At 36.0% G+C, this 1,151,834-nt stretch overlaps 5 protein-coding genes across 15 annotated transcripts; 3 read left to right on the top strand and 2 right to left on the bottom strand.

Annotated features, from left to right (window-relative positions):
• Positions 1-64,325: 64,325 nt before the first annotated feature.
• Positions 64,326-557,560, bottom strand: nwk (FCH and double SH3 domains nervous wreck). Its single transcript, XM_090406304.1, has 21 exons — positions 557,508-557,560; positions 552,070-552,167; positions 498,501-498,546; positions 475,883-475,968; positions 468,130-468,274; positions 440,902-441,038; positions 432,766-432,829; positions 418,017-418,145; positions 389,879-390,001; positions 372,231-372,326; positions 354,235-354,390; positions 339,936-340,028; positions 312,664-312,715; positions 279,810-279,937; positions 259,251-259,577; positions 234,742-234,822; positions 196,373-196,565; positions 166,266-166,474; positions 127,322-127,463; positions 83,063-83,127; positions 64,326-65,695 (listed from the first exon to the last, which is right to left on the bottom strand). The coding sequence occupies exons 1-21, from the start codon at positions 557,526-557,528 to the stop codon at positions 65,108-65,110; spliced, it is 2,979 nt and encodes a 992-aa protein (XP_090262430.1). The 5' UTR covers positions 557,529-557,560; the 3' UTR covers positions 64,326-65,107.
• On the top strand, positions 120,075-120,998 carry LOC150097937 (apoptotic enhancer 1 protein-like). The gene has a single exon (XM_090406533.1). The coding sequence runs from the start codon at positions 120,250-120,252 to the stop codon at positions 120,442-120,444; it is 195 nt and encodes a 64-aa protein (XP_090262659.1). The 5' UTR covers positions 120,075-120,249; the 3' UTR covers positions 120,445-120,998.
• A 44,586-nt stretch (positions 557,561-602,146) lies between the features above and the next one.
• Positions 602,147-938,077, bottom strand: LOC150097938 (protein Jade-1-like). Of its 9 annotated transcripts, none has more exons than XM_090405945.1 (24): positions 937,482-938,077; positions 933,894-933,972; positions 927,547-927,620; positions 920,499-920,676; positions 906,302-906,366; positions 895,444-895,535; positions 880,290-880,445; positions 866,338-866,508; positions 853,481-853,582; positions 843,165-843,224; positions 834,758-834,846; positions 811,809-811,972; positions 798,847-798,882; positions 773,118-773,278; positions 762,699-762,757; positions 722,671-722,760; positions 696,928-697,109; positions 690,116-690,221; positions 645,926-645,991; positions 639,641-639,748; positions 634,360-634,520; positions 629,010-629,130; positions 624,845-624,970; positions 602,147-605,574 (listed from the first exon to the last, which is right to left on the bottom strand). In XM_090405945.1, exons 9-24 carry the CDS (start codon positions 853,533-853,535, stop codon positions 603,955-603,957), a joined length of 3,204 nt encoding a protein of 1,067 aa, XP_090262071.1. In that variant the 5' UTR covers positions 853,536-853,582; positions 866,338-866,508; positions 880,290-880,445; positions 895,444-895,535; positions 906,302-906,366; positions 920,499-920,676; positions 927,547-927,620; positions 933,894-933,972; positions 937,482-938,077; the 3' UTR covers positions 602,147-603,954. The 9 variants fall into 9 exon arrangements, with proteins under 9 accessions (XP_090262071.1, XP_090262074.1, XP_090262073.1 ...); XM_090405948.1 differs by having other exon boundaries at positions 927,544-927,620; XM_090405947.1 differs by lacking the exon at positions 933,894-933,972.
• Positions 938,078-1,010,287: 72,210 nt separating this feature from the next.
• On the top strand, positions 1,010,288-1,038,897 carry LOC150097939 (uncharacterized). 2 transcript variants are annotated; one of them, XM_090406478.1, is made up of 7 exons: positions 1,010,291-1,010,478; positions 1,021,753-1,021,894; positions 1,031,172-1,031,285; positions 1,033,179-1,033,292; positions 1,036,414-1,036,527; positions 1,036,982-1,037,092; positions 1,037,896-1,038,897. In XM_090406478.1, the coding sequence occupies exons 2-7, from the start codon at positions 1,021,765-1,021,767 to the stop codon at positions 1,037,922-1,037,924; spliced, it is 612 nt and encodes a 203-aa protein (XP_090262604.1). In that variant the 5' UTR covers positions 1,010,291-1,010,478; positions 1,021,753-1,021,764; the 3' UTR covers positions 1,037,925-1,038,897. The 2 variants fall into 2 exon arrangements, with proteins under 2 accessions (XP_090262605.1, XP_090262604.1); XM_090406479.1 differs by lacking the exon at positions 1,031,172-1,031,285 and having other exon boundaries at positions 1,010,288-1,010,478.
• Positions 1,038,898-1,099,272: 60,375 nt separating this feature from the next.
• On the top strand, positions 1,099,273-1,103,019 carry LOC150097940 (uncharacterized). Of its 2 annotated transcripts, XM_090406524.1 has the most exons (3): positions 1,099,273-1,099,391; positions 1,101,241-1,101,884; positions 1,102,809-1,103,019. In XM_090406524.1, the coding sequence occupies exons 1-2, from the start codon at positions 1,099,380-1,099,382 to the stop codon at positions 1,101,874-1,101,876; spliced, it is 648 nt and encodes a 215-aa protein (XP_090262650.1). In that variant the 5' UTR covers positions 1,099,273-1,099,379; the 3' UTR covers positions 1,101,877-1,101,884; positions 1,102,809-1,103,019. The 2 variants fall into 2 exon arrangements, 1 of the variants encoding a protein (XP_090262650.1); XR_016549603.1 differs by lacking the exons at positions 1,099,273-1,099,391; positions 1,101,241-1,101,884 and adding an exon at positions 1,102,372-1,102,719.
• The last annotated feature ends 48,815 nt before the right edge of the window (positions 1,103,020-1,151,834 follow it).

Genomic DNA, 1,151,834 nt, shown 5'->3' on the forward strand with positions numbered 1-1,151,834 from the left:
AAAAGTGACGAATTCGTTTAAGGCGCCATACTTTTTTAAACAGATAATGTTATAGATATTATTTCTGAAAAATCTTCCATACTACTCCTCTAAATTAATATGAATTTTTATGATTATTGTGCCTACTTTTCTTTAGGAGTACCTCTTGTATAACGTCATTGGCTTTTTTTAATGAATTTATTTAAGGCATTATTGATATTTTAAAGACATAGATAACGAGAAATGTACGGAAAGAATAATTTTGGACATGCCTTTTTAGGATGTTCGAGGTTGTCTTCTTTTGAAACAGTATCAGGTGTATAACAATAACACATTTATATAACACTGCGTAAATATGAATGAAAAGAAGGGGTGAGGCAGGAGCGCGCTGGCCATATGTGCAATGTGTGCGATGCACACAGGTGCCAGGATAGTAAAGACGCCAAAGAAGAGGAAATACTTAAAAAAAAAAAAAGTTTTTTTTAAGTGATTTTTTATTGGAGGGGGGGGGAAATAGGGGCGCCAACTAAAGTTTTGCAGACAGGCGCCGCACACTACTGGCGCCCCTGGGGTGAGGGGGGGGGGGGAGGAAATGTGGAGATAGAAATATGAAGGAACTAGAAATGTGGACAAACCTTTGTTTGTCCTCATCAAAAGCCGAATTTCTGAGGATGGACTATAAGTTTTCTGGGAAAAGAACAAAGATCGAATCTAATGAATGAAGATCCGGGGTGGGAATGACGGGGGTGTGTGCCGTTTCGACTATGTCTTCTTCGGAGCTTGTGAGCAAAGTGGAGGCTATAGTCTCCACTTTGCCCACGAGGCATCAATAATGCCTTAAATAAATTGAATAAAAAAAGCCAATGCCGTTATACAAGGGGTACTCGCAAAGATAGATAAACAGCAATAGCCATAAAAATGAAGACAATATTATGAATTTTCCTTATATTATCCATTTAATGTTAGATTTGTAGTTTAGCATACTTCTACGTATCTAAACTATAAAGAGTGACATCTCAATATACAGACAAAAAGTACTGTTGTTGGTGATGATGATGATGATGGGCGGTAGATGGCGTTAATAGTAATGGTGTCGTTGTGGAATTTGGAGAATTAAGTAATAGGGGGAGACGGTGCGATGTTTGTAGCGAGTGGAGTAAAGTGTCCTACCTCGATGAATCTTCAGTCGCCTTAGAAGCGGTGGCGCACCCATGGAGGGAGGGGGGACAAGGGAACCCCAAAGAAAAAGGAAAAAGACACTAGAAAAATTTCCAAAAATCTTTTCCCAATTAAAATTCTTCTTTTTTTTTTTAATATTTATGTCGTGTCGTGTCTTCTATTTCTATACTACTTATGAATTAGCGATCGTTGCAGATGCTGTCATAGGCCGTATGCGATGCGTAGTGTATATTGGATGTCAAACGACGAAGTTGATGAAATAACTGACAACGAAATGGTGACACAGGGGGAAGAAGAAGAGGAGGAGGCATCCTTAGATGACAGGAAAAATCTCATCCCACATTCGGAAGGGTTCAAGACGACTGAGGCAGCGCTACAGTACATTAGTGAACAGGAGGAAGCGACGCCAGCTGATATCATCTGCTTGCGTAAGTGGAGGGACATTGCGTCGCGGAAGAGGGCCAAAAGGGTGAAGCAGTCATCTATCAAGGACTTTTTCAAAAACTAAAAACTGTAAGTTTTGACTCTTTCATCTTAGGCCTCCCTTTTCACATTTGTGTGAAAAGGTAGGCCTAGAACTCCAGCATATCCGGCTTTTGTTTATCCGGCCTGCCCTTCCGCCACATTAGTCGAGAGTCTACTGTACTAATATTGTACTCGGCTTGCGCAAACGTCGAAATTTTCCCCATCTTCGAAACTACTCCACATTATTGCCAAATATTTAAATAATTGATTTCGGTATCTTTTCATGCACTCTCAAATAATTGTTGTGTTCTGTTAATTTATATTCGAAATATGCTGAATTTAACAGGGCTCGATTATGTTTCAATTTGTTTGACGTGTAAAGTACAACTTAAAAGCGATAAAGTTAAAAAAAAGCTAAAGGAATAGCTTCTGCTGTACTATTTGTAGTGCCATCTAAAAAAAAAAAAACTGCTAGAAAGTGTTGTCTAGCAGTTTTTTTTTCCTAGAAAGTGAGTCATCTAAGGATGCCTCCTCCTCTTCTTCTTCCCCTTGTGTCACCATTTCGTTGTCAGTTATTTCATCAACTTCGTCGTTTGACATCCATTCTGTAATGTCCTCTGCATTGACATCGTCACAGCTCGGTACATTTTTGAGCAACGAAACAAGTTTATCGTTTTCATCTTCCACTTCGGTTTCACACACGGGTTCAAGGTTGAAAGATCCACCTTCATGGTCCAAAAGAATTTTCCAACACTTTACAAGTGATATGTTTTGAATATATTTACTAATAATTTATTAACGTAACCAGGAACAGTGGCAAACGTATTCCGCACTTTGCATGTCTCAACTTGTGCTATGCACACGGCACGTAGGAGGATTGTAGCAGACGCCCGCTTGCAACGCCTTGGCAAAGTAAATTACAGTACGTATTCCTCATTTTATCACGGAGAATTACTGTATTATTATAATTCTCCGTGATAAAATCCGGGCTCCGGATAGTATGGAGGCCGGATAGTCGAGAGTCTACTGTATATGAATATGACAAACAGCTGTCGCTACTTCGTGTTCCTATCCTAACTAGCATTATTCTTTGAAAGTTGAACTTTATTACTATGCGTGAAAAATCCGAGCTTCTGAAGTGGGTGAGGGAATACTGTACTTGCATATGCCATGACCCTACAGAAGTTAAAACCATTGTGGAGAGATAAGAGAATAGCAATCACAACCAGACTAAGACTAATTGACATTTTGGTGAATTCTATCCTCTTGTATGGTTGTGAGGCCTGGACTTTATCGAGGGAAGATGAAAGGAGACTCCTGTCTTTTGAAATGAAAACTTACAGAAGACTTTCGAGAATTCCCTATACCGCTCACGAAACAATGAAAATGTCCGAAAATTGATTGATTCAATAGACAGGAGAGGAAGAAGGGAAAATATTCTGACAGTTATCAGAAGAAGACAGATGAAATGGTTCGGACATGTGGAGAGGGCTAATGGTATTCCAAAGCACGCACTAGAAGGAATCGTTCCGGGATCAAGGGTTAGGGGTCGACCTCGATTAAAATGGACTGATAACATCAAAAAATGGACAAATTTCTTCCTCTCTCAACTGACATCAAGAACAAGAGACTGAGATAATTGGAAGAGACTAGCAAAGAAAATCACCTATCAGCCATGACTCACCCAACGGTCCATTTAGGACTACGGGAGGAAAAAAAAAGAAGCCAAAAATCGATAACTTGTGAACCATATAGAAAAAAGCACTGGAAAAGTTCCTTAGTCCGTGATTGAAAACGACACAACATCCTATCTTCTTCGATTTAGCATTATGGAAGTTATTACAAATAACACACGGACGATTTTTTAATGCATTTTTAAGCTGATTGAGGAGGTATTTTATGCTTGGTCGCGTACCTTAATGGGAATACTGGTTGAGTGCTGAACATATAGTGATTAGTGTCATAAATATAGTGTTAGGGTTAGGGACCACGAGATGGCGGCACTAGCTTGCTGCCTTCTTCACTGCGTACCGATGAATCAGTGATAGCCTTGGGCCAGCTATCTCTCTGATTGGCTACCAGTGGAGATTGAACTACCCACTCAGTCTCCAAAAGTTAGATAGGGTGATTAGTGTCATATAGTGATTAGTGTCATAAATATTGTGTTAGGGTTAGGGACCACGAGATGGCGGCACTAGCTTGCTGCCTTCTTCACTGCGTACCGATGAATCAGTGATAGCCTTGGGCCAGCTATCTCTCTGATTGGCTACCAGTGGAGATTGAACTGCCCACTCAGTCTCCAAAAGTTAGTAGGGTAAACGGCCCCGCCTACTCCCTATACGGGAACAAATAGGCGTTAGCTGTTTTTTTTTTCTTTTAGTGTCATATACGCTCACGAGCCAAAACATTATGACCACCCTCGATGGTGTTGGGCTTTCTTTGGCCGCTTGCACCCTTCTTGGTTTGACTTCGCTAGAAGGTCCTGAGGTATTCTGGATCAACTAGACAGAATAACATCCCAGGGTCAACGACAGAGGAAGGCACCGATGTTGATCGGCCGATTTTGCGTTCCACATGATCTCGCAAACGTTCAGTGTGATTCAAATTGGGAGAATTAAGCGGCTGGGAACATACGGAACGCTTGGATATCCTCTTCGAACCATACTTGCAAATGAGAGCGTTGGCTTATTGGAACAATCCAGATCCATCAGGGGCCCCATTGTCACCATATAGGACAATGCGTGGTCCAAAACATTCCTTGATAATTAGCAATCAAGGGGCGTTCAACTGGGATTACAGGACCCACTGTTACCATTACCACCGACCTGTGTTTGCCAACCGTATAATCTGGTGGTTATACTGTTTTGACTCATAAGTGAATGCACATGGTGGTCTCCACTCTCCCCCATCATTTTGTAATGGGATTTTATTGCTAAATAACAGAATCATTATCGTATTTATTTTTTTTTATAGAACCGGATGCTTTATGTTATTACAGATATACTAAAAATATTGCAATACCTTAGGCTTGCCAGACGTCCTGTATTTTAAAGAAAAGATAAAATTATGAATATTATGTTAAGCAATTATAATTTTCAATATTTTTTTTCGAATAATCCAACTTAAATTGATTTCTAAGCCAAAAAAACTGACAAGTCGAGGAAATTAATTGTGTTTACAGTTTACGGCGGCGGCTGTCCCTTTCATTGGTCGCTTTTATTTAGTATATTGGCATTTTATTTATAATTCTGTACAGTATATTGCATTTGCTTATTTTCAAACAGTTGTTATTTGGACATTGTGCGGCGCGGTATCGGTATAGTACGTGGATGTTATTTCAATAATTATTAAAAAATAATATCTCGCCTTTTTCGCATGTGTGATATTTGGTTAATACATAAAGTATATAATTAAAGGTAAATTAATTTTTGTTTCTTTCCTTAAGTCCTTAACAATACCAAAACGAAAGTGTTAACGATGATTATTCGAAAGGTAACTTTAAAATATCGTTCAATAGATGTCGTAAAATGTATTGCATTTAGTGGAGACAATGCAAATACGGATATTGAAGGACTACTTCGTCGAGGGACAAAAATTTCTTTGCAAAACTTAAATACTAATTTCCTAATGAGAGCCAGCGTTTTAGAATAAGATAACAGAACTGATATTTTGAGTTAACAAATTCACAGAACTCTTTAAGTCGTTCTGTCCGAACTGCATAGATACTAAAATACCTAAAAAGTTTTACAACTGCCTCAACGTCATCTGATAATACATCGGCTGCAATTATGCAATATATGTCCTGGGCATCCAATTCCTTCCAAATTTTCATTATAGAAGTATTTAAGTTGGGGGCCTGTGTAGCTCAGTGGATGTGGCGTTTGCACACCACGCCGCTTGATCGCACGAAGGAAGACTTGATTTCCGAGTCTAGTCAGCAACTAGAGGAAATTTTTCTAAGCCTTTTTTCGACCGATTCCCGAGTTAGTCGATCTCTGGCACGGGCAAGCGGGTTCCCGTGCCAGACTTCTTTAACAATTTTTAATAAAACAATTTTGAAAATTGAACGAAGAAAAATAAGCGTTGTAGAGTACTCAGAGTCTTATGGGTGTCCCGTATTTGGTTTTCTAAAATGTGGCAACCCTATTCATGGAGTGTGAGAAGTTTTATGTAAGGTATTGAAAGATCGAAATTTGCTGCGTAAGATCACTTCATCGGAGAAATATTCATGGTACGATCGTGATGAAATACAGTCCCCCTCTGCGTCTACCTAAATTTTTGTATGGATTCTTTCACTGAAGAATAATGGTAAGCTCAATATGTTTATGTGAGAAACCTTTTTTTATCGTCTTAGTTTTTCATGAATACAGAATATTACAATACATAACCGCCGTCCCGTTTTTGTCTCAAGGAAATATGGTCAGCCTACCATACCTATAAGCATTATACATAAGGTGACAACACGTCTCGAATTTTAGGCCTGTGTTCCGCTTTTAATAATGCTGGCAGGATACTAAAATTTTCCGCTTTTGAGCTGAACCCACTCAGTCATCATCGCAAGATCGCCAGCGCGAGGCCTTGCGCGCATGGCTATAGTGATACTTACAGCCCTACTTGCATATACAGTAATATATATATATATATATGTAGAAAGTTTTTTACCTTGGGTATAATATATGTCAAAGATGCCAAGCTATTTTAAACCTGGTTTTACTCCATTTCCCAAGTAAGCAAACAGACAAATAAGTCAAGTTTGCGCCTGCATGTATTGCAAGTCTAGGTGACCAGTAAAGTAGTACAAGCCTAGGCAACTCGTGGTAAAGGTGGAATAAGCTCTGATCACTATTCTTAATATTTACCCTTGATACAAAGCCCATCTCCTTGAGGAGATGTATGATGCTGTGCATTAAAGGCAAGGGGCTACTACCCAGACCGGTTTCGACCTTTATTGAGGTCTCATCCGTGGGAGCCAGGCTTAGAAATACCAAGGTTAAGTAATACAGAGCTTATAAGTATTTTACCAAAACAAGTTACCATAAGGTGCTTTGACCTTATTAAATAAAAATCTCAGGATGAGAGATAGATGTAGAAAGTTTTTTTACCTTGGGTATAATATATGTTAAAGATGCCAAGCTATTTTAAACCTGGTTTTACTCCGTTTCCCAAGTAAGCAATACATGCAGGTGCAAACTTGACTTATTTGTCTGTTTGGTTACTTGGGAAATGGAGTAAAACCAGGTTTAAAATAGTTTAAAATAGACAATAAATACTCTTTTAAGTTATCTTCAGATAATCCTAAACACTCAAGATGACTAATTAAAGAGTTTAGAATTCCTCTAGCAGTTACATCTGATAATTCGATCAAATCTAAGAAAAGACTCGCAGGAGCCAAAAGTTCAGGAAGAACTACACGAACAATAACAATCAATGTTGTTGTGTTACTCACAGTTGTCGATTCATCAAGAAGTAACGATTTTTGTTCTTGGAGTTCACTATATTGTCTATTAATGCTTTTCTCATTTCATTTGCGATATGGCTCACAATTTAATACAAGCATTTGCAGAATAAAGAGTATATTATATCCCATTTCTAGGCCATTAAGTTCCTGTAAATTTTTTTCATTTTCATAATTGTTAATTGATTGTTTTTACCTCGCAACTTTCTAAGCGGTTCGAAACACTTTTCCTTTTATGTCTTTATTATGAGACAAAGTATTTAAGAAAACTTTCTCTAATGTTTTGTTTTTTGCTTCATATTTTACTTTTTGGCATGCTTTGTGCGCTACACTCTCCTTATGATCGTAAATCTTTTTTCTTAATACATTAACTGTTGTTTTCGAGATTCTCCAAAATGACTGATTTTATCATTTGCCCACTCCGCTGAAATTTTCATTCCTATGTTTATCGATGGCAAGACTTTGGGCATCTCGACACACTTTATAGCCCAACATTTTATTCTTGACATACAGCCACTTGTTTCTCTCAAAGAAGTCATTTTTATGCAAAAGTGTCCTCTTCACCAAGTGTATTTTCAGAGCTAGTTTTCTGTTTTACAGAATCACAAGTAGATTCAACAATTTCTGCTTCTTCAGCCTTCCTTTTTTTACTCATTGGCATAAAGTAACTACTTATTTTACTCATTTTGAACAATGATTGCACTAATTTAACTTAGATTAATTCAAAACTCACGTGAACACCTGCCTGTTGTAGAGTGAATATAGAATTGATAAACTGATATTGGAAGCAAACGGAAGTGAACACAACTTCCTGTTGCCGGTTGTGTACCAACCTATGAAACAGGAAAGCAGGGTAACAATTTATGAGTAATCAAAACTGAATTCGTGAACACAGTACCATCTACTGGAATATTTATAATACATTTATAATACAGGTGGAGAGCAAGGATTATGAATGATATGCTGGCTGAAATGTGTGAGGAGACAGGAGTACAGTTTGTTAATGTGTGGAATGAGTTTGAGGGACGAAGTGAGTTGTATGGAAGTGATGGACTGCATTTGAGTGGTTATGGTGTGAGTCGCTTGGAGAGACTGCTGCTGAATAGAGAGAATGAATCAGATCAAGTGGGAAGTGATGTGTAAGAGCGAGAGAGTAACACAGGAAAGATTGAAGAGGTGGTTATGAATGGTGAAGTGAGTGGTATGAGTATAGAAAATGAGAGAATGGGTGTGCAAGAGGAGCAGGGAAATGGGAAGGATCAGGGTGGACAGGGGTACACAGCATGAGAAAGGCGGATGCTCCAAGAGGAGGTGAGCATGTATAGGCAGGAAAGGAATGGGATGACCAGGGAACAAGAGGAAACAGTTGGAATTGAAAAGGGTTTTAAAATGAAGAAGCAGAAAGGGAAATAGCACCAGTTGAGCATGGAGAGATCACATCGAGCGGGAGGTATCATTGAAACTAGCTGTAGATCCAGAAACGAACTGTTGTGTTTGTATGCAAATGCTAGAAGTATAAGAAACAAGGCAAATGAAATGGTTGCACTAATTGTGTCTGTTCACCCAAAGATTGTCGGAATAAGTGAGACATGGTTGGAAGAAGAAGATGACATCCTGATAGGAATAGAGATGGAAGGGTATGGTGTGTTTCGTGAGGACAGAAGGGATAAAAAGGGAGGGGGAGTGCTATTGATGATAGAGAAAGAGTTATGTCCATATAAGGTAGAGATGCAAGAGAGAAATAGTGCCAGTGGTTTTGAGGTAGTATGGTGTGAGATAGAGGTGAATGGAATCAAATACTTGGTGGGATGTTGTTATAGACCAGGTAATGTGGATGGTGGTGATAATGAAATGTACAATCAAATTAGCCAAGTAAATAAGAAAAGGGTGATCGTTATGGGTGATTTTAATTGTGGCAATATAGATTGGAATGATGAGATAGCAACTGGAAGTAAAGAAAATGAGTTTCTTGAGTTTTTGAGGGATAACTACTTCAGACAGTATGTAACAGAGGGCACACGAGGATTGAGGGTCTTGGATTTGGTCACCTCGTCAAAGGATGTAATTATAAATGAGGTGTCATATCATCCACCAATTGGTGAGAGTGACCATGAGATTACCTGGGTGGTTGTCAGCAGTGCAAGGGCCTCTGTGAGAAAAGGGTATATGTAGAACTACAAGGGAGGGGGGTGATTATGAAGATCTCAGGAGACAGCTTGCGGATGTAGCGTGGAATGAGGAGTTTGCTGGAAAAGAGATCAATGCAGCTTGGGGGATTTTCAAAAACTGTTTAGTAGATGCAATGTCTAAATGTATTCCAAGGTTAAATAAGGTGGGTATGAGATGGATGAATAAAGAGATTAAGCATGCGATACAAAGAAAAAGGGCATTGTGGAGGCAGCATAAGAGAAGTGGAAATAACCAATTCCACGAGGTCTACAAAGACCAAGCAAGGAGGGTGACTTGGTTGGTGAGGGTAGCTAAAGAGAGGTATGAACAGCAGTTGGCTAATGAAGCCAAAAAGAATCCTAAGGAATTCTTTCGATATGTAGCTAGCAAAAGAAAGAATAATTATGGAAGGATGACATTGATTGCAGAAAATGGTATAAAGACAGCTGATGCAGAATGTGTGGTGGAGATACTTAATGAGCAGTTCGTAAAGATCTTTCAATCTTGTGAATGTGACTTCATGGAGAGATTGAGAGCAGTTGATGATGGGGAGGAGAGACTGACTGTAGGTGAGGCAAGAGGTGTATGGGGAGTTGAGTAAACTAGATGTTAATAAGGCTGTGGGACTTGATAATATATCACCATGTATTCTGAAAGAATGTGCCAGGGAGTTGACACCTGCCTTGACATATTTTTTTAATATGAGTCTTGCACTCGGTCAAGTTCCTAAGGAGTGGTAGGAAGGCAAGATTGTGCCACTTCATAAAGGAGGTGATCAAACTCAAGCATCAAACTATAGGCCTATCTGTGTTTCAGGTGTTGTGGTTAAGTTGTTGGAGAAGCTTGTGAAACTAGGATCCAGAGTTGAGTTGATAACAATGGTATTATCTTTGATGGACAGCATGGATTTGCTAAAGGGAGGTCATGTTTTAGTAATCTGCTTATTTACTACAATAAATTGACTGCTTCCTTGGACAGAGGAAAAGGATACACAGTAATATAGTTTGCCCACCGTTTGTAGGTCTCTGCTTCGCGTGTTTCCAAGAATAGTCGATTCATGCTGAAGGGGAGAAAGAAATGAAGGACGTCCGAATTGGTCGCCAACACGCGAAATCACGTGCTTTAGGTAAAATTTTCCAAATGTTATACAAGCAACATAGTTAACTACAATCATCATAAAAGAGAAGTTAATTTTCCGACCAGTAATAATAAACAACTCATCCCACAATGCGGACTGATTACCCTATTATCGGAATGGATTCTCCTTTTTCTGAGATGCGCAGAAGTGTCGAAGGATCTCTAATCGGTGGGCGAACTATATACTTGGATTTCGCAAAGGCTTTTGATAGAGTACCTCGTGATAGTTTGATAGTCAAACTAGAGCAGATAGGGTTGGATATTAGATTGGTGCATTGGATTGGAGACTGGCTATCTGATAGGTATCAACAAGTTGTGTATGGGGGAGCGATATCCAGAAAAACAAAGTCACTAGTGGAGTGCCTCGGGGGGGTCTGTTTTAGGTCCATTGCTGTTTAACTTGTATATTAATGATATAGATGAAGATTTGGATGGAGATATTCAGTTGTTTGCAGATGATGCAAAGTTGGGACGAACCATGAAGTGTAGTGAAGATGTTGTGGCCTTACAGGAAGACTTGAATAGATTGAGTGATTGGGCACAAAAATGGGGATGTGAGTTGAATGTTGTAAAATGTAAGGTTTTAAAATTTGGAAAACAAAGATGGGATGCAGAATTTATGCTTGGTGAGAATATATTGTTGGAGGTAGAAGAAATAAGAGATCTGGGGGTGATAGTGGATAAGGATCTAAAATTTAGTGAGAGGCAGGTTTTTTTCGTGCAGAGTTGTGAATGATTGGAATGCCTTGCCTGAGAATGTGGTATCTGCAAGAGTTTGAATGTGTTTAAAACACAGTATGATGAGCTGTGTGTGTGTGTGTGTGATAAAAGGACCTTCCAGATGATTCTTTGACTCCATGAGGTCTTGGGGTGGTAATAATAGTAATAATAATTTTGCTGTCAATAAATCACAAATTTTTAAAACTTAAGAAAAAAGGTGCCAGTACTGCGTACTGTTGCGTACCGCCAGGAAAAAAGCACTGCCTATCATACTTCTGCTTAAACTCATTCACTGATGAAGCACCCAAAACCACCTCTGGCAACCTATTCTACCCATTTGCCACCTCCAAGCAAAATCCTAGTCCTAAAATCTTTGCTAACCACACTCATCCACAACTTCCACTGGTCACCCCTTGTTCTCTCCCTCCTTGCATGTACTGAAAAAAAAGTATTCAGTGTCAATACTATAAAATTCCTATAATAACTTAAATGTTTCTCTTCTTTTTTGTTTATCAGCTAATTTTTGAAGTCTACAGATTATCCGTCTATTCTTATACAGAGCATTCCACAGACCTACCATAATCTTTGTCACTTGCCTCTGGATCCTCCACAACTTCTTTAGTACAGAATCCATGAGTCCAGATCTGTGTGCAGTTGTAATGATGTGGCCTTACAACTCTATATATAAGCCTTATATAGAGGAACAAAAACCTCTCTATCTCTGCTTAGTGTTTTTCAACAGCCACATATTCTGATGTGCTGTTTTAGTTATCTTCACAATATGTCCTCTAAATTTCAACTCTGTTCACAATCACACCCAAATCCCTGGCCTCATCAGTTTCATGCAGTTCAGTTCCATCAATATAGAACACAATTTCTGATCTCTTCCCAAAGTGCATCACCTTACACTTGGCCACATTAAACTGGCAGCCATTTACCTTTGCCTATACTGCTAGACTGTTTAAGTCTTCCTGCAGGATCCATGCATCACCTTCATTTACCATTGCTCTTCCGAGTTTAGCATTGTCATCAAACACCTCAATATTTCCTATATCACTGATACACAAATTAAACAACAGAGGGCTAAGTATTGAGCCCTGTGGTACACCACTGGTCATTTACCTTCTTCTGGATTCAACTTCTCCATAAATGACTCTTTGATATCTCTCCATCAGCTGTCTTCTAAATCCAAATCCCTGATTCATATCCATTCCCATTAGCTCCAATTTATGTAATAGAGTTCTATGTGGAATCTGTCAAATGCTTTTGCCAAGTCTAGCAATATCACTGAGTAGCCATTTCCCTCATCCAACTCCATTGTTATCTGTTTATAAAAAAGTAATCAAATTACTAAGGAAAGACCTACCCTTCATAAAACCATGTTGTCCCTTATAGAGTATCATATTTCTATCCACCCAGTCCTGAATTTTGTCTTTCACCAATTTCTCCAATACCTTAACCATCAATTCTGAGATTATTTATCTCACAACCCTCACCACACATTCATTCACCCCCACATCCCAGGCTATTCCATTTCTTTCTTGTCTGCTCACACACTTCTGTTTCCATTTAGTTGGCTGAGTGGCTAGAATCCGCTCTCCAATCAACGATCTCCTTTCATGGGCCAGGAGAATTTCGCACACCAAGCAATGAATTTCATTGCTTGGTGTAAGACCACTTCCCCACTTATTGGTGTCCTGAAGTGGTTTGAAAAAAATTTCCATGTTTGGTTTCTAGATCAGGGTTTCCGGACCAAGTAAAAAATGAATAAAAAATTACAAAAATTAATTTCAAAAATACCAAAAAAATGCTTAGCCCTCCACTCCGCTTATGCTATAATTCCCTGTACATCCTGCCCCCCCCCAATTTCCTGTTTGCTTGCACTGTTCCATTCTCTCATTCTTCTCACTCATGCTACTCCCCTTCATTCATCCTTCAAAATTTTCACACATATTCACGAATTGCACCAATTTTTCCTCGCATATCTGCTATCATACTATTCATGACTTTTGCTCTTAATTTCAACTTATCACTGTCATACTTGGGCAACACGGCGACTGCCTTTCCTACCAAACCATTATCTTTTACTCTCATCAGCAAAATCCTGATATCTCTTTCAACATTCTCTTTGTTTCCAACCAAATCAATCATTCCTCCTGCTGCTACCAACTTGTTTATTTGCTTTCTCCTCATATGCAATGTCATAATTGCTCTGATTTTTCTACCTCCATGTAAACAAACTTTATACATCCTCTCGTTCAGCACACTCCAGATAGTTGTATATCTATACAGTGCCACTTGCAAATTATTTGTTATCTGTTTCATACAGCCATCTTTCATTCCACTCTTCTTTACTCTTCCATGCATATCTACAATTCTCTTAATTTCACTGTCATATGCTTCGTGAATTTAAATTCTCTTCCCATATTTAAGTATTGGTTCTCTGAAAAAAGCACCTATCAAAAGATGATTGAAGAATATCGTAATTAGCTTTCATGAAATATTCACCTTTCTGTCTTTAACTATTGTCAAAATAATATAAACACATTATCAACACATCCAAAATGGATTCTGAAAATACCAGAAACAGGAAACTTCTATCATGTACAAATGGCATTCATATTTCTGGTCCCTTATAAAACAAACTTTCAACTGTAATTTTTATCAAACCTTTCTTTTTTCCACTTCTTTTTATATTTGAATGTTTCTATTTCATTGTTAGCCAAAGAACAATAAAATCAATTTTCTTACCTTTCATCCAGTTCTTGCACTGATGAACTAGGTAATTTTCCTCCTACCATTCAATGCCAAGTATTTTCTTTCAAGTAGTAGAGAAATTCACCAACAGTAAAATCTTGTACTGGCTTTTTATTTCATTTTATTGTCTGAATGCTACTTGTGAAAAGTTTTAAGCCTATCATGCATTTAGTATCATCACCTTACACTTGGCCACATTAAACTGGCAGCCATTTACCTTTGCCTATACTGCTAGACTGTTTAAGTCTTCCTTAAAATTACAAACCACTTCACACTTTCAATAAAAAGAGGGGGACAGTGTGAGACTACTACTTATAAGCTTTTCCAAACATTCACAACACAGTGGGTTTTGAAGAGTCTATTGGTTGATGAGCTCTATCCACTCAGCCAAACATGGCAGCAAACCATTCTTTGCTGGCATGGTTGGCCTGGAAACCTCATAAATCAAACAGTCAACAGGGATCTTCTCACTTATGTCACATACCTTTGAATAAATGCCATGAGGTGTGGCAAATACTGATTACTCTTAAGTAAGTTCCTGTCCTTTTTGAAATGAGATGCCAGCTTTATCTCTGCTCATACATCAAGTGTATTGGTGAATGCACCTTTATCTTCAAACTCTTAAATAATCCTGGAATGCCACGGAACTTTGCTCTTTCAACTACTCTGTTCCTTCTATATATCATCGACCTTCTCCAGGTGCCTGTAAATTCAATCAATAGTTTTTCTGATGATAGCTCATTGCACTTCTTTCTAATTTGAAAAACTTTGTAATATCTAAAGTTTCCAAAATTTCCACAATATCTATTGCTAAAGTTCAAAATTTTGATTTCCCCAAACCATTCTTCAATATTATTCTGAGAACTCTAACTTCAATGCTCACAAAATTCAATCTCTTCACAAAAACATTTCTTTTCTACTGCTTATTACAACATTTTATCTCTGGACAAGAAGTTTTTCGTTTAAGAAATTAGGTTTCTTCTTTTGCACCATGCAAAAGTGTAAAACCTTTCCACAGCTAATTGTTTACATTATTTACAAATCACAAATCTGTCCAAATACTGACTACTATTCTAATGTTTTGGGATTTTGTCTATAAGAGAATCCAAAAATATCTCCATACAGAAAAGGGCACTTTGTTTAATGACCTGCCTCCCACCAATTCACTGCACTCTTTCACACAGATATTCAATGACTGCTGTGTGCCTTTTCAACAGAGACATCTGTAGTTACTGTTCATCTGAAATGGCATCAATAATTCCCCCCCCCCCCCTTCTCTAATTTTTAAAAAAATATGTACAGACTGTTCAGCACCTCTTTGTAGTTCAACTCCAAACTCACTGCAAAAATGTTTGCTTTATTTCATTCATTCCATCTATTGCTGCTTGTCTTAAGAACAGCCTGGATGTATTTCCTAAATGGTATAATCTTCAAATCCAATATTAATAGGTTTATTTTTTCTGTTCAATTACAGCCTATCAACTGTAATACTAATGCACTATAAGTTGAATAACTTTGCATGTGGAATTGCTAAAGAAAACTAGACATGATCCCAACTAAAAAAAAATTTAGATGATTTTTTTTAAAACTGAAATGGAATCCAGTCATTTGACCATTCCATTTCGAAATCCTTCTGAAGAGTCATTACACCAGCAGGGAGAGTTATTGTAAAGATTAATACCCTCCCTCGTTTTGCATCATCTGCAAATACCAAACGTAAAGGTTGAATATTCATTACTTTAGTTACCAGTGCCGTGGAGCAGCACTGGTAACTATCCTTCTCCTCAATAATGTTCCCATATATGCAACTCCTTTGATATCTGTCAGACAGTTAATTACTAATTCAGTCTACTAACATAATATTAAAACCCATTTGATGAAAATGGGTTTTGATAATCAACTCAACTTCAAAATCAACTCATCATGCATCAATCTCAAATGCTTTTGCAAAATCCAGAAAAATTATTATTATTATTAAGAGAGACATCCAGGGAGTCAGGAACTCATGGACAGGCCATCCTATTTGCACCAGCTGTCATATCTGTTCTTGAATTCATTCATGCTACTTGCATACACAATCCAACAGCAATCCATTTCAATCATGCACTACTCCATGAGAGAAAAATCTAGCCCTCACCCACTTCTTCACAACATTCCTTCTCAACTTCCAAGAATGCCCCTGCGTCCTTTCCCTACCTCCTATAAAATGAAAAATTCCATTTATTGAAATTCTGTATAACCCTTTCAGAAATTTGTAACTCAAATCATATCATCCCTCTTTCTCTGGTTTGTTAGTGTCTGCAGCCTACATATTCTCAATCTGTCTTCATAATAAGTATTCCACAATCCTGATATCATTTTTGACACTCTTGTTTGCACTCTCTTCACTGTATCATGATCACCACAGAAACCAGGAGACCAGCTCTGTATGCAATATTCCACGTCAGGTCTTATCAAGGCCTTGTAAAAGGACAAAATGCCTTCCTTATCTTTACAAGTCAAGGTTTGTTATAGCATTGCAATTATTTAAAAATATTAAATACAAAAAAAGTTGTATTTACAATTTTTGCTACATGACCCTTAAACTTCAGCTTCCTGTCTACTAAAATTCCAAAATCCATAGTCTGATCAGTTTCTTCTAGCATAATCCTGCCAATACAATACGACATTGGATATCTAATCACTCCATTGTGCATGACCTTACATTAACATTGAACTGACTGCCATTTTCCCATGCCCACAATTCCAGCCCATTCAAATCATTCTGCGAGTACTGCATGTCAGCCATCCCTTATCCATGCCAATAGTTTATAATCCTGTTCCATATTCTCCAATTTATGCAACAGTCTTCCATGCAGCATTCTCTCAAAAGCCTTAGCAAAATCCAAAGTATTATTATTATTATTATTACATAACACCTCCAAGGAGTCCAAAGACTCATCGAGAGAGGACACCTGCTCTACAACTCTCCATCTCCACCACTCAATCCACCAATTACAGCAAACTGCATCATCTACACCAATGCCATCTACTGCCCACCACCATCACTAGTATTTTTACAGACAATCAAAAACATCCATGCCCACAGCAGGATTTGAACCTGCAGACTTTTGGCGGGAGAGCTGATACGCTAACCACTCAGTCAATTCCTCTTGTCTAACTGAGTGGTAACATTATAGAATGTGACCAAATTGCTAAAACATTACTTTTCCTCAGTAAACCCATGCTGTTTGTTGCAAAGTAGAGATTCTCTGTCAATCCATTTCTGAATGTTAGCCTTAACCAGCTCTTCCAAAATTTTCTCCACCACTCCTGAGATACTGATTGGTCAATAGTTGGACATGGTGGTCTTTTCATCACCTTTGTGCAATGGGATTACCATACATTCTTTTAACTCCTGTGGAATGTTCCCTGTTCTGAGACTGAAATTATATAGCCAGTTCAGCTGAACACTTAACATCCGTGCTGATATCCCATCAGTTTCCTATTGCAGAATTCTTATTCAGTTTGTACAACATCTCTAGTACTTCCTCCTTATACACATTTCCTCATACAGTGAAGAGATAGAAGTGAGTTCAATGTTGCATATATCAGGTTAATAGCTTTTAGCAAAATGGCTACTTATTAGTTGAGCAATCACTTTTGCATCAGTCACCCGCATACGATCTGTATTCAGTAGTGTTATTCTTTCAAATTCATTCTTTCTTTTACTTGCAGCGTAACAATAAAATTCTTTTTGGGTTGTCTTTAAGTAGCAGAATCAGTTTCTTAGCTTTCCATACATTATCCTTATGCACACAGTATTCCTTCTACATCATCTTTTTTCTTACAAATCTCTTGCTTAATTAAATTACACTTCCATTTCACTATTCTATTTATTCTTCAAACTCTAGGGACACATTCATCATTTAAGAATATTGCATAATTTAAGAATTTTTAAACACTTCCCATGCACTGTTAATATCCTTCCCATCCAACAACTGATACCATGTCGCAAACACCCAGCATACTCCTCAGGTAGTCATAATTTCCTGCTTCGTAGTTCAGCATGTAACCTTTTTTGAATTAAACATTCATAAACTGAATTATGCTATAGACATTATCCTCATCAACTACTGATGTTACTTTTTATAAAATGTGACCAGATCTTCATTTCATTCAAATGGTTTGGAGCATTAGAAAGTACTCTCAACCATAACCTTTCAAAACCATAACTAGTAGCCAATTATGGTTTTGAAGGGTGTTAGTTTATTCTGGAAGCATTCCTAGGCAGTGATAGCCTATAGTCCTGTTTATGTTAAATATCTGTATCCACTATATTGGTTAAAATTAATATATTTAATGTAAAGAATTTGAAACCGCTGGTGACCCTAAGCCCTCATTTATTATATTTGTGGATTGGATGACCCAAAGTCCTGTTTTTTTTTATTAAAAACTAACATTTCACATCTTAAAATCATTGTTTGACCTTCCCAACCAATTCCATTAAATGTTATATGGGCTGAATGCAGGTTATCCATATTTCTGTGATATTAGTCCATCATTATGGCCTTACTTGGAACACCTAAATTTGTAATAGTGTAATATGCTCAACTAAATATAATTGCACAACTGCTTCAGATGGCTGCCAGTAAGCATAAGTGCAAGTTCTTCCCTCAGAGGAAAAGTTCTAATCATCAACCAAATGGCTGTAAGTGTGCTCTGACACACCTTCAAATTAGTGACCTTCCCTGAAGACTTTCTTCATCACATTCAAGAGGCAATTACACATTCTTCTGGAAGAAACCAGCTGGATAACCTACCCAGCACTCTGCAAACCACTAAATATGGGAAATCCAGGGTCTGATTTTCCTTGAAAACAAAATCATTCAAGATCTTTCTCCTCAAAACACTTCTCAATTGCATTATGCAAGCATCCACCCACCTGAGGACTCATGCTTACCACAATCCTCTGAATTGTCAGTACTGCACCATCACCTATTTTCCAAAACTGTCTGTTTCACTGAGATGATTTACAACACTGGAAAACTACAGCACCTCATCATGCACTGACAGGATCAATAGTTAGTTGTGCTTACAGACCACTGTTCTCAAACAGAAACACGTTCAAGAGGCAATTACACATTTCCTCTGTAAGAAACCAGCTGGATAACCTACCCAGCACTCTGCAAGCCACTAAATATGGGAGACCAGGGTCTGATTTTCCTCGAAAACAAAATCATTAAAGATCATTCTCCTCAAAAGACTTCTCAATTGCATTAAGTCCCATAAATATAAGCATAAGTCCCATAACTTGGCCAATACCCTCTTTTTCTCTACATATAAATGTGCAGGAATAAGAATCATAAGAATCTGCCTGACCCAGCTAAAGGAAAACCTTCAAATGCCTACCATTGAAAATCCTCAGAACTAAATCAACAGGTACAAATGACTATTATAAAAGCTTTTCCAGATATCAGCACACCTCACAGAATCAAATTACTTCCAGAAACTCCTATGAACCCACCTTTCAACTTGTCAGCTGAAGCCTCACCACCTCATGTCAGTACCTCCAACTTACATGTGCAAACTTACACATGCCATCAGTTTCCAATGGGATTTCCTGTACAAAGCAAAGTATACCAGGCTAAATGCAAACATACAAGGAAGGCTATGGCATATTATCTTGGCTACTCCTATGCTCCACAAATTTCAACTTAGATAATTGGATCTTTGTCTATTCTAAAACATCCCAGATACTGTTGAGCACACATATCTGATCTGTTCAGTAAACAAAGTGATTATCACCTATGTCCTGGATGCTTCCTCTAGCATTTACAACCACAACCACACACACACACACAGTGAAGAAGACTACTGGTATCTGCTCCATATAGTTAAAAAGAGACAGATTATGAAACTTCATCTGCATTAAGGGTTGAAGGGCTATCATCTACAGCGTCTGCATTAAACACAGAGGATAATCTAATCAATACTCATTAATAATCGAGTCAGAGCAACACTTCATCTGTAACTTATGCAGGAAGCTATAAAGCAGACTATCCGTTGAATATATCTCACAAGGAAAGAAGTGTGATGTTTCATAAAGCATAATGTGCCCTCTTTTACAAGAAAGACTGATCCTTTGACTACGTGTATATGTATATGAAAAATATGAGTTCCGCATTCCTTCAACCTTGGTATCTCTTCCGGATCTGGCTCTCACTGATGAGACCTCAATAAAGGTCAAAACTAGTCTGGGTAGTGGCCCTTCCCATTATGCATTGTATGATATATATATATATATATCCAAAAGGGTATGTGCTTTGCATTATGAGATACATACTAAGGCAAATGATGTGAAGTCATTAGCCCCTATATACAAGTAGCTCAGTTGTGAAGATACTTCACATGCAAAACATTGTTTTGCTTACTTGGATAAAGGATTAAAACCAATAATATGATTTCTTGGCATCTTTGATTTATAGTAGAGACAAGTTAAAAAAAAAACTTTCAACACACACACACACACAGACATATATATTTGTGTGTTGTGTATGTTAACAATATTGGGAGAGGTTTAAAAGGGGTGGTGCAAATTATTTGCAGATGATGAAAATGTGGGAAGAACTGTGAGGAGTAGAGCAGATGTGGCTTTACAAGAGTATTTGAATAGACTGTGTGTGTATGTTGACAAGTGACTGGAGTTGCTATTTCAATGTTGAAAAATTAATGTAAAGTTTTAAAAACTTGGGAAGCAAAGATGGGATGGATGTAGAGTGTATAATTACTATGTATATCTTGCAGTTGGTGGAGAAGATAAGGATTGTGGGTGTGATGATGAATAAGGACCTAAAATTTAGGGGATGCTTTGCTAAATTTGTCAGGACATCACAACAGATTATGGCAATGATGTGGATGACATTGACATGTAGAAGTAAGGAGGCTATGGCTCCCTTATATAAGGCCTCGATCAGGCTGCATATGGATTATTGGATACAGATTTATTCATTGGTTTTCATGGTTGAAGAGAATATATTGGAAACAGCCTAGGGACAATTGATTTTTCTCTGTCTTTGGCATGAAGAAAGATTAAGGAAATGCAATTTGCAGTGACCTGTGAATAGGAGAAGGAATGATGTGATCAAGACATTTAAGTTGATAAGGGGTTCTTACTGGATTAATGTGGAAGTAATTTTTCATAAAATGGAGGAGGAAAGGGTAAAGAAGCCATCACTGAAGAGAATATGATCAGTGGAGGAGGAGGAGCAGGAGGTTTTTAGTACTATAGTAGTTTGGGAAAATTTGGAGAAAAGAGCAAAGCTAATAATAATGGCAAATACCTGTTGGATTTCTGCTCAGGATATCGACTGGTTATTATTAACACCATGTTCCAACATAAAAATGTGCACAAATTCACATGGAGAAAAGAGGCAAGGAATAAGAAAAGTCTCATTGAATTATGTTATTGTCAATAGTGATGTTTTCTTCCTGGTGCAGGACACCAGAGTGTACTGAGGATTTGAAATTGGAAGTGATCACCGTTTAGTCTTGAGCAGAATAAAAAAAATTGAATTTCACACTGAAAAGAAGAACATATAAGAAAAGTTTTAAAGCAAATAAAAGTTGAGCAGCTCTGAGATATGAACTGTAGACTAAAATACACAAACATTATTCAAGAAAAAATGAAAGAGTTTGAGAACAGGAATCAAACCTTGCAGGTTTGGTTCCTGTTCAGAGGGAAGCCGTGGAAAAAACACTGATTGATTCTGCCAGAGAGGCATGTGGTGAGGTTGTCTGCAAGGATAGAAAAATCAGAACTCCATGGTGGGCACAGGAAGTTAAAGAGATAGTGATGGAAAAGAAGAAAGCATATCAAAAGTTCCTGCAAATAAGTCAGCTTGTGCTCTTAGAGAATACAGAGACAAATGTAAGAAAAACACTGTGTAAAACTACTAAACAAAAGTCATGGGAAGACTTTGGTAAGAACATAGAAAATATATATCAAGAAGATGGCAAGATATTCTGGAGGTTGTTGAAGAGGCTCAGAAATGGAGGAAAGAATGCTGTAAAAGGAATTATTATTATTATTTGACACCTCCAGGGAGTCCAAGGACTCATCGAGGGAGGGCACCTGCTGTACAACTCTGTCTCCACCACACAAAAACTCGGCCAACCAGGCAATTAGAGATGATAAAGGTGACATGAAAACTGAAGACAATGCTATCCTTGAAGTATGGAGTAATTATTCGAAAAATTGCTAAATGAAACAAGCAGTGATAGCACAGTGGTAAAAAACACTCAACAGGCATGCAGTCAGGAATGCATATCCATACTTGAAGTAGAAAAAGCTATCAAGGCCTAAAATGTGGACAGACAGCAGGAATAGATGATATTTGACCAGAAATGCTCAAGTATGGAGGTAAAATTGTCTTACAGTGGCTACACTGCATAGTTCAGAAGGCCTGGATACAGGGACGCATTCCAGATTATCGGAGCAGAGCTCTCATAGGTACCTATATATAAAAAAGGGAAATAAAACTGAATGTGAGAATTACAGAGGTATTTCTCTACTGAGTGTTCCTGGTAAGATTTACGCAAGTATACTTGAGAAACGGTTGAGAAGGATTGTGGAAGAAAAGCTTGGTGAAGAACATGCTGGATTCAGGCCAAATAGAGGCTGTCAGGATCAGATCTTCACTTTATGACAAATAGTTGAGAAATCATGGGAATATAACAAAGCTCTGTATTTAAGTTTAGTAGATCTGGAAAAGGCATATGACAAGTTGCCAAGAGAGAAGCTATTCAAAATGCTACAGTTATATGGTGTTAATGGGCTATTATATCAGGCAATACTTAGTCTTTATTTGAATTGTAAGTCAGCAGTTAGTATTGAAGTACAGGAAGATGGTTTAATGTTAAATCTGGTGTCAGACAAAGATGTACATTATCCATTCTGTTATTCATTATCTATATGGATCACATTATGAAGAAAAATGGTATTACACCTTATATCAAAATTGGAGATGTTAATCTCAGCTCTTTACTTTATGCAGATGATGTTATACTTTTAGATAAATCCAGTACAAGTCTGCAAGATTCCCTGACTAAATTGAATAACTGTTGTCATAAATTTGGTATGAAAATTAACAATAACAAGACAAAGACAATGAAAATAACCAGAAACATTGAATATATCAACTTCATTGTGAATGGAGAACTTATAGAACAAGTAAAACATTTCAGCTACTTAGGCACAATTTTTAGTGAAGATGGTAAGTTAAATATGGAAATAGGCAACAGAATCAACAAAGCTGGTATGGTAGGAAGTCAACTGTTTCAGTTAAATAAGTATAATAAGAGAGAAATTAGCCAAAATTTCTGTCGTGTATACAGCACTAAATTAGCTGTATACACGACACTGTTCAAACCAATTTTAACTTATGGATCTGAGAGCTGGGTCAGAAGTAAAACGCTTGACCAAAGACTAGAGACTGCAGATATGAGAGTCCTGAGAAAAATTAGGGGCATGAACAGATGGGCATGAATGGCAATATCATATTAAAAACTAGGATATTAGGAAAGAATTTCACATTGTCAGCATCCAGGAATGCATTTAGTAGAGCTAATATCAGGTGTTATGGTCACTTAAACAGAACTGCTAAAAGGTCACTGCTAAAATCTTTCCCCTTGGGAGAGGAAAGATTAGCAAAACAAATGCTCTCTGCCAGGTTGGCAAGAAAAATACCCAGAGGAAGATCAAGGAAGATATATAGGTGGATTGATACGGTAAAAATTGCCTTAGAAGATAGAAATATAAGATGTGATGGTTTTGGAGTTTTGAAAGTAACAGACTAATTTGGAGGAAAATTGTTGATAGGAAGTTAGTAATGATGTAAGTTTTTCATATAATACTATCATATCCTGTACACCCCTTGAGGGTACATGGCAGAAATTTGATGATGATGATGTAGTGGTTGGTGAGCAAGATACATTGCCTGGGGATGTGGTGAATATAAACAGTAAATGTGCTTAAAGTTAGTCTGAGGAATTATATGTGTGATGCAGTGAGACCTCCTACAATGAATTTTCACACTGCACAAAGTCTGATAATAATCAGTCTCTGAGTAGTGTGATTCTTTAAGGGTTTTTTCCACCGAATTTAACTCTTTTAATTATAAACTGGTTTATCATAATTTTGTTATTACCTCGCTGTTATTATCTGAGATTGTGGTTTTGATATAGGAAAGTGCATGATGCTACTTTTTTAGGTGATCTATCCCAAGGGCTGATTTATCATAGCAAGAAATAACAGCAAGAGGTGATGGAATATAAAGGTCCAGAAATATACTTATAGTTAGAAAAAAACAAAAATTGAAGTTAGAAGCATATAAAAGACTATTAATAGAACTAAACTGGTATGGTCATGACTGAAAAACTATTTAGAGAGGGAAAAAAAATATCCATCCCTCTGTATACATTATATTAGTTGTTGCTTATTTTGATAATACTGAAATTTGGTAAATTTATTTCTCCTTTTCCTCATTTGGATTACTGTGCACCAAATGGCAGAAGATGCATGCAGAGAGGAGCATCCTATGAAGCCTCCCATATAATCAAAAAATGTGTCAGCATGAATTTTCAGTTTGATTTAAAGACAAAAGGAGAGTATGGGATTAATTTCAATTATTATTATTATTACAGGTAGCTCCATGGAGTCAGTACACTCATCGCAGGAGACCCAAACTATCAAAACAATATCGATAATATCTTTTCTTGAATTCATTTACAGGCGAAGAACTCGCAACTGAATCAGGCAATGCAATGCATTCCACTCATTCACCACCCTCCAGGCGAAAAACCTCGTTCTCACACCCTTGTTAACCACGCTTTTCCTTAATTTCCAGGGATGACCTCTTGTTCTTCCATCACTATCACACAGCTGAAACATTTTGGCTGCATCAATCTTATAAAAACCTTTTAGTAATTTAAATGTTTCTATCATATCCCCCCTTCTCCACCTATTAACCAACCTCTGCAATCCACAAGCTCTCAATCTATCAATGTAGGCAGCATTTTTTACATCACTCACCAACTTAATCACTCTCCTCTGAACCCTTTCCACAACCTCCTCATCTCCAAGGAATCCAGGTGACCAGACCTGAGCACAGTAATACAAATGTGGAAGTATCAATGCTTTATAAAGGGGAATAATAACCTCTTTATCTCTGGATGTCAGTGTGTTCCTCAACATCCAAGTAATCCTATGTACAATCTTGGACACCTTAGCAATGTGTGCCCTGAACTTCATCTCCCTATCTATCAACACCCCTAAGTCCCTAGCCTCATCAATCTCTTGGAGTACTGTTCCATCAATGTAGTACACAGCTGGTAATCTTTTAATCCCAAAATGCATTACTTTACACTTTTCCACATTGAACTGACATCCATTTTCTTTTGCCCATTTTACCAGCTTATTTAGATCAAACTCTCAACATCAGCTTGATTTTTTATTGCATTACCCAACTTTGCATCATCAGCAAATAACTGAATATCTCCTTTTAAGCCATTTCCTATATCATTTATGTACAAATTAAACAACAATGGCCCAAGCACAGAGCCCTGAGGAACACCACTGGTCACCTGCCTCATCCTGGACTCTGCTCCTCCATACACCACCTTCTGGTATCTCTCCCTGAGCCATTCTCCTATCCATATCATGTTTAGTATCCATCCCCATCTGCTCCAATTTGCACAACAGTATTCCATGGGGTATCCTGTCAAAAGCTTTAGCAAAATCCAGAAGTATCACTGCGTAGCCATTTCCTTTGTCCAACTCAGATGTCATTCTATTATAAAAAGCTAATAAATTGCTAAGATAGGATCGATCGTTAACAAAACCATGTTGGTCCTACAGAGTATCATATTCTGATCCACCCATTCTTGAATTTTGTCTTTAACCAACTTTTCCAATGCTTTTACCACCACTCCCAAGATGGTGATCGGTCTGTAATTAGCTACTGCAGTTTTAGAGCCACCTTTATGCAAAGGAACTACTTTGTCTTCCTTCTACTCCCTAGGGACCATACCAGAGTTCAAACTTAAGTTAAATAATCAAGTAAGAGATATTGACAATTCCTTTGCACATTCATACAACAACCGAGGTGATATTCCATCTAAACCTACAGCAGTGTTCGCATTTAAATTTTGCAATATATTAAGTACCTCTGATTTCTTAACTTCAATTCTCACATTAGTTATTGCTACAGGTACAGAGATATTCTCACTTGGGTGATAGACTTTTGAAAAGTGATCACTCAGGAACTCTACTATTACATCTGAATTGGTCACCTCGACACCATCAGCACTCACTAAGGTTATCCTTCCGAAGTCATTCTTACTTTTACTTGCCACATAGCGGAAGAACTCTTTGGGATTACTCTTAATCTCCTTGGCTAAGGTCTTCTGATAATCTGATTTAGCTTTTCTTACTATACAGGTAACCTTCCCAGCGTGAGTGTACTGATCGCCTTTCTCCTTGTAAATTCTCCATAACATCTTCTTTTTTTGCAGATCAAGCATGATACTACTACTCTTCCATCTAACGCCTACCTTGTTTGTCTTTCTGACCATGGGGACACAATCTGATATTGCCTTCCTCAGATACCTGCTGATTTATCCCAAGCACTGCTAACATCTTTCCCCTGCAATATGTTCTGCCATGGGACTGCTGCAAGCTCACTCCGAAGCTTGTTATAATTGCCTAACTTGTAGTTCCATATATATCCCTTCTTAAGAGAGAAATCCACAAATTTTGCAACCTCCCAAGTCAATACCACATGATCGCTCTCACCAATTGGAAGTAACGAGGACACCTTACTTACGCATATGTCCTCTGCACCAATGACCAGGTCCAACAGTCTCACACTACGTGTCCCTTCAGTTATATGCTGTTTCAAGTAATTATCTCATAGATGTATGAATTCCATTTCCATTTTGCCATGTGATATTTCCTCCTTCCAATTGATATCACCATAATTAAAATTAGTGCACTCATTGCACTAATTTGCTGATGCATGAATTCAATATCCCCCCCCCCCTCTACCCCCTGGCCTATAGCATCAACCAACTATATAGTTGCTTGCGTTGGTCACTATTTCACACCAGACTGCCTGAAAAGTACTATCATTCACATATCTATCATCTTGATATACTACATTCTTTGGCTGCAACTCATCAGCTATCATACTCCCCCCCCCCCATTCTTCTATCTTCTCTATCCTCCCTGAAAATACTGTACCCATCACATTCAATTCCAGTGACCACATCTTCTGCTGACAGCAAAGTTTCACTAATGCCTACAACTTTTGGTGAAATTGCACTGACTAATGCCAAAAATTCTTCCCTCTTATTTTGAATGCTTCTTGCATTGGTATACAAAAATTGCAGATTCCCTTTAGTTCTTACCAGCTTTAGAACTAATATACATGTTACTAATTCCAGTAGTCCCATGCCGATTTTTATCTGCTCTATTCTGCAATTTATTCCATGAATAAGGATCAACAATTATACAATCGCTGCTTAAGTTTCTCCCTCTTACACTCAACCTTTTCAATTTTAGTTTTCCTGCCCAATTACTTCAACTTATTCAGAAAAAGTAACTTCTTCAATTGCTTATGACTTTCCATGTTCAGATGCAACCCATCTCTTGCATACAGCTGTCTTTTGCTTTCAAACACACTCCAGACATCAACAAATTCCAGACCTCTTTTTTTGCACATTCTTGCAATCATATCATTCATCATCATCACTCACCTACTTAACTCATAATTGTCAAAATGAGGCAACACATACACACTATCCTCCCATTGACCATTTCTTCTTCACAATATCTAACAATGTTCTTAAATCTTTTGCTATCATTCACATGTCTATCATCTTGATATACTACTTTCTTTGGCTACAACTCATCAGCTATCATTAACAGTACTCCTCCCCTGTTCTATCTTCTCTATCCTCCCTGAAAATACTGTACCCATCACAATTTATACTACCACTCAGGTCATTTGTACCCACCATAACTATCATCTTTTCTGCATCATGCCCTCTCTTTATTGCTAAAGCCATTCTCTCTATTGTTCTGCCAGCCAAGCACTCCTCAGGCATACTGCTGTCCATACCCTTAATCATAGAATCACCATATATTTTACCCCTCATAACTTCATTCAAGTCTCCAAACAAGAGTCACTCATGGCCTCATTTTCTATACAATTCAGCATGACTCCCCCAGTTTCATTACTCAATGCTTTTTTACTTGCTTCCTCACTCTCACGACATCTCGTTTCTTCTAGACCTCTTGTGCTTTCATTCTGTTGACTCCCAATCACTCCCATACTATTTATTTCTTCATCAATCACTAATGTCACTCACATTTCAATCATTAATCCTGTTCTAGTTACATCCGCTAGAGTAATCTTCATAGTCCTAATTTCTCTGTTCAACCCATTTAACTTGGTTTTAATTTCCAGAATCCCCTTACTGAGCACTTCCAATTCCTCTTGCAAAAGATGAAGGTCACTTTTCATTTTCCCGAACTCCTGCCGAAGTTCATCCGCTACGATCCCGACGTCTGCTTCCATGCCTACTTGCTCCAGTCTGTCCCAACACTTCTCACATATGTTAAAGTTTCCATTCCTCTCATTTAGCCAAACAATCCATAGATCCTTCACATTCCTCGGTGCATACATATAACAGTTTCCACAACGCATCCACTGCGAAAAATCCAACGCAGAGCCAGACTTTCGTAGTGAAGTTCTACGAGCCACTGATGTACGTTTCTTGTTGAACGCCATCTTTAGTCGCTGAAGGCGAGGTATGATAGATACTGTGTGAATGTTGAATAGTTGTTCTTGACATGATGTTAGGGCCTTCCTCGCTGAGTCTGTCGACTCCTTGGAGTTGCCCGTAATAATAACAAAGTAGTGAAACAAATAGCAGCGGAAACACAATATATACAGCAGAATTCCAAACAATAACACCACTAAAGGACACTTGTGTCCAACTGAAGCACAACTGTAGCACAATTTGAGACAAAAAGGCACACCATACTTCAATTTAAAAACATATTTTCCAGCGCAACTCAACACAACTGCCACGTTCATTAAGCAACTGAGGCTATCAGGAAAATGTGTTATGTCTATTAACACGTTCACTGCCATGCTCCTTGGGCATAGTTTGTTACCGCATGCCAAGCACTTTCAATTCTTCAAGGTCAGTACGAGTCGACATACGAGTATATTCATAGTTGGCTTGTGAGGCTCATAGTTTGCTGCCATGCTCCTCGGGCATTAATTTGTTACCGCACGGCAATCATTTTCACTTCTACAAGGTCAGTATGAGTCGACATATGAGTATATTCGTAGTTGGCTTGTAAGGCTCATAGTTCACTGCCACGCTCCTCGGGTATAGTGTGTTACCGCATGCCAAGCACTTTCACTTCAAGGTCAGTACGAGTCAACGTACGAGTACATTCACAGTTGGCTCGTGAGGCTCATATACCAACTACGAGTATACTCGTAGTTGGCAGCAAACATGTTAATTTATGGTGAGAAAACATAAATTACTTAAGTAAGCACTGTTATCCTTTTCTCAGATTATCTTGTCTGCCTTAATAAAAGGATGCTCCCTAGTCAGGGCTGGTTGCAAAGCATGAAGGAATAAGAATTAAGGAGTAAAGCAGCCCTATCAACTCTGCAAATAGAATGCACTCTTAGAGCTGGTGGTGGTGAGAGCTAAAAGTTTAATTTTTTTAAGGCAAGGTGTTACATGTACAACCATGCATCACAACAACATACAAATATTTATGCAGAGTATTAGGCTGGTTTTCTGTGATGAATAAGTTTCCATAAAGCCATTGTAATACAAATATCATCATTTATACATGGATAAAAGATGGTTCTATTATACTATCACATTTGTTTGTGATATATTGTGTTCAAAAAATTCAGAGACACATTCAAAAAAGAAGACAGGTAAATTTAATTCCATATGGTACAAAAAGAATGCATCCAAACTAAAATTCAAATATAAATATTTAAATAGAGTTTTAAAAAAAAAGGCTAATGGAAATAAACATTTATTTTCTTTGCACTTTATATGTATATATTATATATATATATATTTTTTGTATATACACTTTATAGGATCACCTATGTCTGTTTCACAAAATTGTACATAGATCAGAAACAGTATTACCGATTAGGTGTAGGCCTGAGCACTAATAACAGAGCATCATTTTACATTATTCCTGTTGTCACTCTATGACCTAATACAAGACACTGATATTTAGAGATGATAGTTCTTTAAAGTTTGAAGTTTATGTAGCACTTTTCTGTACTTTAATTACAATTCATAACTATTTTTTTGAACTTTTGATCAGTATTAGTATTCTCTAGTCTCAGTTCTTGACAGATAACCATCAGTATTTTGAATGCTGCACAGGCTGTATTAAACTATTGTTTTTTAAATTTTATTAACTTTTTTCCTTTCATCATTTTCAAACTAACTCTAAATAGCAGAGGCTTTCTGATGAAATCAACTGTCATTGTTTATGTATAAGCAATGCCAAAGAAAAAAAATATGAAATTTTGCTTTTTAAGAAATGTTGGTTGTTGCATCATTTCTAAAATTTCATTACCTTCTAAAATACCATAGAATACTCATTGCTTAAGGCAGTTATGGTGCAACAGTACAAAATAACTTCACATTTCTAACATCTAACAAAATTGGATATTTGAAAATTTTAGGCATTACAATACCAACTACACTATTAAAATGCTATAGAAAAGTGCAAGATTTATTTATTAGCACACATTGTTTTTCTCTGGAACCTAAAAAATGCACTTATAATTTCTATGTTACAGCTATTACAATCTCCCTCTTGAATCTAGATGATGATTATGTGTTATGAAAGCTTCCCTCTTCCTTTACTTGTTAGTGAGGGATATAACTTAATAAAATACACCTGCATTGTAAATACTGTATATATGTATTATGAAATATAACCGAGTAATGTCACCTTATACCAAAATACAAACTTAATATAACTCACAACATTTGTTGACGTATAAATTCTGCAAGACATTTACAAAATTATTTTTATTAAATACAAGAATTTTAGTTTTAAACAACTTCCAAGAGATAGTATAGCTAGAGTAAAAACTATATGCCAAATGCATAACTATATTAAATTAAATAACTGGCTGAGCAGGTATCACCTGATAACATGGAAATATTAAAAGAAATCTATCATATTCTTTTGACCGAAAAGTATACTTCCTAAAATCATTGATTAGCTGTCTTAACAAGTGAAGCTTACATTAAGAATAAGGCTTCCTCCTTATTTGATCAGTTTTTATCCTGAAAAATAAATTCATCGTTTTTCTTATTCAACTGGGGTATTTTAAACCACGGGCAGCCAGACTTTTCTTATACACTCATGAGCAGTTGAATTAGAGATACCTGCCGCATTGGCAAAATGGTGCTGTGGTCACCCCGGTGAATGGAATAGTGGCGTGTGACGGGGATGTCATCAGACCTTGTACTGACCATCTGAGTAATAGTCAAGCACAGAATGGGGAAGACTCGAGATCTCAGTGAATTTGATCACAGCCAGATGTATGGGGCACTCCATCTCCGAAGTCGTGCAGGCACTGGGCTTTTCACAGGCCATTGTGTCAAGAGTGTACCGTGAGTAATGGAATCGGGTAAAACCACAGCCGCCAGGGAAAACTGCTGTGGTGTATAACGTGTCGATGCCATCGGCTAGCTCAGATGGTAACAGCAGATAGATGGACCACAGTGCTGCAGATCACTCACCAATTCAATGCTGGACAACAACGACGTGTGAGCAGCCACACCATCCAGAACCATCTCCTCGCTATGGGGTACAGAAGCCACTGCCCGACTAGGGTACCTCTGCTCACTGCATGTCACAAGGCACAACAATTAACATGGGCACAGGAACATCGCCATTGAATCCTCGATGCATGGAAAAAGGTCACCTGGATTGATAAGTCGAGGTACACGCTGATGGCATGGTACGAGTGCTTTGCCAAGCACATGAAGCGATGGATCCCTCATGCCAGAGGTACAGTTCAGGCCAGTGGTGGTGGTATCCTTGTATGGGGACTGTTTACGTGGGATGAAATGGGTCTCCTGGTACATCTACCATCGTCCCTCACTGGCAAATGATACAGGGACCTGCTGTCAGATCATGTGCACCCATTTTTGCACCTACAGCACCCTGCAAGAGACCTGTACCTAAAGCAAGACAATGCACTGGCCCATCGCTCCTGAATTGTGGCCGAGTGGGTGGATGAACACTCCATGGACATGAGGATGCTTGGCTGGTCCCTGAGGTCCCCTAACCTCAATCCTATTGAACACATCTGGGATGCTGTCAAGAGAGATATACGTGCCCTGGACCCTGCTCCGACCAATCTCCGTGAATTGTGGGAGGCTGTGCAGCGGTCATGGATCAGTTTGGCTCCCCAATGCTTCCGGTGCCTTATGGGGTCCATGTCACACCACATCGCCGCCGTCATCAAGGCAAAAGGGGGTGCTACCCACTACTAAGCAGTGGTATCTCTAATTCAACTGCTCATGAATGTATATTGTCACTTTAAAAAGGTAAAAAAAGGTTTCAGCATACTGCCATGAAATAAAATTTTTATACTGGAATTATATGTTTAGAAAATCTCCACACAGATATTCAGAACTACAATAATTTTTTTTTAGAAAGTATTGTAATATTTAATGTCACTATTTATGATACTAACATAAATAGTACCAGAGTAAAGTAGGTAGCAGACATAAAAAAAAAAAAATAATATAAATGGAAAGAATAAAAATCAATTTACACTGTACCAAACAGTTTAGTATTCCACAAGTGACATGTGCTGCATTTGACGATCCATGTTTGTAAAACTTTTTCATATTCTCAAAAGAGCATGTTAAGATTTCGCACTTAACAGATTACTGCTTTTATGAAAATGATTAATCTATCTAATCTAGTTAATCTTTGCTGTTTGTGAGTATGAATATAAAAGAGCAGACAGACAGACATGAAAGGGAGACTGGAGAAAGTAATAGAAAGAGAGAGAGAGAGAGAATAGAGATGTGAAATTAAAAGCCAAATGTGGTAGAAGGAGGATGTGAGATGCTAGGGAGTTGTAACATAGGTAATGAAGAGGCGGAATTAGGACAAAAAGTCTGATTTCATGTGATCAAGTCATGTCTATGGAAAGTAGGATAGATTGCAACTTGGAGAAAAGGCCATAATCAGATAAGGAGAATAAGTATCCCAAAATAAGTGGTTTTGTTTTTACAAATGCTAGGAATACCATAATCAGCTTTTCCAAAACATATTGGAATAAGTGAAATGTTAGCACCATTTTTCACTTATATAGCATGACTATGTATATCATATCATTATATATATTTATTTGCATATAGATCAATTGGCTTTGTAGCAAGATGCACTTCATAGCACACTTCCTTCAAACATGTATATTTCATATGTTAGTTACTTTCCAGATCAGTTTTAACCTTTGGTGTGGGGATAGTTTGTACAAAAGTCGGTTAGCAGGGTTTCCTCATGATGATCTGAAAATATCTTTTATTGCTCTATCTGGGTTACTCTGGTATACTGGGTCTCTTTCATTCTACTGAAAAACTTGCTTCACTCCATGGTGAGCAATCTTTGAATGTCATTTAAAGATCTCATTAGGAAAATGTATGCTTATGTAGATTACTAAAATTTTCATACAAGGCAAATGAAATTCATCATCCAATGTTGTGAGGCTACCACTCTGTTACTGAAGGCCTGAAAATATTCCATTTTGGTCTCTGGATTAGGGCTTCCAGATTATTTCCAGATTATATTATTCTGGATTGTAAATTGTACAACCTTTATTACAAATTATCATAAAGATACCAAAGCTAACTGCCAAATTTAATAAAATAAAAATAGACAAATTCAAAGTAGAAAAGGGAGTCATGCAGGGTTGCCTACTTCTCACCAAATCTATTGTCTATCTCGAAGAAATATGAAAATCCATAGCTGAAGAACCATGTCTACAAATAAATGGCATGAATATTAACCACATTAAATATGCAGACAATATTATTATTCTTACATAATCTAAAGAACAGTTGGAAAAAACAATAAATGAAGAATGCAAACTTTTTGAATGAAAATCAATCTAAGCAAAACTAATACAATGAAAATAGGAAGAGACCAGGAAAAATTTCAACTTAGATAATCACATGCTTGAACAAGTAAAGCAATTTACGTATCTCAGCTGTCTCATTACTCACAACCTCAATAACACAGAAACAGTAAAATACAGACTTGACAAAGGATGGTCTAATATGAATCAATTAAACAAAATATAGAAAAATTACAGCATTTCAAAAAGCCTCAAACTAAAACTCTATAAAACCATTATTATACCTACAGCAACATATAGAGCTGAAACCTATACACTCTCAATCAGAAAGAAATACAGAAAATCAGAGCATTCAAAATGAAATGCTTAAGAAAAATAAGACTCACTGGTCAGAACACAAAACAAATGAGCAAGTCAAACATGAATTAAACTAAAGAGAAGATATCATAGCTATAATTCTTAAATAGCAATTAAGATGGTTGGACACCTCTAGAGAATGTCCTTTCAAAGATTACCAAATATAGTCTTGAATGGAATCATTGGAGGAAGACGATCAAGGGACGCAGACCCAAAAGAACTTGGCTACAGGCTTTCAAGGTAAAGTCACAATTATCAAGGCTTCAGAGAGAAAGAGATGACAGAAATGGCCAGAGATAGAGCCAGATGGCAAAGATTTGTTCATAGGGGGACTCAACCCATCATCTGACAGATGAGAAAGAAGAAATTGTATGATAACTCAAATCTTTCGCGGATAATTTACATAAAGTAACAAGATGGTGTATCATAATTTTTCTTTATTATACATTGATTTGAGGTTAGTTGTAGTAGGTTCTTCAGCTGATTTAGAAAGTACATATTATACTTAAATTATTTTTGCTCTCATCCATATTTTACCATAGTAAAGAAAACTAGTCTGCACATTGGGTATCATTTAATGAGTATGAAATATGAGGTCAACAGTAGTTTCCTTTTCAGTGCATACTGAAGCCTGCAGTACCTGTAAAAATATAATAATCTAAAACATGATTATAAAAAAGCCAAAATTGTAAACTTGGATTGTGCCCATACAGCAGTTGTGCTTTTTAGTCCCTTCCTCATCTATACCAGTTGGTTCTCAGTAATATCACTAAAAGACAAAGAAGACCTCCTGGCATTACAGTAATTCCTCAATTATCCAACCACCACAGTCAGAAATAAATTTGTTGGGCAGATAATTGAAAAGGAACAGTTACATGATGGCCTGCTTAAAGATTGTTAACTGAAGGTTCAGCTATTTGAACATTAGATAATTGAGAGACCACTGTATTTTTTCTCAAATTTCATAGCAGTAATCAAGAACACATTTTTGCACAATAAATTCTTTATAATTGATGTTTCCTTTACTCTTCTACTAGCAAGTGGTTTTATATCCAAGTTTCTAAGGTCTCCTAAAGTCCCCAGCCTTTAGGGTATCCTTCTATGTTCTCAAAATCTTTTTCTGGAGCTAATCCTTTTGTTGTCTTTTTTTATGTTTTCTTATTCCATTAAAACTTATCCTACAGCGTGAAAATTAGCCTATACTCAACCTTTCTAAAATAAAAGAAACAAATCTGTGTAATCTAACTACAGATTTGCTGCTGTTATGTCATTCCTTTCAGAAAAAATTGAAAAATATATCGGCAGTGAACCTATACATCACTTGCTGTCTGAAGTGAATAAAATTTCATGCTGGCCTGGTTGGTCAAATGGATAGTGTCTCCACTTTACAACCAATAAGCGATGGATTCAAATCCCTCTGAGGACAAGGTTATTTTGTGCATATCTTTAAATGGATGAATGATAGTCTTGTACCAATTATCTACCCTGCATGAAACCACCATCCTGTTTATTTTGGAAGCTTCAGGTGGCTTGTAAAAGTGGGTTCTCTGGATTACTAACCATTAGCCTACCCAGTACTAATGGACTACAGGCTTATACCCTTTGTGAGGGTTTCTTTAGTGGTAGATGCTTTTCATTGCTTGGTGCAAATACATAACCTTGATTATTTGAGGCGAAGTGAGCTAGATATCGTGTTTGGTCTGTCAAGTGGAGTTCCTGGATTAGGCTCACCACTGGTAGTGATGTTTTGCAGGGTTTCCAACCTTCTGTTGGCAAGACTCAAAGCATTTAGAAATCACACATTTTAGTTGCAAATGATTTTCTATGCCAGCTCTGAGATCATGACTCTACTTATTGTAATAGCTATCCTTATTCTTCTAGTGTGGTAAATTCATATGCCATATGAATTTAGTTTTGCTTCTTTTTTTTTTTTTTTTGTCCTTCTGAGCTTAAAAACATAAACAGCAAACTAACATGCATTTTTCTTCCGAGTAGACATTCGCACCAGTGTCAACTACATTATCAATCAGTTGCAGAAAAAATACAATAAAATAGAAAAAAAATGAATGTTGCTGATTATAATTGAAAACTATATCCTTCTGGATTGTAACATTGTGGCCAATCAATCTACTGTAGCATTATTTTTATTTATTTATTTTGTTATTATTATTATTATTATTTATCAATCATGATTTATCACAGAGGACATCACTATTTTGTCTCTTTGTTGCTCATGACAGGTGAAACTAAGTGTTAGGTGATTTGTCCCACTAGCTATAGTTGCTTCTAAAATTTTTTTCACTTCCTAGGTGAGATTCAAATCCAAGTCTTTCCAAAGGGCATTATTCATAATGATTGAACTTGAGACTCTCACTGGAGGACAAAAATATGCACAAATGCCACCTTTTAAGATGAAAATAGGTTTGTAATGGAGAGTATGTAATGAGTAGTGATTAGAAGATGCTGAAACTGATTTTTATTAGAAAAATTATAATTATTATTACATGACACCTCCAAGGAGTCCAAAGACTCATTGAGGGAGGGCACCTACTCTACAACTCTCCATCTCTATCTTAATCCCTCAACTACAGTAAATTGCATCATCTACTGCCCACCACCACTAGTATTTTCACAGATAATCACAAACATCCATGCCCATGCTGGGATTCAATCCCACACCCTTTTGGCTGGAGAGCAGACCAGCATTGAATTGAGACCACATATATTTGATAAGTGGATCAGGAAGTTTTCAGGAGATTTGCCTTTTTCTGAACATAATCTATTTCTCTATGCTTGACTTTTCATCGTTATTAAGATAACATGAAAGTAAGTGAGCATGGAATATATGATAAATGGTTCACTTCTAAGCAATGTACATAGTGAATTTCCCTCATCTATAAATCAGGTTCTCAAAAGTGACCACATGCTAATACTTGGACTCCATCTATGCACTCCTGGCAGAATAGTAGCAGCACGTTTATTTATTAGCTGACCTTGACTACTAAGTCAGGTCAGATAATAAACTGGAACTTGGTTCTGAAGCCATACATGGTTTTGGCCACAAAGTGGTGCCTAGTACCAAAGACACTTGTCTTTCCTTCTAAGGGGATGTAGATACTATCCCTTGATCCATGCTTATGTTAGTTCACTCTTAGATGGTTTCTTCCTGCCTTTTCAGGTGGAGAATTGCTACTAACAAGCTCACTGATGTGAAGGTGTAGGAAGAAGATATGCCTGCTATAGATGGAAATGAATTTTAGTGAAGTTCCACCACATTGTGTTTAGCTAAAGATCAATTCCATCTGTGTTGACTAGGATTTCTTGCATGCATTCTGTCTTGGATTTCTCAAGAAGATGATCTAAAGTCACCTTTAGGCATTTCTGCAACTTCATAAATATGTGTCATTTATTTGATATTATAAAATACAAATGCAGAGTATCATGTTTGTGCATTTTAGCAAGGGAAAGGTGGGGGAATAATTAATGAAACTGTGTAATATTCTGTTTGATCATTTATCAGTTGTCTTCTTAGAGAGAATTAGTTGAGGGGGGAGCAGCAATCTCTCTGGATCAGCTAGGTTAATATTATTATTATTATGGGCAACTCTAAGGAGTCCTTAGACTCATCGAGGGAGGCCCTAACATCATGTCAAGAACAACTATTCAACATTCACACAGTATCTATCATACTTCGCCTTGAACTCATTCACAGTCATGGCACCCACAACAGACTCTGGCAGCTTATTCCACTCATTCACCACTCTCCAAGTGAAAAAACCTAGTTCTAACCACCCTTGCTAACCACAGTCTTGCCCAGTTTCCATGGATGGCCCCTAGTCCTCCCACCACCAGTCCTGTTCTCAAAAATATCTTCTGAATTAATCTTATAGAAACCATTCAGTAATTTCATTGTCTCAATCATATCACCCCTCTTTTGCCTATCAACCAATTTCTGCAACCCACAAATCTTCGACCTGCTATCATCTTGGTCACTCGTCTCTGGATCCTCTCCACCACCTCCCCACCAAGAAGAAACCCTGATGAAACCATCTAGACTATTGTGCCCAAATCTGGGCACAATAGTCTAGATGGGCTCTTATCAAGGAACAATAATTTGCTTGTCTCTGCTTGTCAAAGTATTCTTCAGTAACCAAGTGATTTGATGAGCTGATTTAGCCACTTTTGCAATGTGTCCCCTAAACTTCAACTCCAGTGGTGGCCCGTACATAATCACTGCGACACTGCAGCACTCCCAAGGAAAAAATGAAAATATTAAATTTTGTTTGTGTTTATAATAACAATGCTTACAACATTATATAAATGCAGTACAACATGTTAAAGGTTACAGCTTATGTTTTGACATTGATTGAATAGTTAATAATTGGAATTGTTCTATTAACGCTTTAGATTATGAATCAAATGCACTGCGATCTAACGCCGATATTCGTTTGCCCTTGTCATTGCACGTTACGTCAATACCAACTGTAACTGCTCACGCTGCAGTGTATTTTTAGTATGCTTACACATCTTATTTCTGTGAGATATGAAACGTTTATTATTGGTGCGTGTGCATGGTGAACTATTTTTTTGTAAATCTTATTTTATTTTGTTATAATAACATATAATTATTTATTTATTATAGATACAAGGCTGAATTATGACGAGTGTCACTGTTGAAATATGAAAGGAATAATATTTTTTCAATTATCATTACACAAAACAAATTCACTGCGATCTTTGTTTGCTGTCGTTGCACGTTACGTCATTAGATACACTGCCACTTGGGCAGTGTATCTTATACCTGCGCTCGTTATTTCTGTGAGATATGAAATGTATATTATTGGCGTGTGTTCGTGGTGAACTATTTTTTTGTAAATCTTATTTTATTTTGTTAAAGTCTGGGCCTGGCTCCCACTGAAGAGACCTCAATAAAGGTCAAAACTAGTCTGGGTAGTAGCCCTCCCCTTAATGCATAACATTATAGATATCTGCAAGGAGATGTGTTTTGCATTATAGGAGATACTGAGATAGGAGTGATGTTAGCTTGCTCCACCTTTGCAATGAGTTGCCTGGTGTTGTACTACTTTAACCCAGTCCTGAAGATACTTTCAGGTGCAAACTTTGTTTGCTCACACTTGGATAAAGGATTAAACTAAATTTATTATAGTCTAACCAAGTGAAAAATAAACTTTCAATATAATTATTTATTTATTATAGATACAAGGCTGAATTATGACAAGTGTCACTGTTGAAAATATGAAAATAATTATATTTTTTCAATTATCGTTACACGAAACAAATGCACTGCGATCTAACGCCGATATTCGTGTGCACTTGTCATTGTTATCGATATGAAACTTTTATTATTGGTGTTTATTTGTGGTGAGGATGAAATATTTTTAATAACGCAATTTTTAAGATGTAAATTTATTTATTAATAAATTCGTTACTGATTAGGAAAAAAAAGTTTTTTTTTTTTCTTTTGTATATGCAGCACCTCCACTTAAAATTTTGACTGCCGCCACTGTTCAACTCCCTATCCACCAACACTCCCAAATCCCTGGCAAAGTTGTGAGACACAAATGCAATACTAATGGCTGAGTAATTATAGTTTATATGAAATACACGTAAGAAATACATATTGTATCACTATTTAATAAATTATTATTATCAGATCTGCATGGAGTCAAAAGGCTTATTGTGGGAGGTCTCACTGACACAGATCATTATACTGTACATTAAAAAAATTCATCATCTCTACACTAAACACTCTCAGGTAATTATAGCATTCTTTTCTTAAATAACGTGCAGCCGATAAAAACATTATACAGTAAGTGAACTTGTAATAAAGTTTTTACATTATGTATTGTGTGACAGCAACTTAAGCAGGGATGCTATAAAAAGTTCTAAGAGAGAGAGGTTGTGTTTAATGTTCAGTAAGTAACTTATTTTATCTCACACTATGTAAGGGACTTCGGGTAACATGGAATGACATTTTACACACAAAACGGTATTTCAATATTACCCAAAGTTCCTATATTTGTTGTGTTCACATTAATATATTCAAAAATGAATTTCAGCAGTTATAGTTGTGGACAATTTTTATTTGCCTGGTGTGGTTCTTAATATGGATGCCTTATTTTTAAAGTACAACATTTGGTTTAATATTGTAATGAGTTCTTTACAATAATTTCATAACACCGCTGTTGTGAACTCCTGTTGCTGCATAATGTGCAGCATATTATTTTGTTCTCAATTAAAGTGCTGAGGTAACTTCCATATTAAATCACTGCTTAAATAAATATTATATAGTTATGATAAAAAATCAGTTAAAATAAATGGATGACTGATTCTAAAAACAGCAATAATAAAACATTTTTTAAGAAGTATTCAATTAAGACATTGTAATATATTTCAAATACTGCATTTAATAATATTTAAGCAGAAAATAGCATAACCATAACATAACAATACCAAAACATAAAACCATAGTATAACAATAACTGGATCACAGCAAGTCATGTAAACTCTAGGGCATTTTTTTTTTAAATATATATATATATATATCCAAACAAATACACAGGATGAATGGGTCATTCTTTCCTAATTAAAAGAGGACATTAACCCCCAAGGAGCCAAACAGATAAAATATATTAAAAATATAAGCTTTGTATCCACGTTATTACAATAATATTAATGCCAATGGACACTTCGTATCCATGTAATTATTGATGTGTATAGACATCAAGGCTGGTCAGTGGTTAAGAAGATGCACATTAAAATAAAAAGAGACAAATTTTGGTTATTCAACCATGCGACCCAGCATGATACTGGGATTAACTGGCAAGCATAATCATGTGCCCCCCACCCCCCAATAAAGGTTTGATTATCATGTTAGAAAAACTACAGAGATATTAAGAATTTAGAATTCACATGCAGAGTCGCCTATGTCACCCATATGGACTAGGAAATTTCAAACTAGCTTATCCAGCACAAAACTTATCATATTAAAGACACAACCAATGAATGGCATAACCTAAATAGCACTTGCTGTTCAGTCTAATTACAAAGTTCAGGTTATCATAGCTCAGTTGAATAATTATGTTAAATAATTATAACATTTTTTTATGAGTAGGTCAGAATAACAGCACCTGTCTTATAGTTTTGGAAAACCTGTGTTCACATTGCATCAAAGATGCACAGAGAACATTTTTCTGTAGTATTTTCAACTAAAATTGAGTTACAATTTAGGAGATCCCAGATGGTGGAGGCAGGGTTTCTTTTTCTGGTCACAGCATAGGTATTAATTCTAAATAACCCTAGCCCTATATAATATATACCCTGAAGACATTACATAGTATCATGATCAAATGTTAGTATTATTATTAATAAATGTATTTCATGAATACCATGAGGGTTACATAATTATTACAAATCATGAAATTTCGTTAGTTTGAAAAGAAAAAGTGCTGTATTTATATCCAAGTTAACTACTTAAAAAAAAAAACACCAAGAACTTTTTTTTTTTGTTAAAAAAAAATGTGGGTAGCTACTATGTTATTTGACAAAAAATTTGAATTCTGTAGTTAAATTCTCCTGTGAGATTCTCCCACTGAACATATGGATATCTCATAATGACAAATTTATTGCTGACAAATTGCTGAATGACAAATATAGTATTCTGGGATAATGGTAATAAGCCTTAATTTTGTTTGAGCATTATATATTCTTAATAAGACTAATATAAAAATAAAATCCTATAAAGTATAACAGACAGGAGTGCACATACAGTTGATGATTGTCTACATAACTGTTACTATAAACATTAGGAAGCACATTATTTACCTACCTGAATTAAATGTGTGCATAAATTATACAAGTGCATTTCATCGCATACAGCACCTACATAAAAGCGTGATCATTAGGATACACCCAACAAGTTAACATTATATTTCAAATGTTTTTTCCCAAAAGGAAAAAAGTTAAAATTTTCAGTGAATATGCTGCAGCATCATATTATTCCAAAATCCTTTTAACCACCAAGTGAAAATTTTCACATAAATGCAAATTAAAACTGTTTTTAACATAGTGAGGGAAAAAAAAAAGAAGTAGTAATTTCATATATAGATAAAAATTCAGTTCATTACTTTCTAAACACACCAGTTTCTGTTCAGTCCAGTGTACTTTATAATTCAACTACACATTAGAAAAAAGCATGAAGAGAGAAAGTTAGTGATGTTTGAATATAACAAATTTATCCAACTTATAAGGCACATTAACAAATTTTATTACACTTGCGATTCTTTGATATGAGTACATCAAATTTTTACTTTGAATGCAAAAGTATAAAACAAAATAATAGTGGCAGAGATCTGACATGACATTCATGACTCTTCAATATGAATGTTCTCAGTGCTATAACTACTTAAGTCTGTCTTTGAAGAATCTGTATATTTGCCTTTTTAGTAGTGTTCCATTAAAGTTCTTACGTGATGAATGGCAGAAGGGTGATCAGTATACTGTTATGAATGGCAGAAGGGTGATCAGTATACCAAGGAAGTCAAAAGCTGATTATGAGAGGAAGCTAGGTGAGCAGGTTAAAGAAAATCCTAAAGAATTCTTTTGCTATATAGCAAGAATGCTCAAATCATTCTACAAGTAATGCATGACATATGCATTCCTGATTACCCTACTTATCTTTGCATCATCAGCAAATGGTTGTATGTCGCATGTCAAATCCTTCCCAGTGTCATTAAAGTACAGACTGAATATCAACGGACCAAGGACTGATCCTTGCGGTAGGTGGTTATCTTAAATCTTGTAGACTCACATATCGATTGTTCCATGGCACTGTAGGACAATTCATTTTTGTAAATGACAATGGCACACCACATTGTACATGAGAGCAGCGGAGATCCTTCTGGAGACCAAGGATATTAATCGAATCAAGTGGCCAGCATGCTCCCCAGTGGGCATGGATGTTTGTGATTGTCTGTGAAGTACTGGTGGTGGTCGGTGGTAGATGGCATTAGTGTAGACGGAGAGTTGTAGAGCAGATGCCCTCCCTCAATGAGTCTTTGGACTCCCTGGAGGTGTTACGTAATAATAAGTAAAAGGAAGAATAACTATGGAAGGATACCTTTATCAAGTACTGATGGTAGAGAGGTAACAGAAGCCAATGAGATTGAGTTATTGAGTCATTCTGCAAATATGTACGTCCAAGTAGAGATACTGCAGTGCTAGATGTGACACTGACCAGTGTGAGAACAGAGGTAGAATAACTGGATATACTTGAGATACTGCAGAACCTTAATGTAAATATAGCCATGGAGTTAGATGAGATATCAGCCTGAGCATCATGTGAGTGTGCAAGAGAACTGGCAACTCTGTCGATCAATTTAAGTTTCAGCTCAGGGAAAGTGCTGCACAGTGGGCAAAATAAGAGATATTGTGGTGATGGTGGATAAGGATCTAAAATTTAGAGGGCATATTGCCAAAATTGTGAGGACAACACAAATGATGCAGAGGGCACTGATTTAAAGAAGTAAGGAGATTCTGGTTCCTCTGATTAGTCCATATATGGACTACTGTGCACAGATTTGGTCACCTGGTTCTCAAAAGATGAAGAGAGGGTCTAGAGGTGATTAACCAAAATAGTTTCTGATCTCCAGAACGTTGAATATGAAGAAAGGTTGAGATGGTGTAATTTGCAGAGTCTAGTGGATAGAAGGAAAATAGGTGATATGATAGGGATTACAAGTTTAGGATTAATGTTGAAGAGGTTTTTCATAAAATGGTGGGAGATTTTGTGAGAACAAGAGGTCATCCATGGAAGCTGTATAAGGAGGGTGTAAGCAAGGGAGTAAGAGGCAGGTTTTTTGCACGGAGAGTTATGAATGATTTGAATGCATTGTCTGAAGTGTGGTTTGCAGAGAATCTGAATGCATTTAAGGCACAGTATGATGAGCTGTGCATATGACAATAAGGACATCCTACATGAGTCTGACTCCATGGGGTCTTAGGATAATAATAATTTCATTTAACCTCATGCTGGAATAATCAAACTTAATAGAAGGGTTCTTTAAAAGGATGCCAGCATTTTAATTTCGGATATTTTAAAACCAAACTGTTTACGGTTACTTAAAATAACCCACTTTTGTGGGAGAATAATACAAAACTTTGGACAGATTTCTATGTAGTGAGAATTTTGGTGAATTTAGAAACACTTAAGTTACTAAAAGGATTTTATAGGATTGATATAGAGGAAATTTTTCATCAATTGGCTAGAAGGAACACAAGGTATCATTCCTGTACGTTAAGTGAGGGTATAGTTAGTAAGTACCTCATGACTAGATTTTTCACTTGGAGAGTAATGGCAGAATACAATAGGTTGCTGGAGTCCATTGGGAGTGCTTTGTCAGTGGATGCATTCAAAGAGAGTTGTGATAGGTATCATTACTCTCTCTTCCTAACAATAGCCTCTCCATATTACTCACATTAATTTAATTGATGTGCAGTTCGTGAGATTTATACATTCCATCCATCCTTCAGATTCATATAACATATTCAGAAACCATACTCTGTTCTACTTAGATAACTTTTTTAAATCATAATGTTCCTCATTCTTTCTCACATTCAACTCATCACTGCAATACCTGGAAAGCATACAACTTTTTTTTTCTGTACTGTTATCTCTCACTTTCCTCAACTTTCTGATCTACATCTCATTCTGCTTCTGTCAACTGCTATCATATTTTCTTAGTAACACCACTAACTTTCTTACTTGTTTACTCATGAAAAAAGTTCTAATCACATGCTTATATCTATCTTTTTTTGAAAATCAAATCTTATGCATCCTCTCATTCGTCACACTCCTAATAATAGCATTCTGTTGTCATGACCCTCAGAAATCATTGATTACCTTTTTCTCCTGGCCATCTTTTTAATGATCGTTTTGCACCCTTCTGTTTTCTTTCCATCAGTTGACCAGTTGTCATGATGCACAATGCCTCATCTTATTTCTCAAAACGGAAATTTTCTTTCAGCTTCTAATTATGTGCTGATAATTATATCCACTTGCCATCTCTTGCTCACCAGATGCAATGCTAAAACCTTCTGTTCTTTAATCTTCCTTTTGTTTGTTCCAATCACCTCAAAGTAGTGAATGATTCCCCACTTTCCATAAAAACAACATTTCGTAAGATATCAACACTTCTTACAAACCATCACCTACCCATTCAACTTATTATTATTGTTAACATCCAACCTTCATGGAGTACAATCAAACTTATTCATCCCATCATGTAAACATATCTGGCTTTCCCCAGAATACATACAACACACCACTGACATGAAACCTTTCTCAAAAAATCCACACACATCAATCTCTTCAACCAACATCCTCCACAATGTTCTTGCTACTATTTTGACTATGCAAATGAAGTAGCACTGCAGTCTTTAACAACAACTGATATGTAACAAAAGTCATGATACCAAATCATTTTTCAGTACTTTTGTACAAATTTTAAATTAAAGATGCCAAGAAATTATAACGTCAAGTGGAAATGCTTTCAACACATGCTTATATCTATCTTCTTTTGAAAATCAAATCATATGCATCCTCTCATTCGTCACACTCCTAATAATAGCATTCTGTTGTCATGACCCTCAGAAATCATTGATTACCTTTTTCTCCTGGCCATCTTTTTAATGATCGTTTTGCACCCTTCTGTTTTCTTTCCATCAGTTGACCAGTTGTCATGATGCACAATGCCTCATCTTATTTCTCAACACAGAAATTTTCGTTCAGCTTCTAATTATGTGCTGATAATTATATCCACTTGCCATCTCTTGCTCACCAGATACAGATAAAATCACCTGAATGATTCCCCACTTTCCATAAAAACAACATTTCTTAAGATATCAACACTTCTTGCAAACCATCACCTACCCATTCAACTTATTATTATTGTTAACATCCAATCTTTATGGAGTCAGAGACTCATTGTGGGAGGTACAATCAAACTTATTCATCCCATCACTGTAAACATGTCTGGCTTTCCCCAGAATACATACAACACACCACTGACATGAAACCTTTCTCAAAAAATCCACACATATCAATCTCTTCAACCAACATCCTCCACAATGTTCTTGCTACTATTTTGACTATGCAAATGAAGTAGCACTGCAGTCTTTAACAACAGCTGATATCTAACAAAAGTTATGATACCAAATCATTTTTCAATACTTTTGTATACAAATTTTAAATTAAAGATGCTAAGAAATTATATTGTTAAGTGGAAATACTTTCAACATCTGTTGTTAAGCAATAGTTAGATACAGAAGGTATCTAGCTATTGCTTAACAGTCATTTTTGTTTTCCAGTACCTTGCAAACATTTATTACATTAGTGGTTATTAGCAATGTCTTTAACAAGACATATAAATATCTCAAACACTGATAAACTTCAATCAAATACACATGAAAGAATTTTACTTCTTGAAATATCTTTGCCATTTATTTCTCTACATCAAGTGCAACTATGCTATATGTGCAAAAGAATAAAAGAGCCAATCTGTACTGAATTAAAAAAAAAAAAATTCTTAATATAAATATTATTTCTGGAAATTTTCCATGTTACTCCTCTGAAATTGATATTAATATTTATTGCTATTTTGCCTATTTTTCTTAAGGAGTATCCTTGTAATACATCATTGATTTTTTACTCAAATTTAATCCAAAACATTAATGGTATTTTAAAGACATAAATTAGACTAAAAATATGGAAGGAATAATATTTGACATGCCTTTGTAGAATACTTGAGACTATCTTTTTATGGAGCATCATTAGAAATATATTGATAGAAATTATATAATGAACTTTAGAACCTTTAGAATGAACTCTGATGATGGACTATAACCATTTAGGACTATCATTTGGATAAATACATTAGAGCTTTTGTTTTCAAAAAGAAGGGAGGAGGACAGAAAATGAAAACATATGGAGATAAAGATATGTGGGAACTATAAATGCAGAAATTAAAGATGTGTGAAATATGCAGTAATTCGTGTTATATCAAGGATGAACTACAAAATTTTTTTTTTAGAAAAAGGAGAAAGATAAACTTTTAATATTTATTTATATTTTATCCTTCTCCTTTTTCTAAAAAAATTTTGTAGTTCATCCTTGATATAACAGTATGAAATTACTATATGTATATTTCTCATACCTTTAATTTCCACATTTTTAGTTCCCACACATATCTTTATCTCCATCTTTTTTTTTTTTGTCCCCCCACTTCTTTTTGAAAACAAAAGCCTTAATGTATTTATCCAAATGACAGCCCTAAATAGTTATAGTCCATCATCCAGAGTTCATTCTAAAGATCTGAAGTTCACTATATAATTTCTATCGATATATTAATGATGTTCCATAAAAAGATAGTCTCGAGGATTCTACAAAGGTATGTCAAAAATTATTCCTTCTATGTTTTTCTTTAATTTATGTCTTTAAAATACATTTAATGTTATAAGTAAATTGGAGTAAAAAGCCAGTGATGTAACACAAAGGTTACCCTTAAGAAAAATAGGCAAAATAGCCGTAAATATTAATATCAATTTCTTAATGATTTAATTTTCTAAACTCAAATAATCATTGATAACTGAACTGCAGCCTTTCTTTTCCTTTCTGCAAAAATGAAAATTTACTTGGAATGATAATAATAAACAGAGAATTTCGAAAAATTTGTATAACATTCTTTTAAATAAAGCTTTACAAATGGTAATTCTGGCATGTTTATAACTAATATTAGTAGTATTTCCAGACTTCCATTGAGTCAGAAGACTTGTTGTGGGAGGCCAAATTCTCTATAGACCACAATAAATATTTTAATTTGGAAACATTCAGCAAGGCATTTGCTAACTGTAGCAAAAGGTTGGTCGATTGGTAGAGCCTCTGCTACTAATGGCTCATGAAAAAAGTTAAGCAAGTTTGAGTGCAGCTAGTAGTTGGAAGGAAAGAATCATCCGATGCTGTTGGCACACTCTCCCTTGATGAGTCTTTGGACTCTCTGGAAGTGTCACATAATAATAATAATAATAATTTGCCACTTGCCGTACAAAAACTCCATTTCACTTTCTTACTCATACAATTTCCAGTGATTTACCTCTTGTTCTCCCATTACCTTATACAATATCTCCTGTATATCTATATGATAGAAGTTGGGAAAAGAAGCTCATCTACCAAACTCTGCAGGGTACATTCGCTTAATCCGTCATTGTACTTGCATTCTACAGTCCCAAGACAGTCAAAGTCACTCATTTCTGTACTCTCTCTCTTTAATATTTTCTTATCACCCATATATCTAGGTGACATAAATTCAGATTGCTTGATTATTCTCTTATTCAGTGGAGCTATCATTTTTTAATCCTTAGTTGCCAATGTTCTTTGTTTACAACAGCAATTTCCTGGGTAAAGATGATCATCATCATGGGTGATTTCAGGTATTGGGACATAGACTAGAAGAAGGGAAAAATAAGAGAGGAGAGAAGGAGAATTTATAAGGTTGCTGATGAATACTTATCTCAAATAAGCTTGTGGAAGGAATGTATGGTGCAAAAGTGTTGGATTTGGTCAGTGAATCTGAGGATGTGTCAGTAAATGACACATCCTCAGATTAGAATTTGTCTCTTTCCAATTAGAATTTGTAATTCTAATTGGAAAGAGAGAGAGACAAATCACATGGTTCTGATTTGGGATGTACAATTATTTGTACATCCCAAATTGGAGAAGACACACACCCCCAACTAGTAGCATATTCAGATCTAGGAAATAGTATGAAGCACAGATCAGGAGTGATAGTGGATATAAAAGCAGATAATGAAATGAAAATAAATCAGCTGAAGGAAATCCCAGAAATCTCACTGCATGGCTAGTATAACTTTTTTTTCTTTCTTATTCCTTCCCTCCTCTTTTATCTTGCAGTGTTGAGGATTTTTCTATATTTGTGTGCTTCCACTCACCCACCATTAAAGAAGAGTATGTTACATAAAGAACTACAAGGAGATAATATATTTAAAAAGCACCTTGAAGCAGGTAAAAGAGGTCAAAGTCTCTTTTATCTTGTGGTGTTGAGGATTTTTCTACATTTAACCGCTACTGTATCGAGGATAAGGTGGTTAGCCCTACGTCTCCCAGTGTATCCTATGTCTGTAGATGCATGTGTTCATGGGCCAGTTTGCCTATTCTGGGGGGAACTAAAATCCCGAGTTTCTAGGTGAAAAAACCCCCACCTCCGTATGAGACCATCTAACCCACCTTTAGCCGAAAGAGACCAGATAAAGGTTCCTCATGTCACTGACGGGAATCAAACCCAGGTTTTTCTGACCCAAGGGCTTCGTCTATACTGACTGAGCTATGGAGGCTCATGGCTAGTATAAATAAGAATGAATTCTGGAATTACTAAGTGTTCAGTATCATCTGGTATCCTATAAAAACCCGAGTTTCTGGGTGAAAAACTCCTACCTCTGTATGAGACTGCCTAACCCACCTTTAGTTGAAAGAGACAAGATAAAGGTTCCTCGCGTCACTGACAGAATCGAACCCCCGGTCTTTCCAACCCAAGGGCTTCGTCTATACTGAATGAGCAACGGAAGCTCATGACTAGTATAAACAAGAATGAATTCTGGAATTACTAAGTGTTCAGTATCATTGGAAGGGCTGAACCAGTCCTAAGGGATGGTGGAGGAACAGGGGAAAGCCCATACGAATAAATAATTTTAGGTTGTTATCTAATATGAAATACATGCAGGGAAAAAAATGGTAGTAACATAGATAGAAAGGAAACCGAATGCTAAGTTATCATAAAGTAGTACAGGAGGACCAGAGTCAACAAGAATGAAGATGAATGGGATATATGTCACAGGCTGAATAGTCACTGCTTTCAACTTGTATATTAACATTATTGGAAAGTGTTTGCAGGGTAATATCCAGTTGTGTGCCAATGTTGGGAAAGGTGATAAGGAATGTTTCCAATATAGAATTCATGCAAGATGATTTGGATTTTGGAATCTGAAGTGGGAATTATATTGAATGTCTCATGCTATAAAGAGCTCATGAGAGCAGAGACCTAGGAGTTACAGGAAAACCAGAAACATGGCTCTTGATTTCCACTCAAAAGTGTCCAAGTATCTTATAGGATTTATACAAAAACTGGTTTTGAATTCTAGTATTTCCAAAAAACCGGTTTTCGAATTTTTACAAAAAAACAATATAATTAAAACAGTAAAAAAATACTTATTTTAAAATTTTTTGGTTTAATATTTATGGAACTACAAAAATATAACAAATAAAATATACTCCATACAAAACCAAATAAAATAACTAAAATCCATACAAAATATAAATTATTATTTCATTTAGTATTTTTCTTCAGGAAATACAATTTCAAAAAGCAAAATGTCCACTGAACAATTACTTAATCTTCTTCTTATTCTAGACACAAAATGCCTGAAATAGAAAATACTCTCTCTCACTGGCTACTGAACTTGGTTTTATCGTTTTCAGTGCATCAAAATAATAAATCTAAATTCTTTCTTTTATTGGTTGCCTCAAATACTGAAAATTCAGCCTTGAGTGTCTTCAGATTTGATATTTCTTCAGGTTCTTCAAGAAACCTATGAATTGGTGTTTCCATGGTTTCTTTTAGAGCATTGCCCTGATTAATAGTTTCTCCGTCTCCAATATATTCATCATTGAAATCTGTTTCCATACAAGAATTTGGATAATATTCTAGACAATATTTTTTCAGATAACTTAATATTGAGTTTTGAAGCTAGTGGAAATACACTAGATTTCCTTGTTGAAATGTTTTGTGGATTTTGCAAATATAGCAAAAGAGTTAATACTTGTCTTCTTTCTTGAATTCGTACTTCTAAAGCATTTAATAATTTGAAACTAATTTCAGTCTTTAAATTTTTTAGTTCATATAACATAAATTCAAATATGCCTTCATTTGTTTATAAATTGGCATCTCGCCCCTAAGGCCTCAGCTGCTAGACATACTGGTCCCAATACTTTAAGAAGCTCCATGATTTTAAGATATTGAACTTCATTCCACATATGAGAAGCACCAATAATCATTCAAAGCTAAAACACATTCTTTTAATGTTATAACTCTTTCAATCATGGCCTCTAAACTATTCCATCTTGTTTGGCAGTCAAGAATCAGATTTTATTTCTTTCTCTTGTTTTACATAATTCTGAAGGATGTTATCTCTTATGTGATATTTTCTAAAATATATGCAAATTTTTATAATTTGGAAAATTGATTGTAATTGTCAGACAACATAGAGAATTTGCACTCGTTATCTAGATCAAGAGAATTTAAAAAATCCTCGCCATAGTCATCTTCACCCTGTCATATTCTGATTCCTCACTTGTAACATATACATTGGTTTCAAGTCAAAATGTTAATGTTTTTAATTAAATAATTTTTACATATTAATTCTAGTATCCAAAACCGTTTTTTTTTTAATTTAAAAATTGGTTTTTGAATTTTACAAATTTATCCAAAAAACCAGTTTTTAAAAACCGACAAACCCTAGCATCTTAGTACATAATTGTGATATTGATATACTGATAAGCAACTATTCTGCCTCTTTATAAAGCTTTGATAAAAACACATCAAGGGCACTGCATTCAGACATGATCACCTGGGCTGTGTGCAGATGACAAGTGAAAAAGGTTCAGTAACAAATGATCAAGATAATACTGGGTCTGTGGAATGCTGATTATGAGGACAGCTTCGGGGGAGATGAGTTAGCTTCGGGGGAGATGAGTTTAAAGTGTGGCAAATGGACAGAGGAGATATAGTAGAAATACGTGAATTCATTTGGTGATTTTTATAGTAAAGATATAGGGGACATCTCCCCTCCCCCCCAAATTATGGTGGCTGGGAGAGACAGAGAGAACAAGAGGAATATCTGGAAGCTGAGTACAAGGATAATCAGCAAGAACAAAGAAGTCTAGTTTTTATTTTTTACCTGGCATGACAAATGAGTGAAATGCTGCTTCAACAAATAAATTCAAGGGCAAGTATAACAGGTGAGGTGTAGTGATGGTTCGGAGAGAGGGGAAGAAATTGCCTGATGAGTCTATTGAGATGTGACCTGTAAATAATAGTGATTTACTTCAATTTTTATTTTGTTCTGTCTTGAGAGTAATTATTTTCTAGATCACCACTCGCTTCCTAAACATAAGTCACATGGAAAATAATATTCTTAATGATTGTAGATTAATTTTAATACACAAAATAATTTAAATTAATTCCAAGATATCAATAATAACTCAAAATTACATAGATCTAATATATCTGTAGTTAGATAAATATAACTTAGAATTTGAGTGTTCAGAATAATTTTCCAACTAGACAAGTAAGAAAATTATTAGTCTTAAAAAAAACCTGAATTTGTTTTTACATGTAGCAGATTAAAAACCTTAATATAATTCATTATGTATTTTTACAATTATAAACCTAAAATGCAAATTAAACAGATATAACAGTTTCTTGGTATTTTGCATATGTTGTATTTGACCATATTTAAAATACAGTAATTAATCTCTCAATTATCCAATCACGTTGTGAAATCGATTTATTGGGTTGAATAACTGAAGGATACAATTAACTACAATCAAGTGCTGTTCCATCTTTACAACTGCAATTACAGATTCAATTTCAAAAAATATACATAATAAATAATAATAATGTCTAAAGGCATTATTTATTCTGAAATTCAAGTGAATTTCCTCCCCATGAAAAAAGTATCTGATGAAGCCAGCCTGGTTGGCCAAGTGGTTAGCATATCTGCTTTTCAGCCAAAAGGCTGCAGATTCGAATCCTGAATCTGCAGCCTAATTGTTTTACTAACATTTCATCTGTTTATATTTTATGTGTGAGGTGTAATCAGTAAGTTTTTAGACTGTCCATCAAATAACAAACCCATTGTTATGCTAGAGTTTATTGTCAACTAGTAGTAAAAGGGTAATTTACAGTCTATTTCCAAGTGCACTCTTTAACAGGAATTAAGTTACATGAACTGCATTCATTCATTTGTTGCTGTTTCATATTATTCAAATCCTTTTGAAGAGCCACAACATCAACACTATTACTAATAACATCCAAAAAGCTTCACATCATAAAACAACTGAATATCTTTCTGTAATTCAGTGACAAAGATTGAACTGTAATGGTCCCAGTATTTAACCATGTGAAACTTTATTTGTAAGCTTTCTACTCCCCAATACTGTTCCTCCCATATACAACTTTCTGATATCTGTCAGAAAGCCAATTACCCAACTAACATAATCCAAATCCAGATGTTGCAACTTAAATACTCGTTTCTGCTGTGAGACTTCAGGTGTTCACCTTTCATGCTCTTCAATTGGGAGGGGGGGGAGGAAGGAGTAGAACTTATGGAAGAATTTCAAAGTAGATTTGAAAATCTCATTAATATTTACCTTTTTGATAATTCCATAAGGGATATGATAGATGATGCTTATCCTACACTCAAATGCATGCATGCTTCAGTTATGAGAATGGTTAGTTTTCCATCACAAAAGACAGATTTTCTTCATAAATTAATCCAGAAACAAGAACCATACAAACAAAAGAAACTGACACAGCTGCCAAACCTGAATGGATCTCATTTCAACACTACCAACTGTAATGTTTTACACTTTGGATTGAACTGAGAGTAAGCCATATATTACACTGATACAAGAAATATAGGATGATGCAGTGCCTGTATTTAGATTCAAAAGATACATGGCAATATACTACATATGCTACATGTGTAGCATATGTAGTATATTGCCATGTATCTTTGTAATGAGGGCACCGAAAAGTAGGGCTGTCGCCAGATTAGATCACACTCTGAGACAAACAATTAAATATTGCCCCTGATGGATTATGAGACAAGAATATAAGAAAATCTCCAATTGCTATTTTGGTTTTATTACAAGAGAAACATTAATGCAAAACAATTACATAATAATGTTAATTAAATGTTTGCTCTATGGGGATATTGCACAATAAAACTGTTTATAAGCTCTTCTAAATTTAAATTATAAGCTATGTCCACCTCTATCGATATAGTTGCTAGACCAACCAATCTTTCTTGAGTCATTGCTGTTCGCAAATAATTTTTAATCAGTTTAAGCTTGGAAAATCTTCTTTCCGCACTTGCTAGCGACAGTGCCTACTGCAATATGGCGGAATGAGTGCCCTTATTAAGCTGCGCCATGAGGCAGGCTGCCTCTATGCTACACCCTGTCGACAGTACTGCTGAAAAGTAGAGATAAAAAAAAAATATGTTTTTGTACCTCTCTGATCAGATAATATCTAGATTACTCTTAGACACAAATGTGATAACCCACTGGAGAATACAATCATATTAATGGTATGCTGGGCATACCATTAAAGATGGTGAGTGTTATGTATGCTGAATGAATTTAAGGTGAAGCTAGAAGGCCATCATGAAAAATTGAGTGGTACTGACTATCATGGTGAGTCTTGGAAATCCATGGGGGGGGGTATCCAGTAATAATCTTAAAAGTATAGAAAAGCAAGAAAATTATCATGCATTTGATTACATCCTCATCATCTGGAAATTTGGTGCCATGTAGTTGATTTAAAATCTTCCCTATCATTCTGATAGTTCGTTTTAAATTAGTATTCAAACACAAGTAATTGTTAAAACTGTAATATGCTAGTACCATAATAAGCAGAAGTTTGGGAGAGAAAGAGATGAAAAGAGACATGAACATAAGATTTGAATACCTGTGGATTGTATGTTTTAGGGAAAATGTGGAAATTATGGTAGCTCTTTAGAAGGAAAAGCAATAGCATAGATAGATATAAACAAGAAAGAACTATGTGGATGCAGATGTGGTCACTTTGGAACCCAGGTAACCATAAGGGTCCAGAGGCGACTGACTAAGGTAGTTTCTGACCTCTGGAATGTTGAATATGAGGAAAGATTGAGAAGATGCAATTTACAGAGTCTGGTGGATAGGAGGAATAGGAGAGATACGATCGAGACCTACAAGTTAGTAAAGGGTTGTTATAGGATCAATGTTGGAGAGGTTCTACAGAAAACAGTGGGAGATCAGGGGAGAACCAGAGGTCATCTCTGGAAACTGTATAAAGAGGATGTGATTAAGATGTTAAGATTACTGGATCCCCGCCCATGGATTTGATGTGAGCAGGGGAGTGAGAAGCAGGTTTTTTGTGTGGAGTGGGAGCATAACTTTTTCTTGATAAGTTATTTGGCAACAGTCCAGTTATTTGATGTGATGACTTAACCACCTTAACAACATGACTACTAAACATTAGCTCTCTCTCCCCCAAGTCTCTAGCTTCGCTGACTACTTGCAAATTCCCGTTAGGCCACTCACTCACTCACTCACCTGTAGGTTATCAGCATCCCCCTAAACACTGTAGTTTCTTTGACTGTGCATTTTTAAACTCTTGAACAATACTTTCTCAAGACACCTAACAGTGAATCAATTTACATGCAGACCATTTGCTTTATAAGAGTTCTTCCATTCACTCAGGGAGAGTAAGATATGAATGCACTATACAAAAGTGTTCTACTTTTAGCATAATGCAGTTAGAAGAAAGATGCAATATGTATCCTCTGATTTAAAAAGACATGAATTTGATTCTCTTCATGATGCGAAGAATCTTTATTTGTTTTTTTTCAAAGGAAGGTGAGTTAGCTAGTCTCATATAGAGGTAGCAGGGTTCCCCCCCCCCCTCCTGGAAATTCTTTTTCATTCCACAAAACACCTGGAGAACGCATGCAATTAACAAATAAAAATACTGTCTGGATTGATAGAACATATGGTAAATCATGTAGTGTGGATTGGTAAATTAGCAGTATACACAGTGGTATCACATCACATGTAGGAATGATGGCTTACCACAAGGAATTCCAGGACTGGGATTCCATGGAAGCATGTAATTATTATTATCCTCAGATGGATAATAATAATTACATGGAATCAAAGGCTCATTATAAGAGGTTCCCCTCTCATACACATGGCTCAATACCATGCCTTAAATACATTTACATTCTTTGCAGACACCACGCTACCTACACTCTCGCAATGTATTTCGATCATTCACTATTCTCCATGCAAGAAACCGGCTTCTCACTCCTTTTTATTATTATTATTATTCAGGCCTCCAAGGAGTCAAAAGACTCATCGAGGGAGGTCCTTCCTAAGACATAAAGTCTGTCAAGACTCATCGAGGGGAGGTCCCCCCCCCCTGAGAAACACAAAGTCTATCATACCACTCTTTAAACTCACTGACCGTTCTCGCTCCCACCACTCCATCAGGCAATGCATTCCACGGCTCAACCACCCTCCACACAAAGAAACCACTCCCCACCCTCCACACAAAGAAACCACTCCCCACCCTCCTGCTCACAGTCCCCTTTCGTAACTTCCAGGGATGGCCTCTTGTCATCACTCCTTCCCGCTGATCAACCAAGCGAAAGAACTCCCCAGTGTCAACCCTGTAACCACCTCTCAACAGTTTAAAAGTCTCAATCATATCACCTCTCCTTCTATCCACCAAACTCTGCAGCTTCCAGTAATAACCTCTTGTTCTCTCCTCCTACATCTCCCACCATTCTATGAAAAATTATTCATTCTATTATAGAATGATTTCATTCCATGAAAAATCTCTTCAACATTAATCTGATAAGAATCCTTCGCTAATGTATACATCTCTATCAATATCATCTCTTCTCTTCCTCCTCCTGCTCACTCTGTAAATTGCATCTTCTCAACTTTTCTTTCTATTCAACATTCTAGAGACCAGAAACCACAGTCAATCATCTCTAGACCCTTTCCAACATATCTTCATTCTTTTGAAAACTAGATAACCAAACCTGTGCACAGAATTGGCCTAATCAAGGCCTTATACAATAGAACCAAAAAATCGTACTTTTACAAGTCAGTGGTCTCTGCATCATTGCCAGAATTCATTGTGTTATCCTAACAATTTCTGCAATGCATCTAAATTTTAGATCCTTATCCATTATCACACCCAGATTTCTTATTTTCTCCACATCCTCCAACATATATTCTACATCCTGTCTTTGTTTTACAAATTTCAAAACCTTACACTTGAAGCATTGAACTGGCATCCCCACTCCATTCACTCAGTCTATTCAAGTCCTCTTGTAAAACCATAACATCTGTGCTACTTCTTGTTCTTCCCAACTTTGCATAATCTGCAAACAAACGAATATTCCCGTTCAAACTTCAGTATCATTAATATAGAGATTAAACAGCAGTGGTCCCAAAACAGACCCCTGAGGCACACCACTAGTGATTTTCTTCTTCTGGGATTGATTCCCCCCATACACAACTCGCTTACACCTATCAGCCAATCTCCAATCCAATCCAATCCAACCCCATCTGTTTTAGTTTAACTATCAACTTATCATGTCATAATCCAACAAAAGCCTTTGTAAAATCTAAGGCTACTATTGTGTATCCATTTCCCTTGTCCAATGCATCTGTAACCTATTGTAATAAGCAAACAGATTACTAAAACATGACCTTCCTTTAGCAAATCTGTGCTGGCCATCAAAGAGTATACCACCGCTGTCAACCTATAGGACAATCTGTGTGTCAGGTGTTGTGGTAAAGTGTTGGAGAGGTTAGTTAGAACCAGGACACAGTAGTATTCTCTTTGATGGCCTGCACAGATTTGCTAAAGAAAGGCCATGTTTTAGTAATCTCTTTGCTTATTTAAATTATTATTATTATTATTATTCCACCCTCCATGTAGTCAAAAGACTCATCATGGGAGGTCCTTTCTAAGAAACACAAGTCTATCAAGACTCATTGAAGGAGGTCCCTCCTAGGAAACACAAAGTCTATCATACCACTCCTTAAATGCATTGACCGTTCTCGCTCTCACCATTCCATCAGGCAATGAATTCTATGGTTCAACCACTCTCCATGCAAAGAAACCACTCCTCACCCTCTTTCTCACAGTTTCCTTTTGTAACTTCCAGGGATGGCCCCTTATTATAGACAAGGGAAATGGATACACAATAGTAGCCTTAGATTTTACATTTCCTTCCTTTGGAACTTGACCCAATGTAAGATTCATGTTAAACAAGTAATGATGGAAATAATAACACACACAATTTCTTCTTACAGTATTTCAGTTCCTTAATATCATTCTCTTAAGTGATACTATTAAGGGACTGATGTAACTGCAAATCTCAAATGAAATAGAATTAAGCAATTTGTGATCACCGAGGCACTAGCCTGATATGTTTTGAATTGTGCTCTCCAAGGCCAGACTGAGATAAACCTAGAATATCTCAAGTAGTTCAGCTTTGAAAGTTAGGTATTTTTGATAAGTGCACTAATAATCAGTGTATAAATTTTAATATCCACAAATAGCATCGATTTGCTACAGGTTCTAAAACTATGTGTGGGAGTGATGTAAAAACATTGAAGAAAAGAACTTAAACCATTAATCAAGAGTACTACAAATAATATATGGGCTTGGGTGGAGTTCGTGCCTTAAGTAGCACAGTTGTTGTGTTACGTATAGACATCTGTGAGGAATATGTCTTTATACAAGAGACCTTCTGGTATAAAGACACTCCCACATTTATAAAATGTGTGCCCTAGTAAAATAAATATTAATCACAAATATTTTGCTCTACATACCTTCAGTGGTGTGAGTTGAAGAAAATGGTAATAGAAATCTGAATATAAATGAATGATTAAAAGTCACATGGTATAACATTAACCAACTTCTATTAATGTTCTTCAATTAAATGATGTGTTACGATACATAAATAGGAGAGGGATGATGAGCAGATGCATAAAGAATATAAGACTCAGTCCAGGAGAGTGACTAGTTTGGTAAGGAAGGTAAAACTGGAATATGAGAAGAGATTGGCACTAAGATACAAAGAAAATCCTAGGGAATTTTTTAGCTTGTGGCCAGTAGGAGGAGAAATGATTGTGGAAGAATGACATTGTGGTATAAAAATGGGAATAGAGTGACTGATGCAGAGAACCTAGCGGAGTTGTTTGATAAACACTTTATTGGAGTATTTCATCCTGGAGAAGTAAGTTTTAATACTAGAGGGATAGGGCAGGTTTGAAGTTTAGAGGTGCAAGAGGAGAGTGTGTTCCAAATACTGAGTACTCTGGAATGTCAGTAAAGCTGTGGGACTGGATGTTATTTCACCACAGGTTTTGAGGAATGTGCTAAAGAACTGACAGCTCCATTGACCTGACTTTTCAATGAAAATCTTGCCATGGGAAAGGTACCCAAGGAATGGAAGGGAGGTAAGATAGTGAGTGCCATTGCATAAGGGCGGTAGCAGACTGAACGTGTCTAATTATAGGCCAGTTTGTGTTTTATCAGTAGTTGTTAAGATTTTGGAGAAATTAGTGAGGGACCATATATACAGCATTGGCAGATGAGGGTAATGTTATTTGTGAGGGAAGCTCTTGCTTTAGTAATATGATTGCCATTTATAATATAGTGACAACAGCAATTGATGAGGGGGGAAAGCCATATACTGCCTTTTTATGGATTTTGCAAAGGTATTTGACAGGATGCCACATGATAAGCTGATATTTAAGCTGAAGTACATGGTTTTGGATGTCGGGTTCGTCAACTGGATTCAGGATTGGCTGTCTGATAGGTATCAGAGTTGTGTATGGTGGGGCAATATCAAGGAGGCAGAAAGTTACAAGTGGGGTCCCACAGGACTTAGTACTGAGACATGTATTGTTTAACCTTTATATCAATGACATTGTCAATGAACTGCAGGGGGATATTCAGTTGTTTGCAGATGATGTGAAGCTGGGAAGGGTTATTAGTAATAGTGCAGAATATGGCAGCCCTGCAAGAGAATTTGAATAAACTACACAGATGGTGAATGAATGGGGTATAAAGTCTTGAAGTTTGTGATACATCAATGGGAGGCTGCATACTCGTTGGAGTATGCAGACAAGATTCGATTGGAAACAAGAGATCTGGGGGTAATGATTGATAGAAAATTGAAATTCAGGGAACATATTGTAAAGGTGGTGAAGGCAACCCAGAGAATTGCTGCAATACTGAGAAGGCTGTTGACCTGCAGAGATAAAAGAGTTATCGTTCCATTGTATAAGACCCTGATCAGACCACACTTAGACTATTGTTCTCAAATTTATTTGGTCCCAAGGATTTGAAGGGGATAAATTAACTGTGGAAAGGGTACTGAGGCGGATAACAATGATGGTTTCAGGACTGTACAGTGTTAGTTATGAGGATCGGCTGAGGGAATGTGGACTGCAGAGTTTGGTGGATAGAAGAAGGAGAGGTGATATGATTGAGACTTAAACTGTTGAGAGGTAGTTACAGGGTTGACACTGGGGAGTTCTTTCGCTTGGTGGAACAGTGGGAAGGAGCGATGACAAGGGGGCCATCCCTAGAAGTTATGAAAGGAAGCTGTGAGGAGTGGTTTCTTTGCATGGAGGGTGGTTGAACTGTGGGATGCATTTCCTGATAGAGTGGTGAGAGCAAGAATAGTCAGTGAGTTCAAGGAGTGGTATGATAGACTTTGTGTTTCCTAGGAAGGCCCTCCCATGATGAGTCTTTTGACTCCATGGAGGCCTGAATAATAATAATAATAAATAAATATTTATGATTAATAAACAAGATTTATTTTACTGCACCATATGTGTTTTGTATAAATTAGTGCGAGACTTTTGAAACTTTTATGAAGGTAAACACTGTTTGCAAACATGGATTAACAGTAGTATAAAATTTTTGGTATTTTTTTATCTTCATTTCTCATACTGCCAAGTTGCCTTTGGGTTATTTTCTCACTTATTCTACTTCTTTTATAATTATATATTCACAGATATAAAATTAAATAAAGAAATCACACACCTCCCTCTAAAATCTGAAAATTCAACTAAATTTAATCAAGTGAATTTAAGAATTGATTCTTTTCCTTCTGAGGAAGAACAAAACAAATATTTTAGTATCCACAAAACTTAAAAAAATGATGAACCTGATAAACCTGAACAGCTGTAGAATTCAGTCCCTTGATAAGTATGAATCTGCCATCCTGCATATATCACTTTACATGAGCAAAAATACATTTCCAATAATGTAAATGTATTTTGTGATTTATTATTATTATTATTCCTGATACCTCCAAGGAGTCTGGAGGCTCATCGCAGGAGGACACTTACAACTGTCTCAACCACTTTTCCACTTAAACAATTTTTTATTTTTTTTTTAAAGCACAGAAGAACAAAATCACAGGTATGATACTATATAATGTTACCAAGAAATTTTCTGTGATCTGGGAGATATCACCCTGGACAGTCAGATAAATATCTAAATCCAGGATGATGTCAGTTATCTCAGGTTTATATTCCAACTTTGGCAGCAGCTGTCAGTAATTTAAAAAAAAACATTTACTTGTCCTTAAACAGTGCTCATAACAAAGGCTAATTCAAGTAAATTAAAAATACAAATGTGCAACTAAAATGCCAATACTTAGTATGGTAAATTTCTTTACTGAAAAAGATATTGCAGTAATGCAAACAGACAAATTGGCCTTGAGGACACATACAATTTACAGACAAAAAAAAAATACTAGTGATGGTGGCCAGGAGATGGCATTAGTGTAGATGATGATGGTAGTGGTAGTTCAGTGTAGTTGGCACACCTACTCTACAACTCTCCATGTCCACATGGAGAGTTGTAGAGTAGGTGCCCTCCCTCAATGGGTCTTTGAAATCCTTGGAGGCATTATGCAATAATTCATTTATTAAAATTAGATGGTTATCTCCATCATTCCTCTCTTTGAATTTGTTCACAGATAATTCTCTCAACCAGTGGTGGCTTGTACATAAGCACTCCCAAGGAAAAAACAAAAAAATAAAATTTTGTTTGGATTATAAATAATAACAATGCTTACAACATTATATAAATGCAATACAACATGTTAAAGGTTACAGCTTATGTTTCGACACTGATTGAATAGTTAATAATTGGAACTGTTCGATTAATGCTTTAGATTATGAAAAATGTACTGCGATCTAACGCGGTGTCAGAATTATCACGTTTGGTCAATTGCAGCTAGACTCGCTGATATTCGTTTGCACTTGTCACTGCACATAACAAGTGAATCCGACACTGCTCATGGAGCAGTTCTACAGATAAATTGTATGCTTGTGCACGTTATTTCTGTGTATGAAACTTTTATTATTAATGTGTGTTCGTGGTGAGGGTAAAATATTTTTAATATGTAAATTTATTTATTAATAAATTGGTTACTGATTAGGGAAAAATGAATTATTTTTCTTATTTTGTATATGCAGTGCCCCCACTTAAAATTTTCGCCGGCCGGCACTGCTCTCAGCATTTCAATCAACAATCCATTCTAATCATTACCATTTGCTGAGAGACAAAGATAGCCTTTCTCATCTTTCCTAACTATGACATTACCCACATTTCCTTCTCTTTTCCTCCATCTAGTCACCAAGGCTTGGTCTTCTATATTCACTTATTCTGTCTTCATACTTAACAGTACTGATGTCATTTCCATACTGCTTCATCTTTTCTGTTGTTTCCTCATCTTCTCATTCCTCTAGAAACCATGTTGGAGCACAATAGTCCAAAAGCACTAAAGCTGAAATCTTGTAATGAGGTGCAATGACTTACTTATCCTTACATGTTAGTATCCTTTTCAGCATTGCAGTTATTCTCCTTTGAGACCATTGGTACAGTTGCAGTGATTATTATAATAATAATAATCACTGCAACTTTATTTTACCTCCTAATATTTTCACAGAATTAGAAGACTCTTCACAAAAACATAGGAAATCACTTTGTGCATCTGTTACAAATTGTACTTAAACTTAATGGATCTTTCTGCACTCATTACACTCTCAGTCAATACATCTACTCACTCATCACTCCTACAAGTTAAAAAAAAATATACTCTTACAGCTGAATTTTGCATGTGTGTCTTAATAGTAGATAAAGTCATTTTTTAAAAATTACTCATTGCATAGCTGTTACTCATAATGCCTTTGTACCATGTTTAGTTCTCTTGGAATAAACTTTTGAACTTATAAGCATCATATATAAACTATACACAGTATCCTGCAAGATAATCTTCAGTTATTTTGAAGAATTTTAAATTAGGATTATAAAAATTATAAAAACAGTAAAATATTATTGCTATTAATGGTTCATATTTCTTTCTTAGGATAATATAGAAGTGCTGCTAGATATGATGATATCAGTGTATAGGGATACACTGATATCATAAAAACATGGGTGTTATGTAATAGATAATCTTTAAGACTCAAATAGTATTTATTATTATTTTTTAATTTTTGAAGAGGAGCATTCATAATATGAACAAAATAGTGGAATAGAATCATAGCTCAAATTATTTGAAGTGATAATGTTAAACTGAAGCATTCAAAATATCCTAGCTTCTCTAAATATTAGATTTGAGAAATGAAATTTAAAAAAAAAAGGGGGAAGGGGAAAGGAAAGGAGAAGACCTTATTCCCTGATTATTAATTATCTCTATTCAATGGGAAATTTAAATAATGAGCATAAAAAGAAATTTTGTAATATTATATCCAAATACTGCAAATTTAAACAGGATACTAATAATATCACTGTTCAAAACAGAGTAAACTACAAAATTAAGAAATTTTATTTTTCATTATTGAAAACAGTAAATTTTAAGATCAAGATGCTTTATTTAAATGTATTTTAACAGTGTTTTCACATACATATTACTTTGGTTAGAAGAGATACCTATCAGACTGAAATCTGAATTATAGTGACAGGAATATTTTTCCAGCCTTTTTCAATTAAGAATGAGTTAGCAGTTCTAAAACAGTGGTGATGCAAGAGTTTTTCTCCTATAACAGACATTATATGAACCTATATGTATTTACAGACAATATACAAAAATGTCCCTAGCTATGTGATCAGAGAGAGTGAGAGAGAGTAGCTAAATTAATAAATCTTCCATATAAACATCAATCAACTTATGATTTTACTATTTGATGTCAATTTAAATTAATGTCGGGTATCATTGCTATTTTCTACCATGCTTTGTTTTTTCCGAAAGAGTAATCTGCAGTTTCCAAATAGGACTATAAACTAAAACATGAATATATGTTTTTGGAGCTTTGTTTTGGACTTTTTGTTAAGAGTTTTAATTCGGATAATGAACTACTGTAATCATATACAAAAATACATTTTCATCCAGTTGTCTTGGTGTGAAAGTAAGTTACTTCTCATAACAGTGAATATACCCAACAACAACAATAACAATGTTGCTTTTTCATGCTGTTCTCTTAAAGGTTTCCATTTTAAGAATTGGAAGATAAACTTTTAGAGGCTAAGCATTAAATTCTCCAAGCTGGATTTCAGTCAATGATGCAACAAAGAAAATTTTCTGAGGTTAACTGAAGTATTTAAAAGCTATGCCAATATATGATATGTAAGTAATTTAAATTTATTTGTTTTTCATTAAACATAGCTGAAACTAACCATCATACATTTAAAATAAAATAAAATAAATTATTTTATCCTGTTTTTGCTTCCTCTTCTTCTTCTTCAACATCCATCTCTTGAACAGATGATGTATCGACAGCTGTAAGGTCACCGGATTCTGTTTCAGATTTAGTGCCTTTTGCTTTTTTTTCTTCTAGTTTAGTTTCTTTCATGGCAGCACCACTCAAATTTGTACTTTTGTGGCTATCTGGAATGTCTGTAGTTATTTCCTTCATTTCAACGTCTTGTGTCGGTGAAACAATATCTACAGCTGTTTTTGATACAGAGCTTTTTGCATTTTGTCCATTCTGCTGAATATTATGCTTTTCTGCAACAGCAGACGCATGAGCAACTTCCTGATCTTCCTCTTCTTCAGTCCTAAAAGCCTTTTCTAACTCCTCTGCACTGCGGTAAGTGGCTTCTGTTGGATCTATATTAGTATCAACAGGCGGGCTGTTATCTGAAATGTCATCCTCATCTTCATCTTCAGCAGTTCTCGGTGCTGAATCAGGCTCAGTGATAATAACTGACACAATTGGCACAGTAATTCTTTGTTCATCTGATGGGACTACTTCAGCTGCTTTGCCTATGTCTGAACCAGCATCCTCTTTAACACTAGCCTTAAAAAAAAAAAGACAAAGATAAAATTTCAATATTACTTTATATTTTACTATTTTTTTCAATATAACTATATTATTATTATCATTATCATAAGACTCCATGGAGTCAAAAGATTCATTATGAGAGATCCTAATATTCACTGTTCCTGCACTCATTACAAACAGACAATGTATTCCATCCACAAACTATTCTCCGCAGAGTGGCTTTCCCCTCACTCATACAGCTTTCAGGAATGTCCTATTGCTTTGCCCTAGTCTCTTCGTCCATTCTATAAAAAACCTCTCTTTCATATTAATCTTGTAACATTACCAATTCATGTGTTTCAACAGTAGTCTAATAAATTTGAAAGCACCAATTCTCATTGATTACTGAAGTTAAGCAAATCTGAACTCAGTTAGTACCTGGAGGGTGACCACTTAGGAACTCTCTGTGCTGCTCACATGACAATTTCTGTTTAAGCACCATCACAGTGCAAATGGAAGAATGATGGGACACTGCATCCTTTGATTGGAAAAGGACCAAGTTCCTGATGAAAGGAATTTTTATATGGTCTTTTTCAGTTGAAGCTGAGTTAGTCAATCTCATATGTAACTTGGATTTTTCTTCCTATATACAGGCAAATTGGTTATGAGAACACACAATTTACAGACAAAAATACTGTTCTTAGTAGGTAGGTGGTAGATGGCATTGTGTGTTGATAGTAGTAATGTAATTTTTTGTAGTTGGAGGATTAAGTGGTAGGAGAGACGGTGAAGTGTGTTAGAGTAGAATGCCCTACCATGACAATTTCTTGGCCTTCTTGGAGGTGTCACATAATTATATCTTTCCACCTCTTCCTATCCATCTGCAAATTGCATTTCCTCAGTTATCCATCATATTCAACATTTCAGACTGGAAACACTACAGGTCAGTTTTTTATGGACTCTTTCCAGTAGAAAATCCTTACTTATACATGTTAATGTCCTCTGCATCACTGCCAGAATTTTTTATAATGCCCTCACAATTTTAGTATTTGTGTCCCCTAAATTTTAGGTCCAAATATTTGGACATGTGGTCTCTGGAGAATCAGATACAACCATGAGTTATATCAACTTTATAAGGAACTCATGATATTCAGTGCAATCATATTAAAAAAAAAATTGCAGTGGGCAGGACATGTTTTTCATATGGAAAATGGTAGTATTCTTATGAAACAATCAATAGTAAAATTATTGGTAAAAACCAAAAGGAAACCTAGAACAAGATGAATTGACACCATTAGTTAAGATAACAACATCATATTACATTACTGAAGAAGTAAAGTTTGCAATAGATAGGATTGAAGGCAACAGATCCAAGAGGCCAAGGCTCGATTTGGGCTATAGAGCCATAAGAAGAAGAAATTTTAGGTCCTTGTATGCTTACTTCCAGATCCCTCATCTTCTCCACCTACTTCAAGATATAACTACTATTGTATGCTCTACTTCTCATTCTTGCATACCAAATTTCAAAACCTTATACTTCACAACAAAAAGAAATCATATGTAAGAAATCTAAGTTTTCTGGAAAGTAACTACTAAAAGAAAAACCACCAAAAAACTTGTAAACCATAGAAAAATTTTGAAAACAAAAAAAGAAAATAAATATTATGAAGAGACTGCTGGAAAAAAAAATCATAAGTGGAGAAATGAGCAGTAGCACAATAAAGAAACTGAAGATGATAAGAGGAGATATAAAAATGAAAGGATAGATACAAAGTAGAGATGCAAGAGGGAAATAGTGTAAGTGATTTTTATTATTATTATTATTATTATTTGACACCTCCAGTCTGAAGACTCATTGAGGGAGGACGCCTACTCTACACCTCTCCATCTCCGCCACTCAACCTCATCCACAAACCGCCTCATCTACACCAACACCATCTACTGTCCACCATCACCACTATTATTTTCACATACAATCACAAACATCCATGCCCATGGCGGGATTCGAACCCACAGCCTTTTGGCTGGAGAGTGGATATGCTAACCACTCGGCCAAGGCAGTATGGTGTGAGTAGAGATGAATAGAATAAAATGCTTAATTGGATGTTGTTATAGACCTGGTAGTCCATGTAGTTAGCCTAGTGGCTGTGCACTTTGCAACCATATGACTGGGGAAGGAGTGTCCCAGGTTTGATTCCCATCGAAGACGTGAGAAATATGAGGATCTTCCTCAGCCATAGCCAAGTTAGCCAGTCTCGGGCGTGGGCAGTAGGTTTTTTTCCACCAGTTTATCTGGCGTTTATCATCCCGCAAGCAGGCAAACCGGCCCCGTGAACACACACGGATCTACAACCATAAATACGTAACCCCCCCCCCCCCATGAGGGGAGCTCAACTCGCCCCAATAGGGATGGGGGAAATAAAGGGAAGAAACTCCATACGAATAAATAAAAATAAATGGACCTGGTAATGTGGATGGTATTGACTATGAAATGTATGCTCAAATTAGCCAAGCAAATAAGAAAAGGGTGATCATTATTGGCAATTTTAATTACGGCAATATAAATTGGGATGATGAGATAGCAACTGGAAGTAAAGAAAAGTGCTTCTCAAAAATTCAAGAAACTAAATGAGTTTCTTGAATTTTTGAGGAACAACTACCTCAGATAGTATGTAACAGAGGGCACACGAGGATGATTGAGGGGTCTTGGATTTGATCATCTCATCAGAGGATGTAATTATAAATGAGGTGTCCAATCACCCTCCTGTTGGTGAGAGTAACCATGAAGTGATTACCTGGGTGGTTGCCAGCAGTGTGAGGACCTCTGTGAGAAAAGGGTATATGTTTCTATTATATAGTGAAACCTGTGAAGTATTCATAACTAAAAATTCACACCTATACCACATTAATTCGATTTTAATAATATGTAGCTATTTCATCTTAAGTATCTTAAGACATCATTAGTACAGTTATTACAAACAATACTAGGAATTACATTCAAGGAACAGTTAGTGCACATGCTTACATTGGAATCAGTAGCATGTTTGAAGACTAAATTATTCGGTTGTAAATTAAAATTAAATTAAAATATATCTGATAAATTTATTTTATACAATTGAGGATAATAATTTCCCAGACCTTAGCAGCAAGCTAAAAATTATGAAGAAATACAAACTCGCTGCCCTGTCAAAAATTATGAAGAAATACAAACTCACTATTACCTATAAACCAATCAACCAGATCCACAATTTGCTACCTTCTCCAAAAGATAAATTCTCACCTATGATGCTACCTGGTGTATACAAAGTTCCATGTTCTTGTAAGAACATGGAGCTTCGAAGTATAAGAACGTTGTACTACAGACAAACAGGAAGATTCATAAGTAAACACATCTCTGAACACCGAGACCACATCCATCTGATCAAACCGCACCAATCTGGCCTCACTCAACGTGGAATTGAAAACCCTAACCATAGGATCTAATGGAAAAATATCAAGCTTTTTATATAAAGCTCCACATAGATCTTTATATAAAAATGAGCATTTATATAAAGAAAGTGCTGAAGCCTTACATCACAGACCCAATCTTAACCGTAATGACTGTCTCACTATCCCAAAGGTCTGGGAAATTATTATCCTCAATTGTATAAAATAACTTTATCAGATATATTTTAATTTAATTTTAATTTACAGCCGAATAATTTAGTCCTCATACACGCTACTGTATGCATAGAGGGATTCCGATGTAAGCATGCGCACTAACTATTCCTGGAATTAATTCCTAGTACTGTTTGTAATAACTGTGCTGATGATGTCTTAAGATACTTAAGACGAAATATCTACATATTATTAAAATTTAATTACTGTGGTGTACATGTGAATTTTTAGCTAGGGTATACGTGGAACTACAAGACTAGTGATTATGGGAAGCTCAGGAGACAGCTTGCAGGTGCAGCATGGAATTAGGAGTTAACTGGAAAGGAGATCAATGCATCTCGGGAAATATTCAAGCACTGTCTAGTAGAAGCAGTGTCTAAATGTATTCTAAAGGGCCAGAAGGTTAAATAAAGTAAGTGTAAAATGGATGAATAAAGAGATTAAGCATGTGATACAGAGGAAAAAAGGCATTAAGAAGGCAACATAAGAGAAGTGGTAGTAATAATAAATTCATGAGGATTGCATAGAACAGGCAAGGAGGGGCAACTTGGTTTGTAAGGGTAGCAAAAGTGAAGTATGAGCAACAGTTAACTAATCAAGCCAAAAAGAATCCTAGGGAGTTCTTTCAATATGTAGCCAGCAAAAAAAGAACAATTACGGAAATGACAGTGATTGGAGAAAATGGTATAAGAACATCTGTTGCTGAAGATATATTGGAGATACATAATGAGCAGTTCATAAACGTCTTTCATTCTTGTGCATATGATCATGGAGATCATATTCACAACATATGACATCATGGAGAGTTTGAGAGGAGCTGATGATGAGGAGGAGAGTGACTGTAAGTGAGCAAGAGGTATATGGGGAATTGAGCAAACTTAATGTTAATAAGGCTATGGGACTTGATAATATATCACCACATATTTTGAAGGAATGTGAGGGAAAAGGCATCTGCCTTGACATATTTTTTAATGTGAGTTTTGCACTGGATCAAGTTTCAAAGGAGTGGAAGGAGGGCAAGATTGTGCTGCTTCATAAGGGAGATGATAGAACTCGATCATCAAATTATAAGCCTATCTGTGTGTCAGGTGTTGTAGTTAAGGTGATGGAAAAGCTGGTGAGAACTAGGGTCCAGAATTGGGTTGACAACAATGGTATTATCTTTGATGGACAGCATGGATTTGCTAAAGGGAGGTCATGTTTTAGTAATCTACTTACTTATTACAGTTACGTGACGGCTTCACTGGACAGAGAGGAGGGATACACAATATACTTAGGTTTTACAAAGGCTCTTGATAGATTACCAATTATCACATGATAAGTTGATAGTTAAACTAGAGTGGATGGGGTTGGCTATTAGATTAGTGCACTGGATCGGAGACTGGCTATATGATAGGTATCAGCAAATTGTGTATGGGGGGAGCAATAACCCAGAAGAGGAAAATCACTAGTGGTGTGCCTCAGGGGTCTGTTTTTGGGCCATTGCTATTTAACCTATATGTTAATGATATTGGTGAGGATTTGGATGGGGATATTCAGTTGTCTGTAGATGATGCAGAGTTGGAATGAACTATGAAGAGTAGAGAAGGTTGTGGCCTTACAAGACTTAAATAGATTGAGTGAATGGGAATGTAAATATCAGTTGAGTGTTGCAAAATGTAAGGTGTTAAAAGATGGGATGTAGAATTTACACTTGTTGGGGATATATTGTTGGAGGTGGAAGAAATAAGAGATCTTGGGGTGCTAGTGGATAAGGATTTGAAATTTAGGGGACACATTGCCAAAATTGTGAAGATAACACAACAAATTATGGGAATGATGCAGAGGACACTGACTTGTGGAAGTAAGGAGATTCTTGTTCCATTGCATAAGGCTCTGATTATGCCACACATGGACTGCTGCACACAGATTTGGTCACCTGGTTTTCAAAAGGACAAAGAGATGTTGGAAAGGGTCCAAAGGTGACTGACTAAGGTAGTTTCTGATCTCTGGAAGAATGTTGAATATGAGGAAAGGCTGAGAAGATGGCAATTTATTCAATCCAGTTGATAGGAGGAAGAGGGGTGATATGATAGAGACCTACAAATTACTAAGGGCTTATTATAGGTTCATTGTTGAAGAGGTTTTACAGAAAATAATGGGAGATCAGGGGAAAACAACGGGTCTTACCCTGGAAGTTGTATTAATAGGGTGTGAACAAGGGAGTTAAAAGTAGGTTTTTCGCATGCAGAGTTGCAAATGATTGGAATGGCTTGCCTGAGGGTGTGGTGTTTGCAGAGAATTTGAGTGTGTTTATGGTGCGGTATGATGAGCTGTGTGTATGACAAAAGGGACCTCCTAGATGAGTCTTTGACTCCATGGGGTCTTAGGGTGGTAATAATAATAAACATTCATATGATTTTTTTTGCTTTTTGATTCTATGTGAGAAACAAGGCACAAATTTAAATTTAAAGGACACACGTTTAATTTGCAAATCTTCTTAAAATTCGTTGGCACAAACACTGTGAGAAATTCGTCTCTTCAGAAACTTGCTCGAGATTGTCTTAAATTCGTCTCTTCAGAAACTTGCTCGAGATTGTCTTGCAATGATCTTCACTGACTGCCTGGCAAACGTTTTTAATGTTTTCATCATTTCTGCTTGTTGAAGGTCGTCCAGATCATGGTTGGTCTTCAACTGGCATGTCCATTCCCCCCCCCCCCCCCATTTTTGAAATGGGAAACCACTCGTAGACCTCTGTTTTACCTAAAGTGTTGTTCATAAAGGCTTACCGAAGCATAACAATAGTTTCAGCTGCAGTTTTACTCAAAAGAAAACAAAATTTTGCATGCACTCTCTGTTCCATGCATTCAGCCATCACAAAATCGCCAAACTTGTAAGCACTAACAAAAAAAAAAGCACTAGAACAATGAACCAGTTCACACAGGATGACACCACTTGCCAGACTGGAAAATTGCTCACTCACAATGCCTAGTGGCATCATCCATAACTAGAAAATGCATGCATGCCAAGTTCAGATTCTATTTATTTTTGGGTAACCCCCTCATATGTTACCTGCCAAATCCTTCCTAATATCATCATTAATGTACAGATTAAATAACAGTGAATGAAGGAATGATCCTTTTAGTACACCACTGGTTACCTTAAATCTTGCAGACTCACATTCTCCATATACCACTTTTTGATATCTGTTAGTCACTCTCTTATCCATGCTGATATTTTATAATCCAAATCCATATTCTCCAATTTATGCAACAGTCTTCCATGCTGTATTCTGTCAAAAGCCGCCTTAGCAAAATTCAAAACTATTATGGTTTATCCATTCCCCTTGTCTAGTTCAAAGGTAATATTATTATAGAATGTAAGAAAGATACTAAAACATGACCTTCCTTTAGTAAACCAATGCTGTTCACTGTCAAGTAGAAAAGCTTACGTGTTGGCAGCACATGTTAGTTTATTTTAATGGTACTGATTACAACATGGAATGATAAGAAAATAATTAATATTTATTAACTTATTGCTACAGAGAAATCATAAGTCAGATTGTTTTTGGATTCAACAGTAGTTTTAAAACATACTCCAAACCTCATCAAGTATGGCTGTATAAATTTACCAAAAATCTGGGAGACAGTAATTTTAAGATCTAATTAATACTTGTTTTCTCTCTTTTCCAACAATAATAGATGGTGCCAATTAGGATTTTAGTTCCTTGTGTTGTTTATTACAATTTTTTTTAAACTAATCCCACTATAGTTATACCAAATTTTTGTTGTTTCGTGTACTGTGACAAGCTGTTCTTGTGCTCTGAAGATGCTGGATATAATAACAGCATAATATCAGCTAATAATCTAATAAGTTAGCTGATAGCTAATAAAAAAATAAATAGTAATTATATTCTTATCATTCTGTATTTCAACAATACCATTGTTGTTTATTGTAGTTTATTTTAATAAACTAACACTGCAAAGCAGAGATGTCTGTCAACCCATTCCTGAATGCAAGCCCTAACCAACTTTTCCAAAATCTTCACCACCACTCTTGTGCAGTGGAATTACCAATAGGTTCTTTCCGCTCCTCTGGAGTCTTCCCTATTCTAAGACTCAAATTATATATATAGCCTGGTCACAGGACTAGCCAATTCAGCTGAACACTCTTTTGGCATTCATGCTGATATCTTTCATTTTCATTTCATATATTATCAGTCCCTATTGTTGACTTCTTACTCAGTTTGTGCAACAGCTCTAATATCTCCTCCTCAAACACCTGAGTTTCTTCATCCAGTGAAGAGGTAGCAGTGAGCTCAATGTTGCATACACCAGGTTGATAGCTTTTCTCAAAATGGTCACTCATTTTTTTTTTTTTTTTACCTTCTGCATCTATCACCCTCACCATCTGCATTCAATAGACTTATTTTTTCATATTCATTCTTTCTTTTACATTTTCTTTTTCTCTTTCTTTCTCTCGTTATGTGAGAGATTTTATTATTTAGCATTCAAGGCAGGCACTAGATGGATGAGCAGTAGTATCAAGCTTGATCTGCAAAAAAAGAAAATGTTATGGATAATGTACAAGGAGAAATGCGATCAGTACACCCATGAGCAGTACAAGGCTCAAGCTAGGAAGGTTACCAGCATATAAGAAAAGCTAAATCTGAGTATGAGACCTTAGCCAATGAGATCAAGGGTAATCCCAAAGAGTTCTTCAACTATGTGGCAAGTAAAAGGAAGAATGACTTCAGAAGGATAACTTTAGTGTGTGCTGATGGTATTGAGGTGACAAAATCAGATGTAATAGTTGAGTTACTGAGTGATCACTTTTCAAAAGTCTATCACCCAAGTGAGGATATCTCTGTACCTGTAGCAACAACTAATGTGAAAATTGAAGCTAAGAAATCAGAGGTATTTAATATATTGCAAAATTTAAATGCAAACTTCTGTGGGTTTAGATGGAATATCAGCTCAAGTGTTGAGTGAATGTGCAAAGGAATTGTCAACCCCTTTTACTTGGATAATAACTTAAGTTTGAACTCTGGTATGGTCCTTAGGGAGTGGAAGTTAGGCAAAGTGGTTCCTTTGCATAAGGGTAGCTCTAAAACTGTGGTAGTTAATTATAGACCAAACACCATCTCAGGAGTAGTGGTAAAAGTATTGGAAAAGTTGATTAAAGACAAAATTCAAGAATGGATAGATCAGGATATGATACTCTATAGAGGCCAACATGGTTTTGTTAAAGGTAGATCCTGCCTTAGCAATCTATAAACTTTTCATAACTGAGTTGGACAAAGGAACTGGCTAAACAGTGGCACTTCTGGATTTTGCTAAGGCTTTTGACAGGATACCTCATGGAACACTCTTATGCAAATTGCAGCAGATGGAAATGAATACTAAATTGGTGATATGGATAGGAGAATGGCTCAGGGAGAGATACCAGAAGGCAGTGTATGGAGGAGCAGAGTCCAGGATGAGGCAGGTGACCAGTGGTGTGCCTCAGGGCTCTGTGCTTGGGCTATTGTTGTTTAATTTGTATATAAATTATATAGGAAATGGCTTAAAGGGAGATATTCAGTTGTTTGCTGATGATGCAAAGTTGGGTAGCTCAATAAAAAATCAAGCTTATGTTGAAAGTTTGCAGGATGATTTAAATAAGCTGGTAGAATAGGCAAAAGAAAGTGGATGTCAGTCAAATGTGGAAAAGTGTAAAGTAATGCATTTTGGGATTAAAAGATTACCAGCTGTGTACTACTTTGATGGAACAGTACTCCAAGAGATTGATGAGGCTAGGGACTTAGGGATGTTGGTAGATAGGGAGATGAAGTTCAGGGCACACATTGCTAAGGTGTCCAAGATTGCACATAGGATTACTTGGATGTTGAGGAACACACTGACACCCAGAGATAAAGAGGTTATTATTCCCCTTTATAAAGCATTGACACTTCCACATTTGGATTATTGTGCTGAGGTCTGGTCACCTGGATTCCTTGGAGATGAGGAGGCTGTGGAGAGGATTCAGAGAAGAGTGACTAAGTTGGTGAGTGATGTAAAAAATGCTGCCTACATTGATAGATTGAGAGTTTGTGGGTTGCAGAGGTAGGTTGATAGGCAGAGAAGAGGGGGATATGATTGAAACATTTAAATTACTGAAGGGTTTTTATAGGATTGATGCAGGGGAAATGTTTCAGCTGTGTGATAGTGATGGAAGAACAAGAGGTCATCCCCGGAAATTAAAGAAGTGTGTGGGTGTGAGAACAAGGTTTTTTGCCTGGAGGGTGGTGAATGAGTGGAATTCGTTGCCTGACTTAGTTGTGAGTTCTTCGTCTGTAAATGAATTGAAGAAGAGATATGACAGATATTGTTTTGCTAGTTTGGGTCTCCCATGATGAGTCTAATGACTCCATGGAGATATGGTAATAATAATAAATCCTACACATATTTTTTTGTTTGAAAGATTAAACAAATTATCTGAAAAATCAGATGTACCCAGGATTTAAGTTTTTTTTTTGTCTTGCTTTTACACACACACACACACACACACACACACACACACACACACACACAGTACTTGGAAAGAAGTCAATGGACACTCCCATGAGCAAGGTGCATTGTGCCATGTAATAAGTCATATTTGTATCCAGTATAAATTGGAGGTATAGATTTGTGGCTGGTATAAATATGATGTTCCCAAGTCAATGGTCCTTTGTACAGATGAAATAGCTGTGAAAAGGAAACTGACAGAGTTTGAAAGAGGATGCCATGTTTCAGGTCTATCTGTTTGTCAAATTGTTGACAAATTGGGCCATCCCAGTCAACAGTCAGTGATACAATATTGAGATGGAAGCGAAGGGAGTCAACTGCAAGTGCTACCCACAGTGGATGACCCATCAAACTCATCAAATCTCACTGTAGGGTGCTGCAAAGGTTAATATATAAAATTCACCATTTGTTGGCTGACACATTGAATGCAAAGTTCCAGGCATTGTCTGGAACAGGAATCTGCACAAAAACATTCAGAACTGAGGCTCACAACATGGGTTTCCATGGTAGGACCACAATATGCAAGCCTCGCCTTCAGTGGTGAAAAGAGAGTGTGCAGTGGGATGTGGAAGCTTGGAAAGCTGTATTATGGAGCGACTAATCACACTACATCCTGTACCAGGCAGCATGGAGGGTATAGGTGTGGCAGATGCCTAGTGAACGTCTCTTAACAGTGTGTGTAATCCCAGCTATGAAATTCAGAGGTGGCAGTCTGATGATATGGTCCTATTTTTCCTGGTTTGGCCTCGGACCTCTGTTTGTGGTGCTACGAACGCTGAACTGCAAAAGGTATCTGAACATTCTGGACAATGCAATACTTCCAGATTGCATTGTCCAGAATTGTCTCTTTCACCAAGACAAATGCACTGTGTCATAAGGCTTCTGCTGTAACTACTTGGTTTGTGGACATGAACGTGGTCACACTTGCAATTAGTATTTTAGCTCCACAGAGCTGATCTCGACCCTACTGAACATCTGTGGGATGAACTGGAGCATTAGATCAGGTCAAGGGATATCCACCCCACAACAGCCCAACAGCCAAAATTCATTGATTGCTATCGTATGCTTGTGAAAAGTATGCCCACATAGGACTGCTGTAGTTATCAAAACGAAAGGAGGCCCTATATGCCATGTACTGAAAAGAAGTCTTCAGTGTCAATCCTATAAAACACTTTAATACTTATATGCTTCTATTGTGTCTCCTCTTTTTTGCCTATCAGCTAATTTTTGAAACTCATAAATGATTAATTTATTTTGGTAGGGAGCATTCCATAGACTTGCAACAGTTTTGTCATCTGCCTCTCCACCACGTCTTCATCTTCATGAAATCCCATATAGAGAACAATAACTTTTTCTATTCCCGCTTGTCAGTGTGTTCTTCAACAACCATATAATCAGATGTGCTGTTTTGGCTGTCTTCGCAATATGCTCTTTTAACTTCAACTCCCTATCCACAATTGCTCGCAAATCCCCATCCTCATCAGTCTGCAGTTCAGTTCCACCAGTATAGCACACAGCTTGTGATATCTTTTTCCTAACATGTACAGTAGTTAACAAATTAATCCAAACAATCACATTTTAATGAAAAATTTTAATTTCACAAGAAAATAAGTACAAATTAAACTCCAACTTTACCTATGGGACAACAGTCTGATGGCTGATTTTTATCTTCCCTTTTAGGGACAGGCTGAATAAAGGCTTGCTTTCATTGGGTCAATGCCAGGTGAGTATGTGATTATAAAGCTAGAGATGCATAACATATCACAGTAAACAATAAAAAAGGATATGATGGATAAAAATTAAAATAAAGAATGAACATGTATAAGCCGGCACACTAGCTGGTCATATTCGCATACTACATATACATGTAGTATGTGAATGTGATTTTTTTGATGGATGAAGACTACGTGTGATATAGCATCAATCTTTGATTCTTATCAAGAACCAAGTGCATTAAGTGGGAGTGCATAGCACTCAGAGGCATCTTTAAATTTCTGACAAAATGGTTATGTTCAATATATAGCATTTTTCGACCAAATTGTATTCTTATTGGTTAAACCAAAATAAAAAATGATGGTACAACATGACAAAATTTCATGCCGGCTGGGGCGTCGCCCGGTTAAACAAGGCCCCCGTTGTTTTTGCCAGGAAACCAGGGCGAACAGCGAAAAGTCAGCTACTGGAACAAATCTGAAAACAAACCCCAACTCAACATCACCAGAATTAAAGATCGGTACTATCAACGTAAGAAGCCTGAATGGCAAAGAAATGGAGCTAGCTGAGGAATTAGATAAGTACCAGATTGACATAATAGGGGTGACTGAAACAAAAAAGACCAAAACTGGTGAGATCTTTCTGAGCAATAAATACAAAATGTTATATTCAGGCAATGACAATCAAGGAAAAGAAGGAGTAGCCATAGTATTCAACGCAAAATACAAGGCTAATCTTCTTGAATGGCAGTCAGTCTCAAGTAGAGTAATGTGGGCAAATATGAGAATGGGTAACTGGACAATGAGACTTATTTGTGCCTATGGTCCCACTGAAGGTTCTACTAAGGTAGAAGTGGAGGAATTTTTTGACGCTTTAGAAAAAGCAACTGACACAATGAAAAAGGAAAAGTTGGTCCTTGTTGGGGATCTAAATAGCAGAGTAGGAAATGATTGTGAGACATATAAAAATATTTTGGGAAAATTTGGAGAAAAGAGCAAAGCTAATAATAATGGCAAATATCTGTTGGATTTCTGCTCAGGACATGGACTGGTTATTACTAACACCATGTTCCAACATAAAAATGTGCACAAATTCACATGGAGAGAAGAGGCTAGGAATAAGAAAAGTCTCATTGGCTATGTTATTGTTGATAGTGATGTTTTCTCCCTGGTGCAGGACACCAGAGTGTACAGATGATTTGAAATTGGAAGCGATCACTATTTAGTCTTGAGCAGGATAAAATTGAATTTCATATTGAAAAGAATAACATGTAAGAAAGTTTTAAAGCGAATAAGAGTTGAGCAGCTCTCAGATGTGAACTGTAGACTAAAATACAGAAAGATTATTGAAAAGAAAATGAAAGAGTTTGAGAACAGGAATCAAACCTTGGAGATTCAGTGGCAAACTCTGAAGAAAACATTGATTGATTCTGCCAGAGAGGCATGTAGTGAGATTGTGTGCAAGGATAAAAAAATCAGAACTCCCTGGTGGACACAGGAAGTTAAAGAGGCAGTGAAGGAAAAGAAGAAAGCATATCAAAAGTTCCTGGCAAATAAGTCAGCTTTTACTCTTACAGAATACAGAGACAAATGTAAGAAAGCTAAACAGTGTGTAAAACTAGCTAAACAAAAGTCATGGGAGGATTTTGGCAAGAATATAGAAAATAAATATCAAGAAGGTGGCAAAATATTCTGGAGGTTGTTGAAGAAGCTTAGGAATGGAGGAAAGAGTGCTTTAAAGGAGTTAGAGATGATAAAGGTGACATGAAAACAGGAGAAAAAGGTATCCTTGAAGTATGGAGTAATTACTTTGAAAAACTGCTAAATGAAACAAGCAGTGATGACAGCACAGTGATAAAAAACACTGACCAGGCATGCAGTCAGGAATACATATCCATACTTGAAGTAGAAAAAGCCATCAAACGCTTGAAATGTGGAAAGGCAGCAGGAGTAGATGATATTCGACCAGAAATGCTGAAGTATGGTGGTATAAAAGTCTTACAGTGGCTGCACTGCATAGTTCAGAAGGCCTGGACAGAGGGAAGAATTCCCGATGATTGGAGTAGAGCTCTCATAGTACCCATATATAAAAAGGGAAATAAAACTGAATGTGAGAATTACAGAGGTATTTCCCTACTGAGTGTTCCTGGCAAGATCTATGCAAGTATACTTGAGAAACGGTTGAGAAGAATTGTGGAAGAACAAGCTGGATTCAGGCCAAATAGAGGCTGTCTGGATCAGATCTTCACTTTACGACAAATAGTCGAGAAAGCATGGGAATATAACAAAGATCTATATTTAAGTTTTGTCGATTTGGAAAAGGCATATGACAAGGTGCCAAGAGAGAAGCTATTCAATACGCTGCAGTTATATGGTGTCAATGGGGAATTATATCAAGCAATACTTAGTCTTTATTTGAGTTGTCAGTCAGCAGTTAGAATTGAAGGAAGTACAGGAAGATGGTTTAATGTTAAATCTGGTGTGAGACAAGGATGTACATTATCCCCTCTGTTATTCATTATCTATATGGATCACATTATGAAGGAAAGTGGTATTAAACCTGATATCAAAATTGGAGATGTTAATGTCAGCTCTTTGCTTTATGAGGATGATGTTATACTTCTAAATAAATCCGTTACAAGTCTGCAAGATTCTCTGACTAAATTGAATAGCTGTTGTAATAGATATGGTATGAAGGTCAGCAATAAAAAGACAATGAAAATAGGCAGAATCATTGAAAATGTCAACTGTGTTGTGAATGGAGAACCTGTGGAACAAGTAACACATTTCAGCTACTTGGGCACGATTTTTACTGAAGATGATAAATTAAATATAGAAATAGACAACAGAATCAGCAAAGCTGGTATGGTAGGAAGTCAATTGAATAAATTCATATGGAATAAGAGAGAAATTGGTCGCAACACTAAATTAGCTGTATACAAGATAGTGTTCAAACCAGTTTTAACTTATGGATCTGAGAGCTCGGTCAGAAGTAAAACACTTGACGAAAGACTAGAGACCGCAGATATGAGAGTCCTGAGAAAGATTAGAGGCGTGAACAGATGGCATCAATGGCAATATCATATTAAAAATGAGGATATTAGGAAAGAACTTGACATTGTCAGCATCCAGGAATGCGTTAGCAGAGCTAATCTCAGGTGGTATGGTCACTTAAATAGAATGGGAGAGGAAAGATTAGCAAAACAAGTGTTCTCTGCCAGGTTGGCAGGAAAACGACCCAGAGGAAGACCAAGATATAGGTGGATTGATACAGTACAAAGTGCCTTAGACGATAGAAATATAAGATCTGATAATGTTGGAGTCTTGACAAGTAACAGACTGATTTGGAGGAAAATTGTAGATAGGAAGTTAGTAATGATGTAATTTTTTCATGTAGTACTGTCATATCCTGTACACCCCTTGAGGGTACATGGCAGGAATTTGATGATGATGAGTATCAGATAGTGTTCGTTGGTTGTGTGAAAAGCTAAACCAGATCTGTGTTTTCTTTTCTCTTTGAAATCTTTAAAATATTCTTACATCCACAATGTTATGGACAAAATTTCTTAAAATCTCCTAAGCCATGCACATAAAAGTGGCTTTCACTCCGATACAAAAGATCTCCAGATTCTTATAGCCTCTAAAATTTCTTCACCTCTTCCTTAAAAAGCCAACAAGATTCACTGTTTCTGCAGCATTCATTTGTGATGTGATCAAAGGACATTTCAGAGAGAGATTCACATGTCAGAACATTTTAAAGATATTGAGAAGAAAACATGAATCTGGTTAACTTGTGAAGGCTATCCAGTCTTCTTCTTCTTCTGCAGTTTGTTCCGCTTAAGTGGGGTTGCTGTTTTTGGTGAGTCTCCTCCGTATCCTCCTGTCTTTGGCTGTAAACACATCCAAGTTCTTCATCCTCAAGTCCTCCTCCACCAGCTCCCTCCATCTATTCTTTGGCTGCTTGCACTTCCTCCTCCCCTGCACATCCATCTGCATGACCGACCTTTCTTCCCACATATTCATCCTCCCTCCTCATCACATGACCAAACCATCTCAACCTTGCCTCCTGTCTCTTCGCTCCTAAGTTCGTAACTTTCACCGTTCCCCTCACATAGTCATTTCTCAGACAATCTTTTCTGGTCACACTGCACATCCACCTAAGCATTCTCATCTCTACTACCTCCATCCTGCTGATGCTATTTTTCCTCAGAGCCATAGTTTCCATAGTATATGCCATAGCTGGTTTCACTACTGTCCTATAGATTTTGCCTTTTAGATTGATCAGCACCCTCTTATCTCAGATCACTCTAGCCATCTCTCTCCAGTTCCTCCATCCGCTTGTATCCTACATCCCACTTCCTTCTCAGCCTCTCCATCCTTTTCCACTGTTGAACCTAAGTATCTGATGACATTTCCTTCCAGCTCCAGATCTGTCTCCTGGCTGCCATCCACTTTGCAACACATATATTCTGTCTTACTTCTGCTCAGTCTCATACCTCTCTCTTCCAGTACTTTCCTCCATCTTTCCTGTTTAGTTGCCACTTCTTCTCTTGATTCTGCACACAGCAAGATGTCATCTACATACAACATTGTCCAAGGCATGGTTTCTCTCATCTCTTCCATCACAATCTTAAACAGGAAAGGATTTAATGCTGACCCTTGATGCAAGCCAACTGTCATTTGAAAACTTTCTGCCTGTCCCAGGCAGGTCCGAACTCTTGTCTTAAAGTGACTAATGACATGTTTCATCCCCAGAGCAGTGATTCCCAAGGTCAGATGAAGGGATGCAGAATGGCAACAATGGCGAACAGGCTAAGAGAATTCAGTCTACAGAGTTTAATGATTAGAAAGAAAAGTGTTTATATGACATATATAAATTGTTGTAAGGAGCTTTGTAGACTGGGATATTATAAAGGGTGGAAGAAGGGAGAAGGAATAAGAACAAGGAGTCATCTGTTAGAAGGTGTGGGGAGAAAGGGAATAAGAAACAGATTTTTTGTATGGTGTATATATATATATATATGCAAGTGGTATGTAGAGTGTACAAAAGTGAGTTGTGAGCACACTTTCATTCCATATGGTTTAGCTTTAATAATAATAAGGTATCTATATTTCAGATGTAATAATTAAGACTATAGAGAAATTGTTTTCCAAATGCCCACAGACTCTCAACAGTAAAAACTGTGTGGGAGGGAAGGGTAGCAAGGAACTATCAACAGATTAGTAAAATCAAGACTATCTGTCAGTATGCTGGGAGGGGATTTTGATCTCAGCTTAGTCTTTCTAGATTATATAAATTCTTTTGATTATGCATGTAAGTTCGGCACATTCATAACATTTCATATCTTACTATAAGCATATTTATTAGTTTGTTGCAATTAATTTTTGTACTTTAATCAAGTACAGTTATGTGCAATGAAACAGTTCATTCCTGAAAATATTTCTAAAACTAATTTTATTAAAAGCAAAATAAGACTCATTTCTTTAAGAAAAGTAATACACTTACCAAAGCACGGGTAGGACTATCAGGACTAGAGACCAAAGGAGCATAGTTGACCACCTCTTCTGCAGCTTTGGAAAAGGAAGATAAAAGTAACACTTAATCATTATAAAAATAAATAAGCTTAATAAATAGATAAGCCTAATAAATAAATAAGCTAAATAAATAACGTTTATCATCATCATAACCTTTGCAAACTCTCATCATGAGAGGAATTGTAATGAGAGTATGTATAGTACTTTAATTGTTACTATTTCTGACCTCACCGCACTTTTTTGAAAAGCAATCCACTAACCCTACTCCCCAAGCAAAAACCTGCTCGACACCTCCTTTCACATGCTTTTTTTTTATACATCATCCAGCCTTTAATTCTGCCTCCTTGTCTCCCCTAAAGAAAAAATATTTTTCAATACTGACCAAAACTCTTTTCCACTTATGTTTTAAATATCTTACAAATATTTGATAACAGTACTTGATGATATGGTGAGAAAGAAAGTGTAATGGATAACAAAATAGTGAGTGTGAATGGTAGTGAGAAAGTGATTCAAGATGGACTTGAGCAGAGCCATTGAAGATGAGGCAAAGAGATGAAACATGTGCACAGTGAAATACTGAGAATTGCAGATATGCATGGAAAAGTGGGGAAGAATGGAATGAAATATACCTGTGTAAGAGTGAACAGAGTGACACTGAGGCACTGGATATGAGAAATGAGCAAGCAAAAGAGTTGGGAGTCATAGTAGGAACAAACAATTTAGGTTGTTTAATGGCAATGCCAGCAACTTAATTACAAACCAGGAGGATATGTAATGAGAGGATGAAAGACCTATAGAATAACGCTGGTGACATGGCGCGTGTACTATGCAGCCGGATGATAATCGCATTTCGAGTTTGTTAAGAGCATAGTGGTGTAGATAGGTATAGAAGTGGAAATTTCACAGCTGTTATGTGTTCCGAATGTGTGATTTGGAGCTTCGTGAACATCTCTACGATGTTAAGTTAACGGTGTACAGGCATTTAATGATTGACATAATCTACTTCTGTGCATTGTATCATCTTCTCAGACAAGAGAGCATCTGTCTGTCATGATGTATGTCTCTTCAATGTGCAAGTGATAGTGACCTTGATTACAAGTGGTGGATTGAATTGCCAAAGGATAGAGAAATCCTCTTTATTTTATGGATGAAGCAAGAAATGAAATGGATGCGGAATGAAATTAAGAGAATTCAGGTCAAAACTATTAAAATAAATCATGATGGCATGAAAGAGTTAACAAAAGATGAGCGAGTGGCGTTGTATGGCGACTCCATTATTAAAGGTGTGCTAGAGGATAAAATGCACAAGGTATGTTTTCCAGGCGGTAAAATGAGTAGAGTGATTGAGGCATTGAATATGAGGCGGGAACGAGCAAAATAGTTAATTGTATTAATTGGTACAAATGATTTGAGAGAGAACAAAGAGCATGTCAAAATGAATGTCAGGAGACTGCTTGGAAAGATAAAGGAGAATAGTGTGACAGGAAGGGTAGTCAGTGTGTTGCCTAGGTATGATTGTGGTGAAATGAGACGGAGAGCAAGGATTATGAATGATATTCTGGCTGAAATGTGTGAGGAGATGGGAGTACAGTTTGTTAATGTGTGGAATGAGTTTGAGGGACGAAGTGAGCTGTATGGGAGTGATGGACTGCATTTGAGTGGTTATGGTGTGAGTCGCTTGGAGAGACTGCTGCTGGAAAGTGGAGAAGTGAATAGAGAGAATGAATCAGATCGAGAGGGGAGTGATGTGGAAGAGAAGGACAGTAAGACAGGAGAGATTGAAGGAGTGGAAATGAATGGGGAAGTGAGTGGTATGAGTATAGAAAATGAGAGAATGGGTGTGCAAGAGGAGCAGGGAAACGGGGAGGCTCAGGGTGGACAGGGATACACAGCGTGAGAAAGGGGGATACTCCAAGAGGAGGTGAGAGCATGTGTAGGCAGGAAAGTAATGGGATGATCAGGGATCAAAAGGAAACAGATGGAATTGCAAAGGGTTCTAAAATGAAGAAGCAGAAAGGGAAATGGCCCCAGTTCAGCATGGAGAGATCACATCGAGTGAGTGGTATCAGCGGAACTAGCTGTAGATCCAGAATTGAGTTGTTGTGTTTGTATACCAATGCTAGAAGTATAAGAAACAAGGCGGATGAAATGGTTGCACTAAGTGCGTCTGTGCACCCAGAGATTGTCGGAATAAGTGAGACATGGTTAGATGAGGATCACATCCTAACAGGAATAGAGATGGAAAGGTATGATGTGTTTCGTGAGGATAGAAGGGGTAAAAAGGGAGGGGGAGTGCTATTGATGATAGAGAAAGAGTTATGTCCATACAAGGTAGAGATGCAAGAGGGAAATGGGGCTGGTGGTTTTGAGGCAGTATGGTGTGAGATAGAGGTGAATAGAATCAAATACTTGGTGGGATGTTGTTATAGACCTGGTAATGTGGATGGTGGTGATAGTGAAATGTATAGTCAAATAAGCCAAGCAAATAAGAAAAGGGTGATCATTATGGGTGATTTTAATTATGGCAATATAGACTGGAATGAAGAGATAGCAACAGGAAGTAAAGAAAATGAGTTTCTTGAGTTTTTGAGGGATAACTACCTCATGTAGTTATCCCTCTAAAACTCAAGTATGTAACAGACAGTATGTAACAGAGGGCACAAGAGGATTAAGGATCTTGGATTTGGTCATCTCATCGGAGGATGTAATTATCAATAAGGTATCAAATCATCCACCAATTGGTGAAAGTGACCATGAGGTGATTACTTGGGTGGTTGCCAGCAGTGCAAGGACCCCTGTGAAAAAAGGGTATATGTGGAACTACAAGGGGGGGGGTGATTATGAAGAGCTCAGGAGAACAGCTTGCAGGTGTAGCATGGAATGAGGAGTTAGCTGGAAAAGAGATCAATGCAGCTTGGGGGATTTTCAAAAAATATTTAGTGGATGCAATGTCTAAATGTATACCACGGGTGAGAAGGTTAAATAAGGTAGGTGTGAGATGGATGAATAAAGAGATTAAGCATGCAATACAGAGAAAAAGGGCATTGTGGAGGCAGCATAAGAGAAGTGGAAGTAACCAATTTCATGAGATCTACAAAGACCAGGCAAGGAAGGTGACTTGGTTGGTGAGAGTAGCTAAAGAGAGGTATGAACAGCAGTTAGCTAATGAAGCTAAAAAGAATCCTAGGGAGTTCTTTCGATATGTAGCCAGCAAAAGAAAGAATGATTATGGAAGGATGACATTGATTGGAGGAAATGGTATAAAGACAGCTGTTGCAGAATGTGTGGTGGAGATACTTAATGAGCAGTTCATAAAGATCTTTAAATCTTGTGAATGTGACTTCATGGAGAGATTAAGAGCAGTTGATGATGGGGAGGAGAGACTGACTGTAAGTGAGCAAGAGGTGTTTGGGGAGTTGAGTAAACTATATGTAAATAAGGCTGTTGCACTTGATAATATATCACCACGTATTCTGAAGGAATGTGCCAGAGAGTTGACACCTGCCTTGACATATTTTTTTAATACGAGTCTTGCACTTGGTCAAGTCCCTAAAGAGTGGAAGGAGGGCAAGATTGTGCCACTTCATAAAGGAGGTGATCGAACTCAAGCATCAAACTATAGGCCTATCTGTGTGTCAGGTGTTGTGGTTAAGTTGTTGGAGAAGCTTGTGAGAACTAGGATCCAGAGTTGGGTTGACAACAATGGTACAATCTTTGATGGACAGCATGGATTTGCTAAAGGGAGGTCGTGTTTTAGTAATCTACTTACTTATTACAATTAAGTGACTGCTTCCTTGGACAGAGGAGAGGGATACACAGTAATATACTTGGATTTCGCAAAGGCTTTAGATAGAGTACCTCATGATAAGTTGACAGTCAAACTAGAGCAGATGGGGTTGGATATTGGATTGGTGCATTGGATTGGAGACTGGCTGTCTGATAGGTATCAACAAGTTGTGTATGGGGGTGCAATATCCAGGAAAAGGAAAGTCATTAGTGGAGTGCCTCAGGGATCTGTTTTAGGGCAATTACTATTTAACTTGTATATTAATGATATTGGCGAAGTTTTGGATGGAGATATTGAGTTGTTTGCAGATGATGCAAAGTTGGGACGAACCATAAAGAGTAGTGAAGATGTTGTGGCCTTGCAAGAAGACTTGAATAAATTGAGTGATTGGGCAAGCAAATGGGGATGTGAGTTCAATGTTGCAAAATGTAAGGTTTTAAAATTTGGAAAACAAAGATGGGATGCAGAATTTATGCTTGGTGAGAATATATTGTTGGAAGTAGAGGAAATAAGAGATCTGGGAGTGATAGTGGATAAGGATCTAAAATTTAGGGGACACATCGCCAAAATTGTGAAGACAACACAAAGACTTCTGGGAAGGGAATGATGAGGAGGACACTGACGTGTAGAAGTAGGGAGATTCTTGTTCCATTGTATAAGGCTTTGATTAGGCCACACATGGACTATTGTGCCCAGATTTGGTCACCTGGTTTTCAGAAGGATGAAGAGATGTTGGAAAGGGTCCAAAGGCGACTAAGGGAGTTTCTGACCTCTGGAATGTCGAGTATGAGGAAAGATTGAAAAGATGTAATTTGCACAGTCTAGTGGAGAGAAGGAAGAGGGGAGATATGATAGAGACCTACAAGTTGGTAAGGGGTTGTTATAGGATCAATGGTGGAGAAGTTCTACAGAGAATAGTGGGAGATCAGGGGAGAACCAGAGGTCATCCCTGGAAACTGTATAAAGAGGGTGTGAGTAGGGGAGTGAGAGGCAGGTTTTTTTCGTGCAGAGTTGTGAATGATTGGAATGCCTTGCCTGAGAGTGTGGTGTCTGCAAGGAGTTTGAATGTGTTTAAGACCTGGTATGATGAGATATGTGTGAGATAAAAGGACCTCCTAGATGAGTCTTTGACTCCATGAGGTCTTGTTTAATAATAATAATAATAAAAATAATCATGTTTCCCAGTCTCTTGTCTATACTTGCCATCAATGGTGTGTCACCCTGCTATAATTGAGGAGAGTAAAAGATAACACTAACAAAACAGGTAGCCAGCATGTTGTCTAGATATGACAGTAATATTACGAGTTGAAATGGTGAGCAAAGATTACAAATAATTTACTGACAGGGCTATGTGAAAGAAAGGAGTGTAGTTTTGGACTATGTGGGATGATTTCGAGAAATGGATGGAATTGTATAAGAGAGAGAGAGAGAGAGACTGCATTTAAATAGTTTTCGTGTCAGTCAGCTGGAGAGGTTATTACTGGAAGGGAGAATAATGACTATAAGAAAGAGGAAATGTGCAAGAGCAAAAGATTGATTGGCAGGAGAGACCGAAGGAGACTTGTGCACGGAGATGTAAGTAGTGTGAGTGAGGGGGAATGAGAGAACAAAATGCAAGGAAATTTGGGGGGGGGTAGATCATATGTGAGAAGTTTGGATGCTCAATGCAGAATGAATGGGTAAGCAAGCAAGAAAGGAATGTAATGACCTTGGGATAATGTGGAGAGAAATATTTGGATCTGAGAGGGTTGTGAAAATGAGTGGTAATAGACAGAAATGACCAGAAGAAAGTATGGATGGTCACAACTAAATAGTGTAGGTCGGACTTGTTACGGACCAAGAAATGAGCTATTAATTATTTTTTTGGAAGTTTTTTCTTGTTTTTTCTTTACTCGCAAAATCATTTCCAGAACATTCGAGACGTCCCGTGATGAAATGTTTCCGATTTTTGTGAATGCCAGAAGAATCAAAAATTTCCCAAAATAGGCAATGAAATTATTGCATTGAGTGAGTTCATTTTCCCAAAAATTGTTAAATAAGTGAGGCCTGGTTGGATGAGGATGACATCCTGACACATTCTTCTTATACGGTTTCTTTATTATCAGTGCTAGCCACCTCTCATATATCAAGAGGTGACAGTGACAATAAAGTGTATAAGAAGGGTGTGTAAGAGGAGTGATTAGTGAGTGGATGCATTGCCTGAAAATATGGTGAGTGCCAAAATGGTGAATAAGTTTAAGGCACAGTTTGAGTTGTGTGTGTGTGACAGCAGAACATCACGCAATGAGTCATCATCACACTCCATGGAGTTGGATGATAATGATAATCATAATAAAAAGATACCACAACTTTCAATCACAATGGATGAAGCAGTTGGACTTTCACATTAAGACTCAATTAAAATAGGATCTGGTTTTATGAAAGCTACAACAGTTAGAGAGGAATGCCACATCAAACTGAAGAAAATATACTTAACAATCAACACTTCATAGCTGCAGTCTTTGTGAATATCTTTTTATCTACAGTCTTTGCTTTCAGATACTACTGTGATGTAGCCTGGATGTAACAACTACCAAAATATTGGGACTATTTTTTCTTAAGATAGGTTTAACACATAAGGTCACAATTTATATAATATTAGTGACATGGTGGCAAGAGGATTTACCTTTGTTTCTTCTTCTTTATGAGCTTGTGGATTTATAATTGTTTTTGAAACTAAGTGGGGAAAGGCTTTTCCACAAATTGCAGACATATGGAATGGAGGAGAATCTGATTCAGTGGGTTCATAGCTGGATTATGAATAGATGCTACCAACTCTCACTTATGTTATAATTAGATTAGAGGAATGTGGAAGAATGACAGATGCCAGTTCAGAGTTTGATTGAGTGTGTAAGAAAACAGTCATCAATTAGTTGAACTGTTCTCTTTCTCTTCTTGACAGTATCAAGAATTTTTAAGATTTTTGGTGCACATAAATATGAGAGAAGTATTCTAAGATCTATTTACAGAGTTAGGCAACTTTAGAGGAGAGAGAGGAAGTAGCATCTTTGGCAGAAAATGAAAACAAGCAGCTTGGAGGCATGGCTAAAGAGGAAACTGTTCATCCCTAGATCTCTTTCTTACCAATGACTCTTCAAAATATACAGTGAATGTAGTGAGCCCCTGGGTAATTCTGACCCTAGTGCGTAACATTTCATATCTCCTGCCCCCATGCAACAACACTTACACAGTTACACCCACACAAGAGTAGTTTGTCATTGTAACGGTGCCAAATGGGACAGTCTCCGAGACAACTATGCTTCATGATTGGACTATTGTTTCCAATCCAATTGTCCATCCTCCTTCAGTGCCTATATTGAAGCCCAAAACAGATGCAAGAAAATTATCAATGATTCCAAAATAGAATTTGAACGGGCAAAAAGCAAGAAACTTGCAGCCTGTCCTAGCGGCAACCATGCCTTTGCCAAAGCAATTGGTCGCAACTTTTGCCCTACGCTACTCTCACCCCTATCATACCCAGATGGCTCAATTGCAACATTACCCACAGAAAAAGTTAATCTTCTGGCTTCACACTTTGCATAACTGACAATGACACCCCCCCCCCCAGTCATTCCAACTGCCCAACATAAATTCTTTTCATGTGTGTTGAGGCTTAAGTGCTGTGAAGAATTAATGTTAGAGGTTTAATGGAATATTAACAGCACTGAAAAAGGATTAAAATTAATTAAAATAAAATAATACTACCAAATTTACCATTTGGTAGGTGTTGTGGTCCGATACCAAATGGTTCATTTTTTCAATGTAGGTTATCCGATTTAAAACAACAGTGGCGTTCCCTTTATCGGCTTTAGTGATGATAATGTCACGGTTATTTTTAAGGGATTTGAGGGCCAGTTTATCCGCTTTGTTCAGGTTGCTGCTTAATTTTTTGGTTGAATTTAGTAAACAGGCAGTTTCCATCTGTATTTTGTCAGCTACATTGGTGGGGAGGGATCTTAAACCTCTCTCGATATGATATATTATATCTAGTTTATTTACTGACCTTGGAGCAATGGCGTAATTTAAACCTTTCTCCAGTAGCAAGAGTTCACCTTGTGTGAGGTTGTAATCCGATTGGTTGATAACCAGACAGCAGTCCAATGGTGGTTCGCTGTTCCTAACTGTGTTGTTGGGTGATTGGCTGCTCCTTCCATTATGGCGTCGGAATTGTCTTGTGCTTTCTTGTAGTTTTAATGCTTGAAACTTTGTTATTAAGTGCTCTTTGTTTTTGAGTAGTAGGTGCTTGGCCGAGTCGTCTGTGATTGTGTCTAGAATATTCCAAATTTCCTGATTAACGTAACTGGATAGTTCAGATTTCAGTTGTAACACTTTGGCTTGGGTCGATGCAAGGTTCTTTCGTGTCTCGTGAATTTGTTCTCTTAACAAAGCTTTTTCTAGTCTGGCATAGATACGGAGCGCTTTAGCTGATGTAAATTTCTTCTTCAGTTTAATGCAGTTCGGTATTAAGTTGCTGTCTCTACAACGTTTCAAAAGGCCAGTCGATTAATTAACATGGAAATACGTAGCTTTACCATAGAGGCTGCACTGCTTGTGTGTCACATCTCCATGGATTATGATGACTCTTTCTTTTAAGGTTACACGGTGATCAGCATTCATATTAATTAAATTAGGGAAACAAAACACACATGTTAAAAAGATTATTTTACTGATTACAAATAAAATAATAACTTTACGTTTCGACCCCTGTATTGAGGTCATCTTCAGAAGGATACATTCAGAAGTATATGAACAAGCTACATGCTGTTGCACACTACACAAGTAAATTACATCTACGTTGTAAACTAATCTTTTTTCTTAGCCTGCCCTCTAGTGGAAAAAAAAAAAAATAAATAAAAATACTATTCATAAAAAAAATACTATTCATAATCTTTGCTTGCCTTCTCAATTCACCACTGTCATTCCTAGGCAACACACTGACTATCTTACCTAACACATTCTTATCTTTCACTCTTCTTAACAGCCTCATGACATCCCTCCTTACATTATTCTTGTTGCAAGGCAAATCATTTGTGCCGACTACCACTACCAACTCTTTTGCTCTCATTCTCCTCTTTATCCAATGCTTCAACTACCCTGCTCATTCTACTTTTCAGAAAACAGACCTTATGAGCTTTTCATTCACCACGCCTCTTATCATCAAATTTCCATACATTGCGACTCTCAAATCATTTGATATTTCTTTCAAATCTTTATCTTTCATCCCATTCTTCCTCACATTCCCATGCAAATCCATAATTCTCCTCAGTTCATTCCTCATACGTTTTATCTCTTGCCTCATCTTTGCCAACTCCACTTTCATATCTGGAATTAATTTTTCATTGCCATTTATGCAAATCTCATTTTCACTACCTTGCACATCCAATGTCTTACTGCTTACCATCATTAACACTCTCATACTACTTACCACAGCTTATTTGCCATCATCTACACACACTGTCTTACCAATCAACATCACTAACTCATTGCCACTTTTGCCCATCATTATTGCTCAAACACTTAGCGGTACCATCAACTCTGCTTACTCCCACAGCTGCATCCACGATCTTTTGCCCACTACTGCTTACATTTAATGACATCTCATAATCTATAAGTATGCTGCACTTCTTACACAGAGAAACTTTCTCATCTCTCTTATTTTTCCTCTCCACATAAATATCTTCAATCTTTCCCCAAGCACAGATACAGCATTCACAGCATTTCACCATTTTAGAAAAATACATGCCACTTGCATTCGGCTTTCATGCAATCTTATGTTTCACTGCCATTTCACCAATGCTCAAACATTGCTGCACACAAGAAACACACAAAAAAAATAATAAATACAGAATCATAACTATGAACACTGCCTACCAATTACAACTATCATAGAACAATATTTAAAAAAATTAATTATTGCTAATGCCACACCCAATTTTAAATTTTAAACTTATCTTTTCACAGTGATCTAGATGAACATAGCTCACTCTTTGTCAGCAAGTGGCCATTATTCAATTGAAATATAGCTTTTTGTAAGAAGGAGAGAGTAGATGTTAAAGAATGAAACACAGAGACTAATAGATTTATATGAAAGAGTCCTTCAATAATAAATAACCATTGGAATATATAAATATAGCCATCCATCCATCCTGTTAGGACCACTGATGGATGGCTATCAGTGGTCCACCCATGACCTTCCAATTATTCTTGGACTTTGCAACCACAACCATAACTCGAGGACAAGGTGGTTAACCTATGCCTCCTGGGGTATCCTATGTCTGTAGATGTGTGTGTTCATTGGGGGTTAGTGTGCCTGTTCTGGGAGACGAAAAAACCGAGTTTCTGAGTTAAAAAAAACACCCTACCTTCCCATATGAGACGGCTAATATAAATATAATATAAATATATGCCTTCATATAAATATATTACATATTTTCTAAAAGAAGGCCTCTTGATGTTTTAAAGGATGAACTGAATACAGTTTTAGAAAAAATTATTTCGTTTAGTATTGTAATTAGACTAATGTTTCATTCTATACCCTGATATTCTAGCACTTAATTTGAATTGAAGTTTTAAGAAAGGAAACATACTTTCTCTTAAGCATAACCAAAATTTCAAATGATGGTACAACATGACAAAATTTCATGTCAGCTGGGGTGTCGCCTGGTTAAACAAGGCCCCTGTTGTTTTTGCCAGGGAACCAGAGTAAACAGCGAAAAGTCAGCTACTGGAACAAATCCTAAAACTTACCCCAACTCCACATCACCAGAGTTCAAGATTGGTACTATCAACAATATTGGTAATATTAAGAAGCCTGAATGGCAAAGAAATGGAGCTAGATGAAGAATTGGATAAATACCAGATGACATAACAGGGGTGACTGAAACAAAAAAGACAAAAACTGGTGAGATCTTTCTGAGCAATAAATACAAAATATTATATTCAGGCAATGACAATCAAGGAAAAGAAGGAGTCGCCATAGTATTCAACACTAAATTCTTGAATGGCAGGCAGTCTCAAATAGAGTGATGTGGGCAAATACGAGAATGGGGAACTGGATAATGAGACTTATTTGTGCCTATGGTCCCACAGAAGGTTCTACTAAGGTAGGAGTGGAGGAATTTTTTGAGGCTTTAGAGAAAGCAACTGGCACAATGAAAAAGGAAAAGTTGGTCCTTGTTGGGGATCTAAATAGCAGAGTAGGAAATGATTGTGTGACATACAAAAATATTTTTGGAAAATTTGGAGAAAAGAGCAAAGCTAATAATAATGGCAAATATCTGTTGGATTTCTGCTCAGGACATGGACTGGTTATTACTAACACCATGTTCCAACATAAAAATGTGCACAAATTCACATGGAGAGAAGAGGCTAGGAATAAGAAAAGTCTCATTGGCTATGTTATTGTTGATAGTGATGTTTTCCCACTGGTGCAGGACACCAGAGTGTACAGAGTATTTGAAATTGGAAGTGATCACTATTTAGTCTTGACCAGGAAAAATTGAATTTCATATTGAAAAGAATAACATGCAAGAAAGTTCTAAAGTGAATAAAAGTTGAGCAGCTCTCAGATGTGAACAGTAGACTAAAATACACAAAGATTATTGAAGAAAAAAGGAAAGAGTTTGAGAACAGCAACCAAACCTTGGAGATTCAGTGGCAAGCCTTGAAGAAAACACTGATTGATTCAGCCAGAGAGGCATGTGGTGAGGTTGTCTGCAAGGATAGAAAAATCAGAACTCCATGGTGGACACACGAAGTTAAAGAGGCAGCGAAGGAAAAGAAGAAAGAATATCAAAAGTTCCTGGCAAATAAGTCAGCTTGTGCTCTTAGAGAATACAGAGACAAATGTAAGAAAGCTAAACACTGTGTAAAACTGACTAAACCAAAGTCATGGGAGGATTTTGGCAAGAATATAGAAAATAAATATCAAGAAGGTGGCAAGATGTTCTGGAGGTTGTTGAAGAAGCTCAGAAATGGAGGAAAGAGTGCTGTAAAAGGAATTAGAGATGATAAAGGTGACATGAAAACAGGAGAAAAAGATATCCTTGAAGTATGGCGTAATTACTTTGAAAAAAAACTGCTAAATGAAACAAGCAGTGATGACAGCACAGTGGTAAAAAATACTGACCAGGCAAGCAGTCGGGAATACATATCCATACTTGAAGTAGAAAAAGCCATCAAAAGCCTGAAATGTGGAAAGGCAGTAGGAGATGATATTCGACCAGAAATGCTCAAGTATGGAGGTATAAAAGTTGTATAGTGGCTGCACTGTACACCTTTTCAGAAGGCCTGGACAGAGGGACGGATTCCAGATGATTGGAGTAGAGCTCTCATAGTACTCATATATAAAAAGGGAAATAAAACTGAATGTGAGAATTACAGAGGCATTTCATTACTGCATGTTCCTGGTAAGATATATGCAAGTATACTTGAGAAGAATTGTGGAAGAGAAGCTTGGTGAAGAACAAGCTGGATTCAGACCAAATAGAGACTGTCAGGATCATGGGAATTCAGGCAAGGAGGGTGACTTGGTTGCTAAGGGTAGCTAAAGACAGGTATGAACAGCAATTAGCTAATGAAGCGAAAAAGAATCCTAAGGAGTTCTTTCGATATGTAGCCAGCAAAAGAAAGAATGATTATGGAAGGATGACATTGATTGGAGAAAATGGTATAAAGACAGTTGTTGCAGAAGGTGTGATGGAGATACTTAATGAGCAGTTCATAAAGGTCTTTCAATCTTATGAATGTGACTTTATGGAGAGATTGAGATTGGGGAGGAGAGACTGACTGTAAGTGAGCAAGAGGTGTATGGGAAGTTGAGTAAACTAGATGTTAATAAGGCTGTGGGACTTGATAATATATCACTACGTATTCTGAAGGAATGTGCCAGGGAGTTGACACCTACCTTGACATATTTTTTTAATACGAGTCTTGCACTTGGTCAAGTTCCTAAGGAGTGGAAGGAGGGCAAGATTGTGCCACTTGAGAAAGGAGGTGATCGAACTCAAGCATCAAACTATAGGCCTATCTGTGTGTCAGGTGTTGTGGTTAAGTTGTTGGAGAAGCTTGTGAGAACTAGGTTCCAGAGTTGGATTGACAACAATGGTATTATCTTTGATGGACAGCATGGATTTGCTAAAGGGAGGTCATGTTTTAGTAATTTACTTATTACAATTAAGTGACTGCTTCCTTGGACAGAGGATAAGAATATACAGTAATATACTTGGATTTTGCAAAGGCTTTTGATAGAATACTTCATGATAAATTAACAGTCAAACTAGAGCAGATGGGGTTGGATATTAGATTAGTGCATTGGATTGGAGACTGGCTATCTGATAGGTATCAAGAAGTTGTGTATGGGGGAGTGATATCCAGGAAAAGGAAAGTCACTAGTGGAGTGCCTCAGGGGTCTGTTTTAGGGCCATTACTGTTTAACTTGTATATTAATGATATAGGTGAAGATTTGGATGGGGATATTCAGTTGTTTTCAAATGATGCAAAGTTGGGAAAAACCATAAAGTGTAGTGAAGATGTGGCCTTACAGGAAGACTTGAATAGATTGAGTGATTGGGCATGGGAATTGGGATGTGAGTTCAATGTTGCAAAATGTAAAGTTTTAAAAATTGGAAAACAAAGATGGGATGCAGAATTTATGCTTGGTGAGAATATATTGTTGAAGGTAGAGGAAATAAGAGATCTGGGGGTGATAGTGGATAAGGATCTGAAATTTAGGGTTCACATAGCCAAAATTGTGAAGACAACACAAAGGCTTCTGGGAATGATGCAGAGGACACTGACTTGTAGAAGAGGGAGATTCTTGTTCCGTTGTATAAGGCTTTGATTAGGCCACACATGGACTATGGTGCCCAGATTTGGTCACCTGGTTTTCAGAAGGATGAAGAGATGTTGGAAAGGATCCAAATGCGACTGACTAAGGTAGTTTCCCACCTCTGGAATGTTGAGTATGAGAAGTTGTAATTTGCAGAGTCTGGTGGACAGGAGGAAGAGGGCAGATATGATAGAGTTGGTAAGGCGTTGTATAGGATCAATGCTGGAGAAATTCTACAGAAAATAGTGGGAGATCGGGGGAGAACCAGAGGTCATCCCTGGAAACTGTATAAGGAGGGTGTGAGCAGGGGAGTGAGAGGCAGGTTTTTTTCATGCAGAGTTGTAAATGATTGGAAGTGTGGTGTCTGCAAGGAGTTTGAGTGTGTTCAAGACACGATGTGATAAGCTGTGTGTGTGATAAAAGGACCTCCCAGATGAGTCTTTAACTCCATGAGGTCTTGGGGGTGATGATAATAATAACAAAGGTCTGTGTTTAAGTTTTGTAGATCTGGAAAAGGCATATGACAAGGTGCCAAGAGAGAAGCTATTCCAAATGCTACAATTATATGGTGTTAATGGGGCATGATATCAAGCAATACTTAGTCTTTATTTGAGTTGTAAGTCAGCAGTTAGAATTGAAGGAAGTACAGGAAGATGGTTGAATGTTAAATCTGATGTCAGATAAGGATGTACATTATCCCCTCTGTTATCCAATTTTGATATCAGGTTTAATACCACTTTCATAATGTGATCCATATAGATAATGAATAAGACTTATAACAGATTTATGCGGATGATGTTATACTTCTAAATAAATCCGCTACAAGTCTGCAAGATTCCCTGACTAAATTGAATAACTGTTATAATAGATATGATATAAAGATCAGCATTAAAAAGACAAAGACAATAAAAATGGGCAGAAACATTGAAAATATCAACTACATTTTGAATGGAGAACTTATAGAAGAAGTAAAACATTTCAGCTACTTAGGCAGAATTTTTAGTGAAGATGGTAAGTTAAATATGGAAATAGACAACAGAATCAACAAAGTTGGTATGTAGGAAGTCAACTGAATAAATTTATATGAAATAAGAGAGAAATTGGCCAAGACACTAAATTAGCTGTACACTGGAGACAATGTTTAAACCAAGTTTAACTTATGGGTCTGAGAGCTTGACCAAAGACTGCAGATATGAGAGTCCTGAGAAAGATTAGGGCATGAACAGATGGCAGCAATAGCAATATCATATTAAAAACGAGGATATTAGGAAAGAACTTGATATTGTCAGCATCCAGGAATGCATTAGCAGAGCTAATCTCAGGTGGTATGGTCACTTAAGCAGAATGGGAGAGGAAAGATTAGCAAAACAAGTGTTCTCTGCCAGGCTGGGAGGAAAAAGACCCAGAGGAAGACCAAGATATAGGTGGATAGATACAGTAAAAAGTGCATTAGAAGATAGAAATATAAGACCTGATAATAGTGGAGTCTTGACATTTAACAGACTGATTTGGAGGAAAATTGTAGACAGGAAGTTAGTAATGATGTAAATTTTTCATGTAGTACTATCATATCCTCCCAGATGAGTCTTTGACTCCATGAGGTCTTAGGGTAATAATAATAATCCTGTACACCCCTTGAGGGTATATATATCAAGAATTTGATGATGATTGATTGACATACTTTCCTCTGTGTCAATATTTGTTAATGTAATATCTCAATATTTTAAAACAGTTCTTTATGTATATTGGAAACAAGAAGGAAACAGTATCTTAAGACAAAGAAAAAAGTTCCTCAACAGACAGATTTCATGTTCAAGTATAATGGAGTGAAAACAGTATGAAGAAAGAATTAAACACAGATTTAACCACATCGACATCAATATGAATAAAATACATCACTCCTCAGACACTTTGTATCCATCATATACAAGGGTGGTCTGAAAAGCTCTTGGCCAAACAATGAAAAAAGTAATTTATAATTTCAAAATTATTTTTATATTTCAACATAATTTCCCTTAAGACTAACATATTTATTTCAGCAATGCTCCAGCACCATTATATGCAACAGGGTTCCATGTGGAATCCTGTCAAATGCCTTTGCAAAGTCCAGCAGTATCACTGAGTAAGGATTTCCTTTATCCAACTCCACTGTTACTTTATTATAGAAAGTAAGCAAGTTACTGAGGCAAGACCTACCCTTTACAAAACCATGTTGCCCCTTATAAAGTATCATATTGCTGCCCACCTAGTCCTGAATTCTAATTTTTACCAATTTCTCCAAAACCTTAACCACCACTCCAGATATATTGATTGGTCTATAATTTGCAATCTCTGCCTTGGAGTCTCCCTTATGCAGTGGAATTATTTCCCCCTCTTTCCACTCTATTGGAATATTTACCAGAACTGAGGCTTAAATTAAACAGCTTGGTTAGAGGAGGTGCTAATTCTCTTGCACATTCTCGTAATGCATGGACTGATATTCCATCTAACCCAATGGCAGTGTTAGCATTAAGGTTTTGTAATATACTAAGCACCTCTATTTCATCTATCTCTAGACTCTCATCAGTCAATGACACATTCGGCACTGCAATATCAAAACCAAGATGGTACACTTTTGCAAAATGATCACTAAGTAACTCAACTATTTGATTTGCTTCTGTAATTTCCCTACCATCAACACTTTTTAAAGTCATCCTTCCACGGTTATTCTTCCTTTTACTTGTCACATAGCGAAAGAACTCCTTAGGATTTCTTTTGGACTCATCAGCTAGCTTCCTTTCATAATTAGTTTTGGATTTCCTTACCATACAGGTTACTCTCTTTGCCTGTACCTTGTACTGCTCATGGGAACGCACATCTCCTTTTTCTTTATGCTTCCACCACAACCTTTTCTTTATCTGCAACTCCTGCTCAATTCATCCATCTTACTCCTACTTGATTTCTCCTTCTGACTCTGGGAATACAGTCTGATACAGCTTTCTTTAAATTCTCCTTAATAATCTCCCACGCACCATCAACATTTCTCCCCTTTAAATTCTCATGCCATAACACTGCTGAAAGCTGACTTCTCAGCTTGTCATAATCACCAGTCTTGCAATTCCGCATATACTCCTTTTTAACAGAATATTCAGCACATCTTACAATCTCCCAGGTCAAGACCACATGATTGCTTTTCCCAAGTGGAGACAGTGTAACTAAATTACTTATTGATATGTTCTCCGATACTATGACCAGATCTAACACTCTCGAATCTCTTGTCCCTTCCATTACATGCTGTCTCAGGTAGTTATCTCTTAACAACTGTATAAACTGCTTTTACTTTGTTCCTTGTGATCATTCCTTCTCCCAATCAATGGCCCCAAAGTTAAAATCCCCCATAACAATTACTCAACCTTCACTCATCATGCTAATTTGCCAATACATACTATCTACATTCTCCCTTATACCCCTTGGATTATAACAACAACCGATTACATATTTTGCCCTGTTGATCTCTATCTCACACCAAATAGCCTCAAATGAAATGCCCTCAACATACCTGGCACTTCTACCTTTTTTGGATTTAATGCTTTGTCTATCATTAGTAAAATCCCTCTCCCATAGTAAAGCCCACAAAAATTCCTCACACTTATTCCGAATACTTTGGGCATTAGCATACATAAACTGCAATACTCCCTTTCTCCCATAATCTCCCTGTGTGTGAATTAGCCCACTCTGTATACTGTTAATTTTCTGCGACAATTAATCCCAAATTCACAGCGATTAATGACCATAGTATACTATTCACAGCTGACTCTATCACCTGCCTCCCTAGTAAATCCCATTTCCCTGTTTTTGACCATTTACTCTATCCTTTATCAATAAATGTTCTAAATGCCAAGTGCCCAATCCATTTAAATACAAACCATCTCTCTTAAAATACTCCTTCCTTTTATCAAACTCATTCCAGACATTCATAAAATGAATATTCAGTTTCATTTCTTTGCAAAAGCTTTTACACAATCATGACATCATTCCATTTACTATAATTGCTCTTCTGTTTATTGTGGACAGAGAACTTAAGTTTAAAGGGCATATTGCAAAGGTTACCAAAACATCACATCAAATTACATGGTTGTTGAAGCACACACTGACAAGCAGGGATAAGGAAGTTATTGTTCCACTTTATAAGACTGCATTTGAACTATTGCACACAAATCTGGTCACCTGGATTTATTGGTGAAGAAGAAATGGTGGAGAGAATTCTGAGGCCAGTTACAAAGATTGTTGCAGATCTGTGGGATGTTCCCTACAAGGATAGATTGAAGATCTGTGGGCTCCATAAATTGGCTGATAGATGTAGGAGAGAAGATATGATAGAGGCATATAAATTATTAAAGGGATTTTATAGGATTGATACTGATGACATTTTTAAGGCCAGTGCAGGAAGGGAGAGAATGAGGGGGCCATCACTGGAAATTGTGTAAGAGTGTGGTTAACAAGGATGTTAGGACTAGATTTTTTGCTTGGAGGGTTGTGAATGGGTGGAATGCATTGCCAGAGGTGGTTGTGAATGCTTCGTCTGTGAATGAATTTAAGGAAAATTATGATAGGTATTGTATGAATAATGGTTAGTGTGTCAATGTAGGGTCTCTTGCGATGAGTCTTTTGACTGCATGGAGACACCGTTACAATAATTATTATAATTATCCTGTCTCTGTAGTGGTTCTCAGTAAGATCTGCAAAATACCCCTCTACAACTGCAATCACCTCTTGATTCAAAGAAAAATGCTGACCAGCGAGGAAGAGGGAAAGAGATAGAAGTCAGAGGGAGCCAAATCTGGGGAATAGGGTGGATGTTCTAACAATTCATGGTGCAGATACCTTAATTTTCTCATTGCCAAAACACTTTTGTAGGCATGTTGAAAGTTTATTTTTCACTTGGTTAGACTATAATAAATTTAGTTTAATCCTTTATCCAAGTGTGAGCAAACAAAGTTTGCACCTGAAAGTATCTTCAGGACTGGGATAAGGTAGTACAACGCCAGCCAACTCATTGCAAAGGTGGAGCAAGCTAACATCACTCCTATCTCAGTATCTCCTATAATGCAAAACACATCTCCTTGCGGATATGTATAATGTTATGCATTAAGGGACGGGCTACTACCCAGACTAGTTTCGACCTTTATTGATGTCTCTTCAGTGGGAGCCAGGTGTTTGCTCACACTTGGATAAAGGATTAAACTAAATTTATTATAGTCTAACCAAGTGAAAAATAAACTTTCAACATCTTTCTCTAAATCCAGAGTAATTTAATAAAAAGGTGGCACACCGTTTGGCAACTCCTATAGGTAGAGATGACCTTGCTAATGCTCCTGCCTGGTATCTCCACTTGGGCCTGGCTCCCACTGAAGAGACCTCAATAAAGGTCAAAACTAGTCTGGGTAGTGGCCCTTCCCTTAATGCATAACATTATACATATCCGCAAGGAAATGTGTTTTGCATTATAAGAGATACTGAGATAGGAGTGATATTATCTTGCTCCACCTTTGCAACGAGTTGCCTGGTGTTATACTACCTTACCCCAGTCCTGAAGATACTTTCAGGCGCAAACTTTGTTTGCTCACACTTGGATAAAGGATTAAACTAAATTTATTATACTTTTGTAGGCAAGTGCATTGTTCCGATGAAAGCCGATTTTTTCCTTCTGCAAAGCGGGTCTTTTCTCACAAATTTTTTCGTCTAGTCTTGTTAAAAGATCGGAATAATATTCCCTGGTTATTGTTTTACCTTTTCAAGATAATTAATAAACAAAATGCCTTTAGCATCCCAAAACACCGATGCCATGACCTTTCCTGCTGATGGAACCAACGTCGTCGTCTTTGGTGCTGAACAACTGGCTTCTGTCCACTGTTTTGACTGCTGTCTGGATTCTGGTGTGTAATGGTGAATCCAAGTCTGTCTCATCCATAGTAATAAATCGACACACAAAATCAGTTTTATTCTTGTTAAAATGCTTCAAGCACTGCTCAGAGATTTTCATGCGAGTGCATTTTTGATCTACTGTGAGCAAGCACAGCACCCATTTTGGCAAGGTTTTTCATTTGCAATTCTTCATGCAAAATATATCCTACACGTTCTTTTGAAATGCCTATGGTCTCAGCAGTTTCATGCACTGGTCATCCAATACCATATCGTGCACCTGATCAATGATTTCTGGTGTTGTTACACTTTTAGGACATCCTTCACGTGGATCATCTTTAAGGCTGGTACGGCTACGTTTAAACTCGGTAGCCCATTTCTTAATTGTCGAAAACGAAAGAGAAGAGTGCCCATAAACTTTTATGAATTTTGAATGAATTTCTTTTGCCGTTAAACCTTTTACAAAGAATTTTATAAACAAACAATACTCAATTATCCATTTCAAGGGATACAGTCAACACTTTTGCTTCAGAAGCTGTATAAAACAAACTACCTGATAGAATGACTTGCAATTTCACATGGATGCTTATGACAGATGTACCAAGTTAGAAAAAAAATCTTGCTGAGAACTTTTCAGACTATCCTCATAGTATCTATCTATTCCCATCCTCTGCAGCTTGTACACCAACTTATGTGGTAATCTATCAAACACCTTTGCAAAGTCCAATGACGTCACTCTATATGATTCTCCCTTATTTAACACACTTCTTACCTTATCATAAAATGCAAGTAAATTGCTAAAATAGACCTACCCTTTATAAATCCATCAACCTATTCTGTATTCTATTCCTTACCGATCTCTCCAATATCTTGACCACAACCACAGTTATAGAGACTGGTCTATAATTGGAGATTCTTGTTCTAACATCATGCTTGTGGAGTGGTACTATTTTGCCTTCTTTCCACTCCTTAAGAACCCTACCCACCGCAAGACTTTCATTAAATAGCTAGGTCAAGGGAATAGCTAACTGTTGTGCACATTCCTTAAGAATACATTGTGATATGTCATCCATTCCCACAGCCTTTTAACATTTAACCCAACTGACATCTGATACACCTCTTATTCTTTCATTTCCAATTCTCTTAAAACTTGCTTCGCTTCTATATATTGCACTGCATCATTTACACTAGTATGATATATGGTAATAAAGTGCTCATTCAATAATTCCACTATATCCTTTGCAACTGTTATCCTGCTGCCATCACTATCTGCCAGTGTTAACATGCCATAATTATTCTTTCTCTTGCTAGCCATATAGTGGAAAAATTCCCTTGAGTTAACCCTGGCCTGACCAGCCAATCTCCTCTCATACTGCACCTTTTCTTTCTTTACCATGCTCATCACCTTTCTAGCCTGCACTTTATACTCTTCATGGATCCGATCACCACTAACTGTCTTGTACCTTCTCGATAATGTTTTCTTTTCCAGTACAGCTCGCTTGATTTCACTGTTCATCCATTTTAGTCCTACTCTATTTACTCACAACACTTGGTATGCAGTTATACATTGCTTTTGTCAGATACTGCCTTGTGAGTTTCCTTGCATTGACACTATCTTTTTCACTCAGCTCATCTACCCAACATGCTGATGTTAACTGACTACAGAGCTTCCTATAATCACCTGTTTTATACTTCCACATATATCCATTTTTGGCAATAACCTTTTCTTGTTTCATTACTTCCCAAACAGGTACCTTACGATCACTCTCACCAACTGGTGGCAGTATCAAAGCCTCATTAACAACTATCTTGTGAAGTTAACACCAAATCCAAAACATTAAAGCCTCTAGTTGCTTCAATCACATGCTGCTTAAAATACTTATCCCTCAGAAATTCCACAAACTCACTCTCCTTGTTCCCATCCACTGACTCCTTCTTCCATTCTATATTCCTGTAAGTCTCCAATCACAATCACCTTCTTTTTACATGCCCCACTAATTTGGCTAAACATTTCACATTCGGTGTTCTCTTCATTCTCTGGCTTATAACAGAATCCTATCAGATATACTAACTGGTTTATTTCAACTTCACACCACATGATAGTGCATGCACGGATTCAAAATCTGTGCATGCACTATCAACTTCCACACTTTGTGGACATAATTCCTCTGCAGTCATTAACAGCACCCCCCCTCTTTTCACATTTCTATCTTTCTGGAAAATTATATATCCTTCTATTTCTATTCCTGACATCATATCCTCCTCAGACAACCAAGTTTCACTTATTCTAATTATCTTTGGGCATACTGACTCAATCAATGCAACTCAACAAACCCAGCTTTCTTGTTTCAAATACTCCTTACATTTGTGTACAAACATAACAATCCCTGTGTCTTTGAGGCCATTCTATTAGTACCAACATTCTCTGTTATAGCTGCTTTACCACACCTCTCTCTTCGGTCTGACCACTCCTGTTTCCCTGATCCTGACTCTGGTTTCCATTCCAACCTATCTCATCCTCACCTTTATGCATTCCATCATCTTGTGCTGCTACAACTGCATCTTTAACATCATATCCATCTTCCTCCTGTCATACAATCCATTTAGTTGTGCTATCTTTCCTAAAACTAAACTCATTCAAATGTAATCCATCAGTTTTAAACCATTTCAACTTCCCTTCAAATTCGCTCCACAGATTTACAAATTGAATCCCCTTTGGCCCTCACAACTCAGCCATCTTACTATTCATGATCTCTGCTCTCCTTCAATTCACTGGTCAGACTTCAATGTCATAACTGGGCAACACTTCTTTGACTTTCCCAACAACACTATTCTTCTCTACCTGCTGCAACAACTTCCTCAAGTCTCTATCAACATTCTTTTTCTACCCAACTAAGTCATTTGTGCCCACAACTACCACTAATTTAGACTCCTGGTCTTTTCTTTTCTGCAACGCATCAGTTATTTGCTTTATTGTTCCACCATGAAAGCATGTTTTGTGCACTTTATTAGTCGTAACACCTCTAATGATCAAGTTCCCATACAATGATATATGACTATCCTTTGACTCTTTCTTCATAATACCAACTTCCCCGTTCTCATTATCATCAAGCAATCTCTTCTTTAGATATTTAATATCCTCTTCCAGATGTTTCATTTTGTTTTATAGTCCCAAAACTTGCTTCCATTTCTGATTACTTTACTCTATTAAGACACTTTTAATATACATTAATGCTTTCCTTCTTCTTATTTACCCAACCACCCACAAATCTTTCACATTTTTTGGTGCATACATGTAGTAATTTTTGCGACGCATCCACTCTGAAAATACCAAGGCAGAGCCAGACTTTCATACCGCTGACACACGTTTCTTTATGGATGCCATCTTCAGAAGCAGAAGCAGTACAAACAAACAAGTAGCAAAACACAATATAAACAACAAAAAATTTCAACAACACCATTACTGAAGGACACTTGTATCCAAACTGAAAAAATGCAGCACAATTTGTGATAAAAAGCCACACTATACACTGATTAAAAATACTTTTTTTTATTTAGCACAGTTCAAATCTACTGCTACGTTCACTTGCAACACTAGCAACTTATCATCATTCAATATCATCATCCATCATATAATCGTTCAGTAAGTCAAATGGCAGGCCCAGGAACAGAACTCTGAAACACACCACTGGTTATCATCATCGTATCTGCATCAAGTCAAATACTTGTGATGGAAAACATCACTCTCATATTATATCTAAGATCTTTTAGAGTATATTATAGTATAGGAATAATGCAAGATTTATAAAAGATGGAACATGCATTACATGAATGTTTTTATCTATTCAAAACATATTATGAAGCACTTCTTCCATGTGCCAGAATAAACTATCAGTAATACAGTTAGGACAGGTAAATATAATTTGAGAATATATTTTTTTCTTTAGAAAAAAAAAAGCAGATGTTTAATTATAATAATCTCAGTATACTGCAGATTTCAGACAACACAATTCACATGCATCAATCTCTCTGTCTTAGTTATACACTAACACGGAGTGAAATAAGATCAACGCACATATTTTTCTTTTAATTATTCTACAGCAAGGATTTACATCCAGTTAAGTGCCTTTTAATTTAATATAGTATTCAAATCTTCAAATTTTTTAAACATGTATGAGTTTTTATTTTATTGACAGTGTTCTGTATATACATATCAGCAAGTACCATTAAGCATGTTTACTGATCCGTTTTTAAAAATAAATGAGTGCATTTAATTTTTTTTCCTCTAAAATTTATATTCTTTTTTTTCTAATACTGAAAGGTTTGGGTTTTTAGTATTTGTAATAATTTTAAAGCCATGATAAATGGAGCATTAAAGGTTTAAATTTAACCCTACCAGGCATTTCATGTTCACTGGACTCGCTATCGGATGCCGAAAACTGGGTTTGGTACTGAGCCTGCTGGCTCTTAGGAAGCTCCAGCTGAAAGTCGGGATCTTGGATAAGTACAGAAACAGCTACACAAAAACAAGGGCAATGGGAAAGGATCAGAAATAGGAAATGGGGAAGACGAGATGAAAGTTAAGTAAAAAGTGAAGCAAAAACAAATAGTAAACATTATCTAAACATTACATAAAGCAATGTGATATGAATACAACACCTGTAGCAAAACCACTGAAGGAAAATAAAAACATACAGAATATATTACTTAAGTTATTAAAAGTGAATATTTTCCCTCAATAATAATAATAATAATAATAACACTAGTATTAAAAAGTGAACAATTTTAATGGGCAGTGAAACGATGTTACATTATCTGAAATAAAAAGGCACTAAGTGAAGAAAAACTGGATCTAAATCCTAGCTAAAAATATATCTAAAATTGCAAAATTATCCTTATATTCATATATGGAGGAAACATTAATTGCTTGGCAACCAATTGCATGTGAATTTCCAGTGCTTTTGGTATTATAAATGTAAATGAAAAACAATGCTGTTTAGTCACAGTAGACCACACAGAGACTAAGTTATATTTAAAAATAATAGAGAGAGAGAGAAAGCAAAAACAAAGCCAGGTATCTTACCTTTACAGTAGCAGAAACTGAGACTCATTATTCAGGTACTAGTGTGGGAGGTGGTCAAGCAGGTGTAGGTTTCTCAGAGAATTGCAGCAGTGTTGAGAAGAACATTGACCACAAGAGATAAGAGTGCGCTGGTTATTGTAAATAACTTTTATTCAACCACATCTGGATTTCTGTGCTCAAATCTGGTCACTGAGATTTGAAGTGGATGACATAACCTTGGCGAAGGTGCAGAGACAGATATCAGGACTATACAACATTGATTATGAGGATAGACTGGGGACATGCAGACCACAGAGTTTGGTGGATAGAAGGCAAAGAGGGGAGGGATATGATTGAAACATTTAGAATGTTGAAGGGTCATTATTGTATTAACACTGAGGAGATTTTTCATATGGTAGAATGAGGGAAAGGAGCAAGAACAAGGGACAATCACTGGGAGTTGCAAAAGGAGGTGGTGGGTAAAAGAGTAAGAAATAAGTTCTTTACATGTCGAGTGGTAGGAGCATGGAATGCATCACATGAGAGGATAGTGAATGTGCAGAGTATGAATAACTTTAAGGAGTGGTATGATAGACTTTGTGTTGGCCTCCCATAATGAGTCTTGTGACTCAGTGGAGGTCAGGAAATAAATATATAAATAATAGTAATAATAATAATATACATCACTTGTTTCACTTATTCCAACTAATAATGTTCAACTGTTATGCAGTTCATAAGAAAATAATCCCGCAAAGATTATCAAAGCTTATAAAGTGGTTTTTTTCCAATTTTTTTTTTTTTAAACTTTGACTTAAATATCTGGTATGAATATTTTGACAGAAGGCTTTGTTCTTCCATGACAATTATATCCAGAGGGTTATATACACTTATATAACCAAGATTCTTGCTTCCTCCCTTTTTTCAGTGTAACTCTATGAAGCAAATATGAAGCACCCTGTCTGTGGGTCCCAAATTTCAAAACCTCACATTTATTTGCATTATACTAAAATCCCCATTTATTTGCCCACCTACCCAGGTTATTCAAATCCTCTTGAACTGCCAAAATGTCACAGCATATTACTAATAACCCTCCCAAGCTTCACATCTGCAAACAACTGAGTATCCCCCTATAGTTCGGCAGTCATTGACATAAATGAACAGTAATGGTCCAATTACTGAACCCTGTGGAACTCCAATTGTATCCTTTCAGTAAGGAAATACCGTGAATAGACATATTACTTAATTACATAATAACGGAATTAACTCGCGTAAATTATTCTTTATTTGTAGAATTTTCGCCTGAATATCACAGGATCAGTACAAGTACAAAGGCTAAATAAACAGTAACTGTTATATTCACAAAGTGCCACCTAAATAGCTAAGGTTAAATTTCCTAAATTTATTTTAAAAATTTTTTTATTTATTTATTTTTTTAAATATATGTGTATACAATTACAAGTCAGGAAAGATTTGCTGATTTATAGCGTACTATCTCCCACAAGGGGGAAAGACGTAGACCATTGGATCTGTTTAGGTTAGGGAAGTGAAGTAACGTTTCACATGTTTCTTTGTAAAGCCTTTCCATTAGGAACTGACTTTTGTGAATGACTTTTGTTTTCTTCCATTGAACTCTATGTCTGGTGTTGATGGCATGCTCTGCAAGTCCAGACTGTTCAGGTTCAAGGTACTGGATATACGACTTGTGTTCTTCTAACCGGATCAGAGCAGATCTTCCTGTTTGTCCGAAATATGATAACCCACAAGAGCAGGGAATCTGGTAGACACCTGGATAGCTGAGATGTGGGAGCTTGTCCTTTGGAGACATGAGGAATGTGGAGATTTTTCTGACAGGTCGAAAGGCCACACAAATATTTAGTTGTTTTAACACTTTAGCTATGACTTCGCTAATGCCTTGTACATAGGGGATAGGTATACGCGTAGGTTCTTCTGTATTTGAAGAGGATTCTGGAGCATGACTACTTAAAGCTCTTTTTATGAAGGAATTCTTATAACCATTGGATATGAAGGAGGAATTAATATAATGTAATTCTTTTTGTAATAGTTCTTCTGAAGAACAAAAGGAGTGGGCTCTATGAACCAGTGGTTTTATGGTACCTGCCTTTTGACTGTGATGGCGATGTGATTCAGCATGGATGTACTGGCCTGTATGAGTCTCCTTCCTATAGACTGTGAATTGTAAGTTACCATTTGGTTGGTGAAGAATTAAGAGGTCTAGAAAGGCTAACTGCTTATTTACTTCTACTTCTAGAGTGAACTGGATCCTTGGATGAAGTGTATTTATTTTTGAGAGAAAATGTTGTAATTATTCTGAAGTGCCAATCCATATGGCAAAACTGTTGTCCACATATCTGAACCACAGGTTAGGTCTGGGTGTATTTTTTTTTTAAAATAAATTTAGGAAATTTAACCTTAGCTACTTAGGTGGTGCTTTGTGAATATAACAGTTATTGTTTAATTAGCCTTTGTACCTGTACTGATGATGTCTATGATACTCAGGCGAAAATTCTATGAATAAAGAATAGTTTATGTGAGTTAATTCTGTTATTATATTAATAAGTCATTGTATTCTTCCTTCTCCATTATGCGCTCCCCCCCCCCCCATATATACAACTCTCAGACATCAGAGAGAGTATCACAAAGCCAGTTACAGATCCACTAATTTAATATCAAAACCCATATGTTGCATCTTAAAAACTAACTTGTCATGTAGAACTCTGTAAAAATGCTCTTGATCAAAAAAAAAAAAAAAAGTGTATGCCTTATTCTCATCCACTGCTCTTAAAAGTGTATGCCTTATTCTCATCCACTGCTCTTGTTACTCTATTGTAACAAGAGCATCCCTTAAGAGATCAATGCAGTCTTTAAATGGTGGATGGACTGGGCCACATGTTAGATCTACTAGCCACCATGATGATGGAGATGCCACATAATAATAAGAAGAAGCAAAATATCAAGTAAGTATTCAAATATTTTGACCGTGTTGTCTGGGTGCAGTCAAGGTAACCAGTTTTTTTTTTTTTTTTTTGTTAATTTAAATACAGAATTATATTCTCCCATATATTGAGAAGTTTTTTACATCCATATTTGTTCCAAAAAGGTTATGCATATTTTGTAAAGCATAGACATATTACAAATAACCTATCACTTTGAAAATGAAGTATTTTTAGGGTAATAGTTTTTCTCCATCAAATTGCATGTTAGTGTTGCAAAGGCTGCACATCATAGTGCTGCTATGAAAAGAAGTATTCTAACATGAATAAGAAGGATAAGGAAGTGGTTATGCTACTGTAAGGCACTGGTCAAGCCGCACTTGGACTCTTGTGCTCAGATCTGGTCACCTGGTTTTCAATGTGATGTGGACACATTGGAGAGGGTCCAGAGATGAGTGACTAAGACAATATTGGGACTTTGAAATGCTGGCTATGGAGAGAGAGAGAGAGGTTGAAGAAATGTGGATTGCAGAGTTTGGTGGATAGGAGGAAGAGAGGTGATATGATAGAGACATTTAAGTTAGTGAGAGGATTTTATCAGGTTAATCCAGAGGGGATTATAAAACAAGTAGATGGTGAGAGGGGAAGAACCAGAGGTCATTCCTGGAAGTTGTGTAAAAGTGTGGAGGAGCAGATTTTTTACATGGAGAATTGTCAGTGAATGGAACGCATTAGCAGAATGTGTAATTCAACGAGTGTTAAGGATTTTAAGATTCTTTTTGATAAATATGTTGTCATTTGAACGAACCTCTGACAATGAGTCTGCCGACTCCATGGAGGGTGTAATAATAATAATATGGTGGCAAGAACATAGTCTTTTCACTCCAAAACAATGGTTGCTGTTTAGTTAAGCTGAGAGATTAACACATAGCCATTCTCCAAACCAAGAGGCTGCAGATTTAAATCCTGCTGTAGGCACAGACATTTGTAATTGCCTTTAGGGTGGGTGTGGGGTGATGAATTTCTTACTTGGAATAAGACCAACTCTGGTCTTATTGAATGAAGGCTAGAAACAGTTTTGAAAAGTTCCACATTTGGTCTTTAAAGCAGAATTTCTGGATTATGTAAAAAAATAAATGAAAATATAAATATATATCAACTATATAATTAAGAAAATTAAATATAGGGAATATTATCAGCCAATGAAAATATGAAGGTGCCATCTCATCTAGGAAAATCCCAAGAAGATAACACAGGATGCTTGAGAAGATAGTACACAGATACCACAAAATATTTTTGGAAAGGTAGTCTACAATCTCAGCAGTATGATGTGGAAATGATCAATCATGAGGTCAGTTTATAGGGATTCGGTTATTAGGATATATAATATAATATGCAGTCTCAGTTTAATAAAAATAACTAAAACTGAGTTTATTAGTCATAGAGATTTGATACAACTAGTTATATCAAATTCTGAATCTGACTAGTTTCGGCATGTTAACAAGTGGCTTCATCTGGGTTTGAATGAACATACAAATATAAATAAACAACAAGCATTGATTATGAATCAATACATCACTAAAAAAATACTGAATGCATACTAGCCATTACACGAGTAAAATAGAAACACGTGGAGTGTGGATGCTGGCACATGGTTAGTCGTTGTTCAGCAGGTGCATCCAATAGTTAGCAGAGAAATTAAACTGTAATGCGTTTAGAGATCTGATAAGTGATTTCCAAACGTCACACAGAATCGTCCCTTGGTTTCTGTTTTAGGGTACTTTGTGAGTGGATTACCACTGTAGCCTCTTTTATGTTGAAGGAGCTATAGTCTTATTCTATGTATGGCATGGAGCTCTTATCCCATTCAATGTTCTGGTGAGTGTTGGAGAAACGGAATGCCAACCCTGAACTGTCTTCTCTGTTGTTGTTGAATTTTCCAGTATGTTCCCTCTGTCTTATTTCTAAACTTCTTGAAGTTTTTGTCCGATGTAATTAAGGCCACAAGAACATGAAATATTGTAAACTCCAGGATGTTTGTTGAAAAAGTTGTGGTCCTTGGGTGAGCTTAATTAAAATGTCTTGTTTCATAATTAAAATGTCTAGAAAAGATAATTTTCCTTCATTCTCAAGTTCTAAGATGAATTTGATTTTATGGTGAAAGGAGTTAATTGATGCCAGAAATCATATAACTCAGCTACACTGTGTTTCCATATTATGAATATGTCATCTACATATATCCACCAAATTGATGGTTTACCATATGTAAATAACAAGACCTCATTTTTGAATTTTTCCATGAATAAATCCACACAAGGAGGAGATAGAGGACTTCCCATGAGGGCTTTATAGATGGTATTAACTCGCAAACTTATTTGTTATCAAAACATCTCGCTCATCTTCTAAAGGAGCACATTAGAGACATGGACACCTATATCAAAAATACATAACACTTTGTAGAAAAACTAGGAGAAATTTCTATCTCAAGACATCTCTCAACCCTATAAACACTGTCTCAACTCAAATTTTTTCCATTCCGATGGAATGGAAAAATCTACAAACAATTTTCAGGCCTTGCAATGGGAAGTCCTCTATCTCCTCCTTGTGCGGACTTATTCATGGAAAAGTTCAAAAATGACATCTTGTTATTAACAAATCCTAAACCGTCAATTTGGTGGAGATATGTAGATGACATATTCATAATATGAAAACACAGTGTAGCTGAGTTATATGACTTTCTGGCATCTATTAACTCCTTCCACCATAAAATTAAATTCACCTTAGAACTTGCCGGCCTGGTTGGTGATTAGCATAACCACTCTCCAGCCAAAAGGATGTGGGTTTGGATCCTGCCGTGGGCATGGATGTTTGTGATCATCTGTGAAAATACTAGTAGTAGTGGTGGTGGTGGTGATTGATGTTGATGTAGATGATGAAGGTAGTTGCAGTTCATTTCGTGGAGTGGTGGAGACGGAGAGTTGTGATGTAGGTGCCCTCCCTCAATGAGGCTTGGATTCCCTGGAGGTGTTACATAATAATAATAACTTGAGAATGAAGGAAAATTACCTTTTCTAGACATTTTAATTACGAAACAAGCAGACGAAGGCATTTCTCTTAATGTGTACCATAAACCGACCCACATAAGTCATTACCTACATTTCTCCTCATTACACCATATTTCATAAAACTGGGCATTGTACATATGCTGAAAAAAGGGCAATCTCTATTATAAGAGATGAAGGAACTTGAACAGAAGAATTACATTCTATTCTCCAACTATTGATCAGCAATGGATATCCTAAAAAATAGCAAAAAGAATACTACTCTGTAATCCCTTTCTACAACAAATCCATGACATTCATTACAGAACTTCAATTTCCATTCTTTTTGTTGGAAAACTTTGCAAAAAATTGCTAATCTCCTGAAATCTCACGACATTAGAGTAGCCTTCAAACCGATTATGACAGTATGAAATATGTTATGCTCACCAAAGGACCACAACTCTTTCAACAAACATCCTGGAGTTTACAATATCCTGTGTTCTTGTGGCCTTAATTACATCGGACAAACTTCAAGAAGTTTAAAAATGAGACAAAGGGAACATATTGGAGAATTCAACAACAACAGAGAAGACAGTTCAGGGTTGGCATTCCATTTCTCCAACACTTCACACAACATAATGGGATAAGAACTCCATGCCATACATAGAAGAAGGCTGCAGCTCCTACAGCATAAAAGAGGCTACAGTGGTAATCCACTCGCAAGGAATCCTAAACAGAAACCAAGAGATGATTCTGTGTGACATTTGGAAATCACTCATCAGATCTCTAAACATATGACAGTTTAATTTCTCTGCTAACTATCAGACACACCTGCTAAACAATGACTGACCGTGTGCCAGCATCCATGCCCCATATGTTTCTGTTGGACTTGTGTAAAGGTTCGTACCCATTCGGTATTTTTTAGTGATGTATTGATTCGTAATCAAAGCTTGTTGTTTATTTATATTTGTATGTTTATCTAAACCCAGATGACGCCACTAGTTAACATGCCGAAACTAGTCGGTAACTAGTTCTATCAAATCTTTACGAACAATAAACCCATTGTTAGTTATTTTTATTAAATTAGTTTTGTGGTTGAAAATAACTTACTGAGCAGTCTCAGTTTGTACAGAAGAGCACTGCATATAAGACAAACATCAACCAAGGTAGTCAACAGTGCAAACTCAACTATCATAAAGACCATCATAAATAGTCCTTAAAAAGTCCATGATATGTAGTAACAAGTCACACATTTCTTTTCTGATTGAATTGAAAGAGTAAGTAGGTGGATGCCTGGAGTGTTTCTCAACTGCCGGGCTGCGGTCCAATACTAGGCTCTTGCATCAATTATACCAGGCTGCAAAAAGTTCTCCTGGAATTTGTGATTTTAGTTTTCTAAACATTTTTCATGAATGAATATTTTATAGTGGAAATATTCTGAGGAGAATTTATAATATTCGTGAATGTGTCAAATAGCTCAGATCCAGAACGCCTAAATAACATCTGTGTAGCAAATATCAGTGATCAAGCTGCGTATTTTTAAACATGGAAGTATTCATGAATTATCCTGAATTTTTTGACATTCAAATCTTTCTACTTTCGGTAAAGGGAATACCACTGTTTATGACTGGTCATAAAAATTGCCTTGCAAGCTGATTACAACAATGGGTGACATATCATCTGTTCTCAAAACTGAATGGAATAACATCTGTGTTGCAAATGTCAGTGACCAATCCGCAATGGAAGTATAAAGAAAATTTTTCCACTGAAATTGACAATGAAGGCAGTCTGTATCCTGTTCTCAAATCTAGTAATACTGAATCACAAGTTTGCATCGCAGTGTGTAAGTGCTTGTTTCGAAACCCGAGTGTCCTGATTTTTTAAAAGTAATAGGCCTACAGATTTAAATTTTAATATGAATAAGAGACAAGGGACTTTGTTTAATTTTGGTGTTAAGAAATATCGTATTGAAGATCTTTGTGATGCAACAAATAGTGAATCGTCCACCTCAAGCCTACTGAACGATCTCCAGGATGTACAAAACGAGGGGAAAACTACCAACACACAGCAGCACACAACACATACACACACACACACATGAAAAGAAAATTATTTCCCAACCTTCAACCACTGACACTTCACTTCTGACGGCATCCTAATTAATATCATTACAGATAGTAAATGTTAAAAAAGCCATACTCCATTGGGGAAGAACTCATAAAACCTTCTTTGATTGTTGCTTGTAATGAAGTATTAAGCTAATCTGCGGCAAGTAAAATGAAAGACATCCCATTGTCGAATGATACAGTTGAAAGGTGGATATCTAATATGACAGAAGATACAGAAATGCAACTCTTTGAAAAAAATTAATTTGTTATAACTATTAATTATATAAAAAACAGTGCATTAAATAAAAGACTGTTAAAAGCATTGTGCGATGAAATGGGCTCTGATCATCAAAATCTTCTTTTCTATTTGGAAGTTTGTTGGCTGTCCTGCGATAAAGTTCTCAAGGGTTATATGAACTCCTAAAGGAAGTTGAACTGTTTCTAATTGATAAGAAAAGTGACCTGTCCCATTATTTCCAGGATAAGAAATGGGTAGCCAGGCTGGCATATCTCAGCAACATATTTTCTTACATAAATGAGTTGAATTTAAAACTTCGAGATCCAGATACAACAATATTTAATGCTTGGAACAAGATTGAATCATTCAAAAAGAAACTCAAATTCTGACTTAATATGATTGCAGAAAGAAATAATGAAATGCTTCAGTCGTACTCAGATTATATTATGGAAGCAGATGATTTCTATTCACAGAATTCAGTTTCAGATATTATTGCAGCCCACTTGAAGATGTTGTTGTTGTTGTCATTTGAAAAGTATTATCCCGAACGTGAGGATCACCGGAGGCAAAATATGTGGATTTTGAACAACTTTATTGAACACAAAGAGACAGCCCTTTCCCATGAAGAAACCCTTCAATTTATTGAATTATCAGACAAAGGACTGGAAAGTACTTTTAATTCTATGAGTAATTTGAAATTCTGGATAAGAATGAAAAATGAATATCCAAATTTGCATGAAATAGCAATGAGATTTTGTCTTTGTTTCTCCACCACACATCTTTGTTAAATTATGTTTTCTGCCATGACTGTGCTTATAACAAAACAGAGGAACTGCCTGCGACTTTCTGACCATCTCTATTTGACTATCACTTCAATTCATCCCAGAATTAATAAAGCAGACAGAAAACAGCAACAAAAGTCTCACTAGCCTAATAAAACCTTCAAAAACTCTGTTGTAATAAAAGAAAGTAAGTTTAACATTTTCAATAACTTATAATTACTGTGTTAAAGTGGTGCATTTTTAAATTCAAAAGATTAATTAGTGTTGGTACTAGTGTTTAGAATTGAGAGATTCATACATTTTTATTTATTAAATTACATGCATATATAAATATTTGACGTGTGTATGTGATAAGTGTTTCGTCAACATGTTGACATCCTTCTGCTGCTTCCCCTGCTCAGCTGACTTCTGTGGTGAGTTACAATGCATAAATATTTTTCTCACTACCATTTTTTTTTCAAACCAACATCATTAAAATCAATTTCATAATACAATAATCGATTTTATGCTGAATAATATTATAACTTTTTGGTGATCAGAATAGGACATGTCAATGAAAAGCAGCACCGTATTAATTTAATGATGTTGGCCTGAGGAAACTACAATATGCTAAACGATTTCATTAGTCTAGTGATTGATAACTAATTTAAATGTAATTTTATATTTGTCAACATGCCACACCATATACACAAGTGTACTAATACTCTTTATGATTATGCCATAATTAATTATTAAAACTAACGATTTGAATAAGCTAGATAGATGGGCAAATGAATGGGGGTCTTGGTTTAATGCAGCAAAATGTAAGGTCTTGAGGTTTGGGAAACATCGATGGGATGCTGTATACTCTATGGGAGGAGTTATACTGGAGTTGATGATTGATAGAAATCTGAAGTTTAGGGGACATATTGCAAAGGTGGTGAAGGTAACACAGAGGATTGCTGCAATTATGAGAAGGACACTGATCTGCAGAGATAAGAGAGTTATCATTCCGTTGTATAAGTCTCTGATCAGACCACACTTGGGCTATTGTTCTCAGATTTGGTTCCCAGGATTTGAAGGGGATAAATTAACTGTGGAAAGGATACAAAGATGGATGACAAAGATGGTTTCAGGACTGTACAAGGATAGTTATGAGGATCGGCTGAGGGAATGTGGACTGCAGAGGTTGGTGGATAGAAGAAGGAGAGGTGATATGATTGATACTTTTAAACTATTGAGAGGTGGTTACAGGGTTGACACTGGGGAGTTCTTTCGTTTGGTTGAACAGCGGGAAGGAGTGATGACAAGAGGCCATCCCAAAAGTTACGAAAGGAAACTGTGAGCAAGAGGGTGAGGAGTGGTTTCTTTGTGTGGAGGATGGTTGAACCGTGGAATGCATTGCCTGATGGAGTGGTGAGAGCGAGAACGGTCAATGAGTTTAAGGAGTGGTATGATAGACTTTGTGTTTCTTAGGGGGGACCTCCCCTCGATGAGTCTTGACAGACTTTATGTTCTTAGGAAGGACCTCTCACGATGAGTCTTTTGACTCCATGGAGGCCTGAATAATAATAATAATAACATTGGTATTAATGTATGAACTTTAAAAAAAAAAATGTGAAAGGTATTTACAAATAAATTTGTTGGGGCTGGGTCTTCGTCTTCTAAAAAAAAATAATTTACCGGGCTGCGGTCTCACAAAGGTTGAGAACCACTGGCCTACAGAATGCCTTAGTGCATCGTTCCAGTTGCAAAGTGAAAGTACAGTAGTTTAGATATATAGTAGAACATTGATTATCTGAAATAAGTAATCTAGATCAAGGTTGGTTTGGTTAAATACTTAAGATAATCAAATGTACATGAGAATAGCTAGCTCATAAAACAAACAGTCACAGGAGACTGTCATGGGTCCACACAGTAGTTAAAGCCAACATTTGATTTTTAACTTCTATAATAACAAACCAAGACCGTTTCTATTCTATACTGCATATATTTTTGAATAAATAATTGAAAACAAATGCATTAAGGAGCAGGAGTAATATTTCAGTATAACAACCAGTGCACTAAAAGTAGATACTCTAAGTTTTTTGGCAGGGAGGATGAGTAGTGGTTTGGATAACTGACAGTTCAGATAATCAACATTCTAATCTATTTTTCTTAGAATAGCTTTGGACCTTTTTTGTTTGTGTTTGGAAGGATGAACATTGTTGGATATATAAAACTATTTTGGATAATACAATTTTATAACAGTTATGTGAAACATGCTAATGTCTCTTTCAGCATAACAATGCACTATTTCACACTACAGATGTATCAGAATGTTGTTTAAGGAAAATGATTTGGAGGGATTTCAACCAAATGATCTAAAACATTAGGAAACAGGAACATCAGATGCAGACCAGTTCATTCAACAATGGGACATAGCCTATGTACTGAAATATCTCATTCACATTACCATAAATTGGTCATGTGTCTATACCTCATGAGATGGAAAGCATGATCAAAGCTGAAGAAGAATCATGTACTATTCAGGTGCAATAAGTTTGGGTTTCTCTAAAACATAAACTGTTCATTATTCACTCTGATGCAGTTTTGAGTTGGGAGGTGATTATGTATATAAGCAACTTTGACTAAGAGGGGACACAAGTGGAATATAAGGCAAGTAATTATAATAAACTGAGAATTCATTACTTATTTTTCATGGTAATAACAACACCACACACTTTTTTCACAAAGATGTTTTATTAACGCTTATATTTCTTACTTACAGTATTCTTACTTTCTGAGGAACCTCAAACTGATCTCTTAAATAAATCAGATGTAGAAAATGAAACATTAGAAAAGTGCTCAGATTCTAGTATTAGAACTAGCAGAAGTGAAGAGTTCGAGTTAGAATTACATCAAGTGAATGGAACTGAAAAACCATGTTATAACAAGGATCAATTAGATCAGTGTAATGGGAATTTGCCTGATATTTTGGATGGAGGTTTACAGGAAAGTGAAGTTAGGACTGAAGGTGATGGAGATGCAGCACCATCAGTTGGATTACCTTCTGAAGACTCATCACCAATAGAAAATGTGAAAATCAAACTGGAAGCAGAACACACTCCATCATATCAAAGTGCAGCTTTGAGAAGAGTAAAAAAAGGTAACTTGAAAACCTCAGATTCTGTTCGAAATCCTAGAAGGATCAGCTTTGATCCACTTGCTTTACTTCTGGATGCAGCATTAGAGGTGAACTGGAACTTGTAAAAAAGAGCACAAGAGGTTCCTAATCCAAGTGCAGCAAATGATGAAGGAATAACAGCTCTTCACAATGCTATCTGTGCTGGCCATTTTGAGATAGTTACATTCCTTGTAGAGTTTGGGTGCGATGTTAATGCACAGGATAGTGACGGATGGACACCTCTCCATTGTGCTGCTTCTTGTAACAATCGTCCAATGGTCAAGTTTCTAGTGGAACGTGGGGCCTGTATCTTTGCAACTACTTTGAGTGATCATGAAACAGCAGCTGAAAAATGTGAAGAGGGAGAGGAAGGATTTGATGGATGCTCTGAATATCTGTATAGTATGCAAGAGAAGTTAGGAATTCTGAATGGTGGTGCCGTTTATGCTGTATATGACTATGAAGCATAAAATGCAGATGAGCTCAGTTTTCAAGACAGTGATATGATAGTCGTACTACGAAAGGGAGATGACCAAGAGCGAGAATGGTGGTGGTCAACGTTGGAAGATCGAGAGGGATACATTCCAAGAAACCTGCTTGGGTTATATCCACATGTTACAAGAAAGAAAGAAAGCAGTGGAGATGATAATACTGGTGATTGTGATGGAGGTGACGAAGGAGATGAAGAATGAAATTGACATTTCTACTGTAGAAGAATCCACTTAGTCTTCAGTCAAGTTAGAGACTACTTCCTAGTTGTGTAAAAGACCTGTTGAGTTGTACATAGTTTTTATTATCTGAAACAAAGACAACAGCTAGAAGCTTTGTCTAAATCAGTATATCCGTCCAGACAATCATGTTGTTAGTACGGGGGGAAAAAAGAAATGAAAAACATATAGACTTCCGTGAAGGGGAACAAATTTATTTTTATGTTAATTTTAAAATAGACTATCAGATAGTCGCTGGATTGTTATTTTTAATGAAGTGATATTTTACAGATGATTAAACATTGAATGTTTATGAATTTGACTTTGTTTATTTTAAAATTACACATTTATACATGTTTACAATGATAAAAGGCACATTGAAGTGTTGCAAAGACTGTACATTATATTGCTGCCATGATAAAAAGTGCATTGACATGTAGGAATAAGGAGGTGGTTCTGCCTCTATATAAGGTTTGTGATGTGGAAGCACCAGAGAGGGTCCAAAGACGAATGACCAAAGTGATACCAGGACTCTGGAGTGTTGGTTATGAAAAGCATTTGAGGAAATGTGAATTTGGCAGAGGTTGGTGGATAAGAGGAGATATGATAGAGACCTTCAAGTTAGTTAAGGAATTCTATCAGATTAATACAGAAGGAATTATAAAAAGAGTAGATGTTAAGATGGGAAAAGTGAGAGGCCATCCCTGAGAGGAATTTGTATAAAGATGTGGTGAAGAAGAGTGTGAAGAATAGATTTTTTTTACATGGAGAGTTGTTAGTGAGTGGAATGCATTGCCAGCATGCATTATGAATGCAGGTAGTGTAAATAACTTCAAAGTTCATTATGATAGACATGTTGCTGGTTGAGTTGGCCTCCCACGATGAGTCTGTTGACTCCATGGAGGTTACCAAAATAATAATAATAATTTCGGTGATTTTCAACTCAGCATCATCAGAGCACAACACGCTTGTACACACGACAGCGAGTAAGTGAAACAATATAATTGCAAAAGACAAAAGATCTAAAGTCCTATTTTTGGCACCCTATAACAAAAACAAAAAAAAAAAAAAAGAAAAACAGCTATGCAGGAGTTTTTCTTAGGATAACCATCTCCCAAATTTTTGACAAATTAATGCAACCATATTGTTGGGAGAATTCTTCAAAGCCATTGCTGTCTCAAAAAATAACCTTTCAGATCTATAATGACTCCTAAATAGCACGTTCCTTTTCCTCCATCTAATCCTGTGTGAAGGAGTGTCCAAAGAGTGGTCTGCCAGTCCCAACTTACCATAGTAATCGTAGCGAATATATCTTTCATGTTCTTCCAGGCGGATGTTCACTGATCTTCCTATTTGCCTATAATAGGCCAAGTTGTCACTGTCACAAGAAACTCCACACACTCCTGGGTGTGTGCTAAAGGGTGAAGTTAATCCTTAGGCGAGTGGATCAGAGTTGCCAGCTTGACATGAGGTTTGAAAGTTGTGCGAAGGCCATATTTCAACAAAACTTTGGCTATCTTTTCCGATGTACCTCTGATATAGGGAATAGAAATGGTCATGTTGTATTCTTGTGTATTAGGGGAGAGCAAAGTAATGGGCCTATGTAGCATTTTATCTATTTTGTAGGGATTGTAGTCATTGGCTAAGACCGTATGGCGCAGATATTGGAGTATCGTTAGAACAAATGGCTCTGGCTCTGTGTTTAAGTGTTTTTAAAATGCCATACTGTTGGACTGGATGATGATGTGATTATTTATGTAGGTATCTTCCTGTGTGTGTAGGATTTCTGTAAATAGAAAAAGATAGTGATCCATCTGAAAGGCATGTGACTAATGTGTCAAAAATGGTAAACAGTTATTTGATTCTTTTTCTACTGTGAAGTGGATTTTGAGGTGTTGGCTGTTTAGGTAGGTGACAAATGCATCCAAAGTGTCTTGTCCATGGACCAGATGGCAAACACATCATCTACATAGCGTAATCACACTTGTGGCTTGTATACTGAATTTTTTACAAAAGTAGAGGAGTTGTCAGTAATTGGGGGGGGGGGGGAAGAGACTTGGCTAAATGCCGGGCCAGTTTATATGTGGGACTATCTATGCTATCGACTATGGGGTGTAGGAGGATATTAGTTTTGTGGATTTTTGGTAATCCATACATACGGGGTGGTTTAACACGAATTGATTTTATTTTCCTGATGATTTCTTTGGGCCATGATGTCACTTTTTTCAGTAATTTTCGGACTTTTTTTTCTTTTGAGACATCATAGGGTCTCGATATATAATTTGATACGTGGAACTGTCACATAGGAGATCTTGCATTTTTCTGTTATACTCTTCTTGATTCATGATAACTGTTGCATTTCCTTTATTGGCTTTTGTAATAATAATATTTTTATTATTATACAACTTTTTTAGGGCAGTTATTTGCTTACATGGCATATTGCTTTTTGGAGGCTTAGCCTTGTTTAGAATACTTGCTATATCTAGTCGCACGTTATTGGCCATTGCTGGCAGAAGATCGCGTATTCCCCGTTCTACTTTCATCATGATTTCTAGTTTAGGAATTTGTTTGGGCACGACTGCAAAGTTATGTCCTAGACTGAGAGCGTTCTTGGCTTCTTCAGTGAGTGTTTCCGACAATAGGTTTAAGACCACGTGGAACTGTGGTCTTAAACCTATTGTCGGAAGACCACGTGGTCTCGTCGAAGTTGCGGTCAAGACTTCTTATGTTGGTGCTGTTGTAGGAGTTCATATTTCTTTAAATGTTTGCTTTTTACTTTTGTGAATTCTTTTTTTGCTGCAACTTCGGAGATGTGCTGTAGGACAGTCCACATTTCAGGATTTAACATGTTGATTAGTTCTTGTTGTAGAGTTGTGATAGAGCTGTTTAGCTTACTAAGCTCTAAGCAATGATTTGTTCTCGGAGAAGCACTAAACTCGCCCGTCGATTGTAACTTTTCTTTGAATTTCAGAAAAGATGGAATGATATCGTTGTCGCAGCATCATTTAAGGAAGGCTAACCTGTTCAATTTTCTGGATAATTTCAGTTTCAACTTACTGAACCATTGCGCTTTGTATACTATATCTTTGTATACATATAAACTGGCCTGGCATTTAGCCAAGTCGCTTGCCCCCCTTACTGGCAACTCCTCTACTTTTGTAAAAAATTCAATCCATTTCAAAACACTGGTTAAAAATCTAATCCTAAAAGATTCAGACATAACGGTTAGTTTCGATGTCACCTCCTTATTTACCAGTGTACCACTTATAGACACTCTTGATTTAATCAAGTCTAACTTTCCCCCCCTGATATTTTTGAATTATTTAAATTTACCATGAATGCAGGTTACTTTACATGGGGAGGAAAATTCTACAAACAGATTAATGGTACTGCTATGGGTTCCCCCCTCTCTCCCCCGTTAGCAAATTTTTACATGGAACACTTTGAAAACAAAGTACTTACCACAGCTAGATACAAGCCACAAGTGTGGTTACGCTATGTAGATGATGTGTTTGCCATCTGGCCCCATGGACAAGACACTTTGGATGCATTTGTCACCTACCTAAACAGCCAACACCCCAAAATTCACTTTACAGTAGAAAAAGAATCAAATAACTGTTTACCATTTCTTGACACATTAGTCACCTGCCTTTCAGATGGATCACCATCTTTTTCTATTTATAGAAATCCTACACACACAGGAAGATACCTACATAAACAATCACATCATCATCCAGTCCAACAGTACGGCATTTTAAAAACACTTACACACAGAGCCAGAGCCATTTGTTCTAACGATACAGCTCTGACCACAGAACTCCAATATCTGCGACATACGTTCTTAGCCAACGACTACAATCTCTACAAAATAGATAAAATGCTACATAGGCCCATTACTCTGCCCTCCCCTAATACACAAGAATACAACATGACCATTTCTATTCCCTATATCAGAGGTACATCGGAAAAGATAGCCAAAGTTTTGTTGAAACATGGCCTTCACACAATTTTCAAACCTCATGTCAAGCTGGCAACTCTGATCCACTTGCTTAAGGATAAACTTCACCCTTAACACACCCAGGAGTGTATGAAGTTCCTTGTGACTGTGACTTGGCCTATTATGGGCAAACAGGAAGATCAGTGAACATTTGCCTGGAAGAACATGAAAGATCATGAAAGAACATGAGGGCCTCCCTCGATGAGTCTAAGGACTCCCTGGAGTAGCCCGAAAATAATAATAATAATAACAATAAAGATACATTCGCTAAGTCGGTAAGTTGGGACTGGCAGACCACTCTTTGGACACTCCTTCACACAGGATTAGATGGAGGAAAAGGAACGTGCTATTTAGGAGTCATTATAGATCTGAAAGGTTATTTTTTGAGTCAACAATGGCTTTGAAGAATTCTCCCAACAATATGGTTGCATTAATTTGCCAAAAATTTGGGAGGCGGTTATCCTAAGAAAAACTGCTGCATAGCTGTTTTTTTTTTTTTTTTTTCTGTTAGAGGGAGCCAAAAATAGGACTTTAGATCTTTTGTCTTTTGCAATTATATTGTTTCACTCACTCACTGTCGCGTGTACAAGTGTGTTGTGCTCTGATGATGCTGAGTTGAAAATCAGCAAAATATAAGCATTAATAAAACATCTTTGTGAAAAAAGTGTGTGGTGTTGTTAATACCGTTAAAAATAAGTCATGAATAACCATCAACACCTAAGCTTATCTGTTAGATAGAATAAACTGAGAAGGCAAGCTGAAACAGAGAAACTACATAATTGAAGAAGCGTGTATGGGAATTAGTCAAACACTACAGGAAGAAAGCTATACCTGATTGCAATCTCAGAGTTATGATTAGTTTAAAGCAAGGTCTGCATAAAAAGAAAAGAATGCTGTGAATCTAATATCATGAGAAGAGTGATGAGGCTCAGAACACTATAAAGTGCAAGCTAGGATAACAACAGCCATAGTGAGGAAAGAAATCAGATTATAAAAAGAAGTCAGCCAAACAGGACAAAAAACGAAATCCTACAGAATTTTATCACTATACAGCAAGTTAAAGGAAGAATGACCATGGAATAATATCCTTACTGAATGAATATAGATGGTAGAAAAGTATCAGATATATAAGAAATAAGAATTAAGTATTCACTTCAGTAAAGTGCATATTCAAGGTAGCTCCATTATCTCTCTGGATGTTGGGGATAAACTGTATTAAAAAATTCTTGAATATTCTGTCAAACATAGATTTGTTTTTATACATGAATTAGATGTAATTTCTTATCTCTCCCTCTTTTTTCTCTCCCATAGCACATACACATGAGAGAAAGAGGAAGGGAAAACTGGACATCTGGTACTGAAATGGTATGATGCCATTTCTACTGAAGGACACAGAAACGGCATCATGTATAGGTTCTGTACTCTGTTAATTTAGAAAGAGGCTGGCATTTTTCTTTGATATTTTGAATGAAGGTACATCTTCAACTAGATATCCAAAACGTTTTTGATCTAATAATAAAGTTTTGATAAACAAATATCAAACTTAAGCTGAAATTTGTTTAATAAGCTTTAGGATGGTAAACACTGAAATGTCTTAATGCATCCCATTTCCCATTAGAGTACCCAATGCCTTTTCCAATACTTTAAAGTAAATTTGCTGGTTATTTTAAGAATGAAATACTAACATGTAATATAAAATAATAAATGATTTGCTATATTTTATAAGCAACTATGACATGATAAATAAATTAAATTACAAATAGGTATTGTGTGAATAATGGTTAATGTGATCTCCGATGATGAGTTTTTGACTCCATAAAGTTGCCAGAAATCTGAAATATGAAAAAAAAATTTTTTTTTCCATGAAAATTCTTTTGTTTCACTTCATCAATTTAATTATATGAATAAACTATTAAACTAGAAAACAAGTAATAGCAGTTAGAAACTCTAGTGAAAATATTTGAAAATGAAATCATTCTTTCTTCAACTTGCTACATATCAAAGAAACTCTGGGATTTTTTGGCTCTTTGAATTCATCATGCAAATGATTATTGCCATTTATCTTATGGTGCCTCCTCATTACTTCTTCATTCATTTCACACCTACCTTATTTAATCTCTTAACTACGGAGAAATTTGAACACTGCTGCTGTTAAACAGGTCTTGACTAGCACTCAAGCAGCACTGATCTGATCTACTTTCCACTCAACTCCTTATTCCATGCTATAGCTCCAAGCTATCTCCTGAGTTTTCTCTAATTACCAGCTTGGAAGTTCTATATAATCCTTTTCTCACAGAAAACTTCTTGGTCACATAATCATCTCTCGCAAACTGAAAGATTTGACATTTCGTATACAATAATATCTTCTGATGAGTGATCAAATTCAATACTCATGACCTTGCATAATCTTCACTTTTTTATTTCAATTTATCTTCATTCAGGTATATCAGAGTAATGGAATCAATGAAATCAATGTTTCTCAAGGAATTCCGACCATCAGCATAATGATCCTCTTAGAAGTAATAAGCTCTATCCAAAATAACTTAAGGAATATTTTTTTTATAATTATAAAAAAAAAAAAAATTATTTCAAAACATTTTGAAATAAATGAGCTCTGAATGTCAGTATCCTCTATGTAATTACCTTGTTTTTGCTTGAGGTCTCCTAACTGTCCTTCAATCTCAGGAGTAGGCTGAGTAAGAATTACTTGAGCTGGAGGTAGTAGCATTTCAGGCTTTGGAGGTGTGAAGGCTGGTGGTGGAACACTTTCCATTGGACTGCCATTCTAAAATCATTTTTGAAAGTACTGCAAGTTTCATTAATTTGTTAAAGATTATTAAGCTCAACTTATATTGAAAGCAAACAAATAAAAACAAAAAACTAATAGTTATTACAGTGGGTGTCTGCTATGATTAACAGACTAAAGCCAGGTCAGCGTAAACAAATTTCACAATCTGTCAGCAATAGAAACCAGTTATTTATCATTTCAAAAAAAAAATTATCCTAACTATTTCTTTTTGTTATTAGGTAGATAGCATTTTAATGAAGAATATACAACAAACATGTGCTTGACTTTTTCTTTTTTCCAGAAAATATGCATGTAAAAATAAACAACTATAAATTATACTTTAATAAAAAATATAAAAGATTAACAAAAATTTAAATAAAAGATGTATATTTTAGAACCTAGTTCAAAAGCAAAATAAGAATAATAATAATAAATAAAAATAAAATAAATAAATAAAAATTGCTATCCATATTTAGCTGGGTTAGTGAGAATTTTTGAGGGTGGGTTACTGAGTTTAATGAGAACCAGGATCAGGTTGAAAACAGTGATATTATTTGATGGACAGCAAGCATTTGCTAAAGGGAGGTCCAATTTAAGTAATTTAATTACTTATTAAAATAAGGTGACAGCTGCATTGGATGAGGAAGATGGATACACAGTAGTATGCTTAGATTTTGCAATGGCTTTTGATAGATTATCACATGAATAGTTGATAGTCAAACCACACCACATGGAGTTGGGAGATTGGCTATCTGATATCAGTAAGTTGTGTATTGGGGAGAAATTCCCCAGAAAAGGAAAGTCACTAGGGCTGTGCCTCAAGGGTCTGTCTTAGAGCCATTGCTGTTTAATCTGTTATGTTAATGATATCGAGGAAGATTTGAATGGGAATATTCAGTTGTTTACTGATGATGCAAAGTTGGGAAGAACTATGAGGAGTAGAGGAGATGTTGTGGCCTCACAAGAAGCCTTGAATAGATTGAGTAAATCAGCATAGGTATGTTAAATTTAGTTTAATCCTTTATCCAAGTGTAAGCAAACAAAGTTTGTGCCTGAAGTATCTTCAGGACTGAGGTGTTGGATCCTACTTCTTCTCAATCTATACCTTGGATCCGACATGATTTCTATTACAATGTTCTATTATGATTACTATTACAAGAAGACTTGAATAGATTGAGTAAATCAGCATAGGTATGTTAAATTTAGTTTAATCCTTTATCCAAGTGTAAGCAAACAAAGTTTGTGCCTGAAGTATCTTCAGGACTGAGGTGTTGGATCCTACTTCTTCTCAATCTATACCTTGGATCCGACATGATTACTATTATAATGTTCTATTACGATTACTATTACAAGAAGACTTGAATAGATTGAGTAAATCAGCATAGGTATGTTAAATTTAGTTTAATCCTTTATCCAAGTGTAAGCAAACAAAGTTTGCGCCTGAAGTATCTTCAGAACTGAGGTGTTGGATCCTACTTCTTCTCAATCTATACCTTGGATCCGACATGATTACTATTACGATGTTCTTAACTAGTTGATAGGTTGCAAGTTGATTTCTAATTCAAATATAAAGAAAATTTATATTTAAAGACTGCACCACTTTATATCTGAATTAGTTCAAGAATTGAAGATAAACCAACTCTCAACTACCCTTCCTTTATATGTTGTTATTATATTTACTGGCCGAGAATATTTAACTTGCTTAATTTACCCGCTTTGGTTCGAATAGTTTATGAATGGTGCAGTAAAAGAGATTCAGGCAAATTATAACTTTTGATTAACAAAAACAAACATTTAATTTTAAAATCACAAATTTTACACTTAAGATCAAATCACTAATTAAGTTATTATAACACTTCAGCCTTTCTGATAATACTGTCATACAAGCTCAGACAATGGTAAATTTGTTATCTCTATAATACAGTCTTCTCACAGTTCCTTAAGTTCCAAATACAATAAAAATTGCAGTAACACCACTTTACAAGCAAACACTTTTAAATTTACACTTCAGCTAATCTTCGCAATAGTTACTGTTAGTATAAGGAAATTCTAGAATGAAACTCGCACATTTCTCTGCAAAGGAATATTAATGGTTGGAATAATCTTACTGATAATCTTCTTTCTTCATAAACTTGCACACAAACATTTTTTATAACTGTAAACACTTTGAGCAGTATACGGCACTCATTAAAATAAATCTTCTAAGCAATAACTGAATTAATCATTGGTCACAATACACATAAACAAACGTTCTTGCTTGAAGTACTACTAATCACTCATGAATTAAGGCAACACACAATAATTCTTAACTTGAGGTTTTATATGCACAGTTTCATTCCTCCTGCATTCAATTAATTCTTTAGGCACTATAATTCTAAACACAGCTAACGGTAAACTTCAACTTCACAGCCTCTACTATTCTCTTGAAACTTCGTACTTTGCTTCAAAGTTCCGTATGTCCTTGAAAGGTCGGCGCTGAAATTAAACCTCAACTCAAGTATCGCTAGTCTATTTAATAATCTCTCAGCTGTTTTTCGCAGCTATAATTGTTATTCTACAACTTATTAGCTAACTGCTTCTCGACTAGTAGACTTAAAATAGCTGCTTGAGGGACTTGCCAACTCTCTAATATCGCACTCTGATTCTCGAATGCCCAATGCTCCGATTCCAACCCATTGCCAATCCTCTCTCTCTCTCTCTGTTTCCTCTCTATCTTTATTTTCAGCGTTCCTCCTTTATATATGCGTTCTTCCTGCCTAAATTGTTCTCGTGATTTCTTTGACTAAAACTGTTTTTAATAAGCTTTCAACATTCTCCTCATGTGGTGTTCCAAACTCGCGCTCGCTTACTTACATACGTCCCCATGACAACAAAACAAAACATAATAAAATTGAGCTATTGCATAACGTTAAACTTCTACAAATAGGAATAAATAGAGAATATTTACATTTCAATTAATGCGTAGTTAAATTATCAAATACAAGTTCGTATAATATTAATATAGTAATAAATAAAATAGCTTAATAATATTTAATACAGTCTTTTCATTATTAATACATATATCTTTGATTAAATAATTAAATATTAGAGAAAATTAAGGTAGTTATATGAATATTAATTTATAAAATAAGTTATTTACATTAAATAATGTTTACAAGTCTAGCCTTTGTGATGGAAGATCATGTTGGATTCTGAAGCAAATAATAATTACTCTAATCTCTACATAATCAGAATCCAACAGAGGCAACTCGTGGTCAAGGTGGACCAAGCTCTCATCACTCCTTGTCTTAGTATCTCCCATAATGCAAAGGACATCTCCTTGCAGACATGTATAATGCTATGCATTAAGGGAAGGGCCACTACTCAGACTGGTTTCGACCTTTATTGAGGTCTCTTCAGTGGGAGCCAGACCTAGAGGTGGTGATATTAAGGCAGAAGCCACGGAGAAGTCATATTTACCTATATGATTTGCCAAAAGGTGTCTCATCTTATGGCAATTCGTATAGGTAAATATGACTTACCATTGCTTCTGCCTTAGTATCACCACCTCTGGGTCTGGCTCCCACTGACAAGACTTCAATAAAGGTCGAAGCTCCCGCTGACGAGACCTCAATAAAGGTCGAAGCTTCCGCTGACGAGACCTCAAAAAAACAAAACCGGTGATGAATGGCAATACTGTAGCCCGTGAAGTTTTAACTGAGGCTCGGCTGTTGCTGTCACCCAGGGTGTGGGTGTCTGTGTGTGTGTGGGGGTAATGAATAGCAATGCTGTAGCCTGTGAAGTTAACTGAGGCACAGCTGTTGCTGTTACCCTTCCAGATGAGCAAATGAGCGGCTCTGCTCGGTGGTGGGGGAGCCTGCCATGGTGTAGAGTCAACCAGTTCTCAGAGTTCTTCTCAGTGGCAGGGTGAGCCTGTTGCTGAGGGAAACAGTGCTGAGTTTCTGATCCTGCGGGTCGCTCATTATTGGGTGATCTGGAGGATTTTACAAGTTTTTGGAGAGGTATCCCTGCACTTAAACAAAGGGAAACCAGTCTGGGTAGTGGCCCTTCCCTTAATGCATAGCATTATACATGTCTACAAGGAGATGTGCTTTGCATTATGGTAGATACTAAGACAGGGAGTGATGAGAACTTGGTCCACCTTTATCCTCAGTCCTGAAGATACTTCAGGTGCAAACTTTGTTTGCTTACACTTGGATAAAGGATTAAACTAAATTTATTATAGTCTAACCAAGTGGAGTAAAAAAAAAAACTTCCAACAGTATAGGTATGTGTGTGTGTGTGGGGGGGGGGATGCCAGTTCAATGTTGCAAATTGTAAGGTTTTAAAATTTGGAAAACAAAGATTGGATGTAGAATTTATTCTTGGTGGGGATATATTGTTGGAGATGGAGGAAATAAGATATATGGATGTGATGGTGGATAGAGATCTAAAATTTAGAGGACACATTGTGAAAATTGTAAGGACAATACAACGAATTCTGTCAATGATGGAGAGGACACTGATCTGTAGAAGTAAGGAGATTCTGGTTCCATTGTATAAGGTGACGCCTTGATTACGCCACGACTGTGCACAGATTTGGTCATCTAGTTTTCAAAAGGATGAATAGATATTGGAAAGGATCCAGAGATGATAAGGTATTGTAGTTTCTGGTCTCTGGTATGTTGAGTATGAGGACAGGTTGAGAAGATGCAATTTACAGTCTAGCAGACATTCATGTGATAAGGCTTAAATGCTGATAGGATATCATGTTTAATGGAGTATTGAAAGCACTAGGAAAGGATTAAAAACTAATTTTAATGCTTCCAATATTTCATATCAGTCACCGAGATATCTTCAAGGAGTTAAATTAATACTTATAACACACATGCACAAAGACAACACAATACTTAATGAAACACATGGGTGACTCTAAAGTCCTAGGGTGTAAGTTGGGATCTCTGACAATTATTGTTTCCCAAATTTTGGGAAGTTTTATGCATCTGTATTTGTTAAGTTAGGCTGATTTCTGAGTGCTGCTGCAGATTCCAAAAAGTCTTTCTTTCTTAAATTTGCTATGTTGGAGCATGGTGATTTTCTTCCAGAAGATTTTGTGAGTTGTGTCCAATACATGGTCTGCAAAGTGATTGACCATACTCGTGATTGTAGATGTAAGATTTGTGTTCATCTAAAACAAACAGTGACTGATTTACCTGTCTATCTGAAGTAAGCCAACTTACAGGAGCAGGGTACTTTATATTCTCAAGGTACTGAGAGAGGAGGAAGCTGATCTCTGGTAGAATGGATAAGGATAGTAAGTTTCCTGTGAGGCTAAAGAGCTGTGTGGAGGTTGTAATTTTTTAAAGACCTGGCTATTTTTTCCGATGTGCCCTGGACTTAGGGAATGATGATGGCATTTCTAAAATCCTTCTGAAGGGATGGCTGAGGAATGGGGGAAAGAACAGATTATTTTTTTATTTAATTCTGCAAGCACTGTAGCCACTGGATATGAAGGTGTATGGTTGAGTTCTGTTGAAAGAGAGAAGCCACTGGAACAAATATTATAGATTATTGGTTAGAGTTTTAATGATGCCATCTTGTGAGTGGGTTTTCTATATATAGTGAAGGAGAGGTTACCATTTGGAAGAAGTGCTGCTATTGTTAGATCTAATGTACAACATAGAATGCAGAATCTGTCATTTAGCTCTGGAAATGACATCATCAGATTTGACATCACCAATATCCTCTCTCCCTCTCTTGTCACCTCCTAAAAGTAATCTGTATTCTGGTCAACTCGCTGCTTTCAGAAAGCTACAAAAAGATAAAAGTATTGTCATCACCAAAGTGGATAAGGGTAATGGAACAGTTGTCCATAATGCCATGAAATATAATCGAAAAATCAACATTATTCTCAGAGATCATGCTACCTACATCCCACTAGATCATGATCCTACTAAAACGTAGGTCAAAAAAAATTAAAAAGCCTACTTAAAAAATATCTTTCTGGCTGCTGAACATTATAAAAAAGCTGAAATCCTTTGGTTCTCATCCAGGAGGATGAGAACCAGAAATCCACATGCTTACCTAAAAATCCACAAACCTAATTCCTCCCTAAGACCTAGAGTGGATTCCATTGATGCTCCATGCTACAAATGATCAAAACAGCTGGCAAACTTTCTTACCCCCCCCTCCCCTTACTGGACTTACCACATCCTATATAAAAAAACTCTACCTATTTTAAAACCTTGATTGAAAATCTAACTTTAAGTAATACAGATATATTGGTAAGCTTTGACATCTTCTCACTGTTTACCATTATTCCCTTAAATGATACATTAACACTCTTATAAAATATTTTTCCTTCTGATATCTTAGATCTCTTTTCTTTTGCCATCAATTCTGTTTACGTTTCTTGGAAGAATAAAATTTACAAACAGATAGAGGGAACCGCTATGGGTCCCCCCCCCCCCTCACATCCTCACTTGCCAGTTTTTACATGGAAAATTTTGAAAAGTGAGCCATAGACTCAGTCCCCTCTAAAATCTTCTATCTGGCTAAGATACATAGATGGTGTGTTCTCTATTTGGCCTCGTGGCCCAAACACATTAGATTAATTCCTCAGTCACCTCAATTGTCTGCATCCAAGAATCCAGTTTATGATGGAAAATGAAAATAACAATAGTTTACCCTTCCTTGACACATTTGTGACATGGCTTCCAGATGGTAGCCTCTCCGTCACTGTATATAGAAAACCTACTCACACAGGCAGATACATTTACAAACTCTCCCGCCACCACCCCTCTCAACAATATGGCATCATTAACATTCTAACCAATTGAGCCTATAATCTTTGTTCCAGTGGAACCTCTCTTTCAAAAGACTCAACCATATACACAACACTTTTCTATCCAATGGCTACATTGCTTACAGAATTAAAAAAAATAATTAGTTCTCTCAACCACATTCCTCGGCCATTCCTTCAGAAGAATTTCAGAAATGCCATCATCATCATCATCCCCTACATACAGGACATGTCAGAAAAAATAGCCAGGTCTTTAAAAAATACAACCTCCACACAGTTTTTAAGCCAACAGGAAACTTACTATCCTTATCCATTCTACCAAAGATCATCCTCCCTCCTCTCTCGGTGCCTGGAGCATATAAAGTACCCTGCTCCCGCAAGTTGGCTTACTTCAGACAGACGAGTAGATCAGCCACTGTCCATTTAAACAAACGCAAATCTTACATCTGCAATTATGACTATGGTCAATCTGTACTTGAAGACCATGTATTGGACACAACTCACAGGATCTTCTGGAAGAAAAGCACCATGCTCCACCATAGCAAATTTAAAAAGGAAATTACTAAAATAAAGAGCTAAAAGGCTTCAGTTCGATGATGCAAAATTATATAAGAAAAGTGGATATTAGATCCAGCATTATGTATAATGTAGAAACTATGAAACTGAGTTGCCTTAGTGTGGACTACTTAAAAGACATAGGCGCTGCCCAAATGTCTATATATTCGCCTTTTAATAGTTCATTTTCATAAGGTTTCATTGGCCTGACAACTATTTCGAACTGGTTGATTTTCTTCAGACACCAGGAAGAAACCTTAAGAGAACAAAAACTCTTGTTGTACTAAGGAACTTGAAATGTCAAAGAAATGTATGTTTCATAAGTGAACAATCAGTCGGTGTGTAAAAGTAATTATTAAAATTACTAAATCAAAATTTAGTAATTTCGATAATTTAATAATTAATTATAAAATCAATAATAATTTAGTAATTAATTATTAAATCAGAAGACTTCAGTTAGGCGATGCAAAATTATATTATTATTATATTATATTATTATATATATAGTATTATTTCAAAGCCAAATGTAGAAACTGAAATTTTTGTGAGTTGACCAGAGAGTTTGCTGGAGCACATTTCTCAAATAATGACAGGAAGAGTGATATTATAGAGGTGTACAAGTTTGTAAGGGGTTCTTATCCAAGTCATGTTGAAGAGATTATTATTATTATTATTATTATTCCTGATACCTCCAAGGAGTCCGAAGACTTATCGCAGGAGGATACCTACAACTTTCTCAACCACTACACCGAACCTCTACTACGAATCATCTCCATCAACACCATCTACCACCCACCACAACTAGTATTTTGTGTCTGTAAATTGCGTGTGTTCTGAAGGGCCGATTTGTCTGTATGCGGGATGAAAAACCCGAGTTTCCGGGAGAATAAACCCTGTTACCACCGTATGAGATCAGTTAACTCACCTTCGATTGAAATCGTCCAGATTGACCTTCGGCCTATTTCAATCGAGGGCACAATGTACCATCGTTCTTCCAATTGTGCTACAGAGGCGTTTTTTATAGAATGGTGGGAGATGGGGAAGCTGTATAAGGAGGGTGTGGTAAGTGGTGAATGATTGGAATGCATTGCCTGAGAGTGTGGTGTCTCCAGAGAATGTAAATGTATTTAAGGCATGGTATGATTTGCCGTGTGTGTATGACAAAGAGACCTCCCATTATGAGTCTTTGATTCCATGGGGTCTTGGGATAATAATATTTATGAATTACAGGAGTATTAGAAATAAGAGTTGAATTTGTTGGCCCAAAAAATGATTGGAATAAGTAAAATATGCCTGAATGAGGATGATATCCTGACTGGAATAGAAATGGAAGGATATGATGTTTTTGCCTTTTTTTTTTTTCACAAAAGGCAACACAAAATTTTTGTGCTGCCTTTGTGTATGCATTACAAATCTTATATTGTACTCATTGACTATCTCAGTGCACAAGAAGAAATATTGGAAGAATTAAATATTATTTTTAATAATATTTAAAAGTGCTTTTTTACTCCATTAAGCTGCTAACATGAGTTTCTCCTAGCACTTAAGCCTTAACACAACAATTGGGAATAGCATAATTTGGCTCAATTCCCTGATTAAATGATGTTGTATGTAAAGAGTTTAAAAGGCGTTTGTACATAAAAAAAATACAAGTTTAGACAAGTTTTTTTGTTTACAATGTAGCAAAATTACTGAATTATAGATGAACTTAAACAACTGGCTTTAATAATAGTAAAATATTTGCTTTAATACGTGCATGTATTTTGTAGCAGTTAACAGGAATTGACTTCAACTGAACAAAATCAGCAGAGATTTTCACTAACTTTCACTTCTATATTCTTGCATTCTTTCACTCCATTAGTTTCACATAGCTTTCATTTTCTTTCCGTTTCTTTCATTTATGCCATCTTTTATCTTTTCAATCTCTTCTCATTTATTGCCTCATTGTCTAATAATATATCGCACTTCCTACAAATTCATACCTTCCCCAGTCTCCCATCCATTCTCTCCACAAATGCATCCTTTACACTCTGCCATGCATACATATTAGACTCGTGACATCGAATTAATTTTGAAAAGTCTATTTCGTTAATGCTACTTGAGGGAGTGTTATCCCAAAAGAGGGAGGTTGGATCTTTTGGATCCTTGTTGAACTTGTATGTTAACAATATTGGGATAGGCTTATATGAAGGTATGCAGCTGTTTGCAGTTGATTCAAATGAGAAGAATTATAAGAAATAGAGTAGATGTCATGTCGTATATAGGAAGATCTGAACAGATTATGTCAGTGGGTAAGTGAATGGAGCATATAGTTCAATATTGCAAAGTGTAAGGTCTTGAAATTTAGTAGGCAAGGATGGGATGCAGAATACACAATTAATGGGAAAATTTTGAAGGAGGTGGAGGTGAAAGATTTGGGAAATTTGAAACCGTTAGAAACTGTGAGAACATCACAATGGATTATGGCAATGATAAGGAGGACCTTATCTAGAAACAAAGAGGTTATCGTTCCCTCATATAAGGTCTTGATTAGGCATATTGAGACTATTGTGCACAGATCTAGTCCTGTGGTTTTGGGGATAAGTATATATTAAAGAATGTCCAGAGAAGATTCATGGGGTCAGAATCAGATCTATGGAATGTGGAAGGCAGACTGAGGAAATGTAACCTGCACAGCCTTGTGACAGTTGAAGGGGGGGGGGTTATAATTGAGACATTAGATAGTTAGGAATTACCACCAAATTGATATGGAGGACATTTTTCATAGAATAGGGAGATGTTAGACATAGAACTAAAAGAGACTATTCCAGGAAGCTGTATAAGAAGAGCAGGAGCAGGTTCTCTGCAAGGCACAGTTTGATAATTTTTCTGTGAGAGTGTGGAACTCCTACCATGAGTCTTTTGTCTTCAAGGAGGTCTGATTTAATAATAATAATATTAATATATAATTATTACTCTAAACACCACTATCAATTGCTATTTTATTTTATTAATAATAAATTACAACAAAAAGTTTAATGAAGCAATGTTAAATTAGTATGCAGAACAGCAAGAAATTCACCTTTCTTTTTTTTCCAGCTTGTTTATAATGATACAAAGTTTTGTACTCAAACATTTTAGTTTCATTAATTTTGATTTTATTTTAAAAAAAAAATTGCCAGCATCGCTCCTCCTTTTTCATTGGTTTTGGGTGCCAAAACTAAGTAAACAATTCATCAGTTCAGAAGATTATTATATTCAATGGCAAAAATTCACTTTTAATAATAAAAATTGTCAACCGTTTCAAAATCCCAAAATAATCAAACATGTAAGTCTGTATGTACTTCATAAGTGCAGTCTTTTGATTGAATATCATGTATGATGTCTTTTTAACTTTTATGTTATCCTGTGTGAATATCTTGCATAAGATGAGAGGAAAGAATGCAAGGCTTTTACCTCTCTCACAAATTGAAAGAAAATAAAATCAATACATAAAATCTTAAATATGCACACCAAAAGGTAATAAAAATTTAGTGTTGACTTAAAAAAATACACTGTGTACATATTTCTTTCCTTTCATTTTTTTCTATACTGATTCCATACATGAGAGGTTGAAGGACCTATAAGCACATCGATACTGCATGTAGGATGTAGAAAACAGAAGTTTATTGATGTTTTTTTTTTTTTTTTTGAAGAGTTGCAGGTTGTAGTATGAGAATACTTCACAAGGAAGACTGTTCCAGAGGACAGAAGTGGATGGAATAAAAGAATGACAGGAGAAGCAGTTTCAGTGTTTGCACTTGCACAGTAAAGGAATGCTGGACATCTGATGGTCTTGTGTAACAGACACAACAGAAAATGGAGAAATGATGGTTGCCAGTTAAGCAGAGCAATGACAATTGAAGTACATGTAGAATAGATGCATGTTGATCTCCTCTATCTCATAGATGCATTGCATCTATGAGATAGAGAAGATCATCTATAAGTCTAATTGCTCTCCTCTGGACAGTGTCAAGGATTTTTTGGGAAGTTTTAGATGCATCAACACAAACATGTAAATAGAATTTGAGGCACAGACAGATTTGGGATTTGTACATAGTTGAGAGTTGGTTAGGTGTAAAACAGCATCTTGAATGAAAGAGAATGCCTAATTTTTTGAGTACTGAGGATGATATTGATGTGGTGTGTTTATCTATGCAGAGAGATCTGAATTTGTCTAGTGATTTGTGTATTACTGAGGGTAAGAATTTATGAGCAAGACATCTTGGGTTCTGTGATTCATTCCCATTCCCAAGTACATGATGATGATGATGATCAGCCTGTTTTTCTACCCACTACAGGGTGAAGGCCCCTCCCATTGCGGGAGGGTTGGTTCTACTTCTCCCATGGTTACTCGGTCCATCTTGGAAGAGTGTATATATACTCGGATGAATGAATGTGTGAAGGTGGAAGACAATCGCAAACATCCATGCCTAGGTGGTTGAATCCGCAGCCTCTTGGCTGGAGAACAGATATACTAACCACTCATCCAACCAGGCTGGCCCCAACTACATACATGTCATTAACAGGAGGTATCGAATTATATTAATTTCAACTTTGGGGGAGGGGAAGGGGGATTTATTTGTGCACCTCAGAAAATCATGGTTAAGGGAATTACAAAAAAAAATTTTTTTTTTCCAAAACAAAAATCATAATATATATATATATATATTATTATTATTATTATTATTATTATTACACCCTCCATGGAATCGGCAGACTCATCATAGGAGGTTCATTCCATAGACAACATATTCATCATACTGAATCTTAACACTCCCTGCACTAACGACATACACTGGTAATGTATTCCATTCACACACAATTCTCCATGTAAAAAATCTACTCCTCACACCCCCACTTCACCACACACTTACATAACTCCCAGGGATGATGGATGGCCTCTGGTTCTCCCTCTCTCACCTTCTACTCTTTTTATAATCCTTTCAGGATTTAATCCAATAAAATCTGCTTACTACTACTAATAATAATAAATAAATTATAAATAATAATAAATAAAATTCAAGAAATAATATCCGTACATGTTAATGTAGGGATTGTGCCACTATATAATACACTGGTCAAACCGCACTTGGACTATTATACTCAGATTTGGTCATCTAGTTGTCACTGTGATGTAGAAACATTGGAGAGGATGCAGAGAGGATTGACTAAGACAATATTGGGGATCTGGAATGTTGGCTACAGAGGGAAGTTGAAGGAATGTTGATTGCAGATTTCGTGGATGGGAAGAAAAGAGGTGATATGATAGATATTTAAGCACTCTTTTCTTCCCATCCACGAAACTCTGCAATCAACATTCCTTCAACTTCCCTCTATAGCCAACATTCCAGATCCCCAATATTGTATTAGTCAATCCTCTTTGCATCCTCTCCAATGTTTCTACATCACAGTGAAAACTAGGTGACCAAATCTGAGCATAATAGTCCACGTGTGGTTTGACTAATGTATTATACAGTGGCACAATCCCTACAATAACATGTACGGATATTATTTCTTGAATTTTATTTATTATTATATCTTGAATTTGTATGTTTAATTCAGTGTGAGTAAAGGTTTCAGGAGATATACACATCTATGCAGTAATTATATGATAACTAATAATTAAAGAATTGACAGCGTACACTAGAAATATAAATTAAATAAACTTTAATATATACTTTCCGATATTTCGGCAAACGTCACGTTGCCATCTTCTTGGGAACTTATTACAAAGACAAGTGCACACAAGTACTACATAACAGCAAATGAGAAACCAAAGCTAGGAAGCTAACGTTTTCCTAAAGTCCTGATGGTGCCCCCCTGGCAGGCTATATTGGTAGTTCTTGGCCTGTGGGCTGAAGTTCTTCTGATAAATGTTTCCTAAATTTTGGGCAGTCTCATGCATCCAAATTTGTTGAGGTTTGGCACGTTCCTAAGGGCTGAGGCTGATTCCATGAATAGTCTTTCATATTTGAACTTGCTGCGGTGTATTACTGTGGCTTTCTTCCATCTTATTCTGTGGCGAGTATCCAGAGCGTGGCCTGCAAGCCCAGAGTGGCTGTACTTGTAAAATCGGATGTAATCCTTGTGTTCTGAGATTCTGATATTTGCTGTCCTGCCTGTTTGGCCAAAGTAGGACAGTTTACAGCTGCAAGGGACCTGGTATACACCAGGTAGCTCTAGGGGAAGTGGTTAGTCTTTAGTGGAGCGGATAAGGGATGCCAATTTTCTATGTGATCTGTAACAGGTGGTCAAGTCATGTTTTTTTAAAATTTTGTTGATTTTTTCCGAGTTGCCTCGGATGTAGGGAATGGTGATGGATTTAGAGTAATCTTTTTTGTGAAGGGGAGGGGGGTAGCCATTGGCTGAGAAAGTGTCACAGATGTGATTTAGTTCAGTATAGAAAACTTTACACTCCAACATAATGACATAATGGTCAGTTTTGACGTCTCCTCCTTATTCATGAATGTCCCCCTCAAAGAAACCTTAGAGCTAATCCAAGCTAAATTTCCTCCCGATATCTCAGCCCTATTTCAGTTTACAATGAACTCAGGCTATTTCGTTTGGCAGGAAAAATTCTACAAACAGATAGAGGGGACAGCCATGGGCTCACCACTTTCCCCACCCTTGGCTAACTTCTTTATGGAGACTCTTGAAGAGAAAGCCTTAAACTCAGCCCCACAAAAACCTACCATATGGCTTTGCTACGTTGATGATGTGTTTGCTATTTGGCCACATGGCCCGGATTCACTCCTCTCCTTCCTAACACACTTAACAACCAACACCCTAGAATCAAGTTCACCCTGGAAAAAGAAGAAAACAATAATCTCCCCTTCCTAGACACACTAGTCACCCGCCAACCTGATGGAACCTTGGTTTTCTCAGTTTATAGAAAACCCACGCATACAGGCAGATACATTCACCAACAATCCCATCACCCCCCCCTCACAACAATATTGAGTTATTAATACACTATTCAACAGGGCAAAAATAATCTGTTCAAATGATCAAGCCCTAACCACTGAACTAAATCACATCCGTGACACTTTCTCAGCCAATGGCTAATCCCCCCCCCCCAAAGAATCCAAAAAATAGGATATAATTATCAATGAGGTATCAAATCATTCACCAATTGGTGAAAGTGACCATGAGGTGATTACTTGGGTGGTTGCCAGCAGTGCAAGGACCCCTGTGAAAAAAGGGTATATGTGGAACTACAAGGGGAGTGATTATGAAGAGTTCAGGAGACAGCTTGCAGGTGTAGCATGGAATGAGGTGTTAGCTGGAAAAGAGATCAATGCAGCTTGGGGGATTTTCAAAAAATATTTAGTGGATGCAATGTCTAAATGTATACCACGGGTGAGAAGGTTAAATAAGGTAGGTGTGAGATGGATGAATAAAGAGATTAAGCATGCAATACAGAGAAAAAGGGCATTGTGGAGACAGCATAAGAGAAGTGGAAGTAACCAATTTCATGAGGTCTACAAAGACCAGACAATGAGGGTGACTTGGTTGGTGAGAGTAGCTAAAGAGAGGTATGAACAGCAGTTAGCTAATGAAGCTAAAAAGAATCCTAGGGAGTTCTTTCGATATGTAGCCAGCAAAAGAAAGAATGATTATGGAAGGATGACATTGATTGGAGGAAATGGTATAAAGACAGCAGTTGCAGAATGTGTGGTGGAGATACTTAATGAGCAGTTCATAAAGATCTTTCAATCTTGTGATCGTGACTTCATGGAGAGATTAAGAGCAGTTGATGATGGGGAGGAGAGACTGACTGTAAGTGAGCAAGAGGTGTTTGGGGAGTTGAGTAAACTAGATGTAAATAAGGCTGTGGGACTTGATAATATATCACCGCGTATTCTGAAGGAATGTGCCAGAGAGTTGACACCTGCCTTGACATGTTTTTTTAATACGAGTCTTGCACTTGGTCAAGTCCCTAAAGAGTGGAAGGAGGGCAAGATTGTGCCACTTCATAAAGGAGGTGATCGAACTCAAGCATCAAACTATAGGCCTATCTGTCTGTCAGGTGTTGTGGTTAAGTTGTTGGAGAAGCTTGTGAGAACTAGGATCCAGAGTTGGGTTGACAACAATGGTATAATCTTTGATGGACAGCATGGATTTGCTAAAGGGAAGTCGTGTTTTAGTAATCTACTTACTTATTACAATAAAGTGACTGCTTCCTTGGACAGAGGAGAAGGATACACAGTAATATACTTGGATTTCGCAAAAGCTTTTGATAGAGTACCTCATGATAAGTTGACAGTCAAACTAGATCAGATGGGGTTGGATATTAGATTAGTGCATTGGATTGGAGACTGGCTATCTGATAGGTATCAACAAGTTGTGTATGGGGGTGCAATATCCAGGAAAAGGAAAGTCACTAGTGGAGTGCCTCAGGGATCTGTTTTAGGGCCATTACTATTTAACTTGTATATTAATGATATTGGCGAAGATTTGGATGGAGCTATTCAGTTGTTTGCAGATGATGCAAAGTTGGGACGAACCATAAAGAGTAGTGAAGATGTTGTGGCCTTGCAAGAAGACTTGAATAAATTGAGTGATTGGGCAAGCAAATGGGGATGTGAGTTAAATGTTGCAAAATGTAAGGTTTTAAAATTTGGAAAACAAAGATTGGATGTAGAATTTATGCTTGGTGAGAATATATTGTTGGAAGTAGAGGAAATAAGAGATCTGGGAGTGATAGTGGATAAGGATCTAAAATTTAGGGGACACATCGCCAAAATTGTGAAGACAACACAAAGACTTCTGGGAATGATGAGGAGGACACTGACGTTAGAAGTAGGGAGATTTTTGTTCCATTGTATAAGGCTTTGATTAGGCCACACATGGACTATTGTGCCCAGATTTGGTCACCTGGTTTTCAGAAGGATGAAGAGATGTTGGAAAGGGTCCAAAGGCGACTAAGGTAGTTTCTGACCTCTGGAATGTCAAGTATGAGGAAAGATTGAAAAGATGTAATTTGCAGAGTCTAGTGGAGAGAAGGAAGAGGAGAGATATGATAGAGACCTACAAGTTGGTAAGGGGTTGTTATAGGATCAATGGTGGAGAAGTTCTACAGAGAATAGTGGGAGATCAGGGGAGAACCAGAGGTCATCCCTGGAAACTGTATAAAGAGGGTGTGAGTATGGGAGTGAGAGGCAGGTTTTTTTCGTGCAGAGTTGTGAATGATTGGAATGCCTTGCCTGAGAGTGTGGTGTCTGCAAGGAGTTTGAATGTGTTTAAGACCCAGTATGATGAGATGTGTGTGAGATAAAAGGACCTCCTAGATGAGTCTTTGACTCCATGAGGTCTTGTTTAATAATAATAATAATACTTAACCCAGTTATCCGCAATCCACCATCCCCTCCCCTTCACAAAAAAGATTACTCTAAATCCATCACCATTCCCTACATCCGAGGCAACTCGGAAAAAATCAACAAAAAAATTTTAAAAAAACATGACTTGACCACCTGTTACAGACCACATAGAAAATTGGCATCCCTTATCCGCTCCACTAAAGACCAACCACTTCCCCTAGAGCTACCTGGTGTATACCAGGTCCCTTGCAGCTGTAAACTGTCCTACTTTGGCCAAACAGGCAGGACAGCAAATATCAGAATCTCAGAACACAAGGATTACATCAGATTTTACAAGTACAGCCACTCTGGGCTTGCAGACCACGCTCTGGATACTCGCCACAGAATAAGATGGAAAAGTCACAGTAATACACCGCAGCAAGTTCAAATATGAAAGACTATTCATGGAATCAGCCTCAGCCCTTAGGAACGTGCCAAACCTCAACAAATTTGGATGCATGAGACTGCCCAAAATTTAGGAAACATTTATCAGAAGAAATTCAGCCCAAAGGCCAAGAACTACCAATATAGCCTGCCAGGGGGGCACCATCAGGATTTTAGGAAAACGTTAGCTTCCTAGCTTCGGTTCTCATTTGCTATTATGTAGTACTTGTGTGCACTTGTCTTTGTGATAAGTTCACAAGAAGATGGCAACATGACGTTTGCCGAAATATCGGAAAGTATATATTAAAGTTTATTTAATTTATATTTCTAGTGTACACTGTCAATTCCTTAATTATTAGTTATCATGTATAACCAGCATATAAGCCTCTCAACAAGAATATGCAGTAATTAATGTGTTGCAAAGATTTTTTAATGCAATCTCCCACTTCCCAAAAGATTACAGTATTGTGAGTGCTAAGAATCACACAATCTGGAAATCCTGCTCTAGGGACTCAAACATGAAGCCTTTTCAAGCTATTTCAGGCTTGCAACCAGTGTGGTGATCTCACACTGGGTGATGAAATCCATATACCAACTGAAGATGATTATTAGAGGATTAAATAATGAGAGATATTGAGAGATTAAATAATGAGAGATATCTCTCCAGTCATTACTCTCCTTTCTAGCAGCAACCTCTCCAAACAATTTGCCAAAACCATACAAACGCAGTCCATCACTAGGAGGAGTACTACTGATGATAGAGAAAGAGTTATGTCCATATAAAGTAGAGATGCAAGAGGGAAATAGTGCCAGTGGTTTTGAGGCAGTATGGTGTGAGATAGAATTGAATGGAATGAAATACTTGGTTGGATATTGTTATAGACCAGGAAATGTTGATGGTAGTGAATATGAAATGAATAATCAAATTAGCAAAGCAAATAAGAAAAGAGTGATCATTATGGGCAATTTTAATTATGGCAATACAGACAGGAATGGTGAGATAGCAACTGGAAGTAAAGAAAATGAGTTTCTTGAGTTTTTGAGGGATAACTACCTCACACAGTATGTAATAGAGGGCACATGAGGATTGAGGGTCTTGGATTTGGTCATCTCATCAGAGATGTAATTATAAATGAAGTGTCAAATACCCACCAATTGACGAGAGTCACCATGAGGTGATTACCAGCAGTGTGAGGACCTCTGTAAGAAAAGGTTATATGTGGAACTACAAGGGGCATGATTATGAAGAGCTCAGGAGACAGCTTGCAGGTGTAGCATGGAATGAGGAGTTAGCTGGAAAAGAGATCAATGCAGCTTGGGGGATTTTCAAAAACTATCTAGTAGATGCAATGTCTAAATGTATTCCAAGGGTGAGAAGGTTAAATAAGGTAAGTGTGAAATGGATGAATAAAGAGATTAAGCATGTGATACAGAGAAAAAGTGCATTATGAAAGCAGCACAAGAGAAGTGGAAATAACCAATTCCATGAGGACTACAAAGATCAGGCAAGGCGGGTGACTTGGTTGGTGAGGATAGCTAAAGAGAGGTATGAACAGCAGTTAGCTAATGAAGCCAAAAAGAATCCTAAGGAGTTCTTTTGATATGTAGCCAGCAAAAGAAAGAATGATTATGGAAGGATGTCACTGATTGGAGAAAATGGTATAAAGACAGCTGCTGCAGAAGGTGTGGTGGAGATACTTAATGAGCAGTTCATAAAGATCTTTCAATCTTGCGAATGTGACTTCATGGAGAGATTGAGAGCAGTTGATGATGGGGAAGAGAGACTAACTGTAAGTGAACAAGAGGTGTATGGGGACTTCAGCAAACTAGATGTAAATAAGGCTGTGGGACTTGATAATATATCACCATGTATTCTGAAGAAATGTGCCAGGAAGTTTACACCGGCCTTGACATATTTTTTTAATGTCTTGCCCTCAGTCAAGTTCCTAAGGAGGGTAAGGTTGTGCCACTTCATAAAGGAGGTGATAGAACTCAAGCATCAAATTATAGGCCAATCTGTGTGTCAGGTGTTGTAGTTAAGTTGTTGGAGAAGCTTGTGAGAACTAGGATCCAGAATTGGGTTGACAACAATGGTATTATCTTTGATGGACAGCATGGATTTGGTAAAGGGTGGTCATGTTTTAGTAATCTACTTACTTATTACAATAAGGTGACTGCTTCCATGGACAGAGGAGAAGGATACACAGTAATATACTTAGATTTTGCAAAGGCTTTTGATAGATTACTGCATGATAAGTTGACCAATGCACCAACCTGATATCCAACCCCACCCACTCCAACATCCACATCATTCATTTCCATCTTCTTCACTCTTCCACACATATTTACAATTATTTTCATTTCATTCTGCATCATCTCTTAGCTCACCTTCACTAATCCAACTTTCAAATCTTGCATAATTTTTTGGTATCATTCTGTCTTGCCATTCTACTGTCAGTTGTATATTATTTTTTTTCATTAAACCCATTTGTCATCTTACCATAACTTGACCTCTGTTTTTCATCATCATTCTCACAGACTTTATTATGATCAATTGCACAGTTTCCTTTGCCATCAGTTTTGCACAAACTTTTTTTTTTAGCATTCACACAGTCTTCTTCTTCAACATTTGTTTTACTTATGCTACCAAGTTTCCTGCTCTGATTCAAACAACCCACATTGCCCATCAGCATATCAACCCACATTTGCATAGGCACCACATTCGCTGGTGACTGTCTCTAACCACAGATATCTGGCCACACGTTTTCCACTTCATATTACCAACCAGTTGTAACAAATTTTGAGTGATTAGTTGGAGATCATTGTTTTAGTATGAACTGGAAAATGCATAACCAGATATGTGAATTACAATAAATGGTTTTTATTGCACTGCACTGCACTGCAGAGCTAGGCTAGATGCACAATGCAGTCAATTTCAAAGAGGCTAGAAAATAACATACTTTCATAGTACACATATAGATTTTTGAAAGAAAAGATGTATTTATTCTTTTATTAATTCAAATTATAATGCTTTGGGTAGTGAATTTAAATAAATGAGGCACTGAAGCTAGTAGAAGAAAATAAATAAAAAATTAAGTAACTCAAAAAGAACATTAGGCCTTAAAATAAATATTTAGGTTGATTCTTTTTTAGGTGGAAAAGTTAGTTATGTTCTGAATTTTATTAAGGTGGAAATGATCTCATCTGATAGCAAATATCATATATTTATCTTACAATTACTTCTAAGAAAACGATTAAATGAAAAGATTACAATAACACCAAAAGATCTTGTGTAAAGATAAAATATTATAAAAATGTTATGTTTCTTAAAACGTGAAGGAGAATAAGAATGATTAAGTTACAATAGCTGCTGTTCTGATGTCTGGAAGCATTGGAATTAAAGTAGGAGAATCTGTATACCACTGAGATATAAAACTGGCCTAAACTTACTGGCACCAATGATACATGATTACTGGAGAAGGAAGTGCTATACTTGAAGGAAAAGAATGTGATTGCTACAGTACAGCAGGAAAAAATGAGAAAACAGTATAGAAGGGGAAAGCATTATTTCTGCTATACCAACCATAATAGAAATCTGAAGTAAGGGCAGTAGTGATCCTAGAGGCAATTCCCAGAAAATTCAGTGAATCAAACAATTTGCCAAACAGCAATTAACTTATATTCAGTGAATTGTGTATTGTTCCAAGATGTTGAAAGTTTATTTTTCACTTGGTTAGACTATAATAAATTTAGTTTAATCCTTTATCCAAGTGTTAGCAAACAAAGTTTGCGCCTGAAAATATCTTCAGGACTGAGGTAAGGTAGTGCAACACCAGGCTACTCCGAGCAAAGGTGGACCAAGCACTCATCACTCCTTGTCTCACTATCTTCCATAATGCAAAGCACATCTCCTTGCAGACATGCATTAAGGGAAGGGTCACTACCCAGACCGGTTTCAACCTTTCAACGGGGTAGTGGCCCTTCCCTTAATGCACAACAGTATACATGTCTGCAAGGAGATGTGCTTGGCATTATGGGAGATACTGAGACAAGGAGTGATGAGAGCTTGGTCCACCTTTGCTCAGAGTTTCCTGGTGTTGTACTATCTTACCTCAGTCCTGAAGATACTTTCAGGTGCAAACTTTGTTTGCTTACACTTGGATAAAGGATTAAACTAAATTTATTATAGTCTAACCAAGTAAAAAATAAACTTCCAACATCTTTCTCTAAATCCAGAGTAATTCAATAATAAGGTGGTACACCTGTTGGCAACTCCTATAGGTAAATATGACCTCTCCTATTGCTTCTGCCTTAGTATCTCCACGTTTGGGTCTGCCTCCCACTGACAAGACCTCGATAAAGGTTGAAACTGGTCTGGGTAGTGGTTCTTCCCTTAATTCATAGCAGTATACATGTCTGCAAGGAGATGTGCTTTGCATTATGGGAGATACTGAGACAAGGAGTGCTGAGAGCTTGGTCCACCTTTGCTCGGAGTTGCCTGGTGTTGCACTACCTTATCTCAGTCCTGAAGATATTTTCAGGCACAAAGTTTGTTTATTTACACTTGTATAACGAATTAAACTAAATTTATTATGGTTAGTTTTGTACCTGTTTAGATGTTTATTTCTCAAATGGATAAAGTGTTAGAGCAGCCTGTAGTTTCAACACTGCTCACTATTATCATTTATATTTCAACTGACTGTACTACTGCTCGATACATTTATTAACATCTTTTTTTTGACGGCCTGGTTGGCCGAGTGTATCCGCTCTCCAGCCAAAAGGCTGTGTGTTCAAATCCCGACATGGGCATGGATGTTTGTGATTGTCTGTGAAAGTACTAGTGGTGGTAGTCAGCAGTAGATGGCATTGGTGTTAGGTGATGAAGGTTGGTGGAGTAGTGAGACGAAGAGTTGTAGAGTAGATGCCCTCCCTCGATGAGTCTTTGGACTCCCTGGAGGTGTGATGTAATAATAATAATAATAATAATCTGTGTGTAGAGGCTTAAATGCTGTGAGGACATCATGTAGGAGGCTTAATGGATTGTATACAGCACTCTGAAAGGATTAAAACAGAATTTAATACTGCCTATATTTCGTCTCAGTCATTATGGGAGATACTTCAGAGACATCTTCAGGGATAATTAGAAGAAACACACGTATAAACCACAGTGAAAATTATTTAATTGTAAATATTTCATCCTAAGTATCTTAGGACATCATCAGTACAGTATTTAAACAAAATTAGGAATAACATACAGTTAGGGCGCATGATTACAATAGAATCTCATGAAAACGTACATAACGTGCTAAAGTAGTAAAAAAAAAAAAAAAAAAAAAAAAAAAAAGTTAATTATTTAACAATTTTGTATGATAATTTCCCATACTTTAGGAATAGTAAGAACGTCGTTGCGGTTTAGGTTTGGTCTGTGTAGTAGGGCTTCAGAACTTTCTTTGTATAAACATTCATGTTTAAATAAAGATCTATGTAAAAGTTTAGCCTTTTCCCAATGGATCCTATGATTTGGATTTTCAATTCCGTGTTGAGAGAGGCCAGATTTCTGCGGTTTAAGAAGACGAATGTGGTCTTGATGTTCCGAGATGCATTTCTGAACAGACCTACCTGTCTTTTCAAAGTAAGATAATTTGCATGAGCATGGAATCTCATAAACACCAGGTAACATCAAAGGTGAGAATTTGTCCTTAGGAGAAGGTAATAAGTTGTAAATTTGGTTGATAGGTTTGTAAGTAATGGCAAAATTGTATTTCTTCATAATTTTAGAAAGACGTTCTGAGATGCCTTTAACGTAAGGTATGGAAATCCTATGCACTTCTTCCTATCTGGTTTGATGTATGCAGAAGTGACTGATGATTTTTTGAGTTGTTTTGGGATTATATCCATTAGGATGGCTGTATTTTTGATAACTTCTAATTCCTGGTTTAAAGATTCTTCAGAGGAGCAGAATTTGTGTGCTCTGGAAACTAGTGATTTAATAATGCCAGATTTCTGAGATGGATGATGAGCAGAAGAATTGTGAATGTAGCGACCTGAGAATGTAGGCTTATGAAAGACGGATGGCGATGAAACCGTCTTCTTTTCTTTTGATGTGTAAATCCAAAAAAGATATACCCTGTGGAGATTCTTTTTCTAACCTAAAGTTGATGTGATGATGAAGAAGGTTAATTTTATCTAGAAACAGTTGTAATTCAGGTTCGGGATGATTCCAGACTGCAAATACGTCATCGACATATCTTAGCCAAATTTTTGGTTTGGGTTCAAAAGTGAATATTTTTTTCTCAAGGTGTTCTAGAAACAAATTTGCTAGGTTTGGTGATAAAGGAGATCCCATTGCTGTTCCTTCCTCTTGCTTGTAAATTTGACCTTTTCAGGTGAAGTAGCCTGATGCAATAACAAACTTGAACAATTCAACTATATCAGACGGAAATTTTTGAGTTAGTAATTCTATTGTTTCTTTATGGAGAATGTTTGTGAAGAGGGAGACAATGTCAAAGCTGATTAACAAGTCAGTTTTTGATAGTTGAATGTCGTTAATTTTTGTGTGAAACTCAGTAGAATTTTTGATTGAAGACACTGAGTGGCCTATGTGAGGGCGGAGAAGGTTAGATAAGAATCTTGATCACTTGTACGTTGGACAGCCGATACAGTCTACGACGGGTCTAAGTGGAACATTAGTTTTGTGTAGCTTAGGTAAGCCATAAATTCTAGGAGGTCTTGCATGGTATGTCTTAAGTTTTTTGATTGTTTCTTCATCTAAGGAGGAAGTTTCATTAAGTAGCTTATTTAATTTTCTGAGTTGACGATTCGTAGGATCAAAATCCAATTTGGAGTAAGTATTACGATCTCAAAGAAGTAAATTCATTTTTCGGTCATATGAATTGGTATCAAGAACCACAGTGGTATTTCCTTTATCAGCTCTAGTAATGATTAAATTTTTGTTACGTTTTAAGGAAATAATAGATTTCAATTCCGATGGTGGGATATTTAATTCTGAAGGTTTGGCGTTGTAGATCACTTTAGCTACTTCGAAATGAAGTTTGTTGGCTTCAGTACTGGAGAGATGCTTGATGTTTCTTTCTATATTATGTATAAAGTCTAAATATGGGAAACACTTTGGTGAAATCGCAAATTTATGGCCTCTTGCTAGAACATTTAATTCATCTTTTGTTAGTTGACGGTTAGATAAATTGACTACCCATTTTTCCGTTGGTAATTTGTTAGTGAAATATTGGATGAAATATTTACAATTAAATAATTTTCACTGTGGTTTATATGTGTGTTTCTTCTAATTATGAACGCACCACAGGTTTCGTTATTTAAAAAAAAGAAAAAAAAAAAATCTTCAGGGATTACAAAAAACTAATGTAACATATACACAAATACCACACAATATTAAGCCGAACCACGTGGGTGGCTCTAAAGGCCTATCTAGGTGGAGCGCCTTCTAAGGGCGGTTGTAGGTAGCCTGGAATGTAAGGTGGGATCTCTGATGATAAGTGTTTCCCAAATCTTAGGAAGCTTAATGCAACCGTATTTATTTAGATTTGGTTGATTTCTGAGAGCTGCTCTCGCACTCCTTAAACTCATCCACAGTCTGCATGTTCAATCCTTCTCACGCAATGCAGCATTCCATGCTCCTACCACTCCATAAAAAAAAAAAACTTACTTCTTACCCTTTTACTCGCCACCTTCTTTTGCAACTTCCAGGGATGGCTCTTGTCATTGCTCCTTTCCTTTGTTCTCCCATATGAAAAATCTCCTCAGTGTTAATATGATAATAACCCTTCAACAGCTTGAATGTCTTGATCATATCCCCCCCCCCTTTGTCTTCTATCCACCAAACTCTGTAGTCTCTCCTCATAATCAACATTGTACAGTCCTGATATCATTTTTGTTATCCGTCTGTGCACCCTCTCCAAGGCTACTTTCATCCCCTTTAAATCATGGTGACTAGATATGAGCACAGAAATCCAGAAGTGGTGTGATCAAAGCTTTATACAATGAGATCAGTATACTTTTATCTCTTGTGTTCTCTTCAACATTGTCATAATTCTCTGAGATGTCATCACAGCCTTGGCAATATATCTTTGTAACTTCAAGTCTGTATCCACAATCACCCCAAGATCCATTCCTTCATCCATTTCTTCCAGTATAACACCACCAAGTGAGTATGAAGCATCCCATCTCTGAATCCCAAATTTTGAAACCTTCCATGTAGTTGCATTAAACAGATATCATTTGTCCTCCTTTCCAGTTTATTCAATCTTTTTGAAGAGCCTAAACATCAGCACTCTTACTAATAACGCTCCCAAGCTTCACATCACCTGCAAACTGCTGAACACTTCCTTGTAGTCCTGTGATAATATCATTTACAAAGACTGAACAGTGATGGTCTCAGCACTGAATCCTATGGAACTCCACTTGTAGCTTTCATACTCCCTGATAATGCTCCTCCATATATGACCTCTGATATCTTTCAGAGAGCAAATCACTAACCCAGATCACTAACCTGATATCCAAACCGATATGATATGACTTAAAAATCAACTTGTCATGTGGCTGTTGTTCAGTTGTTCTCCATCAAATGCACTGATAAAGTCCCCCCCCCCCAAAAAAAAGACAATGTATGCCTTACCCTCATCAACTGGTCTTATTACTCTATTGTAAAAGATAAGTAGATTAATATAACAGGAGTGCCCTTTAATAAATCTATGCTAGCCTGCGTAAATAATATTATTACCATTGCCTACCCAATTCTGTATACGAGTTCTTACTTTCTTCAAAATCTTAACAACTACAGAAGAAATACAAACAGTCCTATAGTTTGATACCTCCATTCTACCACCAATGGTATTGTACTATCTTACCTTCCTTCCACTCTCTGGGAACCTGCCCCATTGCAAGACTTTCATTAAACAACCAAGTTAATGGCAGAGTCAGTTTCATAGTGCATTCCCTTAAAACACATGGTGAAATTCCATCTCCTCCCCTGGCATTTTGACATTTGGTATACTCAGTATTCAGAATGCATTCTCTTCATTCACTTCTAACACTTCACAAGTCATTATCCTTCTAGGAATAAAGCCTCTAGTGTCAGGATGGAATACTAATAAAGTGATCATTAAATAGCTCAACTATGTCTATGACGAGCTGAGCAGAATAGCAGTAATATTGAATAACACAACAGCTAGAATTTGTCAGAAGAAAGGATTGGAATACGTGGATGCTTGGAGAGCATTTGAGGACAGAGAGGAATTGTGCGAGAGACTGCTTGCATTTGAATGAGGAAGGACGTAGGCATCTGGAGAGATTGCTGTTCTGAATGAGTCAGTGTGTCAATGCAGGGAAACTAGAATGCCCAAGGTAGATAGTAGCAGGAGTGGTCTCATGTGGGAAAGGGTACTTACTTGGGAGAAGGGGGACAACATCAAGTAGCGCTGAGCCCACTGGAGTCTAGAGGGGTATAATGCTGGGTATAGAAACAGTGGCATTTTTATGCTTTATACTAATCCCAGAAGTATTCAGAATAAAGGAGAGGAATTGGTGGTGCTGATAGCTTCAGCATGGCCAAAGATTATTAGGATCACTGAGATGTGGTTGACAGAAGAGGATATAATAACAGGAATAGAAGTAGCAGGGTACAGCATTTTTGGCAAGATAGAAAGGGAAAACGTGGTGGTGAAATACTGCTTATGATAAGTGACGACTTATGTCCTCTAAGAGTGGAGGCTTTGGAAGACGGTGACACTAATGATTTTGAAAGCATATGGTGTGAGGCAGAGATAGGTAAGACAGGATATTTAGTGGGGCGTTGCTACAAACCAAGGAGCACAGAAGGAGGGGACCAGGAGATGTTTAGACAGTTGAGCTTGGCAAGTGCAAGAAGAATGATTGTTATGGGAGATTTTAACTACAGCAGTATAAATTGTGGAGAGGAAGATGCATGTAGCAATAAGGAAATGGAATTTCTAGAATTCTTATGGGACAAATATCTTAAGTAACATGTAATAGAGGGAACAAGAGTTCAAGAGTTTTGGATTTGGTCATAGCATCAGAAGAGTTGATAATCACTGAGATGACATCTCTCCCACCAGTTGGAGAGAGTAGAGAGTGACCATGTGGTTTTGACTTGGAAGATAAATAGACATGCAGGAGTATCAAAGAAACGGGAACACATGTGGAATTATAAGGAAGGTGATTATAATAGTCTTAGACATGAACTTGGGGAAGTTCGTGGAGGGAGGAATTGGAAGGCCGGGATATCATTAGTGCTTGGGAAATTGTGAAGGAATATTTGTTAGCAGCAATAGTAAGCTGTATTCCACAAGTAAAGAAGAGGACACAATTTGGTGTAAAGGGATGACAAACAATATTAAACTTTAGGTAACTTTAGAGCTAATCCAAGCTAAATTTTCCCCCGATATCTCAGCCTTATTTCAGTTCACAATGAACTCAGGCTATTTCGTTTGGCAGGGAAAATTCTACAAACAAATAGAGGGGACAGCCATGGGCTCACCACTCTCCCCACCCTTGGCCAATTTCTTTATGGAGACCTTTGAGGAAAAAGCCTTAGCCTCTGCCCCACAAAAACCAACCATATGGCTTCGCTACGTTGATGATGTGTTCGCTATTTGGCCACATGGCTCTGAAACACTCCTCTCCTTCCTTACACACTTAAACAACCAACACGCCAGAATCAAGTTCACCCTGGAAAAAGAAGAAAACAACTGCCTCCCTTTCCTAGACACACTAGTCACCCGCCAGCCTGATGGAACTTTGGTTTTTTCAGTTTACAGAAAACCCACCCATACAGGCAGATACATCCACCAACAATCCCCCCCCCCCTCACAATAATATGGAGTGGTAAAAACACTATACAACAGGGCTAAACAAATCTGTTCTAACGACATAGCCCTTAACACTGAACTAAATCACATCCTCAACACGTTCTCAGCCAATGGCTAGTCCCTCCCCCCCCAAAAAAATCCAAAAAATATTAAAACCTACAAACCACAGCCCCCCCTCCCCCCCCCTCCACAAAAAAGATTACTCTAAATCCATCACCATTCCCTACGTCCGAGGCACCTCAGAAAAAATCACCAAAATTCTAAAAAAACATGACCTCACCTCCTGTTACAGGCCTTACAGAAAATTGGCATCCCTTATCCGCTCTACCAAAGACCAACCACTTCCCCTAGACCTACCTGGTGTATACCAGGTCCCTTGCAGTTGTAAACTGTCGTACTTTGGCCAAACAGGCAGGACAGCGAATATCAGAATTTCTGAACACAAGGACTACATCCGGTTTTACAAGTATAGCCATTCTGGTCTTGCAGACCATGCTCTGGATACTCGCCACAGAATATGGTGGAAGAAAGCAACAATAATACACCGGAGCAAATATAAATTCAAAAGATTATTTATGGAATCAGCCTCTGCCATAAGAAACTCTCCAAACCTCAACAAATTTGGTTGTATGCGACTGCCCCAAATTTGGGAGGCATACATCAGCAGACCTTCAGCCCAACGGCCAAGAACGCCTACTTAGCCCGCCAGAGGGCACCATCAGGACTTCTAGGAGAATGATAGCTTCATATCTTCATTCTCAGTTACTGTATTGTTATTGCCTGTGTGCACCTGCCTTTTTGTAAGTTCCTTTAGAAAATGGCAATGTGACATTGCCGAAATATCGGAAATATCTATTAAAGTATAATTTAATTTATATTCGGATCTACGTTGTTTCAATTCCCTAAGTTATTTAGAAATGCATAACCAACGTATAAGCCTGTCTACGAGAATCTTAGAGGCATTATTACTCCCCTCGTACTCCACCTGGCTCTGTAATATAGTGTACACTCCTGCATTTCTCAAGCCACTATTCCCACATGAGGCCTGTATCCAGAACTTACAAACACCAGAATACCACTATCACATTCCATTTTATGCATTCAAGTAATTATCTTTCTGCAGTTGCATAAATTTTTCTTCACCTCATGGGTCCTTCTTTCCTTCTAAATCCATATCCTCTATATTTGAAGTCCACTCATATAACTTCAGAACACATGCCATTTACAGACAAAAAAATACTTGTGGTGGTGGTGGTGGGCAGTAGATGGTGCTGATGTGGTTGATTGGTAGTAGAGGTTCGGGTGGTGGAGATGGAGAATTGGGCAGTGGGTGTCCTCCCGCGATGAGTCTTTGGACTCCTTGGAGGTGTCACGAATAATAATAATAATAATAATATAACAATCACAAATCCTGTACTCACCAAACTAATTTGCTACTGCATGTCCTCTACATCTTCCTTTGTATCCTCTGACTTATAGCACTGATCGTATTTTGACATGTTGGCTTCTTTATCATACCTGAATAGCCTTAATGCACTTTTTCCCATACCTCTGCTTTCCTGCCAAATTTCTACTGTTGTTGGTTGATTCTGCCACCATCATTAGCATTGTGCCTCTTGATCCTGTTTTCTGTTCATTCTCCCTGAAGATGAAGATATGTAGCCAGCAAAAAAAAAAAAAAAAATGAATGATTATGGAAGGATGACATTGATTGGAGAAAAATGGTATAAGAACAACTGCTGTGAAAGATATAGTTGAGAGATACTTAATGAGCAGTTCATAAAAGTCTTTCATTCTTGTGAATGTGACTTCATGGAGAGTTTGAGAGCAGTTGATTATGAGGAGGAGAGACTGACTGTAAGTGAGCAAGAGGTATATGGAGAATTGAGCAAACTTGATGTTAATAAGGCTGTGGGACTTGATAATATATCACCATGAATTTTGAGGAATGTGCCTAAGAGTTGGCATCTGGTTTGACATATTTGATTAATATGTCTTGCAGTGGGTCAATTTCCACATGACTGGAAGGAAGGCAAGATTGTGCCACTTCATAAAGGAGGTAAAAGAATTCAAGCATCAAATTATAGGCCTATCTGTGTGTCAGTTGTGGTTAAAGTGTTGGAGAGGCTAGTGAGAACCAGAATCTAGAACTGGGTTAACAACTATGACATTATCTTTGATGGTCAGCATGGATTTGCTTTAGGGAGGCAGTTTAGTAATCTACTTACTTTTTACAAAAAGGTGATAGCTTCATTGGACAAAGGAGATGAATACACAATAGTATACTTTTATTTTGCAAAAGCTTTTGATAGATTATTATTATTACGGGCAACTCCAAGGAGTCTTTAGACTCATCGAGGGAGGCCATAAACATCATGTCAAGAACAACTATTCAACATCCACACAGTATCTATCATACTTTACCTTGAACTCATTCACAGTCATGGCACCCACAACAGACTCTGGCAACTTATTCCACTCATTCACCACTCTCCAAGTAAAAAAATTTAGTTCTAACACCCTTGCTAACCACACTCTTGTCCGGTTTCCATGGATGGCCCCTAGTCTTCCCACCACCAGTCCTGTTCTGAAAAATATCCTCTGAATTAATCTTATAGAAACCCTTCAGTAATTTGAATGTCTCAATCATATCACCCCTTTTCCACTTATAAACCAATTTCTGCAACCCACAAAACTTCAACCTGTTCTCATAAGGTTCATTCCATAGATCTGCTATCATCTTGGTCACTCTCTTCTGGATCCTCTCCACCTCCACCCCATCAAGAAGAAACCCTGGTTCCTTCTTGATGGGGAGGAGATGGAGAGGATCTGGGAGGAAACCCAGATCTGGGCACAGTAGTCAAGATGGGGTCTTATCAAGGCTCGATACAGAGGAACAATAACTTGCTTGTCTCTGCTCGTCAAAGTATTCTTCAGTAACCAAGGGATTTGATGAGCTGATTTAGCCACTTTTGCAATGTGCTCCCTAAGTTTCAACTCCCTATCCATCAACACTCCCAAATCCCTGGCTTCGTCAATCTCCTGGAGTACAGTTCCACCAATGTGGTATACTGCTGCTAATCTTTTCACTCCAAAATGCATAACCTTACACTTTGCCACATTAAATTGACATCCATTCTCCTTAGCCCAGTCCTCCAATCTATCCAAATCATCCTGCAAAATTTTGACATCATATGCATTCACTATTGCTCTACCCAACTTTGTATCATCAGCAAACAAATGAACAGTTCCTCTCAGATCCTTTCCTTATCTTTAATGAACAAGTTAAATAGTAGTGGTCCAAGAACATAACCCTGCGGCACACCATTAGTCACAGGTTGTCTTTTGGACTCTACCCCTGAATAAACTACTCTCTGATATCGCTCCATCAACCACCCTTCTATCCATCTCACCAACCCTATATCTATCCCCATATGCTGCAGCTTACTGATTAGAATTCCATGTGGTATCCTGTCAAAGGCCTTAGCAAGGTCCAGCAGTATCACTGTATACCCATTACCCTTATCCAGTTTCAGCCATCACCTTGTTATAAAACGTAAGCAAGTTAGTGAGGCATGATCTACACTTCACAAACCCATGCTGTCCCCCATACAGTATCCCATTATCCCATTTTCATCTATCCATTCCTGTATTTTTCTCTTGACTACTTTCTCCAAAACCTTGACAATGACTCCTGATGTGCTGATTGGTCGGTAATTTGCAATAGCAGTCTTGGAACCTCCTTTATGCAGTGGAAGTATTTTCTCCTCTTTCCACCCCCCTCGGGACTAACCCAGACCCGAGGGCTCAAATTAAACAAAATGGTCAAGGGCACTGACAATTCTTTAGCCGCTTCACGTAAGATCCAAGCTGGTATACCATCCAATCCCACAGATGTATTCACATTAAGGTTTTGTAATATACTGTTCACCTCCATTTCATTCACCTCAATTCCCGTATAAGCTATTGGTTCCTTCATTCCTGCAATATCACCACCTGGATGATATACTCTTGCAAAGTGGTCGCTGAGTAATTCCACTATATCAACTGATTCAGTTACCTCCCTACCATCGGCATTCCTTAAAATCATTCTGCAGTATACATTTTTTCTTTTACTTGCAGCATATCGAAAAAACTGCTTGGGATTCTCTTTAGCTTGCATTGCTAATTTCCTTTCATAATCCTTTTTTACTTTTCTTACCACATTCGTTACCCTTTTGGCCTGCGCTTTATACCGTTCATGTGCCTGCAGGTCATCTTTCTCCTTAAATTCCATCCACAGTTGTTTATTTTTTTGCAGCTCAAGCTTAATGGTGTTTTTCATCCATTTAACCCCTACCTGATTTACTATCTGGACTCTAGGTATACAGTCAGCCATTACTTCCTTCAAACGCTCCTTTACCACTTCCCATGGACTATCAACCTCCAGCCCTTGCAGTTTTAGATGCCATGGCACTAAACCAAGCAATCTCCTAAGCTTGTCATACTTACCAGCCTGGTAATTTCATATGTACTCTTTCTTAATTGAAAATTCCACACATTTAGCCATCTCCCAAGTCAATTCATTATGATCACTCTCACCAATTGGTGGCAACTTGGTCATATTCGTTACAGCCAAATTCTCAGATGCAATTACTAGGTCAAGCACTCTCTGACCCCTAGTATTTTCCATTACATGCTGTCTCAGGTAGTTATCCCTTAATAACTGCATAAAATCCAATTCTTTCCTCCCATGTGTCCTCTCTTCCTTCCAATCAGTGTTACCATAGTTGAAATCCCCCATAATAATACCCTCCTTCCACTCATTGTGTCTATTTGTCTATGCATACTATCTCCACCATCTATTCCATCACCTGGTCTATAGCAGCACCCAACTGTATATTTTGTTCCACTAGTCTCAATCTCACACAAAATAGCCTCAAATGTGCTCTCTTCACTATTCTGCAGTTCAACTTCTATTCTCCTTGGCTGCAGTCCATCAGCTATCATCAATAACACTCCTCCCCCATTCTTTTCTCTCTGTCCTTCCTAAACACACTATATGCCTCACATTCAATCCCACTAGCTATATCATCTTCTGTCAGGCATGTTTCATAATGCCAATAATTTTCAGCCAGGAAGAGCCAACCAAGGCCAAAATTTCTTCCTTCTTGTTCCTAATACTCCTGGCATTACTGAATGATAAGTTGATAGTCAAACTAGAGCAGATGGGGTTGGATATTAGATTAGTGCATTGGATCGGAGACTGGTATATAGATATTGGCAAGTTGTGTATGAGGGAGCAATATCCCAGAAAAGGAATATCACTAGTGGTGTGCCTCAGGGGGTCTGTTTAAAGGCCATTTAACCTGTATGTTTATGATAATGGCAAAGATTTCGATGGAGATATTCAGTTGTTTGGAGATGATGCAAAGTTGGGAAGAACTATGAAAAGTAGTGATGTTGCAACCTTACAAGAAGACTTGAATAGATTCAGTGATTGGGCATGGGAATGGGGATGCTAGTTCCAAGTTGCGTTGCAAAATGTAAGGTTTTAAATGTTGAGAAACAAAGATGGGATGTAGAATTAACCGTAACGGATGTTAAAAGGGACGAAAGTGAGGCGGAAAGAAATGAAATTGAGAGAACGAATGAAAGTAGAAATGGCATGATGCAGAAATCGCAAGTAAAAAAAATCGAAAGAATGAATGATAGCGAAAAAAGAATGACTGATGGCGAAAGTTGGACGCATGTTGGAACGAAAGTACTGAACCAAAGAAAGATGAATGACAATAAAAGTGAGAAGAATGATAGCGTAAGTTGGACGCATGCTAGTCCGAAAGTACGGAAACAAAGAAAGATATGTGAGAGTGAAAGTGAGAAGAATGATAGTGAAAGTTGGACGTATGTTGGACCGAAAGTACGGAAACAAAGAAGGATGAATGAGAGGGAAAGTGAGAAGAGGGGGTCGAGAGTTAGAAAGATTTAATGATAGAGTGAATGTGTCCCGAGGTTCGGAAGGTGAATTGGATTGGATGAAGCAAGAAATGAAATGGATGCGGAATGAAATTAAGAGAATTCAGGTCAAAACTATTAAAATAAATCATGATGGCATGAAAGAGTTAACAAAAGATGAGCGAGTGGCGTTGTATGGCGACTCCATTATTAAAGGTGTGCTAGAGGATAAAATGCACAAGGTATGTTTTCCAGGCGGTAAAATGAGTAGAGTGATTGAGGCATTGAATATGAGGCGGGAACGAGCAATAGAGTTAATTGTATTAATTGGTACAAATGATTTGAGAGAGAACAAAGAGCATGTCAATATGAATGTCAGGAGACTGCTTGGAAAGATAAAGGAGAATAGTGTGACAGGAAGGGTGGTCAGTGTGTTGCCTAGGTATGATTGTGTTGAAATGAGGCGGAGAGCAAGGATTATGAAAGGGTGTGCAAGAGGAGCAGGGAAACGGGGAGGCTCAGGGTGGACAGGGATACACAGCGTGAGAAAGGTGGATGCTCCAAGAGGAGGTGAGAGCATGTGTAGGCAGGAAAGTAATGGGATGATCAGGGATCAAAAGGAAACAGATGGAATTGCAAAGGGTTCTAAAATGAAGAAGCAGAAAGGGAAATGGCCCCAGTCCAGCATGGAGAGATCACATCGAGTGAGTGGTATCAGTGGAACTAGCTGTAGATCCAGAAATGAGCTGTTGCGTTTGTATACCAATGCTAGAAGTATAAGAAACAAGGCAGATGAAATGGTTTCACTAATTGAGTCTGTGCACCCAGAGATCGTCGGAATAAGTGAGACATGGTTAGATGAGGATGACATCCTGACAGGAATAGAGATGGAAAGGTATGATGTGTTTCGTGAGGATAGAAGGGGTAAAAAGGGAGGGGGAGTGCTATTGATTATAGAGAAAGAGTTATGTCCATACAAGAGTAGAGATTCAAGAGGGAAATGGGGCCAGTGGTTTTGAGACAGTATGGTGTGAGATAGAGGTGAATAGAATCAAATACTTGGTAGGATGTTGTTATAGACCTGGTAATGTGGATGGTGGTGATAGTGAAATGTATAGTCAAATAAGCCAAGCAAATAAGAAAAGAGTGATCATTACGGGTGATTTTAATTATGGCAATATAGACTGGAATGAAGAGATAGCAACTGGAAGTAAAGAAAATGAGTTTCTTGAGTTTTTGAGGGATAACTACCTCAGACAGTATGTAACAGAGGGCACAAGAGGATTAAGGGTCTTGGATTTGGTCATCTCATCGGAGGATGTAATTATCAATGAGGTATCAAATCATCCACCAATTGGTGAAAGTGACCATGAGGTGATTACTTGGGTGGTTGCCAGCAGTGCAAGGACCCCTGTGAAAAAAGGGTATATGTGGAACTACAAGGGGGGTGATTATGAAGAGCTCAGGAGACAGCTTGCAGGTGTAGCATGGAATGAGGTGTTAGCTGGAAAAGAGATGAATGCAGCTTGGGGGATTTTCAAAAAATATTTAGTGGATGCAATGTCTAAATGTATACCACGGGTGAGAAGGTTAAATAAGGTAGGTGTGAGATGGATGAATAAAGAGATTAAGCATGCAATACAGAGAAAAAGGGCATTGTGGAGGCAGCATAAGAGAAGTGGAAGTAACCAATTTCATGAGGTCTACAAAGACCAGACAAGGAGGGTGACTTGGTTGGTGAGAGTAGCTAAAGAGAGGTATGAACAGCAGTTAGCTAATGAAGCTAAAAAGAATCCTAGGGAGTTCTTTCGATATGTAGCCAGCAAAAGAAAGAATGATTATGGAAGGATGACATTGATTGGAGGAAATGGTATAAAGACAGCTGTTGCAGAATGTGTGGTGGAGATACTTAATGAGCAGTTCATAAAGATCTTTCAATCTTGTGATCGTGACTTCATGGAGAGATTAAGAGCAGTTGATGATGGGGAGGAGAGACTGACTGTAAGTGAGCAAGAGGTGTTTGGGGAGTTGAGTAAACTAGATGTAAATAAGGCTGTGGGACTTGATAATATATCACCGCGTATTCTGAAGGAATGTGCCAGAGAGTTGACACCTGCCTTGACATATTTTTTTAATACGAGTCTTGCACTTGGTCAAGTCCCTAAAGAGTGGAAGGAGGGCAAGATTGTGCCACTTCATAAAGGAGGTGATCGAACTCAAGCATCAAACTATAGGCCTATCTGTCTGTCAGGTGTTGTGGTTAAGTTGTTGGAGAAGCTTGTGAGAACTAGGATCCAGAGTTGGGTTGACAACAATGGTATAATCTTTGATGGACAGCATGGATTTGCTAAAGGGAGGTCATGGTTTAGTAATCTACTTACTTATTACAATAAAGTGACTGCTTCCTTGGACAGAAGAGAAGGATACACAGTAATATACTTGGATTTCGCAAAAGCTTTTGATAGAGTACCTCATGATAAGTTGACAGTCAAACTAGATCAGATGGGGTTGGATATTAGATTAGTGCATTGGATTGGAGACTGGCTCTCTGATAGGTATCAACAAGTTGTGTATGGGGGTGCAATATCCAGGAAAAGGAAAGTCACTAGTGGAGTGCCTCAGGGATCTGTTTTAGGGCCATTACTATTTAACTTGTATATTAATGATATTGGCAAAGATTTGGATGGAGATATTCAGTTGTTTGCAGATGATGCAAAGTTGGGACGAACCATAAAGAGTAGTGAAGATGTTGTGGCCTTGCAAGAAGACTTGAATAAATTGAGTGATTGGGCAAGCAAATGGGGATGCGAGTTCAAAGTTGCAAAATGTAAGGTTTTAAAATTTGGAAAACAAAGATTGGATGCAGAATTTATGCTTGGTGAGAATATATTGTTGGAAGTAGAGGAAATAAGAGATCTGGGAGTGATAGTGGATAAGGATCTAAAATTTAGGGGACACATCGCCAAAATTGTGAAGACAACACAAAGGCTTCTGGGAATGATGACGAGGACACTGACGTGTAGAAGTAGGGAGATTCTTGTTCCATTGTATAAGGCTTTGATTAGGCCACACATGGACTATTGTGCCCAGATTTGGTCACCTGGTTTTCAGAAGGATGAAGAGATGTTGGAAAGGATCCAAAGGCGACTGACTAAGTTAGTTTCCCACCTCTGGAATGTTGAGTATGAGAAAGATTGAAAAGATGTAATTTGCAGAGTCTAGTGGAGAGAAGGAAGAGGAGAGATATGATAGAGACCTACAAGTTGGTAAGGGGTTGTTATAGGATCAATGGTGGAGAAGTTCTACAGAGAATAGTGGGAGATCAGGGGAGAACCAGAGGTCATCCCTGGAAACTGTATAAAGAGGGTGTGAGTAGGGGAGTGAGAGGTAGGTTTTTTTCGTGCAGAGTTGTGAATGATTGGAATGCCTTGCCTGAGAGTGTGGTGTCTGCAAGGAGTTTGAATGTGTTTAAGACCCGGTATGATGAGATGTGTGTGAGATAAAAGGACCTCCTAGATGAGTCTTTGACTCCATGAGGTCTTGTTTAATAATAATAATAATAATAATATTGTTGTCAGTGGAGGAAATAAGAGATCTTGGGGTAATAGTGGATAAGGATCTAAAATTTAGAGGACACATTGCCAAAATTGTGAGGACAACACAACGAATTCTGGAAGTGATGCAGAGGATACTGAACTGTAGAAGTAAAGAGATTCTTGTTCCATTGTATAAGGCTTTGATTAGGCCACACATGGATTTCTGTGCACCGATTTGGTCAACTGGTTTTCAAAAGGATGAAGAGATGTTGGAAAGGGTCCAGAGGTGACTGAATAAGGTAGTTTATGATCTCTGTGAGAATGTCAAATATGAAGAAAGGTTGAGAAGATGGCAATTTATAGAGTCTAGTGGATAGGAGGTAGAGAGATGATATGATAGAGACATACAAATTAGTAAGGGGTTGTTATAAGATCAGTGTTGAAGAGGGTTTACAGAAAATGTTGGGAGATCAGGGGAGAACCAGAGGTCTTCCTTAGAAGCTGTAAAAGGAGAGTGTGAGCAGTGAGAACAGGTTTTTTGCATGCAAAGTTGTGAATGATTGGAATGCCTTGCCTGCAGTGAATTTGAGTGTGTTTAAGGCACTGTATGAAGAGCTGTGTGTATGACAAAAGGACCTCCTAGATTAGTTTGACTCCATGTTGTCTTAAGGTAATAATAATAATAATAATAAATACTATACCCCTTGCATTCCATATCACATAATTATATCCTACACTATCACCTAAGTCTCTCAATGGTGCCTATAATTTTAGCAAGTCTAATGAACTGGATATTAACACAACATTCATCGATTTTAAGAAAGGTAGCTTAATAATTAGGATTAGGTGTCAGTATGACAGAGACTGTCAAATGGATTGCAATCCTACATTTTCTCTGCTGGTGAGGTTGCACGAAACTGTTGATTACTTTTAAGTAATCAACAGTTTGTTAAGAATTATTTAAAATATCCAATTAGCATGGTAGAGTAGTCTTAGCAATTACAGAGTGTTATATTTATTTTCATTTTATGAACTTATTATTGTCATTACGGGAAACCACCTTGCTCATAGTCACTTCCCTGGTATGGTAGCATAGCTGCCCCTACCATCCGTATGGATGAAAGGAAACTAATCATCATCATCATCGTCATCAATTATTGTCATTAAATAAAATGAATTTTATTTTGCTTCTCATGGCTATTGGGGATCATGAGCCACATAAAAGCTGTTTGTATTATCAGAGGTTTGAGGATTTCTAAATTGGGACATTAAGAAATCAAATGGATTTCTATTCATAATTATTTAAGCATACTGTTGAAAATTAACAAAGGAGAGAAGGAAAGAATAATGTAATGTTTATTCTTTACCTGTGGAGTTTGAAGTTCTCCATTTTCTTTAACCTCTTTTACAATTAATGATGGAAAAACTCCTATTATACCATCGATTTCTCCTTCCCACCAGCCGTCATCGACTTCATGAACAATCTTCCTGAGAATTTTTATTAACTGGCCTTCTTTAAATGAGAGCTCCTCATCACATGCAGCATCATAGTCAAATAGAGCTTGACAGAAAATTTCTATTTTAAAAGTAAGCCAAAATATGAATGAAATTATGAATTTTACTCCTTTTCCATTAATACAAACACAAATTATTGTTATTATTATTATTATTATTATTATTATTATTATTATTATTATTATATGGAAACCTAATTGATCCAGAGACTGATGGGAGGCCTATACTATTATTCACAATACCTATCATATCTCTCCTTAAATTCATTCAGTGACAGAGCACTCATGACTATCTTTGGTGAATAAGTGGAATGCCACTCATTCACCACTGCTATCAAAGCAAAAGATCTAGTTATCATACACTTGTTATCCACATTCTTATACAATTCCATGGGTGACCCCTTTATTCTTCAATGCCCTGTCATGTAGTGGAAAATTTCTTTGGCATCCACTTCATAAAATTTTTTTGATAACTCAAATGTTTCTGTCATATCCTCCCTTTATTTCCATCTATTAAATGACCTACATAACCCATAAACCTTCATTTGGTCACTCATTTATGAATCCTCTCCAACACTTCATTCCTAAGAAATCCATCTCACCAAATCTGTGCACAGTAGTCCAGATGTGGGCAAAGACATAGAGAGGAATATAATCTCTCTGAAAATACATAAAACATATTTTGAAACAGCTCAGATCATATGACCCTTTCAGTTCACATGATCTGACCATTTTCAAAAAATTATTTATAACTAAGCAATACAATAAAATAAAATAAAACTTGCACTGCTGGAAAAAGATTATCAAAAATTTTCATGAAGTTCAATGAATTTATTGTTTATATCATTTTATTTATCTTCTGAACAATGACTGAATATGAAGATTCTATGGATCAGAGAGAGAGATGAGTGGGAATATATTATTCTTTTCAAGCTGAATTTTCTTATCTGGTCTACTATTCTTTTTGCTCTTCATCACTTATTTTCACAGAAAGATTTCATTTGCATGTGCAAATTTGTTTCTAGAGTGGTATATATTTAATATACTTGCTGCTTCTGCAAAAATAAAATTTCAGGCTCGTCTGGGCAGCAGTGCAGTATGATCCTTTCTGTTCTGTGTACTCTTGATGTGATGTTGCATGTTGGTCTATTTCTATATATCAGTATAGGGTGAGTGATTGTTATATGAGTGGACTTCAAATACAGAGGGACAGGATATGGATTTGGAATGCAAGAAATGAAAGTCTTCTAGTTCTTTCTGTTTCAAAAGCAAAACAGATTTTATAATATATAGTTAAAATAGAAGTAAACTAAGTTTTTTTCTTAGATTCTGTCCATATGAGGATTAACAATAGAGCTAATTTACTTTTAAGTTTTTAGATTGTATCCTTCCAAGGACTGAGTACCTCTATAACTCTATTATGAGGATGATGAGACATGACATTTACTTTTTGGCTTAAAAGACCAGTGTCTGAATCCTTTCTAATACAGAAGGATTTTTTTTAAAGACTTTTCAAAAGTGAGTTAGTTGGCCTGATATAGAGATTATTGTTATTATTATTTTATTCATATAATTGATACACAGTCAAAACAAGATATCATTTAAACAACAGACTTGCAGAAGTCCAACCCCACATCTGAGGTATTTGCCCACATGCAAGGCAGAAGTGGCAAGAAGTAGGGGATTGCCCTGTAGGGTGAAGCATAGTGGACTTCGAGGGCCCCAAGCCAATACGGTAGCTGTGAAGGCCTGCAGAGAACCCTGAAAATTGCTGGCTAATGGGGCTCTGGCACACCCAATTCCATGAAGAGCATCTGTTCTGATCAGAATCATACTACAGCATCCGGGGAATCTGACATGTTGAGGACCACAGTCTGGGATCTCGATGAGAAATATGCTACGAGGACTCTCAACATACTTCAGCTTAACATCAATGGCACTCAAAAAAAGATGGAAGAGCTTAAGAACATTTTATACAAACATAACATCCACACTGCATGTCTACAAGAAACGAAACTAAATCAAAATCTGAAACTTCAAATCAAAGGCTATTCAAACTAAGGCAAGACGGACTGGATTGTTCTGACTGAGGGCTAGCTATACTCTTACGGACCAAACACATTAAATATAAAGAAATCATATCAACTACAAATAGCAATCTAAATCACAGAGGCTCAAGCAGTCAAGATATTTCTATCAAAACGCACTGTTATAATAGTCAATGCATATCGCCCAGATAACACAAACATCAATACAGAACTAATTAAGCAACTAAGTCAAACAATGTCAGATACAAGTTGGGCTTTTGGCATTTACATCTCCTAAAAGGATATCTGACATTGTCACATCTCACACTTCTTACACAAGTAGAAGACATAATTGATGAACTAAACCTTGAAATCATAAACAACAAGCAAAATACATATTTGGCAAAAAAAAAAAACGGGTACAGAATCAGCATTACACATAGCAGCAGTAGATGATGAAACCGCAAATCTTACCCAGTGGAAAATATTAAACAATGCCATCAGTGATCATAGGCCTATCAACACAACCATTAAATTGCAGTTAGACCAAAAACCACAGAAAAAGAGGTTAATAGAATTAACCCAAAACCTTGAAGATAAAATTTCAAACTGCAAACAAGAAAAGTGGGAAGAATTCTGTAACAAACTAGATCCCAAGAAAAGACTCACAACACTGGAATATCATCAGATTATTAAACAATGCAACACTCCCGGATACTGATCACTCTTCAAACACAATATCCTCGGGAAATAATACAGCAGCAACAAAAAACAGATGGCAAATATTCTAGCCAAACATTACTCAAAAGTAAGCAAACTGCAATACAACAACGAAGACAAAAGGTTCAGGAAAATTGTGAAACATCTGCTAACACAATCCAGAACCTATCCTTCTGAAGACATCTTTACTCAGGACCTCACAATGATAGAATTAGAAACAGCAATTAGTCAAATTGACCCTGACAAATCACCCGGTATAGATCTTATCTTTGGACATATGATTAAAAACATGGAAGTAAAAGCCCAAACCCGACTTTTGAAGATATTTAACACTTCCTGGAACACAGGCAAACTGACAAAATTCTGGAAAACATCAGTCATTATACCCTTACTAAAACCTAACAAAAACGCTAGTGACTGTAAAAAGCTACAGACCAATAGCTTTAACCTCTCTGCAAACTAAACGAAAGAATAATACATACTAGACATGAATTGGCTCTTAGAAAATAACATGATCAACTTCTACCAACCCAGCATACAGGTCCCAACACAGCACAGAAGATCAATTATTTTATCTTTGCCAATCAATCATAGATGGCCTTCAAGAAAAACCACCCAAGAAGACAACAGCAATTTTCTTAGATCTTACAGCTGCCTTCAATCGTGTGTATAGACAAAAGTTAATAAAAATTGCATACGATACTGGAATAAGGGGGAATGCATTAATTTGGATTTCAGATTTCATGAAAGGAAGAAAAATTAAAGTAAACGTTAATGGAACTTCTTCCAACATACATCGAACTTGGGCTGGAGTCCCATGAGGTTCTGTTCTAAGCCCGCTCCTATTTCTCATCTATACGAACAATATTCATCCTCACATAATAAATGACACAAAAATAGCATGCTATGCAGATGATATAGCAATCTGGCACACAAGCAGTAATCCTCAGCAATCTGAAAAAGTCCTAAATAAATCAATAAAAGGCTTAGAACTCAAATTACAGATAAATTACAGAAAAAACAAAGCACAGTATCTTCTCCACTGATCGAAAAAATAGACACAATTACAACCCCCAAATAAAAATATCTTCTTCTTCTTATTGTGCTATCTTCTATCGAAGGTCAGTGACCATCTTGGCGAACAAACTGCGCTCTTGTGCTAATCTGCACTGCTCTTTCCTGTCCACATCTTGATGTTGTCAAACCATGATATTATTTTTCTTCCTCTAGTTCCTTTGCCATCAATTCTTCCTACCAAAATAGTTTGTAGAAGTTGGTATTTGCTGTTTCTCATGATGTGGCCAAGATATGATGTTTTTCGTTTCTTGATTATTTGTACAAGATGTTTAACTTTGCCAATGGATTTTAAGACATCTTCATTGGTAATTTTTTCTGTCCATGATATCTTTAGCATTCTTCTGTATAGCTACATCTTCAATGTCCATGTTTCAACTCCACAGAGCAGAGTAGACCACACGTAGCATTTCAGCATTTGGCATCTGACTTCCATGTTTAGGTCTTTATTGCAGAATAGCATTCTCATTTTCATGAAGGACCGCCGTGCAACTTCAATCCTTGTCTTTATATCTATTTCTGGATCCCACCGTTCATTAAGCCAGCAACCAAGATATTTATATCTTGACACTTGATCAATATTTTTCCCATTGAGTGTCAGTTTCATTGATGAGGCTGGATGTTTGCTGATGATCATGTATTTTGTCTTGTTGATGTTTATATTTATTCCCATTCTTTGGCTTTCTATGTATACTCTGTCAATGAGTTTTTGGAGATCCATAATATTATCTGCAATTAGCATGGTGTCATCTGCATATCGTAGGTTGTTAACAATCTTTCCATTTATTGCGATTCCCTCTGGACATTCTTCCAATGCTTTTTTAAAGATTACCTCTGCATATATGTTGAACAGGAGTGGTGAGAGCACACATCCTTGTCTCACTCCTCTTTTGATGTTAATATCACTGGTGGTAATGTTGTCTAATTGAACGGTAGCTGACTGATTCCAATACAGATTTGTTATTAGTCTTATGTCTTGTTCGTCTAGCCTTATTTGTTGAAGGACTTCTATTAAGTTAGTGTGTCTGACTTTGTCGAATGCTTTTTCAAAATCTATGAAACACATAAAGACAGATTTCTGTTTTTCTATGCATTTTTGTATCAATATTTGGGTACAGAAAAGGGCCTCTCTAGTACCAAAACCATTCCGAAAGCCGAATTGCGTTTCACTTAGAGTTTCTTCACTTTTTCTATAAATGCAATTCTGAATTACTTTCAAAAATATTTTTAATGTTTGGCTCATTAGACTAATAAGTCGGAAGTCACCACAGGAATTCGCTTTGGGTTTCTTTGGGACAGTGATAAATGTAGATTTGAGCCAATCTGATGGAAATTCATCACTTTCATATATTTTATTAAATAGTTTTTCAAGAAGTTGATGTTATCTGGTTCGATTAATTTTAAAAATTCTGTTTGCACACCATCTGGTACACTGGCTTTTCCTGTTTTACTTGTTCGTATAGCATTCTCTATTTCGCATTTCATGATTGCTGGTCCTTGAATGTTATCTTTTATATTTATAGGCTTCTGTCTAGTATCATTGAAAAGTTCTGTTACATATTTTATCCAAATCTGTGCTTTATTCTCTTCTTCTAGAACTATTTTTCCATTTTCGTCTCTTAGAGACACTATTTGCTTTTTCTTCAGTTTTCCGGAAATTTCGTTGATTTTCTTATACAGATTGAAATTATCATATTTCTTCTGAAGCAGTTCAATTTCAGTAAATAAATTTTTCATCCAATTTTCCTTGTCTTCTTTTATTTTTTTCTTGATGATGTTATGTGTTTCTGTATACCTGACTAGGTCTTTGTTTTTGTACATTCCTCTTGTATCAATAAGAGAAAGAATCTCATCTGTCATCCATTCCTGTTGTTTTATATTATTCACATAACCTACTTCTTCAATACTTGTTGTTACGATGGCATTCTTTAAGCTATTCCAAAGAGATTCCACACTTTTATTTTCTTCTATGTTAATCTGTTGTAATCGCAGGTTAAGCTGTCTTGGCACTTTTATTTATGTTCGGGTCTTTCAGTTTTTCTACATCAATTTTCTTTTTCTTCTTTTGTGATTTTTTAGCTGATTTTAATCTAAGACATACTTCTGCAACTATGGGATTATGGTCTGATGAGATATCTGCTCCAGGATAAGTCTTTGCACTCTTTATACTACTGTGGAATCTTTTATTTATCAGTATATAATCAATTTGATTTCTGACAATGTTATGTTGGTTATCTTGAGGCGATTTCCAAGTGTACAGTCTTCTGGGTGGAAGTTTAAACCAGGTATTTGCTATTGTTAGATCTTCTTCCTGACAGAACTGGACTAGGTGATCTCCTCTGTCATTTCTGGTGCCTAAGCCATGTTCACCAACAATTTCTCCATCACCCCCTCTTCCCACTTTTGCATTGAAGTCACCCATCACTATGTTTATATCATGTTTCTTTGTTAGGTTTTTAATCTCTTTTAGGTGTTCATAAAACTCTTCAACATCTTCTTCACTTTTGTCAGCTGTGGGTGCATAAGCTTGGATGATATTTATGTTAACAGGGTTTCCCTTAAGTTGTAACAGCATTATCCTTTCAGAAAATGGAATCCAATTTATTACTGATTTATTGATTTCTTCATCTACTATTACAGCTACACCATGTCGATGTTTGTTCTCATCATTCCCAGAGTAATACATTGTCGTATTATCTTGTTGACACTTTCCAGATCCTGGCCATCTTGTCTCGCAAATTTCCAAAATCCGGATGCCCAGCCTCTTCATTTCTCTTGTGGCATTTCTTAATTTGCCAGCTTCATGCAGAGTTCTGACATTCCAAGTTGCAATTTTAAAAGTGGACACCATTTTGAGCCCGGAGATTCTTCGCACCCCTGTCCCATTTAAGGGACGCCGGGAACTTGGGGCCAATTGTAAGGGTTTGCTCGCCATGGTGGTTGTTCTGGAGATAAGGTAGAGCAGTAGTTTCTCCGTTTGCGTTCTGCTCCACAGTATTACAGACGTACACAGTATAATTATATTGCCATCTGCAAATCTCTGATCACAAGCTTTTCCGTCATCATTTGGCTTCAACCTTGTGTCAGTACTGACAATGCTGCTTCACAATGTCAGGGACAGTGACCCCAGCAGGTGCTTATTTAATGGCGGCATGACTCCCCATGTCACCGAGTTGTCATTGGGCTTTGTGAGGTTTTAAGTGAAACAGAGTTGCCACTTCTGCTCCCCCACGCCCTGATAGCTCAGTCACTGTTGGTCCACGGCTGCTTATTCACCAGATTGCTCTGCTTATATCGCAGCTAGCCTCCATATCTGAAGGCTGTTCCCTGATCCGCCACCTGGGGATGCACCCGGTAGTAGTCAGCTCTGCCCCGGGAAATAAAAATATATAATACCAAAATAGAAAATACAGAGTCTTCCAAATACTTAGGCCTAACCCTAGATACTGAACTAAGATTTACGACCCATATCACAAATATACCTAATAAAGCTCTTAAAAGGCTTAATATCATCAAAAGGCTTTGTGGAACAAAGTGGGAGCAAAACCAAAGACACTCAAAACTACATATACAGCACTCATACGACCCACTATGGAATATGCCTCAACAACCTGGGCTCCAGCTTCCACAAGCTCAAAAGAAAAGCTTGACAGAGTATAATCAAGAGCAGAAAAAATTATTATAGGTGCAGTCTCATCCACAAATAATTTAAAAGCTCAACAAGAGTGTGGGCCTCACATACTAGAAGACAGAAGAAAGCTCTCCACAGTTAAGTTCACTAACAGAATCAGGAGCCAATAACAGGATTACATCTCACTCGGGACTTTCGATGCCTGGACTAGTAAATCCAGACTAAAGAGATCATCTACTTTACAATATAATCTTGAAATTAGAAAACAGATAGACTTAGAGCACCAGTCCACTGAAATAAGCAAAGAGCCTTTCTTTTCCACTAAACTACCAAAAAAAAACAATGATTAATACTTAAATCTCCTAGAACTATGTTCAAAAAAGGATTCACAGCATGTAAATAAAAGAAAAGGACTTGACACTATACACCACTTAAATAATCTAAACCATGTCATTGCCTACACTGATGGATCATCTGATGAAACACTCAACCAAGGAGGAGCAGGGGTTTTTATAACTCTATCTGCAGGCGAGGAAATGCAAATCACAACCATAGCTGGCAAAATAGTTTCAAACTTCACTCGTGAATTAACAGCCATACAAGTAGCTCTCAAGTTCTATCTCTCTAATCCAGTAATAAATAGTACAGAAGGAATAACCATCTACAGCGACTCAAAATCTGCACTTGAAGCATTAAAAAATGGAAAAACAAAACTCACACAGGAAATTCATGACCAACTAAAAACTTTAAATTTGAAAAATAAGAACTGTACACTACAATCGATACCAGCTCATGTAAATATTGAAGGCAATGAGAGAGCAGACAGACTAGCCAAAGAAGCTAGATCCTTACCTCAAAAATCACATCCACTATCACTAACTGATGCAAACTCTGTCGCAAAAATAAGACTGGTAAAACAAACTATCAAGAAGAAGAATGAAATCTGTGAAATAAAATGAAATAAAAGGATGGAACACTTTAAAGGAATGAAAATGCATCCAGACAGTACTAGAAGTTATGAAACATATAAGAACTGTCCGGGGATTGAACTAGCACCTGCCCATATCTACTCTTGTCCAGCAATTGCCTCTGCACTACAGAAAATTGACAATAACCCTACAGAAAAGCTGCACTCCATCAAAGTTCAAGAGCCAAAGCAGTTCTACAGGCCCACGGTCATATCTAGAAACTCTTCAGTGGACTCTACGACAACAACATTTAAACAGCAATTTGACTGGTGATACAGAACAATTCAGACTCTACCCAAGAATCTAAGAATAATCCGTCAGGTAGTGTCATAAAATATGGACTGTTCCAAGTAATGCTGTTTTATGTAGGTCATAAACTTCGTTGATGTTTAATTGCTGTAACTAATTGGATAGCTTCTTTGAAGTTGCATGGGAGATAACAACTGGGATGACTTTGATTTGTTTAAGCCACAGCCAGCCAACTTCAATTGCTAGATCTCAATATTTAGTAATTTTTTCCAGTTCTTTGTTGTTATCACTGGGTACTGTGATATCAATAATCCAAATCTATCGATGTTCGATAATTGTGATGTCAGGTCTATTGTGTTCCAAATGCCGATCAGTTTGTATTCTAAAGTCCTAGAGAATTTTTGGCTACTTGATCATGGCGGTATTTATAGTCAGTTTGAGCTATCTTGCTGCAGGCACTGATTAAATGTTCTACAGTCTCATCTTTCTGATCGCATAATCTGCATTTGCTGTTATTATTGATGTTCAAAATTTTTGCTTTTAATTGAATTAGTTTGTAATGCTGCAAGAATAAATCCTTCTGTTTCTTTTTTTAATATATCTATATATTGTAGCCATTGCCACACTCAAATTCTCTGCAGACACCACACTCTCAGGCAAGGCATTCCAATTATTCACAACTCTGCATGCAAATAACCTTCTTCTCACTCCCCTGCTCATACCTTCCTTATACAGTTTCCAGAGATGACCTCTGGTTCTCCCACTGTTTTCTGCAGAACCTCTCCAACATTGATCCTATAACAACCCCTTACTAACTTGTAGGTCTCTATCATATCTCCCCTTTTCCTTCTATCCATTACACTCTGTAAATTGCATCTTCGCAATCTTTCCTCATATTCGATATTCCTGAGATCAGACACTATCTTAGTCACCTCTGGATCCTTTCCAACATCTCTTCGTCCTTTTGAAAACCAAGTGACTAAATCTGAGCACAGTAGTCCATGTGGGGCCTAAATCAAAGCCTTATACAATAGAACAAGAATTTCCCTACCTCTACAAGTTAATGCCCTCTGCATCATTCCCAGAAGTCTTTGCATTGTCTTCACAATTTTGGGAGTGTGTCCCCTAAATTTCAGATCCTTATCCACTATCACCCTAAGATCTCTTATTTCCTACACCTCTGGCAATATATTCCCACCAAGCATAACTTCTACATCCCATCTTTGTTTCCCAAATTTTAAAACCTTACATTTTGCGACATTGAACTTGCATTCCCATGCCCAATCACACAATTTATTCAAGTCTTCTTGTAAGGCCACAACATCTTCTCTACTGTTCGTAGTTTGTCCCAACTTTGCATCATCTGCAAACAACTGAATATCTCCATCCAAATCTTTGCCAATATCATTCACATACAAGTTAAACAATAATGGCCCTAAAACGGACCTCTGAGGTACCACTAGTGACTTTCCTTTTCCTGGATATTGCTCCCACATACACAACTTGCTGATACCTATCAGACAGCCAATCTACAATCCAATGCACTAATCTAATATCCAACCCCATCTGCTCTAGTTTGACTATCAACTTATCAAGTGGTAATCTATCAAAAGCCTTTGCAAAATCTAAGTATATTACTGTGTATCCGTATCCCTCTCCACAGTCCAAGGAAGCCATTGCCTTATTGTAGTAAGTAAGTAGATTATTAAAACATGTCCTCCCTTTAGCAAATACATCCTGTCCATCAAAGATAATACTATTGTTGCAACCAATAGTATTATTCAATCTTCTCCAACAACTTAACCACAACACCTGACACACAGATTGGCCTATAAGTTGATGCTTGAGTTCTCTCACCTCCCTTATGAAGCAGCACAATCTTGCCCTCCTTAGGAATTTGACCCAGTGCAAGGCTCATATTAAAAAAAATATGTCAAGTCAGATGTCAACTCCCTCGCACATTCCTTCACTATATGTCGTGATATATTATCAAGTCCCACAGCCTTATTAACATCAAGTTTGCTCAACTCCCCTACACATCTCTTGCTCACTTGCAATCAGTCTCTCCTTCCTCAACATCAACTGCTCTCAATCTCCCCATGAAGTCACATTCACAAGATTGAAGGACCTTTATGAACTGCTCATTAAGTATCTCCATCACACCTTCTGCAACAGCTGTCTTTATACCACTTTCTCCAATCAATGTCATCCTTCCATAATCATCTCTATTCCCGTCAGGAATAGAGATGATTATGGAAGGATCGTCTTCATCCAGCCATGTATCACTTATTCCAACAATTTTTGGGTGAACAGACTCAATTAATGCAACCATTTCATCTGCTTTGTTTCTTACACTTCTACTATACAAACATAGCAGCTCATTCCTGGATGTATAGCTAGTTCCACTGATACCACTCATTCGACGTGATCCATGCTCAACTCAAACCATTTCCCTTTCTCCTTATTCATTTTGGAACTCTCTTCAAATTCAACCGTTTCCTCTTGATTCCAGGTCATCCCCTTCCTTTGCTGTCTACACATTTACACATGCCTTCACATCCTCTTGGAGCATTCACCTTTCTTACGTTGTGTTCCCCTGTCCAACCTGAGCCTCCCTGTTTCCCTGTCCATCTTGCACACCCATTCTCTCATTCTCTATACTCATGCCACTCACTTCTTCATTCATAACTATCTCTTCGTTCTCTCCTGTCTTACTCTCCTGCTCTTCCACATCGCTTCCCACTTGATCAGATTCATTCTCTGTACTCACTGAAGAAGTGAATGGATACCTAGAGAAATTTTGAATGCACTGTCAGTGAAAGGTATGATAGGCATTATGCATAACTCCAACAATGAGCTTTAGGATTTACATAGATAAATGAATAATAGTAACAATGATACTCACAAAGGTTTATTGATAAGGAGCAAAATACATACATACATATATATATAATTAAACACCAACCTGGTTTTTGAGTGATCAGCTTATTCACCTCTTCAACCAAGAAGCTGTGGGTTTAAATCATAAGCATCCATGCCCATGGAATGAATGCTTATGATTGTTTTTGGGTGGGATATGCATTTCATCATCCAATGTAAGACCCAAATCCCAATTATTGATGGCCTGGAGCGGCTGGAAAAAGCTGGTTTCCAAGATGTAATAAATAAATTTTAAAAAATACAAAAGAGCCATTTCTTTTAATTTCTTTAATAAAAATAGGAAAAGAATATTTAGCTCGTCCACAGCACTAATGTACCATAGATACAACCTTTAATGGGTGGTAGTTACATATATATAAAAAAAGGTTTCTTTTTGTTAAAATTCAGAAAAAAAAATTTATGTGTCTAGGGATTTGGGGTAAAAGTGGGCAAAGCAGCTTCAAGGATCACTTGGATACTGAAAACACAAGAATTAGGGATGAGGAAATTTTACTGTTCTTATTTATAAGGTTTTGATACAAGTACATTCAGACATACACAGATTTGGTTTGCTTGGGTGTTTGATTCAAGATGAGAAGCTGTACAAAAGATCTAGAGATAAAGCAACCAAGATTGTGAGTGGCCGGTACAATGTTCCTTATGAGGATGGATTTAAGATTTGTGGGTTTACTGTTTACGCTGGTTTCCATAAATTAAGGAACAAAGAGAAAAATCATGATAACTCCAAAACTGTATGATGAATTTTTATGCAATTCAGTGAAAAGCAGTATGATATGAGATATGAAAGAACTACCCACAAAAGCTGTAAATAAGTTCCATTCTATAGCAAATGGGTACATGAAGACAGTGGTCAAAACCAAAGGCCAAAATGAGATTGTCAGAGTGCCTCTATACAGGAATCTATTCACCCCTTACAGCAATCAGTACTTCCAACAAATGTTTCATACTGTTTATAATGGTATCCAAGGGCTCAGTTGGCAGTAAGAACCATTGCTCCTGCAAAGGAGCAATGGTTCTTAATACCAACTTTCACACAACTAGGTTCACATCGACCTAGCATCCCAGACACATGCTCAAGAGGATTACAGTCAAGAAACCTGGCTGGCCAGTCTATACATACAGTAGTCTCTTCTTGAAGATATTGGTCCACAAGCTTTACTAGATGAGGATGAGCATTATTGTCTTGTAGAATAAATTCCCTGTCACATTTGCATACAAAAAACATAGGGATCCAGGACATTGCCTCTATAAGTTGTAGCATTCGTAGTTCTGCTAGGAAGTACATACAGTTCAGCGCATTTACCTAACAAGATGCCTCCTCAAAAAACAGCTTCATACTACCTCCACCATAAATGTCCCTTTCACAGATATTGGAAGGATAATAATGTGTCCATGGTTCTCTCCAGATCAGAGCATGAATGATATCACTTTGTAAAGCAAATTGGGACTTGTAAGCAATACAACCAACATTGGTCTTGGGTCCTGTTGACACGAAGTCGCCCATTTCAAATGCTCTTTCCTGTGGTATGGGGATAGAGGCATGCAGACTACCAGTCACCTAGCATACAGACCACCTTTGTGAAGCCTTTACAGTGGAAGCAGATGGCAATGTTCCTGTAGCCAACACAAGGTCAAATAATAACTGATTTAGAATAATACTCTTGTTTCAGCGAGCAGATAGTCTTGCTGCAGTTGTAGCCCATGGCTATAACTGCAGCAAGACTATCTGCAGTAAGACTAAAGGCCAGCTAAAGTCAGGCAGAGGTAGCCAGATGTTAGCTGGCCTTTAGTCTTACGATGGCTATTCACTTAACCTCATTGGTTAAATTAACTCAGGTGACAAGCCATCATTAGCCATATCCAAGAATTTTGCTATCACAAAATGTCTCGTTCTCACTCCAGACACAAAATGGAAAATCAGCCCAAAACACTTGCTTTTATGCCGTATTGTGGCTTATTTGCATGTATAGCTGATAGTGCTACTCATTTGTATAGAACAACCAGGCTTAGCATCCCTTTTCACATAACATGCCTGACTCACATGTTCAACACCTTCAGTTTTTGATTTTTCTCTTTGTTCTTTGATTTATGGAAATCCAGTGTAGTTGACAGGATGATGCTGAGATTTTTTTTTTCAATACATGACAAACAGATAATGAGGGAGAAGGCACTGGCAGATAGAAACAAATTGCTTCAAGGGTTCTACAGAATACATGCAGAGGAGATTTTTCAGTACATGACAAATAGAGAAAAGAAGGGAGAGAGACACCAACAGAGGTCTATGAGCATGAAAAGAGCTTCTTAAAAAGTGGAGTGGACTAGGTTGCCAGAGAGTTAGCTGTGAATGTTTGGTTGATAAACAAATTTAAGTAGAGTTATGATGGGCATTGTGCGAATAATGCTTAGCACGAGTCTTTGGACTCTATGCAATAATAATAACTGCTGAGTATATTTGTTTTTTATAGTTACATAAAATAATAATAATGATAAACATAGCATTTTCAGCAATATCAATAGTTAATATTTGTTACCTAAATCATATTTCAAAGAAAATGGTGAAGCTTACATATAATGATACTTTCAAATATCTTTATATAACACATATTATTGTAGATAATATCTTGTGATTCCAACTTATACATTGGTAATACATAACTGTCAGATTTTAGGGAAAGAAAACATATACTAGAATATGAATTAAAAATTTTAATTAACACTTCCTGTATTTTGGTAATGTTACATTACCATCTTCAGTGATCACAAAATAATGATATGTGCACACAGGCACTAACACTAAGCAAATATGGCTGAAGAAAACAACTGAAGTCGGTCCTAGAGTCCTAAAGGTGTCCCCTAGTGGGCTAAATTGATTGTCTTGGCTGTTGGGCTGATGTTCTTAGAATGCAAGCTTCCCATATTTGGGGCAGTCCCATGCATCCAAATTTGTTGAGGTTTAGGGAGTTTTTTTAGAGCTGAGGCTGATTCCAGGAATAATCTCTCATATTTATACTTGCTGTGGTGTAGTAAAGTGGCGTTCTTCCAGCATATTTTGTGGTGGGTGTCCAAAGCATGGTCAGAAAGTCCTGAGTGGCTGTATTGGTGGAACTGGATATAGTTCTTATGTTCAGATATACTGATATTAGCTGTCCTGCCTGTTTGGCCATAGTAGGACAGTTTACAACTACAAGATACCTGGTATATACTTCAGTTAGGTCTAAGGGAAGTGGCTGGTCTTTGGTGGAGCAGATAAGAGATGCTAATTTTTTATATGGTTTGTAACAAGTTGTCAGGTCATATTTTTTTAGGATTTTTGTTAGCTTTTCAGAATATAAGGAATAGTGACAGATTTAGAGTAATCTCTGTAATGAACAAGAGGAGAGGATTATGGTTAATTGGTTTTAATATTTTTTGGGGGTTGCAGCCATTGGCTACGAAGGTGTTAAGAATACGGTTAAGTTCAGTAGTTAGGGCATTGTTATCTGAACTGATTAATTTTGCCCTGTTATAGAGGATTTTTATAATCCCATATTGTTGGGATGGGGGGATGTGATTGCTGGTGAATGTGTCTACCTGTATGTGTAGATTTTCTGTAAACAGAGACAGGGATCTATCAGGCTGGTGTGTAATCAGCGTGTCTAGGAAAGGGAGATTGTTGTTGTTTTCCTTTTCCAAGGTAAACTGGATCCTGGGGTGTTGATTGTGTAAGTGTTTAAGAAGTTGTGGAGTGGATCCAAGCCATGCGGCCAAATAGTGAACACATTATCTACATAGCGTAGCCAAACAGTAGGTATATGTGGGGCCGAGTTTAAGGCTTTTACTTCAAAGGTCTCTATAAAGAAGTTGGCCAGGGATGGAGAGAGTGGAGAACCCTGTATCTGTTTGTAGAATTTTCCTTGCCAAACGAAATAGCCCGAGTTCATGGTGAACTGAAATAGGACTGAGATATCAGGAGGAAATTTGGTGGGATATTGGTGAATAAGGAGGAGACATCAAAACTGACCATTATGTCAATGTGTTGGAGTGCGAGGTTTTCTATAATGCCTTTAAAGTGGACTGAATTTTTTATGTGTGAAGGTGTGGTGCCAGTATATTATGTGAGCTTTGGCTGAATTTTGACTAATTTTTATGTGAGGAATCAGTGCCATCCACAATGAGATGTAATGGCACATTCTACTTATGGATTTTTGGTAGTCCATGTATTTGGGGGGGGGGGGTCTAGAGTTAAAAGGTTTTAGCCTGTTAGTCACTTCCACAGACGAAGAAGTAACCTTCTTGAGGAGGCTATGGAGTGTTCTGATTTGGGAGCTGGTGGGATCATATTCTATAGGGAGGTAGGTAGACCAATCTAACAGTAAAGAGGTAAACTTACCTGTGTAGTCAGTTTTGTTTAGAACTACAGTGGCATTTTTCTTATCTGCTTTAGTAATTATTATTTTACTGTTGTTGTTTTATTTCCTGCAGAGCTTTGAATTCTTCTTTAGATATGTAGATGATGAGTTCACTATTTGGCTGCATGGCTTGGATACACTCCACAACTTCTTAACACACTCACACAATCAACATCCAGGATCCAGTTTACCTTGGAAAAGGAAAACAATAACAATCTCCCTTTCCTAGACACTCTGATTACATGCCAGCCTGATGGATCCCTGTCTGTTACAGAAAATCTACACATACAGGTATTGCTGATACATTCACCAGCAATCCCCCCCCCCCTCCTCCCAACAATATGAGATTATAAAAATGATTTATGATCCATGAAGATGGTAATGTAACATTACTGAAATATAGGAAGTGTTAATTAAAGTTTTTAATTAATATTCTAGTATACGTTGTCTTTCTCTATATGACAGGGCAAAATTAATCAGTTCAGATAACAGTGCCCTAACTACTGAACTTAACCATAATCTTAACACTTTCATTGCCAATGGCTACGACCCCCCAAAAACTCCAAAAAATATTAAAACCAATTAACCACCACACCCTCCTCTCCTTCATTATTACAGAGATTACTCTAAATCTATCATCATTCCTTATATTCTGAAAAGCTAACAAAAATCCTAAAAAAATATGACCTGACAACTTGTTACAAACCATATAAAAAATTAGCATCTCTTATCCGCTCCACCAAAGACCAACCACTTCCCTTAGACCTACCTGAAGTATACCAGGTCCCTTGTAGTTGTAAACTGTCCTACTATGGCCATACAGGCAGGACAGCTAATATCAGTATATCTGAACATAAGAACTATATCCGGTTCCACCAATACAGCCACTCAAAACTTTCTGACCATACTTTGGACACCCATCACAAAATACGCTGGAAAAAAAGCCACTTTACTACACCACAGCAAGTATAAATATGAGAGATTATTCCTGGAATCAACCTCAGCCCTAAAAAACTCCCTAAACCTCAACAAATTTGGATGCATGGGACTGCCCCAAATATGGGAAGCTTGCATTCTAAGAACATCAGCCCAACAGCCAAGACAACCCAAATTAGCCCACCAGGGGACACCTTTACTACTCTAGGACCAACTTCAGTTGATTTCTTCAGCCATATTTGCTTAATGTTAGTGCTTCCATGCATATATCATTATTTTGTGATCCCTGAAGATAGTAATGTAACATTACCGAAATATAGGAAGTGTTAATTAAAGTTTTTAATTCATATTCTAGTATATGTTGTCTTTCCCTAAAATCTGACAGTTATAACACGTATTAATTTATAATAATAATAATAAAATTTTGGAACAAATGGCTAAATATTTGAATAACAGTGATGCTATGACAATTTTCAGTGGAAATATGAAAATTGCATGTTTTTATTTTTCCCCAAACGAATATGCCCATGAATTAAAGAGAACATGCATTTTAACTTGCGATTAAAGCATGCAATTTTAAGGGCTTCCATAGCACAATTGATATAGACAATATCCTTTCGTTGGAAAGACCTATTTTCTTCTTGGATGCAAAGAATCTTTAGCAGGTGTTTTCAACTGAAGGTGAGTTAGTCTGTCTCAATGGTGGTGACAAAATTTTTCCTCTGGAAACTTGGATTTTTATCCTTAAAAACACATAACCCAACAGAAGAAATTACTCAACATATATCCATAGTAGATAACACAGAAACGATTATTGTTTCTGTGTTATCTACTATCGTAAGCAGTATCCGATTCTTAAGAAACCAAGTAACTTAGCCATGATAGACCATCGAATCTAATATGAAAGTAAAAGTTGGATGCATTTTAGGATCTGAAATGACTGCTAGATCCTGTATATATAAAGGATCTAGCAGTCATTTCAGATCCTAAAATGCATCCAAGTTTTACTTTCATATTAGATTCGATGGTCTATCATGGCCAATATATATTTATTTATATTTATATATATTTCTATATAAACATATATTATATTTCTAACCTCCACTGAATGTATTTGACAAAACAGTCTCATAGCCAAGTAATTGAACTTATATAGAAAAAACTTAATTAATGCTATTAGAGATAGCTAATTCTATCTGCATAATTATTATTGCATGAGCACCTTCATTGAGTTCAAAGACTCATTGTGGGAGACCCAAACTATTAACACAATATCTGTCATACCTCTCCTTGAAACTATTAACAGAGAAAGCACTCACAGCTGACTTAGACAACCCATTCCATTCACCACTCTCCAAACAAAAATTCTGGTCCTCACATCCTTGCTAACCACACTTTTACCTGACTTCCAGGCATGACCTCTTGTTCTATCCTTTCTAACTAAGTGTTAAAACATTTTCCCTACATCAATCCTATAGAAACATTTAAATAACAAAAGTTTTTATCATATCCCCCATTTTTTGCCTATCAACCAACATTTACTATCAACAAACCCTCATAGGAAGCATTCCACAGATCACTCGCCTCTGGATCCCCTCCACCACTTCCTCATCCCCAAGAAATCCAGATAACCAAAGCTGAGCACAGTAATCCAGATGTGGTTGTATCAAGTCTTTATAAAGAGGAATGATAACTCCTTTATCTCTGCTTGTTAGTATGTTCTTCAATAACCAAGTAATCCTGTAAGCTACCCTGGCTACTACCCTGTAAACTTCAACTATCTACTAATATCCCCAAATCCCTGGATTCATCAATTTCTTGGAGTACAGTGCTCTCAATGCAGTACACAGTTTTTAATCTTTGTATTCCAAAATGCATAACTTTACACTCTTCCGCATTAAAATGAAATCCATTATATTTTGTTCATACTGTCAGTCTATTTTAATCATCCTGCAAACTTTCTACATCACCTTGATTAACTATTAAGCCACCTAACTTTGCATCATCATTAGCAAACAACTGAATATTTCCTTTTAAATTATTTCCTATATCATTTAGTTACAAAATAAACAGCAGTAGTCAAAGAACTGAACCTTGTGCCACAAGGTTCAGTTTTCATCTAGTCACCTGTTTTCATTTTGATTCTGTCCCTTCATATACCACTTTTAGATATCTGTCCAGCCGCCCTTTTAATATTTGCCATATCTGTCAGTCTCTTGTATTTTCTAACTGGTTTATATGTCTTGAGGTATAAAAAAAACTTGTATTTCCAGTAGAAAAATCCTGCAGTTTCTATTAGACCAGCTAACTTACCTTCAGATGAAAAGTCCTAATAAAGGTTCATTAGTTTGTGTCTAAAAATAGTTACTTAGTTGAATAACCAAAAATTTGAGACAGAAAAAACTTACATGAATGCTATTTTAATGATGAATAATTTCCACCTTGATGATGAACATATCTTCAGTACAACAAGCAGTGAACACAATTAAAATACAAATAACAGAAGAATTTTAAAAAGTGCCATCATAGCTTAAGTAAGACAAAAACAGCCAATAAAATTCCTAATTAATCAAGTTAAAGAAATGTATATAATCATTTTCAAGATTTTCCTCTGAACATTGCCAACTTTTCCCCTTTGTTATTCATTCTAGTTATTTTAGTGTTCACAATAAATTCTATTAGCAGGTTGAAGGTACGGCTAATGAAAGTTGTCTTCCTCCTATGCTTTCTATTTTATGAAGCACTTTGATGATCATCTCTTTAATAAAATTTCTTCCAAACCTACATTGTGGTAAGATATATTGATGACATATTTGCTGTATGGAATGGTTCTCCATCAAATTTAAAATTTTTTTATCATCATCATCATCATCATCATCAAATTCCTGCCATGTACCCTCAAGGGGTGTACAGGATATGACAGTACTACATGAAAAAATTACATCATTACTAACTTCCTATCTACAATTTTCCTCCAAATCAGTCTGTTACTTGTCAAGACTCCAACATTATCAGATCTTATATTTCTATTGTCTAAGGCACTTTGCACCGTATCAATCCACCTATATCTTGGTCTTCCTCTGGGTCGTTTTCCTGCCAACCTGGCAGAGAACACTTGTTTTGCTAATCTTTCCTCTCCCATTCTATTTAAGTGACCATACCATCTGAGATTAGCTCTGCTAACGCATTCCTGGATGCTGACAATGTCAAGTTCTTTCCTAATATCCTCATTTTTAATATGATATTGCCATTGATGCCATCTGTTCACGCCTCTAATCTTTCTCAGGACTCTCATATCTGCGGTCTCTAGTCTTTGGTCAAGTGTTTTACTTCTGACCCAGCTCTCAGATCCATAAGTTAAAATTGGTTTGAACACAGTCTTGTATACAGCTAATTTAGTGTTCCGACTAATTTCTTTCTTATTCCATATGAATTTATTCAATTGACTTCCCACGATACCAGCTTTGCTGATTCTGTTGTCTATTTCTATATTTAGTTTAACATCTTCAGTAAAAATTGTGCCTAAGTAGCTGAAATGTTTTACTTGTTCCACAGGTTCTCCATTCACAACACAGTTGACATTTTCAATGATTCTGCCTATTTTCATTGTCTTTGTCTTTTTATTGCTGACCTTCATACCATATCTATTACAACAGCTATTCAATTTAGTCAGAGAATCTTGCAGACTTGTAGCGGATTTATTTAGAAGTATAACATCATCCGCATAAAGCAAAGAGCTGACATTAACATCTCCAATTTTGATATCAGGTTTAATACCATATTCCTTCATAATGTGATCCATATAGATAATGAATAACAGAGGGGATAATGTACATCCTTGTCTCACACCAGATTGAATATTAAACCATCTTCCTGTACTTCCTTCAATTCTAACTGCTGACTGACAACTCAAATAAAGACTAAGTATTGCTTGATATAATTCCCCATTGACACCATATAACTGCAGCGTATTGAATAGCTTCTCTCTTGGCACCTTGTCATATGCCTTTTCCAAATCGACAAAACTTAAATACAGATCTTTGTTATATTCCCATGCTTTCTCGACTATTTGTCGTAAAGTGAAGATCTGATCCTGACAGCCTCTATTTGGCCTGAATCCAGCTTGTTCTTCACCAAGCTTTTCTTCCACAATTCTTCTCAACCGTTTCTCAAGTATACTTGCATAGATCTTGCCAGGAACACTCAGTAGGGAAACACCTCTGTAATTCTCACATTCAGTTTTATTTCCCTTTTTATATATGGGTACTATGAGAGCTCTACTCCAATCATCGGGAATTCGTCCCTCTGTCCAGGCTTTCTGAACTATGCAGTGCAGCCACTGTAAGACTCTTATACCACCATACTTCAGCATTTCTGGTCGAATATCATCTACTCCTGCTGCCTTTCCACATTTCAAGCCTTTGACGGCTTTTTCTACTTCAAGTATGGATATGTATTCCTGACTGCATGCCTGGTCAGTGTTTTTTATCACTGTGCTGTCATCACTGCTTGTTTCATTTAGCAGTTTTTCAAAGTAATTACTCCATACTTCAAGGATATCTTTTTCTCCTGTTTTCATTTCACCTTTATCATCTCTAATTCCTTTTACAGCACTCTTTCCTCCATTCCTAAGCTTCTTCAACAACCTCCAGAATATTTTGCCACCTTCTTGATATTTATTTTCTATATTCTTGCCAAAGTCCTCCCATGACTTTTGTTTAGCTAGTTTTACACACTGTTTAGCTTTCTTACATTTGTCTCTGTATTCTGTAAGAGTAAAAGCTGACTTATTTGCCAGGAACTTTTGATATGCTTTCTTCTTTTCCTTCACTGCCTCTTTAACTTCCTGTGTCCACCAGGGAGTTCTGATTTTTTTATCTTTGCACACAACCTCACCACATGCCTCTCTGGCAGAATCAATCAATGTTTCCTTCAGAGTTTGCCACTGAATCTCCAAGGTTTGATTCCTGTTCTCAAACTCTTTCATTTTCTTTTCAATAATATTTCTGTATTTCAGTCTACAGTTTACATCTGAGAGCTGCTCAACTTTTATTCGCTTTAAAACTTTCTTACATGTTATTCTTTTCAATATGAAATTCAATTTTATCCTGCTCAAGACTAAATAGTGATCACTTCCAATTTCAAATCCTCTGTACACTCTGGTGTCCTGCACCAGGGAGAAAACATCACTATCAACAATAACATAGTCAATGAGACTTTTCTTATTCCTAGCCTCTTCTCTCCATGTGAATTTGTGCACATTTTTATGTTGGAACATGGTGTTAGTAATAACCAGTCCATGTCCTGAGCAGAAATCCAACAGATATTTGCCATTATTATTAGCTTTGCTCTTTTCTCCAAATTTTCCCAAAATATTTTTGTATGTCTCACAATCGTTTCCTACTCTACTATTTAGATCCCCAACAAGGACCAACTTTTCCTTTTTCATTGTGTCAGTTGCTTTTTCTAAAGCCTCAAAAAATTCCTCCACTTCTACCTTAGTAGAACCTTCTGTGGGACCATAGGCACAAATAAGTCTCATTGTCCAGTTCCCCATTCTCATATTTGCCCACATTACTCTACTTGAGACTGACTGCCATTCAAGAAGATTAGCCTCGTATTTTGTGTTGAATACTATGGCTACTCCTTCTTTTCCTTGATTGTTATTGCCTGAATATAACATTTTGTATTTATTGCTCAGAAAGATCTCACCAGTTTTGGTCTTTTTTGTTTCAGTCACCCCTATTATGTCGATCTGGTACTTATCTAATTCCTCAGCTAGCTCCATTTCTTTGCCATTCAGGCTTCTTACGTTGATAGTACCGATCTTTAACTCTGGTGATGTTGAGTTGGGGTTTGTTTTCAGATTTGTTCCAGTAGCTGACTTTTCGCTGTTCGCCCTGGTTCCCTGGCGAAAACAACGGGGGCCTTGTTTAACCGGGCGACGCCCCAGCCGGCATGAAATTTTGTCATGTTGTACCATCATTTTTTATTTTGGTTTAACCAATAAGAATACAATTTGGTCGGCTAAATCCCAAATTGCCAGCCCATCCTCGTTCGTTCAGTATCAAAGTAGATACCCAACAGGGTGCACCACGAGAAGGTGAGGATTGGACATTAGGTCAGAAGCCCTGGTCAGTTCTCCGCATTCCTTTAAAGGCTATGTGGAGGTCTCCTCTCAGTTATACAGCTTTGACCCTTAAGCACCCCAAAATTTTTTTATCTCAAAAAATAAATGCCATTCATCTTAGAGCACAGTTCAAAAAGAGAAGAAAGCAGCCAGCTAGCCTTTCTAGATTTATCGACTTTTCATCAGCTTAAAAGGTAGTTTACATTTCTGAGTATTTCAAAAAAGAAATGTATACTGATTATTATATCAATACTACATTACACCATCATCCAAGTTAGAAAATCTGAACCATCAAGAATCTGTTGCACTGTGCTCATGCATGTGCTCTACAGATGACTTAGTACTCCAAGAATTGAATTACATCAAATCAAGTTTGCTAAAAAAAAAAAAAAAAAAAGTTCCAATAAGTCATTTATTGCCAAAGTACTTAGCATAATTATTGGCTCCCAGTCTCTATTGTCTCAGGAAAAAATCTCTGATTCCTCTCTCTTATGCTAAATGAATATCTGAACTTATTGGTGAAGTTCTGAGGTCTCTCAACATTGCAATTTTATTTCATCCTGCAAGGTAGATTTCATCTTTCTTTACCTAAAGACAAGCTTCCTTTACTTAACTTCTCAGTTGTCCACAAGATATCTAGCTCATGTGACTCATCTTAATTTGGATAATTAGGTAGATTTGCTACTGCCCTTGTGAAGAACATAAATCTTTTCTCCAGTATCAAGTATGTAAGTAATATTGCTTAGCTGAATGCCATCTCTAATAAGCAGTTTTTTTTTTTTTTTTTTGGTGTAAGAGAAAGCTCTTAAACAGGAGCAAATTCCTTATGGAATGTTCATATAAAGAGACCTGCAAGACCTTTTACATCAAATTTGAACAGATCTGATGGCCTTTGGTTATCACCTCTATAGAAAATAGCATTGTATCAATCCTCTGCTAATTCTTAATTCATTATTTTCTTATTGTATACATATACTTTGTTTCTAATTAATCAACTAGGAATTTTACTGACAGCTTGTGTTTGAATTATGATAGTACTTTTTAAAATTCTTTTGTCAATTGTATTTTAATTGTGTTCGATTACCCACTGTTTTGAAGATATATTTGATACTAAGGCAAAACTATACATCAATAAAATAATTTTCATGCAAGTTTTTTCATCATCATTTTCTCAATATTTATCTGCAAGGGGTATTCAGGTTACAAGTAATAGACTAATTTGGATATATTTCATGTGCAAAACATTGTTTTTGCATCCTTGGGATAAGGATTAAAAACTAAGTATAAAATGTCTTGGTATCTTTAATTTATAATACACCCAAGGTAAAAAACTTTGTACATCCTCTCTCTCTCTCTCTTTCTCATCCAGAGATTTTTTAGTAATAAGATCAAGAACCTTTTGGCTACTTGTATATGAGATATATATAACTTCTGCATTACTTCAACCTTGGTATCTCTCCCAAGTCTCGCTCCCACTGATGAAACCTCAATAAAGGTCGAAATCTGGGTAGTGGCCCTTCCCATTATGCATTGCATTATGGAATACATACTAAGGCAAGTGAAACAAAGTCATTAGCCTCTATATACAAGTAGCCTAGATGTGAATATATTTCATGCGCAAAACTTTTTTTTTTTGCTTCCTTGGGATAAGGATTAAAAACTAGGAATTTCTTGGTATCTTTGCAATGAATGTGATTAGGAGTAGAGGTAACTCTTTATACATGGGGGGGGGGTATTGCATTCTCGAGAATCACCATGTATATTGAAAACAAGTAAAACGGGAGACATAACATGGGAAAATACAGGTTGCATTCCCAAATGAAATTCTGATCTTTCAAGATGAATTGAATCAAAAATGCATCTATTTTTCATACATATTAAGGCATAAGATTAGTATATTAAATATTATTATTATTATTATTATTCAGGCCTCCATGGAGTCAAGAGACTCATTGCAGGAGGTCCTTCCTAGGAAACACAAAGTCTATCATATCACTCCTTGAATGCATTGACCATTCTTGCTCTCACCACTCTATCAGGCAATGATAGAGTGGTGAGAGCAATTCCTTTCGTACTTTCCAGGGATGGAACCTTGTCATCACTCCTTCCCACTGCTCCACCAAGTGAAAGAACTCCCCAGTATCCACCCTGTAACTGCCTCTCAACAGTTTAAAAGTCTCAATCATATCACCTCTCCTACGGTCTTCTTCTATTCCAAATGCTGCAGTCCACATTCTCTCAGCTGATCCTCATAACTAACATTGTACAGTCCTGAAACAATCTTTGTTATCTGCCTCTGCACCCTCTGCACAGTTAATTTATCCCCTTTGAATCCTGGAGACCAAATTTGAGAACAATAGTCTAAGTGTGGTCTGATCAGGGTGTTATACAATGGAATGATAACTCTTCTATCTTTGCAGGTCAGCATCCTTCTCAGTATTGCAGCAATCCTCTGGGTTACCTTCACCACCTTTGCAATATGTCCCCTGAATTTCAGTTTTCTATTGATCATCATCCCCAGATCTCTTGTCTCCCCTACTTTCTCCAGTACAGCTCCTCCAATCGAGTATGCAGCCTCCCATCGATGTATCCCAAATTTCAAGACTTTACATTTTGCTGCATTAAACCGACATCCCCATTCATTTGCACATCTGTCTAGTTTATTCAAATAGTCTTGTAGGGTTGCTGCATTCTGCACTATTACTAATAACCCTTCCCATCTTCACATCATCTGCATACAACTGAATATTCCCTGCAGTCCATTGACAATGTCATTGATATAAAGATTAAACAATACAGGTCCCAGTACTGAGCCCTGTGGAACCCCACTTGTAACATTCTGCCTCCTTGATATTGCTCCACCATACACAACTCTCTGATAATTACCCTCATCTACCCAATGCTGTATATAGTCCCTCACTAATTTCTCTAAGGTCTTAACAACTACTGATGACACACAAACTGGCCTATAATTAGACACTTCCAGTCTGCTACCACCCTTATGCAATGGTACTATCTTACCTTCCTTCCATTGCTTGATGACCTTTCCCATAGCCAGACTTTCATTGAAAAGCCAGGAGCTGTCAATTCTTAAGCACATTCTCTCAAAACCCATGGTGAAATATCATCCAGTCCCACTGCTTTACTGACATCCAGAGTAGTCAGTATTTGGAACACACTCACCTCGAACCTTGCCTACCCCCTCTAGTATTAAAACCTTCTTCTCCAGGATGAAATATTCCAATAAAGTTTCCATTGAATAACTTCACTATGTCCTCTGCATCAGTACTCTATTTCCATTTTTATCCCACAATCATTTCTCCTCCTACTGCCCACATAGTTATTATTATTATTATTATTACGGGTATCTCCATGGAGTCAGTAGACTCATCGCGGGAGACCCAAACTAGCAAAACAATATCTGTCATATCTCTTCTTGAATTCATTTACAGACGAAGAGCTCACAACTAAGTCAGGCAATGAATTCCACTCATTCACCACCCTCCAGGCAAAAAACCTTGTTCTGACACCTTTGTTAACCACACTCTTCTTTAATTTCCAGAGATGACCTCTTGTTCTTCCATCACTATCACACAGCTGAAACATTTCCCCTGCATCAATCCTATAAAAACCTTTTAGTAATTTGAATGTTTCTATCATATCCCCTCTTCTTCGCCTATGAACCAATCTCTGCAATCCACAAGCTCTGAATCTATCAATGTAGGGAGCATTTTTTATATCACTCACCAACTTGGTCACTCTTCTCTGAACCCTCTCCACAGCCTCCTCATCTCCAAGGAATCCAGGTGACCAGACATGAGCACAGTAATCCAAATGTGGAAGTATCAATGCTTTATAAAGGGGAATGATAACCTCTTTATCTCTGGATGTCAGTGTGTTAAAAACTTCTGTAGGATTTTCTTTGGATTTTAGTGCCAATCTCTTCTCATATTTCAGTTTTGTTTTCCTCACCATATTAGTCACTCTCCTGGCCTGAGTCTTATATTCTTCATGCATCTACTCTCCATTCCTCTCCTTGTATCTCTTCCATAATCTCTTTTTCACCTGCAGTTCCTGTTTGTCATCCACTTTACACCAAATTGTCTCTGCTTCTTCACTCGTGGAATACAGCTTACTATTGCTGCTAACAAATATTCCTTCACCATTTCCCAAGCACTAATGATATCCTGGCCCTCCATGAAACTGCCAAGTTGATATCTAAGACTATTATAATCACCTGCCCTATAATTCCACATATGTTCCCTTTTCTTTGATACTCCTGCATGTCTGCTGATAGTCCTGCATATTCAGTAAATATAAAACAAATAATTATTAAAGTGGTTCTCTATTTTCATGATTAATGCATTGTAACCACATCTTTATCTGGCATGCTGAAGTTGAAGACTTGTAGGTGGCTGAATGCTACTTTTTTCAGGAATTTCTCAATTGAAATCAGCCTTGCAGTTTTCTGCTTCTGATTATAATTTCTTGGTGTGTAACCTCCTATTTATGCTTTTAAGAGAAATTCATGAAACTCTTCAGTAGCAACATGATCTGCAGCTGCAATTTCGTCAGTCATGTTGAAATTGTGGAAGGCATAGCAACTTTTATAGCAGTCGAATCACCTACAACTTACAGCAGAAGATGCCAGCTGCTTTTTATCTTTCTCTCGTACGGCCATCCCAGACAAAGGCATGTTCTGCTAGTTCTGATGCTCGATTCATATAGCCAGCAACCTTTCCATTTTCTCAATTGTAGGCATGTCGAGATTTTGTTACTCTGGTCGTGCTGAGACTTGTGGATGATCAAGCATTCTTGCAAATTCTATCAGCCATTATCACTGTAGAATCACTTAGTCCTGTGGCCATTTAAATGTCAATGCTACATCCACCTCTATTGAACCAATTCAGAACTTCCAACTTCACTTAAAGAATGGGTTTTCCTAGGCCTTTTCTTCACTTGGTCTTAATTCATATTCTTGATTTCCTTTTTTTTATCTCTTGCCAAACATCTTACTCAAAGTGTTTTCCTTTTTTACAGATACAGACAATACTGCATAGATCAATAAGGTAATATGGACACAAAATGGACAATGGGCCACTGAACACAGCAGAATGGAGATAGGAAATAACTGTTACACACACACATTCACTGAGACCTCCTACTACTTAATTCTCTGTATACATACAACAACACTACTGCTACCATCAGTCCATCTACTGCCCATCACTACCAACATTGTCTGTAAATTGCATGTGTTCTCATGGCTGATTTGTTTGTATGCAAGTACTTAAGGATCAATAACTTAAGTCATATGAATCCTTGTTATATTCTCAAGATTTCTCAACTATTTGTCATAAAGTGAAAACTGAAAATCTGATCTTGACAATCTCTATTTGGCCTAAATCCAGCTTGTTCCTGTCCAAGATTCTCTTCCACAACTTTTTTTTTTTTTTTTGCCTATTTTTCAAGTATGCTTGCTTGCATAAATCTTACTTGGAGCACTTAGTAGAAGAATAAATAATTCTCATATTCAGTTTTATTCCCTTTTTATTTTATATATTGGCACCATGACAGCTTTACTCCAATCATCTGGAATTTGACAACTTCTGACCAGGCCTTCTGAATTATGCAGCACAGCCATTGCAAAACTTTCATACCTACATATTTAAGCATTTTTGGACAAATATCCTCTACTGCAGATGTTTTTCCACATTTCAGGCTTTTCTGTTATTGTTTTGTCAATTTATGGACATCTAGATTATCCTTATCTTCAGTTTTCATGTCACCTTTATCATTTTTCATTCCTTTTTACAACTTTTTCCTTAATTTCTAAGTTTTTTAAATAGTTTTTTTCTGGAATATTTTGCCACCTTGCTGATATTTATCTTCTATATGCCTACCAAAGTCTTCTCATGACTTTTGTTTAGTTACTTTTATGCATTGCTTAGCTCTTACATTTTTCTCTATATTCTTTTAGGATGTCTGCTGACTTATATACTGGAAACTTTCAGAATTCTTTCTTCACCAAACCGGACACAAGAGTTCAATACGGTGTTCTATCCTTGCAGGCAACATCACCACATGCTTTCCTTAGCTGAATCAATCAGTTTTCTTCAGAGTTTATCACTAAGGTTTAGTTCTTGTTTTCAAATTGCGTAATTTTTTCCTGAATAATGTTTGCATAGTTGAGCCTACAGTTTACCTGTAAAAGCTGCTCAACTTAATTCTGTTAAAAACTTTCTTATGTATTGTTCTTTTCAATGTGATATTGATCCAAAGATAATTTTTTTTTTCTACCTGAACTGAGAAATCATTTATTTATAATGTATAGATTTTAATTTCTCACCTCATTTTACTCTTAATTTGTCAGACAAAACAGCATGCTTATGTAATTTGGCTTTATAGAAACCAAGTTAATCTTGTAATAGGGCAATTAATGCTATCTACATAATCTCTGAGATTATCTAACTAACCTTTAGCTGAATTCCCTCATAAAATTCTTCACATCTTAGAAGGGATTCGAAGCTATTTCAGCTATTTTGTTCTAAGAGCATGGAGTCCCTACAATTTAATTTTTATCTTAAAATCTTGTTATATCAGTTTTTGATTATTAATGAGCAATTTTACCAGTAAAATAAAATGGTCTGTGACTTATGGCTAGCTTGATATCATGAGGTGTTATTGCCAGTTGAGTATAGGAACCAGAACACTTTTTCTTGGCTACATAAAATGTTAAGTTTTATATAAATGGAAGTTTAATGGACCTGGAATACAGAATTACCTTTTACTTATAAATTAATATAATTATTCATGTATCTGTATGCAGAGGTATAATCTGATATGGGCTACTTATTACAGCTTATCAGTAATAATAATAAGTAATAATAGTCTAACCTTTAATTGCTTCAAAAACAGGAACAGGCACCTCCTCAGCTACTACAGGAAACTGTTCCTCTTCTTCAGGCATTGTATAATCTACTGAAGAAAATGAGACAGCAGGTTGAATGGAAGATGAATTCTGTTGTCCATCTACAACTTCCACATAGTTTTGTGGTATAAGTCCTTCCTCTCCTCTGTAGTTTCGTGCCTTAAAATAATATTATAAAGATTCTATAAAGTTTTTTATAAAGTTATATTTTATAAAAATATAACTTGAAGAATAAATTTAAAAAAATGAAAAAATAAAATTATTTCTTAAATTCAAAGAAATTATAGCATAAAGTAGCTTGCATGCAAAGTTTATATGCTTTCTTTGTTGTGAACTCTACCTGTATTGTAATAACTAAAAGACATGGTCTCTGAAGAATCCATATAGGAGGTTGCCTTTTGATAGTGTTTAGGATTAAGGATTCTAGTCTTGCAATAGTATTTCAAATTGATGATTCTTCTCAAATACCACACAGAAAATCTGTATATCCATAATAGCTCAGATTGGAACTAAGTCACTCGTGTGCAACACTGATTGCAGCACCCTAACACATTATTCCACATGAGTTATGACTTCATAACTCATGTGGAAGGTCAATTAGACAACATTAAGTGTATCATACCACTTCTTAAACCCATTTATCAACTGCACGTTTACTGCTTTATCAGGCAATGAATTCCATGGTCCAACTACCCTCCATGCAAAAATGCTAATTCTCATCCTCCTACTAACCATCTCCTTTTGCAACTTCCAGGGATGGCTTCTTGTCCTTGCTCTTTCCCCTTTTTTTTATTAGATGAAAAATTTTTCGTGTTAATCCTATATATACCTCCCAATAGTTTAAAATCTCAATCATATCTCTCCTCTCACTTCATTTGCTACCATCAAACTCTGCAGTTTGCATGCCCACAGTCTATCCTCATAACACTGTAAAATCCTGATATTGTTTGGTTATCTGCCTCATTACCCTCTCCAAGATGAACTTATCCTTCTCTTCAAATCCAGGTGATCAGATCTAGGCATAATAATCCACACATGTCCTGATCAGGGCTTTATACAATGGAATCACTACTCCTATTGCTACTGGTCAAAGTCCTTAGTATTGCTACATTTATCTGGGTTACCTTTACCACCTTTATGATATGTGCTTTAAACACCAAATTTTTATGTACTGTCATCCCCAGATCCCCTGCCTTTTCCATTTCCTATAGTATAGATCCACCAGTAGATTATGCATTGGGATCCCAAAATTCAAACCTTACATTTTGTTGCATTAAACTAATATCACATTCATTTCCCTATCTGTCCAGTTATTTAAATCATCCACGGACTCTCACATTAGTACTATTACTATAACTCTTCCAAGCTTCACATCATCTGCAAATAACTGAATACCCCCCCTTCAACCCAATGACAACATTATTTGACATAAATATTAAAAAAAGCACAGGTTCTGGGACTGATCCCTGTAAAACCATACTTGTGACATTCCTCTTCCTTGATACTGCTCCACCCCATCCCTGACAACTCTGAAAACTATCAGACAGCCAATTTCCATCCTGATTTGCTAACTTAATATCCAACACTGTGTGTTGCAACTTTTCATGTGACACTCTTTCAAATGTCTTTCCAAAAATCAAAAAGACTATATATGCCTTTACCTCATAAATTGCTAGTTAGTTTATTATAAAAGCAAGCAAATTACTGAAACAATTAACAAATCCGTGGTGACCTTCACAAATAATATGACAATCATCTAATTTATTGGAAAAAATGGTATAAGGACAGCTGCTGTGCAGGTGTCCTTATACCAGTGATGAGATATTTAATCAGCAGTTCGTGAAGGTCTTTCATCATTGTGAATGTGACATCATGGATAGTTTCAGAGCAGCTGAATAAGAGAAAATAATCAGTGTGGATATGTAGGAAATACAATATTCTGATGGACCATGAGATTTGTTTCAATATGAGTTTAAATATAAGTAGGCAACATGACATTATAACTGACACATTGTTGAAGATTGTGTGAATGTTCAGAGTGTGTGTGGAAGGATATTGAGGAAAACGGTTCAAATGACAATAAAGCAATATTGTCAGGGCTTTATACCACACCTCTAATAACCAAATTTACCACCTCTAATTTACCACACCTCTAATAACCAAATTGCCATTGTATGGCGATTTGGTTATTAGAGGTGTGGTAAATGAGAAGATCAACAAGGTTTGTTTTCTGGTGGGTAAAATGAATAGAGTGATTGAGGTGATGAATGAGGAGTAAGCAAGCAAAAGAGTTGGTAGTAGTAAGGACAACTCGCTTGACTGAGAACAAGAAGAATGCAAGATTGGATAACAGAAGTTGTTGAGAAGGATAAAATATAATAGTGTGATAGGAAAGGTATTCAAGTGTGTTGCCCATGTATAACAGTGATGAGCTGTGGCAGAGAGCTAGAATTCTGAATGATATGTTAGCAGAAATGTGTGAAGAGAAAGAAACGTAGTTTGTTAATGTGTAGAATTAGTTTGAAGAAAGAATCTAACTGTATAAGAGTGATAGACTACATCTGAATGGTATTGGTGAATCATTTCAAAAGACTGCTGCAGGAAGGGAGAGTATTAAGCAGAGAAATGAATCTGAGCAAGTAAGAAGCAATGTGAAACAGTGGAGGAGTAATGAAAGAGAGATTGAAATAGTGCTTAAGAATGAAGAAGTGGGTAGCATGAGTGTAGAGAATGAGAAAACAAGTCTGCAACACAAACAGGAAAATGGGGAGACTCAGGATGGAAAAAGGAAACATAGTGTGAGAAACATGTATGGCCCAAGAGGATATGAATGTATATGTAAACAAAAAGGAAAGTAGATAGATTGGTGAGAGTGATCATGTGGTATTGACTTGGATTTCTCTCTTAAGAAGGGATATATAGGAATTACAGGTTAGGTAATTATAACAGCTTCGGAGTGATCTTACAGCCGTCCCATGGCAGAACATACTGCAGGGGAAAGATGTTAGCAGTGCATGGAATATAATCAGCGGTATCTGAGGAAGGCAATATCAGATTATATTCCCATGGTCAGGAAGACAAACAAGGTAGGCATTAGATGGATGAGTAGTGGTATCAGGCTTGATCTGCAAAAAAAGAAAATGTTATGGAGAATTTACAAGGAGAAAGGCAATCAGTACACCCATGAGCAGTACAAGGCTCAAGCTAGGAAGGTTACCAGCATAGTAAGAAAAGATAAATCAGATTATCAGAAAACCTTAGCCAAGGAGACCAAGAGAAATCCCAAAGAGTTCTTCTGCTATGTGGCAAGTAAAAGGAAGAATGACTTTGGAATGATAACCTTAGTGGGTGCCGATGGTATTGAGGTGAGCAATTCAGATGTAATAGTAGAGTTACTGAGTGATCACTTTTCAAAAGTCTATCACCCAAGTGAGGATATCTCTGTACTTGTAACAATAACTAATGTGAGAATTGAAGTTAATAAATCAGAGGTACTTAGTATATTGCAGAATTTAAATGCAAACACTGCTGTAGGTTTAGATAGAATATCAGGTCGGGTGTTGCGTGAATGTGCAAAGGAATTGTTGACACCTCTTACTTGGTTATTTAACTTAAGTTTGAACTCTGGTATGGTCCCTAGGGAGTGGATGGAAGGCAAAGTGGTTCCTTTGCATAAAGATGACTCTTAAGACTGCAGTAATTAATTACAGACCAATCACCATCTCGGTAGTGGTGGTGAAAGTACTGGAAAAGTTGGTTAAGGACAGAATTCAAGAATGGGTGGATCAGAATATGATACTCTATAGGGACCAACATGGTTTTCTTAAAGGTCAATCTTGCCTTAGCAATTTATTAACTTTTTATAATTGAATGACATCTGAGTTGGACAAGGGGAATGGATACACAGTGATACTTCTGGATTTTGCTAAGGCTTGTGACAGGATACCCCCATGGAATACTTTTGTGTAATTTATAACAAATGGGGATGGATACTAAACTGGTGATATGGATAAGAGAATGGCTCATGGAGAGATACCAGAAAGTACTGTATGGAGGAGCAGAGTCCAGGATGAGGCAGGTGATCACTGATGTGCCTAAGGACTCTGTGCTTGGGCCGTTATTGTTTAATTTGTACATAAATGATATAGGAAATGTCTTGAAGGGAGATATTCAGTTGTTTGCTAATGATGCAAAGTTGGGTAGCACAATAAAAATCAAACTTGACGATGCAAAGTTAGCGCAATAAAAATCAAGCTGATGTTGAGAGTTTGTAGGATGATTTAAATAAGCTGGCAAAATGGGCAAAAGGTAATGGATGTCAGTTCAATGTGGAAAAGTGTAAAGTTATGCATTTTGGGATTAAAAGATTACCAGCTGTGTACCACATTGATGGAATGGTACTCCAAGAGATTGATGAGGCTAGGGACTTGGGGTGTTGGTGGATAGGGAGATGAAGTTCAGAGGGCACATTGCTAAGGTGTCCAAGATTGCACATAGGATTACTTGGTTATTGAAGAATACACTAGCATCCAGAGATAAAGAGGTTATTATTCTCTTTATAAGGCATTGATACTTCCACATTTGGATTACTGTGCTCAAGTCTGGTCGCCTAGATTCCTTGGAGGTCAGGAGGTTGTGGAGAGTGACTAAGTTGGTGAGTGATGTAAAAAATGCTCCCTACATTGATAGATCGAGAGCTTGTGGATTGCAGAGGTTGGTTGATAGGCAGAGAAGAGGAGATATGATAGAAACATTTAAATTACTTTTTATAGTAATGCTATAAAATTTATAGTAATATCCCCTGCATCAGTCTTATAGTTTTTATAAGATTGATGCAGGAGAAATATTTCAGCTATGTAATAGTGATGGAAGAACAAGAGGTGATCCCTGGAAATTAAAGAAAAGTGTGGTTAACAAGGGTGTGAGAACTAGATTTTTTGCTTGGAGGGTGGTGAATGAGTGGAATGCACTGCCTGACTCAGTTGTGAATTCTTCATCTCTAAATGAATTTAAGAAGTGGTATGATAGATACTGTTTTGATAGTTTGTGTCTCTGATGAGTCTACTGACTCCATGGAGATACCAGTAATATTAATAATAATAATAACAGATTACTTGGGATGTAGGGAAAATGAATATAAATAAGGTTCTGGGATGAGTAAGGAGAAAAAGAAATGGCTTAAATAAGGTATGGAGAAGTCACATATAATAAGTGGTATCAGTGAAACATGTTATAGATCCCATAATGAGATAGAATGCTATTGATAGAAAAAGAGTTATATCCATACAAAGTAGAAATGCAAATGGCAAATAGTGGTAGTGATTTTGAGGTATAAGTATAAGGTAGAAGTGAACAGAATGAAATACTTCATTGGATGTTGCTATAGACCTGGTAATGTGGAGGGTTGTGACCAGGAAATGTATAAGCAAATTAGCCAGGCAAATGGAAAAAGGGTGATCATTATGGGGGATTTTAATTATGGCAATATAGATTGGGATGATGATGATGATGATGGAAGTGAAGAAAATGAGTGAATTTTTGAAATACAACTACCTTAGGCAGTAGCCAGCCTGGCTAGCATATCCACTCTCCAGCCAAGAGGCTGCAAGTTCGAATCCCACCAAGGGCATGGATGTTTGTGATTGTCCTTCTAACCCGTTACCATATGCACTGCTATGTCCTGGTGCAGTATGATCATTGATGTCTTTGCACCATAAAAGAAATCAAATCAAATCTCATGCAGTATGTGACAGAAGGCACATGAGGATTGAGGATCTTGGATTTGATCACCCCATTAGAGAATTAATAAAAATGACTTGTCAAATCTCCCTCCAGTTATTGAGAGTGCCCATGAAGTAAGTACCTGGGTGGTTGCCAACCATGTGAGGACTTCTGTGAGGAAAGGGTATATGTGAATCTACAAGGCTGATGATCATGAGAAACTCAGGATACAGCTTGCAGCTGTAGCATGGAATGAGGAGCTAGGTGGAACGCAGATTAATGCTGCTTGGGTGATGTTCAAGAAGTATCTAGTAGAAGCAATGTCCAAATGTATTCCAAAAGTCAGAAGGTTAAATAAGGTAGGTTTGAAATGGATGAATGACAAGATTAAACATGCAATACATAGAAAAGAGGTATTATGAAGGCTACATAAGAGGAGTAGTAATAATCAATTCCATGAGGATTACAAAGAACAGGCAAGGAGGATGACTAGGTTGGTAAGGGTAGAAAAAGTTCCATATGAGCAGCAGTTAGCTAATGAAGCAAAAAAAAAAAAAAAAGTCCTAAGGATTTCTATGATATGTAGCTGAAAAAAAAAAAAATGATTGTGGTGGGATGGATGATATTGACTGCTGAAAATCATATAAGGACAAATGTGTGACATTATAGAGAGTTTGAGAGCAGAGGATGATAATAAATAGAGACTAACTGTGAGTGAGGAACAGGTATATGGGGAATTAAGCAAACCTGATGTTAATAAGGCTGTGGGACTTGATATGTCACCGAATATTTTGAAGGAATGTGCCAGGGAGTGGACATCTGCCTTAACTTATTTATTTAATGTGAGTCTTACATTGGGTCAAGTTCCAAAGGAGTCAGAGAAAGACAAGATTGTACCACTTCATAAAGGAGGTGGTAGAACTCAAGCATTCAATTATAGGCCAATTTGTATGTCCGGTGTTGTGGTTAAAGTGTTGGAGAGGTTGTTGAGAAACTGGATCCAGAATTTGGTTGACAACAATGGTATTATCTTTGATAGACAGCATGGATTTGCTATAAGAACATCATGTTTTAGTAATCTACTTATTACAATAAGGTAACAGCAGCATACTTAGGCTTTGCAAAGGCTTTTGATAGATTACTACATGATAAGCTGATAGTCAAACTGAAGCAGTTGGGGTTAGATATTAGGCTAGTGCATTTGATTGGAGATTGGCTGTTTGATAGGTATCAACAAGGTGTATATGGGGGGAGCAATATCCCAGAAGAGGAAAGTCACCATGGTTTGCCTCAGGGGTCTGTTTTAGAGCCATTGTTGTTTGACCTGTATGTTAAAGATATTGGGGAAGATTTGAATGGGGATATTGTTGTCTGCAGATGATGTAAAGTTGAGATAAACTATGAGGAGTAGGGGTAGATGTTGTGGCCTTAGAAGACTTGAATAGACTGAGTGAATTGGCATTGAATTGGGAATACCAGTTCAATGTTGGTTTTAACATTTTTATAGTAGTATTCGTATGATGATACAGCAGCTGTGAGGCCCCTTTTACAGGCAACTATGGCACCATCTCAATCCCCCTAATCTTATCCTTGCTCAGGATAGGCACAGATGACAAATAAGGCCTACAGCTGGGTTTAAAGCATTCCTGGCTGTAATCCTTGTGTGTTCACGGGGCTGGTTTACCTGTTCTGGGGGGACAAAAAAAACCTGAGTTTCCAGGTGAAAAAAACTCCTATCTCTGTATGAGACTGGCTAACTCACCTTTCGTCGAAAGAGACCAGATAAAGGTTCCTCACATCACTGACAGGAATTGAATCCAGGTCTTTCCAAATAAAGGGCTTTGTCTATACCGACTGAGCTACAGAGGCTCGACATTTTTATAACAAAGATGGGATGTAGAATTTACTCTTGTGAGGACATATTATTGGAGGTGGAGAAAATATATCTTGGGGTGATGGTGGATAAGGATTTAAAATTTAGAGGATATAGTGTGCCAAAATTGGGAATGCAACACAATGAATTCTGCCAATAATGAGGAGGACACTGACTTGTAGAAGTAAGATGATTTTGGTTCCATCGCATAAGCTCTGATTAGGCCACATATAGACTGCTGTGCACAGTTTTGGTCATTTGGTTTTCAAAAGGATGAAGAGATGTTGGAGAGGGGTTCAGAGGCAATTGACCAAAATACTTTCTGATTTCTGGGATGTTGACTATGAAGAAAAGTTGAGAAGATGCAGTTTGCAGTCTAGTGGATAAGAGGAAGAGGGGTGATGTGATAGAGATTACAGGATGGTAAGGGGTATAAGGATTATAGGATTAACATTGAAGAGGTTTTTCATAAAATTGGGGAGAACCAGCGGTCATTCTTGGAAGCTGTATAAGAAGGGTGTGAGCATGGACTGAGAAGCAGGTTTTTTGCACGAAGAGTTGTGAATGAGTGGAATGCACTGCCTGAGAGTGTAGTGAGTGTGCAGAGAATTTGAATGTGTTTAAGTCACGTTATGATGAGCTGTGTATATGATAGAAAGGACCTCCTAGGTGAATCTGTGACTCATTGGGGGTCTCAGGATAATATTGCTACTACTGCTAATAATAATAATAATAATTTTGTATATGATCTCTCATTAATTTCTCCAAAATCTTAATGATCACAAAAGAAATATAGAGTGGTCTATAGTTTGACACCTGCATTATACCATTATCTTTCTGCAATGGCACTATTTTAATCTCCTTCCACTCACTATGTACTTTCCCAATAGCTAGACTTTAATTGAACAGTCAGGAGGGTGTCAGTTCATACCACAATCTCTTTAATCACACGGTGAAATTCCATCCAGTCCCACTGCTCTATTGACTTTCAAAGTGCTTAGTATTTTAAACACATTCTCTTTGTGTAGTTCTAGGTCTTCAATCCTTCCAGATCTCTTCAGGAACAAAAACTGCTTTTATTGAAATGCCTTGGTACAGTTACCATTAAACAGCCCCACTATATCATATACGACTTTCAACTAATAGGGTCATTCGTCAATCATTTCTCTTCTTATTGGTTGCATAAGAGAATTCTTAAGGATTTTCTTTGGACTGTGGTGCCAATCTCTCCTTTTATTCCATTTTTGGTCTTCGTACTATACCAGGTTACTCTTCTTGCCGAGTCTCTAATATTCCTCATGCAATTGCTCTCAATCTCCTCCTTCATACTTTTATACTTCATACTAGCTCCCACACTAGTGGTGGACCGTTAACTTTGGGGGCCTATCCAATTAACCAAAATTGACCCTTTTAGATTTTCATTTTTATTTTCCAATACAAAAAAATGTGAAATTTTGGCACATTTACTTCTTTCTTTTTCTCTATTTAATTATATTTTTCGTTTTTCAGCTCCACTTTTATATTTTCTACCAGACATTTTTTAGGTATTTATTTAATCTGAAAAGAAATAAAAAAAACCTAAAAAAATCCACCAGCATATTAGGTTGTTAACGTTTAATGTATATTTATTTAGTATTCAATAAACTTTGCCGATACTTACCAGTGAAGAAACGAAACACCTGAACAGTACACTTCACCGAACAAATGACTATTTAATATTCAACTATACTGTACTATACATAACCTGAAATGTCAAACGGTGAGAGCAGAAAGTATATATGTGAAGCTACACTAAGCTAACAAGCTTTAGATGAGCTGGATGAGCTAGACTTGCACTCTCATTCCGACATTGCTATATTATTTGCATAATTGACAAATGACAAATTACTGTCATTTAAAACATTGATATTTGATATTTAATTCAAATCCAATAATGTTGCAAATTAACGATTTTAACGTTACCCAGGTACGAAAAAATTTTGTATAATTTATTTCTTCTTAAATTTGTAATTTAAATTGTTTTTATTTTTATTTTTTTGACCGTGAAGGGGGCCCTTTAATTGAACGGGGCCCTGGGCTGAAGCTCATAAAGACCATGCCTAAGAATTAATTTCTAAGAATATTATAGTTACTTGCCTTATAATTTCACATAAATTATTTTTCCTTGATACTTCTGCATATCTGTTCAGCCTCCAAGTCAAGACTGCATGCACACTTTCATCAGCGGGGAGCAAGACAGCAACTAAATCCAAAACTCTCGATCCTTTTGATCCCTCTATTGCATGTTGCCCAAGACATTTGTCTCTCAAAAATTTCAGAAATTCCTTTACAACTGTATTTCTTTCTTTGTTCAATTTATACTGCTATAGTGAAAATCTCCCATGATGATCACCTACTTTGCACACACCAAACTGATCTTCCTAAACATATCTTGCTCTCGCCCTCAGTGTTCCCTGGCTTATAGCAACATCTCACTAAATATCTTGTTCTGTCCACTTCACCTCACAGCATACACTTATTAGTACCATCGTCTTCAAAATTTTCCACTTTGTGAGGACCCAATTACTTATCATAGGTAACATTCTATCACCCCATTTGCCCTTCTTAACTTGTAAAAATATGCTATACCCTTCTACTTCTATTCATGTCAGGATGTCGTCTACTGTCAACCACGTTTCAATGATTCCAAAAATCTTGGGGCAGCCTGAAGCTAATGCCACCACCAGTGGTGCACCCAGGATTTAATCTTGGGGGGCCCGAGTTGCACGGATAAAAATATATTTAATGCAATGAATTTGTATTAAAAATATTTTTATCCGTTCAACTAAAATTTGTTAAATTTCATTCATTAAATAAAATTCATTAGATGATTATAAACATTTATTTAAAGAATAAAATCCAGTTTTCTTTTCTTTTTACAAAGCTCTTGAATTATTTCAGTCGTGGTTACATTAATCTCTCTCTGTGTGTATATATAGCAAAGCCAGTCCGTTCAATCGTGATTGTCATGTATCTTAAATAGGTTTTTAAGGCGTAAGTTAGAAAATGACCTTTCACTGATGCATGTTGTTACTGGAAGCATTACAAATATTTTTAATAAGTTATAGATGTTAGGATATATCATTCTGTCACTTTGAAATTGCATCAACAGCATTTTTGCATGGAACTATTGCAAACAGTTTTTCAAATTTCTTATACCAGAACTTGAATTCAGCATTCAAACAGGCAAATCACTGGCATAAAATTCGCATAATTGACGAAAATCTTCCATTGCACTTGCTGTTGGAGTATCTTTTCCATTTGGTAGAAGAGAAAAAAATATACAGTATTTCAAAATGTTGCAGTGCCGAGTGAAACGTTCATAAAGTTGAGTCAATATTTGGTCAATAAATGGAATGAAATAGTTCTCCTGAAATACTCTTCTACAGAATCGGCTGGAACGTTTGTTTTGATGAAGTCCTTGACTTCTTAATGTCAATATTAAAATTATTGGCTTTAATACATGCTTCATTGTAAATATCCTTAAATGAAGAATATGGTGTTTCAAGAACGGTATTTAATTGAGCCACAACATCGTCAACAAAATTTAGAGCAATTTAGAAGTCAATAAGATTTTTGCATTATTTTAGACAATGGTAAGGTGTACGCAAATATTTTTTGCATACATCTTACCAAAAATCTTACAGTAAATCTTAAAAGATATTAATATTATAATACAGGGTGTTTCAAAGAGAATGGGTGTTTCAAAAAGAATGACCCGATTTCAAATAATTATATTTAATAATGAAAATGTGGTACATTTAAAAAATAAATTACCAAGTATGAAATAAGGCCTAAAGTTTCACTCAGACATTTTGTTTGAAACACCCTATATTATAAAGAACAAGGATGTCCTGTCTTTTAGGGGTATTGAAGAAATGGTGTACCTTTTCAATTATGCCAATGCAATTTCTTATTTGTCATAGATACAGCATTTCCAAGTGCCAAATTCAAACTATGTGATGCACAATCAACATATAAAGCTTGTGGATATTATTATTACATAACACCTCCAGGTAGTCCAAAGACACATCGAGGAAGGGCACCTACTCTACAACTCTCCGTCTTCACCAACCACAACTACAATCATCATCTACACCAACGCTATCTACCGCCAACCACTACCACTAGTATTTTCACAGACAATCCATGCCACAAACATCCATGCTCACGGATTCGAACCCGCAGCTTTTTGACCGGAGAGTCAGCCAACCAGGCCGGATATATAGATAAAAATTTAAATTTTAATATTAATAAAAATTAAAACAGTTTTAATTTTTATTAAACAAATAAATAATATGATATAATTATGTTACTATTTACTTTTAATGAGATGGATGAGCTTCTCGGCCTTGCAGAGTTGCTGGATATCTGGCTCAATATTGGTCAACTTAAGTCGAAGATCGGCACACACAAAGACAATTTCTGTATTTTGTTTTTTATTTTGTTTGAAGGAGTGATGAAAATCCTTTCTCTGAAAGACAGGTTGTAGAAAACTGCACGCTGATTTTCGACTTCAGATAATTCGGGAAATTCACTTCTCACTGAAGGTGAGATCCAAAATTGAGCTAAACTATGATCACGGAATTGCATTTTAAGCCCACTGTCACTTGAAAGCTCAATTAGCTGCTCTTTTTTCGATAACAAAAGGTCATTTTCGTGACTGCAAGCTCGAAATGGATCGTGAAACCACAGAAATTTCTTATAAAAAGTTATTCGGAAAATGTTTCCAAATTCTGTTTCAGAGTTTTGGGGTGGACACAAACCCTTTCCCAGTGGTTAAATTCTAAACTAATAAGTTTAGGGGACCTATACAAAATAACCAATTATGTTTACCTTTTGAATACTATCCAGGAAAGTTCCAAACCTCCCCATCTCTTTCATCACGCATTCGTAATCAGGTGAGTGTTGATATTGATTTTATATGCACATTCCAAACTGTAAGCAATTGTTGAATAATAACACAATAATGTAGGCATAATTACCGTAAAGGGAGAAAAGTCACAAAACAAAAAAAATGTTCCCACAAAATAACCAATTGTATTTACCTTTGAATGCGATCCACTGGTCGAGTGCCCAGCAAGTCAGCAAATATTTCCTTTCGTTAAGCATATTAATATTATCGCATTGCAACTGATGGGCATTTTGTGTTTCTGTGGATTCGTTACAGACATCTTTCTCTTCAGAAACTACACACAAACTGTCATTACAAACTCGATTTGTATTATCACTCTCATCCAAGCTATTTTTCCTTTTAAAGAAGGTACCAATGTACTTATCCATAATTGAAATACTGTACTTACTCGCATGTAACTCACCCCTGATTTTACTTTTCGAAAAAAGAAATTAAAAAGGTTCGCATATACCTCGCAAATGAAAAAAGCTGAAACACGTTTAGAGCGGGGCGATAGTAACTTGCTCCCGCGATAAACACCAAGCACTCCCCAATAGCCACTATATTACAGAGGCAAGAAAAACAAGTACTTTTATTATGACAGTGAATAAGGTATAAGCAGTTCTGTGTAATATATTTCTCAACAAATAGTGCAATTAGAGACAACTGAGATAAAAACGACACTAATTAATAAATCACATGTCCCCTCATACAGAAACTATTGCTGTATATATATAGACTCAAGCAAAACCATATGTTGCACCGGCAAACACAGTATCTAACTAAAAACTATTGTTATTAAATTAGATTGTGTGAGTTTGCTTGGTAGCAATAAAATTCAACCGAAAATGTTAAAATTCGTAAACGTGTTAAAACTAAGATATATATATATATATATAGTGAATGCTGTTATGGCAGTTTCACATTTTATTGGAATTTGGTTGAAGAGAGTTAGCACTTCAACTCATTTGTCAGCTTGCTTTTATTTTTCCTTCATGCGATTTCCGAAAAAATATATAAATACTGGGGTTAACTCAACACATTTTGTCCAAGTGAGCCTTGGTCGAAGGAAGAAAACCTTCAACAATAAAAATCAATAAACAACAAGTAATTGGTTGAAATGTGGATAACATATGTTCACTTCAAATCTGACAAAACTGCTAGGGAAGGTGGAAGCAATAAAACTATATTGTTTTTCACTTCACCCCTCTTTTATTACTCGTCATTCTGCTGCTGCAAATTAAAATAGCGGCAGCATGTTCATTCCATGAACATGCTGCTGCTATTTTTTTTAAGTATTCATTTTATTTTAATAATTTTTACTTATTTATTCAATTTTAATTTGTTTTGTTTGGATAATTAAAATATATAGATTTATTTGGTTAATTTAAGCCAGTGGACCACATGTCTCATCGTCGCAGACCATAGGTTGAGAAACACTGCTATAGGGTTTTCTCACCTTATTGTGATCCCTAATTCATAAGTAGTATAGAAATAGAAGACATGACACAACATAAAAAAAAAAAAAGAATTTTAATTCATCATCATCATCATCATTATCAAATTCCTGCCATGTACCCTCAAGGGGTGTACAGGATATGATAGTACTACATGAAAAAAATTACATCATTATTAATTTCCTATCTACAATTTTCCTCCAAATCAGTCTGTTACTTGTCAACACTCCAACATTATCAGATCTTATATTTCTATCGTCTAAAGCACTTTGTACCGTATCAATCCACCTATATCTTGGTCTTCCTCTGGGTCGTTTTGCTGCCAACCTGGCAGAATTTTAATTAGGAAAAGTATTTTGGAAATTTTTCTAGTGTGTTTTAACTTTTTCTTTCTTTTTTTTTGGGGGGGGGGGCCTTGGCCCCCTCCCTGGGTGCACCACTGGCCACCATCAATTACTTCCCTTTGTTTTTGATACTCCTGGCACTTGTATAAAGAATATCAGTAAACTGTCTCCATTCCTGTACCCATTATTATTTCCCATAAAATTCCATTTGACTTCGAAATATAACATACATTCTTCCCTCAAGTGTCTATCCCCACAAATCAGGCAGCCCCTGCTACCATCCATCTTAGCAACTCTTGGCTTCCTGCTGTAACATTCTCACATTCCCTGAAAACAATAATCTCTTCAGATGCCTCCAGATACCCTTTCATGTTTAAATGCAGTCCATCTATGCATACAGTTCTCTTCTACGCTAAGTTATCATTGCATTATGACCCCCTCCCCCTGCCAATTTACACATTCAGCATGATAATGAAGTACCACATGATATCAACATCATGTATGGCTACTATAAATGGGCACACCTATCCTCTGCACGTAATCAGTAAACGTTTTCCAGTGATGGGGAAACATGGTGACATAAGCCAGTTTGACCACAGGTAGTTGGGGCCCAGAGGAGAGGTGCCAGTATTTCCGAAATAGCCACACTTGTTGATTGCTCCCATACTACTGTATCAAGGGTGTATCAGTACTGGATTAACCATGAACAGACATCCAGCAGAAGGGCTCACATTGATCAGCCATGCTTGGCTGATCCTAAAGGTGAGCACTGGGCATCAACAACTAGTATCTCAGGAACAACGTGCAACAGTCACACATATAACTCACCCCTGATTTTACTTTTCGAAAAAAGAAATTAAAAAGTTTCGCATATACCTCGCAAATGAAAAAAGCTGAAACACGTTTAGAGCGGGGCGATAGTAACTTGCTCCCGCGATAAACACCAAGCACTCCCCAATAGCCACTATATTACAGAGGCAAGAAAAACAAGTACTTTTATTATGACAGTGAATAAGGTATAAGCAGTCTGTGTAATATATTTCTCAACAAATAGTGCAATTAGAGACAACTGAGATAAAAACGACACTAATTAATAAATCACTGTTGGTGATCTACTGTTGTCCACCAGTACGGACAACAGTAGATCACCCTTTTCCACATGCACCATACCTTGCTTCACCTGGGGTTCCACAGCCGAAGACCAATAAGGGTACTCATGTACCCATAATGACAGCCAGGCATTGCAAGCAACTCCTCTCATAGGCCAAGGAACATGGACCCTTGATGGATGGAAGAAGGTTGTCTTGAGTGATAAGTCCCATTTCCTGCTGCACCATGCTAACAGCCAGATTTGCATTTAGCATAAACAGCATGAAGCCCTATCCCCTGGTTGTACAGTTGGGATTCAACAGGCCGACAGGGTGGTGTTATGGTCTGGGATGCTTTTTCCTGGTACGCCCTAGGTCTGTTGGTTATCATCCCACAAACACTGAATGGTGAAAGCTACAGGAATTGTTAACCGATCATCTCCATCCATGTCTGCAGGAGGTCTATTCCAACCACATTGCTATCTTTCAACAGGACAACGAACTTTGTCATCAGGCTCATACAACTACTGAGAATGGAGTGTGAGAACTTCTTATCCTCCTCCACAGAATGAGTGTGAACTGATGGAGTTACTGCAGTGGACATGGGTTGAGTTACACATGGAGGATGTTCGACACCTTGTGGAATCTGTTCCTAGGTGTCTGAGCCGTGGTTGCACAGAGGAGGACCAATATGTTATTAGGTGGATGTTCCTAATGCAAAGCTAACTCAGTGTATTCTCAAATACACTCCAAGCATTCACATATTCCAAACCTCTCTTTTGGTTTGGCACATTTTTGCTATTACCCCATTCATTATTATTGCTCTCCTCAATTCAGCATTATATTTGGGTAAAACACTCACTATCTTCCCTCTCACACAGTTCCTAAGAATAGCCTCAAACCTCTTGCCATCTGATTCACAGTACTCTCAGATCATTTGTACCATCCATCATTATCATATCATTCATATTCTCACCTTGCTTTATGGCCATAGACACACTGCTTTCCTTCAGGCAAACACTCTTCTAACGTTCTATTCTGCACATGACAAATCATTGAATCTTCATATATCACTCTTTCATAGATCCATTTATTCTTTGCTCACCTGCATCCCTCACTCTCTCTCTCTCTCTCTCCCCCAGCATTCTCCTTGTTAATATTTTTCCTGTCTTGATCAGTATCCCTCATTGTTTCAGCCATTGATCTGTGTTTACTCACATCTATATAGGTTCCAAGTTATGCATGTTAGGTTTGTACAAGTATCATTTAAGTATCTCTGGTTTTCTTCCTGGTATGTTCATCATCTTTGAAAACAAAGTATGTTCATCATCTTTGAAAACAGTTTTCCCCAAAACATTAAAACTCATATACTACATTCAGCTATCTTAATCTCTAAAATAAGATAACGGAAATCGTAATACAAAAGAAACAATGTTTAATTAAATAACTAAAATCAGCTGACACCTTTTTGTTCCCTTATAGGGAGTAGCCGAGGCCATTTTGGTCTGATCTGACTTTTGGATATTTACATAAAGAAAATTGTAAGCGAAAAAAATAATCTTTCTCTCAGACTCACCCACTTTAAATTTATTATTATTATTATTATTCAGGCCTCCATGGAGTCAAAAGACTCATCGTAGGAGGTCCTTCCTAAGAACATAAAGTCTGTCAAGATTCATCGTGGGGAGGTCCCCCTTAAGAAACAAAGTCTATCATACCACTCCTTAAACTCATTGACCGTTCTCACTCTCACCACTCCATCAGGCAATGCATTCCATGGTTCAACCATCCTCCACGCAAAGAAACCACTCCTCACCCTCTTGCTCACAGTTTCCTTTCGTAACTTCCAGGGATGGCCTCTTGTCATCACTACTTCCCGCTGTTCAACCAAGCGAAAGAACTCCCCAGTGTCAACCCTGTAACCACCTCTCAACAGTTTAAAAGTCTCAATCATATCACCTCTCCTTCTTCTATCCACCAAACTCTGCAGTCCACATTCCATCAGCCAATCCTCATAACTATCCTTGTACAATCCTGAAACCATCTTTGTCATCCATCTTTGTATCCTATCCACAGTTAATTTATCCCCTTCAAATCCTGGGGACCAAATCTGAGAACAATAGTCTAAGTGCGGTCTGATCAGAGACTTATACAATGGAATGATAACCTTTTTCTCCCTGCAGGTCAGTGTCCTTCTCATAATTGCAGCAATCCTCTGTGTTATCTTCACCACCTTTGCAATATGTCCCCTAAATTTCAGGTTTCTATCAATCATCAACCGCAGATCTCTTGTCTCCCCTACTTCCTCCAGTATAACTCCTCCCATAGAGAATGCAGCATCCCATCGATGTTTCCCAAACCTCAAGACCTTACATTTTGCTGCATTAAACCAAGACCCCCATTCATTTGCTCATCTATCAAACTTATTCAAATCCTCTTGCAGGGCTACCACATCTGAACTATTACTAATAATCCTTCCCAGCTTCGCATCATCCACAAACAACTGAATATCCCCTTGCAATCCACTGGCAATGTCATTGATATAAAGGTTAAACAATATAGGTCCTAGTACTGAGCCCTGTGGGACCCCACTTGTAACCCTCTGCATCCTTGAAACTGCTCCACCATACACAACTCTCTGATACCTATCGGACAGCCAATACTGAATCCAGTTGACCAATCTGACATCCAGACCCATGTGCTGCAACTTAAATATCAGATTATCATGTGGCACCCTGTCAAATGCCTTCGCTAAGTCTAAGAAAATTGCAGTATATGCCTTTCCCTCGTCTAATGTTCTTGTAACTTTATTATAAAAGGCTAGCATATTGCTAAAACAAGAGCGCTCTTTCACAAATCCATGTTAACTCTCAGAGATAACATTACCCTCATCTGCCCAATGCTGTATACGGTCCCGCACTACTTTCTCCAAGATCTTAACAACTACTGATGACACACAGACTGGCCTATAATTAGACACTTCTAGTTTGTTGCCACCCTTATGCAATGGCACTATCTTACCTTCCTTCCATTCCCTGGGTTAAAAAACTAGGTTAACGGCACTGTCAGTTCCCTAGCACATTCTCTCAAAACTCATGGTGAAATACCATCCAGTCCCAAAGCTTTACTGACATCCAGATTACTCAGTATCTGAAACACACTCTCCTCCTGTACCTCTAAACCTCGAACCAGCCCTATCCCTCTAGCATTAAAACTGTCTCCTCCAGGATGAAATACTCCAATAAAGTGTTCATTGAACAATTCCACTATGTCCTCTGCATCAGTCACTCTATTCCCATTTTTATCCCACAATATCATTCTTCCACAGTCATTTCTCCCCCTACTTGCCACATAGCCAAAAAATTCCCGAAATTCTAGAAATTCCATTCCCCTATTGCTACATGCATCTTCCTCTCTCCAATTTATACTACTGTAGTTAAAATCTCCCATAACAATCATTCTTCTTGCACTTGCCAAACTTAACTGTCTAAACATCTCCTGGTCCCCATCCTCTATGCTCCTGGGTCTGTAGCAACACCCCACTAAATATCCTGTCTTGCCTACCTCTATCTCACACCATATGCTTTCAAAATCATTAGTGTCACTGTCTTCCAAAGCCTCCACTCTTAGAGGACATGTCGTCACTTATCATAAGCAGTACTCCACCACTACGCTTTCCCTTTCTATCTTGCCAAAAATGCTGTACCCAGCGACTTCTATTCCTGTTATTATATCCCCTTTTGTCAACCACGTCTCAGTGATCCCAATAACTTTTGGCCAGGCTGATGCTATCTGCGCCACCAATTCCTCTCCCTTATTCCGGATACTCCTAGCATTAGTATAAAGCATATAAATGCCATTGTTTCTATACCCAGCATTATCCCTTCTAGACTCCACTGGCTCAGTGTTACCTGATGTCGTCTCCCTTCTCCCATGTATCCATTCCCACAAGAGGCCACCCCTGCTATCATCCTCCCTGGGACACACTGACTCGTTCAGAACAGCAATCTCTCCAGATGCTTACGTCCTTCCTGATTCAAATATAAACGGTCTCTCGCATACAATTCCTCTCTTTCCTCAAATGCACTCCAAGCATCCACATATACCAGTCCTCTCTTGTCACACAATCACGCTCTTCTGCTCAGCTCATCATTATCATACCTAGGCAACATGCACACTATTTTTCCTCTCTCTGTCTTCTTCTGTAGAGCCTCAAGCAAAAATCTCATATCTCTTGCTGCCCGACTTACATTACCACTCAAGTCATTTGTTCCTACCATCACAATCATCTCATCCACCCTTTCACCTCTCTTAATTGCCATAGCCACCCTTTCTATTGTTCCTCCTGGCAAACACTCCTCACGCATCCTATCTTGAACACCATGGATCACTGAGTTGCCATACATTATACCTCTTACCATTCCCTCTCTCCTATTGTTTCCATTCTCTCCTCTTCTTTCATTCCCATAGGTCTCTCTCATTCCCTCTCCTCTACTGCTATTCTCTCTTCTAGCATTCCCATACCTCTCTCTCCTACTGTTTCCATTCTCTCCTCTTCTAGCACTTCCATACATCTCTCTCATTCCCTCTCTCCTACTGTTTCCTTTTTCTCCACTTCTAGCACTTCCATATCCCTCTCTCATTCCGTCTCTCCTACTCTTTCCATTCTCTCCTCTTCTAGCACCCCCATACCTCTCACTCATTCCCTCTCTTCTACTGTTTCCTTTCTCTCCTCTTCTAACGCTCCCAAAATTCTCTCTCTCTCTCTCCCCTACTCTGATTCAGCTTGCATTTATCTCTTCCATTCTCCTAATCTTATCTTTCATACTTCTGCTCTCATTCACAAGACATTCCACCTCCTCTATCTCCCTCTGCAGGTCAGTCACTCTTAATCTAAATTCACTCTCCCAAACAAAACCATTTCCTAAACTTTCACAGTCACTCACGCCTCCCACACTATCAACTATTATTTTCTCATAACTTGGCAATACGCCACTTGTGACTGCAGCTGAATCCGCCATCATTCCTTACTGCAGAGTAGCGTAATCGTTAATTATTCAATTAATAAATTCCATTAAATAAATAAGAAAAAAAGTACAAACAATTACAAGCAAAACAAAATATTTAAGCACACTAAATAAAATGAAATATAACTAAATACAGTAATGAAAACTTAGCTTCGTTTTGTCTTCCACCGTTATGCATTCGATTCCGACGGTAACCAAAATACATTATATTGCGACAGCAACTAACTTCCAAAAAACAACCACTGAAGTACACTCGTATTCAGAGAAACAATTTAGCACTCAAAAACGTAGAAAAACGGGGGGGAAAAACGGACTATTCACTGATTAAAAATCACTTTCTTCTGCACTCTCTTCTTCTTATATTCAGGAATTAAAAAAAAAATCCTTTACTAATCTTCTCTATGATTAAACAACTATAATAGCCTTTTACCACAGTCAATACACAACAATATACAAAAAAAAATCCTTTACTAATCTTCTCTAGAATTAAGCAACTATAGTAGGCTTTTACTACAGTCAATACACAACAAACAAAAGAAACACATTCCTTTAGTGTAATCCAGTCTAGAATTAAAAAACTATTATATATTAATACAGTCAGTTCCAATTAGGAATAATCTCACTCAATACAAAATAAGGAGCACATCCTACATTTGTAACATGAGTACAAAATTTATTCTCAGGAATATTAACCTCACTCCAGAAAGTTAAACACAAAGACAATATACAGTAAAGTAAACTGTCTGCCCTACAGTTCTCTAAATACAATTTCCATTACATGTATTCAGCTTCTATTCTTAACTGAATAACAGTTTTTTTCTTGTCTTCAGCATCCTGTGATATGCACACTATCACAATGAAACACTGTTTAGAAGAAACACATAACTTTCTACTTGAGAAAAAATGTTCCATTTTCATTCCATCCATAGACAGGAAACAAACACAGGTTATAATAAATAAACAGATGCACCTCCTGTTGGAATTTGCTTTCTCCAAACTTGAATTACTATTATTCCTCCAACAAAAATTATATTCCAGGCCTTCTTCTAGATTATCCTCTCATGGTCATGAATGAATTGAAAGAAATGAATACTCACATATAAATCTATTGGTCTTGGAATATGTTCATATAACCCTGTCAAAAATGGCTTATCTATAACCACCTGTTACATCACCATGAGTTTTTCCTCTCTCTACTTCCTTATCTCCTCTCTTTCCATGTACATGCCAGCTTCAAACTCAATGTTATTGACTGAAAGTGCAGCCCTGACTTGAATTATGTATACTGCCAACTAAATGCTCTTATTTTTTTGCTACCATTACACTTATTAATGTTGTAATGTATTACTTATTTTGCTACCAAAATTAGAAATACATTACAACATAAACCAAAGTTACAATTCATTTTAACATTTTACAAAATGAATTTCATAACTTTGACTCTTTATGGAGACAAAGACAAGTGAATTTAATTATAACATTAAATCAAATTCTGCAACAAAGTAGGAAAGGATACTAATAGATTACAATAAATGGAGGTGTTGGGAATAATAGATTTTATTAATCTTATTTCTTTCCAGTTCTTGTTATTAAGACTACTTAATACATAAGTCACCTAATAAAAATATAAAAATGTGTTTCTGAATGAAACTCAGACAATTCACACCCTCCTTGCATTTCCACTTATCATTTGCCTTCCTCTCATCTCTCTTTCCCTTGCTCCTATATTCTCTTGACTTTCTCTCATTCCTTCTTTTTCTATGGTTTGCCATTCTCTCTGTTTCCCTGTTTCACCCATTTTCTCTCTCTCTCTCATTCCCATAACTTCCCTCACACTTCTTCGCCTCACATCAGTCAGCCTTGCATGTCTTCCAATCTTTCCCTTAACACAAGTAACTCATTTTTCATACCTTCCACTTTCTCTCTTAATACTTTTATCTTCCTCTCCAAGAATTCTAGCCTCACTCAAGATTCACTGACATGGCTGACACCATCCTTCAAATCTTCCATATCTCCAGTCACACCTAATATCAAATCACTTATCACCTGATGCTCACCTTCCCTTGATCACACTACTCTTAACTCTCTTCCAGCAAACATGCATTTCCTTAGCCATTCCCACCACTGAAACCTGAGATATCTGAGACAGTTGCATCCAGATCATTCAACTCCTCCCACTGTCTACATTTTATGCAAATATTCACCCCACCCCCAAGTATCTTACCTACCATGGCTGACACCATCCTTCAAATCTTCCATATCTCCAGTCACACCTAATATCAAATCACTTATCACCTGATGCTCACCTTCCCTTGATCACACTACTCTTAACTCTCTTCCAGCAAACATGCATTTCCTTAGCCATTCCCACCACTGAAACCTGAGATATCTGAGACAGTTGCATCCAGATCATTCAACTCCTCCCACTGTCTACATTTTATGCAAATATTCACCCCACCCCCAAGTATCTTACCTACCACATGTAAATGCCAGGGTCTTACAAGTTAAGAGTGCTTATCTTTTTAGAGATATTACAGGTTCAGAACTGATCTGTGCATATGGGTAAAGACAAAAGATTTTTAAAAAATGCAGAGGAAGCCATGCAAAAACCACTGATTTATTTATTTAAAAATTTATATTTTCAAAAGAAAATTATGAGAATCACAAAAGAGATGAAACTGGATGACTGTATGCAACTAAAAGGTACATGGAACATACATGCATGCACTTTGTATGCACACACAAATGCATTAACAAAAATTTTACAAGCATCAGTGTGCATATTAGTTTCTTTCTTTGCAAAAGATTTAATCACTTTAAGGAACTCAAACCAAAAAGTTCATTAGTTTTTCAAAAACTAACAAATAAATTTCTTGATCACAGTTGCTTTTTCTTTAGAGTGAAATCACACACTAAGACATCTAGTTTCTGGAAGAGTAATGTGTGTGTGTGTGTGCCTACAGAAGAGAAAATATTATAAAAGATTTACCTCAATTCCTTTTGTACCACTGATAAAAGAAGGATATTATATTAATAATATCCTTCTTTCACCTTCAATGGGTTAAGGATTCATTGATGGAGTATTCATTTAGATATTCATACTTAAATACATATCTCTCCTTGAACACATTTACTGAAGATGCACTCACAATATGTAATGGTAGCCCATTCCACACACACATTAGAAATTCCTGGAACTGACATGCTTCTTACAATACCAATAGCCAGCTTCTAGGGATGACCAGAGGGGTCACTTGGGTTTGAAGGAGATGTGAGAGACAACTGAAACTTTTCTATTGTCTCTCCTATCTGCTTTGAATCCAGGTGACCATATTAGTGCAGAGTAGTCTAGATGAAGTATTCTCAAAACCTTATAAAGTGGTAGAATTTTTTTTTTAATTCTTATTTTCTTATTCCTTCTTCATGAAACAGATCAGTTTGGTCTTCTTTTCACTCCTTTCGAATATGATCAACTTTAAAACTCATGTTAAACAAGTATATCAAGGCTATTGTTTAACTCACTGGAACATTTCCTGAAAACATACAGTGACATATCATGTCCTAAAGTTTTATTAACATCAAGTTTATTCAATTCCCCATATACATCCTGCTAATTCACAATCAGTCTCTCTTTCTCACTTTCCACTGCACTCTAGCTCTACATGATATTATTATTATCCTATGATTGCATGGAGTCACAGACTCATCTGGGGTCCCTTTGCTCCAAAGGGTCACTTTTGTCATAAACATAGCTCATCGTGCCATGCCTTAATATGTTCGCTGCCAACGACGAGTATACTCGTAGTTGGTATATGAGCCACACAAGCCAGCTATGAGTATACTCCTATGATGCTTACCGCCGGCAACGAGATTACCCGTACTGACCTTGAAGAAGTGAAAATGCTTGGCTTGTGGAGCTAGCAGCAAAACTATGTATACTCATAGATGGTATATTCTCTGCACAAGCCAGCTACGAGTTATACTCTTATGATGCTTACCGCCGGCAACGAGATTACCCATACTGACCTTGAAGAAGTGAAATTGCTTGGCGTACGGGAACAAACTATGCTGAAGTAGCGTGGCAGCGAACGTGTTAAACACATTAAATTCTATGCGGACATCACGCTCTCAGACGATGCATTCCAATCATTCAAAACTCTCAATGCAAAAAGCCTGCTTCTCACTCCCTTGCTCACACCTTCCTTATATAGCTTCAAGAGATGACCTCTTGTTCTTCCCCAGTTTTCCACCATTTTATGAAAAAACTCTTCAGTGTTAATTCTTGTACATCTCCATCATATTAGCCATACCTCCTATCCAATAGACTCTGCAAGTTGCCTTGTCTCAACCTTTCTTCATATTCACCATTCCAAACATCAGAAACTATTTTGGTTAATTGCCTCTGGACACTCTCCGACATCTATTCATCCTCTTAAAAAACAGGTGACCAAATATGTGTATAGTAGTCCACATATACACATATTTGACCTAATCAGAGCCTTATACAATGGAACCAGAACCTCCTTACTTCTACAAGTCAATGTCCTCTGTATCATTCCCAGAATTTGTTGGGTTGTCCTCACAATTTTTGCAATATGTCCTCTAACTTTTAGATCCTTATCCACCATCACCCCAAGATCTTATTTCATCTGCCTCCAAATATATACCCACAAAGAGTAAATTCTACATCCCATCTTTGTTTACCAAATTTTAAAACGTTACACTTCACAACATTGAACTGGCATCCCCACTATCGTGCCCATCCAGTCAGTCTATTGAAGTCTTCTTGTGAGGCCACACCATTTGCTCCACTCTTCATACATTGCATAATCTGCAAGCAACTGTATATCCCCATTCAAATCTTCCCCAATATCATTAACATACAGGTTAAACAGCAATGGCCCTAAAACATATCTCCCTGAGGCACATCACTTTTGACTTTCCTCTTCAGGGATATTGCTCCCACATACACATCTTGTTAATACCTATCACACAATTAATATCTAATCCAATGCACTAGTATAATATTCAACCCCCAGCCAGTCTACTTTGACCATCAACTTATGCAGTAATCTATCAAAAGCCTTTGCAAAGTCTAAGTATACTGCTGTGTATCCATCTCCCACATCCTATGTTGCTGTCACATTATTGTAATAAGTAAGTAAGTAGATTACTAAAACATGGCCTACCTTTAGCAAATCTGTGCTGTCCATCAAAGATAATGCCATTATTGTCAACTCAATTCTGGATCCTGATTCTCAACAGCCTTTCCAACACTTTAACCACAACATCTTACACACAGATTAGTCTATAATTTGATGCTTGAATTCTGTTACCTCCTTTATGAAGCTGCACAATCTTGCCTTCCTTCCACTCCTTTGGAACCTGACCCAGAGTAAGACTCATATTAAACAAATATGTCAAGGCAGATGTCCACTCCCTTGCATATTCCATCAAAATGTGTGGTGACATATCCAGCCCCCATCTTATAAACATCAAATTTGCTTAATTCTCCATAGACCTCTTGCTCACTCACAGTCAGTCTCTCCTCCTTGTAATTCACTGCTCTCAAATTCATTCACAAGGATGGAAGATCTTTATTAACTGCTCATTAAATATCTCAACTGTATCTCTGCAGTAATTGTGCTTATACCATTTTCTGTAATCAATTCCATCCCTACCATAATCGTTCTTTTTTCTTTTTGTTTTGTTTTTTTTGCTGGCTACATATCTAAAGAATTCTCTAGGATTTGTTTTGGCTTCATTAGCTAACTGCTGCTCATACTCCTCCCATTTCCATTATGTTGCATTCATAAAGACGAAATAACTATGAAATGCTTATTTAATATCTCAAATGTATTCTCTGCAAAGGTTATCATTCATGATCTTTATTTCTTCTACTGGCTACATACTGAACAAATCCCCCTAGGTCTTTAACAAACTGCTCTTCATACTGCCCTTTTACTACCCTTATCAAATGGGCCAACTTCTTTACCTTCTTTTTGTATCCCTCATGCACCTGATTATTACCACTCGTTGTATGCTGCCTCCATAACGATAACTTCATGGTCACTCTTGCCAAATGAAGGGAGATTTCATACCTTATGTCTATCGTCTGTTGAGATGATCAATTCCAATACCCTTGATCGTTGTAGCATCTGTTACATACTACTAACATACCTTCTCTCAGATGCTTTTACAAAATCTAAAGGGATGATTATAATTCAAGTTCACATTTCAAAAGGCTGTAACTGAGTAACTCAGTGGAATGATTTAACATTTAAAATGATGATGTGTGCAGCAATGGAATTTTATTTTGACAGTACTGCAAAAAGTTCAGAACATTAAAGGGATTAAAAATGGGTCCTATGACTGCAGATGGTTTACACAAAATGATCCGGAAATTTGAAGAGACAGATTCCTTAGATGTCAAAACCTGGCAGTGGATGGAAGCCCATTGAATGGCATACGATGGATGAAGTAGCCTCAAAGTTAGAGGAAGAAAGGATGGCAAATGATGTAGTAAGCAATAGCATATGACATATTGTATGGTCTTTAGACAAACCCATAAGCATCACTAAGTCATAAGGTAAATTCTGCACTGTTATCCTTACAAGATTTCTCACTATTTAAATTAAGGGGATATTAAATCCCACATTGTTTTAAAACCGAAATGTGGGATTTAATATCCCCTTAATTTAAATAATGTTTTTGTTGCCGAAATGAAGCTTATTAGCTCTTTATATTTAAGATTTCTCACATTTTGCAATTGCTTAATTCTGATGGGGATGCATGAGAAACATTTCCCCTACAGTTTCTTGCTCAGATTGAACTGGACAATGTCTGGCCATGGAACATTTTCTGGACTGACAAAATTCACTTCCATCAGGACAGTGCTGTGAACATGCAACAACTGCAGAATTTGGGCAACTGCAAACCCACATGTCATGCAAAAGAATCCACTTCATGTCACCGCAGTGTGGTTTTAAAGCAGAATTCATTATCTGACCTTTATTTTTCGAGGCGCTCGGTCCTGCTGGTCTTGTTACCTGCACTGTTAATGGTCAGCAATATGCATCTCTCTAAGCCAATGAGGTGATTCTAAAATTTTAACAGCATAAATGCCTGGATTCAAACAGTTTTTATGCAGGATGGTGCCCCTCCTCAAATCACCATCCCTATCAAGCTGTTGCCTCAGACACATTTTACCAAGGACATGAATCATCAGCCACCAATTTTTACTATGTGGCCAGCGTGCTTCCAGATCTGAATCCCTGTAACTTTTGTGGACATCTCAAAGACATCTATCATGGACACATTGCCAACTTAGTGGACCTCAAGACCAGCATTACAGGCCATATCCACAACTTCTACGTTCTGTGGTTGAGCATGCAATTTTGCAATTTCAGCACACTGTCAACAATAGAGGACAGCATATCGAACATATTTTTGTGTAACCACACAACACACTGCATCTACCCTACATTTTGTGACATTTTGAATTACCCTAGTATACCCCAGCGCTATGTATTACCCTAGTGGCAACTTTTAGAACTAATGTTAGTTCATGCAAAATAAAATTCCATTGCTTCACACATCATGTTAAATATTAAATCGTTCCACTGAGTAGTTACCCAGTTAGGCTTTCTAAATGTTAACTTTAATTATAATCACCCTGTATATAGATAGCTAAAACGTGATCTCCCTTTTGCCAACTCATGCTTCCATCAAAAAGAATGCTGTCATGAACACAGTTTTGATTTCATTCCTCACTAACTTCTCCTACACTGACTGCAGCTCCAGGCACATAGATTGGGCCTATAATTTGAAGCTAGTCTTATCAACTTCCCTTATGCAGGAGAACAACTTACCTATCTTCCCATTCCTTTGAAACTTGACTCAGATTCATGTTAAACAAGTATGTCAAGACAGTTGTTAACTCCTTGGAACATTTCTTCAAAACCTGCAGTGATTATCATTCTACCATTTTTGCCAGCTGTTATAATTCTTCCATAATCATTTTTACTTTTTCTGGTCACATATCACATCAACTCTGCATTTTGCTTTATTAGCTAATTTCTGTTCATAGTGCACTTTTATTATCCTGACCAAGCAAGTCATCTTCCTGGACTGCTCTTTGTATTCTTCATACAACCGATTATTAACACTCATGCTACCTCCACAATGCCTCCTTCCAGACTGCATGCTTAACCTCTTCATTCATCCATTTCACATCTACTTAATAAGCTCTTTACTTGAAATTCATTCAAATGCTGCTTCTGATGAAACAGTTCTTGAATAGGGCTCAAGCTTCATTGATATACTTCCTAATTTCATTATATAGCAGCAAGCTGTCTCAGCTTTTCATAATCATCAGCCTTGTAGTTCTACATATATACCTTCATCTCAGAATGGATCTTTCTTCATATCCAACATTCCAGAGATCAGAAATTACCTGCACACGAGTAATCCAGTAACATTAATTAGTGACTTACTAATGGTTGTTACTGAATTAGTGTATAACTAGGTTTTACATAGAATAGAGAGACAAAGGTAAAAAGCAGGCATCACCAACCTTTTACCCCATGAGAAGAAGATGAGTGGAATGCTGAGAGTGTAGCGAGTACATAAACAGTAAACGAGTTTAAGACAGTGTTTGATGAGCTGTGTATGTGTGTGTAAGAGAGAGAGAGAGAGAGATAGTGACACCTTCCATGATTAACTGCAGTCTTTTAACTTTGTGGAAATCTGATTATGAAATAATAATAAAGAATGAATAAATAAATCCTCTAATGCCTTGTATTCCCAAAGGAAGTAGGTGAAGTCTTTTTCATCCCATCTAACTTTTTGAAAATTAGTGGATAACCATCTCCATCACTAGCTGAGCCTAAGACCAGTGATGATTGCAGACAGAAGTTGGCAGCAGGCTAGTGAGTCTGCTGCCAACTTGTTCAAAAACCTATAATTTTTTGTTTGTTTCTTAGTTGTGTAGTTAAAACCTGAGTTACAACCTTATAACCTTATTTGTCTATGCCAAAGATCAACTAACTTGGAAAATGACTGAAGAAAGACCTAGAAAAAGTTTCTGTAGTCAGCAATTAGAATCAATCTATAATGCTCTTTCTTCTAGCAGTCTGGTTCTCTTGACAGATGCCTATCCAAAGGGCTGCAGAGGCATAAATAATGAATGATGAACTAATGATCCAGTTGAAGAACCAAACTGTTACACATGCCAACAAATGTTGCTTACATTGATTTTGGCAAAAGTTTTTCGCAGTGAAATGTACTAATCAACAACATCAGTAACATAGAAGGTATAAAATGTCCCTTCACCAAATACTTATTTGGATTTCAATCTGTCCCCTCCCTCTCCCACCACACAAACCTCTGTCCTTACTGATCAACAGCAGATCAGTCTACCTGTCCTTACAAGCTGGGACTAGAACAACCTTCAGTTTTGCAGACTCTCATTCTTTCTTTCTCTTTTTTATTATGTGTAAAGGATACCTTAAAACATGAAATACTACATGTCTAATAGAATATCTGTCTATAAGGTCATAGTATAAATATAGGCATACGTTCTACAAGCGTACAATAGCGATCAATGGGAATTTTGGACCATTCTTCCTGTAGGCATGTAATGAGGCTCTGGACTGTTGTAGGCCAGATGGCCCTTGACCTCACCCAATGCTCCAGTTCATCCCACAGATGTTCAATAGGGTTTCGATCAGGGTTCTTTGGAGGCCAGTCCAGTGTGATGATGTTCTTGTCCACAAACCACAGAGTTACAGCAGTAGCCTTATGACTTCATGCAATGTTTTGCTGAAAAGACAGTGATCAGTTCTGTAGGAATATTCAGAGTTAAATGTTCATGGCACCACAAACAGAGATCCAAGGCCAAATCAGGACAACACCATCACACTACCACCTTCGAATTTCATAGTTGGGGTTACATATGCTGGTAAAAGACATTCACTGGGTACACCTACACCTGTCATTTCTGCTTGTAGAGTGTAGTGCGATTCGTTGCTCCATAATACAGCTTTCCAAGCTTCCATGTCTCACCATACATTTTCTTTGCACTATTGAAGATAATGCTGCAATTTTTTTCAGGTAATGTGGAGCTTGCATATTGTGGTCCAATCATGGAAACGCATGTTGTGAGCTTCAGTTCTGAATATTTTTGTGCAGATTCATGTTCCATTTGCTGCCTGGAACTATGCATTCAATGTGTTGGCTACTGAATGGCGGGTTTTACATATTATATTATTCTTTGTAGCACCTTACAGTCACATTTGGTGAGTGTGGTGAATCGTCCACTGCAGGTTGCACTTCCATCCTAGTATGGTATCACTGATTGTTGACCTGGGCTGGCCCAATTTGATAACAATTTCTTGAACAGATAGACCTGCAATATGGTAATCTTATCACAATGCCTCTTTCCAACTCTGCAAGTTCCTTTCTTGCAGCCATTTGACCTTGACACTGTTACACTGACTTGAGAACATCATATTTCTCCAATTTATACTGGCCTACAAACACATGACTCGTTACATGGCACAATACACCTTGCCCATGGGTGTGTCCACTGACTTCTTTCCAAGCAGTGTATGTGTATATATGTATTATCATTTATTCATGTATGAACAGGGAAATATATACAGAAATTTTCATATAACACAAAATCATGCACATAAAGTATACTCATAAATATACACATACCAATTATTTAATCAGAAACCTTTATGCAGATGTATGTCAACATTATTTATGCAGTATATATGCAAAATACTTGGTTACATGCATTAAGTGTGCTAGGCAACTATTTAAGAATGCTGCTGGTCAGTAATTTTGAATAATGTTGATCACGATTGGAAAAACAAAGGATCTTTCAGGTTCGATAAAGGTCATTTTGTGGATGCCCGTCTGTCTGGAGTAACAATTTTGAAAATAGCAGGGCTGACTGCTTTCTCAAAAGGTGAGATATCCTGGGTATTTAATCAGTGAAGAAATAACAAATATTGCTTGTCTAAGAGGAACAACTGTGAACCTAGGACAGTCTGACAGGAAGAACAAGATCTCTGTCATCTGAGAAGGCTTATACAGACAAACAGAACTTACTGTGTGTAGCAACTGACTGAAGCATTTAATGAAGGCTGTTCCTGACCCATATTTCGCTGAACATTGCCCAGGGAATGGAAAAGAATCGGAAATCATATGGAAATCATATGTGTATATTAAAAATGGCTGATTTCTGCGAAGAACTGGAAAGTTTGTCTACAGTGGTGTCAGGAACATGTTCTGTAGCCTTGTAAACACAACTCAAGGTTCTGGAGGTGGTGTCACGGCATGTAGCATGTTCTGCTGGTAAGGAATGAATTCCATGATATTGCTGGAAGGTTGGGTGTCTTCCAAGGAATATCTGAATATTGCTGCTGATCAAGTCCATCTTGCAATATTAGCTTCTTATCCAGCAGGTGAAGTTTATCTCAGACAACAACACTACTGTCCAACTATAATAAATTTAGTTTAATCCTTTACCCAAGTGTAAGCAAGCAAAGTTTGCGCCTGAAAATATCTTCAGGACTGAGGTAAGGTGGTGCAACACCAGGCAACTCCGAGCAAAGGTGGACCAAGCTCTCATCACTCCTTGTCTCAGTATCTCCCATAATGCAAAGCATATCTCCTTGTGACATGCATACTGCTATGCATTAAGGGAAGGGCCACTACCCAGGCCATTGAGGTCTCGTCAGTGGGAGGCAGACCCAAACGTGGAGATACTATGGCAGAAGCAATAGGAGAGGTCATATTTACCTATAGGAGTTGCCAACAGGTGTACCACCTCATTATTGAATTACTCTGGATTTAGAGAAAGATGAACTTCTAAAATAAACTTCCAACTACTGTCACTGTCCAACGCATAAGCATTATTCAGCAGTGGTTCAGCAAGCATGACAGTTACTTCCACTATCTTCCCTGGCCACCACAAAGCCTGGATATGAACCCCATTGAGAATGTATGGAACAACGTTAGAAAAACAGATCTGAGGGCAAAGTCCTCTTCAGTCAAATCTGAGCGAGTTAAAAGGCTATCTTTTTAAGGGTGGTATGTGTCAGAAGCAGATGCAGTCCAGCACCTTGTGGAATCTATGTGCTGTAATTCAGGCTAAAGGAGGCATGGTTTTAAATAAAGTTTTCTAATTCAGTGGGCTGGTATGTGTATATTTATTATAATATGAGGGGGGGGGGTTATGGAAAGTTCTGATAAAATCTAGAACAAAAATGATATCAAAGCAACTGATATAACCACAAAAAAGAACATATTTTAAAACCTTTTAACCCCCATGATCATCAAACTGTAATAATTTTTTTCTTTTTCTTTTAGGGCATGTAAGAAGACAAAATCAATTAATTTTTGTCCTATGTGTTTATCAGAATATTCCAGACCCCCTCCTCACTCTCTCACACACACACACTTCAGATACTTAAGTGCCAAACAAGTGATCATTATTGGGTGATTTAAACTGGTTTTTTTTTGTTCTTCGGCCTCTTTCCATCCACTGATATATAGGCCTTCCCACTTAACTTTAAGGGGAGAGATTTTAACAACAGCAGTATAAATTGGAAAGAGGAACAGCATGTCATAGTAAAGGAATGAAATTTCTAGAATTATTGAAATCTTTAACATGAAGTAACAGAAGCATGAAGTTCAAGAGTTCTGGATTTGGACCTAGCATCAGAGGATTCAATTGTTACCAAGATGTTATTCCTGTGCCTGGCTGGAGAGCATGCCAACATAGTGGCTGGTATGTGTTCATCCTGCCACCACTTGCAAGATGAACAGCCATGCAAAAATAAAGGGGAAAAAAAGGAAAAACATGAATTCATGTGAAATTATAAGGCAGGTGATTATAATCCTAGAAATCAGCTTGGGGCAGTTTGATGGTTGGAAGAATTGTAAAGGTGATACTTCACAAGTGCCTGAGAACTAATGAAGTAATAGTTATTAGCAGCAAGGACAAGTTGTATACCTCAAGTAAAAAAAAAAAAGGTAAGATTTGGTGTAAAAGATAACTAATGCAATCAAATGGGAATTGCAGATAAAAAAAAAAGAGGTTATGGAAAAGTGCTAGAGGGGTGGGAAGGGTTCAAGGCTTAGAAGTGAATGAAAAGAGTGTGCTTCAAATGCAAAGTACTCTGGATGTCCAAAGCATTGGAACTTGACAGTATTTTGCCATATGTTTTAAGAGAATGTAAGAAACTGACAGCTATACTGACTTGAGTTTTCAATGAGTCTGGCTATTGGAAAGGTGCTTAAGGAGTGGAAGGAGGATAAGTCTGTCCTATTGAATAAGGATGATGGGAGAATCAAAGTATCAAATAATTGACAAATTTGTATTACTTGTGCAATTTTTCAAGATTTTGAGGCAATTAGTGAGAGATCACATATAGCATTGAGAAGACAGGGGTAATGTTATCTGTGATGGTCAGAATGGATTTGTTAAAGAGATTGTTTTATTTTTGTTCTGCTAATCTGACTGTCTTTTATAATAAAAGTAAAAAGAGCAGCAGCTCACAACAGTAAGGCATATACTGTTTTTGATTTTACAGATGCAAATTGACAAGTGCCACATGATAAGCTGATATTTAAGTTACAGTGGATAATTAACCTTGAAAAAGGTATCAAGCCAGATAACAAAAATTATATCAGGACAGTAAAATATTATAATAAATTTAGTTTAATCCTTTATTCAAGTGTAAGCAAACAAAGTTTGTGCCTGAAGTATCTTCAGGACTGAGGCAACTTATGGTAAAGGTGGACCAAGCTCTCATCACTCCTATTCTTAGTATCTCCCATAATGCAAAACACATCTCCTTGTAGACACGTATAATGCTATGCATTAAGGGAAGGGTCACTACCCAGACTGGTTTTGACCTTTATTGAGGTCTCATCAGTGGAAGCCAGACCCAGAAGTGGTGATACTAAGGTGGAAGCAATGGAGAAGTCATATTTACCTATCTGAGTTGCCAAAAGGGTGTCTCACCTTATTATTAAATTACTCTGGATATAGAGAAAGATGTTGGAAGTTTTTTTCACTTGGTTATATTAGTTATGAGGACAGAGTGATAGCATGTGGACTGTAGAGTTTGGTAGATAGAAAGGGGAGGAGAGATGACATCATTGAGACATTTTGAGAGGTAGTAACAGGGTTAACACTGGAGAGTTCTTTCATATGGTAGAACAAGAGTAAGAAGTGAGGACAAAAGGCCATCCCAAGAAGTTATGAATAGAAGTGGTGAGCAAGAGGGTGATAATGGCTTTTTTTGCACAGAGGGTGTTGTACTGTGTGGATTATCATTCAGGACCTCCATGGATTTTCAAGACTCATCGTTGGATGGCAATCTTAAACAACAGTCTATCATACAACTACTTAAACTCATTCACCATTTGTGAGTGAACTGATTGATAGGGTAAACTCACTCGAGGGTCATTCACAAACGGTGAATGAGTTTAAGTAGTTGTATGATAGACTGTGTTGTTTAAGATGGTCATCCAACGATGAGTCTTGTGAATCCATGGAGGTCCTGAATGATAATAATTCTTTCACTTAAAAATGAAAGTGAAAGAATTAAATATATATATATATAAGGGATGGCCACAACGTGGCTTGCATCCATGTGTCACACAGCTCTTCACGCTCTATCTGGAAAAAATAAACAAAAAGAGAAGAGGCGACAACAACAAAGAGGAACAAAATAAAAAAAATAAAAAAAGAGAAGAGTGAAAGAAAAACAGGGTTCAGGGTTAATAAAAATTACTGCAATAAAAAAAGTTTAATTTGAAACACATTAAATGAAGTTTACTTTGAAATTAGAATAATTTTTTTGAAGTCAAAACAATAATTTTCGTTACTTATTTACTAGTAGAGGCCTTCCTTGTATCCATTTGCTTAGTAAGCTCCTTAAAATTAGGTGTGTAATTGGTCAAAGTAGTTCTTACAAGCTTTTCAAATGTTCATCATTTAAAACAGATCTATATTTAGATTTAATAAATTTAAGAGTCGAATATAGCACTTCACAGGAGTACGTGACCCCAAAAATGGAGATCAGTTTTCTGGCACATTGCTTAAGTGTTGGATACTGTTGGTCCGGAACTTGCTTCAAAAACTCAATTAAGGAACATCCACTTCATCCGCTTTGCTTCACTAGCTTCAATCCGTCCTCTTGAAGTTCAAAAGGCTCCAGTTCTGCGGTTGCAACATCCATCACAATGGTTTTGAAATAGGACAACTGTGCTCAAGCACGTTCGTGAGAAAAAGATTTTCCAAAATAAGCGAATGTTGGCTTAAGTTCTTGAAGGTCGCAAAATCGATTGGTGAGTTCTTTGGCCAGATCATTTGATTTGCTAACATAAGATTCTGTTTCTAATTCCACTCCTGGGAAATTTGTCAGTATTGTCTTCAGACAAATAAAATGATTGAAAGTTTTATTTTCCAAGGAAAATGAAACTTTCTGAAAAAGTTGCTAAGCTTCCAAAGCAAACTGCATAGTCTGTGCGAGATCGGTTATTAGTTTTTTTTTTATCTTGAAGTGAAATGTTGAATATCTGTAGATGCTGGAAAACATCGGTGAAAAATGGCATGTCAAACAACCACTGAGTGTCTTCAAGATGAAGGAAAATTTTCTCCTTCTCTCTAAGAAACTGTTTGATTGGGTCTAACAATAATAACAAAAAAAAACTTGTTTAATACATTGCTAATTGAGAGCCACGTTACTAAGCAAAACCATGATACGTCATTAGGAATCTCATGACAATCCAACTCATCGAGAAAGCTTTTGAACTGTCAGTGTGTTTTAGCACTTGAATAAATAAATAAAATTGACAATTCTTAGAACTACTTGCATTACATGTTCAAATTTAAAACACTTGACAACTAGATGTTCCCTGTGAATAATGCAATGTACAGGTAGGAAAGCAGGATGATTCATCATTCTCAAGGAGCTCCGTGAGCCCTTTAGTTTTATCCCTCATAGCTGGAGTGCCATCAGTTGGAATGCTGATGATTTTTTCGTGCGATACTGAAGCTTTTGTAAGTGCAACATCCGTCCTCTTGAAGTTCCAAAGGTTCCAGTTCTGCAGTTGCAACATCCATTACAATGGTTTTGAAATAGGACAACTGTGCTCAAGCACGTTCGTGAGAAAAAGATTTTCCAAAATAAGCGAATGTTGGCTTAAGTTCTTGAAGGTCGCAAAATCGATTGTTGAGTTCTTTGGCCAGATCATTTAATTTGCTAACATAAGATTCTGTTTCTAATTTCACTCCTGGCAAATTTGTCAGTATTGTCTTCAGACAAACAAAATGATTGAAAGTTTTATTTTCCAAGGAAAATAAAACTTTCTGGAAAAGTTGCTAAGCTTCCAAAGCAAACTGCATAGTCTGTGCGAGATAGGTTATTAGTTTTTTTTACCTTGAAGTGATATGTTGAATATCTATAGATGCTGGAAAATATCGGTGAAAAATGGCATGTCTAACAACCACTGAGAGCTTCTTTGATGTCAGAACTACATGTTGCATCTTTCAACGCTATCAAGTCCAATAGCTCTTCCTTGACATAGGTCAAGAGATACAAAGCGGACAAATGTAGATAGTTGTTGTTTGTCCTGAATATCTGTCGATTCATCCAAAGTGAAACTAAATGCAGCACAGGTTTTCAAGTTATGGTGTAAGTTATTTACAATGTCAGCACTAATAATGGAAATTCTCCTTTCAGGTGTATGCCTGGAGACTGGCAGCTGTGCTGTTCAATTTGTTGGAATTTTTTTTATTATCCAGGTCTAAAACTGAAATTATTTGCGCAATATTCTTTTTGACAAATTCTCCTTCTGTATACAGACCTTCTGTCTATGTAATATTAAATACTAAAACAAAACCAACCTCGATAGTAACATCAGCCTCTTTAGTAAACATGGACATCGATTTACTCTGACCATGGAGTTGTTCTTCCAAAGTTGAAAGTTTAGTTTGCCTCCGATCAGAGCAAAGAGGAAATTCTTTACTAAAATTACTGTGATGCATGTCATAATGACACTTGAGATTTCTGGCTTTGAATTGCGCAAGTGTTATTTGGCATATGGCACACATTGGTTTACTTTGTTGTTTCACAAAAAGAAACTCCTCTTCTCACTCTGGCCTAAAACTTCTGTGTTCCTATTCATATTTACATTTTTTATGTGACATTTCTAAGCACTTGAAAAAGAGTTCAACAATAACAAGCAGTGTCAATGGACTCGTGCAACAATATGTTGAACAATACTGATAGATGAGCACCGAAAGTGTAACTAACTGACTAATGTATTGTAGCGGGCAGGCATAGCTACTTCATCCCCATCTCCCCACCACTCACCTTGCCAAGTGCACACTCACTTACTCCCATACCATTTCATCAGTCAAAGGTTGCGGCACTTCTAAGTCTTACCTGAATTATTTTGGCTCCAAAAGGATGCACAGTTGGCTACTCCTGATACATACATTTGACATTCCACCTGCATTTTTATTTGTATTTTTGTTTGCCCTTAGTTGTCCTCAAGAATAGTTACCAAACAAAATACCATACCTAACTAATAATAGATATCCTACTGTAGAATAATTAATGTATCCATTCAGTACAGACTGACTACAACATTTTTTAAAACAAGGGAATTTTTATATCCTAACACACACACACACACACGCGCACCACACACACACACACACACACACACACACACACACACACACACACACATTATATCAACAAAAGGTTTCTTTCATGAGTCAGATGTGGAAACATTAAACATAACATATGGATTATATAAGTAATATACTGATTCAAAGAATACATATGCTCTTACCTTCACCCAACCATCTACATCTTCACCTATGATTTCCAGTTCTTCTAACTCGACAAAATTTAATTCATCAGCATTCGTAGCCTGAAGAAGAAAGATACATTTATTTTCTCTAAAAATATATAAAACTGACGATTTTGATTTTGTAATATTGGAACTGAAAACATGAGCATAAATATTGTTATATTTGTGTTCATATTTTTGTCTATATTATTTCATTTCAGAATAAGAGAATTATTAATGTTATTATTCAGGCTCCATATAGTCATAAATTTCATCATGAGAGACCTATCTTACTCATTCATTGTTCATGCTTTCACTTCCCTATCAGACAGTGTATTTCACAGTCCAACTACCCTCCATGCAAAAAAGCCTCACATTCTTGCTTGCCACTTCCATTCATAACTTCTGGGGATGGGTTCTTATCTTTACTCTTGTTTTACCATATGAAAGAAACTCCCCAGTGTCAACACTGCAGCTACCTCTCAGTTGAAATATCTCATTCATGTCACCTCCTGCACCATTTCGAAGGTTAATTTATCCCCTTCAAGTTAGTAACAAAATCTGACACAATATTCCAGATGTGGAATACTGTGTGACCAGGGGCTTTATACAATGGAATCACCACTCTTCTATCTCTGCTAGTCAGCGTCCTACTCAGTACTGCAGCATTTTTCTGGGTTATCTTCACAACCTTTGTGATATGTCTTCTCAACTGAGATTTTATCATTCATCAACCCAATTTCCATTGTCTCCTCCACTCTAGTACAGTTCCACCAACTGAGTATGCAGCCTTCCATTAATGGTTCTGAAACTTCAAGACTTTACATTTAGTTGAATTAAACTAACATCCTGTAATCAAACTTTGTATTTCTGGGCCTATAACAGCATCTTACTAAATATCTTGTCACCTCTACCTTACATTCTCAAAACCATTAGTGCCATTTCCTGCAGATCCACCACTCTGAGTGAGAGGATGCAACTCATCATTTATCATAAGCAATACTCCACACTGCATTTGACTTTCCTATCCTGCCAAAATTATTATTATTATTAAGAGAGACCTCCAGGGAGTCAGGGACTCATCAAGGGTGGCCACATATGACATACCAGCTATCATACTTATTCTTGAGTTCATTCACACTGCTTGCACTTACAACATCCGATGGCAATCCATTCAAATCATGCACCACCATATGAGAGAAAAATCTAGCCCTACCTCCCTTCTTAGTGGCATTCATTCTCAGCTTCCAAGGATGCCTTCTTGTCCTTTCCCCACCCTCCATAAATTGAAAAGTTCCATCAACTGAAATCCTGTATGACCCTTTCAGAAGTTTCTAAGTCTCAATCATATCATCCCTCTTTCTCCTGTTTGCTAGAGTCTGCAGTCTACAAATTCTTAATCTGTCTTCATAAACAGTATTCCACAATCCTGATATCATTTTTAACACTCTCCTTTGCTCTCTCCACTGTATCAGAATCACAACGGAGACCAGACCTGCACACAATAGTCCAATTGATGTGTGGTTGAATATGCTAAAATTCCAAGAAATAGTGAAATGTTAGACTTTGCAATGGAGAAATGCATTTTAAATCAGTTCATTTTTTGTTGTATGAGACTGCCATTTAATTACTTTGTTCTGTTATGTTCTTTTACTTAAATATCTATAGGCCGCTCGTGAGTCAAGTGCAGTGACATGTATAAGAAGAACTCCTGATTGGGATAAGTTTTCTAGGAAAATAATTAAATATATATGTGTAATTGTTCGAGTAAGAGAGGCTGTAAACGTTGTGCACTACCAGTTTTATTAGTCTGGGGGATTTTTTTTTTTTTGCCAAAACTTAATTATGAAATCATTATTATTAGACTTTGTAACCTGCAAAAAATGGCGGCAGCATTGTCATTCCATGACTTTAATTTAGATTTCAGTCGTTTCATTAAGTATGAGGTCCGTTATATGTATTCTTTCGATTACATAAATGATTTGTGGATATTTGGTGAGGATGTGCGAAGTGTGACCAGAATGAGGAATTGATGAATGAATGCAAATATGAAATTGATGACAGAAAGTGTTAGTAGCGACATTGTTGCAGGGAAAATGAGTACACGTTTGAAAGAAAAGGATGGTGAGAAAGAGAGGTGAAAAAATGTTAAAAAATCAGTAAAAAAGAAAAAGAGCGATTTGAAAACCGTAACGGATGTTAAAAGGGACAAAAGTAAGGTGAGAGTGGGAGAAGGAAACGGAATTGAGAGAACGAATGAAACTAGAAATGGCATGACGCAGAAATCGAAAGTAAAAAAAATCGAAAGAATGGATGATAGCGAAAAAAGAATGAATGATAATGAAAGTTCGACGCATGTTGGACTGAAAGTACAGAAACAAAGAAAGATGAATGAGTGTGAAAATGAATAGAATGATAGCGAAAGTTGGACGCATGTTGGACCGAAAGTACGGAAACAAAGAAGGATGAATGAGAGTGAAAGTGAGAAAAGGGGGGTTGAGAGTTAGAAAGATTGAATGATAGAGAGAATATGTTGCGAGATTCGGAAGTTGAAATGGATTGGATGAGGCAAGAAATGAAATATATGCGGAATGAAATTAAGAAAATTCGGGTAAAAACTATTAAAATAAATAATGATGGCATGAAAGAGTTAACGAAAGATGAGCGAGTGGCATTGTATGGCGACTCCATTATTAAAGGTGTGTTGGATGAGAGGATGCAAAAGGTATGTTTTCCAGGCAGTAAAATGAGTAGAGTGATTGAGGCATTGGATATGAAGCAGGAGCGAGCAAAAGAGTTAATAGTATTAATAGGTACGAATGATTTGAGAGAGGACAAAGAGTGTGTCAGAATGGATATCAGGATGCTGCTTAGAAGGATAAACGAGAATAGTGTGACAGAAAGGATAGTTAGCGTGTTGCCTAGGTATGACTGTGGTGAAATGAGGCAGAGAGCAAGGATTATGAATGATATGCTGGCTGAAATGTGGGAGGAGACAGGAGTGCAGTTTGTTAATGTGTGGAATGAGTTTGAGGGACGAAGTGAATCGCTTGGAGAGACTGCTGCTGGAAGGTAGAGAAGTGAATAGAGAGAATGAATCAGATCGAGTGGGAAGTGATGTGCAAGAGCAGGAGAGTAAGACAGGAGAGATTGAAGAGGTGGTTATGAATGAGGAAGTGAGTGGTATGAGTATAGAAAATGAGAGAATGGGTGTGCAAGAGGAACAGGGAAATGGGGAAGATCAGGTTGGACAGGGGTACACAGTGTGAGAAAGGTGGATGCTCCAAGAGGAGATGAACATGTGTAGGCAGGAAAGGAATGGGATGACCAGGGATCAAGAGGAAACAGCTGGAATTGAAAAGGGTTTTAAAATGAAGAAGCAGAAAGGGAAATGGCCCCAGTTGAGCATGGAGAGATCACATCGAGTGAGTGGTATCAGTGGAACTAGCTGTAGATCCAGAAATGAGCTGTTGTGTTTGTATATAAATGCTAGACGTATAAGAAACAAGACAGATGAAATGGTTGCACTAATTGCGTCTGTGAACCCAAAAATTGTCGGAATAAGTGAGACATGGTTGGAAGAGGATGACATCCTGACAGGAATAGAGATGGAAGGGTATGATATGTTTCGTGAGGACAGAAGGGGTAAAAAGGGAGGGGGAGTGCTATTGATGATAGAGAAAGAGTTATGTCCATATAAAGTAGACATGCAAGAGGAAATAGTGCCAGTGGTTTTGAGGCAGTATGGTGTGAGATAGAGGTGAATGGAATCAAATATTTGGTGGGATGTTGTTATAGACCAAGTAATGTGGATGGCGATGATAATGAAATCTACAATCAAATTAGCCAAGTAAGTAAGAAAAGGGTGATCATTATGGGTGATTATAATTATGGCAATATAGACTGGAATGATGAGATAGCAACTGGAAGTAAAGAAAATGAGTTTCTTGAGTTATTGAGGGATAACTACCTCAGACAGTATGTAACAGAGGGCACACGAGGATTGAGGGTCATGGATTTGGTCATCTCATCAGAGGATGTAATTATAAATGAGGTGTCAAATCATCCACCAATTGGTGAGAGTGACCATGAGGTGATTACTTGGGTGGCTGCCAGCAGTGTGAGGACCTCTGTGAGAAAAGGGTATATGTGGAACTACAAGGGGGGTGATTATGAAGAGCTCAGGAGACAGCTTGCGGGTGTAGCATGGAACAAGGAGTTAGCTGGAAAAGAGATCAGTGCAGCTTGGGGAATTTTCAAAGACTATCTAGTAGACGCAATGTCTAAATGTATTCCAAGGGTGAGAAGGTTAAATAAGGTGGGTGTGAAATGGCTGAATAAAGAGATTAAGCATGCGATACAGAGAAAAAGGGATTTGTGGAGGCAGCATAAGAGAAGTGGAAATAACCAATTCCCAAGGAGGGTGACTTGGTTGGTGAGGGTAGCTAAAGAGAGGTATGAACAGCTGTTGGCTAATGAAGCCAAAAAGAATCCTAAGGAATTCTTTCAATATGTAGCCAGCAAAAGAAAGAATGATTATGGAAGGATGACATTGATTGGAGAAAATGGTATGAAGACAGCTGATGCAGAATGTGTGGTGGAGATACTTAATGAACAGTTCATAAAGATCTTTCAATCTGCTGAATGTGACTTCATGGAGGGATTGAGAGTAGTTGATGATAGGGAGGAGAGACTGACTGTAAGTGATCAAGAGATATATGGGGAGTTGAGCAAACTAGATGTAAATAAGGCTGTGTGACTTGATAATATATCACCATGTATTTGGAAGGAATGTGCCAGGGAGTTGACGCCGGCCTTGACATATTTTTTTAATACGAGGCTTGCATTCTGTCAAGTTCCTAAGGAGTGGAAGGAGGGCAAGATTGTTGTGCCACTTTATAAAGGAGGTGATCAAACTCAAGCATCAAACTATAGGCCTATCTGTGTGTTAGGTGTTGTGGTTAAGTTGTTGGAGAAGCTTGTGAGAACTAGGATCCAGAGTTGGGTTGACAACAATGGTATTATCTTTGATGGACAGCATGGATTTGCTAAAGGGAGGTCATGTTTTAGTAATCTACTTACTTATTACAATAAAGTGACTGCTTCCTTGGACAGAGGAGAGGGATACACAGTAATATACTTGTATTTCGCAAAGGCTTTAGATAGAGTACCTCATGATAAGTTGACAGTCAAACTAGAGCAAATGGGGTTGGATATTAGATTAGTGCATTGGATTGGAGACTGGTTATCTGATAGGTATCAACAAGTTGTGTATGGGGTGCGATATCCAGGAAAAGGAAAGTCATTAGTGGAGTGCCTCATGGGGTCTGTTTTAGGTCCATTACTGTTTAACTTGTATATTAATGATATAGGTGAAGATTTGGATGGAGATATTCAGTTGTTTGCAGATGATGCAAAGTTGGGACGAACCATGAAGTGTAGTGAAGATGTTGTAGCCTTACAGGAAGACTTGAATAGATTGAGTGATTGGGCACGGAAATGGGGATGTGAATTCAATGTTGCAAAATGTAAGGTTTTAAAATTTGGGAAACAAAGATTGGATGCAGAATTTATGCTTGGTGAGAATATATTGTTGGAGGTAGATGAAATAAGAGATCTAGGGGTGATAGTGGATAAGGATCTAAATTTAGGGGACACATCGCCAAAATTGTGAAGACAACAAAAATGCTTCTGGGAATGATGAGGAGTACACTGACGTTAGATGTAGGGAGATTCTTATTCCGTTGTATAAGGCTTTGATTAGGACACACATAGACTATTGTGCCCAGATTTGGTCACCGGGTTTTCAGAAGGATGAAGAGATATTGGAAAGGGTCCAAAGGAGACTGACTAAGGTAGTTTCTGACCTCTGGAATGTCGAGTATGAGGAAAGATTGAGAAGATGTCATTTGCAGAGTCGGGTGGACAGGAGGAAGAGGGGAGATATGATAGAGACCTACAAGTTGGTAAGGGGTTGTTATAGGATCAATGCTGGAGAAGTTTTACAGAGAATAGTTAGAGATCAGGGGAGAACCAGTGGTTATCCCTGGAAACTGTATAAAGAGGGTGTGAGTAGGGGAGTGAGAGGCAGGTTTTTTTTCATGCAGAGTTGTGAATGATTGGAATGCCTTGCCTGAGAATGTGGTGTCTGAAAAGAGTTTGAATGTGTTTAAAACACGGTATGATGAGCTGTGTGTGTGTGATAAAAAAGGACCTCCCAGATGAGTCTTTGACTCCATGAGGTCTTGGGTTGGTAATAATAATAATAATAATAATAATAATGTCTGTTTTGACGTTTAAAAACATGCAATATAACAGTTTGAGCTATTAATTTTTTTTTAAATTTAATTAAATAAATATAACTGATTTTAAATGTAGAAAATGTATGTCATTTGTTATCTTTAGTAGATTAAGTTACTAAAATGCTGACAAATTAGATTCCTCTATTTTTAAGTTCATGTGATACTAGATCAAGGACTTGTAAAGAGGCAAAATGACATCCTTATCTTTACTTGTGAATGTTCGTTTCAGCATTGCAATTATCTTTTGAGTTGTATTTGCAATCTTTACTACATGGCCTTTGAACTTCAACTTCTATCTACTAACACTCCAAGATCCCTAGCCTGATTACTTTCTTCTAGCATAATTCCACCAATATAATACAACATTGGATATCTAATCATGCCAATGTGATGACTTTACGTTTACTGACATCACTTTTCCAATGCCCACAATTCGAGACTATTCATATCATTCTGAAAGTACTGCATATCAGCAGCATTTATTACCCTACCTATCTTTGCATACTAGTGGTGGTAGGCAAATAGCTGTATGTCACTTGTCAAATCATTCTAGTATCATTAATGTACAGATTGAATACCAGTGGACCAAGCATCATTGTGGTACACCGCTGGTTACCTTAAATGTTGCAGACTCACATTACCAGTATACCACTTTTTGATATCTGTCAGTCAGCCATCCTCTTATCCACACTAATATTCTATAATCCAAACCCATATTCTCCAATTTATGCAACAGTCTGCCATTCTGTATTTTGTCAAAAGCCTTAGCAAAATCCAAAAGTATCATGGTGTATCCATTCCCCTTGCCTAGTTTAATCGTAGCATCGGTATAAAATGTGAGCAAGTTGCTAAAGCATGACCTTCCCTAGGTAAACCCATGTTGCTCATTGCAAAGTAGAGATTCACTGTCAATTCATTTCTGAATGCAAGCCCTAATTGGCTTTTCCAAAATCTTCACCACTCCTGAGATGCTGACTGGTAGATAGTTGGATACATCGGTGTTTTCACCACCTTTGTGCAATGGAATTACCATACATTCTTTCCATTCCTGCAGAATCTTCCCTGTTCTGAGACTCATAATATTAAACATCCTGGACAAAGAAATAGTCAGTTCTGCTGAATACTCTTTTAGCACATATGCTGATATCCCATCAGTCCCTATTGCTGAATTCTTATCCAGTTTGTGCAACAGCTCTAATACCTCGTCCTCATACACCCGAGTTTCTTCATCCAGTGAAGAGATAGCAGTGAGCTCAATGTTACATACACCAGGTTCATAGCTTTTATAAAATGGGCACTCATTAGTTGAACAACCTCTTCTGCATTTGCATTTAGAAGAGTTATTTTTTCATATTCATTCTTTCTTTTACTTACAGCATATTGATTGAATTCTTGTGGATTGTCTTTAACATGCAGCTCCAGTTTCTTTTCATACTCAGATTTAGCTTTCTGTACGACAGTTGAAATTATTCTAGCCTGCTGCTTATAATTTTCATAAAATTCCTTCCGAATCTTTTCTTATGAATCTCATGCTTAATAAGATTAAACATCCATTTGATCCCTATCCTATTTATTCTTCCAACTCTTGGGACACATTCTGATATTGCACCATTTAAGTATTGTTTAAATGTTTCCCATGCACTGTCGATATTCTTCTCATCCAATCTAGCAGCCGATCCCATTCCATTGAACTCAATATACTCCTCAGTTGATCATAATTTCCTGCTTTGTAGTTCAGCATGTAACCTTTTCTGAATGGAACATTCATAAACTTAGTCCCTTCCCAAGTGAGTACCACATAATCATTATCACCAACCTGAGGGAGAATAGTTATGTCTTTAACTGAAATGCCCTCTGACACTATAATCAAATCTAATACTCTTTGACCTTGAGTTCCTTCTGTCACATGCTGCTTGAGGAAGTTGTCCTGCAACAGCTCAATAAATTTATTTTCATTCTTCTCATGAGATTCTACTTCTACCCAATCATATTTGGATAATTAAAGTCTCCCATTATGATTACTCTTTTCACACTCATGTTTTCTGTTTGGTGATGCATTTCTTCATCACTAGCAACTGATCCACCAGGTCTGTAACAACACCCCACTATGTAATTGATCTTGTTAGATTCCAGCTCACACCAGATGGCTTCAAACTCACTTCAGCTGAAATACTGTTTGTAGTAGTCCTACAATAATAGGTCTCAACTCTAACTGGATTCAAATCATCTGATATCATTAGCAGCATGCCCCCTCCTCTCTATCCTTCCTAAAAATACTGTACCTTTTACACTCGATACCAGTTAGTATGTCTGATTCTGTAGCCAGGTCTCACTAATGCCTGCAATCTGAGGTCCCAACATACTGACCAAGACAACAAACTCTACTCCTTTGTTTCTGATACTCCTACCATTCTTGTGCAGACATAATAATCTACGTTTTTTTTTTGTGTGTGTGTGTGTGTGTGTGTGTGTGCGCGTGCGTGCGTGCGTGCGTGCGTGCGCGCAGTCTGCATGACACAGTTGGGCAACTTGTAGATCTCTATTCTTCTCTAGTGCCTTATACACATGTATATAGCTTTGAACATGTTTGATGGTTCTGAACCGGACGAACACAAAGTTGAAATCATTCTCTCCTCATCAACATTCCATGATAAAGCCCATTCGTGTCATTAACATTGTCGCTCTTACACTCACATTCTCAGCATTTCTCCCTTTATAATTTAGTTTCCCTGACACTCTGTGTTAGGTCTCATACCAGTTATTAGTTTTTCAAGACTCCTGATACCAAATGCATTCAGGTGTAGGCCGTCCCTCTTATACAAATCCAATCTTCTCTCAAACTCACTCCACACATCCAAAAACTTGCATCCATTCCTCCTATACAGCCTACATATTGAATTGTTTGTCATCATAGCCCTTCTTCTTAATTCATTTTTATCATATTGAGGTAATCCTGATTTTTGCCTGATTTACGCTCACGCGTAGACACCTTTTACAGTGTGGGCATTCAGAACTGAAATCCTACGGAATAGGTTGGTTACTCCTTATTCCTGGAGGTATCCTATGTCTGTAGAAGCGTGTGTTCAGGGCCGATTTGCCTGTTTGCGGGAAGGGAAAAACCCCAGATAAATTGGGGAGGGAAACCCTGCAGTCCACGCCAAGGGCTAACTTGGCTATGGCTGAGAAATATCCTAAGCTCCTCATGTCAGCAATGAGAATCGAACGCAGGACACTCCTTTCATAGCATATGGTTGCGGAGTGTGTAACCACTCGGCTAACCACACGGCATATTGAGGTAATATTGACTTTGTTGATGTGCCACTTGCATACATGCATTATAAATTTAACTACTTAATCATAGATGGTGACTTATACATATCATATTAGGCTATTTATTTAATAGGACATTGATATACAATCTATGAATTCATATTATACAATTAATTTAATAAACTGAAATTACTGAAATTAGTTTTTTCATCAGAATACCAATATTTTTCAACATCCAAGGTGTGTCACCTGAAACTCTCACGTGTGTCAGCGCTGACATGCGTGTCATAGGTTCGCCATCACTGATCTATACCAATGCCATCTACTGCCTACCACCACTAGTATTTTTTGTCTGTAAATTGCATGTGTTCTGAAGGCTGATATTTCTGTATACAGGATGAAAAACCTGAGTTGCTGGAAGAAAAAAAAACCTGCTGTCTCCATATGAGATCAGCTAGCTCACCTTCAATTGAAAAAAGCCCATATAAAGATTCCTCCTATCACAACGAGAATTGAACTTAGGCTTTTTTTAATTGAATGGTGCAATGTACCGTTGTTCTTCCATTGTGCTATGGAGGCACTTATAACTCACTCATCAATAGCATGGTTTATTACAGAGTCATTATGCCAAATAACACTTCTTTTTACAAACTCACTTACCTGATTTCCATTACTTCCTGACTTACCTGTTTCTGTGGTTTGTTGTTTATTTTGCTGCATAGTTTTCTTTTCCTTCCTATGTGTTCATTAAAACTCCTCTTAACTTTTTGTAATTCCTGCATCATTTCTCTGATAATCTGCTTTAATTTTGTTATTTTGGAGGTTAAGTCATTTTTCAATAACCTCCTCCATATCTCCAATAACCTCGTTAACAGAGCTAGCCTTCTTATTTTCAACTGTGCTGCTCTTCTTAGCATTACGGTTTTTTTTGTGCATTTTTGGTGCCATTTTAACGTTATACTTATTATTGAAATATAAAGAAAAATTTAAGAGGGGATATTCATTTTGTTTGCTGATGATGCAAAACTAGTGAGAGCAGTAGTAGATAAAGGTGATGTATGTATTCTGCAGGATGAATACATACATCAAAGGCCAGTTTGCCTGCTTTGCGGGATGAAAAAATCCCAGGATAAACGGGGGAAAAAACCCTACTGTCCATGCCCAAGACCGGCTAACTTGGCTATGGCTGAGGAAGATCCTTCATAAATAAATTAGCATTGTGGGCAAAGGATAATGACTGTCAATTGTTGCATAATGTAAGGTAAAGATTATATATATGGTATATCATATTGATAGTGCTGGAGTGCAGGAAATTGATGAGGCTAAGGGCTTAGGTATAATGGTGGACAGAGAATTGAAGTTCAGAGGGCATATTGCAATCGTTAGTAAAACTGCTCAAAGGATTACTCGGATGTTGAAAAACATGCTACAAGTAAAGAACAGGGAAGTGACTTGAATGCTGAGTATATGCCTTCAATATCAAAGTCACATTAGACAGTTTCATTCTTTTGCTCCAGTTCAGAATATCATGTGATTATAATTAAGATTCTACGATTCTATTAAATTGTTACTTTTCTTATCAAGTCTTCATTTTAATAAGACATGACAGCTGTTGTCCTGAGTGCTTGACTTTGAAATATGTTCTGTTAATTCAGATTTATTCTGGGAATTCAGCAGTGTTGGCGGTTTTTACCTATTATCCTTACTAGCACCCTACAGTTCAGTGAGTGTGGCGGGTTGTCCACTGCACGTATCACTTGACTCCCTGCACTTCCATCTCAGTATGGTATCACTGATTATTGGCCTCGGATGGCCCAATTTGTCAGCGATTTGGTGAGCATATACGCCTGCAACATGGCAGCCTATCACAATGCCTCTTTCAAACTTCATCAGTTCCTTTCTCACAGTCATTTCAGCTAGACACAGTTGCAATGACTTGGGAGCATCATATTCCTCCAATTTATACTGGCTTGAAACATGGGGGCAACTACTGAAATCAAACTGTTGACAGTAGCTGGTTCATCATTCATCACAGTAATAATTCTTAACTGTTTCAAATCCTAAGTATTTCCAGATCAAGAGATGATTAATCCTGGAAACCACTGCATTAAAAGGACTGATGAATGACTGAAATATATTTTCATCTCATCTCATTTTCCTTTTGCCCTCTTTTACGTTGCAGTATCGAGGGTTTATTAATCATCGGACCTAAATCGTTCACAGATAAGGTGGTCAGCCCTATGCCCCGGTGTATCCTATGTCCTGTAGTGTTGAGTTCTCAAGGCCGGTTTGCCTGCTTTGCGGGATGAAAAAATCCCAGGATAAACTGGGGAAAAAACCCTACTGTCCATGCCCAAGACCGGCTAACTTGGCTATGGCTGAGGAAGATCCTTCAGCTCCTCACATCACCGATGGGAATTGAACCTAGGACACTCCTTCCCCAGGCATATGGTTGCAAAGTGCACAGCCACTAGGCTAACCACACAGGCTGAAGTATATTTTAAAAAGGCATAATGTTAGAAGTATACAAACAAATTAAAAAATTGAAATTACTTCATATTTTATGTCATATCCAGTATAAACCATAAATAGTAAATATCTAGAAAAAAAAAGTTTAATCAACTAGTTTCTTGTCAGTTGGTTACAAAGCACACAGCCACTAGACTAACCGCACAGGCTGAAGTATATTTTAAAAAGACATAATGTTAGAAGTATACAAACAAATTCAAAAATTGAAATTACTTTATATTTTATGGCATATCCAGCATAAACCACAAATAGTAAATATCTAGAAAAAAAATGTGTAATCAACTAGTTTCTTGTCAGTTATCTACACCTTGTAAAAAGAAAAAGATTGTATTAACAGACTTTCTAAATTAACAACTGCCATACCTAGAATAAACACTGTATCAAGCTGTCAGAACATGGCTCATTGTATTATATTGTATAAGATCTATCATATCATAGCCTAATTCACAGTTCTGTAGATCTTTAATATATGTGGACCAAAGTTGGCTTAAAATAAGACTGTGTTTGTTACACTGGGCTGGACAAAGTAGCATTTTGGATGCAGGCTTTTTTGAATCTATGTACATAACTGTTGAATTTAATATGTGACATTCCTGTGAGTTGCCAAAGAACCTGATATTTTTCGTTGGTTGTATGAATTGCTAATCCTAATTAGTGTGCCTGCCATTTCCTCACATTTGTGAGGTGTTTTTTTATATGGATGTCTCTAGACCATCGTTTCTCAAACTGTGGTACATGTACCACTAATGATACATTACGTTATTTTTGGTGGTACAATTTTTACACAAAATATTTAAATAAATGCTCAGAAAAATGTATTTTAATATTGTAACGAGTAGACTGTTCCAAGAATTTAGCTTGGCGAATCGAATAAAATGAACTAATAAATTTTATTGCAGTTTTATGTGAATTTTTGGATACAAAGTCTCATTAGCATGTCATAAGGGTTTTCATATTTAATATTTATTTTGAAACAGTATTTTATGGTGGTACATATATTTTTTGATTCTTATTTAAGTGATACAAAATTTAAAAAGTTTGAGAACCCTGCTCTAGACATAGATGGGCGAACCTATGGCACACGTACCAGAGGTGGCACATCCGAGAATTTTGCTGGCACGTCAACGATTTACAGGTAATATCCTTTTATATGCTTATAAATTCAACTTTTTTTTTTATTATTACAATACGTACAAGTTAAATTTTGTTTTACACCAGAGAGCAGCTATGAAGACATGCATATGATTGGTGCAGTATTAACAAAAGATCATGCGACCCAAAGGCAACCAACAAGTGTTGAGTTGAAATGCTAATTCTCGTCAATCGAATTCCATAACATCTGAAACTGTCATAACAACATTCACTATATATTTCTTAGTTTTAACACATCCACGATGGGGTGTCATTTATCTTTCCGAAGGAACTTCTCATTACCGGCGGGCTCAACTCACACAAAGTTTCAACCCTTAGTTGAATTTTATTCCTGCTTATTTGCTTTTGAGCTGGCAGGCGAACTCATACTCGCATTATATGTATAGTGACTATATTTTTTTGGAGAAAATAAAGGAGAAATCAGAAATCATTTCATAATAAATAAAAAAAAAAACAGGTTGCATTTATTTGTTTCACTAAAACTAAAAAGCTTTATAACATTTATTGTAAAATATAAGCATAAACATAGCATTTTAAACAATCATATTACTTAAAAAATTTAATTTTGATACTTTTCACAAGAATGAACTTTTTTTTTAAAATAAATCAGGTTTGTGTTTTAAAAATTCATAAAACTGTATACAATTCATTTCAAAGTTCCATTTGGTATAAATGCATGCTTTCAATGTTTCGTTTTTAATTGGTTTTTTGCACTGTTCCACATATTGTTCACTAATGAAAATACTCGTTTGTTGGGGACATTAGATCCAGGGAGATATAAGCAAAATTCATTTTTAAAATGTTTTTAAAAGATACATGTTTATCTGCGAAATATTTAAAAATTTCAACCCATCTACGTCTGCAGGACTCGTCATTTTGTTGCCATTCTTCGATCTTTTCACTGGTGACATAACTTTTAATCCATGAAACTTCATCAAATAGTTCGCCGTCATTTACGTTTAAGTTTCAGTGACAAGAAGTGAACAAAACACTTTCCTCGATCTTCGCCCGCAGAGGGATTTCTCGTAGTAGGTCCAATTCAAATACTTCCATTTCCACGAAACAGCTGTCTCAGTTATTTAAATAATCAATGCAGGTTTGGTAAAATTTATGAATTGCATTTTTAAATATGTTGGCATCAATATTCAATTTACTATTTCAATTCACAAAATAAAGGACAAAATTACCATTTCGGAAAAAAAAAATCTAAAGCAGTGAAATAAAGGACGTATGGTCACTGTAATTATATGGCATGTTTCAATTCGTGGTAGAATTTTATTTGAAGTTAGCCTTTGTGATCTGTCATAATGACCGAGAATTTCCAATGCAATAAAACAAACACTTATTTCACGTAATTGAAAAATTGGACATGAGTTTTTAGTTAGATACCGTGTTTCCGGTGCAACATATGGTTTTGCTTGAGTCTATACAGCATAGTTTCTGTGGGAGGGAACAATAATAGTGTTAGAGACAGCTGGAATAAAAAGTGCTCTAACTAATGAATCACACTATTTGTTGAACAAGATATTACACAGACTGCAAAAGCCTCTGTACCTTATTCAGGGATACAATGAAACTACACTTGTTTTTCTTGCATCTATGGTATAATAGCTGTTTGGGAAGGCATGTTGTTTCCCGGGGGGGGGAAGCGAGTTACTATCGCTTCGACGTGAACATGTTTAAACATTTTTCGTAAGCAAGGTAATATGCAAAACTTTTTGATGTCTTTTTTTCATAAAGTAAAATCAGGGGTGCGAGTTATATGCAAGGGCATGTTATATTCGAGTAAATACGGCAAGCATTTCACTGACAAGTTGACATCCTTCTGCTGCTTCCCCTGCTCAGCTGACTTCTACAGTGAGTTACAATGCATAAATATTTTTCTCACTACCATTTTCTTTTTCTTTTTTTTTCAAACCAACATCATTAAAATCAATTTAATAATACAATAATCAATTTTACATTGAATAATATTATAAATTTATATATAAATGTTATAAATAAAATAAAATATTATTTATAAAATTATAATTTTTTTATAAAATATTATATAATATTATAAATAAATTAATAAATTAATTTTCTATTAATTTTCCCCTACTAAAAATTTCTCAGCATGTCAACAACTTGATTTGTAAATTTTTGGCACATGCTGGCACGACAGCAACTCAATTTGTAAACATTATTTAAATTAAGGGGATATTAAATCCCACATTGTTTCAAAACCGAATAAGAAACTCAAAGATCGGAATCAAAGAGTTTCATGCCGAATATAGTAAACTATAAAAGTATCGTAGGATATTAGCGTGAGCTAAAGCACGTAGTACAAACTAGGACAACTCGTAGCAAAGGTGGGTAAAGCTCTGATTGCTATTCTTAGTATTTACCATAATGTAAAACACATCTCCTAGGAGATGTATGATGTTATACATTATGGTGGAAGGTCACTACCCAGACCGGTTTCGACCTTTATTGAGGTCTCATCAGTGAGTATATAAGTTCTTTTCGCTATACTGAGGGTATAGCGAAAAGAACTTATATATTCTGCTATACGAGTTGTCAAACAGGTGCACCCATTAAATTACTTAAATAAAGAGCCAATAGGCTTCATTTCAGTGATGTAACATTATTTAAATTAAGGGGATATTAAATATTAAATTAAATATCCCACATGAGCTTTACCCACTTTTGCTATGAGTTGCCCTAGTTTGTGCTACATGCTTTAGCTCACGCTAGTATCCACCGATACTTTTATAGTTTACTATGTTCGGCATGAAACTCTTTGATTCCGATCTTTGAGTTTCTTATTCAGTTTTGAAACAATGCAGGATTTAATATCCCCTTAATTTAAATAATGTTACATCACCGAAATGAAGCCTATTGGCTCTTTATTTAAGCAATTTGTAAACTTTTGGCACTCTCACATAAAAAGGTTCACCACCACTGCTCTAGACCATCCCATCTGCTTAAGCAGATACTGTATGCACAGAAAATTTTGTACACTCCTGGTCTCTTGAGAGGAGAATGAGGCTATATGGGTGACTGTGGTGTCATTAAGACTTTTCTGTATTGGTGTGAAACCAACTTTTGTGTTGTATTATTTAAGCACCTCAGTATCTTATCAGTTATGTATATGTAAGGCAGAGAAACTACCTTTTGATTTTCTTGATCCTGTATATCTGCTAAAATATGCAATGGCTTTTGTAAGATGTTCCTGATGGATTTAAGATTGTGGCCATTTTTATCTGAGCAAGGTATATTTATACCAGATACCATAATGAATAACTCACATCATGTAAACTCATTTCAATTATTTCATCCTATTTAAGGATTATTTTTATGTCTCTTCAGTACAGAAGGCTAAAGATCACTGTGTAACATAAATGTTGCATTTATATTTATCCTGTTTTATCAGTGGTCTTAACAGGCACTTAAGTAAGTGCCCACGACCTTTCCAAGTATTCTTGGACTTCACAACCGTAACTGAGGATAAGGAGGTTAGCCCTATGCCTCCCAGTGTGTCTTATGTCTGTAGATACATATGTTCATAGGGCTGGTTTGCCTGTTCTGGGGGGGGGGGGGAGAACAAAAAAACCTGAGTTTCTGGGTGGAAAAACCCCCTACCTCCACATGAGACCGGCTAACTCACCTTTCGTCAAAAAAGACCAGATAAAGGTTCCTCACATCACTGATGGGAATGGAACCCACATTTATATTTAAAGAGAATAAAAATTATTTCAAAAGTATATGTTTTTGCAGAAAAATAGTTAATCATAAATGCATCACAAATCAATTATCCAGTTTCATAAAAGCAAGAGAGGAGAGCTGCCAGATGTTACAAAGAGGTACTGTAGGCAAAGATGTAAGGCAGATGGGATGTAGAGTATAGATTAGTGAAGAAATTTTGAATGAGGTGGAAAAGATAAGAGATTTGGGAGTGATGGTTGTGATGTTCATATTGCGAAAATTATGAGAACAGATTATGGCAATGATGAGGTGGATCTTGAGATGCAGAAGCAAAGAAGTTACCATTTCCTTGTATAAGACCTTGATCATGTTGCATATTGACTGCTGTGCACAGATTTGGTTTTCAAGTAGATGAGGATATCTTGGAGAAGATATAAAAAAGATTCACCAAGAGTAAAACTCGGACTCGTGATGAATGGTAAAGCTGGTGAAAGTCTTGATCATTACGCAGAATGAATGCTCGCTGAAATTAACTCATAGCTCTTTTTTGCAATGCCGATGACCTATTATACTGTAGTATATGATCTAACTAGAAAATTATATTTGCTTTCAAACACTAATGTTGTACTTGTTCTCTCACTTCGGGCACATTTTAAAAAAAAATGGATACCACTCGGCGGAAACTTTGCTAAAAAAAAAAAGTCCTAAGCGTTGTCTGCTTCCGTTGTTACGACTGCCGTGCCTCCTCGCCACCAGTACACAGTTTAAAGAGAATTTGCAAGTCTTCGTGACAAAAATCCTTACAACTCCCTTTGGGGGAAGCACATCCGTCACAGGAGTGTCGATGTTGCATGACTCTAAAATACAAGAAATGAGGTGAGAGCTTTATGGTGCAATGCAGTTCCCACAAACAAACAAAACAAAAAAAACTATATAATCATCATTAACTAAACATCAAGAAAATATATAATCATTATTAAGAAACAAGTCAATAACATTAATTAATTATATCAGTTTTTAATCTGGAAAGGGCATCGGCGTTACCATGACGACTACCCTTTCTATATGTAACGGGCATATTATAACGTTGTAGGGCTAAAGCCCATCGGGACAACTTGGCACCATGAGGGGCACTTTTAGTTAGATAGGTCAGAGGGTAATGATCTGAAATTACCTGTATTTCAGCACCAAATACCCATGTGTCAAACTTTTTCAACGCCTCCAAGACGGAAAAAGCTTCCCTTTCAATGGTTGACCATTTCATTTGACAGGAATTTAGTTTCTTACTGAAGAAAGCAATGGGCAATTCTTTTCCTTGTTCGTTGTTTTGAGCTAAGCATATGCCAATTGCTGTTGCCGATGCATCCGTATACAACTGGAACGGCTTGTCGAGATCTGGAGTATGCAAAGAAGGCATTTTTATAAGCTCGTCTTTGAGTTTCGTAAAAGCTTCATCAGCATCAGTAGTCCAAGGAATATTGTTTGGGACACTTTTCTTAGTCAGATTTGTCAGTGGTAATACAATTTGGGAGAATCGTGGTATGTAGTCATGGTAGTAGCTAGCCAGCCCAAGAAGACTTCTTACTTCCTTCTTTGTCGCTGGTGTCGCTAAACCTTTTATAACCTTGACCTTCTCTGGATCCGGGGAATGTTGACCGGATCCAATCAAATGACCTAGGAACTTCACTTGATTTTTCCCGAATTCGCATTTTTCTAGGTTTACTGTTAAACCCACCTCTCTTAATGTTTTGAAGATTTCATCTATATGGGTGAGATGTTCAGAACATGTTTTAGAAAATATAGCCAAATCGTCGATATAAGATCGGCAGTATGCCTTATGAGGAGCTAGTGCTTTATCCAATGATTTCTGGAATGTACTTCCAGCGTTCTTCATTCCAAACAGTAAGACGTTCCATTGATAGTGACCAGAATGTGTCACGAATGCAGTGAAGGGCTTTGCTTCCTTTTCCATAGGGATTTGCCAATATCCCTTGGTGAGGTCAACTACAGTGATAAATCTTGCTTGTCCTACCTCAAATAATAAATCTCTAGCTATTTTCATTGGATAAGCATCTGGAATAGTAAAACTATTTAGCAATCTAAAGTCAATGCATAGTCTGACACTTCCATTTTTCTTAGCCACACAAACCACGGGATGAGCCCATTCACTGACACTTGGCTCAATGAGACCCATATCTAACAGTTCTTTGACTTGTCGATCTACTTCCTTTTGTAGAGTGATTGGCACCTTATAGGGTTTGAGTCTCTTAGGGGAACAGTTCTCTGTAACTTTGATGGAGTGTCCGTCAACTTTGGCATGACCAGGTTTGGAACTAAAAACATCTGCATATTTCCGGAGGATGTCAAAAAGTTCTTGTTTTTGTTCTCCCGTCAAGAGAGCTTTCATATCCTCAAGGTGTTTCCTAATATCTTCGACTGATTTATTCATCTTGTCAGTGGGTGCATAGTGGAGTGTTCCGAAATCTTCATCTAGCTTGAAAACTAGACCGACATGATTAATTCTTTGAATATATGGTCGAAGCTTATTTATGTGGAGCTCCCTGATACTTCCATCCTTCATCTCAACCTTCGCAGAATGTGGTCTAGTAAGTTGGACGACATAAGCAGGTCCTGTCCAAGTATTTAGAAGCTTATGAGAGGATGAAGGTAACATTACTGAAGCCTTTTCACCAACAATGAAGGATTTTTCTTTGGAACAAAGATTATATCTGGAGGAGTATTGTTCTTGAGACCCTTTGGCGTTCTCGGATGCAATTTCATGAGCTTTTCTTAGATTTTCAAGAAGCTCTTGTAAATAATTTTCAATCAAGCGAGAGGCAGTGGTTGGGATGCCTCGTCCACCAGTCCAAATTTCCTTTAACAAAGATAAGGGGCCTGGAGGTAATCTTCCATATACCATCTGGAAAGGTGATAACCCAGTAGTGCTGTGTGGTACTTCTCGGTATGCGAATAGAAGATAGGGAAGATGTAAATCCCAGTTTCTTCCATGCTCCTGTATATTCTTATTCATCATCTCTTTTAAAGTTCTGTTCCAACGTTCGACAGTGCCCATACTCTCAGGATGTCCTGGAGTGGAAAAACGTGGAGCTATGCCTAGCAGATCTTCAAAAGCTTGAGTGAGTTTAGATGTGAAATTCGTACCTTGGTCAGTACAGACCATTTTAGGAAATCCCGTCTGAGTAAAAATCCTCATCAGAACATTACATGTAGTTTTAGCACTTATTTCCTTGACAGGTATGGCTTCGGCCCATCTAGTGCATAAATCAACAGCACATATTATGAATCGATGTCCTCTTCCCGATGGAGGTTCTAACGGTCTGACACAATCCACACTCCATACCTCAAATGGAGTTTCTGGTCTGACGATAGGTCGTATGGGGATTCTATCTCTACATGTAGCAGTCCTTCTCATTTGACATTCCTTGCAGCTTTCGCAATATTTTTTCACATCTTGTTTAATGGTAGGCCAAAAGAATGAGTACTTGATTCACTGACGGGTTTTCTTTTCGCCGAGATGGCCAGCAAGAGGGATTTCATGTGCCATCTTTAAGACATTTTCTCGTTTCACACATGGTAGCACTACTTGTCTAATATTCTCGCCACAAATATGTTCGTTATGAAGCAGAATCCCATTGTCAAACGCATAGGCATTTTTCTGCCTTTTTGCCCATTCAAAAAACACCTTCGGAGCATCTCATCATCCTCTTGAAGTTTGCCAAATTCGAATTTTGTTTTTTCTGGTATACACTCATTTTCTGCACCTGGTGGAGGACTCTATCGTACTGACTGCCAATGCTGTACTGGTTATTTTCGAAGGCATGTCTTCGTCTTCATCATCTTCTGACCGTTTATCACTTAAATCTTTTGATTTCAGAACTGATGTCTCCCAATGATGACTACTCTCATGTAGCTCGACGCTTTCGACCAGTATTTCATAGGCAGAGGAGCTCAGTAGCAGATCGGTAACCTTCTTGAGACGGCACATGTGACTGGAACATTACCATGTAAATTATCATCAATTTTCATTTCAAAAATTCTCAAGGGTGTTATTTCATTTTCTCTGAAAGCAGAAGATATTTCTATCTTACTTTCTCCATCATGGGCGTATCTGCCACTAAATCTTCACGCACTACCGATATTTGCACTCCCGTATCTATTATTCCATTTAAAACCCTACTTCCGCATTTGATTTTGATGACCTTCAAATCATCTACGTTTCGACCAATGTCCACTGATTTGAATACTGGAATGGAAATTTTGGCAGTCAACACACCTCATTTATTGTCATCCCCAGTGGTAGACGTTTGAACTAGGTTACTGTGTGCTGTAGCAGGAGTACCTTTTGGCTGACTATTTTTCATACAAAACTTGGTGATATGACCTTCCTTTCTACAAGTAAAACAAGTTGGTTTGTAGTGAGGCTTGTATGAATCATCAATTCGCCACAGCTGGTACCATCTCGGTGGACTTTGAGAGGGAGATAATAACTTATTCTTGAATGTTCGCTCAGCAGGTGGAGTATAAGGTCTAAACTTTTCAGTAACCTTGTCCTTCGGAATAGCTCCAATGGGCTTCCTTGATGTACTATGAACACTGTCGTATTCATCCAATCTGTCAGCTAACTTGGTTGGAGAAACGAATTTTGCCCAGTCGTCTAAGAGATGTTCTCTCACTTCATGTGGTACTTTCTTCTTCAGTTGATCCGTAATAATTAGATCTTTTAACCCTTCAAAATCCTTGATATCAAGGCCACCAATCCACTCTTCGAAGTAATTAGTTATTTCATAACAGAAATCCCTCCAAGATTTTTCAGCAACCTTTTGGTGCATCACAAACTTTTTTCTGAAACTTTCAGGATTCAGTCTAAATCTCTTTAGTAGAATTGTTTTAATATATTCATAATCTTCACAATTTTCTTCTGACTCTCTACCAATTAATTGGACAATCTCAAATGGTAACGAAGTCAAGAGACATGATATCCAGTCTTTAACATCTATTTTGGTTCTCTTAGCTTGTCTTTCAAACAGGGATAGGTATGTCACAATGTCATCCTCTTGTAATCTAAACCTAGGCATTAGCTTAATTAGTTCAAGACAATATGGTTTATTGTCACTGGATACTGGAGTTGAGGTTGGTTGAACACGCGCTTCAATTTCCAGTTTCTTCAACTCGAACTCCATTTGTTCTCTTTTCTGTTGGGCTCCCAATTCATCTTTCCGGCATTGGGCTTCTAGTTCTTCCTTCCGCCGTTGAGCTTCTAATTCTTCTTTCTTCATCAGTTCTTCTTCGAGTCTGGTACTAATAATCGTCTCCAACATCCCTTTAACAAATTCTTCTTCATAAAATTTACTTCCCGTAATAATCATTTTAAGATCTATCCCTTTCATTTCAACAGTTGGCTTCTCTCTCAATTCTTCAGCCAATTTACGTAAATCTTCCTTTCTACCTTTGGTTAAATAAGCCATGGTGCTTAACAATAACTCTCTTTACTGATAAAAAAAAATCACCCTTAAAAAGGAATCAATTACATTTTTTTTTTTTTTAAATGCCCAGAAAGAGATGTATATATTTGGCGATTATGGGACTCATAACTAAATTCAACATATCATTTGTAAACATAGATAAATCTTATAATATTATCAGATAAAAAAAAAAAAAAAACATATAAAAAAAAATATATATATATATATATGTGTGTGTGTGTGTGTGTGTGGATATATATATATATATATATGTGTGGATATATAAAAACAAAACCAAAACAAAAAAGAAATAGTTTAGATTTTACACCGCTACTATATAATAACTTAAATCTCGAAACAGAACTATCAAAACAGTATGCAAAAATGAACTATGATAACACTGTCGTGTTCTTTCTCTAGTGAGAATTCACAAGTACTGACTGTTCCAAGATGGAACAAACATGCAAAACAGGACAAATTGGTAAATGCAGAACAGAACAAAATAAATTTAAAATGAAAAAAAAAAAAAAACTATTCTGATTTATCTGGGACGAAAATATAGCTTGAACACTGGCGTGTTTTTCTTTTATCCAAACTATTGTTCCAAACTAGTTCTTTTATCCAAACTAGTGTACTACTGTTCCAGGATGGAACAAAATTTGAATACTGATGTATTCTTTCTCTGGCGAGAAATCAAAACTACTACTGTTCCAGGATGGAACAAACTCCGAACGCCATTTTTTTTTTGTTTTGTATTAAAACAGACTTTCGCCCAAATAATCAAAATAGAACTCTAAAACATGGGAGCATGCATTTACATAACGAATTGCTCTCACCTTGTAGGTCCTATCGACTGCGCCAGTAAAACTCGGACTCGTGATGAATGGTAAAGCTTGTGAAAGTCTTGATCATTACGCAGAATGAATGCTCGCTGAAATTAACTCATAGCTCTTTTTTGCAATGCTGATGACCTATTATACTGTAGTATATGATCTAACTAGAAAATTATATTTGCTTTCAAACACTAATGTTGTACTTGTTCTCTCACTTCAGGCACATTTTAAAAAAAAAATGGATACCACTCGGCGGAAACTTTGCTAAAAAAAAAAGTCCTAAGCGTCGTCTGCTTCCGTTGTTACGACTGCCGTGCTTCCTCGCCACCAGTACACAGTTTAAAGAGAATTCGCAAGTCTTCATGACAAAAATCCTTACACCAAGTCATTTGGGTCTCTGAAATGTCATATGAAGACAGATTGAGGAAAAGCAATTCAAGCACTGAATACAAGGAGAGAGGAGATGACAGATATATGTTAGTGAGTGGTTGTTATTGTTACCATATTGATGTGGAGAGTTTTCATGGAGTAGAGAGAGAGACAAGATGCCATCCATGGAAGCAGTATAAGGAGGGTATGAAGATCAGGTTCTTTGCATGGAGGGTGGTTGATGAGTGCAATGCATTGCTCAAGAGGGTGTGGTGAATTGAGTGCAGAAATTGAATGGGTTTATGGCATGCTTCAAATGATCTTTTTTGGGTAATTGTAGACCTCGCACAATAATTCAAACTCTGTGGAGGTCTGATGTTAATAATAATAATTACTCGTAAAAATTTCATATGTACTTACTTTAACATAACCACATATAAATTCTAAAAATTATGCACAGTATTAAGAATAAGATAAAAATACAGAAATTTTTTCTTCCATAAAAAATAAGTTTGAATTGATGAGCATTTTTTGTTTCTTCTCAGAGGATTTGGAGGATTTTTCACCTGGAAACTTTTGGAAAGGATTTGGAGAGTTTTTCGTCCCTCAGAACAGGCAAACAGGCCCCATGAACAGTCACAGATTATCAGTCATACCTAATCCCTCATTAGGAACGCTCAACCTGCCCCCCCCCCCTTCAAAGGGACAGGGGAGAAAGCAGGGAACTCCATACGAATAAACTATAAATATGGAGAAAAACTCAGTTCTTAATTATCATATATGATAATTAAGATTTATCATTTTTGAATTTATGCATTATATGCATACTGTTGTATGCAAAAGATAATGAAAAAACTTTGTTTAAATTTTAAGTTGAAAAGTACCTCATAAGTAAATAGTGCTATACAACGTATAGCAGAAGTTTCCAGTTCCTCATCTGTAGCTGATGGGGGAACAGTCATTTCAACTGCTGGCTCTGCAGCACTTTCAGCATTGTCTCTTTCACTAACTTGTATGGAAGACTCATCTGCAACTGTATCCCAAGAATTCTGGACAGCTGTTAATGCATCGACATCAGAGACTACACCTGCTGAAAATGGTGACTCATTGGTTGCATGTGTTTGGGGTGTACCAGATACATCAGAAGCTGCATCATTAAAGTCACTATCATAAAAGGAATCATTTGCTTCACTTCCAGCCTCATCAAAATTCTGAAAAAAAAAAAAAAAAAACTGATTAATTTTTAAATAATTTATATTGTTAACAAATGTAGAAATATGTGCTCAATTACTTTACCTTAAAAATTTTTCATTTCAGTTTATGGTGCTGTTATATAATATTACTTCTTGTTTTACTTTAAGATATCTCAATCTATCAAAGGGTTATTAACTGAGAGGACTCATTCAAACACCAATCTAGTGCACTGCACTTTAAACTCAGTTCACTCTTTGACATTCATTGCAATATTCTGATATTCCAATAACGAGTGGAATATTTTGGCAAATATTCCACTCATTAACCACCTCTTTGTACTAACTCCTCATTCTCTTGTTCTCCACACATTTATAAAACTTCTAGCAACAGCCTCTTGATCTTTTACTCTCCTTATATTCTACATATAATGCTTTCTAGGTTTAATCTAGTAACTTCTTCTCACCAATTAAGTATTATAGTGTTATAATTATTTCTTGGCTTCCATCTAGTCAGAAAACACACTGCACAAGGTCAAGCTATTTAAATATTACAATACATATATCTTAATTTGAAAAGTTTCACCAGTGGAGTATTTGCCACCAACTCCAGGAACACAAACCACTCATTCACTGTCTGCAGGCACAAAAGTCAACGTTTCCTTTCCTTACTCATATGCTATTTCCAGGGATAACCTCTCATTCTCCCTTCAAATGTTACCTTATGCAAGATTTTCTCTGTATCTATCTGAAAGGTTCCTCTTGCCAGCTTGTCTCAATTATATAATCTCTTATCTGACAAGCACTGGAGGGCACATTCTCTTGATTTCTCTTTGTACTCAGTATTCCACAATCCAGAAATGGTCCTAATTACTCATCCCTGTATTATCTTTTCTCATGTTTCATCACTACCCAGATATCCAAGGTTACTACTACTTAAGGTTACTACTTGTCAACATCCTTTGCATTATAACAGTAAATTTCTGCATAATGTTTACAACTTTTGCAATGTGTCTCTTGGACTTCAGCTTCCTATCCACTAACATTTCCCAGATCACACACCTCTTCCACTTCCCAAAGAAAAGTTTCTCCAGTAGCATATTATACACCCTCTTCCATTTTACTCTAACAAAAGTTATGACTACACTTAGTAAAGTCATACATTTTGAACTGATCATCTCATTAATTTTGGGAATCAAAAATCTATACCAATCAGAGTTTTCTGAGATTACTCTGTACAGTTATCATTTGCAAACCATTAAATATTTCCTTTAAAACAAGTATATTGTTGATATATGAATTAAACAACAGCAACCCTGGAACAGAAAACCTGACTCCCTACTTGTCATTTTTCTCTTTCGAGACATTTCACTCCATACACAACTTGCTGGCTCCTAGAAGCCAGTCATTCCTATAACCATGCTATCAATTGACTATCCATCCTCATTCCAGCTTGAGGTGGAATGAGGATGGATTTGTGACTGGCAACGGCAAGAGACAAGTGACTAGTAGAGAAACTTAAATGGATTTTCTCTGAATCATCTGCAGAGACTGGTGTTTCAAGGGAGAGTAATGACAGATGAACAAAAATAGTGCAGTGTATAGGTAGACAATAAAGGAAAGGAATGAATGGACTGAAATGTCCAAGGGGTGCATTTAATAATGAGGATAGAGAGATGAATGGCCAAGGACAGGTGCAGAGGAGGTATGTGAGAGGCAGCATGAATAGGAGCAGTTGTAAACCCAGAAATGAATTACAGTAGAATCTCTCTTAACTGGCAACAACAGGACTTTGCTGATTCTGGATACGAGATTTTGCTGGATAATTGAATATATATTTTGAGAACTTATCTGTTCATATTTTGTGATGCCATCTGTAGAAATTGCAGCATGCAAAGTTTGTTGGTTGTGTTTTTTGATCTGCCGGCCATAATTAAATAAATAATATTAAAAATCGTGCAGAGTTTTTTAAAATTTAAAACACATACACATAATTTTATAATTCACAAAATCAAATTTAAACAGCATTTAAAAATTACAGTACATTTTATCACATGAAAGTTGTTGTGAATTTCTTAGTGTGATGACATAGCATAACTTTGAATATCTGCCTGCTTACAAGATTGTCGCCGGAGCTTTAAAAATTCACTGTGTATACAATGAAGTTTCAAACATCATGTGGTGACATAGATGAAAATTGCTCAGCAAATCTTATGAAAGTCTGTAATCCTTTATCAGCTTCCTTCCACATAACTTTCTTGGTCTGCATGCCGTCATCCTCATCTTCATTCTCCTCCTCATCATCATCTTTCTCCTTTCCCAGTACATGTTTGATTATTTCGTCATCATCACGAGAGAGAGTGTGACGGGAATGAGAATTGTCTACATCCACCCAAGCCTGCACCTCCTCTTCGCTAACCTTCTCCAAATGTGTTACTAAATCCAAGATGTCAGACATGGGAAGTGTTTTAAAACCACGAATCGAGTGACGAAAATCTTCGTCACTCGATTCGTCATCTTCAAACATGATTGTTGGTCACACTTTACACCAACAGCAACGTAATGTTCTTTACATTCTTCCAGGCAAGAGAAAGTAAATATGGCATCTTTCAATGTGAACTGTTTCTGAAAATCTTGGATGCTACCTTCAAAGTTCACACATCGACACATAAAAAGGGAGCAGTAGTTCATCTTTATATTCTTAATGACTCCTTGGTCCATTAATTGGATAAGGCTTGTTATGCTGGGCAGCAAAAACATAACACAAATCCTTTCTTTTAAGATTACACGGTGATCCAAATGCATTTTTGAAAATTATGGAGACAACTACCGTGTAGTTTTTAACTAAAGTTTTTATTCAAACATGGTAGTTGTCTCCATAATTTTCGAAAATACATAACACAAATGTTTTCCACATTTAAGTCTTCAGCTGGGGATGGACATGGCAATTGTCCAACAAAAGAATCACTTTTCTGTCTGGTGGTAAAATCTTTTCCCTTAAATGGTCCTTCACACTGGGCATGAAAACACTATGAAACCATTCTTTTAATATGTCACAATCCATCCATGTGTTCTTTTGTGCCTGATAATGGATAGGCAAATTTTTTACATTTTTAAAGCATCGTGGATTGCGGTACTTGCCTACCACTGACAATCTTACTTTGTGCGTACCTGCAGTATTTGCATATACCACCACAGTTATGCAGTCCTTGTCTGCTTAAAGCCTGTGAGAGGCTTCCATTGCACAAGCCAAAGTTGATGTGGAAAAAATATGCAATGGACTTGCCAGAATGCAAGCCCATTGGGATTAGTTTGAAGGGGATTCAGTTTTGTTGCAGGGTCACTGTTATTGTTTGTGAGAATCTTCATAAGTTTGAATAGATGGAAGGATATAGTGGGGACATGCAGTGAGAGAAGATAGACTCTTGGACATGACTTTCATACAGAGAGAAACCAAGCTCTGTGCCATGATGTGGCCTCAACAGTTCCCCCACATACCAGTACTTTGACTCTCTTTCCAGGTATGACCTGTCAGAGTATGTGATACCGGCATTATGCACCAGTTGATAGGGAAGCCTCCTGACTCATTAGTGACAGGTTCGGACTTGCAGCTGGTTTTAACTGCTGTACCCTCGAAATGGAGGAGTTTCTGGGTCTCTAAGTATGCCATTATCTTGAAAGGTATCACTCACACTTCACAGAGAAGGAGGGGGGGGGGACAGAATCTCTGTTCTGGTGACCAAACATGACATTTGCCACGTCAAATGCTCAGTAAGCCAGGCAGTAGTGTTTCACTAGGCAATGAAGAACATCCACCACCCAGTTTCTACTTGGCATTTCCTCAAACTAAGAAGGTATCACTCGCTGGTTTTGTCAAAGCCCCTTTTGTAGAAATAGGCCACACCATGAGAAGGCAGGGTTGACTTCACAGAGAGAGGCTATATATTGTGCATCCCTGTCCATTAGTTTCCTAAATATTATGTGTCATCTGAACAAGTATATAATCAGTTAAATTGTAGGTACATCCATTAGGCGAGGTCCACGTCCATTTTCTTGATGGCCTATGAGGATATAAAGTATTGTTAATTGTAAAATTATTTTGAATAGCAAAATTGATGAGTTTGTATCCTCTGTTATTAGCTCCACTGAAACCAAATGCACCACAGTGTTGGAAAAAATTCCTTCCAATATCTGTACCAACTTTTGCATTCCATTCTACTTGGACGGTGAGAATCTTTTAGATCAGTTGATTAATGGAAATATGCATGGTAGAAAGTATTTTTTTAATAACGCTTTTTCCTCAATGACGCTCATGTTACATTGAGCAAAACATATAGGAGTATTTAAGAGATTCTAATCCCCCCCCCCCAACAATATGGATTCTAAAAACTCTATATAACAGGGCAAAATTAATCAGTTCTAATAACAGTGCCATAAACTACTAAACTTGACCATATATTCTCAACACTTTCTTAGCCAATGGTTACAATCCCCCCAAAAAATCCAAAAAAATATTTAAACCTTGCAACCTTGCCCCTTCAGAGCACAGATTACTCAAGATGTATCACAATTCCATATATCCAGGGAACATCCAAAAAATTGACAAAAAATCATGCAGTTGCAGACTGCCCTACTATGGCCAAACAGACAAGACTACAAATATCAGAATTTATGAACACAAGGACTACATCTGGTTCCACTAATTCCTGAGTGGCTGTATTGGGTAGTCTTCCTGACCATGCTTTGGACACCCACCACAGGATACACCAGAAGAAGGCCACTCTATTACATTACACTGCAGCAAACAAATACAAATATGAAAGACTATTCCTCAGTCTGACTCAGTCCTGAAAAACTTTTCAAACCTCAACTAATTTGGGTCCATGAGACTGCCCCAAATGTGGGAAGCATTCATCCTAAGATCCTCAAGCAAAATGTCCAAGACTACCTAATTTAGTCCACTAGGGGCCATTTAGGACTCTAGGCCTGAACTTTGGTTGTCTCTCTTCAGCCTCATTTGCCGAGTGTTAAAGCTCACATGCACATATTATTATTTTTTTTTTTGTGATCCCTGATGATGGCAATGTAACATTGCCAAAATATAGGAAAGTATTAATTAAAGTTTTCATAATTAATATTTCAGTATATGTTGTTATTTCCTTACTTCCTCAAAAATATTAGTTATAACAGTTTGTATACAAATGCTAGAAGTATAAGAAACAAGGCAGATGAAATGGTTGCACTAATTGCGTCTGTTCACCCAAAAATTGTCGGAATAAGTGAGACATGGTTGGAAGAGGATGACATCCTGACAGGAATAGAGATGGAAGGGTATGATATGTTTCGTGAGGACAGAAGGGGTAAAAAGGGAGGGGGAGTGCTATTGATGATAGAGAAAGAGTTATGTCCATATAAAGTAGACATGCAAGAGGGAAATACTGCCAGTGGTTTTGAGGCAGTATGGTGTGAGATAGAGGTGAATGGAATCAAATACTTGGTGGGATGCTGTTATAGACCAGGTAATGTGGATGGTGGTGATAATGAAATGTACAATCAAATTAACCAAGTAAATAAGAAAAGGGTGATCATTATGGGTGATTTTAATTGTGGCAATATAAACTGGAATGATGAGATAGCAACTGGAAGTAAAGAAAATGAGTTTCTAGAGTTTTTGAGGGATAACTACCTCAGACAGCATGTAACAGAAGGCACACGAGGATTGAGGGTTTTGGATTTGGTCATCTCATCAGAGGATGTAATTATCAATGAGGTGTCAAATCATCCACCAATTGATGAGAGTGACCACGAGGTGATTACCTGGGTGGTTGCCAGCAGTGCGAGGACCTCTGTGAGAAAAGGGTATATGAGGAATTACAAGGGGGGTGATTATGAAGAGCTCAGGAGACAGCTTGCAGGTGTAGCATGGAATGAGGAGTTAGCTGGAAAAGAGATCAATGCAGCTTGGTGGATTTTCAAAAACTGTTTAGTAGATGCAATGTCTAAATGTATTCCAAGGGTGAGAAGGTTAAATAAGGTGGGTGTGAGATGGATGAATAAAGAGATTAAGCATGCGATACAAATAAAAAGGGCATTGTGGAGGTGGCATAAGAGAAGTGGAAATAATCAATTCCATGAGGTCTACAAAGACCAAGCAAGGAGGCTGACTTGGTTGGTAAGGGTAGCTAAAGAGAAGTATGAACAGCAGTTGGCTAATGAAGCCAAAAAGAATCCTAAGGAATTCTTTCGATATGTAGCCAGCAAAAGAAAGAATAATTATGAAAGGATGACATTGATTAGAGAAAATGGTATAAAGACAGCTGATGCAGAATGTGTGGTGGAGATACTTAATGAACAGTTCATAAAGATCTTTCTATCTCCTGAATGTGACTTCATGGAGGGATTGAGAGCAGCTGATGATGGGGAGGAGAGACTGACTGTAGCTGAGCAAGAGGTGTATGGGGAGTTGAGTAAACTAGACGTTAATAATGCTGTGGGACATGATAATATATCACCACATATTCTGAAAGAATGTGCCAGGGAGTTGACACCTGCCTTGACATATTTTTTTAATATGAGTCTTGCACTCGGTCAAGTTCGTAAGGAGTGGAAGGAGGGCAAGATTGTGCCACGTAAGTTCTGTGCTTGAGTTCGATCACCTCCTTTATGGATGTGATCGAACTCAAGCATCAAACTATAGGCCTATCTCTGTGTCAGATGTTGTGCTTAAGTTGTTGGAGAAGATTGTGAGAACTAGGATCCAGAGTTGGGTTGATAACAATGGTATTATCTTTGATGGACAGCATGGATTTGCTAAAGGGAGGTCATGTTTTAGTAATCTACTTGCTTATTACAATAAAGTGACTGCTTCCTTGGACAGAGGAAAAGGATACACAGTAATATACTTGGATTTTGCAAAGGCTTTTGATAGAGTACCTCATGATAGGTTGACAGTCAAACTAAAGCAAATAGAGTTGGATATTAGATTGGTGCATTGGATTGGAGACTGGCTGTCTGGTATCAACAAGTTGTGTATTGCAGAGCGATATCCAGAAAAAGGAAAGTCACTCCACTAGTGACTTTCCTTTTTCTGGATATCGCTCAGGGGTCTGTTTTAGGTCCATTACTGTTTAACTTGCATATTAATGATATATAGGTGAAGATTTGGATAGAGATATTCAGTTGTTTGCAGATGATGCAAAGTTGGGAAGAACCATGAAATGTAGTGAAGATGTTGTAGCCTTACAGGAAGACTTGAATAGATTGAGTGATTGGACACGGAAATGGGGTTGTGAGTTCAATGTTGCAAAATGTAAGGTTTTAAAATTTGGAAAACAAAGATGGGATGCAGAATTTATGCTTGGTGAGAATATATTGTTGAAGGTAGAGGAAATAAGAGATCTAGGGGTGATAGTGGATAAGGATCTAAAATTTAGGGGACACATCGCCAAAATTGTGAAGACAACACAAAGGCTTCTGGGAATGATGCGGAGGACACCGACATGTAGAAATAGGGAGATTCTTGTTCCGTTGTATAAGGCTTTGATTAGGACACACATGGACTATTGTGCCCAGATTTGGTCACCGGGTTTTCAGAAGGCTGAAGAGATGTTGGAAAGGGTCCAAAGGAGACTGACTAAGGTAGTTTCTGACCTCTGGAATATCGAGTATGAGGAAAGATTGAGAAGATGTCATTTGCAGAGTCGGGTGGACAGGAGGAAGAGGGGAGATATGATAGAGACCTACAAGTTGGTAAGGGGTTGTTATAGGATCAATGCTGGAGAAGTTTTACAGAGAATAGTGGGAGATCAGGGAAGAACCAGAGGTCATCCTTGGAAACTGTATAAAGAGGGTGTGAGTAGGGGAGTAAGAGGCAGGTTTTTTTCGTGCAGAGTTGTGAATGATTGGAATGCCTTGCCTGAGAATGTGGTGTCTGCAAAGAGTTTGAATGTGTTTAAAACATGGTATGATGAGCTGTGTGTGTGTGATAAAGGACCTCCCAGATGAGTCTTTGACCCCATGAGGTCTTGGGGTGGTAATAATGATAATAATAATAATAATAATAACATCATTATGCATTCAAAATATAGATGGTCTGGACACATTGCAAGATATAATAATGGAAATATGAGTATATATATGAGTACAAATATGAGTATAATAATGCAAGATGGTCTCAATTATTTACAGAATAGAGACTTAGAGATGGCATTACACAGAGGGGAAGGCTACAGAAGACATGGCAAGATGAAATTATTAACATTGCTGAAATGCAATTAATGAGAAAAGCTGGATGAGATGAGAAATTTCTTCATATTACATTACATTACATTATCCAGGGGCGATCAGCCCGGGGGGGGGACTTTTGGCCTCAAGCACCACATGTCACCACTGGGCACAGTCCTCTGCGACTGTCCGCCACATTCTGGTCTCCAGCCCGACAGCCTACAGGTCTTCCTTCTCCTGATCCACCCATCTCTTTCTTGGTCTCCCTGCCAGCCTCCCTGATAGGGGTCGGTCCTCCCACGCTTGTCTCACAGTCCTTTTGGGGCCCATATGGTACAGGTGCCCCAGCCACTGAAGATGCCAGGCTCGCAGCTCCATCAAGATGTCTGCCGAATTATATAAAGCGTGTATGGCAGCATTGGACTGCCTCCTCCAGACTTTGTCTGCCATGACCCCTCCATAGATACGTTGCAGCATCTTGTTCTCAAATACTTTCAGGTGATCGGCTTGTCTCGCCATGAGTGTCCATGCTTCAGCACTGTAGAGGAGAACAGGCCTGATCAAAGTCTTGTATAGTCCCACCTTTGTAGTCCAAGACAGCAAGCGTGAGGCGAAAAGGGGACACACCTGATAATAGGCCACATTCACAGCATTTATCCGACTCTGGACATCAGCCTCAGCTTTGTTGTCTTCGGTCACGAAAGAACCCAAGTACCTAAATACGTTCACCCTCTCAAACTGTGCAGCTCCTTCTGGATCTTGAGCAGCATGGCGACTCATAAAAAGGTATTTTGTCTTCTCGGCATTTATTTTCAGGCCAACTTCTTCTGGAGCTTCTTCAATAGCAGTAACCAATGCCACTGCGTCGTCCCGTTGATGCGCCATAACGTTCAGGTCGTCAGCGTAGCCAAGAATCCTAACTTGCATCCCCGTGTCGACTCCACCTGCCACTTGCTGTGTGTTTCTAATTACTTTTTTCAAAACTAGATTGAAGAGAATCGGAGAAAGCCCATCACCCTGCTTCACACTGGTCTGTACTTGAAACGGGTCCGAAAGGTCACCTTCTGCTTTCACTCTTGCTCTCGAACCAGCTACATACACCTGCGCCATTTTTCGGAGTTTTTGAGGAATTCCCAGCTCTTCTAACACCTGCCATATTTTTGGGCATATCATTGAGTCATATGCTTTAGAAAAGTCTATGAAAATATTATGAACTTCCCGGTTATATTCCCAGCACTTTTCAAAAACTTGGTGCAGCGTGAAGAGTTGGTCTATTGTAGAACAGTTCCTCCTGAAGCCCGTCTGGTAGTCACCAAGGCACTCTTCTGCATATGGTGTGAGGCGCATTAGCATGATGTCAGACAGCACCTTGTAGCCGGTCGACAGCAGTGAGATGCCCCTATAGGTGCCACATTGAGCCTTATCTCCTTTCTTATACACTGGGGTGATCAGCGACTCCTTCCACTCGTCCGGCAACCATTCTTCTCGCCAGATCATCGAGATGAGCCGGTGCAGCTGCTCCAGCAGGATGTCCCCACCATTCTTCCAGAGCTCCGCCGGTATGCAGTCCACTCCTGGAGCCTTATTATTTTTCATCATGCGGATAGCACGAGTAATCTCACTAAATATCGGCTCTTCGATAAATGGTTCAGCAGTTTGATAAGGAGTATAATCCTACGATATTGACGTTCCAGCATTGACATTCAGCAAGTTCGCAAAATATCTATGCCACTGAGCGAGAGCATGTTTTGAGTTTGTTAATAGATTTCCACTCTCATCTCTTATTGCCGCTTGTGTCTGGGCACCTCACATGGCTTTGATCGTCCGGTATTTTTATTATTCTTATTATTATTACTATATGGTATCTCAATGGCATCATAGGAGACTCACACTAATTTTTATACACATAAAATATCATACCTCTCTTTAAACTCATTCACTGTAAGGGCACTCTCCACTGATACTAGAAATCCATTCCACTTGTTGCCCACTTTCCATACACAAAAAAGTCCATACACATTTACTAATCAACTTTTACACAACTTCCATGGATGACTCCCCCCTAGTTCTCCTGCTATTTGTCATGTACTGAAAAATTTCCTTTACATCAGTTTTATAAAAAACCCTTTCATATCTTATAAATTAATATCATGTCCCCCCCTCTATTCTCTGCCTATTAAGTAAACTTTGCAACATGCACATACCTTCAAGCTATCCTCATAGGAAGCATTCCTAGAGAGTGATGACAAGAGGCCATCCCTGGAAGTTACGAAAGGAAATTGTGAGCAAGAGGGTGAGGAGTGGTTTCTTTGCATGGAGGGTGGTTGAACCATGGAATGCATTGCCTGATGGAGTGGTGAGAGCGAGAACGGTGAATGAGTTTAAGGAGTGGTATGATAGACTTTGCATTTCTTAGGAAGGACCTCCCATGATGAGTCTTTTGACTCCATGGAGGCCTGAATAATAATAATAATTCCACAGCCCTGTCACCAGCTTGGTCACCTATCCCTGAATCCTCTCTACCACTAATTGATCCCAAAGAAACCAAGGTGACCAAATCTGTGTACAGTAGTCAAGATGGAGCTGAATCATAGCTTTATAAAAAGAGATAATAACTTACCTATTTTTACTTGTTGTTTTTCAACATCCACGTTGTCCTTTGAGCTATTTTAATGAATTTTGTAATATGCCCTTTGAACGTAATCTATCTGTCCAGCATTAAGTTCCTAGCCTCATCAATTTCCTGCAATCCAATATCATCAATATGATACACCATATATAAACTTTTCAACCCAAAGTGCATAACCTTACATTTTGTAACATTAAATTGACAATCGTTATCCTTTGTCCACAATTTATTTAAATCATCCTGCAGGATATCTACATCACTTTTATTAAGTACTGCTCTTCCTAGTTTTGCATCATCATGAAACTACTGAATATCTTCCTTTAAATCTTTCCCTGATGTACAAATTAAAGAGTAATGGCCTAATACAGAACCCTGAGGTATTACAATAGTCGCCCTCATTCTCCTAGATTCCATTCCATCATATACTACTCTCTGGTGGCTGCCTGTTAGCTATTCCCACCATTCCCCTATCCATGCCACAAGATTCTTATCCAGTTCCAGTTGCTCCAAATTTTGTAATAGATGTGGTATTCTACTAAATTCGTTTGCAAAGTCCAGCAGTAAATATCTATTTGCTTTATCCAATTCCAGTGTCACTTCATTGTAAAATATGAATAAATTACTAAGACAGGACCTATCTTTTACAAAGCCATGCTGCCCACTATAGGGCGTTGTATTCCTATCCACCCATTAGATTTTTACCTTTAACGAACTTTTCTAATACTTAAACAACCACTCCTGATATATTAATTTGTCTGTAGTTTGGATTGGAGATTTTTATCTGCTGTGTATTAGCAAGTTGTGAATGTGTTGGTGTTGTTACACTTTTTGGACGTCCTTCACATGGATCATTTTTAAGGCTGGTACGGCCATGTTTAAACTCGGCAGCCCATTTCTTAATTGTCAAAAATGAAGGAGAAGAGTGCCTATAAACTTCGAATGAAGTTCGAATTGCATTAAACTTTCTTTTACAAAGAATTTTATAACTGCACGATACTCAATTTTATCCATTTCAAGGGATACAGACAACACTTCTGCTTCGGACAGCTGTATAAAACAAACTACTTGATAGAAAGACTTACAATTTCACATGGATGCTTATGACAGATGTACCAACTTGGAAAAAAAAATCTTGCTGATAGTGTTGCCATCTATGGTTGAAGCCGAAAACTTTTCAGGCTACTTTATAGTGTGTTAATAAGACATAATCTCTGAAATAAAGAGGCAAAAGGCTTCACTTCGGCGATGCAAAATTATACAAATTAAGTGGATATTGAAATAATGTTGGATTCAATATCCACTTAATTTGTATAAAGACATAATCTGTTTTTAACTGCAAGCTTATTATCTGTCCTTAGTAGCTTTAGTTTTTGGAGTGCTTGTTGCTTTCTCAATTTTTGTTCTAATATCCCTGTCTCAATCTTCCAGCTTTAAGATATTGCATAGGCATTTAAATCGATGACTTCTTCTATAGATGTATTCATAAGTAGGATTTTTTCAGTTTGCCACAGCACTTCCTTCCTGACGAGTACCACGACAGATATTTTTCATTGTTTTTGGTTTTGGGTACTTATGATTAAGCCAATTTTTCTAAGGGTATGAACTAGCATTGTGGTGATTTCTTGAAGATCTAATTTGTTTTCTGTTAGGAGATCAATATCATCAGCAAATCTAAAAATTATTTTTCCTCCTACCATCACTCCAATATCACATTTCTCAAGGGCTTCATTTTTGACATATTCAAGGAAGCAGTTATATGACACTGGTGATAATGTGTACCCCATGTTATTCCACACTCCATCGGAAGGGTAAGGCTATGATTCATCTTGATTTTAATCATCATTACCAGAATATGAGAACAGAGATTGAATCAACTGAATTATTTTGCTATCTATTTCATAATGCTGTAGAATTTTCCAAAGAGCAACATGCCAAACAGAATCAAAAGCTTTTTGTAAATCAATAAAATTATGGTACATTTCTATGTATTTTTCTCCAATAAGACTATACATATACAGTATATATATACGAGGGTGGTCGAAAACATTCTCAGCCTCGACCATAGATGGCAACACTATCGGCAAGATTTTTTTTTCTAAGTTGGCACATCTGTCATAAGCATTCATGTGAAATTGCAAGTTATTCTATCAAGTAGTTTGTTTTATACAGCTGTCTGAAGCAAAAGTGTCTGTATGTCCCTTGAAATGGATAAAATTTAGTATCATGCAGCTATAAAATTCTTTGCAAAAGAAGGTTTAAAGCCAAAAGAAATTAATTCGAAGTTCATAAAAGTTTATGGGCACTCTTCTCCTTCGTTTTCAACAATTAAGAAATGGGCTGTCGAGTTTATGTGGCAGTACCAGTCTTTAAGATGATCCACGTGAAGGACATCGAAAAAGTGTAACAACACCACAAATCATTGATCAAGTGCACAATATGGTATTGGATGACCAGTGAGTCAAAGTGCATGAAATTGCTGAGACTGGCAAATCAAAGTGCGTGAAATTACCAAACACCTAGCCGGTCTATTTAAAGATAATATAAAGAAATCAGACTCTTTTATAAAGAATTCTAAGAATTTCATTGAAAAATTAAAAGGTATCAACATCTCAAATACAGACATACTTGCTAACCTAGATGTAGTGTCATTATTCACAAACATACCAGTTGAAAACGTTATCAAGAATATAGAAAATCTCTATTCGCATGACATTGCTCAGCTTTTCTGCCATTGTCTCAAATCAAACTATTTTAAAGTAAATAATATAATGTATGAACAACTTGATGGCTTAGCCATGGGCAGTCCCTTGTCACCTCCTTGCGCAGATCTGTTCATGGAAAAACTAGAAGTTGACATCCTCTCCAAAATAAATCCGAAGCTATTAGTCTGGTGGAGATATGTAGATGATGTCTTCATTATTTAGAAAGACACAGAAAATACCTTACACGAGTTCCTTAAAAAAATAAATTCTTTCCACCAGAAAATCAAGTTCACGTTAGAGCTGGAAAATAACAATCAATTACCTTTTCTAGATACACTTATAAAAAAACAAGAGAATGGACAAATGAAGCTCACAATCTATGCAAACCTACAGACACTGGATGTTATCTGCACTTCAAATCTTCTCGCCATCATGCACAAAAACTTAGTATTATACATATGCTTAAAAATAGAGCAACAAATATTATCTCAGAAGAAAAAGATCTCCTTGATGAACTCTCTCTCTCTCTCTCTCTCTCATATCTCATATCTCGAACCCTAGTTAGCAATGGTTACCCAAAAAATATAATCCAAAAGATTCTCCATAGAAACATCCCACAGCAACAACCTCCAGTCACTCAGTATACATCGTCCATTGTCATACCTTATGCTGGCTCAGTTTCAACAAAAATAGCAAAACTCATGAGGTCTTTCAACATCAGGGTTGCTTTCAAACCGGTTAAAACTACACAACACATGTTATGATCTAAGGACAGTATTGCCTTCTACAAGCAAGTACACAGGTGTATATAACATCCCATGTTCCTGTGGACTGAATTATATAGGCCAAACATCAAGAAGCCTAGTAATCCGAAAAAAAGAACATATAGGGGATGTCAACAACAACAACAGAACAGATACCTCAGGATTAGCCCATCATTTCTCAATTTCAAGCCACTCCATCGATTGGGATAACAGCTCCGTGCCTTACATTGAAGATTTCAGATGTAGAAACTTTAAAGAAGCTGCAGTGGTACTCCAGACAGGAGATAATCTAAACAGAAATCAAGGCATGATAATGAAAGACATTTGGAAATGCTTAATAAATTCACTAAGCTTAGCAGAATTTAATTTTGCAGAAATTATAAAACACGATCAACAAACAATGACCAAGACTCCACGCTCCATGCTCTTGATGTTACGCATCAATTTCAATTTTAATTAATTTAACTGTTGTTACTCCATTCTTCTTTTTATCATTAAACGTTAGTATACCTATTTTCTTGTTCTGAAGAAGCCAGACAAAATTAGCTGGTGAAACTTGTTGACAACTGTATATTTACAAATAACTATGGTCTACTAATAAATCCAAAAGGAAAATATCTCATTCTTAGTGTTAAGTGACCAAATATAAAAGTTACAATGAACTTGTAGGTTATATTTTGCATGAAGAATTACAAATGAAAAAGTTTTGCACAAGATGGGTGCCACACTTGCTCACAGCAGATCAAAATGCACTCGCATGAAAATCTCTGAACAGTGCTTGGAGCATTTTAACAAGAATAAAACTGATTTTGTGTGTTGATTTATTACTATGGATGAGACTTGGATTCACCATTACACACTAGAATTCAAACAGCACTCAAAACAGTGGACAGAAGCCAGTTGTTCAGTGCCAAAGAAGACAAAGTCGGTTCCATCAGCAGGAAAGGTCATGGCATCAGTGTTTTGGGATGCTAAAGGCATTTTGTTTATTAATTATCCTGAAAAAGGTAAAACAATAGCCGGGGAATATTACTCTGATCTTTTAACCAGACTGGATGAAAAAATTCACGCGAAAAGACTGGTTTGCAGAAAAAAAAAATCATCTTTCATCAGGACAATGTACCTGCCTACAAAGGTGTTTTGGCAATGGGAAAATTAAGGGATCTGCACTATGAATTATTGGAACATCCACCCTATTTCACAGATTTGGCTCCCTCTGACTTCTATCTCTCCCCAAAACTAAAACTCTTCCTTGCTGGTCAGCATTTTTCTTCGAATCAAGAGGTGATTGAGCTGTAGAGGGGTATTTTGCAGATCTTACTGAGAACCACTACAGGGACGGGATAATGGCGCTGGAGCATAGTTGGAATAAATGTATTGGCCTTAAGGGAGATTATGTTGAAAAATAAAAATAATTTTGAAATTCTAAATTCGTTTTTTCATTGTTAGGCCGAGAACTTTTCAGACCGCCCTCGTAGTTAATTCAGTACTACTTCTATATGAAAATGAAACTTGGATCCTCCTAAAAGAAGATGAAAGGAGATTGCTGGCATTTGCAATGAGTTGCTTTAGACATCTCCTAAACAGTTCCATACACTACTCATATTACAAATTCTGAAGTAAGGCAAAGAATTAGTTCTTTTTGCCAGTCCATCTTAAAGATTTGAAGGAAACAACTCATCTGGCTTGGCCATATCTTCTACAAGAACAATAGGACAACTGGACTGGATGACAGACAAAAATATACTATTGGTGGTGGTGATAGATAGTGTGTATAGAATATGGAGAGTGCTGTTGTCTGGATACTTGAAAGATTAAATTGTGAAGTGGGTGGGATGTGTGCAGTAGAGTACTTTCTCATGAGCTCATGAACTCCTTGGAGGTACCCCATAATAATAATAATAATAATAATAATAATAATAATAATAATAAAAAAGGAGAAATAAAACAAAACTGAATAATCAAACTAAGTATTTTAAAAGTGTTAGAATTAAAAATTAAAGAACTAAAAATCTGTACTCTACACACCAGCAGCAACGGGTACAGTATTTTCAAGGAGGATAGAGAAGATAGAATGGGGGAGGAGTACTGTTGATGATAGTTGATGAGTTGCAGCCAAAGAAAGTAGTATATCAAGAGAATAGACATGTGAATGATAGTTCATTCGAGGCAGTCTGGTGTGAAATAGTGATCAATGCAACCAAATATACAGTTGGTTGCTGCTATAGGCCAGGGGACACGGGGGGTGATAATAAATTCTTGTATCAGCAAATTAGTGCAATGAGTGCAGGGTTAGTGATTATTATGGGGGATTTTAATTATGGTGATATCAATTGGAAGGAGGAAATATCACGTGGCAAAAAGGAAATGGAATTCAAACACCTTCTAAGAGATAATTACCTGAAACAGCACATAACCGAAGGAACTTGTGGTGTGAGTGTTGGAACCAGTCCTTGTTACCTCCAATTGATGAGAGCAATCATGTGATATTGACTTGGAAGGTTGCAAAATTTGTGGATTTCTCTCTTAAGAAGGGGTATATATGGAACTACAGGTTAGGTAATTATAACAAGCTTTGGAGTGAGCTTACAGCCATCCCACAGCAGAACATATTACAGGGGAAAGATGTTAGCAGTGCATGGGATAAAATCAGCAGGTATCTGAGGAAGGCAATATCAGAATGTATCCCCATGGTCAGGAAAAACAAGGTAGGCATTAGATGGATGAGTAGTAGTATCAAGCTTGATCTGCAAAAAAAATGTTATGGAGAATTTACAAGAAGAAAGGTGATAGTACACCCATGAGCAGTACAAGGCGCTCAGGATAGGAATGTTACCAGCATAGTAAGAAAAGCTAAATCAGATTATCAGAAGACCTTAGCCAAGGAGATCAAGAGTAATCCCAAAGAATTCTTTGGCTATGTGGCAAGTAAAAGGAAGAATGACTTTGGAATGATAACTTTAGTGGGTGCTGATGGTATTGAGTTGAACATTTCAGATGTAATAGTAGAGTTACTGAGTGATCACTTTTCAAAAGTCTATCACCCAAGTGAGGATATCTCTGTACCTGTAGCAATAACTAATGTCAGAATTGAAGTTAAGAAATCAGAGGTACTTAATATATTGCAAAATTTAAATGCAAACACTGCTGTAGGTTTAGATGGAATATCACCTCGGTTGTTGTATGAATGTGCAAAGGAATTGTCAACACCTCTTACTTGATTATTTAACTTAAGTTTGAACTCTGGTATGGTCCCTAGGGAGTAGAAGGAAGACAAAGTAGTTCCTTTGCATAAAGGTGGCTCTAAAACTGCAGTAGCTAATTACAGACCGATCACCATCTCGGGAGTGGTGGTAAAAGTATTGGAAAAGTTGGTTAAAGACAGAATTCAAGAATGGGTGGATCAGAATATGATACTCTATAGGGACCAACATGGTTTTATTAAAGGTCAATCTTGCCTTAGCAATTTATTAACTTTTTATAATTGAATGACATCTGAGTTGGACAAAGGAAATGGCTACACAGTGGTACTTCTGGATTTTGCTAAGGCTTTTGACAGGATACCTCCATGGAATACTGTTGCGCAAATTGGAGCAGATGGGGATTGATACTAAACTGGTGATATGGATAAGAGAATGGCTCAGGGAGAGATACCAGAAAGTGGTGGATAGAGGAGCAGAATCCAGGATGAGGCAGGTGACCAGTGGTGCGCCTCAGGGCTCTGTGCTTGGGCCGTTATTGTTTAATTTGTACATAAATGATATAGGAAATGTCTTGAAGGCAGATATTCAATTGTTTATCTGATGAATACTCATTCAATTGTTTGCTGATGATAAAAAGGTGGATAGTGCAATAAAAAATCAAGCTGATGGTGACAGTTTGCAGGATGATTTCAATAAGCTGGCAAAAGGTAATGGATGTCAGTTCAATGTGGAAAAGTGTCAAGTTATGCATTTTGGGATTAAAAGATTACCAGCTGTGTACCACATTGATGGAACGGTACTCCAAGAGATTGTTGATGAGGCTAGGGACTTGGGAGTGTTGGTGGATAGGGAGATGATGTTCAGAGGGCACATTGCTAAGGTGTCCAAGATTGCACATAGGATTACTTGGTTATTGAAGAACACACTAACATCCAGAGATAAAGAGGTTATTATTATTTTCCTTTATAAGGCATTGATACTTCCACATTTGGATTACTGTGCTCAAGTCTGGTCACCTGGATTCCTTGGAGAGGGTTCAGAGGAGAGTGACTAAGTTGGTGAGTGATGTAAAAAATGCTCCCTACGTGATATATTGAGAGCTTGTGGATTGCAGAGGTTGGTTGATAGGCGGAGAAGAAGAAATATGATAGAAACATTTAAATTACTAAAAGATTTTTATAAGATTGATGCAGGGAAAATATTTCAGCTGTGTGATAGTGATGGAAGAACAAAGGTGTGAGAACGAGGTTTTTTGCCCAGAGGGTGGTGAATGAGTGGAATGCATTTCCTGACTCAGTTGCAAGTTCTTCATCTGTAAATAAATTCAAGAAGATATATGATAGATATTGTTTTGATAGTTTGAGTCTACTGACTCCATGGAGATACCTGTAATAATAATAATAACATGCATGAAAGTATGGTGGCCATTTCATTGGATTCATCAGATATTAGAACAGAGAACTAATTTTTCTTCTTCAGCTTCATTTGCATTCAAGTGGGTCACTGCATATTAACTTCCTCCATTTGGTTCTGTTTAAGGCCATGTTCTCCTCTAGGGTCAAGGTCTTGGAGGTCCCTTCTTAAGCTGTCCAGCTATCGTTGTTTAGGTCTCTCCTTACTTCTTTTGCCTGGTAGCTTTCTCCAGCACTTTCTTTTCCATATAGCTTTTATCTCACTGCAAAACATGACCAAACCATCTCAGCCTTGATTCCCTAATCTTCCCAGAGACTTGGGTTACCTTCATTGTCCCCCTAGATCAATGAGTTTTTGATCTTGTCCATTCTTGTGATCATACTCTGGGCTTACTAACATTTTGTAGCTCTTTCCTTATAACTTGATAGACACTAGTATATCGCACAAGATAACTGAAACTTTCTTCCAATTTATTCATCCTGAGCGGATGCTCCTGTTGAGTTCTGAGTCCAGGTATCCGTCACTTTGGATACATTATCCTAAGTATGTATGTGAACCTGGACACTTGTGCTCACACACTGTATGAACACACAGAAATTAGTTTTCTCAGTCTAAAATCTGAAGAATCCAACAAATAGTCAACATGCCCTCATTCTTATTGCTAGCTGGTGTATATACAGATATATAATTTTAAATTTTAATTCTTAACCTTTTAAAATAATTTTTTTAAATTTATTATCAGTTTTATTAATGTTCCATTTCTACTATATGATATATATATATTTCTATATTCATTTATTGGCTCTTGACCTTCAATATTTTTTCTAAATCTCATACTATTTTCAGCTCAGTCAATTTATATACTAAATTCTGTATCATCCCTACCTTCAAAATTACTGAGGTATATCAAATTAATACGCTTCCTAACATTATATATTTTTAATTAGTAAAACTAAATTTTTAGCATACAGGTTAGAATACAGAGACAGCTTCATTACCCATAAAATCCTTGTTATTTTCAGCTGATTATCAATGTTACACTAGAACAATTTATATAAGCTAATCGGTTATTATTTCATTATATACAAATTACATGGCAATAAAACTACAACTTAAAAAAAAATGATCATTAAAGTTTGAAATAACATCAGATAATCTATACAAGAAGTAAGGATTAAATAGCTTAAGTGGGCATTTACACTTTTGTCATTTTCTATGCTTATCAGTTAATTTTTTTAATGCAAAGATAAAAATATTGGGGAAGACTTGTGTTTATATTATATGTAATTACCTTTTATTTTTATTATAAAATGGCTTACCTCGGACTGAATGCTTTTACGACTTCCTCGAGAAGAAATTGTACCAGAGCGACTTAAATTATCACCAGTAGAATCATATGGACCCAATGAATCAATATCTGTATTCTTTAGCCATTCATCAACATTAACTAGAAATAAAGAATTCATTCCTCATTTTATTTATACATGCAAAAGTACAGTATATCACAAAATGAAGAGAAACTTTATTATTAATATTATAATTATTCAGGATCTCAGAGAGCCAAAATCCACCGTGGGAGGTCCACCTTGATGCCACAGTTTATTATATTATTCCTTAAACTCATGCACTATCTTCTCAGCAATGAGTTTGACAGACGTGCAAAGACTCTCTACACCTCTCCATGCAAAGACTTCTTCCTCACTGCATTTTTTTTTGGGGGGGGGGACTTCCAGAAACAGTAATTACACCATACAAAATATTCTCTTCAGTATTAATCTAGTAAAATCTCTTTTAACAGCTTAAATATCTCAATCCATATTATCTGCAGTCCTGATATTTTTGTTGCCGACTTCTCTATCCTGTCCAAAGTCTCTTCAAATCTGTTGACCCCATCTGAGTATAATTATCCAGATATCATCTGATTCGGGCTTTATTGAACTAATACATGCTTATCTATGCTGGCCAACATTCTCTGCAGTACCGAAGTAATCAAAGGTAGTATTCACAGCATTCGTAATATGTCCCCAAACTTCAAATTTACATCACCTACCACTCCAGAGCAACTTAAATTATCACCAGCAGAATCAAATGGTCCCAATCAATCAATTACTGCATTCTTTAGCCATTCATCAAATTAATTATCAATTATTATTATTCAGGCCTCCATGGAGTCAAAAGACTCATCGTGGGAGGTCCTTCCTAAGAAACAGAAAGTCTATCAAGACTCATCGAGGGGAGGCCCCCCCCCCTAAGAAACACAAAGTCTATCATACCACTCCTTGACCGTTCTCGCTCTCACCACTCCATCAGGCAATGCATTCCATGGTTCAACCACCCTCCATGCAAAGAAACCAATCCTCACCCTCTTGCTCACAGTTTCCTTTCGTAACTTCCAGGGATGGTCTCTTGTCATCACTCCTTCCTGCTGTTCAACCAAGTGAAAGAACTCTCCAGTGTCAACCCTGTAACCACCTCTCAACAGTTTAAAAGTCTCAATCATATCACCTCTCCTTCTTCTATCCACCAAACTCTGCAGTCCACATTCCCTCAGCCGATCCTCATAACTATCATTGTACAGTCCTGAAACCAACTTTGTTATCTGCCTTTGTACCCTTTCCACAGTTAATTTATCCCATTCAAATCCTGGGGACCAAATCTGAGAACAATAGTCCAAGTGTGGTCCGATCAGGGGTCTTATACAACGGAATGATAACCATTTTATCTCTGCAGGTCAGTGTCCTTCTCATTATTGCAGCAATCCTCTGTATTACGTTGCAATATGTCCCATAAATTTCAGGTTTCTATCAGTCATCAACCCCAGATCTCTTGTCTCCCTTCTTCCTCCAGTATAACTCCTCCCATAGAGTATGCAGTGTCCCATTGATGTTTCCCAAACCTCAAGACCTTACATTTTGCTGCATTAAACTGAGACCCCCATTCATTTGCCCATCTATCTAGCTTATTCAAATCCTCTTGCAGGGCTGCCACATCTGCACTATTACTAATAATCCTTCCCAGCTTCGCATCATGTGCAAGCAATTGAATATCCCCTTGCAATCCACTGACAATGTTATAGATATAAAGGTTAAACAATATAGGTCCCAGTACTGAGCCCTGTGGGACCCCACTTGTAACCCTCTGCTTCCTTGAAACTGCCCCACCATACACAACTCTCTGATACCTATCGGACAGCCAATCCTGAATCCAGTTGACCAATCTGACATCCAGACCCATGTGCCGCAACTTAAATATCAGCTTATCATGTGGCACCCTGTCAAATGCCTTCGCTAAGTTTAACAAAATGGCAGTATATGCCTTTCCCTCATCTAATGCTCTTGTAACTTTATCATAAAAGGCTAGCATATTGCTAAAACAAGAGCGCCCCCTTCACAAATTCATGTTGAATTTCACAGATAACATTACCCTCATCTGTCCAATGCTGTATATGGTCCTTCACTACTTTCTCCAAGATCTTACTAACTACTGATGACACACAAACTGGTCTATAATTAGACACTTCCAGTCTGCTACCGCCCTTATACAATGCCACTATTTTACCTTCCTTCCATTCCATGGGCACCTTTCCAGCAGCCAGACTTTCATTGAAAAGCCAGGTCAAAAGCACTGTCAGTTCTCTGGCACATTCTCTCAAAACTCGTGGTGAAATACCATCCAGTCCCACAGCTTTACTGATATCCAGAGTACTCAGTATTTGAAACACACTCTCCTCCCCAATAAAGATTTCATTCTTAATTAATTAATTTATTATTATTATTATTATTTTGTATACCCTGCCACTTTCTGTATACCTCCACTCACAGGTCATGCAGCATCTCCACTTTCAAAACTTTACATTTAGCTATATTAAACTGCCATCACTATCATTGGCACACCTTTCCAGTTTATTCAATCCTCCTGAAGAGCAATAACATCAGTAATGCTACCAAGCTTTACAACTGAATTTCTCTGCATAGAGTGAAAATACCACTGACATAAAAGTTGAATAGCGATGTTCCTGGTACTGAGCCTTGAGCAACCTTCATTCTCCCTAATACTGATCCACCATACACAGATCTCTGATATAAACTAAAAAGTGCTAATCTTTTCAATCCACTAACTTAATATCTAAACTTATATGTTGCAACTTAAATATCAATTTCTCATATAATGCCTTGTCCAGAAAATCAATGCAAAAACCAGATCAGCATACTCATGAGGAGCACAAAGTGCAGGCAAGAAGGATGACTAGTATTCTAAGAAAGGCCAAATCAGATCACGAGAAAAAAATAGTTAAGCAGACCAAAGTAAATTAAAAAAGAGTTTTATCACTATGTAGTGAGTAACAGGAAGAATGATTATAATAATAATAATAATCATTCTTAAATCATCTCAAGGAAGAATGATTACAGAAGAATGATTTTAATCAGTGATGATCATAGGAAGGTGACAGAATCAGAAGAAATAGTTGAATTCCTGAGTGATCAACTTTACAAGAGTGTATCATCCAGGTGGATATTTGGATATTTTGCAGTTGCTGATGTGAGAATTGAAATAAATAAACAGTAAGTGCTCAGCATACTAAAAAATATGAACATGAATAAGCAGCGGGATTGAAAGGAAGAATGATATGAGCAGATTTCAAAATAGTAAACTTGCTATATGAAGCTATAGCCAAAGCAACTAAGGCATTAGGCTGACACATGTCTGCCAATTGCATATTCTTCAGGTATGTCTGTTTTGCAAGATGAAAAATCCAAGTTTACAGCCCTGACACCTCTGTATGAGACTATCTAACTCATCTTTAGTTAAAAGACTTTCGGCCTATCTGTGTGTCAGGTGTTGTGGTTAAGTTGTTGGAGAAGCTTGTGAGAACTAGGATCCAGAGTTGGGTTGACAACAATGGTATAATCTTTGATGGACAGCATGGATTTGCTAAAGGGAGGTCATGTTTTAGTAATCTACTTACTTATTACAATAAAGTGACTGCTTCCTTGGACAGAGGAGAAGGATACACAGTAATATACTTGGATTTCGCAAAGGCTTTTGATAGAGTACCTCATGATAAGTTGACAGTCAAACTAGAGCAGATGGGGTTGGATATTAGATTAGTGCATTGGATTGGAGACTGGCTATCTGATAGGTATCAACAAGTTGTGTATGGGGGTGCAATATCCAGGAAAAGGAAAGTCACTAGTGGAGTGCCTCAGGGGTCTGTTTTAGGGCCATTACTATTTAACTTATATATTAATGATATTGGTGAAGATTTGGATGGAGATATTCAGTTGTTTGCAGATGATGCAAAGTTGGGATGAACCATAAAGAGTAGTGAAGATGTTGTGGCCTTGCAAGAAGACTTGAATAAATTGAGTGATTGGGCAAGCAAATGGGGATGTGAGTTCAATGTTGCAAAATGTAAAGTTTTAAAATTTGGAAAACAAAGATGGGATGCAGAATTTATGCTTGGTGAGAATATATTGTTGGAAGTAGAGGAAATAAGAGATCTGGGGGTGATAGTGGATAAGGATCTAAAATTTAGGGGACACATCGCCAAAATTGTGAAGACAACACAAAGACTTCTGGGAATGATGCGGAGGACACTGACATGTAGAAGTAGGGAGATACTTGTTCCAATGTATAAGGCTTTGATTAGGCCACACTTGGACTATTGTGCCCAGATTTGGTCACCGAGTTTTCAGAAGGATGAAGAGATGTTGGAAAGGGTCCAAAGGCGACTGACTAAGGTAGTTTCTGACCTCTGGAATGTTGAGTATGAGGAAAGATTGAAAAGATGTAATTTGCAGAGTCTCGTGGAGAGAAGGAAGAGGGGAGATATGATAGAGACCTACAAGTTGGTAAGGGGTTGTTATAGGATCAATGGTGGAGAAGTTCTACAGAGAATAGTGGGAGATCAGGGGAGAACCAGAGGTCATCCCTGGAAACTGTATAAGGAGGGTGTGAGTAAGGGAGTGAGAGGCAGGTTTTTTTCGTGCAGAGTTGTGAGTGATTGGAATGCCTTGCCTGAGAGCGTGGTGTCTGCAAGTAGTTTGAATGTGTTTAAGACACGGTATGATGAGATGTGTGTGTAAGATAAAAGGACCTCCTAGATGAGTCTTTGACTCCATGCGGTCTTGTTTAATAATAATAATAATAATAATAATGTGCAAGAGAATTGGCAGTGCCTCTGACAAAGTTGTTTAATCCAAGCCTCAGCTCTGGAAAGGTTTCAAGGAAGTGGAAAGAAAGTAAGATCATTCCATTACATAAAGGTGGCTCCAAGATAAATGTAGCAAAATTAGACCAATATCTCAGGAGTGGTGGTTAAAGTATTGGAAAGACTAAAGATAAAATCCAGCAATGGATAGATAAGATTACAGTACTGTATGGAGGCACAGCATACTTTTGTAAAAGGTAGGTCCTGCCTTGGTAATTTACTTACATTTGATAATAGTGACAGAAAGAATTAGATAAAGGAAATGGCTAACTCCATGATACTGAGAGACTTTGAAAAGGAATGCAAGAATGCCACATTAAAAACTATTACAAAAGTTGGAGCAAATGGGAATGGATAAGAATCTGGTGGTGTGTATAGGGGAATGGCTAACAGAGATGGAAACAGACAGATGCCAGAGAATAGTATATGGTGGAGTAGAACTAGGAGAATGAGGATAACTAGTGGAATGCTTCAAGGCTCTATATAGATCGCTACTCTTTAATTTGTATATTAATGATATAGTAAATGATTTATGGAGGAATATTAAGTTGTTTGGCAATGATGCAAACTGTACAGGTCAATAGCCAATAAAGGCGATTTAGATATCCTACAGTATGATTTAAATAAATCGGAAATGGACAAAGGATGATTTAATGTTGGAAAATGTAAGGTTATGCACTTTGGACTGAAAAGATGACAAACTATCACATTGATGGTACTGGACTGCAGGAAATTGATAAGGCTAAAGGCTAGGGACTTAGGAGTAATGGCAGACAGAGTTGATGTTCAGACAACATATTGCAAAAGTTGACAAAATAGCTCTAAGGATTACTTGGATGTTGAAGAAATCATTGACAAACAGAAGTAGGAAAGTTGTTATCCCTCTTTATGAGGCTGTGATATGGATAACATCTTAACTACTGTGCAAAGATCTGGTCATCTGGGTTTGTTTGGGATCAGAGGTAGTGAAGAGGATCCAGAGATGAGTAACACAGCTGGTGACAGGTCTGTGGAATGCTTCTGGTGAGAATAGATTGAAGGTATGTGGACTGCACAGTTTAATCGATAGACAGAAAGTTTGTGTGGTAAGTAAAAATGTGCAGACTAGATTTTTTCCTTGGAGGGTGAATAAGTAGAATGGATTGCCAGAATTAGTTCTGAGTGTCCTAACAGTAAATGAGTTTAAGGAGAGGTATGGTGCGTGTGTGTGTGTGTGTGTGTGTGTGTGTGTGTGTGTGTGTGTGTGTGTGTGTGTGTGTGTGTGTGTGTGTGTGTGTGTGTGTGTGTGTGTGTGTGTGTGTGTGTGTAAAGGTTAGTTTGGGTTTCCCACGATGAGTTTTCTGATTTCATGGGAATACCTTTATAATAATTCAATATAAAAACACTTCAAATAGAGATTTTACCAAAATCAAAGTGCTCGATCTGTATACCAATATTAGTGAACTGCATCACCAATTACAGAAATCCAAACTCATGTTATTCGTTACCAAATCTCAAGTGGTATCCTCTACAACTCACCAAAACTTTCTACATTACATAACACTACACATGATGTGTCTACAAGAAAGGTAGAACATGTGCTTTTGCTAGTCTGATAGCCCATGCCAAAGGTTATAAGATATGGAATCACATTTACATAACCTGCTTTGGATCATGGATTTCTTGCCTCATTTTGTTGTCTTTATTTACTGCCTTTACTACTCTTCTAATTATGATTACTATACTGACCTTTTTGAGTATCTCTAAAAGTTGATCATATACAATCTGATTACCAAAACAGCAAGAAAATCTTCTTTGGAGATTTTGATGTCCATAATTCTAATGACTCCCCTTCTCTAACTTAGAAGACCAGCTTGAAGAGAAGCTCAATTGTTTGCTCTCAGTATGATCTAACACAAATTGTTAACATGCGAACCAGAATTTCAGATAATCCTCAATATTTTCCCAACAACTTGAACCTTTTCATAACCAGATTTCATTCCAAATACACTGTTGACATCAGCTTGCCTTATGGTAGCTACGATCATAATCTTGTCCATGTTTCTTTTTCTACAGATCCTCCTTCTCCCGGCCAATCTCAACCTCCCAATTGAACACAGTGGGCCAATTTGGATAATCTTTGGGATTTATATGCCTCTTTCCAATGTCTTATTACTCTTTCCTTTCTTTTGATCCAAGCACATGTTTTTGTGAAGTAACTGAAATTATTCTTGCTGGGATGAGTGCTATTACTCTCTACTATGCTGAAAACACTAAACCCTTATCCAGTTCTTGGTTTTCCAACAAATGTGCAAAGCAGCCCAAGCTAAAAATACAGTAATATGCTCAATGACTCAAGTTGAAAAAGCAGCTTCTCAGTCAGCTTACACAATAGCCCATAACAATTTTAAAAACTCATCAGCAAATATAAAGCAGACAGACTTGGTAAGGGCCAAATGTGTCATGCTTGCCTCCTGTTCAAATTGCCTTCTGATCCCTTGCTAAAGGCTGTTGGTCAAAACACCCCTGCTATGTTTTCACCTCTCTCTCGGAGAGAATAATGGTAACAACTATAGATAAGGCAGCCCTCTTGGCATCCATTTTCTCCTCTAACTCATGTTTAAATGAGCAAGGAAAAACTCCTACTGTTCCACAAACTACCCTCAGATGCTTCATCAGGAGGACATGAGAAAAATACTCAATAACCTTGACTAATGAATCTCCTGTACCAGATGGTATTTCCTAAGTTGTATAATAAATTTAGTTTAATCCTTTTAACTTTTAACTTTCCTAAGTTGTAGTAAAGAGTTTTTGTGCTTTAGAACTAACACTGAACCTGCATTACCTTTACAAGCTGTCATACTAATCTGGCTTTCACTATCAAAACATGGAAGCAAGCTTTTATGCAGTCTGTTCATACAAAGGGATATAGTCAGCTATCAAACTATCATTCACTGCCCTCACCTCAATACTCTCTCAAAAGATCATCAACAACCACCTTCTTTGCTAAACAAAGATACATAAGTTAATTAGTGATCATCAGTATGGATACCACCATTTACATTCTACACACCTTTTCATTCTTATGCAACTTTATAACACAGACCAAGGAACATTTGGAGAAACTCAGGTGGGAACTCTTGATATTTCCGAGGAATCTGATCAAGTCTAGCACTGCAGCCTATTTACCAAGCTGTCATCTTAGATCCCCCCCCCCCACACACACACACATTGTGAGATTATGGTGCCAGCTTTAGTCCTTCATTGCATGTCAATGTATCCCTCTTATTTGATTTTACCATCAATACTGGAATTTGATTTTACCATCAATGCTGGTATGTGAAAGCACATTCCCAAGGATGTTCTTTGACATACATTCTCCATGAATGCTACCAATCACTAACACCCAGTCTTATTCATTACTCTGCTCTGAAAATAGTATACTAATCTTTAGAATATAGTTCCCAGAATTGGGAACAAAAAAACAAGAATACCTGATTATATCTTAGGAGAGTTTTTGCTTAATAGATGACCCCACCTGTCTTACTGACTCTCTCCAATCACTTTCTCCATGGATACACTGTTTCTGCGTTATATGTCTTTTCTATGTTTTGTACATAATACAAAAATTATGTACAAAACACAGGCAGCTGCTGGTCAACATCCATATATATACTTCAGCTCCACAATCTTCAACTTCTGTGTCAGTTATGATGCCATGTTCCCTACTGATATTTGAACTATTTCAACTCATATTTAAGCAAGCCTCAGGGGCCATCAGAATATTACATTTCCTACATACTCACACTTGTACTTTTCTCTTATTCAGCCTCTCTACATAAATATCATCCATGTTTTAGCAGAACTTGTGACATTTGCATCACTTCCTTCAAACTCGTTCCACACATTAACAAACTGCATTCCTTTCTTTTCACACATTTCTGCTAACATATTCATAATTCTTTCTCTCTGCAAGGAATGTTTTAGCTATTTATATTTGGCAGATACATCAAAGCTTCTGGTTTTGTGAGAATTTCCTTTTAATCAGTCTTGGATTTTTTCCTTTTTTTGGGGAACTATGAATAGCTAACATCCATCTCTTCCTGCCTGTCCAAAGTATGCCAGCTTACAGGAACAGGGTACTTTATAAACTCCAGGCACTGAGAGAGAGAGAGAGAGGAGGGAGCTGATCTTTTGTAGAACTCATCTCTCAAACTTTCTATCTGGCTGAGATATGTGGATGATGTGTTCTATATTTGGCCTCATGGCCCAGACACATTAGACTCCTTCCTCAGTCACCTCAACAGCCTACATCCAAGAAACCAGGTTACAAGGAAAGGGAAAAGAACAACAGTTAATCCTTCCTAGACACCTAAGTTACACGCGTTCCTAATGGTACACTTTCTTTCACTATATATAGAAAACCCATGCACACAGGCAGATACATTCACAAACTCTCCCACCATCACCCTCTCAACAATATGGCATTATTAAAACTCTAACCAAGAGAGCCTGCAATCTTTGTTCTAGTGGAACCACCCTTGCAACTGAGCTTGACCAACATCTTCCTCTCCAATGGCTACAGCGATCACAGTATTAAAAAAATAATCAGTTCCTTCCCCATTCCCCGGCCATCTTCAGAAAGAGTTCAGAAATGCCATCACCGCACCCTACATCCATGGCACTTTGGAAAAAATAGCCAAGATTTTAAAAAAGTACAACCTACACACAGCATTTAAGCCCCATCACAAACTTGCTATCCTTATCCATTCTACAAAAGATCAGCTCCCTCCTCTTTCTCAGTGCCTGGAGTTTATAAAGTACCTTGTTCCTGTAAGCTGGCATACTTTGGACAGACAGGCAGATCAGCAACCATCTGCCTAGAGGAACACAAGTCATACATCTGCAGCCACGACTGTGGTCAGTCAGGCCTGGCTGACTATGTCTTGGATACAACCCACAGGATCTCATGAAAAAAAACCACCATGCTCCAACACAGCAAATTCAAAAAAAGAGAGACTATTTTTATAATCTGCAGCAGCTCTCTGGAACCAACCAAATCTAAACAAATATGGTTGCATTAAGCTTCCTAAGATTTGTAAAATACTTATCATCAGAGATCCCACCTTACATTCCAGGCCACCTACATCCACCCATAGAGGGTGCTCCACCTAGATAGGACTTTAGAGTCACCCACGTGGTTGGCTTAGTATTGTGTGTTATTTGTGTATATGTTACATTAGTTTTTTTGTAATCCCTGAAGATGTCTCAGTCACTGAGACGAAATATAGGAATTATTAAATTCTGTTTTAATCCTTTCTAAGTGCTGTTTACAATCCATTAAACCTCCAACATGGTAGTAGGCAATGTTCCCTCTAAGCTGTGTGCATGTGCGCACACACACACACATTTTACAACTAGCGCACAAAGCAAAATATATGTGCACACTAGATTTTCAAGATGAAATTAAAATTTATTAATTAAAGAAGTTCCACCTAAACATTAACTTAACCTATAAATTCTTTAAAAAATACAGTAACTCGGCAACGTTCATGGGTGCGCACATACTTTTCAAAAGAAGGCAAATTTTGCACACGCGCAAATTTCTGCACACACTCACAACAAAAAATTAGAGGGAACATTGGTGGCAGGCCACAGGATCCCAGTGATAGTGGTAATGGAAAATTTGGAAGTAAAAGACTCAATGGAGTAGATTGAAGAATAGAGGAAGAAAAGAATAGACAAAGATGACAAATGAAAAGGGCCATTTTATCACTGGGAAGTTCCCTACATCACCAGCAGATGCCCCACATTGGGAGGCCTCAAAAAAAAAGAAATGCAGAAATTTGGTTTTACTAGTGTATGCTGATTTCTTTATTCAATTGATATTGCTATAGTTAAAATACCTCATAACAGCTACACATTTTGCACTCACAAAGCTATTGCATACATTTATTGCTCATCAACCTCTTTATTACCCAGCCCATGGCATCATCCCACTAAATATCCCATCTTGCCCACCGTAAAACCACTTATCAAACTTTTGGCTTTCTGGATCAAAATTATAATCAAAGTAAGTTTATTTTTATTATTCCATTTATTTATTTGGGAAGATTATTCTCATATTTAGCATTGAATATTATAGCTACTTTTCCCATATCATTATTGCCTGAATATAACATCTTGTAATGAAGGTTTATTTTCTTGATCTTGAGAATTAGTAATAATATTTTTGGTTTACAGATCAAGTGTTGATCAATTTTATTAAGTTAACCAACTAATTTCGCCATACTTTAACTGTTGGCATCTTCAGGGCACTTACATATAGGCTGAAACAATCTCACAATTATGTGTAACTGTAAAACTAACAAGAATAACTGTAAAAAAAACTGACTAGAATAATAATTATTATTATTATTATTCCAGGCAACTCCAAGGAGTCGACAGACTCATCGAGGTAGGCATTAACATCATGTCAAGAACAACTATTCGACATTCACACAGTATCTATCATACCTTGCCTTGAACTCATTCATGGTCGTAGCACCCACAACAGACTCTGGCAGCTTATTCCGCTCATTCACCACTCTCCAAGTAAAAAACCTAGCTCTAACACCCTTGTCAACGACATTCTTGCCCAGCTTCCATGCATGGCCCCTAGTCCTCCCACCACCAGTCCTATTTTCAAAAATATCTCCTGGATTAATCTTATAGAAACCCTTCAGTAATTTGAATGTCTCAATCATATCATCCCTTTTCCACCTATCGACCAATTTCTGCAACCCACAAATCTTCAACCTATTCTCATAAGGTTCATTCCACAGACCTGCTATCATCTTGGTCACTCGTCTCTGGATCCTCTCCACTTCTCCCCATCACGAAGAAACCCTGGTGCCCATAACTGGGCACAGTAGTCCAGATGGGGTCTTAACAAGGCTCGATACAGAGGAACAACAACTTGTTTGTCTCTGCATGTTAAAGTATTTTTCAGAAGCCAAGTGATTTGATGAGCTGATTTAGCCACTTTTGCAATGTGCCCCCTAAACTTCAATTCCCTATCCACCAACACTCCCAAATCCCTCGCCTCATCAATCTCCTGGAGTACGGTTTCACCAATGTGATATACTGCTGCTATTCTTTTCACCCCAAAGTGCATAACCTTACACTTTGCCACATTAAATTGATATCCATTTTTCCTAGCCCAGTCGTCCAAACTATCCAAATCATCCTGTAAAATTTTGACATCCTGTGCACTCACAATTGCTCTACCCAACTTTGCATCATCAGCAAACAAGTGAACACTTCCTCTCAGATCCTTTCCTATATCATTGATGAACAAATTGAAAAGCAGTAGTCCAAGAACAGAGCCCTGCAGCACACCACTAGTCACAAGCCATCTTTTAGACTCAACTCCTGAATAAACCACTCTCTGGTATCTCTCCATCAACCACCCTCCTATCCATCTCACCAAGCCTATATCCATCACCATCTGCTTCAGTTTACTGATTAGAGTTTCATGTGGTATCCTGTCAAAGGCCTTGGCAAGGCCCAGTAGAATCACTGTAAACCCATTACCCTTATCCAGTTCAGCCGTCACTGTGTTATAAAACATGAGCAAGTTACTGAGGCATGTAAAATTTTGATCTACCCTTCACAAAACCATGTTGTCCCCCATACAATATCCCATTATCATCTATCCAATCCTGTATTCCTTTCTTGACTAATTTCTCTAAAACCTTGAAAATGATTCCTGATATGCTAATCGGTCGGTAATTTACAACAGCAGTCTTGGAACCACCTTTATGCAGTGGAACTATTTTCTCCTCTTTCCAGCCTCTCGGGACTAACCCAGACCCGAAACTCAAATTAAACAAAATGGTCAAGGGTACTGACAATTCTTTAGCAGCTTCTCGTACGACACGAGCTGGTATACCATCCAATCCCACAGATGTATTGACATTGAGGTTATGCAATAGACTACTCACCTCCACTTCATTCACCACAATTCCCATATAATCTACTGGTTCATTCGTTTCTGCAATGTCACCACCTGGAAGATATATTCTTGCAAAGGGCTCACTCAGTAACTCAACTATATCAACTGATTCAGTTACCTCCCTACCATCGGCATTCTTTAAAATCATTCTGTCATATACATTTTCCCTTTTACTTGCAACATATCGAAAAAACTGTTTAGGATTCTCTTTAGCCTGCATGGCCAGTGTTCTTTTGTAATCCTTTTTTGCTTTTCTTACCACACTCGTTACCCTTCTGGCTTGCGCTTTATACCGTTCATGTGCCTGCCGGTCACCTTTCTCCTTAAATTCCCTCTATAGTTGTTTACTTTTTTGCAGCTCAAGCTTAATGGTGTTATTCATCCATTTAACCCCTACTTGATTTATTATTCGTACTCTAGGTATACAGTCAGCCATTGCTTCATGCAAACACTTCTTAACTCTCCCATGCACTATCAACTTCCATCCCTTGCAGTTGTACATGCCATGGCACTGAACCAATCAAATTCCTAAGCTTGTCATACTTTCCAGCCTGATAATTCCACATGTACCCTGTCTTAATTGAAAATTTCACACCTTTAGCCACCTCCCAAGTCAAGACCCTATGATCACTCTCACCAATTGGTGAGAATGTGGTCATATTCGTTACAGCCAAATCCTCAGATGTAATTACTAGGTCAAGCACTCTCTGACCCCTAGTATTTTCTATTACATGCTGTCGCAGATAGTTATCCCTTAATAACCGCATAAAATCCAATTCCTTCCTCCCATGTGTCCTCTCCTCACTCTAATCAATGCGACCATAGTTGAAATCTCCCATAATAATTACCCTCCTTTCACTCATTTCTTCTATTTGCTTGTGCATACTGTCACCACCATCTTTTCCATCACCTGGTCTATAGCAATGTGCTCTTTTCTCTATCCTGCAATTCGACTTCTATTCTCCTTGGCTGCAGCTCATCAGCTATCATCAACAATACTCCTCCCCCCATTTTATTCTCCCTGTCATTCCTGAACACACTATACCCATCACATTCAATCCCACTAGCTATATCATCTACAGTCAGCCATTTCACTAATGCCAATAACCTGTGGTCTGGAAGTGCCAACCATGGCTAAAAACTGTTCCTTCTTGTTCCTAATACTCCTCACATTAGTGTACATGAATTTAAGACCCCCCCCCCCCATTAGCCCCAACCCTACCTTGATGCCTTATATTATATTATAATGTTGTTCCATACTATCCCATTCTGATTTGTTGTTCTTATTCGCTCGGGCATATTATTCTCATTCATACATTCAACTGCCTCCCTAAAGTCTGTATATCTACTCCCTCCCTCCCCTTAATAACCCTAGTTTCCCTGATATTGCACATCCACTATATTCAGCAACACTTTTTCAAGTCTCCTTACACCGTATCCATTCAAATGCAAGCCATCCATCTTATATAGATCCTTTCGCCCATCGAACTCACTACACACGTCCACGAATTCCACACTACTCATCATACATAACCCGTGCATAAAGTCATTAGCAATTAAGGCCCTCCTTTTAAACAATTCACTGTCATACCGCGGCAAAAGACTAATAATTCTAACCCTCTCACTCTTTTCTTTTGCTATCTCAAACAATTCATTCAGGTCCTGTATCATTTCCATTTTATCTCCTTTCAAATCGTTCGCACCTGCCATAGCAATCATTTCATTCACCCTTTCCTTTTGCTTTCTAATAGACTCAGTTACATCCTTTATGGTCGCACCAGGGTGGTACGATATTGTCAAATCCTCTACTAACACACCTCGTACTAACGAGACTCCATACAGCACTCTATCCTTCATTTTGTTTATGTTCACACTCATACGCTTATTTTTCCTATCATACTTTTTATTATTGACTGGTTCACTCAGTCAACTTTTGTTCACACGCTCTAGCTGCCGTTTTGCCCTTTGTATCGCTCCACTCAACAACGCTATCTCACTCACTGCATCTATCTCATCTTTTTTATTCTCTGTAAAACCATTAATATGCTCTGAATTAATACTATCATTCACACTTTCCACATTCACGCCCTCACAGTTCTCTGGTACAACCTCGCCATTTCTTGTCATATCACTATTTTCATCATTCTGAAGCTTGACAAAAATATCATACTCACGACCTGAAATACACTTTAATTCCTTATTCTCCTTACATTTTCTACACACATTCACTCCTTTATTATCATCTAACCATACTCTGACTGCACTCCGCAAAACGTACATTTCGCAGATAGTACACTGAAATATCTCCTTTATATTACCGTTATTACCGGTCTTGAATAAAGATGGCGAATCATCATTACATGATGTAATGATGATGATTTTGTGTTGTTTGAGGAGGCTGGCGAGCTTGTTGGAGATGCCACTTACAAACGGAATTGGAATAGTTTTTATATATTGAATATCTTCTTGTTCTCTTTGTGGTGGTTCAGAGAAAAGGACTTTATTGACTAGTCTTCTTGGATAGCCATTCAAGTACAGATTGTTGAAAATTAATGTTAACTCATCTTGAAGGGGCTCATTGTCTGTTGTGATGCGAATCGCTCTTTTCTTTAACATGTGTACAATGCTGAATTTATGTGAGATGTGGGGAGAGGAGCTGGAATGTAGGCAGTGACCTGTATTGGTCGGTTTTCTGTAAACCGATAGATTTATACTGCCATCAATTTGTTTTTTGATTAAGATGTCTAAAAACAGTAGTTGTTTTTCTCTTTAAGTTCCAGAGTAAATTTAATAGAACGATGGAAGGAGTTGACCTTTTTGAGAAAATCATATAGGTCATCTTTGTTGTTGTTCCACACGATGAAGATATCGTCCACATATCTGAACCAAATTTTAGGTTTGGGAATTATTATTATTATTATTACGGGCAACTCCAAGGAGTTGACAGACTCATCGAGGGAGGCCCTAACATCATGTCAAGAACAACTATTTGTCTTTCACACAGTATCTATCATACCTCGCCTTAAACTCATTCATGATCATAGCACCCACAACAGACTCTGGCAGCTTATTCCACTCATTTACCACTCTCCAAATAAAGACCCTAGCTCTAACACCCCGGTTAACCACATTTTTGCAAAGCTTCCATGTATGGCCCCTAGTCCTCCCACCACCAGCCCTATTCTCAAAAATATCTTCTGGATTAATCTTATAGAAACCCTTCAGTAATTTGAATGTCTCAATCATATCACCCCTTTTCTGCCTTTCAACCAATTTTTGCAACCCACAAATCTTCAATATGTTCTCATAAGGTTCATTCCACAGACCTACCACCATCTTGGTCACTCGTCTCTGGATCCTCTCCACCAAGAAGAAACCTTGGCACCCATATCTGGGCAGAGTAGTCCAGATGGGTCTTATCAGGGCTCGACATAGAGGAACAATAACTTGTTTGTCTCTACTCGTTAAAGTATTTTTCAGTAACCAAGTGATTTGATGAGCTGTTTTAGCCACTTTTGCAATGTGCCCCCTAAACTTCAACTCCCTATACACCAATACTCCCAAATCCCTGGCCTCATCAATCTCCTGGAGTACGGTTCCACCAATGTGATATACTGCTGCTAATCTTTTCACTCCAAAATGCATAACCTTACACTTTGCCACATGAAATTGACATCCATTTTCCCTAGCCCTCCAAACTATCCAAATCGTCCTGCAAAATTTTGACATCCTGTGTACTCACAATTGCTCTACCCAACTTTGCATCATCAGCAAACAAGTGAACACTTGCTCTCAGATCCTTTCCTATATCATTGATGAACAAATTGAAAAGCAGTGGTCCAAGAACAGAGCCCTGGGGCACACCACTAGTCACAAGCTGTTTTTTAGACTCAACTCCTGAATAAACCACTCTCTGGTATCTCTCCATCAACCATCCTCCTATCCATCTCACCAAGCCTATATCCATCCCCATCTGCTCCAGTTTGCTGATTAGAGTTCCATGTGGTATCCTGTCAAAGGCCTTGGCAAGGTCCAGTAGAATCACTGTAAACCCATTACCCTTATCCAGTTCAACCGGCACTGTGTTATAAAACATGAGCAAGTTACTGAGGCATGATCTACCGTTCACAAAACCATGTTGTCCCCATACAATATCCCATTATCATCTATCCAATCCTGTATTCTTTTCTTGACTAATTTCTCTAAAACCTTGACAATGATTCCTGATATGCTAATCGGTCGGTAATTTACAACAATAGTCTTGGAACCACCTTTATGCAGTGGAACTATTTTCCCCCTCTTTCCAGCCCCTCGGGACTAACCCAGACCCGAGACTCAGATTAAATAGAATGGTCAAGATTACTGACAATTCTTTAGCCGCTTCACGTACGACACGAGATGGTATACCATCCAATCCCACAGATGTATTGACATCGAGGTTTTGTAATAGACTACTCACCTCCACCTCATTCACCACAATTCCTGTATAAAGTTTTGGTTCATTCATTTCTGCAATGTCACCACCTGGATGATATACTCTTGCAAAGTGCTCGCTCAGTAATTCAACTATATCAACTGATTCAGTTACCTCCCTACCATCGGCATTCTTTAAAATTATTCTGCCATATACATTTTTTCTTCTACTTCCAACATATCGAAAAAACTGTTTAGGATTGTCTTTAGCCTGCATGGCCAGTGTTCTTTTGTAATCCTTTTTTGCTTTTCTTACCACACTCGTTACCCTTCCGATACCAGCCCTGTCTTAATTGAAAATTCCACACATTTAGCCACCTCCCAAGTCAAGACCTTATGATCACACTCACCAATTGGTGGCAAAGTAGTCACATTCATTACAATCAAATTCCCAGTTGCAATTCACTAGGTCAAGCACTCTCTGACCCCTAGTATATTCCATTACATGCTGTCGCAGATAGTTATCCCTTAATAACTGCATAAAATCCAATTCCTTCCTCCCAGGTGTCCTCTCCTCCTTCCAATCAATGTTACCATAGTTGAAATCTCCCATAATAATTACCCTCCTTCCACTCATTTCTTCTATTTGCTTATGCATATTATCACCACCATCTATTCCATCGCCTGGTCTATAGCAGCACCCAACTGTATATTTTGTTCTGCTAGTTTCAATCTCACACCAAATAGCCTCAAATGTGCTCTTATCTCTATCCTGTGGTTCCACTTCTATTCTCCTTGGCTGCAGCTCATCCATTATCATCAATAATTTGGGATAGCATTTTATTTTCTAAGTCTTCCATAAAGAGGTCAGCACATGAAGGTTCGCCAAGCCTGTTAATTGTTGGTAGATCTAACCAAGATCTAACTACTTTTCTAACCAAGAAAAGTAGTTAGAATTTAGGCAGTGAACAAACAGTGAGGTTATATCTTGTAAGAACAAGGTATTTAAGATGTCAATGACCTCTACTACAGGAACGTTTGTAAAGAGAGAGAGGTGACATCTAGGCTGGCTAGAAGATCATTATCCGATATGTTAATGTTTTTTAGCTTTTCCACAAAATGTCCGGAGTTTTTAATGTAACTCTCTGAGTTGTGGATGTGTTGTTCTAATAGTTTCAAGAGATGTTTTGACAATAAGTAGATAGGAGAGTTGATTGCATCAATGATTGGGCATAAAGGAATACCATCTTTGTGCACTTTTGGAATGCCATAGAGTCTCGGAGTTAAAGGATGCATGGATTTTCGTTTTTTAATCAAGTGTGTTGACCAGTTGGGTAAATTGCATAGTAATTCATTGGTATCATGGTGGTTTTTTAATGTCAGGATGAAATGAACTTTAATACAAACTACAGAAAGTTCCTTAGCAACAGCTAGCTAATCTTGTACACGCGATATGTGTTTCATGCACGTTCGATACTATTTCATTTGTAATTATTCTAGTCATTTTTTTTTAGTTTTTCTTGTCAGTTTTGCAGTTACATGTAATTGTGAGATTGTTTCAGCCTATATGTAAGTGCCCTGATGATGCAAACAGTTAAAGTATGGCAAAACTAGTTGGTTAAGTTAATAAAATTGATCAACACTTGATCTGTAAACCAAAAATATTATTACTAATTGTCAGGATCAAGAAAATAAACCTTCATTATGAATAGAGTCAATGGTGATACGAAAATCAAGGTACGCCGTTTTGAAATCCTGAAATGTAAAAAGGCGAGGTTACTAAACCATCTCACTTTTTTAAAACATTGCCGAGATAACTATAATTCCTAAGTTTCTACTTCTTAAACCTCTTTTCAATACTAGACAAGCTAAAAATATTTATTTCAAGACATTGATGTTACTCATTCATGAAAGGTTACATCACACAAGATTTGTGCTTAGTCAAATTGACTCACAATGTTATGAACTGTTCATGGATCTCTCCAGCTCTTTAGATGAGGAAATTTGGCAAGTCTTAGATAGAATGATTAATATCAGTTTCACCAAAGCTTTCAACAAAAGCAGACAGACCCATATAAAATCCATGCATCCTTTAACTCCGAGACTCTATGGCGTTCCAAAAGTGCACAAAGATGGTATTCCTTTATGCCCAATCGTTGATGCAATCAACTCTCCTACCTACTTATTGTCAAAACATCTCTCGAAACTATTACAACAACACATCCACAACTCAGAGAGTTACATTAAACACTCCGGACATTCTGTGGAAAAGCTAAAAAACATTAATACATCGGATAATGATCTTCTAGCCAGCCTAGATGTCACCTCTCTCTTTACAAACGTTTCTGTAGTAGCGGTCATTGACATCTTAAGTACCTTATTCCCACAAGATATAACCTCATTATTTGCTCACTGCCTAAATTCTAACTACCTTTCTTGGAAAAATAAGATCTACCAACAATTAACAGGCTTGGCAATGAGGAGCCCATTCTCACCTTCATGTGCTGACCTCTTTATGGAAGACTTAGAAAATAAAATGCTATCCCAAATTATTCCCAAACCTAAAATTTGGTTCAGATATGTTGATGATATCTTCATCGTGTGGAACAACAACAAAGATGACCTATATGATTTTCTCAAAAAGATCAACTCCTTCCATCGTTCTATTAAATTTACTCTGGAACTTGAAAGAGAAAAACAACTACCGTTTTTAGACATCTTAATCAAAAAACAAATTGATGGCAGTATAAATCTATCAGTGTACAGAAAATCGACCAATACAGGTTACTACCTACATTTCAGCTCCTCTCACCACATCTCACATAAACTCAGCATTGTACACATGTTAAAGAAAAGAGCGATTCGCATCACAACAGACAATGAGACTCTTCAAGATGAGTTAACATTAATTTTCAACAATCTGTACTTGAACAGCTATCCAAGAAGACTAGTCAATAAAGTCCTTTTCTCTGAACTACCACAAAGAGAACAAGAAGATATTCAATATATAAAAACTATTGCAATTCCGTTTGTAAGTGGCATCTCCAACAAGCTCTCCAGCCTCCTCAAACAACACAAAATAAGAGTAAAATTTAAACCAATAGAATCTATTCATAAACTACTAAGATCTCCAAAAGACAACCACCCTTTCTATAAATATGCTGGAGTTTATAATATTTCATGCTCGTGTGGCTCTAGTTACATCGGACAGATTCAAGAAGCCTTGAAATCAGGCAAAAAGAGCACATTGGCTATGTCAAAAACAACAGACAGGACATTTCTTGCCTATCATCTCATTTCTCTACAACTAACCATGTCATCGAGTGGGACAAAAGTTGTTCCCCCTTACTTAGAGGAAGATTACCATGCAAGAATTTTCAAAAAAGCAGCCACAGTCGCCCATTTTCTACTGTCAACCTTACAGAAATCAAGGCCTAACACTCCCAGAGATATGGAAAACCCTAATCAAATCTCTAAAAACAAAAGAAATTAACTTTAATACAAACTACAGAAAGTTCCTTAGCAACAGCTAGCTAATCTTGTACATGCGATACGTGTTTCATGCACGTTCGATACTATTTCATTTGTAATTATTCTAGTCAGTTTTTTTTACAGTTATTCTTGTCAGTTTTACAGTTACACATAATTGTGAGATTGTTTAGCCTATATGTAAGTGTCCTGAAGATGCCAACAGTTAAAGTATGGCAAAACTAGTTGGTTAAGTTAATAAAATTGATCAACACTTGATCCGTAAACCAAAAATATTATTAATAATATCTTGTATTTGTTGCTCAGAAAGATCACCTGTTTTCTCTTCATTTCAGTAACACCTATTATGTTGATCTGGTACTTATCCAATTCTTCTGCTAGCTCCATTTCTTTTCCATTGATACTTCATACTTTAATGTGTCGATCTTAATTTTTTTTTATTCACTTTAATTTGCTGATGTTGAGTTGAGATTTGTTTGAGAGTGGTTCCAATAGCTGAATTTGCTTTTCATCCTGATTCCCCAACAAAAACAACAGGAGCCTTGTTTAACCAGGCACATTCCAGCCAACATGAAATTCTGTCATGTTGTGACATTATTTCACATTATGGCTTAACCTGGTAAGAATAACAATTTGGTCAGCTAAATCCCAAAGTTCTAGCCAATCCTTGTTTATTTAGTACCTAGGTAAATACCTAACAGGTTGTACCATGAGAAGGTGAGGATTCTTCACATCTTAAAAGGCTACATGGAAGTCTCCTCCCAGTTATCTCACTTTGACCCTTAAGCATCTTCTGGATATTACTTCTCACATCAAATCATGCTCATCTCAGTATGTAAACTTCTGTGGGAAGAGGACATAATGCAACTGTGTTGTTGGTATTTTCAAAAAAGGGAATAATTGGTACTAAAGTTATTTATTAATATACTCAATTAGTTTCAAAATTCCAATGTTTTAACATCATCAGGAAATAAAAAGTGAATAAAAAAAAATTATGTTACCAACACGTATTGATCGCAGTAAGCTATTTGAAAACAAGAATAACAATGGAAAGCTGCCATGTGCTATGTGGATATTTGAATGTTGCTGGCATTCTGCTTGCTTCTGACATATTAGTGCATTGATTCTATAATGAGAGCTGTCCAGACTTCATGTTAAATCATGCAGTTTCTTGTTGAGGGTGTTTTATTATTTCAGTCCACTCTTTGATGCTCTTGAACAGAACTTGTTATCTATGTTGGTAATTTCAATTTGTTGTCACATTACTTGATATTTGGTGATTTGTGTTTTCTTTTATTCTTCCTGAAATCCTTGAAATATTAAGATATGCGTGTCTCATCTGACCTTCCAGTCTGACTTAACACAAACAAGTATGCAATCTCATAATACTTTTGCAGTGTCAGATTACATACTCGAACCGTTCCGTTAACCCATTAAATTGCTCCAAGCTGGCTCCTGAGTATCATAATTATTAGCATATCATTTTGAAAAGACAAAATTCCACTTGATTAGTAATATCATGTCAAGACTGCATGATTACTTTACTGAATCAGAGGCTTTTATTGACCTTTATCTCACACCAAACAGCTTCAACCTTTGGCCATTTCAAGCTAACCAATGCAGAAACTAATCACCCTGGTCCTGATACTTCTGGCATTAGTATACTGATATTATAATATTCCATTGAGCCCATGGGTAATCTTAAATTTCTTATTACTATTATTATTATCCCAAGACCCATGACGTCAAAGACTAAACTAGGAGATCCTTTTGTCATACACACAGCTCATCACACTACACCTTAAACAAACTCAAATTCTCTGCAGACACCACACTCAGGCAAGGCATTCAAATCATTCACAACTCTGCATACAAAAAACCTGCTTCTCACTCCCCTGCTCACACCCTCCTTATACAGCTTCTGGGATCCTCTGATTCTCCCCTGATCTCCCACTGTCTGCTGTAAAACCTCTTGAACATTAATCGTATGACAACCCCCTTACTCCATATTCGACATTCAAGAGATCAAAAACTACCTGAGTAAGTAGTCTTTGGACCCTTGCCAACATCTCTTCATCCTTTTGAAAACCAGTTGACCAAATCTGTACACAGAAGTCCATGTGTGGCTTAATCAAAGCCTTATACAATGGAACAAGAATCTCTTTACTTCTCCAAGTCAGTTTCCTCTGCATCATTCCCAGAATTCTTTGTGATGTCCTCACAATTTTGGCAATGTGTCCCCTAAATTTCAGATCCTTATCCGCTATCACCCCAAGATCTCTTATTTCCTCCACCTCCAACAATATATCCCAACCAAGCATGAATTCTACATCCCACCTTTGTTTCCCCCAATTTTAAAACCTTACATTTTGCAACATTCAACTCGCATCCCCATTTCCGCACCCATTCATTCAATTTATTCAAGTCTTTTGATAAGACAACAACATCTCTACACTTCATAGTTCATCCGAACTTTCCATCATCTGCAAACAGTTGAATATCCCCATCTCAATCTTTGCCAATATCATTAAAATACAGGTTAAAGCAATGACCCTAAAATAGACCCCTGAGGCACACCGATAGCGACTTTCCTTTTCAGGGATATTGTTCCCCCATACTTAACTTGCTGATATCTATCAGATAGCCAGTCTCCAATCCAACACACTAATCTAATATCCAACCTCATCTGCTCTAGTTTGGCTATCACTTTATGAGGTAATCTATCAAAAGCCTTTGCAAAATCTAAGTATATTACAGTGTATCCTTTTCCTCTGTCCAAGGAAGCTGTCACCTTATTGTAATAAGTAAGTAGATTACTAAAACATGACTTCCCTTTAGCAAATCCATACTGTCCATCAAAGATAACACCATTCTTATCAACCCTCTTCTGGATCCTAGTTCTCACCAGCTTCTCCAATAACCTAACCACAACACCTGACACACGGATAGGCCTATAATTTGATTCTTGATTTCTATCACGTACCTTATATAAAGCAGCACAATTTTGCCCTCCTTCCACTCCTTTGGAACTTTACCCAGTGCAAGATTCACATTAAAAAAATATATCAAGTCAAACTACCTGGCACATTCTTCAGATTACATGGTGATACATTACCAAGTCCCACAACCTTATTAACATCAGATTTGCTCAATTCCCCATACATCCGTTGCTCACTTACAGTAAGTCTCTCCTCCCCATCATCGACTGCTCTCGATCTCTCCATGATGTTCATTAGAATGAAAGAAAGACCTTTATGAACTGCTCATTAAGTATCTCAACTATATCTTCTGCAACAGCTGTCCTTATATCATTTTCTCCAATCAATGTCATCCTTCCATAATCATTCTTTTTTTTTTTGCTGGCTTCATATCAAAAGAACTCCCTAGGATTCTTTTTGCTTCATTGGCTAACTACTGCTCATATCTCACTTTTGCTACCCTTATCTATCCTTATCAACCAACAATTCTCTCATGCTGCCTCCATAATGTCCTTTTTCTCTCTATCGCATGCTTAATCTCTTCATTCATCCATTTAACACCTACCTTATTTAACCTTCTGACAATTTGGAATACATTTAGCCATTGCTCCTACTAGATAGTTCTTGAAAATACTCCAAACTGCATTGATTTCTTTTCCAGCTAACTCCTCATTCCATGCTACACCTGCAAGTGGTCTCCTGAGCTCTTCATAATCATCAGCCTTGTAGTTCCATTTATACCTTTTTCTCACAGAGGTTCTCACACTGCTTGCAACCACCCAGGTAATCACTTCCTGGTCACTCTCACCAACTGGAGGGTGATTTGACACCTCATTTATAATTACATCCTCTGATGAAATGATCAAATCCGAGACCCTCAATCCTCGTATGACCTCTGTTACATACTGTCTGAGATAGTTGTTCTTCAAAAACTCAAGAAACTCATTTTCTTTACTTCCAGTAGCTATCTCATCATCCCAGTCTATATTGCCATAGTTAAAATTACCCATAATAATCAATGAGTAATATATATTATATTAATGAGCATCTTATTCAAATTGGAGACTGAGAAACTGCATTCGGCATTAAATGATATTTTTCAATTTCACATTCACTCGCCTGAAAGGAGCCTACACACATGATTACACCTGAATCCTGCCCAATAACTTTCATGTCACTGATTTTGCACATTGAACAAAACTTTCTTCAGACATCTAATTCCAAATGCTGCATTCAAGTGCAATCTCCTTCAACATGTTGAAATCTCTTCAACAAGTTGAAGGAGAAAGTAGGGTCCAATTACGACTATGAATTCAACGCTCCTTCCGGTTGGTTCATGAGAATTCAAGCAGCATTCTGCACTGCTTAATGTGAAAATGTATGGTGAATCTGCAAGTGCCGAATGAGAAGGCTGCCAAGGAGTTTGTGGAGAAACTGGATAAAATTATTATGGAGGAAAATTATTTGCCCCAGCAAATATTTAATATGGATGAGACCACCTTGTTTTGGAAAGAAAATGGCCGAGCAGATATTCATCCACAAAAAACTAGAATCTATGCTTGGTTTCAAAACTCTTAAAGACCGTATTGCGATTCTGTTAGGGGATAATATGGCTGATATAAACTAAAACCATTTGTGATATGGCACAGTGAGAATCCATGAGCCTTCAAAAACATTAGGAAGCATACTCTTCCAGTTCATTATGGGAGCAATAAGAAGCCGTAGATGATTCAAAAATTGCTTGAGAATGCCTTAATCAATTGTTATGCGAGTCAAATGGAAAGCTATTATGTGAAAGAAAATGTAGAATTTAAAATTTTATTAATTTTAAATAATGCTCCAGGTCATCTGCCTTACATCGATGATCTTCATCCAAAGATCAAGGTCATGTTGCTCCCTCCAAACACCATTTCATTAATCCAACTGATGAATCAGGGAGTTCTTGCAGTGTTTAAGGCTTATTATCTATGGAGAACTTTTTCACAAGACATTTCTGCCACTGAAGGAAATGATCAGACTCTCATGCAGTTCTGGAAAGCATTCAATATTTATGATGCTATTAAAAATATTGCTATGGCTTGGGACAAAGTGACCTCTCAATGTATGAGTGGCATATGAAAAAAAAAAAAGAAACATTAAAAAGATTTGTGCACAATTTTGGAAGTTTCGAAAAAAATAAAGACCTTTGTAAATTGAATGAAGAAATAGTGGGCCTATCAAACAATCTGAATCTCGAAGTGAATGATGATGACATAATTCAACTCATAGAAAGTGTCCTTGAAGAGTTGACCAACGAAGAATTGGTCAAACTGGAGCAACACATTGTTCCTCCAGTTCGACAAATTCTTTGTTGGTCGAAAAAGAGAAACAAGAAGAAGTAGTTAAACAATTTACAGTGAAGGAGTCTTGCAGAAATGTTCTCAAAATGGCTGAAGACATGGACCCCAATGTTGAACTCTACTTGTTAGTAGAAAGGAAAGTACAGTAAAATCCCGGAGTTACGCGGAAGGTGGGACCAACAAAAAATACGTAAGTCGAATTTGCATAACTCAGGATATAATTTTGCATGTAATTTATATATACAAATATACAATTGGGATTAAAGGTTTACAAAAACACCTATATTTTTTAAGAAATATAATCATAATTGTAGTTTTTCGTACATAAAAAAAGAAAGTTATTTCGATGTCGATGGTTTCATAAAATTTAATAGATTCGTCTGACGGCATGTCTTTTTCTTGTCACGCAAAATTTTTTCATAGCAAGCTAATGATTTTTTTATTCCTTGCCTTGTAGCTACAATTTGTTCCTCGTTAGAATCTATGTCCTCCAAAATCTGCAAACCTTTCTTTTATGATTGTTCTTACTGTGGATTCCTGTAGATCGAACTTCTTCGCTAGCTCACAAATTTTCATTCTGCCTTCAAAATCCTTAATAATGTTGAGTTTTGTTTCCAAAGTCAATGTTTTTCTTTTCTTGCTGGCTGTAGAAGAATCGGACTTGCTTCTTTTGGATGACATTACTATTTTTTATGTGATAAAATTTTTATCAAGAACATAACATTAAACAATCACAAGGTTTGTAAACTATAAAAATCGTGTGTGAATGGAGACTGCACAAAACACGTCAGTGCTTGTTCACAGCATGTGCGACACTGGCGAATGCGGTCAGCACCTGAAAGATATGACATGGTAGTGAGGCGCAAAGTGGGACAGGTATATGTACATATAAGAAACCGTGTAACTCCAGATTCGCGTAAGTCGGGGTATGACTGTACATAACATGTTTGTTTGCTATAAACAAATTTATGATGAAAAGAAGAAGAGGAATAAGCAAAGCACATCGGACATTTTCATCAAAAACAAAAGGTTACACCAGAAGAGCTGCAACCTGGTCCTTCACATAGGGAAGGTAATGAAGATGTGATTGTGGAGGAAGATTTGGGCAATTACTCTCCTGTTTTATAGTGGCAGTAACACACATTACAGTTTTATTAGGTTTAAAAATTAAAATGACAGTCCCTAACCCATATAACTCTGTTGATTTAATGTATCGACTCACGCCCGACTGACATGTCCTGCCAGATGGAACGAAACCTTGCCATAAGTTGAGGGATGACTGTATCTATAAAGTATGCCTCATTTCTCTTATGCATTGATTCATTTGTACTCAATTTTTCTCAATTCATCCCCTGTCATACATTGGAAAGAAAGATACAACCTTCAGTTATTCTTCCCTTATTATTTTGCACTCCAAAATTTCCACCTTTTAAATCATTTGTTCCAACCTAAATTATTAGCACTTTTACTTTTTATTTTTTTGAAATTTGATGGTGTTAGTAAAATGTTTAATCTTTGTACTAGGGAAGCATGTTTTAGTCAAGCACAACTCTAATCATTTTGTCTGTTCTTTTTTTTTGTTAATACTTCACTTACTTTTCTCTCTCTGTGTCTTTTTTTTTGGACTATTTTCAGAAGTAAGTACCACTTGCTTCTCCAAACACTCTAGCTTATGCTCTGCCCTATGAAAGGTTCTGTGTAAGTGTGCTATTTCATTCATTAACACGTTCGCTGCCAACTACGAGTATACTCGTAGTGGGTAAACCTGCTTCACAAGCCAGCTACGAGTATACTCGTATGATGCTTACCGCCGGGAACGAGATTATTGTAGTGACCTTAAAGAAGTGAAAATGCTTGGCTTGTGGGGCTAGCATCAAAACTGTGTATTTTCATAGACCGTATATGCTCTGTACAAGCCAACTACGAGTATACTCGTAGGACGCTTACCTCTGGTAACGAGATTATCGTACTGACCTTGAAGAAGTGAAATTGCTCGGCGTAGGGTAACAGACCATGCCGAAGTAGCGTGGCAGTGAACGTGTTAAAGTTGCCTCACTGTTCCCTACATCTTTCTTTACTTCTCTTGTGTTATCTTTTTCTCACTTGTCATTGATGCTTTGTTCAGCTTTAAATATTTCTGTATTCCTCTCTTCATTCTGTCAAGAACTTGCATTTTCATGACTTTGACATACACACTACTGACATTCATTCAGATAACATTAACAACATCTCAAAACATCCCTCATATTAAATTCCAATAACAGTGAGAGATTGTGTCCATTGTGCTGGTTTATTTTTGCACCATTAGATTATTATTATTATTACCCAAGATCTCATGGAGTCAAAGACTCATCTAGGAGGTCCTTTTATCAAACACACTCATCATACCATGTTTTAAACACACTCAAATTCTCTGCAGACACCACACTCTCAGGCAAGGCATTCCAATCATTTACAACTCTGCACGAAAAAACTGCTTCTCACTCCCCTACTCACACCCTCCTTATACAGCTTCCAGGGATGACCTCTGGTTCTCCCCTGATCTTCCTCTATTTTCTGTAGAATCTCTCCAGCATTGATCCTAAAAAACCTTTTAATAACTTGTAGGTCTCTATCATATCTCCCCCTCCTCCTTCTGTCCACCAGACTCTGCAAGTTGCATCTTCTCAATATTTCCTCATACTCGACATTCCAGAGGTTAGAAACTACCTTAGTCAGTCGCATCTGGACTCTCTCCAACATCTCTTCATCCTTCTGAAAACCAGGTGACCAAATGTGGGCACAATAGTCCCATGTGTGGCCTAATCAAAAACCTTATACAATGGAACAAGAATCTCCCTACTTCTACAAGGCAGTATCTTCCGCATTATTCCCAGAAGACTTTGTGTTGTCTTCACAATTTTGGCTATGTGTCCCCTAAATTTCAGATCCTTATCCACTATCACCCCCAGAGCTCTTATTTCTTCGACCTCCAACAATATATCCTCACCAAGAATAAATTCTGCATCCCATTTTTGTTTTCCAAATTTTAAAACCTTACATTTTGCAACATTGAACTCACATCCCCATTCCCGTGCCCAATCACTCAATTTATTCAAGTCTTCATGCAAGGCCACAACATCTTCACTACTCTTTATGGTTCGTCCCAACTTTGCATCATCTGCAAACAACTGAATATCTCCATCCAAATCTTCACCAATATCATTAGTATACGAGTTAAACAGCAATGGCCCTAAAACAGACCCCTGAGGCACACCACTAGTATCGTTCCTTTTCCTGGATATCGCATCCCCCATACACAACTTGTTGATACTTATCAGATAGCCAGTCTCCAATCCAATGCTTCAAACTTATCATGCGGTAATCTATCAAATGCCTTTGCAAAATCTAAGTACAGGTAACCCTTGTATAATGCAGTACTTATACAACGCAGTTTCACTATAACGCGGTCTCTACAAATTTTACTAACCCTTGTTCAACGCGGTACTTATACAACGCAGTTCCGATAAAAACAAGGTCTACAAATTGTAGTAACCCTTTATCGTTTCATATATTTTTCACCCCGCAATCAAAATTCAAAATCAAATTTTATCTTCGTTAAATTTGTATCTGCCCGTAGTTATAAGGTGAAACACCCTTTAGCACGCATGTATATCAATTGTTTACCATATAAAGTGTTTATTGTTGAACGTTGTCATCGTTTTCTGCCAGGAAAGCACATTAAAAATCATAAATGTGTTAATCTCAAGCTGAGCACTTTATTATCTGTTGAGTTACATGCAATATGTAATGCTTTTTTATGTAAAAGTTTTATTTTTATAGTAATGGCCACTTAGAGGGTTTTTGTGATTGAAAACGAAATTAGTGAATTAATTGATGGGGAATTAGATTTAAATGAGGAGGAACTGTTACAATTAATAGATGACGTCGAACCAAATGGCGGGGAAAGTTCTGCCTAAGATTCTGATTTTGATGAATCCGTTAAAGAATTCAGTTTAAAGAAATTTACAGAAGGATTAAACCTGGCAAGAAAGCTAGGAAGTTATTTTAGGATAATGATCCCTCAATGGAGTGCTCCAGAAAATTCAAGAGACAATTGGATATTTGTTTAGCTCCATATTATGAACTTAATAAAAAATTGCATCATAGTGGTAAGCAAAGTCTTATTACTGACTTCTTGATAACTAAACCAGCTGAAGAATACAGTGAGAATTATACAAATGGTGTGCAAGAGATTTCAAGTGATGACAACATCTGGCCACTTGAAAATAAAGAACATCTACGAAATGTTTGTTTTGAAAACAGTGATGACAATTAAAATATACACTTTATTTTATTTTGCCTAAAACATTTATGCATTATGTGCAATGAAGTTTAGGTACAATTTATAATTTTTTATAATTTTATACTATGTATTTGTTTACTTAACTTACATGAATTACCTGAATTAAATAAAAATATATTTTGTTGAGTATGTCATTACTGTTTATATAATTAAAAAAAAAAAACGATTTCAGAACATAACCCTACTTTATCTATGTGATCTGAGTCTCGCATAACGCGATTTATATAATGCGGCATTTCTATGGAACCTAACATCCACGTTATACAAAAGTCACCTGTATATTACTGTGCATCCTTCTCCTCTGTCCATGGAAGCAGTCACCTTATTGTAATAAGTAAGTAGATTACAAAAACACGACCTCCCTTTAGCAAATCCATGCTGTCCATCAAAGATAATACCATTATTTTCAACCCAACTCTGGATCCTAGTTCTCACAAGCTTCTTCAACAACTTAACTACAACACCTGACACACAGATAGGCCTATAGTTTGATGCTTGAGTTCTATCACCTCCTTTATGAAGTGGCAAAATCTTGTCCTCCTTCCACTCCTTAGGAACTCGACAGAGTGCAAGATTCGTATTCAAAAAATATGTCAAGGCCGGCGTCAACTCCCTGGCACATTCCTTCAGAATACATGGTGATATATTATCAAGTCCCACAGCCTTATTTACATCTAGTTTGCTCAACTCCCCATATACCTCTTGATCACTTACAGTCAGTCTCTCTTCCCCATCATCAACTGCTCTCAATCTCTCCATGAAGTCACATTCACAAGATTGAAAGACCTTTATGAACTGCAACATCTGTCTTTATACCATTTTCTCCAATCAATGTCATCCCTCCATAATCATTCTTTCTTTTGCTGGCTACATATCGAAAGAACTCCTTACGATTCTTTTTGGCTACATTAGCTAACTGCTGTTCATGCCTCTCTTTAGCTACCCTCACCAACCAAGTCACCCGCTTTGCCTGGGCTTTGTAGTCCTCATGGAATTAGTTATTCTGCTTCTCTTATGCTGCCTCCATAATGCTCTTTTTCTCTGTATCGCATGCTTAATCTCTTTATTCATCGATTTCACACCTACCTTATTTAACCTTCTTACCCTTGGAATACATTTAGATATCACATCTACTAGATAGTTTTGGAGAATCCCCTAAGCTGCATCGATCTCTTTTTCCAGCTAACTCCTCATTCCATGCTACACCTACAAGCTGTCTCCTGAGCTCTTCATAATCACCCCCCCCCCCCTTGTGGTTTCCACATATACCCTTTTCTTACAGAGGTCCTCACACTGCTGGCAACCACCCAGGTAATCACCTCATGGTCACTCTCACCAATTGGTGGGTGATTTCAGACCTCATTTATAATTAAATCCTCTTGACAAGATGACCAAATCCAAGACCCTCAATCCTCGTGCGCCCTCTGTTACATACTGTCTGAGGTAGTTATCCCTCAAAAACTCAAGAAACTCATTTTCTTTACTTCCAGTTGCTATTTCATCACAGGTGTACTATAAGAATATATATATATATAAATATGCACATATACACATGCCAATTTATTATTATTATTATTATTATTCAGACCTCCACGAAGTCAAAAGACTCATCGAGGGGAGGTCCCCTCCCTAAGAAACACAAAGTCTATCATACCACTCCTTGTACTCATTGACCATTCTCACTCTCACCACTCCATCAGGCAATGCATTTCAGGGTTCAAGCACCCTCCATGAGAAACCACTCCTCACATTTAAACACTGAATTAACACAAGAAATTAAATCCAACATGATATCATTAACCCCATGATGAGTTATGACTCCATGGAGGTCATAATAATAATAATAAACTATAATTTTTTTACCTATTTTACAGATACATGGCACTCCAATCTTTCTTCATGCACTACATATAGCCAATAAACAAGTATTTGAACTGTAGAGCAGAATTTCTGTATTATCTAACTGCTAATACTAATTTACTGTACTCGTTGACAATTTTTCATAGGTAAGAGTCACATAAAAATAAAGAAGTTTACTGATCTAACATTCTAACCCAAATAGAAAGTCAGACATCATGTAAATCACTACAATAGAATCACTCTAGCTGAATGGATTTGAAAAAACTTGACATTTAATATCTTTATGAAAATTCAGTGAGAGATTACAACTGATTAGAATCAGTCTGTTACAAAATGTAGTCATGCATGATTTGTTCTGATTGTCTTATATTATGGTTTTTATTGTGTCTTGGAGAACATTAACTGTTAATCATGCTACTATAAGTAAAAAAATCTCGTTATTTTATTACAATTACAGTTTTGGATGATATCATGTAATAATATTTTAAAGATATTTCTTGTAGATTAAGACTTGTATTATCTACTCAAAATTAATTACTAGAAATGGTAAAATTTTGTCTTGCCTCCTCCTTCCCGCATAGCTTCAATTCTTGCTTCAGCTTTTTGTTTACTTGTCTGGAAATTAAGAAAAGATGTGCATATACATATTTAATGACAAACATGATTTGTAAATGCTTGAAGTATACTGCTTAAAAGCTGAACCATATAAAAAAACAAAAAAAATATAGAATATTTACATAAACTATATTCTCAACAGCACTGAAACACTGTCCTAAAAGTAATGAATAATGTGAGCTTGATAAGTTTTATATCAACAAACAATATAATGCTTTTTTATAGTAAAGACAGCAGCTTCTTGTTTAAACTGGGACAACTTGGTATAATACTGGAAATCCTTAATTCTCTGAACATTTTGACAACTCTATAACAAACTTTCAATATGGATCCTTTGTTCTTCAATATGATAATGTTTTATTTCATAAAACAAGGCTAGTAAATACATGCTTTGAGGAAAAACAATGTTTGCATCCTGCAGTTAAAATTATGGCAGGTAATAGATGGGGAGTGCATGTCTGCTTAAAATGTAGAAAATGGGAAGAGCTTTGCAATATGGAAATTAGCATAAAGACTTGAGCAGCATTATGTCAAAAACAAGCAAATGCTGACAGACAAGTAGTGTGATAGAGGGATACAAGCATCATGTGAATAAGGATGTAAAATTAGGGAGTGCAGAGGGTTTGGAAAATGGGACTGATTGGGAGGATGAATGCAGAGTAAGGGTAGTTTGCTTGGACAGAGTTACTGGAATGACAGAAGGGGAGAGAATAAGAGAACCAGGGTAAGAGAAGGCAGTATCAAGAGAGGAAGGCAAGACAGTGCAGGAGCAAGGGATGGGGAGATGACAGGTAAGTGGCAGAGTAAGGAGAGAAAGTGTCAGAGGAGAGAGAGAGAGAGGAATGCAGCTGAGCAAGGGAGGAACAGAGTGGTAAGAAGTGTGTGATGTATGAAGATTTGATGATCCAAGGAGTGCAAAATAGAATGCCAGAGGAGTGTCTGCCTGGAGGAACAAATAAACATATCTCTCACCTGATTCACACTGCTTCTGAACATTCATACCCATTATCACAATCATCTCCTCCACTCTTTTGCCTTGCTTAATCACTGTAGTCATATGAGGGTTAATGCTCAAGGTTATAGGACAGTGTGTTACCCAGGGATGATAATGCAGTGCTAAGGAGAAGAGTGCCAGTAATGGATGGTGTGATAGCCAGAATCTCACCACATAATGCATCTTTTGATGCATTATGTGGTGAGAATGTTTTTCTCGGGAAAAGCGAGAATGTTGGTGAAGGGAAACTAGTTATCAGAGTGCATGGCAGCAGGGGTGGCATCTTGTGAGATAAGGGGAACATAGAATGTTATGCAGAGTCGAACAGAGTCTGGAGGGAATAACAATAAGTATAGAAACATTAAAGTTCATTGAAGTTACTTTATACAAATGCCAGGAGCATCAAGAATAAAGGAGATGAATTGGTGGTATTGATAGTCTCAGATGGTCCATGGATTATTGGCATCAGGTGAAACATGTTGGAGTCTCCATAGCTCAGTCAGTATAGACAAAGCCCTTTGGTCAGAAAGACCTGGGTTCAATTCCCATCAGTGACGTGAGGAACCCTTATCTGATCTCTTTCGACTAAAGGTTAGTTAGCCGGTCTCATACGGAGATAGAGGTTTTTTTTCTGCCGGAAACTTCAGTTTTTCGTCCCTCAAAACAGACAAACTAGCCAATAGAATACATGTAATTTACAGACAAGAATACTTAGAGGCATAGGGGTAACTGCCTTACCCTTGTATTACAGTTGGGAAGTCTAAGGATACTTGGAAGACCATGAGCACTTAAGTGCCTGTTAAAGCCAGTGATGGATGGATGGATGGAAAGATAGTTGACAGATGATGATATACTGACGAAAATAGAAATAGAAGGTTACAGTGTATTTTGGCAGGATGGGAAGGGTGAATGCAGTAGTGGAGTATCGCTTATGATAAGTGATGAGTTATGTCCTCTGAGAGTGGAGGAGTTAGAAGGAAATGGCACTACTGATTTTGAGAGTGTATGGTGTGAAGTGGACATGATATTTAGTAGGATGCTGTTATAGGCTAGGGAATACAATGTTTGAGAAGCTGGAAATTTTTACACAGTTGAGTTTGGCAAGTGCAAAAACAAGTAATCATTATAGTTATAGATTTTACCTACAGCAGTATAAATTGGGAAGAGTAAACAGCTTGTAGTAGTAAGGGAATGGAATTTCTGGATTTCTTGAGGGACAAATACCTCAGACAACATGTAATAATCCAATTGCCTTTTATAATAACGAAAAAAAGAGTTGTTGATGAGGGAAAGACATATATTGCCATTTTTCTTTCTTTCACACAACATCATTTGATAGGGTGCCATATGATAAGCTGATAATTAAGTTACAAAATATGGGTCTGAATATCAAGTTAGTGAATTGGATTGGGGACTGGCTGTCTCACAGATATCACATTTGTGATATCTGTGTATGAGGGAGCAGTATCAAGGAGACAGAAGGTTACAAGTGGAGTCCCTCAGGACTCAGTAATGGGACCCACATATTTAAACCTTTGTATTCATTCATTCATTTTGTATGGTGATTCAATGGCCATGAGCCCCTTTTACAGGGAGGTACGGCACCACCTCAATCCCCCCTATTTTTATCTGGGCTCGAGACTGGCATAGCTGACAATCCAGACCTATGGCTGGAGAGATCTTAAATATTCCTGACTGTATCCGTGTGTGTTCACGGGGCCAGTTTGCCTGTTTGCAGAATGAAAAACCCTGGATAAACTGGAGGGGGGGGAAATCCTGTTGTCCATAGCCAAGACCATGTAACTTGGCTATGGCTGAGGAAGATCCTTAAGCTCCTCACATCGTCGATGGGAATCGAACCTAGGACACTCCTTCCCCAAGCATATGGTTGCAAAGCGCATAGCCACTAGGCTAACTGCATAGACAACCTTTGTATTGATGACATTGTCAATGGATTGCAGGGAGATATTTAGTTGTTTTCAGATGATGGGAAGTTGGGAAGTGTTATCAGTAATAGTGCCAATGTGGTAGCTTTCATGAGGATTTGAATAATCAGGACAGATGGGTAAATGAATGGGGATTTCAATTTAATGCAACTAGTAAGTGCTTGAAGTTTGGAATCCACAAATGGGAAACTGCATATTCTATTGGAGGAATTGTACTAGAGGAAGCAAGGGATCTTGGGATGATGATTGATAAAGACTTGAAGTTTAGGGAACATATCACAAAGGTGGTGAAGGTAACCCAGAGGATTGCAGAAATACCGAGAAGGACATTGACCAGCAAATATAGAAGAGTTATGGTTCCATTGCATAAACCCTGATCAAATCACACATAGATTATTGGTCTCAGATTTTGTTGTGAGGATTTGAAGTAGATAAGTTACCCTTGAAGACGGTGCAAAGGCAGATAACAAAAATGCTGTCAGGACTGTATAATGTTAGCTGTGAGATAGACTAAGGACATTCAGACTAAGAGTTTATTCAGTAGAAGTAGAAATGATATGATTGCGACATTTAAACTATTGAGAGGTAGTTACAAGGTTGAAACTGGGGTGTTCTTTCATATGGAAGAACAAGGGGAAGGAGAGAGGACACAGGGCCATCCCTGGAAGTTACGAATGGAAGTGGTGAGTATGATGTGAGGAGTGGCTTTTTTGCATGGAGATGGTTGGAATACATTGACTGAATTGAGTAGTGAGAGCACAAACAGTAAATGAGTTTAAGGAGTGGTATGAGACTGTGTTGTTTAAGATGGACCTCTCATGATGAGTCCAGTGATTCCATGGAGAGCCTGAATAATGATAACAAGTGGTCATACTGCATATGCTGAAAAATGCAAAAGCAGCAGTTTTCATTTATAAAAGGCTGTCTAGGCTGAAGGGATAATAAAATGTGAGACCAATTTTGCTCTACAGTGTCCCCTATAATTTTTTGGTATTGAAAGTTTTTTCACTTGGTTATACTATAAATTAAAGATGGCAAGAAATTATATTCCTCAAGGGCTCACTTTAGTGAGTACGGGCATGGCAAACCCGAGGTACCTGATGCTGGACCATGCCTTACTTCATGTAATATACATCTGTTATATTATCTGTAGACTGGTCCTTCCCCCCCCCCTTTTTTTTTTCTTTCCTTCTTTCTTTTCTTCTTGCTACCTTCCCCCAATGCTATTAGAGTATTCGAGGGCTAGGGATGAATCTTTCCTATTTTGCTATTTCATCTTATGTGGAAAGGGCCTCTGTAACCCTACCACTTTCTTCTTGCGGTGACTTCACTCCAAAATGCTACTATGATTATGCGTTATTAGGCACAATGAGATGCTGCAACAGCCGATGCAGCATCTCATGCTGCATCGGCTGTTGTGCAGAATAATCAGAGCCGTGTTCAGGGCTTAGGCAGAGGGTCCTGTTCGAGAAGTATATTACAGTCTCCATCAAAAGTCAGTGATACCATGAATGAGCAACACAGAATGTATAAGATTAATCTTAGAAAGGAATTTTACATAGGTACATGGAATGTCCGGGGTTTACAGATGGGTACTCTTGAGATTGTCTGTAAAGAGATGGATAGGTATAAAATTAACATCTTGGGAATTACAGAGACCAGATGGAATGGAGAAGGTCACTTCAAAAGACAGGATGGTAAGCTAGTTATTTACTCAGGTGGTGACTCAAAACATCATGGGGTAGCTGTGATACTGAAGACAACTCAGGCAAGAAGCCTTCTTGGTTATAACCCCATTAATGATAGGATACTCTACATTAGACTTAAGGCTCAGCCTACTAACGTATCAATTGTGGTAGTTTATGCACCCCACACGGATAGGCCTGAAGAAGAGAGTGAAGAATTCTATGAAAACTTACAAACTGTTTTGGACTGCCTACCAAGGAGAGATATACTGTACATCTTAGGAGACTTAAATGCAAAAGTGGGAAAGAGTATGAGAGTCAGTCCGGAGTATGGCATGTTTGGTCTGGGTGAACGTAACACCTGGGTGAACGAATGAAGTTGAAAGAGCAGTTAAGCAGCTCAACAGCAATAAGGCCCCAGGTGCAGATGAAATCCCAGCAGAGCTAATTAAGGCCACAGGAGATGGAGGGATAAGAGTGTTTCATAGATCGATTAAAAGGATATGGGAGACAGGATCATGGCCTAGAGACTGGAAGAAGTCAGTTTTCATACCACTACACAAGAAAGGTGATATGAAGGCATGCAAGAATTATAAAACTATTAGTTTGATATCTCATGCAAGCAAAATTTTATTAAAGATCATGCTAAATAGGATTGAGGCCAAAGTTGAGGCAGAGATGCCCGAGGAACAAGCAGGTTTTAGGAAAGGTAGGGGCACCAGAGATCAGATCCTTTGCCTTAGACAGATCATAGAAAAATATAAAGAATTCAGACTCCCTCTAGTAATGTGTTTCTTAGACTACTCTAAAGCTTTTGACTGTGTTGAGCATGTGAAACTGTGGGAAGTAATGAAAAGAATGGGTTTTTCCTCAACACACTATCAGGTTGACAGCCAACTTGTATAAGGAGCAAGAAGCCACAGTAAGAACAGGTGTTGGATTGATTGACTGGCTTCAAGTTGGAAAAGGAGTTAGACAAGGATGTTTACTTTCTCCTCACTTGTTTAGTATATATGCAGAGGACATCATGCGTGAAGCATTGGATGAGCTCAGGACAGGAATTACGATAGGAGGTAGATTGATCAGTAATCTGAGGTACGCTGATGATACAGTACTCCTTTGTAATGACATGGAAGAACTAGGACTAATTCTTGACAAAGTTAACAAGATCAGTAATAACAGAGGACTTCAACTCAATTCTAGCAAGACAAAGATCATGGTTCTCAAAGGAAAAACAAACAGAGAAGCTCTTGAGAAACAAATGTATCTTAATGGAGAAAGAATTGAGGAAGTCAGCAAGTTTGAGTACCTGGGATCCATTATTAATGTGAAGAATTGCTGTTCAGAAGATGTCAGAAAAAGGTTAGGAATGGCTAAAACAACAGTCAAAGACCTGTCTAAAATCTGGAAGGATGGATCTATCTCCATGGGAACAAAGTTGAGGATTTTGGATGCAGTTGTTTTTCCAACAGCAACTTATGGATGCGAGACTTGGAACCTAAAGAAGTCAGATAAGAAATGGATATCTGCTTTTGAGATATGGTGTTACAGAAGGCTGTTGAGGATATCATACACTGAAAGGCGTACAAATGATTGGATGTTAGAAAAGATTAGTAGAACTTTAAGGCTCCTTAAGGATATTGACAGAAGAAAGTTAAAATATTTTGGACACATAGAAAGGATGGAAGGAGGACTTCTCAGAATAGTAATAGAAGGTAAAGTTCCTGGAAAAAGAGGCAGGGGTAGACCATCAATGAGATGGATGGATGGCGTGTGTGGAGTGACTGATCTTCAGAGAGTTGAGGCTGCCAGAAGGGCAAACAACAGGACTACATGGCGAGGCCTAGTGTGGAACATCATCAAGCATTGGAGTGACCATACGGCATCTGTAGATGCCCAGTGAACACAGATGAAGAAATTATATTCTTGGTTTAATCCTTTATCCAAGTGTAAGCAAACAATGATTGTGCATGAAGCTACTTCACACATGATCATTGTTTGCTTACACTTGGATAGAGGATTAAACTAAGAATATAATTTCTTGGCATATTTCCTTTATACAGTTTTTTTTGGTCCTCAAAGTCAGCCATTTTTATTTATTTTTTGAGAACTTTGACAACTGTTTTCATAGAAGAAACAGTTGAATAAAGGTGATTTTGGCACATATCAATTCTGCTACATGTATACATAAACTACACACACAAAATCAGTTGTAGATTCCATCAAGGGCCTACAGGATAGACTAGGAAATCAGAAGAAAAAAAAAAAAAAAAAGAGCATTTAGAACACCTAATACTGGTGGCCACCATCATTAAAAAAATTGGTGTGCTTGAAAATGCAATTAAGAAATCAAAAAAGTACACATATCCTAAGGTTAAAAAAAAAAAAATCAGAAATTGGACAATCTGGAAATAAGCTGTGATTAATTTTCAAACCCATTGAAATTTTAAAAATAATGTAAATCTGCCAAATGAAAATGGCAGGCATAAGTAAAAGCTATTAACAGGATAGAAAAGCTATTTTCTATCCTATAAAATTCTTCACTAATAATTTGCATGTCTGTCATATTCCCTTTTTTCCCCCTTCCATGTACCAGGATATATAGTCTATATTTCCTTGATCACTCTTCACGGTGCTAGCCTGCTTGGCTAAGTGGCTAGTGCACCTGCTCTTCGGTCAACAGAATGGAAGTGCAAATCTGGCTATAAGCATCGATGTTTATCTTTAGGTGAGAGATGAATTTCATCACCCAGTGTAAGACCACGGTCCCACTTATGGGAAGTCTACAGTAGCGTGAAACAAGCTGAATTTTATTTTATCTCTAGGGTAGGATTTTCAGGCTATTAAAAAATAAATGAAAAATTTTAAATATATAAATATAATAAACTCTACTGTGCTTTATTCCTAAACAGAGTAGCCAGTGATCATCTAGTTCTAACTTTTTTAGATCAGTAGGCAATACTGGTTTTCCCCCTTAACTGTCATCGGTACATGAGCCCAGAGATATTGATTTTAGAGACATCAGGAGAGAGAATATGTCAGACAACTATTACCTTCTTGTGGTCCTAAATGGTATATATTATTTTCTGAGATAATGTGTACTCTATGGTCATTTTTTCAGATTAAAGAAATCTATTTTTTAGGGGGGGGGGTCCTATTTGCCTATGCAAAGATTAGTTAACCTGGCAATTGGAAGGAAAAATTAAAATTCCAGAAAAAGTTCCTCTGAAAGTTTTAGATACCTGCACATTATAAAGATTTTCAAAATTTCAGCATAAGTTTCAGTACAGTTCATGCATCAGCACTCATTTTACATAATAGTAAATAGCCAGAGACAAAATGTTTCACAGTAAAACAAAAAAGAATGCAATGGATAAAAATTAAAATAAACAGGTGGTGAAAGCAGATGTATTAACTGGCATTGTTGCATTTATACATGGTGTGTATCAGAGCTAAAGTCTAAAAATGTGAGATTTCTGATGAATGAAAACAAAACTAGGTGGTGCAGGATCATGCCTTGGTTTTAACTGCATTGAGTGGGGAGTGCACAGAATTTTGGAAGCCACTTTAAACTTTCTGACAAAGCAGGTATGTTTACTGTATGCATTTCTGTTTTTTGTCAAGGTACCAGATGGCCCTCAAACAGCTATGTGAAAAGCTGTACCAGATCTGTGATTCGTTTCAACATCTTTAAAATGTTCTAATATGAAAATTTCTCTAGCACATCTTGTTTGATCAGCATAAGTGCTGATCAAACAAGATGTGCTAGAGAAATTTTTTTTCATGAGAGATGGACAAGGAAATTTTGGAGCCGTAACAATCTGTAGATCTTGTATTGTGGAAAGAAAGCCGATTTAATGTCCCGACTTTGGAGAAAATATTGTGGATGTAAGGAAGGATGAACACACATTTGAAGTCTTATTTGTAGATGTCTTGGAGCAAAAGAGGAATAATGAACTTCATGACCTCATCTTGCACATATCCATTAAGAGAAAGACTACAGATGAGGTATCAAACTCCTTTATTTCTCTTCTCTTTGTTGCTGGAGATGTATGCTCTATCCCTTATATTTGACAACATAAATGTGCTCTTAATAAAGTGCAGCTTTCAGTATTCAAAACTAGTCAAGGTTTAATAAAGTTTTTTTATAATACTTCTCCACAAATTAAAGATGTCAAAAAATTATATCCTTGGCTTAATCCCTTATCCCAGTGTAAGCAAACAATGTTTGCACGTGAAATATCTTCATGACTGGGCTACTTGTATATAGAGGCTAATGACTTTGCATCAATTGTCTCAGTATCTCATAATGCAAAGCACACCCTTTCAGACGTTTATAATGCAATGCATTATGGACAGGACCACTACCCAAACTGGTTTTTACCTTTATTGAGGTATGTTTAAGTGCAGGGCTACCTCTCCGAAAATTCTGAGTGATCTACAAGGATCACAACTAAACTCATTACTCCTGACCTGAATCACTCCAGTACAGGAAGCTCAGAAGTAGTTCCATCCAGTGAGGCAATACCTGCCACCGAGTGGAACCTCTACTCCCCAGGAAGTAAGCAAACCCATTGGCAAACATTAATAAATGTCATCAGTGGGAGCCAAACCAGGGTTTCACAAAGTGGGCTCTGCAGAGCCTTAGGGCTCCACAACTGAAATTGTAGGGCTCTGCGAATCTTGTTTATAAACATTGACTTATTTTTATATATATATATTTTTTTAAATTAATGAATCGATGATATGATATGATGCTATAAGTTACATCCATCATAACCAGACTTTGGAAAACTCTGCAGTTCAAAACAACAACTGCACTTTAGTCGTTAAAATGAACTTAAATTTTTTTTAATTTACGGAGCACTAAATTGTAAAATGATGCGTGTTTATTGATCTTCCTTTTTTTTCATGTTCATTTTAAAGATTGAGTTGTGAGGGCTATGCAAAAAACTTTTGCTTGCTTTAGGACTCCATTTAGCAAGAAGTTTGGGAAACCCTGCCATAGGAGATTCCAAGATCCTTATAAGGACTGGCTTAAAGGGGCGAAGCAAGAATGCTTTTCATCTTCCCCGTTATCTGTAGAGGACAGTGTATGGATAAGGTGTTATTGAGCTATTAAAGCTCTGATCATGGCAGGAGGGTAACAGCAATAGCCGAGCCTCAATTACGGAGCACTAAATTGTAAAATGATGCGTGTTTATTGATCTTCCTTTTTTTTCATGTTCATTTTAAAGATTGAGTTGTGAGGGCTATGCAAAAAACTTTTGCTTGCTTTAGGACTCCATTTAGCAAGAAGTTTGGGAAACCCTGCCATAGGAGATTCCAAGATCCTTATAAGGACTGGCTTAAAGGGGCGAAGCAAGAATGCTTTTCATCTTCCCTGTTATCTGTAGAGGACAGTGTATGGATAAGGTGTTATTGAGCTATTAAAGCTCTGATCACGGCAGGAGGGTAACAGCAATAGCCGAGCCTCAGTTAGAACTTCATTGGCTACAGCATTGCCATCCATTACCCTCCAAGGGTATTGGATTGAATGAATCGACTATGTAAGTAAAGGTTCAATCTCAAAAATATCGGACGATCTCTAGGCCACTCATTCGTGGGCGAAAGACCGTCCAAATCTCAGCGTTGGTTCTACTCAGTGAAACTCGATTACCGAGCAGAACCGCTCAAATTCCGAGGAAAATAATTCACCGACAAAGCCCCTCAGCGGGCCGTGCCGGAGAACACCTTCCCCGGAGACTCAAAGTGCTCCCTTAAGGCAAAAACCTTAAGAGAGCGAACTCAAAAACTCATCGCCCAAGGGGATAAGAGCAACAGCCGAACCTCGGTTAAACTTCATTGGTACAGCTTTGCGTTGCTATCCATCACCCCCAAGGGCATTAATGAACCAATCACCGCATCTCACGATCGATTGATTTGAGATTCCAAGATTTCAGTAAAGGTGAAATTACATATTATCCCTATACCAGTAGTCAGAAGGTGTCAATACCTTATTATTAAAATACTCTAGATCAGAGACAGACATTGAAAGTTTTTTTGCACTTGTTTATACTATAAATTAAAGATGCCAAGAAATTATATTCTTGTGTAGTAATTATACTAGGATTTTGAAGAAAGTTCTTGTCAACAATCTGAATTTTGTAATTGTGTTTCTTCCCGAAGTCTAGTATGATAGCAAGGCCCATTTCAGGATACTCAAACACTATATAAAAAAATTAAAAAATAAAAAAACTCTTACTTTTCTTATTTCCACTTATATCTTTGTCTACTTCAGGTCTTTTTTTTCTAGCATCCTAACAAAAAAAATACTTGTTTTGCTCAGCCTAATATTAATGTACAGTGTGTTTACAATATTTCTTGGGAATCAGAATCACACAAAAATAATTTCATTCCTTTTGCAGTTCCATTATCTTGGTAACTTGCCTCCTTACCTCCTACACTTTTTTCTTATTTCCTCAAACCTAACTAGCCAGATCTAAACAAAGGAATTGTTTAGATCTGGTTAGAATTGTTTAAGAACTGTTTAAGAAGTCAAAAGTAACAGAGAAATATAGTAACAAATACTATATCTGGCCATCCATCCATCATCTTTGGTTTCTAGGAAATTAACTGTACTTCAACTATATTAGTAATAATACATTAAACATAATCAGTAGTACTGTTATTAGTACAATTAAACTACATAAGAAGTGCATAAGCAATTAAATTTTACTACGATTAAAATTCGTCCTCCAAACACCAGCTTTCTTACACCATCCCTTCCAGATCACCAGCATAATGTTTCTTCATCAGTTGTAGTAAAGTTCCACTGATGGAATATGCTATCTTCTTTCTCTCTTCTATCCTAAGTGCATGAATCTATGTTTAACAACATTTGACAGCATAGAAATTGAACACAAATGATCTATAGAAGAGCTCAGTTCTGTGACATACCTTGCATTATCCTTACTAATTTGGAGCAGTTTAGAAAGTACCATAGCATAATAATGTGCAAAGGTAGAATATTAGCAATGCAAGAGAAATGGTTAAATGATGTTTGAGAAAAGAAATATCAGGCTGCATATCCAGGAGGAAAAATCAAATGAGAATTAAATTAGCATCATTACGTGCAAAAAAAAAAAGAAATTGTGGTGGCTATTTAAAAAGAGAAGAGTTGGTGATTCAAATTCTCTTTCACACTTAGTCACATTCACTTTCCTTCTGTTGATTACTCTTATTTACTTTACCCACCTTTGTGTATTACCACTTTGTGGTGAATACTACTGACAGCCTTATGCTCCATTACCTTCTGCCTTTGACCTAGTGTCCAGCAAAATTTTCATCAGCCTGGTTGGCCAAGTGGTTAGCACATCTGCTTTCCAGCCAAGGGGGCTGTGGGTCTGAATCCCACCAGTGGCATGGATGTTTGGGATTGTCTTACTAACCGTTTATCATGTGTACTGCTGTAACCTGTGTTCCTGGTGCAGTATGCCCTAGGATGTCTTTGCACCATAAAAATCAAATAAAAAAAATCCAAGAAATTTTTTATCACAACTGTGTTGTCTGTCATGACTCCAATATTGTCAGATCTTATATTTTGGTCTTCTGAGGCACTTCTTACCATATCAATCCATATATATCTTTGTCTACCTCAAGTCTTTTTTTTTTGGCATCCTAGCATCAAACACCTGTTTTACTAACCTTTCCTTTCTCATTCTATTTAAGAAATCATACCATCTTAAATTATCATTGTTTACCCATTTCTTAATGCTAACAGTATCATGTTCCTTCTTGATATCTTAATTTTTCATGCAATTATGCCATCGAGGCCATCATCCACTCGCACTCTTTCTGAGTCTTCTCATATCTGTAATATTTGATCAACTGTTTTTATTTCCAACTCAGCTCTCAGATCCATAAGTTAAAACTGATTTGAAGACTTTTGTATACAGCTAGTTTAATGTTTTAACTAAATGCTCTTACTCCATATAAATTTCAATTCAGTGAATTTATATGAATTACAAATTTATTAATGTCTATATTACAATATATTTGAAATGTTCATGCACAGGGCTATCTTGCCTGTGCCTTATTTAGCACTAGCCAGCATGAAACACATCCAGGAGTTAAATGTGTTAACATGCCATTTTCTCTAAAAATTGTGCCTAAATAGCTGAAATATTTTAATTAATCTACAGCTTTTTCATTCAGGAAGAAGCTGATGTTTTCCATGTTCCTGCCAATTTGCACACTATCTTTATATTGCTGATTTTCATGGCAAATTTGTTAAAGAACATTTTCATATTAGTTAAGAAATCCTGCAGACATATATCAGATTTATTTAAGATCATAACATCATCTGCACAAAGTAAATAGCAAAGTTGAATATTTCCAATTTTTAAATCAAGTTTAATGTCACTTTCTGTCATAATATCTCATACTGGATTTTACATCAAGCCATTTTTCTGTACTTCAATCAATTAATTGGCAATTCACAATTCAAATATAGACTGTATTGTTCTGTACAATATCCCATTTATTGCGTATGAATGTAGTGCTTTGAACAAGCTTTCTCTTAGCACTATGTCATATGCCCTTTCTATATCTACAAAACTCAAATTCAGATACCTGATATTTTCCCATGATTCTCAACCATTTGTTTTAAAGTGGAAGTCGGATTCTGACAATGTCTATTTAGCCCTAACCAAATTGGTTCTTCCACCCATTTTTCCCTTAACATCTTCTCAAGTATGCTTGCATAAATCTTACTGCAACACTTGATAGAGAAATTCCCCTAATTCTCACATTGTTTTATTTCCTTTTTTATAGACAACTACTATGAGAACAGTACTCCAATCATCAAGAATTCACTTCTGACCAGGCCATCTGAATTATAAACTGTAGCCAGAGTAAAACTTTTATATCTCAATATTTGGGCATTTGAGAGAAGGAACACAACACAGACAAGGACAGGGAAACAGGGGAGGTCAGGGTGGACAGGGAAACACCATGTGAGAAGTGTAGATAATGGTTTCAGGAGTGAATATGTGACTGGGAAAGAAGAGATTAAGATAGACAAGGATGTTGGGCCAACACTTTGGTCTGGAAAGAGGTATAATATCAGTGATGATAAAAAGGAATGGTCAGGGAGGGAGGGGGGGGAATATGGAGGAGTCATATTCAAAAAGTGGGTTCAGTGGAACTTATTATAGAAACAGAAATGAGCTAATGTTTATTAATGCTACAAGTAGTAGAAACAAGGGGAATAAAAGTGTAGCATTGATAGAGTTCATTCTTCCAAAAATTTTTGGAATAAGTGAAACATAGTTGGATGAGGATGACATTCTAACAGGAATAGAGATGAAGGAATATGCAGTTTTTTGTGATGACAAACAGAGCAGAAAGGGAGAGGGGGATGTTAATCAAAATTAATGTAGAATTAATTTTGGTGGCAGCAGAGGAGTTGTGCCTATCTAAGATGGAGATATAAGGAGCAAGTAGTGATAGTGATTATGAAGCAGTATGGTGTGAAGTGGAGGTGGACAAGATAAAATGCTTAGTGGGATGTTGTCATAGAAACAGAAATGAGAAAAACAGTGAGAAGGAAATGTATAGGCAAATTAATCTGGCTAACAGAGTTATGTGAGCTAATAGAGCTATATGATCATGAAATCGGTGATCATTATGGATGATTTCAATTATGGTAATATAGATTGGAGTGAAGAGACAGCATCCGGAACAAAGAGAATGAATTTGAGACTTTGAGGGACAACTATTTTAAGCAGCATGTAACAGAGGGTACACAAGAATCAAGGGTCTTGAATTTGATTATTCCAGATGATATTATTGTAAATGAGGTGTCAAATCTTCCTTCAGTTAGTGACCATGAAGTGATCACTTGGGTTGTCGCCAGCCATAACAGGACTCTTGTGAGAAAGGGTTATATGCGAACTATAATGCAGGTGATTATGACAAACTCAGCAGGTGGCTTTCAGCTATATCATCGAATGAGAAATTAGATGGGAAGGAAATCAGTGCTCAGGAACTATCTGATTGAGATAATGACAGTGTATTCTAAAGTTCAGAAGATTAAACAAGGTAGGTGTAAAATGGATGACTGAAGAGGTGAAGTAAGCAATCTGGAAGAAAGAGACATTGTGGAGGCAGTACATTGAGGAGTACAAAGAGCAAGCAGGGAAGGTGACTCACTTGGTAAGGTAGCAAAAGTGCAGTATGAGTAGAAGTTAGCACGTGAGGCTTAAAGAAATCCTAGGGATTTTTTTCGATAATGGGCTAGTGGAAGGAAAAATGATTATGGGAGGATGATGTTGGCAAGTGATAATGGTAACCACCAATGAGGACATAGTAGTGGTCGTAAATGAGCAGTTCATTAAAGTATTCTATTCTTGTGAACGTAATGTAATGTGGAACTTGAAAGCAGTGGGAAGGGGGGGGGGGAACCACCGATGTTGAGTGAGCAGGAGGTATATAAGTAATTGAGTAATCTTGATGTTAGTAAGGCCATAGGACTTGATGGCATATCACCAAATGTCTTGAGGGAATGTTTCAAGGAGTTAACAGCTTTAATCCTTTCTTATGCACTAGACAAGGGGGGGGGTTGCATAAACAGTAGTATATTTAGATTTAGATATTTAGATAATTAACAGCTTTAACTTTTTTAATAGGGAGTCTTATATTAGCCTAAGTTCCAAGAAAGTGGAAATAGGGCAAAATTGTTCCACTTCATAGAGCATGATAAGACTAAGACTTCAGAATTGAATTGACAACAGCAGAATTCCCTTTAATGGACATCATGGGTTGCTATATGAACATTGTATTTTAGCAATCTGCTTACTTATTATAACAAGGTAACAAATGCACTAGACAAGGGGGGGGGGGTTGCATAAACAGTAGTATATTTAGATTTTGTAAATATTAGATTGCCACCGGACGAGCTGGAAATTGGAACAGTTGGGATTGGGTGGTCGATTAGTGCATTGGATTGAAGATTGGCTGTCTGATAGGTATCAACAGGCTGCATATGGGAAAGCGATATCTCAAAAGAAGTCACTAGTGTGTGCCCCAAGGGGCTGTTTCAGGACCATTGTTGTTTAATTTTTATGTAAATGACAGTGGAGAGAGCTATGAGAAGTAGATCAGTGTAGCAAGAGGACTTGAATTTGGATTTTGAATAGGTGAGTGTGTGGGGATGTCATTTCAATGAAGCAAAGTGTAAGGCTTTAAAATTTGGGAAGCAAAGATGGGATGTAGAGTATAAGGCTGGTGGGAACATCTTAGAGTAGGTGAAGAGATGAAAGATCTGGGGATGATGGTGGATAGGGACCTCAAATTTCAGGAACATTTTGCTAAAATGGAAAGGACAGCACAACAGATTTTGGCAGTTATGCAGGGAACACTGACATGTACAAGTAAGGATGTTATGATTCCATTGTACAAAACTTTTATCAGACCATATATGGATTACTGTGCATGGATTTGGTCACCTGGTTTTCAAAAACATGACTTGATGGAGTATGAGGACAGATTGAGAGAATGCAAATTTAAGAGCCTGGTGGATAGGAGAGGGGGAGGCATGATTGAGAGACATAAGGAATAATACCAGATTAATGTAAATGAGATTTTTCATGGAATGTCTGGAGACCAAGAGACCATCTCTTGAAGCTGTATACGGAAGATATTAGACTCAGGCCAGGAGAGTGACTAGTATGGTAAGGAAAGCAAAACTGGAATATGAGAAGAGACTGGCCCTGAGATCCAAAGAAAATCCTAAGGAAATTTTTTAGCTATGTGGTATTAGGAGGAGAAATGATTGTGAGAAATGATATTATTGAATAAAAATGGGAATAGAGCCACTGATGCAAAGGACATAGTGGAGTTGTTCAATGAACATTTTTTGGGGTATTTCATGCTGGAGAAGTAGATTTTAATACTAGAGGGATAGAGCAGATTCGAGGCTTAGAAGTGCAAGAGGAGAGTCAGTATTTGAAACAGAGGATACTCTGTTTCAAATACTGAGTATACTGGATGTCGATAAAGCAATGAGACTGGATGGAATTTTGCCATGGGTTTTGAGAGAATGTGCTGAAAAACTGACAGCTCCCTTAACCTGGATTTTCAATGAAAGTCTGGTCAAGGGAAAGTACCCAAGGAGTGGAAGGAGGATAAGATAGTGCCATTCCATAAGTGTAGTAGCAGACTTGGAGCGTCAAACTATAGACCAGTTTGTGTTTCATCAGTAGTTAAGATCTTGCAGAAATTAATGCGGGATCATATAAAGCAGATGAAGTTAATGTTATCTCTGAGAGTCAACATGGATTTGTTAAGGAGTGCTCTTGCTTTAGTAATACGAGTGCATTTTATAATAAAGTGACAAGAGCAGTTGATGAGGGAAAAGCATATTCTGCCTTTTTTTTTTTTTTTTTTTTGATTTTACAAAAGGCAGTTGACAGGATTCCACATGATAAGCTGAAATTTAAGTTGCAGCACATGGGTTTTATTTGTCAGGTTAGTGTGAATTGGATTCAGGATTGGCTATTTGATAGGTATCAGAGAGTTGTATATTGGGGCACAGTATCAAGGAGGCAAAAGGTTACAAGTGGGATCACACTGGGCTCAGTACTGGGACCTGTATTGTTTAACTTTTATATCAGTGACACTATCAATGGATTATAGGAAAATATTCAGTTGTTTGCAGATGATGTAAAGTTGGAAATGTTATTAGTAATAGTACAGATCTGGTAGCCCTGCAAGAGGATTTGAATAAGCTGACAGATAGGCAAATGAATGGGACCATGAGTCTAATACAGCAAAATGTAAAGTCTTGAAGTTTGGGATACATCGATGGGAGGCCGCATATTCTGTTGGAGAGCAGTACTGGAGGAAGTAGGAGAGGCAAGAGATCTGGGGGAGTGATGATTGGTAGAAACCTGATATTCAGGGAACATATTGCAAAGGTGGTGAAGGTAACCCAAAGGATTGCTGCAATATTGAGAAGGACGCTGACCTGCAGAGATAAAAGAGTTGTCATTCCATTGTATAAAGCCCTGATCACACCACACTTAGACTACTGTTCTCAACTTTGGTCTCCAGGATTTGAATGGGATAAATTAACAGGGTACAGAGGCAGATAACAAAGATAGTTTCAGGACTGTACAATGTTAATTATGAAGACAGGCTGAGAGAATGTAGACTGCAAAGTTTGGTAGACAGAAGACAGAGAGGTGATACGATCAAGACTTTTAAACTGTTGAGAGGTGGTTATAGGGACACTGGGGAGTTTTTTTGCTTGGTGGAATGGGTGGGGGGTTAGAAGGAGCAAGGACAAGGGGCCATCCCTGGTAGTTAAGAAAGGAAGCTGTGAGCAAGAGAGTGAGGAGTGGTTTCTTTGCATGGAGGGTGGTTGAACTGTGGAATGTACTGACTGATAGAGTGGTGAGAGCATGAACAGTCAATGACTTCAAGGAGTGGTATGATAGACTGTGATTTCTAGGATTGGCCTCCCGTGATTAGTCTTGTGACTCCATGGAGACTTGAATCATAGTAACAATAATAAATGAGACATTATATCAAACAACACAGTCTATTTGAGCTGTAAGTCAGCTGTTAGAATTAAGGTACAGGAAGATAGTTTGATGTTAAATATCAGGTATGTGATAAGGGTACGCATTTTCTGCACTATTATTCATTATCTATATGGATCACATTATGAAAGAAAGTGATATTAAATCTGATATCAAAATTGGCAATGTTAATCCCACCTCTCTACTTTGTGCATTTATTTAAAAGTATATTTATTTATATTTTAAAATAAATCCAGTACAAGTCTGCATGATTCCCTGACTAAATTGAATAACTGTTGTAATAAATTTGTATGAAAAGTATCAATAAAAAGACAAAAGATAATGAAAATAGGCTGAAACACTGAAAACATTAACTGGTTTCCTGAATGGTGAACCTACAAAAACAATAAAACATTTTAGTTATTAGGCACAATTTTTAGTGCAGATGGCAAATTAAATATAGAAATAGACACCAGAATTAGTAAAGTTGGTATGGTAGGAAGTCAGGTGAATAAATTTGTATGGAATAACAGAGAAATGAGTCAAAACACTAAATTAGCTTAGACAAGACAGTATTCCAACAAGTTGTAATCTATGGATCTGAGAGCTGGGTTAGAAATAAAACACTTGATAAAAGACTGGAGACCACAGATATGAGAGTTCTGAGAAAGATCAGTGAAGTGAACAGATGGCATCGATGGCACTATCATATTTAAAATAAGAATATTAGGAAAGAATTTGCCATTGTTAGGATTCAGGAATGTGTTAGTAGAGCTAATCTCAGATGGTATGGTCACTTAAACAGAATGGAAGAGGAAAGATTTGCAAAACAATCATTCTTTTCCAGTTTTGCCAGAAAAAGATCCAGAGGATTGATACAATGAAAAGTGCCTGAGAAAACAGAAATATAAAATCTGATCATCTTGGACTCTTGATAGAGTAATGGTGCAATGGTGTAACTTTTTTATGTAGCTATAATAATATCCTGTGCACCTCATGAGGATACATATCAGGAATTTGATGATCTAGTTGGGAATACGTAGTATTTTAATTAATAAGAGCCATTAAAAATCCGAAAGGTGGAAAGGTAGCTGAGTAGATAGTAGATGATATAAGAATAGAAATTCTCAAGTACAGATGTGTAAAAAGTTTCATAGTGCTGCACTGTATAATTCAGAAGGTATGGTCAGAGGGTCAAATTCCTCAAATTCACTGGAATAGACCTCTCAGACTATGATCTTCCAAGCAAGATTTATATGAGTATACTTGAGCAAATACTAAGAAAAATTGTAAAAGACAAACTTGGAGAAGAGCAGGCTTTGTTCAGGTGAAATAGGAGTTATCAGAATCACATTTTCACTTTAACCACCCAAATGGCCATACTGATAAAATATCAAAAATATCAGATTCATATTCATGTTATTTCATTAGTATCCAAGTGTTATATTTACTTCTGTAATACTTCACATCCATGTAGCTGGCCTGGTTGGCCGAGTGGTTAGCATATCCGCTCTCCAGCCAAAAGGCTGCGGGTTCGAATCCTGCCGTGGGCATGGATGTTTGTGATTGTCTGTGAAAATATTGGTGGTGGGCAGTAGATGGCGTTGGTGGAGAACGGAGTTGTAGAGTAGGTGCCCCTCCCTCGATGAGTCTTCGGACTCCCTGGAGGTGTCACATAATAATAATAATAATAATGTAATTATTGACATGTATACACCCACATCAAGGCTGGTATCATGGTAAGACAAATGGTTGAGAAATTATGGCAATATAGCAATAATCTGAATTTAAGTTTTGTAAATATGGAATATAAAATATAAATACTATATAAACACTATGATTATATAGTGTGAACAGGATGTTATATCACAAATTATAGTCTAGTAGACAGGAAAGTATGTTATCTCCACTGAGGATATAGCACACATAAAGGAGGGAGTGCATGAAACATTTCTTGCACCTCCTCCTCCTTTATGGAACACATCAAGAACTGATGATGATGTAACGATTCCCTTCTATTTAAACTACTTGAGGTTCAACTGACTGCACACCAGCTGTAAGCAATGGCAATTTTCTGTTAAAATCATCTGATACTGATTTCTTGTACTACAAGATATAAACTTATTTATGATTCATAAACCTGTGTTTATGGATCATAAAATAGATAGGAACACTGAAAACACCAGCTGCATCTTGAATGGAGAATCTATAGCACTACCAAAATATTTCCATTATTTAGGCACAGTTTCTAGTGAAGATGGCAAATTAAGCATGGAAATAGACAGTAGAATAGAAAAGCTGGCATGGTAGGAATTAAACTAAATAAATTTACATGTAATAAGAGAGAAATTCACCAAAACTCTAAACTAGTTGTATACTAGTTTAGTATTTTGGTGAAACATTTTAAACCAATTTTAAGTTATGGATCTGAGAGCTGGCTTGTAATAAAACATTTGATCAACAACTATAGTCCTCAGAAACCCCGCCATTGCTGGTCCCAAGCCCGGATGAGAAAGGAGGAGGGTTGTACTTGGGGCTAGCAACCATAATATGAAAAAACATATTGCTACAGAAACCTCAACCATTGTTGGAAAACTGACACAAAACCAAGAGGGAGAAGTACTGGGGAAAATGAAGCAAGCCAGTGAAAGTCCCATTGGGGAAGCTGACAGGTGACAAATTCCAAGAAAAAACCTCTTTAGCCCAAAATGTTGAACCAAAATTGGATGCTGGAATATTAGGACTTTGAACGAAATGGAAAAGCTAACTTACTAACCAGGGAAATAGACAGATACAAAATAGAAATACTAGGTCTAAACGAGACAAGATGGAATGGTAGCTGAAAAATCCAACTAACAACAAACAAATACATTTTATATTCTGGACACGAGAATGAAGATGACACACGTAGCAAAGGTGTAGCTTTCATGCTAACAACAGATGCTAGAAGAGCACTAATTGAATGGAAACCAGTTTCTGAAAGAATCATGAAAGCTGGATTTAAAACTAAATACAGAAATGTGACTATAATAAACATATATGGACCAACAAACAATGCAAAAACAGAAGAGAAAGAAGACTTCTATGACATGCAGCAAAAAGAAGTAGATGAAGTAAAAATTAAAGATATGCTTTTAATTATAGGTGACATTAATGCAAAAGTAGGAGATAGTAACGTGGGATACGAACGAATAATGGGAAAAGAAGGTTTAGGAAACTGTAACGAAAATGGGGAAATCCTAAAAGACTTTTGCACTTTCAATGATATGATCATAGGAGGAACCTTATTTAAACATAAAGACATCCATAAACAGACTTGGATATCACCAGATAAGAAATCGAAAAACCAAATAGACCATATTTTAATAAACAGACCTTGGAGAACCTCTTTGATGGATGTAAGAGTTTGGAGAGGCGCAGATGCCTTTACAGACCACTTATTATTGATTGCAAAAATAAAAATGAAACTACAAAAAATATTTAAAGGCAAGAACCAAAGAATTAAATACAATATATCCAAACTGAAAAACAAGGATACAAAAGACAAATATAAAGTAAAATTGGGGATAAATATGGAAGCCTTGTAGAACAATATAAGGAAATAGACATTGAAGAGAAGTGTGAAAAAAAAAGAATATATTTGATGGTACAGCCAAAGAAGTTCTGGGAAGGCAGAGTAGGAATCCCAAACAATCGATCTCTGAAGAAACCATCAAATTATGTGAAGAAAGGAAAGCTTTATGGAATACACTTCTGCAAAGTACAGAAGAAAACAAAAGAAATAGGATAAATGAAAGATACAGGCTTAAAAACGGACAGGTAAAAAAGAGTGCAAGGAAAGATAGAAGAGTTTTTCTGGAGGATATGTGTAAAGAGGTTGAAGAAGCAGCAAGTAAATTTGACCAAAAGAGGTTGTTTGAGATAACAAGAAAGTTAGCTGGGAAGAGTTTTAAAAGAGAAGGGCCTGTAAAAAATAAATAAGGAAAGTTACTCACAAATGAAGCAGACATAGAAAAAAGATGGGAGAGATAACATCGAGTGAGTGGTATCGGTGGAACTAGCTGTAGATCCAGAAATGAGCTGTTGTGTTTGTATACCAATGCTAGAAGTATAAGAAACAAGGCGGATGAAATGGTTGCACTAATTGCATCTGTTCACCCAAAGATTGTTGGAATAAGTGGGACATGGTTAGATGAGGACGACATCCTGACAGGAATAGAGATGGAAGGGTATAATATGTTTCGTAAGGATAGAAGGGATAAAAAGGGAGGGGAGTGCTATTGATGATAGAGAAAGAGTTATGTCCATACAAGGTAGAGATGCAAGAGGGAAATAGGGCCAGTGGTTTTGAGGCAGTATGGTGCGAGATATAGGTGAATGGAATCAAATACTTGGTGGGATGTTGTTATAGACCAGGTAATGTGGATGGTGATGATAATGAAATGTACAATCAAATTAGATAAGTAAATAAGAAAAGGGTGATCATTATGGGTGATTTTAATTATGGCAATATAGACTGGAATGAAGAGATAGCAACTGGAAGTAAAGAAAATGAGTTTCTTGAGTTATTGAGGGATAACTACCTCAGACAGTATGTAACAGGCACACGAGGGCACACGAGGATTAAGGGTCTTGAATTTGGTCATCTCATCAGAGGATGTAATTATAAATGAGGTGTCAAATCATCCACCAATTGGTGAAAGTGACCATGAGGTCATTACCTGGGTGGTTGCCAGCAGTGTAAGGATCCCTGCGAGAAAAGGGTATATGTGGAACTACAAGGGGGTGATTATGAAGAGCTCAGGAGCCAGCTTACGGGTGTAGCATGGAATGATGTGTTAGCTGGAAATGAGATCAATGCAGCTTGGGGGATTTTCAAAAACTGTTTAGTAGATGCAATGTCTAAATGTATTCCATGGGTGAGAAGGTTAAATAAGGTGGGTGTGAGATGGATGAATAAAGAGATTAAGCATGCGATACAGAGAAAAAGGGCATTGTGGAGGCAGCATAAGAGAAGTGGAAATAACCAATTCCATGAGGTCTACAAAGACCAGGCAAGGAGTGTGACTTGGTTGGCGAGAGTAGCTAAACAGAGGTATGAACAGCAGTTAGCTAATGAAGCCAAAAAGAATCCTAGGGAGTTCTTTCGATATGTAGCCAGCAAAAGAAAGAATGATTATGGAAGGATGACATTGATTGGAGGAAATGGTATAAAGACAGCTGTTGCAGAATGTGTGGTGTAGATACTTAATGTACTGTTCATAAAGATCTTTCAATCTTGTGAATGTGACTTCATGGAGAGATTGAGAGCAGTTGATGATGGGTAGGAGAGACTGACTGTAAGTGAGCAAGAGGTGTTTGGGGAGTTGAGTAAACTAGATGTAAATAAGGCTGTGGGACTTGATAATATATCACCACGTATTCTGAAGGAATGTGCCAGAGAGTTGACACCTGCCTTGACATATTTTTTTAATACGAGTCTTGCACTTGGTCAAGTTCCTAAGGAGTGGAAGGAGGGCAAGATTGTGCCAATTCATAAAGGAGGTGATCGAACTCAATCATCAAACTATAGACCTATCTCTGTGTCAGGTGTTGTGGTTAAGTTGTTGGAGAAGCTTGTGACATGTGGATATTGGATTAGTGCATTGGATTGGAGACTGGCTATCTGATAGGTATCAACAAGTTGTGTATGGGGGGTGCAATATACAGGAAAAGGAAAGTCACTAGTAGAGTGCCTCAGGGGTCTGTTTTAGGGCCATTACTATTTAACTTGTATATTAATGATATTGGCGAAGATTTGGATGGAGATATTCAGCTGTTTGCAGATGATGCAAAGTTGGGACGAACCATAAAGAGTAGTGAAGATGTTGTGGCCTTGCAAGAAGACTTGAATAAATTGAGTGATTGGGCAAGCAAATGGGGATGTGAGTTCAATGTTGCAAAATGTAAGGTTTTAAAATTTGGAAAACAAAGATGGGATGCAGAATTTATGCTTGGTGAGAATATATTGTTGGAGGTAGAGGAAATAAGAGATCTGGGGGTGATAGTGGATAAGGATCTAACATTTAGGGGACACATTGCCAAAATTGTGAAGACAACATAAAGACTTCTGAGAATGATGAGGAGTGATTTATATCTGACTTATAGAAGTAGGGAGATTCTTGTTCCGTTGTATAAGGCTTTTATTAGGCTACATATGGACTATTGTGCCTAGATTTGGTCACCGGGTTTTCAAAAGGATGAAGAGATGTTGGAAAGGGTCCAAAGGCGACTGACTAAGGTAGTTTCTGTCCTCTGGAATGTTGAGTATGAGGAAAGATTGAGAAGATGTAATTTGTAGAGTCTGAAGGAAGAAGGAAGAGGGGAGATATGATAGAGACCTACAAGTTGGTAAGGGGTTGTTATAAGATCAATGGTGGAGACGTTCTACAGAGAATAGTGGGAGATCAGGGGAGAACCAGAGGTCATCCCTGGAAACTGTATAAAGAGGGTGTGAGTAGGGGGAGTGAGAGGTAGGTTTTTTCGTGCAAAGTTGTGAATGATTGGAATGCCGTGCCTGAAATTGTGGTGTCTGCCAGGAGTTTGAGGGTGTTTAAGACACGGTATGATGAGATGTGTGTGTAATAAAAGGATCTCCCAGATGAGTCTTTGACTCCATGAGGTCTTGGGTGGTAATAATAATAATAATAATAGAACATTGCCAAAAAATTTTAAATGGAGAAATAGAAAACCTAGAACAAGAAATACCAGAAGAAGAAATATTTAAAATAAATACAGGAACTATAACTAAACTAGAAATAACTCAGGCAGTAAAGAAAAAAATAAATAAATAAAGCAGTTGGGAGTGACAATATATAGCTGAACTACTTAAAGCAGATATAAACACTACTGTTGAAATGTTACACCTGCTATTTAATCAAATATGGGAAAAGGAAGAATGGCCAGAAGACTGGAATACAGGACTCCTGGTGAAACTGCCAAAAAAGGGAGATATAAGACTTTGTAAAAATTGGAGAGGGGTTTCACTTCTAAAAGTATTTACTAGAATTTTGCTAGAAATAATGAAACAAGAAATTGAAACTAAACTGAGGAAAGAACAGGCTGGGTTCAGGCCAAACAGATCTTGTATTGATCAGATAATAACACTAAGAATAATTGTTGAGCAGTCAATAGAGTGGCAGAGTAGCCTATATTTGGGATTCATCGACTTTGAATAGATAGAAATGATTAGCATAGATAGAAAGACTATACGGAAGTTAGTGAAGCACGACGGGATTCCTCAGAAAATCATAAATATAACAAAGAAAACTCATGAAAAATACAAAATCCAAATAATAAATAATGGCAAACTATCAGAACCATTTGCAACAAACACAGGAGTAAGACAAGGATGTATACAAATCCCGACCATCTTTCTGATTGTTATTGATTGGGTGATGAGGAAAACATCTGAAGAAAGAATTGGCATTCAATGGGGATGGTCAAATAAAATCAGTGACCTGGATTTTGCAGACAATATATGCCTTTTGGCCCAAAAACATCAATACCTCCAAAAGAAAATAGATAATTTAAACCAGGAAGCAAATAAATGTGGATTGAAAATAAATCATAACAATACTAAAGTGATGAAGATAAACCCCAAACAAGAATTAGTTTTTGAAATACTAGGGAAAACACTGGAACAGGTAGATAACTGTATCTACTTGGGATCAGTGATAAGCACACAAAGAGGAACCAAACAGGACATACAAAATAGAATCCAGAAAGCAGAGATTGCATTCAGTATGATAAAGAAAATTTGGGGGTCCAAAGAAATAAAATTAAAAACCAAAATTAGGCTCTTCAACACTAATGTTAAACCAGTTTTACTATACGGAGCTGAGACATGGTCACTAACAAATGAAAACATAAATAAAATATAGGTCTACATAAACAAATGCTTGAGGAAGATACTAGGAATATACTGGCAAATAAAATAACAAACATAAAACTTTGGGAGAGAACAGGTCAAACCAGCATCAGAAATGAAATCACTAAAAGAAAATGGAACTGGTCACACAATCAGGAACCCAGATAAAGAAATAGCAAAAACTGCACTAGAATGGAATCCCCAAGGCAAGAGGAAAAGAAGTAGACCCAGGATAACATGGAGAAGAGAAGCAGAAACAGGGGCAAGACAGCTGGGACATTCCTGGAAAGAGATCAAAAAAGAAGCATCGAATAGAGTCAGATGGAAGTCAATGGCTGAGGCACTATGCTCTGTAGGGAGCGAAGAGGATAGGTAAGGTAAGGTATAGCCCTCAGATATGAGAAAAATTGAGTAGATGGCAAAATCATATTAAAAATAAAGTTATTAGGAAGGGACTTGGCATTATTAGCATTGTATGTTGTAATCTAAGGCGGCATGGTCACCTAAACAGAACAGGAGAGGAAAGATTAGCAAAAAAAAAGAAAAAAAGAAAAAGTTTGATGCTAAGAGGAAGACTAGTGACAGATGCAATCAGAAGTGCTTTGGAAGACCAAAATATAAGATATGACAGTATTGAAGTCCTCACAGATAACAAACTAACCTGGAGGAAAATTTTCAATAGTAAGTTAATGATGTAAACTTATGTAGTACACAGAATATCCTGAATCCCTACCTCTCCTTTATGGTACATATCAAGAATTTATTATAGTAATCATTCCCTTCTATTTAAACTACTTAAAGAAGTTCAACTGACTGCTCACCATATATAACCAATGGCAATTTCCTGTTAAAATCGCATGACTGATTTCTTCTGCCTCCAGAACAGGAATCTGTGTACGGAATTGAAACTAATACATACACCTCTTTAGTAACTATGTGGAAAAGCGATGTGTCCCAAATTCAAATGAGGCGTCTTCTATACACATCTGTGTCAGAATGAAGTGCTTCACATAACAGTGCATTTGACCTTTTCTGGTAGGAAATGGTAGGAATTAAATATTGCATCCTCATACTTCATTTACATTTCAGTTTATTACTATCTAAATTAAGAAAAAACTCACCTCAGCTCTTCGAACCGTTTGCTTCAATTCATCCATCTTATTTTCTATATCTATCTGTAATGAGCCTTGTTCACCTGAACCAGCTTCAAGTGTCTATATTATATAAAAATATTACAAGGAAAATTAATATCTCTTTAGATATTAAATTACTTTTGAAATCACTCAAAGCAGTTGAATTCTAATAAGAAATCTGTTTAATTCATTTAATAAAGGATAACAATTCTTCATTATTAAAAAATTAAATTAATAAAAACATTAGTTCATACTGATGCTGTACCATTTTATGAATAGTTTAGAAATAAGCCTAGCTTCTTTAGACAGTCATCGCTTGTTGATTGTGCATTCTTTCAGTGTTCTTAATAATCCTGAAGAATTACATATTAAGAATACTGAAAGAATGCACAATCAACAAGCGACGACTGTTTAAAGTGTACTAAGTGGCACAATTCTCTGGAGCACAATTGGAAGAATAGCTGAACTTTGTGCCCTTTGATTGGAAAAGACCTGGGTTTGATTCTCGTCATGACAAGGGGATTCTTTATATGAGCTTTTTCAATTGAAGGTGAGTTAGCTGATCTGATTCAGAGATAGCAAGTTTGTTTTTTTTGTCCCAGAAACTCAGGATTTTCATCCAGTATACAAACAAATTGGCTTTAGTTGGTGATGATGGGCGGTAGATGGCACTGATGGTAGTAGTGTCGTAGTAGGAGAATTAAGTAGTAATGGAGTGGGTGAGATGTATTTAGCGAAGTAAAGTAGAATGCTCTCCTGCGATGAGTCCTTGGATTCCCTGAAGGTGTCATGTAATAGTTAGTAATAATAGTAATACCATGTAAAATTTATTCCTAGAACAATTTTTGGCCTAGTAATGAAGACATCATATGAAATAATAGGTTACATAGATATCAAAACAAGAAAATCAGAATATACTAGTTCAATAATTAAATACAATTTAATTATTATTCATGGACATTTGTTTCTTTAAATTAAATTCTTTAAATTAAACAAAAACATAAATGGTAATCTGAGACTAAATATCTACAACAGTTTAATAACAATGAAAATCTTCACTGATATTAACCTGGTGTAGATATTTCGTCTCAGATTACCACATTTGTTTTGGTTTAAAGAAACAAATTTCCAGGAATAATAATAAAATGTTAATAAATTTAGTTTAATCCACTTAAGTATAAAGAGCTAATAAGCTTCATTTCGGCAATGAAAACATTATTTAAATTAAGGGGATATTAAATCCCAAATAGTTTTAAAACCGAATAAGAAACTCAAAGATTGGAATCAGAGAGTTTCTTGCCGAATATAGTAAACTATAAAGTATCGGCGACCACTGGCGTGAGCAAATGCAAGTGACCCTAGCATGTAGTGCAATACCGGAAGTCTCGCAGCAAAGTCAGTAAATTCTGATCGCTATTCTTAGGTATTTTCCGTAATGTAAAAACACATTTCCTAGGAAATGTATGCTGTTATTACATTATGGTAGGGAGGTCACTACCCAGACCGGTTTCAGCCTTATTAATTATTATTCATGACCTTTCATGATTAATTACTATTCATGACGCCGATACTCGCATCGCAGAGTATATAAGTTCTTTTTGCTATACACTTCGGTATTAGGTCTAGCTACTCACTGATGAAGCCTCAAAAAAGGCTGAAACTGGTCTGGGTAGTGACCTCCCTACCATAATGTAATAACAGCATACATTTCCTAGGAAATGTGTTTTTACATTATGGAAAATACCTAAGAATAGCGATCAGAATTTACCGACTTTGCTGCGAGACTTCCGGTATTGCACTACGTGCTAGGGTCACTTGCATTTGCTCATGCCAGTGGTCGCCGATACTTTATAGTTTACTATATTCGGCAAGAAACTCTCTGATTCCAATCTTTGAGTTTCTTATTCGGTTTTAAAACTATGTGGGATTTAATATCCCCTTAATTTAAATTAGTTTAATCCTTTATCCAAGTGTGAGCAAACAAAGTTTGCACCTGAAAGTATTTTCAGGACTGGGGTAGGGTGGTGCAACACCAGGGCGACTCCTTGCAAAGGTGGAGCAAGATACTATCAATCCCATCTTCAGTATCTCCCATAATGCAAAACACATCTCCTTGCGGATATGTCTAATGTTATGCATTAAGAGAAGGGCCACTACCCAGACTAGTTTCAACCTTTATTGAGGTCTCTTCAGTAGGAGCCAGGGCCAAACGGAGATACCAGCCAGAAGCATTAGCAAGGTCATCTCTACCTATAGGAGTTGCTGACCTTGCTAATGCTTCTGGCTGGTATCTCCACATGGGCCTGGCTCCCACTGAAGAGACCTCAATAAAGGTCGAAACTAGTCTAGGTAGTGGCCCTTCTCTTAATGCATAACATTAGACATATCCGCAAGGAGATGTGTTTTGCATTATGGGAGATACTGAAGATAGGAGTGATAGTATCTTGCTCCACCTTTGCAAGGAGTCGCCCTAGTGTTGCACCACCTTACCCCAGTCCTGAAGATACTTTCAGGCGCAAACTTTGTTTGCTCACACTTGGATAAAGGATTAAACTAAATTTATTATATTCTAACCAAGTGAAAAATAAACTTTTAATAAAATTTTATTTAATGGATAATAATATCTAGCAGGATGGAGGTAGCAGAGATGAGAATGCTTAGGTGGATGTGCAGTGTGACCAGAAAGGATCACCTGAGAAATGACTATGTAAGGGGAACAGTGAAAGTTATGAACTTAGGAGCAAAGATACAGGAGGCAAGGTTGAGATGGTTTGGTCATGTGATGAGGAGGGAGAAAGAGTATGTGGGAAGAAAGGTCATGCAGATGATTGTGCAGGGGAAGAGGAAGCAGGGACGGCCAAGAGATGGAGGGAGATGGTGGAGGAGGACTTGAGGATGAAGAATTTGGATGTGGTTACAGCCCAAGACAGGAAGTTGTGGAGGAGACTCACCACAAACAGCAACCCTACTTAAGTGAGAAAAGCTGCAGAAGAAGAAGAAGATTGAACCAGTATTTTGCTTAGTCACCAAGTCATAAGCATAAGAAGTGTATTTATGCATGCAGGCATACAGAAGGCAAATACCACCTTCCTTCTATATACCTTTCACTGAGTACTAAATGGCATAATAAATGGCATAATACTAGTCTGACAGTAGCAGAATAATATTCTCCCAGATAATGCAATGCAGCAATATTCCATATTCCATATTTAGGCTTGGTTGCTGGTTTGCATTCATGGTACAATTTAATGGAATAATATAGCACCAAAAGAAATAATTAAACAGTAGGTTTAATAGCTTCAATATTTCATCTCAATCACAAAGACATCTTCAGGAATACAATGCTAAAATTGTAAACATATAGGAAACAATAAGTGGAAGAAATGAAATTAGATTAAACAGAGGCTCAAGTCCTATGAGGGGCACCGTCTATGGGTGCTGTTGGCTAGCCTTAGATGTTGGATGGAAGGCCTAAGAATTAGTTACCAAATTTTGGGAAACTTAATGCAACCATATTTATTAAGATTAAGCCAATTTTATAAATCCACTACCAACTTTAAAAAGAGTCTTTCAAGTTTGTATTTACTATGATGGAGCATGATAGTTTTCTTCCATCTGATTCTGTGCAAGGTATCCAAGGCATCGGACTGACCATAGTTGTGGCAATGGATGTATTTTTTGCATTCTTCTAGGCAGATCTCCCAGTCTGACCATAATTATGATAAGTTGCAAGAACAAAGAACCTTGTAAACACTTGGAACAGAGAGGAGGAAGTGGATACTTAGGAGAGCGGAGAAGGGAAGCCAGATTGAAGTGAGGTTTGAAAGCAGTGCAGAGATTATATTTCTATTTTTTCTGAGGTGCCCTGGATATACGGAATAGTAATGGCATTACTGTAGTCTATGTTGAGAGGGATGTGATAATTTGTAGGGACAGATAATTTTTAGATCTTTTTGGCATTGTAACCATTAAAAAGGATTCTAAAAAAAAGTCATCTTAGCGTCCTGAAGTTGTTAAAAAAATCATAACTTTTAGTTCCTGTCACCCCTTCCCCCAGATATACAGATTAACAAAAATTCATAAACCCAATGACCCTCTCCATCCCACAGTAGACACTGCTGACCCTCCATCCTTTAAATTACCCAAACAGTTAGCTGAATCCTTAATTCAGAATTTGGTTTTAAACAATAATGATATCATGGCAAGCTTTCATGTCACCTCCTTATTTACAAATATTCCCTTTTCTTATACTCTAAAATTACTGAAAAATGCATTCTCCCCTGACATTACTGATCTTTTTAATATCGCCATCCATACTAGTTACTTCTTTTGCAAGACACCTTATATAAACAGATAGTACATAATTCCATGCGCTCCTCTCTCTTGCTCTCTCTGACCAATTTCTACATTGATTATTTTCAAAAACATGCTCTTAATACTGTTAGTCTCAAACCTATTTGATTAAGATATGTTGATGATGCCTTCTTTATTTGGCAACAGGGCTTATACACAATATTTCTTTCTTTCTACCTTAGTCAGCAACCCAGAATCCAGCTCGAAAGGAAATTACAGCTTGCCTTTGTTAGCTCTAATCACATCTGCCCAATGATATCCTTTCTTTCTCAGTTTACAGAAAATCCATCCACACAGTTAGACAGATACATAAAGTTTCCCACCTTCTCAACAATATGGTGTCAAACACTTGTAACAGAGTCTTCAACCTCTGTTCCTTGCAAGCTTCCCTTAGAGTGGAATTTGCCTTCAAGGACAGATTAAGAGAATGAAAATTGCAGAGCATAGTGGATAGAAGGAAGAGCAGAGACAGAATTGTGTAAGATAGTAAGTGGTAATTACCAGATTAGCATGGATGAGATTTTTCATAGAATATCTGGAGACGGGGAGGAGAATGAGAAGCCATCCCTGGAAGCTGTATAAGGTCGGTGTGAGCAATAGGTTGAGGAGTAGATTTTTTTGCATGAAGAGTGGCGGATGATTGGAATGTGTATTGCCTGAGAGAGAGTGGTGAGTGCAGGGACAATGAGCTGTGCATGTAAGAGTGGGACCTCCCACGATGATTCTCTTGACTCCATGGAGGTCCATTAATAATAATAATAATAATATACCTCATCTCTCACCACCTGATTCACACTGCCTCTCAGATAATGCCAATATATTTGGTAGAACACTACATTGAATGCTCTTCAAAAGAACTTTTAGTGGGGGATTTTCATGGCTGAGTTGGGAATAAACAGATTATGCTATTGGAGTGTTTGGAGAAACTGTAGAAAACAATAATGGGAGAAGATTAATAGAATTATGTAAGGACAAAGTCGCTCTGTTATGAACACTTTCTGTTGTCACAATGACACCCACATGGTTAAATGGGCACAGCCTACTAAAAAGCTAAGGTCAATAATAGACTACCATTTTTGAAATTATGGATTCTACAACCGTGTTAAAATAACTTTTTATTATTCTGACGTTTCGATCTTCATATCAAGATCATCATCTGGGGCATACATAAATATACAAGACAAGCTGCATTACATTTCAAAAAAGTAAGCTAGAGAAACAATGATTTGATCACATGCTACTCACTGGCCTGACCTCTAGTGAAAAAAAAAACATTGATGTAATTTTTTTTTTTAATTTATGATTTAATTTATGATTACATGAATAAACTTTCTTGCTTATAGATGGTTTTCCTTCCAGTAACAGTGATGTCCTATTTCTATTATTAGAACTATTATTTTTGATAAAAAAAAAAAAAAATTATTTATAAATTACAACCTGAATAAACATTCTTTCTTATAGATTTTTTGTTTAACAGTGATGTCCTATTTTTTTAGCATTAAAGTTGTTATTTTAGATTTAGGATTCTGGATTTTCTACAGTAATGTTTATAGTTCTTCTTAGAGAGGAAGAATTCATGGAACGAATATATGCCTTCCATATGTATGGGATTTTTAGACCATCATTATTGTTTAGATTGGGATGATTGATAATGATCTCACAAGCTTCCTTAAATTTGCATTCATACCATGTTTTGGTGTGATGTAGACAACTAGCTTCACCATAATTATTATATTTGATGCGTTGTTTGTGTTCTTTTTGTCTGATTGGAATTGTGCGTCCTGTTTCTCCTATGTATGTTGCAGGTGCAGTAAATATGGTATAGTCCAGGGTGGGCAAGCAGAGGAAGGGTTTTTGGATGAGTTGCGTAAACTTTTTAATTTTGCAGGAAGTTTAAAGGTTGCTTTGAGGTTGTATTTTTGTAGTACTCTGTTTATTTTGTCTGATGTCCCTTTAATGCAGGGAATGGTTATAGTTTTACTGTAGTCTGGTTTGTCTTTGTTTTTTATTGAGGTCTTGCTGACAATTTTCATGACTAATTTTTCACGGTATTAACAACACCACAAACACTTTTATAAACAAAGGTGTTTTATTAACCCTTATATTTCGCTGATTTTCAACTCAGCATCATCAGAGCACAACACACATGTAAACGCAACAGTGAGTGAGTGAAACAATATAATTGCAAAAGACAAAAGATCCAAAGTCCTATTTTTTGGCGCCCTCTAACGAGAAAAAAAAAAAACAGCAGTTATCCAGGAGTTTTTCTTAGGATAACCGTCTTCCAAATTTTTGGCAAATTAATGCAACCATATTTGTTAAGGTTGGGAGAATTCTTCAAAGCCATTGCTGATTCAAAAAATAATCTTTCAGATCTATAATGACTCCTAAATAGCATATTCGTTTTCCTCCATCTAATCCTGTGTGAAGGAGTGTCCAAAGCGTGGTCTGCCAGTCCCGACTTGCCATAGTAATAGTAGCGAATGTATCTTTCATGTTCTTCCAGGTGGATGTTCACTGATCTTCCTGTTTGCCCATAATAGGCCAAGTCACAGTCACAAGGAACTTCATACACTCCTGGGTGTGCTAAAGGGTGAAGTTTATCCTTAGGCGAGCGGATCAGAGTTGCCAGCTTGACATGAGGTTTGAAAGTGGTGCAAAGGCCATGTTTGAACAATACTTTGGCTATCTTTTCCGATGTACCTCTGATATAGGGAATAGAAATGGTCATGTTGTATACTTGTGTATTAGGGGAGGGCAGAGTAATGGGCCTATGTAGTATTTTATCTATTTTGTAGGGACTGTAGCCATTGGCTAAGAACGTATGGTGCAGGTATTGGAGTTCAGTGGTCAGAGCTGTATCGTTAGAACAAATGGCTCTGGCTCTGTGTGTAAGTGTTTTTAAAATGCCGTACTGTTGGACTGGATGATGATGTGATTGTTTATGTAGGTATCTTCCTGTGTGTGTAGGCTTTCTGTAAATAGAAAAAGATAGTGATCCATCTGAAAGGCGGGTGACTAATGTGTCAAGAAATGGTAAACAGTTATTTGATTCAGGGTGGTTTAACATGAATTGGTTTTATTTTTCTGATGATTTCTTTGGGCCATGATGTCACTTTTTTCAGTAATTTTCGGACATCATGGCCCAAAGAAATCATCAGGAAAATAAAACCAATTCATGTTAAACCACCCCGTATTTATGGATTACCAAAAATCCACAAAACTAATATTTCCCTACGCCCCATAGTTGATAGCATAGATAGTCCCACATATAAACTGTCCTGGCATTTGGCCAAGTCGCTTGTCCCCCTTACTGGCAACTCCTCTACTTTTGTAAAAAATTCAATCCATTTCAAAACACTGGTTAAAAATCTAATCCTAAAAGATTCAGACATAATGGTTAGTTTCGATGTCACCTCCTTATTTACTAATGTACCACTGATGGACACTCTTGATTTAATCAAGTCTAAATTTTCCCCAGATATTTTTGAATTATTTCAATTTACCATGAATGCAGGTTACGTTACATGGGGGGGGGGGAATTCTACAAACAGATTAATGGCACTGCTATGGGTTCCCCATCTCTCCCCCGTTAGCAAATTATTACATGGAATACTTTGAAAACAAAGTACTTACCACAGCTACATACAAACCACAAGTGTGGTTACGCTATGTAGATGATGTGTTTGCCATCTGGCCCCATGGACAAGACACTTTGGATGCTTTTGTCACCTACCTAAACAGCCAACACCCCAAAATTCACTTCACAGTAGAAAAAGAATCAAATAACTGTTTACCATTTCTTGACACATTAGTCACCCGCCTTTCAGATGGATCACTATCTTTTTCTATTTACAGAAAGCCTACACACACAGGAAGATACCTACATAAACAATCACATCATCATCCAGTCCAACAGTACGGCATTTTAAAAACACTTACACACAGAGCCAGAGCCATTTGTTCTAACGATACAGCTCTGACCACTGAACTCCAATACCTGCACCATACGTTCTTAGCCAATGGCTGCAGTCCCTACAAAATAGATAAAATACTACATAGGCCCATTACTCTGCCCTCCCCTAATACACAAGTATACAACATGACCATTTCTATTCCCTATATCAGAGGTACATCGGAAAAGATGTACCTCTGATATAGGGAGGTACATCAGAAAAGATAGCCAAAGTATTGTTGAAACATGGCCTTTCCACCACTTTCAAACCTCATGTCAAGCTGGCAACTCTGATCCGCTCGCCTAAGGATAAACTTCTGCCTTTAGCACACCCAGTAGTGTATGAAGTTCCGTGTGACTGTTACTTGGCCTATTATGGGCAAACAGGAAGATCAGTGAACATCCGCCTGGAAGAACATGAAAGATACATTCGCTACTATTACTATGGCAAGTCGGGACTGGCAGACCACGCTTTGGACACTCCTTCGCACAGGATTAGATGAAGGAAAATGAATGTGCTATTTAGGAGTCGTTATAGATCTGAAAGATTATTTTTTGAGTCAGCAATGGCTTTGAAGAATTCTCCCAACCTTAACAAATATGGTTGCATTAATTTGCCAAAAATTTGGAAGACGGTTATCCTAAGAAAAACTCCTGGATAACTGCTGTTTTTTTTTTTTTTTTTTCGTGTTAGAGGGCGCCAAAAAATAGCACTTTGGATCTTTTGTCTTTTGCAATTATATTGTTTCACTCACTCACTGTTGCGTTTACATGTGTGTTGTGCTCTGATGATGCTGAGTTGAAAATCAGCGAAATATGAGCATTAATAAAACATCTTTGTTTATAAAAGTGTTTGTGGTGTTGTTAATACCGTGAAAAATAAGTCATGAATAACCATCAACAAATATGGTTGCTGATCACCCTGATCACTGGAGCAGATCGTCAGAGCCCTGTTTTTTAGGGTATTGATGACACCTAGTTTTTGTGTTGGGTGGTGGTAGGAGTTTATGTGTATATATTGGCCAGTATGTGTCGGTTTCCGGTAAACAGTGAAGGAAAGATTGCCCGAGGGAAGATGTGTGACAAGTGTATCTAGAAACGGCAGTGTGTTATGTTATGTTTTTCAATCTCAACTGTGAACTGTATACATTTGTGTTGCTTGTTTAGGTGGCTAAGGAATGTGTCTAATGTCTGGCAGGCATGAGACCAGATCGCGAAAACATCGTCAACATTAGTTTTAGCTAAATATATAATTTAAACTAAATTTATTATAGTCTAACCTAGTGAAAAATAAACTTTCAACATCTTTCTCTAAATCCAGAGTAATTTAATAAAAAAAGGTGGCAAACCTTTTGGCAACTCCTATAGGTAAAGATGACCTTGCTACTGGTATCTCCAACTCTGGGCCTGGCTCCCACTGAAGAGACCTCAATAAAGGTCGAAACTAGTCTGGGTAGTGGCCAATCCCTTAATGCATAACAGTATACATTTCCACAAGGAGATGTGTTTTGCATTATGGGAGATACTGGGATAGGAGTGTTGGTAGCTTGTGCCACCTTTGCTATGAGTTGCCTGGTGTTGTACTGTCTTACCCAGGTAGGACAGTACAACACTATATTCAGTCCTGAAGATATTTTCAGGCGCAAACTTTGTTTGCTCTCACTGGGATAAAGGATTAAACTAAATTTATTATTAGCTCAATTCTTTGTTAAGAAGTAGAATAATAAATTTATATTCTGAATATGTTTTATTGTCTTTCAGCTTCATGGTTTTCCTTTAACTAGATCCTGAGACATACCCAAATTTTTTTATAAAAAAATTAAGGGTCAAAAAAGAAATCTGAGGAACAAATTATACATTTTCTCATAGGTTATTATATTCGATTAGTGCATTTATGATTAATGCACCTGTTTTAAAAAATGCATTAGGTGCACTAATCGAAGGATTGCTGTATATATTTATATATAGAGATAAAAGATGATCATTAACACAACAGGAACAAAGGCTATGTAAAGTAGAAATGGATGGCCTAAGAAGAATGTGTTGTATCTCTATGATCCAGCAAATTTGAAATGAAATCGGAGAATGAATGCACCAGCTAGATATTATTATCCAAGCCTCCATGGAGTCAAAAGACTCATCGTGGGAGGTCATTTTTACGAAACACAAAGTTTATCATACCACTCCTTGAACCCATTGACTGTTCCCGCTCTAACTACTCTCTCAGGCAATGCATTCCAAGGTTCAACCACCCCACTTGTAACCTTCTGCTTCCTTCATATTGCCCCTCCATACACAACTCTCTAATATATATCAGTCAGCAAATCCTGAATCCATTTGACTAACCCGACATTTAAACCCATGTGCTGCAACTTAAATATCAGCTTATCATGTGGCACCCTGTCAAACGCCTTCGCAAAATCCCAAAAAAATAGGAGTGTATGCTTTTCCCTCATCAACTGTTCTTGCCACTTTATTATAAAAGGCAAGCATATTACTTAAGCAAGAGTGCCCCTTAACAAATCTATGTTGATTCTCACAAATAACATTACCCTCATCTACCCTATGCTGTATATATTCCCTCACTAATTTCTCCAAGACCTTAACAACTACCGATGACACACAAACAGGTCTATAATTAGACACTTCCAGTTTGCTACCACCCTTATGCAATGGCACTATCTTACCTTCCTTCCATTCTCTGGGTACCTTTCCCGCAGTCAGACTTTTATTGAAAAGCCAGGTCAACAGACCTGTCAGTTCTTGAGCACATTTTCTCAAAACCCGTGGTGAAATACCATCCAGTCCAATAGCTTTACTGGTATCATATCCAGAGTACTCAGTATTTGGAACATACTCTCCTCTTGCACTTCTAAACCTCGAACATGCCCTATCCCTCTAGTATTAAAACTTACTTCTCCAGGATGAAATACTCCAATAAAGTGTTTATTGAACAACTCCACTATGTCCTCTGCATCAGCCACTCTATTCCAATTTTTATCCCACAATGTCATTCTCCCATAATCATTTTCCTCCTACTAGCCACATAGCTTAAAAAATTCCCTAGGATTTTCTTTGGATCTTAGTGCCAATCTCTTCTCATATTCCAGTTTTGCCTTCCTCACCATTCTGGTCGCTCTCTTGGCCTGCATCTTATATTCTTCATGTATCTGTCCTCCACCCCTCTCCTTATATCTTTCCATAATCTCTTTTTCAACTGCAGTGCCTGTTTGATATCGTGTCATCCACTTTACACCAAATTATGTCCGCTCCTTCACCCGTGGAAAACAGCTTACTATTGCTGCTAACAAATAACCTCTCACAATTTCCCAAGCACTAATGATATCCTGGCCTTCCAATTCTGCCACCATGGAACTGCCCCTAGTTGATACCTAAGATTATTATAATCACCCGCCTCATAATTCCACAGACGTTCCCTTTTCTTTGATATACCAGAATGTCTGTTCATCTTCCAAGTCAAAACCACATGGTCACTCTCTCCAACTGGTGGGAGAGATGTCATCTCACTTATTATCAGCTCTTCTGATGCTATGACCAAATCCAAAACTCTTGAACCTCTTGTTCCCTCTATTACATGCTGCCGAAGGCATTTGTCCCTCAAGAATTGTTCCTCCAGAAATTCTATTCCCTTCTTACTACTTGCATTTTCCTCTTCCCAGCTTATACTGCTGTAGTTAAAATCTCCCATAACAATCATTCTTCTTGCACTTGCCAAGCTCAATTTTCTAAACATCTCCTGGTCCCCGCCCTTTGTGCTCCCTGGTTTATAGCAACACCCCACTAAATATCCTGTCTTGGCCACTTCTATCTCACAACATATGCTTTCAAAACCATTTGTGTCACTGCCTTCCAAAGCCTCCACTCTTAGAGGACATAAGTCATCACTTATCATAAGCAGTACTCCACCATCATGTTTTCCTTTCCTATCCTGCTGAAAAATGCTGTGCCCTGCCACTTTAATTCTGGTTATTATATCATCCTCCGTCAATCACGTCTCAGAGATCCTAATAACCTTTGGCCTGGTTGATGCTATCAGCGCAACCAATTCATTTCCTTTATTTCGGATACTCTTGGCATTAGTATAGAGCATAAAAATGTCACTGCTTCTATACCTATCATTGTCCCCTCTTGACCCCCCCCCGGGCTCAATGTTACCTGATGTCGTCCCCCTTCCCCTAAGCACCCATTCCCACAAGAGGCCACCCCTGCTACCATCCACCCTGGGAATTCTAATTTCCCTGCATTGACACACTGACTCGTTCAGAAAACAGCAATCTTTCCAGATGCCTTCATCCTTCCTCATTCAAATGCAAGCAGGCTCTGGCATACAGTTCCCTTCTGTTCTCAAACGCCCTCCAAGCATCTACGTATTCCAATTCTCTCTTCTCATACATTCTGGCTATTATGCGATTCAGTATTGCTACTCTTCTGCTCAGTTCGTCACTATCATACCTGGGCAAAACACACACACAATCTTTCCTCTCTGTGTTTTCTTTTGCACAACTTCAAGCAAGAATCTTAGATCTCTCGCCGCCCGATTTACACTGCCTCTCAAGTCATATTGTGGTACTGTGGTAAAAAGATTGGAAGGGAGGACTATTTTAATATGTCAAGTTTCCAGATATTAGATGGCTAAGGCACTTGATCGGTCTTCTTCAGGTAGATAAAGTGGGAAACGCAAGTAACGTTTAGAGGAAGAAAAGTACAAGCCGTGACAAAGGAATTTGGATGACAACCTGTGGGTGGATAGGATGATGGCACTAAGCAATAAAAAGCAACAAATGTAGATGCTTCTGTCAGTGAGAAGTCTGTAAAAGTAACAGATGGAAATTATCTGTCAGTGAAATTATCTATACCATGATTACATGTGCCCTATCAGACTATCATTTCTCTGTACTCTCGCTCTTTCTCTCACTGTTTTTGTCATCACACTTCAATTTTGACTCCTCATGTTAATGTGCATTCCATGCTCATATATCCACCCTGACACATCAGATTTCCCTGACTATTTACATTCACTTTTACTGAGCAATACTTTCTTCAAGTAGAACCTAGCCCAAAATCCATTTACAAATCCTTTTGACTATCAAAATCATCCCATATCAACATAGTCTTGTACACTGAACTGAATGATTTGTATTTGCTACTCTCCATCTCAGCTTGCTCATGCCATACCTTGGGAATGAGCTCTCAATCCTGACTGTTTTTGCTTTTTTTCTTTCCCCATCTCATTCAGCAACTTTCATATTTGCTCTCATACCTTATCCCCTTTCTAGTCATACGTCCTACCCAATATAATAATTTCTTCCACTTGCTCTGTCTGCTTAAAACGCATTTTCATTTCTTGTTTATCCAGCATGTCCCTAATCATAATCACTCATATATCTTCATATCCTTCTCACTCATTTCTGCTTACATTCTCAGTATGTTACTAGTATTATTGTAGAAACATGAACACAGTATAATATGGTTCTGATATTCCTAACATTAGTTTACATATATTGATAGAACATACACAGCAAAAAATTTTCTATTGTGATTTTATTTTTTGTGTTTCCTTTCCTTTCTTACTTTCCAGACTTGCCAACCAATTTTCTTGCCCCTCGAAATTACAGACTGCATTAGAATGCAAATGAAATATTTCAGGTAATAAAAAAGCCTGCATATAGCAAACAGATGCCATGTAAGAGCAGAGTTAGGAATAGAATAATCTGTTGATGTTCTTCTTAAACTGTTGAAGATTATAATCCTTTGGAAATGTTTCATGAGAGAGACTGTTCCGCAGAATTGAGGTGGAAGGAATGAAAAATTACAGACTGCATTAGAATGCAAATGAAATATTTCAGGTAATAAAAAAAAAAAAAAAAAATCTGCAGACTAAGATTAGAATCACTAAAAAAATTTATATTATTTTTGGACAATAGCAGTTCATTATTATCTAAAAAAGTCGAAACTTACTTTTTCTCCAGAGAGCAATAACTGAGTGTGCAACTTGCTTAGTTCAGTCCAGCCATCTCTCAGTGTTCTGCTTTCTTTCATAATACACATGGCCCACTTTTTGGCTTCTTTACTAAGACATAATCCAGCATTGTGTTCAATTGATATTTTAATAATCTGAAAAATATACAAATAGCAAAATCATAAAAATTAAAATCTCAAAACTTTTATGGTGTTCTCAGTAATGAAGAAACAGAAATTGAATAACGTGATATTTTTAACTTCCATATATAAATATATATATATATTAACAAAACATATAAAAACATATAGCAAAGGTTTTTCTCTCTCATTCTTTTTATCCATGTTGGATGAAAAGTATAAGTGACAGATAGTCATAAACTAAGTCATTTGTTCCCCTATTAACAAACTTAATGAAAATAACAGTGATATTTTGAGACTATGTCCTATCATTCCTGTCAAAGAAACTGTCTACTGGTCACTGTAGAGCATCAACAATTATGAGCCATCCAGTCATTTGACTCTTTTCTTTCAGTAATTGTAAGTTCAAGTCAGTAAAGGTTTTATATATATATATATATATATATATATATATCCCAAAAATGAAATGTAGAAGAGCCTGCATATAGCAAACAGATGCCATGTAAGAGCAGAGTTAGGAATAGAATAATCTGTTGATGTTCTTCTTAAACTGTTGAAGATTATAATCCTTTGGAAATGTTTCATGAGGGAGATTGTTCCACAGAATTGAGGTGGAAGGAATGAAAGATGACTGGGAGTAGCAGGTTCGGTAGGTATGCAGTCAACTAAATAGATGTTGAGCAGCTGTAGCATGAGTTCCTGTAGATCTGGCATATATAAGTCAAAATGGATGCTAGTTCTGCTGAACAGTGGTCATGCTGAGCAATGCAGAAACTGATCTTCTATGGGGTGAAGAGTTTGGAGAAGTGTCATTTATCAATCGAACTGCTCTTTTCTGAACAGCATCAAGAATTTTTAGGGAGGTTTTAGATGCACCACCCATATGTGAGAGTAGTACTCCAATGTTGGTGGATTGGGATTTATACAGAGTAAGTAACTGTTTGGCAGAGAAGTATTGTCTTAACCGGAAAAGGATGCCTAGTTTTTTTGAAGTTGTTGATGCTATAGAAGTGATATGATTGTGCAAGAAAACGTTTGAAGTAAGAGTCAGCCTGAAAAGAGAGATTTGGGCTTGACTATTGAGCTGAACAGTATCAAAATTAACCATAGAAAATGTTAGGTTTTTTTTTTTACAGGAAAAGAAGCAAAACTGCATTTGGGAAGCATCGAAGTTGACTAGGTTGTTTTTATCCCAAATCAAGAATACTGGGTAGATCAGTGTTGAGGGCATTTTTTATAGATGATCTTGAAGCTTTGGATGTTTGAGCATCCAAAGACAAAAGTGACAAAACTGCAAGGCTTGTCATATGAGTAGGACAAGTGAAGTGTGCTATCATCAGCAAAACAATTAATAGGATTTGTAGTCAATGAGAGCAGGTCATTTATATAAATCAGAAAGCAAGTGGGTGAAATGACAGAGCCCTGAGGGACACCGGCATTAACAGGAAAGTCTGAGGAGAGAACACCATCCACCATTACACATACGGATTAATCCAAGAGAAAAATGATCCACTTATGCACGGATGAAGACAGCCCAAAGGATGATAACTTGTTGAGAAGTCGTTAATTCCAGACCCTATCAAACGCCTTTGAGATGTCAAGAGCAAATGGCACAGGTTTCTCCAAACCTTTCCATGAATTGTGTCTAAATGTGGGTGATGTAGACCTGGAGATCACCTGGATCTCCTGGTGTGGATCCAGAGTGGAAAAATCCATACTGGTGGTGGTTGCTAATTAGATAACAGCTCTCAAGGTATTGCGAAGTTGACTGTTGATAATCTTCTCCATTACTTTAGACAAAACTGATGTGAGTGCAATAGGTCAACAGCTTGATGGTAAACATTTATCACCTCTACTGGTTGTATATGAGCTATCTTCCATGCTGAAGGGTGGATGCCAGCTGAGTACAGTTTAGTGAACAATTGAACTACAGCTCAGTTCACTAAACTGAACTGTAGTTCACTAAATGGTGTTAGTTCAGGAGCACATCTCGAGCACGATGGGTGGAATTCCATCAGACCAGCTGCCATTTTAGTATCCAAGTTATTCAAAATTCATCTTCTTATGTTTTTTTGGCTGGAAGTCACAGGTGGCAAGAGATGCAGTATACCAAAACATCAGCCTTGTCTTTAAGTGATGTTACAATGCTATTATTAGAGTGAGATAGAGGAAGAAGCACAGATGGAAGAAAGTTGTGCCCAATGGATTTGGCAAGGGACCAGAAGGCACGATTGCAGGTGGTACAAGCACCAAGATTTCTACATTTATCTTTGTTGAATTTAGACTTTCCTCTGTTAATGGTGGCTCAAGACACTTGTGAAAGGCTGTTTGCTTTTCTTGGAGAGCCCTGGGCACACTTTTTGGAGAACCATGGTTTAGATATGGGTGGGGAAATTTGAACAGAGTGACGAATGAAAGTTTCTCTTCCAATGTGGATTATTTCTGTAACAAGATCAAAACAGGTATCTGGATCTGAAGAATGAAAACAGTAATATGACTATGGAAAAAGGTAAAAGTCATGCAAGGTCTGTCGCTTGGCATTGTTGTAATGCCAGATCATGCAAGGTTGTGAAGCACTGAAGGATGTTCCACTAAAGACAAAACTTGTGTAAGAATCTGGTCTGAATTGTCAAGAGGAGCAGTCAACCTGAACCCTTTCAGAAGTCAATCTCAAAGAATTAGTTAAGAAAAGATCTAGTGTTGGATGAGTGAAGAGGATTGTCAGGAATTCAAGTAGGGAGATGAATGATCTGTTTTAAGTCATTGCTTACAGCAAAAATCTGTTTCTCTTCCAGCTTTGTCAGTGAAATTCAAAAAAGTGAGCAAATCAGAATTATGGACACTGAAATCACCATAAAGAATGATTTCACTGTTTGGAAATTCTGATTGTATAAAATTAAGCTTTGAAGCTAGAAAATCAAACAGATCAATGATTTTCAGAATTAGGAGAACAAATTCAGATTAATGAAACAAAATGTGGCAAAGAAATTTTAAATAACAGGAAGTCAAAAAGATGAGATTCTAGATTAGCATCCTTTGGTAACGAATATCACAACACAAAAGGACAAGTACCTCCCTTATGGCAGAAGGAGTCATAGAGGATGTAATTTGGAGAGTTAAGCTGCTGTATTTTGATTTAGTTAAAATTTGAGGTGAAGTTCAGAAACAAAACATCAGATCTGGATGACTGAAGATGATGCACTTTATTTATGTTACTGTTTATGCTATGGATGTTGGCAAAGTGTAGGTGAAAAATTTTTGTGTGATTTTTTTGAGTTAAATTTTTTTCTGGGAATTTTAGAGAGGTTTATTTTTTTGTTGTACCACAGAAACAGTATTATTATTATTATTATTTGACACCTTCAGGAAGTCCAATGACTCTGCGGGAGGGCACCTACTCTACAACTCTCCATCTCCACCTATCATCCATCAACCAAATCATCTACACCAATGCCATCCACTGTCCTCCACCACCACCACTAGGATTTTCACAGACAATCGCAAACATCCATGCCCATGGTGGGATTCAAACCCACAGCCTTTTGGCTAGAGAGCAGATACACTAACCACTCAGCCGTCCTGGTTAGTATAGTTAGTTAGTATACCTATCTTGGCTTAGTTTCATGTTTAAAGTTACAAAAATTGAAGACAAAAAGAGAAGAGAAACATGCAGTGAGAGAAAATAGACTCTAGAGTTGTACATACAGAGAATATCAAGTTAACAAACCACAATCTGGCTTCCAAAATGCCCCCTGCGTACCAATACACAGACTCCCTCCAGGCATGACCTGGCAGTGAGATTATGCCCCATTTGGTCAGAAAGCCTCCTAAAAGATGCTTTACCATCTGGTTCAGTTTGACACCAACTGCCAGCATAATTTTGGCACCAACTGCCAATTGTAACCCTTGCTCTGGGAACCAGAGCAAGAGTTACAGTTTCAGGTGATTAGAGTTATCTACGACTCAGGACCGGTTGGCATTTACTCCAACTAGGAAGGTATCCCTTTACAACAGGAATACTTGCTGTTACCACAGTCCCTTTAGTAGAAACAGGCTACCCCAAGAGAAGGTGGGGTTGACTTGAGCAGGTGATGCTGTATAATGCACAATCACTGGCCCGTAGTGGTCCAAGTCTTTATGTTGTGCATCCCACCCTTTTGTGGTATTCCTTCTCATGCCCTCAATCTTACACAACATAACCGCCTTTTTCAGTGATTCACCTGTTCACATATTATATCTGAAGTACATTAACTTCTGTTTAGCAATCATTGCCTCCAAGGAGCATTCTGTCTTTATACTCTCTAAAATCCTATTAGTGATTCTTGCAGTCATGGGATTCTTTTGCTCATAATTCAAATGAATCAATTTGTTTTCTGTTTTTCTTTGTAATAATTTCTTAAACGGCAAAAGCATTTAATAGATTACTACATAAGTTGGTGTACAAGCTGTAGAAGATGGGAATGTATATTGGTTAGTTCGATTAGTGATTAGTTCTCTGAATGATACCAGCAAGTTGTATATGATGGAGCAGTATCTCAAAAAATCATGATAACCAGTGGTGTGCTCCATGGTTCTGTTCTTGGACTTCCTGCTGTTTAACTTGTTTGTAAATGATATATTATGTGGATTGACTGGGGATCTTCAGTTTTTTGTCGATGATGCAAAGTTGGGGACAATTATGAGTAGCACTGCTGATGTTAATTCCCTTCAGGAAGATTTGAATAAACTTTTGACTTCGACAAATAGTGGGGGTCATAGTTTTAATATTAATATGTGCAAGGTTTTGCATTTTGGAATGCAGAAATATAAATCTGTGTATATTGACAGTGCCGTACTGCAGGAAGTGGATGAGATTCAAGATTTGGGAGTGATCGTTGACAGTTCAGCCAGAGAGGCATGTGGTGAGGTTGTCTGCAAAGATAGAAAAATCAGAATCCCATGGCAGACACAGGAAGTTAAAGAGGCAGTGAAGGAAAAGAAGAAAGCATGTCAAAAGTTCCTGGCAAATAAGTTAGCTTGTGCTCTTAAAGAATGCAGAGACAAATGTAAGAAAGCTAAACAAAAGTCATTGGAAGACTTTGTTAAGAACATAGAAAATAAATTTATTTAAGTTAAGGGATATTATATCCCATATTGTTTCTTAGCTGAATAAGAAACTCCAAGAGTTTCATGCCGAATATAGAAACTATATAAAGTTTGGCAATTCCAAGCGTAAGCAAATACCTGGATAGTGCAGCACCTGACCCTTGAAGGTAGTGCAAGCAGAGGCAACTCATTGAAAGGGTGGAGCAAGATTCAATCACTATTTACCCATAATGTTAACTTAACTCCTAGGAGCTGTATTATTGTTCACCCTTTCTATGAGTTGCCTCAGCTTGAACTACCTTCAAGGGTCAGGTGCTGCACTATCCAGGTATTTGCTTACGCATGGAATTGCCGAACTTTATATAGTTTCTATATTCGGCATGAAACTCTTTGAGTTTCTTATTCGGCTAAGAAACAATATGGAATATAATATCCCTTAACTTAAATAAATTCATGTCACCGAATTGAAGCCTTTGGCTCTTCATTATAATTAGTAATTTAATAGGACACCTCTTGGCAATTCTTATAGAAGGGATGTAAGTTCTGTTCGCTACAAACTTGGTATTAACTAGGTCTACCTACTCACTGATGAGACCTCAAAAAAGGTCGAAACCGGTCTGGATGGTGACCTTCTCTCATAATATTGAACATAATACAGCTCCTAGGAGTTAAGTTCACATTATGGGTAAATATCAAGAATAGTGATCGGAGCTTGCTCCACCCGTTCTATGAGTTGCTCAGCTTGCACTACCTTCAAGGGTCAGGTGCTGCACTATCCAGGTATTTGCTTATGCTTGGAATCGCCGAACTTTATTTATATAATTTCTATTTTCAGCATGAAACTCTTTGAGTTTCTTATTCGGCTATGAAACAATATGGGATATAATATCCCTTAACTTAAATAAGTTCATGTCACTGAATTGAAGCCTTTGGCTCTGCATTATAATTAGTAATATAGAAAATAAATATCAAGAAGGTAGCAAAATATTCTGGAGGCTGTTGAAAAAGCTCAGAAATGGAGGAAAGAGTGCTGTAAAAGGAATTAGAGATGGTAAAGGCGACATGAAAACTGATGAAAAAGATATCCTCGATGTATGGAGTAATTACTTCAAAAAATTGTTAAATTAAACAAGCAGTAATGACAGCACAGTAGTAAAAAACACTCAACAGACATGCAATCAGGAATACAAATCCATACTTGAAGTAGAAAAAGCTATCAAAAGTCTGAAATGTAGAAAGGTAGCTGGTGTATATGATATTCGACCAGAATTACTCAAGTATGGAGGTATAAAACTCTTGTAGTGGATACACTGTGTAGTTCAGAAGGCCTGGACAGAGGGCCAAATTCTAGATGATAGGAGTAGTGCTCTCATATATAAAAAGGGAAATAAAACTGAATGTGAGAATTATAGAGGTATTTCCCACCGAGTGTTCCTGGTAAGATTTATTCAAGTATATTTGAGAAACAGTTGAGAAGGATTGTGGAAGGGAAGCTTGGGTGAAGAACAAGCTGGATTCAGGCCAAATGGAGGCTATCAGGATCACGTTATATGTGATCCTGATATTTTCACGTTATATGTGAAAATTTGATCCTGATAGCCGTTTTCGTTAAATCGTTTCCATGATTTCACAACAAATAGTTGAGAAATCATGGGAATATAACAAAGATCTGTACTTGAGTTTTGTAGATCTGGAAAAGGCGTATGACAGGGTGCCAAGAGAGAAGCTGTTCAAAGTTGTATGGTGTCAATGGAGCATTATATCAAGCAATACTTAGTTTTTATTTGAGTTGTAAGTCAGCAGTTAGAATTGAAGTACAGGAAAATGGTTTTATGTTAAATCTGGTGTCAGACAAGGATGTACATTATTCCCTCTGTTATTTATAATCTATATGGATCACATTATGAAGGAAAGTGGTATTAAACCTGATATCAAAATTGGAGATGTTAATCTCAGCTCTTTACTCTATGCAGATGATGTTATACTTCTAAATAAATCTGCTACAAGTCTGCAAGATTCCCTGACTAAATTGAGTAACTCTTGTAATAGATTTGGTATGAGGGTCAGCAATACCAAGACAAAGACAATGAAAATAGGCAGAAGCATTAAAAATATCAACTACATTTTGAATGAAGAACCTATAGAACAAGTAAAACTTTTCAGCTACTTAGGCATCATTTTTAGTGAAGATGGTAAATTAAATATGGAAATAGACAACAGCATCAATAAAGCTGCTATGGTATGGAATAAGAGAGAAATTTGACAAAAACACTAAATTAGCTGTATACAAGACAGTGTTCAAACCAATTTTAACTTATAGATCTGAGATCTGGGTTAGAAATAAAAACACTTGACCAAAGACTAGAGACAGCAGATATGAGAGTCCTGAGGAAGATTAGAGGGATGAACAGATGGCATATATGACAATGTCATATTAAAAACGAGGATATTAGGAAAGAACTTAATATTGTTAGCATCCAGGAATGTGTTAGCAGAGCTAATCTCAGGTGGTATGATCACTTAAACAGAATGGGAGAGGAAAGATTAGCAAAACAAGTGTTCTTTTCCAGGTTGGCAGGAAGACCAAGATATAGGTGGATCGATACAGTAAAAAGTGCTTTAGAAGATAGAAATATAAGATCTGACAATGTTGAAATCTTGACAGGTAACAGATTGATTCGGAGAAAAATTGTAGATAGGAAGTTAGTAATGGTGTAAGTTTTTCATGCAGTACTATCATATCCTGTACACCCCTTGAGGGTACATATCAGGAATTTGATGATGATGATGATTGACAGTAAACTGAAGTTTAAAAGGCATATTGCAAGTATAATAAAGACTGCATGTTGTAGTGCCAATATAATAGGAAGTACACTAACATGTATGGATAAGGAGGTGGTTGTGCTACTGTATAATGCACTGGTCAGACCACACTTGGACTATCGTGCTCAGATTTTGTCACCTGGTTTTCAATGTGATGTGGGAAACATTGGAGAGGATCCAGAGATTAGTGGCTAAGACAATATCTGAACTGGAATGCTGGATATGGAGAGAGATTGAAGAAATATGGATTGCAGAGTTTGGTGGATAGGAGGAAAAGAGATGATATTATAGAGATGTTTAAGTTAATCAGAGGATTTTATAAGATTAATCCAGAGGAGACCACTTTTGTTTTTTTGCTGATGTTTAAATTAAGCTGAACTTTGTCGCTTTCCCTCTTCACCAATAGAATCAACAACTCCAGGTCTTCCTTACTTTCTGCTATGAGGTTGTATCATCTATATATCTTAAATTATTTTTCTGCCACTAATCCTTTATTCAGCCGAGTTATTGTCTAATTTAGTCATTCTCATAATATATTCACTATAAATATTAAAAAGATAGAGCAACACTATACAACCGTGTCACATTCCTTTTACCCCTCAAACACTGTTTTTCTCCAAAGACTGTTTTTACTGACACTTCTTGGTTGTCAATACAGCTCTCTTATCAAGAGAATTAGATGCTTAGGTATTCCCAATGATCTCATTATAACACAGAGTCTGCTGATTCATGCAATTTCAAAAGCTTCCTTATAATTAATAAAACAAATGGATACTTCCTTCTGAAATTCTTTTGTTCTTATTATAATCCATTTCATGTTTTCTATTTGGTGCTCTACCTCTTCTAAAGTCTGCCTGCTCTTGTGGCATTTCTCTATTCGCATATGGCTCCATTCTTTGTTGGTTTGCTTTCAGCATAACTTTACTTGCATGTGAAATTAAAGTAATGGTTCCATAATTCTTGCCAATCTCTGAGATTTGATTTTTTCTTTTCTTTTTTTTTTTTTTTTTTTTTTTTTGAAGTGGAATGAATATTGATGTTTTCAAAAATCTAGGGCAGTATGTTTTCTTACAAACCTGTTGACAAATTTCAGTTAATATATTTGCTACTTCATTCCCAGCTGCTCTCAATAATTCCACAGACACACCATCTCCAGGAGTTTTTCCTTTTGGCAGTTGTCCTATTGCTGATATCACTTCACTTTTCATTATCATGGGTTCTTTAAATTCTCTCCTTTCGAATTCTCCTTCAATATTAATATCTTTCTTGTACAGATCCTCTGCATGCTATCTTTTTTTCACTGCTTCTTCTTATAAATTTTTCCCAAATTACTTTTATAACTCCTAATCTAGGGATAAACTTCCCTGTAACTACATATATCTTTCTAAATAGATCTCATGTTCTACCTGTAAGGTTGCTTTCTTCAATTTTTGTTCAGATGTTTTTTCCTTATCTTTCCTAATGCTAGTCTCTGGAAATATGCACTCAGTTGTCTAGCCCTTTCTTTGTTTCTCTGACGATTAATTTTTCTTCTTTCTTCTGCTGTTTGAATGGTTTCTTCTGACTGCCATTTACAATCTTTCTTTCTTGTTACAAGCATGAACAATATCAACAAGTCAGGATGGATCTGCTGGCATTTCAGGCTCAAACAAGTCTTGCTTAGCCAGCAACATATGTATCATATTGAACCTTTAAATTATTTGAAGTCCTAAAAACATACATACATTTACCCACCAGTCTCCATAGAGAAAAAGAAATTACACTTGCTACCTTCATCACATTTATATAAATTATAGGGATGGCCATTTATTTTATAAACTCTCTTTCCAAATCCTATAGATAACTATTTCTGTATTATCTTCCTAAAATCCCCTCACTAATGATCATTTTGATGACATCACATTTTTCCTATGAATGAAACTCTTCGATTAATATTTCATTCCTCGACCTCTCCAAATAACGAACATTCTGGAATGCTAATATTGACTTCTCTATTGGCATCTCCATATCCTCTCACAATAGTAACTAGGTAAAAAAATCTGTGAAAAACACTCCAAGTGTGATCTTATTAAGGTCTTGGCTATACATCCACCTCTTATCTCTACAAATTTCCTTATCGTGACAGTCATGTGGGGTGCTGTCTTCGAAGTTTGTGTGCCCACTTAACTTCAGGATTCTGTTAACTATCCCTCCAAAATTTTGGAAGGTTATCCATCCCTTCAAACACAGTTTTACCAATACATTAACATAGCCCTACACCTCTATAATCATAAAAGTAGCAAATTTACTTATTAAATTTACTCCTTATATTAAATTACTCAAGATCAAAGCTTATTTACATTTTTTTAATAGGACTTTATATCAGCATTAATCCTTATAACTTTCTTTGTAACATCATCGTCAAACAAACTTTTATTTTAATAGATAGATAAAGAGATGTTGACTAGCAGTTGCTTGTGTGTTTATATACTTCAGGGACAGCAGAGAAATTGTGCCAACCACTTCAGCAGAAAAGTGTCCATGAAAATACTTGTAAAAGAAGTATAAGACAGAAAGAAACATCTATGATAAAGTGAGTGGACTGAGTCTGTGAGAGGGAAGGGTCTCTAAGTGGAGCGATCTTCTGAATAACATCCAGCATTTTTAGAGAGTTATTTTTAAACTGTGCAACTCCATAAGTGATAACAATATTGTAGGGTAGGACATATTTGAAATTCATATAGTGGCAAGAGTTATATAGATGAAAACAATACCTAAATTTTTTTGAAGATAGAGGAGGATATAGATGTGATGTGCACATACTATACTCTTTTTCAGGTTATCTTGGAAGTAAAGAAATATACTACAGGCCGTACCGCTTCCAAAGGTAGTGGGATGTTAGTTCGCTGTTACTATGGCAACGGTGAATCGTCGGAGACCACGTGATAGATAATTGCATTTTCCAAATATAAGTTCCCTGTAACAATTTAATAGTATGAAACATATAATTCAAGCATCAGCAAGTAAGGAAGTAGTAAAATAATTATATACAAAGTACCACGATGTGATAACATAAAATAAGGAACTATTTTATGCAGCGTAAGCCTATAGTATGAAGGGTAAGAAAAGCTGGAAATGTAGCTTATCTGTGTATGTAAATGTAGATAGTTTATCCCCTATATTCTTCCCTATCTTATTATTGTATATTGTATATCTTATTATCCCTATTAGTGTATACTAATGCCAGGAGCATTAGGAACAAGGAGGAAGAATTTTTGGCCTTGGTTGGCTCTTCCTGGCCACAGGTTATTGGCATTAGTGAGACATGGCTGACAGAAGATGATATAGCTAGTGGGATAGAATGTGAAGGGTATAGTGTGTTTAGGAGGAACATAGAAAAAAGAATAGGGGGGGGGGAGGAGTGTTATTGATGATAGCTGATGAACTGCAGCCAAGGAGAATTGAAGTTGAACTGCAGGATACTGAAAAGAGCACATTTGAGGCTATTTGGTGTGAGATTGAGACTAGTGGAACAAAATATACAGTTGGGTGCTGCTATACACCAGGTGAGGGAATAGATGGTGGAGATAGTATGCATAGACAAATAGATGCAATGAGTGGAAGGAGAGTAATTATTACGGGGGATTTCAACTATGGTAACATTGATTGGAAGAAGGAGAAGACACATGGGAGGAAGGAATTGGATTTTATGCAGTTATTAAGGGATAACTACCTGAGACAGCATGCAATGGAATATACTAGGGGTTCGAGAATGCTTGACCTAGTAATTGCATCTGAGAATTTGACTGTAATGAATATGACCACATTGCCAATTGGTGAGAATGATCATAAGGTCTTGACCTGGAAGGTGGCTAATTGTGTGGAATTTTCAATTAAGAAAGGGTACATGTGGAATTACTGGGCTGGTAAGTATGACAAGCCTTAGGAGATTGCTTAGTTCAGTGCCACAGCATGTAAAACTGCAAGGGCCGGAGGTTGATAGTGCATGGGAAACGGTAAAGCAGCATTTGAAGGAGGTAATGGCTGACTGTATACCTAGAGTCCGGATAGTAAATCAAGTAGGGGTTAAATGGATGAATAACACCATTAAGCTTGAGCTACAAAAAAAGAAACAACTGTGGAGAGAATTTCATGAGAAAGGTGACCTGCAGTCCCATGAACAGTATAAAGCACAGGCCAGAAGGGTAACGAGTCTGGTAAGAAAAGCAAAAGCGGATTATGAAAGGAAATTAGCCAAGCAAGCTAAAGAGAATCCCAAAACAGTTTTTTCGATATGCTACAAGTAAAAGAAAAAATGTATATGGCAGAATGATTTTAAGGAATGCCGATGATAGGGAGGTAACTGAATCAGTTGATATAATGGAATTACTGAGCGAGCACTTTGCAAGAGTATATCATCCAGGTGGTGATATTGCAGGAATGAAGGACCTAATAGCTTATACGGGAATTGAGGTGAATAGTATACAAAACCTTACTGTGAATACATTTGTGGGATTGGATGGTATACCAGCTTGGTTCTTACGTGAAGCAGCTAAAGAATTGTCAGTGCTCTTAACCATTTTGTTTAATTTAAGTCTCGGGTCTGGGTTAGTCCCAAGGGGATGGAAAGAGGGGAAAATAGTTCCACTGCATAAAAGAGGTTCCAAGACTGCTATTGCAAATTACCGACCGATCAGCATATCAGGAGTCGTTGTCAAGGTTTTGGAGAAAGTAGTCAAGAGAAAAATAAAGGAATGGATAGATGAAAATGGGATACTGTATGGGGGCAGCATGGTTTTGTGAAGGGTAGATCATGATTCACTAACTTGCTCACGTTTTACAACACAGTGACGGCTGAACTGGATAAGTGTAATGGGTATACAGTGATACTGCTGGACCATGCTAAGGCCTTTGACAGGATAGCATGTGGAATTCTAATCAGTAAACTGCAGCATATGGGGATGGATATAGGGTTGGTGAGATGGATAGGAGGGTGGTTGATGAAGAGATATCAGAGAATAGTTTATTCAGGGGTAGAGTCCAAAAGACGACCTGTGACTAGTGGTGTGTCGCAGGGTTCTGTTCTTGGACCACTATTTAATTTGTTCATTAACGATATAGGAAAGGATCTGAGAGGAACTGTTCATTTGTTTGCTTATGATGCAAAGTTGGGTAGAGCAATAGTGAATGCACATGATGTCAAAATTTTGCAGGATGATTTGGATACATTGGAAGACTGGGCTAAGGAGAATGGATGTCAATTTAATGTGGCAAAGTGTAAGGTTATGTATTTTGGAGTGAAAAGATTAAAGATTAGCAGCAGTATACCACATTTGTGGAACTGTACTCCAGGAGATTGACGAGGACAGGTATTTTGGAGTGTTGGTGGATAGGGAGTTGGAGTTTAGGGGGCACATTGCAAAAGTGGCTAAATCAGCTCATCAAATCACTTGGCTTCTGAAAAATACTTTAACATGTAGAGACAAGCAAGTTATTGTTCCTCTGTATCGAGCCTTGATAAGACCCCATCTTGACTACTGGACGAAGAGTTTCTTCTTGATGAGGAGGAAAGGATCCAGAGGCGAGTGACCAAGATGATAGCAGGTCTATGGAATGCACCTTATGAGAACAGGTTGAAGATTTGTGGGTTGCAGAAATTGGTTGATAGGCAGAAAAAGGGTGATATGATTAAGACATTCAAATTACTGAAGGGTTTATATAAGATTAATTCAGAAGATATTTTTCAGAACAGGACTGGTGGTGGGAGGACTAGGGGCCATCCATGGAAATTGGGCAAGAGTGTGGTTAACAAAGGTGTTAGAACTAGTTTTTTTACTTGGAGAGTGGTGAATGAGTGGAATAAGTTGCCTGCTGTGGATGCCATGACTGTGAACGAGTTCAAGGCAAAGTATGATAGATACTGTGTGGATGTTGAATAGTTGTTCTTGACATGATGTTTAGGGCCTCCCTCGATAAGTCTAAGGACTCCTTGGAGTTGCCCGTAATAATAATAATATCTTTGCATTCACCTCTGTGATGTATAGGATAGGGACTTACTGTACATGCTCAGGATTCTTGGTATTAAGCTTGTATTTGTCCAAGATGCATTTAAACTTCCTTGTGGTGAGGCCATTCTGTAGTATAATGGACTGGATTGTGTTCAGTTCTTGTTGGAGAGTTTGGGAATTCTATTTCAGATGGGGGGGGGGGGGTATGAGAAAGGAGGATGTCCCGGCCGGAAGCTAATTTTTCATCCTTTTCTTTTTCTATGGTGAAGTTGATGCATGGGTGTAAGATGTTGATTTTGGTAAAGAAAGTTGGTAGAGAGATACATCTGAGTTCTGACATTTTCTGAACAGCAATTCTTCACATTACAGCAATTCCTCGATTAGTGTGCCTAATGCGTTCCTTAAAACAGGAGCATTAATCGAAACCACACTATTCGAATATAATAACCTATGGGAAAAAGTATAATTCATTACTCAAATTTCTTTTTTGAACCTTAATTTTTTTATAAAAGAATTGAGATATGTCTCATGGCCTAGTTAAAGGAAAAAAATGAAGCTGAAAGACAATAAAACATATTCAGAATATTAATTTTATTATTCTACTTCTTAACAAAGAATTGAGCTAACGTAGTTTGGCAGGCATTTTGTTTCTTTTTTTCATACAACCGATGGTATGGTCCTATTGCCTCTTCTACTCTTCTGCAAATTTTACTGCTTCTCTCTTCATCAGGGTCAGCCTCTAAGCATTGCTGCTTAAAAACTTCGATTGAATGAAAAATATTTTCAAATTGTTTCTGTGAAATCTCTTCTGAGTGACTATCAGCGGTTAAATTTTCTTCATATTCTTCAGGATCTTTTCACTGTGCAACTAAATTTAGCAGGTCGGAATCACTCAATTCTTCAGAATGAGATTTAATTAACTCTTGGACGTTATCATTGAAGGGAGAGAAAAAAATGAAGGACCTACGAATTGCTCGCCAACACGCGAAATCACGTGCTTTATAGATAAAATTTCTCAACTGTTATACAAGCAAAATAGTTACTACTTTAAAAACTACAATGATCATAAAAGAGAAGTTAATTTTCCAGCGTGTAATAATAAACAAGCCATCCCAGAAGATGGATTCATTACCCTATTATCGGAATGGATTCTCCTTGTTGTGACGTGCACAGAAGTGTCGAAGGGTATCAAATCTGCGGGCATAATACTATAGCAGATGACATAAATTTTGGCAGTAAAAGTTTGGAACATAGCATACATAGTGTACATGGAAGTAGTGTAGTATGCCATTAAAAATAACTTTGTAAAATGTTTTAAATCAGTAACTAAATTATTTCATTCTGGTGAGTGATTTTTTAAAATAGTTAGCCATAAAAAATGTATAGATTGAAAATTTTTAAAATCTGTAACATTTATTTTTAAGAAATATGTCGGTGCACTAATCGAATTTTAGAGGCACACTAATTGAATTTGGGTATTGAAAAAAAATGATGTATTAATCGAAAAGCACTAATTGGGGGCTCATTATTGAGGGATTACTGTATAATGGATCCTAGGTGCTCAACCTTACTGACCTCCTAAATTTTTGACCTCCTAAATGTACCTCGATTAAGGTACATTGTTTCTCAGAAGCTTCCCTGTCTATTTCCTTTGAGGACCATAATCTTTGTCTTGCTAGGATTGAGTTGAAGTCCTCAGTTCTTATTGATCTCATTAACTTTGTCAAGGATTTGTCCTCGTTCTTCCTTATTACAAAGGAGTACTGTATCACTGGCAGTCCTCAAATTACTGATCAATCTATCACTTAATTCCTATCTTAAGCTCATCCAATACTATATGCATGGTGTCCTCAGCATAGATACTAAACAGGTAAAAGTAGGCATCCTTGCATAACTTTCTTTCCAACCTGAAACTATTTAAGTTAATCCAACACCTGTTCTTACCATGGCATCTTGCTCACTGTACAAGTTAGCTATCAACCTGATGTGTTGAGGAAAACCCATTATTTTCATTACTTCCCACAGTTTCACATGCTGAACATAGTCAAGAGCTTTAGAGTAGTTTATGAAACCTATTGCCAGTGGGAGTCTAAATTCTTTACACTTTTCGATGATCTGTCTAAGGCAAAGATCTGATCTTTAGTACCCTCACCTTTCCTAAAACCTGCTTGTTCCTCAGGCATCTCTACCTCAACTGTGGCCTCAATCCTATTTAGAATGATTTTTAATAAAATCTTGCTTGCACAAAAGATTAAAGTAATAGTTCTATAGTTCTTGCAATCCTTCATATTTCCCTTCTAGTATTGCAAGTACAGAGGTTTCTGTAGGAGTGAGTGAATGTCCAGATATATTGACAACTCATCTGTTTGTTGGTGGGTCGACCTTGGTTAGCTTTTGCTTTTTAACAAGTGCATCAAACTTGCAGTAAAGAATACATTTGTTTTTATTCTAAGGTTGTTGGGGTGACTGTCTAGATTTGTCTAAAACCACATTGAAAAGGTCAGTGTTTAAGATCTAGGTAATAGTCTCTTGAAGAATGGAGACATTGTGAATGTTAAGAGCGAGATCACATTTTTTTTATTTGATTTTTTATTGCACAATTACATCAAAGGTCATACTTTGCCAGAACACAGGTTTACAGCAGTACATATGATTAGTTAGTAGAACAATCACAAACATCCATGCACTTGGTGGGATTTAAACCCGAAGCCTCTTGGCTGGAGAGCGGATATGCTAACCACTCAGCCAACCAGGCCAGTGTGAGATCACATCTGATTGCACATGAATGTATTGATGTAAATATGATCATGACATTATTAAGCAATGAAAAATTCCTTTGGATGTTCTTTGGCCTGCTCAGCTAATTTTTTCTCATCTGATTTGTCTGCTTTACCATGCTGGTAATCATCTTTCTTAACTGTTTTATACATGAACCTGATGATTACGTTTCTCTTTATATTTCCTCCACAACATTTTCTTTATTTTAACTGAAAATTGCACAGATTTTACAACCTCTCAGGTCAAGGATGCACAATCACTCTGCCCAGTTGAAGACAAAGTAGCTGCCACAGTTATGTAATGACTGAACTCCTTTGAATTTCCTTGAACCTGCTCAGCTAGTTTTTTCTCACAATCTGATCTATTTCCCTTATGCTGGTCATCCTTCTGTGTTTAGTACTGCTTTCACATCTTTGATGCTATACCAGATAAGGAATACTCAATCCCTGGGCCAATTTCATCACATGCTTTCAAGAAACTATACTGTAGTAGCAACATAGATTCTATTCTCTGCCAGCCATGTTTTTTTTTCTTCTTCCAGTCTGTATCTCCACAGGTGAAATCCTCCATAATAATTGAACTCAAATTGACCTTACTGCCTTGATCTGTCGATGTATGCCTGTTACATCTTTCTTTGAATAGCAGCAACAAAATATTTTTTCCTGTTGGCTTCTATTTCAACACCAGATAGCTTCAAATGCACTGCTTGTCACAATTCTTCCTTCCTGTTGAGCTTAAACTCTCCTTTTTTGTAATTTGTTTGCTATCAACAGTACACCCTTACCCTTCTTTCTCAATCTCCCTGAAAATACAATACCCTTTACATTCTATTCCTATAACTAAATCATTCTCCATCAAATAAGTCTTACTAATGTCAACAATTTTTGGTCAAGATGATCTAACCAATGCCAAACTCTTTGCAATTATTTCTGATTTAAGTGTTATTACATTTCACAATCTTAGTTTAGTTTAATTATACTCATAGAAACTTTCGTGTGATGGTACATTTGTTTCCTATTTAATAAACAGTTAATGTGATTGTTATTTCAGAAATAAATACCATACGTTTGAAAATAAATATTTTTTCCAGAAATCTTTTTAATTACATAACATATCAAGATATCTAGCAATATACAGATATACCAAGGTCAAAATGAAAACAGATTTTTAAGACATACTTACAGCATCATTGTCACATGGTTCAAAGGAATATTGTACAGCTTTAGAAAGCACTGGATTATCTTGCAAAAAGCAGTGTACAGTATACTGTTTTGTTATCTGTAAAATTCATATTATGAAAACATAGCTAATTTAATATTATAAAAATATATCTATGCTTTTTTTTATTTTTATTTCAGTGGATCAGATTTAGGGATCAGGTTTTCACTTTACGACAAATAGTTGAAAAATCAAGGGAATATATTGTAATAAGGATCTGTACTTAAGTTTTGTACATTTGGAAGAGAAATAAAACAATGTGATGAGAGAAAAAATATGAAAATATTTTTTCTCTCAATTAATTAAATACTACAATTATGTGGGATAAATGGAACATTACATAGACAAATGTCTGTGTGGTTAGCCTAGTGGCTTTGCACTTCACAACCATATGCCTGGGGAAGGAGTGTCCTAGGTTCGATTCCCGTCAACGACGTGACGAGCTTAAGGATCTTCCTCAGCCATAGCCAAGTTAGTTGGTCTTGGGCATGGACAGCAGGGTTTTTTCTGCCAGTTTTTCTGGGGGTTTTCATTCTGCAAGCAGGCAAACTGGCCCAGTAAACACACACGGATTACAGTCATGAATACTACCCTTAGGGGATGCAGCAAGGAGTGACAAACCAGCCGCATTAATTTCATTGTGAACCCCTCATTAGGGGACTCTACCTGTCCTAAAGGGATGGATGAGATCAATCAACATAGACAAATGCATAGTCTTTATTTAAGTTGTAAGTCAGCAGTTAGAATTGAAGGAAATACAGGAAGGATGCACGTTATCTCCACTATTTTTCACCATCTGTATGGATTGCATTATGAATAAGTGTCATTAAAGTAGTTCAGTTTGTTATTGGTAGTCTTGGAGCCTTGAAGACTGCCACTGTGATATTAATTTATGTCATAATTTTGACCGTAATCAGTACAAGGAACAGGCAGATATGTTTTATTTTAGGGAACAGGCTGACCTAACTGCAAAATATGCAGCCTCGTTTCCTTTAATTTCTGTGTAGCAAGGATCAAATCGAGATGAATATTTCCTCCTTAACCCATAACAGATGTTACAACAATTAAGGAGTTAATTAATGATTAATGACTGTAATGAACTTTAAGTATCTGCATCAAAGTGCACTTCTGTTAGAATTTCAAATATATAAAGTTCAATGTAAAGTACTTAGTAATGGTGTCTTAAAGAGCTGATGTAAGGTGCACACTGTGAAAAAACATGGAGAAATGCAAGCATGTCAAAGTGGAACTTTGTTTTGTGGCATGTACATGTATCACAGCATTGTCTATCAGATCATGCCTGCCCTGTTGGCCGAGTGGTTAGCATATCCACTCTCCAGCCAAAAGGCTATGGGTTTGAATCCTGCTGTGGGCATAGATGTTTGTGATTATCTGTGAAAATACTAGTGGCGGGTGTAGATGGTGTAGTTGCAGTTCACTAGTTGGTGGATTGAGTAGTGGAGACAGATTGTAGAGTAGGTGCTCTCTCTCAATGAGTCTTTGGACTCCCTGGAGGTATCATGTAAATAATAAAATAATAAAAAATAAATAATTTTCTCAGTGTGGACAAAAAAGGTTGTCCATGTAAGATGATCTTGCAAAAACTTTATTTTAAAGCACATATTGAAGAGCTAGCTACTAAGTCAAAACAAGAGTAATAATTCATTCACTTCAGCCTAAGACTAGGAATGGGTGATGTTGTAAATGCATTTGTTAATGTTTTGGTTTCTTGATGGTAGAAAATTATCATCTAACTACTTGTATATGTGTTTCTGGCAGAGATAAAAGCTTATGACCCTTAATATTGCAATAAAAATCATTCAGAATCCAGAGGTGCAAGACAAAGGATATTCAGTGCTCTCCTACAGTTATCCAATTTGTGTGATAAGAAATTTTTTTTTTTCAACGATAAGCCAAGAACTTTGCATCTTGCATTAGGATTACTACTTGCTCTAGTTTTAGCTTTGGGTCACGTAAAAGTGCACACAGTCTTTGATATGAAAGCCCAAATCATCCAGAGGGCACTGCTTATTGCTGGAGGAAAATGTTCTGCCAAGATAATTTCAGAAAAGTTATGAAAAGAATGCTGGAAGTGAGAAAAGAGTGAGAGTGAAAACTGGTAGTTTATTACCAAGATATGATAGTGCTGAGTTAAGAAGGAGGGCCATGATAGCAAATGATTTAGCATGCAACCTGTGTAGCAGAAATGAGTGAGTTATTAGATGTGTTGAGTGAGTTCAATAAAGAAAAAAAAAAAACAGTATAAGAGGAATAGCCTGCATTTAATTGGATTTGGCATCATGGGCATGAAGAAATTTATTGGGATGAGATCTAATTCAGAGAGTCATGGAAATCAGATCATGTGAGAAATGGTGAGAATGCGTGCAGGTTCATCTAAGTATGCAAATAAGATAAGATAAGAAGGTCAGTGAATGCAGTTTTGAATCTAAAGGAGTTTATGCTTTTGGTTTGGACTGTGTGTGTGTGTGTGTGTGTGTGTGTGCACGCATGCGTGTTTTACTCCCAATAGTAACTATACCAGTAGGTAATTTATTCCTACATGCTCCATTGCATACAATGCATATATTGTATGCAATGTAGCTTTCAAGTACTGATTAACATTTACATTTATATTTTTGTATCAATACTGATATTTACATTTATATTTTTGCATCTATATGTAAGTATTCCGACCTTTACATCCATATTTATATTTTTATATATACACATATTTACACAATATCAGTAGTTTATGTTGCATTACAATGACTGGAAGTTTATTTTATTGGCAAATTGAATTAATTCTGAGTAATTCTGTTTCACCACTTGTCATTCCATTGTATAAAGCCCTGATCAGACCACACTTGGACTACTGTTCTCAAATTTGATCCCCAGGATTTGAACTGGATAAATTAACTGTGGAAAGAGTACAGAGGCAGATAACAAAGATTGTTTCAGGACTGTACAATGTTAGTTATGAGGACACGCTGAGAGAATGTGGACTGCAGAGTTTGACAGATAGAAAAAGGAGATGATCATATCACCGATAATGGTGATATGATCAACACTTTTAAACTGTTGAGAGGTAGTTACAGGATTGACACTGGGGAGTTCTTTTACTTTGTGGAATGGGGGGGGGGGGGAGGGGCCATCCCTGGAAGTTGTGAAAAGAAGTTGTGAGCAAGAGGGTGAGGGGTGGTTTCTGCATGGAGAGTGGTTGAACTGTGGAATTCACTGCCTGATAGAGTGGTGAGAGCACAAATGGTCAGTGAGTTCAAGGAGTGGTATGATGGACTGTGTTTTATAGGAGGGGCCTCCCACGATGAGCCTTTTGACTCCATGAAGGCCTGGAACATAATTATCATAATAACAGTTTAGGATGGATAGGAAAGACAGCAGTGGAAGGGGTAATACTAATGATATCAAATAAGTCCAGTTAGGGTAGATACTCGTGAAAGCAATAATAATAATAATAATGTTCCATGTAGCAGTGAGTTTGAGAGTATCTGTTAGCCAGCTTCACCCCATGAGAGTATGGGGCGAAGTTGGCTAACAGGATGAAATATATGATGGGTTTTGCTACAGACCTGGCAATACAGTTGCTGAGAATGATGAAATGCATCACCAAATTACTATGATGGGTAATAAATGAGTAATCATTATGAATGACTTAAATTATCCAAATATTGATTGGATAACAGAGAAAACATGTAAGAATGGAGAAAAAAAATTAACTAAGCTACGACAAGAGAACTTTCTCAAGTAAAATGTGAGAGAACGAACCAAAGAACAAAAAAGTTTAAGATTTCATCATAATGTCAGGAAGGGTCTCAGTTAAAGATGCTATTATTTTGGCACTATTTGGTGACAGTAATCATGCCATACTTACCTGGGCAGTAGCTAAGTGTATGAATTCATAACTTATTTTAACAGTATTATAACATAAAAATGCTAAGTTATAAAAAAGATGTTTGTTGCTAACTTACATTTCACTGGATTTCAAACTAGCATCCTCAGAGCACAACTGCTGCAGATTCTGGTTTGAAATACATGAAATATATAAGTTTGTCAATAAACACATTTTTATAATTTAGTGTTTCTGTGTTGTAATACTATTAAAATAAGTTATGAATAACATCCAAAATCTAAGCCTCTCAACAAGATTTAAGTGCATTGATGTTTCCATTAGGACAGGTTACATGTTGAACTACCAAACTGGAAAGTATGACAAATCGAGGGAATACTGTATTTGGTCCCATGGTATCAATTTCTGAATGGCAAAGATATCAGCAGTGCAGGAGAAGCTTTGAAAAAAAGCTTAAATGATGCATCATCTGAATGTGTCACAAGAATTCAAAGATAAGTAGGGTGTGAGTGAAATGGATGCGAGACTTTATTAAGCAAGAGATCCATATGAATAGGATGATGTGGGTGGAATACTGTGAAAATAAGGATGAGAGAAGTTATGAAATTTAAAAAAAAAAAAAAAACAAGTTAGAAAAGTAATGAGTATTGTTTGGAAAGCTAAGTTGGAGTACAAAAAGAAACTGTCTGTACTGTACAGGCTAAAGGCAATCCAAAAGAATTTTATCATTATTTATGCTACAAGTAAAAGAAAGAATGGTGGATGAATAACTTCACTGATGCAGGTGGCACCTTTATGACAGAAGCAGGTGTAATTGTTCAAATAATTAATTCTCACTTTAAGATCTACACTAGTGTCCAAAAGCTAAGGACTAACTACATGTTGGTCCTTAGCTATACAGAAAAAAATTTCATGACTACAGCCAAATGTGAACATTTATTGCCAACATACTACTAAATTATATTTCACAAAAAATACATTACAAATTTCATACAAATTAAATTGCAATACATTTTTGGCAAAAGTTACAAATTTCCTAAGGATGTAGTTAAGGAATTTATGTACAGTGCTTACAGAAAACTATGTGGAGAGGCATTTCAGTATGGAATATGTCCACCCATGAACTGCAATGCAGTTCTCACAATGTTGTACCATGCACCAAGTGTTTCAGGAGTTCTTGAGGCAAACTGGTCCACTCTTCCTTCAGAGCAAGGATAAGGCCTTGTTTGTTTTCTGGAGGAAAATCTCGAGCAGCAATGTGTCACCATATTGCATCCCTCGTGTATTCTACGGGCTGAAAGCTGGGGAGAGTGCTGGCCACTCGATTTGATTAATATCCTTGGTCTCCAGAATTATCTACACTTCTCATGTCTGATGTGGTGTGGCAATGTCATCCATAAAAATGAATTCTTTGCCTACAGCACCACAGAACAATCAAACATGATGTTGAAAAACTTATTTGCAATATTGTTCACCAGTCATAGTCCTTTTTCCCAGCACTTGTTGCAGCTCAGTGTATCCATTAAGCATAATGCCTCTCCACACCATGACCCCAGCACCATTGTATCTATCCCTTTCAAGAACATTCTTGAGATGATGAGCAGTATCACTTTCACACCAGATCAAGTGTCATCTAGAATCAGAGGAAAGACTAAAATGACTAATCTATAAAGATTTCATTAGTCCATTGGTGTCTTGTCCAATTTTTATGGCTACAATACCACTAAAAACATGCTCTACAATGAGCTGTGGATGGACAGAGACTTTGGGCATCTAGGCCTACTTGTTGCAGATGTTTAGCCACAGTCTGTCAAGATATCCACTTACCTGTTCATGAATGGAGTCGACTTGAAAGTTGACCTACCATGGTGTGTCAATTACATTTTGCTGTTATAACCAAAAATCTGTCTTCATACTCTGTGGTAAAGCGAGAGAAACCTCTTTGCAAATGTCTGGAGCACATTCCATTGGTTTGAAACCACTGCCCAGAGCCCGGATGCAACATTGTGCAAGATTCCAAACTCTCTGGCAATATTAGTAATTCTGTGGCTTCAAGCTTCTAATAATTCTCTATTGGAAATCATTGGAATCATCTAGATAATGTCTTTGAGACATCCAAGTTTGCAATTTTATTCTTAAATGAAAAGAGCTTCCTTCAAACACAATTTGCTTAGCACAGCCTTTTATCCTGTTGAGTGTTACCACATGACCCTTTGTGTACAATTTCAAAAATTGAATGTGTGCCCACTTTCTACTATAAATAGTCAGTTATGCAAATTGCCACAAACTGATTCTTCTAAATTTTTATTATTATTATTACATGACACCTCCAGGGAGTCCAAAAACTCATCGAGGGAGGACACCTACTGTACATCTGTCCGTCTCCATTACTCAATACACCAACGCCATCTACCGCCCACCACCACAAGTATCTCCACAGACAATCACAAACATTCATGCCCATGGTGGGATTCAAACCCGCAGCCTTTTGGCTGGAGAGCAGATATGCTAACCACTCAGCCAACCAGGCTGAGTTGCAGTTGTAATCTGCAACTTGGATTTGCAGTTGTAATCTTCAGAAATAGTGTTTATCCTTAGGTTTTGGACACCAGTATATCACCTTTGTGTATGTTATATGGTGCACAGTGCATTACACTGGATGAAGATATAGAGGTGCATGAGAAAGGGATTCTAGAACTTGCATAACTTGGATAACAATTCCACAATAAGGACAAATGGAATATCAGCAGTTAAGTTAAAGGAATATTCAGATGAACTGACTAGGCTCTTGACATGGCTGTATAATTTGAGTCTTGGCTCAGGAAAGATTCCACAGTATCAGAAAGATATATGACAGTCCCATTATACAATTGTAAACAAAAACGGATGTGCCTAACTACCAAGCTATTGGTATCTCTGGAGTGGTGGTAAAGACTTCAGAGAAGTTGGTAAGAACTCAGAGAAATGAGTTGACTGACAAGCCATAATTTGCAAGAAATTGCATGGGTTCACTAAAGGGAGGTTATGTTTGAACAATTAGCTCATTTCATAATAATGTTACAACCGAGTTGGATAAAGGGAATGGATATATATTATGATACTGATTGACTCAGCTAAGGCATTTAATGAGATACTACATGAAAGGCTATTGCATAAATTTGAAGATATGGAATTAGATATCGACTATGGACTTTGATAAATGGGTGGATGGGAAACAGACAATGGAAAGTAATATACAGAGAGAGAGAGATGTGAATCTGCCAAATTTAAGGTGACTAGTGGTGTATCTTGGGGATCAGTTCATTAACTGATCCTCGAGATAACCACTATTCCCAATATCATTAATGTAACCGTAGATTAACAATATTGGGAATTGGGAAGGACCTGTCAGGAAAATGTTCAATTGTTTGCTGATGATGCAAAGATAGGAGAGAAATCAGGGATGCTGGTAATATACAGCACTTACAGAGTGATTGGAATAATTTGTAACTGTGGGAAAATGACAATGGCTAACATGTTAATAAGTGTGAAGTAATGTACTTTGGCATGATGAGATTTCCAACAGCATATTATTGTGGTGGGATTACGCCTGAGAAACTGAAGTGGTGGAATATGTCTATAGAGTGCGTTATTGTGGACAAGGAGTTCAAGTTCAAAATTTACATAGCACAGAGGATAACTGTGATGATGAAATGAATATTGAAATGTAAGGATAAGGAAGTCATTTTGATCTTTACAAGGCTTTGATAAACAACCACATCCTACTGTGTGCAGATTTGGTCTCTTAGGTTCTAAGGGGGATAAAGGAGTTACAAAGATGATTATGATTATTATTATTATTATTATTATTATTAGCATCAGACCTCCATGGAGTTAGACTCATCGGAAATACACACTGTCACACACAAAACTTATCAAAACTGTACCTTAAATTCAACCTTTGCTAGCTAGCAAAGGTTGGTCGATTGGTAGAGTCTCTGCTACTAATGGCTCAGCAAAAAGTTAAACAAGTTTGAGCGCGGTTAGTAGTTGGAAGGGAATCAATCGTTTGATGCTGTTGGCACACTCTCCCTCGATGAGTCTTTGGACTCCCTGGAGGTGTCACATAATAATAATAATTATATCCACCCTCCTCCTATTCATGAGGCTTTGCAAATTACATTCTCTCAGTCTGTCTTTATACTTTGTGAATCTTCTCCGAAACCCTTTCTTTGTCACCATGAAAAATAAGTTGACCAATAATTACAATAATCTGTGCACAATAAATCCATATGAGGCATAAAAAATAACATCCTCTATAATGGAATCATAACCTCTATTTCTGCATGCCAAGGTCCATAGCATCATTACCATTATCCAATTTGATGACTTCACAACTTGTGCAATGTGGCGGCTGAATTTCAGGTCCTTGTCCAACCACTACTCTACATCTTTCATTTCCTCTATCTCCTTTAAAGTTGCACCACCCATAAGTCAAATCCTCCTGTAAAGCCACAATGTCTGCTATACTCCACACTGTTCTTCCCAATTTTGCATCGTTTGCAAAAAGTTGCATATAACCAGTTAAACTTGTCCGAATACAGTATCATTAATATACAAGTTGAACAACAATGGCCCAATACAGACCATAGCACACCACTAGTGACTTTCCTCTTTCAGGATACTGCATCCCCATATACAACTTTCTGATACCTATCTGACAGCAAGTCAGCGCTCCAAATTACTACTGCTATCCAGTCTCATCTATTCCATCTACTCCACCTTGCAGCAACAGTTTCTCTACCTGACTCACACCAAATCCATTTAAATGCAATCCATCAATTTTGTACAAATCCCATGTCCTCACACAGCTATTCATGATCCCTGCTTTCTGTCTCAGTTTTTCATTATCATATTTTGGCAACACACCAACTATCTTTCCAACTACACTGTTATCTTTCTCCTCAGCAACCTCCTGATATCCAACCAACCAAATCACTTTTTTCAATAACCACTTCCAAATTTCTTGCTCATCTTCTTCTCATATCTAACACATCAATTATCCTACTAATTCTCTCTCCTAGAAAACATACCTTACAAATCTTGTTTACCACACCTTAAATAATGGAATTAACACACATTGCTATTTTGAAGTCCTTCATCAACTCTTTTTCTCTGCTTTCCTTCATCCTAAGCATTCTTTCATTTTTATCCACTAAACTTCTTAGATTACTATACATATTTTTCATCTCGCTTCTCATTCTGATCAACTCAGTTTTCAAGTCTTGCATCCTGGCAATTACACAATCTGCCAGTTGATTCTTTCATTTAGTCATTCTTACTTTCTTTTTCTTCCACAGTGTCACTTGCTTTCATTTCATCAGCTATACTTTCTTTCACTTCCACAGTCTTGCTCGCTTCCATTCTATGATTCATACATTATTATTATTAATATTATTATTATTACCCCAAGACCTCATGGAGTCAAAGACTCATCTGGGAGGTCCTTTTATCACACACACACACACACAGCTCATCATACCGTGCCTTGAACACATTCAAACTCCTTGCAGACACCACACTCTGAGGCAAGGCATTCCAATCATTTACAACTCTGAACGAAAAGAACCTGCTTCTCACTCCCCTACTCACACCCTCTTTATACAGTTTCCAAGGATGACCTCTGGTTCATCCCCAATCTCCCACTATTTTCTGTAGAACTTCTCCGGAATTGATCCTATAACAACCCCTTACCAACTTGTAGGTATCTATGATATCTCCCCTCTTTCCCCTATTTACCAGAATTTGCAAATTACATCTTCTCAATTTTTCCTCGTACGACATTCCAGAGGTCAGAAACTACCTTAGTCCATTACCTTTGGACCCTTTCCAAAGTCCCTTCATTCTTCTGAAAACGAGGTGACCAAATCTGGGCACAATAGTCCATGTGTGGCCTAATCAAAGCCTTATACAATGGAACAAGAATCTTCCCACTTCTACACGTCAGTGTCCTCACCATCATTCCCAGAAGCCTTTGTGTTGTCTTCACAATTCTGGCTATGTGTCCCCTAAATTTCAGATCCTTATCCACTATCAACCACCAGATCTCTTATTTCCTCTAACTCCAACAATATATTCTCACCAAGCATAAATTCTGCATCCCATCTTTGTTTTCCAAATTTTAAAACCTTACATTTTGCAACATTGAACTCACATCCCCATATCCGTGTCCAATGATTCAATTCATTCAAGTCTTCTTGTAAGGCCACAACATCTTCACTACTCTTCATGGTTCGTCCCAACTTCGCATAATTTGTAAATAACTAAATATCTCCATCCAAATCTTCACCTATATCGTTAATACACAAGTTAAACAGTAATGGCCTCCAAAACAGACCCCTGAGGCACTCCACTAGTGACTTTCCTTTTCCTGGATATTGCTCCTCCATACACAACTTGTTGATATCTATCAGATAGCCAGTCTCCAATCCAATGCACTAATCTAATATCCAACCCCATCTGCTCTAGTTTGACTATCAATTTATCATGAGGTACTCTTATCAACGAAATCTAAGTATATTACTGTGTATCCTTCTCCTCTGTCCATGGAAGCTGTCATTTTATTGTAATAAGTACGTAGATTACTAAAACATGACCTCCCTTTAGCAAATCCATGCTGTCCATCATAGATAATACCATTGTTGTCAACCCAACTCTGGATCCTAGTTCTCATAAGCTTCTCCAACAACTTAAAACCACAACACACAGATAGGCCTATAGTTTGATGCCTGAGTGCTATCACCTCCTTTATGAAGTGGCACAATCTTGTCCTCCTTTCACTCCTTAGGGACTTAACCGAGTGCAAGACTCGTATTAAAAAAATATGTCAAGACAGGTGTCAACTCACTGGCACATTCCTTCAGAATACATGGTGATATATTATCAAGTCCCACAGCCTTATTAACATCTAGTTTACTCAACTCTCCATACACCTCTTGCACACTTACAGTCAGTCTCTCCTCCCCATCATCTACTGCTCTCAATCTCTCCATGAAGTCACATTCACAAGATTGAAAGACCTTTATGAATTACTCATTAAGTATTTCCACCACACATTCTGCAACAGCTGTCTCCTATCAATGTCATCCTTCCATAATCATTCTTTCTTTTGCTGTCTACATATTGAAAGAACTCCTTATGATTCTTTTTGGCTTCATTAGCTAACTGCAGTTCATACCTCTCTTTAGCTACCCTCACCAACCAAGTCACTTTCCTTGCCTGGTCTTTGTAGACCTCATGGAATTGGTTATTTCCACTTCTCTTATACTGCCTCCACAATGCCCTTTTTCTCTGTATCGCATGCTTAATCTCTTTATTCATCCATCTCACACCTACCTTATTTAACCTTCTCACCCTTGGAATACACTTAGACATTGCATCTACTAGATAGTTTTTTAAAATCCCCCCTATACCTGCAGGCTGTCTCCTGAGCTGTTAATAATCCCCCCCCCCCTTTGTAGTTCCACACATACCCTTTTCTCACAGAGGTCCTCACACTGCTGGCAACCGCCCAGGTAATCACTTCATGGTCACTCCCACCAATTGGTGGATGATTTATTAACACCTCATTTATCATTACATCCTCTGATGAGATGACCAAATCCAAGACCCTGAATCCTTGCGTGCCCTCTGTTACATACTGTCTGAGGTAGTTAACCCTCAAAAACTCAAGAAACTCATTTTCTTTACTTCCAGTTGCTATCTCATCATTCCAGTCTATATTGCCATAATTAAAATCACCCATAATGATCACCCTTTTCTTATTTGCTTGGCTAATTTGATTATAAATTTCATGATCACCGTCATCCACATTACCTGGTCTATAACAACATCCAACCAAGTATTTGATTCCATTCACCTCTATATCACACCATACTGCCTCAAAACCATTGGCACTATTTCCCTCTTGCATCTCTACTTTGTATAGACATAACTCTTTCTCTATCATCAATAGCACTCCCCTCCCTTTTTACCCCTTCTATCCTCACGAAACACATTATACCCTTCCATCTCTATTCCTGTCAGAATGTTGTCCTCTTTCAACCATGTCTCACTTATTCCGACAATCTTGGGGTGAACAGATGCAATTAATGCAACCATTTCATCTGCCTTGTTTCTTATACTTCTAGCATTAGTATACAAACACAACAGCTCGTTTCTGGATCTACAGCTAGTTCCACTGATACCACTCACTCGATGTGATCTCTCCATGCTCAACTGGGGATATTTCCCTTTAGCTTATTTATTTTAAAACCCTTTTCAATTCCACCTGTTTCCTCTTGATCCCAGGTCATCCCATTTCTTTCCTGTCTACACATGCTCTCACTGCCTCTCGGAGCATCCATCTTTCTCACGCTGTGTACCTCTGTCCACCATGAGCCTCCCCGTTTCCCTGCTCCTCTTGCACACCCATTCTCTCATTTTCTATACTCATACCACTCACTTTCTCATTCATAACCATCTCTTCAATCTATCCTGTCTTACTCTCCTGCTCTTCCACATCACTTCCTGCTTGATCTTATTCATTCTCTCTCACTCTACTCGCTTCTCTACCTTCCAGCAGCAGTCTCTCCAGGTGACTCACACCATAACCACTCAAATGCAGTTCATCACTCCCATACAGTTCACTTCTTCCTTCAAACTCATTCCACACATTAACAAACTGTACTCCCGTCTCCTCACACATTTCAGCCAGCATATCATTCATAATCCTTGCTCTCCGCCTCATCTCACCACAGTCATACCTAGGCAATATGGTGAATACCCTTCCTCTCACACTATTCTAAGCAGCCTCCTGATATCCATTTTGACTTGCTCTTTGTCCTCTGTGAAATTATTCATGCCGATTAAAACCATCAACTCCTCTGCTCGCTCCCTCCTCATATGCAATGCCTCAATCACTCTACTCATTTTACTGCCTGGAAAACATGCCTTGTGCATCCTATCATCCAGCACACCTGCTGCAGGAAATCTCATCGTGCCAAAGTGCATAACTTGACATTTACATTAAACTGACAGCCATTTCCATTTGCCCCAATTTCCAGCCTATTCAAGTCATTATGTAAGTGTTGGATATCAGTAGCATCTCTGATTGTGCTGTCTATTTTTGCATCATCAGCAAATAATTGCACATCTCTTGTTAGACTCTTCCTAATGTTGTTAACATATAGATTGACCAATGCCCCTTTCTTCTCACACATTTCAGTAACAGGAGAATAATGGGGAATACAGCTTGGAGCTATAGCTTAGAATGAGGATTTGAGTGGTAAGGAGATAAATGCTGCTTGGGAACTGACAAAGAAATACATAACAGCATCAATGTGTGAATGTATTTCAAAGGCCGAAAGTCTCCTCATTCATCCATTTTCACTCATCTAGGTGTAAAATGAATGAATGAGGAGCTTAACATGAAATCTGGAAGAAGAAGAAGGTACTTTGGAGGCAGTACAAGATGAATAATGGTAATAATCAGTTACATGAGGAGTATAAAGAAGAAGCCAGGAGAGTGACTCAGTAAGGAAAACAAAAGTGCCATATGAGCAGAAATTGACAAATCAGGCAAAAAAAAATAAAAATATATATATATATATATATATATAGTTTTTTTAGATATGTGGCGAGTAGAAGGAAGAATGATTGTGATGAAATGATGTTAATGGATGAAAATGGTAGAATGGTATCTGCTACAGAAGACATTTTTGAGGTATTCTGTAATCAATTTATAAGGGTGTTTCATCCTGATCAAAGTGGAATCATCAGAAAGTTAAGTGTAGAGGACACAGGAGAGGATGGCTTAAATTTGAGTGAGAAGGAGGTATTTGAGGATATAAATAACTTTTATGTCGATAAGGCAATAGGTTGTGATGGTATATCGTCATGCATCTGAAGGGAATGTTCCAGGGAATTGGAAGTAACATTATCATGCCTGTTTAACAAGAGTCTTACAACAGCACAGGTACCAAGGGATTGGAAGGAGGGTAAAATTGTTCCACTGCATAAAGATGGTGATAAGGCTTTAGCCTCAAATTATAGGCCAATCTGTATATCTGGAGTTGTGAAGATACTGGGGAGATTAGTGAGAAGTAGGATACAGAAATGGGTTGATAATAGCAGTATTCTCTGTGTTTATCAGCATGAGTTTCTTAAAGGTAGATAATGTTTTACTAACTTACTTTTGTACTATAAAAAAGTGACAAATACCTTGGACAGGGGAGATGCATATACAGGAAAACCTTGCTTAATGTGATTAATGAATTATTATGATTATTATTATTATTATTATTATTATTACGTGACACTTCCAGGGAGTTCAAACACTCATCGAGGGAGAGCACCCACTCTACCTCCACCAATCAGTCCACCAACTAATGAGCTGCAACTGCACCATCTACCACTACGACTAGTATTTTCACAGACAGTCATCAACATCCATGCCCACAGCAGGATTCAAACCCACAGCCTTTTGGCTGGAGAGCAGATGCACTAACCACTCGGCCAACCAGGCCGGCATCCATTAATTAATGCACGTTAAGAGAATACAATATACAATAGGAATAATTATAATTCATCAATCAGCTTAAATTTGAAAAAAAAAATTATGTATAATCTATATTAGAGGATAAAATCATCAAAGTTAATAAAAATCAATTGCTTAAATTTTTATTTAATGTCAAAACATTTGATTGAGCTACTTTCTTACAAAAAAATTAAGTAAAGATGTTTGAATAGTGCTCAATGTTTTCATCTTGTCATGCAATTTGCTATAGCTGGCGACTGCTTTATCAAGATTTCGGCAAACTTCGAAGCTTCATCCCATATCAGGATCAGCATCAAACAAAATTTCCTTAGCATGCTCAATGCGATTGAAAACTAGCAGAAATTCTGTTGTAGTAAGCTTCTTTTTTGTAACATTCTCTTCTTGTTTGCACTCTTTATCTTCTTCTTCATATGCACGCTGTTCTTCTAGTTGAAGGAGATCATTCTCGCTTAACTGTTCTCAATGGGAATCGAACAAGTTTCTCACATCTTTATTATCCAAGTTCATTAAATCGAAGTTCTTTTCCAAATGTGCTGATTTTCTTTAATAATGTTCAGCTGGGTTATTAAAACCAATGAAATCATTTGCACAGTAAGGTGAGACCTTCTGCCACACGGTTCTTTTATTACTGCAGCTTTCTTTATCAGTCTTTCTCTTTTCCATATCAGGGGTTAAATATAATAAAATCTTACACATATCTAAATTAAAACACAATGAAGGAAAAGTGATTGAGCAAGAGAACAGAGATTGCATGTGCTTGCAATGATAGCTTTAAGTCAACTGCCAAGTGTAGCCGGCCACCACCCACCGCACTGCTATTGTCTGCTACATTAAAAAGTGCAGCCGCTCACTGCAGATTGACAACAAAAAATTTTGCATGATGTAAAAAATTCTCCTTAACTGATTAATCACTCACTTAAAGCAGGAAATGGTATAATTGCACTCACTCATGCTAAATGATTATCGTGCATATGGAATTCGCACGCACTAAGAGGTTTTCCTTACAGTGGTGTACTTGGATTTTACAAAAGCTTTTGATAGATTGCCACACAACTAACTAATAAATAAATTGAAACATATTGGATTGGATAACACACTTCTAAGTTGGATCAGTGGCTGGCTGTCAGATAGGTATCAGAATGTTGCATATGGGGGTGCAGTATCCCGTAAGAGGAAGATCACTAGTGGTGAACCGCAGGGGTCAGTTTTGGGTCCGTTGTTGTTCAATTTGTATGTTAATGATATTGGAATGGGTTTAACTAGTGATATGCAGCTGTTTGTAGATGATGCAAAATTGCATAGAGCAATGCAGAGTCAAGTGTATGTTATGGCCTTAGAGGAGGACTTGAATAGATTGCATGAATGGGAAGGTAAGAAAGTGGAAAACTGTCAATTCATTGTTGCAAAGTGTAAGCTTTTGAGATTTGGTAAGCAATGATGGAATGCAAAGTATACACTTGGCAGGGAAACTTTAAAGGAAGTGGAGGAGATGAGAGATCTAGGGACAAGCACCTGAAATTCAGGGGTGCCACAAGTTGTGAAGACATCACATCGGATAAGGGCAATGATTCGGAGAACCCTGACATGCAGAAACAAAGAGATTATGATGCTATTGCATAAGGCCTTGATCAGGCCTCACATGGATTATTGTGCACAGATTTGTCGCCAGGTTTTCATGGTGATGAGGATATGTTAAAATGTGGAGTATGAGGACAGATTGAGAGAATCTAAGTTGCAAAGCCTCGTGAATAGGAGGAAGGGGGAGGGGGATAGGATTGAGACGTATAAGCTAGTCAGGGGTTGTTATCAGGTTGACATAGAAGAGATTTTTCATAGAATGGGAGATAAGAATAGAAAAAGAGGTCATCGCTGGAAGCTGTATAAAGAGGGTGTGAGGAGTAGGCTCTTTACATGGAGAGTAGTTGATGAGTGGACTGCATTTCCCAAGTGTGTTGTGAATGTAGACACATTGAATCAGTTTAAGGCACAGTTGGATGAGCATTGTGTGCAATAGTGTGTGTGCCTCCCACAATGAGTCTGACTTCATGAAGGTCAGATAATAATAACTACAACATTTCACAATCGGTATTCTCTGCATTCCCTGGCCTATAACTGCATTCTATCAGATATACTTGCCTATTTATTTCAACTTCACACTATAGATTTAAAATCTGTGCATGCAATCAACTTCCACAATTTGTGAACACAATTCCTCTGTAATCATTAACAGCACTCTCCCTCCTCTTTTCACATTTCTTCCTTCTGAAAAATTATATATCCTTCTGTTTCTATTCCCAACATCACATCCTTCTCAGATAACCAAGTTTCACTTTTTCCAATTATATTTGGTCATACTGACTCAATCAGTGCAACAAAGTCAGCTCTCTTGTTTTGAATACTCCTCACATTTCTGTACAAATATAACAATCCCTGTGTCCTTCAGGCCTTTCTACCAGCTCCAACATTCTCTATTCTAACTGCTATACCATACCTCTCTCTTCAGTGTGACCTCTCCCATTTCCCTGATCCTGATTCTCATTCCTATCTGTCTTATTCTCACCTTTATGCATTCCATCACCTTGTCCTCCTGCAACTACATCTTCAACCTTGTATCCATCTTCCTCCTGTTGTACAATCTGTTTGGTTGTGCTGTTCTGCTTCACAAATAGCCTCTGCTCGTTTACTGCATTATCTTCTTGACTCTGTGTCTTCTCAGAAACAATAGCCTTTCTAAATTCCCAACACTAAAGCCATTCAAATGCAAGCTTAAAATAAATGTGAACAGTACTTTGCAAATGAAAAACAAAGTAAGCCTTTATTCTTTAATGCCTATGAATTAAAAAATAAAGAAAGCATGAAAAGGATGAGCATCACTATATCTCTCCACACCCCCATCACACAAGCAGATACTTCATGGAAGGAAAGAACAGTTAAATTAATGTTGGACAGATGTCTCAGGGCATCTATTGTGATTCAGGATGGCTATTCCAAAATTATATTCAGCTTAGCTACCACCTGTAATTCTCTTAGTATTTTGTCATAAAAGGAACTTCTAAAATAAACAAAATATGCTATATATTCAGTCACAAGGCTATTTTAAAAATATACTTTTATCAATAAAGATCAAAATTTTAATGTGCTATAATAATAACTATGACTAATTTTACTTACCATTTGTGCATGTTCTTGAATAGTTGTAAAAGAAGACTGACATGCAGCACAAGTTAGTAACTCAGTCCTACTAATAAGCTGAATATAATCTTTGATTTTGTCATAAATGTCACAGTCAATAGTCTGTAACAAAAAGAAACAATATGTAAATAAAAATATTAAGAAAACGAAGCAATAAATTACATATTATTATACAAGGCAGAACTGATTGCAGGAAGCTCACACTAACCATTATTCACAATACCTCACAATACCCTATCATACCTCTCCTTACTCATTCACTGTTGGAGCATCACAACTACCTCTGACAATCCATACTAGTCATTTACCACTTTCCAAGAAAAAATCTAGTATAAACACCCTTCCTAACCCCAGTCATACTGAACTTCCAGAGAGAGATTCTCTCTCTCCTTATCATGGATTGAAAATTTTCTTGTGTCAATCTTATACAACCCCTTTAGTAACTTATAAGAGTATGTTTCTATCATGCTTCCTCTTTTCCTCCTGCCAACTAAACTTAGCAACTCACACATTCTCAACCTATTCTCAGAGGGAGTATTTTGCAAGCCTGTCACCAGCTGGGTTACTCGTTTCTGGATCCTCTCCACCACCTCCTGATCCAGAACAAACCCAGATGACCAAATCTGTGCATGCACAGTAGTCAAGATGTGGCACAGTAGTCAAGAGAGATAGCCTTCCTATTATTATTTGTCAGTGTGTTCTTCAACATACAAATAATCCTTTGAGCTACTTTGCCACTTTTGCAATATCTCCTCTGAACTTCAATTTTGTCCATCATCACTCCCAAATCCCTATTCTTATCAATTTTCTCTGATCCATTATCATTAATGTAATATAGAGTATGTAATCTGTTCATCACAAAGTGCATAACCATTAAAACATTAATGGTTATGTGGTAATGGTAAGGGGAGGCAACCGTAGCGGTGATGTGCAAGAAGAGCTGCGGATTTAGATAAGTTATTGTTGAAATAATTAATTGTATATGAGTGATTGTTTGAGTAAGAGCTGCTATAAAAGTTGTGCACTACTAGTATTATTAGTGTGCGGGATATTTGCCTAAACTTAATTACAAATTTGTTGTTATTAGACCTTAGAGTAGTAACTGGCAATTCTACTTACTTATTACAATAAGGTGACTGCTTCTTTGGATAGAGCAGAAGGATACACAGTAATATACTTAGATTTTGCAAAGGATTTTGATAGATTACCACATGATAAGTTGATAGTCAAACCAGAGCGGATGGGGGTTGGATATTAGATTAGTGCATTGGATTGGAGAATGGCTGTCTGATAGGTATCAACAAGTTGTGTATGGGGAGAGCAACATCCAGGAAAAGGAAAGTCACTAGCAGTGTGCCTCAGGGGTCTGTTTTAGTGCCATTACTGTTGAACTTGTATATTAATGATATTGGTGAAGATATGGATGGAGATATTCAGTTGTTTGCAGATGATGTGAAGTTGGGACAAACCATGAGGAAAAGAGAAGATGTTGTAGCTCTACAAGAAGACTTGAATAAATTGAGTGAGTGCACATGGGAATGTGAGTTCAATATTGCAAAATGTAAGGTTTTACAATTTGGGAAACAAAGATGCGATGCAGAATTTATGCTTGGTGAGGATATACTGTCGGAGGTGGAGGAACTAAGAGATCTGGGGGGTGATAGTGGATAAGGATCTAAAATTTAGGGAACACATTGCCAAAATTGTGAAGACAACTCAAAGGCTTCTGGGAATGATGCAGAGTTCCATTATATAAGGAACTCTGCATCATTCCTTATATAATGGAACAATCTAGTTCCATTATATAAGGCTTTGATTAAGCCACACATAGACTATTGTGCCCAGATTTGGTCACCTGGTTTTCAGAAGGATGAAGAGATGTTGGAAAGGGTCCAGAGGAGACTGATTAAGGTAGTTTCTAACCTCTGGAATGTCGAGTATGAGGAAAGATTGAGAAGATGCAACTTGCAGAGTCTAGTGGACAGTAGGAAGAGGGGAGATATGATAGAGACCTATAAGTTAATAAGGGGTTGTTATAGGATCAATTCCAGAGAGTTTCTACAGAAAATAGTGGGAGATCAGGTAGAGAACCAGAGGTTATCCCTGTAAACTGTATAAAGATGGTGTGAGTAGGGGAGTGAGAAGCAGGTTTTTTTCATGCAGAGTTGTGAATGATTGGAATGTCTTGCCTGAGAGTGTGGTGTCTACACAGAATTTCAGTGTGTTTAAAGCATGGTATGATGAGCTGTGTGTATGATAAAAGGACCTCCCAGATGAGTCCTTGACTCCATGGGGTCTTCAGTAATAATAATAATAATAAATCATCCTACAGAATGTCTACAACACTTTTATCAACTATTGTCCCCTCTGTAGTTTTGCATCATTGGCAAACAACTGAAACCCCCCCCTGCCTCAAATCATTCCCTATATCAATAATATACATATTACAAAGTAGCGACCCTAGCAAAGATCCTTGAGTACTGTACTGTACTAGTTACCCTCGATCTCTCCTAAATTCCACACTCTACCATATACTACTCTGGTAGCTGACCATCAGCCACCCATCCATGCCTTTAACTTCATATCCATTCCCATAATAAATTTTGTTTAATCCTTTATCCAAGTGTAAGCAAACAAAGTTTGCACCTGAAGTATCTTCAGGACTGAGGCAACTCTTGGTAAAGGTGGACCAAGAGCTTTCATCACTACTTGTCAAAGTATCTCCCATAATGCAAAGCACATCTCCTTGCAAAGACATGTATAATGCTATGCATTAAGGGAAGGGCACTATCCCAACCAGTTTCAACCTTTATTGAGGTTTCGTCAGTTCGAGCCAGACCCAGAGGTGGTGATACTAAGGTGGAAGCAATGGAGAAGTCATATTTACCTATACAAGTTGCCAAAAGGTGTCTCACCTTATTATTAAATTACTTTGGATTTTCACTTGGTTAGACTATAAAAAATTTAGTTTAATCCTTTATCCACGTGTAAGCAAACAAAATTTGCACCTGAAGTATCTTCAGGACTGAGACAACAACTCATGGTAAAGGTGGACCAAGCTCTCATTATGCATTATTGGAGATACAAGTAGTGATGAGAGCTTGGGTCCACCTTTACTGCAAGTTGCCTCAGTCCTGAAGATACTTCAAGTGCAAAATTTGTTTGCTTACACTTGGATAAAGGATTAAACTAAATTTATTATAGTCTAACCAAGTGAAAAAACTTCCAACATCTTCCTCTAAATCCAGAGTAATTTAATAATACGGTGAGACACCTTTTGGCAACTTGTATAGGTAAATATGACTTCTCCATTGCTTCCATCTTAGTATCACCACCTCTGGGTCTGGCTTCCACTGACGAGACCTCAATAAAGATCGAAACTGGTCTGGGTAGTGGCCCTTCCCTTAATGCATAGCATTATACATGTCCGCAAGGAGATGTGTTTTGCATTATGGGAGATATTAAGACAAGTAGTGATGGGAGCTTGGTCCACCTTTACCATGAGTTGCCTCAGTCCTTAAGATACTTCAGGTGCAAACTTTTTGCTTACACTTGGATTTATTATAGTCTAACCAAGTGAGGAAAACTTCCAACATATCCATTCCCATATGATCCATCTTATATTAGTTTCTTAAGCTGTCAAATGCATTTGCAAAGTTCAGCAGTATCATAGTGTAGCCATCTCCGTTTTCCAATTGAATTGGAAAACGGAGATGGTTTTGTAAAAGATAGCAGGATCTATCTTTTACAAAACTGTGCTACTCACCATAGAGTATTACATTATTACTCATGCATTTCTGAGTTCTATCTTAACCACTATTCTTGAGATCCTGACTGGTCTGTAATTTGCCGCTTTCATTTTATAGCTTTCTTTATATATAAAAGAAAATAAATTGAAGATGCCAAGAAATTATATTCTTGATTTAATCCTTTATCCAAGCTTAAACAAATGATGTTTGCACATGAAGTATCTTCATGACTGGGCTACTTGCTTATAGTGGCTAATGACTTCACATCAGTTGCCTTGGCATCTTTAATAACTAAGTGAAAAAAACTTTCAACATCAGTCTTTAAATCCAGAGTATTTTAATAATAAGGTTGTGTACTTGTATATGGTGGCTAATGACTTCATCAATTGCATTAGAATCCCACAACGCAAGGCATACATGTCTTAAGGATGTATGCTTTGCATTGTGGGATTTTAATGCAATTGATGAAGTCATTAGCCACCATATACAAGTAGCCCAGTCATGAAGATACTTTGCACACAAACATTGTTTGCTTACACTAGGATAAAGGATTACAAGAATATAATTTCTTGGCACCTTTGATTTATAGTATAACCAAGTGAAAAAACTTTCAATTTCTTCATATAATGGGATTATATTGCCCTCTTTCCATTCCCTTGTTAGTTGGAAAGAGGACAGGATTTTAATGCAATTAAAATTTAAAAATTTAATATTAGACACTCTCATATAATGTCTTGATGTGAGAATATCAAGACATTCTCACAACACATGAGCTGACATACCATCCAATCCCTCTGCTGTATTCACATTGATATTTTTCAATAAGCTGATCACTTCCAATTTGTCTACCTCAATTCTCAAATCAGCCTCTGCTGTTATAGTGGCAAATACAAAATTTCCATCTGGATAATATACCCTTGCAAGGTGATTACTTAATAAGTTAACTATTTCTTTGCTTCTGCACAATTGGCACTGATAAAAGTTACCCTTCCATAATAATTTTTCCTTTTTCTCACTACATAGTTTTTTGCTAAGATTTCTTTTTGTCTGCTTAGCTGATTTTCTCTCATAATCTGATTTAGCCCTCCTTACCACACTCCTTACCCTTTTTGCCTGCACATTGTATTGCTCAGGAGCATATTTATCACCTTTTTCTTTATATTTTTCTCCACAATGATTTCTTGTTTTGTAGCCACAGCTTTATTATTAGTATTATTATTACCCCAAGACCTCATGGAGTCAAAGACTCATCTGGGAGGTCCTTTTATCACACACGTCTCATCATACCGTGTCTTAAACACACTTAAACTCCTTGCAGACACCACACTCTCAGGCAAGGCATTCCAATCATTCACAACTCTGCATGAAAAACCTGCCTCTCACTCCCCTACTCACACCCTCTTTATACAGTTTCCAGGGATGACCTCTGGTTCTCCCCTGATCTCCCACTATTCTCTGTAGAACTTCTCCATCATTGATCCTATAACAACCCCTTACTAACTTGTAGATCTCTATCATATCTCCCCTCTTCCTCCTATCCACCAGACTCTGCAAATTACATCTTCTCAATATTTCCTCATACTCGACATTCCAGAGGTCAGAAACTACCTTAGTCATTCGCCTTTTGACCCTTTCCAACATCTCTTCATCCTTCTGAAAACCCGGTGACCAACTCTGGGCACAGTAGTCCATGTGTGGCTAATCAAAGCCTTATACAACGGAACAAGAATCTCCCTTTTTCTACATGTCAGTGTCAAAATCCTCCAAGCTGCATTGATCGCTTTTCCAGCTAACTCCTCATTCTATGCTACAGCTGCAAGCTGTCTCCTGAGCTCTTCACAATCATTCCCCCTTGTAGTTCCACATATACCCTTTTCTCACAGAGGTCCTCGCACTGCTGGCAACCATCCAGGTAATCACCTCATGGTCACTCTCACCAATTGGTGGATGATTTGATACCTCATTTATAATTACATCTCTCATTAGATGACCAAATTCAAGATCCTGAATCCTTGCATGCCCTCTGTTACATACTGTCTGAGGTAGTTATCCCTCAAAAACTCAAGAAACTCATTTTCATTACTTCCAGTTGCTATCTCATCATTCCAGTCTATATTGCCATAATTAAAATCACCCATAATGATCACCCTTTTCTTATTCGCTTGGCTAATTTGACTATACATTTCACTATCACCACCTTCCACATATTGCTACTCATTCATTTAACTACCACTTGGTTCATCCTCCTGACCCTGGTTATGTAGTGTGATACTACTTTCCATTCACTATTGATGCTGTTTCCTTGTAGCTGCATATGTTGGCAGTGTCCCAAACTGCCTCTTTATTTGTCATAATAACCAGTTTTGCAGTTTTATGTATAAACCCTTTTTTTGACTGAGAATCAGGGCCGGCCATCTTGAGGGGTACGATGCACCCGGGTCCCACGATCGAGTGGGCACAGTCGGTACACATTTGTGGAAACGTATTATATTTCGAATGTGTTTTTTTTTGTTTTCCTGTGCCAAAATCATTTGCAGGTAAGAGGTTTTATAATACGTTTATTTCGAATCCTTTAATTTTTAACCTTTGAAAAATATTGTAGGGTGCCAAATGGTTTCTTGCACCTGGTCCCCTTTATAGAGAAGGCCGGCCCTGCTGAGAATTCCACATGTTAAACAACATCCCATGAAAAGACTACATGTTCGCTTTCTCTGATCACAGGCAGAGTGGCTACCTTGGTTCTGGCTACATCTACTGATGATCTTACGACATCTAACACTCACTCTCAAATCCCTGGTCCTTATCAAATGATGCAGCAGATTTTTTTTTTTTTTTTTCATCTTGTTACATGTCTTTTCCTCCCTCCAATTTATGTATCCATAGTGGTAGTGCCCCATAATAACTGCTTGGCCTGCATTCATTGTGGTTGATCCATGGCATCAACCACAATGAATGCAGGCCATACAGTATGTTGTGTCCTGTTGACCTCAGAGCCTTAGCTGTTTCAGTTGTAATTTGAAATAACGATGACCTTGTTCATCTAGTACAAAGTCCAAAGCATCACCAAACAACTGATATCTCCTTACATACCATGAACTACTATACTGTCAATATATAAAAAAACAACAGCAATTAAACACTGCATCCACCTATATACACACACCTGACTCAGACTCCTCTCAGCTAAATCATCCCTGTAATCTAGCTATCTATTTTTTAAATGTCTCTGCCACCACGAAAAGTTGTAGACCTATAGTACATTAATACTGTAGGTGGGCTAGGGAATTTTATTATTTTATTACCTGGGCTGAAATCCCTGCTATAGAGATCAAACACTGGACTTTTTCAAGCTAATTCAGATCTCCAATAAGCAAGGTGGTGGTCTCACAGTGGATGATGAAATTCACTTCCCATTTAAAGACAACCACACGCATCCATACCCATTGCAAAATTTTAACCTTCAGCCCGTTGGTTGGAGGGCAGGTATGTTAACGACTTGGTCAACCAATTGACTATTCATTCCTGTCCATCATAATTTGTCATGAGTATAGTGTGTACACACACACACACACTGTTGTTTAAGATGTTCCTTCCATAATGAGTTGTGACTCCATGGAGGTCCTGAATAATAATAATAATTTAATATGCATTTTATTAGGAAACAATATTATTTCTATACACATGACCATAATTAGAGATTGTAACCAATATTGGTTACAACCTCTAATCAATACACACACACACACACACAGTTTATATTAATGAGCTCTCCCTCCTCAGTGAAGAAGAAGAGATACCAAAGACCTACAGTTTCTTCTTACAACCTTTCAGGAGAATGGTTATCATAAACATACCATTAATAAGCTTCTAATTAATCCACCTGCTCACCAGATTGAAAATAGTAATTATGTAAAAAGTGTTATATCCCTACTTCTATATCGCTAAAATCCACACTTCTTTTACTCCTCTATTCAAACTCCATTGCTTATTCATTACACCTAAACTGAAACATGACAGCATAAAGTATCCTGGAGTTTACCATCTTTGGTGTAACTGTAAAATGTCCTATTTTGGTCAGATGGAGAAATCCATTGAGTTGCATATCGAAGAGCATGTGAGGGACATCATGTATGGCAGAACTAGAGCCAGCTTGAGAGAAGAATTATTGAATCAACAGAAATTGTCCTCAATCCATTCCACCATAATACTTATCTCAGCTATAATAGTGATTGTTGGAAAAGAACTCCAGAAAAGATAAGTGCTCTTTTGAGTAATAACTGACAGTATTGTTTTAATTTTAGTGTTGCACTGTTTATTTTTGGTAAAGTAGTGTGTCTGCATGATTTTTGATTGATCTCATCCATCCCTTCAGGACAGGTAGAGTCCCTTAATGCAGCTGATTCATCACTCTTTGCTGCATCCCCTAAGGGTAGTATTTAACTGATTCATGACTATAATCCATGTGTGTTCGCTGAGCCAGTTTGCCTGTTTGCGGGATGAAAAACCCCAGATAAACTGGTGGAAAAAACCCTGCTGTCCATGCCCAAGACCGGCTAACTTGGCTGTGGCTGAGGAAGATCCTTAAGCTCCTCATGTCACCGATGGGAATTGAACCTAGGACACTCCTTCCCCAGGCATATGGTTGTGAAGCACAAAGCCACCAAGCTAACCGTGCAGACCAATATTGGTTACAACCTTTAATCAATACACACACACACTGTTTATATTAATTCTCTCCCTCCTCGGTGAAGAAGAAGAGATATCAAAGAACTACAGTTTCTTCTTACAACCTTTCAGGAGAATAGAGATTCCATAGTTGAGGATTAGCATGATTTTTTGCTGTGATTTATTAATTAAAATTACCTTATTTAAACAGAACACAATGGCGGTAATCATGAGGTCAACCATGCAAGCATCGACTGGTGCAACAAGGCAAGCGCCATGAAAATCAAGTGGCATTAACAACATACTTTTCAAAAATGATTTGATGTCATCAGTGTAATATGTATGCTTGGGAAAGATGTAAGAGATGTGTTTGTGGAGAGAATGAACTGGAGATGAGAGAAAGTGTGCATTTGTAGGATGTGCAATATATTATTAAACCATGAGTACATGAATGTGAAACAGACTGAATAAAATAAAAAATGGCATAAATGAAAGAAACGGAAGTGAAAAATAGTGATAAAAGAGTGAAAGGAAGTATGAATGAGGAAACAGAATTAAGGTGCAACAGAACGAGAGGTAGCAAGACTATGAGAACAACAGACAGTGAAACTGTTGCAATGCAAGATTTGATGAAACAGTTATTGGAAATGAAATGAGGAACATGCAGAGTGATTATAGACGTTTAGTGGAAACTAATGAAAGTGCACAAAAGAACAGAATGAAAGAAAAAAAGGGAAAAAGAGGTGATGAGTGATTCCAGGATAGCAGTGTATAGATATTCCATAGTTGAGGATTAGTTAATGAGTGAGAGAGAGAGAGAGAGTCCAAGGTCTGTTATCCAGGAAGGAGAATGAGTAGAGTAATTCGGGCGTTGGACAAGAGGAAGAAATGAGCAAGAAAATTAGTAATAGTTGTGGGGACAAATAATCTAAGTGGACATAAGGAGCATGTGAGGGCAAATATCAGGAGGTTATTGAGAAGAGTAAAAGATAACAGTGTAATGGGGGAAGGGTTGTCAGTGTGTTGCCAAGGTATGATAATGATGAGTTGAGATGGAGAGCCAGAATCATTAATGGTATGCTAGCAGAGCTAGCATACCATTAATGATTCTGTCATGTGACAAGAAGGGAGTACAGATTGTGGATATATGGCTTGTGTTTGAGGGAAGAATTGAATTATACAGCCATGATGGGTTACATTTGAATGGCTTTTGGAGTGAGTGCACTGGAGAAAGTGTTGCTAGATGGAAGTGCAGTGTGTTATGCAAGCAAGAGAATCAGAAGTGAAAGATCAGGAGAGTGGTATTGAAGAGAGAAAAGTGCTTGGCAGTGGAAACAGTAGTAGCATGAGAGACGAAGAAAGTACAGGAATGCAAGAGAAACATGGAAATGGGGGGGGGGGGGGAAGAGCTCAGGTGGATAGAGAGATATGGCATGGAGAGAGTGGATGTTGAAAGTAACAGTGAATGTGTGTATTGAGATGGAGTACATTGCAATGTGAGTTCGGAAGTTGAGACTGAAGGGATATATGTGGCAAGCGGTAATAAAGGTGATTGGACAAGGGCATGTGTGGTGAGGAAATCATAATGAAGAAGTGGCTTAGATAGGAATAGCTGGAGACCTATAAATGAACTGCTGTGTTTGTTTACAAATGCCAGAAGTATCAGAAATAAGGGAGGTGAAATGGTTTCACTGATTGAGTTTATTCATCCCAAAAATCATTGGAATGAGTCAAACATGGTTGAATGAAGATGATATCCTAATTGGAATAGAAATGGAACAATATAGTATTTTTCACGAGGATAGAAAGGACAAGAAGAGAAGAGGAGGAGGAGTGCTGCTGATGATAGCAGGGAAATTATGTCCATATAAAGTTGACATGAAAGATGAAATTGCGGCAATGGTTATGAGGCAGTGTGGTGTGAGGTGGTGGTTGACAAGAAGACATATTAATTGGATAGGCCAGGGAATGTGGATGGTGCTGATGAAGAAATCTAAAAACACCCAGGATTAGCGAGAAGGAAGGGTAATTATTATGGGTAACTTTAATTATGGCAGTATAGATTGGAACGAATAAATAGCATTTGAGAATAAGGAAAATGAATTTCTCGAGAGAACTATCCCAGGTAGCATGTAAAGGAAGGCAAGCGAGGATTGAGAGTTTTAGATCTTATAATTTCATCAGAGGATTAATTGTGAGTAGGGTTTCATACTTTCTCCAGTTGGTGAGAGTCATGAAGTGATCACCTGGGTTGTGTCTAGCCTTATGCAGACTTGTGTGAGGAATGGATATATGTGGAAGTACAAGGTTAATGATTATGACAAGCTTAGGAGACAGCTTGGAGCTGTATCATGGAATGAGGAGTTGAGTGTTAAGGAAATAGCTACTGCTTGGGAACTGACAAAGAAATACATAACAGCATCAATGTGTGTGTGTGTGTGTGAAGGGGGGGGGATATTCCAGAGGCCAAAAGACTGAATAAGGTAGGTGTAAAATGGATGAATGAGGGGCTTAAGAATAAAATCTAAAAGAACTTTTTAAAATTTTTTGGAAACAGTACAAGAAGAAGAATAATGGTAATAATCAGTTACATGAAAAGTATAAAGAAAAAAGCCAGGAGAGTGACTCAGTTAGTAAGAAAAACAAAATTGGAGTATGAGCAAAAATGGGCAAATCAAGCAAAGAAAAACCCTAGAGAGTTTTTTTTTTTTTTTTTTCCAAGTGTCAAGTAGAAGGAAGAATGATTATGGCAAGATATTAATGGATAGATGGATAGAATAGTAACTGCTGCAGAAGACATTCTTGAGGTATTCTGTAATCAATTTATAAGGGTGTTTCATCCTGATCAAAGTGGAATCATGAGAAACTTAAGTGTAGAGGACACAGGAGAGGATCACTTAATTGTGAGTGAGAAGGAGGTATTTGAGGATATAAATAACCTTTATGTCAATAAGATGATAGGCTTTGATGACATATCACCATGCATCTTAAGGGAATGTTAGCAGTAGCATTGGCATACCTGTTTAATAAGAGTTTTACAACAGCACAGGTTCCAAGGGAGTAAAAAGAATGTAAAATTGTTTCACTGCATAAAGGTGGTGATAAGACTGGCTACAAATTACAGACCAATCTGTATGTCTGGAGTTGTGGTGAAAGTACTAGAAAGACTGCTGAGAAGCAGGATACAGAAGTGGATTGATAACAGCAATATTCTCTGTGGCTATCAGCATGGGTTTGTTAAAGGAAGATCATGTTTTACTTACTATCTTATGTACTATAATATAAAGTGACAAATACCTTGGACAGGGGAGATGCATATACAGTGCTGTACTTGAATTTTGCAAAAGCTTTTCATAGATTACCATATAAGCTGTTAAATAAATTAAAACATATTGGACTAGATAACAGATTTCTGAGTTGGATCAGTGACTGGCTGTCAGATAGGTATCAGAAAGTTGTATATGGTGGTGCAGTATGCCGAAAGAGGAAAGTCACTAGTAGTGTGCTGCAGGGGTCAGTTTTGTGACCACTGTTGTTCAGTTTGTATATTAACGATATTAGGAAGGGTTTAACTAGTGATATGTAGATAATGCAAAATTGGGAAGAGCAATGTAGAGTCAAGCAGATGTTATGGCCTTACAGAAAGACTTTAATATATTTCATGAATGGGCAGGTAAGATGAAACTGTCAGTTTAATGTCCCAAAGTGTAAGGTTTTGAAATTTGTTAAGCAACGATAGGATACAAAGTATAAACTTGGTGGGGAAACTTTAAAGGAGGTAGAGGAGATGAGAGATATTGGACTGGTGGTGGATAAGGACATAAAATTCAGGGGCAAAATTGCACAAGTTGTGAAGCCATCAGATCGGATAATGGCAATGATGCGGAGGACACTGACATGCAAAAACAAATAAGTTATGCCATTGTATAAGGCCTTGATCAGGCCTGATATAGATTATTTTGCACAGATTTGATTTCCAGGTTTTTGTGGTGATGAAAATATGTTAGAAAGGTTCCAAAGAAGATTCACAAAGGTGGTCAGTGGTCTTGAGAATGTGGAGTACGAGGACAGATTGAAAGAATGTAAATTGCACAGCCTCATGAATAGGAAGAGGAGGGGGGGGGATATGATTGAGACATATAAGCTCGTCTGGAGTTGTTATCAGGTTGATATAGAGAAGATTTTTCATAGAATGGGAGACGAGTGTAGAAGAAGAGGCCATCACTGAAAATTGTATACGGAAGGTGTGAGCAGAGGAGTGAGAAGCATGTTCTTTGCAGAGAAAGTGGGTGGCAAGTTGAATGCATTGCCTACGTGTGTTGTTAATGTAGACACATTGAATCAGTTTAAGGCACGGTTGGATGAGCATGGTAAGCAATAGTGTGCACCTTCCACGATGAGTCTGACTTCATGATGTCAGATGTTAATAATAATACTTCAGTGATACAAGTGTCCTTTAGTATTGTTGCTTTTGGAGTTTAGTATAGTTTAAGTATAGTTTATACATTTGGTATTGCAGAAGTATAGCTTATAGTAAAGCATATTTAGTATAGTTAGTATAGTATAGTTGTAGTAGTTCCTAGTACTTGGCACTATTTGAATGATGGTGGCTGCTGCAGCTGAAATTATGAATGGCGTGTCACCAATATTCCCCCATTTAAGGACTACATTTTGCATAATATACTACAGGATTTTGTAATATACGGTGCTTGTGGTATGTTTGTACCTGGCAGTTCGGTATTGGCAGGTGAGAGATGGGGGAGTACATATATGCAGAAAATTTAGGAAATGGGAAGAACTTTGAGAATTAGAGATTATCATAACTGACCTTGGCAGTGTCTCACATCAGAAGTGGGAGAATATCGACCTAGCAGGACTAGTGTGTGATAGAGGGTGAGAATAACAAACGAAATATAAATGAAAAAATAAGAGTGGGGAAAGTTTGAATAATTGTGAAGTTTTTGGAGATGATCTTAATTGGGAGGATGAATGGTGAGCAAGAGTGGGTAGCTTGCACAGAGAGAGAGAGAGAGAGAGAGAGAGAGATAGATGCGCCGAAAGAAGAAGTGGAATGTCTTGGGAATGAGTCGAGAAGTGTGAAAGATGAGATTAAGTGAATGAAAGAGATGAATGCAAAGCGAATCTGAGTTGGAGGGAGAGAGTGTTATGGAAATGATAGAAGAGGAGAGAATAGAAACAGTAGGAGGGCAGGAATGAGAAGAATGCGAGGGCATGCTGGAACAAGGGATACAGAGATGCCAGGAAAGTAGGGGAACACGGAGAGAAAGTATTAGAAGAGAGAGAGTGAGGGATGCAGGCGAGCAATCAAGGAATAGAGTGGTAAGAGGTGTGATGTATGGAGACTTGATGATCCGTGGTGTGAAAGATGGGATGCTAGAGGAGTGTTTGCCTGGAGGAAATAGAAAGTGTGGCTATAGCAATTAAGCAGAGTGAAAAGATGGATGAAATGATTGTGATGGTGGGCACAAATGACTTGAGAGGCAGTGTAAATCATGTGGCAAGAGATCTGAGATTCATGCTTGAGGTTGTACAAAAGAAAACTCAGAGAAGGAAGACAGTGTATGTATGTTACCCAGGTATAATAATGATGAGCTGATTAGAAGAGCATTAATAATGAATAGTGTTCGATCTTGAATGATGGTTCTATCAAGAATAGAACTGCTCCATTCAAGATTTAACAAGAGAACAATATCAAGCAAAAGCACACTTGTACTCTTGGCAAAAAACAGATGTAATATGTGAAGATGCAGATATTAACTTTGCTTAAAAAGGAATTAAAATATAAAAGAGGTTGAATCTTAAATTAAAATGAAATCGAAGTAGGAAATAAATATTAAATTGTACTATGTTTAAGATTATTTGTCTAAAATAGATGGAATCTTAATTTGTCAAAAACATCAATGTTAAAATATGCCATGTATAAAGTCATGTATCATTGTGCGAACGAAAGTTCAAAGGTTGCAGTTTGACCACCAAAGATGACGTAACAAGCGATGAATAGGTATTTGTGGAGGGTGCAAGAAATTCGCGTTCCCCAAAAAAAGCGATGCGCGTTCAACAAGGAGGTGATGTCGCTCAATGACAGTAAATGGGAAAGCGTCGTAGACAAGTTTGGAGTGTGGAAAGAGGGTACTATAATGGGGTTTTAAAACGGATTCAAATCATTGAGAGAACTTCCTTTATGTTTTTCTCCTGGTTGCTGTGGTGTTCTCTGGTCGCATGTGCCTTCCCCATGGGTCTCCTGCTCAAAGTTGCTGAGCAGATCAGCATGCCTGATATCCGACAAGATGTGTGAAGAAGGCAAAGTGGTAGCATGTTTTCCATTGCTGAGTGACGCTAGTCGAAGAAAGTACAGCACGAGATGACGGCAATGTTCGAGTTTTAGACCGTCGGTGTGGATCTAACTGATGAGAAAGCAGCAAAGGATTCCTTTGAAAGTAAATCATGTTAGAAGCGGTGATGCAAAAAGTTCGTAAGCCCAGAAGAAACAAGTGGCGAATTCGGGACGAGCACGTGACTCCCATGTGGCGGCAATCCATCATACAGAGGGACAATCTATAACAAAGAACAGAGGGAAGGATCAAGAAATCATCTAACAAGGTGGTAATGTACAAATCTTCCTTTTTATGTGTTATCTATTGGTGACGAAGGTGTAAAATGGACAGAGTTTAGAAAAAGAAGAAAGAGAGATTTTTGAGACAGTTAGTCGAATTGAACTGGTAGGCTACGTTCATAAGTTGTCTAAACCAAGTTTAATGTGTATGGGTTGTTAGTAGCAGTAATCTAGTTTAATACCGACATCCATGTTTGTGATATAGATGAACATGAGATTCTCATGAGTATATTTGAATAGCCTGTCTGTTTGATTATTATTACCCTGCTTTACTTGTATTTTAGTATTAACCTTGATTTGCTTGATTATATGTGTTGTTTAAATAAATTGTAATGTTCTTAGATAAATAATAAATGTGTTTTCCCATGTATACCTCAGTTTGTCTGAGTAAGAGATTGAATTTTACCACTCACGAAAATATCGAACCCATGTTTAGAGGAAAAAAGGGGAATTTAAGATTGTCAAGGCCATGACTGTATACTGAGAACTCAATCTACCTAGCTACTTAATCTATATAAGATATTACTTGAATTCTGGGAAAGTTTTTTTGCATAAGAATTTCTATCCTACAGTTCTGACTGGTGCAGCATTAACAAATAAATTTCGTCAGAGCTCAAAGAGAGAAACAGCCCCAGAAAATCAGTTTAGAAGCCAGATTTCAGTAGGCACAAGGAGAACGATAGAGGTAAAATATTTAATTAAACAATGACATAACAATGACACAGCCGACAGGATGTGTTTGTTCCAAAGAAATAAAAGAACTGGATCAAATACCATGAATTGGTCTTCGGTCTCATACTCAGCAATCAGGACATTTTAAAAATTTTGGAAAAAGAAAAGGGGAGGGAACTTTGAAGATTAATCTTTATATAAGAGTATAAGCCAAGCATACAAGAATGTCTCTTCCATCTAGTTCGGATCTGAGCGACCCAAAATTTTTTAAAAGCATAAACCCCCAGCAGATTTTTCCTCAGTTCTCTGGAGAGGACACTGATGATGTCAGGGCTTTTTTTGACTACATGGAAGAGCTTAGGAAGATTGGGCAATGGAGTGACTTCCAGCTGCTTATTCTGCTTTGCAGTAAGCTAGTTGGAAGAGCAAAGAGTTTCTTTTACTCCTCGCCACTCCTAAAAGAGACTTTGGATTACCAGAGGTTTAGGGAAATCCTCATTTCCCAGTTTTCAAGGATGAAAAGTGTGGGACCCAGCCTCTGGAAGCTCCAAAAGATAGTGCAAAAGGAAGGAGAATGTGCCTCTGACTTTCACAACAGGCTGCTCTCATTTGCTAGTACTATAAATGTGCCCGATGAGGAGAAAGATCACTTGAAATGGGCCATATTCCAGCATTTTAGAGTTGGCCTAAGGCCAGAACTGAGGGAAACAGCATTCGGGAAGGGGATAACCACTTTGAGGGATTGTTTCGAGGCTGTAAAAGAAAGGGAACAGCTGCTTGGGGATATTTGTCCCGCAGCTGTAACAAGCCCAGTTAATATGATCAAGGAAAGTACATATGTGGGTAGAAATTCCAACCCAGCAAGGGAGGGAATGAACAGGAAGGAGAAACAGAAGGTGCAGGGAGGAAATGGAAGAAATAAGACTAAGTCAATCTGTAGTGTTGCTGCCTATGAGTTTAGCGAAGTTTGCTCCTTGATCAGACAAAAGGTAGAGAAGTTTCAACAACCACTTATAGAATGTCTTGACTCAGTGATTAATCAATTGACGTTGGAATCTCCCAAGAATCATGAATCTCTTTCCTCCCAAGAAGAGGGGATAACAAAAATAGTTCAGAGAGGGGTTGCAACATAGGCTGTTGCAATCTTTCTACATTGCAACAGCCTATGTTAGAAAGGATGGACACAATGATGAGAAAGTTGACTGAGCTGTCTGCCAGGTGTGAAAATAACTCTCCTTTGTCCCCGGCCAGAGAGAGTAGAAGAGTAGAAGAGGCTACCGCCGAGAAAATCCTAGGTGCCACAACTGCAACAAGTTGGGGCATATTGCCTGAGACCGCTTTGTATCACCAGGAAACTCAAGAGCAAGGTATCAGCCTGAAGCGACTTCCCACTTTTTTAGGAGGAGAAATGATTGTGGAAGAATAACATTGTGAGATAAAAATGGGAATAGAGTGACTGATGCAGAGGACATAGTGGAGTTGTGCAATGAACACATTATTGGAGTATTCCATCCTGGAGAAGTAGGTTTTATTCGAGGTTTAGAGGTGCAAGTGAAGAGTGTGTTTCAAATATTGAGTTCTCTGGATGTCAATAAAGGATGGATGTCAATTCTTTAGCACACTAAAGAATTGACAGGGCCATTGACCTAGCTTTTCAATGAAAATCTTGCTATGGGAAAGGTACCCAAGGAATGAAAGGAAGGTAAGATAGTGCCATAGCATAATGGCAGTAGTAGACTGGAAGTGTCAAATTATAGAACCATTTGTGTTTCATTAGTAGTTGTTAAGATCTTGAAGAAATTAATGAAACACTATATACAGCATTGGCAGATGACGGTAATGTTACCTGTGAGAGTCAACAATGATTTGTTAAGGGTTGTTCTTGCTTTAGTAATATGATTGCCTTTTATAATAAGTGACAAGAGCAGTTGATGAGGAAAAGGCATAGCATACACCCTCTGTCCAAAAAGAAACCCAACTTTTCGAAAATAGAAGAAACTAGTGGCGCACCTGTTCTATCTTTTTATTATCAAAAGCGGAAACATTCATTAGTGTTGTATCAACTGTTTATGAAATTTGTTGAAATGGAAGCCAAGTTGAAAAGAGTGCCAAGAGTGACTGTGTTTTGACGAACAGTCAGAAAATGAGTTTCAAACAGAGAGCTGTGATTGACTTTTGTATTAAACTTGGTAAACGTTTTACCAAAAAGCATCAAATGCTTCAAAAAAGAATACAGTGATGAATGCTTATCCCGTACTCAAGTTTACAAGTGGTTTAATTGATTTCAAAGTGGTTTATTATTATTATTATTATTATTATTACAGGCAACTCCAAGGAGTCGACAGACTCATCAAGGGAGGCCCTAACATCATGTCAAGAACAACTATTCATCTTTCATACAGTATCTATCATACTACGCCTTAAACTCATTCACGGTATTAGCACCTACAACAGACTCTGGCCGCTTATTCCACTCATTTACCACTCTCCAAGTAAAGAACCTAGCTCTAACACCCCTGTTAACCACATTTTTGCCCAGCTTCCATGTATGGCCCCTAGTCCTCCCACCACCAGCCCTGTTCTCAAAAATATCTTCTGGATTAATCTTATAGAAACCCTTCAGTAATTTGAATGTCTTAATCATATCACCCCTTTTCTGCCTATCAACCAATTTTTGCAACCCACAAACCTTCAATCTGTTCTCATAAGGTTCATTCCACAGACCTGCCACCATCTTGGTCACTCGTCTCTGGATCCTCTTCACCTCCTCCCCATCAAGAAGGAACCCTGGCGCCCATATCTGGGAATAGTAGTCCAGATGGGGTCTTATCAGGGCTTGATGTAGAGGAACAATAACTTGTTTGTCTCTGCTCGTTAAAGTATTTTTCAGTAACCAAGTGATTTGATGAGCTGTTTTAGCCACTTTTGCAATGTGCCCCCTAAACTTCAACTCCCTATCCACCAACACTCCCAAATCCCTGCTTCATCAATCTCCTGGAGTATGGTTCCACCAATGTGATATACTGCTGCTAGCTGCTAATCTTTTCACTCCAAAATGCAAATGGTTGTGAGACACTTGAGGACAATGAAAAGCTAGGCCATCCAAAAACTGGACTGAGCGAAGTTTACATCCAAAAAGTGCGTGATTTCATCAAAGAAAACCAAAATCATCTGCGAGATTGATTGAAGATGAATTGGGGATTCCAAAATCAGTTGTGCACAACATTTCTACCGAGTTTAATAAGCTGGAAGGCTATTTTACCGGTGTTTTTATAGCCAGGTACGAAACTCGGATCGAAATCCATAGAGTTTCAAGCCAAAAAAACTATCGTACTACCCAAGTGATCATTTACACTTTGGCTCGCCGATAGTTTTTTCGGCATGAAACTCTATGGATTTCGATCCGAGTTTCGTACCTGGCTATAAAAACATAAAGGGATTTACCATCCCCCTTTCTATTTTGACTGAGAGTTTGGGTCTTCGTAAATTGAATTCGCGATATGTTCCCCACAAGTTGACAGATGACCAAAAAATGTATCGAACTGAACACTGCAAGGACCTCATTAAAACTGCTCGTAAGCACTCAAACTTGGTGATGAAACGTGGTGTTTTGAGTATGAGCCTGAAACAAAGCGCCAGAGTGCTGAGTGGAGACCACCAGAAGAGGAACTTCTGAAAAAAAGTAGCTTGGAGAAGTCAAAAGTAAAAACAATGCTGATATGTTTCTACAATTCCAAGGGCATTATGAGCACAAAGATTCCAAGGACACAAAGAATTCATTCCGCCTGACCAAACAGTCAATGGCAAGTTTTATCTCAAAGTTTTGAAGCGATTGTTAGTGAGAATTCGTTGCGTACGGCATGAATATCGTGATGCAGGCAGCTGGTTACTTTTGCACAATTATGCACCAACTCATCGTTCGAACATTGTGAGACAGTTTTTGAGCAAAATCTAAGTTTGTTTGTTGGATCACTCGCTGTATTCACCTGATTTAGCATCCTGTGACTTCTTTCTCTTCTCCCAACTTCATTTGCCGATGAAAGGAAAGCGATACAACACCATTGAAACGTTTGAGCGGCAGTAACCACAACTCTCAACAGTATCCCAAAAACTGATATAAAAAACTAATTTAACAAATTAATTGACCATGCCAAATGCTGTATCGAAGCTGAGGGAGAGTATATTGGTTGAAATAAATGATTTGAATAATTATAATTGGCCTGTGTTTTATTTTCTATCAAAAGTTGGGTTTCTTTTTGGAGAGAGGGTGTATACTGCCATTTTTTTGGATTTTGCAAAGGCATTTGACAGGGTGCCACATGATAAGCTGATATTTAAATTGCAGCACATGGATTTAGATATCAGGTTAGTCAAACTGGATTCAAGATTGGCTGTCTGATAGGCATTAAAGAGATGTATATGGTGGGTTAATATCAAGGAGGCAGAAGATTACAAGTGGAGGTCACACAGGACTCAGTACTGGGATCTGTATTGTTTAACCTTTATATCAATGACATTGTTGGTGGATTGCAAGGGGATATTCAGTTGTTTGCAGATGATGTGAAGCTAGGAAGAGTTAGTAATAGTGCAGATATGGCAGCCCTGCAAGAGGATTTGAAAAAACTGGACAGATGGGAAAATAAATGCAGATATTAATTTAATTCAGCAAAATGTAAAGTCTTGAAGTTTCGGATACATCGATGAGAAGCTGCATGCTCTGTTGGAAGAGTACTGAAGGAAGTAGGGAAGACAAGAGATCTGGGGATGATGACAGGGAACATATTGCAAAGGTGGTGAAGGTAACCCAGAGAATTGCTGCAATACTGAGAAGGATGTTGACCTGCAGCAATAAAAGAGTTGTCATTCCATTGTATAAAGGGGATAAATTTACTTTGGAAAGGGTACAGAGGTGGATGGATAACAAAGATGATTTCAGGACTGTACAATGTTAGTTATGAGGATTGGCTGAGGGAATGTGGACTGCAGAGTTTGGTAGATAGAAGAAGGAGAAGTGATATGATTGAGACTTTTAAACTGTTTAGAGGTAGTTAGAGGGTTGACACTGAGGAGTTCTTTCGCTTAGCAGAACAGCAGGAAGGAGCGATGACAAGGGACCATCCCTGGAAGTTGAAAATTAAGCTGTGAGCAAGAGGGTGAGGAGTGGTTTCTTGGCGGAAAAAATACTACTGCCTGCGCCCAAGACCGGCTAACTTGGCTATGGCTGAGGAAGATCCTCAAATTCCTCATGTCTTTGATGGGAATCAAACCTGGGACACTCCTTCCCCAGTCATATGGTTGCAAAGCACACAGCCACTAGGCTAACCGCACGGACCTATATCGCTGTAAACACTTGTTATACATTATATATTCTGTTTGATATTACTGTGCCATAAAATACCTGTTTTGAGGAAAGCTATTTACTCCTTCACTCCCAATGATATAAATTTATGAATAAAAAATGCAGTGCTTAAATTCAAATCATTAGTTTTCTTTTAATCAAAAATTGATTTGGTTACAATCTCTAATCGTAAATCACATGTGTAGAAATAATACTGTTACCTAGTAAAGTGTAAATTATTATTATTTTTATTATTCAGGACTTCCATGGAGTTCTAAGACTTATCATGCTACGAATATCACCAAGCAAGCAAAACAATCTTAAAAAACATGGGGTCTGTCATATTCTTCCTTAAACTTATTTATACTGTTCATGCTCTCGTCAACCTATCAGGTAAAGCATCTATGGTACAGCCTTACTAAATGCAATAAAGCCACTCCTTCCCACCCTCTTACCACCTCTCTTTGTAACTTTCAGGGACGACCCCTCTCCTTGCTTGTTCATTTGATTATACCATATGAAAGAACTCCAGTGTCAATCCTGTAACTACCTCTCAACAATTCATGTCTCAATCATATCATCTCTGCTATCTACCAAACTGTGCAGTCTGCATACACTTAGTCTATCCTCATAGCTAACATTGTACAATCCTAATATCGTTTTTGTTATCCGCCTTTTCATCCTCTCCAAGGTTAAAATTTTTCCCTTCAAATCCCAGTGACCAAATCTGAGCACAGTAATCCATGTGTGGTTCTGATCAGAGCTTTATACAATTGAATCACTAGTCTTTTATTTCTACTGGTCATCATTCTTCTCAGTATTGCAGAAATCCTTTGGTTTACTTTCACACCTTTGTGATATGTCTCCTAAAGTTTCTCACCACCTTTGTGATATGTCTCCTAAAGTTTCTATCAATCATCAACCCCAAGGTTCCTTATCTCCTCCACTTCTTCTAGTACAGTTCCTGCAATAGAGTATTCAGCTTCCCATCAATGGATCCTAAACTTTAAGACCTTACATTTCTTTGCATTAAAATGGTACTCACATTCATTTATCCATTTGTTCAGCTTATTCAAGTCCTCCTGAAGCATTTCCACATTGGCACAATTACTAATAACCCTTCCCAACTTCCCATCATCTGCAAACAACTGAATATTTCCTTGCTTTCATTGACAGAGTTATTGTTATACAGGACACAGTCCTGTTGAACTCCACTTGAAACCTATCGCTTCTTTGCTACTGCTCTCTGATGCACGACTGATTTCTATCAGACAGTCCTCCTCAATGCAGTTCACTAACCTTTCATCTAACCCATGTGCTGTAACTTAAATTTCAGCTGATTGTGTGGCACATTGTCAAATGCTTTTGGAAATTAAAAGATGGCAGTATATGTGCTTCCCTCATCAACTGCTCATGTTACTTTATTATAAAAGATTACTAAAACCAGAGTAACCCTTATCAAATCCATTCTGACCTTTACAGATAACATTACTATCATCAGTCCAATGATGTATATGATCTCTCACTAATTTCTACAAAATCTTAACTACAAAAGCAATTTTTAGAAGTAATATAAATCAGCTACAGTTTGACACTTCACTTCTACTACCACCTTTATAGCAATGGCACTATCTTATCCTGCTTCCACTCCTTGGGAAAAATTTTCCATAACCAGATTCTCACTGAAAAGCTAAGCTTCAATTAGCTTAGCTTTTCAGTCTTTACTGTCAGTTCCTTAGCACATTCTCTTAAACCATGTTCAAAATACCATACAGTCCTATTACTTATTGATATCAAGAGTACTTAGTATGTGTAACATACCCTCATCTTGAACTTCAAAACCCTCCCCATCACTCTATTAAAAATCCTTTTCCAGGCTGAAGCACATCAATAAGGTGATTATTACCTACAACTTAACTATATCTTCTGCATCAGTCACTCTATTCCCATTTTCATCTAACATTGTTTTATTTGTCTAAAAATCTTAACTTAAAGGATTTGATTCAGTGTACCGTTTGCCAAATGTATGCATTGAGGAGAGCGGTTGGAGTCTGGTCAAACAACGATAGTGGAGTGAATGTGTGCAAAAAGTGTAAAGAATGTGAAGATTTAAAGAGTGTTTCAGGTCGTGTGAGTGATATCGTTGTTGAAAGTGAGAATATAGATAACAGTGATATGCGAGGTATGAATCGTGATATTTGTGAGATAGTACCTGATAACTGTGAGAGTCGCATTGAAAGTGAGAATGAAGGTAAACATACAGAACGATTGAATGAATCATCGGAGAATAAAAATGATGACACTGATGCAATGGGTGAGATCACTCTATTACGTGGAGCAATACATAGGGCAAATCGGCAGCTGGAGCGTTGGCAAAAATGTTTACCAAGCGTACCGACTAATAATCGGCAAAAGTATGATAGAAAAAATAAGGGTATGATGGTGACTGTAAACAAAATGAAAGAGCGTGTGTTGTATGGAGATTCCTTAGTAAGAGGAGTGTTAGTTGAGAGTTTAACAAAATCGTACCAACCTGGTGCGAATGTTAAGAATGTAAGCAAGTCAATTAGAATGCAAAAGCAGCAGGTGAAAGAATTGATAGTGGTAGCAGGTACAAATGATTTGAAAGGAAACAAAATGGCTATGAGTGAGGATGTGAAGAAATTGCTTGAGGTAGCAAAAGAGAAGAGTGAGAGAGTTAGGATGGTGAGTCTGTTGCCACGGTACGACAGTGCAGAGTATAGAAGGAAGGCCATAATTGCAAATGACTTTATGCGTGAATTATGTTTGATGAGTGGTGTGGAATTTGTGGATGTGTGAAATGAGTTCGATGGGCGAAAGGATTTATATAAAATGGATGGTTTACATTTGAATGGATTTGATGTACGGAAACTTGAAAAGGTGTCGAATGTAGTGGAAGTGGATGTACAGAATCAGGGAAACTAGAGTAATTAAGGGGGGGGGGGTAGATATGCAGACTTTAGGGAGACAGTTGAGTATGTGAATGCGTGTAATATGCCCAAGTGAGTAGGAAAGACCACGAATCAGAATGGGATAGTTAGTATACGGCAATAGGGATGGGACAAATCGGCTTCTGCAATTCATGTATACTAATGCCAGAAGTATTAGGAACAAGAAGGAAGAATTTTTGGCCTCGGTTGGCACTTCCAGACCACAGGTTATTGGCATTAGTGAAACATGGCTGACAGAAGATGACACAGCTGGTGGGATTGAATGTGAGGGGTATGGTGTGTTCAGGAGTGACAGGGAGAATAAAATGGGGGGGGGGAGGAGTGTTATTGATGATAGCTGATGAGCTACAGCCAAGGAGAATAGAAGTGGAACTGTAGGATAGAGAAAAGGGCACATTTGAGACTATTTGGTGTGAGATTGAAACTAGCAGAACAAAAGATACAGTTGGATGCTGCTACTGCTATAGACCAGGTGATGGAATAGATGGTGGAGATAGTATGCATAAGCAAATAGAAGAAATGAGTGGAAGGAGGGTAATTATTATGGGAGATTTCCACTATGGTAACATTGATTGGAAGGAGGAGAGGACACATGGGAGGAAGGAATTGGATTTTATGAAGTTATTAAGGGATAACTATCTGCGACATCATGTAATGGAAAATACTAGGGGTCAGAGAGTGCTTGACCTAGTAATTGCATCTGAGAATTTGGCTGTAACGAATATGACCACGTTGCCACCAATTGGTGAGAGTGATCATAGGGTCTTGACTTGGGAGGTAGCTAAAGGCGTGGAATTTACAATCAAGGCGGGGTACATGTGGAATTAACGGGCTGGTAAGTATGACAAGCTTAGGAGTTTGATTGGTTCAGTGCCATGGCATGTACAACTGCAAGGGCTACAAGTTGATAGTGTATGGGAGGTGGTTAAGAAGTGTTTGCATGAAGCAATGGCCGAATAATAAATCAAGTAGAGGTTAAATGGATGAATAACACCATTAGGCTTGAGCTGCAAAAAAAAAGAAACAACTATGGAGGGAATTTAAGGAGAAAGGTGACCAGCAGGCACATGAACAGTACAAAGCACAGGCCAGAAGGGTAACGAGTGTGGTAAGAAAAGCAAAAAAGGATTACGAAAGAACATTGGCCATGCAGGCTAAAGAGAATCTTAAACAGTTTTTTCGATATGTTGCAAGTAAAAGAAAAAATGTATATGGCAGATATACATTTTTTGATTTTAAAGAATGCCGATGGTAGGGAGGTAACCGAATCAGTTGATATAGTTGAATTACTGAGTGAGCACTTTGCAAGAATATATCATCCAGATGGTGACATTGCAGAAATGAATGAACCAATAGATTATATAGGAATTGTGGTGAATGAAGTGGAGGTGAGTAGTCTATTGCAAAACCTCAATGTGAATAATCTGTGGGATTGGATGGTATACCAGCTCATGTGGTACGTGAAGCGGCTAAAGAATTGTCAGTACCCTTGACCATTTTGTTTAATTTGAGTCTCAGGTCTGGGTTAGTCCCGAGGGGGTGGAAGGAGGGGAAAATAGTTCCACTGCATAAAGGTGGTTCCAAGACTGCTGTTGTAAATTACCGACCGATTAGCATATCAGGAATCGTTGTCAAGGTCTTGGAGAAATTAGTCAAGAGAAAAATACAGGATTGGATAGATGAAAATGGGATACTGTATGGGGGACATGGTTTTGAGAAGGATAGATCATGCCTCAATAACTTGCTCACGTTTTATAAAAGTGCCAGCTGAACTGGATAAGGGTAATGGGTTTACAGTGATTCTACTGGACCTTGCCAAGGCCTTTGACAGGATACCACATGGAACTCTAATCAGCAAACTGGAGCAGATGGGGATGGATATAGGGTTGGTGAGATGGATAGGAGGGTGGTTGATGGAGAGATACCAGAGAGTGGTTTATTCAGGAGCGGAGTCCAAAAGACAGCGTGTGACTAGTGGTGTGCCGCAGGGTTCTGTTCTTGGACCACTACTTTTCAATTTGTTCATTAACGATATAGGAAAGGATCTGAGAGGAAGTGTTCACTTGTTTGCTGATGATGCAAAATTGGGTATAGCAATTGTGAGTGCACAGGATGTCAAAATTTTGCAGGATGATTTGGATAGTTTGGAGGACTGGGCTAGGGAAAATGGATGTTAATTTAATGTGGCAAAGTGTAAGGTTATGCATTTTGGAGTGAAAAGGTTAGCAGCAGTATATCACACTGGCAGAACCGTACTCCAGGAGATTGATGAGGCCAGGGATTTGGGAGTGTTGATGGATAGGGAGTTGAAGTTTAGGGGGCACATTGCAAAAGTGGCTAAATCAGCTCATCAAATCACTTGGTTGCTGAAAAATACTTTAACAAGCAGAGACAAACAAGTTATTGTTCCTCTATATTGAGCCTTGATAAGACCCCATCTAGATTACTGTGCCCAGGGTTTCTTCTTGGTGGGGAGGAGGCGGACAGGATTCAGAGACGAGTGACCAAGATGATAGCAGGTCTGTGGAATGAACCTTATGAGAACAGGTTAAAGATTTATGGGTTGCAAAAATTGGTTGATAGGCAGAAAAGGGGTGATATGATTAAGACATTCAAATTACTGAAGGGTTTCTATAAGATTAATCCAGAAGATATTTTTGAGAATAGGACTGGTGGTGGTGGGAGGACTAGGGACCACACATGGAAGCTGGGCAAGAATGTGGTTAGCAGGGGTGTTAGAGCTAGGTTTTTTACTTGGAGAGTGGTGAATGAGTGGTATAAGCTGCCAGAGTCTGTTCTGGGTGCTATGACCATGAATGAGTTCAAGGCGACGTATGATAGATACTGTGTGAATGTCGAATAGTTGTTTTTGACATGATGTTAGGACCTCCCTCGATGAGTCCGTCGACTACTTGGAGTTGCCCGAAATAATAATAATAATAATAATAATTGTCATTCTTCTACAATCATTTCTCCTCGTACTTGCTACATAAAGAAATAATGACTTCAGATTTGGATATCAGAACTAATCTCTTCTCATATTCAAGTTTTGCCTTTGTTACCATGCTGGTCACTTTCCTAGCCTAAGTCTTATATTCTTTCATGCAAATGCTCTCCATCCTTCTCCTTACAATTTTTCCCCCATATGCAGCTCTCGTTTGATATCATTAGTCATCTGCTTTACACCAAATCATGTTCACTTTTTTTGCTCTTAAGTATACAGCTTGTCATGTTGTTACTTCTGCTAATACATGTTTCTTCACTCGTTCCCATGCACTGGTGATACCTTGCTCTTCCAATTCTTCTACCCATGGAACTGCATTAAGCTGATTTTTGAGATTGTAATCATCTGCCTTATAATTCCATCTAAATTCCTTACTTCCAGATACTTCTGTAATTCATCCTCCAAATAAAGACTACATGGTCCTTTTCTCTAACCAGGGCAGGCATGACATCTTATACAATACAATCCTCTGATGCTATAACAAAATCCAAAACAAAATCGAAACCTTGTGTTCCTTCTACTACATGTTGCTTAAGACACTTGTCCCTCAAGAATTCCAGAAATTCTATTCCCTTACTATTACTACTACATGCTGTTTTTCCTTTTCTCAATTTATACTGCTCTAGTTAAAATCTCTTATCACTCATTCTATACTTGCCAAACTCAACTGTCTCAACATTTCCTGCTCTTCAAACTATTCCGAGGCCATTAAAACATTAAACATCCCATTAATATGCTTTCCTATCCACCTCACACCATATACTCTCAAAATCATTAGTGATTTCCCTCCAAATCCTCTGAAAGAACACAACTCATCACTTATCTTCAGTATGCAGTATGAAATCATGTTTTAAACTAGAATATAAAAATTCACTGAGAGAGAGAAACCACTGTCAAATCAAACAAGGTATTTTTGAGAACACTTCTGTATGATCACATTTTAGTTATCATTTAAAGTACAAAAATCTAATAACTCAAAATTTGTTAATTTCAAATTAACAGCATTTTTTGTTTATGTTACCATTATTTATTTTATTTAATGAATTCTAGAATTTATAACTGAAAAATTTCCACTGACAGTACCTGAATAAGTTCAGGAAGATCAACATCATAAAACCTTAACTGGTGTGCATTGGCAGCAACTAGTGATAAAATATAATCATTCCTTGCTTTGGTTGCCTGAATATCACAGGCTTCCTTCCTAAAAGAAAACTGATACAAATAATAAAATATTAGATAAGAACCATAATCACATATCCATAGCAACAATAGCTTGAACAGTAACAAATATCTAAATTAAATGAAATTTTTAGAATATTAAATTTCATTAATGAAACTTATTATAAAAAAGGCCTATATACTTATAAAATTCAAACTTTATATATATAATTTTCATTTAAAAACAAAATATGACTGATACTGATATTTAGCATCAAAACTATACGTGGCAACCTTAATTCTTCATTTACACAGTCCCTCTAAGGATACATGTGAAAGAGAGAATATCCAACTGCTTAAAATGCTAAATTGGAAGGGTAATGGCAGTTTTGCAAAGCATAAGGAGATATACATTCTGGACCAAAAAGATTATTATTATTATTATTATTATTATTATTCAGGCCTCCATGGAGTCAAAAGACTCATCGTGGGAGGTCCTTTCTAAGAATTACAATCTGTTTATTACATTATTATTATAATCATTATTATTATTATTACTGTTATTATAACAGACTTGGATGAATCAAAATTTCATCATGGGTGGTCCTCACTCTCACACATAGAGCTCGCAGAATTCACATGTAAAAATCATTCCCTGTTTCTTCCCCATCACCACATTCGTTGGCAATGTATTTATCTCTTACAATAAATGCTTGTATAGCTCCTTACACAGCTTCCAGGGATGGCTTCTTGTTCTACCCCCCTGCCTGTCTTCACCTGTGAATAATCTCTTCCCCATTAACCTGGTAATAAACTGCTACTAACTTATATCATCCCTCCTCTTTCTTTCTACCAACCTCTGCAAATGCATTCCTCAATCTGCTCTCATATCCAACATTTCAGATCAGCTGAAAGGTTGTATGTGAGAGGTGTTTAATATTTCGTTGCTCTTCTCTGGAACGATTCCACCTTCTCTTTGAAAACAATTATTATTATTATTATTATTATTATTATTATTATTATTATTATTCAGGCCTCCATGGAGTCAAAAGCCTCATTGTGGGAAGTCCTTCCTAAGAAACACAAAGTCTATCAAGACTCATCGAGGGGAGGTCCTCCCCCCCCCAAGAAACACAAAGTCTATCATACCACTCCTTAAACTCATTGACTGTTCTCGCTCTCACCACTCCATCAGGCAATGCATTCCATGGTTCAACCACCCTCCATGAAAAGAAACCACTCCTCACCCTCTTGCTCACAGATTCCTTTCGTAACTTCCATGGATGGCCTCTTGTCATCACTCTTTCCCGCTGTTCAACCAAGTGAAAGAACCCCCCCACTGTCAACCCTGTAATGACCTCTCAACAGTTTAAAAGTTTCAATCATATCACCTCTCCTTCTATCTACCAAACTCTGCAGTCCACATTCCCTCAGTCGATCCTCATAACTATCATTGTACAGTCCTGAAACCATCTTTGTTATCTGCATTTCTACCCTTTCCACAGTTAATTTATCCCCTTCAAATCCTAAGGACCAAATCTGAGAACAATAGTCTAAGTGTGGTCTGATCAAGGTCTTATACAACGGAATGATAACTGATAACTGTTTTATCTCTGCAGGTCAGCGTCCTTCTCATTATTGCAGCAATCCTCTGCGTTACCTTCACCACCTTTGCAATATGTCCCCTAAATTTCAGGTTTCTATCAATCATCAACCCCAGATCTCTTGTCTCCCCTACTTCCTCCAGTATAACTCCTCCCATAGAGTATGCAGTGTCCCATTAATGTTTCCCAAATCTCAAGACCTTACATTTTGTTGCATTAAACTGAGACCCCCATTCATTTGCCCATCTATCTAGCTTATTCAAATCCTCTTGCAGGACTGCTACATCTGCACTATTACTAATAATCCTTCCCAGCTTCGCATCATCCACAAACAACCGAATATCCCTTGCAATCCACTGACAATGTCATTGATATAAAGGTTAAACAACATAGGTCCCAGTACTGCCCTGTGGGACCCCACTTGCAACCCTCTGCTTCCTTGATCAAGGAAACAGATCTGTGCATTGTAATCCATATTCTGTCCAATCCAGATCTTATCGAATGAACCCATAATCTCTTCACCTCCATATCAATGTCCTCCTCATCATTGCCACAATCCATTGTGATAGTTTGCATTAAAGCAGTGCATTCCCTTAGGTAGACAAGAACCTAAATTTTAGGTTCTTGTCAACCCTCATGAACTGTATATTCTGCATCGCACTCTTGATTTCCAAATTAACCTTCCACTTTGTAATACTGAACTGGTAATTCCACTCACTTACCAATGGACTATTCAAATCCTTGTATAAGGCTACAACATTTATTCTCATAATTTTCCACAACTCTGCATCATCTACAAAGGAATAGCCCCAAAATAACCTGTGGCACACATGCATGACTTTCTTTTGAAGATACCTTAAATAACTAATGTTCTGATACTTCTTGTCACATGACAATTATCAGATATGTTTGCAAAATTTAATTATATTAATGTATATACATCTGTGTCCATTCTATTACTCTGCTATAATTATATGTATACAAATTGCTAAAACATGATTTCCCTTTAAACCAATGCCAATCATCAAAGAATCAATGCTTGTATCAACCCAATTCTGAATCCTAACTCATAATCTTAACCAGGGCTTCAGATAAAGACTAGCCTATAATTTGAAGCATCAATCACTCTCCTCCTCCCCGCACTATGAAGTGGAACAATTTCTTTCCTCTTTCCAGTCCTTTGCAAGATGCCTCGTTGTAATCCTCTTTTAATAAAATATATCCACTCTACTGTTAACTTAATGGAGCATCCTCTTAAAACATCTAGTATGCCACCAAATCTGACTGCCATAATGACACCCAGTTTAATTTCTCATCAACTAAGCAGCCTACTCCCTCACAGTTGATTCTTAGCCATTCCCTCTGCACTAAAATCCTTCATTTTGTCGAACAAGGATGAAATACCCTGATGAATTATTCATTAAATATCTCAACTACATCCTCTGCAGCAGTTATCACTCTGCTATTCTCATTAATCAAATATTATCTTCCCATAATCATTCATTCTTCTGCTAGTCACATAACAAAAGAACCCTTTTGCAATTTGATTAATTTAATTGCTGCGCCTGCTGCTCTTTCACTTTCCTTACTAACATCACCTTCCTAGCTTGCTCTTTATTATTCCTCATGTAAATGATCTCTCTCATCTTTTACTTCTATAATGCCTTCTTCCAGATTGCATGATTACCCTCTATATTCTTGTATTTTACACCTACTTTATTACATGATTAATCTTTTCATTCTTATTCACCTACTGTATTTAACTTTCTGAAAATATATTCAGACCATATTTAACTTCCTTGAAGTATATTCAGACATCATTATTGTTATATATTTCTTGACTAGACCCAAATAACACTCACCTAAACGTGTGGACAGACTTATGTGTTCATCGAACATGTTGTTTATTATTTTAACGGTATAATAGAACACAGAAACTAAGTAAATAATTAATTTATTAACTTGATGCTGATATTTCGCTGGTATTATAACCAGCATCTTCAGAGCACAAAAACACTGTTTGTCACAATACGCGAGACTAAAACAACATGGTGTACTTAAACAAAATTGTAGCAGCAACACAAAGACTAAAGTCCTGATTTCGGTGCCCTCTATCTGAAAAAAAAAAATATCATATATTACTAGAGTCCTAGAAAAGTGCTAGTTTTTTCTTAATATGACTGTCTCCCAGATCTTCGGCAAGTTAATACAGCCATATTTGTTGAGATTTGGAGTGTGTTTTAGGGCTTCTGTCGCCTCTAAGAACAATCTCTCTGATTTATACGGGTTTCTGTGTAGTACTTTTGTGTTTTTCCAGTTGATCCTGTGTGCAGGGGTATCCAGAGCATGGTCTGCTAGGCCCAACTTCCCATAATGATAATTCCGGACGTATCGTTTATGTTCGCTGATGCGGATATTCACAGTTCTTCCTGTTTGACCGTAGTAGGCTTGATTGCATGAGCAGGGTACTTGGTAGACTCCTGGATGTGATAAAGGAGGAATGCTGTCCTTGGGTGAGCGGATGAGGGTGGCTAATTTGCTACATGGTCTGAATGTAGTGCGTAGTTTATGTTTATTGAGAATTCTTGAGATCTTTTTGGATGTGCCTTTAATGTAAGGAATGGTGACTGTTTTGTTGTAGTTCTCTGTGGTGGATGGTGGGAGGGGTTTCTTAGGAGTGTTTAGTATTTTGTTTATTTTATGTGGATTGTAGCCGTTGGCCAAGAAGGTGTGGCGTAAGTGAGTCAGTTCAGCAGTAAGAGCCTTGTCATTGGAACAGATTGCTCTCGCTCTGCAATCAATACAGCCACTCTCAAACCAACACTTTGGCTACACTATGTTGATGATGTGCTTGCTATTTGGCCACATGGCCCTGAGACATTGAAAACATTCTTAGCACATTTAAATAGCCAACATCCAAAAATCCACTTTACTATGGAACTGGAAGCCAACAACTGTCTGCCCTTCCTGGATACACTCATCACATGTCTCCCAGATGGTTCCTTATCATTTTCAGTTTTTAGAAAACCCACACATACAGGCAGATACTTACACAAACAATCACACCATCATCCTTCTCAACAATATGGCATATTAAAAACGCTAACCCATAGAGCGAGAGCAATCTGTTCCAATGACAAGGCTCTTACTGCTGAACTGACTAACTTATGCCACACCTTCTTGGCCAACGGCTACAATCCACATAAAATAAACAAAATACTAAACACTCCTAAGAAACCCCTCCCACCATCCACCACAGAGAACTACAACAAAACAGTCACCATTCCTTACATCAAAGGCACATCCAAAAAGATCTCAAGAATTCTCAATAAACATAAACTACGCACTACATTCAGACCATGTAGCAAATTAGCCACCCTCATCCGCTCACCCAAGGACAGCATTCCTCCTTTATCACATCCAGGAGTCTACCAAGTACCCTGCTCATGCAATCAAGCCTACTACGGTCAAACAGGAAGAACTGTGAATATCCGCATCAGCGAACATAAACGATACGTCCGGAATTATCGTTATGGGAAGTCGGGCCTAGCAGACCATGCTCTGGATACCCCTGCACACAGGATCAACTGGAAAAACACAAAAGTACTACACAGAAACCCGTATAAATCAGAGAGATTGTTCTTAGAGGCGACAGAAGCCCTAAAACACACTCCAAATCTCAACAAATATGGCTGTATTAACTTGCCGAAGATCTGGGAGACAGTCATATTAAGAAAAAACTAGCACTTTTCTAGGACTCTAGTAATATATGATATTTTTTTTTTTCAGATAGAGGGCACCAAAATCAGGACTTTAGTCTTTGTGTTGCTGCTACAATTTTGTTTAAGTACACCATGTTGTTTTAGTCTCGCGTATTGTGACAAACAGTGTTTTTGTGCTCTGAAGATGCTGGTTATAATACCAGCGAAATATCAGCATCAAGTTAATAAATTAATTATTTACTTAGTTTCTGTGTTCTATTATACCGTTAAAATAATAAACAACATAACACTCACCTAGTTTTCTACCTAACTCTTAATTTCATACTGTTGCTCCAGCTATCTCCTGATCTTTCCGTAATCATCAGTCTGATAGTTCCGCATATAATTTTTTTCTCAAATAAATCCTCATATGGCTGCCCACCACCCTCATAGTCATCCTCACCAACTAGAGGCAGATGTGACACCCTATTTATAATAATATCCTCTTAATGAAATGACCATGACCATAATTTTTGGTGATCATGTGTCTTATATGTTACATAATTTTTCCCTCAAAAACCTGACAATTCAGTTTTTTTGCTCCTAGACATCTCTAGTGTTTATTTTAGTTATGATAATTAAAATCATATCTAATGACCTTCAAGCAAAACATGCAAACTAGCCAGAAAAGCACATGCATTCTTCACTTCTTCTTATGGTTCTATAGCCCAAATCACGTCTTGGCCTCCTGGATTTGTTTCCTCTAATACCGTTTATCCAAAACCTAATTTTATCTGTTGGGACATTTCAATATGATGTCGCTATGTTGACTAATGGTATCCATCTTGTTCTTGGTTTTCCTCTGAGTCTTTTACCAAGAATTTTACTATTCATAGTTTTCTCTAGTTTATTATACTGTGATCCCTAGCCATTAGTGATGCTGGAGATGCCATTTAGAAAGGATTCAATGGATGTGAGAAAGGTTATTCATCATCATAACACTAATTATGGGTATAGACCATATTGGTCTGTTCCGGTCTCATTATCTATCCAATATCCTTTTTTGAGATCTACCCTGCCTTCTCTTTCCAATTGGCTTATATTTTAGTATTTGTTTTGGATGTCGGGTGTTGGCCATTTGGTTTGCATGTTCAATCCATTTTTGTTTATAATTATTTAGTTTTTCTTCTATTGATTTTGTGTTTAGTTCTTTTAAAATGTCTTCATTCCTTTTTTGATCTAATAATGTGTATTTTGCAGTTCTTCTCATAAATCTCATTTCACTTGTTTTTATTCTTTGTTTATCTTGTTTGTTTATTGCCCAAATTTCACTGCCATATAATAATGTGGGCACTGCTAAAGTATTGTATATTTTCAAGCTTGTTTCTTTTTGTACAATATTTGGATTGAGTGTTCTATTTATCAGGCATATAATCTGTAAAAATTTTGAAGTTTTTAATTTTATGTCTTTTTCTCCTTCATATGATATGATATTCATGCTTTAGGCTATTAGGTGAATAGATAAGACACCCCTCTGCATGGTAAATGATTTTCTCTTTCCATCTCCAGGTGATTACAATTATTATTACACCCTCCATTCAGTTGGGAGATTGATCGTGGGAGGTTCATTCAACTGACAACAAATTTATCATATCGATAATTTAAAATCCTTAACACTCCTTGCATTAACAACACATTCTGGTAATGCTTTCCATTCACTGACAGTCCTCCATGTAAAAAATCTACTCATATCCCTCTTCACCACACTGCTACATAAATTCCATGGATGACCTCTGGTTTTTTGACTCTTGCCTTCTACTCTTTTTATAATCCCCTCTGGATTAATCTGATAAAATCCTCTCACTAACTTAAATGTCTCTATCATGTTACCTCTTTTCCTCCTGCCTACCAAATTCTGTAATCTGCATTTTTTCAACCTCTTTCCATAGCCAACACTCCAAGGTCCTGATATTGCCTTAGTAACTCATCTCTGGATGCTCTCCAATGTCTCCACATCACATTGAAAACCAGGTGACCAGATTTGAGCACAATAGTCCAAGTGTGGTCTGACCAGTGCCTTACACAGTGGCACAACCACTTCCATATCATACATGTTAGAGTACTTCTTATCATAACAGCACTACGATGTGCAGCCTTTGCAACACTAGCAATATGCCCTCTAAACTTCAGTCTACTATCAACCATCACTCCCAAATCTTGAATCTCATCCACTTCCTGCAGTATGGCACCATCGATATAATACACTGCCTTATATTTCTGTACTCCCAAATGCAACACCTTACACTTATTGATATTAAAACTACAACCCAACTCCTTTGTCCAAGTAGAAAGTCTATTCAAATCTTCCTGAAGGAAATTAACATCAGCAATCCTACTTCTAATTCTTCCCAACTTTACATCATCAGCAAACAATGAAAGATCCCCACTGAGTGCACATGATATATCATTTACAAACAAGTTATACAGCGGGAGTCCGAGAACAGACCCCTGGGGCACACTACTGGTTACCCTCTTTTTTCGAGACTCTGTTCAATCATACACAACCTGCTGGTATTGTTTATACAGCTATTCTCCAATCCATCTAACCACTATACTATCTATTCCCATCCTTGCAGTTCTGCAGCTTGTACACCAACTTATCATCTGGTAATCTATCAAATGCTTTTGCCAAGTCCAAGAATATCACTGTATGTGATTCTCCCTTATCTAACACACTCATTACCCTATTATAAAATGCAAATAAATTGCAAAAACATTACCTACTCTTTACAAATTCATGCTGACCATCATAAAGAATCCGTCCATCAACCCAATCCTGTATTCTATTCCTAACCAATTTCTTCAACACCTTGACTACAACCTCAGTTATACACACTGGTCTATAATTGAAAACTTCTGTCCTAGAACCATGCTTGTGAAGGTTAATATTTTGCCTTCTTTCCACTTCACAAGCATGGTTCTAGGACAGATGTTTTCAATTATAGACTTTAAATGGGATGCATTTCATGGTTCTTAGGAACCCTGAGAAGTGGAAACCTTGAGTTAACCTTGCTGCCAAGGTTAACTCAAGAGAAAAATTCTCTTGAGTTAACCTTGGCCTGACTAGATAATCTCCTCTCATACTGCACCTTTTCTTTCTTTACCATGCTCATTACATTTCTAGCCTACACTCTTCAGGGCTCCAATCACCATCAACTGTCTTGTACCTCCTCCATAACATTTTCTTTTCCAGAACAGCTTGCTTAATTTCACTGTTCATCTATTTCACTTCCATTCTATTTACTCACTTAAACCTCAGTATGCATTTATACATTGCTTTTGTCAGGTACTGCCTTGTGAGTGTCCATGCATTGTCAACATCTTTTCTGCTCAGCTCATCTACCCAACATACTGATGCTAATTGACTACAGAGCTTCCTATAATCACCTGCTTTATACTTCCACATATATCTATTCTTATTATATAATTGAACTTAGGCCTTTTCCAGTTGAAGGGTGCAATGTACCGTCATTCTTCCAATTGTGCTACGAAGGCGCTCAGACTTGCAGAACACTGCACTAGGAGAGTATTAAAAAGAAAACTTTACTAGCAAGTGAAACCACAAAAAACCTGGCAGCTCCCAAATTATTATTATTATATAATAATAATAATAATATCCATTTTTGGCAGTAGCCCTTTCTTGTTTCATCACTTCCCAATCAAGCACCTCATGATCACTCTCACCAACCGGCAACAGTGCCAACACCTCATTAACAATTACATCTTGTGAAGTATTAAAGCCATTAGTTGCTTCAGTCATGCTGCTTAAGAAATTTATCTCTCAGAAATTCAACAAACTCACTTTCCTTGTTCCCATACACCATCTCCTCCTTCCATTCTATATTCCTGTAATCAATTAAAGTCTCCCATCAGGATCACTTTCTTTTTACATGCCCAACTAATTTGCCTAAACATTTCTCAATCAGTATTATCTGCATTCCCTAGCCTGTGACTGCATCCTATTAGATATTCTAACCTGTTTATTTCAACTTCACACCACAGATTAAAAATCTGTGCATTCACTATCAACTTCCTTTCTGCATGGTTCTTCTGGTGAATTGGTCTGTGTGAAGTCTGCTGAATTATATTTAGTTGCAGGTACTTGTTTGTCTTTTTTTTTTCTTTTTAATATATATCCTTAAGATAAGATAAGATGCCTCCACTTTTTTGAGAGCTGCCAGGTTCTTTGTGGTTTCACTTGCTAGTAAAATTTTCTTTTTAATACTCTCCTAGTGCAGTGTTGTGCAAGTCTGAGCACCTTCATAGCACAATTGGAAGAATGATGGTCATTGCACCCTACAACTGGAAAAGGTCTAAGTTCAATTCTCATCATGATGAGAAGAATCTTTATATGGGTTTTTTCAATTAAAGGCAAGTTAGGTGAGGTGAGGCCTAAAAGTTATCACCACAACCAAGCAAGTAAAAGTATGGAGACCTTTGAATTCCTACAATTTGCACTTACAAAAGGAAGGCACCTGCACTGAGGTCAGTTCCTGCAAAGAAAAAGATAATCCTATACTGCATGCCTGCAAAAAAGATCCTGCACTGGAGTCTTCTCTGACACAAGTGCCTTGCAGAAAAGCAAGATTGTTATTTGCTTATAAAGTAGTTTAATTTAATCCCACTCCAATATTGAGCTTATAAGTATAGCAGATAAAATGAAGAATTAATTAATTAATGCTGACAAAATGCCCCTCACCTCCCTCTACTCAAAAAGTCAACAGAAGAAAAGTCAATGTGCAATGATCTGACAACCTCAAGAGCAAGATGGTAGAGTCAGAGCTTGGTAGTGGCTGCAAATCACCCAAAAGGTATGACTCTGACCTTGCAATCACCTAAAGTACCACAAACCAAAAAAACTTGTCTGCAGAACATTTTCCCTTTAAAACATCACAACCTGTAAAACACATTAGCAATGAATGGGAAACATAAATAGCTGGGGAAACTTTAAGGAATATAAGTTGAGAATAAATTTGGCAGGAATTAAATTGGATCAACTCATTAATAGTACAAAGAACAGGCAAGAAGTGTATAATGATATGATTTGTCAGTAGAGGTCAACTGCAAAAAAAAAAAAGATAGTGGTCTACTGACTGCAGCAAGTTAAATTAAATTTTTTATTTATTGTGTAACAATACCATGTAGATTTAGGCTGAATTTTATTGCATGATACCTGAGATTGAGATGCAGTGTTTGGTCGAGTATTATTAAAATCAGTGTGTGTGTGATCCAAGAAAATGGTCGTAAGAGTAACAACTTCACTCCCTCTCTTGATTAGAACAAAAGATGAATAACATCAGTAGAGTATATTTTACAGAGAAAGGGTGCAGTGAATGTAACATATGCATGGAGAGATGGTGAGGTATGCAGGTAGAGAGGTCATATAAAAAGTGAGCAGGTACAGATATGCATAAAGTGTAACATGCTAACAGACTATAAGGATTCATTTCAGATTAGGTACGTAAACTGATGCATTTGTGAAAATAAAGACAGAAGCTAGAACTTAAGTAAAACTGAATTTACCAGATGTAAAATTTTCACCTTAGTATCTAAAGCATCTTCAGTACACTGGCAATGGGCCATTTAAAATGAAAATAACAGAAGTATTTTAAAAAGTGCCACTATAGCATAAGTAAGACAGCAAATGGTCAAAAAATTCCTAATTTTTTTAAAAAAATACATATATACAATTATAAGACAATTAGAAATTTGTAGAAGAGTGATATAACACTGCTCATGAAAGGAGTAACTGAAGGATATCAGCTCTATTTAAATTTGGTTGATGTAGAAGGGCCTCACAGCTTTTATTGTATAATCATTCAATGAGGAATCTAGTTTTGTGTAAAAGCTTGGTCCCTTCCCCAAAGTACCCTATGTTTAGTCAAGATGTTTTGTTCAGCTAGTCCAGAATGCTCAGGTTCACAGCATTAGATGTAAGATTCCATATTGCATGCATATATATATATATATATATATATATATATATATATATATATATATATATATATACACACACCCTGTATTATCTCCTCATTTCACAAGAAGATAAGTAATTAATATATTAATATTTAAAGCCATATATTTCAGCCTAAGTATTATATATATATATATATATATATATATACACACACCCTGTATTATCTCCTCATTTCACAAGAAGATAAGTAATTAATATATTAATATTTAAAGCCATATATTTCAGCCTAAGTATTACAGACTATAATCTGTGGAAATGTTAGTTAATTACAAGGTAGAATGCAAACAATCGATTGATTTGAAACAGTGAGTGCCGTGCAATGTCATATATAAAACAACACAAAGGTATAACTGAAGAAACATCACACTGTTAGTTATTAATTAACTGTATTAAAAAACTTTAATGACGTGTGATTAGAATAAGATTCTTCCATATCTTAGATAGTGAGAGGAAGTTTTTCTGATTTAAGTTCAGATGGTGAATTAAGACTTCAGTGCTTTCTTTAAATAAATGTTGAAATTTATAGTGACACAAATGAAATAAGTATGTTTCAGACCATAAGATGTTGTGATCCATATCTATTCCATGCTTGGCCAAGCCAGATTTCTCAGATTTCCTGTTGCTGAGATTGGTGTTCTTGTATTCTCTTATCCAGTGAATCCAGTTTGTCCAAAGTAAGAACGACAGTGTGGCAATAAATAGAATGAATTGCTAGAAGCAGTCATGACTACTTTGTCAAGGAATGAGTTTAAGGAGGAATATGACAGGTATTGTGCAAGTAAGTTAGTGCAGACATGGCATTCCAAGTCTTCATATTTCATAGAGGTTCCTGTATAATAAATTTCATTTGATGCATAATAATATATGTTTTAATTTTTTTTTTAACTTATGGATCTGAGAGATTTTTTAGAAGTAAGACAGTTCAAAGCCTAGGGACCACGATATGAGAATTCATAGAAAACTTAGGGAAGTGACATCAATGGTAGAATCACATCACAAATATATTAGGAAGAAACTTGACATTGTTACCAATCAGGAATGTGTGAGCAGAGTTAATTTCAGGTGGTATGGATTACTTAAACAGAATGGGAGAGGAAATGTCAACAAAACAGGTGCTTGATTCCAAAAAAAAAAAGACTAGATAAATATCAAAATCTAGGTAGATTAATGTAGTAAGAAGTGCCTTAGACAAGCAAAATATAAAAGCTGATAATATTGAAGTCTTGACAGATAAAAATAAATTGGAAGAAAACTGGCAATAGGAAGTTAGAAATAATGTGAATATTTCATGCAGTATTATCAGTGGCGTAGCTAGAGCTTTTGCCACCTGGGGCGGTCCCTGAGTTTGCCGTCCCTCTCAATACACACCAAAAATACTACAAAAAGTCAAAACAACGTAGGGAAAGAAATTAAAACACTATGTTTGTTTATTTTAGTTGTAAGTATAGTTGTTGAAAACTAATTATTAATTAAGTAATAAAATTACTAAGTTAATATAAATAGAATAATCATCAAAAAATAAAATTGTCTCACGTGAAAAGTGCCGCCCGGGTCAGACCGCCCCCTCCAACCCCCCCCCCCAACTACGCCACTGAGTATTATCATAGTATTCTGTGTCCCCCTGCCTTGAGAGTGCATATCAGGAATTTGAATTTTTTTTTTTTTTTAATCAGACTCCTGTGAGCATCCTATATAATTATATTTTTGAATAGGAACCTTCATATAGATTTTCATTCACATAAATAAGGATTTAAGGATTTCTTTTTTTTTTTTTTTTCATCTTCACCATCTCATCTTCCTTTGCATACTAGGCCCAAATCACCTTTAAAACAACTTGCATCAATGCAGCTTCGGCTGAAACGTTTCTAGTAGTTTTTTTTAATAGTGAGAAGATTCAATACAGTAAGAGTATTTACTCTTGTCAGCTCTTATCAATAATCCATGAATATTTATGTTGCCCAGGAACAACCAAGAAGCAAAAGTTAGCACCTTGTTGAAATTCTATAACATATATAAAATATTCCATGTCATCATATGTGCAGATTTGGTCACATTGTTTTCAAGGGAATGAGGATGTATTTGAAAGGGTACAAGAGAAGATTTACTACGTCACTCTCAGATTCATGGAATGTCAGACACAAGGAGAGATTGAGAGAATAAAACTTCATATTGGAGGCTTAATGGATTGTATACAGCACTCAGAAAGGATTAAAATGGAATTTAATACTTCCTATATATTTCGTCTCAGTAAATGAGACATCGTCAGGGATTACAAAAAAACTAATGTAACATAAAAACAAATAACACACAATACTAAGCCCAACCACGTGGGTGACACTAACATCCTATCTAGGTGGAGCACCCTCTAAGGGCGGTTGTAGGTGGCCTGGAATGTAAAGTGGGACCTCTGGTGATAAGTGTTTCCCATATCTTAGGAAGCTTAATGCAACCATAAAGAGAGACTATTCTTAGAATCAGCAACAGCTCTCAGAAATCAACTGAATCTCAACAAATATGGTTGCATTAAGCTTCCTAAGATTTAGGAAATGCTTATCACCAGAGGTCCCACTTTACATTCCAGGCCACCTACAACCGCCCTTAGAGGGCGCTCCACCTAGATAGGACTTTAGTGTCACCAACATGGTTGGGCTTAGAATTGTGTGTTATTTGTTTTTATGTTACATTAGTTTTTTGGTAATCCCTGAAGATGTCTCATTTACTGAGATGAAATATATAGGAAGTATTAAATTCTGTTTTAATCCTTTCTGAGTGCTGTATACAATCCATTAAGCCTCCAATATGATGTCATCACAGCACTTAAGCCTCTACACACAGAGAATAAAACTTGCAGAACCTCTGTGAATAGAAGAAGAGGGGAATATGATTGAGACATATGTTGGTGATGGGTTGTTACCAGATTAATGTGGAGGAGATTTTTCATAGAGTAAAAGGGAGGCAAGGGTAGAACTAGAGGCCATCCATGGAAGCTATATAAGGATGCGAGCAGGAGAGTGAGAAGTAGGTTCTTTGCATCGAGTGAATGGAAAGTAGAATGCATTGCCTGAAAATGTGAGTGCAAAAACTGAGTGAGTTTAAGGCACAGTTCAATGATCTTTTTGCATGAGAGAGTATGGGCCTCCCATGATGATCCCTTTGACTCCATGGAGGTCAGATGTTAATAATAATAATCAATTAATAAAATTAATTGGGATTCTACATGCTCAAATAACCACTGTTTTACTGATTAATCTATCAGGTAGATATTAAAATAATATGACCAATATTACAAATAACTATCTGCATATTATATGCAAAGAATGTTTTTTTTTTACCTTTGTACTGTTCTTTTGTAATGAAGAAATAGACTGAAATATTCTCCCTTTTTTCTTCTTTAACCTAAAAGAAGATGTAGAAATTACAACTCAGATGAAATTTTCAATGCACATTATGTTGTTTTTACTTTCTGTTGGCTGATAAAAAAGTAAATGAATAACTTGCATTTAAATTGCAGTTTATATGAATCTAGAAAACTTGATGCTGCTCAAATCCATAAACTCAATGGATTTTTTTCTTTAATCTTCTTCCGTCCGATTTTGTTCTGTATATTACACCCAAATCACCAGCCATGACCAAGTAACTTGGCTTTTTTCTAAACCTAACTCATAATGGGGAATTTAATTCTATCCTCATCTAATATATCTGCCAATGTTGATGTCTAGTCAGTTCATTTTTTTACAAAGAGAGAAAACCCGTTTTTTCTGATAAAAATCTACCTTCGTATGAGACAACCTCCACTTGAAAAATCCTCAATAATCCTTGCATTCTATATGAGATTCAAAGCCAAATCTTTAGTATGCAATCAAAGGATACTATAACCACTGCACTATGCAATGCAGGTGTTTTTTTTTTTTTTAAAAATAGGAATGCTGTATTAAGTGATTTCATTTTCAAAAGGTAAAAAAAAACCATCAACATTAATAAAAGAATTCTAGCAATTTAATTATTTGTAATTTACACACACCAATAATTGTCCGGACATCCCTGTCATTTGAAGTTATGAAACATTCCAGGTTTGTTAAGAACATAAAAACCGATGAACAGATAGTACAAAAGCAGTAATTCATCGAAGCAGTTGAATACAGGTAGTATGGTGGCAACACGACGTGAACTCAGTGACTTCAAGAGAGATGTCATCGTGGGCCATCACATTGGTAGCATGTCCATACGTGCCATTGCTGCTCAACTGGAGCATCCAAAATCAACAGTTGGCAATGTAATCAACAAATGGAGAAGTTCTGGCATCACTAGTGCAGGAAAACACTCAGGGTGGCCGCCGAAAATTACTGACACAAACAGGAGGGTGTCAAAACGGGTGGCACAGACCATCCATGATGAGTTCCAGAGCACCACTTACACCATACTAAGCACTAATACTGTATGAAAAGAATTCCATTTACTGGGTTTCCATGGAAGAACAACAGCATGCAAGCCGAATATAACAACAACGAACAAGGCAGCTCATCTGGCCTAGTGCAAAGAGTGTGTGAACTAGACATTTGACCAGTGGAAAACTGTCCTCTGGAGCAATGAATCAAGGTTCACCTGTTTCTGGTCTGATGGCAGGGTGTGGGTATGGAGGTGGAAGAGTAATGGTGTGGGACCACATGGTTTCATGAAGGCAGCTCAATAATCAGGTGCTATCTACACTGAGTTTTTATGGAACAGACCCGTGTTACTATCAAGATGACAACGCCCCATGCCACAAATCAGCACTGTTATGGAATGATATGAGGAGATGGGTGTTAAATGACTGCCCTGGCTTGCACAGAGTCCTGATCTCAATCCCACTAAACACCTGAGGGATGAATTGGAGCAGCGATTGAGGTCCAGAGCAGTGATGTCTGCTGCATATTGGTCGAAAGCCTCCTTCAAAGGGTGAGGGGGGGGGTTGATCAAAGCCAAAAAGTGGACATACTCGATATTAGGGTTCACCTGATGGTATCAATTGTAAATTGCTAAAGTGCCCAGACAATTATTGGTAGATAGTGTGTGTGTGGGCACACACGCATGTATATACACATACACATCTAAATACATACATGCATATGTGTTTAATTTTTTAGTGCAACATGTTTTCATATGTGGTACACCTTAATTCCAGAAGTTAAATTAAGAGATAAATAATAGTTCATCAAAACACAAACAAAAAAGAAAAAATATATATGCTATCACAAGACTTAGTAATAATGTTTGGTTCATCAGTGACATCAAAATTCAATAAAACTGGAAATGAAATAGCAACAATTTGAAGCTTTACTATATAAATTCTTCCAAAATCAATCCACATAACAGTGACAACTACAAAAAATGTCAGTGGAGCTCAATAAAAGTGAATAAAATGTAAATATTAGAATGCATAATACTTATGAGAAAGAAACAGCCATCATATCTCACTCCTTCCCCACATACACACATGCACACAAAGCACTAATTTAACTGTATGAAATTCTGAATTTTTAATACAGGGATATGTAAGGACACTGTCTATCCAAATTAACACAGAAGTAGCTTATGTTGCATATGAGTAAAATGAAATAAAAATATAATAAGACAGTACAAAAAACTCACTGCTCCTGCCTAGCTCCAAAAACTGAACTAAATTTCAGTGCAAAAAAAGCAAACACTGGCAGTATCTGTTGATATATGCAAAACAAAATGGTCATTATGTATAATGTTCTCACCTCAATTATTATAAAATGGATTCTTTCAGAGTCCGGGGGAGGCTGCGTTGGAATTAACCCAGACTTACAGGATGAATATACTGTGTATGTTAATTGCAAGTTTCCTTCATGCTTTACTTAGAAGAGAATACTTTTGTAAGATTGTTCAAGAATTCTCCTGAGGTCAATTGCTCATATAGCACACTAAATAGAAACCAAGGACTTTTGCTTCATGACATCTAGAAGTTACTGATTAGTGTATGTAATATTCACAACCTCTCTTATGTCAGCAATCACATACATTTACATAACAATGTATAGACTACATATGATGTGGCTAATGATACACATGATTAAACTATCAATCCAATATTTTTCAATTTATAGAAATAATGGCCATAGGAAACGTTTGACTGTTTTGTTTGTTTGTGTTTAAATATTATTATTATTATTATTATTGAGTAACCTCCATGGCATCAACAGACTTATCGTTGCTGGTTGCCCACTCAACCAGCAACAAGTCCATCATAAAGAGCTTTGAAGTTATTTAAACTACCTGCACTCACAACGAACTCAGGCAATGCATTCCACTCACTAATAACTAAAAAATCTACTCCTCACACCATTCTTCACCACATTGTTATACAACTTCCAGGAATGGCAACTAATTCTCCCCATCTTAACATCCACTCTTTTTATAATTTCTTCCGTATTAATCTGATAGAATCCCTTAACTAACTTGTTCTCTATCATATCTCCTCTTTTCCTCCTATCCACCTACCTCTATAATCCACATTCTCTCAGTCTTCATAGCCAACACTCTAGAGCCCTGATACCATTTCGGTTATTCGTCTTTGGACCCTCTCTAGCGTTTCCACATCACAATGAAAACTAGGTGACCAAATCAGAGCACAATAGTCCATATATGGTCTGACCAATGCCTTATATAGAGGCACCTCCTTATCCCTACATGTCAATGTACTTTTTATCATAGCAGCTATACGATGTGAATTCTTTGCAACACGTGCAATGTGCCCACAGACCGTCAGTCCACTGTCCACCATTACTCCAAGATCTCGAATCTCATCTACTTCCTGAAGTACAGCTCCACCAATACAATACGTAGCCTTATATCTCTGCATCCCAAAGTGTAACACCTTGCATTTATTAACATTAAAACTGCAACCTCACTCATTTGTCCAGGCTAAGAGTCTATTCAAATCTTTCTGTATAGAATTAACATCAGCACTACTCGTGATAATTCTACCTAACTTTGGATCATCAACAAACATTTGAAGATTCTAGTCAATCCACATGAAATATCACTAACAAACAAGTTAAACAGTAGGGACCCAAGAACCACCAGTCATCTTCCTTTTCTGAGACACAGTTCCATAATACACAACTTGCTGGTATCATTCACAGAGCAAATCTCCAATCCATCAATAAATATACCACTTCTTAGGAACCTTCCCCACTTCAAAACTTTCATTAAATAACCAGGACAAGGACATGGCTAACTCTTTTGCACATTCTTTAAAAATACGTGGTGATATGTCATCCATTCCCGCAGCCTTATTAACATCTAACCCGAGCAACACTTGATACACCTCCGATTCTTTCACCTTTAATTCTACTAATTCTTGCCTCACTTCTACGCGTTGCACAGTATCATTCACACCACCGTGATATAGTGTTTGTTAAATAATTGCACTAGATCATTTGCTATGGTTACTTTGCTACCATAACTATTCACCAGCATCAACCTGCCATAATTATGTTTCCTCATGCTTGCCACATAGCAGAAAAATTCCCTTGGATTAGCTTTGACCTGACTGGCCAATCTCCTCTCATATTCTACATTTTCTTTTTTAACCATGCTTGTCACTTTTCTAGCCTACACTTTATATTCTTCATGCATCTGTTCACTGCAAACTGTCTTGTACTTCCACCATAACAACTTCTTTTTGTAACATTGCTTGCTTTATTTCGCTGTTCATCCATCTCACTCCTACTCTATTTATTCACTTAACTCTTGGTATACAGTTATGTATTGCTTGTGTTAGATACTACCTTATCATTTCCCATGTACTGTCAACATCTTTTCTACACAATTCATCAATCCAATGTATTGATGCTAGTTGACTACAGATCTAGTGCAATTATTTAACAAACACTATATCACGGTGGTGTGATTGATACTGTGCAACGCGTAGAAGTGAGGCAAGAATTAGGAGAATTAAAGGTGAAAGAATCGGAGGTGTATCAAGTGTTGCTCGGGTTAGATGTTAATAAGGCTGTAAAGATTGAAGCTGTTTGGTGTGATAATCACCCACCTCATAGTTCCACATATAGACCTTCTTGATAACAACTTTTTCCTGTGACTACCTCCCAAACCAATACCTCATGATTCACTTTCACCAACAGGTGGCAGTGTTGATACGTCATTCACAACCACATCCTGTGAGGATGTCACCAAAATTAATATCGCTAAACATCATGTTGTTTCCATCACATGCTGCTTTAGATAGTTATCTTGCAGAAACTCAACAAATTCACTCTCCTTGTTACTATATACTATCTCTTCTTTCCAATCCACATTCTATAATTAAAATCTCCTGGTAGAATCATCTTTCTTTTACTTGCCCAACTAATTTGTCTAAACATTTCACAATCAATACTCTCCACATTTCCTGGCCTATAACAGCATCCAATTAGATATACTATTTTACTTATCTCAACTTCACACCAAACAGCTTCAAAATCTTTACACGTACTACCATTTTCCACTTCCACTCTTGAAGGACACAATTCTTCTGCTACCATTATCAATATTCCCACTCCTCTCTTGACCTTCCTATCCTTTTGGAAAATTCTATATCCCACCATTTCAAGTTTGACAGTATACCATCCTCAGTCAACAAAGTTTCACGTATGCAAATTATCTTTGGGTATACTGATTCAATCAATGCTACTAATGCAGCTTTTTTATTTCTGATACTCTGTGCATAGTATACAAGCATAACAATTCTCCACTCTTTGAGGGCATCCTATGAACACAATCACTCTTTACTCTCTCTCTACTACAGTGCACTTCTCTATTCATCCTGGCCATCCCTGTTTCCCTGATCCTGACTGATTTTCATTTATATTCTTATCATCTCCATCGTTTTGCACTGCATCACTTTGCTCTGCTATAAATCACTTCCTCACCTTTGTATCCATCCTGTTCCTATCTTTCCACAACCTGCTTCTCAACCTCTCTGACTCTTAGTGATACTAATTTTATATGAATCCTATGTACTCTTAGTAAACAACAATCACTCCAAATGACCAATGCCAAACCCATTCAAATGCATTCCATCAGCTTTCAACCATTCTGACTTCCCTTCGAATTCATTCCATACATTCACAAACTGAACACTCTCCACCTGACACAATTCAGCCATCTTGTTATTCATTATCACTGCTCTCCTTCTCGGCTTACTACTGTCATATCTGAGCAACAAACAACCACTTTCCTAATGATACTGTTATTCTTCATCTTCTGCAACAGGTTCAAATCCCTTTCCACATTCTTTGTCTCGCTATTCAAGTCGTTTGTGCCTGCCACCATGCCTGTTCCTTCCTTCTATGCAAACTATCTGATATTTGTTTTATTGTACCACATGTAAAACATGTCTTGTGAACTTTTTTACTACACTTTTAATGATTGAGTCACCATATAAAACAACCCTATCATCCTTAGATACTTGCTTCTTATTAACTTCCTTGTCAATTACATTAGTTATGCTCTGTTTTAAATGTTCAATTTCCTCCTCCATACACATACGCTGACTTATCATTTTCATTTACTCTTGCCTAAGCTTTTCCACATTACTTGTATTATTGCAGCATGTCTGTCCATTTTCTGATTAATCCTGGTAATGGATTAATCAGAAAATGTTCTCATTTTTGGAATATCCTAGCCTTTCATTGCACTTCTCGCATAATATAATATGTTCCTTTTTATCTTTTGATCGAACACTGCATAAATCTTTAACATTTTTGGATGCATACATAAAACAATTGTTACATCTTATCCACTGCAAAAAGTCTAAGGAAAAACTATCTATGAGTTGAGATCTTCTGTGCTACTGGCATACGCTTCTTTGCTGCTATTTTTATAATGTTAACTTGCACTTCCACATTAATCCAGATAACCGAATCGAACATTTAAAAAAACCACAATACCAAAGTACAATGATTATATCCAGTCTGGCTATCACAAAAGCACTATTTGTAAATCAAAATATTTGTAATTAATCCATCTTAATTAAATATTTTCAACTCTGCATGTGTTATTTATTCAGAATAAAGTACAATCTATCTTCAATGTAATCATGTGCTGTCCTCTATAGAGGATCAAAGTGCTATCAATGTCTTCAGCATCATAATGACCAGTCCAGAGATTCTGATTGGCTATATCTGGATAGATCAGTCCTAGATCAACCCTTATATATATAATGGAATTACCATACCTTCCTTCCTTCCTTCCACTAATTAGTAATATTGTTTGCGTTTATACTTAAAGTTAAATAACTGGTTACAGAACTTTGATTTAAGTCTCGGTTTTGGTACAGTTCCAAGGGAATGGAAAGTGGTCAAAATAATTCCTTTGCATTAGAGAAGGTTTCTGAGAATGCAGTAGCAAATTACAGATCAATCAGAATCTCAGGTAAATACTGTTAAAATTCATCAAAAAGAGAATTCAGAAATTAGTAAATAGGAATATGATACTCTATGAGGAGCTATATGGTTTTGCGAAGGGTCAGCCTTAGTAATTCACTAACTTTTTATAATCAAGTGATAACTGAGTTAGATAAGGGAAATGGCTAAACAATGATTGTGCTGGATTTTGCAAAAGAGGGTGGTTGCTGGACAGATATCAGAAAGTGGTATACGGAGAAAGCAGGTGACTAGTGGTGTATCACAAGGTTCCCTGCTAAGACCACTACTGTAATTTGTACATAAAAATACAGGCCTCCATGAAGTCAAGAGACTCATCGCGAGAAGTCCTTCCTAGGAAACACAAAGTATATCATACCACTCCTTCAACTCATTGAACGTTCTTGCTCTCACCACTCTATCAGGCAATGCATTCCACAATTCCACCACCCTCCACACAAAGAAACCACTCCTCACCCTCTTGCTCAATGCTTCCTTTCATACTTTCCAGGGATGGCCCCTTGTCATCGCTCCTTCCCACTGCTCCAAAGAACTCCCCAGTGTCCACCCTGTAACTGCCTCGCAACAGTTTAAAAGTCTCGTTCATATCACCTCTCCTTCTATCTACCAAACTCTGCAGTACATATTCCCTCAGATGATCCTCATAACTAACATTGTACATTCCTGAAACCATCTTTGTTATCTGATTCTGCACCCTCTCCACAGTTAATTTATCCCCTTCAAATCCTGGGGGCCAAATTTGAGAACAATAGTCTAAGTGTGGTCTGATCACAGAACACACATGTGTGAGAAAAGAATAAAAGGCTGGATTCATTTAAAATAAAAATTAACTGGCACATGAAGGATTATGCAAAATCTGATGAATCAGTAGATGGTACAGCAGTCATAGTAAGAATTATTTATCTCCACTGCTGTACACATGCTGTTTTTTAGATACAACTGACTCCCAGTGCACTTGGTATAGTAATCTTACAAAAATAAACTTCATAGTAATTATAAAAATTATGTATTGGCACTTACTTTTCTTCAGCATCATGTGCTTTTTCTCTTGCCTCGTGTGCCATGTGTTCCTCTTCAAAATAAAGCTTTTTTGTTTTGTCCAATTCAATAACACACTGTTGTATTTCTTCATGCATTTTTCGCAGATTATCAAAACACTATAAATTGAAATCAGTTTCATATTAAATTAAAATACAGAATTTCTTCAGAGGAGGAAGTATTTCTCCTACTAATTCAATTTTCCCTTCAATTATATCTCTTTAAATAATAAAGCTTAAATAGTATTTAAATAGTTAACTTAATCATGTTTACTCCGATCAAATTGTATGCTTGTCTTATCTGAAACCCTGCTGAAAATGTATTCCTGTCTTCTACAACCATAAAGCTAACAAAACTTAATATCAGAATGTCTCAAATTAACATGTAGTCTAGTATGATGCTTAGGCATCGATTATCATTCATGTTTTTGTGTAAAAGAGGAAACATATGCTTAGAGAAAATAATTTACAACTTTGTTTACAGAATAAATTAGTAGTTCAATATTTTACCTTGGTCATGAAGGCATTTTCATTTGCACAAAAATATGAGCAATGCACATGCATGGAAGCAGAAAATTCAGAGACAGTGCAAAAAAGGTGAAATCAGATCTCCTGAAGTCCTAATTGGTGCTATCTAAAGGTGAAGTGAGGGATTCTTGCTTGTTTAGCTCAGTCTCAAGATGAGTCTTCCTATATTTTTATTAATGAGATAATCAAATATATTTAGGTTGAGGAAATTAGGAGTACTGTGGCAGATTACAGAAACATAACTCTGATTATTTTCCACCTCTATATAAAAGAGAAGTTTCCATCATCCCGTGGTCAGTATCAACAGAATGGTGAGCAACTCCATGGTCTACAATTCGCAAGAGTAAGAAATACTGTAGGTGATAGAGATGATGAAAACGATCTTTTGGTTGAATGGATAAGGGCAACTAATTTTTTGTGAGGGTTAAAGAAATCTGTATGTTACATTTTTGAATAAAAAGTGAAAGTTTTTCTAATGTATCCCCAGATCAAATAAATGATTTGGGGAGGGGGGGGGGAGACCATGCAACTCACAACTGTGCAATGTTGTAAACATATAGCTCATTAGTACTGCAGTTAAGCTAGAGTTTATTTTTTACATAACAAACAAACCCTATTCTAGATACTAAGTGGAACTTTTTCATGCCATTTCAGGCATCCAATAAGCAGAATAGTAGTCTCGTATTATTATTATTATTATTATTATTACCACTCCAAGACTTCATGGAGTCAAAGACTCATCTGGGAGGTCCTTTTATCACACACACAGCTAATCATACCGTGTTTTAAACACATTCAAACTCTTTGCAGACACCACATTCTCAGGCAATGCATTCCAATCATTCACAACTCTGCACAAAAAAAACCTGCTTCTCACTCCCCTACTCACACCCTCTTTATACAGTTTCCAGGGATGACCTCTGGTTCTCCCATGATCTCCCACTATTCTCTGTAAAACTTCTCCAGCATTGATCCTATAACAACCCCTTACCAACTCATAGGTCTCTATCATATCCCCCCCCTCTTCCTCCTGTCCACCAGACTCTGCAAATTACATCTTCTCAATCTTTCCTCATACGCGACATTCCAGAGGTCAGAAACTACCTTAGTCAGTCTCCTTTGGACCCTTTCCAACATCTCTTCATCCTTCTGAAAACCCGGTGACCAAATCTGGGCACAATAGTCCATGTGTGGCCTAATTGAAGCCTTATACAACGGAACAAGAATCTCCCTACTTCTGCATGTCAGTGTCCTCCGCATCATTCCCAGAAGCCTTTGTGTTGTCTTCACAATTTTGGCGATGTGTCTCCTAAATTTTAGATCCTTATCCGCTATCACCCCCAGATCTCTTATTTCCTCCACTTCCAATAATATACTCTCACCAAGCATAAATTCTGCATCCCATCTTTGTTTTCCAAATTTTAAAACCTTACATTTTGCAACATTGAACTCACATCCCCATCTGCTTGCCCAATCACTCAATCTATTCAAGTCCCTCTTGCAAGGGCCACAACATCTTCACTACTCTTTATGGTTCATCCCAACTTTGCATCATCTGCAAACAACTGAATATCTCCATCCAAATCTTTACCTATATCATTAATATACAAGTTCAACAGTAATAGCACTAAAACAGACTCCTGAGACACTCCACTAGTGACTTTCCTTTTCCTGGATATTGCTCTCCCATACACAACTTGTTCATACCTATCAGATAGCCAGTCTCCAATCCAATGTACCAATCTAATATCCAACCCCATCTGTGTATTTTGACTGTCAACCTATCATGAGGTACTCTATCAAAAGCCTTTGCAAAATCCAAGTATATTACTGTGTATCCTTTTCCTCTGTCCAAGGAAGCAGTCACTTTATTGTAATAAGTAAGTAGATTACTAAAACATGACCTCCCTTTAGCAAATCCATGCTGTCCATCAAAGATAATACCTTTGTTATCAACCCAACTCTGGATCCTAGTTCTCACAAGCTTCTCCAACAACTTAACCACAACACCTGACACACAGATAGGCTTATAGTTTGATGCTTGAGTTCGATCACCTCCTTTATGAAGTGGCACAATCTTGCCCTCCTTCCACTCCTTAGGAACTTGACCAAGTGCAAGACTCATATTAAAAAAATATGTCAAGGAATGTGTCAACTCCCTGGCACATTCTTTCAGAATACGTGGTGATATATTATCAAGTCCCACAGCCTTATTAACATCTAGTTTACTCAACTCCCCATATACCTCTTGCTCACTTACAGTCAGTCTCTCCTACCCATCATCGACTGCTCTCAATCCCTCCGTGAAGTCACATTCACAAGATTGAAAGATCTTTATGAACTGCTCATTAAGTATCTCCACCACACATTCCGCATCAGCTGTATTTATACATTTTCTCCAATCAATGTCATCCTTACATAATTATTCTTTCTTTTGCTGGCTACAAATCAAAAGAACTCCTTAGGATTCTTTTTGGCTTCATTGGCCAACTGCTGTTCATACCTCTCTTTAGCTACCCACACCAACCAAGTCACCCTCCTTGCCTGGTCTTTGTAGACCTCATGGAATTAGTTATTTCCACTTCTCTTATGCTGCCTCCACAATTCCCTTTTTCTCTGTATCGCATGCTTAATCTCTTTATTTATCCATCTCACACCCACCTTATTTAACCTTTCACCCTTGGAATACATTTAGACATTGCATCTACTAAAAAGTTTTTGAAAATCCTCCAAGCTGCATTGATCTCTTTTCCAGCTAACTCCTCATTCCACGCTAAACCTGCAAGCTGTCTCCTTAGCTCTTCATAATCCCCCCCCCCCTTGTAGTTCCACATATACTCTTTTCTCACAGAGGTCCTCGCACTGCTGGCAACCACCCAGGTAATCACCTCGTGGTCACTCTCATCAATTGGTGGATGATTTGACACCTCATTGATAATTACATCCTCTGATGAGATGACCAAATCCAAGACCCTTAATCCTTGTGTGCCCTCTGTTACATACTGTCTGAGGTAGTTATCCCTGAATGATTCAAGAAACTCATTTTCTTTACTTCCAGTTGCCATCTCTTCATTCTAGTCTATATTGCCATAATTAAAATCACCCATAATGATCACCCTTTTCTTATTTGCTTGGCTAATTTGACTATACATTTCACTATCACCGCCATCCACATTGCCAGGTCTATAACAACATCCCACCAGGTATTTGATTCCGTTCACCTCTATCTCACACCATACTGCCTCAAAACCATTGGCACTATTTCCCTCTTGCATCTCTACCTTGTATGGACATAACTCTTGCTCTATCATCAATAGCACTCCCCCTCCTTTTTTACCCCTTCTGTCCTCATGAAACACATCATACCCTTCCATCTCTATTCCTGTCAGGATGTCATCCTACGATGCATCACTTATTCCGACAATCTTTGAGTGAACAGACGCAATTAGTGCAACCATTTCATCTGCCTTGTTTCTTATACTTCTAGCATTTGTATACAAACACAACAGCTCATATCTGGATCTAGAGCTTCCACTGATACCACTCACTCGATGTGATCTCTCCATGCTTGACTGGGCCATTTCCATTTCTGCTTCTTTATTTTAAAACCCTTTTCAATTCCAACTGTTTCCTCTTGATCCCTGGTCATCCCATTCCTTTCCTGCCTACACATGTTCACCTCCTCTTGGAGCATCCACTTTTCTCATGCTGTGTACCCCTGTCCACCCTGAGCTTCCCCGTTTCCCTGCTCCTCTTGCACACCCATTCTCTCATTTTCTATACTCATACCACTCACTTCCTCAGTCATAACCACCTCTTGAATCTCTCCTGTCTTACTCTTCTGCTCTTCCACATCACTTCCCACTCGATCTGATTCATTCTCTCTATTCACTTCTCTACCTTCCAGCAGCAGTCTCTCCAAGCGACTCATACCATAACCACTCAAATGCAGTCCACCATCGCTCCCATACAGCTCACTTCGTCCCTCAAACTCATTCCACACATTAACAAACTCGTCTCCTCACACATTTCAGCCAGCATATCATTCATAATCCTTGCTCTCCGCCTCATTTCACCACAGTCATACCTGGGAAACATGCTAACTACCCTTCCTGTCACACTATTCTCTTTTATCCTTCTAAGCAGCCTCCTGATATCCATTCTGACACACACTTTGTCCTCTCTCAAATCATTCGTACCTATTAACTCTTTTGCTCTCTCCTGCCTCATATCTAATGCCTCAATCATTCTACTCATTTTAGTGCCTGGAAAACATACCTTGTGCATTCTATCCTCCAGCACACCTTTAATAATGGAGTTGCCATACAACGCCACTCACTCATCTTTCGTTAACTCTTTCATGCCATCATTATTCATTTCAATAGTTTACCCGAATTTTCTTAATTTCATTCTGCATCCATTTTATTTCTTGCCTCATCCAATCCAATTCAACTTCCAAATCTCGTGAGACATTTTCTCTATCATTCAATCTTTCTAACTCTCAACCCCCCTTTTCTCACTTTCACTCTCATTCAACCTTCTTTGTTTCCGTACTTTCGGTCCAACATGCGTCCAACTTTCGCTATCGTTCTATTCATTTTCACACTCATTCATCTTTCTTTGTTTCTGTACTTTCAGTCCAACATGCGTCGAACTTTCACTATCATATATTTCTTTTTTTGCTATTATCCATTCTTTCGATTTCTGCATCATGCCATTTCTAGTTTCATTCGTTCTCTCAATTTCGTTTCCTTCTGCCACTCTCACCTCACTTTCGTCCCTTTTAACATCCGTTACGGTTTTCAAATCATTCTTTTTCTTTTTTACTGATTTTTTAACATTTTTCACCTCTCCTCTCACCATCCTTCTCTTTCAAATGTGCACTCATTTTCCCCGCAACAATCTTGCTACTAACACTTTCTGTCATCAATTTCATATTTGCATTCATCAATTCCTCATTCAGGTCACACTTCGCACACACCCTCCTTCCATCTGCACCAAATATCCACAAATCATTTATGTAATCAAAAGATTACATATAACAGACCTCACTTAACGAAACGAATGAAATCTAAATTAAAGTCATAAAATGACAATGCCGTCGCCATTTTATGCAGGTTACTAAGTCTAATAATAATGATTTCATAATTAAGTTTTGGCAAAAAAAACTCCCCCACACTAATAAAACAACATTTTATTAGTGTGGGGGAGTTTTTTTAGCCAAAACTTAATTAGCACACAACGTTTACAGTCTCTCTTACTCAAACAATTACGCATATATATTTAATTATTTTTAGAAAACTTATCCCAATCAGGAGCTCTTCTTATACATGTCACTGCACTTGACTCACGAGCGCCCTATAGGAATACAAGAAGATTAGGTGTGAGATGAATTTCTTACCCCAAGACATTCACAAATATTCATGCCCTCTGAACACTGATTGGATAGAGATAAAATCTTATAATAAGAATGAAGATGAATTTATTGAGTGCTGCAAGTCCACTTATTCAAGCAGCATGTGAGAGAAGAAACTTGAAGTCAAAGAATGTTATACCTGATCATAGTGTCATTGGAGGGTTTCAGTTAAAGATTTCACTGTTCTGCTGTCAGAACAGTGAAATCTTTAACTGAAACCCTCCAGTTTGTTTCATTGATCAAGCTGTACTGGCCGGAGAAGTGATTCAATATATGGATCTTCCATTCATAAAAGGTTACATGTTGAAGTACAAAGTACAAAATTATGAACCAAAGATAACGTTAGGTTCAGTCCCATGGTATCAGTTGCTGGATGGGAAGGATATCGATAGTACATGAAAAGCATTAAAACCATTTAAATACAATCTTAAGCAAGATTCTTTCATGTTACACGATGGTCAGATTTATATCCATAAATTCTACAAATGAATTATTAAGTAAGAGATTCTCATGATATGGAAGGAATACTGTGTTCATAAGGAAGATGCCTGTTAGGTGAATTACAAGTATTATCTTCTTCTTCCCTTCACGTATTAGGCCTAGTGGCCTGTTACGAGGCTATCCTTAGCCCTTCTAAACCGTACCCATCCTGAGGATAAGGTGGCTAGCCCTATGCCTCCCAGTGTTTCCTATGTCTGTAGATGTATGTGTTCATGAGGTCAGTTTGCCTGCTTGCAGGAGGGAAAACCCCAGATAAATTGGGGAGAAAAACCCTGCAGTCCACACCCAAGACTGGCTAACTTGGCTATGTCTGAGAAAAATCCTTAAGCTCCTCACGGCAGCGATGGGAATCGAACTCAGGACACTCCTTTCCCAGGCATATGGTTGCGAAGCGCATAGCCACTCGGCTAACCGGCAGACACAAGTATTATATGAAAGCTAATTCTGAGTATGAAAATAAACTAGCTCTGCAAGTTTTAAAAAACAATCCAAAGGAATTCTATTGTGAATAATATAAAATATATGTACAAAGTTAAGATAAACGAGTAAATAAAATGTATGTAAAAAGTTCAGTATCTACAATAATACTCATACTGAAAAGTATACTTGCACATATCCAAATTCAACTCTAATAATTTTCTTCTAATTTTCTTACTTCCAATGGTTTCACAGATCTCTAGAGTATCATCAAGAGTGATCAGATTTCATGTAGGCCAGAGAAAACAGATTGTTTTCTCTGGCTTCTGACCGTGTCCAATCCTCACTTTCTTATGATATACCCTGTTAGTAGGTATCTGTCTGGAACTATACAAATGAAGATGGGCTAGCAATTTGGAATTTAGCTGACAAATTGTATTCTGTATTGGCTTAAGCTGAGATAAATGGCACAATATAATGAAATTTCATGCTGTCTGGGATGTCACCCAGTTAAACAAGGTATTGCTGGGTTTTTTTTTTTTTTTTAAGGGAACCAGGATGAAAAGTCAGTTATTGGAAAAAATTATAACTCAACATTAGCAGAATATTCTGCTAATGTTAGGCACCATCAGCATAGCAAGCATCAACTAAAAAGAAATGGAACAAGCAGAAGAATTAGAGAAGTGCCACATCATCATATGCATTACAGAAACAAGGAAGAAAACAAGTGATATTCTTCTAAATACCATACATCATATGCAGGCAATAATGATCAGAAAAAAAGGAGTAGCTATAGTATTTGACATTAAAAATCAGATAATCTTGAATGGCAGGCAACATTAAGTAGAACGATGTGGGCAATACTAAAATGCGAAAATGAACAATGAGACATACAGTATGTTCTACTATGAAGGAAGTAATTTTTTTTTGAGTCATTAGAGAAGGAAGATGAGAAAGGAAAATTATTATTATTATTATTATTATCCAGGCCTCCATGAAGTCAAGAGACTCATCGTGGGAGGTCGTTTTTAGGAAACACAAAGTTTATCATACCAGTCCTTGAACCCATTGACCGTTCTCGCTCCAACCACTCTCTCAGGCAATGCATTCCAAGGTTCAACCCCACTCCACACAAAGAAACCATTCCTCACCCTCTTGCGCACAGCCTGCTTTCATAAGTTCCAGGTATGGCCCCTTTTCATTGCTCCTTCCTGCCGTTCCACCAAGTGAAAGAACTCTCCAATGTCTACCCTGTAACTGCCTCTCAACAGTTTAAAAGACTCGATCATATCACCTCTCCTTCTTCTATCCATCAAACTTTGCAGTCCACACTCCCTCAGTCGATCCTCATAACTCATATTGTACAGTCCTAAAACCATCTTTGTTATCTGCCTCTGTACCCTTTCCACAGTCAATTTATCCCCTTCAAATCCTGGGGACCAAATATGAGAACAATAGTCTAAGTGTGGTCTGATCACAGTCTTACAATGGAATGATAACTCTTTTATCTCTGCAGGTCAGCGTCCTTCTCAGTATTGCAGCAATCCTCTGAGTTATCCTCACCACCTTTGCAATATGCTCCCTGAATTTCAGTTTTCTGTCAATCATCACCCTCAGATCTCTTGTCTCCCCTACCTTCTCCAGTACAGCTCTTCCAATCGAGTATGCATCCTCCCATCGATGGATCACAAACCTCAAGACTTTACATTTTGCTGCATTGAACCGACACCACCATTCATTTGCCCATCTGTTTAGTTTATTCAAATCCTCTTGCAGGGCTGCCACATCTGCACTATTACTGATAATCCTTCCCAGCTTCACATCATAACTAATAATTAAGGAATTGACAACGTATGCTAGAAATATAAATTAAATAAACTTTTTAAAGAATGCCGATGGTAGGGAGGTAACTGAATCAGTTGAGATAGTTGAGTTACTGAGTGAGCACTTTGCAAAAGTATATCATCCAGGTGGTGACATTGCAGAAACGAATAAACCAGTAGATTATACGGGAATTGTGGTTAATGAAGTGGAGGTGAGTAGTCTATTGCATAACCTCAATGTCAATCCATCTGTGGGATTGGATGGTATACCAGCTCGTGTTGTATGAGAAGCAGCTAAAGAATTGTCAGTACCCTTGACCATTTTGTTTAATTTGAGTCTCGGGTCTGGGTTAGTCCCGAGCGGGTGGAAAGAGGGGAAAATAGTTCCACTGCATAAAGGTGGTTCCAAGACTGCTGTAGTAAATTACCGACCGATTAGCATATCAGGAATCATTGTCAAGGTCTTAGAGAAAATAGTCAAGAGGAAAATACAAGATTGGATAGAAGAAAATGGGATACTGTATCGGGGACAGCATGGTTTTGTGAAGGGTAGGTCATGCCTCAGTAACTTGCTCACGTATTATAACACAGTGACGGCTGAACTGGATAGGGGTAATGGGTTTACGGTGATTCTACTGGACCTTGCCAAGGCCTTTGACAGGATTCCACATGGAATTCTAATCAGTAAATTGCAGCATATGGGAATGGACATAGGGTTGGTGAGATGGATAGGAGGGTGGTTGATGGAGAGATATCAGAGAGTGGTTTACTCGGGAGTAGAGTCCACAAGACGGCCTGTGACTAGTGGTGTGCCACAAGGATCTGTTCTTGGACCACTGCTGTTTAATTTGTTCATAAATGATATAGGAAATGATTTGAGAGGAACAGTTCATTTGTTTGCGGATGATGCGAAGTTGGGTAGGGCAATAGTGAATGCAGATGACGTCAAAATTTTGCAGGATGATTTGGATAGATTGGAGGTCTGGGCTAAGGAGAATGGATGTCAGTTTAATGTGGCAAAATGTAAGGTTATGCATTTTGGGGTGAAAAGATTGGCGGCAGTTTACTGCATTGGTGGAACCGTGCTCCAGGAGGTTGATGAGGCACGAGATTTAGGAGTGTTGGTAGATAAGGAATTGAAATTTAGGGGACACATTGCAAAAGTGACCAAAACAGCTCATCAAATCACTTGGTTGCTGAAGAATACGATGACAAGCAGAGACAAGCAGGTTATTGTTCCTCTGTATCGAGCCTTGATAAGACCCCATCTAGACTACTGTGCTCAGATTTGGTCACCTAGGTTTCTTCTTGATGGGGAGGAGGTGGAGAGGATCCAGAGGCGAGTGACCAAGATGATAGCAGGTCTGTGGAATGAACCGTATGAGAACAGGTTGAGGATTTGTGGGTTGCAAAAATTGGTTGATAGGCGGAGGAGGGGAGATATGATTGAGACATTCAAATTACTGAAGGGTTTCTATAAAATTAATTCAGAAGATATTTTTGAGAACAGGGCTGGTTGTGGGAAGACTAGGGGACATCCATGGAAACTGGGCAAAAGTGTGGTTAGTAAAGGTTTAGAGCTGGGTTCTTTACTTTTAGAGTAGTGAATGAGTGGAATGCGCTCCCTGAGTCTGTGGTGGATGCTGTGACAGTGAATGAGTTTAAGGCGAGGTATGATAGATACTGTATGAATGTCAAATAGTTGTGATGAATATGATTTGGGGTCTCCCTCGATGAGTCCAATGACTCCCTGGAGTTGCCCGTAATAATAATAATAATAATAATAATAATAATAATAATATATACTTTCCGATATTTCGGCAAACGTCACGTTGTCATCTTCTTGGGAACTTAATACAAAGACACGTGCACACAAGTACTACATAACAGCAAATGGGAACTGAAGCTAGGAAGCTAACATTTTCCTAAAGTCCTTATGGTGCCCCCTGGCAGGCTATATTGGTAGTTCTTGGCCTTTGGGCTGAAGTTCTTCTGATAAATGTTTCCCAAATTTGGGGAAGTCTCATGCATCCAAATTTGTTGAGGTTTGGCATGTTCCTAAAGGCTGAAGCTGATTCCATGAATAGTCTTTCGTATTTGAACTTGCTACGTTCATCTGTGGCAGACATGATGAGGAAGAGGAAGTTTGCATTTTATGTGTGCAGGAGACAAGGTGGAAAGGGGGAAAGGCAAAGGAACTGGGAGATGGATATAAATTGTTCTACTCTGGAGCAAATAACGAGGGAAGAAATGGTGTAGGAATTGTGGTGTGTGGCAGAATGAAGGGTGAAGTACTGGACATGGGTAGAAGGAATGACAGGATCATGCAAATGAAATTGGGTCTTGGAGAAGAGCGGGTGGTCGTATTATGTGTATATGCCCCGCAAGTTGGTTGTACAGCAGAGGAAAAAGATGAGTTCTGGAACGTGTTAGATGAAGAAATGAGGAAATTGGAAGAAAATGAGATTGTGATTGTCGGAGGAGACTTGAACGGGCACATAGGAAGACAGAATAGAGACTGTGAAAGGGTGCATGGTGGCCACGGAGTGGGAATGATGAACCAGGAAGGAGAGAGGGTTGTGGACTTTGCAGTAGTGTTTGATCTGGCAATTGTGAACTCGTTTTTCTACACGAGGGAAGAACATTTGATAACATTTAGGAGTGGTAACAACAGCTCACAAATTGACTACATTTTGACTAGAAGAAAACATCTTAAGGTTGTGACAAACTGTAAAGTAATTCCAACAGATCAAGTAGCACAACAACACCGACTGCTGTGCGCAGACTTTAAAATAAGATCGAAGATAAGAACTTCTGGATGCCATGGGATGAAGACAATTAAGTGGTTTCGCTTAAAAGAGGAGAGTGTGTGAGGAATCGTTTTAGGGAGAGGGTGTTAGAGAGGATTTCGGATGGACTGGAAAGTGTACAAGATTGGTGGAAACATAATTCAAAAGTAATCCTGAGCTGTGCAATCGAGGTGCTTGGTGAGACATCTGGAAAGATTAGAGACCAGAAGGAGGGTTGGTGGTGGAATAATGATGAACAAGTGGCAGTGACAGCTAAGAGGAAGGCAAAGCAGTGAGTCAAGAGTGGAAGAGGACAGAGAGATGTACAAAGAGAGAAAGCAAGAAGCCAAGAGAGTTGTGGCACAGGCGAAGGCCATGGCATATCAAGATCTGTATGATCAATTAGAAACAAAGGAAGGACAGAGAAAAATTTACCAACTAGCGAAATGTAGAAATAAAGCAGCAAAGGACATCTTACATGTGAGGCAGATCAAAGATGCTGAAGGAAGAGTATTATGGAGGGATGTGGACATAAGAAACAGATGGAGAATGTACTTTGAGGGACTTTTGAATGAGGAAAATGCAAGGACTCACAGAGGAGATGGGCAGCCTTCTGAGGGGATGGTGCAGAACATCAGTAGAATGGAAGTCACGGAGGCCATGAAGAGGATGAGGAATGGAAAATCGGTGAGTCCCGACAGAATTCCAGTGGAGGCATGGAAGGCACTGGGGGAAGAGGGAATTGACCTGTTGTGGGACCTGTTCATGAAAGTTTGCCAACAGGAAAATATACCTGAGGAATGGAGGGAGAGTACTCTTATTCCCATCTACAAGGGTAAAGGGGATGCACAAGACTGTAAAAATTACAGAGGAATAAAGTTGATGTCCCACACAATGAAGATCCTAGAAAGGGTTCTTGATGGTAGATTGAGGAAGGAGGTGAAGATTGCAAAGGAACAATTTGGCTTCATGCCTGGTAGATCAACAACAGATGCTATCTTTGGGTTACGACAGATGATGGAAAAATATCGAGAGAAACAAAGGGAGCTACATCTGGTATTTATTGATCTGGAGAAAGCATATGATAGAGTGTCAAGGCAAGAAGTCTGGAGGTGTCTGAGGGAGAAGAAGGTGCCAGAGAAATATGTCAGGTTGGTGCGGGAAATGTACAGAAATGTGAAGACAAGTGTTTGGACCTGTTTAGGACAGACAGAAAGTTTTCAAGTAACAGTTGGCTTGCATCAAGGGTCAGCATTAAGTCCGTTTCTGTTTAATATTGTGATGGAGGTGGTAACAGAGGAGGTGAGAGAAGATGCGCTTTGGACAATGTTGTATGCAGATGACATCTTGCTGTGTGTAGATTCAAGAGAAGAAGTGGGAACTAAACTGGAAAGATGGAGAAAAGTACTGGAAGAGAGAGGTATGAGACTGAGCAGAAGTAAGACAGAGTATATGTGTTTCACAGTGGGCGGCGGCGGCCAGGAGACAGATCTGGAGCTGGAAGGAAATGTCATCAGGAAGGTGAGAGACTTTAGATACTTAGGTTCAACAGTGGAAGAAGATGGAGGTGCTGAGAAGGAAGTGGCATGCAGGATACAAGCGGGTTGGAGGAACTGGAGGGAGATGACTGGAGTGTTATGCGATAAGAGGGTGCCGATCAATCTGAAAAGCAAACTTTATAGGACAGTAGTGAGGCCAGCTATGACATATGCTATAGAAACTGTGATCCTGAGGAAAAATAACATCAGCAGGATGGAAGTAGCAGAGATGAGAATGCTTAAGTGGATGTGTGCGGTGTGACCAGAAAGGATCGTCTGAGAAATGACTATGTCAGGGGAACAGTGAAAGTTACGAACTTAGGAGCAATAATACAGGAGGCAAAGTTGAGATGGTTTGGTCATGTGATGAGGAGGGAGGACGAATATGTGGGAAGAAGGGTCATGTAGATGGATGTGCAAGGAAGGCGGAAGCGTGGGTGGCCAAAGAAGAGATGGAGGGAGCTGGTAGAAGAGGACTTGAAGATGAAGAACTTGGATGTGTGACAGCCCAAGACAGGAAGGTGTGGAGGAGACTCATTACAAACAGTGACCCCACTTAAGTGGGAGAAGCTGCAGAAGAAGAAGAAGAAGAAGAAGAAGATTTGAACTTGCTACGGTGTATTACTGTAGCTTTCTTCCATCTTATTCTGTGGCGAATATCCAGAGTGTGGTCTGCAAGCCCAGAGTGGCTGTATTGGTGAAATCGGATGTAATCCTTGTGTTCTGAGATTTTGATATTTGCTGTCCTGCCTGTTTGGCCAAAGTAGGACAATTTACAGCTGCAAGGAACCTGGTATACACCAGGTAGGTCTAGGGGAGGTGATTGGTCTTTAGTGGAGCGGATAAGGGATGCCAATTTTCTGTGTGATCTGTAACAAGTGGTCAAGTCATGTTTTTTTAAGATTTTGTTGATTTTTTCCGAGGTGCGCAGACGTAGGGAATGGTGATGGATTTAGAGTAATCTTTTTTGTGAAGGGGGGGAAGGTGGGTTGTGGATAACTGGTTTAAGTAATTTTTAGATTCTTTTGGGGGGGTAGCCATTGGCTGAGAAAGTGTCACGGATGTGATTTAGTTCAGTGGTTAGGGCTTAATCGTTTGAAGAGATTATTTTTGCCCTGTTGAATCAGAATGAGATGGAAGAAAGCTACAGTAATACACTGCAGCAAGTTCAAATATGAAAGACTATTCATGGAATCAGCCTCAGCCCTTAGGAACATGCCAAACCTCAACAAATTTGGATGCATGAGACTGCCCCAAATTTGGGAAACATTTATCAGAAGAACTTCAGCCCAAAGGCAAAGAACTACCAATATAGCCTGCCAGGGGGCACCATAAGGACTTTAGGAAAACGTTAGCTTCCTAGCTTCGGTTCTCATTTGCTGTTATGTAGTACTTGTGTGCACGTGTCTTTGTATTAAGTTCCCAAGAAGATGGCAATGTGACGTTTGCCGAAATATCGGAAAGTATATATTAAAGTTTATTTAATTTATATTTCTAGTATACGCTGTCAATTCCTTAATTATTAGTTATCATGTTTAACCAGCGTATAAGCCTCTCTACAAGAACCAGCTTCACATCATTTGCAAATAACTGAACGTCCCCTTGCAATCCATTGACAATATCATTGATATAAAGGCTGAACAATACAAGTCCCAGTACTGAGCCCTGTGGAACCATACTTGTAACCTTCTGCTTCCTTGATATTGCCCCACCATACACAACTCTCTGATACCTATCAGTCAGCCAATCCTGAATCCAATTGACTAACCCAACATTTAAACCCATGTGCGCTGCAACATAATTATCAGCTTATGATGTGGCACCCTGTCAGATGCCTTTGCAAAATCCAAAAAAATGGCAGTATATGCCTTTCCCTCATCAACTGCTCTTGTCACTTTATTATAAAAGGTAATCATATAACTTAAGCAAGAGTGCCCCTTAACAAATCCATGTTGATTCTCACAGATAACATTACCCTCATCTGCCCTATGCTGTATATAGTCACTCACTAATTTCTCCAAGACCTTAACAACTACTGATGACACACAAACAGGCCTATAATTAGACACTTCCAGTTTGCTACTGCCTTTATGTAGCGGCACTATCTTACCTTCCTTCCATTCCCTGGGTACCTTTCCTGCAGTCAGACTTTTATTGAAAAGCCAGGTCAACAGACCTGTCAGTTCTTGAGCACATTTTCTCAAAACCCGTGGTGAAATACCATCCAGTCCATAGCTTTACTGGTATCCAGAGTACTCAGCATTTGGAACACACTCTCCTCTTACACTTCTAAACCTCGAACCTGCCCTATCCCTCTAGTATTAAAACTTACTTCTCCAGGATGACCTACTCCACTAAAGTGTTTATTGAACAACTCCACTATGTCCTCTGCATCAGCCACTCTATTCCAATTTTTATCCCACAATGTCATTCTCCCATAATCATTTTCCTCCTACTAGCCACATAGCTAAAAAATTCCTTAGGATTTTCTTTGGATCTTAGTGACAGTATCTTCTCATATTCCAGTTTTGCATTCCTTACCATATTAGTCACTCTCTTGGCCTGAGTCTTATATTCTTCATGCATCTGCTCTCCACTCCCTCTCCTTATATCTCTTCCATAACCTCTTTTTCACCTGCAGTTCCTGTTTGATATTGTTTGTCATCCACTTTACACCAAATTGTGTCCACTTCTTCACCCATGGAATACAGCTTACTATTGCTGCTAACAAATATTCTTTTGTAATTTCCCAAGCACTAATGATATCCTGGCCTTCCAATTCTGCCACCATGGAACTGCCCCTAATTGATACCTAAGACTATTGTAATCACCTGCTTATAATTCCACATATGTTCCCTTTTCTTTGATACACGGCATGTCTGTTCATCATCCAAGTCAAAACCACATGGTCACTCTCTCTCCAACTGGCGGGAGAGATGTCATCTCACTTATTATTAGCTCTTCTGATGCTATGACCAAATCCAAAACTCTTGAACCTCTTGTTCCCTCTATTACATGCTGCAAAGACATTTGTCCCTCAAGAATTCCAGAAATTTTATCCCCTTCTTACTACTTGCATTTTCCTCTTCCCAGCTCATACTGCTGTAGTTAAATCTCCCATAACAATCATTCTTCTTGCACTTGCCAAGCTCAACTGCCTAAACATCTCCTGGTCCCCACCGTCTGTGCTCCCTGGTTTAATGCAACACCCCACTAAATATCCTGTCTTGGCCACTTCTACCTCACACCATATGTTTTCAAAACTATTTGTGCCACTGCCTTCCAAAGCCTCCACTCCTCTTAGAGGAAAAGTTGACCCTTGTTAGATATCTAAACAGAATAATAAAAAATGAATACCAGACATACAGAAATGTTTTCAGAAAATTTGTAGAATGGAGAAAAGTTAATAATGGTAAATATCTACTGGATTTCTGTTCCACACCTGAACTAGTCATTACTAACACCATGTTCCAACATAAAGATGTACACAAATTCCCATGGAGAGAAGACAAGAAATAAGATAAGTTTCACTGACAATGTTATTATGGATAACAATATATATTCATGCTGGTTCAGAATACAAGATTACACAGGGGATTTAAATGGAAAGCATTTAGTTTACCATTTAGTTCAGAGAAGGTTGAATATGAATTTCATACTGAAAAGGAAAAGTAGGTTAGGCAGTTTTTAAAAAAAATCGAAGCAAGCAGCTTTCAGAGGTGAACTACAGACTCAGAGATACAAATATTATTCAAGAAAATATGAAAGCATTTGACAATAAGAAGCAAACCTTGGACTCTGGCAGAAACCAGAAAGGCATGTGCTGAAATTGTCTGCAAGGATAGAAAAATGAGAGCTCCGAGGTAGAAAGGGCAAGGAGTTATTATTACTATGCAACACCTCCAGGGAGTCCAAAGACTCATCGAGGGAGGGCACCCATTCCACAACTCTCTGCCTCCACCAGTCCACCAACCCCACCACCCGCACCAACACAATCTACTGCCAACCGCCACCACTTTCACAGACAACCATATTTGGCAGGAGAGCGGATACACTAACTAATGGCTATCAATTCAATGTTAGTAACTGTAAAGTTTTGCAAAGCAACTGATATAGCCACAAGAAAGAACATATCTTAAAACCCTTTAACCAACAGGTTTCATCAAATTGTAATCATTTGTTCCTTTTCTTTTAGGAAATCTAAGATATGTCAGAGGTTTTGAAGAAATTCGAAGACACAGAGGTGCAGGCCATCATCAAGTTTTTCGTGCTGCAAAAAAAGTCTGCAACTGAGATTCACGAAATTTAAACTTTGTGAGAGACTTTAGGGGACTGTACCCCAGCATATCCAACAGTTACCAGATGGGTAGCTAAGTTTAAAACTGGACATCCTGGGACAACGTATACCCACAGGTCAGGAAGATCTTCACAAGCAATCACATCTGAAAACATTGATTCTGTGCGTGCCATGATCCTTGATAATAATACATGAATACCAGCCAAAAACATTGCAAAGACTGTGGGGATATCCAGGTAACAAGTTGGGATCATTATCCACCAAGAACTGGACATCCAGAAGTTTTCAGTGAAGTGAGTCCCCAAATGCTTGAATGCAGATCAAAAGAGAGAACATGTTGATGTCATCTCAAGGGATTTTGGGTCATTTTGAGAAATCAGGTGCAAATTTTTTGGCTCGTATTGTGACTGATGATGAAATATAGCTTCATCACTGTGACCCAGAGAGCAACCATCAGTCAATGTAGTGGAGATACATGGCCAAAAAAGTTCCAAACCCAAAAGTCAGCAAGGAAGGTTCTTGCCACACAGGAGCCAGTACTACTGGAGAGTGAAGTGAGGTGGGCACTGCAACAGCTATTCAGTAAGAAGGCACCGGGAGGAAATGGAATACCTATTGAGCTGCTCAAAGCCCTGGGAGAAAAGGCAGTTAAAATTTTAACAGCTCTATGTCAGCGAATTTGGATCACAACTAATGGCCTAGGGAATGGAAAAAATCAGTTTACATACCTTTATTGAAGAAAGGTGATGCAAAAGAGTGTGAAAATTACAGAACTATAGCACTGATTTCTCATGCAAGTAAAGTCTTACTTAAGATCATTCAGAAAAGACTGGAACCGTTCATGAAGAGAAAAATGCCAGATGAACAAGTAGGATTTCGAAAAGGCAGAGGAACAAGAGATCAAAAATGCCAATGTGAGATGGGTAATAGAAAGAGCACAGGAATATCAAAAGAATGTCTACCTTTGTTTTCTTGACTATAGCAAGGCTTTTAACTCTGTAGATCATGTGAAACTGTGGAATGTGTTAAGAACAATGGGAGTACCAGAGCATTTCATTATCCTTCTGAGGAATTCTTTATTATGAACAAGAAGCTACTGTCTGAACAGATCTTGGAGAAACTGAGTATTTCACAATAGGTAAAGATGCGACAAGGATTTATTTTATCTCCGTACCTGTTTAACTTGTACACAAATACATTTTAAGAATGGCAGGGCTGGAAGAGTCTTCAGTTGGAATTAAAATTGGTGGAAGAAATATTAATAATTTGAAGTATGCAGATAATACCACCTTGCTAGCAGAATGCAAAGAAGATTTGAAGGAACTTATTATGAAAGTTAAAGAAGAAAGTACTAAATATGGTCTTAAACTTAACCTCAAAAAGACAATTATGGCAACATGTGAACTTAATAATTTTGAAGTAGATGGGGAGAAAATGGAAGTAGTTAGCAATTTTGTGCTCCTAGGATCCCAAATTGATAAAGATGGTTATTGTACTGAAGAAGTTAGAAGAAGATTATTACTCGGAAAGAAAGCAATGACAAATTTAAGCAAGATCTTTAAAGATAAAGATATTAGACTCACAACAGAAATCAGAATTGTGAAAGCAATGGTATTCCCTGTGGTACTGTATGGATGTGAAAGTTGGACTCTGAGAAAGAGTGAAAGAAGGAAGATAGATGCATTTGAATTATGGGTTTGGAGACGCTTACTAAGAATACCATGGACTGCAAAGCAAACCAGTAAATCAGTGATAGACAAAATAAAGCATCAGAATCACCAGGAGTCGAAAACGACTTGATGGAACATAACAACAAAAACAATCCTTACCAAGTATTTTAAATAAAGGTGAAGCAGCAGTTTATTCAGTAGCTCTGAAAGAATTAAATCTGAAGGAAAAACGTTGCATGAAACTGAACAGAGGTATGTTGCCTCATCCACCCTATTTACCAGACCTGACCCCACCTGACTATTCCCAAATTAAAAAAAAAAAACATTTGAAAGGAACAAAATTTACCACAGACAATGAAGTCATATCTGCATTTGAGGACTGGTTTGTGCAACAAGGAAAAGTCTTTTCCTTGTTGCAAATGATGCAGCAGAGCTGTAACAAGCATATAATTGCCGGCCTGGTTGGCCGAGTGGTTAGCATATCCGCTCTCCAGCCAAAAGGCTGTGGGTTCAAATCCTACCGTGGGCATGGATGTTTGTGATTGTCTGTGAAAGCACTAGTGGTGGTAGTCGGCAGTAGATGGCGTTGGTGATAGATGATGAAGGTTGGTGGAATAGTGAAATGAAGAGCTGTAGAGTTGATGCCCTCCCTCAATGAGTTTTGGACTCCCTGGAGGTTTGATATAATAATAATTATTATTATTATTCATATATACTTATTCATAACACTTTGTGGGGAATACTTAGAATAATGTGTAAGTTACATGGTTCTACCTCAATTCCTTCATGGTGATTATTACAACTTTTCAGCATACCCTTGTATATTGATGGAATACTACTTGGAATAACTGAATGAGACTAAAGAACTTAGAGTTATGGCAGAAAGGAAGTTGAAATTCACATAGTGAAATTTTCAAATACAACTCAGAGGATAATTTATGTTGAAATGAACATTGGTGTGTAAGGATGTGGAAATTATTTTTCCTCATTGCAAGGTCCTGATGAACAAAATGAACAAGGTGAAAAAAATGTTAGAATGTCCTGATGAAGAAATGAACGAGGTGAAAAAATGTTAGAATTTGCTGTGGACCACGAGATGATGATCTGTAACATAAGATTCCAGCAAAAGGAGTGTAGAAAATGGACGTGCCGATCAAATGATGGGAAAACCAAGAACAAGATTGAATGATTACGATTAAAAGAAAATAGATTAGATCAGTACAACAGTGTTTAACTTTTCAAGGAACGGATATAGATTTGGATAGTTTAGTGATCGCAAACATCAAATTGAAATTAAAAAGAAAATATAAACCACATCATCAGAAACTAAGAGAAACAGCAAGAATAAGTGAAGCAGAAATAGGAAGAGGGTACAAAATAGTGTTAGAAGAGAAACTTCTAAAGTGTGGACAAAGAAAAAAAAATTCAAATATTGACCGAGTGGTTAGTGTATCCGCTCTCCAGCCAAAAGGCTGTAGGCCTGAATTCTGCCGCAGGCACGGATGCTGAGACTGTCCACGAAAATGAGAGTGGTCAGCGGTAGACGGCACTGGTGCAGATGATGAAGGCAGCCGTGGCCAGTGGAGATGGACAGCCGCAGAACAGATATCTCCCTTAATGAGTCCCCTGTATCCCCCAGAGGCACCACGCGATAATAATAATAATAAGAGGTAAAGGAGTAATGAAGATGATAGAAGATACAGTTGAAAAAACAACACCAGAAGAAGAGAAGATCAAGAAGAAGTGGATTAGACAAGAAACACTGAAGTTAATACAGGAGAAGAGAATGTTGAAGATAAGAAGAGATACATCAGAACAAATAGAGGAGCAATATAGAAGAAAGCATAATGAGGTGAAGAAAGCAGTCAGAATGGATAAAATGAAATGGTTAGAAGCTCAATGCAATAATACAGAACAGTACTATGGAGAGCATAGAACTAGGGAGGTGTATAAAATGATCAGAACTATTAGATTATCAGAATTATAGGCCAGTCTATGCGTCATCAGTTGTTGTTAAGATCTTGGAGAAAGTAGTGAGGGACCATATACAGCATTGGGCAGATGAGGGTAATGTTATCTGTGAGAGTCAACATGGATTTGTGAAAGGGCGCTCTTGTTTTAGCAATATGCTAGCTTTATAATAAAGTTACAAGAACATTAGATGAGGGAAAGGCATATATTGCAATTTTCTTAGACTTAGCGAAGGCATTTGACAAGGTGCCACATGATAAGCTGATATTTAAGTTGCAGCACATGGGTCTGGATGTCAGATTGGTCAACTGGATTCAGGATTGGCTGTCTGATAGGTATCAGAGAGTTGTGTACAGTGGAGCAGTTTCAAGGAGGCAGAGGGTTACAAGTGGGGTCCCACAGGGCTCAGTACTAGGACCTATATTGTTTAACCTTTATATCAACGACATTGCCAGTGGATTTTCATCGCACATTTAAAAAAAGTAATGGATACAATGAAGGAAGATGAAAAAGGAATATCAGTACATGGAATGAGAATTAACAATATCTGAGATTTGCAGATGACATTGCTATTATTGAAGAAGACAAAAGAGAACTACAAGAAACATTGAAAGTGTTAAATGAGGAAGGGAAGAGATTTGGACTTGTTATGAACTTGGAAAAAACAAAGACAATGATATTTGGTGAGAAGAACATGAAACAAAAGATACAAGTGAATGGAATTCATACAGAAAATGTAGAACAATTCACATATTTGGGAAGTAAAATGACATATGATTTGGACTGTAAAAAAAAAAGAAATAAAGACCAGGATAGCAAAGGGAAGAACAAATCTGAAGGCTATGTGAAAAGTCAAGTGATCAGTCTGCAAACAAAACTAAGAGTACTAGAAACATGCATCCTTAGCGGTGTACTGTATGGATCTGAAATCAGGATAATAAATAAGGAATCAAAAGAAAATAATTTTTGCATTTGAAAGAACCTATTACAGGAAGATTTTAAGAATAGGATGGGTTCAGAAAATCACAAATGAAGAGCTCTATTGAAAGATACAACCAAAGGAGAATCTAATGCAGAAGATTATATAATGGAAGCTGGAATTATTTGGATACATCTGCAGAATGAGTGAGGACCGGAAGATAAAGACTTTCATGTTTGGTATTATGGATGGTGTAAACAGAAGAGGTAGACCATGAAGAGAATGGATAGACAACATAAAGGACTGGTGTGGAATGGGTTTACAGAAACTGCAACACTGCACACTGGACAAAGAAAAGTGGAAGAAGATAGTGAAGAAGGCATCAGACACCAACGCGTAGTTAGAAGAACTGCCTCCTGGAAAAGAATATAGCATATTGAAAGTTCCTAGTAAATAAGTAAGCATATGCTCAGATAGCATACAGAGAAAAATGTGAGAAATGAAAGCAATTTGTAAAAGTAGCTAAACAGAAATCTTAGAAAGACTTTGGTAAGAATATACATGAATATCAGAAGGAATTTCTCAGAGGAAAAAAAAATGGGGGGGGACATGAAAAGCTTAGAAATGAAGGAAAGAATACTTTTAAAAGAATCAAAGATGAAATGTGACATGAAAAATGCAGATAAAGATATCTAGAGTAATTACTTTGAAAAATTATTAAATGAAACAAGAAGTAATATTATTATTAATGCCTGTCCTCAATGGAGTCAAACACTCATAGAGGTACACACTATCACAAAACAAAACTCAAATAGTGCCTTAAATCATTCACTGCATTCTCAGCCAATGCATTCCACTCATCAACTCTTCATGAAAAGAACCTGTTTGAAACTCATCTCTCGAAACCAATATAGTTTCGAGAGATGGTCTCTTGTTCTACCCTCCCCTCTCCCATTCTGTGAAAAATTTCTTCCAGTAGAGGACCCAGTAACAACCCATGACCAACTTAAATGTATCAATCATATCTCCTCTCACTCATGAAATGGCAAATTGCATTACCTTAATCTATCATCACATCCCACATTACAAACACCAGTTACCACCTCAGTGAATTCTCTCTGGACTCTTTCAAGAGGAATACAATTGAAAGTACATTATCAATATTTCAGGTAGAAAAAGCCATAACTTGAAAAGTGGAATGACAGCTGAAGTAGACAGTATTTTTTGCAGTAGAACAGAGAATAACTCAGGAGATATACAAAAGCTGAGTGAGTGTCATAATGTAGTGAAACATCAGTTTTTGGTCACATAACTTTATTACCAAATGACAACACTAGATGGCCTGATACATCGTACCATTTGAAAATGGAGATTTTCGATGGTGAAGCGTGAGCATGTTGTGTGTTTTGGTTTGAGAAAACGAAGTCTGCAACACAAGTTCAGAGGAATTTCTGCATGCAATATGGCAAAGAACCTCCTAGTAGATGCATGATCTACACATGGCAAAAGAATCTTGTCAAAACCGGCTGTTCTGTGCATCATCCAAGGTCAACAGAAGGCTACGTGCTGCCAATGCTGTTGTAGAAGAAGTTTGGGAAAGTTTCCAGAGGAGCCCTGGAAAGTCAACCAGACAGGTGTCTTGTCAAATTGGAATTCCACATGTGACTGTGTGGCATTTTATGACAGTGTCTACATTTAAGGCCCTACAAATTTACCCTTGTACAACATTTGAAGAAAGACGATAAGAAGATACACCAGGATTTCTGTATAGAAATGATCAGTAGGATAGAACAAAATTATTTTTTTGGATACGATCATTTTCAGTGATGAGTAGACTTTTCACATAAGCAGGCAAGTAAACACTCAACTGCAGAATTTGGGGAAGTGAAAATCCACATGTCATTGTATAACATGTTCGTGGTGGCCCAAAGGCTAACGTGTTTTGTGCCATAAGCAAGAAGAAAAAATGTATGGACCCTTCCTTTTTTTCAGAGTCTACCGTTAATGGTAGTATGTATCTGGACATGCTACAAGGGTACCTAATACCACAATTAGATGACGATGACCACGATAGATACTTACATTTCCAGTAAGACGGATCACCTCTCATTACCTGACAGATGTGAGGTCATACCTCAACACCCATTTTCCAGGCAGATGGATTGGTAGAGGGAGGTGCCTGTAGCATAATCACTGTGTTCCCCCAACCTTACACCATTAGATTTTTTTCTTGTGGGAGTTTGCGAAAGATTGAGTGTTAGTGCCACCACTACCAGCCAATTTGAATGAGCTGCGTTCCAGAATTAATGCTGCCATTGCTGATGTTACTTCAGATATGCTCTGCCAAGTGTGGCAGGAAGTGTTATGCTACATTTGCATGGTAATAAAAATTTGTTCATCTATCGCTATTTACCTTCTATTGTCATTTAAAGTTGTATACCCCCCCTTTTGAAACACACCGTACACTGGAACTTTTATAGTGGCTGCACTGCGTAATTCAGAAAGCATGGTCATGTCGTTGAATTCCAAATGATTGGAGTACAGTGCTCAAGAGTGGATTAAGCCAACTGTGGGTCCCTGGCAGCACAATTTATGGGGGGGACCTAAAAAGTGTTTAAATATGTATATACTATGAATATAACTAGGGCTTCACTATAACAAAAAATTAACCACACAATGCATGATTTAATTTTTTATTTCAGAACATTGGAATAAATTTTTCTTTATAATAGCATCAGGCATAAAATATAGAAAAAAACAGAAAAAAAACTGAATTTGTTTTTATCTTCTTTTAAAAATAGTAGAAACTGTCCCAAATCATTATCAAAATGCATAATATCTATATTGTTCTTATAGATCTCTTTTAATTTTTCCACATGGTTCATTTTTTCTGGAATAGGTAAGCCTAAATCAAAGAATATTTTGGCCCCAATATTTTTTTCCTTTGAGCTCAGGGCCCCCTGGCTGCTGCTAGGTCTGACACCCAGTTGATCTGCCTCTGACAGCTCTCATGCTGCCCATCTATTAAACTGAATCGAGAATCGTAAACAAATTTCCCTATTAAGTGTTCCAAGTAAAACAATGCAAATATACTTGAAAAGAGTCTATGAAAACTTAAAGAACAGACCAGGTTCAGACTAAATAGGCTGTTAGGATCAGATCTTCACTTTAAGACAATGAGTTAAGCAGTCAAGGATCTATATTTAAATTTTGTAGCTCTAAAAGAACAGTCATACGACAAAATGCTAAGAGAAAAGCTGTTCATAATGCTATTATTATATAGTCTAAACAGGATATTAGGTCAACCAATATTAATCTATATTTGAGCCATAAATCATGAGTTTGAATTGAAGGAGGTACAGGAAGATAGTCTGATGTAAAATCAGGTGTAAGAAAAGGGTGTACACTAATTCCACTGTTACTCATCTATATAGATTACATGATGAAGGAAAGTCTCCGATTAGATCTAATATCAAAACTGGAGATGTTAATCTCAACTCTTTATATAAATGATGTTATTCTTAAAATCTAGTTTATTAACGAAATTGAATAACAAAGTTGGTATGAAAATCAGCAAAAAAACGACACCATGAAAGCACACAGGAACATAAAACATCGTACATACTGAATGGAGAAACTATTGAACAAGTAAAATATTTCAGCTATTTAGGCACAATTTTTAGTGAAAGTGGCAAATTATATATATGAAAATAGGCAATAGAATAAGCTGGTATAGTAGGGAAACAAGTTAATTGAATAAGTTATATATGGAATAAGAAAGAAAAAAGTCAAAACACCAAAGTAGTAGTACACAAGACAGTGTTCAATTTTAACTCACAGATCAGACAGTAGTATTAGGAATAAAACGGCTTGGTCAAATGCTTTAGACCACTGATATGACAATTCTAATAAAAATTAGGGGAGTGAACAGATGACATGGCAGAATCATATTAAAAATGAAGATATTAGGAAAGACTGCATTTTTAATATTCAGGAATGTGTGAGCAGAACTATTATATGGTGGTATGGTCACAAACAGAATGTGAAAGGAAAGGTTAACAAAACAGGTATTTGATGCTAGGATGACAGGAAAATGACCAAGAGGAAAACCAAGATCTAGAGGGATTGGTGCAGGTTAGACCAAAATATAAAATCCAATAATATCGGAGTCTGACAAATAGTAGACTAATTTGGAGGAAAATTGTCAATAGTCAGTTAGTAATAATGTAAACTTTTTATGTAGCACTGTCATAGTGCTACTATCATGGCATTCTGTGAACCCCTTCAGGCAGTGGTGAACTATGAAAATTTTAACAAAGGGCACGCATCGTCGAGGGAAAAAAAAAAAAAAAAAGGCCTAACTTAGCCCTTATAATACTTATATTGCGACTTTGTAGAGCTTCTGACAGATATGATAATTCCTGTAGGATATCAATCATTAATGCTAGATCTTATAAAAATTCCAAATTGAGAAGTCGGTTCAAAAAGCCCTTATATTTATCGTTCGATGCAAAATGCTTGTATAAAGCTGGGTAATTTCTCCACAAAGCAAGAGCCGTTCGTAAACTGCAAGCTGCCCATCGTAGTCCAAACACACGGTCGATCTTTAAAATTTCAATGCCAAGGTCTTTTGCAATCGTATTTAATTCTCGTTGATTTTTTGGTCATTGATGATAAAAAGCATATAATTTATCCATAAATCTTTCAAAATGATTTATTTCTTTAATGTTTTTTATCGAATCGTCTAAAGCTAAGTGTAAATGATGAGTGCAATACCAAATCACAACGTTTGGAAATTTTTGTAGAAGTTTGATTGCGACACCTGATTTGTTTCCTAACATTACACTAGCTCCATCAGAACAAAATGCAATGAAATGATTTTTTATATAGTTATCAGAAAATCCATATGAATTTAAAGTAGCAATTATAGTAGCATGTATACATTCCACAGTAGCATTTTCTAGTTCTACAAGATTATTAAACAAGAAGAACAAGGAGCTTGCAAATTTGAGAAAAATTTAACAAAAGGCTCGCGTGAGCCCCTTATAGCTCACCACTGCCTTTAGGGTATTATATATCAAGAAAAAGAATTTCATGAAGATAAAATCAACAGAAAAGGTGCAGAAAAAAAAAGTTCAAGTGAACAAAAACGAATTTCAATCGAGAAACCAATTAAAGCTGTTTAAAAAATGGATTTGAGGAGTTTTTTTATGTGATATTTTAGTCTAATAAATAGTAAACTCTGAATGCCATTAGTAAATGGTATTTGAAATACAATATCCTCTGCTGCTGTTGTGCAACTTGTATCTCATCATAAAAAAGTAAATAACCAAACAACATACTTTCTTAGCCATGTGAAGTTTGGTGGCCCGTAACGTCTTTGCACTTTCGGATATTTGTTGGTTATATACTTCCGCTGCAGCCAATCGTGCCTTGGCAATTTTCTCTGTCTCATCCAGCAATGTTCTCCAAACAGCATAGACAGTTCTATATAAAAATAGTAATGATACTATTATTATTACCATTATCCAGGCTATGTACGGATTCGGTCACAAGACTTATCATGGGGGTAGATATTTTATATTTAAACAGACATTTGAATCACACACAAATAAAATTATATTATAAATTATAATTATATTAAAACCAAGTGTGTACTAGACCAAGATATTCTTTTCTTTCTCTCTCTCTCTCTCACACACACACACACACACACACACATACACAAAGAAAGTTACTCATGATAATAAGGTTTCCAATATTTGGAAATGAAAACCAAAAACCTTATTATTTTCAGAGATAAAGAGCTCATGCTAAAAATTAATAATTTAATAACATATGAAGAATAGGAAATGCAATGATTAACATTAATGAAGCACCTGAAGATAACATAAAAAAAATAAATAAATATAAAGTTGTAATTCACAGAACATGAAACATTAATGCTTTAATAACAAGAAAATTAATTTATTCAACTCTGGCTAATTATTTTTGAAAAGTTTCATTCGCAAATGGCTATTTCACTTTAAAGATTTTGTTAAAAAAAAAAAAACAGAATGCAATGTACAATTCTATATAGCATTTATAAATTCTTAGATATACGGATAGAATCTGAATACTAGAATAATGGCTGATAGAGGCCTGAAGTTCAGAGGACACATCACGAGTGTAGCAAAAACTATATGGCACAGCACATTACTGCTATAAGGAACACACTGATTAGAGACAAGGAGATTTGATTTTGATAGGGCAAAGACATCAAATGTCATAATGCACCAGGACACAGGTTACAACAGCACATATGATAAATGTGTAGTAGGACTAACATCCATGCCCTTGACAGGATTTGAACCCACAGCCAGTTAGCTGGAAAATGGATACACTAACCACTCAGCCAACCAGGCCAGCAGAGGAGGAGGTTGTACTATTTTATAAGAGGGGCAGTGATCACCTCTCACGTGGACAACTGTGTAAATTTGGTCACCTGGTTTCCAATGTGATGAGGAAACACTGGAAAGGATTTAGGGATAACTAGGAAAATACCAGACTTCTAGAATGTCTTAAATACTAGACCTCTGCAGAGAGGATGAGTAAATGTAAGTTGCAAATTTTATTAGATAAATGGAAAATATGAGGTGATACGCCAGAGATAGTGAGGTTATGCTGATGAGGATAATTGTAACTGGAATGCATTGCAGAATTTCTTGCAAATGCTATAAGTGAGAATGAGTTTAAGGTACAATATGATATATTTCTAGTTGAGTTTTTATTTGTATGGGGTCAGTCCATTCCTTTACCATCCCTTAAGACTAGTCGAGCCCTCCTAGTGAGGGATTAAGTATGTATTTATGACTGTAGATCCGTGTATGTTCACGAGCCAGTTTGCCTGTTCTGAGGGATGAAAAACTTGGGTTTCTGGGTGAAGAAACCCTATACCTCCATATGAGACTGGCTAAATTACATTTAGTCAAAATAGACCAGATAAAGGTTCCTCATTATGCAAAAAGCATAACAACCAAGTCGTAATGCTTTTCAGCAAGTTTATTCTTTAACTTCTCAGATAAGTGTCCACAAAATGCATCAACAACAAGCATTCTAGGTAGGTTATAATAGAGATCTCAACTGTCTGTTCCACATTACTTTTAGCCAGTGTTCTATTCATTCAGCTCTCATCCATTCATATTTTTGAGCATATATATATATATATATATATCTGGGGAAAATCTCATTCTTAGGGATCATTTTCTAGATTAAAATTAAACATAGGAACAGCTTTCAGCCATTGGCAATTATTATTATTATTATTATTATTATTATGTAACACCTCCAGGGAATCCAAAGACTCATCAAGGGAGGGCACCTACTCTACAACGCTCCGTCTCCACCACTGTACCAACCACAACTACCTGCATCATCTACCACCGACCACCACAACTAGTATTTTCACAATTACAAACATCCATGCCGGGATTCGAACCCACAGCCTTTTGGCTGGAGAGCAGATACGCTAACCACTTGGTCAACCAGGCCATTAGTAATATATTGCTTTTTCATAACCCATGTGCATGATTTCTTTAGCATCGAGAGTATAGTTCTGAGGCATATTGAAGAACAGAGTTTCATTTGCATTTCCTATTTTACTTAATCCCAGTTTTGTTTTTTTTCTCTCAGTTGAATCATATGGTGCTGGAAGTTAAATAGCTTTTATTTAAATGGTAACAAAACATAATATTCAATTCAGTGGCATTCTGTATGTATGGATATCTTTCTTCCTTTCTATAAAATACTCAGTTGTTGCTTTGCAAGAGAATATGGAATTGCAGTCATTTCTCCAGTGTCAAATATTTGCTTCACTAATATCAAATTTAAGGCCTGCAGGTTACTTTTAAAAAAATGTGCAGTTCCATTGCACATTTCTCTGTGCATAATGTTTACTTTTGCATCAAATTGTAATCTTTTTAAAGACATTTTAAATGGTAATGGGAATAGAAATTATTATTATTCAGGCCTCCATGGAGTCAAAAGACTCATCATGGGAGGTCTTTCCTAGGAAACACAAAGTCTATCATACCACTCCTTGTACTCTCTGACTGTTCTTGCCTCACCACTATCAGGCAATACATTCCACAGTTCAACCACCTCCATGTAAAGAAACCACTCCTCACCCTCTTGCTTACAGCTTCCTTTTGCAACTTCCAGATGGCCTCTTGTCATCGCTCCTTCCTGCTGTTCCACTAAGTGAAAGAACTCCACAGTGCCAACCTGTAACTACCTCTCAACAGTTTAAAAGTCTCAATCATATCACCTCTCCTTCTATCTACCAAACTCTGGTCCACATTCTCTCAGCCGATCCTTATGACTAACATTATACAGTCTTGAAACCATCTTTGTTATCTGCCTCTGTACCCTTTCCACAGTTAATTTATCCGCTTCAAATCCTAGGGTCCAAATTTGAAAACAATAGTCTAAATGTGATCTAATCAGGGTTTATACAATTGAACAATAACTCTTTTATCTCTGCAGGTCAGTGTCCGTCTCAGTATTGCAACAATCCTCTGAGTTACCTTCACCACCTTTGCAATATGTTCCCTGAATTTTAGATTTCTATCAATCATCATCCCCAGATCTCTTGTCTCCCATACTCCCTCCAGTACAGCTCCTCCAATCGAGCATGCACTCTCCCATCGACGTGTATTCCAAACTTCAAGACTTTACCTTTTGCTGCATTAAATCGACATCCCCCATTCATTCGCCCATCTGACTAGTTTATTCAAATCCTCTTGCAGGACTGCCGCATCTGCACTATTACTAATAATCCTTCCCAGCTTCACATTATCTGCAAACAACTGAATATCCCCCAATCAACTGACAATGTCGATATAAAGGTTAAACAATACAGGTCCTAGTACTGAGCCCTGTGGGACCCCACTTGTAATCTTCTGCCTCATTGATACTGCCCCACCATACATAATTCTCTGATACCTATCAAACAGCCAATCCTGAATCCAGTTCACTAACCCAATATCTAAACCCATGTGCTCCAACTTAAATATCAGCTTATCATGTGGTACCCTTCAAATGAGTTTGCAAAATCAAAAAAATAGCAGTATATGCCTTTCCCTCATCAACTGCTCTTATCACTTTATTATAAAAGGCAGTCATATTACTAAAGCAAGAGTGCCCCTTAACAAATCCATGTTGACTCTCACAGATACCATTACCCTCATCTGCCTAATGCTGTGTATAGTCCCTCACTGATTTCTCCAAGATCTTAACAACTGCTGATGAAACACAAACCGACCTATAGTTAGACACATCCAGTCTGCTATGTCCTTATGCAATGGCACTATCTTACCTTCCTTCCATTCCTTGGGTACCTTTCCCATAGCCAGACTTTCATTGAAAAGCCAGGTCAATGGAGCTGTCAGTTCTTTAGCACATTCTCTCAAAACCTGTGGTGAAATACCATCCAGTCCCACAGCTTTACTGACATCCAGGGTATTTGGAACACACTCTCCTCTTGCACCACTAAACTTCGAACCTGCCCTATCCCTCTAGTATTAAAACTTACTTCTCCAGGATGAACTACTCCACTAAAGTGTTTATTGAACAACTTCACTATATCCTCTACATCAGTCACTCTATTCCCATTTTTATCCCACAATGTCATTCTTCCATAATCATTTCTCCTCCTACTAGCCACATAGCTAAAAAATTCCTTAGGATTTTCTTTGGATCTTAGTGCCAGCATTTTAATATTCCACTTTTGCATTCCTTACCATATTAGTCACTCTCCTGGCCTGTGTCTTATATTCTTCATGCATCTGCTCTCCACTCCCTCTCCTTATATCTCTTCCATAACCTCTTTTTCACCTGCAGTTCCTGTTTGATATTGTTTGTCATCCACTTTACACCAAATTGTGTCCGCTTCTTCACCCGTGGAATACAGCTTACTATTGCTGCTAACAAATATTCTTTTGCAATTTCCCAAGCACTAATGATATCCTGGCCTTCCAATTCTGCCACCATGGAACTGCCCCAAATCGATATCTAAGACTATTATAATCACCTATCTTATAATTCCACATACGTCCCCTTTTCTTTGATACTCCTGCATGTCTATTCATCTTCCAAGTCAAAACCACATGGTCACTCTCTCCAACAAAGGAAAGAGATGTTATCTCAGTTAACATTAGCTTTTCTGATGCTATGACCAAATCCAAAACTCTTGAACCTCTTGTTCCCTCTATTACATGTTCTCTATTACATATTACAATTCTTCAAGAATTCCAGAAATTCCATTTCCTTATTACTACATGTATTTTCCTCTTCTCAACTTATACTACTATAGTTAAAATCTCTCATAACAATCATTCTTCTTGCACTTGCCAAGCTCAACTGCCTAATCATCTCCTGCTCCCGCCCTCTGTGCTCCTTGGCTTATAGCAACATCTCACTAAATATCCTGTCCTTCCCACCTCTACCTCACATCATATGCTTTCAAAACCATTAGTGTCACTGCCTTCCAAAGCCTCCACTCTTAGAGGACATAAGTCATCACTTATCATAAGCAGTACTCCACCACTGCGTCTTCCTTTCCTATCCTGCCGAAAAATGCTGTACCATGCTACTTCTATTCCTGTTATTATAGGCTCTTCCATCAACCACGTCTCAAAGATCCCAATAATCTTTGGCCAGGCTGATGTTATCAGTGCCACCAATTCATCTCTGTTATTCCGGATACTCCTGGCATTAGTATAAAGCATAAAAATGTCACTGCTTCTATACCTATCATTATCTTCTTCAGACTCTACTGGACTCAAGAGTTACCTGATGTCGTCCCCCTTCCCCAAGCACCCATTCCCATAAGAGGCCACCTCCTGCTACCATCCACCCTGGGAATTCTAGTTTCGCTGCATTGGCACACCAACTCGTTCAGAAAACAGCAAATCTCTCCAGATGCCTATGTCCTACCGCATTCAAATGCAACTGGTCTCTCGCATACAGCTCCTTTCTGTCCTCAAATGCACTCCAAGCAACCACGTATTCCAATCCTCTCTTCTGACACATTCTGGCTATTATGCCATTCATTATTACTGCTCTTCTGCTCAGCTCGTCATTATCATACCTGGTTACCAGGTATGATAATGACTAATGTAACATGCACACTAATCTTTCCTCTCTGTGTTTTCTTTTGTACAACCTGAAGCATGAATCTCGGATCTCTTGCCACCCAATTTACACTGCCTCTCAAGTCATTCGTGCCCACCATCACAATCATATCATCTACCCTTTCACACACTTAATCGCCATAGCCACACTTTCTTTAATTCCTCCAGGAAAACACTCCTCTGGTATCCTATCTTGCACACCACACTATAGTTCAACTCAAAACACAATACTCAGCTGAAGTGAAAATTATGAATGAACAAGTATTTACATGCACTAATTATAATAATAATTAACAACCTTCCCCTGACAAACCAATCTTCCTTTCCACTTAAGCGGTAACATCCTTTTCTTTGTTTCTTTCTTTTCTTTTCTTTTTTTTTTTTTTGAGAATAACTGTAAGACACCACTGATTCTAAGACATTCCAATTTCAGAGACTTTAAAATGCAAAAAAACTGTATGTCTTTGAATCAAAAAAATCATCACCACTGTAATAGTAAAGTATAATACCTATAGGAAAACTATTTAAGGAAAATTAAAATCTCCAACAAACTGATAATTAGTGTTTTATATATATATGAGGTGGTATCAAAAAGTTTTGAGACTAGCTCTGTTTACGAGAACTTTCTTTATTTATCTACATTTACACACTATCACCTTCAAAATAGTCCCCTTGCATATCAATACAGTGCTCCCAGCATTCTTGCCACTTATGGTATGTGTCCTGGAAGTCTTCTTTTCAAAGCATATCAAGCACCTTCTGCGATTTGTGCTGGATCTTCATCTTCGGGAAGAGGGCGAAGTCTGCAGGAGCCAAATCTGGTGAGTAGGGTGGGTGCGGAAGTGAGATCATGTTGTTTCTGGTGAGAAACTCACATGTGAGGAGAGCTCGGTGACAGGGTGCATTGTCGTCGTGGAGCATCCAGTTTTTCGCGTGCCACAGATCTGGTCGCTTTCGCCAAATGTCCTCCCTCACACCTTAAAACCTGGCAGTAGAAATCGCTATTGACGGTCTGGCCCCCGAGGATGAATTCTTGATGCACAATGCCGCGAATGTCGAAAAAGACGATGAGCATGCACTTGGTCAAGGTGCAGACCTGCCTCGCCTTTTTCGGTCATGGAGATGATGGGCTCCTCCACTGTGAATACAGCTGCTTCATCTCAGGGTCATACCCGTACACCCAAGTTTCGTCACCAGTAATGATCCTTGACATGAAGGATGGGTCATCTACGGCACGCTGACAGAGTTCTTGGCAGACTTTGACGCGGTGTTCCTTCTGCTCCTTGGTCAGCAGCCTGGGGACGAACTTGGCAGCAACAAGGCACATGTTCAAATCACACGTGAGGATTGCCTGGACTGTTTTCCGTATGACACACCGACAATGGCAGCAATGTTGTGGAGTGTTCTCCAACAATCATCATGCACAAGTTGCCGAATGGTTTCGACATTTTTGGGGATTGAGCTCGTTGAAGGTCTTCCTGTTCTCTCATCGTCTTCCAGTGATGTTCTTTCGCTCTTGAAGCACACATGCCACTCAAAACACCTTGAACGACTCATTGCAGCATCGCCGTAAACTTGCTGAATCATGTCAAATATCTCTGTGGCAGATTTGCCCAGTTTCATGCAATATTTTATGTTTGCTCTTTGTTCTAACTTGCTGTCTGTGATGAAATCGCAGATGTGGTAACGCAGGTGGTCAAGAATAGCATCAGTTGCACAGCTCCCGATGTACACAGGACGATGTCTTTTGGCACACTGACTTATGAAGGTAGGTGTTCCCTGTGACTGTGCATGCAGCCTTGTGCTGCCATCTGTTGGCGTGTTACAAATCTAGTCTAGAAACTTTTTGATACCACCTCGTATATAAAACACTAACTAACACAAGTACATGTATGTACATATACAGTATAACAAATTGACTTACTTGAAGCTATCTCCATTTTCACCTTTTGCTTCAGGAAAATTAGGAATTTTTCTTTGAAGATGTGCTGTTGCCAATTTTAAAAGTGCCTAAAATAAATTAGCAATTCTGATTATTACATAATAATTAAACATGTCAACATTAACCATAATTTTATATTAATTAGCTGAAGTTTCAAAAAAAAGGCAATTTTTTAAAATTTCAATTACATAAGTTTCCAATCAAGATTTGTATTCATTGCAAAATATAATAAACATAGCAAAACTATAAATAAAAATATAAAGGAAAATTTCTGCAGTCCACACACCCTCAATCTATCCTCATAGGGAATGTACCACAGATCACTTACCATATTGCTCACCTCTGAATCCTCTCCATCACTCATCCCCCCAAGAAACCCAGGAGACCAAACCTGAGCATAGTAATCCAGATGTGGATGTATCAAGACCTCATAAAGAGAAATAACAACTTCCTTATTTCCACCTGTGTTCTTTAATAGCAGAGATTCTTATGAGCTACCTATGCAATATGTCATTTAAACTTTAACTCTTTGTTTACCACCCCTAAATCCCTAGGGGTGGTAGACAATGAAATCCCTAAAACCCCAAAATGCACAGCATTGCATTTCTCCGCATTAAACTGATACCCATTATCTTTTGCCCATACCAATAGTCTATTTAAATCATCCTGCGAGCTCTTCACATCACCTTGATTCGCTGTTACTCTACCTAATTTTGCCTCATCAGGAAACAACTGAATATTTCCTTTCAGATTATTTCCTGTATCATTTATGTACAAATTTAACAATAGTGGTCCTAGCACTGAGACTTGTAACACACCACTAGTTACCAGCTTTAGCCTGGATTCTGTGGCTCGATATACCACTTTTTGATATCTGTCAAGCAGCCACATGTTATTCACATAACCAGTGTCATATCCACCCCCATTTGTTCTAATTTGTGTAACAGAGTTCCATGTGGTATTTAGTCAAATATCTTTGCAAATCCCAGCAGAATCAATGTACAGCCATTTCCATTTCCAGCTCAGGTGTCACTCCATTATAAAAAATTAGTAAATTACTAAGGTATTACTAACCCATCACAAAGCCATGTTGTCTCTCATCAAGTATCATATTCCTACCCCCATTCCTGTATTCTCTTTTTGACTAATTTTTCTAGTACATTTACCACCACTCTTGAAGTACTGATTGGTCTATAATTTGCAACTGCAGTCTTAGAGGAAGGGAATTTTGCCCTGTTTCCATTCTCATGGAATTTCACCAGAGCTAAGACTTAAATTAATGAGCCTATTCAGAAGCACTGCCAGTTCCATTGCACATTCCCACAAAACATGAACTTATATCCCATTTAATCCCACAGATGTATTCACATTAAGATTTTGCAATATCCCAAGAATCTCCAATTCATCCACCTGTGTTCCCACATAGGTCTGTCACATGCCACAGCATTAACGTCACTTGCTTGATATACCCTTGCAAAGTGGCTATTCAGTATCTCAACTATTCTATCTTCTTCTTAATGAGTGTTGATGGTCACCTCGTGACCATCAACACTCATTTCCTGGCATTTTGACTCAAGAAATGAAAAGAATACCATGGTAGTAGAACAACTAAGGTTTGTTATCTTGAAGTCAACAAAATTTCTTTCAGATTTGTTAATTACTTGTTAAATTTTCAGTATCATCATACATTCATCATGTAATAAGTAAGAATGTGGTACTTACAGACCTTTAATGCCCTTACTTTCCAAGCATTTTTGGCTTTCATAATCTTAATTTATTATTATTATTATTATTATGATAAGGTTGTTAGTCTGTTTGCCTACTTTTTTGGGATTTTGAACAGGGGCCTTTCCAACCATCATCAGTAGCAATTGAGTTTAAGTACTCTACAATATCATTAATCTGACAGTTCTACCTTCTAAAAAAAAACTTTGTAACAGTATAAGATCTATCTTGTAGATCTTCCTCTGCATACTGTTCAACATTTTTTACTTTAGACATTCAGCTATTCTTTCATTTCCCCATTCTATTTAAATAGCAATATCACCTTAACTTAACTCTGCCTATGCATTTTTAACTGCTAATAATAATTCATGTTACATGATTTTGCCAGAACTGTCTGTGAGCTATGTGGTTTCCCATCTCTGATCAAGTTTTTAACAAAACTCATCAGGTTAAAACTAGGCTGAAGACATTATTATTATTCGTGACACCTCCAAGGAGTCCAAAGACTCATCACGGGAGGACACCTATTGTACAACTCTCTGTCTCCACCACACACCGAACCTCTACTACCAATCATCAACTTCAGCGCCATCTACTGCCCACCACCACATCTAGTATTTTTTTGTCTGTAAATTGCGTGTGTTCTGAATGGCCAATTTGTCTGTATGTGGGATGAAAAACCCGAGTTTCCGGGAGAAAAAAACCCTGCTACATCTGTATGAGATCGGTTAACTCACCTTCAATTGAAAATGTCCATATAAAGATTCCTCCCGTCATGACGAGAATCGAACTTAGGCCTTTTCCAATCGAAGGGCGTTGTTCTTCCAACTGCAATACGGAGGTGCTAAGACATATCATGTAGTGTTCTTCCATTTGTCCTGTTTCATATAATTTTCTTTAACCAACTTCCAATCATAAAGCTGCTGGGAAGTGATTAGTGAGTTTTATTGCAGATTCACTGTCTGATAGATATCAACAAGTTGTGTATTGGGAGAGCAATATCCCAGAAGAGGAAAGACACTAGTGGTGTGCCCAAAGGGTATGTATTGAGGAAACTGCTGTTTAACCAGCATGTTAATGATATTGGGAAATGTTTCAATGGTGATATGCAGTTGTTTACAGATGATGCAAAGCTGAGCAAGTCTTCTAAAATTCTGGCTTTTAACCCCACATCTCAAGAAAATTAACCAGAGAATTCACAATATATCAAAAAATTTATAGTGTTAAGGTTCGGGAACAACAGCAATTGTTTGCCTTACTCTTCCCCTGAAGCTTATGAAATCTCCGATAGGCTTTCTGATGACTGGCCCAAGTCTTAGGGTGGAGATTTTAACTAAACCTTTTTAAAGATTGAAGGGGAAGCCATTCAATCTTCAAAAAGGTTTAGAGCTAAAAAATCACCTTCTTTTTCTTCATGTAGCTTCCTCAGTGAGAGGGTGCAGCACCATGTCCTTCCAGTTCGCTCTGTTGGTGGCTTTCCTTTTTGTTTCTGCATAGCCATGTGATCCCGTCCATGATCTTATATCTTCAAGCCATGTCCTTCGTTTTTTGCCTCTTGATCCTTTTTCCCATAATTTTTCCTTCTAAAATTGAATATCCTCTGTCCTGCTGACCCTCTCAGTACATGTCCTGCCAATCTCATCTTTCTCTAGATCATTTCCTGTAATAAAGATCTCTGTTTACTCATTCTCTTAGAACATTTGCCACATGCTCTGTCCATGGGATTTTCAGAGCTCTCCTATAGCACCACATTTCAAAGGCCATTATCTGTTGCCTTACTCTCTTCTTGAATATCCAGGTCTCCCGTATATGAAAATTGGCCACACTAATATTCTTATCATTCTTTTCTTTGTTTCGATACTCACAGAACTTCTGAACAGATTTTTATTTTTCCAGAATGCATCTTTAGCTATGGCTGTTCTTATTTTTATTTCTTAATCTTGCTTTCCATCTGCAGTAAAGTAGGTGCCTAAATATTTGTATTCTGTTGTATGTTCAATTTTCATATTGTTTATGAATATTTCTGGCTCAGATCTACTTTCTTTTGAGTTTTCATAAATTTGGTTTTTTTTTGCATTAATATCTAATCCAAATTCTTTACCTTCTTCAATTAGTAGCTGCAGTAATTTGATTAGTTTGTTTCTGTTTTCTGCTATTAGAATGATATCATCAGCATATCTAAGATTGTTGTATTTTATACCATTGATACTAATTCCTGTTTTTTGTTTTTCAATCTTTTTCATCACTGTCTCACTATAGATATTAAATAGATTTGGTGAAAGGATACAACCTTGTCTAACTCCTCTTTTTATTTTCACTTCAGAAGTCTCAGAGTTAAACAGCTGCATTTTCTGTTTGGTGTAAATCATTTTTATAATCTTAAGTACATGATCTTCTATGTCTAATTTATCTAATATATGAATATTTTATTATGTTTTACCCAGTCAAAAGCCTTCTAAAAGTCTATGAAGCATATGTAAATGTTCCTATTTCTTTCAAGTGATCTTTATATTAGTATTTTTAGTTCCAGGATAGCATTAATGGTTTCCATTCCTCTTCTGAAGCCTTTCTGTTGTTCACTCAATTCACTGCTTATGGCTCTTTCAATTTGTTTGTTAACGAAGGTTAAAATAATTTTAGATGAATGGGATATTAGGCTCACAGTTCTGTAATCCTCACAATTTTGTGCATTATGTTTCTTTGGAATTGGTATACAGATAGATGTTGTAAAAACTTCAGGTAATTCTTGTTTTATAGATGGATTCTGTAAATATTTAGTGGAATCCATTCAGAATTCCACTAAATAGTTGTTATTATTGCCAGTCAAAGCTTTCAGCAGCTTCACAGAGATCTGATAAGATCTCTATGATGATGACCCATCTTCATCTTCCATGTAACTTTTCCTTATCAATGAGTATGTTTCCATCTTTGTCCTTGATGTTATTTGACTATGTGCTTTTTGCTTTTCCATTAAGTTCTTTCACTTTCAGGAATGCTTCTCTGGTTTTGTTCCTATTTTGTAATTCTTCTATCTCAGTGCACTGCCTATTTATCCAGTTTTCTTTCAATCTTTTACATAACTGTTCGATTCTTTTATCCAAAGTTTTATATCTTAACCTTTCTTCTTCATTTGCTCCTCTTTTCCATGTTCTCCTTTCATCAATAAGGTTGATTACCTCTTGAGTTATCCACAGTTTTTTCTTTCTTTCTTCTTGTTTATTGATGTGGTTTTTAGCAGATGTTATGATTAGCTGCTTGTAGTCTATTCCATTTAGAGAGATCGTTTTTGTTTTGCAACTATGCAGACAGCAGTTCTGAAATATTTTCATTAAATTTTAATTTTATAATTGGATTTTGTACCATTTGCAGATCCTATTTTAGGGGTTGACTTCTTTTAAATTTTATTGTTTTCAGGCGAATATTCATCTTCATTAAGACAAGTCTATGATCAGATCCACAGTCATCACCTTTGAATTCCATATTCCATTGAAGTAACATTTACTGACTACAATATAGTCTAATTGATTTTTGTATCTTCCATCCGGACTTTCCCATGTGTATCTTGCTGTTGGTTTTTGCTCAAAATAAGTGTTAGTTATGATGAGATTGTGCTTGTTACAGAAATCAATCAGCTTTTGTCCTCTCTCATTCCGAATTCCTGGTCCAAATGGACCCACGCGTGTAGGTGTTCTCTCTGATCCAACTTTTGCATTCCAGTCACCCATAGCACAAATAATTCAATCTTTCTTGCCTCCAACTTCCTTTATACACCATTCAATTTCATCATACGTGATATCTATTTCTTCTTCCTCATTCTGTTCTGTAGGAGCATATATTTGGATGATCAGCATATCTCTAGGTTTAGATTTCACTAGAATTACCATTACTCTATCTGATTTTTTGATTATATGGATAATGTTTTTATTAGTTTTCTTCTCTACAATAAACGCTACGCCTCTTCTTGATATTTCACCACCTGACATATATATTTTATATATCTTACCATTTGGAAGTTTCGACTCAAAATCTGATGATCCTTTCCAAAAAGTTTCACTTATTCCTAGTATACTAATATTCAATCTCTCTCATCACATTAGCCAATTTCCCGCATTTATTCAATCCTCTTATATTCCAAGTAGCAACATTCAAGCAATTTCTGCGTCGCGGACTGACGATACTGCAGGGCCTGCTATATCACCCTGACACCACCATTCCGCATACTGAGACTACTTGGGCTTTAATTCTTTTCTGTGTAGACATGATGCTTTACACAGCGGCATTTTTTACGGAATGGGTCGCCAAAACTATCCAACCCCCAATATGAATGGAGGACTGCAGCTACTCACTTTGAAAATAAGGCATTAAAGAATTTTAAATTATTTATTTTGATTCTATTATTTTGCACAAAATTATATGTTTTAGTGGAATAAGATAAGTATTCCTTCTCAACTTATAATTTCATACTATAGAGTGGCCTGAACCCATGCAAAATGTAATAACTCAAACAGTACACTTAGCTTTATCAGCTATGTACAATCTCCAACTTAAATTACAATTAGCTTTGGACAAAAAAATGCATAATGACAATAGCTTTTTTCTCTTTCCATACTATTAATGGAAAGAGAAAAAAGGCTAGTTTCACTGAATTTTTCCGTATAGTTCTAAAAGGTGCACGCATATTATAATGTCAAAATTGGAACTGGATATTCCATTTTGCAAATTACATGTTTTATTTTTGTTACATTTACACCAAGTTTATTTCAGTGAGACCAACATTTTACTTGTAGATCAGAGTTTACCGCAATATACATTTCATACTGTGTCTGAAGGAAAGGTCAAAGCAATGTCATCTACAAAAGCATTAATTCTGTTATTTGATAACATTGATTTTCACAATGTTCTGATCTAGAACCAAAGATTTAAAGTTAAAAAATGCTATAGCTAGTTTATAATCTATCATTTAAAATAATTTTTAAATCAATTAAGTGCAGCACTATCTTGAATATCAGTCGCATCCTTTATCCACAATGTAGTTGCATTTTCAGTTTCAATTCTTACAGACGTTTTCAATACCAATAATTAGTTAAGTTATGTGATACTTTATGCTAAATTTAGATAGTTTTTTAAGCCATCATTGCAACAGAGCCGTTTGTTTACAATCCCACTTCTCTCTGAGTACAGTTCTCAATAAAGCAGGAAGGGAGGGGTCGTGAAAAGCTGCGTATACTATTGCTCATTAACCGTATGCATTTCTAGAACATATCGTATTTGCAATAGTAATTTTCCAGTCACATCCACAATAAATAAAGCTTAATATTTCTTTCACAGCAACATGAATCTAAAAGTACATTTTCAAGGGCGTTACTGACCTAGTACATTTGTACAATATGATACAAAAATCACTATACAGTGCAAGGAAAGATAACCACTGCGCTGCGTAAATCAATAGGGTGCGCAAGCAGGGATGAAGGGAACAGAGAGCGTGGGGGGGGGGGGGGGAGAAGCGAATCGATTTCTCACATACAGTTGAACTTGCTGTAATAGCACCACACTTTGTTTTTAATGCTCATCCGAAAAATTCTTGTTGTTTCGTATGGCGATGAAGTAAAAAAGATTGATGTATGGAATACAATTAACGTTAACATTTAGCATAGTTGGGTTAAAAAAAATATACTATTTACGAATTATTTTCAGTAATTATCTATTACAGTATGTGGTTTTAGCCATAATATGATCAAGTGCATGCAGTTTAAAAATAGCATTATAATAATAATGCAAAATATTACTCAAATAAGAATTAAAATACGCTACTATCGTACTTGTACATATACTCTATATACAAGTAGCCCAGCCGCGATGATACTTTACGCGCAAACATTGTTTGCTTACACTTAGAGAAAGGATTAAACCAAGAATATAAGCTACTATCCCACCATGCCCGCTTTCTAATTATTCACTAATCGTAGACATTTTATAAGATGTTTCGTTCTTCGAAAGAAAAAATAAATAAAAAATTATATAACATTTCCGAAACGCTGTTATAGACACAGTATGTTGGCATTTCACTGTTAATATTATTTGATATTAACTAAAAAGTGAGATCAGTATACTCCAAAAATATCAAAGTAGGTTTATGACTCTTTATCCTGAAGAGGTTGTCAAAATATAATTTTCTTTAAATTTATGCCCAACTTCTTTACGTATTACGCCGAAAGGTCTGTTGCGGACAAGTAAACTTAGCTTTCGTAAACTTATCCATTGTTGTATAGACTGTTAGTATAAGATTATTTGTCTATGTCCCGCGATGCATGTGTTCTCTGGCGATTTGTGGTACAGAGTGAAACCGAACACCAAGTCATTGTATTTTCCTGATTTAGGCTGGTTTACTCTATTCAACGATATCTGCTGTTATCTGTTGCCATCGGCATTTGTTGCTTTTAAGCTGAAAAGAGCAATCGGATAGATATAACTTAGCATTAGCAAGTCAGTATAATATCTGCAAGGTAAACATAACTCTCGTGAAACAAAAATATAACGGATGCATGTGTATGTATCATTTCTATTTCTGTAATAGAAGGGCATTAAGTGTCCGTGTGCATTTAATCATGATTTATTCATGCATGAAAAGGGAATATATATATATATATATATATATAAAGGGCGTCCCAAAATTCACGCAAGATTTAAATTTAGCGCCATTTGTGCGGTAAAGTGTTGCCAACGAGAAAAAAAAGACAGCGTGACAGCTGACATTTCAGGGTTATTAAAAATTGAGCGCTACACGAAAGAACAACGCATTTTCATTGTTGAGCAATATTTTTAAAATAATGAAGGTTTGGCAGCTACAGTTCGCAATTTTCGTACAAAATATGATCGGAATAGTGATTTAACTTCATCAACTGTGAAAAAGATTAATTAAAAAATTCAAAGAAACTGGATCAATTAGTGATCTTATACACTCTGGCCATCCTTCAACAAGTCGTTCAACAGAAAACATCGAAGCAGTTCGTGAGAGTGTTGCTGAGAGTCCAGGAACATCAATTCGGCACCGTGATCTTGAATTGGGCATTTCGAGAAGCTCTCTGCAGCGTATTCTCACGAAAGATTTGCATCTTTATGCTTACAAAGTTCAACTGACTCAAGAACTGAAGCCTACTGACCACACACAGCGAAGAGAGTTCGTTGAATGGATTATGGAACAACAAGTGGATGCTTATTTTTCGAACAAAATCATCTTCAGCGATGAGGCTCATTTTCATCTTGATGGCTTCGTTAATCGACAAAATTGTTGCATTTGGGGTTCAGAAAATCCACGAGTGATTGTTGAGAAACAAATGCATCCACAACGTGTCACTGTTTGGTGCGGATTTTGGGCTGGAGGCATCATCGGTCCATTCTTCTTCGAAAATGCGGCTGGTAAGGCAATAACAGTTAATGGTGCTCGCTATCGCGACATGATAATCCAGTTTTTTGTGCCTAAATTGCAAGATATGGATGTGGACGACATGTGGTTTCAACAAGACGGTGGCACATGCCATACAGCCCGAGAAACAATTCAATTACTGCACGAGTCATTTCCTAGTCGTGTAATTTCCCGTTTTGGTGATCAGAATTGGCCGCCAAGATCATGTGATTTAACGCCGTTGGACTTTTTTCTTTGGAGTTTTTTGAAGTCTAAGGTTTATGCCAACAAGCCCACGACCACCCACGCCTTGAAGTAGGAAATTGAGCGCTGTATCAACGAAATTCAGCCACATTTATGCATAGCGGTCATGGAAAATTTCGACAAAAGAGTGCGTATGTGCCAGCAAAGCCGTGGAGGCCATTTACCCGATATGCTGTTCCATGCATAACCCTATACTGTATACTTTATGAATCAATAAGAAATTACAATTTTTAATTAAAAACCTGTGTTTTCTATCAAAATTACTTCTTGCGTGAATTTTGGGACACTCTGTGTATATATATATAGCAAAAATACTCATAGAGTTAGTCTATTAGACGAAAGTGGTTGTGCCAATTGGTAGAGCCTCATCTTCAAAATGACGTTTGACAATAGTCACAATATATAAATATTGTCAAAACTGCTTCCTTGGTCTTCCTCATCCTCTATGTCCATGCCTAAGTTGGTTGGTCCCCAACCATATAAGCTGAACATTTACTCAATGAATACAATTTCAGACATATTAGGTATCCATTCCCCCCCCCCTCCCTGCCTTCCCAAGGGAACAAAAATATACTTCGCTAGAGGAAAAAACTTTGTCAGTTTTGTCTCTTTTCAGCTAATTTACTTAGTCCCATACGGGGAACGGCAAAATTTTCTTCTCCGAAACTCGAGTTTTTTGTTTCATAAACTGGCGGGGAATACCAAATTCAGATTCACAGCTTCAAGCTGTTTCATAATTCCAATAAAAACCAAATTAAGTCTCACAGCCGCGGTTAAAAATAAAAGAATCCATATTGATTAATCGGTTTCAAAAACCCAAATTTTTCCAAAAGATGTGCGATAGAAAGGTCATGCCTCGAAAATGTTTAATTTGTCATTAAATACAAAATGATAAACTTAAGAGCTCCGAGAAGCTAATGTTCACCGCATATGCTAATAATTGAGAGTTCTGAAAGAAATGACGGTATTAGGAAATAATCTTAGTAATTCCAAGGAAATATTCTGTTATATTAAAAAAATGTTTTTATTAATGCGACGAAGTTTTTGATAAGGAAGTTAATTTGTTTAAATAACAAAACTGAATAAATGCATCCGTGATAATTTATCCCATATGGGATATAATAAGTGCCTCCATAATGCAATTGATAGAACGATGGGAAATTTATACTATAAAAATATTGTCGTCAACCAAATGTCAGATGACTTTCCTAAGCTTATCAGCCTTTAAGTTCGCATTTTCAATAGAAACAATAACTGGTGAAGGGAAATCTATTGAAATACATGCTATTTTTTCCGTATTGTTTTCATTTTCTGAAGAGAATGTTATGAATATAGTTTACTGATATCAGCGTGAAGTTCATTTGGTATAGACGAGTCCTTTGGAGAAAGACCCGGGTCTGACATGAGGAAAGTTTATTAGACCTCAATCAAATGATGAGTTAGCCATTCTCATACAGCGAGTTTTTTTTTTCCTCTAGAAGCAGTTTTTTTTTTAATCCCTGAACATGGTAATTAAAATTACCATGTTCAGCTCAGTTTTTATTGATTATCTAACCTTTAACCAACTAAGCACTAATGTCTTAATGGAAATATAAGTTTTCGTGAGTGAGATTATCTCGAGTTTTAAAGTGGGAGAAAATAAATCGGATGATTTGGTTTTGAGGAAGTTTCTGCAGTTATCATTTCCCAATAGATAACTGCAGATAAAGTGACATGATGATTAAAAACTTTTCTGAGAGAAATGAAATCGCATACCCAAAGACTACTGATAACGTACTCGGGTACATTATCATTAGCAATTTGATAGTACCAAAATGTCATTGATAATAATAGTTTATATCGTCGTCAATTTATTACAACCGATGTACATACGCAGTGGTAAATAATGACAATGTCTTTTTTGCACCTATATCGTCAGCAGTTTAGACGAACCTGCAATATTTATAATAATTTAGAAGTCACGCCTTCAAATAATCAAGTCAGAGCACTACTGTATTTCCAGCTTTTATAACTGCATGAATGTAATATGATAGTGTAATAGACGAATAAATTATGCCTTCTATAGTGTCTCCATTGTGAAATACTTGAAAAGACGACCTGGGTTAGAACGGGAGGAACTATTATACGAGTTTTTCAACTGGAAGAGATTTCCGATTTCACATGGAGGTGCAATGATTTTTCTCTAGTATAAACTCTGGCTACCTATCAAACAAAACAGGCACAAGCCAGAGATACTCTTCCAGAACAGTGGTACCCATAAAGAGGAGACTGTCTTAAGCAGTAGCTTGCCGGTTTTACAGGGTGTTCGGGATAAATTTGACATATTTATAATTAATTATATTTTTCCGTAAGTTACATGTATTAACACACACTTCTCTTCATTTAAAAGTTTGGACCCTTCTTCATTCATATACAAGATGTCAGAAAGGATGGATAGCTGGAACCCACCTGAATCATGGAAGAGAATAACTTGTATCATGATGATTCGTGCCCGCCATCAAAATAAGGATATTACGACTGCTGCCCAATGCTCCCTGAATACAGTAAAAACAATCAGGCATGAACTAGAGACTTGCAATGGTGACTACGAGGATGTAGCAAGAAGAAAGATCCCTAGCAGACGATCTGATTGCGTTCGTACAGCAGAATTCCTCGCAAATCTGCAGGAACAGGTGTTGAAGAACCCTGGCATTGGAATTCGGGCTTTGTTCGTGGAGTTGCTAACTGTAGTCAAGCCCTGGATAACAAGGGTAGCCAATGGTAGACCGTATGTATGGCAGCAGGATTCGGCCCCTTGCCACACCTCTGGGAAAAGTCAAAAATGGTTGTCTGAAAATTTCTACGACTTCACCAGTCCAAATGTTTGGCCTCCAAACTCCCCAGACCTTAACCCCATGGATTATTTTGTATGGGGCGCAGTTGAAAAAGACACCAATCGCACTTCCAGTAATACAAAAGCCCAGTTAATGGATAAAATTAAAACAGTTTTTGCGGCCCTTCCCAGGGAGACTGTAGCATCAGCTTGTTCGAGGTTCCGAAGCAGAATTGAAGCTGTGATCGATGCTAATGGTGGTTATTTTGAGTAAATCTTGTTGATAGTATTGTAATTAACTCTGCCTGTAATGTTTTTTTTGTCAATTCATTAAATTTAATAGATACAAAGAAGATTTTCTTTTTCCTTACGAAACTGTCAAATTTATCCCGAACACCCTGTAAATATTGGGCGTTACCGTTCGAAATCATTCTGACTGGTTGCTCAAAGCAAATCTCCGGCCATTTTCCAGTTTTTAGCTTACATTATGCCTATTGATATTACGCTAATGTCACTTCCCCCCACTGCTACGAAATTTAGAATTGACGCTATAAACACGACTTAAATATTTGTATTTCAGAATCTAGTAAAATTTTACTTTGCAAACATCTAAAATGAGATGTCCATCTCTTCAAAAGTGTGCCGTTGCTTTGTTCAGTACATGGAACAAAGTAGCATTTCAATCAAGATATCACTAGGCCAAGTGTCAACTTGGCCTAGTGATATCTTCCACTGCGTTTGTCAATAATTAACATATGGAAATCATTGATTTAGAAAAGATAATATAGAAAAATCAGTTTCAAATGAATTTATTGGAAAGTCCATCCTTTATTGGAAAATACTCATTACAGTAATTCACTATATAATCTATTGGGCGCATTATTAATAAAATAGGAGAATTTTCTTAGAATACTTTTTCAAAAAAATCAGATTAACATAACAAAAATTGTTACGTTAATCCGTTAAACTTTTGGCATTTTTTTAAAATAAAAAATTAACAACAGAAAGGAATATAAGCTTTAAGTTATCCCTTCGTACAAATACTCATGCGAATGACTCAGTAAAAAGTAGCAGGTTTATTTTCTCCCGGATGGTTTTTCATCCCTCATACAAACAAATTGGCGTTGCGGGATGAAATTTACAGGCAAAAATACTAATGGTGGTGGTGGTGGGCAGTAGATGGCGTTGGCGTAGGAAATGATGGTAGTGGAAATTCGCTGTAGTTGGTGGATTAAGTGGTGGAGACGTAGAGTTGTCCAGTAGATGCCTCCCTCGATGAGTCTGGACTCCTTGGAGGTATCACGTAATAATAATAATAATAATAATAATAACAATAAAAATAATAAAGGGGAGGTGATTTTACAGCGGGATGAAATTCATAACCCACCTAAAAAAATTCAGATCCAAGGCGGGATTCAAACTCAGTCTACGAGGTAGAGAGCGAGTACGCAATCCACTCGCTGTCAAGTCCGGTAGTTTCCTACTCTTGCAATAATCCAATTCAGGACACACACACACACACACACACACACACACACATGAATGTGCATGTTATGCGTGACCGAGAAATATTTCGTCTAGTGCTCGAATGAATTACGAGGTCTGAAATCATTCTCAAACCGCTGTAATTGAAACTGACTCACTAAAGATACCGCTATTTCACATCACTTGTATTGTCCGACCACAGATCCGAGATCCTCGGCTGGCAATGTGCCAAGAAGAGTCAACTCAAAAGGGAGAAAAGAATAAGGCGATGTAAGAATTCGTCACGTAATACAGCACGTGAAATCACGTGGTTTATATTCCAACTGTTGTACAAGGAAAATAGTTACCATTTTAAAAATTAGAATTTTCATAAAAGAAAAGCTAATTTTCCGATAATAATAATAATAATAATAATAATAATAATAATAATAATAATAATAATAATAAACACTCATCTCACGAAACGCATTGATCACCCTATTATCGGAATGGATTTGCCTTCTTCGGACACGCGCAGAAGTGTCGAGGGGTCTCGCACATCACAGCACAGCTTAATAGAAGACCTTTAAAATATTAAAACCCACAAATAAATTATGCACAATGAAAGTAAATATAAAATCTCACCTGCTGTTTGCAATATTTTAGCAGTCGGGCGAACATCATTCGAGTGACAGTTTTTCTCTTAAGTGTAGCTTTCAATTTTCACAGTATTAGTATGGAATTTTACAGGCTTGCGTTATTTACTTATATTTAATGTATTTTGTTAATACATTAAAGCTCAATGGGTATCACACCAAATCGCTATTATAGCTAATGTAATATAACGGTTATACCGAGAGTTATGACCAAAACAGCGGCACTTTGGCACTTTCGTGCATAGCGAATCCCCTTCCAATTTTTCTTTTAATCCTTGTTACTAATCTTTCATCTCGCATTTTTAAGTGACTATACAGGTATCCCTAGGTTAACGCAGTTAATTAATCCCTCGATGTTACCGCGTATATCAAAATCGCGTTAATCAAATCTAATAATCAATGGTAAAAATTACAATTCGTCCCTGATCGATTACTGTATTAATAATTCGCTTTATATGGTACTCTTTTAGGAAAGATAAAAATGAATGCAAGTAAATGTTTAATAAATATCTGTACCTACATTATTTACTGCAAGTTTTTTATCAAAAAAAGTTATCAAGAGTCGTTTAAACAGTTTTAGTTTTTTTCTTATCGGCATATATTCTACGTTAACAAACAAAATGACTCTCCAGACCTCGCAAACAAGCAATAAAACATAAAGAAAAAACACTGCAAATATAATACATGATGGTACAAATTAAGTGGATATTGAATCCAACATTATTTCATAGCCGAATATAGACACTACAAGAGTTTCGTGCCGAATATATAGAAACTAAAAATTTCGGCGGATTCAAGCATAAGCAACCTTATGGGCAACTCGTAGTAAAGGTGGAGTAAGCTCCGGATCACTTTCCTTAGTATTTTTCCATAATATAAAGCACATCTCCTAGAGGACATGTATGATAAATAAGCCTTTGGCTCTCTACTTCAGTAAAATAAATAAACCATCATCTAGAAATTATTGAACCAAGAATAAAAAAATAACAACTAAACCATACTATACTGATATCGGAGGTCGCGGTATCTCTCAGATACAATTTACTGTCAAATATCACAAACCTTTCCATAACATGTGTTAAACCAAACTGACAACGAAAAACAATGCGGAATATCACTCGTAACATAAGAATGCACAACTACTCATGACCTCCAAGCTATACACTGAATTGTGTAAGAATATTTATATTAAACATTTTGCATGTATCTGTCAGATCAGATACACCTTTAACCCTGCGGAAGTCGCAGGGTTAAAGGTGCGTTAATCAAAACTCTTGCGCGTATATCAAGGGATTGCTGCAATTAGTTTCGCAGCGTTAATCAAATCCCGCGTTAAGCAAGGGATACCTGTACTTTCTTAGACTCCGTAGCTTAGTCGAAACCGGCAACACTACGGACTAAGCCATTATAAACAAATGTTTTATAGTTTGAATGCTACTACAGGCACAGATGTTTTAATGTTTTTAGTTTGGAGATGAATTTCGTCGCTCGGATGGTGTGACTACTGCTTATTAGAGGGATAAAGTTATTATTATTATCATTATTATTATTAAGAGAGACCTCCAGGGAGTCAGGAACTCATCGAGGGAGGCCACATAATACACACACCAGCTATCATACTTATTCTTGAATTCATTCACACTGCTTCCACCCAGAACATCCAATGGCAATCCATTCCAACTACCTTCTGAGAGAAAAATCTAGCCCTCACACCCTTCTTAGCGGCTTTCATTCTCAGTTTCCAAGGATGTCCTCTTGTCTTATCCCTACCCTCCATAAATTGAAAAATTCCATCAACTGAAATCCTGTATAACCCTTTCAGAAGTTTGTAAGTCTCAATCATATCACCCCTCTTTCTCCTGTAAAGCAATCTGCAGTCTACAAATTCTCAATCTGTCTTCATAATCAGTGTTCTACAATCCTGATATTATTTTTAACACTCTCCTTTGTACTCTCTCCAATATTTCAGAATCACAACGGAAACCAGGAGACCAGACCTGCACACAATAGTCCAAGTGAGGGCTTATCAAGGTCTTGTAAAGGTCTTATCAGAAGTTTGTAAGTCTCAATCATATCACCCCTCTTTCTCCTGTAAAGCAATCTGCAGTCTACAAATTCTCAATCTGTCTTCATAATCAGTGTTCTACAATCCTGATATTATTTTTAACACTCTCCTTTGTACTCTCTCCAATATTTCAGAATCACAACGGAAACCAGGAGACCAGACCTGCACACAATAGTCCAAGTGAGGGCTTATCAAGGTCTTGTAAAGAGGCAGAATGACATCCTTATCTTAACATGTGAATTTTCGTTTCAACATTGCAATTATCTTTTGAGTTGCATTTGCAACCTTTGCTAAATGGCCCTGAACTTCAACTTCCTATCTACTAAAACTCCAAGATTCCTAGCCTCATCAGTTTCTTCAAGCATAATCCCAACAACATCATGACATGTTGCTAAAATAGTGAAGACAACACAGCGGATAATGGGAATGATGCGGAGGACATTGACTTGTAGAAGTAAGGATGTTATGGTTCCTTTGTATAAGGCTTGATCAGGCCACATATGGATTACTGTGCACAGATCTGGTCACCTGGTTTTCAAAAAGATGAAATTGCGTTGGAAAAAGTTCAGAAGCGATTGACTAAGGTGGTTTCTGGTCTCTGGAATGTAGAGTATGAAGACAGATTGACAAAATGCAATTTGCAGAAATTGGTGGATAGAAGGAGGAGGGGGGATATGATTGAGACATATAAGCTGTTGAGTGGTTATTACCAGATTAACGTCGGGGAGGTTTTGCACAGAATGGGTGAGGACAGCAGGAGAACAAGAGGCCATTCCTGGAAGCTGTATAAGGAGGGTGTGAGCAAGGGAGTGAGGAGCAGGTTTTTTGCATGGAGAGTGGTGAGTGATTGGAATGCTTTGCCCGAGAGTGTGGTGTGTGCAGAGACAGTGAATATATTTAAGGCACAGTATGATAAACTGTGTGTATAACAGTGGACCTCCCACGATGAGTCTTTGACTCCATGGAGGTTTTTGTAATAATAATAATAATAATAATAATAATAATAATAATAATAATAATAATATAATACGATTTTGGATATCTAATCACGCTGAAGTGAATGACTTTACATTTACTGACATTGAACTAACACCCATTTTCACGTGCCCACAATACCAGCCTATTCATATCATTCTGCAAGTACTACACATCAGCAGTATTCCTGATTACCCTACCTATCTTTGCATCAGCAAATAGCTGTATGTCGCTTGTCAAATCCTTCCCAATATCATTAATGTACAGACTGAATAATAGTGGACCAAGCACTGAACCTTGTGATACACAACTGGTTACCTTAAATCTGTAGACTCACATCCCCCCCATATACCACGTTTTGATATCTGCCAGTCAGCCATCCTCTTATCACGCTAATATTCTATAATCCAAACCCATATTCTCCAATTTATGCAACAGTCTACCATGCTGTATTCTGTCTAAAGCGTTAGCAAAATCCAAAAGTATCATGGTGTATTAATTCCCCTTGTCCAGTTCAATGGTAACATTGTTATAGAATGTGACCGAGTTGCTAAAGCGTGACCTTCCTTTAGTAAACCCATGTTGCTCATTGCAAAGTAGAGATTCACTGTCAACCCATTTCTGAATGTGAGCCCTGACCAATTTTTCCAAAATCTTCACCACCACTCCTGAGATACTAGTTGGTCAATAATTAGATACATCAGTCTTTGCACCACCCTTGCGTATTTGGAATTACCATACATTCTTTCCATTCCTGCGGAATCTTCCCTGTTCTGAGACTCAATTAAGCATCCTGGTCAAAGGAATGGCCAGTCCAGCTGAACACTCTTTTAGCACACGTGCTGATATCCCATCAGTCCCTATTGCTAAATTCTTATTCAGTTTATGCAACAGCTCTAATACCTCTTCCTCATACACCTAAGTTTCTTCATCTAGCGAAGAGGTAGCAGTGAACTCAATGTCGCGTATACCAGGTTGATAGCTTTTAACAAAATGGGCGCTCATTAGTTGAACAACGTCTTCTGCATCTGTTACCCCACCCCATCTAGAACAGTTATTCTTTCATATTCATTCTCTCTTTTACTTGCAGCATATCGATAGAATTCTTGTGGGTTGTCTTTATCACGCAGAGCCAGTTTCTTTTCATACTCAGACTTTGCTTTCCGTACAACAGTTGTGACTAATCCTGGCCTGCTGCTTATAATTTTCATAACGGATATCATCCTTATGCACACGGCATTCCTTCCATGACATCCTTTTCTTACAAATCTCTTGCTTAATGCTTAATAAGATTATACATCCATTTGACTCCTACCCTATTTATTCTTCGAACTCTCGGGACATACTCTGATATCGCATCATTTAAGTATTGTTTAAATGTTTCCCATGTGCTGTCAATATTCTTTCCATCCAGCAACCGATCCCATTCCACTAAATTCTGTATACTCCTCAGTTAATCATAATTTCCTACTTTGTAGTTCAGCATGTAACCTTTTCTGAATGGAACATTCATAAACTTAGTCACTTCCCAAGTGAGTACCGCATGATCACTGTCACCAACTGGGGCCAGAATAGTTACGTCTTTAACTGAAATGCCCTCTGACAATATAATCAAATCTAACACTCTTTGACCTCGAGTTCCTTCTGTCATATATTGCTTGGGGAGGTTGTCCAGTAACAGCTCAATAAATAAATTTTCATTCTTCTCATGAGATTCTACTGCTACCAATTAATATTTGGATAATTAAAGTCTCTCATTATGATTACTCTTTTCACGCTCATATTTTCTATTTGGTGATGCGTACCTTCATCACTAGCAACCGATCCACCAGGTCTGTAACAACACCCCACTATGTAATTGATCTGTTAGATTCCACCTCGCACCAGATGGCTTCAAACCACTGCCACAAGAAATACTGTTAGTAGTACTACAATCATAGGTCTCAACTCTAGCTGGATTCAAGTCATCCTTAGCAGCACGCCCCCTCCTCTCCATTCTTCCTAAAAAATACTGTACCCTTTACATTCCATACCAGTTCGTACATCTGATTCTGATAGCCAGGGCTCACTAATGCCTACAATCGCAGGTTCGAACATATTAACTAAGGCAACAAACTCTACCCTTTTGTTTCTGATACTCCTAGCATTCGTGTAGAATTGCAGACATAATAAGCTACCTGCATGTTCTTAGGTATACCCTTGTCTGCAGTCTGCATGACACAGTTGGACAACTTGAAGATCTCTATTCTCCTCTAATAATAATAAAATAATAATAATAATAATAATAATAAGTTGCTTAACAAAAGTTCCATGTTTGGTCTTTCCGCTATTTTGTAGCCTGCTGACAGAGGGATCCATCTATAACTCTCGTACTTGGTCTACTTGGTCTTGTTTCCTTCCATTCTGATGACATCGTCTTTTTTCCAGAGTAATTCAATCAGTTCTTGCATTTTATATCTAGTCCTCTACAAGCACTTAATCAGCTTAGCTAAACTCCATCTGGAATTAGTGCTCTATTGGTTTTAAGTAGTTCAATGAATGGAATAGAAAAAGATTTTGGCGTCTCTTCTTACCAATTAAAAATATGAGTATCCATTGAATCTTAGTCTCATGGCACGGTCTTTTTCCAATAATAGCTCCAGTTACATTTCTCTAGCTAACTTCCTTCAATTAAATTTAATTACTTCGGACGATTCCATTTGGGTTTGGGATGTACTACTTCATTTCGCAGTTTGTAATCGTGCTGCATATTTTAAATTTCCATTGAGTTTATTTATTCGTTTTTTTTTTTTTAATCTTAGTTCCACTTTAGACCTGTTTCAGGTTTGTGAAGTTGTTCAATATTGTATTTCGGTTGTTTTCGATGCTGTGAAATATGTACTGCTTATTTTAATTTCAAGATAGATCCAACTGAATAGTCCATGTTCTGCTGCGTTGCTCTTTAACTTAGACTTCGATGTCATATCATTTTATTCGTCATAATTCACCCCATTAAGATAATATATAGAAAACAGTTAAGGTGCATATTGAATTTAATATGATTAATTATAAATTCCACTCTAAAAATTATACCGAATTTCAGAAATAAATGGAGCTAACTGAAATCAACGGAAGCGAGAAGGGTGAAATCATGACAGCCACATCGAATGATGATTTATAAAAACGTAAATATTCTTACATAACTATTCGTAATTATACTTGAAGCCAGTCTCCGAATTAAATACGATTCGCGAACTGGCTCTACAGTAACATAAAATTACAAAATTAGCAAAATAAAAGAATAAGATTAGCAATGATGATAAACCTTTTGATGCATGCCAAGTAACAATATTTGGATAATGGCTAAGATTATTCCTGCAATTTATTTTCAAGAAATCTATAGCAGTGCAGTAAATGAAGTTGATAACACGTGAAATAATAAACGCAGGACATTGTGTTAAAGACATCAACGCCTAAGAATGAAAATTTACTCTATTCGAATTAAAGGAGCATGGCATTTAGCAGAAAATTTTCCCGAAAAAGGTTACTATATATCGGATGACCTAGTTTCGGTGTGAACGGGACTGCGGTGCATAGTACCACACGCAGATCGATAGAAGCAAATGAAATCTGTGTAGCGCGCCATGGAAATATCTTATGTTGGCTTTATTTTTTTTAAATAAGAGTTTATTCCTCCCAAATAGCAATTCAAATAATACGGAAAACGCAACGACTCCGCATATGTATACTGAACTTGGCTGTGTGTGGCGCGCGCGTGCACACACACACACACACACACACACACACAACAGAAGGAGAAGGATAAAATTCAGTGACATCAGCTACCTACCAAAAAGGCAAATGTTTAAGTTTTGGATTTCGAGATAAGAGTCGCAAAGATCTTTAATTGTAATTTTCTACCAAAGTACAATTGACATGCGCAAAGTCAAAGTTCATAATAATTATATCTCTTTAGGGTTTTTAAACTTAATAATTTGAGTTGCTAACATTTATGCTGATTGCGTGTCTTATTTCTCAAGTGAACCATGGTCACGAATCACAAACCTAAACCAATGTGTCGCCTTACAAAGCGGGTAAGAACTGCTGCTGGAATGGATAATGATTCTTGACGTCTGAAACTGCAGTACCTCGAAATCGTCCTTGTATTTTTTTTCTTTTATAATTGATTTTAATATGCAACCTCGCTGACATGAAACAAGTGTTTTTTGGGGGGTGGGTGGGGGCGGGGTGAGAATGAATACAGAAATGAAGATCGATGCACGGTAACCTAAAGAGCTAGCCACTACGAATCTCCACAAATGCTTTTTACCGCATAGTTCATTCAACATTATACGACTACAAAGAGAATTATGGTTTGATTTCATTTGAACATAATACTCATCGTGTTGGTTAGAAGCCCGTTGCATCCTGTTAGCAAACTCCAAGTAACGCACACTACTTGAATTTTCAACATAATTCAAAACATCTAAAAAGGATAACAGCACATCATGCTTTAAAAAACAAATAAAAAAAAATCGGTTATTTTTGTGAACGACGCCATGGTGTGTTATGAGGTCGATATATTATGGGTTAAATGCAAGAATCTTATGAAGATTCTTCGTGTCCTAGGCGGAAATCGAACTCAGGTCTTGTGGTTAAAAAAAATCTATATTAACATATGCATCATTACGTTCTCAAAAGTAACAACATTAACAGTTGGATTCAAGAACAGAAACCGGTGCCATTTATTTTATGATGCCAAAATAAAACTTAAACTGCACTGCCTTCGTTTATCAGTTCTTCGGTACAGCAACAGATAACACTTTTGGTATAACACAGCAACAGACCGATGACAGAGAGTCAACCGTCAAACAAAAATCGTGCTATTAACTTGCGTCAACTACTTGTCCACTTAAGAAAACTCGGAGTCATCAATCCAGGATAGACGTCACCGCCTCCTGCTGCTAACTATCACCGACGCGATCGCCGTAACCAAGACAACGGAGTTTCTTATAAATGCGGGACGTCACACAAAACTGATCCTATTTATAGGCCGAAAACGGAAGAGGAAGGCACGTACAGAAAAGAGAAAAATTGTGCTTGTAGGGAAACGAGGAAATCAGTCGAAAGAGCGACGATGGTTTCAATCGGCATATACATGAACTTCAAGTCGTGAAACAATGTTGTGAATACTGAGATTGTATTATTATTATTCACCGCAGAGTGATTATTCGAAAAAAATCATTTGCGTCACTCACCTGTCCATATTCTTTTTCAATGCTGGCCCTCTGTCTCGTGAAATTTCTAGAAGATAAAAGCAAATGTTAGTCGCATGCAAATATTACACAATGATTCAGTTCATATTAAAATTTCTAAATAAGTGCAAGTCATAATACTGTCTGAACGGTACAGATCAATCATTTTATTTCTTACAGAGATCCAAATCAGCGGAGACTAACGAAGAAAATTAGTTTTGTGTAAGATTCCATTTTTCGAAAATTCATAGCGTGGTTGGGGAGTAAGGATTAAATAAATTACGAAATCCTGCTCCACAGACCAAATACGAAACTCTTCAACTACTTCGGGCCTTCAGTGAATGAGATGGCAGTCTCACGTCGAGCGAAGAAAATGATTTACAACTTAAAGACACAACTTAAAGTGTGTTTTCCTCCAAATAGTAACCCTACAGGAGGTGATTTATTCGTACATGCTCCGTTGCATACAATGCTTATATTACATGTAGCTTACAAGTACTGACTAACATTTCTATTTCTATTTTTATATTTTTGTATCAATTTTCATATTTACATTTATATTTTTATATATACATATAATAATACTATATAAATCACACAATGTCAGTAATTTATGTTACATTACATCGACTGGAAGTTGATCTTATTGGCAAATTTGATTAATTCTGTGGATAGGTCTGTTTTGACACTGGCCACTTGTCTCCAGAAGTAATGACGTGTTGCACTAGGGGCATCCGAATGTAGTCCAGTAGCTGGCAGTCGTAAAGTATATGGTCAACAGTCTGTTGAAATTGTGGACTACAAATGCACGATGATGATTCCAGGATATGGAATCTGTGTAAGTAGTGTCTTAGTTTTCCATATCCCGTTAGTAGCGTGGTTAAACCTGGAAAAAGTGCGTGTTTTTTCAGCCGGAGTCTGCTTCTGATGCTAGGAAAGAATTCTTTTGTTGTTGATCAGTTTTTTGATGTTTTCCATTCTTCTTCTTCCCAGAAGTTTAGGTTTCTTTCTTCTGCAAGTAAACACTTGCAGAAGATAATTTGTGCATAAATAAACAATCTCCACATTTAGAAGATTGTTTCTAGCCACTTCTGTATCAAGCTGATCCGCTCTCTCATTTCCTGTTATTCCAGTATGTGCGTTCATCCAGCAGAACTTGATTTCCCAGCTCTCTAGAGTGAGATTTCGAACCAGATTTCTTGTCTGTTCTATCAATGCAATATGGTTGTTCTGGTTTTTTATGCCGTCTATAGTGCTTCTACTGTCACTGTAAATTGTTGTTGTCTTTTGTTGAGTTCTAATTCTCGGAGATATTTAAGTGAATGAACTATAGCAAGTTGTTCTGCTTGGTTGTTGGAACAGAGAGGATTCAGTCAAGAGCAGCGTTCTTGTCTAATGGACTGTCTGTTGTATACAACGAAAGAACAACCGACGTTCCCTTCGGTTTTGCTTCCGTCAGTGTATATTTGGAAATCGTCTCTTTCAGAGCTTTCCTTCTCCTTAACATATGTTCTCTTTGCTGGGTGAGGCCACTTACTGTAGTGAAGCGGGAGTTCGTAGCAATTTGGATCGATGTTGTAACTTTCATTATATCTTCCGGAAGTGACGTCATACATAAGAGATAATTCTTGTATTTTCAGGCAGATCGGTGTTAGAGCTGCAATAATGCAAGCTGCTTTGAAAGATATTGTCCTGTATCCTTTAATTATACGTATGGCTATAAAGCGTTGAACTCTGTTTAGCTTCTGTCGGTTTATCTTTGATTTTAGTGCATGTTTCCAGGCAGGTGCAGCATTAGATGTCATTTGTAGTATAGCTCCGGTATATATCATTTTCAGCGCTCGTTGGCCTAATTCCCACTTAATCTTTGCCGACTAGAAGGTTTACTATTTGTAAGCTTTTTTTTCAGCAACATATGAGATGCGCTTGTTGAAGGTAAATTTTTCATCTATTGTTACTCCCAGGTATTTTAGCTCACTGGCTACCTCGAGAACGTCCCCGTTTAGGAAGATCGCTACAAATTGTTTTGATTTTTTTGCATGAGATGTAGAGCATTTTAGACTTGGTGCTGTCGAAGGTGACTTTCTTCTCGCGTGCCTACTGTGCAATTTTAAAGAGTTCTTCGTTGGCCGTTACTAACTGTAAACCGTCGCATCCCGAATCATTATCATCGGCGAAGGCTATGACTTTTGTTGTTTCAGTAGTAAAAGGAAGTCTTAATAGCGAGTCATACTGGATGTTCCAGAAACCTCTTAAACCCGAAATTGAAGAAAATCGACTAGAACTATTATTCTGTTAGAAAATATGCCTGTTACGATTAAAAGAAAATGAGATGGCGGCACCGTCTTCCGCAATCTCTCCCCTGATGGTTACTGAAATCATCAAAAGCTGTAGGTTCAGCTATTCTTGATAACAAAGGGTAGTGACCAGTTAAAAGAGCTCAAACCTTTATGAAATGCTCCTCATATCCCGGATGGGATTTGTATCCGGGTATTCCCAGAGTAGCGGAATCGCTTATCGACTACGCTACCTTTTTACTTAATTACGTTGTCCTAATTACTACTTTACTGCTCATATGCGGACAAAATTAACGTATAATAGGGCGGATGATTTCAAACTACATTGTTTTAAAAATACAAATTCATACAAGGAATCCTCTGTGCATATCGAAACCAAATGTACGCTAATAATAACCTGCGATCTTCCAGATCGTTTGTTTAATCTTCCAGATAAAAGAAGGTCGCTCTATCTACAATTACTAACAGACGATGGGAGCTTTACCAGCTCGTTCCATTTAACTTGGTATCTCATTTCTTCGCCCTCCCTTTTTTTGTGTTATACTTTTTCTTCCATCTTTGCTGTAAACAGCTGCTGCTATTTGTAGGGGTTAATCGATCAGCTGTGTCATCAGTTGTCGTGGATCACGTGTTTACCACGCTGCATGAATGCTGATAAAGCACACTTTATCTCACTTTTGCAGAATCCTTTTTCGTTTTACTATGGATGACGGAACCGTAACATTTTTGCCATCCTCATAATACGATCAGCTATCACCAAGTAAGAACAACAAAAAAAGTTAACCCCACAGTGAAAGCGATTCCGCTAGTGAATTTTCTTTTAACAATTCTTAAAAGACTAAAAAAAATGAAAAATGTTATATTATATTTATAATGCTATTATACTGTATTTTTCTCGTATTATATTGTTTCTGAATAGCATCATTTTTTGTCATATGTTTGCTTGTGGTAAACAATTTCATGATTCTTTTCTGTTTCTCATTCGTCTCCCAAAGTAAATCGATTTCAAATAAGCAATTTTAGCTTTACGTGTATGCAATGTGGAATAATGGTTGAATAATTCCCCGTGTTTTTCTGTAGATCCCTGGTTTTCATTCGAAACTATTCTTGGCTCACAAAACCGAGTGAAATGTTTGATAGTTTACGGTTGACGTGTTTAAGAATTTCCGATATACAACATAAGACAAGTTCCCAAAATAAAAAATAAATCTTATGCCCTCATTCTTGAACCTACCAATGGTATTAGCGTATTTGAAATTCAGCAGCACTATTTGATAGAGGAACTGGGCTATTAGAAAAATCCAGTTTCTACTGGCCAAGGCAGAGTATCTCAAAAAAAAAACGATATTTTAATTCAAAATATTTGGCATGCAGTGACGTTTGTTAGATCTCACGCCATTGGGCTATTAGTTTATGTTGACATAACGTAGCGAAGTCGTTCTTCTTCAATAATTGATAAACTTGCGAAACCGAGATAAATATCATTTACTATATGTTGCTTTAATTTGTTCTGCTATTACTTAATTTGCTCCACCTTCCAATTATCGAGTATTCTTCTGATCTGAAACTCAGGCCTAATAACAAGTGCTCAAATTTGCTAATAAAGTAGTCATGGAGTAGGGGAGGGAAGCAGAATAACATCGTTTATGCAGCATCCTCTGAAATAAAAAAAAAAAAAGAAAAGAAAGGTAGCATGTGTACAGATGGAGAAGGAGAGGCAATACCTTTGCCATAATCGATAGCACAAGTTATAGCCTGTAAAGCGAAGAAGTGTGAAAAAAAAAAGTAATGCATCAGAAGTCACTGCCCTCTCAATTTGAGGATATTCAATGCAAGTAAACTATTAGGATTCTTACGTAGTATTATAATATATCGTTATAATATGACTTACCGTAATAACTCCAAGTAATTACTTTATTTTTGGAATTGATTTGGCCAATACTGAAGGGAAAAACCCTTACGTTATCGGGCATCCACCCACGTTTTTCAAATTCCCTCAGTCTGCCAAAGAGCTTTTCAAATGAAGTACGATATTTCAATCTTATGCCTTTTTATCTGCTTCGGCCACTATTATTACGTCTTATATATCTACCATTGCGGAGGCGTAATGGTAATCGTAAAAATAAACTCTAGTATCCGTCAAAATCAGTAGTGTATCGACCAAGAATGCCGGACTCTCGTAACCCTATAGCACGTGACTCTGCACAACTTCCAAGAGATCAGAATTCCGCTCCTGCGTGCCTTTACAGCATATCGAATGAAACACGGATGAGCTATTGTGCATCTCGATGCCTTAATTAACAAGTAATTAGGTTTTGACTAAAATCATCACAAAAAACGAACTACTGCACTGTTCTGTGAAGATAAATAATAATATTTAATGAATAATTTTAGCTCACCATACTATTCGGACTGCAGTGAACTAAAATCAAATCATTTTCTAATGTATAAAGATAGATGTACATGTTGATAGCTTACGTATTTACCTTACTTTATAGTCGATCAACTCTGTAGCAGAACACGAAATGGTACATGTTTATCCGATGAATTAAATTGTGAATCAAAATAACATACTTCGTTATTTATAATATGAGCAGGTGTGCACATTACGAAGAGCTAAACTCTCGTCAAAAAGAGTAATCGTTAGGCATTGCAAATTAATTTAATTTTAGTTCGCAGAGTATGGGTTAATTTTAGCTATTTCCTTTGTAAAGTTTCCTTATTTTTCATTACTAAGAACAGGCCGCAAAAGCCCTTTGTTTTATCATACTAATTTAGTCAACTTAATTACAGCGAATATACATTGTAACGCCTGCTTTATTAATCACAGCTCAGTGAATGACGAAGAAAATTAATTCCTGGTGATAAACATGGCGAGTGCAATTTTATTTCCAGAGATGGAATTTGATGTACATTACGCAGTAATGCATTATGGGTATTAGAGAATGTGTTGCCAACGGTTACCAAATAAGGCGCTTCGTGTTATTTTCTTGAACAAAAAAAATGTAATAATCACTTTAATATAAATAAAATAAATAACTAACGAAAATTCCGAATACAATTAGATGAAGTCGATTAATTCATGTTATATTATTCTTGTGAAATTTATTTTTTTTTTCTACATTAAAATAAACTAAATTATATTTTCTTACTTTCCTTAAAAAAAAGTGTTTATTTTACCAGCATCTGAAAGCGAAAAATATTGTAAGATTTCCAAGTTTTGATTTACTCATCCATAATCACCGCGATCAATAACAGCAGATGTTACAGCAGTGTCCTGTATTGTACAAGTGACTAAATAGTTTCGTATAAATCAAAAAAGGTTATTTTCTGCTTTCTCGTATTTATTTGGATGGAATGATACTGCTGGACGTCAATAGCTAACATCACATCATACAGACCAATGCAGGAAAATAAATTAAATATCGATTAGCAGCAGCCATTCCAAGAAGAACGTACAGGAAGAGTCTAATAGGAATTCTCTCTCTCTCTCTCTCTCTCTCTCTTTCTCTCTCTCTCTCTTTCTCTCTCTCTCTCTCTCTCTCTCTCTCTCTGTGTGTGTGTGTGTGTCTTCACAAAAAGAAATAAATGTGGACAAACTATTTCAAGAATCTGAAGCAGCAGATTCTTGCTGATTAAGTTTTTTTTTTGTCTTCGATATTGCATTTTTGATCCTTTTCTACTACATGAAATCATAATTCGAGCACATTCTTGTAATTATTGCTACACCTAACCTAGTTGGGCATATAACAGATAGTGGATAGTTAGAATTCATGGTTTGCGCCTGAAAATACTTCAGGAGCAAACTTTGTTTGCTTACACTTGGACAAAGGATTAAACCAAGTATATAATTAAAAAAACAAAAAAAAACTTTAAACCCACAGAAACGATTAGACAATTCTTAAGATCTCCAAAAGATAGGCATCCTTTCTCCAAATATGCTGGAGTTTATAACATACCCTGCTCGTGTGGCTTGAATTACATCGGCCAAACTTCAAGGAGCCTTGAAATTAGGCAAAAAGAACACATAGGTGACGTCAATAATAACAGAGAAGAAAAATCGGGGTTAACTTTTCATTTCTCAAGAACGAACCATACCATAAAGTGGGATAGAAGCACAATTCCTTACATGGAGGAGGACTTCCGCTCCCGAATTTTTAAGGAGGCCACAACAGTTGCCCGCTGTATACAAAACCTTAACAGGAGCCAAGGACTAATCTTGCTCGTGATCTGGAAGACCCTTATCAGATCCTTCAACTCGCCAGAACTGAATTATAGTGCCAACTATAGAACGTTCCTAAATAACAAGTGATATCATCCACGCTCTATGAATGTATTGTACGCGCTCTGTTCTTTGTCTAATATAATTGGAATCGGTTGATTATAGTTTGTAACAGTTTTTTTACTTTTTAGTGCCGTACATCAGTTATGTACCCTGAAGATGCCAACAGACTTAGTTGGTGAAACTAGTTGGTATAACTTAGTTGTTTATTATATGCACTTGATCAATATAATCCCAATAAAAGTCTTTCCAAGTATATAATTTCTTGGTATCTTTAATTTATAGTATCTGATCTGATCCTGTGGCTTCCTCTCTTTGAGAAGGTTGCAGCTGATTACTAGGGAGATAGTGATGCAAGGTGGTTTCCTGTTGTCAATCAATTTGTGATCATATGATTGAAATGGTAACAATATATTCGTACGTCATGCATTTATAAAAAAAAAAATTCGTTATTCTTAGGTTACACATTGACTATCCTAGTCTTCATTGGAGTGGTTCTGACAACCCATGAACAGAAAAAATATATAAAGATTATTCAGTAGCATGTTTAAATTATTACATAATTATTTTTTAATAAAATAGCGATCTAATATGGTGACTCTTTTCGAAGCCTCTTAAATATTGGAACTCAATTTCAAGTTGAGATAACGCTTGAACCAAATCAATGTAGCTATGAGAAACATCGTAACCAGCATCTCTTCACGTTGACTATTCCAAATAATCTGCATATAAAGAACAAATGCATGGCAAGAAGTGATGCACGGTTATGACAACAAAGAAACATTCTCAAATAAAAACCACCAACTCTCTCTCGGAAAAACAAAAAGAAATTACCTGCAGATTTTTAATGATCATCTAAAGAAAGCTCTGACCCTCTCAAAAAGAAACGTTAAGAATTTTTCAAAATTAATTTACTAGAACATCATCACCTATTCCTGAAATATTTTAATAAAAATGCTTGTTTGAAAACATTCAAATGGTATGATGAAAAGAAAATAATTTCTAAAACTCGCATAATAGTATGTCCGGAAAAGTAGTAAACTATCAGTGCAATATTTAACAATATCCAGTATTAAAAAAAAAAAAAAAAAATCAACCTTGTGAGTGTCTAACACCTTTGAGTGCTTCTCTGCAGCTTACCAAAGCATATAAAAACATTTAACGATGACAATCGAAATGACTCAAAAGGCAATCATAAAGAAAAGTGTTTCTTCAACATTTTAATAAATATTAACATCTTCCTCGCGCACTAAGAAGGTTTATTTTTCTTCCAGAAACTATATTTAATACAAGTCAGGAATGTGTATGCTTTGAGAAACCTAGAGTACTGTAAAACGCAGTTTAAGAAACATTCATCTAGAAGATGGATTTCGTGCTGATCTGCTGTTGCAATTTTTTGGAACGAAGGGATTTTATTCATGTAACATTAACATTAAAATTTTATATACGAAGTCGCACGTATTTTCTTTATATCAAGAATGTGAGAGGCTGATGCACGATGGAGGGAGAGGGAAAAGAATGCATAGATTTCAAAATGAATAATTGTATAATTATAGAATATCCTTTCGGTAAAAATGTAATCGTTGCAGTCACTGCTTAAAGAAATCTCAAAAAAGGTTGTTCAACCCGTACTAACTACTAATATTGTTAATGAAAGGTTGGAATGAAAGAATAAACTTAGAAAGATCGTTTCAAATAACAGTTAAACTGTTCTACACGAGTATACCAATTTGAACTATCGATGAATAGCCACAATACTATCTTCAGATTTAGGCGGAAGTGGCGGAATTACTGAAGCGAATCCCTTTAGATCAGTGATCAAGTACGTATGCATTGCATGCAACAGAAACTGGACGTCCAGGTGTGCAATAGTGGAGTGAATCGCAAGGAAGACAGTTATTAATCAGCCTAAGTGCTCTATTATGCAATTAATCGATTTTTTTATGGAGTTGGTTTTTCGAGAACCACGAAAACATATTCCACATGGTTGGACGGATTTGGGATTTCTATTTGTTGTATGATAACCTTACTCAAAAATGTTTAGTACTTAAAGACTTAGGGTGATTGATAATCTGGAAACTCCTATGCTTCAGGTATTGAGTAAGCAAGACATGGTATTACACCAGGCTATGAAAATCATCTACTACTTAAAAAAGTGTAGAGTAGCGAGATAAGTGATGTCAATTAGGTTTTTATACGCAGTCCGTATTGAGGGTGGGGGGGGTCTCGTTGCAGTCTAATTTCCTAAGTCGCAGATAATAAAACAAAATCAACATTATATTTCGGCACATACTTTTAATGCCTTTTACATAAATAGAAATTACTTTGTCAATTTAAGCATTAGTGAATGAGAAAATGGCATTAATTTTCTGATTCCCCCCCCTCCCCGAAAAAAAGATAAAATCCAGATTTAATATTTGCAACAATTTCGAAGACATTCATCGATTAGCCAATATTGCAACTTGATTTTGTGAACACTTGTAAATGTTGATCATTATTATTACTGAGAACTAACTTGAACTGCACCAGCGAGATGAAGAATGACACATAGGGCTTACTTAAAATGTGAGAGCCGGTTGTTTTTTTTTTTTTAATTGCATATGCAAACGATAAAGAGACTCGCATGATTCAAAACTAAAAAATTATTCTATGTGAACATTACTGGATTTCGTTGAAATTGGGGCGAGGGATTATCGAAATGTTTTGGTTCGAAACATATGACGCTGACACTAACTTACGACACTAACAATCTTTGGAAGTAATGTTGCGAGACAACACTTCGTAGATTCGAATCGAACAATCCACGTAACGAACATAGTAACTGGGCATGTTCATATTGTTATGAACCTTCAAACTAGGAGACATGAATCAGGCCTGGGTGGCAGCATCATTAAACTTAACGAATTATCCAAATTCACATTTATTCCTGGATATACACGTAACTACTCTGGAATATATTCAAGGTCGGTTTTATGTTAAATAATTTTTCACAAGAAATCGGTTTAATGATTTACTGTATATAAATGATCGGATAAAATGTTAAACATATATTAATATTGTTATATGCCCCAAAATAGCCTTATTACTAACATTAGTTCAAATTTAAAGCCTGAAGTAAATCTTCAATTATTGTAATCTTAGTCTATTAGTAGTAGCAGTATTGCATACCCAACTAAAAATGACAGGCAAACGAATATTTGTATTGTGAATTAGTTTTAGCATTCTTCTAACACTGATTCTCATAATTTGTATCAGATTTTAAAATATTTTCAAAATCTCATACGAATTATAACGGAGATATCCGCATGTTATTATGAATCAAATAACGGTTGGTACATGTAAAAATTATAAAATTTATTAACTCCATAAGCGGACATGAGTCACGTAGAGTACCTTTACTTACTCCTATCTCGGTCACAGCTGAATAAACAGAAAAACGACATCAAAAGGAAATAGAGAGAAACTAATTCAAAAGAAGTTGGTGTTTCAATGTTTAGAACAAAACTGATCTTTAATTTTTATTTTTGAAATCAAACTCAATTAATTTTTGGACACTGAGCATTCTTGGGACTTTCCACTATTGATAAATTAAGAAACGATTATGCTCATCCTCTGCGCATCTACGGGATTCTCAAGATACATAAAACAAGATTATCCATCATATTTTGCTAAATATCTTTCGGATCTCCTTCAGAACCTGACTGGCTATACTGCGTATATTAAAAATAGCAGGATTCTTTTATTTCAAATAAAAAATGAAAGTTCTGCTTGCAATGAGGTAATGACTTCTTTTGATGTGGTTTTCCTGTTCACCAATATGGCACTCCAAGAAATTCATTCTTACAGACCAGTTAACACGATGATATATTAGTAACTTTATACATATGTCTGAATTTAAATTTGTTTTCAGGCTTATATAAATGCAGGCTATCTCACATGAGAAATAAGTAATATATGCATAGTAAAGGAAAAGATAACGTCAGTCCTATCTCGCCACTTTGATGGACTTTATGGAACGTCTAGAAAGTCAACTATTCAGTACCTGGTATTTGGCTTCGCTTCGTGGATGACGTCTTCGCAGTTTGACCACACTTGAAGACGGAATTACTTCCTGGATAAAAAAAGAAACTTCATGTACTGCCGTATCATATTCACTCTACGAATCTACTTAACAGCTTTCCCTTATTGGTTACTTGAATAATCGTACGTCTACAGACGACATCCAACTTTCTGTTTATCGAAAACCTTCAGTACTGGTAGACACAGCCATCCGTCACAGAAGACAGGTATTATCAAAACTCATACAGTGAGCTCGCGCTATTTGTTCTACTGATTCCTTTTTGTCGGCAGAATTACATAAAAATAATCATCCTCACTGCTTATGGATATAATCATGTCGTTATCCAGGCATGGATGACGGTATGGTTATATTCATTATCGATAAATATCACTCCTCAACACCGAAATCGGGTGTACAAAAAGACTTGCCATACCCTATCTTAACCTAACATCAAAGCAAATAACTTGGGTCCTTCGCAAGTTTAATCTATGCAGCACCACCTTTAAACCACTTCGGAAGCTGTCCACTTTTCTAGTATCCACCAAGGAGAAATTATCACCTCATTGCCTGGTCTTATCGGCTTTATTTTGGATAGAGTGACCATTCTGCTAGGATTAAAACTTAGGAACATCACGACTACATTAAATACTGATATGCCTGGCCTTTCTTACTATGCTATTGATACTAGACAGTTCTTTGGTATCGAACCAAGATTCTGCAGTCTAACAGATTGAAATTTAATCCTGTGCTGCTGGAAGCTTATGAAACCCGACAAATTTTTACACGTGCTAACCGTTATTTAATTCATAATAACATCTACTACAGACGTTTCCTTAAAACGCCTGGTTACTAATTTTCATCATATAGCGTTATACAGTACGTCACATACAGAATATGTAAAATACTGTATACTTTGATATGCACAGTCTTATTTTTAATCTTATTAAAATGGACTGCAGCGCTAGCTAAGAGGTAATATTAATTACACCGATAGCGTGACCGGGATAGGAAGAAGTTATATAAAATTGTTTTCCCGTTTCAATTTATCACAACTGTTCCACTATATAAAAATACAACCACATACTGTTAATGTGTATTCTACCTATGCAGAAATGTCATGTACTTCCGTAAAAGGCTCCTGAAAACAAGTCGTATTTGTTTAGTACAGCATTTATAATAAAAGTCCAATGTTGCATAGGACTTTTACCGAACATTAAACGTCGGTGATCTAAAGTGAAATCCGAAGTGCAATAGCTATTCTAGTCGTCGTCGTCCCCCCCCCCCCCAACACGTTTCAAAGTACACGCTTCGTATCGATTGAGAAACAATATGACAGAGAAAAATGATCGATAGATTATAATATCTGGAAGAGTAGAATCGTTGAAGTCGTTGCCACGTTCACGTTTAATTAATAAGATGCTTATTAAAATATTTCACATTAAAGAGTTCTCCAGTGTAGTAACTTTTTGACGTCTAACGGTTTAACGAAGAAAAAAAAAATCATTAATATTTTCTTAGTTACTGAAGCAAATTCGAGATAAGAGGGTCATAGCGTGATCACGCTAGCAAAAAAGGGAGTAAGAATGCGAAAGAATTAATGGATGAGTAGATTTTCGAGCAGTTTCTCGCATCCATATGTGGTTTAATGTGGATAATCTGGAAGATCATATCAAAAAAGATAGAAAAACTAGTACGAAAAGCAGGTTGGTTAGGATCAGTCAACATTCACGGAGTAAGACACCTATACTATCCTAAAGGAAGCAGATTTAAAAATAATAAATTTAACAAGTCTTAGTTGAATAAAGATCATCATCATCAAATTCCTGCATGTACCCTCAAGGGGTGTACAGGTTGAATAAAGATGACTTGAGGAAATTTTCTGAAGAACTCATTTCTTCGCTTTGGTCCGATATATGATGAAACCATGCTTACCAAAGGCCTGAACCTATTCCATCAGCTTATTGGAAGTCTGAAGTGACTCGCAAACACTACCATGGCTGATTTCTAAAGCTGAAACAGGCTTTAATCGAAGCCTTAGTCCATCGACGACATTAATGTGCTGTTGGTGTTTATAAACGAAGAAATCCAGCTAAAGCTAATTAGTCTCCTAAGGAAGGTGGGGGGGATTTGTCCTAGAAACTTGGATCCCCCCCCCCCTAAACTACAAGGAACTAGTCTAAAAACATATGCAGTGTGCTGACGCTTTCGCGCTCGTTACGCCCCCAAATAATTCGATTACATTTGTTTATCAGCCAGAATCTTGGCTGAAAGGCAAAGTTCAGAAGGAGCAGTCGAATTACCTTTAAATTACCGACGCACTTGTGCACCTGCAGCCAATGTACGTGGCACGCAGTCTATCAAACAAGAAGCCTCCCCCCCTCTTCCCAGAGTAGCAGCTAATATAGGAACGAGTTAACAGGCGCTCTTTACATCTTATGACGCTGAAGAGCACGCACGCGAAGCTCGACGGATTTGCGTTTCTACCTTCTCCATTGGCAACTCTTTACTATATAAGAAGTGGCATTTGGTCAACGTCACGTATCCCCTAACTAACGTTGAACTGAAATAGCCTTCTCCTATTGATCGGAGTGGGATATTAACGTTCCCTGGTTGGTTTATTTATTTTCCTTTTAAAGTTATTTTAGAAGATATTTCGCTTCAGTTGCGAGACAACGGCAGCCTACTAGAAGTTCGGCAATAGCTCGGAGAAATAGGCTACATGAATGTCAATATTCCAGCAATAAACAAGAAGAAAAACCCAGCTAGGAATGAATCAGTTCTCATACATTTCAAATGGATCCCAATAGCAATTGCAAAATGGTTAATTCGTGTAGTAACCCAGCATATACTTCTTAGCTGCGAGGCTCTTCTTTCGTATCGATATAATGATACTTTGAATTGTAAATTAAAGATAATAAGAAATTATATACTTGGTTTAATCCTTTATCCAAGTGTAGTAGCTGAAGTATCCTTCAGAACTCGGACAACTCGTGGCAAAGGTGGTATGACTTCACATCACTTGTCTTAGTATCCCATAATGCAAAGCGCATCTCCTTGCGAACATGTATAATGCTATGCATTATGGGAAGGGTCCCATACCGGCTTCAACCTTTATTGAGGTCTCATCAGTGGGAGCCAGACCCGGAGGTGAGATACCAAGGTGAAAGTAATGCAGAAGTCACATTTTCCTATATGAGTTGCCAAAAGGTGTCCCACCTTATTATTAAAATACTCTGGATTAGAGATAGTTGTTGAAAGTTTTTTACTTGGTTATATTATAAATTAAAGATACCAAGAAATTATATACTTGATTTAATCCATTATCCAAGTGTAAGTTTCGCTGAAGTATCTTTCAGAACTGGGGCAACTCGTGGCAAAGATGGTATGACTTCACATCACTTGCCTTAGTATCTTGCATATACATGCAAGGCGCAAACTTTGTTTGCTTACAATTGGATAATGAATTAAATCAAGTATATAATTTCTTGGCATCTTTAATTTATAATATAACCAAGTAAAAAACTTTCAACAACGATCCTTTGAATTCTTAGTGTATTAATTTATTTCTATTTCAGCAATTGAAACTTTTTGACTAGTATTTTTCTGATATATTTTGGTTATTTTTTTAATTATCAGGGATAGGAATACTATAATCACGAAAGTGTTCGGATAAAAATGACAAGGATACAATTGTAGACACTATATACTATAACCAAATTGACAGCGGTAACTATAAACAACGTTATGACATCGAAAGAGGCTGCGTCGGATTGTTGAGTGATTGGTTAAATTTTTGATATGCCGAAATAGTTCATCCGCATTTTAATCACGAGACATGGAGTGATTAATAATAGTTTTAACATCAAAACGTACTTTGATAAAGGGGAGATGTGGTGGCGTTGTTTATAAGAAATTCTTAGGCGTATCGGATAAACTGCTTTATGCATTTTTACTTTGCAAAATATATGAATATTATTCTCCGAAATATGTTTCCTTCGTTCACCAATTAAAACTCATTCCGAAAAGAGTTTTAATTGGTAGGATTTTATCGCTTTATAATATTTGGAGGGGGTTCTGCGGGGCTGTATTTTGGTCCTTTACGATGTCTAAGAATTATTACAGTAATTCAATATATTTCTGAATATAGTAATATTGTGTTCATTCTTACATCATGGTTATTTTAAAATCATTTGATAGTTTTCAAAAAAGTGAAATGAGAGATTAGGTTCTGGATTATGTTGTTATTAATGATTTCGCGGGGAGGACTAATTCAACCCCCCCCCCCGTGGTAAGGAAAACATCCTTGAAGAAATCGTAAAATTTAGGCCTTTATTCAGAGCTTCTTTTTTGTCCGGTGAAAGATTATAGACGGATAACTTAACAAATCGCACTGAAATGATTTCGCTTGCAGGAGGAGGAAGAGCCAGAGAACGTAGGAATACTAATTTGTTAATTTATTTCATTTTTTTTTTTCTTAAGTCAAGTGCCTGCGTAGCCTTCTGGAAATGGTATTTGCTTACACGACGCTAGATCACAAAAAAAAAAAAAACAAACAAACATTGTTTCTTGTAGCGGTCAAGAAGTTCCTCTAGTCGCCGACCAGAGCCACTTTGTCTACTTCTTTCCCGGCAGGATCCCAAGTTAGACTATCTTTAGAACCAACAAGCAGAACAGATGGAGAGGTCTGGGGGCCCGATGTAAATTTTTTTTCTGCCGACTACTCTACCGAGAAAGAGACGAGCATGTGCAACACAATTGGCATGGGCCCCCTTGCAATTATTATGGTCACACACACACACACACACACACACACACACACACACACACACACACACACACACACACACACACACACACACACACACACATACACACACACACACACCCTCTCGTTGATCCTGCAGGCAAGTAGGCTTCTACTCTATCGGAAAACCCCGCAACTGAAAAACAAAAACATGTAGAAATCACTATGTCAGACAATATTTAGCGTTATGAACCACAAGATGGCAGCAGTTGTTTGTCGTACTCTCTTCCCAGGATGCCTACGAAATCATTGCTAGCCTTGGGCCATCTATCAGTGAAGAGTGAGATGGAGAATGGCTGCCCATCGATCTTTAAAAAAAAAAAATTTCCGAAGATCAGCTTGGGGGAAGAAATAAAAATTCTTGGAGAATTTAATTTTTTATTTTTTTTTTTGGCATGTTTCTTTTATAAGAATATTATTGATTAGAAAACGAATGATTTGAGAAGAGTTACCATTCTTTGGTAAACATAATTTATGGGTCGCATATCCTTTCTTCGTGTATACCAATCTGCTAATAGGGATTTTACTCGATTTTTGATGGATTTTTACTGCATGCTTAGTGGTCCGAATTAGTAAGACACTTATTTTTATTTCCTGGAATGGATTTATTGCCATAAACCGTACTGAAGTTTGGGATAACAGTATTCATAAAAAGGTATTAATTTTAGAAATTTTATGTGTAATGTCTGATCAAGAATAGTTTAGAAGCATTATGATGTTTCGTTATTTTTGGGAAATCAAGGCTACGTAGTAGCACTGGGCTTCATTATCATTAAAAGCTTCATCAGCCAGATTTACAGTATATGCAATCATGCATAGTAACATAAAGTTAGTTGTATTCACATTATGCAAAATACCTGTATGTGTGTGATGCTAATTCATAGACGAAAACAATTATTAACCTCTATTGCTGTATGATTACATACGATGACAGATTCGGGAATCGGCATTTCGGAAAGCATCCCAACTGTTTCTACACACAAAAAACGAGTACTGCTTTCCCATGAAGAAACGTAATAAAGAAAGATTTTTCCTTTTGCTACAAGGAAAGATTTAATAACCAGTTTGTTCTATGGTTATGATAAAAAGAAGATTGAAAATACGAGTGGCAATCAATACAAGCTTTGCGATTAGCGTGGCAACGGCGCACTTTGTCGCTAAATCAATTTTCAACCAAGATCACCCTCAGTTGTTACTTTGTATTTTATTGACATTTACAGATCGTTTCTTTTATTAAAATGATCAGCTGCGACTGGTAAGTATTATGATTATTAAAAAATAAATAAATAAATTAAGAACAAAAAAAGTAAATTTTTTTACGCTTAGTTATTAGTTCCTTCCATTCTTATTTAATAAGAGAAGGCAAGCATGCTATATGTAAATAGGCAGGATTATGTCGGTAGCGGAAATGGTAGAAGAGAGAGGGGAATTCAATTTATTCAGGATAGCAAAACTGCCAATCGACTGTACCAGACATTTCATAACAACGTCGAGCTTTTAAAACTAATCCGAACAAAAATCGCGCACATCAATTTGTTATCAATGCACAAAAATTAATGTTTTTTTAACAACAGGTTTCTTCCAGTTTCCATTTGAAGAATGCAGCAAGTTTTTGTTAATTTCATGGAACTCGAAATGTTTTTTTTTTTTTTTCTTAATAGCAAAATAAATTCCAACGAAAGTTTTAGCCATTTCCAATAGGAGAAACGTTTTTTTACAGTCCGAAACAAGGATTTTTATAGAAATACTTTCAGTTGTAGATAAGCGCACTGATATTTCATTATTTACGCTGTTATTAACGAATTCTTTTGGTTGTTTTTTCTGCATTCGCGTAAATATACGTCTGCCAGTAACTAAATTGCGCTATTCGAGAATAAAATTGGCTAGCGCTAATTTTATTCTCGAATGCCGGCCAGGTTGGCGTACACGCTTTCCAGCTCCAGAACAGAGTTTATGGATTATGTAAGAAATACATAATCCGTAAACTCTAATAATAATAATAATAAAAATCAGTCTATCCAATGCTAATATATTATAGATTTACAACCTTTCTTCGGGAGGAATTACATTAAAAATTAATTAAATAAATAAAAATATTTACCATTGTAGTTGTGCGCATAAACTTTATAAAATCTGTTTTGGAATTTAAGAATACCGCAATCTGAGAAAACTGTGCTGAAAAACAAATTCAATATTACATACAAGTACGATTTGTCTTATGATTCTCTCGCAATACATGGTCATTTTTTATTCGTTGCTCTTTGCATTTTAATTTTAAGATGCATTAATGCATTTTAGGCATAAATAAAACTATTTATATGCAAAGAAATGGAAAACAATGAAAAATATTTCTAAAAATTCGGAATGCATATACTAGCGACAGAAGTACAGGGTGGCCCATAAGTCATGGAACATTTCGATTTTCGAAAGGGCCATAGGGATCGTCTTTGGCCAAAAATGAAGGCATTTTTGGAGATGTCCACATGAGTGAACATAAAAACGCTTCAGCTTAGCAAGAGATGGGATTATATATAATCACATATTGACTGATCTTTCTTTAAAATGGCCATAATATATCTGTTAATAAGATACGGAACTATTTGAGTATAAATCCTTCGGTTGTGATTGAAAGTCCTAATCTATTTCTTATGCCAAAGACGTTTCCACAGATCCAATGAAAACAACTTTCTTAGTTCATCGTTGTGGATATATTAGCTTTGGAAATACTAATGTTACTAGCATCTAGTGAAATGTGAGCTGCTTAATCTTCAATAAATTAAAGAAAAAACTGTTTCTATTTCTTATTTAAAATAAAACTCGTTATGGCGGACTCTAATGTACGTAAACCTGAAATTCAAAAAACGCAAAATATGAATTTTAAAGTAGACGCAAGAATGTTTACCCCAACTGCTAATGAAATCCTGTATATGGCATGTGCTTGCAGCAATTTCCCCCCCCCTTTCCCATATTACCAATTTCGAAATTCAAGAGATTTAAAAAATGAAAGAGTGAAAGATGTACGACATCCTTAGATGTGATATCCTTAATACATCTGATTAGTGTTCTCAGAAAAACGGAGCAGGAGCCTTTAATTAGGCAAAGTCGCGACTAGTGATGTCACACGCACTCACTGATATTTTTAGGCGTGTGTTTACGGAGGTAGAATTGGAATTAATCAAAATTTAAAATCCCAGTAACTAGAGAAAAGTTAATTAGCGCTTTTTTTCTTCCCCAAACTGTGCGTTGATTACACTAACTGGTAGACCACGCGCGATTTTTTTTTTAAATGGCTGTTAACATTTCCTGTTAATTAAATTTATGGAAATTCATTGTCTGTCGCAGTGTGGTATTCAGAAGCGTAAAATCGGCGTCGACTACCCATTAGTAACAGGATTTGCCGTGGTAGTGGGAGATCGTTTCTTACTGTATCACTAGCGTTGCTTACACATCATTCAACTTAGCAATGAAACAAGTGACAATACTCCCATACCCAGTATATATAAAAAACGCCTTAACTTCAAAAAAAAAAAAATCTTAAAACTCGTTTTAAAGAACGAGTAATAGTTGAAGAAGAAACACACACACACAATAAAAATGAAAAGACAAAAGTGAGGAGACTGACTTAAGTAGTTTAACTTGTTGGAAAGGTAAATATACGGTATTTACCTTTGGTATTAACGATATAAACAATTCCACACTTAAGCCACCAGAAATGTTCCTGAACACCTTCAAGACTAGTAATGCGAAATAATAGTTGTGGGCATGTCAATGAATTACGTCAAGAACCTAAATTCTCTGTGGAGAGAATTTATATTTTGAAAGAAGAAATAGCGGATGTATCTTGATATATGTTTAAAGAAAGCAAGGATTAACAACAAGGCATCGAAATTAAATACAGTAGTATCTCGCTAATCCGAACTAATAAAAACCGTCTCGTTCGGATTAGTTAAAAGCTGTTCGAATTAGCGAGTTTTCCCCCAAGAGACAATAACTAGTATTTAAAACAAAAATAATCAGATTCTAATGGTACATCAATTTAATTCTGTAAATAAATGAAGTAACTGATAGAAAAAAAAAGCTACTGTATTGTAATGTAAAACTTAAAAAAATAATACAGCACACAAGTTTATTTTAGTAAAACATTTAGTTTGTATGTACCTGTATTGTTGAGGATTCTGATTTAATAAAATTGCATAGTTCAGTACGTAACTTAATTTGCGTAAAAAATATCACTTGTACACAACACAAAAAAGTTGCACAAAATAACACACATAACAAGTTTTTATTTCTTTGTAAAAAAAGACTGATTTTCTTTTGCTTCTTGGAAGCTAAACTTTTTTCGAATTCTTCTTCTCGAGGCTGCATTAGGAAAAAAATTTTGTGGAATGGCGCATCGTTCTGCTTAGCCCATTCTATACACATATTAAAACTGTCAACTTCCTCTTCGTGTTTATTTTTTTTTCTTCGAGTTCTTTATCATCATCATCATCATCATCATCGTCTTCTAATTCATTCTGCAGCATGATATTTATAATTTCGGCATCTAATTTGATTTCGAATTCACTTTCGGTTCCACCCGTAATCCATTCCGCAACATCTGTTTGTGAAATTTCAACATCTGGATTTATATTTTTAAATAAATGATGCACGTTTTGAATTTCCTCTTTTTGTGTATCACCGTAGTTATCTTGGTAAATTCTAGAAGGCCACAGTGTTTTTACATGATGCTCGAATTGCTTCAGGTTCTACGGCTTCCCAAGCAAACGTGAACACAGAATAAATCAAAATAGGCCTACATTATAACACCGTACAATTGACAGCATGAAAAAAAAATATATATATATTGTACTGTAATAATAACAAAATAAATAATAATAGTTAAAATAATAATTATTAAATAAAAAATAATAATTTTTAAATAACCAAATAAAATAATTTAATAATAATAAATAATAATAAATTTAATAATTAATTTAAAATAATAACCAAAATAACACGTAATAAATAAAACTTTTTTTTTTCTTTCAAGCCGCAGTTCGGATCACTGGAGGGTTTGGACTAAAGAGTTTCGGATTAGCGAGATACCACTGTATAGTAAAACAAAGCGGGTGAGGATAAGCGTATCGACCAAATGTACGCTCAAGCACTAAGCAGTAATCAATTAAGCGAGGTGTTTATGTTAATGCACATCTAACAGACCGATGTGTTAAAGAATGAAAAACAAAAATCACACCAATAAAATAAAATCAATAAAAGTTAGTAGTCGAGTTACACTTGCTTGATCAGACAAGATAAAATTGTTGCGTTACCTTTTTAATTGAAATAATCCTGGTGTTTTTGAACTGTAATAACAAAAAAAAATGCAAATGTTTGATACACGTAGTTTTTGTTGTCGAATTTCAAAAAAAAAACATCGTAATTGTGTGTAAAAATGTAAATGTAAAAATGCCTAAAAATGTCTAAATAATATTGGCATGGACTTGAGAGATAGGAAAATAATTTATCAAATTTATAAAAACCAAAATGGACTGATTAAAATCAGTGATAAGGAGAAAATAATAAATATAAGGAGTGGAGAAAGACAAGAATGTATACTTTCACCACTTTTATTTAATTTATATATTGAAAATACCATTCAAGAAATTAAGATAAAATAAATAGCGGCATAAAGATAAATGGTGAGCAAGTCATGTGTATGAGATTTGCTGATGACACAGCCCTTGCAGCAGAAAACAGAAGAACGTTAAAAACAATACTAGAATTACTAAATAATAACCTCGAAAAATATAAAATGAAAATTAACACAGATAAGACTAAAATCCTTGTTACAGGCAAAACCCCTATCAATATAGAGCATATAGACATCAGAGGGAAACAAATGAAACAAGTAAAAAGCGTTAAATACTTAGGAAGCCTAATAACAGAAGATGGCGGAACAAGAGAAGACATGCGATCAACAATAAACAATGCAAAAGCCCAAATTCTCTAAGATGAAAAACATTAACAGGAAACCTCAGCCTACAATTGAAAATAATAATAATAATAATAAAGACAATGAATGGAGCATTGCACTGTATGGATGTGAAACCTGGATTCTAGGCAGAGAAGACAGGTTGGAGGCTTTTGAAATGTGGTGCTAGCGTTGCATGAACAGAGAAAGAACCAAATGAACAAGTCTTGAGAGAGAGATAAGTGAAACAAGAAGTCTAATTAGATCGATCAAAATTAGAAGGGATAGGTGGTATGGGCATATACTTTGGCATGATGGACTTGTGAAAAGAATAACTGAAGGCAAAATGGCGGGGAAAAGAAGAAGAGACAGACCAAGGAAAAGCTTTGTTGACCAAGTCAAAGAAAGCACGGGCTCAGGAGTTACCAGGAGATTAAGAAGAAAGCCAATGACAGAGTGGAATGGATGAAATTGCTGCTGAGCTACCAGTCCCAAAACAGATGCAACTGTTGAAATTACTAGTTTAAGATGTCTGTATGTAATAAGTCATTTCGTTCTAGATACTGACTGCACATTCTATTTTTATAACAAACTTTCAACCAGTCAGTCAAACATTAACTAAAAGTATTACAATATATCCGATATTATTTAAAAATTGCTTTAAGTTATGATTAAAATAAGTTTATTAATATATATGAAATAAATACGCAAAAGAAATCAAAAGGAAAAAAAAGTCTCAGTCAGGCCCTACACTATATGTTTATCCTGACGTTCGATCGTAATCCGGATCTGTTTTATCCCACCTGATTAGCACATGACGCAAAAGGCGAAATCTGTCATAAAAATGGATAAGTTACAAAGTATTCACGTAACTCGAATCGGGAGGTGAGATGGTATTAGCGCCCACTATACTTCGTAGCAAAGATGAAGACAGCACTAATTCCTCTTCGAAACAAAAAACATTCGCCCTAAATATAATCATTGTCATCGCTTCCTTGCAGAAAGCATTGATAAAAGCTGTTTGACATTAAAAAGGCCCCTGATCGCAGCTACTCCTTTTCCAAAAGGAGTTTCTTCACTGACTCAACCATTCAAAAATTAACCAAAATCACATAAGCATCCATATATACTCAATTTTTATATATTAATAATTCATCCCAAGAAAAGTTTCTAATGATTTTAATGGAGGTGTTTCGGGTACTCTTTACACATTATACTAATACTCCGTAGCAATACAGGAGTAATGGATAGCATACAAAAAAAAAACTTTCACAGAAGGAGAAACTTGAATGACTTGTAGTACGTTATGAAAAAGTTGCCAGTACCACATTTGAGTTCCCCCATCTTACAAAAATAAATCATTGCAATTTATTTTTGTAAGATTTATTACTGCAATCATTACTTTAAAAAGTGTTTTTCGACTATTGTTAACTGGATAATAATTTGTCTTAAGACGTATTCGTTCTGTATTCATCTTTCTGACATGGTTGTCTAGAGCTCTTTCGGTCGCTACTAGCGCTGCGTATGAACTGTGGTCCATTCTTCTTTTCGTGGTTAGTGAGCACCATTAAGTCTTGTCTTAGGCAGATGCTTTCGATTTTTGTTTGGCAGGCTAACGTGCATTAGCTTTCTAAACAAAGTCTTGGAATGCGTATCGAACATTGCTGTTAAATGGTAAAAATAAAGACACGTGGTAGAATAGGATAGGGCAATCCCTGTTAGTTTCTTAGTTTATATGAAGATAGTGTATGAAAGGATACCCAAGTTATTCCTGGGATTAATTCATTTCCTACATAGGTTCACACATTTCTTACATTTATAGGAACCCATAAAATCTGGGTTTTTCCATAACTGCAATGGGATGGTTTTAAGTTTCTCTTCTAACTGTTCTGTACCTTCTTCTTATTTTGATGATGAATCGGATGGTATACTATTAGAAGGTCACATGAATTAAAATGACGTGAAATTAGTCAATTTTGTAAAGTTGAAAAGCAATATAAAAAAAAAAAAAAGCAACGCTACAGGATTTTAGATATTACTTGAATGGATGAGAAGGTTCCCAAAATTTATAAATATTGCAGCGTGCAAACTGAAAGATTCATGAAATGTAGATATAAACCCGTATTGTTTCGATCTACGTGAGTTGAGTGGACGCAAGACAAACTTAAAGTCGAGTAGCAGATGAATGGCACTGATTACGCAGGAGAAAGGTTGCCGCATAAAGCGAATGAGGCTGACCCTTGAAGAGGCTAGCTCACAAACCAAACCAACCTGTCTGAATGCCGCACCCTTTTAAAACAGGACCTGAAGCGAAAATACGCTAGTGCGTTTTTTTCAACAGCGTTACTACAACAGAGTCAGGTAAGATACAATTAGAAGTGCAACAGAATTCGTAGGTAGTCGAACCCAAGAGACGATAGGAATGTCTGTGCAACGTTAGTGGATAGAAATAGATATCCCTTACTTCATGCTCACTCAGGCGTTACTGTGCAGGCTGATAATTTTGCACTGATTAAATTTACCAAAAATCCCAGTGCCGCCTGCAACATTAACAACAGTGGTCTAACGAAAATTTACTGCTGGACTAGGAAAAATAGTGCTATTTAATTAATCTAGCCAAATACCACGTGGTATTCATAACAAGTGATCTATATATTACTATAGACATCAATATCAAGGACAACAAAATGAAATACTCTGATGCTCCGCTTATAAAAGTGGCCAGTACCACATTTTGTAAAGTAATTTTTATACATACAACTATAAAAAATCTGTTTGCGCTACAGTATCGGCGACCTACTACCAAAAACGTTGAGCTCCTCTTTCCTCGAAGTCCTCAGGCAACGAAAAATGGATTTGCTTGGAACACAAAAGGAAATGCTTATGTCGGCGATAGATTCGCAAGATCTGTCAATACTTCCAATTCAGTTAAATAAAGACCGCATTTTATACCCCCCCCATTTTTTGGGGGAATGAAATTTTCCTTTAAATTTTCCTTTTAAACATCTGTTGAAAACAGATGTTTAAAAGGAAAATGTTTAAAAGCAAAAAAAATAAATAAATAAATAAAAAAAGCCATAATTTATCATTGCAAAACAGAAAGGAATAAAGTTCATAACACATTAACTGCAAATCATATTCAAGAATTTAAAAAAAATACAAACTCGTTGTCTGCAATTACTTATTCTCTGCAACGAACACATTTTTTTTTTTTTTTTTTTTTTATTTTTTTTTTTTTTATTATTGGGCTTCTCCACCCACAGAACTCATCTTTGTTCCCTGATTAGTACAATACCCATTGCTGGAAAGAAAACTTGATGAATTACAACATACTTCAAGATAATTTCAATGCACTGAGTTGAATTTTTTTTTTCTTTTTATTCCTCACGACTTACATTCCGAAGTATTCACTACCAAAAACAACCGGTAATTCATAGATCGAGATATGCATAAGAACAGCAACTGCAAAAACCGTTATACTCGATTCAAAAAACAATAAGGGACGTCTTTTCGGTTTTGCGATAAATCATCTGCTTCAGTTCGTTCCTGGAGAGCCCAGGGCGCTGTTGAAGATGCTCTCGGCTGCAATCGTTCTGGTTCACCTCTGCAATTTTCCTAGTACTCTTCAAGGTCACGCAGTTATCTCCCTCGTTCGCTCTGAAGGTTGCGGTGTGTTTGGTCTTGATTTGGTTGGTATCCCATGCCCGATTGTTTGGGAAGAAAAAGATAAACATAATATTTAACTCACCATTTTGTACCAATGTCAAAGGAAGATACTGATACGTTATAGCCCTCTCCCTTCTGAATCATACAGTGTTACAAAAGCGCCTTCAACAATTCTAAACAGACGTATCCGCTATCGACTTTCCATCTAGACACGAGGTTCGGTAACAGACAGCAAATATTCATGAACGTAGGATGCAACCTTGACTCCCTGGAGGTGTCAAGTAAATAATAATAAAAAAAACTCTAAATTTTGTATATTTCGTGAAAACAGTTATCTGAATAGCATCTTCTTCACTTTCTTTGCATAATACTACAGGAACTAATGCTAGGAAACACTTCGTGTGCTCTTCAACAATCCGTCTCAAGTCCCCCCTTAGTCGGGGACTTGAGACGGATTGAAGAAGTTTCATGTTTGGTTTCTAGAGCAGAGCTTACGGATTTTCTGACCATTTAACTCACTCGCGGTATTATAATACACAGCCTTCCTTGACTGCAATTCGTAATAATAATTGGTCCAGAAATTACACTTTAGCGAATTAGTTTGTACTCGGATTTCTGCTAGGAAGTACAAAACATCATTATGCAAACACAAAATGAAAGACAGTGGTGATGTTGTAATGATAAAAATGTTCTTGCAAGTCCACATATATGGTCTTTTTTTGTTTTAGAACAAAAAAAAAATAGTATCGTGTTTAATAATTTAAAAACTTCCTGAACTGCAGTCGTGATTAATTGGTAAGCAACCCTTCTTGTATCATATGCAAAGACTAAAAAACTCACTACCCGCGTCTTTAGAGTTCCATGAAGGATCACTGCTTTCAGTTGGGTTACGCCATGGGCGCATTCGTATCGATTTGCATATTAAAACAAAAAAAAAAACACGACTAGACTTGCGAGAATGCGATGTATATTTAATGTGCGCGCACACACACACACACCCGTAGGAAAGACGGTCTCCACGTGAGAAGGCTAAAATGAAATCTTCCTCGCATCCGTTTTTCAAACTATCAGTGATACAACCAAAAATGAAATGTTGGTTAGGGATTTTCGTATCTTCTCCGAAGATTGGTGAGCTAGCCTTCCTTAACCTACCTACACTATAGACAAATAAGCATATCATCTTATAGGCCTTCCAGACGGTTTATATTGAAAATGATCATTAAAATAAAAGACTCAATCCAGTGCAAACTATTTTTCGCTTCCTCCCCTATATACGCTTTCAGTAAGACTTGAAAACTTTAGATGGGAATCCTTGCATGTTCGAGTCCTCCAAACGCTATAATCCCCCCCACCCACCCACACACACACAATAAGCTCTCGATACCCCACCTTTGCGAGGTTTGGCAGTATGGTAATTAGGACACTAGCTGAATAGTAGCATAAATTTTCTGTTTAAGACGGTATTATTAAAGTCGTGTCAACAATTCCGATAAAATAGGATCAAGAAGAACCTTAAGGGGATAAAACATGCAAAATGCGCCACGTATAGGAAAATCAAGAAGTCGGTAGAAACTTCAGCTCACTGAATCGTAAAGTTTAATAAAACAGCAAACCAGTCATTAACGTGTTCAGCTTTCTAATTACATTTTGATCGGATAACTGCATTCTTAATGGCGTCGTCTAATTATCACTCTCCACTACGCACAGGAAATTCGGCAGTTCGAGGTATGTTCCGTTTGACTTGTTGGCTTAAAAGCAAGTCCAAAGTCGCATCGCTTTCATCGGCATACTTTAACAGCAATTAACGATCGGATAAAGCAACAGTGGTGCTCAATGTTTTTCTAACATAAAATATATTACTTGCTAATCACGCATGCTATCTTTTAACATATGTTGTATTGTAATCGTGTGGTATTAGTCATTGGCCGGTTAATCTCAACTCTTCCATATACCTCTCAGACTAAAACCTTCACTCGATACCAAGCAAACGTTGCAGATTTTGACAAGGCCTTAGTAGGATATGTTTCCGAAAGATCCTCACAATAGTCAAAAAGCTTTTGGAATGCATTATCAGGGTTTTCCATCCGAGCATACAGGTGAATCGTTCCTAGTACACACAATTTATAGACAAAGTGGCATAAATGGCGCAGTGTATAGACGGATGATTAAGTTGGATAGAGGGTAGGTTGTGCGGAGCTGTGTCCTCACGTACATGTCTATTGTACAAATTGATTAAAAACGTCACAACATTTATACTTTAGAAATTTCTTAAATTAAAATAATCTTATTTTAATAAATTTCATCATCATTAAATTAAATAATAAATTTAATTTAATTTAAAAACCAAAGGGTCCGACAGGGATGTCCCCCTCTCAGCAACTCTTTTTAATATTTACCTAAATGAAATAATAATAAAAGGGAATAAAAATTTCCATCAAGATATTAAACTTTCTCCTACAGTGAACTTAAACACTCTCCTTTTTGCCGACGACCAAATAATAATTACAAATTCTGAAGATAACTTACAGAAAGCTATTTTAAATCTAAATGAGATATCCAAAGATTATGGTATGATAATATCAACAGAAAAATCAAAAACTATGGCGTTTAAAGGACAAGATCCAGCAAGAACTAAAATAGTATTAGATAACAAGATCTTAGAAAAGGTGAATTCATTTAAATACCTAGGATGTATGATCACATATGAAAATGAAAAATATATAAACGTAAAAATTGCAAAATATTTAAAAATAATAGGTGTAATTAACTATATTTAAACCAAACCTAGTTCAAAAACAAACCAGACTAAAAGTATACAATACATTAGCCCTACCAGTCTTAATGTATGGAAGCGAAATCTGGACAACAAAACTAAAAGACGAACAAAGATTAATAACACCAGAAATGAAGTTTATGAGAAAAACTGCAAAGTATTTGAATATTTGATAACAAAATATTTGATAACAAAAGAAACGAAGAAATTACGAAAGAATTAAACCAAGAATCAGTAATAGAAAAAATTAAAAAATATAAACATAAATGGATGTTCAAAGAATGAAAACAGAAAGATTACCAAAACAAGCCTTGAAGTACAAGCCATTAGGAAAAAGAAAACCAGGACGTCCTCTTAAAAGATTCAACGATGACTTCAATGGCCGGAACAGGCCGCTCTAGACCTAAATCTAGATGAAAGACAAGACAAACAAGCATGATGATGATAATGATGAAAATAATTTTAATTATTCCTTCTGCAGATAAAAAATTTGGAATCTTCTTTCTATTAAAAAAAAGTTAAGGTGTACCGAACTCCGTGCTATTGTACTCAGATAATATTAAACTTAAATACTGTACAGTTCCCTATGGAAACAAAGTACGATAACTAAGTACACAGACATGATTAAGGACAATGACTGGCCAACTAAGTAGTCTAATTCCATTTAGGGTTGAAAGCTTCCTATTCAATTAGTTGCATTAAATTAATGCACATTTTGCGAAGATGTTGCACGTAATCACTGCATGATTAAGTCATTATATGATAAAATTGTGATTTCAAAATTTTTAAAAAACATACCAAATTGAATGGAAATGATTTCTCTCGCAAAAAAAGAAAGAAAGAAAAAATAAAGTTGATTTTCCAAGTGTTTAGTAAGAAGGTGACGCACATTATGTAAGGTACTTAGCTGGATTTAACATTTATCTGTATGAATATCACTAAAGGCTCATACACTAATTTCGTTTACTCAATTGCAACTAATGTTTCATTCATTTAATTTCAATAACTGTAATAATGTCTCATTTAAAATTAATTTAACTTGTGAAAATTAGACATTACGGAGACCATTCATTTGCTAGAGATTGTGTCACACTGTATGTTTCATTTAGGCAACTTTATAATAAATAGAAGGTTAGAGGTGGGGATAACAAAAGTAGCAGCTGGTAGTTCCCGTATAATAATAATACGACAAATTAACTTGGCTTGTTCCACCCCATCCCCCACACCTCGTGTACTATCACAAAACATTTTCCCTATCTGTGTGATAACCAGGAAATTCCATCTTTTGCTTCTAAATATTTACAGGGTATTTCTCCATCTCCTTTTGTTTTGCCTATCGTAATGATTCCATGCAAGATACCATCATCTTTTTGTTGTCCCGATCCAAATGTTAGCCTATAAAAAAACCGACTAATTACATTTTAGTCTAAAAATACATCTTTCACTTGTGCCAAGACTGAAAATACGCAGATTAATTCAAAAATTAACATATTACAGCATTTGTAAGTAACCATTATTCATCTTTATAAAAATACGGTTACAATAACAATAACGTTTAGAATACTTGTACTCTAAGAACCGTTGGTCATTAACCATGTCTAGCACGAGGTTTAGATAAGTTCGGAGCCCCTACTTTGGAAAAAAAAAATCTAAAACATGGTTGTGCCAGGTCAGGAATTCAAAAATTTATAATTTTTTTTAAAAAAATTGTCTTCTGATTGATAAGCGTTGAATTTGTCATTTTACTTCTCCATATAAACGCCATTTTTCTGACTAGTCCTTCCTTGGCATTGAGTACACATGCAATGCATAGAACATCAGGGAAGATATTCAAATGCAACTTTTCTTGAAGAAAATAGAAGTCACCGATGGTAGTTAGTCTTTTTTTTGTCGAAAATCCTTTTTAATAGATGCAGCGTTAACTACATTTAAAAAAATCGCCAACTAAAAGAAATAAAAAAATATTTTTGCTTACAAAGTTTCAGTAAAATCGTTAGGATGTTTCGTTAAAAGCAAGCTACAACTTTCTTAAAAGGTTATCTCGACATTGAAAAGTAAAGCCGTTGCTTATATTGTTGACCTCGGAATGGGGGTTCCAAATACATTCCCAGTGGAAAATATATACTGATTCCGATCACGACCAAATAAATCAATGACCACATAACTCTACAGATTATAGCAATGTTGTTTCAAGAGAACCTTTCGGAGCCTATCCTTTTTGAAACCAAGAAAGAAACAGTTTCTAATCAGATCGAAACTGACATCAGTCCGATATTATGTGCTATTCTTCGAAGTAGTCCTTACTAGGCCCTGTTCTCCTCAGGGGGTTATTTGGTTTCCTACTTTCTGCAGACGTCGCTGAAAAGGTTTCCGATGGTTACCATCACACCTAGACAACTGAAGTCACGTGTATTACGTCTGCAAATTGTATGTACTCACTAGCTCATCCGTCTGTTTAGGTGAAGTAAAGAGGGCCGAGTTTGTAGGACAAAACAGTATCTATCCAACCACCTCCATAGGACACCTGGCAAATCAGTTGTAAAGACCTTATAAATGTTCGTAGCGTCATGGACGGTATTTCGATCCAGGCCTATTCAGAAGCAACTGTCGCTTTGACTTCAATACGCCTTTGACAATTATCAAAAGAAAAGAGGCCACACGTTGGGATAAATGGTGCCCCTTGACGCTGATGACAAAAGGTTACATGGGTAATAGGAAACATCCGGGTCTGCAAGTCAGACAATGCGTGTACCAAGTATTGTACCCATATGCAAATTTCTTCCAAGAAGTACTCCAATTTTACATATAAGTGAGAAATTTATATTTTACATATAAATTTCACGCGTGCGAATCCAGCACACTGTAATAAGATCTTAGTAAGTTCGAATAAAAAGCAAATTGGGCAGACATTCAATGATAAACCACAGAAAATGCCAAGGTGTGAAGAAAAACAGATATGTGTGTTAGCTACTGCTCAAAAAATTCCTTTGGGATTGAACAAGTAGAGGAATATTATTATAAGAGTTCAAGATTTATATTCAGGCATTAAAATCATAGGAGAATTTGACCTTTCTTAGCAAACAATTATAAAATGTTTATTCTTACGCTCACTCTCAAGTGACTGATATCTTATGACACAAACTTCCTTAGTTAAAATTCTTGATAGTTTTAAAACAAACAAATTAATCCCATCTTAAAAGATTATCCGCCACCAGTATTATGGAATATTTACATACAACGTTTACACCTTTATATTATCCACTTAAAAAATTTTCCCTCGGTTTTCTATTCGCAACAGGAAAGTTCTCAGCAATTAATGCCTTGCTTAAAACTTTAAATCAATGAAATATCAAAAACGCATTAAATTTTGGCAGTCTAAAGTAGGTAATCACTGCAGATGGTCCTGCTGTGTATCCTATTGCCAAAGAAAAGATGAAAGGACAAAATCCTTTCGCAGGTTCTAGAGGGCATTCATTTAACCAAATGAATGCCCTGTAGAACCTGCTTATCTGCTGGCCTTCGAAACCCGAAGGAGAAGCGAACTTATTCAACTTGTAGTCCCACCGAATATGCAAGCTTCTCCTCACGAGCTATGAAAAATTACTCGTGCTAATTCAGAGGATCTTGATGTCGGATCTCAATTAAATTCATGGCTATCAATCCATAACGAAACATGCTTAAACCCAAGAAATTCAGGTGCACTTCGTTTCCAAAGCCTTGCCGCCCTTTGTTTAATAGTATGAGAAACGCAACCAAAGTCCACATGTCACGTTATATCTCTCGTTTGTCCGTTTTACAGCCGTGACGTCTGTTTTACGGGTGGAAAGTCCTATCATCTTGCAATAAGATAAGGTTAATTAATCGTTCTAATACCGCCTAGAACGCGAAGAACTTTTATCAGGGATTTTCAATTGAGTACACACGTAATTTATGTAGACAAAAATACAAATACACTACATGGCTTTATACTGGTTTCATAAAAAGGCCGTACTCGCCCATCATATGGGATTCGATCCAGATCTTTCCAAAGATGTAGTACGTACTCTTCTGCTCTACAGAGCTAAAGTCGCAAATTCAAGAAAACAAATAGAACTGTTTCACTAACCTAAGAGCTGCTCTCAATGAGAACTCCTCATTCGTATGTTTGGATATCAAATCTTTTCTCTCGCGTTTCTGCTTCCAAAAAGCCAATTACTGATGTCTAAAATTATCTTGCATTAACTGAGAAGAGTTTAATCCCTCTAAATTGCTAACTTATTCTGCTGCACAACTCAATTATCCTCTCCTCAATCATATACCAATTCACACGCTAATTCAGTTTACCTAACTCTTTTCCCTGGGGGGTTCTCCTTCATTCAGACAACCTCTCGCAGTTAAATGTTCTGCCATTTACTAATTCGATACTCGGTTAACTCTTTAGTGAACTATCTTAAGCTTCCTATTGCAGTGCTGCCCTATCTCAGACAATTTGTAATACAGTCAGTAACACATGCTTCAGTTTCGCTAGAAATAGTTTTCGCTATTTCTATGCACTGTTGACAAAATCAACTTTGTTACTTTTAATTACAGTGTAAGCGAATAACATATCCTCATAAGACAAATACACACAGTAACATTTTTCTAACACTTCCGAATAACTAACGGCTTTCTGACTTTGCCTAATAATCAAAATCCAAAAGGCTAATCCAACGCTATACTTATGGTGTTACTGACAATCTAAAATACTTATGAAGCCTTCCTTACGCTAAGCATTTAACAATACCAAACTTTTCTAGAGTAATAAAAACCATTAATAACAGAGGAATTAGAATGTGCTTTCACAAATCAACAAAATTTGTCAAATATATTAAGTAATAAACACAATATCATTCTTCTATGATTCGCTATATATTTAAGTGGCCCCCAGATCATCTGATCTGAACGAAAACTGAATCCAGGGTTTATATTTTAGTTCTGCATCATATTCCAAAATTCAGAATTCATTAAGTTTAAATGTAAGAAATCGGTGTGCTTCTATGCACAACGAATAGACATGGCATAGCATAAGACATTATTAACTTTGCTAGAGCTTTCGTAGCTCAGTCGGTATACACGAAGCCCTTTGGTCGGAAAGACCTGGGTTCGATTCTCGTCCAGAGCGTGAGAAACTTTTATCTGGTCCATTTCGACTAAAGGTGAGTTATTCGGTCTCATATACGGAGGTGGAGGGTTTTTGCACCCAGAAACTTGGATTTTTCGTCCCTCAGAACAGGCACACCGGCCCGTAAGCACACACACGGATTTACAGTCAGAAAATACATACTTAATCCCTCTCTAGGAGGGCTCAACCAGTCTTAAGGGAAGGTCGAGGAACAGGGGGAACTTTGCTGGTAAAGAATGCCTACTAAGTGAAAACAAACATGACAACTATTTGAAAGTTGTTTATATATTTACAAAACTACTTATACAACAACTACTCGGAAAGTAATATAAATATGGGGTTATTCTCGCATCACTATAAAGTACAGAAAGCAAGATAGCTTTCAGCAATTTTAGTATGTCTTGGTGATCGATTATCCCTTCCACCATATCATTGCACTGCTCTCCGGACATCCTCATCACTCTACATTGATGTCTCTTCAGGCTGCATTACTCTCGTCAGCACGCTCCTTCACCAAATCGACTATTATCAAATTTTTATGTTCGAGGAAGAGAAGAATGAAGAATTTTTCATACTTGTACACATATGCCTTCAACATTGTCCTTGTAAACTGTAAAACAATGCAGTATACTTAATTCGTTATGCAGTGACAGAAAAGTCATCATTTCTAACTGGATTTTAAGCTGATTTTAAGCAGCCGTTTAAAAATTTTCTCTCTATAAGAGTTCCATTCCATTGATTTAATAACGAAGGATTTTATTTCATTAATTTTTTGCGAACTTCAGCATACATTATTACAGTTACCTACAATAATTACAACTGAAACAATAAATGATAGGATTTTTGCAATTCCTTCTGTCGTCCTTATATAAAACCAGTACCATTCATTTCCTATTCTATTCTTTCACTTTCAAACAACTAATTTGTCTGAGAAAGACCGATTCTTAAGAATTTCTATCCAAAACGAATGCAATGGAGAAAGTTATTGCTCAGTTGCTTTTGATTGCAAAAGTTTTAGTAAAACATGCTCCAGAAAGGTGCATCTATCATTACATACTTGAACTGCGTATATTGTATTCATGACAGTATTTGTTACTAAATTCTATGGCATTAGTATTTCACGCCTCGAGAGAAAGAAAGAAAAAAGTACGAACCTAGATCTCAAAGTCACAAGGGACACGAAGCAAGATCGATTTATCTTCGGGCCGTTGTCCCATGCACGTGATACGGTTTGCGAATCACCAGTGGAGGCAGCTTTCAGATAGACGAAATCAATTTTGGGGGATGGCTACAGTTAAACGGGGTCGGCAGTTGCAATCTGAAGAGAAATGACTTGCCATATGCTAGGAGAATTAATCTTCGCAACATTTCTATGGAATGTATTCTGTCCTTAAATTAATCTTAAATTACAAAAATGATTCTACGAAATCAGTTATGTAACATTACCGAAAAAACGCCAAAACTAGTTCTTCATCTGAAGTTCTATACGCTGCTCTTTCAGTAGAATCATATAATGAAGCCGCCTCTTCGGAAACAAGCATATAATTCTAATATAATGATCAGTCTGGTTGACCAAGTGGACAGCGTATCCGCTCGCTAACCAGCAAGCTGTGGATTAGAACCCCCCACCTTGGACACGTAGATTTGCGAACGCCATGAAGTGGTAGATGAATTATCAATATACCAAAGCTTTCTTTGAGGATTTTTTATAGGGATTAAAAAAATTAATTATGCAAATTAGACCAGTCGAATCCCGAAACAAAACAGTTGAAGGCCTTAGGGCAGTGCTTCCCAACCAATGATTCGAAAATCAAACATTTTGGAGATATTACACACCCACAAAAATTGGAAAAACTATTAACATTTACCAGTTTGCTATGTAGCTTTGGCTGAGACACACTGCTTCTTCACAACCTATAGTATCGTATCAAAAATGGTAGCACACACCATTTGACTGAAGATGTGGAGATGGTGGATTCATAATCTGCCAAGAATGTGAGGGTTGGTATTAAGATAATACCAAACTGAGCTAGGATAAGAACCCGCCAGCTACTGATTAGTTTAGCACGATACGTAATCCTGCTGTTTGATGGACGCAGAGAGCTAACATTTGATGAAGTATGCGTGGCGACCGATAACGAGGCGCAGATTTACGATTTCGGACGTCTAAAATCCACGCTGTTTCTAGCATCTACACCTAATACTTTGATAACCTGGAGAACCTAAAACCTCTAAGAAGAGTTCCCGTAAATTATTTCTTACACCTTTATTCTTTAAGATCAACTATTACAGTCCTGATTTGGCACCATTAACATTAAACAGGTATAAATGACGTTTAAAACGATTTGGAAATACTTCGATTTAGAAATTTCAAGGATGGCGATCGATGTGTCTCCTCTTTCCTAAAATTCATTTGTAATAAATTTTAAGAACAAACTTCAGACACTGACTAAATATCAAAGCCTGAATTGCCTTACGAACAGTTGAAGTGATTTTTTTTTCTTTGTGTAACGATGTAAGACTTCGCATTCCAGAAACTTCGAAGCTGACAAATCATGCATCTGATGATCGCATGCGTCTTAAAATAAAAATTTAGTTATATTTTTGTAAATCCGCGCGGTTAGCCTAGTGGCTTTGCACTTCGCAACCATACTCCTGGAGAAGGAGTGTCCTAGGTTCGATTCCCGTCGACGACGTGAGGAGCTCGAGGATCTTCCTCAGCCATAGCCAAGTTAGCAGGGCGTGGGCAACAGGGTTATCTCCCTTCCCATTTATCTGGGGATTTTCATCCCGCAAGCAGGCAAACCAGCCCCGTGAACACACAGGCTACAGTCATAGGATACCTCCAGGAATAAGGAGTAACCAACCTTAGGATTTCGGTTCGGAATGCCTACACGGTAAAACGTGTAGGTATGAGCGTAAAATTAGGAATAGGAATTTTTGTAAATTTACAAAATTTTTTGAAGCAATACATGTTTCTATTGTTTAGTTAGGGAAAAAAAATTCTAGATTCCTTTCTCGCTTTAAATATATCGAATTCGGGTCTGTGCAATGACAAGTAGCCAAGTGCAACACGTGGGCTAACTATGGATCAGATATTATTACTTGACACCTCCAGGGAGGACATCTACCGCCCACCACTATCACTAGCGTTTTCACAGACAATCACAAAAATTCAAGCCCACAGCGGGATTCGAACCCACAGCCTTTTGGCTAGAGAGCGAATATGCTAACCACTCGGCCAAACAGGCCTGCCATATTAACACTACAAAAAATATAATAAACAAAACGCTTCTTTTCACAGAGACGATTACACATGACGTACTACAAAATTCGTTAAAATCTTCAATTTTCAAAAAATCAGGACGAACTGGAAGTGAGACAGCCAGTCTCATATGTAGATAGCAAGGCTTTTTCTTCCATGGAGCAAGTCAACATGGGACCAAAGCAACAACGCAGATAACTACGGACTAAAGCGGATAGAGACAGGGTGCACTGAGGTCTATGACATTACTCTTGCTCGAGTTTCTGTGCGCATAAGAGTCGTTTCATAGCCTTGTTTCATTCGGAGATTTCTGTTCGTAATAAAGTAGCCTATAAATGCTAGTAGGTCCTCATTTAACACGACTTTGCACAACAGACTTTCATCATTGCACGATTTTTTCCCGATCTCGGTGAATCTTTTAATATATCAGGAAGCGTTTCCGCTTTTACTTGCTTTTCATGCTCCAATAACTAATATATTTATGACTCCACCGCTAAAAGGATAAGGGGAAGCATATCAAGCATAAATTTCTATTGACCAAAAAGTGCGAATTTATTTCGCGAGGTGATAACGCTCATCGTCCAAGAGTTGCTTACATCATGCAAGCACGGTTTATCAAATGATGAATTAGGCAAATGCTAAGATTGCTGAAGCTGGCGCCTCTGGCACATTGTCTGCTAACAGAACGGCGCAAGCTTTTCATCGTGTTCAGTGACAAGTTGCGATGAAGATGATTCTGGTAAACAACGCAGTTCTAAAGTGTTAAAACTGCAGTATTTTAAAGTAATTAATGACATTATTTGGAAATCGCCATCTGTTAAACAACCCAAATTTTACTCATAATATGAACTAAGCAGAGAAAAATAAAAAGTAATACTGATTTTTGTATGACATGTCTTAGAACAAATTAAGATAATATTAATGATTATTATAAGAATCAGATAATCATATATGGCTTTATTATCACGATGGTCTGCAACACTTGAACCGAGTTAATTTGTTTTTATTGTTACAATTTACTTACACTTGTTTCTGATTCTTATATCTTTTTAACTAAAAAAAACGGTATTGGTTTTCCTCTGCTAGCTTTTTTTCAAGTTACTGAATATTTGGTTGCAACCCCCCTTCCCCCCCACACACACATACACCGTATCCAAAATATTTATAGCATAACAAGGAATAAATATATAAAGTTGATAAATTTTGCAATTGTAGCTTTAAAATTTATGAATTTTGTTATAAAGTTCATAAAATTTAGAATTACACACACACACGCACACACTGGAAAATCTTATGTTTGTAAACATATTAATGATTAATTTTTCTAGCTACCAGAGCGGAAACTTCAATTAATGTGTCGCTATTCAAACAGAAACAAATCCAACTACGCATTTTTGAAAGACAGAATACCCCAAGAGATTGGGGTATTCCGTCTTTCAAAATCCCTAACACAGTACAATATTTGATAGTATGTAATTTTTTATTATCTTAATTCTAGAAAAGAATTTCCTTCGCTTTTCTTTGATACTCGTAAAGTCAATTGAATTCTTAATAATAATTAAATATGCAAATAATGATTATAAATAGCGCATGTTGCTCAAGAATACTTACACGTAGCAAACCTATATTGCTGAAATACGCCCGTTGGTCATGGCTCTGTTATTTCTATCTAATATTTAAATTATGTATATGAATTATAATGTATACATTGAAGACTTACGTAGCCTAGGAAGCTTATAAACCGTAACCCCCCCCCCACCTACATAACTAATACATTCTGCACTAATGTCAATTTCATCTTCTCCTCCTCAATGACGTCAGAACACATGACATTATCGAGAGATGAAATTGAAAAACTTGAGATATTCGTGTGGAAATATGGAGGGGGGGAGGCACAAAAGAAAGAGAAGATATAAATATATAAAGTAATAAATACATAAAAGGGCTTCCGGTTTATTTTTATTGATAATTTTTTTTTCGGCATCCACACCCTCCTCCAACTTTGGCACTACCTTCCCAATTAAATCCCTCTAATTGATAAACTATTAATTTATCTGAATCTAAATAATCTAAAAATAAATTGTACATATTTGGTCTGATGTATTACAATAAATAACTTTTATTATTAAAAGACCAGAAGATAAATGATAAAATATACAAAGAGCCAACAAGTTTCACTAGCCACTGTCTAGCATTTTCAAGGCTGAACTGGTGTGAAAACAAATGCATTGAGTTACATTTCAAAAACATACACTTTAGTAACTGTTAGGCCGTTACATTTGATCATTCTGTTTGAAGGCGTGCATGTGTTCGAAAGCTTCAGTCAGATACCGGTACATGACCACGTGTTTTGTAGTTGTTTGCATATTGTAATTCTGTTGAACTGAGAGAGATTATGAGATTTTTCCATATGTCTTTAAGAACGATGCCCTGATTTCTATTTAAATTATTGCCTGTGCGTAATACCACAGCTGCTTCTTTTAAAGTTCTGTATCTGTAGTCATTCTCGATGTAAGGCATAGAACTGTTTTTCTAATCTATAACGTGATTTGATGTTGAGAAATGATGTGCTAAACCAGATGTGATGATTCTATTATGATTGACATCCCCCACATGTTCCTTCTGTCTTATTTCAAAACTTCTAGAAGTCTGACCAATGTAAGAAAGGCCACACGTGCATGGAATTTCATATACTCCAGGACATTTGAAGAAAGGTACCTCATCTTTAGGTGATCCTAAGATTTGTCTGATCATGGTAGTTGGTTTAAAAACCACTCTGATGTTATGAGCTTTTAACATTCTTGCCAATTTTGTGGAAACTGAATTAATATATGGAATGACAGCTGCGGACACATATTGGGGTACTGTAACACGTTGTTGGTGGTTGTCTTTAAATAGCCATTTGTTTAAAATGTTAGAAGGGTATCCATTAAGAGACAGAGTGTTAGATATTAGTGACAGTTCTCTCTGTACCTCTGTTTCTTTTGAAATCGACATTAAGGCGCTATTACGGAGCATGTGAATGATGCTGTGTTTTTGTGATCTATGATGGTTGGACGAATAATGTAGATATCTACCAGTATCTGTGGGTTTCCTGTAAATGGACAGTTGGAAATTGTTATCTTCTTTCTTCACTAGGATGTCAAGAAAAGGAAGTTCTTTGTTCTTCTCTAGTTCTATAGTGAATTTGATCTTAGTGTGTAGTGAGTTGATTTTGTTCAGAAATACGAGAAGGTTTTCCATGGTGTCTTTCCAGATGATGAACACGTCATCGACATATCTCCACCAAATTGATGGTTTGGTATAATGGTGGAAAGAATATCCTTTTCAAGTTTTTCCATAAAAATTCAACAACACTGTATACAAACAATTGGAAGGACTAGCCATGGGCAGCCCTCTGTCACCACCATGCGCAGACCTTTTTATGGAAAAACTTGAAAAGGATATTCTTTCCACCATTGTACCAAAACCATCAATTTGGTGGAGATATGTCGATGACGTGTTCATCATCTGGAAAGACACCATGGTATTTCTGAACAAAATCAACTCACTACACAATAAGATCAAATTCACTATAGAACTAGAGAAGAACAAAGAACTTCCTTTTCTTGACATCCTAGTGAAGAAAGAAGATAACAATTTCCAACTGTCCATTTACAGGAAACCCACAGATACTGGTAGATATCTACATTATTCGTCCAACCATCATAGATCACAAAAACACAGCATCATTCACATGCTCCGTAATAGCGCCTTAAGGTCGATTTCAAAAGAAACAGAGGTACAGAGAGAACTGTCACTAATATCTAACACTCTATCTCTTAATGGATACCCTTCTAACATTTTAAACAAATGGCTATTTAAAGACAACCACCAACAACGTGTTACAGTACCCCAATATGTGTCCGCAGCTGTCATTCCATATATTAATTCAGTTTCCACAAAATTGGCAAGAATGTTAAAAGCTCATGACATCTGAGTGGTTTTTAAACCAACTACCATGATCAAACAAATCTTAGGATCACCTAAAGATGAGGTACCTTTCTTCAAATGTCCTGGAGTATATGAAATTCCATGCACGTGTGGCCTTTCTTACATTGGTCAGACTTCTAGAAGTTTTGAAATAAGACAGAAGGAACATGTGGGGGATGTCAATCATAATAGAATCATCACATCTGGTTTAGCACATCATTTCTCAACATCAAATCACGTTATAGATTGGAAAAACAGTTCTATGCCTTACATCGAGAATGACTACAGATACAGAACTTTAAAAGAAGCAGCTGTGGTATTGCGCACAGGCAATAATTTAAATAGAAATCAGGGCATTGTTCTTAAAGACATATGGAAAAATCTCATCATCTCTCTCAGTTCAACAGAATTACAATATGCAAACAACCACAAAACACGTGGTCATGTACCGGTATCTGACTGAAGCTTTCGAACACATGCACGCCTTCAAACAGAATGATCAAATGTAACGGCCTAACAGTTACTAAAGTGTATGTTTTTGAAATGTAACTCAATGCATTTGTTTTCACACCAGTTCAGCCTTGAAAATGCTAGGCAGTGGCTAGTGAAACTTGTTGGCTCTTTGTATATTTTATTATTTATCTTCTGGTCTTTTAATAATAAAATTTATTTATTATTAATCTAAAAATAATTGCTTGACTATTGAAAAGAACTTTGTGCGCATGAGCACATATCGCATACTAATCAGCAGATGGGAGTTGTTCAATAAAGCTCAGTACTTTTTTTTATGGTATACAAAATTGGGTCAGTAAATCGTGTGCATTGAGAATTTACAAGAATCTATCAAGCTAGTCCACCTGATAGAAACATCCCGAAGTGCTAAATGTCAAAACTTTGAAATTTCAAAATAAAAACTTTACGCACTACGTGTCATTTACAATATTTGTTACTGCTGCATCCAAATTAAAATAATAAATATTTACGCTTTAACTGCCGATATTATTTTATGAAGTGACTTGTATTCATCATTCGTCTGAAGGCACGTCTCCGATAAATTTTCATAATTGTAATACAATTTTTTGTATTTAAGTACTTCTAATTTTTTTAAAAAAATTCGAATGTGGTTCAACAGCCTTAAGATTTTTAGAGAGTTTCCACAACACGATGCGAAATAAGGAAATGAATATTTAAGGTGCAGACGACAGTTAAAATCATGACTGGCGCAAAAGCGTTATAATTGGGGTTGTAACGCTGGCGGCGCTGCTAGTATTATTTTGAAGTCTGTACATTTTTAACCTCTCACTTGCGTAAATAGTCTTCTTACAAGCAATACAAAATTAATTATTTTAATAGGAGAAACTCGTCTATTCTCGGTGCTGCACTTCTGTTGTGTCAATTCTAAAATATTCAAAACTGACAAAGAATATAAATGAAAAATTTTGAAAGCGCCCTCACACTAAAATTCAGGCTGCATGATCTCTCTGTAATACTATTCTTAAAAATAATACAAGGATATTCTGAGACGAGAGTAGTATTGCTCTCGCATTTGTCTACCATGTTGCATTTTAAAGTTCACTTCTTATCAGAAAATATCAAATTAGAAAAGTATATGGATACAAAGAAATAAATTCATTTTTAGTACGACCATTGATAATAAACAATGTAGCTACTAAAGACAGCCTCCTGTCTTTGTCGGTTTCGTGTGTCACAAAATAACGAACACAAAATGGTAGCCTGGTTAATGGTGTCCTCCGAGGTAAAGAAGGATAAAAACTAATATAAATTATATGGGGTCATTTTACAACGTTGACAAAAGGAAACTTTTTTGTGAGAATGGGAGAAGAGAAAATTCTTATAATTTTCTCTTTTATTATATTCTATTCTCTCATGTATTTTAAAGCAATATCTCACACAGTCTAAAAATATCCTGAAATATAGAAAATATATCATTATAGAATTTGCCTGGCACACAACCTGAGCATTTCGCATTGTTTCTTATGAGGAAATGATGTTCATTTAATACATTTATCCAATGCTTCTGCAGAACGTGATCTACCATTTTAATAAGAGAACCATCACATCCTACTAACAACGGCGATCTATATTGTGGTTAGTCATTTTAGGTGAAAATATGCTGCTGTTTAAGAATTTTATATTGTTTTAAGAACTCACATTTATCTCTAGTGCAGTCTTCTAATTCAATTAAAAAATGAACGTAAGATTTTTTTTTAATATGATTCCCATCTAGTCTAGAGACCAACCGTGGAATTTTTTTCAAGCCACTTCAGACCTCCAATAAGTAGGATGGTGGCCTCACACCAGCCGATGAAATTCGTCTTCCACTCAAGAGCAATCAAGCATCCAGAACCTCAGTGGGAGAAACCGCGATATGTTGGTTGGAAAGCAAGTACATCAACCACTTGATCTACCAGGTTGGCAAAATGTCTCGGAGAAAATGTACCAAAACTTCCTTCATGTGCCATCCTCCAGTGTTGCGGTGATCTTTCACTTTTTTGTTGTTGACCTTACAATGTCCAAATATTACACGCCTTAAGATATTTTACAATTAATTCAAATCTAAGCACTACTCTCTATACCATTCCTCCATGAGACGAATACAACTTTGCTCACTCCGTTGATATCAAAACATATCCTGTTCTCTTACCTCGAAAAAAAGGTCAGAGTTCACACGATGATAGTATAGAGGGAACGACGAGAAGCAGTTTCATGTCACTGAGGACCCTGATCATTAGGGAGAGTCCCTTTCTAATTACGAAGCGGTTACATAGTTTAGACACTTGGGTTAATGAAATAAGCAGCGAGAATAATGTATTCGCGTTTGGAATGGTGCATCAAAAATCCTTCGAAAAAGGCTTGATGCTGTGGAAAGATGGTACTTCGACTAAATTATATCTTCTTATGCCTCACGCCTTTTCTACAAGTACTTTCACTAACTTGATCCTGCCTGTCATTCCTACACCTTTCGCTAAGCCGATAATAAACCTGAGTAGCGGATTATCAATATACATTCATAATACTAGATCTACTCCTCCTCTGACTCTTTTATTCCATCTGGCTACAATGGCATAACATTGATGATGTTATTTTTTGACCACTGAATATTATACAAAGAAACATATGCAACTGGGTTTTAATTGGTCGGAATTTTCTACAGAGATGTAGCCTACTAGACTGTTGGCTTTCTGGGCATACAAAAAGCAACAAAACAGCTTAAAACAGAACAGAAACAAGCTAAAGGTTAAAACATAACCGAATGCTAAATATTATCAAAATTCAAATGAAGCGTTACACTAAAAGCATGAAGAGTGTATGTTAGCAGTCATTGTTATACAGGTGCGTTCTATAATTGGCTGCAAAGTTGAACTCCCGTGTGCTGAGTGATCTTATGAGTGTTTTCCAGATGTCACCAAAGACCATACCTTGGTTTCTGTTAAGGCTGCCTGTTGAACTGATCACTACTTCAGCTTCTCTGATGTTACGGGTATTCCTTTTGCTGGCAAAGTTTCACAAAAAAATTCCAAACCTGCTAAGACCTCAGGAGATCCGAGTGGCCTTCAAACCAATAAAGACAGTTCGCAACTTATTACGGTCACCAAAGGACAAGATCGCTTTCTATAAACATCCTGGAGTATACAGCATTCCTTGCTCTTGCGGTTTAAATTATATAGGACAAACTTCTAGAAGTTTAGAGGTAAGGGAAAACAAAACGCATCGGAAACGTCAACAACAACAGAGAAGACAATTCCGGTTTAGCTCTCCATTATTCTAATACCAATCACAACATTGAATGCGATAAAAGTACTATGCCGTACTTAGAAGATTTTTACACCTGCAACATCAAAGAAGCTGCAGTAGTAATCCGTTCAAGAGGCAGCCTTAACAGAAACCAAGATATGATCCTTGGTGACATCTGGAAAACACTCATAAGATCACTCAACACATTGGAATTCAACTTTGCAGTCAATTATAGAACACACCCGTATAACAATGACTGCTAATATACACGTTCCATGCGTTTAGTGTAACGTTTCATTTGAATTTTGATAATATTTAGCATTCGGTTATGTTTTAACCTTTAGCTTGTTTTAAGCTGTTTCGTTGCTTTTTGTGTGCCCAGCAGGGGGGGCTCGTAGCTTGAAATCGTGGGGGTGCTGCAATTTTCGAAATATACATACACACACTGTAAGTACAGTGTATACGTGTTTGGATAAAATATCAAAATTATGGTAAAAATTTTTTTTAAAAAAATTAAACATGAACAAATATTGTTTATTATCGATAAAATTATACAGTTTGGTATCATTCAAAATTACTTAAAAATAAAATCGATTTCTTTAATTGCAATTAAAGGAATGAATTTACAATTTTTGGCCATTACAATTAAATCCTTTAATTGTAATGTCCAAATATTTAAAGAGACGGAGTAAACACAATAAGCAGTACGAACACTCTACTACTGGCGCAAATTGCATATAAACAATAGTGGAACTGCGCGACGGACAGTGCCGCATTAGGCTAATAGCTCGCATCTCACTATGATGTGCATATGCTTGTGAGTCGTGGCAATATGACACTGTGGTAAACACAGTGCTGCTAGCGTCCCTCCTAAGTGCTACAAGATGGATTTTTATTATTTTTTATACAAAATAAGAGAATTGTATAGGATTGTTGATGATAAAATTAAATATTACAAGCAAATATAAATAAATGAATAAATATATTTTTATATCGAGAAAATTGGGGGTTCCGCAGTGCCTATGCACGAAGCCAACAGTCAAGTTGGCGAAACTAGTAGGCTACATCTCTGTAGAAATCTCAGACTAATTAAAACCCTGTTTCATATGTTTCTTTGTATGGCATAACATTGAATTACAGCTACTCTGGGAATGTTCAACTCATCCAGAGTTGAACATTCCCAGCCAATTGTATTTATAGTACTATATATTTACATATGTTATAGAAATCTGAATGTTAAAATTTACAATCAAGAAGAGGTAACGATATCAGTGTTCAATAAGGATATGGTCGTCGGGCTTATGTACCGGGTACTCTCCCCCCCCCCCCGCCTTTGATAAGGAGGGAGAACTCAGGTTACTTTATGATAATACAAAATGACATTATGTAAACAAACGGAAAAACTTCATTTAACGAAACGATAAACAAGTACAGGATAACGAATGCATGTGAGCGAAAGGTACAAACACATACCGCCTTGGCAACAGGTGGCGTGGTAATGAGAATATGAGAAGTGCAGTGTAACAATATTCCAGTTCACAGAGTGTCGCACTCCTGCGTATATCAGGTTCATGAGAAGAAATCCAATAAGTCACTCTCTACTCGCCGAAGGTCGTTGAACCTATCGCGTATGGTTTCACCATCCGTCCAAACTGGTTGACGTGCTTTCATAGATTTGGTATGGTTTGCTAATCAGTAATGGGACTTCAGTTGTGTTCTAACCAGCGCATGACCGATGTAAAGTACCAGCGCATTCCAACGAACGCGTTTCCTGGTTAGTTAGCGTATGATGACATAACAACGGACAGGTTTAGTACCATCTTATGAAACCAATATAAAGTCTATTACGACGGCCATTCCATTAACACGTTCACCAAATTGCTGGTATTTAGGAAAGAATATAGCTTGCATTGTAAAACCTATAGATGCAACATGGGATGAGTTGATAGTCAAGTGTATGAGTGGTGCTTGGAAGAAGCTGTTGAAAAGATATGTTCTTATACATTCACAGGATTCCACAAAGACTAAACCTTGCAAGGATGATTTGTGACAAGATGGAATTGCTAGCTAAAGAGATGGAAAAAGACTGACAATTAAGATACATAGTCAGTGAAAGAAGAGATCTCAAATGAAAATCTAACAGAGCCAGACGCACAAAAAAATTGCAGAAGAAGAGGAAACCGCAAAGGAACAGGAAAAATAAGCGATTCCCCTCCTAAAAAACTTGCTCTATCCTCAATTCGGTCATTTGAGGTAGAGCAAGTTAGCAAAATAGGTAGAACGATGCACACCGTAATTGCTTGCTACTCGTACAGAGAAATTTATACAAAAAAGAAAAGGTGAACTGTGCAGGCATTCTTGGACATAATGTACAAATTTTAAATAAGCCCATTCCTGCTGTCGCTGTAACCCCCCCCTTCTCTGAAGACCAGTCTACCCTTTCGGCAAGTTATGTATCTTGTGAACCATCATCAGAACTCAGAATTGTTGGAATTCCTGAATTTGAAAAATTTATTGATGAACTAGCTTCTCATGTCCAACTAATAAAGCAACGGCTTTGAAGAATTCCTCTTGCTCCGTGTGTTTCCAAGTTGGTTATTTTACTGTAAGCGCAGTGTACACTCATGTTTGATTATTTATTAATTACAGTACTGGTATACAGTAACGTCATTCATATTTGGTACATTGTATTATTTGATTATAAACGAAGAGTAAAATCAGTCAAAATCAAAACAGTCCTACATATTTCGGCATGTTAATGGTGAACATATCCTGATGGTTTCATGCGGCGATTTCCGACTTACAACCTTTTCGACGGGACCATCAGAACCGAACTCCTTCGTAAGTCGAGGACTGACTGTATTTTTGTCCGTCAGTTGCGTCTGTTTTCCTGGAAGGTTTGCCTAGTTGCAGGCTGAAAAAAACGAGTTTCCGAGAGGAGAGGGGGGAAACCTTCCCCATCGGTATATGAGACCGGCTAACTCACTTTCAGATGAAAAACTCTGCTAAAGGTTCGCGTTTTAAAAGGGATTCGAACCTAGGTCTTTTCAACCGAAGAACATAGTCGAAACTGAGCTACGGAGATGAAGTTTTTCGGGACGAAAATGAGCTCGCTATGTTACTGGGCCAGTTCTGTTTCGGGGGACAATGAATTTGACCTGGGTTTAATGGTGAATTTAACGGCCAATGGATCAAACACTTAAAGAGCCGCAAGATATTATAGACGATGTGCGCTCTGCCATTGATGGACTGTTAGATTCTTTGCAAACATCATGGCTACATCCACGCCCAAATATCATTGGACATCTAATGGAAATACTGCCGCGGGGATGGGAGTTATTCGAAGGTGACCTCATCACGGTATTACGCAGATAATTTTCTCGGTATGATCTCTGTAACAGTTTTCATGCAATTTCTTATGTTTTCTTTTTTTTTTTTTTTAAATGTAGAAATCGCAAGCAATTTTTAATTTTGCGATATTGTTGACACCAGTGCTGTAAGCTCCCCTCCATTTCGGTTATTACAGTTTGTATAAAATGGAAACAAAAAAAAAATCACTTCGAATTAAAGAAATTTAAGGATGTTTTGACGGCGAATCCAAGGTTATGAGCTAATATGGATTGTCATATAACAACAAAAACTTTTATTTCCAATACGGAAAAACGATAGCTTTCAACATTTACCTATTTATGTGATTATTTAAAAAAATAATATGTAGACCGTTGAAAATGAAAAACCAGACCGTAAGAACATGAGCAGTTAACAGCCATAACACGACAGCCTCATAGCCTGAGGCCGACATGTTTTCTTAGTTTTCTAATTAATCGAAGGTACATCCCGAACAGGGGTGGCTCGTGCACAGGCACTGCGGAACTGCAACACCCCCAATTTTTCTCGATATATAAATATATTTACTAATTTATTTATATTTGCTTGTAATATTTAATTTTATCATCAACAATCTTATACAATTCTCTTATTTTATAAAAAATAATAAAAATCCATCTTGTAGCACTTAGGAGGGCGAAGGACGCTAGCAGTACTGTCTTTTCCACAGTGTCATATTGCTAGTATTTGCTACGCATGCAAGCATATGCACGTCATAGTGAGATGCGAGCTATTAGCCTAATGCGGCACTGTCCGTCGTGCAGTTCCACTGTTGTTTCTATGCAGTTTGCGCCAGTAGTAGAGTGTTCGTACTGCTTATTGTGTTTACTCCGTCTCTTTAAATATTTGGACATTACAATTAAAGGATTTAATTGTAATGTCCAAAGATTGTAAATCCATTCCTTTAATTGTAATTAAAGGAATAGATTTTATTTTTAAGTAATTTTGAATTATACCAAACTGAATAATTTTATCGATAATAAACAATATTTTTTCATGTTTAATTTTTTTTTAAATTTTTACCATCATTTTGATATTTTATCCAAACACGTATACACTGTACTTACAGTGTGTATGTATATTTCGAAAATTGCAGCACCCCCACGATTTCAAGCCAAGAGCCGCCACTGATCCCGAATAACGTATACTTCGGTCCTCTTCTTCTTTTAGCTGCTATCTTCCTTTCTAATGGTTGCAATCCATTTGGTACGTGTCCCAGGATGTTATCTTCTTTTCTATGATTGCTTCTTGAATAATCGGTTCTCTTTTATTACACGTTAGATTTTTTTCCCAATATCCAATGCACTCTTCTTAATATTCTTGATGCATCATCCAACGTTCTATCGAACTGGTGATGTGATTCTAAACGATTCTTTCTGTCAGGAATAATTACAGAAAGGACGCCATGAAGGAAGTCTACGCTCTCGACTCCAGCTCCAAAACAAGAACAAAAACAGAAAATGAAATGCCCTCAAGAACAAGGATAGTTAGTCATCTCATTTTCTGTCTTTGTTGCACGTGTATCTATGTTTCAAATGCTTAGAGATAATGCCAGCTTGCCGCTGGCGAAACGTCGACTTGTAACTGTTCCGTTTGGTTATTAAATTATTTATTTTCATTCCTGTTTCACGCAGTTGCCCTTCCAGACAAAAAAAAAAAAAAAAAAAAACACTACAACATGAGTGATTGATATTATCTTTCTAAAAGCTATTTTCTTAAGTTGCGTATATTTTCTTCTTTCAACAAAACAAGAAAATTTTGAACCAAAATCAGTCATTTACGAGAAGAGTATTAAGCTATACATTCGCAATGAACGTGTGGACGGACGAATGTACGTTATAGCAGCCTCGAATAATAATCAGCATGGGCTCCAAATATACCGCTGCGTGCATGCCATTTTCGGCTCACACAATATCCATTAGCTATTGAAAGCTGATTCAAAGACTTTGCGTGCGAAACAATATTGGCTCCTTTGTGAATATTAAAGAAAGAAAAGGAGAAACTAATATTTAAAGTATTTTAGTCGAATGTCGAAAGAAAGTAATTCTGAGAAAAGTCAGATGGTGCTTAGAACAGACACTTATCTTAAGACAAAACCCTGGGTACGTACGATGGGAAATTTTGCAAATTAAGTTTCATTTAAATAAAAAATATATATATATTCGAAACAAAAAGGTACGTTTATATATATATATATATATATATATATATATATATATATATATATATATATATATATATATATATATATATATATATATATATATATATATATATATATATATATATATATATATATATATATATATATATATCTTGGTTGTATTAAATAAACATGAATTCTGTTTTACAAAAACATAAACGCACTGAGTTCATCATGCTCTGTGACTTGAAAAAAAGACCCGAGTATGAACGAATCAACATAATAAAGATGCTGATCATTACCTCTGAGACTCAGATTGTAGCTACTGCTGAAACAAATCCGAGTACGAACCAATCAACAAAATAAAGATGCTGATCATTACCTCTGAGGCTCAGATTGTAGTTACTGCTGGTTGCATTCCACAGAGCAGTTGTTCCATAAGTCACAGATATCAAATACAGAACGTTTGTTCGGCAGCCTGAAGTGGATCCCATAAAGTGATATCTGTTGGACACTCCACACATCCATTACCACGCAACTCAATGCGATAATGGATGGGCCGTATGCACGTCATATTAGACATATGCTATCTGGAAAATTGCGGGTTCTGGCTTGTAGCAACGTGATGGACATGATAAATAAGATAGCATTTATCGCAATAAATAAACTTTACAATAATGTACCCCAGTTCATTGAGAATCACTTTCAACACCTGGCGCAATACTCTGATATTCATACGTACAAAGAATGCTTACAAGATTTAAGATCACAATACTTAAAAGAAAGGCGAAATATTTATTTACTGAAGCTACACACACGTAACAATTATTATCCAATTAACTTATGCCATTCGTCTACTAACAGCGGAGAGCCAAGGTTCACTCCATTTTCAGTTCGTTTACGTTATCTGAAAGCACACGATGCTTAAACCTAGTGTTTAAGCACACGATATTAATATTAAGTGACGTATGCATTTACCCTGATTACAGAGAAAAGCGAATAACAGTGTTTCAGTTGCAGTTTCTAATTTTCTTACCGTTGAACATGGGGGGGGGGGGGGATTTCAATAGTCTACTCCACACATTCATTGACATTACTACCACAATACGAATTGCAGACTAGCCCTACTATTTTGTATACGTTTTATTCCAAAATCTGCAATTGTTCATCGATCTCGTAGTTTAACACTGTCGTTCCTGAATCCACTAATGCTATCACTTTCAAGTAGCAGGCACGGACTATGCTACACCTCCAACTGCACTCTTTCTATTCAGGAATAATTTTAATGTAAGGACTGGCAATAAATATACAAGTGTAAGCGTTTGATATATGTTCAATAATTTTATTAAACAACGTAACTGCTACCAAATATACTGACTCAGTACAATAAACCTTCAGTTAACACACATACTGACACCAATGTGCGATACTGGTACAGTATACAAGAGACACTAAGCTTTCTATAGTCTCGGAGGAGGGAAAAAGACTGATTTTTAACTTCCTCCGTCGTTAATGGTGATGCCCTTTTACTGGAGAGACCTGGGTTCGAATTTAGTCTGTACGATAACCTTTATTGGGACTTTTCAAGTGAAGGTGAGTTAGTCGATCTCATACGTGGTGGCAAGGTTTTTACTTCCGGAAACTTGGATTTTTCATTCCACAAACCGGCTAAAAGAACACACACGCAATTATAGCCAATCCAGTAGGATTAACGATAATCATCGAAAATCTATTACCATTTCAAAATACACGATTGTTACATTACTAAGAATAAGTTCAAAGAGGAAATGCCGTTTAGTAGAAATCAAAGGATTAAATCATGGCTCAAGTAATTCAAAATGTAGTAAAAAAAAATAAAGAGAAATGAGTACAGTTTCTGTTTCATAAACGATAATTAGTTGCCTTAACTGAAGTGTAAGGAACGGAAAACTCAAATTCGTTAAAACGTTTTATTTTCGCCTTTGCATCTGGCTTTGATCACAGATATTCGAAAGCATTAGGCGTCAACTTGCGTGCGCTGATACAATCGACATTAATTAGGATCAAAATGTTGCTGCGTTTTACATTATTAGCTGATGTTCGGTAGAGAGAGGGGGGGGGGGGGAATATTACAAAACTGATAAATGAACATTCCGCTCGTAAGAAAATCTTCTCGTGTGAATAATTGTCATTAATTCCGTTTTATATCGACTTAAAAAAGGCAGCATTTTTATCGTTTTATCAGGAAATCTTATTTTATTAATAGAATGCACTTACATTACAACTAAAATGGATATCCGTTTAGTTTCGCCCGTTTCTATTTCACAAAATATTAAACCGAGGAATCTCCAATCGTCATTTCAATGAAATCTTTTTCTATGGATGATTCCCATCCTTCGCTTCTCCACATTGAAGGCTGTGTCGTGATGCCGATGTGGGTCACGCGAGCATTATGTGTTCGGCCATAAAGATTGCGTGTTGACCATTTCAACAACTGAAAGATGATTCTTTTTTGGCATATCTAAATTTTACAGTGTTCGAAAACTGAAATTTCTTTTATGCTACGCAGTAGGATTTCTTTTTTAGAAATTCTGTAAAAAAGAAAAAAAAAAATTTTTTTTTTTTTTTTTTTTTTTTTTTGAGTAGTATAGAATTTTAATTTTTTACAATATCCGGAGATCACTTATTTGTTGAATCCTGTCATTAATAAGTATATATTCTTCTATAATTTACGAATACGTTTTTGCTGGGAATAAAATATGCAACTTTGCTTTCTTTGAGTTTGGAATCCCGAACTGTAGCTTCTTTTAAAATATTGCCCAATATTTTTTGCACGAAATCCGTTTTATAGTGGCAGATTTGGAGCATCCCAGATCATTTAAATTCAAATGTATTCTTGGGTAAATCAGCGTTGGGTATACGAACCACCCTTTTGTCTAAATTTCGTCTAGACGATAACAAATAAGTCCTTGTGATGCTTCTCCTATTGCCTAAAATTGATCAACTATGCTCCACGGTTAAATTCCGGGACTCAATTGAATTAGATAGCGTGCCGGATGAAATGGCATCAGTGACTTACAAGACGGCACCACTGATGACGCATGCACATAGGCTAAAAACAAATGAGACGATGTTTAGTGAAAACTGGATTGTCTGTCGGAAGTGGATAGTAGAGAGATGTGCAGTGAAAGAAATTCGAACGCAGGATCAGAGACTAGAAAGAATAACTGAAACCATTAACACAGTCAAGTTATCGTATAAGTTTGGCTTTGTTTAGGATTCTGCCTTTGTAAATTTTGTTAGATAATACAGAAAACAAAATAAAAGCATAGTTGATGTATCTCATCCTAGTAATTTGCGCAATTCCATTAATCATTTCACAATTAAAAAAAAAAAAAACTTGAATCAAATTAGTATTAGACAGCAAAAGCATTCTCGTGAAATGAGACAGTTGGAATAAATAAATTCACTTACCATTAATTATCTGGTAACGGAAGAACACATAACATAATTAATATCATTTTGAATATATTAATTTAGTAATAATTTTATTATGGTGTCTGAAGTTCCCATCGTACGCTCCACTATCGCACACTTTACAAGTATATACTATTTCTGAAATTCAGTCATAATTCTAAAAATAATTCAAAATTCAGAATGCCTCTTCTATTTAGAATACGAATTTAGAATAAATACTTCATCTTGCCCAAAATAAGAACATAAAACTTATAAATATAGAAAATATGACATGATACAGGTGAGAATTCACTTTCTGCATATACAACTTAAAAAATATTTCAATCCTATAAAACATAAGCATTTAAAAATTTATTATTAAGTCTAATTGCTTGATGACGAATCCAGAATTTAGTTTAGTTTTTTCATTTATTTTCAATTATTTTTTAATAATTCAAAAAATCAATTTTTTTAATTAAAGTTAGTTTTACAATATTGTTGCACTATGATTTCTTTAAAAGAGAAGCAATCTCACCTATCGCCGTCCCCCTACTCTGGATTCACCACTGCTTAAAGTGATAGAAAAGTATATCACTTGACCATATAAATACACAATGGACATTGGATTATAAATTCTTTTACCTAATATCTTCCAAGAAGTCAGCATCTTGCTGGTGTTTCGTCTGGAGTTTTGTTACCTGTTCATTATGCAAATTTCGGAGAGCAGTGGTGGCCTTTGCCTATGAAGAGAAGAGTAAAGTGGTCTGTTCAATCTGTTTTCCATGTATAAATGTAATCGATTATTTTGATGTACAAAAAGTATTTCTGTAAAAGTATTTAAACTAAGTTTGATGGTGCGGGCAATAATCACAGAATGCTTGTGCATTAGTTCTTTATTAATACGGTTATCTGAATGGCATATTCCTTTCGACAATGAGTAAAAGAGTAGAGAGAGAGAGATCGAAAATAATGGCGCAGAACATCAGAACCAAAAGCAACGGGGGGATATTAGGTTGAGGTATGTGGATCAATAACCGAAGCTTCTAAATTTTTTCCAAATTTTCTGAAGTAGATTCGGTTCGATATAACAGATAGTGCATTTAACGAATATCTTCTTCTTCTCTCCCGTAGTCCTAAATGGACCATTGGGTCACTCATGGCTGGTAGGTGATATTCTTTGTTAGCTTCCTCCATTTTCTTCCATTGGTTTATCGATTTCCCCCCCCCAATATTACATTCATACCATAATACAGGGACTCTTCATCGCTGTTTCTTCGATTCTAGGACGGGATTCGAACCCAAGTTTTTCCAGCCGAAAGGCAGATGTCAATATCCCAACGAGTCGTAGGTACACTACCGCTTCGTTGTCCTAAGTCAGTCAGTACTGACGAATGCCCTTTGATTGGAAAGACCAGAGTTTGAATCTCACCCAAGTGAAGACTGTATAAGGTCCTTTCAACCTAAGGTAAGTTAGCAGGTCTCGTATTTACCTCATAGCCTTACTTCGGCCGTAATTCTAAATAACAACAGTAGCTCGCTATCCTCAGCATTTCCTTCCTATTGTGTGTTTAAATCCGTTATACTAAAATAGCATTTAGAAAGTTCATGATCCGCAAAATTAATAAATCTTCAAACATTATTAAATACTGAATTAGCATCCGACAATCGCCACAATGGATTGATTTTCCATTCTCTCCTAATGTGGCATGCTTTTGTGAGAAAAATAATCCTTCGAATACGACAGAGAATGATATTTAAATCATTTTTCATATTTTCCCCAATTGGGACCGCTACGTTTGTTGGCTAATGTTCATGCTAATATGATCAAACAGTAATTGATTTCAATTTATAATAAGTGATATTTAATTTTTTTTCCCCGCTTAATTAAAATTACTGTGATATAAGCAGTCATATGAAATAAATGACAAGAATTGATTTTGTTCTATTACTTCATTTTGATCGTTGGACAGTTTTTTTTTAAACCGTTATACCAAAAACAAATAAATATATCATCATCAACAACAGCTTTCTTCAGTCCACTGGTCGATGAATGCCTCTTTCCTTTCGGTCGATCTTGTGCATCTCTCTACCATAAATGTCCACAACATCTTCTATCTCATCCTCCCATCTTACCGCTGGTCTACCTGGTTTCCGATAACCAATTCTTGGTGTCCATTCTGTTGTTCTCTTTGTCCATCTGTTCAGATATTCTCATCACACGTCCTGCTAACTGCCTTTTGTAGATTATATATTTGTATATACAGTACGCTTTATACTTGTTGCATATATAGTTTACTTTTAGTTGATTATGTTTTTTGTTTTATCATAATCAAACTCGTATGTGTTCTCAAAGGGCGTGCAAGGATAGTTAATACATGCTTACGTTTACATTAAACTCCAATCCACAATTTTTCCCTCAATTATTCCGCTATGTGTCAAGACTCCAACAAGGGACCACTTCTCAGTATGGATAACCTAAAATTCACTCGGTAGCGGGGCATCTGAAAAGTTACAGCTTGGGAGCCACAACAACCTTAAATCCGGCCTTGTCTCTCAAGTCATTTGCTGACTTATTTTCTAGAAAGTTGCAATATGTTTTCTTTTCATGACCGGCTCCAACTTCTTGAGTCCACCGTGAAGTTTGATTCTGTCAAACTTTTATTCACTTTTATCCTGCTTAAAATAAAGTGGTGATTACTTCCTATTTCCAACTTCCTGTATACTCTTGAATTCCTGAACCAGCATGAAGATATTACTGTCAGCAATAATGATTTCTGAACAGAAATTATTAGCTTTCTTTTCTTTGTGTGTGTGTGTGTGTGTGTGTGTGTGTGTGTGTGTGTGTGTGTGTGTGTGTGTGTGTGTGTGTGTGTGTGTGTGTGTGTGTGTGTGTGTGTGTGTGTGTGTGTGTGTGTGTGTGTGTGTGTGTTGTTTCAATTACCTGCTATTCAATATTATATTCGTGTTTAATGTTGAATACTGTAGCTATTTCTTCCTCTCCCAAATTACTATTACCCGAATATAACATCTTATAGTAATTATTTAGCAAATCTATAGCGGAAATTTATATAACATATTAATATTATTATTTTATTTTAGGATAATCTCCAACATGCAAAAGCTTCCACTACATAAGTACAACCAGATTTCTATTTTTGGCGAAAATACTTCGAATTTATTATCATTCCAAGTAAACATTCATCCTTTGCGAGGGAAAAGGGAGAGGGGGGGATAAAAGTATAAGTTATGGTAACAATGAAACTATATACAGTATTTTGTCTTCCTCCCTCATTTATTAACCTTCACTTAAACAATACGGAGTTTTGTTTTATGTCTTATTGTTTTTCGTTTGCTATTCTTGAAGTTTCCCAGTTTGCGCAATCAAAATTTCTTAACTGAAACACACGAAATTAGTACTTGTATATCATTGTCGGCATAAGTATGGGCGAAACAGAATACATTTTCTTAAGAAATTAAGAGCGATATCCTCCAAGATAATCGCACCAATCCTTAAGTGCAGCGTATTCTCATCGTCATCCCTACATAAAACCTTTGATTATTTAGAACTTTTGAACTTTGATTATTTAGAAATTAATAATAAGGCAACTAAAGTTGTAAGGTGTTTCCTGAAGGAGAAATGCTACCCCCTTTAAAAGTATTTTAATGACTGCGCTTACTCTTGAATTAAGCTCGAAAATGAAGGCAATCATTTACAGACGTTCTGTATCTGCTAATGATAAAATTCAGCAAAACGGTGCCGATAAGTTTCTGCAGACAAAAAAAATATTATTTTAACACCAGCGTCAGAAGAAGACGGTTATATTTTGTTAATTATTAATCAAGAATATACAAAAAAGACGCAAGCTACTTTAGTTCGTCTCTGAAAATATAATATTATCATCGTGGAACTTGGAATTTCTAAACAAACGGCATGCATTTTTCTCCCGACATATAACCAGAAGACTACGATATCCGTCTCTTACCAGCGTTCACATTTTTTATTTATTATTTAAATATTTTTATAATATAATGAATGCAGCTTCGATATTTAAAATAAGATTAAAAAAAAAAACGAAGATATCGCTCAGAGTTATTCAAAACAGTTTTTTTTTTGGGGGGGGGGGTCTGTTTTCGGTAACTTGAATGAAGGGCTAATACGTTCTCTCGTATTTTTACTTTTAACACGTAAACCATTCATATAAATTAACAGCGACAACGCACTGCAAATGCAAAGACCTATTTCAATATATAAACTATAAGACATGATTTTTAGAGCCATGAGTCAGTAGCTACCTTGAACTTGGTGATGACTTCTTTCTATCGAATTCAATATTGATCACCAGAATCTTAACTCTCCCTTGATATTAATTTCTAGTTAATTCCTATTCTTCATTATGTTTCAGCGTTTTTCGCCGATTTTAGTGAGTCAAAATACATCTACTGCTTGAACACCTAATGAAGTTTCAACCCCGATTCCCCAAACCTTCTGGGAGTATTGTTACATCCTCCTGGGACCGACACCGAATTTTAAAAATTCACACTGGGGACAGAAGTTTGCAAAATGCTGGCGTAGCGTTTTCTCTTAGTCATAGGGTTAATGGTTACAATACGATTTATTTTTCTTACTATTACCAATACCTCGGGGAGTAGGGAATAATAATAATCTGTCAAACATTTGTTGATTAATATCAAACAAATAACCTTTATTGAAGACTGCCTTGACTCAGCGGATAAAAAAAAAAAAAATATTTGCGCGTCCTTGATAGAGTTTGAATCCTAGTTATTCCGATCGAGGGCCAGGTCGTTCTTCGAGTTCGAAACGAAATTGTCCAACATTGCCCGACAACATCGATTACCTAACATAACTGCATTTAAAGAAACTAGTAATACAGCTGTTATTTAAAAGAATAGCTAAGTAAGATAATCTGTTTGCTGACAGGTTATGTTTTATGTAACTATGTAATTTAACTGACAGATGAAAAGTTTCAGTTGGTTTCTGGATCCTCCCCTTTCAAACGCTTAAACGAACAAAAAAGTTCTTGGATTGGCAATGATACCAATGTAAAATAACGTGTATTCCGTTTCCACTGTAAGCCATGATATTAAAAAAAAAAAAAAAAAAAAAAAAAAAAATATATATATATATATATATATATATATATAGTATCATACGTCTGTGTTTATATAGTATCATACGTTTATGCGTATATATATATATATATATATATATATATATATATATATATATATATATATATATATATATATATATATATATATATATATATATATATATAATTTATAATATATATATATATATATACATTATATATATATATATATATCTTTTTTTTTGTACAAATATATAAACAGGTTCGCAGTTAATTATATATATGGTTTACATCTTAAAATTTCAAATTTCAAAGAGGATTACATTTTAAATTTATAATATATTAAAGTTTTTTTTAATTCATTTATAATATTAAATCAAATGTCCTCTTAGATCCATTAAAATATCGACAATATATTTTCGAAATAAATACATAAATAATATAAATATTCTCTGAAATGTTAACTTGATGAATTATTTTAAGTGCGAATTTTAGCTTCAAAAATTATTACTAGAAACAAAATAGTAATATTATTATTAAATACCACTGTTATTTAATAATAATATTACAGCAACATTTGATCTTATAGCTGTTACAATAAAAGATTTTAGTGTACATAAATAAGCAGAAATTGAAGAAAATAGCTAATATATGTGTCGACATCCTATCGAAATAATCCGAAAATACCCTAATTATGGAAACCTGCTACTGCTTAATCCTAAACCTTCATGGCCTACCAGACCTATTTTTCTGAAATCCATTGCTGATGAAAAGTCTGTTGTTTTTAAAGAATCCCCCCCCCTACACGCGGGATACAAGATAATAATAATATCCGTTAACATTTATGTGTATAAAAGCACACTATGTGTAGTAGAAGGTATTTTTTTCTTTATTTATTTCTTCGTGATTTTATTCATGCGTGTACGTAGTCTATGTTAGAAACAGATCATACAAATAAACAGTTCTCACCTTTCTAGGAGGCGGTTGCATGTTTTTACATTCAGTCTTAGAGGCTTCGTAAATCTCCGTTCTCTTACCGCACTGCAGTCGCCATCCTGAGTATACTGCTGTTACTACACGGAGTCGATACGATTCCACTGGAACAAATGTTAAGCGTGTCCATTTGTTTATATCCAGTGGCTCCACATGGTGACCATGTGATGAATGAAAAATACGGCCACTATTAATTTCTGTGTGAATAGCGTATTCTAGAAAGTGGATCATTCTTGGAATATCATAACGGTTTTGATTTTTTTTAAAGTATTATTATAATCTACTAACAAAGAATTGTAGGACAAAAAAAAATGTAGTATATTGCTTGGTTCAGCATATCTTTCCCTCACACAAAGAAAGCTAATTTGCCTAATCAGTTGATTAGAAATTCGGATGTTTCAGTCTTATATCGTGGTCCAATAAGATTTATTTCCAAGTATTACACAGTGGCGCACCCAGAAAGGGGAAAAGGGGGCCCTGGTCCACCAAAGAAAAAGGAAATAAAAAATAGAAAATTTTCCAAAAATCTTTTCATAATTAATAAAATTCATTTTTTTTTTTAAATTTATGTTGTCTCGTGTCTTCTATTTCTATACTACTTATGAATTAGCGATCATTACAGATGCTCGTCATAGATCGTATGCGACGCGTAGTGTGTATTCTCAAATCTCAAACCCTGAGTGCGCTACTGGTATTACGCATATAAATAAATAAATAAAATCAATCACTGCTTATGGTAAAGGATATCGTCTACAACATCAATGAGTTTTTTTGTTTTTTTTTCCTTCCTACTACTGTATTTTCATTGACGTTAACTGCAATACCACAAATTTTCAGACTATACACGGGAAGGACGGGATCAAAATACAGCAGAGACCAAGCGAAAGCAGTCAAAAAAAAAAGGGGGGGGGGGAGGAGGATTATTTCACGCATGACGAAGAACATGTTATTGCTATCTCTGACAAATAAGAAATTTAAAATATCTTGTTTACCTATATCAGTCTTGAAAAGGGAAAATTAGTGGATTTCTCGTTCGAATAAAGTTTTAGTAATTCTTAAAATAAATAAATAAAGGAATACTAATAAAAAAATATGAGATAAATTTTAGAAATAAATTACATCCAAAAAACATGGAGGAAGGTTTGAGCAAAATGGAATAGAAATACAATGAAAATTCAAATATACTCATTTCTAAAAACTCTTCTCGTAAATAATAATAATAATAATAATAATAATAATAATAAATAAATAAATAAATAAATAGCGCAGAGTTAAAACACCTAAAAAATTACTGACTTTAATCACAAAACAGAATTTTTCCTTCCGGAAACGTTTTTTTTTTTTTTTTTTTAAATTCCACATACAGAAAAATCGACCAAGATTACGCATAATTTTGGAGAAAAATACTGTTCGTCGGCTGTAGATGGCGTAATGTACAGTTCAGAGTAGTGGCATTGTGTAGAGCAGTGCTTCCCAAACTTCTGGATGTCAAGGCCCCCTTTGGAAAAATTAAAATATTTCACTACGCCCCCCCCTAGAAAAAATCGTAATATAGACATATATTATTATAATATTTATTGTATTTATATTCAATACAAAACATACACAGCGAATATTGCAAAAATCAAATGCGAAAATTTTTAGCATCTTACATACACATTTGACATGGCACATTATCTCATATTTTTATAGAGATAGATATATTGTTATTGTACATATGCAATACAAGCACATGAAACGTAAAACGATTAGTAATAAAGAAAGAATTAAAAACTTAAAAGAAGAAATACAATTTTATTAATACAGACCAGTATTTTACAATAAAAACATTTATTCAAACCTACCAGTTTCGCCAGCAAACTGTCTGGCTTTTTCAAGGCATTACTTTTTCAAGTTTTTCATGGAAAAACTTGAAAAAGAAATTCTCTCTGCAATCTCTCCGAGACCATCTACATGGTGGAGATATGTGGATGATATATTCATCATATGGCAAGACAGCTTAGACCAGTGCTTCCCAAACTTCTGGATGTCAGGGCCCCCTTTGCAAAAATTAAAATATTTCACGGCCCCCTTCGAAAAAAAATCGTAATAGGGATATATTATTATAATATTTATTGTATTTATATTCAATACAAAACATGCACAGCGAATATTGCAAAAATCAAATGCAAATATTACATTTTTTGCCTCTTACCGTTTGGTTCTGAAGACGATGCGGGCTGTTCTGGTAAAATATGAAATACTGTCCTTTTTTTTTTTGAGTCTGTTTCTGCTTCTGATTGTTCGCGGGAATTTTTTTTATTTTTTATCAGCCACTTATCCATCTCAGGGTTAAATTTTTTAACGTAGAATCGATCAAATAATATCACCACTTACCGATACTGGCACACCACAGACTGATAACATGAAATTAGTGAATATTACCTGAATAAGGGAATCCCCGGACCAGGAACATTTTTCTCTTTTGTGACTTTTCTCCCTTTACGGTAATTAAGACTAACGCGAAACAGACAGCAAAGGCATGTTATTAAAACGTGCATATGATTGGTGCGGTATTAACAAAAGATCGCGCAACCGAAAGATAAAAACATAGCTGACAATTGAGTTGAAATGCTAACTCTCTTCAACCGAATTCCATATGTGAAACTGCCATAACATTCATTTTATATATATATATTACTTAGTTTTAACACTTTTACGAATTTTAACACGTTCGGTTGAATTTTATTGCTGCCTTGGGAAATCGAATTCATGCACATCTAATTAATAACAATAGTTTTTAGTTAGACTCTGTGTTTGCCCATGCAACATATAGTTTTGTTTCAGTCTATACAGCATAGTTTCTGTATGAGGGGACATGTGATTCATTAATTAGTGTGTTTTTATCCCAGTTGTCTCTAATGCACTATTTGTTGAGAAATATATTACACAGACTGCTCATACCTTATTCACTGGCATAATAAAAGTACTTGTTTTTATTGCCTCTGCAGTATAGTGACTGTTAAGGAGAAGTGTTGTTTACCACTGCAAGCGAGTTTCTATCTCCCCACATGAACTTGTTTAAGCTTTTTTTCATGTGTGAAGTATGCGAAACTTTTATTGGTAACAGAAAACTAGCTCGGATGACAGTGATAATATAAAACGAGTTTTGATATGTATATAAAGTCAATATCAACAGTCCCTGATTACGAACGCGTGATGAAAGGGACAGGAAGATTTGGAGCTTCCCTGAAGAGCATTCGAAGTAAATACAATTAACCACTGTTATTAAAATTCTTTGAAATGAAACATATGAATAAGCAATATTTACTAATATTCATTAAGCACCGAAATACGCAGGAAGCAAAGTTTGTGAACCAACACCAATGTGTGCATTTTTCCATTAAAATATAAAAAATAACAAAAAAGAAATAATAAAAGTTAAATACGTTTCTTTTAAAATAAAAAAATCCACTTAGTCTTAAAACATTTTAAATTTGTTTTCATTATTTCACGGCCCCCCTCAACAAAACCTACGGCCCCCAAGGGGGCCGCGGCCCACAGTTTGGGAAGCGCTGGCTTAGACAACCTAAAATCGTTTGTGGATAAAATCAACTCAATACATAGCAAGATAAAATTCACTCTGGAAGTAGAAAACAACAACCAACTGCATTTTTTAGATATCTTGATAAAAAAACAACCTAACAGTGTCAAATTATCCATTTACAGAAAGCCCACAGATATACTGGAAGATATCTTCACTATACTTCACACCATCACAAGTCACACAAACTGAGCATTATCCACATGTTGAAACATAGAGCCAAAAAGTTTATATCAGAAGAGGAGGATACACAGAATGAACTCTCACTAATAGCCAACACATTATCACAAAATGGATATCCTCAAAACATCATCAAAAAATATCTATACAATGACAACCCCAGACAAGAAGAATCCCACCGTCAGCACGTTTCTACTGTAGTGATACCTTTCATCAAGTCAATTTCTTATCAAATAGCAAGAATACTAAGAGCCCACAACATCAGAGTGGTCTTCAAACCAACCACCAACATCAGACAAGTTTTAGGATCTCCAAAAGATAAAGTTCCGTTCTACAAATATCCAGGAGTATATTACATTCCCTGCTCCTGTGGTCTTGCCTACATCGGACAAACTTCACGAAGTTTAGAAATTAGACAAAAAGAACATGTTGGTGATGTAAACCACAACAGAAGCATCTCTTCCGACTTAGCACATCATTTCTGCACGTCTAACCACACGATAGATTGGCAAAACAGCTACGACTATAGGCATCGTGTATTTAAGGAAGCCACAATAGTACTAATAACCGGCGGAAACCTCAACAGAAATCAGGGTGCAATTCTAAACAGTTCGTGGAAAAACTTGATCCTCTCTCTCAATCAATCTGAACTACAGCTAGCCAGTAATCACATTACAAGTCTACAACAAACACGCATGCGTGATAATGAATAAGAACAATAAGTCATCTCTGTCACGCGAAACGTGTAACCATAGATACTAGTTTGGTTTACAACGTTTTTTATGTTCCTTTTAATTTGCATTTACTAACTTTCATATCTCCGTAATGCTTTGAAAAAGCCAGACAGTTTGCTGGCGAAACTGGTAGGTTTGAATAAATGTTTTTATTGTAAAATACTGGTCTGTATTAATAAAATTGTATTTCTATTATAAAACGACCAAAAATGTATAATTTAAACTTAAAAGAAGTTTAATAACAATTTAATGTGATGGATGTGTTTCAATACTGCTGCGCTAAAAGTCAATATCAGGTGAAATATTTAAAACTGCACTTCTTAGATTTCTGCTTTGAAATGAAACTCATATGAATAAGCATAGATTTACTAATATTCATTAAGCGCCGAAGTACGCAGGAAGCAAAATTTGTGAACCAGCACCAATGCGTGATTTTTTCCATTAAAATATAAAAAATAACCAAAAAAAAAAAAAAAAAAAGAAAGAATAAAAATTAAATACGCTTCTTTTAGGATAAAAAAATCTACTTAGTCTTAAAACATTTTAAATTTGTTTTCATTATTTCACGGCCCCCTCAACAAAGCCTACGGCCCCCCAAGGGGACAGCGGCCCACAGTTTGGGAAGCGCTGGTGTAAAAGATGAAGAAGTGATCGTATGATAATAAATAATAATAGTTTCTGGTGCTAAGCAGTTACGTATCCTTAGTTCTATTTCACATCTAGTTTTTAAATGCTATCAAACCGAATGCTGTAAGTGCAGATATTCTCAACCTTTAACTCTCACGGATTCTTCAAAATTACTATCGTGGTTCGATGAGTTCTGATTTGTTTCAATGTATCCCTCCAACAAGAAGCCTTCTTGCATACTTCCTTTATCTATGCGATTATTAAAGTAGGGCAACTTCTAAAGTATTATTATTATTACGTGACATCTCTAGGGAGTCCAAAGACTCATCGAGAGAGGGAACCTACTCTACAACTCTCTGTCTCCCCCACTCCATTCACCAACCACAACGAACTGCAACTACACCAATGCCATCTACAGCCAACCACCACCACCACTAGTATTTTCACAGACAATCAGAAACATCCATGCCCGCGGTGGGATTCGAACCCGCAACCTTTTGGCCGGAGAGCGGATATGCCAACCAGGCCGACCAGCTGTTGCACTGCTATCTGTTCAGTTATCAGGGCATCTTGGTAGAACTTAACAATGCTTCTTATTATTAAGTAGCTAGACTTCACAAAGTGCAGTATAAACTAGCTGATGGCGAATTTTCTCTTCGCAGATATTTACTCGTATGGTCTGCATTGGATTACACGTACACTTCGAATACAATGTAGCTCTGATTATTCTGTTCTATATTCGAATCAATGGAAGCAGATTATTGTAATAATCTCCACCTGATACCATATTGCAGATCAGAAATTATCAAAATATGCATCTTAAAAATGCTGCATTTACAAATTCATTAACATAATATATTCTGTTAATTACGAACCTCAATTTATTTGTTAAAAAGAGTTATGGGAGTTCCATTTCAGGTTGTTGTCGATATGGAGGCTCAAATACTTGACTGATTTTTTTTTTTTTAATCAAACTGCAGTTACAATTTTGAATACCAGTATAATCCGTTTCATACCATTTTGTAATCTCGTGATCTAGTTTATCTGTTAAGGTGAAATATATGTACTTAGTTTTACCGGTATTAATGAGTCTAAGGACTCCTTGGAATTGCCCGTAATTATTAATAATAATAATTTTAAAGCCATTATTACTAAACCACTTACCGTATTTAGTTTCGACATATCATGGTTATTCCGGTTTTCTAAATTCTCAAAGGTCGTTTCAGTATATATTATTACCGTGTCATCAGCGAACGATATCAATTCGGCCAAAAAAGTCTGTATTCGGATCATTTGCATATATTAAAAATAGGATAGGTCCTAGCATCTACCTTCTGGTATTCCACGTTTTATTAATTTTGTTGCACTAATGAAGGTCTAGTTGATATATTGTTTTCTATTAAGATTTGAATCAAGCATGTGTAACGCTTTCAATTGTAGACATTTTCAGGAGCACATCATATGATGTACTCAATCAAACGCTTTAGGTGTATCGAGAAAAACGGGTGCCGTATACATCCCTCTATTTATCCCATTATAAATTGTTTTATGAAGCTCCAAAAGCGCTTTTTCTATTAAGTCTGGATCTAAAAACCCGCACGTAGAAAGGACATGGAATTATTTATTTGTATCTTTCTTTTTCATTAAGATTATCTTAATAAAATAATATAAATTACATTTATATTATTATATCCCATTTTTTTACCATTTTTTTCAAAAATCCGATTACTACATCCTTTACTTCTTTTTCATTTACTGCACGTAGATCCCTTGAATTCTTAATCCACGGTAGGTGACTTACAGGGGCGAATTCTCCATGTTTGCTGCGCAAGCTCATTAATTGAGAAAGAAGCAATATTTATTTGTTAATAAATATTAGCATGCATTTATAAGCATTCCATTTAGGCTTTTATTTTTGTAGACAGAAGACGTCTTAAGCTTGCGCGGCAATAATTGAGCTTTGCGTTGGGTATAGAAGGCCGATGCTTGCTCGTCTAGTCAAAGCTACCTTGGCTTGCTCAGTTGTAGGAGCTTCCAGGTTCTCGCAGCAGCGCTGTGATTTCATGCGCGCACATAGCCATTTCACATCGTCTCACTGTGTTGCCTAAACACAGGCCATACGCAGTCAACGTAGCTCTAGCCAGTGGGCTTCAGCCAGCCTTTACAAGTGTGCGTGTTGCTTGGGAACATGAAGTTACAACCGACTTTTTATGACGATGTTATTGACCAGTTCATAAAGAAGAACCGTAGGGTAGAATTTGTGTTCAAGTAGCTAAATTGAAAAAGATAGAATATCATTTGTAAAATAATTGTTGTATTTGTATGATTAAATGTACATAAATTTCTAAATATATAGTTTTAAATAGTCAGGAATTCATTATTCCGCTAATCAGACTTCAATCACTTCTCACTCCCTGAATGATAACAAGAGCAAGCGTGAATTTCAAGACTAGCATTCGCCCCTGGTGACTTACGTACTTTGCCCTGTCTCTGGGATCAAAATTACTACTTCCGCAATTAGTAAAGAGATCGTTCATTTCGTTAAGAACAGTGGTGACATCATTGCCCTTTGAGATCCACGTATTTACTGTTTTGTTGCCAGTTACGGTGCTTGCCAACCTCCATTCTTTACTCTTATGTTTCATACAGGAAAGAAATTTCATTAGGAGATCATTTTCTTTGGCGTATTTTTTTTTTACCTGTAAGCATTTAGTGAAATTTTGATAAGCATTTACAAACACTAAACAAGGACTCATCCTATCTATATTATATACTTTTCTAGAATTCGTCCTGATCATACACTGCTTGAAAAGAAGTCAAAGGACACCCACATGGGCAAGGTGCTTCGTGCCGTCTAATGTATCACGTGTTTGTAGCCGGTATAAATTGCAGGAAAATGATGCTCCAAAGTCAGTGGAGTCGATTGATTTTCGGAAGGACTTTGTACGCGATACTTGTTGCAGATGAGTTTCGAAGATCTCGCCATTTTATGTTAGTGCTTTTATCCTAAAAATTAAGAGTTTTGCGAAAATACCGGCCAAACTACAACTGCACGGTAAGCGTCTTGTTTTTTTCTTTTCTTTTCTTTTTTTTTTAAGCTTCTGACACTTCACATTGACAGACATGGAAAACAAATACATGAGGAGATATTTGAGGAAGTATGTCATGAATTCATCAGACAGGTGAGCTGCTTAACTGGCCAGGAAAGGTGAAACTTTACGATACACCCCCCTCCCTCAAGCATCACAGGTGGTGATGACGACAATAAAATGGAGGAACAGTTGGACTCGGTGATCTCTACTCCCTCAGATTTCGAAGTCGTCCGCGCATGCAAGAAGCGGAAAACAACCGTAGAACCACCCAAACATAAAGAAATGGAACAGAACAAGAAATGGAACTGTTTACAAATTGATTACACAAAGGCCAAAAATGTGGATGAGGGTATCGAGATACAACTCCCCACGGTAAGAGATTAGAGAAAATTAACAAAAGAAATGGACATCAGAGATATTCAGTACCATACCTTCTCACTCAGTTCAGAAAAAAATTTAAATGTGGTCCTCCGTGGCGTCTCTGAAGACATTGATCCAGAAGAGATAGGTGCTGATCTTAACTAACAGGATCTGCCTCCTATAAAGGTCAGCAGAATGTATAGATCTGACAAGACTCCTATGCCGTTAGTCCTTGTAGAGATCCACAACATATACAAAAATATTTACAACTTAAAATAAATCAGCGGACTCATCATCACACCAGAGCCACTCTTGAAAAAGGCATCTTCTGGGCAATGCCACAGGTGCCAAAAGTTTTCCCATGCCCAGAAGCTGTATAATGCTGAGTTCAAATGTCTGAAACGTGGAGATAGCCACCCAACCAATATTTGTACAAAGCCGAAAACCACCCCGGCTAAATGCGGTGGCCCTCATCCAGCCAATTATAAGGGAATACTCAACAGCCGAAGAATAGACAGTTTGAGACAATTAAACAGTCTTCCTCCTCTAGAGCACGAATACCAGAGGCCACTGCACCACAGCTGGAGGCTCAGCGGCCACAATCAGAGGCCTTCAAGAATAGAGTATACAAAGGCAAACAAGAAGTTATGCAGATGTGACCCATTCAAACATGTCAACACCAGAACAGAAACAGCAAACAGCACTTACAAACCTGACAGCTGTTAAAACTGCCTCTCTAGCAAAGGTGCTACAAGACTTCAGCCTGTCAAACCCTTCAGCAACCGCCACTAAAAGATTCCCACTCGAAACACAAGCCATCCTCACAGCACTTATGGATGAACAGAAACAAACTAATTCCAGTCTCTCTTCAGATCGTTTCATGGAATGCAAATGGCTTCAGAAACAAAATTTTAGAAATCCAAGACCTTACTCATAGATATCAGCCAGATGTCATTCTAATAAGCGAGACACATCTAAGACCCTCGGACAGCCTCAAAATAAGGGGATATCTCCTATACAGAACCGACAGGATAAACTATAGAGGCCGAGGCATTGCCATCTTTATTAAAAATGATATCAAACACTATCCTGTAAAAAACCTTCCAACCACTAACCTTGCGGTCACAGGAGTGGGAGTGTTCACTAGCGCGTCTGGCAGACTGAAAATCTACTCAGCTTACAACCCAAACATTAAAAACTCTGATCTAAATGCCATCTTAGGCGTTAGAGAGTCTATCATTATTGCCGGAGACTTAAACCCCCCCCCCGGCTGGAATTGTAGAACCACCAACAAGAATGGCTGTATCCTTTCCAACTACATAGGATCAAACTATGCTGTTGTGGCAGGCCCCACCGAACCAACTCATCTCAGTACGTTTGGCACTGCTGACATCCTAGATATAGTTATCCTGCAAAATATTAAACTTCAGTACAGCCTAAAATCATTGAACGAGTTTTCATTTGATTATAACCCAATTCTGCTACAGATGGGAAAACAAGAATACCTGTCTCCTCCCTCTCACTCATTTATATCGTGGGAAAAATTGTCAAAAGTACTCCTGGATTACAATGGACCTGTTCCTCATATAAGTTCAAAAGATGTTGAAACCGCAGTCACAAGCCTCACCCAACAAATTAACTCCACTATAATGGCCGCCACCTCCTACAAATCTTCCCCCCAAGCCTGGTCGTCTGCCTGCAGACATTATGAACTTGATCAGGGAAAAAAATAGAGCAAGGAAAAGATTTCACAATACCTGCACACCATAAGACAAAACAGTTCTTAACAGACTAAATGGGGCAGTGAGAGATACACTCAAAGCTTACAGAGATCAACTATGGGAAGAAAAGTTACCTTTTATCTCACCTACTGATCACTTTATCTGGGGACTACTGAGGAATATCAGAAACAAAGGCAGATCCAATCGCGCGCCAATAGTGTCCGGTGCCTATGTGCAAAACTTTAGTTGGCGCCCCCATGCCTCCCCCCCAATAAAAATCACTTTACAAAAACGTATCAGTAAGTAAAAATGAAATACGAAATATATTAATTAAAAGTTTATTGAACAAAAATCAGAAATTACAAAAATATGTATAAAAAAACAATAAACATACAAGGGTACAAAAACAACAAAAATAATTTGGAAAAAAATAAAGTAATTTATGTTATTTGGCAAGAAAATCATTTGCGAATTGCACCTTATATATAATAAGATCTTAAGGAATAATACCAAATAAGTGATTATAATAATTTGTTTAAGACAAATCTAGTAAATATAATTAAAATTTAAACAAAAATATAATTTATTTGGATATAATTAATGAATAATATATTTTTTTAAGTATTTCCTCCTCGCCTGAAATCTTTGGCGCCTGTGTGCGTCGTACAAATTGCACACTGTGCCGGCGCGCCCTGGGAAGATGGCATCACAAGTGATCAAGCAGACACACACCTGCTTCAAAATTATCGTCCAATCAGTCTCATCTCCAACTTGGGTAAGTTTGCAGAGAAAGTCATCCTCTCACAACTTCAAGCTTCAGTAAATGAACTAAACATCCTTCCTAAAGAACAATTTGGTTTTCGGCAATACCACAGTACTACCTCAACAAATCCTCAGAACAGTTGAATGTATTACCACCAGCTACAACTGGCATCAATACACTGGAGCTATTTTTCTTGATTTATCCAAAGCATTTGACAAAAGTGGCATTTCGGATTGCTACATAAACTTATCTCAGCCGATATCTCACTGAAAATGGTACACCTAGTTAGATCATATCTACAGAATCCAAGCAAGTCAAGATAAATGTACCATTGGCGCACCCAGGGAGAGGGTCAAGGGGCCCTTCCCCCCCCCAAAAAAAAGAAAAAGTAAAAAAACACTAGAAAAATTTCCAAAAATATTTTCCTAATTAAAATTCTTTTTTTTTTATTTAATTTATGTTGTACCGTGTCTTTTATTTCTATGCTACTTATGAATTAGCGGTCATATAAGGTGGGAATACCCTATAGCGCTCGGGAATCCTGGCCGCTGTGAACGCAAGGCGAACGAAGTAGTACTTGGGCGCTACTTTGTTTGCCCAAGCCGGGCCAAAAGAGATCTATGACTGAGATCACAGCAGATGCTCAGTCATAGCTCGTATGCAATGCGTAGTGTGAATTCTCAAATCGTCTACTCAACACCCCCCAAGATTAAAGCTTGAGTGCTCAGCCCCCTCCAAGATTAAATCCTGAGTGCACCACTGAATGGTACTACCTCATCCCAACGCTATATCTTGGCCGGAGTACCACAGGGATCCTTACTGGCTCCATTATTGTTCTGTATATACATGTCAGACATTCCGCACAACCCATTGTCATCCATCATGGCCCTATATGCGGACGATACAGCATTATTAGCCAGATCTCTTCGGTCACACCTTGTTACTAAAAAGCTTCAAGAAAACCTTCTAAAGTTAGAGAAATGGTTCTCCAAATGGAGACTACAAATAAATCCCCAAAAGAGCTCAGCCATTCTCTTCACGAAAAGATCGATATTTCCTGCAGGAGACGTCTTACTATTCAATACTAAAATCCCTTGCAGACAGAAACAAAATACCTTGGTGTCATGTTCGACAAAAAATTAACTTTTAACCAGCACATCAAGACTACGTGCGCAAAGGCATCTAAAGCCATTTCCCAGATCTACTCCCTAATCAACAGGAACAGCATGCTAAACATCAGAACCAAATTGCTTTTATACCAGCTGCTGATTCGTCCTATAGTCATTTACATTTCTCCAGCCTGGAGCCATACCTCCAACACTAATATCCTCAAACTGCAATGCACAAAATAAGTGCTTACGAGTGATTCTAAACGCACCATGGTTCGTCAGAACCATGCAACTTCATCGAGACACAAATATTCCATATATTTTCTGTTTCCTACAATCTTTAGCAACAAAGTTTTTTCTAAAAATGTACATACACCCAACGATCTAGTTCAGCAAGCTGTATATGATGCAATGGATATATTTAAGCATAAAAGGCCAAAAGCCATTCTAATTTCCTGTAGCGATACATAATCTCCATGCTCATTCAGGGTGAGCAAACTGCTCACAAAATTTTTTCCTCACTGTAACTGTAACAGGTAGCGGGGAATATGAAAAACATCTTGCTTTATCCCTAAAGCCATTAATGTCAAATGTCCCAAGTCAGTGCAACTGTGTACGGGTGAAATGGCAGTGAGAAGGGAACTGACAGAGTTTGAAAGTGGTGTTGTGATACTGTAGCGAACAAATTCATCCGAACACTGACATTTTAAAGAAAAAATTTAGCAAGCAAATGAATATGAAAATTAAACTCTATATGTGCTCCTTTGTTCCTAATAAATTCATTAAGGCATGGACTCTACAAATGTAGAACACATTTTTCTTATTTCTGCATCTCGAAATCATACTTTTATAACAGATTGTATTAAGTTATCCGTTGTATCACAAATTAATTTTCCAAGTCTCTTTTTCACTGTGGCCCACAAATTTTCTATTGGTTAATGTCAGGCGAGTTACCTGGTCACTGAAGCAATTGGATGTGATTTTTAAGGAACGTTTTTTGAAGATGGCTTCCATGTCTTTCTGGATATGTGGGACCATTCTAATCTCCAATATTTTTATACGTCACTTTTCATTGTTGCGTCAACAAACACAAGTGATCCTGGACCGTCATGTGTAAAACTACCCCAGAGCATCTTTTTGGCAGGGTATTTAGGAGACTGTTGAAGATAGGAAGGAGAAGTCTTCTCAGCCACTGATTTGCTAACATAGGGTACTTGCTCTCCTTGGACAAAGAAATGGCTTCATCTGAGAATATGACCTTCTTCTCACAAGTCCAATCTTTGTACACTTTTGCCCACTGAAGCCTCTTATTCTACATAGCCTTCATCAACAATTGTTTCTTTTTGGTCTGTGGGCAGTCCTCCCTACTTCCCACAATCTTCGACGGATTGTCATGTTAGAAACATTAATCTCACTAGCTGCAAAGTCTCCAAGTCTACAGCAGACAATCTTGGATTAATTTTACTTTTCCTAACTAGTAAACGATCTTGAGTAAGTGTAGTTTTCCTTTTCGCCCACATTTCCCTTTTCTGTCAGGAAGAAAAGATACCAGTCTCCCTAAACCTCTTTAATATTGAATTAACAGCACCCAAACCAATGCCAATTTGTCTGAGTCATCGATGTCTGCTGAGAAAGAGTACATAGTTTTGAATGCTTTCTTTTATAGCTACACAGAATGAATACTATGAATGTCAACTTATTATTATTATGGACAACTCCAAGGAGTCCATAGACTCGTCGAGGGAGGCCCTAAACATCACGTCAAGAACAACTATTCAACATTCATACAGTATCTATCATACCTTGCCTTGAACTCAATCACAGTCATGGCACCCACAACAGACTCTGGCAGCTTATTCCACTCATTTACCACTCTCAAGTAAAAAACCTAGCTCTAACACCCCTGCTAACCACACACTTGCCCAGTTTCCATGGATGGTCCCTAGTCCTCCCACCACCAGTCCTGTTCTCAAAAATATCCTCTGAATTAATCTTATAGAAACCCTTCAGTAATTTGAATTCAATCATATCACCCTTCTTCCACCTATCAACCAATTTCTGCAACTCACAAATCTTCAACCTGTTCTCATCAGGTTCATTCCACAGACCTGCTATCATCTTGGTCACTGGCCTCTCCACCTCCCATCAAGAAGAAACCTTAGCGCCCAAATCTGGGCACAGTAGTCAAGATGGGGTTTTATCAAAGCTCGATACAGAGGTACAATAACTTGCTTGTCTCTGCTAGTCAAAGTATTCTTCAGTAACCAAATGATTTGATGAGCTGATTTAGCCACTTTCGCAATGTTCCCTCTAAACTTCAACTCCTTATCCATCAACACTCCCAAATCCCTGGCCTCGTCAATCTCTTGGAGTACAGTTCCACCAATGTGGTATACTGCTGCTAATCTTTTCACCCCAAAATGCATAACCTTACATTTTGCCACATTAAATTGACATTCATTCTCCTTAGCCCAGTCTTCCAATCTAACCAAATCATCCTGCAAAATTTTGACATCATGTGTATTCACTATTGCTCAACCCAACTTTGCATCATCAGCAAACAAATGAATAGTTCCTCTCAGATCCTTTCCTATATTATTAATGAACAAATTAAATAGTAGTGGTCCAAGAACAGACCTCTGTGGCACAATCACTAGTCACAGGCCGTCTTTTGGACTCCACTCCTGAATAAAATACTCTCTGATATCTCTCCATCAACCACCCTCCTATCCATCTCACCAACCCTATATCCATCCCCATATGCTGCAGTTTACTGATTAGAATACCATGTGATATCCTGTCAAAGACCTTAGCAAGGTCCAGTATTATCACTGAAACCCATTATCCTTTCCAGTTCAGCCATCACTGTGTTATAAAACATGAGCAAGTTACTGGGGTGATCTACCCTTCACAAAACCATGCTGTACCCCATACAGTATCCCATTTTCATCTATCCATTCCTTTATTTTTCTCTTGATTACTTTCTCCAAGACCTTGACAACTCCTGATATGCTGATCGGTCGGTAATTTGCAACAGCAGTCTTGGAACCTCCTTTATGTAGGAACTATTTTCCCCTCTTTCCACCCCCTCGGGACTAACCCAGACCTAAGACACAAATTAAGCAAAATGGTCAAGGGTACTGACAATTCGTTAGCTGCTTCACATAAGACCCGAGCTGGTATACCATCCAATCCCACAGATGTATTCACATTAAGGTTTTGTAATAGACTATTCACCTCTACTTCATTCACCACAATTCCCATATAAGCTATTGGTTCCTTCATTCCTGCAATATCACCACCTTGATGATATACTCTTGCAAAAGTGCTCGCAAAGTAATTCGACTATATCAACTGATTCAGTTACCTCCCTACCATCAGCATTCCTTAAAATCATTCTGCCATATACATTTTTTCTTTTACTCGCAGTATATCGAAAAAACTGTTTGGGATTTTCTTTAGCTTGCATTGCTAATTCCCTTTCATAATCCGCTTTTGCTTTTCTTACCACACTCGTAACCCTTCTTGCCTGCGCTTATACCGTTTGTGTGCCTGCAGGTCACATTCCTCCTTAAATTCCCTCCAACAGTTGTTTCTTTTTTTGCAGCTCAAGCTTAATGGTGTTATTCATCCATTTAACCCCTACTTGATTTATTATTTGGACTCTAGGTATATAGTCAGCCATTACCTCCTGCAAACGCTCCTTAATCACCTCCCATGCACTATCAGCATCCAGCCCTTGCAGTTTTACATGTCATGGCACTGATCCAAGCAATCTCCAAGTCATACTTGCCAGCACGGTAATTCCACATGTACCCTGTCTTAATTGAAAATTCCACACATTTAGCCACCTCCCAAGTCAAGACCTTATGATCACTCTCACCAATTGGTGGCAAAGTGGTCATATTCATTACAGTCAAATTCCCAGATGCAATTACTAGGTCAAGCACTCTCGAACCCCTAGTGTTTTCCATTACATGCTGTCTCAGATAGTTATCCCTTAATAACTGCATAAAATCCAATTCCTTCCTCCATGTCATCTTCTCCTTCCAATCAATGTTACCATAGTTGAAATCCCCCATAATAATTACCCTCCTTTCACTCATTGCATCTATTTGCTTATGCATGCTATCTCCACCATCTATTCCCTCACCTGGTGTATAGCAGCACCCAACTGTATATTTTTTTTTGCTAATCTCAATCTCACACCAAATAGCCTAATATGTGCTCTTTTCACTATCCTGCAGTTCAACTTCAATTATCCTTGGCTGCAGTTCATCAGCTATCATCAATAACACTCCCCCCCCCCTTTTATTCCCTCTGTCCCTTCTGAACACACTATAGCTTTCACATTCTATCCCACTAGCTATATTATCTTCTGTCAGTCATGTTTCACTAATGCCAATAACCTGTGGCCAGGAAGAGCCAACCAAGGCCAAAATTTCTTCCTTCTTGTTCCTAATACTCCTGGCATTAGTATACATGAAATGCAGAAGCCCATTAGTCCCACCCCTATCTTGATGCCTTATACTAACTATCCCATTCTGATTTTTTGTCCTTTGTACTAGCTCGGGCATATTATACACATTCTTACACTCAACTGCCTCACTAATGTCTGCATATCCCCCCCCCCCCCTTAATAGGTTTAGATTCCCTGATTCTGCACATCCACTTTCACTTCATTCAACAATACTTTTTCCAGTCTCCTCACACCAAATCCATTTAGACGCAAACCATCCATCTTGTATAAATCCTTTATTTACACTTATTTTATTAAACTTATTTACACTATTAAAAATGCACAACACTATCACTATTAATAAACATCGGAAAGACAATAAAACATGCAGCACTGAACCAAAATAGTGAACTAAACCCAAAACTGAAAATAGTAAACCAAAATCAAAATTATTGTGAACAGAAGCAAAAGCAAAGCCAAACTTAAAGCAAAAACTTGGCAGAAATTTGGCTTGTTCAGATTAATTTGTTCACTATTGTAGAATGCCATGTTACAGGCCTATCTATTCGGCTAACTGTTGACAAATTGGGCCGTCCCAGTATGGCATCACATGGGAAGTCAACTGGACGTGCTACCCGCAGTGGACGACTCACCTCCCTCACCGAGTGTGACAGTTCGTAGGAGGTGCTATGATGAATAAAATGTAAAAACTGCCATTCATCAGCCCACATATTGAATGTAGATTTCTGGGCATCGACTGCAACACTAATCTGTACAACATTCTGAAGGCTCACAACACAGGTTTCCATGGTAGGGCTGCAATATGCAAGCCACACATTAACTCGAATCAGCATGCAGTATTGCCTTCATAGTGCAAAAGAATGTATACATGGGACGTAGAAGAGTGGAAAGCTGTGTTACGGAGTGACAAATCACGCTACACCTTCTGCTGAGAAGGAAACTGATGGGTGCACGTCTTTTACCAGGATGTACAACCCCAACTATGAAATCTGGTGGTGGCAGATGATGGTATGGTCCTGTTCTTCCTGGGTTTGCCTTGGACCCCTGTTTGTGGGGTCATGAACAGACCTCTGTCTCTTTCAGCAAGACAATGCACCATGTCATGCAATGTGATTATCATACATTCTATCTACTCATGTGGAATCTTCCCTGTGCTGAGATTCAAATTATGCAGCCTGGTCAAAGCAAAGGCATCTGAACTGACAGTGCTGAATTCTTATTCAGTTCATGCAATAACTCTAGTACTCCTCCTCCTCATACACCTGAGTTTCTTCCAGTCTTCTTGAGTCTTCTGTTGCATTCTCCAGGTAATAGCTTTCAGCAAAATAGACACTTATTAGTCTAACAATCTCTTCTGCAACTACCACCCACATACCATCTACATTCAGTAAAGCTATTCTTAGGATATTTCATTCTGTCTTTTACTTGCAGCATGACATCAGAATTTTTTTGGGAGATCTCTTCTGACTGCATCTTAAAATTTTCATAACTGACATCATTAAGAATCGCTTGCTTAATAAGATTTCAATCCTACCCTATTTATTCTTTAAATTTATAATTATTTTATTACATCCTCTGGAGTCAGCAGACTCATCGTGGGGCATTTCAGGGACACATCCTGATACTGCACCACTGATGTATTTTGTTTAATCCTTTCAATGCACTGCCAGTATCTTTCCCATCTGGCACCTGATACCATGGGATTGAATCTCAGTCATAATTTCCTGTTTTGCAGTTCAGCATGTAACCTTTTCTGAACAGAACATCCATGTACATCAACATACACTTCCCAGGTTAGTACAGCAGGATAATTCTCACCAACTGGGGGCAGAACAGTTACATCTTTAACTCTATACAAATGCACTCTACTACAGGCCATGATGTCCATAATTACATGGATGTGAAGTATCCATTGAAGTCAATATAATCTTTGGATATTATATAAATAATATGAATACAAAGCATATATTTTTTATTTACAATCTGTGAGGCCATTTGGATGGTTAAATGAAACCCCACTTGACACTATAATCAGGTCTAGTGACCTAGTATCCCTTCTGTAACATGCTGCTTAAGGAAGTTGTCTTGACAGCAGGTCAATAAATTCAGCTTCTTTCTTCTCATAAGTTTTCACTGCTATCCAATTAATATTCAGATAATGTCACTCACTGTTATCACATAATTTGTAGATACATATGAAAATCTCCAGTTGGAAGCTCTACAGCCAGTGTGAAGCTTTTACATTGGCAAAATCCATCTAAATATAGTTGTTTTTCTTTTAGTCTGCATATAAGAATATCACTGATATAACTAGGTATAAGTTTCTCTAGTCCAAATGTTTTAGAATACTGTCAAACCTAACTGATACTCCTATCTCATACTGGTGTATATCCCCCAAAAGCTTCCACATTGCTCAACAACAAAGCATCACAAGAATCAATAAAGGGGAAAAAGATTTTTTTTTTATGTGGTTCCCACCCACATACGATTATTGGTAAACTTATAGCACACTTGTACTGTGGGTGGGTGAAGGATTTTGTTTTTACTATTTTTATATATTTTTTGCAATCTTTTTTATTTATTTTTACATAGTCTGAAATCCTGCTCTAGAGACCAAATAGGGAACTTGTTTTCAAACCATTTCAGGCCTCCACTATGTGAGGTGGTGGTCTCACACCAGGTGATAAAATTCATCTACCACCTTCTTCATATAACTGAAAAGTTAATTCTTTCAGAAAAGGCTTACAAACTCATACTTCCATATTTCATTCTTATTCTTTCCCTCCTCTTTTACCTTGCAGTGTTGAGGAATTTCTTCATTTAATCGTTACCATATTGAGGAAAAAGTAGTTAGCCCTATGCCTCTCAGTGTGTCCTATGTCTGTAGATGCATGTGTTCAAGGGCCGGTTTGCCTGTTCTGGGGGAAGAAAAACCTGAGTTTTGGATGAAATAAAAAACCCTCCTACCTCCGTATGAGACCGGCTAACTTACCTTAGTCAAAAGAGATCAGATAGAGGTTCCTCATGTCACTGACAGGAATCGAACCCAGGTCTTTCTGACCAAAGGGCTTCGTCTATACTGACTGAGCTATGGAGGCTCTCCATATTTCATGATAAACATAATTTGGAAGAATTTATCTAGATGCTAACGATTGGTCAAATGTTTTATTAAAAATACTAAGGGGTCCAGTTGAACACAATGTGAACAGTGACTGATTAAACATTTCACAACTTTTGGTTGAACAATATAAGCTCATATTTCAGATCAAAAAGACTACAGTTCAAATTTTTATATCATTCTTGAAATTGTATTCTTTGGGTTTCATATTTTGCAGTTTGAAACTGCATACCTGGAAATGCACCTGTGTAGTTACGATTATCTTCATGGATGAACCAGTAGATTTATTCATGCTGATAATCTTAGTTACATATTTAATTTATCTAATTCTTCCCTTTTCACTGATCATTATCACCTAAATAAATAATTCCATACTTCGTATTTTTTTAAGGATCTCACCTGTTTTAGTCCTCTTGGTTTCACTAACAATTATGTCCACACATTATTTCTGTAATTATAACATTATTGATATAGTGTGCCTTCAATTTTGTTAAGAGTGGAAAGCAACCAGAGACCTGAGAGAAAGAAAATGAGAAAAAAGGAGAATCTATAGACAAGATGAATGGAGTAGAGACAGACAAGGATATTGACATAAGAAAGGTCAGCAAATTAGGTTCTCTACAAAACCTCTACATGTTTAGGCACAGAATATCAACTATTAGTTAGTTTTTAATTATTTGCATTAAAAAAAATATTGTCAAAGTTAGGTTTTCAAAACTGAAGCACAATAATGAGCAAATTAGTTAACAAAAAACTCATTTGCTACAAAGTTGTTTATTTCATTTATCTTCTCTGAATTTAGTAGGCACAATTTACCTATTAAGGTCAAGTGCTGGCATTACAAAAAAAAAAAAAAAAAAAACTGTGATAAAGCAGTTAATGCTTGAAAGTTGTTTAACTGTTTCCAAAGCTAATCTGTCAGATGCTTGACAGATTTTGTTCTGTAGGAAGAATATCCTGCCATCTCTATTATGTAACTAGATAAACACAATCCTCATTTGAAAAGCTCTGATGTTTCTCCTATCCTATATGAAACTCAAACATTTATCTAATGGTAAACTAATTTTGAATATGGTGAACATTTGGCATGAATTATTCAAAGCCGATTTTACATTTTACTTATCTAAATGCCAAATTCTGTCTGGCATTTGGATTAAAACTTAACTAATTTTATTTTCTTTACATTCATGAATTATTACATGGATTATAATCAATATATATATACCGGATGATTATAAAATAACGTCAAGTGATCAGAGCCCCCTAGCGAGTAATCTATTGGACGAAACACACCAATATTCGGTAGACATACACAGTGGAACATCGGGATTCGATTTAACGAAAAAAAAGTACCAAAAGTCGCCAACAGGGGAAATTTTGGCGCTGTTTACCGAGTAAAATGCATTAATTTGCATTATCGCATTTCTTGTGAGCGATCATGCAATAAAAGGAAAGCCTGTGAGATTTCTTATCATTCGTAGACGAACTGCTTTTCGATGCCTCTTACCTAACGTGAGCGTGCTTTGTTAGTTAAACTCTATCATCAGCAGAACAATAATGCCAGTGCTTGTCTTCGTGATTTTCTGCATATGAAAAATTTACGAAAAGGATCGGTTAGCGTAACAAACTTACGAAAACTGATTCGCGATTTGAAATTACTGGAACTCTAGCAGTGCAGGTAGGCAGGGGATGCAAACCGATCAATCACCAACAAGTTGAATAAGTTGCAACTGCTATTGTGGAATAGGAGATGATGAATGTGCAGGGTACTAGCAGTGCACGAGCAATATCCCGGCAAACGGATATACACAACATCACATACACAACAGTGTGGACAATCTTACATCAGATGTTTAAGTTTTACCCATATAAAATCAGTCATGTTCAAGAATTGCGCTATGATGATGCGACCACATGAATCGACTTATCTTTCAGATTCTTAGTACACATGGAAGTGGATGATGCATGACCGTGGCAGATTTTATGGACTGATGAAGTGCACTTTTATTCGAACGGCGATATTAACACATTCAACTGTCGCATTTGGGCTGCAACTAATCCGCACGTGTGTCTGCAGATGCCTATACACTCACCCAAAGTAAGTGTGGCGTGGATTTACGGCATCTTTTATCATCTGTCCATACTTTTACGAAGAAAATCACCAAAATGGACCAGTGACCTGTTCCATCAATGCTAACAGGTATGCCAATATGCTACAGAACTTTGTGGTTCCACAACTGTAGCAAAGAGGATGTCTCAATTCGACCATCTTCATGCAGGATGGTGCACCACCCCACATCGGACTTCAGGTACAGCGTGTTTTGCAACATTTCTCTGACGAATCATTAGTCGTGCATTTCCCATGCCATAGCCACTGAGATCGCCTGATCTCAATCCTTGTGACTTTTTGGCTGTGGGGATTTCTTAAAAGCATTGTGTATCAAGGACATGTACCCGATATTCCAACTTTAAAAGATTGAATAACGTTACACGTGAGACAAATCAATTCCGATATGTTGTGAGCCGCTGTGGAAAATGTCATGCACCGTATGCAGTTCCTGGAACAACAGAATGGTGGTCATATTGAACCTCATTTGTAATTAACAATAAACGTCATGAAATTGATGTGTGCTGTCTCTCATTTGCCATTTAGTCGTTCATTAGTCACACCTACTAAAATAAATTTGGCAGCGCCAAAATTTCCCGTGTTAGCGACTTTTGGTACTATTTGTTTTTCATTAAATCGAATCCCCATGTTCCACTGCGTATGTCTGTCAAGTATCAGTGTGTTTCGTCCAATACATTACTTGCTAGAGGGCTCTGAACACTTGACATTATTTTATAACCACCTGGTATATCAGAAGTAGCAGACTTACTGGTATTGGAAACTTCATATTCACATTTTTTTTTAATGAGTCTCTGCCCATGACCATGAATGAGCTAAGGAATTTATAATTTTTTAAATAATTTATTATTTTTTTACATCCAGAAACCCTGCTCTAGGGATCAAACAAGGAAAATTTTCAAGCTGCTTCAGTCTGATAAGTATGGTGCTGGTCTCACACAAGACAATGAAATTCATCTTCACCTAAATACAATCACAAACATCCATGCTGATGACAGGATTTGAATCTGCAACTTGTTGGTTGGACAACAGGTGTTAACCACTCAGCCAACCAAGCCAGGATTCATCATCACTGATTATACTGTATGTCTCTGTTAGAGGTTCAGTAGGAAATCTTGATGCTAGAGATCTTTTTTCATATAATACATTAACTACAAAACCATAAGCACCCAAATTGCTTTTGAATACTGCAGTACGGGGAAAGAAAAAAAATTCAAGGATGCTGATAGTTTCAGCACAATTTAAATTACATCATGCTTTATGACATCAATGAGGGCACAGATTTCATTCATGTATTTCAAGTCAGTTCTATGGCTAAATTAGTTTCCGAAATGCTGGGTGGATTACTCTGTTAACCTTTTCACTGTGAAAAAATGGAAGCCATTCAAATTCTTCTTTACTGAGTAATTAAGCAGTATACAGACCACTTAAGGGCGACCTTAAGCCAGCAGAGCTACTCATCGTGTCTGACTTCTCAACTGCTCCCATATGATTATTGTATTCTATTACACAACAGGGCTTTGTTATTGACTCACTAATTGTCTCTCTTTCCTAATGATTTCATCTTTTCATGATCTGTGGTCAGCATGCATACTTCTCACTATTTTTTACTTTTCCTGGCAAGACAAGGAGCAACACATCAATCAGGAGATTTGTTCTACTATGTACACCAGTACAAATACTTTCCTGAAGATAGTAGACAGATATATAGATAAAAAAGTGCTTGAGTTGAACTAAATTATATTCGCAATCACCACATGCTTAAAGATTATTTTAGCCAAGTTTATTTTATTTTATTTTATTTATTTATTTTTTTTTATGCAAAAGAGCATTCAAGAATACTCAAGCTCAGTAAAGACACTATTTTTAAATTCAGGATAATTTAGCTTAGAAGTGAAATGGTTAATTAAATCAGGAATGTAACAAATAATTGTTCCTCTATTATAGCAATGACTGCAATTTATTTTTGCTATTTCTATTGTATTACCAAAAAAGTGCAACTACTATACTTCTTTTTCCACTATTACTATGGTTTTGATGAATCAATCACTATATCTTAAATGATTAAACTGATGTGACAGTGTTGTAAATTACCCAAATTGTGATCAAAATATGTCTTTCTAATGTTGAAACCCCAGTCCTTAAAATTACATGGTAAGAAGAAAGAAAAAAATAATGATAAAAAAAAAATGCTAGTCATTCAACAAAGTTTTCTTAAATACCAATTGTTATTTTTTTAAAGAAAATTTTTATTTTATGATAAAAAAAACTCAATTTTTATCTCTGTACAAATGTATAACAATGGCTGTACTTGACATAAAGATGCTCAAGTAAAACCAAACCATAAAAATGGGAGACCTGCAGTTTAATACTCACTATTTCATGCTAAATGATATTTTATAAGTGTTTTCATACATTTATAGCTCTTGTAAATATTTTGTGTGTGTGAAAATTAGAATGTCCTAAGTCATTAGTGTATGTTCTCAATATTACAATTCATTGGATATATATCTATTTGTATATAAAGCTTTATGTATTTTTTGTTGAAAAAAGAAACATCAATATATGTGACTTTCACTTCTCCAGATACACAAAAATACTAACAAGCTTTATCAGATATAAGCTGAATTTATTTTATTAATTTTTTTTTTTTTCAATTTTATTTTAGAGAAGTGCAGCTAGAATAAATATTCTGGTCAGAGATCAATGTTACATAAAACATATATGTCAACTTAGCTTTATGAAAGTAAATACTAATATATTCCTAGTCATGTACCCATGAAAGCCACTCAGATTTTGGCCAACTACTTTGTATCAACTAAATAATCACTGAAATGAAAAAATAAGTATAAATTACATCCACATAACAAATACCATTGTTTTCATTCACTATAAACTAACTACTGAAAAGTCCCAGCTAAAGCCCCTTAACATCAATTGTTTGCTAAAGGAAATTAACTGTAGCAAACCTTCCTTTATAAAGGTTGATGAGGGAAAGGCATATACTGCTTTTTTGATTTTACAAAAGCATCTGACATGGTGCCAAATGATAAGCTGATAGTTAAGTTACAGCATATGGGTTTAGATATCAGGTTAGTGAATTGGATAGGCTGTCTAAGAGACATTGGAAAGTTGTGTATGAGGGAATACTATCAAGAAAGCAGAAGGTTAAAAGTTGGACACAGTATTGGGATTGGGATGGATTGTAAGGAGATGTTCAGTTTATTGCACATGATGTGAAACAGAGAAGGGTTAATAGTGATGCTGCTGATGTGGTACCCTTCAAGAGGATTTGAACGAGCTGGACAGAGGATGGAGATCAGTTTAATTCAACTAAACATATATTTTTGAAGTTTGGAATGCATTTTCTATTGTAAGAATTGTACTGGAGTAAGTTGGGGAGGCAAGTGATCTTGGGATGATGATTGATAAAAACTTGAAGTTCAGGGGACATATTGCAAAAGTAGCGAAGGTAGCCCAGAGGATTGCTGGAATACTGAAAAGGACACTGACTAGCAGAGAGAGAATAGCTGTGATTCCATTGTACAAAGCTCTGATCGGACCACACTTGGACTATTGTGCTCAGACCTGGTTCACATAATTTGAAGGGGATAAATTAACCTCAGAAAGAGTCCAGAGGCAGACAAAAAAAAAATATTAGCACTGTACAATGTTAGGTATGAGGATAGACTGAGGGAATGTGGACTTGCAAAGTTTGGTAGATAGAAGAAGAGATATGACTGAGCCATTTAAACTGTTGAGAGGTAGTTACAGAGTTGACACTGGGGAGTTCTTTCATGTGGTAGAACAACAGAAGAGCGAGGACAAGGGATCATTCCTAGAAATTGTGAAAAGAAGTCGTGAACAAGAGAGTGAGGTGTGATTTTTTTGCATGGAGGGTGGATGAACCACAGAATGATAGGTTGTGTGATAGGGTGGTGAGAGCACGAATGGTGAACGAGTTCAAAAAGCGGTATGATAGACTTTGTTGTCTAGGATGAGTCTCTCACAATGAGTCTTGCGACTCCATGGAGATCCTGAATGATAATAATCACAAACTATTAGTTTTAATTTGACACTTTTTGAAATGCTGTTATTTTTCCATATTTTGATTAATTTATTCATATTAAACCATCCTTTGTTAAGTCTGTATTTTACTGTTTCTGTGTTGTCAAGGTTGTGAGTAATGAGACTGCCAAGATATATAAATTGCTTTACTTGTTCAAGTATATGATTTTCTAAGTGTATTGAAATCATTTCATCTGTTCCTATTTTCATTGTTTTCATGACCCTGCAGTCCTAGATGAATACTTCAGCAAATGGAGATTACACCCGAATCCTAGCAAAACACAAGTTTCATGCTTCCACCTGAACAATAACCAGGCTAACAAAGAACTCATGGTCTACTTCAACCACAAACTGCTACACTACAACAGATTCCCGAAATATCTGGGCGTCACTCTAGATAGAACACTATCTTTTAAACCACATCTCATTAACACAGCATCCAAGCTAAAAACAAGAAACAATATACTGCAAAAACTATGTGGAACAACTTGGGGTGCCTCAGCAACAATGCTTCGCTGCACTGCTCTTGGCCTCGTTTTCTCTACAGCTGAATACTGCTCACCCGTATGGCTGAACAGCACCCATGTGTATTTGGTTGTTGCCCAGCTTAACACCACTATGTGCCTTATTTCTGGAACTGTAAAATCAACCCCAACCTACTGGCTCCCAGTGCTAAGCAACATCCCACCTCCATACATCCGCAGATCCAACTTTCTTCTACATGAATACAGCAAAATCATGGAAATCCAAAATCTTCCAATCCATGAAGACATCCCACCCTTAGAAATAAACAGGCTAAAGTCAAGGCACCCTCCAATCTTAACAGCAAAAAATCTTGCAGAGACAAGCTTCAACATGAAGGAGAAGTGGAAAGAGTCCTGGTGTAACACTTCAACAGGGATCTTCCATGAATTAGTGGACCCAACACAGATACCTTCGGGTTTTGACCTACCTCAGAAAACTTGGTCTGCCCTTAACCGAATCCGCACCAACCATGGCAGATGTGCAGACCACCTTTACAAATGGGGCATGATTGCCTCACCCAGGTGCGACTGTGAATCACCCCGCCAGACAATTAATCATATTACAGCAGAATGTGTCCTACATGCATACAGTGGAAACCTGTCAGACTTCATCCACGTTACACCAAGTGCAGTCGACTGGATAATCAACTTAGACATTCAGTTGTAGCCTATTCTTGATTCTTGAGCCTCTTTTATGACTGTATTATGTCTATTACTATGTCCATATATATTAAGAATTAACGTAATGTAACTTTTCATGTGTGAGCCATACGCTAAATAAATAAATTCATTGTTTTAGTTTTGCTTAGTTTGATTTTCATTCCAAGTTTTGCATTCTTCATTTAAAATTTTTTTTATTCCAATTGTTCTTTAGATTCTGCAAGAATTATATTGTCCACATATTTAATGTGGTTGATAATTAATAATAATAAGAACCAATAATAGATTAACATTAGTATTGGGGTGCAGCTCAGTGGAGGTGGCACTTGCATCCTCTGCGCTAGGCAGCCCGAAGATAGACTTATAGTTCAAGTCTAATGATCAACTGGAGGAACTTTTTCTAGGCCTTCCTTCGACCGGTTTCCGAGTTAGTCGATCTCTGGCACAGGCAAGTGGGTTTTTTCTTCCAGAAACTCGGGTTTTTCATGTAAACTCAACTAAAAAAAAAAAAAAACAGACAGTAACATATCCTGTTAGGGTCAGGTACCAAGAGATGGCAGCATTTGTTTGCCAGTCTCTTCATCAGTGGCCGCCTATAATTAGTGATAGACATGGGCCAGCTATCTCTGATTGGCTACCAGTGGAGAATGAACTGATCACTCAGTCTCCAAAAGCTAGACGGAGTTTAAAGGCCTCATCTAGTCTCTATAAGGGAATAAAAGGTATTAGCTTATCTGCTTTAAAAACTATGTATGAAGCACTTCCAAACCACTTCAAACCTCCAAAGTTAGGTTATATATGTTAGAAAATAGTGAGTGAATGGACAATAAATGTTTAACAACAGAAGTGAACATAACTGAAGTAGATCACCTTTTAACTGCAGTTCTACAGAGATCTAAAATATAAACAGTAAATTTACATGGACTTTTCAATTGAAGGTGAGTTAGCCGATTTCATATGGAGGTAGCAGGGTTTTTCCTGCGGAAACTCTGGTTTTTCATCCCGCATACAGACAAATCAGCCCTTCAGAACACACGCAATTTACAGACAAAAAAATACTAGCTGATGATTGGTGGTGATTGTGAGTGGCAAATGGCGATGATGTAGGTGACTGGTAGTAGAGGTTCTGTGTAGCAGTGGAGACTGAGAGTTGTACAGTAGGTGTCCTCCCACAATGAGTCTTCAGACTCCTTGGAGGTGTCACGAATAATAATAATAATAATAATAATAATAAAAAGAAATTAAAAAAAGCTTTAACTTGGTAATGCACACCTTATAAACAACTATCTAACATAAGGTACTGTAATTATTCCTGAGTTTCTATATGACCTCCCAAGAGAATAAATGGATGCGAAGTCAAGGGGTCAGATTAATAGAATCACAAATCAGACATCAACAGAAGTCAATGTAACAAGGCAAAAATATCAAAATTCATTGACTTTTTATGAACATTCTGCTTATTAATATAAATGTGTTATATATAATATATAGAGGAAGGATTAATTGCTCAAGACCTAAATATTATTATAATTAATACTATCACTTCACCTCCAAGAAGTCCAAAGACACATCATGGGAGGATCACTACACCACACAACCTACTCTACACAATCTAGGTTTCACCCCACACACCCAAAAAAAACTCATTTCCTATTCACCTTGCTATTGCTAATAAGTTGCATGTAGATTGTTTGCACATAAAGTATTCAACTTTTGGAAAAATATCTTTTTTTTTAAAATGAATAAAGCAGATTAAGGTTGTTAATCGGCAGCTGAAGAACAAGCTCCATTGGCTTCATAATTCATATACATGGCTTTTTGAAACTTGCACTGACACACCCACTCTTCGATGCACAATATATTTTTCCTTTGTGAATGTTAATAACTTACTGTGGCTCTTGGGGATATTACTATGATGATTTAATAGATTTATATTATTACACAAGAATTAAAAAGTAGATATTTTAATATGATATTTTGAAAACTGTTACTATGGCATTCTAAATATAAAGTAATCACAATGATTTCAGTGGACTAACACAATAAAGAAATTAGTATAATGAAATACTAAAGCTAGTGTCCTGACTACATTCTCTTGGTTTAGTCAGGAGTGGCTGGATTTGTTGTGGCGTCTGATAGTCTCCAACTGTGTCCTATATGGCAGGCAGTTTCTTGGAGAGAATTTATCCAAATCAGAAGTGTTCTGTAATGCATATACTGATACTAAAACATCACTTTTATAGATCATTTCAAATTTAAATAAATTTGGCTGCAAAAAAACTGCCATGCTACCTGGGAGAAGTCATCCTCTGTGTGTGCATGCATGCATACATCATTGTAATCACAATGTGATCTCTCTCTCTCTCTCTCTCTCTTGAGAATGCCTCAGTAAATGCTAGCAACAAAGTACAGCCGAAAGTATTTAATGTTTACTCTTTGGTGACTTAGAGTGCGACCTCACTCAAGTCATTCATTAAATCTCAGTTTGGCCATACTTGCATTATGGAATAAGTTTACAAGCATAATCCTATCCATCAAAAATTATTTCTAAAAAAATTCATCACATTCCTATATATAAATATATATAAAACAACTTTCACCTGCTAGTCTTAATGGCCAAAAGCCTCTGCCTTTACTAACAAACAGTACATTCAAATCATACCATGAAATGAACGGTGGATCTTGAGAGTTCTAACAACTGTAAAATATACAAGGATTTTCAAATGAAATCAAGAAATAGGGCAAAAGTAGGTTTATTTATATATATATATATATATATATATATATACACATACACACACACACAGGGTGTCCCAAAATTCATGCAAGAAGTAATTTTGATAGAAAACACAGGTTTTGAATTAAAAATTGTAATTTCTTATTGATTCATAAAGCATACAGTATAGGGTTATGCATAGAATAGCATATTGGGTAAATGGCCTCCACGGCTTTGCTGGCACATACGCACTCTTTTGTCGAAATTTTCCATGACCGTTGTGCATAAATGTGGCTAAATTTCGTTGATACAGCGCTCAATTTCCTCCTTCGAGGTGTGGGTGGTAGTGGGCTTATTGGCATAAACCTTAGACTTCAAAAAACCCCAAAGAAAAAAGTCCAACAGCATTAAGTCACATGATCTGGGCGGCCAATTCTGATCACCAAAACGGGAAATTACACGACCAGGAAATGACTCATGCAGTAACTGAATTGTTTCTCGGGCTGTATGGCATGTGGCACCGTCTTGTTGAAACCATGTCGCCCACATCCATATCTTGCAATTTAGGCACAAAAAACTGGATTATCATGTCGCTATCGCGACGTGATAATCTAGTTGTTACCAGCCGCATTTTCGAAGAAGAATGGACCGATGATGCCTCCAGCCCAAAATCCGCACCAAACAGCGACACGTTGTGGATGCATTTGTTTCTCAACAATCACTCGTGGATTTTCCGAACCCCAAATGCGACAATTTTTTCGATTAACGAAGCCATCAAGATGAAAATGAGCCTCATCGCTGAAGATGATTTTGTTCGAAAAATATGCATCCACTTGTTGTTGTTCCATAATCCATTCAACAACTCTCTTCGCTGTGTGTGTGGTCAGTAGGCTTCAGTTCTTGAGTCAATTGAACTTTGTAAGCATAAAGATGCAAATCTTTCGTGAGAATACGCTGTAGAGAGCTTCTCGAAATGCCCAATTCAAGACCATGATGCCGAATTGATGTTCCTGGACTCTCAGCAACACTCTCACGAACTGCTTCGATGTTTTCTGTTGAACGACTTGTTGAAGGATGGCCAGAGTGTATAAGATCACTAATTGATCCAGTTTCCTTTTCACAGTTGAAGTTAAATCACTATTCCGACCCTATTTTGTACGAAAATTGCAAACTGTAGCTGCCAAACCTTCATTATTTTTAAAATATTGCTCAACAATGAAAATGCGTTGTTCTTTCGTGTAGCGCTCCATTTTTAATAACCCTAACTGTCATACTGTCTTTTTTTTTCTCGTTGGCAACACTTTACCGCACAAATGGCACTAAATTTAAATCTTGCATGAATTTTGGGACACCCTTTATATATATATATATTTATACACACACAGATACAGAAGAAAATGAGTGGGTGAAAGTACAGAGTCCTAGTGTACTTCTGCATTGGTGAGCAAATCTAAGGAGAGGAATGCCTCCATGACTTGCAGTCAAAAACCACAGAGAAAGCTGGTGATTAGTTGCAGAGGTGTGTGGCAGACTGTAAGATGGCAGTTTGCTGAGCAGGCTGTGCCAAATCTGATTCAAGATCTTAGAAATATATGGAGAGAGAGACTATATAAGTTTCTCCAAATTTTTTCATGGCTTGAGTACAATGGTGGAGGTGAAAGCTAAAAGATCAGCTGTGGATCAAGAATGACAGAATCCATATTTCTGGTTACTTATTAGCTGATGGGCCTCCCTCCAGATGGTGCAGAAGTTGGATGTTGATAACCTTCTCCACAGCTTTTTTTTTTTTTTTTTTTGAGAGAAGTGAGAGTGACTGGATGGTAGTTTGTTTTGTGTCTTTTTTTGGAATGGGCTGTATGTAGGCCTGTTTTCAGCATGAAAACAGGCAATTAAACAGAATAGATTGAAAAGGCAATATAAGATATGCATTAATTCCACAGCACAAGTTTTAGCATAATAGATGGGATACCACCAGGACCAGATGCTTTATTTATGTCAAGGTTATTAAGGATTCTTCTGATTTATTCCTGGTGGAAGAGCAGGAGAAGCATTGCATGAACTTTGTCCTGGTCATCAGTGCAGGAATTGGAAGAGTAAAGTGATGCCAGTTAGAACAGTCTTCAGGTGAAGTTACTCTAGCAACATATGGATGTTAGAGTGGTGGAAACATGGATGGCCAATAGTTATACTGATAGTAAATTTAGTTTAATCCTTTATCCAAGTGTGTGCAAACAAAGTTTGCACCTGAAAGTATCTTCAGAACTGGGGTAAAGTGGTACAACACCGGGTGCTCCTTGCAAAGGTGGAGCAAGCTACCAACACTCCTATCTCAGTATCTCCCATAATGCAAAACACATCTCCTTGCGGATATGTATAATGTTATGCATTAAGGGAAGGGCCACTACCCAGACTAGTTTCAACCTTTATTGAGGTCTTTTCAGTGGGAGCCAGGCCCAAGTGGAGATACCAAGGCAGAAGCATTAGCAAGGTTATCTCCTCCTATAGGAGCTGCCAAACGGTGTGCCACCTTTTTATTAAATTACTCTGGATTTAGAGAAAGATGTTGAAAGTTTACTTTCAACATCTTTCTGTTGAAACATCTTACTGTTGAAAGTAAACTTTCAACATGAAAAAAAAAAAAAAAAGTTATACTGAATGGCCTTGGCAAGGGACCAGAAGAAGGCTTAACTGCCATTTGGAAAAGCAGCAAATTTGAACTATTTCATTCTTTAAAAAATCTGATTTTGATTCAACATTTGTTGCAAGCTGCAATGTAGGCAGTGTGTGTGTGTTGCTGGAGTTATGGTCTTGAGCTGCTTGTGATATGCTGATGTTTTTTTTTTTTTTTTCCTTGTACTGCATTGGCACACTGTTAGAACCAAAGCCTGGGTAATGGTTGGGAATTTTTTTTTAGTGGAATATGAGATGAACTTTCAGTCTTGTGCAAATTATTTCTGTTATTTGGTTTGAGCAGGTGTTTGGATCAGGAGAATCAGACCATGGAAAGGAAAAGCAGAAGTTATGAAGATCATCCATTTGGTGCCCTTCTAGTGCCAGAGGGCAGACTAAGAATTGAAGATTCTTAGTCTGTAGGAATTGAAGATTCCTACCTAGAACTAGAGAAGGGAAGGCACAGTTTGATTTGTGGAGTTGAAATTTCCAAGGATAACCTCACTAGTAGAATATTCTGACTGCAGAAAATTGATTGAAAATGTCATAACAGTTGTTGAAATTTAGAGATCAATAGACAGCAAATGTACACTGCTTGGAAAGAAGTCAGCAGACACCTCCATGGGCAAGGTGCATCGTCGCATGTAATGAGTTGTGTTTGTAGCAGTATAAATTGGAAGAACATGATAGGATGCTATATATTGCAGGCCTATATGTTCAGGAAATTATTGACAAATTGGGCCATCTAAGTGATACCATACTGAGACGGAAGTACTACCAACAGTGGACGACCCTGATGTGTCGCCCACTATGGGAGCAATTGAAGCATTGGGTGGGATTAAAGGATGTCCACTCCCCCTACAACAGTCCAGGACTTCAAAGGTAAAAACTGACATTTGTAGATCAACACATTGATGCAGAGTTCTGGGCATCGACTGGAACAGGAATCTACACAAAAATATTCAGAACTGAGGCTCACAACATGGGTTTCCATGGAAAGACCACAATATGCAAGCCCCACATTATCTAAACTAACAAGCTGTGTCATGTTCAGTGAAAAGCTGTTATGGAGCAGCGAATCACATTACACCCTCTACTGAGCAGAAAGACAGGTGTGGGTGTGGCAGATTCCCGGTGAACGTCTCTTACCAGAGTGTGTAACCCCAACTATGAAATGAAATTCAGAGGTGGCAGTGTGATGGTGCTATGAACACTACACTCCAAGAGGTATTTGAACATTCTGAACAATGCAATGCTTCCTACTTTCTGTCATTTCTATGGAACTGACCATTGTTTCTTTCAGCAAGACAGCACTGTCTTGCTGAATAGCATCATAAGGCTGCTGCTGTTGTAACTGCATGGTTTGTAGACATGAATGTCACTACACTTGATGGGCCTCCACAGTCCTGATCTCAAACCTATTTTACATCTGTGGGATGAACTGGAGCATCAGGTGAGGTTCAGGGATGTCTACCCTATAACAGTCCAGGACCTTATTACATGCTTACAGGAAGAATGATCCCAATATTCCTCTTGATCACTATCATATGCTTGTGGAAAGTATGTCCCCATAAGATTGCTGCAGTCATTGCAGTGAAAGTAGGTCCTACATCTTAAGGTGACATGTTTATTCCTCACACTATGGTGTCTGCTGACTTCTTTCCAAGCAGTGTATGTGAAAAGATGGTGAGGTAAAGAAATTTTGATCCAAAGCAGATCAAATGGGGGAGGGGGATTTGAGGTTTTGCAATTTCTGATACAAGATAGCAGTACTTCTGAATGCACACATTGCACAGTTCCTTCTGCCACAAGTGGGAGGAACTGTGTAATGTGTAGTTTGGGAAGTTGTAAAATTATAAGCCTATACTACATTGGTAGAGTGATTGGGTTATGGATTTTTTTTTTTTTTTTTTTTTTTAAATACATACATCTTCAAGGCCCACTCTTCCTAATTGGGTTGTGGGGGCAACAGCTGCCAGAAAACTTCCAATGGTCACGATCCTCTGCCACTAAGCTCAGGTGTTCTGGTGGGATTCCCAAATGTGTCCACCCAAGGTTTTGGATATAATCTATCCAGCGAGTCCTTGGCCTTCCACATGGCCTCCCACCCTCTGGCTTGGCAAAGAGGGCCTGCTGAGGGAGCCTCTCTTGTGGCATTCTGACCAGGGGCCCGTACCAACATAACTGTGATCTCTCAAACGGAGAAGCAGCGGTTGAGTATTGAGGGTTTCCCAAATTGCAGAGCTTCTGACTCTGTTGAGTTTTGTCAGCCCCGCAACCCCTCGAAGGAACCTCATTTCAGCTGCTTGGATTTGTGGATTTTTTTTTAATATAGTTCAGAAATTATTCTCCAGAGACAAAACATGGTACTTTTTCAAGCCACTTCAGGTTTTCAGTAAACAGGGTATGGTCTTGCACTAAGAGATGAAATTAATCTCAAACAATACCCATGATAGGATTTGAACCAACAACCTGTTGGTTGGAGAGCAGACATAACTCTTAAGGATCATAAATGTTGAAATAGATATGAAAACCTTTTCTTGTAAAAATTAATGTTTGTGGGTTTTTTTGTTTGGATTTTTGCTGATTATATGATTTTTTTAAAACTGTTTTTGGGAGATTTTACTGGGGATCAAACTGATTTATAATCCCCAATAAAACTTGATTTTATGGAATGTATACAGTGCTCTTTTGCAACCAATAAGCTGCGAGTTGAAATTCCACTATGGATTTTTACATGGTAGACAGATGGTCATTGAGTGCATATCGTATTGAAAATTATCATCTCTACACTACACTCTCTAATACAGAGACTAGACGTGATCTCAAATGCAGGGTTGCTGGACAATCTGCAGTTAACCAGCAGGATTATCATGAAAAAAAGTATATATGTGTCTATATTAGATATCATTAAAGACAGTTAACTTAGCTTTAGGTTATCATTATTACATAAGCATCTCTGTTAAGTTTGAAGACTCATCTTGCAAAAATTACACTAATCACCATCACACAATAACTATGATAATTCTCATTTAACTTATCAACCAAAAATGGGCTGCCAGAGTCGGAACTGACTCTGGTAGATCATTCCATGGATAATGCTTCACTACAACTGATGAGATTTATGCTAAAGTGACCTGCTTATTAAACATACGAACAAAAAAGTTTTGCTGACAGGAATACAAGACTTATCCAAATGTCCGGCATAAAAGTTTGGTTTAACAACAGAAGTACAGTACCCAGAATTTTTAAATGACCCTCATATGAAATCCTTTTCAGCTTACCAGAAACATTCCACAGACTTATTACACTTTGATCACTTGCCTCTGGATCATCTCCACACCTGTCTCATTCCCAAGAAGCCCAAAGTAACCTGTATGCAGTAAACCAGTAGTGGTAATATCGTGCTTTATTATATAAAGCATTATCTTTGCTTATCCATTCTTCAAAACTAAGTGATCTGAAGAGCTATTCTGTCCAATTTTGCAAAATGCTCGCTGAACTTCAATTCCCCATATACAATCATCTGCAAATCCCTATCATCATCATCAATGTCATGCAGTCCAATTCAGTAATCTAGCTATGTTGTAATATTTTGATCCCAAGGTGCAAAACTTTCCGCTATGTACATTATGACAACCATTATTCTCTGTTATGATGTTGATCTATTTAAATCATTTAAATCTTCTTTATAGCACTTTTATCCCACTTGGTGAAGGGTCCGCTATGATTATGTGACTGTGGGAAACCCCAACCACTTTGTCACAGAATCTGGCATTGGGGGGGGGGGGGGGTTATGACAGTAGATATGTGTGTTCACGGGACCAGTTTGCCTGTTCTGGGGAAAAACCTGAGTTTGTGGGTGTAAAAGCCCCCCCTACTTCCATATGAAACCAGCTAGCTCACTTTAGTCGAAAGAGACCAGAAAAAGGTTCCTCACATCTTGGAAGGGAATCGAGCCCAGATCGATTCCCTTCCATAGACAAAGGGCTTCGTCTATACCAACTGAGCTACAGAGACTCATCCCCTATATATATATATATATAGATTATTATTACTATTATTATTACATGACACCTCCAGAAAGTCTAAAGACTCATCAAGGGAGGGCACCTACTCAGGCTCTACAAGGGAGAGCACCTACAAATAAACAGGAGCAATCCAAGTACAAGGAGTCTGTGGCATACTTGTGGTCCCTTGCCTTCTCTTGAATTTTATTCTAATATATGCTATCAGGCACTCTGTTATCCCCATTTATGTAACAAACAGAATCGCATGCAATATCCTGTGAAATAGCTTTGCAAAGTCCAGCAGGATTGCTGTGCATCCATTTATTTAACTCAAATGTCACTTTAATTGAGAAAGTCAGTAAATTACTAAGACAAGACACACTCTTCACCCTTCCATGATGCCCACCACATAGAGTATTGTATTGCTATCTCCCATTCCTGAATTCTGCCTTTGCTTAACTTCTTCAAAAATACCTTAACCACCACCAGTACTGAGATCATAATTGATCTATAATTTGTTACCTCAGTATGCAACTCATCCATTTAGCTCCAACCATATTTCTCTCCCTCACATTGGAGAAACAGTCTGAAACTGCTTAATTCAAATACCCTTGACCCATATAGTTATTACATCCTTGCTATACAGATTCTTATGCCATTGCACTTCAAGTGGCCTCCAAGTTTATCTGTTTTGTAATTCTACACATACTACTGTTTAAATGAAAATTCCACTTCTGGCAATCTTTCAGGTCAAGGCTACAAAGTCACTTCCTCCCATTGGAGACAATGCATCTTGGTTATGGACAAATTCTCTCGTTATCGTAAGACAGATCCAACACTCCCAAAGTCCCATTCACATCTGTTTCAGACACTCTTAAAAGCTGTATAAATTCCATTTCTTCCCCTGCATTTCCCCTTAATCTTTCATAACAATTACTTGGCCTGCACACAGTGCTAATTTAACAATGCATGTCCTCTACATCTTCCTTTGCATGTAGTAGTCTATCAAAGGCCTTTGAAAAATTCACATATGCTGTTATATGCATCTCCTTTATACAGTGAATTTGTTATCTTGTAATATGTAAGCAGATCACTTTATAGGTCACAATCTTCTCCCTAACAAACCTATGGTGATCATCAAAGAATACTGCTGTTATCAACCCATTTCTGAATCCAAGTCTTTACCAACTTCTCTATCACCTTAACAATTCCAGACATACAGACTAGCCTATAATTTGTAGCCTCAGTCTTATCCCCCTCCCCTTGTGAAGTGGAAAAGTTTTTTCCATCTTCCATTCCTTTGGGATTTGTCTTGTTGTTAAACTCATGTTAAGCCAGTGTGCAAAAGGTCCATTAATTCCCTAGAGCATTCCTTCAAGACATCTACAAGTATTTCAATTTCTGTTGCCTTATTAACATCAAGTTTACTTAATTCCTCATATATCTCCTGCTCATTCACCATCAGTCCCTCCTCCACCATATCCTCTTTAATCCCACTTCTCCCAGTGTTGCCTTCATGAGGATGAAGTACACTGACAAGCTGCTCATTATATTTCAACTATACTGGATTGGTATCTGGATCAGTTACCAATCCATTAGTGTCCTTACCTAGCATCATTCTTCCATAGTCAGTTTTTCTTCTACTTTCTGCATATCGAAAGATCTCACTAGGATTTTTCTTAGTTTGATTGGTTAATTTCTTCTCGTACTGCACTTCTGCTGTCTCTACCAACCAAGACACCTTCTGGCTTGCTCTTTGTACTCTGCATGCAACTAATTATTATTAACATTCATCTTGTTTTGCCTCCACAGTGCCTTCTTTTTTCCAGATTTCATGCTTAATCTCTTCATTCATCAATTTTACTCATACCTTATTTAGCCTTTTTGCCTTTGGAATACACTCATATAACACCAAAATTTACAAATAAATGTTAAAATATCTGTCAACCCTTCTTCTCCGAAAAAGTTGGTATGTGAGATCAATATGTTAACTGCATTTTCGAAAATGAAAAACACTGCTACCTCCATGTGAGATTGAGTAACTCATCTTCTGTTCAAAGCCATTATAAAGTTTTACCAGTCGTCTAATAGAAACATGAGAGGTAGATATATTTTAAAATAACAGTTTCACACATGTAATGGAAACTTGAATTCATTAAACAATCTTATATATTTTGTTCAATGTGAAATGAGCATCATTCAGGTTGAAAGTAGAACTGGCTACAGCATTTAAAATATGAACCCAAGAATGAGTCATACAGCAGTATACTTCTACACATCTGGGTCACAGCTGAGCGAATAAGAGGAAACATTAAAGTTCCAGGGAAACAGGTCTAATTATGTAATTTAAAAAAAAAAAAAAAAAAAATTGATGTCGATTTTTTGAATTGTGTGAAGCCTTATGCCAATGACCTACTTACTGAATGGACTGCATGCCTATATCTCTAAGTTTCAGGAAATAATTGCCCTTAACTGTTTATAATTTTTACATAATCGAATTCTGCCTGATCTCTGATGAGAACCAACCAGTTCAAAACAGCTGTCTGACAGTGAAATCTTTATCAAAAGCACTAATAAAAACTATATGGACCTGGGAAGCACTTGTGTCTTTTAAGCAGTGCAAGATATGGCAAATTCGATGGCAAGGACTGTATTCTCATAAGCTCTCTGGTCAATTTTCAGAGAAATTAAAGGAACTTTCAAAATTTCTGTTTCTTTGGCTATGAAATAAAGATGGATCTTTAATATTCTCATTTTCAATCTATTTTAACATTGCAGAAGCAAAAACTTAGGCTCTTTTTTGATTCCCCCCCCCCCCCCCCCAATTACACAATCTGTTTCCCTGGAACTTTAAATAGTGTTTCCTTTGATAAGACTGGTAAGAATATAGCAGATAAATATCAGGAGAGTGCCAAATGTTCTAGAAGAGATTGAAAAACCTTAAAAGAAAAAAAAAAACTAAAGAAATCACCTGGAAAAACAAAGCATCTTTAATTTAATAAATGAAATTATTTATTAATGATGGATTATTAATTTGACATATATAAATTCAACAAAATAAATTACTCCTCACGACTCTCAAACCCAACTCTTCTTAATATACTGTTTCATAAACTCCACAGCAAGTGCACAATTAGTTTTCACTGTCCTTCATGTGACAATGTTTTAAAGAAAATGGGCAGCACATGGTCATCTTGCTGGCTTACCATATATATACAACAGGTTTTTTTGCTCCTTTTATTTATTTTCAGTTTTTAAATTCACAATTTGATTAATTCATTTTTTGTCATTGATTTTATTTGTTTTTTGGCTATCTGATAAAATATTTCTATGCTCAGTTATCAGTTCATCTTCAGCACTTCTAATTATAACCACTCAGTCTATATGGTATATAATTAAGAGATTCCCCCCCCCCCCAGTAAGGATGACTCAGTACTTGATTCTGTACCGAGTACTGTGCATCTCCCTTACCTAAAAAATTAAAAAAATAAAATAAAAAAAAAAAACTATGTCAAATTAATAGTCCATCTTTAATATAATAAATCTCTATTTATAGTTGTTTATTTTAACCTAAGCTGGACAACAGAGAAACAACTCTCTTACCAAAATAATTTTGCTTCTCCAGATGATATCAAATATTAGGAGCATCATAAATTTTTCAGTTAATCCAAAGCATTGAAAACTAAACATGTTGTACATTCCTGAAATAATCAATTTCCAAGATTGAAAAATGAAACAAGAGGTGACAGAACAGCAGCAGGAAAACATTCAAGAGAAATGCAATCTGGAATACATATCAATATTTGAAGCCATCAAAAATATCAATGTGGAAAGGCAGCTGGAGTAGACGATATCAGAAATGCTCAAATATGGAACATAAAAGTTTTACAGTTGCTGCAAAACGTACAATCCAGAAGTCGTGGTTTAGAGGGTCAAATTCCATATGATTGGGCCTAGAGCTCTACTAGTACATACCTATAAAAAGGAAAATGAAACAATGTGAAAATTACAGAGGAATTTTTTTTAAATGGATGTTCCACCTAAGATTTATGAAAGTCTACTTGGAAAGAAGCTAAGAAAATTGTGGAAGGGAAACTTGAAGAGCTGGGTTCAAGCTAAATAGAGGTTGTCAGGATCAGATTTTTACTTGAAGACAGAGTTGAGAAATCATGAAAAAATAATAAGGATTTGTATCTAAGTTTTGTATATCTAGAAAAAGCATATGACAACGTGCAAGGGAAAAAAACTGTTCAAAATGCTCCAGTTACATGGTTTAAATAAGATACTATATCAAGCAATAGATTGCCTATACTTGAGTCACCAGTTAGAATTGAAGGAAGGCACAGGAAGATGGTTTGTTGTTAAATTGGGCACGAGACAAAAGTGCACATCATATCAACTGTTATTCATTATGTATATGGATTACATTGTAGAAAAGGAGCATTAAACCTGATATCAAAATTGGAGAGTTAATCTTGGCTTTTTTAACTTTATGCAGATGAAGTTATATCTTCAAGTAAATCCACTGCAAGTCTGCAGTATTCCCTGACTAAAATTAATAACTGCTGTAATAAATATGGTATGAAAATAAACAATTAAAAAAATACAATGAAAATAGGCAAACACATTGAAAACATCAAACTACATCCTGAATGGAGAACCTACAGAACATGCAAAACATTTCAGCTATTTAGGCACAATTTTTAGCGAAGTTATTAAATTAAATTTGGAAATAGATCATAGAATGAGCAAAGCTGGAATGGTGAGGGAGTCAGCTGAATACATTTACATGGAATAAGGGAGAAATCAGTCAAAATGCCAAACTACTAACTGTATATGTCAGCATTCAAAACTACTTAAAAAAACCACAAAACAACTTCTGAGAGTTGAATTACAAATAAAACAGAGGTTCAGAGATTAAAGGCCATAGATAAGAGTTCTGAGAAAATTAACAAAGTGAATAGATGTCATCAATAACAGAATCATATTAAAAATGAAGATACTACCAAGGAACTTGAAGTTAACACTCAGGAATGTGTGCAGAGCTGATCTCAAGTAGTCACTTAAACAGAATGCCAGGAAAAAGATCAGAGGAAGACCAAAATGTAGGTGGAATGAGACAGTAAGAAATGTCTTAGAAGATTAAAATATATAATCTGATGATGGAGTCCTGACAGATAACATGAATTTGGAGGATATTGTCATGATGTAAACTTTTCATGTAGTACTATCTTAATATCCTGTACATTGCCCAAGAATACATATCTGAAATTTGATGGTGATATAATTATTGAGGAATATTAGCGCACGCACACACACACACACAGGGCTCAACAAGTACACCTGTGGTGAGTAGTTGCACACTACACAAAACAGAATATTTCTTATTTGATAAAAAAAAATAACTTTCTAAACAAATCTTTAATTTTAAGAAAACACAGGAGAATATGCATTATATAGAGAGCCCTTCCATTAAACAAACAAAAATGAAAATAACAAATAGTATATTCCAAAATATCAATATCGTTTTTAATGTTCTTCCTATTATTATTATTTATTGAACCCTCCTTATTAAAATGGTTCTCATACAAAGGAAAATGTTCTTCAAACAATAATACAGTTCCGATAATCACTTTATGGAACTCCTATTGACTTATTGGGACATATCATTAAAATAATAGATAGGGGTCTGTCTTGGGTGAGTAAATATTTTTTGTGGCAAGTAGGATTTTGCATAAACCCTACTTGCCACAGAAAATGTTTACTCGCCCAAGACCCCTATATGTATGTTTTATGATGGCTTACCAGACGCCAAATTTCCTAATGCAAGAAAATTCACAAAACAGATCTCAGGAATTACAATACGTGTGCAAGTTCAAACATATAACAAAAAATATACTGTAAAACAATTTGAATTAACTGTGTTAAGAATATGGTTTGGATAAGTGTTTAAGATTCACATTATTTTTATTACGATTATTTTGTATGCCTAAGCATTCTCCTCCTTCCCCTCTCAAACAACAACCTAAGACATTTTCGAACACTGAGGGATTCAATCCCATAGCCTACTAGTTGCAGAGTGACTGTGCTACTTACACAAGTAGGCCAGCATATATTTATGGACTCAAAACATCAAAGATGTCACATACCAGAAGAGGGGAAAGAAGAAAATAACACCTTTGATAAAGAATTACAGAATGTCACAGATTATTTACTAGCAGTAAGAGATTTCAATGCCAGAATAAGAAACACAAAATACAAAACAAATATTAGGAAATTGGCAAAGATAATCATGATACATGCAAACTATGAGATTTTGTAATTTATGAGAATAATGAACTCAGTATTTCAACATGTCTATTAATGGGATTACAAAATTCTAATACTAGGCACAGAATCAAAAATGCACTGATGAACTGCACAAAAATGCAGGTGAAAAATGTAATGATTAATTTAAAAGAAACTAAACAATATCGTAGAAGACAAACTACAAGAACAAAATGAATTCCAAAAATTCTGATCAATGCAGACTGAAATTTTATTTTAAAATAAAAACTGAAAAGAGAATTTCCAAAGAGAAACACGTGTCCTTGATGGATTATGGAAAGGCTTATGCTGATTCAAATATACCAAGACATTCTTACAGTTTATTCATGAAATATATATTGGAAATAAAACAGCAGTAAAATTAAAAGAAATAGCAGAATGGAAAAAGATATCAAGAGAGTATGGCAGGGATGTACCTTATCATCTCTACTTTTTATATACTTTCTATATATATATATAATTATAACAATCTGGAATCTAGAACTTTCATTTGTAGGTGATCAAATTGTATTAACTATACCAGATGATTTACAGATCACTAACATCATTATATGAAATCGCAAAACAGTATAATATATCTGAAGTAAAAACAAAAGTAATGGCTTCCAAAGAAGTAAAATAGTGATAGATAATAAAATATTAGAATAAGAAAATACTTTTGTCAATTGCCTGAATATACCCCTTGAGAGATGCATTCAGGAAGTTGATGTTAATATTTCAGAACCCAAGATGTGATTTATCATGTGAAGATGAAAAGACAGACATTAAAATATCAAATTTTGTTCTAGTATATGGCATAATAAATAATATACTTTAGTCATCCCTAATATGTTTTAGTACAACAACATGCTAGAATCAGACTATATAATGTCCTGTCTAAACCAACTTTATTATACAGAAGCAAAATATTGGTCTATAAAAAAACAGTTGGATATACCAGGTAGAGCCATAAAATAAATGAAGAAATTTTACAATTTCTAAATATAAAACCAGTTAATTAGATAAGTAAATATAAACAAAAATGATATATCTAAATTGGACAGGCAATAGGAGACTGCCAAAATGACATATAAAATAAGAGAAAAAAAAGATAAATTGGAAGATGAAGCCAATCTAAAAATCCATGATAGGAAGAGGTATATTTCATATTTCAACCTAGCCAAAAAAAAAATCAAGTGCAATATTATTTCTGTAGAGCAATTTCCAGGTTACCTAATCCTTATCCCACTGTTTCTCATGTGTTAGTGAAAGTGGATTTAACATGTTTTTTGAAAGCTTTTAATCAAAACAACCTTCTAAGGATACTGTCCAATTTTTATACAATGATAAAATATGTAAAATTATTTCAGAATGGTCAAAATCAAGCCATTTACCAAACACCATTAGAATTAATAATAAAATAAGATGAACTCTTCAAAATCATAAACATAGCATAATATGACAATTCTCAACTTACCTGCAAATGCATGTTGAAAAGAATAGCACCAACTATATTCAATCAATGCACATATGAATGGGACATAAGAATAATGCTTCATATTATTCTCAGACTTTGTAATCTCATGCACAAATGTTCACATATTTTTAAATGTTACCAAACAGAAAAAAGCTGTCCTCCCCCCCCCCCCTCCCCACTCCAAAACTAAATATGTCTAGCAAACTGTATTAGAGGACCATTCTAGAATGAAGCTTAAAATGAATAGTGTTAATATTCTCAAATATTTAAAACAAAAAATAAGCACAAGATATAACCTTTAGTAACAAATGATTTAATACTGAATCTTCCATTTCATTTATGGGAGGGGAGAAAAATATCTACAATATCATGTGTCAATACAATAAAAGAAAATTTACCAAATTTAATTTAATTAAACTTGGATATCCAAAATTTATTCACAGGAAATTATTGCAAGCAGGAGTCCATAATATATTTAAAATCACTGATCATTAATATAAATATCGGTAGGTTTATATAAAACTTTATACATGTTTAATTCCCTTTAATTTCAGCATTAACTGAAATTAACTTTAATTTAACTTTAACTCTAATGCTGAAAGTTAATTAACATTAACTTTCAGCATTAACACCTTCCAGAAGCTTTTAATTCAACAATAATACCTTACAATTCTGATAAATTTGCCTCCTAAATTCCTATAAGGCCCAAATATAACATTCAAAAGGACTTTGCTGTAATCATATTATATCGTGCAAAACAAAAATAATACAACTTGATTTTCGAGAATGTTAAACTATAATTACATTAAAATGTATAATATTAATGAAATTACATTGCTTGATGCTATTCCAAAACATAAATACACATAATGTCTGTAACAAGCAATAGCTTTCATTTTTTTCTTTCTTTTTTTTTTTTTTTTTTTTTTTGAGTATAAAATTCTTATGAATTAAAAATATTTTGACACATTACATTATGCAAATCGAAATTCATTATGAAAATATCAGCATTCATCTTTCCAACAGAAAAAATAGCTTATTGCAAATTTAATGAATAAAATAATTTTATAATATTAAAAATCAAGATGAAGATAAAAAATTTCATATGGCACACATAAAACTTTATGACAAAGAGTGATTTCAATGTAGCCATAATCCTTCCAAGAATGAAAAAATAGTTTTCTTTCAGTTATTATTCTCCAACATCCTAAAAGTAATATGATTAAAAATTACAAAATTGGAGACAGTTCATATATGAAAGTATAATATAAATTAATTTTATTTTTAGAAAAAAGGGATGATTAAAGATATGCATGGTAAACTATTAGAATTCACTGCTGCAATTAAAGAGATATTTTATTTTAAAATTAGGTATTTCCAGTACCTAATTTGTGAAAGATAAAAAATTAGGAACTACATACTAAACCCAATGCATGAGTATGGTATGTATTGTATGCATTTTATAACTAGACAACTAAGTCACTATATTAAGTATTTTTCTTTCTTTTTTTTTTCCTTTTTTTTGTTTTTCATTTGTAAAATATTTTCCTATTTACAAAATTTAACAAAAATGAAAAGTGAAGCAAATTCAAACCACAGATCTCCCATTTATGATTTACAATTCCAAAAATACAATTTAAAAAGTTTCACATTTTGGTAGGCAAGTTTCAAGGTCGAAGAATATTAATATTTCACATTACCAACAAGAAATCAATTACACCCAGATAAACTTCTGAATTTAAACTTCATAAAAGTTACAAAGAAAATTACGGTAAAATGTTAATTCATGTGAGAATCTTCATGAATTCAAATAAGATTTACTTTTGACAACAGTTCAAATGAACCAACATTTTACTGTAATTATTACAACAAACTAGAGATGAGCTCTGGTTAGTTAAAAGCAGAATAAAATGTTTACTTATATATTCTAATCTTATGAAAAATCTCACTTTAATTTTATACCACTTATGGGTTCCAACAATAATCTGGAATATGAGTGGCTGTGATTCAGAAACAAGCTCTAGTTTGTAATTTTCAGATAGTGTGCTTGTTAAAATTCATTAAAAATTTAACAAATTCCCCTAATCAAGAGTTTAATTACTAGCTAACGCCAAAATCACGTTTTGAAGGTTTTTGAGTGGATGGTCTCATTCTCATTGAATACCTCTGTCCATTTTCTTTACTTTCAGAATCAGCAGGCAAAGTCCGTGCTTGCTGAGAAAGTTTATCGGAACGCAAGCTTCTGTCTGATTTTAACACTTTTGTATCCCAGTCATTTTGTACTACCCTAAATGCTTCTGTGTTTCCTGTAAAATCTGAGTCTCTTTGCCAAAGCTTATATTCAGGATCTTTTCTTAACCTGATGACTAGTCTTGGAGATTGAATTTGGTCCTCACCATTTACAACATGTCCAGAACTAACACCTTTACTCCAAGTCCTGAAACATTTTGAATTTTTGTGTTCAATACACAAGTTGTCCACTATTTCTTTTGCACTGTCATTTTCCAAAGGAAGCAATGCATTATTATTTTCTAAGTCTTCCTGGTTTGCATTTAAGAGTCTTTCTTTTACTGATGATTCACAATTCTTTGATGAAACATCAACAGATGGTAAAGTTTCATTATACCTACTACATTCCTTATTCTCACAATGAAGTTTGCATTCTGATTTTTCATCATTAAGTAGTTTTCCATTTACAACATCTTTTTCTGAACATTTCAAAGATTTGTCTTTCCTTACTGTTGGCTTTGTGTGCAATTCAGAATTAGATATTTTTGAAATGGGAGCTTTAGAAGAAGAAAAGTTATGTTTATCACAGTTGTTTAATGGGGAATCAGGCTTTTCACAGTTAGATGACTTAGGTCTTATTACTTTTTGCCTTGTATTAGGTTGTGCTAAAGAATGAAGATGGAAAGGTTCGCTATTTACAGGATGAAGTTCAATGTTGTGACTACGTGTCCTTGTATGGTATCTAACAGGATGAAAAATAGGTGTTTCTGTTTTTACTTCTTTAGGTAAAACCTTTAGGTTACCATGCTCTAGATCTACTGTTTGGACAGGAGTAGAATTCTCACTTTTAATCTCTACAGGCACTGGGGATGATGATGATAATGTGGGAGGAAAATCACATGATTCATGATGATTTGCAGCAGACATATCTGCTGGAAAAGGTAAACTAGCTTCTAATTCAAGACTTTCTTCAAATTTTCTTTCCGACCACTTTGGTAATGTTTTATGAAGATGATTTGTGTTATCCTGTTCAGTGATCTTTGTACTGTTGTTAGATTTTAAAGAATCCTTCACTTTATCAGCATTTGTGTCTTGTGTAGATATGGAAGAGAGTCTTCTTCGGGATCTAGTATGCAAACCGTTAAGATACTGCTTTGCATATGGATTTGGCAACCTTTGGGGAACTGATTTTTCCATCTTTTTTGAATTTCTGATAAAATTGTTTACTTCCCGTTTTGTAATTTCACACCCTTCTAACACAGCCAATATTGCTGAAACAGAGGATACTGAGTCTTTTTCAGAGGAGTAAATGATATCATACACAGTATCTCCATGGTTTGCTTGTAATATAGCTTCAATCTCTCCTTCACTCAGATGCACTGAAGAATCACTAATGAGATCCACTTGTTTCTGAAAGATATCTTCTTTAACTTTAAACCAAGACCGGAAAAGCTTCTCTCTTCTGCTAACCATGTAACATAAATTTCTTACCTTTAAAAAGAAAATAAAAATGAAAATTAGAAGTGTTTAAAAAGTATATTCGAAATACAAAATCTATGAAATCAAAATAATTAGAAATACAGCAATTTTGTAAATGCTTAAACAAGTATGTATTACAATTTCTTTATGCACTTTCACAGTCATCTGAAAGACAAGCTTTTTTTTTTTTATGCTGCTCCCACCCACGACGGGTTATTTGCAAAAATGTGGACAAAGAATTTTTTTCTATTTTCATCAATTTTAGACACACACACACACACACACACACACACACACACACAGTATTTTTTTTTTCTTTTTTTTTCAAAGTCTGAAAACAATGCTTTAGAGACCAATATATATATACATGGAACGTTTTCAAGCCATTCAGACCTCCAATAAGCTGGGTAGCTCACCAGGCGATGAAATTTATTTCCCACTTAAATGACAATCATTTTGATTTTATTGTTATCAATTTATTAAATTTAAGTAAATGAAATAAATATATAAGTAATTATTGTATCTGTGCTAACAAATTATATAATTTGCAATAAACCATGCCTGCACAGGGTGAGGATCACCAGACTAATGCTTCCATGGTATTTTAAAATAACCTGTAAATAGAAGTATATATAAAAAACAATATTAAAAAGATAAATAAACAAACAAATATATTACGATGACATAAAAATGATGTAAAACTACTGCAACATGCAGAGTTCAGAAAAACTCTGCATGTTGCAGTAGTGTGACTTTAAAAAGCTACACATACATTTTATATATACTATATAGTATATGCATTGGTGTCCAAAAGGGACAAACTACATTTTTACATGTATATGAAAAAATTTTCATGACTACATCCACCAAATGTGGACTTAAAAGTATAGTAATCATACAAATTAAATTGCAATATGTTTTTGGAAAAAGTTACAAATTTCCTAAGGACATAGTTAAGGAATTAATGTACAGTGCTTACAGAAAAACTGCCGAGAAACATTTCAGTATGGAATATACCCATCTCAAACTGTGATGCAGCTCTCACAATGTCATACCATGCTTAGCACGAAGTGTTTCAGGAGTTCTTGAGGCAAACTGGCCCACTACTCCTTCAGAGCAAGGATAAGGCCTTGTTTTCTGGAGGGAAATTCCGAACAGCAATGAATCTCTTACTGCGGCCCAAACATGTTCTATGAAGTTGAGATCTGGGGAGCATGCTGGCCACTCGATTTGATTAAAATCCTCTATCTCCAGAAGTATCCCCACTGCTTATGTACAATGTGGTGGGGCACTGTCATCCATAAAAATGAATTATCTTCCCACAGCATCACAGAACAATCGAACATGGCATTGTGTTGCAATATCCTTCACTAGTCATAGTGCTTTTTTTTTTTCAGCACTTGTAGCTCAGCGCATCCATTAAGCACAATGCCTCCCCACATAATGGCCCCAGCAATGCTATATCTATCCCTTTCAAGAACATTCTCTTGATGGTAAGCAATACCACTTTCACACCAGATCAAGTGTCATCTAGAATTGGAGAAAAGACTAAAACAACTCATCTGTAGAGAGTACATTAGCCCAATGATGTCTTCTCCAATTTTTATGAATATAACACCACTGAAAACATGCTCTATGATGAGCTGTGGATATAGGGATGCAGACTACAGGCCTTCGGGCATATAGGCTGACTTGTCGCAAATGTCTTGCTACAGTTTGTCAAGATAGCTGTGTACCTTTAGCTAGAATGGTGCTGGCTTGCAAGCTGACCTGCCATGATGTGTTGATTATTCATTACTGTTATAACCAAAAATCTGTCTACATGCTCCATGATGGAGTGAAGGCAACCTCTTAGAAAACATCTGGAACACATTCCATTGGTTTGAAATGCTACCCAGAGCCTTGATACAATGCTATGTGAGATTCCATACTGTCTGGCAATATAATTTTGCATCCTTCTTCAAGCTTCCATATCAATATCAATCAATAATTCTTACCCACATGAAATCATTTAGATGTTTTTGAGACATTACAAGACATTCAAGTTTGCAACTTTTTGCCTTCATGAAAAGAGCTTCCTTGAAACACAATTTACTTAGCATAGTCTTTTGCCTTTTATCCTGCAGTGCTACCTCATGATTTCTTTGCACACGATTGGAAAATCTGAATGTGTACCTGCTTTCTACACGAAATTGTCAGTTATATAAATGGCCACAAGTTGATTCATGTGAATTTGCAGCTGTAATTTTCAGAAATAGTGTTCGTTCTTAAGTTTTGGATGCTAATATATTTTGTATATACTAAATATACATTACATACTTAAACAAATTGATGTCAACAGAAAAGGCATGAAAAGAAAGATGTAATTTCTTGTCTATTATAATTTACTTGATAATTTGCCAAAAACTTTCTATAACTATCTTTGAGCCAGAGTAATTTAAAAATGTGATGACATACTAATTCACTAGTTGTATTCGAAAAATGACTTCTGCATTGATTTAACGTCTGCATTGTCCTGGATCTAGCTCTCACTGAGTAGACTTCAATAAAGGTCAAAATTAGTCTAGGCAGCGACCCTTTCCATAATACAGAGCAAAAATGGAAGTGTTCTACATTATGGGATATTAAGACGATGCAAAGTCAACAGCCTCTATATACAAGTGGCCAATTGTGAAAATAGTTCATGCGCAAACTTTGCTCACTACTCTTGGGTTGGAGTAAAATAAGAACATAATCTGTCTATTACAGTTTACCTAATTCATAAAAATGCATTTTTAATATTTAAAATTTATAAAATCTTAAATATTAAAAATTTCAGGAATGAAGAATGCCTAAATATTTGATCTGCTTTAAAGATAAAATATTTGACATACTTTTTTTCAACATAAATCCTAACAATGTTTGTGATGCTATGCATATTTGGTACCATGAGTGTGAGCCAAGGGTTAGATAATCTGTGAACTGCTCCTATAAAGAAAACCAGTATGTTATTTTTTCAAGTGAGTTCAGTTCTCTCCAGTTGGAAGTTCACTAACTATACTTTCACACACATCAAAATCACAGTAGAATATGAACTTTGTTAGTTTATGGGCGGAGATGCTATCTATTTAGCTAACCATGATAATATTGTAAGAGAACAGCAAATTAATTGGAACCAAAAGAACTGCTACAATGAGGATAAGACTAAATTTGTTCTCATTTATGAAAATAAACAATTCTTATGCCCCAGTTAAAAGAGCTCCTGCAGTGTTGTTACAATATGTTATAATATATTCCATTTCAGTGGATATACTTAGATCTGAATCCCATTTAGAATGCAAGGAAACATGGAAATGGCAGTTTTTCATCTTTCAAAAGAGGGAAAAACCTGCTACTAGTCCTGTAGCTTAGCTATTTCAGCCATAAGTACAATGGATACCCAATACCCTGGTTATTGTTTCCTATGTGTATATGTGGCAAATTAGCAGTCTCCATAGCACAATTGGAAGAACAATGGTACGTTGCATCCCTCAGTTGGGAAAAGGCCTAAATTCAACTCTTGTCATGATGAGAAAAATCTTTATATGGATTTCTTTCAATTGAAAGCAAGTTAGCCAATCTCATATGGAGGTAGCAGGGATTTTTTCTCCTGGAAGCTGGTTTTTTTTTTAATTCTGCATACTGGCAAATCCTTGAGAACACACAGAATTTAAAATATTAGTGATGGTGTTAGCGGGAAGCTGGTCTCGCATGTAGATGATGATAGTAGTAGCAGTTCTGTGTAGTTGGTGGATTAAATGGTGAAGAAAGAGAATTGTAGAGTTCCCTTCCTTGAGTCCTTGGAGGTGTCACATGATAATAATAGGAATAATAATAGTAGTAATTTTTGCTTCAAAAAAAAAAAAAAAAATCCTGTGCAAATATTTGTCATTCCATTTCCCAAATCTTACAATACCAGAGAATTCCATTCACTGCAACTTAACGTTTTCTCTAGAAGACCCCAAGCACTTTAAATTAAGAAAAGAAATAACTTTATGTCACAATATTAGTAAAAATAGTTCAAACTTAAGCAAGATATTTAATGTGTGTGTGCATGAAAGCGAGATCTGTTTGCAACTTTCAACCCCCCCAACGCTTAACCTTGGGAGTAGCCTGAACACTGTGCATCAACAGGTATACATTGTTTTTTTTTTCTCTACTGCTGAGCTTGTTACATTAGTTACTTTTATCTGTTTAAAGTGCATTCTTGCCAAGGAATGTATGAAAATAAATGATTTTCTTAAATCCAGAGGATTTTTTTTATTTCAAAAACTTCAGGAAATGAAAAAAATAAAAAAAAAATTTTTTTTTTTTTTACAAGAAATATTGGCAACTAATTAAATTTATAAAGAATAAAACTAGCATTTTATTCTTTCCAAAAATGCTAATGCATTCTAACTTAAAATTTTTCACAAGTGAGATCATCTTATGTCATCACAGTATAAAATGATTAATAAATATTACTAAAAGAATAACTACCAAGTTGCAAAAGTTAGAACTTAGACAGAATTTTAAAAAAGCATTAGAAGATTTATTATTATAATTAAAATATTTTAATATCTTAAATTATATTTCCATCCAATGAGTTTCACTTTCAGATCATATAAAAGATGGGGGTATTAGAAGACGGTTATAGTTTAAATGAAAAGATATGAAACGAAGAAATAGACAGATCAGAAGATCAGCTTCAAGATGGAAAAACCAATTAACTTGGATCATTTATACTGGGTGTATGGCAGACAATAGCAAATATAACTATACTTTCTTTTTCCTCACTAGATTGCCTTATAAATTACAAATAATCAACATGACAAATTAAAGAAACTTTGGCAGATTTCATTATACTTCTTGGATTCATACATAGATCCTGTATGATGAATTTGAATGGCCAACCAAATTAAACAAAATAATTTATCTCTAGACACAAGTGAAGAAAGAAAGAAAGAAGAAATAATTTGTAAAAAATATTTACTTTCATTTAGACTAATAAAAGTTTAGTGACCATTGCCATTTTCTTACTCTATTTTCACTCTTAAAATATGAGAATGAAGAATCTTGAACAAAGTAATGATTGCATTCCGATTACCAATAAAGTTTCTATGCATTAATAGATTTATTATACTAAGTCAATCAGTCTATTCCTTACACACACACACAGCAATAGCAGTTCAAAAAAAAAAAAAATATATATATATATATATATATATATATATATATTGCACTTCACCAACCCATTAATTTTCTTTTACTTTCAATTTTTGGCCATTGAAAGGGGATATAAACAGGAAATTAATGGGCTGGCAAAGAGCAATATAGAGCCTCTACTATGTCAAACCCTACCTTCCTGCAATATGGCCTATTTCCACAAACACGACTATGACAAGATATTACTGCCTTGCAAGCATAGCTTTCCTAGCTGAAGGAAATGCCAATTGTAAGTTCAATTTGGCTAAGTCCCAAATTGCCAGCCCATCCTTCATTCCATACTCACTGTATACCTACTAATAGGGTGAACCAAGTGAAGGTGTGGATTGAATATTAGGTCAGACATCTCAGTCAGTTCTCCGCATTACTTGAAGATGATGTGGAGGTCTCTTTCCAGTTGTTTGGCTTTGATCCTCTTCATTGCAAATACATAGATGCACATATAAATGTTATGCATATTTGTTTTTATTCTTTTATTAAACTTATCTTCCAATTAGTGTTCAGTGTTGCAGTTCACTGTTTTAAGAATATCAACTTGGTAATATTCAATCTTGAAATTATTAAAATAATCATTTAATTTATGGTAATTCATGACTGACTAAGATAGATAAGATTATTAAGAATCAGACTGAGCTGTAATCAATGAATATCAGAAATGCTTTATGTAATAATGCATAATAATTATTTTAAAAAAATGAAAACAGCTGAAGACTTGTTGATAAACTATACTGGATATTAGCCCCTTGAAATCTAGCAGAAATTTGAAATTATTAAAATCTTCAGGATCTATAAAATCCCTCTTGAAATGTATTAGAAATTTATTAAAAATTCTAATTTATTTAGAAAAAGAAAGTGAGAATTTTTTTAAGTTTCAAAAGAAGCATTTATTTATTTATTTATGCAACATTTCAGGTCTCTCTCCCTTAGCAAAAGAGCATTGAATAATTTATGGACAAGCCCTTAAGTAAAACAAATTTCTTGAAAAGTTCTAAAGTTTAATACTAAAGAGTAGCTTTGAAAACTACAAAGAAGTAATGCACACAGTAAGTAGAGAATTAAAATAACAACATGAAAATTGAGTGTTGTACAATTTACTACTACCTGCTTTTCAAGAAACGGACACTATCAGGTAGTTTAATAAAGAACCTCAGTAAAAACATTATTTTATACATGGTAAGAAACTGTTAAAGTTATTTACAGCTTGTGGAAAGCAAGTCTACTAGAGAAAGTGTTTAACACATTCACATCAGGGTGATTGGACCTCTCTCACTGCCACCTTAACCATCTGGCAGGGTGAGAGAAAATGCAGTGCCCTACGTCGATTTTTGATTTCATGCTTGCATATAGGTGAATGTGCCACTTATCATGATACACAAATCTGTGTGGAAGGTAGGAGACTAATCTGTTTCTTTTAGGATATATCAGAAAACAATTATGGAGAATGCTATATTGGTTGGTACACTGGATTACAAAAAAGGTGCAAATATGTGAACCATCATTAATGAGATATGAGGATAAGAAATATAAGGAAGAGAAAGAACATGTGTGAATAGAAATACTTTCATTATCGGCAAATGAGTTAACAATTAACATTTGTGGTATTCTGTGTGTGTCTGATAAGCTGCTGGCTGGAGCAAATAACAAGTGATTCCTTAAACTCTATAGACATGCATATTTGCATGTATGATGGCATAATAAAAAAAAATCCTTAGGAGGAGAGAGAAAGAGATTTCTTTGTGAACTATAAATAGCTAACCAACAATAAACACCCAATGTATAAGTTTAATAGCTCAGTAAATAACTACACCTGGGCATCGACTTACGACCATCTGCACTTATGACCAGAAAAAAAAAATAATAATAAAATAAATTAATGAATAAATTAATAATAAATCAGGCAGCTGCACATACGATAACTATGGGATATGATAGTTATCGTATGATAACCCACGTACGATAACTCTCTCTCACACATACACTCAGTCGGTTTCAAGCATCTGTTGAGTGTGGTGTATTAATTAAAATTCTACTGAAATACTACCCATAAAATGTCTAGTAAAAGGAAAATGCCTTCATCTACAGATACGCCAGCTAAGAAGTAGTCAAGGAAAACTATTGATTTAGAGTGTAAAATGAAAGTTATCCAGAAGTATGAAGGCAGAAAGAAAGTGAATACGATAGCACATGACTTGAAGTTATCACATTCCATGGTATCGACGATACTTAAGGACAAAGAAAGAATTCTGGAAGCTGTGAAAGGTTCCACACCTATGACGTCTACAATTTTAACCAAATAACGACAAGGACCCATCCATGAAATGGAGAAATTGTTGTTTATGTGGATGGAAGATTTAATACAGAAAAATTCACCCATGAGCCTTTGCACAGTGTAAGCGAAGGCTAGAAGTCTCAGAGTTTAAAATCACGCAGTGGAGACGATTACGCAGAAGATTTTCAGGCTAGTACTGGATGGTTTAAGTGTTTTAAAAAAAGATTTGCTTTGCATAATGTACATGTCACAGGAGAAGCAGGAAGTGCAAATGAAGCCCAAAAATTCGTTGATAGTTTCAACTCTTTAATCAAAGAAGATTATCTACCGAAACAAATATTTAACGTAGATGAAACTGGCTTGCAATGGAAACGCATGCCTAATCGTATGTACATACACCAAGAAGCAAAAAGGATGGCAGGATTCAAAGCTTTTAAGGATCGGTTGACTTTGTTGCTTGGTGGGAATGCCGCAGGTTTTAAGCTGAAGCCTTTTCTCATTTATCGTTCAGAAAACCCTCGTGCATTTAAGCACATCAACAAACACATACTGCCCGTTTACTATCGTTCAAACCCTAAAGCTTGGATGACTCAAGCACTGTTCGAAGACTGGTTCATGAACTGCTTTAATCCCCAGGCTCATGAATATTGTGCAGAGAGAGGTATCTCCTTCAAGATTTTATTGATTATGGACAATGCCCCTGGCCACCCTCCTCATCTGGACGACCTTTAACATGACGTTAGAGTGGTTTTTATGCCACCTAACACAACCGCTCTCATTCAACCCATGAATCAGGGTGCTATTTTAGCATTCAAGGCTCACTACCTCAGCAACATTCGCATAAGCCATCGAAGCGATAGATCCTGATGCTGATTTATCTTTGCAAGACTTTTGGAAGAAGTACAACATTCTTCAGTGTATCAAGAATATTTCGAACGCATGGGAATGTGTAACAAAGAATTGTATGTTGGGAATTTGGAAAAAGTGTCGAAAATGTTATGCGAATATATTTGAAAGATTTGAAAAAGGAGAGAAACTGGAAGTGATTACAGAAAAAAAATAGTTAAACTTGCAAAAAATCTTAAATTAGAATGTGAAATAGAAGACGTAGAGGAGTTGCTAGATTGTGAAATAAAAGAACTTTCGGATGAAGAGTTATTGAATTGGAAGCACAGAGAGTGTCAGAAGAAAAAGCGAGAGAGGAAGAAGAAAAAGAAGAAGAGGAGCCAGAAAAGAAATTCACTACAAAGAGTTTATCAGATTCTTTTTCGCAACTGAATAAAGCTCTCGCCAGTTTCGAAGCAATGGACCCTAATGTTGAACGATTCACAAAGGTTGAACGTATCATTCAAGATGCTATGCATTGTTATCGTGAGATATACGAAGAAAAAAACAAACAAACTGTTCAAAAAAGCTCAGCAGGTTCCTCATCAAGAGAACATTTCCTACCTCAACTCAAGAACATGACCCTGACGATCCACACCCCAGCACAAGCAAAGATTAAAAATTGATTTTGTAAATTTCATTTGCATTAATTTTTACATTAATTTTAGATCGTATTTTTTTGTGTTTACAGTATAGTATGTACAGTATTATTTTTCACATTATGTACAATATACATAATTATAAATTTAAAAGATTATAAAAATAAATTATAAAGATGATAAAAAGATTAGAAAGGTTAAAGAATACTGTTAATAAATATATGGCCGACATATGACCTGTCAGCCAGAACAGAAGTTGGTCATAAGTTGACGACCAAGTGTATAGGGAAGGACTAGTCCAATGAACTAATAATGTTGATTAGGTAATTCATTTAGGCATAGTAGAAATACATATGGGTATATGGAACAGGAAATCATCTTGTAAATTTTGTTGTGCTTGTTTATGTGGATGGAAGATTTAATACAGAAAAATTCACCCATGAGCCTCCCTATTTTATTTATATTTCACTTGGCTTTCTAAGATTTTTCTTTTGTTCGCTGATGATCAGTATACACTTTTTGGATAGTAATAGATACATAAATAATTTCCAATCATCATGGGAATTAATCACCTTTACATAAAACCTACATTCATTACTTTTTTTTTTGTCAGCAGCTCTTCAGTCTTATCAATAATAGATATCTTGCATATGCTAGTATTTTGTTGTAGACCAACCACTTCTTACAATACATAAGAAATATTCACTTTTATTCAACAGCAGATGAATTTTTACTGTCTGTTCTTCCCAAAGACTGAAATAAAAATGCTTCTGGAGTGTGAAATATGTGCCATTCCTAATAGACACTATACTGTAGAAACAAGAAAAACAGGTATTTTGTTTCGCTAAATGCAATACAGAAACATACTACAGTCTATGTACAATATCTAGCAGCAATTAGTGTAATTGGAGACATGGGAATGACACTTCATAATGAAGAAAAACACTTCTCTCCCACAAAGACACCATGTGGCATGCATGTAAGCAAAGCAGATTTATTGTAGCAATAAACATAGTATCTAACTAAACACATTTATCCTAACATCCTCTTTGAAATTTTCACTTGCAGAAAATATATGTAGCAGCTTTCGCTAAATACATGTATTTAGTGAAACAAAAGTACCTGGCTAAGATATAATGTAGTCACTGGGTACAGAAAGCATGTAATTTATGTAAAGCAAACAAAGATGCATATGAATATATGTATATATAACTTGAAATCAGTTCAAATTGCATTTGAGATTTTTGATGTCATTAAGATAATTCACAAATGCTAATTATACAAATAAAATTCCACCATAAAAAGTTGCAACTAACATAATTCTGTGTCAGGGATCACCTGATGCAGAAGTGACATACATGCAGTAAAGCTAGTTCCAGCATGCAGTTTACCCATATCCAGATGCTACCCAGTGGGAACTTGTTAAAAGTGTTTCCTCTTAACTGTGATAAATAAGAAAAGTAAACAATATTGATAAGATATTGCTATAACCTACAGCTAGCATAGAGCTATTTGCTGATGATGCAAAGATAAGCAAAGTAATCAGGAATGTAGCTGATATGCAGAATAATTTGAATAGGCTGGTATTGTATGTGAAAAATGGCTATCAGTTCAATGTTAGTAAATGTAAAATCATGCACTTCAGTGCGATTAGATATCCAATGTTAAAAGAAACTGATCAGGCTAGGGGTCTGGGAGTTTTAGCAGTTCTGCTTCTTTGAGTGCCATCTCCTATCGAAGGTCAGCGACCACCCTCAAATTCTGAGCAATCCTCAGCAACCATAAACAGTCAAAGTTTCTCAGAGTTCATTCCAGTCCACTGTCTGATGCATGCAGCCAAGATTTTCTTCATCTTAATTGTCCTCTTCTTCCATTTATCTGCATTTTTATAATCAATTGATGTATCTTATATTTTTCATTACAAAGTAGGTGACCAAGACATGCAGTTTTTCTTCTTTTCATGGTATCTAAAAGTTCACCTGATTTCCCCATTTGTTCCAGTACTTCTAAGGCAAAAGTAATATGCTGAAGTTACATAAATGGACATATAGATCCTTGCAATCATCTTAAGTAGAATTACTGTCATAACTTGTTCAATAACAATAGTCAAGAGATTCAATAATTCTTCTTGCTACTGTTCTATGCAGAGGTAATTAGATTTAGGTGTCAGTTTTAATTTAATTGAAATCATTTTCTTGATCCCCTTTCATTATTTATTTTGTATTACTTTCACAGAGAAATGCATTTATTTTTATTTCATCTGTATTATTTAATTTTTTTTTTCACTATCACATTTTATAACATACAAAATTTTAAGTCTCAAAAATTTCTTTGTAATTCATTTTAATTTAACAGCTACATGCATTTGCCAATGAATGAAACACTTTATTCCCACTCACCAATGGCTTCTGACAAACTACAAAAAACAAGTGCTGCTATTTTTATTTCAATTAGTCACCAGTCATTTGGTTCATGCTGCTATGGTGCTGAATTTAATGGAGAAATGAATTGCTGCTATATAATCAGCAGTCAGCCTGTGATAGCATAATAACTAAAACTACTTTCCATGGAATATATTTTATCATTTATGAAATTCAGTTTGCAGAACAAATTTATCAAAAGCTATAGCTAAAACAATGCCTAATCTTTGAAAAATTTCTTTAAAGAACTTAAAAATTTCATAAAATTTTTCAAAGTCTAAAAATTTGCAAGTTATTAATAAATTCATTCTGAGCATTCTTTTGATGGCAATGATAATGTAAACAAACTAAACAAATGTTTTCCAAACCTAATCATCAGTACCTTTTCTATCACTTGTGAAAAACAAAGTTCACAGTAAATTCTAAATTTCCTTCTTCAGATTCTATTCTAATACTAGAAAAGAATTTTACTTCTACTTTTTTTTTTAACACAAACCACTTGTAGGACTGCCTTTATGATGCTGCCAGAATGATAATCACTAATTAGTGCATTAGCCTATGTTTTCTCTCCCCATTCCTTTCATTCAGATTATCAAAATATAATTTTTTGTGTTTCTGATCTTGCTTCCAGTTACCTAGAGCAAATCTCATCATCATCCTCATAATCAAATTTCTAAATTTCTGAGTACCATCAGGGAGTGTATAGGATAATTATGACAGTACTACATAAAAAAATTAACTTCTGATTGACAATTTTCTTCCAAATTAATCTGTTATTTGTCAAGATTCCAATATTATCAGATCTTATATTTCTGTCTTCTAAGGCACATTTACTGTGTCAATCCATCTATAGCTTGGTCTTCCTCTGGGTCTTTGTCCTGCCAACTTGGCAGAGAACACTTATTTTGCTAATCTTTCCTCTTCTATTCTGTTTAATGTGACCATACCACCTGAGATTAGCTCTGCTAACACATTCCTGGGATGCTAACAATGTCAAGTTCTTTCCTAATATCCTCATTTTGAATATGATATATTGATGCCATCTTTTCACGTCCCTAATCTTTCTCAGGACTCTCATATCTTTGGTCTCTGGTGATTGGTCAAGTGTTTTATTTCTAACCCAGCTCTCAGATTCATAAGTTTGAACACCATCTTGTATACAGCTAATTTACTGTTTTGACTAATTTCTTTCTTATTCCATATAAATTTATGCAGCTGACTTCCTACCATACCAGCTTTACCAATTTTGTTGTCTATTTGCATATTTAATTTACTAAAAATTGTGCCTAAATAGCTGAAATGTTTTACTTGTTCTATAGATTCACCGTTCAGGATAGTTTTTGATGTTTTCAACGTTTCTGCCTATTTTCATTATCTTTGTCTTTTTATTGCTGATTTTTAAGCCAAATTTATTACAAAAGTTATTCAATTTAGTCAGGGAATCTTGCAGACTTGTACTGGATTTATTCAGAAGTATAACATCATCTGTATAAAGTAAAGAGCTAATATTAACATCACCAATTTTGATATCAGATTTAATACAATTTAATACAACTCAAACCATCTTTCTGTACCGCTTTCAAGTCTAACTGCTGACTTATAGCTTAAATACAAGCTATGTGGTGCTTGATATAATATCCCATTTACACCATATAATTGTAATGTTTTGAAGAGCTTTCCTTTTGGTACTTTGTCATATGCCTTTTCCAGATCAACAAAATTGAAATACAAATCCTTGTTATATTCCCAAGATTTCTCTAGTATTTGTCTTAAAGTGAAAATCTGATCCTGACAACCTCTATTTGGCGTGAATCCAGCTTGTTCTTCATCAAGCTGCCCTTGTAAAATCTCTTGCGGATAAATTTTCTTTGATAATTTTTCACAATCAATTTTAAGTTTTTTTGTTTCAATATTTAGTAATATTTAAAATATAATGTGCTAGGTAAAATGTTACTGTGAAAGTGCATATATGTTGACTGTATGTAAAGCTGTAAATAGGGATTATGCCAGATTAGCGATGCCGAAGCACCAACCAAAGGTTGCAAGGTCAACCGGCTGACTGAACGGGCAGAAATGATGTCATTGCTAAAGGCTAATCCGAAAAGATAGCATAAAGAACAACGAGAGACATTTTGCATAAAAGGAGACTGTGGCTCTTGGCCCAGGGCTTTTTGTTGCAGTCGTGAGGGCTTTTTGTTCCTGTCGCTGGGGTTTTCTTCTGCTCGTCATTAAAGACTTTCTGTGGCCGAGACTCTTCTCCCGTTGTGGGGTTATCTACCTGTCGAGCGCTGTAGGATCTTCGTCTCCAGATTGCAGCAGACCGATTCCCTCGTCGATGGCTCTCAAGTTCTAGTTTCTAGAAAGAGCAGTTACATGCAAGCCTGTAACTGCTCTGGTAACTACGGCTGATTCCATATCGAATATCCGACAGAGGAAAGATCTACATGAGACCCCCTGTGATGTCCAAGCAGCTAGGAAGGTAATCAAGAAGTGGATGTTAAATTCCTGAAGAAGTAAGCTGCAATTTGCTTGGACTCTTATTCATGATAAAATTGCAAGCAGGCACATTACTTTTGTATTTTTTTAAGGAAGTGTATCTCAGAATTGTGAAAGTGCTTACAAAAAATCGATTGTAAACAGGTGCTAACTAAGCCACAAGTTCTGTGGAAAGATTGTTTGTTAACTTGTATATTTAAGCAATGAATGTGTGTTTAGTTTTAAAATTGGGACCAGTGCTATTAAGAATTTGTATGTATTTAGACAGTTGTTAAGTCAGTATTTAAGGGAAGGATTTCAGTGACCTGTTTAGGCAGTGAGCAAGTATGTGTATAAGTAATGCCCCAAGAGCTGACCCAGTAATTGTGTGAATTGTGAGTTTTGTTTTATCAATTGCATTTTCTATTTGTAAAAAGGGTTAAGTGTGATAATTACACAATATCTTGAGTGTAATGTATTTCTTGTGTCTAGTTTTAAAATAAATGTTTTTGTTTTGTAACTACCTGATCTGTTCTTTTAGCTAATGCACAATCTCCAAAAAAATGCACACCTGCAGGCATAATAAGATATGAATAGTCACGACTTGCATATAGTGAAATTGAATTTATTTAGTGATGAATGTTTTTCCTCGCCCTAACTTTCTAACAATATTTATTCAAATTGGATGGTGCAGTTGGGGAAAAAAAAAAAAAAAAATTCCAATTTGATTTGTATGAGAGTGAGGAACTGCACACATTAAATTTACTTATAACACAAAGTTTGTCTAATAGCAGAGGGGAACAGAAATTGATCACAGTAGGATTAACCTTGAGAAGTTTTTATAAAGGCAGCTGATAATCTTAACTTAGTGAAGTTGGAAAAAGTAAAATCAAGTCATGATAAATAATTTAAGTTAATATTATTTTACAAAGGCACAGCTGACATACAAATTTAAATAATTAACATATATTTTAACATCCTTTCACAATTTTTCTTAGCTGTTTTTCAAGTATACTCGCATAATTCTTATCAGAAACACTCGGAGAGTAATACCTCAAATCTAAAAGACCTAATTTTAGCTACATTTTGTTCATGATAAAATTATCCAAAAATGAAGCAGTAAAAAATATACCATGGAGTAGATGATGATAGGAAAACCTGAAGGAATGTAAAAGATGCTACGACAAAAATGTACAGTTAGCAAATTAATAATAAAATAGGTTTCATCAAGTTATTAGTGGAAGGGAAGTAACGTGTAGAATTTTCATTACTACAGAAAACTGATATGGCATGACCATCATGAAAACTCCTTGCATGTACCCTCAAAGGATGTATAAAATACTATGCTAGCACTACATGGAAAGTTTACATTATTACTTCCTTTCAACAATTTTCCTTCAAACTAGTCATATCTGACAGGACTCCAACATGCCCAATCTTATATTTTGGTCTTTTTCTCAGAACTTGCATATCTTGGCCTCTGAGCAACAGTTTTATTTCTATCCCAACTCTGATATCCATAAGATAAGGTTGGTTTGAGCACTCCTGTATACAGCTAATTTAGAGTTCTAATTTATTTAGTTAATTTGACACCACACCAACCAATTATGCATATTCTATTGTTTATTTCTATATTTAAATTTCCTATCTTCACTAAAAATTGTGCCAAATAGCTGGGAATTCATCCTGAATAGATTCTGCATTCAGGATGTAGGTGATGTTTTCAATATTCCGACTATATTCATGATCTTTGTTTTTTATTGCTGACTTTCATGCCAAAATTATTACAGCAATCCATGATTGCTGTAATAATTTTACTTATACTAGATTTATTTAAGAGGTATAACATCACCTGCACACAGTAAAGAGAGGAGATAAACTTGATATCAAAATTGAAGATGTTTATTGCTACTTTCCTTCATGGTGTGATTCATATAAATGATGAATAACAGTGGAAAAGGTGAGTACCTTTGTTTTACATCTGATTGTATATCAAAACCATCTTTCTATACTACCTTCAGTTTTGACCATAAACTTACAACTTAGTTACAATCTATGTTTGATGTCACATCCTGTTTACCATAAAATTGCAGCATTTTGAATAGCTTTTCTCTTGGCACCTTATCATATGCCTTTTCCATAACTACAAAACTTAAGTACAGGTCCGTCCTTGTTATATTTCCATGATTTCTCAACAATCTGTGCCTTTCTTTCTTTCTTTATTTTTCCAAACTAAAAGTCCTGTTTAGTGATGGTAATGCTAAATTAAAGTGGAGCAAAGCAAGTGAGAAAATTGCAAAAAGTTTTCTGTATTAAAATATCTCAAATTTCAAATAGTTTTAAGATATGAGTTTAAATTGTTAAACCAATCCCCTGCATCTTTTCTCTAATTTCCTTATTTTATCTATTTACAAATATTTTAGTTAACACGTTCGCTGCCACGCTACTCAGTCATAGTTTGTTCCCACACGCCAAGCGCTTTCGCGTCTTCAAGGTCACTACGAGTAATCTCGTAGCTGGCTTATCAGATAGAATTTTGTTTCACACGCCAACTATGAGTAATCTCTTATCACTCCCATCTTCAAGGTCACTACGAGTAATCTCGTAGCCGGCTTATCAGATAGAATTTTGTTTCATACGCCAACTATGAGTAATCTCGTATCACTTCCATCTATATATTACATGTTCTGAAGCCAGTGTTTATTGCGTCTAGTTCAGTTTTAGTTTCTAGTCTCTAAGAACCTTCAATTTCGCCATGGCCAGTAAAAGAAAACTTACTGATATAGAAATAGAAGCTTATGCTAATATGAGCAATGATGAATTTCATGAAATATTTGGTTCCGATTCCGAAGATGATCCTACAGACGACTCTAGCAGTGACTACGATGAAGAAGAAACTTTTGAAGATGAAGTTAGCAACCAGCCAAATACATCAACATCAACTTATTGGGAAAATTCAGAAGAAGAGCCCCCACAATTTGACTTTGTTGAAACTGCAGGTTTTAAAATTGACACTGGAATTTCAGTATCAAAAGGTTAGTTGAACTTTTCTTTTCTGAAGATTTTCTCACAATTTTAGTAGAACAAACCAATTTATATGCTTTATAAAATATTGAGGAAAATCGAGCGAAGCTCAAAAAAAGTCGAAGAATTTCTAACTGGAAAGCAATAGACATACCTGAAATGAAATTATTTCTTGGACTTTTACTTCATATGGGTCCTTGTAATTTACCATCTATTGAGCATTATTGGAGTACAAATCAACTTTACAATTTGCCATTTTGGCACTCTAAAATGAGCCGAAATCGATTTCAAATTTTATTGCGTCATTTGCATTTCGCAGATAATTCTCAAGCAGCTAATGATAAATTGCACAAATTAAGACCAGTCCTAGATCATTTTAATAGTGTAATGCAAAATTGCTACACACCAGACAGAAACTTATGTATTGATGAGTCAATGGTGTTGTGGCGCGGTAGACTGGCATTTCGGCAATACATAAAAAACAAAAAATATAAATATGGCGTGAAATTCTATGAACTGTGCGAATCAAATGGATTGGTGATAAAAATAAAAATTTATACAAGAAAATCTGAATCCTCTTTAGCGAAAATGGGTCACGCATATGATGTTGAATTCCACTTGATGGAAGAATATTTAGATAGGGGTTATGTATTGCATATGGACAATTTTTATAATTCTGTAGCTCTAACAGAATTGCTTACCAACAGAACGCTGAGAAATAATAGGAAAAACAATCCACCAGATGTTATTCAGAAGAAACTAAAGAAAGGGGAATTTGTCTGGCAAAGACGAGGACCTGTTGTAGTCAGCAAATGGAAGGATAAGAGGGAAGTCCTTTCCATTTCAAATATGCACAAATTTGAAAGGGTTGAAGCGCAAAATCGGAATGGTAAATTTCAGTTAAAACCGAATATCGTTAGGGATTATAATTTGGGTATATCAGGCACTGATCTTTCTGATCAAATGCTTTCATACTATTCCACCTTACGAAAGACAATTAGATGGCCAAAGAAATTGGCAATACGCATTTTTGAGGTATACATTCAAAATGCGCATAAATTTTATAACATGATTACTGGAAATGCAATGTCTGCATTAAAATTTAGAGATCAATTTATCTCAATTTTTGTTGGAATGGATGAACTTACAGCATCAGAGAATATCAGGAGGAATCGGGATTTTCATTATTTGGAAATTTTACCACCAACGGATAAAAAGAATCAACTGACAAAGCCATGCCGTGTCTGTACAAGAAACAAACGTAGACGCGAAACACGTTATTATTGTCCTGTTTGCCAGGAAAATCCACCATTGTGTGTGGAAAATTGTTTTAAAATGTACCATTCTTAATTTGAATAAATTGTTTTTTTTTTTTTTTTTTTTATTTTACTGAGTGCTTTTTTATTTCATTGATTGGTTTTTATTTTTATTGATTTTACTAGTTTTAAATTGATTTACAAATTACATGTTATACTACGGATTAACTCACACTTGGCACAGGAGGTTGGTAATCGACATACGAGTATACTCGTAGTTTGGCATCTGAGGCACATACACAATATACTATATTTTAGTTTAAATTATTTCTCTTCTACCAAGCCCCCAGATATGCTCTCCGCTTTATTCAGAATCCAAGGGTCCAAATTAAGGTAATTATACAAAGGGATAACTCGTGTTTGGCATAGGAGGTCGGTAAATCGACATACGAGTATACTCGTAGTTAGCTTGTGAAGCTCATATATGAACTACGAGTATACTCGTAGTCTGGCATCTGAGGCACATACACAATATACTATATTTTAGTTGAAATTATTTCCCTTCTACCAAGCCCCCAGACATGCTCTCCGCTTCATTCAGAAAATAAGGGTCCAAATTAAGGTAATTATACAAAGGGATAACTTGTGTTTGGCATAGGAGGTCAGTAAATCGACATACGAGTATACTCGTAGTTGGCTTGTGAAGCTCATATACGAACTACGAGTATACTCGTAGTTGGCAGCGAACGTGTTAATATTTTATTACAAATATTTTAAAAATAATTTCAGTTTCAATAAAATTATTCTAATATTTCATTTACTCTAATATTTGATTATTTTTTAAATAAAAGCCTTCATAACTCAAGGAGATATAGTTCATCCAGAGCAGAGTTTTTCTAACATCCATGCCTTAAATGATATTCAAACTTGTAGCTTTTGTCACAAACAATGTAGTAAACAAATAGTGGCTTTTACAGCAAAGCTACCAAGGCAGGCATGAAATCTTTACTTTAAAAAAAATCTTATAGTAATTACTAGTATGTAGTATGAAGAAAAAAAAGGAAAACATCAACAAATTATTACTCCATTTCTTAAATAAATCCAGAAAAATAAGGTACATATTCAACTTACTCTCTCCAAATCCTGTCTTAAATGTACAAACATCTTCATCCTAGCATACAGACTATCTTCTTGCTGCTTACCAAGAATATCAGATTCTTCTGTTTTTGGTGTCAGCAAAGGTTTGTTATAATTTGCCTGAAGGGCAAGAAATGGAATTTGATTAGTTGTTATTTACAAAAATAATATAAATCAGTCTTTCTGTTCATCAAATTTTATGCTGCTAGAACCTCATAATTCTCATTTTAATTTTTCTGAATAATTTCAAAATGATCTGCCTCTGTTTGCAACCTAACTGGACAGAGTTCTCTAGCTGTATTTGTTAAAAAAATTAAAAGATATTATTAATGTTTAATAAATACAATTTAGCCTAATAAGATTAACTGGTCTGACTACATAGAATTTTTTTTTTTTATTATTCAACCAGTTTTCTACACTATGGTGTACTTAGCAGACTAAATCTTAAAACATGAAACAATGTTAACAGCTGCTGAAGTGATGGTTGATAGCATGCATATGATATGTTTTGCATATCATATGCATGCTTCATTGTTAATCTGTGTTGCATAATGACATTACAACCTAGTTCTGTGAATTTTAGGACTTTTTATGAGACCTAAAATTCACAGAATTTTTATAAAAGCAGGCCAAAACTGGTTTAGGTATAACTTTTATATTCACTTTGTATTTCCCATTTGTACTACAAATGGGAAATACAAATTCCACTTCATCTTGAAGATGTGGCACATTCAAATTTGCCATATTTTTGGCTCTAACAATAAAGGTAAAAAAAAAAAAAAAAATCTTAATTTCATCCCTTGGTTAGTTAAACTACTGTAAGATTGCATCACTATTCTCTCACTCACACATAAAGAAAATGCTTAAGAGTCAGTACAGTTGAATAGCAGAGGGAGGAGACATGTTTTTAGTTACTTAATGGATCACAAGTGTGCCACTTTCTGCAAAATATTGCAAAACCGACAGACACTTGGCAATCAGTATTTATCTTTTAGAAGTTATCTCTGGTAAGTAATGTTTTTAAGAAAAAATAATATACACAAATAAATTATTAAAAAAAATAGATTTCAGCTGTAATTTTGCAAAGTGAATTCTCAGATAAAAAAAGTAAACCAACAGCAAACAACAACAAATGTAATAGGTGAACTCACTAATTCAAAAAACACAAAAGAATGGATGAGTGCAATGCACAAAAATGTTTGTCAAAATAAGACAGTTTAAAGAAGCACTTTCACAAAATGCACAGTGAATTTGACAACAAATTTTCAGTCAATAGCCATAGTAATGTCAGTGAAATTGCTCATCTGAAATCACAATTTCATGACCAAAAGAGCAGTCCAGAAGTAGTTGCTTTCATTGAATGAGCTGACATTATGAGTAATAAAGCCATCTGGAGTTTGACTTAAAGCAAGAAACATTTTCTGATGTTGAGATGGTAAAGAAAATGTTGATCATGGCAATGGAAACTCCATTGGAGAAAAACAATTCAAAGATGAGGAATCATATCTTGCAAAAAAGTGCAAAATTTGCAGCTAAGCTGTAGCTGTTTGCAGTGCTGGAATTAATGGAAAACATAAAAGAGCAGCTCAAACAAACTGTTTTGCACTAATACTGAACAAGTCAAATGATCTTAATGACAAAGTGCAGTTAATCTGGAGTTCAGAGTGTACTCCTCAATCTTAAAATTTATGAAGAAATCCTTGTACTTCATGGACTATGAAGTTGGGCATGTTGAATGGATATATATGAAATTTTTTTTGTTGTTGTTGCAAGAAGATATCACTTAGAACTGAAAAACGAGCTTCTGTTAGAACAAATGGAACATCCAACATTATTGGAAGTAAATCACGATTTGTTTCTTTTGAGGAAGCATTTCAGTAAGAATGGTGTGAAAACCATTCTTTGTCTTTTCACTGCATTCTGCATCAGAATTTGCATACTTGAATCCCTGGAAATAAACACTGGAATATTGTGAATTGTATCTTAAGTGGAAGTTCTGTAATCCATCAAAAGTTTGTTGAGTTTTTAAGAGAACACAGTGACTGATTTTGAACATCTGATTGACTTTGTGAATGTGAGATGATTTCCTGAAATTTGAGATTTTCTTGTTGAGAAATGACAGAAAAAAAAAATTCTGACACTGGAAGCTCTTCATGGCAGCATGCTTTAAATTTCTTGTGTGATATCATGAATCATCTGAATGAAGTGAATGTGCAGCTTCAGGTATAAAGTAAAATATGTGATAAGGAAGTGTTCTTCTTGTGGGGGGGAGGGGTTGAAACATCAGAATGTTACTACATCTAGTCAGACATTACCAGTAGTATGAGAAAGGATGTTTTATTCTATTTTTGTCATGATTTGTGAACTAGGTATTTTCTTTGGTGATAATGCATGGCTATGTCTGAGACTACAAGATTTCTCTTTTATGAACAGGGTTAAAAAAAAAAAAATGTCATAAATGATTTTCCTTCTATATAGAGGATGGCCCATAAGTCACAAAGAGGTTGAAACATTTAATAATTATTTATTTCTTTATTTATTTTTGTTATAATGAAATACAGAAGCTGGAGATTTTTTTTATTAGTTATGAAAAACTACATCAAGCAAATGCCTTCCATTTTTGGCTTCACAAAGACAGGTGCTTTCTACTACATGTTCCATGATAGCTGTTAATGTTTCTGGCTGCAACAGCATGATTTCTGCACTACTGTTCTCCTTCAGCTGTTAATGTTTCTGGCTGCAACAGCATGATTTCTGCACTACTGTTCTCCTTCAGCTGTTGAATTGTCTGGAGCTTGTTCACATATACCTATTACTTCAGGTAACCCCATAGGAGAACATTCGTAGAAATTTAGAAATTTCTGCACTACTAATGCCAGAGAATAAGCTTGTGTGATAGTTATTATAAAATACATCAAAATGAATTTTAGCATTTATTATTATTATTATTTATTTTCTATTTATTTATTTATTTCTGACAAAATCTAATAACTTTCTGTGGATATTTCCAGTATTGAGACCACATGTTTTAAGATAAAGGTGAAGTTCTGATAACATCTGATACGTGTAATTAATTGTTTCTAGTCTCTTTTCTGTACAACTTTTGCCCCCGACAATGTAAGTCTGATGACTTACGAAACTTATAGGGTTATATTTTATTAAACTCATTAATTATCTTAAAATATGTGGTCTTAATACCGGAAACTATCTACAGAGCTGCTAAAACCACAGAAACTTAAAGTTTACTAATAACTTGCTGTTTAACTGATATACTCTGAATAAGTAAATAGATCTTTTTCTTAGGCAGTCCTGCAACACTGCTAAAAGTGATATGTCAATGTAACATAAGTCATGAACATATCTGCATATGGAATAGTAGTGGCAGTAGCTGGATCAGGTATAGTTCCTGAGTGTTTATAGTGGATAGAGTATCCATCCCTGCAATGGAAACTTCTTTTTTGAGTGAATAAAACCACCTTGCTTGTTGTCATGGATGCAACTGTTTGCTAGACAATAGAAAATTAATAAGAGTTCATACTTGAACTAAATAAGAGCTGCTAACTAAAGATGGAATGCATACAAAAAGATTTCTCTGACACTCTACTGGAAACAGGATGGGCAAAAAGATTTACTTATTTCTAAAGAAAAGCAAATTAAAGATCTGCACTCAACTGAACAAAGGTCCAACCTTTTGGTAACTTTTCCATACTAATTGTTGCTCCTTAGAGAAAGAAAAAAATCATCTACAGCCTAATTTACAGGGTAAAAATTTAAATTCCCAATGAAATGAAATATTTTAATCATAGTATGTTTGGGGGGCTATTTACCTTTTATGTGTTAGTACCAACAAGTGGAATTTGTTTTAAATTTTTTTTTAGACTGACAATTATAGTATATAATATAGATAATGTATTATAGCACACCACACTATATATTCAATACATATTATGGTAACAACTAGCTTTAGAAAAAATCAAATTACTGTGCAATAACAGAGCCTGCCAAGCCTAATATGTAAAGGAAAGTGAGCTGAGATAAGAAGAAAGATTTTATTTTTAAAAAAATCACTTTAATAAAGTTTAAATAAATTAAATGTTCGAAAAACACAGTGAAATAAAACTTTCAAAATATTGCATAAATATCGAAAGTATTGTTTTACCTTTCTTTTCAATTTCCAGTACTGGAAAATGAAATCTATAGTGTCATGATCAATTTGAAGTACTTCTTCAGCATCTTTCAGACTTATATATTTATAAAATTCTGCATGCATCTGTTGAATTCTGTAAATATAAGCATTATCCATTAAACTGATCAATTTTATTTAATAACATCATTATTATATGAAATAACAATGAACATTATTTAATGAGCAAGTTAACACGCAAAAGTGGGTCAGACTGGTATGACTATCTTGGAAATCATAGCCTGGCCAGGAATGGCTTATGCAAGAGGCAGCTGAAGGAGACACAGGACTGTAAAAGTCCAATAAGCATGATACAACTGGTGTAATTAGAACATACTACTACAAACTGCAAAGGAATTATATCTGAATACATAGTGTGCTTTTCCTAGCAGTTCATTAGCAGTTCCAAATAGGGCATGACAGATAAAAACTGAAGGTGACATTTCCATTCAACGAAAATAAGCAGCTATGGCTAAGGTGGGCAAAGGAAAACATCAGAACTGGACAGAGGCTGGAGAAAAGTTGCATGGATATAATTCCTGGTTCCTGTAATTTCATGTAGTGGAAAGGACACAAGTATGTGGAAACAATATAAGGCAATTACGGTACAGTGATGGTTATGTACATTTTCTTAGTGCTCCTTAGATCCCTTAATACCAGCAGAACAAGGGTTGAGGGGCATCCCCAACCTGAACCCTCCATTAATGTTGATGTTTTTTTACACATAAATGGACACTTCTAAAGGGATGATGCAGAATGTAACAGGGCACTCATCAACTATGAGTATTTTTGATGGCAATTCCATCCATATACAAGAAGTCAGTAAAATTCTGGATAAACAGAAAGATGAGGGGTGGAAAAAAAGAAAGAAAGAAAAAACTTAACAGTGGATTTCATGACCTGCAGATTTGGCTCTATAAGAGATAAGGGGAGACAGTTCCAAATGAGAGCAGCAGAGAAAAGGCACAAAGATGAAGAAACGTCTACAATTAGCAGATAAAGTATTTGCATGGTGGATTCAGCAGTATAGAGTGACCTATATACAAGTCCTGTGACTACATGAAGGTACCATGTTAATACTATTATTATGACACGAATGATTAGAGGTTAGAGTTATTCTAAGTATGGAAATACGCTTGTTTTCTTCCGAGTTGGGTGGTGTCAAAAAAAAAAAAAAAAAAAAATTTGCAATAAGACAGGATTTTGCAAGCACTGAAATTCACAAGGTTGTTACACGTTCTGAGGAAAGATTTAGAGATCAGAATTTAGTTTATGGAAAAAGATATTCTACAGGTACTGCTGATTTGTCCAATAAGATAGACCATCATCAACAAAACCATGAATCAGATTTGCAGTCAACTGGAGATAAGTGATATAAAGGATATAAATGGGGCTTAATAATCCTTTCCATCAAATCTGAAGCCTTAGAGATAAAATCAAATCACATGAAATCACTTGAGTCATCTTCAAACATTTCCATGGCATTTGTCCAAAGGTAGGTGACATGAGCAAGAGAATGCCATGTTGATCAGTGGCAGAATTCACAGAGGTCATTTATTAGTTGAGAGGTTTCTATGTGGAAAATAAAATGAATGTTCAATTTCTACATGATTTTAGAAAGAAAGTGAAGGCAACTCGAACAGTAATCTTATGGTAAGTATATTTGTACCACACTGTTCATTCTCTTCAAAAATTTTAAGAGAAATGCAATCAGGAGTACATACGAAAATTGAGGTAGAAAAACCCGTCAAAAACCTTTTGCATCAAAAGAAATGCAAAACAGGCAGCTGGAGTAGATGATTAACCAAAAGAGCTTAAATATGGTAGTATAAAAATTTTATACTGGCTACACTGATTCAGAAGGCCCTGGACTACAGTACCAACTTTAAAAAAAAAAAAAAAAAAAGGAAATAAAACAGGGAATTACAGAGGAATTCCAATTCATATTCCAAGCAAGATTTATGTAAGATATTTATGATCCTCCCACAATTTCTTAATTGTGGGAGGATTTGATCTGTATTTAAGTAATTAAGATCTGGTAAGCTACCAAGTTAAAATAAAATACTAGGTTATGCATAATTAAAAATTAGCAAATAGAAAATATGCATTTACAGAAAGATGATTTGATGTAAAATCAATTACAAGACAATGGTGCTTGCTATTTCCACTCTTGCCATTCATCCATCTAATTCCTATCTGATTTATCCTTCTGACTCTGGGTATACATTCTGACACTTTCTTCACCCCCCCCCCCCTAAACGACCACTTCGCATGCACTATCAATATCTCTTCCCTCCAGGTTTTATGCCATGCACTACTGAAAGCCAACTCCTCAGTTTGTCATAATCATATAATCCCTTCTTAACAGAAAATTTTGCATGTGTGGCGGCATCTCCCAGATCAAGACTTGCATGATCACTTTCTCCAAGCAGAGGCAGCATTGCTAAATTAGTTGCTATTTAAGTTCTCTGATGCTATGATCAGATCTAGCAATCTCAAACCTTGTGTTATTCCCCCCATTATATGCTACCACAGCTAATTATCTCTCAGCAACTGTATAAATTCATTTTCTTCTCTTGCTGTGACCATTCCTCTTCTCCATCTGTCCTCATTATAATCACTCAACCTGCCCTTACCATGCTAATTTGCCAATGCATGTAATCTAAAATCTCGCTTGTTCATTTGAGGTTAACTCACACTAGGCAGTCTCAGATGAACTGCCCTCTGCATCACTGCCCTCCTGATGTGCTTCAATTCTTTTTGGCTTCAGTTCTTCTGCTATCATTAGCAAAAAATCCCTTCCACCATATCCTTTACATTCTATTCTTATATCATCCTTGATCAATATCTCACAAATGCCTATAGCTTTTGCCCAACTTTCCTCAGAATCCTCACATATATGAATCTTGAAGAAAATCAGGAAGTTAATCATGGCAGAATCATAACAGAAATGAAGATATTAGAAAGAAATTTGTTATTGTTAACATTCAGGAATGTATAGCTGAGATGATCTAAGCAGTCTCCTCACTTCAACAGAATGGGAGAAGAAAGATTAGCAAAACATGTTTGATTCCAGCATCTATTCCCCCCCTCCAAGATGGCGGGGGGGGAGATGATATATATGGATAAATGAAGTTAACTGTCTTAGAAGACAAATAGGATCTGACTATATTGGGGTTCAGGCAATAGATTAAATTAGAAATACTAAAAGAAATAAATTGAGTAAGAGCAGAGAACTATGAAAATTGTTGATATGAAGCTGGTAATAAATATACATTTAACTATCACAAAATACTGTGCACTTCTTGTGAGTGCATTATATTAGGAATTGATTATAAAAAATTTTGAATAAATTGCATAGGGTAATGTATGGGACAGACTGTATAATTCTGAAAGCGTTGTCACAAGGGTCAATTCCAAATGTCTGAGTGGAAGACTAAGTTGGCCAAGTATTAACATACTTAATTTTCAATCAACAGACCGTAGGCTCAAATCTCACTGTTAGCATGGGTGTTTGTCAATGTCTTTGGACAGGAGCTCAATTTTATCACTTCTGTGAGATCATCTGTGACTTATGAAAGTCCGAAAAGTGGTTGAAAAAATTCCATGCTTTCATTTCTAGATGAAAACATGGAACTTTTTTAACCACTTTGCAAGATTTCTAAGGATGTGAGGAAACAAAATTACAAAAATGAAATATAAAACATCTCAGACCATTAACAGAACTAATGTATTATAGGTTTGCAACCTATCATGAATGGGAGTCACATAAAATTGTATATAGACCAATAAAATAGAAGGTTAGAATTATATAAGACTTTTCCTACTAAGTGTTATGTGTAGGTAAGAAAATATGTATGCAAACACGCTTCAGAACAAGTAAGACAAACTGGTGAAAGTCTGGATTTAGGGTAATTAATAGTTGGTAATACTAGAATTTTTACATTGTGATAAATTAAGAAATGATGTAATAACCTCTATTTCATTTTCACCTTTAAAGCTTATAATAATAGACAAATTGAAAGATTGTTCAAACCACTACATTTCATATCATCAAATTCCTGAATTTATCTTCAGAGGGGAAAGGAGCACACGATATTATGATATTAAAAAATGAAAATGTTACATCATTACCAACCTCTTATCAATCATTTTTATTCAAATTAATCTGTTATCTGTCAGAACTCAAAAAACCTAATTTTTTGGATGCTATTATTTGTAATATGTTTATGTCAATAGAGATGGGAAACAAGAGTAATACCAAGAAAAGAAATTTACTATCTGGAGATTTGAATGTTGTCAAAAGTAAGACTTCAAGAAAATGTTCTTCCAGTGGTGATAACAATTGGTTCAGTATCTCTACCTACTTGATTCTGTGCAACTGGAAAAATAAGACCACTTGGATTTTGTGAATGTTAACATCAAAAAGAAGATGACCTAATTATAAAAGCTAAACTGAAAAGCTAAAAGAATCAGCATTTAAAGAAAGGAAAAGTTCAAAACAGTTGGTGGAATTAAGAAAGACAGATGGCAAATGAATGATAGAATGGACAAAGATTTTTTAGCCAAAGATCAAAAAGAGGAAATTCTGACATCAATATATGCACAAATGCCCCATTTGTTACAAAGAGTCAAATAATGTGTAACTGTGATGAATAGTGTTTTAAAAAGCTGAACATTTTTGAGTTTCTGTTGGGAGTGTGGTTTTGCAGACTGAAGCATGAAATGAACATTGCAGACTTTTGGAGGTTTGTCTTTACTCCCCCCCCCCACCCCCATGTAATGCATTTCTATTTGCAATCTAATCCATTTAGGTATTAGCAAATACACTACCAGCATGGCTTTTCAGCAACTAACATGCTTGATGTCTAAGCTAGAAGATTTCAGTTTCCACAGTAGTGACCACTATCCTGCTTACTGCAGCCCTGCAGTGGCTTGAAAAATGTTCCATGTTTGGTCTCTAGAGCAAAGCTTCTGGATATTATACAGTCCACACTATCAATGTACTAAACTGTCAGTGCACTAATGAACTAAGTTTGTAAAAAAGTGTTTTTATGATTTAGCATTTAAGGATTTTATTTACAACATAAGTAAATCCTTGCAGAATGCATTAGTAGTAACAAGTTTTTAACAGTTGCTTTTGCATGTGAAACATAGAAAGTGTCTAAGATCAGAATATTCAGAACAGAAATATAGGAAAAGCTTGGTTCTGTTTAAATCTACCTCCCCTCCATAAATAAAATAACTCACTAGAAAGAATGCAATTTTAGATATGAGAGACTACTGTACTCTGAAATCTTTTAAAATAAATATGCATTGTACTCACTTCAATGCTCTTGCATTTGCTCGCTCTTCATTTGATAGATCTGCTTCTTTTTCTTTTCTTGTTTTTTTCATTCTTTTCTTTTTAAACTTCTTTTGCTTTCCTTCTGTTTCAGAATCAGATGAAAAAGTTCCTTCTTTCCGACTATGCTTTAAGCAGTATGACTGGAAAAAAAAATGCTGCTGTATAAAAATTTTGTGATAAAATTGAACAGTAATTACAATGACTCACCCAAACCACAATAAAATTTTCAATAAATGTGGATTTTTGAACATCCATAGCTGGGTAACTTATTTCAGAGAATAAGTGTGTGTGTGTGCATGCGAACGTGAGAGAGAGAGAGTGCAACATAAAAATAAGTGAGAAATAAAAAACAATTCTGATTACAGTTTGTATTCTTCCATTCGGGGGGAGAGGGGAATGAGATCTACCTGGACAATATATTAGTCCTCACAGAATGAAAAACATTGTATGTGGTATCTATAAAGTTGAAGATTAATGTAACTAGCAGTAAGTCAGATAAGTTCAAATCATTTGGAATTCAAACTGAAAGTCTGTGTTTGCAAAATGTTATAAGTGTATCAAAAATGGCAATTCCTTCATAATTTTTTTTGCAGCTCGGAAGTTAATTATGCTGGCAACCTGTGTTCCACACAACTAGTCTTACTCTAGCTCAATATTTGTTGTAGTACTAATTTAAAATTTTATAAAATTTTTTTCCAGAATATTTCTTAAAGTCAAGCTATTTGTCACAAAACATTTTCCTTATATATATCAGAGAATTACGTCCTTAACAAAATAAAATGAATGGTGGGCTGTAAGATGGGGAGATACATAATTTATTACTTTCTGCAATTATGCATATGCATTTCATCTGTATTCATTGAGAAGTCAGATTGCCATGGGTTGATGGCAGTTGTTTCCTGTACTCTCCTCTCTGGATGGCAATTAATATCATTGACATTTGTGGGCCAACCATTCTGTGATTAGCTAAGGATGGAAGCTAGATGCACATTCTTTTTGGAGAATAAATGGTATCAGTGGACTTATTTATAATTTTATTTAGTTATTTTTTAGAAGTTTATATTTGAACCTGCTCTAGAGACCAAACATGAAACTTCTTCAAAGCTGGGAAAAAAACTGCTTAGAGAATAAAAATGTTATTTACTGTTATACCTCATGTTTCAACCTCTATGATGAGGCAACCAGAGAGATCATAGTATATACAGAAATGCAAGCTTAAGCTGACAAAAAATAATGCAGTGGTGGAGAGCGAGATTAGATAGATTCTGACCTAATTCTTGAAATTTTCAGGTCACTATGATCAGGTTGGAATAATGTCTTCACATACTTAACTGGACCTTGTTGTTCCAGAATTTGGCAAGGTGTAACAATAGGGTTCTTGGCCAATCAATTATGTAGTAAATGTCAGTGGCATGTTTTTTTTTATGTGGGTGGATAAGGATTTTTTTTTCACTTTAATTTTATTTTATTCACTTAAGTATTTATTAAGGATGCTCAAGGGTCAAAGCTATATAACTGAGAGGAGACCTCCACTTAGCCTTTAAAGGAATGCGAAGAACCGACCAGGAGTTCTGACCTAATGTCCAATCCTCACCTTCTCGTAGTGCACCTTGTTGAGTATCTACCTGGACACTGAACGAACGAGGATGGACTGGCAAATATTGGGATGATTTAGCCGACCAAATTGTATTCTTACTGGCTTAAACCAAAACACAAAATGATGTACAACATGACAAAATTTCATGCCGGCTGGGGCATTGCCCAGTTAAACAAGACCCCCGTTGTTTTCGCCAGGGAACAAGGGCGAACAGCAAAAAGTTAGCTAATGGAACAAATCTGAAAATACACCGCAACTCAACATCACCAGAGTTAAAGATAAGTAAGCATAAGAACATAAGCAGCCTGAATGGCAAGAAATGGAGATAGCTGAGGAATTAGATAAGTACCAGATCAACATAATAGGGATGACTGAAACAAAAAAGACAAAACCTGGTCAGATGTTTCTGAGCAATAAATACAAAATGTTATATTCAGGCAATGACAATCAAGGAAAAGAAGGAGTAGCCATAGTATTCAACACAAAATACAAGGCTAATCTTCTTGAATGGCAGTCAGTCTCAAGTAGAGTAATGTGGGCAAATAATATGAGAATGGGGAACTGGACAATGAGACTTATTTGTGCCTATGGTTCCACAGAAGGTTCTACTAAGGTAGAAGTAGAGGAATTTTTTGAGGCTCTAGAGAAAGCTACTGACACAATGAAAAAGGAAAAGTGGGTCCTTGTTGGGGAACTAAATAGCGGAGTAGGAAATGATTGTCAGACATACAAAAATATTTTGGGAAAATTTGGAGAAAAGAGCAAGGCTAATAATAATGGAAAACACCTGTTGGATTTCTGCTCGGGACATGGACTGGTTATTACTAACACCATGTTCCAACATAAAAATGTGCACAAATTCACATGGAGAGAAGACGCAAGGAATAAGAAAAGTCTCATTGACTATGTTATTGTTGATAGTGATGTTTTCTCCCTGGTGCAGGACACCAGAGTACAGAGGATTTAAAATTGGAAGTGATCACTATTTAGTCTTAGCAGGATAAAATTGAATTTCATATTGAAAAGAAGAACATGTAAGAAAGTTTTAAAGCGAATAAAAGTTGAGTAGATCTCAGATGTGAGCTGTAGACAAAAATACACAAAGATTATTGAAGAAAAAATGAAAGGGTTTGAGAACAGCAACCAAACCTTGGAGATTCAGGCACGCCTTGAAGAAAACACTGATTGATTCTGCCAGAGAGGCATGTGGTGAGGTTGTCTGCAAGGATAGAAAAATCAGAACTCCATGGTGGACACAGGAAGTTAAAGAGGCAGTGAAAGAAAAGAAGAAAGCATATCGAAAGTTCCTGGCAAATAAGCCAGCTTGTGCTCTTAGAGAATACAGAGACAAATTTAAGAAAGCTAAATACTGTGTAAAACTAGCTAAACAAAAGTCATGGGAGGACTTTGGCAAGAACATAAAATATAAATATCAAGGTGGTAAGATATTCTGGAGGTTGTTGAAGAAGCTTAGAAATGGAGGAAAGAGTGCTGTAAACGGATTTAGAGTTCATAACGGTGACATGAAAATGAGGAAAAAAGATATCCTTGAAGTATGGAGTAATTACTTCAAAAAATTGCTAAATGAAACAAGCAGTGATAGCACAGTGGTAAAAAACACTCAACAGTCATACAGTTACCAATACATATTCATACTTGAAGTAGAAAAAGCCATCAAAGGCTTGAAATGTGGAAAGGCAGCAGGAGAAGGTGATATTCGTCCAGAAATGCTGAAGTATGGTGGTATAAATGAATTACAGTGGCTGCACTGTATAGTTCAGAAAGCATGGACAGAGGGACGAATTCCTGATGATTGGAGTAGAGAGACTGGAGTAGAAAGGGAAATAAAACTGAATGAGAGAATTACAGAGGTTTTTCCCCTACTGAGTGTTCCTGGAAGATTTATGCAAGTATACTTGAGAAACGGTTGAGAAGAATTGTGGAAGAAAAGCTTGGCGAAGAACAAGCTGGATTCATGCCAAATAGAGGCTGTCAGGATCAGATCTTCACTTTACGACAAATAGTTGAGAAAGCATGGGAATATAACAAGATCTATATTTAAGTTTTGTAGATCTGGAAAAGGCATATGACAAGGTGCCAAGAGAGAAGCTACTCAATACACTACGGTTATATGGTGACAATGGGGCATTATATCAAGCAATACTTAGTCTTTATTTGAGTTGTAAGTCAGCAGTTAGAATTGAAGGAAGTTCATTAAGATAGTTTAATGTTAAATCTGGTGTGAGACAAGGATGTACATTATCCCCTCTGTTAATGAATAATAATCCATATAGATAATGAATATCTATATGGATCACATTATGAAGGAAAGTGGTATTAAACATAATATCAAAATTGGAGATGTTAATGTCAGCTCTTTGCTTTATGCAGACAATGTTATACTTCTAAATAAATCTGCTACAAGTCTGTAAGATTCCCTGACTAAATTGAATAATTGTTTTAATAGATATGGTATGAAGGTCAGCAATAAAAGGACAAAGACAATGAAAATAGGCAGAATCGTTGAAAATATCAACTGCGTTGTGAACGGAGAACCTGTTGAACAAGTAAAACATTTCAGCTACTTAGGCATAATTTTTAGTGAAGATGGTAAATTAAATATGGAAATAGACAACAGAATCAACAAAGCTGGTATGGTAGGAAGTCACTGAATAAATTCATATGGAATAAGAGAGAAATTAGTTGGAATATTAAATTAGTATACAAGACAGTGTTCAAACCAGTTTTAACTTATGGATCTGAGAGCTGGGTCAGAAGTAAAACACTTGACCAAAGACTAGAGACCATAGATATGAGAGTCCTGAGAAAGATTATAGGTGTGAACAGATGGCATCAATGGCAATATCATATTAAAAACGAGGATATTAGGAAAGAACTTGACATTGTCAACATCCAGGAATGGGTTAGCAGAGCTAATCTCAGGTGGTATGGTTACTTAAATAGAATGGACGAAGAAAGATTAGCAAAAGAAGTGTTCTCTGCCAGGTTGGCAGCAAAACGACCCAGAGGAAGACCAAGATATAGGTGGATTGATACTGGACAAAGTGCCTTAGATGATAGAAATATAATATTTGATAATGTTGGAGTCTTGACAAGTAACAGACAGACTGGTGTACATATCCTGTACACCCCTTGAGGGTACATGGCAGGAATTTGATGATGAAGTATTTATTAATTGGTATTTTACTTTTTTTTTCCCCATGGTCTGGAAATCCTGCTCTAGAAACTTTTTCAAGCCAATTTAGGTTTTCAATAAGCAGGATGGTGGTCTCACACGAGACAATAAAATTCATCTCCTACCTAAAGACAATCACAAGCATCCATGCCCATAGCAGGATTTGAACCCGCAGTCTGTTGATTGGAGAGTGAATATGCTAACCACTTGGCCAACCAATTTGACATGTCTTTTGTTTCCTCTTGTCTTATTATGAGAGCTTCCTGTCATGCCACTGTAGGGAATTAATATATTTTGTAGACATGATTTGATTCCGTGATTTTTCTTAAAAAAAAAATTTAGTCATGTGCCTATGGTAGAGATTTTTCCATTGTTTGTTATAGTGAGGGTTGGTTATATAATAGATAAGGGCAAATTTTAAAACTTATTTTGAGATCAATTTTTATTTTTAATTCTTTTTAACTTACCCGAAGCTTAACACCATCTTCTTCATCATCTTCATCAAATATTGCTTTCATTTCTAAGCCATGCTTAAAGGCACATGTAACATGATATGCTGTTTTACACTGCTTGACCTATAATAATAACAGATATACACATACAATACAGTTTTAAATATGGAAAAATAATTAATCTTGAACCTCACTTTATTCCTCTATTTATATGCCCCTGATTTCTCTAAGCAGAAATAAATCTCATTATTTGGATTAAAAACAATTGAAATTAAAAAATTCAGATAAAAAAATATGGAGATCAGATTAAAAAATAAGTGTATGTTTTATATTCCTTCCTAATGAAAAAAGGATGATGCTTAATAGCACTAACTCCATTATTTATACTAATCTATACTATACTGAACCCGTGGCACCAGAAGTAATTTCTTATAGCACAATGTTTACTACACTGAATTTAGGGGAAAAAAAGAAAAAAGCTGCTCCCTCATTCCAAGAAAATAAAGGTGCAAAAAAAATATCGACATGCAAGTGGGTAACTGTGCTTCTTGAGCATCTCACACCAAGCTTTAGTAGATCTCTTGGTATTATTAATTGATTATGTTAATTATCACTAAATTTATTCACACCCACACATGCACATTGGAAGTTTCAAGTATTGGTAAGTTGGCAGTTATGAAGTATTTTGAACTTTGAATAAATAAGGAATAAATTAAATTATTTTGTCACCATATAATTTCATATTTAGTGTTATGGTATTTCAATTTCGGGGGAAAAAAAAAAAAAACAGATTTTAACTCGAGTATTCAGAGATGCTTAAATCAAATTAACATTGATGTGGATGAAACATTCATATTATGTTAGCTGCAGACAAAACAAATTAAGAGGAAAAGAATAATCAAGTTAAAATAGCATGTACACAGAATTTTGACTGCCATAAATTATGCACATTGCTACTTGAAAAGAGGCTACCAAATATCAAACATTTTATGGCCAACACAACAATATCTTCTACAAAGAGTGATAAATGGGGAAAAAACTGTAGCCACTATTATTATATGGCAGGGAAAAAAAACAAAGGAAGTAGTAGGATATTGTATACAATTATTATAGAAAACAAAGAATTGGCAGGAACCATACATGAAACACACAAATAAGAGAAAGTAGAAATTCAAACAATAATGTGAGACAAGAAAGAAATAGAGTGTGAAATTATAAAAATGAAAAATGTAGAATTAATGTTTACATTTAGAATCGCTTAAGAAGCAAGTAATGGATACGGATCCAGATGTTAATCAAAGAATGGTTGTTTGCCAAAGTTTAGAGAGTTATTTTGCTTGTTATTGTAGAATTTATGCTGATAAGAAAAAAAACTAAAACTGTTCAAACGACTCTTGATAACTTTTTTTTATAAAAAAAATTGCAGTAACTAATGTAGGTACAAGCATTTATTAAACATTTCCTTTGCATTCATTTTGTATCTTTCCTAAAAGAGCCATATATAAACGAATTATTAATACAGTAATTGATCATGGATGAATTGTAATTTTTACCATTGATTATTATATTTGATTACCGCGATTTTGATATACGCGATAACATCGAGGGATTAATTAATCACGTTAATCAAGGGATACCTGTGTGTCCCTTATATACAGGTATCCCTCGATTAACGTGGTTAATTAATCCCTCGATGTTACTGCGTATATTAAATCGTGTTAATCAAATCTAATAATCAGTGGTAAAAATTACAATTCGTCCATGATCGATTACTGTATTAATAATTCGTTTATATATGGCTCTTTTAGGAAAGATACAAAATGAATGCAAAGGAAATGTTTAATAAATATTTGCACCTACATTATTTACTGCAATTTTTTTTTATCAAAAAAAGTTATCAAGAGTCGTTTGAACAGTTTTAATTTTTTTCTTATCGGCATAAATTCTACGATAACAAGCAAAATGACCTCCAGACCTCAGCAAACAATGAATAAAACATAAAGAAAAATACCGCAAATATAATACATGATGGTACAAATTAAGTGGATATTGAATCCAACGTTATTTCATAGCCAAATATAGAAACTATGAGTTCTGTGCTGAATATATAGAAACAAAGTTTCGGCAGATGCAAGCATAAGCAACCTTATGAGCAACTCGTAGTAAAGGTGGAGTAAGCTCCAGATCACTTTCCCTAGTATTTTCCATAAATGTAAAGAACATCTCCTAGAGGGACATGTATGATAAATAAGCCTTTGGCTCTATTTCAGTAATACATGATGGTTTATTTATTTTCAGTTACAATCTAGAAATTATTGAACAAAGAATAAAAAAAAAATTAAAAAAAAAAACTAAACCATACTATACTGACATCAGAGGTTGTGGTATCTCTCAGATATAATTTACTGTCAAATATCACAAACCTTCACATAACATGTGTTAAACCAAACTGACAGGAAAAAACAGTGCGGAATTTCACTCGTAACATATGAATGTACAGCTACTCATGACCTGCAAGCTATACACTGAATTGTGTAAGAATATTTATATTAAACATTTTGCATGTATCTGTCATATCAGCTGCGAACTCCGCAGGGTTAAAGGTGCGTTAATCAAAACTCTTGCCACGTATATCAAGGGATTGCCGCAATTGATCAAATCCCGCATTAAGCAATATATATATATATATATATATATATATATATATACAGGGTTGGCAAATAAGTTCATTCTGTTTTCCAGAGTGGAATGAAACACATTTTATTTAATATATATAATACATACTAGTCAGTTATATATTGACCCTCTTTATCAATGACCTTTGCCCTCTGTCCACCAACTTCATTATGCCGCATTCATTAAACTCCTGAGTGGGTTTACAGGTGAAAAACTGATCCAGGTGTCTTTTGACAGCCTCCTCATTAGCGAAGGTTTTCCCATTCAGAGAATTCTGCAACAATCGGAATAAATGATAATCAGAAGGTGCCAGGTCCGGTGAATACGGAGGATGTGGCAAAACATCCCAGCCAAGACGTAACAATTTACTCTGGGTTGTTAACGATGTGTGGGGTGAAGTTGTCGTGGTGAAAGACAACTCCTTTCTGATTTGCCAATTCAGGACGTTTTGTGCTAATTGCAAGGGCCAGTTGAATCAATCAATACAGTTGAATCAATCGTTCATCTGACAGTAACACCTCGTAGTCGACAACACCTTTATAATCCCACCACACAGAGAGCATGATCTTCTTTGAGTGCAATCCCGTTTTCGAGGTTGTTTGCGGTGGTTCGCTCTTGTGCCCCCATGATCTTTTGCGTACACATTATCGTACAAGACCCATTTTTCATCTTCCGTAATCATCTGCTTCAAAAATGGGTCGTTTTCTTGGCGACATCGCAGCAAATCACAGATAGATATGCGAGCAGTCATATTAACCTCAGTCAATTCATGCAGCACCAAAGCATTGAGTTTTAAAACATATCCCAGCTTGTGCAAATAGTTTTCAATGCTTGTATGGGATATGTTCAGTACTGCAGAAATCTCATGCACTTTTTTGTGATGAATTTTTGTCGAACGATATCCTTCACAACACTCGAATCAACCTCGGTCGAGCAACCAGCACGAGGCGCATCACTGACGTCGAAATCTCCAGAACAGAATTTGGCAAACCACTTTTGGCATATGCGTTGTGTTAAGGCACCATCCCCGTATACTTTGCATATTTTTTATGGGCCTCTGCAGCTCATTTGCCTTTTTTGAAATAAAAAAGCAAAATATGCAGGTAATGTACGTTATTTCCTTCCATTTCTAAAAATATGTTACACACAAGCAACTGAAATATGCTGAACGAAAATTCACTGAAAGGTTATGTGAAATGTCGCCTTTCAACTGTGCAATAGAGTTGTGCAGTAATGCAACAATAACGACAGGCGAAGTTCGCGTAAACCAAACGAACTTATTTGCCAACCCAATAGATATAGATATTCTCAAAGTGAAATACCTAATTAATTACTTCTCTTGTGAAACATTCAAAAATAAGCTATATAAATAAATTTATACATGAACTTCAACAACTGGGCTACTCATATACAGAGGCTAATGACTTCACATCAATTACCTTAGTATCCCATAATGCAATGCACATATTCTTATGGACATATATAATGCTATGCATTATGAGAATTGCTACTACCAAGATCAGTTTTGCCCTTTATTGAGGTCTCATCAGTAGGAGCCAGACCTCAGAAGTGATACCAAGATTGAAGTAATGCAGTAGTCATATCCATATACAAGTAGTCAAAAGGTGTCACACTTTATTACTAAAATACTCTAAATTAGAGCTAGATGTTGTTTGAATTTTTTTTTTAACTTGGTTATACTATATATATATATTAAAGATGCCAAGAAATGATATTCTTGGTTAATCCTTTATCCAAGTGTAAGCAAACGAAAAATTTGCACGTGAAGTAGCTTCATGACTGGGCTTGTATATAGAAGCTAATGACTACACATGAATTGCCTTAGTATCCCAAATGCAATGCACATATCCTTATGCACATGTATAATGCTAAGCATTATGGGAAATTACACTACCAGACCGGTTTGCTTATACTTGGATAAAGGATTAAACCAAGAATATCATTTCTTGGCATCTTTAATTTATAGTATAACCAAGTTAAAAAAACTTTCATACATCTATCTATAATCCAGAATATTTTACTAATAAGGTATGACACCTTTTGACTACTTTATATGAAAATGTAACTTCTGTATTACTTCTTCAACCTTGGTATCAATTCTGGGTCGGGCTCTCAATGATGAGACCTCAATATAGGTCAAAACTGGTCTGGGTAATGACTCTTCCCATACAACATGCATAATGCACAGCATTATGCATGTTGATAAGGATTTGTGCTTTGAATTACGGGATACTAAGGTAATTAATGCAAAGTCATTGGCATATACAAGTAGTCCAGTTGTGAAGTAACTCCACGCGCAAATTTTTTCTTTGCTTACACCTAGATAAAAGATTAAACCAAGAATATAATTTCTTGGCATCTTTTATTTATAGTATAACCAAGTTAAAAAAAACTTGTATACAAGTTTACAAGATAGACAATTACTGGTTTGAAATCAAGATAAAAGTACTAATTTCATTTGTTGGTGATATGCTAATTACACACTTTAAACTCACGTCCCCAAATGTAAGTCCAGTTATAGTTAAACAATTAAAGCAAAACATTTGTAGAGCAGAAACTTTCTGCAAATAGTTCTTCTCAGAATAAACAAAAGAATATCCATAGGTTGAGAAGAGACTGCAGGGAAGTGTGTGCATGTGTATGTAAAAGAGAAAGAGAGAGAAAGACAGACAGTGGAAAGGGTGGTGAAGATTAATCACTATAAACAAGCTATTTTTGTTTCATATATACACACACACACACACACACACACACACAGCCTGCATCTGCTTTTGTTGGGAATGATTCCTTAATATTACTCCCCAAGAACTTTTAAGAGATCTGAACTTAATGTTGTTTGGGATTAAGAAAATAAACTAAAAATACATTCATGATCATCTATTACAATAGATATGTAATTATCAGTAGAATGAATGCATGCTTTGATTGCAGTGCATTCATTTGATTCTTGAATGATTATTTTACTGGACAATGAATAGTAATTCTTTATCAACATGTCAAGATTTTCATCATGGTGATTAGTTTAGATCAAACTCATCTTATTCTCAAGATCAGTAAGCACAACTCTGGAGGTGGGAAAAAAATTCCTTTCACCTCTAAGTTTTTTTCGATGACATTTCAAAAACAGATTCAGAAGAAATCTGAATAATCTGAATTTAGAAATTTGAGCTCAAAGCAAATCAAAGCTGAAAAAAAGATTATGATTAATGATGAAAATTTTGTTTATATAACTATCAATGAACTGTGAATATACTTGCATTCGTTTAATCCTAGTTTTCATCAATTATTAATTTTTGGTTAACTTATTTTAGCACAAGTTTTTTTTTTTTTTTTTTTGCATAGTCTCACTTGATTTCAGAAAAACAAAAATATTTTTATAAAGCTTAATTTTCAACTATTTCACAGTAATGGCAGGTCTTTGTTGCATGACTTGATACCCTGCATACCCCTTCATGAAAAACATGCAATATCCTGCATATGTGCCACAAGATTCCATTCCTATTTTGAGAGCACTATTTTAATATGCCACATCATAAAGTGCACATATGCATACACACATTACATAAAACCTAGAGCTAATTAAGTAATTAACAAATTTCTTACAGAACACTGAATACAGGCACCAACTCGCTCACGGCATACTGAACATACTAAGGCCCATCTACTTGCCTAGAAAAATAGACAAAATGATACAGAATTATTACTATCATCATTTCTATGTACAAAGTTATATATATATATAAAATTAATTAAATGATTATATATACCGAGAATGAAAAAACAACAAGGTTTAATATTAAGATACAACTAGTTTCGTTGAATGATTCAACTTCTTCAGGTATCACAGACAAAGAATTATACAAAAAATGACAGACATGATAAAATTACATCAACAGATCTAGAATAAAAGACAATAGTACATTTAAAAACAGGAATGCGAGCTTGAGTTCCAATTAAAGTTGACTATGTGTGTGAGCTGACACAAGTGCACCAATACTGAACAGTGGCAATGTGTGCATCAGAGAGATTGAAACTAAGGCTGTTGTTAATATGTGATGAATTTAGAGATTTTTTTTTCCTTCTTTCAAAAAAAAAATCCTAAGGGGAAAAAATCTCATGATCATCAGATACCATTATAAAGGTATTACTGTCATCATAGCAGATGTTGAAGTTTATGCAAACAATGCAAATTACTGTGTTTGACTTGAAAAAATGGAATATTATGTAATGATGAAAATGGAAAAATAAGGAAATTGATAAATATATAAATATACAAAATGCCTTAAGTATTTTAAAGAGTGGATCGAAAATAGATTATAATGATCAGAAGGTATAATCATTTCTTAAAAAGGGACTACACTGACAGATACAGGAAATGAAACTAGAATGTTTTAAGAAATTTCATCCCAGAAGAAAAGAGACTCTCGCTACAGTTATATAATAACAGTGTTTCAGGTCATTTACTTAAGTCCATAATACCTGGCCAAACAGAGGGTTATTTATTGAGAAACTCTCCCCCCAACACACACACAACATTTAATTCTTCTTTCCAAAAATTTTCCCCCAGGAAATGAAGTTTTTCACTGATTAAATGGTCAAGGATGCAGTGACATAACTACTAGAAGTGATCACAATTGATCTGAGATTCTCCACTGCTTCACCTGCCTGAAAAAATGGAGTGACCTATGAAGATACCAATAAGAACCTAGTGTGTCTCAAAAATAAGTCAAGCTTTCTGACAGATTATCATTTAAGCAAAGTATCATGTTAGAGGCTTAATGGATTGTATACAGCACTCAGAAAGGATTAAAACAGAATTTAATACTTCCTATATTTCGTCTCAGTCACTGAGACATCTTCAGAGATTACAAAAAAACTAATGTAACATATACACAAATAACACTAAGCCCAACCACGTGGGTGACACTAAAGTCCTATCTAGGTGGGGTGCCCTCTAAGGGCGGCTGTAGGTGGCCTGGAATGTAAAGTGGGATCTCTGATGATAAGTGTTTCCCAAATCTTAGGAAGCTTAATGTAACCGTACTTATTAAGATTTGATTGATTTCTGAGAGCTGCTGCTGATTCCAAAAATAGTCTCTCTTTTTTGAATTTGCTGTGGTGGAGCATGGTGATTTTTTTCCATGAGATCCTGTGGGTTGTATCCAAGACATGGTCAGCCAGGCCTGACTGACCATAGTCGTGGTTGCAGATGTATGACATGTGTTCCTCCAGGAGGATATTTGCTGATCTGCTTGTCTGTCCAAAGTACACCAGCTTACAGGAACAGGGTACTTTATAAACTTCAGGCACTACTGTTAAATTTTGAATGAAAGGTTTATTATATTGTAAGATATTTCATTTAGATTTAACAGGTACAAAAAAATTCCCTGAGAAAATGCTTGTATATAGGCATAAGTGAAATCGTTGACAGAAGTAACGAAATAATCATTTAATTGTAAATTCTCCTATGTATTATATTGCTAAGTATCCTTGAAAAACCGATAAGGGTTGGAATTTAGTAAAAGTTATGTTAACATGAGAAAGTTAGATCTAAGTATACAACGAGATAATCGGCTTAAAGAAACGACCCCAGACAGTCGCGTACGCAAGGTCCAAGTTGAGCACGTGGAGAGAACAATACCGAGTGCAAGAATTTTAGGTGCCGGCCGGAAAAGAGTGATGTAAGAGGGAGAACAGCTCAGCAAGGATGTATAGAGCTTGCCGAACCCAAGTTCTATATATTTTTCTCTATATTGTTCGGGATTCCTGTTCAAATCGTTCCCGGAGAAACTGCATGAGAGTGGTTGAAAAGAACGATGTCCAGTGGCAGCCATGTGGCTAGATAGTGATCCAGTGTGGGCATAATCATCGGTACAGTGGAAAAGCCAGCACAAACTGATCAACATGCAGAACCACGTATCTGAAAACTTCAAACTCACGTTTTTGACTTTTAGACCTTTTTTTGGCAAACCTTTTCACTGAAAATGGTCTAATTGTGAAGCGACTTCACAAGATTTAATAGAGATCCTAAATATACCTAAAACATCACCAATAAAAACGATCCAGTTAAAATCAGAATTGAATTATTTGGACCCAATGTGCATACTAATTCCAAAGTTTATTAAATTATTAATTTCATATGCGCTTTGTATTCTTATATTTCCATTTGTATTATAATTCCATTTTTATTGGTAAAATCATTTTTAGATATCAATAATTTTTCTTCTGCTTGACAGAATTTATTGAAATTTGGTATTTATAGTTACTATTAAAATGTGTCATTTCATTTGGATCAATTTAAAGTCAAAATTAGACGAATCAGAAATGTGTGAAAAAACACGATCGACACAGTCCCGGCAGAGCAGCTTCGTCCACATCGGAAAAGGTGATTCATGATCGTAATCACTAGTTTGTCTTACCTGAAGACAACTGACTGTAAGATATGGTAACAAGCCGTGTGAATTTTTCGGGAGATCGAGAGAAAAGGCAAGAGAGATCCTGATGCTTGGTAATGTAGAGACTTTTTAATTCCTTTGTATGCAAATTTGTGCAAATATGCTAAGTGATTGGACTTACAAAATTGAACCAGGACTTTAGTATCTAATCAACTGGTAGATTGTCTTAGCTCTGATTAAGAATTCATGTACAGTGTGGTATTGAATTGCTAAAGTTTGTTATAGCCTGATAGTTCTTGAATCTAGAATAAGATAAATGCTTGTACAAGAATGTTAGTTGAATAGGATCAAGTCAGAAATTTAACTGGTAGTAGATATTTCAGGAGACCTCCTCCCCGATAAACACCAACAATGAACAACAAACAAGGGAGACAAGGAGCGACCAACCACCGGCAAGCAAAAACCATGTGTGATCAACCTATGTCCCCATCAATGACACAATTCTCCTACTAGAGAACAAATTTCCACCTGACATTACAGCCCTCTTTGCCCACATACTACAGTCTGGTTACTTCGTGTGGCAAAACAAATTTTACCTACAAAAAGAAGGTACAGCCATAAAGTCATTAAAAGCCAACCAAGACATAATAATAACGAAATCGGATAAAGGCAATGCCACTGTCGTCCTCGACAGGTCAACATACATACTTCAGATGAATCAACTAGTAGCCGATAACAACACATATAAGCTGGTAAATTATAACCCAACAAACAGGATAAAGGATTAAACAGAGAAACTACTCAAGTCCATCATCACTTCTTTGCCACCGGACACAGTTAAAAAACTCAAACCCCACTACGCCCGTTCCCCCAGAATATATGGGGTCCCGAAAATACACAAACAAAATGTGCCGCTTCGACCAATTGTGGAAGGAATAGACAGCCCCAATTACCACTTAGCCAAGAAATTAGCGTCAACACTCAAGGCATTGGTAGGTCATTCCCCCTCCTACATAAAGAACACACAACACCTTATAAACAAAATTAAAAACATAACACTCGACAAAGACGACTTTTTTTTTTTCTTTTCTAAATCACTTGGGGAATTGAACAACGTAGATCTGAATATAAATTAAATTATACTTTAATAAATATCTCCGATATTTCGGCAACGTCACGTTGCCATTTTCAAAAGGAACTTACAAAAAAAAAAGGCACGTGCACGCAGGCACTACAACACAGTAACTGAGAATGAAGATATGAAGCTATCGTTCTCCTAGAAGTCCTGATGGTGCCCTCTAGCGGGTTAAGTAGGTGTTCTTGGCCGTTGGGCTGAAGGTCTGCTGATGTATGTCTCCCAAATTTGGGGCAGTTGCATACAACCAAATTTGTTGAGGTTTCAGGAGTTTCTTAAGGCTGAGGCTGATTCCATAAATAGTCTTTCGAAATTGTATTTGCTACGGTGTATTACTGTAGCTTTCTTCCACCGTATTCTGTGGCGTGTATCCAGAGCATGGTCTGCAAGACCAGAATGGCTGTACTTGTGAAACCGGATGTAGTCCTTGTGTTCAGAAATCTGATATTCGCTGTCCTGCCTGTTTGGCCAAAGTACGAACTGCCAAACTGCCAGGTCCCTTGCAGTTGTAAACTGCAAGGGACCTGGTATACACCAGGTAGGTCTAGGGAAAGTGGTTGGTCTTTGGTGGAGTGGATAAGGGAGGAAAGACGACTTATTAGTCAGTTTCGACGTTTCTGCCCTTTTCACAAATGTCCCCATGAATGACACAATTCTCCTACTAGAGAACAAATTTCCGCCCGACATTACAGCCCTCTTTGCCCACGTACTACAGTCTGGTTACTTTGTGTGGCAAAACAAATTTTACCTACAAAAAGAAGGTACAGCCATGGGCTCACCACTATCCCCGCCCCCCCCAATAGCTAACTTCTACGTGGAAACATTTGAGCAGAGGGCTCTTGATTCCGCCATGCTAGGACCGACAGTCTGGCTTAGATACATTGACGGCGTGTTCGCGATCTGGCCACACGGCAACAAATGCTAAACACATTCCTTAGCCACCTGAACAAACAACACGAACGCATACAATTTACCATCGAAATCGAAAATCAAAACTCGCTCTCATTCCTAGACACACTAGTCACACATCTTCCTTCACGGTCTACCGAAAACCGACACACACACACGGGCCAATACACACATGCTAATTCATACCACCAACCATTACAAAAATATGGAGTCATTAACACCCTTAAAAACAGAGCTATAACAATTTGCTCTAACCAGCAAGCTCCGAAACAGGAACTAAAAATTCAGCGACACTTTTATAAATAATAGCTATAACAAAAATACTATTAATAAAGTACTTCATAAAACATCAAAAAAGAATCTAGATTACAGTAAAACCATAGCCATCCCATACATTAAAGGGTTATCAGAAAAAATCAACAGAATCCTACACCAATATAATTTCAATGCCACCTTTAAATCACTTACAAAACTTAAAAACATATTCAACTCCTCCAAGGATCCTCTCCTCCCATTAGCACATCCTGGAGTCTATTGCATCCAATGCACCTGTAACTTACCATACATTGGTGAAACTGGACCTACAATCCCTATACGTAAGAAAGAACTCCTAAGACACACTAAATATAACAATTTTGGTGAAGCAGGCCTCTCAGATAACGTGCTCAACACCCTACACCAAATCAACTGGAAAAGCACCTGCTCTTTACACCATACAAAAACCAGGTATGAAAGGAAATTTAAGGAAGCCTGCGAAATCCTGATACTAATTCATACCCAAATATCAACAACAAAGATGGCATGAAAATTTCAAGGATCTGGATGGCACACATTCAGCCTACCTAATATATAAGATCCAGCATAAGTCAGGACTCTAGCCAATCTTCAGCTAGTATTAGAAACCATTCCATACCAACTGGCTGGAATGTACAAGTATAATCATGATGTTAATATATGTATATAGATAGATACTTGTTGTTGCGCCCAATGTATTTCTACAACCAACAGATAACACTAATAATAAGACTCTAGCGTTGATGAATAATTTTTTTTTCCCCACCAGAGGTCAGGCCAACAATTGTTGTAGCGGTTGGTCAGTGACTTTAACAAACCAGTGTGATTGTAGTGTAGCTTGTTTTCTGTGTATGTTGTGTATGCTCCAGAAGATGACCTTGATTATAAAGGTCGAAATGTCAAATGTAGATTTTAGTTATATTAAACTAAAGTTTTTATTCAAACACGGTAGTTGTCTCCATAATTTTCAAAAATGTACTCGGATCACAGTGTAAGCTTAAAAGAAAGGTAGTAGATATTGTCTCGTATTGTTTATGACTAGGAGTATTAAGGTTATGTCTGGTTAATCATTTTTAATTTTGTAGGAGAGATTCAGTTTTGTTAAGTGATCTTAATATTTGTACATCGTATTAGAGTAATGAATAAACCTTTCTTTTTCTTATCTAACAAATTGCCTGATCTGTGAACCCAATGCACCACTCATAAAAATAAATTGTGGGGATAGCTACAAGGAAGATTCTCCTGTCTAAGAATTTGGATGGCACAGCTTTAACAAACAAATTTTTCTATATTCTGACACGGAGTTAATTCTAGATTTGTATCAAAGAAATTTGGCTCTAGCCGTGGGCAATTTCTTTGTCTACCAAGTTTTGCACACGTGAGCAATTTGAGTAGTGGTCACAGAGCGAAAAAGGTGAAAGCAAGCGCGAGAAATTATATCAAGTAATAGGGATATTCACTAAAGATAACAATCGTAAGTTTTAATAATAACAAATTATAAACACAAAAAACACACACATGGTAAGAATTTAAGGTAAAGTAAAACAAGAGAGAAATTTAACACTGAGAGAGGAGGGAGCTGATCTTTTGTAGAACAGATAAAGGTAGCAAGTTTGCGGTGGGACTTAAATGCTGTGTGTAGGTTATACTTTTTTAAAATCTTTGCTATTTTTTTTCAGATGGTGCCATGGATGTAGGGTATGGTGATGGCATTTCTAAACTCTTTCTGAAGAGAAGACCGAGGAATGGGGGAGGAAACCGATTGTTTTTTTAATACTGTGATCGCTGTAGCCATTGGAGAGGAAAGTGTTGTGTATGTGGTCAAGCTCAGTTGTAAGGGCAGTTCCACTGGAACAAAGATTGTGGGCTCTCTTGATTAGAGTTTTAATAACGCCATATTGTTGAGCGGGATGGTGATGGGAGAGTTTGTGAACGTATCTGCCTGTGTGCGTGGGTTTTCTATATACAGTGAAGGAAAGTGTACCGTTAGGAAGGGGCGTAACTAAGGTGTCTAAGGAAGGGCAAACAATTGTTCTTTTCCTTTTCCATCGTAAACTGGATTCTTGGATGTAGGCTGTTCAGGTGGCTGAGGAAGGAGTCTAATGTGTGTGGGCTGTAAAATTCGATGTAGCTTAAAAATACCAAAGCACTTTACATCGATTTTTACATATGTCAAGTCTCATGAGAACTGTAAATAACCTTGTTTGTTTCATTGTATATTTTGCTAAATATTAATGTAGTTAACCCGAGAAGTGACTGTATTTACTGTTTTAATGTCAAAAACAAAGGCAATGCTTTGCCATCGGAACTTTGTATAATAGCTCTATATAAGAGCATAAGAAAGTAGTTTACAGTTATGTGTATGAGAAAGTTGTTTGCGACCTCTGCGCATAATACCTTTAAAGTTAGTATCTAAGAGTGCCGCTAGGTTCAGACAAGTTTCTGCTGACAGCAAGATAAAAAAAAAAGGGGGGAGTGCTCGGAGGAGAACAAAGAGCGGGTCGAACTTAAAAGATGAAAGTCATGCCGAATTCTTCGGGGTTTACTACCCTTAGTGCAAGGACCCGAGATCGCAAAATAAAAGGGGAATGAGCTGGGCAAAAGGGGCTTCCAGTTGTCGGCAGAGGAGAGATAGTCGGAACCACAGCGAGGACAGTCAGAACCAGAGCAATGGCGGCAGAGAAAGAGGAGAGGCAAGGCCCCAGTTACTAAGCAGGACAGTCCAGGTCCAGTTACCGACAGAGGAGAGCCGAGATCCAAGTGCCGAGAGAGCAAGGCGAAACGCTGCTACCGAAGAAAGCCAGTTAGTGGCACAATCATCGGCAATTAGTAGCAGAAGTGGTAACAGTTAGAAGCAGAAGTTCCTGAAGTAGGATCCAGAGGAATGATGCTGAAACTTCTTGCATGTGATAATCGAGTACCATAGATTGCAGTCCAAAAGCCCACCAATATCCCGATGATACCACTGAAGCAAGACACTCCTGAAGGAAGTCTAAAACTCCAGATGAAAGAAATGCCATAAAAACTTTATACAAGACTCTTGACTGAATGTGCGATACAGAGCCTCTGTAAGTTCCATCCTTTTGTACATTTTCTCTTATAATCTAGGAGATATGTTATATATGGACTGTTAAGAATTAGTTTAATAGTAATAAGAAGTGTCCATAAGAGAGTCAATTGACATGTTAGAAGTTGATATCAAATTTGTAAAAATAACTTAGCAGAGATTTAGCTAACCTCTTTGCGAGTAAACTATAAGTTTGATAAGTTGAATTTGTGAGCAGAGTAAATAAGTTTTTGAGTTAAAGAGATTATTTAGTGTTGAAGTAAAAGGGTTCTAATTTTATGCTAAAGATTTTATAGATGGGTAGAGAAAGCAATCTCCCTGTCGTTTGATTCATGTATATTTCATTTTAATGTAAATAAATGTGTTTTAATTATTTGTCAAATGAGTGCTGCTTGATCCTTTATTTTACAAAGCACTGTTTCTAAAAATAATCGGACTTGTGAGTGGGAAACAACTAAGGCATTAAAAATGCAGTTTAATTACTTAAGAAACACGACTGTTTACATAAAGTTTGTTGAAGGAATATACGCTAGTAAGAGAGAGAAATCTACCGGATGTTTTATTGTCTTATGCCGAATATTGATATAATGGATGGCGCAGTCTTACAAATAAATTATCCAGTGTTCATAGGCATATGACTAGTAAATACGGAAGGTGGATAAACAAAATAAGCAGTAGAATAAGTTAAGGAAGGTTACGAGAGAAAAAGCATGCACTGCTTCTTCTTCTGCAGCTTCTCCCACTTAAGTGAGGTCACACTGTTGATGATGAGTCTCCTCCACATCCTCCTGTCTTGGGCTGTCACCACATCCAAGTTCTTCATCCTCAAGTCCTCTTCTACCAGCTCTCTCCATCTCTTCTTTGGCCACCCACAATTCCTCCTTCCTTGCACATCCATCAGTATGACCCTTCTTCCTATATATTCTTCCTCCCTCCTCATCACATGACAAAAACCATCTCAACCTTGCCTCCTGTCTCTTCACTCCTAAGTTCATAACTTTCACCATTCCCCTCACATAGTCATTTCTCAGACGATCCTTTCTGGTCACACCGCACATCCACCTAAGCATTCTCATCTCTGCTACTTCCATCCTGCTGATGTCATTTTTCCTCAGGACCACAGTTTCTATAGCATACGTCATAGCTGGCCTCACTACTGTCCTATAGATTTTGCCTTTCAGATTGATCGGCACCCTCTTATCGCATAACACTCCAGCCATCTCCCTCCAGTTCCTCCAACCCGCTTGTATCCTGCATCCCACTTCCCTCTCAGCTCCTCCATCTTCTTCCACTGTTGAACCTAAGTATCTAAAGTCCCTCATCTTCCTGATGACATTTCTTTCCAGCTCCAGATCTGTCTCCTGGCCGCCGCCGCCCACTGTGCAACACATATACTCTGTCTTACTTCTGCTCAGTTTCATACCTCTCTCTTCCAGTACTTTTCTCAATCTTTCCGGTTTAGTTCCCGCTTCTTCTCTTGAATCTGCACACAGCAAGATGTCATCTGCATACAACATTGTCCAAGGCGCATCTTCTCTCACCTCCTCCGTCACCACCTCCATCACAATGTTAAACAGAAACGGACTTAATGCTGACCCTTGATGCAAGCCAACTGTTACTTGAAAACTTTCTGTCTGTCCCAAACAGGTCTGAACACATGTCTTCACATTTCTGTACATCTCCCGCACCAACCTGACATATTTCTCCGGAACCTTCTTCTCCCTCAGACACCTCCAGACTTCTTGCCTTGGCACTCTATCGTATGCTTTCTCCAGATCAATAAATGCCAGATGTAGCTCCCGTTGTTTCTCTCGAAACTTTTCCATCATCTGCCGTAACCCAAAGATAGCATCTGTTGTTGATCTACCAGGCATGAAGCCAAATTGTTCCTTTGCAATCTCCACCTCTTTCCTCAATCTTCCATCAAGAACCCTTTCTAAGATTTTCATTGTGTGGGACATCAACTTTATTCCTCTGTAATTTTTACAGTCTTGTGCATCCCCTTTACCCTTGTAGATGGGGACAAGAGTACTCTCCCTCCATTCCTCAGGTATATTTTCCTGTTGGCAAACTTTCACGAACAGGTTCCACAACAGGTCAATTCCCTCTTCCTCCAGTGTTCTTCCACGCCTCCACTGGAATCCTGTCGGGGCCCACCAATTTTCCATTCCTCATCCTCTTCACAGCCTCCGTCACTTCCACTCTACTGATGTTCTGCACCATCCCCTCAGAAGGCTGCCCATCTCTGTGAGTCCTTGCATTTTCCTCATTCAAAAGTCCCTCAAAGTATATTTTCCATCTGTTTCTTATGTCCACATCCCTCCATAATACTCTTCCTTCAGCATCTTTGATCTGCCTCACATGTAAGATGTCCTTTGCTGCTTTATTTCTACATTTCACTAATTGGTAAATTTTTCTCTGTCCTTCCTTTGTTTCTAATTGATCATACAGATCTTGATATGCCATGGCCTTTGCCTGTGCCACTGCTAATTAGTAATAAAGAATAAAAGAAGATATTACAATAATGCAGCAGGCAGATTCGTTACATGGGCCATGAGGCCAAATAGAGAACACATCATCTACATATCTTAGCCAGATAGAAGGTTTGAGAGGAACTGAGTCTATGGCTCGTTTTTCAAAATCTTCCATATAAAAATTGGCAAGAGGGGTGAGAGGAGGAAACCCATGACTGTTCCCTCTATCCGCTTGTAGATTTTGTTCTTCCAAGAAAAATAACCAGAATTGATGGCAAAGGAAAAGAGATCTAAGATGTCAGGAAGAATAACATTTTCTAAGAGTGTTAAGATATCAATTAAGGGAATATTGGTAAACAATGAGGAGATGTCAAAGCTTACCAATATGCCTGTTATTTAAGGTTAAATTTTCTATGAGGGTTTTAAAATGGATAGTTTTTTTTATATAGGATGTGGAACGTCCAGTGAGGGGGGGGGGGGTCAGAGAGTTGGCCGGCTGTTTTTGAGAGTTTGTAGCAAGGTGCGTTAGTGGCATCTACTATAGGTCTTAGTGGGGAATTGGGTTTGTGGATTTTTGGTAAACTGTATATTCAGGGGGGCCAGAAACAGAAAGGTTTGAGTTTTTTTGTGATGTCTGGGGGCCAGGAAGATACTTTTTAAGTAAGATTGTTAATTTTTTAACTTGTGTTTTTGTGGGGTCGTATTGGAATGGAGAATTATTCTAACATGAAAAAATAAAGATTATCCTCCGAGATCGCTCTACCTACATCCTGCTAGATGTAGGTAGAGCAATCTTGGAGGATAATCTCCATTTTTTGATTGCATTCCGTGACATTAAGAATAACTGTGGCATTACCTTTATCCACTCTGGTGACAATACTTTTTTTCTTTCCATAATTTCACGAGAGCAGTGCATTGGACGATAAATTACTGGAGACGAAGACTGGGCGAGGATGTTGGCGATGTCAAGTCTGATGTTATTTGCTATCTCCGGCGCTAAGCGATAGATCCCGCGTTCAATGTTAAACATTAATGGAATACAATCCATTTAGCCTCCAACATTATGTCCCCACAGCACTTAAGCCTCTACACACGTAAGCAAAGTATCAAGCTTCAGTTAATGCATTTCTCATGATAATGATGCTACCATTTGTGAAATACATTATCCAGTTTATGAACTAGTTTATGAACTGCTAGTAGAAATCTCATGATCATCAGATAACAAGAATCATGAATCATTATAAAAAAAAGGAGGGGGAGAAGGTGCTTCTCTTGTTTTATAAATGTCCAATATTCAATGTGTATGTTGCTATATCTAGATAATGTATTGTTTCATTTTTTATTATTTATTTATTTTTTAAAACTTTTTGATTGCAAATGCTGCCATAATCGTAAGACATAACTGACTATACACAATTATGTAATGAAATAAACAATTTAACTCACTATTTTGTGAGTAGTATCTCAATCACATCAGAGAGAAATATACAAGTATACTGAAACTACACAAGCATTTGGAAAGAACTAAACATAGGTTAGAAAGTGCTTCTGTTCTGTCACTCTACTGCTAGTCACATATGTTACACAGGAAAAAAAAACTTAGTCATTAATTGTAAGCAAACACAGCTATTTACAAGACATAAGGTGTATGGTATAAAACAGGTTTAACAATAAAATAATTAAGTTTAAATTTACCTCTAACATTAAATTAAAATATTTGTATCTAGAAATTTCATATGCCATTATATACTAGAAAAATGATTATTTTTGGAGATGAACTTGAGAGTACCAACATATACATACACTGTTCAACTTTGCTAAGTGCAAGATCTTGCCTGAACGAATGTGTTCAACAATACTATGGCATTCGGAATGCCTTCAAGTATCAGCAATCCATTTGCAATTTAATTTATAGCTTTTATTCACTGGTAATATTTTTTTTGTATTTCTCTTTTCATGTTATGCACCCAATGAAATATCTTCTAAGAAGATAAAACTAGTTCTGCATTCAAATAATAAACAGTTTTTTCTATTTTGTTATCTCTTGGCTTATAGTCATTAAATTTCATCAAAATAACTATATATATAATCCTGGGGGGGGGGGGGGGAGAAGTTACAATCTACCACAGGCATCTCTCAAGGTGGTAGATGAAGGGAACTCCTGACATGGAATTTGTTTCCTGTTAGAGTTGCTTTGAATATACTGAATAAGGAGCTGTGGATCATGTAGACCCAATACCCAGCAGAAATGCTGGACTTCTCTGTTTCAGAGAGATTTATATAGAGAAATCTGATCGTCCAAGTTGGGCAATGGGGCAACTGCAAACTGTGTTTGCTTACAATTAAACAAGAGAAAACTACTACTTGTTAAGAAACTTGGAGAGAAAAAGCTTCAAACCGGACAGATCAAACAGGTATGACTCGAGAAATGACTATTGAATTATGATTTGGGGCCACAGAATACAAGGAGCACTTAAAGTTTGCATATCAGAAATCCATCGATACAAATTAAAATTAGTAATAGTACAAAAAATTAGAACAGAAATACAAAATTTTGGAAAATTTACATTTTTTCAAGTGGGAAAAAAAATCAGGGAAACATGAATTTGGAGTACAGTAGTTTATAACAGACAGACGTTAAAGAGAATGTTTCATATTTTAAACCTGTGAATGAAAGATCATGTACAATAAGAATCAGAACAAAAATTTTTCAATTCATGGATTATAAGCACTTAAGCACCAAGAGAAGAAAAGATATGTAAAAACAGGATTTTTCTGCAAAATGGAGAGATTGTATAATTCAGCATCATCTAATGACAAAAATGATTATTGTAGGTTTCAATACCAAGGCTGGATGGAAAGATATTAAGTCACAACTGAAAAACACAATCTACAAGGTGATCAAAATTAAAGGATCCCTGTTTAAGGCCTTGTGGAGCACCACCAAGTGATCCAAATGTTGCAAAACTTTTGCAGGAATACATTATGCATCATATAAGAGTAATATCTGAGGGGTAAAAAAGGCAGTTCCAAAATTTGCCACCAGGGGCACTGTGTTATGTACCAAATAAAAATATTACTTATGCTTCTGTCACTTTTCTTCTTCTTACACACATAGGAAAATTACATTTATAAATGGTACGTCACACAGTGCCCCTGGTGGTGAATTTCAGAATTATCTTTTTTTTTTCTGTACCATTCAGCATGCTGTCCTTCCTGAAATGCCACAAACTGCATCCTTTGTACAGTGTGTTCAACAGCAGAAGGCAGCTGGTCACCTGTGTTATGCTGTCTTTCAGTGCTGGCAAGTTATCAGGATGATCCGGATAAACCTTATCTTTGAGAAATCCCCAGAACCAGAAGTCACAGGGGATCAAATCAACTGAATGAGGCAGCCATGCAGTGAGAAATACATGGCTGACCACTGGCTTCCATGAAATGCCTTCAAAGAACCTCTTGTATGGATTGACCCATGTGTGGAGGGGACCCCCATCCTGCATGAAAATTAAAATTACTGAATCCATGTGCAGCTGCTGCTGTAGCACAACAAAATTATTTATCATATCGTGATACCTCTTGGCATTAATTAATTGAGCAGGTCACAGGATCCGAGAAGCAAATGTCCTCAAAGAAGAATGGTCTAATGCAGTGGTGGCCCGTACATAAGCACTGCAACACTGCAGCACCCCCAAGGAAAAAGCAAAAAAATTAAATTTTGTTTGTTTATAAATAATAACAATGCTTACAACATTATATAAATGCAGGACTAAAGGTTACAGCTTATGTTTTGAGATTGATTGAATAGTTAATAATTGTTCGATTAACGCTTTAGATTACGAAACAAATGCCCTGCAATCTAACACCGATATTCGTTTGCTCGTCATTGCACGTTACATCATTTCCAATTGTATCTGCTCAAATGGCAGTGTATTTTTAGTATGCTTACGCACCTTATTTCTGTGAGATATGAAACGTTTATTATTGGTGCGTGGTGAACTATTTTTTGTAAATCTAATTTTATTTTGTTAAAATAACATATAATTATTTTAAGTTAAGGGATATTACATCCCATATCGTTTCTTAGCCGAATAAGAAACTCAAAGAGTTTCATGCCAAATATAGTAGAAACTATATAAAGTTCGGCGATTCCAAGCGTAAGCAAATACCTGGATACTGCAGCAACTGACCCTAAAGGTAGTGCAAGCTTTTTAACTTAAACTAGTCATATGCCGCCGAATTGAAGCCTTTGGCTCTTCATATATCTAATATAATTATTTATTTATTATAGATACAAGGCTGAATTATGACAAGTGTCACTGTTGAAAATATGAAAAGAATGATATTTTTTCAATTATCGTTACACGAAACAAATGCAATGCAATCTAACGTCATAGGATACACTTATGGTGTTAGATCATATTATGGGCAGTGTATCTTATGCCTGAGCTCGTTATTTCTGTGAGATATGAAACACTTATTATTGGCGCGTGTTCGTGGTGAACTATTTTTTTGTAAATCTTATTTTATTTTTTATTTTTTTCCTTTCTTTTAGGCTTGCACGGTGATCCGAATGCATTTTTGGAAATTATGGAGGCAACTACCGTGTTTGAATAAAAACTTTAGTTTACTATTACTAAAATTTTACAATTCGACGTTTCGACCTTTATGTCAAGGTCATCTTCTGGAGCGTACAAATATACACAGGAAACAAGCTATACTACAATCATACTGGTTCGTTAAAGACACTGACTAACCGCTACCACAATTGTTTTACTATCTTAGTTATCTTAGTTTTACTACCTTATTTTATTTTGTTAAAATAACATATAATTATTTATTTATTATAGATACAAGGCTGAATTATGACGAGTGTCACTGTTGAAAATATGAAAAGGATTATATTTTTTCAATTACCGTTACATGAAACAAATGCACTGCGATCTAACGCTGATATTCGTTTGCACTTGTCATTGCTATTGATACGAAACTTTTATTATTGGTGTTTGTTCGCGGTGAGGATGAAATATTTTTAATAAAGCAATTTTTAATATGCAAATTTATTTATTAATAAATTCGTTACTGATTAGGAAAAAAAAGGTTTTTTTTTTTCTTTTTTTTTTTTTTTTGTATATGCAGCACCCCCACTTAAAATTTTCACCGGCCACCACTGGTCCAATGATAAATGAAGCTGTAAACCTGCACCAAACAGTAACTTTGGGTGAATGCAAAGGAATTGGTTGGGTTGCATGTGGGTTTTGCATAGCCCATACCCAGCAATTGTGGGTGTTCACAGCTCCATTCAGGTGGAAGTGATCCTCTCATCTCCCCACAAAATCATCTACAGCCATGAAGTGTCCAACGCCACTCAAGCAAGAAATGTTATCCAACTTTCGAAGTCCTGCGAGCACAACTCCTGTGTCAGGGTTATCGTGAATGGGAAGAAATGCAGATCTTCTGCAATTTTTCAGACAATTGTGTAAGGCACATCTCTGTGTCTTGATACAGCAAGTGCATTGTAGGAACAAACACTGCTATTCATGATCTGCTCCACAATGGCAGGAGCAAATTCATTCACTTGTTTTGAACTTAGTCTGCAAACTCTGCTAGGTCTAACTCCCAATGAATCAGTTTCTTTCTTTTTTTTTTTTTCAAAACAACCAATCATATTCCCAGAACACATGGAGACAGTGGACCTTGTCATTCTGTTGCTGCACATGAATTTCGTCGGTGATGAAATTCATGAATTTCGTCGGTGATGAAATTCATGTGCAGCAACAGCATTGCAATTGTTTAGGTAGTACAGCTTCATGAGCAAAATACATTGGGAAAAGGTTAGTACTATCACTGTGGACGGTATTAACAACTAGAATGAAAGGAAAAATCCCATGTCCATCTTTCTAAACCCTCCTGGCACCTGCCAATTTTTGTGATATGCAAATTCTATGTATTTGGTGTTTACAATGCTCCAGTGGTGAATTTTGGAACTACTTTCCTTTTTTTTTTAATCTTTCTTAGATATTGCTTCTGCATGATGCACAATGTATTCCTGCAAAGTTTCGCAGCATTTGGATCACCAAGGTGGTGTTCCACAAGGCTTTAAACAGGGGGATACTTTAATTTTGATCCCTCTGTATGCAGACAGTCTAGTGATAATGGAGAGAAAGATAGATTTTTCCATAAGTAAAAATATGGCTATATCTTCTACATGATTTCTCTATACAGATATCCATATAACAATCAGTTTGATTATTTTATGGATGTCATTAATCAAACTGACCATGTGCGTATAGATAAAAGATCAGCATCAAGTATTACACTTGCTGTGATTCAGGTCATTATCTGATAAAATTAAACATAGGTGCAGAATCTCAGTGAAGAAACAAGAAAGAAATGAAAAAGCACTGAAGTTTGATTTGCAGAAGCTAAAAGAAACTGAATTTAAAACCAACTTCCAGAACTAAATGAAAGAAAAAAATAGAGGCTGAAACTATAGATATAAGAACAGGATACAGAAAGAAGCTGAACATACATTAAACAATGAATACTGAAAACTGCAGAAGAAACTCTGGGATACAAAAATAACCGAAAGAAAAGAGATGGATTTGATCAAGACTCAAGCAGTAATATAAAGAAAAAGCATATACTGCAAGACCAAAGAGGATTAAAGAAGGAAAATATAAAGAACTAAGACAAAAAGCAGATAAAATCTGTCAAATGAAGAGAAGACAGGTCGATAATGACATGATATGCACAATAGAACAAGAAATGAAGAATAAGAAAATTTAAGAGGATATAAGCCTGGGATAGATATATGCAGAGAAGGACAAGGAAACATGCCAACAAACAAAGTAAAAAAAAAAAAACAGATGGAGAGGATATTTCCATGAATTACCGAATAAGAACATTACAGCTGCAACTCCAAATTATATACCAACTACTATTCAAGAAGAAATTTAATATCATAATGATATCATTAAATTTCTTAATGAAGATATCTTAATGATATAATACATTCAGTCAGAAACAACAAATCCCCAGAAATAGATAAAATCCCTGCAGTTACTGAAAGCAGGAAGAAAGGAACTATAAATGCCAAACAAATGGAGAAAGAGTCTGATCTGCCTGATACATAAGAATGACAAAACAGTTTGTGGAAATTATAGAGGTATTTCTCTGTTATGTACAACATGCAAATTATTTACCTCTACTTTGAAGAACAGATTAAATCCATTTATGGAGAAGAAAATTGGTGTCTACTAAGTAGGTAAGTTTCAGGAAGGCATATCCACAACTGGTTAGATACATATAATTAAACAATTATTAGAAACCCTTCTGGAATGCAATATTAATCAGACTTTTGATTTCCAACAAGTATATGACAGCATTTATAAAGGAAAATTTATAAGATTATTATATACTTTGGAATACCAGATAAACTAGTAAGACTTGCAAGGTTAACAATGGAAAATTCAGAAACACAGGTTAACCACGCTACCGGCCAAGATGTCTATAGACATCAAAGTTATCGTGGATGCGAAGTGCATATTAAAATTGTAATACCATTGAAATATATGATGGATACAAAGTGTATGAGGATGCGTATTTGATCCATAATAGCCGGCAAGGTGGTTAAAATACAAAATAATTTACCAGATTCCTTTCTGATAATTCAAGGATAAAAAAAAAGGTATTAGTATCAATTCCAATACTTTTTAACTTATCTTTGGAATGTCTTACCTGATTGTTGTCAAAAGATGTTAAAGATACTCTAATAAACAAATCATTGCAAATTGTGGTGCAGAAGACATTAACATCATGTCAAGAACCAAAAACAGAAAGCAAAAGAAATGTATTTGGAATTGGAAAAATAAGCACAAGCGACATGACTAAAAAAATTAATCCAGAAAAAATAAAATAAAATAATGATTAATACCAAGCAGAATCAGTAATTGATACAAGTATGAAAATCAAGAACCTGGAAATAGAAAAAGTAGAAAAAGAAGAGTTCAAATATTTCAGAGTAATGATCAATCAAAATGAAATGGCAGAAGTGTAGAATCGAATAAAGAGAGGTACTATCCGACCACAGATGCAAGAATCCTGGCTGTCAGATTGCCAAGAAGAGTCAATTCATACTGAAGGGGAGAAAGGAATAAGGCAAAGTAAGAATTCATCACTAACACGCAAAATCATGTGCTTTATACATAAAATTTTCCAACTGTTGTACAAGCAAAATAGTTACCATTTTAAAAACTAGAATTTTCATAAAAGCAAAGCCAATTTTCCAACATATAATAATAAACACTCATCCCACGAAATACATTGATTTCCATATTATCAGAATGGATTCACCTTCTTTTGCCATGTGCAGAAGTGTCAAGGGGTCTTGCATCTGTGATCAGACAATAATAAGGCTTTCTATTCTCTTTCATGTGTACTCGCAATTCAAAAGTTATTCATTGGAAGACCAAAGTTAAAATATATAAATTGATAATTTGTTCAGTTGTTACTTGTGGAAGTGAAACCCAGATATTTACAGCAAGAATGGAGAATTTGATTTCAGCTTTTGCAAGAAAAATATTTGGCCCAGTGAATAATAATGGCCTCTGGAAAAGATACAACCATGAGTATTATCAGCTTGATAAAGAATCCACAATATCTAGTATAATCAAGTTCAAAAAATTGCAACGCAGGACATGTTTTTCATTTGGAAAATAACAGTATTCTTAAGAAGGCAATAAATAGTAAAATTCTTGGTAAAAGACCGAAAGGAAAACCTAGAACAAGATGGATAGATAGTTAAGATAGCAACATCATATTGCAACGTCCAGACTGGAGAAGGAAAGTTTGGGAGAGACTGGGTTGGAGGCAAAAAAAAGGGTCAAGGCTCGATTTGGACTGAAGTGCCAAAAGAAAATATATATACACACACACACAAATTGTATGTGTGTGTAATAAAACAATGTAAAAAAACTATGTAGACTACTCATGGTGTTAATGTACTAGAGGTTCAGAGATACAAACTGTTAGAAATCAGTCTAACAGTTGAAACTTCTCCACAGAAAATTTACATATCATGTGATAAGGAATCAATCACATTACCTAATTAAATAGTGCCACCTATCTTGAAAAGGTTTTAAATTAAATGAAAGTTACCCAAAAAATTATATTCTTTATACATGTGTAAGCAAACAAAGTTTGTGCATGAAGTATCTTCATAACTAGGCCACTTGTATGCAAGGCTACCTGACTTCACATTAACTGTTCTTAGTATCCTAAAGGATGTGTGTGTTTTGCATTTTGAGATACTAAGGCATTAATATGAAATCACCAACAGAAGATTTAGAAAGTTTAGAATTTAGAAAATAAAAGATTTTCAGAGACACAAACATTAAAAATATAGTAACTGTCATATTAAAAATGGACTGCTAATGAATGAAATTGTTATTATTAAGAGAGACCTCCAGGGAGTAAGGAACTCATTGAGGGGAGGCCATACTATTCACACCAGCTACCATATCTGTTCTTGAATTCATTCATGCTACTTGCATACACAACATCCAATGGCAATCCATTCCAATCAAGAACCACTCCATGAGAGAAAAATCTAGCCCTCATTCCCAAGTATGGCCTTGCATCCTTTCCCCACCCTCCATAAAATGAAAAATTCCATTCATTAAAATGCTGTATAACCCTTTCAGAAGATTGTAACTCTCAATCATTTCACTCCTCTTTCTCCGATATGCTAGTGCCTGCAGCCTACAAATTCTCAATTCGTCTTCATAATTAGTATTCCACAATCCTGATATAATTTTTGGCCATCTCTCCAATGTATCAGAATCACCAAGGAAACCATACCTGCATACAATATTCCAACTGAGGTCTTATCAAGGCCTTGTAAAGAGACAAAATGACCTGCTTATCTTTACATTTCAAGGTTCGTTGCAGAATTTCAATTATTCTCTGAGTTGTAGTCATAGTTTTTGTATATGACCCTTGAACTTCAACTTCCTGTCTACTAAAACTCCAAGATCCCTAGTTTCTTTTAGCATAATCCCATCGATATAATATGGCATTGGATATCCAATATAAGGTGATGCACCAAAGTGCATCACCTTATGTGTATTACTATTGAACTGACAGCCATTTCATGCCCACAATTCCAGTCTATTCAAATCATTCTGCAAGTACTGCATATCAACAGCACATTCCTGATTACCCCTACATATCTTTGCATCATCAGTAAATAACTATGTCAAATCTTTACAATGTCATTAATGTACAGAATGAATAACAATAGACCAAGGACTGATCTTTTGGGCACACCACTGGTTACCATTAATCTTGCAAATTCACACACACCCCATATACAACTTTTTGATATGTCAATCAGCTATAACTCAATCCCATATTCTCCAATTTATGCAACAGTCTTCCATGTCAAAAGCCTTACCAAAATCCAAACATATCATGGTGTATCTATTCCCCTTGTCTAACTCAGTAGTAACATTATTAAAGAATGTGAGCAAGTTGCTAAAACATGACCTTCCATTAGTAAACCCAGGGCTGACAGAAGCGGGCATGCAGGCACCGCTACAAAGGGGGCGCCACCGCCAGGGCACGGTTCATAAGTCCATTTTTAAGAAACAAAATTTTTATCATAAAAACAAAAAATTCCTAGAATGATCAATATTAAAATAAATAAGGTCGGATACACCAAATAAAAATTAAAAAAAATTGTATATTGCCTCCTCTTTGATCAGCCGGCTGTTTACAATTTTGCAGCAAGAGCAGGCTAAATGCTTGCCTGCAGAATGGTGTGTCTACTGCAGTCTATCTAAAGTGAAACGGTGAGCGGTTTTTATGCGCAGAAATGAATTTTTGTACAAAACATTTGTTGCTAGTTAACCAGGTATATGGTACGCATCTCGGTAGGTACTGACTGTAGCGTAGCGGACTATTATTTTGTCTTTGTGTCGTGTTATGTAATAATTTCTTGTGGGTATAAAATAGAAATGGGATCAAAAATTTAAAAAAAGTTATCCGGTGCACAAATTCGTAAGCGTCATGCTGCGAAAGAAGCAGATATTAAGAAACAAACTGGGGCTCTTAATAAATTTGTTAAAATGTTAAAATATTCTCATGCAGATTGTAACCAACTCAATACATCAGAAATCAGAGTTGAAGAACCATGCACATCATTCAGTTTGCGTGAAAGTACTACTGCAACTATTGAACAACATAACGAGACACATGATTTAAGTGAAAAACATGTTAGGAGAAGATTTAGTTTTAGTTGACCATGAAACTAACACATTGTTAGTCTCTGTAAATTTAGAAGATCCAGGTAAATGGGGAAATATTGAAGAAAAATTACAAGTTGTTTTAATTGAAATGGGACCTGTTCAAAAGAAAAATATATCCCAGACACATATATAGTCGTAAATTTGGCGACACGCATTATAATAGAAAAATGGAAAACGGGGAGCTCGTGCCAAGAACGTGGCTCATTTATTCCGAAACTTTAAATTCTGTTTTTTTGCTTTTGTTGCAAACTTTTCACACCTACTGAATCAAGTAGTCTTGTAGAAGGTTATAATGATTGGAGAAATGTAAGACAACTTTGCATAGACATGAGACTAGTTTAACTCACATGAAAAATTTCTTACAATGGAAGGAACTTGATAAAAATTTAAAAAACCAACCTACTATTGATTGCCAGACTCAAAACATGTATGAAATGGAAAAGAAACATTGAACAAGTGTTTTAGAACGCTTGACTGAAATGATAAAATTCCTTGGTAGGCAAAATTTAGCTTTTCGCGGATCATCTGATAAATTATATGAAAGGAATAACGGCAATTTTTTAAAAATTAGTCAAACTGTTTGCGAAGTTTGATCCCGTTATGGAAAAATCATGTTGAAAGGGCCCTACATCGAAATAATAGAGTACACTATTTGAGTACAGATAGACAAAATGAAATATTGGAAACTTTAAATAACGCAATCAGGGATACAATTTTATTATCAATTCGAAAATCTAAATATTATTCCATAATTTTAGACTGCACACCTGATGCAAGTAAAACAGAACAAATGACCATTATTATTCACTTTGTTTCCTGTGACAATGGAATTGTCAAGATCAGGAAAAACCTTTTAGGTTTTGTAGATATATCAGATTCCACAGGACGTGGTTTATGTGCAACAATAATGGAAAAATGGAACATCCCCATTGAAGACATGCGAGGTCAAGGGTATGACAGTGCGGCAAATATGAAAGGGAAAAAAATATGGGCTCCAAAATTTCCTTTTGAACAAAAATCCTCGAGCTTTCGTGCCATGTGCTGCTCATATTCTAAATTTAATCATTAACGATGCAGCCAAAGTGAATGCAGATACAATTAGTTTCTTTGCAATTATTCAAGAAATATACAATTTCTTTTCATACTCTTACAAACGTCGGGCAATCCTTTTAAAGTTCGTAAAAATTTTAACATTGAAACAGCCATCAGAAACACAATTAATGCAATCAGCCCTTTATGATATCAGTTAGGAGAAATTTACGATGCACTTTTTGAAATTTTAAATAATGAAAATTTTAATAAAGAAACTCAGCATGAAGCACAAACATTATGTGCTAAAACAAAGACTACAAATTTATTTGCTCTCTTATAACTTGTTGATTTACTTAACAGAATAAACCCTGTGAGTAAAATGCTTCTAGACAAAAACATGAACATTACATTTGCTTTATAATCGATAGATTCTAAAGCAAATGTTCTTACAAGAGTATCGATCAAATACAAATTTTAAAGAAGTTCTAAAAACGACAAAAGAACTGAGTGAAGAGATGGATAGAGAACAAGAATTTAAAACTGGTACGTAAGTTCGACGACGAAAGAAGACACGACAATTTGACTACGAGCATCATGACGAAATGCCACAATCGCCAGAAGATAAATTTAGAGTGAATGTGTTTTATACACTTCTAGATGTTGCAATGTGTTCGTTAATAGAACGTTTTGAACAACTAAAAACATATTATGATAATTTCAATTTCTTGTATAGATTACTACAAATTAATAACAAAGATTTAAGAAAAAATTGTGATGATTTAGAGAATCTCTTGAAGGACGGTGACAATAAAGATGTAAATGTAATAGAACTATATGACGAGTTATGTGCTTTCCGGGATATTTTTTGGAAGGATAATTTAAATATTCAAAATCCTTTCGATATTCTTAATTTTATTGTGTCCAATAATTTATCTTTCCCTAACTTTTCAATTGCTTTAAGAATACTATTAACCTTATTTGTTAGTGTAGCTAGCAGTGAACATTCCTTTTCCAAGTTGAAATTGACTAAAACCTACTTAAGAACAAGTATGTCACAAAAAAGGCTTGTTAGTTTGGTGTTAATAGGTGTTGATAATGATATATGTGCAGAATTAGACGTTAAGACCATTATTTCTAATTTTGTGAATATGAAATCAAAAATCCTAAAAGTTTAATTAAAAAAATTTCAAGCATATTTATTTAATTTAATTTCTGTTATTCTGTAAAGACATTATTTTTTGAATACTTATATTAAATGCTCTAATTATTTCTGAATTCTTTTCTTATTTTCTCATCTATATTGAGTTTCTTTTATTTTCCTAAAAGATATTTCCACTTATAAAAATTATTAAAAAATTTTTACAACTTACTAAGAATTTAGTAACTTGTAAAATGTAAGAATTTTTTAAACTTTAGTTCAAATAAATTTTAACTTTAATTAAAATTCATTTTAATTTTGTTAGCGATTCGGGTCGGTGAGAAGGCTATAATCCCTGTATCATTATATTCAACAATTAAAATAAAGTGGCTTTATCAAAATTTGCCTTAGCTTTTGAGGATTTTTTGAATATTCGGGTTTTTAACGATTATCCAGCCTAGTCAACAACCCCGGTTCGTTACATTTAGTGAACCAATGTGTGGCTGTTCTGTCAAAATTTATTTAAAAAATTTCAAAAAATTCAAATATTTATTATCGTAAAAGAACCACACACGCCCGGATTGTTACAGGGGCACTTAGACAGAAATTGCATGCATGCAGCAAAGACCCTAGCGCCAGTTCTGAGTAAACCCATGCTGTTCGTTGCAAAGTAGATTCTCTGTCAACCCATTTCTGAATGCAAGCCCTAACCAACTTTTCCAAAATCTTCGCCATTTTCTAGAGGCACTGTCGAAGATAATGCCTCTAGAAAATGGTGTCGAAGACAATGTCTCTGAATTAGGGTTACTGAGGATGTATTTGCAATATAGTTTTATGCTGAAATAAAACTAAACAATTTCTCAGAAAAAACAATTGATACATTCATGAATCAAAATTATCATATGAAATGAAGTAATTGTTTTTGATTTCTTGACACATGAGAATCAAAGAGCAATATCTATTCACCACACATAAACCTTCACAGACAGCTATCATCCAAGACAAAAAAGGAATTATTAAAACTTTATATACTTTTGGCACTTTATTTGTTCTTTTTTGATAATACTCTTCAAAAGCAAATGTGCATCAACCAAAATACTCATTTCAAAGATCTGTATGTTTCCCAATGGGGTGGGGGATTTCTAACTATGCAACTTTAATGAAAGAATACAATTAAAAAGCATTATCTAAACCCTAGTTCCTCAACCTGTGGTCCGCTGACTGGAACCGGCCCGCAGAAATTTCCTGGCGGTCTGCCAAAAATTTCTTCATCTCTCAGAAACAATGCTCTAGCCACGTATATCAAATTTTCTAACCTTTAAGCAGCATCAGATGTCGCACTAAAAATTGTAATTTTATAATATTGGATTTAATAAATAAAATACTGTCTATATTGGTTTATGTTTCTGTCTTAGCCATGAGCCAGTTCGCGAAATATTTCTCCCATTTTCCCCGGTCTGCAGGTGTAAAAAGGTTGAAGAACGCTGATCTAAACCTTTGTCTGCTCATGTTACTCATCTATTATAGTTTTATCAACTTTCATTATTCGAAATAACATAAACATATTTACACTTTTTGTCAATAAATCAAAAGCAAATCAAAGACAAATGACATCACTGTTTTAATTGACTCACAAGAAAATGACCATAATATGATCTCCATATATATAATGAATAAGAATGGAGATAAGGTGCATCTTTGTGACACTTGATTTAACATCAGACCAACTTCCTGTACATCCTTCAATTCTGTGGACTTACAGCTTAAAATAAGATTATGTATTATTATTATTACATGCAACTCCAAGTAGTCCTTAGACTCATCGAGGGAGGCCTAAACATCATGTCAAGAACTATTCAGCATTCGCACAGTATCTATCATACTTTGCTTTAAACTCATTCACAGTCATGGCACCCACAACAGACTCTGGAAGCTTATTCTACTCATTCACCACTCTCCAAGTAAAAAACCTAGTTCTAACACCCTTGCTAACTACACTCTTGCTCAGTTTCCATGGCTGGTTCTCCCACCACCAGACCTGTTCTGAAAAATTTTAGAGGAAAGTTTTCAGAAAGGTTCTGGTGATGGGAGAACTAGGTAAGTAATTTGAATGTCTCAATCATATCACCCCTTTTCCACCTATCAACCAATTTCTGTAACCCACAGATCTTCAACCTGTTCTCGTAAGGTTCATTCCATAGACCAGCTACCATCTTGGTCACTCACCTCTGGATCCACTCTACCTCCTCCCCATCAAGAAGAAACCTTGGCACCCAAGATCTGAGCACAGCAATCAAGATGGGGTCTTATCAAGGCTCGATAAAGAGGAACAATAACCTGATCGTCAAAGTATTCCTCAGTAACCAAGTGATCTGATTTAGCCACTTTTGCTATGTGTCCCTAAACTTCAACTCCTTATCCACCAACACTTCCCAAATCTCTGGCTTCGTCAATTTCCTGGAGTACAGTTCCAATGTGGTATACTGCTGCTAATCTTTTCATCCCAAAATGCATAACCTTATACTTTGCAACATTACACTGACATGCATTTTCTTTTGCTGAGTCTGCCAATCTATCTAAATCATCCTGCAAAATTTTGACATCATGTGTATTCACTATTGCTCTATCCAACTTTGCATCATCAGCAAATAAATAAACAGTTCCTCTCAGATCCTTTCCTATATCATTAATGAACAAATTAAATAGCAGTGGTCCAAGAACAGAACCCTGTGGCACACCATTAGACACAGGCCGTCTTTTGGACTCTACTCCTGAATAAAGTACTCTCTGATCTCTCCAACCACCCTCCTATCCATCTCACCAACCCTATATCCATCCCCAAGTGCTGCAGTTCACTGATTAGAATTTCATGTGGTATCCTGTCAACTGCCTTAGCATAATCCAGCAGTATCACTGTAAAACTATTACCCTTATCCAATTCGCCATCACTGTATTATAAAATGTGAGCAAGTTACTTAGGCATGATCTACCCTTCATAAAACCATGCTGTCCCCCATTTTCATCTATCCATTCCTGTATTTTGCTCTTGATTAATTTCTCCAATACCTTGACAACGCCTCCTGATATGCTAATCAGTCAGTAATTTGCAACAGCGGTCTTAGAGCTTCCTTTATGCAATGGAACTATTTTCCTCTCTTTCCACCCCCTCAGGACTAACCCAGAGCTGAGACTTAAATTAAACAATATGGTCAGGCGGACTGACAATTCCTTTGCCACTTCATGTAAGACTCGAGCTGGTATACCATCCAATCCCACAGATGTATTCACATTAAGGCTCTGTAATATACTATTCACCTCCATTTCATTCACCTCAATTCAACTGACATCCATATCCATTCTCCTTTGCCCAGTTTGCCAATCTATCCAAATCATCCTGCAAAATTTTGACATCATGTGTATTCCTATTGCTCTACCCAACTTGGCATTATTGGCAAATAAATGAACAGTTCCTCTCAGATCCTTTCCTATATCATTAATGAAAACAAATTAAATAGCAGTGGTCCAAGAACAGAACCCTGTGGCACACCACTAGTCACAGGCCTTCTTTTGGACTCTACTCCTGAATAAACTACTCTCTGATCTCTCCAACCACCCTCCTATCCATCTCACCAACCCTATATCCATCCCCATGTGCTGCATGGGGATGGATATAGGTGATATTGCATTCCTGCAATATCACTGCCTGGACGATAAACTCTTGCAAGGTGTTTGCTTAGTAATTCTACTATTTCGACTGACTCAGTTATCTCCCTACCATCGGCATTCCTTAAAATCATTCTGCCGTATACATTTTTTTCTTTTACTTGCAGCATATCAAAAGACCTGTTTGGGATTCTCTTTAGCTTGCATTGTTAATTTTCTTTCATAATCTGCTTTTGATTTTCTTATCATACTAGTTACACTTCTAGCTTGTGCTTTGTACTATTAGTGTGCCTGCAGGTCACCTTTCTCCTTAAATTCCCTCCACAATTGTTTCTTTTTTGCAGCTTAAGCTTAATGGTGTTATTCATCCATTTAACTCCTACTTGATTTACTCTCCAGACTCTAGGTATGCAGTCAACCATTACCTCCCTCAAACACCCCTTAATCACTTCCCATGCACTATCAACATCCAGCCTTTGAAGTTTTATATGCCATGGCACTAATCTGAGCAATCTCCTAAACTTGTCATACTTACCAGCCCGGTAATTCCACATATACCCTGTCTTAATTGAAAATTCCACACATTTAGCCACCTACCAGGTAAAGACCTTATGATCGCTCTCACTAATTGTTGGCAACATGGTCATATTCATTATAGTCAAATTCTCAGAAGCAATTACTAGATCGAGCACTCTCGAACCCATAGTATATTCAATTACATGTTGTCTCAGGTAGTTATCTCTTAGTAATTGCATAAAATCCATTTCTTCCTCCCATGTGTCCTCTTCTCCTTCCAATCAATGTTACCATAGTTGAAATCCCCCATAATAATTACCTATCTTCCACTCATATAAAATTCATCTCGTTCAAATCTAAGTGTCGATTTACAGCTTAAAAGCAAACTATGTAGTGCTTGATATAATGTCCCATTTACACCAAATGACTATAGCGTTTTGAAGAGCTTTCCTCTTGGAATCTTGTCATATTCCTTTTCCAGATCTAAGAAACTTTAAACACAGATCCTTGTTATATTCTCAAGATTTCTCAACTATTTGTCTTAAAGTGAAAATATGATCCTCACAACTCCTATTCAGCCAGAATCTTGCTTGATTTTCAACAAGCTTCCACAATTTTTCTTAGCTGTTTCTCAAGTATGCTTGCATAACTCTTACCAGGTTAAGCAGGGAAATACCCCTAATTCTCACATTCTGTTTTATTTTCATTTTTATAGATCGGTAGTATGAGAGCTATACTCCATATGAATTTGCCTATCTGACCAGGGCTTCTAAATTATGCAGCAAAGCCACTATAAAACTTTTATACCTGCATATCTGAGCATTTCTGGATGAATATCATATACTTCAGCAATCTTTTTGCATTCCAAAATCACCATGCTGACACTGCTTGTCAGCATGGTGATTTTGATTATCTAGTTTTATGCTGTGCTTCACTTTCTTACATTTTTCTCTGTATTCTCTAAGAGCATAAGCTGACTTACTTGCCAGGAACTTTTGATATGCTTTCTTCTTTTCCTTGACTACTTCTAATTTTCTGAGCCTATTATAGAGTTGTAAATTTTCTGTCCATGCAAATTATCTCACTATATGCCTCTCTGGCTGAAAATCAATGTTTTCTTCAGGGTTTTTCAACGAATCTCCAAGGTTTGGTTTTTGTTTTCAATCTCTTTCATTTTCTCTTGAATAATAGTTCTGTATTTGAATTTACAGTTCACCTCTAATAGCTGCTCAACTTTTATTTGTTTCAATACTTTCTTACACATCCTTCTTTGTAATATGAAATTCAGTTTTAACCTGCTCAATACTAAATGTTAATCACTTTCAATTTCATATCCACGTATACTCGTGTCCTGAATCAGTGAGAAAATATTTCTATCAAAAATAATGCAATCAATGAAACTTTTCTTATTCCTTGCATCTTCTCTCTATGTGAATTTCTATGCATTTTTATGTTGGAACAAGGTGTTAATAATAGCTTATTACTAACACCATGTTCAACATAAAATGTCCATGTCCTGAGCAAAAATCTAGCAGTATTAGCTTTGCTCTTTTCTCCAAATTTTTATTATTATTATTATCTGATACCTCCAGGGAGTCAAGGACTCATTGAGTGAGGCTATAAATCACCCAAACCAGCTGTCGTACCTTCCCTTAAATTCAATCATACACTGCCCCTAAAAGCAAACTATTCTACTCAATCACTCACTGCTCTGTGAGAGAAAAACATAGCTCTTACCCCTTTCTTGACTGTGAAAAAACTTAATTTCCATGGGATATACCCCGTGTTCTCTTTCCACCTCCCATATAATGAAAATTTTCATCAGATGATAGAAGGGGATAAATTAACTGTGGAAAAGGTACAGAGGCAGATAACAAAAATGGTTTCAGGATACAATGTTAGTTATGAGGACTGGCTGAGGGAATGTGGACTGCAGAGTTTGGTGGATAGAAGAAGGAGAGGTGATATGACTGAGACTTTTAAACTGTTGAGAGGTAGTTACAGGGTTGACGCTGGGGAGTTCTTTCACTTGGTGGAAGTGGGAAGGAGCAATTACAAGAGGCCATCTCTGAAAACTAAGAAAGGAAGCTGTGAGCAAGAGGGTGAGGAGTGGTTTCTTTGCATGGAGGGTGGTTGAACTGTGGAATGCATTACCTGATAAAGTGGTGATAGTAAGAACAGTCAATGAGTTCAAGGAGTGGTATGATAGATTTTGTGTTTCCTAGGGAGAACCTCCCACGATGAGTCTCTTGACTCCATGGAGGCCTGAATAATAATAATAATAATCCCGATATAATCTTTGTAACTCTTCTTTGCACCCTTTCCACAGCTTCTTTATCCGCTTGGAATCCGGGACACCAAATTTGCATACAGTAATCCATGTGTGGTCTTATCAAAGCCTTATAAAGAGGCAGAATGACATACATATCCTTACATGTCAAGGTTTGCTTCAACATCACAATTATCCTATGAGTTATTTATATCCTATGAGTATTTGCAACTTTTGCTATGTAACCTTTGAACTTCATCCTATTCATCAATACTCCAAGATCACTTGCCTCATCAGTTTCTTGTAGCATAACCCCACTCATATAATATGCTGCTGAAAATCTAATCATGCCAAAGTGCATAAACTTTACACTTACTAACATTAAACTGACAGCCATTTTTGTTTGTCCAAATTTCCAGGCTATTCAAATCATTTTGTAAGTGCTGAATATCAGTAGCATTCCTGATTGCTCTGCCTATCTTCGTATCAAGGCTAACAATTGTACATTTGATGTTAGACCCTGCTTGATGTTATTAATGTATAGATTGAACAATAATAGCCCCAGGACTAAACCCTGAGGTACACCACTGGTCACCTTAAATCTGGCAGATTCACACCCACTGTATACCACTTTTTGATATCTGTCTGTCAACAATCCCCTGATCCAAGTCAAGAATTTATAGTCCAATCCCATATTCTCCAGTTTATGCAATGGCCTTTTGTGTGGTATCTTATCAAATGCCTTAGAAAAATCCAACATTATCATAGTGTATTCATTCCCTTTATCCAACTCAGCTGTAACATTGCTAAAATATGAACAAATTGCTAAAACATGACTTTCCTTTAGTAAACCCATGCTGTTCCTTGCAGAGTATAGCATGTTTATCTACTCATTTCTATATGCAAGTTCTTACAAACCTCTCTAAAATCTTCACTACCACACCAGATATACTGATGGGTCAGTATCTTTGATGTGGTAGTGAAGTTTTTACAATTGAAACTATCATCCATTATGAAACAGCTCTTCAACTTCATTTTCATGAACCTCTAACTCTTCATCCAATGTAGCAGAAGAATTATGCACCACTTTACATACATCTGGTTGATATATCTTAGCAAAGTGAGTGCTCGTTAATCGAACAATCTCATTAGCTTCCAAAACTCAAATACCATCTGAATTAAATAAAGTTATTCTTTCACATTCATTCTTTCTTTTTGCTTGCAGCATAATAATAAAATTCTTTTGGATTGCCGATTTAGCTTTCCACACAATACTCATTACTTTTCTGGCCTGAGCTTTATATATTTCGTAACTTCTCTCACTCTTATTCTCACGATATTCTTTCCACATCATCATCTTCTTGTGGATCTCTTGCTTAATAAGATTGCACATTCATTTCACTCCTAACCTATTTATTCTTCAAACACTAAGGATACATTCAGATACTGTCTCATTCAAGCACTTTTTCAAAGATTCCCATGCACTGTTGACATTTCTCCCATTCAGTAGCTGATACCATGGGACCAAAGATAGTTCTCTCCTAAGTTGATCATAATTTCCAGCTTTGTAGTTCAGCATGTAACCTATTTTAATTGGAGTAGCAATACAATTAGATACTTCCCAAGAAAGTACAGCATGATCACTGTCACCAATTGGTGATAAAAGAGCCATATTCCAACATTCTTTGACCTTGAGTTCCTTCTTTCACATGCTGCTTGAGAAAGTTTTCTCGCAACAATTCAATGAATTCCTCTTCTTTCTTATTTCTCTTCTACACAATCAATGTTTGGAAAATTAAAGTCACCCATTATGATCATTCATTCGGTACCCATAAGGCTAAATTGGCGATGCATTTCTTCGTCCCCTGCAACTGAGCCGCTAGGTCTGTAGCAACACCCCAGCATATATATTTCATTCTGTTAGCCTCCAAATCACACCAGATAGACTCAAACTCACTGCTACATGGGACGTTGTTACCATAATTGTTTTCTTGCATTTTTATCCTAGCTGGACTTAAGTAGTATACCCACTACACTCGATCCCAGTTAACATATCTGATTCTGATAGCCAGGTTTCACCAATGCAAACAATCTTAGGCCACATCATATTCAATAAAGCAACAAAATCAACTTCTTTGTTACTGATGCTCTGGCATTTGTGTATAGACATTAAATTACCACCTAGCCTATTCTTATAATTAGATATGCAATCTATTTGGTCTGTTGTAGAACTTTTTCCACCCCAGACCTACTCAAAAGGTACAAAGCATATTTTTCCACCCCTTCACCATATACATAACCATGTTCAAAGACATTCATATCTTTATCACGTTTGCATACTATAGCTGAACTTTCACACATAGTTTTCCCATTCTTCCCTTGATCTAGTTTCCCTGACTCCACATAAGCAATTTTTCCAGGAGTAAATTTTTCTGTATATATATGTCTAGTAATCATTTTCTACCCTGATGTTTAGATCTCCAACAATGACTAACTTTTCCTTTTTCATTGTGTTAGATACTCCTCAATACCTTGAAAAATTCCTCTATTTCTTCCTTAGTAGAACCTTCTGTGTGACCATAGACACAAATAAGTTTCACTGTCCAGTTCACATTCTGATGTTTGCCCACATCACTTTACTTGATATTGCCTGTCTTTCGAGAAGATTATTCTCATACTTAGCATTGAATACTACAGCTACTCCTTTTCTCTGATTGCTTGACTATAACATTTTGTATTTCAATATCTTTGTTTTTTTGTTCAAATCTGAATGGGCAGGTAATGACATTATACAAGGGAAACTGTGGGCCCAAGGGGATGCTGAAATGCATGTAGGAGAATGCCTGAAGTATCAGAAATAAACAAGAGGAGGTTTTGGCATTGGTCAGCTTAATTTGGCCAAAAATTATTGGCATCAGCAAAACTTGGTTGACAGAATAATGTAGTTATAGGGATAGAATGAAACAGATATTGTATTAGAGAAGACAGAGGAAATAGAACAAAAGAAGTGTATTATTAATGATAGCTGAGGAACTTCAACCAACAAAAACAGAAGTTAAGGAAGATTGTATATCTGAGGAAAATGGTTCATTTGAGGCTGTCTGGTGTAAGATAGAGGTCAATAGGACAAAATATATTATTGGCTGCTAAAGACCTGGGGTTGAGAAGATGTGAATGAAATGCATTGGCAGATTAGAATGAGTGCAGGCCAAGCGATTATCATGAGAGACTTCAACTATGGGGATACAGATTAGAAGGAATAATTACCTGAAACATGTGATGAAGGGGACCGGTGTGGGGGGGGGGGGGATTAGAGTGTGTTGGATCTGGTGATAGAATTGGAGGATCTATCTATAGTTACAGTGGAAGCTCTGTGTCCAATTGGGATAAATGATCATGCAGTCTTGTTCTGGGGGGGGGGGGGATTGTTTTCCAGAACATGTGGAATTTTGGTCAAGAAAGGGTTTATGTGGAACTACAAAGCTGGCAATTATGACAAATTGGAATAGTGCCATGGCACTGCTCCAAGAACTGGAGCAATGAATGTTCTTAGTGCATGAGAAGCAGTCAAGCATTGCTTGAATGAGGCAGTATCAGACTGCATACTCAGGATCAGGAGGATAAGCCAAGCAGGGATTAAGTGGATGAGTAGCAATATACAGCAGAAGATGCAAAAAAAGTGTTGTGGAATATACACAAAAAAGTGATCAGCATGCTCATGAGCAATATAAAACAAAAGCAAGAAGAGTATTTTAACTGGTATTTTAAGGAAGGTTAAACCAGATTTTGAGAGAAAATTAGCTAAGCTGGCCAAAGTAAATCCAAAAGTTTTTTTGCTAACGTAGCATGTAAGAGAAAGAATGATTATGGAAAGATAACTTTACTCAGTACTGATAACAGGAAAGTAACAGAAGCAAAAGAAATAGTTCAGTTACTAAGTGATCACTTTGAAGGGTATATCATCACTACTAGAGGTAGCAACTTTGTAGTTATTGATGTGACAGAGTCTGAGAATTGATGAGGTCGATGAACTGGACAGTATGTCAGCTCTTTCAAGGTTCCAAGGGAATGGAAGGAGAGTAAGATAATTCCATTACATAAAGGTGGCTCCAGGACAGAAGTAGCAAATTACAAACCAATTAGTATCTCTGGAGTGATGATTAAAGTATTGGAAAAGTTGGTTAAAAGTAAAATTGAGGAATGGGGTGGATAGGAACGTAATACTCTACAGGTGCCAACATGACTTTGTAAAGGTAGGTCCTGATTGTAAAAGGTAGAATTAAGGAAATGGCTATGCCATGATACTGCTGGACTTTGCAAAGGAATATGACAGAATATTGCATGGAAAACTATTACATAAGTGGGAGCAAATGGAAATGAATATTGAAGTGACTGACAGACAAGCATCAAAGGATGGTGTATGGTGGAGTGGAATCAAGTGAATGAGGGTGACTAGAGGAATGCCCCAGGGCTCTGTACTAAGACCACAACTCTTTAATTTGTACATTAATGATATAGTGGAAGATCTGGGGGGGGGGGGGGGGGGGGGATTATTCAGTTGTTTGCTGCTGGTGCAAAAATAGGGGTGGGGGGGCAATATTCACAAAGGTGATGTAGATATCCTACAGCAGGGTTTCTCAAACTTTTTCTATGACGGAACACTTCACAAATCCTGAAATTTTCATGGGACACCTTGGTTATTTTGTAATATATTAATTAATAATTAATTGGTAATTTACCTGTTTTTATTATTTAATAATTGATAATTAATTAGTAATCTATAATTAATTATTAATTAATAATTAATTCAACATCACTTAAACCATCGTTAAATTAATTTGTGTTGATTTTCATTGACATATCCTATTCTGATCACCAAAAATTTATATTATAAGTATGAGTGAATGCAGACGTTTTCTCCTGTGTGCTGGTTTTGTAGGATAGGTAAATATAAATAATAAATAAAATAAATGAGTAAATCTAAGAGTTAAGAAAAAACAAACATTTATTGTCAAATGTTAATTATTAAAAACAAAACACATAAAAATAGTAAAATAAACTAGGGTATATACACGTATAGTGCAAATTTTCTTAATGATTCCGATGTTTTTGAGTCTTTGAATTACAAATTCTTTTGATATCAGGGCACAATATTAGAAAGTTGAATTCTCATATTTGGTGTAGCATCGAGTCTGTTCCTGGACTTTGATTTGGTTGCAGCAGAATATGAAAATCCTGCCTTGCATAAATATGTCGTTGTAAAAGGAAGTAAAACAAGAATAGCTAGTTTTGACACGTTGGGGTACTCTTCTGTTAAATTTGTCCAGAAATCATTTATTGGCAGTTCCTTGTATTTTTGTTTTAAATCAGAGTCACTAATTAAGTCAATTAGATTTTCATAATTACTTGTGCTGAAGCCTGCTGGCTTAGCTGTCACTGTAAATGGATTCAGAACCCAGGAATTGTCCTCAGTGGATTTTGGAAAATATTGCAAAAGGGCTGATTGTAAGTTATGCAAGTATTCTAAAATTACGTTAGAAATTTCTTCATTTACTTTAGAATTTATTTCAGTCAAAAATTCATGCAAGGTGGGAAAACAATCAAAATTATTCTGTTCAAGTGTAGAAATCCAGAATTGCAACTTCCTATCAAAAGATGCAATTTTATCTCTTGTATTAAAAATTGTAATATTCTTTCCTTGTAATGATAAGTTAATTTCATTGCACTCTGTAAAAATATCTGCCAGATATGCAAGACTCATCAACCATGAAGAATTTCTTAATAATCCAATAAAATTTTGTCCTAAATTATGTGACGTCAAGAAGACCATTAACTCACTATGAAGTTCAAAAAGCCTCAATAATGTTTTTCCTCTGGATAGCCATCTCACTTTAGTATGTAATAAAAGTGCATTATTTGCACTACCCATTTCATCGCACAAAAGTTTAAATAATCTGGATTGAGTGGTCGAGATTTTACATAGTTGATAATTTTTACGGCTTCATTAAAATAGTTTTTAAATATGTAGGAATTCTTTTTGTTACTAGTGCTTGTCTATGCAAAACAATGACTTTTAGTGGCTCTTGTAGCTACTTGCAGGATACATGTTACAACTCCCTTCATCCTTCCTACCATTGCTTGAACACCATCTGTATACAAATATCAATACACTTCTCCCAACCGATTTCCTGTTTTGTAATATAATTATTAATACAGTTGAATATATCATCTGTGGTAGTTTTTTCTTGTAGATATTCGCACGAGTAAATCTTCTTAAATACCTTTATCAAATATGTAACGAACAAACACTAGTAATACAGCGAGTCCTGCAACATCTGTAGATTCATCCATTTGCAATGAATAGTCACTGCAAAGTCTAAGTCGATAAATTAGCTCTTTCTCTATGTTAGCAGAAGGATCTTTGATGCACCGTGAAACAGTACCATTTGATAATTGTACTGCATCTATTTTTTTAGCAACCTGCTTGTTTAACATGCATGATACAATGTCTTTCACACAAGACTTAACGAGCGTCTCACCAATTGTATGAGCTTCACCATGAAGTGCAATGCAGTAACTCGCACATAAAGATGCCGCTGTTGCATTTTCAGTTGTAGCAATTGTAGCCATTTGAAATTTAGATTTTTCTAGTGAGTCACGTCATCTCTTAAAAAAAATGTATATCTTTTCCTTTGTAATCAATGTGTTTTGTTTCGAAGTGCCTACAAAGTTTAGCTGGAGCCAAAGAACTGTTTACTAGTATTTTATTACATAAAACACACATTGCATCAGGAGCATGTGTATTGCCAATACACATAAATCCATAATTTAAATAACTTTCATGGTACTTCTGTTTTGGTCTGTTCTTAGATGACTCTTGTTCTTTAATATTAGCTTTCTTTTTTGAAGAAACCACAGTTTGTAATTCCATATCTTCTCCAATCATACAAGTAGATGTGTCAGCAGAAGTACTTGCTCCTCCTTGTGTTAAAGTTCCTGTCTTTAAGCAAGAATCCATGGGTAATTTTTGAATAATTATTCAAATTCCAATATTTGTCAGTGCTATAATAAAAACAAATAGGATTGTGTTGTAAAGGTAACTTTAGTATGAAAAACAATAAGATTATAAATAAGAAATGTCGAATAATATAAAAGTAAATGAATAATGCAAAATAGTAAAATAAAGACTGCAACACACAAAAGTAAATATGAATTGTAACAATACTTGAAAGAAAAGTACTAAACAGTGTCAAATAATGTAAAAGCAATTGTAATAAGAATGATTTGATAAAATGTTCAGTAACAAAAATTAAACAGTTCAAATATAATCAGATATATTAATTATAAAATTAGTTAAAAGAGTAAGAAGAATTCTTATTTTAAAAGCCGCCTCGCCTATTCCCTATATATGGGAATAAAAAGGCATTAGCTGATTTTTTTTAATTTTTTTTCGAGGGCCTGGTACCAACAATATTTACTCGTAAATACCTTTCCAAAATTTTTTAAAGTTCATACATTAACATAAGTATCAATAATTAATTATGGCATAATCATAAATAGTATTAGTACACTTATGTATACGGTGTGGCATGTTGACAAATATAAAATTACATTTAAATTAGTTATCAATCCCTGGACTAACGAAATCTTGTAGCATGTTATAGTTTCTACAGGTAAACATCAATAAATTAATTTGTGCTGATTTTTGTTGACATATCCCATTCTGATCACCAAATACATTTATAATATTATTATAAGTACTTACGAGTGAATGCAGACTTTTTTCTCCTGTGTGCTGGTAGTTTTCTGCTCCATTTGTACATCCTGGAGATCTTTGTAGGCTTGAGATGGATGACTCACTATCTGTTCCATCACAAACATCTTCAATAAGAGATTTCTTAATACCAAAATTAAACAAAGTGCCTTGTCTCTTATTCATATTAGATTTTAAACTGTATTCCTATTACTTTTAAAAAAATCACGGCACTCCAGCTTCAGAACAAGCACTTACACACTGCAATACGAACTTGTGAAGAAAGTATTCAGTATTAATAGATTTGAGAACCAGATACAGGCTACCTTGATCTTCAATTTCAGTCGAAAAATTTTCTTTATACTTCCTTGCTGATTGGTCACTGACATTTTGCAACACATTGTTATTTCATTCAGTTTTGAGAACATGGCTCACATCGTTGTAATCGGCTTGCAGGCAATTTTTATGATCAGTCATAAACAGCGGTATTCTCTTTCCCAATTGTTGAAAGATTTCGATGTGTGAAAATTAACGATAATTCATGAATATTTCCATGTTTAAAAATATGCCACTTGGTCACTGACATTTGCTACACAGATGTCATTTCCTTCAGTTTTGAGAACAACCGATTGTTGTAATGGGCTCAGGCAATTTTTATGACTCATCATAAACAGCGGTATTTCCTTTCCCAAATGTTGAAAGGTTTGATGTGTGAAAATTAACAATACACAGATGTTATTAGGCGTTCTGGGTTTGAGCTTTTTGACATATTCACGAATATTATTCTCTTAAATATTTCTATTATAAAATATTTATTCATGAAAAATGTTTAGAACACTAAAACAAATTCCAGAACCTCTCTCAGACCTATTCACCTTCTGCAGAACACAGTTTGAGAAACCCTGTCCTACAGGAAGATTTAAATAAATTAGCAGTGTGGACAAGGTCAATGGTTGCCAATTTAATGTTGCAAAATGTAATGTAATGCATTTCAGAATGAAAAAATTACATACTCTGTATAATACTGATGTGGTACTAGATTACAGGAAATTGATGAGGCTAGGAATCTGGGGGTAATGGTGGAGAGAGATTTGAAAATTCAGAAGGCATATTGCATCATTATCAGAAAATTCCTGACATGTACCGTCAAGGGGGTGTACAGGATATTATGATAGTACTACATGAAGAACTTACATCATTACTAACTTCCTATCTACAATTTTCCTCCAAATCAATCTGTTATCTGTCAAGACTGCAACATTATCAGATCTTATATTTCTGTCTTCTAAGGACTTTTTACTGTATCAATCCAAATATAACTTGGTCTTCCTCTGGGTCTTTTTCCTGCCAACCTTGCAGAGAACATTTGTTTTGCTAATCTTTCCTCTCCCATTCTGTTTAAGTGACCATACCACCCGAGATTAGCTTTGCTAATTCCTGGATGCTAACAACGTCAAGTTCTTTCCTAATATCATCGTCTTTAATATATTGCCATTGATGCCATCTGTTCACACCCCTAATCTTTCTCAGGACTCTCATATCTATGATCTCTAGTCTTTGGGCAAGTATTTTATTCCTAACCCAGCTCTCAGATCCATAAGTTAAAATTGGTTTAAACACTGTCTTGTATACAGCTAATTTAGTGATTTGACTAATTTCTCTCTATTAAGTATAAATTTATTCAATTGACTTCCTACCATACCAGATTTGTTGATTCTGTTTTCTATTTCCATATTTAATTTACCATCTTCACTAAAAATTGTGCCTAAGTACATGAAATGTTTTACTTGTTCTATAGGTTCTCCATTCACGATGCAGTTGATATTTTCAATTTCTACCTGTTTTCATTGTCTTTGTCTTGTTATTGCTGATTTTAATGCCAAATTTATTACAACAGTTTTTCAATTTAGTCAGGGAATCTTGCAGACTTGTACTGGATTTATTTAAAAGTATAACATCATAAAGTAAAGAGCTGAGATTAACATCTCCAATTTTGATATCATGCTTAATACCTCTTTCCTTCATAATGTGATCCATATAGATAATGAATAACAGAGGGGATAATGTACATCCTTGTCTGAGATCAGATTTAACATCGAACAATCTTCCTGTACTTCCTTCAATTCTAACTGCTGATTTATGACTCAAACAAAGACTAAGTATTGCTTGATATAATGCCCATTGACACCATGTAACTGTAGCGTTTTGAATAGATATTCTCTTGGCACCTTGTCATATACCTTTTGCAGGTCTACAAAACTTAAATATACAAATCTTTGTTATATTCCCATGATTTCTCAACTATCTGTCGTAAAGTGAAAATCTGATCCTGACAGTCTCTATTTGGCCTGAATCCAGCTGGTCTTTACCAAGATTCCCTTCCACAATCCTTCTCAACAGTTTTTCAAGTAAACTTGCATATATCTTACCAGGAACACTCAGTAGCAAAATACCTCTAATTCTCACATTGTTTTATTTCCCTTTTTGTATAAGGGTACTATGAGAGCTCTACTCCAATCATTTAAAATTCATGAAGACCTTCTGAACTATGTAGTGCACAGCCACTTCAAGACTTTTATACCTCCATATTTGAGCATTTCTGGTCAAATATCATCTACTCCCTACTCCTACTGCCTTTCCACATTTCAGGCTTTTGATGGCTTTTTCTACTTCAAGTATGGATATGTATTCCTGATTGCATACCTGTTGAGTGTTTTTTACTACAGTGCTGTCACTGCTTGTTTCATTTAGCAATTTTTGAAAGTACTCCATACATCAAGGATATATTTTTCTCCAATTTTCATGTCACCTTTATTTAATTCCTTTTATAGCACTCTTTCCTCCATTTCTGAGCTTTTTCAAAGGCCTCCAGAATATCTTGCCACCTTCCTGATATTTATTTTCTATGTTCTTACCAAAGTCTTCCCATGACTTTTGTTTAGTTAGTTTTACACAGTGCTTTCTTACATTTGACTATGTATTCTCTAGGAGCACAAGCTGACTTATTTGCAGGAAAGTTTGATATGCTTTCTTCTTTTCCTTCACTGCCTCTTTAATTTCCTGTGTCCATCATAGAGTTCTGATTTTGCTATTCTTGAAGACAACTTCACCACATGCCTCTCCTGGCTGAATGACATCAATGTTTTTTCTTCAGAGCTTTCCACTGAATTTGAGAGGTTGAGTTCCTGTTCTCAAACTCTTCTGTTTTTTTCTTGAATAATGTTTGTGTATTTTAGTGTACAGTTCACATCTGATTGCAAGGCTTGGCAAAATAGCCCAGTATATCACTTGGATGTTGAATACATTGACAAGTAAAGATATGGAAGTTGATTCCTCTTTATAGGGTTATGATTCGGCCACATGTTGACTACTGTGCAAGGTTTAGTCTCTTGGGTTTCTTGTGGATCACGATCTGATGGAGAGGATTCAGAGATGTGTGACTAAGCTGGTGACAAGTCTGTGGAATGCTTTCAATGAGAATATTTGAAGATGTTTGGGTTGCAGAGTTTAGCTGAGAGGCAGAGGAGAGGGTATATGACAGAAACTTGTAAGTTAGTAAAGAGATTTTATAAGATTGATACAAAAGAAATTTTTCAATACATGAGGAGTATGAGATAAACAAGGGGTCGTGCTTGAAAATTATCAAAGATTATTATAGTTAGTAAGGGTGAGGACTAAATTCCTTACTTGAAGAGTAATGAATGAGTGGAATGGATTGCCAAGATGGTTGTGAGCTTCCCAACAGTGAATAAGTTTAAGAAGATGTATGATAGGTATTGTGTGAATGATGGATAGTGTGGGTCTCCTGTGTTGAGTCTGACTCCATGGAAATACCCATCTAAATAATAATAATAATTTGTTGTTTAGAAAAATTTCACATGTTTTTGTCTTCTTTGTTTCAGTCACACCTATTGTGTGGATCTGGTATGTATTTAATTCTTCTATTAGTTCCAATTCTTTCTCCTTTGATACTGCTTATGTTGATAGTACCAATCTTGAACTCTGTTGATGTTGAGTTGGAATTTGTTCCGGTAGAGGACTTTGCACTGTTCGTCCTGGTTTCCTAATGAAAGCAATGATTATCTTGCTTAACTGGGTGATGCCCCAAACTGCATGTAATTTTGACATGTACCATCACTTTACGTTGGTTGGCTAAATCCCAAATTGCCAGCTCATTCTCATTCCTTCAGTATACAGATAAATATCTAACGGGGTGCACCATGAGAAGGTGAGGACTGGACATTAGGTTAGAAGCTCTAGTCAGTTCTCATTTCTTGTAAGGCTACATGGAGGTCTCCTCTCAGTTATACAGCTTTGACCTTTTAGCACTACAAAGTACCATGCAGAGACACTAATTTAGCTGCTTAAAGCAGCTAGATTTAAATTATGTCTTTGTATATATTTTAACAATTCACTGCGATAAGGTCTGGATGAAACCTTTAAAAAGGAAGGCAAAAGTAGCATGTGCCAAGAAAAATTTAGTTCATCTACTGATCTTTATTGTGTTCTTATATAGGTGTCTTTCCGACATTGTTTTAATTTTCATGTCCTGAGGCTTCTGGTGTTATAGGAATGCGACTTTTCATTCCATTGTTTAGCTTTTTTTCAGACATCATAGTTCTACTAATGATCTATTAAATGATCCCAGTATCAGTAAATAATAGTAGGTCAGTTAGCAAATCAGTAGGTCTATCTGTATGCTGCCTGCACCAAACAAAACACAAGACTGACAAATGACTCAAAAGTTTAAAGAAAATCTTTACTTATGCCAGCAAAATGAAAGGAATCTTTCCAAAATTTTTCTGTTTACAGCAACAAAATATAATTCTTGGTATGGAAATAGCTAAGAATACTGATCAGCAAGAGTTTCATGCTGTTAGTAATTCAGTGTTACTGATTAAATGCAAATATTAATGGCAACAGAATTTGTTAGCTAAAAAATGCCAAGTGTAAATTAAAAATAACCTATTCTCTTTATTTCCTGTCTTCCATTAAAAAATTTGAGAAATAGTGTAGACAGAAAAGCTGTTGGTGACAACTATGCATACTGTCTGATCCTCCTTGATACTGTTACTTATACAGTAATGAGTATGCTTTTGAATGCCAAAATGAGATCTCATGCCTTGAACACAGATATTTACTAGTGAACTTCTCAATATTCTAATTGATTTTAATAGCAAAATGGTAAAGCTACTTTCACACAGCCATAATCAAAATAACTTTGCAAAAGTGTTTCACGTACACAAATAGCATGGAATGCTTTTAATTAAATATTCAGCATCGGGTCTTGCATTACTGTTTATGATTCTTCACAGCCTGTTCTGTACATTTTGTTCTGAAGTATGTTAAATTATGCAAAAAATATCTGTTAATAATGTGGCATTATATACTTGTATGTCTTTGATTACCAGCATACAGGCAATAAAATCATATTAAAAATAATATGTGGTTACTGTACTTAAATAATGTAAAACACTGTTGGTTTCTTTACAGTAACCAACAATGTTTTACTGCTGATACTATGATAATGATGGGCTACCACCTACTAGCTAATCAGCATAAGCTGATTAGCTAGTAGGTGTTAATTAAATACAGTTATTAATTAAGTATTAATTAAATACAGTTGGTATAAAACACAAAATACTCATTATGCAAGTAACACTATAATTTATGTAAATCACATTATAATGTAGACTAAGTGGCTGGCAAGTGTTTTTGAAAAGCTATTTTCTAAAAAAGCAAATCTGTGTCAAAAAAGATTATACTGTGTCCTTGAACTGTTACTGCACAATAATTAATCAATTTTCCTCAAAATGTATTAAGATAATAAAAACACACTTACTGGAATTTGAGATATTTTTGTAATTGGTTCCATTTTTTCAGCACAACCAATACTAACTTCGGGTATCCAGAGGGAACAGCTAACATGGGCCCATTTCTGACCACTCCTAATAAATATGAAATAGTATTAAATTAACAGGACTACATACAATTGACTTTCACTATAGCAAACTTATAGAGATTCCAGAAATAGTTTGTGCGGATAATTTGGTACAGTGAATTTCTTTATAATAGTATTGTGACTACCTGCAATCAAAACTTTTTCTTAGTTTGTAATGAGAGCCAACTGTATATGTTTAACATGATGCCCACAGAAATGTAATAGAATTATTAAATTATTAACACAGTTTCAAGAACAAATAATAATTACCAATCAAATATGCTAAAAAGATATGACAGTATTTTAATATATCATTTCTTCAGATTAAATAAAACAATCTACATATGTCTATAGTGCAGGTAGAATGGAATAATATGAATCAATTAGTAATTAAAATGAAATATATGTTGATCTTTAATTGACCATGATTTATAAACATCTAATACCAACAAGTTTTACCGACGGGACTCTCCGGCGTCTTCAGAGCTTATAACGGTAAGAGAAAAACTCAAAGTGGCTAGTACAGAGAAAATGGAGTAACACTATTGTATAAATTAAACATTAAAACAGAACACGTAATATTACATGCATGGAGCGTGTTGTGTTAGTCACTGTTATGAGAGCACGTTCTGTAGTTTTCAGCAAAATTAAATTCTGGCAGCCTGAATAATCTTATTAAGGTTTTCAATATGTCAGCTATTATCATTCCCTGGTTTCTGTTAAAATTTTCTCCAAAATGGAAGACTACAATAGCTTCTTTGAAATTTCTACAACGGAAATCTTCTAGGTAAGGCATGGAGCTGCTATCCCAATCAATGGTATGGTTAGTAGTCACGAAATGATGGGCTAGATCTGAGTTATCTGTTCTGTTGTTACTAAAATATATGTTCTTTTTTTTCGGATTTCGAGGCTTCTCGGCGTCTGTCCTATATAATTTAGACCACAAGCACATGGTTGGAACGTACATCCTAGTTTCGAATCCGCCATTTTGTTGTAACGTATTCTTATTAATAAAATCTATTAATTGCCAATTGATCACTAATACAAATATAGAGAAATTTATATTTATACTGCGCCACCCTATATTTAGATTAGTCTATATAAAATAGTAGAATCAATTTTCAATTAAATTAGCAGTCTCCTTACTCATTCAGGCCGAATTCAATATTTTTCACTCGAGGCTCCCACTAGATTCGAATTATTTATGAACGGTGCAATAAAAAAGAATCAGGCAAACACAGTATTGAAATTAATAAAACAAAACATTTAATATAAGGTTATATGACAAATACATGAATTCCACTTCTAAAATGAGACATTACAATTAAGTTAGTACATCGGGTCAAATCATTCATATTAATTCAGTCTTCAAAATCGTCACATACAAGTTTCACAGTTTTCTCAATTACAAGATTCATTACTCAGATTAATACAACAGAATTTCTAGTTTAATTAGTTTGCTCATACTTCTCAGTTATACTCCACACTTAACTCTCAGCTGGTATTTATCATATCATTAAACACGGCAGATATTATTTCAAGGCAAATTATTTTTAACTTCTAACTTCGGCGATATGCCACAATAAATGTTAGAATGAGCAAAATGGAACTATCACTCAAGTCTTCATACACAGAGAAACAAATAAAATATGACTGTCCTTACCGGAATTAATCTTCAGCACGTCAGATTTAATGTGAGCACATCTTCAAATTATATTTATTACACCTATGGAACACATTTAAAAAGAATTCTTCAAGGTCATAACTAGATTATTATTTGTCGCGCTTCACAATTCTCGACGGCAACTATAGGGCAGATTGATATCCTTGTTTACTACTTCACAACAAATTAAGCTCCGTACAATTCTTCCTAAAAGCAATATAGAAATAAGTAGTAATTCTAAGCTAACTGGATCTATTCTGAATCCTTCATTAACCTTCCAGTCCTTTAATTATCCAAGTACGGCACCAAATTCCTATTAATGCCACTGCTGACTTTACTTTCAGCTATCTATAAGTTTTCACTTCGTCTTAGCACACTTTTAAATACTACTCTCTTGAATTCCTGCCCTTCCGTCCTTTTTATTTACTTTCATCCCCTTGTTTATATCCTTCCTTTTTCCCCTTCAAAACTCTCTCTCTTTTCTCTTATATTACCACTCATATATATTTTTTCTCTCCTCGTTATCGAAGCTCACGGTCTACCCACGTGCGTTCCATTTTATTTCTCTCTCCATGGCAACGAACAAAACGTAAACATTCGCGTTAATGTTACATAAGGCTATACTTTTACATTGAGTAATGAAAAATATTAATAAATTATTACAGTTACTTAATTTTCTCTTTCATTTCATTTACAATTAATAATAATAAAATATATGTTACAGTATATATATATAAGGTACATTAAATTATATACATATAATTTCTCATAATATTATTGAAGGAATAAAGTAAATAAGATAAATGATATTTATCACTGGGTCCTTCCAATAGTAAAATATACATTAAAATTATTTAATCAAATAATAGCTGATGAAATTCAGGAATAATACATGAAAAATAATTCTTAAGGGATTAACAAATAATTTTTAAACAAGTCATGCTTAATATATGATAGGTTATGTTAAATGTGAATGAAGAACAAAATATACATAATAATTTCATTCACAGTTTAACACATGGGATGTTGTACACTCCAGACTACTATCAGATCCATCAACATATCACATATTAGAGTCGGACCCAACATGGAAAAACCACAAGGACATTAATAACTTATTAAGGAACATGACTAGTTGGTCCACAGACTTGCAACAGAATCTGAAGTCACTACACCCATTGACGCCATGATTGTATGGAGCCCCAAAAGTCCACAAAAGTGGAGTTCCACTACGCACGATCGTTGATGGAAGAAATGCTCCCACATATTTAGAACATATCACAAAATTGGACACTTACATTAAGAATTCAAAGCACTTTACTGAAAAATTGAAAAACATCTCGATCTTAAAGACAGACATTCTTGCTAGCTTGGACATAGTATCTTTATTTACCAACATCCCAGTAGAAGAAGTTATCAGTATTCTATACAATCTCTTCCCTGAAGATACGGCTCACCTTTTTCATCACTGCCTTAAATCTAATTATTTTAAATGGAATGAAACAATATATGAGCAACTAAATGGCTTAATTATGGGCAGTCCCCTTTCGCCGCCCTGTGCAGATCTGTTCATGGAAAAGCTAGAAACAAAATTAGACCCAAAACCTTTAGTGTGGTGGAGGTATGTAGACGATGTCTTCATAATTTGGAGGGACACAAAAACAGCTCTTTTGGACTTTCATCAAAAGTCCAAATACAATTCACTTTGGAATTGGAAAAAGATAATCAAATACCATTTTTGGATACTCTAATCAAGAAACTAACAGATGGACATATCAAACTAACAGTCTACTGCAAACCAACACACACTGGACGCTACCTTCATTTCAAATCAACTCACTATATTTCCCAGAAGCTCAGCATAATACATATGCTCAAAAATAGAGCTACGAACATCATCTCAGAAGAAAAAGAACTATATGATGAAATTACTCATATATCAGAGATATTAATAAAAAATGGCTATCCAAAGAAACTAATCAACAAGATTCTTCATAGAAACCCCCCACAACAACAACCTACCATCACTCAATACAGTTCATCCATAGTTATTCCTTATGCAGGTACAGTGTCCGAGAAGATCGCAAAACTTTTTAAGCCTTTCAACATCAGAGTTGCGTTCAAACCGATCAAGACTGTCTGTCACGTTTTAAGATCGGCAAAAGACATTAATCCTTTTTTCAAACACACTGGAATGTACAACATCCCATGTGCTTGTGGTTTAAAATATACAGGTCAGATGTCAAGAAGCCTCGAAATCCGAAAAAAAGAACATATAGGAGATGTTAATAACAACAGAACATCTCGCTACTACTAGCCATACCACACTGATTGGGATAGCAGCTCCATGTCTCACCTAGAAGATTTTTGTTGCAGAAATTTCAAAGAAGCCATTGTAGTCCTCCATTCTGGAGGAAATCTTAACAGAAATCAGGAAATGATAATAGCTGACATATGGAAAACCTTAATAAGATTACTCAGGCTGGCAGAATTTAATTTCGCTGAAAACTACAGAATGTGCTCTCATAACAGTGACTAACACAACACGCTCCATGCTTACGCATTCTGTTTTAATGTTTAATTTATACAATAGTGTTACTCCGTTTTCTCTGTACTAGCCACTTTGAGTTTTTCTCTCATCATTATAAGCCCTGAAGAAGCCGGACAGCCCCGTCGACGAAACTTGTTGGTATTGGTTGGAAACATGTTTATAAATCATGGTCAATTAAAGATCAATATATATATTTCATTTAAATTATATGTTTGAATGACCAAATATAATTAAACAATGAATTAATTAGACTGAAATATTAAGGTCTGAACAGCACCTATGATGTGAGGAACGTTTATATTGATTTTTCATCTGAAAAGCTCTTATACAAATTGTCATCATCAATTCCTTCAATACATTGAAGATGTTTTGTGATACACAAAATATTTATTAATTGTCAGCTATTCTTGATAACTGTGGTTGTATATTTTCTTTAATTATAGTATAGCATCCTATGCTGCATCCCTTGGGGATACACGAATTAAAGAAAATACATAACCATGGTTATCAAGAATAGCTGACAATTAATTAATACATATTTTGTGTTTCACAAAACATCTTTAGTGTATTCAAAAAACTAAGGTTATGGGAAACTGTAAAAAGCAATAACATTATAACTATGTGATGGAAACAGTGGTTACTACTTTCCCCCACACACACACATATACCATCATGGCACTAGATTTAAAACTACAATAATTAGGAATTTTATATGGGGAGGGAGGTAGCATTTAATGCAACTAGCAAATAATTTCCCTAACTCTGGGAATGGAGAGTCCTTTATTGGAACTAAGATTTAGACAATGTAACCTGAACACTCTGAAGCAGGTCTTCGGTCTTTTTGAACAGACATTTCATATCTGAAAATAATTTGATGAAACAGTTTGGTATTATTCCAAGGGATATACTGGTTCATGTCAATTCTCACTGGGATAATCTGGACTTAGAAGTTTAATCAACCAAATATAATGTTGATATTCAGATTCGTTTCTCAACTGATTAGCTTGTTTAAATGAGGCATTTAAAAGAGCACAGGAAACACCTGGTGACAACAAGGGAGAAGATTTTCTTTAGGAAAGTGAAACACAAAACAGATTTGGTTAATAGATTTGAAGATGGCAATAAGGTGAAATTTCTTAAGAATCCTTAAAACCCATTTGGAAGTAAGGGAAATGCACTTCTTCACAAAACTACACCACACTATTGATTATAAGATAGCATAAATCAGTTCATTTGCTGATTAGAATTTCACTTCAACTTGAACAGTAAGTTAGTTTATGCATGTGTGTGCACACACACACACACACACCAATGTGACAAATAATTTCAAATTATCAGTCATTCAGCCAGTACAGAACCAGTTTTAGTGATTCAGAAATAATACTGTGGATAATAAATTATACAGAGGACAAATTGAAACCTGGCGTTCTCTAGATCTAGGCCACAAACTGGTAAGAGTGTACTTGCAGATTAGTAACCTTTTTCAAATTTAAAAACAAGTGGTAATTAATAATTTTTTGATTTTTGTCATGAGGAGAGGAATCTTTATATGGGTTTTTATCATTTTAAGGTGAATTAGTCGATCTCATATGAAGGTAGCCGGGATTTTTCTCCCAGAAACTTGGGTTTTTCATCCCAAATATAGACAAATTGGCCTTGAGAACACACACAATTTACAGACAAAAAAATACTAGTGGTGGTGGTGGTGGGCAGTAGATGGCACTGGTGTAGTGATGATGGTAGTGGTGGTTTAAGTTATGGAATTATAATTATGGTAGAAAGGGAGAGTTGTAGAGTAGGCGCCCTCCCTCGAAGAGTCTTTGGACTCATTGGAGGTATCACGTAATAATAATAACATCAGTTTGAATTCCACTATATATCCTCCTTTGCTGACCAAAAAATCCTAAAGGAAAAAAATATATGCAGCATACTTGATTACTACATGGTGATATACACAATGCTTTGGTTGCCAGATTTATAATTGCAGTATTATGCTTAAGATCAAAGGCTTAAATGTGACTTGTTCTTAAGATCTTAAGATGTCACACTTAGATCATAACAAGGACGTTAGATATTGAGCAAATGATTTAATATTACAACAACGCAAGTAAAGTGACAGACTACATAGGAGATATGTATACTGTATTTCACTTGTGCATTCTCTTGCTGATTTGTAATAAATAACAATGCAAGTAAAGTGACAGACTACACAGGAGATATGTATACTGTATTTCACTTCTGCATTCTCTTGCTGATTTGTGATAAATTTCTAGCCTGCAAGGATTCAAAGCCATGTCTTGACAACTAAAGAAAGTAATTGCTAGCTATTATAAATAACACTTGAATGTTCGTTAACTCACTGTATCAATAGTAATAAAATTGCTTTTTATTTATTCATAAGCAATATGAGTTTTTCAAATTCATTCAAATATTTTGAAATATTAAAATACAAAGGGGAAAAAACTAAAATTGTGAGCAAATGAGAAAAAATATATTCACCTTGTACTTTTCATTGCACCACCAAGATTGGGACAAAGGATGCAAGGAGGATGGATACTCAAGGCACAAGTACGGCATACCCAACTTCCTTCAGGAATAGTTGTAATTCCATAACAAGCTTGATGAACACAAATGTTGCATGAATCACAGAATACCATTTCATTTCCTTCTTCAGAATCAGGCTAATCAAGATGATAAAAGGGGAAAAAAGTCACTTAATAAAATTAAAGAATAAAATTTTCATTTTATTCTTTAATTTCCTTATTTTTTTTATCAAGTTGTACATTGTTACAAGCTTTATGTTAATTGAAAATAGTGATGATGAAATATATTCATAAGATCATTCATAAGCATCAAGCTACAAGTTCTAGCAAATGTATCTGCAAAAGGTCAAAAATTATTAATGCACGTTATTTCAACTTGCACTAAGCCACAAATATAATATGTGGCTTAGGATGGATGTGTTAGTGCACTGGCACTTTTGTGACTGCAGGTAATGACCAATAGTTATCTCACTCAAAAGGACAAGTTACAAAAGGTAGGATCTATTTTGTTTTTGTTCTATACTTATAAATGTGTATTTAGGCTTATGTGCTCAGTAAAATGAACATTTTGAACATAGATTGCTCTACTTGTATATTTTCAGATTATAATCCTACCAATGCTTAGGTAAAAAAAAAAAAAAAGTGCTGCTCACAAAAGGTGAGCAGCACTTTTTAACCCCCCCCCCCTGCCTCTACTGCCTTCTGAATTAAAAAAAAAAATTTTTTTTTAGTTCCTCACCCCAGCAGATGCTACTGGTGATTTCCCCTCTTACAGACAAAACAATTAGCAAAGCACTTCCTCCCTCTCACTGACCAAACCTCTTACATTAAAAATTTGAACTACTTTAAGTCTTCTATCAAAAGTTTAATTTTATAATTCTGATATTAAAAATTAATTTTGAACATTACTTCTATCTTCATCAACAATCCTGCATGATACCTAATTAATTACAACCCCCCCCCTCTACACACATCCCAGATCTCTACATTTTGATACTTTAGTGGTCCATGCTAGTCAACTTTAATTCAAAGAACAAAATACACAAAAATAGTGAGTACTACTATGGGTTCTCATCCCTCTCACCTCAGTCAATTTTCATAGAGCTCTTTTAAGTCTTCTATCTGGTTAAGACAGTGACAGTGTTCTCTATTTGGCCTTTAGGGTCCAGAATCAAACATCATTATAGAAAAAGAGAACAAAAGTATGGCCATTCCAGATAATTTAATAATACATCTTCCAAATGCAACCTTTCTTTTAGTTATCATTATTTTTAAGTTTTCATTATTTTATTCTTTAATTTCCTAATTTTTATCAAGTCATACATTGTTACAAGTTTTATGTTAATTGAGAATAAACTAAATTGAGAATTCAGAAAACCTACACATATTGGCAGATATGTGTGAATTTAACTTACACACCAACTCCAGTCCCAAGCATTATGGTACACTGGTGTCCAAAACATAAAAATGAACACTATTTCTGAAGATTACAACAGCAAATTCAGATGAATCAGCTTGTGGCAATTTGTATTTTCCAATCACACTAAAAGGGGTCATGTGGTACACTCAATGGGATAAAAGTTAAAAGGCTGCACTAAGTGAATTGTGTTTGAAGGAAGCTCTTTTCATGAAGGAATAAAGTTGAAAACTTGGATATCTTGTAATGTCTCAAAGACATCATGTAGATTTCACACAGAGAAGAATTATTGAAAAGCTTGAGGAAGACCATAGAATTACTAATACTGCCAGACAGTTTGGAATCTCACATAGCATTATATCCAGGCACTAAGCAGTGTTTCAAACAAATGGAATGTATTTCAGATGTTTGCTAAGCGGTTGCTATCACTCTACCTTGGAGCTTGAAGACAGATTTTTGATTATAACAGCAAAATGTAATTGATGCACCACAGCAGATCAGCTCCATTCAAGCACAGGTACGCAGATATCTTGACAAACTGTGACAAGATGTCTCGACAAATAGGCCTATATGACTGAAGGTCTGCAGTCTGCCTCCCTTTATCCACAGATCAATGCAGGGCAAGTTTTCAGTGGTGTTGTATCCATAAAAATTGGACAAGACACAATGGGCTAATGTACTCTTTACAGATGAGTGTGAAAGTTGTACTACTTACTATCATGAGAATGTTCTTGAAAGGGATAGATATAGCATTGCTGGGGTCATCGTGTGGGTAGGCATTTTGCTTAATGGATGCACTGAGATACAAGTGGTGAAAGGAATAACCAAGTGGAAAAACTTCCAAGACCTACAACTAATTTAGAAAATAAAGCAAATTCATTAACTGCAAGTATAAATCATTACCTAGGCATGCAAAAATTAAACACTCATTCACACTTATACAGTTAAAATATCAAATTTCAAATACACCAAACTATCTCCACTGTTTTGAGATTAGGATACAAAGTGTACAGAGAAAAACTTACATGCTAAATTTAAATGGTCTAAATGCATAGGGCAATATACAGCCTTCACTAAATGCTACCCCTTATAGAGTATCATATTCCTATCCACCCAGTCCTGAATTCTGTCTTTTTCCAGTTTCTCCAATAGCTTAACCATCACTCCTGAAATACTTTTACTTTTTTACAACATTAGAGAGCACCAAATTAGAATTTTAGATCTTTTCTCCATTACATTTTGAACTGTTTCACTTACCGTCGTATGTTAACTGTAACATATAGGGTGCTCTGAAGATGCTGGTTTGAAATTTAGCAAAATATAAACCATTTAATAAACATCTTTTTTATAATTTAGTTCCTTTGCTGTTGTAATACTGTTAAAAATAATATTATATTATTTTAAAAAACCACTGTTAAAAAGAACTGATGACCCTCCATTAGTTGATAACAAGAATGGAAAATCACATTACCCATTTTGAGTGAAATAGCAAGAAAATTTCTTTCAGCACCAGCTGCAATTGTATACAGTGAAAATTTATTTTCAGAAACCAAAAGTAGACTTTTTCCAAAAATTGCCAACAAATGGCCTTTCTTAGATCCCAATTCATCATGACTTCATTTTGATAATTAAATCCATAATTATTCTCTGTATTTAACAATTTAAAATCAAAATTTACTTTGTTGCTTAAGGAAATAAGAGCATTGTTTTCACTAATTTTTGTGTTGCATTCTTTATTTTAATAAATGTTCCTTGTAAAATTAAACAGTTTTATCAAATTTAATGAACATAAAATTTTATTCTTGAATGTTCATGTGGTTACATTGTTAAAAGTCAGATATTTTCATGCATATTTTTTAATCTCTTCTCAATCTTTTTATATAATCAATTTTTAAGAAGTTCACACTAAGCACTGTACAAACCCCATCATTGAATACTCACCCATTGACAGGACGTTATAAATCATCTCATACTTTCAAGTTTGCTGTCTTGAGTATGTTTATTTTATTTTATTTTTTTTTATGTTGAGCTCATACACGATAGGTTGGTTAATCAACCTATAGCATGTTAGCATTATGTATGGGTAGTGAGTTGGGAAAGGAGAAACTTGCTTACGTTTGGTTTAAAAGCCTGTATATTGCATTCAATGGGAAACACAAGGGGAACGACTGTTCCACAATACAGCAGTAGTAGGGATGAAGGAAGAAACTTGTTCTGAGGGTTTCAAGGTTTACTGTGAAGGGATGTTAGATGGCAGTTGCACGTGTTCCAATGGTGCGAGTGAGGAAATTATTGATGGTATTTCAGCTGAATATTTGCCATGAATATTTATAAATATTTATAGAATATTATCTGAATATTTATAGAATACACATATTGCAGAAATGTGAAAGTGGGAGGAGTGAGCTGGTAAGAGATGGGTTATTGGGTTACTAATCAATCTAACTGTCCTCTGTACTGAGCCGAGCACTTTGAGGAAACTCTTAGGGATCCCACTACAAATGTGAGAGCAACATTCAATAACTGGGCAGATTTCTGATTTGTATAAGATTAACAGCTATTCAGAGATAAGTAACGTCTTGAGCAAAAGAGAATCCTGCCTTTTTTTTTTGTTTGTTTTTTTTTTAAAGCTGAGGATGCTATGGCTGTGATGTGTTTATGCCATGAGAGGCTTGATGTTAAGGTGATTCCAAGAAGAGAAATCTCATCTGGAAATTTGAGTGTTGTCAAAGATAATAGTGGGAGAAAATGGTTCTTTTTTGTGAAAATTAAGGTAGAACTGGGTTTTACTAGCATTGAAATTGATGAGATTATCTGAACCCCATTGGAAGATGGCTTGGAGATCAGAAATGAGGGCAGTGGTGGTTGATGTTCTGCAGGTTGAGGTGATTTATGTAGAGTAAGGTTTATCAAATGAAAGGGAGGAGGGCAATGTGCTGTCATCCGCAAAACTGTGTACTGGGTTGGAGGTCAACGGAAATAGGTCATTGATATGTAGAAGGAAGAGGATTGGTGAAAGAACAAAACCTTGTGGAGCTCTGGCATTAGTTGAATGGTGAGAGGATAAAGAAACATCCACCATTACACACAGTGTGCATCCACCAGACAGAAAGCTGGCAATCCAACTGCAGAAGTTCTGAGACAGACCAAATGATGGGAGTTTGTTTAGTAAGCCTTTATGCCAGACACCTGGTCAAAAGCTTTGGAGATATCAAGTGCAACCACTTGAGATTCACCAAACTTCCACAGCATTTGTCCAGAGATGGGTGATATATGTGAGTAGATCTCCTGTTGATCTGCAGTGATGGAATCCATACTGGTGGTCATTTATTAGCTGGTTGCCTTCGAGGTAGTGCAGGAGTTAGGAATTAATGGTTCTCTCCATTATTTCAGATAAGACTGAGGTGAGTGAGATAGGATGGTAGTTTGATGGCAGTGATTTGTCACCCTTCTTGGGAATGGGTTGAACATAAGCCAATTTCCAGGTTATGTGATAAATACCAATGGAGTAAGAGAGTATATAGAGGCAACTCAGGATAGGAGTCAGTTATGGTGCACAAACCTTCAGGACAATTGGAGGAATGCCATTAGGGCCAGGAGACTTTTTGTGTCTAATTTGGACATTATTTTTCAGTTATTTCAAACTTAGGTAAATTTGTTTTTAATTCAGTACTTCCAGATATCAAATACCACTTTTATGTTTGCATATAAATTTTTTATATGTTCAATAAATAAAACAACATTAAGTTTGATTAAGTTTTTAATTACAAAACATGTCCAGAAATGGGTGATATATGTGAGTAGATCTCCTGTTGATCTGCAGTGATGGAATCCATACTGGTGGTCATTTATTAGCTGGTTGCCTTCGAGGTAGTGCAGGAGTTAGGAATTAATGGTTCTCTCCATTATTTCAGATAAGACTGAGGTGAGTGAGATATTGCAAAAAAGTCAGAATTTGTATTGCAAAAAGAATTAATCCAAACAAAAATACAATATTATGTATTTTAATAGATATTTGATTCTTTCAATTTAAAATTCACTAATGAGACTTTTGATTTTGCATATTCTCATCAAATTTACTTAAATCTGGATTGTATGTCGTGCACTTTAATATTAATTCTGCTTTCAAACTTTCGTCAGTCAATTTGTTACTACACTTATTTTTAATGTAATTCATTGAAGAGAAAAACTGTTCGCAATTGTATGTTGAACCAAAAAGAGTCAAAACCACAAAAGCAAGTCGCCTGGCATTTGAATAATTAGTTGAGAAAGAAATCTAACATTTAAATATAATTTCCTGCAGTGTTTCTTCCATAGTTTCTTCATTTTCTTCAATTTGTGCTACCATTTCTTGAAGCTTTTGTACCCAGATGCTTTTATTCTGAATTTAAAGAAGCCCATTTGTAGTTCTGCAATTGATATTCTGGGAAAAGCTTCAATATCTATTAATTTTAAATTGCAATTTAACGGATGTAATATAAATTTCATCATCTCCTGATGTTTTTTAAAATCCTGAAATCTGCTTGTAAATGAATCTAAAATTACAGTAATCATTTCAGCGAATATTTTACAGTCAACTTTTTCTTGATTTAAATTAAATCCATAGTTTTTAGATTTTCAAAATACAGGGTGTTCGGGATAAATTTGACAGTTTCGTAAGGAAAAAGAAAATCTTCTTTGTATCTATTAAATTTAATGAATTGACAAAAAAACATTACAGCCAGAGTTAATTACAATACTATCAACAAGATTTACTCAAAATAACCACCATTAGCATCGATCACAGCTTCAATTCTGCTTCGGAACCTCGAACAAGCTGATGCTACAGTCTCCCTGGGAAGGGCCGCAAAAACTGTTTTAATTTTATCCATTAACTGGGCTTTTGTATTACTGGAAGTGCGATTGGTGTCTTTTTCAACTGCGCCCCATACAAAATAATCCATGGGGTTAAGGTCTGGGGAGTTTGGAGGCCAAACATTTGGACTGGTGAAGTCGTAGAAATTTTCAGACAACCATTTTTGACTTTTCCCAGAGGTGTGGCAAGGGGCCGAATCCTGCTGCCATACATACGGCCTACCATTGCCTACCCTTGTTATCCAGGGCTTGACTACAGTTAGCAACTCCACGAACAAAGCCCGAATTCCAATGCCAGGGTTCTTCAACACCTGTTCCTGCAGATTTGCGAGGAATTCTGCTGTACGAACGCAATCAGATCGTCTGCTAGGGATCTTTCTTCTTGCTACATCCTCGTAGTCACCATTGCAAGTCTCTAGTTCATGCCTGATTGTTTTTACTGTATTCAGGGAGCATTGGGCAGCAGTCGTAATATCCTTATTTTGATGGCGGGCACGAATCATCATGATACAAGTTATTCTCTTCCATGATTCAGGTGGGTTCCAGCTATCCATCCTTTCTGACATCTTGTATATGAATGAAGAAGGGTCCAAACTTTTAAATGAAGAGAAGTGTGTGTTAATACATGTAACTTACGGAAAAATATAATTAATTATAAATATGTCAAATTTATCCCGAACACCCTGTATATAAATTTTTCTTCAGTAACATCTTCGAAAAACACTCTTAGTTTCTGTTCAAAGGTAAGGACTTCCTCTAGTAATTGTAAGGCTGTGTTTCCCTTCCCTTGCAACTTCAAATTTAGCTTATTAAAAGGTTCTGTCATATCAAGCAAGAAACAAAAATTTTGTATCCATTTGGGATTAGTGAGAAGTTCCACATGATTTACGTTATAATTTTTAGTGGTTAAGAAAACTGTTACTTCTTTTAAGCACTGAAAAAAATGTTTTAATGCTTTTCCTCTCGATAACCATCGTACAGATGTAAATGTCACTAAATCTTTATGTTGATTACCTAATTGCTCTAAAATATGTCAAAAAGTCTGTGAATCAACGCCTGAAATCGGATGAAATTGATTATTGGCACAACAACATCCATCACTCTTTTTAGTTGTGATAATAATTCCAATGAATTTGCAACTAAAGCTTCTTGATGCAAAATGCAATGAAATGAAATAACTCCATGTGGAATATGAGTGGAGAATATTTAACAAACTCCTTATTTTTTGCAATCATAGAAGGCATGCCATCGGTCGCAATGCATACTATATTATTAATATTTATGTTTTTATTCTGTAAACTTGTTAGAAGATTTTCTGAGATATCCTGACCTGTAGTGTGTCCTTTAAGTGTTAGCAGATTGAAAAGTTCTTCTTGAATACCGGAAGATGTGATAGATTTAGCCATTAAGCAGCATTGTGCCATATAGGAAATATCATTTGATTCATCAACTGAAATAGATATAAAATTGGCAGAATTAATATCCATAATTTGCATATTTGAAACTTCTGCAGAAATTGTTATAATCCGTTCCTTGACAGTTCTAGCCGAAAGAGGTAAATCTTAAATTTTTTTAAGTATCTCGTCCTTATTTTTCATATCCTTAAATAGAATTTCAGAGACATTATACATGTAATTTTTTAGAAATTCACCATTGGTAAAAGGTTTTCCCGTTTTTTCTATTTCAAGGGATAACAAAAAACTTGCATCAGTAGTATTCGATGAAGATTTTGTCCAAGTTGACAAATTTCTTTGCTGAAGCAAAGGATTTTATTGAAGTCTAAATGTTTTCCTCGAAAATGTCATTCGACATTACTTGATTTGTTATTTTGAAGTCATAGATGGCAAATTAAACATTACAGATTCCCATTTACTTCTATAAATGCAAATTTCTCTATCCACATTTTATTGAATCCTCTGTTTTCTTCAATTATTTTTCTTTTTCTTGAACTCATATTAGGAGGGTTATTATCACAAATTTAACTGCAAGTAAAAACACAAATTCAACATAATAACATAATAAAAATTAATTTGTGCATAACATTACCTGACACTAAATTAAACACCAGTTTAGTACCACAATCAATAAGTTAACTAACAGAATGTTTATTTTGACAGTTAAAATCCGTATGTATCTAAAAACCGCAGTGTTTGGCAGGACAGCTGATCAATCAGTTCAAATTTTCGCCGTGGCGCTAGTTACCTTAGGCATGCGTAACAAATTTCATGCATAACACACGTCACATGCATAGTATCTAGCGCCATGAACAAGCCATATTAAAAACAATATTTAGTTGTTTGTATTAATTATGTATCTATTAATTCAATATAAAAGAGCCACACTTTGTTCAGCCAAGAGCCGCATGCGGCTGCGGAGCTGCCGGTTCCCGACCCCTTCCTTAAATGGAATGCAGAGAACTGCCCAGGGCTTCTAACCTAATGACCACTCCTCACCTTCCTGTGGGTGTCGAAAGACTCAATGAAGGAAGTCTACAAGCATTATTCACAATATATGTATCATATCTTCTAAAATGCATTCAAAATTTCACCATGGAAGGTACAAGCTAACCAGTATTCACACAACACTTATTATACCACTCCATCTGCCAAACCAAAAGAACCAAACGAACAAGGATGGGCCAGCAATTTGGGATTTAGCCAACAAAATTGTATTCTTATTGGCTTAAACCACAAAATGATGGTCAAATACAACATGACAGAATTTCATGCCAGCTAAGGTGTCACCCAGATAAACAAGGTCCCTGTTATTTTTGCCAGGAAACTAGGGTGAACAGTGAAAAGTCAGCTACTGTAACAAATCCTGAAACACATCAGAGTTCAAGATCAGTACTATCAACATAAGAAGCCTGAATGACAAAGAATTGAAGCTGGCTGAGGAACTGGATAAGTACCAGATCGATACCATATGGGACACTGAAACAAAAAAGACAAAAACTGGTGAGATCTTTATAAGAAATAAATACAAGATGATACATTCAAGCAAAAACAATCAGGGAAAAGAAGGAGTAGCTATAGTATTCAACACTGAAAACAATGCTAATCTTCTTGAATGGTGGGCAATATCAAGTAGGGTGATGTGGGCAAATATCAGAATGTGGACAATGAGACTTATTTGTGCCTATGGTCCTACAGAAAGTTCTACGAAGGTAGAAGTAAAGGAATTTTTTTGGACTTTACAGAAAGCAACTGACACAACGAAAAAAAAAAAAAGTTGGTCCTTGATGGAGATCTAAATAGCAAAGTAGGATATGATTTCCAGACATACAGAAATATTTTGAGAAAATTTGGAGAAAAGAGCAAAGATAATAATAACATCAAATACCTGTTGGATTTCTACTCAGGACATGGACACAATATTCCAACATAAAAATGTGCATAAATTCATATGGAGAAAAGAGGCAAGGAATAAGAAAAGTCACAGTGACTATGTTATTGCTGATATTGATGTTTTCTCACTGGTGCAGGACACTAGAATATACAGAGGATTTGAAATTGGAAGTGATCACCATTTAGTCTTGAGCAAGATAAAAATGAATTTCATATTGAAAAGAAGAACGCGTAAGAAATTTTTAAAGCAAATAAAAGTTCAGCAGCTCTCAGATGTGAACTGTAGACTAAAATACACAAACATTATTGAAGAAAAAATGAAAGACTTTGAGAACAGGAACCAAACCTTGGAGATTCAGTGGCAAGCCCTGAAGAAAACATTGATTGATTCAGCCAGAGAAGCAAATGGTGAAGTTGTCTGCAAGGATAGAAAAATCAGATCTCCATTGTGCTCTTAGAGAATACACAAACAAATGTAAGAAAGCTAAACACTGTGCAAAACTAGCTAAACAAAAGTCATGGGAAGACTTTGGTAAGAACATAGAAAATAAATATCAAGAAAGTGGCAAAATATTATGAAGGCTGTTGAAAAAACTCAGAAATTGAGGAAAGAATGATGTAAAAGGAATTAGAGATGATTAAGGAATGAAAACTGGAGAAAAAGATATCTTTGATGTATGGAGTAATTACTTCGAAAAATTGCTACTAAATGAAACAAGCAGTGACAGCACAGTGGTAAAAAACACTCAAAACGCAATATAAAATATATATTTTTTCACTAGAGGTCAAGGCAGTAGAATAACCTTTGATCAAATCATTGTTTCTTTAGCATACTGTGTGAAATGTAACACGTCGGGAAATTAAAATAGTTATTTATAACATGGTTGTAAAGTCCATAATTTCTAAAATGAATGCTGATCACCGTTTAACACTAAAAGAAAGGATTATAATTATACAATCTGTCAGCATTCACTAACAATGGCATTACAGAAGTTTTATTTAGAAAGGCCTGCAACGAAATGTATAATTTCTAGTGGATTAACTGTAAATAGAAACTTTTGTCAGTGTGTGGTTGTTATATGATGTAATCAGTGATTGTTATATTCTAATTCTAAGGAAGAAAGAGGCAGTCTTTCTTTAGATAACTTCATGATTAAAAAAACAGGAGTATTAGCTGTGCATATCATTAATTTACATTCACATTGATATCTGTCTTTAGAAGCAAATTCTTGAGAATTCTGGAACTTAATAAGATTAGATTCAACACTGAAAGCATTTATCCAATATCATATTCGAACAAGGTTGCCTAATAGTTGAAGTAAAGATTAAGGATCTGACCATTGTGCTGATCATGCAAAAAAGTATTAAATATCATTATGTGTGGGCAAATATGAGAACGGGGAACTGGACAATGAGACTTATTTGTGCCTATGGTCCCACAGAAGGTTCTACTAAGGTAGAAGTGGAGGAATTTTTTGAGGCTTTAGAAAAAGCAACTGACACAATGAAAAAGGAAAAGTTGGTCCTTGTTGGGGATCTAAATAGTAGAGTAGGAAATGATTGTGAGACATACAAAAATATTTTGGGAAAATTTGGAGAAAAGAGCAAAGCTAATAATAATGGCAAATATCTGTTGGATTTCTGCTCAGGACATGGACTGGTTATTACTAACACCATGTTCCAACATAAAAATGTGCACAAATTCACATGGAGAGAAGAGGCTAGGAATAAGAAAAGTCTCATTGACTATGTTATTGTTGATAGTGATGTTTTCTCCCTGGTGCAGGACACCAGAGTGTACAGAGGATTTGAAATTGGAAGTGATCACTATTTAGTCTTGAGCAGGATAAAATTGAATTTCATATTGAAAAGAATAACATGTAAGAAAGTTTTAAAGCGAATAAAAGTTGAGCAGCTCTCAGATGTAAACTGTAGACTAAAATACAGAAATATTATTGAAAAGAAAATGAAAGAGTTTGAGAACAGGAATCAAACCTTGGAGATTCAGTGGCAAACTCTGAAGGAAACATTGATTGATTCTGCCAGAGAGGCATGTGGTGAGGTTGTGTGCAAAGATAAAAAAATCAGAACTCCCTGGTGGACACAGGAAGTTAAAGAGGCAGTGAAGGAAAAGAAGAAAGCATATCAAAAGTTCCTGGCAAATAAGTCAGCTTTTACTCTTACAGAATACAGAGACAAATGTAAGAAAGCTAAACAGTGTGTAAAACTAGCTAAACAAAAGTCATGGGAGGACTTTGGCAAGAATATAGAAAATAAATATCAAGAAGGTGGCAAAATATTCTGGAGGTTGTTGAAGAAGCTTAGGAATGGAGGAAAGAGTGCTGTAAAAGGAATTAGAGATGATAAAGGTGAAATGAAAACAGGAGAAAAAGATATCCTTGAAGTATGGAGTAATTACTTTGAAAAACTGCTAAATGAAACAAGCAGTGATGACAGCACAGTGATAAAAAACACTGACCAGGCATGCAGTCAGGAATACATATCCATACTTGAAGTAGAAAAAGCCATCAAAGGCTTGAAATGTGGAAAGGCAGCAGGAGTAGATGATATTCGACCAGAAATGCTGAAGTATGGTGGTATAAGAGTCTTACAGTGGCTGCACTGCATAGTTCAGAAAGCCTGGACAGAGGGACGAATTCCCGATGATTGGAGTAGAGCTCTCATAGTACCCATATATAAAAAGGGAAATAAAACTGAATGTGAGAATTACAGAGGTATTTCCCTACTGAGTGTTCCTGGCAAGATCTATGCAAGTATACTTGAGAAACGGTTGAGAAGAATTGTGGAAGAAAAGCTTGGTGAAGAACAAGCTGGATTCAGGCCAAATAGAGGCTGTCAGGATCAGATCTTCACTTTACGACAAATAGTCGAGAAAGCATGGGAATATAACAAAGATCTGTATTTAAGTTTTGTCGATTTGGAAAAGGCATATGACAAGGTGCCAAGAGAGAAGCTATTCAATACGCTGCAGTTATATGGTGTCAATGGGGCATTATATCAAGCAATACTTAGTCTTTATTTGAGTTGTGAGTCAGCAGTTAGAATTGAAGGAAGTACAGGAAGATGGTTTAATGTTAAATCTGGTGTGAGACAAGGATGTACATTATCCCCTCTGTTATTCATTATCTATATGGATCACATTATGAAGGAAAGTGGTATTAAACCTGATATCAAAATTGGAGATGTTAATGTCAGCTCTTTGCTTTATGCGGATGATGTTATACTTCTAAATAAATCCGCTACAAGTCTGCAAGATTCTCTGACTAAATTGAATAGCTGTTGTAATAGATATGGTATGAAGGTCAGCAATAAAAAGACAAAGACAATGAAAATAGGCAGAATCATTGAAAATGTCAACTGTGTTGTGAATGGAGAACCTGTGGAACAAGTAAAACATTTCAGCTACTTAGGCACAATTTTTACTGAAGATGGTAAACTAAATATAGAAATAGACAACAGAATCAGCAAAGCTGGTATCGTGGGAAGTCAATTGAATAAATTCATATGGAATAAGAAAGAAATTAGTCGGAACACTAAATTAGCTGTATACAAGACTGTGTTCAAACCAATTTTAACTTATGGATCTGAGAGCTGGGTCAGAAGTAAAACACTTGACCAAAGACTGGAGACCGCAGATATGAGAGTCCTGAGAAAGATTAGAGGCGTGAACAGATGGCATCAATGGCAATATCATATTAAAAATGAGGATATTAGGAAAGAACTTGACACTGTCAGCATCCAGGAATACGTTAGCAGAGCTAATCTCAGATGGTATGGTCACTTAAATAGAATGGGAGAGGAAAGATTAGCAAAACAAGTGTTCTCTGCCAGGCTGGCAGGAAAACGACCCAGAGGAAGACCAAGATATAGGTGGATTGATACAGTACAAAGTGCCTTAGACGATAGAAATATAAGATCTGATAATGTTGGAGTCTTGACAAGTAACAGACTGATTTGGAGGAAAATTGTAGATAGGAAGTTAGTAATGATGTAATTTTTTCATGTAGTACTGTCATATCCTGTACACCCCTTGAGGGTACATGGCAGGAATTTGATGATGATGATGTTTCTTCACTTGCATTAGTGATTGTTGAAGCAATTATACTATTATTTAAAGATGTTTTAAGGAGTACTACTGTGACTTAATGAGTTGACATATGCAGTCAAGCTCTAATTTTAGATCTACAATAATTCATATTTAAAGTAAGAATCAGTGAGAGAATGAATTTGTAGAAAAGTTTCATAATTTGTAAACTGTTTGTGATTTATTTGTAAATAGATAAGTTGTTTTCCAAAATCCAATAATCTCAGAGTTCATAAACGGAAATCTGTTGAACATTTATGTATTTCTTAACCCAGATATATATCTAAGCTGTGAAAAAAAAAAAAAAGTATTCTATACATTGATACAGCAAGGAGAAATTTCATAATAGCACTGTAGGGAGAGAAATTGTACAATAGTGGAACAAGTTAGAAATGGCTGCACTATTTCCTCACTAACTTCAAACCCTATTCCTAGTTTTGTTGATGCCAGTACACTCCAAGCCTTGTAAGTGTTCAAATGATTCAAGCTTCAGGGCAGAATGAACTTAATCTTAAACATGGGTCTTCATGACATTTTCCAATAAGAGGGGAAAATATAGAATTTCAATATTACCATAACACAGTTCTGCCTTATTTTTTATAAAAAGATTTCACGTTGCTTTCACTTAGTTTTGCTGATATGCAAATCTAAAGTAGAGATTAGATTTCTCTTCTCAAGTTGCAAACACCTTTAACCTTTTCTGACACAATCATAGATATAGCCTCCTCTTCTTCTTTGGCACTACAGCCCCATGTAGGGCCTTGGCCTACCATTTTTGGGTTTCATAACTCACTACGAGGTGGGGTCATCACCCCCATGCTCAACCATGTGTAATTGTTTGTGAAGCATTGTGTTCTTAAGATCGGTTTTCCTGCTTTGCGGGAGGAAAAACTCCAGATAAACTGGGTAGGAAAAAAACCTGCAGTCCATGTCCAAGACCAGCTAACTTGGCTATGTCTGAGAAAAATCCTTAGCTCTTCATGTCAGTGACGAGAATCAAATGCAGGACACTCCTTTCCCGGCATATGGTTGCAGAGCATGTAACCACTCGGCTAACCAGGCAGACATATAGCCTCCTCACCCTCCAAAATAAACACTTCAACAGGTTTCTTCCTTTCCCTTAACCACTTGCCACACATGCCACAATTGTGTTATAATTGAAACAACCACTCAGATGTGAGAGGTTGATATATAAAAAAATTTAAGCAAAGAAATTAGATGGTAACAATTTAAAAGAGATCAAACATATAGATAACGCTAATGTTCCCTAAAACAACAGAAGGTTACTAAGTTTGTTTTCAATTACCTTCCAAAAGACAGCAAAATTAGGAAAGCCCTCTGTATCATACTAGTTGCATTGGTTAATTCTTATTGATGAAACAGTTAAGAAAAAATGCCAAGCTTGCAGCCTTGAAGGTTATACTTCAAGATGTATAGATTGCAGACTATTTTATTAATAGAAATTATAGTTAAGAGTTTTACTTGTAGTTATGCCAATAAAATTCTTATTGTATTCACATTAAAAATAGAATAAAATCTCTATCATACTACTCCATCACCATGAATGAAATGAAACAAATTTTAAAGACAAGAATAAATTACAGTTCATGCCATTTTATCTTATAGTGTTGTCTCTCTGCTCAGTGGAATGTACGTAGTTGATTCTCACTATGGCTCACACACTTAGGGATTTTCGGAATAGTTTGTTATAGTGGATATTTTTGCTATAGCAATTTTTCTTTATAAAAGCATTATGCATATGGGACTTGGGTCAAGACTTTTACTGGTAGTTTGCTACAATAAATTTATTATAATGGCATCTACTATAGGAGGAGTTGATCTTAAATACCATTTCTGTTATAAAAGTTTTTTTTCCTATTATTATAGCAATTACTTGAATCTCTTCTATAAATGCCACCCTGGTTGGATGAATGGATAGCATACCCATTCTCTATCTTCAACCAAGAGGTTGTGTATTTGAATCCCACCATGGGAATGGATGATTATAAAAGCCTGCTCTGGATGAGCTCGTATAATGCCTTGAGTTTATAAGGCTTGTCTTTTTTTTTTTTTTTTTTTCAAAAAACCCCTTATTTTGAGAAAGTTCCAATATAAGTCAAATTTATTTAATTAAAAAACTGAAGACTTTGGTCAATAAATTTTGTAATTAAAATTAATATTGGTGAGTTCCACATATTTTAGAGTACACATATTAAAAATGGACCCCCCCCGTCACATCAGAGGATAGTTACATATCTCAAAACATAAGAATGGCTTAGTCAGTAAGGAACATGATAATTAGAAAATTTGTATTTTGAAAAATAAATACATCACCAAATTCCTGATATCTACCCTCAAGATGTGCACAGAATATTGTAAAAGTAGTAATAATTTAAGATTAATTGTATAGTACTAACTTCCTATAAACAATTTTCTTCCAAATTAAACCTGTTATTTGTCAAGACTCCAATACTATCAATTTTTAAATTTCAGTTTTTATGGCACTACTAACTTCAATCACTCTAACTAGAGCTTGCTTGGTCTTCCTTTGGATTTTTTTCATAGCATCAGATACCTGTTCTGACAGTTTCCTCTCCCATTCTGTTTAAGTTAGCATACCACCTTGGATTAGGTCTGCTCATACATTTAAGAATGCTAAAAATGTAAGTTCATTTCCTAATATCCCCAATTTTTTATATGTTCTGCCAATGATTTTATCTACTCACTCCCTTAAATTTTTCAGAGCTCTCAAATCCCTGGTCTTCAGTCTTTGATCAATATATAAATTTATTCAGTTGACTCTCCACCAGCTGTTTATTCTATAATCTATTTCTCACATTTGTCATCTTCACTAAAAGTTTTATCCTAAATATCTGAAATATTTTACATTTTTCTATAGTTTCTATATCAAGAATATAAGTTGCTTTTTTTCAAGGTTTCTTCTTATTTTCATAGTGTTTGTTTCTATTGCTGATTTTCAGAAGTAAAAATAAAACTGGCATTTTTAGCAAACTTTATGGTTTGCTAAAAATACACAAACAGAATGCAATCTTAAGACCAGCAGTTGGTTACTGGTTCTCCTTACTTATAAACTGCCAAAAATGTTTGACCAGTTTATAAGCTAAATGTATCCCAAGAGCTCTTTCATCATTACTGGTTGCAATGCCTCTCACTAAAAATTTGTGCACTTCAAATCCTGCTTGTCACACAATCCTTAAAAATAATGACATTATGATCAGTTATAATATAGCCTCCTCCATTCACAAATGCACTGCTAAAAGAAACCTCAGAACTTATTCAGATGATTTGGCCATTGACATAGTAGTGCTATTCACTTTTACCATGGACTATGGTAATTTGACTTGGCAGAAAAAACTTACAAGCAGATTGAAGGTTCTGCTTTGCATTTCCCCCTCTGAAAAAAACAACCCTAAACGTTATTCCACTCAAATCAACAATATGTATGGTCATGCTACACTGATGATGTATTCTCCCACTTGGCCACAATGCTTGGTACGCTGAAAAAATTTTAGCACACCTTAATAACTAAAATTCTAAGATCGACTTCACTAAAAAAAAAAAAAAAGTCTACTTCCTCCTTGACACCCTGGTTACTCAACTAATCCTTATCTTTTTTCTGTACAAGAAGCCTACTCACACTAGAAGAAACATTTCATTAATCACATCACCACTCCTCCCAGCAGTATGCTGTTATTAAACCTTAGTAGAGTTGGAATCATCTGCTCAGACCATTCCAGTCTATGGTTTTTAGCTAGCTTGCATATTTTCAAAATCGACAGAAGTTTCCATCCATCTCCCCAAAATTCAGATTACAAAAAAATCAAAAAATCTACTGTCATCCCTTACCTTGGCAAAAATTTCACACATTCTTAAGATGCAATATGACAAATATTAACTACCCTCATCCAAAAATCCTCTTATCGCCTGGTGCTAGCATTTCACTCTTGGAAGCACAAACTTTGGGCAAGTAGAATGAAGAACTGACATCTAACAGAATAAAAGCAGGTGTTCATTACTCATTACAACTGTTGTGGGGGTGGTAGACTATGCCAGTAATCACTGGATCCAATGGGGAAACTTCTGTATTATACAGAAACATATGCAATTCTCAGACTTCTTGGAATTTACGACAATACTGCAACACTCTCCAAATTTAAATAAATATAGCTGCCTCACCTTATGCAAAATCTGGGAGATGATAATCTAGAGACTTTCAATGGATCGAGCAAGATCCCATACTAACAAAAGACACCAGCTAAGACTTGGAGTGCCTGCATGCATAGGCAGAATGCATATATTTGATTGGATACTAATTATTGTCATTTGGATTTAAGGCCAGAGTAACTAAGGGTATGAAGTATATGAGGTCTGTCTGTCAACTGTGTGTGTTCTTCTGGCTGGTTTGGGTAGTTAATGGTAAAGATAAATAAGATATGATGTTAGCATCAATTTTTGTTGGTATTTAACGCTTCAGCATTATTGATATAGAGAAATGTCTTTGGAGTCATTGTTGTCTATCTGAGAAGCAAAAAAACTACTTGTTACTATTCTTGTCTTAGTGTTTTATTTTAAACTTTGTGCAGCCAGCAGACATTGAGATCAATTAGTTCTTACAGTAATATTCCTTGAAGGTGCTCTCTTACCATTACAGATAATACAGAAGTTTGATTTCTGTGGGAAATGCACAAGTACTTTCCTTCATTCATCATTCTCCTTCTTTGCATCAGAAAACTAAGTTTGTTTTCTTTAAGCTATTTGTTTGCTAGCATTTATTTATTTACTAAAATTTTAAAATTTATTTCAATTTTTCATATTTTTTGTCTTTTAACTTTTATGCTATTATTGTCTTTATTTATTTTGGTTTTAATTTCGAATGCTCCTTCTGACTTGCTTCTAACAATTACTGGTCATTTAAAGTATTTTAAATAAGACAAACTAGTCGATTTATAGATCATATAAACAATTTCATATTTCATTCTTTCACAATTATTAGTGCTTGAAGACTTGGAATACAAAACTGCTACAAGGGTAGAATATAGTAATAAGTCAATTCCATTAGATATTGTTTTGGTTGAAAGTGAACATCCCCCCCCCCCCATTTGCAAAGTGATAATTGCTCCTGTGCTGGAAACAACTGAGAGTCAATTCTGGTATAACTGCTGTGCAACTTCATCATCATCATCATCATCAAATTCCTGCCATGTACCCTCAAGGGGTGTACAGGATATGACAGTACTACATGAAAAAATTACATCATTACTAACTTACTATTTACAATTTTCCTCCAAATCAGTCTGTTACTTGTCAAGACTCCAACATTATCAGATCTTATATTTCTATCATCTAAGGCACTTTGTGCCTTAGATGATAGAAATGGGTCGTTTTCCTGCCAACCTGGCAGAGAACACTTGTTTTGCTAATCTTTCCTCTCCCATTCTATTTAAGTGACCATACCATCTGAGATTAGCTCTGCTAACGCATTCCTGGATGCTGACAATGTCAAGTTCTTTCCTAATATCCTCATTTTTAATATGATATTGCCATTGATGCCATCTGTTCACGCCTCTAATCTTTCTCAGGACTCTCATATCTGCGGTCTCCAGTCTTTGGTCAAGTGTTTTACTTCTGACCCAGCTCTCAGATCCATAAGTTAAAATTGGCTTGAACACAGTCTTGTATACAGCTAATTTAGTGTTCCGACTAATTTCTTTCTTATTCCATATGAATTTATTCAATTGACTTCCCACGATACCAGCATTGCTGATTCTGTTGTCTATTTCTATATTTAGTTTACCATCTTCAGTAAAAATTGTGCCTAAGTAGCTGAAATGTTTTACTTGTTCCACAGGTTCTCCATTCACAACACAGTTGACATCTTCAATGATTCTGCCTATTTTCATTGTCTTTGTCTTTTTATTGCTGACCTTCATACCATATCTATTACAACAGCTATTCAATTTAGTCAGAGAATCTTGCAGACTTGTAGTGGATTTATTTAGAAATATAACATCATTCGCATAAAGCAAAGAGCTGACATTAACATCTCCAATTTTGATATCAGGTTTAATACCACATTCTTTCATAATGTGATCCATATAGATAATGAATAACAGAGGAGATAACGTACATCCTTGTCTCACACCAGATTTAACATTAAACCATCTTCTTGTACTTCCTTCAATTCTAACTGCTGACTCACAACTCAAATAAAGACTAAGTATTGCTTGATATAATGCCCCATTGACACCATATAACTGCAGCGTATTGAATAGCTTCTCTCTTGGCACCTTGTCATATGCCTTTTCCAAATCGACAAAACTTAAATACAGATCTTTGTTATATTCCCATGCTTTCTCGACTATTTGTCGTAAAGTGAAGATCTGATCCTGACAGCCTCTATTTGGCCTGAATCCAGCTTGTTCTTCACCAAGCTTTTCTTCCACAATTCTTCTCAACCATTTCTCAAGTATACTTGCATAGATCTTGCCAGGAACACTCAGTAGGGAAATACCTCTGTAATTCTCACATTCAGTTTTATTTCCCTTTTTATATATGGGTACTATGAGTGCTCTACTCCAATCATCGGGAATTCGTCCCTCTGTCCAGTATTTCTGAACTATGCAGTGCAGCCACTGTAAGACTCTTATACCACCATACTTCAGCATTTCTGGTCGAATATCATCTACTCCTGCTGCCTTTCCACATTTCAAGCCTTTGATGGCTTTTTCTACTTCAAGTATGGATATGTATTCCTGACTGCATGCCTGGTCAGTGTTTTTTTATCACTGTGCTGTCATCACTGCTTGTTTCATTTAGCAGTCTTTCAAAGTAATTACTCCATACTTCAAGGATATCTTTTTCTCCTGTTTTCATTTCACCTTTATCATCTCTAATTCCTTTTACAGCACTCTTTCCTCCATTCCTAAGCTTCTTCAACAACCTCCAGAATATTTTGCCACCTTCTTGAAATTTATTTTCTATATTCTTGCCAAAGTCCTCCCATGACTTTTGTTTAGCTAGTTTTACACACTGTTTAGCTTTCTTACATTTGTCTCTGTATTCTGTAAGAGTAAAAGCTGACTTATTTGCCAGGAACTTTTGATATGCTTTCTTCTTTTCCTTCACTGCCTCTTTAACTTCCTGTGTCCACCAGGGAGTTCTGATTTTTTTATCCTTGCACACAACCTCACCACATGCCTCTCTGGCAGAATCAATCAATGTTTCCTTCAGAGTTTGCCACTGAATCTCCAAGGTTTGATTCCTGTTCTCAAACTTTCATTTTCTTTTCAATAATATTTCTGTATTTTAGTCTACAGTTCACATCTGAGAGCTGCTCAACTTTTATTCGCTTTAAAACTTTCTTACATGTTATTCTTTTCAATATGAAATTCAATTTTATCCTGCTCAAGACTAAATAGTGATCACTTCCAATTTCAAATCCTCTGTACACTCTGGTGTCCTGCACCAGGGAGAAAACATCACTATCAACAATAACATAGTCAATGAGACTTTTCTTATTCCTAGCCTCTTCTCTCCATGTGAATTTGTGCACATTTTTATGTTGGAACATGGTGTTAGTAATAACCAGTCCATGTCCTGAGCAGAAATCCAACAGATATTTGCCATTATTATTAGCTTTGCTCTTTTCTCCAAATTTTCCCAAAATATTTTTGTATGTCTCACAATCATTTCCTACTCTATTATGCAACTTTCCTTTATTAAAACACACACAATTTTCTTTAGTTCCCAAACAAGAAAAATAACTTCTTCCATTCTAAATCAAACTTAACCAGATATGCATGTCAGGTTAGGGTTCATTTGTTGATTTATTATCAAGCATGGATCCACTGGCTGATGAATTCTTTCATTTTAATTAATTTTGAATCCTATTTGAATTTTACATTTTAACTTTTGCATTTTTATATTTTTCAGTTCTATATGTTGTTTAATTTTAAGCTGCTATTTTCTTAAGTATGTGGAGTGAACTTTTATTTCTACCAACTTGAAGGTTGATTTATGTTTTAATGATGGTGAGTGAGTTGAAAGCATGGTGGTGAGTTGCTAGACAATTATCACTTAAAATTTCCTTGAAGTGGGTACAGATCAAAGATCATAAACATTAAGCCTTTGTTCAATAGCCAATATTCTGGTAGAACAATATTATAGTATTCCTAAGTTTCTAATTCAGCCATTAAGTTACTACTACACCAAGCTAACTGATCAATTACAGCTCCACACCATACTTGTTAGAGTTCAAGTGGATGAGTGCTTATCTGAAGCATATTGAACAAACTTCCAATTGAAGAAATAGTGAATATCATACTGTATTTCTTTAATTTACAGTTTTAAGAGAACAGTATCAACTTCATTAGCTGTCAGTCAATGGGTCTCTCTCTTCCTTGCATGATTCAAACTACCAACAGAAAGCTGACTTGTTCCCACCACCTGTCCATCATTTTATTCTCCTCCTTGTTGGACTGAGGCTAACTTATGCAAACTACAACCTGTTCGTCATTTGTGCCACCTCTCTCTATGTCAGAGGAGTTAGTAAACAATTACAAAATTGAGACACTGCTAACATTTTCAGATTGTGTTTGATTTTAATAATACTGACTGTATATATATTTAGTTTATTATGACTATTTCAGATGACAATAACTTAAGCTATTGTAACACTTTAAAACAAACATTAATTCTGGATTTAATTTCTCACTCTTTTAGTTCTTTCTTATGCTTCTCTCATTAATGTTTGAATTTGGGATTTTTAATTTTGTCTTTTCATGTGCTGATTTCCCAATATTTCCTTTGTTTTTTTATCTTGCTATTTCCTTTGCATTCAGATATCAGTGTACAATTCCCCATTTTCCCTTTTGTGTACTATATTTTCTTTTACTTTATATAAAAGAAAATTTACTTTATAAAAGAAAAGTAATTTTCTTTTACTATATATACCTTGTGTATTGCTATAACCTTTGTAATGGTGCAGTATGACCTTCAATGTCCTTGCATCAATAAACCAATCCTTTATTAACTAACCTCGGCTACAGTTTTCTTGCCAGATTTATCACTCATCAATAGAAGATAATGCTGTTTTGACTACAACATATTGGGTATTTATTAGTTCTCCCCTCCTCCAAAGTAGTAGTGTGCATTACAAAACTGGAAGTCAACAAGCTGTTTATGTTTTAATTTGAATCACACCCCCTTCCCCCTTCTTTATTCTCATTTTGCTATAGCTAACAATATTTTGTTTTATTTCGTTATTAAAGCTCTTTCACAATAAGTATTTGATTTAGTTAAAAACAAAGATATATTTTGAATTTTATTGAAATAACACAGTACCAAATATGAAATTATTGTATGAGATGGGGAGGGTGGAATAGTTTCATCCTTTTTTTATTTTCAAGTTTTAATTCGAAAAAACCTTAATGCATCTTATGAATACTTTTCATACAAAACTGTCTGCTCAAGAAACCATCTTGAGCAGACAGTTTTCAGGAGCCAATCAGTGTAAACATTACACTAAGCTACCCTCTCATCTAAAGGCATGGTGACCACATTTCACATCTGTTACATTCCAGACGTGAAAAATGGTCACTATGCCTTAGACGGAGGAAGAAATTTTACGTTTATGTTATATGTTTCTGTCGTGCTGTGTAGCTCAATCGAAAAATATATGTGGTTGGCAAACGTAAATTTCAGAATGTGCAATGTGATGTCCATTTGCTAGATGGACATAATCAAATACTATTGGTTCTATGGAACATAAGCTGGAAGTTTGCTATAGCACATCACTTTGTTATAGTGGAGTCTGCTATAAAGTGACTTAACAGTGAATACTCAAGATATTCAAATACTCTAACACAGAGATGGAAAAGTTATCAGAAACCTGAAAGTGGAAAGCCTACTGGAGATGATCTTCAACCAGAAATGTTCAAATATGAGGGTTGCAGAAGCTACATTGCATAATTCAAGACTGAATTCCAGATGATAAGGGATACTCGATAGCATCCCTATAAAAAGGGAAATAAAACTAAATAGGAAAATTAAGAATTTCCTACTGTGTGTTGTGGGTAAGATTTAGGCAAACATATTTGAGAAGAGATAAAGAAAGTTATGGAAGAACATGCAAGATTTAGACCAAATGGAGGACTGTCAGGATCAAATTTTCATGTTAAGAAAGTCAAGAAACAATAGGAGTATAACAACAATCTGTACTCAAGTTTTGGAGATTTCGAAAAGGCATATGAAAAGCTGTTTCAAAATGCTGCAATTATATAGTGTAAATAGGACATTAAACAAACAAGCAAATCTATAGTTAAGTTGCAATTTCAAACTGCAAGGAAGTAGAGGAAAGTGGTTTCATGTAAGGATGCATGCAATCTCCATTGTTATTCATCATCCATATAGACTACATTATAAAGGAGAGAGGCATTGAACAGGTTATGAAAACTGTTCAATGCCTCTCTAAATTCATCTCTTTTTATAACATTACATTACTAAATAAGTCCAGTACAAGTATTTAAAATTATTTAATTAAACATAACTGCTGGAACTAATGTTGCACAAAAATCAGCAATAAAAAGAAAATATGAAAAGAGACAGGACATAATAATCAACTGCATTCTCAATGGAATATCTATATAACAAATAAAATTTTCCAGTGTTTAAGTATGTTCAGTGAAAACAGAATTAAATATGGAAATAGAATAAGTAAAACTGGTAAATGCTGGGGAATAATTGAATGAATTTATATGGAATAAGAGAAAAATTAGCCAAAACACTAAACTAGAAATTAAACTATAAGAGTGTTCAAACCAAGTTTAACTTAGGGATTTGCAAGTGGGTTAGAAATAAAACAGCTGATCAAAGACTAGAGACAACAGATAATGAATCCTAAGAAAAATAAGCTGCATAAACAAAACATTAATAATGGATTCATGTAAAAAATGAGAATATCAAGGAGTGACATTAATAACACTGAAGAATGTGTGAACAGAACTAATCTAAAGTTACTTAAACAGGTAAGAAAAAAATTAGCAAAATGGGTAATACCAAGATGGCAGGAAAAAGACCCAGAGGAAGATCAAAATTTAGATATCGATGCAGTTAGAAGAATAAAATGACAATACTCGAGACATGACTTATTTGGTAGAAAATTATTGAAGGAAATTAATAATAACTAAATCACGGTACTATCATAGTGTCCTAAACACCCCTTGAGGATACATTTGAGGGTAACATAACAGGAATTTATGATGATGATCATAAAAAAAAAAGTTTCAATTCATTCACAAATGTGCTTATGGAGCTTGGGAGGTTCGAAATAGATTTACCATGCTATTAATGTAGCAGTGCTGATAAGTTCATAATTACCAGTACTCACTGAGATTTACAATATAAAGAGAAATGGAAGAGATTATTAATGTTTCCTCAACAAATTTAATTTCACTTACATATTCACAGTCTTGAAATATGTTGGTGAAATACGCAGATGCTCTATAATGATTTCAGTACAAGCACATGTACTCAAAATTTTTGAACTATATTAATACCTGCCATTTCAACTCAATAAGTGTGACTAACACAGACTAAATTGCTATCTGGACAATTAGATGTTCAAAGGCATGGCAAACTTCCACAATTAAAATTATTGTTAATCTTTAAATTTTCAATGTTTTAATATCTTTAGTCTTCAAATTGTAATTATATTTAACTGCAGCTGAACATTACTCAAATTTGAAGATGGAAAAAAATTGTATAATAAATATCATACAACATGAATCAAACTTTTAAATGTGATTTGATTTTGCATTTAAAAGCTGAAGCTGGAAATTCTAGGAAATTACCACTGCAATTTTATATTATAAAATTAAGTATAATCAAAAGATGTTATTGATTATTTATTATTAAAATTGATTTATTATTAAAATTTATAATAAAAAAAGTTCTTACCGAACGACACACATCACAGATAACATCTTCATCATATTCTATGCCTAAACCTTCTTGAGTTTTAAGAGCTTCTTGGAAGTTTTCAAAACACTGCAAAAATAGCACAGCCAATTATATAACAAATAACGGTATAAAGTTCAAATAGAGATTGATGATAAAGATGTGACTCCAAGAAATTAAATCTCATAGATAATAAATCAACCATTAAATACTAACAACTGGAAATTATTACTATTACTATATGAGTATACTTACAGTGGATTAGAATAAGACATTAAGCATCTGTGGACACTAATGGAGAAGATGGACGATAATGATATGATTCAGTAATGAAACTGACTTCATATAAATCAAAATATGGACAAGGAAAATATTTTCTTGTGCATCTTTCTCAAAGTAGTTAGACCCCGAGTTACGTAATAATGTGTTCTGTAAACCTTTACGTAACTCAAATTTGTAAATTACATACATACGATAAAATGTTCAATGGCTACTCATACCGCCGTCTTACATTAATTTTTTTTGCTATTAATCAGATATGTTCCTTTTTTAATATTTTTCATTTTTGGGGATTAAAAAAAATTTATCAATTGCATTTGAATAATATACATACTGTAAATATGAAAAATACATAATATAAAAGAATATAAAAACAAACTGAAATATTCACTTTTCAAATTTAAAAAAATGTGACGTTTTTCCAGCGCATTCGGTTTTGCGTTTGCATTCCATTTTAAGGGTAAAAAAACAACAAAACTAGCAGTGATAACAAGTGACTGAGCTAACCGTGTGAGGCATCTACTACTGTACTGCAATAACACTGTCAAAGACGCACCTGCGCAAAGCCGTAAACATTTTCATACGTACTAGTATTTATTACGTAACTGCAAATTTATGTAAGTCGCATGTTACGTAACTCAGAGTGTAACTGTAATCCTTAAGAGACCAAATATACTTGTTATAGTGTTCACACGAGGCTTTGAAATAATCTGGAATATTTATCTGCTGTGGCAGTATTTAATTCTGCTGTTCACATTCTTCTGAAAGTCAAACTATAAATTCAGCATCTTTTCAATCTCAATTTCAACTAAAAACAGTAAAAAATCTGATAGAGTCAAGTCAAGAGAATGGTTGAGCAGTGCAACATGCTTGTGAGCCAGAAACATCTGTACATTGTTCTGGAGGCAGGAGCAGCATCATGCAATAGTTGCCAATTAGACTGTTCTAAATATGGCCACATGCCTTGATTCTTGCCAACAAACATTTCAGCAGTTACCTTTTAGTGGAAATTTACCAGCCTAGTTGCTGACAATGGGTTCAAATTCATGCAATGGACATCAATGTTTGTGATTATCTTTAGATAAGAGATTAATTTCACTGCCTATTATGCAAATGATGTTCTGTTTACTGGAGGCCTGAAAAATTGCCATGTTTGGTCTTTACAATAGGACTTTTGGACTACATAAAAAAATGAATTAAAAATAGAAAAAAAAAAAACATTAGCCCATCCAAGATAACTTACAAGTTTACAAAACATTTTGTGGATGAGAGTAATATAAAACAAATAATAAAATAAAATAATTTTAAATAATGCTAGTAACAGCACCTTCTAGATTATCCCAAAAGGGATAATCTAGAAGGTGCTGTTACTAGCGTTATTAAAAAATACAACCGGCATGGTTCTGATAAATGATTTCTAAAACAAACCCTTCTTGCTCTCAGTAAGATTGGTTTCTCTAATCCTCTTCTAGAACAATAATTACATAATTTTTTTTATTTCAATTCAATGTCGTTTTTTTTTTATACGAATATATACTACAGTTCACAGATAATTCATTGCAGCAAGGAAAATTGAAATGATATTGCATTGATACCGATATATGAAAAATAATGCAGTGCAAGATAAATTTCACAAAATATTTTTTATGTATTATTTATTAAGATTTTAAATTAGATTTTTATTCTTATACACTGAAAGTAATATTTTATTGATTGCTGAGTTTTCTAATTTCTGCTTCATCTTAAAAAGTTGTAAATATTCTTTCTTACTTAGATACTACAGGTCCTGTTGGTGGAATATTAATATTTACAAAACTGGAATAGGGTGGTTTAGGGAGAAAGGATAGAATATTTAAGAATATTTATTCTGCAAACTGTTCACTATTTTTCTGCCCACTTAGACACCATCCAGATGTGATAAAATAGGTATGTATGTGTGTGTGTGTGTGTGTATATACATATATATATATATATACATACACACATGTGGGCTGTTCAATTAGTAATAAGACTAATTTTACTGTGGCGAAACCACTCATCACAATATTAATTTCTGTGGAATAAAGAAATGTTGCTGTATGTATTAACAAAAGAGGTTGATAGATGGCATATACAGGCTGATGTGCCAGAGTGTCACGTGACTAAACGCAAGTGCTCATCGGCACGCCTGTGCGACCAGTCTTCGAAATGGAAGTGTCCTTGGAACAGCATTATGCGATTAAATTTTGTGTGCGTTTGCAAAAATCGGCATCGGACACTTTTAACATGATACGCGAAGCTTTCCACGATGAAGCAATGTTGAGGGCAAGTGTTTTTCGCTGCCATAAAACTTTTAAGGAAGGAAGGCAAAATATGGAAGATCTTGAACGTGAGGGAAGACTGTCAACGTCCATCACAGAGACGATGATCAATACAGCAGCGATTATCATCAAGCATGTCAAAAGGAAGCGTCCATTGCTGAAGAATGGCTTCTTATTGCACCACGATAATGCAAGGCCACATATTGCTGGTTGTGTAGTGGACGTGTTGCAGAAGAACAACACAGATACCACATCCTCCATACAGTCCTGATCTCGCACCGTGCGATTTCTGGCTGTTTCCTCGGCTCAAGAAACCACTAAGAGGCGGCCATTTCGAAAGCAACAAAGCATGTGTAAAAGCTGCAGAGGCGGTTTTGAAAGAACTTTCAAAAAACAGACTCTCACATGTGTTTAAGAAGTAGACGCAATGTTGGGACAAACGCATCGCGTCTCACAGTAGTTACTTTGAAAAAGACCATGTAAATTATGACGATTAAAGGTAATCTGTTTTCTGTATAAATATAGTCTTATTACTTATTGAACAGCCTACGTATATATATATATATATATATATATATATATATATATATATATGAACTAAATCAGAAGATGAGGTTTTCAGTTATTGAATACACATGTAATTTGAAAATGACTCCATATTTCCCTGCATAGGAAAGATATTTTGTACACTGTTATCATTCACAAGTTTAAGATTATAGGTGCATTTTTTGAGTAATTATATTAAAGAAAATAATAAAATTATGTAAATGCTATCATAATAATGTCTTCTTCCTATCCAGGTTCTAGGCCAAGTGGCCTGTTCCGGACTCAGTCCATCTTCTTCTTGGTCGTCCCCTATTTCTTGTTCCTCTAGGCATATATGTTAAGAATGTTTTTGGTAATCTTTCTCTCTGCATTCTTGCTATAGGGTCTAGTCAGTTTTTTCTATATTTAATCACTGAGTCTGTTATGGAATTAATTTTAAGATTTTTAATTATTTCACTATTTCTTTTTTTTTTTTATCTAATAGAGTTAGTTTTTCTGCTTTTATAGGGAATTTCATTTCTGCTGCCTGAATTTTCTGTATATATCTTTCTCCAAAGGTCCATATCTCACTTCCATATAATAGTGTAGGTTTAGCTATTGTTTTGTAGACTCTAAGTCTTGTGTGTTTCTGTACATAATTAGGTTTAAAGGTTTTGTTAATTACTCCAGTGATTTTTATAAAGTTTTCATCTTAAAATCAATATCTATTTCATTTAGGTAAACTAGTTTACAGCCTAGGTATTTAAAATTATTAACTTGCTCAATTATTTTATTATTTATTACTATTTTACTTCTGACAGGGTCATCTCCTGGAAAAGCCATGACTTTAGTTTTCTCCGATGATATTTCCAGACCATATTGTTGTATATTACTATTATTACGGGCAACTCCAGGGAGTCATTAGACTCATCGAGGGAGGCCCCAAATCATATTCATCACAACTATCTGACATTCATACAGTATCTATCATACCTCGCCTTAAACTCATTCACTGTCACAGCATCCACTACAGACTCAGGGAGCGCATTCCACTCATTCACTACTCTAAAAGTAAAGAACCCAGCTCTAACACCTTTACTAACCACACTTTTGCCCAGTTTCCATGGATGTCCCCTAGTCCTCCCACAACCAGCCCTGTTCTCAAAAATATCTTCTGAATTAATTTTATAGAAACCCTTCAGTAATTTGAATGTCTCAATCATATCTCCCCTCCTCCGCCTATCAACCAATTTTTGCAACCCACAAATCCTCAACCTGTTCTCATACGGTTCATTCCACAGACCTGCTATCATCTTGGTCACTCGCCTCTGGATCCTCTCCACCTCCTCCCCATCAAGAAGAAACCTAGGTGACCAAATCTGAGCACAGTAGTCTAGATGGGGTCTTATCAAGGCTCGATAGAGAGGAACAATAACCTGCTTGTCAACGTATTCTTCAGCAACCAAGTGATTTGATGAGCTATTTTGGTCACTTTTGCAATGTGTCCCCTAAATTTCAATTCCTTATCCACCAACACTCCTAAATCTCGTGCCTCATCAATTTCCTGGAGCAGGGTTCCACCAATGCAGTAAACTGCCGCCAATCTTTTCATCCCAAAATGCATAACCTTACATTTTGCCACATTAAACTGACATCCATTCTCCTTAGCCCAGACCTCCAATCTATCCAAATCATCCTGCAAAATTTTGACGTCATCTGCATTCACTATTGCCCTACCCAACTTCGCATCATCCGCAAACAAATGTACTGTTCCTCTCAGATCATTTCCTATATCATTTATGAACAAATTAAACAGCAGTGGTCCAAGAACAGATCCTTGTGGCACACCACTAGTCACAGGCCGTCTTGTGGACTCTACTCCCGAGTAAACCACTCTCTGATATCTCTCCGTCAACCACCCTCCTATCCATCTCACCAACCCTATGTCCATTCCCATATGCTGCAATTTACTGATTAGAATTCCATGTGGAATCCTGTCAAAGGCCTTGGCAAGGTCCAGTAGAATCACCATAAACCCATTACCCTTATCCAGTTCAGCCATCACTGTGTTATAATACGTGAGCAAGTTACTGAGGCATGACCTACCCTTCACAAAACCATGCTGTCCCCGATACAGTATCCCATTTTCTTCTATCCAATCTTGTATTTTCCTCTTGACTATTTTCTCTAAGACCTTGACAATGATTCCTGATATGCTAATCGGTCGGTAATTTACAACAGCAGTCTTGGAACCACCTTTATGCAGTGGAACTATTTTCCCCTCGTTCCACCCCCTCGGGACTAACCCAGACCCGAGACTCAAATTAAACAAAATGGTCAAGGGTACTGACAATTCTTTAGCTGCTTCTCGTACAACACGAGCTGGTATACCATCCAATCCCACAGATGTATTGACATTGAGGTTATGCAATAGACTACTCACCTCCACTTCATTAACCACAATTCCCGTATAATCTACTGGTTTATTCGTTTCTGCAATGTCACCACCTGGATGATATACTTTTGCAAAGTGCTCACTCAGTAACTCAACTATCTCAACTGATTCAGTTACCTCCCTACCATCGGCATTCTTTAAAATCAATCTGCCATGTACATTTTTTCTTTTACTTGCTACATATCTAAAAAACTGTTTAGGATTCTCTTTAGCCTGCATGGCCAATGTTCTTTCGTAATCCTTTTTTGCTTTTCTTACCACACTCGTCACCCTTCTGGCCTGCGCTTTATACCATTCATGTGCCTGCCGGTCACCCTTCTCCTTAAATTCCCTCCATAGTTGTTTCTTTTTTTGCAACTCAAGCTTAATGGTGTTATTCATCCATTTAACCCCTACTTGATTTATTATTCGGACTCTAGGTATACAGTCAGCCATTGCTTCATGCAAGCACTTCTTAACTACCTCCCATGCACTATCAACTTCTAGTCCTTGCAGTTGTACATGCCATGGCACTGAACCAATCAAACTCCTAAGCTTGTCATACTTTCCCGCCCGATAATTCCACATGTACCCTGTCTTAATTGAAAATTCTACACCTTTAGCCACCTCCCACGTTAAGACCCTATGATCACTCTCACCGATTGGTGGCAATGTGGTCATATTTGTTACAGCCAAATCCTGAGATGTAATTACTAGGTCAAGCACTCTCTGACCCCTAGTATTTTCCATTACATGCTGTCGCAGATAGTTATCCCTTAATAACCGCATAAAATCCAGTTCCTTCCTCCCGTGTGTCCTCACCTCACTCCAATCAATGCGACCATAGTTGAAATCTCCCATAATAATCACCCTCCTTCCACCCATTTCTTCTATTTGCTTGTGCATACTGTCACCACCATCTTTTCCATCACCTGGTCTATAGCAGCACCCAATTGTATATTTAGTTCTGCTAGCCACAATCTCACACCAAATGGCCTCAAATGTGCTCTTTTCTCTATCCTGCAATACAACTTCTATTCTCCTTGGCTGGAGCTCATCAGCTATCATCAACAATACTCCTCCCCCCATTTTATTCTCTCTGTCATTCCTGAACACACTATACCCATCACATTCAATCCCACTAGTTATATCATCTACAGTCAGCCATGTTTCACTAATACCTATAACCTGTGGTCTGGAAGTGCCAACCATGGCCAAAAACTCTTCCTTCTTGTTTCTAATACTCCTAGTATTAGTGTACATGAATTTAAGACCCCCATTAGCCCCTACCCCACCTTGATGCCTTATATTAACTATCCCACTCAGATTTGTTGTCCTTATTTGCTGTGGCATATTATATTCATTCTTACATTCAACTGCCTCCATAAGGACTGTATCTCTACTCCCCCCCCCCAACAAATCTAGTTTCCCTGAATTTGCACATCCACTACATTCAGCAACACTTTCTCAAGTCTTCTTACACCGTAACCATTCAAATGCAAGCCATCCATCTTATATAGAACCTTTCGCCCATCAAACTCACTCCACACATCCACAAATTCCACACTACTCGTCATACATAACCCACGCATAAAGTCATTTGCAATTATAGCCCTCCTTTTAAACATTTCACTGTCATACCGTGGCAAAAGACTAATCATTCTAACTCTCTCACTCTTTTCTTTTGCTACATCAAACAATTCATTCAGGTCTTCTATCACTTCCATTTTATCTCCTTTCAAATCATTCGTACCTGCCACAACAATCATTTCTTTTACCCTTTCCTTTTGCTCTCTAATAGACGCAGTTACGTCCTTTATGGTCGCACCAGGTTGGTACGATTTTGTCAAATCCTCTACTAACACACCTCGTACTAAGGAGTCTCCATACAGCACTCTATCCTTCATTTTGTTCATGTTCACATTCATACGTCTATTTTTCCTGTCATACCTTTTATTATTGCTTGGTTCATTCAGTCTACTTTTGTTCATGCACTCTAGCTGCTGTTTTGCTCTTTCTATCGCACTATTCAACAACGCTATAATTAATAATATTTAAATCTATAATTTAAATATTATTATTTAAATTATAGATTGATTTCTGCAGTTCGTCTTCAGTCTTTCCAAAGATGATCTGATCATCAGCAAAGAGTAGCATGTCTATTTTTGTATGTCGATTAATTTGGAAGCCACGTGTATTTACTTCTCTCCATTTTTTAATAATATTGTCCATATATTGGAAGTTTTTTCCCACTTGGTTAGACTATAATAAATTTAGTTTAATTCTTTATCCAAGTGTAAGCAAACAATGTTTGCCTTAGTCCTGAACTATCTTCAGGACTAAGGCAACTCGTGGTAAAGGTGGACCAAGCTCCCATCACTCCTTGTCTTAGTATCTCCCACAATGCAAAGAGCATCTCCTTGTGGACATGTATAATGCTATGCATTAAGGGAAGGGCCACTACCCAGACCAGTTTCGACCTTTATTGAATGTTCAAGTACAGGTCAAACTCCAAAAAACTCAGTGTTGTTCCTCTCAGTAACAGGCTCACCCTTCCACTGAGAAGAACTCTCAGCACTGGTTGGCTCTACACCGTGGCAGGCTCACTCCACCACCGAGCAGAGCCGCTCATTTGCTCATATGTCATTTGAGGGGTAACAGCAACAAACATGCCTGAGTCAACTTCATGGGCTACAGCACTGTTATTCATTACCTCCCCCCTCCAGGACCTGGGTGACAGCAACAGCTGAGCCTCAGTTAAAACTTCATCGGTTACAGCATTGCCATTCATCACCCAAGCTTCCAACCAGTTTCGACCTTTATTGAGGTCTCTTCAGTGGGAGCCAGACCCAGAGGTAATGATACCAAGGTGGAAGCAATGAAGAAGTCATATTTACCTATATGAGTTGCGAAAAGGTGTCTCACCTTATTATTAAATTACTCTGGATTTAGAGAAAGATGTTGGAAATTTTTTTCCCACTTGATTAGACTATAATAAATTTAGTTTAATTCTTTATCCAAGTGTAAGCAAACAAAGTTTGCACCTGAAGTATCTTCATGACTGAGAAAACTCGTGGTAAAGGTGGAACAAGATCCCATCATTCCTTGTCTTAGTATCTTCCATAATGCAAAAGCACATCTCTTTGTGAACATGTATAACACTATGCATTAAGGGAAGGGCCACTACCCAGACCGGTTTCGACCTTTATTGAGGTCTCATCAGTGGGAGCCAGACCCAGCATTTTTCTCTAAATACACAGTAATTTAATAATAAGGTGAGACACCTTTTGGCAACTCGTATAGGTAAATATGACTTCTCCATTGCTTTCACCTTGATATCACCACCTGTGGGTCTGGCTCCCACTGACAAGACGTCAATAAAGGTCAAAACGGATCAGGGTATCGTCCCTTCCCTTAATGCATAGCATTATACATGTCCACAAGGAGATGTGCTTTGCATTGTGGGAGATACTAAGACAAGGAGTGATGGAAGCTCGGTCCACATTTCCCACGAGTTGCTTTAGTCCTGAAGATACTTCAGGTGCAAACTTTGTTTGCTTACACTTGGAAAATGGATTAAAGTAAATTTATCATTGTCCATATATCATCACCATCATCAAATTCCTGCCATGTACCCTCAAGGGGTGTACAGGATAATGATAGTACTACATGAAAAAAATTACATCATTACTAACTTCCTATCTACAATTTTCCTCCAAATCAGTCTGTTACTTGTCAAGACTCCAACATTATCAGATCTTATATTTCTATCGTCTAAGGCACTTTGTACCGTATCAATCCACCTATATCATGGTCTTCCTCTGGATCGTTTTTCCTGCCAACCTGGCAGAGAACACTTGTTTTGCTAATCTTTCCTCTCCCATTCTATTTAAGTGACCATACCACCTGAGATTAGCTCTGCTAATGCATTCCTGGATGCTGACAATGTCAAGTTCTTTCCTAATATTCTCATTTTTAATATGATATTGCCATTGATGCCATCTGTTCACGCCTCTAATCTTTCTCAGGACTCTCATATCTGTGGTCACTAGTCTTTGGTCAAGTGTTTTACTTCTGACCCAGCTCTCAGATCCATAAGTTAAAACTGGTTTGAACACTGTCTTGTATACAGCTAATTTCTCTCTTATTCCATATGAATTTATTCAATTGACTTCCCACCATACCAGCTTTGCTGATTCTGTTGTCTATTTCTATATTTAATTTACCATCTTCAGTAAAAATCGTGCCTAAGTAGCTGAAATGTTTTACTTGTTCCACAGGTTCTCCATTCACAACACAGTTGACATTTTCAATGATTCTGCCTATTTTTATTGTCTTTGTCTTTTTATTGCTGACCTTCATACCATATCTATTACAACAGCTATTCAATTTAGTCAGAGAATCTTGCAGACTTGTAGCGGATTTATTTAGAAGTATAACATCATCCGCATAAAGCAAAGAGCTGACATTAACATCTCCAATTTTGATATCAGGTTTAATACCACTTTCCTTCATAATGTGATCCATATAGATAATGAATAACAGAGGGGATAATGTACATCCTTGCCTCACACCAGATTTAACATTAAACCATCTTCCTGTACTTCCTTCAATTCTAACTGCTGACTTACAACTCAAATAAAGACTAAGTATTGCTTGATATAATGCCCCATTGACACCATATAACTGCAGCATATTGAATAGCTTCTCTCTTGGCACCTTGTCATATGCCTTTTCCAAATCGACAAAACTTAAATACAGATCTTTGTTATGTTCCCATGCTTTCTCGACTATTTGTCATAAAGTGAAGATCTGATCCTGACAGCCTCTATTTGGCCTGAATCCAGCTTGTTCTTCAACAAGCTTTTCTTCCACAATTCTTCTCAACCGTTTCTCAAGAATACTTGCATAGATTTTGCCAGGAACACTCAGTAGGGAAATACCTCTGTAATTCTCACATTCAGTTTTATTTCCCTTTTTATATATGGGTACTATGAGAGCTCTACTCCAATCATCGGGAATTCGTCCCTCTGTCCAGGCTTTCTGAACGATGCAGTGCAGCCACTGTAAGACTTTTATACCACCATACTTCAGCATTTCTGGTCGAATATCATCTACTCCTGCTGCCTTTCCACATTTCAAGTCTTTGATGGCTTTTTCTACTTCAAGTATGGATATGTATTCCTGACTGCATGCCTGGTCAGTGTTTTTTATCACTGTGCTGTCATCACTGCTTGTTTCATTTAGCAGTTTTTCAAAGTAATTACTCCATACTTCAAGGATATCTTTTTCTCCTGTTTTCATGTCACCTTTATCATCTCTAACTCCTTTTAAAGCACTCTTTCCTCCATTCCTAAGTTTCCTCAACAACCTCCAGAATATTTTGCCACCTTCTTGATATTTATTTTCTATATTCTTGCCAAAGTCCTCCCATGACTTTTGTTTAGCTAGTTTTACACACTGTTTAGCTTTCTTACATTTGTCTCTGTATTCTGTAAGAGCAAAAGCTGACTTATTTGCTAGGAACTTTTGATATGCTTTCTTCTTTTCCTTCACTGCCTCTTTAACTTCCTGTGTCCACCAGGGAGTTCTGATTTTTTTATCCTTGCACACAACCTCACCACATGCCTCTCTGGCAGAATCAATCAATGTTTTCTTCACGGTTTGCCACTGAATCTCCAAGGTTTGATTCCTGTTCTCAAACTCTTTCATTTTCTTTTCAATAATCTTTCTGTATTTTAGTCTACAGTTCACATCTGAGAGCTGCTTAACTTTTATTCGCTTTAAAACTTTCTTACATGTTATTCTTTTGAATATGAAATTCAATTTTATCCTGCTCAAGACTAAATAGTGATCACTTCCAATTTCAAATCCTCTGTACACTCTGGTGTCCTGCACCATGGAGAAAACATCACTATCAACAATACCATAGTCAATGAGACTTTTCTTATTCCTAGCCTCTTCTCTCCATGTGAATTTGTGCACATTTTTATGTTGGAACATGGTGTTACTAATAACCAGTCCATGTCCTGAGCAGAAATCCAACAGATATTTGCCATTATTATTAGCTTTGCTCTTTTCTCCAAATTTTCCCAAAATATTTTTGTATGTCTCACAATCATTTCCTACTCTGCTATTTAGATCCCCAACAAGGACCAACTTTTCCTTTTTCATTGTGTCAGTTGCTTTTTCTAAAGCATCAAAAAATTCCTCCACTTCTACCTTAGTAGAACCTTCTGTGGGACCATAGGCACAAATAAGTCTCATTGTCCAGTTCCTCATTCTCATATTTGCCCACATTACTCTACTTGAGACTGACTGCCATTCAAGAAGATTAGTCTCGTATTTTGTGTTGAATACTATGGCTACTCCTTCTTTTCCTTGATTGTCATTGCCTGAATATAACATTTTGTATTTATTGCTCAGAAAGATCTCACCAGTTTTGGTCTTTTTTGTTTCAGTCACCCCTATTATGTCGATCTGGTACTTATCTAATTCCTCAGCTAGCTCCATTTCTTTGCCATTCAGGCTTCTTACGTTGATAGTACCGATCTTTAACTCTGGTGATGTTGAGTTGGGGTTTGTTTTCAGATTTGTTCCAGTAGCTGACTTTTCGCTGTTTGCCCTGTTTCCCTGGCGAAAACAACAGGGGCCTTGTTTAACCGGGCGACGCCCCAGCCGGCATGAAATTTTGTCATGTTGTACCATCATTTTTTATTTTGGTTTAACCAATAAGAATACAATTTGGTCGGCTAAATCCCAAATTGCCAGCCCATCCTCGTTCGTTCAGTATCAAAGTAGATACCCAACAGGGTGCACCACGAGAAGGTGAGGACTGGACATTAGGTCAGAAGCCCTGGTCTGTTCTCTGCATTCCTTTAAAGGCTATGTGGAGGTCTCCTCTCAGTTATACAGCTTTGAATCGACCCAGTGACAGCATTCGAAATCATTTCTTTTCCGACCAAAAAGTATGTATATCAGAGTGTTTCTTATTTACACTTTATTAGATGGGTGGCTTTCCAAGAGCATCGGTTTTTCATTATAATTTTAAAGAGGGTGAAGTCCATATATATATATATATATATATATATATATATGTTAAATAATATGGGTGATAAAGGACAGCCTTGATGAACTCCTGTATTTATTGGTTTCCAAGTAGATATGGTATCATTTTGCTTTATTGCTATTTCATTATTACAGTATATGTTCAATAGAGCATTGTATAGTTAGTTTGGAATGTGATATTCCTTTAGAGTTTCCCATAGTTTATTTCTCAAAATTTTGTCAAATGTTTTTATATAATCAATGAAAGCTATGTGTGTTTCAATATTGTATTCTTTATGTTTTTCTATAATTATTTTTAAAATGAAAGCCAAGTCTATACATGATCTTCCCTTACGGAATCCATTCTGTTCTTTTCCCAGCTGTGATTCTATATAGGATATTAATTTGTTTGTTAACATCTTTGCATAGATTTTATAACATGTATTGAGGAGGCTAATGCCATGATAGTTATTGCAATCTGTTTTTTGTCCTTTTTTGTAAATTGGAATCACTAGAGCTCTACTCCAGCTCTTTGGGGATTTTTCCTCTTTGTATATTTGGTTTATAAGTTTTAGAAATCTGATATTAAATTCTTTATCTGCAAATTTAATAAGTTCTGTGTTTATATTATCTTTTCCTGGTGACTTGCCTGTTCTGCTTTGTTAGGGTATTTTGTAGTTCTTCGTATATAAATTCATCTATCTATATTACTGATGTATTTCAAGGGGAATTCTTGTATCAAGGAGTTATCATGCCATGACTTCTGGAAATACTCCTGCCAGGTTTCTGGTTCGATTATATCGATTTTTGTTCTTTCTTTTAAATCGTTATTCATTTGTTTGAGGATTCTATATGTTTTAGGTCTTTTTAATGTACAGTCCTGTTCTAATTTTGCTATAAAATTTTCACACGTTTCTCTATTTTTTTTCCCTACATGCTTTCTTTGCTATTGCTCTTTTCCTTTTATATTCAATGAATGATTCCTCTGTCTTTAAATTTAGCCATTGTTTATATGCTATCTTTTTTCTTCAATTATTTGTTTCATTTTTTCATCCTATTGTTTTAGACCTCCGTGTCTTATCCATTTTCTTTTTGTTCCCAAACTCTCTCTTGCAGCATTTTCTAATATATATTTGATGTTTGACCATTCTTTTTCCCCTGTCCTACTTTCCTCGATTTTACTCAACCAATCCCTAATTCTATTCTGATACAAGCCTCTGATATTCTCATCATCAAAGAGTTTAATCTTATATAGTTCTGTGTTTCTATTTTCTTTTGGTTTTTTCCTTCCTTCCCCATCTTGGTTTCCATTAAATTTTCCCTACCAGTACATAGTGGTCTATCTCTGCTCCTCTGTATACTCTGGTGTCTATGATCATATTTGATAATTTCATATTAACTATTATATAGTCTATGATGTGTTTTGTATTTCTTGCCTGCCAGGTAAATCTGTGAATATCTTTATGTTTAAAGTAGGTATTCATTATTCTATAATTGTTGTATAGGGTGAATGCTCTTAATCTCTTCCCATTATTATTATATGTTGGTTCTCCTATTGGTCCTATATTGGGTTTATGTTTGCATTATCATAATAATGTAAATCAGCATAAGCTAAATTGCCAGCTGTGGCTGCAATAAAGGTTTTTACTTTTCCTCCAATGCATGCTCCCAAAGTGAAATACGTAATTAATTACTTCTCTTGTGAACCATTCAAACTAAACTATAATCAGAAACATCATGTTGTTAACAACTAACTAGATGGAGTGCCCTCTCCCACCAATGAGCAGTGGATTTGAAACTCACAATGGACATGGATGTTAGGTGAATATCATCATCTGATGTGAGACCACAGCACTGCTTATTCAAGGCTTAAGTGGTTCCCATGTTTGGTCTCTAGAGCAAGATTTTCAGACCAGGTTAAAATTAATTAAAATTACAACGAAAAGTAAATAAAAATAGAATTCACGTTATCTTTTCATATATAATATTGTTTACGGTGTTCTTTTACCTACTAAAAATTAGTCTTGATTATTACAACTTTGATTGTTACCATTTCTAAAATCTGAGATCTATAACTTTATCTGGTCTCTTTCAACTAAAGGTTAATTAGCCAGTCTCATACAGAAGTAGGGGGTTTTTTCTGCCTGGAAACTCAGTTTTTTCGTCCCCTAGAACAGGCAAACCGGCCCTGCAAACACACACATGGATTACAGTCATGAATATGTCCCAGTCATATGCCAGTCCTGAGCACGGATAAAATTGGGGGGACAATGGTGAATTACCCTGTAAAAAAAAAATCTCACCAGGAATACTTTGTGATCAATGCCTACAAAGTTGCCTATGGTCAGAAACTACTGAAAGGGAAAACGAGGCAGAGATCTTAGTAATATATACAGTGGTATCTCGCTAATCCGAACCTCTTTAGTCCGAACCATCCAGTAATCCGAACTGCAGTTTGAAATGGAAAAAAAAAGTATTATTAAATACGTATTATTATTTTGTGTGCTATTATTTTTATTTAATAATTATTATTTTAACTATTATATTTATTTTATTATTATTACAGTACAGTATTTTTAAACGTGCATAATTTGGTTAAAAATATAAATCCAGATGTTGAAATTTCACACACAGATGTTACGGAATGGATTACAGGTAGAACCAAAAGTGAATTCAAAATCAAATTAGATGCTGAAATGATAAATATCATGCTGCAGAATGAATTAGAAGACGACAATGATGATGATGATAAAGAACTCGAAAAAAAAAAAAGTAAAACATGAAGAGTACAGTTTTAACATGCATATAGAATGTGCTAAGCAGAATGATACGGCATTCTACAAAATCTTATTGCTAATGAAGCTTCAAGAAGCAAAAGAAAATCTGACTTTTTTTTATAGAGAAAAACAACTTTTTTTTTGTATTATTTTGTGAAACTTTTTTTTGTGTTATATACAAGAAAGTGATATTTTTATGCAAATTAAGTTATGTACTGAAGTATGCAATTTTATTAAATCAGAATCCTCAACAATACAGGTACACACAAACTAATTTTTTTAATAAAATAAACTTGTTTACTGTATTGTTTTTTAAGTTTTACATTACAGTAGCTTTTTTCTATCAGTTACTTCATTTATTTGCAGAATTAATGTACAATTAGAATCTGATTATTTTTGTCTTAAACGCTCATTATTGTTGTCTCTTGGTGGGAAATTCGCTAATCCAACCTTTTTGGTAATCCGAACAAGCACAGTTTTTATTAGTTCGGATTAGCGAGATACTAGTGTATAATAATCCTTTCTGGTTATTAGACAGTAATCCTTAGATATACTGAAGATAATCTTAACAATCACCAGGCTGAAAGTTACATGAGAGTATTCATCAATTGTGTTCTTTAAGATGATACAATTCTCATTAGTCACACTAAAGAGCTGCAAGTAATAACTAGTTTGTCAGAAATTTTCAGTTCCATTCTTTTGAATAATTCTAAACAAAAATGCTGATATTTCTTTCATAGGTGGATGCAGTAATTTTGTAAATTAATTCCACCTAATCATCCCAAAAACCTCACAAAATTTCTGATTCACATAAATGCACTTTTCTTATTATCGAAAACTTATAAATTATCTGAAGCGATTGCTTTGTACCTTTAATGTGATGAATCACCTTTTGGGAAGAAAAACAAAGCACACCTACATTGCATTCCACTTTTTGGAAAGTGGTATATATTTTTATGGCTACTACCGACATGTACTATTGCTGTTGTATTGCTTTAGTACGTCAGTACTATAGCTGTACAACAATGATTTTGGTCTCTAGAGCTGGAAACCTGCTCTAGAGACCAAACATGGAAACCACTCAAGCCACTTCAGGCCTCCAATAAGCAGTGCTGTGGTCTCACATCAGATGACGAAATTCATCTCTCACCTAAAAACAATTACAAACATCCATGCCCATTGCGAGTTAAGAATCCACAGCTCATCGGTGGGAGAGGGTATGCTATCTAGTCTGTTGTTAACAACATGACATTTCTGATTAGTTTATTTTTGAACAGTTCACAAGAGAATTAATTATGCATTTCACTTTGAGAGCATGCATCTATATAAAATATTCATTCAAGCTTGATCTGCTTCCTAAGCCTTAAGTAAAAGGTTGGTTATATTCCACTAATTCGAGCCCTACCCAAGGGACTATGAGTTGTGGAAATACCTTCTGAATATGAATACTGTGTCAAAAAAAAGTGGTCTTTTGCAGGTGCCTGGTTTTTAATCCATCTAACTATAGTGCTTCTAGATGTTTTTTTGATGTTTTGGGGATGGTGCCTAATGAACCTATTATTATAGGAACAACTTTTGTTTTCTTTTGCCAAATTCGTTCAACTTTGACTTGCAATTCATGTTACTTCGTAATTTTTTTAGTTTCTTTTTTATCAATTCAACTATCTCCTGGTACTGATATTTCGATAAACTGAACACTCTTGTTTTCACTTTTTTCAACCACTGTTATATCGGGTGTATTACATTCTAAACTTTTGTCAGTCTGGATTTTGAAATACCAGAGTATTTTAGCTTTTTCATTCTCAATCACTTTTTGGTCAACTTTATGTTTCTAATAGATTTTAAACCCGTACTTTTTAAATAAATGCCAGTGAATTATCTTAGCTACATTATCGTGCCTTTTAAAGTACTCAATTTGTGCGATTTTGCTGCACCCACTTATAATGTGGTCTACCATTTCTTCCTTTTTTTTTACACAATCTGCATTTACGGTCTTCTTGAATTTTTTTTGTATTTTTGCCTTCATAATGTTGGTTTTAATGGCCTGCTCTTGTGCTGCAAAAATTACCGACTCTTTCTTTCTTTAGTGCTCCATTTCTCAACCATTGCCAGATGAAGTTGCTGTCAGCACTGTTCTCTATGATGTGAAGGTATTTTCCATGTAATGCCTTATTTTTCCATCTTTCAGTTCTCACTTTTACTTGGTTGGTCTTGCTCCAATTTTCTCTCCATGGGTTTAAATAAACCCTCTTTCCTTACCTCAATTAGAAATTTTCCCATTGTTCAGATAATCATTCAGATTTCGTTTTTCTTCTTTAACAACTTTCTTTACTTGCAATAATCTCTGTTTCCTTTTTTTACTTGATAAGTAGAGCTTATCAGTGTCACTGCGAGGATTGAGGGCATGGTGCATTGTCATTAATTTGAATTTTTCGGTATAAATTCTTCAACTCTAGCTGGGCCCATTCAAAGATGCCTGCTGAATATCTCAGAAAAGGTATGGTCCAGGTGTTAATGGCTTTTATCAAATTTCTAGCATTAAGCATTGGCTTAAGGAGTTTTCTTAGTCACCTATGTATTCTGCTTTAGTTTGTTCTTATTGTGCAGAATTTCTGATGCTTCTAAAATTCTTAAATATTTATAGCTATCTTCGAATTTTATTGCCTTGATTTTTTCACCACTGAGCAGCTCAATTTCTTTCAGATCTTCAAACATTCTTCTTGTTATTCCAGCAACTGTGCATTTGTCTAAACCAAAATCCATTGATATATCTTGACTGAATATATGCACAGTATTAACAATGATCCAAGTTCATTCTCTGATTTTGTGTACAGCTTCAGATCATCCATGTATAAAAGGTGATATATCTTTGCACTTTTTTTTGCACAGTTTGATAACCATGAGCAGTTTTATTTAAAATTCTAGTTAAGGGGATCAGTGACAAGATAAATTATAAAGGAGATGAGTCTCCTTGAAAGATACCCCTTTTTATGTTTACCTCCCCAATTTCTTCTCTATTCAGAATCAACGTTGTTTTCCAATTTTTCATGCTGGTTTGCAAATATTTTTGTACATTTTTGCTAATACCGAATAGTTCTGTGCATTTTAAAATCCAACTATTATTCCTATTAACTATTCTAACTATAAATAGAATAGTTAATAGGAGTAATAGGAATATGTAAACAGTTAACTAAACATATTAGTTGAAAATAACTATTATCCCTAAATATTCTTAAATATGGTGCTCTTTCTCCCTAACCACCCTATCCCAGTTTATATGGAATTTTTTATTCCATATTTTTATATGGAATAAAAATATGTCTGGTGGGGGTAGCTATATGCTACCATACTAGGGAAATGATTATGAGCAAGGTAGTTTCCCGTTGTCTTCCTTGCAGTACTATATCCTATGACTGTAGCCTGTGTGTTCGTGGGGCTAGTTTGCCTGCTTGGGGGATGAAAAACCCCAGATAAACTGGCGGAAAAAGTCCTGCTGTCCACACCGAAGACCGGACAACTTGGCTATGGCTGAGGAAGATCCTGAAGTTCCTAAGTTCATATATATATACAAGAACTCGCAAGAAAAATTATTGAGCAAATGAACAGCAACCAGGAACGAGTTCAGCTTCCAGTATTGAGACAAGTACCTCAACAAAAACTGAAGGAACTCCTACAAGAGGCTAATAAAGCTGCAAGGGATATTCCTACTGGAAATATTGGGCAAACAAATCAACTTATGTACTCAACAGCCTACGTCATAACATCTGAAATAGGATATAAGATTAGTGAACCCAAAAGCAGTAAGGCTCAGGAACCAAAATGGAAGCATCGACCAGAGAATAAAATTCTTAAACTTAGAGCAGATGTGAAAGTCTCACATCTGCTCTGAGTTTGTTTTCCTTAAGGTTTGAAAAACCTTAAGGAAAAGAAGCTGAAAAACACAAAAATCCAAAATAACCTCATAAAGAGATATAATACTGGAACACGACCTATTGATGAAGTATTAGAGGAAGTAAAGCAAAAAATAGTTGCAGTTGCAGCTAAAATAAGAAGATACAGTGCACACATTGAACGTATGTGTTCACTATATCTTCTTATTTTAGCAAAATTCGATGTTTCGTGCAAATCAGCACCAGTTTTACAAGAAAATTGATTGCTGCAGGAATGGTAATCTTAAAGAAAATATAAATATCAGAGACAAAGAAAATACACTAAAGTTTTGGAAAAACCTACGGGACAACCTTAAGAGGCACAATAACAAGGCAAAGTGGATTGAACAAATTATGAACGAATCTCAAGAACAAAAAATTGACCAACTGAAAATAACAACTGAAATAGTTTAAAAGCAAGCTAAAAAAATAAAAAATTGGTCAACACCCAGGAAGGATGAATTACATGGCTACTGGTTGAAATATCTAACAGGCTTACACGAAAGACTTGCTAACCAATTTTGTGATGTTTTATAGAAGGAAAAAGCAAAGAAGAGTGGCTCACAGCAAGGAAAACGTTTTTGATCATAAAGGATAAAGAAAAAGGTCCAAACCCAGAAAACTTCCGACCAATAACCTGCCTTCCAACAACTTTTAAGCTACTCACAGGCATACTAGCTGATAAAATATACAGCTATCTTAAAGCAAATTCTCTTTTCCCAATTGAACAAAAAGGTAACAGCAAAAATTCAAGAGGCACAAAAGACCAATTGCTGATTGATAAAATGATTCTTAAAAATTGCAAACGTAGAAAAACCAACCTTCATATGACTTGGATAGATTATAAAAAAGTGTTTGATTCGGTGCCTCATAGTTGGATTTTAAAATGCACAGAACTATTTGGTATTAGCAAAAACATACAAAAATTTTTTGCAATTCAGCATGAAAAACTGGAAAACAATGTTGGTTCTAAATAGAGAAGAAATTGGAGAGGTAAACATAAAATGGGGCATCTTTCAAGTAGACTCATTATCTCCTCTATTGTTTATATTGTCATTGATCCCCTTAACTAGAATTTTAAATAAAACTGCTCATGGTTATCAAACTGCACAAAAGAGTGCAAAGATATCTCCCTGTTATACATGGATGATCTGAAGTTGTATGCAAAATCAGAGAATGAACTCAGATCATTGCTTAGCACTGTGCACATATTCAGTCAAGATATATCAATGGATTTTCGCTTAGACAAATGTGCAATTGCTGGAATAACAAGCAAAAAGTTTGAAGATCTGAACGAAATCGAGCTGCTCAATGGTGAAATAATCAAGGCAATAAAATTTGAAGACAGCTAGAAATATTAGGGGAATTTTAGAAGCATCACAAATTCTGCACAATAAGATCAAAGGAAGAACTAGAGCAGAATACATAAGACGATTAAGAAAACTCCTTAAGTCAATGCTTAATGCTGGAAATTTGATAAAAGCAATTAATACCTGGGCCATACCTGTTCTGAGATATTCAGCAGGCACTGTTGAATGGACCCAGCTAGAGATGGAAGATTTAGACCGAAAAACTTGAAAATTAATGATAATGCACCATGCCCTCAATCCTCGCATTGATATTGATAGGCTATATCTATCACGCAAAAAAAGGAGGTAGAGGATTATTACAAGTGGAGCAAGTTATTGAAGAAGAAAAATGAAATTTAAATGATTATCTGCAGCAAACAACGGAAAAATTTCTAATTGAGGTAAGGAAAGAGGGTTTATTTAATCCCATGGAGACAAAATTGGAATACAAAACCAACCAAGTAAAAGTGAGAACTGAAAGATGGAAAAATAAGGCATTTCATGGAAAATACCTTCACAGCATAGAGGACAGTGTTGGCAGCAACTTGATCTGGCAATGGTTGAGAAATGGAGCACTAAAGAAAGAAACAGAATCGGTAATTTTTGCAGCACAAGAACAGGCCATTAAAACTAACGTTATGAAGGCAAAAATACAAAAAATTCAAGAGGACAGTAAATGTAGACTGTGCAAAGAAAAGGAAGAAATGGTAGACCACATTATAAGTGGATGCAGCAAAATCGCACAAATTGAGTACCGTAAAAGGCATGATAACATAGCTAAGATAATCCACTGGCATTTATGTAAAAAGTATGGGTTTGAAGTATCTAAAGACTATTGGAAGCATAAAGTTCACTAGAAAGTGGTTGAGAATGAAAAAGCTAAAATACTCTGGTATTTCAAAATCCAGACTGACAAAAGTTTGGAATGTAATACACCCGATATCACAGTGGTTGAAAAAAGTGAAAAAAGGGTGTTAAGTTTATCAAAATATCAGTACCAGGAGATAGTCGGATTGACGACAAAGAAAATGAAAAAATTACAAAGTATCGCGATTTGCAAATCGAAGTTGAACGAATCCAGTTTATCTCATGAGCAAAAGAAAACGAAAGTTGTTCCCATAATAATAGGTGCTTTAGGCACCATCCCTAAAACATTGAAAAAAACATCTAGAAGCACTCGAGTTAGATGGATTAAAAATTGGACAGCTGCAAAAGGTTGGACAGCTGCTTTGTTCGGCACAACTTTCATTTTTAGAAAGTATTTCCACAACTCATAGGCACTTGGGTGGGGCTTAAATTAGTGGAATATAACCAGCCTTTTCTTAAGACTGAGGAAGCAAATCAAGCTTTGATGAATATTATATATATATATATATATATTTGTAGTATTAACTCGGTATTGGGATATGTTCATATTTATATATACTGACTATAACCGAGACTAGAATAACAATTAAATTTATTCAAAACACAACATGTTTCATCGGATTGTCTGACTTCTTCAGGCATAGGAACATAGAAAACAAATAAACACTATAAGAAACATCATATCACTATACAAACGACTATTATAAAATTCAATTAGTTTTGAACTGTAGTACAGTCCGTGTTGAAGTTCTATTGTTAACCAGCTGCATGCGTATGATTTCACGAGTGTGCCAATATCGGATAGCAGAGCTGAAAGAGTTCAGTAGATTATAGCTAAGGTTATTATGTGATGAGGGTCCATAACAATTTCCTTAGACTCGACTATGAGGCACTTCACCTCGTCACGGCATATATGAAGGTTTGAGGTTGTTCTCCAGTTTATCTCATGTTGACGGCCTTCATCATTGTTTACTGAAAACAGTACATGGCTTGACAGGGCACTTGCTCTAGTTCTTTTGTAGGCAATGCCCCTCTGGTGTTCTTCCAGACATAGGAGAATGGATTTTTCAGCTTGGCCATAGTATTGCTTCCTGCAGTCACGTGATTTTGTACACTCCTGGGAATTGTAGATGGTTGTGAGCTTGTTTGTATTTGCTCAAAATCGATCTTAGTTTAGGAAGAGTAGAGAAACAGGTTTTTATGTTGAACTTTCGTAAAATTCTTCTTAGTTTCGTGGAGAGCAAGCTGATATATGGTAAGGAGACATAACCTTTGGGATTGTCTTGTGTTTCTGAGTTGTTTTGATGGCACCGGTATAGATGCTTATTAATAGTTTTCAATGAGTAACCATTACTTGTGAAGGTTCTGTGTAGATATTGTAGTTCATTTTTTAGATCTTCATCATCTGACAGTACAGATCTGGCATGATGTGTTAGGGTTGAGATGATACCCACTTTCTGTGCAGGATAGTGATGTGAGGACGCATGCAGGTATCGATCTGTGTGTGTAAATTTTCTAAAGATTGAGATTTTAATAGAATCAGATGTCTTAGTAAGTCTTACGTCCAGGAAGGGAAGAGATCCATTTTCTTCAACCTCCACTGTTAATTTGATATCTTGGTGGAAGTTGTTTAAATGATTTAAAAAAGACTGAAGGTTATCGGCCATGTTCCCAGATAAGAAATATGTCATCTATAAATCTCAGCCAAATTTTTGGTTTAAGAGTAGCTGAGGAAATTGCCTTTTGTTCGATATCTTCAAAAAAGATGTTAGCTAATATAGGAGACAGGTGGCTTCCCATTGCCAATCCCTTATTTTGTTTGTAAATTTTCTTCTCATATTGAAAGTAGCCAGAGTGAATACAATGTGATAGCATGGAAAACATCTTTTTTGAAATCTTGTTCTTTAAAATATCGAGAACCTCTTGAATTGGTACGTTCATAAAGAGAGCCACCACATCAAAGCTCACCATGATATCTGAAGACTGGAGTTTTAAATTTTTGATTTTTGAGACGAAATCTGTTGAGTTTTTTATATATGAAGAAGAATTTCCTGTAAAACCTTTTAAAGATGAAGCCAAAAACTTAGATAAGCTGTAGATAGGCGAGTCAATACTATCTACAATTGGTCTCAGTGGGCAGTTTTCCTTGTGTATCTTTGGGAGACCATATAATCTTGGGATGAGTGGATGCAAAGAGCGAGCGGCAAGGCATATGTTTTGTGGAAGTTCTGTGGCTTTTTGTAAGAGATTGTTTTGTTATGCATCTCCCTCGTTGGATCTCTTGTGTATCTTTGGGAGACCATATAATCTTGGGATGAGTGGATGTAAAGAGCGAATGGCAAGGCATATGTTTCGTGGAAGTTCTGTGGCTTTTTGTAAGAGATTGTTTGTTTTGTTATGTATCTCCCTCGTTGAATCTCTCTCAATTTCCAAGTATGTATCTGACTCTAATAATGCCAAGATTTTTTCATGGTAATCTGTTTTATTTAGCACTACAGTTGCGTTGCCCTTGTCAGCATGTATGATAACGATGTCTTTGTCATTCTTAAGACTTTTTATGGCTAGCCTTTTGCCAAGGGAGATGTTATCAGATAGAGGTCTTGCATTATTCATCGCAAGTATTGCTTCCATGCGAAGTAAACTGGTGTCTGCGGCAGGAAGTAGTGATGCAGCTTTCTCTATCTTAGTTAAAAACATTTCCTTGGGAATAGTTTTAGGCGCAAGGACAAAATTGAGACCTTTTTCAAGAGTTTGTTCTTCGTTATGATTTAGAACATATGACGATTGGTTTATCACTAATTTTTTAGTTCTTCCATGAAGATTATTAGGGTTGGTTGTTCTTGTGTTGTCTTTAGAAAGTTGAATTAAACTTTCTGATAAGCTTATGTTTGTTTAAGTTTTGAGATGTTAATGCCCGATGTGTACTTATTTCTTGAACGTGATTCCATGACACGCAGTCTAAGGAGGTCGCTAAATGGTTTTCTAAGGATGATTTTTGAGAAAAGAGAAGAGCTAAATTACGTTTGGTATCGTTAATCCTCTCTAAAAGTTCTAGTTTTGCTTTTTGGTAGATTCTGTGTGCTTTTTCACTGGTAATGGCTTCTCTGAATTGTAAGAATTTAGGAATAATAGAAGAGAACTTACATTTCAAGAAGATAAGTCTGTTGATAGCGAGTCCAATACTCTTAAGTGTCTTCTCATAAGCTTTTGTAGGATGGAAATAATACCCGTCAGAAGGGATACGATAGCAATTTGTAGTATTAACTCAGCCTACCGAGTTAATACTACATGATGAAGGCCGTCAAACATGAGATAAACTGGACAACAACCTCAAACCTTCATATATGCCGTGACGAGGTGGAGCGTTGCATAGTCGAGTCTAAGGAAATTGTTATGGACCCTCATCACATAAATAATAACCTTAGCTATAATCTACCGGACTCTTTCAGCTCTGCTATCCGATATTGGCACACTCGTGAAATCAGACGCACGCAGATGCTTAACAACAGAATTTCAACACAGACTGTAGCTACAGTTCAAAACTAATTGAATTTTATAATAGTCGTTTGCATAGTGATACGATGTTTCTTATAATGTTTATTTTCTTTCTATGTTACCACGCCTGAAGAAGTCGGACAATCCGATGAAACGTTGCGTTTTGAATAAATTTAATTGTTATTCTAGTCTCGGTTATAGTCAGTATATATAAATATGAATATATATATATATATATATATATATATATATATATATATGTGTGTGTGTGTGTGTGTGTGTGTGTGTGTGTGTGTGTAGGAATGACATGACAATAGGATTTCAAATTTTCTTGCAAAGAATTTTCCAGCGATGAATTGTCCCGCACACAGTATACTATAGATGAGTTTTTCCAACACAAACTGCACAGAAGTGTGGTGAAACATTTAAAATTAACAGACCTACACTTCGGATGCTTCATTTTACATATATAGTTCTACCAAAAATCATCCCCATCAAATTCATGATATGTAACCTTAAGGGTTGTACGGGATAATTATGATAGTACTACATGAAAAAGTTACACCATTACTACCTTTCGATCAACAATTTTCCTCCAAATTAATCTATTATCTGTCAAGATTCCAATGTTATCAATCTTACGTTTCTGTCTTTCAAGGCACTTTTTACTGTATCAATCCATCTACATCTTGGTCTTCCTCTAGGTCTTTTTCCTGCCAGCCTAGCATTAAACACTTGTTTTGCTAATCTTTCTTCTACCATTCTATTTAAGTGACCATACCACCTGACATTTAGCTCTACTAACAGATTCCGGAATACTACCTTTGGCAAATTCTTTCCTAATATCTTAATTTTTAATGTGATACAAGAAAACCTTGCTTACACGAATTCGATATGCATAATAATCAGTTAGTGCGATTCAGTGAAATGATACTATTTCCCTGTTTTAAGCAAGTGATTAATCAGTTAATGTGATTTTTTTACATTATGCGAAATTTTACATTATGTGAAATTTTGTCACCAATCTGCAGTGAGCAGAAAAGTTGGAAGTCATTAAGAGACATGAAAGTGGTGCTAGTAATACAATAATTCTGTGAGACCTGGGATACAGCGATTCTACAGTTTGGACTATATTAAATAACAGCGAAGAATACAAAGGACAAGGAAAGTTGCTACTGGTTCTTTAAGCGTGCAGAATCATCCAAAAAGAAGCTATTTAATGATCGAGTTTTCTATCACTCTGAATTGAGAATTGTAACCAAAAAAGAATACCTCATTGTACATAGGATATTCAGGCAAAAGCTCTCAATATTTTTACCTTATTAAAAGAAACCAAATTTCAAGAGGAATGTGAAAGCTTTACTGCAAGTTTAGGATGAGCTGGACTGCATAACGTAAGAATGACTAGGGAATCTGCATGCTGATAAAGATTCTGTGGCCAAGTTTCCTGAAGAATTGCAAAGGATAATTCAGGAGGGTGATTATGACCATCGTCAAATATTCAACGTCGACAAAATTGGTTTCTTTTGGAAGTGTATGCCAACAAAAACTTTCCTAGCTAAAACTGAAGCATCTCAACCAGGATACAATGTATCTAGAGATTGTCTTTTATTTTTACGCTTTTATTAGAAGGCACAATGCATAGGTAGGCTTTAAACTTAAGCCTATGTTAGTTTATCGTGCATAAAATCCAAAATCTAACATTATTGAAGAAATCAGCAAAATTGGAAAAGAACTTGGATTTAATGAACTGGATAATGAATATGTGAGAAACTTGCTCGATTCCCATTCAGAACAGTTAAGCAAGAATGATCTCTATAATAACAGTGTGCATATGAAGAAGAAGATAAGGAGTGCGAACAAGAACAAAATGTTACGAATAAGAAGCTAACTGCAAAAGAACTTGAGCTAGTTTTCAAGTTCATACATTGAGTATGCTAAGGAAATTTTGATCCTCATATGGAACGAAGCTTTGAAGTTCACCGAAATCTTGATAAAGTGATCGCCAGCTAACAACCTGCATGACAAAATGAAAAAGTAGAGCACGATTCAAACACTTTAACTTAATTTTTTGGGAAAACAAGTAGCTAAATCATGTTTAGACATTAAATAAAATTTTAAAAATTCAAAAAAGACAAAAATTGGCGAGTTCTTTCTGAGCAATAAATACAAAATGTTATTTTCAGGCAATGACAATCAAGGAAAAGAAGAAGTAGCCATAGTATTCAACACTAAATACAAGGCTAATCTTCTTGAATGGCAGGAAGTCTCAAGTAGAGTGATGTGGACAAATATCAGAATGGGGAACTGGACATTGAGACTTATTTATGCCTATGGTTCCACAGAAGGTTCTACTAAGGTAGAAGTGGAGGAATTTTTTAATGTTTTAGAGAGAGCATCTGACACAATGAAAAAGGAAAAGTTAGTCCTTGTTTTGGGATCTAAACAGCAGAGTAGGAAATGATTTTGTCATATATACAAAAATATTTTGGGAAAATTTGGAGAAAAGAGCAAAGCTAATAATAATGGCAAATACCTGTTGGATTTCTGCTCAGGACATGGACTGGTTATTACTAACACCATGTTCCAACATAAAAATGTGCACAAATTCACATGGAGAGAAGATAAAAGGAATAAGAAAAGCCTCATTGACTTTGTTATTGTTGATAGTGATGTTTTCTCCCTGGTGCAGGACACCAGAGTGTACAGAGGATTTGAAATTGGAAGTGATCACTATTTAGTCTTGAGCAGGATAAAATTGAATTTTATATTGAAAAGAAGAATTGTAAGAAAGTTTTAAAGCAAATAAAAGTTGAACAGATCTCAGATGTGAACTGTAAACTAAAATACACAAACATTATTCAAGAAAAAATGAAAGGGTTTGAGAACAGCAACCAAACCTTGGAGATTCAGTGGCAAGTCCTAAAGAAAACATTGATTGATTTAGTCAGAGAGGTATGTGGTAAGGTTGTCTGCAAGGATAGAAAAATCAGAACTCCATGGTGGACACAGGAAGTTAGAGGTAGTGAAGGAAAGGAACAAAGCATATCAAAAGCTCTGGCAAATAAGTCAGCTTGTGCTATTAGAGAATACGGAGACAAATGTAAGAAAACTAAATCCTAACAAAAGTCATGAGAGGACTTTAACAAGAACATAGAAAATAAATAAAAGGAAGGTGGCAAGACATTCTGGAGGTTGTTGAAGAAGCTCAGAAATGGAGGAAAGAGTACTGTAAAAGAAATTAGAGATAATAAAGGTGACATGTAAACTGGAGAAAACGATTGCCTTGATGTATGGAGTAATTACTTTAAAAAATTGCTAAATGAAACAATCAGTGACAGCACAGTATTAAAAAACACTGACGAGGCATGCAATCAGGAATATCCATACTTGAAGTAGAAAAAGCCATCAAAAGCCTGAAATGTGGAAAGGCAGCAGGAGTAGATGATATTCGACCAGAAATGCTAACGTATGGTGGTATAAATGTCTTACAGTGGCTGCACTGCATAGTTCAGAAGGCCTGGACAGAGGAACGAATTCCAGATGATTGGAGTAGATCTCTCATAGTATCCATATATAAAAAAGGGAAATAAAGCTGAATGTGAGAATTACAGAGGTATATCCCTACTGAGTGTTCCTGGTAAGATTTATGCAAGTATAATTGAGAAACAGTTGAGAAGAATTGTGGAAGGGAAGTTTGGTGAAGAACAAGCTGAATTCAGGCCAAATAAAGGCTGTCAGGATCAGATTTTCACTTTACAACAAATAGTTCAGAAATCGTGGGAATATAACAAAGGTCTTTATTCAAGTTTTGTAGATCTGGAAAAGGCATGTGACAAGGTGCCCAGAGAGAAGCTATTCAAAACGCTACATTTCTATGGTATTAATGGGGCATTATATCAAGTCTTTATTTGAGTTTTAAGCCAGCAATTAGAATTGAAAGAAGTACAGGAAGATTTTTTATGTCAATTCTGGTGTCAGATAAGGATGTACATTTACCTTGATTACCTTGATGGACCCGTGGTTTCAGTCAGGATTTCTCCATGACTGCTATTCCTGTCTTCGGCTTTTGTTTTCCATTTTGTTCCAACTTTCTTAATCATTGGGTCTTCCCACCTTAAGGCTGGTCTTACAGGTTTGCTTTTGGTATCTCTCAGATACCAGTTTGTAACTCTGACTGTCCATCTGTTGTCTCTTATTCTGGCGAGATGTCCTGCCCATCTTCTTTTGCTGTTGTAAATTGTTTTTATTATATCTGTGAGTCCAGACTTCTTCCTGATTTCTGTGTGTCTTACGTGGTCTATTTTGTTTATACTGCATATTCTTCTTTCTATTGCACGTTGAGTTGTTCAAGAATTATATCTGCAATAACTTCTCTGTGGTTTAATTCATTTTTAACTTGTTCAAGCGTGCGTGTGACCAGTGAGTTATTTTATTTTTAAAGCATTTCAGGTGCAAGGTTTGTTTGCTTACACTTGGATAAAGAATTAAACCAAATATATAATTGGTAGCATAGCCAAGTGAAAAAACTTTCATCTAGTTATCTCTAATCCAGAGAATTTTAATAATAAGGTGTGACACCTTTTGGCAACTTGTACATGGAAATATGACTTCTCCATTACTTCCACCTTAGTATCACCACCTCTGGGTCTGGCTCCAACTGATAAGACCTCAATAAAGGTCGAAACCAGTCTGGGTAGTGGCCCTTCCCTTAATGTATGGCATTAAGGGAAGGGCCACTACCCTTAACATCACTCCTATCTCAGTATCTCCCATAATGCAAAACACATCTCCTTGTGGATATGTATAATGTTATGCATTAAGGGAAGAGCCACTACCCACACTAGTTTTGACCTTTATTGAGGTCTCTTCAGTGGGAGCCAGGCCCAGAAGTGGAGATACCAGGCAGAAGCAATAGCGAGGTTATCTTTACCTATAGGAGTTGCCAAACTGAGGAGATACTGAGATAGGAGTGATGTTAGCTTGGTCCACCTTTGCTACGAGTTGCCTGGTGTTGTACTATCTTACCCCAGTCCTGCAGATATTTTCAGGAGCAAACTGTTTGCTCACACTTGGATAAAGGATTAAACTAAATTTATTATAATTTAACCAAGTGAAAAATAAACTTTCAACATCTTTCTCTAAATCCAGAGTATTTTAATAAAAAAAAAAAAGGTGGCACACCTTTTGCCAACTCCTATGGGTAAAGATGACCTCATTATTGCTTCTGCCCGGTATCTCCACTTCTAGGCCTGGCTCCCACTGAAGAGACCTCAATAAAGGTTGAAACTAGTCGGGGTAGTGGCCCTTCCCTTAATGCATAACATTATACATATCCACAAGGAGATGTGTTTTGCATTATGGGAGATACTAAGATAGGAGTGATGTTAGCTTGCTCCACCTTTGCTGCAAGTTGCCCGGTGTTGTACTACCTTACCCCCAGTCCTGAAGATATTTACAGGAGCAAACTTTGTTTGCTCACACTTGGATAAAGGATTAAACTAAATTTATTACAGTCTAACCAAGTGAAAAATAAACTTTCAAGATCACTCCCACCATATCTTATTTGGTAGTAAATTCTGAACATACCTTACTTTCTGGATGCACCTCATATAATAATGGTTTTATAGGGTTTCAGTTTGATGCTTTTTGAAAAGCTATTAGTTTTCGATATTTTATTTAATTTATTTATATTAAACAATCGTAAGTCTGTATTTCATTATTTCTGTGTTGCCAAGGTTATGAGTATATGACTTTTTAAGTTCGCTGAATTTTTTTCCAAACTGCTTCCTATTTTCATTATTTTTGTTTTACTTAAATTGATTTTCATTTGGTAAGGTTTGCTTATATTCCTGATATAACAAGTGTTTTCCAACTGTGCTTTAAATTCTAAAAGAATAATAATATCATCTACATATATAACTTGGTTAATATTCATGCCATTTATTTGTAAACTTGGTTCTCTAGCTATGGTTTTGCACATTTCTTTGCGATAGATAGTAAATAAATGTAGTGAGAGCAGGCAACCTGGTACAACTCCTTTTCTACTCTTGTCTGTTTTTATTTTATTAAATTTGGCAATTGCTTTGGTATCTTTACAGCAATTTGTAATAAATGTTTATATTTAAGAGTCTAATGTTACAGATTTTAAGATATTTATTTTATTCTGGTTGATGAAATGAAATGCATATTTCAAGTTAATATGACTACGAGCAAGTTGTATTTCCAGTACTTTTCAGCCAGCACTATTAACTGTAAAAATATAATCTATAGTAGACTTCTTAAGTATAAAGTCTGCTTGATCTTCTCCTAATTAATTCATTCATTCATTCATTAAAGTTGCATTCTATTTTGTGCAATGCACATGAAGCTTCTGTAACTGTAATTCAGCAAAAGTTATTATCTGAAATCTCCAGGGAGTTAAGGAGTCATTGAGGAGACTATACATCACCCACACCAACTGTCATACTTTCTCTTAAACTCATTCACATTAGACGGACTCACCACTTCAACAGGCAACTGTTCCACTCACTGACTGCTCCATGAGAGGAAAATCTAGCTCTTATCCCTTTCTTAACTGCAAACAAATTAGCTTCGATGGATGCCTCGATGTTCACTCCCCACCCTTCCATATAACAAAAAGTTTCATCAGACAATCCTATAATATCCATTCCAAGTTTATAGACTTCAATCACATCACCCTTCTTTCTCTTGTTAACTAGAGTCTGCAGTCCACATAAATCTGACCTCATAATCTACATTTCATATTCATAATTAAGTCTATAATTTTTATACCTTCATATCTTCCAAATACTGGAATTGTGGTGCTTATCTTCCAGTCATCTGGTATTTTGCCAGTATATAGTATCTGGTTAAATAGTTCTAGCAGAACATTGATGGCTGCTATGCCTACATATAGGGAGTATACCACAACAAGTTCATTTGGAAGAAATGTTGAATTGCATTCAACATTTCTTCTTTTATTATAGATGGTGCTTTTTCTCTTTCTGTCTCTTCATTTGTATTTTTCCAGTCTTGTTCCCTCTGGAAAAGTAACTGGTAGTATTCTTTCCAAATTTCTTTTATCTTTTCAATTGGAAAGTTTCAATATTATTTTTGTCTTCTTTCATTTTTAGTGGTCTGTTTTGGAATGTGTTTGTTAATTCTTTTATAATTTTATACACCATGTTGCTATCGTTTTTATTGGCTTCTTCACACATTTCTGCTTTTTCTTCCAGCCAAGCATCTTCGACATAAGAACTATCAATGGAAAGCAAGTGCAACTGGTAAAGGAATTAAAGTACCACATCAACATTTCATTTAACTAACTACAAGATGTTATATACAAATAATGGTAAAGCAGGAGAATTGAAGAATCAGCTACAATAATCCACATTAAAGATAATCTCCTAATGGTAGACAATTTCAAGTAGTGATATGTAGAAATTGGACAATGAGATTTACCTGTACTTAAGGTATCACATAATGTTCTACTAAGAATGAAGTTGAGGAATTTTTCAAATAATTGGAGAAGGTAGCTAAAATATATAAATGGAAAAGCTGATTCTGGTTAGAATTTGGAGAAAAGAGTAGAGTTAATAATAATGGTAAATCTTTGCTGGATTTCTATTAAAGATATGGACAAATCTCATTACTAATACCATATTTCAGCATGATGTATACAAATTTACATGGAGAATAGACAAGAAAGTCTCATTGGTTATGTTATTGTTGATATGGATGCATTCTTGCTGTTCAGGACACAAATGCATGCAGGATATTTGAAATAGGAAGTGATCAGTGTATGTTTGTAAGTTTTAAAAAGAATCAGCATCAAGCTGCTTTCATAGGTAACTGCAAACTCAAATATACAAGTATTATTTAAAAAAAAACGGATTTGAAAGAAAGAACCAAACCTCACTTCAAAAATTCAGTAGCAAACTCTGAATAAAATAATGATTGATTCAGCCATGGAGACAACATGACAAAATTCAAACTTCAAGATGGACTTGAGAAGTCCTAGTGACCGTCCTGGATAAAAAGTATCGACAGAGTTCTTATCAAGTCAGCACTTGCTCTGGTGGGAATATAGAGTAATACATAGGAAACCTGAGTCATGTGTAAAAGTAGCAAAACCAAAATCATGGGAAGATAGATGTCAGAGGGTGAAAAAATGTTCTGTAAGATACAGAAAAAAAAAAAGCATAGAAACAGAGGAAAGAGTACTGTAAAATTAATTAAAAATTAATAATCTGGATATCTCAAGTAATTACTTTGAAACACTGTTAAATAAGAGTGACTGAAAATGTACAAGAGCAAAGCTATTAGGATTATGTATCAATACTGGAAGTGAGTAAAAAAACTTTAAATATGTAAAGGCAGTTGGAAGTAGATGATACGTGACTGGAAATGCCATACACATATATAAAAGCTTTACAGCAGACACACTGCAACATAGTGAGTGTGTTGCCTCAGTATGATAATGCAGAGTGGAGGAGAAGAGTAGTGATAATGAATGAGATGAAAGCAGGAATGTGTGGGAATAGAGATCTGGAATATATGGATGCATGAAGTATATTTGAGGACAGAAGGATCTATATGCAAGATATGGATTATAATTCAAAATTAGGATACAGCATTTGGAGATCACTATATTCTGGACAAGTGAGTGTCTTAGGCAGGGAAACTAAAGCTAAATGGATGGAATATAGCTCATGTGGGAATAGTGACTTGAGAAATGAGAGGATGTACACTATATTGCAGAGCCAGGTGGAGCACATGGGGAGTAATAATAGTTATATGAATGTATATGAAATAGAATGACCCAGTCTCTCCAAAGATTGTTGGCAATCTTGGTAAACTGAGAAGGATGTTTTAACAGGGATAGAATTAAAAAGTATAGCAAGTAATATTCAACCAGAAATGCTTAAATATCTAGGCATGAAAGTTTTGAAGTAGTTACACTGCACAATTCAGTGGGCCTGGTAAGAAGGTCAGATGATTTTAGTAGAGCTCTTATAGTCTCCATCTGTTAAAAAAAAAAAAAAAAAAAAAAAAAAAAAAAAAAAAAAAAAGCGAATGTCAGAATTATAGAGGAATTTCTCTAATAAATGTTCCAGTTAGGATTTATACAAACATACTTGAATACTTGAAAAGAAGTTGAGAAAAATTGTGAAAGAGAAACTTGAACAAGCTGGGTTCAGGCCAAATAGAGGTTGTCAAGATCAGATTTTCACTTTCTTGTGAATATAACGAGGATCTGTACTTAAGTTTCAATATAGAAAAGATATACGACAAGGTGTACAGAGAAAAGATTTTGAAAACCCTGCGATTATATGGGGTAAATGGAATATTATACATAAGCTGTCAGTCAGAAGTAAGAATTATCATTTTTTCACTTGGTTATGCTATAAATTAAAGATACCAAGAAATTATATACTTGGTTTAACCCTTTATCCAAGTGCAAGCAAACTAAGTTTGGGCCTGAAGTATTTTCAGGACTGGGGCAAATCGTATAAGGAAGCTAAGACTTTACATCATTTGCCTTAGTATCCCATAATGCAAAGCACATCTCCTTGCGGACATGTATAATGATATGCATTACGGGAAGGGTCACTACCTGAAAATACTTCAGGCGCAAACTTTGTTTGTTTACACATGGATAAAGGATCAAACCAAGTATATAATTTATAGCATAACCAAGTGAAAAAACTTCCAACAACTTTTCCTAATCCAGAGTAATTTAATAATATGATGTGACACCTTTTGGCAACTCATATCAACCTTAGTATCACATCTGGGTCTGGTTCCCACCGAAGAGAACTCAACAAAGGTCAAAACCAGTCTGGGTAGTGACCCTTCCCATAATGCATAGCATTATACAGGTCCGAAAGGAGATTTGCTTTGCATTATGGGATACTAAGGCAAGTGAAGTCTTAGCTTCCTTATACGAGTTGCTCCAGTCCTGAAAATACTTCAGGTGCAAACTTTGTTTGCTTAGACTTGGATAAAGGATTAAACCAAGTATATAATTTCTTGGTATCTTTAATTTATAAGTAAGAATTAAAGGAAATAAAGAAAAATGGTTTGATGTAAAAGCAAGTGTAAGACAAGGATGCATATTATCTCTACTGTTATTCATCAGCCCAGTAATGAAAATACGTCAAGCATAAACTTTGCTTACAGTTAGATAAAGGATTAAATCAAGAATATAAATTTCTTGGTCTTTAATTTATATACTATAACCAAGTGAAAAAACTTCCAACATCTATCTCTGATCCAGATAATTTTAACAATAAGTGGCTATATCTTTTTACTACTTGTATATAGAAATATGACTTCTGCATTATTTCAACCTTGGTATCTTTTCTGGATCTGACCCCCAGTGATGACATTCAATAATGTTTGTCTATGGGTTTGCTTGCTTTCTGGAGTAGAGAGACTCTACTAAGTGATGGATTCTTGGATGCCACTGAGTTTCCTGTCCTGGAGTGAGTCAGGTCAAGAGTAAGTTATTAGTAATCTTTCAGGATCACTCAGTGAGATTTAAGAAACTTTGGAGATTTAAATATACCTGCACCGGTCTAGGTAGTAGCCCTTCCCATAATGCATAGCACAATACATGTCTGAAAGGGTGTGTGCATTGTATTATGGGATACTGAGTCAATTGATGTGAAGTCACTGCCTCTATATACATGTAGCCCACTCATGACAATACTTCACATGCAAATTTTGTTTGTTTACACTTGGATAAAGGATTAAACCAAGAGTGTAATTTCTTAATAACATCTTTAATTTATGCTCAGCGTACATAAAAATATTTCAAGTTAAGCTAACCACACTTTGACTTCGCTTCAGATATTATTATATCTGCTGAGCTTACAGAAGAAATTGCTGAAGACTAATCCTTAGATAATATACTATATCACTTGATGAAATCAATTTAATACTTGTCTTGACAAGTTTTCAGTGTTTATATGCATAAACGTTAAGGATGTTTTCTTTTGATACTGTATTGTAAAAAGGGACAACTAAGTAGATACAGCTACAAGCAATAAAACAGCAATACAGCAAGTGACATCTTTATCTCACAGCAAGTGACAATCATTATACCTGCAGATATGCTTGAGTAATCTATGATTGATATATACGCTATGGTGTTAGGTAGCACCAAATGAATTCCACTAAAACTACTAAGCAATGGATCTGTTTGCAACATTACCAGATTAACTTATTCTTTCACTTCTCATAATGTAACTTCTGCACTTTGAAACAGGTTCCTTGATGTGAATTCTGTGAAAATTATGACACTGACATTATATTTAAATGTAATGCCAACATTATTTTTCTTTTTACATCATCATCAAATTCCTGCCATGTACCCGCAAGGGGTGTAAAGGATATGATAGTACTACATGAAAAAATTATATCGTTACTAACTTCCTATCTACAATTTTCCTCCAAATCAGTCTGTTACTTGTCAAGACTCCAACATTATCATATCTTATATTTCTATCATCTAAGGCACTTTGTACCATATCAATCCACCTATATCTTGGTCTTCCTCTGGGTCGTTTTCCTGCCAACCTGGCAGAGAACACTTGTTTTGCTAATCTTTCCTCGCCCATTCTGTTTAGGTGACCATACCACCTGAGATTAGCTCTGCTAACGTATTCCTGGATGCAGACAATGTCAAGTTCTTTCCTAATATCCTCATTTTTCATATGATATTGCCATTGATGCCATCTGTTCACGCCTCTAATCTTTCTCAGGACTCTCATATCTGCGGTCTCTAGTCTTTGGTCAAGTGTTTTACTTCTGACCCAGCTCTCAGATCCATAAGTTAAAACTGGTTTGAACACTGTCTTGTATACAGCTAATTTAGTGTTCCGACTAATTTCTCTCTTATTCCATATGAATTTATTCAATTGACTTCCCACCATACCAGCTTTGCTGATTCTGTTGTCTATTTCTATATTTAATTTACCATCTTCAGTAAAAATCATGACTAAGTAGCTGAAATGTTTTACTTGTTCCACAGGTTCTCCATTCACAACACAGTTGACATTTTCAATGATTCTGCCTATTTTCATTGTCTTTGTCTTTTTATTGCTGACCTTCATACCATATCTATTACAACAGCTATTCAATTTAGTCAGAGAATCTTGCAGACTTGTAGCGGATTTATTTAGAAGTATAACATCATCTGCATAAAGCAAAGAGCTGACATTAACATCTCCAATGTTGATATCATGTTTAATACCACTTTCCTTCATAATGTGATCCATATAGATAATGAATAACAGAGGGATAATGTACATCCTTGTCTCGCACCAAATTTAACATTAAACCATCTTCCTGTACTTCCTTCAATTCTAACTGCTGACTTACAACAAATAAAGACTAAGTATTGCTTGATATAATGGCCCATTGACACCATATAATTGCAGCGTATTGAATAGCTTCTCTCTTGGCACCTTATCATATGCCTTTTCCAAATCGACAAAACTTAAATACAGATCTTTGTTATATTCCCATGCTTTCTCGACTATTTGTCGTAAAGTGAAGATCTGATCCTGACAGCCTCTGTTTGGCCTGAATCCAGCTTGTTCTTCACCAAGCTTTTCTTCCACAATTCTTCTCAACCGTTTCTCAAGTATACTTGCATAGATTTTGCCAGGAACACTCAGTAGGGAAATACCTCTGTAATTCTCACATTCAGTTTTATTTCCCTTTTTATATATGGGTACTATGAGAGCTCTACTAAAATCATCGGGAATTCTTCCGTCTGTCCAGGCTTTCTGAACTATGCAGTGCAGCCACTGTAAGACTCTTATACCACCATACTTCAGCATTTCTGGTCGAATATCATCTACTCCTGCTGCCTTTCCACATTTCAAGCCTTTGATGGCTTTTTCTACTTCAAGTATGGATATGTATTCCTGACTGCATGCCTGGTCAGTGTTTTTTACCACTGTGCTGTCATCACTGCTTGCTTCATTTAGCAGTTTTTCAAAGTAATTATTCCATACTTCAAGGATATCTTTTATTCCAGTTTTCATGTCACCTTTATCATCTCTAAATCCTTTTAAAGCACTCTTTCCTCCATTCAACAACCTCCAGAATATTTTGCCACCTTCTTGATATTTATTTTCTATATTCTTGCCAAAGTCCTCCCATGACTTTTGTTTAGCTAGTTTTACACAGTGTTTAGCATTCTTGCATTTGTCTCTATATTCTCTAAGAGCACAAGCTGACTTATTTGACATGAACTTTTGATATGCTTTCTTCTTTTCCTTCACTGCCTCTTTAACTTACTGTGTCCACCAGGGAGCTCTGATTTTTTTTTATCCTTGTAGACAACCTTACCACATGCCTCTCTGGCAGAATCAATCAACGTTTTCTTCACAGTTTGCTACTGAATCTCCAAGGTTTGATTCCTGTTCTCAAACTCTTTCATTTTTTCATCAATAATTTTGTGTATTTTAGTCTACAGTTCACATCTGAGAGCTGCTCAACTTTTATTCGCTTTAAAACTTTCTTACATGTTATTCTTTTCAATATGAAATTCAATTTTATCCTGCTCAAGACTAAATAGCAATCACTTCCAATTTCAAATCCTCTATATACCCTGGTGTCCTGCACCAGGGAAAAAACATCACTATCAACAATAACATAGTCAATGAGACTTTTCTTATTCCTTGCGTCTTCTCTCCATGTGAATTTGTGCACATTTTTATGTTGGAACATGGTGTTAGTAATAACCAGTCCATGTCGTGAGCAGAAATTCAATAGATATTTGCCATTATTATTAGCTTTGCTCTTTTCTCCAAATTTTCCCAAAATATTTTTGTATGTCTCCCAATCATTTCCTACTCTGCTATTTAGATCCCCAACAAGGACCAACTTTTCATTTTTCATTGTGTCAGTTGCTTTTTCTAAAGCATCAAAAAATTCCTCCACTTCTACCTTAGTAGAACCTTCTGTGGGACCATAGGCACAAATAAGTCTCATTGTCCAGTTCCCCATTCTCATATCTGCCCACATTACTCTACTTGAGACTGACTGCCATTCAAGAAGATTAGCCTCGTATTTTGTGTTGAATACTATGGCTACTCCTTCTTTTTCTTGATTGTCGTTGCCTGAATATAACATTTTGTATTTATTGCTCACAAAGATCTCACCAGTTTTTGTCTTTTTTGTTTCAGTCACCCCTATTATGTCGATCTGGTACTTATCTAATTCCTCGGCTAGCTCCATTTCTTTGCCATTCAGGCTTCTTACGTTGATAGTACCGATCTTTAACTCTGGTGATGTTGAGTTGAGGTTTGTTTTCAGATTTGTTCCAGTAACTGACTTTTCGCTGTTCGCCCTGGTTCCCTGGCGAAAACAACGGGGGCCTTGTTTAACCATGAAATTTTGTCATGTGGTACCATCATTTTTAATTTTGGTTTAACCAATAAGAATACAATTTGGTCGGCTAAATCCCAAATTGCCAGCCCATCCTTGTTCGTTCAGTATCCAAGTAGATACCCAACAGGGTGCACCATGAGAAGGTGAGGATTGGACATTAGGTTAGAAGCCCTGGTCGGTTCTCCGCATTTCTTTAAAGGCTATGTGGAGGTCTCCTCTCAGTTATACAGCTTTGACCCTTAAGCACCCCTTTTTCTTTTTACTTCTTTAAATTTTCTTTCACCTGGTACTTTCAAGAACATTTTGAGTGTATGCAAGATAGCACAAGCCAACTAAGATACAATGATAGATATTATATTTTCCGGTCGGTCTCGGTGCGAGTGCGTGCGCGGAGAGAGAGAGAGAATTAACAAATAGAGCAATTCTGCCATCCTCATTAGATGAATTAACTCATCTTTGGCTCAAACTTCCATAAATAGATGTTGAAAAGGGATTTAAAACGATGTCTTTTCAATCAAAGAATACAGTCATTCTAATTTGTATTTAGAATTACAAGTAACATACATATAATAACATTATGTGAAATGTAAATGTTAAAATTATAAAGTATTTACCTGACTTTCTAGTTCTTCAATTACAAGCTCCACTGTCGTTTCCTCCACAGGAGACTGTCCTAAAATTGTTTAACAGACAATATATAAAATTAATCAGTGCAGGCTAACAGACTCCTTTTTTTTAAGTTATATGACATCTCTACATATATACTGCAGTATCTCTTCTTTAAAAACAGACTAGATTTTTCAAGGATAAAAATGCAAGATATCAAGATACTTTTATTAACTAAGAAACCACATCACTGGTAAGATATTCACTAAGTAATTAAAACTAGGTTTTTGATATACAAATTTGGAAAATTATACAATGTAGGTGAAAAAAAAAATGTAGGTTTACACATCATTTTCATATATATCCTCAAGGAGTACATAGGATACTATGATAGTAATAATAAAAACAACTTGGTTAAGCAAATTTTCTATCAATTTTCTTCCAAATTAATCTGTGATGTGTCAGGTTGACAATGTCAGCTTTTACATTTAAGCCATCAAAGGCAAAGCTGTTTCAATCCATTTAGATCTTAGTTGTCTTTACTAAGATCTAAATGGATTGAATTCTGTTCATCTTTCCTATTTCATTCAGGTTAAGTGAACATATCACCAGCTGTGCTTACACATTTTTAAATGTTAATAATGTCAAATTCTTTTCTAATATCTTCATGTTTAATACAGTTGTGATAATCATGTTCATTTTCTTTGCAATGCTCAATCTGGGTGTTCAGACTTCAATCACCTAATTTCAAACTCAAATTATGGACTCAAAATTAAAACTTGGTTTGATCTTGTACACTACTAGTTTCTTGTTTTGGATAATTTCTCACTAATTCCATTCAAATATATTCAATGCCCATCTCACAAACAGCTCTGTTATTCTATTATCTATTTCCATATTTAATTTGCTGCTTTCATTAAAAATTGTGCCTAAATAGCTGAAATACTTTTCATGTTTCAATATTCTTGATGAACCCATCACATACCCACATTCATGTCATGCCTACACTTTCCCATCAGATCAAAACTAGGTACACTTGTCTTTTTATGCGGATTAAAGTTATGTGGTGCACACCCACAGATACGAGACCTTTCAACACTTCTGCGCATGTCAACAGAAGGAGAATCCATTCCGATAATAGGGTAATCCAGCATTTCCCAAACTTTTTCTATGACGGAAACACTTCCCAAATCCGGAAATTTTCATGGAACACCTTGGTTATTTTGTAATGTATTCATTAATAATTAATTGTTAATTTAGCTGATTTTTATTATTAATTATTAATTGATCATTAATTATTAATTAATTAAATTTGGCCCAATAGAGGAAAAAAGCACCGAAGAAAAGCAATTTCTTTGGAAATGAAAATTGCAATTTTAGATCGCTTAGCAAAAGGAGAGGGATCTACGGTGATTGCCTAATTGGCAAACGTTTTAATTTAGAAGAATCTACTATAAGAGCAATTAAAAAGAATGAAGTTGCAATAAGAAAATCTGTCATTTCTGGCACAAAACTAAGTGCCAAATTATCATCGTACTCAAGAGATGCTTTATTAGAAAACATAGAATGAGCGCTCGTAATTTGGATTGAAGAAATAACTCGAAGGGGAATTCCTATAAGTGGTTATTTAATTAAACAAAAAGCTCTTCGGTTTATGAACAGATGAAGCAATTGGAGCCATCTACTTCCACTTCCCAGGCTGATAAAGAATTTTCGGCTAGCAAAGGATGGTAAACCGGGTTTTTAAAAAGGAATGCACTTCATAACGTGAGGATTACAGGTGAAGTTGCAGCAGCAGATGAAGCAGTCAAAAATTTTTAAGAGAAGTTAGCCAAAATTATTGAAGATGGTGGATATTGTCCCGATTAAGTGTTTAATGCTGACGAAACAGGATTGTTTTAGAAGAAAATGCCTAGTCGAACTTACATCGCAAAGTCTGAGAAAAAAGCAAGTGGGTTTAAAGCAAGCAAAGATCACGTAACGTTGTTAATTTGTAGCAATGTATCAGGAGATTGAATGTTGAAATCCCTCCTAGTAAATCGATCTCTAAGACCACATGCTCTAAAAGGAAAAGATCTAAAACAGCTGCCAGTACATTGGATGGCTAATACAAAGGCCTGGGTAACAACTGCTGTATTTACTGAATGGCTCAATAACTGCTTTGTACTAGAAGTGGAAACATACATGAAGCAAAAAGCTCTCGATTTCAAAGTTGTATTAACTGTTGACAATGCATCAAGTCATCCATATTTAGAACATCCAAATGTGCAGGTAGTGTTTTTTCCACCCAATACAACAAGCATTATTCAGCCATTAGATCAAGGCATAATTGCTACTTTTAAAAAAATATTATGTTAAGCACACTTTTCAATTTATATTGGATAAATTAGAAAATGAATCATTAACAGTAACTGACGTTTGGAAAATATTTTCTATTTTGGACTGCTTAAATCATGTTGCATCTGCTATCGCTGAAATAAGACCATAAACTTTAAATGCCTGTGTAGCTCAGTGGATGTGGCATTTGCACACCATGGCACTTGGCCGCATGAAGGAAGACTTGGTTTCGAGTCTAGTCGGCGACTAGAGGAAATTTTTCTAAGCCTTTTTTTGACCAGTTCCTGAGTTAGTCAATCTCTGGCACGGGCAAGCGGGTTTTTCGTCCCGTAAACTCAAGAAAATCGACCGTAGAACCCACATTATTTCAGACATTAAATATATTGTGTTAGGGTTAGGGACCACGAGATGGCGGCACATTTGAGCCGTCTCTCTTCACTGCGTACCGCTTAATTAGTGATAGCCTTGGGCCATCTATCTCTGATTGGTACCAGTGGAGATTGAACTGCCCACTCAGTCTCCAAAAGTTAGATAGGGCTAAATGGCCTCGTCTACTCCCGTATACGGGAATAAAAAGGTGTTAGCTGATTTTTTTTTAAAAAACTTTAAATGCTTGCTGGAAAGCAGCTTGGCCTGGATGTATTGCAAACAGTGCAACCATGCAAACATCTTACATTATCTGCTGAAATCATTACATTGGCACATGAAATTGGTGGAGAAGGTTTTGATAGATTTAGCCAGAATGATGTAGATGAATTGCTTGTAGATAATGCCTTAAGTGATGATGATATTATTGGATATCGATTAACTTTAGATATCGTCAAAGATCCAGAAAACAATAGTGAAGAGGAAGAAAAACCTGTCCCCTCACTGCAAATATAATTTGAGAAGGTCTTGAACTGTGCAATAATGACACAAATTCTGAGTGAGCCTTTAAATTCCAACGTGAGCTGAAGAACTGTATGTCTGGATATCGCGAGCTGTATAAAAAATTTGTGAAATCATCATTGCAAAGTTTAATCACTGATTACATTCATGACTTATTTTTCACGGTATTAACAACACCACACACACTTTTATCACACAGATGTTTTTATTAACGCTTATATTTCGCTGATTTTCAACTCAGCATAATCAGAGCACAACACACTTGTAAACACGACAGTGAGTGAGTGAGCAAAACAATATAATTGTAAAAGGAATCATGACATAGCTACTGCCATGTTTTGTCTCTAGAGTAGTCTCAGGTTTCTGTTTCTCTCCCTTTCTTCTTACATGCAGTACAAGTGGCTTGATAGGTACTCTTCACACATTAATTACTGATCTAGGGTGCCAATAACTCCTCCCATTTGAGGGAAGAGCAGTAAAGCAGTTTCTGCAAGCCAGCTGCCCAACAGCACACAGGACCAAATCTGTTGTTTACATTTTGGGAAGTTCCCAATCAGCTGGCAATAATCCTACTTCTGCTTACTCAAGCAGGTTGTGCCTGGAAGGAAGAGCATAGCAGCTTGCAAGAGGCACTGTCAAGGTCATGACTCCTATGCAGGGAAGTCTAGGTCCTCCCTGCATGAATCATATCTGAAAGTCCTTCCTTTATCAATTTTCTCAACATTCTAATGAAAGACATCATAAGAAATTATAGCATTACCACAGATAAAAAAAAATAAATAAAATTTACAAAAAATTCAAAAAATACTGCCATGGGGCTCAATACCAACATCAAGAAGGGCAGAATGTGTGCTTTTTCTAGGTCTGATATCCCATGCCAAAGATTACCTACATTCTTAAAGATTTTCTTTTGCCTCATTTTGTTGTATTCATATGCTGCCTAATTCATATGTTGTATTCATATGCTGCTTTCCCAATTCTGATTATATACTTACCTCTTTGATTATCTATCTCTGAAAAGTTGATCATATACAGTCTAATAGCTCAAACATGGAGATAATCTTCCTTGGAGATTTCAATGTCCACATTTCCAACTTACAGCCCCTCTCTAACTTCACAGCACAATTGGAAGAATTGTCTGCCACCAGCAATGATCTATGCATATTTTAACATATCTACCAAAATTCCACATAAGAAGCCTGAATGGCAAAGAAATGGAGCTAGCTGAGGAATTAGATAAGTACCAGATCGACATAATAGGGGTGACTGAAACAAAAAAGACCAAAACTGGTGAGATCTTTCTGAGCAATAAATACAAAATGTTATATTCAGGCAATAACAATCAAGGAAAAGAAGGAGTAGCCATAGTATTCAACACAAAATACGAGGCTAATCTTCTTGAATGGCAGTCAGTCTCAAGTAGAGTAATGTGGGCAAATATGAGAATGGGGAACTGGACAATGAGACTTATTTGTGCCTATGGTCCCACAGAAGGTTCTACTAAGGTAGAAGTGGAGGAATTTTTTGAGGCTTTAGAAAAAGCAACTGACACAATGAAAAAGGAAAAGTTGGTCCTTGTTGGGGATCTAAATAGTAGAGTAGGAAATGATTGTGTGACATACAAAAATATTTTGGGAAAATTTGGAGAAAAGAGCAAAGCTAATAATAATGGCAAATATCTGTTGGATTTCTGCTCAGGACATGGACTGGTTATTACTAACACCATGTTCCAACATAAAAATGTGCACAAATTCACATGGAGAGAAGAGGCTAGGAATAAGAAAAGTCTCATTGACTATGTTATTGTTGATAGTGATGTTTTCTCCCTGGTGCAGGACACCAGAGTGTACAGAGGATTTGAAATTGGAAGTGATCACTATTTAGTCTTGAGCAGGATAAAATTGAATTTCATATTGAAAAGAATAACATGTAAGAAAGTTTTAAAGCGAATAAAAGTTGAGCAGCTCTCAGATGTAAACTGTAGACTAAAATACAGAAATATTATTGAAAAGAAAATGAAAGAGTTTGAGAACAAGAATCAAACCTTGGAGATTCAGTGGCAAACTCTGAAGGAAACATTGATTGATTCTGCCAGAGAGGCATGTGGTGAGGTTGTGTGCAAAGATAAAAAAATCAGAACTCCCTGGTGGACACAGGAAGTTAAAGAGGCAGTGAAGGAAAAGAAGAAAGCATATCAAAAGTTCCTGGCAAATAAGTCAGCTTTTACTCTTACAGAATACAGAGACAAATGTAAGAAAGCTAAACAGTGTGTAAAACTAGCTAAACAAAAGTCATGGGAGGACTTTGGCAAGAATATAGAAAATAAATATCAAGAAGGTGGCAAAATATTCTGGAGGTTGTTGAAGAAGCTTAGGAATGGAGGAAAGAGTGCTGTAAAAGGAATTAGAGATGATAAAGGTGAAATGAAAACAGGAGAAAAAGATATCCTTGAAGTATGGAGTAATTACTTTGAAAAACTGCTAAATGAAACAAGCAGTGATGACAGCACAGTGATAAAAAACACTGACCAGGCATGCAGTCAGGAATACATATCCATACTTGAAGTAGAAAAAGCCATCAAAGGCTTGAAATGTGGAAAGGCAGCAGGAGTAGATGATATTCGACCAGAAATGCTGAAGTATGGTGGTATAAGAGTCTTACAGTGGCTGCACTGCATAGTTCAGAAAGCCTGGACAGAGGGACGAATTCCCGATGATTGGAGTAGAGCTCTCATAGTACCCATATATAAAAAGGGAAATAAAACTGAATCTGAGAATTACAGAGGTATTTCCCTACTTAGTGTTCCTGGCAAGATGTATGCAAGTATACTTGAGAAACGGTTGAGAAGAATTGTGGAAGAAAAGCTTGGTGAAGAACAAGCTGGATTCAGGCCAAATAGAGGCTGTCAGGATCAGATCTTCACTTTACGACAAATAGTCGAGAAAGCATGGGAATATAACAAAGATCTGTATTTAAGTTTTGTCGATTTGGAAAAGGCATATGACAAGGTGCCAAGAGAGAAGCTATTCAATACGCTGCAGTTATATGGTGTCAATGGGGCATTATATCAAGCAATACTTAGTCTTTATTTGAGTTGTGAGTCAGCAGTTAGAATTGAAGGAAGTACAGGAAGATGGTTTAATGTTAAATCTGGTGTGAGACAAGGATGTACATTATCCCCTCTGTTATTCATTATCTATATGGATCACATTATGAAGGAATGTGGTATTAAACCTGATATCAAAATTGGAGATGTTAATGTCAGCTCTTTGCTTTATGCGGATGATGTTATACTTCTAAATAAATCCGCTACAAGTCTGCAAGATTCTCTGACTAAATTGAATAGCTGTTGTAATAGATATGGTATGAAGGTCAGCAATAAAAAGACAAAGACAATGAAAATAGGCAGAATCATTGAAAATGTCAACTGTGTTGTGAATGGAGAACCTGTGGAACAAGTAAAACATTTCAGCTACTTAGGCACAATTTTTACTGAAGATGGTAAACTAAATATAGAAATAGACAACAGAATCAGCAAAGCTGGTATCGTGGGAAGTCAATTGAATAAATTCATATGGAATAAGAAAGAAATTAGTCGGAACACTAAATTAGCTGTATACAAGACTGTGTTCAAACCAATTTTAACTTATGGATCTGAGAGCTGGGTCAGAAGTAAAACACTTGACCAAAGACTAGAGACCGCAGATATGAGAGTCCTGAGAAAGATTAGAGGCGTGAACAGATGGCATCAATGGCAATATCATATTAAAAATGAGGATATTAGGAAAGAACTCGACATTGTCAGCATCCAGGAATGCGTTAGCAGAGCTAATCTCAGATGGTATGGTCACTTAAATAGAATGGGAGAGGAAAGATTAGCAAAACAAGCGTTCTCTGCCAGGTTGGCAGGAAAACGACCCAGAGGAAGACCAAGATATAGGTGGATTGATACGGTACAAAGTGCCTTAGACGATAGAAATATAAGATCTGATAATGTTGGAGTCTTGACAAGTAACAGACTGATTTGGAGGAAAATTGTAGATAGGAAGTTAGTAATGATGTAATTTTTTCATGTAGTACTGTCATATCCTGTACACCCCTTGAGGGTACATGGCAGGAATTTGATGATGATGATGATGATGATGACCAAAATTCCATAAAATCCTCATCATTCTTCCGATGCTCTGGACAAAGTGAGTGCATCTAGTGTGAATGATGACAGTAAGTGTGGGTAGTGCCTCCCTTAATAAGTCCATGACTTCCTGGAGGTCTTAGAACCTCTAAGAAGATTTTGTAGTTGTTATAATAATAAAATCTTGCATTAGTTTTGATCCAAGGACTAGTCTAACAACAATAAAAAAACCTAGACTAAAAATTATTATCCATGTCACAATACCAATGTTTAGAACACCTCTTAAAACTGTTTAGGTACAAAACATTTTGAGATTGTTGAGAGCTGAATTTGATTATTCACATTTTCCAGTGTTTTTAAAAAAATTATCATTACATCTGTGAAATTTGACTATCAAGGTACAGAGGTTTAAGAGGAGACTGGCAAAAAGCTATAAGAGTTTGTAGCAGAAAACATTTATGTCATTTCACACTGGCCATTTTGCTTGCATGATAAAATCTTCCACAACTAAACACTATCTGATTGCTTGTGCAGGGATCAGATTTTGTTTAAAGAAACAAGAACTCATATATTACCTTCTCAAAATTTAATAAAAAAAATTAATATAAGGAAATTTCATTATAACAAATTTGCTTAGTATGCATCAATGCAGTAATTATTTAATGCATTTTTTTTTATTGTTTCATATCACCACAGTCAAAGGCATAACAGACCTTCAGAAATGATAGTTTTACACCTGAGGTGCCAACTTCACTTAAGTATACTGTTTTTGGCATGATCACTGAAATATAAGAAAAAATATAAGAAATAAGAAAAGGCAAAACTGTTTTTGATTAAAATTAAAGAATGCAAAAGCATAACTGAAGTTAAATGTTGTCAGAACTTAAATCTGCTACAACAGGAAAGGAGAGGGATGGCTTATTTAACCTCAAAAAATTCATCTGAATGTAAAGGAACTACTGGTTTCACTTGCTTACATACAAAACTTAATGCAGATCTTTCTGTATAGCCACATACTAGACTGTGTTGCTTAAAATTCATAGCAATGGACAAGTAAAGCCATGATGCAATGTGTCTCAGTAGTAACAGAAGACAGAGAGAAAAATCTTAGGTTTTGCAGAGAAAAAACTTGCCTCCATGTTTGAGGCTATATTTAAAGCAGTCTTAGATATAAATAAATAAAAGTTCCTCATCAGATTGAAATCTTTCTAAACAGACACGCAATTCTTCAGAATACACAACAGGCAGGTATATATAATGATATTTGAATATTTATAAAAGTTTCTTTATTAGATAGAATGCAAATGCTTCACAGCTAATCATTTGTGAAAGTAATCAGTTTAATGATGAGCTCATCAAGAAACACAATAAACTAGATTTATTATTTTTCTTTAATATCATTTAATTACTAGAAATTACATTACCATTCTCTCCATCCCTCACTGAAACTACAAATGCAAGACTGAAAGATTAGTCTTTTCAAATTTGAAAGACTTAACTTGAACTTTTTCACCTGATATTAAAGACAATAAAGTGAGGTGCATTTTCTGTCCAAGTGGAAGAAATAATCTTCAAGCTCAAAAACTAGAGCAGCATTTTAAATACTAACTCAAATACTTGCAAAAAAAAAAAATTACAGAAAAAGCATACAGCAGAAAATAAACAAATGAATAATAATAAAAAAAAAGTGATCAATTTAATCTCTCTTTTTTGTTTGTTTTTTGAACAGAGTCAATTTAATGTGATAGTTTCTCTAAAATTCCTAAAATACTGAGTATGAAATGTCTTAAATTTCAAATTACTAATCTTCAGTGACATTTAAAAGACATAATTCATGAGTTTAGAGTACAATAAGATTCATTAAAATCAGAGTGATATATAAAGAACAAAGTTATTATATGAATCATTGCGAGCTACCTTTATGCTTGCTAAATTGTATATGCTGATTTCATAAAATGCATAGGTAAAAAAAGTGAGCTATGCTGAGAAAATAGGAGGTCGGTTGTAATTCAAAGGTGACTGCTTTGCCATAGTGATACTTACTGTGTTATCACACTGAATGAGTTGCAGAAGAAAATTTACATTTCTCAACAATTAAAAGAGCCTCCGTAGCACAGTCAGTATAGACGAAGCTCTTTGGTCGGAAAGACCAAAGACTCCCGTCCAAGACATGAGGAACTTTTATCTGGTCTCTTTCGACTAAAGGTGAGTCAGCCAGTCTCATATGGAGGTAGGGGGGGGGTTAACTTTAAAGAAACGCAGGTTTTTCATCCTTCCAAGAACAGGCAAACTGGCCCTGTGAACACACGTGGATCTACAGCCATGAATACTTGCCCTTAGGGGATGCAGCAGAGGAGTGACAAGCCGGCTGCATTAATTCATCGTAAGCCCCCCTCATTAGGGGACTCAATCCATCTAAAGGGATAGATGAGAATAATAGGATATGAACAATTAAAAGAATATCAATAAGTAGCCACTCTTAAGCCACACTAAGCCCTCTGGTTTTTCACTACTTGCGTTCACTTTCTAACATCCCATAAGATGCTTACTGTGAGATATCACATATTTTTGATGAAGTGGATAAAACAGTAAAGTAATAACTAGTCAAAACATGCTGAAAACAACATGACCTGTACTGTTAACTAAAGCATTTCACTTTCTTCTTGTTCCTATATAATCAGTTTGTTCTAATTTTGCCAACATTCTTAGTGATGGGAAACCTTAACCAATGTAAGAAAACTATATTCCAAATTTGGCTGAAACTAGTTGAATTATGCAGCCTGTAGAAAGAAGAGGAGAATGAAGAAAACATTTTCATGGGTCATTTTTCTCTATTTTCAAAATACTCTAGTTTTCTTTTGTTGTAATTAACATTTCAATTTTCACTATAACTCAAACAAAAGTGGACTGATAGATTCAAATTAAAAGCAGGATCACAGATAATTGAATTGCATGATTCTTGTGACTGTAGTACTTGACTTTCAAGATCTCTACTGCAGATGGCAGAAAAACATTAAATTTGCTAATGAATTTAAAAATATCAAATATTATAGAGAAAACAACTACTTACCTAATGCTCCTCTTTCTTCATTTAATATATTTAACCAATGGACATCTAAGTCATCCATATCATACCGACAAACTTTTTCTGACTGGGTTGCAACATTAGTCAAAATGTGAATATCATTGGAAAAGAACTTGTCATGTGTACATCTTATGTATTTCTTAGGACTGAAACAGTAAACAATTTAAATGCATTATGTCTGATATTTTCAAGGTATCTATTAACAATCAATTATAATTAAATGCACATGGATGTTAGTTAATGTGCAAAAAATCACTAATATAAAAGTAAGCAAATCTATTCAGCTTTTTATAGCAATTAATTTTTTAATTAGTCCTTTACATGCAGGCTGTGTATTGAGATGTCTTTTTCCACCATTTTGAAAGAATAATATTTTGTAAGCAGAACTCAGAGAAGAAATATTTAAAGCAAGCCCTGAGTTTACTATTAAAACTAGACCCTACTGTTTTCATAAATGCATCGATTGAAGCAACATTTATTATATACAGAGATTCAAATTTTAGCACCTCCATAGTTTGGTCAAACAATATCTCTGGTTGGAAAGATCTGGGTTCAAATCCCATAGGAAATGAAAATCTTTCATGAAACCTTTTCAACTGAAGGCGAGTTAGCCAGTATCACAGGTTATTGTACGAGGGGTCCAGCTGGAAAAGTGGGTTTTACTAATCAGGGAGCAAATGCAATTGATAAAGTACTTATTTGAATAAGATTAACTACTAGTCCGCGCGGTTAGCCTAGTGGCTATGCGCTTCACAACCATATGCCTGGGGAAGGAGTGTCCTAGGTTCGATTCCCGTCGGTGATGTGAGGAGCTGAAGGATCTTCCTCAGCCATAGCCAAGTTAGCCAGTCTTGGGCGTGGACAGCAGGGTTTTTCCTCAGTTTATTCTGTGGTTTTTCATCCCATAAAGCAGGCAAACTGGCCTTGAGAACTTAACACTACAGGCCATAGGCTATACCGGGGCATAGGGCTGACCACCCTATCCTGTAAACAGATTGAGGTCCGATGATCAATGGACCCTCGACACTGCAAGGTAAAAGAGGGTATAAAGAAGATGAGATGAGATTAACTACTATACCATAGCACTAAATTAATATGAAGCCAAATTATTTCACAATGGCAAGCCATGGTCAAGTAATATAAGAAAATCCTGTATTCTGGAAATGTGGAATTTCGTGATATAACAATGAAACAAAACTGATGGAATCCACTCCTTAATTTACACAAAGATATTTGATTAAGAATCACCACCAAGTTAAGACAGAAAAAGAAAACTTTGTCTACTCTTGTTACAACTTGCTCAATATCCTAGAGATCTGTTTTGAAACACCTGATGTACTCTGTGTACATATACCATAGGAGGTTTTCACTTATAAAATTGCTTATAATCCAGAGTATGTTAATACAGTGATACACCATTTTACTACTTGCATATAGAAAATGATTTCTGCATTGATTTAGCTTTCAGTATTGCTACATATCTAGTTCACACTAATGAGGTCTTTCATGGCCTTTCATTAGTGGGAACTAGATAGCAATCCTTTCTTATAATACATGGCAATATATTACATACAAAAGGAGATGTGCTATGTATTATGGGATGATGAAGCAATAGGATGTGAATTCAACAGTCTCTATATATAGAAGTGGCCTAATCACGACAATACTTTACATACAAATTTGTTTGCTCATGTTTGGGTAAAGGATTAAAACAAGAATATAACTGCTTGCCAAGTATAATTTAAAGGAGGATCTTCTTGCTGTATGTTACCCATTATTGGAGAAATCCAATGAAAACATTCTGGAGAAAGTAAACAATCTCAACATTACTAAAATATTATACTGAGTCCAGCAGGGAGGCCTATCAAGTAAATTCTTATTTTAAGGCTGTCTTATGACATTGACAAATAAAGACACCAGTTTTCTCTATAATCACTTTACATGCAATTGTCTTGATCCCCTGAAAGTCAAATTGCCCTTCAAATTTTGACACTCATCATTTATTTATTACAAAAAAAAAAATAATCATTCAAGAGTCCTTTTTAAAATGTCAGAAATATCATGGCAGTTCATATTAAAATTATGAAAATACAGATAACTGAAAATTTAGTTCTGTACATTATCCAACTTCAAAGTATATAAACAATTATTAGAGCTACTGACACAATATATATCTAGTCATATGAATACAGTGCAGTGATTTTCATCCTTAGATTCAAAGACTGGTTGACATGAACTTCCACTTGCTCCCTCCAGCTATAAGAACCATTTTTTGTGGCCTAACAATACAAAATTATAATAATTCCACTCTCACCATTTACCAAGTAATTCAATTTTGGATTTTAATGGCAAAATCAAGCAAAACAAATTATGCCTATACAACTGCTGTGATAACAAATGACAACATCTAATTATACGTTAAAGATACCAAGCTATAGAAAATAAGGGGATAAACATCCTTTGTTGTTTTATAGCCAGTAAGCGAAAGTAAAGATCGATAACTACGATCTATAAGTTTCATGCCGAAAAACTATCGGCGAAGGCAATTCGAAGTAAAGGTGGAGCAAGCTCCCTCACTATTCTTGATATTTTCTCATAATGTAAAACACAGCTCCTAGGAGATGTAATATTGTCATTACATTATGAGGAGAGGTCACTACCCAGACCGGTTTCAACCTTTTTTGAGGTCTCATCAGTGAGTAGGTAGACCTGGAAGATATCAAAGCTTAGTGAAAAGAACTTGCATACCTTCACTATACGAATGCCATAAAGGTGTAATTATATTTTAGTTAAGATAAAAAGCCAAATGGCTAGTTTTCTGGCACCTTAATATAGAAAATAAGGGGATAAACATCCTTTGTTGTTTCATAGCGTAAGCGAAACTAAAGATCGATAACTACGATCTATAAGTTTCATGCCGAAAAACTATCAGCGAAGGCAATTCGAAGTAAAGGTATATCAAGAATAGTGAGGGAGCTTGCTCCACCTTTACTTCGAATTGCCTTCGCCAATAGTTTTTCGGCATGAAACTTATAGATCGTAGTTAACGATCTTTAGTTTCGCTTACTGGCTATAAAACAACAAAGGATGTTTATCCCCTTATTTTCTATATTAAGGTGCCAGAAAACTAGCCATTTGGCTTTTTATCTTAACTAAGATACCAAGCTATTTTATATTTTTATAAATATAAACTTGGTTTTAATCCATTTCCCAAGTAAGCAAACAGACAAGTAAGTCAAGTTTGCGCCTGCAAGTAGTGCAAGTCTGGGCGACTCCGTACATAGTGCAAGTCCTGGGCAACTTGTGGTAAAGGTGGAATAAGCTCTGATCACTATTCTTAGTATTTATCCTTAATGCAAAGCACATCTCCTTGAGGAGATGTATGATGGTATGCATTAAAGGCAAGGGGCCACTACCCAGACTGGTTTCGACCTTTATTGAGGTCTCATCAGTGGGAGCCAGGCTTAGAAATACCAAGGTTTAAGTAATACAGAGCTTATCGGTATTAAGTATTAAGTAATACAGAGCTTATTAGCTCTGTATTACTTAAACTTTGGTATTTCTAAGCCTGGCTCTCACTGATGAGACCTCAATAGTGGCCCCTTGCCTTTAATGTATATCATCATACATCTCCTCAAGGAGATGTGCTTTGCATTAAGGGTAAATACGAAGAATAGTGATCAGAGCTTATTCCACCTTTACCACGAGTTGCACTACGTACGGAGTCGCCCAGACTTGCACTACTTACAGGCGCAAACTTGACTTACTTGTCTGTTTGCTTACTTGGGAAATGGATTAAAACCAAGTTTATATTTATAAAAATATAAAATAGCTTGGTATCTTTAACAAACATCTAATTATATTATTTTCTTATTGTGGTTTAAGCTGCACATCAGCAAAACTGTTGGTGTACTAAAACCATGCAATGTGGTGCATTCTGCTCAAAAAACTACAAGCACAACTATTTTTGAATTAGAAAAAAAAAAAAAAATCTTCTTTTAACCAAAAACTAGTATAAAGAGGAAACCTAAACAACTAGTAGTGGTAGTTCTTAGGAAAAACTACATGAGACCTGTTCCAAAGAGAAGATGGAATGAAAGAGTGGTGAAAAGTTGGTTTACTTTTCTTCCACTGCTACACAGGTAATCAGTATTCATTATGCAAAAAATTAAGGAGACCACTACCATATTGAAATAGAAACTTTACTATGAAATAAAATAACTACTGACCATTTTGATTTTTATATAAGGTTCATTATCAGAATACACACAATTTACTGTAGTGAACCATTAAATTTTTCATGTTCAAAATGTGTGTGTATATTCCTGATGACCTTATACATGGATAAAAATACTGAATAATCATTTCATTTCAAAGTAAATTTATTACTCAAACCCATGCACATAATTTCTACATATCAATATGTTTAACACTTCAACTGCCATGATACTAATTTTTTTTTGTCTTCACAGGCCACTGCGCTGAATCGTCATATTAGATTATTGTAACAATTATTTCATTTAACTGCACTGTGAAAACAATTTTTTGTTTTTGTTGAGACATTTATTTAGTGTGACATGAGCGTTTCACGTGGACTGCTGGGCAAAGTAAGACTGTTTTTAGCATAGCTTTTGATATTTTAATAGGGTAAGAAGTTTTATAAGTGAGAAGTAAAGTGGAACAGGACAAAAACTGGTGCTGTTTTCTATTCAGGATTACTTTTGCCAGCCTGATTTGACACGTATCTGATCTCCAACTAACAGGATGCAGGTTTGAATCACACTGTGGGCATGGATATTTGTGACTGTCTTAAAGTGAGAGATGGATTTCACTTCAGGCCCCCATTACTGGAGGCCTGAAGTGGCTTGGAAAAGTTCTTTTTGGTCTCTACAGCAATGTTTCCAGACTAATGTAAATAAATAATAATTACAAATATAAAATATAATTAATAAAAAATCCTTGGCTTGCCCAAGGTATGAATGTACTATAGGTTTACAAAACCTTTTGTGGGTGAGAGCCACACACACACACACACACACACACACACACATATATATATATATTTCAGGACTGCTAGCAAGTAAAAGACAGAGGAGGATATACTAGGGAATCTATTATACATATGGATATTAGGATATTATAAAAAATACGAGGAAGTAAATGGAATGATTCAGTTAGAAGTGCCTTAGAAGCACAAAATGCTAGATAAAACAATATTGGAGTGTTCATAAGTAATACAATAATTTGGAGAAAAATTGTTGATGGATTAATAATAATGTGAACTTAATCATGTAGTGCTGTCAGAGTAGCCTGAATCGCTCTTAGAGGTACATATCAGAAAAGTGATGATGAATGAAATGGAAAAAGATATCAGCATGTAGGACATTGATTACAGAAGGTCTTGAAGCTTTTAACGTTTGAGCAATAAAAGGGCTGTCAAATGAAGAAGAGACTGTTATAGCAAAACCACAGATAAGATTTGAGATCAGTTAAGTAAAGGTCATTAATATATAGGAGGAAGACTAGAAGACCGTATGGAGCAGGGAGCACTACAGAAAGGAGTGAGGAAATCTGAAGAGAGGAAGTCAACTGCCATGACACAGTGAACAACCAGAAAGGAAATGGGCAATCCAACTGCAAAGGGTAAAAGGCAAACCACAAGATAATACAGTACAGTCAATTCTCACTATAGCAAACACCACTATAACAATAACCATGTCCAAACATTAATCACTATAGCAAACTATCCACTCTAACAAACTGTTCCTGTGGTCCCTATGAGTTTGTTATAGTGAGAGTTGACTATAGTTTCCTAAGACGTTCTATCAAATGCACTGGAAATATCAAAACAAACACTTGAGTTTCTCTGAATGCTTCCATGACATGTGTCCAAGGGTGAGTAATGTTGGCTAGAAATTCTAACCATCTAGAAAATCTGATGTAGATCACAAATAGCTGAATGAATGTTTGTAGTTACTGATTAATTGGTGACCCTCCAAACAGCGAAGAGATCGATTTTTGATGGCCTTATCGTTTATATTTTTGGACTGCATGAGAATAACAGGATGACAGTTTGAAAGCTAATTATTATTATTTATTATTATTTTATTGGAATGGACTAAAAATAGGGACTTGCATGCTATTGTAGTATAAGTGCCAAATGAGTATGATACACAATATAGGAGGGTGCAAATTCTAAATGTTGACAAGTCAGATTCATCTTTGGGTGATGCCATGATAGTATCATCTGGGTGTGAGAAAGGTTCAACTATTAAAAAACATAAGTTGCATCCAAGAGCATGGATGAGGAGAGAGCTCAACCAGTATATGAAATGGAGGAAACTTTTTAAATCTGGCTCTTTCAGAGTTGGATCTTCTTATTTTATTTTTTTTTTTGCAAGCTGCAGTTGTAACCCTAAAGTAATTTGTGGAATGCTGAATTTTCTACATTCAGCAAGTGTGCCTAAGGAATATGGAGTGGGATAAGGGATAAAACCTTTACTCCATCAAGAATGTCAGAGCAAGTATTTTTATAGAGAACAGTAATCAAATCATGGATAGGAAGAGAATGGAGGTTGTCCCATCTGGAGTAAGAATAGTGCAATGCTATAGGAAACAATGGTGACACGAGAAAAGGGTAGGGTCTGAGTTATCAAGAGGAGAGCTGACATCTGCGGTTAGCTTGAGAGGAGAACTAGTTAGGAAAAGGTCATGTATGCCAAGTTGATAGCATGATATTTTAGTGTTCAGGTCGACAATTTGCATTAAGATTACAGTATAGAAAAACAGATAACCCTCGTATAACTTGGTACTTATACAACGCGGTTTCGATATAATGCGGTACTTAATCAAATTGTAGTAACCCTTGGTCAACACAGTACTTATACAACCCGGTTTCGATAAAAACACTGTCTACAAATTGTCTACCCTTTATCTTTTCAAATATTTTTCACCACGCGACTTAAAAATCAAATTTTATCTTCGTTAAATTTGCATCAGCCCATATCGCGCATGTAGTTATAAGTAGCTAATTTATATTAGGGGAAAATACCCTTTAGCATGCATGTATGTCAATTGGTAACCGTATAAAGTGTTTATTGTTGAAAATTTTCTTCGTTTTTTGCCAGAAAAGCACATTAAAAGACATAAGTGTGTTAATCTCACGCTGAGCACTTTATTTTCTGGTGAGTTACATACAATATGTAATGCTTTTTTTTTTATGTAAAAATTTTATTTCATAGTAATGGCCACTTAGAGGGCTTTTGCAATATGGTTGAAAACAAAATTAGTGACTTAACTGATTAGGAAATAGATTTAAATGAGAAGAAACTGGTACAATTAATAGATGACATCGAACCAAATAGAGGAGAAAGTTTTGCCGAAGTTTCTGAATGTGATGAATCCGTTAAAGAATTCAGCTTAAAGAAATTAGTAGAAGGATTGGACTTAGTGAGAAAGTCAGGAAGTTATTTTACAAATAATGATCCCTCAATGGAGTGCTCAGGAAAATTCACGAGACAACTGGATATTTGTTTAGCTCCATATTATCATCATCATCAAATTCCTGCCATGTACCCAAAAGGTGTTTACATGAAAAAATTATATCATTACTAACTTCCTATCTACAATTTTCCTCCAAATCAGTCTGTTACTTGTCAAGACTCCAACATTATCAGATTTTATATTTCTATTGTCTAAGGCACTTTGTACTGTATCAATCCACCTATATCTCGGTCTTCCTCTGAGTCATTTTGCTGCCAACCTGGCAGAGAACATTTGTTTTGCTAATCTTTCCTCGCCCATTCTGTTTAGGTGACCATACCACCTGAGATTAGCTCTGCGAATGCATTCCTGGATGCTGACAATGTCAAGTTCTTTCCTAATATCCTCATTTTCAATATGATATTGCCATTGATGCCATCTGTTCACGCCTATAATCTTTCTCAGAACTCTCATATCTGCAGTCTCTAGTCTTTGGTCTTTTACTTCTGACCCAGTTCTCAGATCCATAAGTTAAAACTGGTTTGAACACTGTCTTGTATACAGCTAATTTAGTGTTCAGACTAATTTCTCTCTTATTCCATATGAATTTATTCAATTGACTTCCCACCACACCAGCTTTGCTGATTCTGTTGTCTATTTCTATATTTAATTTACCATCTTCACTAAAAATCGTGCCTATATAGCTGAAATGTTTTACTTGTTCCACAGGTTCTCCATTCACAACACAGTTGACATTTTCAATGATTCTGCCTATTTTCATTGTCTTTGTCTTTTTATTGCTGACCTTCATACCATATCTATTACAACAGCTACTCAATTTAGTCAGAGAATCTTGCAGACTTGTTATACTTCTAAATAAATCCGCTACATCATCCGCATAAAGCAAAAAGCTGACATTAACATCTCCAATTTTGATATTATGTTTAATACCACTTTCCTTCATAATGTGATCCATATAGATAAATAACAGAGGGGATAATGTACATCCTTGTGTCGCACCAGATTTAACATTAAACCATCTTCCTGTACCTCCTTCAATTCTAACTGCTGACTTACAACTCAAATAAAGACTAAGTATTGCTTGATATAATGCCCCATTGACACCATATAACTGCAGTGTATTGAATAGCTTCTCTCTTGGCACCTTATCATATGCCTTTTCCAAATCGACAAAACTTAAATACAGATCTTTGTTATATTCTCATGCTTTCTCGACTATTTGTCGTAAAGTGAAGATCTGATCCTGACAGCCTCTGTTTGGCCTGAATCCAGCTTGTTCTTCACCAAGCTTTTCTTCCACAATTCTTCTCAACCATTTCTCAAGTATACTTGCATAGATCTTGCCAGGAACACTCAGCAGGGAAATACCTCTGTAATTCTCACATTCAGTTTTATTTCCCTTTTTATATATGGGTACTATTAGAGCTCTACTCCAATCATTGGGAATTCGTCCCTCATCCAGGCTTTCTGAACTATGCAGTGCAGCCACTGTAACACTCTTATACCACCATACTTCAGCATTTCTGGTCGAATATCATCTACTCCTGCTGCCTTTCCACATTTCAAGCCTTTCATGGCTTTTTTTACTTCAAGTATGGATATGCATTCCTGCCTGCATGCCTGGTCAGCGTGTTTTACCACTGTGCTGTCATCACTGCTTGCTTCATTTAGCAGTTTTTCAAAGTAATTACTCCATACTTCAAGGATATATTTTTCTCCAGTTTTCATGTCACCTTTATCATCTCTAACTCCTTTTACAGCACTCTTTCCTCCATTCTTAAGCTTCAACAATCTCCAGAATATTTTGCCACCTTCTTGATATTTATTTTCTATATTCTTGCCAAAGTCCTCCCATGACTTTTGTTTAGCTAGTTTTACACAGTGTTTAGCATTCTTGCATTTGTCTCTATATTCTCTAAGAGCGCAAGCTGACATATTTGACATGAACTTTTGATATGCTTTCTTCTTTTCCTTCACTGCCTCTTTAACTTACTGTGTCCACCAGGGAGCTCTGATTTTTTTTTATCCTTGTAGACAACCTTACCACATGCCTCTCTGGCAGAATCAATCAACGTTTTCTTCACAGTTTGCTACTGAATCTCCAAGGTTTGATTCCTGTTCTCAAACTCTTTCATTTTTTCATCAATAATTTTGTGTATTTTAGTCTACAGTTCACATCTGAGAGCTGCTCAACTTTTATTCGCTTTAAAATTTCTTACATGTTATTCTTTTCAATATAAAATTCAATTTTATCCTGCTCAAGACTAAATAGTGATCACTTCCAATTTCAAATCCTCTGTACACTCTGGTGTCCTGCACCAGGGAGAAAACATCACTATCAACAATAACGTAGTCAATGAGACTTTTCTTATTCCTAGCCTCTTCTCTCCATGTGAATTTGTGCACATTTTTATGTTGGAACATGGTGTTAGTAATAACCAGTCCATGTCCTGAGCAGAAATCCAACAGTTATTTGCCATTATTATTAGCTTTGCTCTTTTCTCCAAATTTTCCCAAAATATTTTTGTATGTCTCCCAATCATTTCCTACTCTGCTATTTAGATCCCCAACAAGGACCAACTTTTCATTTTTCATTGTGTCAGTTGCTTTTTCTAAAGCATCAAAAAATTCCTCCACTTCTACCTTAGTAGAACCTTCTGTGGGACCATAGGCACAAATAAGTCTCATTGTCCAATTCCCCATTCTCATATTTGTCCACATTACTCTACTTGAGAATGACTGCCATTCAAGAAGATTAGCCTCATATTTTGTGTTGAATACTATGGCTACTACTATGGGGTGACTGAAACAAAAAAGACCAAAACTGGTGAGATCTTTTCCTTGATCTTTCATTTCCTGAATATAACATTTTGTATTTATTGCTCACAAAGATCTCACCAGTTTTGGTCTTTTCTGTTTCAGTCACCCCTATTATGTCGATCTGGTACTTATCTAATTCCTCAGCTAGCTCCATTTCTTTGCCATTCAGGCTTCTTATGTTGATAGTACCGATCTTTAACTCTGGTGATGTTGAGTTGGGGTTTGTTTTCAGATTTGTTCCAGTAGCTGACTTTTTGCTGTTTGCCCTGGTTCCCTGGTGAAAACAACGGGGGCCTTTTTTAACCGGGTGACGCCACAGCCGGTATGAAATTTTGTCATGTTGTACCATCATTTTTTTATTTTGGTTTAACCAATAAGAATACAATTTGGTCGGTTAATCCCAAATTGCCAGCCGATCCTCGTTCGTTCAGTATCCAAGTAGATACCCAACAGGGTGCACCATGAGAAGGTGAGGATTGGACATTAGGTCAGAAGCCCTGGTCGGTTCTCCGCATTCCTTTAAAGGCTATGTGGAGGTCTCCTCTCAGTTATACAGCTTTCACCCTTAAGCACCACAGCTCATGAAACTTAATAAAAAATTTCAGCATAATGGTAAGCAAGGTCTTATTACTGACTTCTTGATAACTACACCAGCCGAAGTATGCAATGAGAATTATACAAATAATGCCTAAGAGACTTCAAGTGATGATGACGTCCGTCCACTCGTAAATAAAGAACATCTTCTAAATGTTAGTTTTGAAGACAGTGATGACGATTAAAATATGCACTTTATTTTATTTTGTCTAAATCATTTATGCATTATGTGCAATGAATTTGCCATATAATTTGTAATTTTTATAATTTTATACTATGTATTAGTTTTATATGTTTTCTTAACTTACATGAATTACCTGAATTAAAGCTGTATTGAGACCTCTCATTGTTCTCCACACAGCCTCCAGATAGAGACCTCCACATAGCCTTTAAAGGAATGTGGATATCCAGGGCTTGTGACTAATATCTATCACCTTCTCGTGGTGCACCCTGTTGGGTATCTACTTGGATACTGAATGAACGAGGATGGGCTGGCAATTTGGGATTTAGCCAACCAAATTGTATTCTTATTGGTTAAACCAAAATAAAAAATGATGGTACAACATGACAAAATTTCATGCAGGCTAGGGCCTCATCGGTTAAACAAGGCCCCTGTTGTTTTCGCCAGGGAACCAGGGCGAACAGCGAAAAGTCAGCTACTGGAACAAATCGGAAAACAAACCCAAACTCCACATCACCAGAGTTAAAGGGATGACTGAAACAAAAAAGACAAAAACTGGTGAGATGTTTCTGAGCAATAAATACAAAATGTTATATTCAGGCAATGACAATCAAGGAAAAAAAGGAGTAGCCATAGCATTCAACACAAAATAGGTGGTTAATCTTCTTGAATGGCAGTCAGTCTCAAGTAGAGTAATGTGGGCAAATATGAGAATGGGGAACTGGACAATGAGACTTATTTGTGCCAATGCTCCAACAGAAGGTTCTACTAAGGTAGAAGTGGAGGAATTTTTTGAGGCTTTAGAAAAAGCAACTGACACAATGAAAAAGGAAAAGTTGGTCCTTGTTGGGGATCTAAATAGCAGAGTAGGAAATGATTGGGAGACATACAAAAATATTTTGGGAAAATTTGGAGAAAAGAGCAAAGCTAATAATAATGGCAAATATCTGTTGGAATTCTGCTCAGGACATGGACTGGTTATTACTAACACCATGTTCCAACATATAAACGTGCACAAATTCACATGGAAAGAAGAGACAAGGAATAAGAAAAGTCTCATTGACTATGTTATTGTTGATAGTGATGTTTTCTCCCTGGTGCAGAACACCAGAGTGTACAGAGGATTTGAAATTGGAAGTGATCACTATTTAGTCTTGAGCAGGATAAAATTGAATTTTATATTGAAAAGAATAACATGTAAGAAATTTTAAAGCGAATAACAGTTGAGCAGCTCTTAGATGTGAACTGTAGACTAAAATACACAAAGATTATTGAAGAAAAAATGAAAGAGTTTGAGAAAAGGAATCAAACCTTGGAGATTCAGTGGCAAACTCTGAAGAAAACATTGATTGATACTGCCAGAGAGGCATGTGGTGAGGTTGTTTGCAAGGATAAAAAAAAATCAGAACTCCCTGGTGGACACAGGAAGTTAAAGAGGCAGTGAAGGAAAAGAAGAAAGCATATCAAAAGTTCATGTCAAATATGTCAGCTTGCGCTCTTAGAGAATACAGAGACAAATGCAAGAATGCTAAACACTGTGTAAAATTAGCTAAACAAAAGTCATGGGAGGACTTTGGAAAGAATATAGAAAATAAATATCAGAAATATGGCAAAATATTCTGGAGGTTGTTGAAGAAGCTTAGGAATGGAGGAAAGAGTGCTCTAAAAGGAGTTAGAGATGATAAAGGTGACATGAAAATGGGAGAAAAAGATATCCTTGAAGTATGGAGTAATTACTTTGAAAAACTGCTAAATGAAACAAGCAGTGATGACAGCACAGTGGTTTAATGTTTAATAATAATGGTAAAAAACACTGACCAGGCATGCAGTCAGGAATACATATCCATACTTGAAGTAGAAAAAGCCATCAATGGCTTGAAATGTGGAAAGGGAGCAGGAATAGATGATATTCGACCAGAAATGCTGAAGTATGGTGGTATAAAAGTGTTACAGTGGCTGCACTGCATTGTCAGAAAGCCTGGACAGAGGGACGAATTCCCGATGATTGGAGTAGAGCTCTCATAGTACCAATATATAAAAAGGGAAATAAAACTGAATGTGAGAATTACAGAGGTATTTCCCTACTGAGTGTTCCTGGCAAGATCTATGCAAGTATACATGAGAAACGGTTGAGAAGAATTGTGGAAGAAAAGCTGGGTGAAGAACAAGCGGAATTCAGGCCAAATATAGGCTCTCAGGATCAGATCTTCACTTTACGACAAATAGTTGAGAAAGCATGGGAATATAACAAAGATCTGTATTTAAGTTTTGTCGATTTGGAAATGGCATATGACAAGCTGCCAAGAGAGAAGCTATTCAATACACTACAGTTATATGGTGTCAATGGGGCATTATATCAAGCAATACTTAGTCTTTATTTGAGTTGTAAGTCAGCAGTTAGAATTGAAGGAGGTACAGGAAGATGGTTTAATGTTAACTCTGGCGTGAGACAAGGATGTACATTATCCCCTCTGTTATTCATTATCTATATGGATCACATTATGAAGGAAAGTGGTATTAAACATGATATCAAAATTGGAGATGTAAATGTCAGCTCTTTGCTTTATGCAGATGATGTTATACTTCTAAATAAATCTGCTACAAGTCTGCAAGATTCCCTGACTAAATTGAATAACTGATGTAATAGATATGGTATGGTCAGCAATAAAAAGACAAAGACAAGGAAAATAGGCAGAATCATTGAAAATGTCAACTGTGTTGTGAATGGAGAACCTGTGGAACAAGTAAAACATTTCAGCTACTTAGGCATGATTTTTACTGAAGATGGTAAATTAAAAATAGAAATAGACAACATAATCAGCAAAGCTGGTATGGTTCGAAGTCAATTGAATAAATTCATGTGGAATAAGAGAGAAATTAGTTAGAACGCTAAATTAGCTGTATTCAAGACAGTGTTTAAACCAGATTTAACTTATGGATCTGAGAACTGGGTCAGAAGTAAAACACTTGACCAAAGACTAGAGACCGCAGATATGAGAGTCTGAGAAAGATTATAGGCGTGAACAGATGGCATCAATGGCAATATCATATTAAATACGAGGATATTAGGTAAGAACTTGACATTGTCAGCATCCAGGAATGTGTTAGCAGAGCTAATCTCAGGTGGTATGGTCACTTAAACAGAATGGGCGAAGAAAGATTAGCAAAACAAGTGTTCTCTGCAGGTTGGCAGCAAAACGACCCAGAGTTAGACCAAGATATAGGTGGATTTATACGGTACAAAGTGCCTTAGACGATAGAAACATAAGATCTGATAATGATAATATTAGAGTCTTGACAAGTGACAGACTGATTTGGAGGAAAATTCTAGATAGAAAGTGAGTAATGATGTAATTTTTTTCATGTAGTACTATCATATCCTGTACACACCCCTTGACGGTACATGGCAGGAATTTGATGATGATTTATGCATTTAATTCAGTGTTGCTTATATAATTTAAAAAAAAAAAAACCAATTTCTGAACATAACCCTACTTTTTCTATGTGATCTAAGTCTCGCATGACATGATTTATATAATGAGGCTTTTTCTATGGAACCTAACATCCGTATTATACGAAGGTTACCTGCACCTTGGTGTTTATTCAAGTTTGATCAATAGAATTAATCAGGAATTGAAATTATGTATTTACTGTGATTGCATTTTGTGTTCAAATTAGAAATAAAAATATAGAAGCAATTAATTAAACACACACACACACACACACAAATTGTTGGCACAGCTGTCATACAGTGTATTAATGTATCAGTTAATTCCTTCTGAACAATAATTACTGTATCACATTCTCTTAGAAGTGATAATTTATATAATCAGTACATAGTCAACTGAATGGCTATTGACTTCATATATTCAGTTTAAAGTCATTCAGATGATGCATGCTGAAAGTGATATTACAGAGCAGAGCAGATGTGATGTACTGTAAACATTGCATTCAAATTAAAAATCATGCATTTTAAAAATGAAAGCATCAAAACTACATTATGTGAGAAGATAAAGCTCGCTCTGGATTAAATGGAGTAACAAATTATCACAAGCAGAAAATGGAATCTACTCTAATAAGTTACAGAACAATTAATTGGGTTTAATCACAGCAATAAACAGATATAGTTTATAATAAGACAGAGCTACATAGTTAAGCATCATGTTCAAAATATTTCTAATATTATGCTGCATATTACGTGAATCCATTTCATGAAATGTTCTAGACCTACTGAAAATGAGGAGTATAGTGGAGTGGAATAAAGATCAGATAATGCAGAAACTCTGTCTAAAGAAAAAACATTGAATTATAAAAGCAGCTACAGGTCTCCCCAACACATACTGGTGAAATGAACAAATTTTGTAACTCAGTGTGAGACTGTCATTCTGCTTATGCAGAGTGGTGGGTGGTCTCACACTGAGCACCAAAATTCATCTATATAAAGAGATAGGATTGGGGGGGGGGGGAGAGAGAGAGAGAGAGAGAGATAGGATGCTACTAATGATATCAGATGATTTTAATCCACTTAGGGTAGAAACTTATGAAAGCAATATTAGTAATAATGTTCCATGAAACAGTGCATTTTAGTCTATCTGCAGTGAAGTGGAGGATAAACACGTGGCAGGGCTGCCACATGTTTATGCATCACCAAAGTACCTCATGGGTACTAAATGAGTAATCATTAGTGATTTAAATTATCCTCATTATAAAAATGAAGGAGAATTTACTGAGTGGTTGTGAGAGAACTTTCTCAAGCAACGTGCAAAAGAAGAAACTCAAGGTCAAAAAGTGTTAGATTTGACCTAGCAGCAAAAGAGGTCTCAAGTAAATTAAGTAACTATAAATTAAATATGCCAAATAAAAAATTATATTCTTGGTTTAATCCTTTATCCAAATGTAAGAAAACAATGTTTATGCATGAAGTATCTTCACAACTGGGCTATATGTATATAGATGCTAATGACTTCACATCAATTGCTTTAGTGTCTCATAATCTAAAGCACACACCCTTTCAGATGTGTATAGTGCTGTGCATTATGGGAATGGCATTACCCAGACTGGTTTTGACCTTTATTGAGATCATCAGTGGGAGCCAGATCCCAGAAGGGATACCAAGGTAAAAGTAATGCAGGGTTATATTCCCATATACAAGTAATGAAAAAGTGTGTCACTTTATTATTAAAATACTCTGCATCAGATATATTGCTGAAGTTTTTTCACTTGGTTCCCATAATGCATAGCATTATAGATGTCTGAAAGGGTGTGTGTGCTTTTCATTATGGATACTAAGGCAACTAATGTGAAGTTATTAGCCTATATATACAAGTAGCCATGCTGTGAAAATACTTCGTGCACAAACACTGTTTGCTTGCACTTGGATAAAGGATTAAACCAAGAATGTAATTTCTTGGTTTAATAACCAAGTGAACAAACTTTAAACAAAGGAAGTGACTGTTTTGTTGCCAGTTGGTCAAGCCATACTTACCTGGGAAGTAACATTTGTATATGGATGTTCCAAAGGTTATATGCTGAACTACTTACTTTTAAAGCACCCTAAAGATTTAATAGATACCTCTCAGATCAATAAAAAAAATTAATAATAACAGGTTAAGTGTTTATCAAGCTGAGCAAAAAGTTTAGCATTTAAGTCCTTTATATTCATAATCTTGACGATTTTATGATTCCAAATAAAAACCCCACCAACATTAATCCTCACAAAAAAGTTTTACACCTACTTCAACAACATCTGTGGCCTAAACAGCAATATAAACAACGTGCACTTCCACTTACAGTCATCTAAACCAGAATAATTCTTATCACAATTCCAACTGGCAACTTCAGTAACTGCCCAAACTACACACACACCAGTTCTTTCTGTCACAAGGACAGCACTTGTGCATTCATCAAAACTAACATACCATGCTAGAAATTGCAAAACTTTGAATTCCCCCTTGCCCCACTTGATCTGCTTTGGCTCAAAATTTCCCTATTAAATCGACCTGTCCTTTTTTATATGCTGTCTCTATCACTCTCTAAACTCCAGTAACCACTCTGACCTCCTCATCTATCTCTCTGTAAAGCTATACTTTCTACAGTCAAAATACTCTAATAGTTAGGTTATCCTTCTTGGAGACTTCAATGTCCACAACTCAAACTGACTTCCCTTCTTCAGTTTCACTGATAAGCTGGGCTTGACACCCCCCCATCCAATTTGCCAACATACTTCATCTCTTCCTAATAAGTTCCCCTTCCAAGTATACTGTGGATGTTAGTTCTTTTCTTGGTAACTCAGATCACAGCCTCATATATGTCTCTTTTGCCACAGAACAATCACAGGCCCTCATCCCTTATTCTACCCCAAATGCACAGCCGCCTTTGTTCTCAAAAAAAAGTGTGCCAATGAAGTGAAAGAAAAAAATCTCTGCATATCATGAATGGCTCAAGACTAAAACTCCAACTGCTCATTCTTTTACAGCTGCTATGAGCTGCAGATGTAAAAGAATCATCACCAAATCAAAATCAGACTTTGAAAGGGCCAAATGCTGCAACCTTGCTTTCTGTTCAAATGGCAGTTGCATCTTCTGGTCCCTTGCCAAGGCTATAACTTTTGACCACCAGGTTTCCATCACTCTCACATTTGGATGGTACTGTAGCTATCTCACCTAAAGACAAGGCCGACTTACTGCCATCACTCTTCCAATCCCTGATGACCTGGACAAAGTTCCCTCCACTCCACCAAGAACTGCTCTTTCATGTCACCCATAGTCTTCTGACAGAAATAAATCTGAAGAATCCTTAATAACCTGAACATAAACAAAGTATCCATTCCTCATGGTATCCCAGCATTCTGCCTATGGTATGAAATCTCAGGAATAAAATATGCTATGAAATCTCAGGTATGAAATGCCAGGATACCATGAGGTATCCTGGCATTCTGTCCTACAGTATGAAAACAGGTCCACATCCAATCCATCCCAAAGAAAGGTGATAAAAGTCAACCAACAAATTACTGTCCAATTGCTCTCACTTCTGTTCTCTCTAAAATTATGGAAAAGGTGATCAACAACTAACTGCTGAATCACCAAGAGACCTACTAACTAATCAGTGACCAGCAGTATGGATTCCACCACTCATTATCTACAGCTGATCTAGTTTTCACAATCCACCTCTGGACTATGGAAAAATATGGAGAAACCCACATAGTTGCTCTTGACATTTAAAAAGCATTTGATCAAGACTGGCACAGGAGCCTACTTAAGAAACTGCCACCTTATGGTCTAACCTTCCACACTCTACAAATGAATCAACAACTTTCTCACTGGTAGCTCACTACTTGTCACGCTGGATGGCTTCCTCTCCTCGGATTTTGCCAACAATGCTGGAGTACCCCAGGGTTCTGTTCTTTCACCCACTCTCTTCCTCTTGTATATAAATGACCTGCTCTCAGACTTCAAATCCTATCCATAGCTTTGCCAATGACAGTAAACTCCATTCCTCCTTTTCATTTGACAAATCTTGTAACGATCAAGTATTAGAATTCTCAGGACATACAATGACCTATGTCTTGAACTCAACAAGTTCAAGAGCTTGCATCCCTCTCCCTTACTTTCAGTAATACCCAGACATCAAAACATAATCAGATTTCACTTATTGGGCTGACCTATACCTCCAACCTTACCAACCAAGCCAAAAAATTTGGTTGCTTTTTTGTATGAGACACTACTTACACCTTCACAGTTGCTAACTCTATACAAATACCAAATCCACCCAACCATGGAATACTGCTTCCATATTTGGAGTGGTGAACCAAAATCCTCTCATAGACTGCTTGATTAATGATTACTTTCTCTCTCTCTTTCTGCTATGATATATTGTTTCTGCTTTGTGCATCTTCTGCAGATACTATCACGGACAGTGCACTGCTGAATTACCCACTATTATTCTTCCAAAATTATTAGAACAAGAGCTACTGCTAACAACACCCTTTTACAGACCATCTCGAAACTCAGTGAACCAACTTCACTGCCTCCTCCTTCAATTCTATCTACTTCTGTTCTTTGAAACAGCCTTCCCCGAGAAATACAACCTTCAGTTGTTCAAAAAAAAAGTAAACAGATTCCTCCTTTCTTCTTATCCTCTTCCACACCAACAAAACTGATCTGATAGGACCTTTTGCATGTAGCTCCGATATAAAAAAATAAAGAAATTAAAAGCAGAACATATTCATATCCTTAAAACAATGCATCAAATCTTTTCTGACATTAAATGCAAAATATCTGCAAAGGCAGAGGTTAACAAAGACAGAGGTCAGACTCAGACATAACATACAATCTTGTTCTGGAAAACCAAAGCAAATATTCCTCATCAATCCTTAAGTTCTCTCAGGAAAACAGCAGCAAGCAACAAATTTACTTGCCTGCACACCATCATACAGGAAAATAACTCAAACTTGTGTCTTCAACATATGCCTTATTTCAAGCATATTCAGTTTCCATTTAAAATAGGTAACAAAAACATGAATAGAGTATTTCATAAGTTTCAACTATCTAGCACTGAAACAGAAATCAATTATTATGGGGCATTCCTGTGTTTTTATTTGATAACTCTCAGTTCCAAAGCTGTAAAACTGAGAGGAGACCTCCACATAGCCTTTAAAGGAATGCGGAGAACCGACCAGGGCTTCTGACCTAATGTCCAATCCTCACCTTCTCGTGGTGCACCCTGTTGGGTATCTAATTGGATACTGAACGAACGAGGATGGGCTGGCAATTTGGGATTTAGCTGACCAAATTGTATTCTTATTGGTTAAACCAAAATAAAAAATGATGGTACGACATGACAAAATTTCATGCCAGCTGGGGCATCGCCCGGTTAAACAAGGCCCGTTGTTTTCGCCAGGGAAACAGAGCGAACAGCGAAAAGTCAGCTACTGGAACAAATCGGAAAACAAATTCCAACTCAACATCACTAGAGTTAAAGATCGGTACTATCAACATAAGAAGCCTGAATGGCAAAGAAATGGAGCTGGCTGAGGAATTAGATAAGTACCAAATCAACATAATAGGGGTGACTGAAACAAAAAAGACAAAAACTGGTGAGATGTTTCTGAGCAATAAATACAAAATGTTATATTCAGGCAATGACAATCAAGGAAAAGAAGGAGTAGCCATAGCATTCAACACAAAATAGGAGGTTAATTTTCTTGAATGGCAGTCAGTCTCAAGTAGAGTAATGTGGGCAAATATGAGAATGGGGAACTGGACAATGAGACTTATTTATGCCTATGGTCCCACAGAAGGTTCTACTAAGGTAGAAGTGGAGGAATTTTTTGAGGCTTTAGAAAAAGAAAAACTGACACAATGAAAAAGGAAAAGTTGGTCCTTGTTGGGGATCTAAATAGCAGAGTAGGAAATGATTGGGAGACATACAAAAATATTTTGGGAAAATTTGGAGAAAAGAGCAAAGCTAATAATAATGGCAAATATCTGTTGGATTTCTGCTCAGGACATGGACTGGTTATTACTAACACCATGTTCCAACATAAAAATGTGCACAAATTCACATGGAGAGAAGAGGCTAGGAATAAGAAAAGTCTCATTGACTATGTTATTGTTGATAGTGATGTTTTCTCCCTGGTGCAGGACACCAGAGTGTACAGAGGATTTGAAATTGGAAGTGATCACTATTTAGTCTTGAGCAGGATAAAATTGAATTTCATATTGAAAAGAATAACATGTAAGAAAGTTTTAAAGCGAATAAAAGTTGAGCAGCTCTCAGATGTAAACTGTAGACTAAAATACAGAAATATTATTGAAAAGAAAATGAAAGAGTTTGAGAACAAGAATCAAACCTTGGAGATTCAGTGGCAAACTCTGAAGGAAACATTGATTGATTCTGCCAGAGAGGCATGTGGTGAGGTTGTGTGCAAAGATAAAAAAATCAGAACTCCCTGGTGGACACAGGAAGTTAAAGAGGCAGTGAAGGAAAAGAAGAAAGCACATCAAAAGTTCCTGGCAAATAAGTCAGCTTGCGCTCTTAGAGAATACAGAGACAAATGCAAGAATGTTAAACACTGCGTAAAACTAGCTAAACAAAAGTAATGGGAGGACTTTGGAAAGAATATAGAAAATAAATATCAAGAAGGTGGCAAATATTCTGGGAGGTTGTTGAAGAAGCTTAGGAATGGAGGAAACAGTGCTGTAAAAGGAGTTAGAGATGATAAAGGTGACATGAAAACGGGAGAGAAAGATATCCTTGAAGTATGGAGTAATTACTTTGAAAAACTGCTAAATGAAACAAGCAGTGTTGACAGCACAGTGATGAAAAAAACACTGACCAGGCATGCAGTCAGGAATACATATTCATACTTGAAGTAGAAAAAGCCATCAAAGGCTTGAAATGTGGAAAGGCAGCAGGAGTAGATGATATTCGACCAGAAATGCTGAAGTATGGTGGTATAAGAGTGTTACAGTGGCTGCAATGCATAGTTCAGAAAGCCTGGACAGAGGGACGAATTCCTGATGATTGGAGTAGAGCTCGCATAGTATTCAAATCAAAGAAATAAAACTGAATGTGAGAATTACAGAGGTATTTCCCTACTGAGTGTTCCTGGCCAGATCTATGCAAGTATACTTGAGAAACAGTTGAGAAGAATTCTGGAAGGAAAGCTTGGTGAAGAACAAGCTGGATTCAGGCCAAATAGAGGCTGTCAGGATCAGATCTTCACTTTACGACAAATAGTCGAGAACGCATGGGAATATAACAGAGATCTGTATTTAAGTTTTGTTGATTTGGCAAAGGCATATGACAAGGTGCCAAGAGAGAAGCTATTCAATACGCTACAGTTATATGGTGTCAATGGGGCATTATATCAAGCAATACTTAGTCTTTATTTGAGTTGTAAGTCAGCAGTTAGAATTGAAGGAAGTACAGGAAGATGGTTTAATGTTAAATTTGGTGTGAGACAAGGATGTACATTATCCCCTCTGTTATTCATTATCTATATGGATCACATTATGAAGGAAAGTGGTATTAAACCTGATATCAAAATTGGAGATGTTAATGTCAGCTCTTTGCTTTATGCAGATGATGTTATACTTCTAAATAAATCCGCTACAAGTCTGCAAGATTCTCTGACTAAATTGAATAGCTGTTGTAATAAATATGGTATGAAGGTCAGCAATAAAAAGACAAAGACAATGAAAATAGGCAGAATCATTGAAAATGTCAACTGTGTTGTGAATGGAGAACCTGTGGAACAGGTGAAACATTTCAGCTACTTAGGCACGATTTTTCTGAAGATGGTAAATTAAATATAGAAATAAACAGAATCAGCAAGGCTGGTATGGTAGGAAGTCAATTGAATAAATTCATATGGAATAAGAGAGAAATTAGTCGGAACACTAAATTAGCTGTATTCAAGACAGTGTTTAAACCAGATTTAACTTATGGATCTGAGAACTGGGTCAGAAGGAAAACACTTGACCAAAGACTAGAGACCGCAGATATGAGACTCTGAGTAAGATTATAGGCGTGAACAGATGGCATCAATGGCAATATCATATGAAAAATAAGGATATTAGGAAAGAACTTGACATTGTCAGCATCCAGGAATGCGTTAGCAGAGCTAATCTCAGGTGGTATGGTCACTTAAACAGAATGGGCGAAGAAAGATTAGCAAAACTGGTGTTCTCTGCCAGGTTGGCAGCAAAACGACCCAGAGGAAGACCAAGATATAGGTGGATTGATACGGTACAAAGTGCCTTAGACGATAGAAATATAAGATCTGATAATGTTGGAGTCTTGACAAGTAACAGACTGATTTGGAGGAAAATTGTAGATAGGAAGTTAGTAATGATGTAATTTTTTTCATGTAGTACTATCATATCCTGTACACCCCTTGAGGGTACATGGCAGGAATTTGATGATGATGAACTCTCAGTTCCACAAAAACAAAGAACAGCTTGATATATAATCTTCAATCAAATAAAAAAAAATTCCAATGGTGAAGGTACATTAACTTCAACAGGAACTCAAATAATAAATCAAAAAACACAATTATTTATTCCTTATATTTTTCTCTACTTCTTAAAGGGAATCATTCACAACTCTCCCTTTTCTTTCTCCATTCATTCCTTTTTTTTTTTAAACAAAGTCCCACTTCCTATGGGTATTCTTTTTCTCGTGTTCATCAACTGTTCATTTCATATCACAGTAGAGCATACCTGTATTCTCTGATTTGCAATTGTGTGAATGACATCATGACAGCCAGGTATTACAGATAGCAGAGAGATGTTTTTAATAATGGCAGATTGGATACTCTTATTAGCAGTGTGATTTTCTTTTCTACTTGATTTCATCTACTCAGCATTAAAAATGTCTACAGGTATTTTAATTCAATGATGCAGGAAAGTATTTACATCTTGCAAGTTCTTGTTGTTGCTGCTATATTGGAAAACTAATGCTAAACCTAAACAGCACGATTGCTAAAAGAGTTCTGCTGAACCCTTCACCAGAATTCAGAAATGGGTTGACAGAGAATCTCTACTTTGCAATAAACAGCATGGATTTACTAAGGGCAGATCATGTTTTAGCAACTAGCTCACATCCATTCCCCTTGTCTAACTTAGTGGTAGCTGAATTAGATAAGGGGAATGGATACATCATAATAATTTAGGATTTTGCTAAAGCTTTTGACAGAATACAGCATGGAATACTGTTGCATAAATAGGAGAATATGGTATTGGATTATAAACTACTATTGGCATGATTAAGAGGATGGCTGACTGACAGACATCAAAAAGTCATATATGGGGAGGGGTGAATCTGCAAGATTCAAGGTAACCAGTGGTGTGCCCAAAGGATCAATCCTTGGTTCATTGTTATTCAATCTGTACATTAATGACATTAGTAAGGATTTGACATGTGCATACAGCTAGTTGCTGATGATGCAAAGATAGGTAGGGTAATCAGGAGTGTGCTGATATGCAGTACTTACAGAATGATTTGAATAGACTGGAATTATGGGCATGTGAAAATGGCTGTCATTTCGATGTCAATAAATGTAAAGTCATGCACTTTGGTGTGATTAAATATCCAATGGCGTATTATATTGGTGGGATTATGCTTGAAGAAACTGATCAGCGAGAAAAAGAGAGCAAAGGAGAGTGTCAAAAATTATATCAGGATTGTGGAATACAGATTGAGAACTCGTAAGCTGCAGACACTAGCAAACAGGAGAAAGAGAGGGGTAATATAATTGAGACATAAACTTCTGAGAGGGTTGTACAGAATTTCAGTAGATGGAATTTTTCATTTTATGGAGGGTGGGGAAAGGATGCGAGGGTATCCATGGACGTTGAGAAAGAATGCTGCCAAAAAGGGGGTTAGAGCTAGATTTTTCTCTCAATGCGTGACTGGAATGGATTGCCGTTGAATGTTGTGTGTGCAAGTAGCATGAATGAATTCAAGAACAGGTATGACAGCTGGTGCAAATAGTACGGTCTCCTTTGGTGAGTTCTTGACTCCCTGAAGGTCTCTTTAATAATAATAATAGGAATGATAATCCCACTGATGACAAACCATGAGGCACAGTTAGGCTTAACAACCTTGCCCATCAACTTCTAACAACAAAAGTGCACACACTGCTGTTATATTCTTCTTACAGTCGAATACTGTTTTAACATAATTTTATCAACATAAAGGACGTATAAAAATATTATTATTATTGCATGACACCTCCAGAGAGTTCAAAGACTCATCGAGGGAGGACACCTACTCGACATCTCTCTCTCTCTGTCTCCACAACTCAATCCACCAATTACAACTAACCGCAACTACCTCAATGCCATCTACTGCCCACCACCACAACTAGTATTTCCACAGACAATCACAAACATCCATACCCACAGCGGGATTCAAACCCACAGCCTTTTGACTGGAGAGCGGATATGCTAACTGCTCAGCCAACCAGGCCATATTATTTCACTTTCAATGAACTAAACTAACAATAACAGCTTTTGTAAACAAAAATCATGTAAAGATATTTAAACATCTTTACAGAACTGACAAGTAATTTACAAGAACAAAATGGCCTCTGTGTTCTTCTGGCATCAGAACATGGTTGCATGTTCTGATGCAACCAGTTACTTCTGTTTCAATAGCATATGTTCATTTCCTTTCATTCCAGTTAAGAAATGCAAAAGTACAAACACACACTACTGATAAGCAAGTTCTAGGGTATTATAAATATGAATTCAATGCACCAATATAATTCATTAAGGTATGTAATATTATTTATAATATATGAAGGGTGCAGGGGAAAAACAACTTCAGTCCACGATACTGACTTCCGAAAAAAACGTTAAATTTTCCTTGTTGTCAAAATACAAGTAAACATAGCATAACAAAATAAAAGATATGGTACATTCATATATATTAAGCATAATTAATTTAAATAGTACTTAAAAATTAAAAAAACAAATGGCAAATAATGGCCTGAAGGCCAAATTGGACTGAAATTGTTTTTCCCCTGTATCCTTCATATATATATATATATATATATATATATATATATATATATTTCATAACTGAAAAAAAATCATATATAGAACTTACAGTTTAAACAACCCTTTGTCCTTTTTCCTCAGGATTCTGGAAGAAAAGAAATCACTTCAATTAATAATATTCATTTTTTAAGTTCTAATTAAAATATGTACAATACATAAACAATTATGTAATATCAATTCAATGAAGTAACAAAATTTATGAAAATATCTAACATAAAAATGTCTTGTGACAAACAGCTTTTATTATTCAATGTTCCTCTCACCATAACCTGTTACAGCAAACCTGCTGACTAATGCTAGACATCAAATATGCAAGCTCTGTAGGATATTTACTTCTATTTGCTACATTTCACACTGGTACAGTGTGAAAATACTGCAAGAAATAAGAGTATACAGAAGATTTGAAATGGAAGTGATCCCCATTTATAATAAATTTAGTTTAATCCTTTCTCCAAGTGTAAGCAAACAAAGTTTGCACCTGAAAATATCTTCAGGACTAGTGTAAGGTAGTGCAACACCAGGCAACTCCAAGCAAAGGTGGACCAAGCTCTCATCACTACTTGTCTCAGTATCTCCCATAATGCAAAGCACATCTCCTTGCAGACATGTATACTGCTATGCATTAAGGGAAGGGCCACTACCCAGACTGGTTTCAACCTTCATTGAGGTCTCGTCAGTGAGAAGCAGACCCAAACGTGGAGATACTAAGGCAGAAGCAATAGGAGAGGTCATATTTACCTATAGGAGTTGCCAACAGGCGTACTACCTTATTATTTAATTACTCTGGATTTAGAGAGAGATGTTGGAAGTTTATTTTTCACTTGGTTAGACTATAATAAATTTAGTTTAATCCTTTATCCAAGTGTAAGCAAAACAAAGTTTGTGCCTGAAAATACCTTCAGGACTAAGGTAAGGTAGTGCAAGTGATGAGAGCTTGGTCCACCTTTGCTCGGAGTTGCCTGGTGCTGCACTACCTTACCCTAGTCCTGAAGATATTTTCAGGTGCAAACTTTGTTTGCTTACACTTGGATAAAGGATTAAACTAAATTTATTATAGTCTAACCAAGGGAAAAAATAAACTTCCAACATTAATCCCCATTTAGTTTTGAGCTGATGAAATTGAATATAGTACTGAAAGAAAAATATTTTATTACTAGTTTTCTATATATGTATTTATCCCACAAACAAGATAGCATTAGTGACATACATGCAGATCGGGATTGAGAAAGAAGACATGTTGACATTTTTCTTTTAAAGAGCTGGAAGCTGAAATGTTGTGAAACACATTATAAGGAAGACTGTTCCAGATGACAGAAGTAGATGAAATAAATGAGAGAGGAGAAGAAGGTATGATGAGTTTTTGCAGCTGTACTGTAAAAGGATGTTGGGCAGTTGTAATTCTTGTTTTAACAAGCCCCACAGCAAGTAGAGGAATGATGTTTGCCAACTCACTGGAGCAGTGACCATGGAAGTGCCTGTAGAAGAGACACAGAGCTGAAACATTGCATCTACAAGATAGGTTGAAGTGAATCTGCCCATCCTCAGAACAATATTCTGAGGATGGGCAGATTTTGGATTTATATAGGATTAGTAGCTGGGTTGGTGTAAAATAGCTTCTTGAGTGGAAAAATATGCCTAGTTTTTTTTTTTAGAAACTGAGGAAGCTGTTGATGTGATATGTTTGTCCATGAGAGGCTGGAGATTTGTCAGTCCAAGGAGAGATAGTTCATCCTGTCTGTTGATGTATGTATTGTTGAGGATAAGGGAAGGTAAGCTGAGATCCCTTTTGTGAGAGAAAAGGCAGGACTATATTTTGGCAGCATTGAAGGTATCCTTGCCCCTATTTAAGGATGGTATGGGAACTACATGATCTGTCAGAGGAGTAGGATGAATGGAGAGTACTATCATCAGCAAAATACTACATATAAGAAAAAGATGGTAGATAAAAGAACAGAATCCTGAGGTACTCCTGCATTGGTGGCAAAGTTCGAAAAGAGAGCATGCTGTCCACCATGACATGCAGTGAATGACCAGAGATAGAGCTGGCTATTCAGTTACAGAGTGCAGTAATAGGCTGAAAGAAGGAAGTTTGCAGGTAGCGGGCCTTGCCAAAGTGCAATGGCTTTGGCAAGGGACCAGAAAGCACAGCTTCCGTTTCAGCAAGAGACAAGTTTTCTGTTACTGGTTTTTAGGAAGTTGGATTTGCAGATAGCTGATTTACATGTATTGCAATGCTTACACATAGGCTGAGTATGAATGAAACTGAGGTTCCTGATGCAAGCTATCAGCAGTAAGCCGAGTATTTCTTTTGGTGCCAAACATGACCAAAAGCCCTGGAAATGTCAAAGGCAACAGCACGTTTCTCCAAACTTTCCACTGCACGTGTTCAGTGGTAAGTTATGTAGGCTAAGATATCAGCCATGGATCTTGTTTGGCAGAATTCATACTGGTGGTCGCTGATTAACTCGTGAACTTCTAGGCAGTGAAGCAGTTGACTATTGATAACTTTCTCCATTATTTTGGAGAGGATTAAGGTGGTGGTAATTGGTCAATAGGCTTTTGTCTCCCTTTTTTTGGAATAGGTTGGATATATATGCTTGCATCCATCAGATGGCACAGGTGCCAGCTGAGTACAGAAGATTGAAGAGACAGCTCTGTAGCAAACATTTGACTACAATAGGAGAGATGCAATTGGGATCAGCTGACTTTGTAGTGTTCAGGTTGTCTAATATTCTTATGCCTGTCAGTGCTCAGTTGCTGGCATGGAAGGCGGTAATCTGCTTTCTTTGTCTATGTAGGAGTTAGAGGAAAAGAGTGATGCTCGGAGGTCAGCTTTTTTTTCTTCTGGTGCTGTATCAACAGTGCCATCTGGATTGGAGAAATGGAAGTGCAGGTGAGCAGAAGTCGAGTCCAATGGCTTTGGCAATGGACAAGAAAGCACATCTTCTGTTTGGGCAAGAGACAAGTTTTCTGTTACTGGTTTTTAGGAAGTTATATTTACAGATAACTGATTTACATGTATTGCAATGCTTACACACAGGCTGAGTATGAATGAAACAGGTTCCTGATGCAAGCAATCAGCAGTAAGCTGAGTTTTTTTTTTTTTTTTTTTTGACTACTTGCATACATTTGTTGAACTGGAACTTTGGAAAGTGGATAGGAATTTTGGATGGACTGCCTTCAATGCCAGTGTAGATGATTTTTTATGCACTCATTGCAAGAGTCTGGGTCAGAACAGCAACATGCCATGGAAAAGAAAAAGAATAGTAGTTCCAGAGGTCATCCCACTTGGTACCTTTACAGTTTCGAAGGGCATGAGCTTGGGTGTGGTCTGAATTGCTGAGAGGAGAGGTAACTTCTACAGCATGTCTGGAAGGAGACCTAGTTAAAAAAGGAAAAGGGTATTAAGAAAGTGGAAGGAATTATTTGGAATACAAGTAGGCAGGTAGCTGAATGATTTGAATTAGATCATTGCTTATAGCAAAAATTTCCATATCATGTCCAACTTGATCGGTAGTGGTGGATTAGGGGAGTGGCAGTTACAGTTGTGGACATTTAGGTGACCTAGGAAGATGACCTCGTTGTTTGGATAACTGGATTAAAGAGTTTCACGGAGAGGAAGGTGAAGAGGTCTAAGTAGTTTTCAGAGCTTGGAGACCAGTAAATACAGTATATGAATGTTACTAAGTGGGGCAAGGAAACTGTCAGCCAGTTTCCTTGCCCCACTTAGTAACAATCCAGCAGTATGAATTTGGCATTCTCTAGCATGTAATATCAATATTTACAAAGACGCAGGTGCCACCCTAGTGACAAAATTAATCATGAAGAATATAATTTGAACACCAAAGGTGAACTGTGGTTGATGTAGCTGTAAATTGGGTTTCTATTAGGAGGAGGTGATCTAGTTTCGATGTCTGTAGATGGTGCTGAATGTCATGTATATTGCAATTTATGCCATGGATGTTTCGAAAAGTGGATTTGGATTTTTTTTTTTTTTTTTTTTTTTTTGGGATCCTAGTATGTTTGAAATATTGCATTTGGTATAATTTGTTTGGACGACCTGGTTGTCGAAGAAGATTTATTTTGTTTACAGTGTTGTCTCATTGTGTCTGTTTCATTTTTCATTTCTGTTTATTGTTAGATGAAAGGAAAGAGCAGTAGGAAAAGATGCTTGTCAACATGATACCCATACAGAGAGCAACCAGTTTCCTTGCCATTCTGTAGCCTCAGCAGTGCCTCCTGCATACCACTATTCCTTCACCAGACATGACCTGGTAGAATATGTGGTAGCAGGATTATGTACCAGTTGACAGAGAAGCCTCCTGACTCATTGCTGACCATTCAGGCCCCATATACTACATGGCAGCTGGCCTGCATTACTATTGTTTCAACTGATGTGCCCTCAAAATGGAGGGTTTGCAAGGAGGGTTTGGGTCTTTAAGTATGTTTGGCATGTCCTTGAAAAGTATCACTCACACTACATGGAGAAGAGAGGGAAAGATGGAGACCAAAACCCTTGTCTGGAGGCAAAACAGTGTTTGTCATTTCAAGCCCCCAATAAGCAGGATGATAGTGGTGTTTCACTATGCGATGAAGGTCATCTACCACCTAGCAGTCTAGTTGGCATATTTTCATCTAGGAAGATATTCCTTTTCAGCAGAAATGAAAGCATCAGAGCCTTTCCCTATCAAACTACACCACAGGTTGACTGGACAGGAAGAGGTTGTATATTGCACATCCCTGCCCATTAGTAGCATCTACAAAACTTTTATAAAGAATCAAAATTGAGCAGCCTTTAGAAATGAACTGTAGGCTCAAATATACAAATATTATTCACAGAAAAATGAAAGATTTGAAAGACAAGAATCAAACCTTGGCAATATAGTGGCAGATGTAAAGACAACACTGATTCAGCCAGAGAGATATTTGATGAATTGAATTTCTCTGCAAGGACAGAAAAAGCAGAACTGTAAGGTGAAGTCAAGAAATTAGAGACAGTCATGGAAAAGAAGAAAGCATATCAGAAGTTCCTAACAGGAAAGTTAGGATGTGGTCTCATGCTTGCTTGCTTACTTGTATGAGGTGTAAATTAGCTAAACGTAAGTCATCGAAAGATTTCGGCAAGAACAGATGCATATTTGAGAAAAGGCTATGACAAATTGTGTACGAAAAATTTAGGGAACAAACTTCATTTAGACAAAATAGGGATTGTTAGGATTAGATTTTTCACTGCCAGATTGTTGAAAAATCAATCGAGAGATTGATTGATTCAATGAGAGATCAATTGAGGAATTGATTCTCAACAAGAGATCATTGAGCAAATAATCTCTCTCTCTCTGGAACGTAAAAGGAATCTGCATTTAAGTGATGTAGATCTGGAAAAGGCTTATGATACCGCACCAAGAGAAAGCTGTTCAAAATGCTACAATTGTATGGTGTAAATGGTATACAATTATATCGAATATTATCATCTAGAGTTCTAAGTCAGCAGTTATAATTGAAAGAATTAAAATCACACCTGATTTTACATGGGTTCATGTAAAATCAGGTGTGAGACAAGGATGCATCATCTTCACTTATGAGCATATTCGTCTATATGAATCGCATTATGAAAAAAAGTACTAAACCTGATATCAAAAATGTTAATCTCAGCTCTTCACTTTATATAGATGTTATACTCTTAAATAAATCCAGGACATGTCAGCAGCATTCCTTAACTAAACTGAATAACTGCTGTAAGAAAGTTGGCACGAAAATGAGAAATAAAAATGCAGATTATGAAAACAGGTAAGTATACAATGAATATCAGCTGCAATTTGAATGAAAAATATAGAGGACAAGTAAGACATTGCAGCTATTTAGGCAATGTAGTGAAATTGACAAATTAAATATGGAAATACATAACAGAATAGACAAAAAACTGATATGGTTTAAGTCATATAAATAAATTTATATGGAATAAGAGACTAATTATACAAAGCTGTGTATGCAGCTGATTCAAATCAGTTTCACTTATTGATCAGAGGAACAAAACTGTTGATGAAATAGCAAAGATCATGGAGTTCTGAGAAAAATTACAACAGTGAACCAATGGCATCAATGGCAAAAAATCATTAAAAATGAAAATATCAGCAAGGAACATGATTATTGGCATTCAAGAGCTAATCATGGGTGAAGTCACATGAGAAAATGAGAGAAAAAATGATTAGCAAAACAAGTGTATGGTGCCAGAATGGCAGGAAAAAGACCCATTGGAAGACAAGATTTAGGCCAACTGATTCAGTTTTTAAACACCTTAGAAGACATAAATACCAGATGTGACAATATTGTAGCCCTGACATGTTTATTATTTGGAGAAAAAGTCAGGATAGGAAGTTAATAATAATTAGCATTTTTCATGTAGTACTATGAGAGTACCCTGTATACCTTGTGAGCATATATCAGGAATATGATGATAAATAACTATATATAACTACAAGGAAATAAGACATTAACTTAAAAAAATATTCTGCATAAAGATATCTTAATAATAACATAGTAAATAGAGTTCTTGCATCAGTGAAAACTTTACTGGCTTTCATCATGTACATGTCTGTAAGACATGGGTTTATCATACAAGACTATTACACAAAATATGGTCTCTCATCCAAGTTTTTTTTTTGTGTGTGAAAATCAAATTGGTGATAACATATTGTCAGAGATATTTATTATCAAATTAGAAGGCATGAATCTTCAGTTTAAAAAAATACACCTAAGTGCATGTTATTTTTACTAAACATTAATTGGTGTGTAAGAAATTTGTATAATCTGATTACCTCCCCCACCCCACACACACAGTGATGCTGACATTGCTCATGCATTGATTTGAGTTGATTTTTCATGGATCCTCTACTCTATCCTATTGTGGGCTTTTCAGCAATGGAATATGATCCTGTATACATTTGAATATTTCCTAAGCAGAATGAGGGTCTTTACACATTTACAATATTATGCATTAACAATCCAGGAGGAAGATAAACAGGAAAAATAACTGAATATCATTCTAATACAGATCTCATAATTAATTAAAACTATAAACAAGACATTATTCAAGAATCCAACACATATACAACAACTCCTATAATTCTCTCTATCCTGTTACTAACCATACTGAAAAAAATAAAAAAATAAATAAATACAGTGATCTCAATATAGCACACTTCTAGAGATCAGAGGAGTGGTTTGTTTTCACGAAGTTTGCTTTACTACATGTGAGATTTGTGCCAGGCTGTTTTAGTAATTATTATAATATAGTGGCATTTGCTACATTGACTGTATCCTTTTACCACACTTTTCACTTGCACACAATTCCAAATGCACACAATCTCAGAATACTGTTCTCATATTTGGAATTATGCACCACAAATCACCCCCAAAAATTCCTCATAATGTCAAGAAGTTCGTAGTTCTCTTGCAGATGATTCATTCCAACATTTCTTTTACTGATGATCATTTTCTTTTTTACAGGTACTTCCATGGTGCTATTCCAGTCAACTGGAATTGTTGACCAGAATAGCATCATGCTCAACCTACAAGGATGGTAGCAGCTCCCCAAAATCCAATTATCATCTAACTGCTAAACCATCTTCTTCTTCATTCCCTCTCTTTATTCTCTGGGTCAGCCTTCCTCAATTGTTCCCAAAGACTTCATCTTACTGTTCAATAATAAATAAATAATCCTTCTGTTTAACCTTTCCCCATACACGCTAATGTACTATAAATTTTGAAACTTCATGTGTGTGGAAATGATTTGACTTGAGGGTGTGATAATGTTTTGCTATGGATACTTGGACACTGATTATCACTCATGTTGGTATTTAATGGAAAAAATACATTTTGAGATAAATTGCAAACTAAATTAATTTAGCTAATAAGTTAGCTATGCCTTGGTATCTTCGTGGGAACAAAGAAATACAACTAAGCATGTAAATGCAAGCTAACAGGAAGGCAAACACTGAAAGAGAATGAAGGGCAGGATTCTGCAGTCATAACCGGCACCCTCTATGAGTGCAGTGATGGAAATTTGATGGTTCTAAAAATAACAGTGTTCAGTGTTGCACTTTGGGGGGGGGGGGGGTAAAGGGAGACAGCCAAAATATTTGATCAGATGAGTTGAGTCTATTTCAGATAGAAAGCTATGAGTGAAATACTAGTAAGCTGAGACTAAAAGAAAGATGGCATTGTACACTACACATTCTAGACTTGAACCATTGTTTTTTATTTGTATATTAATGATATTAGGGGATGGTCTTAGAGGGTAATACAAAGTTTTTTTTTTTATGCAAAGCTCACAAAAAATTATAAACTTCTAGTACATTAGTACCATGGATGGGCTAAGGTTTTTTGTTCTTTATTTTTTTACATAATCAGAAACCCTGCTCTAAAGACCAATAAAAAAAAATGTATGTATTTGGCAAAATACATCCTGTATTTTGCCAAAATTTTTAAAAGTTTGGCAAAATACAGGATGTCCACAAATGTTTACCCTGATTATAATATATTGTCAGTTTTCAGTGGATACATGAAATGGAACACAAAGTAGACTTCAATGCATAACATATAGAAAAAAAAGTCAATGAAAAATAATGTCTGGTGACCTCGGGGGGGGTCAAGGGATTGGACCATCTCTGATCCAGCGATTCGGGAATTCTCGGTAAGATGATTGCGAACAGCACGAGACCAATGGGGGGGGCTCCGTCCTGTTGAGAGATAACATTTGGTTGCATCTGCTATAGCTGGGGAATGGCATAATTATTGAGCATGTCTAAATGTCTAAGTATTTCCATTAATTTCTTTTTCAAGAAAGAAGAAAGGGCCAATCACTCGATCATGCATTAGTCCACACCACACATTGAGTTTTGGACTAGCTCAAATGTGTTCTCTTATGGCATGTGGGTTTTCAGATCCCTACATTGTGTCTGTTGACTACTCCACTCACGTGAAATGTTGCCTCATCAGAGAAACAAACACACTGCAAAAAATCATTATCCTCATCAATGCGGTTCAAAATGAGGTTAGCAAATTCTTAATGCCTTGGACGATCATCTGGCTTTATCTCCTGGACAATTTGGACTTTGTACGCAAACAATTTCAAACTTTTGTGTACCACAAAGTGGTACGCAAACGTTGGCACTATAAATGGAGATTTTGTTTCTGTTAGCCACAGAACACATTGGGCTTTTTCCTGTACCGAAGCCATTTTTAAAGAAAATCAGCAGCAGCACTCCTGGTGGCAAAAGCAGTATACTGAAGATACAAGTATGGAAACTTTATGAGTGCCCAAGTTTTCCTGTAACAAAATTTATTCAGTTAATTTCATTGTTAAAATATTATAGCCAGTTGAAATCAGGGTAAGCATTTGTGGACACCCTGTACATTTGCTGATGATGCTACTTTGAAGAGAGAGTTATGAGACATAGCTAGCACAAAATTCCTGCAGGGCAACTTAAAGAGACTGGATATAGTTTTGGACCTCAACATCTCCCTGTGTTTAAATAATTATAATACTAGAATTAACTCACGTAAAATATTATTTATTAGTAAGTTTAATAAATTTTCGACCGAGTATCACAGGCATCTTCAGTACAAAGCCGATAGAACAATAACTGACAATTCCAAAAGGCACCACTTAAGTAGGTAATGTAAGATAACTAAAAAATGTCGTTAAATTTTCTAATGTATTAAAAATAATAATAAAATTAAATAGAATTTAAAAAATAAATAATATATGCATATACAAGGTGGTCTGAAAAGTTCTCGGCCTCGACCATAGATGGCAAGCTATCGGCAAGAGATTTTTTTTTCTAAGTTGGCACATCTGTCATAAGCATTCATGTGAAATTGCAAGTCATTCTATCAGGCAGTTTGTTTTATACAGCTGTCTGAAGCAAAAGTGTTGTCAGTATTCCTTGAAATGCATAAAATTGAGTATCGTGTGGTTATAAAATTCTTTGTAAAAGAAGATTTAATGATAAAAAGAAATTTATTTGAAGTTCATAAAAGTTTATGGACACTCTTCTCCTTCGTTTTTGACAATTAAGAAATGGGCTGCTGAGTTTAAATGTGGTCGTACCAGCCTTGAAGATGACCCACATGAAGGACGTCCAAAAAGTGTAACAACAACAGAAATCATTGATCAAGTGCACAATATGGTATTGGATGACCAGCAAGTCAAAAAGCGTGAAAATGCTGAGACTATAGGCATTTCAAAAGAATGTGTAGGATATATTTTGCATGAAGTATTCCAAATGAAAAAGCTTTGCGCAAGATGGGTGCTGTGCTTGCTCACAGCAGATCAAAAACGCACTCGCATGAAAATCTCTGAACAGTGCTTGGAGCATTTTAACAAGAATAAAACAGATTTTGTGCATCGATTTATTACTATGGATAAGACTTGGATTCACCATTACACACCAGAATCCAAACAGCAGTCAAAAGCCAGTTGTTCAGTGCCAAAGAAGACAAAGTCATTTGCATCAGCAGGAGAGGTCATGACATCAGTGTTTTGAGATGCTAAAGGCATTTTGTTTATTAATTATCTTGAAAAGGGTAAAACAATAACCAGGGAATATTATTACAATCTTTTAACCAGACTACATGAAAAAATTTGTGAGAGAAGACCTGGTTTGCAGAAGAAAAAAATCATCTTTCATTCAGGACAATGCACCTGTCCACAAAAGTGTTTTGGCAATGGGAAAATTAAGGGATCTGCACTATGAACTGTTGGAACATCCACCGTATTCCCCAGATTTTTTTCTCCCTCTGACTTCTATCTCTTCCCAAAACTAAAACTCTAACTCGCTGGTCGGCATTTTTCTTTCAATCAAGAGGTGATTTGCAGCTGTAGAGGGTATTTTGCAGAACTTACTGAGAGCTACTACAGGGATGGGATAATGGAGCTGGAGCATCGCAGAAATAAATGTATTAGTCTTAAGGAAGATTGTGTCGAAAAATAAAAATAATTTGGAAATTATAAATTCGTTTTTTCATTGTTAGGCCAAGAACTTTTCAGACTACCCTTGTGTGTGTGTGTGTGTGTGTGTGTGTGTACATACATACACAAAAAAAAGTTAGGAAAGATTAGCTGAGTTAAAAAGTACCATCTCCCACAAAGGGGATAGACATAGACCATCGGATCTGTTTAAGTTTAGGAGAGTGCAGTAAAGTTTCACATGTTTCTTTATAAAGCCGTTTCCATGAGGAACTGACTTTTGTGAAGGACTCATCTTTTTCCAATGAACTATGCCTAGTGTTGATGACATGCTCTGCAAGTCCAGACTGTTCAGGTTCAAGGTATTCAATATAAGACTTGTGTTCTTCTAGCCAAATAAAAGTAGATCTTCCTGTTTGTCCAAAATAAGATAATCCACAAGAGCAAGGAATCTGGTAGACACCTTGCTGATTGAGATGTGGAAGCTTGTCCTTTGGAGAAGGTGAGAAAGATGGAGATTTTTCTGATTGAGCAAAAGGCAACAAAAATATTTAGTGGTTTAAAAACTTTTGATGTGTGTTCACTAATGTCTTTCACATAAGGAATAGGAATATGAGTTATTTCTTCTGTATTTGAAGAGGTAGAGATAACAAAACTGCTAAAAGCTTTTTTTAATGAATGAATTCTTATAACCATTAGATAAAAAAGTATTATATATATATATATATATATATATATATATATATATATATATATATATTATTTTATTCAATTATTTATTTTACTTTATTTTATTATTTTTTAATAAGTTAGAAATTTAATGACCTGTTTTTAGTTATCTTACATTAGCTACTTAGGTGGTGCCTTTTGGAATTGTCAGATATTGTTCTTTAGACTTTGTACTGAAGATGCCTGTGATACTCAGGCACAAATTATACTAATAAATAATAGTTTACGTGAGTTAATTCCAGTATTATAATTATTGAAATATGCCTACTCATATTTCTATGTTCTCTCCTATTTCTATGTTCATCAAGATTTCATCATTTTCATTATTTATGGTTCTCTGCTTTGAACTCAGTTTCTTGTTTATGTTTCTGATCATCTTATATACGTCTCTTGTTCTACATTCACTACAGTATTTATTGATATCCTCACGCTGTTCCTCTAGCCATTTCGATTTGTCTCTCCTAAATGCCTTATTGCATTGCATTTTGCTCTATACCGTTCTTTCATTTCTACAGAAATCTCTCTCTTCTAATCTTTAATTCTCTTTTTTCTTGAATTATCTTGCTCTAAATTATACTGAATCCATAACAGGGGTCTTTAATTATCATTTTTTATGTTAATCTCATTTAGGAAACTTGTTACCATATAGTGTATTTAGTACTATGGATAAATTAAAGGCTAAATTTAGTAATCTCCTCTATAGACAAACATGTATCCCTTTCATATTACTTCAGCCTTCAATAATCATGGTAATTTTCTCACCATAGGTAACAAAAATCATCTAGCACAAAAAGACCCACAAATATCTAAGATACAGTGAGATTTGAATCTGGAGCCTATTTGTTAGTAAGCAGATGCAGTACATATTTGATCAAGCAGGCTGGCTCTCACCTTGAATGACTTTTCAGAGAGAACCAAGTTGTGGGTTATGGTTAATAGTTTGATAAAATATGTATATTTCCCCCTTTTTTCTGGAATGGTTGAATATAGGCTTGCTTCCACTCTATGGGTGCTGAGTATAAATGAGATGATACAGGACAGGTGTTCTGGTGCACAAGTTTTAAGAAATTTGGCAGATTTGAGTCAAGACCACAGTAGTTTACAAGAATTTTGAATTCACACTATAGAAAAGTGATTTCTTTACTTTTATGTTCTTTTAACTAGCAAGACAAGATTTCATGCTAGAAATAGGTTTACTGAATTATGCACTAGATCAATATGCCAGTATACATTAAGTCTATATCAAGTGATGTACATAACTATGATGAAAGAGCTCATACAAGAAGCCAAAAGGAAAAGAGATAATGACTTGCCTCATTCCTATACGAGGCAGCCCTAGTCCATCAGGATTAACAGGTACTTGAACTCCTTTTTCCCATTCTTGCTTCCAGGAATCTGTAACATACCAGAAATCTTCTGGGTCTAGCTGATCACTATCTGGAAGCTTCATTGCACTTATCAGATCTTTACGGAACAGCTGGAAAATAGTAATTATAACATTACAAATCACATACACCCTAGAACTTTAATATTATTTAGTTCATTATGGATATTATTTCTGAGAAAACTCCCATGTTACTCCTCTTAAACTATTATATTTACGGCTATTTGCCTGCTTCTGTTTAGGAGTGCCCCAGTTTAAATGCCATTGGCTCTTTTCTCACGGATTCTTAGGGCATTGTAGATGTATATTTATCAATAAATATATGTCGCATAGAGGACAAGAAATTTGCACACATCTTTTTCTGGGTGTTGCGGCTCTTCTTCTTTCATGTTGTCCAAACTACTGTGTGTGGGGGGGGGATTTTGGCAAGTGGGAGAATTGAAATAACAAATGGAAAAAAACCTGGGTGTTTTTTTGAATAACATATATATACATATATATGTAAGGGATGGGCAGAGCGTTTTTTTATATTTATATGAGGTGGGAAAGGGTGAAAGGGGTTGAAAACAGCAACTGATTTTTAGAGGGAGGGAAGGGGGTTGACAGGGTGCGGTACGTTTTGACTATTCTTGGTCGTCGTCTGAACACATGGAGGAAGTGGATGCTAACTTCCTGTGTGGGAATAGTGTGTGGATAGCATCCACTTCCTCTATGTGTTCAGATGACGACCAAGAATAGTCTAAACGGACCGCACCCCATCAACCCCCCCCCTAAAAATCAGCTGCTGTTTTCAACCTCTTTCACCCTTTCCCACCTCATAAATATAAAAAATGCTCTGCCCATCCCTTATAATATATATGTATGTATATGTTATTCAAAAAAACCCGGGTTTTTTCCATTTGTTATTTCAATTCTCCCACTTGCCAAAATCCCCCCCCCACACACACAGTAGTTTGGACAATGCGAAAGAAGAGCCACAACACCCAGAAAAAGGCACGTGCAAATTTCTTGTCCTCTATGCAACATATATTTATTGATAAATATACATCTACAATGCCCTAAGAATCCGTGAGAAAAGAGCCAATGGCATTTAAACTGGGGCACTCCTAAACAGAAGCAGGCAAATAGTCGGAAATATAATTATTTAGTTCAGATTCCCTAATTCCTAAGGGTATTCATCATTCTTATTATAAAAACGTTTAAGTTATCAGCCATTAAACTGACCACATGGATGGATGGATTCTATCAAACATTTCATGCTCAATATCCAGGATATTTCAATGGTATTCAAATTGTTTCCAAATATTTGCATCCATTTTACAAGTAACATGTAAACATGTAATGGCCAGTGTAATGGTTAATACTGTTTTTCATTTACTGAAATTACATGATGGGCTAAAAAGTAATAAATAATGCCTCATAAAATCCAAAATATCAGATACAGTGTGTCTCCTCATATCTTAAAAATTTCTATGAAATAAATGTTAACATTTTTCTTATTGCCTTGTTTAAATTGGCCAATTTAAGTGATGTCTACATAAAACAAATCTAACTCTTCTATTGAGATCAAACATGGAACTTGAAGTCATTTAAGTAAATCAGTGTTCTTGCACAAGACAATGAAATTCATCTCCCATTTAAAGACTATCACAAACATCCATGTCATGATTCAAACCTGCAGCCTATAATTTACAAATCAGATATGTAAACAAGTTTACCAACCAGGCCAGAGAATCTTGGATACAAGTAATCAAAATCTGATGTGGATGAATGGACTCATCCAGACTGTTGTGTGACTGTCTTTGAGGTGTGAGTGCTCAAAGCACAGTGATGATAAAAAGGTTAAAGATAGCATAAAATTTATTACAAATGAGTACCACAGCTAACTGGGGAAGATGATTCAAAACTAAATTTGCTCAGATCTTCAGGGCAAACAGTATTATTATTTTTTTTTAAGGCATCATTACTGGTGATAACAGTCATAATTGAAGTGCCAATCACAAGAACAGAAACAAAGCATCAACAAAAGGGAGGAAGAACTTTTTAAGTGAGTGCAAAATTCTAAATCTCTTAGAATATGGAAAGCCTTATTTTAGATTTTTTTAAAAATTCAAGTAAGAATATCAACATAAAAAAAAAGAAAAAAAAAAGCGTGTTGAAATCCCATCATGAACACTGATATTTGTAAATGTTAAGATGGAAAATTATTTTCACTGCCTGTAATCAGACTAACACTGTTTATTGGAAGACAAAGTATAATATTTGTGGTCTCTACAGCAGGTACTCAAATGAGGTTTACAACCTTTCCTAGATGGGGGAGGAGTAGTGCAAGATTTCTAGGGATTAAAAGACCTAATCTTAAATTACTAGCTATAACATTGCATCCTAATACTAAACCACAAATCATTTTCCTCAACTGGCTACACAATTTTACAGGTTTGGGTGAACAAAAAGGGAATTACTACTTACAGAATTTGCTGCAAACACAAAATAACTTTTATAGATCTCTTAAAATAGCACATTTCAGGTTATCTTTACAAGCCTACTTATAAACATATTACTGATGTAAAATGATTGCTTTTAAAAATATATCAACAACAAATTTAATAAACTGAACTTGTCTAATCAGAATTTATGCTAAGTTTTAGCTGTCACTGGCTAACGCATGGCATGCAGCTATGAATTCATGTTTAGGATAAATCAATAAGCCAATTAGAAAGAGAAGAGGGTAGACCTCAAAAAAGGATATTTGATGGATAATGAGACCAGAACAGACCAATATGGTCTATACCCGTAATTAGTGTTATGATGATGATAATAAATCGATTTATTTTTGGCAACTATTTTTCAGTGGTAAACTGAAAACGTTTTTTTTATTATTTGATAGTTTTTCATATTTTTTGTGCTTATTATAAACCCTGATGAAGCCACTAATTTGTTAGAGCAAAACTAGTTATACTTAAGACTCAAAGATGACTAATAAAATATCCTTGTTTTATCCTTTTGTGTTTGTCATAAGCTCCTCTTAAATAAAGGTCTGTCCAATTGGGAAGCTGTTCAAAAATCTCCCCCCCACACACACTAGGCTGGCAAATGCAGGCTAGCTGTTCATCAGCTTTATCCCCTCCTCTTTGTAACTGCCAAGTTTTTGGGTTATATTTGATTTTAATGGTACAGCATATTTAGCTGATTATGAAGATTTAAGTGAAATTAATTTAAGCTAATGTAACATTCCAAAATTTAAATGTTCATTTTGAATTTTCATTTTTGTAATTTCAAATCCTTCTAGTTCTTGTTGCTTATATGACTGCCATTACTGTTTGCATTTGTACTTTTCATGTCATTTTGTTGTGCACTTCAAGTGTGATTCCTACCAATCCGTTTGTGTTTTGTCAGATATATGATTTCCCACCATTTCTTCTGTTCCCACTATTTCCTTTGTTTACTGATTTCAGCTAGAGTTTTCTTTCATATTACTCTTTAGCAGATAAGTTCTACCAGCTACCAATACTTGAAACTCATCAATGCATGAGAGTTTGTGGTTGGTTTGTGGTTTACTTTTGTAAGAACAGAAAAGATCATAATGCACTAAACCAAAGATTGACAGTTCAATGTGTTAAAAAAAAAAAAAAAACTTAAGCAATGTGGTATGTACACAAACAGAATTTATAATCAAACCTGTTTGTATAAATTAATTCATTATAAAAAGTTAAAAACTGTATGCAATTTGTCCAAGTCTGTTAAAATCTGCCTGAGTGTATACAACTTGGCTAGATTAGTAAACATTTCATTCCTTTCTCAAGTGAAGAAATTGCTCCACCAGAATATGGCAAATGATAAGATGTGTATTTCACTGCTTGCACATAGATGGGTCATCAGTCATCAATAGATAAGAATGTGTAAGATAAGTGGGACCTATGCAGAGCAGAGCCTAGCAAGAACCACTTGCTCTCTTCTCTTTCTACAACTAGACTGCCAATGCTTAACTTCAGGCTTAATCTCATGCAATTAATTAGTGCTTCTTGCCACAAGGACTGCCATTCATTAAGTTTAATTTTATAGTCTATATACAGGAATGACAAATACTATATGGAATAAGTATGAGTAGATCTAGCAGATGCAGTCTCATTTCTCTTCATTCCAATGTGGCTGGGAATCCAGAACAACTGAACATTAAAATTAATAATCTTCATTTTGTACAACAGTTAAAGAACCTCACAAACCAATGTATGTCAGCTGTACACAGAAGAGATGGCCTGTAAAGAATTCAATGAGTCTATACAAATCATACATTTGTTTGTGTGTAAAAGAGCAAGCTGAATGGCATGCACAGTTCATCTACATAATTACTGCATTCAAGGGGGATCGCAATGGGTATAATGTGGAAATGACTGCAGATAAATGGGTGATAGAGTATAATACTTTCTTAGCTCGGATAGTGAGAGGTTGCACAGCATAGTGCAAATCTGAATGCTGTTATACTTGGTACAGGTAATGTTGTCCACATTGATACCAACAGCTGACACTCTTTCGAATATATACTGAATGGGGGTAAGGCAGCCTGATTTGTGTAATAATGAGCTTCCCAATGCAGATGAAAAAAATCCTAGTCCTCATAGTGGTTTGAAAGAGACTATTTTTAGGACACATTTAAGATATGCAGTTTTTGTTGAAGCGAGACAGCAGTTTCATTTGCTCTGACAAACTCTGAATGGATGATGTGCAAAATGCACCAGTAGTTATTCATATAACCTGAAAATGGACAGGATCCAACTAACCACTACGGGCTACTCTCCCTTGAAGAATCACAGATTTGGACTCATTATCAAACTTTGATCAAACAAGTGCATGATAAAGGTGAAGTAAGGATGACTGATCTGCACCTCATTTGGAAAAGGATAGAGTGCGAAGGACAATCATTGACCTCTTGCACTTTTTCAGTTGGCAAATGTGTGATAAAGAATGCAAACTTTCTGTCAAAGATGAGTCCTAAAGAACTTGGACTTAGTTGTTATCAGAATAATAATTTCTCCAATTCTTAACTCCAGGTCTGGGCAAAGATGCATTTTTGGCAGAAATACACACAGACACTTTTCTGCTGAAAACCTGAACCCACTGCTAAGAGTCCATGAAGAGATATGATCAATAACCTGCTCAAGTTGTTTTTCAATGACCCTCATGTTATGTGAATGATGGTAAATTGCAAAGTCATCAACATATAAAGCAATGCCGTACTGTGGGGGGAAAGTTGTTCGGTAACTGAGTTAACTTGATCAGCAAAGACTGTCACTTGAGGAACACTCTTCTTGACAAAATGGTTAAGATGATTCCCACTCAGTCTTAGAAGAGTTGGCTTAAGAGAAAGTTTTTGATACAAACAGGAAGATGCTGCTGACATTTGTCTTTTAATATGTCATATTTCCAGGCTATGTCATAAGCTTTTTCCATGTCAAAGAGCACTGAAACCAGATGTTCTCACATTTCAGGAATGTATCTCTTATACATGTTCCTAAACAGACCAAATCTACAAAAGCTGCATTGTATGTTGCAAAGAGGATTGCAAAATACAGTAATAAAAAATAAAATACAATAATAATTATCCTTTACCAAGTATATGTAAATTCATCCTCCCAGAAAATTCCATTGTAGAGGAAGAGAAAATAATCCATGGAATTGCAGGCATAGACTTCTGTGGCTAATTGGTTCAAAAGATATATTTCGGTGATTACACCACATTTTTTATTATTCAGTTATACAAAATACTGAAATAATAGTTCCCGACAAGTTTCATAAATTGTAGGATTTACATCTTCAGGGGGTAAATAGTATAACTTAAAGTTTAAATAAAAGAATTAATAAATACAAATCATAACCGTCTGGCTATTCATAAACTCAAATAACAGAATGCATTATCATCCAGTATTGTTCAACGTCAATGCGTTATTGACGTTGAACAATACTGGACGATGTCACGTGTTCTTGTTCTCGTTCATATAGTCCGAGCTCAGATTGAGGTAGATTTTTTATTAGAGCTGACCACACTTGATGGAGAATTAAACCTTGATTTTTATTGCATTGGGTTGGGTTTTTTAGCATATTAGCAGCTTCTTTAAATTTTCTTATGCAACTGTTGTTTTCTATGTATGACATCGTTGTTTTTTTGCCAGGGTACATCGTGTCTAGTGGAAGTGGTATAGAAAGCAAAACCCGTTTTTTGTTCTCTTTTGTATTGTACATCTTTTTGGTATTCAGCCATGCGTATTTCTCCAGATCTTCCTGTCTGTCCTACGTAGCAAATCCCGCAAGAGCAGTGGATTTTGTAGACTCCTGGTTTTTTAAGAGGATGATGAGGTGGTTTTGGTGGATCTAGAAATCTTGAAATTTTTTCATAGGAAGGAAGGCTACTTTTATGTTGTGTTTGTTCATTAACTTGGCTAGTTTATCTGTAACATTTTTGATATAAGGAAGTGAGATTGCGTTTTTGTAATCCTGTTTTATTTTGTTGTTAGTTGGAGGCATTTTAAGAATTCTCTTAATGGTTTTTGTTTCATATCCATTCTGTTGGAGAATTTGTGTTAAGTATTTTAGTTCTTCATTACATCTTTCTTGAGTGCTAGAGATATTGTATGCTCTGTCTCGAACAGTTTTAATTAAGCTTATTTTTTGTGAAGGATGGTAGTGTGAGGTTGCATTTAGAAATCTTCCAGTGTCTGTCGGCTTCCTATAAAATAGGAAATATTCCGGTATTAGCAAACCTATTTATGGAAAAATTTGAAAACAATGCTCTTAAGAATTACCATAAAAAAACCAAAAATATGGCTATGCTATGTGGACGATATTTTCATCATATTCAATGGAACAACAGATGAACTTATCAATTTCAAAGATTATCTCAACAATTTGCACAATACCATAAAATTCACTTTAGAACAAGAAGAAAATAAAAAACTTCCTCTTCTGGATATTCTATTAGAAGTTAATGAAGAAAGTAAACTCTCCTTCTCAGTATATAGGAAGCCGACAAACACTGGAAGATTTCTAAATGCAACCTCACACTACCATCCTTCACAAAAAATAAGCTTAATTAAAACTCTTTGAGACAGAGCATACAATATCTCCAGCACACAAGAAAGATGTAATGAAGAACTAAAATACTTAACACAAATCCTCCAACAGAATGGATATGAAACAAAAACCATCAAGAGAATTCTTAAAATGCCTCCAACAAACAACACAATAAAACAGGATTACAAAAACGCAATCTCACTTCCTTATATCAAAAATGTTACAGATAAGCTAGCCAAGTTATTGAACAAACACAACATAAAAGTAGCCTTCCATCCTATGAAAAAATTTCAAGATTTCTAGATCCACCAAAACCACCTCATCATCCTCTTAAAAAACCAGGAGTCTACAAAATCCACTGCTCTTGCGGGATTTGCTACGTAGGACAGACAGGAAGATCTGGAGAAATACGCATGGCTGAATACCAAAAAGATGTACAATACAAAAGAGAACAAAAAATGGGTCTTGCTTTCCATATCACTTCCACTGGACACGATGTACTCTGGCAAAAAACGACGATATTATACATAGAAAACAACAGTTACATAAGAAAATTTAAAGAAGCTGCTAATATGCTAAAAAACCCAACCCAATGCAATAAAAATCAAGGTTTAATTCTTCATCAAGTGTGGTCAGCTCTAATAAAAAATCTACCTCAATCTGAGCTCGGACTGTATGAACGAGAACAAGAATACGTGACATCGTCCAGTATTGTTCAACGTCAATAATGTTTTATATCTGCATTCTGTTATTTGAGTTTATGAATAGCCAGATGGTTATGATTTGTATTTATTAATTCTCTTGTTTAAACTTTAAGTTATACTATTTACCCCCCTGAAGATGTAAATCCTACGATTTATGAAACTTGTCGGGAACTATTATTTCAGTATTTTGTATAACTGAATAATAAAAAATGTGGTGTAATCACTGAAATATATCTTTTGAATCCATGGAATATTGTGATGTGTTTGATCATCTCATAATACATGTCATATTGTAATACAGCAGATGGTCAACATTGAAGCAAAGCAGCTTCCAGTCCTTGTTTCTTGACCAACTTGTTGTAAATTTTTGAGCCATTAAAGTAAACAGAATTTGATATTTTTCTGCTTGGCATTTTAGGACGAGGAATTCAGTAGTAAGTAGATACTGCTGATGTTTCAAAGCTCTCTCCAACTACTTTTGGGTCAGGAATAATTCAATTCTGCTTCAGAACTGAAAATGAGTGGGCAATAAATCTGCCTTTAATTTCGTTGATTTTGCCATACACCTCTTTGGTGTTGGATAACTGCTTTCAGAACAGGTATGTCCACTGCAATGACATTAAAAAATAAACAAACTAAAACTTACAAGAAAATAAATTTAATAGATATAAACTTTTGCCTTAGTATTTAAGGCATCTTTAGTACATTGCCAATGAAACAATTAAAATATGAATAACAAAAGTATTTTAAACTCCCCACCACCACTATATCATAAGACAGCAAACAAATTCCTAATTTACAAAAAAGTTCATGTGGTTTTTCATAATAAAAATTAAACAACTGTAGGAATTTTCATAAAATGTTGTATTAATTAAAGCAAGCACCTTCATAATTTACAACTCTTTCCCAATGTTTGTAAATTCTGCTTTTATAAAATGTATAGTGTTTAGAAGTAATAAACCTAGTAACCTCCACTTCAATCTCTGTTTTATTGTGGAACTGTCTATTGCACATGTGATTGTCTAACGCCAAAAAAAGGTGATGATCGTTTGGAGAAATGTCAGGAGAATATGGAGGATGAAAGAGTATCTCCCATCCTAAAGCCCAAATCTTCTCACAGATAAGTTTTGCATTGTCTGTAAGAATAGAGCTTTCTTCCAATCAACTAGTCCTGAAGGCTGTTTCTGAAGTAATGCATCCTGCACGCGCTCGAGTGATCTTGGCCATAATTGTTTGGCCTGCAGTGAGAAACTCGTAGTGGTACAGGATTGTTTGGTAGCAACCAATGACAAGTTCGCTTCCTGTTATAATACAAAATCCATTTATCATCACAAGTGAGCAAGTAATCCAAAAGGTCTCATTTTTAGGACAAGAAAGAAGTGAAGAACAAATTAATAGCCTCTGAAGTTTATTGTCATCTGATAATGAATGTGGGACCCATCTGCTTACCTTCCATGATTTTCCCAGTTGATTCAAGTGTAAACGAATTGTTTCACCACTCACGTTAAACGTTTGTGAAAGTTCTTGAGAAGTTAATCTTGAATAATTTTCAACAGCAGCACGTAATTCTTCATTATCAATAATGAAGGGTCTTCCTGAACGTGGTGCATCTTCAAGTGATTCATCACCAGAAACAAATTTTTTAAACCATTTCTACAGAGTACATTCTGCTACCGCATCTTTTCCAAATGCGGCACATATCTTACGGAATGCTTCTGAAGCCTTCTAACCGAATTTAAATTTGTAAAGCAAACAAGCCTGAATTACACCAGGTTCAACTGAAATTTTAAAAGGGTTCAAAGTCACAGAAAACAAGGATACACACCAAGTTAGAAGGCACCAATAGAGTGACGCATATCTGTGCCTTATGATGCACATAAAAAATTGCACTCTGCAAACCACTATAAAATAAAACAAGTTATTGCAGTGAACTCTACCAAAAACAAACTAACTTTTTTGGTTACCTTATATATATATATAAATAAAAAATTAGTTTGAATGACTATATACTGAGAATGAAAAAGAAAAGGTTTAATGTTAAGATACTATTAGTTTCATTGAATAAATCAACTTCTTCAGATATCACAGGCAAAGAATTATATAAAAAATAACAGACATAATAAAATTACATCAACAGATCTAGTATAAAACACAATAGTACTATTGTGTTTTATACTAGATCTGTTGATGTAAAACACAATAGTACTATCATGTTTTATACTAGATCTGTTGATGTAATTTTATCATGTCTCTGTTATTTTTTATATAATTCTTTGCCTGTGATACCTGAAGAAGTTGATTTATTCAATGAAACTAGTAGTATTTTAACATTAAACCTTTTCTTTTTTATTCAATGAAACTAGTAGTATCTTAACATTAAACCTTTTCTTTTTTATTCTCGGTATATAGTCATTCAAAATAATTTTTTATAACATTATCTACCAAGTAAATATGAACGATAATATATATATATATATATATATATACACATATACATACATATATATATACATACATATATAGACATACATATATATATACTGTCTGACAACAGATGTGAGACCTCTTGACACTTCTGCACATGAGATAAGAAAGTGAATCCATTCGATAATAGGGTAATCAATGAGTATTTATTATTATACTTTGGAAAATTAGCTTTTCTTTTATGAAAATTCTAGTTTTTAAGGTGGTAACTATTTTGCTTGTACAACATTTGGAATATTTTACGTACAAAGTATGTGATTTCGCTTGTTTCTAATGAATTCATACACTACCTTATTCCTTTCACTCCTTCAACATGAATTGACTCTTCTTGGCACTGTGCTAGCCAAGGTGTGGTTGGACAGTATATATATACATAAAATTTTTGTACACACACACACACAGCACTTAAATAACTGTGGTATTAATTAGTGTAGCACTTTACACTCACTAAGAACTTGATCTTTGTAACAACTATAATACCAATAGTGCAAGCTAAGTTTAGCCTGAAACCTATCTAAGTGTTCAACATGCTGCCAATAAATTTAATAATTTTAATATTAGTATCTAGTGTAATATGTTTATGTTCCTTCTTTTCCCTTGGATACAACAGCATCCTCACTTTGAATTTTATCTACCATTATTAACTACAATAAAATAAGTTATAAACAGTTTATAGTTGCAGCAAAGCAGAGAGAGAAAGAGACAGAGTTCAGTAAGCAACCATCATTACATACATAAACTGTTCACAAAAAAACTACCCATCAGTCAGCATCCTATAAATGGGATCATAATTTAAAAACATCATATAAGTATCATCATAAAGCAAAGCATAATAAGGCAGGGTATTAATGTACATATTTGTTTAATTAGGAATTTTTTGACCATTTGTCTTATGCTGTAGCAGGGATTTTTATCATCAAATTCCTTTCATGCACCATCAAGTGGTTTACAGGATATTATCATAATACTACATGAAGAACATACATCATTATTAACTTCCTATCCTGTTACCTGTCAAGACTCCAACATTATCAGATCTTATATTTCTGTCTTCTAAGGCACTTTTTACTGTATCAATCCACCTATATCTTGGTCTTCATTTGGGTCTTTTTCCTGCCAACCTGGCAGAGAACACTTTTTGCTAATCTTTCCTCTTCCATTCTGTTTAAGTGACCATACACCTGAGATTAGCTCTGCTAACAATGTCAAGTTCTTTCCTAATATCCTTGTTTTTAATATTATATTACCATTGATGCCATTTGTTCGTGTCCCTAATCTTTCTCGAGACTCATATCTGTGGTCTCTAGTCTTTCTTCAAGTGTTTTATTTATAATCCAGATCTCAGATCCATAAGTTAAAATTGGTTTGAACACAGTCTTGTATACAGCTAATTTAGTGTTTTGACTAAATTCTCTCTTATTCCATATAAATTTATTCAGTTGACTTCCTACGATACCAGCTTTGTTGATTCTGTTGTCTATTTCCATATTTAATTTACTGTCTTCACTAAAAATTGTGCCAAGTAGCTGAAATGTATTACTTGTTCTATAGGTTCTCCATTCACAATGCAGTTGATATTTTCAATGTTTCTGCCTATTTTCATTGTCTCCATCTTGTTATCGCTGATTTTCATACCAAACTTATTACAAGGTTATTCAATTTAGTCAAGGAATCCTGCAGACTTGTACTGGATTTATTTAAAAATATAACATCATCTGCATAAAGTAAAGAGTTGAGATTAACATCTCCAATTTTGATATCAGGTTTAATACTGCTTTCCTGCATAATGTGATCCATATAGATAATGAATAACAGAGAGGATAATGTACATCTTTGTCTGATACCAGATTTTATTTCAAACCATCTTCCTATTCTTCCTTCAATTCTAACTGCTGACTTACAACTCAAATAAAAACAAAGTATTGCTTAATATAATACCCCACTGACACCATATAACTGTAGCGTTTTGAATAGCTTTTCTCTTGGCACCTTGTCATATGCCTTTTGGAGGACTACAAAACTTAAATACAGATCTTTGTTATATTCCCATGATTTCTCAACTATTTGTCGTAAAATGAAAACCTGATCCTGATAGCTTCCATTTGGCCTGAATCCATCTTGTTCTTCACCAAGCTTCCCTTCCACAATCATTCTAAACCATTTCTCAAGTAGACTTGCATAAATATTACAAGGAATACTCACTCAGTAGAGAAATACCTCTGTAATTCTCACATTCGGTTTTATTTCCTTTTTTTGTATATGGGTACTATAAGAGCTCTACTTCAATCATCTGGAATTCATTCCTCTGTCCAGGCCTTCTGAACTATGCAGTGCAGCCATTGCAAGACTTTTATTTTTCCATACTTGAACATTTCAGACTTTTGATAGCTTTTTCTACTTCAAGTATGAATATGTATTCCTGATTGCATGCCTACTGAGTGTTTTTTTACCACTGTGCTGTCACTGCTGGTTTCATTTAGCAATTTTTCGAAGTAATTACTCCAATACATCAAGGATATCTTTTCCTCCAGTTTTCAAGTCACCTTTATCATCTCTAATTCCTTTTACAGCAATCTTTCCTCCATTTCTGAGCTTTTCAACAGTCTCCAGAATATTTTGCCACCTTCCTTTTATTTATTTTCTATGTTCTTGCTAAAGTCTACCCATGACGTGTAAAACTAGCTAAACTTTTGTTTAGCTAGTTTTGCATAGTGTTATGCTTCCTTGCATTTGCCTGTGTATTCTCTAAGAGCACAAGATGACTTATTCTCCAGGAATTTTCAATATGCTTTCTTCTTTTCCTTCACTGCCTGTTTAACTTCCTGTGTCCACTATGGAGTTCTGATTTTTCTATCTTTGCACACAACTTCACCACTTGCCTCTCTGGCTGAATCAATCAAATGTTTTCTTCAGGACTTGCCACTGAATCGCCAAAGTCTGGTTCCTGTTCTCAAACTATTTCATTTTTTCTTGAATAATGTTTGTGTATTTTAGTCTACAGTCTTTAGTCTGAGAGCTTCTCAACTTTTATTCGCTTTAAAACCTTTTTACATGTTCTTCTTTTCAATATGAAATTCATTTTAATCCTGCTCAAGACTAAATGGTGATCACTTCCAATTTCATATCTGTACACTTTAGTGTCCTGCACCAGTGAGAAAACATTACTATCAACAATAGCATAGTCAATGGGACTTTTCTTATTCCTTCCCTCAATGCAAATTTATGCAAGTTTTTATGTTGGAACGTTGTGTTACTAATAACCAGTCCATGTCCTGAGCAGAAATCCAACAGGTATTTGACATTATTATTAGCTTTGCTCTTTTCTCCAAATTTTCTCAAAATATTTCTGCATGTCTGACAATAATTTCCTACTCTGCTATCTAGATCTCCAACAAGGGCCAACTTTTCTTTTTTCGTTGTGTCAGTTGCTTTTTATAAAGTCTCAAAAAATTTCTCCACTTCTATCTTAGTAGAACAATCTGGACCATAGGCACAAATAAGTCTCATTGTCCAGTTCCCTATTCTGATATTTGCCCACGTTACTCTACTTGATATTGCCTGCCATTCGAGAAGATTAGCCTTGTATTTAGTGTTGATTACTATAGCTACTCTTTCTTTTCTCTAATTATTATTGCCTGAGTATAACATTTCACATTTATTTCTCAGAAAGATCTCACCAGCTTTTGTCTTTTTTTGTTTCAGTCACCCGTATTATGTCGATCTGGTACTTATCCAATTCCTCAGCCAGTTCCATTTCTTTGCCATTCAGGATTCTTATGTTGAAAGTACCGATCTTGAACTCTGATGTTGAGTTGGGGTGAGTGTTTCAGGATTTGTTCCAGTAGCTGATATTCTTAGTTCCCTGGCAAAAACAATGAAGACCCTGTTTAACAAGGTGATGCCCCAGCTGGTATGAAATTCTGTCATGTTGTACCATCAACTCCTTTCACCTTTAACTTGCTCAGTAGTATGCCGAATATGTTAACCCCCACATCAGACACAGATGACAAATCCATAACAAGCAATTCAAGCAGGGTCGTAATTCTAGCATTTGAGGCATCTCAAAGAATTTGAGATGCAAATCTGGCAGTTGAGGAAGTCTGATTTCACTGATGTTGGGGTTTAGGAGAGTTCAATGTAAAGATCATATTCATAGTTGTTACAAAAATTAACACCTGTACGTAGAATTCATCTTATGACTACTGCTCCATGATCTTTTATAAAAATCTCGTTTTGACCATCAAGAAAGTCCAACTCTGATATCAGTCGTCTTGAAAAACTTAAGGTTTTATGAGAGTGATGATATTCTCCAATCTAACAGATAAGCTTAGATATTGATGGTTACTCATGACTTTTAAAACAGTATTAAGAACACCAAACAAACTATTTTATAAAAAGATGTTTTATTAACTTGTTTATATTTCACAGAATTTCAAATCAGCATCATCAGAGACAACCATGTACACATGACAGTAAGTTAAACAATACAACTGTAACAGACAAAAGATCTAAATTCCTATTTTGGTGCCCTCTAATTTTGCAAAAAAAAAAAAAAAAAATATATTTTATAAAATAAAAAATTTTATTTTTTTGCAAATTTTTGTCCAAAATTTTTGGCATAAGAAATACATTTGCTACCATTATTACGGCAAGTCAGGAGTGGCAGACCATGCTTTGGACCTTCACACAGGATTAGATGGAAGAAAACTACTGTGCTATTTAGAAGTCGTTATAGATCCGAAATATTATGAAGAATTCTCTTAACCTGAACAAATATGGTTGCATTAATTTAATTTGCCAAAAATTTGGGAGGCTTATCTTAAGAGCAACTCCCACATAGCTGTAATTTTTTTCTTTTAGAACATTAGAGAGCACAAAAATAGGACTTTAGATCTTTTGTCAGTTACAATTGTATTGTTTCACTTACTGTGGCATACGCATACTGTGTTGTGCTCTGATGATGCTGATTGAAACTCAGAGAAATATAAGCAAGTTAATAAAACATCTTTTTATGAAATAGTTCGTTTGGTGTTGTTAATACTGTTAAAAATAAGTCACGATATTCCTCCAACTCGTGTTGCCTGAAGAAGTTGCTTTGAATATTTTGTGGATGTTTAACAGTTTCTTTACAACCGCAGACTTCCTGCTAATTCTTCAAACCATTCTGGATAAAGAAAGATTATAAAGATACTAAGCAATTTTATAAACTTGATTTTAATCCTTTTTCCCAAGTAAGCAAACAGACAGATAAGTCAAATTTGTGCCTGAAGTATTTTCAGGTCTGAGGCAATTCATGGTAAAGGTGGAATAAGATCTGATCACTTTCCTTAGTATCTCTCATAATGCAAAGCACATCTCCTTGCAGACATGTACGATGCTATGCATTAAGGGAAGGGCCACTACCCAGACCGGTTTCGACCTTTATTGAGGTCTCGTCAGTGAGAGCCAGACCCTGAGATGCCAAGGGTGAAGTAATGCAGAACTTATAAATTTTACCTATACCTATTTTACCTTTACTTAGGAAAAAGGATTAAAACTAAGTTTATAAAATTGCTTGGTATCTTTAACATATAGTACCCAAGGTAAAAAACTTGCTAAAGAAAGATTCCCTAATAGGGTGTTTAACTGCTGAACGAATTATGAGAAATGATGATATATTAATCAAGGTATCTGGCTTTCTGTTTTTCCTGTTCTATGGATCATTAAATGTGTCAATACTTTCTGGACATGACTAAGGCCTAGTGAAGGCCTCCGATAAATTTGAAGATCACAAATTCATTATCAGAGATGGAGAGATTCGATGGTACAGCTTCCACCTACTGAAGCCACACACATGCATGCCTGCTACCTGGTGAGCAACTAACTGCACTTGAAGGTAGAACACCTGTGCTATCCCAGATACTATACAAGCACTACAGCAAGTATCGTACACTGTACCTGGATCATAGGAAAGGAGACCTACTGGAATAACATTTACCCTTGCATGCAACCCAACAGTTAATTGATTCTGGCTGGGCTAGTCACAATTCTACCTTGCTGACAAAGTTCATGCACATCAAGTTCTCACTTTCTAGATGTCTATAGGTCTGCCATAATAAACACAGCAGCAAGGCAGTGAATCGTGTGATGGCAGTATGAAAGCCAGAAAAGTCAAGACAGTAGAAATCAGCAAAGAACAAGAGAAGAAAGGGATACAAAAAGGGACATCTTCACCTCAAGAAGGTGCTCCCACATGCAGGGACTCAATGGGTGTTCACTACCTGTCACAACAGAAGGCTTCCTCTCCTCAAATTTCCACACCATTCCTGAAATACCCCAAGGCTTTGTACTTTTTCCTACTCCCTTTTAATAGTGTACAAATGACCTCAAATTCTATCGATAGCTTTGCTGATGAATGTATACACCATTCTTCATTTGCCAAACCATGTAGTGTGCAACATCTTCTATAACAAGTGCTTAAGCTCTTATCTCCTTGCTATTCTTCACTGTGGAGCATGTATAATCTTGTAGATTTCAATGCTACCAAAACATAATACATACTGTCTTATTTCTCACAAGAAAGATCATAATTCTCCTAATTTTTTATAACACCTTTCTCCAAACATGAGATCTCCCTTCATGGGTTGACTAACTCTAGCTTTTCTTGACACAAATATATCTCAGTCTTTAGCTTCTTCAATCTCAAAATAGCTAGATATATTCTGCTCAAGATATAAATTTCTCACCAGTATAACTGCTAACACTAGATAAAACCTAAATCTGCCTAACAATGGAAAACTGCTCACACAGTGGGGTGGATGACTAAAATCTTCCTAATAGTGGTTGAAACAGTCCAGAAAAGGGAAATCTGATTGATAGCTCTCTCTCAACTCACAGATTCACCCTAACCACATTGAAATGCTTTGTTTTTTTTTTTTTGGTTGTAAGTAGATGTGAGGAGCAATTTTGAAAGAAAAACCTGATTTATATAAGAGGGATGGACTGCTCTCGAATGTGTTTGGTATCAGGAGTTTGAAAAAATTATTAATTGATATGAGACTTAATAGGGAAAATCAGGGAAACTAGATCATAATAATAAGGAATGGTGAGAATCTATGCATTAGAGCAACTAAGTTTTGCAACGGTTTACAACATGGATGTGCATAATCATGGAGACAACTATAATGAAAAGCTGAGTACATGCTCTTTCAATTTGAACTTATTTACTATGTGCAAGGATGTTTGCACATAGTGAGGCATTAGGTATGAACAGAGATCTATAAGTTGTCCAACTGAGTCATTCAGACTACAGGAGTGAGGGTACATACAAGCTTGGAGGTAACTAATAATGTGCACAAGCCAGGATATCAGGAACAAAAGGGTCAAGCTTGTTTCCTTGGTGAATAAATAGTAGATGTAGATCATATACATTAGTGAGAAATGGCTCTCAGAGAAAGATACTGCTAACTGGTAGTGCACATATAGAGTAGAGTATTTTAGGATAGGAGGGTGGTGGAGGTTCTGCTAATAAAATTGAATGATTTGCATCTAGTTAAGGTAGAAAGCTATGTTTGCAATATCAGTAAAAAATTTCCATATAGTAGTGAGTTTGAAGCTATTTGGCATGAGGTGGAGTCTAAAAAAAAAGGAGCAAACACATGGTGAGGATGTTGTTACAGACCTACTGGTGGATCAGTTGCTGGTGATGAAATGCATTGCCAAATCAACTTGATGGATGCTAAACAAGTCCAAACACCACATCATGGTTCTAAACATTGAGTAGCAGCGAAATCTCTTCATAACTATGAAGTCAAATTTATTGAGCTGCTGGCGGGCAATTTTATCAAGCAGCATGTGACAGAAGGAACTAAAGGTTAAAGAGTGTCAGACCTAATTAGTTCAGAGGGAACGTCAGTTAAAGATGCAACTATTCTGCAATGAATGGTGACGTACTGACCTGAGAAGTAACTCAGTGTATATGGATGTTCCATTCAGAAAATGTTACATACTGAACTATAAAGCAGCAAATTATGACCAAATGAGGAGAATATTGGGTTTAGGCTAATGGTATTGATTTCTAGATGAGAAAAATATCAGCAATGCATAGGAAGCATTAAAAGACACTTAAATGATGTAATCCTAGAATTTGGAGAATAAATATGGCAGGAGGGGAAATGGATATGCAATCATATTAAGAGATTCTTAAGAAAAACATTATGTGGAAGTAATACTATTTGCATAAAGATGTCAGTTATAAAATTTTAAGATACAAATGAATTATAAGTATTGTATGGAAAGCTAAATCAGAGTACAAAAAGAAATTGGCTCTGCAAGCCAAAGTCAACCCAAAAGAATTCTAATATTATGCTACAAGAAAAAGTAAGAATAAAAGAAAGAATGTGAAAGATTAATGCTACTGGATGCAATGGTATGCTTGTAAATGCAGTAGAGATGGTTTAACTAATTAACATCATTTTACTAAGAGTTATCATTAGGAGGGCTCAATCAGTCCTAAGGGGTGGTCGAGGAACGGGGTAAACCCCACACGAATAAAATAAATAAAAAAAACTTTGAAGTAAGCAATATGGAGCTCTCAATGCTTCATATTGAATCTCAGCATAGGAAAGATCCCACAGGAGTGGACAGAATGATGTGTCTAACTGGAATGGTGGTGAAAATCTAGGAAATGCTGGTAGGACCTCACATACAGAAATGGGTGGACAGAGGAACTATACATTGCGATGAACAGCATGAATTTACTAAGGGAAGGTTATGTTAGTAACTTGCTCACATTTTATAATGTTACAGTTGAGTTATACAGCTGGAATACACCATGATACTTCTGGACTTCACTCATGCTTCTAAAAGGATATACAGGAGGCTAGTGCAATAAGCAGCAGAATATGAAAATGGAATATAAGCTATTAATTTGGATTAAGAGTATGGCTGAATGCCATATAAAAAAGTGATGGATAGGTGGGAGAGGCAAGATTTTAGGTGACGAGTGTTGTATCCTAGGGATCAGTCCTTGTTCCATTATTATTCAGTCTTTACATTAATGATGTTGGGAAGGATCTAACAAAAGATTTTTTTTTTATATTAAGCCCATACACGAGAGGTTGGATATCTATAGTACATTATATATAATCAACCTATAGTACATTAGTACCATGTGTGGGTAGTGGGTTGGGAAAGGAGAAACTTGTTTACATTTGATTTAAAAGCCTGTATATTGCATTCATTGGGAAACACGGGGGGGGGAGACTGTTCCACAATACAGCAGTAGCAGGGATGAAGGAGGAGGAAATGTTCTGTGGGTTTCACAGTGTACTATGAAGGGATGTTGGGCAGCAGCTGCACATGTTCCAATGGACTTAGCATCAATAATTTCCCCACTCAGCACTATTTCAGCTGAACATTTGCCATGGAAATATTTATGGAATACACATATTGCAGAAACCAAAGGACAGTGTGAAAGTGGGAGGAGTGATTTGGTAAGAGGTGGGTTATTAATCAATCTAATTGCCCTCTGTATTGAGTCAAGCATTTTCAGGGGGCTCTTAGGGTCCAACTCCATGTGAGAGCAGTATTCAATGGCTGGGTGGATTTGCGATTTGTATAAGATTAACAGCTGGTCAGAGGTGAAGTAATGTCTTGGGTGAAAGAGAAATCCTAATTTGTTTTTTTTTTAGAAGCTGAGGATGCAATAGTTGTGATGTGTTTATGCCAGGTGAGGCTTGATGTCAGGGTGATTCCAAGAAGAGAATCTCATCTTGTCTGGAAATTTGAGTGTTGCAAAAGGTAATACTAGGAGAAAAATGGGGGTTTTTTTTGTGAGAAATAAGACAGAACTGGATTTTGCTAGCATTGAAGTTGATGAGGTTATCTGAACCCCATTGGAGGATGGCTTGGAGATCAGTTGATGTTCTGCAGGTTGAAGTGATTTGTGTAGAGCAGTGGTTCCCAAAGTGGGCGGTTTGCGGCTGTTTGATTATTATTATCATTATTATTATTGTTGTTGTTTTCAAGACATTTTTTGTTGTTTTCCAAGATATTTTTCGAGTTTGTTGTTAGTAATTTCTGAAGTGGTCCTTCAGAATTTAGTGTGTTATAATGTATTTTCCCATATTCTTATTTACTGAACAAAAATGTGAAGCGTTTAGCTATGTAAGTATTGTGTCACAGCTTGGCAAATTATAAGTTCTGTTATATTGTGAGGATATAAAGATAAAGATTATTATTTATAAAAACTGCTTTCAAATATGTATGTACGCACGCTTATTTCTGCATGTTCCAGAATAGAAATGGCAGATGCAGATACGTCAAAGAAGAAATGTAGGCAGTATAGCTTTATACTGCCTACATTTCTTACCTAAAATATGGATGTATACCAGCACCAACAAACCAGCAGCTGCCAATGTGCCAATTTGTGAAAGGGTCTTCTCAAATGAGGCCATGAAGCCTTCCAGAATAATTGAACATTTGAAGAAGGTACATCTTGACAAGGCAAGTAGATCAAGGATTTACTTTCGTTGGAAGTTCCAGATTAGATAATAAATCCATTTTCCGATACTGAGGTAGTGGGAGCCATGGAGGAAGAACTAATTAAGCTGCAAAATGACTTTGAGCTGATGCCAAAATTTAAGAAATCTTATGAAGAGTTTTGGTTGTAGAAAGAGATCTCTGCTCTTTCTGCAAAGAGATTTCAAAGCCGAATAGAGAAACTACAACAGTTTCATGCCGAATAGAGAAACTATAAAAGTTTCGGCAGATCCACGGGTAAGCAAACCTTTCATGACAGAAGCAACTCGTAGTAAAGATGTGGTAAGCTCTGATCACTATCCTTAGTATTTCCCATAATATAAAACACATCTCCTAGTGGAGATGTATGGTGCTATGCATGTCCACTAGGAGATGTCTTTTACATTATGGGAAAAACTAAGGATAGTGATCAGTATTACTCCACTTTTACTACGAGTTGCTCCTGTCATGAAAGGTTTGCTTACGCTTAGATCTGCCGAAACTTTTATAGTTTCTATATTCGGTATGAAACTTTTGTAGTTTCACTGAAACTTTTGTAGTTTCACTGAAACTTTTGTAGTTTCTCTATTCGGCTTTGAAATAATGTAGGATTCAATATCCACTAAATCTGAATAAGACTCCAGATAACTCAACGTGTAGATTTAAGACTACTGCTAAGTTATATTAAACTAGACATAGGAAAACTATGTCTAGTTTTCATGAAGTCCATCCATCACATTAAGGATTTTTTTTAAAACATTCAAGTCAATAGCTGCTGTTGAATAGCCTTATATTACAATATTTTATTAGATTTTAATGTAAAGTTGCTATTAAAGTTAAATGGGGTTTTTTTGGGATTTAAAATAAATTTAAATTATAAATTAATATTTGTTTTTAAAATATTATTACCGTTCCTTGTGGGTTATGTGAATCGCTTTTCTGAATGTAAGGTGGGTTCAGGTAAGACACAGGGGCACTGACGGTGAGTTTATGGATTCGAGGGGTGGTGGCCCGAAAAAGTTTGGGAACCACTGATGTAGAGTAATGTTTATCAAATGAAAGGGAGGATTGCAATGTGCTGTCATTGCAAAATTGTGTACTAGGTTGGAGGTCAACTGAAACAGGTAATTGATAAGGAACCATCCACCATTACATAAAGCTGTTTGCTATGTGTGATACAACACAGCTGCTTGCTCATGATGCAAAGAAAGACATGTTAATCAAGAAAGTATAAGTTCAGAGGCTAATGCAACATTGACCTCTGAATAACTACAATGTCAAAACAAACATTGACATGCAAAGAAAAGGAAGGCATTTTGGAAGGCACCTGACTTCACTCAACTGTTTTCTGAGCTGATGTAGATACAACAGAGAAGTGCAAAGGAGAATGTTAAAGATGATATTGGGATTTTGGAATATAAATTATGAGAACAAACCGAGACACCAGCAAACAGAAAGAATGATGACAGATTGAGACTTACAAACTTCTGAAAAGGTCAATACAGGATATCAGAAGATGGAATTTTTCATTTAACAGACGATGGTGAAAAGATGGGATGACATCCATGGAAGCTGAGAATAAATGCAGTCAAGAAAGGGGATGAGAGCTACATTTTTCTCAAATAGAACAGTGTGTGATTGGAATAAGTTGTTTGGAGGTGGTGAATGCAAGTAGTGTGAACGAGGTCAAGAAAAGTATGACAGCTGGTGTGAAAGTGATATGTGGCCTCTCTGGTAATATCCCTTCTTATAGTATATGGTCAATTTTAAATTGGCCATCAACATTTCTCCATTTTCTTCAAAGATTGCAAGAATACAAGTAGCTTGGGCAACATATATTTACAGTCCAGCTTAAAACTTGAACCAACTTCTCTTCATCTTTCCATCTGCTTTTGTGCTTTCAAACAGTTTCCCTCATCATTTTCTTCACAGAAGAAAAAAGAATTCAACAGTTCAACTGCATAGGAAGCAGGAATAACGCATAGTGAAAGAAGAAGAAGTATTATTCGATTTCTGACCAGTTTCAAATATTAGTTGAAATTAAGCAACTTTTTTTTTTATTTAGTGAAATAATTTTTTCATTTTTGCTATGCACATGTTAATTTAATAGTGTAAAATTACTTACCTCAGCTGGTTTATTATTTCTAAAAGAACTATTATATATCTTTGACATTGGTGGCGAGGTATAATTCTTTGGTGTAGAAGATAATGGTCCTAAAAACAAATCAACAGTTATTATATAGATGTTCATGCTAACTGTATATAGCGTTTAATTATTATTATTTTTTTTTTTAACCATTCACAATGCTTTGTAAGAATAGGAATTTACATCTTTGAAGTATTTAAAAATCATCTGTGAATACATACACAGTTTTAAATGAATGCTAACAGGTTGCTGTTTAGGTTTTGTCAGTAGAAAATGGCTGATTTTACATAAATAGTAAAATCAGCGTTTAATAATTTTACTGAATCTGGTTAGTGCAGTCCAGGCAGCATTATTACTAAAAATGTCTGGAAGGGTTCTAACAAATGATGAAAATGAGGATACTGTTATAAATCTTGTTTTTCAATAGCTAAGCCACTATTGGAGTGGTGCTGTAAAGAATAGAAATTTACATCTTTGGAGTATTTAAAAATAATCTCTGAATACATACACTATTGGACAAATGCATACACTTCATGCCTATGTTATAAAAAAAGGTGCATTACCTTATGTTTTTGATACACCAGAAATTTGGATGTTGCCCTAATTTGACAACCATAAAAGTTCAGTGATATTTGCTATGTTATTTGCACAGCAAATATCACTGAAATAACTTTTTTTTAAAAAATATGGTTTTGTAAAATAATCATCTCACATACTAGAGCTTTTACAACTTATATATATGAATACTATGACTTGATTAGTATCAGAAAGTAAAGCTTGCCAAATGAAATTTTGTAATCTTTACTAACATAATGCTATTATTTAAGGAAACTACAATGTACACCATGTTAATTAGAATTACTTAATATGTCCATTATTTCAGCAGTAAAATTGCCATCATCACAGAACAATGAACAAACATATGTACATGCAGGCACTACATAGGGTATAACTGAAGAGAATAACAAAGACAAGCCTGAGGCTCTAAACAGTGCCTCCTAACGAGCTAGAGCAGGGGTGGCCAACCTATGGCGCATTGCATGATTAGAAGTGGTGCACTGAGAAAAATTTTAAAAAAAAATTTTATACGATTTATATAAACACAATTAACCTACCACTGAATTCTAGAGTGCGCACTTATTATACTTGTTTGATCTTGAAGCAACAGGCACCGGCAAATGCTGACATGCGTCACCAGTTACTCAATCAGCTTACAGCTAACTCTCGTATCATAATGTTTGATGAACTTCTGATTCGATGTGAGTGAACAATTCTGTGTTTTCGAACTTTATGTTTTTATCAACAGTTCTTTAAGTTTAAGATAAGATAAGATTTCTGTTTTTATGAAGGCTTAATATCATTCTGTAAATTTAAAAATAAATGTTTTCATTTTGAATGCATGTGTCAAGTTCTTGCTCTCTCCCCTAATTTGCTGATTACTGAAACCTGCAATTATTCAGTGTATTTGTATGTGTGCGTTTTTGTTTTTTTATACAATATCTTTCCTTTTTATTTACGTATAGTAGGTTTATTCCTAAAATTTAACTGATCATCAGCAAAGCTTTCGTAATGAGGATGTTTGGGTTGTGTGTGTGATGGCCAGCAGATCTTGAAGCAACAGGCACCGGCAAATGCTGACATGCGTCACCAGTTACTCAATCAGTTTACAGCTAACTCTCGTATCATAATGTTTGATGAACTTCTGATTCGATGTGAGTGAACAATTCTGTGTTTTCGAACTTTATGTTTTTATCAACAGTTCTTTAAGTTTAAGATAAGATTTCTGTTTTTATGAAGGCTTAATATCGTTCTGTAAATTTAAAAATAAATGTTTTCATTTTGAATGCATGTGTCAAGTTCTTGCTCTCTCCCCTAATTTGCTGATTACTGAAACCTGCAATTATTCAGTGTATTTGTATGTGTGCGTTTTTGTTTTTTTATACAATATCTTTCCTTTTTATTTACATATAGTAGGTTTATTCCTAAAATTTAACTGATCATCAGCAAAGCTTTCATAATGAGGATGTTTGGGTTGTGTGTGTGTGATGGCCAGCTGATCGACTGTTTTATGGCAGGAAGCGATCTCGTATTTCATTGGACATAATATATTATGAGAGAGAGACGAAAACTCTCTATGAAAAAAAAATATATATATATGATTTTTAAACTTATAGAACTGTATTAGGCCTTCATGAAAACAGGAATCTTATCTAAAACTTGTAGAACTGTTTTTGAATGTTCATAATGTTTAAAACGATAAAATAATTTAAATAAATTATTTAATAATAAGCTTTACTTTTTGAAATAATTTTTTTTACTGTCAGTTACCCATTACTATGCAAAAGAAAATGAGCAGAAGAAAAGCAGAAAATGATAGCAAGCGCCAGTTTAATGAACTGTGGGAAAATGAGTTCTTATTTATTGCGGGTCCTTCAGGAAAACCATTGTGCATTGTTTGTGAAAGCACTCTCTCTCAGATAATAGAAGACATGATCTTAACAGACACTACAGAAAACATTAAGCTCAATTAGAAGAAAAACTGAAGTTAGTTTCTGGGTCTGAGTTGCAGATAGAATATGTGGTTAAGAAAAAGGAAGAAATAAAAAAGAGAAAATATATTTGTGAAACGAAGTTGTGAAAGTGTGGCAATGCTGGAGGCGTCTTATGAAATTGCCTTTGTGTTGGCTAAAAAACACAAGCCTTTCTCTGATGGAGATGAAGTTGTTAAGCCCTGGCTCGAAAAATTTGCAAAATGTCTTGGTGATAAGAATGTTGAAAGAAAAGTAAACCAAATTGCTCTGTCCAAGCAAACAATTACAAGATGCATCGAAGAACTTTCCCATGATGTTACTGAGCAATTGAAAGACCATGTTCATGCTTGTTCTTTCTTTTCTTTAGCCTTGGATGAATCTGCTGACATATGTGATGCAGCCCAATTAAGCATTTTTATAAGAGGAATTGATGGTAATTTTAACATCTTTGAAGAACTTATCAGTCTTGAGTCACTTCATGAAAAAACCAGAAGGTCAGCCATATTTGACAAAGTAAAGACATGTCTAGAAAATCAACAACTAGACTCTAGTAAGCTCATCAGTGTTTGCACTGATGGAGCACCGTCAATGGTAGGTAGAGTTTCTGGGACTCTAACTTTACTTCAAAGGTTTTTAGGTCGTTCTCTACTAAAGTATCACTGTATTATACATGAAGAATCTTTGTGTGGAAAAACTCTAAATTTGAAGCATGTTATGATACCAGTTGTAAAGTGTGTGTGAATAAAATTAGAGCAAGAGGGTTAAATAAAAGAGAATTCACAGAGTATTGTGAACTGCTAGATATGGAATATGGTGATATCATCCTTCATTGTGAGGTGCGCTGGCTTACTAAAGGACAAGTTCTCAGTAAATATTGGAAGCTGAAATAAAGTATTCGTAATTTTCTGGAAGAGAAGGATGTGCTGCATGAGGAAAAAGCCCTGTTGTGTGATGAGAAATGGCTATTTGATTTAGCATTTTTAGTTGGTGTTACCAGCCGCCTCAATGATCTAAATTTGAAACTGCAGGGCAAGAACAAATTGTTTCCTAGCTTAGTAAATGACACCAGTGCATTCAAAATGAAATTAAAACTGTTCATCTCCCAGTTAGAAAATGGGGATATAAGTCAATTTCCACATTTAAAAGAACATAATGAATCTGTTGAAGATAATGACAACTTTACAGAATATACAGAGAAACTCCGATTATTGCAAGAGTCCTTTAACAGTCATTTTAGCGATTTTGCCGAAGAAGAAGACTGCATACTTGCATTTATAAATCCCTTTTCACTTACTGAACAAAAAATCTTGACAATGCCTAGTAGCATACAAATGGAACTTACTGATCTCAAAACCAATTCTTTATTGAAAATGAAATTTAATGAACTTCCATCACTCCCAGATGCTTCTGATATAATTAATTTCTGGCTATCATTGCCCTGTGAATTTTCCAGAACTGAGAAAATTTGCTCAAAGTTATATCTGTTATTTTGGAACTACATACAGATGCGAACAAGCATTTTCATCAATGAAAATGATTAAGAACAAACTACGATCATGACTGACTGATTCAAATTTGAAAAACTGTTTGATGCTTTTTTAATTTTCTGTAACTGATTTAACTCCAAACATTACACGTTTAGCAAAAGCAAAGCAATTTCAAGTCTCAATAAAATAATTAATGTTTATCTTGTCTTTATATGAAATCCTTTTATTTAAAACTGCTAAAAGTGTCTATATTACCATATAAATCATTTTATGCATAACTGTTAAATATATCCATATTACCATATTTTAAAAGGGCTGAAAAGTGGTATAAGTTTGTATGGCGCATCTTAACTAAAAAATGAAAAAAATTGACGCATGAACTATAAAAGGTTGGCCACCCCTGAGCTAGAGGATTGGTGTTCTTTGTTCTTGGACTGAAATTTTAAGGGTAAGGGCTTTCCAAATTTGAGGCAGTTTCACACAACCAAAGTTGATGAGGTTTGGGTAGATATTTAAATTTTTCTCCTGTGGAGTAAGATAGCCTTTTTCCATTGCATCTGTGTTGGCTGTACAAGATGTGGTTAACAAGCCATGAGTGACCATAGTGGTGGAACCAGATGTAGTCCTTGTATTTGGCAATTCTGGTGTTAGCTGTCCTGCCTGTTTGGCCATCGTAGGACAGCTTACAACTGCACAGTACCTGGCAGGCACCTTGCATGCCCAGGGACACACCAGTTTCAAAAAGGAAAAACATTACGGTCGTCATATGACATTGAAAAATTAACCTTTGAAGAAGCCCTTAAAAATGTTTTTGTCCTAATTGGGATATGAACCCAGATACTTAACAAAATACTTTACATTATGTCAAAGCAGTCAAAGTCACGCATTATACATTTCAGTTCTCCGACTCATCTGTTGTGCAAAAGGAAAAACTCTGTCATCTTTAAATGAGACTGAGTAACTCAGCTTCAGGTAACTCATCCTTCCTTGTGTCAAAGATAGAATTTGAAGCTGGGTTTCCACTAAAGAGGAAATGCTAAGTCATCCATATGACTATACTATAGAAGCATAGTTTCAGAGGAAATAAAACCTTGTAACTTATGTGTGCAATAATGAAACAAAGCAGCAAAAAAGTTGCTTTTGGAAACATTTTTTTAAATTAAATTTCTGTTTCGCTTGTTTAAAAAAATATGGATATCATTCTTTTCAATAAATGTATGTAGCTCACACTCACAAAAGGCTATTTTGTAAATTCGTACTGTGGATGGGATAGGAATTATTTTCCATTTTAATTACTGTATTTTTCTGTGTATAAGACGCCCCATGTATAAGACGAACCCTACTTTTTCGAAATTAAGAAATCAATATTTTAAACATAAAACAGAACACATTTGTTATCTTTTAGAATATTTAAAGTATATTTAGTAATTAGGTAATATTTTTAAGATACATAATAAGAAATTATGCATCACTCAGTTCCAGGCATGACAATCTCTGTTTTTTTTTCCCCCGGACATTTTTATGGACTAGTGCTAAAAATATTGTTAATGCATTAACTTAACCCGCCAAAGAGTTGCAGACGTATGAATGCTTTCAGAGTTCTGATTGGTTTATTCAGACATCAATCGACAGAGTTAACAAAGGCTAGTGATTGGCAGAAGCCTGTTCACGGAGACAAGGTACAGGCAGTTTCGCCACAGCAACTGCAGGTCTCTCAACCAGTTATCCCCCTCCTGTGTATAAGATGACCCCCAATTTTTGGTCTAAAAATTTTTTTAAAAGAGTATCATCTTATACGCAGAAAAATACGGTATTTTTTTTTTATTTTGCTTAGTCAAAAACCCTACTCTAGAGACCAAACATGAAACTTTTTCAAGCCACTGTCAAAATTTACCACTGTAATTGCATCTTTTAAGGGCATATGGTGTCAGTAGAGTTATATAGACTTAAGCTTTGGACTCTCTCTCAGGCTGATTTCAAGATATTATCTTTGCATGCCTTGCAGGACATATTGATGACATGGAGAATAGCACAGGATAAATAAGTAGGGGAGGAGGAAGAAGGAAATGGTCTCACACCAGTGATTAAATTCATCTCCTATATCAAGAAAATCAAACATATATGCCTATGGCAGGATATGACCCACAAGCCTGTTGGTTGGAGAGCAGATATGCTAACCACTCAGCTAACCAGACTGGCAATTGCTGGACAACAGCCAAGCTGATTTTTCTCATGTCCACGAATTTGTAAAACTTCAATGTAATCAACATCATCTTGACTTTACAGGAATTGAAGTAATGTTTCTACAGCTGTTAGGGCTTCATTACAACTTACTTTGTAAAATGGTTGTAGTTCCTCATCATGCTCATTGAGAGAAACACTTGATTCTGCTGTCACTTGCAAACTTTGGATTAATTCATCATCAGTCATTTTTTCATATCCATCTCCACTTTTGTCTATATCAGTGGTTCCCAACCATTTTCCACGTGTGTACCCCTTTTAAACCCATTTCTATAAATCATACTCCTTGTTTTTAAAATAGCTGTTTTTAAATGCTGACATTTTTGATCATTGCCAATCTTAATGCATTTTGTTTACTTTACTTGTTTTTCCGTCATTACTGATTATTTTTTGTGTACCCCCATGAACAGTCCAGCACGTACGCTGGGAGTAAGCATATCACTGGTTGGGAACTGATGGTCTATATTTAACCACTCGTTGATATTTTACTCATCTAAGTCTTCGCAACTGTTAATATTTTGAATTGATTTTCAAATATCAGTGATGATTTCTACACTATTATTTGAGTCTTCCACTTCCAAATTATCTTCAGCAATTACAAAGTTATCGGACAATGTTTTTTTGAATGATTTTTAACTGTTTCACTTTTAATTTCTGTGCAAGCTGTAGAAAGGTTATAGATATCTTTAATCGTTAGGGACTTTCAAAATAAAAGAGGAATTTCACTCTGTAAGTTTTCAAAATAAAAGAAGATTTTTTACTCAGCTAAAGTCCAACAGCTGAGTTTTTCTATACAATTGTTTCATGGTCTCAATCACACTTTGGTCCATAGGTCGAACTGGTGATGATATGTTTGAAGATGAATGCCGACAATATTGCCATTTTCTGCAGAAAACTGTTTTACTGGAAACAGAATTGCTTTGTAGGGAAGACCTTTCTGAAAGAGAAATGTTTTAACACAAGGAACTTATTTTTCTACCATTTTTCAAAAATATCCTTAAGTCATCCATACAGATCTACAATGATTATAATAATCTGCTGGAATATTTGTTGTGTCCTTCAAACTTCTAGGAGAGTTTGATTTTCCTACTATGTCTAATTTAATTTGTCTTCTGAAGCATTTGAGCAGCAAAGAATTCTTATATGTTATATTCTGGTCAATTTTTTTTCTTGTACAGATGCTAACATGAAAGCAGCCATTTCTCACCAATAAAATCCTGTTTCATCAGCATTGTAAATTTGTGATTGTACAAGAGCCTTCTCTTTAATAATTGTTGCTAATTCATCACAGAATAATGTTGCTCCTATATTATCTGCACTGAGCTTTTCACCCTGTATTTCTAATTCCGCTTACACCATACTTCTCTTTAAATCATTTTAACCAACCAGAAGAAAATTTAAATATGTCCAGGCACATCTAATATTTCAAAAAATATTTTGCCTTACTTAAAATCAATGGTCATAAATATTGGAGTTCCTTCAGCTTTGTCGTAAAATCCACTTTACATTACACCTTCTGGTTGTTCAGTTGTAACACCTTTGAGAGATTTTCTTTGTCAAATACAAGCAATTTATCACATTTATAAAGAAATTTGTCTGTCTTGGGTTCGATTTTAATTGCCCTGTACAGTTTGCTGGTCAATACCAAATTCGGCTGCAAGTGATGAAACATTTTCACATCTTTTGATAATCTCCAATTTATTTTCTACTGTTAAAACAATTCTTTTTCCCAACCTTTTAGAGGTTGAAATGCTAGATAAATTTGGTTGCACAAGAGCACAGAAAGAAGCTTTCATAATATTTAACAGACAAAAGAGACTATATTAAATTTGTAATACGCTTGACTGTGCACTCTGGTGACAGAACAGGAAACAGTAATGACAAATAAGTTCTGCTAGAAGGATGATCAATATTGTTTAATTATGATGCAATGTTATTTAAAATATGCAATAATGACTGTTATTTTACTCCACTTATACAGAGAATTTTTTTAAAAAAATGAAAGTAGTATGTACTACAGAGGACCACAGTTAATCCAACCCATGGATAATCAGTTTTACTGTAATAGTAATAATTATTTTATACATATTGCAATAAATACTTCATAATGAAATATTTTAATTTTACCTCGACTCTCATCATCTTCACTGGCACTAACTTTTCGACGTCGTTTCGTTGCTGTACCACCTAAAAATCAATAACATTCAACTAAAGCAAAATACAGAAATTTTAATAATTTATATTTTATACTGATATGATATAAAAGTTTCATATTTGGATTGAACTTCACTTCTTATTTAAAATAAACTGTAACCTAAGCAACAACTTGTTGCATATACATTATTTTTTAATGAAATGGTCATAATATTAGAAAATTTACATCTATATTGGTAGAATTAACTTACTGGAAAATCATAAGTTATCACAGGCTTTGTTGGATGAAATCTATCAGTCATTGTATTATTCTTCATATCCATGTTTTTTTAAATAGTATGTCAACATTAATTCAATTTGACAGATTTTGTTGCCATATCAAAGCAAATATACCAAGTCTTGTAGTTGAAAGTCTATTTGGATAGGAGGTGATAATTATAATGCATTCTTCATAGTTTTCTGAGAGGAAAGAAAATCCTATTATTTTGGTTGTACTGCTCCTTGTATTTCATATATGTTTAGTAACTATTATTCCTGAATATTATTCCTACCTACCTCTTCCTGTGCTGTGGCACAGAAGGCCAAAATCGATGTTCTCTAATTATCTCTTTTCCAATAAATTCCTTTTATGCTCAACTAACCAATAATTTTTTTCTATCATTCAACTGCTAAGATTTAGGCCTTCTCTTTTTCCTTTGGAATCCACTAAAACTACCCTTAGAATTTGTCCTCTGTTCATTCTCAAACATGTGGACAATCCACTTTACATCTGCATATATTTTTTTATTTCACTCACAATAATTTTTTTTTTTTTTTTGGCATTGCAAATTAATATAACTCATTGTTTATTACACAAAGTGACCAAAATATTTGCAATAGCTTATGAAAATGCTGTTTGAAAATTATGTAATTTGGTATCCTGTTTCTCTGTCATTTTCCATGCCTTCGATTCATATCAATAAAAACTTTTTATTAATATTTATATTTTTATATATATAATATACAGATGATTTCCATTATGCAATCATCTGAAAGGAATACTTGCCTCTGACTATCTTTGTATTCTCATCTTTCTGAGTTCCACCTCTAGGATCAACATTCTCAGCATGTAAAATTCATAACATCTACTGCTTGCTGGTCGATTTTAATTTCTTTCTGGAACCTGTTGTTCAATTTATCATTTTTGTTTTATTTATTATACAATGCTTCCGATTCTGCATGTCTATTACAGTATATTATAATTGACAAGAAGTTATATTGTTAAATTCTTGACTTTCTTCTACATTGATTTAGCCTAAATATTTTTCTGTATCTAGCTCCTACCGATGAGACTTCAAAATGGTTGAAACTGGCATGAATAGTGATCCTTCTCACATTGTTTCTACATGATGAGATACTAAAGCAACGGATGTGAAGTCAACAGCCTCTATACAAGTAGACTAATTGTGAAGATACTTCACAATGCCAACTTTGCTTATGCTTAGGTAAAGGATTAAAACAAGAACATAATTTGTCGAGTATAATGTACTTTGTAACCAAGTAGAAAAACTTCCTACATCTTGTATATCCTTTTCATTTTTTTTTTTTTTTTTAATTTAGTGAGATCACCTTTCTTTGGTATTATGGTAAACAATGTTTCCTTCCAGTGTCTTAGTATCTTTTCATTCTCTATCAATTTATTAGCAGCAATTTGTTAGTCTTAAGCATTTCTCTATTGCTATATTATCGTTGCTGCAGTATGTCAATTTCGTTATCTTTTCAAATTTCATACTAGGAGAGAGGTGCCAGCCATTACTGTACTTCAGAATATCAGTTACACTGCTTTATACATTTATAATCTCAAATGTTCTTTATCATTCTTTGATCAACTTCGATTTAGTTATCACCACAACCTCTTCATTTCTTACATTTTCTTGCTTCTGGCTTTGTGCATTAGAGTTTTTAGGATACCATACCCTTGGGCTTGAATGATGGTGTAATTGAAATATCTTTAGAAAACAATAATGAACCATTGGAAGGTGTGTGATTATTCTATCTAGGAAAAAGCAGACAGTTATTTGATTCTCTCCCCCCCCACCACCAATCGCGAAGTGTATTTTAGCATGTTGGCTATTGAAATACACTAAAAATCTATTTCATGTGTTTTGACCATGTGGCCAAATAGAAGACATCATCTACATAGCTCGGTCAAACCAATAGTTTGAGTATGGCTGTGTTGAGCCATAGTTTTTAAATGTTCTGAGTAGAAATTGGCCTGAGGAAGGGATTAATCCATTATTGTCCTATCCAGTTATCTTTACTAAATCACTTAAGGAACTGACAATGTAGATATGAATATAAATTAAATTACACTTTAATAAATATTTCCGATATACTTACAAAAAATGGCACGCGCATGTAGGCACTACGACACAGTAACTGAGAATTCGGATATTTGCTGTCCTTCCTGTTTGGCCAAAGTAAGACAGTTTACACTGCAAGGGACTTGGTATGCACCAGGTAGGTCTAGGGGAAGTGGTTGGTCTTTAGTGGAGCAGATAAGGGATGCCAATTTTCTGTATGGTCTGTAACAGGAGGTCAAATCATGTTTTTTTTAAGATACTGGTAATTTTTTCTGAGGTGCCTCAGATGTAGGGAATGGTGATGGATTTAGAGTAATTATTGTTGTGGAGGGGGGTTATGGTTTGTAGGTTTCGATATTTTTGGATTTTGGGGGGGGATAGCCATTGGCTGAGAATGTGATTTGAGGATGTGATTTAGTTCAGTGTTTAGGGCCATGTCAATGGAACAGATTAGTTTAGTCCTGTTGTATAGTGTTTTCACCACTCCATATTGTTGTGAAGGGAGGGGGGATTGTTGGTGAATGTATAGAAAACCCACCCATACAGGCAGGTATGGGTGGGTTTTCTATACACTGAGAAAACCAAGGTTCCATCAGGCTGGCGGGTAACTAGTGTGTCTAGGAAAGGGAGGTTGTTGTTTTCCTCTTTTTCCAGGGTGAACTTGATTAAGTTTGTTAAGAAGGCGAGGAGTGTATCAGAGCCATGTGGCCGAATAGCGAACACATAGTCAATGTAGCGAAGCCATATGGTTGGTTTTTGTGGAGCAGAGGCTAAGGCTTTTTCTTCAAAGGTCTCCATAAAGAAATTGGCCAAGGGTGGGGAGAGTGGTGAACCTATAGCTGTCCCCTCTATTTGTTTGTTGAATTTTCCCTGCCAAACGAAATAGCCTAAGTTCATTGTGAACTGAAATAGGGCTGAGATATCGGGAGAAAATTTAGCTTGGATTAGTTCTAAAGTTTCCTTGAGTGGGACATTTGTGATTAAGGAGGAGACGTCAAAGCTGACCATTATGTCAGTATGTTGGAGTGTAAGGTTTTCTATGCTGGCTTTGAAGTGGGCTGAGTTTTTTTATGTGTGATGGTGTGTTGCCAATATAGTGTGTGAGCACTTTGGCCAAATGTTTAGCTAATTTGTATGTGGGGGAATCAATGTCATCCACTATGGGACGTAATGGCGCATTTTCTTTATGTATTTTTGGGAGTCCATAAATACGGAGGAGGGGGGGGGGTATAGAGTTAAACGGCTTTAATCTGTTGGTAACTTCTACAGGCCAAGAAGCGACTTTCTTAAGGAGCCTGTGAAGTTTTCCGATTTGTGAGTTGGTGGAATTGTATTCGATAGGGAGGTAAGTAGCCTGATCTAATAGAAGAGCATTAAGCTTACCTGTGTAGTCCTTTTGGTTAAGTACTACAGTTGCATTTCCCTTATCCGCTTTGGTGATAACTATTTCTTTATTATTCCTCATTTCCTGCAGAGCTTTATATTCCTTGTTGGATATGTTGGTTTTTGGTGGTCTTGCTTTGGAGAGGACACAAGCTACGTCCAGTCTTACACTGTTGGCGATTTGATTTGGAAGGTGGCGGATTCCGCGTTCGATCTGGATCATAATATCCTCACTAGTTATTTTTCTGGGAGCAATGGCGAAGTTGTGGCCATGTGAAAGCACGTTGAGTGCTTCAGGGTGACTGAAGAAAGGTTGATAACGGTGTTGGTAGGAAGTTTGGGATTGATGGTCAAGTTCTTCAATTTTTCGAATTTTTTCATCTGTCAACCTCGTATTTTTTCAAATTCTTTGTCTACAGCGGTACACGAGACGTCATGTAAAATTGACCAAAGCTCGTGATTTAAAGTGCACGAAAACTCTTCTTCAAACGCACGAATAACTTTGTTAATGTCCGCTAAGAGAAACCGTGTGCCGGCGATTTGTTCCCAAAGCAACGCGTAGCTGGCGTGGCTATATATACGGAGAGCTTTTTGTGAAACAAAATGGTGGCTAGTTATCTTTCAACATGCAATAACAGCATGTGTTGTAAATTTGAATATGTTGGGAGGGGGGGGGGGGGGCTTAATAAAATCAGGAGTCTCGGTTAATGGTATATTGGTAAATGGTGAAGTAATATTGAAGCAAATCATTGTCTAAACATTTTAGATTACTTTCTAAAGTGAACAGAATTTTTTTACAACTGAGGAAGAGTTACCTGTGGTGGAGGTTTGGCCAGATGTTTAACAAGTTTGTATTTAGGATACAACCGATGTAGATACCTCTACATCAGTTGGCTGTAGAGGTATCTAGTTTGTGAATTTTTGGTATGGGTGGCTTTATTCGTTTGTGTATTACTAGGATTATAATTCTGCAATTTTGTGTGCAGAATGATCTTGTGAAAGATTATGCATTTTGCTATATTCTGTTTGATTCATTATAACAATAGGATCACCTTTACCTTCTTTAGTTATAACATGTGCGTGTTACTGTACAGCTCTTTTAAGGCTGTGATTTCTTTTATATCAGTATAATGCTTTCAGGAGACTTGGATTTGGTTAGGATGGTAGCTACATTCAAAGAAGTGTTACTGGCTATAATAGGAGGTAGGCCATGTATACTATGTTCACTAGACACATTTACAGTTTGGAACTTACCTAGGTGCATTGGCAAAGTAATAACCATGACAGCATGTTCACAACTTCTTTTAACCATATGTTTACGCTGACACAATTGTCATGTAATTGCAGTCAGCCTACAGTATAACGTACTGTGATGGAGGATTTTGAATTTCTTCTGATGTTACTTTTGACTTGTTTGAATTCCTTGTCTTCTGGAGCTTTGGTTATATTGAAAAGGACTGCCCACAAGTAGTACACATCAGTTCACATATTAGTCTTAGGCTAGCCCAATTGTAAATATACGTTGGCCCTTGGTCAAATGAAACCAAGAAGATATACCAAGGCTAACTTAATGAAGAACTCACATTTGCCATATACAAGTAAGGAAAAAAAAAAAAGCATTACATTGTTATTAAATACTGTGGATGAGAGATAGTTGTGGAAAGTTTTTCTGCTTAGTTACAACATATATTATACTTAACCAATTATATTCATGTTAAAAAAAAATCTTTCTACAACTGTCTGGTATGGAGTATTTCATAATTATTAAATTTGTTTAATTCAATAAGGTGATACACATTAAATTAATGACTTGTGTACTAATTTAACCTTAGTATCTTCTTGAGTTTGGCTCCCACTAATGGGATCTCAGAAATGGTTGAAACAAGTCTCAGTAGTGATCATTTCATAATGCTATTACATTAGGGACTTAGGGACCATTAACGCAATTGATGTGACTCAGCAGCTCTATAATATGCAAGTAAATGAGTTGAAGTGACTTCACACTTATGCTCGTGTAAGGGATTAAAACAAGAATATAATTTCTTGTCAACTATTATGTGTGAGTGTGTGTAAGAGAGAGACGGTTGGCTGAGAAGTTCTGAAAAACAGCTAGAACAAAAATGATATTTTCTGATGAGACTTTTTTTCCCTCAGAGAATTGCAAATGATGCAGCAGCACTGTAACAAGTGTATAACACTTCATGGTGAATATGTAGAATAATGTGTAAATTACATGGTTTTTCCTCAATTCCTTTATGTTGATTATCAGAACTTCAGCCTTCCTCGTATACGTGTACACACACACTGTTGCTCAATATAATGTTCTGATTACACCATATAATTATAGCATTTGAGCAGTGTATCTGTTGACACCTTGTCATATACCTTTCCCAAATCTGTAAAACTTCAATACAGTTCCTTATAAACAAGGATGTCATATTCCCATGATTTCTCAACCACTTGTCTTAAAGTAAAAATTGGATCCTCATAAACTCCTGTCTGATCTACTTCAGGTTTCTCTTCCACAATTTTGATTAGCCTTTTCTCAGGTTTGCTTGCATAATCTTACCAGGAACAAATTAGTAGGGAGAAATTCTTCTGTAATTCTTGCATTCAATTTTATCTCGCTTTTTATAAATGTGCACTACGAGAATCAGAATTTGATGTTCTGACCATTCCTTCTGAAATAGACATAGCACTGCAACCACTTTAAAATATTTATGGCTCGATATTTGAGCATTCCCAGTTTAATATAATCTCCTTCAGCTGCCTTTTCCACATCAAGTTTTCGATGTTTTTTTTCCCCACTCCAAAGTGTTGATATGTACTACGGATTACATTCCTCTTGAATATATTATATCCCTGTTCTCTCACTCCTTGTTTCATTTAAACAATCTTAGAAAGTAATTACTCCAGACAACTAGAATATCTTCAAGTTTTCATATCACCTTTATTCTGATTCCTTTTGCAGTATTCTTTTCACCATCTTCTAATATTTGTCTTTTATATCCTCATTAAATTCTTCTCTCAAAAGTTTTATTTAGCTACGTTTAAACAATATTCTTTGCTTGCTTACTTGCTAGGAACTTTTGATATGCTTTCTTCTTCTTTTTTTTCCCATATTCCACTCTAGAATCTCAGAGTCTCAGAATAACTACACATATGTTGAATTCATGTATTCTTTAGTCAGCCAAGTGAGTCATTAAGGTTTATTTATGTTTTTCAATCTTTTTTTTTTTTTTTCAAGGATAATATATGTATGTTTGAAAGCTGCTCAACTTTGATTGTTTCTAACTTTTTAAGTATTTTTACTTTCAGCAATATTCATTTTTATCCAGCTCAAAACCAAATGGTGATCAGGTGTTTAACAAGTTTCTATCTCAAATTTGCTATATACTCTTTTATCCTGAACTAGCATGAAAATATCAGTCAACAAAAACAGTCAATAAGATTTTTTTATTTGAATCTTCTCACATGAATTTTTGCATATCTTCACATTAAACATGGCTTTAGTAATGACTAATCAGTGCTCTGAATAGAAATCCAGCAAATACCATTATTATTATCTTTGCCCTTTTTCTCCAAATTTTCTCAAAATGTTCCTATATGCCTGTTGGGATTAACTATTTCCTATTCTGATGTTTAGATCTCCAAGGACCACATTTTCCATTTTCTTTATGTCAGCTGCCTATGCTAATGACTAAAATTCTTCCACTTCTTCCATAGAAGAACTTTTTTGTGGGACCATAGGCACAAATAAGTTTCACTGTCCATTTCTCCATTTTGAGGTGTGCCCACATCACTACTTGAAACTGCCTTCCAATCAAGAAGTTTATCTTCATGTTTGGTGTGGAATGCTATTGCTACTCCTTCCTTTCCTTGATTATCATTGCCTGAATATAACATCCTACTCATTATTTAGCAAGATCTCACCTGTTTTTGTCATCTTCATCTCAGTAATGCCAATTATGTCCATGTAGCACTTTTCCAATTCTTCTGTAAGTTCGATTTCCTTTCCATTAGTACTCCTTGTGATGATAGTTCCTATCTTCAGTTCTTCTGACATTGAGTTTATTCTTCTTCTTCTAGATGTTGAATTGGAGCTTGTTCCAGTAGCCAACTTTTCCTGTTCACCTTAGTTCCCTGACGAAAAAAATGGGGGGCCTTGTTTAACCAACAACATTCCAGCTGGCATGAAATCTCATTATGTTGTACAACATATGCATTTGTGGTTTAAGTCAATAGAAAGTATAATTGGTTAAGTTTGACAGTCCATCCTTATTCATTCAGAAGCCCCAGTCTGGTTATCCACATTCCTGAAAGGCGATGTGGAGGTCTCCTCCCAATTATACGGCTTTGATCCTTAAGTGACAGTTGTATATTTAAGTAGTTGTTGAAGATATTTTTTGGTTTAATGGAATAACGACAGCATTAGGAATAAATTAAAGGAAGTTTAATGACTGCAATATCACAGAGACATCATCATCAGGGATATAATATAAGAATTGCAATGGCACACAACATAAGAAACTAGTGGAAGAGATTACACGAAGCCTAAAGTTGACACGAGTAGCCAGATTTGGTTGGGCAGGTTGTCTAAGGATGTTTCCCATTTCTCAGGAAATTTCACACAACTATATTTATTAGGGTGGGTTAAAATTATTGATTCTCCCCTCCCACCCAAAAAAAAAAAAAAAAATTACAAGTACTTACAAAAAAGCATCAATCTGTCAAATCTAACCCATACTTATCTTATGTATTCTACAAAATACGCCTAAAATTTAAACACACTTTTTTTTATCTCTCTCATTACATGCGAATAAAAAAGTACAATGAATAAAAAGCAAAAATTCTCTTAAAAAATGTATAGTGTGCTAATGCATTTCCAAAAAATTGCTGTTTCTAAAAAAAATTTTTTAGAGTGATAATAAATTTATTCATCTGTAATGAACAGATTTAAGAGAAAGCACAATTTTTTACTAAATATTTTGAACAAAAAATTAACACATCATTTTCCTCAGACTTTAAATTCAAATGAAATTTACTGGAGATATTAATAAATAAATTTAATAATTCTCTTTGTTCTAGTTATATGTCTGAGAATTTTTTTTTAACCAGAACAGAAATTACATTTCCTCACTTCTCAATGCTACTTGAAATAGCAATACAAAAACACAAGTGGCAAGTTAGAATAAAAACTTGTGCACAATCTGATTAAAATAATTATAGGTAAAATAAAAATAGATATAGGTAAATATGACCTCTCCATTGCTTCTACCTTAGTATCACCACCTGATTCTGGCTCCCACTGACGAGACCTCAACAAAGGTTGAAACCGGTCTGGGTAGTGGCCCTTCCCTTAATGCATAGTCTATAATATATATAATATTTAATATATATATAAAATCTACAATTAACCAAGCTCTCATCACTCCTAAGGCAAGGAGTGATGAGAGCTTGGTTGACCTCTACCACGAGTTGCCTCAGTCCTGAACTTACTTCAGGTGCAAACTTTGTTTGCTACACTTGGATAAAGAATTAAACTAAATTTATTATATTCTAACCAAGTGAAAAAAACTTCCAACATCTTTCTCTAAATCCAGAGTAATTTAATAATAAGGTGGTACACCTTTTGGCCACTTGTATAAGTAAATATGACTTCTCCATTGCTTTCAGCTTGATATCACCACCTCTGGGTTTGGCTCCCACTGACGAGACCTCAATAAAGGTCGAAACGGGTCTGGATAGTGGCCCTTCCCTTAATGCATAGCATTATAAATGTCCGCATGGAGACGCACTTTGCATTAAGGGAGAGCCTAAGACAAGAAGTGATGAGAACTTGGTCCACCTTTATCACAAGTTGCCTCAGTCCTGAACTTACTTCCGGTGCAAACTTTGTTTGCTACACTTGGATAAAGGATTAACTAAATTTATTATAATCTGATTAAAATTACTTTTCAAATTTTAATTTTCAATACTAATATGAAAACAACCTACATATGAGTTCAAGTATCAATTAGATATAACTTAGAAAAATCACTACTTATAATGCCTCTGAATATGAGACCCACCATTTTTAGAAACTTGTTCAGGATAAACTACTGAAAAAAAAAAAAAAAAAAAAAGTCCAATCTTCATAAGCAAAGAGCTATTCTAAAGTAAATTCAATATAGGAAACATTCAGAAACTATTTCTGATGTACAGTTTAGACAGACATTTAAAAATTCAGAAAAAATGATAAAATATTTTTTAAAAAAGTCATAACTGTCTTGCAAAGAAAGATGCATGATAATATTTAAAAATTCAGTGGAATCACTCCAGAGTCAAGGATGTACGTTATGCAGATTATACACAGGAGTTTGATAGTTGCAGAATGAGTTATCAGAGTGTGAATCTACATTATATCTCAGTACAACTTACATATGAGATTATAGGCTAAGTGAATTCAAAACAGATTGCATAAAATCACTAAATTTAATAATCCTTTATCTTTACATTCACAGAAAGTAATTTTAATACTACCACCATTGATGGTAATATGCTTCAAATAAATGTAAAATTAACCTTTATTATCCTCCATTAATACTTGTGCCTTTCTAATTTTAGCAGTAGAGGCCATCTCATGTATTAACTGTGAATTTCAAGTGATGAATTTCTTTTTAACTTCTAGAATGGAGAAAAAAATTCTGGTTAGTAAATCTGACATAAAAATAACAACATGTAACTTTTTTTTTTAAAAAAAGTTTTTATATTTATAAAAAAAATTTATGTTTATAAAAAATTCGGTGGTTTACTGAAACTAAACAACTTCTATATAAATGCCAGTATTATCAAGATGCAAAAAAGCATCACAGTAAAAACAAGAGTGCACTTAAAATACAGATGTAGCTTGAATCAGTTTTTCTGAAATATGTTTTAATAATGAAATGTCATGAGTTGGCATAATGAAAAGAAGTATAAAAAATGGAGGAAAACTCACATAAAAACTTTATTAATGTAGAATTTTCACCTAAGTATCATAGGCATTGTCACTACAAGATCATATTGCCATTCTATGATCTTGTACTGACGATGATACTTAATCAAAAATTCTCATTAATAAAGTTCTTACATGAGTTTTCCTCTGTTTTTATTTTACTTTATTTTTTTTTCTGAAATACAAGAGCCAAATTTTAGGCATCATATGACATCACATCTAATCACTTAACTGACTTCACTTTCCTCCCCTCAAAGGGAGGAAATGTACATTCAATTAAGCTAGTGATTCATTCGTGATCAACTTGTTTTGGTCTCAAGAAAGGTGTCCTGAAAACTTACTAGTTTCAACAAAACAAAAGCAATTAAAAAAAAAACAATATGCTGAAAGATCATATTATTAGTCATTTAGTGCAAAGCTTCACACTTGCATAAATTTTATGTTTAATACGTTATCATAGATCCAAAGATCCTTATATAAATATGCATGAAGCATTTACTGTTTTCATCCTTCGTGATCAATGCAAAAAAGCAAAATTTGATTTTAAAAAAAAAGGGGGGGGTGAAAAGTATAACACTATTTCCGAGTACAGATGTTTTACAGTGACTACACAATTTCAAAACATCTGTACTTGGAAATAGTGTTATACTCTCATATTCTATGAATGACTTTAAAGCTTGTACAATATAATTTAGTCTTGGATTTCATAACTGGCCAGCTCTGTATAGACATTTCTGCTGTCTCAAAGATACATAGTTAAATTTTTCCCCTTGTCAAGAGTAACAGCATCAAGACATCTCAGATGTTCTGATGAAGTTCAAGTATTCTTACATTTCATTAGTACACATCATCTTTGACCCCACTTCACAAAGATAAATTTCATACAGTACAATTAGAACTATGCAGAGACCCTTTTGGTGGTTCTAGTCTTTAATCCGCCATCCTAAAATGATAGTGCAACTTGTACAAATTGCAATTCTTTAAAATTATTCCCCTGAGAAAATTAATGTGAAAGGCAAAGTAAAGTCCTCATACAGAGAAGAGGAAAGAAGAGGCAGGGATATGGCAGTTATAATAATACAGAAATTATTTTTGTTGTATATTAGCTTCGTCCATTTGAAATTATAGGGTTAAATTGAATTATATATGAATCTTATACTGAATTTTTGCAGCAAGCAGAGACAAATCAGTTGAAAAGCAGTCATTTCATGTCACACCATCACTTTAGGTTTGCACTGCACTTGGGAACTTGTTACTGCTAGATCATGGTCAAGCCTAGCAATTCACTAAACCATCTAATCACTTAACGATATGTTTTCCCCACGTATAGATTTCTGTTATACCATTCCAGTATGATTTCTGAAAATTCCATGTCATAGTCTTAATCATCACAAAACAAATGTTCATTGAAGCAGAGTTTAACATATTCAATAACACAGTTCTTTGGTAAGGATTTCACAGAGCATAAAATGTTAACACAGTTTCCACAGTTGCTTATTTATTGTACAGGTTTTTCACATCCTTCACTGATCAAGATTGGCAAGCCTGCCTACATTTGACAATTCAGGTGGCCTTGAATCAAAATCAACCTTGAATCATCCAACTCCTCCTTTTAGGCTTACTACCCATCATTTTCCAGATGCTATTTCTCTGACAGAAAAGAAATCCAATTCAACATGAATGTGTGCTGTATATGCAAAGAAAAAAGGTTTTTCTTAACCTGTCATAAAAGGAAATGTCACTTCTAAAATAAATAAATAGGATTTCATTTTTGTATTTCTAAGCTAACTCAGACATACTTCCTATAGAAAACGATTCGTTTATAAACATATTAAAAATACATAAGTTACTAACAGGAATTTGTTTAACTTGTTTTTCTAAACAACCATCATTAAGGTATAATGATTTAAAACAAAAAAATTAGATACTTTTTCATTAACTTTTTCAGAAAATTAGTTAAGAGATTAATTAATACCAAAGATGGGCTGATGCTAACCTGACAATAGCTTCTTTATCGAGCCACCCATAAATATTTGGGGTAAGAAAAGAAAAATGTAATTATATCAAGATTAATAATGTGCAAACCTAGTAAAGATAAAAAGTTAAAATCCAACTACCCAAAGACTGCATTTGCTCAAGAAAGATATTTTTTGATGGCTGGTGTATTGTTATGCTGATTGGTACATTATCTTTTCTTTTCATTAGAGAATTAGCGTGAGCAGTTAACTAAAACAGAAAGATTTCTAAATATTATGTATAAGACAATTTTATTCCATAAACTGTGATTAGGAAATGGAAAGCAGCTAACTTATTTAACATTAATAAAAGATAAACTTTTGAAGGCAATTTCATGTAGAGTGATATGGTCAAATTTAAAAATGGGAAATTGGAAAATGCAATTATAGAGAGCAGGCTGTTAACAAAGAAAATGCTGTTCCTGGTAAAGATATAAACAAAAGAATGTACAATGAATCCCTAACATAAAGAAATCTTGAGAAAATTTATAGGAAAGGGTAGGACTAGTAATAATAGTAAATATACATTAATATTAAGAGACCTCCAGGGAGTCAGGGACTCAAAGAGAGGCAACATATCACTAGCACCAGCTGTCATACCTTTTTGTTGAATTCATTCCCACTACCTGGACTCTTTTTAACACACCACTCTATGAGAGAAAAATCTAGCTCACACTGCCTTCTTGGCTACTATCATCCTCAACTTCCATGGATGCCCTCTTGTACACTCCTAATTCTCCATAAAACGCAAAATTCTATCTACTGGTATCCTGTATGACACGTTTAGAAGCTTTTAAATTTCAATCATATTCCTGTTTGCTAATGTCTGCAGTCCACAAAATCTCAACCTATCTTCATAATGTATATTCCTCATATCTTCTCCATCTCCTTTGCACACACACCCTCGCAGTGTATCATCACCACCACCACAAAAACTAGGAGACCACACCTACACACAATACTCCAAGTGATGTCATACCCAGGGCTTGTTTCTTATCCTTACATGCAGAACCAGCACTAGGGTCTTTGGCACCCACATACAATTTCTATCTAAGCGCTCTTTTAACGATACGGGCGTGTGTGGTTCTTTTATCATAATAAAAATTTAAATTATTTGAAATTTCTTAAATAAATTTTGACAGAACAGCCACACGTTGTTTCGCTAAATGTAATAAACCGGGGATGTTGACTAGGCAGGATAATCGTTAAAAACCCGAATATTCAAAAAATTCTTAAAAGTTAAAGCAAATTTTGAACAAAGCCACTTCACTTTAATTGTTGAATATAATGATACAGGGATTATAGCCTTCTCACTGACCCGAATCGCTAACAAAATTAAAATGAATTTTAATTAAAGTTAAAATTTATCTGAACTAAAGTTTAAAAATTCTTTCATTTTACAAGTTAGTAAATTCTTAGTAACTTGTTAAAAAATTGTAATAATTTTTATAAGTGGAACTATCTTTTAGATGAGAAATAAGAAAAGAATTCAGAACTAATTAGAACATTTAATATAAGTATTCAAAAAATTACATCTTTACAGAATAACAGAAAATAAATTAAATTACATAAATATACTTGAAATTTTTTTAATTCAAATTTTAGGGTTTTTGATTTAATATTCACAAAATTAGAAATAATGTTCTTAACGTCTAATTCCGCATATATCATTTTCAATAGCTATTAACGCCAAACTAACAAGCCTTTTTTGCAACATACTTGTTCTTAAGTAGGTTTTAATCAATTTCAACTTGGAAAAGGAACGTTCACTGCTCGCTACACTAACAGGTAAGGTTAATAGTATTCTTAAAGCAATTGAAAAGTTAGGGAAAGATAAATTATTGGACACAATAAAATTAAGAATATCGAAAGGGTTTTGAATATTTAGATTATCCTTCCGAAAAAAATCCCGGAAAGCACATAACTCATCATATAGTTCTATTGCATTTACGTCTTTATTGTCGCCATCCTTCAAGAGAATCTCTAAATCGTCACAATTTTTTCGTAAATCTTCGTTATTAATTTGTAGTAATCTATACAAGAAATTGAAATTATCATACGTTTTTAGTTCAAAACATTCTATTAACGAACACATTGCAACATCTAGAAGTGTATAAAACACATTCACTCTAAATTTATCTTCTGGCGATTGTGGCGTTTCGTCATGATGCTCGTAGTCAAACTGTTGTGTCTTCTTTCGTCGTCAAACTTCCGTACCAGTTTTAAATTCTTGTTCTCTATCCACCTCTTCACTTAGTTCTTTTGCCGTTTTTAGAACTTCTTTAAAATTTGTATCTGATCGATACTCTTGTAAGAATATTTTTAAGTTTTCGATAGATTGTAAAGCAAATGCAATGTTCATATTTTTGTCTTAAAGCATTTTACTCACAGGTTTAATTCTGTTAAGTAAATCATGCCAAGTTATAAGAGAGCAAATAAATTTGTAGTCCTTTATTTTAGCACATAATGTTTGTGCTCCATGCTAAGTTTCTTTATTAAAATTTTCATTATTTAAAATTTCAAAAAGTGCATCGTAAATTTCTCCTAACTGATATCGTAGAGGGCGGATTGCATTAATTTTACTTTCCCATAGCGTTTTTGATGGCTGTTTCAATGTTAAAATTTTTACGAACTTTAAAAGGATTGCCTAATGTTTGTAAGAGAATGAAAAGAAATTGTATATTTCTTGAATAATTGCAAAGAAACTAATTGTATCTGCATTCACTTTGGCTGCATCCTTAATGATTAAACTTAGAGTATGAGCAGCACATGGCACAAAAGCTCGAGGATTTTTGTTCAAAAGGAAATTTTGGAACCCATGTTTTTTTCCCTTTCATATTTGCCGCACTGTCATACCCCTGACCTCGCATGTCTTCAATGGGAATGTTCCATTTTTCCAGTTGTTCCATTATTGTTGCACATAAACCACGTCCTGTGGAATCTGATATATCTACAAAACCTAAAAAGTTTTTCCTGATCTTGACAATTCCATTGTCACAGGAAACAAAGTGAATAATAATGGTCATTTGTTCTGTTTTACTTGCATCAGGTGTGCAGTCTAAAATTATGGAATAATATTTAGATTTTCGAATTGATAATAAAATTGTATCCCTGATTGCGTTACTTAAAGTTTCCAATATTTCATTTTGTCTATCAAATAATGGTCATTTGTTCTGTTTTACTTGCATCAGGTGTGCAGTCTAAAATTATGGAATAATATTTAGATTTTTGAATTGATAATAAAATTGTATCCCTGATTGCGTTACTTAAAGTTTCCAATATTTTATTTTGTCTATATTTTTTTCATTTTATCTGCTCAAATAGTGTATTCTATTATTTTGATGTAGGGGCCCTTTCAACATGATTTTTCCATAACAGGATCAAACTTCGCAAACAGTTCGACTAATTTTTAAAAAATTGCCGTTATTCCTTTCATATAATTTATCAGATGATCTGCGAAAAGCTAAATTTTGCCTACCAAGGAATTTTATAATTTCAATCAAGCATTCTAAAACACTCGTCCAATGTTTCTTTTCCATTTTATACATGCTTTGAGTCTGGCAATCAATAGTTGTTTTGATTATTAAATTTTTATCAAGTTCCTTCCATTTTAAGAAATTTTTCATGTGAGTTAAACTAGTCTCATGTCTATGCAAAGTTGTACTTACATTTCTCCAATCGTTATAACCTTTTACAAGACTACTTGATTCAGCAGATGCAAAAAGTTTGCAACAAAAGCAAAAAACAGAATTTAAAGTTTTGGAATAAATGAGCCATGTTCTTGGCACGAGCTCCCCTTTTCCATTTTTCTATTATAATACGTGTTGCCAAATTTACCACCATATGTATCTCTGGGATATATTATATTTTTCTTTTGAACAGGCCCCATTTCAATTAAAACAACTCTTAATTTTTCATCAATTCCCCATTCACCTGGATCTTCTAAATTTACAGAGACTAACAATGTGTTAGTTTCGTGGTCACTACAACTAAATCTTCTCCTAACTGTTTTTCACTTAAACCATGCGTCTTGTTATCTTGTTCAATAGTTGCAATAGTACTTTCATGCAAACTGGATGATATGCAAGGTTCTTCAACTCTGATTTCTGATGTATCGAGTTGATTACAATCTGCATCAGAATATTTTAATATTTTAACAAATTTATTAAGAGCCCCAGTTTGTTTCTTAATAACTGCTTCTTTCGCAGCATGATGCTTACGATTTTGTGCACCGGATAACTGTTTTTTAATTTTTGATTCCATTTCTATTTTATACCCACAAGAAATTATTACACAACACGACACAGAGACGAAATAATAGTCTGCACTGCCCTGTTGTCAGTAGCCTACTGAGATGCGTACCATATGACTGGCTAACTAGGAACAAATATTTTGTACAAAAATTCGTTTCTGCGCATAAAAACCATTCACCGTTTCACTTTCGACTGCAGTAGACACACCATTCTGCAGGCAAGTTTAGCCTGCTCTCGCTGCAAAATTGTAAACAGCCGGCTGATCAAAGAGGCGGCAATATACAATTTTTTTTTTTTTTTTAATTCGGTGTATCTGGCCTTATTTATTTTAATATTGATCATTCTAAGAATTTTTTGTTTTTATGATAAAAATTTTGTTTCTTAAAAATGAACTTATGAACTGTGCCCCAGTGGCAGGCCCCCTTCGTAGCGGCGCCCACAAGCCCGCTTCCGCCGGCACTGCTTACATGCCAAGGTTTGTTTCAGTATTGCAATTATTCTCTGAGTTGTATTTGCAATCATTGTATTTACAATGATTGCAAATACAACTTTCTAGCTACTAAAACTATAAGATTCCTAGCCTAATCAGCTTCTTCTAGCATAATCTCACCAATATAATATGACATTGGATGTTTCATTACATAGGTGCATGATTTTACATTCACTAACATTGAACTGACAGCCATTTTCACATGCTTATAATTTCAGCTTATTATTATATCACACCTCCAGGGAGTCCAAAGACTCATCGAGGGAGGGTATCTACTCTACAACTATTCATCTCACTACTCCACCAACCTTCATCATCTAACACCAATGCTGTCTATCGCCAACCACCACCACTAGTACTTTCACAGACAATCACAAACATCCATGTCCATGCCAGGATTTGAACCCGCAGATACGCTAACCACTCAGCCAACCAGGGTGACTTTAATTATCCGAGCATTGATTGTGTAGTATTGAAATCTGGTGAAAAGAATAAAACTTTTCACTTTGAAATCTGGTGAAAAGAATAAAAGAATAAAACATTTGCATTCCTAAATATCCCACCCTATCTTTGCATCATCAGCAAATAGCTGTATGTCATCTTCAAAATCCTTCCTAATGTAAAAAATGAATAATAATGGACAAAGTACTGAATCCCTGTGGTACACCACTGGTCACTTAAATCTTGCAGATTCATATCATACATCCACTTTTTGATGTGTCAATCAGCCATTCTCTTATTCACACTAATATTTCACAATCCAATCCCATATTCTCCAATTTTGCAAGTCTTCCATGCTATATCCTCTCAAAGCCTTAACTAAGGACTCCATACTCAGACTTAGCTTTTGTGCAATTGTAACTCTTCTAGCATGCTCCTTTATTTTCATAACTGACATCTTTATGCATATGGTAAATAAGCCTTCCACATCTTTTTTTTATTAAGTAATTTTGCAAGTCTTCCATGCTATATCCTCTCAAAGCCTTAACTAAGGACTCCATACTCAGACTTAGCTTTTGTGCAATTGTAACTCTTCTAGCATGCTCCTTTATTTTCATAACTGACATCTTTATGCATATGGTAAATAAGCCTTCCACATCTTTTTTTTATTAAGAAACTTAATAAGATTCAACATCCATTTCACTCTTACCCTATTTATTATTCTCACTCTAGGGAACTATTTCAATATTGCATCATTTAAGTATTTATTTTAAAGGCTTCCCATGCACTGTTAATATCTTTTCCATCTAGCAACTAATACCACAGAAATGAACCTAGCACACTATCAGTTGGTCATAATTTCCTGCTTTTCAGTTCAGCATGTGATCTCTTCTAAATGATCCATAAATGTATCCACTTCTCAAGCCAATATGACATGATCACTGTCACCAACTGGAGGGATAACACTCTTTAAACACTCCCCCCCCACCTCTCTGACACTATAATCAGATCAAATCCTCTCTGACTTCAAGTTCCTTTTGTAACATTTTTTTTTATATGGTTCTCACCCATGAAAGGTTATTTAGTAAAGCTATAGTAGATTTGTACCGTAAGTGAAGGATTCCCCCCCATCCATTTTTATCAATATTATCATTTTTTTAGTGATTTTTTCATAGTCTGGAAACCCTGCTCTAGAGACCAAACATGTAGTTTTTTTCAAGCCACTACCTCCAATAAGCAGAGTGATGATCTCACACCAGGTGGTGAAATTCAATTCCCACATAAAGGCAATCACAAATATCTATGCCCACAGCAGTATTCGAACCCACAACCACTTGGCCAACCATGCTGCTTAAAGAAATTATCTCACAAAAACTCAATAAATTCAGTTTTATTCTTTTCACCAGATTTCAATACTACACAATCAATGCTCGGATAATTAAAGTCACCCATGATGATTACTCATTTCACATCCATACCGTTTATTTGGTAATGCATCTGTCATCACTAGCAATGGATCTACTAGGTCTGTAACAACACTTCATTATATATTTGATGTTGTTAGATTCCACCTCACAGCAGATGGCTTCAAACTCACTGCTACATGGAAAATTATTGCTAGAATTGCAGTCATACTTTCTACCCTAAATGGACTCAAATCATCTAATATCATTAGCAGCACACTACTCCTCTCCTGTCTATCTTCCTAAAAATATTATACCCTTCAACTTGTTAAGTTAGTATATCATATATCTGCTTCTGACAGCCAGGTCTCACTAATGCTTAAATTCTGAGTCCCCAACGTATTCATTAAGGCAACACACACACTATCCTTTTGTTTCTGGTACTGCTGGCATTCACGTAAAGACACATGTTACCTGTATGCTTTTTTGTGTACTCTACTGTATAGTCTGCATGACCTAGTTGGAGACAACTTATAGATCACTATTCTTATCTAATACTTTATTTATGAAGACATCCTTGCACCTGCTTAATAGTTCCAAACCAAATTAATACACAATCATTCGTCATAATCAAATTAAATATATGCTTCCAGGGACAGAGGAAAATCATTACTTATACTGTTTTTTGACAAAACTCTGCATAATTCATGTGGAGGGAATATTCAGAAAACAGGAATGTATTATCATTGGTATTGTTAATAATGTTTTCTGATGAGCACAAGATTCAAGAGTGTACAAGGAATTTGAAATAGATATTTGAAGGATATACCACAATATAAAGAAAAACATTTTAATGTTAAAAAAAAGGTTGAGCAGCTTTCAGATCTAAAGTGTACATAAACATTATCAAGGAAAGAGCCATACAGATTCATTTCAGCAATTATATAGAAATAGGGGATATTAAACATCCAAAAGATATTAAAGAAATACCCTTATGTCTCCAGGGCTAACCAAATTAAATAATATAAGTCAGGGCTGTCCAAAGCACTGCCCGTGGGCCGCATGCAGTGCGATTTTGTGTGGCCAGCCTGTGGGTTTTGATTTTCATGAGCAAAAAAATAAAATAAGAATTTGAATCTAATTCATCTTAATTATTTTAATTCTATCACTAATCGATAATCTTGATGTTGATAATTTTATTTGGTGTTTTTACATCACTATATACCCATGTGTTTTTAAAATATTAGATGTGTCAAAGATGCATTCTTACACTGTTTTGTTCCAACAGACATGCTCCGGGCACTCACGGGGAATGTGAGCATGCGATTAGTGTACAATTAGGGTTGTTCGTTTGTTCAGCTTTTGAGGTTGTGTCACTGCTGCTTACCAAATTACCAGATACGCATTGTGATGCAGTCCTCAGATTACCTAAGGTTGAGGTAAGTTATTCTAAATCAGCAATAAAATCCTGATGTAAGTTATTCTAAATCAGCAATAAAAAAAATCTATAAAAATGGTAGGGGTAGGAACACGAAAAACAATTATTGCATCCTTAATGTTTATTAAATAACTTAAGGAAATTACAATGTACAAAGGATACAAATTAAATTAAACTTTAATCTATATTTCCAATATTTTGCAAACGTCACATTGCCATCTTCACAGGAACTTAAAATAAAGACGTGCACGCAGGCACTACACACAGTAAATGAGGACGAAGCAGGAAGCTATTGTTTCTCCTAAAAGTCCTGATGGTGCCCCCTAGTGGGCTATGTAGGTATTCTTGGCTGTTGGGCTGAAGCAACTAAACCACAACCCCCCCCTTCCCCTCCTTCACAACAAGGATTACTCTAAATCCATCACCATTCCCTAATCCGAGGCATCTTGGAAAAAATTACCAAAATCTTAAAAAACTGGTCTGCAAAATTGGTCTTGCAGACCATGCTCTTGATTCATGCCACATAATATAGTAGAAGAAAGCCACACCGTAGTAAATTCAAATTTGAAAGGCTATTCATAGAATCAGCCTCACCCCTAAGAAACATGCCAAACTTCAACAAATTTGGTTGCATGAGACTGCCCCAAATTTGAGAAGCTTACATCAGAAGACCTTCATAGCCCGCTAGGGGGCACCATCAGGACTTTTAGGAGAAACAATAGCTTCCTGCTTCATCTTCATTTACTGTGTGTAGTGCCTGCATGCACGTCTTTATTTTAAGTTCCTGTGAAGATGACAATGTGACGTTGACGAAATATTGGAAATATAGATTAAAGTTTAATTTAATTTATATCCTTTGTACCTTGTAATTTCCTTAAGTTATTTAATAAGCATGTATAACCAACGTCTAAGCCTTTCTACAAGAATTGCATCCTTAATAGTGAACTAATAAAACATTTCAGCTATTCATGCACAACTGCTAGTGAAGAATGTAAATAAAACATGGAAACTGATAACATAATAAAGAAAGCTGGCATAGTAAAGGAGTCAGCTGAATAAATTTATACTTTTGGTCAATTTTTGAATATGAAAGTTAGAAATAATGGAGCTGATCAAAAATCATGTTTAAAATATGGAGTGGTGAAAAAAATGGAGTAATGCAGTTAGTACCTTAGAAAACAAAATTGAAATGGCAGTAATGGAGGCATGATAAATAAGATCAATTTGGAAAAACAGTTGGTTGATACATAATTTTAATATATTTCCTTTTAGAGCACTCTTGCAAATGGTCTGAGAAAAATTAGAATGCTATAATCATGAATGGATCAAAATAAAAATTGGTAGCAAAACAAATTTTTGTATGAATTCAAAACACAATCAATCATTAAAATTTGTCCAGCCAAAGTTCTAGAATAACATATACATAAATGGACAGAAACAGATCTTTACATAAAATTTTGTGAAATGTATCTAAAAATAGCATGCAATCAATGACTCACCACAGCAAACATTGTTATAACAAATTCACTTAGTCAAACAAATCATGTATCAGGTTAAACCATATATGCATAATGATGCAACATAATATATGTTATACCAACCAGGGCACTATCCAATTAAACAAGGCAGACTGTCTACTGTTTATTAGGAATCCAAAGCAAGCAGTAATAAGTCAGCTACTGGAACAACCTCAACAGAATTACTTTGTCAAGGTATGAAGCAGCAACAATGATATGTAAACATAATTCAAGTTACCAACATATGAGGAAGAAAACAGATGATATCCTTCTAAATAATAAGGTTATTTATTCAGGCAACAGTGATTCAGGAAAAGAAAGGCATACTGCTTGTGTCATATTTAATACTGAATAAAGATACACATTTTGCATGAGAAGCAATTCAGGATATCCCTTAAATGGACAAGGAACAAAGTGTGCTTTTACATGCTTTGCTTGTTTTTATTTACAAAAACTAAGCAAGGATTGGAGTGAATTCATTTTAATGGAAGATGAAAACAGAACTGTTTCAAAGTGAAACTTTCTTAAATAAATAAGAAATCTTATTTTTAGTTTTTTTAATCAGCAGCCTAAAAAAAGGTTACACTCTTTGCAATTTTAGTTTTTAGTTAAAAAGCATAAAATATCCATAGCAAGACAAAACTAGCATTTATCCTAAAAACCAAAAAGTTCTTAATGTAAATATTATAGCTGGAAAGATAACTAGCCAAAACCATATTCTATTGTGTTATGGAACAATTAATATTTTAGTTACTTTAATCTTAGATTAAAACCATATGACTGATTTCTTTTAGCATTGTTACAGATTTTTGCAGCAGCTTAATTTATTATTTGCTTGTAAAATTAGTATTAGCTTTACTGTAATTTAGCATATGAAATGCAACTAACATTACTGTGGATCCTATGCTTTGGTGATGGAACTATGAGATTCAGAGAGGGTGCATGAGCACTTTCAGTGGTCTCCTCTAAGCTCTCACATCCTCCCTGCCTCAGAATTGCGAGGTATCATGGTATGGTAGTTCCACCACTGCCTAAATTTTATTTTCTTCACACACAGAGCTGTAAATAAAAATAGCTTATCAAAAGAATGTAATTTCAATTAACAGTATTAATGTTTACAAACAAAAAGCTTCTCTCTAAGTAAATATTTTAAATGAGTCTACACTCTTGCTTCTGTGATTTTCACTTTAAAATATCCAACATATACCTGTAAACTAATAATGGTAATAAGTTCATTCAATTGACAAGAAGTTTAAGTTTCAGTTTTATCTCATCTCATTTCATCTTCCTTTCCCTCTTTTTACCTTGCGGTGTCGAGGTTGTATTAATCATCGAATCCCAAACCGTTCACAGGATAAGATGGTCAGCCCTATGCCCTGGTGTATCCTATGTCCTGTAGCATTGATATCTCAAGGCCGGTTTGCCTGCTTTGTGGGATGAAAAACCCCAGGATAAACTGGGGAAAAATCCCTACTGTCCACACCCAAGACCAGCTAACTTGGCTATGGCTGACGAAGATCCTTAAGCTCCTCATGTCACCAATGGGAATCGAACCCAGGACACTCCTTTCCCAGGCATACGGTTGCGAAGTGCGCAGCCACTAGGTTAACTGCACGGTTTCAGTTTTATTTTTATCTGTAGTTTATTCTAATGTAAACAGATAAAAATCTTTATTTGAAATATCTTCACGACATGTCTTTATGCTTAGTGAGAGCAGATGACTTCAGGTGTCTCCACTATATCCAATAAAGTAATGCATTGGAGCCAAATTTATAGTAAGATATAGAGGCAATAATGCATCTATATACTGCATATAGCTCAAAAGCAGGAGTAAGTGTAAACATTAGCTGCTATTTTTTCAGAAGACAAAAAAACTTATCTTTATTATTCAATGAACAGTTAAGCTTTTAATGTTTCCAGGAAATGGATAAGTAATTTTCAACATCAGATTACTGCACAGATTAAGTGAAATTATATAGAAACTGTATGAAAACAGATTTTTTTATATTTTTTTAAAGTGGACTTCTTATTTCCAAAGTACAGAAGTTACAGCAAGAGTTACTTATACAACCCTTGAGTTTCATCAGCAGGAAAGCAGAAGTCATTCAAACACAGAATTCAATTTTTTTTTTCATGTGCCAAAAAAAAATGCATAACCATATTTTGAACTATGTTCTGAACATTAAACAAGTGAAGCATTTTTAACTTAACTGGCTTGGATAATATTACTTGATAAGACATATATATCCATACTTTACTCAAGCATATGCAAACAATACAAGTCTGCATGAGAAGTGTCACTGCAACTTAAAAATTGAAAGTAGCTGACCTCATTCCAATTGCCCTTAATATCCTTAAAATATGCATCTAAAGAAGTATAACTATACTGCATTACAACAATCTTGTCAAATATAATATACTACTCAACCCAGAGAAAAGACTCACTATTCACAGATCGATAGTTAAAGCTATCGACATAATCGTTTCATTTTTTGCACAAAGAAAAATAAAATATTTCCATCAAGTTAGCTTATACTATCTCCACAAGTGTAGCTCCTTAATAATAGTCACAACTGTTCTAAGAAACAACTCTCCCTATAATGAAATGCATATATGCTTCCTAATAGCTACAGCCTTTTGCCTAAGATGGTGGCGAAATTCAGCATGGATATAATGGCCTATATGAGTCTTCTGAAAAAAATGAAAAATGTAAGCTTTCGTCTGGTTGATGAAAAATTAGAAGATCTAAAAAGGCTAACTGGTTATTTAGTCCTTCCTCCAAGGTGAATTAGACCCTAGGATGAATGGCAAAGAAATGGAGCTAGCTGAGGAATTAGATAAGTACCAGATCGACATAATAGGGGTGACTGAAACAAAAAAGACCAAAACTGGTGAGATCTTTCTGAGCAATAAATACAAAATGTTATATTCAGGCAATGACAATCAAGGAAAAGAAGGAGTGGCCATAGTATTCAACACAAAATACGAGGCTAATCTTCTTGAATGGCAGTCAGTCTCAAGTAGAGTAATGTGGGCAAATATGAGAATGGGGAACTGGACAATGAGACTTATTTGTGCCTATGGTCCCACAGAAGGTTCTACTAAGGTAGAAGTGGAGGAATTTTTTGAGGCTTTAGAAAAAGCAACTGACACAATGAAAAAGGAAAAGTTGGTCCTTGTTGTGGATCTAAATAGTAGAGTAGGAAATGATTGTGAGACATACAAAAATATTTTGGGAAAATTTGGAGAAAAGAGCAAAGCTAATAATAATGGCAAATATCTGTTGGATTTCTGCTCAGGACATTGACTGGTTATTACTAACACCATGTTCCAACATAAAAATGTGCACAAATTCACATGGAGAGAAGAGGCTAGGAATAAGAAAAGTCTCATTGACTATGTTATTGTTGATAGTGATGTTTTCTCCCTGGTGCAGGACACCAGAGTGTACAGAGGATTTGAAATTGGAAGTGATCACTATTTAGTCTTGAGCAGGATAAAATTGAATTTCATATTGAAAAGAATAACATGTAAGTAAGTTTTAAAGCGAATAAAAGTTGAGCAGCTCTCAGATGTGAACTGTAGACTAAAATACAGAGATATTATTGAAAAGAAAATGAAAGAGTTTGAGAACAGGAATCAAACCTTGGAGATTCAGTGGCAAACTCTGAAGGAAACATTGATTGATTCTGCCAGAGAGGCATGTGGTGAGGTTGTGTGCAAGGATAAAAAAAATCAGAACTCCCTGGTGGACACAGGAAGTTAAAGAGGCAGTGAAGGAAAAGAAGAAAGCATATCAAAAGTTCCTGGCAAATAAGTCAGCTTTTACTCTTACAGAATACAGAGACAAATGTAAGAAAGCTAAACAGTGTGTAAAACTAGCTAAACAAAAGTCATGGGAGGACTTTGGCAAGAATATAGAAAATAAATATCAAGAAGGTGGCAAAATATTCTGGAGGTTGTTGAAGAAACTTAGGAATGGAGGAAAGAGTGCTGTAAAAGGAATTATAGATGATAAAGGTGAAATGAAAACAGGAGAAAAAGATATCCTTGAAGTATGGAGTAATTACTTTGAAAAACTGCTAAATGAAACAAGCAGTGATGACAGCACAGTGATAAAAAACACTGACCAGGCATGCAGTCAGGAATACATATCCATACTTGAAGTAGAAAAAGCCATCAAAGGCTTGAAATGTGGAAAGGCAGCAGGAGTAGATGATATTCGACCAGAAATGCTGAAGTATGGTGGTATGAGAGTCTTACAGTGGCTGCACTGCATAGTTCAGAAAGCCTGGACAGAGGGACGAATTCCCGATGATTGGAGTAGAGCTCTCATAGTACCCATATATAAAAAGGGAAATAAAACTGAATGTGAGAATTACAGAGGTATTTCCCTACTGAGTGTTCCTGGCAAGATCTATGCAAGTATACTTGAGAAACGGTTGAGAAGAATTGTGGAAGAAAAGCTTGGTGAAGAACAAGCTGGATTCAGGCCAAATAGAGGCTGTCAGGATCAGATCTTCACTTTACGACAAATAGTCGAGAAAGCATGGGAATATAACAAAGATCTGTATTTAAGTTTTGTCGATTTGGAAAAGGCATATGACAAGGTGCCAAGAGAGAAGCTATTCAATACGCTGCAGTTATATGGTGTCAATGGGGCATTATATCAAGCAATACTTAGTCTTTGAGTTGTGAGTCAGCAGTTAGAATTGAAGGAAGTACAGGAAGATGGTTTAATGTTAAATCTGGTGTGAGACAAGGATGTACATTATCCCCTCTGTTATTCATTATCTATATGGATCACATTATGAAGGAATGTGGTATTAAACCTGATATCAAAATTGGAGATGTTAATGTCAGCTCTTTGCTTTATGCGGATGATGTTATATTTCTAAATAAATCCGCTACAAGTCTGCAAGATTCTCTGACTAAATTGAATAGCTGTTGTAATAGATATGGTATGAAGGTCAGCAATAAAAAGACAAAGACAATGAAAATAGGCAGAATCATTGAAAATGTCAACTGTGTTGTGAATGGAGAACCTGTGGAACAAGTAAAACATTTCAGCTACTTAGGCACAATTTTTTCTGAAGATGGTAAACTAAATATAGAAATAGACAACAGAATCAGCAAAGCTGGTATCGTGGGAAGTCAATTGAATAAATTCATATGGAATAAGAAAGAAATTAGTCGGAACACTAAATTAGCTGTATACAAGACTGTGTTCAAACCAATTTTAACTTATGGATCTGAGAGCTGCGTCAGAAGTAAAACACTTGACCAAAGACTAGAGACCGCAGATATGAGAGTCCTGAGAAAGATTAGAGGCGTGAACAGATGGCATCAATGGCAATATCATATTAAAAATGAGGATATTAGGAAAGAACTTGACATTGTCAGCATCCAGGAATGCGTTAGCAGAGCTAATCTCAGATGGTATGGTCACTTAAATAGAATGGGAGAGGAAAGATTAGCAAAACAAGTGTTCTCTGCCAGGTTGGCAGGAAAACGACCCAGAGGAAGACCAAGATATAGGTGGATTGATACGGTACAAAGTGCCTTAGACGATAGAAATATAAGATCTGATAATGTTGGAGTCTTGACAAGTAACAGACTGATTTGGAGGAAAATTGTAGATAGGAAGTTAGTAATGATGTAATTTTTTCATGTAGTACTGTCATATCCTGTACACCCCTTGAAGGTACATGGCAGGAATTTGATGATGATGATGATGAAATGCTTTTAATTTGGAAAGAATTAAGACTCTAATACATCATGATCATTCTTTATGTTTTCGAAACAAACTTTTACAAAAAAATTGGTTTGAACACTGTTTTTGAATACAGCTAATTTAGTGTTTTGACTAGTTTCTCTCTTATTCCATATAAATTTGTTGAGTTGACTTCCTACCATACCAGCTTTATTGATTCTGTTGGATCAGAGCTGTATAACTGAGCGGAGACCTCCACATAGCCTTTAAACGAATGCGGAGAATCGACCAAGGCTTCTGACCTAATTGTCCAATCCTAACCATCTCATGGTGCACCCTATTAGGTATCTACCTGGATACTGAATGAGGATGGCATGGCAATTTGGGATTTAAAAGAGCAAATTGTATTCTTATTGGCTTAAACCACAAATAAAATTATGGTACAACATGACAACGTTTCATGTCCCCCTACCCCCAATAACAAAATTTGGCACGTTAATCTTCGCTCTTTACTTTATGCAGATTATGTTATATTTTTAAATAAATCCAGTACAAGTCTGCAAGATTGTCTGTCTAAACTGAATAAGTGTTGTAATGAATTAGGTATGAAAATCAGTAATACAAAGACAACGAAAATAGGCAGTAACATTGAAAATATCAACCACATTTTAAATGGAGAACCTATAGAACAAGTAAAATATTCAGATACTTAGGTACAATTTTTAGTGAAGAGGGTAATTTAAATATAGAAATAAACAACAGCATCAGCAAAGCCAGTATGGTAGGTTTAATAAATTTATAAGCAATAAGAGAGAAATTAGTCAAAACACTAAAGTAGCTGAATACAAGACAGTGTTCAAACCAATTTTAACATATGGATATGAGAGCTGGGTTAGAAATAAAACACTTGACCAAAAACTAGAGATTATAGATTAGGGGCATGAAGAAATGAAATCAATGGCAATATCATATTAAAAATGAGGATATTAGGAAAGAACTTGACATTGTTAGCATCCAGAAAAATGTGTTAGCATAGCTAATCTAAGGTGGTATTGTCACTTAAAAAGAATGGGAGAGGAAAGATTAGCAAAACAAATGTTCTCTGCCAGGTTGGCAGGAAAAAGCCCCAGAGAAAGACATAGGTGGATTGATACGGTAAAAAGTGCCTTCGAAGACATAAATATAAGATCTCATAATGTTAGTCTTGACAGATAACATTGATTTGGAGAAAAATTGTTGACAGGAAGTTAGTACTGATGTAAGTTCTTCATGTAAGTTCTTCAAGGGGTGTACAGGATATTACTATCATAATATCCTGTACACCCCTTGAAGGTACATGTCAGAGATTTGATGATGATGAAATTAAAGTTGTTAAATTTTAAAATCATCTGAAGAAATGAAACAGGATTGGGAAAAACAAACAGTAGTTGTAGTAAGCTCTGTAACTGTCAGGAAAAGATGCATTCGACAGGAACTGACAGCCAGGCTCCCTAACACAGAAACTCTTGTTAACGAAAAAAACAAACAAAAAAAAACAAGAGATTGGGTTTCCATAAATTGGTGCAAAGAGCATGCCAAATGGACCCATGATCAGTGAAAAAGAGTAATTTTTTTCTGATGAGAAAGTTTAATCTGCAGGGTGCCAATGGCAGAGAGACAGTTTGAAGACAATCAGGAGAAAAATTCAACCTTGACTGTCTAATGTCAACAGTCAAATTCTCCTCTATAGTCAGATGATCTGGAACTGCATGTCATATCATGCATTGGTTGCTTGCATTTCACAAAAGGTTCAGTGAGTACGCAAGTGTACCAAAAAATTTAAGAAGAAATTGCTACCTACTATCAGAGACCACTTTACGGTAATGACAAACTGCATCTTTCAGGATGACTATCCCTTGTCATAGGTCAAAAAGTGTAAGTAATGCTATTATAACCCTAAAATGTACCATACAAATTGAGTTTAGTACTTAAAACAGCTTTACTTTTTTGTTGCAGGTTATTAATTGACTGAATGAACACTCGATTCAGCAACTACTGTGGGCAGCCCAGATCTCAACCCAATTGAGAATTTGTAGTACCAAATGGAGTCTGAAATACACAAGATGTCAAAAACACTTTGGGAACTCCAAGAAGTCATAAAAGGTATGGAACCATGAATTGACAGTTGCATCCATCAGGTAATTTATTAATTACAGCTTCACTGATGTCAAGCTGTAATAAAGGCAAGAGTAGGACCAACGAAGTACTAAACAGAAAAAATAAATTTTAAGCTTTGAATGTTAGTAAAACTGTGTAATAGAACTAAATTTTGATATCGGTATTTGTTTTTCCAGTGAAAATATCACTATCCACTCCATTTTGAAATATTTGCAAATTTGTCAAGTTGTTGCCATTTCCTAATTATGTCACATCCTGTACTAAAAAGAGCCAAATATTAATCAAACATAAAAATATTATATTATCTTCATTATTTGTGACAATTATTATGTTATTACCCCTTTTCAAATATGCATTCAAATTAATTAGCAAAAAAAAAAAAGGTTACTGCAGGTGATGCAGTTTCTGTGAACATGAGTGTATAGCATGATACTTGACATGTATGTTCTGGGACTACTTAAATGGAAGAGTCCATTATCTCTTAAAGTGTTTGTTACACTTCAAAGTATCCAAACAAGAGTCACAAATTCAATCATCCAACAGAGTAATAATGCAGGGATGTAGTGAAAAAAACTCAATTCTTTGTAATAATGGGAGCACATATTTCGCTGAAACAAGTAAGTAGTTTCATAACCTTTATTCTCAAAGTTTGGACACACCTGTGAAAGTAGTTTATGAATCCATCACAACAGAACATTCTGTTGAGACCACTACTTCTAGAAAGTACTCATGCATTAAATCTGAACTTAAGAAGGAATACTGTTTCTTAGTGCACCATAACAAAATAAATAACTTCACTGTTTGGTTGAAAAGACAGAAGATAAAATCCATTCAGGATTTAAGATACTAGACACATTTTCAAATGAAAGCAAGTTAGCCAGTCTAATACAGAGAAGAGAGGATTTTATCTTTCATTTCTTCTGCAAAACAGAGAACTAGACAAAAAACACAAGTACTGTCAGATAAGACAGAATAAGCTCAGTTACTTGGTCATAACTGCCTGTAGGTCATAGAAAGGTGAAATAAGAGCTGTTTTCTTACAATGTATGAAACAATCTGGGTTTTATTGCTAAAGTGAGTCCCTATTTTAGTTGTACATGTTTGAAATAATTCTCGTGTTCTTTTTCTGATGCTATCTATTCTTTTCTGTCTAAAACAATGGAACCACACTGATATCTGGCCACTGAACCTAAAAACAGAGGATCCTGAAAACATTTGATCTGTTTGAGGCAAACAGACTTGTATATTTCTCCAATACTACTACTTGAAAATAAATTGATCACTGGTAACATAGTCTTTCAAAACACTTTTTGAACAAACTCAAACATGTGATAATGTAGTAAAGTCCATACTGTGGAAACACTCCAGACATTATGGTTTGGGATCTTAGTGCATCCTCAGTCCAGACTTGACAGCTCCCATCAGCAGCATGCTGGTGGGCACTGTCATGCAGCAGCAGCAAAACACCATGCGACAGAACTCCTCAATTTTATGCGATGACTTCAAGCTCATTACATGGTATCATACCATAATGTAAACTCTTGATTATTGTGCCCATTTCCTGATAATGTGCAAAGATTGGTTTGAGTTGTAGAAAAATGTGAGCACCACTTTTTCCTAATAATAGTTGTCATTTGAACTCTTCTTCACATGGTTCTTTTTTTGGGCTTGGAAAGGCATTTTCATAAAGATTCCTCACAATATAGATTGAGAAACTACTAATGCTTATCCATGAGTTGTTTGGGAAGGAAATCTACTGTGTACGGCTTCATCAATCAACCTTCGATCACCCACTTGCTGTTATTAAGGATATGTGCATAGGACTTATCAGTTGCAAAGGTTGCTAAATTAATGTTATAATTTATCAGGTTATTTTTTGTATACAGTAAATTTATATACAAGAGATCAGTCTCTCTATAGTATAAATGTCATGAAAAAACTTGTTAATAGTGGATTTGCAGTTTATTCTCTATAGGAACTGCAGATTATACTTTAGAAAATACCTGAGGGGGGGGTCCAAAACACAGGAGTAAAGAGAATGAACAAAAGAGGAGGAAAATGGTTTCATTTTAGAAGTTTGGAAACAAAAAGCACATTTTAGCAGATTCAGAAAAATCCTGCAGTACTCTCAAGTCATTGTCTGCAATGAGTATGGTGGTTACCCCGGATTAAAAATATTATCTATTATCGATATAGGATATTGTTCAATTTCATTGTTTACATCTTATCTTATGAATCTCCTGAACACTTTTGACAACATCTATGAAGTAAAAAAGAAAATGCAAGCAGCTGTTTTGCAAAATAATTGTTTTAAAGCTACATCCTCAAAAAGAAGAAATAATGAGTTTTTCCATGATATCCAAAGTAACTCTGAAAACATATTGTATACTGAGAGATTGGTGGGGGGGGACAGGTTGTTTGGTCATTTCAATTCTCTTATGAGTAAAAAAGCAATGGTTTAATACTGGCTGTTATAACTCATGTACAATCTAGCTTTGGAGCAATACTTTGGATGCATAAGGATTTCAGCAGACAGCACCAAATGGTCTAACTCATTCAAGGTAACCTGACTGATGGCAGCAAGTGTCATTCTGTTGAAACATGAGTGACAGAAAGTCATCATTGAATGTAGGCACATAATTACCACTTATGTCATTATACCAAGAACAAAATCTAGTAGTCTTATCATGAAAATCCAGGCCAATACCACACTATTTTCTTTGAAACAAAATCCTCATACATCTGTTGATACAAGATTGAGATTGCTTTGTTGGAATGCAAGTTCTTAGCAACAGATTCAAAGCATCACTAGTAGTGCTTCATTATTTAGCACGTTACATGATGTGATAGTCTATACCACTGACAAACTTCATACTATCACACTTTCATTGCAGTAATTGATATGTGGAATGAATCCAGTTTTCAATGAGTGGTTGCCTGATTCTTCTGTTAGATGAAAACAGTGGTAGACAGATTCATCAATTCACAAACTGTCTTTCCATTTCTTCAGAATCTGTTGACATGGCACTGCTATCGCTGAGCATTAATAGTTGTGATCATTGATTTGGGATCTGTAGTTCAGCTATGAAATCATTACTAATGCAAAGCTTTGTAATGCTGCATATGTACACAGGCCCTGTGCTTCTGAATAACTCTGCTGCAAATAGCTCAGATTTCATTTTGCAGGACATGTGGCTGCTCAAAAACCTCTATACAAAACCTGGCATCAACACAATCACTTCAGACTATGATGGAAGAGCAGCAGACCTCAAGCAATAAGCATCAAAAGAATTATGAAAGCTTTGCAATAACCACAGACTGCATCATTGAAGCATCTTTCAATTGTCTTTAATTTTAATACTGTTTTGTCGGCAAGACACATTGACTAGTCAGAGCATACTGAAAGTAGCCATCTAGCATAAAAAACTTATTGTTTAATACTGACCATATACAAATATTTTAACATTCTTTGCCTACCAGTTTCGCTAGCAAACTGTCTAGCTTTTTCAAGGCATTGACGGAAAAGTTTAAAAAATACTAGTAAATGCAAATTGAAAGGAACATAAAAATGTTGTAAACACTCTAGTAGCTAAGGTTGCACGTTCGTGTGACAGAGACTGAGTGGACTTATTGTTCTTAATCATTGTAGTTCAGATGGATTTAGAGAGAGAGAGGATGAGGTTTTTCCATGAACTGTTAAGAATAGTACCCTGGTTTCTGTTGAGGTTTTCGCCAGTTTTTAACAATACTGCGGCCTCCTTGAATAAACGATGTCTATAATCGTTGTCTAAATATGGCACGGAGCTATTTTGCCACTCTATTGTGTGGTTAAACGTACAGAAATGATGTGCTAAGCCGGAAAAAATACTTCTGTTGTGGTTTACATCACCAACATGCTCTCTCTAGTTAGTAATGATGTAAATTTTTCATGTAGTACTGTCATATCCTGTACCCCCCTTGAGGATACATGGCAGGAATTTGATGATGATGATGATGACGTGCTCTCTCTGTCTGATCTCTAAACTCCGTGAAGTTTGTCTGATGTAGGCGAGACCACAGGAGCAAGGAATGTAATATACTCCTGGATATTTGTAGAATGGCACCTTGTCTTTTGGTGATCCTAAAAAAAATGTTTGATGCTGGTGGTTGGTTTGAAGATCACTCTGATGTTGTGGGCTTTTAGTATTCTGGCTATTTGATAAGAAATTGACTTGATGAAGGGAATCACTACAGTAGAAATGTGCTGGGAGTTTGGTTCTTCCTGTCTGGGGTTGTCACCGTGCAGATATTTTTAATGATGTTCGAAGAGTATCCATTTTGTGATAATGTTTTGGCTATTAGTGAGATTTCAGTCTGTGTATCCTCCTCTTCTGATATAAACTTACGTGCTCTATTTTTCAACATATGGATAATGCTTAGTTTGTGTGTCTTGTGATGGTTAGAAGTATAATGAAGGTATCTTCCAGTGTCTGTCGCGTTTCTGTAAATAGATAAATCGACACTATTTGATTGTCTTTTTATCAAGATGTCTAGGAAATGCAGATGGTTGTTGTTTTCAACTTCCAGAGTGAATTTTATCTTGTTATGTATGGAATTGATTTTATTCACAAATGATTTTAGGTTTTCTAAGTTATCTTGCCATATAATGAAAATATCGTCAACATATCTCCACCGTATAGATGGTCTAGGGGAGGTTGTTGAGAGAATTTCTTTTTAATGTTTTTCCATGAAAAACTTAGAGTCAATTTCTTATCAAATAGCCAGAATACTAAAAGCCCACAACATCAGAGTGATCTTCAAACCAACCACCAGCACCAAACATTTTTTAGGATCACCAAAAGACAAGGTGCCATTCTACAACTATCCAGGAGTATATTACATTCCTTGCTCCTGTGGTCTCGCCTACATCAGACAAACTTCACAGAGTTTCGAGATCAGACAGAGAGAGCACGTTGGTGATGTAAACCACAACAGAAGTATTTCTTCCGGCTTAGCACATCATTTCTGTACGTCTAACCACACGACAGAGTGGCAAAATAGCTCCATGCCATATTTAGACAACGATTATAGACATCGTTTATTCAAGAAAGTCACAGTATTGTTAAAAACTGGCAGAAACCTCAACAGAAACCAGGGTACTATTCTTAACAGTTCATGGAAAAACCTCATCCTCTCTCTACATCCATCTGAACTACAGCTAGCTAGTAATCACATTATGCGTTTACAACAAACACACAAGCGTGATAATGATTAAGAACAATAAGTCCACTCAGTCTCTGTCACATGAACGTGCAACTTTAGCTACCAGAGTGTTTACAATGTTTTTATGTTCCTTTCAATTTGCATTTACTAGTATTTTTTAAACTTTTCCGTCACCGCCTTGAAAAAGCTACACAGTTTGCTAGCAAAACTGGTAGGTAAAGAATGTTAAAATATTTGAATATGGTCAGTATTAAACAATAAGTTTTTATGCTTAACTTTCAAATGACCAAATATGTTTAATATGAGTAGCCATCTAGTTCAAAAGACAAAAGGCCATATGATGGGAGCTGGTTTAAAATATCTATACCTAAAATGCCTATACTATTTAAAATGGTACAGACATTTGAAAATAGCAAACATATTCATATACCATGGGTGAGAATGGGTTAGATAATTCAGGAATCCTACTCTTCAAAAAAAAACAATTTTAAAGCAACTCCAGGCTTCAAATAACCAGGATGAGAGTCATACACCAGGCACAAAGTTATTTACTATTAAAGTATTTCACGTACATCCATGTTATGGGATTCAAACCGGCAGGTCTCTTGGTTGGAGAGTATACAAACCATCTACTCAGTAGTTTGCATACTCTATTTACAAATAATCTACAAATGTCGTGGAAAATAAGCTTGAATTTCTGTCTGTCTCCTTAGTGAAAAGATGTACCCAATTCATGAAGAATCTCTAAGAGCCTGCAGCATCATCGCTGCATGGCGAGAATGCAGTATTTCCTAGTACTGTTGTTGGCTTTGAACATTATCTTCAGAAAAAAATAATCTAGTAAAATTTTTTTTCAGTATGTTTAGATAATTTTATTAAGACAGAAATGTAGCAAAATTCCCAAAAGATGTTAACACAAAATACTGCCAGAGCTATGCAGAATTCCCCACAAGCTTTCATTGTGCTTTAATGTGAAACTTATCCATATACCATGGGCAGAGTAGGGCTCCGTATACCAGAAGCCCTACTCTGCAAACCAAACACAGCACTTTTTTTTTAAAAACCCATATTAAACATTTTTAAAATTGATTACCTATCTTAGTAATTGTAGTCAAGTTTATTTGAAACTCCATAATCACCTTAAAATGAAATTTATACCATTTACAGCCAACCCTTGCTATAGTAAACACCATTATAACAAACTCACTCATTTGCTATAACAAACTATGAAAAAGGCTCACCCTACTAAAAGAAATTCAGTATAGCAAACTTTCCACTATAACACATAATTCTACATGGTCTCTAGGAGTTTTCTATAATAAATTGCTTATAGTAAGATATTATAATAAACTCAAGTATTGGCATTTTATGGTGATCTAGAAAAAACCCAAATAAAGTACTCCAACTGCTTCCTACATTGATCAATAGAGTTGTAAAAGTTTCCCCAGAAGGTGGTGGAGAGATCTTATTCCATATCCTTCTGACTGCCGAAAATTCCTTGGTGTATTTCCACAAGCAATCTGAGTTTGAAAATGTTGGTCTCAAAATCAGGTCAGTTCAAATCTGGCCTTACTTTGAATTAATTAATCCTATTAATTCTATTTTTCCTAATTAATCCTTTATAGCAAATACAACAGTAAGATGTAATGAAAAGATATGAATACAATTGCTGAAAATAATAATTAAAAGACAATTCCAATGCATTCATATGATTCAGGAAGGAAATGCTGTTTTATGATTATTTTCATTCAATGAAAATAAAGAATACCTGCTGTTCTCTGTGTGTCCTGATAGATTCCCTGACTTATCAGGAACTTCTTGAAACAAAATGTAGTCTTGTGTGCAGAGGAAAAGAAACCATATGATCCAAATACTTCCATGAGTAAAAGAAATCTCTGAATGTAAATCTTTCTTTGGTGGTCAACTATAAAACAAAGAATGTTTCACTTCATTTGAATTTACTGAACAATAAAACTAAACTGTTATCAAAATAATAATTTCCTTTTAATATCCTCTATTCTGCTTGCAAAACTATATAATAAGAAAAGATATAATATAATATAATAAGGCTATATAATTTAGGAGAAAGAGGATAACCATTATTCTTCTGAAAGGGTTTTGAAATACATATTACATAAATGTTAAAAATTCTGTCTTACTACTACAACACAGGTTTTAACTTAGCACTGCTTGTCATAATGTCTTGCAAGAATAGAAAAAAATAGCACAAAGAATCCCTTGGACTAAAAATACCATGAAGTATGAACAAGGAAGTTATTATCCATCTTTTAAAGGCTTTGATATAAGCTTATCAGGACTATTGTGATTGTATTTTGTCATTGAGATTTTCTGGAAATGAAATGGCAGAAAGGACCCAGACAGATGAATAAGATTGATGGGTCATGGAACACTCTCTAAAGATAGAAAATTTTGCAATGCAAAAATTTGACAAGAAAATAATGTATATAACAAACATATAAGCTAGTAAGAGAATTTCATAAGATAGATGCAGAAAAAAATTTTTCAATACAGATGATTGAAAACATAAAAATCTAGGGCTTATCCTCTTGTGAGAACAAGAGGTCAACCCTAGAGGAAGAGTACAAATGCAGTTAGCAAGGATGTGAGGACCAGATTGGTTTCACTTGAAGAACGAGGAAAAATGGAATGGATTCCTCCAGAAATGGTTGTAGAGTATCAATGAATGAGTTTAAGAAGGGATATGATGGGAACCATGTGAATAATGATTTGTGCACAAATCATCATCATCAAATTCCTGCCATGTACCCTCAAGGGGTGTACAGGATATGACAGTACTACATGAAAAATTTACATCATTACTAACTTCCTATCTACAATTTTCCTCCAAATCAGTCTGTTACTTGTCAAGACTCCAACATTATCAGATCTTATATTTCTATCGTCTAAGGCACTTTGTACCGTATCAATCCACCTATATCTTGGTCTTCCTCTGGGTCATTTTCCTGCCAACCTGGCAGAGAACACTTGTTTTGCTAATCTTTCCTCTCCCATTCTATTTAAGTGACCATACCACCTGAGATTAGCTCTGCTAACGCATTCCTGGATGCTGACAATGTCAAGTTCTTTCCTAATATCCTTGTTTTTAATATGATATTGCCATTGATGCCATCTGTTCACGCCACTAATCTTTCTCAGGACTCTCATATCTGCAGTCTCTAGTCTTTGGTCAAGTGTTTTACTTCTGACCCAGCTCTCAGATCCATAAGTTAAAACTGGTTTGAACACTGTCTTGTATACAGCTAATTTAGTGTTCCGACTAATTTCTCTCTTATTCCATTTGAATTTATTCAATTGACTTCCCACCATACCAGCTTTGCTGATTCTGTTGTCTATTTCTATATTTAATTTACCATCTTCAGTAAAAATCGTGCCTAAGTAACTGAAATGTTTTACTTGTTTTACGGGTTCTCCATTCACAACACAGTTGACATTTTCAATGATTCTGCCTATTTTCATTGTCTTTGTCTTTTTATTGCTGACCTTCATACCATATCTATTACAACAGCTATTCAATTTAGTCAGAGAATCTTGCAGACTTGTAGCGGATTTATTTAGAAGTATAACATCATCCGCATAAAGCAAAGAGCTGACATTAACATCTCCAATTTTGATATTAGGTTTAATACCACTTTCCTTCATAATGTGATCCATATAGATAATGAATAACAGAGGGGATAATGTACATCCTTGTCTCACACCAGATTTAACATTAAACCATCTTCCTGTACTTCCTTCAATTCTAACTGCTTACTTACAACTCAAATAAAGACTAAGTATTGCTTGATATAATGCCCCATTGACACCATATAACTGCAGCGTATTGAATAGCTTCTCTCTTGGCACCTTGTCATATGCCTTTTCTAAATCGACAAAACTTAAATACAGATCTTTGTTATATTCCCACGCTTTCTCGACTATTTGTCGTAAGGTGAAGATCTGATCCTGACAGCCTCTATTTGGCCTGAATCCAGCTTGTTCTTCACCAAGCTTTTCTTCCACAATTCTTCTCAACCGTTTCTCAAGTATACTTGCATAGATCTTGCCAGGAATACTCAGTAGGGAAATACCTCTGTAATTCTCACATTCAGTTTTATTTCCCTTTTTATATATGGGTACTATGAGAGCTCTACTCCAATCATCAGGAATTCGTCCCTCTGTCCAGGCTTTCTGAACTATGCAGTGCAGCCACAGAAAGACTTTTATACCACCATACTTCAGCATTTCTGGTCGAATATCATCTACTCCTGCTGTCTTTCCACATTTCAAGCCTTTGATGGCTTCTTCTACTTCAAGTATGGATATGTATTCCTGACTGCATGCACAAATCATCACTACTTGTTTCATTTAGCAGTTTTTCAAAGTAATTACTCCATACTTCAAGGATATCTTTTTCTCCTGTTTTCATGTCACCTTTATCATCTCTAACTCCTTTTACAGCACTCTTTCCTCCATTCCTAAGCTTCTTCAACAACCTCCAGAATATTTTGCCACCTTCTTGATATTTATTTTCTATATTCTTGCAAAGTCCTCCCATGACTTTTGTTTAGCTAGTTTTACACACTGTTTAGCTTTCTTACATTTGTCTCTGTATTCTGTAAGAGTAAAAGCTGACTTATTTGCCAGGAACTTTTGATATGCTTTCTTCTTTTCCTTCACTGCCTCTTTAACTTCCTGTGTCCACCAGGGAGTTCTGATTTTTTTATCCTTGCACACAACCTCACCACATGCCTCTCTGGCAGAATCAGTCAATATTTTCTTCAGAGTTTGCCACTGAATCTCCAAGGTTTGATTCCTGTTCTCAAACTCTTTCATTTTCTTTTCAATAATCTTTCTGTATTTTAGTCTACAGTTCACATCTGAGAGCTGCTCAACTTTTATTCACTTTAAAACTTTCTTACATGTTATTCTTTTCGATATGAAATTCAATTTTATCCTGCTCAAGACTAAATAGTGATCGCTTCCAATTTCAAATCCTCTGTACACTCTGGTGTCCTGCACCAGGGAGAAAACATCACTATCAACAATAACATAGTCAATGAGACTTTTCTTATTCCTAGCCTCTTCTCTCCATGTGAATTTGTGCACATTTTTATGTTGGAACATGGTGTTACTAATAACCAGTCCATGTCCTGAGCAGAAATCCAACAGATATTTGCCATTATTATTAGCTTTGCTCTTTTCTCCAAATTTTCCCAAAATATTTTTGTATGTCTCCCAATCATTTCCTACTCTGCTATTTAGATCCCCAACAAGGACCAACTTTTCCTTTTTCATTGTGTCAGTTGCTTTTTCTAAAGCCTCAAAAAATTCCTCCACTTCTACCTTAGTAGAATCTTCTGTGGGACCATAGGCACAAATAAGTCTCATTGTCCAGTTCCCCATTCTCATATTTGCCCACATTACTCTACTTGAGACTGACTGCCATTCAAGAAGATTAGCCTCGTATTTTGTGTTGAATACTATGGCTACTCCTTCTTTTCCTCGATTGTCATTGCCTGAATATAACATTTTGTATTTATTGCTCAGAAAGATCTCACCAGTTTTGGTCTTTTGCACAAATCATTATTTACAAATCTTCTATACAGGGACAGGTAGTGTTATTGAAAATATATCTTATTTAATAAATAATTATGGTCATTTCTGATGTAGAGGACTCAATCCAAATTCAGGAAATATAGAACAGATTTTAACACGCTTCTTGCAAAGAGTCTATTCAAACTCCACAACATTCAGATGAGTAAGTTGCTTTTTGGGTCAAATCTTCTATACAGGGACAGATAATGTTATTGAAAAGATATCATATTTAACAAACAATTATGGTCATTTCTGATGTAGAGGACTTCATCCAAATTCAGGAAATACCGAACAAAGTTTAACACAAACAGATACAAAGCGAATCACTTCTAATGTGATGTCAAATGAGAAGACAATGTCTTCTGGGGATGGAGTCTTTCACATACGATGACACAAAACAATACATTTCTGTTATCTGATTGCAACCGCATCCATTTTTTGTCTTCTCACAGCCTTATTCATTTTTCTTATCAAAGTGCTCCTATTCTAAAAGTGATGTGGCACATAAGAAAAGAAGCAATACTGATATGCTTTTTTTTTTTTTTTTTTTTTTTTTATGATGATGCTGTGCAGACACATTTATTAGTGGAAAGTTTGCAAGAAAACAAACATCTTCAAAAGATCTTTTTCAAAATTCCTAAGGTGTGTTTAATTAAAATGAATCACCTGTTTACTTGCTATTTTCCAGGTATTTTGCCAAGTATCACTTTTTGCAAGAGATTTTCGAAACTTCAATGTCAATTTTAATGCAGTTTGACAGTTATTACTAAATCACTTTCCAGACATTTTTTATGTGTAAAGAAATGACATTTCACCACAGAGAGAGAGAATGTGAGCTACTTCAATGGCAGAAGCTATTCTTCCTTATATAAAAACATATGAAAGGAATCAAACTTTGCCAAAAGTGACCTGGGAGATGGCAACTGATTTCAGTGTGGAAAGTCATGAAGATATCACACACACACACACACACACACACACACACACACACACACACACACACACACACACACACACACACACACACAATTTTACTATTTGCAGTTTCTTGTAAATAAATATACTACCACCAAATAGTTGTATTAGCTCTTTTTGGTCTAAATATCCTACTAACAAGATCTCAAAGATCAAAACTGGGCTGCTGACAGGTCAACAGCCTCAGAAATCAAGGAACAGGAAACTGCTATAAAATTTATTGACATGTGTGGGTAGAAAAACTTGGCTTTCTGAAAACAACTACACTAGAACTTAATGAGGAAAAAGTATAAAAATGAAAAAAATAAGCTAAAACAAACTAGAACCCAAAATAAATGTGCCTGCACAGCATCAGCCAAGTGATGGAACATGTTGCAAAGCAAATTTCATGCATAATTAGCTACTATACTTGGACAATTAGAAGAATCAATAAAAATAAAATGAATAGAAATACTGAGATTTATATAATTTAAATGGGAATGGCAAATAAACATATAACTGAAAGAAGACTAATGAAGAAGAAGAAGAGTGGAGGAGGGTAAGTAGAAATAAAAAATATTAGACAACCACAGATTTAGCTGCTAGAAGGAATTAAAACTTAAGTTAATAAGTCAATAATTATAAACTCATCATGTTACATTCTGAAGTATTTCTTATGGTTCAATGTCAAAAACACTGCAGTGAAGCCTTCAGAGAACTATAATTGTGCACAATAAGGCAAAAAGATTAGATAAAAATCAGTAATGACATTTTAGAAATCAACAAAAAATCAAACCGTGGACATGAGTTAGAAACAAACATTTATTTACAACAGAACAAGAAAAACATGGGCATACTCAAAAGGAAAGACATGAATAAGAAATACAGTTCAACTGAAAATGCATGACATTTTGACCAACTAGAATACAATTGTGTCAATGAACTGATTTCTAGAATGAAATCTAACTCTTTCTTACATTGTTGAAAGTGTCCTGATAAATTCAGTCCAAATGGACTAAAATAAAGAACCTTTTGGGAAGGACTTTTTCTACAGATATAGCTCTATCAAAAAATTTGGAATACAGTAATTTATTAATGAGTAATTAACTCAGATAACCATCTACTTATTTTCCATTTTTTATGTCGCCTTTATCATTGGATTCATTTTCTGTACTTTATTTCTAAGCTTTTCGTTAGCTTCCAGAACATTTTGCCGCTTCTATGATACTTAACAATCTTCTATGTTCTTACCATGACTATAAGAGAACATCTTTATTGCTGACTAAAGTTCCATTACTTTTTGTTTAGCTATTTTTTAACACAACTCAGCTTTCAAACATATTTTTCTATTTTCTCAGGACAGCTGCTAACTTACTTATCAGTAAGTTTCAATAGTTTTTCCCTTTCTATAAAGCCATCTAAAATTCTGAAGTTCTGATTTTTTTTTATCCTTACATGCCTCCAGTCAAAATTAATCAGCACTTCTCCAGATTTTGCTGAGTCTGAAGTTTGGTTCTTTTTCAAACTGTTTTATCTTTTTTCCAATAATATTTGTATGTTATTGGAAGTCTGATTATTACTTTAAGCATTTCAGAAATCTACAGTTCTGAAAAGCTGCTTGACCAATTCTTTCACTTTTATTTCTTTCCCTATTTTTTCTTTTCAATAAGATATTTCTTTTTATCTTGTTCAAAGTAAAATGGCAATCACTTCCTATTTCAAATCTTTTATATATGAGAGATGTTTGAAAAGTTTGGTAAATTTCAAATAGACGGTGACACAATTCGTTTATGCGTCAGCACATATCTTTTTCATGACGGTTGGCAAAATTTTAGCTACATGCGACGCGTAGTTTTAGTTTGGCAAACATTTAAAATGACCGTATTCACATTTTTCATAAAAATGGGAAAAAAAACGAGTTTCATGCAGTGATAAAATACTTTTATTTGAAGAAGTGGACAGTCGCACAGATCAAAGCTGAGTTAGATACAGTTCATGTGGACTATGCACCAACATTAAAGACTATTTATTTTTGGATAAATGAGTTTAAACGTGATCGTAAGTCCATCGAAGATAAAGCATGCTCCGGACGCCCGTCTGAGGTCACTACAAAGGAAATGACTGACAAAATTCATGATATTGTTATGGAAGACTGCTGAGTGAAAGTGAGTGAGATTGTAGGCATCTCAAATGAACGGGTGTATAATATCCTGAATGAACATGTCAATCAAAAACACATGCGAAAAGACATTTCAACGCAGTTTGGCAATGTTGAATCACAATTCGCAGGATTTAATGCATCAATTTGTGACTGTAGACAAAACTTGGATCCACCACTATGCACCTGAATCCAAGCAGTAGTCAAAATAGTGGACAATGCCCGGTGAAAGATAACCAAAAAAAAAAAAGGGAAAATCGTTTTTTCAGCTGATGGCCACTGTTTTTTTGGGATTCCCAAGGAATTATCATGTTAGACCATTTGGAAAAGGGTAAGACAATAACAGGAGTCTATTATGCATCATTGTTGGAACATTTAAAAGGACTGAAGAAAAAATGGCCAAGATTGGAGCACAAAAAAAGTGCTCTTTCATCAAGACAATGCACTGTTCCACACATCGGCCACTGCAATGGCAAAATTGCACGAACTGAGGTTCGAATTGGTTTCGCATCCACCGTATTCTCCAGACTTGGCCCTGTGTGACTTCTTGTTCCCAAACTTAAAAATTTGGCTCAGTGGGAAAAAATTTTCTTCAAATGAGGATGTCATCAAGGCTGTCAATGACTATTTTGCACAATTTGACAAATCCTACTTTTTAGATGGGATGATAAAACTGGACACTTGCTGGACCAAATGTGTAGACCTTGAAGGAGACTATGTTGAGAAATAATGGCGATTTTTTCCGAAAAAATGTTTAACTTATTTTTTTACCAAACTTTTCAAACAACCCTCATATCCAGAACTAGTTGTAAAGATATCACTAATCAACAACACAAATTATATTATACTTGACCAAAAATTATATTTCTGTTGACTGTTTACATAAGTGTAAAGGAAACAAACTTTGCAGGTGAAGCATCTTCATGATTAGACTATTTGTATACAGAGGTTGTTGACTTCACATCAATTGTCTCACTATTTCATAAGCAAAGCACACTTCCTTTTGAATATTATACAGTCCATGTCATGAATAGAAATCCAGCAGGTACATATTATATTTGTGGTTTTCTTCAATTTTCCCAAATACTGTTTGTTTTGTTACTATGCAGTGAGAACCAGCTCAGCTTTTCCATTATGTCAGTTGTGTTCTCAAACCAATCTCAAAATTCCTCTACTTCCATACCAGAACCCTTTTTGCGAGATGTTTCTCCTTGACAAAGTTGGCCCACGTCACACTCTAGTTCAAACTACCTATTATGAAGTTTCTCTTCATGTTATTATTGAATACCATAGTTATTTCATCTTTTTCCTAATCACCATGTCCAAAGATATCAATCACGCAGTAATTTAGCAGTATCTCATTTTTGTCTTCTTTCTCTTGATATCCATAATGTCAACACGATACTCTTAATTCCTTTATTTCTTTTTCAAATTCCCCACCCCTCTACTTTTCACTCCCCCCCCCCCACTTCTTATCTTGTATTTTAGATGCATTTCACAAAATATCTAAGTTATTTGGTCAGCCAATCTGTATACAATTTATCATGAATCATGGCTGGATTGAATGTACTACAATTTGGTATTTAGAATCCTTAAAAAAGACAATCAATCTAATTTTTGTCTTACCATTTGACCATTTGCAGTGAAACAAAGATACACGTTGAAATTATATGCTACAGGGCTCCAATAGTCATGGAACATTCCATTGAAAGGGCCAGTCTTTGTGAAGACAAAATGGAAAGCATTTATGGTCTGCAGTTTTTCATAATTAATAAAAACAAAATCTGGTGATGTTAATTATGCAACTGCTTCACAAAGATGAGTCCTTTCTACAGCATGTTCCATGACTAATGGGCCACCCAGTACAATAATGCTACTTATGCTGAATGGAATTTCATAAAAAGTTTTGCTTTAGGGTATACAAAAGATGTTCATAAGTTTAATTTTGATTTCAAACTGAACATCTTTATTGATAAAATTTATCAAAGAATTCAAACTGATTAGTAAATTAATATTTGGTTTACAGATCAAGTATTGATAAAATTTATTAACTCTACCAACTAGTTTTGCCACACTTTAACTGTTGGCATCTTCAGGGCACTGACATATATAGGCTTAAAACAATCTCACAATTATGAGTAACTGTAAAACTGACAAGAATAATTACAAATAAAATAGCATCGAACATGAGTGAAACATGTATCGCGTGCACAAGGTTAGCTAGCTGTTGCTAAGGAACTTCCTGTAGTTTGTGTTGAAGTTCATTTCTTGTATTTTTAGAGATCTGATTAGGATTTTCCATATCTCTGGGAGTATAAAACCTTGATTTCTGTTAAGGTTAACAGTAGAACGAGCGACTGTGGCTGCTTCTTTGAAAATTCTTGAATGGTAGTTTTCCTCTGTGTACGGGGAAACAGCTTTTGTTCCACACGATGACATGGTTAGTTGTAGAGAAATGAGACAATAGGCCAGAAATGTCCTGTCTGTTGTTTTTTTACGTAGCCAATGTGCTCTTTCTGCCTAATTTCGAGGCTTCTTGAAGTCTGTCCGATGTAACTTGAGCCACATGAGCATGGAATATTATAAACACCAGCATATTTATAGAAAGGATGGTTATCTTTTGGAGATCTTAGTAGTTTACGAATAGTTTCTATTGGTTTAAATGTTACTCTTATTTTGTGTAGTTTGAGGAGGCTGGCGAGATTGTTGGAGATGCCACTTACGTATGGAATTGCAATGGTTTTTATATATTGAATATCTTCTTCTCTTTGTGGTGGTTCAGAGAAAAGGGTTTTATAGTCTTCTTGGATAGCTGTTCAAGTACAGATTGTTAGAAATTAATGTTAATTCATCTTAAAGGGTCTTGTTGTCTGTTGTGATGCTAATAGCTCTTTTCTTTAAAATGTGCACAATGCTGAGTTATGTGAGATATGGTGAGAGGAGCTGAAATGTAGGTAGCGACCTGTATTGGTCGGTTTCCTGTAAACTGATGGATTTATGCTGCCATCGATTTGCTTTTTGATTAAGATGTCTAAAAACGGTAGTTGTTTGTCTCTTTCAAGTTCCAGAGTAAATTTAATCGAATGATGGAAGGAGTTAATCTTTTTGAGAAAGCCATATAGGTCATCTTTGTTGTTGTCCCAAACGATGAAGATATCGTCCACATATCTATACCAAATTTTAGGTTTGGGAATAATTTGGGATAGGATTTTGTTTTCGAGGTCTTCCGTAAAGAGGTCGGCACATGAAGGTGAAAGTGGGCTCCCCATATACCTACATATACCTCTACTAGTTTTGTACCCGGCTATAAAATAAAACGGGATTTACCATCTCCCTTTAAACTTAACTTATGTCGCCGGCAAAATAGCCTTTTGGCTTATTATAGTAGTTATAACAATATAGGAGTACACCAGTTCAGCAATTCCATAGTAGAGGTATATGTAAGTTCGGTTCACTTAAAACCTTTATATTCCAGGCCTACCTACTCACTGATGAGACCTCAAAAAAGGTTGAAACCGATTTGGGTAGTGACCTCTTCTCATAATGTAAAACAGTATATATACATCTCTTAGGAGCTGTGTTTTACATTATGAGAGAATATTAAGGTTAGTGACAGAGCTTGCTCCACCTTTGCATGGAGTTGCCCTGGTGTTGTACTACCCAAGTGATCATTTACACTTGGGCTCGCCGATAGTTTTTTCGGCATGAAACTCTATGGATTCGATCCGAGTTTCGTACCCGGCTATAAAATAAAACGGGATTTACCATCTCCCTTTAAACTTAACTTATGTCGCCGGTAAAATAGCCTTTTGGCTTATTATAGTAGTAATAACTTTCTTGAGAATATCGATTTCAGGTTTCTTTAAGATGTGGTTTGAGAAATTAAGAATAACTTGGTTGTCCGGTAAAGAAGGTTTAGACTTAAAATCCATGCATTCTTTAACTCCGAGACTCTATGGCGTTCCGAAAGTGCACAAAGATGATATTCCTTTATGCCCCATCGTTGATACAATCAACTCTCCTACCTACTTATTGTCCAAACATCTCTCGAAACTCTTTAAACAACACATCCACAAGTCAGAGAGTTACATCAAGAACTCAGGACCTTTCGTGGAAATGACCTTCTAGCTAGCCTAGATGCTAACCTCTCTCTTTAGAAATGTTCCTGTAGTGGAGGTCATTGACATCTTAAGTACCTTGTTCCCACAAGACATAACCTCATTGTTTGCTCACTGTCTAAATTCTAACTACTTTTCTTGGAAAAATAAGATCTACCAACAATTAACAGGCTTGGCGATGGGGAGCCCACTTTCACCTTCATGTGCCGACCTCTTAATGGAAGACCTCGAAAACAAAATCCTATCCCAAATTATTCCCAAACCTAAAATTTGGTACAGATATGTGGACGATATCTTCATCGTTTGGAACAATAACAAAGATGACCTATATGACTTTCTCAAAAAGATTAACTCCTTCCATCATTCGACTAAATTTACTCTGGAACGTGAAAGAGACAAACAACTACCGTTTTTAGATATCTTAATCAAAAAACAAATCGATGGCAGCATAAATCTATCAGTTTACAGGAAACCGACCAATACAGGTCGCTACCTACATTTCAGCTCCTCTCACCATATCTCACATAACTCAGCATTGTGCACATTTTAAAGAAAAGAGCTATTAGCATCACAACAGACAACAAGACCCTTTAAGATGAATTAACATTAATTTCTAACAATCTGTACTTGAACAGCTATCCAAGAAGACTATAAAACCCTTTTCTCTGAACCACCACAAAGAGAAGAAGATATTCAATATATAAAAACCATTGCAATTCCGTACGTAAGTGGCACTCCAACAATCTCGCCAGCCTCCTCAAACCACACAAAATAAGAGTAACATTTAAACCAATAGAAACTATTCGTAAACTACTAAGATCTCCAAAAGATAACCATCCTTTCTATAAATATGCTGGTGTTTATAATATTCCATGCTCATGTGGCTCAAGTTACATCGGACAGACTTCAAGAAGCCTCGAAATTAGGCAGAAAGAGCACATTGGCTACGTAAAAAAACAACAGACAGGACATTTCTGGCCTATCATCTCATTTCTCTACAACTAACCATGTCATCGTGTGGAACAAAAGCTGTTCTCCTTACACAGAGGAAAACTACCATTCAAGAATTTTCAAAGAAGCAGCCACAGTCGCTCGTTCTACTGTTAACCTTAACAGAAATCAAGGTTTTATACTCCCAGAGATATGGAAAATCCTAATCAGATCTCTAAAAATACAAGAAATGAACTTCAACACAAACTACAGGAAGTTCCTTAGCAACAGCTTGCTAACCTTGTACACGCGATACTTGTTTCACTCACGTTCAATGCTATTTTATTTGTAATTATTCTCGTCAGTTTTACAGTTACTCATAATTGTGAGATTGTTTTAAGCCTATATATGTCAGTGCCCTGAAGATGCCAGCAATTAAAGTGTGGCAAAACTAGTTGGTAGAGTTAATAAATTTTATCAATACTTGATCTGTAAACCAAATATTAATTTACTAATTCATATGATCAAGAAAATAAACCTTCATTATGAATTCAAACTGATATTCATTCCATGTTGGTTAGGTTAAACTTAATGCTATTTGATATTTAGGATCTCTATTTTATGCCTAGTCATTTTTGATTTCAACTAAGCCATTTATAATCATAAAATTAGGAAAATCATGTCTAGAGTACAAAATCCAAAAATTGTTTGAATTTAATAAAATGTATAACTTAAGTCACACCCATACTTATCTTTAAGTTATCTTTACAAGAGTGTCAAGCACTCAGAATTCTTTCATGTAACTTTGTCGCAGACATCAATAATCTTTTTGAAAGCGGGAAATATCAACAAACAATTTTAATCTATCTACAATAGACAAATTGTTGAAACAATTATAAGAACAAACAGCTAATACTCAATCAGCATAATGTGCAGAACACAAGGCAATTGTTTTCACTGCTAAATGGTAAATTCTAGGTTCAGATAAGCCTGATAAGATTTTTTTTTATTTTCAACAAACAAAACAATTTGAATAGGACTGTCTTCGTTCACAAAAGAATCTGCAAGTAAGTATGCTAAATACAGTAATAAAAACACTGTTAAACTAGTTCCAAGATTAGATGATGGAAGTCAAGTTCCTCCCCCCATTATAATGAAATAATCATCATCATCAAATTCCTGCCATGTACCCTCAAGGGGTGTACAGGATATGATAGTGCTACATGAAAAAAATTACATCATTACTAACTTCCTATCTACAATTTTCCTCCAAATCAGTCTGTTACTTGTCAAGACTTCAACATTATTAGATCTTATATTTCTATCATCTAAGGCATTTTGTACTGTATCAATCCACCTATATCTTGGTCTTCCTCTGGGTCGTTTTCCTGCCAACCTGGCAGAGAACCCTTGTTTTGCTAATCTTTCTTCACCCATTCTGTTTAAGTGACCATACCACCTGAGATTAGCTCTGCTAATGCATTCCTGGATGTTGACAATGTCATGTTCTTTCCTAATATCCTCGTTTTTAATATGATATTGCAATTGATGCCATCTGCTCACACCTATAATCTTTCTCAGGACTCTCATATCTGCGGTCTCTAGTCTTTGGTCAAGTGTTTTACTTCTGATCCAGCTCTCAGATCCATAAGTTAAAACTGGTTTGAACACTGTCTTGTATATAGCTAATTTAGTGTTCCGACTAATTTCTCTCTTATTCTATATGAATTTATTCAACTGACTTCCCACCATACCAACTTTGCTGATCCTGTTGTCTATTTCTATATTTAATTTACCATCTTCAGTAAAAATCGTGCCTAAGTAGCTGAAATGTTTCACTTGTTCCACAGGTTCTCCATTCACAACACAGCTGACATTTTCAATGATTCTGCCTATTTTCATTGTCTTTGTATTTTTATTGCTGACCTTCATACCATATCTGTTATAACAGTTATTCAATTTAGTCAGGGAATCTTGCAGACTTGTAGCAGATTTATTTAGAAGTATAACATCATCCACATAAAGCAAAGAGCTGACATTAACATCTCCAATTTTGATATCATGTTTAATACCACTTTCCTTCAAAATGTGATCCATATAGATAATGAATAACAGAGGAGATAATGTACATCCTTGTCTCACACCAGATTTAACATTAAACCATCTTCCTGTATTTCCTTCAATTCTATTCGATGACTTACAACTCAAATAAAGACTAAGTATTGATTGATATAATGCCCCCTTGACACCATAATGAAATAATTTAAAATTATATTGTTTCTTTTAAGTAGACTATTTATTTATTTTAAATTGTTCTGCAAATAATTCCCAGCTTGATGAGATTTAATGAAATTTGGTATTTAAAGTAACTATGTCTACTCACTGACTTTTAATGGAAATCTGGAAAAACAAAACTATCTACAAAACATATTTCATTTTGATAATGAATAATGTCACCACAAGAATGCAATTATGAAATAAATTCCTTGTAGGAAAAACATGATACAAATACTAGTTTTTAAAAAGCAGCAAAAAATAAGGAAAAGTAGAAAGGTTATTAAAAAAAAAAAAATTTCTAGAAGTAATGCCATAAATAGCTGATGAAGATAAACTTTGCTGGCAGCTTATATATCAAGTGAAAATTTTTTTTTTTTTTGGAAGTGATGATGTCACATAAAAGCTTGCAACTATCCATTCACCCTGTTGAAAATATAAGTTTGAGATCAATCATTAGGAAAATCATACAGGAAAATCCAGAATATTCTTTTTCCAAATAGATAGATATGATGCTGCAAGCTTCGAATTAATAAAAAACAAAAATGGTTAAACACACAGATACAGGTTTGTATTCAAATTAAAAAGGAAGCATATTTCAAAATAAAACAAACTGGAAAGCATGCAAAGCTACATTTGCTGGATAGGAGAAATGGAATGTTTGAATTAAAATGTATGTCAAATCATCAGTTTCAATTAAATGCAACTAGCTGTATGGCTAGTCTCAGCTGAGAGGTGAATTTTTTTTTTTTCCTACAAAAATCTCTGATGTTCTAACTTCTATAAAGACATATGCTATATATGATGATACCTCTTTATCTAATACCAAAACTATTTATCCTATTTAATGAAAAATAAAGATAAAAAATTACCTTTATTTTCTACTCCTTGTAGATCTCACATTTACAGAAATTGATGCTTGTGAATGTTGCCATCTTTGCATTCATTACTACATAAAGATGCCCTGAGTAAACAATAGAGAATTGATAGTAAATAAATTATTCCAGACAAGTATAATAAAATTTTACCAAAAGGCATAAATTTATACATTAATCATAAAGTGGCATATGATTACAAATATAGATGAATAATTTATGTAAACGTGCCAAATTACAAGCGAAATGTGATAATATAAACATTTTTATTAAAAAAAAACAAAAAAAAAAACTGGAATTTATTTTTATTTCAATTACATATCTGAAACAAGTACTATTATTAATTACATTTCATTTTTCACATTCAACATATTTCTGCACAATGCCTGATCCAATGTGGCATGGCTGCAGATAGTTGTCATCTGCTTCTCTTTTGGAGACATGAAACATATATTCTTTAAGATAGCAAGTCGACATCTAAAGACATTCTTTCATTTCCTGATTGAGTTCTAGAAATTTTTTTTTATACCTTGTATCTTGTTTTCAACAACTGGCAATGCAGAATTTCTTTACATATTGTCAAATGTATTTAGCTTCCCCTTAGTTCAACAGAAAAATATGAAAACAAGATGATCGTAGAAAATTTTTTCACTTGAAGTAAATTATATTTGCTTAAAACTTATGCTTGTTTAACCTAATTTATCAGTGTAAGCATACAAAGTTTGCACTTCAATTATCTTCATATCTAGTGTACTCGTATACAGAGGCTGATGACTTCACATTAACTGCCTTAGTATAAGGAAACTGATGTAAAGTAATCAGCCATAATGAAAAGTACATTTACTTTCAGAAGTGTATAATGCTATGCATTAAGGGAGGATCACTACCCAGACCAGTTTTGACCTTCACTGAAGTCTCATGCATGGGAGAAAGACCCAAGAAGATATTAAGGTTGAATTAATGCAATAGTTATATTTCTCATATATAGGTAACAAAAAAGGTGTATCATCTAATACTTTGGATCAGAGATAGTTGTAGAAAGTATTTTCGATTGGTCTGAAAGTAAATTATACTTGCCAAGAAATTATATTCTTGTTTAATCCTTTTATCAAGCATAAGGTGAAGTATCTTCATGACTATAATAATTCATACTTGGTAGCTTTAATAAAACATGGCACAGTGGGATTCTTTTCAAACTCCTGGGATCAAATTCTCATTACCACTGACTCAATTAAAACCCTACCTCAGTGACTGCAAACTCTAAGAGAAGCTGCAGGGAATCAGATTGTCTGAACACAAAAGTCACAGTAAGTGTCCCCCAAGGCTTCCTGCTGTCAATCCTGATCTTTGCCATCTAAGTGGCTGATATCAAATACACCGCTGCCACCACAATGGCCCTATGTGCAGATGATACTGCAATAATGGTATGTTCCCTCCAATCTAGATTAGCGACTGAAAAACTGCAAATCACAATACTGGAACTAGAACACTGGTTCAAAAAAATAGCAAATTGATGTCAACACAAACAACAGCACTGCAGTGCTATTCACAAGAAGACAAGTATCCCTGGAGGATGAGATGATAATGTTTGGCAACTGCGTTGCAGCAGCCAAACCTCGTAACCCTCGTATAATGCGGATGTTAGGTTCCATAGAAATGCCGCGTTATATAAATCCCATTATGCAAGACTTAGATCACACAGAAAAAGTAGGATTAGGTTCCAAAATCATTTTTTTTTTTAATTATATAAACAACAATGACATATCCAACAAAAACAATATTTTTATTTAATTCAGGTAATTCATGTAAGTTAAGAAAACAAACTATGAGACAAATACGTAGTATAAAATAAAAATTACAAATTGTACATAAATTTCATTGCACATAATGCAGAAATGTATTAGACACAATAAAATAAAGCACATTTTAATCGACATCACTGTCTTTAGAAATAACATTTCGTAGATGTTCTTTAAGTGGCTGAAGGTCGTCATCACTTGAAATCTCTTGGGCATCATTTGTATAATTCTCATTGCATACTTCGGCTGGATTAGTCATCAAGAAGTCAGTAATAAGACTTTGCTTTCCACTATGCTGCAATTTTTTGTTATGTTCATAATGTGGTGCTAAACAAATATCCAATTGTCTCGTGAATTTTCCCGAGCGCTCCATTGAAGGATCATTATCCATAAAATAACTTCCTAACTTTCTTGCCAAGTCCAATCCTTCTGCTAATTTCTTTAACGGTTCATCACAATCAGAATCTTCGGCAGAACTTTCCCAGCCATTTGGTTCGATGCCATCTATTAATTGTACCAGTTCCTCCTCATTTAAATCTGTTTCTGCATCAATTAATTCACTAATTTCGTTTTCAACCTTATCGCAAAAGCCCTCTCCACCAAAAATGTGTGCGACATTTATTATACGGCGTAGCTTAGCATCCACTGGAGGTACGAAATTTTGTTCCAGAACAGCTTCAGGCCATATTTTTTTCCAGCAAGCATTCAGCGTAAAGGATTGTAATTCCTTAATGGACAGAGAAATAATTTTCACACAATTCAATATTGAAAACTCTTTCCACGCTTGAGGCAGTGTCATGTTTGGATTAGATTCCATTTTTTCCAAAATTAATTGAAATGTTTGCTGAATATAATGACTTAAATGTTGATATTATTCCTTGGTCGAGTGGTTGAATAAGTGAAATAGTATTAGGCGGCAAAAAAAAAAAGTTATTTTAATATTTGGATGGCTTAAATATGTTGGGTGGCCTGGTGAGTTATCTAAAATTAGCAGAATTTTGAAGTCCATATTCTTTTTCTTTGTGTAACTTTCTAAATCGGGTACAAAACACTTGAAACACCAATTTTCAAACATGCTAGCTGTAACCCATGCCTTTTTGTTTTCCCACCAATAAACAGGTGTGGACTTGTCGAGTTCTTTCATCACATGATGATTTGTGGATCAGTTAATAAACATTGCTTTTGTCATGTAATCACTTGATGCATTACTACAAAACAGTAGAGTAATTCTATCTTTGGAAACTTTGAATCCAGGAGCTGATCTTTCATTTTTCGAAATATAGGTGCGTTTTGGCATTTTGTTCCAATATAACCCAGATTCATCTGCATTGAACACCTGGTCTGCACTATAACCACCTTCTTTAATGATTTTTAAAAGTTCTGCTGGGTATTTCCAGGAAGCTTCAACGTCTGCTGATGCTGATTCTCCCTGAATTTTAAGATTATACAAAGAAAACCACTTTTTAAAGTTTTCGAACCGACCCTTACTGGCACAAAATCCATGCTGAGAGATTTCTTCTGAAGAATCTTGATCAAGTTCTTTTAAATGTTTATAAACTTTGAGAGCTTTTTGCTTAATAAGGTGTCTATCCAAAGGAATTTTCTTTTGAGTGCAATCTTCTATCCAAATCATTAGAGATTTCACCATTTATTCTATTAGAATATCACGAGCAACGCACTTTGCGCTTACTGTTGACCCAGCAATAACACTTTCTCGGATTTTATGTTCATTTTGTTTGATTGTTCGAATTGTTGATTCATTTAAATTCAGAGTCCTTGCAACAACTCCCGTTTTTTCCTCCAATTTTTAACCCATCCAAGATTTTAATTTTTTTTCGAGAGAGAAATGAATTTCCTCTTCAATGTTGATTTTTTCCTTTTCGTTGCAGTTTTAGTGGCAATTACAATAAAAATAAACTTTTACATAAAAAAAAAAAGCATTACATATGTATGTAACTCACCAGAAAATAAACTGCTCGGCTTGAGAATAACACACTTATGATTTTTAATGCACTTTCCTGGCAGAAAACGAAGACAATTTACAACAATAAACATCTAGGGTTCATTGTATAAATATCACCTGTAAATCGTTGACGTGCCACCTCTGGCACGAGTGGTGCCAGAGGTGGCACGTCTGAGAATTTTGCTGGCACGTCAACGATTTACAGGTGATATCCTTTTATACACTTATAAATTATTCAAGTTTTCCCTTTAATTGTTACAATACGTACAAGCTGAATTTTGTTTTATACAGGAGAGCAACTATAAAGACGTGCATATGATTGGTGCGGTATTAACAAAAGTTCACGCGACCCAAAGACAAAGGCAACTGCAAGTGTTGAATTGAAATGCTAATTCTCTTCAATCGAATTCCATAACATCTGAAACTGTCATAACAACATTCACTATTAGTTTTAACACATTCACAACAGGGTGTTATTTATCATTCCGATGGAATTTCTCATTATTGACTGGCTCAACTCACACAAACGTTTCAACCCTTGATTGAATTTTATGGCTTCTTGTTTGCGTTTGAGGTGGCAGGCAAACTCATACATTCATTATATGGCATGTTTCAATTCTTGGTAGAATTTTATTTTAAGTTAGCCTTTGTGATCTGTCATAATGACATTGAGAATTTCAAATGCAACAATAGTTTTTAGTTAGATACTGTGCTTCAGTGCAACATATGGTTTTGCTTAAGTCTATACAGCATAGTTTCTGTGAGAGGGAGACATGCGATTTATTAGTTAGCGCTGTTTTTATTCCATCTGTCTCTAATTGCACTATTTGTTGAGAATGACAGACTGCAAAAGCCTCTGTATACAGTACCTTATTCAGGGATACAATAAAACTAAATTCGATACTTTTAACTACTTGAGCGATACAGGCAGACACAAGATAAAATTTAATTTTTAAGGCCAGCGGTGTAAAATATATGAAAAATAAATAAAGGGTTACTAGAAATTGTAGACTGCGTTATATCGAAACCGCGTTGAACAAGGGATACTACAATTTGTAGACTTACACATGCGTGTAAGTCTACAAATTGTAGACTTACACGCATGTGTAAGTTTGCCGTGTTACCGTGTTATACGAGGGTTACCTGTACTTAGGGGTACAACTAGATAAAGGGCTTTGCTTCACAGCTCATGTTGATCATGTTTGCTCAAAAAGCAAATAGGGCAATATAACAGCTATACCTGTTACTCAACTAGCCTAAGCAGATAAACATGGAACTTAAATTATTTCTATACAAAATGCTAATCAGGCCAGTTCTAATGTATGGCTCACTCACCTGAAGTCACACAGAAAATTCAAAGAAATTAAATATTCAACAAAAGTATCAAATAATGAAAACATATTTGTAACAACAGACATCCCATTCTTTTTTGTAAAAATACTGAAACACAAGAAACCAATGTTTCTAAAGAAATAGAACACTGACATATTGGATTTTCATAAATTTTAGTTTCTGAATAAAAATAAAATGTGATATTCAAAAATAGAAATGAAAACTTAATTTAAAAATGGTTAGTCTTTTTTTTTATACTCCTTTTTCATGAATGAAATGTTAAAACACATTCCATTTCACTCAAAATATAATGTAAAAATAATCAATCAAGATAATCTGCTTAATCACAAAGAATAATTTTGGGTCTTTGTTCTAAATTTGTGTGACATGTAAATGAAATGGAGAATTTTATTTATGTACATATTTCTTAAAATAGACTGCAATAAAAATAGTGAGTATAATATATGAAATAGAGTAATTAAATGAGTATAATTAAATTTTCACTAATTAAAATTTAATTACATATGTATCATGGACGGGTTAGGATGAAATGTGTGTATACCTCACCTTTGGAATAAGCCCATTAAGGAGAGATTGAATTTGGAAGAATTTAGGACACACCACATGAAGGATCGGACATAAGTCATAAGCCCTAGTTGGTTCTCCGCATTCCTGAAAGGCAATGTGGAGGTTTCCTACCAGTTGCTTGGATTTCACCTTTAAGCAATCCCCCATTAAGCAACTCCAAAGTGATCCCATTATGGAAGAAAGTGGTAGCAGGCCTGATTGGAATTGGAGATGTCAAAATTAGTTCTTTGCTTTACGCAAATGATGTCGTACTGCTAAACACACCTAGTGCAAGTCTCCAGGATTCACTAACTAAATTGAATAATGGCTGTAACAAATATCACATGAAAATCAGCAATAAAAATAGGTAGGAGCATAGAAAAGTTTGGGTGCATTTTGAATGAAGATTCTATAGAACAAGTAAAATAATTCAGCTATATAGGCACAGTTTTTAGTGAAAAGATGGCAGGTTAAATCTGGAAATAGATTACAGAATAAGCAAAGCTGGTATGGTGAGTACCCAGCTGAATAAATTTATATGGAATAAGAGAGAAATTAGTCAACACACCAAACTATACAAGAGCAGTATACAAGACAATGTTCAAACCAGTCTTAAGTTATGGATCTGAGAGTTGGATTAGAAATAAAGCACTTGATCAAAAACTAGAGACCACAATTATGAGGGTTCTGAGAAAAATTAGGAGAGCAAACCGATGGCATATTAAAAATGAAGATATTAGAAAGGAACCTGATATTGTTAGCATTCAAGAATGTGTCAGCAGAGCTAATCTAAGGGGGTATGGCCACTTAAATGGAATGGGTGAAGAAAGGTTAGCAAAGCAGTGATGCCAAGAATGCAGGAAAGAGACCCAGTGGAAGACCAACATCTAAGTGAATTGATTCAATCAGAAGTGCCTTAGAAGGTGGTGATATGATGATATCGGAGTGCTCACAAGTATTAGAAGGAAAATTTGCAGGAAAATTGTTGATAGGAAATTATTAATAATAATGTAAATTTAATGATGTAGTGCTGTCCTTGTAACCTGAACACCCCTTGAGGGTATATATCAGGATAATTGATGATTATGATGAATTTGGAAGAAAATGTGATGGACCACTCTTGGAGCATCTATCTTTACAATGGTATAGGAATGCTCAATGGATGTCCCAGGAGAGATGGCCCAAGAGAATGATGAATTGGTCATCACTACCAGGAAGACAAAAGAAAGGATGGTCTCAACTCATATGGAGAGTTGAGCTGTGGAAGTGATGCAAGCCAGAGTTTTGCAAGAAGGTTCCTGAGATGGCTGTTCACTATGAAGGAGATTACAAGATATCTGCTGAGCAGTGGAAACTGCTTTTAATTAAAATTAATTGATGTGTATGATAAGTCACTGCAGGAGAAACATCAATGGTAGTGAAGAACTTCTCACTGAGTGGGTCTTTCAACTAATGGAAAAGGTGAAGTATGGAAGGCTCAATGTCACAATTATAGAATATGAAGAACTACCACAATGTTTTTACCATAAGACCAGATACTTTAAATGTATGAATGCTGGTAAGAGCATAATATCCAACCTGAGTCAGATTATTCCTCCATTTTGAAGTTTTATTTTGCAAAAAAAAAAAAAACATTTTTATTCACTCTAGCTTACAACCAATACAAAGATGGAAACTATTACATCACACTTACCACCCACATATTCATGGCATCATGGCATTCATAACTTTTTGAAACAATCTTCATATATAGTACCTCTGTCACAAGGACTAACATTTATTCCTTATTTGAAAGACTTTTTACACAAGTACATCCTAAAAGATTCCATTTTAGGATGTACCATTATTACAGTTTCAATCGGTGTCTACAAGTTTTTTGCGGCTTTCATAAAATGCTACCTTAGTTTCACAATGAGGTTTCCTCAGCCTCTATTACCAAATATCCTGATAATAAATTTAGTTTAATCCTTTATCCAAGTGTGAGCAAACAAAGTTTGCCCCTGAAAATATCTTCAGGACTGGGGTAGGGTAGTACAACACCGGGCAACTCATAGCAGAGATGGACCAAGCTAACATCACTCCTATCTCAGTATCTCCCATAATGCAAAACACATTTCCTTGTGGATATGTATAATGTTATGCATTAAGGGAAGGGCCACTACCCAGATTAGTTTTGACCTTTATTGAGGTCTCTTCAGTGGGAGCCAGGCAGAAGCAATAGCGAGGTCATCTTTACCTATAGGAGTTGCCAAAAGGTGTGCCACCTTTTTATTAAATTACTCTGGATTTAGAGAAAGATGCTGAAAGTTTATTTTTCACTTGGTTAGATTATAATAAATTTAGTTTAATCCTTTATCCAAGTGTGAGCAAACAAAGTTTGCGCCTGAAAATATCTTCAGGACAGGGGTAAGGTAGTACAACACCGGGAAACTCGTAGCAAAGGTGGACCAAGCTAACATCACTCTTATCTCAGTATCGCCTCAGTTTGGCAACTCCTATAGGTAAAGATGACCTCGCTATTGCTTCTGCCTGGTATCTCCACTTCTGGACCTGGCTCCCACTGAAGAGACCTCAATAAAGGTCGAAACTAGTCTGGGTAGTGGCCCTTCCCTTAATGCATAATATTATATATATCTGCAAGGAGATGTGTTTTGCATTATGGGAGATACTGAGATAGGAGTGATGTTAGCTAGGTCCACCTTTGCTACGAGTTGCCCAGTGTTGTACTACCTTACCCCTGTCCTGAAGATATTTTCAGGCGCAAACTTTGTTTGCTCACACTTGGATAAAGGATTAAACTAAATTTATTATATTCTAACCAAGTGAAAAATAAACTTTCAACAAATATTCTGATGTTTCACCATAAAATGAAAACTGAGCTAATAAATGCAGAAAGCTATTTGGATTTAAAAAAAAAAAAAATCTAAAGAATAAAATACTACTCAAAGTAGAATAGTCATTTACCCTTTATCCAACATAAATCTTGAGACACTTCTCATTCACTGTCCTTGTTTGACTAATTGACTGCCTCTGACTCTACTTTCCCATTCTTGAACTTCAATCTCCACTCCATTCATTATACTCACTTGCCCATAAACCCTTAATCAGAATCATCACCTCTCACTACAGCAAACTTAAAGAACATTGGAATAGTTAAAATAGTATGCTAGAGTGAATTTTTATATCATTGGAGCTTCGGGTGGGACTTTTCAATAATTTGCTACTGTGAATGTCTGTTATAGTCAGAAACTGTCTTTACTTTTCAATATTCCTTCCAATCAAATGACATTTACAGCATTAAAAACAAATATCAAACTCCTTATATGTACCCTCAAAGCATGTACAGAATACTATGATAGAACTACATGAACATTTTATTACTAACTTCCTATCAATAAGTTTATTCCAAATCAGTCTTATCTGTCAAGTTTTATATTTTAATCCCCAAAGAAACTTCTAACTACATCAATCTGAGGCAAATCTTGGTATCCTTCTTGGATCTTTTCATACCATTCCAGCAACTAGCATCTTCTTTGCTAATCTTTCCTCTCCCAGTCTGTTTAAGTGACACTACTACCTTAGATTAGCTCTGTTCACATATTCTTGAATGCTAACAATGTCAAGTTCTTTCCTAATATCCTCATTTTTAATATGATTCTGCCATTGATGCCATTTGTTCAATTCTCTAATTTTTCTCAGAACTTTCATATCTGTGTCTCTGATGAACAGTTTTTGTTCCTAATCCTCTCAGATAGAAGAGTTAAAATTGATTTGAATGCTGTCCTGTACATAGTTTACTGTTTTGCTAATTTCTCTCTTATTCCACTTTAATTGTTGAAAGTTTTTCCACTTGGTTATACCATAAATTAAAGATACCAAGAAATTATATACTTGGTTTAACCCTTTATCCAAGTGTTAGCAAACAAAGTTTGAGCCTGAAGTATTTTCAGGACTGGGGAAACTCGTGGTAAAGGTGGTATGACTTCACATCGCTTGCCTTAGTATCCCATAATGCAAAGCACATCTCCTTATGGACATGTATAATGCTATGTATTATGGGAAGGGTCACTAGCCAGACTGGTTTCAACCTTTATTGAGGTCTCATCAGTGGGAGTCAGATCCAGAGTTGATACTAAGGTTGAAGTAATGCAGAAGTCATCTCTTTAATTTATAGAATAACCAAGTGGAAAAACTTTCAATAACTAACTATCTCTAATCCAGAGTAATTTAATAATAAGGTGTGACACCTTTTGGCAACTCGTATATGAAAATATGACTTCTGCATTAGTTCAACAATGACCCTTCCCATAATGCATAGCATTATACATGTCCACAAGATGTGCTTTGCATTATGGGATACTAAGGCAAGTATGTGAAGTCATGCCACCTTTATCACGAGTTGCCCCAGTCCTGAAAATACTTCAGGCGCAAACTTTGTTTGCTTACACTTGGATAAAGGATTAAATGAAGTATATAATTTCTTGGTATCTTTAATTTATTCCACATTAACTTAATCAGTTTTCTGCCTACCAGATAGTCTTGCTAATTCTGTTGCTTATTTCCATATTTAATTGACATCTTCACTAAAAAATTGTGCCTAAATAGCTGAAATGTTTTACACGTTCTACAGGTTCTCCATTCAGAATGCAGCTGTTGTTTTCAATGTTCTGCCTATTTTCATAGTCTGTCTTTTTATTGTTGATTTTCAAAATTTATTACAAAGTTGATTTTCAAATTTATTACAAAAATTATTCAATTCAGTTTAGGAATTCTGCAGACATATACTGGTCTTATTTAAGACTATATTATCATCTGCCTAGAGATGACATTAACATCTCCCAGGCCTAATGCGACTTTCCTTCATAATGTGATCCATATAGATGGTGAATAAGGCTGGAAATAGTGTCTATCCTGTCCCACATCATGATTTTACATCAAATCCTGTGCCTCCTTCAATTTTAACTGTTGACTTATAACTCAAATATAGATTCTGTACCATTAGGTCCCATGAACTTCCAAAACAGTTAAATTATCAAATTTCTGTTAAATTAATACAGGCCACTATTTTTTTATCTACAGTTGATTCTCAACACAAACATTTACAGGTATCACAAACTCACTCATAATAATAATAAAAATTATTACTATAATAAGCCAAAAGGCTATTTTACCGGCGACATAAGTGATCACTTACACTTGGCTGGCCGATAGTTTTTTCAGCATGAAACTCTATGGATTCGATCCGAGTTTCGTACACGGCTATAAAATAAAACGAGATTTACCATCTCCCTTTAAACTTAATAATAAAAATTATTGTGAGTAATAATAAAATAAAAAAAAGTGTGATGAAAATACTTAAGTATACGATTTTTGTATACTTTTTTTTAGAAAAAAGTTCAGAAACATGTAAAAACATTCCTCATAATTAGTGGCATTTCATTCCAAATAGCAATTTCTAATATAACTCAGTACAAAAGTATTCAGTTTGTAAGTATAAACATTATGACTGTCACAACTGCAGCTGCTTTCATCATATTTTGATTTCTGAAAATTTATAGAACTATTTAAGCCTTTCTGAATTAAAAACAATTGTAATTAAAGTGCAACACCTGCTTTATTTTAAGTAACTTCAAAATCAAGTCACTGTTTATAATATCATATTAAGATTTAATATTAAATCTTAATATTAAAGTTATTTAACATAAAATTAAATAACTTTAAATTCATCATCATCAAATTCCTTGACATATACCCTCAAGAGGTGTACAAGATATGATAGTACTACATGAAAAATTTACATCATTACTAACTTCCTATCTACAATTTTCCTACAAATCAATCTGTTACCTGTCAAGACTCCAATATTATCAGATCTTATATTTCTGTCTTATCAATCCACCTACATCTTGGTCTTCCTCTGGGTCATTTCCTGCTCACATGGCAGAGAACAGAACACTTGTTTTGCTAATCTTTCCTCTCCTATTATGTTTTAAGTGACCACCACCTGAGATTAGCTCTGCTAACACGTTCCTGGATGCTAACAATGCCAAGTTCTTTCCTAATATCCTCATTTTTAATATGATATAGCCATTGATGCCATCTGTTCATGCCCCTAATCTTTCCCAGGACTCTTATATCTGTGGTCTCTAATCTTTAGTCAAGTGTTTTATTTCTAACCCAGCTCTCAGATTCATAAATTAAAATTGGTTTGAACACTGTCTTGTATACAGCAATTTAGTGTTTTGACTAATTTCTTCCTTATACCATATAAATTTATTCACTTGACTTCCTACCATACCATCTTTGTTGATTCTGTTGTCTATTTCCATATTTAATTTACTATCTTCACTAAAAATCGTGCCTAAGTAGCTGAAATGTTTCACTTGTTCTAAAGGTTCTCCGTTCACAATGCAGTTGATATTTTCAATGCTTCTGTCTATTTTCATTGTCTTTGTCTTCTTATTGCTGACCTTCATATCATATCTATTACAACAGTTATTCATTTCAGCCAGGGAATCTTGCAGACTTTATATTATTTAGCGGATTTATTTAGAAGTATAACATCATTCGCATAAAGCAAAGAGCTGAGATTAATATATCCAATTTTAATATCAGGTTTAATACCATCACATTATATCCCTTCATAATGTGATCCATATAGATAATGAATAACAGAAGGGATAATATACATCCATGTCTCACACCAGATTTAACATTAAACCATCTTCCTGTACTTCCTTCAATTCTAACTGCTGACTTACAACTCAAATAAAGACTAAGTATTGCTTGATATAATGTCTCACTGACATTATATAACTGTAGCATTTTGAATAGCTTTTCTCTTGACACCTTGTCATATATCTTTTCCAGATAACTTTAATTTAATTTCCAAATAACTTTAATTTAATTTCCAAATAACTTTAATTTAATGATGAATTTTATTATTCATAAGAATATAAATCTTATGTCTTTACACAGCCACATTGAAATCATTAGTTAATGTTAACTACCATATTTACTTGAATATAACTCGCATTTTAAATTAAAGTTAAACACAAAAATTAAAGTCAAAAAATCATGGTGCAACATATATGCGGGGATTTTCGGAAACTAAAGTTTTTCAGGATAAAACTAAATCGATGTTTATAATTAAATCCTCAGTATTCATTATAATTTATAACTGCTCACATTATTTATAAAATGAATGCATTTAAATTTTAATCATAAACATTATTTACATGACTGGCTGTTCCTTCCATCTCTATGCATATGATTGTGTGGTATTAACAAAAGATCGTAATACTCAATGAAAATTGAGTCAAGCTGGATTGTTGACTTGGCTGCTCACCTTCAACACATGATATATCTGAATCTTCAGTGACAATGCTTCTGTAATTAAATTAAAGCAAACAGTCATCTACCCAAACAGTGTCATCTTCACTCACATCCAGGGCATTAGAGATGCCAGTTTTAAAAAAAATTCTTGGCAATTATTTCTGGCTAAATCATGTCCTAAGCTCTCAAAATCCAATTGCACAACAGTTCTAATGATAGTCTCTTAATCTTCCCTTCTGGAGTCGGGTCATATTTTCCGGCTGCCATCCATTTTGTGTAGAACCTAAACCTCACCTCATTCACCACTCCACCCCCCATGCAATCCAAGATCAAGTAGAAGTAATGCTCATCCCCCACATTTCCTCTACTGGTTCCTTCCATCTCTATGCATATGATTGATGTGGTATTAACAAAAGATCATATGACTCAATGACAAATTGAGTCAAACTGGTTGTTGACTTGAAATACTGATTCTCTTCAACCAAATTCCAAAATATCTCAAACTGCCATAACAACATTAAAGTTTTACATTTTTTGTGAGCGAGGTATATGCGAAACTTTAATTTCTTTATTCATAAAGTAAAATCAGGAATGCGAGATATATGTGAGGGAGAGTTATATTCGAGCAAATAAGGTAATCATTTCTACACTGGAAATACTCTATTCAATTTGACTATGTAAAAACATCACTTACTCTTTATGAACATTTCTTTATTTCATGAATTCTTTATGAAAGATTATTTTATGAACAATAAAATTCATCATTAAATTAAATGGATTTTCATGTATATTTGTAAAAATAATCATAATTTAAAATTCTGAATGTTTTACGTATTGTTTATGTTAGAATGTTTATTAGTTTTAGTTTCATAACACACATTGTTGGCACTTGTGATGTGCCTGTTATTGAAATTGTTCTGTCAAAAATAATATGTAAAGCAGTTAAAAATTTATGTACTTACCGGATTTGAACAGTTGTGTTACTTTAAACAAAATATTGTAATTTAAAATATTAAGTTTTGTGTTTTATGAAGATGTTCTCTTGTCACTAATGGAGACAACGTGCCAGCCATTATACCTAACTTCTTGCTTACCAATTTCATGAAGTGCGCATGCTCGCCGAGAAGTTTGATGTGTGATTGACAGCTGACAAGTTCGGTATCAAAGCAATGGGAGAGTAAACAAGATAGCATTCAGAAAGAAATTAGAATACAGGCCGGCAGACATTTAGATTCGAGGGAAATTGAGTTTTTTATGTGACAGTCGGAAGAAAATTAATAGCATATTCTGAAAAGGGAATCGTGGAACTATTAAGTTTAAAATGGAATAAGGCATTTATTTACTATAGGCATTTTAAAAGGAATATTGGAGGAAACACTAATTGAAAGATTTATAGTAGGTTCCGAAAAGGGAATCATAGAACTGTAAATTCTTTTAAAGTGGAAGAGTTAAGACTGTCAATAAACATTAGTGAATAAAAGAAGAAGTTGCTATTTATGTTCTAAAGGGGTGTTCAAGAAAACTCTGATTAGGAAGTTTCATCTGTATTAAGGATGCCAGATCTAACTGTTATTTCTACTAAAAAGAAGACAAAATAAGTCAAGAAGATTTAATGTGTGCTACATGAGTGATAAAAAAGGATCCTGTGAAAATGAAGAATAAAGTCATATATCTTCGGAAAAGGGCCTTAACAGAGAAAGAAACTGGCTATGAACATTTTGTCATTGTGCAAACAAAGTGTTTAGTCTAGTCTTAAGTGTAAGTTTATTTTTAAAAGGCCTTGGATTCAATTAAATTTGTTGTTAGTTATGTAATATTTGTTTGAAGTATATTGTTTTTGTTATATTAAATGTGTTTATTTTGTATTTTGGTCCTGAGTCAGTGATTATTTGGATTCTGAAAGAAAGAGTTAAGGTCATTGCACTAATCGGAGTGAACCCTTGTGCAATAAATAAATATATAAGTACACTCGGAAATAAATTAAAAATAATTTTTGAACAGAGATCATCTCTATAAAGAGATCAAATAAAAAATAATCTCTAAAATTAACATATTAACTGAATAATTATCTTTAGTGAATATACATAATTATTTATTAATTAATATTATCATAAAAGAAGATCACCTGCAAAATGTACTTTTTTTTTTCTTTTTTTTCCAAATCAAGTAATGAAGAGGAAAAAAAATATTCTAACAGTACAAATCAAACAAGGAGTAACATATTCAGTGAATATATCATTTAGCTTAGAAAAAGTTTGCAACTGGCTTGGAAAGTTCTAAATTTCAATTATCAAAAGACCTCATTTTAAATGAGAAAATTTTATGGAATGCACCAACATAGATCTTACATGATAGATGTAGCTTTATATAAACAATATAAATCTCTTTTGTCTAATTGTGCCTGGCAATTCCCAGAATATTTGCTGAATGATACATTCAGTGAATATATGTCATTCACTGTTCAACTTTCAGTCAAATCAACTAAGAGGTTTTAACCAAGGTGACAACATTGCCTCCAATTGGTAGTGCCCATGTGGTCTTGACTTAAGAGATCGTAAAACATGAGGAATATTCCATCAAGAAGAGGTATTTGTGGAACTACAAGGCAGGTGATTATCACATGCTTAGGAAAGATCTTAAATCTGTACCATGGTATAAAACACTGCAAGGTAAGGATGTTAGTAGTGCATGGGATATAGTTAAGGGTCATCTAGAGGAAGCAGTATTAAATTGTATACCTAGAGTAAGGAGGGTTAATCGGGTAGGAGTTAGATGGATGAGTAATATCATTAAGCACAAGCTACAGAAGAAGAAAATGCTGTGGAGGGTATATAAAGAGAAAGATGACCAGCAAACTCAAGAACAGTACACGGCTCAGGCAAGAAAAGTGAACGGCATAGCAAGGAAGGCAAAATCCAATTATGAGAAGAATCTAGCGAAGCAGGCCAAATGAAATTAAAAAGAGTTCTTTCATTATGAGGCAAGCAAGAGGAAGAATGACTATGGAAGATTAACCTTAATAAGTGATGATGGTCACAAGGAGACAGAAATGGATAAAATAGTTGAGTTACTGAGTGACCACTTTGCAAAGATATATCATCCTAGTGAGGTTACTTGATAACTAATAATTAAGGAATTGACAGCGTACACTAGAAATATAAATTAAATAAACTTTAATATATACTATCCAATATTTCGGCAAACGTCACGTTGCCATCTTCTTGGGAACTTATTACAAAGACAAGTGCACACAAAGTACTACATAACAGCAAATGAGAACCGAAGCTAGGAAGCTAACGTTTTCCTAAACTCCTGATGGTACCCCCTGGCGGGCTATATTGGTAGTTCTTGGCCTTTGGGCTGAAGTTCTTCTGATAAATGTTTCCCAAATTTGGGGCAGTCAATTGCATCCAAATTTGTTGAGGTTTGGCATGTTCCTAAGGGCTGAGGCTGATTCCATGAATAGTCTTTCATATTTGAACTTGCTGCGGTGTATTACTGTGGCTTTCTTACATCTTATTCTGTGGCGAGTATCCAGAGCGTGGTCTGCAAGCCCAGAATGGATGTACTTGTGAAATCGGATGTAATCCTTGTGTTCTGAGATTCTGATATTTGCTGTCCTGCCTGTTTGTCCAAAGTAGGACAGTTTACAGCTGCAAGGGACCTGGTATAGGTAGGTCTAGGAGAAGTGGTTACTTTTGAAGATTACTACGTTGATAATGTGTTCGCTATTTGGCCACATGGCCTAGATTCACTCCTCTCCTTCCTAACACACTTAAACAACCAACACCCTAGAATCAAGTTCACCCTGGAAAAAGAGGAAAACAATAACCTCCCCTTCCTAGACACACTAGTCACCCGCCAACCTGATGGAACCTTGGTTTTCTCAGTTTATAGAAAACCCACCCATACAGGCAGATACATTCACCAGCAATCCCATCACCCCACCCCCAATATGGAGTTATTAAGACACTATTCAACAGGGCAAAAATAATCTGTTCAAATGATCAAGCCTTAACCACTGAACTAAATCACATCCGTGACACTTTCTCAGCCAATGGCTACTCCCCCCAAAAAAAAAGAATCCAAAAAATACATCATCATCATCATCATCAAATTCCTGCCATGTACCCTCAAGGGGTGTACAGGATATGACAGTACTACATGAAAAAATTACATCATTACTAACTTCCTATCTACAATTTTCCTCCAAATCAGTCTGTTACTTGTCAAGACTCCAACATTATCAGATCTTATATTTCTATCGTCTAAGGCACTTTGTACCATATCAATCCACCTATATCTTGGTCTTCCTCTGGGTCGTTTTCCTGCAAACCTGGCAGAGAACACTTGTTTTGCTAATCTTTCCTCTCCCATTCTATTTAAGTGACCATACCATCTGAGATTAGCTCTGCTAACGCATTCCTGGATGCTGACAATGTCAAGTTCTTTCCTAATATCCTCATTTTTAATATGATATTGCCATTGATGCCATCTGTTCACGCCTCTAATCTTTCTCAGGACTCTCATATCTGTGGTCTCTAGTCTTTGGTCAAGTGTTTTACTTCTGACCCAGCTCTCAGATCCATAAGTTAAAATTGGTTTGAACACAGTCTTGTATACAGCTAATTTAGTGTTCCGACTAATTTCTTTCTTATTCCATATGAATTTATTCAATTGACTTCCCACGATACCAGCTTTGCTGATTCTGTTGTCTATTTCTATATTTAGTTTACCATCTTCAGTAAAAATTGTGCCTAAGTAGCTGAAATGTTTTACTTGTTCCACAGGTTCTCCATTCACAACACAGTTGACATTTTCAATGATTCTGCCTATTTTCATTGTCTTTGTCTTTTTATTGCTGACCTTCATACCATATCTATTACAACAGCTATTCAATTTAGTCAGAGAATCTTGCAGACTTGTAGCGGATTTATTTAGAAGTATAACATCATCCGCATAAAGCAAAGAGCTGACATTAACATCTCCAATTTTGATATCAGGTTTAATACCACATTCCTTCATAATGTGATCCATATAGATAATGAATAACAGAGGGGATAATGTACATCCTTGTCTCACACCAGATTTAACATTAAACCATCTTCCTGTACTTCCTTCAATTCTAACTGCTGACTCACAACTCAAATAAAGACTAAGTATTGCTTGATATAATGCCCCATTGACACCATATAACTGCAGCGTATTGAATAGCTTCTCTCTTGGCACCTTGTCATATGCCTTTTCCAAATCGACAAAACTTAAATACAGATCTTTGTTATATTCCCATGCTTTCTCGACTATTTGTCGTAAAGTGAAGATCTGATGCTGACAGCCTCTATTTGGCCTGAATCCAGCTTGTTCTTCACCAAGCTTTTCTTCCACAATTCTTCTCAACCGTTTCTCAAGTCCAAAAAATACTTAACCCAGTTATCCACAACCCACCATTCCCTCCCCTTCACAAAAAAGATTACTCTAAATCCATCACCATTCCCTACATCCGAGGCACCTCGGAAAAAATCAACAAAATTTTAAAAAAACATGACTTGACCACCTGTTACAGACCACATAGAAAATTGGCATCCCTTATCCGCTCCACTAAAGACTAACCACTTCCCCTAGACCTACCTGGTGTATACCAGGTCCCTTGCAGCTGTAAACTGTCCTACTTTGGACAAACAGGCAGGACAGCAAATATCAGAATCTCAGAACACAAGGATTACATCCGATTTCACAAGTACATCCATTCTGGGCTTGCAGACCACGCTCTGGATACTCGCCACAGAATAAGATGTAAGAAAGCCACAGTAATACACCGCAGCAAGTTCAAATATGAAAGACTATTCATGGAATCAGCGTCAGCCCTTAGGAACATGCCAAACCTCAACAAATTTGGATGCAATTGACTGCCCCAAATTTGGGAAACATTTATCAGAAGAACTTCAGCCCAAAGGCCAAGAACTACCAATATAGCCTGCCAGGGGGCACCATCAGGAGTTTAGGAAAACGTTAGCTTCCTAGCTTCGGTTCTCATTTGCTGTTATGTAGTACTTGTGTGCACTTGTCTTTGTAATAAGTTCCCAAGAAGATGGCAACGTGACGTTTGCCGAAATATCGGATAGTATATATTAAAGTTTATTTAATTTATATTTCTAGTGTACACTGTCAATTCCTTAATTATTAGTTATTATGTATAACCAGCATATAAGCCTCTCAACAAGAATAGTGAGGTTACTGCTTTAACCTATGTGACAGACACTAATGTGGGAACAGAGGTGGATGAATTGAAGGTTCTTAGGATATTGCAGAATTTCAATGTAAATACAGCTGTGGAATTAAATGGGATATCGGTTAGAGTTTTGAGAGAATGTGCAAGAGAACTGGCAATGCCTTTGACTTAGCTCTTTAATTTAAGTCTCAGCTCTGGTAGAGTTCCAAGGGAGAGGATAGAGGGCAAAATAATTCCTTTGCATAAGGAAGGTTCTAAGACTGCAGTAGCAAATTATAGACCAATCAGTATCTCTGGCATGGTGGTAAAAGTACTATAGAAAATTGGTCAAAAAAAGAATTCAAGAATGGGTAGATAAAAATATGATACTGTATGAGGGTCAACGTGGCTTTGTGAAGGGTCGGTCATGCCTCAGTAATTTACTAAATTTTTATAATAGAGTAGCAGCTGAATTGGATAAATGAAATGGCTATACAATGATTTGGCAGAGGAATTTGACAGAATACCACATAGAACTCTGTTACGCAAATTAGAACATACGGGGATATGACACTGGTTAAGTGGATAAAAGGGTGGATGCTGGACAGATATCAAAAAGTGGTATATGGAGGGACAGAATCAAGGAAAAAACAGGTGACTAGAGCTATTCCACAAGATCCAGTGCTGGGACTGTTTAATTTGTACATAAATGATATAGGAAATAACCTAAAAATAAATATTCAGTTGTTTGCTGAAGATGCAAAATTAGATAGAGTAATAGTTAATCAAGGCAATGTGGAGAGCTTGCAGAATAATTTAAATAGGCTGTCAGTATGGGATAAAGTTAATGGGTGTCACTATAATGTCGAGAAATGTAAAGTTATGCAATTTGGGATAAATAGGTTAGAAGCCATGTCCCACATTGATGGCACTGTACTCCAGGAAATAGATAAAGCTAGAAATTTAGAGGTAGTGGTAGACAATGTTAAAGTTTAAAGGCATATTGCTAAGGTTATTAGATTAGTAATAGGTTACTAAGATTACTAGGCTACTGAAGAACCCATTAACAAGTGGAAATAAGTAAGTTGTTATTCCTCTTTATTATAAGGCCTTGATATGCCCACATCTGGATTACTGTGCTCAAGTCTGGTTCCCTTGGTTTCTTGGGGATGAGGAAGCAATGTAAGGATTCAGAGGTGAGCGACCAAGATAGTGAGTGGCCTGCAGAATGTTCCCTATGAGGATAGACTGAAGGTGTGTGGATTGTAGAAGTTGGTTGATAAGAGAAAAAGAGGAGATATGATAGAAACGTTTAAGTTTCTTCAAGGGTTTTATAGGATAGATGCAGGAGAAATGTTTCATCACTTGGTTAGAGAGAGACCAGAACAAGGGGTCATCCCTGGAAATTGAATAAAGGTATGGTTAGTAGGGGTGTGAGGATTAGATATTTTGTTTAGAGAGTTGTGAACGAGTGGAATGGGTTGACAGAGTCAGTGGTTAGTGCTTTGTTCTGCTAATGGGTCAAAGTATGATTGTGTGAATAGATTGAGTCTCCCATGATGAGTCTTCGGACTCCATGCCTGTATGATAATAATAATGATGATGATATTATGCTTCATTGGGGGGGGGGGAGCAATGATGACACTCTTCTTCTCCAGCTATGAACACTTTACAACTAACTCTCATGATTAATCAGCTGATAAAAATAATGAAATCACTAATCTTACAACTTACAAGCCAAATTATTAAGGATAAAATAGATATATGACAAACTACACAAAATGAAATATTTTCCATGACAATATTGAAAATATACTTATATACTTCGTACAGAGTGCAAGTAATTTTACTGTTAGGCAGTGCCAGCTCAAGTGTATTTGTCATACCAGATAAATGTATCAACATAAGTACCTGATATGTATCTTCAAGAGTGGGGGGAGGGAACAGGAAACTATGTTATATCATCAGTAATATGGCAAACAAAGTACATTTTCCCAGTGATAGGGAATGCAATTTATACTGAGTTATCATTTATATGACAGTTAATGTATCATTTCAAAAAAAAACAAGCAATGATGATAACACAAAAATTTTGTTAGCAGTTTTTGTACAAGATTCATACTATTTTTCAACAAATGTCTCTTTAATCACAGTAAATTTGCATATATGAATGCTTTGATTTCTTCATTTTTGTATACTAGATATAAAAGTAAACACGAATTATTCTCTATTTCAACTGATTTTAATCAGTTGACAGAGGAATATATCAACCTCTGTGATGGAAGGAAATTAACAGTTAATCACAAATTTCTAAAAGATTGAGCTAAAAGAGTTGCTGCCTATGAACTTAAAAGAAGAAAAAAAGAAATTAGAGGATTTATTTTTCAATGATCATTGCTAGAGATGATCTAAACAAAGACCAGAAAAACATTTTCCTATTTTTTTTTACAAATAAACCAACAAAGGAGGATCAACTGGTAAATTATTTTACTATCATTAACTTGGGAAATTCTGGTAGTAGCGTTCAAATTACAACTAAAGCAACTAAAACTATACAGCCTAAATATGTCTAAATTGTATATGTTCTGACCAGATAGTGTTTTTGGAAGAGAAACGCACCTTCACAAGGCTAAATCAACTTAGATGAAAAGTCCTTATTAGGTTCATTTTAGAAATTATGGATTTTACAACCGTGTTATAAATAACTCTTTTAATTTCCCAACATTTCGATCTTCATATTAAGATCATCATCTGGAGCATATACAAATATACAGGACAAGCTAAGTTACATTACATACAGTAAGCTAGAGAAACAATGATTTGATCATAGGTTATTCTACTGGCATGACCTCTAGTGAGGGGAAAAAATTACAAATTAATTATTTAGAAACTACATCAAGCTAAATTCTATTTATGATAACATGAGAAAACATTCTTTCTTATAGATAGGTTTCTTTCAGTAACAATGATGTCCTATTTTTAGCATTACAATTGTTATTTTTGATTTAGGATTATCTACAGTCCTGTTTATAGTTACTCTTAGAGAGGAAGGTTCCATCAGTCAAATATCTGCCTTCCATATATTTGGGATTTTAAGACCATCATTATTGTTCAGATTGGGGTGGTTGATAACAATCCTCACAGGCTTCCATAAATTTGCGTTCATACCATGCTTTGGTATGATGTAAACAACTGGTGCTTTTCCAGTCAATTTTATCAAAAGTGTTCAGGGCATGATCAGAAAGGCCAGCTTCACCATAGTTATTATATTTAATGTGTCATTTATGTTCTTTTGTCTGATAGGATTGTGCATCCTGTTTCCCCTAGATATAGTATATTACAGGTACAATAAATACGGTATACTCCAGGGTGGACCAGCAGAGGGAGTGGGTCTTTGGATGAGTTGAGTAAGCTTTTTAATTTTGCAGGAGGTTTAAAGGTGGCTTTGAGGTTGCATTTTTGTAGTATTCTGTTTATTTTATCTGATGTCCCTTTAATGTAAGGAATGGTTATAGTTTTATTGTAGTCTGATTTATCTTTGTTTTTTGTTAAGATCTTGTAGAGAATTTTGTTAATAGTATTTTGGCTGTAACCATTTTTTAGAAAAGTATTGCTGATAACTTTAAATTCGTCTTTCAGTGCATGTTCATTGGAGCAGATCTTCAAAGTCCTGTTTTTTTAGAGTATTAATGACACCTTGTTTTTGTGTTGGGTGGTGGTAGGAGTTTATGTGTATATATTGGCCATTGTGTGTAGGTTTCCTGTAAACAATGAAGGAAAGATTGCCAGAAGGAAGACATGTGACAAGCGTATCTAGAAACAGAAGTGTGTTCTGTTTTTCATTCTCAATTGTGAACTGTATGCATTTGTGTTGTTTGTTTGTTTAGGTGGCCAAGGAAAGTGTCTAGTGTCTGGGGCCATGGGACCAGATCGTGAAAACATCGTCAACGTATCTAAGTCAGACTTTGGGTTTTAAAGAAGAGGAATCTATAGCATGTTGCTCAAAATGTTCCATATAAAAGTTAGCAATGGGGGGGGGATAATGGCACGCCCATGGCTGTGCCTTCTTTTTGTAGGTAGAAAGCGTTTTGCCATACAAAATAACCAGAACATAATACATGTGCAAAGAGCACCATGATATTTGGAGGGAATTTGTTTGCAAAAGAAGGATTGTGTCATTGATTGGGACATTTGTAAAGAGGGCAGAGACATCAAAACTGACTAATAAATCATCTTTTTCTAATGTAGTGTCTTTGATTATGTTTATGAAGTGTTGTGTGTTTTTTCACTAGAGGTCATGCCAATAGAATAACCTGTGATCAAATCATTGTTTCTCTAGCTTAGTGTATGTAACGTAACTCAGTTTGTGCTGTATATTTGTATATGCTCCAGATAATGATCTTAATATGAAGATCGAAATGTCGGGAAATTAAAAGAGTTATTTATAACACAGTTGCAAAGTCCATAATTTCTAAAATGAATGCTGATCACCATGTAACACTAAAAGAAAGGATCCTTATTAAGTTCTTCACATTCTCCTAGATGGGATTCAAAGAGAAGAGAGAAACAAGGCAAAGAAAACACTGCTTCTAGTTTCTTTAAATATTAGTGAATATGCAAGGAGACCAAAATACTAGGTATTTTAAAATATTTGTAATAAGATTCAGTATGTCATTCTACTGTTTCTGAGAAACTGAAGTAACAGACCTTCACAGACTATCTGTAAGCAAACATAACAGCCAGTCTGTATTAATGCCACCACAACCAACTTAGAACTTGGTGACAAGTGTGTCACCAAGTTCTAAGTTGTTTGCTGTGTATATTAGCACTTCCGAGGAACACTGATATGCAAATCTGTCATTGATGAAATCCAGTATAAGAATAAATAAGCAAGTTTTCCTTTGTTAAATTAGTTTCAATATCAGGGGCACTAGCAAAGAACATTCATACTCCATATTAGTGGAAAGACCCAAATGTGAATATCTTCAATGAGATGAAGAACCTTCTTAAGGGTTTTTCAACTGAAGTAAGTTGTAATGGTGACAAAGGTTGACAGGAAGCTAGAAATAATGTAAACATAATTATGTAGTATTATCATAATTTGCTGTATATATCAATCCTTGAAGGCATGCATTGGGAACTTCATAACAGCACATTCTACTGGAACAAACACTCGAAAAAGTATATTTGTTCTCTAAAGAACCCTGTTCTAAAGACCAATTATCTTAACCCATCCACAGTACTAAATGCACTTTGTTATAACATTTTAAGGGTATAGTTAACATAAAAAAATTCATACGTTGTACCAGTTATGGTAATCATTTTACATTTCTAAGAACTAGGTGAAGGTATCAACAAATGTGTTGCAATTTTGACTACTACAAACTTTTAGAAAAATGTTAAAAACTTTTTTTTTGTATAACTTTAAGATTGTACAGGTAAAAACTGATACTGAAATACATTCAGCTTAAACTTCATGTTATATCAAGTGTGTCATGATGTGAATTTGATTAAAAATCTTGCATGGTGAAATCATAATGGTCAGTTTATCTAGAAGAGTTACATGAGGAATATATAATAACGATTTAGTGCACTAACTAAATGAAGGTTATGAAGAGAAAGAATTCTTATGGTTTATTTCAGAATCTAAATAACACATGACAAAACAGTAATAGCTGTTGAGAATATTACCATCAGATCACTTATCACTTCAGAGAAATAATGACCACAAGATCTGGCATTTAATGTTATTTCACTGCCATGATGGCATTGAGGACAGACATATAATCGGTTATATATATATATAAATTAGTATTGACATTTAAAATTATATCTTAACAGTACGTACTCACAAAAATCTGTTGATACAGATCTACTAGGGAGTTGAGCAATCAGTCAGGTTCACTAAATTGTATGAAATCCTTTTTCTGAACCAGGTGGTTCTGTTATCCATGACCACATTCAGAGCCAACAAATTTATGCATCTAAGATTGCGCTTCTGCTGAACTGTAACGACTGGGTAACTCCTTGAAAAGTTAAAAAAATAATAATAATAAAATAAAAATACTCCTTGTTTCAATTTTTACATATTAAAATACTGCATGTATAATTTGTGAGAAACCATTAGCAAATATATAATAATAAACATTATTAAAATTCTAAGAGAAAGGAAAATCATTAGTATGGGAAAGAGTTCAAGAAAATTTACAGATAAACTGGCAGGCAAACTTATCAAAAGAAGCATTTCAGCCTGAAATGTTAATGAAAAAAATCTAGATATTTTAATATGGATTGAGCAAAACTATTATGATACTCAGCAAAATAAAACAGTAAGCTGCATCCATTACGGAAGGATTAAATAAAATATCCAGTTAAAAATAATTATATATATATTAATTACTATATATTATATTATTAATTCAATTTTTATTAATAAAAAAATATAAAAATTTAAAAATATGAGAAAAGGAAAAATCAGTTACAGTAGACTCTCGACTATCCAGCCTAATGTAGCGGAAGGGCAGGCGGGATAACACAAAAGCCAGATAGGCCGAAGTTCTAGGCCTACCTTTTCACACAAATATGAAAAGGGAGGCCTAAGATGAAAGAGTCAAAACTTAGTTTTTAGTTTTTGAAAAAGTCCTTGATAGATGACTGTTTCACCCTTTTAGTCCTCTTCCACTATGCAATGTTCCTCCACTTACGCAAGCAGATGATATCAGCTAGCGTCGCTTCCTCCTGCTCACTAATGTACTGCAGCACTGCCTCAATCATCTTGAACCCTTCTGAATGTGAAATGAGATTTTTCCTGTCATCTAAGGATGCCTCCTCCTCTTCTTCCCCCTGTGTTACCATTTCCACAATATCATTGTCAGTTATTTTATCACCCATTTCATAATCTTTAATAAAAAAACAACGAAGCACACCAAACAACAATTTACTAACGTAATCAGGAACAGTGGCAAAATTATTCCGCACTTGTGGACATCTGATACACAATGACAAAGCGGGGAAATCCACACTTTGCATGTCTCAACTTGTGTTATGTACATGGCATGTAGGAGGATTGTAGCAGACGCCCGCTTGCAATGCCTAGGCAAAGTAAATTACAGTACGTATTCCTCATTTTATCACAGAGAATTACTGTATTATTATAATTCTCCATGATAAAATCTGGGCTCCGGATAGTACGTAGGCCAGATAGTCGAGAGTCTGCTGTATATACACAAATCAATCTATATATGTTAAGTAGATAATCTCATGCATACTGGTTTAGTCAGTTGTCATCAGTCAGTATATGTTAACCTATAAGTTAATTTTCCCTTCCCCCATCTCAAGCGATGAATAAGTCTTCTGATGTCTCCGTTTTCCCATCAAAAGCATAAAACTGACCTGAAAAACATCTTCATAGTATGACTACATATAAATGAGTAGCCAAATGGATAATTATGGAATTCAAAGCCATATACATATGTATGTATGTATCTCTCTTATGGCTGAAGGCTGGAATAAATTTTTATGTCCTCTTATTTATAAGTCTTCTTGGTGTTTCCCCTCAAAAGCATTAATAATGAAGTAGGTGGAACACATACACGCTGTATAACACAAATCTTAATCTTCAACAGTAGTTCTTTAAAAAAAAAAAAAAATCTAAAAATAAACTAAAAAAAAATTTTTTTTAAGACATAAAGAAGTGAAAATGTATGTTGCGTGGGTACATATACACAGCTTAGGTATACTGGAGAAGTGGCAAAGTAGTAATCATGGAAATAACATGATACCTCATTGAACCAGATAATTTGCATGTAATATTACTTGAGATACATGAAGTTATCCATGCAATTCTTAATAGTAGGAAGGGAATATGTGGGGTTACCATCTTCTAGACTTCCTGTAGATATTCATTCATCTGGGATATTTCTAAAGGCAGCAGTGATGACAGCATGTATGATAGTAAAGAAAGTCAAAATGTGTTTATTCCTCGCCTGAAAACAACCAAAACACCACCACCACCACCAGCAGGAATGCTATGAATGACAGTTGATATCATATGTAAATTATCTCTACAGTACTATGATAGTTATCATCATGGAAGATTTCACATATAAAAGAAAACAGAATATCAATTTCTACATAAAAAATTACCCCTCTCCTATAAAAACAAGAAACAGTGCCAAACTATGTCATACATGAATGCCTACCTGGTTGGCCAATAGCATATCCGCTATCCAGCCAAGAGGCCTTGAGTTCGAATCCCACCAAGGGCACAGATGTTTGTGGTTGTCATACTAACTAATTACCACATGCATTGCAGTGACTTTGTTCTGGTGCAGTATGACCCTTGATGTCTTTGCATCATAAAAAAATCAAATTAAAAAAAAAAGAAAATCATATGAATTCAAAATGTTTCCCTAATTGTCAACAAGACAAAACTTATATTTTCACTAAATAAGAATGACAAAGAGCCAAGAATTACATTGACATCGATAGTTCATAAGAGAAAACAAGTTAAGGGGAAGATGAGAAAAATTTTAACAGTGAGAACAAAATAGAAAAATCTAATTTTCTTGTCCTACATGATTTCAAAAATAAATAAGATTTTTGAGGTGGGAAAAAAAAAGCAAACTTCTTTTCACTAACACAAATGCACAAAGATTTTATAAGAGAAGAATTCTATGTAACTGCATCATTTCTGCTGTTACTGTATATTTTTGGGTTCCAATACCACCAAACTTTTCGAATACACAAGATGCTTAAATTATCCTATTCTAAAAATCATGACTAGTACTGAATATGGGATCTACAAGTTATCTCCCAGAGTAGTTTGACAATATTCACTTGGATGTTGCTAGCATTAAGAAAATAAAAACCTCTTAAAAGCAACATTCCAATAAAAGAAATGACAGCCCTAAAAAGAACTTACATAGAAACAAAAATATTGTTATAACTAAAGCAAATAAGGGTAATGCAACTGTTCATAATGGATCAAAAATAAAAAATCTGAAAGACTCCTCTACTCACCAGGTTACAATAGATTAAAAAAAAAAAAAAAATGTAAAAATTTTTTTTTACAAGTTATATAAAAAAAGTTACATCTTGGCCTAAAGGAATACCAGAAAGCCAAAACCTTATGTTAAACTGCCCTAGACATGTGGGGCAACAAAAATTCAGAAACCCTTTGTTCTACAGTTAACAGCATAGACAATACCACTTACATGTTTGCAATACAATTAGCAAAATTACCCCCCCCCCCACACACACACACACCTATATATACAAGCAACTCTCCCTTTATTAAACATTGTAATCACTTTAAAACATCATGATGTCTGAAATTTTTACTACTGAACAGAAACCACAGACCTTATTATGCCACATTTCTCTTCTGAGCTAATTATTCAGATTTACCATACACTCAAGTTATTTTTCATGGGAAGGAAAAATATACAAACAAACAAATATAAATATACAGCTAAATGCAATGCAATGGGTTTTCTCTTTTCTCCTTTTAGCCAATTTCTAGAAAACCACAAACTTAACATTACTACAGATCTGCCTAAACTTAGATAATATGCTTGATATGCATGTCTATACAAGCAAACACATACAAGCAACTCTCCCTTTATTACACATTGGAATCACTTTAAAACATCATGATGTCTGAAATTTTTACTACTGAACAGAAACCACTGACCTTATTATGCCATATATCTCTTCTAACATGCTAATTATTCAGATTTACCATACACTCAAGTTATTTTTCATGGGAAGGAAAAATATACAAATATACAGCTAAATGCAATGCAATGGGTTTTCTCTTTTCCTCCTTTTAGCCCAATTTCTAGAAAACCACAAACTTAACATTACTACAGATCTGCCTAAACTTAGATAATATGCTTGATATGCATGTCTCAAAGCCTAGACATGCTTTAGATACATTTTTAGCACATTTATATAACTAACATCCAAAAATTCATTTCACTATAGAAAAGAAATAATTATCTTGCTTTCCTAGAAATGTTACATAACTACCAAAATAGTTGTCATGTAGCAGGTTTTTCGGAAAGCAAGACCACACGTGTTACACAAAAAAAAAAATCTTACATAAGCAGTTGCATCACCATCCATTCAAATAGTACAGCATGTCAATACACAGTGCCAGGGCTACTGACAGAGCTATCTTCTTAGCTGGGCAGTTATTTCTAAACACTTAAGCCAATGACTACATCCTCTATAAAACAGAGAAAATATTGCATGTTTTCCAGCACCAGATCAAAACAAAACTATTCCCATCCCCTCTATCTGAGTAAACTGAAAAGATAGCCAAATTTCATAAAATATATCCAACTAGCAACTTCATCCATTCTCCAAAGGGGAATTCTTTGTGTCTACAACTTAGCCAACATTGGATAGACTGACACTCTATTAACATCTATCCTGAAGAACATAACTATGTTTATGGAATCAAGACTTACAGGATATGTACTAATATACTTATCTATAACAGTTTTTAATGCCACTTATGGCATAGTAAAAGATTAATAGAAACATGTAGTACACCAGAATTTAATAATGCAGATATTTCAATCTGAATCTAATAAATCACTAGCACACAAGCACAAGCAATTCAAAAGGTGAAGCAATTACAATGAATTTAATTCCCTTTCATAGATATGAGCCATGTGCTAGAGTGATGCCATGCGACAGATAGTAAATAAGTAATTAAAAAAAAAAAAAAAAAAAGGAGCGAGGAGTTACTGCTTGCCATTTATCAGGATGAGTCAAAAACTCATCCTGATAAATGGCAAGCAGTTTTTGGCTCCCTAATTTTGACTATAACAGACAGTCATTCTGATTTATACATGAGTGGTGTAAAAACACTTTGAACAATTGCTCAAACTTAAAACAACACCAACGTAAAAAGCTGGTACTGGAGCAGAGGATGATGTGGTCAGAGTAAAATCCATGCTGAGCTAAGCCAGATTCTTCAGGCTTATTAAAGATGTACAACTGGTGTTTCTGAAGTAATTTTTCAACAGAACATCCTATTTATCCCAAAAGATAATCAACCATGAACCTGTTATGGAAAATTAACCCTCTTGGATGTCATCCTCTTGTGTACCCCATTTATGTATAACTTCAGTTCATTGTAAACCTACCTTTACAGGCCATTACATACAAGATTCAGCCCATCATACTTCTCAAAAATTGGGCATCATCAAATCCTTGATTAACAGAGCACAATTTATTTGCTCCACCCCCCAAGGATCTCAGACTAGAATTTGACACCATGCTACAGAGTGGAATCATCTCCAAGGAATCAATGTATCTTTGATTCATACCAATGGTTTCCAGGAACCCTGAATAGATAATCCCAATTCCAGAGATTGCAGAAATCTGAATCAATTTCAAAGGCTGTTAAAAGACAATTTATTTCCCACATTTTTTCCTGAAATAAAATCTCTTCCTGGTTATCCTCTAAGAAGGATAAACAGCCCCTCTCCCTCCCTGGTGTTTACTAGGTTAAGAATGACTGCCTTCATTCTTACTTTGTACAAACAGGACATTCTGTTTGAAAAATGACAGCAAGAACACCACTCATAAGTCTGAAGAATCTGGCTTGGGTTAGCACAGATTCGACTAGACTGTGACCACATCCTTTGGTTCAATACCCACCTTGCTACAGTGTTGGTGCAAGTGGGAGATTGTTCAAAGAGTGCAGAAGCACTTTTACACTACCCAAATTTAAATCAGAATGACTGGTTCTCACTGACTTTTGCTGGTTCATCTACAGCAAAAATTTGGAGAAGTCTCATCCTCATAAACAAGCAATAAGTTTTCCCCATTTTTTATTTGTATGCAATTTGCTACCTAAATTAAAATTGCATAAGTAGTAAATATTGCTACTTATGCCATTTTTTTTCTAAAAATTCAAACCACTTAAGTGATAATATTTGTAGTTATTTAGTAGCAAAGTCAGTAGTAATATTTGCTGCATTTTGTAAGTGTATTTGTGCATCAGTGCACAAATTTGTATTAAATTCTTGCTACATTTTTCAATGCATGACTTCTCTGAATTAGTCTGTTTTACAAGAGGGGGGGGGGGGGATTTCCAAGTAACAAGAAATATTCAGCCAAAGCATGAAAACAGCTAATTTATCCTTGGTTTAAAACTCTACTGACTATATCACAGAAGTGCTTTCATTTCCCATATTCACATTATTTTCCAAATGTTAGCTAACTTCACTTTCTGTCTAGTCATTCCAATTTCCAGGGACTAATTAATAACTATTAATAATCTTAAAGGACCACACAACTAACAGATTTATCATATTAGATGAGATTTACTGACCTATCAGAGCATTAAGGTTAAAGATGTGGCTAATTAGTAACTGTGAACCTTTATATCTGCTCAATTTCAGGAGAGAAAATAGCTGTGCACTGCAGGGGATAGTTATCAAAAACAAAACTGCTTCTCCAGGTTACATGGCCTGGCCACCTTAGCAAATATGGCTTGTGTTAAATAAAATATGACAAAAATTAATATTCTGACATTGTTACATGTGCAGCAGAATTAATTATAATTGTTAATTATTGTGGTGATTATGATAATTATAATAATAAAGGTAAAAGGCAATGATTTGGATTTCTGAAATTATTTCTACATAGCTCCAGGATTAAAAGTAAGGAAAGAAAATTATTAAGCATTATGTATAGGGAACTGCCCTATACAAATTAAATGTTTCCATTTAATTTGTATCCTTGATGATGGTTTAAAAAGGGATCAGCCCAGAGAGCTTCCCATACATAATGCTTAAGCTTTTCCCTCTATTACAGTAAAATGCAATTTTTTTTTTTTTTTTAGGGATTTTAAACACAGCAATAATATCAACTACCTGATATATTGTAAAATAACTGGGATCCATTAATTTGAACATCATGCCACTAGAGTTCACAAAGACCGAATTAACTGAAAGTTTAAACAAGATACACAAATTAAAACTAAGAAAACAAATTGGGTACAATAATATGCAAGATAAAATCTAGCATGTTACACATTAAAGAATCGCTACTCATTCAGGTTAGAATTTCAAATATTATTAAAAAGTTGATCCGACAGGCTCCTATTACTATTATATAATAATTTTAAGTATCTGTTCATCACATTTTATATGCTTTCAGCTCTAAATGAAGTGCCTAACTTGTGGGTCAAAATTTAAAAAACTCAGAAACAGTATTATATGTAGATAATACAAAAGCCCAAATGAGCTCAATCTGCTTTCAAGGATGCCTTATCCTCAAAGATTTTAATAACCTGCAAATCTCAAGATATGGTTCTTTTGAGAACATAAATATGGCTATTGAATACTAACCATAATAAATTAAAATGTGAAATCTGATTTATCAGAAGCAAAACATGAGTAACATCTATTTAGTAGTAACTAAGAGCTGGCTCAACAGTCACAACAACTTTGTCAGGAAACCAACACACACACACACACACACACACACACAGAATAGCAGTGAATACTGTATCATCTTAATTCTAACTAGTTACAATTACATAGAAGAGTGAAATTAGAACTGATTAATTAATTGATGTTTAATATTGATATTTCAGAATTTTTTCTGTTTTCTATAGCTCAACTTCACTTCAAAATCTCAATTTTTTAAAACTGAAACCATCATCATGTTCTCTGTGTGATGCTGAACAGAAAAAACAACAACAACTATACTTTAATATTGATAAATAAATAGTAATAAACTTAAAGAATGAAAATAACAAAAAAGATGAATATTGAGAATTAAAGTAATTAAAATAATTATTCCTAACACAATTGTAGTCTCCATAATTTTACTGAAATGAATGAATATCAAGAAGTGTAAAATGAGTGAATTAATACACACTGACATCTAATGTACCTTACTTGCCACTAGGAAATGTTCAAAAACATCTATTCTTGCCACATTTGTCAGAAACTATCCAGTTAAAGATGCATGGAGATATTTTTTTCTGGCTCTGAAAAGTTGCTCATCTAAAAGCATCTAAGTATCCAAGGTAAAATCCGCACATCTGCATTTATAGTTGGGATAATTTAACACCAATAAAGGAACTTTAGACTATGTCTAAAATGCTTCAAATCCTGGAGAAGTAACAAAGAAAGTTGCAAGACACTTTCTCCATGCTAACGTTTGAAAAGAATATAAAAAGAAATGAATCAGTGCAATGAAAAATTTCTAATTTCCTGAGAAGTAGTAGTAGTAGTAAAAATTTCTCCTGAATTTAAATGTCTTTCATCAGCACTGCTCACAGAGTGCCCATTTTTTTAAATGTGAGTGCATGTTTAATATTTAGCAGGTAAAGTATATGATTAGCAAGATTACTTTCCTTGTATAGATGGCATCTCAGATCTAGCAATATGGATCTAGATGCAGAATTACTCAAACTTCACATCAATATTATGATGGATTCAGTCCCGTATGAAATTGCTGCCATCCGGCTCTACCACTTGGCCATTTCTGTCATCTCTCTCTGAAGTTCAATTCTTTTTTTTTATACAGTATGGCTGGAAAAAAAAAAAAATAGTACTAAATAACTACAATGATACATATTATGGAGTAAATGGGTTTCTTAACAAAGAAATAAATGTTTACACCTGACGATATGTACATCCACAACTATCAGTGGAATCTTGGTGAATAAAGCATTAACAATGGTAGATTACATGCTTGAAATGGGCACCTTGTTTTTCAAGACAGGTTTCATAACACATGTAAAAGCTCTCAGTAATCTTACAGACAAGGGGTGGGACATCTGCTGGATATATGTAATTTTATCCTTTAGTTCATCAAGGTGTGAAGGAAAGTCATGGTGGAATGTCCATTTCTTCAACATAAACCAAACGAAGACATCAAGTGATGTGAGATCAAGAGAATGTGAAGGGTATGGGAATTCTGTGAACCTCGAAATGAGCCTCCTCTGGAAGTATTCTGATAAATAGGCTCTAGAACCATGTGATGTGTGACAGGTTACTTCATCCTGTTCGAATACCTGTTTTTGCATGACATATCCTATGCAAATCCTGAATGAACAGAATTAACACATTCTTGATGTAGCATTTGCTATTCAAGGTCATGGTTACATTACCTTCTTCAATGAAGTAGGATCCAATTATGCCATGGGCAGAAACTGCATATCATGCAGTGACCTTCTCACTGTCAAGAGGTTTCTCTTGGCAAATGATACATAAACCAAGAAACCTGTAGATTTGTTTGTTTATATGACTGCTTAGATGGAAATGCACTTCATCCGAGAACTAGATATTATGGAGAAGGATAGATCTTTACAGACACTGGTCAGCACGTATGCACATATAGCATGTACATATAGTATTCCCACCATGCAGTGTAATGCATTACTGTTTAAACACTGACTTACCTGAATGATGTACAAAAAGGCACCCAGCTCCTTAAGGATTCTCTGTAGTGATCGCCTCAGTATCCCAAGTTTTACCTCTATTTGGAATTCACTGCATTTCAAAGACTGTAACACTTGCTTCAGCACATGCCATTATTCTCATTTATGTTAACAGTTCATGGACTCCCCAAATGCCCTTTGCATTGTGGCAGAACATTACTGGTATGTCGGAACCACTTCATTAAGGCAATAATGACACTATTGCTTGGGGAATGCTTATGGAAATGACAGACAAACTGCTCACAAACATGTCATAGGGACTTGAACCATTTGCTCTATCCAACTCTGTATGAACGAAAATAATGTTCAACAATGAATGTCTTTTCTTTCAATGTCAACACGATTGCTACAACTAAATGTAATGGTATAGACTCTACATGTACTTTTCTATTAATGTGCATGCAGCCGAACGGCATATCTCATACGGCGTATACTAAAGGGAGTGTCGAAGTTCAGTACTGTTTTTCTTGCATCATATTGTATATATGTGAAATATAAACTGTAATAAAACAAAAATATTTTTTTTCTTTCTCCTTTCATGGGTATGAACAAGTAGTCTATTCTGATCTCAGACCACCTCTTCCTTTTTCCCACCATTACCTTACCATTTATTTTACATACATGTTGAATTTTAAATCAATTATGGCAAGGAGCTGTTCATTCAGTGTAAATGTTTCACTTCTTGTAATTGTACTAGTACAGCTGAGGCCTCAAAATGAGTATGCTATCATTTATAAAAACATGGTAAAAAAAAAAATTCTGTTTACTATTAAAAATAAAATACATTAAAAATTATTAATTCTAACAAAAAAAAAAAAGAAAAAGAAATTATTCCCTTAATAAGAGAAATAATGTTTCTAATCAAAACAGCATTAAGAAAATTTAAGAGGTTAAGAAAATTACCTCAATACCATAGAATAAGAAATGATTTGATTTCTATTTTCTACAAAATAAAACAAAAGGAATCAGGTCAGTAACCTAAGTGATTATTGAATTACAAACAAAAAATATTTGAAATCATAATTTTTTGGATATTTTCCCATGTAATTATTTTCAGCAGAAACTATAGTGGTGTTATGAAGATGTGTACATTTCAAACTAAAGAGATGACTACAATAATGTGTGGGCATACAAAAGGCATCTGATCTATCACATAAAGTAGCCCCAAGCAATAACATACCTACTAGTTCACTGGTTCTTCGTTAAGCTACTGTAGAATATCTTCTTTTCATTTTGTTATTTAAGTATGCACATTCACTTTTAACCCCCCCCCCCACCAAAAAAAAAATTATTTTTTAACAGTCATTTCACCTCATGTATATCTGGTCTGAACAGTGCAACCATTGTTTTGTATAAAGGATAATTTACATATATTGTTTATATGATAATTAATTAAAAAAAAAAAAAAGAATTTGTGTACACACACACACACTGCACCAGTGATATACATAATGGGAAATTTGTGGGCCTATATCCACCTCTCATTAAGATGTATACCATTATGCTGAAGAATAATACATTAACACGCTAAAACGTGTATTGACATAACAGTTACATGGTAGATGTTGCCATTTTCTTTTTAATCAGCTGAAATGCATATATTAGTAAATAACATAAAAAGCAAAATTTTGCAGTATTTATATTTATTAATTATATAAAAATAATACCTAAGAAAAAAAGCAATAGCTGCTCATGAACTCTGCCACAGAACCTCAATGGAAATATGAAGTACACAATAAACAGACCTTTTGCAGCATCAACATTAATGCATTTTTTTGTAATCTCATACTGAAATTAAAAACAGCTAATGACTAGAGATCTGATGGGTGAAAGACAACAAAATGTTTTAAACCATGGTCGAGAACAAGCAAAAAAAATTTGGAGACATGTCACGCAAACTGAATATATGAAAGTTTTTATGGTAATGATTTCTAAAGGCAATTGCACTATAAGATGATCAACTAACTTCTTGTGTATGGGTTCAACATAAAACAATAAATAAATAAAACCTCCCACTGTGTGGAAATTAAAGTAGGCACTCAGGTTTATGCCAAATCATTGACAATGATGTCTACAATTTGTATTGGAGAGACTTCAGTAGACAACTGAAAACTGCATACAAAAGTTGCCTCTTCAGATGAATCTTGTTTCCTGCTACAGCATGCAGACAGGTGAAAACCTTGTTTTTTTTCTAAATGTCATGGTCCAACAGAAACAGGTATTAAGAATATGTATTATGAGGTTTTCCCAGGAATTTCAGAGCCCTGATACTGATAAACCATAATATACCATTAATGCTAAAAACTAAATCTAATGTGGCTGACTAGATATACCCCTTCATGGTTAGGGTCTTATTAGATAGTACAGGCATTATAGAAGGATGCATAAGAGCCACATGCAACCCATGTGGCTCTTATGCATCCTTATCATTTGCATCCTCTTATCATTTGGAAGCAATTTGCAAAATACATGATGGCATGGCAATTTCCAGATGTTACCACAGCCAATGAATGTGAATCTCACAGAACATCTCTGGAATTATAGATCAAGAGATCCATGTATTTGAATCCATTCAAAATGCTCTTACATGTATGGAAAGCAATCTGATGATGCTATACAACATACCTCTCAAAACATTCTAGGATCTTACAGTGTCCATGCCATAAAGCACAGTGACAGTTCTGCTAGAGAAGGGGAGGGAGATACAAACTATTAAGACAGTAGTCAATGTTCTGGCAATATATGTCAATCCAACAACAAAATATTCATAGCATAGAAGAAAGTATTTTTACCTTGGGTATAATTATGTTAAAGATACCAAGCAATTTTAAACCTGGTTTTACTCCATTTCCCAAGTAAGCAAACAGACAAAATGTCAAGTTTGCACCTGCAAATGATGCAAGTCTAGCTGATCCTACAGGTAGTGCAAGACCAAGGCAACTCGTGGTAAAGGTGGAACAAGCTCCAATCACTAATCTTAATATTTACCCTTAATGCCAAAACACATCTCCAATAAATACTTTCTACATTTATATCTCCTCCTGAGATTTTTATATTTAATAAGGTTAAAACACCTTATGGTAACTTGTTTTGGTAAAATACTTACAAGCTCTACATTACTAAATCTTGGTATTTCTAGCCTGGCTTCCACTGATGAGACCTCAATAAAGGTCGAAACCGGTCTGGGTAGTGGCCCCTTGCCTTTAATACAAAACATCATACATCCCCTTATTGGAGATGTGTGTTGGCATTAAGGGTAAATATTAAGATTAGTGATCGGAGCTTGTTCCACCTTTACCACGAGTTGCCTTGGTCTTGCACTACCTGTAGGATCAGCTAGACTTGCATCATTTGCAGGCGCAAACTTGACATTTTGTCTGTTTGCTTACTTGGGAAATGGAGTAAAACCAGGTTTAAAATTGCTTGGTATCTTTAACAAAATATTCATAGCATATTTTAGTGCAGTAGGGGGAGTAGATAATCTGAGCCCTGATCTAGACCAATTTTCAAGCCACTTCAAGCCTCCAAATAAGCAGGGCAGTGGTCTCACACTAGGTAAAAATTATCTACCACCTATAGACATTTACCAATGTTCATGCTACAGTGGGATTCAAATCTCGCAACCTATAGAATATCTATACAGCCAACCAGACTGGCTTTGTAGTATGGTACAATAACATTATGAAATGGTTTCCAAGATTTTGAACAATACTATATATTTAAGATAAACTAGGTAACAATTAACTAGTTATCCTACAATCATACCATTTTCAAAGTCCACAAGATTTTGTCCCTTAGTGCTGATCAGCAACTTAGAATGGGCTGTATGCTGCATACCATATCCCTATGATAAGATGAAATAGCCATAATTATTGATTGGAGTGTATAAAACAAATTACAGAAAATGGAAAGAAAAAAATATATATATATATATTCTTTCCTTACTCTACATAGGGGGAAACAAGGTGCACCATCCCAATAAGAAAAAACAAACATAAACACCACATTAAATTCCTTCACTATGGTAAAACCGGCCTGTCAGACCATGCACTTCAAAAATGTCACAGAATCTACTGGAAAGGCACCAAGTCTCTACACCACACCTCAATAAAACCTATAAGATGCTGAAACATCATCCAAATCTAAACAAGAATGATGAATTAATAATTCCAAGAATCTCGTGGACCCATCTTCAACACCCATATAGCATCAAGAACAATCCCAAACAGAAAAAAAACCTTAATATGAGGATTACAGAAATTGTGTAATGTAGTTCTGCTATAAAACTTTAAATATCATCTACATATTATTATACAGATATATATAAAGTTTTTTTGTGTGTGAATTCATTTATATTTTTGTATATATTTTATTTAATAATATTTTTATTTTATTTTTATTTAAAAGATTTTTTTTTTCACCAGAATTTAGGCTAGGATAAACAAAGCATTCATTTAAATTTATCTTACTATTGTGTAGTGTCATGTAGTTTGTATCCTGTGCATATGCATGTTTTCCATGATGACCTCAATACAGAAGTTGAAACATAATTACTCAAACATTTTTTTTTTGTTTTATTTCCATAAATTCTTCACTATGAATGTAAAACTGAAGGAACTAATGTAATAGATTTTATGTAAAGTTGTATTAAACTTAAATTAATAATTATCATATCTCAAAAGACATGAAAGCCTATAAATTACTTTGAATCTTTGGAAAGCAATACTCAGTAAAAGTATGCACTACAAATTATATACCACATTGAAAGGAATTTTCATACTGGACATGTTTATAAACAATATTTAATAGTTATGAAAGATACTTTGCACCCTAAGCGAGAGGCTATCCTACTTGTCTACTCCTTGATCCTTCTCTAAGCGTGACTGAGATTCCTTACAAAGCCATATGCATAAAATGGAAAAGCCAGATCACTGTAATCTAACCGGAAACATATCAAAGCCATGTAAAATTTTAGACTTTAAATAACCAGTATTTCTGCATAAATCAGGAATTTCATTATAATATAATGCTCCTTGAACCTTTTTCAATGGGTTGTATATTTTTATAAAAACATTTTTTTTAAAGTTCATATACGTCAATTATGACAGCAATTTCTTCTAATGCAATACATGTTGCTATTGGCAAGGTTTTTACTCAATAAGCAGATGATAATATGCATGCTCAAATATGAATGATTTAATTGTTTAGCAAAAGATTAAAAACTGTTGACAATTGCTTCTGTGATAAAAATCAACCAGTGAATGTCTGAATGGTAAGCAACTTGAGAAAGAATGATTTATTAAGAATAAATTAACTGATACTTTACACACATGCTGTGCTTGGTATTCAAAGGAGCATTATTCCTTTCAAGTACATACAGTTTAATCAGCTCATCTGCACTGTCTTTAACAAGATGATACAAGTAGAAAGATTATCAATACAGAAAGGTATCTTCAAGATATGTTTCATTTTTTATTATTATTATTGTGTCTCCTCAAAGGAGTCATTGCAAGAGGGAACACCATTCCACACAACCAACCACCTCATCATCTACTCACACTGCCTTCTATCGCCTGCTAAAACTATTTTTTTGTGTACAAATTTTGCATGTTCTCTGGCCAATTTTCCAGGATCTGGGCAGAAATGCCATGTTTCCAGGAGAAAAAGTCCTACTACCTCTCTATGAGGTCAGCTAACTCACCTTCAATTGATGAAGTCCACACAAAGATCTCTCTCATCACAACAGCAACTGAACACAGGTCTAATAATCATAGAGTATATACTGTCATTTTTATAATTGCTGTGCAGAGATGCTGAATTTGTTTTTAGTTTTTTAATTAAATGTTAAAATATATATTCAACAGAGATATTAATATTTTTTGAAGTTTGCTGCAACCCTCCCATTCTGCACTTGTAGTGACCATCTACTGTGACATTTCATTACCATCTAGTCAGCAAGTAATAATACTATGAGAATGAGTGATATACAACTCCCTAACGATTGTTGTTCTAACCAATGCTTAGGTGTTGTTTTTTCTCTCTCTCTGATATAGGATTTTCAAGTTAGTTCTTTACCTGATCTAAATAGACCATACCACACCAGAATGGGCTTAATTCCACCACTGTTCCAAATGTCCAACTATTCCGTACAACCTAAACACACTCAAGAGAATAAAAGTGGAGATGTGAGTGTACGTGTGGTGGGGAGGCGATTAATAAGATGTTAACTACTGTATGAAATAACAAAGTAAATGTTTCAACTTCTATTTCTGTCTATTTATACTTAAACACAGGCATTTCAATGAGACCTAATAATTCCTGGGCATGGAAGAATGCAATCGGTACAGTACATCAATGTAGTAAGTGATTGTTCTAACTGGTTAGTGTAGTCTAAATGCCAGGAGCATAACTTAAGAGGATGTAATTGCTATAAACACTGAATAATTAAATGCTTTTGTTTACTTTAGTTTACTGCACACAGTATGATAGTTTATCATTCTGATTAACATATGACTACCGACCAACAAAATAATCTCATGTGAATCAGAACTGCTATCTTAACTATATACAATGTAATTTCAATATAACACACCCCAGAGGCCATGAAATCTAAGTTGTAACAGCAGCATTACAACAGAAATTTAAGACAAAATAATTCATTGCAAAGTTCTTTAAGCCTGGGTTATAAATTTAAAACTGAGACTAATCCTTATATTTAAATTACATTAGTAAAAATTATTTTTGTATAGCACATCTTTAGATTGGGGAAATGAATTTAATTTTTATGATCTATTCACTCTGTGATTGCATGGTATGTAAATAATGTCACTATTATATTCAGCTTCCAAATCACAACACCTGTATCACTTGTAAATAAGTATAAATAAACATTAAAACAATTAATCATCTCAATGGTATTTTCATCAAACATAAGCATGTACTTGTAGTGTTAACTTATAAAGAAAAGCTGGATATTCAATGGAGTCTCATGTATGAAAAAGGTTTATCAATCTTGATTGACGGAACCTTTAAATGAGGATAAAACGTTGGTCAGGCAAAGGACACCTAACCACTGATTATTTTTTTTAATTATTTTTTTTACGCGCCAAAACCAATGGCTTCTCATTTTTCATATTAAGCTCCCAATGTAACTATTATGAAACATTTATGTGCTAATACTACTGACAATTTATATAAAAATGTGCGGATAGCACTTCAAACAGTAAAAATCGTTTATGGTACACAGATCTAGAATAATACTGTTGTGTAGCAGTTTTATAATCTAGAATGTGGCGAACACTGTCCTTATGATCATGTTAAAACACGCAACGTCATCGTTATGTATATACTTACTGTGTATTTATTCTTCCTTAAGGTGACAGTGACCATACAATAACGCAAGCTTCTTCTTCAAAGTGGCCATTCTGGGACACGAGATAATCTTAGAAGCCAAACAGTAGTACAAAACGAACGTAAACAGGTAAGCGTTCTGATTTGAAATTGTCGCTAGATGTCTCTCACAATGTTTCTGAGGAGAAGTCGCAGGTCATTTAATTTTTCCATTATACATTTCAGGAATTTATGTAAAATAAGCTTGTTTAATAAAACACAGAGGTTAATAAGAATGTTTTATTATCACTCTCGTTCTCTAATATCGATACCATCACATTCATTGTGTAGTACGGCTGCAGTGCAGTACGACTGCCATATTTGGAACGTCCACTAATTGCGTGTGCTTGGCTCCTTGGGAAGGAAGGGCTTTCCTGCTGACGTACTTCAACATAAATTCACTCACCTCACATAACAGCCAATAGTTTTATGCTTAGGGAGTATGTGTGTGCACTCTTCGTAATTTACTGACTAGAAGAATTGCCACTAAACAAGATTAAACAGAAACATAACGAATTACAACGCTAATTTTCAAAACGAATTGGCGCCACGAAAATCTTTTAAAGCGTTTGACGCAGGGGGGGTCACGTGATCTAAATTTGAGAATTAATACACCAGTGTCGTAAGACTCCCCACATTTCAGTTGATCTGCCCTCTATAACTTACAATTTTCAAATGTTAAACGCAATTGGGAAAAAAATGCACAGAAACATTAAATGAATGTAATTAAAATCAAACGATTTTAATTAACGATTAAAATCTACAATTGCTATTTATCAGTTAAAATAAGTTTATGAATTTAAGTGCCGATTTTTAAATTAAATATTTTAATAAACTTCACCAACAAAAATAATAGTGACAAACCCCATTTTTTTGGGCTAGATTCGTCCGCCGCTGAACGAAACATTCCCCTTGCAATTTTCGTTATTTCACTCTGCTTTTCAATAACAATTCGCTATAAGTAAATCATGCACTAAATAAATCATCTAACATATCTTGAATGAATTCGCTGGTGCGAATAGTATTGCCTCACTCGATGAGTTCCTGATAATAATAATATTGTTATTAATAATACACTAAGTTATTAATAATACATTAATTACCGAAAAAAAGTAGGCGGCTCTCTTGGTCGTGGGTTTGTGGAAATTGGATGATAGGTTTTCGCCCTTTATAATCGCACAAAAGCAATGTATTTTTAACTAATTTGATTAGAGAAAAGGTAACAAGAGCAAACCGCAGGCAGTTAAGGTCATTTTGTTTTTCTAATTCTGATTGGTAATACTATGTTTTCTAACCTTCAATGTTGATGAATTGCAAAAGCAAAAAAAAAAAAAAAAAAAAAAAGAGACTAAAACACTTCCACTGTTCTATGACTAAAAATATTCTTTCTTCAGCCGAATAACTGCACTCAAGCTATAATGAAGCTAGACAAGACACATACAAATTTATATGCGGAAAGTAATATTGCCTACCTTATAAAATAACAATTAGTCTCAAAGCTTGAAGACACATATCTCATTCAAAGTGCAAAAATTAGCTAGCTCTAATGATCTGCATCAGATTAAATAAATGAATCATCTATCGCCTTTGATTTCATTCTCCAAACTGAGAAGAGCAAAATATTTTAGTTGTAACTTTGGGAAATCGTTAGAAAGATAACCTCTTTTCTAGGCCATCACTGTTAGTTAAGTTTAGAACGAATAACTTTTAGTATGACTTTCACGAGAGTACGGCAAACAAATGCTGAAATTTCATATTATTTTCCCTAAATGGTATTAATCTAACATAGCGCATGTTCTGTTGTCGATTTTTCTGATTTGCAGTGGTACAGACGACGCACTTTTGTTTGGAGAGATCTCGGTTCGAATTCTTGTTTTCTCATCAGACGAAGCATGCACGCCAGAAGAGCACCTGCAATTAGAAAAACATCATATAATGCAATACCTCACAGTGTTAGCTGTTTAAAATTTAGCCTTGGGGCTACATATAATAAAGCGCCCTAAGGTCAATGTGCACTACAAATTCAAAAAGCAATAGCAAACCACCTCTGTTTATGTATTTTTCCAAGAAAATCTTATGAATATAGGCTCACGTTATTTAGATAGAGTGCCAGAATATGGAACACCCAAGTCAGAAAGTATCAAAATGGTGTGGTGAAGAGAAAACTTCACCTTCTGTTTCCCAATGAACATATTGGATAAAATCAACAAGAATAATGAAACGGAATCTAAACTTACGACAAGTTCGACTTCTTATAGAGGTCATTTTAAAAGAAGATGTTCTCACATTTATATGATTTACATAAAACAGAAAAACGCAGTATAAGAGTTATGCACCAAGGAAAACATAAAGATTTATGTACAGGATTTCATAAAGTAAAAAATGAGAACACAGGTTAGGATTTCAGAAATTATTGAACTTAAATGAGAGGAATGAATCACTTCAATGCTAAAGGGGCATGGTTTTTAACCTGAACATTGCAGTTTTAAAAGAAACAGAGTGGAATTCGCAGACTTGAAAATAGTAAGAAAAATACATTTTGGGATATAATCCAGTATCAGACAGAATAATCGGATATCCAGTGAACGTCACATTCATTCGGGTGTATTCTGTACAAGATGCAAAACAAAAAAAAGAAGAAGAAATCAAATTTTTATGCTACGTTTCAACGAGTGGCGTATAACATTAACAAATTTTCTACAGATTTCTGGAGATTGGAATGCAAATGTGGCAGAAAAAGAACGACAAGGGGCCAACGGAAATTTTAGTTAAAAAATGAAGAAAGATGCAAGAAAAATTAGTTATTTCTTCATTGCAAAGATTACAACATAAATAAGGATGTACACATAAAATATACCAAACAGCTTATACAGAAATCAGATGATACCGTTGACAAGAGAAGACAGAGAAGTAGTTCCGTTATTATTAATGGAACTTATTAATGGTCCACGTGGTTACCCTAGTGGTTATGTGCTTTGCAACCATATGCCTGTGGAAGAAGTGTCCTGGGTTCGTTTCCCGTCGTCGACGTGTGCAGCTTAAATATCTTTCTCAGACAGCCAAGTTAGCCGATCTTGGGCATGGACAGCAGGGTTTTTCCCCAGTTTATCTGGGGGGTTTCCTCCCTCAAGCAAGCAAATGAGCCCCGTGAACACACACGGATTACAGCATAGAAGTGACGAACCAACTGCATTAATTCGTCAGTTGAGTCCCCCTCATTTAGGTGGTACTTAACCCGTCCTAGGACGGATGAGGGTAGAATTTGAGACAGCCATGGAATCAAGAACTCATCAACGAAGATCATGCGTCACCGACACCAGCTGTCTTTCCTTCTCTTAAACTTATTCACATTAGATACACTCACCACTTCAATAGAGAAACTGTTCCACACAGTCACTACTCTATGATAGAAAAAATATAGCTCTTACCCCTGCCTTAACTACACACAAACTAAACTTCTTTGGGTGTCCCAATGTCTTCTCTACACTGGGACAAAAATTGTAACCAAAATTGAACCAAACAATACCCTATGGCACCCTGTCAGATATTTTAACATCTCTATCATTTCATGCTTCCTTCTCCCATTTATTAGGTTTTGCATTCAACATACTTTCACTCTATGCTCATAATCTAGATTAGTAATATCGATAATTATCGTCTCTTTATGCAGCCTCTCCACAGGCTTCATTCCTTTGGAACCCAGAAGACAAAATCTGGGCACAGTAGTAAAGGTATCAAGGCCTTTTAAAGAGGCCTTGATCAAGGTCTTTTTATTACATCTCGATGTTTGCTTCAAATGTTACAACTATCCTCTGATTCGAGTTTGCAATTTTGGCTATGTGACCCTTGAACTTCAACTTCCTATCTACGTTTGCTTGATCTATGCTCTCGTTAGTTATCAAGCGTAATCCCTCTAAAATAATATTCAATTCGATACTCCATCACGACAGAAGCATAATTTACACTTACCAAAAGTAAATTGACAAAATGCAATTGCCGAAATTTCCAGCCTGTTCAAACAATTCTGTAAGTACGAGAGGGGGTGACATCTGAGACTTTTGTCACGGGCCCAGCATCGAAAAGGGCCCGACGTGTCACATAACTGTGTGTATTATGCATGATTTTAATTCTCTTAATAATAATACAACAATGATAAAGGATAATAGCATATCGATAATGATACTATGTTTTGTTAGAGACAGATGGCTATGCTCTTTAACTCGCCATGAGTGTTCGGAAAACACTGAATCTCTCGACGCGGATCGCTGTGGTTATAGCGGGTGATGACATCAATAGGCGTTTATGCAAGGTTCTTGCAGTCGGCTGCACTAGCGCTAGCAAGTAATTGCATTCGCAGAAATGTTCCCGGCTAGAACGTTTCGTTCTTGTTAGGATTTTGATAAACAAAGGTTATGTGATTGTTTGCTATCAATAAAACATGACCTGGCAATGAAAATTGATTATGAAGATGTGATTAAAGATTTCGCTAACCATATAGTGAGGAAGTGGAAGAAGCAATAAAAATTTAAAAATTCTCTTTTTATTTAATGTTTGTATTTTGTATGGTATGTAATGTATCGAATTTTGAATTTACTGTACACTTTTTTAAATAAATGTTTAATATTTTATATGACTTTTTTATTAAACAAAAGTGATGCACTTTTAGTGGGGCCCGGACCAGAGACTTGTCACGGGCCCGAAAATTTCTCTCGGCAGCCCTGAACAGTAGCATCCCGATTGCCCTGACAATCTTTATACGATTGATAAACAGACGAAGATCTCTTGTCAGCTCCTTTTTAATATAATTAATGTAGGGATTTAACAACAATGGTTCAAGGACCGATCCTTGGGGTACACCACTGGTCACCTTACATGTGATAGATTCAAAGCCACCATATGGAACTTCCTGATAACTGTCCATTAACAAACCACTCATCCAAGTCAAGAATTAATTTTCCAAGCTCACAATATCCACATTGTGCAATAGTTTTTCATGCAGTATCTTTTTAAATGCCTCAGCAAAGTTGAGCAGCGTCATAGTGTATCCATTTCCTTTTCCGACTCAGTCGCAACAAATTTTATAAAATATGAGCAAATTCCTAAAACACGACAACCCTTTAGTAAACCCATGATGCTCCTCCAGTATATAGTTAGTATATAGAGCCATTTCTGTAAGCGAGCTCTTAAAAAAATGCTTTAAAATCTTCAGCACCACTCCCGAGATACTGATTGGTCGGTAGTTAGATACATCTGTTTTACGCTGCCCTTATACACCGGCCATCCACTTTTTTTCCATTGGGTCGAGTGTCAAATTATACAAACATATCAAGTGCCAAGCCAATTCGGCTGAGCTTTCCTTTAGCATATGGGCTGATATTCTATCTGTTCCTATTGCCAAATTCTTATCCAAGTTATGTAATAGCTCTTCAATCTCATTCTCATAAACCTCTATCGCTTCATTCGATGTATTAGCATGTACCATGTCACATTCTTCTTCCTAGCGTTATGTCCCTAGCGGGATATAACGCTAGGAAGTCGATGCATAATACGATTTTGGAAGACCCCAACCGGCTTGTCGCAGAACCACACGTTGGGGGAACAAACACACACACACACACACACACACACACACATGAATATATAAAGGTAAAGGACAATCACAAACATCCATGCCCTAGGCTGAATTCGAACCCGCATCCTCTTGGCTGGAGAGCTCGTGCAATAGAGCTGGTTAAACTATCTTAGCAAAGTGAATACTCAATTGAACCAATCATTAGCATCTGACAGAGGTTACCATCTATATTTAATAAAGTTATTCTTTTCCTTTCCTTCTTTCTTTTACTTGCGGCATAACGACAATTTTCTTCTGAATTCTCTTTAAAGAAAATTTTTGTCCAGCAAACGTACTGTGTGAACGGTATGCTTGCAAGTCTCACTTGCATGTCCCACTTCCTCTTTATCTCTTCCTCACCAAATACAATGGACCATAACCCAAAGAAATGCGATTTTACTGTGGCGATCAAAAACTCTACCACATAAAATAGTTTAAAAAAAACATAAAAAACAAAAACATTCCAACCAATCAACACAACATTAATTCTTACGAAAACATTTCCATATCGACTTTACCACGATCCGTGGCCTAAAAAGCAATATAAACCATGTGAAACACCACTACCAAGTCATCTAAACCAGAACTACTGTTCCTATCAGAACCCCAACTGGCAGCCCCAACAGCCACGGTCCACCTCAGCTGCCCAATACATATTACCACTGCCCACTACACATTACCCACTACTACAAACTTCACATTACACAGCTCTTTCCTCCACAAGAGAATGTGCAATGTGTCAATGTGTAATGTGCAATGTGTCAAGACCAAAATCCAGCAGCCCACTTTGCCTATACTGTAGGTTGCAACCATTGTAAAGAATCATGTCCAAGTCAGACTTTGAACGGGCCAAATGCTCTTGCCCAAATGGTAGTCGCTCCTCCGGGTCCCGTACTAAGGCCATGGGCGCATCATCTGCCCAACTAGGTTTCCACTAGTCAAGTGTCCAGATTTATTGTAGTTACCTCACCTAAAGACAAGGCCAACTTTCTGACATCACTTTTCTCTACGAATTCCTACATGTCTCTCATGGTGTTTCAGCAAAAAGAAATGCAAATAATCCTTATTAACCTGAACACAAACAAGGCTTCAGGTCCTGATGTTATCCCACCTATTATGTTAAAAAATTGTGTCCCAGAACAAACATCTATTCTGTATTGCCTCTTCAATCTATCCTATTCAACTGGCATCTACCCTTACAACGTAGAGACCGGTCCACATCCAGCCCATCCCAAAGAAAAGTAATAAACGTCAACCAACGAATTACGGTCTAATTGCTTTCACTTCTGTTCTCTATAAAATTATGGAGGTCATCAAAAACCGACTCTTGAACCACCTGGAGACAAACCACCTTATCAATGACCAGCAGTATGGATTCCATCACTCGCGATCTACAGCTGGTTTGCTTGCTTTCACCACCCTCATCTAGACTCAGGCCATGAAGAAATTTGGAGAAACTGAGGTGATTGCCTTCGACATTTCAAAGGCAAATGATCAGGTTTGGCACAGGGACATATTTAATAAACCGCCATCCTATCGTCTGCCTTTCTCACTCAGCAACTGGATTGCCAACTTTCTCACTGGTCGTTCCCTACGTGTCGTGGAGACGGTTTACTCTCCTCAGATTTCCTCACTAATGCAGGAGTATCCCAGGGTTCTGTTCTTTCACCTACTCTCTTCCTCTTATGTATAAATGACCTGCTCTCAGAGACTTCCATTCATATCCATAACTTTTCCGATGATACGCACCATTCCTCCTTTTCAGTCGACAACCCTTGTTGTGCTCAAGTATCAGAATCCTCAAGATCTAGCATGACCAGTGAGTGACTGGAATGCCGATATCATAGCTGTATACCAGTGGAGCAAGGACAACCTTGCAAACTACAATGCCATCAAAACTGGGTTTTGTCTGATCTCGCTCAAGAAAGAGCTCGCATCCCCCCATTACATCAACTAATACCGATATATTCAAATACGATCAGATTTCTTTTCTTGGACTGACATGCACCTGCGATCATTCCTGGTACAACTGAATTTCAACTATAGCTTCTGTACTCTGTACAAAGCCCAAATCCGCCAGCCATTGAATATAGTTCCCATATTTGGGGTGATGCATCAAAATCCTTTCTAAGATTGCTCATTTCTATCCAGAAGAGGATAATCTGGCTAATTAATGATCCTTCTCCAAGAGAGTTCAGTTTCTGCTTTGTCTCTTCTACAGATGCTTTTATGGACATTCTGTGAAATGGCCACTAATTGGCCACAAGAGCCACTGCTAACCAACACCCGTTTACAGTCCATCTTCAAAATCACCGGCCACCATTTTCATTCCATCAACTTCTTTCCTTTAAAACAGTCCCCCCACTCTGCCTTCCTCAAAGAATACAACCCTCATCTGTTCAATCAAAATGTGAACAGATTCCTCCTTTCTTCCATTCCTCTTGCCCACACATGGCACTAACGTGCTACAGGTCTCTTGGCTTTTCGTGTGTGGATCAGATAATTAGGTGACCACACAACAGCCGTAACTTTTCCTGTCTGCGTGTTATCCATTTCACAGCTCGTGTCATTCTGAAAATATTCATTCCAGATAATCTTCTTATGGATGAATGTCTTTCTTGGTAGGTGACACATTGATTTCACTCCCACCCATTTTGTTCTTCAAACTCCAGGATTACTTTCAGATACTGCCTCACTTCAGCATTTTTTTCAGAGATTCCTATGCATCGTTGATATCATTCATTCAACTGATTCCATATGTGGGCGTACAGATAGTACTGTACGCCCACAGATATGAGACCCTTCGACACTTCTGCGCATCTCAGAAGAAGGAGAATCCATTCCGATAATACGATAATCAATCCGTCTTGTGGGATGAGTTGTTTATTATTATTACACGTTGGAAAATTAACTTTTCTTTTATGAACATTGTAGTTTTTAAAGTGGTAACTATTTTGCTTGTATAACAGTTGGAAAATTACGTAAAAACATGTGATTTTTTGTGTGTTGGTGACCAACTCGTACATCAGCTTATTTCTTTTTCCCCTTCAACATCAACTGATCCTTCTTGGCAAGTTGCTAGACTAGGGTTTCGAATCTGTGATCGGACAGATTCGACCATACAGATTCGATTACTTCCAGTATTCTTCTATGTTGGTCATGATTTCCAGTCGTTCCACATGTAATTTGTTCTTATTGAACAATTATGTTGTTAGCTATTTCTTACAAAAATATGCGGTAAAATAGTCATATTCCTAACCGAAATGTCTAATACTATGATCAAATTTATTAATCTCTGACATCGAGTTCATTATTTCACATGCTGCTTCAAGATGTTATCTAGCAAGAAATTAATAAAAACCCTCCTTTGTTCTTATCATGAGATTTCACTTCTACCCAGTCTATGTGTTCTTGTTTATTTTCATCACGAGAAGCCTCTTCTTCCTAATCAATATCACCCTGTTAGTCTTTATTTCACACTAGACAGCCTTGTACTGACGGCAATATAGGACGTTATTAACCTTACTGCATCCATCAGTTTCTACCATGACCGGACTCAATTCACCTGATATCATAAGTAGTATCACCCGTCTCCTTCTGTCATTTCTAATATTATACCGTTTACACTCGATCCAAGTTAAAACGACCGACTCCGATAGTGAGATTTCACTAATGCCTATAACACATACCAGCAGCTGAATTAGAATCCTTTATATAGATGAAGGCAAACATCATTTATGCAGCGTATAAGCGATATACTTGGTCACTTGCGTATTCTAGGCAACTCTTTAAGAATGCTTCCGGTCAGTAATCGTCAATAATGTAGATCACAATCGGAAAATTAAGGGATCATTAAGGTTCGATAAAGGGCTTATTGCGCTGCCCGTCTGACTTGACCCATGAATTTGAAAACAGCAGAGCTGACTGGTTTCTCAAAAGGTGAGATATCCCAGTTGTTTAATCAGTGGAAACATAACTCATATTGTTTGTGTAAGAGGCGTAACTGTAACTGTGACATCGCCGTCGTTCGTCTGTGAAGGCTTATACAGACAAATAGAGATTTCTGTGTTCAGCAATTGAAGGAAGCATTTAATGAAAGCTGTTTCCGACTCATATCTCAGAATTATGCAGAGAGAACTGAAGAGGATTGGTACTGGCAGTCACATGCCTATCCGAAGAAATTGAGAGTCCGTTTACATTTGTGCAAGGAAAATCGTGACCGGATTCCGGAAGATTAGGAAAAAGTCATGTGGTCCGACGAGCCATGGTACACTCTTTTCTGAACCAACAGTAGCCAGAGAGTTAGAGAGTTTGGTGGGAGTCCAATGAAGCAATGAACGCAGCTTACTTTGTAAACACAACTCAAGGTTCTGGATGTCATGACGTGGTGTAAGATATGTTCTGTTGGTATGAAAAGGATCCTTTGATATTTCTGGAAGGTCGGGTGACTTCCAAAGAATATCTGAACATTGTTGCCGGTCTAGTCCATCCTGCAATGCTTCTTATCCAGCAGTTATAGGTTGTTTCCTGGACGACAATGCTACTATCAATCGCACAAGAATTGTTCAGGAGTGGTTCAGCGAGCACGAGAGGGGCTTCTACCATCTTTCCTGCAAACCACAAAGCTCGGATCTGAACCCCATTCATAATAGATGAGTGATAGAAAAACAATGATTATTCTTTTTATTATTATTATATGGGCAGTCCTTGGAGTCAAAAGACTCATCGCGGGAGACCTAATCTACCTATTAACACAATGCCTATCATACATCTCCTTAAGCCTATTCACTCTTGAGACGTGCACAACCACTTGTGACAATCCATTCTACTCAATCACCACTCTTCCAGAAATGAACCTAGTCCATATACCCTTACTAACCAAACTCTTAGACAGCTTCGAAGTGGGACCCCTTGTTTTCCCCCTACTCCCAATGCATTGGAAAATTTCCTGTGTCAAATTTCTTGTGTTACTAAAGGTATAATATAACATGCCTTTAGTATCTTAAGTTTCCATCATATCCTATCTCCTCTGCCTATAAGCTAAACTTTGCAATCCACACGCCCTCAGTCTATCCCATCCCACCACATACGGGACATCTCACAGATTTGTGAGCAGCTTGGTCAGTCATTTGTGAATCTTCTCAACCACCTCCTGATCCAAAGAAACGCAGGTGACCAAATTTATGCACAGTAGTGAATATACATATTCAGGTCGCTTTTTGTTCGCCAAGTGCTGTTTTTATTTAATAAAGAGGGAAGATATATTAGTCAATCATACGAAACGAAAACTTCCACCTCTTTCTATAACAACCATTGAATGGAAAAGAATAATATCACTGGATAATCACACAACAAAATCTTTTAACACCTTCCATATTTGAAGATAGATTGTCAGCAAGACTCCATTTTTAAGCCTTCACTGATGGCAAGCTCGAATTACTAAATGAATCAAGGCTGTCGGGTGAGAGATTGCATGACAGACAACTGCTACCATCGCGTGCTCACTTACCCTAACATTACATATCATTGTCCGAACTAGTGAATTCTATTGTCGATTTCTTTGAGTAGTTTTGTAAAGAAAATACCAATTGTCAAAAGTGGAAAAATCCTGTTTGCTAGTGACAGAGATCGACTAACTCAATATTTACAAAAGTTCCTCTAATCGGTGACTAGAATCGATCTTGGAGTGACCTTTCTGCATGCAACTTACACTATAAATGCAAATGCCTTTTTCGATTATAGGACTATATGGGAGTTATTTTATTTTATTTCACGAGTACCTACGTGGAGTCTAAATACTTTTTGGTGGATAGTTTGGGAGATCCCCCAAACTATCGACTCAACGTCTATTGTACCTCTCGTTGAATAAGTTGACAGACAAAGCACTCCCGGCAGATTTTGGCAACAGGTTTTACTTATTTACTACCATCCAAATGTAAAATCTAGTCTTCATATCCTTGTAACCATACTTACTTAATTTTAAGGATGATCAAATAAGTATCATCCTTGAAACTTACATGATGTTTCATGGATGATAAGATAACCGTGTCTTCCCCTTTAGCTGGGTGCTGCAATATATTCTCTGCATCAGTCGTATAAAATCCTTTCAGTAATTTAAATGTTTTTGTGAAGGTTCTTTCAACTTAAAGGTTGTTATCCAAGTAAGTTTGCAACCCACAAATACCCATCTAACAATTCCATAGACCACTCACCATCTTGGCCTCTCATCACTTGATCCTCTTCACCACTTTCACAAGAAACCCAGGTGACAACAATAAGCATAGTGGAGCTATTTCTCTTTAGAAGGCAGAATCCAGATATCGCTAAGGATTACTTTATTCTTCACAGACAATTTTCAGGGCCTCTTCAGACATGTCGGAGTGTGGTTTGGGACCATATCACAAAGCCGCCCAAAGAAAGGCATTCTGCATTCAAATGTTGTCACCGATTTACGTTTTCAAATCCTTTCTTTGACAGATTCTCGAGTTAGTTGATCTCGGCCACGCACCAGGGGGTTATTTTTACATTAAATTCGGTTTTTTTCGTCCTGTAGACTCAAGAACATCAACCGTCGAACACAGATTATTTTAGACAATCATATGGTTATCTCTGGTTAGAAAGTGATAGTGGAGTTAATATGTGTAGAAAGTGTAAAGAGAATGAGGACTTCAAGCGTGTTTCGTGTATCGAGACTGATATCGTTAACGGTAGTCAGAATGTAGAAAATGGCGGTGTACTAGAGAATTGCGTGGTAGTGCCAGATATGTGTGAGAGCGTCGCTGAAAGTGTAAATGAAGGTAGAAACACCGAAGGAATGGATGATTTGATCGATAATGAAAATGGTGAGATAAATGCGAGTAGCGAAATTGCCCGTTTAAATGGCGCGATACACAGAGCCAAACGACAACTGGAGCGTATGCAAAAATGTGTGTTGAACGTACCGACAAATAACCGGCGGAAGTCTGTGACGGCAAATAATAGAATGTACGTAAACGTCAATAAAATGAAGGAGCGAGTGCTGTATGGGGATTCGCTATTAAGAGGCGTAATAATTGAGAGTTTAACGAAGTCGTACCAGCCGGGTGCGAACATAAAGGACGTCAGCGAATCTATTCGACTGCAAAAACAGAGGGTGAAAGAGATGATAATAGTGGCAGGAATGAATGATTTGAAAGAGGACAAAATGGAAATGATAGAGGATGTGAGGGAGTTGTTTGAGGTAGCAAAAGAGAAGAGTGAGAGAGTTAGGATGGTGAGTATCTTACCGCGGTATGACAGCGAAGTGTTTAGAAGGAGGGCCATAATTGCCAATGACTTTATGCGTGGGTTATGCATGGAGAGTGGTGTGGAATTTGTGGATGTGTGGAATGAGTTCGATGGGCGAAAGGACTTATATAAGATGGATGGGTTACATTTGAATGGAGTTGGTGTACGGAGACTTGAAAGAGTGTTGATGAATGATGTGGAAGTGGATGTACAGACTCAGGGAAACTAGATTTATTAAGAGGGGGGGAGTAGATATGCAGACTTTAGGGGGAGCAGTTAAGTGTATGAATGAGTATATTATGCCCAGGCGAGTACGACGGACAACAAATCAGAATGGGATAATTAGTATAAGGAATCAAAGTAGGGATGGGACAAATGGGCTTCTGCGATTCATGTACACTAATGCCAGGAGTATTAGGAACAAGAAGGAAGAGTTTTTGGCCATGGTTGGCACTTCCAGGCCACAGGTTGTCGGTATTAGTGAAACATGGCTGACAGAAGATGATAAAGCTAGTGGGATTGAATGCGATGGGTATAGCGTGTTCAGGAGTGACAGGGTGAATAAAAAGGGGGGAGGAGTGTTATTGATGATAGCTGATGAGCTTCAGCCAAGGAGTATAGAAGTTGAACTGCAGGATGGGGAAAAAAGCACATTTGAGGCTGTTTGGTGTGAGATACAATCTAGCAGAACAAAATATACAATTGGGTGCTGCTATAGACCGGGTGATGGAGTGGATGGTGGGAATAGTATGCATAAGCAAATAGAAGAAATGAATGGAAGGAGGGTAATTATTATGGGTGATTTCAATTATGGTAATATTGACTGGAAAGAGGAGAGGGCACATGGGAGGAAGGAATTGGATTTTATGCAGTTATTAAGGGACAACTATCTACGGCAACATGTATTGGAAAATACCAGGGGGCAGAGAGTGCTGGACCTAGTAATTGCAACTGAGAATGTGGCTGTAACGAACATGACCTTGTTGCCACCAATTGGTGAGAGTGACCATAAGGTCATGACTTGGGAGGTGGCTAAAGGAGTCGAATTCACAATTAAGACAGGGTATATGTGGAATTACCAGGCTGGTAAGTATGACAAGCTTAGGTGTGTGCTTGGCTCAATGCCATGGCATGTAAAACTGCAAGGGCTGGATGTTGATGGTGCATGGGAGGTGGTCAAGAACTGTTTGCAGGAGGCAATGGTTGACTGTATACCAAGAGTCCGAATAATAAATCAGGTAGGGGTTAAATGGATGAATAACACTATTAAGCTTGAGCTGCAAAAAAGAAACAATTGTGGAGGGAATTTAAGGAGAAGGGTGACCATCAGGTGCATGAACAGTATAAAGCTCAGGCCAGGATGGTAACAAGGGTGGTAAGAAAAGCAAAAGCAGATTACGAAAGGAAATTGGCCATGCAGGCTAAAGAGAATCCCAAACAGTTTTTTCAATATGTTGCAAGTAAAAGGAAAAATGCTCATGGTAGAATGATCTTAAAAAATGCTGAGGGTAGGGAGGTAACTGAATCAGTCGATGTTGTGGAATTACTGAGCGAGCACTTTGCAAGAGTATATCATCCAGGTGGTGGCTTTGCGGAAATGGAGGAACCAACAGCTTATACTGGAATTGTGATGAATGAGGTAGAGGTAACTAGTCTATTACAGAACCTCAATGTCAATACATCTGTGGGATTGGATGGTATACCAGCTCGTGTCGTACGTGAAGCGGCTAAAGAATTGTCAGTGCCCTTGACCATTATGTTTAATTTGAGCCTCAGGACTGGGTCAGTCCCAAGGGGGTGGAAAGAGGGGAAAATAGTTCCACTGCACAAAGGTGGTTCCAAGGCTGCTGTTGAAAATTACCGGCCAATCAGCATAACAGGAATCATTATCAAGGTCTTAGAGAAAATAGTCAAGAGGAAAATACAAGATTGGATAGAAGAAAATGGGATACTGTATCGGGGACAGCATGGTTTTGTGAAGGGTAGGTCATGCCTCAGTAACTTGCTCACGTATTATAACACAGTGACGGCTGAACTGGATAAGGGTAATGGGTTTACAGTGATTCTGCTGGACCTTGCTAAGGGCTTTGACAGGATACCACATGGAATTCTAATCAGTAAATTGCAGCATATGGGAATGGACATAGGGTTGGTGAGATAGATAGGAGGGTGGTTGACGGAGAGATATCAGAGAGTGGTTTACTCAGGAGCAGAGTCCACAAGACGGCCTGTGACTAGTGGTGTACCACAAGGATCTGTTCTTGGACCACTGCTGTTTAATTTGTTCATAAATGATATAGGAAAGGATCTGAGAGGAACAGTTCATTTGTTTGCGGATGATGCGAAGTTGGGTAGGGCAATAGTGAATGCAGATGACGTCAAAATTTTGCAGGATGATTTGGATAGATTGGAGGTCTGGGCTAGGGAGAATGGATGTCAATTTAATGTGGCAAAATGTAAGGTTATGCATTTTGGGGTGAAAAGATGGGAGGCAGTTTACTGCATTGGTGGAACCGTGCTCCAGGAAATTGATGAGGCACGAGATTTAGGAGTGTTGGTGGATAAGGAATTGAAATTTAGGGGACACATTGCAAAAGTGGCCAAATCAGCTCATCAAATCACTTGGTTGCTGAAGAATACGTTGACAAGCAGAGACAAGCAGGTTATTGTTCCTCTGTATCGAGCCTTGATAAGACCTCATCTCGACTACTGTGCTCAGATTTGGTCACCTAGGTTTCTTCTTGATGGGGAGGAGGTGGAGAGGATCCAGAGGCGAGTGACCAAGATGATAGCAGGTCTGTGGAATGAACCGTATGAGAACAGGTTGAGGATTTGTGGGTTGCAAAAATTGGTTGATAGGCGGAGGAGGGGAGATATGATTGAGACATTCAAATTACTGAAGGGTTTCTATAAAATTAATTCAGAAGATATTTTTGAGAACAGGGCTGGTTGTGGGAGGACTAGGGGACATCCATGGAAACTGGGCAAAAGTGTGGTTAGTAAAGGTGTTAGAGCTGGGTTCTTTACTTTTAGAGTAGTGAATGAGTGGAATGCGCTCCCTGAGTCTGTGGTGGATGCTGTGACAGTGAATGAGTTTAAGGCGAGGTATGATAGATACTGTATGAATGTCGAATAGTTGTGATGAAAATGATTTGGGGCCTCCCTCGATGAGTCTAATGACTCCCTGGAGTTGCCCGTAATAATAATAATATTAATAATAATAATAATAATATTTACTCTGTTAGGATACATAATGGCGTGCCGTATTTGCCTGTCTTCATCGGATGCGGTTTATAATTAGCAATCTTCTTGGGCCAGTTATATATGATTAGCTACCAGCAGAGATTGAACTGCCATTGCTATCTCCAAAAGTTAGAGAGGGCTTAAATTTTCTCGCCTACTTCCTGTAGGGAATAAAAGCCATTAAAGGATTTTCCTAAATGTGCTACATTGACCACCTTTATAATATATTCTCTGAACTTCAAGTCTATTCACCAACATTCCCAAATATCTCGCTTTGTTAATTTCATGGAGAGAGTTCCATGAATGTGGCACATAGGCAGCAATGTTCCATCCCAAAATGCATAATTTTCCTTTCCCACATTAAAATGATGTCCATTGTCTTTTCGACCCATCATGCTATTATATCATCCTGCAAGAGCTCTTTACTTCATTTGGATTAACTATTAACCTACCCAATTTTGAATCGTCAGCAAACAATGGAATATTTCTATTCGAATCATTGTGTACCATTTATGCAAAATTAAACAGTTGGGATCCAGGCACAGAGTCTTATATCAGAGAGATAATCACCTGCTATCTGTATTTTGGTCCTTGCTAAACTGTTCTTTGGTATCTCTCCATTAGCCATCCTCATATCCATACCAATAGTTTCACATCCACTTCATGCGTTCCAGTTCGAATAACAGCCTAATCAATTCCTTTGCACATACTCGCCATACCTGAGCTGATATGCCTTCCGATCTCAAGGCCTTGTTTGCATTGATAGCAAGTAATATCTTAAATAGTTTCACTTCAATCTCTGTTCTTACATTAGTTCCTGTCCCATCTGTCATGACAATTTCCTCACTTAAATGATAGATGCTTGCATAGTGATCACTCAGCAACTATTTTGTTTGCTGCTGTCACCTCGCTACCATCATCACTCGTTAGAATTACCCTTCCGTAGTCGTTCTTCCTTTCATTTGCCACATAACGTAAATGATAATAATAATATTTAAGATTTACTTTGGCATTCCCAGCCATATTTATAATCTGATTTTAATTACCTTATCTGCTCACCACCTTTCTTCTCTGAGCCTTGTACTGCTGGTGAGCTTGCTGATCACTTTTCTACTTATATGCACTCCTCAACTTTTATTATTATTATGTTTTTTTGCAGCTCCTGCTTAATGTAATTTTTAATGCACCTACAATGAAGTTTCTTTTGGAAGGCGTTAAGAAGACTGTCAAATCGGCTTGATCGTGATTTTTCCAAGCACACTTTTTTTAACCACTTCGAAACCAATGAAGTTTGATTTAACCTGTTTAGGAAACCATGAACAAATGGAAATTTGGGTCCCAAGGACATAACACCAATGAGTAGATATTAAATATATTGCACTCAATTTTTTTCCAAATCGTAAATCTTGATCCATTTTTTTTTGCATATTTAATGTCAGATTTCTTTCCACTTACTCAAAGAGAAATAACTATCTTAGATGTATTCATGTCATCTTATAACATACAGCAAGGTATGCCATATGGATAACACAATAGTGGAAAAGAGAGGTAAAAAAATATATATAAAAAAAATACATTGTTCTGCGGAAGTGGTAAACAGAAGAAAAAGCATCACGAGTTCGATTCTTGTCGCCGACTAGAGGAACTTCTTGTAGGCCTTTTTTCGACCGGTTCCGGAGTTAGTCGCTCTATGGCATGGGCAAACCGGTTTTTCCTCCTGGAAATTCGGGTTTTTTGCCGTAAACTCAAGAAATCGACCGTAGAACCGACACTATTTTTAGACATTAAAAATATTGTGGTAGGGTTAAGTACCACTAGATGGCGGCACGTGTTAGCCGTCTCTTCACTACGTGCCGCTTAATTAGTGATAGCTTTGGGTCAGCTAGCTCTGATATTGGCTACCAGTGGAGATTGAACTGCCCAGTCAGGTCTCCAAAAGTTAGATAGGGCTAAAACGCCTTGCATACTCCCTATACAGTAATAAAAGGCATTAGCTTATTTTTTTTATGAAAAAAATATTTCATGGTGACTAATGTCTCCCCTCTAAGCTGTGCGCGCGAAATCGGTCAAAAAAAGGGAGAGCACGCGCCTAATAATTGTGCATACAATTTTTTCCCCATAATTTCTAATGTACAGTCAAATTTGAACTTACTATAAAAATGAATTATATAATAAATCATACTTGTCATTTATTTTATTTAGTGATTTCTGCAGTTTCCCCTCCACTATCACTCTAACCCAACGATTTTCAACCAGTGTGCCGCAGCACATTCGTGTGCTGTGAGCGGTCTTCAGGTGTACCGCGAGATTTATGGAAACAAATTAATTGAAAGAAATAATGTCATAAGTTGCGCATTAATGTATTAGTGTCTGGTCTTCCCTCTTCTTGTGTGTGTAAATCAATCAAAATTATGCCTATTTTTTTCCAGATCATTAAAAAAATTAAAAGAATGTATTTTTAGTGTGCCGCAGAATTTTAATAATTAGTCTAGGTGTGTCATATTATGGAAAAGGTTGAAAATCACTGCTCTAACCTATTCTAACTTCTTTTTCTCATTCTACGTGTTAGGCCTACTGGCCTGTTACAGAGCTATCTTATGCGCTTCTAAGTTCTAACCGTCCCGAGGATAAGGTGATTAGCCCTATAGCTCCCAGTGTATTCTATGGCTGTAGCTGCATGTGTTCACAGGGCTAGTTTGCCTGCTTGTGGGAGGAAAACCCCCCAGATAAACTGGGGAGAAAAACCCTGCTGTCCACGCCCAGGACCGGCTAATCTGGCTATGTCTGAGAAAGATCCTTCAGCTCCTGGCATCGGCGACGGGCATCGAGCCCAGGACATTCCCTTCCCAGACATATGGTTGCAAAGCGTACAGCCACTAGGCTAACCGCGTAACTAAATACACTAATATCTTGATCCGTGTGGCGAACTACGTTGACGTCAGCAAGTTGCAAAGACATATTTGTTAGAGTGTCTACTGTCTAGACAGCACAGTCACTTGAACTCGTGCAAATGGCGATTGAATTTTATAGCTACGTGGATTTAAGCGAATCAATTTAGTGATTGCAATTTTACAGGGTAGACGGGAAAAAAGGGCAACATTAGAGGTTTAGTACGTTAAACCTCTCTTTCGCACTTTACTTCCACTCGAAATTAAAGTGGAACTACAAAGTCGTTTAAATTCGAGTGGCTGAACGAATGCGTTAAAACAACAACGTTAACGTTAATAAACAACATGCGCAGCGTACCGCACACATTGAGTCAGACTAGAAACAAACACATTTAGTTCAAAATGGTTTTCAAGCACACACATAGGTGACAAAATTTGAAGAGAATATTGATGGTCACATCAACGTGTTACATTCAGAATTTCAGAACTGTTTTTCAGACCTGAATGTTTCGAGTTTCTGGAGCATTCAAACAAGTTTTATTATTAAAAAGCTAACATCAAGAGTTTCTTTATAATTTTATAAACTGGTGAATTGTTTACCTAACTCTAACAGCCCTCACAAAAATACGTGAGTGGTGCTATCAAATCTGTTTGGAAGAGACTAAAACTAGTGTAGCTCTGTGGAAATGACGTGCGCAATCTGCTTTAGTCAACCAATGGACTGTTTAAAGTTCGCTTTTAGTCTTCGAATAAAGAAACTTTTTCTAAGCCTTTCTTCCTCTGGTTTACTAAGTTATTCGATCTTTGGTACGCCAAGGAGGGTTCTCCTTACGGAAACTAGTTTTTTTTTTTTTTTTGCTGCTAATATAGCATCTAGTCGCAAGAAAATCCACCCCATAACTTAGCTTTGTACGAAGAATAATACGATTATTAGGATTCCAGACCAAGCGGCCGCAGTTCTCTCTCTCTCCTCCCAGAAGAGATTTGATCGTTTAATACTTTCGATCACTGTCAATAAATTCTTGGAAGATTGGGAGTGATTAACTACTAGACTTCAAAAGTTAGTTTGGGTTAATAACAATGCTTCGCCTACTCGCTCTGGGGAAAAAAAATAAATCCACAACGCCTTTTATTATTTTTTTATTTCTCGTTTAATATTGTCCATCAAACTGCGAGGGAACTGTCGACTAGTTGTTTTTGTGATATGCGTAACCGTCCATCTGCATAGTAAGGTAGTAAATGTGACCCAGAGAATCAGCATTATGATCTAACTGGAATATAGCTAACGTAAATGAATTCGCTTTGGAGAATGACTTTTGGTAAAAAGAGAGTGGCTTGTTGATTTGAAACTACATATTCAAGAATACAGCACAGTCACGTCACTTGGTATATTGTTCTTGTATTGCCCATGATGTACCGCACTGGCTAATAATGCAATGCCATTGGTTAATTAGTTTGCAAAACGTTGAAACTTTTGCCGAAGAGAAGCAACAGTCATCGTCTGCGTTCCTCTACAGTCGTGCAAGCAGGAATTGGTTGTACACTTCTACTACTGTAACATTGAGTAACCACAAGATGTTCCACATTCGGGATGAAGGTACACAATCTCCACTGAATAAAATCATGGCGGTTTTGAACTGCGTGATATTATTTTCCGCGACTGCTACTTTACCATGCTGATTTACGCTAAGTATATACTTATCAGTATGTTGGCCACTTCCACTCTGGAATTTTTCCAAGAAACGTATTCACTCAAGATATGCATGAAAACATTAATCGAGAAATGTTCACAATGGTGAAGTGACGTTAGAGAAAACGAAGCCACTGCATGTTGTTTAGCTTTTACTGGATCTTCTAAAAGAATTCTTCGAGACGAAACTACAAAGTTTATTTTCAATTCACTAGACTATAGTGAGTAATTTGAGTCATTTTCAAATGGACTAAAGTTTAAATTTATTTAGCTTAGTAGATGTTATAAGAATGATTCTGTCTTCTGGCGTTGGTAAGGAAAATATCTCATCTTTTACGAACCCTTAATAAGTTATTTTGTTAGGCCTATGAACACGTTACATGCCATGATTAGTGAAGAGTAAAAGCTTGATATCATTGCTGGCTCGTTTGCAGTTAAATAAAGGAATCTAGCTGATGTTCCGAAAATATATTTATGAAAATCAAATCAGGGAAATCAACTTAGTTCATACATGTCTTTTTCTTTAAGATATCTTTAGTTATTAAAGACCACAAACAAAAGGATTCTGATTGGAAATTATTTGCTTTGATATTTAGTCAAAGAATGAAACCTGCTGTCATATTTGAGATATAATGAATAGATGTGTGAAGAGAAGAGTACGTATTCACCCTCCTATCGATATTCTGGTAACGTTCCAATAATACTAGCCTTCCGGATTCGATTCTAGTTGTTGGCTTAAAAAAAATATTTTATTTTTTTCAAGTAGCTAAGTTAGGCGCAGGAAAGTAAGATTTTCTGAAACTGAAATCGACTGTAAATGTACATTAATTAAATATTTCTTTGAAAACCTGCAAAGTTATGGTTAGGAATAGGGCCGTACTTATGCACAAGCACATAAGGCTCTAGCTGAGGTGGGGGGGGGGGGGGAATTAGGGCCAATTTCACTCTAAGGCTTCGGTCTCCGTCCGCCTCAAGAAAAGTGTAAGTGCGACCCTCGTTAGGATTATTAAATAGCGGAGTTATCTGCTACGCTCTCGTCATTGACGAAATCTCCTTACCATACGTAGAATAAACTCATCTATCGATGAAAACTAAGCGCAGTGAATCCTACTTACTGATTTTCAGAACTTAGCACTTAAAGAATTTTGCTTACCTTTAGAAAATGAAAGGAGTTAGAGGATTTCTTTATTTTTAATGATGTGTGTACTAGAGAAGAAGAATAATTTTCTCAGAGGAAGAGCTTTCCTGGTCTTGAAAATGATCCCTACGTTATGAAGTATACAATTCATACAAATAATTTGTCAAGTGAATTTGAGAATTTCTAGTTTGGCCTAGTGCATGTAGCATTTAAACTTACCACTTTTTTGTTCCTTTATGCACTTAGGCTTTCTATGATTTCATAGAGGTGACGAATATAGATTAAACATATAATAATGAATGCTTTGATGTCTACATCGAGCCCATTTGTGCATTTCCTACATATCTTAACTTGGAAAACACTTGCCAGATGGGTGACTAATATTATTCAATTGGATAAGTTTTCAACGCTTCGATTTTGCAATACCATAACGAATATATATTAAAAAAAATTAATGAAGTGGTCCTTCTGACTACATTTTAAAGAGTTTGAGCAACAGGCCTGACAGATATGCAAGCCAGTTTTATTTTCAATGGACGGTATTCCATAGCTGGGTAAGTAAGTCAGTTGGGAGTTGAAAGATCATCATTAAGCAAAAGCTAAATATGTTGCACAAGGAAAATGTGTATAATTAGGTCTATAATAAAGAAAAATCATATGAGTACAAAGTTAATACTCATATGATTTTGCTAACGATCTAAACCCAAAATAGCTTTTATATCTGTATGCGTAAAAAACACGACCTGTGATTGTGTGTTCGTATGAACTATTAATATCGGATCAAATTTGGTCTTACCAGTATCAATAATCAAGCCATTTCAATAAAATGGCCATGCCCTCTGTTGAGGAGAAACAATTGCGATGTAAACTAACAGTGATTAACGATGCTCTGAAGTCCCGTGGAAATGACCTTTTCGTTTGAAACGATAAACCGGCAAAAGAAAGATCGTTATAGGTTTGATTGTAGTCACCAATGAAAGGAAACCCGTCTATATTTTCCAGCCACTTCCCGAGTTATTCGATTTTTGGCAGAGGGTGGCAAGGTTTATTTTCCACAAACTCAGGTTTAAAGTCGACCGCAGATCTATGACTATATAGGACCAGTGACTGTCTTCTATGCTCTCCCTTTATGCCTATGAAATGATTGACAGCGATTAGTGACGGATAATGGTAGGACCAATTACCAACCGATCTATCAAAAGTAAATAAATAAATAAAAAATGCAGCTAAAAGTTATGCCTATTCCTGTTGGAAATCAATGACATGACATTAGATTATTCATTTCTAGAACTAGTGAACAGTTTTCTATAACATGAATTACGATCAGTAATCCCCACTTTCCTCTGCACCACTACTACTGAAATTAATTCTTGCTTTCCTAATAATTTGTAAAATGTTTATAAGAGGTAAAGAAAATGTATAAATTTCTGGTTTATTTATTCAATGGTCTTAACGACAAACCATGCTTTCCATAGTAGAGATGCATACTACAATAAACTAAAGAAAATATTTACGTTTTTATTTATTTTTCTTCAGTTTTTAAAACAACATCTACCTTACCTATTCTGCCTTACCTATAAATAATTAAATGTGAATTTTTTCATGATGCATTATTTCCAAAAGAAGGTATTCCTAGAACTCCCTAAATGCATTTAAATTCACCTATACTTAAGTTCAAGTCTAGTCGACTAGTTCCAGAGTTAGTCTATCTCTAGGATAGTCTTGGACAGGCAGGTTTTGTTTTCCCAGAAACAAGGGAAGGGGGAGACAGCTACCTCTGTCACTTCCGAAAAGAAAGTCAGGATCAACTTTTAAACAGCGATTTGCATTGAGAATAAAGACATGAGAATAAAGCGATTTATGCATCCTGAACTCTGATTCTGACAAATATTTCTGAAGTCGTCGAAAAACAATGGGCATAGTAGGTTGCTGCAGATCGAGCTTTCTCAAAACGAGACAATACGTCTCTGAACCTACAAGTCTTGTTCTTCATGTGATATTAGGCTACTTTCATGCATTTTCCTCACCATCATCATATCCTAAGTTTTCGACCATTCTCAATTTTTTATTCAATCGAAAATGCTCTCAAGATTAAAAAAAAAAACTTTGTACTTAACAGTGTTTGGTGTCGTTCTCGACTTTTAAAAAATTATAAAATATTAGAATTCTTAGACCTGTACAGTATGGAAATGGCGACGTTTGCTTCCACAGCTAAGCCGTCGAAATAAAATACCGTTCTAAATTTGATTCTATTCGTCGACTAAGGAAATTTTCTCTAAGGCTCTCTTACACCGTTTTCGGAGTTGGTCGATCTCTGACACGGACAAGTAAGAGTTTTTATCCCAGAAACTCGAGTTTATAATTCCATAACTGAAGAAAATGGACCGTATAACTCAGACAATATAGAGGGTTTGGGTTCAGGACCACTAGTTAGTGGTAGTTGTCTGGCATACTCTCTTCCCCGGTTACTGTTTAAAATCTCTGATAATCTTGTGCTAGCTATCTGTGATTAGCTAGCCTAAGTTCCCACAATGTAAGGCTAAATGGCTTCGACTACTCTCTTCGGGAAATAAAATGGTTAGCGAATTTATCTTTTTTTTTTATGAAAATTTAAAAAAAGTAGAATTTACCTTCTAAAATGAAACAAATTGATCAGTATCGAATTCAAAAAATTACAACCAGTTTTGTAGAATTTGAAAAATACCACACGATAAAAAAAAATTGCATTAATCGTCACACTTAAATTTATTTTGCATTTTCTGGACAATCTTAGGTCCATAATTCAAAATCTGAAACTCAATGCGCCTTTGTGCCCAGATACATCTAATTACTTAGTGAACCATAGGCCTGCTAATGCCTTTTATTTCCCTTATATGTAGGCTGACCATATTACCTTGAGGCAAAAACGGGATAGTGGGATGGCAAAAACGGGACGGGGGTTATGTAATACTCTTTAGTCATGAAAAAGTAAGACGATAAAAAAAGTTTTATTACATAAATATATTGAGCTTACCATTATTCTTCAATGATAGAACCCATACAAAATTTTAGGTAGACGTAGAGGGGAGACTGTATTTCACTACGATCGTACCATGAATATTTCTCCGATGAAGTGATCTTACACAGCAAATTTGGGTCTTTCAACCCTTATCATAAAACTTCTCACACTCCATACACAATTTTGTTTTACAACTAATATAGTTCTTTTTGTCTCAACACTTAATCTAAATTTCTCCTTTGATTCCTAACAAAATATTCTTTGAACAGGTGCTGTACTTCCTAAAAGACAAAGAATAAACTCTACAATATTACAAAAGTCTTGAAAGTCGAGGCGTTTTTCGCTCATTTCAGAAATAATCTGTACCCACCCTATCAGATACAGGAATGTTTTTTTTTATTCCATGGATCCAACTCTGTCTCACAATTATAGATTTCATGAGGGTCCACTGATCGAATATACGAGTTTCTTCTGTTTCTGTGCTTGTGATGAGTTTCTCGTTACGGCTGTCCTGTATTTCTTTCCATTCAGGTATCTTCCTTAGTAGCACCCACTCGAACTTCTCAGTGTTTCCTAAACTGCACTTCCACATGTTCACATATCTAAGCTGGTTTCTATGAAACCAACTTAGATATGTCTACCTCAAAAAACGTAGCTTCATTCATTTCTCCTGAATCTACTAACATTTTCAGTTTTTTTTTTTTGCCATCAGTGGTTACAAACTCTTCACTTTTTCTGGACTCTAAATTGTTTACAAGATTTTCAATGTCCATGGCTACTTCTGTAGCTGAAATATTATCTTTTTCAATTAAACTAATGTATGTTTGGAACGTAGACACTTGATCTCTTGCAAATGACCACCACAATTTCAAATAGGGATCTTCAAGCAATTTTCGCAACATAACAGGACATTTTTCTTGAGAAAGAAAATAAGAACGAAGCCTATCAAACATGCTTAAAATTCTGTCAGTTGATGGACCCAAGGACAAAAATCTTGTATTTCCATCCTCTAACTCTGGACACTAAATTGTTTACAAGATTTTCAATGTCCATGGCTACTTCTGTAGCTGAAATATTATCTTTTTCAATTAAACTAATGTATGTTTGGAACGTAGACACTTGATCTCTTGCAAATGACCACTACAATTTCAAAGAGGGATCTTCAAGTAATTTTCGCAACATAACAGGACATTTTTCTTGAGAAAGAAAATAAGAACGAAGCCTATCAAACATGCTTAAACTTCTGTCAGTTGATGGACCCAAGGACAAAAATCTTGTATTTCCATCCTCTAACAATTTAGCGTAATTGTTTCCTGCAAAGTCACAAAAGTTTTTCAAGTTCATAATCTCTGACTGTGTATATATTGAAGTATTTGTATACTTTCACTGCAAAACATTCGATACCAATTGGCGAATAATCGACAGCACACTGGAGACAATTGCGTATAATGTTTGCCCCACAAACAACGTAGATGTTGGTTGATGTCGCTTCTGCTTCCATGAGCAACGGGAAAATGGTCATTACAATGTTGGCATGCCTCTTTTGTTCCATCACTACACAGCTTCTCCAGTTTAATAAATCTGAATTCTTTCTGGAGATCGTCATTAAAACTGCAGTTTCGCCTCAACATTGCAAGGATAGACTTAAAGCTTTTAAAAAATAAGAATTAACACTTAATAAATTAGACTTAAAACTTTAAACTTAACCACCGGCATTGAATAACAAAGCCGCCAGTTAGCATACAGGCAAAGCAAAAACTAATGCTACAACAGAACAGACGCCGTGTCTGAAACGTGCAAATGTTGCCAACATGTGTTTTTTATTTTCTCTGAATAAATCACTGCAGACATCGATATTTAGTTTCGAACAATGAGACTCCATGATTTTACAAATTACTGGTATCCGTGATATTGATATATGATTGTAGGTTATGAATAATAATTTATGACTGACCGGTATTAAAGTTATTTATAATTTTTATTAAAAACCGGACAAAATTGACATTTTTATTAAAACGATGAGACGGCCGAAAAATATGACAAATACATTACTGTCCCGTTCAAAACGGTACGTATGGTCAGCCTACTTATACGGAGAAAGCAAAGACATCCTCTAATGCCTTTTTTATTATTATTATGATAAAACTGATTTCAACGATCAAGCTTTTGTTCGATTATTTTGAAATTCCCCAATTTATCCAAAAGTCCTCGCGAGGTGAAGGATTTACTGGGCTATTACAGTGGCGTTGTATATCAAATTGGTAATCCACGTGTTCCGTAACGTGTTTACACGAAGAATTTGCATGTTTCATTAAAAGATGGCGCCACTGACAACTATTCCCTGTAATATTTTAAAATTCACACTTTTTTTTTTTTTTAAGTTCATTACAAACATACGCATTTCTGCACTTCTAATGAATTCTTGGACATCGGCACATTACATATTTTTTTTTGTTTTCGTAAGAGTGGCTAAGACAAAATAATTAATATCGCGCAAAAGTAGCACTTATGTCACTGATATATATTAAACTGTGAACTCATGTACGAGTCATTCGTTTCAATTATAAATGTTAGTTATAATACGTCTGGTGAGTATTTCCGAACAGTGAATTTAGTAGCATTTGTGTACATATAGATTTCAAAGATAAAAAATATACAAAAAAGGCATATGGCAATGGAAGCTACATAAATAAATATATTATATATTTAACAATATGCACAGGTGGTAATATTTTTTGTTCAGAAACATGGGAAATTATTAACTCTTTCTCTCATTAACAGAAGTCTGAAGCTTTACACTTCAGTCACTAGAGATCTGTGCATCATAGCAGTGAAAGTGAAATCAGGTGGAGAATCGGCGAAAAAAATAAAACTTGTAATAGAATTGAACTACGGAAAATATTCCGTCAATTAACATTTATCAGCTCATGAAAGTTGCTTAAAAAGTTGCTAAGTTAAAAACGTCTCTGCATTAAATTCATTCTTGTATAGTGATGACTGACATCACTATACAAGAACGCTATTGTAAGGTCAATAATTTCTTCTTTTTTTTTTTTTTTACTTATTGTCTCCGATTATTCTGAGATGTTTCAACCAACTACTACTTTGGAAAAAAAAATGGAGAAAAAAAAATAAAGCACATTTCTGCTTGCTGGCTATCTATGCTGTGATTAGTGTTTAGGATTATGCGATATTCGAAATGCTCCATGTAGTAATCTGCAAGGGTAGGAGAGGTAGGACTACCCATGGCTGTTCCTTCAACTTTTTATAATTTGTCTTGTACCCTGAAATAACCAAAGTGGATTACAAAGTTAAACAGTTTGATGATATCAGGAGCAAAACCTTGTTTAAGTAAATCAATAATATCTGCCAAAGGAATGCCTGTGAAAAGAGACACTACAGTATATCAAGACTAAATAAGATCACTGAAGATTCTAAATGTAGATTACAAACCTCCGTTTTAAAACCTAGGGAGCTCTTAATGTGAAAGAGCTCCCTAGATTTTCCAGTAAATGAAGATTGTGGGGCAGCCGATGCAATCTGTTACTGATCTTAATGGAATATCTCGTTTATGAATCTTGGGAAGGTCATATAATCTTATGGTTGGGCACGAAAAATTTACTTTTTTTCTTTATTTCTTCATCCCTTTTAGCGATCAGTTTATTGACTTCGTTAACTTGTCTAGAAGTCGAATCTGATGATAGGAGACTATAAGTAAAAAAAAATCATAGGATTAAGGAAATCTTTTTAAAATACGTTTTCTTATATTATATCTACCGCTTTGCCTTCGTCTGCCCCATTAATGACAAAATTATTATTATTAATTTTATTTATTTATTTTATTTATTTATTTTTTTTTTTTTTATTTATTTATTTTTTTTTTGAATTAAGTGTTTTGATTTCCGATGGAGTTAGGTCAAAAGGTGGTAGTTAGGTTTTTTTTTTGCTTTGAATGGATGATTGAAAACGAACTTTGTTAGCAGTATCTGCAAAAAATGAATGTAAGATTCTATCTATAAGATGAAACAAGTCCATAATAAATAACTTACTTGAAGAGACGGCCTTGACCTATTCATGACCTTTGGCTAAAACTGAGATCTCTTCCTGAGCAAGAGGACGTCCTGATAAATTTACTACTGCAGCCATTCGTCATGAAGAACATAAATCTTATATCCAGTACCATGAACCCGAAAAGTCTGGCCTAGAAGAACATACTATTTCGACTAAATAGTTTTTTGGGAGAACACCAAGTTTTTTATTTTATTTATTGATTTATTTTTACACAGAAGCAGATTCCTTATAGAAAGCATATATAAAAGAGTTGCGAGACCTTTCTACACCGACCTAACTTAAGTAGATCTGATGGCCTTCGGTAATCCCCTTTATTGCGAATATTATTACATCATTTTTCTGCAAATTCCTGATTATGTTATTGTAATTATTTTATGAATATAAAATAATCAATTAAAATTTTTCTTAGAATTAAATTTATTTTTAATTGTAATTTTCTATTGTATTTCCATTTCCAATGTACTGAGAATGCCTATGTTTCTCTGTGGACTGTTAGTAATGGGTTTAGATTTTCCACAGAAAAAAGTGTCAGTGTACACTTCTGTCAAAAACGCACTCTTCACCCAGATCCTGAATTAAGAATGCGACGCACTGCTATTCCAGTAGCTACAGAAGACAAATTCTTGGGACTGATCTTTGACAGTAAACTTACATTTGTAACACACACATTCGTCAACTGAGAGAAAAGTGCAAAAGAACTTTGAACCTCCTTCGCACTCTATCCTCTACTGAGTGGGGTGCTGATCGAGCTTCATTGCTCCATCTTTATCGTGCACTTATACGTTCAAAGCTGGATTATGGGTCTCAAGTCTACGCAGATCCATTTCTGCATTTTGCGGGGCCCTGTGCGAAATGGAAAAGCGGGGCCCCTGAAAGTTAGTAACATTTATGGAAATTTTAAATGGAAGAATATCTTGTTAATTAATTAATTAAATCAAATATGAAAAATATTTATGCACATAAATAAACAGGTTTGCTCTTTAGCATCAATTTAAGTGAAGGGGAAAATTAGTTACAAAATAAATGTGTTTGTACGTACATGATATATTATTTTATTATGTAAGTACACATTATCATATAAATATTCTAGAACAATGATTTATTTAATAATATAAATAATAATATAAAAATATGAAAAAAATATCCATTTTTACTATAAAATATATGTATAACAACTTTTAAGATTTAAAAGAAATCTTAATATATTAAATTTTATTTAACCTAATGCGCTTATCAATAAAATCATTTATAACGCTATTAAAATTCAAATTTTTTTGCAATTTCATGCTCTATAGATATTATTGCCAGGGACGACAAACGTTCTTGAGACATAGAATATTGCAAATAGGTTTTTATTAATTTTAATTTGGAAAATGACCTTTCTGCTGATGCGACCGTAACTGGACTGGTCAATAATATTTTAAATGTCGTAGTAATATTTGGATAAATATCCGACAAATTATTGGCAATTATGAATTTTAAAATATTAATTATTAATGGGTGCATCAGAAGATGCACCCATTAATAATTCAATCAATATTTCAATAATTCAATCAATATTTAATCAATATTTTTAAAAATAATTAATTCATTGTAAAATTCGGATTCGTCAATATCTGTATTTAATTTTTGATACAGCTGTTTGCAGCAAATTTTTAATTCATTTTCTGTCATTTTTCTTATTAATTTCATATCATAAAGAAATCCAAGTGATATTTCGTGAATTTCATACAATTCAAATCTTTTTTTGACAGATTGTAGAGCGGTATCTAAAATTACAAAAAAAAAAAGAAATTAATCCCAAAATTATCTTTGTTATCACTTATGTGTGATTCATCAGGCGTTTCATAATCAAAAAATAATTTTCTTCGACGTACTCGACTTTCTTTAGATTTAATTTCTATTTCTAATAGATTTGACAGTTCTTTAGCAATCTCAAAACAGTTATCAAATGCTGATATTCTCTGCTCTTCAAAGTACTGCACTAACTCTAATATGTTTAGTTGCTACGTCCATGGGAATTTTTGCATTTTGTAATACTTTACTTACTAAATTAACTTTTGACAAAAGCTCATAACAAATTACAAGGCTTATTATAAACCCAAATGAATCTATTTGTTCATATATCGAAACCACTTCTACTTTGATAGTATTATCTGACGCAGTTTCAAATAATTCTTTTAGTGCATTTAAAAATTCTGGAATTTTAAAACGTACAGCGCTAACTGATTCTATTCTACATTCCCATCTTGTATCACACAACGGTTTTGGACTTAATTGTTTAACAAATTTCTTTAATATGTCCCAAAGTGAAGTTGAGGCAGCAAATAATATATATATTTTTTGTATAACATTGAAAAAATTATTACTATAATTGATGATTTTGCGACATCCCCTAAAATCAAATTTAAATTATGACAGGCGCAAGGAGTATAAAATGCCTTTTCGTTTTCATGAATTTCATACAATTCAAATCTTTTTTTTGACAGATTATAGAGCAGTATCTAAAATTACAAAAAAAAAAAAAAAAAAGAAATTTATCCTTATATACCCCTTAATAATATCCCTTATATTCTCCTTTCACATTCGCTCCGTTATCATACCCTTGCCCTCTACAATCTGACAATTTAAGATTTAATTTATTCAAAAGTGATTTTATATTTTCATATATACCTTTACCTAATAGTGTCATTAGTTGTTAAAAACGTCAAAAAGTGTTCACGAATTTCAATATCTGCTTTAAATATATGTAAAAATATAAAAATTACTGAAATTTTGCTCCTGATGACTAACATCAGGAGTACAATCGAGAATTATTGAATAGTACTTTGCCTGTCCTATCATTTTTACAATATTTTGTTGAATTTTGGTTTCCATATCAACAATTAATTCATTTTGCACAATGGGTGATAGATACGAATTTTTTTATTACCTATAATTTTTTTTCCCGAACATCGCATTAAATGATCTTTTAAAAGGGATCAAATTCTGCAATTAATTCTATGATTCCTAAAAAAATTACCATTATGGGCAGTGTACAAAGCATCAAAATTACCTCTAAAAGCTAAATTATGTTCGGATAAATAAAGAATTGCTGCTACTATTCGTCTTAAAACATTTCTTAACCGTTCTGCTTCAAATTTTACGACATTTTGCTTTGCCTGATCAATTGTATTGTGATTTTTTAAACTACATTCCATTTGTGTCCATGAATACGTGCAATTCATGTGCACTGGATTTCGTTCGTACGACTTTAATCTTTCACTTACATGTCGCCAGTCAGAAAAGCCATTATTAGATAAAAAAAAAATTATCATCAGAAGAAAACAATTTGCAACAAAAACAAAAAATAGAGTTGGAAGAGTTTGAATATACAAGCAATCTTCTGTTTTACTTCTCTCCATTTGCAATTGTCCTAACGTAGTGACCTGTGGAAAAAACACCTCTTGTTGTCATTTTTTGGAAAATCATTTTCAGTCGGAGGAGACGGTGGACCACGTTGTACAATTTGTGTTAGTGTTGCGTTGTTCAGAATTTTGGGCCATGTTGCTGGATCATCAATAGTAAATAGTTCACCTTCCTCTGGTGTCTCAGCTTTAGGATCTTCAATACTCATTGTTTGACCAAACGCGTCATGTTTTCTGCTTCCTTTGAGTATTTCAGAACTCTCATTATTAATTAATGTTGAAGCAGAACTTTTTTTAGTTATTTCAGAACTTCCATTATCAAATGATATATCTGAACAAATATATGAGTTCAACTTCATAAATTTAAATAGTGAATTTCTTTAACGTTCCTCAGCCGCTTCTTTTTCTTGTTTTCGCTTTTCATGCCCACTTGGGTGTTTTCTTCCATAATAATCTCTCTCACGACTAGTCATACTCTAGAATTAAATACGATAGATTTAATTATAAAATAAGTTAATAAACGAAAACAAAATTACTCTCCTGATAAATAAAACATATCTAAAATAGATAATATTAGGAAATAAATAAATCTAATATAGATCGAAAACTGCTATTGAAGAAAAATTCTGATGTCGGATAACCTAAAACCAGTTTACAAAATATATTTTTTAAGATGTTTTGCAAGTAATGTCAAAAAAATTGTCATGACAGTACGTGTATATACTTACTTATTCATAAAATCATAAACTAAAATCAAAAAACCCCTTAAAATTATTAAAAACACCTGTTTTAAAATGCACTTTTCCTTATTTAACACTATGTTGTACGATATTAGTATATATCTTAGAGTAGTTTCAAATACTGCCGCTACGATCTTATTTCGCTTACTTTATATAATAATTACAATATTAATTTATATAATAATTAAAAATTAATTGATTTTCTTTTTTCTATTTTTTGCGCTTTGCGGGGTCCTGTGCCACCGCACAGTTCGCACACCCATGAATACGGCCTTGAGTCTATGGTTCTGCATCACAGAGTAACCTGCGATGGTTGGACTCCATCCACCATCAGGGTATATGGATAGCTACTGGTGCCTTTCACACATCACACACTCAGAGTCTTTATGTTGAAGCAAATGAACCTGCTCTATCACTTCGACGGAAACAGTTATCTCTTAATTACGCCCTAAAGATAGAATCTCTCCCAAATCATCCTACATGGACTAGTCTCTTTTCTCTGCACTGGAAAGCTCAATACCACACACTTCAAACTGCCATACGTCCTTTTGGTATGCGTATTAAAGAGACTATGCAAGCTCTTGGTATAAATGTTGAGAACATTGAGAAACACTAAACATAACAGCATCCCTCCATGGCAGGTTTGCACACCACCCTGCGACCTCTCACTTTGTCAGCTACAGAAATCTCATACTCCATCATCTGTCTACCTCCAATTGTTTAATGCACACAGAGCAGCACACTCTGATTTCTTGCCTATCTATACTGATGGCTCAAGAACTAATACCTCTGTTTGCTGTGTTGCTGTGTTTCCTGACATTATTATCTCCAACCAGATCCCACCTGATATTGCAGTAATTATACAGCAGAGTTACATGCCATTCAGCTTGCACTCGTTCATATAAAAGAATGCTACCAAAAGTGTATAATTTATACAGACTCATTGAGCTCTTTACAGGCTATCTCCTCTCCTATGCATAATCCACATCCAGTACTTTATGAGGTGTTACACCTGTTTCCCAAAATGAAAATCCTTAATTTTGATGTTCAGTTGTGCTGGATTCCCAGCCACGTTGGAATTAAGGGAAATGAGGCTGCAGATGCAGCTGCTAAATCAGCTCAAAACTTTCTCCACGTACTGTTTGACAGTATACCATATACAGACTACAGACAGTTTATAGAATCAAAGCTAATTGCTCAATGGCAGTCATCATGGCAGGAAGCATTAACAAACAAATTATATAATATTAAACCTGAAATCAAGCATTGGCATTCTAGTCAACGAATAAAGAGAAGAGAGGAAGTTGTTCTCACTAGGCTCCCCGTACGTCAGAGTCATCTTACACATTCTTATTTACTAAGAGCTAATGACCCTCCCATGTGTGAAAAATGCAATACACACCTCACTATTTATCATCTACTGGTAGAGTGCCAGCACTTTGCACGAGAGAGGAAAGAAAGTTTTGCCTACCTGGCCAGACCATATACACTCAGGCAGATGCTGACAGACTCAGGAAAATTACATGATGTTTTTAATTATTTACAAAGAATTAATTTATACAAACACATTTGACTAATTTTGTTTATATGTAAATACCGTATTGCTTCACTTAGCTTTTGTGCATATATATTACAAAATATGTAATGTTTTGTGATGTATATGTGCAGGAGTTGAGTACTAATGTATATATTATTCACTAGGTTAATTTCTGACCAATCATGTATTTCTGTAGCCCCGTGTTACCTTGTTGTAATTTTGTTAATATGTAAATACCACACTGCTAAATTTTTATGCATACATAATGTATAATAATCCCTCTTTAACTCTATGTATTACTGTAATAACATTTGTTATAATCTTATTGTAGTAATCGTATATGCAGATACTGCATTCCTTGGCTTGGTGTTGTACACGCATTTTGTTTATTTAACTTGTATCATTGACAACTTTTGTACTACCATAACCTTTATCCTTATGTGTTGCTGTGGCCTCTGCAGCAATTCTGTTTCTATGTAGATGCTGCTTTGTGATAACTAATTTTCGTACAGGCATATTGTTTACAATTTTCTTTAACTGCTTATGTATAGTTGTAACCTTAGTATGGCACAGGATAACCTTTGTAGTTTTTGTGCCAAATAAACTATAAACCAACCAACCAAGCCTATGATGCATAGGCGAAAATTTTACAGGCTAATAAATTTATTCCATGTAAGTTTAAGTTTCCATGTTTAATTTTTCCAAGTATGTCAACTTATGTACAGATATTAAAGCAACTCGTAAAAAGTCACATGATACACATAGTGACTTAACGTATTTCGAACTATTTGTAATCACATACGTATGAGTGAACAAAAATTAAAATAATGTCCGGTTTATTAGGAAAAATGTAACAAAGCATAAAAGCATTAATTTTCATAATACCTATTTGGCTGATACGAAGAACAGCCCTTTTAGATGGGGAGAGCAGTCTTCGCACCGATCGGAAAGCGATAGATTTTTTTTTGGGTGTGGAGTTGGAAGCCATTCAGAATAGCTCACTCAGTCTACCACTTCGAGTGTGTATACTATCATTACGGTAGAAATACTTGATTAAATAAAGATAGGTGTGAAATTATTTCTAACCACACACACACACACACACACACACACACATACACACACACACACACACAAGAAGATTATCTGATTATGAATTCCCTAACAGTGGTTTGGAAACGGTGCGACCCCTCCTAGTACAGGGGAGAGTTGAAAACATTACCTTATACTGAATCAAGATTGTTATCAATTCCCCTCCCTCAGTACCCAGAGAATATGCACGCGGAAATCTGTGGCCTTAATTTATACAATTAGTTTTGGAATTAAACAGTGTTAAGAGGAACGAAGTATTATTCAAGTTATCAATTTACCATATATGTTGGCGTATAACACATAGTTAAAGTTGAAAAAAAATTGCTGAAATAAGGGGTCACCTTATACTTAGGGTATAAAATATGAACATTTAATTATGGCGATGGAAAACCGTCAAGCGATTGTCCAGCTCCTACAGTAATGTATACGTGTAGCAGTATTATGTTAGACGCATATACTGTCTTCTGATAAGATTTTGCATTGAACTTATGTTAATATACTGATATTAGTTAGTGGATTAGTATGTTTTATATATAAATATTTGTAGTATTAAATAAGTATATTTAGTAGGGTAAGCATGTAGGTTTTTTTTTCTTTTTTCATTTGAATTCTAATGAAACATTACTGGCGTCATCCCATGAATTACAATACACGGAACTGAAGAATCATCAACTATTTAGCCAATCCTCTCGTATGCTTGCTGTGACTGCTATGCCTACTTTATATTGAAGTAAAAGTAATGTGTAAGAACTGGTTAGCGATACGGCGATTACAGGACAATGTAAACATTTAGGGGATCACCTAATATTTACGCTACCATATACAGTAATTTAAACGACATTCATGAAAGATATTAAAATATTTTGTTTCCCCCAGAGAATATACTGGTGGAAATCCGAAATTTCAATTCATACAATTGGAGTGTGAGATTTAAGCGCGAGTTGAGCCTCCGTAGCTGAGTTGGTATGGACTACCCCCTTTTTGGAAAGAGCAGCGTTCGAATCCTGTCTATGATGTGAGGAACCTTCAAGTGTTTTCAATTAAATGGTGAGTTAGCCTGTCTCAAACGGAGGTGGAGGGTTTTTCGTCCCTCAGAACGGAGGAATGACAAACCTGGTGCATTAATTGCCTAAAACCTTTAATTAAGGATTCATGGATATTGAGAGTTGAAAACATTACCTTATACTGAATCAAGATTGTCATCAATTCCCCTTCCCATCTTGCTACCCAGAGAATATGCACACGGAAATCTGCGACCTTAATTTATACAATTAGTTTGGGGATTAAGTGTAAACCACTTAAATTCAAGTAGGAAACGTCGAGTTTCAGGATGAGATGCATTTGCTGTTTCAATTTTAACAATTCCGTGGTAAGGTACGTGTGTTGGCAGAACACTAAGCTAGTAAATTAATGATGTGACAAGCTTCGAATAAGATATACAAAGAAGATTAATCATTATCGTGCATATCAAGGATTTAGGCCTAGCGTGGCCTGTTTCGGCCTTAGAAATCATCGTTGAATCGTTTAAGAGGACGTCCTGGTTTTCTTTTTCCTAATGGCTTGTACTTTAAGGCTTGTTTTGGTAATCTTTCTATTTTCATTCTTTCAACGTGTTCCATCCATTTATGTTTATATTTCTTTAATTTTTTCTATTATTGATTCTTGGTTTAATTCTTTCATAATTTCTTCGTTTCTTTTGTGATCAAATAGGGTATACTTTGCAGTTTTTCTCATAAACTTCATTTCTGCTGTTGTTAATCTTTGTTTGTCTTTTTGTTTTATTGTCCAGATTTCGCTTCCATACATTAAGACTGGTAGGGCTAATGTATTGTATACTTTTAGTCTGGTTTATTTATGAACTAGGTTTGGTTTAAATATACAGTTAATTACTCCTGTTATTTTTAAATATTTTGCAATTTTTACGTTTATATCTTTTTCATTTTCACATGTGATCGTACATCCTAGGTAGTTAAATGAATTCACCTGTTCTAAGATCTTGTTATCTAATACTATTTTAGTTCTTGCTGGATCTTATCCTTTAAAGGTCATACTTTTTGATTTTTCCGTTGATATTATCATACCATAATCTATGGTTATCTCATTTAGATCTAAAATAGCTTTCTGTAAGTTATCTTTAGAATTTGTAATTATTATTTGGTCGTCGGCAAAGAGAGAGTGTTTAAGTTCACAGTAGGAGAAAAGTTTAATACTTTGAAGCAAAATTTTATTCCATTTTATTATTATTTCATTTAAGTAAATATTAAAAAGAGTTGCTGAAAGGGGACATCCCTGTCGGACTCCTTGGTTTATCTCTCTCGTGTATGATAGCTCGTGATTTAATCTTATTCGTATTTGATTATTTTCATATATACTTGTGATAGCTTTTAAGATATTACTTGGTAAGATTAATACAACTCCTTAAATGTATTAATTTATTAATGCATTTTAGATAAATGAGAGGATCATTTTTAAAATTATTCCTTCGAAAGCAAAGGGAAGTGAAAATGTTCCTTTAAAAGGGACCAATACTCTAATAAAGTTTGAAAACAGTATCTAAATACAACAGAAAATTTATTGTTGTTGGATCTTTATTCTTGGAAGATCAAATAATCCATTAACAGCTTTACTTGAACATGATTTTGCCTCAGAAAAAATTTAATTCAGCACCTTACTCTCAACACACAACTTGAAGCAAAATAACACTATTAGACTGTTTCTGATATTCGAGTCCGGCCTTGTTAGTTCTTGCCGACCTCAATTCTTATCTAAACGGTAAAAATTGAGGTCAGCAAATTCTATGTGCAGCTTTCTTCCTCTTATTGTACCTTGCAGTAAATCAGTTTCTCAACGGCTGGTCTAAGACTCGCTTGAGGTCTACAAGTAGACCGCCAAGCATTTGTCTTCTCTCCCCTCTCGGATTTAGTTCCTAGATTGTATTATTTTTTTAAGACTACTGCAGGCTACTCCTTTCACGTATCCCCTCTAAGACGGCTTCAACTTTTCTATAAGTAACTCATATTGCACTTGAGATTTCATCTCAGCCATCATACAATATTTTCCCCTGAAAGGGTAACTAATGTAAATATGTAACAATTACATTTGATGTTACATTAGTGTAACAGTTACCAATTTAAATGTGACGGGATTAATCAATTTTTGTTTTCGCTCAAAATCTGTGCTTTGGGAAATGCAAACAGAAATACGTTATCTTTCTGTATTCCATATTAAGATTTGAACGTAATCGAACATATCAGAATATATAATTCACCATAGCCGATGGGGTGGCTATTTGAATGCAGTTTCATAGAATTTCTAAATTTAATTATTTTTGTAATTAACTCTTTCAAGTAAAATACATTATTCCATCCAACATAAAAAAAAAAAAAAAACTCCTATATCATGGTATCCGCGAATCCCTACTCACGTACGGTATAACAGTCTATGCAAATACATCAAACAGCCACCTAACAAAATTAGAAACATTACACAGGAAAATTGTGTCAACAGTGATTTGGACACCTTACATGTAACAACCAATATACGACCAGCACATGGCGACACACAGAATCCTGAGCATTAAAAACCTGAAACACTAACATTAACAAGGAATTACTTCAACATCACCCATCGAAACAACAGAGACACATATCTATAACACGACCTACAACAACCCTCTACATCCCTACACCCTTCAACAACTCGTACGGTTCTTTTGTGAGATCACATCAGATACCCACGCAACTCAACAACCTACCAAGAAAGTTAAACACGTAGATAACTACAGAACATTAAAACAGGAACTCAGGAAAATATATCAACAAAGTTAATATAACATTAACACTAATATACACATCACAAATCACCAACATCCAATGCCGACATCCCATGCATAAACAGTAACAGCAACATAAATAGTGAAGGCTAATCTCACTCTCTTCATAAAAGCTAACCCAAGCTTCGAAGTAGGTGGGATTAACACGCCTCACTCATCTACACGTAATCCTTATAATCAAAGAATGCAGATTATGTAAGAAAACAGTCAGTAAAGTATATAACAATAAAGAAGATACTGATTATTATGTGATAATATCATTAATATAATATTACTATGTAATATGAAAAATTAATGTAATAAATTATTCTTATGATTAAAAATTATGTAAATAATGAGTTTACATTGTATGTTTGTGAGAATTAGGAAATATAATATATTAATTGCATATGTGTAAATACTGTTGTATAATCACACTTCCTCAAAATTTGAAAAAAAAATATATATATATAGTAAACTACAACATGTAATATTATATAACTTGTGTAAATCATTACTGTGATTGTTATTTAAAAAAAAAAAACTTTATTTCCAAAAAAAAAAAACTATGTTATCATCATTATTATTGAAAGCTCATTATATGTAGCACTCAGTGCTGAATCTTGTAAAATAATATACTGAATGTTACTCAAGTTGATCATTGTATATATATATATATGTAAATATTTGAGAGATCAATATATAAAAAAAATCAAAATACCTTCGTGCATATCGTTCAAAATGTTAGGCTTTAAATTTATTTGGAACTCAGATTAATATTGTTCCTATAAATGATTCGCGATTGTATAATCTTTTGGTTACTTCCATGATGCCAGTGTAAAAAGAAAACCTATAAGTTCCTTTCTGGTCATTGAATAAAAATTTCGTAAAATTTGTCTCCAACACTTCCTCAGTTAGTCGATAAGAGACTGAAGTTTTCCCCACCTTACAGAATAAAAAACATTCACAGAACACAACGAACAAGCATTAATGTTGTACTAATCATTATTATTACGTGACACCTCCAGGGAGTTCAAGGACTCATCGTAGGAGGGCACTCTACTCTACAATTCACAGTCTCCCCTACTTGATCCTCCAACAACAGTCATCTACCACCCACCACAAAAAATAGCATTCTTTGTCCGTAAAAAATTGCGTGTTCTCGGTTATGAGAAACAATCGATGGAATATTTAAGACAGGCTCATTTTAAACATTTAGAGCTTTTTTTTTCTACGATTCATTTTTGTTTAAATGCATTGAGTAGTTAATGCAGATGTTGAAAACATAACAAATACAAGAATGTTTCCACGTTATAAAAATTTTACTGCTTAAGGGGAGGGTTATAATAATTTTTTTCATCGTTTTTATTTCTTACATCCTACATATGTTATAATGCTCATATTGAAGCACCTGATAATTGAGTCATTATGATTGAGAATTCGAGTTTCAATTCGGCTAGGAGGAATTGGATTTTGTTAAGATCCAGCAATATATCTCAACTCCATCACTCCCTTCGAAAAATTCCTTTCGTGTTGGTTTCGAGTGGTCCGTAACCGCAGACACAAATGCAAGGTGGTTTGCTTTGCTAGAACTTGGGAAAAAAAATTCTGAAATGTAATGACGTCGTTTTTATTACCCGCAGTTCCACCAATATAAACAAATCATCCTTTTCCATCCATTTATACATCAAGTTAAAAGGGAGATGGATGATTCGATATAAGAATGGAATGCTTTGAAGATGGAAAACATTGTAAACATATCAAAAGTAAGAAATAGTGCAAATTATTTAAAAACTTATTCGGAATTCGACCTAGTTGAACTCCGAATCTAAAAGGAAGCACACTTTGAGGAAATAAACTAAATATTATATAACAATTATTTTGAACTGATTAAAAGTATTATAGATTCAATAACTGATTTAATTATTCGAGGATTGAAATATCTTAATATGCTCTCGTACAACTACGTAGTAATAAATTGTGAAAAGGAAGTTTATAGGTGCAATGCTAACTGGACAATCATGCAAATATTTTAAGTTATATTTTCGTCCTTTTAACAACCTGCAAAACGCATCAGATGTTATAATACTTTATATGGAACAATCTGACGACTGAATCCTTATGATACAGAGAATTCGAGTTTCAATCTAGCAAATTAGATTAAAAAGTGTTTATTATTAACTTGAATACTTGTACAATAAACACTTCAATACGATTAAAGTAAGCAAATCGTTTGGATTTACTTTTTTGGAATCCAGCACACCACTTAAGAAGCCAACTACGTAGAATTTATTATGTTTCTTTTGCACCTCCGCACATCTTCACTTTGCACTACTTTTTTCTTAGAGAGAGAAGGCGAACAATTTTTTTAACTCTAAATTTTTTCCACAAGTCGAATCCACCAGTGAAGCCACTCACGATTGTGAATGGCTTCGCTGGTGAATTCGACTTGAGTTTAGTCAAAGGCGCTTTGGGTGAGCGTAACCATGGTAAGCGACATGGATGAGCATAACCAAATAGAGCCCTCCGAATTTACATTAATACAATAAAAATTATTTTAATATTTTTAATGTATTTTAATTTGAAATTTTACTCATTACAATGTTTTATTTTAATTTGTACAATGAACTACACCCTGGCGAAAAAGGTACGTATTTCATTGGGAAGAATAATGATTTGAACTTCCCATCTAATACTGTTCGTCTCTGTATCAAGTAACTTATCCGACTGATAGAGCCCATAACGTCTTGATTGCTATTATGAATTTTAAAATGAAAAACGTTTCCCAAATTTACTATGAAGATTAGTGTTTGTTACTTGTGTATCAAGTTTATTGTAGGTTAGCTATCATTTTATAATTTAATGTATATTAATATTCCGAAGGGGCTAGCAGTATTAAGAGTTCATGAAGGAAAAGTAATGCACGTATCACATCAAAGTCTGAGGAATCAGAAATATCCTACAAATAAGAAAAACAAATATGGAAAATGATTCTAAATAACGCGTTAGAAAGTTACATTGCTAATTCGCTTCCTAAGTGCATCTTGGATATTGAAACATGGTATATGATTGCTGGGCGTGATTAGAATGCCGTAGGGGAACTAAAATCACTGGCATTAAAAGGCTAACTCCACTGCATGCATCCTTCACATCACTGGCATAGTAAAATAAAATAGAAATTGGATTTCGTGTGTAGTGATAGTCATTGTCCAATTTTAACGAACACCCTGCTTTTTTTTTTCTTAAATCGTCAACTCTCTACGCTTTTACCAAAGTTAATCCTTTAATAAAGTTAATCCTAGAAACATATAATGGACAAGAAATATAGGGAAGTCATTATGACAGTGATCACCATTTTTAAACACATAAATTCGTATCGCTTCGAATCATTTGTCATTGAATATGACCAGACTTGAAGTTGAAATGAACCGACATAGAAATAAAGTAATTAACAGCAATAAATTCAAAATTTCATTACATTTTATTCTGTGGAATTATTTCATAATGCGGAATCATGATGATATGTTAGGCAAGCTAAGGGAAGGAAATTTTCAAAAATTTCCAAAAAGCTCCTTGCAGTTTCAGGGCATTTGATTGGGTCACTCAGGGGCCTAATTAATTACCATCTTATTGTCTGCATTCCGTAACTGGGTCGCCAGTTTCCTTCAGGTCCACTATGTATTATGGTGGATGGCTTCCTCTATTCAGAGTTCAATTCCATAGTAACCCAGGCCCACCTACTTTTGCCAATAGTTCTTAAGATCTCACTTACTATCCGTTGCATTTGATAAAACTCAAAATTTTAGTCAATATCTCATTTCTCTGTTCAGAAGAGAGCAAATCACTCAATAGATGAACTCGAATCGTCCCCTCACAATTTGACTCACCCTAATCACTTTTCTTAATATACTTTATCTTTCTTGATGCCTTTTCTGAAAAGTATAAATGATAAAATGATAAAATAAATGATAAAAAATAGGCATTAAAACAAATACACTTTCAAAACTCAGTAAGCTAATATATTATTTCTTTATTCGATATTTTAAATAGCATAATCACTATTTTTAGACTTCCGTGGAGTCGTCTCATCGTATCCCATTCGTACTCAACAGATTCTATTCACCCAGTATTGTCAAACAAGTAACCTACTTCTCATACAGCACCCTAACACAGTTTTTCAGAATTAAATCTTTCTTCCCTGATCTGCTGTTGTGCAATATCGCCACTACACTTAGTGATAAGCTCATCGCTACCAAGGCCGTATTCATGGGTGTGCGAACTGTGCAGTGGCACAGGGCCCCGCAAAGCGCGAAAAATTGAAAAAACAAAATCAATTATTTTTTTAATTATTATATAAATTAATATTGTAATTATTATATAAAAAATATTATTATATAGAAAAATATATGTATATAATTTTACAATCAACCATTGTTGTTATAGTAAGCGAAATCAGATCGTAGCGCTAGAGCGGTAGTATTTGAAACTACTCGAAGATATATACCAATATCGAACAACATAGTGTTAAATAGGGAAAAGTGCATTTTAAAACAGTTGTTTTTAATAATTTTAAGGAGTTTTTTTATTTTAGTTTATGATTTTATCGATAAGTAAGTATATACACGTACTGTCATGGCAATTTTTTTTTTATGTGACATTACTTGCAAAACATCTTAAAAAATATATTTTGTAAACTGGTTTTAGGTTATCCGACATCAGAATTTTTCTTCAATAGCAGTTTTCAATCTATATTAGATTTATTTATTTTCTAATATTATCTATTTTAGATATATTTTATTTATCAGGTAAGTAATTCTGTTTTAATTTATTAACTTATTTTATAATTAAATCTATCGTATTTAATTCTAGAGTATGACTAGTCGTGAGAGAGATTATTATGGAAGAAAATACCCAAGTGGGCATGAAAGCGAATACAAGAAAAAGAAGCGGCTGAGGAATGTTAAAGAAATTCACTGTTTAAATTTATGAAGTTGAACTCATATATTTATTCAGATATATAAGTTGATAACGGAAGTTCTGAAATAACTACAAAGTTCTGAAATACTCAAAGGAAGCAGAGAATATGACGCGTTTGGTCAAACAATGAGTATTGAAGATCCTAAAACTGAGACACCAGAGGAAGGTGAACTATTTACTATTGATGATCCAGCAACATGGCCCAAAATTTTGAACAATGCAACACTAACACAAATTGTACAACGTGGTCCACCGTCTCCTCCGACTGAAAATGATTTTCCAAAAGATGACAATAAGAGGTGTTTTTCCACAGCTCACTACGTTAGACAATTGCAAACGGAGAGAAGCAAAACAGAAGACGGCTTTGTATATTCCAACTCTATATTTTGTTGTTGTTGTTGCAAATTATTTTCTTCTGATGATTATTTTTTTTTTTTATCTAATAATGGCTTTTCTGACTGGCGGCATGTAAGTGAAAGATTAAAGTCGCACGAACGAAATCCAGTGCACATGAATTGCACGTATTCATGGACACAAATGGAATGTAGTTTAAAAAATCACAATACAATTGATCAGGCAAAGCAAAATGTCGTAAAATTTGAAGCAGAACGGTTAAGAAATGTTTTAAGACGAATAGTAGCAGCAATTCTTTATTTATCCGAACATAATTTAGCTTTTAGAGGTAATTTTGATGCTTTGTACACAGCCCATAATGGTAATTTTTTTTGGAATCATAGAATTAATTGCAGAATTTGATCCCTTTTAAAAGATCATTTAATGCGATGTTCGGAGAAAAAAAATTATAGGTAAGAAACAAAATTCGTATCTATCACCCATTGTGCAAAATGAATTAATTGTTGATATGGGAATCAAAATTCAACAAAATATTGTAAAAATGAAAGGACAGGCAAAGTACTATTCAATAATTCTCGATTGTACTCCTGATGTTAGTCATCAGGAGCAAATTTCAGTAATTTTTGGATTTTTACATATATTTGAAGCAGATATTGAAATTCGTGAACACTTTTTGACGTTTTTAAGAACTAATGACACTACTGGTAAAGGTATATATGAAAATATAAAATCACTTTTGAATAAATTAAATCTTAAATTGTCAGATTGTAGAGGGCAAGGGTATGATAACGGAGCGAATATGAAGGAGTATATAAGGGAGTCCGTGCTTACATTTTAAATGAAAACGAAAAGGCATTTTATACTTCCTTGCGCCCGTCATAATTTAAATTTGATTTTAGGCGATATCGCAAAATCATCAATTATAGAAATAAATTTTTTTAATTATTTAAATTAAGGGGATATTAAATCCCACATTGTTTTAAAACCGAATAAGAAACTCAAAGATTGGAATCGGAGAGTTTCATGCAGAATATAGTAAACTATAAAGTATCGGCGACACTAGCGCTAGCCAATGCAAGTGACCCTAGTCACTTGCATTGGCTATATTTTGGTCTAGCTACTCACTGATGAAGCCTCAAAAAAGGCTGAAACCGGTCTGGGTAGTGACCTCCCACCATAATGTAATAACAGCATACATTTCCTAGGAAATGTGTTTTTACATTATGGAAAATACCTAAGAATAGCGATCAGAACTTCACCACCTTTGCTACGAGTTGTCCGGTATTGTACTACATACTAGGGTCACTTGCATTAGCTCACGCTAGTGGTCGCCGATACTTTATAGTTTACTATATTCGGCAAGAAACTCTCTGATTCCAATCTTTGAGTTTCTTATTCGGTTTTGAAACAATGTGGGATTTAATATCCCCTTAATTTAAATAATGTTTATATCGCCGAAATGAAGCTTATTAGCTCTTTATATTTAAGTAATTTTTTTTAATGTTATATAAAAAAATATATATTATTTGCTGCCTCAACTTCACGTTGGGACCTATTAAACAAATTTGTTAAACTTAACTCCAAAACCGTTATGTGATACAAGATGGGAATGTAGAATAGAATCAGTTAGAGCTGTACGTTTTCAAATTCCAGAATTTTTAAATGCACTAAAAGAATTATTTGAAACTGCGTCAGATAATACTATCAAAGTAGAAGTGGTTTCAATATATGAACAAATAGTTTCATTTGGGTTTATAATAAGCCTTGTAATTTGTTATGAGCTTTTGTCAAAAGTTAATTTGGTAAGTAAAGTATTACAAAATGCAAAAATTCCCATGGACGTAGCAACTAAACATATTAAAGAGTTAGTGCAGTACTTTGAAGAGCAGAGGATATCAGGATTTGATAGCTGTTTTGAGATTGCTAAAGAACTGTCAAATCTATTAGAAATAGAATTTAAATTTAAAGAAAGTCGAGTACGTTGAAGAAAAGTATTTTTTGATTATGAAACGCCTGATGAATCACACATAGGTGATAACAAAGATAATTTTGGGATTAATTTCTTTTTTGTAATTTTAGATACTGCTCTACAATCTGTCAAAAAAGATTTGAATTGTATGAAATTCATAAAAAATCATTTGGATTTCTTTATGATATGAAATTAATAAGAAAAATGACAGAAAATGAATTAAAAATTTGCTGCAAACAGCTGTATCAAAAATTAAATACAGATATTGATGAATCTGAATTTTACAATGAATTAATTATTTTTAATTCATTGTAAAATGAATTAAAAATAATTCATTTTACAATTGAAACTGCTAGAAAGATGCACCCATTAATATTTTAAAATTCATAATTGCCAATAATTTGTCGGATATTTATCCAAATATTACTACGACATTTAAAATATTATTGACCAGTCCAGTTACGGTCGCATCAGCAGAAAGGTCATTTTCCAAATTAAAATTAATAAAAACCTATTTGCAATCTTCTATGTCTCAAGAATGTCGTCCCCGGCAATAATATCTATAGAGCATGAAATTGCAAAAAAAATTTTAATTTTGATAGCGTTATAAATGATTTTATTGATAAGCGCATTAGGTTAAATAAAATTTAATATATTAAGATTTCTTTTAAATCTTAAAAGTTGTTATACATATATTTTATAGTAAAAATGGATATTTTTTTCATATTTTTATATTATTATTTATATTATTAAATAAATCTTTGTTCTAGAATATTTATATGATAATGTGTACTTACATAATAAAATAATATATCATGTACGCACAAACACATTTATTTTGTAACTGATTTTCCCCCTTCATTTAAATTGATGCTAAAGAGCAAACTTGTTTATTTATGTATATAAATATTTTTCATATTTGATTTAATTAATTATTAATTAACAAGATAGTCTTCCATTTAAAATTTCCATAAATGTTACTAACTTTCAGGGGCCCCGCTTTTCCATTTCGCACAGGGCCCCGCAAAATGTAGAAATGGGTCTGATCGCTACCATACTCTCCTCATCTCTACCAAGCTCCACAAAACACTCCCTTGACATATTCTCATTCTTAACATCCAATTACACTGCTAGAAATAATGTAACTTATCTTTGACCCCTCTCTCTCCTCCACATCTTTTCAGAGGTGATTTTGATGATGCCTGATCAATGCCTTATAAGTAAGAATCATATTCCTATCCCCACTTATGTCCTTAATATTTTGTCAATTCTTCTAGGTGACTTTGACAATCTTGCACTATTATATCGATACGTCAATTAGTCTAGTGTTTCGCAAAAAAAAAAACACCCCAGAAACGAGGCTCATCTACACCAAGGAAAAAAAAAAAACAATAATACATTCTAAAGAAAATAGCATCCCTGAAGATAAACAATAAACATTCAAATTTAAAAACACTGGTGAGGTATTTTAGGGAATAAAAAGATGATGTATTCCTCTATTTATTTGTAACATTCTACTCCACGTGATATCTAGGACCTGGATTTGAATATATCACTTCATTGGTTCCATGAAACGATATATTCAAACTTGACTAGAATATACTTTTTGTAACGTGAATAATATTCGGTAGATGGCAGCACACAGCTCTCTTCTTGAACCAGTAGTGTACTAACTGCAAATTACGGCAATATTGTATTTCTCTCTTCTGTTGACTTAAATATATATACAGTATATTAAAAATTTAGAATTGGCATTAGCATAATTATTCCTTATATTTATATACAATAAAATATGAATTACCAGCATATGAAATTTGTTACAATATATTAATATTTCTAATGAAACTTTCCAACTACAATCGTGATGACTGAACATTGGGTTTATTAGTCGTTTGGCATTAGATACGGTTGAGATTTACAAGACTAGTTTGCGCATTGAAGACCGGAGGCTACTTCATGGTTATACAGTATATATTTAAAGATTACAAATTCATCTAATTCGATTTGATTTTCAATTTGCAATCCGTTCGTTATCTGTATCCTAAAGAAGCCAATGCCCCTTTTGTGATCAAAACTAGTCAGTGAATAATTGGATTATAATACGAAAAAATTAAATATAACTTTGCTCAATATTTAATCAGATATTAATATTACAAGTAAAAATGTCTCATGGAGAAGAATCCAAAAGGATCCCTGTTAAGAATGGGGACTGCAACGATGCCCAAAGATTATTGATCAACAGAAATGACAGTGATCGATTTATCACTTCTGTAAGTTTGTTTAATTAAAAAATAAATTGCACTTAACTCTTGGATTGCGCTACACTGATCATTAGTTTTGGCGTGATAAGATGGCGGACTGAATACCAGTGCTATGTAATTTATTTTGCGATTTTTTTTTTTAATTTCTTGATAGTTATCAGTCAACATTCCAAGACTAAAATATAGATTTAACAAACAATCTGGCAAAGTTCGAGCTTCAGAAACACTAAGCTAGATTCAGTGCCAAATTTTCTTCATTAGTTTAATATACCATCTCCTCTTTGAACATCAAAACGCGAAAGGACTGCCAGTTTTACTGCATACATCCAGTACATGCATATAAATACGCAGTTATGAGAAAGGTATCTTAATAAAGGTATCTTTCTAACTCCGTATGACAACTTCAATGTCATACGGAGTTAGAAAAGTAACAACACTGAAGATACACAGCATAACATGTTCGATTATCTAAACTATGATCGTTTTACCAAGGTTACTTTTAATGTATAAATATATTGTATGTGAATATATTTCGATACCATTTAGCTTCATGACAGCTCTTCAGTCTTTTTTTTTTTTTTTAATATGTAATCTGAAGATAGAGATTTTATATTTTCAGGTAATTTACTGTAACTGTCAGTGGTTCTATGAAGAAAGGATTTGTGGAATTCTTACAGTCTGCTTTCGGTAGTCTCCTATAGGAGACACATTATTGTTTCCATAATGGTAAAATATCAAGAATGGTATACAGTTCGGCGGAGTATGACGATGGGTAAGAAGCAAGCATCACTCTGAATTCTTATCAGGGCAGTATTGTCATCGTAATAATCTCCACTCCCTTGTTCGAGCTTCAGAAACAGTACGTTGTCATACTGAAGTCAAGAATTTATTCTCAAGTCGTACAGGCATCTAAAGAATTTTATACTGACAAGTTTAACATAACGGATTTATTCTGGTAATGACGTAGGTTATCGGATTTTATTGTGATTAACTCGCAACATGTTGCTTGCCATGTCATTGAGAGATCACAATCTAACTTCTTGATTAAGGACATATATTTTACAGTCTAAATTTATTTTGAGACCATTGTCATGAGAAGATTGTCATATCTTGATTGATGGGAGGGGGGGGGGTCTTTTAAGGCATCGAAATTAATTTCATTATAAATCAAACGGTGTCATCAGCGGAGGACCAAGGCACAGCCACACGGACAGTTAACATAAACATATTACATGTACAAAATTTATCTTTTAAAAAGTGGCGGGATACAGCTTGTGTTTTGTTAAACCTGCACCTAATCGATCTATTTTTACCAACTTCATATGAATCGAATATAAACAGCAACCATTCTTTTTTAGGTTTAAGTTATTTAAAAAATCGTTGTTTTTTTTTTAAATAATAGCCTGTGGAGTTGGCCATGGCTTAAATATGTACTGTATTTATTGGAGTAGAGTAGTTTATTCTACTGATTAATTTCATGCCAATATATTCATTTCAAAAACACAAGCTGCTGATGTCATTCCGATGTAGCTGCATCTTCGGCTACAAGCATTTGAGTTATCAAAAATTGGGCTACAAATTCTTGCAAAATTATGCAGTCATTATTGATAAATTCAGTGGTTAGTCTCGTAACTATCTCCAATATCTCCTTGAGCAGGTCAAGTACATCTTGAGACAGATATTAAATGGTGGACAACAAGGTTCTTGATTTTAAAGATCTTGCACAGACGTTACAAAAGAGAACGAATTCATTTCCAACAAATGTGCTAAAAATATAATATGGAAATATCACTAGAAGAAAAGACTCGTGATTAGTAAGCAACCAATCAAATGCAAGTGAGACATAAACAGAAAAATAATCTGCTAAATGATAATTTTTATATACTCGGAAATTCAGATGAACTCAGAAGGAACATCAGTAAAAGAGAAATCACTGAAGGCAAACAAGATCTCTGCATGTTTAGACAGCGCAAAATGTGGAAAAATAAAAATTAGATGTAATTGCACACGTGCCGGCCACTAAATTAGAAACTTTTATTTAACCGTGTTGGGTCTCCTTTAGCCCGAATTACAGCACTTATGCGGTTTGGCATATTCCACAAGCTGCTGGATTGCATCTACGTCTACAACATACATGCATTCACCAGACAGTCCTTTAACTGGCTCAGATTTGACGGAAGAGAATTTTGCTCCTGGATCTAATCCCATATATTCCCAAAACTTTGCTCCAGGATCTGTTTTTCTAATCCCATACATTCCCAATGGAGTCCAAATTCGGGAGCAAAAAGTCAATATTGCAGGATGGACCTGATCAGCAAAAATGTTCAGATATTCCTTAGAGGACGCCCGATATCAGGGAACCCGTTCCGTGCCAACAGCACATGTCCCACCCCATGACGCCACCTCCAGAACCTTGAGTTGTGTTTACAAGGCAAGCTGGGTTCACTGCTTCATGGGGTTCCTGCCAAACTCTGCCTGCCGTCAGTACAGAATGAGGTATATTGTCTCGGAAAACCACATGATTTTTTCCAGTCTTCCCGTGTCCAGTCAGGGTATTCCTGACACCCCTGTAAAGGGACTTTTCGATTCTTCGCAGAAATCGGTGGTTTCCGTAAAGGCATGCAACTGCTAATATCGGTTCTCTTCAACTCCCTGGGCATAATTCGGTGAGATTTGGATCGGGAACAGCCTTCATTATCAGCCAGTAAAACACTACTACAGAAATGAACCTTTAAGAAAACTCTGAATGGATAGGGAAAGAGGAATGGCAAAAGCGTCAACAGAATGCAAATAAAATAAGTATATGAATAGAAAAATGAAAATTAAGTCCTAGAAGACCACGAAAGCAGTGGAAAGAGGAATTGCAATCAACATTGTCGCAACAGATTGAGACCTAAGGCGGAAGATTACACATATTTGATGATTGGATTATAAAGAAAAATATATATTTTTTAAAAGAAATAGCAGCGTAAATCTCTTAAAACTCCAGGGAGTTCGGAAAATTAAATTAAAAACATAAGAGCAATCGGTTCAATTTCGCACATAACTGATAGCCACCCGAATGTCAAGCAATGGGCAATTTTGGATTGACACGTGCTCTGTCGGTCCAAAAAGTATGTGAGCATTTCATTACTACAAGTAGATATGGCTGAGTATAGTCTTATGGATTCAGATCAAATACTGATCTGAAAAAATCTTTTTTGAAGGCATCGATAGTTGATTTTTTTTTTTTTTTTTTAGAGGAGAGGGGAATCACCAGAGGAAAAAAGGTTAGGGTGGGAGTGACCGAGATCAGTGTCTGAAATCATCACTCTCAAAATTAAAGTCTGGATACGCCACTTGAGACGGAGAGAGGATTTCTAACTTCATTGTAATGTTGCAATTTTTAAAACGCATACGATGTTCGAAAACCTGAAAAATTCGCAATTTTCTAAAGAAGATATTTCAAGCTTCATGACGTGACATAATTCCAGATCTACACCATTCCCTTATCACAAAGGATGGCTCTGTTTTAACCCTCAATAAAGAGTGGAGTATCACTTAATCCCTTAGCGTCAGACAGAAGCAAATTATTGCCAACCACCACTCAGGCAAGGTTTTATCTTTGCAATTCATTGTTAACCTCCTCCTCTGCAGGTATCTTGTCCTAGCTATCTGATTGCCTGCATCTTGTAAATCGGGAAGAGGGTTATTTCCTTTCAATGGGCAATTCAAGAGGGGGGGGAGGTGAGGAAGTGGGGATAAACGATTATTACCCTAAACAGGCTGGATGTGTTCTTATTTTCATTGTGACGTAAGTAGCTTGAGTTACCAGTTGACGTTTTCTTTTCTATGATTTCTTCGTAGTATTGTTGATCCTGAATAATCATTTAGTTAACACACGTGATTTCCACATCCTCACGTATACTCAACTAACAGTGCAGCAGTACATTCCTCTTTATCCTGTTGTGAACTTTATGTATCGTGTCGACTCTGGTAGAGATGTACACAGGTTTGGGAAGCATCTTGTGTAGCTGCGAAGTGTATTGGACACTAGTTTCAGATCATGCTTCTGATATCGTAGCGAATTGAGACTTATCTTATGCTGCAAAGTAATGTAGTGTAGTGGTAGATTTATGAGATCCTTGCATATATCTGTCTCTAGTATATTAACCATGGCTCTAGCAAACTACTGCTTTAATGCTATTTATTCTGGCATGCATCAATGGATTTTGGAATTCTATACCATGTGTTTATAATTCCTTCGATCGTGGATATGTGGTTAATAATTCCAAATTATCTGCTATCAGAAGGTCACGTGACTCCTGCCATTTTCTTTATTATACTTTTTTTTTTTCCTTGTAAGTAATACGCAGTGATCAACTGTTTCTGTGACAATTTGATACTTTAAGATTTAGGTCAAATATAGATGTTTGCAGTTAATGGAATTAGACAGCTATTCTGTTAAAAAAAAAAGAATGCAAATCTAATCTTCCATTCTCAGAAACGGACACTCCTACATTTCTTAAAAAGGCGGATATGAGGTAGCGAACCATATACTTCACCGAATAAAAAAAACCTTACCCTTCCGTTTTTTGAACGTAATCGCTCAATCAGTAAGTACCCCCCCTTTCCGTTCAAGTACCAACTCTTATCACCGATGACCTAGTAAGTTCACTAATCTCAATTTCGCATCTTTGTTCAGATGACTCCTCGGCCTGATCCACTCTTTCTCTTTAGGTGTCCTTCGCTTCGGAAAGGTTGACTGCCTTTAGCTTAGCTACAGTAGCTAGAAAGGGGGTGGGAGGATAAGCTGTGCTATGGCATGATAGCCGAAGGCTGGAGACGAACGGAAGAAAAGATTGAGAAAGTCACACTTATCTCTTTCCTTGGTTATAACGTTCCGGTAGTGACTTTAGATCTCACTTTGATGTCCGAAACGAAAATCGTCTGGTAGAACATCCGGTGCTAGTGTGGACACGCTCAAGATCGACAAAAAAGCACAATTTATAACCCCCCCCCTCCCGGCACCAACGCCAACTAAAATTAAGAAAAAAAATGTTTAATATACAAAAGTGTCTTAGCGCATCAAAAACAGTTCACTCTTAATAGCACTGAACATTGTAAATTTTGGAATATAAATTTTGGAATGTTAAATTCAAGAGATGTGAAAGACAATCCCGAAGGTTATGTAAAGAATTGTTATTTTAAAATACACTCCTGACGGTGATTCCTAATATTTATTAGTCGTTAAATTCTTCCAACGAATTGCCAATGTCTGTACAGTTTCTGGTAACATTTTGACGGTGAATGATCGCATGTTGTATAATTTCTATACGTGATCTAAAAGCAATTCGTCAATCACCCTGGTCACTGAACGGTCTTTAAAAAAATAATTAAAATAATAATAATAATAAGTATTCGAATTTTCTTTTGTCAAGATTTTCTAAAACACTTTTTAACGAGTTCATTGTGTTTTCAAAGCAAAGCGTAAATAAAAAAATATTTATAAAAGAAAAAAGAAATCTCCCAAAAATTTTCTTAAACCTACCTGAAACCTTTAGGGGGAAATCTTATGCAAAAAAAAAATAGCGTAAAAATATTTATTATATATAACTAATATTGTACAGTTATTCAGTTTTCAAAATTTATATTTCTTGCTAACCATTTTTTTATCATTAACTTTAGAAAAGGCTTGAAACAGTTCCATATTTGCTCTCGATTCGTAAAAAAAAAAAAAAAAAACTACCTTATTCCTTTCCTTCTTAAGAAAAATTCGGATATTTCTGAATTTGAAGTAAAAAATGCATTTAGTAGATAGGATTTTTTTATTTATTTTATTTTATTTTGTAGGAAATTCGTAGCTTATCAGCGTTCAAGTAGTGTATCTCGGAGGGTTTTAAGCCTAATAGTCACAATGGTATGTCAGTGTTTTAACTGACAATCAATTGATCATTTTACGGAATAAAAAAACTCGAATAACTCAGCTTGAGTTGAAACGCCTTTATACAGATTTGAACGGAGGTCTTTCAAACTAAAGGCCGCGATGAACCAAAGACATCGCGACTGCTGTGCTACAGAGACATTAGCAGCTTGAAACTTAAGCCTAAAAAAGCTTCCAAGGTAACCCAGCTTTCCCCATTTTTGTGAACAAATAGACAAGTCCCTACCAAAAGACAATTTCAATGAATTGAAATTTAAAAATGGCCTTTTTATTTATTTATTTTTTGATATTCAAATTAATGAACAAGAAAAGTGCAGACTTTACACTGAAATTCTTCTGATCATATTCATTTCAAAGCGTCTGACCTTGAATGGCAGCCTATAGGAAAAAGCAGCTCCAACACTACACTTCTAGACGCCGCTAGGTGCAGGTCAACGCCCCGACAACACCATCCTGTCAATGTGTATGCCCGCGATTAGCAGTAGTAGCGGCTTCGTAAGACTTACGGTACTACGAGAACGGTTCGTTATTGATCGGGGCGGAAAAGTTCAGAATATTATACGAAAGGACAAATTACCGACAGGAAATTCGTAGAGCGATAAAACACACCGGGGCATAAATCGTTGGAAATGAAAATAGAACCTTCCCATTGTATCGTGTTCTTTCTTTACTTCAAAAAAAGCTGCACGAAACACAGAAGTGCTGTTAACAATGGCGACAGCTCAGCCGAAGGCGAGATAGCGTCGTAAATTGTTGACGTGACCTTTCGCAACCTTCGCATTCCTTCAGTAATTGCTGTAGGGTTGAGGAAATAAAGGTAGATTAACTATTCAAAGTTAGGGACTGTGGAAGTTAAAAATAGACGACTGTTTTTATTTAAAACTGCGCACTTTCAAGGATAGTAATTATGAAAGATGTAAAGTATCGTCTCAATGGCGTTAAATTTATCTTCGAATTATTTTTAAGATGCGTAGATAGTTTTTTTAGTCGCTATAGCAATATCTATCCAGCAGCCTAAACACCAAACACTTCAAGAACTTTGAAAAAAAAAAAAATGCTCTATTTGGTGAATTTACTGGATAATAAAAGCCATAAAATTGATTCGAGTGTTATTAAGGATAATAACAATGTACAATAAAATACGAAGACCATTTTTAAATGCAGTTAATTGATAGTTAGTCAGAAAATAGTCATGAATCATTGATTGTTTGAGTTTTTTTTTTATTCCTTATCAACATCCTTAAATCATTTTTCATCGTTACAGCCCCTGAAGCTAGAAAGTGTCAGCAATTCTCTCACACCAAGCAAACCTCAGAAATTTGTAAACCACAAGTACGTTATGTAAAATTTTGCTTTCAATTTCTAGATAAATTTATGTTTTTGTAAATTTGATTAGTTTCAGAAGTTGTTTCTATTAGGTAGTTTAAAATATATTTTTTTAATTATTTATTTCTTGAAACATTTTTTTTTTCGAAAAAATGTTTCAAGAAATGTGTCCCATATATTCTCTCCATGTCACACTTTCCACAGCTCACTTAAACAAGTGATGATTACCTCAGAGCATCACTTGTATCCTTTTAATAATTATTATTGGAGCTGCTTCTTTCTTTCTTTCTTCGTTGCATTTTCTAATGTTCAGTTTTATCCTTTGATTTCTAAATTAGGCAGCCGTTATAAATGAAAAGCCTCGTCTCCACCAACTGCGATCTGAAAGCAACGTTTTTTTTTTTAATTATTATTATTCAATGTATTTCTTGCTTGTTTGCATGTAATTCAAATTTGTCTTAGCTTATTTTTGGTGACTATTACACTTCAGTGAACCGAAAAATACTTCAGAAAAAACAAAAAGGTGGTGCAGCATTTTGATTTCATTTTCTGCGGAAAATGAAAGGCTTTATTTCTGAAGTCACCGACATATGCAAAAGAACTGCGAGGGATGGTAAAATGAAGAAATCCTTCGAAAGTTGTTTCGTTTGTGCAGAATGAATTGAAGCCACGCGAACTCACTTAAGCACAGCCACGAGGTACCATAATTACTTTGGTAATGAAGCTATGCGATTAAGTGCATCTTCCATTTCTTTTTAGAACTAGAAAACACTAATCAACCTGAAGCAAGTTCGGATCGATTGAAAGTCTCTTCTACTGTTGAATAATAAAAGGAGTTCGCTCAGTGAGAACAGAAAGCATTCAAAGACCAAGTTCATTTGCATTTTGTTTTCAGTTTATAGCAGGGTCGACCCCACCTACCAGAAAATTAATAAAATGTTAGTGCAGTATATTTTACCTGGTAACAAATCAAAGCATTTTTTAGGTGCGTTTTTATTTATTTTTACTGTGAACACCAGCTAGTAAACATAACCGTACTGTTTCATTTTTCTCCCATCGATATATTATAATTTAATTATATTTTGAGATTCCTAGAGGAAAACCAAATATACAGTTTTAAACCTACCTCTATCAAGTGCGCATGCATTGCTTGAATGGTGGTTGAGGTTCAACAAATTGTAGATTTATAATCACAGCAAGATAGTTTTGAAAAAAGCTTCAAGTGTCTATTACTTCCTCTCCGCACAGATAAAATTTACGTGGAATGTTTTACGATTCTGCCTAGGAGAAACGAGATATTTAGGTGAACAGTTTACTATTTACAGATGCCTGCTTTACGCATATGATGAGAGTGTTTGGATTCTACTCTTTCGATATAAATCTAAATAATGTACAAAAATCTTCTGACTTGAGTCTTTCAAGATGGAGTTCTTATCTCCTTCAGTGTCGATGAATATTGATATCGAAAGAGATAAGAAAAAGGCCTCGTCTCCCGCTTGCGTATATCTTCATTTCCTACAGATCCTAAAAACTATTTAAAAAGGGCTTCAACATCGCTGGTTAGCAAATCGTCAACAGCCGTTGTTAACATAGTTCAAAGATGGACAAAGAGCTAAGCGAAAACGGAAAGGAAAAAAGAAAATCACCGATTCCCTTACAAAAAAATTTGCAGAATTATACCAGGATATTATTTACGCTTACACAACGTAACCACTTTATTTAGAATTTTCGAAATTTGACAACATGGCGATTCTCAATGTAAACAAGGGTCCCCCTGATAGCTTCTACTTGACACTGTGCACACGTTCGTCTAAACACGTCCAGTTTTCAGGTAAACATTGGCACTGTGCCACGATTTCTTTATCTTGCGAAGTCTGAAAGGGCTCTTTGAGTCTTGCGTGCTGTTAGAACGGCGACGAAGATATTCACGAGATAATAACGAAAAGTTCTCGAAATGAAATAGCATGATTAAAAGCAATAGCGTGGCCTTATATACTTCCGCTTTTTGGAAGCTTTACTGATAACAGCTTTGTTATTGTGGTCAGTTTGTAGCCGTTCCTATCTCCAGTGCTTATTTCGACACGAAAGAACTTCCCACTTGCCTTCAACATTAAACTTGTTTTTTGCCTCGAGAATCTTAAAATAAATTCCGACTACTTTCATTAAATAAGAACACTTGAGCGGATTCGATACAACATTTTGTCATCACTTAGAAGTGTAAACAAAATTTAGCAATTACTGCGTCACATGAACCATTGCGCCAGTTCAACATATACACAGCTGCTTGGCTGTAAGTAATACCGCATCTAACTTCGCCGAAATCGCATTTTGGACGTATACACATTTCTTGCTTCCATTGTATACAAACTTCTTGTAATGAAAGATTTGCAAAGATTTGAAAGATGTAATTTCTCCTAAATATTTCAATGAACGCTCACAATTTTTAAATATTAGATTTAACGAGCAAAGGCAATGCAATCATCATCATATGTTAGAGGCCCAAATTAAATCGTCCGCGGTAAGGTGGAGGTGCTTTTTTTAAAAGAACAGCTGTCATAATTTGTTTGAACAATTTTGATATTATCAATTATTCCAGAAATATTTCGTAATAAACGCTTTTTCTTACCAATTTTTTTTTTCATTTATATTTCTGTTTCTGAGGATTTTGCACGTGACCTTCAAAATCCTTCATGTTTAATCCTAAAATTCATTGTGCGCTATGCATGCCATTTATTATTTGGAATATTACCTCTCTACACGCACACACAATCCTTTTATCACTAAAGTGGAATTTATGAGCACCTTATATATAATTTTTAACTATTGTATACTTGAGTAAGTAAGCTAACGAACTGTAAGAAATCCAAGGTTAAAGCTAATAATTCTAATAATGGAGTAATATGTCACTTTATAATGTGGTTACAATTCAAAGTTAGAGTGGCAACAGCTGATTTCTAATATAGAATCGCAACGGGTCTCCACCCTTAAAGGACTATAAATAGTCGCTCATGGATCTCTGCTTAAGTCATGTGACCTCTAACGCAAAAACTCTTCAAGAGTAAAAATTTGGTAACCTTTGACACGAAAACGATTCAGTAATCCTGTTTTAGATTAACCAATAATGTATAACAATTATTTTGAGTACCGACTAATTTCTTAACTTGATTAGACAGAGAAAATAAAGTCGCTCACAATCAAAAACGCATACACGAACTTACAAATAAATGTCAAAAATTGATTCTATTTTGATTGAATGAAAATCTATCAAAATTCAATCAAAAAATTTAAGAAAAAATAAATCTAGATTCAAGACACTGCTCACAGCTTTAACACTTCACAAATCTACCCATACTTAGAATACTGTTCTCACATTTGGGGTGGGGAATCGTTAGAGTGCTTTCTACTCTCCGGAGAAGAACAGATAATCTCCATCCTCCCTGTTTCTCTCAAATTCTTTGCAGTCGCTTTCACAAACATCTCGTTTCGGCATTGTCTGATTTCAAAAGGTATTTTGTGGCTGTTGCTTCAACGAATTAGCCGCCACCATGCTTTAAACATGTAAGAATACAAGCAATTAAGAACAACATGTATACACGATTGAATTTTTAAAAAAAAATGAAAGTTTATTTTAAAAATTAAATTAAAATTCATAAAAATTTCTTCAAAAAAATTTGAAGAAAAATTAAATAAATCGTAATAGAGGAGGAGTGGAGCAAATGATGGCTTCTAAATCTGGGAAACGAATGACTGAATGTCCATGTTTGTTTGCAAGTTGTCCGAAGTTTGACTTTTACCAGTTTCCTTAATGTAAAAATTAAATGGATTGGTCTATCCAGGTGATTTCTATCAAAAGGAGGAAATATTCGAACACCATCAGTTATTTAATGATTTCAACTCATTTCTTTGATGTAACAATTAAGAGTGGTGAATTCACAATAGGTTCTTAGATATTTACTCTTTAAAATTCAAGTTTAGATTTTAATGATTATGCCCCACCTGTTACATAGTATGCACTCCGTGTAGTGAACTTCAATTAGCAGTCGCAAATCCTATAGAATCATTCTTCTGAGTTCTTCCAAAGTAATTAATGGAATTGATTTCCTTTGTCTGATATGAAAACCAGCCTTCTACAGGATCATCCTCAGAAGGTGCGTTGAAATTTTCAAACCGTGATAACCACACGAGAACAATCGAACTGTGTATATAACTGATTGCCGTACAGTGTACATACAAATGCAGGTGTGGGTTGGAATGTTGAAAAAGGGGGTTGTACAGTTGTCTTTCTCAGAGAACATCAATCTTTTACAAATGCCTGAAATGTGCATGCAACAGGTAGGATACAGTTGATCCTACGTCTTAATCATCTTCGCATTCTAACCCCCCCACCTGGCTTGAAAATAACGACAAAGACATCTAGTCGAGTCATGTAAATGCGATCAACACCAACCACAGCGTACATAAAAAATATTTTTTCATGACTGCGTGTCCACACTCTGCAGTCCCAATAGTACCAAACAATCCTGTTAGACTAAATTTATTATAAAAATTTAGGATTTACGAATAGAGCAATATATAGCACACCATTTTCCTCTCAAAATTTGGTTTCCTCTTTAGACCCTTCTAGAAGGTGAAGTTTGGTACAAATGGACTGATCACAATGATAAGTAAATTGGTCGGTGAATAATTAACATCGAGGACAGAAGCGATCAAATTCTACTACAAGGGTGTTCTTGAACTAGATAAATGCTTCGTATTGTTGATATTTCCTTGCTAGGTCAAACCGTGTAACCTTTGTTGCTGATATGCATGCAAGATAGCAATTGCTTGGAGAGAGAGAAAAAAAAAATACGGCCAAACGCACGGGATCGTGACCCAGATCAACAATTCCTAGCAGAGATTACAAATAACGGACATACATGATGAACGATTTTTTTTTGTACTTTTGATACCGGCAGATATTGACGCATTGCCAATCGACCGTGCATTAATATGTGTAATCTTCCAGTGGATTTATCTATTTACGTAACTCTTTCTTTCATTCTTTGTTAAGTATCTGTTTAATATTAGTCCCCATCTTCACCAAATGCTTGAAGATAAAGGCATCAAAATGGCCAAAAAAAAAGTACTTTCATACACGAAGACAGCACACGATAACAGGTAGCAGTTAATTCGTACCCTATTATATACCCCGAATGTTTCATAGATACTTGACCATTCAAATACTCAGATTTTCTAATACGACTTTAGAAATAATATCAAATGGAAGGGTAGAAGTTCGGTTCATATAATTACAGCAGTTAGTACTGCATTATATACACAAAAAGGTAAGCTCAATGACAATAAGATTAGCAAAAGGAATGCTAAAATTGTATGCATTACTGTACATAGAAATGTTTAGTGAAGGAAAATAAAATCTGATTTACTCGTTCTTGCATGGAAGTCAGCAGACGTAATACAAACACATGAGTGAGCACAACCCTATTCTGACGGACACCTGAAGGGTGTGATGCTCACTCAAGTGTTTGTATTACGTCTGCTGAACTTCCATGCAAGAACGAAGAGCTATGATTATTATAGTAAATCCTTTTTATTTCTGTACACTCCTAAATTAACAATCCTTTTGATATGTATCTCTTTTTTCACCTAGTTTCGTTTTGTTCATAGGATATCGAGGAGACTCAATGGTTTTGTCATAAGTTATTATAATTGGTGAATAAATGGGACCGGTTTGTCTATTCTAGGGGGAAAGACAAACCTGTTTAGGGGTGAAAAAACCCTACCTCCACATGAGACCGGCTAACTCACTTTTCGTCGAAAAAGAGCAGATAAAGGTTCCCCACGTCATGGACGGAAATCGAACCCGGGTCTTTCCGACCTGGGTTCATACATTCAGTGGCTCAAGTCAAAAACACAAGATCCTCATCCTGTTCCTGAAATGAGAGATAAAGGTCAGCTATCAAAGTATAATCCAACTGTTCTTATCTCAGTACTTTCGAAAAAAAATGGAAAAGCTCATTAAATGTCTAACTACTCACTAGTGAGACTCGGAGATCACCGATACGAATTTGGGCACTTTGCCACGCTGCAGATATCCTAGCTAACATTACTAAACTTTGGATACATCCCATGCAAAGAATTTGGAGACACTGTGGTCGCTCTTGATATTTCCAAGCTACCATCTTATGGCCTCCCTCATGCTCTTTATCACTGCATCGCCAGCTCCCTCTGTGTTCCTAAATATCCGAAAGGACATCGTACACTACATCAATAACCTTCTTGCACTAGCCACAAATTCTGTTTAGTTGCTGGTGGCATTACATTTAATTCTTCATTCACAAAACCTTATAGTCCTCAAAGGATTCAAGGTCTATAATTAGTAGATTAAATATCGATATTCTTTCCCATCAAGTGAAATGGAGATAATTAGCTCTTAAAATTACTAATTTCTCTTCTTCCTTATTATAAAGGAAGAAGACCTTATTTCACTTCCTAGTACTTGATAATACCTCAATCGTCCACCTCGATCACTTTTCTCTTTAGGGGTCGACTTTCACATTCCATCTGCCTCTTGTTCTTTGGAACAGTCGTATTATCATATTCCATGCCTAATATTATCCCAGTTCTACAAGATTAACAGATTCTTCTTTCTGTGTCCACTTGATCCTCCTCCACAGCAATGTTGTGTTGTAGGTCATGTGAGGGAGGTGGGTACACTTGAGTGGTATGTAATTTTTTTCCTCGAAGGTATGGGTTCCATACGATACTGATTAAGAAATCAAATTAATATCTCTTCTGGTTGGCCCGCTTATCTTTATTGTGACCGAGATCAGACGTTTGGAATGATAAGCGATTCAGAATGTTAATATTAGATGTGCTGTATAGTCTAACCCTAGCTTCTTTTCCTCCTTTGTAATTCCATCTTGCTGCAGGAGTTGCTTTAATTCCCTCAATCCTGTAGCTCAAAGCTCGAGCTATTCCTTAACTTAACGACTGCATCGCACATATTTTGCGCTTTCTACTTTCAGAACCTTGACCGATTCGTGTGTTATTCACCGCCTCAAGAATGTATCTTGCGTGGGGGAGTAACACAGAACACGTGCAGCTGTTTGTCAAGGTCCGGATGTTTGCTTGCTTCAACACGTGCTGCACGTATTAAAACTGCTAACGTTGGGACATAGGACCACAAACACGAAGCACACGGTTGAGGATTGTGAATGATGCCGAAATCCCAGTGACAATCACGTTTGGATTCCAATAATACGACGCTCATAAATCACTGAAAGAAATGAAAATCCAATGACCTGTGTGTGTGTGTGCGCGCGCGCACAGTAATCCCTTAGCATGAAAATAGCATAAAATCAAATAAAAACTAGAATATGATATATTCAAACGCTTTTAATACTTCAGTAAAAATAAAAGCATTATAAATAACACAAAAATATTTCTGTCCAAATTTATTAATAACGTTTAAATATTACTATGGATTTCTTAGAGTGTGCCTTAAAGCTGAAACGTTTAAAAGCCATGATGTTAAGCTAGGCTTCAACATGTCTTAACATAAATTCTAAATAGTAGCGTTATCTAATGAAAATTCATAGGTTAATGAAAAATGATCATAAACTGCATTTATTTAGAAAGAGAGAGACGGTGGAATTTTGTTCTGAAGATGTGCATCTGCGTGAATAATTAAAATCAATCGAATACATATATGGAAATTAGCTGAAAGAATGCTGACTGACAGTAATCAAGTGATTTAAATTAACTTAATATGGAGATTTAATTATTTCTTCTTCGAAAAAGAATTGCGTTAAGTTTTGGTATCACACTAAACTTGGTCACTGACTGCATTTGATGTCTAGCAGATAGAGCGTCACGCTAAAAATTATTCAGAAATATTTCACAGCAAAACCTTGGACATAAGTTGCCTCATCACTACACTTAGTGGTTAAGGCCTTCACTGCTTGCTTAGTTCCTTCTTTTTAATAAGATTCGATGCAAAATTGAAGCCTTTTAGGCTCTTTGCTCCCTAATTACAATTCATACATCAATTAGCAGCTCGCTTAGGCAAAATAACTTTCACAGATGAGCGGCTTCCTGCATAATCTGTTAAGAGAACAAACTTGTTGAAAATGTGCTGTCAGAACAGTGAAAACCTTAATCAATAGCTTTAATAAAGGTGAATGAACTGTTCGAGAATGTCCTTTAAAGCAAAACAATCCCGTAATGCAACTTTGGCAGCTGCTAGTCATTTCGATATAGTTTTGAGTTTCAAAATGTTGCTTGCATGCTTATTATAAAATTAATAAATGGATATTATGCGCTATTTTAAGAAGTTTATTAAGAAAAATAAAATAGACAGAGCGCTTAAAAAATTCAAGGAAAATCTTATGAAAACATCTTCTACATAACACTGCACTAAACATGGTTCGATCTTAATTATGATTGTTAGTTTTTATATTCAGTGCACCGTCTTAATATTTTATAGTATCCTCCACCTCCCTTTGTTATCGCTAACCAACGTACTATCGTATGGCCTTCTTGCAATTTCCGTTTCCTTTCTTGTAAGTGGAGTTCATGATGTTTAAAAGACCGGGGGGGGGGGATTGCTTATTCTGTATCCAGTCTTCATCCCTCATCATTTAGCCTCGTCAACATCAGCGAATCGTTGCATAGGTTGTGACGGCACGTGCTACTCATAAACACGATAGACTGGTTTGTGTCTTTACGAGATGAACTCTCTCTCTCCGATCCTTTCGTTTATTGTAGGGGTCCCCTAATGTGGGTGAGAGAAGCTGCTTCAAGCTGAACTCGTTAGTCGCATAAGGTGCCTCTTCCTAACTGTCTCTTCCATGTTTTAAATGAGATCTGCTTAGCAAAAAAGCAGACATAACAAGTTAGCCATCTGGAAGGAATCGACCCATCTACGAAAAAATGAGCTGTCGTTTGGTGCCTGTTTTACTGCGGCACTTACGAAAAAAAAAATCTCGGTTAGAACGCAGAGTTCCACGATGTTTATGCTTTATGGTGTCGAATTTTATCTCTTTGTTATGACTTCCAGGGTTCAATCTTTTGTAGCAATCATAATATTTAGGCGAATCCGAGATTCAACAGATGTAGTAAATCTAAGAAAATTATAGAAAGACATAAGTGTGAAAATTTAAAAAAAAAATATAGTAAAGCTAAAAAAAAAAGAAACAATTTGATCATCCTCTATGAAACACGCACTACAACTCATATTTCCGTTTGTGTATATTTTAATGTTTTATCAGTTTTGCGAGCAACTACCCTGTGTCTTATGGATACTACATAATTTATTTTAAGGAGATGAGCGATCAGCAGTATTTTGCATTACATGAGGGTTGATCGAACACATAACGCTTCCACTCTCCAACCAATTAGCAGTGGATTCGAATTCCACTATGTACAAGAGCCGTTTGTAAATTTCCTTGGAAAATAGATGAATTTCATCTGCTGGTGTGACCCTGTTAGTCTGCTTATTGGAGAGTGGCTTGAAAAGAAAAAAAAAATCATGGTTTGGTATCCGAAGCAGGGTTTTGCATTATCTTGGATAGGATTCACAAAATATCTCTTCCGATTCATGTACGGAAATGTGAGCATAGAGAATAATACTCGAAAGCAAACCATCTGTTGTATTCCAGAATAAGACAGGATACAAGAAATCCAGTCAAACATGTCAAAGCTTCGGGAATTTCCGTCCTTATTTTGATCTGGTAAGCAGAAAGAAAAAGGCAAAAACCAGCAAGTCGACTAAGCAAAGGATGAGGCTATGTTTTGTAAGATATCTAAAGAAGAATAAATAACTTGTGACAAGCTGGACTAGGAAATCTAAGATGGAAGTGGATTTATCTCATGTCGAATTAGCATGCTGGACTTTGGATTTAAAATCCAAAGAGTGTACATTTTTTATCCTAGCTTCATATTACTGGACCTATTAATAGTCTATCATGGATATGAAATATGGGTCAGTAGAAAAGTCAAACTTCTGTGACCCAAGCAGCTAATAAGTGGTAGATGAATGTTATCACCTATTGTGATTATTGGTTTCGGGTCATTTGAACTTCCAAAACAGGAATTCCGTGGAGAGTTGTCTTCCTTTTTAGAAGTGTGCAAACTTTTAAGTAGTGCAAACCAAAGGCAACTTCAATGTCTAAAGTTATATTTTCATGCGCCCTCAAGAACGTTTTAATCTGCTATGGAATTAAAATGGATCTGTAGATGATGTGGTATACGATGGATTGAACCGTGTCCACTGGATTTCCATAATGAGTCCACACTCCATGGGGATGCTGCGGTAATCAAATATTGTGTTAGGAAAGGTAATTTAATTATTTATTAAAATCTCAAACTAAAAACAAAAGTTTAAGAATAATTGATTGGTAGAGAGGCAGGGTTGTACAGTTAGTATCCTCCGGCGATGAGTCTTCGGACTCCTTGGAGGTGTCACGAATAATAATAATCAAATGAATATTAATAATTTACACTATGATTATTATCTAAGAGGTGGTTATATCCTTAACCAATGATATGTTCTCCGAGAGAAAAACTAGCACGCAATTAGTAGTAACTGCTTAACAAACAGCGAAAATGTCCGAGATGTTCTTTGAGCGTTTATTTTTCTTGGCGTGGCAAGAAAGAAGAAAGAACGGAACTCATTACACATATCTTGAGCTATTTCAGAAGACAATGATTAGTTCTTTTCCACAAACCAAGCAGGTGTTTCATAAATCACGTCAGAAGGCATCCAACCGTGTAAGTTCTGTAACAATTTGTCAGTGTGGGATTCATTCTCACGGAAACAAATGTTTCGGCAGCTTTCAAGACCGTCGAAAGAAAGAAAAATAAATATAAAACATTCCATTCTCTTAATGAGTACGTTTACGAACTTGTATAGCTTCGCGTCATTTACATGAGAATGTATTTCAAGGCATTTGTGGAATTGGAAAAAAAAATAAGCATGCTGTAGCGGTGAGTAATTTGAAGAATTCGCTGCGAGATAAATAAAAATTCTGGAAATTTAAAATATCACATAAGAAAGAGCATAGAGTGCACTGAAGAAGCATTTTAATTATTCGCATTTTCAAAAAATATGTCGTTGATTTGCGAATACCTATAAAGTAACATCAATTCACAATTGCTGGCGTTCTGTTTTTCATTTACAAGTTAATACGTGTACATTACTCATTCTTTCATGGAGAGGTAGAAAAAACATTCTAATATTACTTTAGTATTGAGGTAACTATCTTTTAAATTATGCTTTTTGTTGGTGGGAAAAATGATGGTCGTATTACTGGCTTGCAGCGCCTGCTTGAGATCGGTTTATCCTTAACAGATGTTGCTAAGATTCACATTGACTGTACACCAAAATATATAGCAATAAAGCTTTTATACGATTTTCTATAAAAGGATTGGTCGATAACAGGTAACCAGGATCACACTGTTTTCTCTGGTGATATGAATGAGAAAAAGCTAGGCAAAACCTGAAGAAACTCAGCGATAAGTTAACCGGTCGATGATTTCTTGGTGTTAGCGGTGATGTCTTGAATGGCTGTAGTATTCGTGAAGTTAACGGTCAAGTCTATCATAATAATCATAATCTACTTCCCATCATAATCTAAATTAACAGTGTTTAAGTGATACTGGATTAGTGACACTGGATCATTTGTTCTTTTCTTTGAAAAGAACAAATGATCTTTTCAAAGAAAAGGAGGCAGGATACCAGACGAAATCTTTAAATTTGTTCAACTGTCATAATATCCGATCACCCTTGTGGGAACATTCGAGGAAATTAAGCAAGAATGAGTACACTTCCGGAAACTGCCTAGTTGTGTAGAAAACGCATTGAGTTTGCACAATTATTTAGCTAAGGTTTCAATGTGTCTGCCAAGAAAATTGCCATTTATGTTTTTAGAGTACGTTTTAAATGTACGAAAGTAAAACGATGCAATTTGGTTGTCTTTAAAAACAATGTCAGATACCACGTGCGGGTTCGCATCGTTTATCGTCATATAATTTCAGAGGACCCAAAAAACAGGTCCCAAGGGATTTGTTTTCGTTAATTTATCAGATAAGCCTTTTTTGTTGCCGATGTGGTTTAGTTCTGGCGTCTGCTCTGAGTGTTGTTTGCTCCAGAAAGTGTCAACATACTAAGAATACGCTTCTTAGGTGGGCAGCCAAGTCTAGCTTAGCACATCATCTGTGTAACGCTTTACAATCACGTACTTTACTCACTTGGATTTCGGAAACTTGTGCTCCTAGGAGTGATCATTTACTAGTTAAGGGAGGAGGGGGATTAAAAGAAAAACACTGCAGTGTGTTGTCTAATTTTTATGTTAATTAGTGTGAGATATAACTTTGGAATTTTATATTGTTTGCTTCCAGCCACGGCCAACATTAAATGATATTCTAGTATCAAAATTCACTCAGTAAACTTTATGAAGTTTTATTAGTAAATAAAACTTTAAATATGAAATAAATTCTGACTACTTTTCTCTTTGTAGTATATAATATTTCTCTCTCATGGTTATTAAAGCAAGGTAAGCCTTCGTGAAAACCACGTGATTTGTTTTCCTTCATGTGTGTAATTCAATAAATGCATCGTTTGTATTCGACAATATTCACTTAAACGTATTAGAATCAACGAAGCGAGTTTTTCTCTTATGGTAGCAACGTATGCAAATATATGAAGAAATTCATCGGTAAGTAGGCCTGTATACAAAAAACTGTCGAAAGCCGAATATCATAACTCGCCTTACCCTCTGGCGATTATACAACACTTCGAACGTTACTAGAGGGAGCGTGGCCACCGATGAACACAATGCTAAAATTCTAACACTTAAAATATGCGAAATATGCGTTAGTCAATCGCATCTCGTGAATGCCACTGGCTAACGGATGTCGTAGTTAAAAAGGCAAACAATACAGGTTCTTACTAGTCAGGAATTTTACTATTTGTATACCTTCTCGCATTTCCCTCCCCCTTCTTAAGTGGAGTGCACCATCTGTTCAATGAACGCCATGTTCACACCATTCTTTTACAGTGAAATTCTATAATTCGATCATATTTGATTAGAATAGTCTTCAATATTCAAAAGTTGCTGTATAAGCTCCTGAAGAAATAATAGAACAAGCGTGATTTGTGAATTTAATATTGTTCATTTGTAGATCCGAAATATTTTTGGCTTATTACAACGAGTGGAGATTATTTTTCTAAAAAGGATAATTTTAACCAAAGATTTTCTCAATTATTCTTTAGCCTAAATAATATTTTGCGATCTCCTATCGAGGTTAAAATCCTACTGAAAAAGAAATCCACGCTTTTACTAACGCCATCCGCTGCGTTCATCTTCGATCCACCCCTACAATCCCAGAATGGTTAAACCCATCCGAGCTTTGAGGGATCGGCTCGTCTGCTGCATCGTTTCGTAGCTTCTAACTCTGTTCATGATGGGGCCGTCATGCGGAAATCGTGTGTGGGAGGGATGACATTACAGCCAAGAATCTTACAGTTCCCTTTTTTGTTTGTGAACGTTCCTTTCGTGAATTAGAAAGTCTCTGTAACCCAGTGTACACGGGAGTTACGATTATCACCGGGTAGTAAGGTCAGACAGTGGCTCCCAGACAGTGCCGCGGGGAAAAGGTCCAAATCGATTTTCGATTGTGAATAGCTTACCAAGCTCTCCTCCTGTCGGCCATGGCACCGATGGAAAAGACACAAATTGTACACGAAAGAAGTTGCTGCAAATAAATACATCTGAAACATTAAATACACAATTTCTTTTTATATTTTTTTTTTAGAACTGCTCGCCTGATGGCTTTCATGGAGCGGTCCACTTTTCTTTGACATGTTTCTTTCGTCTCTTGAAGCCAGTCATTGAACGCCATTTTCTTTTAATTTAAAATTCGGACTGAAAATACAAAAATCCACTCGCCTTCCCGGTTAAACATGAATAATTATGACTTTTAACTCGATAAATGAATCTGTAATCAAACAAAGCCAAATTGCTTGCTGTAAAAAATTAAAACATTCTTTTGGAGGCCAATAAAAGATCATCGTCGGTCTTTTATTGATCGACGATGGTTATGACCCATTGTTCATAATAAACGATTTCATATATAATTTCAGGTTTTTCAACAAAAAAAAAAAAAAAATGCAGTTAGTGCACTGCAACTTCCTTTATGACAGCATTTTTAGCATCTCGTAAAAGAAATGATATAAAACCCGTTAACCACGATGAGAAAGTATGCTAGCATGAGACTAATATATCTATAATCATCTATCTCTATATATTACATTTTTGAACGATGTACGCAAACATAAAGGATTTTTCAAATAAAGGGGAATGTAGCCACTTTCCCAGTTAGCAAAAGTGACAGACCGGAGAATATAAAACCTGCAGTAAATTATGAAGACATATTAACCGTCATATCCTAGTATTAAAAAGAATTATCAAAGCCAAGTTATCTGACTTTAAGAAGCCATTAGACCTGATATGCGTTAGATGATGAGATCAAGCAGTACGCATATAAGCTAACTATATATACTAGACATTTGGAATGCGTAACATGTTAAACTATCGTCTACTCCGTTCTTCAAGGCGTAGCATTCAACTATGAAAACCAATTTTTCATAGCATAACAGACAAACCAACCTGATGAATGCTCACGAAGTTAACAGATACACTGGCCTCATTGTCTTCGGCCGTATAACCATCACGTTTTATAGAAAGTAGGGGCCCAAATTACACCAACAAACAAGGGCGATTATTAGTATCCCCCCCCCCTTCTTTTAAAAGCAAAACAAACATCGAATATGGAAAAATTCGCTAGTCAATCATGCACGAAATAATGAAGGCAAAAAAATTATCTGGAGGGGAAAAAATAGGTTATTTTAAGTTATGGCCGAAACAACTAAGCCTTATAAGGCCAATTTGCTTGTTTGGTGGGGATGAAAGCACTGAAAATTTTTTTTCGTTAATTTCGATAAAATAATATTAAGTTATACAGTATTATTGAACAAACCACAATATCTTTCCCATCATTATAATTAAAATAAACCCTATATATTATTTAAAATAAAGAGCCAATAGGCTTCATTTCGGCGATGTAAACATTATTCAAAATAAGGGGATATTAAATCCCATATAAAACAGAATAAGAAACATGAAACTCTTTGATTTCGATCTTTGAGTTTCTTATTCGGTTTTAAAACAATGTGGGATTTAATATCCCCTATATATTATTTTATAATTTTCGAGTTAAATTGGACAGAAAATTACAGTAATAATGTACATATTAATGTAACATAAAACGAAAGGAGAATGTGATTCAGGTTAGTTTTATTTTCTCTTTCTACTGATATTCTCAGAACCAGAAGTGCTCGCACACTTTGCACCGCAGTCCGATTTAGTAAGACAGCCAAGCTGATAAAGCAAGCTCATCCATAAATGACGTAATGTTCTCGTGTGTTAGAGGGGATTGCGATGATGTCACAGTACAAGAGACTCTAAAATATATTTTGGTAAAAAAACAAAAAAATACCATTTGTAGTAGTACAATTGATTTTAATTCCAAATATATTATTAAATTTTATTTTAAATAAAATATTTAATCATATATTATAAAACCCAAAATTAAAATTCTATATTATTTTAATATCGTGTTTTAATGTTTATATAAGAGAAAAAAAAGGGCGATATCAGTGTGTATATATGCAAGAAATAAAACTTATTTTTATCTCAGACAGAACTCAGCATGTCAATATCATATTTTTTATTTATATTTAATAATAAAAATACGCGAATAATAGATTCTCCCATGAATGCATCCGGTACTGAGGATAGTGTTCTATTATCCCAATAGAAGGCGCGATAATGTTTGATAAAATATGAAGAATAAAATATGAAAAAAACGAATATTTTTCTGTGAAAAAATATCATTTTTAATAAGCAAAAGATTTTGGTACTTGATTGCTATTGATTTATGTAAATTGCACTAATATTCGTTTGCACACTTGATAGTTAGCGTATTTAACAAAAGAAATATTCCAACACATTTATGTACAATGTAACTTGTTAAAACACTAATAAAAAGCCAAGAAAAACAAAATGTATTCCAAATGAGTATCATGCAAAAGGATCAACAGCTATGCTTGTAGTTGAGAAGGGGAGGTAGGGGTTGTTATACTAACACAGCTTTTCCTTTCCATTCTTTATTATAGAAACAGCTGCAGGCATCTGAGGTGAAAGACAACGTACTGTACAATATCTGTTCCTCCGTAGACTTGCAGCACATCCCATTTCCTCTCACACTTTCACTCTCTCTCGTCTGTCTCCTAGCCAGGCATGAGTCATTCCTTTCAACCCCCCCATCTCCCCCCCTCGAAAGTTCGTACGCCCGCACGAAACGGTCGCTTGCAGATCTGCATTGCTGCCTCAGTTTCACAGTTGGCATATTCCTGCTTTCGCTAGCTACCGCGCGGTGTCCTTCCGAAAGAGGTGGTCGCTGATTGGTGAACGTCGACAGCCATCTGGTCTACAGCAGAACAGCCGTTAACAATTCTGGTAGTTGGAGCAAAGGTGTTGTCTGGTGCGCTTGATAGGATCTTTCTGTGAGTTATTTCTGGCTTTTCCTGTTCTGACGGTGAGTTATTGTGCACGTTTTGTATAATATATAATATTTTCTGTTAGCCTTTTTAAGGGAAAAAATGTAAAGAAGAAGGAGTAAGCACATCGCTTATTGCATTCTGGATAAATGTATACCGAAATGGAGTGTGGGCCAAGCAGAATTGCCTAATTGAGTTAGACATTCTTTTTTTTTTTTGTTTTTCGAAATGTCCATTACCAGAAAATCGGAATGGTTGGTCATATATTAACTACAGCGCAGCAATCTTTTGAATAAGATCAGTGGTATTAGATTATTGGCTGGAGTTTCTTTCGATCCTACCCTTGTGAAGAGGTGAAATGACTTTGGCAAAAGTGTAGAACATACGAAGATTTAAAATAATAGAAAAGCATGTTTCGGTTTCCTAGGGAAATTTTGGGGGCCCAATATTAATTCCTTATTTTTAATTTATTAACATAGAAACCAGCGAGGAATTACAGACAAAGAAAGGGTCGGACTTCAGTTCCAACCATAAAATGGAAAACGATAAAATACGACTTCCTACTGCCAATCGCGACACTAGGTGGACATTTGTTCAAAAACTTCACTCTGCATTATTATAAAATTAAGGAAGGTCTTAATGGCGATGGTTTTTTTTTTTTTTTTTCATTCTGTATAGAAGCTATGCTGAGAATGACCGCATCTTTCCTTTGCGAGTACTTGTGTAATAGCATTTGAAATATGCCAGTCATCCAAACCACGCGCAAAACCTCTTCCACGAACCGGCTTAATCATGTCGCTTAGTCATGACGCCTCCATGTTGCTGATAGGACGGCTACCTCTGTCTTCGAAAATTCAGGATCAAATTACGGTCGAAGGATGCGAGGAATTTTCTGTAACACAGAGAACCTGAAATATAAATGCCCTCCACAGGGCAAGATTTTTGAGAATCAGTTTTTCTTCGTAAAACAAATCTGACTTGAAATAAAACCAAGCGGTGTCGGGATGTTTTTTTCCAATACATATTTCGAGTAGCCACCTGAAGGAAAAATAAATCTGCGCGTCTGGCTTTCATCCAGAGTTGGTTAGCAAAGTTAGGTGGGAGATTCACGAGACGCAGTCTTTAAAAATAACCATCGTTGCCACAGATGTAGAAACTTTTCGCAACAATCTGAAATAGAAATCTTTCAACAAGGGTTTCTCTATGCGCCTACGGAGGGAAGGGTTAGAAATGAAAATCATTTTCTGGAACTCAATGAATTTTAACAGCAATGTAAATCCCAGTTTTTTCAGGTACTGAGACCTCAAGAGATGATCATGCAAATAAGGGAGTTGCAGCACCGTTATTGGCTGAGAGGATAACGTTTCCGCTTCATAGGATGGTGATACTGGATACCTTCGGGAAATTTTTTTTTCTAGGTATGATAAGTATTGGAGAATTGAAATGGCATTGTTGATACCTTTTTTTGATCTTGTACAAGCCTCCTGAATGAGACTTGTTCTTAGTCTATGCCTGGTATTAACATGTCCTTATTGGTTTATAGCTCCCATACGGTTGGATTAAATCCTAAAACTACGTATTACATTCGAACTCGGTTCGTAACTGCTGGTCCTCACTATTTTGTAACGTCCCATTCTTTGGACTTAAGAACTTGTACTCAGACAAAATAGTCACTGAATAGAATTTTCCAGTGGCCATTTTTACTTAAAAACTCGCCAATTGCATGCATTTAAATCTTGTAAAGTCTTCATTCTTAAATGAACCCATTAGTTCTTATGCCATACGCATGTTTAAATTGTTTGATTTCAATATCTGTATTGTGAAACACGATCGGAATATTTAAATTTCTTCATTAATTCAAGTATCTCCCTTTTTTGAAACTTGAATAAAGTTCTCATTTTAGTTTTCTCTCCACCAGTTCAAGTTAACGAATACTAGATGTCTACACAGTATTGTATGGAATAAGTCATCGATCTTCAATCTCCTACAATGAAGATGTACATCTTAATATTTTTGACAACAGAATAGTGATGGACATGTTAATCATGGACGACAGCATTCTAAGGTTCAGTTAGTTATGCACGAGGGTCAACAGACTCGCTCGCCCATGACGAGTAGCTAGACACTGGACAATCTTTGCTTATAACCATAAAAGTAACAAAGGGCCATTCTAATAACTAATGTAATTATTTTCCAGTAAATTTCGAATATTTTACTGTTCCTATTATTGCATATTGACAGCTGCTGATGGTTCGCACATGAGTTCTCCAAACGGTACATCCCCTACTTACTTCACAGAAATCCTATTGGTTTTATTAATATATCATCTAAAAAATAGGCGGAGTCCTTGATCGAGTAGGATTTTCACGGTTCGCGGTTTATGGACAATGAAATACTGAATAAGCAGTCTTTAATAAATTTAGAGAACCTTGAGGCATAGTATTCGATAACCATTTCCATGCCAGACTATGGGAAGCCTTAATTTACAGTAACAAATTGTAGGCACTTGAGCATTACATGACCCAGCTTAGAATAAAATGTGAAACGTCTGCTCCCAGTATTTGGGAGCAGCCATTTCAGTAAACATGCAACTCCTATATCCAAATGGCCTAAATTATCTACACTGATTCTTATGGTATGTCAGCCTCCCCCGTTTCGTGGTGCGGGTAAGTATTCAGAGAACGAGCACCATGGATGCATCTTATCTTGTCTTGTGCTCAAAATAACAGCCGTGGCAGAAAGTGGAGCATCTTTCACTTCCTGCTCTGCAAATATACTTTCTCCCCCATTATGAGAGTTGCAGGGCTGCTGGTTTTTAACTTGATATTGACATGAACGTCCCCCCCCCCCCGTAGCAGAGTTCGCAAAGGCACGCGCCCTTTGAAAAGACTTTGATTGGGATTCAAACGGAGGTTACTGTTTTAAGGGTTTAGCGATTTGAACGTGAGCCGAACTTGGGAAAAGTTCGCCATAGGAATTTTGCTTTTTTCCTCAAACCTATTGGAAACACACGTGGTTTATGAATTATGTTCGGTCATGTATTTAAAACCTTAGTCATTCTTCGCATGATCAGTAATTGATTTCATCCAGAATTTTTTGTTATTTAATGTCTGATCACAATATTCAGTGAACAAACTTTGTAGGAGTTCCGATATTTTTAGTTTTATGCTCTCCTGGATTTCCAGGATTTATTAATTACTTTCTTTTTAAGTTCAAGTGCAGTTGAAATGGATATACGTAAAAAAAATTACGATTTTTACTGTTTTATAGCGCCAATAAGTGCTACAGAATGCCGTCCTTTTGTATGTCCAACTATTTCAGCAGATTTGTCACATATAATCAAACTCTTCGCAATAAAGCTTTTTCACAAATAAGAAATTTTACGTAAAATTTCATATCTACATATGGACATTATGCGACCTTATTCTCCACACACCCTTGTCCTTTTCGCCATGTGACTGATGGGGCTGGACACCAGAGCTTCTTTCTTTCATTTTGAGAAAACTCGAGAGGAATGTAACCTAAATAATTAAATCCCTTCAACTCCAAACTTAATTTGCTTTAATTGCAACTTAAACGCAGAATGTGCGTGTTCTAGTCGCCAGTTAAAACAGGTGAGTTTTAAATGGGGAACACACTTGAACAATAATTCTGTTGTATAACTTAAATGTCCTGTTTTTTTTTAATTTACTTAGTACGTTAAATCAGCTTGATTTAACGTACTGAGTTCGTTTGGACTGAGGTCAAAGGGTTCAAGAAATTATTCTTGGAGCACTGCCATCTTTCTCTCTCGACAATATGAACCGTATCTGAAACTGTCTTTTTAAATGAGTTTTATGGTCGCTTATAAAGGCACCAGTTCGCACTGCAATTGTTAGCGAATCTTTGTTCATTAATAATGTCAGCTAGATCAACTACAAACTGCAGTTCCTTATATGAACGGTGTATTAGTGCTAATGTGGAATGGTTGTCCTGTGATATGAGGGAGTTTCTCTAATTAGAACCGAAGTGTAAAGTGTAGGGGGAATTAGCTTGGATAATTAATCTGCAATTCAAGTAACACTTCCTGGTTGAGTTGTGAATTTTAAAAGCAGCGATGAATAAGTTATCTATTCACTTACAAAAATGAAACTATTTTTACTGGGTACGATTTAAAATTCATTTGTCAGAATATAAAATACCTTCCGGCAAAGCCCCCCCCCATCCTGCACCAGGACGGAAACTGACTTTGCCAGCGGAACTAGAAGTGCGTCCAGTCTGATACTGTTCTGACTTCCTGCGTCGAGAGGCGTGTGAAAGGCGAGTACCGATAACCATTGTGAAACGGGACCGACGTAATGGCCCATCTGTGCAAGTCTTGTTTACAATTTCGAACTTCGCATGGTTGGTTTATCAGTTATGAATAAAAGGCAATGAAATGCGTTAGTTTTCTAACGTTACATCGCGCTTATTGGACACGTTTTAGTTAGCTAAAGCTGCCTTAAACCAGCAGCCGTCTGAGATGCTTTTGAAAAAAGTTGAGTGGAGCAAATTGCAGAGGGACTAAATTTAGAAGACCTGAAGAGTGCGAGCAATTTAATGTATCCAATAAGCCATAGTCTCACACTAAAAATTCCTCATACTTGAAATATCCAAATCGCCATAGATTTCCAACCAATGGTCCATAGGTTGCCCAGCGAAGACTTACCCTTCTCGGCCAAGAATATTATGCCTAGTATTGTCTTATTCATTGAAAATTAAGTGGCATATTTGGCTTTCAAATCCTCAGATGCTCATAAGTTTCCGTTTCTTTAATTAAAAATCTGATCATTTAAAGTATGTATTATCAGTTGGAAAACGTAATCTAATCTCATTTCGAATAGTAAATGAGACTTGGAACAGCCTGTGTTTTAATTCCGTTGGCTCCTTACAGTATTCTCCTAAGGTGGCGTGAAGTAAATAGAAAAATGTACCAATTTGAATTCGACGCCTTCTGGATAATCTGACCTTTACCTACTCAATATTGACCTGTCGTGACATACCTTAAGTCATCTTTCGACATGCATCTCCAGGAAATATTTTCTCGGGAAATTAATTTTCAAAACAAAGTACGTAAACGCTCAAATCTTTAAGCCAAAATTTGGTAACATTCTGCCAGTTATGGAATAATTTGACTGTAGCAGCCGAATGCCGCATCTTTAAGTCCCACCCGAAAATATGAAACCTCTTCGGTAAGTGAAATGGCCACTACTAATTAGTATTAGCGTGTATCGTTTAAATTTCCTCTGCGATACTTTAAATAAATAACGAAACTGAATTATTCTAGACTTTAGTCTTCTAGATTTAAATCCGCTGTGCCATGATTAAAATCTGAAAAGATGTTCTCAGACCTCCCGGGAAGCTCGGGGAGAAATAGTATGGTTCTTTTGCTTTGGGAAACTGAAGTATTCGCAGCAAAAACGAACAGCCGAAATAGTTTCTATCACACTAGATTCTTTACAACTCTTAAATGAAATTAAAAGGAAAAAATGTCATGAAACTAACATGATCATAATGGTTATTTCATCCCTTTCAGAAATTTCAGCCAGATGAATTTTAGGTACAGTGGGTTTCCTTATGAGCGAATAAAAACCCAAGCGTTTTATTGAAATTCGTAAAATGTTAAAGCCACTAATAATAAAAGAAATGTTCGAGTACTTTCTGAATCTGGACTTGGGTACTCAGATTTTTAACCACTCATTGTAAATCGCCGCCTAAACAGGCTGCTGGTGCATGGATATTTGCTTTTAGGTGAGAAGCCCACGGTAGTAAATTGTCCAATGAGACTAACTTGTTTATTGGGGGCCTGAAGAGACTTGGAAGAAGCTTTTGTTTGGTCCATCGAGCAGGGTTTCTTTTCCCAACTATAACACAAATTCTTAGCTGCCCATGGTAGCAAATATACTATATAGGTTTGACTTTCGTGGGTGAGTCACTGAAAATGCGTTTCCCCTGTGATAAAAAAAAAAAATGCGGCGTTTAGAAATGCAGGATCCTTCGGAGAACTTTTTGAATAGCCATAAAAGCTTAATCGTGAAAACTAAGATTATCATGCATTCCGTACCTGCCGTTTTCGTCTGCCATGACCTTTCCTGTAAATACACAAGCCAAAACCGAACCTGAAAGCAACCAATTTTACTAACATCCGGTTGATGTTAATCTTTAGGGTATTTCAGATTAAGTTAATACTCAAGTCCGTCATTGCTTTAACTACTAAAACTCGCTGTATTTTACGGTAATTTAAGATCAGCAGTAAATTTTTTTTATTCGGTTTTAATTTTTCCAGTCACAGAAATTTCAATGTCTTCAAGTTGATACGTTAAATGATATCGAATGGCTGCCACCATTCCCCCCCAAAAAAAGTAACTGGAAAGAGCGTATACTTGAGCATCCTGTTTGAAATACCAAAGTCGGTCACATCCTAGCGAAAAGCCTTTTCAAGTAACGCGAGTTCGATGACGCTACCCGTAACTTGAAGTTCTACATCATAATCATTACTATTCATTGAATAATGGATGTATTTAGCCCCTTCTCGCCTTTCCGCTTAATCTTCGGTCCGCCGAGCCCATTTCCGGTTCTAGTCGACATTCCAGCGCCAACCCCCTTTACAAAATACTTTCCCAGTTGTCTGTCGTAGATAACTTTCCATCACCAACATTACTAGAGGGCGTGTTTGCGCGAGGTAACTAGATCGCGTACAATCTAATTGCATAATACTTTTGACTGAAGGCCTTTCTATATTTACTACTCGAGCAGAGGCGTGTAGGATGATCACCTTCGAGAAAAAATAAAATCAACGGACTCCAACAAGAATAATAAAGAATACAGCATTTGATTTTAAATGGATGGACAAGGCTTTCTACCAAACAAGTTTCTAATGAAATTTCAAGAGTAATTTTATTTTATGACTGCAATGCTTTTGACTAACTAGGTCGTCCATTTATCAGCATATCTCCATGACAACTTCCAGGCAAAATTCACTGGCTGAGCGGTGTTTATTCTTTCGCGTGCAGCGTCATCTACTACAGAGCAAACATTTGATACTCGAACTTGGGGTGGGGAAAGCTTTAGAAGAATATCATCTTCTCACGAACTATCTTGACCCCAATTTATCCTGTAAATGGTGGGGGGTTCACCACGAACACCAAGTACTGATACTTAACACCACAGTTTGTCGCATGTAAACTTGACATGTGAAAAATCGTCCGTAGCAATCGCGTTTTTTTGTGCGGCCCTTTATTCGAACGAACCCGCCGCTAAGAGACAAAGGGTTCATTCTGTAACAGATGGCGAGTGGTGTCAGCAGCCAACAACTCAGAATTGGATAAAGAAACATAAACATTGAAGAGAATGGAATGTTGACGATATCCCAATCTTTCCGTTACTCTAAATACATTTATTCTTCCTCGTTCACAAAAGTTTCAAGATAGTTGGAAAATACTGATAATTTTAGAAGTAATGGACTATAACGCCATCATTGCTGTGATAAGCGAGCTTGCCATTCTTATTCCTAACTGCCCAAATGCGTTTAGTGTTAAAATATTTAAGACCAAATCTTTATAATTAAACACATTGGGAAATAATCCTATAAGTACTCCTTTGCCTGACAAATGAAACAGTAAGATTTCGAATATATGAAAAGTATCTAATTCTATCGGAAGATCAGGGGAATAACCTCTTGAAAGACGACTCCTGACGATGTTAGTCTAATATGTTCATCTTTCTACAAGTGAGCAATCCCAAGTTACTGCTACGAAACTGAACGCTAATTTCAAGGTCGATAGTCTATATTGGCATTTTCTTATTTCATGCATGATACAATAAGGCCTCTATTAAGCTCACCCAAACTAAATTCTGTGACCCACCATTCCTTGAATTAAGCTTTTGAGAGATGCTATTGATCTATCAACACGAATGATAATATTTCAAGCAGTTTCGAAATTAAATAACTTTGATCAGTGATACAACTGAATGTGGCTTAAAAAAACCAAACCAAAATTAAGGCAGGACGTAAATAAATGCATATCAAATATTTGCATCGCATTGATTTGATTTTGAGTTATTAACGTGTTTTGAAACCTTAAAACTAAACCTTGAATCATTGATCGAAGAAAATATTTCCAATTGGAAATTCTTTAAATTTCTGTTCTGCTTTTGTAAAGCAGGTCACAGAAGTGAAACTTACGCCGGCAGAAGTCATCACGTGACCGATTAACTAGGTAGGGAAATATGACAAATGTAATACAACTCAAGACGTCTTTTTTTTTTCAGTCCGCATTGAATTGAAATAATCGAATAAATTGTTGATGCTATATTTTAGTGGCTTATACAATAACTGTATTGAAAAGAATTAATTGCGGGCAAGATGTCCCCAGTCTGGATTAGACTGCACATTACCAACTTCGGGAACTTGCTTTTCTAGGTTTACTTTCTCCCCTATCCTCAGTAAGGAAGCTGTTTTCTTAACAGGTCGGAGCTTCTTAATCCTGTCGTCACTTTGGCCTTCGTGTGTAGGGTCAACGTTCTATGAAGGTCGCCGTTTAGTGTATTACTATAGGACGTGAGAGGCCTTCAACGTACTGATTTCTGGGTGACTGAATAGGCATAAATGCAAATCGGTAACTATGAACCCAATGGTCAAAGAATGGTAACTATTGTACCCCACACACTAACAACCTTCACCTGAAAGGTCCATTGAAAGATCTGATGGGCAGTACAAAATACTTATGCCGCTATTTTCTGGATTTGATCCTCTTCCCTGTCACAAGTTACCCCTGAAATATTACATAACTAATAACCTTTCTATGAATCATGTTATCTTGGTTATTTAAAGTGTTAACCCTTTCCTCACGCAGAATTAAGTATGCTGCCCCTTGACTGAGATGCGAATTTAATTTTAATCTAAATTTTAGAAACAGATTAAATATGAACTTATTAATTTTAATATCGCCGATTACTCAATCGAATGCGGATCTTGGAGCCCTAAACACGACTTCAATATTTTTCCCAAAGCAATGTTCATCTAAATGCATTTTTAATCTGGATCGATTTTCTTGCAACTTTGTGGAACTTTTGCCAAGTATTTCAATCAATTGCCTTTCTCTTCCCCAGACACGCAAATCCCCGAAGTTAATCCCAATTGTAGGATCCTACTTTTGAAGTCACAAGCGATAATCGTTATTGGTCAACAGTTCCACAAATATTGCTGGTTTCACAATGAACTTAAATATTTAATTTCTGCAAAATATTTTTGGATCTTGAGCTCAATTTAGGTTATTCAGTTTCGATAAGATCTGTCTTTTTAGGGACGTTCCAACTGAATTAAAGCAGCGCAATGCATGAGGCAATTTCGTGCCATCGAACTTGTACTGAAATAATTTGCATATTCAAGACGGGACACAAGACCTACATACAATACCCTGAATTCAACATGGATCCGCATCCTCCTTGCAAGTTACATTTAATGTTTGGGATGGGTGGATGACCAGTTAAATAATTGTTAAAGCAATTTTAGGAAATGGCGAAAAATTAATTACTGCAGATACTTTTTTTTGGATCTTGAACTTAATTTAGGTTATTTTCTTTCGATAAGATCTGCCTTCTTAGGGACAAGTGAAATCGGGAAGCTTCTTCTCTGAACTATTTCCTTGCTATCATAATTACTACCACGGTGACGAACGCATGGTAATCGGTATCTGACATTGTCGTTCTAATTGCACTTCGCATTTGAAGATTTAAATGCGAATCATCGATAGCAAGCAATTTTTGCAGATGCAACTACTTTGCAGAATACAGTTTGCCAAAATTCTTGGGTGAACTTCAGTATCAGTCAATGGATGACTGATACTGAACATCGAATCGAAACGGACAGGATACCTGCCTGTGCACGCATGTTCTGTTTTGCAAATTTCGCACAGCATCCAAAAACTAATTATGGTTTAAATGACGTAGCTTATGCATCTTTCCCATGACACTGACCGATAATGAAGTTGCATGATTAACCTTCCTAAAATCGCTATGAAACTTGCATTCGGTTCTCTAGTGGTTCCTTGCTTAAAAGGAATTTTCTCATTGCTGATTCAACAGTTAATCGGATTATTTTCTTCCATAAATGTAGCTGGACGTTTTTTATTTCTAAGACAAAACTTGGTCCAGGTGTAGTTAGGCATTCCTTTTATTCTTCAGGAATGCCAAAGAATATCATGCAATTCAATGATAGCTATTGGATGTAAGGATTTTTGGCATTGTAATCTCTTCCAATTTCACTGTTGAAATTGATATGTAACGAAGACTGCTTGTTCACCGTAAACCAAAGTTTCCTAGAAACACCGGCAGGAAGAAAGCCATACATCATTCTAGTCGTAATCTGAGTTTTTTCGAACCGAAGGATGTGGATCCGAATTCCTCTAGCATGCATACTTGAGAGAAATCAACTCTTTAACCAATAACTTGGCCTCTAGGTCAGGTTTCACTTAATTCACTCATCCACCTTAACTAAACGCTTTAGGTTTAGTGATAGGAATTGGCATAAGTAACTTCGTGAGCATCCCTCACTCCATACATTGTCTTGTCTCCATACAAAGTTGTGCAATAGACTTCCTTCTACATTACAAGGAAGCTGCAGAGCCACTTCCTGTATTGAAAACGTATAAAAATCAAATCCCCCTCTAGAACGCAAGGAATTTCAATCCTCATTTCAACTGATCTTAGGCAGAGATTGCGGTTTGCTTTAGGAATCGGGTGGTATTGAATGCCCTATGATTGGAAAGAGCCTTGTTCGAATCCCATTTAAGAAGCGAAAAATTGAGTTTTTTTTTTTTCCTCCTTCAGTTGAGTGGTCTCATTCACGAAGTTTTTTTGCCTCTGAAGGGAAATACGTAATAGACTGATTCGCAGCCTTAAGTGCTGGCCATGTCACCATCTCAAAGTGTACACGGAACGATCAGGACTGAATATTTCGATGTCATTTTGTCAAACGACAATGTGAATCATTTCATTGAAATGTCATAAGTCTTATTTTGGCTAATTGCATACTTTGGCTTCAATTATACAATTTAGGTAAATTAATGAATCCTGTATTTTACCTTCTCAGAACTATAATGTAGTGTTCACGAACTTCATGTCAATATTGTCCCCCTTCACTTTGAATATTCGCGATTTAATATTGCAACATCAGTAACTTAATAATTAATATCGGACACAAGCTAATTAGCTTCATCCTTCACGTTGTTATAATCATTTTTTAAGTTTGTTACTAAATTGTAATCTTACTTAATTACAAATGTTTTTTCCAGATTTCAGCCAGCATGTCCAGCCCAACAAAAGAGGAACTTCCTAAAGTGCCTGTAGCCATGAAGAACGAATTGACTTCTTTTGACGCGTCTAAAATGCGACACGCTGAAGTGCAAGAAAAGAACCCTCTTCCGTCCAAAGAAGGTAAAACTTTTTGTAATTCTTGAAGCGTTATTTATCCCGAAAGAAAACGTGGAACGTATGTGTTCAATATCCCAAGGAATCGATAATGAATTGGTAATAAAAAAATCGTTTAATATTAGTACTCGAAGTTGTCTTAAGCGACAAAACTATCTTACTGATTTTATTAATAAACATGACGCGTTCTATATTAATACTTGAACTCAAGCGCATGGCACATGCGCATCCTACATGTGCATTGCTATTTCCCCTTACCAACCCAATTTTTTAGACAGTCGTGCCAGTTTTTAACTCGGCAGTGTATTTTAAAAACAGTGATAGTGGCTCCATCTTTGGGAGGAATGTGAATCATTTCTTTTGACATTGTCATTCAAATCCAACGTCTCGCATTTTTTTTAAAAGAAATGTTATTAAAATACCTTTCTTAAAAGGTCAAATAGAGCGAAAAATTCTTGAAGTGTCTTGCTTTTGTTCACTTGTCAAATTGTCAGTCTTAAAACATGCTGTTGTCATATCGCAGTAACTCGTTGACATAAGAGGTCAACAGGGAGAAGTAGACTCATGAACTTGAATTTCGCTGTTATCACTTTCGCTATTGCTTGATAATTACTGCTTAAAAATAAAAATGGCTACTTCAGTTTGTCTAGTTACATTGCTCAGAATGAATTACAAGTCAGTTTAAGGATTTGAACATTTCAAAAATAAGTTAAAAAAACATTAAATGTAAACAGGAACGCGTAATTTTTTGACTAAAAATTAGTTGCATATAACAAGATTTTGTTATGTAGAACATTTAATATACTCGGATTGTGACTAAACATTCCAATTAGGCATCATGCGTATCAAGGATTTAGGCCTAGCATGGCCTGTTCCGGCCATAGAAGTCATCGTTTAAGAGGACGTCCCGGTTTTTTTTTTCCTAATGGCTTGTACTTTAAGGCTTGTTTTGGTAATCTTTCTGTTTTCATTCTTTGAACGTGTTCAATCCATTTATGTTTATATTTTTTAATTTTTTCTATTACTGGTTCTTGGTTTAATTCTTTCATAATATCTTCGTTTCTTTTGTGATCAAATAGGGTATACTTTGTAGTTTTTCTCATAAACTTCATTTCTGCTGTTGTTAATCTTTGTCTTTTTGTTTTATTGTCCAGATTTCACTTCCATACATTTAGACCAGTAAGGCTAATGTATTGTATACTTTTAGCCTAGTTTGTTTTTGAACTAGGTTTGGTTTAAATATAGAGTTAATTACACCTGTTATTTTTAAATATTTTGCAATTTTTACGTTTATATCATTTTCATGTGATCATACATACTAGTTAGTTAAATGAATTCACCTGTTCTAAGATCTTGTTATCTATTACTATTTTAGTTCTTGCTGGATCTTGTCCTTTAAAGGCCATAGTTTTTGATTTTTCTGTTTGATATTATCATACCATAATCTTTGGATATCTCGTTTAGATCTAAAATAGCTTTCTGTAGTTTATCTTCAGAATTTGTAATTATTATTTGGTGGTCGGCAAAGAGGAGAGTTTACTGAAGGAGAAAGTTTAATTCCTTGATGTAATGTTTGATTCCATTTTATTATTTCATTTAAGTAGATATGAAAAAGAGTTGCTGAGAGGGGACATCCCTGTCGGACCCCTTAGTTTATCTCTCGTATATGATTGCTCGTGATTTAATCTTATTTGTATTTGATTATTTTCATTTATACTTGTGATAGCTTTTAGGATATTATTTGGTATTTGTCTTTCTTTTAATGTTAAATAATGTTTCTTTTAACTTTGTCAAAGTAAATAAATGCAATGTGTTTCTAAATTGTATTCTCTTTTCTCTATTATTAATTTTAGGCAAAAGGCCGGGTCTATACATGATCGTCCTTTTCTAAATCCATTCTGTACTTCTAAAATAGTTTTCGGAATATTTCATTAGTTTGCTATTTAAGATTTTGCTATATATTTTGTAACAGGAATTTAGTATACTGATACCTCTATAGTTTTTAGGGTCATCTCTATTACCTTTTTTTTTTAAAGATAGAATCACAATTGCTTTTCCATTCTATTGGGGCGATACCAGTTGAATAAATTTTATTTAAAAATAAGTCTTCTTTGAATCTAGTTCCTGCATAGTTATATAGTTCTGAACCTAGTTTCTTCTCCAGGTGAATTTCGGTTTCTTGTTTCTTTCAGGCTGATTTCTAATTCTTTAGTTATTTCCTTTTCATTAATTGTTTGCCAGTTGTCTTTTTTAAAATATTTGTCTGTCCACAATTCTGTGTAGCAATTTAGAAATTCTAATTTCAATTCAGTGTTTAATTTTATGTTTTTTCTTTGGTATCTGCATTTAAGTGTTTCAAAATTTTATATACATTGGGTCTTATTTTATATAAGTCGTGTTCTAAATTAGAAACAAATTTGTTCCATGATTCTGTCTTTTTCTGACTTCTTTAGCTATGGCTCTTATTCTTTTATATTCTATTTCATCTTCTAATCTTTTACTGCTTAACCATTTGTGATAGGCTTTTTTCTTTTTGATTATTTCTTTGATTGTATCATCCCAGATCTTCAGTTTTTTCCTTTTATTGAATTTTTTTGGTCTTTCTTAAGCTTTCATTTGCTGCTGCATTTAGTATCGTTTTTATATTAAGCCATTCTATTTCTATTTTTTCATTTTGTTTTTATTTTGTCTAGATACTGGTTAATTCTTTGTTCATATCGCCATTGTACATTTGTGTCATTCAATAGTCTAGTTTTATAAACAAATGTTTCAATTTTTCTTTCTGTTCTTGTTACTTGTAGCGATTTAGGTGGCAATCTTAATTTTATTTTAACAAGGAAGTGGTCACTGCTTATTTCATATCATCTGTGAATTCTAACATCTAGTGAAAATTTTGATGTCTTTTCATTTAGTATAAAGTAATCTAATATTGATTTCCATCCTCTTGCTGCCCAAGTATATTTATGTACATCTTTATGTTTATAGAAGGAATTCATTATTTTTAGGTTATTATAAACTACAAGGTCAATCAATTTTTTACCATTCCTGTTTGGAGTATGTTCTTCATGTATTCCTATATTCTTAATTTTCGTGTTTCCAATTCTTGCATTTAAGTCTCCTGCTAAAATTACGTAATCATTTTTATTTATTTTATGTTTTTGTAGCTGATTATAAAAAATCAGTATTATCTTGTTCTCTGCCCTCTTCTGGGGCATTTAAACCAATTATTGTTAAATAGCCTATCTATTTTTATTCTAGCTTCTATTATTCTTTCATTCCATAATTTATGTTTTAGCTGTTTTGAAAGGGAGTCATGAATCCAAATCATGACTCCTGCTTGTGCTCTTTGGTCTCTGTCAACTCCACTGTATATCACATTAAAATTTTCAGTTCTCATGGTTCCTTTTAATTTCTTTTTTGTTTCAGTTATTACTGCTATTTTAAAATTTCTTTCATTTAATAATTGGTCTAATTCTGTTTCTTTATATGCTATTCCTCTTATATTCCAGTTTGCTATGTGTATTATATTTTGTCGTTTCCATTTTTGTTTTACCTTTTTCCATTCCAGGGTCGTTTCCTATAGATTCAATCAATTATCTTTTTCTGTCAGCTTACTAGTAGAATTATGTTCTCCATGTCAGGATGACATGGAGAACATAACTAGCCTGACGATGGAATAGTTCAGTGGTAGGGCTGCTACCTTTTTTTTTTTAAGGCTTCTGAACTAGCCTTCTTCCGAATTTAAACCCATAAGAGGAATAGGGTATATTGAAGGGGAAAAGAGTAGATTATAGAAGAATTACAGTAAGATTTATAGAAAGGGCATAGTTGTAAGGCCAGAAATGAAAAGACCCCATGGCCCTTTAGTACTCTAATAGCATAGGGGTCATAAAATAAGAAGGGTTGGCTAATAAGGCCTTATAGGAAAGATTAAAGTAAGTGGATCTTCCTCAACGTGAGAGGAGATAGATCCAGCTAGGGGTCCATGGGAGTGCCGCTTCCCTTACAATCAAGATGATTGGCCCTGTTGGTCCACGAGTCCTTATTCAGTATATTCGGACCATCCCACCATATACGCGCAGACACACGGTGGGCTCCCCTATCCGCCACCCAGGGGACCTGTTCTCTAGGGTTACAGGGTCCCCCGAGAGATTTATAAAGATAAATCTGTTATTCTAATCTTAGTTTCACTTTCTTTTACTGAACCACCTAAAATAAACTTAAGACTGTGGAAGTCTTAACTTTAACATTTTTCATTGCCAGTTTAGCCTTGAACTTGGTTACGAAGGTCGACACAATATTCTTACAATTGTCTGTCGGCTCTACACACTTGCGTTTCTCCCCTTCCCTACCTCATTAAGCTGTTGATAGAGAAACAAGAGTAACCACACGTTTCGCATTTTGGGACACTGCCGAAAGTTGAGTACATTCGTCTCCCACACAGTTTCGAATCGCGTGTGGATTTTGTCGTTGCTTTTCTTGAAACCCGTAGTTTGTCAGTAATGTCGCCCTGAAGGTCAAGCCTGAGGTATCTATGCCAAGTCTTTGAAATGACTGCGTAGAGCCAACCCTCATTTGGACTAGCGAAGATACAATTGGTTTTCTCACTCAATTCGATGCGCTCGCACAGTGTTTCAGACAATTCAGATTGGTAATTATACCATTAGTTGTTCAGAGTAGAGGTTAATGTTCGAATCGCTTAGGTAATTTTTTTCCTCGGAAATTCTGCTTTTCCATGCCACAAAGCAAAGAAAATAGATTACAAAAAAAAAAAAAAAAAAAACATACTGCCATAGTCTGGGCAGAAGCTTACTGGGGTTCAAAATGTATGCAGAAAATTCGGCAGCATTCGCATCAGTAACTTAAACGGTGTTTGTAGTTAACAGGATAACACTTCCCACGTTTTAAATGATAGTAGAGTTCAAAAACCCTCGAAATGACTAAGCACTTTTGTTGTAGAAACTAGTATCGATGGAAAGATGCGAGCTTTTCTACCCCACTAAACGTTTTTAGGAGATATTAAGACATCGGTAAAATGTTGCATCTCCTTAATTCTCGATGGTCAAATGAAATAAGAGAATACTCTCCACGCTATGCAAGTAAATATTGCATCATAGAAACCTCCTTTTGCTTGAAATTAGCCACTCGGCTCATTCAACTAATTTTATTAGCGAAATCCTGTTTTTTTTTTTTAATATTCCTATCAGTGGTCTTAACAGGCACTTAAGCGCTCACGACCTTTCCAAATATTTTTGGACTTCGCAACTGTAACTCAAGGATAAGCTGGTTGACCCTATGCCTCCCGGTGTCTGTCTGCAGATGCGCGTGTTCTGGGGGACGACAAACCTGTTTCCGGGTGAAAAAATATCCTACCTCCCGTATGAGACCGGCTAACTCACCTTTCGTCGAAAGAGACCAGAGAAAGGTTTCTCACGTTCACTGGCGAGATTCGAACCCAGGTGTTTCCGATCTAAGGGTTTCGTCTATACTGACTGAGCTACGGAGACTCATGTTTGCTTCATCTTGGCTTCTCAAACTATTCCCAGAATGAGTTTTACATGAATACAGTATCCTGTCTTAATTGACCTCGCTCTTTCTAATAAAGATCTGTGAAATAAATGCTTATTCTATTAGAGAATGATCATCTCTGAACTCTCCCATTCAATTTCGATTTCTTTTAAACAATTTATGGAATTTACAACTGTTCTCCAGTTAATCTTTCTGACGACTGGAAAATTAGTCAACTGACTATTTAGACTCCAATAGTTACAATTGCTGTAAGCTTAGAAAGATTCAAATGTTTTCAATTCCTTCTGAAATTTCATGAAACAGCCATTTTTCCCCCCTCAGATGAACATAGCTTATTTACGTAAGTACGAAATGCTTTATTTCAATCAGACTTCCAGTACTCAGTATATTACTGTCATGCTAATAATTCATCAACTGTCTGCGTTATGTTTGTAACCCAAAATTTCTTATAGCAATAAGTGAACTTTCGAAAGTCTATGGTCGATGCATCTTGGCTTGAACCCAAATGACATCCTGAGTGTACAGATGCAAACTTAGAACTTAATGTGCTGTACAAGTTTGAATCCATTTCTACTGACTTGTGTGCGTCCTTAGAAAGCTGAAGTCGGATTTACTTTAAGCCATTGATGCCTTCTAAAAATTCGATTTCAGTGCTAATGTAACTTCAGTTTCTCGAGGCTGTGAAAAATTAGGCTGATCACAAAAACGTCTTTCCATAATGTTGACTTACAGAATGTAATTAAAATCATTCACCTGATTCTTATGCTAGTGAGATGTTCGCATTACCTATATTTTGTTTCTAGAGTAGTTTCATAAACTCCAGGAAAAGTTAAAGAAGCAAAGAAAAAAAAAAGTCAAAGCACGGTTGCTTATGAATTTTTAGATTAATGAATCGGATTTTAAAACAGACTTCAGGCTTAGCTTCATCATTTTACGAAATTTAATTACCATAGCTCCTCCCTGCCCTTAAAAGTTGTTTAAGGATAGCACTTGACCTTTATCTAGCGACAAAGGCATAAAATGCAATGGGAAAGGATGTAGTTGTAAATGAGCGAAATTTAACGCATTTTGTGACTTGAAGTATTAAGCAGGCGAGACATCAAAATTTACATTAGTCATCCTAAAACTGCATAGTTGGCATAATTCCTAGAATTCTAACACCACTTATTCTACAAGCGCATTGACTGAAATTGACACTTTCATGATCAAAAGACGTTTGACTAATTAATCGCAATGTGTTCTCTAGCGTTCTCAAACTAATTTTAATCTTATTCAAAAACAATCTGACTTCGGCTAGCTGCTAAATGCAGTGCAAGATCAGCAATGCCAAAATGGATATCTATCATTTTAGATAGAATCGACTTCGAGTACCGCACTTCAGTTTTCCTATTTAGCAGTCACAAGTGATCTTTTGGAATGAGATGGCTAAAACAGACTGCAATCGTTGACGTAGTCTTCCCATCTCTGGAAGCTAACCAAGCCTACAAAAGCTAAATCTTATCTGTGTCGTTTCTATTTTAGAACGGAGTGTGTAGGAGTAAAAGGCCGAGGCGGAAATAACTAGACTTCTCAGCAGGTTGTCTGTCTCCAGACTGCGAAAGCACATCGCGGTTCTTGGTGCCAGCAACTTTTTTTTTTTTTAAAACTTCAGTGCAGCTTTCGTAATAACGCGTCACAAACTTTTTCTTAAAGTAGTGGGACTGGCGTTGTAATCCTCATCTAAAACTATAGTCATTCAAGTAATTAATACTAGGGAACAAACGTGACTTATCAGCCACCTAATTTACAAAAGAAAAACTTTCATGAGTAAACGTAAGGAACTTTTATAATGATGGCATATAGGTTGCCTATAAAGTTATTACCACGTTGCTTTAACTTCGTTGTTTCCCATAGGTCTGAGAAGCATGGACGATTAATCTTCACCTGCAATGAGAATTCACAAAATTAAAGCAACTTCCCCATTCGTAGTTGGTATATATGGCGTTGTGTAGCTGAATTAAGTAGTGGAGATGGTCAGTGTAGAGCTCCCTCCCTGGATGAGTCCTTAACCTCCTTTTGGAGATTTTTCATGCAACTTTTCCAGAAAATTTGTCTGTGTTATGCCAGGAGATGGATTAGCCTGGTTCATGCTAACCTATGAAGGTACTCATCCGTCAATAGTGCAACATAACCCTAATCCCTTTAAACTACGGCACCAGCAGTAGACTAACGTAGCGGTCTACCGCTGGCACCATACACATGCTGTTCACATCGTCCTTACCTTGCATCCCTTTTTGGTTTCCTTGCAATTTAAAATAAAATTGGTTAGGTAACACTTATTACCATGCACGAAACAATTTCAAATTACGTTTGAAGGCGCATCGATAAACAGTTTGATAAACTTCTGGTTTGAGAGGAACAGTTCCCTATACCAAGTTCTTTACTTCAGCTGAAGGCTAAGTAAACATCTTAAATATTCACTCCTGTCCATGCCTTTCTCCCAGGCAAGTTTAAATCACAGACGTCAATATGGATATAATACTTCGCTCCTTATGCGCTTCGTATCCATATTTCAGTGTAATATCAATGGTGTTGCAATTTTAATATGCACTTCATCATTGATAACTGACGTGTATACACGTAATGGTCGATTGGGTAGTTAATTTCATAAAACTTGATTCTCGATCAAATTACTTAGCGTGTGTCTTATTGCATAAATAATTAAATAAATAAAAAATAATACTTTCCACTATAGTATTATAACATTGCACTTTATTACAATAAAACTAATGCCAATAACTTCGACACAACTGAACGAACTTAGACTAATTGAATAATTTTAATTCGAATTCAGTAAATATCTCATTAGGCTTACCCGATTACATCAATTTTACGTAGCGCATAAACTTACAGAATTCCTAAAATTCACACGATAATGCAAAAAGATGAATAAATTTTTATTAACGCCACATGTAGTAACTTTCATGAAATTTATTCATCTTTCGGGTTTATCACCTGAATTTTAAGAAACTGTGACACAAATCTTTAAACAATTACAAATCGGCAGCGCCCTCTCAGCTTACTGATCTACAAACGTTATTAACATGCAGCAAAATGTAGGTTCATAATTTAATCACATTTATCAAAATAATTGATAGCATAAGCGGACTGCGAAAATAAACATTTCTGCTCATGAATTGTAATAATTCGCTACTGGATCGAATCGATCACTTCTGGTGACAAGATACATCACTAATTTTCCGATTTTAAAACAAATGGAATTTGCAGATTTTAGCAATCAAGCTACCAAATATTAATGGAATCTTTTGGTTTTTTTTGTAACTGTACTACACCTTTTATGAAACCCACCAAAAGGAAAAAGTAAAGCAAAGTCTCCACCTCTATTAAAACGAAACAAAATATTGAATTTTCAGTTAGCTTTCTGAATTCAGAAAACGTTAACTGAAATCTAAGATGAATGCTTTGAAGTAATTTCTTAAATCCTTATCATCCAGATCAATATATTCTTCAAAGATGTGTAGCTAATTTGAATGCCAGTTTTGTGAACGTTCTTTCAATTAAGATAAATTTAAGTAATCTAAGTAACTACTGAAAAAACGACGCATTATAATCGATTGTTCTCCCTCTATCAGAAATGACAGAGGGAAGCACATGACTCATTTCCATTCTATGCTTTCGTATGAATCAACGTGTAGTTGAATGTATAACGTATCATTTTTCTTACTGTTCTATTCATGTCTGAATTCTTAAACAGATATAATGCAAGAGAAATTACATCTGAATCTTGTTGCCAGCGTGGAATCATTTGACAGAGGATGCTTATCCCCTACTAAAACCATAGAGAAATCGGTGTTGCCAAAAGCTGAAGGTAATATTATCAGTGTTTACTCTTGCCGAATGGCTTGGCGCTTCTACTCAGTTTGGGCTGTTCAATGCTGGCAAGGCTTATCAGTCAGCAAGATCGGTTAGATCTTTTCAGTAGTGCAAGCTTTAGTAACACGCGCATTAATTTCAAGGGTCTAATAAAGCTTATTTCAGTAATATGGAATACAGATTCCTGGCTACCTTTTTTTTTTTTTTTGCTGAGACAAATGTATTAAAATTAACGACCTTACTAATTTTTCATTTTTTAAAATGTGTTGGGGAAAATGCAAAAAGAGTGCATCCCTATTTTGTTTTAACTCACTGGAGACTATTTTAAATTTGACGCACTTAGGCTAACATTAAGAATGACCTAACAAGGTATAATACTAAAACTGGCAAATTAAATTTATTTTGTAAGCTATAATTTATGCAAAATAACAGTTGAGTGTACGTCAGCAGCTAATACTTAATTTTAAGTCGGTTTGATTTCAATTTTGAAACTAATTTGAATTACATTCGCTTCAAAATACCTTTTGAGTTCTCACTAATGTGATTTGCTAAGTATGATGGCTAATGTGTATCGATTGATCTACTCGCTATTTTCCCAACTTAAAAGTTGATTTCTGGCTTGTTATGATTGGCGATATACGGAGTGACTTAGCTAACTAAAGTTTCTTAATTTTCAGAATATAATTATTTCATACATCCTTGCTATCAGTTTTAATTATACTGACTCGAATATATAGCGAATGATAAATTGACTTGGTTCTGTATTTCAAATGAATATCGTTCTGTCATGGATACTAAAGTCGCAAACAGTATCGTTTCTAGGTGGGTTTCCATAGTCTTGTTTACTCTTATTGATGTCATTTAGACTAGTGCTTATTGACGTGCCTTTTTTATAATGTACTAACGTTACATGCTTAAAATAGATTAGATGAAATGAGTGCACATGCTATGAAATTGCATGTATTATCAGTTTCTTTTCTATACATAAGAAATATTTCAAAATCTAGGGTATGCAACATCAGTCACTGATTTCCTATTTAATTTCAAGTAATTTCTTGACGTAAAATGGGAATAGGATGACTAATGTTGCATACTTTAATATTTTCTTAAGAGAATAATTCTTTCTCCCATCACCCAAATATCCATGAATGCAAGATTTAAAGAAATGTTTCAAATGTCTGAATTCCCTGATCGTTTGTAACAATACTTAATTTATATTCTGAAATTTTCGTATGAAACTTTGTCCCGTGAATAAACATGAACACCACATTTCGAAGTGACTTTAAAAGTAATTGCCACGTGTTTTAGCCTATTTTTTATGTCAACTATGTAATCAATATTTGGGAAGTGTACACGAGCCCTTCCATCTATTCATGTTCAATACTTGGGTGATGGAAATTTCAGCTTGAATTTAAGTTTGCACCGAATTTGTCTTATCATATATCGAGGAATTGCAAAATGATGCGAAGATAATATACAATGAATATTAAATTTACAAACATGACACATCCCAGTTTTGCCGAATGGAAATCCTTAAACTAATCTCAGAATATTGACTTATTGTGTTAATACTTTTTGGAACTAAATAATTAAATTCATAATTGAACTTCTAATCTTTTTTAAAATGCTGCAACATTCATTTATCTTATTTAAATTCAAAGCTTTAAATGTCGAGTAGGTAACAGCAAGTGTATATAAACTTGACCAAATCTTCAAATGTTTTCATTACATAAATGCTAGTTTTTACCATATTTTCATGTTTAAAATGCTTATTTTATTGCCAACTGCTAAAGCTATTTAGGATTTAAAAAGTTCAGTTGCATGAAAATATTCCTGAAACTTAAGTACTTTCAATTTGAAATATGCAATCTTACGCCATTGATCACAGATTTGAAGCAGGAAAAGCAGCATCAGCAGCTTATGGATGGAGTGACAAAGTTCCAGAGGGCTAAACTAAAACGTTCAAACACAGTGGAGAAAAATGAACTGCCCACCAAAGAAGGTTCGATAATATTTCTTGTTAATGTAACACCTGAAGCCTAACTTCCAAAGTCCATTGCAGAATGGCTGTAGTCCCCTTTCTTGAAAGGGGTGAATTGATCAAGCATTACTAATACGTGAAGAAAAGCGCTTAATAGATCATTTAATTCTGCACCTAAAAAAAAATAATTCGCATGATTGGTTTGAGCAAACGTAGTACGTGCTTCATACGTATCTGAAATAGTGTAGTTTAGGCGTCATCAATGCATACTACTTGAGTAGATTTGTTAGCATGCATTTTAGTGTTTTCACTTCAAATGGATCTTTCGCTAATGTTACTTTGAAACCAGTTCTAATAAGATAGCTTACATACAGTTTGCATTTGCTTTTAATATAGATTCTGGTGACTAACCATGTCAGTGTTGCATCTCTAACGCTATGCATTTTCCCTTTCGGATGAAGATTAGTATTGCCTATTACTTGCAACGAAAATTTTCATTGATTTAGAGAGCTTTCTTAAAAGTAAACCTGCAATGCCCTTTAAACTCCGCGCAGAGAATAAAAGCAACCTGAAGACCATGATGGAATTACTGGTTTTCAAACCTGAAGGAACAAATTTTTGTAATAGCCTTAAATGGAAAGGACTTTCAAGTTCTTAACGAGATTTTCTACCCAATAACTTAAGATATATTAGTTGACCTTCTTGAAATAGATGAAATAGGTTCATAAATCTAAACTATCCGTAGGTTATAGATTAGTAAGTCTTGCCAAGTTGCAAGTAAATAGTTCCGAAGCATTCGGAACTATTTACTTTCATTGCATTTGGTAGTGAGACAGCAAGACTACTTGCCTACTTAAACCATTAGACAACGTGAGCCTTATCCAGAAGGAACAATTAAATTGGCAGTTGTCATTGCGTTAGCTATCATGGTCATTTGTGGCCAATATGCAATGTTGTATATCTTTCGGTGGAATTCTGCAATGATGCGACTGAGCTGATAGAATTTTAGCGATCGGCATTTATGCAGTATCGCGAGTTATACCCTCCTGTAGCCCTGCAAAAACAGGACCACAGGAGATATTGCCTTTTGGTTGCTTTGGCTGTAATTTCAACTCAAGCCATCACTTTAGTGATGGTTACCATTCTTATAGAAGTTCATAACTAACAGAACGATCTGGAAGAAGTATCAGATCGTCATGAATTCTGATGATTTGACCCTTGGTCAATCCACGGCTTACTGTCATATACAGTAAAATCGTAAAATTTGAGGTAAATTCCCCTCAGTTCAACCATCCGTCTTAAAATAACTTAATGGAACGGACCAAATCACTATTTGAACTTTTGTGTAAACGTTTTTTTTTTTTTTTGTTGGTGTACCATGTTAACCGAAAGGAATTCCTTCAGTTAAGAAACCAATGTTGGTCAAGGATTTAAAACTAATGCTGAATTCGCTTTTGTAGTATAACACTTCAATTAGAATTAGTAACAAAAGTAGTCACTCTTGCATGATTATTTAGCTATATTAACACTATTATACAATGAGTAAAGTAAAACATGTTTAAAATTTGTTCACTGGATACAGAAATTGAGTCAGTGAAATTGAGAGGGCAATGACTTGCACCCATGCCGGCCAATCACAATCCAGGAAGTTGGCTATTATGGCCATGCAACACCAGAGCCTAAGATTCAATAGTACTTCCGAACAGAAAATAATCGCATACAGTAACATCTTCATTTGCTGTAATTAACTAAAGAAAATATTTGAATCTCAAGATTTATTGCCGATAAACATTGACAGTGGCAGGATGCCTTACATGGCTGTGAATGTAAGGCATCCTGAACAGAAGCGATATACTACATTTCTTGAAATCAGAAATGATATGCATTGGCATTTAGTTTATTCCTGAATTAATCTTAATAATCGAAATAGCCATATTTTTTTTTCTTCCAAAGAGTTTGGCTTACTGCTATTCGGTTATATCCCATTTGTCGAACTCGTTCAAATCTGTATCCAGCTTTAAAGTGAGAACATAATAATGTAATATTTTCTTTTGAACATTTAACTTAACGAATTAGGATTTTTATTGGATTGTAACAATATACGTTGGTCGTACTTTACGTTTCGTGCTGATAGCTGAATTGCCACAAGGTAGGTAACATTTCTGATGCTGGCCAAACACTGCCGTGTGTGTGTGTGTATGTATGTATATATATATACACACTGAATTTACTGAATACAAATTCAGTTAATCCAAATTACTAAATCAAGAGATGCAACTTGAAAGTAACATTTATGTATTCATAGTTTGAATTTTCCTTTATACCAATAAATTTTTCTCTACTGGAAATCTGATAGAAATGTCACTAAGTATTGGGACAACACAAATACTAAATCGATTTTAAAAAATTGTACATAGCAGTGTACTGAATCCAAAATAACTTAGTAGTTATACTGTCAAGATGGTAACTACTGCTCAACTTGTGTTCAAGAGTGTCAACCTCCAGCATAAACCGCAAGAAATGAGACCATTACTTTCTGTACTACCCAAGGCATGTACACCTAAAGAAACTGACCCTTTCCTTATCCAGTATCTTTCTAATTATTCCCAATCTTATTTTATCATTTTTCTTTTGGCACTAAAACCTTCTGCTTTTTCAAAACCGTTAACCAGCATCTAAAATACTCAAAGGTAATATACCTTAATCCCCCATTGTAACCCCTACTATTCAAGTAATTTAATATTCGGCGGGCCCTTCTGAAAACAGATGTTGGTTAGAAATCGATTTAGGACCAGATGAGCCTTTTTCATGCAGGCTTTTAAACAGTAGGCCCGTCTGATAAGATTCCAGCAGTTTCCTCTAGGAAAACCGTTCTACCTTGTCTTGAATAGGCAAACCTCCAAGAAACACTTCAGTTTTAAAACATCTGAAGCATAGCTAGGAAGCTGTAAGATTACATTTCCTTTGGTGAGATAAGACCAAAGTTACGGCCAGCGTATATTGGTGTTAATTGTCAAGGTAATCGCGAATTCACATAACGTTAAGTAAAAAATTGTTCAATTTTAAATCTAGCAATGTGTATAATTTTATGGAGTGTATCTGTAAGTTGCATGTTTGTAATTCAGATGTTTAACTACAACAGTGGTCAGTCAAGAAAAGTTACATCAGCAACTTTTGCAAGGGGTATCGGAATTCCAGAGGCACAAGCTGCGACCGACGAAGACTGTGGTGAAAAACAGCATCCCTACCAAAGAAGGTTTGAGTGTTGGGTGTTTTCTGCATGGTTGAAAACTTGATTTAAACTGACCCTGAACTAAGAATGGAATGGTGTTCAACTCCGGTCAGATATTGAAACAATAACTCCTCTTTATTGCATGAATAATTTTAATATTCTTTGTGCGTTGACCTCTCGTATTTATCCTTCAAATTCTATCTTAAGGAAGATCCCCTAGAGTAGAACCTTTTGAAAACGAACTTAAGATTATATAATAACTAATATTTCACAGAGGAACTTGAACGTGTGCAACTAACCCGTAACTTCATTATCTGTAATAGTGTTGCCCAGTAGCGCACTTCCTCAGGTAAAACAGCTGTAATTGTCTTGCTACGTTGTTGTATTGCTAACCATTAGTCGAGCTTTGAATTGGTTAACTAATACTTTGAATACCACACTATCCATAATGTTGAACTTACGTTTATTTCTATTTCAGCCATCGAACAAGAAAAGCAGCAGCAATTGCTTCAAGGAATTGAGTCGTTTGATCCATCTCAGCTAAAGCCTACCGAGACTAACGAGAAAAATTCCCTTCCAACGCAAGAAGGTAAGACGACCTTATCCGACATTAATGACCTTTATTGATTATAGTACATATACTGTTAAGTTGCAATAATCCCAGCAAGATTTGTATTTCTAAGCACTATAAATGTCAGTGCTTATTAAGCATGGCCTTAATGTTGCTTTGCATTTGCGTAATCGCTAAAATACAATTATTTAGGAGTAAATTGAAAAACTAATTTATCCGAAAATCGAACCCAATTAGGGTACTGAATATTAATTGTCAAGCTTCTATAACTTATCCATTGTAATGATCGGTATAATCGCAATATAACAAAGTAAATCATCTTATTCATCTCGTTTCGTATACCTTATGGTATAATTCATCTGGAATGAACCTACTTTTTAACTCAAATATAAAAATTAAAAACTAATGGGCAGAACTGATACTACATATCGTAGTTATACTTGTACTGTCCTAGGTGACCAGTTTCTACTTTACTAATTTCATATCTGAATCGATTAAAATGTTACTCGTTGAAGTATTTACACAGCAGTACTTAAAATTTAAGTTTGGTTAGCCACTTGAAGATAAACTGAGTCTGGAACGATAGCAACAGTATAGCTACTTTTTTTTCTTAAAAGTGATCTTATTAATGTAACTTCTTAATAGGGAGTCAAATTGTTTGTTCAGATGGTTTTTGGACAACCAGATTTTTTCCACTTGACCCTTGAATAACTTATGTGAACGGATTATTCCCTTTATTTTACTTCTGAGTTTTTCCACCATAATCTTAGGCAGTCTAATTCACATCGCATTCTCATTTAATCTTTTTTTTTCTCTTGCAGTTATTGACCAGGAGAAGACTTGTGCCTAGATCACACCTATCCATGTAATCAACATTTTACTCCATAATGGGAGGTTAAAGTCCTTCTTGCTCATGGGATTTCCATGTTGTACAAGGCATGGAACACGAATTTTGTTACAATTCATTTCTTGGTGGCTCTTCTAACACCTTCCTGTCGTCTGGAAGAACACGGTATCCCAACTAAGAAATGACAACTTGCTGTGTCTCTGGGCAGTTAAAGAACACCAAAGAAGTAGAGCAAAGAGACATTTCTTAGACTAAATAAAATGTATTCCGATTTGACTTGTATTTAGTTCCTGAAGCTGATTTTGAAAAGATATTTGGACTTTAGATTTTTCAAATTTATCAGAACGTGAAGTATTTTGAACTTAGTACAAAATTAATGATTGCAATGCTTCTGGCTATAAACGGCTTTACTGAATTTCGAGAGATCTTCTCTGGCATAATTTCACAGCTGTTTTCAAATTATCACTGAAATTTCGCCTTCACGTCTTCCAGGGTTTAATTGCCACACGTTAATTTCATTGTCATGTGTTAGAAAAGCCTTTAAGATGTTAAATGTTAGTGAATTGTACTGTGGTCTTGTGCTTCAGTGTTTGCTCGACAGAGAATGGAATATGAAAACATTGTGAGACTGTTAGTTGAAAATAGTTCCTTTTCTAACAAATTTTTATGCTTACTTTTGTACTGAGAACATATCTGTCCAGTTTTGTAACGAAACTATGTAAACATACTCCGTTTTTACTTGCCTTGAAGGTAAACTTTATTTTGCAGAATTGAGCTATTTTAATACAATGTTTTGTAGCAGTGTATAAAAGTTTTTCATGCTTTGATAGTTTCATATTCATCTTGACTTTCTTGCTGTTATACACCAGTCTAAAGCTGCAAGCCAGTGAAAGTGTCAGTTCTATGAACAGTTTTTTATGAAATTTGTAACCTTCTCTATTTGAAACAAATAATAAATAGCCACATTCATGAATAACTTTGTTTTTTATTTTCACATCCATGAAACATCATATATTTGATACGAATTACTTGCTACAATTGAAGATTTTATAAACTTCAGTGAAGAGGCTGTTATTGGACATATATAAGGTAGTCAAATATCAAGTTTATTATAAGCTTCAACATGCAGAATATTGGCATAAATATCTTTCCAGCTTAAGTTGGAAAGATCTAATTTATGGACGAAGGTTAGTAGTGATGCTGGTAAACTTAAAATGTTACAATTTCCAGCTTCTGTATCTTGCTTGAATAAATAAGACGCTGTGTAGCTCAGTGGAAGTGGTGCTTGGTCCTCTGTACTTGGCCGCTCGAAGTTAGACCTAGTTTCAAGTCTAGTCGCCGACTAGAACTTTTCTAAGCCCATCTTCGACCGGTTCCCAAGTTAGTCGATCTCTGGCGTGGGCAAGTGGGTTTTTCGATCCGTAAACTCGAGAAAATCGACCGTAGTACCCACATTATTTCAGACAATAACATTTTAGGGTTAGGCACCAGGAAATGGCAGCGCTTGTTTGCTGGTCTCTTCATCAGTAGCCACCTATAATTAGTGATAGACATGGGCCAGCTATCTCTGATTGGCTACTGGTGGAGATTGAACTGCCCACTCAGTCTCCAAAAGCTAGATAAGGTATAAAGGCCCTGCCTACTCTACTATACTATTAGGGATAAGAGGTGTTAGCTGATTTATTTACTTGAATAAATTTATATTCGTCAACCACAATAATACAAACGTACTTGAACATTAAGTATTCAGCCCACTTACATGGGCTGAATACTTAGCCCATGTAAGTGGCCTTTAAATCCCACAAAAGTGAAATCCCTTTTTCGAAGGGATTTCACTTTTGTGGGATTTAAAGTAGCATCACACTCTTTTTTAGCTGAAAAAAGAGTTAAACATTTTAAAACTGGTACATTCGCATAAGTTAATCGTCTAACTTTATTTGGGATAGATTAAGTCTCAGCCCATGCATATGAAGAGTTATTCATATTTCTTATGAAATATGTATTTACCACAGCTATTTTAGGAGTAGCGAGGTACTTGAGTAGTCTTCTTTAAGACGTTGCTCAAATTTACCTCAACTTTCTTACTGAATAAGCTATCAAATTTCTAGTAGAAATAGAGGACAGCATTAATAATTTTCTGAGTAGAACCAAGGAATGGTTAATTACATGTCATAGGATGGATGGCAAGTTTACGAAAGGTAATTAGAAGGGGGAATTTTTTGGGGGGGGTTGAAGCTATGAGTGTCAACCTAGAAACTTGAGTAAAGCTTTAAGATGGCTACTCCAAGCTGAATATGAGACAAAACGTAGTTAAAGTAAAAATGCGTTCCTCTACTGGAACGTAATAGAGCATTTAAGAAATCGGAATCTGACCATAGTAAATGTGGTTCAAGTAATGCAGCCTATTCTCATTGTAAATTGGATAGAACAGGACTTCATAGAATCAAAAGCTTGTCAAACTAGCAAATCGTGAAGCCAACTTCCCCATGATGTGAATGAGCTGCAAATGAAATTTGCCAAGTTGGCTGAAATGAATAAAATGCAAACGAAAAATGGAGTTGGCTAAATGTGAACATGCAGTGTCAAAAATGCTTGTTTCTGTAGTCATTTCATGACTTGAAATTGCCAATCAGAAGTAATAAAGATAGCTGCTGCTTTAATATTTAGCGAGGGGACGGCAGCTTAAGGAGTCCTCCGTTTTTAGAAAATATACTGAATAAGGTTTTAACTATTCCTATGGCACATCACCTCCAAGTCTAAATCAAATATTCCAGGAGTACTATTGGGGGACTGCAGGAACTAATCTTTCATTAGATGAAAGGAGGCTTTTGGGAGTTTGTTACTCTATTCCTGATCGTGTAACTACAATCATTTGAGACTATTGATCTCAAGAATCGTTAAGGACCAAATTCGACCCGCTGTAACTTCAGTTCTGACTGCATACTTGTGACACTTCCAACGGCGCTTGACAATCTGATTGCAAACCGAATTAGACTCCAACATTGAATCAAGTGAAAACTTAGTTTTACACATGTTGAAAAATGCGAACAGTAACTTTCTAAGTCGCCTTAAGATGGGGGCATAAAAACTAAAATGAACCGGAGGCAAATAAAATGCAGAAAGTTGAATCTTGACTATGGTATTCTTGCTTGCTCAATTTGTAATAGAGGTTGTCAGTGAGCTGACATCAGCGTGAAAATTTTCAAGTGTCAGCACAAGTAACTTCTTGCCTTCTCTCTCTCTCTCTCTCTCTCTATATATATATATATACGCACACACACACTTGGAGTAATGTTGCTTCGCATTATTATAGCGCCTAATGTGGATTTAAGACTGAATTAAACTTAATAATACTTGAATAGTCAAATGTTTTGTTCTTAATTTGTTTCAACGTGTGGGACTTTCCAACACTCAATGAAATTGTTTCATGAGCTGTTGAACTAAAGGCCGAGTTTAATTTTTGAATTAAAACCAATCGATACAGTTCTCTAAACAGCAATACTTCTATTCTACTTTTAAACAGTACGAAATATGACCAAATGAACCTCACACTTCGTTCTGTTCCTGTAAGGACACTGCATTCTTACGTTCACGTGATTCGAATTGAGGTGTAGCCACAATGACAACGGATGAGGGGTGAAATCTGCTCTTTGAACCCGTTGCTTCGTGACTTATTTGTGCCTAATAGCAACATGGTTCCACTTCTCACTCTTTAGTGTGTAGCAGAAACGGTTACGAACTCTACTTTGCATTAGCTTCAGTCAACTTGGCCCTTTTTTTTTGTACCGCTCAATGAGAACTTCTACATTTCACTGCTCCTGTGCATTCCAGTTAGTCTGTCCTGCACTTTCCGTTCTCCATGTTTAGCGATGTACAGTCGGATCTTTACCACACTGATCAACATGGCTCTAGATTGTGTGGTAAGTTTAACTAAACGGGAAATAAGTTGATTCTTGAACTTTTCGTAATGAATTAAAGGAACAAGAACGATTGCTTTTTGCTCGGAATGAACTTTTATTTGGAATTGTTCTCTTCTCTTCCCCTATTAGTTTCATTAATATCAGGGCATATAAAATCTACAGCGAGTAACTAGGCTACTGACACTGTCACAAAGTGAATGTGGCTTCAAATTTCGAAGCCTGAACAAGTTCAGCAGTCCCTACATGCATACAAAGAAAAGGTACAATTCATATGTTGACATGATTAATTAGACTGCAATTAAATAAATATATAGTGAGGACGGAATAAAACTTGTTCATTTAATATTTGCCTTTGGCAATACAGAACTATAGGTTTACTCAACTATTTTCTTTACTGTTTGTTCAGTTTACTAACATTTTCTGCTAATGTTTAAAATACTTCAGCATGTATTCATATCGCTGTAAGATTATTAACGTATATCAACTCAAGTCCGATGGTTTCATGCAAATTTGATAGCGAGAAATGAAATGCATTCCTTAAAGATTTTTAGGAATGAGAAAATTAAGTGACCCACAACCAGGTGCCATTTGGCTTGTGAAACTGGTAGAAAAATGGATTGCAAAGAATCCATAGATCAATGACTTCTCAAGAAGTACACTCGCTCACTATTCCCTAGAGAAAATTATTCCACAGGAGGAGGAATGTTCCTAATCCATTCAATTTTTTTTTTTTTTATTATCTCGGATGAAACATTTTCAGGAGCTCCTTGCAAAAGAACATGATTCCATCTGAAGGCAGACCTTGCCATTCACAAGCCAAAGTAATCAGGTGAGTTCTCCCCACCTCTTCGATTGTATCCCGGAAATTTGGAGCATCAACAGTTATTCAATCTTTTAAGGATATCAGTACTCTCTCCATCTTAGGAAGTATGCTTTTAAGAAAAAATTAGTTTATTCTGAATGTAGATCCTCTCTCGCATTTACCAGGTAGTAATATAATACAATACTTCCGAAATGAAGACAATGAGTTGTTCTAGGAGAAACGCATCTTGGTGTAGACTGTTGCTATAAAAGATTGTGATGAATCTAAGGTTAAGTAATAGTAAGTATTGCACAAATTTAGGCCGTTATCGGTATTGTGATGCGTCTTGGCAGCAGTACTGTTTGCTAAAGTGTTCAAGTCGTAACTTTAGTCACTGCTCAAAATTTTCCAAGTGTTTAATAACACTTGGAGATTAAGCATTTTCCAGTGGAAACTGAGGCCACAGCTTTGACTACAAATTCTATCGACTCAATATAACTACTAATTGATAATTTTATGCTAATGAAAGTTCATTAGCAGTTGTAACAAGTACTATCTTGCTAGTGGGGGCGCGATCATTGTTTTTGCCTTAACTTCGTTTTCTGTCATTTTTTTTTAACGTGAAATGTCGCAAGTCCTGAATTTTTCTTTCAAATGTCTTGAATATACTTAGGACTGATAGGAAATAACGGCAAAAATCTCTGTCAATAGGGAAACTTAAGTAGAACATTAGACAGTTGCGTTCATGCGTGAGTTAGCCACTGGCAAACATTTCTCCCTCGGACCCACTGCGAAATCGATGTGTTCAAAGGGCAACGTGTGAGATAACGTAAGACACCGTCACCTTGTCACGTGCTATTCAAAGATTATGGCTGTATAAACCCGGTTCTAAAACAAACGGTCACCATAGAAGAAAACTTAGTCAAATCAATTATTGATCACTTCTTTGCAGATAGGCTGATATGATATACTATAAATTAGGATTATCCAATATTTTCATGATCCAGTTTTGAAATCTTCCAAATAAATAGTGAACGCTTGATACCTCTGATAACGAAGTGTTTAGAAACTCATCTAATAGCCTATCGCATCCACCTTTGTTCATAGTGGTAAAGACTTTGCAACATTTCTCTTTTGATTGAAAGACATGGGTTCAAATCTCTTGTAAAATAAGAACTATGGGTTACTGACCTAAATGTGAGTTAGCGAGTATATAATATATAATATTGAAGTGGAAACAAAAATCTATCGTAGAATACGAGCAAATTAACGGATATTATGCACAGGCTTTGTAGTCATCGATGGTAATTCTGTTTTAGTTCAGTGCCCATTTCAGCCTCAGAAGGGATTTGCGATTGCACGACACCGAATACACGGTAAGTGGAGAGTGGGCGTTCGGAAATTTAATCAATGGAAGGATTGCCGCAGTTGATTCAAAGAGTCGTACTTGAATGGAAATAATTCACAACATCTTTGGCTTTAATGTCTGGAAGTTAAAATCTGTCTCGGGTACTTTTAATCATTCCTCACATGTAATTATGCGTGAGCAACTTTGACCATGTCCCTATTCTCAACTGCCCGTATCTAAGTAAACACAGCTCGTTCATGGAATGTGATAAATGTGTGTGTGTAGAAGTTGTATTAAGCCACGTACACAAACAAATTTTTAAAAATTTTATTTCGTGTCAATAAATAACAGTGAAAGACAGGATAGAAAATGGCGAAGATCACAACACTTCACTGGCAGAACGTCATACTTTCCAGATGGGGACAATACGACACTGACATTTTACCTGCAAAATAAAATATTTCAACTTAATGACCAACAGTGAAATTTAGTTAAACTATTATTATTCAAAATATATTTATAAGAAAAGTGTGGAGTTTTCTATGATGGGTGGATAACTTAAACGAACTAAACGCGTTTGGTTTGCAGATTAAACCTTGCTTGTGCATAATTCACACAAGGAATATTAAAATATTCCAAAGTAAATAATATATTTAAATGGATGCTTTAATGCTGTATGCCATACCTTTTTTTCTCTTGGTCGCAGTTATAACCTGCTTCTAACAAAGACATCTTACCGTGGAGTAGATGTAGTCCGTAACAATCGTGTCCGTAGTTTTTCTATGGCTACCAAGCCCTTCCATTTTGGACTAGTGTGCAAATATATGTCTCCCACAAAACCCATCTTTTAGCATTACAAGTTTGCTCTTAAACAGTCTTTTGTTCTTGTGACTTCACCGATGTCTTCCATCTACACTTATATTCGAAAACTTGCTCCGAAGCGTTAGAGGAATAAGTTAAAAATTATTCACGATCCACCCTCAAACGCCTCTCGTAAAGTTTACTCAAACTGACTGTGCTGCATACGATTCTTTTACATCAAAATTTGAAAAACGTACTTTTCTGATTCAAGCGCAGTGAAGCTAGTTTCACTTCCTCTTGATTTTAAATGAAACGCATCGGAATAGAAACTCAATTTCATCGGGATATGGAAGTTTTATAATTCAAGTGTTGGTGAATAGCATCAGCTTATTCTGCTGGAGGATTTAATGAACTAACAAAATCGGGTTCATTGTGCGAAAAATATTTTAATAGTGTTTAATTTTTAAAACCTGTCGTTTTTGGAAAGAAATAAGTTATTTTACGTACATCAGTAAATAATAGTAGCTGGATCATACCTAATTCTTTCCTTGTGTGTGTGGTGGTTGGGGGAATCATTGCATCTTGTACCTATCCAACCGATAAAAAACTATGTTTTGAGTGAAAAATATAATGCACAAAGCTGATTAAAGAAATTGGAATTTGGCTCGCCTCTCCCATCAAGTTAAGTTATCGTATGTGGGCAATCATTTTATTAATCTTAAAGAACAGTGGGGTGTCGGACTCTTGTCCATTTAGTAATACTGATGTAAAAAGCATCTATCACTATGCCTTCCTCTCACAATAAAAGGTGAGTTGCAACTCGCCTTTTATTGTGATATCTGTAACTGATTGCCTAAGTTAATTATAAACATCTTATAACAACGGGAAAAAACTAACCTTTCTGTACATTCGCGATTGTAGTCTCAATACTTGGGACCGTAGTAGCCAACCATGGCGCCGTGGGCTCCTCCATAATTTCCATAAGCTCCCTTATCGTAGCCTCCGTGTCCATAACCGTATCCTCCATAACGATCATGTGCACCATAACGATCGCGACCATAGCTTCCATGGCCACCAAGATTGTAATAAGCCTGTTGTCCTCTGGTGCCATACTGAGCTCCGTAAGCTCCCTTATCAGCAGCAATGGCGTGACTTCCGGCTTGCTTGTCGTAAGCGTAGGCCTTTTCGTATCCAGCTCCTTTATCCTGGGCGTAGGCTCCTGCATTGCGGTAACGTCCGTAATAATCGCCATGAGCGCCGTAGGCGTCGTGTTTTCGGTGGCCTCCCTGGTCGTAATGTCCATAGCCTGCGTAAGCTTTATCTCCGTAGCGGCCATGATCTCCGTATCCACCATAACCAGCAGCTCCATAACCACGACTGTGCTGACCATAAGCTCCGTAGCCTGCTCCGTGAGCGGCTCCTCCATGGACGTAAGCGGGTTGCACGTAACTTTCACTTTCTTGGAGAGTTTCCTCTTGTTCGTCAGCGGCCAAAGCGCTGACCACAAGGAAAAGAATACTCAAGACTGTCTGGAAAGAGAAACAGAACAATTAGAAGCAAAAATAGTTTTCGCATAAAAAAAATTACTTAAATTACTTAATGTAATTTTTTTTTCTTGGAAATTTCGGATCTCACTGGTAACGTCTACAATACTCCTTGCTTACGATTGGTAATTAAATATTTAATTTCTTAGTTCCTTCTGTACTGAAAAACGCATATTATTTAGTTCATCGTCAATCATTAAAAATTCTTGCCTTCTATCAATTATTTCATCCCCACCAATGATTATCCCATCTTTCTACTATTTAACAGAGGTTAGGACTATAGAACTTAATACTTCGTAGGCATTCAGATTTACTTACCACTTTCATCTTTGGCTGAGTGGTGGTAATGGTTAAGAGACTGCTGGCTTCAAACTAATGTTGAGTATCAAATCTGCACCCTTTTATATATATACCTGAACTACTCGTCCAGGTGGTGCTACTGTTGTCCTTTAGTTCTAATTTCCACATTACAAAAGGGCGTCTCCTGAAAAAAATTCCACGGAATCCACCATATAACAAATACGAATCTTCGTGTTTTTTTTTCTGTCGTTTTGTTTGATAACGTTCAGGGTTCCAGACGGATTGAGGACAATTCATATTTTCGTAATACGACCTTTCCCCTTCTGAGTGGGTCATAGATGTCGGTCAGTGTGAAGACACACCCAACCTTTGCTATCCGTTTAGATGGCACCTAACAGCCAAAATCAGTGATCTTAAAGTAGGGCTGGTCAGTAGTTGGGAGTAGCTGGTCAGACTGGTATAAGGGGGTGGAGAGCTTGTCTGCCAGGTGTGGTTTCCGATGTCAAACATGTCCACCGTCATTTTCTAAGCGGGAGGAAAGAGAAATTGCAACAATTATCCCCAAGGGGATGATCTGCTTTTGACCCAAGTTTTGTCTTAGAGCGTAAACGATCTTTGTCTTCGGTTGGAATACTTTTCATGCATGTCATGCGAATGGATATAATTGGGTTGCCCAGGGAGATTATGCACTTAGCGCGAGAAATGTTGCCTGTGGACATATAAAGCAATTTTCACAATCGCATCTATTACTAAGGGAAAGTTAACTCACGTGATATTTATTAATATCATACTGAATGGTCAAACGTTTGTTCAGAAATAATCATTCTTCAAATATGGATCTCATGGAATAACCCTTTTGTAGTCAAACCTTATCTACTTCTATAACAGATTTATAAAAAAAAAGCAATTCAGTCCTATGCTATAACGAACTGTGCTCTCTGAGAGTGATACAATACAACACACGTAGCAATAATAGTGGCATTTTTATGCTGGGATTTCATTGAGTATTGCACTTCAACATGCAGCTGGGTTGATGTTCTTGCGAACACGTAAGCATGCCAGTCATTCTAGCATTAAATAAATATAGAAACATTAAAGAACTATGAATTAATATTTTTTTTTTTCCACCCTGATGTATCTGAATTCTCTGTTTATCATTTCTAGTAGCAAAATGAATTTAATGGCTCGTTTTCTATGCCGTTTGGTTTCCTAAAGTGTACGTTGTGCTTAGTCGTTTAAGTCTCCTACTAGAATCCAAATCATCATAGTTTTATTTACTTTTCCCCGTAACTACTTACGAACTGTATGAAGCTAACGACCTAATGTCCTGGCTGATATTAAGAGGCGAGGTACGCTATTATTTAATGTAGGGATCCCCCCCCCCCACACACACACTTAAAAGCTCAGCCATTACTATTCTACCTTCCAAGCGGTGGTCAATTAGTTTTAACGTAGTTCTCATCTGCTTCTTTTCCCCTACCTCGGCGTATCAAGAATAGCATTTCAGTCAGTCTTGTTCTTTCATTGAAAGTATTATCTTAACTGAGTTCATCAGTGGAGTCTGGCATTAAAATTTATTGAAAGTAAAAGAGTTTTTACTTTAATATTCCTTTATGCAATGTTTGGTGTGATGAAGTAAATTACACAAATCACAACTGTTATTCGAATCCATCGATTAATGAAGGAGGAGGATGTAGACAAATTAAGCTGCTATGCGGATAATTACTCAGTGGAAGTACAATGCTGAAAATACAAAATCATTGTCTGTCTTAGCACTTTGCTTTATAAGTTAGTACATAAACGGCCTCCACAGCGTAGGTAGGATTGAAGACCCCTTTGAATGGTTAAAAGCCTTGTGTTCCGTCTAAGCAGAAATACACGAAATTCAGATACAAAACATGGTGCTTGACCTCTAATTAATAAATTCGGGAACACCTAATCATTTTTAGGGGCTTGATAAATTTCATCGTCCCTCTTGAGACCACCTGTTTAATGTAGACAATCAAATCAGATACCATCACAGACTGTTTAGAAGATCAAAATGAAATCATTGTGGCAAATAAAAGTAAGAATGTTCCCCCCCACCACCACACACACACACACATGAAAAAACTATAAAATAACCAGAGTATATAAAATTCTTAAGTATTTTAAAATTCAAATTTTAGTTTTTAAAAGGACTCATAATTTCACCGAGAAAAATGGAAAACTAGAACAAATTAAAAAGTGAAGATCCAAGTACAGGGTGTTTCTAAAAGAATGTCCCGATTTGAAAATTGTATATCTCTGTAACCACGAACCACAAATGAATTCGACTTGTACCGTTTGTAATTGTGGTGAGCGAAACTTTAGGCCTTACTACTTGGTAATTTATTTTGTAAATGTACCACATTTTCTTTATTCAAATAATTAAATATAATTATTTGAAATCGGGTCATTCTATTTGAAACACCGTGTATAATAATATACAAACCATATTAATAATGCAGGTACGGCTAATCATGGAACCAAAACTGTAAACAAAGGTGGAAAACGAAATAATAATAAAAATAGATGAAAACATCTAAGGATTGGGTAGCAGTAGAATCTCATGAGAAGAATGAAGATGCATTTATTGAGCTCTTGCGGGACAACTTCCTCAAGCAGCATGTGACAGAAGGAATTCGAGGTCAAAGAGTGTTAGATTTGATTATATGGTCAGAGAGTGTAACTATTCTGCCTCCGGCTGGTGACAGTGATCATGCGGTGCTCACTTGGGAAGTGACTAAGTTTATGAATGTTCCATTCAAAAAATGTTACATGCTGAACTACAAAGCAGGAAATTATGACCAACTGAGGAGTATACTGAGTTCAGTGGAATGGGATCGGTTGCTGGATGGAAAGAATATCCACATTGCATGGGAAGCATTTAAACAATACTTAAATGATGCGATATCAGAGTATGTCCCGAAAGTTCGAAGAATCAATAGAATAGGAGTCAAATGAATGTGTAATCTTATTAAGCAAGAGATTCGTAAGAAAAGGATGACGTGGAAGGGATACCGTTGGCATAAGGATGACGTCCGTTATGAAAACGTTAGAAGCAGCAGGCTAGAATTAGTCACAACTGTTGTACGTATGAAAAGAAACATGAAAATTTCTTTTCATACTCAAAGTCTGAGTATGAAAAGAAACTGGCTCTGCGTGCTAAAGACAACCCACAAGAATTCTATCGATATGCTGCAAGTAAAAGTAAAAATGAATATCAAAAGAATATCCTATCCTTCTCATTCGTCTAGGTCAGGTTGATTCCCCTCCTAATGAGAGGTTACTGGCGTATTAATGCAGCCGGTTCGCCACTTCTCTGTTGCGTCCCCTAAGGGCGATATTCATGACTGTATCCGTGTGTGTTCACGGGGCTGGTTTGCCTGCTTGCTGGATGAAAAACCCCAGATAAACTTGGGGGGGGGGGACCCTGCTGTCCACGCCCAAGACCGACTAACTTGGCTATGAAAGAATAACTCTTCTAAATCCAGATGATGTGAGGGTTACAGATGCAGAAGAGGTTCAGTTAATGAGTGCCCATTTCGTTGAAAGCTATCAACCTGGTGAACGCGACATTGAGCTCACTGATACCTCTTCACTAGATGAAGAAACGCAGGTATAAGAGGTATTAGAGCTGCTGCACAAACTGAATAAGAATTCAGCAATAGGGACTGATGGAATATCAGCATGTGTGCTAAATGAGTGTTCAGCAGAGCTGGCCATTCCTTTGAACAGGATGTTTAATATGAGTTTCAGAACAGGGACGATTCCGCCGGAATGGAAGGGATGTATGGTAATTCCATTGCACAAGAGTGGTGCAAAGACCGATGTATCCAACTATCGACCAATTAGTATCTCAGGAGTGGTGGTGAAGATTTTGGAAAAATTGGTTAGGGCCCACATTCTGAAATGGGTTGACAGTGAATCTCTACCTTTGCAATGAACAACATGGGTTTACTAAGGGAAGGTCATGTTTTAGCAACTGGCTCACATTCTATAACAATGTACCATCGAACTAGACGAAGAGAATAGATACACCATGATACTTTTGGATTTTGCTAAGGCTTTTGACAGAATACAACATGACAGACTGCTGCATAAATTGGAGAAAGTGGGTTTGGGTTATACAATATTATCATGGATAAGAGGGGTTCTGAGTTGGCAAGGTTTAAAGTAACAAGTGGTGTACCACAAGGATCAGTGCTTGGTCCACTGTTATTCAATCTGTACATTAATGATATTGGGAAGGATTTGACAAGCAACATACAGTTATTTGCTGATGATGCAAAAATAGGTAGGGTAATCAGGAATGCTGCGGATATGCAGTCTTTGCAAAATGATTTGAATAGGCTGGAATTGTGGGCATGAGAAAATGGGTGTCAGTTCAAAATCAGTAAATGTAAAGTCATTCACTTCGGCATGATTAGATATCAATGTCGTATTATATTGGTGGGCTTAGGCTAGAAGAAACTGATGAGGCTAGGGATCTTGGAGTGTTAATAGATAGGAAGTTGAAGTCTAGGAGACCATGTGGCAAAGATTGCAAATACAACTCAAAAGATAATTGCAATGCTGAAGCGAACGTTCACACCTAAATATAAGAATGTTATTTTGCCTATTTTGCGCAGGTCTGGTCTCCTGGTTTCCGTTGTGATTCTGATATTGGAGAGAGTACAAAGGAGAGTGTTAAAAATGATATCAGGATTGAGAATTTGTAGACTGCAGACACTATAACAAACACTAGAAAATGCATTAGGAATTCTACATAAAACTGTTGAAGTGTTCTTAGATTATAGGAAAGCCTTTTGATGAAGTCATAATAAACAACTATTGAACATACTGAAGAAGTTAAATCCCAAATTAGCCGTCCTAAGCAATACGTGCCATTTATCTAAGCAATCAAATAGCTATAAGAACCCATAACAGAAGTTACAGGATGAAGTTCTACAGAGGAGTGTGCTTACCATGGCCACTCCAGCGATACGTAAGATGGAAAGATAAAACAGTAACAAAGTTGAAGAATATATAGGATATATACACCCTCTGTCCAAAAAGAAACCGAACTTTTCGAAAATAGAAGAAACTAGTGGCGCCACCTGTTGTATCTTTTTGTTGTCGAAAGCGGCAACCTTCATTAGTGTTGTGTCAACTGTTTATGACATTTGTTTCATTAGAAGCCGAGTTATAGTGCCAAGAGTGACAATGTGTTTTGACGAACGGTCGGTCGTCAAGATATTCATGCCGTACGCGACGAATTCTCGCTATCAATCGCTTCAAAAGTTCGAGATAAAACTCGCCATTGACCGGTTGGCCAGGCAGAACGAATTCTTTGTGGATAATGCCCTTGGAATCCTAGAAACAAATCAGCATTATCTTTACTTTTGACTTCTCCAAGCGACTTTTTTTCGGATGCCCCTTTTTTGGTGGTCTCCACTCAGCACTCTGACGCTTTGTTTCGGGCTCGTACTCAAAACACCATTGTTTCGTCACCAGTAACGATCGTTTCAAGGAAGTTTGAGTCCTTTTGAGCGGTTTTAATGAGGTCCTTGCAGTGTTCATTTCGATACTTTTTTTTTGTCGTCGGTCAACTTGTGGGGAACAAATCGCGAATTCAATTTACGAAGGCCCAAACTCTCGGTCAAAATGTGCACAGTTGATTTTGGAATCCCGCATTCATCTTCAATCAATCTCACGAACGATTTCCAGTTTTCTTTGATGAAATCACACACTTTTTGAATGTTAACTTCGCTCAGTCCAGATTTTGGACGGCCCGGCTTTTCGTCGTCCTCAAGCGTCTCACGACCACTTCGAAATCGCTTAAGCCACTCGCAAACTTCAGTAAGGGATAAGCATTCATCACCATATGCTCTTTGAAGCATTTGATGCATTTAGGTAAAACTTTTACCAAGTTTAACACAAAAGTCAATCGTTGCTCTCTGTTTGAATTTCATTTTCCGACTGTTCATCAAGCACACTGTCACTCTTGGTACTATAACTCGGCTTCTAATGAAACAAATGTCATAAACAGTTGACAGAACACTAATGAAGGTTGCCGCTTTCGACAACAAAAATATACAACAGGTGGCGCCACTGGTTTCTTCTATTATCGAAAAGTTCGGTTTCTTTTTGGACAGAAGATGCATAGCCAGCATTTGAACTAATAGTCGTGGATTTGCATTTACAACGCATTGCTTTGTTTTTTACATCCCTAGAAGGATGATTATAACAATGGAGTGAAGTTATTATAGCATGTATAACTTGACCTTTAAAAATTAAAATATTCGGTTAGTATTTTTTGAATGTATTCCTTTCAGCGGTATGGTCAAAGTAGAATGGTTGTGTGCTTAACATTATCATGACTCAGATGACAATAATTCTAAACTAAACCCAGTTCTCATTTTTGAAGGCCAATGCGAAGACTTAATTGCACTGACGCAAAAAACATCAAACTGATATGCACTAACAGAAGTGTTTAAACCTAAAAGGACTTGAATAATTTTACGAACATTCAGCTCCGAATCATATTTTTCAAGGCTTTTTAAGCATTTTAATGAATATAACTCAAAAATCGGAAAAATCTCGACCTCACCCCTCCCGTTTGCGTGTCACTGTAACCTTCTTAGTTCTTAAGATTACCTCATCGGCTATTCATTCATTATCACGCGACACGGTGTGTCCTTGCACTGCACAATAAACCAGTTGACCTCCTAATTCACTACCTTTTGCTCTCAATCCACCGCATTGATTAGAAGACAATTACTGCGAAATCGTGTACTTCCCTGCTGGTTGGGGGAACTGTCCAAACACTCCATAACAATGGCAGCAGTGATTGATGCGAGGACACCCTCCAGGTAATGATGGCAGCGCGTTTACTGACAAATCGGGAAGCAGATTTAGGTCAAGTCTGGGTGTTTCATCAGCCTCGAGAAATTATGTAAGCGCTAATTGGAGGACAGCGTCTCTTGACATAAGGGGGAAATCAGATCATTCCTCCCACTTATAGTTTATCTAAGCTTTATAAGTAAAAAGGAAACACACGCAAGTTCTACTGTGCGCCTCCTCTGGGATCCATAGAGTCCTTCAAAGCCCAATGAATGTGCTATTTCATGCTCTGAATGAACAGTTATAAGTGTGCTGTATCTCAGCCATTAAAATTAATGCTGAAATGACAGGAAGAGCCTTACTACGTATTAATTAGCTCATTTTGATTTATTTATAAAGACTTTCTTGTTGACAGCCGGGATTTTCTTTCATTAACGCTAGTATTTCATAAACATTTAGTTATTCAGTTTTTCCTTTGCCAAGAGTGGCTCCACTTTCTTTCCATCTAGATCCTTTTTAAGTCACCAACAGTCAGTTTTCCGATCTGACACCCTCCTCTCAACTCTGCTAAATTCCTAATCTTCAAGCATAACCTACTTCTCTCTGCTAAGAAAGAAACTACAGTTCTTGTTGGTGACGTGTTTGAAGACAGACATTCAGTATGTGTGCCAAAAAAATTACTGTATTCCCATTTATTAAGTCACATCTGTAAGGACACTACCTTTAAACAGGATCGAGAAATTTCCATAAAAAATAAATCACAAGGATTTTATTTTAATAAATGGTTTGATACGAAGTTATTGATATTATAACTGCATCAAGAGCGACTGACAGTTTTCATCTTTGACGCAGGAATATATAAACTTTTTAATCATATATTAATACTACTAAACTCTTTCTCTTATCGTTAATTCGTAGTTGTAAGAATTGGTTTAGATATTTCGATCATTGTGATCCTAAACAGAAGTTATCGAAAATATCCATGATGATATTCTAGTTTTATCGTCTTCTTTACGAGTATTGTGGAATCAGCTTCATTTTCTTAGAACAGAACAAGTCAAGTTCATGAGAGTTTTCTTCCTAAAACCTTCAACATATTTCAATACCATCTTATACGCTGTTTTGTACCGTATAATTTTAATACCATGACACTATTTGGAGACATTCGCGTATCTGATGACTAAACTGTTAATCTCAAAGAATAGAGGAACATTTCTTTGGGTGCGTGCAGCACAAACGAAGGGCACATCCTAGAGAACTGACGGAGTAAATACGGCCAAGGCATAACGTTTACAATGCGTGCCTATCGTTACTAAATATGTTTCAGCAACAAGCACATACTCGTAGCTTTAGGGAAGTAAATTTACACAGGGAGGGATGCCTCCATCTCTGTCGGAAAACAACATGTACTATTTGGTTTGGAAGGACCTGTTCAAACCAAACTGTAATCCAAGCTAGACGTATATCTTATTGTCAACTTTGACCTTGCATATTTTTTTATTAAAAAAATTATGTTCACTTACCGAATTTTAGGTTTACATTCTTCTTCAAAATAATAATTTAACCCATGTCCATCAGGAGATACACACAGAATTTGAAATCACCCATCGACTGTGATCAGTTCAGTACAGGAGGAGCACGTGGCAAAGTATAATTTATATCGATAAAAAGGCTTTAAACTTCAATTCACAAATCAATCGGATCTCATCTTTTATATGCAGTGTCTATTTTTTCTATATTTTCCAGCGAGTATATCTTCCCAATGTCGCTTAACATGACATTTAAGTTTTAATAAGCGCAACTATTTGTCAAAATCAACCAGGAACTTTAAACATCACCTCTCCCCTCCCCCCACATACACACTCACATTTCAGTGTAGAATTATAAATCATTCTCAGAATGATTTGGTGGACAACCTGGCACATACGTAGTTAGCAAATAATAAGTAATATCGCAATTTTGAGATTAATATCCTGTAACGTGTGTTTTAAAAAGGATGGGCAAATAAATTTACAATTTTCCAGCTAACAAATGATGAAATAAAATCTCATCTCATCAGTGGTTGCGATTTCCTTTTAAGGTAGTTTTTTTTTTTTTTTAAGTATTTCATTATAAACACTAATGAAATTCACGAAACAAAGCAAAACAAGAAGAAACTCGCCCGGATCACATACATCGTTTTTTTTTTTTTTTTTTTTTTCTCGCTGACTAACCACATTCAAGAAATCTTTCTGTTATTTATGATTTAAATTTGATTTAGCAATTGTTGAATATTATACAATAAATTCACATAAAAGAATAAAAATATGAATATTCGCTACTAATAAGTTTCAGACCTACTTTGAAATTACTGAAATTAAATATAAATAAACCTATCAAAAGAGAAGAAAAAACGTAATGTATATATATATATATATATATATATATATATATATATATATATATATATATATATATATATGAGGGTTGTCTGAAAGGTTCTCTGCCTAGACCATAGATGGCAACACTATCGGCAAGATTTTTTTTTCTAAGTTGATACATCTGTCATAAGCATCCATGTGAAATTGCAAGTCCTTCTATCGAGTAGTTTGTTTTATACAGCTGTCTGAAGCAAAAGTGTTGTCTGTATCCCTTGAAATGGATAACATTGAATATCGTGCGGTTTCCAAATTCTTTGTAAAAGAAGGTTTAACGCCAAAAGAAATTCATTCGAAGTTCATAAAAGTTTATGGGTACTCTTTTCCTTCGTTTTTGACAATTAAGAAATGGGCTGCCGTGTTTGAACTTGGCCGTACCAGCCTTGAAGATGATCCACGTGAAGGACGTCCAAAAAGTATAACACCACCAGAAATCATTCATCAAGTGCACAATATTTATTACTATGGATAAGACTTGGATTCACCATTACACACCAGAATCCAAACAGCAGTCAAAATAGTGGGCAGAAGCCGGTTGTTCAGCGCCAAAGAAGACCAAGTCGGTTCCATCAGCAGGAAAGGTCATGGCATCAGTGTTTTGGAATGCTAAAGGCATTTTGTTTATTAATTATCTTGAAAAGGGTAAAACAATAACCGGGGAATGTTATTCTGATCTTTTAACCAGACTAGACGAACAAATTCGTGAGAAAAGACCCGGTTTGCAGAAGAAAAAAATCATCTTTCATCAGGGCAATGCATCATCCACATATGTGTTTTGGCAATGGGAAAATTACGGGATCCAGACTATGAATTGTTGGAACATCCACCCTATTCCCCAGTTTTAGCTCCCTCTGACTTCTATCTCTTCCCAAAACAAACTCTTCCTCGCTGGTCAGCGTTTTTCTTCGAATCAAGAGGTGATTGAAACTGTAGAGACGGGTATTTTGCAGATCTTACTGAGAACCACTACAGGGAGGGGATAATGACGCTGGAGCATCGCTGGACTAGATGTATTAGTTCTTAAGGGAGATTATGTTGAAAAATAAAGATAATTTTGAAATTATAAATTCGTTTTTTCCTTGTTAGGCCGAGAACTTTTCAGACCACCCTCATATATAAAAATACAACCAAGAGCCTGATGTCTCATCATCGGAAGGCTAACTGCGACTGACGTGACAGGGCAAGTCAAATTTCACCGAAGCAGCAAAGCGATGTATTAATATAATTTCACTATACTCTAAATTTGCAATAGTTGGGATCGTGTCCGGACAATTAATCGGGGAGAAAATTAATCGCAAGAAAATTCTTCGCGGATATATGTGAAAAAAATAAAAAAAATTCCCATATAAGAAATATTTTATATATTATTTAATATTTCGATTATATTTAGTTTTCTTAAAATTTTTATTCCGTATAAAGTTGGTTAGGGAGAAACAGCACCATAGTTAAGAATATTTAGGGATAACATTTATATCCAAGTAATCTTTATAGTTAACTATTTACATAATTCTATTCTATTAATAGTTAGAATAGTTATTAGGGAGAATAAAATATTCAAGAATAGTTAAGGAGAAAGGACACAATATTTAAGAACATTTATTCTTCTAACCGTTCACTATTTTTCTGTTCTGCGCATTTAAACATCCATCCCGGTGTGATACATTTTTTTATCTGAACTAACTCAGGTGACGTGTTTCAGTTATTGACACTTATCATTTTGAAAATGTCCACTTTTCCTGCATTACGCTGCTATCTAAACGATAACAGAGTACAATAGAGCTAGTTTAAGATCACTGGTTCACTTTTGCGTAATTATATTAAAGAAAATGATAATAAAATTACATAAATCCTAGCATCATTATGTAAAGTAGCATAAGGCTAAATTGCCATCTGTGGGTGCAATACTAGTATTTTATAAGACTAAGAAATTTTAAATTTTATATTTAGTCTTCTTTACTGAAAAAAAAATGTGTGTATGTGTGTGCACTCAAAGTGAAATAGGTAATTAATTACTTCTCTTGTGAAACGTTCAAAAATAAACTGTAATCAGCAATATCATGTTGTTAACAACTGACCAGATGGCGTATCCTCTCCCACCAATGAGCTTTGGATTCGAAACTCGCAATTTGCACGGATGTTTATAATTGTTTTTAGGTAAGAGGTGAATTTCGTCGTCTGAAGTGAGCCCACAGCACTGCTTATTGGAGGCCTGAAGTGGCTTGAGCGGTTTCCATGTTTTGGTCATGGAATTTGAGCAGGATTTCCGAACCAGGTTAAAATGAATAATAATTACAACGAAACTGAAATTAGGAAACTCACCGATCAATAATATATTACTTTCGTTGTATAAGAATAAAAATATGAAAATCTAAACAAATAATATATTCATAAATACATAAAAACTATATTTTGTGAAATTTATCTTGCACTTTTTATATATTGGTATCAATGCAATATCATTTGAATTTTCTAGCGAATAGCGTTTTCAGCGAATTTTTTCTGTGGTGAATAGTTCCCGCAATGAATTTTCCCCGGGATTAATTGTCCGTGAACCAATTGGAATAAAAAATAAATCTGTTACAAGTAAAATGTACTAGAAAAAACTTCCTTCAGTTAACTCAAATTCAGAGCGTAGTAAAACTATAGTAATACACCATTTTGCTTCTGTTCTTGACACTGACGAATCTTCAGCATATGTCTGTATACTAGATTGAAGATATACATGCTTTGATATGTATCCTTTACGCTGTGGCAGCTGACCTGTTACGAGTACAATGTACTTGTACGTTTTATGGCTGATTTTGATGAGGTGAATGATTAAACTGAAATGAGAGAAAAAGAGAATTAAATATCGATGGAGAAAACACTTAAACAAATATACGATTCGATAATATCATTCTAATCGCAAATTCACTTGATCTAGTTCTTTTGGACTCCGACTGGAGTCCAAAAGAACTAGATCAAGTGAATTAAATTAAGTGTGTCTGGAAACAGAACCCTATAAATAAATATGGATAAATCAAAAATAACGTATAGTGAAAATACTTCAGAACGAAAGCAAATGGAATTAAATCAAAGACAGATTGAAATAGTGAATTCTTACAAATATCTAGGACAGATCGTTACAAACAACCATAAACTTGATAATAAAATTTCAGCTAGAATTAACAGTAGGATTGAAAGTTTTTAATCAATCTATATTTAAAAGCATTTTACCAGACAGACTGCCTAAAAAGAAAGATCTACGAGCAGTGTTACTTCCAACAATGACGTATGGTAGTGACACCTGGAGTACAAAAAAAAAAAAAAAAAACTCAAAACAAAACAAAGAAACATGGAAAGAGTCATTTTGGGAATAACTTTGTTGGCTTCCTTATTCAAGTATTATTCTTCTTATCTAACGTTGCATATAGTTGCCCCCCCCCCCCATTTCTGCTTCACAATACACAGTACATTTTACTCCTCAATGATCGCAGCCCCACGAACAACATCCTAGTATAATTGTGTATCCTTTTTCTGCAAATGAGAGTAATCAGAGTAAATGTAATTCAGTTGTCTATCGTCTATAAATGATTGTAAGAGTCAAACCTAAGCTATCTATAAAATTTGTCTGTTGCGATTTTTTTTAACCTGTATTTCTGCGAGTGGCCGAAGAGGGGCGCTCCACTCTACAAGTCTTGAACTGCAGACATTACTGCTCGTCGAACTTTTCAAGAAACTGATGGCATACAGTTTCATCTGCAATAATTAAAGGATACTCGACTTTGTGGATTTCACATTTACTGTCAAAGTCGTAGAGGCCGTCAAAATAAGATTTAAGATTAAAAAAAAAAAAAAAGTGATAAATAATTTCCTTTATTTTATTCTTGGCTGATTTTTTTTTTTTCAGTACAGCATTGGCGAAAGTGACACTAGTAATAACTCCGTATGATTCTCGCTTCCACCCCCCATGCATACGTGCTTTAAATTTAAACGCACGTTTAATCTCTGCCTGCTAAATGACCACGTGATCATTTCTTTCCCTTTCCTGGAATGTGGTTTATATAAGTGGAGTTCAGAAGCAAACAAACAAAAAAAAAGTTGTTTTTTGGTGAATCTGATCCGATTCTGTATGTCGTAATTTCAGGTCACTAGGCTAGGTTAGGTTAGAAATCAAAAGTAGAGAAAACGCCCCAATAGCGTGCTGAGCAACCCCTCCCTAGTGTGTCACGGGTGGGGCATCGATACCCACAATCATATCAAACGGACAGTCAAGTGCTTCGCACAAATATGCTGGACGAAAGCTAACTCGCCAGCACCATTGAGGTAACTCACATACCTTGAGGCTCAGTTACTCATTCGTGGGCTCCCACTCAGCACACGACGCAATAGAGAACATTCTCTTAACTTTTTGCCTCCGGTGAACTGTCACAATTCTCCCGACATCACCTACCACAAAAATGTGTGCATCTTGTTTTCATGTACATTCAATTTCACGTACAATATTTCTCTCTTCGTTTGTTCCTTTAGGTTTTTCCCCCTAATGCTATTAATATATATTTCTATGGGCCCATCATCATCCACAAAGCTTAGTCGCAAGCGTGTAATACGATTATACAGTTGATATTAGATAGCGCTTCACGAGCTGCATAATTAGAATAAATGCTGATTTATGCTCCCACAATTCTTCGCCGATTTCTGTCCATAGTTTTCTTTATTACAACCGCACACTTCAATTGCGAACGAGGCTAGTGTTTATCTAGATAGGCTTAGTGCTTTAATGTCTGCAGATGAATAAAAGATTTTAGTTTCAGCTAAATTCTTCATATCATATCACACATGTATAGTTGTTAAATAAAGCAATGAAAAGTTTAAAGGAACAAAATTCACAAAGAGAAAACAAATGCATCGTATTATTCTTGAAAATATTAATCTTTCTATCCGTTTATAATGATTCATTTGTTAGAATTATTACGTTAACCTTCCACCAAGAAACAAGTCCACCAAGGGTGGCAACAACATGAATACGTGTTATGCAATTCCTACTTTTTTTTTCCACTGTTTAGGTGTAACAGTGATATCAAGACGTATATCAGGTCGGTTCTTTATGTCCGTGGTGACTCATAACCAGTATGGCCAAACCAATACGCATAATACAAGGTTCCTCCCTTCCATGTACAGGTGGGCCCAGTATATTTCACTCAATTAAATTATTTTTTAATTTATGTAATAAAAGTTTCCTTTGTTAGAAGGATGTTAATTTTATTCTTCCATATCTCCATGACAACATGAATCACTTGCGTATATAATTACCTATTTTTTCTTAAAGCTAACCTGTCGGCGAAGACCATATATTCTTTATCCTCATAGTAAAAAATTAAGCCACTATATTTGTTCGGATTCGCTTCTACTTTTATGATCGCTTGGTTCAGCTACACACTTCTACCATATAAACTAAATGATCTACTTTTAAACTATGCACCCCGCTTACTATTGAAGGGGGATATATATTTTGCTGACAACCTTATAACTGACAAACAATTTAAAATATCAACACTTTCCTCTCCTGCGTTATTTGCATCAATTGATACAGCTTCTCCATCCTCCTCATCCCGAAGTACTATTTTTCGTACAATAGCTGCAAAAAGACTCAAAGAAATGCATTACACATTAACCAAACCTTTTGGAACAGTTTGAGTCATTTACGTGTATATATGATGGTAGTGAATGTACCTGCATACTTTTCAATCCATTTCAGAAATTTGTATGATTAATTTTGGTTTATCCTGACTTCTTTTTAAATCTTCAAAAAATACTTTTGGATTTGAAATTAGCGTTCCCGACTATCGACACTTCAAAATTTGCTTCATAATCTTTCAATAGAAATTGAAACACCGAATAAAAGTTAATATTGCATTATTTTATTATGAAAAATCTATTTTATGATAACTCTATAAAATACGTTGAATTCATTGGGAAAGTATTTGTGTCATGAATGCAGACAGCTCTGATGCATCGGCCCTTTTAAGTTATACTAGGAAGTATTCAGATTCACGAAATATCAAAAAAGAAAAAAAAATGGTCCTGCCACTTGAAATTTATGATGTAACCTCAGGCAGGTTACACCATCTGAACTAATCATAAAGGTGATTATTTCGAGTACTTCGGAACTTTATGTACCCTAAAAGCAAAGTAAACGCAGTATGAAGTGCCACTTTATTAAATGTAAAAACTTCGCCCATGGAATCCACTGCTTCGTTAGAGACAGCATCAAAAGTTTGTTCCATATAAAGGGAATAGCAAGATAGCGAGCGATGATGTGCTCATGTGCGCACGCGCATCTGCTCTGTTCAGCATAGCGGAGCTCACTTAACTGAGGTAAGGTAGCCAACATCATAAAACGCTAGTACAAATATTACGAGACCTGCCAGTCCAGGATGTTATTGAAGAATAGCGTATAAGGTGACGAGAATGGTCCATCGACAAGAAAGCATCCAACTGAGGGTAGTCCTGCGTAGCAGAAATAGATCCCCACAGGAGGATATAGGAATGACAGAGTCGAACTCCATCACGAATGAGATAGCAGCAAACGACCTTTTCAAGATATTTCAAAATACAAAAAGAACTGCAGTGCAATTTTCACAAGGACATTCCAGCTGGACATCGGTAGCAGGTGACTTTGACAAGGTCAAAAAACAAAAGTAGCAGAACATCTACCTCTGGACAGTTGCTAGCAACAGCTATTCCGTGGCGACAGCAACATGAATCGATGGACATATGGAACCAGCTAGCAAAGCTACAGGGTAGTCATGTGATAGTGTTTGTCAGACGTAATTTTGCTGATCACTGTGAAATGTCTGAATGCCACAGTCTACTCCGTGTCATAATATACATAGGTGGAACAATTCCAGGAGAGTGAGCTGATTTTCCTACTTCATCTAAACTCAAGCAAGTCGTTAAAAACATGAACAGAACTACAAGATGCAATCGCGTCTGTACGGACCAGCATTTCTGTGGAACGCTTTTGACACTTTATGCAGTGCATATCTCGAAGAGTGGAGGTAGAATGCGGGTTGTGCTCTTTGTCAGTGGTTGCCTTCAACCTGTCCACTCACTGTAATAAGGAAGCTAAGCTGTTCAAGTCTATAAAGCCTTTATCAGGGAAGGGCTCGAGTTAGAACTGAGAGTTTCTCCATTTAACCATTAAGTTCTTTTCACTCACACAAACTTTCGCCCACAGTGCTGGGTATCCTAAGATGGAGGTAATATAAAAGCATCGAGCATCCAACAACCTCTAATGACAGTTTTTTTTTTTGGCCTTCACTCCTTCTCGCTCATCTCACTGTAACCCTTTCTTGATAGTGGACAAGAACAGATTAATTCAGGAAAGTTGGAATGTAAATCCCTGCTACAGTTAATTCACTTTTTAGTTGAAATGCTCGTATGTTTCTTCGCGTCCTAGACAAGATTCAAACTCAGGTATTTCCAGACGATGAGCCAATGTGCGAGGAGCGAAGTAAATCATCTCGATGGCGACAGCGTCACTGAGATGGTTTAGCTGAAAACGCATTTAGTTGACCATTCTAAGATTAATAAGATAATTAGCTAGCTAATAAATGACAGCTCTAAAGTGCTCACGTAACATCCTTTGTGAATGGTACGGAGGTTCAGAATATCAATTAATTCTTTCTCTCTTAATTCCTACCCACAAATCACTAGTGTTATAAAAAATTTATTTTACATCCTCATGTGTGTGGGACATAAAAAAGACGGAAGCTGTGATTTGCCATCCCGCCCTAAAGGTTTTAGACGGGAGTACCCGTCTAAAACCTTTTAGACGGGTACTCCCGAGTGTACCCGTCTAAAAGCCTTTTCTCATATGGTTCAATTTTGATCATAGGATGGTCTTGAAACGACAATTTAAATGTTTTTAACTTTATGTCTCCATAAATCTCCTATTCCAAACACACACTTCAAATTTCTCTTTTGATTTTTTCCAAGGGAAGGAAGATTGATATTGTGGATTCCAAAAAGTGTCTTCTGCTCCTGTTGACAGTTCTCGGATTGTGCACCAAATGTTTGTTTTATTCTTTTCAATTTTTATTTTACTTGTCAGTCTAACGTGTAGAAATGAGTCTATATCTCACCTATTCATGAGAACAAGAAATCTTCAATCAAATTACCGTTCTTTCTCTCGTTTCATCCCTTTCTAAAAGGTAATGGACGGCTCCGTTAATAGTCATCGTCTACTTATCTGGAAACTTCTCAATAAAAATTAATCGCGCGTGTGGATTCATTTACTATTTAATCAGAGAACATCCTTGCTTAAATCTATAACTATAACAACAGCAATCGTTATTATCTCTCTCTTTCTCTCTCTCTCTCTCACACACACACACACACACACGATTTTATTCTACTAACCTAAAGATAGAGTATATTCATGGGGGAGGGCCAAACACTTTCCAAATCTTTCTATTTTAATATCACATCGGAATGGAAGGACAGATGAAAACCACTGTTCAGATGACTTCCTTTAATAATAGGAAACGACCATTAAGTCTTTCTCACGACAAAATGGCGCTTCTCTCAAAATCAGTAATCGAATATTCATAAGAATACGTTAAGAGGATGCAAACAACTTCAAATCGCTTGTTATCCACTTGTGTGCATATGAATTAAGCAGAAAATTGTTTACAGAGTCATCGTTTCCATGAACTGAGAATATTAATCCATCCTTAAAATATCACGCGTGCGTTGTAACCTCCTAATTTACATTTGCCGAAGAAGTTCACGTTCACCCGTTAGTTCTGTTGAATGTGGGAGTTTAATTCAGACTTTAATATCCTTGATAAAGAATAATTTATGTAATTTATTGACTAAGTCATATTTTATTCAACGCATTTTTATCCTCTTTTGAGTAATTTAAAATTAGTTTTTTTTTTTTCAGTAAATATCAGAAAGAAAAAAAAAAAACGAACACCTTTGAGCTTATTTAGAAAACAGGTCCCAACTTTCAGACACAGGCACGCACGTGTGGTATGCTAACCGAACATACGGTAAAGTGACACCGAATTAACTAGTATAGCAGATTTTTTAAGACTGGTATATATATATATATATATATATATATATATATGCTTTCTCCGTATTCGTTTATAGCAGAAGACGAATATCATGTGAAATAATTTTCATCTTACTCCCATTCACATATAGAGGGCGTGGTTTACTGTATATTTTTCATTGTAACTACGTTGGAGGAATTATGCATTGAGTATATTTCATGTTTTTATAGTAGACTATTTTAGATTCTACTATCTAGTATTCTGTTATACAGTAGAATATTGTAGATTTTACAGTAGAATATTTTAAAGCTTTGCTTTTAAAAAAATCAAAAAGGTCGGCTGAAATTCACTCAACTATTTTAGATTCTACTATCTAGTATTCTGTTATACAGTAGAATATTGTAGATTTTACAGTAGAATATTTTAAAGCTTTGCTTTTAAAAAAATCAAAAAGGTCGGCTGAAATTCACTCAACGATGTCAAGATTCTCTCCTCAACAGTGAGTTAATCGAAATAAAGTAGCAACACATTCTTTAGATGGAGTTTTCACAGACAACTCGTTCGTGCGACTCGGAGAGATGCACCAACGTTGGAGCTTGATGTAGTTTCTCATAAGCTTCTAGTGAACTAATGAATCTCAACGGCTAGTGAGTCACTCTTTAGCAGTTCATAGCAAATCGATAAGAATCTTGTGTTAAAGCAACATGGAACGTGAATAAATGAATAAAGGTGAGTTTATGAAAAAAATTAAGTTCTTCTCACTCAGTGTAAATCCAAATAAAATGACCCGAGTTTTTCCAGGAATGCGTTTCTGCTTTGTCAGCACACGCAATCGGCGACATTGTGTACAGGCACAGTTTTCCACACTCATGAATAAAAAGTTCGATGTAGGGCAGACACTTTATGTAGAACAAATAGTGGGAAACAACTATTAGGCATTTGCTGTACAGGTCATGATGGAAACGCGCAGGATTCAGGTTACCACGAAGAACATTTAAGTCTGAATGATCCTCAAAAAATGCCAGCAGTACAAGTCGGTTGGAAAACAAAGATAATTTCTTAAAACACGATTTTTTTTTTTTTTTATAAACGTCAGAATGTTTGTGCCTGAAAAGATGTGCTTTTCGATCCTGCCCCGTAAAATAACATCGAAATATAAATTAAATAATATAAATTTCAGCAAAAGAACAGTGCTGAAAAGAGAAGTTTATGACTTAACTTTAGGTGGAAAATCAACTTCACTTCCGGATTATGTAAAAAATAAATACAAAAATTAATAATAGAAAAAAAAAATCTTAACCTATCCACTGTACTAATGTACTATAGGTTTACGAAAACCTTTGTTGGGTGGAAGCCACAAAAGTGACAAAATCATCATATCAATGCTTTTTACCGGAATAAACTACCAAACAAAATGCCGTACTTTATTCACTAGCTTTACCTAAGCACATTGTCGTAAGACAACCTCTTCAGATGAAGACTAATTACAAGAGAACGTAATATCGATGCTTCACCATTGATGCGATTTTCTAAAGTGTGTTCGTTGTATATATGACTGATACTGTCACATTCCTAATAAATCAAGAAAAAAAAACAGACGTATTAGTGTACAGCATTCCTAGTTTTAAATGGCTTATTTCGGGGAATACTTTGCTTGAGTACTTCAAACAACTACGAATCATGAAGCCTTATTCTCTTCAACTGACGGAAGATCCTGTTGCTGACCTCTGACTGAAAATAAGTATCTTGGTTTCCAAACTTCGCATTAAGTGTCATGTATTAATTTGGTGGAATTCTATTTCCATAAAGTTTGCATGTCAAAAAATGAAGTAAACTTCATGAACTCATCTGGTCAAAGAGTAGCATTTTCATTACGGATCAATTTCCAAACACTTTTAAAATTTACGTATTTTTAACTCCATATTTATTAGTGCAATGTAATTTGGAACTATTCTTATGACGGACCTCATGTCATAAGTATGTAAATATGAACCTTCACCTTTCCAACATTTTTTAGTGCAAATCCTATCCGCGATCGGTTGAATCCAATGGTGCATGTGAATCGTGGATGGGTTAAACTCAGCTGATCTGAAAAACCTGCTAGTGCCACATGAGTTCTTCAAGGCACTTCAGGCATTCAGTAAGCAGTGTTTCACACGAATGATGAAGAATTACTGATCACAGAGTTGGTTTACGGTTTCCGTTTTAAATTAGATACATAAAACAACCAAGAGAAGTCCTGAATTAATTCAAATATAATATAATAACACGGATAATCTGTATTTGTGGATTTTGAAACATGCCATACTGCAGCTCAGGCGTTTTTCCTTCTAAGGCTTTCACAAACCGATTTGAACAATGCCGGCCTGGCCAGTCGAGTGTATAACGTATCTGCTTTCCGGACAGAATGTGGATTCAAATCCCACTATGTTCAATTGTAGTTGAATTTTATGCAGCTCATGACCACTGCCCTTATTACAGACTGGAGAGCTATGTGTTTCTAGAGCAACATCGTTAAATGTACGATAGGTTTGAACCTTCTGTAGATAGAAGCAAAGAACGATTTGGTGTATTATTATTATTATTTCTTTGTACCGTCCAGTTATTTCATTATATTTTGTAGAATAACTCGCCATTCTGTTCTGCGATTCATTTCCCCGACATGAGGTGGTAGGTTGGAAGAGAACAAGGCGACGCCCAATCTGACTTCCACATTAACAAAATGCTATTTGCTCAGGAAGTGTGCCTTTTCGCTCAGCACAAGGCAGTTGATGCTGGATTTTTTAGGCTCAACCTTCAGCTGCTTGGTTTTTCTTCTGTTTGAACTGTCGTCTCTTGATAGTCATGTCGAAATTCACGCTTTCGATTGATCAGAGGCTCTACCACAGAACAGCATACGCTCGTTTCGTTGAGATAGAGATTAAAAATTGATGGTTCACCTTTTTGGAAAGAGAATTAGTCGTTTGAAGTTCCACGACATAATGACTGCTTCAGTACCAACCTCATTCTGAAACCGTATGTATTTTGTGACCAGTACTGATCCATTGATTGTGCGTGTTCGTTGTCGATACCTTTCATCGGAGGTACCAGTTTGACGAATGCTATTATCCAGAGGATTGGAGAGCAATTCTCACTAGAAGCCGCTCAACAATCTCAGCTTCTAATGCCTGTTCAAACAAAAATATTGAGTTTCTATTAACCTTGTTAAAAAGATATTGCAACGTTCTCTTGAGATACCGAGTACCAGCAATATACAAGGATTTGTGGAAAAAAGTCTGCTTTTACAACGTGGAACAGAATTGCATTCCACCTTCTATTTTGTGTATATTTACAGGCGAACATTATGTAATTATTTGTCACAAAAACAAAACACTTAGTAGACTAAATAACCACCGTACTGTGCAGTTTAATGTACCGAAAATCATAACTATAGGATAAGGGAAGTACATCTACTAGCATTTCCATGAGGGTTAATAATTACTGCTTTAAGGTTATTTGAGCTCTCGAAGAAATTCGTTGTAATCGATCATTAAGACGTTCTACTCCGAGTCTAACCTGCCAGGCTTCCAAAAATTGGAATTTGCAGACTACACACGTAAGTTGTTCATTGAGTAAAAAAAAAGATGAAACAGCTGAAGTTAAAACAGTTCAACGCTAAACAGATATTAAAACAAATATCTCTGGAATATGTTATCTTAAAACCGTTATGCACAAGAGGAAGGCCCGTTAAAAAAAGCATAACAAAAGTTTTAATGATGTTATTTGAGATGACCGATAGAATGAAAGCTAATTTGCATTCGAGTTAAATTATGCAACATCTTAGGTGATAAATTCAGATGCGAGCTGTATCGCATTGTCCTTTAATTATATGTCGTTTACACCAACACACAAAACGAGACAGAATACATTGAAAATATTACAGTGTTTTATTATAGTATTTCTACAATATGAATAAATAAATAAATAGATACAGTAATGACTAACAGACAACGGGCGAGTTCTGAAGCATCTCGATATGGTCGTGTGATTCTCGATGATGGCTGAACACGACGAGCTTGTGATTCTACTTTAGAGAAGTAGCCATATAAAGATCTCGTGCCTAGAGAATTCTTCGGAATTCAAAACAGTCTTTTTAGCGAAACTGTCGATCTTTACACTAAGTTAGTAGTGGGGCAGGCCGAAACCGAGACCACTAACGAAGTCATTGAATTGTCCTTTCGAATCTTTCATAGAACCCATGATGTTCTTCATGGCCTGTTCGGCTTCGTGAGGATTCATCTGACGATCCATCTGGACGTGCGTCTCCGTTATCTTCATTTTACCTGGACTGCTGGGACTGCCGACGGTATATTCCATCTGACGGCCATAGCTGTTACCAGTACTACTACCATAAGACTGTGGACCACCATATCGGCTTCCATAGCTGCCACCTCCATGTCCGCCTCCATAGCCAGCTCCACGTCCTGCGCCATGTCCAGCACCGTAGCCAGCTCCACGTCCTGCGCCATATCCAGCTCCTTGTCCAGCACCGTAGCCAGCTCCACGTCCTGCGCCATATCCAGCTCCTTGTCCAGCACCATAGCCAGCTCCATGTCCTCCTGCACCATAGCCAGCTCCGTATCCAGCTCCTTGTCCAGCACCATATCCAGCTCCACGTCCTGCACCATATCCAGCTCCTTTTCCTGCCCCATAGCTTCCACCATAGCTAGCTCCACCATGATAGCTTCTACTCAAATGTTGGCTACCACCATAAGAGCCGCCTACACCTGCACCACCATAAGATCTGCCATAACCGCCTGCGCCATAAGGTTTACCGTACTGGTTCTGCTGTGCTCTTCCAGAATGTCCCAAGGGATACTGAACGCCACCAGTTGGTCCGCTGTGAAGATAGAACACTAAGGCGACACACAGGAGTGTAAAGAGCTGAAAGAGAATAGAAATAAGTATTTGAAGCACATTTAACATGAAAAATCTACTTTCTTTCCAACCTTTCATCCATATTTATGTAAGCGAATACTATAGATTGTTCCACTTTTCATGTTTAGGATTATGAAAGCACACAAACGGCTGAAGATACGTTAAAGTAGCGTTTAGATTTAAATAAAAAATGGGTTAAAGTATTACGAATACCAAATTTGGTATCTCTAAACGGTTTGTGGCTGTAAGTGAAACATCCCATAAACCTCAGCGCTGAAGTTTTCCATTCTAGTTCAAATTATAGATACAATAACTTATTTCCTTATCAAAAAATTTTTTCTACAACTATCGCACCTCTAGATTATGACTGATGAGATATTCCAACGAGTTTATCTCGCATCATAACACTGAGTTGCCCTAAAAAGAACTTCGCTGTCTTAAATAATTGTGAACTATTATTCATCTTCGTACCTTAAGCATGTGTCACGATGTCTTTCTAATTTAAAAAATGCTTTTAATTCCAAAATTTTTAAATAACTTTACATGCTGCGTGTATCTCAGTTCTCATTAAAATCAAAAACCATACAGGGTGTTCGGGATAAATTTGACAGTTTCGTAAGGAAAAAGAAAATCTTCTTTGTATCTATTAAATTTAATGAATTGACAAAAAAACATTACAGGCAGAGTTAATTACAATACTATCAACAAGATTTACTCAAAATAACCACCATTAGCATCGATCACAGCTTCAATTCTGCTTCGGAACCTCGAACAAGCTGATGCTAGTCTCCCTGGGAAGGGCCGCAAAAACTGTTTTAATTTTATCCATTAACTGGGCTTTTGTATTACTGGAAGTGCGATTGGTGTCTTTTTCAACTGCGCCCCATACAAAATAATCCATGGGGTTAAGGTCTGGGGAGTTTGGAGGCCAAACATTTGGACTGGTGAAGTCGTAGAAATTTTCAGACAACCATTTTTGACTTTTCCCAGAGGTGTGGCAAGGGGCCGAATCCTGCTGCCATACATACGGCCTACCATTGGCTACCCTTGTTATCCAGGGCTTGACTACAGTTAGCAACTCCACGAACAAAGCCCGAATTCCAATGCCAGGGTTCTTCAACACCTGTTCCTGCAGATTTGCGAGGAATTCTGCTGTACGAACGCAATCAGATCGTCTGCTAGGGATCTTTCTTCTTGCTACATCCTCGTAGTCACCATTGCAAGTCTCTAGTTCATGCCTGATTGTTTTTACTGTATTCAGAGAGCATTGGGCAGCAGTCGTAATATCCTTATTTTGATGGCGGGCACGAATCATCATGATACAAGTTATTCTCTTCCATGATTCAGGTGGGTTCCAGCTATCCATCCTTTCTGACATCTTGTATATGAATGAAGAAGGGTCCAAACTTTTAAATGAAGAGAAGTGTGTGTTAATACATGTAACTTACGGAAAAATATAATTAATTATAAATATGTCAAATTTATCCCGAACACCCTGTATAAATTGCGAATCAAAAAATCCAGTTCATTGTATCAGCTTACCATAAATATGAGCATCTCATGCTTACGTTGTACCGAAAAACACAAAAGTGTTTTTCGGTACAATTTTTGAACTGAAAAACACAAAAGTGTTTTTCAGTTCAAAAATTTTAAATACCAGAACACGGAAAGATCAAGCTTTACATATTGACAAAACATTCAAACTTTGTTTATTTCATTAAATACAAATATTAATCTGACCTAAATGTTTTCCAACACACGCTAATAATGTTCTGAAACTATTTTCACCTTCACTTGGGAAACACTATTTTCAGAGAAGAGTCACAACCATTGAAGAGATTGTACAATATATAGACCGTTAAACTGCTACTGTCGACTGCCATTTTCTCTGTATAAAACGAAGTTATCGGCAAAATGTTCCCATTTCAATGACCAATTTTTAGGCGTTTCGCGAAGTGCTGTTCTGTTGGAATTATGGTTCGAAGCATCTGACGCTGAAGCCAATGTATTATGTCATAATTGTTCTGGTCGGTTTGCTTGTTTTTTTACGTGACAAAGATCCGGAGTTTCATAAGAAAAAGTTGCGTCATCTCCGTATGAAACTCGCTAACTTTCCTAAAGTACACAAGAATTTATTGAACTTAAAAGATACCCACTGAAAGTTGTCCATTCAGTAAATTTTAGGTTACAAATATAATTTTATTGGTACAATTATACTAAACGATAGCCACATTCACCCTAGCGGGATGAAAGGAAGTGGTATTATTTGGGATTTACAGTAATTTGTCCATTCACCTCACTTTTGCTTTAATAACCATTTTTATTGATAAATTACATGTTAAGAGTTAAAAACGTCTCTGGGATTCAGTCGTTGTGTTCAATAGCATTCTGTGTGCACTTCGGAAACGATCTTTATGAGTCAACATTGCATCAAGTAGAACTTTGAATTGACTCCGTTCCAAATACGTTCGTCTTAATCTTGGTCTTCCTTTGCGCCCAAAAGACAATGCGTGTTGCCAACATGCTTCAATTTGAGAAAATGATTCCATTAACAAGACTCAGGAAATTATTGTGAAAGGGTACATGTCAATAAAATTGTTTTTGCAGTGCATTCAACCAATCGAAGTCAATTCCATCATCTGAAATATTTTCTTATATATAAAAAATGGTTTTGGAAAACACCAAACATTGCCGATGTTCTAATACTGTACACTACCGATGTACAGTATTAGACTGTACACTACCGATGTACAGTATTAGAAATGATGAATGATTGGAGAAAAATGTACATTTGGAAGTGAAATGTTTACGTTACAGTGGAGCAGCTGCATATGAACTAGGTTAAAACGTCTTCGAGCCTAAATAATAATAATAAAACTATAATTCCTTTATAAAACATTTCTTACGCTTACAATAAACTTCAAACGACTGCAAAGTGTAGACTGAAGCAGTACTAAAACACCAAGAAATCATTTGCTAATCAGCTGATGAGAAGCAGTATGGATTTACAAATACCAGAATAAAAAAGCTAAATATTATATAAAAATGATATAACGAAGGCAAGTCAGATATATATAAAAGAACATACTAGCATAAGTTGAATAAAAAAAGGAAGTTACAAATGCGAATAGAAATGCAGCCAGAAAGAGCATGCAACAAAAATGATGAAGTACTAGAGTTGCAGGGAAGAGTAAATCAACGGATAAAGCACTTAACAAAGAGGAAGTAAATGCATTTTGGAGATTTGTTCAGTAAATATGGAACGAGGAAATGTTGCTGCTTTGTATATTCGAAAGGTGACCTCTTGAAGAATGTGGAAAGTAAACAAAAATGACATACTGCACACTATTTGTTCAGAGTGAGTAAAGAAATCTCAAATATAAGATTTTGAATGTCTTTAATCTGTCTGAATAAAAACAGGTTTTTTTATTCAGACAGTTGGCATACCGCTGAACGAAGGATTTCAACTTGGCTTTTGTGAAGAAAATGTGAAAATAATAGGCAAGAAATGGAAACACGTAAGAAGGTCATAGAAAATATGATTGCGTCCCTGTATATTTTGAAGGATTGTACCACGTGATCATATTTTGTGATGACAATATTAACGAATAACTAAGGAAAGTACGCAGATTAAAATGAACAAATATTAACATATACTGACATACGAAATATGTTAGATTTCTGACAAGAAAGATCGTCCGTGAAGATGAGTCAAAAGAGATCGAAATGGCAAAGAAAGAATTTATGACAAATCCACGTAACAAAAGCTTGCGAGGAACGGAAATTACGAACAAACATAAGCGGCCCTGAAAGGAAGTTTACCTGAAAATACAGCGATTTTTAGTCAACATTGACACCCAAATTATCTATTCTTTATTGCAGTCGGATGTATTGAAACGTTTTTTGAAAACGATTCAGCTTATGAGTACGAACTTAGTCATTGAAGTTGCTTATGTTTATCACTGTTCGCGATTTTAAGTATTTGAAGGGAGTACTTAAACTAAAAAGTGATATCTTCATTTAGGAAATAAACAAAAAACTAAAACGGGATGAAAAAAAATATTACTGGGAAGCACGAAAAGGTCAATAAGATGTATACGACAAGGAGAAAACTAATCAGATTAATCATTTCCCAGAGAAAAGGAAAAGAGCCAGATGGGAGTTTTAATTTCCGTAAGTGATGTTTTCGAAAGGAACGTTATTAAAAAAAAAACCTAAGTAAACAAGCAATCTGGAGTTCGCTGAATAAACTATTTTCAATCGAAAGCTGAACTTAAGCTTTAACTGCAATTTTTACGATGTCTTTATTCAGGAATGTTAACTGAGGTTTGCAAGTAATCAGGAAATTCTGATTACTACGATGAATTATAAATTACGTTTTAAGCACTTTCACCTCTTCTGTGTGCCGATTGATTTTTTGCGTCTCTAATTCCGTGAAGATAATATCTGCACCTAGCAACGGGGTGTAAGTAATTCAGTGTGAATTTTCTTTACTGAATGAACGGGGTAAAGAAAACCTCGTTAGGCTTAGAAGTGCTATTTCGATTTCAAACTTCGCAATGTTCAGAATTCACTTCCCACTGTATTACCTAATAATGTATTTTAATTAAACAGGCAAATCGGGAAGAAACACACGCAAATAAAGTGACACAATACATTGGCCTCACACGCTTAGTTAGGTTGGCTTGTAGTTCGAAGCAACCAACGATCTCTTTGTCATACTGCTTTAGACAAAAACTACGGTGCAGAAAGTAATTTCAAAACTCTGGAAGAATCAGTTAACTATCCATGGCCTTTAGTTATCGAATTACAACTCTGTCAAATGTAACAGAAGTCAGTGAGAATTAAGATTAGAAACGCTATCCTAACTAGACCTTAGTCTTGGTTGAAAATAAGAACACGTAAATCAGTTCCAGTTAAATGTGTTACTTTAACTGTAACACCCATTTGAGGCTATTTTTTCGACCTCAGTTTCTTTTGACTTCAGGCTACTCAATGACACTATGATATTAAGGGCAATTATCAGTTTACGAAATACAAAGTTCAAGTTATCCATACGGCAGGTTTCAAAAAATATGCTTCTGACATTTTCAGAATAAAATAATAAAAATGAAAACATATCAAGATAAAAATCTTGTGAACATGTCTACTTCTTGTATTTCGAAAAACTGAAATAACTGTCCCTGTTAATTATTACATCATACCTACCATAAAAATTATATCTATGAAGTAATGGATATTTAGCCATGTACAAGCAGTAATTAACTCGTTATCGTGAACTTAATGTCAAAATTAAGTTTTTTTAATATAAAATCTCGTTAACGAACGTATTTCGTATGAAAATCCGTAGTAATTATACACTTTCGTAAATTCACGATGCTATATCACTTAGCTCTTTCAGATCAAGTAAAAAAATATATATATAAGAAGCCATACTTTCTCATGCAACACTAATTTGTGAATTCAAAATAAACTTATTCAGGCTGATATTATTAATTAAATTTCGAAACATTTAGATAACTCTTCACATTATATTCAACCGGCACCTGTGGATTATATGTTCCCTTAACTCGAACAGAAATGAGCAGAGAAACAGCAATTAAAAAAGACTTGTGGAGGAAATGGATGCTATACGTTGTACAGCAAATCCAGTTAACAGATCATTGGTACAACCACACTAAGATAAGCGTTATTTTATGATTTCTGGAATTAATGTTAAAGAATTAGGCAAATTTTGGGAAAAGCTGGGTATTTTAAACTATAGGAATATTTTTCTTGTTTCACTTCAACTTATTTTACCGATAACTAATGATGACAAGTTAATTCTAACCTAAGACCACATTAGCTATGATTAGCGACATGAAAGAAAAAAAAAACTGCAGTTTAAGGGATGTGAACAGTGGTTCTAATGCTGAAAAAGATTTAGAATCACTGCCTCATCTCCTTTGCCGGCTTGAAAACGACCTTACTAAAGTTGAAATTATTTCGGAGCTGGTTAAAGTAACTTGGGAAGTCATCGCTATTAAAAATCTCTGTCTACGAACCTCAACTCCTGCTGTTCAGCAGTAAACGTTCTATGATAGCTTGGCCATAATTGCAGTGACGCGTATTCTAGTGTCTAACTACTCACCGGTTTCATTTTAGTGTTTTCTCAGTCCTGTATCTGGTACTCCACCTCGATCAGCCGCAAGGATCCACTAACCTAAATTGGTGTACGTGTGACCACCTATATATATCGCATTGTTCCGTGACACGTGCCTGCTGATTACACTGGTCCAACGGGTGGGGTCGTTAAGGCAACACAGCAAACCAGTTGGGAAACCACTTTGTAATTTCTCCCCCCCCCCAAGAGTTCCACGACTTTTCCTTTTAATGTTGCTAGGTGGCGCCTTAATCTTACAATTCCATTAAGTCCTCAAAACGAATGCAGGACAGGCAAGGCGGATGTCAAAAACGCAATAGGCATTTGCTAAGATGACGTCTAGAATTTCGGACTCTTTGGTCTACGAAGGGAGTTGTTGGTGAAAGTTATTCTTGTTTACGCGGTTGTCATTGGCTATACTGACAGGAACTAGGTCATCTCAGCCAACTTTCAGACCTGGTTACATAAAGACTTGGCGAGTGTCTTGTGTTCGATTATGTACCTTTCAATTAGATGTAGCCCCATGAAGTAAACATAGCTAACTTGAGATTGATCCGTTAGACGCGGAAACAAGACATGATTCTCCAAACGGTGGTGTCTATAGGGTGAGCGAGGTCAAGATGTTTTTAACGATCAGTTACATTTTAAAAAATGGATCAACTGGTTCAGTTTGGGAAAACAAACTCGAACAACTTCGGTTTTATACTTACCGGTTCAAGAAAAAAAACATACAGAGAACGAATACCAGAAAATATTTAGCAAGTCAAATAATAAAATCTTTTGGTTATTGGAAGCTAAATATCTCCAGAAATGAGTAATCCAGTCGATGATAAAAGGAATTCTAAAATAGTAAGGAAAAGCAAATGATATTCACAAGAATTATTATTTTTAATTACAGAGGCACGTATCAATGAGCTCCTTCCATGTACTTTTTGAGAAACAAGTACTTTATTTGTCCTGTCAGATTGAAAGCAACTTAGTCATAATCCTTTAATAAAAAAGTAAATTTTTATGAATTAACCACGCTTTAAAATTGCACAGACATATTGGACTAAAGTCGGGACAGTTTGTAACACACACATGCATGTTTTTTTTTTACCTACCCCCCCCCCCCAAGAAACCAATGTAGCTCATGTATAAAAGGGGATTTGAGAGTTTCACTGCAACTAGTAAGACTATGCGGAGAAACTACCTCTACTTATTCACCTGCTTTAATGATTTCAACTGTGCTATTACAAAAAATTGAGTTGGTTCAGAAGATCCCACTCTTATTAGTTTTTCTTGGTGTCAGAGTACAGTATGCCTAAAGACGTGCTGAAAATATCCAGGCTGAAACTTAAATAATCTAATGCAACAGAGAACATTAAATTTTAAATCACTAGGTCATTAAGTAAAAATTTTAAAGAATCAAATAATTTTTTTTCATGTTCTGTTTTGAGCTATTTTGTTATCAAACTCTTTCTGACATGTTCCTCTTTTTAAAATTAGGCTGATCGTTTTAAGTGGACCTGACCTCGTTCAACCCCTCTCGTGCGCGCACATACCAAAGTTCACTTTAAAATTTCAGAAATTTAAACATAGGCTCTCTCATAATTTGAATACTTTCAATGATTTCGGATTAATACAGCTTTTAGTGTAGTCTAAAGAAGATAAATTATTCTTACATTAACCTCAATTTATCGCACGTGTCGAACTCAAGGCAAAGTATCGTGCAAGGATAATACATCACTTAAATGCTAGGCCAGGGATAAACATAAAATTCACTGAAGTCCTTTAGCAAGGTAACAATCGCTCCTTGAGATAACTGAATCTCTTATACTTGACCTAGCATTACATGAAAGTATTTTTAAATTCTGTATTGAAAAGCTGAGACGTTTTAAAACACAAATGAATCAGGGAAAATACGTTATGACTTTTTATAGCACTTCAAACCTCCAGTAGCGAAACGATACTGGAAAAAAAAAAAATCTGTTCACACAAGATGAAATCCTCTACCATGTAAATCCTTTCAAAAGGGTACGCCAAAGTGAAAAAAAAACTTGCACGTTTATTCAATTTATTTTTGCCTGAGCAAAGTGATCAGGTAATTCATCTTCAGCTTGTCTTAAATTGCCCAATCAAGAACAAGATGAATAAAATTAGTTACAAGTCAATTAGAAATTCCATCTATTGAATTAAAAAGATACCAAATTCCTCTATTTATATCAGTGAAGCTCAGTTACTAATATGTAAAAATCAAAACGGATTCCGAATGCCAAAATAATAAATTTAAAAGCTTCGTATCCGATGGTAGTTGTGTCAAATGGTGATCGGCAATTATTGCAATATCTAGTTGATAGTATTAAAACGTCACCTGAGATCAAACCCAACTTAATAGGATAGGCACGTCATCCCCTACCAAACCTAAAATACGGTTTGGTAGGGGATGTTTTGCAACAAGAATAGAAGCACCTCTTGCTCAAGCTGAATACGCAATTTTCTAATTCTGATATTTCTGCTCGGCATTAGCCTTTCTGTTTAATTTATGAAATTATTCCCGCTTGTAATCCACTATCTTAAAAAAAAATATGCAATTCTTCATTCAGTACAGGGAATACAGGGAACTCAAAGTTTTTATTGCATATCTAGAAATCCTCAATCGGTTACACTTTAAAATATACTATTCGCAATGTACAGACAAAATACTATTGGTGGTGTTGGCAGTAGATGGCGCTATGTGGTAATGGAAGTAGTATGTAGTCGGACGATTATGTAGAGTAGTGTTTCTCAAACTTCAGATATCCGTGTACCCTTCCTAAATTGTCATTATTACCAAGTACCCTCTTATCAAAATAATGATAAAAATAATAATAAATAAAAATGTATATTTCGTTGTAAATGTCTATTTTATTTGAATTTAGATGTAAATCGCGTTGTTGCAGGCTCGCAGTGTACGTTCATATACGAGGCTGAACGAAGATTCACGATTGATCGGCCGCTAATTTGCAAACCATTCAAATAAAGCAGTTATCCTACTTTGAGTAGGAGAATTCATACATAATATAATTTATTGAGAAATATATACATTTAAAATAAAATTCTTTTTTTTTTCTTAATAATGATCCCATGCGTTAATGATATATAGACAAAAATTGCCACGTACCCCTGGGGGTACGCGTACCACACTTTTAGAAACACTGATGTAGAGGATAGTGAGTTTCGCATTGGAGTAGTGTGCCTTCCCAAGATGAGTCCAAGGACTCCATGGGGATGCCACGCAATAATGATAAACATTACTAAATTTTTCTTCACAATGTCAAAACACATTTCCTATTAATTAAGTGAAGGTGCCAACATTTGAAAAACTTCACCTGTGCCAATGAAGAAAGGCTAATGCGATTGGAACCAACCTTTTTTAGTACAATTCTTTACAAGAAATTATATCTTTTAATCCTTACCTAAGTGTAAGCAAAAAACGAAATGAATAATAAAAATGAATAATAAAAAAAAACCTTCCTGTAACCTTTGAGCTCTTATTCGCTCCCCCCCCCCCGATGCCAAAATATGCGTTTGCATATTTTGGCATTGGGGGGGGGATGTTTATTCATTTCTGATTGCAAATAAACAATTTGTAATCAGAAAAAAAAAATCCATGGCTTGGAAGGGATCTAAAAGGACTTAATAGTGTCCAAGTAGATCACTGTGTGTGTTCCACAAACCGGTAAAAATTCAGGTAAACAATCCGGCACACTTTAGAATGAAATAATGTTTCATGAAGCTATAAACTGACTCTTTGAATATTCCTTTTGCGTTTAAATTGTGAGGCACGCATTCAAAAAGTACCGACAAATGCAAGATTTGCTGGATCAAGCTGTAGGCTGGGGGCCAATGCTGTAGACAGCGAAGCCACTAGATCTATAGAACGAAGTGATGACCCAGGGCTCGTGTCATTCAAGTGGAAACGAACCATACATTACACGAAGCATATAAAATTATAGATTATTTTTGCTGTCTGAAATGGCTCAATGGAGTGAACAGAGGTCATCGACCTTAAAGGTTCAGGTTTTGCTGACCTTAATTTTGAACTACTAAGCTATTTCAACTCCCCAAGGAGGGCAGTCAGTTTGTGTCATTCATCGATTTTTAGATTGGTTTACTCTTTGCAGAACAAACAGTAGGGTTACTTCTACCCCTCTCCCAACAGCACTCGACTCATGCAAGCGCAGGTCGTGGTATTGCAGCGCACTGGACTTAAGGGAAAAAGTTCATCAGTATACTCAGCATTTACAATAACATTTTTATACCGGATACTTCTTATATAGTCATAGAATAAACTCCAAACTATACAGCTTAAACTGTTTTATTGCCATTTATATTGAGCATGAGCTAATGTACTCCAAAAATACAGGAAAATCTATAATTGGATGAAAAAAATTAATTACTGCACTATTTTTCTTATTCAATAATCTTTAAAGGAAATAGAAATATTAGGAAACCTAATTTGAGACTTGATCGCCAAACAAATCCTATGGATAATACCGATCTTCTGAAGAGGATGGTAGATTATCTACGATCTTTCTACGCCGACTCTAGGATCGGCGAGTCGGTCTACTGAACGATGTTTCCGTAGACCGAATTAAAAGTCGGGCTATAGAAAAATTCTATGGCGGAAAAAATAAATTGAAATGTTTATTTGAAAAATGTTTTAAATTGGATTTAGCTGGGTTTTTGTCTTTTGTGAATTACAAGCGGATGTAAACATCCTCTCGTAACGGAGATGTGTATAATGGGAGGGTGGAGAATAATGTAGAAATGATAGGATTCATTATGTTCCATCACATTTTTGATTTTTTTGCTTTATCTCTGTATAAAGAGATTGATAATGTTGTGGGTTTACTGTAAGAGATGTGAAAGTTGCCGAATTATCCCAACTAGGAAACTTTGGTACGATGTCATTAATAACTGACATACTTTGACAGAACATTACTTTCACGGAATAATTACCGGAGTGAACTTTATATGGAGCAGAGTACCAAATACTTGGTCTTATGCTCTGGAGAAATCTGATTACTTTTTGGTAATAAGATTACTCCAAGTAATTCGGTTAGTATAATTTTAGGTATGAAAAAACTTCAGAATTGTTCAAATACTGACCCCTCTTTGCATATTACAAAAATACTAAGAGATAACCAGTCATAAATGCAGCTAATTATCTTTTTTTTCTCCAACCACCCACCAACAGGTACGAGAAACATTTCCATATAGAAGATATCGGGAATTAATGTAGTAGACATAACTGCAAAGTAAGATGTTTCATGTGCTAACTACTTCATTTAGTTCAGAGCGAAAAATCATTTTTAATTATCCACCTGTATGCTGACCATCTAAAACTTTTCCGTGACTTAGTATAATGACATGCAGTTTCTTTTGGAAGACTTGAGGTTTCGGTCCTGTCAGTGATGCGTAACATTGAATGCATTCTCTATATTTCCACAAAAACCTTTGTACAATACGCATCTGCATCCCTTTCGGTGGAAGCCCAATTAGAAGGGATTTTTTTCCTTGCCTCTCGCAAAAACAGACAAAAATCGGCCGAGGAATGCGCGCAAATGACAAGACAGTTTTCAAATAGCCTTGAGTGCCTCGTGTTACTTCCAGACAACCGTAACTCTGAATTTTAACTAATCGGTTATGATGAAATCTTGTTGCATCCATCTTCATGTTAACGAAGATGTTTTCAAGTGCCCTTTCGCTCACTCCCCCATGTCCTCGAGTCAAAAAAGCATGAAACGTACACAAACGGTCCATGGGCCGATAGGGTTTTTCTGGATGAAAATTCTTTCGACCTCTAGTCTTTCGGAAACTCAATGTAGGTTTTTAAGTCGGCGTGTATAGTTGTAGAAGGAAAAAAAAAACTCGAGTTATTGAAGAGAGAAAAACTTTGCCTCCATATGCAACCGGCAAACCTCGGCTTCGATCGAAAAAAATCCCAGCGAGAATTTAATCACAACTTCCGATCAAAAGACGAACGTTATTGTAGTGCATCCACCTACCAACAAATACCATGACTACTCCTTCCAAATGTACCTCACAGCGAGATTAATGGCTAACTGAGCTGTAAATCTCGTAAAAACAGAAGAAATATCCAACTCATGCTCCTTGTCATAACTCAGAAACTAACACTCGTGAAATAGAGAGAGTCTCACGTCTTGATTCCCTCCTATAATCATATGCAGTCTTCCTTTAACCTGATGGCTAATAATACCTGTAGATTTTCCCCAAGAGAATTTTTTTTATCCATTTTATTTGTGAGCTATATATATTATGTTGGTATTACAAGCAATCTAATGAAGGATAAGATCGTGTTTATAAATTTTGTAGTTATAAACTAGTAGAAAATTTACGTTAAGTTTACGCAAGATATACTTGTAAGTCATTTTCCTTATTTAGGATTCAATGGTTAAAATATCATTTTTATTACAACTATCACGGAATTTCCTTGGTGTGCTATATAGAATTTTGAATGCACTCTATATTTTCAAGAATATTTTTTGTATAATATTCATCTGCATTGTCGGACCAAGACTGCATACCCAGCTTCCTAGTCGGGTGGACTGTCAGAGATGGTTACATAGGGTCCACACCCCGGACCCAAAATATCCCGATGTCATATCACTGGATTTCCCCCCCCCTTCTTTCTTATGTTAAACGCGACGTACCGTATCCCTGTCTAAGTTGTCAACTTGATAAGGATTAAAGTAACTGTAATCCATGACGTTAATATTTTTTAATAAAAGCATGGGGAGAGAACCATCTTGTATTATGTGTGAAAAGAAGCGTGCATACTGAGATTGACTTCCTACTTATTCTATCAGGCGTAGCGCAATATTTTACGGTATGTTTGACAGCTGATCAAATATGTAAATATCTCCAGGATGTACTTTACTGCTGATATCTTAGGCTTATTAGACAAACCTATACGAATTAACTAAAGAAAATTAAAGTGACGACTGGTAACAATGCTAATTTGGATAACTTAGCCTAGTCTTATTTATCGCTTGTATTCAGCAGGATCTAAATGACTAAACAACATGTGTTTTCTCCTTTGGAATATTAGCTCAGTCTCAATAAGCATAAACACGTACAAGCCATTTCAACACCTGAAGTAGTCCTTCAAGCTACCAACTCTGTTCAAGAAAAAAAAAAATTAAACTGATAATCCAACCACAGAGCTGTGTTTTCTTATTGGGGAAAGATGATATCCTAAGAATCCCGAGGGATTATTCACTCCAAGGTAAGGCAGAACAACTAGTGGATTAATGACCAGACCTTCTACCATCTTATCTCAGTCCCACGCACGTTTCCTTTCTGTTTGTATCGTTTTCTCCCGGTCCATCCGTAGGACATTACTGTAAAAAATTAAAAACAAGTTTAGGGCAATTTTCTCTCCGAATTTATTTCCCATAAATATAAATCTCAAAGCATCCAAATCCAATCTGTCTCCAGCCTTCCGCGAAAGTAATGTATTACAAGTTTAACAACTTTTCGTGCTTGCGATAAAAACAAACAGTAATCTTCTAAATCATCTTGGGAATTCGATTTATGCGATTTTCGCTGTGGGAAAATTTTCTTTCTATAAAGTCCTCTTTATCTGAAGGAATACCGAATAGTTCGAGGGCTGCATGGATTATTCCAAAACAGGAAGGAGTAAAATGTAGAAATGAAATGACGGTGAATAATGTATTGAGTTGAGACCATCACCTTGATATGCCATTACGCTAAAGTGACACTTAAAAACTGCATTTAAAATTTCCTCAACTTTCTTGGTTTATCAGTAAAAAAAAAAAGCAGTGTCGAAATATCTTGTGGAAGCAAGATATTTTTTAAATCTCATAAAAATAAGCATCAACTGGTTGCAGCCAAGTGGAAACTGAGATGGCATGTTTATGTTCATTTATATTCGCTCAACCGGAAATTTTAATACCATGACTGTTTCTCTTTGGATTTTCCCCTCTTTCCCTTAGGCTTTATAATGGTTTCATCCTAAATCACTCACACGAACACAATGCTTATAGTAAATTCTGTTACTAGATGGCGTTGCCTTACAATCCTGAAGTTATCAATAGGTATACACTGTCATTGACACCACTCGACAACTCTTTTGCATGAGCAACTGATTGATATTTATCTAAAAAAATTTTTTTTTGCCTTTATGAAAGCAAAAAAGAATCATATTTTGTTCTAACAATACCAATAGCTTGCGTTATATGCAAGTTATGAATATTCCACTTCAATGCAACGAGATACAACCTACGACCTCCTATTTATCAAGTTCATCAACAGTTGATTCAATACCATATTATAATCTGTGACTTCGGTTGAGACAAGCATTGAACAGTTCTTATCTAATCAACGAACTTGCGAATACCATTAAAATTTGAATGCTCATGAAAGTTCAGCCGTAGAATCAATTTCATGGGTTGGAACCATACTGTTAAAGTAGAATTGGCTGTTATTTGAGTAGTCAATAGCCAGACAAACCGGTTTGTCACTAGGTTTGGTCAAGGTTCGCGGTCTTTGGAGGAAGTTGGAAGGTGAATGATCACAGAACTATATTCGGTACGAATCAGATCCTCGACTTCCAAACTTTCTATTTTCGATTTTATAGTTGACGTGTTTGAATAGACCTTCTAAAATTTCTCACTTTAAATTACTTGATTCAGTAAACAATTTGAAGAGTATTACTGAACACTTATGAAGCATTCTTTGATAATGAAGTCAAGAAAATTTCTGTTAAATAAAGTTAGTAACAGAATTAGTTGTCATTCGAATCAGCTATAATTAGCGAATATAATGTAAAGGCTTTTAGATACAGTGCACTACAGCTTAATAACATCATGCTCTGAAAGTTAAAAAAAATCGTGTGATTTAAAGTTGCGTAACTTTTTTTTTTTTTTTAAATAAATGAAAAGAAAAAAAATGGAGGTTTCATGTATAAGAAGTTCAACATTAAAAATAATGAAGCATGCTTCTATATTTTAACAGGTTTCAAATAAATATGCTTACTAATTCGATTAAGATACAATGAAATATTTGTAGAAAATCATGAAATATTTGGATATTTTCATGACAATAAATGGGTCAATTACAGAGGGATAGATTAATTTCGCTGATCTGAGAAGACCAGAGGATTTAAGGAGGTTTTGGGGTGCTGTTCAAGAAGAGTAACGTGCTAAAGAACGGCCTGAAAATCTTAGAATATTATTTCTCGATTTAAATATTCAATTATTCAAATATACTACTTAGCTGTTAGATACACTAATCAATAACGAATAGCAGAACCTCCTGTACGAGTAGTTCAGAACCAACCTGATTTGTGTTAACATACATCGAGTGCATTCTGCAAAAAGTAATAGTAGTCCACTAACGCTTAAAAGACCACAGTTTTGGATCGAAGAAGTGAATCACGTATCTCTTTATATTCTAAAATGTCAAAATAGCTCAGATTAGGCGGCAGGCCTAAAAGCTATCTGTGTAAGAGAAGTTTGCTCCTGGAACAACTTTAATATGAGACGTATTATATGGCCAGTCATTATGTGAAGATAATCAAATATAGTCAACATAAGGGCATCTACTAGTCTGCACTCATAGGATATTGATCAGTCGCTGTTACCTAGTGTCAAAAGAGTGTTCCTAATAATAAATATGCCCTGGACATTTCCAGCGGGTTTATGGACCTCTCGTTTTCTGTATTGTACTGAGGCCTTTTAGCAGGCTGACTGAAATCCGGCTTCATGGAACCAGGTGTGCTTCAGTAATATGTCCCTTTCCAAGAAGAATCCATTATTTTGTTATGTATTGTACCAAGATATTTGTCATTACTGGCCTTATAGCCTTAGTTGATTCGACATTTAAATTAAAACCAACATATTGAACGTGTTCTGGCATGAGGAAAAGCACTGCTACCTCAGAAGATGGCACGATGGGAAGTTGTCACATGAATACTGTTCTCTGAAATAAAAGCACTTTTTTTAACTGAAGGCTAGTTAGTTCGATCATCCAGAGGTGGTAGGGAATGTTTCTTCCTTCCTTCCTAACTATAAATCTTCCCCGAGAAGATGAACATAGCGAAATCAGCCAAGAACATTAGGTCTCTGGGTGGCAAAGTAGTTGGAGTGACCAAATTTCTTACGTCAAGCGTGATATAAGAGATAGGGCCTTGCTTCCAGTGAGGTATCAAAATAAGGCTTCGAATTAGAGTTTTAAAATATCGGGAAACTTGAAATGGAATCATATCTGGAAGTAGGATGTATCCTTGGACATGGGGATAAGATGGATATTGGGTTAAATTATATTAGTGACCATAAGAAAACTATAAAGATAGTGAATTTACTTAGAAATTCTGTATGTATAGAATTCAAAAACTTTTCAGAACAGTAAAACTAATAAAAGATTGACATATTTGTAATACAAGTGAACTTACTTGCATTTCTAGAAAAATTTTACACACGACAGTGTAAAAAATTAGTAACTCGATCAATGCTGTTCCGATGATAGAGTATAAGAAAACGTTCAGTGATAATGCACTGGAACTATTACCATGTTTATGTATAAACAACATGCCCAACTGTCTAAGATGCCAAATTATAGAAATTCCAAACATGTGTCCATTTACTTGCCTGATTAAAATAATTGTATAAAGGAAGACCATGATAACTTCATGACAATAAATTGGACCTTAGATTTACTTTCAGTCAAGAATTAAAGGAACTTTCACTAAGATTTTCTTCTCCTCCAGCTAGGTAGAGTTTCTCTCCAAAAGAAAACACGGGTTTCTGAACCCCATGATATTCACACTATTAGCTAGGCGTAGGAACATGAGATGGTGTCAAGTTATCGTATTGCTAGATCGCTTTCGTCTACACACGCTTGCTGAAGATCAGCGGTATAAATTTATTTCTGTGAGGTCAAAATTTTGAGCCTAGCTGACGACTGATTTCAGAGTTAGGTGCAAGACAGGAATTATTTTACTATGGCCCTAAAATAATAAATTTTATTTTAGTATTTAAATAAATACTAAATTAGAGAAAAGGTGCACCAGAAAAGTTGTACCCAAATCTTTAATCGCGACCTCACTGAAGCTAGTACTGTGAAACCAAAAGAACTGTTCTACAATACCAAAACAATTGTTTATTATTATTATGTATTGATCCTTTTTTGAAATGTTGTACAGGAGATCAATGCAAAAGTGGCGATTATCTAGAGAAGACTTTAGCTAAATTATGTCAGTAATTCTCACTATTCAGGCAAGTTAGTAGGTTTATCGCGTGTTATGGTAGCTAAGTGATCAGTTTGATTTATAGGAAGCATTTCTGTTAGGTCTCTCTCTGCAGCAGTTTATTTGAATGCGAATATTTTTTTTTTAAAAAAAAGAACCAAGGACTTGGATATTGTTTAAAGGTTCTTCGGATACTAATTCTACTCCGTGCAGGTAAACTTGCTTCATGTTCTTCAATTCAGATAAATATTGAACGAGATAGCCACTTCGTGAAAATTAGGACAAAGCGTTTATGATGAAGAAAATGCATAATCAAACTTCCAAAAAAGGTCATTTAAACAGCGGATCACCACATACGAATGTACTATTACAACTAGATTTGCTTCATTAAACGTGAATTCCAAATAATATTTCAGTGTTGATATGTTTAATTGTGAATGAATCTCGACAATCCCTTTGGTTACGCTTGTACATAGTGATAGCGAGAACTCAAAGTGAACAGTGTGGTGGCCTTAAAGTGTTCAGGCCCCCACACTGTTCATCACTGAAGTTTGCAGGGTACATTTTGTAGTTTTAGTATTGAAATGGATGTTTTAAATTCGTTGCATCTACAACTTTTTTCTCTTTTTACATTATTCACTATTGAAGTCATTTATAAAAATTCAAAATCGCTTTTCAGTGTGTGAAGATAAAAAAAAAATCGAAAAATAACAGATTTGAATAGAACACCAAAAAATATTCAAATGAATGAAAAAGGTACATCGCTTGACCTTCAAAACAGAATTAAAGATTTTTTTTTTCTTATTACCGAAAAATCGATCATATTTTTTTCTAAGAAAATTAATACAAGTTCTATCACTTAAAATGTACAATTAAATGGTGATATGAAAATGAAGATTACTATATAAGTTTACTAATTAGCAGTTATTAGTAGAGATGGGGTACGGGATATCGCCAGCCAACATCAACAACCAGAAATTACATCGCTGTTATATAAATAAACAGTAGCCCACCGTGGTCAGTCTGAAAAAAATCTGAAGAAATATTCCATCTGCTGTAATGGCGCTAATGTTAACGTTAAGGTGACATGGCCACTAGGTCATTTCTCTATATTGGCACTCCTACCCTTCCAACTAATTGACACACTTTTACTCCACAAACACAGAGGTCACCATGTCATACGTCACCTGTAGTTCAATAGGACACCCAACTTCCCCTTCCCTCCCCTACCATCTCCTCGATATTTTTTAATGTTCACAATGACCGTGGACTGTCTCTCTCCTTCACCCTCGCATATTTGCTTATTATGTCTATAATATTAAGGCAGACACACCCAGTAATGGCACTAGATGTTTAATTACTGCAAACACCTCCAGGCCACAGTGGTGACTTCATCGCAATGTTCCCGTTTACAGAGGAATATATGTACCACGTCTAAATGGGAATGTAGGGAAGGTGATACTGGAATTACTGGATTGGTGAACTAATCCAACTACACCCTCCTGGAATGAAGGCACACCGAGTATTATTCAAGTTACTTAGATGAATATGGGACCCACAGTTCCGACCCGCTTATAACAGATCTCTTGATCCCAGCTAAAAATCACCAGCTCGTCCATTATATCAAGAAATACGCTGGCCATATCTAGGAAATAAGAAAAAACAGGAACTTCTTAAGTAATTATGGCTGGTTATGAATTAAAGCCATGAGGATTTGGGCTATCGTTCACATGTTCTCAAGATTTGCTTGTTGCAGAGACACAAAAAGCAATTTATTAATCAATTGTTCCGATTGATTCCTTGTAACCGGCTAAATCATTGTATTTACAGTCAATAACACTAATATGATAGTTAAAGATGTTGGAGAGATCGAATTCGGTTATGGATATGGCTGTCTTTAGGTGATAAGTTAACTGATCACCCTCTAATGGACTATCGCCCTGCTTATTTGGGGTCTGAAGTGGCTTGATGGAACTATTTGGCTCCTATCCTGTCTTTTCTAACCTCGGCCTACCTGCGTACTAATATTAGGTCTAAACCATAATTTTAACAGTTCTTAAAAAATGTCTTCAGTTTCTTTGACTGTTTGCAAAATATTACCTCTATCTTCATCTCGTAAATCCCAATGATTACTAGCTTCATTTCATAGAACTGGTACTTAGCGATTTCTGAAGATAACAAAAAGGATAGTTCAGGGTTTTAAAGGTAACAAAGTTGTTTCAACTATTCGTACGTTTTTGCTTTTCTGCCATCGTTTTTTATTTGAAATGCTCATAAATTGTTCAATAATCAGATGAAGTTTTGATGTTTGAACTAGAAAATCACAGAAAACGAAGTCTCACAACTGACATCTCAGCAGTCATTAGATTAAGAAAGAAATGTTTTTTCGGAATTAAGTCAAGAATTACCAAGCATTTTTAGCAATTATATCGCTTGGAGAAAAACTTCTGCATTTTATGCCAAAAATATTCATGATTAGTAGTTTTAATTTGAAACCTATATTCGGTCTTCAGTTAAATTCGCAATGAATCTTCTAGTTTACTATTAGGATGGACAAAATACGAAATAAACGCTCTGCTGATGAAAACGAAGCAGAACTGTTTCAAGCCTATTAAGACGAAGTATGGCACGAAGAAATAAAATTAGCTGTCATTTCTGGATTGCATTCAGCGTGTAACTATTTTGCGATGCTTACTCCACCTACAGAAAGTTTGGAAACTTAGTATATTAGCAACATGAATTAGCATTAATGTTTATAAAAATATTATTTGAGTCTTCAATCTAAACAAAGTTCTAGACAATGGAAGGCGTTCATCATAGTCAAGTTGATGCACCAAAATTTCAATTCCAGTGTAACCCCCCACCCAATTACTGAGTTGTCCCCATCTTACAGCCTTGACATTTCCTACCGCTGAGGGTGCATGGAATCATAGCACACTGTATGACTAAACTAACGGACAATCGATGCCCTAGTGCCTTAGGGAAGGGTGGAAGCTGGTACTCTACAAAAGCTAATTTGGGCTACATAACCTCTCTTTCAATTTAAAAATTCTCAGACAACCTTTGTTAAATGAGGGCAGGCCACACGCTAACTAGTTGGTAACCGGTAAAAAGAAAGTATTCAATTAGAAGCCTTTGCAACAGAAGATATTACGAAAGATATTCCAGGATGAACAACGAATGATATTCGCCCTTTTTATTTTTTTTAAATAAAGGCTTAAACAAACAGTATAATAATGAACAGATAAATTGCCAAATTTCTTTATATTATACTGGCAATGTTTCAAAGTTATTAATTGCACAACGGATTTAATAAATCAATGCTACAAATAATGCTCACACTCATATGGGAGGATGAGTAGGTAATCAATGATACCTTTTGGTCGGCTGACATTCAAATTCCATTTATAGGTGACGTGGGAAGAATTTTTGCAAGATTTTCATCTGAAGGAGAGTTAGCGGGTGCAAATGAATGGCGATTTCCCCCATCCCCTCAGAAAGTGATTTTTCAACAAAGCAGACTAACCGGCCAGAACATACGCAATGACAGACAATATACTGGGCTCATAGCCTTAGTGGCTTTAAGATTATTTTTTAATTTTTTTAATTCACTTAAGTTAATATTCACAGATGGTTTCTATTTAACTTAAATGTCATTAGAAGTTCGTTTTTCCAAGAATTTTTGCTGTAGAAAATTATATTACAGAAATACTTTTGTTTACCACTGAATGCTAAAAGTGTTACATTTCGTTAATTTTTAAAATTATTCAAGCAAAATATTTGCATTTATTATTTTTGTTTATTATTTATTTATTAATATAAAATACATTAATTGAAAGGGTTATCTGAATCGCACATCTCCATCAGTCTTTAAAACTCGCTGTAGTTCGAACATGTACATATAAGACTTTCTATTAAATGCTCTCGGGTGAAAACTATTAACAAAATTATCAGTGGCGACTTTGGAATAATAAAAAAATATATATAAATCAGAAAGTAAGAACTAACGAATGCATAAAAGTAAAGTTCTAAAACTATCCCATAATAAAATAAATACTTTTCTCATCTCAGTAGGAATTTTTTTCCCGATGTTCACCTGAAGAAAAACTTAGCGACAACATGTTATTGCTGTCCTGCCTTATTGATGTAGTTTTTCTTACGTTTACTAAAGTAAACGTCTCAAGTGTCCTCTGGAGATTAAGCTTTTAATGAGAATTTTGTACTAATGACATTTTTTTTTAAGTCAGTCAAGTTTTAAGGTTATTTTTGTGGGGGAGGGGGAATATAGACATTAAAATAGAGGCGCAAAAAGTAACGCCTAAATCTCCAATGTTCAAACCATATTTTTTTTTTTTTTTTGTTGAGTATCCTCTGAAGCTGATGAGTAAAGTGTTGTAAGAAAAGTATATTCTCATTGGATTAACTACAATCAGTTAAAATCCAGTAGACTAACCGTACAAGTTACTTCATTGTGAACACTTATGACACGAAACTTAGAGATGCGTGCTGTTAGGGATAGCAGAATAAAGCGTATACGATACACAGAATGCTTGTCAGGTGGAATAACTTATCAGTTAGCATTTATTGAGATAAAGAATCACAGGAAATCAAGAGTTCTTGGCTAACCAATCAAACGTCTGGCATTTTCAAGCGCTCGTTTATATAAGCATGGAAGTCAAAACGTGCCTAATTCAATAGGCGAATGAATGGTTGGTTAGACTGAATGTTACTGTAGCTTGAACAACTTATGCCAATCCTTTTTACAAAGGCTAATTTGCGAAGGTGTTAAAGACAGTGAGAACACGGTAGTAATACGATCATGCTTGCAAGCATCTCACTCTCCAAACCTATTTGATTAATTTTGCCAAATAGTATTATTGTTTACATTGTACCCACGAGAAGGAACCAGTTTATTAATTACTTTCTAAAAAGTTTAGTTAATACTTTAAAACAGCACTAGAATGATATAAAGAAAATAATATTAAAAACCGGGGAGCGATATTCTTCTTAACTTCGCAAATCATGTGTCACTTCAGAAATATTCAGTGGAGTAAGAATGTCATAAAATAGAAGTATTTGCGCATTGATTAAACTGTACCAAAGTTCCAATATGTTATTTATATTAGCAAGTAAATAACGGGACACTGGCAGCATCTTGTGCACAGCAAGTTAAAATGCAAGGCATCAGAATGTTAGAATGATTCCAAATTATGCCAAGCTTATAAATATAAAATAGGTAACGATTATTGCCAAACTGTATATTAACTATTCTAGTATTACGAATAATTTGTTGATGAATTAGCCATCTCATAATGGAATAACAGGGGCTTTTTGATCCAAAATCGGGTTTTTTTTTTTATCCCTCAAAACATGAAGACAGGCTAGAAGAATCCACACAATTAATGGACGTACACTGACTTCACGGCCTTAGCTTAGTTACTTCGTCAGTAATTCAGAACAATCCCCTCACCCCCTTGCAGTGGGGGGAATGACTGCTCGAATCGATTTTGCTTTGCATCACATCAGCTCATAGCTCTGCGTCATCATTTGTGTGCTATCCCTTTATCTTCTTTACGATATATAGAAGAGATTTCTAATGGACAGTCCTGGTTTTGTGAATGTTATTTCAAGTAGATTTTTTCGTTGAGCTTTTCCTTTAATTTTGAAGTATTTTTTTTAATCAAGAAAGCCAAAATCCTAGATGAAGCATTTCCAGCATCAGTCGTATCTTAAATATACACCGCATTTGAGATGTGAACACGTATATGGAGTAAAACGTGAAATTAAAAAAAAAAAAAATGAGAGAGTGAATACAGATTCTCAGGGGGCGCAAATAGACAATTCCATTTATGGACATAGAAAGTAAATATTTGCTACCGTCAAAACTAATATAAAGCACGAAAAAATCCTGATAATTTCATATTATAGATTTCACTCTGGTTACTTTCTTGTTATTTCGTTGTTATTTGCAAATATACGAAATATATATATTTAATCGAAATGCGTAATTAAGGCGGCAATTTAATGTTGCGTCGTAAAGCTTTCAAATTCGTTTGGTAATAAGCTTCGTCGAAATATTTTTCATTTATTTATTGGCGCTTTATTGACAATTTCTTGACGTTGTCACTAGATGGCGAAAGCGACAAGTATGGCACTATTAGCGTTGTAATTAAAACAGGGGCGTTACCTTTCTCATGTGCATTAAAGAGACCTAGTGATCTCTTTACGTGTGCTACTGTTCAAGGTAAGATATATATTTCTCTTGAAATAAGGGGTTATATTTACCAACATGACCAAAAGTCCGACCTTATATCTTTGGCCTTGCTCCTATTTCGACATTGACAACCAGGAGAAAGTGATTTCGAGTAAAAAATATTCAAGGTGTCATGCGATAAACCTATTAAATCGCATCTAATTGGGCTTATGACAGTTTTAATCTTCTTGTTTAATCTGGCATTGAACTGTGATCTCATGGAACCAGGTGAAGGCAATGGTGCGGTCGGAAATGACAAACTTAATGAAAAATAAAATCACATGATTACAGCGATTTAGAAATTCTTATAACAATAACCAGTAAAGACAACTTTAAGTGAAGGATGACCGTTAGTTGGAGTAGCGATCGCCTAATTTGGATTTCGAAAAAAACAATACTGTACTAATAAAAACAAGAATAATAGGTATTCGTGAGAATTTCTACAATCTAGTTATTAGCTCCGAGTATATGATAATTAGAAGTTATCACATGCCCTTTATTCGTTATTTTTTAAAAACAAAATAGTCTTCTGTAATACGTTTTTATTTTGTGTTCTCTACAATTGAAACAAATTGGACCTTAATATATAATATTTCTGTTGTGTAATTTATCTGGTATATGGATCATGACTTGGTTATTGTTTTACATTAACAAATGGCGTTTATTAATCGTATTTTATATTATTATTATTATTATTATTATTATTATTATTCCTGATACCTCCAAGGAGTCCGAAGACTCATCGTGGGAGGACATCTACAATTCTCTCTACACCTTACACATACTCATTGGTAATACATATAAGCAGTGAGTAACTTAAACACGCTAAAAAGGAGGCAATTTTAGAAATCTTGAAATTTCTCTAATTTGATAGGGGGGGGGCTCTGGTATAGTTTTTGATAAACTCGATATTTTAATAAAAAGGCTAGTAGTAGTATGTTTCTACGACTAAATGAAGACGGATGTGTTTTCGGGAGGGAAAAAATAAATGTTAAAATTCGAATAAGTCAGGTATCATATTACAAAGGAACTTAAAGTCCATGCAACACACAGTGCACGAAATAGAAGCGTATTTTTCTTTTTACTTCAATTGAACATAATACAAAAGTCTTATTCGATGTCCAAAAATATATATTTTTTAGAAACCGTCTGATTATGTTCTCAAAAATATTATCCAGATCTTGTACTCGCATGTTATGTGTTATTGAACATCGTGTTGATATTAGGTGTATTAAGGAACTTGTTTCATATTTGAAATACTTATATTTCGTTGTGGCTCTGTTCAAACAAGATAGAGAACCCGCACACCCCATCACTCAAGTTGAGCTTTCGAATCTTTCTCCTCTTCCTGGGCTATAATATAATTCTCTACGTATTATCTGCTTTTATTAAAGCATGCTAAAATAAAGTTTATTTTGATACCTCATTCTTCCAACAGAGAGAAAAAAAACTGATATGTCTGCCCCGATTCTTTAAATCTTAAGATGTTCTCTAATGCTTTGGATTTAAAAAAATCCAATTTGAATCTTTTTCTAGCTTACTTTAACTGTTTACCTACTTGGAGAAAATTAAAAAAATTCAGTTTTCCTAACAGTGAAATCTTATTTCGACTTGACAGATGAAGACAAGTTATTTTCTTTAATGGACGATTTTACAAATAGTTTCTTGATTGACAAAAATAACGAATAATCCGATCCAGTGAAAAATTTAAAAATGTTCAATCCAATTAATAAATCCAATTCTTCTCGTTCAACCATTTACGGCCAAGGTATCCTGAACACTTTCAGATTCATCAGATTGAAATGAAGGTGTTGCAGTTGCTGTCTCGTATTTGTTCAGCCATTTCGACAAAGTCTGGAATAAGTTGTTTAAAGATATCTTCATGACTTCTACATAATTGGACTTAACAGAAGGTGGAGGTTGTAAAGAAAGGAAAATGCCTCGGACATCGCATCATTTAACCAGAGAAGTGAAGTAAGCACTATGGAAGAAAGCGTTTGGCTAACTTATTTCTCTCTATGAAATTCGAACCAGCAATCAAGTCGATAATAAAAACACTAATAGTCGTAGTTTCAGCGAACATCAGTTATCGCAAACAAATTTAATTATAAATACATTGACGATAAGTAGATGAACTGAGTACCCTGACAAAAAAGTAAACCTTGCTTCCACTGGGAAGTTTAAAATATACAAATACCTTTCTCCATATTCCTTGATGCCATTAAAAGATTTGTTTTATCATTGTCTCTGGTGTTGTAAAACCAATACGTTCCTCCACAAGTAGCCTTCCTTCATATGAAGGTTTATATCATTATTGTTGTTCATCCTATAGCTTAAAATCCTCACAGAGAAAGAAATTCAGGCTTTTGTCACAACTTTCATTTCAGACTCTTTTTGAAGTATTTGAGAACCGCATGCATACACAACCAACTTCCCCAAAATCTAAAAACTCTAGCCGACCGTAACGAATTTTGTATTAGTCAACATCGATTCACAGAAATCTTGCTTTGCATTCCCAAGCGCAGTGATCAATTCGTTAAAATGTTTCTTTGGACGTTTCGAAAAAAGGTATTTTCGATCGAGTTAGACTTTAGTTTCCTCGTTTTCAACAATATCGACCTCAAGCGCTCGATTTCTTCTCTGACCTTTGCGACAGTGAATAGTTGAGCTCCGAGAGTAGGAAAACTATGTATACAACAAAATTTCACACACACACACACACAAAAAGTTTAAATAAGTATAATAATGAAAAGCCGAAACCATGAGTGGCTTCGATTTATCAGCAGAGGAGCAAGCTCTTTGATCTTGAGAACAGTCACCACAATTATTACATCTTATGAGTGGTGTTGAGTATTACGCGAGGCAACAGACAGATGTATTATAACTTGAATGGGTATGTGAATGGTGATTTCAGGTTACTGCACTAAACGCACGTAAAGAAAATAAAAACCCACGACAATTTTCGTACATAAATGTATAATATATAGCATCTAAATGAATTCTCGTTCTAAACAGGAAAAAGCTTAGTATTTAGTAAATAGGACATTCATTGCAGCAGCAGCGATGAAGTAATTAAGCATTAAAAAGCGTTTTTCATTCTGTTTCCCCTCTTGCTTGCATTAAATATAGATTAATTAATGTCGCATCACTACACCGTTTCTTTTTATCCCAGATTTCAAAAGGTAAAGATTGGAAACCGTTATTTTGCAAGATTTCGTGAGATGTTCGCATAGGTTAGTCCCCTTATGGAAATGGATGTCTGATGGAATTTGAAATTTATAATTACAGTTTGGAAAAAAACCTTAATGTCAGTCGATAATTTTTATTTTAAAACAATTTAAGAATAAATTCTGCAAATTTCACATTCTTCATGAATAATTGGGAATATGCGGACATCACGAAAACTGACAGCTTTCTTTGACATGTGTAAATGAACCAGATTTCCGAAAAATCTATCCTCCCTGAATGCTGATCAGTTGAGATCTAGTTGTGCTCGGGTGATCCTATTTCATGTAATTATGTTGCTGTAATTTTTTTTTGTTTAATATTAAGAAATCTAGTTTCTCTTACTTGAGATGATTTTTTATTCCAAACAGCTAACTCGTTACAAATCCATCACTTTAGTTTCCCTAAATCTACTTAATGCCCACCCTATTTCCCTCTAAGAAATCTTCCGACGAAAAACTGTAATTCTATCGTACATTAGTACCGTTGAGTGGAGGGTAAAGATTAGATGATTGGGAAAGCTAATGTTGAGACGAGACTATAGACTGGACTAAACATGGGGGAGGCTTTTTCCAGGATCTTCGAACTCCTATGTTCACGGGTTTCGTTCAAAATTAGTTCTGGTCACTGGGGACGTTATCTACGCTACCATTTATTCTCGGGTTAATCATTCTTCTAATTAAGTTCAATTCATGGAGAAACTCAATTTCTACGATATTTCAATGAATAGAGTTCGCTCGAATTGGCATCTTCTTCAACCCAACCCTCCTTCACGACAGATGGCATCCCTGATTAGGGGCCATGGTGAATTGTGAATTTATGAAGCCAGCTTCTCTGCTGCATCCCCTGAGGGGAAATATTTAAACCTGTAAGTCGGTGTTCACGGGACCTGTTTAGAGTAACCAAAAAAAACCCTCCACACGAGACTGGCTAACTCACTATTTGATTTGGAAAGACCTGATAAAAGGTTCCTCATGTCATAGATGGAATTCGAGGCTCTGTTCTGCTAACTAAAGGGCTTGTCTATACCAACTGAACTAGAAAGACACGTCGAATTTGCATCTAATTCGCAATTTTTCTTAAGACAACATAAGATCTCGCTTTGCAACTCAAAGGAACATTTTTTCTATAAACAATTGGTGAAAATGGAAAACAAAAAAGGTAAGGGCTAAGACTGAAATTTGAATTTGGCTGGCGAACAGCAAAATTCTTGCAATATGACCTATTAGTCGTAAAAATACTGTTTTATTGCGACCGCTATCGTGGACGCAATTCTGCTGTGAACTTAACGGTTATTTATTTATTTTATATTTTTTTTTTATTTAGATGGATTTCGACTATGAAGTTTCAGGATTGCTCAAGTTGTTCATAAGCATAAAAATCAGTTATCACTGATAACTTTTAAACCTCCCTCTCCATAAGATGGTTATTACAGGATTATTTCTCTAAATTCAGTTATCTATATTAGTTCTATGAAGACCATAAAAACACAACTTCTCGATGACTAAAATTGAAAAATCTAACTGCGAAAAAAAAATTGTTTCAACTTTATAGTAGGTGAAGGGGGGGGGTCTGTTTTTTGAGAGAAATCAGTTTTTCGAATGTTGTTACAAACGCTCAGGTTATATTAATGCAGCTGTGACTTTGAGAATTAGCTATTCACTGAATCCAAAAGGTTTCTGTTTTTTTTTATGGGGGAAAATCTCTGAAAAAACACTTCATCTGTTTAACTATTTATTTAAAACCCGGTATATATATATATATAAAAAAAAGGAACTCTGCAAAAAATTCCTCCAGTCATCGCATGAGATTAAACCGACTTTAAAAAGTTACCTTCTTTTGAGCAAATAATATAAATGAAAATTTAATTTCGGCTGAGATCTCAGAGGACATTCCCCATTCCTTTCATCTCTTGCAATGCTACCCTTTCATGTATTTCTCATTGCGAATGCTAACCTCCCCCTCCACCAGAACGCATGGAACACATATTTCAGACATTAAAAACATTTGACTAGCAAATATTCAAAAGAATGTAGCAAATAGAAGAGGCAAACCAGACAGACAGGTTTATTTGAAATTGTAAAAACAGTATGAATCGTATGTTGCATACATATTAATTAGGACAACAGGCTTAGATTATCTGTTGTCATCTATTATAAAAACATCTCGACTTAATGTTTTACAGCCAACATGAATAATCTAAAAGCATCTCAATTTCCCAGTTCTGGATGGGTTTTCCACGTGGCTTATGTTCATTATTTGTTTTTGGCCCTACAGGTATGTTACTTCGATTGAACACCAACTACACCCACATTAGTGAAATTGGTAGAGTTGCCCTTGGTAGAATCACTTTATCTAATGCAGAAATATATTACAAAGGATATTCGACCACATAATGCCCTACTTTCGTGCCAAGGCTCTCTTCACGGTAAGCAGTGTGAGTATATGGAGATGCGGAAAGTGGTTCAGGGAGCAACGCGTGAGTGGAGGTCACTGGAGAGGTCGACAATCTTGGAAGTACAGAGATTCTGCTTAGCTACATCGGCATTCTTTCTTCTTTCCTTTCGTAATATGAACTGATCAATGAGTATATAAAAGGTTCTGCACCAAGTTAGATTAGCCATAAGTCTCCACCTTCAGCAATGAAGACTTTGGTGAGTCCCAATAGGCTACTAACATTAGCTGATATCTTAGGAATAATACTGATGTACGATTTAGATTTTATTTAATGGCTTTCTCTCGATTTGATTTGTTTTATTGACTAAAACTACCAATTTCAAAAATGCATTCATAGGAGATTTTCATCTTTGCTTTTTAAACACCATTACGTTAATTTTTTCAGCATCCTGGAATAAGCATAAAACGATTTTAATTAATCTAATCAAAATACTATTTTTGTCATCGGTAATTTACTGCCTGTTTTGTGAAAACAGCAGGAACAAACGCCCAAATAGAAATCTTTCATTCAATACCTAACTGATGTTCTTGTATTTTTTTCTCCTACGTTCATTTGAAAGGGGAATATATTAAAAATGCGATTTAACCTATTTCAAGTGCTTGTGCCGGCTTGGTTGACCGATTGATTATCGTATCCTCTCTCCAGACATAAGGCTGCGGATTCGAATCCTGCCATGGGTGTTTCTGACTATCCCAAAAACTGTGGAAAGGACATCTGTGACCCTACCATTTCTTCTAGCAGAAGGCCTCACTCCCAAAACCCAATGAGGTAATGGGCTTATTTTTATTTTTTTTTACACAATCTGCAGGTATCTGTAGCCTTGTGGAAATGGAGTTTGCTTCCATAGGGCTGACTTCCTATTTTCAAAAGATAGTCAGCAATAGGCTCAAAGACCTGGGTTCGAATCCCATCTAGAGGGAAGAGTCTTTTTTATAACGGATTTTTCAACAGACGGTGAGTCAGCTAGTCTCTTAGGGAGGTGGAAAGTTTTTTCCTCCTGGAAATGCGGATGTTTTCATCCCACGAAAACAGGCATGAAAACACACACACACACACACACACACGTGTGTGTGTGTGTGTGTGTGTGTGTGTTTTCATAATATAACCTATAATCCGTTATAGGTGGATTCTAGTCGCTGATTAATTTTTCTAGGCCTTTCTTTGGCAGGCTCCCAAGTTAGTCGATCTCTGGCATGGGCAAATAAAATTTTTTTATTTCTCCAGATGAATTCTGGAATTAAAAACTTAAGCATTTAACCCCAATTTCAAAAATCGACCTTAGAACTCACTATTACAGACAATACGAGTGTTAAGGCTTGGGACCACGAGATGGTGGCAGTTGTCTATTGTAGTTCTCAAAAGCGTTGGTTCACTGATACTTTGGTCTATCAGTGAAGGATAGAAAATAGATTCTACCTGGTCTTGGAAAAAGACAAGGGTTAAAGGTGCTCTGCATAATATAGAAGGGAGTTAGACCATTTTAAGTTTTTCTCCTGAAGAGACCAAATATGGAACTGCAAACGACTTTGAAGCCTCCAATAAGCAGTGAATTGGGCTCAAATAGGATAAAATTCGAGGATAAAATACTCGAATTTCCTTTATAAAATCAAACTTTTTTTTTTTCAATAGTTTCTGGCTATATAATTCGAAACATTTGTTAAATTTCCAAATTAAAAACTTGAACTCAATGACAAATATTTGGAGTATCCATGGCTACGATGTCTTATCCTTTCCATTCCCCCCCCCCATTCCCGGTTATGTACCCACGCATATATTCTTCTCCAGTTGAAAATCAAAGCCACGATCTGAAGAACAGTTGTTCTTCCAAAACATATTTGCCGAGTTATACATACAAGAAATGCAAAGTCTGGCACTGCTTTAAACCTCCCTAAAAATAAAGTACTATTTGTTTGTATTTTGTGAGCAATATCGTTTAAGGCTTAGGTTATTCAATCATGTTATTCAAGTCCACATTTCTTAGAACTTATTTTTAAATATCATGCTTCATGTATTGTATTTTTTTTTTTTTTTTTTTTTTCAAACAGTTGATCAGCGCCTTGTGTTTCCTAGTCGCTCACTCTCAGGAGAATGACCTCCAAGTGGCGGAGTCTCAACCAGTTGTTGTGGTAGCAGACCATGACGTAGGAGAATATGGCGAGCATGGCAACCGTGAGAGCGGTCACAAAGACTATGGTTACGGTTCGTATGGCCAGCAGGGACAGTACGGAGACCAGGCTTATTCAGCTGGTGCTCAGCACAATCTAGGAGGTCACAGAGTTCACAACGCTTATGGCGATCAGGGCGGTCATCAAGGGTTATATCGTAACCGCGGCTCTTATTCTCGTGATCGAGGTTACGGCTATGAGAAATCGTACGCTTACGACAGGGAAACAAAAGAACACGATATCTCCGATCAAAGAGACGCCCATGGAAGTCGATATGGTGTTCACGACAGCTCCGGTCACCACAACGTCGGCAGCTATGGAAAGCACGGCCGAAACCGCTACGGTGCACATGACAAATATGGCAAGTATGGCTACGGTAGAAGAGGTCATGAGAGTTCATCCTATGGAAAACAAGGTGGCCAGAAAGTAGAAAAGGTGGCTTACGTTCCCGTATACAGCTATTCTCCCGTGTATGGATACAGCTATGCCCCAGTGCATGATTATGTTCATCACTAAACTATCAGGTAAGGCCCACAATTCTCTACAAATATTCTTTATTCGCTGTTTAGGAATGTATACCTAATATTAAGTTGGATAGAAATATGCCAATAGTTACTCAAAATAAAACTCTTTATCAGTTCTTTTATCTTTGCACTGACTGGCGATACTAGGTCGCTTTACTACTAATGTCCAAGTTTTTCATTCTTAAATCTGTTGGCTTAATTGTTAGACCCCCAAACTGCTGTTATTTACAGCAACTACTTGACTTTGTACCCGTTCGTGTAGAAGGTCAAGTTTTGTATTAGATAAGGCTTCAAGGCTAAAGAAGTTGCACAACTAGAGAAAAGCACGTGGCATGGATAATAGTTTGGTATGATGAGAGAAGATGCAACACTTTGACTGACTGTAAGTGCAGTTGAGTCAGGTTAATTGAATAGTCGCAAACAAGATGAATGGTTCTGGATGTCGTGGAAACATGCCACGTTCATATCCATTTTTACGCCACTTTGAGATAAAATGATTCAGGATTCAGTGTATTTCGTGGAGTATCAAAATATTCCCATTGTGTGATAAATTTAGTTTTTTATGTAAAATTGCTCTACGCTTAAGAGACCCAGTCTCATTTTTATCAAATGCTGCGATAAGTCATGAATAAGATGAAGCAGTAAAACTGAGTTTCAAGTGCTGATATCACTTGCTAGAAAGAAGTTCGAATCAACTCCAAAACAGAATTTGTTCCGTTTAAGTTCGTTTCCTATTCCAAAAATTACCGATGACAATAGTGGACTTTTCAAAATTAGTTTTAAGACAACTCCGATTACACGAAGTATCTGAATTAGCACTCACATTACTTTAATGGCAAGTATAGCAGAAGTCAAAATGCATGTTATTCACTACTTAGTTATATCAGGTTTAAGCTGTGATAATTTTCTCTTTATTTTTTTCAGGTATATTCCCCACCTATCGTCTACGGACTTATCTGCGAAGATCAACTCAGGGTACGACCATCCAAGATGTAGCATTGAAATACTTTGGAAGTATTGTTTATGTAATTTATATTTATTCTTTTCCGACTTGTGTAAATGGGCAATAAAAATATTTGCTTTGTATTCCTTTTCTTCTCTCAACATGTTACATGACCTCGATAACTCCCCAGAACACCGGAATTGAGTTATTTTGCATTTCTGATAGTCATTAGAGAAGTGGGACGACTTCAGTTTAAAAATAATAATAATAAATAAATAAATAAAACTGGATTTGACCACTGAAATCTGAGCTTTAAGTAAACCGGATTTAAATGGGTTAACACATACATGGTATGAAAAATTAAAACGCAGCACTACGAGACATAACCATTCATTTTTTCAAAACTACGTGTTAGCTGTTTCCATATGAATCCCACCCACTAAAAGGTGTATCATGGGTATATGAAAGACGCGGTATCATATACCCATGCCATCTCTGATATATATATATCTCTGATATATATATATATATATATATATATATATATATATATATATATATTCGCACGTCCTTATTCCTTTATAAGGAATAAATATTTACAATTTTTTTGTGGGGGGGGGGATAAAATTCAGAGTGAACTTCTACATTAAACTCCACACACTAGAATATTGCAAAATCTATAACACAGTGAATGGTTAGGAAGGAACCCTAGTAATGTCTTTTGACTAGCTGAGAAGTTGTATTCGCTGGGATGAAAAAGAAGATATTAGTTTAGTATGACACTGGATTGTAAATGGATAATGACCATCGGCTGTTCGCATTTTAAGACTTGGAGGAAAGTAAAGAAATTACATTAATTACACCAGGAATGATACCCGTGTAAATACCCATAAAGGAGGCATTGCAGAAATAACAAATCTATAAGAAAGTGATAGTGATGAGTGTGCGAGAGAAGTTCAAGTGTTTTTCAAGTGCTTCATGCCAAGGGTGAGAACAATATAAAATTTGCCAGATCTGGGAATTTATGTCAATCGTAGTGCCTTGAGCGGAAAAGGCAATTGTTTAAGAAGTAACAGATGATGTTTTTAAGCAGGAAAAGGCATAACCTAGTCCAAGAAGCGAAATCTGATCTTGGTTGGAAGTCTGAGTACCATAAACGCAAGTGAAGCGAGTTTTTTTTAAGAGCATTAGCAGTACTGTGATTTGGTTGCATTCAAGTTGAACGAGTGTTGTTACCCCACTGGAGAATGACTTGCTTGAATATTTAGAATTACTGCGGAAGCAATTAAGGCTTTGAGATGCATTATGTCTGTTAACCACTTTGTGTTATTCTAACCGGTTTGTCTATTTTTAGGGATTAAAATATGACACCTCCTAATGAGACCATTTTATTTCATTTCACAGCTGAATAGTTCTTATAAAACGGCTGTTTGTGTCTTACTCGGATTCTAAACATGCCTTTCCAACGAAAGGCATCACTGTTACCAACTGATGCTCGGAGGCCTTCACAAGAAAAGAACAAACACTGGTTTATGTAATGCCTGTTCATTAATCTATTATTAATAGATTAATCTCAATATATATTAATCAAATATATTAATCTCAAAACTTAGCTCTACGGCTAAGTTTTGAGATTAATGAGAGGAAAGGTCATTATTTTATAGGAGGAAGGGCACAGCGAACTATCATAGAGAATGCTGGTCATCCAATTACCAAGGTTCTAGGAGATTCGCTGTCGAAAGTTGTGGTCCATACTAGAGATCACTAACTTGTGGTTCTCCAGGTGAACATTGTTTTCGCAAGAACTGATGTGAGACAATAAGACGATATTCAGATGGTTGATTTTCGTTTCCTTTTTAGGATGGACTCCATGGCAATTTCTTTCCATGCGGTAGGCAAGATAAATATGAAAGATTATAAAGATGATACAGAACGAATAATTCTGAAGGATAATTAGAAGATACCATCAGGACTAGAAAATTGTGAAAGCCAAAGTTAGTCAAGACTTCAGAAATCTTTGTAGCCTTAGATCAGCCGATGCAATATAGTGATTGTTCTTGATAGATTGGGAGGCGATTTTCTTTGGCCACCTAAACAGGGTTCGGGAAAGAATGATACCAGGATATCAGTCTTTGGTGACGTTATGTTTGGAGTAATTGAACAAGAAAGAGTACGCCAAGCGATTTTTTCCCTATTTTTGTGCTGGGTAAAAGACCTTCCAGAAATAACGAAGTGTTTATTATTATCATGCGACTCTTACCCATGAAAAGTTTAACAGCTTATTAATTAAGGTATATTAATATATATATATATATATATATATATAAGACCATCCACAGTATATTAATATTGTGGATGGTCTAAAATTTTTTTTCTATCTATTAATGTCATTTTTATTGTTTAGAAATCTTGCTCTAGACCAAATATGGAACTCTCATGCCATTTCAGCCTTCCAGTAAGATGGATGTGAGACTACCGAGTCTCCTACCGAGAAGTGAAATTCATCTCCCCCACCTAAACAATCACAAACATCCGTGATCACGATGGATTCAAACCTGCAGCCTGTTGGGTGGAAAGCAGCTGCCTTAACAACTCTGCCAAGCTGGCATGCAGCTTCCTGTAAAGCTTCTTATTCCTTAAAAATGAAGTAAGTGAAAAGTATAGTTGCCGCCAGTTGAAATTCTGTTAGATATCGAATCCTTTCCGCCATTCCAACGTGGTGAGACATCTTATGTTTGTAGTAATATGAGTCGTGAAGAATCTTTCGTTTGAAGTGTTTCTTCTTTCATTCGTTGTTATATTTTATGATTTTTGTGTAATTTTTGGCTCACAAGGATATTGTATTTAACAGCAGCACGTAGTGGTAAATGACTCACAAACACGTCTCTCTTTCACGCACACGCACACACGCGTTTGCTGATTACTGCATATCTTCGACAGCGTTACATTATCCAGCATACCACTATGCCGACTTCGTCCGATCATTTTCGAACTGGTCAAGCAGTCTGAATGACAGCCAAATTCGGCCCCATGCAATATTTAGCGGCCGGCTCGAGGAATGCTTTAATATTTTACTTCGGATGGATCACAGTGTTTGCATGCTCTCGTCACCAGTAATCAAAGGCGTGAAATGAGACCGAAGATCCTGCTATGGAGATCAAATGTGATAATAGCAGCTTCAAACTTCTAATAAGATGGGAATGAAAGCAGAGTCCTCCTCCTTTGAAAACGGACAATTTTCGATAAGTTATTCGTAATTGGAAATAGTTTGTGTGCGTAATTTTAACGCTTTCCTAAGAGCGCCTAAAATCCCGTAAGAAATAAACATGAGAAACACGACTTTAAGCATTATCCTATTTTCGCAAATTATTGTTATATGTGTACCAATGTACGAGATCGGTAATTTTTTTTAAAGCAAAAATCTCACCCACGAAAGGCTACTAGCCTTATATTACAATACCGTCGGTGAGATATTAGCTAATCCAGGTTTAAAGACTAAAATATGGTACTTGTTCAATCTACTTCACGCCTCCAATGGTGATCCCACATGGACAAACGAAAATGGTCTTCCACTTATAAACTCATTAACATGAATTCCACCACGGGATTCGATCAAAAACACACTCGCATGAAAATCTCTGAACAGTGCATGGAGCGTTTTAACAAGAATAAAACTGATTTTGTGCATCGATTTATTACTATGGATGAGACTTGGAATTCACCATTACACACCAGAATCCAAACAGTAGTCAAAACAGTGGAGAGAAGTAGGTTGTTCAGTGCCAAAGAAGCCAAAGTCGGTTCCATCAGCAAGAAAGGTCATGGCATCGGTGTTTTATGCTAAACATGATGCTAAAGGCATTTTGTTTATTAATTATCTTGAAAAGGTAGAGAGCAGGTACCCCTCCCCGACTCATCCGCCAAGTAAGCTAGCAAAGTGGACAAGATTTGAAACATTGATAGCGATTGTCATTCGCTAAGAAGTGTACTTAAAACATGCGTGCAAATATCAATATATCTTACTTTTCCCAATGAAAAACGACAATTACGTGTTGTCATTATAACGATTGACTCATATCCATTAACGAACTGATTTGAGAATTTCGTTTTCTCTTGGGGAAATTCCAAACGTATTATTATGGGTTTTGTTTTCATGAACAACGTTATTGATTTAAGATTAAGATTTTTCACCTCTGAATAAACTTTTCGCCGTACCTCAGCTTTTGATGGGATCTTTTATATCCAGTTAGTCATCGACTTTGGGAGTTCTGTTTCAGTAAGTCAAATTCACTACATGACCAACCTGAAGGATATGTTAATAATTAACATGCCTGAATACTAAAAACAGGCCCACACAATCAGTAGGTAATTTTCGCCCACACGCAGAATAGCAATATCAAAACATCAAACCTTGGGTTTATTCAGAAACACATCGCTTATTTGTTAAAAATGACTTCTGGTAATTTTCGTGCACCTTCCCAAGCTTTCAATTAGTATCCAGCCACTAAACCACGGCCAACGCATTTGGAGTTGGTGTTTTGGGGACTTCAACGTATCCGATAAAAGATAGCAGTGGGATTGGACATCCTATTTTAGTTATTCAGTATTCTCATCATTTGTGGAGTGAAATATTAATATTTGTGGCTTCACTTATTCCTCACTTGGTGCCACTGTCTCTCCTCATAATCTTGAAGTTTTGTTCTTTTATATAAATCGATGCTTTAATAAAGACTACCTTTAGGTTCGCTGGTCAAGTTAAACTTATAACGGCGAAATGGCTAAACAGGTAGAAATTACATCTTCATGTCGAATTTTATGTACTTTTTTAAATAGGAAAACTTAACACGGTGGCTCATACGTCATGATGTTTAAATATCTAATAACTATTAATTATTTTTATTATAATGAAATGCAGTACCTGAATTTTTTTTATTAGTTATTCATTTTAAACCCCCTTCGCGACTTATAGACCACACCACCCGGAATTTTATGCTTGTCACCTCAGGAGCAGGTTTATATGAACAGCTGCCTAATCGTATAAACTTCTTGACTGATTATCCACTCGAGTGGTGGAAGACATTAGGAGAAATCACGGTCCTTTCTTTTTTTTTTTTAATGGACTCGCTGAATACTTCGTTTTCACAGAAATACGATAGTTCCCCAGAAAATGATAACAATCTCGATAAAATGTCAACAATCGTTTAACAGGGAACAGTTTCAGATAGTATTCTTTGTAAAACAATTGCAAGAGGTTGTTGCTAGTTGGGACTGAGACAATAAAAATAAAAAAGAAAAAAGTTTACTGAAGAAAAATCTATTTCCGTATGAGACTGACTAACTCACATTCAGAACGAAAAGCTCTTAAAGTTATTCGCGTCCTAAACGAGATTCGAACCCAGGCCAGGTTCCCCCAAGTTATAATGGACAACCGGCACGATATCTGCTGAACGATTTGATTAATTTTTTCCCCCCTAAGTGAATTATTTTTTATATTAGCAAAGCAATTGAAAATAATTCCTGGATGAACTTTTAAATTCTGAATTTCTGTCAAGATTTCGTTTTAATATGAGCCCCCCCCCCCCCCCGGAAAACCAATTTATCTACCGTACAACTGTTGCGATAATTCAGTCTCATACTCATAACACAAGTACGTAATTATGAAATTACATTTTATGATTGTGTGCAAATGCTTTTATTAATTTTTTTCTGTTTATATATGGATAACATTCAACTGATACAGACCTGCCCGAGTATAATTCATCCCCCCCCCCGCAAGCAGTGAGTTTACTGCACCAAGCATGTAAAGTGATTACTTGCTTGATGCAGCAAGCATTTCATTTGGATGAAAAGACCCGGATTCAAATCCCGGCTCTCATGCGAAGAACCTTTTTGTATTTTCCTCTCTAATTCAAAGAATACTTTTTAAAGCATATAAAAATAATAATAGGAGGGCTATGTAAATTCGTAACTTAACTAATCTTCAAATAGGAACAGTTACTTGATCATCAGAATTCAGGACTCTCACACTTAACCCGGAGATCCCGTTTTGACAAAAAGTATCACTTAAAAGTTAAGAAAACACCAAGATTAAAATATCTTTATAAACTTATGAAGTTGCAAACTGGAAAACTTAATAGAAATACTGAGTATCTGCATTCCTGGGGTGGGGGGGGGGCATTCATTTAAAAAAAAAAGCACGTTTAAAATCCGATTTTTTTTTTTTTTTTTTTTTTTACTTTAAGTATTTTAATTTAAGTATGAATGATTGGGTTATCAGCTGAAAAGGCGAAAGACTATTTGCAACATCATTTAAATTCAAGTGATACAACTCTTTCTGCAATAAACATTAAGACAGGAGGCATCGAAACTCACTGAATTACAATAAACATACCTGGTCTGTTTTTTCAGCGAAATTTTCCAGGCATATCGTTGAGCATTCCTTCGAAAGTGCCCAAGAAGAAAGCTTATGGCAAAAGAGAACTTTTATGCTACATTTGTTATATTTACTTATACATAAGGAAGCATGAAAATATTTTACAATGAAATGTCGTTCTTATGCTAACTATTAATAACGCTTGCCATGCTTATCTCCTTGGCCTTATTATAACGAAAAAACTTGTCGTTTTTATTATATCTGTAAAAAAATTAGAACTTCTGTATCAACGTTTGTATTGGAATCATTAGCTTAATTAAACAAAGGGCTTTGGTCGGAAGAACACCGAGGATATCTGTTGTAATTTACGTCAGGGTCGTCCGGTAGTGGTCCACACAAGTGCTACGCACCTGACAGCTTACCTTTTAATAAGCATGCCAGAAAACTCCTAACCCTGAATGGTCGCAATTCAATGTCGCTAAAAATACATACGCAAAACAAATAAAATATATTAGCGCTAAGGTATTCAAAAACCTACAGGCGTTAGGAAGAATTCAACGCAACCTCACTGTAAATTAATATTAGGATTGATTCTAAAAACGAAATTTCCTTAAGACGGAAACAAAATAAAAATATAAAATAGGCAAATATACCATCGGAATTTATGGTCTCAGTATGGAAATCAGTATGAGTATTCTCAATATTTGTTTGGCAACTTTTTTAAATCAAAAGTTCGTTTCAAAAATGCTCCTTTCTTTTGTTCGATTTAAAAATCCTCAAGTTCTAACTTCGGCTTCAATAGCAAATTAACTTTTATCTTTGCTAATTTCTGCAGTTTAGCTTACTCGTGTTGTTTCATGCAGCAGTTACTGTCTTGGAGATCAAAACTCTCCGGATAGTACAGAAACTGAGCATCTCTATTAATATTAAAAGTTATATTAATTATAAACTATTGAATATTAATAGACAATATAAATTATTTATTAATTACTATTAATAAATAACTATTAATATTCCTCTACTAGAAACCTCCGTAGCTCAGCTGGTTTTGAAGGAGCCAAACACGCAAACGCGCCCTGTGAACACACATATCGACCGACAAACATTTTTTTATCAAAAGGAAATAGTAAAATATTTAGGAATACAATCTAAATAACTAATCATGGCATCCTACAAAAATTAACTCCCAAAAACAAAAAATTGAAATCCCACCCGACACTTCCTTATTAGTGATATCATTTGATGTTGGCGAAGAATTTTAAGTGACAACAGTTAGACATTTATACGTGATATTAAATTAGATGTTACTCTAGTTATGCATTTGTACGTCATATATTATGAAGTTCCTTCAAAATCTGTTGCATTAAATCATTTGTTTCGTCTTCCTCATTAAAATTTCCTCCATCATTTGCTTTTCCCCATCTCATTAAGTAGCCGCTCTCTGTCTATTGACTCAGAGTCCCGCATGAACTAAACATGATGGAGTAGTACCATCACGTTTAGTTCAATATTAAGAAATGTCATCGTTAAGTCCCGATTAAGAAATCCCCATAATAAGCTATAAAAGCGTTTTTAATATTCGAGCATTGAGTATAAGAATGTTGTAATATTCTTATGTATTACTAATACCCGAATGTAGTGACATGAATATGTTATGATTAAGTTCATCTTGTATCCATCGGAACATCACTTATTAGTTCAACTATCTTTCACTCTCTTCCCACTTAAGTCCAGCCATTCATCTTAAATATGCGCTTTCTAAACTCTAAAAGCTTTAAGTAATACGACTTTACTCAGTTCTTTGGATCCATCAGTATTTTTATGGATACTATAGGTGCATCCTAATTTTATTGTTCTCATAATGCATAATATCTGTGCGCTTGTCATTATGGGAGACAAAGTCAACTAAGTTGTAGATACGTCATCAGTCATTCTCAGTCCAAGGCTGGGAGAATGTCTTTCCAAGATTTTTCCACTTGGTCTGATTCTGGGCCGTTTGTTGTCATGCTACTCCTAAGTATTTCTTAATTTCATCCCCCCCCCAACTAAATAGTCGTCTTCAAGGTCACTGTAGAGTCTCTTGGGATCCAGTTTATTATTTCTGTACTCCATCGTTAGCTTGATCGTCGAGCAATGTGGCCTTCCCATTTCAGGGTTTTCACACGGATAAAGATGTATTCCACTCTTCTCTTTGATCTTATTCATTCCGTTTGTTGTTTGTAATTCCCATTATACTTCTAAGTGGTCTTCGGCCTTTGGATGTCTTTCCGGATAAGAGTCCAAGTCTCCGATCCAAGAATTGGTACGATGCACTGGTTAAACTCCTTTCTCTTTAGACATAAAGGTAGCATGCTCCAAAAAGATATGTTTTTTTCCAAATGCACTCCATTCCAGTTTCACACGTCTATTTCTCCTTGAATTCTGCCATCATTTATAATCTTTTGACCCGGGGTTGATGTAGTTATTCACATTTTCCGCATTACATCCTCAAAAAATATCTGGTTTATCTGTGAAGTAATTGTACATTACTTTAGTCCCAATTCTTTACCTTTTGTAATTCATTTGGAGTATTGGTAAAAAATAACGGTGTCATTAACAAATCGTAGATGGATAAGCCGGTCTCCATTAAGTCCAATTCCTTTTCCTTCCCAATTCATTGCTAGAAAAACAAAGGCTCTGTAGTGTTGCATTAAAAAACTTCAGTGATATGGTGTCACCTTGGCGTACTCCTTTCCCAATTTTTATAGGGTTTATGTCTTCAGGAAACCGTTGGCGATAATTCTAATGTATTTATCATCTATGGAGCAAGACTTCAGAGCTGAGTGGGAGTCTGTATTCGTTGGACCTCCATACTCGTATGTGATCTATGGCGCTGAAGACACTTCTGCAACCTGCTTGTTCAAGTGGCTGAGAAAGATACCGCTTTCTACAGGCGGTGTGACAGCACTTCTGTGAACCCCTTATAAATATATCTATAGTTTTTTTTTTTTTTTTTTAGGTCTTTTGTTCCCATTTTTATGTAAAAACGGCACTTTAGCATTATCCCATTCCATGGGAATTGGGCCTTCAAGGCATTTAATATAATAAATAGTCGGACAAGTAGTCTCCACCTCTGAACAAGCAACTTTTAAGATGTTTGCAGAAATACCGATTTCTCCTGGGGTTTTTCTTCTGCTCATGTTTTTGATAGGATGTTTCCTATCGCAGAACTGGTGGTGGTGCTCACCCAGACTATTAGGTATGATTTTTGCTGCATAATTATCTTTAATACATTTTTTCCATAGAATTCTACAAGCTTCAAAACGTTCTTTTTGCCTTCAGTAACTACACCATCAATTTTAAGCGCACTTATTTGCTTCCTTCCATTTCCCGGCTGATATGCGATATAAGATATGTAACGTGTATAATTTTATTTTTTGGCGCACGCTTGAGTAAATAAAAAGGGTATCAAATAAAATTTGTCAAATACAATTTAATGACCTAAATAACTTAAATGTTTCTAGTTTCATTCCAAATCTGATATTTAAATCCAGTACAGTTAGAAGTGGATCAGCATATCACGAGCTAACCGTACATAAACGTAGTTTATTATTTCAGAATTCTTTTTTTCATCAAAGTGCCGTTTCCTAGCCTCGGACGACCACATTACGAAGGCTTCTGACCGTAACCTAACTGTAAAAATTTTAATTTCCAATGAACATGGCTGGTCAATGCCACACACACACACTCAATTATAATATATCATTGAAAACAATTATTAAAATTGGCGTTTCATGTATTGGCTCTAACCGCATTTGTTCTGTTCTTACAGAATTACAAAAATTACGAAATGTGTATGGAAGATTTCATTCTTACAAATCTGGCATGCTCAACTCCTCTGTACCAGTGTTTCTCTCACTTTTCTGGTCGCGTCCCACGTGGACAAAGCACAGAACTCATTGGCTGACTAGCCCCAATACGATAGATCACATTCTCCCATCCTTCATATGCCGCCCGAGTGTAAAATTGCGAGTAGTTGGCATAACATGCAATCGAAAAATTTTACGTGGAAAATTAAGTGGGGAAAATGAAGTGTTGTCAGCGCACCATATTTTTATGTATACTATATTTTATGTATACTATACATTCGCATTGACGTATACAATGCATGTTACAAAACATTATGCATATTATATTGAGATCAAACAAATTTGTAATAACTTAATAGGATTTTAATACATCGTAGGGTACACCCTATCTGAAAATTCACAAATTAAGTTAAAAGAAATTTATTTACTAATAAAATTCTCTCGCGGTTCACTCGTTGAGAAACTTTTCCTGCACTACACCATGCAATCTCGAAATTCTCGTAAAAACATGCAATTTTATTGAATCTTTGAAATAATTCGAAATTTACACCAGGCAATGAAATTCGCTTCCCATCTGAAGACACACATCCATACCCACGGCCTGTTGGTTGGAGAGAGGATATGGCAATAGCTCAGCAAACCTGGTTGGCAACTGACAGGACGTCCGCAGAGGGGGGGGGGGGAGGAACTCCCCCCGGATCTACTTGGGGAAAAAAATTAAATAAAAATTTATCGATGTAATTATTTGTCTCCAAGCTTTGCCTCCCCTCCCCCCCGGAAAATTTTCTGCGGATGCTCATGACAACAGACTTATCCTCAGTGGAAATGAGAATACTTCAGGAGTGCTCATTAAGTCTAAAAGCGAACATAAATTAACCAACTCGCATCTAAATGCATTTGTGGTTTCTACTTACCCCTCTAATACCGTATAGAGCCCAGCGGTATACGACCACTTGCTAATAATAATAATAATCGTATAATGAAACAAGGCAGTGAGTCCCCTTTACGGGGAGGTGCGGCACCATCTCTGTCCCCCCCAAATTTTATCTGGGCTCCGGAACAGGCATAGGTCAGTATTCCTGCCCCACCTGTTCCATGTGTGTTCACTGGAACGGTTTGCCTACTTGCGGGATGAAAAACCGCAGATAAACTGGTGGAAAAAACCCCGCTGTCCACGCCCAAAACCGGCTAACTTGGCTATGGCTGAGGAACATCCTTAAACTCCTCGCGTCGTCGACGGGAATCGAACCTAGGACACTCCACCCCCAGGTCATATGGTTGCGAAGCGCATAGCCACTAGGCTAACCGCGCGGACGACCAACTTGCTGCTTTTTCTTATTCCAGTACACAAGCTGATGTTAATAAGCAATGTTGTGTATTAGAAACTCAATTCGTTTAATATTTCTTCTAATTTAGGGTGCCATCTGGTATATTAAAAAAAAGGCATTCATCGTATTTAGAATAACACGTCCGGTGTGAGACCAGTCCTGCTTACTGGGAACACCAAGTGGTTCGAAAAAAAGTCATGTCTGGTCTCTAGAGACCACTCAATTATTTCCCAAATCTCAAACTGAAATCATTTTGCGATCATCAATGCAGTTAAGAGGGGGATGATTTTTGTGTGTAAAGAACCTGTCTCCTTGATTATCCCAAAAGACATCATCCATTAAGTTGCGAAGACAAACTAATGGCCGATGTACAGTACCAAGCCTAGTTGTATGGAAATGGAAATTTTCCGTGCAGTCGATTTTTTTATTATTATTAGTTGGCAAGATGAATCCACATTTCTCCTCCGGTGACAGTCAATAAAGGAGACCATTTTCCTCAGCAAATATTTTTCATAATCGCCTTTCCGGACGTGAGCAAACTTGAAAATATTTCACCTCGTTGTGGGCACTGCTCCAGAGAGCAACGCCCTGCTCATTGGACAACTGATGCAAATTCAGTTCTGTTACATCCAACTATCTCATGAACTTGACTGCGTTGCTTTCTGTTAGACGTCCTCAGCCACCCACTCAGAAAGTCATCGACTAAGATGCGCGTTATGTTCATAACTGAACGAGCTAAACTTCCATTTGTTCAAATGATTATACGTTTTGAAACTCCAACTTATCTGTGGTGACAATATGCAATGCATGTGCAACTCCTCTCTCCCTTTTGAAATTTCAATTGTCGTAAACAGGACGGCTGTTTCTTGCAAATCAAGTTTCGTGAAAGTTAGATTATCCTTACAATAATGTCATCATACTATTGGCGGAGGTGAGGTAGCAATGGAAATTGTGATGGGGTGGAGGTGTTTACTGAGAACGATGTCTTATCGTGTAGGGTTTTTTTTTTTCTTAAAAAAAAAAGTAAAATTTTCATATTTGAAATACAAATTAACAGCATCTTACATGTTTATAAAATTTAAAATATCCCATAATACAAAGAAATTCCATTTATTATGACTAGTATATTAGCATATGCAATTAACTTGGATAGTTCTTTATTATGGCCAAGCAGAAAATGATTTACGAGTGACCCTCAGAATTCAGAGTAAACGAATGAGAAATATTTAACCTGTGAACAGTCGCTATCAAAAATACACGAATGGTAAAAATGAAATCAATTGCAGACCTCATTGGTGAAGTTACCATGACAACATGAATTATCAGTGCAGGAACGGATGTACTAGAACTTGGATTTCATGACCAAAAATAATTAATTTCGATATTTGCTCCTAGAAATTAAAATTTAAAGACCTTAATGATTATTCCTCCTATTTTAGCTAAAACAAGAAATTTACACAAGAGTCTGCGTATTTACTATAAACGGAACATTTCAAGATGAATCAAGTCGTTTTCGCTGCAGTTAAAGAATATTTTCCACTACTTCAAATGTTCGCTTTTACTCTAAAAGTACATTCTTGAGGTAAATGTAATTAAGCTTATTATGTTACCGAATAAGCCTAGTTACTTCTTACCACTGACTTACTCTGTCAGAATGATAAGTTTATTATGTTAATCTGTAGGTACGTTGTAATTATTTCTAATTGGTTAATTATTCTTTTATTATCGTCTTGAACGGAATTAAGTATTAACGTCTTCAGCATTTGGGTAATTATAACATGCGAGATTTTATGGACGGCTGCTTGTAACTATCTTCGGCCATTTTATTCTAAGTATTTCGCCATTGTGATGCGAAAACACGACAATGGCTGAAGTCTATTTTAATCATTACCGAAGTTTTTATTGAAAACATAGCGAAGATAATATTTCTAAGAACTCATTATTAGTGGAACGAACAACATTTGATTAATTTATATCCATTGCAGCACAAGGAACTCTAATTTATTGATTGACAAATACCTAGTAAGGCCATCCACGATCGTATGTCACTTGATCAATGCCCATTTGGAGTTAACCACGCCTGTCTAACCTACTCTCTGTTTACTGTGTCGAAAGTCAGCAAGTACGCCCTTCAACATATATCCTTGGTACCAAGACTAATTTTGCGGTTAACTAATTTAAAATAAACTAAAAAACCTTCGGAAGGTGACACTATTCAGTGTGCGCCTATTTCAGGAAAAATGTCAGACACTAAGTACTTCGATATCAGTGACTGTCAGAATTAAAACAGTACGGCTACTTTATGCCAATTATAATCTTGTACTGACTGTTCTCTCTTTCTCTCTCTCTGGGTAATTGATGTAGAAAGCTCCTGTTAGGCATGTGCAACAGTGAGTGGGGGAGGTTGGGAAGCTGCTAGATAGAAATACCATTCGCAGAGCGAACTGAAAAACTGGCTGCAAAACTAGAGATGACGATAAAATGGAAATTTTATAGCTCAAACACTGAACTATGCTAATATTGTTAGACGCGATAGAACCAAAATCGAAAATCGTCGGCTGTGATCAGTATTGTTATTAAACAAAAGGCTGAAATATAATATTAAAGAAAAGACTTTTCATATTTTGTTGGAACCGGCCATTAGATTTAATACTTTCATTCAATACTTTGAATGAACATAAATATGAGATGCGGTATGATTCAGTCCTCTTGTACAGGCTCTTTTATCCCCATTTTTACGGATTCAGTACAATTTAACATTTTCATTTTGTTCCAATAATTTAATATTTCAATCAGAATAACGGATACGTTTAAAAGTATTACAGAAACAGTGGATACAAGAAAACAAAGGGAAAAAAATACGATAAGTTAATTACGGCAGTTGAAAATGATGAATAACACAATTATCATGCCTTGTTGAACGTCATTGTAAAGGACTATAAGAAGCTTACTGTTAGTCTAAAGGATGTATTCAATCACTTAAAAGTGGCAAACAGAATTGAAGAATTTTCAGTGTTGTGCACGTCTTTGAATGATGCAACACTTAGCATCGCAATTTTGATGTTGCACACCCTAACTGAAGTGCATGCACGTTGCTGAAAATTTTTCAAATCCATTCTCGAATTCATCTGTCCTTTAGGACACGTAGAATCTTTGATTATAAGGGTCAGGACGAATTAATACAGTGTGCACGTCACACATCTAATGCATGCCCTAGGGACAAGTATTCTTAGCTTTAGGTCTGGGTGTTCACGAAATTTGTTTGTCAGTTCTGAGGGACAAAAAACTCTCTACTACTGTACGAGACCGGCTAACTCACCATTTGATTGAAAAAAAAAAAAAAAATCTGATAAAAGTTCCTCCCGTAATCGACACGATTCGAAGCCGGGTCTTTACAATCGAGGGTCTCGTCTATGCCAACTGAGCTACAAAGGTTCTCGAAAGCCATAGTAGCACTTAACTTCATACCAGTAAAGTTAAGGTACTAGACAGTTAACATTTTTTGTTAAAATATACGCGTTGTGTTGAGAGGCGATGCATATTTCATATAATAATACTTATCTAACGGAATGACAAAATAGAATTATTGTCTATTATTTATTTATTTTTTTTTTTACCAAGAGCATAATTAGAAGAGTATTAAGAGATTTTGCAAACGTGTCATAAAAACTTTGACTAACTCCTCTTTTTAAGAATGCCACATCAGTAGAAACCATTGTTCCACAATGAAGGGCACTGATGGTTCAGAGGAATCGACAAAGTTCTTACGTCGCTTGAACTTATAATAAGAAGAAGTAGTGATTGCTGATCATCCTGTGTTTCGAAAAAGGATTTGGTAATCGTAAATCATAAAATAAGGATACATTACTTTAAGAACGTATCCTTACTGGATGGAAGAATCATGCTATTACATTATTTTAAATTAATAACGATGGGGGGGGGGAAGGTGTGTATATGAGTTCTTGAGAGTTGGAGATTAAAGAGCCAACCAAATTCTTACCATACAATCACATTGCTTCAAGTTATGAGAGTCCACAGTCCACAATCCCAGACATCACTGTACAAGTCATTAACAGAGGGTTTTTTTTTTTTTTTTTAAGAAAATTAAAAGAAACTGTTTTCGTTCTTCAGCGATTTTTTTTTTCGGGAGAAAAAACAGTTGAAGTCTGCATTCATAAAGAATTAAAATAATCAGGGGCGGCTCGTGCACAGACACTACGGAACTGCAGCACCCTCAATTTTTCTCGATATATAAAAACATTTATTAATTAATTTATATTTGCTTGTAATATTTAATTTTATCATCAACAATCCTATACAATTCTCTCATTTTGTAAAATAAAAAAATAATAAAAATCCATCTTGTAGCACTTAGGAGGGCGAAAGATGCTGGCGGTACTGTGTTTTCCACAGTGTCATATTGCTACGCGCGTAAACATATGCACGTCATAGTGAGATGCGAGCTGTTAGCGTAATGCGGCACTGTCCGTCACGCAGTTCCACTGTTGTTTACGTGCAATTTGCGCCAGTAGTGTTATCGTGTTTACTCCGTCTCTTTAAATATTTGGACATTACAATTAAAGACATAACATTTGTTATAGTTTTTATTTTAGAACATTATTGGTCTTATGATAATGAATTTTATTTTAAAGTAATTTTGAATTATACCAAACTGTATAATTTTATCGATAATAAACAATATTTTTTCATGTTTAATTTTAATTTTTATAATAATTTTGATATTTTATCCAAACACGTATACACTGTACTTACAGTGTGTATGTATATTTCGAAAGTTGCAGCATCCCCCCACGATTTCAAGCCACGAGCCGCCATTGAAAATAATGCAAACATTAAACGGAGCTTGTTGGTAAAGAAACTTTACAATTTTTCCCTGGAACATTTTTTTTTTTTAATTTCACACTCTGAATGTAACAACTTACTGTAACAAGACCAATTGTCTAACGTGATATCCGCAAAAATGTAGACTCAGCACTTTGTTTATTGCTATTGCAAAAGCAATCCGTCAATGCAAACAAACACGTTTACTCAGATAACCTCTCGATAGCACGGCTGGATAACGATAAGCCGAAATCCTTATTTAATCTGTCTGTGACGTACTATTTCGGAATATACAAACGCCTTTATTAAACTATGCAGTGTGGGATATCCCTACCCCGTCAGAACTCCATGATTCGTGCCTCTTACTGTTCAGAAGTTATTGATCAAAAAAGACAAACTGGCAAATATACAATAGATAATTATATCTGTAAAAATGGACCTAATAGGGAAACGTTGCTCGTGAAACAAAAGGAAGGAGAAAAAATCATAATGTACCTGCCAACATTGGCCTAAATCCAAAACGGCGATGCTAGTCCACGGCTGTGCTTCAAGGTAAGGACACTAGATCACTAACCTCACTTTTATCTTAGAAAGGGAGAAAAAATCCGGTAGTTAACTCGGTAGCACCGCAGTACGTGAGGTCAACTTTCTTGAATTTGACGGAAGAGAATGGAATAGAGGAGGAGGAAGTAGTTTTTCCTTTTCCTATGGCATTGAAACAAGAATATATATAAGATCTGAAAATTGAACATTGGCGAAGTGAACTGCACACCAGACAACCGACAACATGCGTCTTCTGGTAAGTTGTGTACCATAGTGTAATGTTATTTAATTAGTAGAGCTAATTTTACAGAGTATATACTTTTCAGGATATTTCTGTTATGTATACAATGAATAGGAAACCAGAGTTGACGAAACTTACCAGGAACAAATCTTTCCTAGATGGCGATTGTAGTTGTTCATACCTGAAGAACATATATGCTGCATGATAAATGGCCTGGTAATCAAATAGTAAGGGAGAATTTTGCAGTTCCTAACTTCGAATTATACACTAAATGGAATCGATTGGCTTTTACTAATGTAATACTACCAGCGGTAAATGTGAACCTCGTATTCGCCATGCTTGCTCAGACGTATCGTAGCACAGATAACACTACGAAACAGCCAGAAATAACTATCTCATGCAGGAATTAATCACTATTGAAACATAAAATATTAATTACCATTATTTGATATAATTGCACTAGATCACAATGTATCAAACATTGCCCTGTTTTGTTACAAATCTCACTTATAAGCACGTGATTTATTTCTCTAATAATAACTTTCCATAAGTTAATATTACATATAATAGAAATAACCTGATTCTGTAAGCAATTTTTATATCGTGAGCAACATTTTAATTTAGTAGAAAATTCTTTTAAGATGTTTGTGAAGCAGCAGACGATCAGATTTAACCTACAGCATGTAATGATTTGTTCTATTTACTTTATTAGCAAGGCGTATGAATATTGTTGCAAAGAAATAGTGCCTTTTGAAAGAATGCTTCTGCACGTTAGTTAAGTTTTAGGATCATGAGTAATAGTAGTAGCTAGAATAACATGCTAATAACATGCTAATAATGAATAGCAGATTCTCTCAATCGTTTTGTATGCTCTGCTACGTATAACAAAGAATGATACGCTCTGGTCTTATACATTATATATATATATATATATATATTTCTTCAGAATTTTAGAACCTCTTTTCTCGTCAACAATTATTAATTCGCATTTCACACGTTTTTCCTTCTGATTTTTAAGATTTTTAAAATATGCTCAGGTGTTGTGTTTCTGATCTGAAAATTCCAAGTTTTCGGATATATGCTTTGAGCGATGTCACTTCCTTTTGAAGTGACATTGTATTGTATTGGCTAAATACATCACTTGCTAATTATTGAGCATTTCACAGTATAAAATAACTGCTGTTTTCTTTGATGTCTTTACAGTTGATTACCTCCTTTCTACTGTACGTCGTCCTCAGCACTGCAGTAGAGAATGTGGAAGAAAGTGGATTGATTGATTTAGACACAGAGGGTAGTGCTCCCATCGCTGTTTTAGCTCCCCATGGTGTGCAGGGCTATGGGATAAATGGTTACGATGCTCAGCAGTACAATAACTACGGTGACACAGCAAAATATGGCAATCAAGCGTATAAAGAAGCCGACGGTCATGATGTAGGAGGGTATAAACATCACGAAGCTCACGGAGGTCATGGTGGACACGAGAGTGGCTACGTTAATAAAGGGGCTCAGTCTAGAGAACGTGGATACGGCTACGAAAAAGCTTATGCATACGACAGGGAGACCGTAGCTCACGATGAGTCAGCTAAGAAGGCAGGTTACAGCGAACAGCACGGAGTTAACGAAAAAGCAGCTCATCGAAATGCTGGAGGTTATGAGAAGTACGGCAATAGCAATTATGGTGTTCAAGACAAGTACGGCAATAGCAAGTATGTTCAAGATAAGTACGGCAGTAGCAATTATGGTGTACAGGACAAATACGGGGATTATGGCTATGGCGGATTAGGTGGTCATACGATATCCAACTATGGAGGCTACGGTCAGGGATACGCCTCTGTCCAACCAGAGTACACATATTCTCATTCTCCTGTCTATGGCTACGGCTACACACCTGTACTTGTGTACGAATATCGCCATCACTAAAGTTAAAGCGGGAAAAAAGGTAAGACTTATATACTTTTTTTTAGGTAAGATTTATATACTGAAATAAAATTATTTTAATTTAAATATTAAAAACAACATCACTTTCTAAATCAATATGAATGAGGAAATCTTTAATTAATTTAAAATGATATTTTTAAATAAGAAAATCAGACTATTGGAAGTGGAATCACTAGATATACGTATGAGTTACTAATTTTTACTTTCATTATTAACAGTCTCGATTCAATAAGGAACAACACATACACTGCATATACCTTGATCGTTAATGTAATGAACGAATTACCCACTGTATGATGGGAAGTGCTGTATCTACAGGGTCCGAAAGCTGTTTTTCAGCTTACAGCATGCAGAACCAGAGCTTTAGTACCATTTGTGCAACGAATCATAGGTTCTCGTAAACTCATTTAGGAGAGCCAAAATTACTTCCAGAGTGCTCATTATAGATAAGTTGAAGGAACCTGTTTACAGTAAGTAGACTGGAGCCATCCCTTCCACTGGCATCATTTCTTAATGAATGCAATCGATTGATAATGCCTTACTCCACTGAAACGATGCTCGACGACCATCAAATGATATCATTCGTAACCGCGCCCTGCCTACAGACGTGATGAATCACACTAGTTATATCTCTTTGAAGTGTCTGAATGACTGGAAAACATTACCAAGATCTATACCACACTTTTCGACTATGAAGTGTGGTATAGAAGCGTCCGCATGGCTATGATTTCGTGTTTGGGACTGTTCGTTTTTATTGAGCTTTGCAATGACTGAACATCACATGGGGGTGGGGGGGGGATTATGAATAACTCAGCAACTGCGATGATTCATATCAACGGAAAAGATTTTACATTCCAAGAGGATACTCCCAAGATCTCCATGTGTAAGAACTTGGCTTGCAGCCAACAAAATGATGCGATGGAGTTGCCAGTTTAGAAATCCGAGCTCAGCCGAAGTGAATATTTATGGGTTCGGGTTAGAAGGACATTTGAGAAATCACTCATAAGCCATCCTTACTAGCGGTATTAAAATAAGTCATGAATGGGAAATAATAGATTATTTCAGATCAGACAGTTTCCTTCATTGTTCCATATTGGTATCGGACTACGATGTATTTGACATGCTTAAAATATGAACCTGAAATGGAATATTTCTGAAATAGAAACAGTTTAAAAAAATCACTCAACCTAGGGAGCTCGACACGTTTTATTTACCATAAGCATGCATTCGTATTACAATTCTGTAATTGTTTTTTTCTTTTTTTTTAAAATTCTTTTCTCTTTTTCAGATTATGGCGACGATCTTGCATACCCGCTGTTCGATGTTAGAAGATGTTAATTCTTCAATCGTATCCTGACGCTGATGTCGGTCTGTTTGTGCTACGACACCTATTTATTTAGTCAAGATAAATTCCCAGATTATTAAGAAGACGTTTCACAACTGCTTCCCTTTTCTTTCATTTGTAAAGAAGGAGATTAAATAAACTGGTTTGCTACGTGCTTTTTGCTAGACTGACTCAATATTAAATATTACAATAATTAAAAGGAATGGTTTTCAATAGTAAACGAAAACACACGACTTTAGGAACGATGGAGTGGAATAAATAGGAAGTAGTAATAATTCTGTATTGATTATCGTATTTTTATGAGTGTCCATCTCTTAACAAAATAAGCACAAAATGTCTGCTGATAGACCTGCCTGCAACTCATCTCGTATCTAAAGGGAAAATAAAAATATTTTCAACTATCCCTCCAACTTGAGAAATCTCTCCCAATCCTTTATGAAGGGGAGTCATTTTTGTATAATGTTTGTTCCAGTAAATTAAAATCAACAAATGCAAGCTAATTTGCAAGTTTGCATCTTGTTTATAGATTAGTATCTCTAAGGGGTATAATTCCTCGTTAATTCCAACATAAGATAATAAATCCCCCTAAAGCGAGACTGTTTAGCCGTTTTGGAAGAGTGATGCAGCCGATCTTCACCCTTAACTGTCACAAAAAGCTGGCTATCAATGATCTTCAAAGGCATCTGGGAAGGAGAGTATTGCATATACTTGCTGTCATCTCGTAGCAAACCTAACACTATATACTATTAACTGAAATAGTGTGAGATATATGATCGATTTTTTCATGATTTGTATAGTTTTTAACCTTACAAATCATTCGTCACACACTGGTTATTAACTTCATTCCTACTAATGATTTCTGGACTTACTGGTAACGAGAGTAAGGTATACAACTGCTGCCATCTTATGCAAAACAGACAAACCAGCCACAAAAACACATGCTATTAACAGTCTTTGAAGCCTTCAGTCCTAACCAGCAGGTGGCCGAACGGATAGCTTTCGATCTCACCCGTGGACATGAATATTTGTGAGCATCTTGTGGTGGTAGATGAATTCTATTGCTCAATATGAGACCACTACTTCACTTATTGGAGACTTCAAGTGGCTTAAAAATTTCCATGATTATTTAATAAAAATCACAGAAAAAGTTCCTCTAGTCAATGACTACAAAAAAGCCAATTGACTACAATAAACCAATAAAAGTTTTTATTCTTGCGATCTAGGTTCATAAATATTACCACGAGGTGGCAGATATACTTATATACAGAAGCAACATCATTGATACAATTATAAGAAGTTTTCAAATCATTGTTGGTTAATATGCTTAAAGTTCATAATTTATATTGATAAGTTTAAATTAAATATTCAAGTGTATATACAAGCTGTAAATTAACAATAATTATTAATAATCGTAATAAATTTGATCTGGTTTATGTTTTTCTTTGAATTGTGTGGCAACTTTAGCTATAATACAAGATTTGTTTCCGTGACAGATATGCATCTTTCGCTCAGTTCTTTATGTAGAGATTATCTATTTTCAGTTGTCATTTTAGTGAAGTGAGTGAGTGAATTAATAAAGGTCACGTTAATATCCTCAAAACGGTGTGCGTTTTCATATGGTTGAACGTGACTTGACATGACAGTTATCTGTTCAGTGGCGAAATGAATGATAATAAGGTGAATAATGTGACTGTAATGGAGTCTAAGAATTTGAGTGCCTAGAGAAATAAAATGCCGAGCAGTGACTTCGTGAAAAAAATAAATAAAAATATTAAAAAAATCTGGAATTCGAATTTGGAACCTTCTGAATCATCATTATTATAACTATTATTAGCTTCTTTGCTAAGCAATATCTTGATCAGAACATAGAAAATCATACAAAAAGCAAATGTCTTCGATGGATGGATGGTCTCTACTTCAACTAAGCAAAATAAAGCATTTATTTTATATAATAGAAGCTGGATAGTGTGAAGTACTAAAACTTACAATGAATTAAATCTTCCAGAGTATCTTCGAATGTCCATCTCCAAGAAATGGAGAGACAACAACAACAAAAATTCTCTCATAGAGCTAGATTCATCTATCCAACTTCATTTTAACAGCTAACGCATTGTTATACGAGTGAGTTAATTCAGTTGTATTTTCCCCAGTGGTTTCTACACTCTGAATCAAAAAGTTAAAATAATCAAAGAATGTGTTGACTGATTTGCAATTCTAATTTATTGTAGAAAATAATTATTACCAATTATGAATTAGCATCATCTACGAGTAAATCTGAGTGCTCTGTAGATTATATATAACCATGTAAACACATAAAAAAATGCAATATGAATTATAAGAAAACTTTTATTTGAAATGTTCACAAAATTAGAATAATTTTTAATGGTTCAAATTATTAGAATATTCCAATTTTTCCGATTGGTTTTGAGGAGAGCATAGAAATAGCACATATTTCAGTAGCTGTGGCACTAAGTCGTGTATGAGGAATCGTTTGCACGTGGATTTCGGTTAATCGTTTGCTAAACATTGGTCCAATGGGTCCAACGAGTGACATATCGGAAGTTAAGAAGTTTCGTATGGTGTCTCTACACAAAGAAGGCCAAACTCAACATTTTATAGCTAAGGAATTGAAATGCTCTCAAGCAAGCGTGATCGCTACAATGGCGGTTGAAAGGTAATAACTACATCAGGAGAGGAGATGAGACTGAAGAATATCGTGAAGAAAAACCGCTTCCGAAGCGTAATATTTTCACAGGAGATGAAGAGAACTAGGTGTGAATGTGTCTAAATCTATGTGTCGACGTTGAGATGACTTCACAATTTGGGTTTTAAATCACGTGTGCCTAAGACGAAGCCACTTTTGACTTCCAAGCAAAATGGAGTCCGAGTGCGATGGTATAAGCAAAGACTGTTGTGTGGTCAAGTAGAGGACCGGAAAAGATACTTTTAGCGATGAAAGGATGTTTTGTATATCATCGAGGGATACGTGTTTGGCGTCTTAAGCAAGAAGCATTTGATAAAGAATGCATGAAACGTTTGGTGAAATTTGCAACATGTCATCTTATGGGTTGTATGACCGCAGAGAGTCAAGGTAAGCTGTGCGTTGAGTAGGAGAAAGTCAAATGCAAAATGTATCAAGAAATTCCTGAGCACTTTATATTACCGGCATCTGAAGATTTGTGTGATGGTGATTTCCTTTCTAAGCAAGATTCAGCTTCTTGCCTTTCATTGTGCCATCACTACTAGATGGCACAATGAAAGGCAAATCAATTGATCGGCAAACTCACCAGATTTACCACTGAGAATTTGTGGGAATTATGAAGAATCGTCTTCAAGAAGTTGCCCCAAGAGACAAAAATGAACTTGTTTCTAGTCTGCAGACCATAGGGCATGTTTTGATAAAAAGGGCTGTGAACCCTTTGACTAATTTCTGTGTATTTATTTTCGCATTATTCTAATATTTTGAACCACGTTAAAAATTATTCTAATTTTATGAATGTTTTCAAATAGCAGTTTGCTTATAATTTCTATTCTATTTATGTGTTTACATTATTATATAATCTACATAGTACGTAGCTTTAGGTGATGCTAATTCATATTTGGTAATAATTATTTTCTATGCAATAAATTAGAATTGTAAATCATCAACGCATTTTCTTTGATTATTCTAATTTTTTTGATTCGGAGGTGTAGAAGGCTATGTCCGTCATACTCCGATGATACCAGTTGATATTAAATTACTAGTGAGATATAAGGAAAATAATTAAATGTTACTTTTATGTTTAATTCATATTTTCATCCGCCAAAGAAATGTCTCCTCCAAAATTGCGTAAACCTACGCTTTCTATAAGAATTGTTAAAATAGTGCAGAGAATGATACGTGGCGTAAAATTCTGATGCCTTATCGAGCCATCTTACTTGTGTATTGCTGCATTTACGAGTCGAGTTGCGTATTATCTTAATAATTGTTGAAATAATTGTTTTGAAAACCTTCACCCATATTCTGACCCACATATGTGTTTGCTCTCAAATTCACATTTCAACAGGTTTGTTTCCGCTAAAACTTTCATCACTGCATCCAACTTTTAAGAAAATCATTACAGAAAATAATTATTACATTTCCGGTCCTGTTGACAACGAAGGTCACGTGTCATAATAAGCCATACTAATGAGTCTCAAAATCAAACTATGCTTGCTTTAAGAAATTTTAATAAAAACGGAATTATAAAATGACAAAAAAACAAGAACTTAGTCCACGACAGATTTGGAAGAGGTAGCACTGATTTGCTCATTAAGTATTGTTTTTAACATTAAGTGACAATCATCAGGTGCGGAAATCAAGGACACTGGTGATGACTTTCACGTTCATTGTGGAGTATTTATGATATCGTCTATAATTAGTAGCACTACACATAAAAAAAACCTTTACGGAGGACAAATTACTTTGAGGACAGCAAAAGAATCAGTATGGCCGATTTTCTGCCAAAGAGAAACGTGTACAGTTGCTAAAATCTGGCGTGTTCTCGCTTCATGACAACACCAAATCACAGAAAATCTTGTTTGATATTTCGAATACTCAAAGTGATGGGGTGGTCTCAGAGACCCCCCCCATCTCTCTGGTCTGTTGAAGACGTGGTTATGAATCACGGAGGAGAGAAGAAAGGCCATCAGGTCGATGTATTATGTTAATTGAGTGTGTTCGTTTGGCTGGCTTGCTTGTTCGTGTGAGATGAAAAATATGCGTTTTAGGGTTTTTCTCTCCCATAAATCCGTGAATGTCGTTGCAAATACGCGCCAGAGGCGCTCCTGTTGAAGTACTTTGCCCTTTCACAAGCGATAACGTGATAACATAAATTGTCTACAGATGGCTTTATGGACAGGTAATCAGATTCTACGATGAAAGAATGAAAATTATTGAAACAGCATGGCAAAATGTCTCAACTAGTGCCTCAACAGTTGAAGGATTCCTCCCTCATTTATATATTCCGAAATTTTCATAACGTTGCTTTATATGAAACAAAAATCTTGAGAAGCGCTTTTCGATTTACCTTAATGACTGGTTGGATTAATTCTTAGTGATCTATATTAATTTTTTTTGCATCTTCACACCTTCTCAAGAACTTGTATGATAAGGATCCTCCACTTGCTTGCTATTATGATATGCTTGTTCTGATTTGTGTTTCACTTTGTATTCCAAATTCTTCTATAATTACCGCTTTGTTTAGTTTATAGGATCGACTAGCCTACCTTTGAGTTTATCCCTCTTAATTTTGAGATCAGTTATGCTTTTTTCCAAGGCTAATACTAATTCTTTCGATTCTCAAAAAAGACTAGGCTGTACCACGAGTCATCAGCAACCACAATTCCAGGAGGTAATTATTCTCCTACTTTCTCATACGTTTGCTATTCATGAGAGAGAGAGAGAGAAAATGCAATACTAACAATAGTCCCCCCCCCCAGCATTTCCATACATGAAAACGGAAAAGATGAGTTAAGTAACTTGAAAATAGAATAACGCGTGAGCTGTATACATATCACTAGTGGCGTACTATCGTCACTGGACAGTTTTTTTTTTTTTTTTTGATGGATCATATATCCTTTAGTTTTTATTGGACACTTTGAGATGTCAGAGTTTGTGGTATTTTAAGCAATTGCACACTAATGAAAAATCTGTTACCTTTATTGTGATTGCGTTATTCTGTTTTCTAGTTGCTTAGGTCATATTTTCCGTTTTCAAAAATATATCCCATCTGCTGGGATAACATCAAGATGTTCAGTGCAACAGGAAAAGCACACATAGAACAGAATGGGTGATACTGCAAAATCACACAAAGTAGAATAGTACAGTTCAGCAAGCGATCAGAATTTGTCATAACAGATTCTAGAAAAGATTTAAAGAAAAGAAAAAGTGGTGGCAATCCTAAAACTGTAATGAATATAATAAATTTCGACCCTACACATCATCAGAGACTGTATCAATAGATCTGGTAATAGGTATATGGATTATCACCAATGAAGCTTTACTCCCCAAATGCTATCCAACCAGCTTCTACAATTGCTTGCTTATTTACGTATGTATAAACAATGGTTTTTTTTTTCCCAAAATTTTTAAATGTGCCCTTGGGAAACCTGAACAAAAAAGCCATTGGGAGTAAGTAGTTTACCTCAGAAAATAAATAAAATAACAATAAAAAATACCTGAAGGTAACTGAACTTCATTAGGAACCAGCATTGTTCAAATCAAAATTCAGACCACAAAAAAATTAAGCCTTTGCAAACAACATCAAATTATTAACAAAAAATTAGCAATGTAAGATGTGTCATAAACTGACAATATTTCAGTAGTCACGTGATGCAGTAGAGAGATGAGGTGAAGGGTGATTTTAGAGACGACCTTCATATTTCTGATCAAGCCGCGCCCTATTTTGTAAGTTAGGGCGTAAGTAGTTCACGGCTGAGGATGAAATCATAGCATACTTACCTGTTTAACTGCAAAATATTCTCTGTAAGAAAGCACAAACGTAAAATCACGTGATTATGCTCCTTTCACAACGCAGTTAATATATAAACGTATCTCTTAGAAGCGAACATGAACAGAACTCTTTCAAACAGACCAAAATGAAGTTTCAGGTGAGTTTACTGAAGTAATGAATTACTTTGTAACTATAAGACTTCCCAAAATTAATTCGCTATCTGTTGACAGCGAAACCATAATGGTGTAATTATTAACTCTTTAAATACTGCTTGGAAGAATGATTTTTTGATGAGGGAGGGAGAAGTGAGGCTGGATCTAATATCTTTGTTGTTGTTTTTTTGTCAAATTGATATTTTAAATTGCCTGCTGTTATAGCACCGAATAATAAATTTTTTTACATTTTAAAAGAGGAAGTCATAGCATCCAAACAATCCCTTATAACGTGCTAGTCTGTTTTCTTAAAGTACATTTTAAAGACAAACCGAAGCAGATAAGAAAATATCCAATTAACAGTAGAAATTTTTTAAACGGATGGAAAATCGCTTAAAACATTTCAGTGTGTGTGTGTGTGTATGTCATAATTATATAAATGAAAGACTATAAAATTTCTAGTCTAATAATTCTCGAGTATAAAATTTTCAGCTTCAATATATTTAACAATGCTATTGACTTCCTTTTGGTTGATAGGTATAGAGATTAACTATTAAGATCAGTTAATTTTGGGTGTTATTCTGGCCGGTTTGTTCGTTTTTTGTGGGATGAACAAAATTCAAGTTTCCAAGATGATTATATATATTTGGAAGCTTGGATAACATTTGTAATATGTGTAAATATATGTGTTTAAAATAGAAAAAAAAACGCCTAACAGCATCTATTAAACATATCTTTTGCTATTGCAGTTGGTCGCCCTATTTTTGTTGGTGAGCATTGTCTTCGCTTCTGAAACAAAACTAGAGTCTGTTCCTGTCGTGGCTGTAGCTAAGGTTGATCCTGTCGCTATTTCTTCGGCTCTGAGCCATGAAGACCAAGGACATCATACCAGTGCACACAGTGGTCATGCTGCCTCTTCTCATGGAGATAAAAGCCATCATGTAGATAAGGCTTTCAGTGCTGGAGGAAAACATCAAGTCGGAGGTCACAAAAAGACCGATGCATATGGAAGTCAAGGAGGATACCAAGGTCATTATGCAAACCGTGGGGCTTACTCACATGATAAAGGTCAAGGTTTCGAAAAATCCTATTCTTACGACAAAGCGACCAAATTTCAGGAAGAAGATGCGAAAAAAGCTGGGTTTGGAAGCCAGTTTGGAAAACAAGGTTCCACCTCTCACTTTAACTTGGGAGGATTTGGAAGAGGAGGTCATGCTCACTTCGGAACGCAAAGTAAATATGGAGATCAGGGTTATGGCAAACACGGATTTCTAACTGACGGTTACGGAATTTATGGCCAAGGATATGACACACGGTCTCAAAGCTATACCCCACACCATTATGGATACGGTCCCCAGCAGGGCGGATATGGCCCCGTTTTTGATTATGGATATGGCTATCACTGAATTCAAAGTGGTAAGTGTTGTCTTTATACTTAAAAACTCAAAATTTTATTGCGTTATTTTATTATATTCGCGATTTTATTTCCAAGATAAGCACAAAGATATCTTTCTTACAGTACCTGTAATTTTTTTTTAAAATTTATTAGTTATGTGTATTAAATCATTATTTGAATATTAAAATATATATGTCAAAATGACATTCTGTTTTACTTTATCTTTACCTTATTCTTATTTAAAATGTTTTCCGTTACAGAACTGTCACATTCGCTCCCCAAGATGAGCGTTCAATTCACTCTACAGAATCTCAGGAAGAAGAATTTAGACATTCGTGCATGTTTTTATATAACTAAATAAATTATTTATCAATAATTAAAATTGGAGTTGTGTGTTCTTTGTGTGTTCACATTATTAAAGTTAAAAATAATCTGTTTTAAAAATTATATCACTGTAAATTGAAGATCATACTTCGTAGGGAAACTCGTATGAAATATATCACACAAGCCAGTGAAAATAACAATATATAACTTTTTATACACATTTGTGACAAATTTATTACCTGCTATAACAACTGCACAGCTTCCGTTAACTTCAAGCATGTGAGAGCACCTGAAATTTTGACTTCTTTCCAACATTATACAGAAAGCTTTGAATTTACTTATGGAAAATAATGTATCAGTTTAACTAAAAGGCAGCTTCAGTTCACTCATGTACAGGACAATGAAGAATAGGAAAAATATATTGTAACGGATCACAAACATCTTTCAGGAATTTTTAATTTGAGATAAAAATATACAGGGTGTTTTAAAACGAATGTCCCGATTTGAAAATTGTATATCTCTGCAACCACGAACTACAAATGAATGCGACTTATACCATGTGAACGGCCATGGCCCAGAGTTTGATATGACGACCGTTAGATGCCACTACTAGCGCCCAAATAGCCACTACGCTTGGTTAATGAGAAAATTGCGTCTAGTCAACAGAAGGCGTTTTGTGTTCTCGAATTTAGCAAGACTGAGTCCGTGATTACGGTGCAGCGTGCGTTTAGACGACGTTACGGAATTGATCCGCCACTGGATAAAAACATTCGTCGTTGGTATCGAGAATTTCAAGAAACAGGATGTTTATATAAGGGAAAGAGTCCTGGACGACCACGCACCTCAGAGGGGAATGTGCAACGAATTCAAGAGGCTTTTCAGCGAAGCCCGCGCAAGTCCACTCGTCGTGCTAGCCGAGAACTTACCATCCCTCATGTTGGCGTGTGTTACAACTTGGAACCTTCAAGTTCGTCGGTTTCTAAACGAAACATTGCCTTAGCGTTGGATTGGACGCATGGGACCCCACGACTTAGCACTACACACTTGGCCTCCAAGATCTCCAGACATCATACCTTGTGACTTCTTTTTATGGGGATACGTCAAAGACTGTGTTTATGTTTCTCCATTACCCGCTGACTTGGATGAGCTCAGAACCAGAATCACGGCTGCAGTAAATTCTGCAATAGAAGACTCTCTCAGACGCGTTTGTGATGAATGCACCTATCGGCTTGATGTTGTCCGTGCAGCAGGTGGAGGGCACATTGAGCATTTGTAATTGTGGTGAGTGAAACTTTAGGCCTTACTTCATACTTGGTAATTTATTTTGTAACTGTAGCGCATTTTTATTATTAAATATAATTATTTGAAATCGGGTCATTCTTTTTGAAACACCATGTATATCTCTCTATGAGGGGGGGAAAAAAAGGACAAGAACAAAACCGACGAAAAATTAATAAAATGCAATTCTATATATTCTTTTTGCCACTGTATTGAGTAAAATGTAATAAACTTCAAAACTAATCACTCTAAAGCTGTTTAATTTTATTTTAGCATACAAGTTCACTTATCTCAGATATAAAGAACTTCCCTTATAACGAATTTCTGATGGACAATAGTAAAATGCCGAGATTGAATGTATTGTGAGTGAATATGGAAGCAAGAATAAAATGCATAATTTTAGTAAAATAACTGTGTGACTTTTGAAAGCTATTCAAGGCTATCCTCTCTTTAGCACTTATAAAATAATCTTCGCCAATGTTCCTTAAAGAATAAGATAACTGTAATAAACAGCATTTCTTGCTTTAGCCTGGATTATTAATTAAAATAAAACTGAGTTTGGCATCGAAACAAATTATGAGTTTCTTACCTTCTGTGTCAATAAATATCACGACTATCATTCCAGTTAAATATAAACAAATAAGTAGAGAGATAACAGCAAGAATGGAATCCAGTATTGCAAAATGGTGCATGGACTGTGAATGACAAAAATCAAGCACTTTGTGACGAACGCAAAAAATAATAGGTTGTAAAGGCTTCCAGGAACGTTTAAACAAAAATGCAATGCCTGTTATGGCTATAAAATATTTTGCTGCATCGAAAGATTTCATTCAAACTTTGTCGTTTATACTGGGAAATTTAATTCACCTTGAAACTTAAGTATTCAATTCCAAATATAAATTAAATTTCCTACTAGCTCGCGTTAACGACCGTTTAAATCAACTTTCTGTCTCTCATAGATAGATGAAATAAAATATTCAAATTTGAGAAAAAAAAAGTTGATGCACTGGATTATAATGCTCTTGTAGGAATATTTTTTGTAATAATACGAGTGAGTTAAAATATGGGATTGTGACGCCTGAAGATCACTGATTCCACCATCATGTTCTCCAAACCCAGATAAGAGTTTCTAATACGATACCTTACTTTTTTTTTTATATATTGACTCCACACATGAAAGGTCTATAATATTACAGTGAGCACACGCTGTTAGAATTATGTTCGAAGCAATAAAGGCTATGCAATTAGCATGTATGTTGGCTAAATGTCAAGCCGGTTTATCTGTTGTGGGGATGAAAAATCAGAGTCATGGACAGGTGGAAAAATCTGTAACCTTTGTAAGACTGGCTAACTCATTTTCAACTAAAAAGAATGAGCGTCCTAGATTGAGGCGACTGACAGACTCGGGAGATATGATTAGTCGTCCACTCGTCGGAAGGAAAAATTAGGTTAAGAAAGTTAAAGTTACCTTGATCGTAACATTCTATTCAGCTTAAGAATGTATGAAAGATATTTAGAACTATAAGGCGAGCGCAATTTACAAGTATGAAATTCTTAACTGATATGAAGTGGACTTCATTGCAAGGTTTCCTTCTTTTTTTACACTGGTTTGTTACTTAACAAACTGTTGCTGAATAGAATCTTGAAACGCTGCATTCATTTATCTTTTTGTTATTAAGAAAAATATAGAAAAGGAGTACCATCTAAGTAATCATAGATGCTGTCGTTTCTCGTACTACACCACGCAGCTGTTGTTTTACCAACAGTTTTATCAATAAATACTCTGCTCTCTTTCTGCTATAACTATTTTGAATGGGTGGTCTATAGTATACCTTCTCCGCAAGCCAGTACTGTTAAGTAGAGGAAGTGCTTTACAGGCGTACTTCAAGAATCGGGAACTGTCTGCTTATTGTAAAAGTTGTTTGGTTCTGGTGGGATCCAGATAATAAGGAAAAGAAACAGGGATTTGAAAGTGCACCAACATGATGCACTTTTTAATTCCTTCAAGATTTTTCATACCCACCAAAATAAATAATTAGTCGGCCACAGCCTAAAGAAATTCACATTGTGATTGGACATTGACCTGTCTCCAATCCTGTGGAGACCAAAGGCAAGACACTCTCTTTCACCAACTTGGCCGGCAAGATTAACATCGAATTAATGGAAACTTGCATGTGAGAAACGAAAAACGAATATCATAATTATTACTAAATGAGGAGAACAAGAAATCAATGCTTCTGAGGGGAAAAAAAAAAGAGAAAAAAACCCAGATTCTCTAGAGTTATTTTATTTACTCAATTGACTATTACAAAGGGTTATAATATGTGTTTTTATGTGAATCTCGTCCATGAAAGATTATAAACTATTATCGTGGATATATAATTTGATAACCCTAATCTTGAGATTACACGTGGAACTTTTTCAAGGTCTGTTGGAGGTATACACAGCCGAAAAATTATCGACCTTCTAAGGCTTTTAAATATTTCTTCCACTGTGCGATTCGAGCCCACAGATTTTGTTTTGTTTTTGTTGAAGAGGGATGCTTTCCATCCGGTCAACGAAGCCGACGACAGTATAGCAATGCATAACTTATTCGACTTGTGAACATTCGATTTAAATTAATAACGTCCTTTGTTGATGAATGTGTGTAGGTTGAATATAAATAGAATTCTTCTTTTTATGTTTAACGCAAGAACACATTCAAATTCGTGGTTCGTTCGCTTTTTGAGACGAGTTTACAAGAAGAGAGCTAAAGCTGGGAAGAGATTGAGACATGAGTGCATATCACGTTTTAATTTCAAGTCATGATCATGCATTACATGACCTTCTGACTGGATAAATTTCCATTCACTGTTAACAGTAAGTGTAAACATTTACTAAAATCATTTAAATGTGTAATCATCAAATAGCTCCTGTCGTAGTCACGATTCCCTTTGGTTGCATCCAATCCTAACTAGAATCCGACATGGAAATGTCACAAATTTTACTCCCAGAAACTCAAAATTGGCCAGAAATCTACACATACATTCACGGGTATGTTAGCTTATAGATGTGGGATCAACCACTTTTTCTTGATCCACATTGCATATGTAATAAGCAAAACTACTCAGCAGGAACAGGCACCTGCGCCTAATTAAGGAAAATTGAAAATATGATGTTATATGGGACGGGATGGAATTGACACCGAGCTTATTTAGTGTAGTACATGCAGAATGTAATACAGCAAAGAAATAAATAACTAAATATTGGTAAAGGTACCAAATTACTTTTGTATCTGACTTCGGGAATAATCATTTTAACTATTAAGATATACAGACATAGAGAAATTGGTAGACAAACATGCTATACTCTGCAGGGAACAGCATGGGTTTACTAAAGGAAGGTCATGTTTTAGCAATTTGCTCATGTTTTATAACAATGTTACGACCGAATTGGATCAAGAGAATGGATACACTATGATAATGTTGGATTTTTCTAAGGCATTTGCTAGGATACCACACGACAGGTTGTTGCTTAAACTGGAAAATATGGGATTGGAATATAATCTATTTACTTATCAGGGGGATGGTTGACAGACAGATATCAAAAAGTGGTATACAGTGGGTGTGAATCTGCCAGATTTAAGGTGACCAGTGGTGTACCTCAGGGTTCAGTCCTTGGGCCATTATTGTTCAATCTATACATTAATGACATCAAGCTGGGTCTATCATCAGATGTGCAATTGTTTGCTTCCTAGTCTGCCGTGAAGTTATTTTTGAATCATTGTAGACAACTTCACCACATTCCTCCGTGGCTGAATCAATGTTTCATTCATAATTTGCCAAATTGTCTCTAAGATTTGATTCTTGTCTTCAATCATTATAATTTTTTTTCTGAAATAATATTTCTATTATTCACCTCGAAATATGCTTCAGCTTTAGGTTGACTTGCTTTCGAATGATTCCAGCTGCCATCTTTTTTTGACAGATTATTATCAATTGACGTAACGAAATATGTATATTATTATTTCCACTTAAATACTTTTCAGCAGTTTACCTAATAAAATTCTCAATTATATAAATCAAGCGGATATTAAATCTAGCATTATTTCAACGCCGAATGCAGAAACTATGAAAGTTTCGTACGAAATTTGACCAGAGAGCTTACGGGAATACACTCGCCTGCATTTATGAGTTGCCCTAGTGCGGACCTTATAGAAAACATGATCGCTTACCCACGCCTCTATGTATTCGCCTTCTATTGGTTCATCAAAACGGACCAATAGAAAAAATACACCTCTCCGACACTTCGAGTTCCTTAGTATTGAACGAGAGTTTTTGCTCTCTTAAGGTTTTTGCCAGGTCTCTGAGGAGAACTAACCAGCGATCATGTTTTCTATAAGGTCCGGGCTTGGACAACTCGTAAATGCCGGCGAGTATATTCTCTTAAACTCTTTGGTCAAATTTCGTACGAAACTTTCATATTCGACTTTGAAATAATGCTGGATTTAATATCCACTTGATTTATATAATTTTGCATCGCAGAAATGAAGCCTTTTGGCTCTTTATTTTAGTAAATAAAGTTTTGTTACTAATATTTTGGATAACGTTGAGAGGATAAAAAAAAAACATTCACTCTTATTACAAATAACTTGCATATTTGCAGTATAACACTAGCATCCTCAGAGTATCAAAAACAACTAAAAGTAAACAACGTAACAGTGTGAATCAATAAAAAACTACACTTAACGTGATAGGGACATATGTTTATTAAATTAAATATAATTATTCTAGTTTGTTAAATGTTCGTTTTTTTATAAATTTCCCAAATGTCAGCGATTCGTATTGAAATGAGCTTTTATTAAATTTAATTGATGTAAAAAATCATCAGCCCCGTATCCTGTCAATTATTATTTTTTATGCGACTATTTATGAAGTGTTGTAAACCTATGGTGGCTAAGGAATTTTTTTATCATTTTTATTTTATTTATTTTCCACGAATCCAGAAACTCTGTTCTAGAAACTGAAGATGGAACTTTGCTTCATGTGGTGACAGCCTAATGATTTTTATTGATTCTAAATGTTTAATGAAACATAAGAGAGGGAGAGGATGGGGGGGGGGGTATACTGTCTTTAAAACAATATACAGTGAATCACTGTTGCATTTATGAGTTGGCCTCAGACTTAGCTGCTTCAGTCGTAATGCCAATCAAGTAACTTCCTCGCCCTACTGCGTCAAATATCCTACTTTTTTTCAAGACTTAGCATATCATTAAAATGTTTTAATACCACATAAAAATTTGTTACAGAAACGATAATCATAATGAATTCTGTTATATATTATGCTTCACTGAATACATCTGCAAATCAGAAAGAATGTTGTATATGGATATCAGAAATTTTTAATCGATCTTGAACAGACAACGGCCTACGTTGGCATACTTCTAACAATTTAGTGCATGTTGTACAGGAAATATTTCATCTTTCCTTGCGCTGAACACCCTTTAATACACCAAATGAAACTGCCTCTGTAGCTAAATAAGCGTAGCCTTTCAAACTCATCTTCCAAGTATTCACTTGGATTTAGTTCAGGGTTATTATCCAATTAATACTAAATAGTATCCATACATTTTTGAATCTTTCTCTTCGTGACTTTAGCTTCCTTCCCTATAATTCCAACCATTCCCAGTACTATGAGCTTGTAAGTGGAGCTTGCAAAGCCCCTTGCCATCTGGAGTATGTCAGAATATGATACTCTGATCTACATTCAATCAGCAAAACTTCAGTACCAAACATCAAACGCATCCTCATATATAACTTCCATGACCATGTTTTTTCCACTCTTGGTAGAATTGCCAGACTGTTATCAAATCGATGCTGCTTCGTCAATTGAAAATAGCAAGTAGGAAGTCATCATTCCAGTCATTTGCACGCATCCAGCCTTTAGCCACCACTTATTCTTGAAATCACTGCATATGTAGTACTTGCCTTGTATTATGTACTGGCCTTTGTTCAATTACACTCAGAAACTAGTACTGGATTCCCTTAAGAGCGTTAGTTTTTGTTTGACAATATGATTAGTATTAGGCTTTTGGTATTAGGATTAGTTGAAATTCTAATTGAACTCTCTGACACGAGATGTCTTTCTGCTGATTTGTCTATTTTTTTATGGGGGAAATCCGGATTTTTTTGAGGGAGCCTTGCAACTTCTATATGAGACTAGTTGACTCTAACAAATCATTTGTTCAACATTGGTTTGGATTTTTTTTTTTTTTTTTTTTGCATAATTTAATTTTAAAATTTATTATTTTGTTGGCGAATACTTTTCTATGCCAAAAGTGTTGCTCAGTTAAGGAGGACCTTAGTACTAATAAGATCAGCATACCTAAGCTTTCAGTTGAAGATGCTGCTAAGATCCTATATTATTATTATTATTATTATTATTATTATTATTATTATTATTATTATTATTATTATTATTATCTGAGACCTCCAGGGAGTCAAGGACTCATTACCCCATTTGAAATGCTATAACACCATTCAAAAGTTTATATATCTCTATCACATCACCCCTCTTTCTCCTGTTAACCAGATTCTGCAATCCACATACTCGCAATCTGTCCTCATAATCTAAATCCCATAATCCGGATATAATCTTTGTAACTCTTCTTTGCACCCTTTCCACAGCTTCTTTATCCCCTTGGAACCCCGGAGACCAAATCTGCGCACAGTAATCCAGGTGTGGTCTTATCAAAGCCTTATAAAGAGGTAAAATTACTTCCTTATCCTTACATGTCAAGGTTCGTTTCAACATAGCAATTATCCTCTGGTCACGTAGCAAAAGTTGCAATTGTATTTGCAACTTTTGCTACTTTAGGAAGGTGTCATGGAAAAGAAGAAAGCATATCGAGTTTCGAACAAGTAAATCAGTATAAACAAAAGTCATGGGAAGACTTTCGTAAGAACATACAAGGCAAGCATTTGCTACAGAAAGTAGCAAAATGCGTCGAATGCTAATGAAAAAAATCTCAGAAATGGAAGAAAGAGTACTGTTAAAGGAATCAGACATGATGAAGGTGACATAAAAGCTGAAGATAAAGATATCCTAAATGTCTGGAGGAATTACTTCGGAAAATTGGTAAATGAAAGGAGTGTATAGAATAGTGGTAGAAAATAGTCAAGGAATGCAGTCAGGAGTGCATATCATTACTTGAGGTAGAAAAATAATCAAAATCCTGAAATGTGAAAAGGAGGTAGCTGGAGTAGGTGAGATTCCAACCAGAAATGCTCACATATGGAAGTAGGAAAAGTTGTACATTAGTAACGCTGAATAAGGCTTGGTCGTATCCCAGATGAATAGAGTAGAGCTTTCGTAGTTTCACTATAAAAAAGAGAATTAAGTTGATTGTGAAAATTACAGAAGAATTTTCTACTGTGTTCCAGCTAAGATTTATGCAATCAATCATACTTGGGAAGAGGCTAAGAAAAATTGTGCAAGATAAACTTAGAAAACAAACTGGGTTCAAGTCAATCGAAGTTATTGGGATCAGATTTTCACTTTACGACAAATAGTTGAGAAAATATGTGAATATCACAAGGATCTGCACAAGTTTTGTAGATCGGAAAAAGGCATGACAAAGTGCCAGGGAAAAGCTTTTCAAAACATTAAAATTATATGGGGTAAAGGGAACATTATATCGAGAAATGCATGGGTCTATATTTGAATTATAGGTCAGTAGTTACAACTGAAGAAGGTATACGATAGTGTGATGTTAAATCAGGTGTGAGGCAAGGGTGCATATTATCTCACTGTTATTCTTCGTTTATATGGATTGCATTATTATTACCTGATCTCAAAATTGTAGATGTTTATCTTAGCTCTTTATGGATATGTTAAACTCCCTAAGTTTAATGGCTCTACATGATTCTAACTAAACTGAATAACAACTGTAACAAATTCAGTATGAAAATCAGCAATACAAAAACAGACTATGAAAAATAGCCAGGAACATTGAAAGCATCAACTACATCTTCAATGGAGACATATGGAATAAGAAAAACTCAGCTGCGCATGCCATATGTCTCCATTGAAGATGGAGCCATATGGCATGCGCAGCCACCACCACCAAATTAGAAACATTTATTTAATACCGTCTTGGACATCCTTTAACCCAAATTACAGCACATATGCGGTTTGGCATAGATTCCAGATGTGTTGGATTGCATCTACAATATGCCAGGCAGTCCTGTAATTGGCTCATATTTCACCGAAGAAGAATCTCCTGGATCTGTTTTTCTAACATGTCCCATACATTCTCAATGGGATTCAGATCCGGGCTTTATGATGGCGATAAGATAAAAGTCGATGTCATGCACGCTGAACCATTCTTCCGCGATGGACAGTAGCATTGTCTTCCACGAAATAACCGTCACCTTCTGGCTAAAAAGTCAATGTTGCATGATGTACTTGATTGGCAATAATGTTGAGTCTTGCCAAATAATAATATTCCTCAGAGGACACCCAACCTTCAGCAATATCAGGGGACCCATTCCGTACCAATAGAACTGCCCCACACCATGATACCACATCCAAAACCTCGAGTTTTGTGTACAAGGCAACCTGGATTCATTACTTCGATGTGACTCGCCAAACTCTCTTCCTACCTTTGGTACTGAACAAGGTGTACCGTGACTCATCGTACCACGTGACGTTTATTACAGTCTTCAGTATCCAGTCACGATGTTTTGGACACCCCTGTAGATGAAGTTTCCTGTTCTCCACAGAAATAAGCGATTTCAGTATAGGAATCCGACTGACAATACCGATCCTCTTCAATTCCCTGCACATACTTCTATGAGATATGAGTCGATTAAGTGCTTCAGTCAATTGCTGCACACAGGAAGTTTATTCGTACAAACCTTTTCAGACGACGGCGATCTCATTCCTGAGTCTTAGGACCACAGCTACATCTCTTAGACATGCAATGTAGGTTATTTTTCCACTGATTAAACACCTGGAATATCTCACTTTTGAGAAACCAGTCAGCTCTGCTATTTTTCAAATTGTGGCTCCAGGCAGACCACATCCACAATAAGCTCTTTATCGAACTTCGAAAGATCCTTTGTTTTTCCCATTGTGATCAACACTATTGACGATTACTGATCGGCATTCTTAGTTGCCTAGAACACGTGGTGACGCGCGTGACCAGATTTTGCATATACGATGCGTAAGTGACGTTTACATATATCTACATAAAGGTTTCTTATTCAGCGGTCGTTTTTGTAACAATTTTTTTTTAGTAAATATTTTATAAAATATAATATTAAATAAAATATTTTTATTTTTAGTAAATATGGCAAATTAAATACGGAAATAAAATGAGCAAAACCATTAAGGTAGAAGTGAAGTAAATGAATAGATTTATGTAGAATTGAATAAGAGAAATTTGTCAAATTAATCAGTGTTCAAACCAGTTTTAACTTAAAAATCCAAGAGCTGCATTAGAAATAAAAGAGAAGAGCCCAGAAACTGAGAGTTTAGAGAAAATTTAAGGGGATAAACGAATGGCATTAATGAGATTATTCATATTAAAATCACACTAATCATTAAAAATGAGAATATTAGGAAGTTTACGTCGTTAGCATTCGGGAATGTGTGAGCAGAGTTAATGTAAGGTGGAACTTACTCTTAATTATTTTTCTGGCAAATAAATTTTTGACAGGATGTCAAGAAAAAGAGGGAGGGAAAGATAGTCTATGTGGATTGATATTGTGAGAAGCGACTTAGAAGACAAATATAAAATTTGATGACTGCTTCCCTGAAATATAAGTAATCTGGTGAAAAATTAAGGATAAGTAATGATATAAACTTTCCAATACAGTACTATCATAATATTGTGCACACCAGAAGTATGTCAGGAATTTGAATTATAAGTTATATAGAGTCATAATCAAGCAATTGGATCCATATGATACTAATATTTTGCAGCAAAAATCCCAATCCAATATGAATGCATATATACATGTATGGCAGCCAGCTCTTTTCAGCTGGAACAAACACCCATGCCCAATGTGGGGTTTGAACTTGTGGTTTATTGTTGGAGACTGGCAATGTAATAACTTGGCCACCACTTAGGATGTGCCACTGAGTTAAGATTACTTGTCAAGAAAAACAACCAATAAAAGAGGATGGGGAAAACTTTGGACAAAGAGCGTAAATCACTTGGTTTTACATAAAGGAGCAATGTACGAATATAAAAACAAATTGTCGCAACAAATATGTAGTAAATATTTGTTGCAACAATATAAAGACCAGACATACCACCAAAATAACTAAGACATTCCTTGGCTGATTTGCCTGGTCATGAAAGAAACCGTCACCTCTTAAATATATATAAACATAAATAAAAATCCACTAACGATTTTATTATCCAAAGGAAGTAGGTTTTGGAGACTTAATCTCCAGCTTTAGCTAATCAGAGAGAAGTGGCACCAACTATTAAGCGGCATCTATAGCAGACAAACTCAACTGAATAAATTGTCTGAAATAGTGCGAATTCCACGCTCAGTTTTCTTGAGTTGGGGGATTAAAAATCCGATGTTCGGGAGGAAAAATCCTACTTGTCCCTGCCAGAGATCGACAAACTCGGAAACTAGTCAACTTAAGGCTTATAAAAAGTTCTAGTCGGTGAATAGAACTTGTTTTCTTGGGTAGTTAGGCTCTATGGAGACAAAAATTTGAAAAATAAAATCCATTCCTTTAATTGTAATTAAAAGGAATGGATTTACAATTTTTGGACATTACAATTAAATCCTTTAATTGTAATGTCGAAATATTTAAAGAGACGGAGTAAACACGATAAGTACTACGAACACTGCTGCTGGCGCAAATTGCATATAAACAGTGGAACTGCGCGACGGACAGTGCTGCATTACGCTAATAGCTCGCATCTCACTATGACCTGCATATACTTGCGCGTGTAGCAATATGACTGTGGTAAACACAAAATGCTAAAAGATGGATTTTTATTTTTTATACAAGATAAGAAAATTGTATAAGATTGTTGATGATAAAAAATATTACAAGCAAATATAAATATATAAATTAATAAATATATTTATATATCGAGAAAAATTGGAGGTGCTGCAGTGCCTATGCACGAGCCGCCATTGATCCACTTTTAACCAGAAGCCACCGTAGACTTACTTTTTTCCCCATTTTATTTCTAATGATATATACATACATACATAGAAAGTAGTATAGTTAGATTGGCCATCTGTATATATATATATATATATACACACATATATATGTATATATATATATATATATATACACACACACATACAGTAAACCCTCGATTTAACGGACTAAGAGGTGTCCGTTAAATCGCGAATTTTTTAAAATAAAATAAAAATATCTGTAAAACATTATACTGCAATTTTATCAATATTAGCACTGTAATAACAAAAAAATTGTTTTACACACTTTTAGATAAGTCAATGTTCGATGTTGAGGCGCTTGGTTTAGGTAATCCTGGTTTAAAAAACTATGAAGTTTTTTTTTTGAACTTTTGAATTCTGTTTTTTTTTTTTTTATAATTAACTCCCTAAAATTATGAAAATGTGTGTAATAAATCAGTCGCAGAAAGTCACGCCACGCGACAAAAGAACCAATTACAGTGCGATTGATGTGATCACGTACTAATCATTAGCCGAACATGTTTTATGAACGGTGACTGATGTCGGCTAAATTACTAGTGTTTTTCCAACATATGATGGCCTACTCGCCAAACTTTGTTAAAAATAACAAGAAATTAATAACAAAAATAACCTGTTAATTTAATAATAAGCAAATCTTGATTAAAAGCATTTTAAAGTTAACAAGGTGTTAATTTTCACATGACATCGGACCGGAAATTTTGTCCATTAAATCAAGGGTTAACTGTATGTGTGTGTATATGTATACACACACACGAGGGTTGCTTGAAAAGTTTGATAAAAAAAAAAATTGCCAAAGTTTCAAGTATAGGAACAAGAAGTAGTCACACGGGACCAAGTCCGGGGAATGTGGAGCCATTTGAACCTCAATTCGTGCAATTTTGCCATTGCGACGGCCGGGCCTGATGAAAGAGCACTTTTTTGTGCGACAATCTTGACCGTTTTTAATTCAGTTCTTTTAAACGGTCCAATAATGATGCACAACAGACTCCTGTTATTGTCTTACCTTTTTCCAAATAGTATATCATGATAATTCCTTGGGAATCCCCAAAAAAAGTGGCCATCACCGTCCCAGCTGACAAAACTGTCTTCGCTTTTTTTTCGGTGCTCTTTCACCGGGCATTGTCCACTGTTTTGATTGCTGCTTGGACTCAGGTGTGTGGTGGTAGATTCGCTAGTCACGAATCGACGCAAAAAACCCTGCGACTTGCAATTAAACATCGCCAAACACTGCGTTGAAATGCCTATTCAGATGCGTTTTTGATTGAGTCAACAATCACGGCACCCATTGCGTACACAGCTTTCTCATGTGCAATTTTTCGTGCAGGATATACATATATATACCCGTTCAGTTGAAATGCCTACAATCTCCACACTTTCACTCGGCGGTCTTCCATGACGATACCATGGATTTGGTCAATCATTTCCTTAGTAGTGACCTCAGTCGGAGCGCGCTTCATCTTCGATGGACTTACGACTACGTTTAAACTCATTTATTCCAAAATAAAGTTTTTAATTATGGTGCAGAGTCCCCATGAACTACATCTAACTCGGATTTGATCTGCGCGGCCATCCACCTCTACAAATAAGTATTTTATCACTGCATGAAACTCGTTTTTCTCCATTTTTATGAAAATTGCGAATACGATCATTTTAAATGTTTGCCAAAAGAGAACTACGCGGGGCACCTGACTAAAATTTTGCCACGGGTCATGAAAAAGATGTGCCGATACTGGTATGAACGAATTGTGTCGCCATCTATTGGAAATTTACCAAACTTTTCAAATCCTCGTGTATACACGGACATTTGGGCAGCACTGGTGGTATAGCTTCTACCATATATTCGGCGTTGAAATAATATTGGATCTGTAATGTCCACTATTTCAATATAATTTAGGTCGCAGAAACGCTCTTTCTTTGATTATATTTTTGTGACCTTTCAGGACTGGGGGGGGGGGGGAAGCTTCCACTCATAAAAGGTTCTTGTATGGTCGGTGGGTTAAGGAATTGTTTAAAAATAAGTTTGTATTTTTAATATTTACTTCATATGCCAGAAACCCAGCTTAGACAAACACAATCTTTTTAAAGCCACTTCAGGCCTCACACCCAGAGATGAGTCATATCACAAACATCCATACCCAAGGCAGGATTCAACATGGAGAGTGAAACACTAACCACTCGGATAACCAGTCTGGCACGTAGATTCTTTAAAACAAAGTCGCATGCTTTCTGCTCATACAAATGAATTTCCCACAGACTGCGTGTTTCATAGAGCGACTGCACTGTTACATGGAGAAAAGCTTAAAAAGCACATTTGATTTGACTTGGGGGAGGGGAGGATCAAAAGTGGATAGAGTTAATGTACCATCCAACTATCGGTGTTTGGTTTTAGGTCGTAAAATGAATTTCATCGTCATATGTGACATCACTGCACTGCTTATTGGAAGCCTGAAATTATTGTCCAGTCTTTGGAGAAGGGAAATGAGATCATCTAACTTAATCAAGGTACTAAATAAATATAAATATGCGGTAAGTTTACCTTTCATGAATTTATATTGACAAAAAATCTTACATTAGTGGGACCAAAATATTCTTTAAAATTTAATTTATTAATATTGTCAGGACAGGCCAAAGAGCTCGAAAGCAATCTGAAATCCTAAATTTTTTATTCTTCTTGATAATCTCAAATACTTGTGTAGCTCAGTCAAGTAATATCGTAGCAAAAAGGGCAAGTTTGTGGTTTGTCTTGTTCACACAAGACAAACCACAGCCTGAGTTTTTCTGCAGTACACTAATACCTTGAGTTGACAAATACAAGAGAAAGGAGATACTACTTAGTATTGGATATCAATATAACCTGATGGACAATTATTTTTTAGAGAACATAAAGTTCCAAGTAACACAGAGGAAAATGAACAAAAAAAAAAAATAAATAAATAAATAATTGCAATCGCCGATGAAGAGATAGTGGCCAACCGTCACAATTGCAATATGACCTAATTCTGGCATGATGAAAAGCAATGAGCGATGGTATACCCTAATTTTTAGTACTTATAGTCCAAACTAAAATCAATCCCATTGTATTGTCTTCACAATCTTTCTTACTCACCTGACATTTACATAATCATAGAAAGATTAGTCAGCCATAAAACTGTCATACAGCACTCACCTCAGTTCTATTGAAAATAATGAGCACCATTATTAATCAACAACGGGAAATATGCATTCTGCCATTCTCAGCCCAGAGCAGTTCCCATTACCAATATCTATGACCGAACAAGTTTTAGTGAGGCGTTGTTGCCCAAGATATTTACACTCTGGCACAAAGGCCTACTTGCAAAATTACCATTCATAGTTTCCTCAAGGTTTTTCCCACCATTGCAGAATCACAGAACTGCACTTTCCTCATTCATTCTCCTATTTACAAATCAACTTTCATGACTTCAAATTACTATCTTCCTGCAATTCCACCTATAGATTGCAAGTGTCAGTTCAAAAACATAACCATTTATCAACCATACAACTGATGTCTTACAGATTTTGCTACCTCTTGTATGGAATGGATACATACATACAAAAAAATATCATCAAAAATTTGATGCAGGTACATTTCAGGGATGATATACTGTATTATCAAAATGTCTCCAATATTGTGAATTCTTATGTTTTGCTTTATTGTAGCAAAGCCAACTGTACCATTTTCTAATCCCTGTTCCTCTAGGTCTTTTTCTTGCAATCTAATTGGCTGAGTGGAAAGCATACCCTCCAACAGCAAGTAGTGGGTTCTAGAAACAGGATATTCATCCTGTGAGGAAATATCTGAAAGTCTACTGCTCTTTCACTTCTAAAATCCAATGAGGTTTGGATGCAACTGCAGCCTCTATTGATTGAAGCATCAAATGAAAAAAAGGCAGCTGTGGTTGTGTACGTTTATTTAAAATCTGAGGAACAAATATAAGCGAAGGTGGCATGAAGAAAATGAAGTTAAGTTCAAATTTCAGAAAAACAAATTTAGCCTAAGATCAGCATGACCAATATCCAGATTAAACATTTCAGAACAAACCCATTTATAATCCCACCCGAGTAAAAATAATCAAATCTTTAGCATAAGAGTGGTTTAGAAGATGGAGATTGAATTAAGGCACATAACTACCTCCATTTGGTTTGCAATCTTCAGCAAGTGAAGATAACATAAAAAGCTGGGCTATTCTGTAGTCAAAACAATATCTTTTCATTCTCTGGACAATTTTGGTATAGGTTTTGTATGATGAGGGCAATTTGTTAATTGTTTTATGAAGATTACAATATCAGTATTTTCAATTCTAATAATTTGATTCTAAACTTCTCACTTTGCATATAAGGATGGATACTGATTCCAATATAAAGTTCACTAATCAACTGTTTAAACTATACTCACTTTGTGCAAGTGTAGTTGCAAAAAAATTTGCCATGGAGTATAGGACTGTCAAGGCAATGCTGACAAATGAAAGATTTCAATTAGAGGAAGAGCAAATATTGAAATGCAGCCTGAGGACTAAATCATAATTAGTAGGCTAGTTGTTTAGCAAGAAGTCAGTTGATGGCATTGTAACTAGACGTTATATTACAAATACTGCCAGTAAAATTAGCATTCTGCAGCATACAAGCAGAGTGCTAATTTCTCACTGAAATGTATATGCTTTAAGTACAGAAGTTCTCCAACTATTTTGCATAGCACTGCACTCACAGAAGTCATTTTTGCATTTGTCTATCTAGTCAGAGTGCATTACACAATTTTTAAAAAAAAATCTATAATTTTGAAACTTGACTGCTGAGTCAGTCCTCCAATCCAGTAGCATCCCATAAAGAAAAAAACTTTTCACTGGCTAACTCATCTTTTATAAATGGTTCTGTTCAGCCTAGACAGGTTTCAAGGTGGTCACATTTCAAGGAAAGAGCAAAAGTAGTCCATCAAATGTGCCATGGATTTGAAATGCATATCTATACCCCCCCCCTTTTTTTTTTTATATATATAAAGTTTGATTCTCAAGAAAGCAATGAAAGTAAAAACTATTGAATTACAACTTGATACAATTTGTTTTCAACTATGAAATTTAATTTTATAAAAATTTAATATTTACATATATATGTAAATATTAAAAACAACTTTTATTTGAATGATAATTATAAAAATTATGGACACCTTTTACAAATTTAAAAGCTACGGCTAATTTTGAGCAAGGCAGATGACCATGGCTGCAGCACAAAAAGGAAAGTGTACTGTGCTGTGCAATTAGCCAATATAAAATCACCTATCTTTCCTGTTAGCTGCAAGCATGCATAGTCACGTAGTGGCTGACATACATCCATGCATACAGTCTCCTGCTCACTGTCAAATGACATTGCCAAGTGTCTTTTTTTTATCTTGGTATTGATACAGCAGATCAGTAATGTGGGATTTTCGAGTTGGATCCCACCAAGATGTCACAGCATACACTACAGAAAATGGTGCAAGGCAATCACATATAAGAAACTTTAAGCTACAAGGTTCTAAGTTCATCATCATGCGTATCAAGGATTTAGGCCTAGCATGACCTGTTCAGGCCTTAGAAGTCATCGTTGAATCGTTTAAGAGGAAGGACATCCTGGTTCTTTTTCCTAATGGCTTGTACTTTAAGGCTTTTGGTAATCTTTCTGTTTTCATTCTTTGAACATGTTCCATCCATTTACGTTTTTAATTTTTTCTATTACTGGTTCTCGGTTTAATTCTTTCATAATTTCATTTCTTTTGTGATCAAATAGAGTATACTTCGCAGTTTTTCTCATGAACTTCATTTCTGCTGTTATTAATGTCTTTTTGTCCAGATATTGCTTCCATACATTAAGACTGGTAGGGCTAATGTATTGTATATATACTTTTAGTCTGGATTGTTTTTGAACTAGGTTTGGTTTAAATATAGTTAATTACACCTGTTATTTTTAAATATTTTGCAATTTTTACATTTATATCTTTTTCATGTGATCATGCATCCTAGGTAGTTAAATGTACATGATATAGATCCCCTACTCTAGGTAGGATCTATACATGATAGTCCTTTTCTAAATCTATTCTGTACTTCTAAAATAAAGCTTTTGGGATATTTCATTAGTTTGCTATTTAAGATTCTGCTATATATTTTGTACTGATACCTCTATAGTTTTTAGGGTCATCTGTATTACCTTTTTTAAAGATAGGAATCACAATTGCTTTTTTTCCATTCTATTGGGGAGATTTAAGATCTTATCTATTACTATTTTAGTTCTTGCTGGATCTTGTCCTTTAAAGGCCATAGTTTTTGATTTTTCTGTTGATATTATCATACCATAATCTTTGGTTATCTCATTTAGATCTAAAATAGCTTTCTGTAAGTTATCTTCAGAATTTGTAATTATTTGGTTGTCAGCAATAAGGAGTCACTGTAGAAGAAAGTTTAATTCCTTGATGTAAATTTTTATTCCATTTAAGTAAATATTAAAGAGTTGCTGAGGACATCCTGTCAAACCACCTGTTTTATCTCTCGTATATGTATGATAGCTCATGATTTAATCTTTTGTATTTGATCATTGTCATATATACTTGTGATAGCTTTTAGGATATTATTTGGTATTTGTCTTTCTTTTAATATGTTAAATGTTTCTTTTAACTTTGTCACATGCTTTTTCAAAGTCAATAAATAAATGCAATGTGTTTCTAAATTGTATTCTTTTCTCTATTAGTTTTAGACAAAAGGCTGGGTCTATACATGATCGTCCTTTTCTAAATCCATTCTGTACTTCTAAAATAAAGTTTTTGGAATATTTCATTAGTTTGCTATTTAAGATTCTGCTATATATTTTGTAGTGATAACTATAGTTTTTAGTCATTTCTATTACTTTTTTTTTAAAGATAGGAATCACAATTGTTTTTTTCCATTCTATTGGGGGAATACCAGTTGAATAAATTTTATTTAAAAATAATAAGTCTTTCTTTCAAGTGTTTCAAAATCTTCTATACATTAGGTCTTATTTTATATAAATGTTCTAAATTAGAAATCTTATTCTTTTATTCATTTTATTAAAGAATATTAAATTATTCTTCTTTTATATTCTATTTCATCTTCTAATCTTTTACTGCTTAACCATTTGTGATAAGCTTCTTTTTTCTTTAATTGTATCATTCCAGATCTTCAGATTTTTCCTTTTATTAAATTTTTTGGTATTTGTCTAAGCTTTCATTTGCTGCTGCATTTAGTATCGTTTTTATCAAGCCATTCTATTTCTTAATTTTGTTTTATCTAGATATTGGTTAATTCTTTGTTCATATAGCCATTGTATATTTGTGTCATTCAAGTCATAAACAAATGTTTCAAATTTTCTTTCTGTTCTTGTTACTTGTAGCCATTTAGGTGGTAACTCTTAATTTTATTTTAAGAAGGAAATGGTCATTGCTTATTTCATATCCTCTGTGAACATCTAGTGAAATTTTGATGTCTTTTTATTTAATATAAAATAATCTAATATTGATTTCCATCCTCTTGCTACCCAAGTATATTTATGTCTTATGTTTATAGAAGGAATTCATTATTTTTTTTTAGGTTAATATAAACTATAAACTACAAAGTCAATCAATTTTTTTACCATTCCTGTTTGGAGTATGTTCTACATGTATTCCTATATTATTAATTTTTGTTTCCAATTCTTGCATTTAAGTCTCCTGCTAAAATTTAAGTA

This window comes from Typopeltis vanoorti, chromosome 16 (genome assembly GCF_054136105.1).
Source record: "Typopeltis vanoorti isolate ZY-2024b chromosome 16, IOZ_Tvanoo_1.0, whole genome shotgun sequence".
Classification (NCBI taxonomy): Eukaryota; Metazoa; Arthropoda; class Arachnida; order Uropygi; family Thelyphonidae; genus Typopeltis; species Typopeltis vanoorti.

Excerpts from the sequence above, each read along its gene's own strand:
- nwk (XM_090406304.1), bottom strand. The coding sequence starts at position 557,528 with ATGCAACCGCCTCCTAGAAAG. Across the intron at positions 418,146-432,765 it reads TACAAAAGAACAGTACAAAG|TTTTCTTTTAGGAAGGAAGC; the intron begins GTAAAAAAAAAA and ends TATTTGTATCAG. Across the intron at positions 83,128-127,321 it reads AGACCTCAAGCAAAAACAAG|CTGCAGAAGAGGTGGTCAAC; the intron begins GTAATTACATAG and ends CCTTTTCCAAAG.
- LOC150097938 (XM_090405951.1), bottom strand. The coding sequence starts at position 853,535 with ATGGCCTCTACTGCTAAAATTAGAAAGGCACAAGTATTAATGGAGGAT. Across the intron at positions 773,279-798,846 it reads GACAAAGGGTTGTTTAAACT|TCCTAAGAAATACATAAGAT; the intron begins GTAAGTTCTATA and ends TTACTGTTTCAG. Across the intron at positions 639,749-645,925 it reads GTGCCTGTATTCAGTGTTCT|GTCAAGCAGTGTAAAACAGC; the intron begins GTAAGAAATTTG and ends TTATTATTATAG.
- LOC150097937 (XM_090406533.1), top strand. The coding sequence starts at position 120,250 with ATGGTCAAGTTTCTAGTGGAACGTGGGGCCTGTATCTTTGCAACTACT.
- LOC150097939 (XM_090406478.1), top strand. The coding sequence starts at position 1,021,765 with ATGTCCAGCCCAACAAAAGAGGAACTTCCTAAAGTGCCTGTAGCCATG. Across the intron at positions 1,033,293-1,036,413 it reads TGAACTGCCCACCAAAGAAG|TGGTCAGTCAAGAAAAGTTA; the intron begins GTTCGATAATAT and ends TAACTACAACAG. Across the intron at positions 1,037,093-1,037,895 it reads TTCCCTTCCAACGCAAGAAG|TTATTGACCAGGAGAAGACT; the intron begins GTAAGACGACCT and ends TTTCTCTTGCAG.